Raw genomic sequence first — 1,147,073 nt, forward strand, 5'->3', positions numbered from 1 at the left:
TTTTTTAAAGATTTATTCTGAGAGAGAGAGAAAGAGAGGGCGCAAGTGGAGAGAAAAGGGAGAGGGAGAGAAGGAATCTGAAGCAGACTCCCCGCTGAGCATGGAGCCAGTTGGGGGTTCAATCTAATGACCCCGAGATAACAATCTGAGTTGAAATCAAGAGTTGGACACTTTACTGACTGAGTTACCTAGGCGCCCCTAAAAATAATTTTTAAATGCCACTTACAACAGCACTAAAACTTAAAATAACTATGCATAAACATAGCAAAAGGTTTGCATGTGTTTTCTGGAGATAAGTCACACATTTTAAAAGTACTAACTTGGGATCCCTGGGTGGCGCAGGAGTTTGGCGCCTGCCTTTGGCCCAGGGCGCGATCCTGGAGACCCGGGATCGAATCCCACATCAGGCTCCCAGTGCATGGAGCCTGCTTCTCCCTCTGCCTATGTCTCTGCCTCTTTCTCTCTCTCTTTCTCTCTCTCTCTCTGTGACTATCATAAATAAATAAAAATTAAAAAAAAAAAAAAGTACTAACTTGAGGGGTGCCTGGGTGGCCCAGTTGATTCATCTTCCAAGTCTTGCTTTCTGCTCAGGTCATGATATTAAGGTCTTGGAATCAAGCCCTGCACTGGACACTGCCCTCAGTGGGGAGCCTGCTTGAGGATTGTCTCTCCCTCTCCCTCTCCCTCTGCCCCTACCCACCCTCCGCTCCTGTGCACGTACTCTCTCTCTCTCTCTCTAAATGAATAAATAAAACTTTCAAAAAATTAAAATGCTAATTTGAAAGGTTGCCATATGCACAGATTGGAATACTAACATTTGTTAAGATATCAGTCAGGCACAAATCAATTCATAATTATAGATAAGCTTCTGAAAAAAATAGAAGGGTATGGATAGTATTTTTATGGCCTTTAGATAGGAAATATTTTTTTTTTTAAAGAAGACACAGGCAGGGATCCCTGGGTGGCGCAGCGGTTTGGCACCTGCCTTTGGCCCAGGGCGCGATCCTGGAGACCTGGGATCGAATCCCACGTCGGGCTCCTGGTGCATGGAGCCTGCTTCTCCCTCTGCCTGTGTCTCTGCCTCTCTCTCTCTATCTGTGTGTGACTATCATAAATAAATAAAAATTTAAAAAAAAAAAGAAGACACAGGCAAAACATGAACAATAACAAGAAAATTTAAAACATCTTTGCCTAAAAAGATAATTTTTTAAAATGTAAAAATGTACACTGCATGCAAACAGACCAGGTTTGGCCACCATCTCCTGACAAAATCCAAAGGCAGAGAAATGAGTGGTGGTGCAAAAAGAAAGGAATTTGTCTCAGCGAGACCAAGACCAACATACAACATCAGGAAGACTGTCCAAGTGAGGAAAATACGTGCAGGTTTATATAAGGTAGACGTGAGCAAAGCTGGGTGGGTGCGTGCAGGAAGGCAGAGAAGGTTAAATGGATCAGTCTTGGAGTCACTCACCGGTGAGTCTTGCTGGCTGGGGGCCGGCCTTGTGTGAGGGATGGTGCTGGCTCTGGACGGTGCTCCTCGTGGTCTGAGGGATAGTTTCTGTTGCCATCAGGGGATCCTTTGCCCTCCGGGTCTTCCACCTGAGCGGAGACACCAGCGGGACAGGAGAACCCAACTGGGAAGTCCAAGGTCAAAATGGAGGCAGTCCAAGTCCTCTTTCAAAAAGGGAACTTTCAGACTAAGATATTTTTAATGTAATTTCAAGTAATTCAAATGACCTCAACATGTAATTTATTTCTCAAAATAATGAAGAACTCCTAAAAATAGAATAATAATCAATCCAATAGGAAAAAAAACAATAGACAAAATATGTCATCAGTCAATTCACAGAGAGGAAATCCAAACAACTGATAAACATTTGAAAAGTTGTGCCAGGCCTCAGTAACCAAAGACCAGCAAGTTCAAACTAGAGAAACTTATAACTTAATCATAAAGAGATTGGCAAAGATCTAGTCCAAAGATACCATGTGTTAGTGAGGATGTAAGCAATCAGATCTCCGTGTGAACTGTTGGGAGTATTAATTGGTACATGATCTTTGACAACCAATTGGACAACATCTAGAAATTTCAAGATGTTTATACACAATAACCTCAGAAATTCTGGAGAGTGGTATGTCCTAAAGGATCTCTCAGTCACGTGAACAAGTGACGTGTATACAAATGTTCATAACAGCTTTGCTTGTCTTTGGAAAATCTCAGAAACAGTATCAGTCCTCATCAGCAGGTGAATAGGCAATAAAATGTGATATATTCTTGCAAAATAATAGCATACAACGAAAGTTAATATATTCCAGCCACATGGAGTCACATTAATAAATACAATTTGAGAGAAAAAAGGTAGAATACAGAAAAATTTTTATAAGGCTTTAAAATGTGCAAAAAGTAAATGTATATATGAAAAATTTAACACCAGATATTGGTTACCTTTAAGAAGAGAAAACAGCTTTCAACTGTCCCTTAATGTTTAATTCTCAAGTTGAACCTGATGTATTTCAAACTACAATGTAACATAAGATAATACAACCCATAAAAATTAAAATTTAACAGATGATTCCACTTTCGTCTAAATATGTGGAATACAAGAAAGAATTCAAAGTTATTTGAAATAGATAACCTTGAGTTGTAACTTTATCTTCAGATAGAAAAATGTGGCAAAATAGCCACAATTTTAATTACTATTATTATTATTATTTTCTTCCAACATGTCTGAAATCAGGCTTTTCACTAGCTTCCTGGAAAGTAAATAAAATGCCCCATGATTTTGATATTTACAAAATGAAAATAATACATTCCTGGAAACCAATAAATGATTACAAATTAGAGCCATTTTTGTATACAAAATAATATAATTGGGTATAATTTTTGTAAAATTAAATTAATATCTATGAATTATGTAAATACTTATTATTTGAAGGCTAAATTTGTTTTTTTTTAAGATTTTATTTATTTATTCATGAGAGACACAGAGAGAGAGGCAGAGATACAGGCAGAGGGAGAAGCAGGCTCCATGCAAGGAGCCTGATGTGGGACTTGATCCCGGGTGCCCAGGATCACACCCTGGGCTGCAAGCGGCGCTAAACCGCTGCACCACCGGGGCTGCCCTGAAGGCTAAATTTGAAGTTTAAAGTAAGATGTGAGAGAAAAACCTGGAAGATATTAATTAAATGACATAATAATTTGGCTGAAAGTCCGTTTATGGTTTTCAGCCAAACATGGTGAGTAGAAAGCTGTTGCTTTAAAATCAATAAAACACCAATAAAATGATGAGATATATTCCTAATTAGCAATTCAGCAATACTTTTGATTAGATAGTATACAAATTAGTAAATCGACTTCACCTTTAAGAATATACATGACACTTTCTTAGATTAGTAAAGAGTAATGAGAATCCCTGTACAGTATAGGTTGTTATAAACTATATGGATTTACTGTTACGGTTTATTTTATTACTACAGTTTATTCTCATTTTCAAACCATTTTGAAAATGCTTGAAATATCTTTGTTATCTTTACTTTTGCAATAAAATATTTATTATTCCAAATGTATTCATGTAACTTTTAATATCCTATTGAAAAAATTTATTAATTCAAAAATTTTAAATTATTTTTAAACACGGAGCCAAGAAGACCTCTCCTTTTTCTGGACTGCAGTCAAATACTCCAAAGTGATTTGTTGATGGAATGTCTGAAGGTAATGAGGAGTAGCTGGGTATAACATTCGTAGTATAATACTTTCTTTTCCTAAGAAAGTGGGGTGGGTACATTAATATTAGCTGAGTTTACATGTAGGACAAAGGTCTTAAAACATGGAAATAAACTGTTTAATGAGAAATAAGATGCTGTGCAATGAAAACCAAACAGTAATGAGCATTATCCATTAAATTAGTTAATATTTTTCCACAAAGTAGGAACTTTAGGAGGTATAAGAAGATAATATAAAGAGGCAAGACACTTTATATATCATTTGTATAGGCCAGATTATGGGGAAAAGCAACCCATATAAAGTAATTAATTAGGCAAGCCTAATTAATGTGTACATATTACTCTATTTGTGTTCATCTGTACCACTTCCTATCAATTGCCCATGCAACATTTTAAAGGCTTATCATAGGGATCCCTGGGTGGCGCAGCGGTTTGGCGCCTGCCTTTGGCCCAGGGCGTGATCCCGGAGACCTGGGATCGAGTCCCACGTCGGGCTCCCGGCATGGAGCCTGCTTCTCCCTCTGCCTGTGTCTCTGCCCCTCTCTCTCTCTCTCTGTGTGACTATCATAAATAAATAAAAATTTATAAAAAAAAATAAAATAAAGGCTTATCATATATTAAGCCAAAACCAAAATTTCATTATATTCTTCAATAAAGTAGGAAACTTAAAAAATGTGAAAAATTAATTACTGTGCCACTTACAGATTTTTGTTTCTAAATGATAATGAAGGAACTCTAAGGCCAGAGGGACAAACCACATTTAATGATGAAGACATTACCTCTTACAAATTATGGAATATCAACAAAGCAAGGCTTAGAGTATTCAGGACCCAAAATGCATTCATTTCTTGGTAAAAATGAATTAAAATATCTCAAGCATTTAAGTTTAAAAGTTAGAAGCAGAGGGGCACCTGGGTGGCTCAGTTGGTTAAACATCTGACTCTTGATTTCAGCTCAGGTCATGATCTTAGGGTTGTGAGATTGAGCCCGGAGTTGGGCTCTGTGCTGAGTGTGGTGTCTGCTTAAGATTCTCTCTCTCTCTGCCTCTCCACCCCACCCCTCACCCACTTGTGTGCTCTCTCTTTCTTAAAAAAAAAAAAATTAGAAGCAGAACTAAAACTAAATTTGAGAAAAATGTGAAGAATGATTTAGTAAAAATTAAAGTAGAAAGTATTAGAGAAATAAAATGTTTTTAGTAAGAATACAAAAGTCCAATGATTATTTTCTTTGAAATCAAACAATTAAAGGGAATAGATGATACCCAATCAAAAATTTTTTCAGAAGAAAAACAAACAAGTTCACATACTCTAGTCAGATTCATATATAGACATGTATTTGAGAAACATAAAATCAGGAAGCTAAATTCAACAAGGCACTTTTTACTTTAAAAATTATGTTAACAAGTTAAAGTTTATTACAGGAAGGCAGAGATAGCTAAACATTTAGCAATCTATTAATGCAATTCATCATAATAACACATTAAATAGAAAAAAACTCATGAAAATAATCATAACAAAACCCCCATAAAACGTGGGGAAATCATTTGGAAGGACTAAACACACATTCATGAGAAGTTGCAAACTAAGAAACTTCTTTATGATGATAAATATATTCATTAAATCTATAGCCAATACTGTACTTAATGGGAAAATGTTGAAGACTGCTCAGGTCACAGTCTCAGAGTCCTGGGATCCAGGCCCTCTGCTCAGCAGGGGGTCTGCTTCTCCCTCTCCTGCTCCTTCTCCCACTGATGCTCTCTCATACGCTCTCTCTCTCTCTCTCAAATAAATAAAATAAAAAATAAAAAAGCAGCTCAAACATTTTGCAAAATGTTTTCTGCTGACAGGAAGCCGACAGGCACTAATTTCAGTTGTCTTTCAGACTCTATTCCAGCATATTCTTAGATCAGTCTGACATTTCTCATGATGTTGAAATTATCTCCAGCATATAAGTAGTGTGTCCACGATTCTGTACTCATTTTAATTTTTTTCTTCACTTTAAAAAAAAAAACTCCAAAACTATAGATTTTTCCAGGTAATACCTGTTGTGGGCCTGGCTATTGCTCCACAGGGCTTCACAAACTTCTCCCTGAAAACAAAACAAAACAAAACAAAACAAACAAAAAACATTATCTCCGAATTGAATTCCACATTTAGTGAGCAAAACTTCACCAGTCCTAAGTACTTACACTTTAGATATGATTTTCACAGAAAATATATAGAGCAGCTTTACACATTGGTTTAAAAGCACAAGGCTTGAAGGTAGCCAGTTTGGAGGGGACAATACTTCAGATGGATAATGTCACTCCAGGTCAACAAATATTTGTGGAGTGCTTCCTGAAAGAAACAACAAAGAAATTCTTTACCTCTGCTGAGTGTCATTTTCAAATATATTACCTTAGAGTCACCATTGATTTTTGTTTATTTATTTGTTTAAATATTCATTCATTCACATTTCATTGAAATTAATGTGTGCTTTTTTGTGAAATGACATTTTGCTGCAGAAAGAGCTTGTGCACCTGCATACAGATCTGACTTTTTTTTAAAAGTTAGCTTTATGCCCAAGGCAAGGCTTGAATTTATGACCCAGGGATCAAGAGTTGCATATTCTACCAACTGAGCCAGGCAGCTGCCCCAGAACTGTGATGTTCTTAAGTCAAAAGTCAACTTGGACTAAAATAATTTATTATGGAATTAAAATACCTAAAGTAAAGTCAATCCCTATATTGCCATTCATATTTTCCCCCCTCTGGATGATTAAGATCCTTAGATCCCTGAGTTCAACTAAGAGAAGCTTTGGAGAGGATGAAGGACACATAAAATTCCATGAGGCTCCTTCACAACAGGGCTTGCTGAGGTCTGCAAACCATTCCCCTAGGAGATCTTTCCTGAGAAAATTGTTCCTCAGTCACTGGAATAGTGCTATCCCTGCAAAATTTTTCATCCAAATAAAGAGAAATAAATTCTCTAGTTGACTGGCTAATCCTAAACAATAAAGGAACAACAGAAACTGAAATAAATGAACTATAAAGAAAAAACCAACAGTAATATGTATGTGGTTTCAGACCAGTGACATCTCCACTGGTCTCCATTCAGATGCTGAATATTATTTTTGAAGCTTGTTCAGTAGTCCATTAAATTGTTTTAATGAAAATCAGGAATCTTCATTGGAAATGGGGTTTCTACAGTTTTATATACTTAAAACTCTATCAAAACCAAAATTCATGATTTCAGACTAAAATCTAGTATAAATATAAATAAGAAAACAAAGTTGGTATGTTTATTTATTTATTTATTTATTTATTTATTTATTTATATATATGAATACTAATACAGCTCTTTTATACCAAGGGATCATGAACATTTAATGTGTGGTAAAGCCAGAGGATTTTCAAATTATATAAGACCAATTTTTGAACATCTTTGAAAAGTCTTTACAGTTAGAGTGTTTTTCTTATTGTTTGAAGAAGAACACAAATTCACTCTTCACCATTATGGCATCTAAATTTTTTAATAAAAAGGTCCTAACTCTTTTTAAAATGTTCAGAATGGTGAATACTCAAAATATTAAAAAAATAAGATAATTAACTCTTATGTTTATATAAATGACTTTATTTTTATTTTTTAGAAGATTTTATTTATTTATTTTTAAGAGAGAGAGAGAGAGCACAAGCAGGCAGAGCAGCAGGCAGAGGGAGAGGGAAAAGCAGACTCCCCGCTGAGCAGGGAGCCAGATAAGGGACTTGATCCCAGGACCCCAGGATCACAATCTGAGCCCAAGGCAGACATTGACTGACTGAGCCACCCAGGTGTCCCAATATAAATGACTTTTTAAGATTCCCTTGACATCTGCCCCCGTTCTAATGCTCTAATGTGCTTCCCCTCTGAATAATATTTTGATGTCAACTTGTTCAAGAGTTCACTAGCTTCAAATGCTCTTGCTCAAAATTTAAAAATTATATAATGGTTTTATTCATTCTTTTTATGTTCAGTTATCCTAATCATGTAAATATTATTTTTTAAATTAAAGTTTCATTGACATGTAACATTGTATTAGTTTCAAGTGTACGACATGATTCAATATTCGTATACATTGTAGAATGACCAGCACAGTAAGTCTAGTTAACATCAATCACTATATATAGTTAAAAAACGTTTTTTCTTGTGATGACAACTTTTAACACTCTCTTAACAACTTTAAAACATGCAATACAGTATTATTAACTGTAGTCACCTTTGCATACATTATTTTTCCATGACTTACTTTTTTAAAACTGGAAAAGTGTACCTTTTGACTCCCTTGACCCATTTCACCCATCACCCCTCCCAATTCCCACTCCCAATTCCAAATCACCACTAATTTGTTCTCTATCTATGAGCTTGGATTTTTGTTCCTTTATTTGGGGGGGTTCCTGTTGTATAGATTCCACACATAAGTGAGATCATATGGTATTTGTCTTTCTCTTATTTCACTTAGCATAATGCCCTTGGGTCCATCCATGTTGTCACAAATGGCAAGATTTCATTCTTTCCATTTGTACAACATTTTTATCCATTCATCCATCATTGGACAGTTAGGTTGCTCCCACATCTTAGCCACTATAAATAATGCTGCAATGAACATATGGGAGTATATATCTTTTTGTATTGGTGTTTTTGTTTTCTTTGGATAATACCCAGCAGTGGAATTGCTGGATCATAAGGTAATTACATTTTTAAATTGTTTTTAAAGATTTTATTTATTTATTTATTTATTTGTTTGTTTATTTATTTATTTATTTATTTATTTATTTATTTATTTATAGAGTGTGAACAGAGGGGAGCAGCAGGGGGAGAGAGAGAGAGAAAGAATCTCAATGCAACTCATGCTGAGTGCAAAACCCAATGCCAGGCTGGATCTCATGACCTTGAGATCATGATTTGAGTTGAAACCAAGAGTAGACACAAAAGACTGAGCCACCCAGGTGCCCCCAATTTTTAATTTTTTTGAGAAACCATACAATTTTCAATAATGACTGCCCCAATTTCCCATCAACAGTGCACAAATGTTTCCTTTGCTCCATATCTCTGCCAACATTTACTTCTTATCTTTTTGATGATAGCCATTCTGACAGGTGTGAGGCGATATTTCTTGTAGTTTTGATTTGCATTCCCCTGATGATCACCGATACTGAGCATCTTTTCATGTGATCTGTTGGCTATCTATATTTTTGCTTCAGAAAAGTGTCTATTCAGATCCTGAATATTATTTTTGAAGCTGTGAAAAATAAAACTTCCTCTTAAATAATTTAATATTTTCTCAGAGATAACCTGTAATAATAATGAGAGCTAAGTGCCCATGAAACATGCATACTTAAGAAATAGATGTGGCTAACTTATCCTTTATAGTCCTCTGATTTGATTTTTAATTTAGAGATAATTTTAGTTTTCTCCAGAAAAGAAAGAAATGAACGATATTCTCTTGAGATAATCTGATACCTATGATCCATCGTATTCTATTTGGTATGTGGGACCTTTTTATTACAGCATCAGGAAAATATTGTATTTTTATGAATCATAAATCTTAGAAATCAGAATGCTCATATGCCAGAAATAGTGACACCCTCCTCCAATGTAGCACAATCCAGTGGAGCTGGCTATAGTGTAGAAGCATCACAAAGAAATGAAACTCCTTAAAAGGTAAGCTTACATGTACCTGAATATTAATTTAAACCTATTACAATCAAATTGAAGATATTTAAAAAGTGATAGAATACTATATCTCTAGGTGATTCTAAAGCCGCTGAATCTTGTGAAAATTCAGGGAAGAATCTTCACATGAAGAATGTGAAAAAAAGTTTCATTCACATTATCTTAAAAATGGTGCTATATCTCAGTAATCTTTTATATTATGGACCATTTATGAATCTTCTCATGTCTGTGCCAAATTACATTAATTTAAACCTGGATTTTAAAAAATAAAATACTAAAGCCATAACATTATTAACAAAGACATTAACAATTCTGATTTTAAAACATGGCATTCTGTAATTTGGTCAAATTAAAATGGTATAATAAAATATAAGGACTGGTATTCTTATTTTAATGAGAGTGTTTTTTGCATAACAACAGTATAGAGACCAGTATAGAAATAAATATATACATGATTTTGATGGATAAGCTGAGATGGAAATTGAGAAATATAAAATAAATAGAAATATAAGCTCTGTGAAGGAAGGGTTAGTCACATCTCTTAAAATGCAGAGTAATGGTGTGTCTTGATGATATTACAGAAAAAGATACTTTTAATAAGTAGACATCTTCAATAAAAAATAGCAAAAAAGTGTTAAACAAACACTATACAACTTTCTAAAATGGTAAGAAAAATTTTACTTTGGTTAGCTGTCTGTAACAAAGTGACATGCTGCACCATGTCCTAACGCGATACTGGTATTTAGATTCCTAGGACCGCACTTCAGATTCACACCTGCACAGCCCAGTTGTTTGGGGTACAAAGTCTTTATGTGACTGGCCAGAAACTATGAAAATCAATTCAAAAACAGAAATCAGTTTTTTTGAAATATAGAAACGTATGCCGCTTCAGTGATTGTGACGTAATCTTTTTTCCCACTGTGAAAAACCAACTCTAAATCCATGCTTCTCTCTTAGGATGCTGTAATGAGAAATGTTCTTCCTCTTTCTAAATACATATTTTAAGCCAATCTTTTGGAAAAAAAAATTTTAAGTCTAAAAGCCTCCACCAATTTCAGTATATAGTTAATTTTCTCAATAATTTCATTCAAATCTAAACCTTAGAAATATTCTTCTCACGAGGTATTTTTAAAGTGAAGTTTCAGAGAATAATTTGAGAGTGCCTAGACCTAGATTTTTAGTGTTTTCCCTCATGCTTCTTTTGTGGAAAGAATGAAATAGAGGTGGTGGAGTGTTGTTTCCTATTGAGAACCTGGGTGTGAGATTTATGTATTTGTTTCCTTCCTTTGAGCACTAGCAATAGAAGGAAAGCTATAAAAAGAAAGAAAAGAAAAGAAAAGAAAAGAAAAGAAAAGAAAAGAAAAGAAAAGAAAAAAGAAAAGAAAAGAAAAAAGAAAAGGAAAAGGAAAAGGAAAAGGAAAAGAATAGAATAGAATAGAATAGAATAGAATAGAATAGAATAGAATAGAAGAATAACTCTTTGTGCAGGGTTTCGTGGGAGAGAATTCCATCTGAGTACCAAAAAGCATCAGGCTTGCAAGTGTCTGACATCCTGGCCCAGGCTCTTCTTAAATAATCTTCCCTTTCCCGTTTCAATGAAAGTGGCATACAGCTCTGCACACCCCTTACTATGAAAGGGGCAGGGGGTAAGCGAAAGGCATTTTCCCACCTAATTAGATGCCAAAGGTGGAACCACCAAAATAAAGCAAATCCTGACTTCCATGCAGAAAAAAAAATGACAGATTTTACACGTGAATTTTATGATATTTATACTCTTATTCATCAGAAAATTAACACTGTACATGCAAATCATGGATTGGGGTTATTCACTTTTCTGTGAATTACCTAAGTTCTGATATCTCCCCTTGTAAAAATGTATGAACATTAGCAGTATTGGAATTTTATCTTTAATAATATTTGCAGGGGGAAAAAAGATATTTAAATTCCCTGATCTCTTAAAAGGGAGGAAATAACACAATGGAAATGGATCCAGAGCCATATGTAAAATACATGAATGACTGTCAGAAATGACTCTAACTAAAATGCTTCTGATATTTTAAATGGGACCCTTAAACAGAAAATGTTCTTTACCTACAAAAACAAGCATTTCTCTGATATTTGTTTAAAAACATTTATTTCAACAGCACGTCGAAGTTTCTCAAGAAAGTTCCTTTCAATAAAATCTTTAAATATATATATTTTAAAAAGGACAGCCCGGGTGGCTCAGCAGCTTAGCGCCGCCTTCAGCCCAGGGCTTGATCCTGGAGGCTCAGGATCGAGTCCCACGTCGGGCTTCCTGCATGGAGCCTGCTTCTCCCTCTGCCTGTGTCTCTGCTTCTCTCTCTCTATGTCTCTCATGCATAAATAAATAAAATCTTTAAAAAAGAAAGAAAAGAAAAAGAAAGAAAGAAGAAAGAAAGAAAGAAAGAAAGAAAGAAAGAAAGAAAGAAAGGAAAGAAAGAAAGAAAGAAAGAAAGAAAGAAAGAAAGAAAGGAAAAAGAAAGAAAAGAAAGAAAGAAAGAAAGAAAGAAAGAAAGAAAGAAAGAAAGAAAAAGAAAGAAGAAAGAAAGAAAGAAAGAAAGAAAGAAAGAAAGAAAGAAAAAAAGAAAGAAAGAAAGAAAGAAAGAAAGAAAGAAAGAAAGAAAGGAAGAAGAAGAAGAAGAAGAAGAAGAAGAAGAAGAAGAAGAAGAAGAAGAAAGGAAGGAAGGAAGGAAGGAAGGAAGGAAGGAAGGAAGGAAGGAAGGAAGGAAGGAAGGAAGGAGTTCCTTTCAGCTAATGATGTAACCTAAATGATCTGCTGTCAGCTTTGATTCTTTTATTAAGACACACACTATAATGGGTTTCTGGACCCAATTTCAGCACGCGTGTGGGGACACTTCCCCACACCAAAGAGCAGTTCTTGGTCACTAGCTCAGTGTCCTAGTTAAGTCAATTCAGTGTAAGTCCCTTCTGATAGTCCCCACCCGAAGGCATCACAGCCCATAGGCTAAGGACTCATTCCTACCACCCCGTCCCCTCCTGCCACTGCCGATTCCCAATCCCAAAGGCAGGTTGCCAGCTTTGTTTCTGGCAGAACCACTGCAGATTGGAAGTTCCCAAGACACCTTCCTTGAGTTCGATTAATTTGCTAGAGCTGCTCACAGAACTCAGAGAAACATTTTACTTTCTAGATTTCTGGTTTATTGTAAGAGGATATAATTCAGGAACAGCCAGCTGGAAGAGATGCACAGGGCAAGGTGTGGGGAAAAAGCATGCAACTTCCATGACCTTTCTGAGCACCCCACTCCCTCCAGAACACCACATGTTCACCAATCTGGAAGCTCTCCAAACTCATCCTTTTTTATGGAGGTTTCATCACACAGATATGATTGATTAAATGGAGGTGACTGATCCAATTTCAGCTCCTCTCCCCTCCCCAGGGAGTCAGGGGGTAGGGACTGAAGGCACCAACCCTGGAACCACTTGGTTGATTGTCCAGGCAACCAGCCCTCATCCTCAAGTGCAGAAGTCACCTCATCAACTCTATCAAAAGACACACTTCGCTGCTCTCAACTCTTAGGCAATTCCAAGGGTTTTGAGAACTGTGAGCCAGGGCTGTGGACAAAACCCAAATGCATATTTCTGATAAATCGCCATATTGCACATACACATACCCACACATAAATACCACAGATGTTGCCCTCAAAATAATCTAAAACCATCATTTTATTGATATGAAAACTGAAGCACAAAAGACATCAAGTGACTTGAACTTGCATCCAAATAGCTACTAACAAAAAAAAAAAAAAAAAGCTACTAACAGAGACTGGAATATAATTAGGTTTGGTTTATTGTTAATGTGATAAAATGTGACCTAACGACACAATACTTGCTATTTTGTGGTGTCGATTGATAAATATCAGTGAGAATGATCATAATGATTTGCTTTATGCTATTTACCTTTTGTGTTTGTTTTGCTTAAAACTATATCACAAACATCCTTGAAATAAAAATGTAGATTGTCTAATGTCAGAGATGGAAAAAATAAGACAGGGGAAAATTGCATGAAAAGGAAAGCAAATAGCTAAGTGTTTAAGTAAGAATGAGCACTTAAATCTCTTGAAAAGAATTTTAATTCTGAGCTTCCTATAAAATAGTGTCACTGCCTATAAAATTATTTTTTTAATATCTCCACTTCAAGAAACTCATTTGCCAGATTTGCTTTCCATGGATCATACCATTGTTTTACTAAGGCTTCATACAGTAATAGATGCAAGGACCATTAAAATAAACATTGTTTCTGTCTCATTAATTTGTTTGATAACACCTTTTATGCATAGTGGACTGTGTGACCTTTCTTTAAAATGAAATTTTAAGTACACGAACCATACTGACGCCTTTCACAAATACTGGCATAACATTAATGGAATTAATTAATTCTATGGTATTATTATCATTGTGCCAGAGTATTCATACAGCAGCCACAGGAAGACAAGAGGTAACAGAGATCTAAAAATAATAGTCAGCAATCAGTACAAAACCATATTTAGATTCCCAGGTGTTGTAACGCAGCAATATCTTCTGAATCCAATTCCTGCAGGGATAGGACGCATTTACAGCAATTAAACAACACTCCCTTTTATTTCATGAAAGGGTGAAAATCTATTTTTGCAATCAGCTGCAATTATTACTCCATTATCCTATTTTCCCTCTGAGGATTGTTCCTGATCTTGGACCTTTAAACACATGAGCTCCCAATACTTCAGCCTTAGGGGAATAGCCATCTCATTGTAAAGACAGCTCAGTAATGGCCAGTCATGAAATAACAATAGAGCTCTCAAGATAGGTTGCCTCAGAATATTCAAGTAAATATGTAAAATTAATAAAACCATTCTGAATGAAAATGCACACCATATGATGTATATGCAAACATGTACTGATTATATCCATACAAGTGGTATTCTGGAAAGTTGTGAGAGGAAGAGTATGAATTAAAATTTGATAATCCATGCATAGAAAATACAGGGAGTGCCTATTATGTGCAAGGCACTATTGTGTGCTTGGTGCTGCAGTAGCCTCAAAGTTAAAAGCAGAACTCTACCTGCCAAGAGATTTAGTGAGGAGGTCCGACAGGTAATGACTTCAAGGTGAGATGTGATTAACGCTCTATAAGTGGGGCAAACCATGCTGGACAGTTATAGCCACTTAAATCACTCCTGGCTGGAGTAGCCAGGGAACATTTAATAAAAAAAGAAACATTTCATCTGACTTTTATCCTTTCTGGGGGAATCTCAAAGATAGCTGGACAAGTAAAATTTATGCCAATGCATTTTCTGATCCAGGGCAGGGTGGAAAGGCATCCCTAAGACTTGTACACCTCTCTGTTCCAGGCTATTATGAAAAAGTATTGAGACATTAATCTTAAGAAGGTTGTATAGCTACAATTCTCAAGCCAATAGGTGTATGGTGGTAAATAATGTGGTATCCTTTGATGGACAGAGGCCCAAAGATTGTTCTGTCTTCCTGATATGCTGTATTACTTGACCCACCTTGGGACAAAGGTGAGAATGATTGCTCAGAACCATTTCCTACCTCTAGGAAAAGTGACTATATTTTCATAAAATAAATTGAGCCATCTGGGTAAATGCTGTCTGGGTTCATGTGAGTCATAGCTATTTCCGCATTTCCTGAAATGTAATTCCACTAGTTAAAAATTCCCAAGATGGAAAAACAATCTCTGATACCACAGCTATACATTTTGTTTTTACCCAAGAGCTTCCTTCTCCAGATATTGATCAAACTGGCTTCTCATCTCTCCCTTGAGCCAGCAGCATTCAAAATCATTACAGGGCACAGTAACGACAGTTTACAACATACACAAGAAAGCAAGCATTGTCAGGAAGACTAAAAATTCTCTTATTCTCTTGATAGTATCAAGCTTGCCCATTTGTTTCACCAAGGAACATTCTGGTTAATCAAGCTTTAATTAAAGAACCCTTTGCAACATTAACTTCTTGCTAAAGTAAAGAAGAAAGTAGACAGGTCCAATCTTGCTTGTGTATTTTGTTTATACCAAAGTAAAACACAGATCTTATCAGAAAGACTCTAAAGTGGTAACTTAAAATATCTTCCTTACAATACTTACAAACTCTTCTTACAATATCCCCCACAGAAGACAAGTTTTTACTTCATTCTTAAACTTAGGTCAGGAGGAAACATCTTTTAGATCCCATATTAGTCTCTTTTCATCACTCCAGAATTCAAGTTATTTTCTACGACTTTAATGACTAACATTTATCACACTTAGTGCAAAATATTTCAGTTCAAATCATACATTCAAATTACTACACCACTTAATTTATACTTTATTCTCCACAGTTTATTGTGAATATTTTTCTATACCCATCTTAATACAAGGAAACAATGCAAGAAAGGAGAAATAAGTGATTTCTCAATGATAATCAAGATTTTCTATTATCTTGCTAGAGTAAAATGCTCATTCGTGAACATCAAAAATTTTCCTGAAGTTTCTTTCTCTCATTAGCATCAGGTTTTCTCTGTTTCCTGTATGGAAATTCCTATCATTCATTCAGAATTCACCTCAAATTCAAACCCTGTTCAGTATCTTTATAGAAATGAACTACCATGATAGTAGAGCGCATAACTTTGCCACAATCATAACATTTATCAAATCTTAATTTGCCACTATCACTACACTTTTAATTATTTCTACCTATACACTAATGTTTATTGACTCAATTATTCATTTTGTATTGTTTAACAGATAACATTCATTATTCTAAATTCTGTAGAGAAGAAAAGATAAATCAGAAATGGATATGGTACTCATAAATCCTTCTGTTTAACAAAAAAGATTGGACATGTACATGGGTATCTTTCATGTGAAGCTGAACATTTACATTAACAAGGGAGGCCCTGGTTAAGAGTTATAGGAGCTAATAAAGAGGAAAAAAGGAAGTATTGTGTGATGATGAAGAATACCACATACCAGAGAGCTAGGAAATTTGGGCTTTAGTATGAATAATAAAAGAATAAGTGAAAGCTTTTCATGGAGGGGTTAAATGGTCAGGTCTAGCTTTAAGGCATATTTACCTGATGACAATGGTTACTTCTAATCAGATTGAGAATGGCTGGGATGTGGGAGAGCACTCTCTTTCTTGAAATTTAATGAGAACTTAAATTAGGGAAGTGTCAGTGAAAGTAAAGAAGAAGAAACAGATTTAAGATTATCTTAAAAGTAGGCTTAGTCACACCCAAGCATTGACTAATGGGGAGTATAGGAGGTAGGGGTAGGAATTCATGGTGCCCCCAAGTTTTGCGAACTGAGTGACTGAAAGATTTGGAAAAAGGAATCAGGCACACAAGAAAAGAAACCTGGAAAAGATGACAATTTCAGATGGAACACTCCAGAATGAAGGTCAATAAGACATGCATCCAAATTTTAGGAGACATGAACACATTTCCATCACAATACTTGAGCAAGAATTTGAAATTTACGTAGAGAGATATGAAACCATGATATACAGAGACTTTGAATGAGATCTACAGAAAGACAAAGTAGATCAGAGATACCCTTCCTGTTGACAAGAATTATTACAAAAGAATTTATAGCAAGTTATGGTTACCCCTCGGCGGAACTCCTAGATATCAGAGATGCATAATATTGACTTTTGACAGGTTTTTATAAGCCAGAATTTCCAAACATATTTATGATATTTGATTAATCCTCAATCTGTGCTAAGAATTTTATGTATGTTGTTACAGGGCAAATTAAGAGGAGTCGATATATGTTTCAGAAGTTTCTGTTCCTGGGGTGCCTGGGTGGCTCAGTGGTTGAACATCTACTTCTGCTCAGGTCGTGATCCCAGGGTCCTGGGATTGAGTCCCATATTCGGCTCCCCGTGGGGAGCTTCCTTCTCCTCCCTCCCTCTGCTTACATCTCCGTCTCTCTCTCTCTGTGTTTCTCATGAATAAATAAATAATATCTTTTTTTTAAGTTTCTGTTCATATTTTCTTATTTCTTTGCAACAAAATTTCTTTCTTTGCAACATAATATCTTTATAATATTACTCATAATGACCATTGAGAGGCTAATTATACAAGTGGAGAGTGGACAGTTCGTGTATGACAATAGAACTCTGAGTCACAAACTCTACAGAAATCAACTCAGAAAATCAAACATCAACTCCTGCAACATCAAACCCAGAAAGAGTAGACATTAGGCATTGACTGCTAGTTTTCTTATTCTTGTGCCTGCTTCCAACTTGGGACCAAAGAGAAAGCCAAATGTGTTCCCCAAACAATCATATGAGATGCCCCACTTGTGGTTAACCTGCCTTCACCTTCCCCATGCCAACAATCTCCAATTAGACCATACCTGAAGTCTTTCTTTTTAATTATGAATATTCCCCCTCCTTTGCCTGCCTTTGAGTTTCCGCCAAATGCAAGCGATGGTGGCTGACTTTCTTTGCTTCAGCAAGCTCTGAATAAATAGCTTCTAATTTGTTTGTTTGTTTGTTTCATTTGGGTGGAGTTCCTTTATTTCTGGGGCTTTCCTGGAAAAATGATTTGCCCTGCTTATCGTTGGCCCCCAGCCTTCAAACAGATGCAGGACCCATAGAATCCCTTTGTGCCTTGCTGTTCATGGCTTGTCAAGTCTTCACCAATATGGTAAGTCAGCACCAGATCTGCAATCTGCTCTCTTTGTGTTGATCTCTTCAACTATTCTCAGGATACTTGCATTTATTATAAAAGAAGGGATACTGGGATAAAAATTGTCCTACCAATAGAAAAATAAAGAAAGAAAAGAATGAAGATATTGATTTTTTCAGTCAGGGGCATCAACAATATTGTTATTCCTCACTTCCTAGGGGTATCTAACCCAGATCTCATCCTATCATCAATTCCTTTTGAGCCACTTATTTCATTATAGTGGATTGTGCTTTTTTCAATGTGCCTACATATCAGTACAGTGAAGACCTTTTTGGCTTCACAGGGCAAAGATAACAATATACCTGGATAATTACGTTCCATGGGTTCACTAAAGGCCCCTCCTACCTTTTCCGAGGTCCGCAATCAAGACTTAAGAGATCTAAATTTCCTTTGTGATTCAGTTCTGATACAATATGTAAATGGTCCCCCTACTATGTTGAAAGAAAAAAGAAGCCTATGAAAAGGATGCCATTTACTTCGTCTGAGCCTTAGATGAAAAAAGAAATACAGTTACAAAAGATAAATCACAATTTTACCAATTTTACAGTCCATTATTTAGGTGATGACCTATCTATGGAGAAAAAAAAACCCATTCAGTTTTGATAAAGACTATTCACCTTCTTTGACTCTTAGAGAAGGACAAGTGGGAAGATTTCTAGTCTTATCTGGATACTGAAGATGATGCTGGCCAATGTTTTTCTGAGGCTGCATTTATGAATGGACTAAGTCCTCACTAAGAGACCCTCCGCTTTGGGAGCCCAAACATGTACAAGGTCTTCTGGAACCTAAAGAAGTTTCTTCCAAGGTTTCCTAACTACAAAACACTTTTTGGGGGTCTATTTGTGCATGACCTGATTTGGACAAACTTTTTTTTGCTCTTTTGGTGGTATATGGGAACCATCAAACACCTATCACTATAGCCTTACCTTTAACGCAGTCATGAAGGCTTATCATTCTTATCTTAGGGGAAGAGTTGCCAATGAAAAACTTTCTAGTAGTTCTTTTGAACTAGTTCTAGCCTCCACACTTGATCCCATTGTTGCCAGACAACTGTCTGAGAACATACAACACTTTTCAGCCAGCTAATTAACTCTATGAGATGGTGTTACTTTCACCCTCTCACATGACTATCCACTTGTTCAATACCCTGAGTCCTGCCCCTGCTTGAAGAAAAGGAACCTGAGGATTATTTTACATCAGGTAGGGAACTTTTGGTACCTCAATCATGTGTGTTAGATTCCCCACTGGGAACCCTGATCTAATATTATTTATTGATGAATCATACCTCAAAATTAAAACTGAAGGTGATCAAGCAGGCTATGCTATCTCTAACTTAAACAGTCCTGTAGAATATAGACCTCTATACATAGATAGCAAAACTTATTGCTCTCACAAAAGCTTTTCAACTAGCCAAAGTCTAGAGAGTCCACATCCATACTGATAGCAAGTATGCTTTTGGAATGGTACATAACTTTAGGATGCTTTGGAAACAAAAGGGTTTCTTTTTAGCTGGAGTCCCCCTTCAAAAATAAAAATGGTCTGAAAATAAAGGAACTTTCATGCACTCCTACTTCTAGAGAACTATTATAAAGCTACAGACCCATTTAAAAGATAACATGGACACTAAACGAAATTCTCCAGCAGATCACTGCATCAAATAGGTAGTCTTAATCAAGGTTATTCTGTATAGAACCTCAAATGATAAATCTCTGGAGGGATTCAAAGAGGTCATTATAAAATGCAGTGCTTAGTCTCTGATTTTGAAAAGGAAGAACTGAAATATTCTGGTTGGATCCTGCCCTCAGATAACTTCTGGAACTCCCAAGATAGATGCTTGGTAGCATCAGATAATTTAAAATGGATATTAGCTAAATTTCTCCATGAAACCACTCATGGTACAGACACATTGATTACTATCTCAAGTCAATGTTAGTGGAAAAACTTTAGAAAGACAGCTGAAGTTATTTTCATGGCATGTGTCACCTATGGACAACGTAACTGTAAAGGTGACAGACACATAGCCAGGAATGAAAGGTTCAAGGTCCCTTTGTACACCTTTCAGTGGGTTTTTATTCAGGTTCTATTCTCCATGAAGGAATATGTGTAAATATAAAAAAGTATGGCATGCCAACTTTTATATCACATGATGGAGACACACTTCATAGGACCCATTACAGAAGAATTCTGTGAGGCCTAAGCACTTTCCCAAAAATGACACCACCTTTATTTCCCACAATATTCTGAAAAAGTTGAAAGAACAAGCAACATCCTTACATTGTAAATGGCAGTTCTTTCAGAAACCCTGGAGTGTCCTCGTCCACAGGAAATCCCATTAGCCTTTACCATCACATGGCTCACCTTCTTGGAGTCCTATCAGTTATCTCCCTATGAATTGGTAACTAGGATACTTGTGCCCTCAGACATTTCATCTACAATAGCAGACTCCTGCTTCATGAAGACATGGTAAAATTCTGCAAGAGACTTATCTACTACACCCGGTCCAATCAACCAACAGCATAATGCCACCTTCCCATAAAATCTTCCTAAAAAGCCTCTTCATACTCTTCAACCCCAAGATTTCACAGATTGGAAGAGACATCAGACAAAAATTTCTCTTAAACTCATTGAAAGGAATCTTTGAACACCTTCAAATGGATTTCATCCACCTTCTGTTCTTTATGGGATTTGAATATGTTTTAATTCTGTCTTTTCTTTTTGCCCTCACCACTACACCCCTCCCTCTTGGGTTCTGCTACCTTTCATCTCCCATTCCCTCTCCAGGTTTCATTCCCCTGACCAGTCAGCTCTTGCCTTTTCTTCTAAGTTCAGGACATCTCTGGCTTCTTCAAATCCTATCCTGGTATATAAGGGAAGGGAGAAGAAATGTGTGGGAAATATCAGAAAGGGAGACAGAACATAAAGACTCCTAAGTCTGGGAAACGAACTAGGGGTGGTGGAAGGGGAGGAGGGCGGGGGATTGGGGGGGAATGGGTGACGGGCACTGAGGGGGGCACTTGACGGAATGAGCACTGGGTGTTATTCTGTATGTTGGTAAATTGAACACCAATAAAAAAATAAATTTATTTAAAAAAAATCCTATCCTGGTGCTGCCTGGAGGAGGAGGAGGAGGAGGAGGAGGAGGAGGAGGAGGAGGAGGAGGAGCTGGGACTGAAGCCCAGCCTGCCATTTCTAGTTATTGAGTCTTATCAGGTACCTGTCTATAAATATAGCACTAAAATTCCAGAGAGTCAGTCCCTAGGTTCACAATATCACAATTAAAGAATTGGTTCGGAATACCACACAACTGAGAGACCATTCCAATAGAGGATTGCACACCAAGATTCTCAGAAATTCACTGCCTTCAGTTTTAGACTACTGGATTAGCCAGCTGTCACCATGATAAAATTGCCCCTGAGGAATTCTGGTCTCATCAAATGAGGCCACAGGGAATCACAGTGGATGACATTTCCACTTGCACCTCCATGGACAAATGACTTTAAACAAATATATCTATAACCAGAAAAAGAGCAAATCATTAAAATCCATTTATTTACCCTTACCTGTCATCTTGAAGACACCAGTGGAGAGCCAAATCTGTAACCTAGCTAATGTAAGGCCTTGGTTCTGACCTTATATAATAAATATCTTTTTTCCTGAGTATCCATGCACCCCTACTAAATACTATTTTCTTTGTGTCCAAAATGCCTGGACCTGTTTTTCTCAAACTAACACCTCTTGCACTTAGGAAAGTATTTCAAGATTTGTCTATACACAGAGACACAGACTTATTTATTTAAGTCCATAAAAAACCAAAGCTGGAGAATCCAACTCCAGACATGAGTTGCAAAATAAGACCATTTTTGATTATTCAGGCACTTCACCTGGGAGAAATACAGATTCATTTTTTATGTGAATGATCAGAGCAGTGTTCCCAGTGGAGGGTGGGGGATGATACAAATAGAAAAGACCAGGAAACCTATTACTAACTTTGGCAAATGTTATTGATGATAACACTTTTGCCATAGATGGAATACAGATCAGTCTCAGCTTGTTGGCAAAAGTAGTGATAAACCATTACATTGTCCTGGATTTCTTGTTGGCTAGTCATTCATGGTAGCATCTGTGCTATTGCTGAAGTTTTTGTTGCATTTAGATCAATGGAACAGGAGAGATAAACAAGCTAGTATTGCTTTAAAGAAAATGCTATTTAGTCTCTAAAGTTGATCCTCATGCCCTATGGGATTTGTTCTCTTGGTCTGGGTTAGGCAGTTGGGGCTACTGGTTCCAAAGAATCTTAGAGAGAATGGTGTTTGTTCCCATTTTTGTCATAATGGTCATGATGCTGATCAGTTGCATTCTATCTCAGAATCTTAAGTTCTGTCTAGATGCTCTTTCACCAGGTGATCACTGTGATGATATAATAATAAAAAGGTCAAGCAAATCTCAAAATACAGAGACAAATAGGCAGCCCACAAGCAGAAAAGATCTAGATCTTTAGCCTTTCCTGAATTGGCCAGCTGCTTGCAAGCTAAAGAGAGTAATCTAAACAGGAGGGCTAAGATTTGACACTAGTGCTCTGGCCCACACCTTTGCAGCTACCAGAACAGGAAGTCAAACCATTCTCTCTGAAGCACTTAGCCCAGAACAGTCAAGATGTGTTCAATAACTGCCAGCTTCCCTACTGTTTACCTCCGTTTCTAGCTCAGAATCAATCACTTCTGGTTAGTTGGCTTCCAGCTTCACCTTGCCCACATCTCCAATCAAAACACACCTGAAACCTTCCTCTATTTCTCTACAGCTTTCCCACATCCATCCCCAATTCTGAGGCTCCACCAAAAGCAGCATATATACCATGGGCCTGGCATCATTTAATGCACTAAATTAGTCTAGACCCTCTGAGAAGCAGTTGATAGAATGGGATTAGACATGTAAGAGGTTTACTGGGGGAAACACCTATGCAAAAAAATAGCAAGAGAGCTGGAGCAGGCTGGCAGAGTTCTCAGACAGTGCCACTGGTCTGGTCCCCGTGAAGGAAGACAAGAAGCCAAGAAGGCAGGAAGGAAGATTGCAAAGGAGGGAGTGAGGGAGGAAAAGAAAGACAGAGGACTTGGAATATGTCAAGCCTGTAATTCTAAGAAACTTAGTCTTAGAGCAGTGGCCTCCCATGTTCCTCTCACACTCAGCCGTGGGCCAGGAGGAGCCCACCTGTGGGAAGTGTAGCCTCAGTGTAAATGTTTGGACAATTATACTCCACAAGGCAGGAAATCCAAATAGTTTGTTATGGGCTGAATCGTGTCCTGACAAAATTCATGTTGAATTTCCAATCCCCAGACCTTTAAATGTAACCATGTTTGGAGAGAGCAACTTTAAAAAAGGTAATTAAATTAGGATGAGGCCAATAGGATGGGGCTCTAATCCCATGCAATTGGTGTCCTTATAAGAAAAAGAAGTGACACTTAGGGATGTGCATGCACAGAGGAATGATGATATTGGGACACAGGGAGAAGATGACTATCTGCAAGCAAGGAGAGAACCAGAGGAGAGACTCAACTTGTTGACAGCTTGGTCTTAGACTTCCAGTCTCCAAAACTGTGAGAAATAAATGTCTGTAGTTTTAGCCACTCAGACTATGCTAGTCTGTTACAGCAGCCCCAGCAAATTAACACAAGGTGCATTTTCAGACTGCTGTAAGCACTATAAAATGTGTGTGTGTGTGTGTGTGTGTGCACGCAGAAACAACTTTTAGTGAGGATGTAGAGAACAAGAACCCTCATGCGCTGTTGTTGGGAATGCAAACAGATGCAGCCACCATGGGAAACAGTGTGCAGGCTCCTCAAAGACTTAAAAACAGAATTACCCTATGATCCAGCAATTGCACTAGTGGATGTTTACCCCCAAAACACAAAAACACTAATTCAAAGGGATACATGCACCCCTATGTTTATTGCAAATTATTTACAGTAGCCAAATTATTGAGGTAGCCTATGTCCATTGAGAGATGAAAAGATGTGGTATATATATACAATGGAATATTATTCAGCTATAAAAAAGAATGCAATTCTGTCATTTGTAACTATATGGATGGAGCTAGAGAAAACAAGTCAGTCAGAGAAAGACAATGCCATATGATTTCACCTCATATGTGGAATTTAAGAAACAAAACAAATGAGCAAAGGAAAAAAAAGAGAGAGAAATGAAGAAAAAGACTCTTAACTCTAGAGAACAAACTGATGGTCACCAGAGGGGAGGGTGTCGGGGTAGAGGGGTGAAATAGATGACAGGGACGGAGGAAGGCACTTGTCATCATGAGCACCAGGTGATGTATGGGAGTGTGGAATCATGATGTTGTACACCTGAAGTTAATATAACACTGTATGTTAACTATATGGGAATTAAAATAAAAACTTAATTTAAAAAATAAAGGGAAAAATGTGTGTGGATATGTGTGAGTCTGGGTATGTGTGTATGTGTGTGTGTGTGTGTAGATATTCATTTCATCCTCACAAGCCCCTATGAGATGGTTACTATTATTATCCTCCTTTTCTGAGGCAAAGATAACTTAAATTTGTCCCAGTTCATGCTGCTCATAACTGGTGAGAAGATTTGCACCCAAACAGTCTGCCTCCAGTCTTCTCAAGCATATGGTACTGCGCTTAGTGTCACTGCATTAGATCTCCAAAACTCAGCATTCCTCCTCCTTCTATTTTATGCTCTGTAAAACTAACTGTAGGTACTCATATTTTTCTGCAATTAATTTTTTGGGAAAAATTTAGGATATAAGTAACAAATAAATGATTCTTTTTTAAACTATTTTTAACTTTTCAGCCATGTGAAAAACCTGTAATATTAAAATTAAATTGTTTGATTTAGCAATCCAGTTTGGTTCAATCCATGCTAATCTGTGTACACATAAAGATATTGATTTATTGCATCACCAGTGTATATGGGTTCTATGCATCTCTTTGTGTGGTACTCAAGAAGTCTTCATTCTGTTCAGATCCCTCACATTTTATAATATACAAAGAATATAAAATTTATAATTGTACATAATTGTATTTAATAATTAATATATTAATTTCTAATACAATAGATTTAATACTCTGTAAAATGCATTAGATTAAGTTTATATAATTTATATATAATATGCAATATACAATTATATCTGGTTTATAATATACAGATAATATAAAAATTAATGTTACATTAATTTCCTTTGCTTCAATTATGTTTTTCCTACTAGGAGCTAAAGTAGCTAGTGACTTGACCTCTTTGTACTTCTCCAAAATTTATTCTAATCAAAGACCTTAGGCTTTTGTAAGATGCTGTAGCAAAAACAAGTGCAGGACCCCAAAATTCTCTCACTACCTCTTAAGAAAAATGTTTTAAAGATTTTATTTATTTATTGGAGCAAGTGAGAGAGAGAGCATGAGCAGGAGGAGAAGGAAGCTGAGCAGGGAGCCCAACAGAGGACTCCAGGATCATGACCTGAGCCAAAGTGAGACACTTAACCCACTGTGTCATCCAGGTGCTCCCTAAGTACCTTCTTGTTTCTGAGAAAACTCCTTCCTTCTCTAGGCCTTTATTTTTTTCACCTGTAAAATAAGGAACTGGGGATAAAGGTGACTTAAGACAACACAAACGACAGGCTTAAGCCAAGACACCTTCCCAAGTCATGCTACCAGTACCTTTTCCTACGAACTTTCTATCACTTGGCAACCCCACTGCTGATCCGTTCATTAGGCTGCAATTTAACCATCTTAGTTTAAGCGGAAAAAGATAAGCTCTTTACCAAGGATTTCAAAAGAGCCGGGGCTTCACTCAGAACAGGAAGCTCATACAAAGGGAAAATGACTCTCGGGTGAATATTTCCTAATTAGGTATTAAAGATAAGGGGGAGTCAGACACATTTCTGCCAAAGAAACCTAGCATAACAACACTTGAAAACTATTGTCTTTATAATAATAAATTAACTTTTACTATGGATTTATAACATAATTATCATGATATTAAAATCTTATTTACTAAAATAAACATATATCTTGCTAGTGATCCAGTGGGTGTTATACAGGTATACATTTTTACCATTCTTTGTTCACTGGTATCAAAGATTACAGAACCTTCTTCTGAAAGGTACTGTGTCACTTAGTGACAGTTACAGTGACTATGTTACAATGTATATTGGAACCATAAAACTGCATGAAACCTAAAAATAAATTTAATGTGAAAAACTATATTTAAAAATCATTGTAGTTTTATAAACTTTGGTTTAGTATCCATGTTAATAATAAAAGTTGGTGTCAAATATTTCCTTTGGTTTTAGTAATCACATTTGCTATAGAATTGAGAGCTTAAGTACGATTCTGACTCGTTTCAATGTGTTCTAATTGTTCCTGTTGATTGCGTTTCTTTCCATGGTGATTTATAACAATAAAAAGATACTAAAATTCAGCAGCTTTTCTTTTGCTGGTTGGAATTTTTTTTCAAGTAACCCAAAGCATAACTCAGTCCATTTTTAAAAAAATATCCCCTCACACAATCATTTTTTAAATCATTAAATGTGGGGCAGCCCCGGTGGCCCAATGGTTTAGCACCTGCGTTGGGCTCAAGGTGTGATCCCAGGGTCCTGGGATCAAGTCCCACGTCGGGCTCCCTGCATGGAGCCTGCTTCTCCCTCTGCCTGTGTCTCTGTCTGTCTGTCTGTCTCTCTCTCTCTCTGTGTGTCTCTCATGAATAAATAAATAAAAAAAATCATTAAATGTGATCTGGTTTTCATTTTATATCAAGTTCAAATATATGAATTCAAAGGATGATGACCTAGATTTTCACAAAGTTTTGATCATCTGGAAATCTTTATTTCCAAGCTATCATATAGACAAGATATAAAAGGTGATAAACACATTAGGATCTTGTAAATAATTCCTTGATAATGATGTAATAATGCTATTGATAATTTTTGTACGACTTAAAGGGCACTTAATAGAAAGCACAATTTAAAGCATTCCAGTCATCGAATCCCCCTAGCATGATGTGATGAGGTGATATTATTGCTATTCTCTGAAGAATGAGGACACTGAAGTCCAGGAAGATTTTGTTTTTAGTAAATTGCAGCTGGTCTACATAGTAGAGACCAGATTTCGGCCTGGGTGATAGTAGAATTAAAGGTAATACTTGATGTATCTATTGTGAAGCTTATTTAGCTCTATATTTTAGCTTGAATGTCACAAAAACATGTAAGTTAGATAAGGTATTACAAAAATCAGGAATATTAGGTTTAGTTTGGAGAAGTTTGTTACCCACAAGTATTAAAAGGCTTATTAAAATTGGAACATCTGTCATCTCTTAGATTAGTTCATTGTAGTTTATTTTTGGTTTAAGAGAAAGATCCTGATGATATGGGATTAGGAAAACCGACATTTATACTCATTTCACCAGTTACTTTAATGGTTCCAGTGACCTTGGGACTTGCAGATCTCCAAAAGCCACTTAGTTTCTCCATTATTTAAAATACACACACGTACACACATGCACATGCACTCACACTTGGATCTTTTCTAAAGTTACTTTCCAGTTGCAAACCCTTTTTATTTATATTAAAACTGTAAGATAGCCTTATAAATAGTAACAAAGTCACAAGATAATATCTGATTCCACCATACCCAATGAAGAAAATAATTTCATTTTTTGAATTATTGAATATTAATGCATGTTGTTTGCTTTGAATAGCACCTGTTACAGAATAAACACAAAATATAATTTAATTGCCATATTAAATTCCTACAAGCACAGCTCTGATGCCTACAATTTCAACATTCCCATCTCCTGACACGAGAATAAAATTTTTCTTTTAAGTTGCCTATTTGCTCTCCCATCATTCAGGAGAATCATTAACCACAGTGCAATAGTTGCTTATAAAAATAATTTTGAAATTTTGGTTTGTAATTACATCATTGTAATTGTGGATATAAAGCCACAGTGGTTTTCAATTTTGAATCACAGCTTCTTTATGTGCCACCTTTCATTCTATTTCTCAGAAACCTCTGTTAGTTGGCAAATTGAACTCCAATAAAAAAAATTTACATACAAAAAAAAAAAAAGAAATTACCAACTGTCTCTTGCCAGAGAGAGTGTTGTTCATAGAGAAGTAGCTGGAGCACAGATCAAGGCAGCAGTTGGGAGGACCTGGATCTCCATCTTATGAATGTTCACTGGGAAGAAGATGCTCTTTGGGAAAGGCAGACATAGAAAGGAAGGAGTAATTTAAAGGAATAGTTACCAATCCTGTTTCCATACAGGCCCATTGAGTTGTACTTGTGCAGCCAGGGCGTTATATTATATATATCCTTTTAAGATCTATTTATTTTAGAGAGAGAGTGGAGGTGGGAGGGGCAAAGGGAAAGAATCTCTAGCAGACTGCCCCCGCTGAGCACAGAGCTCAATGCAAGGCTCCATCCCAGGAAGCTGAGATCATGACTTGAGTCAAAGTCCAGTTGGACACTTTACTGATTGACCCACCCAGGTGCCCCTATTCTATTTTTGTAAACAACTTTATTGAGATATAATTGACAAACTAAAATATACCCATTAAAGTATACAATTCAATGGTTTTCAATAAATTCCAAAAATGTCATCACCTCAAAAAGAAACCTTGTAACAGTCACTTTGCATTGTTTTTCTCTACACCCAAGTTCCCACTTTGGGCAGCTGCTAATCTACATTCTTTCTTTCTGGATTTGCCTATTTTTCCCATTTTAAGTATATGGAATCATACAACATGTGGCCTTCCGTGTTTGACTTGTTTCATCTAACATGTTTTCATGATTCATCCATGTTGTAACATGTACCAGCACTTCATTCCCTTTTATTGCTGATTGGATATCTCCACTTTTTAACTAGTATGAATAATGCTACTATGAATATTTCTACGCAAGTTTTTGTGTAGACACATATTTTCATTTCTCTTGGATACCCAAGAATTGGTCCCCCTCCCTAGAGTTCTAGGCTTCTGGTTTGAGTTGCTAGATCATATGGTAACTCTGTTACTACATATTGCACACAAGAAATGGATGAGTGTATGTCTCTGCATGTGTGTGTACACCATGTGTAGGGGAGTGGTACCCATGGGTGTAATTCGTTGTTTTATGAGATAAAAGGTGTTGTGCCCAAGATTGCGAATCCGAGAAACCACCAAGGAGCTGACACTGATGCAAGCGCACCAGGGTTTATTAGCAAGCTTGAGCTTGGGTCCAAGTATACCCGACACAGCGGAGCAGGGACTTGGACCCCGAAGTGGGTTACAGCTGGGTTTTTTTATAGGCTGGTCTAGGGGATTTTCAGAAGGGATGGAAGAATTTCTCAAGTTTTGTTTACATTTTGATATGGGGCTTTCAAGGGCATTGAGCTCTGTTCTCATTCTAATATGGGACTTTCTACCACAGGTGTGGGCTCTATTGTCTTTCTGATATGGGATTACCTGCCGAGGACATTCTGCAGTTTTTCCTATAAAGTTCAGCTCTTATTCACAGGGGCCTAAGATGGCTGTACTTGTGCTAATGCTAAACTTGAGGTGGAGTGGCCTTGATTTTTCTCAGCCTCCACAAAAGGAATAGAAGAGAAAACAATGAAATGTAATATAAATATATACTTCAATAACAAATGTATTTATTTGATGTTTCTTTGCACACAAGACAGACTTATAGGTATGGCATTTATAGTTTGTGATACTTTTTAAAATATTAAGTTAAAAGCACAATTCCTAACTTCAGTCACCTAAGCAATATCTCAACCTTAAATTCCACTTTTTCCTCATTTGAATGAAAATAACAACTTTGTGACATTGAAGGGTTTTTTTTTTTAATTCTCTTATACTATATGTGTGCTTGGTATTAATTGACAATTATGCCATTGTTTTCTTTAGCCAGCTCACAATCCATTCCTGCTTACATGCTTCAGTGGCTAAGAAAGGCCAGCCTGCCAATTGACTGTGTAAGATGAACTGGAATAATATCAGAATCTATTAGCTCTAGAGCAGGCAGGGCACTGCAAAGCTTGAGGGAAGGAGAACACACCTCACCCTCAGAGCTTGTCTATCAGCAGTTGCCAAGCCTCACTTAGAGATTATTGTCTTCTGAGGACAAGGCATACCTGGAGGGTGGAAAGTAGTTAGATTGCAGATGAGGAGTTAGTTAAGGTTCATTAATATGTTAATAAATTCACCACATCAGACAGACAGCTGGTCAATATATAAATTATATAACAATCCCATTCAATTTAAATATTCAGCAACAATAGGCAGGTTTTTAAATGATAACCTTTAAATCCTTTCACTTACCTGTTAGTTTAAAATACAAATCCAAGTCACTGATGCTTTTAGCTTAGCTTCCTCTCAGAGTGCTCTGCAAATCTCCATTTCTGTTCACCACCCACTTTGACTCTATTTTCCTACTTCAACCCCCAATTCATATTTCCCTAGTTATTGTTACATAATATATGAATGGAATTCATGAATTCTAAGTATGAGAAAATTATACTTGATAAAAAAGGACTGATATTTGCCCCATAAATGAGAGACTATTAGTCCAATTGCCCAGTTATACTGATTAGTCTGAAAGAAACCTGTATTAGTCTGCCCTGGCTGCCAGAACAAAATCTCACAGGTTGGGTGGTTTAATCAAAGAAATGTATTTTCTTAAATTCAGGAGGTTGGGAGTACCAGATCATGGTCCAGAGTAATTGGTTTCTAGTGAGAGCTCTCTTCGTGGTTTATAGACAACCACCTTCTTGGTGTGCCGTCTCTTGGCCTTTCTGCTGACCAGGTGTGGGTGTGCACCTACAAGAAAGAGAGAAAGAGAGAGATAGAGGGATTGAAGAGAACCCTCTAGTGTCTCCTCCTCTTATAAGGACATGGATCCCATCAGTTCAAGATCCTCACCCATGACCTCATCTAACCATCACATTCTAACTATGTGCTGATTATCTAATTAATGAAACTTTCGCATATGCTAATACAGTAGTATTCATAAACCCACATCAGCATTTACTGGTAATTAATCTAAACTAAGGTTTTTTGAATAGTTCAATGAAAAGAAAATAAACTGATTTCTGACAGATCATATGACAGGATTGAAAAAAAATATCCTTCTGCATATTTTGGGTTCCACATCAGATATGTTTGAGTAAAATTGAGAGAGAATTGGAATTACATCAGACTAAAAGGCTTCTTAACAGCAAAAGAAAAAATCAACAAAATGAAAAGGCAACCTACAGAATGGGAGAGGGTGTTTGTAAGCCATCTATCTGACAATACTCAAAATATATTAAGGATTTCATACAACTCAATAGTAAAAAAAACAAAAACTAAAACAACACAAATGATTGAAAAATTAGACCTGAATAGACATTTTTCCAAAAAAGACATATGAATGGCCGAAAGGTACATGAGAAGGTACTTAATGTCACCAATGATTAGGCAAATGCAAATCAAAACCACCATGAGATATCACCTCATACCTGTTAGGATGGCTATTACCAAAAAGACAAGTGATAGCAAATGTTGGTAGGGGTGTGGAGAAAAGGAATCCCTTGTGCACTACTGGTGAGAATGTAAATTGGTAGAGTCACTGTGGAAATTTGTATGGATGTTCCTCAGAAAATTAAAAATGGAAATACCGTATGACCAGCAATTCCACTCTAGGTACAGATGCAAGGGAAAGAAAATCAGGGTCTCAAAGAGATATCTGTATTCCCATGTTCATTGTAGCATTATATACCAAGATATGGAACAGCCAAGATATGGAAACAACCAAAGTATCCACTGATGGACAAATGGGTAAAGAAATAGGTATGTATGTGTGTGTATAATGTGTTTATATAATGGAGCATTATTCAGTCATAAAAAAAGAAGGAAATCCTGCCATTTGTGACAATATGGATGAATCTGGAGAATATTATACTGAGTAAAATCAGCCAGACACCGAAAAGCAAATATTGCATTATCTCACTTCTATGTGGAATCTAGAAAAGTCAAGCTCATAGAACTGGACAAGAGAATGGCGGTTGGCAGGGGCTAAAGAGTAAGGAAATGGGGAGATATTGGTCAAAGGGCATAAACTTTCAGCGATAAGTTAAATAAGTTCTGAAGATCTAATGTGGAGCACATTGACTATAGTTAGTATTACGCATTTGAAATTTCCTACGAGGGTAGATCTTAAGCGTTCTCATCAAATCACAAAGAAAAGTAACTGTGAGTTGGTGGATGGATTGATTAACTTGATTGTAATGATCATCTCACAATATGTAGAGACTAAATCATCATGTTGTTCACCTTAAACAATTTTTATTTGTCAATACCTCAGAAAGTTGGAGTAAAAAAATAAGACAAAGAAGGTAGTTTCATAAGTATCATTACTTTTGAATTTTTTAAATAAATGTCAGTCCTGCATGACTGCTATTTAGGAAGCTATCAAAAATATCTACTCTTGTTCCATATTTTTTATGTGAAAGTATATACATTCTTAGTTGTTTTGTACATTGCTCATTGTTCAGAATTGTAGTCAATGTGTTCTTATTTTGCTTTTAAAATGATGGGCAATGAAAATGACCATTTGCAGTTTCCATGTCTTGTGGAAAACATAGTATTTGCAAATATAAATCACATCTGATATGGAGAAAATGTCAACTCAATTGCTGCTTGATAATCAAGATAAACTGGCTTTAGTGAACTTGCCACCAATATTCTGAAATATCTGTTTATGCATGCACTTTCCTTTTTTCAGCAAATTTAGACCACTTACTATTTACAGAACTTCTGGTGATATTTTGATTTTTGAATATGATGTGGATGCATGAAATTTCAGGCTGAAATTTGTACTATTAACAGCAAATCATTATTTACATAGTAACCTTGTATGACCACATTTAAAATTTTTGCAGTCTTTTAACCTGATGGCAGCTTTTATTCAACAAGTGACCTCTATTATTCAACAGGGGATCTAGCAAATAATGGGATACATGTCAGTACCGGTGTGGTATTCTTAGAGCAGACTTGCATTTATCTAATTTTTAAAATAAAAAATAAGTTATCATTAAAGCATAACCTTGGGTCTGAGGTTTCTTCCTAACTTCTGACTTTGGACGAGTAACTTGTCTTCTTTAGGTTTCAGACGCAAAATAATGGAGTTTACCCAAATGATTTATAAGATCCTTTTTAGATAAGACATTCTAGGATCATCAGGTGAAATTAGAAAGTAATTTTCTTCAGGCAACAATCATTTTAATCAGAGTCAGATTAAAAAAAAGTCTATTTAGTCTCATTAGTGACAGAAAAGGGATTTTTAATTCACCCCTCTTTCAGAAAAATTCATAAACACAATCACTTACGGCACGCATATACTGGATCTAATAAAAACGTCAGTCTAAAACAAACAAAAAAGGGTAAGAGCCGGTCGGCAACACACTCGCGAGGCCTCTGTCCTGGCTCCCCTGGTGTGCGCGGGACCTGGGAGGCGCGAGGCCCGGGGCTCCACCGTCCGCGGCCTCGGGGAGGGGCCCGGGTGCTGGGGAGACTGCTCTTGTTTGGCAGCTGCAGATAGATATTTTTATGTAAGTGTATTTTTACATGGGATCCTGCCTAAATGCGGTGGAAGAAAGGGCGGGCGGTCTTGGTCCCGAGGAGGCGCCGCCACGACCGCCCGGGAACTGCGCTTAGAGCAGGGCGGGTCAGGCACCCCCACTCGCCGCACCGGGTCCTCGTCCCGCAGCCCCTGTCGCGGTGGGACCGGCTCTCCGCCCAGCACCCAGCCAGCGGCGGCCGTCGCCGTCCCCGCAACTCCGCGCGACTCCCGGGCCACCAGGGCAGCGAGCCCACCCGCTGTGCACGCACCCCCCCCCCCCCACCCTTGCCCCTCTGCGCAGGCTCCTGCCCCACAGGCCGCCCCCATCCGGCCCCCAGGTCCCGCCCCAGGGGCCGCCCCCAGATCCTCCCAGGTCCCGCCCCCAGGCCCCTCCCCGAGGCCCAGCCCCCAGATGCCCCCAGATCCCCCCAGGTTCCGCCCCCAGGCCCAGCCCCCAGATGCCCCCAGATCCTCCCAGGTCCCGCCCCCAGGTCCCGCCCCCAGAAGCCCCCAGATCCCCCCCAGGTCCCGCCCCAGGTCCCGCCCCCAGATCCTCCCAGGTCCCGCCCCCAGGCCCCTCCCCGAGGCCCAGCCCCCAGATGCCCCCAGATCCCCCCCAGGTCCCGCCCCCAGGCCCAGCCCCCAGATGCCCCTAGATCCTCCCCCAGGCCCCGCCCCCAGGCCCAGTCCCCAGATCCTCCCAGGTCCCGCCCCCCAGGTCCCGCCCCCAGGCCCAGTCCCCAGATCCTCCCAGGTCCCGCCCCCAGGCCCCTCCCCGAGGCCCAGCCCCCAGATGCCCCCAGATCCCCCCCAGGTCCCGCCCCCAGGCCCAGCCCCCAGATGCCCCTAGATCCTCCCCCAGGCCCCGCCCCCAGGCCCAGTCCCCAGATCCTCCCAGGTCCCGCCCCCCAGGTCCCGCCCCCAGGCCCAGTCCCCAGATCCTCCCAGGTCCCGCCCCCAGGCCCCTCCCCGAGGCCCAGCCCCCAGATGCCCCCAGATCCCCCCCAGGTCCCGCCCCCAGGCCCAGTCCCCAGATCCTCCCAGGTCCCGCCCCCCAGGTCCCGCCCCCAGGCCCAGCCCCCAGATGCCCCCAGATCCCCCCCCAAGTCCCGCCCCAGGTCCCGCCCCCAGATACCCTCCAGGTCCCGCGAGCACAGCACTGGGGAGGGAGGGAAGGGGGTCCCGCGTCCCTGCAGGGGAGGGTCCAGCCCGCCGCCAGCCTCTAGCCCGGGGCGGAGACCAGGGGTCCTCCCGCGGCCCGTGCGCCTTCTCACCTGCAGAAACCGAAACACGTCGCTAAAGGATTCCTGTTGGTTTAAGCCACGAAATCTTGGGACAAGTAGCTCTACGGAAAAAGACGACTAATACAACCGATTTTATTTTCTAAAGTGATGAAACTTTCAAAGCAGACAGTTCCCCACCCCACCAACACCGCTGCTACTTACTAAATGTCGACTGGTTTGAATCAGAGCTATTTTCATTTCCCAAGCACAGGTGAGGGTTTCCTCCATGCCCGTGACCAGATAAAATTCTTGCTCTAATACTGGGTCCCAAAAGGGGGCATAAACACAAGCGCAACATAATAAGACAACTAACGTCATGATATAAACGTCTTATATTTTTGTCAAATGTCAGTGGAAACACATTTTATAAAAATCCTATTTTTATGTAAATTGTAATTGGCGCAAAAAGTATTCTAATACACACGGTACATTTCTTCTATTATTTTGGAGAGGGGGGCCGTCCTCACTGAGCCTCAACCAGTAACCACCTGAGATCACACAGAACATAGTGGGATCCCCTTTATAGCAGAGGAGGTGCAGGAATAGGGCCATTCCCATGGGATTGACCAGGTTTATCATATTGCTCACCCCAGAGGGGACTGGTCAGATGGACTGATGGAATGGCTTGGTAGAGGACCAGTTGGAGTGTCAGCTCCGAGGTGGTAGGTCCCAAGGATGGGTGCCGTTTTCCTAGGACATGGTCCAGACTTCCAGGCAAAGGCTTTTATGTAGTGCTGTGGAAGAAGAAGAAGAAGAAAGAAGAAGAAGAAGAAAACATGGGTCAGGAATCAAGGAGTGAAAACGGGAGACTTGGCTTACAAATTTCGCTTTCTGTCCCTGTAATGCTGGGCTCTTCAGGTTTCAAAGACCTGGTCCCAAAGAGGGAACACTTCCACCAGGAGCCACAGCCAGTTGTAACCGTCTCCAGGCTCTTTGGGGACGAGGGGAAATGTATTAATTTCCTCACTTTGCCATGACAAATTACCGAATACTGAGTGGCTTTAAAACAACTGAAAGGTAGCCTCTCACAATTCTGGAGTCTAGATGGGGGTGATCGTGGTGTCAGTAAGGCCTTGCTCCTCTAAAGGCTCTAGGGAAGAATCTCCCCTTGCCTCTCCCAGCTTCTGATGGCTCCACGCAATCCTCAGCTTGTACCTCACTGACTTCTGCCTCTGTCTTCTTGTGGCCTTACTCCTTGTGCATGTCTGGATGTCCTTTCCTCTTATAAGGGTGACAGCCATTGGATTTAGAACCCACCCTAACCCAGTCTGACCTCACCTTAATTAAATGCTTGCAAAGGCTCTATTTCCAAATAAAGTCACATTCTGAACTTCCAGATAGATGTGAATGCTTGGGGGATACTGTTCACCCACTACAAGGAGTCACTATTTTGGCAGCAGCTACTGACTTTGATCATTAGGAGAGTTAGCAGGTGTGACATAGACTGAAACCAGGAGTAAAATCATAAATGTTAGAAAATCCCTAAATATGTAAGCTGTAGTTTTGTTACTATTTTGTTAATGGTGATATTTTCTTGATTATATTTACCTCCATTTTTTCTATTAAGATATAACTTACACTCAGTAAATTAATTTTGGGGGTACAGATCTATGAGTTTTCACACAGTCATTGGAAAAATTTGTTAGCTCAAAGGAAAATCTAACTTCCAGGATTACATAGGAGCACAATTCTGTCCTAAATCATCTTGTTGACCCATATGGTGTTTACTCTGGCGGCACATAATATTTCAAGGAAGGAGGCTCATATTTCATATTGGTGAAGACTGCAAAAGCCATTTTCCAAATTAGAGGGAATTGGTGTTAAAAACTGCATCCAGACATGGGGTCAGGCCTCCAGATAATATGGCCTACAAGATAAGGGATAGCATTACAAGTTACCCTCCTACATTATCAGAACGATGAGTTTGGGTGTCATAAATACACTCCCCTTTGCTCACAGACGGGAACTTTGTCAACAAGTTCCCTGACCCCAATATCTTCAAAATAATGTGCTTATACTCTGGTACTGGTCATATTAGTGAAGTGTCCACAGTCTTCAATGTGGCCTGGAGACAAACCCCTTCCAATGCAAAGCACTAGAACCAATTCACCTACAAGTTAGTCTTACAGGTAGATAGTTTTATAAGCCGCCCTTTGCTTAGCCATGGTCTAAGCAGTATGATTATTCATAGGGGCCAGATATAAGTAAGGTTTAAAGAATGAAGTTTATTTAAAACAATTTTGTAGGGAATCCCTGAGTGGCTCAGCAGTTCAGCACCTGCCTTTGGCCTAGGGCGTGATCCTGGAGTCCCGGGATCGAGTCCTATATCAGGCTCCCGGCATGGAGCTTCTCCCTCTGCCTGTGTCTCTGCCTCTCTCTCTCTTTCTTTCTCTCTCTCTCTCTCTCTGTCTATCATAAATAAATAAATAAAATCTTAAAAAAAATTTGTAGAAAAAATTTGAGAGAATGTTACTAGAGAAGTCCTAGGCTGTTTCCCCCCCCTCTTTCAACTCTGAACACCCAGAGTTTTATCTTTCAAGCCCAAAAGAAAAAAGAAACATAATAATACCAAAAAAAAAAGGTCATGTTTCAAAGTCCTGCTTACCTTGAAGTGGGAAATCTACCACCTATATGTCTAATTACCCTGAATGTTCTTACCCTTGCTCCCAACAATGCTGTAAGACATTAATGCAACACTGTACACAAATTCCTCATTACCCTCACTCAACCCTCATTACCCTCACTCAACCTAGACAGGTTATCATTGCAGTCAGGGATTTTGCTAGTTTCCAGGAACACAACATAAGTATATGGAACATATTGCTAAGACTCTTAAATGCAGAGATGCCTGCGTGGCTCAGTGGTGAGCATCTTGCCTTTGGCTCAGGTCATGATCTCCAGGTCCTAGGATCCAGCCCTGCACTGGTTCCCTGCAGAAAGCCTGCTTCTCCCTCTGCCTAAGTCTCTGCCTCTCTCTGTGTCTCTCATGAATAGATAAATAAAATCTTTTTAAAAAAACTTAAATGCATATATTTAAATATTAATTAACATGTTTAATTTGTTAAAATTTAGTATTTACCTGAAGACAGCAAGAAACTTTTTCAAGAAAGGGAAAATAGAACTTTGTCCTGGATCCTAAGGAAATGGGAGTATTGGCTCAGACAACCCAATCAGGAGGAGTTGATCAAGTTGAGGAAAAACAAAGAGAAATGATAACAAATGACAGGAAAAATTGTGACCCTGTCATGCAAAATCTGATGAGAATCTTACACAGAACATCATACTTTATGGCAAAAATTTTGAAGTATTGAAATCCAGTGCAGTGATATTTAAAGGATGTATCCGAATTCAAAAGGGAAGACACCAAACTGTGATTATTTGTTCACAATACAATTGACTACTTAGAAAGTCCAAAGGAAAGATCCACAAGCAGCTATTAGAACTAATTAGAGAATTTAGGCAGGCTGCTGCTTCATGCTGTTACTGTGTGATCCGTGGCTGTTGGTAACATTCTCTTTTCTAATTTGGATCCTCCCTTGGTTCACTGTCTTCCCTCCTCAGCACATTACCTGATCGCTAAAAGCTCAATTTTCCCCTATAGAGTTCTATTTGGATAGCACCATTACTCTAACTTTCTGTACATCGCGTAACCATTTCTGGGATTTATGAATCCATTTTTCTCTTACATAAAAGTGAAATTACCATGCCCCAAATTATAAAGATATGTGCGTCATTACTTGACTTTCCCAACAGTTTCTTCCTTGTCTCTTGTGCCAAATAGCATTTGTTAATGGGGGTTCTCATTAGAAACCATTGCTCTGCAAAATTCTGTGTTTCACTGCAAATGGAGAAGGAAACACATTAAGTCAAGATTCAGTTTGACAGAACTGAAGCAGGTATCCACTTCACATTGGGCAGTGCTATCCCACTCCCAGAAGAATCTGTTCTAAATCTCACAGGTTTAGGGAGCATCTGCCTCCGGCTCAGGGCGTGATCCCTGGGTCCTAGGATCTAGTCCCACATCAGGCTCCCCGCAGGGAGCCTGCTTCTCTTTCTGCCTATGTCTCTGCTCCTCTCTCTCTGTCTCTCACAAGTAAATAAAATCTTTTTAAAACTCAATCTATCCCATGGATTTATCTGAATGTTTCAATTGGGTGAATGGAGAATGAGTTTCAAAATAATCCATATGGAGAATGTTCTTACATAAAAAAATCACATCCAGTATCCACCATCCAGAGACGCCCAGCCTTGTTTCAGGGGTCCCAAACTGTGCTGTGCATGAGGTTCTGAATCCCTTGTTCTTTAAGGTTTAGTGAACCATGACAGAGAGAACATAATTAGATCTTCATACAATAAATTCTCAAATATACTGTATTAATTTCCTAGGGCTGTCACCACCAATACTACAGACTGGGTGACTTAAACAACAGGTATGTATTTCCTCATAGTTCTGGAAGCTGGAAGTCCGAGATCAAGATGTCAGCAGGGTTATGTTCTTCTGAGACCTCTCTCCCTGGTTTGTAGATGTTCATCTTCTCCCTGTGTCTTCACGTGGTGTGTTCCCTCTGTGTATGTCTGTGTTCTAATCCTCTCTTCTTATAAGGGCACCACTCATATTGAATTAGGACCCACCTTAATAGCCTCATTTTAACTTCAATTAACTCTTTAAAGATCCTATGTCCAAATGCAGCCACATTCTGAGGTCCTGGGTTTAGGACCTCAGCATATGAATTTGCAGGGTTAGGGGGTGTAGAAAAATTCAGTCCATACCAAACATCAAGCAAGCATCCCCCAAAGGTCTTGTATTGTACATGAACTTGTCATAGACTGTCATCATGTTGACTGATTCCTACACATTCTGTGCACTTCATTTTCCAATCTGCTGGATGTTTCTAGGTGTGTTTTGCTCATGATCTCTGGAAGAGAATGAACAGTGATTGCTTATTAGACCAATCCCGAACCTATTCCCAAGGTACGATGAATATATCATAAATATTTTGCAGTGAAGATGGTCCTCAATGACCATTCAGCACTGTCCATCCAGAATAGCTAAATTGAATTTGTTTTCAAGTTTCAAAGTTTGGTGTTTTGGAGACATTTTAATTCAGATGAATCACCATAAGAATTTGGTATGTTTTTATATCAATATTTACTTATCCTGACAAGAAATTAAAGCAATGAAATGAAAGTGGTCTTAATGCTGATTTGCCCCATCCCCAGGGTGATGCAGTCTCTACGGAGAAGAGGAGAAAGTCTCTAACTTGGAATGTAAGCAAATGGCTCTGGGACAATACATCATCTATAACTTCTGAATCATGTTTTCCACTCAACCACCCTTTATGCCATGTTGCCAGTAACTTTTGTTCAGAAAGTCTTGGTTGTGCAGAAATATGTAAAGATTCTTGGAGAATTGCTTCCCAGTGGCAATGTTTCCCCGTGTTACCTCAGCCACAGACAGTGATTGGAAAAATCTTAAGTTCCCAAAGGAGCATCACCACCTTAGCGAAACCATAGCATGATTCCAGCACTGTTGCTGCCACTTCTACTTTGCACCCAGTGTATTCAGTTTACTTTAGTTTTTTTTCCCCTCAGAAGGAAGAGTTTCAAGCTCTAATCTACTGTTACAACACAAGAAATAGAGGAAACATGGCCACTCTCTTAGTCAGCTTGGGCTACTATAGCAAATTACTATAGTTTAGAGACCTTAAAAATAACTTTATTTTTCCCACTTCTTTAGTCTGGAAATCCAGGATTCAAGGTGCTAGCATGTTTGTGTTCCTTGTAAGTATCCTCTTCCTGATTTATAGATGACTGTCGTCTCACTGTGTCCTCACATGGCAGAAAGAGAGCTAGCTAGATCTCTGGCTTCTCCTTAGGAGGACACTAATCCCATTCAGAGGGGTAAAATCCGAAACTTGCCCCCATGCATGGAAGGTTGGGAAAAAACAAAGAAACAGGCAGACCACTCCAGCTTGGTGGGTGGTAGGTTTAACAAGCAAAGGAACTTACATATGATGCCTGGCTCAAGGGCTGCAAGAGGAGTAGATCTCCACACTTGCCCATCAGAATCTTATAAGCTTATATAGAAGCCTTAGCTGTGCTTGGTTGTGTATTTAGTCCATATGGGTCACAATAACATGTTTTCTTCAGGCTGCATCCTTGAAATAGCTCTTAGTGTGGGAACAGTGGGCAGAGCTTACAATGCAAAGCAGTCGAGAAGATGAGGAGCCCAGTCCAGCTCATGGGCTAAGCAGTGGCCACCTCATCTCAGTGACCTCCCCCTTTCCATGACCTAAGTCATATTCTTTATCTCACCTTTGGCTGCCACAGTGGCTTTCTTGCCACTTTTTTGTGGCAAGATTTTATTTATTTATTTGAGAGAGAGAGAGCACAAGAACGCATGCATGGGGGAAGGAGCGAAGCAGATTCCTGGCTGAGCAGGGAGCCCAACACGGGCTCCCTCCCAGGGCCCTGAGATCATGAACTGAGCCGAAGTCAGAGGCTTACCCAACTGAGCCCCCCAGGCACCCCTTGCTATTCTTTATATTTGCTATGAGCCCTCTTCTTAAGCCTTTACTATTACTGTGCCCTTGCTTCTAGGAAGATACACATGTCCTGATACAAAGTTTTTACTCTCACTGTAGTCAAATCTGCATTCAAATGTCACCCGCTAAAAGTGTCTCCTGAATACTCCTTCAAAAGCAGTACTCTTTTCATCTTTAGCACCGTTTCCTTCCATATTTTTCCTCAAACACCTTATCACTTACAAACTGGTCATATCATACCAAAAAATGGATTTCTGTGTTAACTGTCCTCTCCCTCCAATATATCCATTCTGTGAAGAAACTAATATTGATGTATCCTCAGTTTCTAAAACATGGCCTGTCACTGAACTGGCATTTAGTAACTATCTGATGAGCTGGTGAATGAATGAATGAATGAATGGTCCAAAAAAATAAAATTGGAGAGTGATGGCTGAGAGACAACATAGCCTACTGAGTGTCACTGCCAGCAATTGGTGGGTGGTTGCCAAGTTGAACAAACCCAGAATTAGTAGAAGAGAGCTTTCTTTAGAAACTCAGAGGTGAATGCACTAAAAATAGATGAAGGAACTATGGTGTTTGGTATATTAGGCAAACAGAATCAAAATTTAAAATCTAGGCTGAAATGCTTTTTAATGAATTAAGGAAATTCCAATGAAATTTTATTCAGAAATACAAAGTTTCTAAGTAAGATTTAATGACCTCCCATAAATTTTGCTAAAGGCTTTAAAAGATTTTAGCTTTAAATAAAGTGGATTGAATTATGGGGTACCCATCACTTGGACATCCAAGTCTTGATTTAGGCTCAGGTCACGATCTCAGGGTTGGGGGATGGAGCTTCCCATTGGGCTCCACAGCAAGTGCAGAACCTGCTCAGATTCTCCCTCTCCCTCTCCTTCTTCCCTGCCCTTGACTCGTACTCTTTCTAAATGAGTAAATGAATAAATAAATAAATGAAATCTTTAAAATATATAATCGACTGAATTAAATGACTATTAGCAGAATTTGGTCGAATATTCCTGTTATAGAACAATAAGCTACTGTGGATCTTTTTTATTTATTTAAAAGCTACTGTGGATCTTTTTATTTATTTATTTATTTTAAGATTTTATTTATTTATTTGAAAGAGAGAGTGTTTGCATGAGCAGAGGGAGGGGCAGAGGGAGAGGGAAAAGCAGACTCCCCATTGATCAGGGAGCCTGATGCAGGGCTAGATGCCAGGACCCCAAGATCATGACCTGAGCTGAAAGCAAACACTTAACTGACTTAGCCACCCAGGTGTCCCTGTAGAATTATTTATTAAAGTTGATAAAACTTAAGGTTTTTTTAAAGATCTTATTTGTTTATTTGGTAGAGAGAGACAGAGCACAAGCAGAGGGAGAAGGAGAAGCAGGCTCCCCACTGATCAGGGAACCCAATGCAGGACTTGATTCCAGGAACCTGGAATCACCACCTGAGCCAAAGGACTGATACTTAACTGACTGACCCATTCAGGAACCCCAAAACTTAAGTTTTTTTTCCAACAATTTAGTATATTGATAGTTAAACAATGCTGATAAACAAAAGTAATTTATGCTTAATGAAGAAGCATCAAATACACTGAAAAGACTGAGAATTATAAAATTTAATGTATACATGTCAACCTGAAAAGCCTCAAAATTGATATAAATGAATGAATTTTAATAATAACATTAAAACTAATTTAACAATAATGATATAGGAAGGTTTTATTGTATTAAGCTGAAAATTACAGAGGAGTACACAGAATTATGAAAGGGTGACAATTAATGAGAAGCAAAATCACCAGCAAGCTTGAATTTTAGGCGTCAGACAGGGATGACAGTGCTGAGAGTCACCAGGAAGATGACTCTACACAGGGCTCAGGGTCATGTCAGAGGTCTGATGGGCACCAGAGACTGTAATTGGTGCTTAATTTCATGTTCAACGATACTAAGTTAGCTTTCCATGAAGTGGTGAATTAGATTAGCTAGAGTCACTGACACTCATCTCTGAGTAGGCTAGTGGCCGCTTCCAATAGTTAGGAATCTAATCTTCCCTTGAAGGCACTGGAAGGACAATTTCACTACAGATCGAATGGGACCGGAAGCAGTTGGTTCCATGAACACTTATAGTCTAAGGACTGAGAACAGTCAGGACAGCCCTCTTTTAAGGGATCCCTGGGCAAGATCTGTGGCCTCTCAAGCAAGAAACTAATTCATGCCATTGTTTTAACCTAAGGAAAGAACTTCGTGTTTCTCTACACTGACTTTCACTTTGTTAATTTTAGAATACTGTGTTCATGATCTGCAATATGTTTTTAGACGTCCTGCTTTACCTTCTGGTTCTCTGACTTTTTTCACTTGCGTGGCCAACCCGATATTATGCTTTCTGTGGCTTCATTTAAATTTGTCAGCTTCAAGTATCAAACAAGGCAAGGCCACTTACAAATCATTAAGAGGCCTCTTTTCAGGTTGGCTTCTATACACTAAACAACCCTACAAATCCATTTCACAGCAAAATCATCCTGCTCGGTATTTTTCATACTTTTTTTGTCTGGAAGTGCTTTGCGAAACATTTTATTATATATATGTCCTGTAAAGAGAAAGGTAGAAAGCCCCTAAGGAAGCTTCCTCATCTCTGCTGGTGCAAGAACTCTGTGACAAAAGGAGATAGGTATCATGATTTTGTGTGTGCGTGTATGTGTTTGTGTGTGTGTGCACGTGTGTGTAGCATGGAAGAGGAGGCACTCGAGTAATCTATATAGATAAGCTCTTGCTGGGATATGACTAAAAGGTCAGAGGTCAGGGTCATTCAGTATGGGGCAGGAAGCAGTTCCTCATGAGATACCTGAGGCGATCATGGCATCTTAATGCATTCACATTTATATTATCACTCTGGGTTCTCAAAAGATTTAATTGTGTTTCCCATGCTCTGCTTAATAAAAAGAAAATATGGCTTTCCAAAATTTTGCATAACATAGATGAAGTTTGGAATGTCTTTCAGAATCTTGACGTATATTGCAAACTAACCACTAAAAATGTTATAATATGCAGTTCATTTGCATTTCTCCACCTTAATACCTACATTGACTAGTAAGTGAAGAGGACTTAGGAAATTTGATAGGGGAATATCAGCTTTGCAAAGTTGTTTTGATTTTTATGTATATCATAATAAAATTCATTTTATGATTATATTTTCATATTTTATATATTTTACATATTTATATATTGGTATCATAAAGATTATATAACCATATACATAATCAATTTTAAGATTACATCAATAGACAGCTTATTCATAAGTTAAGAAGAATAAAGTAACAAACGTGCACCTATCCACCATTCAGTTTACGAATTGAAACCTGAGAAAAAGCCATAGGAGCTCCATGGGTAAACCAGTAGGTCCCACCTGGGATTCTTTTATTACTGGCGATAACACGATGACTTTCCTAGGGCACCATTCAGTTTAAGGATGCCACTTTCCCTAAAATCAATTTACATAAATGCTTTTTTCCCCTAAAATTTATATCCCCTGCAACATGACTGTGATATAAGAAGGGATTTTCTTTCTCTGAACCCTTTCCAAATTTCCTCCTTCACCAATCTTACAACAAAAGGTATATATCACTCATTCAATATTTTTATCATTATGAAAATTTCCCCCTATATCTCAGCAAATTCTTTCTCTTGAAGTTTTTTTTTAATCTTGTATTAATATAAACATTCTAGCATTCTTTTACTTACCTTTGGCATGATAGATCTCTTTCCATGCTTTAATTTTGGTCTATTTGTGTCTTTGCATTTAGCCTCCAGTAGTCTAAACACCTAATGTGGTTTTTATTATTATATTCTGAAAATTTCCAATAATATCTTAAGGAGACACTGAGTTACATTATTTTTCCTCAAAAAGAATTGAGTTTTATGTTGGCAGACAGTAAAGTACCAAAGGAATACATTGATCTGTCAAGTCTTGTTTTAGGCTTTCTTTGAAGAAAGCTATTACAGTTTTGTTTTGTTTTGGTTCCCTGTATATCTAGGTTGTAGCATTAACCCTAAAGTGTGGCTAGCTTTTTGAATTAGTTTGCTAGAGCTGCCACACAAAATCCCACAGACTGGGCAGCCTAAGCCCAGAATTTTTTTTCCTTACAGTTTTAGAGGCTGGAAGTCCAAGATCATGGTCTCAGAAGGGTAGGTTTCTCTCCTTGGTTTGCAGATGGCCATCTTCTCACTGTGTCCTCACACAGCCGTTGTTCTGTGTGCATACATGCCTGGTGACCTTTTCTCTTCCTATAAGGACCCTAGTCCTATTGGATTAGGGCCCCATCCATATGACTGCATTTAACCACAAAGATTTCTTTAAAGGATCTATCTTTAAATACAGTCACACTGAGGGTTAGAATTTCAACATATAAATTTTGATGGAACACGGCTTAATCTACACAGTCTTGCCAGATAGCTTTTCTGAGACCTCAACTCAGTCTTTGACTTGTTCATAAAGGTTCTCCACCGTGGTTGGACCTGACCACCAAACTCTCCATAGCACTGAGTACATTCCAGAATTGCTCAGCTCCCTGCTTCCCAGTAGTTGTTCTCTGCCTTGTTTCTTGTTTCCATCTTTGTGGAGACTCTAGGGAAATCTCTAGGTAAACTGGATTTCCCTCTCCATGGCTCTTTCTCCTCTAGTACCTTCTACCCTAAGTCACAGTCACCTTAGTAACCCCAAACTCTAATCTCTTCCTTCTCAGTCGAATAAAACTACTGCTCTTTCTTGCATTCTATATAAATATATCACATCCCAGAATATGTTCCCAAGAGAAAGCCCACATAAGCATAGGCATCCTTTGTGTGCCTCCTCTTTCTCAAGGATAGTAGCCTTACATTGGATGCTGTCCAAAGGCTCCAACTTGTGTTTCCTATATTTTGTACATGGCATGATAGATTTCATAGATATTTTAAAAACTTTTTCAGTTGTATGTCTCAAGTTTTGATATGTATCATTTATGTGAAAACAACTTTCTTAGATTTATTTTGAAATAATATAGATTAAGATCCTAACAGAATGACTTTTCTATTTCTTTTTAGTTATTTATTATTGTTATTATTTTTTAGAGATGGGGGGGAGGGGAGGGGCAGAGGGAGAAAGAGAATCTTAAGCATGCTCCATGCCCAGCCTGCAGTTCAATGTGGGGCTCAAGGCCACAGCCCTGAGATCATGACCTTAGCTGAAATCAAGAGTCGGATGCTTAACCGACTGAGTCACTCAGGAGTCCTTAGTTATTCATTTCTGATTTAATTCCACTGTTGTCTGAGAATTTACTCTCAATGACTCTAATCATTTCAAACTTGCTATGGCGTGCTTTATAATCCAGCATATGGTTGGCTTTGTCAAATGCTACCTGTGCACTCAATATTTTGTGTGTAACAGATTATGTGAAACTTATTCTTAAAATTAACTTCAGTCATATTTTTTAAATCTATAATTCCAAGTGGATTATTTCTCATAGATTCCAATTTTCAGGTGAATTTCTCTAGCCACTTAAGTTTTTACCCTATGCCCTCCTACATTCTTATACTCTCTTGAACATATGATTATTACTTTAAATTTGTAAAGCATATGCTAATTCCAATATCTGAATTACCTGTGGGTCTATTTCTATTATATATTTATTGGTTAGCTATTGGTCATTTGTTCTTATCCCCATGTAACAAATTTTATGTTGGGCCCTGTACATTAACAAATTGTGGAAGTTTGCCTGAAGAGGTTCACTTTTTCCTGTTAGGTACATAGATGACTAGGTAGGTCACATTTAATCTAATCAAAGACTTAGCTGAATTGAACTGAAGCAATAGTATTGACAAATGTCCATCTATCTCTTTTTCCCCAGCTCTTAGGGAACAAGCTTCTAGGGATTTTAACTGAGAACCTGATGGGTTACCCAAGGCCGCTATCTCAGGAAAGTCTTGAATGCAAATGCTTTTCTTCTCTGTAAAGCAAGACTATTAAAATTATATTCTGATTTTCAGAGGCCTTTTACTTAGCATCTTAGCCCTGTGTAGCTTCAGAAATTAGCAAAATTTTGAAAGGAAAACCAGCCATGTGTGTCAGCTTCAATTCTCTGCTCCTCCCTTCTCACTGGGATCTTGCTCAGTTTCAATTTGAAGCCCTATGAGACCAACAAAACCTCTACTGGCATCTGTGTCTCAAACAGTGGCCCTCTGCCCAGGAAAAAGAGTCAAAACTCAGCCTCTTTCACTGCATCGAAAATTGGCAAAGATTCTCGGGGAAAGAGGAGATATACAATGTCAGTTCAAAGCCCACATCCTTTTCTGCCTGGAATCTTGGCTCCTCTAGTCCTTTTTGCTTCAGCAGATTTCTGATATTTTTGAGGAATATTTTTGTTCTTTGTTCAAGAATTCTATTTATTTTTAGCAGAAGCATGGGGCTGCCACAAACTATCCCATTCTACCCAGAAATAAGAGTCTGGTTTATTTTTCAATTGAGATGTTTATAATGTCAAATAATTTGAGAAAATAATCTCCACTAAACCTTTATCTATCATGGGAGAAATTTTGTAATAATGGCCAAAATGTATAACATGGAAAATTGGCTGTATAAAGAATGATCTAACCTTAGAGTAGGAACATATAGTCATGAAAGATGGAATGGAAAAATTACAGAAATATAATTTTAACTGAATAAGAGGATGTTTACTTGTGGATTACATTTAAAGCAAACTGTTTTGGTTCTGGTGCTGAGATTATAATTTTTAAATAATTCTGCATTTTCTAATTTATAATTGAGAATTTATTACTTTTACAATAGCAAAACTAAATGTTCATCCATATATTTATACAAACATAATCAATTATTTGGAAAGTTCCTTAAGAAGTCCTCATTCCTGACCCTATTGAAAATATGAAAATAAAATGAATGTGAATGCAAGAAACACAAAATATAGCTAGTCATGTACATGTTCCATGTGCATGGAAAAAATCAGATATAAGAATTATTGGATAACATTATTATCAACAGATAAACCAAATTGATAAATTGTACAGAACAGCCATTCAAGGTAAACAGCACACTTTATAAAACAGTATGCTTTACAAAGCTGTAAAGAAATACACCATCATGAAATACAACAGAAAGGAAAGCCACTTGACGTGGTGTGGATGATATGCATCTGTGAACTCCCAAAAACTCAGTGAAAACAGTAATCACAACCAGTGTACAAAATGAAGATCAGTGTAAACTCCTGTCACTAGTCTGTAAGATATAATTATTTGCATATGAAAGTAATTCGTTGATGCTGCTTAGGAAAAAATGAATACGAAAAGTATTCATCAGCAATGTGGTATTGCCTCTGTGTCTTGATGAGCAAGTAAGATATGTGCAATCAGATCACACGAGTTCCTCGGTATAGCAGGAAAGTCAAAACAGCAGAAGTAAGAGGGCATTTTAATGTCATAACTAATATTAACTGTAAATTGTGAATTGCTCACTATGTGCCAGGCATGATGCCTTTTTTTTAAACCACCGATTGATTCACTATTTCTCACAACAATTTGAGAGGAAAGACTTTGCTTATTTTATAGGTAAGAAATGGGAAATTTAAGAATTTTGTTGAGAAAATTGATGTCAGAAAATGTGCTCTATACACCTTGAGAGTAACATTAAACTGAATGCAAAGGAGTTATTCACCTTTGGAGATAGTATAAAAAGTCATTCAGTCACATAGGGAGAACTCAAAGCTTTGAACTGACTTCATTTATCAGTAATGATACAAGTCTCATCTTATACCATTCACTGATATATCTTCTAGCATATGTGATTTGAGCATACTCATGTACTCATTTCAATAAAAAAATAAATTTCATAGAATATATATTGTGAGGGAAATAAAGTGACACAGCTCTAGTGAGCGGAGGGGAGCGATTACAGAAAATGTTAAGTGTCAGAGATTGTGTTCGGCGGCACGTAATAGAAACCAGCTACTAAGGCTTGACAAATAAAGGCTTATTTTTATCCCAAATAAGCTCAGGAAGCACAAGTCCCAAGCTGTTGGTTGTGTGGTTCTAGGAAACTTTCAGCATCCTGGGCTTTTTCTATCTTAGGCTCAGCCTCCTTTTATGTGTGGCTCTTCTCATGGAGAGTTCCTAGTTGTAATGTGGCAGGTCCAAGTCCAGCCTGCAGTGTGCATTTCAGAGTAGAGGAAGAAGGAAGGAAGCAGTAGTCGAGAGCACCCCATTCACAAAAGCAAACCATTCTCTAAAACCTTCATCAGACCCTTATGTTTGTCTGACAGATTACACATAGCAGCAAGAGAGGCTGGGTAGTGTTTTACAGCTGGTCACGTGCTGCTTGGAACAAAATTTGGGTCATGTACAACAGGAAGAGAGGGGAGGATAGACACTGGAATGGCAATCAGTGGTGATTTGGCCCTTAATCAAAACATTTCAGCTTAATCAGAAGAGTGAATTGAGGAAGTAGTGGATAAATGAATCTAAAAAGCAAAAAATCAAAGTTCTACAGTAAAACAACACAATAGGATGGTGATGTGGACAAATATTTAGAATTAAGGGAAGAAGCTCAATCTGAGTTTGTAAGACTGAGGAAATAATCAGCATTAATTTGTAGATTCATCCTATGTGTGCAGACGGATTTTGAGACCTGTGCATGTGATTATTATTTTTTACAAGCTACCTGATTCTAAAGAGTTGGTGATAGGAGCAAAGTTTTGTTAATAAATCGTTTTTCTTCTTGGAGCCACAGTATAAGTGATCATAACATATGCTATTGATTTTCTTAAGTGAATCATTTATGTACTTCATTCTTAAAGCTACTGACACCCAATGCCCCACTTTTATAACAAATATCATGTAATGCCCACTTTGCTATCCTAAGACGTTTAACTGGTTTTTAAGGACCTATACTATACCTAACCTAAATGTAAAGAAGAAATAAAAGGAAAATTAGTTGAAATAAAATATTATGTTTTCTTTGTGTAAATGCTTAGACACAACTGGGTTGGATAAAGCTAACCTTGCCCCTGTATGTAGCATCACTCTGATGGTAATGACTATAATCATAGACTGACACAGGAATGTTTTTTTCATGAACTGTTGCTCTGAATTTTGTGAACTCAAAATCGGTCAATTTCTGATCAAAACAATGTTAAATCTTTCTGAAATTTATATCATGGGCATTTCCACACAAAAATACTTATTGTAAACATGCAAAATGGAGTAAAGTTGAAGGCTTACATATTTCTGAAGAGGTTCTTAACACCTGTGGATGACTGTGGCACCCTTTAAAGTCATGAAGGATACAGGCAATTCTTCCTTCTGGAGGATGGTCTCATATTGCAGAATGTTTAGAATGCGTGGCTCACGGCCACCAAATGTTAATGACAATAAAAATATGCCCTTTCACACATTTCTAAAACACTTTCTAAGGAGGCTGTAATGATTCCATTAAGAATCATTAACCTAGATGCCTGGTGTAAAAACTTGAAGTTTTGTTGATGAATTTAATACTAAATCAGCTCTATCTGAAAACATACCTAGAAAGACTGGATGCATTTGATAAGAACTCCCCTGTTCCATTCTTTGGATCTCATTTTATGCAGTTGTTTCTTCCTATTTCTGTCTATAGGCCTCAAGCTGGTCAATCTGGAAAGTCAGTTTCTTCATTCACTAGAATGAGCTCATTAAATCTATAAACATTGCCAATGATAGCATAAAATGTATTCCTCCTTGCTGCTAATATTTGTTATCAAGATTCTGTGCCCAGCTCCATCGTTCAATGTCTTCTTCCTGCATATGCAATTTGTCAATGCCTGTTGACTTAGACTTCTGGATCCACTGTCCATTAATGATCAATAATGCTTGACCTTCTCGTGCCTGACCAGTCTACATTGGACTTCGATGTTTTGGTACAGCTTGTGACTTTTGATACAGGTAGGGGCCTTCAGCGGACACCTCATGGTCTATGAATCTTTCATTCATTCTGACTCCTGCTTCCATTATATCTACAAGAACTCTAGCTTTCACCAAACACACTCTCTATATCCCTCTCATTGCTCTGCTTCAGTGTTTAGAGTCTTCCCCTCATGATGCTACCTCTGTCCTGGCATAAAAAACAAAATCCCTTGAAGAGGCAAAAAACAATGAGAAAACATTGAAGAAAAGGAATTGAACAAAAAATCATCAATGCCCTAAAGCATATAAGCAATTGGAAAGAAATAACTGTATTTGGTGGTTGTTGCTTCCTCATTGTGCTTCCTTTTATCTCTTATCCCATGACCCTGAATTATGAACAAGGACAGGGATCTGTCTTATTGTTTGCTATTGAGTCTCCAAATTTTGCCCAGTGTCTGAACCACAACAGACATTCAAACATCTGCTGATAAATGAAATGAATGAATAATATCATCACGAGTAGCAGTACCAAAAAGTAGTCTGTATGAGAGTGTGAAGCTGCAAATCAAGCTGTGAAATGATCCAGACATCGATCTTAACTAGAGTGGTTAAATCAAATCAGTTAACTATTTTGAAAGCCTTTAAAACCAGAATACCTTTGTCCGGTAACAAATGTGTATCTTTCATGATCAGCAATAAGCAGTGTTTACTAGCCCTACAAATATGTATATATAACGTATATAATGACGCTACTTCTAAAATTCTAAAGAATTTGATTTAAAATTTGAATTGTAAATTTTAAAAAAGAGCGTCATTACTTACCCTATTTAAATGCTGGACAGCGAGGCAGCCTGGGTGGCTCGGCAGTTTAGCACCGCCTTTGGCCAGGGGCCTGATCCTGGGGATCTGGGATCAAGTCCCACCTCGGGCTTCTGCCTGTGTCTCTGCCTTTCTCTCTCTCTCCTTGTCTCTCATGAATAAATAAATAAAATCTTAAAAAAAATGCTGGACAGCAAATAGATAAATGAATAAATGCTAGATAGCAACAACAATCACATAGTTTAATTTTCCAACTTAAGAAATTTCCATTTGTTTATCAATGGGTAATTCACTTAAAAAATACAGGAATATTATCTTTCTATTGAAGCCTCAACAACAAAATATAGTGCTATATTTAAATTGCTTTGACTCAAACATTGCAGTCTCATAAGATTAGCATATTTTAGACTATAAAATACAATATGTGCCTTTATAAAAATATTTTGAATTATTGGGTTTCATGCTTAGCAATTAATTAAGTAAAAGTTCCATATGAAAACATATTTGTATCAAATTTTGAAAAGTGATTTGAAAAATCAAGAGATATAGGTATGATTTCTGTATCTTATAGCTCTTTTGATACATAAACAGAAAAAAAACACAATAAATATCTCATTTAGTGTTGGGTGCTGTAATTTGAAAATAATAAACTAGTAATTTTCTGGTCTCCTAGTGAATTAGGGGATTTGGAACGTTCCTTTTACAGGAACTTTCAGAAGCAAGAGGCAAAAGATGGCAGCAGTGAGTCGTTCGAAGATCTAACACTACACATGATTGTTTTACTTTATATTTCAGTATTATCTAATTGTGCATTTAATAATATCTTCAGTTACAAATTATTTTAGATGAATAGAAATCATAATGTTCCAATGAAGTTGGGCACAGAGCAAGTCAAAGTAGTTCAGGGCATCACTGCCGTTCCTAAATACCCACCTCACCCATGCTCTACAGAAGTTTATAGGGACTGCCTATGGGTTATTTCCAAGGATTACAGCTAGTAAATAGGATTTTCCATTGCTCATTTCAAAAATAACTCTAAATAACTTTAGAAAATTATTTTCTTAGTTCTATATAGGCATAAAATATATTTCCCATGGATAATAGCAATGCACATACTTTAAATTTAATCCAAAGTGTTACTAACCTCCCCTCAACACTTCCCTCCCATGACTTCCTGAATTACAGGATATGAAGAGGAAGAGGAGTACAGGTAAACAAACAAACGAACGAAAACACCTTTTTCCCCCCAAAAAAGTCTGACCAGGCAAAGGTGAGACCAGAGCATTTTTTAAAATACAGTGTGGCCTAGTGGATATAGTGCTGCTAATTTGTCTTGTACCAAGTACTCCACAGTAATTGAACGGCCTGAGGACTAAAATAAAAAAATAAAGTGCTGAAAAAGGGCCCTGCAGTGTCTTCTCTCACAGAGATGGGGAGTATTTAATACGGAGCCGGAGCCGGAGCCGGCTTAACGCTTGAAGCCAGGCCAGAGCACTGCTTTTGGAGGTGAGACCAAGACTGTAGATGCATCTCCGGCCCTGGGGTAGGAGGATTAAAAAGGAACATTTGCACTGTTGTCAAAAGTCCTTGTCTTAATAAGCTACTCCTTGCATTTATTTCTACCTATTTAACCTAAAACTTTTTTCCTTTGCGTTTACCTCAAATTATAGTTTAACATACTTCAAAGTATAACAGAGAATAGCTCCGGATAAATATGCAAGTCATTTGACTTTCTTGGATAATCTCTTCTGACACAAAAGAGGGAGAATCCTAAGCCCCCCAAATCCCTCTGATTACAATTTTATGTGTTCTTTCATGCTTAGCTGCGTGTCAGAAACCAGTTCTGGGGCGGCGGGGGCGGGGTGGGGGGGAGCGGACAGCACCATGTCCGCTCCTCTGGGGTGTAACAGGGCAGGGATGGGGGGCTGGGGCATAACCAGGAGCATTTGCCCCTGGCCCCGGGCAGGCCGGGCTCCTCCGAATGCCGTGGGAGAGCCCGTCAGGATTCCTGAAACGGGGGCTGGGTGGGCGCAGGTGAAGGCCCAGGGGACTTCCTGGGCACCTGGCAAGGGTCTTGTTTTCTGACGAGTCTTCCACGGCTCACTACGGGGATTCCACTCGCGTTCTCTCACAGCAGGGGAGGCACAAAGGCTCTCCGGGGAGTCCATGAGCGGTTAAACCGTGTGGAGACACAGAAAGCCGGTGTGAAAGTGAAGACGGCCACGCAGGACGTGCGGGGAAAGTGTGCAGAGGAACAGGTGGAGGTTTCCATTTTAGCCTGAGAACGGGGGAGGAGAAGCGAGAGCGGGTGCCCAAGTGCTGAAGCAGGAGACACAGCGGGGGCAAGGGGAGGAGCTCGCGCCCTCTACTCAAGTTCCAGACCGGACCAAGGTCCTTCCCGCAGGAAGTTCGTAGACCTTCCCGATTCTGTTTAGGAAGAAAGTCTTTCCATCTGTGGAAAATGTGTTCTAAGTGCTGGAGGGGGCGAGACTGGACTGGCGCTGTGGGGAGGTGCGCAGACGGGCGCCCTGCCTTGTCTGCTCTAGAACAGGGGGTCCCCGCACATCCAGCTGCACCCGGGAGCCGGCGCAGGCCCCGCGCCCCGAGGCCCCCGCGCACAGCGCAGCTAGTCTAGAACCCGTCGGCCCGGGCCTCTGTGTGCAGGCTGCCATCTGCGCTCCGCAGTAAGCTGCCCATGCACGGGGACGCGGGAACCCGGCCAACCCGGGGCTCAGGCCTGCCCCGGGTCCCCTCCGGCTTTCGCCTGCTTGCGAGCCTCCGCCCAGGCCGAGGCCAGGCAGTGCGTTCGCGAGGATGCTCGGCCCTCTCCCAGCCCGCGGCCTCCGCCCCTCTCCCCTGCTGCTGCTGCTGCTGCTGCTGCTGCTCCTGCTGCCGCGAAAACCAGGAGAAGTGGAATGCGCACGGCGAAGCGCAGCGCGGCCGCGGCGGCACTGGGCATGCTCCGCGCCCAGGGCAGGTTTGGGCGGCGCGGCGGACGCTTCCTCACTAGCCGGGCGCCCGAGCCGGCCGCCGAGGCATAGGTGGAGGCTGAGGCTGCCGCGCGCCGCGGGAGGAGCCTCGCCCTCGGCGGCGGCGGCGGCGGCGGCGGCACAGGTGGCGCGGGGCGCAGCACGGGAGCGCTCGGCGCCGGGCGCCGCGGCGGCCCCAGGCTCGCGCCCGCGGCGGCAGCCGGCCGAGCGGAGCGGCGGGCGCGGCGGGCGCGGCGGCGGCGGCGGCGGCGGCGGCGGCGGCGGCGGCGGCGCCCGGAGCCCCGAGGAGCCTGGAGGAGCCACAGCGCGCGGAGCCCGCGGAGCGCGCGGAGCCGGGCAGGGGGCGCTGCGCTCGCCGCGCTCGGAGGGGCCGCCGGGCCGGGCGCCGCGCACTCGCGTCGGGAGCCGCCTCTCCCCCGCGGCGCTCGCCCCTGCGCCCCGCCAGCATCGCCCGTCCCGCGGCCGCGCTCAGACAACAAAAGCGGAAGATGCTGCAGTTGGGCAAGGTCAGGACCTTGCCTTGAAGCCGGGCGGCGGCGCGCTCGCCTTTTCCCGGACTGAGGAGCTGTCGCCGGTGGCGGGTGCATGTTCTCCAGGAAGCAGTCGGGCGCCGCGCCGTTCGGTGAGTTGCTCTCGCTGGGCTGCCGGGGCCGGGCGCATCCTCCTCCTCGGCGCCGGGCGGGGGGGGGGGGGGGGGGGTTGGTCCCGTGCTCCGGGCCGGCGGCTGCCGCGCGGTCCCGCCAGCCGGGGGAGGATCACGATCGCGCCCGGTCCGCGCTCGGGAGACGGCTCTGCCTGGCGCGGGGGCCGGGGCTAGTGCCTTTCTCGCAGCGGTTAGCGAGGGCTCCGGCGAGCTCCCCTCCCCGCCGCCCCTCTCCCCGGAGGAGCCGTATGTAGGGCAGCACCGACAATACTGCTCCCCGCCACCTTCAAGAACATACCCGTTGCCTTCATGACGTCCCTGGTACACGGAGAGGACGGGGTGGGGGCGGGGAGGACTTCGCTCTAGTCTTTTGCCCTTATGTTCAATGTCATTACGATGTTTGGCTAGAACAAAATGGAAATACTTAGTCATATGCGTCCATGGCCGTTTCTTCGGTCTCCTGCGGCTCGCCAGACCCAGAGCCCCTTTGGTCTATATTTAGCGGTTTCAGAGGAAGCCTTTTCCGCCGGATTCACAGGTTTCGGGGGCTTCTGCGCCCTGACAATAGCTAGCGAGGCTCTGGGAAGCGCCGCCTGAAACCCAGGTCTGGAACGCTGTGCATGAGTGTGGGAGATTGCGACGCGATATTTGGGTGATCGGTAATTAATGGCTGAAAGCAAAGCTGCTTTTCCTTTTCACCGACCTTCCTCCTATTCTGGTGTGTAATGTGTTTGCATCGATTGCTGCTCAGCTGGTTGGAGCCACTACGTTCAGAATTAAGTCACTAGAGAGGTGATGCAGCTTCCCAGGTCGTGTGGTAGGGAAACAGTCTTAGGGATTTTGGGTGTGTGTGTGTGTGTGTGTGTGTGTCCAACAAAGAACAGCTACTTCCAGAATGCCTAAAGTTGTGTTGAGATGTACATGGAGGGAAGCGAAGGGTGTGGAAACACAGAAAAAGAGGAGCAGGTTGTGATTCCAAGCTGTTTTGTTCCCCTTGTGTGCTTGGGTTGATCTGATCTGATTTGCTTTGGCCCTGAAAGGTGTTGTTAACATGCATGCCTAATGTCATCAAGCAAACATGTTGGTGGAGAAAAGGGATATGTTACAAGCATACTGTTGGGCCTGACATGCATAGATTTTCACTTTTCGGAACTATATGACCAATATTTAAGATGCTTGCAATTTTCTGCACCGACCTCGATGAAAATAGGGAGCTGGTCACACTACCCAGGAGTTGTCTCATTGTGCATCTTTCCATCAGCTCGGCTGCGTCCGGTGGTAGACCAGTTCCTCTCTTGGCAGTTAGTAATTCACCTCCAGGATTAAAAGGCTTTCAGGCTGCACCACTTCTAAAATCCCACGGAGGAGTGTTTGATAAGACTCAAGTTGAATTACAGGGATGAACCTGGGCATGACATGGGGAGCTCGGTCCCTGAGAAGTATGACACGTAGGGGCGGGCATCCTCCAGTGTGGACTGGATGCTTTAAACTGCCCTAAATGCTCTTTGCCACATGCAGAATCCATCTTTAATGTTTTGGGGAAAATGTTAAGTGGCATCCTTACTGCCCTGTGGGTCACAGGATCTCAGGACTTGGATGAAGATGCTTGCATGTGGAGTTAGATGGTGAGATTTGGGAGGCCTGTAATTACACAACTAGCAAGTCTCAGTGTTGCAGGAAGGCTAGCAAGCTCCATACGGCTTGAGTTAACTGAACAGTGTGATTGATTAGCTCTACCTATATTGTGTTAGTTTCAGCTTATTCACATCTAGAAAACTTTCCAAGAGCACTTTGAACACACTGTTGTGCTCGCTGCCTTGTTTTAACATAAAATTTCTTTCAAAAAGAAGCAATAAATGGGGTAGACGTTCATTTTTCTTTATTCCTTTTGAGTCTACTGTTGAGTTTTAAACGTGATACTTAAAGGACTAGTAGACACTGTTCTGTGCTTATGTGTGTATGCAGAGAGCAGCTGATGAGCATGAGCAGCACTATATGTGTTGTATATGTGAGTTTTATGTCATATTGTGGATTGAAAATGATAGTACCTGATTGAATGGCAATTGTAGTAAGTACATGAGGTTGTTGCCCTAATAAAATTGTCATAGTCTTGCAGAAAGGAGTTATTTAATTTGGTGAATGTTTGTGTAGTTGTACAACCTAATCATTATAGATGTCACTAATGTTTTCATTGTTTGTAATAAAAGTCATGCACTGTCAAATTACAATATTTCCATCAACTTCACATCTTCCACAGTAGAATACAAGCCAAGTCTTTCTCCCAGTGAAATGGTTCATCAGGGAGGAAATGAAATTCAAATGAAATTAGTTGGAAAATGCAATTTATAGTTTTGATAAATAATTTCTAAGGATAATGTCACTTTCATAATGACCTTTAAAATTAAAAATGAAGTTACCATATTCTCAAATATAACATTACTTTTGACATATAATTATAAAGGTAGTGCTCTCCTGAGCATAAGCTTTGTCATAAGTGTTATGTGAATGTAGGTGAAAAGTTAATTTGAGTGGGAGCAGTTCATGATACTTGTTGCTGGCTTCAAGTTTATCTGATTATATGCCAGAGCAACAGCTTTTTGTATTAATGTAAAATGTTAAATGTGTCATAGATAAATAGTTTCTATCCCATTGTCTGCCAATCTAGCCTACTGATTAATAAACTGCCTGGTTGGGTTTAATGAATCTAATTATGTTCAAAAACAGTACCTCAATTGAACACCAATAAAAAATAAATTTATTATTAAAAAAAACAGTACCTCTTAACACAGGAAAGTCACAGAAGTATTTTATCCTACTGTGCTTTTAGTTCATTAAAAATGTGAAGACTCGTAACAAAAATGTGTAGTTATGACACTTCCAGTTGTTTATCTTTTGATCACTGAGCTGTTAAGTATGATCTCAAGCTCCATATCTTGGATAACTGTTTTGTAGGAAATGTCTTAGCTATATTAGGATATTGAAATTATATTCTGTATCAATTAGTTTTTGACAAATTACAAACAGTGCTTCCTAGAAGCTTTTCATCTTAGAAACATATTCACATGTATCCCTTGGTGAGGTTCCTGAAAGTTATCTGTAAAATGAATTACATCTATTGAAACTTATTATTTCATTAATTGTCATTTCCTGTCAGAAATATATTTCTAGAGAAAAAAGTTGGGTTCTGACCCACAATGAATATATATATATATATGTGTGTTGTGTGTGTGTGTGTGTGTGTGGTATATATATGTGTGTGTGTGTGTGTTTGTATATCCATATCCTATCCTATATATTATATATAAAATACGTATGTAAAATGAGATATGTTTATATCATAGCACGATACTATTTGGGATTCTGCTTTGTGTAGGTGCAGACAGAGATATGGAGAGAGTGCTGGCTTTGGGTGGATCCCAGCTCTGTCTCTTCTTTAGCTGTGACGTTGGCCATTTATGTGTTACTTAGACCTTAGTTTTTGGTTGGTTGGTTGGTTGGTTGGTTGGTTTTTAGCAGTAAAATGGGTACAAAAGGATAGAATATCTGAGGAGATTTATTTCAGGATTAATTGAAAGTGTAAGTGGCTTGTAAATTATAAACATTTGCGTAGACACAAGAGATCTGTATCCGCATGTTAAGACGGGTACTTATTATTTATTTATTTATTTATTTTTATAAACTTATTTTTATTGGTGTTCAATTTGCCAACATATAGAATAACACCCGGTGCTCATCCCATCAAGTGCCCCCCTCAGTGTCCGTCACCCAGTCACCCCCAGACTTCCCACCTCCCCTTCCACCACCTCTAGTTCGTTTCCCACAGATAGGAGTCTCTCATGTTCTGCCTCCCTTTCTGATATTTCCCACTCATTTTTTCTCCTTTCCCCTTTATTCCCTTTCACTATTTTTTATATTCCCCAAATTAATGAGACCATATAATGTTTGTCCTTCTCTGATTGACTTATTTCACTCAGCATAATACCCTCCAGTTCCATCCACGTTGAGGCAAATGGTGGGTATTTGTCGTTTCTAATGGCTGAGTAATATTCCATTGTATACATAGACCACATCTTCTTTATCCATTCATCTTTCGATGGACACCGAGGCTCCTTCCACAGTTTGGCTATTGTGGACATTGCTGCTATAAACGTCGGGGTGCAGGTGTCCCGGCGTTTCATTGCAAGATGGGTACTTATGCTTCATTTGTGTATTATTAAATATGTTACATAGGCCTCTCTCTAACAAAGGCTATTAAATGTATATATTCTCTCCCTACTCCTGTTGTAATGTTACTTTATTGTGCAGATTTGCATATGAGGTATATTAAGTTTTCTAGTCTACAACATACCAGTCCTTTACATATTAAAATATATATTAGTTAAGCTAAAAGAGAAGTAAATTATATCTCCCGGCACCATTATTTTTAAGATGTGGTTTATGTATACAATGGAATATTACTCAGCTATTAGAAATGACAAATACCCACCATTTGCTTCAACGTGGATGGAACTGGAGGGTATTATGCTGAGTGAAGTAAGTCAGTCGGAGAAGGACAAACATTATATGTTCTCATTCATTTGGGGAATATAAATAATAGTGAAAGGGAATATAAGGGAAGGGGGAAGAAATGTGTGGGAAATATCAGAAAGGGAGACAGAACGTAAAGACTGCTAACTCTGGGAAACGAACTAGGGGTGGTAGAAGGGGAGGAGGGCGGGGGGTGGGAGTGAATGGGTGACGGGCACTGGGTGTTATTCTGTATGTTAGTAAATGAACACCAATAAAAAATAAATTAAAAAAAAATAAATAAAAAAAATAAAAAAGATGCCAATCAAAGAGTCAGAAATTATAAAATTTTGATATTCTCTATTAGTGTTGTGTTCTATTCACCTGGTTAATATCAAGTTTTCTACAAGATTCATACAAAGAATATTATAGATAGTTGAAGAAACACAGCCTCCCTTTCTGTGAGGTCACATATTAAACCTGTGCTCTGTTTGGAACCACAGGGCATGAATCCCAGCATAACAGCAATGTAACAAAAAGGAAAGAAACCTTAAAAGGTTGAATTTATTCTTTAAAAAGAAGACCCACTCCCTCCATTAAAAATCAACTTTTTGAAGTGAAAGTGTGTGTACTGGTACCTTTTTGACAATACATTGTAATTTTCCTTGTTATCTTACTCTGGGTACCTTCAGTAAAGAGCTTAGCTCCTGTGGGTTTGATTATGCCCAGCTCCTACAAGGAAAAACCATGATCTTTAGCAACATAATTTTTATAATAATAATGTTTGGATATATCTTAAAATTTGTTATGGAATGTGACCTGTGTAACAAGAGACTAATTTATCTTAAGTCAAAAAAACATTTTGACAATAAATACAGTTATTTATATTCAAATTTATGTGTTGTTGTGGGAACTCTAATTGTAAGTTACCAGAGTAAAATACGTGCTATAATAAGACCTTCCTGTTTTTTGGCTCAACGTAAGCAGTGATCCAAGTATGTTTGGTTAAATGTAAGTCTCAAAATTTCCACAAGTTTTGTATGATACAGATATATTACTAAGTGAGATGCTTAATTTCTAGCATTAGATGATGAAGAATAGTATAATTTAATTCTGTCATCGCAGGACCTTGGCCTTCCTCTCTTCCTGCAGGACAGAGCTGATCTGAGCCCTAGAGCCTAGCCTCGTCTCTCTGTAGGCAGAAAGATCTCTAGAGGAAGAAGCAAGGAACTAGCCAAGGTGCTTCCTTTATTTTTCAGAAACAGAGAAAGTGAAGGGTTGGAGGGAGGCCAGAATATCACATGAATTAAGTTCCCTTTACCTGGAAAAAAATATCAGAAGTAGGCAAGAAGTGTGCCTCATTGACATGGTTTATAAAGAATTCTGGTTGTAGAATTCTTAATATAATAGCTTCCATAGTATTTTGCTTAGAAGTTGAGCTCTTTAAATATTTTATGGTATTTTGACACTGTATCAGAAATTATCAGGGGAGTGTCTAATGCCTTGGCTGATTTATAGAGAGTACGGTCCATGAAATTCAGCTGATTTATGTATTGCCAACTTTAAAATAACTCATTCTCAGTGTTTCCTCCCTACTCTCCATGTTAGACTTTGACTGCCAATAATTGGATGGCCTTGTAAGTGGTAGGAATTGGGTATAAAAGGGACAGTGTCAAAATCTGACTTCCCAAACTATATATAAATAATGATCCATGAGAACTGTTATCTATAAGGTACTTTCTATCCCAGTGTAGATAATTTGAGTTTGGTTGGCATTTAATGTTTTAACTTTTAATAGGAGCAATAATGGACTCTGTCAAGAAAGAAGAAAAAAGTGAATTTCTAAGTTTTATTTGAATCCGAGCATGACTACTCAGCCTTAAAAAAGCTCACTTTTTAAAATAAATTTTATTCTTCTTTCTCAAATATTTTGTTTGGACTTTCAAACATTAGAGTAACCTAGCAGTCATTACTTTCAGTAATGCAATAATTTAATTTCCAAGAAGAGCAACTTTTTTGGCAGCAAACCAACTCTCCCAAATACAAAAAAGCCAAAATTCAGTCTCTTGTCTCTAACACCGCCCTCATTGGTGCTGATTCTGGTGTGGATTTTTTGTTTTGTTTTGAGTCACTGTATAAGGAGGTAGAGATTTCCAGAAAAGCAGAAAGGTGAAATGGGCATCATCTGAAAAGTCTCAGAGACAGTAGAAATCATGTCATGTTTACCCAGGTCATGGAAGGTGTCGCAGGAAGCCTGGGGCTTGTAGTGTGTGGATCAGACTGTTTGGCTTGAGTTGGGTTCCAAAAGAGTAATAATGTTAAATCCACCATAAATGCATAAATATATTATGACACCTCTATCCAAAGGAACATGATAACAGTTAGGAATTATCTCTTCCAAGAAACTGGGGAGTGTTTTTAACACTAAGGGTTAAGAAGAAAAGCAAGGCAGTGAATTATATTGAATATGATACCCAGCACACATACCCGTATATGCACCTATACAAACACAACATAGCGCTTATGACAGGGTTTCAAGTGTTTTGCTCTTTGTATATTATCTGCCCACCAAATATATAATAGTTTGTTATGTATTACATCATTACACAGAAAAAAGAAAAGCATGCCTTTAAATTTTGAGAAGAATATTATATTTTTGCTTTGGGATAAATTTCATTAATTAGTTGAATGCTTGACTGAAATCAACAACATGCATCCTTTATTGAGTGTCTATTACATATATCCTCTTCAGTGCTACAGCTAGATTTTCTCCATTCTTAAATTCAAGAGATGTATTGAGTAGTTTTAGCAAGTTGGTGTCTTCTTGAGAATGTGCAGCATATTAATGAAATATTTTTCTCTTTTCTGAATATTGTTTTCTTTTATTGTTTTCAAAAGTAATGCATGATCATAAAAAATTGAAAATGCAGGAGTGATGAAAGGAAGCTAAAGTTCATGCATGATGTGAAGCCACAGAAATGACTCTGTTTTTAGTAGAAATGCTGATCCATATACATTTTTAAATTTAGAAGAGACCTCATATTCTGTCTTGTTACTGTTTAACATGTAAGGCGGCCTTTTTCACATAATTTGTATTCATTTTTAGTGTCTGTTTTCCATACCTTTATGTAACATCATTTACTTAAATAACTTCCTATTTTGGGACATTGGTGGCATTTTCATTTTTTGGTAGTATATATAGTACTGTGATTAAAGCTAAATAGTTTTCATCAGGCTATTTTCTGTAGATGACTTCATAGAACTGAGTGTTTTCAAGGCTGTTGATATATGTTGTCAATTTGTCCTGCAGAAAGGTTATATAATTTACATTTCCTTTGGCAAGAGAGAAGAGTGCCAGTTTTCCCATGATTTTAGCAACTGAGTATTATAATTAAAGACAAAACAAACAAACAAACAAAAACAACCCCCCAAAACAACAAAACAAAAACCCAGGCGACACATTCCAATTAGGGGGAAAATTGTGTTTTCCTGTGATTTAATTTTCTTTGCTGTGACTATGGCTGAGGTTAAATATTACATAAGTTTATGATGCATTTGTAATTCTACTGTAAATTGTCTTTTTGTATCTTTTGCATATTTCTCAACTGGTTTATGCTCCATTTCATATTAATTTATATTATTTTTCTAAAGTAGTTATATTACGCTTTGCTGTATTTTATCAGTTTATTCCTCATTTTATTCTTACTTTTAAAGAATAATTCTAAAACTTAATAGTTAAATCTATTCCCTTTTTCTCTTTAAGGGAGCATTCTCTTGGTCGCTGATTTTGTGGGTTTCAGTAGTAACTATGGCAATGGAGCAAATGGTGGAGGGAGTATTTAATAGTCGTATCCTGACTTGACTGGGTTCATATCTCAACTTTTCTTTTTTTTTTTTTTTTTAGCAAGTGGTTATGTTACTGTTGAGTGCCAGTGTTGATAGAGGGGAGATAATCCCTGTGTTTTCAGGTTGTTTTGAAGGCAGATTAAGAGACTGTGGACCTCGGGGTATCCAGGTAGCTCAATCAGTTAAGCCTCCAACTCTTGGTTTCAGCTCAGACCGTGATCTCAGGATCGTGAGACTGAGCCCTGTGTCAGGCTCCATGCTTCATGCAGCGTCAGCTTGATATTCTTTCCCTCTCCCTCCACTTCCACCCCTTCCCCCGCTTGCATGGGTGTGCGCTTGCCCTCTCTCGCATAAATAAAACCTTAAAAAAAAAAAGAAACTATGGACCTCATATACGTAGCAGAGAACCTAGTATATTTGTGAACCTCCAACATCTTAGCAATCTCTACTGTTAAATAATAAATATAACATATTTTTTCTCTAATTCTGGCCTTTGCTTTCTCCCCATGAAGCATAATTACACACCTGTAACTGTCTCAGGACGTATGTGCGACAGGTCAGGTGTTTGCCGCAGCTGGGGCTCACAGGTGGAAGCTCTGCATATGTGCCATAGTCATCCTCTGTGTGGCTGCTGAAGCAGTGTTTCAGAATGTTTGGGAAAAGCAAGTTAGGATGCCATTCTTAAGCAAATATATGATTTTCTACCTCACAGATCTGATATAGATATATATATATTTTTTTTTCTAAAGATTTATTTTAAAGAGAGAGCAAGTGGGGGGTGTGGTCAGAGGGAGAGGAGAGACAATTCTCAGGCAGACTCTGCGCTGAGCATGGAGCTCCATGGGGACTGGATCCCAGGACCCTGAGATCACGACCTGAGTCGAAGTCAAGTCAGATGGCTAACCGACTGAGCCCCCCAGCTGTCCCCATACATGTATTACTGTATCATATTCTGTGTGTACCCACTGGGTACATGTACCTTTTCTCTCTGGTCACCTAGGACTGTGTATCTCTCCACCCCCACTCCATACTGGTCATCTGTCTTTTTATCATTGATTCTCAAATCCTAGGACCAATAATTGGCACATAGTAAATACTCCATTAATCATGATGGGCTATGTGTAGTCTTGTTCTCATTGTCAAAAGTGTGGTTCATGAACTAGGATTGGTTTGGTTGCTTTTTGTGGATTTTGGGTACTGGGCACTTCTGAAGGGAATACTGAATTAGGATTCTGGATTCTGGGATCCACATAATGAAATTGTTTGCTTTCTCCTGTGACCTTGCATTTGTCCCTATTTTGTCATTTGCTCATTAGGATCAACATTTACAGTATTTTCATGATTGTGATATGATAATAAATGTAAAAATGCTTTGGGAAGCATTATCATGACAAGCAGTTCAGAATAAAATGTATTCCCTGAAATTTGTGATGTACTTCAAAAGCAGGGTTTTGGTTTTCTTTTTTTGATGAGCTGGAGTCAAAAGATTTTCTTGTCTGTAAAACTAAATGTCTGACCTCCATTATTAATATGATTATGAAATGCTCATTCCCCTACTGATTGTAAAGATACTGCTATATTCCATGCCATTGGGTATCACTTAGAGGATACCATCACTGGAAGTAATTCCTGTTATTTCTTTATATCACTTCAAAAATTGTATCATATCAAATTGGCTCCAAAAAAAGTTCTATTTTTTTCTTTTTGCAAAGATATGTGCTGCTTAAAAGAGTAGTAAAAACGAAGCCCTATTGTTCCTCATGGATTGAAGTCTGTAGAAATGTCCCCAGAATATTATTTTTTCTCATAGTGGGCTGCTGAGTCTGGCGCCTGGAAGGCTTTATCAGAACAGTTTTAGAAGTGTGAACTGTAGCTGGCTTCCATTTTTTGAACATATTTCCTTAAATACTTTGAAGAAGATTTCAGAGAATTCTTATCACTCTAACTGTAGGCTTCCAATAGGATGAAGTCGTGTGTAAAGTTATGAAAAAAACTTTAATTTGTCCCCTATTCTCAAAACTTTTGAAGGAAGTTCAGAAGGCAAGTTCATATCCTCTCAGTGGGTATGTTATTTAGTGAGTAGTGAAGTTTTAGGTACTCAAGTGGATATGCTAATCATGGTTTTGCTTGTGCTTGTAGCACTTTCAGAGACAGCCCTTTTTTTTTTTTTTTTATTTAGCTGGAAGATTGTGTGATGAATTATATAGTGATTCTGTGTTTCTCATTGCAACAGTTGAGCGGTTCCTGGGGTGCTGGTAGCTTGTACATGTGAATCCCCCAAAACAAAGAGAGTGTAAGAGGTTATGGGGCAAAAGGAAATTGACCTTTGGGGAATATGGATGGTAGAGACAGAAGACTGTGTTCTGGTGACCTCTGATAGAGGGCTGAGGGGCTTGTAACACCCGAGAAGTGTGGAAATTTTAAGAAGTGAGAGGGAACAGGAAGCTTAAACTAGTTTTGGCAACACAATTTTTTGATGTGCTGGTCAATTTTTCATTGATCAGTCCATTCAGTCAACAAACTAGGCTGAAGATGAATTTTGAAGAAGCAATATAAAGAGTAGCAAATGACAGGATATTCCAGAACCAGATCATCTGCCCCCCCTCTGAGTGGTTGAGCCATTTTCTCTAGTTGAAGAGTAGCTGTATCTATCCTGTCCAAACTTGGATTTCAAGCTCAGGGTGCCATGCTACTTTACTTCAAGTCACTTATATGAAATCCTTCCTTTCCTTCCATGTGCCAACTCTGTTAAAATGCATTCTATGGTTGTGACTAAGACTCAAGATCTTCCAGTACTAAACATAAACACTTTACAGGTACACAGTTAAATCATATGAGTTTATGTGGTTTCCTAGTGGCTTGTCAGAATATGCATTTTTTGAGATTTATTTATTCATGAGACACACAGAGAGAGGCAGAGACACAGGCAGAGGGAGAAGCAGGCTCCCTTCGGGGAGCCCAATGCAGGACTTGATCCCGGGACCCCAGGGTCACGCCCTGAGCTGAAGGCAGGTGCTCAACCACTGAGCCACCCAGGCATCTCAGAATATGCATTTTCTGCCAGTGGTTACCCCTCCAGGATGGCAGGTGATAGAGCTGCAGGTGGGAGAGAGATGGGTGACAGCCTGATGAAGTTCTGTCTTGAGTTGAACAGGGTGTAGGAGGAGATACAAGCAAAGCTATTCCTTTGAGCTTTATAGCATCTTAGTCATTACAAGTGCTTCCCCATATTTTATCTTTTGAAAGTGAGGATGAGAGTTTTGAAAACAATTGAACAGATTTTTGAACCAATAGTAGATGTTGTCATTTTTGCTTGTTCTCTGAAGCTCCTTGGCTGATATTCCTCTGAGTTTGAATATACATGTTGTTCCTTGTAAGTATTCATCATTTGAGCTAAATGAATGTGGCGGATACAGCATTTGTTGACTATAGAAATTTTAAAAATTATTTATTTATTTATCTTTTAGCTCTGACCCAAAGAAGATGCTTTTGAACTCAGAGTTATTTTCAGTTTCTCTCTCTGTCCTTTGTGCTTACACAGCTTGTGTTTGGTGCCCTTGTTTTTTCTTCTTACTTTCTAGAAGGAATCGCTTTGTGGACTGGGAGGGATTATTCTGTTTCCTATTTGTTGTACCTTATTAGTTTTCAATATGCATGCCCACGATTTACATTAAAAAGCTGCCTGTGTACTGTAGGAGTAATGTCAGATTTTCTGCTTGGTAGTTTTCCTGTAGACAGAGCATTGTTACCTGTGTGTTTACCGCTCATGTATCTTTGAAGATGGATATCATTAGGCATTTGGGAAAAGGTAGAACTGCTTGTAGACCTGTTATAAGGCAGGACGGTGCAGGCAGGTGGGTTGTCCTGCTGTATGCCTGTGGTGCCCAACACTTTGCAGTGATCCTGGCAGCATGTGGAAAAGTTTGCCATCAAACTTTTGATGTGAAGCTTCATCATGTGAAGAAGCTAAGCTGCACGTGCATAATAAGCTAAAAAATACAGATACAGTGTGAGGTTTCAGGTGTTGTGATATGCAGATGTACGGTAGTGTGATGTCGGAATTTGCGGAGCTGTTTGTGCTTCACCAGGGGAAGATGGTAGAACATTTTGACAGCTGGTCTTGTAGGGTACTGTGAGGCACTGAGTAGGTAATCAGGTGCCGTGCTCAGTGGCACAAATATTCCTAAATCCAAATGTAAGAACATGCCATGATCCCCTCAGTCACGGAAATGAGGGAATGCCTGGTGGCTTGTGTGTTGTGCTGTTGGAAGTACTTCACTAAATGAAAACACTGCATGGGAGTCTTAGCTCAGGCTGCCATAACAGAATACCAGGGACATTTATTTATTTCTCACAGTTCTGGGGGCTGGGGTGTCCAAGATCAAGATGCCTGCTGATTCAGTTCCTGCGAGAGCTCTCTTCCTGGCTTGCAGATGACCGCGGTCTTTCTGTGTTTTCACATGGCATTTACTTGTGCATGTATCTTTCTCTCTTCCTCTTCTTTTTTATTTTATTTTCAAATATTTTATTTATTTATTTGAGAGAGCGAGCACACGAGCAGAGGGGAGAGACAGAGAGAGAAGCAAAATCCCTGCTGAGCAGGGAGCCCAACGCAGGGGCTCTATCCAAGGACGCTGAGATCATGACCGTGAGTCAAAGGCAGATGCTTAACTACCTGAGTAACCCAGTGTCCTCTCTCTTCCTCTTCTAAGATCTCTAATCCCCTCATGAGGACCTCATCTCATGACCTAATCTAACCCTAATTACCTCCAAAGCCCCCACTCCAAATACCATCATGTTAAAGGAGGTAGGGCTTCAACACATGCAACTTATGGGGATCCAAACCTTACATCCATAACAGAGACCACAGGTTAAAACCAGCAAGGTCCCAATGCCCAGGAAGGCCCACTCTGGTGGCAGATTTGGGGTGTTTGGTATTGCAGTGGTCCTTAAGGGAATGGGAATCACTGATTATAATCTGGGTCATTATTTAAGGTATTTAAAATTACTTTTTAGTTTACTTTAAACGATTTGCTTTGATTTATAAAAGAGAATGTGACACACAAAGCAATATGATAGAATACCTAGGTACAGATTTCCATATTTATTAACATCTGGTATTCCAAAATTCTTTTTTATAATAGTTAAAAAAAATTACATGGATGCTCCTCATCTTGATTGAACCTTTCACTTCTTAAAACCCTCACTCTTAAAAATACTGATCCGAGCCCCCATCACCTCTCACCAAGATTTCTGTAGCAGGCTCCTAGCCAGCCAGCCTGCCTTTCCTGAGCTTCTTTGAAGTTTATCTCCACAGCAGCCAGAGAGCTCTCTCTGTATCCACTCATATCTTTCCTTTATTTAGGACCCTGACAATGACACAAAGAAAAAAATTCAACTCCTCCCTGTCTTATCTCACCTGCACCCTCTCCCACCGATTTATTAGGTGGCAGCCACTTTGGCCATCTTGTCTCTTGTACACATCTCCCTAAAGTTGATCCTCTCTTGGTTTTTCACCTAATAATTACTCCTTGTTCTATTTTCCTCACAACATGTGAAAGAACTGGAAATCATCTAATTTATTTATTGCTTTGCAAGCTTATTTTCCTGTCTTCCCCCAATAGAATGCAACCCCTTTGAAGGCTGGTCATTAAAAAGACTTTAAAATACCTGTTCTGATGTAGAAAAAGTAGGAATGCACAAGAATGAATGCCTACCTGGCTTCAAGTAAATATCTTATACAGGATAATTTTTAATATGTACTAACCATTGAATCATATCACAGATATATGTTGAAATGGGAAGATAGAAAACAGATCATCTATCACTGAATGAATGTCAGAGACCAATATGATGATTAGTTAGGAAGAGCTGATGCGTTGCCACATGCAGATCTAATATAATGCTTTTACCTACCAGGTCAGCTGTCATGTATTTCCCGGCATTCTCAAGTATTGCAGGCTGTTTTTCAAGGGGAGATTATCTTATAGTAAATAGAATATAAATATGCCAGGAATTTTGTGGCAGGAGGACATTAAACTTACTTTTAGAACAAAAAATTAGAACTGTACAAAGTTTACTTTTTCATGGAACAATATGCATCATCTTAAAGAAAGCAGGGAATATGAAACACTGGGAGATATTGATTTAGAGAACTTTCAGGATATTCGTTTGTCAAGACATTATCTTAAGAGAAAGTATTGATGAATGTTGGCAAATATAGGAAATATGATCATATGTGATTTTCAGAAGTAGGTTTGTTTTGTCAAAGTGAATTTATATTATGTTCTCTGTTATATTTAAATTGAAGATACCATCTATGTTTTGGAATATTGTCAACTGAAAGGAAAATAAATTATTTTAAATTAGAGCAGTATTATCTAGATGTTACTCTTGGCATAAGTCCTTGAATGATATATGTTGGAAATTTTGTGACTTGTTTATAAAGAATGCATGTTAATGTGTCAGGGATATGAATTTTTTTAAACTGCTACATATTAAAATATCAGAAGCCAATTTATGTGACTTCTAGGTGATATTTTCATAATGGCATATTTACTTTCATTTCATCTCATACAGGAAATATCTGTAACTTGGAATTAATATTAACAGAAAAATAAGTTTTTGCTTATAAACTTTTACATCTCACATTTGGACTCTGCTATCACAAAATCCCCTTTGGGATTTATTTATTTATTTATTTATTTATTTTTTTTTTTTTTTTATATTTTTTCTTTATTTATTTATGATAGTCACACAGGGAGAGAGAGAGAGAGAGAGAGAGGGAGAAGCAGGCTCCATGCACCGGGAGCCCGACGTGGGATTCGATCCCGGGTCTCCAGGATCGCGCCCTGGGCCAAAGGCAGGCGCCAAACCGCTGCGCCACCCAGGGATCCCTCCCTTTGGGATTTAAATTAGCTATGCCTTTAGTCAAATGACATCTTTGAAAAATATAAAGCCTCCGTGTAGAAAATTAGCTTAAAGCTATTAAACTAGGGGAGCCTGGGAGGCTCAGTTGGTTGGGTGTCTGCCTTCAGCTCAGGTCATGATCTCGGGTTCTCGGGGATCCAGCCCTGCATCCGGATCCCTGCTCAGCAGGGAGTCTGCTTCTCCCTCTGCCTCTGCCACTCCCCTACTTGTGTTCTCTCTCTCTCTCTCTCAAATAAATAAATAAAATCTTTAAAAAAGTTATTTAACTAGTGTCACTAGATTGAGGAGGTTTCCTTTTAACTATCAGGAGTATTTTAAGTTATTTTTTTTTTTTTGATGTTTAACTTGTTGCTACACTTAAGCAAAAATGTGGATTAAAATGTTTCTCTCCTGTTGTATTGGCTACATATATGTGCACCTTTAGGTTTTGAATCTGTCTGTAAATCGTGTCTGACAATAAGTGACACAGTTTAGTTTTGGAGAGCAGTTTGGGAGTTTGTAACGGAATAGGTGTCATCTGCCTTCTTGCCCAGATGCTGGTCTCCTCAGGAGCTGAGTGGAAGCGGCATTCTGGTTCCTTCTCACTGTTTAACTGTTGACATTCAGCATGCTAACAATTTCAGCTTTTGGTTTTGAGTCTTATTCAAGGAGAGAAATGGTACCTTCATCTAATTGTTTACCAAGGGCAGTACATGCCTTGGGAAGGTTTTTATTTATGAGTCATTCTGGGAAATCCAGGCCTCCATTGCTGTATCCCTGAGAGTGTTAGGTAGAACCATGTGAAATTGCTGACATGCAACTTCCTTTAACCTACAAAAATGTCAGTTTAAACCTAATCATTAATCTCATTAATCGAGCTAATTAGTAATCACAAAATAACATGTATACTTTTTTCCAATGCAGTTCACCATTTAGTAGTTTAATAACAAATATGAGATTCAAATTCTCTTGTGCTTTCAAGTACAAAGGGAGATGTGCCAACTCTTGGGTCATGGGGGAAACCACTGATTGGATTAAGGTTGGCCGAGCTGGAAAGAATTAACTTAAATCCCTGAGAAACCCAGAGACCTGTCAGCTGGTGTGTTTGGCCCTGGGGAGTGGGATGCAGGCTGTCACTTTCTGCCATAGACAGTTACTGTTATCTTCATCAATGATTCTATCTCCTTTGTTTTGTATTGTTGTTGCTGTTTTTTGTTGTTGTTTTGTTTTGTTTACCCTAGCTCTAAGCTTGTAATTTTGGTTTTTAAGCTATATAGAATTTATTTATTTATTATTTATTTATTTAAAGGACAATATAAATTAATGTTCTAATGTTTTCATGAGACTCTTTTCTAAGTTTTAATTGATTTTTTGTTCTTGCACTTTAAAATGTCATATGATCATTCTAAATGATGTTAGAATTCATATAAAAATGCCATTGATTTATATAATTGAAACTCCTGAGTCTTGTCCAAATGTTTACTTCAAACTGGATAGGCTGGTAATACTAAATTGAGGGCATTAAAATATAATTTAGTTTCCAAGAATGTAAGTAAGCAATTTATAAAAATTGTCAATTAAAAAAATCCATCTTATATGATAGGTTGAAAATGGCACTTGACTTTTGTGACTTCTTCCCTAAAACCTATAGTCTCAGTCTAATCCTAGGAAAAATATCAGGGAAATCCCAAGTGAGGGACATTGTACAAAATATCTAGTTCAGTATTCCTTAGAACTTTCAAGGTCGTCAAAACAGGAAAAATCTGAGATCCAGTCGGAGCCAAGAGGAGCCCAAGGAGACATTAAGACTAAATTTGGTATGATGTCTTAGATAGGATCCTGGAATAGTAAAAGGACATTAGGGAAAAATTAGGTAAATCTGAATAAAGTATGGCCTTTAGTTAATGATAATATATCAGTACTGGTTCATTAGTTGTAACAAATATACTAATGTAAGATGTTCATAAAAGGGGAAACCAGGTGTGGGATCTATGGTAATTCTCTCTACCATCTTTGCAATCTTTCTGTAATCCTAAAATGATCCTAAAATATAATGGTTGCTTTTCAAATCTAATTTTTAACACTGTAAGTTTTTAAAATGCCTGCTCAAAGATTCCAGTAAGGAATTCAGTAAAGGAAACGATGTTTTTATTTGATTTTAATAGGCTTGGATGATGTCCTAATATTTTGAAATTGTTCTTCAAATTGACTTATTAATTATTCACTAGCAAATCAGCATAAAATATTTTTTATAATCTATGTTGTGGATTTATGGTAAGGTGAGGGAAGGGAAGGAATTTCTCAAAATTACATTAAAAAACAAGAAAAAAGAAAACTGATGACTTACAGTTATAAGATACAGATAATACAAAATTGGCAAAACTTCTCGCTTAACCTATTTTGTTTAGTTTATGTCTTTTATAGAAGCAAAGGGCATTGTTATCATTTGTTTAGAACATAATTTAACAAATGAAGATATTTTAACAAGTATTTTAGTATGGAATATTTACTTCTTTCCTTTACAAAACCAGAAACAAATGTAATTAGTATTCATTTTGTGAATTGTCTTACTGATAACTTTAATGCCTTGTCCCTGGCCCTCTTATACAACCTATATAATACCCGGGAAATACCTATGAATCCAGAGTTAGAGTTGCCAGATTAGCAAGTAAAAATACAGGATGCCTAGTAAAATATGAATTGCAGATAATCAATAGTTCTCCTTTTTTTTTTTTTTTAGTATAAGCATCTCCTAAATATTGCATGGTACACACTTATACTAAAAAAAAAAAAAAAAGTTTTTTCTACAATTCAGATTCCACTAGACCCCACATGCAGAATCTGCTGGGTATGATAACATTTGCAATTCTCTTTAATAATATTAACAATAAGAATTCTAATAGTTGAGCCTTTAGTATATGTTTCAGACTCTAACCCTTTCCTTGTGATAGAAGACCTTCTTTTGGGTTTACTAATTCTTCAATGTCACTGTCTTTTTTTTTTTTTTTTTTGAGAGAGCAAGAGAGAGAGAGCTTGTACCCACAAGTTGAGTGGAGGGGCATAGGGAGAGGGAGAGAGAGAGAACCCTAAGCAGGCTCCATGCTCAGCGTAGAGCCTGACATGGGACTGGATCTCCAGATCCTCAATCATGACCTGAGCTGAACTCAACAGTTGGATGCTTAACTGACTGAGCCACCCAGGCATCCTTCTGTGTTACTATCTTAAATCCACTTTCTAGTGCTAAGACTTTTAGTCTTAACCTCAACCCAAAGTGAGCTCTTACAGAATTTTTGTTTTTCATTTACTATGGAATGTTTCATATTTTGTTTTTTATGGTAATCACCAGTTATGGTCTTGTCACATCATAATCTTGAAGAGAGAATCTCTCATAATCCTCTGCACACCTCATACAAATGAGCATAATGTGTTGAAATTTTTATGATTGAATAAGAAGTTTGTGTATTCATTGGGATAAATTCAGTTATGCTGCTTAAACAAACAGCACCCCCATTTCAGCAGCTTAAAAAGAGTGAGAGTTGGCACATCTTTAGCATGGGGTTGGCAAAAGGTGGGAACAGAGGCTCGGGCAATTCTAGGTGTTTGGGGAGCCAGGCCAATGGACCTGGCACGGTAGTGAATTCCTCATGGTCATTGAGGTGGGGAAAGAGGAGTGAAAAGTTGAGTCATGTGTCACTCAGTCCTGCATCATCAGGCACGGTGAGTTACGTGGACATGCTCAACTTTAAATGCTGAAGGAAGCCAGTCTTACCACATGTCTTGGGGTCAGGGAGAGCCAAGATACTGGTGAGCAGCCTTAAATACAGAATAGAAAAAGAATATTGGTGGAGTCTTTGAAGGAGAGTTGGACAGCTTAGAAATATTATAACTTTAGGAGGTATTTGTGAGCCTATAGCTTTTATTAATAAAACAAAATTTTCTTTGGAATTCTTGTAAATAAAACAAAAATTGAGGAATTTGAATAAAAGTAAGAAAAAAATAAATGTCAAAGCCTCATGAAGGGCCCAGAACAGGGCATGAGTCATGATTGGGAGTCAATATTATGATAATGTGCTCCAGTGAAATGGTAGCACACTCCAGAGTGGCCTTGCTTTTTCAAGATTTCCATGAAAATGAACTTTTCTGGAAATGCTATTCCCAGGTGTTAAGAGAAGGCAGATCGGACTTTTCCTGTATATACGGACATGCACATGCGTGTATGTGTGCACATATGTACCTATATGTGTATGTATGCATATATAGTTTTTAAAAAATAAACTCGCAGACCTGATTTTTACGTTTCATTTTGGTGGGAACGTCAGAGACACTTGGCAGTTCTAATGCCTCTCATTCTCATCTCAGGTTGTTTTCTGCTTTGCACCCGCCCTGTCGTCTCCGGGCCCTCCTGTCCTGGCTGGCGCGTCTGTGTGTCCCGGGGACCCCAGGGACCCAGGAGCGGGCGGCGCTGCTTCCCTGTGGTGCCCCCTCTGCGCGCCCCGTCGCCGTGGAAACCGCAGGCTGCAGGCGCCGGTGACTGGGGGGCGGCCGGGGGTGCGGGGCCGGGCTGCGGGGCGGGGCGGGGCGGGGGTGGTGGTGGCTGTGGGACTGCTGCGGGGTGCAGGGCGCGGCTGCGGGAGGGGATGCTGGGGGGATGCTGCGGGACTGCTGCGGGGGGCTGCTGCGGGGGGGTGCGGGGCGGCTGCGGGCTGGCAGCTGCCAGGGGGTGTGGGCTGCTGCGGGGGCATGGGGGCTGCTGCGGGGGTGCGTGCGGGGCTGCTGAGGGGGGATGCGGAGCCGCTGCTTGGGGGGCGAGGGGTGTGGGGCTGTCTCGGGCGGGCGGCTGCGGGGGTTGCGGGCTGCTGCAGGGGGAGGGGATGTGGGGCTGCTGCGGGGGGGTTCGGGGCTGCTGGGGGTGCCGCTGGGGGGTGCAGGGCAGCAGGAGCTGGCAGAGACAAAGAGCGAGGCGGCCTTGAGCTCTGGAAGAAGCTTCCAGTGTAATTGCGGAGACAGGACCGACAATGTTCTTAATTTGAGACAGCCGGGCTCGTGGCCGAGCGCCCAGGGCGCGTCTGTGCTCCCACCTCGTGGAGCCCTGTGTGGGGGCCACGGAGATTTGAGGGGGACTGAGGAGGGCTCCAGGGCAGGGCAGCAGCTCCCGCGGAGCACCCCGTGGTTTGGGAGGATGTGGCCACCGACCTTCCCGGGCAGCGCTGGCCAGGCTGCGGCTCGGGGCCCTGGGGTCAGTGTCGCCACGTCTGCAGGTGTCTGCAGGTGTCTGCAGGTGTCTGCAGGTGTCGACGCCGCGGCGCGGGGTGGGCTTCCGGGCCCACGGTACCGCGTGAGATGCGGGCGGTAGAACAGTGCCAACGGCGGCCGCTTCTGTCTTCTCTGAGCATTGCTCTGCCCTGAAGATGGGAGGTAAGCAGAAGCACTAATACCGTCTGTGTCTTGGGTGGCAATGAATCCTGCCTTACTTGGACCTGACCTTTTCTCAGGGAGCTCATCCCAGAGACAAATGGGCGACCTTTTACAAGAAACACACGTAGTGGTGAGGAGACAGAACACAGAAGCCAGAGAGGGAATTCTTGATGGAAGAGAACTGAGGAAAATATGTAATATAATTTTTATAATGCTCTTACACCATGTTTATTAATATACACTGATGTAGTTTTTCAAGTATAAAATGCAAAACAATTCAGAAAAAATATAATTGCATTTTCAAGTGTCTCTTATTGCTTCCAAAATTTGTTCCTTTGTGTGTGCCTCTGTGTGTGTATAAAATCGTTAAGCTATTCTGTAAGGCACTCTTAAAAGAAGAAAGCTTGGATAGAAGTTAATTTTCTTTTCTTATATGCAAGATTCATTTATTTGATTCCACCATTCAGAAAGACTCAAGTTTACGTGCTGCTCTTTGGTGCTTACATATCTTTAGTTATTAGGTGGATTTATATGTAGTTTTACTCGAATTTGATGTTTGTAATTTGTAATTGTATATTTTTTCTTGCCTTTTGTTATAGCATTTTCCCCCCAAATGCATTAGTCTTTCTCATTTGATTCTCTTGTCTTTGTCTTAAAGATCAATGATACTTTTAAGAGAATATAATGATAATAATAATGATGAAGATCATTATTATTGAAAGTGAGAATTTTTTTCCCAAACCTTTTATTTTCCAGCTATAGATTGTTATTTCATATTGCAGTAATATGAAATAAAAGCTTCTCAATAATAGATACTTTAAATATTGGAGATTAGCTACAAATGTATTCAAATATTGGTGATACAGTTTAAAAGCTATTTCTTCCTCTTTTGAAATCTGCTTCTTATACAAATTAAATATGATTTATTTCTTATATGCATGATTTATAATGATAATTCAACATTATTTTCAAATGTTAACATTGAGACATCATAATAAATTGCAGAAAATGTAACTGGATGCCAATTAAAACAGCAAATAGCGAAATTCAAAGTGTGTAGCTAGTGTAGCACATGCATTTAATGCATTTATTAGAAAAAAAGAGTAATTGATAATTAATGAGCTAAGTGTTCATCTTAAAGGCAACAGAATAAAATGAAAGAAAGCAGATAAAAGCCAGCAATTGTAGAAGTTTGTACTACAGTCATTCCTAAGTATGCTTTAATGTTAAGAATTTGTTTTATCAGTTGCGCACCACTTCTGTATTTACAACAGAGGGGATTTAATATAGGAGAATAGTTACAAATTTGAAAGAAAAGCTAAGAGTCAAGCAAGGAGGCAGAGAAACAACTCAGAGATTAGCTTCAAGGAGATGACTCCCATTAGCCCAGATCAGTGGTTCTCAACCAGGGCCTGTGTGGTCCCTCTCTCCCCTACCAGAAGACAGGTAGCAGTCTTTGGAGACTGGGTGGGAGGTGCTAGTGGAATCTAGTATAGAGAGTCCAGGAATGCTGCTAAACATTCTCTGATGCACAAGCCAGCCCACATAACAAAGAACAATCTATCTGGTCCCAAAAAGTCAGTAGTACTCAGATGGAGAACCAGTGGTCTTGAGAGAGAGGAGAAGGCAGTACCACCGGAATCCAAGGCCTGGATTTCCCAGGGGGAGACGATGATCCAGCAGGATGTAGAGCCATGGGGGTGGGGAGAGGGGGAAATGCAGTCACTTTCAGAAAGGCTACTGGAGGCCAAGAGGAAGGAAGAGTGATATTCTGTATCTTCCCTCCTTCCTTCCATCCAGCCTCTTGGCAGGGCCTCCCTGTTGTGAAACTTAGCTGGAAGCCTTCTGTTACAGGTGCACAGAACACTGGCTGCAGGGCAGCCCCGTGATGCTGAATGGAATCAGGAAGGTAGAGGGGTGATTCTGAGGGGAGGCACCAGCCAGGAATTATTGTAATCCCCAACATCAACAGATGGAGGAGAGGCTTGGGATTATTTTAATCAATCTTAAAGAAGTACCACATTCCAAAACTAGGTTGTAATTAATAATTTGTAGTACGCTAAGAATTTGTGAATATTCTTAATCTAATACTGAAATCCTAGATTGATGGTATCATCTAGGTTGTAATTAATAATTTGTAGTACGCTAAGAATTTGTGAATATTCTTAATCTAACTAATACTGAAATCCTAGATTGATGGTATCATTTTAATCACAAAAACCAAAAGCATATTTGCTCTCACCATTTCTTAGACCGCAGATATCGCAATAAGACAAGAAAAGACAACAGCATGGGAAAAGAAGAGGAAACATTTAAAAATTATTTGCAGATAATACAAATGTTTACATACAAAATCCAAAGGAATCCGAGAATTAACTATCAAAACTACTAAGAGATTTCAGCAAGGTTTCTGGGTAAAAAATATAAGCATGTTAAATATAGCTTATTTCTTTCATGCTTGATTTATAGTGATGATTCAGATTACCTTTAAAAGCTAACATTGAGACATCATAATAAACCTTAGAAAATGTTTGTACCTCAGTGCCAATTAAAATGGCAGAAGTGCCCGGTAAACCAGTGGAGCTTTGAACACTTGTTCAATCCATAGCATTATTAAATGCTCATTGAATGCATGGTGTGTTTTTAAGCTAACCTTTTAACCAAATCAGGCTTTTGGACTATTTCTCTTGGTTTTACTTTCTATGCAAAGTTATCTTTCTATTTTGTTTAAGTATTTATATGCATTTTAATATATATATATGTGTGTATGTATGTACATACACATGCACACATGGTTTGTTGAAGGAGTATGATTATATTGATTTCAGCTCTATGACTAAACGTTAACCTTTTAAATGGAATTCTTCCCTATGAAATGCATTTGTAATCCATGTTACCTTGTTGAAAGATTATGTATGCAATCTATAATTTCATAAATCCATATAATTATACATGTGACATAGTCTTCCTATTCTTTCAGGGGAATGGCAATAGTAAACTCTTGTCTATCTTGTTTTCTATTTCTTTATATATGAATAGTACCTGGTTAAATATTTTATATAATGTTATTCATGATATGGCTGTTATTAAAAAATGGAGAGTTTCTATACTTTAAGATTTGGTCTGTTTGGGGATCCCTGGGTGGCTCAGTGGTTTGGCGCCTGCCTTTGGCCCAGGGCGCGATCCTGGAGCCCCGGACCGAGTCCCGAGTCGGGCTCCCAGCATGGAGCCTGCTTCTCCCTCTGCCTGTGTCTCTGCCTCTCTCTCTCTCTCTCTCTCTCTCTCTCTCTCTGTGTCTATCATGAATAAATAAATAAAATATTTTAAAAAAATTTGGTCTGTTTAATTTTTGATCAAGTATGCCCCTTTAAGACTGTTGTGGAAGCAAAAACATACCTGATGGAGAGCCGGCATTTGGCTTTGATGATCTTGATTGCTTTCTTGCTAATGTTCATGTATCAGAAACTATGTGTTAGTGATCCTAGTAAAACCCAGAGTCTATTCAGTTCACTAATCCGAAGTGCTGAGGTGCTTTTGCAGCAGTTTTTCTTTGCGAAGCTTTGAGGATTTTTGATTGAGTTATGTATTCCTAGAGTAACAGACAAAAGAAGCAGTGCCCTTGCACAAATTCAGTAGTGAATTAGGGGGTTAGGAAGTGAAAATTGAGGCTTCAGGGGAAAGGGGATATTTGTGAAGACTGAGAACTGGATACAACAATAGGCTAATAGCTAGTGTCTATCGAATGTTTGAAACTCAGTAGAACATAATTTTCTATGAGAATGATTTAACAGTGTAGAAACTTGTTCCTTAATGGGTAAGGACTTAGCGGCTCTATAGGAAAATTATTTCCAAGTTACTGAAATGAAAGATAAAGTCATGGATAGTGTAAGAGGTTAACAGTATTTTGTTTTCCACTTATGCAAACCTCTTTGGGATTGGATAATTTATAATTTTTTCAAATTTGTTTGAAAGTATCTACTTAAAACATCAATGCATATGTATTTTTTCATGTCTAACTTAAAAGGTATCTGGGTTATACTTTCCTTTGAAAATTAATGATGGGGTTTACCTTGGTTTAGTACAGGTTATCTGGGTGAGGAGTCATGATGCTAATTTCACTGACTCAATGACATTGATATTAATGCCATGTTTCTGTGCATTGCTGAGGTTATGATAAGTTTATCACAAACTGGTCATAAAAATGAGAGAATTTTAACATTAAAGGTTGTTGTGTTAACTTAGAAATAGGATAAGGCTTCAGTGTATGGTTAATGAATTCCAAAGTTTGTTTCCCTTCCTATCCACTTAAAGCAAGTCTATATCAGTGCTCAACATTGTATTCACCACTGACTAGTAGAGCTTGAAAATCTATGTCAGTCATGATATGACTGTCATGAAAATGGATAATTTATACCTTTGTACACAAAGTGACAGGTTAACCAAACTTGTGCTACTTTTCCCACAAGGAGGGAAAAAATACCAAAGTTCTCTTTGGGACCCAGATATCGTCAGCAAAAATGGAAATGCAAGAAGTCTGTTTTTTTATTTTTAGAAGAAAATACCACTGTCAGAGGAAATGAGAAATGTGGGATCTTTTATGTCATTCTTAAATGTTGGCTATGAAAGTGTTTCCCTGCAAAGAGAAGAGTCTTGTGTCGTCACAAAATGATGGGGAGTGCAGAGGAAGGGTAGGATATAAGATAACCAACCTGGATAACAGTATGCACCTTGGATGTTAGCAAAAATGAAGCTAATAGCTTATAAAAAAACACGTGAGATATAGAAAAAATAATTTTGTATACATCATAATTTAACACAATTAATGCATTAAATTCCTGTTTAATAATTTAATCTGAACAACAAATTTAACACTAGTTAAGACTATCAAATTTAAGACTAGTTACTATTACCTGAATATGAAATTTAACCTGAATATCAAATTTAAGACCAGTTACTTTTACCATATTTTTTCCTACATATAACACACACAGTCTTAAAAATAATATAACACATTTATATTCTTAAATCTAAATTAGTGAAATATTCTCTAGAAATATACAAGTGTGAGTAGCTTTAAAAAAGAAAGAATAGTTTTTTTTACATTTGTTTTTATTTAAGTTCAATTTGCCTACATATAGTATAACACCCAGTGCTCATCCCGTCAAGTGCCCCCCTCAGTGCCCGTCATCCAGTCACCCCAAACCCCTGCCCACCTCCCCTTCCATTACCCCTTGTGTGTTTCCCAGTTAGGAGTCTCTCATGGTTTGTCTTCCTCTCTGATTTTTCCCACTCAGTTCCCCTCCTTTCCCTTATGGTCCCTTTCACTATTTCTTATATTCTCCATATGAGTGACACCATATGATGATTGTCCTTCTCCATTTCACTTATTTCACTCAGCATAACCTCCAGTTCCATCCACGTTGAAGCAAATGGTGGGTATCCGTCCTTTTTTTTTTTTCAAAGACAGATGGTTTTTTTTTTTTTTAAGATTTTTAAAATTCATGAGAGAGAGAGAGAGAGAGATAGGCAGAGACATGGGCAGAGGGAGAAGAAGGCTTTATGGAAGGAGCCTGATATGGGACTCGATCCTGGGACTCCAGGATCACGCCCTGGGCTGAAGGCAGGCACTAAACCACTGAGCACCCAGGCGCCCTTATCCGTTCTTTCTGATGGCTGAGTATTATTCCATTGTATATATAGACCACATCTTCTTTATCCATTCATCTGTCGATGGACACCGAGGCTCCTTCCACAGTTTGGCTATTGTGGACATTGCTGCTATAAATATTGGGGTGCAGGTGTCCCGGCGTTTCACTGCATCTGTATCTTTGGGGTAAATCCCCGGCAGTGCAATTGCTGGGTCGTAGGGCAGGTCTATTTTTAACTCCTTGAGGAACCTCACACAGTTTTCCAGAGTGGCTGAACCAGTTCACATTCCCACCTATAGGGCAAGAGGGTTCCCCTTTCTCCACATCCTCTCCAACATTTGTGGTTTTCTGTCTTGTTAATTTTCCCCATTCTCACTGGTGTGAGGTGGTATCTCATTGTGGTTTTGACTTGTATTTCCCTGATGGAAAGGATGCGGAGCATTTTCTCATGTGCTTGTTGGCCATGTCTATGTCTTCCTCTGTGAGATTTCTGTTCATTTCTTCTGTTCATTTCATGATTGGATTTTTTGTTTCTTGGGTGTTGACTTTGACAATTTAAAAAAGAAAGAGTATCTTAAATCTATGTTAGTTTTCCTGTCTCCTACACTTCCTGGAGGCAGTAATGGTAGATGTTCTATATGGGCGCTCTACTGTCTGTACTTCTTCCCTTGCTACCAGTGGGGGCATCTCACGTGCTGTTTATATTCCAAGGGTGGAACAAGTTTGTTGAAGGTAAGTCCTCCACAGAAGGCTGCTGTCAAACTGCTCATGTTCTCCTTCTCCTCACCTTCTTCTTGAGCAGATGTCACAGGGTTAGCCCCTCTTACAGGTCCTTGCCCAGTTGCTGGAAGTTGTGGAGTGGCTTGTGAGGCCTCCAATCCAGGCTGACAGGTCATCTCTGGCAGCAGTGAAGCAGGGGCTATATTTTTAATTCAGTCCAGTTTTTCTTAATTAGTTCACAATAGAGAAGTGACTTATTTGCAACCTGTTTATGTTGATTTTAACTTTATGATAAAGTGGTAAATTCATATGTAGTCAGTAAAATCTCCTGTAACCCAATTTGCCTTGAAAGATAAATAGATAGGCACTAGTGAGAGGAAGCCTCAGCCCTCACCCAGGGTACATCTTTGTCTATGCCTTGGCAGTGGGAGCAGATACACTGTAGTTCAACTCCTGCTGGCTGCTCATTTGTTTGGTTTAGAAAAGATGGCCACTTTTTAGAGTGAGTGTTTCTATCTTAAAGTGTCAATTCAGGGCATTTCAGGTGGTACCATGACACTGATTAAGTTTGAATAGTTGTACATGAGTGTCCTCAGCTTCAGACACTGTTAACATCTTAAAACTACCTTTTGCTTTTTTGTTGTTGTTGTTACTGCCTAGGGGTTTTGGACAGATATGCGAGACTGTTGATTCGAATAACTATTTGGGAATTAATAGGTTTCTGCAGGAAATATCCAGAGATTATCAAATCAGACTGTACTGCTTCCCACCCTCCCCCAAAATGTTTGATAATTTCTCCTTCCCAATAATAGAATGGTAATTTTCCAGCGAAAACTCTTACTTAGCATAATTGTCTCCTATTTTTAGCTAATCTTAGTGCTCAAAATGAATTGTGAAGACTTGCTTCATTTTAAATTATTAAGATGTTAACAAGAAAGAACCACATTGTCTGTGAAGATCATGTAGAAACACAAGTAAAGCCTCTAGAGGGTGCCAGAAAGTCTGTCTTTGGTACAGTTTATAAGATAAACTGCCAGTTAAATATCTAAAGATTGCACCATCTTTCCCTTTTTTTGTTAAAAAAAATACAGCTAGTTGTAAATCTGATAGTTCTGAAAGAAATGAAACAGTAAACAGAAAGAAGGGAATCCATGAAATGAGACCATAGTGAATGCGTTTTGTGTAGGTTTTCTTCAAAGTGATAAAGGGAATGAGCTACTTGGAGATTTTGCATGTAAATGTCACAGTCATGAAACCAACACTACAGTCAAATGACTAACTTAGTCTAGTCCTAATTACTTTACAGTGTCACATCCACTTTCCTTGTGGGATTGAGAATAAAGGCTGTTATTTGGCCATAAAACTTTAGAGATATTTATTTGACATTGACAAGTTTAGTTAATTATTTCAAGTTACTGTGGGCTTAACTCTCTTTGTATATTACACACACTGTTAATATTTTTGATGCAGAGTGAAGAACATTTTTAATGTTAAAATATTTCTTTCCCCCAGGTTTTCAAATATTCTTTTTCTTCTTGGCAAGAACACTTTGAATGTGGTGTTGAATGTTCAGTTTCTGGCTACCCAACATTTTCATTTTAATATTGGCTACAAAGAATCTGTGGGTACTTGCACATCCCATTCAAGTTTTTTGGGCCTCACATGCCTTTTCTCTAAAATAGTGCTGTTGGCTGCCTCTAACATTAAGTGATATTCAATCTTTATTGTGTTATTACAAATGTAGGACTTTTGATATGCCAGGCATTATTTGTAGTCATTTACATAATTAACTTCTTGAATCCTCTCAATAGGCACTATTTTTATCCATTGTACAGATGAAGAACGTGAGGCACGGGCCATAGAAACACAAGAGGTTTTGTTTCAGTTTGAGCTGCTATGACAAACCACCATGGACTCTCACAGTTCTGGAGGCTGGGAGGTTGAAGGTCCGGGCGCCAGCCGATCCAGTGCGTGAGAAGAGCCAGTTCCCTGGCTCACAGATGGCTGACTTTTGCTGTGTCCTCACCTGGCAGAAGGTGAGGGAGCTCTCTGGGGTTTCTTTATAAGCCTCCTCTAGGAGGGCTCCACCTTTATGGCCTAGTCACCTCCCAAAGGCCCCACCTCCAAATAACATTACTTTGAGGGTGCAGGTTTCAATATATGCATTTTGTGGGGGGACACAGACTTTCAGGGCATTGTTGGTGATTTAGATAGAAACCTCTTTCTTGAGTCTCCTTCGAGGGTTAATTTCCCACTAATTGATGTTAGAAGTTCTGTCTTGATCAGCCAATAGTAAATCCTACCTGTGTACCTGACTTGGAATTTGTGGGCTTCCCTCTTAGCACCAAGTGCCGTTTCTGGGCAGCTCTGGAGTGTGGCCTGGGGCCAGCTCTGCATGACTGCATTGAGTCAGCACGGCGGTGTGCAGCAACAGGCAGGGAACAGCATCCTCTGCTCCTCCACAGACATGGAGGTGACAGATTTTTCTTGCTTTGCCTTGTGAAGCAAGCACTTCACACATTTTTAGCACTTCCTTTTTTACAGGGAATTGAGCTATGGGAACTTTTTGTTTATCATCAAGTTTATTTAAGTCAGGGACCTTTGCAAAAGCCCGTTCCTGGTTAGCAGCTCTGGGGCTCCAGCATTGTTGTGTGCATACGTGGGTCATGAGCAGCGCTCTCTTTCCATCTTCGTGGAGAGAAATGGGCACCAAGGAGGGGCAGCTTTCCTGTGAGGGGGTGTCCCTGCCTCAGTGCCGTTGTTGCCGTGAGCTGGGTAGCTAGCTCTTCGTTGTGTGGGCTGTCCTGGGCCCTGCAGGACCTTAGCAACAGCCTAACCTCTACCTGCTAGATGCAGTAGCACCCCACCCCGCATCTGTGACCAACGGTACTACCTCTGGGGATTGCTGAATGTCTTCAGGGGTGGACGCTCCACCCAAGAGGAGGGCCAAGGTGCCGATTAATGGGGCTCCCATGGGCCCATCCCCGCAGGAGCCCATGCTCTCCCCCTGGCCCTCGCCAGCAGGCTTGCAGAGTGGCTGCAGCAGATTCCAGAGTTCTGTTGGCTTTTCCCGTCACAGCCCCCCACCCCATTGGCCAGGTGGTGTTTGTGGGCCATCAGGGCCTCCCCAGTGTCCTCATACCGCTGCCATCTTGAGGTTCACATCCCGAAAATGGTTACCTGTTCTGCCAGAGAATCAAACCAGTTTCCTGCTTCCTTATTATTATTGTTTTTTCTCATTTTGTTCCTCATACCCCCACACCCGTGTTAAGGCCCTAGAAGAGGGAACATGCTTGTATTTGGCCCAAATTGCTTTGTCACTTCAGCTGCCGGTATACCTGGGGCAAGATACTTTATAAAAATACTTTTTTATTGTGGCAAAATATATGTAATATAAAATCTTTCTTTTTAAGAAAAGATTCTATGTATTTAATTGTCAGAGAGTGTGCACAAGCCAGGGGAGTAGCAGAGGGAGAGGCAGGCTCCTCACTGAACAGGGAGCCTCATGTGGGGCTCGGTCCCAGGACTCTGGGATCATGACCTGCACCGAAGGCAGTCGCCCAATCGACTGAGCCACCCAGGCGCCCCTAAAATCTACCTTTTCAACTCTTTTTAAGTGTATATGTAGTTCAGTGGCATCATGTCTATTCACAATGTTGTAGGATTATCGTAACTATCCATTTCTGGAACTTTTCATCCTTCCAAGTGGAAGCCGTGTACCCATTAAACTAACATAACTCTCTCTGCCCTCCCCCTACTTCCCTCTCCCTGCCAACCACAGGCAGTCATCATTCAACTTTTGGTCTCCAGTTTGGCTATTCTGGATACCTCATGTAAGTGGAATCATACACTGTCCTATTGCGTCTGACTTATTTCATTTCACATGATGCTTTACAGGTTCATCCATGTTGTGGCATGCATCAGAAATCCAGGCCTTGGTGTAGGTGAATAATATCCCGTTGTGCATACAGATCACATTTTGTTTATGCCTTCATGTGTGGATGGACACTTGAGTTGTTCTCAGCTTTTGGCTGTTAGGAATAATGCTAATGAACATGGATATCTCTTCTTGAGTCCTTGCTTTTAATTACTTTGGATATATACCAGGGGTGGAATTGCTGGATCACAAAACAATTTTAACTTTTTGAGGAACTGCTGTACTGCTTAACGTCATAGCTGTACCATTTTACAATCACGTCAGTATTGTATGAGAATTACAATTCTCACCAGCACTTATTTCCCGTGTTTTAAAATTATAGCCATCTTAATGGATATGAAGTGGTATCTCATTGTGGTTTTGATTTGCATTTCCCTAATAACTAATGATGTTGACCATCTTTTCATGTGCTTATTGGCCATTTGTATATCTTCTTTTAGAGAAATGTTTGTTCAAGTCTTTTCCCATCTTTGGATTTTGTTGTCATTTTTATTAGATTGAGTACTTTTAAGAACAGATAAATTCCATGATCTTTTTCTGAGTATATAGTCATTTACCATTAGAGGCCATTAGTTTGCTTCATTTAGTTTATGTGGATTTCATCTTGTATTGGAAGGTATCATAACACTCAGACTGGTAGCTCTGTCCCATTGTTAGTGTTTCCCACCTGAGGCTGTTCTGAGGTGGGAATCCCCACCAAAACCAGATCATGGTGGGACATGCGAGGGCCTGACAAGCAGCCCAGTTTGAGGTCTTAGTGGTGGCCAACGTGATCATAAAGCAGCACTGCAGAGAGAGTGGCTACAGGCCAGGGACACCTGCTGCTCATACTTCACTTCTTACTATGGCTGCAGTTGGCATCTGGACTTCGTTTAAGAGTGAGGAGTGTATGCCTACATTCCCACACCCCTTGAACCCAGTTATCTGTGATGGTGTACACAACAGCATGGTAAATCTTGGTATGAATCATACTTTCCATTTTATAGTGAAAACTGAACTAAAATAGGAGTCACCCTCATCATTTCTCATAAATGTGAGGGTGGCAGGGTTTTCAAATGTAGGAACCCATAAAACTGAGAATCCTGTGAGAATGGAGGCAGCCCTTACGCTATTGATGAGAAGAAAAGGATAATGATGGCAAAGAGACTCATGAGAGGTCACATGTGATTGTGAGTCTCAGAACCAGTCCCCACGTTGGGACTGTGTGTGTGCTGCTCCTTCTTCTACCTGGCTGGTTTTTCTGGGTTGATTATAGATGGCACTGAGGCCCTGTGTATGGCAGCCAGTCCATGGTGGTTGGGCAAAGAATCTGATTAGGGTAGATCATGAAATGAGAAATTTTAGATGTCTAGCACTGTGTAGATTCAACCTCTGTTTTTAATATTTTCTTAACTTTATAAAGGGTAGGTTATCTTCTGTAGCCACAATATAAGTTGGCATTTTAATGGGTATATTGATTGATCTGTGAAAGTTCATGTCTTAAGATCATAGCTCTGCTGCTGACTTGCTGGGGCATTTGGGGGGTCTGTGCCTGACTCTTTGAGACCTGTGCAGGTACTATTGTTGAGTGAATGAATATATGAGGAGTCTTTCTGTTTGTCACTAAGTGGGAAGGTGATTGGTCTTTCAAGTTACCCTCAGCTCTAATACATAGTAATTCTAAAAGTAATGATTGTTCATCTATCTAGACAGTAACCTTCATGTTTCTGCCAGTGTGACAGAGCATCCTGTTAATGGAACGGAATTGGCATCTCCATGAAGGAGAGAGAGAAGATCTTCTTTTATTTTTTAAAGATTTATTTGAGAGAGCAAGAGCATGAGCAAGGGGAGGGATGGAAGGAGACAGAGAGAGAGAATGCAGATTCCTCGGTGAGTGCAGAGTTTAACACAGACAGGGCTTGATCTCATGACCCTGAGATTATGACTGGAGCCAAAACTAAGAGTTGGATGCTCAAACAACTGAGCCACCCAGGCACCCTGGAGAGATTGAAAATCTTAAACAACTCATTAAAGTTCTGATTGGCTGATTATAATAATCTGAGATGTTCTTCTTCATCTTGAATGTTTTCTCTGATTTTGTATTTTCTTTCCCCAAATAAAAACAAAAACAGCAATTAATTCTTGCCTCAAATAATTATTGGACTTTTTCCTGAAATCAGTACTAAGTCTGAGCAAAGGGCAGTTTTCCTGGCTAGAATCAACATGATATAAAATTAGCACTACAGTCTCTAGCAAGTTCATTCTTCTCCAGAATAACTCAATTTGTTGAAACTATCCCTGGCCTTGCAATATATTTTACATGAGGCAACCAGCTGGATATTCTAGGCAAAGTCATTATGCCTTGGCAGTCCAGAAGGCATTAAAATGAGAGCTTGAATCTGAATCATGTGATATTACATACTAACTTGTGATATTAAAACGAAGCTGGATAGAGAAAATATAATGCCATATCATCCATTTGTCACAATGATAGATGGCGCTTGCAGATATCCAGAAAAATTGTTACAGCTTATCTACTGCTCCTGATAAGGTGTCAGGGAGGCAGAGACTCGGAGTGAGTTCATGATGACTGGAATCATGTATTGATTGGGACCACACAGAATAGCACGCAGTTATTGATCATCCTAAAGATTTTAAGAGAGACCTAACGGCACGTGATTTCTCTCTCTCCCTGTGCATTTTTCATGAGTGGTAGTATAACTTGCAATTAGGCCAACACAGGAAATATTATTCCATTTTGGCAAAAGCTTTTCTATTTGTCCACAGGGAAAACACAGTAGAATGTCCACAGTAAACGTGTATTTAGCACTTGGGATGTGCCAAGTACTGTGCTGGACACTTATATACAACACCTCCTTAAATTTTCCCAATGGGTCTCTGAGATGGTTTTGTTTTTTAATTTCATGTGTCATAGAGGTCAGCTAGGGCCTCCTGATTCTCATCTCTGATTACCTTTGGTCCATAGCCCCATTTATACAGCCTTTGAGACATAGGCATCTTCCACTGTACAGTTTCTGTAGATTCCTAATAGGTCACTGGCTCAGGCATCCCTGTAAGCCAAGCCCGGTGTCCTGTGCTGTGTATCCCTTACAGCTGTTAGTTTTCTGTTGCTCTTGTAGCAAATTACCGTAACTTTAGTGGCTTAATGCAACACAAATCCATTCTCCTATAGTTCCAGAGGTTAGAAGTCCGACGTGGGTCTCACTGGGCTAAAACGAAGGTGTCAGCAGGGCTTTGTTTCTTTCTGGAGGCTCTAGGGGAGAATCCGTTCCTTGCTTCTCCTGGCTTTTCAAGGCCGCCCACATTCCTTGGCTCACGGCCTTTGCTCCAGCCTCAGAGCCAGCGACAGCAGGCTGAGTCCTCACGACACAAACCTTCCTCTTCCTTTGCTGCTGTGTTGTTCCTTTTTCAGCACCCGTGTGATCACTTTGAGGTGATCCTGGATAATTGCTTTATTTCAAGGTCAGCTGATTAGCAACCTTAATTCTGTCTTTAACCTTAACTCTTCTTTGCATGCGACATAGAATATTCGCAGGTTCCAGGATGTATACGTTTCTGAGGGATATGGTTCTATCTCTCACAGTGATTTAACCTGTTAGTGAAAATTGAACTCCTTTGCTGATCTCTATTAATAAGCCATCTATCTTAAGTATATCAGGAGTTTATTCAGTTTGTTGAAGGCTAAAGAAGTTGATGATTATACTCCTTCTTTAACTCTTTCTCTCTTTTCCCTTTCTGGTTTTATTGATAAATTTCCCTCCTTTTTCAAACCTGATAGTTCTTCCCATCTCAGCTCCTGGAAATCTCTTTCTCCTAGTAGCCGATGAGCTACCTCAAAAAAATCAATCAATAAAAAAGGAAGTTCAGAACAATAGAGAATCTGTCTTGACAAAAACATTATGAATATGTTTTTTGCCATCTCATATTCACCCATTTTTCAGATTAACAACAACAACTGGGACTGGAAAGATAGTGATGCACCGTAGACCATTGGTTCTCATCTGGGGATGATTTTGCCCCCAGGGAATACTTGGTACTGACTGGAGACATTTTGCTTGTCACAACTAGGGGAAGTGGGTGGTCTGATTTGTAGAGTCAAGGGATGCTACTAGATCTTTCAACCCACAGGAGAGCCACTCAACAGAGAGTTATCTGATCCATAATGTTAGCAGTCCTGTGGTCGAGAAACTCTGCTGGAGACTATATGGCTACATGGTGGATCTGGGTAAGGCCCCTCCAGTGCCAGTCAGTCCCAGGTCTGACAGGTAGCTGTGGTTCCAGAGAAGAAAGAGGACACTGTGTAAACTTTTAACTTTTCTTAGTTGTAAGATTATTGTATTTATTTGAAATGAATTGTGTTCAGGAGATTTGTAAATATCCAGAATGCAATGTTTTGCCCATGTTTGGTGTGACTTCCAGATTTCTTGGTAGTACAATGATTATTTCTATGAAATAGCTGCAATACATGTTTCTTAGAAGAGCAGCATAATTTGTCTGCCTTTAAGATTAAATGACTATTTGCCTCTCTGAATTAAACCTTTTTTCCTTGAATTGGAGGTCAATGAAGGCCCTCACTGGTGGTCTCCCTGAGTCAGCTCTTGGAGCCATACCTCTCATTTGGGAGGAGTGTCTTTCTGGAAATGATGAAGACAAATGAAGTCAAGGAATAATTAGGAAGCGGGAATGCTGACCTGAACAGTGCAATAAAAAATAGCCAATATTCATGATCCATTTATAGTGAACCAGAGGGAAGGCCCAAAGCATGGAAAGAACTGAGGATTGTTTTAGTTGGGTCATAGAGTAAACCTTAGGTAAGTAGATATTAGCTGTAGGTGTACTTCTGCTGATTTCAAATACCTTTCATACCTATTTTGAAGAGAATGTTGAAGGGAAGTCTAGAATTTAGAGGTGTAAGACCATCCCTTTGTCTCAGACAAGCATAAATCTCACTATCCTTAATTGTGTATTAACTTTTATATAATATACTACACTTCAAAAATGCGATTATGATATTCTCATACTTAGTTCAGACAGAAGTGGTGCTTTGATAGAAGCAAAGTGTGGATGAGATTATGATTTTATGCTGATTATGTATTTACAGCACATTAGTATTTACCTAGCAATTGGTGAGTGCTTAGATTTTGTTATTTTTCTAAAAATCATCACTAAAAAGAAAAAGCCTTTCTTTCCTCCTGCTTTGCCCATGTAACACATACACAAGCACCTATTGTCCTAATAATTGAATTTACTGCTGGAAGTTATTAATGATTTCATTGTCTTAGTAGCATCCTTCCATGTCATGTTCTTACCAATCAAAAATAATTGGTTTGGAAGCTAGGGAAGCTATTGTGTGGGGGATCCTGTTGTGTGATATATCTGGCCCCATAATCTGATTTATTCCCATTGAGTAAAATCCTTTGAGATCTATAATACACAAGTTGTGAAAGAGAATGTTTTCCAAGATATATTATTAATGCTAGGAAACAGCAGTTGTTTAGCAATCAGGAGTTTTATTGAATGTCTCTTTGCATAACAATGTGCTGAGTACTTTAGAGAACATGTGTGAACATCAGTATATGATTTGTTCTCTTTAAGAGAATGTTTTCAACTCTAGGAAGACATTTAAACATGAACATTTCCATATAAGTTTAAGGGTTAAATTAAATATGAGAAAATAGTTGTGATCAGGTCTCATTGCTGGGCACTCGGAGTCTCCCAGTCACATCTGAGCTGTCCCACAGAGTCTCAAAGTCCTACTAGTTTTTATGCTTTATTTTAGCCCTAATCTTCTATTGAATGGATACAGAGGACCTTTTACTTTTATCTTACACATATTAACTCTATGTCATTTGTATTTCATTTTGTTATTCTATACTGCCCTTGCTTGTATCACCTTATATTTATTCAAAAATGAATTGCCAGTAAGTAGAAAGGAGTTTGAGAATCATCACAAAGTAAAAAGTGAAAGAGTTGGTTACATGTCAAAGGAAATAGGTTGAAGTATAAACAAGATACAGAGTTCTAATGATCATGATAAAATGAAGAATCCTTTTTGAGGGAAGGATGGGGAGTGAGAAAGAAGAGGAGGTAGCAGTAACATGATTATTATATTTTTAGTGACTCTTCAAAATGTCAGCTTTTTAGGATTAAAAGGTAGCATGCCAGAACTTCTCTTTTGTGCCAGTTTTTTAAAGATTTATTTATTGAGAAAGAGTGACAGGTGGGGGAAGGAGCAGAGGAAGATGGAGAAGCAGGCTCTCCATAGAGCAGGGAGCCTCATGTGGGGCTTGATCCCAGGACCCAGGTCAACCAGACTCCCCACTGAGCAGGGGGGCCAGTGTGGCCGGATCCCAGGACCTGAGATCATGACCTGAGCTGAAGTTAGATGCTTAACTGACTGAGCCACCCAGGCGCCCCTCTTCTGTACTAATGTTCAGAAATTTCTTCAGTTTTCTAATACCCTACTTTACCAATGTGCTTTTGGGGTGAGCTCTTTGAAGAGATGGAATATAAGTGTATTTCAAAACTATAGTGCCTTCAAAGTAGGAAAAGGTCACATTAGTGAATACTTGCTCAGATTCCATTATTTGACAGGAAACTTCTTCGGAATGTAACCAACTGTCCTTAAAATACCATAGCAGGTATGAATTACCATAGCAAATATTAAATACCTTCATCTTTACTAGTTTTTATTGACTAAAATAGAACAGTCTTTGAGAAAAGTTTTATGACAATTGGTCCATAGTTTTATGATATAAATGTGGGTATTGGGTTATATCAGCAGTTAGAAAAAAATCTTAATTTTTATTTTCTGTTTAATCCCATTTCACCTAATTATAGAAAGTGATAAATGCTATGAAAAAGTAAAGCATGACAAAAGGGATTGGGTATTAAAAGATAGGGTGCATTGCCTGAAATTCTAAATGGGGTAGTCAAGGCAGGCTGCATTAAGAAGGTATCATTTGATTTTAAGTTTCAGGAATGTGGGGAGATTGGCCTTGTGGATATCAGGGGGCATGGAAATCAGGGAGACAGTTCATGAGGTCCCGAGGTGTAAGAATGCCTAATATACTCAAAGAATAAGAAGGAGGCCAACTGTGGCTACAGACAGAAAGGATAAATCATAGGAAGTGTAGTTATGATATCAAATGGCAAAAGGAGGATAAATCCAGCAATTTTATAAACCACCATGAGTATGCTTTGGCTTCCACACTGCTGAGGTTTGAGAAGAGAAGTAACATGATTCAACTCACATTTAAAAAGAATTTTCTTTTTTTTTTAAGTATTTTTTGTATATATATATATTTTTTATTGGAGTTCAATATAAAAAGAATTCTCTGATTGCCCTGCAATCTTGTCTGTGGGATTCAGACAAGAGATGTTGATTTGGACAATGATGTAGAAATGGTGAGAGAAGTGATCATATTTGGGATATCTTCTGAAGGTCAGAGGATTTGGGGATCAATTGGACAAGGATATAAAAAACAGAAGGATAGAAGATGCCACAGTAACTGGAAGGATAGGTAGAGTTGCCATCCCGTGAGAGGGGAGAAGGTGAAATTGGCAGGCGGGAATGTCAGTAGATCACTATTGTTATGTTATTGTGTTGTGTTATGACATGTTGTGTGGCAGCAATTTATCAGACATCTAGGTGGAGGTATCCAGAAGGGAGTAGATAATAGGTGTCTGTTGTGGAGCATGAAAGTCTAAGAAGGAACCTAACATAAAGCATGAAAGCATATAGTTGGTAATTATATTTTTTAGATACAGATGTGGACTGCATGTGTCTTGAGAGAGAGAGAGAGAGAGAGGTTTTCTGTTTAAGTAGTTTTCTGTGGTTTAGAGCTTACAGGGTGGTAACACTAAGAAAGTTCCAGTACCTTTTAGAATACTGCTTTTTAACAGTGCTAGTTAGATTGTGATTTGCAATAGAGAGATTTCTGAAGAATCTTTATTCTTTAGCAACAAAAAGAATCCTCATGCTTTTTTGAGAGAAAAATTCTACTGTAGTAGTAAAATATAAATGGAAATTTAGGCAGACTCATTGCCATGCCCTATACTTAAATACTTATAGAGATGTCATGTTTTCTGTGAGATCTTGGATTAGTGGGGATTTGCCACTCTTCCTCAAGAACCATGCATTTAAATGCCACATCATAGTAACTGAGGTCACTACTTGAACTAAAATAAATTAAAACTTCTAATTGGTTTCTAAATTACTTGGTTTAACCTCTTTATAAATGTATTATAAAATAAATTATAGCACTTGTTAAAAATAAATAAATAACCAAGCAACCTCTGACTTCCATAGGATGCTATTGTTAAGAGCAGTCAAGTTATGTATATGCTTTTTTGCTTTTTCCTGTTTTGTAACTAGAACACATCTTATGTGCCTTATGGAATTTTAGATGCAATTGCTAGAAATCCAATTAAGATGCTAGAACAGTAAAATTTACAGATGAGCTTAAAAGTACTTAGCTCTAATAGGGAATTAGTTATAAACCTCTGTGTTAATCATTACTGATCATGTATCTTTTGAAATGTTACCAAGTATGGTATTAAAACCATAGAATTCACAATTGAGCTCTAAAAGTTACTAACAAGGGAGTTATCCAACAAATGTGATTACAGAATTGACTAGCTGTTGAAATATTAGTAAACCTGCAAAAAATAGTTTCACAGCAGGAAGTACGAGTGTTCTTTTGCTTAGAACCTGTAATACTTCATACCAGAAGAATTGAACATGAGTTTAAAATAGTTGTATAGCCAGTAAGTCTTGGTTACAAACCAATTGTATTTTAAAAAGTCTTTGTGTATTGTTACAAATACACCATCTATACATTTATGTTCACTAAGGATTCAAAAGCATCACCACACTCTATAATACTTAATGAAATCCTTTGCTAGTTAATTCCACTGTGAGTGAGCAAGTACAATAGGGTAAGAACACTGCTTAAAAAAAAAAAAAAAAAAAAAAAAAAAAGGTTATAGAGCCAGAATTGGTAGTGGGAGGTAGCATTTTTTTTTTTTTCATTCTCGGTACGTCTGCAATTTCTATTTTCATGAGAAATTGAAGTGGAAATGGTAAGATGCTGATACAATCATTGTTGCTCTGGCATTTCCCGGCAGATTAGAAACCCAGGACATACAAAGCAGAGCCGAGGTTTTGAACTTCAAATTTACTGTCTGATGAAATTGTTGGGTTTTTACATCTTTTATTGTAGCATAATCTGATTGTACCATAAATATTTTTAGAGACTTCACTTGGTTGATTGTGATTTATATGATGAACTAATGTATGATTGATATTTGTGTAAACAATTTAAACTAGATTTTTTCCTCCTTACTGTGATGGTTCCTTGTATATATGGCAAATAAAGGACTTGGGGAAGATCTATTTCTGGTAATCTCTACACTGTGCTTACAGTGTGGTAAGAGTAGGTATTGAGGACAGGGTGCTTAATACAAAATACATACACTGCCTGCCCTCATAGTACTTAGTAGGAGGAGGCAGATGTGCTGCTGAGAAAAAAGCTGAGTGGGGAAAGAAGCAGGATGAACATAATCATCAAGGGTAAGGCAGGGTTGGAGATTTCTAGAAAGAGCATGTGCTAAGACTTTAAGAGGAAGCTTGGACTCTATCCTGAATTGGAAGAAGGCCAGTGAGGAGCAAGAAGGTGACCAGCAGAGCCCTCCAGGGTAGTGTAGAGAGCCAGGAGGGCCAGGTCATGCCACACCCCCCTAAGAGCCAGGAATTTACTCTTCCTACAGTATCTTCATAATCTGGGTCTGGTGGTGGAAGCAACAATGTTTTAATTATTATTGGCATTGTTAGTATATCTTGTTTTCTGTTTTTCCAGACTTCTTGCTGTCTGGAGGTCTGTGTGTAGAACTTGGCTGGTGTGGGGTTAGTGTGAATGGCAGTACCAGGCACGATGTGTTAAGTGTGGCACCTGTGGCACAGAAATGAAGTGTGTCAGTCATTTGCAGGAATGAGAAGTCAACAGTAAAGGAAGAGGAAGATTCCATATAGGGAAGGAGCTCAGGCTGTGTCTTCGCAGACGGTCTTGGAAGAGGTGCTACTGCAGTGGTTCCGAGTCTGAGCCTAGGGTCACATTGGATTCCCAGCCTGCTAGCTTTGCAACCTTGGAGGCATCCTTCACTGTGAAACATCACAGAGCCTATTTTATTAGGTTTTTCTAATAAATGAGATAATACATGTAAAGCACTTAACCCCGGGGTGGCATACCTAAGCTTACTGAAATTATTAGCTCTCATTGTTGCTCCTATTACTTTTATTATTTGATTAAATTGGTAACAAGAAGGGTGGACAGGCACAGAATAATTAATGTCTTGGAGATAAGAATATGCATTCATGATAAATAGATCAGTAAGTGGGATACAGGATTCATGTAGAGCAATATTAGTAGATAAGACTAGAAAAATAGGATGAATAGAGGGTTTTTTTTTTTCCATTTAAGACAGAGAGTATTTTATTCAAACCCATCAGAGAAATGGACAGCTTGGGTCTGTAACAAAGCGTTGTGTTTTAAAGCACAGATCAGTAATTGTATATGAGAGTATACTCTGCTACATACAAATTAACTGATCAGAGCACAAATTTTCAATGTTCAAAACAGAATAAGTTGCCCTGTAAAAGCAGCACCTTTGTGACATTTTTAACTTTAGCATTCCTCTCCTTCTTCACCTTCTCCTTCAACAGAACCCACACCAGCCTCCTTATAATCCTTCTCCAGGGCAGCCAGGTCCTCATGGGCATCAGAAAACTCTCCTTCCTCCATGCCCTCACCCACATACCAGTGAACAAAGGCATGCTTGGTGTACATCAGGTCAAACTTGCGGTCCAGGTGAGCCCAGGCCTTAGTGATGCCTGTCTGCGTGCACACAGTTCGCTGTACTTTGGCCAGGTCTCCACCAGGTACCGCAGTGGGGGACTGGTAATTAATGCCCACTTTGAAGCCAATACACTTGGACGGTACACTTGATCTTGATGGTGGCAATGGCAGCATTGACATCTTTGGGAACCGTGTCACCACAGTATGGCAGGCAGCAAGCCATGTATTTACCATGGTGAGGGTCATACTTCTCCATCTGGTTGGCTGGCTCAAAGCATGTGTTGGTGATCTCAGCTACAGAAAGCTGTTCATGGTAGACTTTCTCAGCAGAGATGACAGCAGCATGTGTGGCCAGAGGGAAATGGATGTGGGGATAGGGTACAAGCTTGGTCTGGAATTCTGTGAGATCAACATCAAATCTGAGAGAAGCAGTGATGGAGGACACAATTGGACCTATCAACCTATTTAGATTAGTGTAGGTTGGGCATTCAGTATTGAGGTTGCTATGACAGATGTCATAGATGGCCTCATTTTCTATCATGAAGGCACAGTCAGTGCTCCAGGGTGGTATAGGGAGTGAGGATGGAGTTGTAGGGCTCAGATGCAGCTGTGGAAACCCAGAGGGGGGAGGTTTGGGTAAATGAAGAACTCCAGCTTGGACTTCTTGCCATACTCGAGAGATGTTCCATCAGCAGGGAGGTGAACCCAGAACCAGTTCCCCCTCCAAAGCTGTGGAAAACCAAGAAGCCCTGAAGACCTGTGCAGTGGTCAGTGTTTCCGAATTCAGTCCAAGACAAGGTCAGTGATCTCCTTGCCAGTGATGTAGTGCCCTCGGGCATAGTTATTGGCAGCATCTTCCTTGCCTGTGATGAGCTGCTCAGGGTGGAAGAGCTGGCAGTAGGTGCCAGTGCGAAGTTCATTGATGACTGTGGGTTCCAGGTCAGACACTGCCCTGGGTACATGCTCGCCAGCACCCATCTCACTGAAGGGGGTGTTGAAGGAGTCATCTCCTCCCCCAGTGGTCTTGTCACTTGGTATCTGGCCACCGGGCTGAATGCCGTGTTCCAGGCAACAGAGCTCCCAGCAGGCATTGCTGATCTAGACATCAGCCTGGCCAATGTGGATAGAGGTACATTCACACATAGTTGCTGCTTTGCTGCTGCTGAGCAGATGGTGGAGAGGAGGAAGAGAGGTTGTTGCTTCTCATAGCGCAACTGTTAGGGGGTCAATTAAGAGAACCTAAATATTGATATTTTATTGCTTATATCACAACCTGACATGTGCAAACAGCAATTCTGGGTTTACTCACTCAACAAACACTTCAAGTTCTCAATGCCACCCAACCCCCTGCCCTCTGTCCCCACTTCCATCAGCTGGGCATTTAACTGTCTGCAAAATTGTGGGGAATCCTTTGTGTGTATCTTTAATGACATCCTCATAAGGAGGGATTCAGTAGAACCAATTATGCCACCTGCTTATATTGTTATTAGAGTTGAGAGTCATTCTCAAAAATGTCTACAAAGGTGTTTGAGGGATGCATTGGTAGCTAAGATGATTAAAGTACACATGGAGGGGCACCCAGGTGGCTCAGCGGTTGAGCGTTTGCCTTCAGCTCAGGTCGTGTTCCCGGGGTCCTGGGATCGAGTTCCACAACGGGCTCTGGGCAGGGAGCCTGCTTCTCCCTCTGCCTATGTCTCTGTCTCTCTCTGTGTCTCTCATGAATAAATAAATAAAATCTTAAAACATACACACACATACATGGAAACAAGCGTGAGAAACAAGCATGAGCAGGTCTAGTATTAAGCTGAGTTAGAGCCACATTGTCTGTGATTTCACTCCATCACAGTTCTTTGGAGGGAATAAGTCCAGCCACCAGCCATATGCTGTAAGGGGTCCTGGCTTGCTGTGGGCCCCTAACACCAGTGCTCCCAAAGAACCCACAGTGTACATTTCCAGCAGGAAAGCTCTCTCTCCCTTTCAGCACTGTGCTGACTGTGAGCAAGGCCCTGTCAGCCTCTGTGGCTCATGGTTGGTAGATTTGTGTTGAAATCATAATACTGCATGTTTCTCCTTTTCCTGTGTGCTCATGTTCTATCTCAAAACACAGAAGAGAGCAGACAGGCATAATTTCTCTTAGATAGTATTTTTTTCTATAACAGCATAGGTAGTGATTAAATATGCACATTGGTAGCTAGCTCAAATTTATTAAATATGACACTAAGTAGGTTAACCCATACTTAATGTATATTAGCTCTTCTACCGATCGACCCTAAAGATCAAAGATACCCTTATGAGTCAAGAGCTTTTCACATTACTCTGGGTCCAGATGACAAGATTTGCATTATTCATTACAATATAAGTGTAAACTCGTTGGCAGAGGGTAGTCAGATTATTCTGCTTACCACCCTCCCTGGAAATGTGTGTACTAGGAAAAGCATCTTCACCATGGTCTACAAGGACACAGCCCCTGTGACAACTGTTTCCCAGCCACACTTGGCATTTCCTTGTTTCTCACGCAGACCAGGTGTGCCTCAGTGCCTTTGAGTGTGCCACATGTTTGCCCACAAACAACTTTGACAGAGTCAAATACCTGGATATGGCTGGCTTGTCTTATCATCTTGGGCTCTGTGCCATCAGAATGCTCATTTCTGTATCTATTTCCTGTACAAAATTTCATCATACGAGAGTAGAGAACATTGACAGGAAAACTGATGCTTTTGATATTTAGAACGAGCTTTGTATTTAGAAATTTAGCCCCAATGTCAATAGTATTGGGGAGGTGGTTATAAGTATAATTCTCAAATGGAGGATGTGAAATTTTAAAAATCCATATTCTCAGATCAACTAATTGGACATCAGTGTATCTTGACTCAAAGACTAACTTCAGCTCTATAAGCAGATTGGGAATTTGATAAATTTGAGAATAAATAGTCTTACCTGATATGAAAGGGATTTCCATAATCATGTTTTCTTTCAATTTGACCCTTTAAAATGCTGTGATTTTGGTTTTGTGCCTTGTTACTGGCGTAACTTAACCATACTGCAGTCCAGGCATTCCTTCTATGTTTACACGTAGCTCAGCTTCAGCCGCATTATCAGTAAATGCATCATATCCCATGCCGCAGACGTGGTAAAGGGAGATGTATTTTGGGGGGACCTCTTTCAATCTGAGACTATATTTGACTCACCCAGTAATTCAATCTGCAGGTCTTCTATGTTCTATCCCTACTATGCTTTGCAGTTTTTTCTCCTATTGCATGGTCCTCCCCTCTCTTTTCTGTGTAGTTACCTGCTCTTCCAGTTTCTCTTTGGCCTCCTTCCTGAGATTGAGATTGCTGCTAGCTCTCATCCAGAGCCCGGTGTGGGGGATATAGAGAAACATGGCCTTTCTCAAAACCTCAATAACTGTACAGAGAAGGTAATAAAGGCTAGTTCCTCAGGGTGACACTCAAATCCCAATTACCTGTCCAGCCTCCTCCCCAACAGCATCCCTTGTTACCTCCTTTCCACCGCCATACATGACCAGCTGCTGCTGTTATCATTCCTTGTGTGCTTATTTTCCAGAATGGGGCTCACTTTTTACTTATTTGTCACAGCAGGAGCTACATGTGGCTTTGTATTCTTCTTAGGCTTTCTGGGTCTGAATACCTCATAATATTACAAGCTCCCAGGGGTTGAGATCCGTGTTTTATCCTTTCTGTCTCTCCTAGTTCATAGCATGGTGGCCGACACATAGTTATTGTGGGGTAGATCTCTGTGAGTTGAAGATTTTGTGTGCTGCCAAACCAGTGAATGCTGTATTCACTCACTGTTTTCTAAAGATAATTTCTTGCAACCAAACTCTATCAGTTCATCACTTAGCTAAAGCATTGAAGAGTCAAGTTTGATTCTCCTTCACTATCTTTTCTCTCTCAGGAGGTGATGGCTGAAGGCAGTGGTTTTCTGACTTTGGCTCATGCCCCTATCATCTGGGGGCTTGCTAGAATTCAGATTGCTGGGTCCCAGACCCACAGTTTTCTGACTCAGTTGGTCTGGGCTGAGGCCCAAGGATGTACATGTCTATCATGTTACCAGGTGATGAGTTATCTCTGTGCTGAAGCTATTGAGTCAGAGAACGCTCTCTCTGGAAAACCTCAGCATTGGAGTTTAACATTAACATTGAGTAGTGTATATTCCATAGACATATTTGCCTTTAGATTTTGCCTTCCCACCTAATGAGAGAAGGTGCTCCCCTTCTGCCTCTCCACTGGCCTTCACTTCCTTGGCAGGGAAAATGCTAAAATGCTTTACTCTGCTGGATGCATATATTGAACTGTGTTTTGTTTGTGTATGCGAGGTTGCCCAAAAGAATTTCTGGTGAGCACAGTTTGTCTAAGTGCCTCCCAGGTAGTAGCTCTTCTAATCTTGTCTTATATTACCCATACAGGGAGGTTAGGCAATTGGTGTGAACTCATACTTAGTAAAGGTGGGTGAACCAGGGCTTGAACCCTCTGGTCTCTCTCTAAGTAAAAAACAAAAGACAAAAAACAAAACAAAACAAAGCAAAACAAAACAAAACAAAAAACTGCTGGTTGTCTTCGTTTCAACCTGTGGTTTGATGCCTTCTGCACAAATCCTTTTGGCATCTCCAGTTAGTCCCTGGTTTAAGACTGCCTTCTGGGCATCAGAGGATTTTTATGCTTGAATGGGAAAACCTTAGTAACCATCACTCTTTAAGGGCTTGTATCTTAATCAGATTTATTTTGGTCTGTGAGTGCAGCTGCACATTACAATTATGGTATATTTTTATCACTTAACTTTATAAAAAATGACAGCACACAGCAATGGTCCAGTTCAGAAGGAAATAATGGGTCCTATCCTCTTATCATATGATCTTGCACTTCTGATTTTATAGTTTTACATTCATCATCATATTTGGTTTTAAGCATAAAAGCAACAACAAAAAACCATGAAACATCCTGATTTCACGGAGAAGGAACTGAAGGAACTCCCTCCTCAGGGAGGTCAAAGAAATTCTTCCAGACCAAATTGCAAGACTGGGATCCAGGCTCAGCTTTGGGTTTTTAATTCTTAGTTCAGTGTCGATTTTACTACATATTAGGAATTTATATTAAATTAAATCTATGTGAAATTTTGTAAACTTTAGGTGAGATTTGGCAAGTATTGAGTACAGCATTTAGGTTAGATTTTTGAGTGTTCATTTATTCAGTGAGTGTTTACTGAGCCTCCTCTTTGAGCCAGGCATTCTTCTAGGTGCATAGAATTTATTAGCAAACAAAACACAGAGACAGTTTTGTTACTGTGGTGTTTACACCATGCTGGTGGGAGACAACAATAAGCAGTGAACATAAATCAGTAAATTATATTGTATGTTAGAAGCTGACAAGTGCTATGGAAAACAGAAGAAAAGAGCAAAGCAAGGAAGAAAGGAGAGCTGGAAGAGGATGTCATAGAAATTTTAGTAGTTGAGTAGTTAAGCAGAGGGGCAGTTAAGCGAGAAGTAGAGGTGGTGAGGGAGTTACCCATGGACCTGGCTGGGAGAAGACTGGTCCAGGTGCAGAGAGCTGTTGGGGAACAAAGGGCCACAAATAGTGGGTTTTTGGAATGGCAGGAAGAACGACGTAGCCATGGGGATGATAACAGGGGAATACTTTAGAGAACTGATGCTCACCCAGATTTCCTAGGGTCCCATATGCCGTTGAAGGTGTTGAGCTAAGGACTGGCCTGATCTGACTTAGACTTCATCTACTCATCAATTGAAAATAGACTGTAGGGAAGCTACGATACAGACTGTTTCATCAATCTGAGTGAGTGAAGTTAGGGGCTCACACTAGGGAGAGAGAACAGTGGAGGTGTGAGAGGGGACCAAGTGCTAGATATAGCTGGGAGGTTGAGGCAACTGGATTACCTGATGGATTGGGTGTGAGGTGGGAGAGAAAAAGCTGAGTCAAGAGTGATTCCCAAGACTTGACCTGCACAGCAGTGAAGGATGGAGTTGACATCAAATGAGAAGCAGAAGAATGTGGGTGGAGTAGGTTTGAGGGGCAGATAAGCTTAAGAGATCAATTTTGAGTTCCCTGTGGGTGCCTTTTGGCATCCAGATGTTAGTGTTGAGAAGACAGGAGGAAATAGGTGCAGGGTCTTGGCTGGATATGGTGACTTGAGATTCATCAGCATCTGGAAGCATCTGTTGCTATTTAAAGCCACCAGGATGAGATTCCCAAGGAGGTGGGTATAATAGAGAAGAGGGTGTAAGACCACTGAGCTCTGGTGCAGGTGTTATTAGGGGGTCAGGGAGAGGAGGTAATGAATGTCAATGAAGTAGGAGGAATACCAGCAGAGTGTGATGTCCATGAAGTCAGACAAGATTAGTCAAGACTTTGGTGGTAAAGAAACCTGAAAATGCTGTAGGTAGCTAAAGAAGGCAGTCCTGAGAATTGCCATGAGTTTAGCAAGGGGATGGTCTTTGGGAAATCCTACCAAAGCAGTTTTAGTGGAGTGACAGGAGCAAGAACTGCATGAGGTATCTCTTATAAAATGGAGGACTCTGGGAAAGGTTGGAGAGCAAGGGGATCCTTTAAGAAGTTGACTTAGTTTCTCACTTTTGAGATGTTTTGATTAAGTTTCCTAGGTTGGAAAGTGATTTATGTTCAGTAGGGAAACAAGTTCAAAAAGGAGACGGTTCAAGAAGAAAAAAAAGACATTGCAAGTAAGACAGAGGAACAGATGAGACAAAGACACTCAGAAAGAAAAGAAAGGAGAGACATGGTGATGACTCTCAGGTCATGAGGACTTTCATCGGTGAGAGTGTACAAGTTTAGGGCAGGCACAGTATCAAATCAGTTTTTTGTTCATTTCCAGCTGCCTTTTTTTCTTTCTGATGAGTAATTAATTGGGTCTTCTGAGAACAAGTAATCACAGTACATGTTGTGTAGCCCCCCATCACATTTCCTACCTACCTGTGGTTCAGAGAAACCCGCCAGCTATTTCCAGAGAGGGTCAGTGCAATTCCAAGATCTAGGAAAGATGGTTTTCAAACTCTATTCCAGCAAAAGTTTTGAAGGCTTTAAAATCTAAATGTACAATATCTTTTCACTAAGTGTACATTTTTTACTTTGATGGTGTTTGTGTCACCCCAGGGCTTTAGAGCTTCTCCTGTAGCCTCTCTGAGCTGTGATATCATTGCAGGCTTTTTCAGGACAAGGGGCTCTTGTCATTTTCTTTGCATGATGCTGTGTATGTGGAAATGCCCTATGTTTACTCAAGTGTCTCACATGGTCTTCTCAGTAACCTGTTGATTTTTTTTATTGTTCTTTATTGCCATTAGACCATCACTTAGTGTCAAGGAAGAAAAATAGTGATTCAGAATTCTACAGATTAAGTGTTGTCTATTACTGTTCAGTGACAATTCTATTATTTTTTTCTAAGTCGAAGAATGCACTTTTCTTTTTAATGCCTTTTGGACCTTTAGAATCATAATCACCTTTGATTATAATGAATGGCTTTACTGGGAGCATATTGAGGTTAGTTGCTGGGTGACATTCTTGGGCTGAGCCCAGGGCCATTGCCCTTGGTCAGCACCGTGAAATATGTAGTTAGTAACTGAAAGCTAATGAATCAAAAAGGTAAAGGAAAGGGGGAACAGACAATGAATAAACGTTGGCTATAGTTAAGGGAGAGAGCAAGGTCAAGGTATGCAAGCTAATTCTTACTGTGGAGAGGGAGAACAGACGACGGTGGTGGGGGGTGGGGGGGAGGAAGCTTATGGCTGACTTGAGGTGGGAGAAAACATGCTATGGCTGTGACTAGAAATCATACTCACTCAAAATATTTACTTGTAAAAAAATATATATATTTACTTGTCCTCTCTGGAAATCGTGGAATGCATTCACGGGCCCTCTGGCCTAACCAGTTATGTACCACTGATTAAAATGTAAATAGCTTGTTCTGGTTAGGCTTTTGGGTATCAAGACTTAGATTTTTGAGATTACTTTATGATCAGCACCCTATGAAACATACTGTGTTTACCAAAATCACAAATGGAGTTGTCCACTGCCAAAAGGAAGACTTGGCAGCAACATGTAGGCCAAGCAAACTCCAAGAAATATAAACACGATTGCTGGTTGATTCACTACTACAAGCAGAATACAGCACTTCTGTGAGAAGGTCCTGGTTCGACTCTGTTGAATGACTTTGAAAGTGGGATCAGCACACAAGGCTCTGTGTTGATTAACAAAGCAGCAGAAAGCCAACTGCTCCTGTTGACTGTGGATGGATGAAACCAATTACCATCAGGCCCCAGAGTACAGTTAGGAAATCCCTTTAAGAAATAACTAAAGCTGGGGAAACAGAGCACCATTTCTTTCAATCATGTAAATACTTTTCTTCTCCTGAAAGGTAGAGTTTAAGTCACGATCTTCTTTTTGTTTTTGTTTTTGTTTTTTTAAAGATTTAATTTATTTACTCATGAGAAACAGAGAGAGAGAGAGAGAGAGACAGAGAGAGAGAGGCAGAGACACAGGTAGAGGGAGAGGCAGGCTCCCTGAGGGGGGCCTGATGCGGGACTTGATCCCAGGACCCCTGGATCATGACCTGAGCCAAAGGCAGATGCTCAACCACTGAGCCACCCAGGTGCGCAAAGCCAAGATCTTCTTGATAACATTTAAATATTGTAATAAATCTGCTCCATGATAAACCATGTGTACAGATATTTTTTATATTTTATCCTTAAAGATGGACATTGTATTAGTGAGGGTTCTTCTGAGAAATAAAAAATACACACACACATACAGACACACAGAATTGACCCTTGAACAACATGGGGGTTAGAAGCACTGACCCCCTTGCAGTCAGAGATTCCTATAGTGTGATGATGTGGATGGTACTTTATTTTCCTAAACAGCATTATCAAACACACTGTACTGATGCTATTAATTTGAATTTTATTTATTTTTTTAAGATTTTATTTATTTATTCATGAGAGAGACACAGAGAGAGAGAGAGAGAGAGAGAGAGAGAGAGAGGCAGAGACACAGGCAGAGTTGAGAAGCAGGCTCCATGCAGGGAGCCTGACTTGGGACTCGATCCTGGGTCTCCTGGATGAGGCCCTGGGCTGAAGGTGGCGCTAAACCGCTGAGCCACCCGGGCTGCCCTTACCATTCATTTTTGACCAAAAGAAATCCTAGTAGAAAAATCAGAAATATGTTGTAAGTTGTCAGCTTGAGGAAAAAGAAAACACAAGCACAATGACATTTTTAACATTTCAAAGAACTATTTATCAAATTTTTGCCTCCTGCTGTGCAGAAAGCAAGTTGCTGTCTTTAAGGAACAATCAGAAATAAACAATGGGGAAAAAGTTACTGAAGGTTTTAAATGAAAAGCATAACTATGCCAACATATTCAAAGATACCTTCCCAAGAATTACTTGTGCATTACACTGTCAGGTGATATAAAACAACTTTCAATAATAATATTAATTACATTAAAAGTGAACCACTGTGAAGAGTTCCATTATTAAATGCTTATCTTTAGTATATTTTAAGACAGCAAGGAGAATTTAAAATTCTTCCAGTGATGAGGACCTTTCCATACTTCTACACATAATTTTCACAGATTTTTCTACTAAAAATCACAGTCATTTTTAATGACTGACATATACTTTATTAAAAAAAATCACACAACATTCTCCAAGTAGAAATGGTAAAAGAAATAGTTGCTTTTTACATAAACCTATTTCCAGTTTAGTTTTTAGCATTTTATTGAGCATGTTCACATACTTGCCACTGTATTTTAAATTATACTTCTCTCTCTCTCTCTGTGTTACTATCATAAATAACTAAAAATTAAAAAAAAATTATACTTCTGTTGGCCATTCATTCATTAAACAAATCATTATGGCTTATGGCTATAATGTTGCTAGGCTGTATTTTAGGTACTGGGGAATGTGTCAGTGTACAAAATGAAGTTTAGTTTTTCAGAAGGCTTTATGTTTTAGATGTCCTCATTTAATTTAGTTGATCATCTGTTTATGCTTACGTAAATATAGACTAAATGCAATTTTTAGGGATCTAAATGTTGAATATAAACACCCCTTAAATTTTTTCTTAGCTTTCATATTCTATTAAACTTATTCATATTTAAATTTTCCATAGTTTCAAGTCATAGGTTGTCTTGGTTACTATATTAGTTTGTATTCCTATCACAGGGCTGCTGTAACAATTATGTAGGTAGGGTGGTTTAAATAACAAATGTACTATCTCACACTTCTGGAGGCTAGAAGTCTGAGATCCAGGTGTTCTACTGATGGCTATGAGGGAGAATCTGTTCCTTACCTCTAACTGCTGTGGTTGCTGGCAATCTTTGGCTTTCCTTTGCTTATACTGTATCACCCCTTATTTGCCTTTGCTGTCACATGATGTTCTCTGTGTATGCATGTCTTTTTTTTTTTTTTTTTTTTTAAAAAGGCCTTTTCTATTGGCCTGCCTTTTTGGAGGACACCAGTCACATTGCATTAGAGCCTCACCTTATTCCAGTATGACCTCATCCTAACTAATTACATCTGCAATGACCCTACTTCCATGTAAGATCACATTCTGAGGTCCTGGGAAGGCGACGCATGATTTCATCTTTAGCAGTCACCATGGAGTGGGTTGAGAGCTTTTTTTTTTTAATATAATTTTTTAAAGATTTTATTTATTCATGAGACACACAGAAAGAGAGAGAGAAAGAGAGAGAGAGAGGCAGAGACCTGGGCAGAGGGAAAAGTAGGCTCCATGCAGGGAACCCGATGTGGGACTTGATCCTGGGTCTTCAGGATCAGGCCCTGGGCTGAAAGCGGCGCTAAACCACTGAGCCACCCGGGCTGCCCAAGAGCTTTTTATTTATCAAACAAATATTTATTATGTACCTACTAAATTGTAGCATTGTTCTGTGGATAAGTGATGCAGAAGTTATTATTTTTTTAAAAGACATGTTAAGGCTCTGATTTTATAAAGCTGACTGGCAGGTCGTACTTAGAGTAGTGGTAAGACCAGTGTCAACATCCCTGGTTATTTCATGTCGTAGAAGTTGGAACAGAAAACTGGTTTCCATCTTGGAGCTGTTCTCCTAACACAGCAGTGACTCCCTTGTCAATTCTTAGCCATCAAGCCATCAGAGTCAGGTCTTACCCAGTTCTGGGCATATCCAAACTCCAGTTTGCCAAAGATGATAGTTCTCTGGGCACTCAAGTCAGATATGGGATAGCTTCCTTATTTCACCTGCCTGCTCTTACTTACAGTAAGGCTGTAACATGCATATTGGACTTAGATACTTCCCGTGCAGCTTGAGTGAGACACTAGTAAGACTTACCATATGTGAAGTTTGGTGGTGAAAAAGTAATTTCCCAGGTGAATATAATGATTAATAAGAAGATGGACTTAGTTCTTGAGATTTTTTTTTTATTTTATTTTTTTGAGATTTTTTTTAAACCATCAATGCATCAAAAAGCTGGCAACAGGATAAACATGAGATCTTTAAAATAGCTGAGATTAAAGTAAACAACAGGTGCTCCATGAATCCATCAGTTCTACATTTAAAAACAAAGTGATATAGACATTCTGGATTATGCTACTTTATGCTAAAACAGATTACCAATTTTCAGAATGAGTGAAATAATTATAGCTGGGAGATTGCTGTCATTTTAATGGGAATCTGCAAATGCAAATCCTAATTTGCTTCAGAAGTTGCATTATTAGACTTCAGAATCTGGCAAAGAATGTTGTGTGTGTATGTGTGTGTTCCAGTCTATCCATTCCTTAGGAGGATTCATAATGCATTCAAGATAGATGGCTTTATAAATTTTAAAAAATCTTTGGGGAACTGTTACACATCCTTCATAAAAATATGTATTAAAATATGTATTAAAAATATCACCTAGGTTTTATTTGGATAAATGTGGGTTTTCTTTGGTTAAATAGGAAGTCTTATTTTTCCCCTCTCCGTTTATGTAGAAATATGGAAAGTTAGAGCCAAGAGGAGAAGGGCAGTATAACAGCAATGTCCTCATTAAGCTCTAAGCAAATGAAGATCTCAATAATTTGACCTTGATGAGAACTAGAACTCAAACAGAATTCTCTAGATTCTAAATCTAGATGAGGCAGCACTATATGAACCACTTTGGGATATAGATCTATCATAACTCGAAGATAGATCAGACTACTCTTCAGATTCTCTGTGTTAGCTCAAATAATATATTCCTTTATTTTCCCTTCAAAAACCTGGTTCTATTAAAACCAAGTAAACAACCCTTGAAAAAATTTACTTTGGAGATTTCATTGGTCCACATATCGTCACAGTTCATCTCTTAGGACCATAAATGATAATTTAGCATTTTTAAGGGGCATTTAGAAGATGGACTACTTAGAACTAGTAAAATGAGAGCCCAAATTTTGTAGCTTACATTGGAATCAAGATCAGGTAGTTATTTTCTGGGCTATTATCCTCAATAGCATAATGGTGAGATAGATATTTTTTGCTAAACTTTGTTGTCAGTCTTGATTATATGTTGTTGGGATCAGTATTATGGACACAGAGAAGCTTCACTTACTTATTTTTTCCTTCTGCAATACTGAAGCAGGCTGGCTGGATAGCTTGACAGTCTCAACGTGGCAATATTTGTTCTAATAGATGAAGTGTAATTTGTCCATGAGGACATTTAGCAAGGGTAAGTGGCATCTTCAGGAAGTTGTTCATCTGCAATCAGGGATGTCAGTGCTTCTGCTCATGCTATTGCCTGCCTGGACTTCCACCCCACCAATCATTCTCTAAAGAGAAAATTGCTATAATTTTTCTCTGGAGAAAAAGAGAGAATGTATCGGGAACTGCTCATGAAACAATGCCCTGTGATAGGTAGTTAAGTTTTCTTGTTTCTTTTTCATCGCCATATTTTCAGATTATTTTGTGAGACAAGAAATGCAACCTTTTTGTGACTCTCAGATTCAGTGATGAATCTGCAGGAGTGATGACATTCCCTACTGGGCATTTGAGAAAACGAGAGAGTCTTTGCTTGCTCTTGATCATAAAACAACATTAAGATCTGACTGTAATCCTTGGTTTCAGACTGAGCCAAGTTAATTTTTCTCCCATACAGTGGTGCTCCACATTTTGAAAAGAGCTACCTGCCTACCCTCGGTGTCTCTAAAGTAGTACTGTCCAGTAGAAATAAAATGGGAGCCACATGGGCTATTTAAAATTTTCCAGGAGCTGTGTTTAAAAATGCAAATAGAAACAGTTAAAATTAATTCTAGATTTGAGTTAAACCAACACAGCTAACATAGTACTTCAACGTATTAAATATAAACAACTATTAAAGAGATACTTCAAAATATTTTTTTTTTACTAAGTTTTTGCAGTCAGGGTTTTTTTTTATACTTACAGAACATATGAATTCAGACTAGCTTCATTTTTTCTTAAAGATCTTATTTATTTATTAGAGATAGAGAACAAGCAAGGGGAGAGGCAGGCAGTGGGAGAGAAAGAAGCAGGCTCCCAGCTGAGCAGGGAGCCTTATGTGGGGCTCCATCCCAGGACCCTGGGATCACAACCTGAACCGAAGGCAGACTGAGTGAGCCACCCAGGTGCCCCTGGACTAGCTTCATTTAAGTGCTGAATACTTATATGTCACTAGCTAATGGCTGCTGTGTAATGGATAGTACATTTTGAACTGTACATTCCTAGGGCCTTTGAATAATTTTGATAGTTTTAGAGGTTTGAGTGTGTCCTCTGCCATGATCTAACTGATCTACTTATTGTTATTATTATTATTATTATTATTCATATTATTAATGGTATTCCTATATTATAGGTATGGTTTCTCTAGGCTAGGCTAGAGACTCACTTGGTCTGGCCTGGTTCAGAGCCTATGGTGGTGCATGCAGAATCACATGGGAATCTTTTTAATCTCCAGAGTCTGGTTGTGAGCATCTGGAGTGGATCCCAAGAGTCTGCATTTCTAACCAGCTACCAGGTGTCCTGATGTAGCAAGTTCAGAGACTACCCTTTAAGTAGCAAGAGCTCTGAGTGTTTGGAGGAACCTGTTATTATAGGTTAATCCAACTTACACACTTATTGCTAAAATTTGTAAGGAGATCTTCTTTGTGTATATTGCTACCAATCTTCTTAATGCCATTCTTTTTTACTTGGTTTGCTAGTAATTAGTATAGAATTTTGCCTTTGTACCAGTACATTTTACTAGATTCAGTCCATTAAACTGGGTTTAGGAGGTCTCTGTGGATCCTGGTTCTTCAACTGATACATTCAGAATCACCTCCTCCTTTTATATAATCCCAGCTCCTGATACCATTTACTCAGTATCAGCCTTCATGTGTGTATTTTTTTTTATTTTTTTAAATATATATATATATTTATTTATTTTTATTTATTTATGATAGACCTAGAGAAAGAGAGAGGCAGAGACACAGGCAGAGGGAGAAGCAGGCTCTACGCCGGGAGCCCGATGTGGGACTCGATCCCGGGACTCCAGGATCACGCCCTGGGCCAAAGGCAGGTGCGAAACCGCTGAGCCACCCAGAGATCCCCCCTTCATGTGTTTAAAAACAACAACAACAACAATAAAGTCAGGGTCTGCATTGAAATTGATTTCATGAATTGATGTTTTTCAAATTATAAGAATTTGGGGCAGTAAATAGTTTACCAAATTAGATATCTCTATCTGCTTAACAAGATAAGCCAATGTGGAATTCTGAAAATTCCTTGATGGTATTCAGAAATATTGTGTCTATGGTGTTTCTTCAATAAATGATGCTGAGAAAACTGGATAGTCATATGCAAAACAATGAAACTGGACCACTGTCTTACAGTATACACAAAAATTGACTCAAAGTGTATTGAAGACTTGAATGTAAGCTGGAAACAATAAAACTCTTAGAAGAAAACACAGGTGGTAATAAGCTCCCTGATATCAGTCATAGCAATGATTTTTTTTTTTTAATTTGACTCCAAAAGCAAAGGCAACAAAAACAAAAATAAACACATGGGAAACACTAAAAATGCTTCTGGCAGCAAAGAAATTGGTGAACAAAATGAAAAGACAACCTACTGAATGGGAGAAAATATTTGCAAATTACATATCTGATGAGGGTTTAATATCCAAAATATGTAAAGAACTCCTATAAATCAACAGCAAAAAAGCCTCAAGAAGTACAATTTAACAATGGACAGAAGATCTGAATCGACATTTTTCCAAAGAAGAATACAAATGGCTGGCAGGTACATGAGAAGATGCTCAGCATCACTAATCTTTGGGGAAAGGCAAATCAAAACTACAGTGATATCTCATCTCACACGTTCAAACAGCTAGTATCAAAAAGATACAAAATAACGAGTCCCTTCAAGGATGTGCAGAAGATGGAACCCTGTGCACTGATGGTGGGAGTATAAATTGGTATAGCCACTGTGGAAAATGTTATGGAAGTTTTTTAAAAAATTAAAAAGATAACTACCATATGATCTAGTAATTCACTACTGGGTATTTACCCAAAGGAAATAAAAACACTGATTTGAAAAGATACATGCACCCCTACATTTATTGCAGCATTATCTATAATAACCAAGATAGGAACAACCTAAGTGTCTGTTGATGGATGCATGGATAAAGAAAATGTGGTATCTATAGATCATGGAACATTATTGAGCCATAAAATTGAAAATTTGATATTTGTGACAGTATGAGTGAACCTTCATCATGCTAAGTGAAACAGCGGAAGACAAATACTGTATAATCTCACTTATATATGGAATCTAAAAAAAAAAAAAAAACCCACCCCCAAAGCCAAGCTTGTAGGTACTGAGAACAGATTGATGGTTGCCAGAAGTGGGGGGGATTGGAGGTGGGTAAAATGAGTGAAGGGGGTCACAAAGTATAAGCTTCAAGTTATAAGATAAGTAGGTCATGGGATGTAAAAAAAAGAAGAAGAAGAAGAAGAAGGAGAAGGAGAAAGAGAAGGAGAGAAGGAAGAAGAAGAAAGAAGAAGAAGAAGAAGAAGAAGAAGAAGAAGAAGAAGAAGAAGAAGGAGGAGGAGGAGGAGGAGGAGGAGGAGGAGGAGGAGGAGGAGGAAAGAAGAAGAAAAGAAGAAGAAGAAGGAGGAGGAGGAGGAGGAGGAGGAATATTGTGTCTATTGCAGAGGAGTATTTACTATTTAAACAGTCTTCATAGATTAAAAGAGAGCAGACCTTGCCTCTAGAGGGGAAGATTCATAAAGGAATGCGACACCGTGATAGATTGACACCTTGGTCCCGCTGGAATCAGAGGGTCTTTAGATTAGCCAGTGGTGTAAACTCTTCACTGTAAGGCTCACTTCTGAATAAAACATCTCCAAGTCATAGAATGTCAAAGTTTGAAGGTCCATTAAATGCCCTTCTAGTCCAATCCCTAACTTTATACATGAGGAAACTAGACCTACAGAAGGTATGTAATTTGTCCAGGGAAAGCAGGCCAGTTTTAAGTCAAGCCATAATGTATAATGTCACCTCTGCTGAAATATCACCACCCCAACGAGGCCTCTCCTGCCAGAGTCTCGACTCAACTTGCCCTGCTTCATTTCCTTTTTTTTTTTTTTTTTCATTTCCTTTTTTAACCACTGGGATTTGACTTTGCTATTTGTTCTGCCTATCTGAACCTCTAGAATGGAAGCTCCAAGAGAACAGGCATTTGTTGGTATTAGCTCTTCTGTCCTGGAGTGAGCCACAGTGTGTGATCAGTAAATATTTTACTGATCTAATCAATTCGGTGCTTAAAGTTAGTGATCTATATTCCAAGTTTAATTAGTTCTTTCACTGAAGTAGCTTGTAAGGCTGGTGGGTGGGGGTGTATCAGTAGTTTCTTGTTGTTATTTTGTCTGGGATTAATTAATGCCAGTCTGGGAGTCAGATGTCTTGTAAGGCTGATGGTCATGTTGAATCTGATAAGGACCTGACCTGAGAATAGAGGGGTTTCTAAAACAAACCAGCAAGAAAGGAGAGGGTAAAAGTCATGTGTCAGAAGGGTATTTTGCATTTTCTTTCATTATTGTTTGTTGTGAGGCTCTGAAATGATTCCATGAGCATTTGTAAAAACTTGGGTGATTTCTGGAGGTTTCTCAGCTCTAAAATTGAGTGGGTGACATTGGCCTTGAAGGTTTGTAGTGAGAATTCAACGAAATCATGTATTTCATGCATTCAGGTTGATGCTTAAAATAAGGTTGATTTTATTAATGCCATTAACATATCCTAATATCTTAATTTAAATATTAATATCTTAATTTAAGTATTTAATATTTAAATAGTTCTCTATGATGGTGAAAACATTTTTAAAGTTTATCAGTGGCTGCCTATTGGGATATGTACATACATTTAAAAAGTGAAGTTTCTGAATCACTTTTATCCATAGCACATGGACAAACAGATTTTGGGTGTTTTTGTTTTAAAGTTGAATATATTTTTTGCTGACGTTATTTCCCATTGTGCCCAATTCTTACTGAAAATTAACCTCAAAATAAATACTACTTCTGAAGACTCCTTACCCAAAACGACATGGCTTCCAACGCACAGACGCCCATGATTCTTAAATAAGATGGAGTGACACAGAATTACTTCAGTGGGTCCAGTTTACGCATTTGAATCCACATGTTCGCACGTCTTTAAAACTGAGTCCAAGTTAGAGAATCATCTGACCACTTAATGTTTGTTTCATTGAAAAATATCAAGCATGTAGAACATATTTCTTGTTTTGATTATTTAACTAAGTAGGCCTCACATTTCTCTGGATGCAGAAATAAAATCATCCAGTAACCTGAGACCATTACTGTCAAGGGACACATCTCCTTTCATAATGCATTATAAAAATGATCTTCAACACATGGTAGTAAACATGAATATTTCATAAAGAAACATTATGATTTTTAAGCAACTTTGTTGAGAGATTTTTGTATTGATTCAGTTGGTGTTTAGGAAAGACATGCATTGTATATCTGTGAGTTGTTGGTTTTTTTTCTTAGGTTGTTTAGAGTTTTTTGTCTCAGCAGAATACTAACATGTAGTTATGATTTTTTCCTACTAATTGAAAATATTGGAGTAACTTTTATATATTTTTAAGAATAATATCAGGGGGGCACTTGATGGTATGAGCACTGGGTGTTATTCTATATGTTGGCAAATTGAACACCAATAAACAATAAATTTATTAAAAAAAAAGAATAAAAATACCAGATTTTTCAGTGATTAATTTTCCTGGTAGAGATTATTTAAAGTGGAGTACTTGACTATACTATTCAGAGAATGATAACTTATATTTAAAATTCCTTTCTTTCCCAAATGTTTATCAACCGAAGATGTGGTATATATACACAATGAAATATTACTCAGCCATCAAAAAGAATGAAATCTTGCCATTTGCAATGACACGGATGGAGCTAGAATGTATTATGCGAAGCAAAACAAGTTAGAGATAAATACCATATGATTTCACTCATATGTAGAATTTAAGAAACAAATGAACAGGTAAACATAGGGGAAGGGAGAAAAAAAAGAGAGGAAGGAACACCATAAGAGACTCACCTACAGATAATAAACTGGGTGGCTGGAAGGGAGGTGGGCAGAGGATGGGCTAGATGGGTGATGGGGATTAAGGAGAACACTTGTGATGAGCACTGGGTGTTATATGTAAGTGACGAATCACTAAATTCTACTCCTGAAACCAGTATTACACTATACATTAATCAGAATTTAAATAAAAACTTGAAACAAACATAAATAAGTAAAATCCTTCTCTTTGTGGCAGTTTTATTTTTATTTTATTATTTTTTAAAGATTTATTTATTTACTCATAAGAGATAGAGAGAGAGAGGCAGAGACACAGGCAGAGGGAGAAGCAGGTTCCCTGTGGGGAGCCCGACGTGGGACTCGATCCCGGATTCTGGGATCATACCCTGGGCCGAAGGCAGATGCTCAGCCGCTGAGCACCCAGGCGTCCCTTTGTGGCAGTTTTAAAACTTATCCATCAATTTAATTATCTTTCCCTTGAATAAAGACTGGCATTAGTGCCTCAAGTCTAACAAATACATTGTAGCAGACTCGTCACTACCTGGGTTAGGTCATAAAGAGCTTATTAGTACCTTGCATAGGCTCTTTGTGTGTCTCTCTCTTTCTCCCTGGAGACACCCACCTCTGAGGCCCCGAGCCTTCATTGTTAGAAATCTGACTACCCTGAAGAGAGCATCTTGGAGAGACCTCATGAACAGGCCACATAGAGAGGTGCCCAAGAAATCCAAATGTCCCAGCTCCCAGCTGTCCCTGTCTTCCCATCCCAGGCATCAGATTTGTGAGAGGCCTCTAGACACAGTCACTCAAGATCTGACTGCAACCCTGGAAAGAAGCTGAATAAGTCCTACCTCGTTGAGCCCAAGTAACCCTGGGAGCCATGATAGATAGTAATAATTTAAAAAAAATCACTGATTTATATCACCTAGTCTGGAATAGTTTGTTACACAGAAATAGACGACTCTGGAATACTATTTTCTGAAAGGTTCTCATGATGAACCTTAGTTTGGTGACCACAAGGCAAGAAATCCAAAAGTACAATGCGGTCCAACTTTCACACTTCCGTGGCTTCTAACAAACCACATTGACTCTTGGAAAGACTTCACTTCTCCAGGTGATTAGATACTATATCACCATGGTATCAGTTCTTCTTTTATACTTTTTTATGTAAATATTCTGGACTGAATTAAATCAATCATTTTATTTTTAAAACAATTTTTAAAAAGATTTTATGTATTTATTCATTAGAGACACAGAGAGAGGCAGAGACAAAGGCAGAGGGAGAAGCAGGCTCCTCTCAGGGAGCTCAATGCAGGACTTGATCCCAGGACCCCAGGATCATTCCCTGAGCCAAAGGCTGATGATGCTCAACTGCTGAGCCACTCAGGTGCCCCCAAATCAATAATTTTAATATTGTATCATTCTACTACTTTCTTTTTTTAAAAAAAATATTTTATGTATTTGAGAGAAAGCATGAGAGAGAGAGTGTGTACACAAGCACGGAGGAGGGACAAAGGGAGAGGGAGAAGCAGACTTGCTGCTGAGCAGGGAGCCCAAGTTGGGGCTCAATCCCAGGACCCTGGGATCATGACGTGAGCTGAAGGCAGACGCTTAACTGACTGAGCCACCCAGGTGCCCCTCATTCTACTACCTTATTTCTATGATATTAATTGAATTGTAATGTTTAACTTTGCATTAGAGTAAGATTTTCTTATTTTTAAATTTTAATTTTAAGATGTACTATTAGGTGGTAATGTGAAAGAAAAGATGCTGAGAAACATTTTTAAAATGAAGATTTGAAGACATAATCCCATGTCAAAGACAATAAAATGTGAGAAAATATATCTCATAAGTGGATGCAATATAATATTTAATATTGATACTCTCATTCTAGCAAAGAATATGAAAGATAAAATTTCAAGATAAGCTCAGGAAATGGGGCATGATTTGGGTCAGTCTGTTCCAGGACCTGACTTTTATTCTACAACATCGGACTTAAGTAGTCATTTACTCTCAACTTTCTGAGGCAGCTGAATCATAGTGCCCGAAATCCATAGCTCTCTCTGTCAAATGTCCACATGTATCAGAGTCTTTGCTGGAGGAGCTAATGAATCATTAAGACGTTCCTGTAGAGGGCCTGGTGGTGGTGGCCCGGGCTGAAGGCAGTGGGGTCACAGACGGTGGCCATTGTAATGCAAAAGAGGAATGGGCCTGGAAATAGGAATAAGAGCAAAAGTATATACATTTGACTGTTTTCAGAATTGATCTCTTCTCAGAATATGACCGGAAATGCATTTGACTGTTTTCAGAATTGATCTCTTCTCAGAGAGAAGAAGATAGAAGAGAATATGACCGGAAATGCCAGTAACCAACTGGAGTTTGAGAATAATCATGACAAGAAATTGTGCACCTTACTTTTCACACTAGAACATATTCTTGATTGAGTCTTTTAGCTGAAAAAAAAAAGATTCAAGAAAAGATGAAGAATTCTTTGAGAAAAACAAACAAAAACTTCCTACTACTTCTCCAAAGGGTCTGATTGGTCCCCAGAGATCCCTGTACTAAAAAAAAGCTGAGGAAACACGGGCAGATTCAGTTATGTAAAACCCAACATCTAGGTCAGTGGCATAACTATTCAGCTATGCGCTGAGATTCCAGATTGCCACCTTCTGGAGTCACGGTCTTCCCTGCCTTCCCATCTGCCGGTTAAAACAAAAACTAAATAACCTAATTTGCTAAAAATTCCATAAAAGCAGTAAGGTCATGAGCTGGTATCAGTTTTGTTCCTCAAATATTGATCACTGGAAAAAAAATGTCCTTACTGCATATTTACAATTTAAAGAGAATTTTAGAAGGAAGCCAGCCTTAGAAGGTCAACCTGTTGTTTGGCCCCATTTATGTGGTATTTAGGGGAGGATAGAGCTGTGACAAAGAACAGATCAGTGGGCTCCAGTGGGTAAGGATGAGGGAGAAGGGGAGTTACTGGGTGTTGGGTATGCTGTTTGTCTTTATTGTGTGTGGTGGTGGCCACAAACTTATCCATGTGTTAGGATTTATAGAGCTGTATGCAAAAAGTTAATTTTACTGCCTGTTGATTCTTAAAAAATGTGAAACCTAAAAGGGAGAAGTAGGACCAATGGCAAACGACATGCAAAACCTTAGTCTACGGAGGGCGCAGGGAGCCTTGGGGGAAACCCACAGCAGTGAATCTCCAGACCTCTCTGGACTTAGCAAACCAGCGTGCTCTGTGTACATGCGTGTAGAGTACGGACGTGATTACACACATGTGCCCATGTGCTCCTGGCTGAGCCACAGCGGATAAAGATGGCCCGTGACTCATGAAAGGAAACTGGTACAGTGTCCTCTCGAGAAACATCCGCCAACCCTTCTGACTGGTCCGTGCTCCACGAATAGAAGCGGTTCCGAGGGGTTTTGTAAGGATGACTGTGTGGCAGGAGGGGCGCCGAATCCTGTGCCCCACCATCTTAGGAGACTTCGCCGATTCCGAGGGACCCTGCCAGGAGGCAGCGCCGCAGCACTTTCGCAGCCGCTTTGGCGTTTGCTTCCACGGGAGCACTTCAGGCATCCTCGCTGGTTTGTCCTGGGCGTTGGATGGACTTGATTCAATTTAAATGAGCCCCTGTTAGATGTTCTGTCAGAACGACTGGCTGGAAATGAACCATCTTAAGCAGGTGAACTGACGTATCCTCCCGTGGCGCCCTGGTGTGTTCATCATGCGTTCCCACTCTGAGCCGCCCTTCGCTGTGCTCAGGTGCGCCGCGGCGGGCGGGCGGTCGCCGAGCGAGGTGGCCTGACGGGGACCTGACGGGGACCTGATGGAGACCTCATGGGGCCTGACGGGGACCTGATGGGGGGGGCTGACGAGGGCCTGACGGGGACCTGATGGGGGGCTGACAGGGACCTCATGAGGACCTGATTGGGGGGGGGCTGACAGGGACCTCATGAGGACCTGATGGGGGGGGTGCTGACAGGGACCTCATGAGGACCTGATGCGGGGGGGGGGCTGACAGGGACCTCATGAGGACCTGATGGGGGGGGTGCTGACAGGGACCTCATGAGGACCTGATGCGGGGGGGGGGGGCTGACAGGGACCTCATGAGGACCTGATGGGGGGGCTGACAGGGACCTCATGAGGACCTGATGGGGGAGGGGGCTGACAGGGACCTCATGAGGACCTGATATGGGGGGGGGGGCTGACAGGGACCTCATGAGGACCTGATGGGGGGGGTGCTGACAGGGACCTCATGAGGACCTGATGCGGGGGGGGGGGGCTGACAGGGACCTCATGAGGACCTGATTGGGGGGGGGCTGACAGGGACCTCATGAGGACCTGATGGGGGGGGTGCTGACAGGGACCTCATGAGGACCTGATGCGGGGGGGGGGGCTGACAGGGACCTCATGAGGACCTGATGGGGGGGGTGCTGACAGGGACCTCATGAGGACCTGATGCGGGGGGGGGGGCTGACAGGGACCTCATGAGGACCTGATGGGGGGGGTGCTGACAGGGACCTCATGAGGACCTGATGCGGGGGGGGGGGGCTGACAGGGACCTCATGAGGACCTGATGGGGGGGCTGACAGGGACCTCATGAGGACCTGATGGGGGGGCTGACAGGGACCTCATGAGGACCTGATGCGGGGGGGGGGGGCTGACAGGGACCTCATGAGGACCTGATGGGGGGGCTGACAGGGACCTCATGAGGACCTGATGGGGGGGCTGACAGGGACCTCATGAGGACCTGATGGGGGAGGGGGCTGACAGGGACCTCATGAGGACCTGATATGGGGGGGGGGGCTGACAGGGACCTCATGAGGACCTGATGGGGGGGGTGCTGACAGGGACCTCATGAGGACCTGATGCGGGGGGGGGGGGCTGACAGGGACCTCATGAGGACCTGATTGGGGGGGGGCTGACAGGGACCTCATGAGGACCTGATGGGGGGGGTGCTGACAGGGACCTCATGAGGACCTGATGCGGGGGGGGGGGCTGACAGGGACCTCATGAGGACCTGATGGGGGGGGTGCTGACAGGGACCTCATGAGGACCTGATGCGGGGGGGGGGGGCTGACAGGGACCTCATGAGGACCTGATGGGGGGGCTGACAGGGACCTCATGAGGACCTGATGGGGGAGGGGGCTGACAGGGACCTCATGAGGACCTGATGCGGGGGGGGGGGCTGACAGGGACCTCATGAGGACCTGATGGGGGGGCTGACAGGGACCTCATGAGGACCTGATGGGGGGGGCTGACAGGGACCTCATGAGGACCTGATGGGGGGGCTGACAGGGACCTCATGAGGACCTGATGGGGGGGGGGCTGACAGGGACCTCATGAGGACCTGATATGGGGGGGGGCTGACAGGGACCTCATGAGGACCTGATGCGGGGGGGGCTGACAGGGACCTCATGAGGACCTGATGGGGGGGGGCCCTCACGGGGGCCTCACGGGGACCTCACGGGGGCCTGACGGGGACCTCACGCGGGCCTGAAGGGGGGCTCATGGGGCCTGACGGGGGCCTGACGGGGGCCTGACGGGGACCTCACGGGGCCTGACGGGGACCTCACGGGGCCTAACGGGGACCTCACGGGGACCTCACGGGGGCCTCACGGGGGCCTCACGGGGCCTGACGGGGGCCTCACGGGGGCCTGACGGGGACCTCACGGGGACCTCACGGGGCCTCACGGGGCCTGACGGGGACCTCACGGGGCCTGACGGGGACCTCACGGGGACCTCACGGGACCTCACGGGGCCTGACGGGGACCTCACGGGGCCTGACGGGGACCTCACGGGGCCTAACGGGGACCTCACGGGGACCTCACGGGGGCCTCACGGGGGCCTCACGGGGCCTGACGGGGACCTCACGGGGCCTGACGGGGACCTCACGGGGACCTCACGGGGCCTGACGGGGACCTCACGGGGCCTGACGGGGACCTCACGGGGGCCTGACGGGGACCTCACGGGGCCTGAAGGGGGGCTCACTAGGACCTCACGGGGGCCAGACGGGGCCTGCGGCGCCGCCCGCACGCCCCGTTCGCTTGCTCTCCGCCGCGCGCCGCGCTCATCCGCGCGTGGCCCCGCGCCCCACCGGGGAGCTCACCTGGAAAGCGGTCAAGGTGAAAGGCCTGTGAGGTGCGGAGCCTCGGCCGGCCCTGCCGCCCCGCCCGCATCTGTCGTTCTGATGTCGGGCGGGGGAGCCCGGGGGCTGTTCCGCGTGGTGACAACGGGTCGCTCCCGGCGCCCGGCCCGCAGCCCCGCAGCCCCGCAGGCTCCACGCAGGCTCCACGCAGGCTCCGCAGCTCGTGTAGCCGCGTCAGCCAGGCCCGGCGGGGACGTGTGGCCCGGTTTCCGGGGGTGACGCCGCACAGCCGGCGGCTCGGGCCTCGCGCGTCCCGGGGCGGCAGGTGGAGCGCGCGGCAGGGCCCGGCTCCGGAAGGCGGAAGGCGGTAGGCGGTAGGCGGTGGTGCTGCGGCGGGTCGCTGAGGCGCGTCTGGGCCTCGGCGCGGGCCCTGGGCCGGTGCCGGCTGGGGCGGTCCGGCGTCGCTGTACCCCAGGCCTCCCTGCCCTCGGTCTTCCCTCCTCGCCCGCCCGCCCCCCCGGCCCCCTCAGCCTGGCGTGTAGGAGCCTCGCGCCGCGAGACCTTCTGTGGCCGCGGCCCGCGCTGAGCGGGGCCGACGCAGGGCAGACGCCGGACTCGCGCCCCCTTGGTCCCTCGTCGGCGGCTTCGGGGCGGGGCGCCGCCGCCATGGTGGGCCGTGGTGGGGACACTGGCCGCGAATGTCCGTTGCCACCCGCTGTCGCGTCTTGGGCAGACCGAGGCCAGGAGCGGGGTTCGGGGATCGCATGCGTGTGTTTGGATTTTTTTTGAAGCCACGAGACTGGCAGCGTTGCCGTGCACGTGTCGCTTCCCGCGTCGGCTGCGGAGGCCTCGGCCGCCCCGTCCTGCGCAGCCCCCGCGGCTCCAGCGCGTTCCTGTTCCGTCCGCTGTAGTAGGTCCCGAGTGGCGGGGACTGCGCCGCGGCGGGTGTCGGTTCGGGGTTCGCCGCCGCGCTGCTCGGCCCCGCAGCGGGAGCTTCTGCCTCCCGGGTACCAGCTTCCCTCAGTTACGCATTTGGGCGACAGCTTCTCCCGACCCGGGGCTTGTCCCTTCAGTTTCTCGACGGTGTATCTCAGAGGGAAACATTCATATTTTAATGATGTTCTGTTTTTTTCGATTTTTCTCCTCACTGACTCATTCATACCTTTTGTGTCATTTGTGTGAGATCTTTGCCCGACTCAGGGCTCTGAAGACTTTCTCTCATATTTTCTTCTAGGACTTTTACGCTGTAAGTTTTACAGTGGATGTCTGATCCCTTTAAGTCCATGTTTTGTATATGATGTGAGATTCTTCTTATGCTTATGTTTAATATGTCTGGTTTCAGGATTATCCGTTGTTGAGAAGATTTTCCTGTGGCCACTGAATGATGCCTGCACAGTTGTCAAAAAGCAACGGACCCACATATATGAGTGGACGTATTTCTGAATTCTCTTCTACTCACTCATCCTCTGTTTCACTTCCTAGGTCCGAAAGACAGGGTCTCGATTATTCTAGCTTCACCCCACGTGTTGAATGAGGTAGTGTAAGTCCTCCAACTTTACTCTTCTTTTTCAAAAAAATGTTTTTAGTAATCTTAGTCCTACCCTTTACCATGCAAAATTTAGCGTTAACCCGTCAATTTCTACAGCCGTGCTGTAGAACGTTTAATGCTGAAATTGCATTACATTTATTTATTTATTTTTATTTTTTGAATTTAAAGATTAATTTGGAGATGTGTAATTTGTGTCTTCCAATCCTTGAAAAAAACTATACCTTTTAAAAAATTTCCCATGTTATTACTTTATAATTTTTACTGCATAAATGTTAAAACTATTTTTATGACATTTATCCCCACATATTTAATATGTTTTGCTATTATAAATGGAATTTTAAATTTCAATTTGCAATTGTTAATTGCAAATAAACATATATATAATTTTTTTTTTCTGTATTAAGCAGAGTCCTGCTCTTTTTATAAGGCAACTTACTAGTTCTAGTAAGTTTTATGGAGTTTCTTTGGGAATCAGTACATAACCAGTTGTGCTGTCTGTGAATTATTACTGTTTCATTTCTGTCTTTTGGAACAATGTATCCTTTATTTATTTTCCTTCTTTATTTTACTAGCTAGACTGTCCAGCACTATGTTAAATAAAAGTGGCAAGACTGTACATTCTTACTGTACATTCACTCTTAGGAGAAATCATCAAGTGGTTAATTATTAAGACCGATTTTAGCTGTAAGCTATTTCTAGATCATCTTTGTCAGATTGAGATTGTTCCCCTCTATTACTAGTCTGCAGAAGGTTTTTATTATGATGTTGAATTTGGTCAAATGCTTTTTCATCATCTGCTTCGTGCAGATGGTAGGATAGAGGGTTATCTCTTCTCCTCCTCCTCAAGAGAGACACTTTTTGTTTCTACTACTGCCACCTGTCACCCTCCCATCCAACCTGGAGCGAAAGCATTTGCTCACCTTCCTGCAGTGCTTTTGCTTCCTGTGTTTTTCACAGGAGTGACGCTGAGGGCTGCGTTGTATGCCTATTGACTGAATTTTTAACTGTGGTGCTAAGGACATTTATGGAGTGACTTCCCATTGACAGAAGCAGTATTTATGTATAACTCATTTCCATTTGAGTCTGGATGGATCCCGAGGGACCTGGTGACAAGAGCATCTATCTAAAAATATTTTTAATTTAAAAAAATTGTATCAATATTTATAAATAGATTTTACGAAATTCCAGAGATAAGTTTTCTAGAATTCTCTGTCTCTATATAATTGTGACATTATACATACCTTGTAAGACTATTAAAACTGACAGTGAAATGTATTTACCATCTGAGCACCCCCCCTTTCCCCTGTGTAGGGGGGCAGCATAACTTCTTCCTTGAAGTAACATAGCTGCTTTCCCTTCTTTATCTGTTCTGAACCCTCCACCAAGCTAACCTGACACATTTTATACTTCCCTGATGCAGCAGCTATAAATATCTTTCCTGCACTTCTCTATCAACAAAATCAGTGTTTTAAAAATTCATCATTTGAAGAATTATTTAAACCATTTAGTCCTACGTGCTGTACTTAGAGATAATAATTATGACTTCCAATTAATTATCTAAAGCAGGCAGACAGTCAAACAATACAAACAAAAAAACTCACTAATGCCTTTCTGTCAATGTGTCAAATAGAAGGACTCTGCATTTAGCTTGTTCTGCTGAGTATCCAGGTTGGAACAAGAATGCTTGATGGCTCAGTAATTTTCTTTTTGATGATACCAAAATTTATTTAAATTGCTAGTACTATTTTTATTATTTTGCTATTGATGTTATTGTGAAAAATGCTTAAGAGTACAAAACTGGCTTTATTCCATTTTGTTTAACTTTATGCTCATGTGTATCCATACTCATAAAGATAACTGTGATGAGGATGCTGGTGACAGAGTGTAGCAATATAATCTTTGGAATTTAGTGTTTAGAAGTGCCTCACATGGTGTATTACATTTTCCATATAAGCATTTCCCTGGATGTCATTCCTAATTTCTACCAAAGATTTTATTTTTGAAGTAGCGTCATATAGTATGGCACTGAAGTGGTACCAAGTAGCCTTAGAAACCTTTTTATACTTTATCATGAATTATGCCTTCATCCAGATTTATCACTGGTACGAAAGTGCTCTTCTACCTTACAAAATTTTTATCATGTAAATATATAACTTTAATTTGGTTAATGAAGATGAATCGTATGACAGAAAAAAAAGTGCAGTGGTTTTACAATGGCTGATATTTACACTTTCATTTTTATTCTCCTCAGATATGGAAGTATCCTCGTGATTAATAATTTGGGTAGGCTACTTGTGTTTCCATAACCATGGCTGAAATGCTTTAGAAATAAGCTAAAAAATAAATAATGAGATACTTTCTTTGAAAATATTTGAGAACAAAGTTAAGTCAATAGAATTCCTGACTGGCTATAGTAATCTTCCTAATGTAACTCAGCCTGAACTAAAAAATTCAGTAATTGGGGAAAATTGCATGCTTCATTAGTGGTTTTCCTTAATTTGATCTTTTCATCTTCCTTTTGGAGGACACTAAGCACCAGAGTTTGAAATCTTCACCATGTGTGGCTCTTTGATCCTTCTCTTATTAGTTAGTGTTTTACTTCTGGACATAATCCCCATTAATTTAGTTAAATATATATTTGAATTGTTGATATAAGTATTAAAATTATGCTCAGGATATGGATTCAAGGAAATTAAAATTAAATATAATTATCAGTAGTTAGAATAATTGAATTATTTTAACAGTAATATTGTATGTATCATTATTTGTTGTTTTATAACAAAAATGTAAAACTTAGAAGCTTACAGCAGTATACATTTATCATCTTCTAGTTTCTATGGGTAAGAAATTGGGCATGGCTCAGATGGGCCCTCTGTTTCATAGTCTTTCACAAGGCCCGAATCATGATCTGTGGTCTCATCTGAAGGGGTTGAGTGGGGAAGAATACAACACATCCATTCTCAATCAGTAGGTCTTCATAGCATGGAGTTCCTTGCCAGTATCAAACTGAGGTTTTCATATCCTCATTGGCTTTTGGCCAGTGACTTCCCTTAGTTTCTTGCCATGTTGGCCTCTTCAGTATGGCAGCTTGCTTCATCACTGTGTGCAAGCAAAGAAACAATAGAGAGTCTACTAGCAATACAAGTTCACAATCTTTAGCCTACTCATGGAAATGACATCCTATCCATGTTGCCAGGTTTTTTTTTTTAATTAATTAATTAATGAGAGGTAGAGCATGAACAGGGGAAAGGGCAGAGGAAGAGGGAGAAGCAGATTCCCTGTTGAGCAGGGCTTAATCCCAGGACCCTGGATCATGACCCAAGCTGAAGGCAGATGCTTAACTGCTGAGCCACCCAGGCACCTCATGTTGCTGGTTGTTACTTAAGAGGGAAGTTATTCATAGGGAAGGAATGAATACTAGGCTGTGGAGCCCATCATAGAGGCCACATACTAGTTGAAATTAATCATTTGTTACACAAACCAGGTATTGTATGAATCTTTTGTTAGATTATAATTTTTTATCCTAAAATAAGTTGCTTTGAAGAATATGAAAATCATACACTATTTATCTTTTTTTTATCACATCACCAGAATTTGTTCTCAGCCAAATTTCTTTTTATTTCAAATTGTATCATAATTTATGACCTCCTCCCCAAACATGGTGTTAGAAATACAGACCTAGACTGTTATTAGGAACTTAATGGAAGAGGTATCACATAGAGGTCAAGGTATGATTTTATTCATAATCTCTTTCTACCGATTGCTACACATCTCTGAGACTCATTCCTTCTCTTTCAAATGGAGATTGCAGTGCCATCCTATTTGCTAGTTTTGGAGGTTTACATAAAATGATAAATTTAAAGCATTTAATATAGTACTGGTATGCATTAGGTACTACATGAGTGGGCTTTATCAGTAATATGTATATCATTACTTAAAGAATGAGAAATCCTTCCTACTGAGGAAAAACTATTAGTTCACTCTTAGTAAACTTGAGTTGTTGTTTTCTTATTGGGGGTTACTTGGCTTGTTTAAAGTTGTATTTAAGTGAAAATAGAATTTAACTGACTCTTTGCTACTGAATTGGGATCTATAAAGGAGCCATGATTTATGGAAAAGCTTCCATAGATCAATCACTGTGATTAAATTAATATTGTTAAATGTCCACATTATCCAAAGTGATGTACAGTTTCAGTGCAGTCTCTATAAAAATCCCAGTAGCATTTTTGCAAACACAGGGAAAAAAATCTTGAAATTTGTGTAGGACCACAAAAGATTCTGAACAGCCAAAGCAATCTTGAGAAAGAAGACAAAAGAAGGAGGTATCACATTACCTGATTTCAAACTTTATTACAAAACTATAGTAATCAGAACAGTATGGAACTGTCATAGAAACAAATAGAGCAATGGAACAAAATAGCCCAGAAATAAACTGACACTTAGAAAGTCAACTGTCTCTGACAAAAGTGTCAGGAATACACAATGGGCAAAGGGTAGTCTCTTCAATAACAGGTGATGGGAAAATTGAATCTCTGTATGAAAAAGAATGAAATTTAACCTTGTCTTATACCCTATGAAAAGATCAATTCAAATGGATTAAAGACTTGAATTTAAAACCTGAAACTGGGGATCCCTGGGTGGCTCAGTGGTTTGGTGCTTGCCTTCGGCCCATGGCATGATCCTGGAGTCCTGGGATGGAGTCCCGTGTCGGGCTCCCCGCATGGAGCCTGCTCCTCCTCTGCCTGTGTCTCTGCCTCTCTCTCTTTCTCTCTCTCTCTGTGTCTCTCATGAATAAATAAATAAAATCTTTAAAAAAAAAAACTGTAAAACTCCTAGGAGAAAACATAGGGAAGAAGCTTTTTTTTTTTTTTTTTAAGATTTTATTTATTTATTCATGAGAGACAGAGAGAAACAGAGACATAGGCAGAGGGAGAAGCAGGCTCCATGCAGGGAGCCCGATGTGGGACTCGATCCTGGGACTCTGGAATCATGCCCTGAGCCGAAGGCAGGCGCTCAGCCGCTGAGCCACCCAGGTGTCCCAGGAAAGAAGCTTTTTGATGTTGATTTGGCAATAACTTATTGCATGTGACACCAAAAACACATGCAACAAAAGTAAAAATAAACATGTGGGACAGTGTCACTATCTAAAAGGTTTCTGCCCAACAAAGGAAACCATTAACGAATGAATTTTAGGCCTTTAGTTTATATGTTACATGTTTTTAAAAAAATCAATAGAAAATAATAGAGACAGTATTTTGACAACTAGCCAAAATTATATTACCCAGAAAAAAATTCATAGGAATTAAAGGTACAAGTAGAAATTTTTATTTTTGTAACCTGTGGGGGAATAAACATTGTTAGAGACTATCACAGACATTAGTATTTTGCTCAATAAATGGTGGTTAACCGTAAATCCCTCTGAAAGCTTAATTTACCATGGAGGATAATTTCTGTTACTGTGATAGTCCTGAGGCTGTCAGTTATTGCCAAATAGCTTGTGAATGAACTGAACCTGGCATTTAGTGCAAGTTCAGAGAGTGAACATCTTTTAAAACCCACTTCATACAATGCCTGAAGTTTTGAGTATTGACTTGATTGATAGAAATCCAACAACTATCTTAGTGAATGCCCCATTCACAGAACGCTTTATATCAGAGGAGTACATTGATTTACAGGCCATATAGAAAAAAATACAAATAGGAGCAGTTCTGTAAATTGAGAAAGTAAATTCCATATCTAGAGTAGAAGACCAAGAGAATTTTATTTGAATATCTGAAACCCTTTATGAGCACATCTTATTTGGGATTGGTGTCCTTATATTAATTTACCACAGTGTTTGTAAGTATAGGCTGTGCTGTCAATTTTGAGAGAGAAGTGAATGTCATATATATAATATTTTGCAAATACAAAAGTTGTTTAATTTCTTTAACTTTTTTTTTTTTTATTTGGGGGGAGGAAGGTCATAGGGAGAGGAAGAGAGAGAATCTTAATTAAGCACACAGTGCTCAGTCTCCCGACCTGTGAGATCACAACCTCAGGTGAAATAAGAAGTCAGATGTTTTTTTTTTTTAATTTTTATTTATTTATGATAGTCACACAGAGAGAGAGAGAGAGAGAGAGAGGCAGAGACATAGGCAGAGGGAGAAGCAGGCTCCATGCAGGGAGCTCGACATGGGATTCGATCCTGGGTCTCCAGGATCGCGCCCTGGGCCAAAGACAGGCACTAAACCGCTGTGCCACCCAGGGATCCCCAAGAAGTCAGATGCTTAACTGACTGAGCCCACCAGGCTCCCCAATGCATTTTAATTTCTACCTGTAGACTTGTTCCATTCCACTATTTTCCCTCTGGTTGGGCCATAAGATTTATAGTTCCAGGGAAGGAGATACTAGATGTCACCCAGCATGGAGAGTCTGTTTTGATTTTCGAGTTGGCTTTCTTGACCTTCTAGCATGACAGAGCCATGAATGCCATGGCATGCATAGATATAAAAGGGTTTTCCATGTTTTTAATCCCCTGTGACATATCAATAACCAGGACAGACAGATTAGACTATAGAGTTTCATATCTGTGTCTAGATCAGATGAGAAGGTGGGAGCTCACAATCCTGCCTCTGTGGGTGTAGGAAAGAGGTGAGGCAAAAATAGGGGGAGCGAGCAGCCAGACATGTGGCCCTGTGTCTCCTCTTCCTACCATAAGTTCTGAAAGAGAACACATATTAGAAAAATGAAGGAGAAAGCCAAAGGCTGAGGCCTACTGAGGCTTCTTTATTTAGCAATAAAAGAAGCACTGCATGCTACCCAGAACAGTCCCGTCAAAGTAAATTGTGAGGATTTTTTCAGAGTGCAGCCTTATTTATAGCTCTCCCATGCCACTGTGAGATCCCCAGAGCAGGGCGCAAGTCCGAAACTGCCACGACAGAGCCCAGGAGTCTGTTGAGACTCTTCCTAGACAGTTTGCTGAAGACGATGCCAAGGCCAGGCAAAAGGGGCTGGACAATCCAGGAGGCAGCAGAGATTGTTCTGTTCTGGATCCAGACCTCAAGAGGATTAGACACCTGTTGACTCACTTGAGTCTGCAGGGAAGCTGATTTGACCCTTCCTATGAAGACTGAGAAGACACTGTGAGGTGTCCCCAGGCTCCAGCTTCTGGAGCAAGCCTTGACAGGATGCCGAGGGAGAGCACCAGCAGTCCTGCAGCCCTCCAGCTGTGGAACAGTCCAGAACAGGGACTGCCAGAGCATTCCAAGAGTCCGTGTCCCTGTCATTGCACTCGGCTCACATACCAATTGGGCAGCACCTTGAGGAGGAAGAGGGGAAGGCCAGACCCTGAAAATTCTGAGCATTGATTCATAGGCATACGGGTAAAGACTGCATTCAGCTGTTTAAATTATTTAATCTGGCTAGAGTTACCTCATTACCATAAAATTTAATTTTCCACCAACTGATGGCTCCAGCTTGGGATAATAAAGCTAGTTGTAGGGAAATAGGATATATATATATATATATATATATATATATATATATATATATCTCCTATTATATATATATATATATTTTTTTTTTTTGCTGGCATGTGTGGGCACATCTGAGACCTCATTCTAATATTTTTCTTTGTCGTTTTTATAGTTAAATTATTCAAAATATATTTATTGTATTGTGATAAAAACTGTGGCCAGTAGGTTACATGGATACACCCAAAGTCCCTAAGAAACAAGGAGAATCCTTGGAATTTTTTTAAGGATTTATTTATTTATTTGAGAGAGAGAGTGTGCGTGCATGAGCAGGGGGGACAGACAGGAGGTAGGGAGAGTGAGAAAGAGGGAGAGAGAAACAGACTCCCTGCTGAGTACAGAGCCCAAAGCAGGACCTGAGATCATGACCTGAGCTGAAATCAAGAGTTGGGCACTTAACCAGCTGAGCCACCAAGACACCCTTCCTTTTGAATTCTTTGCTTCACCTCTCCCCACGCCTCAGTACATCTTCAGGAAGACTTTAATGGAGAAGAACACAGTAAACATTTATTAGTTGCTGCCTCACAGCTACAGAACTCTGAACACTCCTGGTTGGTGAGCAGAAGTATCAGGAAAGGAAAGTACTTGAGGTTTTGCGGTTATTTTTCTTCCATTAAGAAAATAGAGACAGATTTTGGTTTCTTTTAAAATCTATATTCCTTTTTTTCCTCTCTCTCCTATTCACAAAGCCTGGTTTAGCACTTTGAATTAAATATTTATTGAACTCCTATTGTACAGACATTGAAGTAGGATCTCAGAGAAATGCGCAGCCCTTCCCCACAAGGAACCGATAGTCTATGAGGAAAGAAAAAAACTTATTAAGCTTATTTATAAGCCTCTGAAAAGGTTCTAAAAAGAAAAATAGGTCTTGGAAGCAAATTGTATCTCCTTCCCTCTGCTTATATCCTCATCTACAATTACCTGCTTTATCAAGTACCTGGCACCTTCATTTGTAAGTTGACTCATAGTTGAGGCTTAGTTTCAGTTGGCTCATATGAGCTTTCTTTTTCTAATGCCTGTGACACACACACATGCACACACATTCTTTGGTACATTCTTATTTTCTTAGACTTGCTTATTCCAGTACAACCTGTTGCCAGTACCTTATTGCTACTTCAACCTAACAGACTTAGAGGTTAGGAATGCAGACACTGCAGCCAGTTGGCTTGCTTCAGATGAGATTCCCGCCCTGTGCCCCCTTTCTGGCTGTGGGAATTAAACACTGGCTCATGGACTCATACATAGTTGAAGGAATTAATACATTTAGTTAGTGAATTAATGAATTCATAGGCATCCCTGTATTAATGCTGAAGCCCTTGCCATAATGTCTAGACCCATCATAAACAATACATTTCCTTATTTTCATCTATCCATTCTTCCCTCCCTCCTGCCTTTTCATCATTAATTGATTTCCATGTTTAATTAGCCAGCATGTGTTTAAGAACCATGATCACCCAGCAAACTCATGATGTTCTTATCCTCTGGAAGGAAATGTAATGTATGGTTTTGATACTGGATGAAGGAGAAGTGGAAAAAAGAAAGTCCCATAATATATACCTTTCCTTAATCAAATTTTGAAACTCTCCCGAAATTTTTTTTTAATGAAGTTTTAGTTTAGTCTGTTGTCCTCAATTTCTGAGTTCAGATTATGTGCTTCTTTCCAACATTAATATTCTTATTTTGTAGTAGTATTTTTAAGCATAAAGAACATCTTTCCTCTGCTGTGCTACATAAGGCCCTAGTCCTGTTTGAGCTGAATCATAGTATCCTCTGAAGTGAATGTGCCCACATCCCCAAGGTCAGGGCGAGTGCCTTCGATAGCCTCTGCCTTCCAGCAGGTCCTGTGGAATCCCCTAACGTTTCCGTGGAGACCTAGCAGTCTCCACTCCTGGTCTCTTTCAGATAGAGAAGCTGTCTGATTTTAATAACCACACACAATTTTCATGCTCCAAGTCCAGCTTGATTCTGAATTTCCATCATAGCTACAGGTCAAAGCTGCCCCCACCCTGACCAGTGGGATGGAGTTGTGTTGGTGAATCAGCAGCCTAGCTGGCTGTCTGCTGTCCTCACTCTGTGCTCTCGGCTTCTGCTGAGCCACTTAGGGGCAGAGTGGTTGTACTAATTCAGCCAGCTGTGGGGCTCTAATATGGCAGGTCCCAAATGCTAGTTCTGCATGAACCCCTGATCCCTGTAGCTTTCATGGGTGACACACTCATAAACTCCTGAAATTCTCTCCTGTCTTTAAGCTGGTCCTGTGCACAGAAGACCCCTGACCATATCTTGTTTCTGTAATCTCCTTGCCTCAGCGCTCTACCCTATGGGGCAAGGATGCCACCGAAAGGCTCAGGCTAACTTTTGTTTTCTCCAGGTAGCTGATGGGAACTTCACACTTACTTTTCTTAGCAAAGAAAGGATGACCAGACTTAATCTCTCCTTGCCCTCTTTCCTTACCCTGCCCATGATGGCTGCCCCATGCTGTATATGTTTTCAGATTTCTTCAGACATGTGCCAGCCCCCAGGCCCAGGGACACTAGACAGGCCCTCAGAGCACTCTGTATGTGAGTACCAGGGTGGACTCAGGCTCTTGCAGCTCAACTGGCCAACAGGTGCAATGAGAAGCTATCCCTCTTCCTCCCAGACACTCCCTTGTATCTCAATGGCTATCTTGGAGACCCCATCAGTGGCCTGGGGGGTCGGAGAGGAGACTTCTTCTCTGCTCTCCCAAAGTTAGGACCAGACACCTCACCTCTTAGCTAGTCTTGGAGGAGGCTGATGGCAGCTCTTTTCAGCTGCTCTCCTTAGAAGACCTGCTTTTGCTGAAATGCCCAGGGAGCATTATAGTATACATGTATGTATACTATATAATTATATATACATATATGTATATATAATTATATATACATACATACATAATTATATGTATGTATACATAGTATACATACATATAATTACAGTATTACAATACTGTGTAAGTATTAACAGACTGCTGGCACAAGCCCTGTTACCTGAATGGCATATTTGATTTGGTTTTAATTAATATTTAATGTTAATTTTGATTCATAGGTACAGAAACTTCACATTTTTTATGGTTTTGAATTAAATTTATTTTTCATTTTCATTTTGTTCATGGCAGTGTTCATGTCATTTCTACATCTGGCTGTATGTCACTCCTTAATGATGTCTGCCCTGTCTTAATGAACGTTCGTTTTGTAGGGATTTGGGTTTTTATATATAACTTGCAGGCATAATTCCTTTAGCAAGTAGGATCTTGGCATCCACAAAATTCTCATTAATGAAAATCCTACAAAATGAGAGAAGAGCTTAAAAGTAAGTTCTCAAATAGTATTTACTTGTTATAATCTAAATCTGCTGTTAAATCTGCCCTGGTCAATTATAGCTTAGCTCTAGTTGATCTCAATAATGGAAATACCAACTCACTTACCTTGTTTAGAAATCTTAAATCTCAATCTCCATTGTAATCTTACAACCAAAATTATAGTAATATTGCTACTATACTTTCATTTGATATTTTATTTTATTTTGATCAAGTAGAGAAAACTCTATATTTGGGCTGCATTGCAGAGTCCTCTTTAGAATGAGACCTGGGGATTTCTAGCAAGATCCTTGACATTTGCCCATTAAAACTGCATCTTGGATATGATTCAAAGTAGCTTAGCCTCAACCAGCAATAGCTCATCATTTGCTGTGTAGCTTCCTCTTTCCACCTGGCCAGGTGCCATTCATTTTGCTTTTTCACATGTACGATGTAGTTCTCCATCCCATGAGACTAGGTGCTGTCACTACTGCTTGCAAACTTTAAGATAAATTTTAGAAGGATCTGCCTGTCACAGAACTATTTACATTAGCCATCCATTATAGTGTTACTACATCTATCAGCAATATCTCACCATGTGGACTTGAACTACCATTGTCTACCATGTCTTTTTTATTTACTTTAAAGATTTTATTTATTTATTAATGAGAGACACAGAGGCAGAGACACAGGCAGAGGGAGAAGCAGGCTCCATGCAGGGAGCCTGATGTGGGACTTGATCCCGGGACTCCAGGATCAAGCCCTGAGCCGAAGGCAGGTGCCCAACCGCTGAGCTACCCAGCGTCCCTACCACGTCTTTTAATTAAATGCATGTCCACTGGGAACTCAAGTGTTCTGCAATGTCAAGATGTCTTTGCTCCTATGTATGAAATTTCTGGTTGTTCTCTGTAGATACACAGAAATGCATTCTGTTTCAACGTATAGACACATTTTACACATTTTACTCACATTTTAAAATTTGCATTGGCATAATTTTATTTTATTTTATTTTTTTCATTGGCACAATTTTAAATGTTTTAGATAGCACCTAATTGAACTTTGAAATATTTGACTTTCATCAGTGTTAAAATGGCATATGCTGGGATTGTAGATACACAAGATAAATAAAATACATAGGTGATGCGAATATATGTCAGGTACATAGCAAGCATAAATTTTAAAAAATCTAAAAATTATAAAAATAGCACAAATAGCCATTTTGTCATAGCTGTAATAGATTATACTTCTCAAATAATTATTCAAATTATTATGGGATTTACCTGGAGCAGTGAATAAGTGTGCCCATCAGTGACATGCAGGAAAGCGTGCAAATTACAGCTTCATTTGAAAGCCTTCTTAACATTTTGATTAAAACACTTATTTAAATGTTTGCTTTAAAACACATGTGGACTGTTCTACAAAGTGGATGCTGACATAAGATGAGGTTTATGTACCACCAAAAATATCAGTTGCTAGGGAAGTATTTGAAAATGCATGCCAGTTCATACAAGACCCAATTAATAGTAGAAATAGTTGAATAGACTTCCATAACAAGTGGTAGTGGATGAGAGTTATTCAGGCTATTAAAATGATAAATTAAAGAAGATACTTCAGATTGTAATGACATTCCAGGGTTTGGGTGGCTAAGGCAGAGCTATGCTATTTCATTTTATTCTAGAAGAATGTAGTACAAATGAGATTTTGGATTTCAGGAGTAAGACTTTTTGTCAACCTTGACTTCTCTTTGGATATGGAGAAAGCAAAAGGCAAAAAGGGCTCCACGAAGTGGGGGGGAGGGGGACTATCTGGCTGGCCAATCCCAACCTGTATTGGAAGAAGCCAAAGAGAAACAGCAGGCGTATGGTGAACCAAAGTTACCAGGAACCTCAGCAAGTGGGACCAAACGGAAGAGATCTATAAAAGAAGGCAAAGCTTCCTGTTCAGAAAAGACGGAACAAGAGAGTACAAGAGTAAGAATTCGAAAGAAATCCCAGTTCCTCCATTACCTTTGAAACTACCACCAGCCAACTTGCTTCACCAAGACATCCTGTGGGCCTGGTGCCAAGAACTCCAGCTGAGCACCAAAGGCCAGAAATTAGATGTATATAAGCGAACCTGCGAATATGCTTACCCAGATCAAAAGAAGAACTTTCCTGTCACCTCAGAGGAGCCCAAGATTCTCACCCAGACACAAAGAAGGTTGATGATGGACAAGGGGGAAATGTCTCTGGAAAGTCCTGGAACAAAGATACCTTCTGATGGAACCTACCCTCCTGAAGTGGCTGCCCCTCCTGAGGGGTCTGATGCTCTCCTGGAGGTGGTCAATACTGTTGTTGTGACCACTTTGGCCCCAGATTCCATGTTTGCCTCCTGGTCCAGAATTGCAGCCAGGGCTGGGAAGATGGAGACAGTGGCATCGCCACAGGAGGCCCATGGTGCCAAGTGGTGTGTGGTCCATGGGAGAAGTATGCCTGCAGGCACAGAAGGTTGGGTTCACCTGCAATTTCATGCAGGACAAACCTGGGTGCCTGAAAAGCGGGGGAGAGTATGCGCCCTCTTCTTGCTCCCCGCTTGTAACTTTCCACCCCCACAGCTGGAGGACAATATGCTGTGTCCCAAATGTGTTCGCAGGAATAAGGTGTTAATGAAAAGCCTCCAATGAGCTTTCAATAGCAGGAAAAGGGACACAGCTGTGATTATAATCAATGGTACAAAGAGAACTACAGTCAACTCCGTGGTGACACTGATGGCCGGACTGTAGGCTGCTCACACCCTCCATGCTGCCTGCTTACAGGGACACAGGCTAGTGCATTACAGATGTTACCCTCCAACCTCCACTGGGGCCTGTGGCTTCATGGGTTGAGATGCAGGAGCTCTTAGATTTTAAATTGGAAGAGCATTTCAGAAATTACCATTTCTTCTATTTAATAAGAAGAAAAAGTCATTCATGCTACCAAACGTTTACCCTTCTGAAATAGAAGTGACCTTAACTTCTTTTAAAGTGGGAACCTGAGCCTCGCCTAGCAGAGGGTTTGGGGGTGGGGGGTGGAGTGGAAAGTACAGGTGTGCTTCCACACTGGATTTCTCTGCAATTCCAACTCCTCCAGAGACCGCTACACCTTCTTAGGTTCGTGACTTCAGGCTGTTGAGTATTTTAAACCAAAGGGAAAGCTGTTATTCTTTCCCACTCCCAAAAACATACTCTTAATATAGAAAACATTTTTTGATGTTTTCTTAATAACCTGAGACCTCTATGGTATGTCTCTGGGATAATAATATGGAACACTTTGCGGGTATTATTTTTACTTGTAACTATCATGTGTGTTTCTACTGCTTAAAAATATTTAAGGGTACTTCTGAATCATAAATTCATAATGTATTGGATTTTAAATTGTATATAAAATCATCTATTGTATATAGGAGGCCATATGCATTGTGGGCAAATTCTTAATATTCTTAACTCAGAATTAAGCTAAAAATCATGGTTTTCTTTGGCATGATTCTTTTTTTAAAACCACTCAAATGAAGTATGAGTAACATTAAAAAAAAGCTATACGTTTAATGTATATAATTTGATGAGTTTGATTCATTTATAATTTTTTGTGTCCTTCCTAAATTTATAGTCCTGCAGTTCTTAGAAAAGATTTTTTTTTCACTCGTGTTCTTATGGCAGTTTCCAACATTGTTTTATTGTTGTGGATTTGGAGATTATGAAAAATTTTTCCCCCTCTCTAATGTACTGGAAGGAGTAGTAGAGTTAGAAAGTTTGTAACCATTAGGATATGGACAGATTTGGGCAGGAATCCTCAATAAATGTTAAAAATGTTAAAAAAAATAAATTCTGAAAAAGCCCAATTGTAGGGTTTTATTAAAGCCCATATCTGAGTGTGTATGTACTTTTAAGTGTTTTGTTTTGTTTTGTTTTTGTGTGTGTGTGTGTTTTGCTTTGTTTTGTTTTGTTTTGCGGTGGGGAGATGACAGATCAGGTTGCTTTGGCCCTATAAAGCAGGAAAAAAATTCCACTCAGAATTGAGTGATCATAGCAATTTATTGTTTGACTTATTTGAAAAGTCTGCAGGTATTGTGGGCTTCAAGCATGGTTTGATCAGGGTTCTATGACTTGTCTATGTGATTGCCTTCACTTTTCCTCTTTAAGAGGAAGCTTGATTCCAGGCATCTTCCATTATCATAAAACAAAGATTGCAACAATTCTGAATGTCACATTTCCAAGTACATCTACTGCAGAAAGGAACCTTCTTTTTCTTGTCACCAAACAGAAATACTCAGGTTTGCCTTTATTTGTCTATCTTAGGTTTTGCCCACATGTGTATTGTTCACTGAGGTCAATGAAATGACCTGCTTGGATTAGCTGAGACCTGGGTTGCTGACCATTTACTACCCTAGGTTTTGTCACAGTGTGGTGTTTAAGTCAATTCAACACAAAAGCCATGGCCCCTGAAAAATGGACTAGGAAAGGAATAAATGATGGAGAGATCCCTACAGTGTCTGCTCAGTGAGGGAATGTGAACTAGGAACCTAGAAAAATAAATAGGGGCCCTGTCATGTCAGCCTCAGCATAGTTTCCGGGCTTGTAGTTATGGGAGGACAGAAGGGATTTGGTCTATTTCCAAATTGACCTCTAAACTAAAGAACACATTTTTTACAGAATTAAGAAACATTCTAATAGTCCTAAGACTTGAAATAGAGCTGGAATTGCAAGGATTGCAAACATGGAGTAATGATAATGACCTGCAGTTCTAATTAATGTAATTAATTTGATTCCTGCCCCTCAGGTGCTGTCTCATCCTTATTCAGATGCCGGTGATCTCAGGGAAGACATCTTGATCCACTCCATTTAAGAAAGCAGCATCTCACCCAGCAATTCCAATTCACTTTCTCTGCTTGGTTTCTCCAACACAGCTGGACATTTCTAAAGTACTAGTTTATTTCAGTGTGTAGTGTTCATTTCTCTTTTGTAGAATATACGCTCCACAAGGGCAGGGACATTAGACTGTTTTGAACATTTGATTGTAGTAATGCTTTCATTGTCTAATAAATGCCTCAAGTAGAGATACATTACCACGTATCCTTTTATTACATTACAATAGCACTTTAAGTTTATAGGGATAGCCATTTTACTAAAGATTTTTAAGGAAGATAATGGAACAGAAAAGCATGCACATATCTTTCTGAGGATGTCACTGTCTGATGCTGTTCCTAATCTAAGACACTGCCAATTTCTTCTCTTCATCCAAGGGCAGTGTGTTAGTTGACTCTGGCTGCTGTAACAAAATACCGCAAACTGGAGGGCTTAAACAACAGAAATTTATTTTTTTGAGTTCTGGAGGCTGGAAGATCAAGGTTCTGGTCAAATCAGTTCCTGGTGAGGACTTTCTTCCTGACTAGCAGATGGCCACCTTCTTGCTTTGTCCGCACATAGTATTTCTTCAGTGCATGGGAGCAGAGAGAGAGAGGAGGCACGCACATGCAAGCTACCTGTCTGATGTCTCTTCCATTAAGGACACTGATCCTTTCAGTCAGGGCCCCATCCTTAGGACCTCATTTAACCTTACCTACCTCTTTCTTTCCTCCAAATACAGCTACCCTGGGTTAGGGGTCAACATATGAATTTGGAGTGGAGAGTTGGGAGATACAAACAGTCCATAACAGGCAGTTTACCTGTAGATCCAGTGTCTAGAAAGAAGTTGGGCTATCAAGCCTTAATTTTTAAAAAAAGATTTTATTTACTTATTCATAAGAGACACACAGAGAGAGAGAGAGAGAGAGAGAGAGAGAGGCAGAGACATAGGCAGAGGGAGAGGCAGGGTCGCTGGGGGGAGCCTGATGCGGGACTCAATCCCAGGACCCTGGGATCACAACCTGAGCCAAAGGCAGATGCTCAACCACTGAACCACCCAGGTGCCCCTCAAGCCTTAAACTCTATGTGATTTTACTAATCAGATCCTCTCATTATTGAAATGGGAGAGTTCATGAATACTTATTCCCCTTTATCTTTAAATGCCAAAATGAAAATAGATCAGAAGCTTAATTGACTTTTTAGCACTTAAGCAATGCATAATATAAACCTAGGACTCGACCCTGTCTAATGCAAATTGAAATTGGGTGGATCTAGCTTTTAAATGCACAAAATGGAAGCATTTGCTACTTTACGTATTGACTTATGTGAAGAGAACTTCTGATAGCCTATTACATTTATTTGTCATTAATCATCTTATTTCATGACAGCCTTTTAGAAAAATCTAGTTTAGGATCAGTCCATTGTGCTACATATGTGCACTCATATGTGCAATCAAGAGGGCAATGAAATAACCAAATCCTATCAGCAATTCTGCTGACCCATTAAACTGAGCACTGGAGATGGTGTTTAAGTTCCCCAAGCAGTATTTAACTATCTTCTCTGTAGTTAATACTGTCTACCCAGATCTCAATTAAGCAGCTTTGTTGTGTGGTGGAGAGAGCATGGCATTTGGAATTGGAAGGCCAAGGTCAGATTTTAGCTCCTCTGTAAACTATGTGAGGAAGTGGTTCAGTTTCCTCCATGCCTCAGATCCCAGTTGGTTCCTAGGAAACCCAACAAGTATTTGTTGGCTGAATGTAAAATCCTCATATATTTCTAGTAATGTCTTTTAAATGTAAACTTTTCATTTTTAGGATGCTTTCTTATGGCTTAATGTATAATCAGTACATCTAACTCAACATAAACTATGGTAAAGTTCATATGATCCATACAAAATATGTTATGGATACAAATAGAAGAGCCATTTTCACCACTGCATGTCACAAAGTATGTCTTTCTTTAAAAATAGATCCTTAAGTACTGATTCCAGGTGTTGGCTAATTTATCCTAGGATTTTAGGCTCACATTTAAAGTAGTATGACGACATTTAATTAGCTGATTTAAGAGGTTCATCGCTTTTCATTTTAATCAATAGCATACCTGCATACATACATACACCCACATGCACACACCAGTAATTTGGTCGCTCTCCAAATTACAATCATGCCTTATAATAAGCGTTAGAAACGAAGTTGTTTTTTGAGTTAATGGTTTTTCTGACACAACACAATTGATGTAATTGCAAATTATATTTTATAGTAGATGAAAAAATGCTCATTTTAATTTAGAAATCAACATTTGTTAAAAGTAGTAATCCACATTTAAAAATTTAACGCAATGCACATTTAATTTTCAAAACATTGCTCCAGGCAGTGGCTTGACATTTCTTATAATTTATCAGATTGCTTTTCAAAATTAAGCTAAAAATTAATTTACTATAGTAAATCCTTGAAAACACTATGAGTATCATCCCAAATGCCAACCGTCCTTAATAAACGCCTTTCTTCTTTTTCATCATCAGTGTCATACTTATTCTTAATTGCTTTTTAAGCTTATGTCATAATCTTAGCAGTTTAACTCAAATTAACATGATGGCTCAGATGGCAGCTTTAGCAAATGCTCAGAAAATGTACATAATACCATTTAAAACTACTGTGCTAGATACTAGATTTGGATTTTCTGTATAAAATATAATGTATTATATGCAAATATATTTCACATAGTAAAAAATATGAAGTTCCACTTGAGTGCATATGGTGTTACATTCAGTTCTTACATTTAGGATGCCAAGTTTTTCTGGGCACGTGATTTTCTCAATATTTAAAAAGTAGGGTACTGTAAGTCTCCATGCTTTTTGCTTCAGGGACTGATTCTTTGATTCATTGACTGGATCATTAATGCCAGTGTTTATAGCTGGTATTGTTTCTTAAGTTCTACTGTACCATTGAGAACTCATGCAAGTTCTCCCTTCCGTATGACAGTGACTTCCCTCATACCCTGAGCTCTTCAACCGTTATGGATTGTACCATGTATTTGACAAAATATGCCATTAATTGTTTATAGTTGTTTTTTTGGTTGTCCCCGACTAAATTGTGAGCCTTTAGTGAGCTGTGATCCGTTCCTGTATGTTGGTATAGAACAGAGCTTTACTTTATCCTTGTGTACACCTGGTGATAAGTCAGTATTTGGTGGTGATGATGGAATGTTACTTGCAGTTGGAGGCCTGATTCTACCCTGACTTAGTACTTTTGCCTCTTTTCCCTGGCATTAGATAGGCATTTCTACCATGGCTTATTTCTTTATCATTTGTTAGATTCATGCTTTCAGGATATCCAAAGAGGTTGAGTCAGTTCAGAGTTAGGTAATGACATTAGGAATGTGTTTCTTGATTTTTGAAATAACCTTCCCAGTATAGAGTCTAAGAAAAGATGACTATGTTTGAATCTTGCCAGTTTATTGTGACACACATATACTTTCAGAATTTAGACTGTCCTGAAGATTCATCTTTTATGTTTGATTGTGTGACTTTACATCACTTTGAAAGTGATATGATTCCATGGAATGCTAGAATAAGTGGAGAGCCCATTTAGAATTCAGTTGTATTAAGAGGCTTAAAATAAGGTTGCCATAGTTAAAAATCTGATCATGGAAATATCCAGATTTTCCATCATATCACAGAAAGTTTGTGCTGTCGCAGTTTGCATAAACATTCAAATATTAGCTCAGTTCTCAACCTGTATCACTCCCAGGGAGTTAAGTTCTAGGAATCTTCCTTCCATGAAAACCACAGATTGAAGTGTTCCCAAGCAGTCTCAGTGGTGATAATTCTGACACCTTTCCCTTCTTAGTGGATGGACTTGGGCCATTATGGCTCGAGTTAATTCCCTCTGAATCATTTTGGATGTTTTATTGGTAGTCGTCAGTACTCTCCTTTCCACTTTCAATGTCTTTTGTAGTAAATACACATAATGAAGTTTGAAACCGCTGAGCTTCTGGTCATGTAAACATTGTAATGAAAGTACCCTTTGTATTTCAGTACAGATCAGTTCTGCTGAAATCTTTATAAACTGTAGTCCAATGGATCCATGTTCCAGTGGGATGGAGTAAATAACTGAAGAAGGATGAAATCATTTTAAGAGATCTTGGTATCAGATTTGGCATGTGTAGTTGATTGTTCAAGGGCTAGCTAGTCTGATGAGTGCAAGTTCTCAGTGCCTTACCTGTGATTTGGAGATGCATGAGACTCTGAAAACCAAAGGTTCTTTTATATGTTCATGGAAAAATCATTAGGGACCACATCTCACCTGGACTGATGCACAGTTAAATATAGTCCCTGTTCATCCCACTTAATGTGAATGCTCACATTTTGGCTTAGAAATATCAACAGGCTTGGTTATGAGTACTACTCCAGACCTTGCTGGGAGTGGTATGTAAAAATGGTCAATGCAGCATGTTTCTAAATTCAAGAGCAAATGAACATGGAAACACTTACAATTCCAAGGATACAGATAACCAACTGGGGAGCCTGTAAAATATGATAGTTAATAATTGGCTCTGCTAAGGAAATGATGGGGTTGTGATCAGGCTTGCGAAATGTTGCTGTGTTTTGGGAAGTGCAGAGATGTTGGTTCCTGTTGCTGACTTTGCTGTGAAGGGTGGTGGTTTATATTTTCCTTAGTGTGAGTGCCTGTGATAGAGGGATGAAAGAAAGCAGGTGAGGCCAAAGTGGTGGACAGACCAGCCAGGAGGGGGAAACAGTAAGGAAGAATGTCTAGTTGTAGCGGAAATCAACTTCTGGTAGCTCTGGAAAGCGCCACAGAACAGTTGGCATGAAACTTATTTGAAGGCCCAGAGCCTCAGAAAGGTCCTGAGGGGATCCGGTTCTAAATTAAAGAATTCCCAGTGAAAGTTAGGGTTAGTTTAAGCAGTGATTGATCTTAGTACTTACTGTGCTGCATTGTGACTGCTGTTTCTATCTCTGCGCCCCACTGGACCGTAAACTCTGATGAGCATCGCAGTTTTCCATCTCTGTGTTTGGGGGAGGGGTGCTCAGCTCCTGGCACAGGACCTGCCAGGTGGCGGGTGTTCAGTAAATGCTTGGGAATAAGTGAATCAAGCATGTTTTGCTATGCTCCAATAACTGTAAGTCTGCACATTTTGTTTTAAATGTATGATGTTTAATGTGGTGCCATAGAGTAGGAAAAGGAAGAAGAGTGGCCACATGTTTCTAGAATCCCTTTGGACAGAGGAGTGGGATTGATTTTCAGACTGCGGTGCTTATGCTGTCCCATCTCAATGTTAATATAGCGTGGTACCCTATATCTGATGAGAATATCTGTTGTGAGGAACAACTATTACTAATGGAATATTTCCTGTTTTTCTTTTGTACCAAAGTGGAATGTAAGGGAGAGAACCATTGTAGAAAGCAGCATATAACCTACTCAGACACAATCATGAATAATACAAGTTAATTTATAGGCTTAGCAGTTCTAATAATAATGGCTGTGTTAATATATATTTGATAGAAAAAACATGGCATGCGTTTCCTTCTGGTTAAGTAAGCCCATGGGAACGTGCAGACGATGCTCATATGCCTTTGTTCCTGGGTCTTGATGCATGCAATTTGTAGACTGAGTCTCAAGGGGAAACATTTGGCTTTGCACACACAAATCTATAATGATCACATGGCTAACAATTCTAAAGCTATATTAAAGAATATGTCTGCATTTTCCTGCATTTCCAATCAATTCTCTGTGTTGATCATGGTTCTGAATTGGATGTTGTATATCCTCATTCCGTGGGACTTGGTAACCTCAGTACCATATCTGTTGAAGTAATACTGGGGACCATTGATGGCAGTTTTTTTTAGCACTTCTTTGTTTTCTGGTGCTGCAAGATGCTCCAGGCTCATCTTGTACTGTCCCTGCCACCGTTCTGGGGATCAGCCATGTTTCCAGAGAGCCCTGGTTCCTTTTATTGGAGAATGGGGTGTACTCCTTGCTCCTGGGGTATCCATGTGTTAGACCCTTTCTGGTGACTGGGCAAGGAGTACTTGTGTGGGTACTGAGTATATACACCTATCTATAAATGTTTCCATACGTAGCCATCTGTATCTATATGAAACTACATACTACAACTCTACTCCCTTTTAGCACATGGATCATTCTACTTCCTCCCTGTGTAACTTCCGACTCTAAATATGAGAAATCCTCCCACCCATCTGCCATCCATTTACTTTAGTGTTCAATTACAGTTTACATTTACAGGAGGAGCAGAATTGTTAACCTGTAGCCCTGTGGAAAACAAACTAGATTACAGTGCTTCAAGACAATTGGTTTTCCTTTAGTCCCACAGTCTGCACTCACTTCCAAAGTTACCTAGGTCACTCTGTCTTTGCCCCCCCTACTGCCTTCAGCGAGATGATTCCATGTTTGTAACACCGGCAGATTGCTTTGTCACATTCTGCATTCCACTCTTAGATTCCCCCATCTCCTAAATGAGTTTTAAACTTTGCATACACTAAGTATCCCTCTTGTGCTGTAAAGTTCTGTGGGTTTTGAAAAATGCATATTATCACGTCTCCACCATTACAGTTCAATGGAGAAACAGCTTTAAAATATCCCCTGGGTTGCACTGGTCATCTTTGTTTTCCTTCCTCAAAACCCTTGGCAACCACTGATTCATTTACCATCCCTATAGTTTTCCTTTTTTTTGAATATCAAATACAGATCTTCCTCAATTTGTGATGGGGTCACATCCCGATAAAAAAAATCATAAAAATTCAAGATATTCTAAGTTGAAAATGCATTTAATACGCCTCATGTACCCAACACCACAACTTAGCCTATCCTACTTTAAACATGCACAGAATACTTACATTACCCTTCCGTTGGGCAAGACCATTGAACATAAAGCCTATGTTATAATCAAGTTTTGACTATCTCATGTAATTTACTGAATGCTCCACTAAAAGTGAAAAGGAGAATGTTTGATTGGGTACAGATGGTTATCAACGTATCAGGTGTTGACCTTTGTGATCACCTGACTGGCTCACTGCCACTGCCCAGCATCATGTTAGCTTGGGAAAAGATCGGAATGCAAACTTCAAAGGTTTCTACTGAATCCGTACTGCTTTTGCATCATTGTAAGTGTAAAGATTGTAAGTTGAACCATCATAAGTTGGGATTGTCAGTATTTAGAGTCATACAGTCTGTAGCCTTTTCAGACTGGCTTTTTTCCTATAATAATAGGCATTTAAGATTCATCCATGTCTTTTCATGTCATGGTAGCTCATTTCTTTTTATTGCAGAATAATAGTTCATTCTGTGGATACCCCCAGTTTATTTATTTTTTCACCTACTGCAGGAAACTTTGCTTGCTTCCATTTTGGGTAGCAGTGAATGAGGCTGCTGTAAACATTCACATGGGGGTTCCCCCAGCTTTACTGAGATATAGCTCACATGTAACCTCCTATAAATTTAACGTATACAGTGTGATGGTTAGACATGTTTTCAAGTACTTTGCATAGGTAACTAGGAGTGTAATTGCTGGATAGTATATGAAGACTGTATTTAGCTGACAAATTGTCTTCCACAGTGGCAGAACTGTTTCACATTCCCATCACCAATGAGAGTTAGGTTGTTCTGTATCTTTAACAGCAATTGGATTATCAAGGTTATTTATTAAATTTTTTAGCTGTTCTAATAGAAGTATAGCAACATTTAATTCTTGTTTTAATTTGTGGTGTATTTTTAAAAAGGAGCAATGGCTTTTACTTGAAATAGCATCTATCTAGAAGTCCCTGAGTCAAAGTCTTGGCCAGTCTTAACCCAGAAAGTATGAAGATTTTGAAAAAGTGGAGAACTCATAAGAATCCTCGGCATAAAAATTAGCAGTTAAAATATAGTACACTTTTCCAATCAGATTGGAGCAGAAAAAAATGTGTAAGAAAAGAAAAAAAACAACCAACAGCAATATAGCAGGATCAGATATGGGGAAGAATAGACACTGACTGTAAAACATTGAATCCTAGGAGGACTGGTATAACATTGTATGAGTCCTGAGATCTCTGTTTGAAACAGTAGCAGAAACAGGTTGTAGAATGGGAAATAAACTTCCTTCCTCTCATATTGGAAGACACTGGACAATGACAGCCAGCAACATACTGGAAAATGAGCTATGGGAATCACATGGAACAGAAAGGGTTATTTCCATAATGTTTCATTAGCCTTTAGTTGGGTGGCTCTTTCTCTCACTCCTCAACCATTGAGCAGAAGCCCTGCTGAGCCCACCTCTGAAGTATCACTCAGCACCCAGTCAGCAGCTGGATGATGGCAATAGCTTATTTACTCAGTCTTGTACTTTGTAGGTCTTTTTCCCCATTGAAACCAAAATGCCCTTTCAAAAACACAGAGTTAAATTGCTCAGTGGCTCTTCGTTCTGTGAATGTTGAGATATCTTAATTAAATCTTGTGTCAAATGCATAGCCTTCTCTCTCTTTTTTTTAAGATTTTATTTATTCATGAGAGAGAGAGAGAGAGAGAGAGAGAGGCAGAGACACAGGCAGAGGCATGATGTCGGACTCGATCCTGGGACTCCAGGATCACGCCCCGGGCTGAAGGCAGGCGCTAAACCGCTGAGCCACCCAGGGATCCCCTACAGAGCCTTCTTTATAAACCTTTCGTATATCAGAATTCCATCTTCTTTCCCTTTATGTTCTAAAAATCTTGAAATGTGTCCAGGTCCCTCATATTTGGTGCTTCAGGGCAAATCAGGGCCACTACACTGTAAGTCTTTGAGAGCAAAGATTGTGTTTGTTATGCAGTTGCCCGTATCAAGGACTCAAAGCTTGCTAGTTGAATGAATATATATTTGATAAAGTGATATTCATTATAATACAATTAATAAGTAGAATTATCCGAATAAGTAATAATACATAAGTTAGGATAGAGCCATATAGGGGACTGCTATGTACTATTAAAATCATGTTTGGGTTGTATCCAACCTGGTAAAGTATATGCACTTTAACAAATAATAAATAAAGCTATTTATATAGTATTCCAGGATCAGAGAGATATGGATGCAGAGATGAGTTTGGAAAAAAAAGTGTTAAAACATCAACATATTCACATCTCCTGAATGTCAGAATTATTTTCCTTTTTGGGCTTTTTCTGTATTTTCCAAATATTCTATAATTAATTATGGAGCTGCTTATTTTTTCAAAGTTTGTTATAAAATATATTTTCATTATTTAGAACACTATGTTCAGCTCAAAATAACTGATTATTGTTTAGTAATTTGGTATCATAGGATTGCTTTTAACTTTGACAATAGGGAAGTGCTAGTTTAGAATAAAAGTGAAACTTCTAAATATACAATATGGTTAAGGGTATATAAGCAGATGTGAAAACCATAAAGCCAAAAAATAATTGCTGCCTATGGAGATACCCAATTATATACCTGGAATGTGCCAGCGGTTCTCATTTCAAGCACTTTTAGATACAATGTCCCCCCAGAAGCCTTGCAAAAATGGAAACTCTAATTGCTGAATTATCATAGGTGCAGCTAGCACTGAATGTAGACATCTCTGTACCTGCTCAAATTACATTGTTCACAACTGAGCAGAGGCCCAGGTTTTGTTATTAAATACAGAGCCAAAAACAGATGTGAGATTTAAAAGATCTGAAAGCAACTGTATCATCGATTCAATGCTTTGTACTTAGTAAACGCAGTTATCTTTGTTCCTCACCCTAGGTGAGTACGAGTTTGCTCATTATTACATTTGTTCTGTATTGGCTCAGAAAATAAAACCACTGTGCAAACTTACCAAGAGCTCCATGCTTAACTGGTACCTATCAGCTACCAAGACATTTTGCCAGTATGCTGTTTAACTCTGGGAACAACAACAATGGAAGAATGTGTTCATTGCAGAAGATAAAATAGTAAAAGATAATTATGTAAGAACACCCTTGGAAGGGTCTAAACCAAAAATTATTCCTGTAGGAAATTAGCTTCTTAAATACTTCTTTCTTTTAGCACTGGTAGATACAAAGGACACCTCATGAAAAAGTCAGGAAACACTCTATGTTCTTCCTCATTAGTTAATTAGAATGTTACTGCTAGTCGACAGGACATTTTCTGAAAGTCGGAAGGTGCAAAAAGGGAATTCCAAAATGTGTTTTATGATTCATAAATACTGTAGAGGCTCTCCTACTTTATCTTTGAGCTTTAAATATAATACTCAGGTTTAAATAAGAACGATCAGGCTTCCTCTCAGCTGAGAGTATTATGACAACGCTACTCTGCCTGTTTATCTTACTTTATTTCATTTTTGTCACTTGTTTCATATATTGAAGAAGAGTCAGAGGAAAATACTGTTTTAAAAGCTTCTTTAGCTGACTGAAAGGCATGCCATTGTTTCCCACTGTAACCTGGATACACAGCAGAGTGTCTGGTATACAGTAGGACCGTAACGAGTGTCTGCTTCATGGACAAATCAGTCAAGGAAATTATGCTGGTTAGTTCTGCTAATTAGATCATGATGCTCAATAGTGCCCTTGGTATGTGTTCTGTGATTTCATGAATACAGTTCTTAGGATGTCATACCTAGACTGAGTTTTGAAGTGTATGTCTCCAGGTGTTTTATGTTATTAAGAATCACACAGATAGTATCCGATATTAGGAGCTCAGATGTCTTCATGCCATACTGTTATTGAATCATCTTGGCCTTCAGCTCCTGTCAAGAATTCCATATATGCTAGTAAGTGGCTACATAGGGAAAGCCCAAAATAGTACTCTGTAATGTAATTATTTAAAGATTTTAGTTCCATTCAACATTTACTCAACATCTATTATGTATCAGGCTTTTCTCATATGCTTTGTCATTAAGTCATCTCAATAGCCCATGAAGTTGATATTATTAATCAAATTTTGGGGAACATATTACTGAGGATAAGAATTCAGTTGACTCACTAAGTAGCTGAGTGTACCACCAATCCAACAAGATTCTTTAATCAAAATCTACCACTCCAGGCTGTCCCTTTTAGAAATAATTTAAGATGGAGTTTGGGGTAGTAAAAAAAAATCTATGCGGTGTTTTGATATGAGTCTGAATCTCTGTTTTGCTGTTCATTCTATAACTTTGCATAAATTACATAAACTTTCTCAGCCTCGTTTTTTGCATCTGCAAACCATACCTTGACCCACATAATTTAAGTGTCACGTAAGTAGCTTCTGTTGCTATTTAAGCTGTTAGGACATTGTTTCATGATAAAGTATCATTAGCACTTAAACAACATCGAAAAGCCTCTTCTCTGTCCAAGTTGAGATTTGGACAGCAAAGGGGGGGATGTTTTATAGTAGCGATACAGTAACACCTCATGTCTTCTCCCATTAAATTCTATATAGGTGTCCATAATTTGCCTGAAAGAAAATAAGTGCATTGAAAATAATTAACTTAATAGGGGGACTAAAAATTTATAAAAATAAGTACTTGATGATTAAATGTCTTGAAAACACATACATACTTCAAAGGGGGGCAACAGTAAAAGTGTACAGGTTAAGCTATGAAATTCGGTCACAAGACAAAGACATAGACACCAGTAAAGAATCCACATCTTTACTACAAGAGGTAAAACATGAACAGAGCAGGGCACCTGGCTGGCTCAGTCAGAGGAGCATGCGACTCTTGATCTTGGGGTTGTGAGTTCTAGTCCCACATTGAGTGTAGAGACATTACTTAAATAAATAAACCTTAATAAAACTAAAAAAAAAAAAAAGAATAAAGCCTGTGGTAAACAAAACCAATATGAGATTAAAAACATCACCTGTGAAATAAAACTACTGTAGAAATTAAAGATAGAAGGGTGCCCAGGTGGCTCAGTCGGTTAAGCATCTGCCTGTGGCTCAGGTCATGACCCTGGGCCCTAGAATGGATATACTGGTTTCCAAAGTGACAGAACATATGCCACATACTAACTTGCTAAATATTTCCAAGGTGAAAAGGGTAATTGAGTTTTCAGTTGGAGAGACATTATAGAGTCCTAAGAAAAAAAGTAAAAGCACAAACCAGTGCAAAGAGGATTACTCATAAAATTTACAAACACTAGGAGAATATTAGTATATGGCATAAATTAAAAAGTGTGCAGTGTGCATAAGGCAACTATTTTGATTGTTTTTCCTACTAAATGAAAGGTATGATTTTATATATATATATATATGTATGTATTATATGTATATATATGTATATATGTGTTATATGTATATATATGTATTATGTATTTCACTAAGTAATGTATATGTATATGAGTAAGAGTATCTATAAGATGACTATACGTATGTACATATACACAAATATATACATTCCAATATTATTTTACTGAAATAATAGTGTTATAAAAATGAAGAATTTACCTAAATGTTTCTCCACAGATTCAGGACCATTTTATTCTTTTTTTTTTTTTTTTTTTTTTTTTTAAGATTTTAGCTATTTATTTTTGAGAGAGAGAGCACAACAAGCAGGCAGGGAATAGCAGAGGAAGGAGAAGCAGGCTCCATGCAGAGCAGGGAGCCAGATGCGGGACCTATCCCAGCACCCTGGGATCATGACCCAAGCTGAAGGCAGATGCTTAAGCAAGCGAGCCACCCAGGCGCCCCAGGACTACTTTTAATCTTGAGCAGAAAGCTGTGGTATGACTGTGGAAATAGAGGAAAGGTACCAGTTGGTGATCTGGCCTGCTTTTACAAAGACACCATTGATTATAAAGCATCTGGGCGAACAAGTGAAATTCTTAACAAAACCAAGCCATAATTTAGCAATATTGTAAGTGTTATTGCTCAACAGTAAGTCAGTCTCATCATGAGGACAAAAAAAAGGTGAACATTCAACATGCTACCCTCACGGACTGAATGTTTGTGTCCTCCCCAAATGCCTGCGTTGGAACCCTGTTTCCCCAGGGTGTTGGTATTTGGACGTGGGGCCTTTGGGCAGTGCTTATGATGAGGTGGGGTCTTGGGGCAGAGCCCTCCTGAAAGTGGTTGGTGCCTTCGTAAGAGTCGTGAAAGCTCTTGTTGCTCCTTGCTCTCTACGTGTGAGGAAACAGCAGAACATAAAAGCCAGGAAGCAGACTTCTTCTGGACACTGGATCTGCTGGCTCCTACATCTGGGACTTCTACGTTCTAGAACTGAGATGTAAATGTTTCTTTAAACCGTTGTGTCTGATATTTTGCTACAGCAGACCAGACTGACTATGACAGTCACTGGAAGGGATTTCCTAATGGCATAAAACAAGCATGCGATTTCTGCATGATCAACCAAGAAATCATGTGGTGACTCAGTAGAGGTATTGTCTGTGAAGGAAGGACAACTCGTTCACAGTGACAAACATATGAAGTAATTGGTAATAAGCCTTAATCCAGTGGGACATGTGATCTACCTGAAGAAAACTAAGAAATTTCACTTGAAAATATGTGTATTCTTTTATTTTATTTTATTTTATTTTATTTTATTTTATTTTATTTTATTTTGTTTTATTTTATTATTTTATTTTATTTATTTTTTTGCTTTTCCGGTGATCATACCATTTGTTCTTGTACCCAGATATACTGTACTCCTGTGCTTTGGAGAAAAGCTATAATGGTGGCTCAGGAAATATTTCTTGACTGCATGAATAAAGGTTCTGAGGCAAGACCCATCTCTCCTGTGGATAACATTTCTGTTCCAAACTATGTTCATTCATCTCTGAATTCCTTGGAACACATTTACTTGTAGCACACACTAAGTTAATTCAAGAACTAGTTACTGTAGTTGCTATTAAAGTATTCTCATTAATAATAATGATAAAATTATAAGTACCTCTGTTTAGGAAAGTGAAACAAAATGGAGATGTCACATATTTAAATCTTAAAACATGAATTGCATTGAAACCTAGGCTTGCTTTTTAGGGACGAATTGCATCTTTATTATTAATATAATCACCTTGAAATGTGCAATAATAGTTTGAATGTGTATAGTGCTAAGTTCCTTAGGGAACAGTGATAAAAGTAAAATGCATGAGGGGAAGCTAACAAACTCAAATTTGAATGCTGCTATTAATATTTTAGGAGAAAGTTTGTTTTCAGTGGTTTAATAATACATCAGTTTAAAAAAAAAACTTTTTTGAGGGTGAGCTTATTTTTCTGTGGCAATGCATTTCTAAAATAAAAGCAAGTTTGAAGAGATGTTGTCTGACTTTCCAGAAATATCTACCATAAATTGAAGACTAGTCCTGTTGGCTTTTATTTAAGAAAGGTATGTTTTTAATTATTTTCTTCTTAAAATTTTTAAAAAATTTTAATCCCAATGTAGCTGACATATATTGTTACACTACTTTCAGATGTACAGTATAGTGATGTACAGCAGTTTCATATATTACTCAGTGCTTATCATGATAAGTGTATAGTTTTTAAAATATTTATTTATTCTTTTCGTGAGTGAGATGTGAGCAAGGCAGAGGCAGAGAGAGAGAATCCTGAAGCAGACTTCACCCTGAGCGTGGAGTCTGATGGGGGGCTCGATCCTAGGACCCTGAGACCATGAACTGAGCCAAAACCGAGTCAGACCCTCCCAACTGTGCCAGCCAGGTGCCCTGTGATAAGTGTACTCTTAATCCCCTTCAGCAATTTCACTCATCACCCCCCCACTCACCTCCCTTCTGGCATCCATCTGATTGTTCTCTATAGTTAAGAGTCTATTTTTTGGTTTGTCTCTCTCTCTTTTTTCTCTTTTGTTTTTTGGTTTCTTAAATTCCACATATGGGCAAGATTATTATGGTATTTGTCTTTCTCTGACTGGCTTATTTCACTTAGCATTATACTCTCAAGCTCCATCTATGTTGCTGGAAACAGCAAGTTTCATTTTTTATGGCTGAATAATGGTCTTATATATATTATATATGTATATAATATTTACCACATCTTCTTTATCCATTCATCTATTGATGGACACTTGGGCTAGTTCCATTGTTTGGCTATCATTGATAATCCTACAGTAAACAAAGGGGTGCATCTATTTCTTCTAATTAGTGCTTTCATATTCTTTGGGTAAATACCCAGTAGAGCAATTACTGGATCATAGGGTAGTTCTATCTTTAGTTTTTTGAGAAACCTCCATTTTGTCTTCCACAGTGACTACACAAGTTTGTATTCCTACCAGCAATGCAAGAGAGTTCCTTTTCCTCCACATCCTTGCCATTGCTTGTTGTTTCTTGAGTTTTTGATTTTAGGTAATTCTGACAGGTATGACATGGTATTTCATTGTGGTTTTGATTTGTATTTCCCTGATGATAAGGGGTGTTGAACATCTTTTTATGTGTCTGTTAGCTATCTGTATGTCTTCTTAGGAGACATGTCTGCTCATGCTTTTTGCCCATTTTAATAGGATTATTTGTATTTTGAGTGTTGAGTTATATAAGTTCTTTGTATATTTTGGATACTAACCCCTTATAGAATATGTGATTTGTAAATATCTTCTCCCATTCAGTAGGTTGTCTTCTAGTTTTCTTGATTGTTTCCTTTGCTGTGCAGAAGCTTTTTATTTTGATGTAGTCTCAGCAGTTTATTTTATTTTTTAAAAGATTTTATTGGGGGATCCCTGGGTGGCTCAGTGGTTTGGCGCCTGCCTTTGGCCCAGGGCGTGATCCTTGAGTCCCGGGATCGAGTCCTGCATCAGGCTCCCAGCGTGGAGCCTGCTTCTCCCTCCTCCTGTGTCTCTGCCTCTCTCTCTCTCTCTCTCTCTCTCTCTATGTCTATCATAAATAAATAAATCTTTAAAAAAATAAAAATAAAAATAAAAGATTTTATTTATTTATTTTTAAAAAGAATTTATTTGTTTGTTTGTTTGTTTGTTTGTTTGTTTGAATGGGGAGGGGCAGAAGGGGAGGGAGAGAGAATCCTAAGTTGATTCCACACTGAGTGCAGAGCCTGACAGGGGACTGGATCTCATGACCTTGAGATCAGGATCTGAGCTGAAACCAAGAGTCAGATGCTTAACCAAATGAGCCACCCAAGCCCCCCACCCAATAGTTTATTATTGCTTTTGATTCCCTTGCCTCAGGAATCCTATCTAGAAAGATGTTGCTAACTGCCAATGTCAGAGAAATTCATGCCTGTTCTCTCTTCTAGGATTTTATGGTTTTAGGTTTCACCTTTAGGACTTTAATACATTTTGAGATGTGTGTGTGTGTGTGTGTGTGTGTGTGTTTTGTAAAAAAGTAGTCCAGTTTCATTCTTTTGCATGTAGCTGTCCAGTATTCCCTACACCATTTATTGAAGAAGCTGTCTTTCTCCCATTGCATATTCTTGCCTCCTTTGTCAAAGAGTATCATGTAACATGTAACATGTAACTGATCATGTAACTGTGAGGTTATTTCTGGGCACTCTATTCTGTTCCATTGATCTATGTGTCTATTTATGTGCCAGTACCACACTGTTTTGATGACTACAGTTTTGTAATCTAGCTTGATGTGCAAAATTGTGATGCTTCCAGCTTTGCTTTTCTTTTTCAATATTGTTTTGACTATTAAGGGTCTTTTGTGGTTCTATAAAAATTTTTGAGGTGGTGTTTTTTTCTAGTTCTGTGAAAAATGCTATTGGTATTTTGATAGGGATTGCCTTAAATCTGTAGATTGTTTTGGGTACTATAGACATTTTAATAATGTTTGTTCTTCAAATCCATGGACATTAACTTACTTAACACTCAGCAAGGAAAAAAATACTGGAAAAGCAAGAATCAACCTCAGATATTTCAGATTTTTGAGATAGCATTCTTATCTATGACTGAAACTGCCTGTTACCTCCTTCAAATTCTGCAGGTTAAAATAACAATCATTTATGTCAGGTATGAATATATCTGCCTATGACTCATACTATATTTTATATATTGCATTGCATGTTTTAATGTGAAACCTTTTAAAGCAAAACTTTTCTGCTGAATAGTTACTGCCAAAAGATGTTTACAACCATATAAATCCTCTATATTGGTAGAAAACGTAATTAAAATAGGCGGTATGAGTTTACACATACACACGCACACACACACAGACTAGTGGTTTTCTCAGGAATAGAAGGATTCTAACATACAAGAAAATAGTTCTCAGGAAAATAACATTTAAAATATTTAAAGAGGGCAGCCCGGTGGCCCAGTGGTTTAGCGCCGCCTTCAGCCCAGGGCATGATCCTAGAGACCTGGGACCAAGTCCCACATCAGGCTCCCTGCATGGAGCCTGCTTCTCCCTCTGCCTGTGTCTCCCTCTCCCTCTCTCTCTCTCTCTCTCTCTCTGTCTCATGAATAAATAAATAAAATATTTTTTAAAAATATTTAAAGAAGTAAGTTGATAATCTGCGTTATTTTCAGGAAGCTCTAGTGGGGAATGCAGTTCTCTGCCTTTTCAGCTCATCTGATTTTTGGAGACGGATACAATGTAACCCATATCCAATATTGTGTATGAAACAAGAGTCAGGAAGAGTCTGGTTTTTCAGACTGGGCATCTAGAAGAATGGAATTTGCCATTCGTATGAAAGGAGAGACTGAGAGAAGCAGGTGGATGGGGAAAATCAGATCTGGGGCCTTGTGAAGATAGATTTTGATGAGTCCTTCTGAAGAGTGTATGTTTAGAGTGCGGATTGGGGTCCCCTACACCAATAAAACAAGAAATCACAAAATTGTTATCTAATTCTCTATCTCTGGAAATGTTTATCAGTAACTCATTGTGTGGAAAAAATATATCGATTGCATAAAATAACTTTGAACTATCCAAAGCATTTAAAGTTTTTTTTTTCTTAAAATGCATCATGGGTTAATCATGATATGTATTAAAGAGTTCTGCAAATGTGGACTTCTTTTTTGCTCCCTAAATAAATGTAGCTTGTGCATTTTTTCCCCTGAGTTAGTTTATCATTTCAAGTCTTGGTTGGCAAGAGTTTACTGGCTGTGAATGGGATCTGGCCAGGAAGCTTTCCTTAGGGAATGAGGAAATGGAAGCACAAAAGAAGCATTGTGTACTGCTAGAATATTCTTCTTTGAAGAGGACATTGCTGTTTTATTGGTGGAAGTAACCATGGAATTTGATAATTAAAAGAAAGAATAAGTAAAATTCCAGGCAACAAGAAGTGAGAATTTTATAAAAAGCCATGTCAAGCATGAATAATATCTTGAATACTCAATTCATTGGCTTTGATATGCTTCCTCTTAGACCCCTGCTGTAATTATATTTAAATTTCTGAAAGCTTTCACGCTTGTACAAAAATACCCAGGGAAGAAGTGTCTCAGGACTTTTTTTCTCTTATAGTCGCATACCATGTGATAATAAAATATTCATGTTTTCATTGAGTTAACCAATATTTTTGAATTATTTGAAAATGGAAAGCAAAATACATGCTAGGACTAATTTGATAGTACCAGGTTTGTGCTAATAATCATTATGATGGATTTTTTAATGGATACATGTTTGGTCAATTAAAAAATATATGCATATATGTTTTAAAGAAAATTGAATCTTGGTAATTAAATTAATTGGCATTGTCCTACAATTTTTGAGGGTAGAACAGTGCAATAATTATTATCAGTTCTTCCTAACTCTGCAATTAGAGCATTGAGTTTGGCAGGAGTTCTCTCATTTAAATTGATTATCATTGGAGAATAAAAACTTTGAGACCACATGGTCCAGAGAAAACTGATGGTGAGAAATTCTGGTTTCATTCCCAGGTTTAGAATTGCTCCATCATATGACTTGGGGAGCAAGTCAATTAATTCTATTTGTAGAACATTAAATGCAGTCACCCACTTTCTTGGCATGCAGTTCACATATCTGATTCCATTTGACCAGAGTGAAACAAGCATGACTTCATTTTGCTTCTCTAGAGTATCCAATCAGATATACTAACAATTTTTCTTTCGTCATCAATTATAAAATAGGGAATGATGAAGAAGTTGAAATTCTGAAGGATGAGATTGACAGTATATAAGAAATTACGGACCAGAAAGTTTAGCAGTAATGAATTGATAGGACAATTTGGAGTTACAAGGCAAGAGAGTCTCAGGGCTTGAGAGGCTTTTTCATGAACCATTTTTGTGGCAAAATTATATTGGAGATTATGATCTGTTTAGGGTTACTGGGCCCCAAGAAGTTGTGTTTCTTTAATATTTGTTGAACACATTATCAAATATATTCTAGCCATTACAATTGTACCTGTTACCCAGTGAATTAATGAGCATCTGATATAATTGTAGTTACTCTTGATTACAGTTCAACATTATGACATAAATGGCTGTATTCTGTGCCCCCTCCTAGTCGTTTCCTGTTTTGCTCTGCTTGATGCATAGTTCAGATCATGTTCCTTTTTTTTGTCCTAGCTCAGATAACATTGGACTTAAAATCAACATTTTCTTGTTGCTGGTGCTGTGCCATCTTCCTCTTGGTTATTCCGTTGACAGCTTGAATCTCCAAGTCATTCCCTGATTCTTATCTGCAAGACACCCCTGGGGTGCCATTATAGAATAACCACAACTACGTGGCTTAAAACAATGAAAATTTGTTACCTTAGAGTTCTGCAGTCTGGAAGTCTGTAATCAAGGTTTTGGCAAAAGCTTCCTCTGAAGTTCTCAAGAAGGATCCTTTCTTATCTCTCCCAGCTTCTGGTAGCTCCAAGTGTTCCTTGGCTTGTAGATGCATCACTCTAGACTCTGCCTCTGTCATCACCTGGTGTTCTTGCATATGCCAGTGTGTTCACATCCTCTTTCCTCTTATAAGGACACCAGTCATACTGGATTAGGAGCCCCCACTACTCTAGTGTGACCTTATCTTAGCTAATTATATCTGCAAATATCCTATTTGTAAATACAGCCACATTCACAAGTACAGGGAGGGATAGGTTCTCAACATATTTTTTGGGGGGTGGGGGTGAGGTCACAGTTCAACCCAGAACAGTTGCCTACTTGGGCTGTTGGCTCTGCCACATGGTTTTCATTCTGTCCACTGATCAAGGATCCGAATCTATTTTCTGACACCAATTTATTCTCATAAGACTACCAGGGAACTTTCTTTTATTAGTGATATTTGTGCATTTCCTGTGTCAACTCTATGCATCACTTGAGAAGCAAAGATCAAGACTGACATATTCAAAGAAAAATGTCTATTTATGTCTATATTCATCAAAAAAAACAGGACCATCATTATTTATAGAAAACCTTGTATATATCAGGTACTCTGTGAGCATTAACTTATTCAGCCCTTATAACAGCATGCAGAATAGTTATATCCATCCACTTTACAGAGGAGACATGGGTCTCAATTCACATAGTAATAGACCATATCAGATCTGACTCAAAAAAATGGTGCTCATTCTGCGACTGTGTGAAATTGCCATTCAAACCAGAGAGTTTCAGGACTGCATATTAAAATGTTCTTTAAACAGGCCAGTGATAAGCATATGGTGAGCTCTAAGTGAGTGAAACGTAATCTGGGTGGGGGAGAATGGGAAGGCTGACAACTCAGTAACAGTGTAACTTGAGTTGGTTAACCTGAGAAAGATGTATTTTAAAAATTTAATTTTATATTATTAAGCAGTACCAGACCCCAATACCCACACCAGAAATGGAAAACAGTAAATGAAATTAGAGTTCAGCTTTACTTTTAAGCATTCGAGCAAAAATCCTAAATAAAATTCTATCACGTAAGTCTAAAATAATCATACAAAAATGAGTTTTATTTCAGATATGCAAGGATGGCTTAACATTAAAAAACTAATTAATGAAATCTAGTATATTAATATTAATCCCAAGAAAAGCCTATAGACATCTCCACAGAAGTCCAAAATATACTTGAAAAAGTACCCAGGCATAGTTAAAAGAGAATTCTCTTATAGCTTTCAATTTTGGAATGAATACATTATAGGAATAAAAGGCACAACCTAGGGAGTATAGTCAATGACATGGTAAAAGCATCATATGAGGACAGATGGTAGCTTCATCTGTGATGGGTATAGCATACCATATAGAGATGTTGAATCCCTATGTGTACACCTGAAACCAGTATAACATTTGTGTCACCTATGCTTAAATTAAAAAAAATTAAAAATAAACATAAATTTCTAAAAAAAAAAATCTCTTAGCAGAACATAGAAGAGACAGACATGCTTTTAATTTCTCAAGGAGTTACCACTCAGAAATATCATATTTAGGAGTGTAATATTATAAACACTTCCATTAAAATTTGTAATTTTATGTCTTATTTGACCTCTAATATTCAAAATTATACTTAAGATATTAGGCTATCCTAAACCTAGGGGATAAAAGATGGGGGAAAACAAGAGACAGGCTATTATTTGTAGACTTCACAGTTATACACCCAAAATACCCACAGGAATAATTAACAAGCTGTTACAATTCTTAAAGTGAGTCCATTAAGATATCCAGATCCAATCTCAAAACACAAAAGTCCATAGTTTTCCTATTTACCAGCCATAAATTATAAGAAAATATAAAAGGAAATGCAATCCCATCTACAAAAACAATGAAATGATACATAAAGTAAAATTCTAAAAAAACATGCAAAATATTTTGGGAGAAAAATACTGAATTTTATACAAGCTCAAAATGGTCAGAGGAAAAAGACCTGTATTGAGCTCATGAATGTTCTCATGGCTCACTATGAATGGCTCACTATTGAAGCCTTTCATATTAAGGAGAGAATGCCTCCCAATATGCGTATTTAATGCTCCTGCATTCAAAAACTTAACGATTTTTCAGAAGTAGCAAAAAAACGATTCAGAAAATCACATGTAAATATGAATAAACAATGCAAGACAATTAACGTTTATTATAATAACAATATGACAAAGCATACACAAGCAGTATGCTGGTTTTTTTTTAATATGAATTACCTTAAGTTCTTAAGGTAAACAATAGTATAAGAGTTCAGCTTTACTTTTAAGCATTGGAGCAAAATTCCTAAATTCAATCACATGAGTCTAAAATAATCATACAAAAATGAGTTTTATTTCAGATATGCAAGGATGGCTTAACATTAAAAAAATAATGAAATCTAGTATATTAATATTAATCACAAGAAAGCCTATAGACATCTCCACAGATGTCCAAAATATACTTGAAAAAGTACCAAGGCATAATTAAAAGAGAATTCTCTTACAGCTTTCAATTTTGGAATGAATACGTATAAACAATAGTATAAGGGCAAGAAATAGACTCCTGCATGTATAAGAATTTCATATTTGGGAGGGATAGATAGAAGAGACTTCAGTTAGTGCTGTTAGTCTGAATGTTATATCACTGACTATCTATATGAAAAAATGAAGTAAAATTAAATTTCTGTCTGCACACTATAAACAAATTCTAAGTTGAGTAAGAGTCTACATGTTTTAAGAAAATAAAAATTAGGTAAAGTTATTGGAATATTTATTAACTTTGAATATTTAATGTATTTATGGGCAACAAAATAAAGTTTGAGAAATTTAGCAATACTGTTCCTTCAGCCTTCTGGAGAAAAAGAGTCTTATAGCTATGCTTAAAAATCAAGGAGTAGGGATGCCTGGTTGTCTCAGTTGTTAAGGGTCTGGCCTTTGGTTCAGGGTGTGATCCTGGAGTTCTGGGATCAAGTTCCATATCGGGCTCCTGCGAGGAGTCTGCCTCTCCCCTTTGCTTGTGTCTCTTCCTTCGCCTTCCCTTTGTGTCTCTCATGAATAAGTCAATAAATCTTTTTAAAAAGTCAAGGGACATGAAAATTAAAGCAACAGTGAGATACCACTACACATCAATTAGAATGGCCAAAATAGAGAATATGTTAACATCCAATTGTGATGAAGATATAGAACAGGTACTCTTCTTTTACTGCTGATGGGAATGCAAAATGGTCCAGCCACTTTCGCAGATGGTTTGGTGGTTTCTTACAAAACTCATCATGCTCTTATCTTAACTATACGATCCAACAACTGTGCTCCTTAATGTTTACACGAAGGACTGGAAAATTTATGTCCACACAAAAACCTGCACATAGTTGTTTTTAGCAGTTTCATTCATAATTGCCCAAACTTGGAAGTATCCAAGATGTCCGTCAATAGGTGAATGGATAAACTCTGGTCCATCCAGACAATGGAACATTATTCTTCACTAAAAAGAAATGAGCTGTTGAGACATAAAAAGACATGGAGTTAAGTGTAAGTGATATTGCTAAGTGGAAGAAGTCAATCTGAAGAGGCAACATACTGTATGATTCCAACTATATGATGTTATGGAAAAGGCAGACTATAGAGACAGTAAAAAAAAATCATGATGAGGGAGGAATGAATAAGGGAACATTGAGGACTCAAAGAGCAATGAAAATACTCTGTAGGATATCATAATAATGAGTATATATAATTACATATTTGTCCAAATCCAATGAATGTATAACCCCAGGAGTGAACTGTAAGGTCAACTATGGACTTTGGGTGATTATGGTGTGTCAATCTAGATTCAACCATTGTAACAAATGTACTACTTTGGTGGTCTACATTGATAATGGGAAGATATGCTTGTATAGGGCAGGGAATATATGGGAAATCTCTACTGGTTTTTTTTTTACTGTGAAATTAAAACTGCTCTAGCAAAGTAAATTTTTAATAAAAAAGCTAATGGGAATACATACTTAATAAAAGCAAAGAATATGAATATGTAACAAACGCCCATGAATGAATTTTCAAAAGTTACATATACTAATCAAACATCATAAACTATGAAGAGGAAAGGAAAGGAAAAACAAATGGACAGTACACACAAGAAGAGATGTTAAACCTTGCTTACATTCAAAAAGTACAAATTAGTAGGATATACAGTTTTCCAGGCATTGAATTGGCATTAATAAATGTTGGATAACATAGAGATTAGCTATAACTGTGGAAACACTGGGACTCAAAGTACAGAATAGCCTTTTGGGAGGGCACTCTGGCAATGTTATTTTAAATTTGGCATTTTCAGGGGTGCCTGGATGGTGCAGTTTGTTGAGCATGGGACTTCTCATTTTGGATCAGGTTGTGATCTCGGGGTTGTGAGATGAAGCCCTGTGTTGGGCTTTTCATGCAGTACGGAGTTTGCTTAGGACTCTCTCTCCCTCTCTGCCCCTTCCCTCCCTACTCTGTCTTTCTAAAATAAATGTATCTTTTAAAAAAGTAAATTTGATATTTGTGTTGCTCATCCTGCAACATTTTCCTAGATCAGTGGTTTTAAAAGTGTATCTCCATTCTGGTAGCATCATTATCGCCTAGGACTATGTTAGAAATGTAAAGTTTCAGGCTTTTAGCAGGTCTTCCAGGTGATCCAGATGCTAAAATTTGACAATCACTGTTATGATGATTATTAGGGAAATAATGGAAGGGATGATAGAAGCATGTGATGGAACACTATGCTACAATTAAGAATATATGGGATAGATCTATATGTCTTGCCACACCAAGATATATTATTGTCAACAAGCAGGCTACAGAGCAGTGCATGGAGATCAGCCATTAAGTGGTTCATATAAGACTTCAGGCTTACCTGAAATGATTCCATTTGTTACAGAGGAGAAAGTATTACATATGACATATGCACATTAAAATGAACAAGTACAAAAGGCCTTATTGAGAATGACTAGCCAGTGCAGACCAAATAGAATCTTATTGCCAAATGATCTATGTCTGGCATGATTTCCAAATTGGAGTATGCCCATGCTATAAAGTGCATGTTGGGCTTTTGGAGAATATATTAGCTATACTGCTAAAATGTGCAGTTTTTACACTCCAAAACCAGAAAAAAAAGAATTTTATTATTTTTAATTTTGGACTGACACAGGGGCTTTTGCTTGTTCTATACATCAGATGGACATATGAAATTAGTAGTGCACATATAAACTGAAGGAGTTGGAATTCTATAATGCAGTGATGTGCCTCAGTGATTGTTCATTGCCTCCGATTTATTCAGTTTGAATGGTGTTAAAAACATGTTCTTTTAATACTGTTGAAACTTGATGGTACTTTGTAATGGCTACTTAAGTTAAAAAAATATTTCAGATAAATAAACAGGTTGAACTATCACTAATGGAAAAAGTTGCCAACTTCAAATTTATGGAATAAAAAGGTTTCAGATTTTCCTCAATTTCCTATAATGACAGATGGCTCTCCACTATATGCTATGTATTTAAAAACATATTTGAAAAGAAAACATATTTTAAAAAGCTGCCTTTAAAAGTGAAGAGCAAGTTAACTGCTTTTAGAAATGAATTATGCCACAAAAGAGCATTTTGAATTTTTTTAAAGACTTTATTTATTTAATTGAGACACAGAGAGAGAGAGAGAGAGAGAGAGAGAGAGACATAGGCAGAGGGAGAAGCAGGCTCCATGCGGGGAGCCTGACATGGGACTCAATCCTGGGCCTCCAGGATCACACCCCAGGCCGAAGGTGATGCTAAACCACTGGGCCACCAGGGCTGCCCCATTTGAATGTTTTAAAGAGCTTGAAATATGTGATTAATTATTATGTGATTTTGTTGCTAAAATCATGTAAGCCATTGTGTATTTTTTCCATATTTGCTTACTTAACAAATCTTGAAAAAAATCAATGTTCTAAACACTTTTGATTACTCAAACAATCTTATTGGAATTTGGACCCATATGCTTCAAAATATTAACATGAAACAACTGGACAATTGATGACAATAGTGGAAATAAAAATACTACCTCAAGTTCAGCAAAATATTCCTTAATAATAATTAACTTTCATTAATTACAAATGTAATTTATCAAGCATATGCAAAAAGTAGTGTTCATCTTTGACTGCTGTTCCTCCTTTTTTGCTGTTTACCTCTCTATCTGCTACCCTCTTTGAAGCTAAGCCCTATAACTCTGTATTTAGTGTTCCAAATGCTGCCTTTTACTCTCCTTACCTATCTTACTCACGTATCTATCCTTTTGGATGACTTTATGAGTTGTAGAAAGGGCAAGATGAACAAAATCTAATTCCCTCCAAGGACTGGTGACTAGGGAGAAACCAGTTAATGCAAAACAGTAAACAAGTGATGGGTAGAGCCTGGGACTGGCTTATCTGACCAGCCAGAAGGAGAAAGGAATTAAGGAAAGTTTTCAGCGGATGTAATATTGGCCAGGAAGAAACAGAAGACATTCTAGGAACGAGCAAAGGCAGGGAAATGTAAAACAATATAGTTTTGAGGGAAAATTACTACATTTTGCTTTGCTATGTTAGAAATCTTGTCAGCAGCTGATGAAGCCTCTTGGTGTTAGGAAATTTTTTATTACTAGATTATGAATTTATGGTTCTCAGCCCTGGCTATACATCAAAATTGTCTGGGACCCAACCCCAAGACTACTAAATCAGTACTTCAGGTTGGGAGCTCAGGCATTGGACTTTTTTTTTTTTTTTTTACAAGATTAGTTAATTTTGAGGAGCTGAAAAATTTGTGTATAAAACGTCTATATTTAATATTCTTTTGATGTTGCAGGCCCTTTCTATGGTGATGTTTATTTCAGTAGGTATCTGCTCCATGGAAAGCAAATACTCTTACAGATTTTGAGCAAAGTACTAAGGGTTTTAGCATTGTCTTTAGCATAAAGTTATGAGGCTAATTTAATGTGGATGAATAACATCAATAACCAGATCGTGAAAATTCTGAATACCATGCTGTTATTTAAAAATTAAATTGGTTAAAAAGGTAGATGCTCACTGAAAAAAAACAACTACAGTTAAAAATTAGATGTGTTCCATGGAACATTCTCCTTGATAGATCACACGTTAGGCCAGAAAACAAGTCTCAATACATTATAAAATGTTGAGCATTTTCATAACATTCTAACTCTAATGTTATGAAACTAGTAATCAGTTACATGAAGAAAACTGGAAAAACCACAAATACATGGATATTAAATACCGTGCTACTGAACAACAACTGAATTATTGAAGAAATCAAATGAGAAATTAAAAACAAAATACCCAGAGAAAATTGAAAACAGAAATCCAACATGATGGAATCTGTGGGATGCCACAGAATTGGTTCTTGGATGTTCTTAGCAATACAGGCCTACCTCCAAACTAAGAAAAATCTCAAAAATCCTAACTTTACACCTGAGGAAACTAATAAAAGAACAAAAATGAAGCTTAAAGTTAGTAGAAGGAAGGAAATAATAAAGATTAGAATGGAAATAAATGAACCAAGACTATAAAAAGACAATAGAAAAGATCAGCGAGACTCAGAACTGGTTTTTTCAAAAGAAAAACAAAATTGACACAATCTTAGCTAGATTCACCAAAGAAAAAAGAGAGAAGATTCAAATAGATAAAATCAGGAAAGAAGGAGAAGTTACAACTGATACCACAGAATATACAAAGGATTTTAAAAGACTAATAGGAACAATTATATGCCAACAATTGGAAAATCTAGAAGAAATGGATAAATTCCTAAATATGAACAATCTGTAGAAGAATGAATCATGAAGAAATAGAAAGTATGAATAGGCTGATTACTACTAAGGAGATTGAATCAGTAATCAAAAACCTACCAACAAACAAAAGTCCAGAACCAGATGGCTTCATTGGTGAATTCTACCAAACATTCAATGAAGATTTAGCACCTGTACTCAAGCTATTCCAAAAAGTTGAAGAGGAGGGAAACTTAACTAATTTTATGAGTCCAGTTTTAACCCTGATACTGAAACAACAAAAACACCACACACAAAGAAGGAAAATTATAGGCCAATATCCTTGATTAACATAGATATAAAAATCTTCAACAAAATACTAGCAAACTGAATTCAGCAATATATTAAAAGGATTGTATACACCACGATTAAGTGGGATTTATATCAGGGATGGAAGGATGGTTTATTTCTGCACATCAATGTGTAATACAGAACATTAACAAAATGAAGAACAAAAATCATATGATCATCTCAATAGATACAGAAAAAGCATTTAACAATATTTGAAATCCATTTATGATAAAAACTCTCAACAAAATAGATACAGAGGGAAGGTACCCTCAACATAATAAAAACCATATATGAAAAACCCACAGCTAATATTGTACTCAAGGGTGAAAAGTTGAAAGCGTTTCCTCTATGATCAAGAATAAGACAAGGATGCCCACTCTCTTCACTTTTTTTCTGTTGTAAGTCCTAGGCACAACAATTAGGCAAGAAAAAGAAGTAAAAAACATTCACTTTGGAAAGGAAGAGGTAAAACCATCCCTATTTACAGAAGGCATGTTACTGTGTATAGAAAACCCTGAAGACTATCAAAAGACTGTTAGAACTGATAAATGAATTCAGTAAAGTTGTAGGATACAAAATTAATATGTAAAAATTTGTTGTGTTCCTATAAATCAATAACAAAATATCATATAGAGAAATCGAAGAAACAATACCATATACGAATGCATCAAAGGAATAAAGTACCTAGGATAAATTTAACCAAGAAGGTAAAAGACTTATACACTGAAAACTAAGAGACATTGATGAAAGTAATTGAAGAAGATACAAATAAATGGAAAGATACTCCTAGCTCATGGATTGGAAAATTAATACTGTTAAGACGTCTTTACTACCCAAAGCAATCTACAGATTCAAAGAAATCCCTATCAAACTTCCAATGGCATTTTTCACAGAATAGAACAAATATATCTAAAGTTTGCAAAAAGCCAAAAAGATGCCAAATAGAAAAAGCAATCTTGAGAAAGAAGAACAAAATTAGAGGAACCATGCTCTCAGATTTCTTTTTTCTTTTTTCAGATTTCAAATTAGGCTACAAAGCTGTAGTAATCAAAAGGAGTATGGTATTGCATTGATACAGACACATTGATCAGTGGAACAGAATAAAAAGGCTAGAAATAAGCCCACAAATAGGTGCTTGATTAGTTGTGATAAAGAAGCCAAAAATATTCAATGAGAGAGAACAATCTCTTCAATAAATGGTGCTGAGAAAATTGGACAGCTGCAAGGAAAAGAATGAAACTGATCATGATCTTATACCACCTACAAAAATTAACTTAAAATTTGTTTTTCCAGTGCACGGGCATGAAATAATTTTCCATTTCTTTGTGTTACCTTCATTTTTTTTCATCAGTGTTTTATAGTCAATTAATATTTGACAAAGCATGAAAGAATATCCAATGGGGAAAAGACAATCTCTTAAAAATGGTGTTGGGAAAACTGGACAGCAACATGCAAAAGAATTAAGCTGGACCACGTTCTATTTTTTTTTTAAAGATTTTATTTATTCATGAAAGATGGAGAGAGAGAGAGGCAGAGACCTAGGCAGAGGGAGAAGCAGGCTCCATGCAGGAAACCCAATGTGGGACTCGATCCTGGGATTCCAGGATCACGCCCCGAGCCAAAGGCAAATGCTCAACCGCTGAGCCACCCAGGTGTCCGTGGACCACATTCTTATTCCAAACACAAACATAAATTCAAAATGGATTAAAGACCTAATGTGAAACTTGAAATCATAAAAATCCTAGAGGAGAACACAGTATAGTAACCTCTTTGACATCACTGTAGAAACTTCTTTTTACATAGATCTCCTGAGTCAAAGGAAACAAAAGCAAAGATAAACTTTTGGGACTTCATCAAAATAAAAGTCTGCACAGTGGAGGAAACAATCAATAAAACTAAAAACTACCCTATGGAATGGGAGAAGATATTTGCAAATGATATATCTGATAAAGGGTTAGTATCCAAAATCTATAAAGAACTTCTCAGACTCAACAGCCAAAAAATGAATAATCCAGTTAAAAATGAGAAGACATGAATAGACATTTTTCCAGAGAAGATATCCAGATGGGTAACAGAGACATGAAAAGATACTCACATCATTCATCCTCTGAAATACAAATCAAAACTACAATGAACTATCACCTCACACCTGTCAGAATGGCTAAAATGAACAACACAAGAAACAACAAGTGTTGGTGAGCATGTGGAAGAGGGAAACCTTCTTGCAGTGTTGGTGGGAATGCAAGCTGGTGCAGCCACTTTAGAACACAGTATGGAGGCTCCTCAATTACTTAATTCTACACCCGAAACTAATACACACTGTATATTGACTAACTGGAATATAATTGAAAATTTAAAGAAAAATGAAAAAATAAAACCGCCTAAAAATAGAACCGTTGTATGCACCAGCAATCTCACTCCTGGGTATCTATTAAGAAAAATGAAAATGCTAATTCAAAAAGATTTATGCACCTCTATGGTAATTGCAACATTATTTATAATAGCTAAGACATGGAAACCACGTGAGTGTTCATGGATGGATGAATAGATAAAGAAGAGGTGGTATATATACAGTGAAATATTACTCAGCCATCAGAAAGAATGAAATATTGCCATTTGCAACAACATAGTTGGATCTAAAGGGTATTTTGCTAAGTGAAATCAAGTCAGAGAAAGACAAATAATGCATGATTTCACTTATATTTGGAATCTAAAAAACAAAGAAAACCCAGACTCGGATAAGAAGAATAGATTGTTGACACCCAGAACAGAGGTGAACAGGGAAATGGGGGGTGAGTAAAGCAGAGTACGAAGTCCAAGCCTCTAGTTATAATATAAGCCAAGGGGATGTAATGTATAGCATGGGAAATACAATCAATAATAATGTATTAACTTTGTGCAGTGACCGATGGTAACTAGACTTACTGAAGGGATCATTTCACAATGTATACTAAGGTCGAATCATTATGTTGTACACTTAGAACTAATCTAATAATGTTTGTCAACTATACTTCAATTAAAAATAATTAGATGTGGCCATCAGGTAATGACTGCAGCTTTGAGATCTTCTGAAGAATACTTTTAAATATGGCTTGAACAAGAGAAATATCACTGGATTTTCATATCTTCTTCAAAAGCAGTGAACCTGAAGTTGTACAGATGAGCATCTACTGTGTATTTCTTGGGAAATCAGTCATTAATCAGGGCCCTGTAAATACATATTAATTCTTTATAGTTCAGTGTAAAAATACATTAGGAGGAATGGGAAGTGGCAATATTCCCCCAACGAAATACAATTGCATTTTAGGATTTACTTTAAATTTTTTTTTTTTTTACTGAAACTCAAAAGATTGCCGCATAAAATAATCTTCCTCAAAATAATCTTTCCTAACTCATCTTAAAACTAGAGTCCTTATTGTTCAGGCGTGCAGATGTACTCACACATGTGCACACACTCTGAGCGCCTTTATTAAGTGATGGGAATTTGTGCTAAATCCAATAATTGCTAATATAAACAGTCAAAAATTTTAAATGGAGTTTCCATAATCCTTTCTGTTAATTAAAAATCTTAAAAGGCCCCAAATCCAACCTACTAAGAAATAAAAAGTAAACTTCACAAATGGTCTGCATAATTAGATCGATTACAGATGAGATTAGAAATGTCATAACTGGGGAGCCTTTTTCTTGGTGTGGCTGTAGTGGCTAAATGGTGGCATATAAATGAATCCCTCGAAAAGTGGCTGAAATGAATGAGGAAATAGTGTTTAATAAATCATGAATTGTGGTTATTAGTATTGTTCCACTTATTTTACTTATGATACATGTTCATCCTCCAGTCTTTTTCTGAGTTGGTATTATATAGCTGGAAACATTTAGCATGTCTTCCTTATGGACAGACTTTTTAATCTAGGTGTACATATGCATAACAATTTTGCTTTGTTCAATTTAGCCAGAACAGTGTATAAAGATATATTGTCTAAGTTAAGAAAAATTAATAGTATTAATAAAGACTTGCATTTCTAAAAAATTTCAAGGTCTTTAATAACTTGCCTATTGTTCCATAGTCCAAAAGTTCTGTATCAGGTCCATAGGATTATTCCATCCATAGCAATCCATAATTTGATATCTGATTTCAGCTCTGGAGAACATCTATGTTTTTGCTCTGATATGACTTTATTGTTTAATCTGTTTTGCATCTTTGTGGCAGCCAAGTACTAAGAGGGTCAAGATTCTTTTCCTCTGGCATTTTCATGATCTGACTTCTGGCACCTGACTATGTTCTAATACTTAAAATAAGAATTAGAGAAAATGACACTCTTGTACAATGATAAACTAAATATGTGGGGAAAACCCTAAAAATATCCCTGAAAGTCCCAAGCTCAGCATATTAGTTAGCACACTGTGAGAACTTTGGACAATTAAAGATAAATGTTCAGGCATGCAAATTATCAAGGAAAATATGCCTGACTTAGAAGGAGAGAGATTTTGAGGAAGAGTTCTTCATTTTTTACTTTAGTCCAAAATAAACTAAGTTTCCTTAATGGTACTAGGATTGTATTATTTTCATTTATTAAGCACCTAAAAATTGTTATTTTTACATGATTTTTTACACATTTTCCATTTCTGTTATTTTTCCATTGTCTTTGACTTCTGTGAATGTTTGTTTGATGTTCTGTATGTTTCTGAGTGTGTCACCTCTTTTAAGTGTTTCTTTTATTTCCAGTTAGTTAACATACGGTGTTATATTCATTTCAGGTGTATGATACAGTGATTCAGTACTTCCATACATCACCCGGTGCTCATTGTGACAAGTGTGCTCCCTAAACCCCATCACCCATTTCCCCTAACCCCCCACCCATTTCCCCTCTGGTGACTGTCACTTCTCTATAGTTAAGAATCTATTCCTTGGTTTGCCTCCTCTCTGGTTTTGTTTTGTTTTTGTTCTTTTTATGCCTCCACTCCATTTTGCTTCTTCTGTGTATAAGTGAAATCATATGGTATTTGTCTTTCTCTGACTGACTGACTTTACTTAGCATTATGCTCTTTAGCTCCATCCGTGTCATTGTAAATGGCAAGATGTCATTCTCTTTATGGCTGAGTAATATTCCATTGTAGCTATGTAAATCATATCTTCCTTATCCACTCATCAGTCAATGAGCACTTGGGCTGTTTCCATAATTTGGCTATTGCAGATAATGTTGCTATAAACATGGGGTGCACATATCCCTTTGAATTAGCATTTTTGTCTCCTTTGGTTAAATACCCAGTAGTGCCATTGCTGGGTTATCAGGTAGCTCTATTTTTAATTTTTTGAGGAACCTCCATACTGTTTTCCAGAGTGGCTGCACCAGTTTGCATTCTGACCAATAGTGCAAAAGAGTTTCCCTCTTCTTCTATATCCTCACCAACACCTGTTTTTTCTGGTGTTGTTGATTTTAGCCATTCTGACAGGTGTGAGGTGATAGTTCATTGTAGTTTTGATTTGTACTTCCCAGATGATGAATGATGTGAGCATCTTTTTATGTGTTTGTTGCCCATCTGGATGTCTTCTTGGAAAGATGTCTATTCATGCCTTCTTCCCATTGTTGACTTTTGTCATCATTCTGTTATAGGTTGTGTCATTTTCACCAAGGCAACAATCAGTGTTATAGGGCAGCCCTGGGTGGCTCAGCGGTTTAGCACTGCCTTTAGCCCAGGGCGTGATCCTGGAGACCCAGGATAGAATCCCACGTCAGGCTTCCGGCATGGAGCCTGCTTCTCCCTCTGCCTATGTCTCTGCCTCTCTTTCTCTCTCTGTGTCTCTCATGAATAAATAAATAAAATCTTAAAAAAAAAAAACAATCAGTGTTATAGTATCAAGTCTGTATTTGTCCACTGATCCCAAAAGAAAGTCTACATGTTTCTCAATGATTTTTGTAAGCTGTTTTTGTTTTTGTTTTTGTTTCTGTTTTGTTTTGTTTTGTTTTGTTTTGTTTTACAGCAGCTTTATGGATGTGGTATGTAGTCCATCTAGTGAACAGGGTTGTGATGCCCTGCTAAGGGGCTTTGCATGCCTCCCTCCTTGTTCTTCCAGCTTCTCTGCTGAAGTAGTCACTCCTCCAGGGTGCTATGGAGAAGTCCCAGGAAGTCCTGGGACTGAGTTACAATACTGGTTCTCAGGGCCTTCCCTCCCCCTGGTGGCCCTGGGAAGGAAACTAGGGATCCCCTGAGCAGTACAACAGGATAGTGTTGTTTTTTTTTTTTTTTTCCCCAGAAATAGAGCAGAAGATATAATTCCAGGTGGCAAATGAGAAGAGCTGCCAAGATGAACTAATAGTGAATATTTGGCAGTTACTAGTGGAGATCATGACCTGGTCAGCAGTACACTTAATATGTGTACGCAGTGGGGGAGAAACTTCTTTGCCTGGCTTTCTCTGGCCACAGGGAGGCATATCAACTAGAGAAATCCTACTTCTCTCACCTACCTCTTTTATCTCCCTTTGGTTGATTGGGGAGCCTGGGAGAAGGAACTGAGAATGTATGGTCCTACATCTCTCTCTTTGGGATCTGCCTCTCTATTGCTTTGCTTCATAATTCATTAAGTTGGCCCAGAGCAGCCTCATTTGGTCTGGCTGTGTGTGTGCTTCAGGATTAGCATTCCTCCTGGCCTACAGCTATGAACTGCATTCTCCAAAGTCCACTAAACAAGCACTAAGTGAATTTTTTACATCCATTTTCCAGAATCTTGCTTGAATCCATTCCTTGGTTCTAAATGTAAGCACTAAACAGCAGCATGATTTACTCAGCCATCTAAAATACTAATATCATCAGTGTTGGGGAATTGGGTATAAGCAGAAGAAGGATTAGGATATAGAAATATACTCCTAATATCATAATGGAATATGGTAACAAAATATGTGAAGATACTGAGCTTTTCATGGTGAACCTGGATAGTCCAGAAATGAAAAGGGTTAAATTAGGCCCATGTAAATGATTCTTTTTGAAATGTCACGGGTGATATGTAACCATTCTTAAAATAGTCCAGCAGTAGGTAATAAATTATGAAATTTTACATGAAAAACATATACGTATGCTTGATTTTATGTCTCCATGTGGAGATAGGGTATGCCTGATAGAGAGTTTAGATGACTCTGCCATAGTCCTTTATTTACCTCATGAGTGGATGAGTTAGGTTTTGTCTTCACTACCATTTTTTAAAAGATTTTATTTATTTTTTCATGAGAGACACAATGAGAGAGAGAGAGAGAGAGAGAGAGAGAGAGAGGCAGAGACACAGGCAGAGGGAGAAGCAGGCTCCATGCTGGGAGCCTGATGCTGGACTTGATCCCAGGACCTGGGATTACGCTCTAAGCTGAAGGCAGACGCTCAACCGCTGAGCCCAGGCATCCCATTTCACTGCCATTTCTTAAAAAGGATATTCTAAATATAGTAAGTTTACAAATTTTTTTTTCAGAATTACTGATATCCTAATGTGGCATCCACAATGCCTGTGCCAGTCCCTTTACTTCATCTCATCATGTAGGCATTTTACCATCATACATCATCACAAGAAAACTCATGAGTGCAGTACAATAGGTATTTTGAGAGAGAGAGAGAGATTGCAAGCACAGTCATATAATGTGTATTACAGTAGATCATTGTAATTGTTCTATTTTATTATTCTTGTTAATTTCTTCTGTGCCTAACTTATAAATTGTTATTGTAGCTTGTCTGTATAGGAAAAAAAAACATAGCATGTATAGGGAGGGTGTGGTACTGTCATGGTTTCAGACGTCCACTGGGGTCTTGGAACATAACCCTCATGGATAAGGGGGAACCACTGTAGTACATTCTACTGAATAATAAGCATTTAAAAATAGAGATGTGAGTACCAATTCTATGCCGTATGGTCATGTGTGATCATTGTGATGCATTGTGCCTGTCATTCAGTGTGGAGAAATTCAGAGGGAAAAAATTGCGATTTTTTTTTTTAAAGCACAGATGAGAAATCCATTGTAAACCTGTGGAAATTATCTATTGTGTAAATTATCTGTTAAATAGATTTCAGAGAAAAGCAGATTTTGGCTCTTCTAGGCTTTCTTCATTTCAAAACCCATCTTAACATAGATGATGTTCAGAAAGCACCCTGCAATTCTATCAAATATTCCTCAAATTGTAAAAAGTACTGCAAAAAGAGAAAGTGCAATAAAAAGCAAAGCTGCAACCTTGGAGAAGAGGGATTCTCAGCAGCAGATTATAAACTCCTTGAGGGCTGCACTGGTGTCCTTCATTTCTCTGCAGTACTTGGTGGTGGCTTTGGTTAAACCACCAGTACTTAGGAATTTATCATGAAGTAGGGAATTTGTAGCTTAGAATGGTTTCGTGGAAAAGGGCAGCCTGGAACTGTAAAGGCCTAGATTTCTTATACTCAGATGGTCTGGAGTTCAACAGTGGTTCTACTCAGCTCCCTGCCCTGTAAATGGGGTTAGTGTTCTTTGTCTTGCCTGCTTGCTGGGGAAGTTGAGATAATGTTCACAAGACACCTAGTGACTGTGATAACAGATATGTAATGATGTACTTCTCTTCTTCCACTCCTGTATTGAAAACAGTTATCAGTGTATTTAGTAAAAAAAAAAAAAAAAAAAACAACAACAACAACAACAGCAAACACACGAAGTAGTTGGTTCGCCATGAGATTAAGGAGGTTATAACATTTAATTTTGAAGGAAATGGTGAGCCCTTTATTGGTTAAATTCTTGTAGAAATCCACAGCCCCAGTAACCTTATTGTCCTTGATCTCCACCTAGTGGGAAGTGACTGGCCACCTTGCGTCATTGGTGACACCAATGTCCCGTCTTCTTGAAGTGCTGGCTTTGGTGAAGTTACAGGGAAGAAGGCACCATCTGTTTCAAACATCTCTGGCTTCAGCTTTTTGTACCCCCTTCACTGCTCCATAGAAAAGCCCATGCTGGCCTCTCCCACCTTCCTCGTTCCTTCTCTCGTTGGATACATTGGTAGATTGTGTGTATAACTGGAGGAGGTGTGCTAGGTGGGGTCTTCTCTGAACTTGGGGATGGGGATCCATGGGTCTACTTACATTCTACCTTCACAGGCTTGCTAGCTGTGAGCTATCGTGGAGAGGTGAGGAGAGGTGCTATTTCACAGAGTGGTCATCATAGCCTCAGCACCGCCCAGGTCAGAGGGCAGAGGGAGGATGCATACTGGCTTTTGGGGGCAGAGCAGTGTGAGCAGAGGCAATCCCTCCTGTCTTCTGTAGGCAGAGGGTAACCTAAGGGGAGACTGGGAGGGTATTCCTTTCTGAAATCATGACAATCACTGGCACAGTTGGGGAATATCAGTTTCCTTCTCTAGGCTTGCTGAAGGGGACTATGAGGAAGAAGCATGGTGGATGGCTGGCATTGCATTGAAGTTTTGGTTTCTAGGGTATATGAAAGATAGGTCTAGCTTGTGCCTGGGAGCTCCTAATTATGCTACAGGGGGTAGATGAGGTGGGAGCTCTCAGCTCCCCAGGAGACCCTGTGGTGTGGTTTTCCCAGGCATGTGACTTGAAGATCTAGAGGATGTCTTCTGGAAGACTTGGCCCTGACACCAAGGGTCTACTGATGCTGAAGGGAGCTGCTCTGGTCTGAGCACCTCTCATCTGGCATAGGAGAGCTTTGTCTTTCCCAGAGCTTAATGAATGGGGGCCCCTTACAGGAAGGAGATGTCATACTCAATAGGGAAAGTCACATGAAGACCTCTCCCCTTTTCTTTATCCGTTCTTTCCCAAATCCTAGAAGAGGAAAAGAGAAATGAGATAGGTTATAGGGTGTAGCCTCTACCCTTTATATACTCCCTTGAGAATGATGTTGGAGCCTTAAAATCAACATGTATTAAGTCCTATTAAGTGAAAACAGAGTGTTTTATTAACCAAAAATCACTAAAAATTTAATGAATTTAGACTAAGTTATTTTTAAGGAAATCAGCTACCCAGCCGGAATGGGAAGATTGACAAATCACAGCAGGTAGAAGTTACTAGAAAAAATGAAACCATTAGATATTGAAGCAGCAACAAGTGGTGATTCCTCATATAATGGAAGATATTTTGAGTCCAGGAGAAGCTGTGATAATAGCTGACCTCTATCTAAATGACTTTTCAGGTCTACCAACTCATAACTGATGTTGTAACCCATATTATTGTGGGCTGATGCCAGCTGCTTCCTAGTTGCTGATTTTCTACAAGGCTGCCCATGATTCTCCCCCAAGGGTTTGTTTGTGCCTGTTGTGTTACCATGAGTAGGTAATTTAGCTAAACAGCATATAAACCAGTGGAACGGGAGGGCAACGTGAAAGCTGTTGTTATCATGATATGCTGGAAAGTGAGAATAAAAGGATATTCCATTAATGCTGGAAGGTGAGAATAAAAAGATAACTGTTGGATTAGAGTGTGTGAGAGGACAATACAAAGTATGGTTAAAAAAAATCCTAGAAGTCTAGAATTGGTCTGCACTCAATCTCTTTCACAGCTTTGATGTTTAATTCCCCTCACCTCTTAAAATTAACTAAAATGTGAGCTCATAGAGGATGTAGCAAGCATCAGGGATCATATGTGAAGATGATGTTGCCTTCTTTTTTATTAAAAAGTTATTTATTTTAGAGGGAGAGAGAGCAAAGGGAGAGAGAGGGAGAGAATCTTCAGCAGACTCCCGCATTGAGTGCAGAGCCTGATGCGGGGCTCCATCTCGAGCCCTGAGATCATGACCTTAGCCAAAGTCAAGAGTCAGATGCTTAATTGATTCAGCCACCCTGGTGCGCCAATCAATAATGTTGGCTTTTGATCCGAGGTCCAGACTCCAAAAGGGCCTTTCCTTGAAAAGATGGGAGGTTGAGTGTGTATCATATTGTAGGCTTAAAAGAGAATTAATGAGTGTATCAAAACCAGTCAAATTTTTTTGCTTTAACTGATTTTTTAGCTTTTTTTCTAGTAAACTTTCTTATTTTAGAACATTTTTAGATTTACAGAACTGTGAGAAAACAGTACAGAGTTTGCATATGGTCCACACTCAATTTTCCCTGTTATTAACATCTTACATTCCTATATTTCATTTGTCACAGTCAATGAACCAATATTGGTACAATATTGCTAACTAAAGTCCATGATTTATTCAGATTTCTTCAGTTTTTCCTAATGTGTTTTTATTCTGGGATCCCATCCAGGATACCATATTACATATAGTAGTTCTGTTTCCCCGTCTCCTCTTGGCAGTACAGTTTCTTTGACTTTCCTTACTTTTGATGACCTTTGTTGACTTTGACAGTAGGGAGTGCTTGTCAGGTATTTTTTAGAATATCCCTCCGTTGGGGTTTATCTGAAGTTTTTATCATGATTCGACTGAAGCTATTGGGTTTGGAAGGAAGACCACAGATAAAGTGCCATTTCCATTAGGGTTACTTCCTGTCAACATGATTTATCCCTATTGATATTGACTTTGATTCCCTGGCTGGAGTTGCTGCTCAGAATCACTGGAGAATTTACTGACCATTCACAGTCTTGGGCCTGGAGATTTTTTTTTTAAAGGTTTGTTTATTTGAGAGAGAGAGAGAGAGAGAGAGAACATGAGAAAGTGAGAGGGCACAGGGGGAGGGGCAGGGACAGGGAGAGAGAGACTCCCCACTGAGTGCAGAGCCTAATGTGGGGCTCGATCTCACAACCCTGAGATCATGACCTGAGCTAAAACCAAGAGTCAGACGCTTCACCAGCTGAGCCACCCAGGCACTTCTGGGCCTGGAGATTTTGATCCCAAAATTAAAAGAGACATTTGACAGTTGATTGGTTAAAATCATACAGGGAGTGGCATAGGTAGTAAACACCATTAAGGTCTTTGAACTTTGAAATTCTTTTATTCTAGGACTTCCTTAAAACCAAATATCGGGTGCTGAAACCTACGTTATGGGGTGGACCAGTAGTTTTCAATTTTTTAGGTATATCAGAATAAGAATCATATGGAAGATCTAATAAAGAGTACATGAGGGCCTAGGATCATTGAAAGAGAGCCAGGGCCTGTTTTTTACTGAGATTTTCAGGTGAATTCTGACACAACTGCCATTTGAGAACTAGAATAAAAATGTTGGACATAGGATGCTTTTGCTATAGAGGATGCCTGTTGTTCTTTTTTCTTACCAAGGATCCAGTTCTGTATTTCAGGCATAGTCCATAATATGTGTTAGAGAAGCCTACTCTTCCTCAGTTTTATGATTGCTCCTGTCTCAGATTCAGTGGTGAAGCTTTGACTCAACCCTGGCCTGAACCACCTCCATTTTCCTGGCCTCAGAACTTGATCCAAGGCTCAAAAGTGAACCAAGTTAATCTTATTAACTGAAGAGAAGCAAATGAATGGGAAATATGAATATAACCATGACATCTAACAAATACAGTGTTTTGAACATTGATGATGAAACGCCAAGATCAACTTGACTTAAGAAGTGTTTTGTAATCAATAGTCAATGAACTGATTATCTAGTTATGGGCAAAATGCCATCTTTGGCTTAATGATAGATGGCTATTGTTAAAGTAGTTGTGTACAAAGACCCTGTTTATTGAAGAGAAAGGTGATTCATGTATAGCTGAGAGGCAAATTCATATGCCAAGAGGTGTTTCTTGACATTTTGCTCATGTGACGGTCAATTATGGTAATTTATTTAAACAATTCATTGAGTATATTAAAACAAAGTAATTGAAAGTAAAGATGTGTTTATACAATTAACTTTTTGGAGCAAAATTATGCCACACCTGTATATGTCATGAGTATTACATATTTATTGAGACTTACTTAATGAAGGGGAATGCTCCTTAACAAATAATCATCCCTAGATTATCCTTTTTGACAATGTAGATTTTATATACTGTTTTTGTTGGAAGCACCAATAGCTAGTAATATAACTTACCTAATTTTTTTTATTATGGAATGCCTTCTAGTTCTCAATTATTCAATCATTTTGATCATTATCATTAAGGACTTATAACCAGAAGGTTAAAAATAAAATATTTCTATCATCTGGTATTCAAGATTATGCCCCCCTCCCTTTTTAAAGGAACATGCAATTTTTTTTTCTACATGAGTACCTTGAGAACATCTTCCTGGGATAAAACATTATGTTATAGCTACAATCAGGGATATTTTGTGGGGAAATCCCAGATCAGTCTCTCATCAGCTGTTAGTGAGGTTGTGTGTTAACCAATCTTTCTAAGTCACAATCTTCCCATCTATGCAGTGATTGGGATTTTTGATATTACATTTCTGATTCTGTGGATAAAAATAATATATGAATAAGCCTGTCATATAGTACATGAGCAAATTTTGCTAGCTGTTTTAGAGTCTCATAGACTGCATCTTTTACTTTTCTTCATCTCTGTTTCTACAGAAACATTTGCATGCTCAGCAGAGGCTTATGATTAGGAATTAAATTAACAGAAAATATTCTCTAAAATACATTGTCAGTAGAATAGAAGGTGACAATTTTGAGTCTCAGTGTTTTCAACAGCCTTTTTTCTTGCTAACTGGCTGATTAGGGGCTGATTGGGGGAAGTCTTCCCTCTGTGCTTTGCCCTGCATCTTCATGACCACAGCAAAACCAAGATTTGGGTGCCTTTCCCACTACCCTGCTATATTTGTTTCCTAAGGTTGCTGTGTAAAAATGATCACAAACTGAGTGTCTTAAAGTGATAGAAATTTATTGTCTCTCAGTTCTGTAGGCTAGAAGTCCTAAAGGAACATGTCAGAAGGGCCAGGCATTCTCCCTCCAAAGGCTCTAGGGGAGACTCCTTCCTTGACCCTTTTACCTTCAGTTGGGTGCTGGTAATCCTTGGCATTTTTGGCTTGTGGCAGCATACCACAATCTCTACCTCCATCATCATATGGCTTTCTTCTCTCTATGTGTGTCTGTGTCCAAATTTTCCTTTTATTAAGGAATCTGTCATTTGATTAGCTCATACCCCAATCCAATATGACCTCACTGAAACTTGATTATATATGCGGAGACCTGGAGTGCCTGGGTGGCTCCAGTCAATTAAGTGTCCAACTCTTGATTTCAGCTCAGATCATGATCTCAGGGTCATGACGTCAAGCCCGGCATCGGGCTCCATTCTCAATGGGGAGTCTGTTTGAAATTCTCTCTCCCTCTCCCTTTGTTCCTTTCCCTGCTCTCTCTCTCTCTCTCTCTCTTGCTCTCTCTTTTTCTCTTTCAAAATAAATACATCTCTAAAAGAAGCCCCTTTTTATACATGTCACATCCACAGGTGCCAGGATGACATGACTTTTGGGGGATGCTACTCAAGACAGTACATCAAGGATTCAGACACATGCTCCATCTCTCATCCCTTCTGGAAACCAGGGCTTCTCATGTGAGAACAACCTATAGCCCTCCATGACATTCTGTAGAAATGGAAAAGGTTGAGCTCTACTTTTCAGATCAACTTCTTGGGTAAATTATCACAAACTGTTAATCTTCCATGGGGAAATGTTCTCCATGAGAGAGTGATATCAAATAGGAAGAGAATTGGGGAAAATGTAATGAAGGGACACTAATCACAGGTGTTGAGCGTTAACTGGTATGATGATTATCTATGCCCTCCTGTGCTTATCTCACCTCATCTCAGGATAGTGCTTGGTGTTCTCTAAACTTTACAGATAAGGAAATGAATGCTTAATTTACATGACTTCTCTAAGGTCCTACTGCTAATACATAGCATAGTAGAATTTTATGTCCAATTTTCTCCAGCACAGATGTCTAAGTTCCTTCCTGTTTGACACAGATTTAGGATATATCTTTTTTTCTCTTTTAATTGCCCACTGAATTTCTATTATCTTTTCTTATATGAAATCAAAATGGTGGAATAATTCCTCAAAATATAATGTGGTGAAAATGACATTTTTTTTCCAACTTTTAAAGTGGTTTTTGGTACTCACAGGTGTCTGCTTCATCCTCTTTATTTTGTGGTCTTTGATTTTAACTCTTCTACTACCCAAAGCCAGACAAGTTAAGCATCTGCCTTCAGCTCAGGTCATGGTCCTGGGGTCCTAGGATCAAGTCCCGTGTTAGACTCCCTGCTCAGTTAGGGGTCTGCTTCTCACTCTCTCTCTGCCCTCCCTGTGCTCATGCTCTGTCTCTCCCTCTCACTCACTTTCTCAAATAAATAAGTAAATAAATAAAATCTTTTTAAACAGTTAAAAAAAAAAAAAAAAAGAAATGAGGTAGTGACTGTATTTCCAGCTAAAGAATGTTGTAGTCAGAAAAGCACCAGTGTTTGAAGTTAGTTGTTAGGGACAGTCTCTTCTATATTCAGAAAAAGATCATAAGGTAACAAAATAGAGTAGCACTCTAAAGCTGAAAAACTATATTCCTTCAATCAAGACTGAGATATGTATTATTTCCACTTTGTAAATGACAATATAAGTGACTACTCTTTAGTATGGCCAGCATATAAGCCAGTGATTCGGGCAAAAGCTGACATTGTTTTGTTCTCTATCTACAAATGAGCAAAAATATTTAAATTGAAATATATTCCAATGAACTGTTCTATATATTTATTGAATAATAAATGACACAGTATCATTAAGGTTTATTCAGTTGTTTTTTCTTTTTAAAATCAATACTTAAATGTCCTACTGCTCAATAGTTTTGATGACCAGTTTCAATCCCACAGATTAATGTACTATCTTTTCTTGCTTGACAACATATTCGGTACTTTATCTCCTCTAACAAATTGCTTACAACGGGAAATGCAAAACTGAAAAGATAATGCCTATGGATGAATCCTATTGTTCATTCTCTTAGTATTAAAAAAAAAGAATTTAATGGCTTCTGCATAATGATTTCCTTTTAAAATTGATTGGGTATAAATTTGCATGTTTCTCCTCTGGTCCTTTATTGATCCTCATATGTGAAAACTAGCAAAACAAAATTGTTAGAGCTCTGACCTTAAATAGTATCTAGGGTTAAGACTAAGCTTGGAATAACTAATCCTGCATTGCAATAGTCTTTAAATAACTTGGCTACATTATTCATTAAATAAAAATGAACTGGTGTTATTAGTAGGGCACAAAATAGGAAACCTAAAAAGAACTGAATTTTATTGCTTGAAGAAATCTTCATATTTGTGTGGACTTACAGACATATTTAAATTTACATGTGGATGCCTATTACATTCTAAAATGGGTGTGTGAACTCTAGCAGATTATTGAGAGAAGGGGGGTGGTGTTCAGTGGCCGCCATTGCTATTTGAAGTTGATTTTATGGTGGGCAGTCACTGTTGAGCACAGAAGCTCCCTCTGTGATACTGTCAACCCAACTTGGTACTAATGCCAGGGAGCCTGATGGAGGAGGATGCCTAGGGTCATCTTATATTCAGCTCTTTGAGGCAAGGGTGCATCTTCCTTAACTGGTCCACTACATAATTTATTTCAGTTTCTGTAACCACGGTAAATTTGAGTTATGATAAATCATTCTGAGACTAATTAAAGAGATAGAAGATGAATTCATTATATATATATTTTGCCCCCTTGAACCATATTCTAATAAAATATTTTAAAATTCTGCTGCAGATTTCTAGATGCTCCAATTCCTGATTTAACAGAACTTTGCTGTTATCTGTTGGGCTTTGTGGGACATTTCATTTAAACAAAGGCTTTAGAGGCCAAAAGATCAGAAAACTATATCTGTTCTTCTGAAATTAAAAGGAATTTACCACTTTTTAAAAGAAAAGGAGTATGGTGTGTTTAATCTATATTTTACTCTTTAAGGCAAATTTCTTTGCCATATAGTTTTATATACCTCTTTGAGAATTTTATGTAAGTTTGAGACTTCTTAGTAAGATTTACAAAGGCATAGGAATGCAACTTTTCAGAGACAATTTAAAATATTCAAGGTTTATTGTAAGCCCTTGAACCCCAAGTTAAGAACTCTTATCTAAATTTTATGTTGTTGTTGTTATTATTAATTCTACCACAAGAAAACTGAGACAGAAAGCTCTACCACTTGAATTTATATTCTTCACCAAAATGAATTCAATAGACATATAATCTTAACTCTAAAAACTACTGTAGAAATAATTAGGAGAATGTAAGTATTTATAGACATATAATTTTAAGTCTAAAAACTACTGTAGAAATAATTAGGGGAATGTAAGTATTTATAGAATATTGGAAAATTAAAGGCAGACATCAAAGAGTCAAAGATTGAATAAAGATTAAAACTTCAAATTTCTAAACAGCAAAATCATTGTGAAATGAACTAGGATAGGAAAAAAATAAATACATAAATATGCTAGTTAGAAAGTTCATCTTTCTCCTATATATGGATTAATCTACAAGAAAACAACTGTCATGATGGTAGGAAAATGAGGAAAGACCATGAACGTGCAAATTATAAAATGAGAAATAACAATGATCAAAAAAATGTTCGTTTTCCCTGCTAATTAAAACATAATGTAGCTGTTTGTTCTTTAGATCAGCAGACTTAACCAAAAAACTTGGAACCCAGCATGGCATTCTGATATACCTACTGAGCCCAACCTGCAATCGAACAACCTGCCTAGAATGAAATTTTTCAGTATGTTTCAAAAGCCCTGAAATAGTACATGGCTTGAGGCAGTAATCTCATCTCAAAGAATTTAAGAAAGTAGATAAAAAACAAAGATTCCTCTTTTGATAGTGGAAAATTGGAGACAAATACGCAATAAAGCAGATGGAGTAGGTAATGATAATACATCAGCTAATTAGATATGATTGAGTCATTACAGTGACACTGCTTAAAATGATTACTAATATAGAAGGGGGTCAGGACAAGATCCTGATTGAAGACTGTGTATTACAAAGTAACTACAGAATTTTGTATGTAGTTGTAAACAGTATCATATATATCAACATATTAATATATTAATATTGGTTTTCTTTAAATGGTGTAATTTTCAGTATTTTAACTCTGCTCCTTTTAAAATTACCTTGTTTATTTGTATTTTCTCTTTTCTGTTGTCCTGCACTAATGGGAGCATTTTTAAAGTTTAATTTTAAATTTAATTTGAGATCTAAAATATAATGCTGAAGATGTGGAGGTATGAAAAATGTAGTTACTTCCAAGATGATCAGAAGTTCAGACCCGGGCAGCCTGGGTGGCTCAGCAGTTTAGCGCTGCCTTCAGCCCAGAGCCTGATCCTGGAGGCCCAGGATCGAGTCCCACGTTGGGCTCCTTGCATGGAGCCTGCTTCTCCCTCTGCCTGTGTCTCTGCCTCTCTCTCTCTCTGTGTCTCTCATCAATAAATAAATAAAATCTTTTTTTAAAAAAAGTTGACTCTTTTCCTTTTTATATTGTAATGCTTTTAATTACATATATAGGTGAAATACATATACTCATATATTTTTTCATATATGTGATTCCATATAATTACATATGTATTATTTTGATATATAGTGATTTTATGAATATATTAGTATGGATATTTGAAAAGAATCCAGCTCATAGACATTTCATGAAAGAACAGGTTCTTGTTTTGTTTTATGAGGAGAGAGCTGGGTCTCCCATTACCCAAGAGGAGGAATATGACTTTTTCAGGAAACAAATGAAACTAGTCGCTTCTCTGCTCCTTTTTGAGTACTTGCCATGTTCTTTCTCTCATTCTTTCTCTCTCTTTCTGTCCCCGCCGCCCCATCTTTCTCTGTATCTCTCTGCCTTTCTGATCTACACGATGGGAAATTCAAGCACTCAGTACTCTCAATCTGTACAATCTTAGAGCTGTGGTCATTGGAGAAAGGTTGGGTAACCCCCTGGGCACCACATCCATAATCTCGGGTCAGGCTGTGTCTGGCAGCATGGGTCAGATGCCTGTGGCCAGATGGTTGACTCTAGGGAAGGGATGCAGCATGAAATGGGAAGAGCGTGTCAACCCCCTCCTCTCCGCTATGGATCACAGCATACACAGGAGTAGTTCCTTGATTATTGGGAAAAAATCAACCAAATTAAAAATGGGTATCCACCTTAATGAGCGATCTTATTATTATTTATTTACGTTTTTGGGGAACACCTGACAAACTAGATCTGAATCTTCACTAGGATTTCAAGATCTTTATATGTTCTAATGATGTTTTATTTCTCATAGTATCAGTTCAGTACTGAGCATTCAGATTAAGATTAGAATAATAAATTGCAATCAGATTCCACAAATACTAGTTCTGTGTTTTGAAAAATATGGAGACCAGGCTTCAGTACCTCTGTGTCCCCCTGAGTCTGGATGCTAGTGAGAATCTCCGAAGCTCCAGGCAGCCTGTTTCTTCCTGCCTAACAAAAGACTGTAGCTTCTCCACTCCAAAGACTTCGCCAACTCTGAAAGGCGAAGGTGTTCTGAACAATTTAACCTGTGGTGGTAGTTTACTTGAACAGTTCTTGCAGTCTGATTACATTCTGTAACATTTTAGCTATTTAGAATTTCATAATTTTCCCCAGAGTTCTAGCAGAATATCATCCTAAAAATATACAGAAAGTTATTAAACCTGGAATTAGACTGCCAACATATTTTCAAATCGAATGTTTAATTTCATAATTGGGAAATGATACATCTGCCTGGAGAAAATCAGTGGGGTTGGAAAACAAATTATGTGTCGACAGTGTTGGTACAGAGAAATGATACATATTTATGAGTGGCCAAATCATCTTATTACTGGAATTTGAAAATATAATTATCAGTCATTTATGAGGTAATGATTTCAACTGAATGCCTTATCCTGGGGCATGTATTTTACTTGTGTGTGAATTGACACATATATACCATTCATGTGCAGTATATCTAGGTACCATCTCATTTAATATTTAAATTTTTATTAATAGAATTCAGATTCTAGGGAATTAAGTATCTAGTTCAGTGTTACAGCAAATAGTATATGAAGTGATTAGCACAATTTCCATTTTAAGTTTTAGAAGAATGCTCTGCCTCACAGTATTTTAATATTTATGTGTATCATTCACTTTAAGTACATTGTGTGATTAGTTCAAAGACCATATTAAACTGAGATCCTTCAAGGATTTAGTTTTGCAATCGTAAATTTGAAAGGACTGCCTTCTGTTGATATGTTGTTACTGTGGTTCATTGCAAATATAAGTGTGTTATCCATGTCATTTTGTTTCAGTTTTATTGAGAGCAGATGACATCAGCCTGCAGAAAGATAATCTGTAGGCATCACCACTGCCCCTACAAAGTTGCTGTGAAGGCAGTCTCACTGCAGTTTCTGTGTCTGAGTTTTTAAAGGGAGGTGCAGGGCAGATGATTCCTTCAGTGGCCCAAGCTTGGATCCCTGAAGGAATTCCAGAATTTATAAATCTGATTTTTTGGTATATTGCTTAGAATTGTACATTTTTACCAAGGTCCCCTGTGACTCTGCTGCATATGGACATTCGAAACCTACTGACTTTATTCAGAGGGGAAATGCATTCATTATATAATATATGAAAGTGAAAGCATAGAAAATGCTCTTTCTTCCCCTTTAAGAGAAATTGACTTTATTATATTAACTGAGTGAGCGCTTTCCTGCAGAAGCACAAACCTGGACAGAGAAAGGACCAAGGCAGGATCCCAAAGAGAAGGGAATCAGGGCCTTTAGGGATAGTCTGTTTCTCTTGGGAGCATCTCAGTGATTCATCTCTGACACTGGTTTGTCCTCAGAAATGATTGCAGATAGTTTTTGTCAATCAACTGGAGAGAGCGTGTGTTTGCAAGCTGCAGGGTGGTGCATGGTGCCGAGAACTCTAAATGCCTCATCAAGCAACCAGGATTTTGGATCTGGCTTAGTCATGCATTGCTTATATGAACTTTGGAAAGTCTTAGGACCCCAGATCCTTGGCTCTTTACTAACATTCTGATTGAAGGGGGCTCTTTGGGTTCTGGGTGGCCCTTACTGCCCATAAGTTAGTATAGTACATGCATAATATAGTATAGTTGTTGTCCGAAGGACAGTGGATTAATTGAGAGACCACAGAAATCCTAGTTCATTTAGTTTTGTGGAGCTTTATGCAAGAACTCTGTCATGCTTCATACTGTAATTAGGAAAAAAATTGGTGCGACAGATCATGTCATCCTCCATTTTTGGTTATTAGTAGAAATGAAGGAACCTGTCATCTCCACATAGAATTTTTTGTATTTTAGTTAAGAATTTAGTGAAACATTATTGTAATGTTCTTTTAATTGACCAATAAAACTATGGGTTTTTATGCATAGTATCTGTATTTGTTGCATACTTTTTCTCTTTTCTTAATTAGACAAATGTAATCCAAAGAATGCACAATGAAGTAGATGGGGGTATAGCCACAAAGACTGTGTCAATAGAACAGAGTATGGTTTATCGGATGTTTGCCAAGTATGCTTGCTTCACTCTGCCTTTGTCACGCCTACTGAGTGATCATCAGTGCCTGGTCAGTGGAGGACTCGTGCAGACTCAGGGAGAATTGTACTTTATGGCAGGCTGCCTTGATTTGCATCCTCTAGGAATCCATTTTCAGTATTACGTAAAGAGAGGCTAAAAATGTCTTGGAGGTTTACCAAAGACAGTAAGATAAAAACAGGCATTCATCTGACTCACTCTGCAGTGGGGACATAATTCTTATTTGTAGCTCACTTCTAAATCATCTCTTGAGTGTAGATATACTCAGTAGTCTTTTGTCTTAGAGGTGCTCAGGCACAAGCTCTGCGTTATTGGAAGTGGAATTGGAGAAATTCATTGGGTGTATGTGAACAGTGACCTAGACACAGCACACACACACACACACACACACACACACACACACTCACACACCTGCAGTCTTACGGTATCATGGTTGAACAGACATTGTGTAGCCATTGGTTTTCCTGCCATCAAAGTAGTTTTTTTTTTTTTTCATCAAAGTAGTTTTGAAATATTCTGGTATCAGGGCTGCCATGCACAGCTGCACAGGATGTTCACTGTACAACTCTAGGGGATGCTGTTTATCTACGTCTGTCCTTCTCAGGTATGCTTATGATCTTGTTGCAGTGCTGATTCCATTCTGCTTCACATGATAGCTGGTGCTGCAGGAGTACTGACTACCTGAAGCACCCAGACAACAATGTGGCAATAACCGCCAGAGTTGTATGATGGGGCAGCTGTGGGGCTGAGCTAGGCTTGCAGTGAGACACTGCACTCCTGGTCACAGCTGCATGCTATAGAGATCGGTGAGTTTCTTGGTTCTTCTCACTGCTGGTGCATGTTACTGTGAACACTTCTGACTAACAAACACTGCCCTAAAATACAGGGTAGTTTTGAGATTTTATGGTACCATACTTTAAAAAGCAAGGAGAGGAGAAGTAGAATTTATAGTATATCAGTCCATGAGTGACAGGACTAAATAGCTTTCCTTTATGACTTTAGGTCTGAACTGAGGGTCAATTAAATGGCCCCCAGGCTTCCCAGTCTGATCATCCAGGGGCTCTGAGCCACTACTACCAGTATCAGCCTAACTTGTATTATCCATATGTAATGCTTTCCAGTACTTCTCCCTTTGAGATGTGCATTTGCTCAGCCAGCCAATGACATATTGAATACACAAGTATTTATAAATAATTTATTACTGGAAATGTGATTTAGTTATTCAAATAAGTGTCATGGAAAAATAAAAATCATTTATAAGTTAGGTTCTCATGGTAGGGGTGAAATAGTTAAAACGCCTGACATATATGTTGTGGAATTTCCCGAAATTGAATATTGTAGTGCTGGCTTCATGGTAGGTCTTTTTGAAAATCCAAGCCTTTGTTTCAGTCTTCTGTGATGACTCTAGTTATTAAGAAGTCATATAAAATCCACCAGGTATAATGGATCTATTCAGATATAGTGAATAGATAACACTTTACTATTTGAGCAATTGTTTTTAATTGAAATATTTAATAACTTACTATTAATAGATTATTCAGATCATAATCTGACCCTAGTTTCAACTCATTTTGAAAAAAACCCATGTCCTTCAAATGGGCTTCTTGGGGTCGATTCCTGGCATATCCCATCTTTCACCTTTTCTGCATCTCATGTGAACCCCCAATACACACAGATGACTGCAAGAGGCTTATAACTGGGCTCTGCCATAATCCTACACCTTTTTCCATAGCATAGAGTTTTCAAATGATTAGAATCTGACCTTGAGGGTCATTACCCAATACATAAGATCCTCTAATACATGGCCAGGTTCTTTATGATACTTGCAAAACACAAGCTCCTAATTGTGGACCCCAGCCCCTTTGTGGCCTGGACCTTCCTTTCTTTCTGGTCACATCTTCTAAGACTCTTTTCTTTGAGCCTTCATTCCACTTTTCTGATCACTTTGGCAGCTTGGAACTCTGCTGTATGGATGACTGCCCCAGAGCAGCATGCATGCTCCCCACGACTAGAGCTCCCTGCCCTCCACCCTCCCTCAGCCTGACTTCGGCCTTCCTGCAAGACTCAGCGTCGTGTTCCCCAGACATGCTCTTGACTTTGCCATCCTGCCGGGCCCTGTCAGGACATTTGTCTCACTGCAGCGGCCGTCTCTTTATTCAGTGGCCCCCACTTAGGGACCTTAGAACTCCAAGATCTCTTGACTTTGCTTCTCTGCATGCTATTATTCCCTGTGCTCAGTGCATACAGTAGGGACTTCATGAATACCTGCTGCATGAGTATATGGAAGGAAGGAAGGAAGGAAGGAAGGAAGGAAGGAAGGAAGGAAGGAAGGGAGGGAGGGAAGAAGAAAGAAAGGAGAGATGGAAAAAAGAAGGATGGGCAGACGGACAGACAGATGGATGCGCAGGCCCTACCTGAAGAGAGATTTGGTGACTCACTTCTCGAGGGTGGATCTTACAATATTCACAGTGACCAAAAGAATCTTGACAAGCTTCCAGTCTTAGTTTGTGCCAGTTAGATGATATTCCTTAGTTTTTATCAGGATATATTTTCCTCAGTATGAATAGAACTTTTATTCATTTGACTTGGATCTGCAATATTGGCTACTAGATTGTAAGCATTTTATGTACAAACTGCTCTTCTTGTTGACTTCTTGACCCTCGGTGCCAGGACAGTGTCTGGCCCTGGGAAAATAAATTTGTCATAGCACAGTCGACCAATGGTATTGCTACAACCAGGGGAGGTAACTAGCTGACTGAATGAAATGTGTCAGATAGGATCATTGATTGCAAGTCAGAGAATGACTGATTTGCTGTGAGGAGAAAGAGGCATTTGTTGGAACTCTGTGAGATGCTCCTAAGAGGAAAGGGAACATCCAAAAGCCAGTGTTTAGGAACGTCTGGATCCAGTGACTTTGGAGTGTCCCCTGTGACTAAAATTCAACTGTTCTCTATCCTTGTTTCTACCCCAAGAGGAGCCCATTAGATTAGAGACATTCCCACAGTTGGCCAGAAAAGCATGTAGTATGTCAGGTTCCTAAGGCTGCTATAACAAATTGCCACAGAATTCATGGCTGAAAACAACACATAATTCTGGAGGTCAGGAGTCTAGAATGGTGGTGTGGATAGAGCCGCATTGCTTCTAGAGGCTCCCAGAGGATAATCCATTTCCTTGCTCTTTCTATGTCTAGAAGCTGCCCGCATCCCATGCCTTGTGGCTCCCTTCCATCCTCAAAGCCAACAGTCACACCATTCCATCTTTTTCTATTATCACATCTCTTCTTTGACTCTTACCTTCCTGCCTCCCTCTTCCACTAATAAGGATCCTTGTGATTACATTGGCCTCACCAAGGTAATGCAGGGTAGTCTGCCCAAATCAAGGGCAGCTAAGTAGCAACCTGACATCTGTCTGCATGGATCCCTTTTGTCTCATAACGTAACATACAGATTCTGGGGAACTGGTATGTGGTCCACTCTGGGGGCCGTTATTGGATGGGAACCCAGGGAATTTCACGCAGCCTGCGATGGATAACTCCCTCCAGGAAAGTCAAGGTTCTATTAACAGAAGCAGAAAGAAGGGCTAACAAAACAAAGACAACAGATTTTCCCTGCACATGTTGAAGATCATTGTGTTCGTTTATTTTTAGTACTGAAAAGTACATCCTAAAGTTGTTTCTCCTTGCAGTGAGGATGCTTGAAGTTAGGTAAGTGAATTTGCCATTATGAAATGTTTGAAATAGCATTCAGGTAAGTCATTGCCCTCTTCTTTATTACTCACTTTGGAAGCTTTTGTAATGCCAATTGGCCAAGTTTGGCAGACAATTAAAGCTGAGTCAGCATTTCTTCTGTTTCTTCTACAAAAAAACTTGCCCTAGCCATTAGACCTATAGATTGTTGGGACATTAATAAGCCAAATAACTTGTACAGAATGGCCACCATCCTACAATGAGATGGCCTAAAGGATTTGTAATCAGTTTACTTGTTTTCAGAGGATGGCATTGGTTTGGGTAATAGGGCTAAATGTAAAAGCTCTGGAAAGTGTATTTCTTTCATTTCTGTTGCCTCTTATGAGCCTTTACTAACAGCCAGTGGAAAGAACTACTTTCTGTACCCTAGGTTAAGAACAGTTGTCCAGGCATGATTCAGTTGATGAATTCTCTTCCTTTTGCAAGTTCAAGTGTGTGAATTCAGATTCACAGATAAGCAGGAGAAAACAGCACAGGACAAAGTTTAGAGTTGACTGGCCCAACAGAAGATGTCCACCTTAATGGAGTTGCTCCCGGTCATTCTAAGATGGCTGAACTTGTAATTTCTGATACCCTACGTGAAACTCACAAGGTCATTGCAAAGTACATGAATAAAAGCAAGCAAAGGAGAAATATATTTGAACACTGTCATGTATCTCAAAGTATGGTGTCATTTGGAAATAGTCATGCACCTTTCTTTTGTCTTTAATTTGCTTTTGGAAATAATTCTTTTTTGGATCATTTCGTGTCTTGGATAAACAAGTGTTTCAAATTACATTTAGGAGGCTTGTATAGTGCCAGGTACTTCCTTTTGGTTCATTGTGCAAGAGGGTAAGATTGGGAGCTCGCTCTAGACATTACAGTATGTATCTAATAGCCTAAACTTATGGTTTCATTCTCTGCTCTATTACAGTCCCAGGGTCTGACCTTGAAGATGTTACTTAATTCCTATATGCCTCATTACTCTCCCATTTATAAAATGTATCTGCAAAGAGTCCTTGTTCTCCCTTGGGCTGCTTCCTCAAAGGCTGCTCCTATGCTTCTCTGCTTTTTGCTGTGTGCCAAGAAGGAACATGTAGAATGGATGTCATTATTCCAGGGGGCTGTAGAATTGATCAAGTGAAATTGTGATTTCACCTAGCTATGCCAGCAAGTACAAGTATGCTTTTTTTTTTTTCATTTTTAAAGGTACAGTTTATCTTCCACATAATAAAATTAAACATAAAGAAGTCACATGTGCATACAGATAACACCATTTTTCCTATTATGAGATGACCAGTACTCTCTTTGTGACTCAGGCCCTCAATTTTTCAGTTTCTACATTTTTCTAACCATGGTAGAGTCCAGTTTTCCAAATTTGCCTATTATGTTAAATCCTGTGGTCAATTTAAAATTTAAATTGGAGGATTTCTTGGTGACCAGTATAAACTACACTCTTTTAAGGGGAGGGGGTTACAAAATTGTAAATGTTGGAGACCTTGATTTTAGATCCTATACATATTTAAATGGCAACTTGATTAGGTCTTATTGAGCCAAAGCAACTTCTTGGATTCAGACGAGGCTCATCCTCTATTCTGAGGTTGTTTGTTCCTAAATCATTATATCATGACTCTTATAACTTGAATTTAATGATGTATCTGTGCAGTATGATACAAATTTAAATATATAAAATTAAAATTCCATACTTTATTTTCAGTTTTCTCTAGTTACATACACAGTGATTAAAGCATGACTAGATATTATATAATCTTAAAAATAAAATTTGCAAGTTAATTTTTAATTAATGGTCTTCACCGTGTTTCGTTCAGTTCATTCAGTATATCAATGGATTTTAATCCTGTGTTCAAAGTTCAGAGAGATTTTTTTAAACAGGTAATTGAGAGACATTTTTTTCTCAATTGTGCAAATTAGATGTGTGGTACACAAAAATTAGATAATGATTTTCCAATAAGATGATGTGTAGATTTGTTATTCTAAATTGAAATTCAGTCACTTGTATAATTTAAATTTAGCATCGTGCTTAGAGTACTTACTGTTTCATAAAAGCAGTCTATCAGACTGCATTGCCTCATGCAGATGCCATGAACAGACAAAGTCACAAGGCAACAGAGGCGGAACCCATGCGAAACAAAGGTTCTTTCAAAACCCGGCATCATTTTCTTTGGTGGAATTACCGACATCAACAAGTCTCAGTGGCCACTTGTTTCTTAATTAAGTTAATAAATGACTAATTGATCTGGTAAGTAAATTATTCCAAAGCTCATACAACGTAAAGACCAGCTAAATAACCACATACCAGACAGAATAGGTTAAGAATGATCAATTCATTTACTACTCATTCATTCATTCATGCATTTACTCATTCAACAAATAAGTATGGAGACACTGGCCAGTAAAACATTTAATCAAGAGATTGAGGCCAATCAGTAAAGAGAAATTACTTAAAATAGGGAATCTTTTTATTAAAAAAAAAAACACAACTATTTGTGGCTGTATTCATTTGGTTTCAATTTAATTGTACCAATGTTCACCAGCCTTATAGAACCTGGGTTATTGCTTTAAATATGGGTCTGCTCGTCAGAGTGCCAAAAAAAAAAAAAATGTGTGGAGCCCTTCCCAACCCTACTGTCTCCTCCTTGCATCCTCCATGATTTCCCCTTTCCATTTCTTTAAAGTAAGGAAGGAATCTAAAACATTTGTGAAGCATTTTGAAGAAAAAAATCGCCTATGTGTTTATAGTTTTTCCCTAGCTCTTTATAATAATCTCATTCATAATTAATTCCATAGCTTTTTAAAATGGGTTACCATAAAGGAGTTTCACCAAAGCATTTATAAAGAAACAAAAACTTATTATTGATGTGATTATATTTGTGTAGTTTACATATGTTTAATTTAATAAAATAATTACAAGTCAATCTGGAATGAATGGATTTGGAGATAACATAGCTAGCCTCTGATGAGGGCAGGAGGGCCCCAGTCATAAGCTGGGCCTGGGAGTGGACAAGTGACCATAGATGCATGGGAGCCAGTCAGGTAGGGTTATAAATGGAGCCACTTAAAAAAGCTTCCAGAATGTTATTCTGTACATTACTCAGTGCTCTTACCACCATAAGAATAGTCATATCTGTTACCACACATGGTTATTACAATCTTCTTGACTGTATTCTCTATGCTGTACTTTTCATCTCTGTGATTTATTTATTTTGTAACCGGAAGTTTGTACCTCTTAATCCTCTTTATCTATTTCACTGATCCCTGCCCCCACCACCTCCCGTCTGGCGATCACCAGTTTGTTCTCTGTATTTGAGAGTCTGTTTTTTTTTGTTGTATCTTTTTTCTTTGTTTGTTCATTTGTTTTGTTTCTTAAATTTCACATATGAGTGAAATCATATGGCATTTGTGTTTCTATGACTGATTTATTTCGTTTAGCATTATGCCCTCTAGGTCCATCCATGTTGTTATAAATGGCAAGATCTCACTCTTTTTATTTTTAAAGATTTTATTCATTTTTCATGAGAGACACAGAGAGAGGCAGAGACACAGGCAGAGGGCAATGCAGGCTCCCTTCAGGGAGTGGGATTCGGGACTTGATCCTGGGACGCCAGGATTACGCCCTGAGCCAAAGGCAGACCGCTCAACCACTGAGCCACCCAGCCATCCCACATGATATATATTCTTAAACAGTGTTTAGATAATAGAGATTTTTATTAAATACCATGTTGATTTATCTTTAACTATTACTTTCTTAAGACCGTTGAACATTTGTATAAAAAAAGATTCGATCTCAGGTCTTTTTATTGTGCTTTTAATAATCCCTATAGATTGTAAAGGGTTTTTATGGTTTTGTTTTGTTTTTGAATATTTTACTTATTTATTCAGGGAGTGAGCAGGGGACGAGGTGCAGAGCAAGAGGGAGAGATAGGATCTCAAAGGCCATGCACTGAGCACAGAGCCCAATATGTGCCTCCCTCTCAGGATCCTGAGATCATGACCTGAGCTGAAACCAACAGTTGGATGCTTAACTGACTGAGGCACTCAGGCTCCCAACTAATGTTTTTACATTAGATAGATCTTTAAAGTCTATTTTTTTTTAATTTTTTTTTAAACTTTTATTCATTTATGATAGGCACACAGTGAGAGAGAGAGAGAGGCAGAGACACAGGCAGAGGGATAAGCAGGCTCCATGCACCGGGAGCCTGACGTGGGATTCGATCCTGGATATCCAGGGCCGCGCCCTGGGCCAAAGGCAGGCGCCAAACCGCTGCGCCACCCAGGGATCCCACATTAGATAGATCTTTAAACCTTTTTCCCCCTTTTAGAAAAATAACATCCTTAATTAATTGAAGTTTTATCTTTTAGAGATCATGAAAATTCGTCAACAAAATAGAGACATAAAAAAGTAGATTATAGGGATCCCTGGGTGGCGCAGCGGTTTGGCGCCTGCCTTTGGCCCAGGGCGCGATCCTGGAGACCCGGGATCGAATCCCACGTCGGGCTCCCGGTGCATGGAGCCTGCTTCTCCCTCTACCTATGTCTCTGCCTCTCTCTCTCTCTCTCTCTCTCTCTCTCTGTGACTATCATAAATAAATAAAAATTTAAAAAAAAAAAAAAGTAGATTATAATCCAGTTTACTTTTAGACCTCTCCCACAAGAAAGATAATAACAAACCAAAATATCAACACATAAAAAGTGCAAGCTTCCTACCTGATTCGCAGAAATTTTATTTTTCTTTTTGTAGGAGTTATGATTATTTTCTTTCAATTTATTTATATATTTGAACTCTTATAATTGACTAATTTTATAACTAAATATTAAAATGTTTTACTTCTCATTAAGGAACAACTTGTGTATTAGAGAGTGGTGCCTACTGATTGTGAGAGATGTAAATATTTAGAAAAAAGGAGAAAGAAGAAAGTGGGAGGTGGGAAGCCTTAATGTTAGAAACTTTTTATCAAACTTAGAATAATTTAATTGCGAAAGAAATTATTTTAAAAAATAAAGTAGAAAGATGGTACAAATGAACTTTAAAATGATAAATATTGTTTTTAGATTAGGAATATGATATTATAAACAGACCTATTTACTCATATCTGAGACTTAAAATATGTTATGATTGTATAGAATAACTGGAAACCGAGGAGTTTCTCTTCAAACAGCTTTGCTGAAAATTGCCTTTAAGGGAAGTATAACACTCACTTGACAAGTTATAGAGTGAAGATGACTTGTGTTTCTCTGTGGCTGGAATTAGCTTTTTGTTTGATGGACTCTATAGTTTAAAATGTCATTTTATGGACGGAGGAGTTGAAGAGATATTTTTTCAAGGAAGACATACAAATGGCCAACAGGTACATGAAAAGGTGCCAACATCACTAGTCATCAGGGAAGTGCAGTCAAAACCTCACATCTCTTAGAATGGCCATCATCAAAAAGACAAGACATAACAAGTATTGGCAAAGGTGTGGAGAAAAGGGAACTGCTGTGTACTGTTGGTGGGAGTGTAAATTGGTGCAGCCACTATGGAAAACATTATGGAAAAATTTCAAAATATTAAAAATAGAACTACTATATGACCCAGCAATTCCACTTCTGAGTATATATTGAAAGAAGATGAAAATAGGATCTTGAAGAGAGATCACTCCCACATTATTTGCAGCATAAGATATGGATACTAAGTAGCTAAGATATGGAAACAGCCTATGTGTCCATCAATGGACACTTGGATGAATGGATAGAGAAAATGTGGGGAGTATGTGTGTGTATGTAAAATATTATTCAACCATGAGAAAGAAGGCAATCCTGCCATTTGTGACAACATGGATAAACCTCGAAGGCATCATGTTAAGTGAAATAGGTCAAATACAATACAATATTATCACCTATATGTGGAATCGAAAAATGCTTAACTCACAGAAACTAGTACATGGAAAAGAAATTGGCAAAAAAGCAGAGTTAGGGATTGATAGTCACCTTTTCATAATATCCAGTCATTCATCTGTTTAAAATTATTTATTGATCACATGCCAAAATATTTGAACTCCCAACATGTATTTAATAAATATATATTCCAAAAAAATGAGAGATTCTTTGCTATGTAACCTTTACAAGTACAGTGAAACCTCTTTACACATAGGATTTAGATTTACTTTCTAAGCAAGGCTTTACCTTTTTCTTGATGTATGTGTTATAGTAAGCTAATTATATCACTTAAAATTTCAAACTTTCTCATGTATGCATAAAAATGTCAACATATTTTAGTAAGTATCAAAAATTATTATGGCTCCATTCAATTTTTGTTTTATGTATTTTTTCCTTTAAGACTTGTAGAGAGATTTATTTAAAATATTTCTAAGTCAGTGGTAGCAACTGAAGTTGTGTAGGTGTAGTTGAAACTGTTCTAGAATCAAATTTAAAACACTGATGGACAGTTTCCCTGCTTCGATGGATTAAACATGTTTTCTAAGGAGTGCAGATACTTCTTACAGTGCAAGATTTTGTTTTTGACTCTCCATTGATAGTTACTCTGGGGAAAAAATGTGTGGTAGAGGTCTAGTATCTTGCAAAATTGTCAAGTGGCAGATATGTATTTGGAATCAATATGAAGGGCAAATTGCCATAATTTGAATGGATACTTTGAAGTACTATGAAGTGAGAACATGTTGCCGGCCAGTGTGTGGCTGGCATTTGGGGACTTTCTGTTTAATAGATTGTGACAATCAGCGTTGGTAGTTCACAATAGTAAAATTGTTGTGGACTGGCTTTAGAGCATGATTTTTTTGGTACCAGATTTTTATCATGTCAATCTGTGATTAAGTAGGAGAACATGAAATGGAAAACTGTGTATTTGTTTAAAGTATTGTTAGGGAGAGTGTTTGAGGAGGCACACTGTTTTTCACTTGCTGGCTTAGACGCTGTTGTTCAGCATCTTGCAAAGACACAATGTCGGAGATGGTGGCGAATCTTTAGAGGCTATGTGAAGGGGGATGTTGGTGCCTGGGGCATTTGGCAGTGACAGTGTGTTCTGGGCAGTCACTGTGTGTGACCAGCTCTATATTGGGAGTGGTGCTAAGCATGCTTCTTTGAAGTTTCAGCCAGAAGAAGTCAGTCTACCGCTGAGCCTCTTTATTATTGAATGTTTTAGAACTTTTCCTCTATTCAGGGAGAGCCAACGTTAAAGGTATTGTGCCTGTTTCAATTTCTCTTCAGTTTACTGTTACCGTGATGGATCTGTAATTATAGAACCTTGGACTTCATTTCTCTGGCCTAAGGAGAAATGTCCCTCCAGCTTAGCAGACCCATGAAATTGGCTGGTGAGACGTCCTTGTCATGTTTGAGGGAGCGAGGATGGGTTATTGATTTCAGAAGTGGGTCAGTTTTTTACTGAAGTTGTGCCCTGAAACTTTAGCTTTTTAAAAATCATAATCATTAATTTCACTCAGATACATTCCCGCTGTACAAGTAGACAAAGGTGGATTGGTAGAAATATGTATGGGTTGGCTACTTTAATATTATATGCTACCCACAGTCATTAATTTGAATATTTCTAATTTCATCATTCCACACATGTATTTCTTCTTCTCTGCAGTCTTTTAAAACAATTCTACAATATCGGTCCCTTCCTCCGCACTGTTAGCTTTGCAATGTGAACCTTCCTCAAGCAGCGCATTTATCATGATGAGCTATAATGATCATACATCTTCTGGGATTTTAAAAATCTTTTAATGTTTTTGGAATTGGGATGTTTTTTAATATGACTGTTGATCCCCTTTTTCTTTAAGCCATTTGGGATGGATTTTCTGTCACTTGCAAATGAAAGCCTTACTAAGTCCCAACAGCATAGCAGCTAGCTGCAATCCACCCACACCTCCACTGTTTCCAGGCTCGCCTCTGATGCTCCCTGAATGCCAGCCCCAGTGCTGTCTTCCCTGCCCCTGTCATCTCACTTTATAGATTTATTCTGATCCTTTCCTCTCTACCAGTAACCATCTGCCTTTCCAGTGTCATCCTGTCAAGCCACTTCTTCTCTCAGCTTTTCCCTCCATTCAGGTTTGGGCACCCTGATCATGGTTGCAGAATCCGTGAGATCCCAGCATTAACATCTTACATGTGGGGATCTGACCTTACCTCCAGGTGGCCTAAGTACCTGCCTTTGGCCAGGTTATAAGTGTGGCTGGAGCCCGGAGGGGCAACAAGATCGATAAATTGTTGACATAACGTTACATTTAATGTCATAATGTCATAATTGAAAATGCCTGAGATGATGCTTTAGGAGACAGGACCATGAGACACCAAGAGAAGACCCCGTCCTGTCCTCACTGACCTTGTTTTGCTACAACTTGGCTGCTTATATATATGTCCCATGCATGAGTGCTGCAGTTCCTTCTTACTCTATAGTCTCCACAGAAGCTTCCTTTTGACTTTCAGACACAGTTTATATCACTAAGAATAATACTCAGGTGGCCTTAAGTCTGTGGTGATAGTTAAGTTGGTCCCATCCTCCTCAGTGATTAATGGCTCACGCAACGGCACAAAGTAAATTTCCTGAGCCTCCATGCTATGTTCCACTCCCACCGTTCCCACTTCTCTGAACACACAGGTAGAAGTCAGCCCCTTGTGTTCCACATGTGAATGTCACTCTGATCCCATGTCTCTCCCCTCTGTCATCATATCTTCCACGACAGCAACAAGGGACCTCGTGTCTCTGATTCTGTGATTAACATCCCATGCCTCACCCCCAAACTATCAGGTAGAATTGGACATTTCTCTACCTCCTGGCTTTGCCTGTAGTTGCATATTCTGAATATGTCTCGATACTTCTTCCTTGCAGGGTGCTTTCCATAAATATTGCCAGATTCTGTTTGTAAGTTGTGAGTTGCAAGCATCGAGTCCCAGAGGCCTCAGATCCTGCTTGATTGATGGCTCTACCTAAGAAGCCAGCAACCCAGGCTATCCCTTCTTTGGCATTCGACTGAGGCCAAGCCATACACTAGTACTAATAAGGTTTCAGAAAAGCAGCTTTCTTGAGTGGAAATTAAAAGGGTGTCATTTCAAATATCATTTAGAGAAATGCTCTAATGCAAAGCCCATTTTACTTATGTTACATGCTCTACTAAGCAACCATTATTAATTTTACACTAATACTTCAACAAATGTTTATTAACTGGCTGGTATATAGTCGATAGTGAGCCAGATGTGGGGAATTGGACATAGACCAAGAGAGATTGAGTTTTTGGTCTAATTATATTGAGTTTTGACAGCTATTAATTATTATACTGTGTATATTATTAGGATAAGCTCTAATTTTAAATTTCTCTTTAAAAAGAAGAAGCAAGGATGGATATATGTTTACGTGTCAGGAATGCATCTGAGAGAGGACACTGCTGTGCCTCCTTCTCTGCCTATTGTGTTGGGTATTGATATTCATGACATCTTAGTTGCAAATACAGAATTGCAGTTTTAAATTTTTTATTTTTTTTTTATTTTTAATTTATTTATTTATGATAGTCACAGAGAGAGAGAGAGGCAGAGACACAGGCAGAGGGAGAAGCAGGCTCCATGCACCGGGAGCCCGATGTGGGATTCGATCCCGGGTCTCCAGGATCGCGCCCTGGGCCAAAGGCAGGCGCCAAACCGCTGCGCCACCCAGGGATCCCCAGAATTGCAGTTTTAGTGACCAGAATGATTATACAAATGAGGTATCTTTCATGTTACTAATTTATATGAATCTACACAATCTCTGCAACCTAATATTAGTAATATGCTTATGTTTCTGTTTATTCTTGAGTTGTACATGATCATAATCTTACACATATTGCCTGTGGGGTGGAAGGTTATAAAAATCCCACGTGTTCAATTATATTCAATTTTAAAATATCAAGTTGGATACATAAATGTGTGTGTGACAAATGATAGTAATATTTGGAGTATTATAATGGCCAGTTTTGTTACTCCCTTGGGTGTAACCATAATAGAAAATTGTGAAAATTATGCCTAATGATGAGGTAAATCCAAAATTCTATTGCACTAATATACTTGTGTTTTAGAACATAGGATCAAGAACAGGGAGCATCACTGTCTTGAAGAGAGTGGACACATGAAGGAAGGAAATAATTTACTTTTATTTTGTTTTATTTTTTTAAAGATTTTATTTATTCATGAGAGACACATAGAAGTAGAGACGTAGCCAGAGGGAGAAGCAGGCTCCCTGCAGGGAGCCTGATGCAGGATTCAATCCCAGGACCCTAGATCATAACCGAAGCCAAAGGCAGATGCTCAACCACTGAGCAAGCCAGGCACCCCTGGAAATAACTTTAGATGTTGCCACACACATGTGGGGTTTGTTAGTTTGGTGTGAGATTCAAGGAAGTTAATGTCTGAGAGTCTTAAGTTGAAGCCATTGGCTAAAGCTAAACAAAGATGAGAAAAGTTCTAGAAGTTTCTAGCAACTCTAAAGTAAAAGATAAAAAGGGACCTGCCTAATGAAAAAGAAAAAGGGCGGGGGGAGAAATGTGATATATAGTGTTTAGAAGTCATCAATCTTCCATTGCCCAATTCATATCAGAGTGTAGCTTCTGACTTGAGCTGGTTTCAGCTGCTGAGATGTTAACAGCAAAGAAGAGTCACAGATAGATGTGTTTTGGGTTGTAAGTTTGCATGTTAGGTCACCTTCCATTGCCCGAAATATATTTTACCCACAGTGTCAACATTGTGACTAATGGCTAGTCACTCAAACCAAACCCTGGAATCATCTAGATTCTTCTCTCCTGGCCTCACTACCACATGCAGCCTATCAGTAATCCTGACAGTTCTCCCTTCGAAATATGTTTATATTCTGACCCCTTCTCCTGACTTACTGCCAAGGATTAAAACTACAGAAGAAAGATTACATCAAAGATTGACCATTGGGTATAGATCAGTAGAACTTTCTGCAATGATGACGTTCTTCTACATTTTTATTTTCTAGTACAATAGCCACTGGCCACATGTGGCTATTGAACACTTGAAACGTGAATAATGCAACTAATAAACTGGCTTTGTAATGTTATTGAGATTTTAATAGCCATATGTTGCTAGAAGATACCATATCAGACAGTGCAAGTCTAGCTAATGAAATATTTATTGAGTCCCACAATATGTAAGGGATTTGGAGATTCTGGAATTTTAAGTAGGTGGGACCTGGGAGAAGGAAGAAACAGGTCTCTGACAACATAGCGTGAGGGCCTGGGAGTGACAGAATGAGAAGACAGTTGAAAAGATTAAGAGGTCATGGGTTACAGATTGGGGGTGGGCAGTTCAACAGAAGCAAAGACCTCATCACAGCCAAAGGAGCTATCACTGAATCAGAGAGGAGGAAATCAAGTAATGGTGGTCTAAGAATGCTAGATGGATCATTGAATTGGTTAATTGTGAGACACCAGAATCCATCAGTTAATTTTTTGAAGATGGCCATATCCGATGTCAATCTGTTGGTCTGCAAACTGGTCTCTATACTCAAGAGATTAGGGAGAGACTGAAAGACGATCACTCTAGATTGGTAGGCAGCAGGTTGAAGAGGCAAGTGAATTTATTTACAAGGCTCATCTTGGGTGGCTACAGGACAGGTAGATTTCTGCAGCCACTGGCCAGAATCTTTAAAGATTATGTAGGCCTTAACTGGATTCAGTCCCATACCTCGTGTGGATAACCTCAACACTACATTTCTACCTCAGGGATATATTCTTAGAACAGCTTCTGGGCATGGGGAAGGCAAGCAGACACACATCCCATACACAGAGGGGCAGTAGGGAGCCTCCAATTGCCTAGGTCCAACTCAAGGGTTAACTCATTGTCATGTCTTCATGATGACCTCTTCCAGTAAAGTCATCAGTTGCTAGACAGAAGTGGCTAAAGAAAGAACAAATTTTGGGGTGCCTGGGTGGCTCAGCAGTTGAACATCTGCCTTCGGTTCAGGTCGTGATCCTGGGGTCCGGGATCGAGTCCTGCATTGGGCTCCCTGTGAGGAGCCTGCTTCTCCCTCTGCCTGTGTCTCTGTCTCTTTCTCTATGTCTCTCATGAATAAATTAATTAATTAATTAATTTAAAAAATAACAAGTTTCCATTATAAAATATACAATAAGAATTTTACTCTCTTTTGGGTGATGGAAGTCAATAAAATATAGCTTTGAATGCAGTCCTTGAATTAAGAGCAAGAGAGTTTGGCCTTTTAAAGTATACATAAGATTTTAACAGGTTACCAAGTATAATGTAAATTTATAGTGACTCATGTTTGGGAAATAAAAGTTTAGAGTATTTATTTGGATTTCATGAAATCTTATTACATAAGGGACATACGTTAAAGTTGAGAAGGACACTCTGTATATGAGGGCTACCTGCTTTTGCTCGTATTGTCATCCAGCCAACTTTTCTGAATTTCTTATTGTATCATCTTTGAAAGAAAGCATTTTTTTTTTTGCAGACCTACTTCACATAAATTGGGTACAACCATCTTCTAAGCTTTGATTTATCCAGGTTGCTTATTTGAAGCAGCGCATGCCTTTCTCTGACACTTGTAGTTTATCTTGGGTGAAGGTATTGACAGAGAGCTGTACATGATGGTGCCGCCCTGCTACCATCAATTCCCAGGCTCCCCCATACTCATCTCATGGGGGAAATAAGAGAAAGAAGCTGAGACCGATCCAGTCCTGCTTGTATTAGTCTTCCCCCACTACCATAAGATGCCACTGACAGAAGGGCTTAAACAGCAGAAGTGTATTTTCTCAGAGTTCTGGAGGCCAGAAGTCCAAGGTCAAAGTGCTGGCATGATATATGTTTGGTGAGAACACTCTTTCTGGCTTCTAGCTTCTCTCTATGTCCTCATAGATGGAGAGAAAGAGCTCCAGTCTTATACTCTTTTTGTAAAGACAACAATCCCACCTTTATAAACCCCACCCTCATAACTGCATTTAACCTTAAATACCCCCCCCCCAAAAGGCCCCATGTCCAAATACAGTCACTTTGGGGATTAGGGCTTCAGCATGTGGATTTGGGACAGGGGTGGGATCATGGGTGGGGGTATGAGTGAACTCAGTTGAATCTGTAACACGGCTCATGCATGTGAGGGTGTAATACAGCATGACTTGTTTTGTATTTTCTGGACATAGAACTTCTTATTACCAAGTCTAAATTTCAGCTTAGATATTTGCAGATTAAGCATTCTGCTAGTGATAGAAAGACTTCTTACATAGTAGTTGTATAAAGGGAATGAAGAAGTGTTGTTATGTAGGATCAGTAAATCTGTTGGAAAATGTCCACTGTTCTCATTGCCAAAGAGAAACAAAATCAAAGGGATGAATTTTTCTATGTCACATTGGTAAAAGCAGGAGAGAGTAGTTAAGGCCAGTGTTGTTAACATTGTGGGGAAGGGACGTTCTCACAGCACTGCTGGTGGGCAGATAAGTTGAACCAGCCTGGCAGCAGGAAAATTTGTTTTGACTCTCAAAAGTCTGAAACATGTTCCAGCTCCTCATTCCATCAGTACCACATGTAGGAATTTATCTACTGAAAATGTCACATGTGTGAAAATGTCATAAAAATTAAAAAGATATGTAAATTATGATACATTATGAATACTATTCATTGCATTTTTAGTATACGTGCTGCCTAAGTGAGCACATCATTACGTTTATAAACCGTAGAATAATTTTTCCTAACATAAGAAATAGTTCATTATATGTTGCTGGACAAAAATTTTAAAAAACGCTATATTAGTAGTACTCTATTATATGTAAATCTCATTATACAGAGTGAGTTAAATCAGAAAAAAAAAATTCTGTCAAAGAAACATACAAAAATACCAAAGTAAATATACTTATCTCAGATGCCAGAATTACTGAGGATTGCTCTTCCTTTGTTTTTTTTTTGTTTTTTTTTTTTTTATTTTGTTTTTCTCTTGTCTCCTTACATTTTCTGGATTTCCTGGATTTAGTACAGATTAATTACTAATTTAGTGGATTAGTTCTAATTAAAACTAAAGTTCTTGGCCATTTACTGCAAAGTCAGAAGGCTTAAAGCTTTTTACACTTAACCATTAGGCAGCCCACGGCTTGGTCTTCATAGGGTCCTCCTCCTCTTGTGCTGTGAGCTAAGAGGATCGGCAGTTGAGGTTGGACAGTCTTAACCATTCATACACGGGGATGGTCAATGGTTGAATTAAGTCTGGATGTGAAAAGTTATGAGCCGTGGAAATTATTCCAAGTCATTTCCATTCAGGCATAGAGGTTGCCTTGGGTTGCAGTAGCTCTGTATGGTGGCTAAACCTTGAAGCTTTCTCTTTTGTTCTGTTATTGCTGCTCTAAGGAGAAATGGGGGTACATAAACAGACTTGGTTATTCCTTATAGTGTGTAGATCCAAGTTGTCTAGTGCCCAAGGATATGCCTTGATTCATTGCCTATTAAATCCCATATTTTACTGTGACAGGTTACTCTCATACTTTTAAGAGTAACATTTTATATATAAAAAAATTGATGTATAGACTAGTATTTATGAGACAGCCAGCAGAACAGGTTATGGAAAATAGGCCGCCACATTAAAGGACTCTAAAACAGGAATAAAAAGGGAGAAAATCTGAGTTCTAGGCCTGGTTATATAAATAACTTTGGGACCTTGGACAAGTTCTTTGTCAAAAAACAGGTTGGCAATAATACTAGTCCAGAACTGGATTCACATGGCCCCAATAAAATTTAGAAAACACAAAAGTGAAGATTTAAAACCTACAAGACGGGATGCCTGGGTGGCTCAGTGTTTGAGTGTCTGCCTTTGGCTGAGGTCATAATCCTGGAATTCTGGGATCTAGTCCTGCATCGGGCTCCCTGAAGGGAACCTGCTTCTCCCTCTGTCTGTGTCTCTGCCTCTCTCATGAATAAATAAATAAAATCTTAAAACATGCAAGACTTCTCCTTTCTCAGCTTCAGGCCCTTTGGAAGCCTCTGACATAGATAGAGTGATCTCCGCTGTACCTCTCCACTCCAGGGTCACAGAGAGGGGTGACTTTGCACACAAGAACTGCCATTTCCTTTCTTCTTGCTTTCTCCCCTTTTACCCATCTCTCAAACTTCCCTAATGAGAAAGGTTTGGTTTTCGGGCTATGTCACCTGGGGACAACATTTGTTGATCTGTTTATCCAAATCCTTATAATTATGAGGCTTGATCAGATAAGATGCTACATATGATAGCAAGATGAACACAAAACTATTTTCCTCTTGTCTTCCCAACCCCACCACTGTAATTATTTAAATCACTTCATTTCACCTAAAATACCTTCTGCTTTTTTAGCCAGGGTTGCATTTTGCTACACTAGGTTAAATTTGATATTTATCCTTTGCTCACATTCTGCTTATTAATATTATTTTCCCGAATCCTCCTATATATTCTGTTTGTAATGGATTTATCTTTCCAATACTATTCTAATTCTCATTGGTAATATTATTTTTAAAATTACTTAAAAATGAAAACAAAACTAAGTTGGAATGTCCAATGATAACATTAGATGACCAATCTTTTTATATATTTTAAGGACAGTTCTATAACAGAACCCTTTTTAGTGACCATAGCCCTAAATTATTAACTACTCACAATGCTAAGGTTCCTATGGAATTTATGTTTCCTACTGAAAAACCCAGTCTGCCTAGTTACACTATAATAGGAAATACATTTTAACATTCACATAATACTAGTTCTTGGAGGGACATGTAATAGGATAGCTTTAGGCAAGAAAGCAACCTTTATTTACTCCTAGGCTTTTATTTGAATATTGATTTTGTAGGGCTCTGGTAAAAATTGTCCTAGTTAATTATTTCCTCTGCTGATAAGCATTGCTAGGTAATATATGTAATAAATACTTTGGTCTTACTTGTTTGGGAAAGATAGTAAGAAAGAAACAACTGGGATGCTGTTGCTAAGCTGTCCATGTACATCCATTTATGAATTGGGTTCAAATAAAATGGTAGTTCAACTGTTTTTGTTGTTGTTGTTGTTGTTGTTAGACTCAGTATTTCATTTCTTTATTCTTTCTTGTTACCTTCCTTGCCTTTTGCTTCTTAGTATCTCTTCTTCCACTTACCTCAAATACAAAAACACCAAGTTGTGAGTGTGTCCTGGAATTTGTTTGGGGTGATACAGGAGAAATCATTCCATTTACCTGTATTATTTCCTGTTTGATGATGATGCTTTCTTTGTAGTCGTGTGCTCTCTTTGTAGTTTATAGTTTTCATTTTTCCAAAGAGTGCTGTTTAGTTGCCTGATAGTTGTGTCTGTATGCAGTGGCAACCTCCCATCATATTAAGCATGTCCTTTTGCATTGCAGGAGCTATGCCTGTTCCAGACCAGCCTTCTTCCACCTCAGAGAAGACCAGCTCCTTGAGCCCTGGCCTGACCACCTCCAACGGAGATGGCTCCGAGACGGAAACCACTTCTGCTATCCTCGCCTCGGTCAAAGAACAGGTAGAGACATCCCACTTTTGTGACATACTTAGGGGAACATATTAGAAACAGTTCCTTCAGATGAACAACGAGGACTGTTATGTTGGAAGAAAATCATGATTTTCACTTATCATAAAAATATTTTGACATGATTATAGTTGCTTTTGAATTTATGTTTTTATTCATGATTTAGGCTATTTTCCTTGAAAAAAAATATTCCTTGGTAGGAGGAAACACTTTATAGGCAAAATTCCCTGTTGGTGAAGTCTTGGTAGATTTGGTGATGGACCAATACAGCGTAAAACTGTTATGTGCCTGAGGCCAAATAATTGGCCTTTAGAAAATATAAAGTCAAAAAAATATATATAAAGTCTAACCAACAATCAAAATATATCCGTAAGTATAAAAAATTAGTATAATGACAGCAGATGAATCCTGTGTTGGGTCAAGGCAAATTGGTCTCTCTGGTGTTTCTGGGCTGGATCAGGAAGAAAGTATCTTAGAATTTGCCCTGTAAAATGAATTAAAGTCTGCATGATTCTTCCTCCAGCATTACTTTGCTTTATAAATGGCTAATAAAATCTGAAGTCTTAGATTAAAAAAAAATTACTCCTTCAAAGTCATGTTTCTTATAAATAAAAGGTGATAAATAATCAAAGAAAGCTGGAAAATCAAGATTTTTTTCACTTCTTTTAGCATGTGGCAGGATATAAATCATAATTTTTTTAAATACTGAAAGCGTCCTGTGTTTGGGTATGATTCAAGGAGTGCTGAGTGAGCAACAGTAGTGGCGAAGCTCTCAGTAGAGTAGCTGAGAGAAGGTCCACTGACGTAAGGGATTGGTGATGCTGTCAGTCAGACGTGCGTCACCAGGGAGGGAAGTGTGCTGCTAAGTAGTTACACAAAGGAAAGTTGAATAGATTAATTGGATCATCTGGGCTGTGAAAATGGTCAGTAAGCAAGGAATTGGGTTGAAGCACAGGCTGTATTACTAGATTAGTTTGCTTCCAAAGCCCTCTCATGAGATTGCTGATTATTTTTAAGGAGTAATAGAAGAAGGGAGCAAAGGTTCATATCAGTTCCCACACTCAGGATACTGCTTTGTTAAAGTTGGTTTATGTCATGGTATCTTATTCATATATCTAGAAGTCTTGCTGAACCACTAACTTTAGAGTATTGACAAAATACAAAGTAGGAGGAATAAATTTAACAAGGAAATGACAAGACCTGTCTGATGAAAACTATAACATTTTATTAAAAGACATGAAGTAATTAAGAATAAATGACAGGGTATATCCTGTGTAGAAAAGCCTAGTTATCATCATAATATTACTTTTCCTCAAATTAAGATATAAACTTAAGGCTATTGTAGTAATATCTTGTCACTGATTGTTTCTTTGGCAAACTGAATCAAACTATTTTAAAGATCATATGGGAATCATAAATGTATGAGAGTTACAAGGAAATTTTAATAGATTTTTATCTTACTAAACATTTTCATCACTGTCATGCCCAGTTGGTTCAAACTGGAAAGAATATTTTCTCTATAGGATGTAACTGAAGGGGGTAGCCCTGGTGGCCCAGCTGTTTAGCCCCTGCCTTCAGCCCAGGGCGTGATCCTGAAGACCCCGGGATTGTGTCCTGCGTCGGGCTTCCTGCATGGAACCTGCTTCTCCCTCTGCCTGTGTTTCTGCCTCTCTCTCTCTCTCTCTGTGTCTCTCATGAATAAATAAATAAAATCTTTTAAAAAAAAGTTTAAAAAAAATTTTCTGAGGGCTCAGAATCTCAAGGACATATTCAATCCAAAATAGTAGAAAAAATTGGATAAGAGAAAATGTGTGCCAAAAATATGACAAAGTATTGATATAATTAATATATTAGTGCTTCCTAATGTTAATGAGATAAAAAAATAAAATAACAGAATAGAAAACTAGGCAAAAAACATGAACAGCAGTTCATAGAAGAAAAATGCAAAAAGTTAATGACTATATGGAAATGCTTTCTACTCTACTAATCAGGGATATAAAAATCAAGATGAAAATATTAATTTCTTTAATCTACCAAATAGACAAACATTAAAAAATAGTATATTCTGTAATCTAGCTAAGGGTTAAAGTTTGAGGAAATTCACATTTTTGTCACTCCATATGGGAATGTGCAATCCTGTAATCTTTGTTTAAAATGATATGTTGCTATGAAGTGGCATTTACAGTGTTCAATAGCCTTTGATTAGTCATACTTAGACATATGTAGTATAGAAATGGGTGATCTAGAACATAAGATTTTATGTATATTGGTGTTTATTGCAAAATTATCTGGGATAGTAAAAAAGTGGAGCAGTACTGATTGATGAAGAATTTAAAAAAGACCTATCTTCTATGTAAAATATTTTATACAAAAGCTATATCCTTCTTATGTAGTTATTAATTAAAATGAGTTGGAGTTATATATTACACCTTAGAAAAACTCCATGAGGATTTTAGAAATGAAATGTTTTAGCATTATATTATACTGTTTTTAAAAAATAATAATAAATATTTTGTGTTGTTTATAATATTTATGAACATCTGGAAAAGTGTAGGAGGAAATAAATCAAACTATAAACATTGGTTACTATATATGTTTACAATTAGTTGGAAGTAGGAATAGGCAGAAGATATAGAGGATAGGGAAGACAATCCAAATTGGGAGAAAGAACTGGGAGACTGGAATAGATATTCGTTGGATTTGGATAATAGGAAATGCCATTTGAGCTGAGATAGTGATGTCTGTAGTTGAGAGAGTGGATAAGCTGCTGACAGCAAAAATATATTATGGAAATAAAATGGCCTCTCCAAATCCTTGATGAGAATTTCATTAAAAAAACTTACTGTGAAGAGTTTTTTTCTAATAGTCAAAACAAGCCCATTGTCCATTTTTGTATGCAAAGATGAGATTCTTTGTGACCAGTAACTAATGTGAGCAGGCATGAAAGTCTGTCCTGGAAGCTGAGTAGAACAGCTTGAAGCACCTGCATCAGAGGCTCAGGCATCAGCTCCTATGGGCAGCAGCTGCCCATGTGAAGGCAAAATCCACAAGCAGCAAGGTCCCTGGACTTCCTTGGGGTAGCCTACTATAAGCAAACAATTTTTTTTTTGTCCTAAACTATTAAGGTTTCTGTGGTCTAGACTGTTATCTGTGGAGCTAAAGCTAAGTTAAATATATTGGGAAAAAATTAGCTGAGATGAAGGAAAAGCGGCTTTAAAAGTTTATATCCTTTATGATTTTTAATAGTTACGTACATAACGTATTTGTAAATTTTTCACTTGAATATTGCTTTCCTGATCCTTCTTAGGTGCTAATATAAAATAGCTTTTTTACTAAAAATTATTTTTACTAAGTTAGAGGACCTCAGGGAAGAAATTTTATAGCATCACTCTTATGTGCTACTTTAAGCTTGTCTCCTTGAACATCAGCTCTGTGGGAAAGAAGTCATTCTTTTTTTTTTTTAAGATTTTATTTATTTATTCATGAGATAGAGAGAGGGAGAGAGAGAGGCAGAGACACAGGCAGAGGGAGAAGCAGGCTCCACGCAGGGAGCCCAGGTCTCCAGGATCACTCCCGGGCCGAAGGCAGATGCCAAACCACTGAGCCACCCAGGGATCCCCGAGAAGTCATTCTTTATCATAGGAGGCATTAATTCTAAGCTAACTGGCAAACAATTGGTTGCATAATTTATTTACTCATTCATTAAATGTATTGAGCACTTTGTATATGCAAAGTACAATAAAGGGTAATAAAGTACATGCATAAAGAAAACTCATTTTGACAGTTTATTGGAAAAAAAAGTGTTATTGAAATTGAGAACATAAGTTTTTAGGCAGGCAGTTAACATTGCACAGAAATAAATTCTGGTTTATAACCATAGAATGAACTTAAGTCATGACAAGCCCTAAGTCAACATGTCCGCATGACATGTATGGAGTGTTGAGATTTTGTAAACGAGTCCTAGAATCCTTCAACCCAGCAGGCATGGATTGCTCGATGAAAAGGTGTTCACTGACTTGTTTTTCTTTGTTCAAATTTCCCATCCTGATTGCTTTTTAACTGGTGGATTTTACACTTTTATATCAACAGAAATAGGACCAGGATTTATGTTATTACTCTATATGTAATTTTCTGTATCTCAGACATACCTGTTTCATTTCCAAGTAACCAGGTTTCACTATGGGGCATTAAGAAAGAGGAACCTAATTCCTATTTCCTCTCCTGTAAGTGAGTGTCCTTTACCAGAAGAGGAGTGGAGGATAGAGGTTGGGCATGTGATGACTCTGGTCATGTGATTTGGATAAATAACTAAGAGGGGTGATTGAAAACTATTCATTACAAATGGCAGCCCATAAAGTGTGGTGGCTTAAAGGAATGGAAACAGTGAAGGGATTTTATTTTAAGAATGGAAGGTATCCCTATGATGATGGCATTGACTCATAGAAAGAGAAATTTATGATGCTTGAGAGAAAGGGAATAATCTCAGAGGAAAAAATCGCTGGGTAGATGAGAGTGCATGGGGTCCATCTACCAGTAGAGAGAATGGCTTTTGGAACAGAGTTCAACCCTGAGGATGGGAAAGAATCGAGATATATGGTTTCAGGTCCTCCAGTGGCTTGGTGTTGGAAACTGTGGTAGGTCTTACCCTCTCATTAGATGGGCACAGTCAGCTTGTTTGAGCTGGACTTATGAGGACCAGTGGTGAGCTGGGCTGAGCAGAGGTGAAGGAGGGAGGCATTGCAGGTAAGGGACGCAAGACAGTGGTTATAATGATGGATCCTGGAATGGACATGGAATGGAAGCAGGTAAAAGAAAACTTGGTATGGGCAATATATTTGCAGTGAGTCTGTATGTGAGTATGAGTCAAGTGGTATCTTGAGAGTTGTGTGCTTAAATCCAGAATTTAAAAGTAATTATTGTTCATGTTGAGACCTAGGTTATGAATCTGGGAGATGAGATCAAAACGAGGAAAGAGAGAGAACCCTCGTTGACTCTGTGAAAGGTGGTGATGAGTGATGATGATTCCAGAACAGTGGTGAGGAACAGTGACAGTACTCCAGTCACCCTCAGTAGAGAGAGGACTGATATTGCTACATCTTGTGAGAAACCTGCTGATGGTGGCTTGTGGTTATATGGGTGTAGTCATCCCCATCTTCACCTGTGTGTTTTCACTGTTTTAACTGTGACAGTGTTGGTCTATACTATTAGACAAGAATTTACATTCTCTCACATAACATAACCTTTGTCTTTGTATTTTGTCTTAAGTCAACAAGGTGCTACTTTGCTCTTAAGAAAACCATGACTTTCCTAAAATATATATTTATTTCACAATAAGATTTCTTTCCCTTCAGTTGACCATTTGATCATCACACATTTCCAAAGTTGGCATCTTAAACAATCTTCTAATATTGGCTAGAAAAATTATGGGTTATTTTTAAAAACCTTTATGGCTCATATTGTTCACTGGTATTTGTAAATTATTATGACTTAGATTAATGTGTCTCTGTGTCATACATGCAAAGTAACTTCTCCACATAAATGTCTCTTCACTCTAAGTTACCCTGCTCCCAAAGTCACTACTCTGAAGCTTATCATGGTCCAAATAGAAGGAAAAATAGTGTCACCAGGACTGATTTATATATTTTATATATATATATATATATATATATATATATTTTTTTTTTTTTTAAGTGTCACAGCAGAAGGGATTGCAATTCCAAAGTGTAAGCCCTCAAGCAGCAGCATATGGTTTTGGGGGTTAATAATTCTACCAGAAAAGTATTTTAATAATGAATAGGTTAAATAGAAGTTTCTATGTATATAACAGCATTGCAAATGTTTTACTTCATTGTATTTTCAGTAGTGTTTATCAAATACCAGCTATGTGCATAGAACTGTGTTTCCTCTGGGTGGTAGATACACAGATTTGAAGTTTGCCTTCAACTATTTAGCAATGAAGTTAAAAAACTTATATAAAAGATATAAAATATTTTAAAGACTGTAGATGAAATTTCATGAAAACTCTCTAGTCATTTTACTTAAAAGCTCCAGGTGCTATATATTGATAAAAAACATTCTTCAGGTTAACAGTATTTATATCCCTGGACACTCTGTTGCTCCAATAACTTCTCTTGTTCTTTATATTTCACAAGAATTATAGTCATGTTCTTGATTTCAGAGGAAATTTTTAGTACATTATTTAAACTATCAATGATTTCTGGGTAGTAAAATAGAAGTTTTCTTGTTTTCAACCACTATTGTTATTATACTTAATAGAGGAAAATAAGAGTAAAGAGATATCTGAGCTCCCGCTATGGACAAAAACTAGTGCACAGAGTACTTTACATGTTATGTCTTATGAAGGCACTAGGAAAGAAAGCATTTTGAAAACTTCATCTTATATAAAATCTAAAGAAATCATGATATTTTACATCAACTCATGGTGAGGATTGCATACATTTATTTTTATTTAGCTTCTACATTTGTAATTGTTAGATTCCACTAGCTCTGTGTAAAATGAATATGATTGGGAAGGAGCACATTATAAAATACTCCTTTAACTGGTCTTCTTCCAGTGTCACATGTCATTGTCAAGTCTTTCAGCATTATTAGTGTTACTGTAATATGCAATAATAGCTTCTGATAACGCAATGTGGAAAATGACCTATAACTATTAATCACTTTCCAAACTGTATCTTGGAAAAGCATTTCATGAAAGTAATGACAAAATTATCAGCCATGAAAAAGAGGAAATTAAAACACCTTTAGGAAAGGTCGAGAAGATAGGAAAGGATTATCTGCAAAGACTATAGTGAACTTTATATTCATTTAGTCAGAGAAAAAAAGAATTATATATGCCATAGCACCACAAGTTGAGCTCTTTCCGTATATTAAAATTAAAATAACTGCTTGATTGATAACTTTTTATTGTATTTCTTGTTTCAAGTTAGATGTAGCTGGAAAATGAAAAGAAAAGCATATTTTTCTCGTTTTCATGTTAGAACATGAACTATGGTGGGAATTGTGATGGCCTTGTTTTCAAGAGGTGGACTGAGATATGAGGGTACAAGCTAGGATTCTGTAGAACTGGCTCCTGGTAGAAGGTGTGGTTTGGAACAAGGAAGGACAGATCTCGGAGTCAGCAGCCTTATGGATATCCTGGATACAGACAGGGTGCAGATAGACGGACCAAACTGTGTGTTTAGATTTGCAACAAGGCAAAGAAAGACACCAAGTAGTGTAAATAGAACTGGGCAGCTCCATGTAGGAAGGAAGGGGACTGGTCAGGTGGTAGCAGAATGATGGAACCTGCTGGATTTGAAGCTGGTCTGTTTCTTGTGGATTCTGGATCTTTTTCACCACAAAAATGATGGTTGAAGCTAGAGATAGAGGAGCAACAAAGGTCCTAAACTACTTGTGGAAAACCTTGAAATTAGTACTAGGAGTTCTAGTCATGAGTGAATAATCCTAGAAGTGTGGATGAATCATCTCCCTCACTCCCTCCCCCTACCCACCATGCTCCTTTATGTGTATTCTGTTCTTGCCGTAAGTTATTTTGAATTTTTTCCTAAAACTTTATTTTCCCTTAAAATTTGACTTTGTAACCCTTCTCAAGTCACATTTATATTTACCTGCCTTTTTAATCACCCCAAACTCTATTCCAAGAATTAATTCTCTGGAATGCTGTCTGCTCTGATCCCTCTGAAGCTATTAGGAGTTGGGTGTTTTAGGGACTGGAGGCTATGATGGGAAAAATGGACTTAGTTTTTATATGTTAAATTAGAAGGTAAGCGTTTAATATGTGGGTTTTTTTTTTTAATATGTGGGTTTTTTTTACTGTGACATTAGAGTGAATTTCTAACGCCTCTTTTATATTTAGCATTAGAATTTATTGCTAAATATTCATATATGAAATCATTTTTCTTTTAAATATGTAAAATATTAAATATACATGATATTAAAATATTCTTTAAAATATGGCATTTAAAAAATTTCAGTGGATTTTCCACTAAAAAGTAATTCATGCATACTGTGAAAAAGTTAAAAGCTCAGTAAGGAATGAAGATAAAAATTTTATTTGAAAATAATATTATAGCTAGTGGTTGTTGCAAATATTTGGGAAGAGTTTTGTTCTAAGATTTTTATGTGAATATATAATTATCTGTACAAAATTTTTCTTTTCCTTTGTATATAAATATTTTATACTTCTTTGGACACTTAATATTACATCAGGAGCATTTTTTCATATCACTATTATATTAAAACTTTTTCTAATGGCTATATAAATGGATACATTGTGAGTTATTTAGTATTATAATTTTATTGAACTTTCCCATCTTTTTGATCTCTTAGGTTGATTCAATTTTCTCAGATGAAACAAAAATGACATGTCATACTGCCTTGTACATAAATCATTAGGTCTACTTTGACAGAAGTTGCCTGGAGCACAGTTTTGAAAAAGAGTTTAAAGACCTTTACAAACTCTCTGGGAAAATATATCATAATTAATTACTCATAAGATATACAGGCAGGATATAGGAAGCAGGAGCTCCAGGGATATAATAATCAGTGCCCTGTACAGGGTTTGCACAGAGTAGGAAATTGACAAGTAGAATATTCTAGAGGGAATAAATAGGGGAAACATGTATAGTATTCAGAACAACTGTACCAAATATGCTAAAGATAGTGAAGAGAAACATATGAAATATGATAGGACAAGGAAACATTATTAAATAGTACCTCAAAATAACAAAAATGTTTTTAAAAAGATTAGATATTATATTTCTTTAAAATATACATATTTTTATAAAATATACATGACATTTCTGTAAACTATATAACACTTATTTCATCAGATATATAATTAAGTAATAACATTTTCTCTAGTAATTATTTTGTTCAATATCTTCTGTTTATGACCAAAGAAACTCAAACTTCAAAAAATATGTACCTAAAGCCATGTAGGAAATTGCCATGGAATTTAAATGAGAAAATTAGTTTGTTTTATTCTGAATCCAGTACCCTTTTCACTCAGTTACATTCTCTCATAATTTAGGTATGATAGTGGGCTTCAATATATGCTCTAATAGTTTTCCCAAGAGGAACATTTCTCTATGACCAAGGTTTGCTGAGGCCAAGTTAAATGATGCACTGGCCTGTCTAGCTTTTACTTAACTAGAAAAAGAGAGGCAGAAAACTTCACATCATTTGATCTGCAATTTAACTTTGAAATCTAAAGGAATCATTAAAGACACTCTAAATAAAAAGAATTCCAGGAACTTACACACCTCATTGTTAGCTAATGTCTTCAGAGAAAATGTAGTAAGAAGAGGTGCTGTGAGCTGACTGCCACAGCATTGTTTTCGTTGGATGTTCCTGTTTTCACGATCAGTGGTGTGGCTGGAAGTCCTCTCCAGCGTGCATCAACGACACAGGTAAATATGCCCGCAGCAGCCCATAGATCATGTTCAAGTGCCCTTACTCACTGCAGTCATTAAAGTAATGTGCAAGTTCATGCCCTGGGCTCTAAATGAACTGGCTCTATGGCCTGCTGCTGTAAAAAAAAAAAAAAAAAAAAAAAAAAGTGATGATCGGCATCCTCCTCTTTGACTAATGACGAGCTCTGACTTCCATTCTGCTCAGGGTCTCCAGAAGTAGCTGGACCACTTGCCTAATTACTAGAAGACAGAAAGACTCAATATTAACAAGACCAAAGTAAACAAACAAAAGTCACTTTGCACAGGTAATCCTCAGCATCTGGTCGCCAATTCACCATGTTGATAGATTTAGGTATTGGGGAGGGGAGTGCATTTTACAGTTTATACATCCTGGAAGATCTGCTAGGTGAAGAAGTTATGTTCAAAACTGAAACTAAGAATTTTATAAAATTCAGTTCAAGATTCTTTCATAATTGTAGGCAAGTCTGTTGTATTTTCGGAAGTAGAACTCTAAGGTGTTGACCAAGGGTGTTTAACCGTTTGAGTTGATTCAAAGTTTTGAAAGGATAGGTCCACCCTCATATCTACCACCTCTACCCAGACAAGAGATCAGCTTCATAAAGACACTCTTAATAAATGATACCACATCTTACAAATACTTGTCAGAGACCTGCGATTACCTGCTATAGACCTCCTGTCAGAAGTCAGAGGCAATATATTCTTAAAATTAATAATTTAGAATGTAAATTCTTTCTATTTTGGGAACTCTGCCTGTATCAGGATCAGCATTTCAGCCCTCCCTGGGAATGCCTTCCAGAAACATGGCTTTAATAATACTGCAGTGATATGATGACTCTGCCTTTATGGAGACCGAAGATAAGAAATTACCTGCTGGGAGCTTTTTGGAATTTCGTGGAAACCTGATATTGGAAACCTGTCTCACACTGTTGTTACTTGATTTAATGTAAATGAAATATTTTAGTACTACATGCATACTCCTACTATGACGAAAATAATAATAATAGTAGTAATATTATTAAAAAGTGCAATTATTTTTCCTAAGAAATGCTAATTAATTCATTTATGGAATAGGTTTGTGGCTGGATCTCCCTTCCTTACTGCTGCATTGCCGGCCCTCAGAGCAGTGCTAGATGTAGAGGACGAATTCAGAGTATTTGTGTTGAGGGTACGAGTTCACTAATGAACTTACTGTGTTTTTATGTTCCATTTTAGTTGAAAAGCGAATTATTTGCTTAATTGTAATAACAGACTTTAGTTGTGTGGCACAAAGGTCTCACCTCTGTTGTTGCATTGATCATATTCTTTGACCTTTATTTTAATGGCCATGTTGAATCTGTGTCTTCCCCTTTGAGCTACTTGCATATCATTTCAGAATTAGCCCATTTACTTTGATGAATCCCTGGGTTCCCAAATTGCAGTTTCCTCTCTAAACAGCCCAAATTGAAACTCATTTAATCAAGTGGAATGAGATATATTCAGTTTAAGATGAGGAATATTAACTTAAACCTATCCTTCATTAATAAAATATATAGGCTAATGTCTTTTTTTCCTTGAACTAGACTATGTTCCTTATTTTAGCCCAAAGGAAAGCAAAACAAAACATTCCATGTTAGTACATGAACCTGCAACTTCAAACATAAAAAAACACACAAATACCAGTTTCTTTTGTTTATATGCAGTTATCCCAAATTTATCATTTTAAAAAAATATTTCTTCCAGTGATTTTTCCCCATTTCTTTCAATGATTTTTAATTGTCCTTTGAAAATATACTTTTCTCCAGAGTTTACAGCAGTTCAACCATGTGCTTATCATTACTTGCTTATCTTGGATTTCCTTTGTGTTTGGGAGATTTTTTTCACGTATTTGTACTTGGTGATTACAAGTGGATTTGCTTTGTGTTTGGGAGATTTTTTCACATTTTTGTACTTGGTGATTTGTACTTTTAATGTTGTAATGTTAAAAATCAAATTATTATGGATTTTGAAGTAAAATCCATAGTTGCTGTAGTTGCTGTTCATTTGTACATTTGTTTAATGGTGGGTGCCATATGTGTTTTATATTTGTGGTGGTGTTTTTGCTATAGTTAGCTTTTTTATATATTAGCAGAAGATAGATCTTGAGCATATTTACATGGAAGTTTCTGGACACACAACTTACTTCTCCATAAGTGCATAAAAGAATAATTCCAGCCTTACTAACATGTTACAGGAAATAGAGTCTTCATATAAAAATGTTATAAAGATTTCTGTTGGATAATTCTAAGTGCTTTTGTAGCAAATCCTTTATTATGTCCCTAGGTCATTTGAGAGTTTATTTAGCAGCATTTTCTTACGAGAAAGCTTTACAAAGTGAAGATAGTGTCTTAAAACAGCCTGTTAATGAAAGCTACTCCACTAAAACAGTATCTAAATACACTTTCATGTCAATGCAGGAAGTGAACAGGTGTTTTTGTTAGAAATGTGGACGTAGTGTAAACATTTCTCCATGATGAATTGTAATGGGTGAATTTTAGCAATATATTTACCCTGATATTCACTGTGGCAGGTTGTATTGTAGAGAAGTGGCCACAGTGTTATTTCCAATTTCTTGTGACCTTCTTTCTTCTGATGTGAGTGTGACACTTCCCTGTTAATAAGTGGATTCTGTAATTCTCCCTTCCTTACTTGGGCTTGAGCCTGGGGAGGAAATGACATCATATGACTTTTGAGGCTTGGGTATGACAGACAGTTTTATCTTCTTATCTGGTTTCTTCCATACTCATTCTTAGAAACCAGCCACATAAAGTGAAGGTGGTAATGTGGAGAGACGCTCAGTCTCTGGGCACATAGCACCATCTGAACTCCCAGCTGACACCAGCATCAACTTGCCAGTTGAGCCATTGATGGTCCTCAGACAAGTAGCCCCAAATGATGCCGTATGGAGCAAAGACAGTTGGTTCCCACTGATGTTTGGAGATTGATGACCAAGATAAATGACTGTTGTAGTTTTTTTTTTTAAGATTTATTTATTTATTCATGAGAGACACACAGAGAGAGAGAGAGAGAGAGAAAGAGAGAGAGAGAGAGAGGCAGAGACATAGGCAGAGGGAGAAGCAGGCTCCATGCAGGGAGCCTGATGTGGGACTCGATCCTGGGACTCCAGGACCACACCCTGGGCCAAAGGCAGGCACCAAACTGCTGAGCCACCAAGGGATCCCCCCTGTTGTAGTTTTATTTATTTATTTATTTTTATTTTTTTATTTTTTTATTTTTTTTCTGTTGTAGTTTTAAGCCAGTAAGTTTTCAGGTGTTTTGCTACACAGCAGTAGTAACTGACTCACTTGTTTCACATGCTTATAAAAACTCAGTTGTCTTAGACCATTCCTATCTTAATCTTCTAAGTCATGTGATTCTATACATGCTGAAGTTACTCTAAAAATCAGCTTGTTGGGCAGCCCCGGTGGCTCAGCGGTTTGGCGCTGTCTTCAGCCCAGGGTGGGATCCTGGAGACCGGGGATCGAGTCCCATGTCGGGCTCCCTGCTATGGAGCCTGCTTCTCCCTCTGCCTGTGTCTCTGCCTCTTTCTCTCTCTCTCCCTCTATGTCTCTATGTCTCTCATGAATGAATAAATAAAATCTTTTAAAAGAAACTAAAATTATTAAAAAATAAAAATAAAAATCAGCTTGTTGAAATAGAATTCATGTGCTGTACAGTTCAACCATATCAGTGGTTTTCAGTATATTCAGAGTTGTGCAGCCATACCCACAACCTAATTTTGAAATATTTTGTCCCTTCAGAAAGAAATACTGTGCCCATAAAGAGTCATTTTGCATTTCCCCCAAACCTCACAGCCCTGGAAGACAACTAATCTACTTTCTGTCTCTATAGATTTTTCCATTCTGGCCATTTCACATAAACAAAATCATAAATAAATGTAGTGTCTTTTGTGAATAACTTCTTTCACTTACCATGTTTCAAGGTTCATCCTTGTTGCAGTATACATCATTATTTCATTCCTTTTTATTTCCAGGTGATATCCCATTGTATGGATGTGTCTCATTTCATTTATCTGTTCCTCTATTGGTGACCTTTGAGGTTGTTTCTGCTTTTTGGTTATTGGGAATAATGTTGCTATGACTAGTTGTATCTATTTTTGTGTTTTTATTTCACTTGGGTAAATACCTAGGGATGGAAATGCTAGGTCATATAATAACTCTAGGTTTACCATTCTAAGGAGCCGCCAAATTGTTTTTCAAAGAGGCTGCACCTGTTAGGGTTCCAATTTCTTCACATCCTTGTTCTTGTATGTCCTTTGTATTGCAGTTACCCTCATGGACTGTGGCAGCTTTTTTAAATGAACTGCTAAGCCAGAGCCTAATAACACATGCCAAACCATTCTATAGCAGATCGAGAATAAATTTTAGGGATGCCCGGGTGGCTCAGAGGTTTAGCGCCTGCCTTCGGCCCAGGGCGTGATCCTGGAGTCCTGGGATTGAGTCCCACATCAGGCTCCCTACATGGAGCCTGCTTCTCCCTCTGCCTATGTCTCTGTCTCTCTCCTTCTCTCTGTGTGTCTCATGAATAAATAAATAGAATCTTTTAAAAAAGATAATAAATTTTAAATACTATATTTTAAAATATTTAGCAGTGTATTTTTGGAATAGATAAAATAAGCTCCTCAACATAAGTTGTTGTAAGCCCCAGCATTCCCGGGACAGCATACCAATGCCTGTGAAGAGTCTAGAAGCTAAGTTATGTGTCAGGTGAAAGAGCTGTTGATGTTTGGTTTTTGGACTGTTGTGATAGGGTAGAATGGGAAGGAGGATGGGAAGAGCTGCCTTGAAATATTTGTTATGGAGAAGGAGAAAACCTCTATTAGTTAGGTATTACTCAACTGAGAAGAGAATTAGGATAAAGGATCAAAATTTGGGGGTGGCAAGTTTCAGTTTTGCATCAGACATGATTCTTCGTTTCAAAATTAGGCAACTTTAAACTGAAAAGGAATAACTCAGTGCCTTAACTAACTTGAAATATTGGGAAGGTCCAAAGAGTTAGACTTAAGGTTTATATCGCTAAGGTTAATGACCAGTTTTATTGCAAATCTACCTTGAGGATAGATTCAAAATGTGGAAATTTTTAAACGTGCAAGAATTGTTCTCAATTGACACTGACAAATGACAAATTTTGAAAAGTACCAGAAAGTACGAGTAAGTACTTTTTTCTGTCTCTTCAGGAAATTCAGTAACAATGATCAGTTGCAGACTTTTTGACCAGTGGGTGGCAGCACAGAAATATACCAGTGCTGCCTGTAAATGGAGTGGTATCTGATGGCTGCAGCCTTGGATGGGGTTGGGTGGGCCTTTTGCTGCCAGCTCCATTCATTGCCTTTCCATAGGATGCCCAAAATATATTATTATTTTTCTGACTAGTATATGAAACTAAGATATGACAATCCCAGGATACTAGGGTATGAAAAAGTTGGAAAGGCTATGTACTGTTAACATTGCCTAACAACAATAAAACAAAAGTAAAAATCAGAGCTGCCCAAAAATTCAAAGAAAGAAAGAGGAATCTTTAGTTATTAGAATTAAGGAGAATGTAAATGAATATCTGTTAGGGACTCACATTGGATAAAAAGTTTGACTAAATGAACTCAGGTCTCCTCCAAATGTTAAAGATCTTTGAAGTTTGTCATTCAACTTGTTAGCAAAAAAAATCTAATATTAATATTCCATCACTAAAGATAAATATTACAAATTATTTTTAATATTGGAATGTTTAAATATATGCAGATTTTTATACCTGCTAAGAATCTTTTTTTAGTTATCTGAGATTGTTAATAATTTCTAAATATTTGGTGTCTGTCAACAAACTATTATTATATAGCATTAGAAACTAATGCCTTCATGAGTCCAGTTAAAGACTTGAGCTAAGATATTTGATGAACCTTTGATAATTTGCCTTTGAAGAGGCAATAGGCATTACTGGGCTGAAAATATTTCTTCCAGGTGTAAGGACAAATTAACTTTTCAGTACTTCTGCAATGGAACAGGGTAAACTAGTAGTGACTCCTGAAGGTAAAGGGTGTCATTTTGTTTTAAGGATTTATTCATCAGTGGGTATGGAATTTGGGCCAATATTTAATATGGTGGAAAAAGTGATATGTTTGGCATCAGTACATTTGATTCAAATTCCTCCAGCATTTTCTTACTGAAAATCCTTGGTTAAGATATGTAACATCTTTTCAAAACTAAGTTTGATCATCTAGGAAAATGAAGAGGGTTACAGCTCAGAGTTATGATGGAATGTATGCAAATTATAACACAAATTATACAGACATGTTAGTTAATAAATTTATTATGATCCCATGGAAATCTGTGCTCCTTAATTAGTTTATAGCAACCTGATTAATTAGTTTATATCAACCAGTTCTTTGACACTTAACCATATATGCAATCTCAAACTTTGAATGAATTCATGAAACCCAAAGGTAAATCTGAGGGTTTCTATGGTTATTTATGAACTTTTCAGAGAAGAAGAGGATACTTGGCTGAGGAACAACAGGAACAAATAAACTTTTAGAGTTTTACTTATTGTCAGATTATTACATGTGATGTTATATAAATATGATGAAGAGAGTGTGAGAGGTGTTTTGAAGCTCCTGATTATACTTATGTTAAATTTCAACTTTTAGAAGAATATATAATCATTTTTTCTGTCATTTTTTTTCATTAAACTCTTTATAAAGCAATTCAGAAGAAACAAATGAGTCTAGAACCCTTGATAATCAGGTAGGTTGTATTTCTGTGCTTTAAAATCTGAAACCACAGGTATGTAGGCATGCCCCAGTACAGGCCAATGTCTGATATTAAGGAGTCTGGGTAAAATCAAAGAAAGCAAGTGTCTTTCTCATCTTGGTCTTCTTCTGGGTCAATTGTTGTAATTGAGAGAAGAGAGAGGTCTTTCCTACAGAAGCAGGAGCTCAGAGCCAATGATGACTGGAAGAACAGTAGGCCCCAGGGTTTGCATAAATCTTGGACTAGTTGGGATTCTCACAAAATTAGATAGGAGACTCCAGGTAATCCTAATTAAAATTCAAAGACATTAGCCACTATTTGAATTATATTATGGAAAGTGCTTCTGTGTCTCTTTGATGTATCCTTCTTTTGTATACTATAGGAAGGACCTTCCATAATGCTCGAATACGGAAGCTACTCTTTGTGCAGTGGTTACAATTTTAAAAATGACATTATTTAGTCAATTAAAAATATGACTTAACAATAGTAATAAATTTCATTCTTAACCACCAAAGTTGAATTGATTGTATAAAATCCATTTCAGGAGTTCTGATGTTTATAGCTATTGGACTATTTTATGTAAGTGAAATAAACCCACCCATTTTATTCAAATTTTTGGAATATTTAAGAAAATGTTAATAGTTTAATGAAACTTACTTTATGCATTTTCCAAACATCTCTATTTGATAACAAAATTCCTACTATCATGGCTCCAGTACTTTCTAATTTCATAACTGTTGGTGATTTAACTTTAGTTTGAATGAATGAATGGATAGTTAAGTAAATAACGATGGCTGAGAATTGTATGTAGAGAGAAAATACAATCAAATTTAATATATTTAGTCAAAAATTGCAAGCTCATGATGTGAATATTTCAGTAGCAATAATACCTCACATTTAATTATAAGATACCTAACCCAAGTAAATTATCTTCTTTATTCACAATAATGTGATTTGTCTGGGTATTTGCTTGAATTTTACTTTATTATACTATGTACGCAAAGGAATGAGTGAGAAATTGCATTTTCACCTTGTTAACTTCCCTCATTTATGATTTCATTATTTAAACTAATTAGCTATGTGCACGACTAAATTGCTATTCTTTTTGTTGCTAGGATTTACATTTTTTAAGCATTATGACTTTGTAATGATGCAGTGTCACTTCAGGCCTGGTATAAAGGAATCTAGAAGTGTATGAAAAAAGATGAGACACCTTGGGGGTGCCTGCCAGGCTCACCCTAGGACCTCACTCTGTGTACAATCCTAGATACCCAGTGTTTGTGCTGTCCACAGAGGATTGACTTAAATGTGGACACGTCAGTACATTTCTCTGGGTCTTTTTTGTCTCAGCAATATATACTGAGTAGTCTGATGGTCTAACATATGAATTTTGAATAATTGGTGGCTTTGTTTATTGACCTGTGAAGAAAGCCAAAATGCTTGGTTCAATTTCTTAAAAAATTCAGTGAGATATTCCAGGATCATCCTAATAAATCACTTTTTTTTTGTCCATTGTTTTTTTGCTTAAACTTGTTCAAATTGAGCTGCCACATACAACCAAATGAATCTGGCAAAATCATGTATTTGGGAATGGATGGGTAGACTTTTTTTTTTTGCCGATTTTAAGATGGGTAGACTTTGTAAAGGCAAGCTTAAGGTTTTTTGTTTTTGTTTTTCTCTCTCATGACACATATAACATGGTTTTAAAAGACTATCAATGTATTGAAACACTCCAGAATGTTGACCTCCAAGAACTGAATTCCCAGTAAAAAGCAGGATAGATAAATCTGCTGTCCACATGCAGCTGTGATTTATACAACCCTCTGTAGTTGGCTAAAGGACCTTTTCCTTAGGTGAAAAGACATGATTAACCAACAGGAGACTTCTTGAATTGGCAGTTTGTCAGTTATTTGTGAATACTTGTAAAAAAGTCAACACAAGGAGCCAGTGAAGTTTTACTCACAGGAAACCATTACAGTATGCCTTGGTTTTTGCTTATTTTTCCCTTTTTAAAGTAGATTGCCATATGGAGAAGAGTAGTGATGATCTGAAGATGTAATGCTTCGTGATGTCAATAAAGCTTTTGACAGTCTCTTGTGATATTCTTGCGTAAAATGTCTGGCCATGACAGTACAACGCACATCTGTACTGGTCATCTTAATAAATTGTTGCCCAGAGAGGACTGGATATTAAATTGGGCCCTTTCTTTTTAAAAAAAGAAAAAGAAATCAGTCTTCCTGGGCTAATGGCAGTAGAGGGAAATTCAATCTAAGACAGAAATTCTGTCTCCCAAAAGATTATGGTATTTTATTTTTTACATAGCTACTATTGTTGCTCCTAATCATGATAATTATAATATTAATAGCTAAGACTTACCTGCCATGATTGATATTAGTGAGTTTTTATTCTTTATCTTCCTGAATCCTACAATTTACATGTGAGGAAGATGATATTATCAGCATGTTAAGATGAAGATGAGACCGTGCAACTTGTTCAGGGTCTATTATATTTCAGAGAGGGAATCAAACTAAATTGGCTTGCCTTTGAAGCAGGTTCATTTCCATACTGCCCTATAAATGTACATAAATGAAATAAGTGATCAAGACAACAAATGTTCTGCTTTGTGACTTGCCTGAGTGAGGTATTAGAGAAGAGAGAGAGAGAGAAATTCAGGCAAGGATCTTAGAAAAATTCAGAGATTTTCATTAAAAAAAGTAATTATTCCTAGGAAGATAAAAACACTTAAAGACTTGGGGACACCTTTGTCTTTTGTCTGGAAGATTGATTCCAGTCAGTTTTTGCTGGGGTTTCCTTTTCTCATATTCTATCAATTTTAGCACCACAAAGAATACTCCTCCAGTCAAGTCCATTCACTTTGTTTTCGGATATAATCACAAGAAAAATCTTTCAGATTCTCCTTTAAAAATAAACTAACCCATCACTCACAGCAAACATGACCTCCACACATAAGGAAATTAAACACAGAGGGTAATTTACAATTAAGCTAATATTTAACTTGCTGTCAGAGCTACAGCCGTGTTACAGACGGACGTATTTGAGTGGGTGTAGCTTGGGATGCCTACAGTGTCCTGGAGTCTCCCCTGCCCTCTGGGAGAACAGGTCAAGATGGCAAGTTTCAGTGTCACTGATTGAGTTTATTAAACCACTTATTTCAGTTGTAAAATCCATCCAAATTTTCTTGTAATCTGTACCCTAAGAAAAATGCAGAATTGTACTTCTCTGTTAAATTGTATTTCTCCCCATGGAAATGGAGCTAATTTCTAAATACTCCAGTGATACTGAGATTGTTGGTATAGAAGTCTCATCTTACTAATGGAAGTGGTAGGAGAACTGCTTTGTGTGTGTGAGCATTTGTATTACTTATGCCTTGAGATGTGAGATATTTCCCCCAAAGAATAAATAATTTGAAAGCCAACTTTTCTAGTAAACAGCAGTAATAATAATAACAACAACAAATGGTATTGGTGAAATTGCTCATTCTCATTCATTTCTCTCATCCAAATATGAGAAAATAAAATACTAACTATGTTTACTGTTTCTGTCTGGTCATAGCTACTATTATTTTTCATAGGAAGATACAAATATCTGAAGTTCTCATTTGTCTCTTCTATCCAATTAGTAACACTATGTACAAACCATTTTTGTAACAAATGGGATTATCACTTTACGATTCCTAGTACATATAGAAGAATTTGTTATCCAGAAATTACCCTACTTTTATATACTGCTGTTCACTACCATTTCCTCAGTTTCCCCATATAATTAATTAAAATTAATCTTATACAAACTTATATAAGTTTCTTATACAAACTTTCCTTCTCAAACTAATATTTTTGGTTTTTTTTACAACCTATTTTAAGCCATTGAGTATAATAATTATGGGAAGTTCCCAAATTCCACTTTTCAGAATGAATGACTATTTGGTGTTATTTTATTCCTTTTGCTGTATATAAAAGCAATCCTTAGATCCAATAGTTATAAAAAATATTATTTAAGTTATACCCATTTACTCAACATCATTGGAAAATGAGTTTCAAATAAATAAGAGAATTTACATTTATTAGAGTTTGACCTTATTCACACTATAGTATTTTTATTTAAATTATCGTGATAAAGTTTTTTAAAAAGATTTAATTTATTTATTCATGAGAAACACAGAGAGAGAGGCAGAGCCATAGAAAGAGGGAGGAGCAGGCTCCCCACAGGAGCCCGATGTGGGACTTGGTCCTGGGCCCCAGGATCACACCCTAAGCCAAAGGCAGACACTCAACTACTGAGCCACCCAGGCGTCCCAAGTTTGTTTGTTTGTTTTAAGAGAGGGGTGGGAAGAGCAGAGAGAGAGGCAGAGAGAATATCCCAAGCAGGCTCCACGCTGAGTGTGGAGCCTGATGTGGGGCTCGGTCTCATGATCCTGAGATTATGACCTGAACTGAAATCAGTGGTCAGACACTTTAACTGACTGAGCCACCTAGGTAACCATATAAAGTTGTTTTTATTTAGCAAACTAAGATCAAACACTGAAAACTTTTCAATGTGTTGTTATTGGAGCACTAAATTTATTGATTTTCATCCATAATTATAGAGGCAGGGCTATGAAACTATGGAGAGATGGGTCTGTATCTCAAGAAAATCTCTGAGAGTTGCTTTTCTTTAAAAAATTATCTACTATTTTGCCACTAAAAATAGATTTATATAGGGGATCCCTGGGTGGCTCAGCAGTTTAGTGCCTGCCTTTGGCCCAGGGCGTGATCCTGGGGTCCCGGGATCGAGTCCCACATCAGGCTCCCAGCATGGAGCCTGCTTCTCCCTCTGCCTGTGTCTCTGCCTCTCTCTCTGTGTGTGTCTCTCATGAATAAATAAATAAAATCTTTAAAAAAAATAGATTTATATAGTAAAAACATTTATGTGAGCTCTAGGTCCCTGAAACTTTCTGAAGAGGTTAATTGCAGAATAAAAGATCGAAGCAGTGTCCTCTCAGGTGATTTAATAAAAATGAAAGTTTCTCTGCATGTAGTTCTTTATAGTTTACTGACTACTTCTGCAAACATTGATTTGAGCTTGCACCACATGATGTGGTTGGCAGGGGACAGTTAGCTAATCTCACTCTATAGGTAAAGAAACTGGAGAGGCACAGGGCTTAAGTGTCTTCTCCAACGGTGTAGGAAATATAAACTCTAAATCCAAGATGAGAAGTCAGTGTTTGAATTTCTAGTAATAATAATACTAACTAAAAATCATGGAGGGCTTACCCAAAGCCAGGTAGGTACCTGTGCCACACATATTATCTTAGTCCTTTCCACAAGGAAGCATCTACAATGATAATGCCCATCTGACACATGAATAAACTGAGGTTTAATGAGATAAGTTAACTGGCCTAATGCCATGTGGCTAGTAGGTGGCAAAGTATGAATGCTTAAGATATAAAGGTTATCCATAACTGAATGTGTTGTAAAATATATGTTACATTAATTAAGCTCTCTGCTTCAGTTTCTATTAGAGTTAATAATACTGCCCACCTTATAGGGCTGTGAGAATTTTGAAGTTAATATATGAAAAGACCTTGAAACAGTACATGATATGTAATAAATAGAAAATGAATATTACCTATTTTTTAAAGACTTTATTTGAGAGGGAGGAAGAGTGAGCACACAAGCAGAGGGGAAAGGTAGAGGGAGGGGGAGAGGGACAAGCAGACTCCCTGCTGAGCATGGAGCCTAATGCTGAGCTCCATACTGGGACCCCGGGATCATGACCTGAGCCAAAGGCAGATGCTTGGCAGGTAGACACTGACCTGGGATGAAACCAAGAGTCAGAGGCTTAAGCGGCTGAGCCACCCAGGCGCCCTGGTATTAGCTATTATTTTTGTGTGATATTAGCCTAAGAATATCTGTTCTTTTTTTAAGGCAATAGTGAAGCCTGAACAACTTAAATGTTATTGCTTGGTATTAAACCAATTGAAATCGACAGATACCTTTCCATATGTAAGCTGCATGTAGTAAAAGTATCCTACAAGTTAAAATTAGGACTTTGCCAATGAAACTAAAGCCAGTGTCATCAAAATAGGACTAGTCATTAGTAAGAAGAATGTGAATCCCAATGATACGTCTTTAGAGAACTAAGTAAGAAAGACATTGGAAGATAAAGAGTAACATCTATACAGATAATGTGGGACAACAGGTGATCGAACCTTATTTTCCGTCAGATGTTTATTTAAAATTAAGAGACAAGGAGTTAGATTGCATTGTATTTTGTTTTTCTATGACAAAGAATCAAAGTAATTGAGGAAAACTTTAATGGTAATACCTAGCTCAAACCTAACCTTCGCCTATCCACTGATGGAGCTACTGTGGTGGCCTTGTCCAGAACTTCACCTCTAGTTACTGAAGGAGGGAGCAGGCTAAGGCATTTAGTGAAAAGAATTAGACACACAGAGTTGAAGTTTTATGATTGATCTTCATCAGTTCCTCTTTCCCAGTTCTACCCTCGAGGAATTCTATTTATTTATTTATTTTTAAATATTTTATTTATTCATGAGAGGGAGAGAGGCAGAGACACAGGCAGAGGGAGAAGCAGGCTCCATGCAGGGAGCCTGACATGGGACTCGATCCCAGGTCTCCAGGATCATCACGCACTGGGCCACTAGGGCTACCCAAGGAATTCTATTTATAAGTCAATGAAGAAGAAGGTATAGATACCTTTCATTTTGTTTTTATTATATGTGAGATCACTTCACAGAAAAACTATTTTAGGCTTTTTCACAACTACTTAACCATCAACTCCATTTAAAAAATAACTTCCAAAAAAAATAATAATAACTTCCAAGAAGTATTTAGCTTTTGACATAGTCCTGGATTCATATCCCAAAGCTGGGGAATAAATTCTTTAGAACTATTGAAGACTCTACCCAGTTTATATTAGACTTAACTCCTATAATCTCTTCAGATTTATTGGGCTAGGATTTTGAGAACATCAATTGAAGAGCTTTGTCAGAAATACATTAAATGAGATCATTTATATAACATAGGAAAAAGGATAGCTAGTTAAATCTCCAATAGGGTCTTGAGAAAATATATTAATTTTTTTTTCATTCAACAACATATAGATTCATCCAGTCAACAAACATGTATTGAGCTATTAGATGCCAGAACTGGAAGGATGAATGAAAAATTGTGCCTCCTTCAAGAAGTTTAGATAGTGGAGCAGGAAAGAATGTAATGACTGACAACACTGTGGGGTAAGAAACTCTGAGAAATGTGTTATATGACAGCATAGACAGGGGAATGTTAAGCCTAGCCTGGGAAGGTGGGGAGGAGAAGGTGTTGTCATGGACTCTGGGTCTTATAAGATGTAGTAGAAGCAAAAAAGTAAATGTAGACCAGGAACGAAGTAGCCCAGGTACGTCCCTAAGTTGTTTCCCCTCTCATCACCATACAGATCATAATGATTGGGGTTTCTTTTATATGGATGTGCTGAAATTAAAGAAATAATCCTAACAATATTATTTGAGAGAAGGTTTATTACTTTTACCCGTAAGTGAACCTGTTACAACAATAAAGCCATACACGTCCCTGATGGATAATGCCCCCTTGAAGAATAATCGGTTGACTATGGAAGTTTCCCTAAATAACCCTCTCTTCTTGTCATTGTCTAGTCTTTAGGGTCACAGTGTCTGGTCTCCAGAATAGAGGCAGTGAAGCCAGCTCACCGACTGGCCATCTAAAGATAAAATCTGTAGCCTCTGGAGAGAAAGCTGTCCCTCTGAAGTTGCCAGCAGAAATGGTGGGGAGTTTGCTCTTGGCGTCAGGGATAGGTGATGCCACCATGGGACTGCACGGTGTCACAGCGGGCATGGGGACCAGGGAGATACAATTACCCAGGGATAGAGGGCTTGGGATCACCACTCATCCGTTTTTGTATCTTCGTTTTCTGTGTCATCTTCTCTATTGCTCCAACTTGAAAAAATTGGACTGCCTCCCTGGTAATAGTGAAAGGAAGTTAATTCAAACTGAAGGAGTTTTGATTTTGTTTTGTAGACAGTGAAAAATCACACTTAGAAGTGGTGATGTTGGTGACAGTGGCAGTCAATTGGATTTAAAGCAGGGAGATGCTGTATAATCAGATTATCCTTTAGGAAAACAGTGACCCCAGCAGCTTTGTTTGAGAATCATATCAAGAGGTTAAGTGCTTTCCCAAAGCTCCAGGAGAGAGAAAACAATAGCCTAACTCAAGGAGGTAGCCCAAGGGGATGGAAAGAAACATGAGAGCGCTGAAGGGATCAGGATTTGGTCACTGGTTGGTTGTGGACAGCAATAGGCAGAAGTTAGGGCATCCTTCTAGATTAAACCTTCATGTGATTTAGGAAGTGGAGACAAAGCAGAGCAGTTTGAGATCCAAATTAATTGTTCCTGGATCTGTAAAGTCTCCCTGAGGAAAAATCATCTCTCCTTTGCCTACACCCTCCTGGGACCCTTTGTACTATCTGACTGGTATTAGAGTAATCTGCGTCTCTTGCTCCTAACTAAAGTGAAAGATCCCTATGGTTTTAGCTTAATCCCTAAAATGAAAATGTTTTTATATTCCATATATCACAGAATACATAGCACTCTTGGATCTTGAGTGAAACACTACAGGCATTTTCATAAATAACCTCTTGGTAGATAATCTACCAATATGATTTTTTTGGTATCTCCACTTATTTTTATTGAAACGAGCATATTTTCTATTTTTAAAATATACTAGATGACAGTTTCACTATAGGATGTTTTAACTAACAGGACATGAATTAAAATATTAAAATATTGTTCTTTACAAAAATCTTTCTATATTAAAAAGAGCTCATCTTATTCTTACAATATTATTTGCATTCTTTTTACAGAATCTGAATCCTCTGTCTACCATCTCAAACATGATGGAAGCAGCTCTATGCTATGCTTTTTGCTTTTAACTTTGTACATTGTTTTTGCAGTTCACTGTTATGTTTTTAGTGAGCAGGAAAAAATAAATTAAAATCTCTCAGAAAGTGCTTGACATTACTGTGTACAATAATTTTAGAATGCAGTATTAGTTCATCATCTTATTTTAGATGCAACATTAGTTCATCATCTTATTTATTTGACGTTTTGACAAGTATCTTAGCAGATTTGAGAAAAGAGAGGCTTTTACATGATTAAATTATACTAAGAAACACACACAGTATGTCACATTGTAGTTGAGAATTTTCCCAGAATTGGTCATCATTGAATAAGAGATAATTCACAGATCTGTATAACTGGGCCTGGGAGTTCTCTCTAGCTGCTAATGTCCTTAAAGAGTAATGTCTATAAAAGCACTTTGAACTTATAAAGTCTCTGCCAGACTCTGCAGATCATCCAATTTCAACCACCTTCTCCCTTCCCCGCTTCTGCTATAAAAACAAAAAAGCTGAATTTTACCTTTCAGCCTCTTCTATAGCCAGGTGTGCCATGGGGCACAGGTCTGCAAACGAAAAGCAAAAACCTATTAAGTTTTTTGAGACACTTCTTGCTTTCCTGAAAATGGCTGATGCCCAGCCCTTCCCCATTTTCGCCACCTCAAATATGGACCAATGCCTCGAACTACAGTAGCAGCTTATGGTCCTCAGTTGGCCAGCAACACGCACAAGATGAGGAAGCATCAAGAAAGATGGAGCCTGGGTCTTGAGCATCCTTGAACCACACTACAGAAGTCCTGGACCAAACACCTCCAGACTCACCATGCAAGAAAAATCAACCTCTAGCCATTAGACATCATTACTCAGATTATACAGATGGACACATCCTAGCAAATACAACAGTATGTAAAGAAGAGTCATGTGAGTGTTGTAATTATTAGAAATACTCAAATCTCTGGAATGTCTGAAGAGAGCCACAATTAAACCCTTGCAGCAGGATGTAATTTTTTCTTAAAGCCTTTCACTGTGGGAGACTTTTCTGCCTCCTTTGGTAATGTTTAATGGCTTTCTTTCCTTAATAAGCTGAGGCACATTTTATATTGTTCTAAAAATGAAATACAACTGATTATGTTCCTCTTGCTGTTTTTACATTTTACCACTGATGAATCGACATAGCTATTCCTTAGGTTAAACAAAAAAATCATTTTTTAAACATTTTTAATCATGTTAATGTATTTCCTCTAGACATACATGAGTTATTATTTAGTGTCATAATTAATGTCCTACTAGCAAAATACAGAAGTCTAGAGTTAGAAAGCTCTTAGGAATATTTATTTCCCCTCCTTAATAGTTTATTGATTTTAAAGTACCTACACTTGTCTATTTCCCTTTTCTTGGAGAGTCAAGGCCAAAGTGGTCATAGGTGAATCATCTAATCACATAATGACTCATTTTCAATAAAAAATTAATTCATATTATAGAGATGTTGAGGATCCAAGAGTATTAGCTCTGAATTTAGAAATATTATATTATATTAAAACTCTAACTCACTTTTATTCATGTAGAACTGTTAATATAAAATATACACAATAAATTGTGATGTAGAAAAGGGGGAAAATTATTTTCTTTAATTATTTTGTACCAATATTTGCAACTTCCACACTTAGCAAAAGCATCAGGTGAGTTTTGTAATAAGCTTTGAAGTTTACAAAGTTCTTTCACATAAACTGAGTCATTGTCCTTACATTAGTCTTATATCCATTTTACAAATCAAAAACTGTGACTCAAACATATTAAATGATTTGCTCAAAAATAAATCACAGAACTCATAACTGACAGACTGAAATTCAGACTCCAATATCTGTACCTTTTTTTTTAACAATGTTATCAGCTATGCTGTGTTTTATATTAGATCTTAGGCATTAGGTATCTGAAAATTTGTGTTCTTTTACCAACCTCTCTTTCTTCCACCTCCAAGCCTTTGGTCACTTTACACTCTTTGATTCTATGAGTTAGAATTTTGTTTTTTTTTTTTAATTTTTATTTATTTATGATAGTCACACAGAGAGAGAGAGAGAGAGGTAGAGACATAGGCAGAGGGAGAAGCAGGCTCCATGCACTAGGAGCCCGACGTGGGATTCGATCCCGGGTCTCCACGATTGCGCCCTGGGCCAAAGGCAGGCGCTAAACCACTGCGCCACCCAGGGATCCCATGAATTTTGGGTTTTTAAAACAATTCCACATATAAGTGATACCATGCAGTATTTGTCTGCCTTTGGCTTATTTCATGTAGTGTAATGCCCTGTAGATCCATGATGTTGTAAATGGCAGGATTTCCTTATTTCTTAATGACTGAATAATATTCCATTGTGTGCACGTCCATGGATAGACACTTTCAACCCTGTAGTTCCACCCTTTAGCATATGCCTTCAACAAAGATAAGCTTCAATTTGTTTTTCCACAGTGGAGATGAACTTGCTGATCTGGCCAGTTCTCTTGCCAAAGCTCCCTGGTCACAGCAGCTTATATCAAAGCATGGTGGCTACCACAGGGATGAGGCTCTGGGGCCTCTCCTACAAGTGGATGTAGATATGTTGAGAACATCTGCTACAACCTGTGCTGTAGGTCCACCGTCACCTGCTCTCACTTGCAGCTCCTGGAGTGCAACATCTGAGAACCAGTTCTGCAATCAGCCCTCACAAGTTTGGCTGGGAGGTGGTCATATTTTCATTTCTTAATCCCTGTCCTGCACAGGCCCAGGACTTTGTCACTCCAGTCAGCTCACAGGGTGGGGACCTTCAGCCAGCGAGAGCACAACTTGTGCCCTCCAGTGAGGTCCTGGGATGCGGATTCCATGGCTCGGGCTCCTCACTGCACAGAGACAGGCTTGTAGAGAGCACCAGGCACCAAACCCATGAGCTGTCTTTTTACTCTTAAGGTGTAGAAATGGAGGCTCCAGGAGATTAATGAAAGTCAAACAGTGAGAGTTATCTACAATGATGGCATTTGAAGACCCTCACGGCTTTTTTTAAAAAAAGATTTTATTTATTCATTCACAATAGACAGAGAGAGAGAGGCAGAGACACAGGCAGAGGGAGAAGCAGGCTCCATGCCGGGAGCCCGACGCGGGATTGATCCGGGGACTCCAGGATCACGCCCTGGGCCAAAGGCAGGCACCAAACCGCTGAGCCACCCAGGGATCCCCCCTCATGGCTTTTATGAAGCTTTTCCTCTATTTCTTTTCTTTCTTCTTCTTTCTTTTCATTAGGGAGGTCCCTTTTTCAATTTATAGATTGTGATCCTAAGTTGTTGCCAGTTTAAAATAATGGCTTATAAATGAGATTCCATAATAGAACGAGTGGAAAGAGGACATTAAAATCTCTATTTAGGGCAGCCCAGGTGGCTCAGTGGTTTAGCGCTGCCTTCAGTCCAGGTCGTGATCCTGGAGACCCAGGGTGGAGTCCCACGTCGGGCTCCCTGCATGGAGCCTGCTTCTCCCTCTGCCTGTGTCTCTGCCTGTGTCTCTCATGAATAAATAAATAAAATCTTTAAAAAAAATACCTCTATTTATATTTAGGTTTAATCTTAAAAATAATTGAAGTTCCACCATTTAGTATATTCAGTGGCAGTCACCTGTCCTTTGTTCCTGGTCTGGGGCAGTTGCCCACATTTGAGGCAGACATAAAGGACGGAGAAAGGGATATCCTGCAGAGACTGGAATGGTAAAAATACATTTTCTAGATTCCTTTTCATTTAGACTTTGAATTTGTTTGAGATTTTTACCAGCTGGATTGCTTACTTAAGATTAAGAAGGCAGAAATGAGATAGGGGCCGTACTTCTACCTTTGTGTGGAGATGGGGAGATTTTCTGTAGGACATCGTTAGGTTTATGCACATCAAGAGGGGGTTGAGTCTAGCAGATCTGCTCTGTTTCTGAAGTCCTGAGTTGTCACAGGTGACAGGGATGGGGTGTCTACTTTTCACCTTCTTATTATAGTGGCATCCCTGGTGAGCAAGGTCAGAAATAAAAAGGAACTAGTTAGCAATCCATGCAACAACCGGATGAATCCCAAAAGCGTTGTGGTACATGAAAGAAGATGCACATACAAGGCTACATAATACATGATTCCACTTATAAGACATTCTTAAAAAGACAAAACTATGGGAAAAAATCATATTATTGGATATCTGAAGGTCGGGAGGGACAGATGACAAAGGGGCCGGAAGATATGCTTTGGAGGAATAAAAATATTCTATATCTTGATTGTGGTGGTGTTTATACAGTTCTAGGTATTTGTCAAAAATTCTTAAATTTTATTCCTAAGAATGGTGAATTTTGTCAAAAATTTTTAAATTTTATACTAAGAAGGGTGAATTTTACTTAATGTAAATTTTACTTCAATAAACTTGACTTTTAAAAAATGTTTGGAGGGACACCAGGGTGGCTCAGTGGTTGAGCATGTCTACCTTTGACTCAGGTTGTGATCCCGGGGGTCCTGGGAACAAGTCCTGCATCAGGCTCCCTGGGAGGAGTCAGTTTCTCTCTCTGCCTATGGCTCTGCCTCTCTCTCTGTCTCTCATGAATAAATAAAATAAAATAAATAAAATAAAATAAATAAATAAAAATATTTGGAAAACACAGATCTTGAGAAATCCTTCTCATCCCTTTTCCCTGGCCTACCCATGTTCTATCACCATGAATCAAGTCACAGTAAGGGACATGGTTTTAGCATTTCATTTTTATTTTGTTTTTGATCACACACATGATTTCAGTTTTGGTGAGTCAGAAGTCCAGCCACAGCTTAGCGAGGTCCTCTCCTCAGGATTATACATGACTGCAATCAGAGTATGGGCTAAGCTAGGCTCTCATCTGAAGGTTCAACTGAGGAAGAACTTGCTTTTATATTCAGTCAGGTTATTAGCAGAATTCATTTCCATGTACCTGTGAGCCTTAGAGCCCAGGGTATTTACTGGTGAGGCTAGAGGCTGCTCTCAGCTCTTAGAGCCCACGCATGGTTCCTTGAGATTTCACACATTCCCTAGCCATGTGGGGCTCACTGGTTACCATAGAGGATCAGTTCTGAGCATGGTAGAAGTGGTTGGGAAGTAGGGGAAAGTGGGAGTGGTAGCTGGTTCAGGAGCAGGGAAGTGCTAAGCATGGGAGGATGAAGGATGGAGAGGGTAAAGTTTCAAGTTTGACACCACATTTCAGTATTTTCCTGGAGAGATGTCTACCCTCTCCAGAGACAAGCTCAGCTCAGATTTTTTTTATGGATGATATTTTAAGAGAATCAAAATGTACCCAGATTAAAAAAAAAAAGTAAAGATTAGAAGTTTCACATTTCTTCTTCTAGCTCACAACTCAGATATGCCCTGGTTAGATTTTCAGATGTCTCATCCCAGATATTACTGTATCTATATGGCTACATATACACATATTTTTATACAAATGGGATCTGGCTACATATGGTTTTGCATCTTATTGAGTAATTTCTCATCTGCCTTTTGTTTTTTTCCATTTTATATTGCTTCATCTTTTCTTTTTCTAATAATTATTCTTCTTCTAATAGAGTCTGGCCCATGGTTAGCTCAAGAATGGCTCTGGGTGGTGGAAGTAATGTTGGCTAATATACTGCTCAGATACATTCTCCGTACACAATCTGTAGCATCTTTGGATGGGAGGCAAAGGAACCAACCATCGTGGCAGAGGGTTAGTGTGGTATTTGCTTCTCGCAGGCATTGATTGGCTATTTGGGGCTGATTTATTCCTATACCATTGACAAATGTAATCTCTCCAAGTGCTCACAGCTATTTTCTCTCTCCTCCGCTTTGGCTTCATCTCCAGACAATTTCTCTAGTTTAATTGCAGAAAATGGATCATTCAGTGATACACTGAGGATTCTCTCACTTAATTCCAGAGAAATCTGCCTTTTACAGATATACAGAGCTCTGGAGAGAAACACGTTGACTTTGTGTATCTTCGGTAGCAGTTCATTAGGCTTGCATTTTTATGAAATTTTCCATTTTTATTATATGTGGTTGTATTGTTTTCCTTCCTTTTCAGCAGGTTTCACAGAAAAGGGGCCAAGTAAATAAATATACTTTTCTTTAAAGACTTTATTGTTTTTATTTGAGATAGGGAGAGAGAGAGAGAGAGAGAGAGAGAGAGAGCAAACATGAGCAGGGAGAGGGGCAAAGGGAGAGGGAGAAGCAGGCTGTCTGCTAAGCAGGGAGCCCAATGCAGGGCTTGATCCCAGGACCCTAGGATCATGACCTGAGTGGAAAGCAGACACTTTACTGACTGACCCACGCAGGCGCCCCTAAATATATTATTCTTAGGCAGCTTTTCCATTTTCCTAACTCTGAGCCTCAATTTAAACCATGACAGCAATATCATAGGCTGGACAGGTCACCAAAGGAACGAGCTGAATATATTTTCATTTCAGTGTGAGCGTTAAGTGCATTTGGGTTAAAGGTTAGGATGCATCCCTTAGAGCTGATATCAGCGGACTCCTCTAGAAGCGACACATTCAGTTCCAAACTTAAGTGACCTCCACTAATGTTGGCTGTCATCTGAGAATTGGAATTTGAGCTGCGTTGCTGATGCTCAGGGCCAAGATCCAGGGTCTCTGTGTGACTGAGGTACCTTCAACTCCCTACCATGTGAGAACACAGAGGCACTTACTCCTGTCTTCCTTTGGGCATGGGTTCAAGTTCACCATCTGCTACTGTCTGTCATCTGTCTCTTGACCGAAGTGAAAAATGGTATGTGTCACTTTAGTTCTCACTTTAGTAGAGTAGGTATCTGTACTCTGAGAAGACTTCTTAATTAATCTTCATGAAGCGAATGTCAGACAAGGCCATGTATGGAATTATTCTGAAGTGTGAACTGTTTTCACACCTTTGTAGGTGGTCCTTTGAGGTCAAGCCCGAACAAGATTTATAGGAGGAGTGCTATTGAAGCTTCTTGGATAATTAATTTCAAAGGAGTTTGACTACATCTAGTCTTCTAGTCTTTACTATTAAAACACCATGTTCAAATTTCTCATTCCAAAGTCATTTCCTTTCTTCTTTTATATCTTCCTAACAAAAGATGCAAAAATTGTAGAGTTGTGGCCTAGGGATGCCTTGAGATGAAGAGTCCAGTACATGTACTAAGATACTATTTATTGTCTTTTAAGATTCCATGACAGCCCCTCACACAAGATATGATTCTTTTAATTTTCTCCCTTCAGGATAATATTCCTTTGCTGCTTCTGAACTATTTCAGTCACTAACTGGTTCTGAACAAAGACACTTGGCTCTGATGATCAACATATATTTTGCATATCTCTTCCAAATTCTTATTCTTTGACAAAAAATACAAGATATCCAGATAAATAATTGAATCCAACCTTTTAAAAAATTACCTGTATCAGACCTGAATGACTGAATGTCATATTTATTTATTTACTCAATACTTCCGTGAAATTATCTGTCTGCTCCCTGAGGGTAGAGATGATGTTTTATTCCACTCTATATCATTGCGACAATTAGAGCAATACCTTGAGTATAGCATTTGCTCTATAAACATTAGCATGAGAGTTAATATATTATTTCAAAATACATTTGATGTTGGTAGGAGGTGTCACTCTACAGTGACAACACAGATTTGCCTGTGTAGCCTATGAGTGCCTCTGGGTTATACTATGACTCTACAAAAATGCATTTAAGGGCAAGATGGTAGTGTGTGGCTCTCAGTAAATAGCACGATTCAAGTACCTCTTGGACTTCTGATTTTAAAGACCCTGTTTTCCCAATGGAAAAATGCACCGAATAAATCAAACCTCTATGGTTGCCATCTCCTGAATCAAAATTACCAAAACTGTAGCCTAGATATATACTTTGTTTGGACCGTGTTAAGATTTTTTTTAAAAGTTAGTTGCCAACAACATATTTTTTCTATTTCTTTAGAAAATTTGTAAGGTTGAAACTACATTCTTCTTGGGAAGGATGTACTAGAACTTTGTAGTTCTTACCACGTTGGATGGAGCTTGCAAATTTTGTGTAACTTCAGCTCCAGCCAACCCCCTGCACTCACGTGCATTTGCCTACCTGATCCTGCAGAGATTTGCTGTTGTGTAAACTCTATCCTAGAGTTTCCCTGTACAGCTTTCTCTTATTGCCATGTTTTGGGGGGCAACATTGAAGCATCTGTGTGTCAGGGAGCTGGTTGCTAAAGTCAACATGATCAGGTACCCAGGCTCTTCTCCAAGTTAAGAAGGGCACTTGGCTCTCTGGCCCAGTGTGGGGTCCTGAAGTCAGGACTGGTTTGCATCTAGAGTTGAGAGTCAGGAGACATGGAAGAAACATCCCAGGAAAAGAGGGATCAGTACTTCTGAGTAGAGAACATCTGAGTTAACCACCTCATTGTTATGGAAGATGTTGAATGGAACACCACCATATAAAGAGATCGTATTTACATCTAGGCAAAAGAGCCAGACAAAGCCTTCCCCTCAGATATTTATTCCCAGAAGCCAAAATAACAGTCCCTGACCTTTGGAGATCCATTGGGAGATGGTGACATCCTCTCTTTGTCTTTGCAATTGTGGGCAGAAGGAGGAAGAGAAGAGGGCAATTTGAGTGAATTGGTAGCACTAGATGTTGTGGAAGGAGAGCAGTACTTGGTCAAGGAGAATGACTAGTCTTAACATGGCAGTCTGTTGGCATTAAACACAAGAAACAAGCACTCTTTGAATACTTGCTTCGTGCATTCCCTGTAGCTCTTGGGCTGTGAATGGGTGAAGCTGGCATGTATATGTGGGCTTGATACTGATTTTAAATACTGTTTATCAAAACGGAAATCAAGTAGGGACTATAGTCAGATATCAGGGGATTGATAGCTGTATTAGTTATCCCTTACCATAGTAACCCTATGTAACAGCAACTGCAAAACCTCAGTGATACACAACAAGAAGCATATATTGTCTAACTGCATGGGGGTGGCTCAGTTCTGCTGATTTGGACTATACTTATGTACATGCTGGATGCAGCTGGATGTCACCCAGGTCAACTTAGCACCGTGGTTCTACTTACTGTGCTTTATTCTTCCATAGGCTAGTCCTTGCTTATAGCAATCTGAGACTCGAGAGAGGACAAATCCAACAGTGGAAGTGCTTTTTAATCCTTTGTTTGTGTCATGTTTGCCAAGCCCAGAGATCCAGTGGGAGAGCCCTGCAAAATTAATTCTCATTAAACTCTTGCAGAGTTAAGCCATTAAAATTTTTAGGGTGTTTTTAATGCAGCATATCCCAATATAACCCTTTAATGATAAGATAATTAAATATTTTCTCAGCATTATTTTTGCATCATGGATGAAAAATTATACAGATGACAAGTACTTATGGTCATATATTTCTCCAGGATCTATAACGGAAATTCTATACTCATACCTTAGAGGGCTTATATACTTTAAAGAGGGCCATAATATTCCCTTCTCTCTTACAATTTCATTCTTATATACATGCATTTTTATGAGCTTTAATACAGTGATTATATTACAGTAAATAAAGTGGGTAGAATTGTGTCCTCATATGTTGCATATATAATCACATGTGTATAAAACTTAGCAATAATAAATCTGTCTATCCTAATATACTTTCAACAGTTGAGGTCAAGGTTAAATAATATAAATATCAAATATACAGAAATTCTTTGAGATGTTTATATAATCACTTTGTACAAGGTGTCTACTAACTGATTTTAATATTATCATTAGGCTATCAATAAAGTTTAGTTTGGATTTATCTGTACTTTACAGACTTTGATCTTGAGCATTCAGCATCAGTTCCTGTGTGTCTCCAAGGGACTAGTTGAAATGTGGCCATTGTGTCTTCTATCCAGTGATGATGGAATTCTTTACACGGAAGTTCCCTAGTTTGTTGGTGTAATCCTGGGGGCTCTCTTAGTAGATTTCCCAATGGGCACTTAGGTCCCATTAAAGGAATGGAAACTCAGAAAATCTTCTGTACCTTTGCATAAATCTTGACCTGTGGCCCATGATCTTTTTAAAAGCCCCCTTTCACACTTTTAACAATTCTGTTAGACACCACAGAAAATTATTCAGTGCAGAATGGTCTCAGGTCATCACAGAATATTTAACCAAAATGAACATCTGTTTCGTAAAACAACTGCCATTTGGTAATGTATGACATCAGTGAAACAAAGATCTTTTTACAGGAATGCTGAATTTGCAGATTCTATTTTCACCAACCTCTTAAGTAATCTCTAAACAGAATAAGTTTACAATACAGTCCTCATCCTCTCATTTCAAGTATCTCATTTCTTTTAAATAGACCTTTCTCTCTCTCTTTAGCTCAGTTATTCAACTGGACTCTTATTTCAGGGTCTTCTTTTCTTTTTTTAATGGTACTGTACATTTTCTAGGAATTTTTGAGATTGGAGAAGTATTCAACTCAACCAGTACCTTTGTTGACTTTTGGCCCCAGTGAATGGATAGATAACAGAAAAAAGAATGTCAGCCCAAGAGGATGCCACAAAATGCAACTGTAGAGTGCATACTAACACCTCACAAATGTGCATCGCTGTGTGGTGGATTTTCACCGTGAGTTGTCTTCCCATAACAGTTAATAAACCAAATAGAGGTTTAGCTTTTTAGGTCATTCATTCCCTGAATGTCAGGGAACATCATTTTAATAATTAAATCTTTGTATCAAAACTTAATTTTCAGTACATATTGATGTTAAACATTCAAGCACACACATTTTAAAACCCAACAGATTAGTGATTTGGATTTGGACAAAGGCTCCAGGATTGGTAAAATGGAGTTTTTAGGGGATCCCTGGGTGGCTCGGTGGTTTAGCGCCTGCCTTTGGGCTAGGGCGTGGTCCTGGAGTCTCGGGATCGAGTCCCGCGTCGGGCTCCTGGCATGGAGCCTGCTTCTCCCTCTGCCTGTGTCTGTTCCCCACCCCTCACCATGTCTATCATGAATATATAAATTAAAAAAATCTTTTTAAAAAATGGAGTTTTTACAAAGCACTAACTCCCTCTGCTATAAAAGAATGAGGCTGTACCAAAAAGGGAAACCACTCTGTAGGAATTTGATTAAATTTACAGTCTGGTGTATTATACTCATTCCATGCTCACCCGTGTAATTTCTAACTTTGCAAAGAACTAATTAAAATCTTGCTTAAGCAAATATTTTCGTTTTGGAAAGAAACTTGTGGACTATACATATGTCCATGTGGTAAGAATTTAAAGAGATAGCAATAATAGGAAAAGAAAGTGGTCCAAAGTATTTTTTGGAGACTCCTCTTTTGATTTTTGTTCTTTAAATATTCCTTTCATCTGGCCCTTTTCTGTCCCTCTCATTGTATCTTTGAGGATTGGTACCCTTCCCCCTGTTTTCACTTACATTGCTGAAAATTTGCAGAAGCTTGGCCCAATGCTTCTTCAATGATTTAGACTTTTTCACGTAACTGCTCATGCCCCAAGAACATTCTAAACTTAGCACGCCTGTAACTAATCTCATTTCTCCCTTGCCCCCCAACCCCCCTTGTTGTACTCATTCTAAGTCCTTAGATGACTCAGACATCATCCCAATTCTCAAGCAAAAGGCCCAGGGCCGTGACGCACTTGTTTGTTCATTGCACACAGCCAGTTAGTTACTGATTCTTCTTTCTTACTTCTTTAACATCGGGCCCCCTCCATCCCTAACTCTACTTAGTTCATGCTTCTGAGACTCCTTACTCTCTCCACTTTGTTTTTCATTGGGCTCTTGGCCTCCACTTTGATTTGTTCCAACCTATCCATAGAATGACAGTGATGTTTCTGAAACGTAAACCTGACCATATTGTCTTGATGCTTAACATGATTGAGTGTAGCAAGCTGTTCCACAGATACTTATTTGACAAATATTGACATAATTAGTGGCAACTTCTAAAAGATTGCTCCCTTTTTAAATGAATAATTATATACTTTTAAAGAATTCATGGGTCAAAGAAGAAATCTCAAGAGAAATTTTAAAATATTTTTAACTAAATGAAAATGAAGTACTGTACTTTATGGGATGCAGTAAAAGCAGTGCTTAGAGGGAAATTTATGGCATTGAATGTATATATTATGCCATATATGTCTGGCATAACATATATATATGTATACATATATATATGTATATTATGCATGTAATGATAGAAAATCAATAATCTAAGTTTCTGGCTTAGGAAAATATGAAAAAAAGAGCAAAATAAATTAAGCAAAAGAAAATAATAAGAAGAATTAGAACAGAAATCAATGAAATTAAAAACAGGAAATCGGGATCCTTGGGTGGCACAGCAGTTTGGCGCCTGCCTTTGGCCCAGGGCGCGATCCTGGAGACCCGGGATCGAATCCCACGTTGGGCTCCTGGTGCGTGGAGCCTGCTTCTCCCTCTGCCTATGTCTTTGCCTCTCTCTCTCTCTCTCTCTCTGTGTGACTATCATAAAAAATAATAATAATAAAATTAAAAAAAATAAAAACAGGAAATCGATAGAGAAAATCAGTGAACCAAAAACTAGTTCTTTGAACGACCAATAAAATTGATAAGCTTCTAGTCAGGCTAAGACAAAAAGAGGACACAAATTACTAATAACAGAAATAAAAGAAAGGACATCACTATAGATTCTATTGAAATTGAAAGGTTTATAAAGGAATACTATGAATAACTTGATGCCTGCAAATTTTATAACCTGGCTGAAATATTACATAATCTGCCACAAGTCTCACAAGAAGAGAAAGGTGATCTGAATAGGCATAGATCTGTTAAAGAGTTCAATCAATAACTTAGAACGTTTCAAAACAGAAAGTCCCAGGCCTCATGAGGGTTCACTGGTGAATTCAACCAAACACTTAAGGGAGACTTTATAGTAATTCTCTATAGTCTCTTCCAGAGGATAGAAGCAGATGAAATACTTTGTAATTCTTCTGTCAATCCAGCATTACCCAAATGCCATAATCAGACAAAGACATTCCAAGAAAACTACAGACCAGTATCCCTCATGAGCATAAATGCAAAAATCCTCAAAAAACTATTAGCAAAGAGAATCCTAAAAAGTATATAAAGAATTATACACCATGACCAAGTATGCAAAGCTGGTTCAATATTTAAAAATTCATTAATGTAATTCATCATGTCAACAGGCTAAAAAAGAAAAGTTGCATGATAATATATGCAGAAAGGTGTGTGACAAAATCCAAAGCCTATTCATAGTAAGAACTGTCAGTAAATTAGGAATAGAAAAGAAGTTTCTCAAATTGATAAAGACTATCTGCAAAAAAATCTACAGCTCACATCATACTTAATGGTGAGAAACTTGAAGCTTCCTTGTTCCTTATGGAAGGGGTGTCCTACTTGCCATGCATTTTCAATATCATATTGGAAGTTCTTGTTAATGCAATAAGTTAAGAAAAGGAATACAGATGGGGAGGAAAAGACAAAACTCTCTTTATTCAGGGATGACACAATCATCTATGCAGAAAATCCAGAGGAGTCTACAAAAACATTCTGAAACTAATGAGTGACTATAGGAAGTTTACAGTGTACAAAACTTAATATACAAAAGTCAGTTGCTTTCCTATCGACTAACAAACATGTGAACTTTGATATGGAAAACACAATACCATTTACATTAGCGCCTGGGAAAAAATACTCAGGTATACACCTAAGAAAATATGTACAAGATCTCTTAAAGAAAAACTACAACTGATGAACAAAATCAGAGGAGAATTAAATAAGTGGAGGGAAATTTCATGTCTAAGGACAGGAAAACTCGATATTAAAATATCAGTTCTTCCCAAATTGATGTATAGATTCAGTGCAATCCCCATCAAAATCCCAACAAGTTATTTTATGGATATCAGTAAACTGCTTCTAAAATTTTTATGGAGAGGCAAAAGATGGGAATAGCCAACACAATATTAAAGAACAAACTTAGACTGGCAGTACTTGACTTCAAGACTTACAATAAAAGTCAGTAATCAAGACGGTGTGGTATTGGTGAAAAAATAGACAGATCTATGGAACAAAATAGAGAGTCCATAAATACACCGTCATAATATAGGCAGTTGATCTTTGGCAAAGGAGTAAAAGCATCACAGTGGAGCAAAGACAGTCTCTTCAACAAATGGTGCTGGAACAATTGGACATCCACATGGAAAAAGAAGTATCTAGACACAAACCTTACACTCTTTATAAAAGTAACTTATAGTGTATTATAGACCTAAATATAAAATGCAAAACTATAATGCTAGAGGATAATATAAGAGAAATTCTAGATGACCTTGGGAATACAATGGCTTTCTAGAAACAAAACCAAAGATGTGATCCATGAAAGAAATAATTGATCAAGTGGACTTCATTAAAACTTAAAACTTTTGCTCTGCAAAAGACAATATCAAAAGAATTTGAAGACAAACTATAGACTGGGAGAAAATATTTACAAAAGACACATCTGATAAAGGATTGCTGTCCAAAATACATAAAGAACTCTTAAAACTTAACAATAAGAGAACAATCCAATTAAAAAAATGCACCAAAGACCTTAACACACCTGTTTTTCATACAAAGAAGATATGTAGATGGCAAGTAGGCATTTGAAAAGATACTCCGCATCATATGCCATGAGAAAAATGCAAATTAAAATAATGAGATACTGCTACCCTCCAGTTAGAATGCCCCAGTTTTGGAATTCTGACAAAGCTGACAAGTCAGGATGTGAAACAACAGGAACTCTCAGACACTGGTTGGAATGCAAAATTTGGAATACATTTTGGTGTTTGCCTGCAAAATGAAACATACTCTTACCATAGGATCCAGCAGTCACACTCCCTGGTACTTATCCAAAGGAGTTGAAAACTTAAATCCTCCCCAAAAGGCTACATAAGTTATGAGTGAACTATGTAACATTCTGGAAAAAGTAAAACTATATAGACAGTAAAAAGATGAGGGGTTGTCTGGGCAGAGGTCAGAGAGAGTTAACTGATTAGAGCACAGAGGCTGTTTAGGGTAGTGAAAGTACTCTGTATAATAATGTTATAATGGATACTATAAGTTTTTCCAAACCTTTTAGAATGTACAACACCAAGATTGAACTAAAAAGTTCCATTTTGGCGAGTCATGTTGATAATGAAGGAGACTGTGCATGTATGGGGGGCAAAGGGTTTCTGGTAAATCTGTGTACTTCTCTATTTTGTTGTAAGCCTAAAGCTACTCTCAAAAAATAAAGTCTTAAATTAAAAATAAAAGAATAATTAGCTAGCTAGCTAGCAAGATACAATTATGTGCATGCATATTTTGTGTATACACACACACACACAGTTAACTATAAACCATAAATTGTAATATATTTTAATCACATAATAGCACAGAATAATCCTGTGGCAAAAGATAAAAGATGGGAAATGTATCTATTGATATAAATTATGCTTGAATAATGATAACAATTACAGTTTAGAATAAATGATAGAATATATGTATAAATTCTCTAAAACTTTAGTTTTCCAAAAGTAAATAATCTGCATGATAGATTATATTTGACAGTTCTTATTTTAAACTTTATTGTGATACTAGCTCTGTTGTTTTTGTGGTGCTTTAAATAAATTTATGTATGGCTCAGTAGGATAAGAAAAAGAAATTTGTTCATATTAAAATCCTGTCCCTTATTTGTTTCCAGTGCTCTGTGGAGAGAGAGATGTAAGCCCAAGACAAAAAGGGAGTGTGTAATTTTGTTTAAAATAATGCATTACTTTAATATGAGAAATACAATTATTTCTCCTCACCATCAAGTAGATTTCATGGAGGGTTAGGTTGTGGAGCATTGCTTGGGAGGTTTTAAACTGTTTCTTAAACATGCTCTGGTGGTTTCTTTCTTCTCAGCATTTACCTTTGTTTAAACCCTTGTTTCTGATCATCAGCAACCCCTAGCTTACTTCACCTTTTACACTCTTGTCCCCAGCGCTCATTATCAATTTCTACATAGCAACCAGGGGTGTTTAAAAATAAAATCGGACCTGCTTTCAACTCTGCAGTGGATTTCCATTGCCTTAGAATAAAAGCCGAGCTCTTAACCATGGCTTTTCCATGTTCCAGATATATAGCTTCCCTTCTCTAGGAAAAGAGAAGTCTCCTTCCAGACTCAGGATGTCAGAAGAGCTCTGTTTGGTATGCTTGCCTTTTTTTTCATGGATGATTCCCACCTATCAGGCTTCAGTTTAAATTGCCTGTGCTGGGACAGGCCTTCCATGGAAGGCCAGTGAGCAATCCACACTCCCCACCCCTAAATTTCTCCACCCTACTTGAAAGTACAGAGATTAAAAGCACATACTTTGGCTTCAAATTACCTGTGTTAAAACCCCAAATTACCACTTTAAAGTTGTATCATGTCAAGAAATTCTGTAATCCCTTTGCCCCTCAGTTTCCTCACTTGAAATTAGGGGATCATATCAGAGATGACTTACCTGATAAGGTGGAAGTTTTGAATGGGTTGATAAACCGTCATACATTGAGGACAGTGCCGGGCACCTAGAAGTCCTTGTGTTAGTGATTATTACGTACATTTTTAGTATCTTATAAAATAGAAAAGAATTTTTAATGCATTTTAAGTGCTTATTTTTTATTCCCTTTCCCTAATAGCAAGACCATATCTGCCTTTTTTCCACTACTATGTTCCCAGCTATTCCTGGCACATAGGAGAATATCGGCAAGTATTTATCAAAGAACTGTGAATTGGGATCAGACTCTCAGAAATTAAATTATACCATATTCCTGAGATTCAACTTTTTTTTTTCTTTTTCTTTTCCTTTTTTTCTAATTTTTTTTTTTTTTTTTGTAATGGTAGGCAGTGGCATGGCAGCTGCTAATGGTTAGAACTGGGTGAGACTTAGCCACTTCCTGACAACCTCTATAGAACAGCCTAAAGTGAAAGCAGTTCTCAGAACCAATACTGCTATGCCTGCAGACGTTCATGAGGCAAACACTGATCCTCAAGCAGATACAATATTCTGAGATCAGATACTACCTTTTCACGCAGGACTGATCTTTAGCTATTATGCACTGATACAACTGCATTGGTTGTTAAATACTAGTCCTTCCTGCTGGTTGGTGTATAATTCCTGTGCAGATTCCCAGAGTGCCTCTGACCTTCTTTGGGATCTGCAGGAGCTCAAACTGAATGCCCTCCGCCAAAAGGAAAGGTTACAAACTGGCTGTCAATACTACTAATTTTACCCATGAAACTCATTCTGATTCAAATTATGGAAAATAGCTGCTGGTAATCAGATATAAGGATAGTTCAAACTCTGGCAGTAGCCTCCCTCTAGAGGGAGTGGAGCTGACCAATCCTGGAGCGTGCAATCATCATCAGGGGACTATATTTGCAGTGTGGCTTATACTAGAAATCTGCAAACTGCAGCCCATCGGCCAAACGTAGCTACTCTCTGTTTTCCTGTGCCTTGTGGGTGGAGAATTACATTTTTAAGCGGTGGAGAAAAAAAAAAACAAAAGAAGAATAATATTCTGTGACATGAAAATTTTGTAAAATTCAAAGTTTAGCATTTATCAATAAAGCTTTGTTGGAACACAGAATGTTCATGTTTGTGTACCATGTATCACAGCTTTGGCATTGCCATGGTGGAGATGGAGACCTTATGGCCCAGAAACCCAAAAATACTTTTATGGAGTTTGTTGATCCAGGCTTAACCTAACAAATGGGCTATACTTGCTCAATAGTTTAATATAAACTATAGTGATCTATAAAAAGTATAAAACTACTAGGAGCACTTGGGTGGCTCAGTTTGTTAAGCATCTGTCTCTTGATTTTGGCTCAGGTCATGATCTCAGGGTCCTGGGATCCAGCCCTGTGTTGGGCTCCCAGCTGAGTGGGGAGTCTGCTGGTCTCCCCTTCCTCTGCTCCACCCCCTGCTTGCGAGGCTGTCTCTCTCAAATAAATAAAACTTTAAAAAAGTATAAAAATATGTATTAAAAATATGGGAAAAGGTTGAATACTTCAGCCATTACAGGTAATATGAACTGTTTTTGGAAGATTGTTCAGTGACGCTGGACAATACTCAAGTACTAAATGTTTAAAAACAATGCAAAACTATATAATAACCCAATTTTAATATCTGATACATGTATATATAATATTACATGGGTTTATTATGAGAAAGAAATGGAGAAGATTAAGCGCTTATAGATAACAGTATTTTACTTCTCTGTATTTATTGCCTAAATAAGTCTATATTTATTCTAAATAAGTTTGCATCAGTTTTAAAATAACAAGACTGCAAAATAATATAGAACTTCAGACTGATGCCAAAGCTAAGTAAAAGGAAGTTTGCATAGTCATCTTCATTAGTGATATAAACATGAATGTGCCATAGTTAGAGAATGAAAATATTCCAATGGGAAAGCATTGCTAAGACAGTGTCTCTGAATCACTTGCCACCTACCCATTCCATTAGAAAAGAAGAAAAGAGAAGTGGTGGGTTCTCTATTCCTAGGTCTTAGTGATTTATAGAGAATAATTCTACTCTTTGAGCATCTAAGGAAGGAGAAGTCGTAAACTAATACTCAGGACACAGGGCTATCAAGATGAAAAAAAATTTTTCCCTCATTGCGTGCCACTGAACAATAGCTTGGGTAGATTATGATAGGGTATTAATTTCCTCTAAGGCCAGTTGCTAGACATTTGTCTTGAACAATAAGTAATGTGACAGGATTTGACAGACTTGACATTTTTAATAACATATTACTTAAGCCAACTGTGTGCGATCCCTCTTCTTCTGGGCTGCCTTTTCCTGATCTGACCATTTTATGATTATAATGTCCTATTGTCCCTGATTGAAACCAGTGATTTTCTATCAACTTTCTATCTACTCAACCTCATCTAACATATTTCTGTTTCTTCTAACTGTTCCACAACCTGATAACATTCATGGAAGGCCATGCCTTTGTAGGTAATGTCTTTCAAAATGACGTGCTGTATAGAGTATTTTTTGGATGACTACTCTACTAGATGTATTTAGGATGGTAAGAAGAGTTGTGATGTTCTTAGTCCTATTGAGTGTTTAGTTTCCACTGGACAAAAAATCCTTGAAATATACTCATTTTCCTATCTAGCAAGCAGCTATTGGGAAAAACAGTATTCAGGATACTGTTGAACAAATGGAAGGGGGAAAGGAGACAGAGATACAAAATTAGCGTAATCCTTACAGAAATATCTTATATTTCCTGTTAGATATACAGTCAGTCCTCATTACTTGCAGATTCCATATTTATGAATCTGTCTACTTGCAGAAGTTTATTGGTAACTCCCAAGTCAGTGTTCTTGTGTCTTTTGCAGTCATTCATGGAATTTGCGCACGGTGGGAGATAATTTTTGTTTCCTGACATGCGCGTTCCCAGCTGGGGTCAAACAAGGCAACACTTCTCTTTCCTGTTCTACTGTAAATAAGGGTAGGGTCCTTTTAGCAATCTAGTTAGTGCCTTTTTTTTCCACGTGTGTATGTGTGTGTGTGAGAGAGAGAGACAGAGAGAGAGAGAGAGAGAGAGAGCAGAGAGAGAGAGATTTGGCTGTTTAAAATGCCCCCCAGGCATACTGTTGAAGTGCTGATGTTCCTCAGAGCAAGAAGGCTATGATGTGCCTTATGGAGAAAACACATGTGTTAGAAAAGCTTCAGTCAGGCATGAGTTATGATGCTGTTGGCTGTTGAGTTCAAAGTTAATGAATTGACCATCCATATTAAATAAAGTGTTTTTAAACAGAAACGCACATAAAGTCATATATTGATAGGTTGATGAGGTGTGGCCAGAGGCGCACAGGTACCCCATATTTTCCTTCCCTAGGAGTAATGCTTCCTGTTTCACTAATTTAGCAATTATGTTGACTTTGTAGAACATAGCTAAGAGCATCTACTGCATCACATTTAGGCTGGTATTTAAGTTTAGAGAAAATTCTTAGAGTAATTGTTGATAATAACAATAGTCATTCATTCCACAGATGTTTACTGGGAATTTCTGGTGCTAAAGGTTCAGCAGTGATCAAAAGACACAAATATTCCTCCCCTCAGTGAACTTACATTGCAGTTTACACTTAATGATTTGTTAAGGCCTGTGCCACTCACTTCGTGTATTTCCCTTTAAGAATATTATGGACTGGGTATTTTAAGCCCCATCTTAAAGAAATGAAGCTGTAATTCAAATAATTTTAAATAACTTGTCTGAGATAAAATAGAGTATCTCCTTGAACAGGGTTTCAAACCCAAGCCGACTTGATCTACAGTCTTTTTACTTAAATACTGTGCTATTGTCATTATTTATTTTTAAATTAACTAGCAATGTATAATGAGAATATAGTCATAGAAAATCCACATGGCTATTGAATATTTATGTTTCACATGTTAAATGCTACAGAATAGCAGTTCTTCAGATTTAGTAATTTGGGTGAATATTACACCCTGCTACTAATTTTGTTTTGCTTTGTTAGATTCTCTGTCATCTTGTTTTTCTTTGGAAACTGGAGTTAACTTTTAAAAATGTTCTTGGTATCTGGATTCTTGTGAGTTTACATGTAGCATTATGTGAAAATGAGGAAGCCAGACATTTTTAGTATTAAACTTTGAAGAGGAAGAGTTTTTACTAAAGTTACAGGGCAAGATGAAGAAAGGATTTTATCAAGCATCTCACAGTTACATTCTGAAAATCTTGTTTCAACATCTGCCTAGTTTTCCCAATTTCACTAATAGCATTTGTCACCTCTGCTTCATTGTCTTTTGTCCCCGATGTCTCCCAGCCCCCCTTGAACCATTCCATATCCTTGGGACCACCCTTAGTCCTTATGGCCTTTTGCCAACGTTTGGTGTTGGCTACCTGGTAAGACAGGGTAGACAGATTTCAACAGAGCTGATGTGCATGACAGCAATCTCATTGTGCCCCCAGCTGGCTTCATTTTAGCACACTACACTTTACCAATTTCTTCCAGTTCGGATTTTACATTTTTTATTTGTTTATTAGAGAGAGAGAGAATGAGAGAGAGAGAGAGAGAGAGAGAAAGAGAGATAGCATAGGCAGGGGAAGGGGCAAAGGGAAAGGGAGAGAAAATCTCAAGCAAACTCCCTACAGAATGCAGAGCCCACCATGGGGCTCCATCTTATGACCCTGAGATCATGACCTGAGACGAAATCAAGAGTTGGACGCTTAACCAAGTAAGCCACGCAGACACACCTCAGGTTTTATGTTTTTAGGATGGTTTAGGGGGCAGCCTGGGTGGCTCGGCGGTTTATCGCTGCCTTTGGCCCAGGGCGTGATACTGGAGACCCAGGATCGAGTCCCACATCAGGCTCCCTGCATGGAGCCTGCTTCTCCCTCTGCCTGTGTCTCTGCGTGTCTCTCTCTCTCTCTCTCTCTGTGAATCTCATGGATAAATAAATAAAATCTTAAAAAAAAAAGATGGTTTAGGAATTATATTTCCTTATTTTAAAAATAACCAGGATTTTGGTGGAAATTTTAGAAAGAAGATAAAGTAAGAGGGGAAAAGTTAAAATCTCTAGCAGTTACATGCTCAGTGTTAACCAAGATTAAAATTCAAAAAATATATTGCAGCCATGTTTCCAAATTATTAAATATTTGTCTGCTAAAACCTGTAGAGCAGAAAAATATATAGATGGTGCTTTTTGAAATATTAGGTTGAGTGAAGGTTTTTTGAACCAGAGTTTTACCATGTACTTTTGTTAAATTTTACTATTAGCTACATAAACTTTAGATTGTGGAGAAGCACTTTAAAGAAAATGTTAATGCAGAGTGTGTAAAAAGGGCATTGAGCACACTTAAAAAATACATTGCATGTTTGGGAACCAACATATTTCTTACCTTTTTTATTGTATACTCAAAGTTTCCTTCAAAAACAATAAAATTTGTATCTGAACTTGTATCTTTAAGAGGAAAGCCACTTTTCAAAACATTGATGCTTCAGTTGAGAGTTCATGTGTTTGGGGAGGCTGTACTTTTGAGAATTCATGCTAAATACCACATTCTGTGATGTGTTAGCTACAGATTTCTTTCCTGATATTTACGTTCTGCACACTTCTTTGTCCTTATCTCGTGGAGACCTCCAGTCCCATGAATCATAAAAAAAATATGGTCAGAATTCTTACATATTGTTAACTAAAGAGTGAGTACTTTTTCTTTCCAATGTATTTTCAGGTCAGTAAGCTGTGATTGTTCTGTGTGCAGTTATTAATTTCATATTAAGCCACAGTGCATGGAGCAGTGTCTTATATCACGATTATAAATAATCAAGCTCAGTATTTCAGAAAGGGAGTACAGAATTGAGGGCACTGATTTCTTAAGGCAGAGACCCTCTTGCTTGAGTGGGTTATTTGTGCTTCTGTACTATGTTTCATTGCTCAGTGTTACTATAAAAATGAAGCAGCACAGGAGGACCATGCAGTTTTCCATAAATGTGCTTCCTTATTCATTTGTAACATTGTTTGACAGATTTTTTTAAAATTTTGGTTGTACTTTTAAGCTGCTCTGTTGCTGCACAAATATTTGTCAACAGTTAAGCAATTTGGAGTTGACACATCAGATTCCATTCTCTTCCAGCTCACTCCTGGCACTGGTTTTTATTCCCCCATCAAAGTGCAATTTTCTTTGACTTTGTCATTTTCATTTAAGTCATTTTACAATTGAGGCAATTTGAAAATTGCCCAACTTGGAATGATAATCTTTTAAAACTTATACTCAGGTTATAAGTTTCCCCCTGATGTGTAAGTGGTGCTAAGTATTTTCACAATTTTGTGTGGGAAGGAAGAAAAATGGCGATTTGTTCACATTACATTGTTCATTTGCTACCCTAGACTCAAGCCAGGGATTGTCACAGTGCTGTGACAAAGTACCTTCACTGTACTACAGTATACACTGTTGGGAAGAGGTGACAGTCATCCTCATAGTAAGTTGGAGGAAATAAATTTCCTTCCTTTAGCTTTCTACATAATTTGATGTAAGTGTTCCTTTATTTCATTATGATCACAAACTCCTACAGCTTCTCCCTGTCGAATGTTACGATATCACCATAGTAAAAAATGTAGAAATGGTGTTTCCGAATAACATACCTGTTACGCTATTTTGGTAATACAGTGATTATTAGCTACATGAAATTGTAGCACATTATATGTGGGGAGAAAAATAAATCTTACTGTTTTCTACAATGACATTCATAAATTAATACTTACTTGAAAGCAACATTAAGATACGAATGGGAGTGGAGTATAATTCTGATTTTAGGTGTTGATAGTTATTTAGATGGTAGAAAAAACTTTAATATATATTTTATAATAAACTAAAAACTTCGTAAAATGTCACATAATTTTTTAAAAAAGATTTTATTCAATTTTTATTCATTTTTAAGATTTTATTCTTTTTTAAAAAAGATTTTATTCATTTAAGGCAGGGGAGGAAGTGGGACAAACAGACTCCCCACTGAGTGAGGACCTTCCTAGGGGCTCTGATCACATGACCTGAGCTGAAATCAAGAGTCCGGAGTTCAACTGACTGAGCTGCCCAGGCGCCCAGATATCATGTAATTTTAAGACAACTCAATCCTCAAATATCCAGGGAGAGAGATTTCTGCTGACTCTCACCTTCACAGAACCCTCCATTGGTTTTCATTCCACCATATTATTCACCCTGTAACATCTTTAGCCTAGACATTGTCATCCCCACTCTGGGTCCAGGATTAAGATGAGTAGGCACATGCCTGGGTCTCAGCCGGAGTAGGTACCGCCCCTCCCGGAGCGGGGCTCAGCGGTCCTCAGTCGTGGGTGGGTGGTGGGTGCGGGCTGCTCTGCTTGACAACTGCGCAGCCCTGCCCCGCGGGTGTCACTAACGGATGGACATGCAAGAAAACGGGGGTTTGGAGAATAGACGCCTCCGGGAGGAACTATGGTGTAAATACCGTTAGTTCCAGTCCCTTGGCAGCTCCAGGCAGCATCTCGTTTTGTGCTCCTCACTGCCTCCATCATCAGGAGTGCCCCGGCCGCGGTTAGCGGCCCCCACCCTGTCTGCCTCCACTGTCGCCGCCTGCCCTTGGGGTCTTTCTGCCTCACCTCCGCTGCCCTCCCGCGGCCGACCTGGGTCACCTCCGCTCCCCTCCCGCGGCCGTCCTGGGTCACCTCCGCGGCCGTCCTGGGTCACCTCCGCTCCCCTCCCGCGGCCGTCCAGGGTCACCTCCGCTCCCCTCCCGCGGCCGTCCTGGGTCACCTCCGCTCCCCTCCCGGGGCCGTCCTGGGTCACCTCCGCTGCCCTCCCGCGGCCGTCCTGGGTCACCTCCGCTCCCCTCCCGGGGCCGTCCTGGGTCACCTCCACTCCCCTCCCGCGGCCGTCCTGGGTCACCTCCGCGGCCGTCCTGGGTCACCTCCGCTCCCCTCCCGCGGCCGTCCAGGGTCACCTCCGCTCCCCTCCCGCGGCCGTCCAGGGTCACCTCCGCGGCCGTCCTGGGTCACTTCCGCTCCCCTCCCTGGGCCGTCCTGGGTCACCTCCACTCCCCTCCCGCGGCCGTCCTGGGTCACCTCCGCGGCCGTCCTGGGTCACCTCCTCTCCCCTCCCGGGGCCGTCCTGGGTCACCTCCACTCCCCTCCCGCGGCCGTCCTGGGTCACCTCCGCGGCCGTCCTGGGTCACCTCCGCTCCCCTCCCGGGGCCGTCCTGGGTCACCTCCACTCCCCTCCCGCGGCCGTCCTGGGTCACCTCCGCGGCCGTCCTGGGTCACCTCCGCTCCCCTCCCGGGGCCGTCCTGGGTCACCTCCGCTGCCCTCCCGCGGCCGTCCTGGGTCACCTCCGCTCCCCTCCCGCGGCCGACCTGGGTCACCTCCGCTGCCCTCCCGCGGCCGTCCTGGGTCACCTCCGCTCCCCTCCCGCGGCCGTCCTGGGTCACCTCCGCTCCCCTCCCGCGGCCGTCCAGGGTCACCTCCTCTCCCCTCCCGGGGCCGTCCTGGGTCACCTCCACTCCCCTCCCGCGGCCGTCCTGGGTCACCTCCGCGGCCGTCCTGGGTCACCTCCGCTGCCCTCCCGCGGCCGTCCAGGGTCACCTCCGCGGCCGTCCAGGGTCACCTCCGCTCCCCTCCCACGGCCGTCCAGGGTCACCTCCGCGGCCGTCCTGGGTCACCTCCACTCCCCTCCCGCGGCCGTCCAGGGTCACCTCCGCGGCCGTCCTGGGTCACCTCCGCTGCCCTCCCGCGGCCGTCCAGGGTCACCTCCGCTGCCCTCCCGCGGCCGTCCTGGGTCACCTCCGCTCCCCTCCCGCGGCCGTCCAGGGTCACCTCCGCGGCCGTCCTGGGTCACCTCCACTCCCCTCCCGCGGCCGTCCAGGGTCACCTCCGCTGCCCTCCCGCGGCCGTCCTGGGTCACCTCCGCTCCCCTCCCGCGGCCGTCCTGGGTCACCTCCGCGGCCGTCCTGGGTCACCTCCACTCCCCTCCCGCGGCCGTCCAGGGTCACCTCCGCTGCCCTCCCGCGGCCGTCCTGGGTCACCTCCGCTCCCCTCCCGCGGCCGTCCAGGGTCACCTCCGCGGCCGTCCTGGGTCACCTCCACTGCCCTCCCGCAGCCGTCCAGGGTCACCTCCGCTCCCCTCCCGCGGCCGTCCAGGGTCACCTCCGCGGCCGTCCTGGGTCACCTCCGCTGCCCTCCCGCGGCCGTCCAGGGTCACCTCCGCTGCCCTCCCGCGGCCGTCCTGGGTCACCTCCGCTCCCCTCCCGCGGCCGTCCAGGGTCACCTCCGCGGCCGTCCTGGGTCACCTCCACTCCCCTCCCGCGGCCGTCCAGGGTCACCTCCGCTGCCCTCCCGCGGCCGTCCTGGGTCACCTCCGCTCCCCTCCCGCGGCCGTCCTGGGTCACCTCCGCTCCCCTCCCGCGGCCGTCCAGGGTCACCTCCGCGGCCGTCCTGGGTCACCTCCGCTGCCCTCCCGCGGCCGTCCAGGGTCACCTCCGCTGCCCTCCCGCGGCCGTCCTGGGTCACCTCCGCTCCCCTCCCGCGGCCGTCCAGGGTCACCTCCGCGGCCGTCCTGGGTCACCTCCGCTGTCCTCCCGGGGCCGCCCTGCCTTGACGCCCCCCCATGCACTCTGAGCTTCGGGGGCTATGCTGTTCCCCGCTGGCGGCTCCTCACGGGTCCTGCCTTCCTCAGTTACCACAATGGCCCTGCCATTCACTGCTTGTTTGGGGGGGGCCTCAATATTCCTGTTTGAAAAATAGCGATGCTTACATCGGAAAGGCACGGGGTTATTCTTGAGACAGGTTTAAATAATGCGTGCAAGAATTACGAAAATTAGAAAATGAAATAATTTTAGCAAAGTCGTCTAGTGTCTCTGAACCTCATTGCTAACATAGCTGAACATTCAAACCTGATGACCACAGAAGACTTAGGCTTATTTTCCATCTCTGTCTTCAGAATCTTGGAGAGTATCCTCACCTCACTGTGGCAGGGACACTTTTCACTGCTCTTCTTAAAGTGTGTAGCTTATGCTTCGTTTGTTTCTTGAAAATGAATTCATTATTTATTGAACATCCCCTGCATGCTTGTGCACACCCCACAAATCACTGGGGATGCTGAGATGAGTAGCCAGGCCTTGTTCTGCTGGGGAATTGGGAGGGTTGTGGCAGTAGAAGTGTCAGGGAGGAGGTTCAGATACCCGTGGGAGCAGAGACGACGGGCTTCCCTCCCAGCCTGGAAGATTGGGTTAGAATTTCCCAGAATGATGAAATGATAATACCTGGCAGTAGAGTAAAAACTGCCTCCCTAAGATGGCCCTCAAACCACAGCACGTGCTGCCTGACCACAGCCCTTCTCCGATTTCATTCTCACGCTCTCCCAGGCACACTGGGCCACAGACCCGCTGGTGTGCCTGCCAGTCCCCAAGCTTGCAGGCCTCATTCCTCCTCAGGGTCTTTGCTTTGCTCTCTTCTCTGCCCGAGCGCTCCTGCACAGACGTCCACGTGGCTCACCTACTTGTCTCCTTCATGTCTTCCATCCAAAGCCACTTTCTCCCTCTGGTCTTCCCCACCTGCTCTGCCTAAAATAACTTTCCTGGCTAGCCCGGTTTTCATTGTCTTCATGGGACATTTTCCTTCCCACACACTATATATGTCAGTTCTTTAAAATTATCTATCTTCACTAGAATATGTGCTTTGTGCCCCCCACCCCCAACCCTGATGAGAGTAAACAGAATGAAGTATAACACACTCTTAGCTCCTCAGAAGAGGGACCTGCAGTATTTACAGTATATGACCTAGCACTGTGTGGACAGCGTTCCACACATTATCTTGTTTAATCCTTAGAGCTGAGCCGTGAGCTTGGTCTAGTTACCTCCTGCATCTTGCAGTAGAAACCGTGGCTCTCGGAGGCACTGAGGCTTGCCCACGCCTCTGCTGGGGAGTGGTAGAAGTAAGTTTTGAATCTCAGTAGTCTGCTGCTAGAGCTGTATGCTGAATCTCTACCCTTGCATCTAGACAGGAAAGAGAAGATGGCACATTTAGGGCACTGCTACAGCTCACCATGTTTGGGGTGGTGACTGGGTAGGCCGTGCCAGGAACTGAGGCTGGAGAAACAGCAGGAGGCCCTTTATTGCCCTCATGATGGAGCCTGGTGTTTATATGTGACAGTTATTGAAGGATGCTAAGTGGGAGGGTGATGCGATCACAGTTGTGTTTTAGGAAGATCACTCTGGCTACAGAATAAAGAATAAATCGGAAGGAATCCATGTTGTATTTGTAAGCCAGTTGGGAGGTTATCAGAGTAGGCCAGGCAAAAAAAAAAAAAAAAGATAAAAAACTGAAGCAGGTGAATAGCAGTGGAAATGGAGTGAGAGGTTGGAAGGCAAAATGGATTACAACATGTAAAGAAGTTGTGGATGGCAGGCAAGAGAGAGTCTTGGATGGCACATTCTAGGATGAATGGGAGATGGAAGGCACCACTTTCTTACCTTCTATACTAAGTCTTCTGCTTTGCTCATATTAAACAAAAATCAAAAAGAGTGTTGTTATATGTTATATAATATTAAATATTTTATATATATAAATATATTTTATATATGTATATAAACATATTTTTTCCAATAACAAACTATGTGGTGAAATCTATGAGTATGCTAATATTTTGGAATGTATCACTCTCCCATAATACGCTAGCTATAGCTGTCTCTTGAGGAGGAGCGAGAGATTTGAGCTCCATGAATCCTGTCTGGAGCTCACAAATGCTCCTGAGAGAGCACTTTGAATATGGTGCCCATAAAAATAAATATCATTTATTCATTAGTGATGGTATCATCATTACTATTATACATTTAATAGCACACCCTCCTCCTCTGCCACCTGTCTGTGAATAACTCAGCTCTCCCAAATACTGTTTTCCTAACTCTGTTTGGAAAAGAAAGACCTGTGAATATAAAGGCATGCTGTTGACAATAACCAGTGCAGTGGCCTGCTGTTGGCAGGTTCTTTTGCATTGCCTGGCAAAGTTACCCATGGTGTCATATTATATATATTATATTTTACAGAAGACTTTCCCAGAGTGCAGTCCTTCAGATAATTTAAAAAATGGTTTTAATTAAACTTATTTACATATGGAAATAATATTAAAGGGACTTCTTTTTAGGAAGGGTGACGATTTAAGGATAAACACTTCTGATCTTCATTGCCTCATCTCATCTTCAAACAAGGGGAAATACCCTGAGTGAAGGTTTGATGTGTAGGGATTACTTGAGATAATGTTTACAGTGTTTCTTGGAACAGAAATCAATAATATTGCAAGTGTTCCTCAAATAGCAGTTAGTAGTAATAGGACTGTTATTCATTAAAATGATTATTGTATTATTTATTGATGTAATTTAACCTAGAGAAACCTTTCAGGCTCTACATACAAAGCTAGCTGTCTTTAGAGTTTCTATATTAGGAAGTAAAAGGTTGAATTTAAGAACGTGATCTTTGTCTAGTCAATTAAGGCATAGTTAGAAGAATTTGTTTGAATAATCTAAAATTCAGAGTCTGTGTTGTGGCTGCTAGGAGGCCATTATGATCCTTATTTGATAGTTTACATGTGATCAAACATGACCTGGCACTCGAGTAACCAGAAAGCTCAAATAATTATAAATCTATTGTAAGAAAGTTAGGAGGGATGAGATTGTGAGCTATCCATGTGTTTATTAGGATAGCTGCCTTTTTTATTTCATTTTTTATGAAACTGAACCAGTTGGGGCTGACTATGCATTCCTCCAGTCACTTTCATTCTGACTTTATGCACACATTTCATCAACTCCCTTTGTTTGAATATATGACTCCAGGATCAATGAAGAAAAATGTCTGAGGGGTCAGCGTGGTATTGATATTCCTATATACTATCCTCTGGTTTTTGTAATAATCTGCTTTTCTAAAAATAATCCACTTATGTGAAACCATGTGGAATTGCTGAACTAGACTGGTTTAGACCCACAGAATGGCACTTTTACTAGGTTCCATCACTAATAAGATGAAGGCAGTGAGTTACACACATTAGTCTAATGATGGTTTTAGGAAAGTTAGTCATCAGTTACCAGGGAAGAAGGAGGAAGGAGTAGGTCATTCTCTGTTTGTACTTGAACTGTGGATAGTAGCACATATTTGAAGAAAGGAAGTTCAAGGGGTTTCAAAAATGTGGAAAATCTTCCTGTCTGTAAGGTAGTTAAATAAGGAGACGATTCACATAAAACTCTCGAAAAGCACAGGTAAGGTGAGCACACAGTTAATAGAGGAACAGCCGATAGGTCGTGTTAAGAGTACTATAGTAAAAAAAGTACTGTGGTACCGTCACACTCTGCAACACCAAGCCTTCTTATAGCGCAACTTGATTGTATTTTGTTGTGACTTTTATAATAGCCTCACACATTGTTCCTTCCTTTTTGTCTTTATGTAGTTTCTAGTTGCCTACTCTGGGTTCTTCTCTGGTCTCCATTCTGTCCTTTGGTTCCAGCATCTCACTTCGCAAAATCAAAACTGTGAATGTATAAAAAAGTTGTTAGCCACTCCTTCTGTTTTCCTTGGTCAGAACAGTAATCATGAACTGTGGTTTTGGAAGTCACCTCGAAATTTATCATTAAAAAGGATCTTTCTGGAGGGAAGATAGTTCTACCTGTGGAAGCATTAAAGTTCTGTTGACATCTCGCACCGACTCTAAGGTAACAACTGTTCTCTGAAAGTGGGATTGCCAAGAAAAGCCCATCGCTCTCTGGGATGTATTCCTTAGGTGCCAAACACAGTTGTGTTCAGTGTGAAACAATCAAAGAAACAAAAACAAAGGCAATGTTCCTTTGCCTGTTCTTTTCCCCAGAGGAGGCACAGCTGCAGAGACCCTTTCAGCAGAGTGTCTTTCTCTTCCTTGAAATCATGCAGTCCTAGCACTTTGACTGTCATAACATGTTAGACCCCCAAGAGCTCAGGGTTTATTTCCCCCAAAAAACCCTTCACATTACCGCTGAGGAAATGGAGACAGACATGAGAAGTAGGCACTGAGGCTTTCACTTAGAGTCACTCCGAGTCTGTAGCTCAGTCATTGTGATGGAAATACGCCATCATGCTGCCAGGAGCACGGTATGCTGTTTCTTCACAGGGTCTCAGCAGAGGTTTCTAGTTTTCCCTCCGTGATTTCAAGCTTTTCGAAGGAGAGAGATGGGAAACTCACTGCAGCTGGTCAGGGTGATCTGTCTCCACCGATTTAGCCATGACACTTCCATTTCCTGGCACATATTTACCTTCAGTGAAAAATTCAAGACATACATTCACTCTGTCTTTGAGTACTCTATAAAGAACAGCCCTGTAGGAAAGAAAGAAAGAAAGAATAGTAATTATTGGCAAAGTATCACGTAAATGCAAAGGCAGTCTTCAATAATTTGAGGACCACTAACTTGGGTTGTGCTATATGGAACCATTAAAAAGATAAACATGGGTTTTGGGGGAAAAATCATTGTCTTCATCCTGGATTGTAAATATTCTATTGATGATTTTATGATGGATTATAAATCAAAATATAAATAGGTGACTAAGGAGAAAGTGGATCTCAGGAGTACACGAAGCCTGTTTATGTTCTGCTGCTTGATAAATAGTTTGTACAATGCTTGTAATATTTAAAATTGTTTCAGTGAATTTTTTGTCATCACTTTAGAGTTCACATTTTGACCTGAAAACTCGATGTGCTATTTAATACACTGCACTTATTTTTTATCTTTTTAAAGATTTTATTTATTTGTTTGTTAGAGCAAAAGGGGTGGGAGAGGGAGAAGCAGGCTCCCTATGGAGCAGGGAGCCTGACGTGAGGCTCAATCCCAGGACCCTAGAACCTGAGCTGAATTTCCACAATGTGTCTGTAGATTTCTAAGTGATATACAGAGAAGGTTAAGTAAGGTATATTAGAAACTAGTTAGATGACTATAAGCACATGACAAATTAGCATTGCAAACTAACCCATAAGGAAATTCAGGTGATATTGTAAATCAAAGCACGATTGGCCAGCAAATCAATGATGTGGGAATGTATTTTAAATTGTGTATTCTGGTTTGAGAAATTTACTAGAACTCTTTATTTAATTATTATGTTTTCCACACATTACTTTGTAAATTTTAATTCCCCCACTCTCTTTTCCTCCTCATTTATAGGTGTTTATTTATGTGATATTTCAAGTTGGCACGGTTGTTTTGGTGGTTATTTTTAAATCCCATTCTGAACATCAGACTATTTGCCAACATATTGAGCTTCTTAGTCTGGTTATTTGTTGCATTTCTATCCAAGAACAAGGACCCTTTTTATTACTTGCAGCTTACACAGTTCTGATGCCTTTTAGTTCAGTAATTTCAGTGGTGTCACTAAGTACCATAAATGTCCCCCTATGTTTATTATGAAATGTGTTAGGACTAACATACACCAAATTCATTGACCTTAATATAGGAAAAGGATTATCGAGAAAGAAATTAAAGGAGGACGAAAATCCTTCCAGTACACCTTCCATGGGATCTTTTTTGAACACTTTCACCAGCCAGAATAGATGTTCTCACATCTTTATGGGTATATCCAGATGTCATTGGTATAATATGCAAGCGGTTCTGAGTAATTCATGTTTGGATCATCTGTGGAATATTGTGTGTTGTGGGGCAAGGGCAGCCCTGACACCTGGGCCTGTCTCTGTCATCTTTCCTCCATCTGTTCGTTCTCATAAATACTGTCCCCAGCCCGGTAGAAGCGCCCAGGGCTTCAGGTGCAGAGAATAACTTTCATATGAAGGTCTGACTGTCTAGGAAGGATATACAAAACTGCCATACGCTAAACCAGAGTGCAGCCTCTGCATGTCTGCTCCACAGAAATCAGAATTCAGATGCCACATGACTTTGTGCTATGACTTAGTGGCAAGAAGTCACAGCTAGGCCCATGTGCTGTTCCCAGGTACCTGGGGGAGAACAAGCAGCGTACTTACCTGCACAGAAGGATAGCAAGCTGGTTCAGTCATTTCAGATGAAGACAGCTTGTCTGTTTCCTACTAAATTGTGATAATTACTTCAAACAGTGGCCATGGGAAGGCTGCTGAGAAAAATTAACCCCTTCCTGATAGGTCAGTAGATTTTCATAACAGGTAATTAGTATCCTTGCAGGTAGCTGGCAAGATCTGCCTTTCTGATGAGTGTAAGCTGACTTATTTTAAGGAATTATGCATCAAATTATAACATGTATCTATGTGGAATGGTCACTGGTAATTACCTTATGATAAATGACTATAATTATGATTACTGTGTAGTAATGAAAAATATTGGCTTGTGCAAATAAATTAGTCTTATGCTTCCTGATGCATTTATTCTTCCTTCATTAACTTTCGCTGTTGGAAATGGAAAGGGAATGTTTTGTTTCCTGAAGAACCAAGATTGCTTAGAGAGTCCTTTAGCAGGTGCAGGTAGAAGCATGGTGGAACGGGTGGCCAGATCAGGTTTGTTTAAGAAGCCAAACTGGTACCGTATGATCTGACTTCTGCGTGGAATCTTAAAAAGCCAAATACATAGATATGGAGGCTGCGGTGGTGGTTGCCAGGGGCTGTGGGTTGGGGGAAAATTGGAGATGTTGATCCAAAGGCACAAACTTCCAACTCTAAGATGAGTAAGTTCTGGCGATCTATTGCACGGCATAGTAATTATAGTTAATAATACTGTACTGTATACTTGAAAGGTGCTCAGAGAGTAGATGTGAAGTGTTCTCATCACAAAAAGGAAATGGTAATTATGTGACGTGATGCAGATGTGAGCTAATGCTGTGAAGGTAATCATTTTACAATACATCAATGCATGGTACACCTTAAACTTACACAATGTTATGAGTCAGTTAAATCTCAGTCAAGTTAGGGGGAGTGGCAAAGAAGCCAAGCCAAGAAAGTAAAAGGTCACCCGAAAAGGCAGGACTCCTGTGTTAGTGCTTTTGATGCAAGCTTTTGACTAAAAAAACAAAACAAAACAAAACAAAACAAAACAAAAAAACTAAAGCACAGTTTTTATTAAGATCTGAAGTCTGCAATCACTCAGATTCATTCATTTGAATACTTCTTGAGTGGCAGCTGTGAATATGTCTCTATTCTCATTTTACTTCATCTGCAGACTCTCATCTCTACTGTCGAAGACTCCATCCTTCCCAAAATACTTTCCTTGTTGTGTACAAGTTATTCTTTTTCTCTGGGTTTCCTCTTACCCCTTGGGCTCTTCTGTTTTCTTGCCTGGCTTATTCTTCCTTACCCAATGTTTAAATGTGGAATGAATTGCACATGGCTCAGATGGAGTCTTTCTTTGTACCTCATCCTGCCCTTCGGAGATGAGCTTATTTGTGTCCATCATGGACATTTCTCAATGGCATAAGCAGCCCAGCCTTTCCTACTTCCTTTAAATCTTTACTGTTGCACAGGCACCTCAAACTGAACGAGTCCAAAACTGAATGAATGTGTGGTTTTCTCTCTAAAACCTGGTCCTCCTTGAGTATTGGCCTTGTTGGTGAATGGTATCTCTCCCTCCCCAATTGCAAAAGCTAAAACATTGGGAGTCATTCTTGGAACCTTTTCTTTCCTCACTCCACATGGCCAATTATGAGCAAGGCTGTTGGTGTTAGCTCATGGCATCTCTTGCATATGCCCATGCTTACCACCTCCATAGCCACCACAGTCATCCATGCTATCTTGACCTGGGATTTGACATCCCTCCCTGCTGGACATCCTGCCATCCACTCTTGCTCTTGTGCTCATTTTCCTGGTAGGAGCTTCAGTGCTTTTGTTGTTTGAAGTGCATGTTGTACCTATTTTTAACCTGGTCTTCCTATTGTTTCAAGACAGGTCTTTTAACCTGAGTGCTATTGACCACATAGAAGCTAGACGACTCTGTTGTGGTACTGTCCTGTGCACTGTAGATGTTGGCGCCATCCCTGGTCTCTACCCACTAGATGTCAGTAGCGCCCCACCCCTACCCTTGTGACAACCCAAAATGTCTTAGGGCACCAAATGCCCTAAGGGCAAGGAGGGGTGGGGTGGGAGGAGTTGATGTAAAATCACTCTAGTTGAAAAAAGAATGCTCTAGGGATAAAGAGCAAAAAAGCCTAAACACAACCCTATGTTCTTGCAAATGTAATCCCAGCTTTGGCATCTCAAATTTATTTCATCCTACCCCTTCACGTTTCTCACTCTAACCTCCTCACCTTTGCTTGGCACACCATGGTCTTTAAGTCTCAGAATGTTTCCCTAGGCTGTCTCCTTTGTGTGGATCACTCTTCTCACTCTTCCACCCCCTTTCCCTTTGCCTTAGTAAATCCCATGTTTCCTTCATATCACACTTCAAACACTTCTTGCCCCTGGAAAATAAACTTTCTCTAATCTCCAGAATAAGTCATGTACAGGCTTACCTCATTTTATTGCACTTCACTTCCTTGTGTTTCGTAGGTAATTGTGTCTAGCAAGTCTGTTGATGCCGTTTTTCCAACAGCATTTGCTCACTTCATGTCTCTGCATCACATTTGGTAATCCTTGTGATATTTCACACCTATTCATTATTATCACATTGATTATGGTGATCTGTGATCAACCATTAGAAATGTACTGAAAGCTCACATAGTTTTAGCAATAAACTATTTTTTATTTAAGGTACATTTTTTTTAAAAGATGTAATGGTATTGCACAGTTAGTAGACTATAGTATAAACATAACTTTTATGGGAAACAAAAAGTCATTTGTCTCACTTTATTGTAATATTTGCTTTATTGCGTTGGTCTGGAACTGAACCCATGATATCTCCAAGGGATGCCTGTGCTTGGATTATACTCTTTTATGAATCCTGTAATTGTACTTAAGAACATTCATCACAATGTAATTAAATTGTTAATATATAGCTGTTGAATTTTTATTTCCCTCAGTAGAATGTGAGATCCATGAGGGCAGGACCCGGTCTTTCCTGTTTCACCAGGGCCCAGAACATCCTGTGTTATAAATACATAGGTAGAATTCAACAAATCATTATCAAGTGTGGGAGACTGAATAGCCATCCCTCTCCACAAGGGTATCCACATCCTCAGAACCATGAATATTATTTTTATATAGCAAAAGCACCTTTCTGGATGTGATTAAGGCTCTTGAGATAGGAGATTATCCTAGATAATCTGGAATATCACAGAGTGTTTTGATGAGGGGGAAACGGGGGAGATGGCAGTGCTGGTGGAAAAAATACACTACACTGCTGGCCGTAGACAAAGGAAGGGCCATGTGCCAAGGGATGAAGATGACCTTTAGAAACAAGACAGGCAAGGAGATAGAGCTTCCTCTAGAGCCTTGAGGAACGAGCCCTGCTGATACTTTAACATTAGCTCACTATAACTGATCTTGGGCTTCCAACCTCCCACACTTAGAGTATGTTAAATCACTGTTGTAATTTATCACAGCAGCAATAGCAGATAATACATCAAGCAAGGCAAAAGTTCTAGCCATGACGTGATCTATAGAGAGAAGATAGTTTTTGGCATCAGGGACTTAATAATCTAAAAGTAAAAAACATGCATAATTATAGGAAAAGATAAATGGGTCATAATTAAAGTACAAAGAATGTGCTGTTCTGGTGCAAAGGAAGGAATAGCAATATCCGATTAGAAAGATCAAAAAAGGCTTATTAGAATCTTTGCAGTTTAAAGGGGGCATAGAAGGACACATGGTGTTTGGATGCAGAGATGATTTGAGGGAAATTCAAGCAATAGAAACAGCTTGCATGAGGGAAGGATGACAGAAAGTATAAAGTGCATTTGGGAAAAAGCCTAGTTTACTGTGAGTGTTGAATGCACTGAAATTAATTGAAATTAACACAGTGATCTGAGTTTGGTAAGGTGGGATGGGACATATGACAAAAGGTCTTGACTGGCTGCTATGTTATTCACACTGTTCAGTAGCCCGTGAAGCATCACCATAGTTTTTGACCCGGGAATGAGATGATAGAGCTCTGCTTTGAAAGCGAACCTCTATGTATTGTTATAATGTGTAGTTGGTTATGTGTAGTTGGTTGGGGGCAGAAAAACAAAGTAGATATTTTATTGATCTTTAGGTTACAGATAACTAGACCATGAATAAGGGTGGTAGCAGAGGGAGAAAAAAATCAAAGGAACATCTTAGAGATATTTTGGAAGTAGGAGCCACAACAGTGTAATGGAAGGATAGAGTTTAAGGAGATAGTATGTGAGGGTCTTGAACAGATCTGGGTACACAAAGTAGAGAGGCTGATGAGTGTAGGGAAAGAAAGAGATCATCAGATTATCCTGTTTGTAGCCAATAAAACAATTATTTCAAAGCCTAGACCTAATGCTAATGTAGGGTTGTTGTTAAAGTTGTTAGCACCCGAGAGAGTGAGATCCCACCTGGATAGGAAGTCCTTGTCTTCATTACAGACTTTTTACAGAGACACCTGCTAATAATATAATCCAGGATAATGGACCTAAAGATGGTATGAAAATGCAACTGCAATTAATTATGGTTCTTTAATTGTGAAAAGAACACGAAGCAGTATTAGTTTAATTTCCGTGTTTCTGGCTTTGTAGGGCTTAGCAAAACCCAGGCCCATACTAAGTACTCAATAAATACCATCTAAATTGTTTGAAAAAATAATTTGTCTATAGTGGAAACAGTGTTTGGGCAGCCTCTTTGTGTAGTTCTATTCGGATGCTTAATTCCAGTCTTCAAGGGTATGGGGGTGACTCATGAGTAGCCAGTCGAGAACCTTGTCTCCCTGACTATAGTGTTTAGTTCCTGGATGGGCATCATTCCAGGAAAGGCCAATCAGAGCCCTCTGTGCAGAGCTCCTCCATGTAGTGTGGTATAAGGGTGATAAACAACCAAAGTCCATCTCCTACAGATGAAATACATAGTTAGTGTATTCTGCAAAATTTGTGTGTTGAAACCCAGTCCCCAATCTGATAATATTTGGAGGTTGAGCCTTTGGGAGGTAAGGAGGTCATGAGATGGAGCCCTCATGATTGGGGTTAGTGGCCCCAAACAGTCTCCACAGGGATGCCTTGCCCCTTCCAGCGTGTGAGAACCCAGTGAGGTGTCAGCCATGAAATAGGACAAGGACTCTCACCAGAGCCTGGCCTTGCCAGCACCATGATCTTGGACCTCTCGGACTCCAGAACCATGAGAAATGAATTTGTGTTGTTGATAAGCCACCCAGTCTCTTCTTCTGGGATCTCAAAGTTTTAGAATGATGTAATCCCAGAATGACCAGTGAACATCTTGCCACTGTGTGGAATATAAGTGGAATATATGTATCTATCAGTGTGACCAAGCATAACGCAGTCAAGAAAAGAAATGGTAGGGAGGAATTGTGGGGAAAGAGGATCACACCCACATTACTTCTTTGCTCTTGCAGCCCACCCTGCCAGTAACTCATGTGCTCTGGACTTCCCATTTATGTGAACCAGTAAATTTTACTTTCCTCTTTCAATTAAGCTATAACTTAGGATGCCTGGGAGGCTCAGCAGTTGAGCATCTGCCTTTGGTTCAGGGCATGATCCCGGGATCCAGGATTTTCAAGCCCTGTTTCGGGCTCCTTGCAGGAAGCCCACTTCTCCCTCTGCCTGTGTCTCTGCCACTCTCTGTGTTCTAATGAATGAATAAATAAATAAAATCTTAAAGAAAAAAAAAAGCTATAACTTGCCACAAGCTTTTAAAATAGTGTTTGTTACTTTTTACCTTAACTCTTGGCATAATCTGTACAGTTTGCATTATTTTAGCCAGATTCCTTTGTGGGACAATTGCTAAGAACATGAAAGCTCATGTAAACATAATCCACTTGCTCATATCAGTGGTCAGTGGTGCTAGAGGGTTTTGCCTTAATAATATTTAAATTCCTAACCGAGGCTGATGATTGTTAGAGCATTAACAAATCCTCCTTATTTCATTTGAAATCTTTCAAAGCCTACACCGTGTGCATTGTGGCTTCCTGAGTTGTCCAGATGAAGGATTGCTGGTTGGGGAGTTTTATTTTAACTCAGCTCAGTAGAGTTCCATAAGCTCTTGCCAATTCTATTATTGTAAAATACAGTTGTGAGGTTCTGAAGTCACCATGCAGAAAACCCAGTCTCCTCCTGATAGATAATGGATTTGTTAAGCTGCAACTATTTGATTAAGTAAGTGAATGCACATTCCTACCAGAATAGGAGGGGACTCCAAGTTGGCCTACAGAGGATTGATGGGGTACATCATTTTCTAAAATATCTATCCAGATTGTTTTCCTGATAGTAAAGGGAATTCTGACACTACAGATTGCCCCAGTAATGTATAAGTGCTTATTGTCAGAGTTCTGACATGGTATTTGTTACTCTCCATGAGTCTGTGGTAGAGTGGATGTTTTTCCTGCTATGACGAAGAAATCTTTCCCCTCTTTTTAGTTTACTGCCTATTTCTTAGATGTTGGACCAGAGCAGTATTTTGAAAGGGTTAGAAAATAAGGACAAAAATCCATTTTGAAAATCAGTAAGACCCCTGCAGTGTTCTGCTCAAAACTTCCTGGTTCAAATTAACTTGACCTTTGCCCCCAATCTGGACTTGTTGTTAGAAAGGTCATTAATGTCATTGGACAAGAACCTGTGAAATTTAGGTATTTTGCAAGGAAACTACATCTGTGATCAAAATAGAATTTACTTTATGTTCTCTTTCACGTTTTTGAACAACAGCAACAGAAGGAAAAAAACATACAAACTTGAATACATGGATTTGCATAAGACCATATGTACATTTTTTAATTGCCCACGTTTCTTAAATACATTATTATACAACAGAGTTTTAAATATTTCTACTGAAAACCATTTCTTTTCTTCTTAATATGTCTTCATATTGCTTCCAGGGAATGTCAATCACTATGTAGTCTGTCTCATGTTGCTTTACTGAAAATCCACTACAAACCAAAAAGTAAGCATGGTATCAGTCAGACAAGCTGGTAGAGAAATGAAGATTGGTTTACAATGGATGCAAATAATTGAGCACTAAGGTTTGAATTATCTTTTGGAGAAAAAGAGCTAATTTTGAGAAAGTGAAATATCTGGTAAGCTTAATATCATTTATTAGTTATATGCTAATTTACACAAAAGAGAACCAGATTCAGTATTAATCTGAGCAGCACATTTCATAAAATATGTTTTGGGATTAAGAATCAGAAGTCACAAAAGAGCAGAATAGTAGAAAATCAATAGAAAACTTATTAGTTGAAAACCTTGACAACATAAAATACAATTTATCTGTACCAATGAAGACTGGCTCAAGAGTCTTCTCATGCTGAGATGAAAGTTCTATGAAGGAATGATAAAATATGGCAGAGATTCATTTGGGATTAAACGTTTTTTCAAGTATTAAAAAACAGCTAGCTCGGAGAGACTGGAGAGACTTGAAAGATGTAGATCTCATTTTCTTTCACTTCTGTGAGCATCCCAGGACTATTTAGACCGTTTAGTGTTCTAATTGCTATCCTAAAACTTTACAGATTTACGTCACTTGTAAATACTCATCCATTCTTAGTTTGTGAGCTCCTCACTGCTGATCTAATCACAGCATTTCTTCCCACTCTCCTCCTGAACTCCTCTGTCCCTTAAATTGGACTCTAAACCCTCAGGATTGATGTTGCTGAGGATGTGCAAAACATTTATTTCACCTCCGTACTTTATGACTCTCTAAGAATTCCTCACTTCTTTTCTCAGTAACTGTGACCCATTTAAGAGGCTCACAGCAACGGTGACAAGTCGTGATGTACACTTCCTTGCCACATCTTATAAAGCCTAATCCTATAGAAAGCAAGCTGCTGTATAAAGCTGCTGTTATATCTGAAAGGGAATAGAGAAAAAAAGGGAAATCATATGGAAGCTGTTGGAAAATGTTATGTATATGTAGGATTTTCACTCCTTTAAAAGAAATTCATATTTAGTGGATTTATGAATATGTCGTTCACAGGGAGAAGTTTTTTTTCTTTTTATTTATTTATTTTTTAAATTTCATTTTATTGGAGTTCAATTTGCCAACATATAGCATAACACCTAGTGCTCATCCCATCAAGTGCCCTCCTCAGTGCCCATCACCCAGTCACCCCCACCCCCCGCCCACCTCCCTTTCCACTACCTCTTGTTTGTTTCCCAGAGTTAGGAGTCTCTCATGTTCTGTCTCCCTCTCTGATATTTCCCACTCATTTTCTCTCCTTTCCCCTTTATTCAGGGAGAAGTTTTCATTGTTGCTACATCAATAATTGTTTAAAAACCAATCTTAATAAAAATCTCTTCAGGGTCACCTCTGATTTGGACTGGCATATGCAAAATGTTAAGGGAGAAAGGAAGAAAAGAAATATAAAGAGTTAAAAATGGGAGAGGGTGTGGTTACACAGGGAATGAGATGAGAGGAAGATGGGGCTCTGGAGGAATAAGAAAGGGCATCTCTAGTTGGGCTCTGACCACTGGTTTCCCTCCCTTCCGTTCATCCCACTCCTGTGGATCCAGTGTGTACTTGCCTGGTGAACACAGGCTCTATTTAGATAAGTCTATCTTGGTCATGCCAGTGAATGCTTCCAAAATGGGATAACAGAATTAAAGCAGAGGCCGGGGTGGGTACTGTGAAAAGTTTCTATCCTGCTACACTTCATTTTACCTGATTGGTTTATTTCCCATCTCAAGTAGGAGTATAGCAGAGCAAGTGCTCCTCCTCCTCCTCCTTTTTTTAGTAAATGCTATATTTCCTTCAGTTCTCTGTACAGAATAGTTCCTTCTGCAGTCTTACTTTGAATATTTGAATCAACTCAAAAATTGTACTTTCCTTATAAAGAACTTGATGAAACTTGACCTATGTTGTATCAGATAGATCCTTTCTAAAAACTCACTATGATCTTAGAAACTAATGGATTGTTTCATTAAGAAAAACAAGCTCTAGATATTATTTCACTTTAAAATCGACTGATGAATATATTTGGTACCAAAAGACACTCAGAGTCAACACCTAGACTAACCCAATTGTATAGTTGTTTGGGACTGAAAGAGTCACTTACTCATTTTAATATACAGATGACTTTTTGTGGTGATTGGATGCTTATATCTATTTCCAAAACCTCTGTGAATGAATATGGAGTCACTTTTTTAATGGGGATGAATATGCTCAGATCTGGTCAATATGGTTTAAATTGAATTGCTCTTCCTCAGATCTTGAACTTACTTAGTCCTAATTATGATCTGGGGGCCATACATGAATCAAAAACCTCACTCTTGAGCCAATGCCTGGGGCACTTCACTTTTCCTTTCTGTGGTTCTGAGTTAGGGTCTGTGTTGATCAATGATAGAGCCTCCAACTAACATCAAATTATATGTGTATGTGTATTTTATATATTTTATAGATATGTATTATATATTTTCAGTTTTGTGTCTCATTATCTCTCTATCTGAAGTTATGAATAATGTTCTGCCTAAAGTATCACTTCACTTTTAATGTAAACATCAGCTAAATTCCTAATATTGAATAAGTAAATCAGCATGCTAATATCAAGTGGAATTCTTGATGCTTTTGGCTCAAGGCTATTACAAAAGTTCCAGAACAATAAAACCCAGCCTTCAGAATAAGATTTTAAAATATGAGAAAAAGAAGATTAGACTGAATTTCCAAATGTAAAGCAACAGCATTCCAAGTTAATTTTAACTCATAAAACGAAAGCATCTGCATAATAATTTACTGCTATTTGAAATAAGTCTTTGCTCAACATTGAAGCAGCTTTAAAAAAAAGGGGGGGGGGAGACTGCAAAGTCACAAACATGCATTTGTAATACAGTGGCATTTATATCTGTATCTCTCTGTAAATAGTGAGAGCTATATCTATAAATAGAGAGATAAATATAGATAACTACAGGCAGTAAAGATCAACAGCAACTATCTTCTGCTCTCCTGCTGCTTCCTACCTCGGTGGGAAAATCAGATTGATCCTACCTATGGGCTGTGTAAATTCCAGACTTTCTGGAAAATTGGGAAGAAGTGAGGTGTTCCCAAAACAGAAGTCCTAGGTTTCCTGATTGTATAACCTATGATTATTGAAGTAATCAACTAAAACGTTAGAGAAAATTCAGCTTTCTTTGCATCCCAGATTTGTGGATTTATCAGTTTTATAGAAATCTGATTCTCTCAAATTGAAGAGAAGAAGAATTCATTCACTTTACATTACAAAAGAGTAGTTAAGACTTTCAGTGCTTTCCTCCTTTTGTAATGCAATAGCTGGCCCAGCAATAGTCTCTGTCTCTGCTGCTTAGATGCAAAAGAGAACAATTTCAATAATGAGCCACAATTAGCTCTATTTTATGATTGCATTACAGTGCACTTTTATTTTTACTCAAACATATTCCTCCAACTTAATCTGGGAAAAACTCTGTTTATTTTGTAATCTCTGACTATTGAAATAAATCCATCTCTGAAAATTCTTTATAAAACTTCCTCTCTGAAGGGTAGGGTGATCTTTCTCGGCAAAAGTAGTTCTTTTGTCCATTTCTTTAAAAAAGTTTGTCCTTTTCTTAAAGTACTTGTTCCATTCTATGCCTCTAAGGGACACCTTACCCTCTGGGCTGATAAAAGCCCATTGATTTCTAGAATGTTCTTCAAAGACAGCAGTAGACCGGGGTGCATAGGTAAGCCAGTATAGTGAGGATCAGATTTCAGTCTCTACCTCTCCCTCCATTTGCTTTTTTGGCAGTGCACAAACTGTGCAGCTGGACCTGGAGGCTATAATTTTATCTCGGATTGCAATTTGTGTACATGCCTGTGTCTCCCAAAACTTTAGGTTTGAGACCTACCTCTCATCTTTCATCTCCATCCTTCTATAGTACAAATTCAGTGTTTGAAGTAAATTTAATAATCATATGATCACTGCATACAGGTTTGGAGACGAGCTCAGATCTTTGGAGATTGTTTATGTTTCTTTGCTCATGATACATGAGATTTTTAAGTAGTGATTATCTAAAAGAATATGCTACATTTTGTTTTCTTCTGACAAATTTCAGCTGTTACATCTTCAGCATGACATCCTATTTGTGAAACACTGGGGGTAACTGGTCCATTTGGAAGGACAGAGCAAAGGGATTCTACCAAGATCAGGCAGTGAGGTTGAGAGGTTGACTGCCAAGAGTCCTCTGGTCACTTAGCTGGTCCTTGAATACTCTTTTTACTCGGTTCTCAATTTCATATCAGTATTAAGATGGAGAAAAGAAAAAATTGATACTTTTTATTTAACATATGTATACTTATAAAAATCTTCTGTTATCGAATGTTAAAACTATCCAGGTAATAGCCATGTGATATCACATATAGCATTAAAATGTAAAACCGAATTACAACACCGGAAATGAAAGAAACCCCTTGGGACGCCTGGGTGGCTCAGGGTTGAGCGCCTGCCTTGGGCCCAGGGCGTGATCCTGGAGTCCAGGGCTCAAGTCCCACATTGGGCTCCCTGCACGGAGCCTGCTTCTCCCCCTGCCTGTGTCTCTGCCTCTCTCTCTGTGTCTCTCATGAATAAATAAATAAAAGTCTTTTAAAAAGTAAAAAAGAAAGAAAGCCCTTATATCATTTAGTCTACTTTCCCCTCAAGTGAAATACCAAAAGATATCAACATTGTGTTTGTGAAAATGTAATAAGAATTACACACAGATCTCAGGAAATCTGTGTTTATTAAGTGACTGTCTTTATGCTATGCAGAGTAATCTCTATCAACGTATACAGTCATCTAGCTGTCATTATCCCAAGTCCAACAATGAAGTAACTTGGAATAGCTTGCTGACCATCTCATAGCAGCTGAGTGGTGAAGCTGAGATTCACAGGCTAAGGTCCCAGCCAGTCCACATACTCATTATCATCCCTGTGAGCTACAGAATTTCACTATTGAGCCCTAGACTAAATTGCAATAGGCACGGTCAGATATGTAAACTCAAGGATGACATTAGTTATTCAGAGGAAATCTGGTTAAGGTTCTTAATTTCCAGTTCACCCTCACACTTATCATCTAAAGAGTCTTAGGAGATGTCAAACAGAAACATTTCAGTGATTTCTCATCCATGGGAACCATTCCTTTAACTGGGGTTTTTCCTTCAAAGCAAAGATTTCACAATGCAATTAATTTGCTTCCCACCCACAATTACATATTTAATCCTACAGTGAAGAACGACTTCATACTTCATTCCCTGAACAAGATCTTTGGAGCAGTTCATTCGGTGGAGAATGGGAAACCAAGTTGTCATTTCCAGTTTTGCCTGATAAGTGTCCATAGGGGGAAATAGCAAGTCAAGTGAATTAGAGCTGATAATTTGGTTGAGAATGATCTCAGCCATCTGAGACCAGGGAAATGGGCAAATGTTTTTCAGTGATAATTTTTTTAATTCATTCATGAGTTTATGTTATGAAATTTAAGGGATGTTATCCATTTTTATTTTTTAAATGTTTCCCTGACACAGTCAGTCCTGAGAATTCTTTTTTTTTTATTTTTCTCAAAGTATGACAAAGAAGTGATCATTTTTTCAAACACTGTTTTGATAATGATACATACATAAGTATTTGATAGACATATGACATTTCAAATAAAGATATTAATGTTAACAACCAATCTCTATTATTAAGGAAGAGCATTTTCATTAGCAGCTTCAACTGAGGCCAGATTTCAATGAATTTCAAGACTAAACATTTTTAATTAACTACTCTGTCTCTTTGAAATATGTTGGCAGCTAATGGAATTTGAAGAAGGAATGGCATCTGGTCTTGAGATGGTTTTTACCTTCTTGGCTCACTAAGAAATGCTTCTCTGGAGTGCTGCCAATCAAATCGTTTCTACCATCATTAAAATTAATTCCACAAACTAATATAATTCAAGGACATAATAACATTAAGTTATTTAATGTTATTAGCCATGAGTGTAGTGATAAAATAAAGAAAGAGTACTTTTACATATTATTGTTCTACATATCTAATATCTTATAATTATATTCTTATTCCTTGTTGGTCAAATTCTGACTCCTTTTTGGATTATTTTATTAGAAATAATCTTTGACTTATACAGATTCTTTGAATTGAGTATACATGTTTTAAGACATTGTACAACTTTAAAATTTGGCTTTTTTATTCTCCCACTTCTTTTTTTTTAATATTTTTTTTATTTATTCATGAAAGACACAGAGAGAGGCAGAGACATAGGGAGAGGGAGTAGCAGGCTCCCTGCAGGGAGCCCAATGTGGGACTCGATCCCAGGACCTCAGGATCACAACCTGAGCCAAAGACAGATGCTCAACTGCTGAGGCATCCCAGTTCTCCATTTCTAAATGTGACACTAGAATGTAATATTTGGGGATGATAATTAATTAAGAGGAATTTTTATCTTGTCTTAATTGAAAATACATTTTATGCATATACATATGTAATGTTAATCTGTGGTTTTAGGAGCACATCATATTTCAATGTTTTTTCTGATTGTCCTTGTAAAGAAAATGACTATTTTATTTTCCAGGGATATCTTCTGGTCATATTTTCACCCTACCTGTTAAGCAACTTATTTGTTAATTTCACTCTGTTTTCCATTGCATATATTGACAGGCTGTCCATATTAAAATATCAGTTGCAAATAGGAATGGAACTGCAAGTTCAAGTTGGATATTTTCACTTTACTGGGAAAATGTGATTCTCTTTTCATTATAGATTAATCCACAGAGTCTTAGGGTAGTGGAGAACACTAGAATAGCCTATTTTTTAAGCTTATATATATTTCAAATCAATTATGTAGACACATTTTCTACAATGTCTGATATTTCATGATCAGAAAGTCCAAGTGCATGGAAGACCATGTTCAAGGACTTGGGGAGTAATGTGTTTGAGTCTTGCCTTAATTGAGAACCAGATTTGAGGCATTTCTTTAAGATGAAAATCTTAAAAATAGCTAAGTACCATTTGGTGCCTTCTTCACTCCTATAATTCCCTTTAACTCATGCCTTAATAAAATCTTGACATAATGCTCTTGAGTCTTCCTTCTCAAATGAGTCCAGACTGGAAATATTTTGGCTCATTTATTTGTTTGGTGATGGCTTTTATCTAAGCAATTGTCTAATAATCATGTTTAGGGTTGTAGAATGAATTAAAATAAAAGCCTTAATTTGCTTTTCTTGTTATCTACATCAGTTAGAAGGAGTTACTTTTTGCTCTGAACTTATTTCTGTCTCCAAAAGGTAATAAGAAGAAAAAGTATGGTTTTCTTTTCACCCTCTGAACTATAAATCTAAAATTCTATCTTATTTGGGTTTCTAATCAGAAGGAAGTAATTGCTTTCTAAAGAGGGGGAAACAGCTCTCTTTCCAGTTTTAGTATCCATAATGAATGACTTTCTTAATGGCCCAGCAAAGAAAAGTTTGCCGGCAAATTTAGATATATACTTTTATAAAACCCTCCTGTTTGTATAGTTTTCAAAACACGTAAAAATATTTTGAAGTGGGAAAGTTGGACCCGTGGTCCAAGATGGCCACATGGGAAGACCCTGAACTCCCCTCCACCATGGATATGCTAAATTTACAGCTACATATGGAATAGTTCCTGCTGAAAAATAGTTGAAAACTAGCTGAACAGCTTCCACAATAAGGGATAAAAAAGACCACATGAAGACAGGAGAAAAAGGGATGTGGTCTTGCCAAAACCCCCACCCCTATGCAGTGACACACAATAGAGAGGGATCTCATGAATCCTGAACTTCTCCTTAAAGAATGAAGGGTTTATACCCTACATCAGCCAGGTACCCCAGCTCTTGAGATATGCATGGGAGAGTTGAGGCCCCCAAAACATGTGTTTTTGGAAACCAATGGGGCTTACGTCCATGGGTTTTGGGGGTCTGTGGGGATCAGTGGTACTCCTTTTTAAGGGTGTTCATATGGACTCACTTTTCCCAGGACCCAGCACAAAGGCAGCAGTTTGAGAGGTGACTGGATTATATCTAAAGGATTTTCATTTACTAATCTGAAAACAGCTATGTGAGGGGCTTTCTTCAGAGAAAGAGGTGCTGGTGAGTGTCAGTTTTGCATTCTTCCTTCACCTTTCTAGCACATATGGGTGGGCATGGACAGAGACTTGCTGTCCCTCTCCCAACACTTTTCTACATGGCCAGAGCTGAGGAAGTACCCACCTCTAGTGTGCATCATGAGCCTTGCTAGGACAGGCTTCAGGTTTCCCACACATCCAGATGCTACTGAGGTACTCTAAAGAAATGTGGGCAGGGAGATGCCATGTTTGTGCTCTACCTTGGCCTCACCACGTTCACTGGTACCTCCCAGAAAGAGGTTTATACACTTGTCCAAAGCCCTGATTCTTGTTACTGTCTCCCAGGCTACACACGCAGATCTGGTCTGGCAGTCAGAAGCATCTGCAATTGCGGTTCCATAGGACTGGTTTTATTTACATACCTTAAAAGCTCCCACCTGAGGATCTGGCTTCCAGTCAGCCTGAAATTAGGTGCTGACTGAGGCCACTCACTTTGGAACGCTGACAGGTCCTTGCATACCCACAACAATTGAGCCCTATCAAACATAAATCAAACTACTTAGAGAGTCACAAAGATTGAAGAGAAAACCAAGAGCTAGGCCAAGGTAGAACAATAAGGTTCATCTCCTACACAAGGCCATTTCTTCAAGACTGGGAGAGGGAGCTATTTCACCTAATACACAAAGCAAACACAGAGTCAGACAAAATGAAGAAACAAAGGAATAGGTTTCAAATGAAAGAATAAGACAAAACTTATAAAAAGACCTTAATGAAACAGAGATAAGTAATCTACCTTTCAAAAAGTTCAAAGTAATGGTCAAAAGGTACTCACTGAACTCAAGAGAAGAATGGATTAAAAAATAGGGATAACTTCAGCAAGGAGATAAAAACTGTAAGAAAGTACCAAACAGAAGTCACAGAGATGAAAAGTGCAATAGCTACACAGAAAAAGAGACTAGCAGGGTTAAACAGCAGATTAGATAAAGCAGAAGAGTAGATCTGTGACCTGGAAGACAGGGCAGTGGAACTCACCCAAGCAGAACAGCAAGAAGATAAAAATGATCATAAAAAGTGAAGATAGTTTAAGAGACCAAGAACAGACCAGCAGAGTAACATTCTCATTCTAGGGGTTGCAGAAGAAGAGAGAGAGAAGGGAACCAGCAACTTATTTGAAGAAATATTGGTTTAAAACATTCTCATTCTGGGGAAGGAAACAGACATCCAGGTTTAGGAAGCACAAGTGAGTTCCAAATAAGATGAACCCAAACAGATCCACACTAAGATACTTTATAATTGTATGTATTATAATTAAAATGTCAAAATTTAAGTATGAAGATAAATTCTTGAAAAAAGCAAGAAGAGGAAAAACAACTTGTTATGTATAAGGGAAGCCCACTAAGAAGACTGGCAACTGATTTTTCAGCAGGAACTTTGCAGGCTAAAAAAGAGTGGCATGACATAGTCAAAATTCTGAAGGTAAAAAAGAAAAACAAAACAAAAACAAACTTCCAAACAAGAATACTCTACCTGGCAAAGCTGTTATTCAGAATTGAAGGAGAGTTAAAGAGTTTTCCATACGAGCAGAACCAAAAGCAGTTCATCACCCACTAAACTGGTCTTACAGGAAATGTTAAAAGGACTTTTTTTTTAAGCAGAAAAGAAAAGGTACTAACTGATAAACATGTAAAAATAAAAATCTCACTAGTAAAGCTGAATGTATAGTAGAGGTAGTAGATCAACCACTTATAAAGTTGGTATAAAGGTTAAACAGGAAAAGTAGTAAAATTGGCTACAATATTAGTTAAGTAATACACAAAAGTAATAGTTGCAAAATATGACATTAAAAGCAAACATGCTGGGAAGGGAGTAAAAAAAGTAGAGGTTTCAGAATTTATTCAAGTTTAAGCTGTTATCAGCTTACACTCTTCTGTTTTAGATACATATTATAGGCTGTTATATGTAAACCTCATGGTAACCACAAAGCAGAAACTTATCACAAAAGGTGATGGGAAATGAAGCTAAGCATTATAGTAATGAAGGTCTTTAGGGACATCTGGGTGGCTCAGTGGTTGAGCTCTGCCTTTGGCTCAGGTCGTGATCCCAAGGTCCTGGGATCAAGTCCTGCATCGGGCTCCCCATAGGGAGCCTGCTTCTCCCTCTGCCTGTGCCTCTGCCTCTCTCTCTCTCTGTGTGTGTTTCTCATGAGTAAATAAATAAAATACTTTTAAAAATAAAGAAAGAAGATCATCAATCCACAAGGGAAGAGAGGAAGAGAAAAAGAAAAGAACAGAGAATCATTTATGTAGAACTAAACAAACAGGCAGAAAACACAAAATGGAAATAAGCACATACCTATTAATAACTACTTTAAATATAAGTAGACTATATTCTCCAGTCAAAAGACAGAGTGACCTAATGGATAGAAAATCAAGATCCATCTATATGTTGCCTACAAGTAACATAGTTCAGATCTAAGTATACACAAAGACTGAAGGTGAAGGGATGAAAAATGTTATTCCATGCAAATGGAAGCATACAGAAAGCCGGTATAGCTATTTGTGTGTGAAATAAAGTAGACTTTTGAACAAAGACTATAATAAAAGACAAAGACATTACGTAATCATAAAGGGGTCAATGCAAGAAGATAAGACATTTGTAAATATTTATGCATGTAACATAGGAATACCTAAATCTATAACACAAATTTTAACACAGTTAAAGAGAAATAGACAACAATACTATAATAATAGTAGGAGAATTTAACACCCAATTTACATCACTGGCTAAATCAGGCAGAAAATCAATAGGGAATATCTCCCTTAAGTGACACATTAAATGAGATGGACTTAAGAGATACATACAGAACATTCCATACAAAAACAGTAGAATATGCATTCTTCTCAAGTGCACATGTAACATTCCAGGATAGATCATATGTTAGGCCACAAAACAAGTCTAAATACATTTAAGAAGATTGAAATGTTTTCAAGCCTCTTTTTCTTTTAACAAAATAGCGTGAAACTAGAAATTAATTACTAGAAGAAAACTGGAAACAGTCACAAATATGTGGAGATTAAACAATACACCATTGAACAACCAATGTGTCATGAAGGGATCAATGAGAAATTTAAAAATACCTTAAGAAAAAGGAAAATGGAAATACATTAATCTAAAATCTATAGGACACAGAGAAAAGCAGTTCTAAGAGGGAAGTTCATAGCTATACAGACCTACTTCAAGAATCAAGAAAAATCCCAAATGAACAATCTAGCTTTATACTTAAATGAACTACTAGTAAAAGAAAAACAAATGAAGCCCATAGTTAATAGAAGGAATGACAGAATAAATATCAGAATGGAAATAATAAAATAGAAATGAAAAAATAGTAGAAAAGACAATGAAATGAAGAGCCGGTTCTCTGAAAGTATAAAAAAATTGACAAACCTTTACTGCAACCCACCATTAAAAAAAAGAAAAAAGAAGAAGAAGAAGAAGACTCAAATAAGATATGAGTGGAGAATTTACAACTGATACTACAGAAATACAAATGATCATAAGAGGCTACTGTAAACAATTATATGCCAACAAACTGGATAACAGAAATAAATGGATAGATTCTGGAAACATAAAATCTTCCACAACTGAATCATGAAGAAATAGAAAATCTGAATAGTGCAAATACTAGGAAGGAGATTGATCTCTAATCAAAAATTTCCCAACAAACAAAAAATCTAGCACCAGGAGGCTTCACTGGTGAATCCCAGCAAATATTCAAAAAAACTTTATACCATCCTTCTCAAACCCTTCCAAAAAAATTAAAGAGTAGGTAATGCTCCCATACTCATTTTATGAGTCCAGCCTGATACCAAATGTAGAGGACACCGTTTGTGTACACATAAAAAAAATCACAAGCCAGTATGCCTGATAACCATAGATGTAAAAATCCTAAACAAAATATTAGCAAACCAAATTCGACAATACTTCAAAAAGGATCATACACTGTGATCAAGTGAAATTTATAGCAGCAATCCAAGGATGGTTTGACATCAGCATCTATCAGTAATCTGCCACATTAACAAAATGAAGGATTAAAAAAAGTGATCATTTCAATAGATGCAGAAAAAAATATGTGACAAAATTTACCATCCATATATGATGAAAAGACATTCACCAAAGTGAGTATTGAAGGATCTCAGCATGACAAAGGCCATGCATAAGAACGCCACAGTGAACATCATAATCACTGGTGGTCAGGAACATAAAATCAAGAACAAGACAAGGATGCCACTGTTGACACTTTTTCAACACAGTATTGGAAGTCTTAGCCATGGCAATTAGACAAGAAACAAATAAAAGTCATCCAACTTGAAAAAAGAAAAAAGAAGTAGTAAAACTGCCAGTATTTGCAGATGGCATGATACTACATAGTCTGGAATACTTCTCAGATATAAAAAGGATGAAATCTCACTATTTGCAACAACATGGATGGACCTTGAGGGCATAATGCTAAATGAAATAGACAGGGAATGACAAATAACCATGTGATTTCACTTGTATGTGGAATCTAAAATTACAAAACAAATGACTAAATGAAACAAACAAATCTCATAGATAAAACAGTTTGTGGTTACATGATGATGGATGATAACTAGACTTCCGATGTTCACTTTGTAGTGTATACAAGTATTAAATTATGTCTAAGATGTCTCCCAAGTAATGCTTAGGATTTGTGTGGCTAATTAAAGATTTTCCTTGCCTTTTTCTAGTACTCTTTTCAGATCTGTTCATTTCTTACTCCTTGCTATAATTATAATCAATTTTTTAAAAACTATTGATTTCCTAATAACTTTTTAATTAAATTTTCTTTGGTTTGGGGGGGAAATCCCAAGATGAGAATACTTGTATTTCTATCCCTAAGAGTTTGTATTTCAGATAAAATAGACTGATTTCTACGTTTACCTCTTGTTTATTTATATATATATATAAAAAATAAATTAACATATATATTATATATAAAATAAATTAACATATATATTATATGTAAAATAAAATAACTTATATATATTATATATTTATATATAATATATATAATAAAATATATATATATGGTAAAAGTTGTCATTGTCAGCAAATAAAAGTTATTTAAATAATTCTTCAACCGTGATTATACATGTGATTCTGGAATTCTGCTTCTGGCCATAAAGAAGTAATTGGTAGAAGAGACGCTTATGGCATGAACACCTGTAACACTGAACAAGTATATGAGGCTGCAGTTTTCAGGCTTTGCACAGCATGCTCTGCAGGACTTGATTCTTGAAAGAAAAGAAGCATATGAGGTGAGATGCCTATTTGTCCCAGCTTTCTGCTGGTAGTTAGTAATAAATTTACCCATGCATCTACGATGTAGCCCAGTGATTCTATTCCTAGATATTTACCCAAGAGAAATGGAAACATATGTCTAAAAAGATAGTGACACTAATATGTCATAGTAACTTTATAATAATAGCCCCTGGTTGAAAATAAGAAAAATACCTCTGATAGATAAACACATAGTGGTAAAGCCATAGAATGGAGTATTGCCCATCAAATAAACATTAACATTCCTTTGAAACATAAAATGACATGAATGAATCTCAAAAAGTCATTTTGCTCAGCCAAAGATCATGGACCCAATTTATTTATAATTCCATTGTATAAAGTTTGAAAGGAAGCATAATTATACTGTAGTGACAGAAATTAGATAGTAGTTGAGGGTTGTATGCAAAGGAGCATGAGGTACTTCTAGAGATGATAGAAATGTTCTCTATCTTGATTCAAGTGTGAATTATGTAGTTGTATAAATTTAACAACTGATCGAATTGTATACTTACAATATGTGCATTTCATTTTAGGGAAATTTTATCTCAAATTTTCAAAGACAAATCTAGTTCAGTAAATTCAGTATGACCTGGAAAAAACAAGGAAATCATAAAAAATAACTTTGAACTCCCTTTCTCTGCATTTTTGTCTTACTCTTTTTGATTTTATTTCTCCGATTTAAATTTTGCCAGCCTTACAAGCCCACTTCAGATGGCCTCTCTGGGAATTACCTGAGATCTCGATGTGTGCATTCATGTAATTCAGAAATTATTGTCCCTTACAGCTGTTTGTGTGAGTGATATATTTGCAATTTATAAATGTACACTACTGGGATCCCTGGGTGGCGCAGCGGTTTAGCGCCTGCCTTTGGCCCAGGGCGCGATCCTGGAGACCCAGGATCGAATCCCACATCAGGCTCCCGGTGCATGGAGCCTGCTTCTCCCTCTGCCTGTGTCTCTGCCTCTCTCTCTCTCTGTGTGACTATCATAAATAAATGAAAAAAAATTTTAAATGTACACTACTTAAGGCACATAATATACCTGTTCATTCAAGAAAAATAATTAAACCAAACATTGTACTCAGAGCTGTAGAAATTAAGAAGAAAAGATACTGTCTCAGTCTTTAAGGCTGTTTTCGTTTTGAATGAAATCTATTCAGTGAATGAATCTATTACTAGAATTTAATCCTCAATGTTTGTTTGACAAATATGGAAGTATTACCTATGATACTTAAAAAAATGTTCCTAGGCATTAAGAATAACAAAGGGGGCGACTGGGTGGCTCAGTGTTTGAGTGTCAGCCATCCGCTATAGGTCATGATTCTGGGGTCCTGGGATGGAGTCCCATATCAAGCTTCCCGTGGGAAGCCTGCTTCTCCCTCTGCTTATCTCCCTGCCTCTCATGTGTCTCTCATGTGTCTCTCATGAATAAATGAATAAAATAATTTTTTAAAAAAGAATAACAAAGAACTTACACATCTCAACACCCAAACTCCCAATTTGATTGAAAAGTGGGCAGGCGACCTGAATAGACATTTTTCCAAGGAAGACATACAGATGGCCAACATGCACATGAAAAGATGCTCAACATCACTAATCATCAGGGGAATGCAAATTAAAGCCACAATTAGATATTACCTCACTACCTGTCAGAATGGCTAAAATCATAAAGACAAGAAACAAGTATTGGCAAGGATGTGGAGAAAAAGGAACCCTTGTGCTTTGTTTGTAAGAATGTAAATTGGTGCAGCCACTGTGAAAAACAGTGGAAGTTCTTAAAAAAATGAAAAATAGAAATCTCACGTGATCTAATAATTACACTACTAGGTATCTACTGAAAGAAAATAAAAACACTAATTCAAAAAGATATATGCACCTCTGTGTTTATTGCAGCATTATTTATGGTATTTACAATAGCTATGATATGGAGGCAACTCAAGTGTCCATCAATAGATAAATATATATCACATCTTTATACATTCATCTATTGATGAATTATAATGGAATTTTAATGGAGGATTATACAGCTGTAAAAGGTATGAGATCTTGTCATTTGCAACAACATGGAAGGACCTAGAGAGACTAAGTGAAATATGTCAGATAGCAAAAGACAAATACCATATGATTTACTTGCATGTGGAATCTAAAAAACAAAACAAATGCATAAACAAACCAAAAGCAGAATCAGACCTATAAATACAGAGAACAAATTGGTGGTTGCTAGATAAAGAAGGAGTTAGGGATAGGTAAGATAGGTGACCGAGATGCAGGCTTCCACCTAGGAAATAAAAGGTTCATCAAGAGTAAAGTCAATGATATTGTAATAGGGTTATATGGTGACAGACTGTAGCTATGCTTGTGGTGAGCATAGTATAGAGATGTTGAATCACTATGTTGTACATCTGAATCTAATGTAACATTCCGTGTCAACTATACTCAAAAATTTTCTAAAAAGAATAACAATGATATCTAATAAAATATGACTCATGACTTTAAGGCTCTCAGAGATAATGTGCAAGTCAAACAACTAAATAAATAACTTATAAAATCTAGACAAGTATCAATTGCTACATAAGATTAAAAGCAGCAGAATGGGAGAATGTCCTGGTCCGGGTAGATGGGTGGGGGGCACCTTGTTTGAGCCCTTACAACCTTAATGCCCTTACAGTACTGCTGAGATTCCTTTGGAAATGATGAGCACTGGTGTTAATACTATATGTTGGCAAATTGAATTTAAATAAAAGAAAATAAAAAGTGTAAAAAAAAAATGATAACTGCAGATGGTTCAAGCTAATACCTGTGAGAAAAGTGTTTCTGGCTAGAGGACATATGGAAAGATCCCCAAGGAAAACAAAGTGTGATACATAAGGAATGGAAAATTTAGTTCAGTTCTAGTAAGGCTAAACCGTGGGGTGAGAGCTAAAATTGGAACAAAATACTGAGTCAAAATCAATGAGAATAAACAAACATTACAGAAAGAGACATATAGAAAAGTCCTAAAACTTCAAGCCCCTGCAGAAGAAATGATGGTCATAACCAAAACTTCATTTGGCCTTCACATGCCTTAAGCTTGATATCTTGGAGGGGCTACTACACCCATTTGGGGAGAATCTCCTGAACAGGCATCACAAGTCCTTTTTCTCTTTTTCCCTGATCTGGTTCTTGTTCTAGTCCTGGAGGGATTTACTAGCTGGTGCTCTGGGGTAATATACATGCTAACACTCGAAAGCTATAATGCACTAGCAAATTGGAGAATCGTACCTGGATATCTGTAGTCCACACCTAAGCTGCTTCTATGGGAATTAAGGATCCATTCTAATAGCATGTACTATATTAAGAATATTTGCAAAAAATAGCCTACTCTTTATGCTGAAATGAATTTTTAAAACATTTTATTAAAATGTTAAATGATTCCTAAATGCTCATCATTTCATATCTAATTATTATAAATCGCTAAGGTTTTTTTGCTTATCCTTATAAAGTAAATAAAATGTGACTTGTTTTTATTACACAAGACCTTTTATAAAATTTCAATTTTTATACTTGTTTTTGAAACACAGCATCCAATAATGCCAAATGTCAGGAAATATATTCATATGGCGCAGTGTAAGATTTTAATTCACTAATTTGTCACTTCCTCCCGTCCGCAATCAGCCATCATTCATGGAGAGTTTACAAGCTAAGTGCATGAAGCCAGAGGGCTTAAGTGACTTCAAGACTTTGACTGTAATGTTTTTAGGAACTTGACCCAGATGAAGGATGTCAGGTTTTTTCAGTTTAGTGAATTTCCCACTGAATACATCAATACAGAATAGAATAGGGAGAGAGGAAATAAGGACTCTCCAATAATGGATTTTTTTTGTTGTTGATTGTCAGTAAGTTGACTTGACTCCTAATCCAGTCTAGAATGGCAAATAAATTCAGGATGTTTCATCACCGTCAAGCTACTGTAATATCCATGATGTTCAGACAAGCTTTTCTTTTTTATTTAAGATTTTATTTATTTATGAGAGACACAGAGAGACAGAGAGAGAGAGAGAGAGAGAGGCAGAGACACAGGCAGAGGGAGAAGCAGGCTCCGTGCAGGGAGCCCGAGGTGGGACTTGATCCCGAGTCTCCAGGATCACGCCCAGGGCTGAAGGCGGGGCGAAAACGGCTGAGCCACCTGGGCTGCCCAGACAAGCTTTACCTAATGCATATTTATTTATTTCTTCTTTTTTGCTATTGATCTTGACCTTCACTTCGGCCATTATATTGTCATCTGTGGAAGGTTTGTTAGACCAATTTCATGTAGTGAAGACTTGTGTCAGTGTGAACACCCATAGCCAGACATACAAGATATTTTCAGTAAATATGTGTCATTTTCACTTGATGAAAAGAGTATAGTAAGTTTCATAATCTTTATAAAACTTGAGGAAAAAAAAACTTGAAGAGGAATGTTACTACAATTTGTGGCTATAGACCAGAAAATAAGGGATGGATAATGATTTTTTGAAAAAATAAAATTTTACTTTGATAAAAATAAACAACATTCTCCTGGATGATAATTCTGAGAAGATGATTTTCAACTACTTTAAAGAGAATTCTAAATATCTTTATAACACGTGTCATGGAGTTAATAAGAAACAACCCAGGTTTTTATGTCACTTAAAATATAAAGCATTAAATTTATGAGTATTTGAATTTTATGTGCAAGAAGCTTATCAGAGGACTTTTAAAAAATATTTTAACTAGTATGCCAATGAAAATAAAGGCATTTAAAATGTACTTGTGAAAAAATATACTAATCTGAAAAATGGCTTTTTGTATTGTCAGCCTTTAGACTGTCACCGTGTGTGAATAAATGTCAGAATCACAAACACTATTTTAATTATTGCCAAAATCAGAGACAATTTAAAATTAAAACACACCATAATTTTATGTACCACTAAGAGAGGCAGGATGAAAGGAAGAAAGAAGGAAGGAAGAAGAAAAAGAAGGAAAGAGGGAAGTGGGATACGAGGGAGAGGGGAAGGAAAGTAGAAGAGAGAAAGAAAAGAAAGAAAGAAAAAGAAAGAAAATAGACTAGGGCACAGAAATTTTTTGTTACTTTTCAAAATTTTATATCTATTGGAAAAATTCTCTTAGACTCATCTAGATACACATTTTTCATATGTTGTGCAGTATTTAAAAAATGGAAGTTATTATTGCATATTCTTTAAAAAAAAGTCCAAGTTCAGTAAGTTGGTTAAATATTCCCAAAACTTTTCCACAATCTTTCTCCTCTGACTCACTTTTGATGCTGTGTCATCAGCATCTCTGCTTTGTGCATACTACTATCCTCAGTGACATAGAAGTAGTGAGGGCTCAGAATCTTTCTAAGAAGCATTTTTACAGTGCCCCTGTGATAGTCTTCTGAGCTGTTGCAGTCTTCTGATTCTGCAAGTTTTGTTTTCTTGATCTCACCAGAATATGTCACTGGAAGGTTTTCAGACAACAGCCAGAACTGCTGTTTCTTCCTCAAAATCCTTTAAGAGTGCATTTGAGTGAAACAGGGGGGCCACTTGCCAACATATGCAGGACTTGAGAATAGCACCATGACCACCATCTACGGAAAAGGGATTGTCAAGAAGCTACTGGCTATAAGATGCATTCTGATTTTGAAGATGTTAAAATGTGGAAAAGTGTGCATCTCAGAATTATTGGAATGAACTACTCATTTTTCTTTTTGTCACTATGATTATATATTTAAATTCGGAGATGGTCATAGTTCATCTTAGGAGGCTCTACTTTAACATTCTTCAGTAGGAGAGAGGTGGAAGGCTTTTCCATCTGTAGGTTTCCACAGTTCATAGGTCAATAGGAGTACAAATTATCTTTTGAAATGGGGAGCTGGTGACTTCATTGGCCATTAGAGCACAATGTAGGTTTGGAAAAACCTCTGTGGTGACTGAGACAGGGAATCCAGAAAACAAAACGACTTTAACAAGTACTCTGAAGACCAAAAATGGGATTATGTAGTGGCTCTCATCCACATTAGTATGGAAGATTTCTGTGGCAGTGCTCAGCAGAGTATAGAAGCAGAGATGATGTAGGGTTGACTAATCAAAGGTGGTGGTTTTAGCCAGCAAGGGTTGAAGGAAAGTCTGAAGTCCCACACTGCTCTTACTTTCTTGAATGTTTTATATACAGCAAACCGTAACATTCCAAACAGAATTATGGGAATAGTGGAGACATAAAACTACTTATTGATTATATTTCTGTGTAACATGTATATGGATTAACACTGAACAAGCATACATAAATATAGATTAAAAAGATCCAGATTCATCTTGCTTGAGGTGTTCGTCTTTTTTGACCGTAATACTCTTCTGCCAATTTATAGATGTTTGTTTTTTCTGTAATTATACCTGTGTTTTAACATCCTGAAAAAGATTTGGAATGAAATGATTCAGAGACATTATAAAACTAAAATGATTTTTAAAAATTAAATCAAAGAGGAACCTGCTACAGGTACTAAACTTTCAATGCTGCTACAAAAAATAAGCAAAGATCATCGACTCAGTACCTCACATATTGAAAACCAAATGAATGTGTGTCATCATTGAAAGGAAGAAAAACACCAAAAAAACAGAAACTTAGAAACCTTGGAGCCACATTAGCAGCCATTTTCAATGACTGAAACCACAAGTGTGTATAATGTTTACCTCCTGGGTAAACATACATGAAATGTATGTAAGCTACTTAGGGTTGCTTCTAGTTCATTTGGACTGATCCCATTTGATTCCTAAGCCCTCAATGAAAATAATCAATGGATATAGCAAAGCTTTCTGCCATTTGAATTGTGATTTATTTCAATAAAAAAATTTGTGACCTTGAGCTGAACGATGCATGTCTTTCTTAGAAGTGCCTATTAGTATAATTTATTATGAAATGCTTTTAAGTGAATTTGGAAGGATTGATCATGACAGATAAGAGGTATAAACCCTTCCTCACACTTCTTTTGTTTACAAGTATGAATTGTGCTTGAATAGTACGGCAAACAGAATTCTACTGGGTGATATGTAGCTGTTTTCTCAATTGAACAGGTAGTTCTATTTTGCAAGATGTAGGGGCGAATTATGGCATTCTTTCATAATCAAAAGTCCAGTAAGTGTCTGAATATAAGTGCCTAGTGTTTCATTAACATGTTAGACATTACCCACCTGAACACAAAAATGAAAACAAAAACAAAATAGCAGAAGCTGTCTTATCAGAGCCATCCTCACTGAAGTGGAAATTAAGATAGGTAGGTCTAATGCAGAATCTAGTTAAAACTGTTCAGGAAAAAAAAAGATTGCTCAGGAATTGCCAACCAAAATGTTTTTAAATAACATAAAATGATAAATTTTGGATATTAAGAAACAAAATCTAGATGGATTTTCGTGACTTTCCTAAACAACCTAGGATAATCAGCTGGTAAACAATTGGGATTTATCTTTTTTCAACAGGATAGGAAGATAATATACATAAACTAATGAATGCTCTCCTGTACACTAGTAATAACAAAATACAGATGGAATGAAAAACGTTCCCAGTCACAAATATCAGAGGTATATGAAGAGATAAAATATATTTTATCCATGATTTGGGCAATAGTTGAGAGCTTAGTCATCAAAAGTCATGGGTTCTGGAGCCTAGAGCATATGGTATAAATATCAGCTTTGCCACTCATCAGCTATATGATATGAAGTGACTTAATTTAAGGACACATTGCTGTGCCTTCATTCCCTATTTGTGAAATGGAGATAATAACAATAATGCCATTGACCTAAGGTCATGGTGAGAATGAAATTCATTAATATTTGTAAAGCATTCAAGTAGGTGCCTACAATGTAGTAAGTACTCTCTAAATATTAGTTATGGTAACTATCTAAAACTTTAAGAAAGAACATAAATAACTGGATAAAGAATAACTCTAATACTGAATAAGAAGACTTAGTATTCAACACCATCAGTTCTCCCTAAATAACTATGTTGATTTAATCTAAATCTGAGCCCAATTTCCATAAAAGTTTACACAAAAGAAGTGATGCACTGTAGTTATACAGGGTATATATATTAGAATCAGGTGACCTGGGTTCCTTATTTAATGATTCCAATTTTCATTCTCCTAATCTATAAAGCAAATGTAGTAATAAAATATACCTCATATAATTAAATGTGATTATTTGTGTCAGTAAAACCTTTGTCATAGTACCTGACCCATAAAAAGCAAGCTGTATGTAATAGTGAGCTATTGTTGCCAATATATTTGGGGAAAAAGTTTTACTGAAAAAATAATTGCACACGAGTAGCAAAGTGGTCTTTTTCTTTAATAAGAGGAAGCTGGGAAAGGTGTGATAACTCAGGGAGATTATTCTCCTAGACATGAAAATTTGTTAGCCTTCCACAGCAATTAGAACCACATGTGTGGCACAGATTCAACAATGAAAAGGTGAATGGAGCTGAAGATAAAAAACAGAAGACAGTAACATTGCTTTATATCAATACTCCTTTAAGCATTTTACATGTAAATTAACCCCCAAAAGATAGTGTTTGCCCCCGGAGTTACGGAGGCACTGGTGGGCTAAGTGACCTGCCTAAGGTGTATTGAGTGTCAGAGTGGAATTGGACCTGCACATCTGGTTCTGGAATCCACACTCTTCTCTAAGGCACTAGGAGATTTTACGATTTAGTAGAGTTGAAATTTTCAGTCATTGGAGAATATTTGAAGAGTTCAGTAATTAGTGCTAGGATATACATATATATATATATATATATATTTGTTAGAATGTATATATGTATATATTTGTAGACTATAACTATATACATATAATGTAGCTATATATACTATTATATATGTACAATGTGACTATATATAGAACATAGCTATAGTTATATATAGCTTTATATATATAGTTATATTCTAGGAACATAAATTCCAGATCAATAAATTATTTGAGTATGCTTAAATACATCTAAATAAACTTGGGGGGTGATAATCATGGGGTAGACTTTTCAAAGTGTGGCAAGGTGTTAATTGAACCCAGATGGATCTGTAGATTCCCCTTCTTTGAGAAATGGATGGGTCAGTGGCTTCATAGGCATCAATTAGCAAGAGTTGATAACCTTGGAAAAATGACTTTTGAGGAAGATATCTGAGCAACCATCCCTAAAAAGTGACAGCTGAGACATGGAGATTAACAGGGCAGGTCAAACAACCTCACTTTGGTGGCCTATATTTAGAGAGAGAACCCAGGCAGAATTTAATCCCATTCCGTTCAGTTCATCTCAGTAATATGCACACCTGCTGTGTGCACTGTGCAGTGTTTTAAATACAATAGTGGAAAAAATTGGTGTTTTCTCTGTCCTCATGGGGCCAGTTTACAGTCAACTGATAGCGACCAAAAGTTGTATAAGACAGTATAATACAGCGTGCTGTTAGGAGAGAAGTCCAGGGTGCTATAGGGTAAGAAGGGTGCTTAATCTAGATTTTGTGCTTGTAGAAGGCTTCCCAGAGAAAACAATAGCTAGGATAAGATTAAGGGTTAAGTAAGAGGGATGCCTGGGTGGCATAGTTGGTTAAACGTCTGACTCTTAATTTTGGCTCAGGTCCTGATCTCAGAATCCTGAAGTCCAGCCCTGTGTCGACCTCTGTACTCAGCATGAAGAGTGCTTGAGATTCTCTCTTCCTCTCCCTCTGTCCCTCCCACTCATGCTGTCTCTCTCTCTCTAAAATAAATAAATAATCTTTTTTAAAAAACCAAGAACATCTGCTCCTTTTCCTAGTTCTGTTTGTGAAAAGAACTCTATTTTCTCCAAGTATTGAAAATAGAGACCTGGATTTCTAAGGAAATAGGAAAATAAACAACTAGATATGTAGGCTGAGAATCAGGAGGAAGATCTTGACTGGACATGTGGAACTGAGGTATCAAGTAAGCAACTAGTGATGGGAAACATGAAAAAAGATTGTCAAGGGATAGAATGTAGAGTTAGCACAGGTCCTACTGCAGCGACCTGCATATTACCAACAGTTAATGGGAGTTAAAACAAAAATTCAACTGAGAAAATTTTAACAATCTTATTGGGCAGCATTCATGAATTGGGCAGTATCCTCCCTAAAACACACAAAGTAGCTCTGATGAGCTGAACAAAATGGAAGACTTTTATAGACAGTAGGAAGGGGGACAGGGAAGTCACTAGCACAGAGTGGATTGTTTCGGGCTAGGTGACCTTGCTTTGGGCAACCATGCGGGTTTGTCATGTGGTGACCAGGACATTCCAGACTGACTGATTAAGCTTATCTTCCTGGGAGAGGCTGACACTTTAAGTAAGTTAGGTATTGAGTCTCAGTTTGGTGATGTGGGCTTAGCACAAGTGACTCCATTTCAAATCTGCTGTTTCTTTTTCTTTTTTCAAAAAAGAAAAAAATCCATTTTTTTAGCACAAGTGACTCCATTTCAAATCTGCTGTTTCTGCTTTTCTTTTTTCAAATCTGCTGTATGGGATGGGGAAACCCAGACAGTGATGTGAGAAAGGGGAGAAATCATATTAGGAGAACACTGGAAGAGTGGGTGTCATGTAAAGCAGTGGAAGAGGACCTCACTTGTACAGGGCAGGTGACGTGAGATCGTCACAGACAAACAGCTGGCTGGTATGAAGGCTTTGTCAGCAGAGTGGTTTACAAGAGAGCCAGACTGCAGTGGCCAGAGTGACCAGTGGGCTGAGTGACTAGGGAAGTAGAAAGACAGTAGGCAGAGTTGGGGTTGGACTCCACACAGCATGCCTTCTTAGAATAGTAATCTGTTCAGTTGGACTATTTTTCCAGCAGAAATCATGTTGTTAGAACTCATACATGAAGTAGGCAGATAGCCTAATTGGATTTTTTGCCAGACTAGTAATAAAAGGAAAATTGACAACGGAGCTGGGGGTACTTGAGAAAGGCCAGCTGAGTTTTTTAATACAGCCTATGATCCAGCTAAGGAAGGACAAGTGTGAATAGCACTAGAGTTTGCTGGGTAAGCAGAAATGATGGTGGGACAGGGAGAGTAGTTATGGATCAAATGCCCCCTGAGTACAAGGATAATTTTATTAGACAGAATACTGGCAGTCCTGGAAGAGTAGAAGGCTGAAAGAGAACAGAAGACAGATAAAAGAGAAGGCTTTTTGTGAGAATCCTCTTGAGACTTTGTGGCCTGCACGAAGTCTGCTGCCTCATTGTCTTAGAAATATGAGGCTTATCTAGAGAGAGGAGGAAAGTACCGAGTGTATGTGAGGACTGGGGATTCCCCAAGTGTCAGCAGTTTTGTGAGCACTGAGATTCAGCACCCCAGAGCGGTTTGCACCTTTTGCATTTGGGGGTTGTGACTGCAGTTAGAGGCCAGGCAGCCTCAGGAGATTCATTGTTCTCAGATGTCCTCAGGGTGGCGGCATCAGAAGGCTGGGTCTTTGACATACCCAGGAAGCATGAGGTAGGGAAGAGGATTCTTCCTTAGAATAGGAACAAAAAGGCACCTTGAACAAAAATATCTTAAAATACTGTATAAACAATATTGGGTCCTAAGGAGTGGAATACTAGGAATTCCTTTTTTTTTTTTAATACTATTTATTTATTTATGAGAAACACAGAGAGGAGAGAGAGAGAGAAGCAGAGACACAGGCAGAGGGAGAAGCAGGCTCCATGCAGGGAGCCTGACGTGGGATTCGATCCTGGGTCTTCAGGATCATGCCCTGGACTGAAGGCGGCACTAAACCCCTGAGCCACCCGGGCTGCCTCGAATACTAGGACTTTCCATGTGTTTTTTGGTAGAATGTTAATTGAAGATAATTTGAAAGTATGAATCAGAATTTTTAAGTTAACATATGAGTAGAGCCATTGATGGGATCCTATTCTAAAGAAATGTTCAGACAAGAGTGCGGTGCTACATACCGAAGATGGTACATTTCCTCTAACTGTCACAGTGAGATGGTGAAGGGCTCTAGCTCTAGACACTGACCCTTTTGAACTTTGATCTCAGCCTTGCTATGATTCTTGATGACTTTGGGCAATTTCTTTAAACCTCATTTCAATGATCTGTCAAATGGATGTACTGATAATGACTATCTAGAAAGTTGTGAGGAGGGCTGTGATGATTCATGTAAAACTGAACACAGAAGCTTTACATAACATAGTAAGTGCTCAGTCCACTTTAATCATGCTAAAAAAGCTGAGAGGAGAGGAAATGAGAAAAACTAGGTAAGGACAAGAGGGGAGGAGAGTAAGATTCATCACAGCCAACTGGTGAAATAAAATACAGTCTATCTCTACAATGGGATACTGTGCAGCCCTTAAGAGTTGCGTTCTTGGGATGCCTGGGTGGCTCAGTGGTTGAGCATCTGTCTGCCTTCAGCTCAGGCCATGACCCCGGAGTTCCCGCATGGAGTCCCAAGTCGGGCTCCTGCGGGGAGCCTGCTTCTCCTCCCTCTGCCTGTGTCTCTGCCTCTCTCTATGTCTCTCATGAATAAATAAAAATAAAGTCTTTAAAAAAATGGCTTTAAGAGTTGCATTCTGTATTTATGCATATTGACTAGAACAACTATGGAAGATAGATTCTTTCCCCCATGATTTCAGTTTATTCATCATATAAATGCTGCTTTTATTTTGAAATTGCCTACCAACAGCAGTAATTTTTTGTATTTGTTTATCTTTTTAAATTAAATTACTGAAGCATAGTTTACACACAGTAAAATGATATATTTTTATGCTGTTTCTTTACTTTTTTTAAAATTGAAGTATAATTGACATATAGCATTATGTTAGTTTCAGGTGTGCAGTGTAACGATTTGATGTTTATATATATTGCAAAATGATCACCACAATAAGCCTTGTTAACATCTATCACCACACATAGTTACAATTTCTTTTCTTGTAATGAGAACTTTGAGATCTTCTTTCTTAGCAACTTTCAAATATACAATACAGTTCTCTAAACTATAGTCACCATGCTGTACATTATTTCCCCATAACTTAATTTATTTTGTAACTGGAAATTTTTACCTTTTACTCCCATTCTGCCCACCACCACACCCCTGTCTCTGACAAGAACCTGTCTGTCCTCTGTATCTCTGCACCTGTATTTTTGAGATTCCACATCTAAGTGAGATCATACTATTATCGTCTTTCTCTGTCTGACATATTTCATTTAGCATAATGCCCTCAGGTTCCACTTCTGTTGTTGCAAATGGCAAGACTTCATTCTTTTTAATAGTTGAATTATATTTCATTGTGTACGTGTATTTGAATATATATTCCAATATTATATATGAAATACCATTTACATATTCCATTATGCCCACATTCAGATTATATATGTATACATATATGACATGGGATATATATATGTCGTGTATATACACACAAACATTCAACACACGCAGACACATATACACACACCTATCACATTTTATCCATTCATCCACCAGTGGGCATTTAGGTTGTTATCATGGCTTGGCTATTGTAAATAATACTGCAATGAAAATGGAGGGGGTGCTCTATATTTTCTACTTAGTGTTTTCATATTCTCCAGATAAATATATGGAAGTAGGTTTGCTGGATCATACAGTGGTTCTACTCTTAATTTTTTGAGCAGTCCCCATACTGTTTTCTATCGTAGTGGCACCAATTTATATTCCAGCAAATAGTGTAAAAGGGTCCCCTTTTCTCTACATCCTTGCCAATGCTTATCTCTTGTCTTGTTACTAGCCATTTGAACAGGTGTGAGGTGATAGCTCATGTGGTTTTGATTTACATTTCCCTGATGATTAATGAACACCTTTTTCATTAGTCGAACATTTTTTCATGTACCTGTTCTTTGAATATTATCTTCTTTGGAAAAGTCTGTTCAGATCTTCTGCCTATTTTTAAATGGGCTATTGAATCTGCTATTGAACTGGATGAGTTCCTTATGTATTTTAGATATTAATCTCTTGTTAGAGTCCCATTTTGCTTAAAGGCTATAATGATTATTGGCATATTCTAATATCTAAATAATGGTTAATGTATGGATTGATTTATCATGAATAATTAACAAAATTATTTTAACATCTTTTCTGTTAAAAAGTGCTTTGACAGTGAACAACATTTCTAGTGTAATAGTTTTGTGTTATATAGCTTGTTTTGTATTCCTTTAGGTCATTAATATAATAAATATGTGGAAGGAATCATTATAACTTAAAATTTTTATATCAGAAAAAATGAATAGTTTGCTACTTGATGATTTGAAAACACATCTACTAGGTCCCCATCAAACAGAATTACTTCTCTTATGTTGTATTAAAAAATGTATCCTTTCAAATGTGTTTAATATTTATTCAGTTTGATTCATAGATGATGAGCACCAATTGTCTAATTTTATGCATGAAGGAGCAAAGTCATTGATCGTGTGATGGACAAACATGATTGATTGCCTCTGTCATTATGCTTTTGTAAAACCAGATTAAAAAAAATACATTGCTGGGTATCATTCACACAATTTAATTTTTACTGTAGTTAGAAATAACAATTACAATTGTTTGCCTAAAACAGTTCTAGCTACTGAAAGCAAGAAAACAGATCAGTTTATTGCCATAAATATAGATCGGGTGACAGTATGGTCCCTGTGTTCTGTGTCTGGCATGAGGGCTCCTATCAGGCTTCCACTCTCTGTTATCTATGCTGTTTTCACTTTTTTTTATTGATCCATTTATTGATTCAGCTATTAATGTAACTTTCCCACTGTGGCCAAAAGTAATGAAGTCAGCCTCTAGACTAAATGATTTTATTGTACTTCGTGCACTGAATGTTTAGGAAATGAAACCAAGGGCTTGCTTCCAGTCATTGGCCTACCTGGTGTATTTGACAACTGGAATGCATCATTTTTTAACATTCCCTTCTCTATGCAAAAAGTTATTTTCAATAATAATTATGAAATTCAAATGGATATAATGACCCGAAGAAGAAATGAAAATGAGATTTTCTTTGTACTTTATATGTATGTTTAGGTCGATAAAAATAAATATTACAGTTAAAAAAGGAAACAAGCAATAGCTCAGTATTTTTTAGCACATTAGAACAATTTTTGTAAAAAATTAGAGGGGCACCTCAGTGGCTCCCTCAGTTAACTGATTCTTGATCTCAGCTTAAGTCTTGATCTCAGCTCAAGTCTTGACCTTAGGGCCGTGAGTTCAAGCCTTGAGTTCAGCTCCATGCTGGGTGGGGAGCCTACTTTAAAAATAATAAAAATTAAAAGGTGTTCCATTAAAAAAATTACTTTTTGGTGTGCGACAGTAATGAGCAACATTACAGTTTAATAAGAAGTTACAATTACGTAAGAATAACAATTTAAGGAGCAGCGGGGTGGTGTAGTGGGTTAAGTGGCTGATTTCTGGTTTTATCTCAGGTTGTGATCTCAGGGTGGTGAGATCGAACTCAGTGTGCAGTCTGACTGAGCTGTTCTCCCTCTCCCTCTACCCCTCCCTCTTGTGGTCTCTCTCTCTCTCTCTCAAATAAATACATTTTTTAAAAAATTCAAACATTTTCTATCGTACAGTGGTTATTGAAAACAAAATAACACACGTATGAACTGAAATTTTCACACACGCACGAAACATTACAACTTGTGGTTTGCAATCTGTTTTGCTCTTTTAAATTTGAATTACAAATAAAATACAAAGGGCTTCCGAATGTAACTCAAGAGCTGTTACCTTGCAGTATGGTAACTGTACCATCCTGACTGAATCTAAAGGCAGGATTCTGTGGCACCATAAGGTGTTGGAGACACAGCCTTCACCCAATGCAAGTTCAAATAATCTGGACCACTACAAACTTCCACCTGAAATGAAAGCATGTAGCTGAGCCCGCAGGTTCTAAGGCTTGACTGTATGGCAGGAAGTACATATGTTACAGATGATTAAGATTTTACTGTGACCACAACAGTTATTTAGAACTTAGACCAATAGAAAATTTAGGGGTTGAGTATTTTATCTGTGATGTTGTGTAGAGTTGCTGGCACATGGTGTAAAAGAAAGGGAGACTGAATTTCAGTTTTCATTAAGTTCTCATGGACAAATTGACCCTAACTGCCTGTGCCCACATGTTCTGCTCCAAGTGCCCAACCATGTGCGCCCTGCTTCCTCTTCCTTTAAAACTTGGCAGTGGCAGCTGGCCTCCTGTCACCTCTTGGCCTGCAATTCCCAGCTGCTTTTCCTTGCTCACTGTACCTGATTCCACCACCTGCCCTGTGTAGACCAGTTTTGTTCTACCTCAGGGCCTTTGCACTGCTCCTTCCTCCTCCTGGAAAGCACATCCCTCAGAAGCCCACAAAGCTGGTTCCTTCACCTCTTTCAACTCCTTGCTCCTTGTCACCTTCCCAAGGACACCTACTTGGACCATCCTGCTTACATTTGCAACCCCACTGTCTCTTACATGCTACTATTCTTGTTAAAATACATGATTGGCAGCTTCCAAGAGAATATATAATTTGCTGATTTATTACAATGATTATTATTTATTTTCTGCCTCCTGCTACTAGAATCCCAGTTCCACGAGGACACGGGGGTTTGTATGTTTTCATCACTGACATAGTCCAAACAACTGGACCGTATCTGTCACATAATACATGCTGAGTCAGTATTTGTTGAGTGACTACCATGTTTTACTGTGTGGAGCTGGGGGATAATGCTGCTTCCAAAACTTTGTGTCCTTTTTTCACTTTTAAGAAACAATTTCCCTGATTTTCCATGTCAAGCCTGACAGGTACAATTTAATATTCACTGAGAACAACAAACCACAGTTATCACACTGAGCCTTATGGGAGAAAGATGTGATTATTTCTGCAGCATAAAGAAGAGGCTTTGGGGAATGCGATGTAATCAATGAACAGCATTATCACTTTTAAACATATAAATAGTTTAATATTACCTAAATGGGTTCTTTCAATAACCTTGTGAGCAAAGCAAGAATAAAGATTTCCTTTTGCTCTTGTTTTGACAAGGAGACAGATGCTGAACGAGATTATGTGCATTTCTGTGGGAGGGACAGGGACATTGACAGAATGGACAACACGGTGCTATTTTCCTTGTTCCTAGACCAGCAGTTTCCAATATGTGCATTTAACTCTCACGTCAACAAACATTAGAACAAAATGTCCAAGAGAACTAAAATGCACCTGTCTGATAATTCTGTGCTATTAGGGAAAGAAAACCATTCTAGAATTTCACATGATTATGAGAGGTGAGGATAGCTCACCTTTGCCCAAATCCTGTCCTCGGGGGAGAGGGGGGGTCTTGAATACATGCATGACAACCTTTAGAACAGCCTCTCCCCAACACCTGGAACTCACCATCGTGAGTTCATAGGAAACTCCTGAATTTTCTTTTTAGTTTTTTTGTTGTTGTTGGAGGTGGTGGTGGTGACGTTCTTCTTGAATGAACGCTACACTCAGTAAAATGTGGCTCTGGCATTTATCCATCGCTGATCAGCAGAATTGATTGGGCCCATTATTCCTGTATCACACCATTGATTGGCAGAGGTGATTGGGCTCATTATTCCTTCAGAAGCTCTGTCCACGAGAATGACTTTGATAAACTGAAATGATTGTTTCTTACCCAATTGTGTCTTAGTTAGACAACCTTAAGAATGTAAATATTAAATAAAACAATAGTAACTGCTGGCAGAGCAGTGCCATATTATGTCCAAGGCCCTTTGCTCTGGTTTTCACGTGTCACATACCTGGTGTCACCTTCTGCACAGGTGTTTGAAGAGGAAGCCACAGCCCTTCCCAGCCTGGTGCGGGGGATGTGAGGCATGGGGAATTTGCAGGCCTTAAAGTAAGGGGGCTGAACCCAAATATGTGGGACTCCAAATCCTGACTCTTCACTGTTAAATTACCTGAGGAGGCTGCATTTCTTTCCTTGATAATGTAACACTGTGTCTATTTCTAGGTAACCGGTAATCAAGGGGAAGGGATTCGAACTCAGTCTGTCACAAGCCCAAGGATTGTTAATTGCTGAGGAGATGTTTGTGTCTTAGCAAAGCTGTCCACACCATGGCAATTCTATTCATTAAGTGAATCTTAAATAACTTTTAGTATAATTAGTGAGGAAAAGAGATGGTCTGTGACTCCGTATAACTTATGTGCATAATAAAGTCACCATTGACATTGAATTACTGATTTTTTTTCCTTCTGTTTCACAATTTGTCCCCAAAAGTAATGCTTAAAGGTTTTTTTCTTATTGTATATTGCAGGAAGGGTTGCATCACTAAAGCAGGCAGATGATAGGAGGGAAGCATGTATTTTTCTTAATAAGATTTCTCAAGAGAATTTATCTTAAGGCTTGAGCTTTGTCCTTTCAGCACTCAACAGTGCCCAAGAGATTTTTCTGGGTTTCTCCTGCTTTTTGTATGTAAGAAATTCCCTCTGCAAGATTATATTGGGGCACGGACTTGTAACATTTTTTTCTTGTTGAGGTTCTACAGGATTCCAGCCAGACTGTCATCCTCAAAGCAGGCTGTGGGCTTTGCCTTTTGTTGAAGCCACACGTGTCTCAGGTAGTAACTCATTCAAGACTCTCTTGTGCCCAAGGTCGCGAATCCGAGAAATCACCAAGGAGCCGACACCGATGCAAACACACGAGGTTTATTTACAAGCTGGAGCCTGGGTCCAAGTGCACCCGACACAGCAGAGCAGGGACTTGGACCCCGACACGAAGAGGCGCAGCAGCTTTATAGGGGCCAGTGGCCCATGGGATACAGCAGAAAGTTGCACAGTCATGCTGGTCCACTCGCAGGTGGCCAATTGAATTACATTTTACCCTAAAGTATCCATTTGAACTGGCCTATCACTGAGCCCGATTTCCGATTAGGGTGTGCCCTGGGCTTGACTAGGGCGGGGCAGTGCCCTAAGTAATAAGAAGGTCCGCACAAGGCGGTGCAGCCCAAAATAGTCAGTCCTGCTCTGCTTGTCCAGGGGTAGGGGATTTTGTTAAATTTCCTGGGTCCCACAACTCTTTTGAGAGAAGTCTGAACTCCTTACTAACTATGCTGAGAAAAGGAAAATGTGTTCTGTGAAAACTTAGACCTATTAAAGGCTCTGAGGAAAAAATAGATCCCGTAATTAAATTATTTGGAGAAATGGTATATATGATAGCCTTTTCTGGGAGATTCTTAAGGTGCATTATCCTATTAGAGGTTCCAGTGCAGATAAGTGTACCCTACATAGAATTTTCCATATTATTGTGCTGTGGATTTTTTTTTTTTTTTTTTTTTTACATGTAACAGTGTAATATCGAATGGAACTGCTGGTAATAGAAATTTGAAGTAGAGACAGGATGCTGGAGTAGTGAGACTCTTACTGTTAGGGTATTCTTTCAGGCAATAAGACAGATGATATTTTTGAACACTTAAGGATTGTCTAGGCATTATGGTAATCTGTGCTTCTCAAATTTGATGGCCTACATGAATCACCTGTCCACCTTGGCATAGAGATTGATACCGTAGGTCTGTGATGGGGCTCAGGTTTCTACCAAACTCCTAGAGGAGGCCACAGCTGTCAAAGACAGCAGTCTGAATGGCAAGATTCCGATGAGGGTTCTCACCTTAGCACTAGTGATATTTTGGATAAGATAATATTCTGTTGTGCTTGGTGCCCTGTGTGTTGTAGGATGTTCAGTAGCATTACTGCCTTCTGACCATTTGATGACTGTGTGGCTACATAGCAGCTCCTCACTCCAGTTTTGGAAACCAAAAATATCTCATAGACATTGCGAATGTCTCTTGGAGGCAGATTCACCTTTATTGCAAACCAGTAATTACAGTGGTTTCTATTGAGAGGTTCTGTCTCTTTGGTTTCTTGAGTATTCCTTCTCAGTTCTGGCCAAGACAGTAGGGTATTTAAATTATCATAGGTCAGGGAAATTTTTCCTTTTTCTTATAAAGCAATAGAGGAGACCCCTGGGTGGCTCATTGGTTGAGCACCTGCCTTTGGCTCAGGGCAGGATCCTGGGATTTTGGGATCGAGTTCTGCATCAGGCTCCTGTTTCTTCCTCTGCCTGTGTCTCTGCCTCTCTCTGTGTCTTTCCTGAATAAATAAATAAAACCTAAAATATAAAAAATAAACAAAGCAATAGGAAGCTATCCTTCTTCCAAAGTTGGAGCAGTCAGAACCCATGCTTCTATTCGATTATAGGGATGGTTAGTGTGCACTTGTTGACTTTTTCCTGGGAGCATATTTATGATTCAGAGGGACTTTCAAGAACCAGAGAATATAATGAGTGCCAGACAATTTAAGGGCTTGCGTAGAGCTAAGGAGAGAATTAAGATACCCAGTCTATTACTGGAGTAGCAGTGATTTCTTAGACTAATGCTAGTCCTTCTGGCTAATTTTTTTTAAGTGAAAGTAAAATTAAGGCATTAAAAAAAGATGAGCAAACATAAAATAAAATACATAAAATAAGTATTGCCAGCTTTCTGAGGAGCTCACTTTTCTAGTGCAGGAGCCCTGGGCAGAATGTTTGGGAACGGATCACTCAGTCTGGCGGCGTACACGTTATAGCTCCGCAGAGAAGAATGTGCTACAGCCAGGTCTGGATAGGAGCCATTAATCTCCCAGAGGGGCAGCTAGTAACAAGAAACCTTCACCCCTTCATCTGGCTCAGCTAATCTAAAGTTCTAAGAATGTTTTAACAAAACTTAAATAAATCTGAAACTAATTTCATTTGACCAAAAAAAAAAAAAAACCCAAAAACAAAAAACAAAATTAAAAAAGAGATTATTATCTTTTCTTATTAAATTCAAAGACTTTGGAGAACAGTTCTTTACATTCATTACATTAGATTTTTACATTTGACTTGTTGTAAGGTATTACTTTTCTTGAGCAGATTAAGCCTATAGCCAAGTTCCCTGTGGTCTTATCTATAAAGTGAGGCTGTAGGTGAGATGATCTGGAGGTCTCCCTTAGTTTCAAAAATATAACATATTTCAGTAATTCTGTAGTAGGTTTTGAATGAGGAAGGAGAGACTAAAGTGGATTTGAAAACTGAATCAAAAATAATAATTTAAAAAAACATAAATGTGTCACAGTTACTGTTTGGTGAACAGACTGGCCAGCTGGTTTTTGGGTATATCATTCTTTTATGTTGTTAAATATAAAAGTCATGATACTTTTCAGAATGAGGACTGAGACTTAGTGAGTTAGAAGTTGATACTGCAGAATGCTATGTGTGTGCCAACATCCTTCTCAATAACATTGTTCTCAGACTAAGGAGGTGGAATTGTAGACTAAGATATTTTGATAAACAAGCAATTCAAATAGGAGCAACTTGTTATATAAAATTTTTCAGGAAAGGTCATTGAGAAAAAAATTAAGTGTAAGGTATTGATTTGCATATTCTCAAGATGAAAATATTTCTAGAGTTTGAGCAAAAACCAACCTCCCAACTACTTTGGGGCATTTGTAATCATTTTTCCAAAGAAGCAATTACCAAGATGGTCTTTTAATAGATCTCTTTACTCATGACTTAAACGTTCTGTTAAAATGGTTCATTGACAAGAACTCTTTTTGTTTAATATACTTTCTATTAGTTATTTAAATAAAACTCAGCAGGCATTTAGAAATAGAATTAGGGGTGCCTGGGTGGCTTAATTGGTTGAGTGTCCTATTCTTGATTTCAACTTAGGTCATGATCTCATAGTCATGGGATCGAGCCCCATATCAGGCTCTGAGCTCAGTAGAGAATCTACTTCTCTTTCCCTCTTCCTTTGCCCCTCCCTTGGCTCACCCTCTCTCTAAAATAAATAAATCTTTTAAAAAAGAAATAAACAAAATTAGCTAAATGTTTTCCAAGGTCATGATTGCATTTCAAAAGTGTTATTTCTCTTTGAAAACTTTTCAGCCACTAAATGAAATGGCTTTCTTGCTATTCTGAAATTGCTACTTATTTGAGGTAGTAACTCCTTTTTCTGCTGGTCACCCTCTTACCCCCATGGTCTTCTGGATCGCCATATTATTTATCCCTATTCCAATCTACCTGTACCTTGGAACCCAGAAAAATAAATTCTAAATGCAGAGGAGCCCATGTGAAGAATTGCCTCCAACTTCCAAACGGAAGGTCATTGCTTGATATTTATGTGGTCTCCAGTGCTTTCTTCATGCTCCATTCAACACCAGCATGCACATCTTAAGCTTATTCTTTGCACATATTGAGAAATAGACCTGCTCCAAATGGTTGCACTCCAGCTGGTTGCCAAGATGACACACTTTATAATATTTCAGAAGTGTCTTCCAGACTTGAACATTGGACCTGATTTTCTTTGATTAACAGTGTTCCACTTTTTCAGGCAGTAGAGGTAGCTTGCCAAGTTGTACTCGAAGATGGGAAATAATCAAGAGGGAGTGGAAATACTCAAGGAAAGTTGCCTGCACTATCATCACGGCCTGTTATTGTTGCATGTTTGTCATTTGTACCACTTCTCCCATCCCTAGTCTATATTTGATTTTTAGTGAAAGGCTTATTTCTATAATTACTGAGGACTTCAAGTCTCTGCTATAACCAGGATTTGGATGGATATAGCAAAGCACTATACTCCATCACAAAATTCATCCCAGAACAGAAGGACGGGGAAGACAAAGCTGGTATTTTCTGTAGAAGAATCCTGGGGCAAGATTAGGTTTGAGATTGGCAGTAGTTACAACTATAATATATATATATATATATATAATATTATATATATATTTTTAAAGTAGGCTCCATTTCCAACCTGGGACTTGAACTCCTGACCTTGAGATTAAGAGTCATGTATTCTACCAACTGAGTCAGCCAGGTTTCCCCGCTACAAAATATTATCTATCCAATTTATAAACACGTTAATTTTGTGTGTGTCTGTGTGAATGTGGTGTTTAGTTTTTATTGGAAGTATAATATACATGCTAAGTAGGTTAATTTCAAAGGATTATCTGTAGTGTTCATTGAAAAGGCAAGTTTTTCTCATTTTTCTTTCATCCACTAAAGTGACAATAGTCATGAATGAGTGGGGATTCAACTCCTAATGTTGGATGGGCTTCAGAACATGAGCAATTGAATCCATTCCTAGAAGACTACAAATTAATGTGAAAGCTTTGATTTATGATGTGAAGTAGAGGAAAGAGAAACTCAGATTCCATGCAGAAAGAAACTGGCATGGAGGAGCAGCGTGGGGCAGGGGCTGATCAGTTGGCGGAACCCAGAGAGGCTTCAGGCCCAGGCAGTGTGTCTGCAAGGCCAGACTGACAGGAGGCCTGAAATCAAGCAGTTTAAAACACAAAATAAAAAAACAAAAACAAAAACAAAAAAAGAAACAAAAAACACACAAAGCAGCCAATCTACATTATGAGGAAAAAAAAAAAAACAACCTGATCTTTTCTGTGAGAAATACAAGGGACTGAATTCCTACAGTACAATTATAAAAAAACAAACAATGAATGGTAGAAATAAGATGTACATATGGATTTTTGAGATGTGGCTGGGAAGTTGTGGCAATTCTGAAAAGAATCTGAATGAATTTGGAAAGCCATGGAAGTTAATAATAGAAATGTCTTATCCCTAACATGCCTTCAGAAATTATGGATTTCTAACCTTTCCAATCGCAGCTGATTTCCAAAAGCTCTCATGAAATTTCTTCAGGAAATAATGAACTCAATTCCTAGTGAGTTTTATTTCTCTCCTCTGTATCCTGCCTCCCTCGAGCTTCCTACCCCCAGCAACCCTCACGCTTGGGAGATGACTCTATGACTCAGTTCCTCACCCTTCTGTCCCATCGTCCAGCCTCTCAGCGATGGTGCTTTCGTCTCTCTAAAGATAACATTAACCACACTACCCCCTCCTCATGGATTTTAGTTCCATATTCTTGTGAGTCTTGCTTCATGACCCATTTTCCATCTCAAATTTCTAATGACTGTCTACCCCCTTCTCCATATTATTTGCCTAGAAACATGCCCAAATCATTCCATCCACTTTAATTTTATAAGGGAAAAAAGTCTTTGCTTATTATTTTCCCTTTTCAAATGATCCCTTCCTTGCTATCACCGTTACAAGTCTTGAAAGGATGCTGGGTACTCTTCACCTCTAATTCATCATTTCCTATTGATCTTTTAACTTATTGGCTGTGTTGTCTGCCCACAATATGACATTAAAATTGCTGAAAAGGCTCATGAGCTCCAGGATCCCAAAATAATAGCCTTTTTGCTTCTTGACCTATTGACCTATTATTGAAAGCATCTGATACTGGGGGTTGCATACTTGGGAAACTGCTTTTCACCCTGGGTTTTCTAGCATCATTGATTTTATTCTCCCTTTCCCAACATTCCTCTCATTTCCATCATTAGCTCATTTTCTTCCAGTTTTTTCTTAAATATTAAAATGCCCTGTAATTCTGTGAACCTTCTTGTCACTTGTCACATGCTTTCAGGGCCATTTCATCTTATCTTCATCTTACTTAAAACGGTAAAATATTCAATTTCCTGATCTGTCTTTCAAACTTCAGCCTGAGATTGCATAAAAACAGCAGCCAATTGAGAACCCATAGGGATCCCTGGTTTTTCATCTCTCCTCTCTCCAGAGAAAGAGTTAGAGGAAGAACCGCACAGTGAGTACATAGGATTTGGAATGAGAAGAAACACAGGAGCCTGTCCATGCCCATTACATCTCCTGGGAATAAAAGGGAAAGATGCCTATCTGGTCTCAGTTCCCCAAAGTCCTGAAATGTGAATTCACAAGAGAATCAATTGTGAAGTTTATGAGTGCTTTCAAGAAGGGGAGGCAGCCAACCTGCTCTATGTCTGTGTGTGAGCCTGTGGTCCTGCTCCAATTCCACTGATGCTAAAGAGGCACATTGGAAATATATGGTGCTGTGTACACCCAGATTTTTCTTAAAAGGTAAAATTATCTCCTTCTAGTGAGTGTATGGTTTCTTTTTCTTTTTTTCTTTTTTTAAAGAATTTATTTATTCATAAGAGACACAGAGAGAGAGGCTGAGACATAGGCAGAGGAAGAAGCTGGCTCCTTGCAGGGAGCCTGATGCGGGACTCGATCCCAGGACTCCGGGATCACACCCTGGGCTGAAGGCAGATGCTCAACCACTGAGCTACCCAGGTGTCCCCATTACTCACTTTCAATGACAGCCTCATAAAGAAACACCTTTCTCTTCCCCTGTGCGTGCTCAAGGAGAAAGATCAGGTATAAGATGGACTACAGGGGCGCCTGTGTGGCTCAGTTGGGTAAGTGTCCGACTCTTGACTTTGGCTCAGGTCATGATCTCAGGGTTGTGAGATCAAGCCCCAAGTCTGGCTCTGCACTGGGCATGGAGCCTGCTTGAGATTCTGTTTCCTTGTCACCCTCTGCCTCTTCCCCAACTTACGCTTGCATGCTCTCTCTTTCTCAAGTAAGTAAATAAGTAAATCTTAAAAAAAAAAAAAAAAAAAAAAGAGAAGATGCACTACAGCTCTATCTACTGAAAGTCACAGAGCCTCAGAACCAGCACTCATTAAAGGACTGAAATTATTTGATTCCAAATGAAGATTTAAAAAAAAATGAACAGAACATTAATGGATGGAACTTAAGCTGAAAGACACCATTCTTAATAAGCTAACATAACTAGGTGGTTATACGCTCAGACTAAAATTCTTTAAGAAAGTCTGTAGCTAACAGGAAAGTGTTCGATAAGGAATTCCAGTGTTCGCCTTACATGCACGGGTTTGTGTCTGGACTTACGGTTCTGTTCTGCTCTGTATTTCTCTGAGGTTAGTATGTCCACTACTGTTAGTGGGATATTGAAGTCGTCAATTAGTATTGCTGACTCCTCTGTCAACCTTCAATCCTGTATTTTTCCTTTGCGGCTCTTAAGGATCCGTGGTTAGTGACATGTATTTTTGGAAATTTTCTATCTTCCTGGTGGATTGTCCCTTGGTCATTTGTTTCTGAGTATTCAGTCTACCATCTGGTATAATTTCTTACTCTTAATAATGCTGTCTGCCTATTTCCTTCCATTGTGCTGTTTTTGTCAAATAGACTATATATGTCATATTAGCAATATTGCAATGATATACATATTGTTTTATGTAGCTACATAAAACTAAAAGAAGGGGGAAGAAAAAGGCATTCAAGGTTTCACAAGTACATAATTACCTTTAGTGGCACTCTTTATTTTTTTTTCATTTTGATTTGAATTAATGTCCAGTGTCACCTATTTTCATCCTGAAGAATTTTCCTTAGTATTTCTTGCAAGGTGAGTGTGCTGGCAACAAATCTTTGCATTTTTGTTTATGTAAAAGTGTATTTCTTTCACTTTCAACTTTGAAAGATGGTTTTGCTCAATATGAGAAGTTACTTTTATTGGCATTTCCTTATAAATAGGGAGTCAGTTTTCTTTTGCTGTTTTTTTTTTTTTTCTTTTGCTGTTTTTAAGGCTTCTACTGTTTTTCTCTTTTAACATTAGAACTGTGATGTGTCTGGGTGTGAATCTCTTTGGGTTTACCCTACTTGTTTATTGAACTTCTTGGATTTTTAGATTGTTTTCCATTGAATTTGAAAATTTTAAAATAATTATTTGTTTGATACTTTTTTCTATTTCATTTCATGTCTCCTGTCCTTCTGGTGCTCCCTTTACATGTATGGTGGAATGCATAATAAGGTTCCCCATTTCTCTGAGGCGCTGTTCATGTTTTTTTCATTCTTTCTTCTCCCAAATCTTGGATTGTGTCATTTTTATTGGTCTGTCTTCAAGTTTATTGCAGCTTGCTTCTACCAGCTCTCATCTACCACAGGGCACCTCTAGTGAATCTTTGATTTCAGCGATTGTACTTTTCAACCTAAGACTTTACATTTGGTTCTTTTTGATAATTTCTATCTATTGATATTCTGTGTTTGATAGGTCATTAGTCATACATTCCTTTTATTATTTTTTCAAGATTTTATTTATTTACTCATAAGAGGTACAGAGAGAGAGAGAGGCAGAGACACAGGCAGAGGGAGAAGCAGGCTCCATGCAGGGAGCCCGATGTGGGACTAGATCCCAGGTCTCCAGGATCACACCCTGGGCTGAAGGTGGCGCTAAACCGCTGGGCCACCGGGGCCGCTCTTCTTTTATTCTTTAAGCACGGTTTCCTTTAGTTCTTTGAACATATTTGTACCAGCTGCTTTGAAATCTTTGTCTGCAAAATCTACCATCTGGATTCCTTCAGCTGCAGTTTACCAATATCTGCTTTTTTTGTCCTTTGTATGGTTCACTGTTTCTTTATATGTCTCATAACTTTTCTGTTGAAAACTTGACATTTTAAGTAATATATTTCAGCAGTCCTGGATACTGCTCTCTCTCTCTCCACCCCCACACCTGGGTTTGGTGTTTCTTCTGTTTGTGTATTTCTTTAGTAACTTGGCTGGGCTATTTTGGTGAAGTTCGTTTTCCCTGTTTAACATCTGATATTGCTCCTCAGAGGCAGCATCCTTAGGCATGTTGCACAGTTCATCCTCACATTTCAGTCGACTTTTCTTTGATCTCCCTAGACTTTGAGTTTTGCTCCAACCCCAGGAAATATCTTCATACCTGTCTCTTTCCTGGATTCTCTCTGGCAAACTTCTAGCTGGTCTGGAACTTTACTTATTGCAGTCATAGAACTGCCAACCTTCTCTTAATTGCTCACCACCAAGATCTTCATTGTTTTCAACAAACCCTTAGGCTTGAACTCTCCATGCTCTGTTTCAAATATAGTCAGTCCCTTTAGGGAGGACAGTCCCTTTAGGAAGCTCTCTTGTTCTTAAACCTGTCTCTCTGTTTGTGCAAAACATCTGCACTGAAGCTCTGAAGGTGGGAACCAGGAAAGTAGACCACTTCTGGAGTGATACTGCTACTCTCTGAGATGGGCCCTAAGCTGAGATGCTAATTCTTGGTCTTCTCAGCTTCCCTCTCCCAGGATGGAACCTCCTCCTTCCAAGAGAGCTGAGACAAGCCAGGCAGAGCCAAACATTGGCAGCTGGCTTCAGCTGGGATAGAGCTTCCACCTTACAAATTGAACTAGGTGGAGGAAGACTGCTCTAGACACCTCAGCCACATTTGCCTGAGATAGAGCTTCTGTAAGATAGAGGTGTAGGGATAAACAACACTGATATTTTCTCTTCCTAAGAAGAAACTATAGCTTTGGACTCGGAGGTGATGAGAGAGGAAGTCCTGTCTTTTTTCCTCAGGCATTCACAGTAGAGCTTCTATGAAACTTATCTGCAAGGAGAGGAGTGTGCTGTGGTTCAGATGCCCAGATTCTCTTTTAACCAAGATTTAGTTGATGATCTTGAGTGTTTCTCCATTTGTGATATGCCTTGAAGACAACTTCCAGAGATGTTAAATAGTTGTTGATTTTTTCAGATCATTCTTACCAGTTATGTTTGTTTCACTGAGGAATGGGCTCCTGGAGGTCTTCATTCCTCCATTCTTGGATGTGATTCTCTACCACAATCCATTTTAGAATCTCCGTTAACCTAAAAAGTTCCCTCATGTCCTTTTCTAGTTAATTCCTGTTCCTAACCTCAGTTTTAGGAAATTACTAATCTGCTTTCTGACTCTATAACTTTGCCTCTCCTAAACAGTTCATAAAAATGGCATCATACCATATGTTATCTTTTGCCTCTGGCTCTGTCATTTGTCGTAATACTTTTGAGAGTCATCCAAGTTTTAGCATATATCAGTAGTTCATTCCTTTTATTTGCTGACTAGTATTCCATTGTGTAAATATTCCACATTTTGTTTATCCATTTGCTGGTTAATGAACATTTATATTGTTTCCAGTTTGGGTTTATTATGAATAATGTTTCTATGAACATTTGCATGCACATCTTTGTGTAGACATAAATTTTCATTTTCCATGGGTATATTCATGGAAATGTAATTTCTGAGTATGGTGAGTTTATGTTTAATTTTTAAGAAACTACCAAACTGTTTTCCAAAATGACTGTATCATTTTACATTAGCAGTAGCAATGTATGAATGTTACAGTTTTTCTACATCTCAGGCAACATTGGTTATTATCTGTCTTTATCACAGCCATTCTGGGGAATGTGTAATGTTGCCTCATTTTAAAATTGTGATAATGAGGGCAGCCTCGGTGGCGCAGCGCTTTAGCGCTGCCTGCAGCCCAGGGCATGATCCTGGAGACCCTGGATCAAGTCCCACATCAGACTCTCTGTATGATGCCTGCTTCTCCCTCTGCCTGTGTCTCTGCCTCTCTCTCTGTCTCTATGAATAAATAAATAAAATCTTTTAAAAATAAAATAAATAAAAGAAAATTGTGATAATGAAATGGTTACTTCAATGCTCTTAAGTAACATCTTTTACATTTTTGAAAACTACAAGTAGATATCATCTAAAATATACGAAGAAGCTAAATTTGGTCTAAGGGGTATACTGGCATAATTATTTAATTTTGCCACTTTGATCTTAAGTGATATTACATATATTATTTAAATAACAATATAAACTAAAAATGCAGTACCATTCTCTTCGAGATCACATGAAGAAATATTTCAATTAAATTTTCTGTGATGTTTAGAGATAAGAGAGTATCTTTTTACCCTTACATAAAATTGATTATTAAGGACATATTTTGGCAATGACATTTTAGAAATACCAACTTTGTCTGATGAAGTATGTCTAATCCTTTTAGCTCATATTTTATTAAATTGCTCATATTCAGTCTTAAAACATATCATATTAGTAGATATTAATGTAACTTAAAATTTCACTGTCCTGTGTTGGTTATGCTTTTAATTTTTAAGTAACCTATTTTAGAATGAAGGATAGTTTTCTGTATCTTCAGTTGGTCTACATAAAATCTTATGTTTGAGACAAAGCATGAAGGTGAATGCATGAGGAAAGCCTACCTTCTAGGAAATTTATCTAGAAATAGAGACATGGAAATTACCTTTTCTCATTGAAATTTCTATTTGGGTGATTTTTATAGGCTCATAAAACCTTTAGAACTTAAACAGACTTTCACCATCATCTTGTCCATTCCTTTTATTTTAGAAATGAGAAAACTGTGACTTGGCATGAAATTTTAGTTGTAGGAAACCTTGAACCTCATAAAATTTCCTCTTGTATTAAAAATAAACGTTTAGGGGATCCCTGGGTGGCCCAGCGGTTTAGTGCCTGCCTTTGGCTCAAGGCGTAATCCTGGAGTCCCACGATCAAGTCCCACATTGAGCTCCCTGCATGGGGCCTGCTTCTCCCTCTCCCTGTGTCTCTGCCTCTCTCTCTCTCTCTGTGTGTGTGTGTCTCTCATGAGTAAATAGATAAAATCTTTAAAAAAAATAAATGTTTATGCTTCAGCATAAACATGGTGAACAGAGTCTTTATCCAAGGTAATATGTGGATATCTTTGTGGTAATCTAACAATGTGTTCCTTCATCTAGTTAGGATATTGTCAAGAACTTAATGATTCCATTGTAAATTATAGACTGGAATAATTTAAAATGAAGTATCTTACCTTCAATATATAATTAAAATAGTCAGGCCTGGGTCACCTGAGTGCTCAGTTGGCTAAGTCTGCCTTCGGCTCAGGTTGTGAACCCAGGGTCCGGGAATCAGGCCCCACATCAGGCTCCCTGCTCAGTGGGGATTTTGCTTCTCCCTCTCCCTCCCTCTCCTTGCTTGGGCTCTCTCTCTCTTGCTCACTCTCTTTCTTAAATAAATAAATAAATAATTTTTAAAAATAGTTAAGTTCTCTCCTTACCATATAATAACATCAACATCATAGTAATAAAATCCATGTATACTTGTTCTGGAAAATACAGACAAATCACTGCTGCAACGAATTCCAGAAAGATCTCCATGAATATATGTGACTTTGATATGTGATCAAAGTAGTATAACTTGGATGGAAACTTGGCTTACTATGAATAGAACACATAAAATTTCTGATGTTTTAAAGACTTAATTGTGAAAGAAAATCCCATAAAATTATAGAATAAAATGTTGGGGAATATTTTAATGATAGTGGGATAGGAAATGCTTTCTTGAACAACCTTTTTTCCTAAAAAAGCAAAAATAATTAGAGAAACAATTGACATTATAAGACTGTATCAGAATTAATACTTATTTTTTAAGACTGATTTATTTATTTTTGGATAGAAAGAGAGAGTAGGTGAATGGGGAGAGGCATACGGAGAGAATCTTTCAAGCATACTCCTTGCTGAATGAGGAGCCCAATTTGGAACTGGCTATGGGGTTCTATCCCACAACCCATGAGATCATGACCTGAGCCAAAACAAGAATTGGATGCTTAACCAACTGAGCCACTCAGGCACTCCCAGAATTAATATTTCTATTCAGTGAAGGACAATGTTGGAAAATTAAGAGATGTATGAAATAGGTGACTTAGAGAACACATGATTATTTACCAGAAGAGAATTAGTATCTAGAATATATAAGGAAACAATATAAATAAAATTCTAGATGGAAGAGTTTATTCTAGTAGAAAAATGGACAAAGCAAGTCTTCAGACAAGTTGCAGAGGTAGAAACTAGAAATCCTTGTTAATCATTTGTGTATATAACTTAAGAAAAAAGAAGCAAGGGGTCTGAACTAGATGAAATGTAGAATGTAGTCCTGATGTCACCAGTGTCCTGCACCCCACCTTGAAATACATTACCAAGAACATTCTCCTAGCTCACAAAGAGACATGCAGCAGGCACCTATCACAGAAGTATTTGGAGAGATTCCTGGGAATAGATTAGCCAAGTGTGAGACATAGAGAGCTTTGCATGAGCCCAGAGTAATGAATTAAATCTCTATACAAGCACAGGGACTCAGAAGCATAGTGTTCAGCATAGTGTTGGGTGAAAAAAAAGGGAAACCATTAAAATTAAAAGACAATATATATCTTTCTTAAAGATACATGTATAAGTAGATAACCACATGGAGAATGGATTAGAAGAACATATATTAAATATCCTTCTATGAGTTACTATGAGGAAACAAGGATTAAATTGAGAGGATGACAAGAGCAAACACACACAACAAACAAAAACAAACATACAAAAACGATTGACCTTTCATAGACCAACAGTAAGAGTATAATGGGGGGGGGAATTGCACAGATGCATTTCTGTTTTTTTCTTCTATAAAAAAATGAGGTTAACTTTCGATTAAGTAGCTTTTTTCAACAATTAAGTTAACACATTGAATATTGTAGCCTGTTTGATTTGGAGACCAACTATATATTAAAACTTATAAAGTATATGTTAAAAGTTAAGTTAAAAACAATGTATGCCTATAAATATGCCATTAAATGGATAATGCTATAAATGAGCAAAAACAGCTAATCAATACTGCTTTGGTACTTGGTCACCATGTTATGATCCCTCCTAATTGCTGCTAGTTTTTTGGGGTTTTTTTTAGCTGCTAGTTTTTATATGATAGGTTCAAACAGTTTTGTTTTAGAGGTGGAAATACTTATATTATTTCTAAATTAATACCATTATCACTTGTGATAATGTGATGTGAGTGCCTTGGAGAATTTTAACAAGATGAGGGAGGTTTCTGAACCACCTGGGGAGAACAGCTGCTAGATTGTGCACCCAGCAGATTCATCCCATTTCCTTCTGTGCCTTTATTGGCTTCAGGCTTGTTGACTCTCATATGAATTTTTCACTTTGAATTTTTCACTTTTCCAGGTTAGGCAGAGGTATAATGTTCAGTAATTCAAACCATGCTTGATATGCATTTTTCAAAAATTTTGACATCAAGTTTTCAAATCATAATTTTAGCATTTTCATTTATTCTGCTAACTAGCTCATTGGTAGCTATAGACTTACAGATACTGGGAAAGGAACTTTTTTAAAAAAATTTTTATTTATTTATGATAGTCACAGAGAGAGAGAGAGAGAGAGAGGCAGAGACACAGGCAGAGGGAGAAGCAGGCTCCATGCACCGGAAGTCCGATGTGGGACTCGATCCCGGGTCTCCAGGATCGCGCCCTGGGCCAAAGGCAGGCGCCAAACCGCTGCACCACCCAGGGATCCTACTGGGAAAGGAACTTTGAGGTCACCTGTTCAAACTGCCAGCCTGGTCCATCCCCCTGAACTAGCATCATCCAGTCTCCAAATGAGCACTCTCCTGTGTAGAGGGGTTCTCCATCTGTCTGATTCTGGACGCTTGCAGTTGCTAAATAGTGATCCCCATCAGCTCTTGTTTCATCTTCTGGAGCCATGCAAAAAAGTAAAAGTCCAACCTGGAAATGACGGGTTCTCTGGACATTTCAAGATGGTGGCTGTATCCTCTCAAGTCTTCTTGAACATTGTAACCACTCTTTCCATTTGGGCCCTTTACCATCCCAGAGATGAAATTTGAACAATCATAATTTTATAAGAAGTACAAAAAGTGCAGCACCTGGGTGGCACAATCAGTTCAGTGTCTAATTCCTGATTTAGGCTCAGGTCATCCCAAGGTCAGGAGATCAAGCCCCACACTGGAGCATTGAGTCCCGTGGGGAGTCTGCTTGGGATTCTCTCTTTCCTAGTCCTTCTGCTCCACCCTCTAAAAAGAAGTACCTAAAGTGATGAAGAATAATGAGCCTCCTTAGCGTGGATATAACACATCTATTAAAGCAGCTTAAAGACTTAATAATATTTGGGGAGGGGTGGCTGGCCACATCTAGTCCTCTTTGAGAACCAGTATAGCATGTTGGTCGAGACCATGAGCTTTATGCCCAGAGAGCCAAGGATCTCACACTATGTCATTTTACATATTATTTGTGTTACCTTGGGCTGATTACTTAAGCCTTCCTGGTTTCAAGTGCCTCACCTTTTAATTGCAGATTCTGATATTGCTCTGTTCTGAGGGTTGAGCTAAGTGATACTCCTAAAGTGCTTAGCCTTTTGGCTGATGCAGATCAACTGCTCCATGAATATTTCCCATCAGTTGTGGTCTTCTCTTCAGGTTATGATATTAAGCTTCCATGTATTGATCCTGGACTGTAAAATATTTTTATCTAAAGCTATGCTTTTTTAGTTATCCTGATCAAATTTCATCTTTTAGGATTTAACTCATTGTTACAGCATGGTGAAAACTCATTGATTTCTTCTGTCATCCATGTAATACTCACCCCTGTAGAAACCTGAAATTAAATAAAGAAGTCAGTTGGTTCCTGTAAGTTAACTCTTTGTCATTTGAAATTGAAAATAGTATTTCCATGTTCTCATTAAGTATCTACCTATATCTATTGTTACCCAGAGTATACCTTTTTCATTTTGTAGGCAGGACTTCTTCTACAGCTTTCATCAAGTATTTGTTGATACTTTAATACCGGCCAAACATAATGTCATCTAATGGATCACATTCTAGTAGAGGAGGCTGGTGTTCAAACAAATTGTTAAAAGTCCTGTGATTCATACCTAATAAAAGGGTGTAGTAGAGAACATCTGTTCGATGGAACCACCAAACAGCTGCAGGTGCCTCTACCTGGATTAACTAGGGTCTGCTTTGCAGCATTGGTGACATCTGGATAGGTCTTGAGGAATAATTAAAATGATGAAAGTTAGAAAGGCATTCCAGGATCTACGAATAGTCCTCACAGATGCTTGACTAATGTCCAGAAGCATTGTTTTCACACAGTTCCCTAGTTTTTCCAGTGCTAATAAATCTATCAAAAATACAAAAGATCTGCCTTATGGGACTTGCTCTTCATGACCCATTTTTAGAGACTAGTGATCGCCAGTAATTTTTCAAATGCTTTCCAGACACCTCTGCAAATTAACCCAAATTTTATTCACTGTCTCTCTACTACCTGGAAGCTAAAAATAGAAGAAAAAGGTTCCTAGCATAGCAGAAATACTGAAATAGCCTGCAGCACATCAAATAAAGAGAAAAAAACAATTTGGCACAGTTTTTTTTAAAACTTAGGTGAAAGGACCAATGGGTCCTTCATTAGTGTGTGTGCATAAATGTTCTCATACTTCTAATTTCCTATTTCAGGAAAAACTTCCATACATAGTCTAGAGCAAATCAAGAGCACTCACCAGTATATTTTTGTAGGTGGTATACATGATGTCATAGCCTCCTATGTCTCAGGTACTGTTAATCTTACTGCCGTTGCTAGAAAGGAACATTAATTACACAGTGGCAGCCACAGAGACAAAGTCGGAAAGTCTAGCAAAACCAAAAACACATTCCAAGACCCAACCACTCAACAATTTGTTAAGCAACTTAAACACCCTGACTCTTCAATTTGTGTTGGTTGATGGAATATAATTTTGTAATTAGCAATGTGTACGTTCCTAATATGATAGTGTTTTATATAATCTCAAAGAATTATGTAAATGACTTACCTGTAAGCTTACATTTTCGTTTTTACCTCATTACTAAATATCACACATGCTATGGTGTTCACTTTTAAGACAATGCAATTAAAAACTTTAAATGAGGTGATCAGGAGGCCACAAGCAATCAGCCTGAAATATGCAGTCAAGTGGAATAAGAGGTAAACACTGCTCAGTGTTTGGGGGAAGGTAGACAAGTTGGTATTGCCATATAGCATAGAACATGGGTGGAAGTAAGTGTCCCTTTGCTGTGCTTGTAATGGGAAGCTCCATAACCATTTTTAGATTTTAGTTGGGGTGCATTCTCATTATGAATAAACTCAAGGTTTATTTCATATTAGGTATCTGAGACACCACTACTTCGTATTCAGCCTTTTAAAGGGATAGGTAATATTTTATACTAATTAGCAGAATATTGAAAAAGCATTGCATCCTTTGGCTTCACATTGTTCTGTATTACAAGATTTTGACTTTGCACTCATACTTTTTTCTGACTTCGGACACCTGTGACCTGCATGAGGATGAGTCTAGCTGATTCCTAGGTAGTCAGCATGGTCGTATTCATCTCTTTCTTTACTATACTTGGACTATAAATCTGGGGCTAACTACTTCAAGGGGACTCGTTCCTAGTCCCCTAGTACTTTTATTTTTCCCTTGTATTCTCTGTTGCTGAAAGAAGCTGCATTACTTTTCATATTGCCCTCCTTAATTTGGCAGTGGTGGAATGTCAATGATTATGTCTGTATGCACACAAATGACAGTGTTTTACTCAGAATGTATTCAGCTGCATCCCTTATACTTCCCTGGAGTATGTATTTGGAGCAAAAAAATATGTTTTTAATTTTAAGTAAGGTTTAAAAAATTAATTTATAATCTGTATCTAAACTCTTAGCAAACATGCGATTAAAAATTTTTTGTTGGCTTTATTGAAGTGTAATTTACACATCATAAAACTGTCCGATTTTAAGAGTATAATTCCATGAGTTTTTAACTCATGCATTCAGTCATGTAACCACCACCACACACAGGCTGAATAGGAAGTCTTGCCATCACTCTGAAAAGTTCCCTTGGTAATGAGTCCCCTCCGCCTTCACCCTCTCACCCCTGGCAACCATTGATCTGTTTTCTATCACTCTACTTGTGTCTTTCCTGGAATTTCATATACATGGACTCATATAGAGTATTTGGTCTTGTGTCTGATTTCTTTTAGTTGGCATAATACATCTATGTTACTGACTTGTATCAGTGCTGTATTCTTTTTCTTTTCTTTTTTTGATAGTATTTTATTGCATTTGTTTATCCAATCACCAGTTATGTCCATTTTTTGTGAATTATGAATAATGAAGATGTTATGAACATTTAAGTACAAGTTTTCATCCCCTTGGGTAGGTTCCTAGAGGTAGAGTGGCCGTGCCAATATGTTAAGTGTATCCTCCAAACTGATTTCTAAAGTGACTCTCCCTTCTTGTTTTCTCTCTGGCAGTCTGGGAGCTTCAATTGCTCCAAATCCTCACCAACACTTGGTTTTATCAAACTCTTCCTTTTTTAGCAATTCTAGAGATTTATTATGGTTTCTCACTGTGGTTTAAATTTGCATTTGTTTAGTGACTATGTTATGAATCTTTAAATATGCATATTTATCATCTGTATCTTTTATTTTTTAAAAGTACTCATTCAAATCATTTGCCCACTTTTTAAACCAACTTTCTTGTCTTAATATTTTTATTGAGTCATAAGAGTTCTTTATTTATTTTGGAGATAGGTCCTATATTAGATGTGTGTCCCACAAATATTTTTTTCCAGTCTGCAGCTCCCCTTTTCAATTTTCAAGTGTTTTCTGAAAAGCAAAAGTTTGTAATTTTAATGAATTTCAATATATGCATACTTTTATTGTATATTTCATGTGTATATGTCATTTTATTTTTTTCTTTTTTAAAGACTTTTGTTTATTTATGAGAGGGAGAAAGAGAAAGAGCATGGAGGAACAGAGAGAGAGGAACAAGCAGACTACACACTGAGCATGGAGTCTGATGTGGGCTCAATCTCAAGATCCTGAGATCATGACCTGAGCTGAAACTAAGTTTAATTGACTGAGCCACCCAGGCACCCCTGTATATGTCATTTTAAGGAATCTTTGTCTAACCCATAGTCACAAAGCTTTTCTCATATTTTCCTAGTTTTTTCAAAACTATAAAGTTTTGGTGTTTTTTTTTTAATTTTTGGTTTTACATTAAGTCCATGATTCATTTCAAATTAACTTTTTTAAATGGTGTGAAATAAGGTAGAGATTTATTATTTTCCTTTTTTTATTTGTGAATATAGTTACTTAGTTGTTCTAGCACCATTTGTTGGAAACAGTATCCTTTCCCCAATTGAACCGGATTGATTCCTGTGTTGAGAATCAGTTGACCATATGTATGTGTTTTTCTAAGTTTTAGACTAACATGTTTTCCCCGATCATTCTAACAAGAAAGTTGGTAGAATGAATTTTTTGAGGACAAAGTCCCTTCCCTATAAAAACTAAAAGCAACATACACAGGACAAACTGATTCATAGCTGTTTTATAAAATGTCACTGATTCAATATTTTTATCTCCTTTTGTATTCTAACAATTTCAGCCATGTGGTTATTTCTCTGCATGCCAGTTACAATCCATTTTGCTAAAGTTTATTGTAATGTTATGTTTTTTTTGTTTTTTTTTCTATTGTTATTGCTGATTTATTGTTTTTGTTTTACAGTTGGATGTTTCTAAAATATAAACCATAAGTTGTAGTATTTCATGCAGCTTCAAATATAACACCTGGAATATAGTAGACACTAAATAATTATCTATTGAATTAATGTACAATTGGTAGATATAATTTTATTTTATTTTATTATTTTATCTTATTTATTTTATAAGTATTTTATTTATATATTCATGAGAGACACACAGAGAGAGAGAGAGAGGCAGAGACATAGGCAGAGGGAGAAGCAGACTCCCTACAGGGAGCCCGATGGAGGACTCAATCCCAGGATTGGGGATCACACCATGAGCCTAAGGCTCAACTACTGAGCCACCCAAGTGCCCCCAAGAGATACAATTTAGTTACATCATCACATTTCACTTTGGAACTTTTTGGTAAAAATTTGAAACACTAAAAACTCAGGGGAGGCAAAAGATGTGTCATGAAATTCTTACCATTAATTTTCCTTAACTAGAAAAAATCATTATGTTTTTTTTCTAACATCCTATAACAAAAATCACAAAAAATACTTTAAAAATATTAATATTTTTTCTAAATATTGCTGTCCATTCAAGTCTCCTTTAAATTTGTTATTTGAAATTAAATCTGTTTAAGAAAATCACATCTGAAATTAAACCTCTTTAACAAAATACAACATATACAGTATATTTTGACTACTTATTATCCATGAATAAAATGATACCATTGTCATAGGATACCAAATATTAAAAGGAATTCTATGTTTTCTTAAGGAAATGAAAACAGCAGGATTATTCAATAGTTTTACTCTTCCCTAGAAAAACATTTCACATTTTTGCCTTTTCCTTCTCAATAAGCCAGCTGATGTGAACTATTTCTTTAGAATAAAGTAGATAATGAGGAACTGCCATTTGGTGAATGTTCAGTCTGGTAAAGACATTATCTTTTTTCTTAAGAATTAGTAACAAGGCATTCTAACATACCATTCCTATCTAATTGATCACAACATTATATTCCAAATATATATGCTTTTTGTTATTCCTTATTATATTTTCTTTCAGTCTCGTGAGCTCCAAGGGTTTTTTTTTTTAATTCATTCCTAATTTCAATTCCTATTATAAATCTCACCCATATTATCCCTGAGCACATGGGCACACACGTATGCATGCACACACACATGTGTACACAATTTTGCAGCAAGAGAACTAAGCCATCCACTTCTAAACTGATGGAAGTAAGGAATATATTTGCCCCTTCTCATCTTTTAAAACTCGGCTTAAATGCTAACTCCTTAAAAACTTTGCTAGAATAAATTCCCTTGTTATACTGGATCACAGTGACTTAATGACTTTCTCCTTAAAGTTATTCAAATGTGTAATTTAAAAAGTATTTAATTGTTAATCTGCATCTTCCAATAAAATGTAAGCTTCCAGAAGGTAGGGACCATTTGTCTTTCTTGCTTTGTTATCCCCGTGATACAGAATTGTGCCAAACACATTTAGATGTTTAATAAGCATTAATGAAATTCAAAACAAAGACATGTAAACTTTCTGAATGTTAGCATCTTCGTCTGCAAAAGGGAAGAATGCTAGAGCCATTCTGAGGACCCAGGGGATCTTACCTAAAAGCCCTCAGCACTGTATCTACCACGTAGCAACTACTCAGTGCATGTAAGTTCACATGCCCTTGTCACTGCTTTATAAGGAAATAAAAATAATCCAGTGCAAATTCATGAATGTATGCTTCCCCTAATTTGATATTTTCCCATATAAAATAAACAGCAGGCTGCCTAGAGATCCAAAGTCCCATTCGCCATATGGAGGAAGAAATATTTTCTACTGGAAAATTTACAAAGACCAACAGGATAATTTAAGTTTTCTTATTCTCATTCATGGTGGGAACAGTTTACCAGGAAATATTCTCCTTATGATGCCAAAAATAAACCTGTCATTTTGTTAATGTTACTTTGAAGGATGTAATTGTAGTAGACCAAAAATATCAACAATGAGGAAAAAAAGGTTTTAAGAAGTGGAGATCTTACACGTTTTGGAGTAGAAAGCCTGTTTTAATTCTTCTGAAGCTAACATGAAAGATATCATTGTTATTATAAATATATTTATATAAATATATTATAAATATAAATAAAATCTTTTTTTAAAAGACTGTTGGATATTAAAGTATCTCTTTGAAAATTTTGAATTTGGTTTTATTTTTAAATGATGATGAATATTTCATTTTAAAAGGAGTATGTTTTGTTTGTAGACTATATGTGCAAGCCACAAAGCCTTTGGGATAAGGAACGGGAAGATGCTTAAAGGTGGTTATGGACCAAGCCAACTATGGCAGACAAAACTTCATACACATATATAGTCAACTCGAAATTTTTATGTAACAGATTTTTTTCCCACTGCCAAAAAATAGTTACCAGTAACTATCCACCAGTGTGTGTGTATGTATATGTATCTGTATCTGTATGTGTCTCTCTCTATATAAGAAAATTATTTTCTAAGAAGTGCAAACATGGTAGTCTGAAATCTGACATTTATTTTGTATAATTTCGTTTAAATTGATTTTTAAATGTTTGCATACAGTAGAATTAGTTTAGAAAGATACATGTGACTGCACATATATATGAATGTGTGTATGTATACACACATGCAAACATTCATCCATGGGGACTTGAATAAATGACAGTCAACCAGGGCCTAGAGCTGGCCTTGACCTCTGGCACGTGGCAGTGTCAAGTGGACCTATAGTATTGGCTAACACTCACGCTTTCTATAGCCATAGACAGCTACCTTGGGGCCATATTGGGATTAATATAGCTTGAGCCCCAAATGTAGGCTTTTGGCATCAGAAAATGCTAGCAGTTTGGTATCAGAGCCAGCAGGCTGCATGTCATCTGGTTCTAGGAAGAACAATTTCAAGATCCAGATACAGAGGGGCTGGGATGTCACAAGTTACAAACACAGGACTTGGGAACAGCTATGAAGGCAAGGACCCAGTGACCAATTGTTTTAAAATGTAAGTTTTTATTATTATTCGGTTATGATGAGTTCAACAGATCAGGAGTTGCTTGTTATTCAGAAGATATTTTCTCACACTTTGGATAGTTTTTGAGGAGGAGGGTGGGTTCCACACCATGTAGGACCTTACAGGTAAAAGCCAGGAACTGTATGGAGCAGCTGGTACATGTGGGCAAGAGCCTTTGCTGCGGTTTCTGTGGTAAGGAACAGGGGAGTCAGGGTAAGCAGGTTTAGGATTGGCTAGCTTCTAGAATAATGTCAGGGGGCTTTGGGCTTTGGGGGCTGCCCCAAGTTGTCTGGTTTGTGGCTCTGGGGTGATTAAGGCAAAGGAGTTTCAAACCTGAATAAGAGAACCTAACAGATGAGTTGGTGGAGTAAGTGAACCCAGGATTAGTTAATTTTCATATGAAAGGCACACTCCAGTAAGAATCATTTAGTATCTCTAGGTTTTGGCTAGCCCTGGGAGAGGCCAGTCTTTTCAAGTTCTGAAATGCACCAAGGTGTCAAAGCATCAGAATTACGGAATCCAGTAATATACCCATGATACATACTACTAGCAAGAAGAATAACAATAATAACATAGAAGCTAATATTTTCAAAGATTTTGACATTTATGAGATTTAAAAATATCTAGAAATGCAAAATACCACTGATTAAACTTTCTGTTGTTGACATTAAAGTGCATTTGATACATTATTTTAAACATTTCTTAAAAAATAAAATAAAATAAAATAAAATAAAATAAAATAAAATAAAACATTTCTTGAAAATGTATTTAAAAACAAATATAAAACTCAATCTTTGGCCTCAAGTTCAAATTAACATAAACCAAAAATGAGGTATGCCACCAAACAGAAGTGAAATGATTCACGCCTTGTCAGATAGTATAGAAATGTAAGATAGTTTAGAAGGATAGTATGGTGATAACTTCAAAATTCAAATATAAGATGAGTCATGTGATGTCTGTGCAATACCCAAATCAACACCAATTTGGATGTCCATTCCTTGAGTATCAACAGATGGCACCAGTAGTTAATGGAGAAGGATTATGACTAGCTAAGTGAAAGAATTAGAAGTTCCCAATTACTTGTACAGCATTAAGAAATGGGCATATTCTGAAAAGTGTCATTTTTATATACCTGCTTACACCTTCTGTTTGGAATGTTTATTTAAATATCTCTGCTGTCATGTAAATAAGTTCAGAAATTTAAAATATGTTAATCGTGACCCACATCTAGAGTGCAAACAGATTCTGGTCAGCAGGGACTGGTACATGAGTTTAAGAAAGGCTAAATAATGAAGAGCCCACCAGGACCACAGATCACCTGTAGCTTCAGGCCACACATGAAGCAAGGCAAAGGAAGGAAATTACACTGAGAATATATCTTGAATTGTTTTCATTTTTCAGATTCTTAAGTTTGTAGTGCTTGTAAATATAAGCCATACCCGGAAAACTCCAGAAAGAAAATATTGGCTTTTTAAAAATGCTTGTCTATTAATTTTGCAAAATTCTTACTTGGATTCAAACATCTCCTGAAGTTACATATTTTACTAAGAAGAAATTAGAGGGAAGCCTAATATAGTTTGTAGTGAATCAGTAATATATTTACTAGAATTGATTTTACTTTTGGCAAACCTCCCCCCCAAAAAAAAAACAAACAACAAAACCAAAAAACAGTTGATTGGTAAAATAATATACTCATAAGATGAGGGTGCAAATGATTCCAAATATAAGTGGAAGCTTATCCAATTCCTGAACAGATGCTTGAGTGGTAGTCGTAATGCTCTTTTTAACTAGAACAGACTAGAATGATTTGATTATTAAGAAAACTAACCAGTTGTTCATTTTGCCACTGATCAAGATTTTTTTCTTGTTAACATCTCAGATGGTCAGAATATGGAAAAAGTGAGTGGCTTACGTAGTATTTCTACCAAGTTACATGTATTATCACTCAATTCCAAAATCTGTGAGTATAGAATATGGTGCATGCAGTACTGTGAAGATAATTCCAAGAAAAAATTTGCAGTATACTATTAGCAGGTGTTAAGGAGAAAAATGACTAAAAGCTTCTTTCTTTTTAAATCTAAACATGACCCGAACTAGCATGAGGCTGTGAATCCTGGTAGATGTGAGTGATTGCACATATCTTTGTGGGGACTTTAATGTGTTGATTCTGGGTGCTTCTCCTTGACCCCATAGTATATGTATAGTAGTAGTATCTTTGTATTCAAAAATTCTCAATTCAGAAACCTATCTAGATCTCAGAGTTTTGTATAAGGGATTGTTGAGCTGTAATTGGTGGAGAGCATGCTTTAACATTTTTCAAATGATATGAAATGAACATCAAAATGTAAGTATCTTGGGTAAGTCAGATATAAATGGAATAAAGAAAACCTGATAGGATGAAGAAGAGAGGGACAGGAAAGAAGATGGAGATATAGGGTAGGCTATTTAGGAGTCTAAATATATGCAAAACAAAGTAGAAAAAACTTAGCAGACTTAAAATTAGAAGGAGATAAATTAGCTCTCATTTTACAGTCTACATATACATTAGTTTTCCCATCCATAAAATGGGGACAGTCACACCTACTTTACCACTCTCAGTTGTTTCTAAGGTGCTAAGCATATAGATCCTTTACCTCTTTGGTTAGGTTTATTCCTAGGTATCTTATGCTTTTGGGTGCAATTGTAAATGGGATTGACTCCTTAATTTCTCTTTCTTCAGTCTCATTGTTAGTGTATAGAAATGCCACTGATTTCTGGGCATTGGTTTTGTATCCTGCCACGCTACCAAACTGCTGTATGAGTTCTAGCAATCTTGGGGTGGAGGCTTTTGGGTTTTCCATGTAGAGTATCATGTCATCGGCGAAGAGGGAGAGTTTGAATTCTTCTTTGCCAATTTGAATGCCTTTAATGTCTTTTTGTTGTCTGATTGCTGAGGCTAGGACTTCCAGTACTATGTTGAACAGCAGTGGTGAGAGTGGACATCCCTGTCTTGTTCCTGATCTTAGGGGAAAGGCTCCCAGTGCTTCCCCATTGAGAATGATATTTGCTGTGGGCTTTTCGTAGATGGCTTTTAAGATGTTGAGGAATGTTCCTTCTATCCCTACACTCTGAAGAGTTTTGATCAGGAATGGATGCTGTATTTTGTCAAATGCTTTCTCTGCATCTAATGAGAGGATCATATGGTTCTTGGTTTTTCTCTTGCTGATATGATGAATCACATTGATTGTTTTACGATTGTTGAACCAGCCTTGTGTCCCGGGGATAAATCCTACTTGGTCATGGTGAATAATTTTCTTAATGTATTGTTGGATCCTATTGGCTAGTATCTTGTTGAGAATTTTTGCATCCATGTTCATCAGGGATATTGGTCTATAATTCTCCTTTTTGGTAGGGTCTTTGTCTGGTTTTGGAATTAAGGTGATGCTGGCCTCATAGAACGAATTTGGAAGTACTCCATCTCTTTCTATCTTTCCAAACAGCTTTAGGAGAATAGGTATGGTTTCTTCTTTAAACGTTTGATAGAATTCCCCTGGGAAGCCATCTGGCCCCGGACTCTTGTATCTTGGGAGGTTTTTGATGACTGCTTCAATTTCCTCCCTGGTTATTGGCCTGTTCAGGTTTTCTATTTCTTCCTTTTCCAGTTTTGGTAGTTTGTGGCTTTCCAGAAATGTGTCCATTTCTTCTACATTGCCTAATTTATTGGCGTATAGTTGTTCATAATATGTTTTTAAAATCGTTTGTATTTCCTTGGTGTTGTTAGTGATCTCTCCTTTCTCATTCATGATTTTATTAATTTGAGTCTTCTCTCTCTTCTTTTTAATAAAGCTGGCTAATGGTTTATCTATCTTATTAATTCTTTCAAAGAACCAACTCCTGGTTTTGTTGATCTGTTCCACAGTTCTTCTGGTCTCGATTTCGTTGAGTTCTGCTCAAATCTTTATTAACTCTCTTCTTCTGCTGGGTGTAGGATCTATTTGCTGTTTTTTTGTCTAGCTCCTTTATGTGTAAGGTTAGCTTTTATATTTGAGTTCTTTCCAGTTTTTGAATGGATGCTTGTATTGCGATGTATTTCCCCCTTAGGACTGCTTTTGCTGCATCCCAAAGATTTTGAACAGTTGTATCTTCATTCCCATTAGTTTCCATGAATCTTTTTAATTCTTCCTTAATTTCCTGGTTGACCCTTTCATTTTCTGAAAGAAATTGAGGAAGACACAAAGAGATGGAAAAATATTCCATGCTCATGGATTAGGAGAATTAATATTGTGAAAATGTCAATGTTACTCAGGGCAATTTACACATTTAACACAATCCCTATCAAAATACCATGGACTTTCTTCAGAGAGTTAGAACAAATTATTTTAAGATTTGTGTGGAATCAGAAAAGACCCCGAATAGCCAGGGGAATTTTAAAAAAAGAAAACCATATCTGGGGGCATCACAATGCCAGATTTCAGGTTGTACTACAAAGCTGTGGTCATCAAGACAGTGTGGTACTGGCACAAAAACAGACACATAGATCAATGGAACAGAATAGAGAACCCAGAAGTGGACCCTGAACTTTATGATCAACTAATATTCGATAAAGGAGGAAAGACTATCCATTGGAAGACAGTCTCTTCAATAAATGGTGTGGGGAAAATTGGACATCCACATGCAGAAGAATGAAACTAGACCTCTCTCTTGCACCATACACAAAGATAAACTCAAAATGGATGAAAGATCTAAATGTGACACAAGATTCCCTCAAAATCCTAGAGGAGAACACAGGCAACACCCTTTTTGAACTCAGCCACAGTAACTTCTTGCAAGATACATCACGAAGGCAAAAGAAACAAAAGCAAAAATGAACTATTGGGACTTCATCAAGATAAGAAGCTTTTGCACAGCAAAGGATACAGTCAACAAAACTAAAAGACAACCTACAGAATGGGAGAAGATATTTGCAAATGACGTATCAGGTAAAGGGCTAGTTTCCAAGATCTTATTAAACTCAACACCAAAGAAACAAACGGGACACCTGCACCCCGATGTTTCTCGCAGCAATGTCCACAATAGCCAAATTGTGGAAGGAGCCTCAGTGTCCATCGAAGGGTGAATGGATAAAGAAGATGTGGTTTATGTATACAATGGAATATTCCTCAGCCATTAGAAACGACAAATACCCACCATTTGCTTCAACGTGGATGGAACTGGAGGGTATTATGCTGAGTGAAGTAAGTCAATCGGAGAAGGACAAACATTATATGTTCTCATTCATTTGGGGAATATAAATAATAGTGAAAGGGAATATAAGGGAAGGGAGAAGAAATGTGTGGGAAATATCAGAAAGGGAGACAGAACATAAAGACTCCTGACTCTGAGAAACAAACTAGGAGTGGTGGAAGGGGAGGAGGGTGGGGAGTGGGGGTGAATGGGTGACGGGCACTGAGGGGGGCACTTGACGGGATGAGCACTGGGTGTTATTCTGTATGTTGGCAAATTGAACACCAATAAAAAATAAATTTATTATAAAAACAATAAGGTGCTAAGGGATAGAAACCTTTGTCTAGCATAATAAGTCAGTGGTTCTTTGCCTCACCTCCCTTTCTAGGAAATTTACAATGTCCATCAGCGTATTCATGGTCTGAGAATCATATAATGAAGACGTTTGTTTAACTTTGGGCCAATATATACCAGAATTATTTCCTCATACCACCTGTGGAAATACTATTCCCTAGCAGTTTGGAAAACGTGTCCTATTCCTCAGCACACACAAGAACTAAGGTCAGGTAATATTTTATTCATATTCATATTAATGTGCTCCTCGTCTTAAATAAAAACCAACCTTGCGTGACAGCTGCCCAGTAAATGTTAAGTGATCACATGAAACATATTCTCATCAAAGTATACATTTCAGTATACATGCTCAATAAACGATGAATGAATATTGGATGAGCTAAGAAATGACAACATAGACGGCAAAAGATGAATCAAGTTTAGGGACTGTGATGTAAAAACACCTTGTGGGTGTTACATGAGATGACAGTGAACTGCCACCAGGGATCCAGTTAGTGAGAAATGCCCAGGAATGTCTCTCAGGTTTGAGAAATAATGAAGATGGTGTCACTAGAGATAAAGGAAGGGTCATATTTGACAGACCCTCTTGAACTTGGAAATAAATGTATGAGGCAAATAAGCGAGAAGAATCAAAGCTAACATCACGGTTTTTAGCCTGGGTGACAAGAAGAATGTAATGTTATGTACCAAGATAGGAAAGATAGAAATAGGAGCACTTGTGTAAAGAAGAAGCATATTGCTATGGGCATGATTTTTAGTAAGCCCTTGGTTATCCATGGAGGTAGTATATGATAGGAATATATTCCTGGGATTTTATAGAAAATTTTGGGAACAGATAAAATAATAGAAAAAATTGTATGAAAAAAAAAAGAAAAAATTGTATGAAGAAGAATCAGTTCTTATAGGAAGGACCCAGAAGAATGCCTGTGTTTAAAGAAAGGCAAGAAGGGATAAGAAGATTAGCAAAAAGAAATAGCATAGAGGTAGGAATTAGGATAATTAAGATATTAATTTATATAATTAATATCAAGGCCGAGGTGTGTGAACTGTCTAGAAGGTTGAGTCATCAACAGTCAGATACTGCAGACATGAAATTAAGTGTCTAAGAAGACAGCCACACTTGGGAATCAGGAAACGACTGGTCTTATTCAACAAGGGGTTTCTGCAGAGTAGCAGTGGTAGAAATTTTTGCAGTGGACTAAGACAGAGATGGATAAAAGGAATGAAAGGAGATATTTTGAGATGCTTGGCAAGAGTTTTAGTGGAAAGAGTTTTGACAAAAATTAAAGTTAATTGTGAAAAGTGAGCATTTTTATAGGGAGAGAAGGGTCCAATGGTGAGAATGCAATTAGAAATGAAAGAAAAGATAGAATGAGCTCAGTAAGCCAGGTCCTAGAGGAGGGCAGCAGAAATTCCAACCCAGAAAGAGGGAGGAAAAAGTCTTGGCTGTAGGAGGAAAGGAGGAGACTGTCTTAAGGCCCAGATGGAGGGGATCCCTGGGTGCTCAGTGGTTTAGTGCTTGCCTTCAGCTCAGGTCGTGATCCTGGAGCCCCAGGATCGAGTCCCACATCAGGCTTCCTGCCTGGAGCCTGCTTCTCCCCCTGCCTGTATCTGCCTCCCTCTCTCTTTCTCTCTCTCTCTTCCTCTGTGTCTCTCATGAATAAATAAATAAATAAATAAAATATTTAAAAAAAAAAAAAACAAACAGACCCAGATGGATTTTGAAGTGCAGGTAAGTAAGAAATTACTGCTGAATTAATCATCTGTTGAAAGTAGAGGTGACTTTGGAGAGGGTAGAGGTTGGGGAGGCAGACCTCCAAGAGACTGGAGGTGCTCCTCAAACCCTACAAAAAAGTGTTCCACCTCAGGGTCTTTGGTAGGCTGGACTAGGTACCTAAGAAGTTCTTCCCGGAGATATCCACAAGGCTGTCTCCCTCCTCCAGGACATTGATACCTCTGCCTATCAATCCCATGGCATTCCATTATGGGAGAGGGGGTCAGTGGTCTCATGATTAGCTTGCACAGCTATTGTATTATCAGATATATTTATTTAAAATAAGTTTATGACCTAGGAGAAAGAAAACCAACTAGCAGTCAGAACATATGTTTTCCTGTTTCTGCCCTGTCCCCAACTCATGTGATTTTTAAAAATATTATTTGTTAATTTCTCTCGATCTCAGTTTTCCTTATTTACTCCAGTTTGGGATTTTAAAAATATATATCTGAAAAATATCTTCATCATTTCCAATTTCAATATTTAATATAAAAATTTATAATCTGTGTCACCTGAGTGGCTCAGTCAGTTAAGTGTTTGCCTTTGGCTTATGTCATGATCCTGGGGTCCTGGGATCCAGCCCTGCATAGGGCTCCCTGCTCAGTCCTGAGTCTACTTCTCTCTCTGCCTCTCCCGCTGCATGTGCTGTGCTCTCTCCTTCATATAAATAAGTAAAATCTTCAAAAAAATTTTATAGTCATGCTAACATGCTTATTTGATGAGTGACTTCACATTACTTTTAAGAATACAGTATTTTAAATATTGATCTAATTAGGACTAGAACATATGTTATATTGAGTGCCTACGTGTTTTTTTTTAAGTGACTTAGGACAGATAAATATTGTCCTTCAGTGTTTAATAGCTGGTCTTATTCTTCCAGTTAAATAAATGTATATACAAACTATTTAATATGTTAAATATAACAAATATGCTGTGAGAAATAGATTTAATTTCTTCTACATGTGTTTAATGAATATAAACATTGTATATATTTGAATTCTTGTTCAGATCCTACTGTATTCTAGCAAATAGTTTAAATAGTGAGAGAAACACATACACATTTCCATTCTAATTGGTTGTGTATAGTTATATTCATTATATTCTCGCGATGACCCTATGAGCCAGGTATCATTATCCTCCCCCTAGAGATGAGGAAATGGAGAACAGAATTACAGAATTTTTCAAGGTGACACTGACCTGTTTGGCTCCCTCCTCTGAACTGTCAGCCTCACATTACTGTCACCCCACAAAATGATGAAACACAGATTTAGATACTTGTGTGCTGTGTCCAGCTGTACTTCATTGAATTCACTTCTCTTTGAATATTCCATGATGTAACAGTACCATAATCTCTCCAGTTTCTCTTGGTGAGCATTTGGGTTGTTTCTGAGTTTTTGCTATTATGAACAGTACTATCAGGAGCCGTGTTGTATATGTCTCTGGCTTTACATTTTTCCAAGAACTTTTCTTCATTCTATGTGCAAGAGTCAAAGTTCATCTTAATAAGTTAATACCTAATTGTTTTCCAAAGTGGCTATATAAGTTGTATGCCTATCAGCAACAGAAGAGCTTCTTTTGATTCATATGTTCTGTATCCTTTGGGTTTCTTAATCTTGATAGACTGAAGTAGAAATAATTCATTAGATGAGGAAAAAGGGAAGCAATATTTGGTATAGAGGAAAGATAGAGCTTTAGCATGAACAGAATTTTCTGTTTGAGATCTTGGTCTTTCAGACTCACCGGAAGTCATAGCTTGTGCACAATTTTTAACCTTTCCGAATGTCATTATGTACTTTTGCAAATTAAAGATATTTTATTTAATCTGTTAAACATAGTCACTACATAATAGCAATCAGTATCAATTCACTAAAAATGTGAGTGGCATGCAAATAATCAGAAGGATAATCGTACACACAGTATGAAGGAATTTACCTTCAAAGTAATTACAGTGTCCTCTACAACAAACATAAGAAAAAAATACATCATTAAGCAAGAAATTAACTAAACTTTTTATTGATATAGTCAAACTTTTTCAATTGGCACGCCTTTTGTTTTTGCCTACATAAATTCCTGTGTATTTAAAGTATAGCCTGATGAGCTACTGTAGAGGCAATGATGAACAATACTCAAAGGAACTGATAAATCTAATAAAGTGAAAATGGGGGTTTTGTTGGTGAGTTAGAGATGGAGCAGCAAAAGTGTTGATAGCCTGAGTAGTTGGTGTTAAGTCAGACAGACACTAACTTTATGGAAACACAGGTTAAGGTCTAACCAAATCTTCTCATCTTCTCCAGGCTGTAGGTGTGGAAGAGGTGATGTGAACTAAGACTTTAGAGCTTGGTTCCCTGGGCTACTTACATATGGTTATCTCTGGGAAATGTGTGCATGCTAGTATCTAATTCAGTTCTGACACAATAAATTTCCTGAAGCAGAAAGATCAAATTTAATCCATAAAAATTAAATTTATGGTATTTTTGAATGCCCAAATTGGACCTCAAGTTTATCTAGCTACTTGGCTCCTAGCAATGCTTTTTCTCTCCTGGAATTTGTATACTATGGTGGTCTTGATGATGTTTCCTTATCATTTTAAAGGAAGCATCAGGGTTCAAACTAATTTTTTGTAGATGTCATTAAGCAATTTTAATAAGAAGGACTTTAAACGATTATTTTCATTTAAGATTCAATAAATGACATGGACATACACACATATGCAAATGTCTACACAGTTGTGTGAAAGAAGCAAGTTGATCCATGGTTTCATCTCTTATACAAGCTACTTTAAACAGGATTACTATGTGAATGCCATGTTGACATTTAAATAAAAAGTACTCCGAAACAAAATTGGATTTTGATTAAGAAAACTTGACATTGGCAAAAAGTTATTAAGAAATGTCACAAAGAAGCAGGTTGCTACCGCACTCCACATGTATCTCCTTGACAGAATCATTGAGTTCAGAGGGGAAAAGCTGTGCCCAGGAAACTGATGCCAGGATGGAAATTCTGTAACTGAAAATATGGGAATTAAAATAAGCTTTTGTTCATTGACCCTTAGAAAATGCTGAAAGTTTTTTTATATTTGTCTTTGTTTTTAGAAATAGGAAGAACCTTAGTCTTATTAAGCATTTTAACCTTTTTAAAGCCATGCTTTCTATGAATAGTTCCCCTTTACACTCAAATTAACTATATAGCATGTACCTTGAAGAAATAGTAATGTGAATAACTGGGATTCAGCCTATCTTGGCATAAATATGCTTTTTTTTTAGGTCATTAGTAATTTAACTATATTTTAGGGATACTGAATTGTTTAATGTAATTTTTCAAAGATGGCTATTCTTTCCTGAAATTTTTGGTTTCTATACAGACAAGATTTCCAGTTCAGAAACACTGGTTAATAATATCCTGAAAGGTAAGATATATAGTCAAACAAAATGTTTTACTTTCAAGTGTTCATTTTATGAAAATCACATCACTTAATACCTAAGGTCAACACCATTTAAGGGATAGAATGCCCACTCTTTGGGCTTTGGAATTTCCTATCATGAGTGCTCTTATATACACATTGTTAGATCTAAAGCTCTTTATCTCCACCTTTTGTGACTTTCTCTTATAATCTAGGCTTGGAGAATGCCTAATATTGGGATCTATGTCAATAGGAATAAAAAGGCTATGTTTTTCTGTAAATGTCATATATTCCTTGATCACTTATTTATACTAAGAACACAACTAGGATTAAGATACGATTTGCCCTCAAAGAGCTCAGTTTGGAGAGGACTAGCAGCTAGAGACAAATGTTTATCATACAGTGAAGTGAGTGAGAGTCACAGTGGAACATCTGCCATGTGAGCCTGAGGCGATCCCTGTCCTTGGGAGGACCCAGGAAGGCTCCTTATGGTAGCTAACCTTTGAACTGGACAAGAGCTGAAGTTTTCCAAACTGGCAAGGAGAGTTCCTTGTTAAGGGGTTCCAGCTGAAGAACTGAATCCATAGAGGACTGCAAAGCAGGACTGGGTGTTCTTGTGAGTGATGTGTCATCACGGAGACATGCTAGGTACTCAGGGTCTGGGTGCTGAACAGGGCACAGGAAGAGAAGAGCTGGTTGAGATGTCTACCTCATCTGCTCTGGGTTTGAGAACACCTTTATCATTTCATCCTGATACACATTGTATAAAAGGGAGATGTTGTGGGATCGTTGAGTGTGACCATCAGGAAAGAATTCTTGAGACATTTTATTAAGTTTATTTAAGTAGCACAAGGACAGGACCCATGGACAGAAGGAGCTGCATTTTTGCTGTATGAAGCTGGTGGTTATATGCTTAGTGCTCAAGCAGGGGAAGATATGGGGGGGGGTGTATTAGATCATAAATATTTTCTTCAAATTTCTACTCCTAAAACTACTTTCATAAGATTTCTCTGGTGCTTATCATTCAGCCTGATACTGACTGTCGATGAGGTATAGAGGCAGTCGTGAGGCCTGTTAAGAACACAGCCACTAGCACATATTTGATGTTTATGGAAATAATGCAGGCTACAGGTTAGCCTTCTGGGCTAAAGGTGAACATTTTTCTGCTTCTCTCCCTCATGAGAGATACATCAATTCCATGGTTAAGTGTGGGCTAACAATATTAGTCCTAAATTTTGCTTATAATGAAACTTTGAAAGTAGTAGAATTGACTGATGTGATTGGTAGAGAGCATTCTCCTACCAACTCTAGAATCTCTAGATTTGTAGACTAACTCTTGGGTTCAAATTATAGTCTGCCTCTAATCTATTTGCCTGTCTCAGCAGACAGGAGCTTCCTTTAATGGCATGTAATAACGGTTTCTGAAAAAATGAATGCAGCTAAAACTCAACGAGGCAACAGTGTAGCCAGATCTATATTGTGTCATTCACATTAAAAATACGAATTCATCATACTTCTCTGAGATATATAGAATTCTCAATGATCAACATATTTTTTTGCTGATTGATTCAGGTAGCATTTATAATAGTAGTATTCCATGGCCCAAAAGTTATGGATCATTAGCTAGAATCCAAAGGGTTTGCTTTAATAAACAAAGGAAGGAAAGTACCTTACTGGGGGAATGGGTGCCCTGGGCCAAGAGTAAAAATCAGGGTAGCCCTCTGGCGTTAAGATTTAGTGGTTTATAAACCTGGGAAATATAACCTCTTTTGACATATTTCTCTTCTCTGCAATGGGAATGCTATTGGAATCCTAAGTGCTTTATGGAGTTGTGGTGAATATCACATTCGATGATCACCAACTTACCTTTTAAAGTACTTTGGAATGGTCAGCTATTCATATGAATAAAATTTTCAACCAATCTTCTTAACTAAACAGTTTGAAATCTTTAGTATTTTAAAATATACAAAATAAGATGAAGCTTTTGAATGTCATTTCCTTGAAACGTTTGTTCCTCCTAACCTAACCAAGGCATTGGGTTTTTGCTTCGGATCCATCCATGAAGGCTGTTACTTTCCCCCAGCTGGCTGGGCATTATTCAGTCCCCCTCCAGCGGAAATGGCCTAGCAACTTCAGTGCATGCATTTAGAGGTAACTCAGTGTATGGCGAGCTAATGTAGAACTTTGTGTCCAGAATTAGCCATAAAACTCTTTGTCATCAGCACTTCTATTGTTATCATAAATCAACATAACAAATACTAGGTCAAAAACCAAATTGCTGTCAAGTAAATCAGTTCTAAATTTCTCCTCATGTTTAAAGGAGGTCATTGTGTAGGTTAAAAGATTCTCAAAGTGATTTTGGTAGGAAGACATTATAATGATAAAAGGTTAGTAGAGTCTGGCCAAGGGTAGGAAATTTATTATGACTGTTTTGTGACGTCAAGATTCTAACCCTGGGGGTGAGGTTTCTCAGGTTCAGGCCTTGGAAGCTGTCGTCAAACTTAAGGACACGTGAGTCCAGGCCAGGCTTTATCTAGACACATCTTGCCAGGACTGGAACACAATCAGACCCACAGACAAGGCATTCCTTCCTTTCATTTCACTGGTCTTTGTGGAGCGTTATCAATCTCTGCTGGCTCAAAAGGTAAGTTTTGAAGACTATCATTCTTCCAAAAGTTCAAGAGATGGCATTCTCCTATTAGGATGTCATTGAGTGATTAATAATTCTTACTCAGGTAAGACTGACTGTCATAATGTCAGAGGGTCAACCAAAATCCACTGATTTGGAAGGAAATTCATCCTCTTAAAGAGCACACACTAGAAAAAAAATAGCTGTAACCTTAGGTCATTTGTTCATAATATTCAGAATATTCATCAAAAAGGAAAAACCCTTTATATTTCATGGGAAGTAAACAGAAACTAAATCATTATGACTTACTGGGGGAGACAATAAATATGCAGGCAAACACAATAACCAAAGATAAAAAATAAATATGTAATTTCAGGTCATGGTCTGTGGTATGAAGAAACTAAAATACATGGGACAGTGAAATCAAGAGTGAGCAGGGGACAGCTAGTCAAGAGTAGCTGAGGAGAGCCTTCTCTGGATAAACAACATCTGTGCTAAGGCTTGGAGGAAGAGCAGGAGGCAGCTAGGTGAGGGTCTGGGGAAAGAATGGTCCGCTAATGAAATGGCTTCACAGGTCTAAGGAAGAACAATGCCATATGTTTGGAGCTTGTAAGGGGGGGATAGTAGGAAGCAAAGAAATTGGGGAAGTAGACAAGTATCAAATCCAGGTCCTCTGTGAATGAAATGATCGTTGTGGTGATGATGATGATCATGAAAATTTCATGGGAAGACCATTTGAAAATTTTAAGCAAAGGAATGAAATGATGTGATTAAAAATTGGAAAAACTCTAGCTACTCTGGAAAATAAGATTCTGGAGGCAGTGGGGTAGGGGATGGGGCAAGAAGAGAAAGAGGGAAACCAAGAGAGATGCTGTTGCAGAAATGATGGACTGGGTAGCATCAGTAGGGATGATGTGAAGTGGAGGAGTGCAAGATATAGTGCAGGAGAAGATAACCAACAAAACCTCACTCGTATTTTCATGAGTACAGGGAAAAGAGACTAGTCCAGAGACCAGGGAAAAGAGATTGCTATATTTTTGTCTCCAGGGATTGGAATGATGATGGTCAAATTTACAGAGATGAGGAAAGGTTGGGAGTGAGGGGATGGAGATAATGGAAGAAATAAAAAAGCTCTCTTCTGGGTGTGTGAGCTTAGAGAAGCCTGGTAAATGAGTACTCAGTAAATATAGGAAGTAGGCAGTTGACTACATATGTCTAGAGCTCAGTGGCGAGGGCAGAGCTGGAGATGAAAGCATTGGGAATCATCAGCATATAGATGACATTTAATGCCTTAGGCCTGGGTGCGATAACACTGTATTAATTTTCTCTTTCCAGTCATGTTGTTTTCTGGGTTTTTATGAATCATAGTTTTTCAGAATTTAACGGCAACTTTTCAGAGCTCCCATTGCTCTGGGTAGGTTCACATTTTATTTAGCATAATACATTAAGCTGTAGCTTCTATTTCTAGGTTTGTTGCATATTCTTGATAAAATTCACAAATGCTATATTTTATGAGTATTTTTCCCTGAGTTCTTTTTTTATGGTTGTTAATGAGCTTGAGAATTTCTTATAATGCATGGTGTCAACTTTAAGCACATTTTTTGCATGGGACCTCATTACGTATAAATTTGCTTAGAAGGCATGCTCCTTTTCAAGTTGGAGGGGGTTTGATACCTGCTGTGTTCATAGACATTCAGCCCAAGTTTTGAGTTTCTTCCACTTGTGACATTGACAGTTTGACATTTTTAACAGGTTTAAGTTAAAGAAAACAGTATTTGAATAAATACAAAGGATATCATGGAGAAGTAGGTTCATAAGTAAAACTTTTGAGCACCTTTCTGTCCATAATTTTTCATGGAAGATTAATATTCAAATACTCCTAATTTGTGTCAATTGAATTGCAATCGATTTTAATATCTAATCAAAGAAACTTTAACTTCTAAGTGAATTTTATATGTTTCTTGGCTTTTAAAAAATGAAATAATTAAAATCGTATGATAACCAAAGCAATTATTATAATAGATTTTTTCCTTGACATATTTTTGTCTATATTATTTAAAATAGATGGTAATAGGGCAGCCCCAGTGGCACAGCGGTTTAGCGCCGCCTGCAGCCCAGGGAGTGATCTGGAGACCCTGGATCGAGTCCCGCGTCGGGCTCCCTGCATGGAGCCTGCTTCTCCCTCTGCTTGTGTCTCTGCCTCTCTCTCTCTCTCTGCATCTCTATGAATAAATAAATAAAATCGTTAAGAAAAATAAATAAATAAATAAATAAAATCATTATTAAAAAAATGGATGGTAGTATTATGTATGCCAGATATGGAAACCATATGGCACAAAGTATATCCGTACGGTTGCCTGGGGCCAACGTCACAGCATTGCATGTGTGAATTGGTTAGGGCTGCTATAGGAAAGGATCACAAACCGGGTGGCTTAAACAACAGAAATTTATTGTCTCTCAGTTCTGGAGGCTGAAAGTTGAAAATCAAGGTAGTGGTTCCTTTTGAGGCTGGGAGAGAGAACTTCTCTGCTTTCCCCTGTCTTCTGGTGTTTTGCCAGCAATCCTTGGTGTTCTCTGGTTTGAATCATCCTGATCTCTGCTTTGATCTTCAGTGATGTCCTCCTGCTGTGCATGTCTCTATAAAATTTCCCCTTTTTCTAAGGACAGCAGTCATTTTGGATTAGGGACTACCCTAGTGGCTTCTTTTTAACTTGGTTATATCTCTAAAGATTCTTTCTCTAGTCATGGTCACATTCATATGTGCTGGGAATTAGGGTGCCAGTGTACCTTGGGGGGGGATATATTTCAACCCATAAAAATATTTACCCCTATTTCCTTCCTAACATTCCTGATTTTCCTTGGACATTGTTCATAAGCAAATCCTGAAGATGTTTTGATTCTATCTGGATATATCCCTACACATGTAGCTCCATTTATGACATATTTAAGATGCTAGTTTGCATCTCTTGCCCTGACCACTTCTCTGAACTCCAGATTTGTATTTCTCCTACCTTCTTGCCACCTCCAATTGGATGAATCATAGGTATCTCAAGCTTAAGATGTTCAAAACTATTGTTTTCTGTTCCCCTCCTCGTATGCTCTTACATCATTCTTTTCCCCCAAAGGAAATGATCTCTCCATTCCCCTTCTTTGTCTGAAGAGCTGAGTCACCCTTACATGTCCCTTTCTTTTTATTACCATCTAATATCTGTTTCATTGCTGTATAGAACTAAAGGCAAGGTGTCAGCAGGACTGCATTCCTTCCTGGAGATCCTGGGGGAGACTGCTTCCCAGTTTATTTAAATTGTTGGATAAATTCAGTTCCACATGGTTGTTTTAGAGTTGAGGTTTCCATTTCTTTGCTGCCTGGTAGGCACCAGTCAAGCTCAGCGTCCAGGGTCCACTTGTATTCCTTGGCTCCAGCTCTCTTCTTCTATCCTTGAAGCCAGCAATGGTACATTTGAATTTCTCTGACCTCCTTTTCTGCCTCATCTCTCAGACTCTATCCAGAGAAAATTCTGGGCTTTTAAGCGTTCATGTGATTAAGTTGAGCCAACCTGGATAATCCAGAATAGTCTTTATATTTTTGGGTCAACTCATGTAAACCTTAAGTCCATCTTCAACTTTCCTCCAAATTAGAAATTAGTTGAAGGTTTGATTGAATAATCAGGGCACAGGACTTGGAGGTGGGAGGCATCTAAACCCTGTCCCTACCATGTCACTATCTGTCACTGCCACCAAGTTCTGTTAGCTCCACTTAGGACACCTTTGCTCTTCCTCCTCCACCACTACCACCATATTCCCAGACCACTACTGTGTCTGCATTGTTACCATATTGTCCTCATTTGATACTCCACATGACTTGTATGGATCATGGTTTATCAGATCCAAACAGGATTATTTCTTTATAAATTGTGTTGTTCAAGGTAGTTTCACCTTAAATTTAGCATAATATATTCAATCTTTTCAGCATATTGTATTAAATCTTAAAAAAAAAAAAAAAAAACCCTCTCAGATAAGGTCACTTACTCCAGTACCTTTCTTTAGAATCAAGTGCAAACCTTAAAGTCATCTTACAAGTCCCTGTTTATTGCTATGAAGGCCTGATCACTTCATCAGAAAATTTTATTTTATTCATAGCACTTGTCATTGTGAGAAGCAATTTTTTTAATTTATCGTGGATGTTAATAGTCTGTGACTCTTCATGAGAATGTAAGACCTAGCCCATTTTCTTCAGCATCCAATCTTCAGCTCCTAGAATAAATCAACATTGTGATCATTTTAAATGTTTCTATCCTCGTACAATTTAAATTGTTTTCTTATGTATACATTTATTCCATCATCGCATGTGCCTCTCTGTTCTGAGATTGTCACAATGCTTGGTACCTTCTTCTCTGAACAATGGGAAAAGCTCTTCCTCTAGACACCGTGAGGAATATATTAGACAAGGCCTCAATCCCCCAAAACTTGTAGCTTCAGTTTTATTGTATTTCTATAACCTTTCATAGAGCTACTATCTTATTCTAGTTTTATAAATAAAGGAATGTCATTTAAAACAAATTGAGTAACTTCCCTGGTGCTTAACTAGAACTCTGATTCCTTTCTGAATCATACCAGCATTGGAATTCATTCCAACTTTCTTGAAGCACAGGTAAATAAATTAATTGTTTAACATCTTCTTCCCAAAGTGAATACATATCATTTTCGTATTACTTGTTTAATGTTTCTCTTTGGCACTTTTACTGCCATCAGAAATTAAATTATATGGAGGAGCCTGAAACAACTGATCATGTGATGTCATGTGAAAGAAAACTTTTCCAGGGCAACAAAGAAGGGAGGTGAGAAAGAGGAGATGATGTGCTGGAGGGTTTAGGATCGGCACCTAAGCCCGCTCATTCCTTTCTCTTCTTCACTTAGGAACCTAAGAGGAAACAGAGATTCGTTTTTTTCTCCTTGGGACCCAAACCTGGCTGTGGCTCCTGCATTTTCCATTATACATTTCTTTATCCCTAGAGGAATGAATGTAGAACTCCAAGCTAAAAAACTAACAAACATGCTCATGAAAATCTCCCTGTCATCTCTCTACTGGGAGACATGGGATTATAAATGCCTCACTTCATTTCCCACTCCATGTGATAATACTGATATGACTGTTTTAATCAAGTACTTCCTAGGATTTGGTACATGAATGTTTCATTGGGGTCTAGGTAATATTAGAGCACTGCACCCTTCTGGAGAAGGTTAGCCCCAGGCTTTCTACGGGAGAGAAGAACAACTAAGATTTGGAAAGCCAGAGAATGTCAGAGCTGGGGTAGGGGAATAAAGACTGCCTTCCAAAGAAGTGAGGAGGCTTGTAAAACTGGGCCTAAGTACAGAGGAGGACTCAAAGCTTGAGCGCAGACTTATGTTCAGGCCCGTGTTCCACCATTCACCAGCCTGGTGCTGGCCACAGTCCCTCCCATTCTTGAATCTGCATTTAATTGCAGAGATGAAAGTAGCTGTTGATAAAGGCAAAGAATTTTGCACAGTGTCTAGGTCATGGTTACTGTCCCACTCATGCTAACAACTAGAGCGTTTGTAAATTCCCCAGGCCAGCGGGATGGCGGTGAAGACCTGGGGCACAAGTTCTGCAGCTGAATGCTGCATAAATGAATTACTGCTTTTACATCAAAATCTGACTGAGCACAAATCACGTTTTAACAACTGACTTCAGTGGTAAAAGGAGAACCAGCCTATGAATGTGAATGCTCGCCAAACATGCAGTAGTAAATTTCTGTGTTTTCATTTCCACCCTCTATGTGAAATAGTAAATTAGCAAATAACTTTAAAGAAGTTTAAAGAACTTTAAAAGAAATAAAATCGCACTTTTGGAAGAAACAGGAACAGATACTTGATAAGATATTGAGCGGTTTTTATAATAATGATAGGCTATAAGCTAGGTGAGAGCAGGGGTATATCTATGTATCTACTGCCTCTCAGAATAGTGCTCAGAACAAAATAGCTATTTAATAACTATTCATTCAGTGAATGAATGACAAATGGATGAATGATAAGAGTGCTCAAATTCTTAATTTATTGGACTATGTAGTACACTTCTCTGCAGTATTATCTGCCATATGTTCAAACTGTATGTCTATGTTGCCTTTGACTTTTAGGGAGAATTGCCTTCTTGGGTTTTACATTTTACATTAAAATAGCATGATAATCAAGACAAATGCAGCTGCTCTGTAATTAGCCATTTACTCTGGACTCCTCTGGGGTGTCCAGTCCGTCCCAGCAGGTGTGTGGCAGGATAATTTTGGTTACTGAAGTCCACACAGGGTTTTTCAGGAGTCCTAGTGCTGCACAGGAAGTCCTGACAACAACACCAACAAAGGAGAGAAAAACTGAAGTGTACCATCTATTGCAACTCTAGTATTTAAAACTGTATGTGGGTAAGCTAATCATGTTTGTTTTGTGGTGTAGTTTGTGTTACATACATATGCTTAGACTCTATTTTGGAAACTAGACATGACAACTTTCATATTACAAAAGTAGGCAGCCTCCTTATTAATATACTAAATGCAGGTGAAAGTTTGTTCAGTAGATTTATGAAACTCTGGCATTTATGCTTATATGCCAATATAAGTATGCCTACAGTTCCTGGTAGGTTTTCGAGGTAAAGGCATAATAGGGTTAGCAATTTGTTGGATAGTTATTAAGATGCCTGTTGTGAAGTACCCTCTTTGAAATGCTTCTTTACACCCTAATAGGGTAAAGAATACCCCAAGAAGCATCTTTATTTTTAAATTAACAAATGAGTAATTTATATCGTATTTATCAAAATATTTTAATAAGTCATCTCACTACTTTGTAATGTACTGGATTTCTCCCCTCATTGATCCTTAGGCTGCTGCTGGCATAGGAGAATTCTCGAAGGTTATACATTAATATTATTAGCTTGCAAAAGGAAAAGCAGTTTGCTAGACTGTTGATTTTGTTTTGTTATTGTTGTTAGTATTTAAAGAGAAAGAGATACTGTCTCTTGGCTTCTGTCTTTTTCAAACCTCAGTATTGTAAAATTATTCCATCAGTGTCCCCACTGGCTCTGCACATCCATCCAGACAGACACTGGATGAGATGCTCCCGTCTCTGTGGTCAGAGGGCAGTGCCCTCGTTTCTACCTGTGACTGCCAAGGAGGTGTTTGAATAGTGCTATCTAATGTCATCGTGTTTATTATGCATCCTGACACATGTCCACAGGGAACTTGGCTGAAAAGAAATATTCATTTGTGTGTCTTTGGATTCTCAACTCTTCCCAGACGACAGAAATCAGGGGGTTATTCTTGGTGTCAACAATGAAGAAAAATCTCTAATATATCTACCTATACTTTCCTAGTTGTGATAATATTAATATTGGAGTGGTGATGTAAGGTCTTGTTATGAGTCCTTTGCATTGTTAAAATTAAATTGTGATGGCATATTCTACGATAAGAAAATAGATCAAAATAAAATAAAATACTGTAAAGTAAATATTTTATAATAATAAAATGGATCAAAAAAGAAATTTTATCATTAATTTCCAGAGGAAGAGAAATTGAATCTCATGGTGCTTCCCTTTATTATTAAAGGAACTTAATTATTAGACCCTTAGAGGATAGTTTCTGCCTGCCTAAGCCTTAGGAACAAAGGAAAGCATGGAAGGGGTCACTTTTTGCCACTTGGCAAAACCTACTAGAAGGAAGGAAGTTAAACAGGTTCAGGTGAATGTTTTGAAACGTATCACTAAGTGCTTTCTTTAATGAGTAGGTACCTAAGTATATTTTAATATGTGCCTGAGCACTTTTTTGTAATTAGCTTGGTAACTTAACTTCCTAAATATGAACTTTGGTATAAATTAGCTTTCTGTTATTAAAATCACAATATCTTTCTGGTTTTAGATATTAATACCTAATTGAAAGGTTATTAAAATCAAAAATGATAATTTATGTAAAACCATTTTGTAGACTATAAGGCAATAGATGTTTATGTGGTTATCATTATGATATATTTTCTCATTAGGAGAGTATGAGTTATTAAAATCTTAATGAGTTGTGAGAAGTGAACAAATATTAACAATTAAATCTAATAAAATAATTTCAATAAACTTACAATGACTAAGAGTTTTCAAACAGACCAAATTAGAATTTGGAGATCTACATTTTATTTTTTTAATGAGCTATATTAAATCTGTTCCAATTATTTATGGCTTACTATGATGCCTCTTCCTTTCAAGGACATTTTCTGCAGAAGAAAATAAGATTCATCTCTAGCAATATATCATTTTCTATAGTATTATAAGAAGGATTCTGTGCAAAAAGTTGAGGAGTCGATTCTCATAATGCCAATTAGATCACAAACAGAAAAAAAAAAGGTGAAAGTTATGCTATGGAAAAAAAAAAAAAACAAAATATTTGTAATACTAGGGTCTCCTGTAGTGCTCAAGTAGTATGTTGCTCAACATTATGTGCATGTGAGATGTATGCATGCGTGTTCTTCATGCATATATCAATACAGATACATATTCACATGTTCCTGATTCTTTCGCGTCAGAGATGAGCTAATCTACAATATTTCTACATACCGTATTACCCTAGAGAAATGTCTTTGCTGCTTTACACAAATTGAATTGTAGTATTTGTTAGATTTAGAATTCTTTACGTTCTTTTCATTTACTTCAGCTGTTTATTTGCGAACTCTCAATGTCACCAGGAGGCAGACGTTCATGGATGCCTTCACAGTGTTGTTCCTATTGCATTTTTATCACCAATACTCTCATTACCTTCGACTTCTGTGCTATTTCTGCTGAGTTAATTGCTGACATTTCCTTCCAGATCAAACCTTTCATTACCAACATCATTGTCTGGAAATGTTCTGCCCAATAATTTTGAAATACAATTTCCTGCGCTCGTCTTCATTTTAAAAGATATGCACATATATTGTTCCACTTGTCGACATACTTTCTCAAGTCAGAAAAATAAAACACATAGTGTACTTAATAAATCTGCAGAAAATATTCAGTACTTTTATACATAGGTAGGGTTTTTTTTTTAAAAGATTTTATCTATTTATTCTTGAGAGGCAGAGAGAGAGAGAGAGAGGCAGAGACACAGGCAGAGGGAGTTGCAGACTCCATGCAGGGAGCCTGATGCGGGATCCGATCCGGAATCCCAGGATCACACCCAGGGCCGAAGGCAGGCACTAAACTGCTGAGCCACCCAGGCTGCCCGGATTTTTTTTTTTAATAGTTTCAGAGTGCCTCAAACATTGCTTAGATTTTAGGTGGCAGCGAATGCTTTCACATGCTGATTTAAAACACACACACACACAACTATAGTGTGCCCACATACTGATTTATTTATTTTTAGAGAGAGAGTGAGAATGGGGATGAGGGCAAGGGGAGAGAAAGAATCCCAAGCAGACTCCATGCTGAGAGCAGACCCTGATGAGGGACTTGATCTCACAACCCTGAGATCATGACCTGAGCTGAAATCAAGAGCCAGGTGCTTACCTGACTGAGCCACCCAGGTGCCCCAAGCAGATAAAGAATTTTTAAATTTCTAGGGAAGCCTGGGTGGCTTAGCGGTTTAGCGCCACCTTCAGCCCGGGGTATGATCCTGGAGACCCGGGATTGAGTTCACATCTGGATCCCTGCATGGAGCCTGCTTCTCCCTCTTGCCTGTGTCTCTGCCTCTCTCCCTCTCTCTCTCATGAATAAATAAATAAAATCTTAAAAAAAAAAGAATTTTTAAATTTCTGTATATAATAACCTTCATGACCTTTAAAATGATAGGCAAAACCATAGTTGGTGAAGGATTACTTAGTAGGTAGACTAAACTGGAAATAACTCTGGGATGCTGACTCCCCTAAGAATCTGGCTGATTTTTAGGAAACTGGTATTTCTCATCAGAACTTCCTTCCTTGGTGGGAAACCGGGGGGTTAGGTGGTCTGATTCTTCATTGCTGCACAAACCTTGTAAGAATGTAATGGTGCTATGGCTTTTAAACAGAACTCCAGAAGATAAATTTAAAACCTTGTAAGGATAATAAGGATCTCTAGGGGATAAAAAAACAAATAAACAAATTATTTTTTTAAGATTTATTTATTCATTTCAGAGAGAGAGAGAGAGTGAATGGAGCAGGGCGAGGGGCAGAGAGAGAGGAAGAGAGAGGAGAGAGAGAAGCTGAGGAGCAGACTCCCTACCGAGCATAGAACCCTGTGCGGAGCTGGAACCCAGGACCCTGAGATCATGACCTGAGCTGAAATCAAGCGTGAGACACTTAACCGACAGAGCCACCCAGGTGCCTCAAGAACACGAGTTCCGAATTTAAAGGCTTACATTCAAATACAGGTTCTATTAAAATCTGTGTGATTTGGGACACATTACTTAATCTCTCTGAATCTCTCTTCTCATCTTTAAAATGAGACAACAACTTGCTCCATTTAACTGTCTATAAAAATAATGGCAAAATTCCACTCTATGCTTAAGCTGCCATTTTAGTACAACAAAAAAGCCAGCAGTTCCTTATCATATGAGCATATGGACAAAGGCAGTTTCAGGGGTGTTGAAAGTGAGTCCTCATTATCCATTGGTGATAAGAAGCCATCTCTTCTTATTCTCATTATTATTTTTTAATTTTCTGTGGATTGAGGGGAGCATATTTCTTGAGGCCAAATTTTGAACTTAGATCAAGAATGAGAAAACATAATGTAAACCTACAGAGCTAGGTGAGCCTCAGTTTTTCATCCAGTCCATCGGATGATATAAGAAGTTTTGAAAATGCCTGGGAATCACTTTATTCCAGATGGAACTGCCGTTATGAAGACCACAACCTTGGAATTTAGGAACTTTAAAGAACTGTAAGCAAACCTTATAGGCAACTTAGCAAACACTTATTTCAAAACATGAAGTATCAATTCTAGAACCAGGTGAAATTGTATCATACAGTCAAGGCCTCCATTTTTGGACACCAGGATTTGGGCATCACTCAGAAATATGGAGAGACATATTCAAAACATCTTGTAGAAAAGTCTAAGTAATTCTCAAAAGACAGTATATTATTTCAACAAATGATAAGATACTGATCCTATTGTGATTCACACCTGTTTAATAGACAATGTTACTATCTGCAAGCAAAGTCCTTTCAGCAAAGATCAGTTTGGATTTGCTTAGGGCGACTTCCTACCCTGCTCCACCCACTTCCAATCCCACCATAGGACAAAGACGGAATTTGGAGATTGTTCTTAGGCATTCATGAAGAAATGGAACATAAAATATACTACAATTCATTAAAGATTGCTGACCAAATATTGAAATGTTGCTCTCAGTTAAAAAAAAAAAAGTGCTGACAGGCCAACAAAAAGCACAAAGACGACACCAGCACCCTTGAGTTACAGGAATACTCATATGGAGCCTATATCTCCACATATAATTTCCATTTCCATGATAGCACCGCTGGCCTTTGTATCTTAAGGTTCCAAGATACAAGTTCAGTCTTAAATTAGAGGACGGGACGTTCCAGGCTAAAAGTAAGAAAGTGTGCTAATCCCCAGGGAGAATATATCCTACAGGGAATAATTATACCAAAATATTTATATAATTCTGGTTTGATCTATCAAAATGTATAGTTTCAGGAATTTTCTCATTTGTTTTCAATGTACCCCTTCAATTTTCTGAACCTTAGTTTATTTTATTTTTATTTTTTATTTTTTTTTGCGAAGAATATTTTTTAAGTATTCTGTTTGGGTACTGTCTTAGCCTAACACATTGTGGGAAGAACTTAAAATGCTTAGTCATGCGCCTTTCTTGTTGATATTCCTTAGGCACCTCGGCCTAGGGCAATGACGTAATACCCACGTCCGCCCAAGAAACAGGGCCCACTCTGTTTTGACAGAGTATTATTCATGATCACCACTTACATAAATGTTAGAGAATATTGAATAAAGACGGAAGCTAATTATGCAAAAAATCGAAACCAGTACTCTTAATACTGGGAGATTAAGATACAATACTCCTAGCAGTCAGATAAATTGAGTTATTTCTTAGAAGATAACTTTTTAAATATGTGCATGAGATATGGTAAAGAGTAAAACATGACAGATATTGTCTGTTCTGCCATAAAGAAACTCTTCTTTGTAATTTAAAATGTTGGATTCTGCCAAGAATGTGTGTGTGTGTGTGTGTGTGTGTGTGTGTCAGAGAAAAGAGACAAAATGCTTTAAAAATGGGAACTCTTGCATTTACAAATGAGAAATTTGTGTTTCTTCTTATCCCTATTACTTAGAAAGTGCATATATTCATAGGAAAAGTAACACATTGTGACATTTTAGGAGTATTCTATATAACAGATGTATTTCTACCTCTAATTAATTAATGTATTAAAAAATCATATTCTAAATTCATTCTATTGGAGTTGTTGCAGTTGTGCATTTGGTAACTGGGGATTCCTGTCTCCAAGCTTTGTTTATGCCAAAAATATAGATTCATATGGATTTCATGGATTCATAGTTGACAGCATTAGGAATGCCAAGGGGCTTGCTGAACCTTTACCTGATGGTCAACTGCACATCCTATTTGAGAAACCACGAGTGCTTTGAACATAGTGAAATTAATTTCATGGCAGGGTAGAGCGCCACCCCTGAAAATCCTCTGGTCTTCCTAATCCCTCATTGCATGAGCTCTAATTTAAGGCATAGAGTGAAGGAAGGCATGTGATTTGTTCAGTGTAAAAGGTCTAAATAAGAGGTTTATATCCCAGTAGGGTGAATAATCGCCACAATATTTTATTGAGGGGATTTAATATATATAGCCTACATTCCTAGTTACAGAGTTCAAATTTACACTGATTCGAGATCATGAGCTAGTGTGTGATGTCATGCATTTCCAGCCTTTTAGTACCCAGTGTCCTACTTCTGAGTGTGTCCCACACCAGGTAGCGATGGTTGAGCAGCAGCAGGCAGCGTGGGTTTTCAATTTTATCCAAGTAGCTGTCACTACCAGGGCCCTAGGCAAAAGTCCAGAATTGTTTGTTTGACTTGCTTCTTTTTTCTTTTCTCCTCTTTCCTCTAACATGGCCTGGAATACATTCTGGCCATGGGCAGCAGAGATAACTGCAGACTACAAATGAATAAAGCTGAGCTGGCCCTAAAAATATTACTCCTTGCAACTATTTAATTGCAAAAGAATCTTTGTGCAAAAGCTTCACCATGCCCCTTGAAAGGCAAACTCAGTAATTTGGCTGTCAGTCATTTGTCATTTTATACCTTAGGGTCTGGAGGGATAATAAATAGAATTACAAGAGTTTTATACTGGAATGCTGATTCTGAGAAAATAAAAAACCAAAATTTCAGGAAAGAGTCAAGATTTTTAAAAAAATCTCTTCTAAAGATTGTTTTATTAAAAGTATAAAACTATTCATATTACACTTACTTGGAAATCACTATAAAGTCTGTCACTTGTTTAGATTGTTAAAACTTTCCTATATTAATTAATGCTACTTATTCTTTTATCTTGCTCTCAGTGGTAGTAGGTAAAAGTGACCAGGACATTAAAATTCTTGGAGTATTTTAATGCAGTTTCTTTCTTTTTGGCCCAAGAAATTAGATCATTTGTGTAGAAGGGCACAACATAGTGAATTATTATAAACTGATGATGCCACACCAAATAGTGATTTCTTCTTCCTTATTTAGTTCTACTTTTATTTTGTAAGACTTAAAAAGTTTTAATTTTCATTTGAAATAAACTGATAAGAATATTGCTGGAAAACCTCTGAGGTTAAAATGGTATTTTTCTTTTTCTTTTTTTTGAATCTCAAGAACATTAGTAGGTAGATAGTGTTCTGGGTTTCATTCATGCCTGTTATCTAGGATTGAAAATAATTGAGGACTTTATTTTTTCTGAATAATATGCATTCAGAAGAGTCCTTGTATCATGAGGTACAATTTGCTCAAGATCATGTGCGCAAGACTCAGCTGAACATGATGTTTGGTTATTGGTTTATTTTATTTTATTTTTTATTTTTTTATTTTATTTTATTTTTTATTATTTTATTTTATGTATTTTATTTTATTTATTTTATTTTATTTTATTTTATTATTTTATATTTATTTTCTGAGTAGTCTTTCATTGTGCATAGATACCATACTACATTTGTTCTTACTCCTGGGCATGTCAGGAGTATCTCGCTGGGGCTGATATGAATATTGCTGGTATGAGCATCATAGTGGATATCTTTTGGTGGACATATGTGCACCTTTCTGTTGAGTATATACCTAGAAGTAGAATTTCTGAGACATAGATATGCACATGAAGAGCTGTAGCAGGGATTGAAATACATCAAATTACTTTTACCATTTTACAGTTTTACAGTCTCTGAAAGTTCTGATAACACTTGATATTTGTCAATATTTGGCATTTTGTCTCCTTTTTTTTATTTTAATCATTCTAATGAGTATATATTGGCATCTCATGGAGGTCTTAAATTTGCCTATTCTTTTGGAGTCATAAAGTCAGTCATCTTTTCATCTGTTTATTGCCTATGTGGATAGCCCCTTCTGTGAAGTGCTTGTTTAGGTATTTTGACCTTCTTAATATCAGGTTGCCTGTCATATACTGCATTTTGGACTTTTGTTGATCATACAAATATGTCGATATAGTTACATATACAGACACACCGAAAGAATGAGAATATTCTTTCTCACTGGTGCCCCTTCACTTTCTCAATGGTGTCTTGATAAGCAAGATTTCCCAATTTCACTTTGGCACAGTCTATACCTTTTTAATTCTTTTTATGGTGAGCACTTTTTGCATTCTGCTTAAGAAAGCCTTGGTTCCTTTAAGGCCATGCATGTGTTCTATATTTTACTCTCAAAGCTTTACTGTTTCATCTTTTATATCTCGACTGATGCTCTATATGGCACTAATTTTTGTATAATTTTTGAGATGGAGTGAAGGTTCATTTTTTCACCAGATAGATACCCAAGTGAAAGCACCATCTTCCCATTGTGTGGCAGTTCGATGGTTCTTACAAATTTGACATAAGTGTGGCTTGTTGTAATTCTCTCCTGATCCACTGTTTTGTTTGTTTCTTCTTATATGGATGCCCTGTGGTCTTAAGGACTGCTGCTTGTAATGTGCCCCTGATCTGTAGGTTCTGTCTCTAGATTTGTTTCCTTTCTTCAAGACCACTTGCTCTTCTTGGCCCTTTGCATTTTCATATAAATTTTAGAATCCACTGTCCATTATCCCAGCCACTCCCAGCCCAGAAAAACACAGCATGCCCAAGTTTGGATTAGAATATAATGTATTAAACCTATCAATTAATCCAAGGAAGTTGAAATCTTTACAGTGTTAAATCTGCCAACTATAGCATGGTGCATTTCTTTCTTTCTTATTTTATTTTATTATTTATTCATGAGAGACGCAGAGAAAGGCAGAGACATAGGCAGAGGGAGAAGCAGGCTCCCTACAAGGAGCTGAACCACCCAGGTTGCCCCTAAGCCACCCAAGTGCCCCACCTGGTACATTTCTATCATACTATGATTTGTGTCAGCTTAAATTTCAGTAGCGTTGTGTAGTGGTTAGTGAGGAGGTCTTCTATCACCTTCACATGGATTTATTCTTAGGTATTGGAAGCTTTTCTTTGTTATCTATAAACGTTGTTTTAATTTCTTTATTGCTGATATACAGAAAGATAACTGATGTTTTTGTACATTGGCTTTTTGTTTTTGTTTTATTGCTGAAGATCTCCAGTGCAATGTTAAATGAAAGTGATAATAGCAGTGAATAACATTTCCTTTATCTCCAAGGAGAAGTTTTCAATATTTAACTCTGATTGTAATTTTTAGGTAGTTATTTTTCATATCAAACTGAAGGGATTGCCTAGTTTGCAAAGATTGCTTTTTTAAAAATTATGAATTACGTTGAATTTTGTGAAAAACACATATTTATGCTTCTTTAGGATTTAGTTTAAACTATTAATTATGGGGCACCCAGGTGACTCAGCGGTTGAACGTCTGCCTTTAGCTCAGGTCATGATCCTGGGGTCCTGGGATCGAGTCCTGCATCAGGCTCCCCAGAGGGAGCCTGCCCCTTCCTCTGCCTATATCTCTGCCTCTCTCTTTGTGTCTCTCATGAATAATTTTTTTAAAATCTTTAAAAAAATAAACTATTAATTATGGATATGCCACAATGTTCAGTTTAATCTCTTTAGTTTCTGGAAACAATAAAATCAACCAAAAATGCAATAAATCAGTAATACAGTTCCATTTACAATAATACTAGGAATAGAATTGACCACAAACTCAAACAAAGATGCTACACATATGTAAATATCACTTTTCAGATATCATACACTGTACAGATTTCATTTAAAAAAGAAGAAGAAGGAAGGATGGAAATATGGAAGGGTGGGAGAGAAGAACCAATGTCTGTGACTCAGAAACCTTCACTGAACACTGAGTTCTAAGGATATGAGGGGACACAGAGAAACAGGTAGCCCTGTGGAGAACAAGCTCCCACAAGAAAGAATCATGTCGAAATGGGAGATGTTTCAAGAACTGCATTTCTAACCTTCACTTCACTTATACTCAGCACCTCTCTGTCCTCCTCAATCTGTGATTAAACAAAAACTGAGCCAAGGTGAGGTTACTGTAACCACCAAGGAAGTTATAAACTGAAAAGTTTAAATATAAGACCATGGACTGACACTATCACAAAAAAGTAGGAAACGAAGAAATCAGAAACAGAAGAAAGTAACATCACAGGAATATAAAAAATGTAGAAAAAGTGTAACTGAAGAAAAATTAAATTACTCCCATGTAATATCTTTTTAATATCTTTTTTATAGCCTAAAGTAAGTTAGAATCATGAACAAAAATGAAATCAAAGAAATGATAAAACAAATCAGGAATGGAATAATAAAAACAGGCAACACTGATAGAAAAATAGGAAAAAATAAAGCCATCACTTAAAGGAAACCACATTCAGATCATGAGAAAGCTTAAATATTGCAGAAGTCAAGAGGACTGGTATGAGGAAACAAAACAGAAGAGAGAGAGAGAGGAAAAAAAAAGACAACAAAAGCAACCAAGAAGAAGATGATAGATATGGAAGAGAGAAAACCTGGAGCTAATGTGTGGTTCTTGCCACAGGAGAGCTCTTTTCTTAAGGGAGAGTAACATTGGCCTGCTTTTTAAATTCTCTTCTTCAGTTTTTAGTGTCTGAAGGAATCTGAATGATTTATTTGCCAAAATTGTATATGACTGAAGCAGAACCATGAGTTGTGCAACTCAGCATGTATCCTCATGGAAAATGAAGGGCAACTGTGCTTCTGGAGGCACCAGGAACAGCTAATTTTGGAAGAATGATGCCCCTAGAGGTTAAGGATATTTGTCTATGTTGCAGGCAACAGAAAGTCTTACCAAAAATGCACTGATAAAAAATACAGGCATCCACGAGCCACTCTTGCAAACTATTAGACAGTATTGAGTCAATCAAGACTTAGGTCAAGATGCATGAGGGGTGTAGACATACAAATATTTTAAAAGAGATTCGTGTGGAGAGGGCATAGGATAAGAACTGCCCTTTATAAAAGTAGGTACTGCTTGAATTTTTAGTAAGAAGCTTATACTGTTTTAAAAATAATCAAAACCCAGTTTTTAGAAGTAACTTTGTTTAGTTCTTGTTTGAACTAACACCAAAACCTATCCTTTTGAAACGAGGGATCACAGCGTTTCCTTTCAACAACACCAAGTATTATTCTAACAGTTATAATTGTATATTGTTTTGGAATTGAAGAAAGTACTTCTTCAATAGGATAACGTCTTGTTGATACAGGATCTCATTACATTGGGGTGCTGTCTCGGTTTTAAATAACTTGGCTTGGATCTTCTAATTATAAAATGTGAACTTAGGGTCCATTGAACACACAGTTAATAAAAAAGTGTTTAAAATATTGGAAATCATGGCTAGAGTTGAATCACAGAAAAGACTCCAAGGAGTTTTTGTGGTACTGTAATGGCTGGGAGTGGGTAGGAGTGGATATTAGCGTTATAAAATTGAGCTTTAAAGTTAGCATCCTGACAAGTTCTCTCTTCTGTAAGCCTTCGGGTTTGCTAGAGTTTGCCACATTTTATACTTCTTTTGAATTGCAATCTCATTTCAAAAATAAAATAATTTGAATAAACTTATGGTTTTCAAACTGTCCCTTTTGAAATAAAAACTAGACCAGCTTTGAATATGAACTCTAAGCAATCTTGAATCTATCTCTTGCCTTTGAATTCACCAAGGAAACAAAGTCTAGATTCAGTCTGAGACTAATTTTATGGTTCTGTGGGTTTTTCTTTCTCTCTTCTTTTCTCTCTTTCTTTTTTCTTTCTTTCTTTCTTTCTTTCTTTCTTTCTTTCTTTCTTTCTTTCTTTCTTTCTTTCTTTCTTTCTTCTTTCTTCTTTCTTTTTCTCTCTTTTTTCTTCCTTTATTTTTTTTTAATGTTTGAGATTTAGATAGCTAAGGAGCCAGATACAGATTTAAGGCAAAGGAATGGAAGATCCGAAAACTAGAATTTGCTAGGCAGGCTAGTGGGAGGGTCCTTTTGTGATGAAATGTTGCATAAATAATGCCGATGGGGGTCTAAATTCACTGTTGCCATGGAGACCTTTGTGCCTGGCTGAACTCAATTCTTTTCTCTTTTACGACCGGCTACCACTAGGCTTGTGGTATTTCTGTTGCGTCTTGCTTTGCTTTCTCTTAAACTGTTTGGGAGTGAAAGAAGAAATTAAACTATGATAATTTGGCATCCTGACTTTTTGGAGACTGTTCTTCTACTCCATTCGTGATTTTTGAGCTCCTCTGGGGTTCCTTTTGACCCTGGTTCGGGGAGGGAAGAGCAGGTGGGAGAGTGCTGGAACCCCTGCTTGGCTGGCTGCTGGGAAGGAGGGAAAAGTAGCCCCTCATCTTTGTGACTAGTCCACTTGTTGTTGGCCTGGATTATACTTTTGAAGTATTTAAGGACCATTTGTTTCCAAAGGTAAAGGAGAAAAAAGTGAAAACTGAACGTTTGTTTTTTTAAATGTTTTCATTAATTGATGTTGTTTGTATGATGATTTTAGTTGAAGTTTTAAAACTGTTGAGAGTTATGTGTAGAAAACATAGGTAGAATTTATTTCTGGCCTCACGGTTGCCAGTTTCTTCAGTGTATTAATGTTGAAAACGTAAAAGCCAAATGACTGAATTAAACAGAATGCAGTTGTAAGGATCCATGTGCCATTTTTCTATCAGCTAACCATTGTAATTGTTTAATAATTGTTTTTAGTAAAACTTGGTGTGTCATAGATATATCTTTTAGATTTCTTGCAATTAATGATTAGCCATGTAAATACCCATTTATAATTGATAATTAAGTAATTAAATTTGACTTGGCAATTGTGAGCCGCTTTCTCCCACCTTTGGCACACAATTAAATGAAGAACCTCACTTGGAAAGAAATAAATCATTGAGAGTAAAAGCATAAAAATCACCCAGCCTGTGCACTATGTAAAGGAACTAAAAATTCATTATATTGGACTGCTAACCTGTTGCATTGCATTCCCTGTCTTACAGAGTATTCGGTTCTCAGTGATGAGCCTTATATTAGAACTGGAATACAATAATTGCATGTCTTGATCATTCTAAATGGTGTAAATGGGATGCACAAATTGCATAATTATAGAAAATTTTACCACACAGTGTTTCCAGATTGCTTTTATTCACGTAACTCATTGAGAGAATCATTGACCAAAATTTACAATGACTTCATAGATTTCACCTCTTCTGCCACTGGAGTTGGGAGTATATTTGTGTACACAACAGGTGAAAGAAATAAATTAATTTCTGAAAGCTGGGGGATTCAACAGGTGGCATTCTGTGGGAATTGTATGTTAGATTGCTATATATTTATGAGATAGGCATACATTGTAGATTTGTGAGTAAAGTGAAATGGAATGAGGATTCAAAATCTTTAGGTTTTTATCTTTAGTGTTTTCAAATGGATGGTAAGAGTCACAGAATGATTTCCAACTTAATTGTGGTAATCACAAGATAGAATTGCTACTTGATTAATACTATTTGAAATTTGAATGACTTTATAACTCAGATGCTGAGTTACAATGACCAAATTGACATAAAGAAATTATTTATTTTTATTGGGAACATGTTATGGCACATGTTTTACTATTTTAGTTGACTCACATGGGTATGTTTCATTTTAGAGAAACTAACAAGGACTCGAAGACTTGAATATACTATGGGGGTACTTCTTAGTAAATATTTCATTTCAGTTAATTAAAGGTAAAAGTTTATTTTGATCATATTAAAGCTAAGAAATCTTTTCATTTTTATGTGATGTATGCAACCCTCAAGGGTATCCATTGAGAATAGCTACTGAAGAAAACTTTGACCTTTGAAAGTGTTTCCATGCCTTATTTAATAACACTGCCTAAATACAAAGGTAAATGACCATGAAGCTTCACTTTGGGCAAACAGTGTCTAGGCACTCACACTTTGTGGAAAATGGATGTAATGGATTCAAGAGACATTAAGTCTTCAAACTATAGGGGACAGAATATGAAAGTGACCCAAGTAGTTTTTAAACAAATAACAAGTTAACTAATTACATGGTGTGATTGCCCATTACCTTACATTGCTAAATATAAATAGTTTATATGAGAAGAAAATTTAAACTATTAAAAAATTTTTTTTAAATCCAGATGTTTATATGATGTGAATGCATCTGACAACATGCTAAATCAGGTCCTTCAGAGGCCATTCTGAAGCATAAGCAGAGATCAAACAAAATGTGATTTAAAAGAATTATGCATTTTGAGGATATTCAAAGGCCAAGTTGCAAAGTCTTTTCTGAGCTGTTTTACTTATAAATTTTATGCACATAATTAAGAAAAATAGTTTTGTGAAAAAATACACATACAGACAGACAATTCTAGGTTTGGCCTAACTCAGGATTTTATTGATAGGTAACAAAATTACAGCTAATCTATTTGATCAAAAATTCCAGTTAAAATGGTTTAGGAACAAAAATCTGTGTTTGTGTTTCTACAAGAAGCTATTAACATGTGAATTCTGATTTAGAGTTCTTTTGTATTTCTGATATCTTACAGTACCTCACACTTAGCAATTCCTTATTGAGGCCCCCTCTATCTACTGTCTGCTAAATATTGTACACCATGTACAAAATGGAAAGAAGTATTCCCTGGAGTCCATGAACTAAAAAATCTGGTGGGATTGCAGATGTGAGAACTCCTAATTGTACTGCAGTAAAACACCTACTTTAATGGAAGCATGGCTGAGGAGAGCGTGCAACAGCATTCCACTTTATACAGTATCTTAAAATATGGTTATTTGATCTTCCCAACCTGAGATGAAGAAAGATTAAGTGACCTGCACAGTAAAACTGTTAAAGAATGACTCCAAGGATAATTTCTAATTAGCAGCCACGGAAATCCTTTGACATCATAAATACTATCATGTCACTACTCTATGCAGAGTCAAAGTCAAAGGCCATGTAGTCGCTGAAGCCTCTTGGTGATGTGCTCCCTGTCACCCCATCTCTCCCACATTTCCTGAGTTTTCCCTCCTGCCCACTTTGCTCCAGCATAGAAAACTCTCTGCTTTGTGTAGAACGTGCTCCCAGTGCATGGCCCTTGCATTTGGTGTTTTTCTCTGCTGAAAACAGTGCATCCTTCCCCTCAGCCTGAATCCAGCCCAGCTGTACACATGCCCCCCCCTCCTCGTGTCTCTCCAGCAGAGGCCACCTTGTCAATGAGTCCGGTCTTGATGACCATATACAAGTTGCCTCCCCATCTTCTTTTCCTGCATTATTTTTCCTCCAATGCCTTTACCACAGGTGGTGCTCTAAGTAATCGACTGGTACAACTTATTCCATGTCCATTTTCTTCACCAGAATGTAGACTCTATGGAGGTAGGGGTTTTTATCTGAATTTTTTTTAATTGATGCATTCCCAGCACCTAGACTCATGTTTGCCTTACTTATTAAATGAAAAAATGAAGAACTGAATATAGATTTCCTGGTGCCAAATATACGGCATTCTACTTTGTTGTTGTTTTTGCAGATTTTAAAAATATAGTAGAAAAAAATCGAATTTATCACTGACAACCCATTATTGTAGCATAAGTGTGAGAGAAAGTGGCCAGATACAGGCAGTGGATTCGTAATTACTCCTGTGCCAACACTCAGCCAAGTTACCTGTATCACAGAAGAGGGGTTGAGAATTTCCCTTCCAGTGTGTGGTCAATGGCAGCAGATGGATTCTTAGTGAGAAAGCCCAGTGTATTCTCTCCTCTTCCTTCCTCTGTCTGTGGAAGCTTGACTAGTACCTTCAGCTTTTGTAGCCATCCGTTGATGTGGCTGCTACTGTAATACTCCAGCTGTCTCTAAGGTTTGATTTATCTGCATATTTTCCAAAGTATTTTATAAGGAACACACAATTATACACAATCTCTAAAATATTATATATTTCTTTTTGTCTTCAATCAGTGGCCTAGATTATTTATATGATCATATTCAGTTAGCAGTTCTGTTAAATGAAGTTCTACTCAAAAATCAAAATAAATTTTTGGGATAAGAATTACCAATCAATATCATGTCCATAGCGGTATCTCACATAGTGACCATAATTAACACTGGCTCATCTGGAAAGCATAACAACAGTGAGTATATGTTTGTCATTTGTGCATCCAATCACCTGCCTCTACCTCATCAAATTGCTGCTACATTTGACACATTTAATTAAACTTAGCACTTGTGGTTTTAAAAATAAACTTTGCAAGTTCTAATAATTTAATAAACAACTACAGTGTGGCTAATTACATAGTAACCTTCTCCAGTATGCAAATATGTTTCAAAGACGTGAGAATTACTTCCTCGAGGAGTAAGTGTTGAGTCAGTCTGTGGCTTCAATAGTACTGGCTTATTTAAAAAGAAGAAAACTAATTATAAGTGTTGGTCAATTGTCTCCTTGTTTCTGTATAAGGCAAATAGATGGTTAGAACCTTTCTGTATCCCTTAAGCCTCAGCTGTTTCCATGTCGGGTGTAACATTTGGCTACATATTCCTCCAATGAAAGTAATTCCAAATGTCATTATTTGTTGCCTGGCTTCCACATTATTCACACATCCCTTCTGTGTGAATTTCAGCTGTTTCAATTCATTTAATGTCCTCATGCTCTTCTGAACCAACTTCTGGTAATTTTCATCAGCATTAGTAGAATTTCTGTGAGAGATACTATACTCAGTGTTGAAATGGAATGGTAATTAAATGTGGGTGTTAAGACTGAGGCTTATCTACACCACATCACCATGTAGCACTTCTGCCAGAAATTAGAAACTATAAATATGGAGGTGAAGATGACAAAGAATTTATAGAAGGGCACTTTGAATGAGCTGTGGGGCTGTGTCTACATACATAGGCCATAGGGTTGTTGGCCATCGTGCTTCCTTGGTCCTGACATTAGTTGGTGGACTTTGGCATATTACAGCATATATTTGGCAAATGTAGTGTACGGATATTGGTCAAATGTCATGCATTTCCCTTTTAGGAACTTATTTAATCTCTAGGTATATGGGAATTAAATAGGAACTTTGAAGTCTTTCATTTAAAAATTTATAAAGTGACGCCTTGGTGGCTCAGTGGTTGAGCATCTGCCTTCGGCTCAGGTTGTGATCCCAGGGCCCTGGGATTGAGTTCCGCCTCGGGCTCCCTGCATGGAGCCTGCTTCTCCCTCTGCCTGTGTCTCTGCTTCTTTCTCTGTGTCTCTCATGAATAAATAAATAAAATCTTAAAAAATATGTATATAAATCTGGGCTGCTTGGGTAGCTCAGTCAGTTAAACATCTGACTCTTAATTTAGGCTCAAGTCATGATCTCAGGGTCATGAGGTTGAACTCATGGGGCTCTATGCTCAGCAGGGAGTCTGCTTGAGATGCTCTTCCCTTCTCTCTTCCTCTCCCCCTGTTCACAAGCTCTCTCTCAAATAAATAAATCTTTAAAAAAATAAAAATTTATAAATCCGGGGCACCAGGATGGCTCAGTTAGTTGAGTGTCCCACTGTTGGTTTTGGCTCAGATCATGATCTCAGGGTGCTGGGAGGGAGGCTGCATGGGGCTCTGCACTCAGCTGGGAGTCTCCTTGAGGATTCTCTCTCCCACTTCCTCTGACCCTTCCCCTACTTGTGTACGTTCTCTCTCTCTCAAATAAACAAATCTTGAGAAGTAAAAAATAAAAATTTATAAACCGACCCTTCCTTTTATTTGTTACTGCTTTGAAATAACAATTGATATATTTATTGAGCACAGCTAGTGTTTGCTTGTATCTCATTAAATCCTCACGAAGGCCCTGTACATTAGATATTTCCCTATACTATATAAGAAACATTAAGCGGATTATTTCATTATATGGTATATCTGAGGTCCAGAAAAAAAATACAAGATTTTGAAATCATTTCTGCTTAACCCTGCAGCTCCCTGCCCTTTTGCCTTTTGTCCAATGGCACTGTTCGGTTTAAGCATCTCACTTAGATTGTGGAACCTATGTAGATTTTTGCCTGTTCGTAGATGCCCCCTGTCCTTGCATTGCATATCTCTCCTTGTTTTTGTTTACTATTTACCTCCATCCATGTGCTCCAGGCTGCTCTCTCTTTTACTATAAACTGTTGGACCCACCAACCTGCATGTTCCTATTTAGAATCGGCAGGGCTAGGAGGTCAGGGATTGGTCATGCTGTGCTAGGTGCTCTACCAGAATAAGTTTGAACATGTTTTATAAATGCAGCTTCCTGACTCAGCATCTCAGAGGCTGGATTGAACATATGCTTTTCTAAGAGGGTCCCTAGAGGACTATTGGGCCCAGGGACATTTGAGAACCACCTGTCTAATCTGACAGATGCACAAACTGGCTATGAATGAGGTGGGTGGGAGGACAAGTTCAAGGTTGAACTGAGAGTTTCTTTTTTCTTTCTTTTTTTTAAAAGATTTTACTTATTTATTCATGACAAACAGAGAGAGAGAGGCAGAGACACAGGCAGAGGGAGAAGCAGGCTCCATGCAGGGAGCCTAATGTGGGATTCGATCCCAGGTCTCTAGGATCACACCCCGGGCCAAAGGCAGTGCTAAACCGGTGGGCCACCGGGGCTGCCCTGAACTGAGAGTTTTCTGCACAGGACTGGGGGCAGGAGAAAGATCAGGACAGTCCCATCTGCCATAGTAGAAACTCTTGCAGGTTCAAAGCGATAAGAGATTGGAGGGGGTCACTGGTATCTGGTGGACCTCAATCTTGTATTTTTCCAGGCCTCCTCTCAGCCATGTGTATTTGTGCATACAACATAAGAGAAGGAGAGGGAGATAGGCAGACAGAGGGGAAAGCACCGTTAGCCTGATGTTGTGGTGTCCTCTCCATTCTGTGGTCTTCTTCTTCCTTCTCCCCTCACTGCTTTCATTTGCAGCCATTGCATGGCTTGGCTGATTGTGCAGCTTTGTGACTCTCTGTGATAAGTCTGTGGATACTAATATTTCTAAAGCATCTCCTAAGGATATTTTCAATTAAATGGCATAACATAGTTATTATTACAGTTCTATTTACTGGCCTTCTACCACTTGCCAGCTGCTGTCCTAAAGTCTAGGAAAAAGGAGTTACAAAGCCACTGCTTTCATGGAGCTGCCATTCTAGTAGGGACCAGAGGACAAATCAGTGACTGTTACTGCCCGCACTCCTCCTCCTTTCAAGAGAACTAAAGTGTGGGAATTGAGTTCCTTATAATGACGTAGAAGCTGTGCCCATCCTAATGAAACCTGATAAGTTTATCCCTGGCAGTGCTCCGTGAGACTTTTCTCTTTACTCTCATTTTTAAAAGGAAGCCAGGCCAACAACTTTCTTACCATCCATGTCTACAAGGAGACGTTGATATGTTGGGCTAACTTGAGAATATGTGTTTTCAGTGGAGACAAAATTTTAGTGTATTTAACCAGGTGTGATATAGGCCTCTCAGGTGTGGGGTAATGGGAAAAAACATGGGCCTGGAGGACAGAGGCTTAGTTCTATAAGCCGGCCCCAGTGCACTCCAGTTGTAGGATTCTGAGAAAATGTGGGCACACTCAGTTCAAAACTTTCCATCAGAATAGCGATCCTCTTATCCCTGTGGCACAGATGTGATGTAATGTCACTTACAAAGCGTGACTTCACATGGTGACTTCCCCTTCCATCTGTGGAACACCATGTTATTTACTGGCTCTGGGTTATGAGCGGGTATGTCTGTGCTGGAAGTGCTTATTCATGTTTTGGTGACGCGTTACTCATCGTGGAACAATGTGGATGTTCACAGCTTTGGAAGGCAGAACTCTCAAGGGCTTTCAAGGTAGGAGGTGACTCTGCTGCCCTGAGCCATGCCACCTTTGTGCAGAAAGTCCACCTCTAGTACTGCTGCACAGTGCTTGGTGCAGCCACCAGAGAGTCAGTCAGCCTGAATGCACTGCCAAAGCTTGTGTTAGGTGATTGCCACCCAGCTCCTTCTTTTGCTTTACTTTTTCTTTTCTCGCTTTCGGTTTTCAGCTTGTTTGGTTGTTTATTTATTTATTGGGATATATTTTGAGAAAGAGCAACCCTGTGGAATCCATTCCAATTCCAGTATTAATTTTATTTCATTTTATTTTCTTCCCTGGTATGTCCCCAAAGGGCTTTGAAGCTGCTGTGTCTACTTCCTTAATCCCTCTGCACCTGATCTTCCTTACCTGCAAAATTAAAGGCTTCAACTCTGTGATCCCTTCCAAATGAATAGGATTTTATTATCTCTCCTACAGGGGCTTCCTGGTGCTGAGTCAGGGTACAACTTTTAGCTGTGGAGCAAAGAAGACTGGCTAAGGTGGGATCTCACCTGGAGCCCTAGCATGCCTCTGGTATGCCCTGTCTCTCACCCCGGGGTCTCTAACCTTTCCTAATTTCACTCCTCCAATTAGTAAGTCTCTTGAGCAAGAACAGCCATTATGTGTACATTTATTTGTACATGATATTAATGTACTACTGTACCAAAATTCAGATGTTAGACAAGAGGATAAAAATCTCATGTGAGAGCAGTAAGAACAGTCATTTAAAATAGAAGTTCACACCTGTACTTGCCCTGCCCCAAGGACTTGCCTCGGACTTGTATATGCCCACGTCAGAGAAGTGTTGCCATGACTGAGCTGCACAGCTCAACAGTGTCAGGAAAGTTATCAGATTCAAATTCAAAACAAAAAATAGGAACATTTGTTAAGTTTAGCCAACTATCCTTGTAAGACTCCCCTATCTTGATTATAACCACATTTGAGGTCAATGATAAAGACAATTGTACAGTCATGAATGATTGTTCCTAATTTGTAAATAAGCACATAATTACCTCCAGGCATTTTGCAGGTAGGGTGCCAATAAGACATTGTTGACATCACAGTGTGCTGCATCTAGGTACTGGAAAACAATCCAAGGTTATGTTGTTCTTCATATGCCAGTGACATGTATTAGGCATGTGCTTATAATATCCCTTTGGATACACTGTTTTGTGGATGGTTATCAACAGAAAAGGAGGCTGGTGGAAAAGCACTGAGCTATGTACTTTCTTTTCAAAACTATAATCAAAGAACTAGGCTGAGCTAATGTCTTCAAAGCAAGCTTATAGAATCTGCAGGTTTCCAAGGCTATTAAAATATGCATACATTTGGTACAGAATCAGATTTCAAGTAAAGTCTAAAATCCTGAAAAAAATATGAGATAAAACACAAAGTTTAAAATTTGGGATACATGTCTAGCCTTGTCTTATAGGCTCAAAGATATCAAATGCAGAGATATATCATATAATGGAAGACGGTTTTGCAGCAGCTTAGGACAAAAGTACTAAAGGCTTAGTTGAATTCAAATTTCATATAAGGCAACTATTTGGCAAGGTTAAGAAAGCTAAAGTAGGGATCCCTGGGTGGCGCAGTGGTTTAGCGCCTGCCTTTGGCCCAGGGCGTGATCCTGGAGACCCGGGATCGAATCCCACGTCGGGCTCCCGGTGCATGGAGCCTGCTTCTCCCTCTGCCTATGTCTCTACCTCTCTCTCTCTCTCTCTCTGTGACTATCATAAATAAATAAAAAATTAAAAAAAAAAAGAAAGCTAAAGTAATCTTAGGTTATATTAGTGGAAGTTCAGTTTCATTGCTGTAAGTGGTGCTTTTTTAAATTTTTTTTTATAAGTGGTGCTTCTAAAGTACTTGACACTTTCAGACTGTGTGTGAAATAGCGTGTGGAATGGTGGGTGTTATGAATGAAGAGGGATGGAGATTGACAAACGAGAGACCATGCAGAGGTGTGGCCAGAATGGTGAGACCCCTAAAAACAGTGACGGGACCTCTGAACTGCTCCTGTTTAAATCAGAAGAAAAGATGTGCTTTTCAAATATTCAGATCTATGGTATCAATGAAAAAGTTAGTGTAATACTTTGGTGAATCAGAAGACAGAACTAGAACAGAGGTCAGAATCAGAATCAATCATTAGGTTCTTACAAGAAGGCATGTTATGGTTTTGACAACCCAGGCTGTCCTTCAGGGGGGTGGTGTGCATCTGAGTTTGAGCTGCTATCGCTGGTCGCTTTCAGGGAGCAACTATATGAGAGACAGACTCTTCAAGGATGACAGATGATGACGAGATGGCCTTCTAGATGCCATCCACATATGAAATCCTTAGTGACTTTTCAGACATTACATCTAGATTGATTAGAACCAAATGCAGTTTGGGTGTGTAAAAGTCTAGAGAACCTATAATGGTATGTATGGCACCTATGTTTCTGCATGCTAAGGTTTCTGGAGGTAGGAGGGAGAAGGTGAATTTTGAAAACATTGCCTAGGTGATTCATGGCAAGCTTAAGCTCAGCCGTCCATCCCTGTAAGATCCCCTGTCTTGATTATAACCAGATTGGAGGTCAGTGATAACGGCGATCATACAGTCATGAATGATTGCTCATAATTTGTAAATAAGCACATAATTGAGACAGAACAAGAATAGGGAAGTTAGATTGTTCACTTAAGTATGTATTCTTCCTTGTGCATAAGACATAACTTAAATATATATAGAATGTCTATTCCCTTAACTTAGCAATCAGCTAACTACGGGCAACCTATATTCTTCTGTTTCTTCATCTGTGGAAGAGAAATAATAGTCTTTATAATAGTGGTATTTGTGTATTATTAGGAGTAGTATTTTCTAGATACCTCAGGAGTTTCACTGGAGTGGAAAGGGAAGGAGGAGGTTGCTTTGCTAGGAATACAATGGCCCAACTTTATCAAAATGGGAAGGTTTTTTATGTTGACTTTAGTAGGATACAATTCGTTTTTCTTGAATAAATACAAGTTCTACAGGTTTTATTAAATACATGTCTTATTGACTATTTAATTTCAAACTGGACTATTGCTTTTCCCACTTGAATACCAAGGGAAAAGTATCTGCGAGAAAATTGGCCTAATATGTACGAAACAGCTGCTGGCATCATAGCAGCTTGCTGCCCTGCTCTGCAGCCAGGGAGGCTGGTATTCATTAGCTTTGCCCTCTCTATCAGGTAAAAACTGCAGCTGATGGAAATTACAGTCCCCAGTTTCAGGGGACACAAGGATAATTTGGCTGCTCCTAAAAAGGCATAAACAAAATATTGGCTAAGCACAGACAGATGTTAAGGTTATACTCTGTACATGAATTCATGTACTTGAATTCACTTTAATGGAGTTGAGCTTATGGTGTAAGATCTTGCAGCTCATTATAACTAAGTTGTTATGGGCTGCTAATTTGCTAGAAACTGCTGTATCATGAGCTAGCCCAACTGCCTTGATGGGTCTCCTGGTAGTTAATATGGATTAAATGTGAATCTTTTATTTTTTCCCCTGTGGTCTCACATAATGATATTAGCTTGTCTACAGTGTGACAAATTCAGTGTACCAGGAGCATCTGGTACACTATCCTTTATGACTGAAAATAAACCTGCAAACTCTATAATGCACATCCATTAAGACACTTCTCCATATTGGGGAGATGTAGAAGGATGACGACCATGGAAGGGATTTATTGGTCACAGTTCATTTTGCTCCAGTGTATATAAACTATCTCAACAGTGGTACATTCATCAGTGCTACATTCCTACAAGTTTTTGCTTGATTACCAGGGTGCAAATATGGATATATTCCTTCTTAGACTGAACTTAATTTATTCCCAGCAAAGGAATTCAAAAAGGAAAAAAAAATAAAGGGAAAAGAAACTAAATTTTCACAGCTTGAATATAGGTTTAAATTCAGTCCTTTGAAGTTGATCTGGGAATGGATCACACAGAAATGTTCAAGTCATGAAGCTACTTTAGTAAAGAGGGTATTTTTTTAAATTGAATGCGTAATGTTTTAAGAAATGAGAAGTGGAATCAGATCCTGTTGTACCATTTGGATTATGTTCATGGTTTAAATTTGTTACTACCTAAGCAGTGAGGAAATGTGAAACAAGAGAGGTGATATACATATTATTTAATTTATCAAGAATAGGGAAGGCCATTGGGCTAGCTGTCGTGTGTTACTATCTCTGCTTTACCACTAGCTGAGTAACCTTGAATTATTCACTTAACCTCTCTCATTACTAGCTCCTTCCTCTTTACACAAAGGGGTTATATTTCCTATCCTATATTATTCATTGGGCCATTTGAAGAGAAAATAAATAGACTAACAATACGGTTGTTATTATACAAAGAGTAAAACCATTATACTATTGTATTAGGGTACAATTATAATAATAGCTCCCTCTTACCTGATGTCAGCCTTCTGGTAACCTCAAGTCAATGGTAGATGTGGCATTAGCAATTAAAAATGGTAGATGTGGCATTAGCAATTAAAAAACACTCTGGAGGCAATAAGGAATAGGAGCTCTGAAAGGTACACCAAAAAAAAAAAAAATCACCGGAAATGATTGTCAACAATATAAAATAAGCAGAAGAGAAATGAGACTATTTCTTTGGTTGTAGGAACCAATAGCTGTCTGTGGCCACCGTGCCAGAGGACTTTACTGTGTTGACCTAATTATGAAAAAACTCTGCAGGAGACAGGGACATTTAGGGACAGGCAAACTAACATCCTATCAGGGCAATGTCCTTGTAATGTAGCAGGAGATCCATGTTAACACGAAAGACCTTACCATGTCAAAAACCAGTAAATGGTATTAATTATTTTCTTATCAAATGAGTTCAATAAAATTTCAAAGAGTGTCTTAGTTGGAGTATGGAAATAGATGAAGTGGTGCCTCACATTTAATGAATGAGGAAAATCAGGATCATTGTTGAATATTAACCTCTTACTGAAGTAAAAACTTCCAAGATAATTTGTCTGGTCCTATACTCCAGTCAAACTGCACTCTAATTACTTCCTGAAACACTTACATACACAGTCAATATTTGTCTAATTCTGTGCCTTAAATCATGCTGCTTCTTCCATTTATAATGCTTTTCCTTTACCTTTTCACATGCTCAAGTAGTAAACTCTCATTGTCCACCTCAGGTGCCACCTTATGCACATACCATTATCCTTGAATTCCTTCTCCCTACCCTCTCCCATCTTCCCTAAATCGATGTTGCCTTTGAAATTCATTCATATCTGCCTCATCACAATTTAGCATTTTACTTTGTATCTAGGTAGCGATGCACAGATTTCAACTCTCTTGCTAGACTTAAAGCCATCATCACCAAGATCTCTATTAGAGTTCTCAGAGAAACAAAAGCAATAGGATATATAGAGCTATATAGAGTGAGATTTATTATGAGGTCAGAATGAGGTGATTGTAGGAACTCAGAAGTCCCACAGTCTGCCATGTGCAAGCTGGAAGCCCATGAAAGCTGATGGTATAGTGGCAGTCCAAACTCAAAGCCCTGAGAATGAGAGCGGTCCATGGTGTAGTTCTGGTGCAAGTCCAAAGGTCTAGACAAGTAGGAGTGCCAGTGTCTGAGGGCAAGAGAAGATAAATGTCCTAGCTCCTATAGAGAGAGCAAATTTGCCCTTCCTCTACCTCTTGTTCTATTTAAGCTCTCAATTGATTGGATGATGCCACAGCATTGGTAAAAGTGATCTTCTTAGTCTATAAGATTCAGTGCCAAACTCATCCAGAGTCACCTTTACAGATATCTCTATGGAATAATGTTTACGTGATCTGGGCATCCCTTAGCCCAGTTATGTTGACAAAGTTAACCATCACAGGATCCATACCCAAACTAATTTGGAACTTTCCTATCTTTGTTATCCAGCACCTTGCAGAATGCTTTGCCCATAAATATCAGCCTTCCTACTGTTACTTTATTCATTCATTCCATAAATAATTATTTGGCACCTACTGTGTGGGTGGCATTAGAGATTTGGATGAAAAAGGTAGCACTGTTTTTGCCTTGGAATTTAACATCATAAAAACAGTGACTCCAAAATAACTGGGGCTTGTGGTTTGCTGGCAGGCAAGTAAGTATTGACGGCTCAATCCCCATTTTTGGTTGCTGTTAGTGAGATGGCGGTATGTATTTTGCATTTCATTTATGTGCCACAGAAATCTGATATTGTAGTACTGACAAGATATTAACCAGCAGTGTCACTAGACTATTTGGGACAAATTTACATTTCCAGGATCTAATGAAAGAACTCCCTGGAACTTTGGGGCCATCGAAGAGACTTAAGATATCTCCTAGTCCTGAAATACCAACAGGCACTCAGCTCAAAGAGCTACTGGTAAAATTTAGTAGAGAATTTTATGTTAAGAAGATGGTAAATCATGGAAAAATTTATTATTCTACCATCCAAATGTTGGAGCATAATAGTATATGAAAATGCCAATTTTTAGAATCGAGAGTTTTGTTTAACATAAATTTTACAGTCTGGCAAGAGAACTTTGGGGGCTAAGTCAATAGAAAGCCAGTATCTGGGATCCCTGGATGGCTCAGCGGGTTAGAGCCTGCCTTTGGCCCAGTGTGTGATCCTGGAGTCCCAGGATTGAGTCCCACATTGGGCTCCCTGCATGGAGACTGCTTCTGCTTTCTCTCTTCTCTCTCTCTCTCTCTCTCTCTCTCTCTGTGTCTCTCATGAATAGATAAAGTCTTTAAAATAAAATAAAATTATCAAATAAAAAAAAAAAAGCCAGTATCTCCTGAAACTTTTCTCAGAATCAGAGAGTGTTCTTTCACGCTCTGAAAAGTACTACATTCTTTTCTTGGTGGCCAAGCAAAGGAATAATATCTTTGAATATGGGAGAAACTAGGTTGCAATTAGCATATAAATTGTTTAATTGTAATTAAGCACTAGTAAAATTCAGAACATAATGTGGTGAGAGGATTCAGTTTTTGTTAATTATTTTAGGCTATGTCTGTAATTTCAAATTAATAATACTATATTAACTTGGAAAAGTCTGTGTTTGTGTAAACAAAAAAATATGAATAGAGACCACCGGTTAGATTATCTCAACACATTCAATTCCTCAAATTAATATCAGGACTTAACAGAGATGTCATGATGCTTGTGGCAATAAATATTTCCTTTAATGTTATAGAATATTGAACCATTGAAAGGTTAAATGTTAGGAATTATTAATTTTTAGTTTTAGGAAATGAGTCACTGAAAGGTTCTAAGTACATAAAAACAGATCACATTTGTTAATTTTTTTAAGGATGACTTTTGGCTATATTATGGAGAACAAAATGAAAGCAGGAATGAATAAGAGCAGACACTCTAATTAGGAAAATGAGTTCAGGTCTCCAGGCAAGAGATATTGGTAGTTAGAATTGGAGTGGTGACAGTGGAGGTAATGGACAAATTGGAGAGGTGGAATTGGTGGTTACAACTCTGTCTCAACTCCAGTGTGGGTTTTCCTCCCACACCAAGCAATTATCAGATACTACCTGGGTGTCCTACAATTCTGACACTGTCTATCTGGGGGTAGCATCAAATCCCACAAGGACTCAGTCCTACAGGATTGCCCCTCTCTCCTGCAACACACACACACACACACACACACACACACACACACACTTCAGATGCCATTGGCAAGTCTGGGTTGTCACCTGTTCTTCTAACCAACATCCAGCTGTAGATTGGGTTCAATTATTTTCCTAGAGCTGCTCACAGATCTCAGAGAAGCTTTTACTTACTAGATTACTGGTTTATTATAAAAGGGTATAACTAAGGGACAGCCAGATTGAAGAAACACACAGGGTGAGGTATGGAGAAAAGGCTCAGAGCTTCCATGTTCTCTCTGAGTGCATTATTCTCCCCAAATCACCAACCTGGAAACTCTTTGACCCCATTATTTGGGGTTTTTATGGAAGTTTCATTACCTATGTATGATGATCAAATCATAGACGATTGATGATTAAACTCAATCTCCAGCCCCTATTCGCTTCCTGGAGACCTTGAGGTGTGGAATTGAAAGTTTCAACCCTCATATTACATTGTTGGTTCCCCTGGCGACCAACCCCCATCTTTTGGTGTGGTTCAAAAGTCATTTCATTAACATAGCAAAAACCATCACGTCATTCCTATCACTTAGGAAATGTCAAGGGTTTTAGGAGCTCTGTGACAGAAATGGGGTTGAAAAACACATATATATTTCTTATTATAAATTACAATATCACGTTGGTATGTAATGATTTCTTGTGTATATATGGAGAAGATAAAGTTTAGAATCATAAACACATTTGGGGATTAGGTAACGTGGGTAAATGATAGTACTATTGACTGAGACAAAAATAGCAGAGTGAGAACAAGTTTGCAGGTTGTCTATGATGTCAGTTTTAGACACGAACCTTTGTGTTTTCCAGAGTGGATGTCAGTGGCTGGTTGTATATACACCATTTTTGGTTATTGAAACTGTGGGGATTGATGAGATTATTTAGACAAAGTCTAAGAAAATAGAAATTTTTAAAAATCCCGATAAAAATAGTAGCTTAAGAGAATAGGAGACATCTATAGAAAATAAGGGCAGCCAGAGAGGTGGGAAGGAAAAGGAGAGGGGTGTATTGAAAACCACAAAAAGAATTTGATTCAGGAAGAAGGGGAGAAGCCAACAAAGTAAAATGCTAACAATGGGTAAATTAAAATACAGCATACGGTTAAGAGATCCTGTATCAGTATTCCACTGGTATGAATATTTAGCTATTTAGATTTCCAAATGCTATTTAGAAGCATTGAGTGGGAAGGGATAAATATTGGCCTTTTGTCACTCAAACATTTCTGTTCTAAATAGAATTATTACTCTAAATCTCATTCTGTAGTTCAAGTTAGTTTTATAAAAGACATATGAGAGAGAGAATGTGAGAAATAGAGTAAGCACAATTCATGGGGAAAATATCATGGAAATTTTGCATTGGAAGTACCGCAAAAGTAATTTAACCTCATATTTTGCATTTTATCAGATGCCTTAGTGAATTTGCTCTATGCATATACACCTTCTCATATTGACTCAAAGAGTATTTTTTGAGGTCATATATTAAGTCACCCATCCGTTCATCCATTCATCATTTATTGAATGTACTATATGTTAGGTGAGAGGAAGGTGATACTGGAAAGTCATGGCCCCTGCAATCAAGATATTGTATGTTTTAAGAGAGAAGACAAGCATGTAATTAAGTGGATTCAATAAAGCATTGCTGTGCTATGGGAGTAGTGGTGAGTCCGAGAATGTACTAGTACAGAAGAGATGCTAATTAAATAAATCGGTGTTGAGATACAACACCATGAAACTGAAAGGCAAAAAGCATTTTTCCTAAACTTCAGCAACAGGGGAAGAGTAGGGAGGAGGAAATGGATATTTGGAGCAATGAGCACAGAGCCAGCACATGCAAAGTCCTTTGAGGAAATGCAAGTCATTGATCTTGGCAGAGCCTAGTGTTTTTGTACTTCTTTCACCCTTTGAACAGTGGAAGGCTGCCTTCTCCACTGTGGTGTAAACATAGGCAAGGACGTGGAGCATAACTTCTCACTATCATCATTACCCTCATTGGGTATATCTGAGTTTCACAATGGCTCTCTTAAAGTTAATGATCATTATTAGAAAGAAATACTTCAGTTGTAGTTTGAACTTGAACAGTACAGTGAATATAATTTTTCCAATGATTGGACATAAGAATTCCAATATTTCTAGGAAGGCAAGGAAAGCTAAAAAGAAACAGCATAAAATGGTAAGCTGTAGTCATTCCTCATTAAGGAAGTTTGTGCTTTTATTTTGGCGTATTGTTACTGATTCTATAGCCTCCATTAAAACAGTGAGAACAAATAATTCTACATTTTTGAGGCAATGGAGTTGTGAAGAGTTAGAGCTAGTCTCTGAGCTCTATTCCCATCTAATCTTTGAGGAAGCTACTTAACGTTTTTAAGGTTGATATGTCTCAGACAATAAAATGCCTTATTGGATCAATGTGAGGAATGAATAATTAATGCATGTAAAGCACTTAACAGAGTATGATACATGCTAAGTAAATACTTAAAATATTGAGTGCTGTTTTTATGTGTTACTATCATAAATAGAATGGTTACTCCCAAGCAGATATAGGCATAAAAATCACTAGTAGAAACTTTTCAAAATGTACATGTTAGGGCTTATTACGTATGAATTTTTATTCTGTAGCCTGAGTTATATACCAGGCATTTATAAAGTTCTAGGGGTCCCTGAGTGGCTCAGTTGGTAGATTAAGTGTCTGACTCTTGATTTCAGCTCAGGTTATGAGCTGGAGCCCCGTGTTGGGCTCTATGCTGAGTGTGGAACCTGCTTAAGATTCTCTCTCTCCCTCTCCCTCTGTCATCCCTTTCCCTCCCCCTGACACCCCTCCTCACCGCCCCCCACCCCCGGTCATGGGCACATGTTCACTCTCTCTTAAAAAAAAAAGGGGGGCTGGATATTATCATGGTATAGTTAAGAGTCACCAAAATAATAGTATCACTAATTTTTTTTTTATGAAACATAGTAGATTTTTACATTGTTTTAGCTACCAAGAACTATGGCCTTCTTTATTTCATGGAGCCCTGTCATTTAGATGAATTAAGTAAACTGCAGAAATATGCTTTACTTGGATAGCAAAGCATTTGGTGAAATAAAATGCCGGAACAAAGCAGACAGAATTCTATAGATTGAAAGAGTTGGTCAGAAAGAGGTGTTTCTTTATATTTTTATTTTATTGAAACCATTCTGGAAAGGTACCTGTGATTCTGCTTCAGGGTGCTGATTCCTGTCATCTGCTGTCTTGCTAGGTGACCCAGAATGACACTGTGGTTGTTTAAAAACATTAGTCTGTCAGTTTTGTAAACTTCCGTGGACAGCTCTTTGCCATAGTTTTTGACTCATCAGTGAGGTCTATACAGCTTTACAGTTGACATTGATTTGTTCCATTCCATCCTGACATCATTGCTTTGTTCTTTCCAGATTTGTTGGACACTTTGCTATAGGCTTCCTATCATTACCCTGTCATTTGTGCCACCTTCCCTTCTATTTGGCTTCAGAAAGTGTTGCAGTGGGATGATATTAACATTGCCAGGAGTTTGTGGCTATGAAATCAACTCATTCATGTGAAATGGGAATTAAAAGTGATGTGGGGAAAAAAGGTCACCTAAGATTATCTGATGATACAAATTCTTGATGCATGCAGAGATAGGGGACAGTGGGAAGTGAAAACTCATCTACACATTAGAAAACTGGTCTTTTATCCTTCTTGAAAAAGAACTCCAGGCATGCCTGGGTGGCTCAGTGGTTAAGTGTCTGCCTTTGGCTCAGGGGTGATCCTGGAATCCCTGGATCAAGTCCCACATTGGGCTCCCTGAATGGAGCCTGCTTCTCCCTCTGCCTGTGTCCCTGCCTCTCTCTCTGTGTCTCTCATGAATAAATAAATAAAACCTTTAAAAAAAAAAAAAAAAGAAAAAGAACTCCAGCCAGAGGACAGAGAAATACAGTCCTGGAAATTATTGTATCCTAGAGACTGAAGAGAGATAGCAGTGATCTTCCATTTTCTCAGTTTAGATAGAACGAGTATGATTGTGTTGGCATTGGTGCCTCTGAGAACCCAGTGCAGGATATGGTTATGCTTAGGGGAAAGTAGGAGGACCAACCTGTACAACTTATAATACTCTTGCTCAGGGCCTTCCACAGATGGTAGGTACAAAGGCCAGGGGCATTTTAGGCTCCCTCTTACTCTTGTTTGAACTCCTTTGCTCTGAGGTTTCTAATTTCTTTTAGAAAAGAACTGACACCTGAGTAAAGAAGGTAACTTTAATTTTTGTGTTAATATCTGCTCCCTTGCCAAAATGGCAATGAGACTTTTTTAAAGGGATAACCCTGTAGACCTAGAGAATGGGTAATTAAAGCATTGTATTTCAGCATGTTGGAGTGGCCATCAACTCAGAATTACTTCATGTACCATTGAAGAAGGCAACAGTACTTCTGATTAAACTATAACATACTATCAAATGTAAGTCATCCCTATTTAAGAGAGTAAACCCAGAGGCATTAAAGTGTGAAAAATCTTAGAACTCATCAGTCTTAGAACTGACAAAATATGGTACATGGACAAAGTGATAAATAACTTATATATAAGAAGATGAGTTCTAAGCAGCAGGAGAAGATAAAAAGTATAAGCTAATTTATAAGTAAAGTCTTGCAAAGGTTTGTAGGAGTGGGAACATGGAGCATCAAATATAGCTATACGAACAGGAGATTGTTTGTGAATTTGTTTAATATCAGTTGACATCAGAACCCCTGACCCTACCATACACAGCTAGACAGATTGCTTCCCCCAACACTGGCAAAGACTAGAGGTGAATTACCTAGAGTTGATGAAGTTAGAGTCCTCTAACTCAGGGGCACAAGGAAGGGTATTAAAGTCGGTATTAAAAGTTACTTATTAATTTTGAGCCCTTCCACTTCACCTTGCCCCCAGCCTCCATGCCTACACAGTTTTCAGAACAGAGGTAGCCATGTGTTCATTTTTAGAGCTGGAGCTTGAGAGAGCCTTCTTTGGACGTTCTGCATGGACACCCCCACTGATTCTCCTGGAAGGGCAAAGCTAACCAGCTGTACTCACCAAGAGCCTGATCAGCTCTCTGAATTCCCACTCAAATAGAAGAAGTCTGCTGGAGAACTTGATATGTTTAAAAGCCTATAACATGAATGACAGACTCTAAAGCAAACTGAAAATCATTTTAAAATAGGAACTATGCAAAGAGAAGAAAACATAACACATCATGGAGAGAGAAAAAAATGATTTCATATAAAATAATACTGGATGATAATTAATAGGAATACTCAGAGAACAAAAAAAGTAGGTCTTGGGAATTTAAAGTATAATAACATCAATGTACAAACCACTTTTTAGATACCTATATGATTAAATTGAGGAATCTTTCCAGAAAGTAAAAGTAAAACATAAAGAAAATGGGAAACTAGAAGAGAAATAGATTTAAAGAAGAAACCTAGACAACTGATACAGATTTTAACATCTGAAAAGTTTAAAAAAAAAAAAAACCAGCAACAAGAAAAATCTTTTAAAAAGGGAGAAAAGCATGAAAATTTTTTCAATAGAATTATAGAATTGCCTAGAACTGAACAATGTAAGTTCCTGGATTGAAAGGTCCCACTAAAGGTCCTGAAAATGTCTAAAAATAGACTTATATCAAGACCATATCAATAGTATTTTAGAATGCTAGGGACCAAGAAAGGATACATTTTTTTCTGGGAAGAAGTGAAAGCAGATTTCACACACAAAAAATAATAAAAATTCAGAATGTTTCACACTTTTCAACAGCAACACTGGAAGGCAGGAGATAATGATGCACTAGCTCAAAACTCTAAGGGAAAATTATTTCCAACCTAGAATTCTCTACTTCTATAACAGCCTTAGAACTAAGTTTAAGAGTAGAATAAAAACCTATCAGATATCCAAGGTCTCAAGAAAAAGCCTCCCACTCTCTCTTTCTCTCTGGGAAGGCATTTTTTACCAGAAAGGAAATAAAGTAGGAAAATGAAGAAAGCAGTAGGTCTAGAAAGAGGGAACCCACCATTAGAGAAGGACAAAGGAAATCCCCATCATGGAGATGAAGAGTGGGTCCCAGGGAGAGCTGTGTAAACAGGCCAGATTGGAGCAGGTTGGAAGGCACCAGAAGAGATTTCTTCAATGGACTGAATTGCTATAATCTTTCCTGTGTTTGGTTTATTGAAAGAAGTTTATATCAAGGGAATTTTTTGTTTGAATTCATGTTAAGTACATAGGCAGCCAAACAAACAAGAGTAACAGAAAAGACAAGCCATTCATTTAGAGAAAACAAAATGTTGTATATTGATGTTAAAGAAGTCGTGGTCTGAAGCATGTACCTTGTGATATGGTTCTACTGAACATGGAAGTTTAGCTGTATGGGGAACGAGAGGAAGATGGGAGAAGTGTCCATGCATGCTAGCAGATGGGGAAGTGGAGTGAAGCCCTCATCTTCCACTATGGGAAGTCAATTGATGTTGCCTCTAACTGAAAATTTAAGAAATAATAATATTAGAAAGTTAATGGAGATATGGATGTACAAATCAGAAAAAGGAGTTAAAAGTGCTTGCCTCTGAAGAAGAGAAAATGAGAAGGTAGGATTGCTGCTGTTTTTCAAATAAACTTGACAAGTATTTTGCCTATTTCAGTCTGTATATGTACAGATTGATTTAAAAACGGCAATGACAATTATTTTCACTTATCCAGCTAGGAATATAGATGGCAATTAGATTCTCTTTCTTTTAAATTTTTTTTTTAATTTTTATTTATTTGTGATAGTCACAGAGAGAGAGAGAGAGGCGGAGACACAGGCAGAGGGAGAAGCAGGCTCCATGCACCGGGATCCCGACGTGGGATTCAATCCTGGGTCTCCAGGATCGCGCCCTGGGCCAAAGGCAGGCGCCAAACCGCTGCGCCACCCAGGGATCCCCTAGATTCTCTTTCTATATATAATTTTTAATTTATGCATTATATAAAGCATAAATATATATTGTATATGTAATTATATATAACATTTATTATATATAAACATGTATAATTATATAGAATACATAAAGAAATATGTATTTTTATATATGATTTTATAATTTTATAAAATCAGAGAGGCACTTATAAAATCAGAGAGGAACTGATAAGGAAAAAAAAGCAAAAGAAAGAAAATTTAAACTGAAGAAGCATCATCTAGATAAAACCTTTAACAGCTCTTTCAAGTAAGGATTGCACATTTTTATTACAATTGATGAGCCTACTGAATTCTAAAAATAACACTATGGTGAAGATATTTCATAGAACTGCTGATTTTTTTTGAAGTTCTATGGAGGTTTTCTCACATTTACTTGGGATCATGAAATACCTTCTTTGAAAAAAATTATTTTGTGATAAACAGCTTGGCCATTTCATTCCGGGAAGCTTGATACCAGGATCTTGGGTCATTTATTCATCAACATTTACCTAGTTCCAATTATATATCAGGTATTTTGCTCATAGATAAAATTATGACCTAGGACCTAGTCCCTTCCTTAAGGAATTCACAGTCTAGGAGGAACACAAATCCTTGAAGAGCTAATTGTAATAAAATACATAAAGTACGAAAACAAAAGAAAACAAAAGTAGAAACTGATTTTCACTGGATCGCAAGTAATAGCATTGTACATACTTGAGAAATGCAGATTAGAGCAACTGGCCACTAATGAAAGGTAGACCTTTTGCTCATTAGTAGGCTTTCCATTCTCATCTAGGTCGACCTAGCAGGCCTTCTTTGAAGCTTCCTTTAGAAAAACTCTGGAGCTTTCACTACCATGGTCAAACCTTTCAAATCCCATCACGTTTCTTCTACTCGCCTTCATGCCTACCACCATTCTGTTGCATACATAAGACTACACAGGACCGCTATTGTGTGTCTGGGTGGGTGCTGGTCCTCACTATTTTTTACTTCAACAGGAGAGGAGGTTGACCAAGAATTCTCGATGCCTGAGCATGTGTGGTCTACACAGTCTCAGGATATGTTCTGGGTCCATGTTCCCACTTCTTGTGGCTGGCATGGTAAATTTGAATCTTAAGTCATTGGATTATAGCAATCAGGTTTCCTCTGTAGAAAATGTCTTCCACTGCCTAGAAGCTCATCCATCTTCTCTATTCTCCACATCTGTCCCATCTCTTTTCCATCTTCCAGTATTAGTAAAATTAAGGCAAACTCATGTTTACTGAATTCACTATTCAGTCTAAATTTTTCCACTTCCTTAAACCCAGCTTGTATAGTCTCAACTGATGCTATGGCACGATGTTAAGTAAATTATTTATTGATGAAATTAATGAAACTATGAGTATGTGTTTTCTGATTTCAGTTTTTACACTAACTTAGCTAAGACCCCTCAAGAGGCTTTATATACCTTTATCCTTTTGAAAATACTTAATAAACTTCATTTAGTTAAGTTTAATTAATTATTAATTATTAATTATTAATTTAGGCTTATTAGGAAAAAGTTATAAAAGTATAAGTTAATTTTTCTTACAATCCTAATATATTATGTGACTCAACCATGTGCTATTCTAGGAGTTAATATCCTTTAGATCTGGCTCTTAGTAAGTTTTATTGAACTTTGGTATCATATATCTGCTACTTTTATAAAACTTTATCCCTAAAACAAGATAATTTACACATAATGGGAAGGTAATAGGTTTTCTAACACTGCTTTTTCTTTAAACTTCTGTTACCAAAGGAGGTCTCCTTTAATCCATACCCTATTGTTAATTCCCATGAAATCCCAATTTCTCTGGACAGTTTCTGAATACCATTTTTGGGTACAATTTTATTTAAGCATAATTGATATAAAAAGGTGCCTGTATTTAACATACATAATTTGATGAGTTTGAACATATGCATACACCCACGGTACCATCACCAAATTGAAGGTGATAAACATATCCATCACTTCCAAAAGTTTGTGTCCCTTTTACTTATTTATTCATTTTTTTTTAGTGATAAGAACACTTACCATGAAATATACCATCTTAACAAATTTTTAGGTGCCCAACACTGAATTGTTAACTTTAGGCACCATGTTGCATAGCAGACTGCTGGAACTTGTTCATATTGTATAACTGAAACACTATACCCATTGAACAATAGTTTTGTAATTGTACTTGATTGTTTATGATAGTGACAAGATTGTGTTCATTTTGAATGAACATGAACCTTTCTTAAATCGCCTCTGGTCTGCTGCTAAGTATCAGTGTTGTTCTGGGTGTGGTGAAAGCACGGACTCTGGAAGACTAGAAAGCCATAAAAATGCGGATATAAAATAATGAAAATGTATGTCCTGGGTTTGCTTCCTCATTAAGGAACCATTTGCTGTATATCCGTTAGGTATCATTTTTCTCTGTTTCTTTTCTAAGGAATGTACCCCAGGTGGTGTGGACATGTGCATTTTTTATTTGTTTCATTCAGTTTTCCCTTGGCTTATCTGCATTGTCTGTTGCTCCTTCTCTGATCTGGAATGCCTTTCTCTGTCTTTTTTTTTTCTCTCTCTAGCCTCTTAACTATCTATAATAAAGTGCTAAATTATAATACATGACATTCAATGCTAAAAACAAAACAAAACAAAAAAACAAAAAACACCAAACCACCTAGTATCTCCTTAGCTGGTTTATCTTCACTTCTGCATTCATCTGGTGTTTTGGTTAATCTAGCAATCAAGGACTTCATCTGCTTTCTTTTTTTTTTTTTTTTTTTTTCTCTTTTTTTTTTTTTTCTCTTTTTTTTTTTTTTTTCTTTTTTTTTTTCTTCTTTTTTTTTTCTTTTTTCTTTTTTTTTTCCTTTTTTTTTTTCTTTTTTTTTTTCTTTTTCTTTTTTTTTCTTTTTTTTTCTTTTTTTTTTTTCTTTTTTTTTTCTTTTTTCTTTTTTTCTTTTTTTTCTTTTTTTCTTTTTTTTTTTTCTTCTTTTTTTTTTTTTCTTTTTTTTCTTTTTTTCTTTTTTTTTTTTTTTTTTTTCTCTTTTTTTTTTTTCATCTGCTTTCTGTTCAAGAGTTTCAAATGCTTGGCTCATGTTTTTGAAACTGGGAAACATAATAGTAGGAGACTGGTACAACAATTTTTCAGGGCTTGGAATGTTTGCAAATAAGTTTAGTTCTGGTGTGGCACAGTCAGAGACATTGAACAACAACTCCCTATTTCACCTTACTTCCTAGCCTCTGGCAACAACCACCATTCTGTTTTCTTCTTGTATAAGTTTGACTCTTGCACACACCTCATATAAATGGAGCCACGTGCTTTATGTTTATAACTGACTTCTTTGGCTTAGTAACTGACTTCTTGAACTTAGTATAATGTCTTCCATATCCATCCATGTTGTTGCAAATGGTGTAAATTTCTTCTTTTGTAGGTATCTACCATATTTTCTTTGTCTAGCTGTCTGTTGTACATTTAAGTGGTTTGCATGTGTTAGCAGTGAATAGTGCTGCAAAAACGGCGCATGGGTGACTCAGTTGGTTAAGTTTTCAACTCTTAATTTTCAGGTCATGGTCTCAGGGTTGTGGGATCGATTCCTGCATCAGGCTCCATCCTGGGTGTGGAGTCTGTTTGGGGTTCTCTCTCTCTCTCTCTCTCTGTACCCCCGCCACCTCTTCCTTTAAAAAAAAAAAAAAAAAGATAGTGCTGCAATCAATGTAAGAGTGCAAATATCTCTTCTGGACCCTGATTTTAGTTCATTTGGATATATACCCAGGAATGGGATTGCAAGATCATATGGTAGTTCTATTTTTAATAGTTTAAGGAACCTCCATACTGTTTGACATAGTGGCTGCACTATACATTCATACCAACAGCATATAAGCATTTGATTTCTCTATATCCTTGCCAATACTTGTTATCTTTTATTTTCTTAATAAAAGAAAACTTCACACCTGCCATTCTAACAGGTATGAAGTGATACCTCATTTTGGTTTTGATTTGCACTTCCTTGGTTAGTGATATTATGCACCTTTTTATATACTTGTTGGCCATTTGTATGTCTTGCTTGGAGAAATGTCAATTCAAGTACTTTGCCTTTTTTTTCTTTTTATTTATTTATTCATGAGACATGAGAGAGAGAGAGAGAGAGAGAGAGAGAGAGAGAGAGAGAGGCAGAAGGAGAAGCAGGCTTCATGCAGGGAGCCCGACATGGGACTCGATCCCAGGTCTCCAAGATCAGGCCCTGGGCTGAAGGTGGCGTTAAACCACTGAGCCACTGGGGCTGCCCCTGCCATTTGTTTCCTACTGAGTTATATGCACTCCTTATGTATTTTGGAAATTAACCCTTTTAAATATTTTCTCCCATTCTGTTGGTTACCTTTCCATTCTGTTGACTGTTTTCTCTGCTAAAAGGAAAGGAAGCTTTTTACTTTGATGTAGTTCTGCTTGTCTGTTTTTGCTTTTGTTTGCTACTTTTGGTGTCATCACAGTTTAGAGCCTGATTTACATCACTACTTCTGCAGTGAAACTGCCCAGGAGAAGGCCATGCTAATGGTCTTTGTCCCACCATTATTCTTCTATTTATTTATTTATTTTGGCTTCTTTTGTTCTGTCTACACTCCATATCCAAGACCTTCAAAGATCTTTCTTCACTCTTATTTTTTTATTTTAAAAGATTTATTTGTTTATTTGAGAAAGAGAGAACACATGCGGAGAGGCAGAAGGAGAGGGAGAGAGTGTCAAGGAGAATCCACACTGAGTATGGAGCCTGATGCGGGACTCAGTCTCATGACCCCAAGATCATGACCAGAGCTGAAACCAAGAGTTAGATTCCTAACCAACTGTGCCACCCAGGTGCCTCTTTCTTCACTCTTCTTATCTTTCCTTAACCTTACCTTCGCTGAATTGATTTAATACCACAAATTCACTTTCAACAAGTATTACAAATTTTGCTAAATATATCCACATGCTTTTATTTTTCCAATTGATTTCTTGTGTACCCACCTGGCCTTACTCTCAATATTTTTCTCATAAATGCTCTTCTACCTCAAAGTCTCTAAGAAACCAAGAGAGAATTATTCAATCCTGAGAGGTCTGTCATCCTAATGGCAAACTGAGTTAGAACTGGAGAATATCATCTTTCCAACCACACCACAGTTTAAGTATCCCCCATGGAGTGGAAGTTCATTCATTATTGTGATGAATGCCCTAGATGATACCATGGATGCCATTAGGCCATAGGAGTCTCTGAGTTTGACAACAGTTGCAGCTCTTCTAGTTCCCAATTCTAATATCAGTTTCCAATTCCAGGCATAAAATCCACACTAGACCCAACTAATGTCCTGAGAGTTCCCAACCCCAGTGATATGCTGTGGTGAGAACAGCCCTCCTGAGAAATGACTGTAATGTGAGCAAAAGGCAGAGGACATTTCAGAACTTGGTCTCTAGAGTTCAAAGAAATAAAAAAAATATTTAAATAATGATTCTTAATATGAATATGAATGAAATTCATAGTTTATAGTTGTATCACATGACCTCTATATTAATGGACTGCTATGGCCTCAAACAAAATAATTGAAAATACAGGAAAGATTTACTCCATCTAATATTAATTAGCTTCTTCAGTGTTACCCTTTCTCTATGTCCAGATCTTTTGAATGTCATCCTTTTTCTCATTCTCTTTGCTGCTTTTGAAGGAAGAATTTCTTCTTGGCCAAGGCTAAGCTTTTTACCTTAATTAACATTTTTTTAAACTAAGAAAAACAACAACAACAACAAAAGAACCTAGGAGACAGCAGTGTTATGATGTATACACAAGGTAATACGTGTAAAGCACTTAGCTCCCTGCAGACACATATATTTAACAGATATTTATTGAACACCTACTATGTACTAGGACTGCTGTAGACACTAGATACATTGGCGATACGGCAGGAAAAATTTCTGCCTTATATACGGTCCTAGAAATTAGGCACTCAATAGTAAGTGCTCAATAAAAAAAAGTTTCCAATTTTATTTTTGTTTTGTATTGTTATATTAATAAAGCAGGATTTTAGATGAAGACGAGAAACTTCCTTGCTCCTTGGGGACCTTGACATTTACTATGTATTCCTTAGCACAGCACAGGGGAAGATTCACTTAATTACTTTCTTGGTTCATATACAGGATGACAAAGCAAACATATATTGAATGGACATTTTAAAAAGTCAACATATTGATACCCATTTCCTTAATAAAGAAATGTCAGTTCAGTTTAAAAGTCATCATGTGAATAAAACAGACGAGTAACCCAGAAGTAGCTCTTTGTGAACAGTGAACAAACAACATAGAAGAAAACATGTAGAAGCAAAAGTATTTGCCTGGTTAGTAGTAGTTCATTTAATATGAGTTTTTAAATATGGCAGAAAATATGCTTTTACAAATCAGTCACAGAGGAAAATTGTTAATTCTTAAAAACCTTCCCATTTTCAGCTAAGATAGAGTAACAGAGACTGGCATTACCTTCCCATCTGAAACAACAAACACACAGACAATATGAAGCTTTTGAGAGTCTGAACTTTAAGCAGTGAACAAAGGTGGTTCCTAAGAGACACAAAGGGCAAAGAAGATGAGCCTCTAATTTCCTCAGTTACAACAGCATAGAAAAGGGACCTGCAGAGTCCAGGGGACCCCTGAATTGGGGAGACAGTCCAGGAAGAATTTGTGGGGCAAAATAGAAGGTCAATCACTACTCAGAAGGAGAACCCCCTCAAGATCTATAGAGGGTCCTCTTCTGCTACTGAGTTCAGACCTGAGCAGCCTGTTTATATAAGGAAACCATCAGGGGGCAGGGAAAGAACCATCTGAAAGGATGGGAGGAAATAGTACCTGGTGCTCAACCAGGGCTAAGAATATGTGCCGACACCTACCAGCCAAACTGGGAAACTCATAATCCATTGGATGTTGAGTACTTAAAAGAATCCATTTAGGTAAAGTAGAGTAATTAGCCCTGGACTAAATGCTCTTCTGTCTTCTCTAACAAATCTGAAATGCAAGACTCAAGTATATTAAATTGCATCCGGGTAACTGTGTCCCAGAACAGAGCTTAAAGTATCTATAGGAATATATGCCCAGAGCACAAGAAGGTAAAATTCAAAATGTTAAAAAAAAAAAATGTTTTGTGTTCAACCAAAGATCATCATACATGAAGATGAGCAGAAATAGGACCTGCAATGAAAAGAAAAATCAGTCAATTGAAACATATGCGAGAATTAGCTAATCATGGCAACAGTTTCTATATGTGTATTCCCCATGTTCTTTTTTTTTATTCCCCATGTTCATAAAGTTAGAGACATGGAAGATATTAAAGAGACCCAAGTGAAACTTCTATGGGTGTTTAATTCATCAATGTCTGAGATAAAAATATACTCAGCAAGGTTATGGATAGATTAGACATTGCAGAGGAAAAGAATGATTACACCAATGGACACTATTCAAATGAAACAATGAGTGAGAAAAAGGTTTTTAAAAAGAAAAAAGAATCTATGAAGTGTGGGGCAGTTCCAAGTGGCCTAATATACATGTAATTGTAATCACTGAAGGAGGGATGTTAATGGGGAAAGAGGAAAAAATTGTATTTTCCAGATTTAATGGAAACTAAATCCATAGACCAAGAAGCCTACTGGACCCCAAGTGTAAGAAACATTGAACCCCAAGTGTAAGAAACATGAGGAGAACTATAGCAAGGAATGTTATAATCAAGCTGTTCAGCGCCAGAGATAAAGAGAAAATCTTAAAAGGAGGCAGAGAAAAAAGACACTGTATAGACAAAGAAACAAATACATGAACACCATAGCTTTTTGTCAGAAACAATGCAAACGAGAGGACAAAATGTCTTTTGAAAATAAGGGCAAAATAGTGTTGTTAGTCTGTAAAGCTGAGAGAATTCATCACCAAAAAACATTAAAGGAAGTCTCTCAGACAGAAGAATGATGCCAGATGGAAATACAGATGCACACAAAGTGATACGCAGCACTGGAAATTGTGACTCTATGTTTGGAAGGCAACCACATGAGAAAGTGTCTCCTGTCACCAGGCTCCATGACTCTGATATGGAGGAAACATACGGTGAGGCCATGACCGTAAGCAAGCACACCCATGGGCAGTGTCTGTCCTAGCAGAAGCCTAAGGTTTGTGAATCCTGATTCAGTCTGTGCCTTATCTCATCGTATTGGGCTACTTAGAATGGGCGCAAATATGCAACTAATTAAAAATACTTCAGGTACTTACACGCAACGAATTTCCATCTACCTATGGGGAATTCCATATGATCTTTAAATATGTTTTTAAGGTGATACCAATACAGAGGTATAGCTTGGTTTTTCTGTTACACAGATTTGAGATAAAATATAAAGCCTGGAAATGAAAATCTTCTAGAACTTGCATATTTTTTGTGGAAAGGAACTGCCAAAAACAACAATAACAACAACAGCAACAACCAAAAAACAGTAGAACATGCTGGGAGAAGAAGTGATTAGGTGCACAAAATGCATTTGGGCAGAGGTCTTGGTATTTGTTCCTTACAAATAATCTTTGCTTCCCTTCAGAATATGTAAGAATAAAGATGTGAGCTCCCACAACATGCTTCCTGAGTTTTAGAACTCGAAAGGAAAAAGTTGAGCTTTCATTTGTAAAGTATTTCTTTTTTTGAAAAACATTTCCTTTATTTATTTGAGAGACAGAGAGAGAAAAAGAGAGAGAGAGTTCTTGTGTAGGAGCTGGGGTAGGAGTAGAGGGAGAGAACTCCACCCCAGGACCCCAGGATCATGGCCTGAGCCAAAGGCAGACATTTAACTGACTGAGCCACCCAGGCACCCCTTGTAAAATGTTTCTTACTTAGTTCCCCCAAAATAATGTTAACAGAAAAGAAATCTGCTCTTATGGAAAAGAGCAAGGAAATGTTTAATATATGTGGATGACACACCAGATTCTACTTTTTAAAGGTATCACTCAAGAGTGTCTCAGGCTAGCAAATAAAATAAACTCATCTTTTCTGGGAAGACAGATCTCTGCAATGTTGGGAGTTTTAATTCTCCAACACTGACCTGTATTTTCAGTATTTTCCACCATTTTTGTTTTCCCATACCCAAAATGTAAGTGTGCCGTTAATTCATTTTTTAAAGAGATTAAATGTGACAGTGTAACAACTTCTGGAAACTTAGTTAAAATACATGCTTTGCTATAATTATGTTTATTAAAAAATTAAGTGCATGAGAAAATAAAATACAAAGATTAAAATATGGTACAAAAATCATAAAATTGGAACAGCTAAGATGCTTGACATACTGATTGAATTATTTTTTATTAAATTGATCCTTAATAGTGGATTTCAGGCAGATTTGTAGAAGCATTCTTCATGGCATTAATTGTTTTTTTTTTACGGCCATACAGCAAATATCTCGAAGCATATTCACATAATTAGGCTATAAAGGATCAGTATCATTCGCATTCTGTTGGAATTTCGAGCCTACAGAAGTGTAAGTTTAAGCGTTATTTCTCTTCAGTCTACCATATGTAATATTAGGATCGAATTAGTACAGAGAGGCAGCCAGAAGGCCAATATGGAATAATCACAGTATTCTGAATGATAGAAAAACGGTTTCTTTTAACATTTTACTGAATGTTACAATTTTATTTTAATATCTGTTGGATGCTGACCATCTGCCAAACAATAGCACAGACTAATTTTTCATGGTCAACGTCTTGCTGAATCCTCACACCAACTTTAGGAAAAAAGTATTGTCAACCCATTTTACAGATGGTGAAGCTGATATTTAGGAAGATTAAAGAACCCACCAAAGGCCCTGGGGCCAGCAAGTCCCAGAACTGTGATACATACTCACGTATGTCCTAACTGCAAATCCTTCTTTGATTTCCCAACAACATCCTCTGCTTCTCAAATTTGACATCTTGGCAAATTGCATTTTTTTCCCCTTAACCATCACGTCATTTTGATATGAATTCCACTTTTCAAATAGATGATAGAATTAATCTTTTTTGGTGGTTTTATTTCAGGAATTACAGTTTGAGAGACTGACCCGAGAGCTGGAGGCAGAACGCCAGATCGTAGCCAGCCAACTGGAGCGATGCAAGCTTGGATCAGAGACGGGCAGCATGAGCAGCATCAGGTACTGGGCACGCTGCCTCCTTACACTTCTGTGCTTTGAGCTGCCAGTGAAAGTAAATTGTGGTGTTTATCTTCTCCTTACAAACCTGGCAGTGGAATTGGAACATTCAGTGAGATATTGGAAGGGAGTTGTAACCAATCTGATTTAAGATGTTCAAAAGGTGTCCAAAGTGGCCTGATTTGTTCTTGAAACTCTTTAACAAAATTAACACTTGCCCCGAATGCAAATCATGTGTAATTTTATGCAAAGGAAGGCTTTGCATTTAGTCAGCTTGCTGGAAATCAGGAGATGCCATATGAGTCTCTCAGTTTGGTTCTTCTTTTCTAAATGATCCAGAGTTGCAGGTGTCTGAAATGAAAGAGCGAACATTTCAATGTAACCTGTATTGTTTGCTAATATACAATGCTAAGTTGCAAAATTGTACCTCAAGTGTCAGCCATGGATGCAATTCTCTTGTGTAAAAATATTTCTAATTCACAGATAGAATAATTATTCAATTAGGGGTTGGTTTGAGGTTCTGAAATGTTTAAAAACAAAACATAGTCATTTGACCACAAAATAAATTACCTACCCTAGCACCATGCTTTCATATTTAAAAATATGTGTGTATGTGTGTGTGAATATGAATATATAATGTGAGTGAAAGAAACAAAGTTCTATGACAACTTTCATTTCTCAGTAATGCATTGTACTTTCCTATTACCTTGTCATACATTATATTTTTGAGATTTTACATTTTTAGGGAGTTGTCTTAGTTAAGGAAACAATTGCTGTGGCAAGTCAACTCTGACATTATACTGACTTAATACAAAGCTGATTGTGTTTCATTCATGCAACAGAGGCAGTGGATGGTAGTCAGGGGCTGCTTCTCTGCTTTCCTTCCTACAGTTATTAAGGACCCAACTTCTCTCTTGAGAGCTCTACTACCCCCTGTGACCTCATTGTCAACTGCATCACTGTACCCACAATCCATTGGTGAGAACCAGTCACGTGTCCTCTTGCAGATGGAAGTAGGGTGGGGATTCCTAGACCTGGCATCTATAGCCACTCTGCTCAGAAACAGGAGCATGACTTTGGCGGTCCCTTAGCCACCTGGTGTGACAAAAGAATTAAAATGTACTTATATCTATTGCTCTAAAATATTTTATCATTGTAAGAGTAAATTTGTAGTCAGGATATTTCCAGTTTGAGTTCCTTGCCACCAGTCTTTTAATATTGTTCTCTTTTTTGACAATGGTAAATCTACATGGATATCATTGTATTCTTGTTAGAGTAGCTTACGTGGATGGAATATCATTTTCTATTGCAAAACTTCATTTTGGACATGTGGAAACATATCCACCTCCACTTACCTAGCTTATAAGTAGCTGCAAATAGGTACATTGTGATCCCTTAAACAGACTTGCCAAAAAAACAAATTAACCAAAGCAGAATGGGTAAGAAAAAAGAGAAGTGAGTTGTGTTTACTTGAAATTGTTTTCAGAAAGTTGACTGGTTGAAGATGGTGAGACGAAGGCAGGGAGAAAAACAATGTTTATGAATGTGTATTTGATTCAGTACATGCAGTTGTACATATTTGAAAAGGTTTTTGTTAAAGGTTGAGAAGCTAAGACTGTCAGGTTTCTAGGTCCATACACACCAATAAATTGACATCTATTTTGCTTTGAAATCCATTGTTTCACTATTGGTCAGATACCTTTTCAATTCATATTTCTATCATTCTGTGTATTTTTGCATACTGTACATGGTCCCCTGGTAGACACAGGTCTAGGGGACCATGTTGTATCCAGTGCCTTAATTACAAGCTTCTGCTTGGATCAGAAACAGGTAATCTGATTCATCCAGTGACTGATCTATAAGAAATAGGTCTTGCTCTTGAGGATGTGAAATAAGTGGCCCAGAACCTGTGACATCTGATAGTAGGCAGTAGGGGATGGTGGTTGTGTGGGTTATGCGGATTATCTGTGGTGAGAGAAAGTAGTTCAACAGAGAGACCATGTTGTTCCTGAAAGTCAAACAAACAAGCCTGTTCACTTATCATTAGGACTGGCTGCATTTCAGAGGTTGTACCTATGAGACACCTGTGAATGAGGCATTTCAGAGGTTGTACCTTTTTTTTTTTAATCCTTAAAAACTTTCCCCCTTCCTCATTTGATTTGATTGAACTGATTTTTTTTTCCTTAGGCCCAAGGTATCTTGAATGGAACACATGTTAAAGTACCAAAGTAGACAGAAAAATTATCCCCTGACAACTTTTTGATTCTTTATACAATATCTTGTATCCCTAGCTCTCAGGCCGTGATACATAATCAATAATTCTGTGTAAAATACATATTAAATGATAGTGTTAAGTGCAGATGACACTACCTAATTATTTCTCCTTGCCAGATAGCTGTAAAATGTCAGTTTTCATTAAGCCTGATTGTTTTGTATATTGGAAATCTCTAATGTATGAATCTGCAGTTGAATAATACAAGCAATTTACTGATAATTCACTGGAGGAAAGTCTAATACATAGCTTCCACTGTTCTTTTTTTATCATAACCAAGTTGTTTGCTTAGCTTCAGAAAGGCACCTTTGGAAATTCAAGTCTTTATTAAGCGTGATAGACTAACCTAGTTAGCACATCAAAAAGGATATTTTTAAAAATCTTAAAAATAGAATATAAACAAGATTTGAGAAAGGAGAACAGGTAAAGAATTTGATGATTTAGATATTGTTTCATACTTCTTAAGGATACTAGGGAGGAGTAAGAGAGCTTCATAGAGGAAACAATATCAAGTATCTTTCTGACTTTTTATGAAAAATGACTAGTAAATATAGTTTGGGGTTTCTCTGCCTTTTATTGATGATAGGAAATTCTCCATCTGATTCCTAAGACCTTTTTCTTGGTCATCACATGGACAATTGAGACTTTTTGAAAAACTTGTATTAGTATGCATTTTTAACAGTCAGTTTCATAACAATCAAGGGATGAGTGAGAACACTGAGATGTTGGGGAAGGGGAAGCTGGAGCTAGCTGTTGCTGAAGCACATCAGCTCCTACTATATCCAGGCAGCCAGGCATAAGTAGCTGCAACTAGGAATATTGAGATCTCTTAAACTCTTCACAGACTTTTCTAAACGTCCACATGGATACTGAAGCTTCCAGAATTTAGATAAATGAGGGGTTAAGTATTATTATTTTTCTACAAGGGAATTATTGGCGCTTCTTCCTGAAACTACAGATCCACCATATACCTTATATCCTTCCTATCTTGGCTTTCCTCACTTTTTCTAGCCCAATCCTTTCGAAGCCATTGGAGCCTACTTCCTTTCTATGAGAGAGTTTGGTTGCATACCGTCTCTCTGATTTCCTCAGAACCAGCCAGACCTGAGTCAGGAATATTATTTATACAGATGATGCCCTTTGTTTAGGGTATTGATCATATCCCCCTTGCTGGTAGCTCACTCTCGCCCCCTGGCCAGCTGGATTACTTGGCTCATGCCTGTTCCCCAGGCCAAGGCCTGTCAGTGATCTTGGTCTGGCAGCCCTGTGAGCCATCTATTCCCTCTGAGGTGAGGGGCCATGCATTGCTTTTCTGTTACCCATGGTCTGAGAACCTGCCTATGCCTATGCCCTTGTCATATTCTCCACAGACTGGTAACAACATTCTAGATCATCCTGCAATCTGCCCAAATCTATTCCTCCATGTGGGGTGAGATTGAGCTGCATAATACCTAGATCAGAATCATGTCCATGAAGGACTCTTTCCCACTTCCATAAACACACAGCTCTTTCCTGTCTCAGAGCTGTGACCATGCGATCTCTTCTATCTAGAATGTCTTCCTTCTTTCACTTGATTACCTCTGCCTGTGGATCCAGTTATCCAGCAGAGGGCTTACATCCTTCTGAATATCTTCTCGATCAGTCCAAATTGGACTAGGTGTCCCATACTTGGAGGTCATTAGAACTTATCGAAGCATTGGGGATGAGATTCTATTGATCCTTCTAGGAATTCCCTGCCACAGAAGGTTTAACCTTCACTCAAAGTATGTGTTGGGATTTTCTTGAGTGCTACTAAAAATTTAAGGACATCAAAGTCCCATGGGTAGCAAGAACACATATTCCTGATTCATGAATAGCAAGAACACAATGGGAGAGATATTTAGCTCAAATAAAAGAAACCTGACCCTTGGAAACCATGATGATGATCATCATGATGGTGATGGTGATGTATATAACGGTCTAGAGCTCAGAAACAAAGGAAGTCAAAAATCCAAAGCTAGAGAGATTTAACACTTAAGAAATTCTCCTTTGCTAACTTTAAAGTTGGAGGAGCTACGTGACTAGCAATGCACATGGCTTCAAGGTGCTGAGAATGATGCCTGCCTGACAGCTAGCAAGAAGAGGATCTCAGGACTATAACCAAAAGGAATTGAATTCAGCTAATAGACTGAATGAACTTGAAACAGATTATTCTGTAGAACCTCAACAGAGTAGCCAAGCAGAAACTCTGATAATAACCTTATAAGACCTTGAACAGAGAACCCAACCATGCCACACATGAATTTTACAAAACTTAAAAAACTATTAGCTAAAAAAATGGACGTTGTTTTAAGGTGCTCAGTTGGGAGTAATCGGTTATACAGTAATAGAAAAATGTATACAATACTTTTCAATTGGTTGTGCTAGATATATTACAATAAGCTGAACTGTGAATGTTTTTAGAAAAAATAAATCAATATTTCATTCAAAAGTTTAATGTGTATAGCCCATTTTATTTTTATGCATATATGTATGTGTTTGGATTCGTATGTCAAAATAATGTATAGCTTTGATTCTAAGAAGTAGACATGTTTGAATGTGGAGTAGAGTCATTATTTATTGTGGAATAGAACTACCAAATAAAGCAATCATCTTAAGCCTCTCCATTTTTTTTTATAACATAGATACCCAAGACTCTTATTGGAGTTATCTATATCATCTATATCTATATCTATATCTATATGGCTTGCTCCATATAAGATGCTCTTTCTTCCCTGTGAATGAATATTGAATTTCTTGCAAATGAGTTTCCATGAAAGCCTGCCATTTTTTGGAGAGTAAATGCAAAAGGAATTAATGTTGTACATGTTACCAAAGGTCATTCTCTTTATTAACTAACTTCTGTGAGCTGAAATGCCAACAGATCTATAGATGGAGTCTAAAAATCTTGTCCACACTTACAAAGAAGTCAGATTTATTTTAGAGAAAATACTGATTTCTGGTTAAAATAGTAAGAGGTGAAAAAAAAGTTAGTCAAGTACTCACATACTTTTTTGTCAGAATGAACTGTATTTATTTAAAAACATGATCACTGAACTTTCTTAGGAAATAAATCATGTATGAATATAATTATAAGTAAAATTATAAGTAAAACATGTTGTGCATTTTTTCATTAACCTGCAGGATATGATATTTAAACAAGTAGTTACATTTATTGTTTTAAGATAAGAAAGGAATACATTTACCAAAATATTTCATTTTGGAAACATAGCTTAGATAGTTAAATAATTACTTTGAAATTTTTTTCAAATGAATTTTTTATTATGTAGATATTTATACACATATACTCCCAAATGAAATCATTTAGCCAAAGGTAAAAGTCACTCAAAGCCATAGGATTTTAGATTCTTACCAATGATGGATACATGATTGCTAGCAAGGGGAAAAAATGATATCGAATCACTTTAAACTTTTTTTTCTAGAATTTTTTTTATTAAATATCATTTTTATTAGTTTCCATATTAGGAAATAAGCATTTCTCACATGGCTGAAATACTACTCCTCAACAAAGTCTAGCCATTTATTTGAACAAGACATTTAATTTCTTGAGTTGGTAACCAGAATTAACATTGCAGGGGTCTTTTAGAATATGTTCTTCATATAAAAACAGAAAAAAAAATACAAGGACTATAGATGTATTGTGGAGGTTTTTCTTTTTCATTGCCAATTTCTTTAAAAAAAAAAAAAAAAAAAAAGTTTCTCTTTGTTTCCTTCCAAACTAAATTCCAGAGCAGAAATCTACCTCAGAAATTCTACCATTTTTTTCAAGTCCCTTTTTGAACCCTTGTTCTTTTCTTAATTCCTATGCTACCATCTTCCCCCTTATTTATTTTTTCTCCCAATTTCCTAGCCTTGCCTTTTAATGCTAACATTATCCCTTTAGGGTTTCCTATTATAGTCTGTTTTTTGCTTACGTAAATTAAGAAGATTTTTCTAGACCACTTTCTGGGCCCTCAAGAATCATCTCTCCACATTTCCCAGCATCATCACATTTCTGCTCAGGTCTCTACTCCAGAAAAAGTGAGAACATTTATACTTGTAACTGGTTTAACAGGGAAGCACTTACCCCTCTTTTTCTCTTAGTTGGCAGGCCTTTGAGCCTTTCCCATCTTGCCTAGAGTCAAGTTCACTGTTTTGAGTCACCTCTAGATAGTACCCTAGCACCCTATGAATTCCTGATCCTGTAAGACTATTTACAGCATGCATTAAAGCTGCTACCCCTCCTCACCTGCACTGAGATTTTGCTGAGCCTTCTTAGCCTCTAGAATAGAAGTAGGTGCTATCCTTCCTCTTTCTTCCACTAGCCTCTAAGTAATTCCTACAGGGCAGGGACTAGAAGGATATGCCAAAGCCTTGGCCAGCATGTGCTAACAGGACTCTCAATACTGAATGAAGAAATGAATGAATGGATATGTAGTGTTTCTCTTACTGTTCTTATTTTCATTGCTCTTGTTTTGGAAAAAATCATCAGTCTTACTAATCTATATGGATTTCTATCTCTATATATTCCAGAATATATATCATTTCAAGTGGTTTATATTATTCTGACCTTACAGATCAGAATATCACGTTTGAATATGCATTCTAGTTAGCTTTCACATTAAAATAGTATGCCATATTCCAGGGACAGTTGGTTTGATGTACTTTCTGCAAAAAACTAATATTAACTTTACATCTAAAAAGAATATACCAGGAGTGCCTGGGTGGCTCAGTTGGTTAAGCATTTGCCTTCAGCTCAGGTCATGTTCCTGGGTTCCTGGGATGGAGCCCTGCATCTGGCTCCATGCTCAGTGGGGAGTCTGCTTCTCCATCTCCTCCTTCCCCTGCTTGTGTACTCGCTCTCTAGCTCTCTCGCTCAAATAAATAAATAAATAAATAAATAAAATTTTAAAACAAAAAACCCCCACAATATACCAAATTTTATTTAGAAGTTTTGCATTGTAAAAGATGTCTTGGGAAAACTAGCTCTAATTAACTTTAAAATTTAATGTTCTGATTGGTATGGTTTTGAAAATCTTTATAAATTTAGTCTAGAATATTCTTTGTATTTTCTGTCATCCTTAGCCTTTTTTTAACTCATGGATTTGAAGGGTGAAATTGGTAGTTTCAGAGTTTAGAGCTAAATTGTATCATTATATTTTAGATATTGCCTCAGCTTTCACTTTTTTTAAAAATCCACAATAGTAAGGATAATGCTTTCCTGTAATTTTGTGAAGGTTAAATGAGAAATATAAGTAAAGCACACATCACCTCACACACTGTTGCTAGCAAATCCTATAAATTTTTCCTTCTTGGTGAAGAAACAGATAATTTTTGGTTGAGTCTCATCCCTAATTTTTCTACAAAAGATGATAGGATGGTTCCTTTCACTATGGACTAAGGCAATGTGTCAGGGTAGCACATTTGTTTCCTTCATTTTACAGACTAGACAGCCACAGAGAATTGACATGATTGAATGGAAGAAACCTTTCACACGGCACACCTTAATATGCCTCTACACCTACTGCTGGATCTGGAGATGAGACTCTTGATATCGTGTGGTTGCAAAATGAAGAGCAATAATGTGTGTGACCGGAGATGTTCAATAAATTAAGATCTAGAAGCCAGTGACTCTGAATGGATGTTTTTCAGACAGCAAGCAGCAAGAGATTAATGATTGATCAAAATAGCCATTCTCCTTACTTTCTCTGGTTGTTTAAATGCGATGAGAGGTAGAAGTGCCTGTTGATGAGCCACTTGTGTATCCTTCTGCCTTTGCTCAGGTGCTGAGTGTTCAAGAGCTTTTACGAACTTTTTTGTATTTACCTTTGTCCATGCTCTTTTCAGAGGATTGGAAACCAGTGATATTTCAAGTGACAAGATAACAATGAGCATTCGATTCACTTAAGAAGAAAGAACTTCAGTGGTCACTGATGGGATGTCAGCAGCTTGCTGAACACCATGAGCATTGTGTGTGTAAATTATTATGGTGGAAAGGCATTGGAGAGATAGCAGAAAAAAAATGTAGTGTTTGTGAGGAAATTGGTGGTCTTGACAGCAACACACTCAATAGGGAAGTCATTTGGGTCTTCTGAGCTTCTGTTTCCTCACCTGTAAAATAGGAAACATTGAGCTTGTTCTCTCTTGTGCTCCGCCATCTCATTGGCACCTCTCATTGTGAGCAGGAAGTCATGTCAGAATATTTTAAGATGGCAACATTATGCAAACTTGAATAACCAATCTAATTAAGTAATGAGGGTAGCAAGATGTGACCAAATAGATTTGATGCTTCAGTGAAAGGCAAATAGATGCCTATATATTCGTGTAAATGGTTTTCTTGTTATAAAAATCTCCAGTTAGGTCAAGGCATTGCTTTTATCCATGGGAAATCACAGTCTAAATGAAGTTGGTATGTATATAGTGTATAAACTGCTTTAGATACTCTCGATGTTTTCTAGTTTGGCTACAAAGTAGGGTGAAGATATGAAACTGAGAGATCATGGGGAGTGGGCCTTTTAAGAAATAATCATTGGTCTCATTAAAAGGATTCCTCTGAGGTAATTCTAAGGGCCTAACAGGTAAGTAAGAATGCCTTGTGCTTCAAATATGAATATGATGAGGCTCCTGGCATGTAACCCATAGTAAAATATGTTAATACTATGAAGAGAACAGGAAGTGACACTGGAGACAGTTTTACAGAGGAATAGTTGTGTGTGAAGGGTGTGAAATGTTGGCAGGAAAGAAAATGGAATAAAGGCACCGCTCAGAGGTAAAGTGCAAAGTGCAAAGGGGTGTAAACTTGGAATCCATGTGTTTGGAATATTGAGCCCATGGCATAGGCCATGGGTTGGCCATAGGATGAGGATGGAGACTGACATGACCATTCTGTGAGTGGTCATACAGTTGAGGGTAGAGACTTTGGGTTTGTTGCATTGTCACTAGAACATGCAAGACAGCTTTATCCCAGGAAGTGATGGCGTCATCTTTGGTTCTTCCAGCTGCATGGAGAAAGGACTGAAGTCCATCAAAGCCGGTGACAGCAGCATGAGGTAGAGATGACTTATGCAGGAGATAAGTCATAAAACTTAAACCAAGGCCATAGGCATTTATAGTGAGTTCAGAGTTGAGAGGGTCTGGGGACTCACTTGTGTCAAAGGACATGGAGTAGGATTGTGAAATTATTATTATTATTTTTAATGTAAACATTTGGTAGGCTAAGTCAACACTGAGCTTAGCTTCTATTGCAAACATTGCCCATTTTCAACAAGGAATCTTTGATTTTTTTTTTTTTACTTCGTGGAAGATGAATGTATTCTAATTCCCCTTTATCCAGGAGAAACTATCATAGAATTTTAAATTTAAGAGATTGCTGTGTTAGCAGCAGGCAGCAAAGATGTTGCCTGATTTGTTGACAGTAAAGCTGTATTCATAAGCCCCAGTCTTCTCAAACATCTGTGTATTTAGTACCTCAAGAGCTGAGGAAGTTTAAAAATTGTCACATATTGTTGCTTAGTCTTAGCACTTACTTGAGAATGTAACTCTCAGCAAGATTTTATTGAAAAGATCTGTCTAAGGAATTGACTTCCATTTTTACTCAAAATTTAGCAATTAACCTTTTCTCTCTAATGTGTGAATGATGGTATCCACCTGTTGAGACTCTGTCATTTTGGCATTCTTCATTTAGGGTAAAGAGTTTCATTCTGTCTTTTGAAACTCACATATTCCTGTCATATCATAAATGCCCAACAAACACTGAAGCTCTAATTTAGCAGGTGGCATAGGCTGGTGGCTCACACCATAGAGTTTGGAACCACTAAGTTTTGGATTTGGATCTCAACTCTGCATATTGCCACCTGTGTGACATTGGGAAATGTCCTCCAGAAGGTCCATTTATCTATATGTAAGGTGGGGAGAATAATACTTAGAAGTTTGTTGCAAGGATTAAATACAAAAATTTGTTTAAAGCAATAGCATAGTGCAGAAGTATTCAATATGTGAGGACTGATTCTCTTCATAGTAATTTATTAATTAGGGACGCCTGGATGGCTCAGCGGTTGAGCACCTCACTTCAGCCCAGGGCGTGATCCTGGAGTCCTGGGATCGAGTCCCACATTGGGCTCCCAGCATGGAGCCTGCTTCTGTCTCTGCCTGTGTCTCTGCCTTTCTCTTTCTGTGTCTCTCATGAATAAATAAAATAAATAAAATCTTTAAAAATAGTAATAATAATAATTCATTAATTAATTTATATAAATACTGCAATTATGACTCCCTTGTCACACAAATAGGAAATGCCCTCGTTTTCCTAGAGAAATGTTGATTATTTATACCTTCTCTTCTTTTTCTTTTATTTAGAGGACAATTATGATGATATCGAATTACCTGAAAACAGTATCCTAACTATTGTCAATTTCTGCCAGGGAACACCATGGTAGTGATGTTCTTAAATGTGGGAGTGATGTGTATGTGATTATATGTGTATGTGTATGTGATTATATGGTCACGATGCACTGAAATATCATATGTTCAGCACACAGTCTCATCACTATTGGAAACTGTATTTGCCCTCAGGTGGCTAGTTGCTCAAGGTCACTATAATTTTGAGCACCTGTGTTCTGCTATTGATAAACTTTGGTTCATGCCTCTGTAACCTGGTGGAAGAAGAGAGGAGGTAAGAATAGAAAAGTCCTTGAAGTTACCTAAACACCAGAATTGTTAGCATTTTGTTAAAGCATCAAGGATTTTTAAGGGATTGTGGAAGCTAATGATGTCTCTCTGAGATATGTGTCTAAAAGCTGAAATCTACCTATCTGGTTTGCCAATTCAGAGCAGAATCGCACATGGCCATGTGGGTAGGTTGCTAAAGTCAACAAAACGAGGGTTAATGTATAGGGACATGAATTTGTGAAGTTGTATGTTAGGAAAGGAAGGAGTCTCATTCCATCCATCCATCCATTACATATAAATCATGGACCTAATATATAGCAAACAATTTAATAGACACTGAGAGTATAGCTCTGGATGAGGAAAGCAAATAGCCTGTTGTCAAATAGCCTACAATCTTCATGCTACCTTAAGGGTGTAGCTTTGCTTAGTAGAGATGATAACCAGATTATTCCTTGGTGAAAATTGCCCTCCTTGTTGTGTATAACAAAACATGTATCAAACTAACCTCTATGTGCAGTGATCTATCACTTAATACTAAGATAAAACAGCAAATGCAACACCCAAATTCAAGAGAGAGAATTAAATGTGCTCAATTCTATTTAAATTACTCTTTGGGTTGGGGATCCAAAGATGCATTTTAAGCTTAAACCTGACCATTTCAAACACTTATTATATTTGGATAATGAATTAGCATTCCAGAGGGAGAAAATTAATCAGAACTTAGTTTTGTGTGCAGCTCATGGAGTCAGAACAAAGGAATAATAAGCTGAGGAAGACAATAAAGCTCCATAGACTATTTGAAAGTTTTTAAATAAATATTAAAAATTTCAAAAAAGGGAATTTTAAGAAATAAGATATAAAAGAACTGGTAGTGTTTCTGTCAAGGGATTTGATTCGTCATTTTTCACAGAAGATTTAACTTGCATTATTATTCCCAGAAAGAATTCTTTCATTTTCAGTGAGAAAAATTGAAAAAAAAACCCAAAAAACTAAACTAAATAAAACTCTGAGATGCTAATTGAGCACAATGATAGGATACTTCCAAATAAAAGTATTCTAGTAAAATGGACTGATGGCCTATTTTTTAAAAGTTATCCTTTACTTTTTTTAAGGATTTATTTATTTATTTTAGAGAGAGAGAGAGTGCGAGCGCATGCATGCAACGAGGGGAGGAACAGAGGAAGAGAAAAAATTGTTGAGTGGACTCCCTGTTGAATGAGGAGCTCTGACTTGCTCCTAGGACCCCGAGATCATGACCTGAGCTGAAATCAAGAGTCAGGCACCCCAAAAGTTATCATCTTTTAACAGAACTTTAGTTAGAAAATGAATTTTTTGAGATTGTTATACAGATATAATTTTCAAAAACAAATCTTATATTTCAAGATAGTGGCATATACATGTATAATGAAATATATGATTTTACATACAATTGGAGACTATGTGATACTTTTATGCACATGATTTAAAAAATGCCACAACTGTCTGCTGAGGAAATAGAGACTGACCAATGGTTGGTGGAGACTCTTCTCACCCCTTCTTTTGTCACCTCTCTCACTATCTCAAAGAGAAACACTTGACTGCATTTTGTGTTTATTCATTCCCTTGGATTTCTTTATATTTTTCCACATGTATGCATCCAAATATGCAACCTATTATTTGGTTTGCTTGGTTTTTAATTCTTCCATAAGTATATTAAGTATTTTTTGCAACTTGCCTCTTTTCACTCAACCATTTGTTTTTCAGTTTTATCCATGTTGATATGAGTGCTTGTGGCTTATACACTGTTTTTACTGATGCTTCTTAATTCATCATGTGAATATGCCATAATTTATGTATCCTTTCTCTTGAGGAGAACATTTGCAGAGTTTGCAGGTTTAGCTTCTACAAATGTATGGCTTGGGACATAATTATATGGATTTCTAGTGTAGGGACACAAGTGTTTCTCCTGGGTGGTCCCAGAAAACAGTGGGTGGCTTGTAGGATTTGATCATCTTCAAATTCCTCTGTAATGCCAAAGAGCTTTGAGATGTAGCTGTGCCAATTTGCATTCCCATCAGCAACGAATTATCCATTGCTCCATTTACTTAGCAAAACTTGCTATTTCCCAAGTTTTCCTGTGTGCCGTTGTTGCAGATCTGGTGGGTTAGAAGTTTGCATCTTCCTGACTTCTGCACTGATAGATCTTTTTATACATTTATTAGATATCCATGTTTACTCTTCCATTAAATGTATATCCGTGTCTTTAGCACATTGTTCTATTGGTGATTTTCCTTTTTCTTAGTTATTTTATTTAATTTTTTGTTTCAAAGATTTTATTTATTTATGAGAGACAGAGATACAGGGTGAGGGAGGCAGAGACAGAGGGAGAAGCAGGCTGCCTGCAGAGCAGGGAGCTCAATGCAGGACTCAATTCCAGGACCGCAGACGTTTATCGGACTGAGCCACCCAGGCACTCTTCTTAGTTATTTTAATTCTCAATATATTCAGATATTAATCTTCTGTTAGTTGAACGTGTTATAACCAAGCTCTCCTGGATTGTATTTTTTCACCTCTTTCGGTGTCCTCTGGTGAACAGAAGGGCTTACTTAGTGTTGCTAGGTTGATCACTGTTTTCTTGAGAATTCATACTTTTTTGGAATCTTGCTTAAGGAATCTTACTTGCTAAAACAACATAAAAACAATTTCCTGTTTTATTTTGATAATTATAAAGTTATATGGTCTACTTCTCAGAAATCGTGGGAGAATTACAGCTTTATTATTTTTAGTCTTCCTGTTCGTGAATTTAATGTCAACCCATTTTATTTATCATCTTTCAATGACATTTATGCATGTCTTCTTAAAGGCCTCACACTGTTCTTTGTTTCCTTCATTCTTAGGCTCTTTGGAGTTATTGTCATTCTTAGAAATGTTATCTTTTTTATAGGGTGCATCTGCTAAGAGTTTCTTTCTTATATGGTAGTGCAGTTGATCGAATACTAAGAAAACTCACTAAATTCTTAAGTACCTCTATGATTTGTTTTTAGATTCTTTAAGGGTTTTTATATGAGTTATCTGTGAAGATAACTGTAATCTGTCTTCTTTTAAAATCTTTTAACTTTCACTTTGTTTTGCTTTTCTCTTTGTCTTAGTAAGAAGCAAGGGAGAGTAGGCAACCTTTTTTGTTTAATGGAATTCCTTTCATCTTTATCACTATAAGAATTGCTGCAGGGTTTTTAAAAAATAACTTTATTGAAATATAATCCATATACCATTCAGTTCACTCATTTGATGTGTAAGATTTAATGGCTTTAGTATATTTATGGACTTACAACCATTGCCACAATCAATTTTAGAATGTTTTCATCAACCCAAAAAGCTCCCCAGCTCTACTTATTTGCCTTTCTGGCCATGCCATATAAATGGAATCATGCAATATGAAATCTTTTATGACTGGCACTTTTAGTTAGCAGAATATTGTCAAAGTTCATCCATGCTGTACCATGCATCAGTACTTTGTTTTTTTTATTGCCCAATAAGAGTCAATTTTAAGGCTATAACACACTTTATTTATGCATTAATCAATTGTTAGATGTTTAGATTGCTTCTTATTTTGGGATATTATGAATGGTGCTGCTATGAGCATCATGTACAAGTTTTTATGTGCACCTATGTTTTTGAAATTTCTCTTGGGTATGTAACTATGAATGAAATTGCTGTGTTCTTCCATGTTTAATGTAATTTTTTAGTAGACTCATTTTATCTAAGGTCATTCCTTTTAATTCTTAATTTGCTAAGTGTTTCATTGTAAAGAACTTTTAATTTTACAGTTATCAATACTGCATTCCTTTTTGTTGCTAAGTATTATCCTTTTATATGACTACGTCACCATTTGTGTATTCTTTCACCTGTTGATGGACATTTGGATGTTTTCCAGTTTTTGCTATTTACAAATGAAGCTTCTATGAACAATACGTGTATACAAGTCTTTGTATGACATTTTCTTTCTTTTCATTTGGATAAATACACTTGGAATGTCTGGATTCTATAGCAGGTGTATATTTTGCTTTTCAAGAGAATGCCAAACTATTTCCAAAGTAGTGGTACCATTTCTAATCCTATCAACAACATATGAAAATTCTATTAATCTATTTCAAATATACTAATTTAAGCTATATTATCACTTCTAGAAGTTCAGTTTGTTCTTATTCAGATTTGTCTTGGAATATTGGATGATCTCTTCTAAGTTTTAATTTCAAAGTCCCCTTTATATCTTAAAAAATAGTAAACATGCTTGTTTCTATATATTTTGTTTGTTTGCTATATTTTGAATCTGACAATTCCATCGTTTTCATTCTTTGTGAATTTTATTCTGTTTCCAATGAATCGGACTCACGGAACTTATTTTCTCTCGTGTTTGATTCTTCTGATTGTGGATTTATGTTCCTGGAAGCTCATGTGTAGAAATTATTTAAAGTCTGAGTTTAAAATGTGGTCTTCCGGGATCCCTGGGTGGCGCAGCGTTTTGGCGCCTGCCTTTGCCCCAGGGCGCGATCCTGGAGATCGAGTCCCACGTCGGGCTCCCAGTGCATGGAGCCTGCTTCTCCCTCTGCCTGTGTCTCTGCCTCTCTCTCTCTCTCACTGTGTGCCTATCATAAGTAAATTAAAAAAAATAAATAAAAATAAATAAATAAAATGTGGTCTTCCAAGGAAGATGTGTTGTTTCCTCTGCCAATTTTGGGAACCCCTATTGACTTAAGACCACCTCCGACTAAGTTATTGCACTGGGTTTGGAGAGAGCATCATACATAATAAAAACATGGCATTAAGGATGCTTTGTTTTTGTTTTGTAATGCTCATTGTTCTCCTTTATGTTTAGATGGAGCTGGTAAAGCCTGTGTGCCATACTTGTTTTCATTGCTTCATTCCAACTTGTGGCTTTAAATGGCGGTTGTTGACATCATCCGTCATTTTATCAGTGAACGAGTAAAACACAACAAAATAAAACAAAGCAAGATGGGACAATAGCAAATCCCAAACTATTTAGTTATTACAAACATGAATTGTACAAGTAATAGAGGGCTGGATTCAGGTTGTAAGTATTCAGTTAAAAGAAATATCTTCGCCCTACACTCCAGTGGACTGCTTTGTCTTCTTCACGTCAGAGAGTGCTTGTATGTGGAGAGCACTTACCTTGAATGGAAAGTACATCTTATCACCTTTCTCATCAACTCCTTTATATTTCAATATAAAGAAGCATTTTTGCAAGCCTGGAATGTGTGCAGACTTAATCTACATAGAAAACGAAAAGAGGACCCTGCCCATTTGGGACTTTCCCTAAGTAGTTTTCAAAGTCAGACCTGAAGAGAACTCAGTTGATTCTGACAGCAGTTGACTATATAGTCTCATTGGCAAAAGTTGATTCCACTTACTGGCTGTATCTGCTGGTAGCCACAGAGCACAGAGGAGGTATATACATATTTATGGAACTCTGCAGGTGCCAGACAATTATGGATCTTGCTTATCCTGAATTTTGATGTGAAGATCCAATGTTCATAAATGAGATTACTGGAATTCAGAATTGAAACACAGGGAGAGCCTGTGCCCCACCCCAAATGTTTTGCCTCTGTTTCCCATTGCTGTTGATTTTGCGAGACCCACATAAATCAGAGGTAGGATGATGCTTTCTTATATTCATTTTTAAAAAGATTTTATATATTTATTCATGAGAGACACACACACACAGAGGCAGAGATATAGGTAGAGGCAGAGACATAGGTAGAGCAGGCTCCCTGGAAGAGCCCGATGCAGGACTCCATCCTAGAACCCTGGGATCATAACCTGAGCTGAAGGCAGACGCTCAACCACTAAGCCACCCAGGTGCCCCGCTTTCTTATCTTCCTATATATAAGGCTTTGTGATAAGTCTGGAAGAGGCCTGGGATTTTGATTCACAAATATTTAAAGAGTAAAACTGGAAGGCATGTCTTTTTTAAGTTTATTGATAAATTGCCTCAGTTAAGAGTTGTATAGTGACTTTTTTATTTCTTTTGAAAGTATAATTATAAAAACTCAACTGGATTATGTACCTTCTTAAGGTTATTATTAAATACATAACCATTTCACTACCTTCCCATTATTTAAAGAAGGTAATGCACGCAAAAGCATTTTTAAATAGTAAAGGACAACGTAAATGAAAGTTGTTAGGGATAGTAATAAAACATTTTGCCTGGTTAGCGGCTATATGTCATCAACTTATGTTGGCAACTGTAACAATGAAATCATTTATCTTAAAACTAAATCAAATTAATGCTCAGAATTCTCATTCTGAGCATTTACTCAGAGAAGAAGCCAAAAATTCTGGAATAATAGTTAAAGGACATTTGAAATAATAAGTAGAGTTAATTATCCATCTATTTACTTGTCCCTCAGTTGAAGGTTGTTTTCACCGGGCAGTGAGTTTCTGCAGCACAATACAGGGCAAGGACTTAGAATTTGACACAATTCATTACTGGTTGGATTTACTGATTCTGAGACAGGAAAGTGTCTTCTTGGGTTTCCTCTGAAGCAGCCTTTGACAGCTCATGCTCTCTGCTTACAGTGCCATCGAAGCTACAACATGCATTCTTTTTTTTTTTTTTTTTTAAACTTTTTATTTATTTATGATAGTCACAGAGAGAGAGAGAGAGAGAGGCAGAGACACAGGCAGAGGGAGGAGCAGGCTCCATGCACCGGGAGCCCGATGTGGGATTCGATCCCGGGTCTCCAGGATCGCGCCCTGGGCCAAAGACAGGCGCTAAACCGCTGCGCCACCTAGGGATCCCTACAACATGCATTCTTAACAGAGGAGCAAAAATGATTTTCTCTTGGGGAGGGCCAAAAAAAGGTAGATGTTGTAGTGGCTCATTGTCCTCCAAAGGTCAGAACATAAACAGTCATACAGTATATCTATGGTCTTAAAATTGCAGCGAATGGTTTGGAGGGACAGTTGGTGGAACTGTATAGACTTCATAGGGTATTGATTTTGGGGGGAAAAAAAGGACGGATATGGTTCATGATGATCTGGAGATTTGTCTCATATAAAACTCAACTGCTGAGTTCTGATATGTATTTAGGTTCGTGTACCCTGAGAAATGTTTACTGTAGTCAATTAATAGAAACAGCTGAGTGTAGGCAGCATCCAAACATTCCCTTATCCAAGGTAGGAAAACCATTCCCTGCTCCTTATTTGTAGCTCTTTGTAGAAAAGCATAAGCATGACTGTAATTTTCTACGGCTAGAAGCTAAGTTACACTTTTCCCCTGACCCCTAAATTCTTGGGATGAAGCTTCAGCCACTAAGTTTAATTTGGCAAATGTGTTCTATTCCTTGATGTCCTTTTATGGTGGTGGCCAAGGTTCGAGGAAATAAAAGACACATTAATGGTGATACTTTCCTGATTAGGCGTGACAACCTTGGGAAAGAACTTCTTCCCTGAATAACTTTCCTTTATGGTTATTTGCCATTATCCCTGATGACTGCAAACAATAGTCAAGTGTGGCCCGGGAGTGTTTTATGTTAGTGGTTCTCGGGCCTGGCTGCGCTATTAGAATCCCCTGAAAAGCTTTTAAAAACACTGATGCTCAGGCCCTGGCCTCAAGGAGTCTGACTTCACTGGTCTAGGAAGAAGTGTAGGGATCCATAGCTTAGGATGTGCTCCAACTGAATCCACATGCCGCCGGTGACATGGGCTCCTCCTCTTGTTCTAAAAGCAGCTTCACCCTGCATTGATGACAGGAACTGCTGTGCACACTGGGCTTCAGACCAGACCAGCAGCCTCCTGTTTTGTGATCAAGCCCTCCATATCTCTGTGAAAAGGCTGCCCCCTGATTCTGCAAGAGACTCTCTGTAGCATTTGTTATTTTGAAATAATAGCAATAGCAACAACAACAATAATAATAATAGGAGCTGGTATCCACTCAACCCTTGCCTGTTCTGAGCACTTACTGTTAACTTATTTAATTCTCATACTAAACTATGAGGCAAGTATAAGGTATTATTTCCATTGCACGTAGCAGTACAGCAGTAGGAAAGAACTATACACTGGGATTTAAACATGGGCATTATGACCACAGGTCTGGTTCATAATCGTTTTCTTCTCTTCTGAGATTCTCAGTGGCTCTTGCAAATAATTTAAAGCACTTACTTACAAAGAGCAAGGGGATTTGTAAGATACAAAGGTGAAGGAGAATGGGTGCAGCCCTAAGGGTAACCTATACTCCGCAGCCTAATGGTGAGGTATGCGTCCTGAAGAGCTAAGCAGGCAATTTAAAAGTGCTCTAAAGAGGGACTTTGGCCAAGGGAGAAGTTTCTTGTACCTAAAATGAGATGCAGCTCTGCAGACATGGGAAGCAGTTCATTGTAAACTGGAGCCACGCTATATGGGGAGTAGATTTTGGGGAAATAGTAGGTCAAACATATGAAATTGCCATTAACCAACCACTTGACCTACAGCCATAGCAATTTCACATAGTTCGGTCTATGAGAGAGTGATCTCAGTAAAGAGAGGAGCGAGTCACAGAGCTGTGAAAGTCCCCACAGACATTACCTGGGTAGGATTGGCCGCAGAAGGACTGTGAATTCCACTGGCCACTGGCATCATCCATGGCTTGCCAAGTTTTTCGGCATTACAGGGAGGCAAGTCTTGCAACTGAATACTTGCTTGTCTAGACCTTGAATCTATACTGATGGTCCCCCAAACAGCAACAGCACAGAGTGACTCAGATGTCACTAAGCCACTTATAACTGACAAGTTAAAATTGGTGATCAGAAGAAGGTGGAGAGAGTGCTTCCTTAGGGCTAAGTGCCTGCTGCTTCTGGGACTGTAGGAAGGATTTAGAAAACTGAACCAGTAAGGGAGAACATGGGCTGGGCCCTGGGCCCAGATGCAGGCGAACTCTGTCCCAAAGTGCAGTCACCAGGAGCGGGTAAAGGGCTCAACCATGGGTGAGCCAAAGTAACAGCCAGCCAGAGTAACATCCATCGGACTAAAGTAGACATCTGCACTGAAGTATGCATCTAGGAAGCAACAATTAACGTTAATAACCATAATTTTAATTAATCTCAATAACTTTAGGATTTAAAAACGAGTGTCCATGCTACACATCATGTCTATATGAATTATTTATGACTTTTTGCTTCCATTTAGCTGACATTATAGACAGCCAGGTGAAAACCATGCTAGCTTCCTGGAAAACTATTGAGGATTGTTTATGAGAGCTTTGTCATTAAAGATAACATCTTGTGAATTTTTGGAGAGCTGTACAAAACAGAATGCACAGGCCTAAGTGTCCCCAGCCAGTCTGATTAGGAAAGACTTTTCACAAAAAGTAACTAACAAGATTCCAAGAAAGAGATTACTTACATTTCTCTTCATTAAGCATCTGTATCTCAAGTAGAATGTCACAGAGTAAAGATGGAATATATAGAATAATGTTGCTCAATTGCCACGTTACTGGTTTTCTTCACATCCACAAAGTGTTAGGGAAACAGCAGAAGCAGCACCATTACTAGTAGCGATTAATCTTTGAAATTAAGATCAGGAAAAAAAATATTATAATAAATCTCTTTGCCCTATTTATAGAGCATTCCTTCCTTTGATATACTAAGAATACTAATAAGGCTAGTGGCCTTTGGTGAAATGAGCAAACTATTAGGTTGATAAAAAGTGTTGAAAGGAGTTTAAGTTGTATGAGCATTGCTTGTCGATGGCAAATTACTACACAACAGGCATAATTTGTATGCTTTGCTGCGTGCCCTACAAACATCCAGTGCATTTTTATTCCTTTCCCTTAATATTATGTTAGATAAAAATCTTGACTTCTAAAAGATTCTAATATAATGGGAGACTAATTCTAATGCTTGTTAAATTCAAGGCTGTGGTCAGTCGGCTCATCCCAGGGAAGGAATTGGTGTCTGGACACGCTGCTGTTTGCTACATGGAATAAACCAGAACAGGAATGGGTAATCTGCTCTAAAATGGTTCTCATGTAGGAAGAGTTTCTTTGGATTCAGTTCAAATGGTAGATGGACTCTTAAGTTGCTTTAGAACATTCTAGGAACATTCTGATGAATATAGAGAATCTTAAATTGGCGATTAATGAGCTCAACAGTAGCACTTCTGATTCTACACTCTATAATATTATTTTCCAGGAGAATGTAATGAAGAAATATTTTTAAAGCTTATGAATACGTATTTTAAACAGTTTGCTTTTTCTTTATTTTTATATAAGATGTTAAGATACTTTTTCCATAATCCTGTTTACTAATGCTAATCCTATGCTTATAGTATATATCCCACCCTTATTCTTGCTCTTGGGAAGAGTACCTCCTTCTGAATCCCACCCTGTAGGGGAGTGTCCATTCCCCCAATCTAAGTGTGAATATCTTTATCACTTGGTCATTACTTTCCTTTTCCATGTCAAAACAGAATAAAAAGGAAATGACATTTTTAGGGTAACTATTTACTCTGTGTCTGTCTGTAGGATGCTAATGCCCTACTCAAAGGAATCATGAAATATCTGAGAATGAATAGATTTTCAACACCATGAGTTGTGCAGTGTATATTATATAAGTTCTATTCAACCCCATAATGTTTTTGGATTAAAATAAATTTTTAGTGCCAGTATTTGCTCTTAATTTTGTATGTAGTTATACCAAAAAGGACAATTTCAGCACTATTTTTAGATACTTATTAATCTAAGGACAAATTTTGTTTTACAATGCCTAAGCTTCATAAAAATTAGGAACTAACATCAGAGATAATTGGGTCATCCCTAAGTAGTGCTTTCTAGTTGTTAACCAGTCTTTCCCTCACCACCTCGAATTAATTAATGCCTAAAACAAAGCCAGAAAACCATTGGAACTTCATATCAATTAAAAAGGCAAATGATTTCTTCTGCCTCTATCCCAGTGGTCTGCAATTGAGACTGCATCAGAATGATCTGCAGAGCTTATTAAACACTGATTGCTCTACCCTCCCTTCAATTTCTGATTCAGTGGATCTCCGATCAGGTCCAAGAATTTGTATTTCTAAGTTTCCAGCTGATGCTAGTACTGTAGGTCTGGGAGCCACAGTTTGAGTACCCTCCTTGAAATTATTGAATGTGTTTTTGAAATAACAAGAGCTAATATTTATTATAAGAGCGTTTACTCTTGGTCAAGGGCTCTTTAAGCATTTTATATGTAGAATTGCATTTAATTCTTACAGCAGGGAAGCCCGGGTGGCTCAACGGTTTAGCGCCGCCTTCAGTCCAGGGCCTGATCCTGGAGACCTGGGATCGAGTCCCACGTCGGGCTCCCTGCATGGAGCCTGTTTCTCCCTCTGCCTGTGTCTCTGCCTCTCCCTCTGTGTGTGTGTGTGTGTGTGTGTGTCTCTCATGAATAAATAAATAAAAAGCTTAAAAAAAAAAAGAAAGTTCAAGTTAAAAAAATTATATTACAGCAAGACCACCAGGAAGGTTCTGATTTAGCATCATTTTACATAAAGCTGGGGAAATGGAAGGTCACAGAGTGCAAGATGCTTTTCTAAGTCACCTAACCAGTAAGTAGCAAACCTGGCATTTGAACCTAGTAATGGAAGTCCAGAGCTCATGCTTGTAATACCTGGAGAAAAATGTCTTTTTAATTCAACCCTTTTATGTATTTTACTAATTGCATAATTTTCCCACTCCACATTTTTCATATTTCACCAGTTTCATTTCTCTGAGATGTATCACTCATGGAAATACCATTTTTATAATATTCTGTGAGATTACAAAGTAACACTTTCAGTTGTCTTTCAGTCTATAAATACTCAAGGATTAAACAAGAAAAAAAGCTTCTTCTCCCAAGATTACACATGTAGATAATGCTCATGTTATAATGGAGAATAAAGAAAGCAGAGCAAGAAGTTTCACAGTCAGCATGATGCTACCTGTAGGGAAACAGACAAATGTGAGAAGAAAACGTACCATAATGCTGATGTACACACTAGAGAATGTTTTATGATATTTGGGGTACTTTGAAGCACATTTTATACCATGCAGTAGGCTGTTTCTTGGACAATGCACTATAGTTCAGTGAATCATTTTTATTAGAATTCCTTTTGCATTTTAAATTAGCACAAATTAATGTTCCATAAGCAGTAAACATGTTTGATGATGGTGATGATGATGATTATTATTATCTTCAGTAACAAAAGAGCACGAGAACAGGTTGTCACAGAAATCTTTGAGGAAAAGCTAACTTATGAGTTTCTTAGAATATTTAGCTCACAAGGCAGTCCCTACACTTCAACTCATTTTATTCTGATAATGACCTTCTAAAGAGGGAGATACTGCTCCTGTGTTTGGACAAGGAGCCTGGGACTCAGATTTTAAAGGGGTGTTGTTAGAACTCATGGCAGGGAACCAGCCCTGGGATGTCTGCCTTCTATCCTATGAGATTCACTGTTACCCGAATCTGTCTAAAAGAATGGGATTCTAGTGCCTACAAAACCTGAGGAAACTGTGGATGCCCACAGTTATACGTGACCACCTTGGGATTTGCACTTTTTCTGTACTAATCGAATTAATTAAGGAAGGTGAAATGATTTGCAAACTAGAAACAATGGGAAAGGTGGTTTTTGTATTTCTGACATTTGAGAGAAAGGGGTAGATGTTGATTTGGAGCTGAGTGCTAAGGGAGAGGACTGTTAGGGTAAAATGATCCTGTAAAATTCACTGCTGTGCTGAAGCCAGTGTGCTGTGAATGCATTCGTTCTTGCTAACAGTATGAATTCGTGGAGTTCTCTATAATGATGTAATGATTTGTTGAGTTCTCATACTTCCCCTCTCTACAGTCTAGATTGCTAAACCCTGAGGTGCCAGGCCCAAGAAGATCATTCGCTGGGAGCTTGTTAGATTCATAGTCTCAAATCTGGGGTAATTTGAATACATATCAGAGATTGTGAGAAGCTGCCACTGATAACACTAATGCCTCCATGAAGCCAAAGTAGTAGAGCTGCCTTGGGTGAGGATATTGATGTTGGAAGGGGAGGCCTTTGCTCAGTAGAGGAAGTTCATGGTCACCAGAAAGAGGGGGAATTGTGCTGAGGATCAGGGCTTAGCTGGGGCTGTGCTGCTCTGTGCCTCCTGGCTCCAGGTGGACCTCTGCCCTGTGGTCAAGTCCAAAGAGTGCTCACTGCCTTAGGTCCTGCCAGCTTTTGCTCATGATTCCCAGTGGATCTGCTGGGAAAACATGTTCTCCCTGGGGCAGCTTTGGACTACTGAGTCCTACCCCAGGTGGAAGGAGTCACTGAGGCCAAGTCCCATTGAGACCTACCCTAAGTGTGCCTTATTTTATAAGGCCATTAACTAACGACGGAAATAGGAGCACCCCCTATCATGAGTTTCCTTTGAAAGATGCTTATCTTTGTAGGCATTAGAAGTCTTATATTAGATGCAAGACTTTGTGTAAATTCATTATTTTGAGAAAAGATAGGTGACCTCTTCTGCATGTGACTGTGAGCTCTTCTTGACTCCTCTTAGCTCCAAGTGTCTTTGTGAACTTGGATTTCCGCCTTTTCTCCTCTCAGCCTCCTGGGGCTGCCACTTCTTGTAAATACTAGTGGCTGGTGTTAAAGTTTCTACTAATTGCCTTATCGTTTCATAAAGAGGCATTAATTGCTAACATAATTTCCTCTTCTCTGAATTGCATACTCCTTTTATGCAAAATGACTACTTCAAATGCTTTTCCATCCCCCTTGTTTTTTTTTTTTTTTCCTTTCAGTGGAGAAAAAAAGTGAACCTTGGGTGGAGGGAGGAAATATTTTCCATCAGCACCAGACTCTTGATAACCTAAAAATTCATTTTGTGAAATATTGCCTGAAATTTATTTCTTGAGCTAGACATCAATTTTCCTCAAGCCCCTTCTTGATTTTTTTTTACTATTGTGAGACTCTAGAAATTATTTGAAATGATAGAATGAAATATTTGTATACACAATTACTTTTTTTCCCATTTATTTCATCAGTTTCTTTTTTTTCTTTTAAAGATATTTATTTATTTATTTATTTATTTATTTATTTATTTATTTATTTATTCATAGACACACAGAGAGAGGGGCAGAGACACAGACAGAGGGAGAAGCAGGCTCCACGCAGGGAGCCCGATGCGGGACTCGATTGCAGGTCTCCAGGATCACACCCCAGGCTGCAGGCAGCACCAAACCGCTGCGCCACGGGGGCTGCCCTATTTCACCAGTTTCATACCACATCTTATATTGTTCTATTATCTGTAGACTGTTCACCTCAATTCACACATGCACAATATAACAACACACATGACATACCACACATATCACACCTCCACACCAGTAATCTCCATAGACTCTACAGATCAAGGGCTATGGCTGTTTTATTCATATATTTTTAGTACCTGTCAAGGTGGATTCTCTACAGTAGATGCTCAGTAGCTTAATAAAGGTTTATTTCTAGTTCAAAGGTCTTTAATTAAACCTTTTTGATTAAAAGTCTTTCAAAATTTTGAAATTGAAACTGTCTTATAGAATGTGATCTCAAAAACAGTTGGAAATTAAAAATCTTATTTTTCTAATAAATGCTGATCTTTCAGGTTGTGTTCCTTGGGAAGCTGACTCCAGGGTAAAGGGTAACATGCAAGAGGCATCCTGGGGGTGCTGTTGCGGTCAGCACTGCAACGGGAAAGGGATCAGAAGAGAAGGGGAAAGGCCTGGGCACAGGGAGAAACTGGCTGTGATACAGTCGTAACAAAGGCCCCAGTCAACCTAGAGGGAAGCTGTAGGGCTTACTTGGGCAAAAGGGCAGAACACTATATCCCTGTGGTCAACCCCATGGTTCTCCAAGAAGGGAGCTGGACTCTAGTTGAGCTGCTCCCTTGGGGGGCAAACAGCTGAGAGCTGCCTGGCAGCTGCATACCCAGCAGTTGGGGAAATAGAGTAGGCCCTTCCTTCATGAGGGGGATCTGGGCAGAGCATCACAGCACCCACCACAGTTCATTATGTTTTACAGTCACGTCATTGGACTTTATTTAGCAGACAAGCCAAATCAGTAACCAAAATGAGCCTTAAATGATATCATTGTAATCTTTGGTGAAAACAGAAGAATATAAATTTCTATGTGCACTATGTCAATTGTGTAAAATGTTCATAGAAAAAAAAAGACTGGAAAAGCATGTCTCAAATTGATAAATGTTGGGGTGACTGGCTGGCTCAGTCAGTAGAGCACATGACTGGTTATGAGTTTGAGCCTCACGTTGAGTGTGGAGATTACTTTTAAAAAACTGTTAAACAAACAAAAAAATTGTTAAACAAAATTATGAGTGCTGTCTTTAGGTGGTTTTTATTTTATTCTTTATTCTTTTCTGACTTATCCCAGTTTAGTGATTAATATTTACTACTATATGGTTAAAAAAAATCCACCATGGCAATGGCTCATCCTAACATTTTGGGTTCACCCTGTAAATTATGGTCCCCTGTCATCCCCTGCTTCCTCATCCCTCCCTACATAGATTTAATTAGTTTATTTAGTCCCTTCTTGTTTCCTTGTTCCTGCACTTGACATGTTGCCATGGCCCAATTCCAATTTTCTGTGGCCACCTTGCTATTTTGGAGACACGTGTACCATGCACCCTAGCCTGACCCCCCTGGATTAGACCTTTTCTATAAATGCAGAATGTGCAGTTCCAGCAAGGTGTCAACGTTTTCCATCACTTCTCCTCTGGCTGCTGGAGTAAGCCAATAATGATGATTATGTCTGCAGGATGTTATTTTCATTGTTTGCAGGAGAGAATGCCGTGCCTTCTATTGTCCGTAGACCAATTTATTTTAAAGGTACTTCATTGTAAGCAGGGTGCTGAATGTGCGTGTTTGCAAGTTAACTTTATTTTTCACCCTAGGTTTAGGTAATTAGCAGTTGAGAACCCCAATCAGGAGTGCCTAATCTAGGAATGGTCACTGGCTTTTCAAATATGGGTATCAGGACCCGTACCAATGGGTTTTGCCAATGGAAAAGGGGTGCTGGAGACATGTCATGGATGAGATGAGCAAGGTCAAGATACAGCCACTACTGCTTTGTGACGGAGGTGTCATTCTGGAAAATCTTTCACTGTAGAACTTGGAATACAGTGAGATCTGAAGCCCTATAGATCCCACAACTCCCCAGCTCCTGAGATTCAGTTTCTTGAGCTCCCATGGAGAATGGCTGTCCCTGCCATAGGATGCTGCATTGTCTTTCAGTGGACCTCTCTCTCGGAACTGACCCCAGGGCTTGAAAACCTAGAAGAGGACTCGCCCAAGCCACAAACATAGGCGGGGTGTGACTTTTGTGTTTGCTGGGCAATTGATGCTTGGACATGAGGCCAAATTTGGTCTAAAACTGAATTCTGTTAAACCACGTGATATATGTAGGGACAAGATTATTGATTCTAAACATCTGAGGATACTGATATTTATCAAATGAATCTTTCAGTCTTTCAATTGGTATATTCACTATGTATTTAGATATTACGAGCCATTCTGGAATTCTCACCTCATGCTTCCTTCCAAGCTAGAATTATACCCACTGCTTTGATAAAGAAAACTTTGTGGTGGGCACTTAGGAAGTTAAAACTAACGGAATTATTGTATTCTAAGAGAATCTAGGATGCCCATTTAATAGAAACATTTTGGTATCTGAAACTAAGCTAACTACAGGGTGCAGTGCAGTTTAAAGTACAGCTTTAAAAAGGAGAATTATAGCAGATAGTATGTAATTTTCAAGATAAATTACTATTTCTAAATAATATAGGGATGATGGAGTTATCAGAACAAAAGGATTTTGATAATTATGTTCTAGATACCTAAGTGCATATTGTTCTGAGTAATTTCAAAGACAATAAACCAAAGCAAGATCTTTCAAATCCACAATTTTAGATTGTTTGAAAATTCCATTAATCCCTTTACAGCCTTTTTTTATGAAAATATTTCTAAATCTATTTGAAATTTTACTCTGAATAAAGCTTAGGCTATCTGCATAATCTTGGGTTAACTCAGAAGTCCCCATTCATATTCATGGTTTTGCTAAAGATCTAGTAAATCCATTGCATGCTTAGTATTTAGGAGACTACAAAACCAGCTTCCAAACTAAGCTTTATTTTATTATGCTCCCATGAGGATATTGCTTTTTATTGAATCATTTTTTTCTCTGTAAGTTTCACTTGAGCACCAAGGCAGAGTTAAAAATAGATCAGAGTTAGCTAGAATTATGTAGAACCATAGTGTGTATTTCTTATTTATGAACTATGGAAGAATTTCCCTTCTTTTTGGTCTCCTTTTTTGAATATCTACAAATAAAATACACTTCATTGAAAGAAGACTTTGGCTTTTACGGAGCATTTGATTTTTTTTAAAGATTTTTATTTATTTATTCATAAGAGACACAGACAGAGAGAGAGAGAGAAAAAGAGAGACAGAGACACAGGCAGGCTCCATACAGGGACTCCAAGGTGGGACTTGATCTTGGTCTCCAGGATCATGCCCTGAGCTAAAGGAGGCGCTAAACCACTGAGCCACCCAGGCTGCCCAGCATTTGATTTTTTTTAACAGAAATTAGTCAGTTGACTACTATTCTCAAACATAACAATATTTCCTTTAAAAAGCAGTTTTTACACACCTAATAAAGCTAAGCATTGTTCCCTTATTGGGTGATGTGTACATAATTAACATTCCCACTTTCACTTGGGAAGGCCCAAGAATGAAAATGAATGGAAGTAAGTCAAGCCTTGATTTCTATCTGCTTTGGGATGGGGCAAAGCAACCCTCACTTCTCTGGATCTCACAGCCAGCAACTGCAGATATGGCCAGGCATCCTTATTTTCTGCATTGCCGCTTCCCATAAGCACTCATCTGCCCAGACTAGCACAGTGCGAGCCTGAGGCTTCTCTTCTCAAATATTTTCATCACTCCACTGATGTCAGCACAGGTCTGCTGCCTCCCTCTTGTCCGCGGGTCAGAAACCCAGTTGTGTCCCCAGAAGCCAAAGACATAAACTGCCAAACCCAGACAGCTCTGTTTGGTCCTAGCAGCCACTGCGACCACCTTGCTGCTGATAATAAGAAGTTTCCTAATGTCCCCACCAGTCTCAGGGTGGATCAGAATTAATACAAAGCAATGCCTGCCACACCTGTCATCTCCTATCGGGCAAGTGTGTCCCTACTCACTTCCTGTGTGGTTGTGGTTGAGACTGTGCCTCAGATTCTGGGTAGAAATGGCCATCTTGCCTGATGCAGGCTCGGGATGAGTTTGGCATCAGTGTGTAGCTGAACATTTGGGACAGAGGTCTTTGGGGACCCTGGCCCTTCTCAGAAGTCTCCATCACCAGCCATAGATCCTTCACCTCCTTTTTGATGGTTTCTGAGGGACCTTGATCTCCATGATAGTCTGGCTGTCCCACTCTCTCCAACATATTTTAATTACTTTGACTTTGTCTTTTTTCTTTTTTTTTAAATTTTTTTTTAATTTAAAGATTTTATTTATTTATTCATGAGAGACAGAGAGAGAGAGGCAGGCAGAGACATAGGCCGAGGGAGAAGCAGGCTCCATGCAGGGAGCCCAATGTGGGACTCGATCCGGGGACCGTGGGATCACGCCCTGAGCCAAAAGCAGATGTTCAACTGCTGAGCCACCCAGGCATCCCACTTAAAAAAAAAAAAAAAAAGATTTCATTTATTATTTATTGAGAAAGAGAGAGCATGAGGTAGAGAGAAGCAGAGGGGCAGAGGCAGAGGAAGAAGCAGACTCCCTGCTGAGGAGGGAGCCAAACACGGGGCTTGATCCTAGGACCTTGGGATCATGACCTGAGCTGAAGGCAGATGGTTAACTGACTGAGCCACCCAGAAGCCCCTCAATTACTTCCACTTTCTAAAATCTCCAAACATGGACGACTAACTCCTGAATATATTTATTCAGAAATGTCATTTTTTAAGTGGACTATGGTGAATAACAACTCTCCATTTCATGGGTTGTGTTGTTTCACTTGATAAACCCAAAGTAAGGAAGGAAAAGCTGACAGGTCACTCTTTAAGAGCATGGCTCTGAGGCACCGAGAATAATCTACATATTCCAGAAAGCCTCTGCATACAGCCCCAGGCAGGCTCGGCTTAAATTTACCAAGATGCCTCCTTGATGGATGATGTTGTCATTTGACACTGACTACAATTGCAGGCGTAACAATACACTCATTCTTTCTGAGCCCTGGATGAGATGCCTGGGCTTAGAGACCAATTGTGAAAATGATAGTTATTGATAAATCCCCTGTGAGCTATTACACGTGTGCCTCTCTTTGTATGTACGCCCATCCTGCATGGCTTTTCTTTCTTTTTTTTTTTTTTTAACCAAACCTGTTAATATTACTGGGTTTTGATATTATTCTAGCTTATTTACTTTTTAAGAGAAATCTGTTTACATCTATTTAGAAAAATGCATCTTGGTATCCAAGTCATACACTATTGCTGTTATCTACATGACACTCTAGGGTACCTGTTAGGAAGACATTCATAATGCAAATGTTTCTTGTGTGTTTCTGTGTCCACTGTTCTTTAAGTGCAGAGGGAAGCATAAAGCACAAGATCACCCTTTCTTCTTTAAGAGAATACAGTGACATTTAATAGACAAGTGTATATAAAATGTTAAATATGGTGACATGGTAGCTTAGAAGAGTTTCATCAGTGACAGAGTTCTTGGTGAGAAACTCTAACCAATAGGACAAATTAGAATGTCCCACAGATGCATATTGGAATGTCATAGAAGGAGATGTTGGTGGACTGGCGATTAACTCCGTCTGTGCTTCTACTGATCCTAAGTGAAATATCCAAGAAATAAAGGTGATCCTTAGAACCTGGAGATGTAGGGGATTTGCTGAAGTGAGACAAGTTCAGAGAGACATGGAGGTGGGTGGGAAGGAGGGCGAGAGCCAAGGGCAGGAGCCAAGGTCATACTTGCAGCATCCTTTTCAAGGTCTAATCAAGGCTGGGCAGATGTACCAGTGTGAGTTGTGGTCAGCCACACGTGCCTTGCACAGGTCTATCCTGCCACCAATACTGATGACAGACCTGGTGCAGCTGGCCGAGTCCTGCAGGTTTGTGGCTAAGAACATGGCCTCTGGCACCACACTGCCTGAGCTCTAGGCCAGCCTCTGCCCTCTACAGACTCAATGACTTGAGCATAACAGTCTACCTCTTGGCACCTTAGTACTTGTCTGTCTTTTATTTTATTGTGGTAAAATATACATAACATAAAACTTGCCATCTTAAACATGTGAGACAGTACAGTTTTGGTTCAGTACATTCATGATGTTATCCAACCATCACCCTTACCCATTTCTAGAACATTCTTAGCTTGTAAGACTAAAGCTCTGTGCCCAGCAGGTTACAATTCCCCATTCCCCTCTCCCCCAGCCCATAGTAATCTCTATTCTACCTTCTATCTCTGTGAATTTGAGTCTTTAGGTACCTCATGTAAATGGAATCATATAGTATCTGTCCTTCTATGGCTGACTTACTTCACTTAGCATGATGTCCTCAAGGTTCATCCATGGTTGTAGATATATCAGAGTATCATTCATTTTTCAGCCTGAATAATATGCCATTGCATAAATAGACCACCTGTTGATGGATATTTGGGTTGTTTCCACCTTTTGGCTACTGTGAATAATGTCACTGTGAACATGAGTCTACAAACATCAGCTGGAGTCTCTGCTTTCCTGTTGTTTTGTTTTTGTTTTTAATTTACTAGGAAGTGGAAATTGCTGGCTCAAGTGGTATTTCTTTTTCTTTAAAGATTTATTTTTTTGAGAGGAGAGAGAGAGAGAGAGAGAGAGACAATGAGCAAGGAGAGGGACAGAAGGAGAGGGAAAGAGAAACACTAGCATGCTCTGCACCAAGTGCTGAGGCCGATGTGAGTTTTGATTCCATGACCCAAGCTGAAACCAAGAGAAGGTCACCCAGCTTACTGAGCCACCCAGGCACCCCTCAGATGGTATTTCTGTGTTTAACTTTGTACCTTAGTTTTCTTATGTATGAAACAGGGATAATCTTAGTTCCTGACGAGCAGGGCTGTTTTGAAAATTGAATGCTAGTGTATATGAAGTATTCAGCTCTGTCCAGAGAATTTAGAATACAGCAAGCTATAGGTAAGTGCTGGCCAGTTGATTTTACCTGAAGGTACAGCCTTGGGCTGCATGCATGGTGAGCATCTGCAGGGGAGGGGAGGTCTGAACATGAGCAAGTTTACCAACAAAGCAGCGTGCAGCTCCTGGTAGCTTTGGACCAACCTTTGGAAACATGTGGCTCCTGTCAGTACTGTTCTCCCTGTAGCTTTTGATATTTCTGGTCCCTCACAGCTGGGTGGTAGAATTTTGGATCACCTTTTCTCCAAAGCCCCGGGATCTTAAATCAAAATTTTTCAGTTAAACCTTTTGCTGAATTCTTTGGGAAAATCAAATAGGATTATATGCTTTTAATTTGAAAATGATACGCATCATACAAAGACAGTGTGTCCGTTTGTGCAGCCTGTAAATTTAACTCTGAAAGAGCACATGTGTTGGCAAGAGCCACCTAGTGAAGGGGGTTATCCAGAGAGGTAGTTTCCTGTTGGCAATTCAGCAGTTACTGAAACTGATCATCCAGTAACAAATTCATATTGGTAATTGTGCTTTAGGTGCTGTGACTGGGGCTGAGTTTGAGAAATCTCCTTTATTTTATTTATTTTTTTAAAGATTTTATTTATTCATGAGAGACAGAGAGAGAGAGGCAGAGACACAGGCAGAGGGAGAAGCAGGCTCCCTGCAGGGAGCCTGACGCAGGACTCGATCCTGGGTCCCCAGGATCAGGCCCTGGGCTGAAGGCGGCGCTAAACCACTGAGCCACCTGGGCTGCCTGAGAAATCTCCTTTAATACAAAATTCTATCTAGCCCCCTGGAGAGGGCTTTGTTGGAGAAAGACCCTTGCACACAGGGTTCTCCGTATGTGCCAGGTCACTGTTGGCTCCCTCCCATTAAAGCTGCAAGGCCTGGAGTGTCCTTTCACTGGTCCTTCTAGACCCAGAACAACAATAAAAACACTGTTTGCTGATGCTTGAAATTCTGTGAGTCAGAGAACAAAAGCTCTTCATTCCACAATTTACAACAAGAATACTTTTCGTTTAATGTGTTAGTGTGATTGTGTTAAGTCAGGGTGTAATAAGTCAAGAAAACCATTACAATGGTTTGGTTTTGTGAGGAGGTGAAAAGGCAGGTGTTGTGATTGAGTTCCTGAACAAGAGGGGGGGTCAGGCACGGGGAGCGTGGGAAGGTGGAGATCAAGGGTGAGCTACGCGCCTCCGGATGGGATGCCAGGGCAGGCAAGGAATTAGAGATCTCAGCACAAGGCTTTACAGCTTCTCCTGCCTGTCATCTTATCTTTATCTGAGATAGTTGCCAAAGGAGCTGGCCCTTCAAGGATTTAAAGTTTCTGCCCATCATGATTTCTGAGGATCACTTCTTAAACCTGGTTGAACTTGTATAACCAGGGAATTAATTTGCTGGAGAATCACTGTGACAATAACATAAAGAAACCAGGACTCAAGGGTGTGAGTGGAGGCCTGGGATGCCCCCAGATGGTACCTGGTGAGAAGGGAAATATGAAGTGCAGGAACCTGTGCCCCTCCATTCACAACAAGGAGAGGTAATGTGTGCTGACTTTGTCCAACGACAATGGACCTGGAGCTGGAGTCTGTGAACTCAGCTATGAGAAGGAGGGAGGGAGGGGATTTGGATATGTGAAGAGGGAGCATTCCAGCCAGATGATGGAGAGAGAGAGAGAGAGACAGAGAGAGAGACAGAGGGAAGACGAAAGAGACCAGCAGACAGAAAGAAAGAGAAAGATAGAGGGAAAGAGGAGAGAAAGGCCCACAGGGAGACAGAGAACAGGGTGGGGAGGGGGTGGAGAGAATGCAGATGCAGATGCAGATGCAAGAAGCCTTCCATACATTGGACCTTTAATGACACCAGTGAACGGACTGGTCCATTCTTCTCATTATATCCACTTGGTGGTGACCTGGGATTATCACTGGTTCCTCTCTCAAGCATGTGGACTCCAACCTGTGGCACTCTGCGCCTGAACCACGACATCTGTGAATAGCTGGGAAACACCCTTTTATAGGTTTGGAATTCTCTTGAAATGCAATGTTAAAATATAAACAGAAGACTGAAATGTCCTGTTCTGGGCACTGAAATTTAGGATCATTAATTGTTGAAGAATTGATGGTTATGTAATTATAGCTCTGTACATGTACTATGCATTTGTGTCTCCTGGGAAATTATTTTTCAAAGGCATAGAAAAAACTCCAAAATAGAAACCATAAATAAGCCCCTTAAGAAATAATCTTACATGATTTGAAAATAACACTATTCAGATATTGTAGAATGATCTGATATAGAGCTGAAACAAGTCTTGGAGAAAACATGTTATCCTTCATAATTGTGTCATATATCGGTTTTGAACAGAGCCAATATTTGTGGATTAAGTGTGAAATTAGTACCAGTTGTAGAATTTTTTTAATCTACATATACATAGCAAGTGCCAGGGAGAAGCCAGATCACTGCATATCATCATGGCAAATAGCCCCACTGGAACTCTTTCATATCAGAAAGATTGGACAGTATACATTGAAAATGTCCAAGGTTTCCAAGAGAAACTTGATTTTAAAAGCAATTAAAATATATGTGTGTTTCTCCACAAAAATATATGTGAGTAGCTTACAGAGATAGTATTTATCATTCTGAATTCTTGTGTTGAGGAAATGCTCTCTGCACCTTTCTCATCCAAGAATGGTGCCTGTGTCTGCGGAGTAACAGGATTTAATTAGTCTGAATAATGCAGTCTGATACCTGCTCCGGCTCTGTCTGCCATCTTGTCATGAGTAGGTGATGATGAGAATGATCGGGAAATCCTGGCTTATGGTATCTTTGGACAGCAGGAGAGTCTCATTCACATGGAGAAGGAGTTGGCTGGCTGCAGTGAATCCTCATTGTGAGTGCTGATTTGATATTGTCTCCCTGCAGATAAAGCCTGGATAGAATGTTGAATTCTAAGATGGAAAAGAGAGTTGATTGTAACCCGTGGCAGTGCTTCCAGAGGGTGATAGTAGCAAAACGGCAGACTGTAATGATGGGGTTATTATTGGAAACTTGGAGTTTTATAACTGGAAGGTAACTGACAGATTTCAGAAGAAAAATAATTTCTGGATATGAGGTGACTTGTCCAGATCCATGAGGTCAAGGCTATACAGGTGGGCTCCTAGAACTTTCTATCCAGGACCCTTTCCCTCAAACCACATAGTTCAGATATTGAATAATAAATTAATTCTCTCTCAGCCTGTCCTGCACATTTTACAGTCTTTATTCCAAAACACACAGAATCAAAAATCTGTTTGAGTGACAATATTAAAAGAGATTACTCTTTTTTTAACATTTACTTATCCGTCTAGCATTTAATATATTTTTTAATTTTCACAGTTTTGATGCCAGAATTACTAGCCAGCAGTCACACAGTGTCTCTGCTTGATTTGAGATGGATTTCTTCCTTCACTGTGCTTTAACATTGCCATGCGGAGCTCACCTCATACAGCTGGACAGACTACAGGTTACAGCAGCACCCTTTATACATGTAATCAGTTATAGGTAAAGGGCAAGAAAGGGGACTTTATAAATTATTCTTATTGGGAGTAGCTCCAGTATCACTTGTCGTTGTAATGGAATATGTAGCTTTCCGCATCATTTCCTAATGGATGTTTAACATTGGCTATGCACCATTCATTCAGTGAGATCCGTTGTTTGTTGCCCCTAACACTATGCCCTGCCTCAGAAGGAACGCAACATGATCTTTGTCTCAGTGGAACTACAAAAGGGGGTAAATCATGACCAACACTCAGTACATATCTACTGTATAATTTCTGCCATATACTGTCTCAACCAGAATATGAATAATGTGTGGCAGACTATTTTGATAGAAAATGCTAAGGAAGTTCATAGCAAGTATTAATTAAGTAGGTGTTGAATGGAGGTGCTTGGGTGGCTCAGTCAGTTAAGTGTCTGTCTTTGGCTCAGGTCATAATCCTGGGGTCCTGGGATGGAGCCCCACAATAGGCTCCCTGCTCACCTGGGAGTCAGCTTCTTGTTCACCCTCTGCCCTTACCCTCACTTGAACTCTCTCTCTTTCTCTGTCTCAAATAAATAATAAATAAAATATTTTAAAAATATATTAAATCAATTATGTGTTGGATGGTGGGGCATCTGGGTGGCCACCACCATCCTCTGACTCGGTTTCATCTCTGGGTCATGGAATCGAGCCATGCATCCATCTCTGGGCTCAGCGTAGAGTCTGCTTGAGAGTCTCTCTCCCTCTGCCCTTCTGGCTCATGCTCTCTCTTCCTCTCACTCACTAAAATAAATAAATAAGTCTTAAAAAAAGAAGTACATGCTGAATGGTGATGGCAGAGGGGATAATGGTGACAGGCATGCATTGAGCATTTACTATGAGTTAAACACTATGCTAAATATCTTACCTGGATTATCTCATTCATCTTCAGAACAATCCTTACTCCTTTATAAGAACAATGGGGAAGAAATAGAGGCTTAGCTAGATTAAATAAATTGCTCAATAATAATCAAGGAAGACTCAGAGAGAAGAGTCCTATGGTAGGCACCTTGATGTTAAGATAGGATTTATTTGACATTGGGATTGCTTGGGGGGGAGGTTGGAGGCAAAATAGAAAGTGCAATTGAAAGGTAATTAACACTAAAAAAGTGTATGACCATTTTAATTTTGAAAGAAAGCCTTTGGTTATGTCATTTTTCTGGAATGCACAATTTTCCTTTGACATAAATATTTATTGTATTTCAAAGTGGCAGTCAGTACATCCTCTGCTTGAACACTCAAAATAGCATAACTCTACTTCTCCATGAATTGAAATAGAAAATACAGAAAATTGGAAAACAATGAAAATTACATTAAGTAAACTATAAGCCAAATAGCACAAAGTTATAATTCCTCTTCCTTTATTTCCTTGGGTTTACATAATCACACTGCTCCTTTGTACATTGTTACCATCAATAGCATTTCTCCTAAACAGAAATCCTAGCTATATTAAGTATATTTATTGCACACTGCTAGGTGCTGAGCTCTGGCATATGGTAGATGAAATATCACAGCTTCCGCACCAAAGCTGCTAAGGATCAGCTGGAGATCAGGGCTGCCCATCTGACTCGGGAAAGCAGGAGGCACAGTGGTTGATGAGTTGGCATTGGATGAAGCCAGTCAAAACTAGAAGGGCCACAATTTAGGTCAGTCTACATGGCATCAGCCAGGACTGAAAGGAAATTAAGTAAGGCCTTGGAGAGTCCTCCGGGTGACAGGTTGCTGCAACTGAAACCAAGGGCCCATCCTACACTATAGGCTTCTCAGAAACACCTGTAAAAGGGATCCTGCTACTGTGAGCTTGATCACTTTCAGCCTAGTGCACCCCTCTCTCTGCCTCTGTGAATTTTGACATTCCTGGTTGATGAGAGAATGGTTAAATCCAGCATGATTTAGTTGTCCTGCAGAGGATTTATACTCATAGCAAGCTTCATGAAGTAACCTGGTCCTTCTCTTTAATTTCGGATAATCCTAGAATTCAGTAAGGGCAGGGCGATGATAATACTTGGAGCCAATACAATCCTTGTAGGCCAATCTAATTCTGATATAGATTGGCCTACAAAGTGGAATGCAATGGGATGCAAAGTGAGGACAGCCACCTAAATGTTCTCAGAAAAGGTAGTCCATGGTCACTCCTTACCCTGTCAGGTCAGTTTCCCCAAAAGAGGGGATTAAAGTTTATGCCTGCACCACACTCTCTCCCTTCCTTTCTTCCTTCCTGCCTTCCATTCATTCACCCATCCTTCCATCTAGAAAACACTTACTAAATACTTTCTTTGTGACTCGTGGTGCTCATGTACTGGTGAGGGGAAACAATAAACCAGTAAGCAAGGAAATAAAATCATATAATTTCAAACAGTGTCTTGTGTCTACCTCTGAAAGTACAGATGCAGAAGCCAAGGTGCCAGTGGTCTAGGACTATAGCACTCTAATATTTAGCAGCTGAGCATAAGGAGCCCACAAAAGAGAATGAAAAGTAAACCATACGAGCCTTTAAGTCATAAAACTGCTAAGAAGAGAGGATTTCAAGGAGGAAACTGTCAGGCATGTTCAATACCACTTTGAAGATGTGTAAGATAAAGCAAGACTAGTAACTGTTGGATGTGCTAACATGAAGGTCATTAGGACCTGGTCAAAATCAATTCAGTAAAATGAAGATCATGAAAGTCCAAGAATGGTACCCAAAGTAGTGGAACCTTTTAAAAAAGTTTTGCTATAGAAAGAAGCAGTAAGTGGTTGCCGTTAAGAACGGATTGTAATCAGGGCACCTGGGTGGCTCAGTCCTTTAAGTGTCTGCTCAGCTCAGGTCATGATCCTGGGGTCCTGGGATTGAGCCCTGCATTAGGCTCCTGGCTCAGTGGGGAGTTTCCTCTCCCTCTTTCTCTGCTCCCCCTACCCCCAATTTGTGCTCTCTCTATAGCTCACTCCCTCTTTCTCAAGTAAATAAAATCTTAAAAAAAAAAAAAAAGAATGGACTAATCAGGTATGTATTCTATAAAATTATGCTGAGCTGAATTCTGGCTCCCACTGTTTGCAAGCCGTGTTGCAATGGCCTGGTGGCCTAGCCTGACCGAGCCTCAGTTACTTCATCCATGCAATGATTTTAATAAGACCTATTAAGGAATGATGAATGGAGCTAAATATTTTCTTTTTTTTCTTTTAATTACATTTGCATGCGTGTTTGGAGGTAGAGAAGGGGGCACAGAACAACAACAAAAGCAAGAAGAAAAACCAGTAGATGTTTTGGAGGTGAAATTATATTACCTTAAAATTACTGAAGTAACACATAATTAGCATTACCCTATCCTAGAGAGAAGGAAGACTTTAGACCTCTTGAGAATTACCTTAACTTGATTTTATATGTGAATAATTTCCCTCAGTAAGGATGATATAAAGGCTTGACTTATTTATATTTCTTAAATTTATTAGTTAAGTATATATCTTAGAGTAGTTAAAGTAGGTGTAAAATTACAGAAGATCAAATTAAGCCAGTGATTTAAGGGCTGAGAGAATGATCTCATGATTTCAGTATATTTTGTGCTGGGAATTCAGCAGTGAGCGCCAGCCAGATCTCGTATGGAACATATACATGGTGTAAGTGTTGCATATTCAGAAGCTACAACTTCCTGATATTTGGAATGTTGAAATTCCTTTTGATATTGGAAGGTAATTATGGTAATGCACTTGCCCAAGAAATGTGTATTTCATATGAAAGATTCATTCTAGGTGGTAGGAACGATGTTAACGTGGCCCACTGCAATACTTATGACCGTTAACACCATTAGTTCCTGTGTGTATGGAAAGGGGCAATGCCATGAAGTAGATCATGTTTTAAATTCATATCTTTGGAGATAGGAATGGTAGAAGAAAATCCCTACTTTTCATATGGCAAAGTTAAGTTACGTGGTGTGATCGTTTGGTAGGAGGATAGATGATTAAAAGCAAGGCCCCCTGACGATCAGCATGGTATCTCCATCTCTGGTGAGGCATCTGCATAATTAGATTGATACCATGCAAGCAAGAAAATGTCAAACACAGCTCACAACATTGTGCAAGTAGTTAGTCTTCATTCTGAATGCTTCCTAATCACAGCCAAAACATCTCTGGCACAATTTACACAGTTTTTCAATGAGCAGAAAATGAGTATTTTAGCTCTAGCCATTCTTGCACGCCAAGGAGGAAGTGGTTCTGTGGCTGTAAAGATGATTTTTTAATAAGAGCTTTGTTGAGATTAAGTTCACATGCCATAAAATGTGCTTAAAAATGTATGTTTCGGTGAGTTTTAGTATATTCCCACAGTTGTGTAATTATCACCAGTAAAATTAGAACATTTTCATTAACTACCCCCAAAGAAATGCTGGACCTATTACTTAAGGCTCTTCATTCTCTTTTCCTCTCACCCTTGACACTCACCGAGCTACTTTGTGTCTCTATGTATTTGCCTCTCCTGGACCTTTCATAGAAATGGAATCATAGAAAAAAAAAAAAAAAAAAGAAATGGAATCATAGGATGTGTCATCTTTTGTAACCAGCTTCTTTAACTTAGCAAAATGTTTTCTTTTTTTTTTTTTTTTTAATTTTTATTTATTTATGATAGTCACAGAGAGAGAGAGAGAGAGGCAGAGACATAGGCAGAGGGAGAAGCAGGCTCCATGCACCGGGAGCCTGATGTGGGATTCGATCCCGGGTCTCCAGGATCGCGCCCTGGGCCAAAGGCAGGCGCCAAACCGCTGCGCCACCCAGGGATCCCTGCAAAATGTTTTCAAAGTTCATTTATTTTGTACACATATGAGTACTTCATTCCTGTTTATGACTGAATAATATTCCATTGGGTAGCTAGAATTTTTCTTGTTATCCATTCATCAGTTGATGGACATTTGGTTTGTTTCCACTTTTTGGCTATTCTGAGTATCCTCAAGTTTTATGTGGAGCTTTCATTTATCGTGGGGAGGGTGAGGAGTGAAACTGTTAGATCATATGCCAACTCTATATTTAATAATTCAAGGACCTGGCAAAGAGTTACCAAAGTGAAACCACCATTTTATATTCTAAGAAGCAACTAAGGAGGGTTCAAGTATTTCATCAGTCTTGCCAACGCTTGTTAGTATCTGCCTTTTTACTTTATTGCAGCCATTTTAGTAGGTATGAAGTATTTTATGGTGGTTTTGACTTGCGCTTCCTCAATGACTAGCAGTGTTGACGGACTCTCCATTTGCTTATTGGCCATTTATATATCTTTTCTGTAGAAATGTGGGATTTTGTTCTTAGCTTCATTTTCAAATCATCCATTGCTACTGTGTAGAAATGCAAATTATTTTTGTATATTGATCGCATGTTCTGCAACTTTCCTGAACTTAATTATCAGTTCTAAAAGTTGTTTTGTAGATTCTTAGGATTTTCTTTATACAAGGTTGTATCATCTGTGAACAGCAATAGTTTTACTTTTTCCTTTCTAATCTAAATACCTTTTATTTCTTTCTCTTGCCTAATTTCCCTGGCCATGATCTTCATTACCATGCTGAGTAGAAGCAGCAATCGTGGAAGTGTCCTGTTGCTAATTTTAGGGATGATTTTAGATGTGATTACTTCTAATGATATATATTGGTGGAGACTCTGAAAATTCAGTTACTCTTGCTCATTTTGTTTAATAATAATGAAATGATTGTACTTAATAAGTTAAGTAAATATTTTTTACTTGAATCAAACTATTAACAAGTTTTCTATAAACTAAACTAAAAGATTTCATTAGAGATTCTGTATTTTACAGCCTTTTGCTAAAAATTTAACCTTTGAATATTTAGATTTTCCATGTAATTTACACATGCACTTCTGCTGAAATTCAAACATGATTGTTATTTTAAAGCCCAAAGTGGTGCTGTGCTCATTAAAAGAAATATTTCATAATGCTATAAAAATTATGTAATTGCATAGTTGTGTTTTGTTTTATGTCCAGGATTACAAGATAAAAGAAAATCAAAGATATGGTATAGAATATCATATAACTCAGCCTAGTTTGTCCCTTGATAATAACGTCTTGAAACTTCTTAACCATCAGCTAAATAACTCCATACACTTCCATGTGCTACCTAGTGAAGTGGAGCCCCTACTGGTCAAGATGCATCATACACTGAATTTCCATTGGAGACTCTATTCCTCTCTTTTCTAATTTTTCACATTGCATTACTATGGTCTTGTCAGCAGAAAGAGGATAGTAGCTTCATTTTGTCTGCAGAGTTTCACATCATTAACCTTCTAGTGTCACTTTTATTATACAAGGAAAATAAATGGACTAATATTTGAGGAAAAGCACTGCAGTATTCCCCGTGCTGAGAAAACACACTGATTTCAGAGTGTGATGACCCTGATGCTTCTGCTCAGAAAAGCATCCTCCTTTCATTAGAGAATTGGTTTTGTTGGTGTGAATTAATGAGATGCATGATTTTGTTTGTTTGTTTGTTTGCCCTGCTTTTAAGGGAACTTGATTGATTTCATATTATGTGACACAAATATTAGTACACATTCTTTTCATTACTGCAGTGCAAAAAGTATTTGAATGCTATAGAATTTTCATCGCATGTGATTTTTTGAGGAGTGTGCATGTGCATTTGCAACTCATGCAGAAGGAAGGTCAGAGTCTAAGCAAATGGGTACTTTAGAGGTTTGTTTTAATATTTCCTGTGCATATGCCTAAAATGCCAACTTCTGTGCGTAACTGTCACTGTACATTTACGCAGCATTGCTTTTTGAGGTCACACTGTGACATTTAAAGATGAGGGATTTTTATATTATAGACAGTTGAAAGGACACAGTAAAATAAGCTTGACAGCTAATCATCCTTGAGATGTGTTATACAATTATATAGAGAGAAAACGATTTTTAAATATTTGTATTGTATTCATACTCTTAAACATGTTATTAACTCAAAATTCATCATGGGAATACAGCCAGCTGTCCGGGAAAGAGCATAAATAAGTTCTTAGCAGAACAAGACATATATCTATAACATAATTTTTAAAGGCTGAAATATCTTGCATGTATAGCCATGTAGTAGGTTTTATCTTCAATCTTTTCAGAGGTCTCAATCAAATCTATTATAGCTAAATACTAGTTCATTTCTTAAGTTATTTCTTTATTATCAATATATGCAAATGAAATTGCTGGCCCAATGACATATTTGTCTTTAGTGCGTTTGATACTTACATATACGTTCTGTTGTCTTACAATTTATTTGTTAATATATCACTTTCTCTCTTTTTTAGATTATTGAGTCATGTGTCTCTGGACCAAGGAAAATAGATGGTATAGACTTAATAAATGTCTGTCCAGTAAACAGTTCCATTTATAGTTAGGCACATTTGGAAATAAAGATATTCTCAACAAAAGTTTAAAAACTATAGAACTGGGGCACGTGGATGGCTCAATCAGTTAAGCGGCCTCTTGGTTTCAGCTCAGGTTGTGATCTCAGGGTCCTGGGATTGAGCCCTGGGTCAGGCTCCAGCCCCATGTCTGGCTCCGTGCTCAGTGGAGAGTCTGCTTGTGGATTCTCTCTCTCTGCCTCTTCCCCTGCTCATGCTCTCTCTCTTTTTCTCTCAAATAAGTAAATCTTAATAAATAAATAAATAAATAAATAAATAAATAAATAAATAAATAAACTATAGAACTAAATTGCTAAAAAATCAAATCCAGAAAGATGTTTAAACCATCGATACCTATTTGGTGATCTTCCCTTACACATTTTTACTCATTTTCTGTCATTTCTCTAATAGAGATGGTTTCTGATTTAATTGTGAAAATTGTAACTTTGAAGTGAAATAGTGAGTTGCAGAAAAATTGAGTGCAGTTACGTATCTAAGATAGGAACCCAAGAATGTAAGTGCTAATCCTTTCTGCAACACACTGACCAAATGTTTTGCAGCCTATTTTCTGAAATAGATGTGAAAGATTTAGAAATAATCAGCACAGCCCATATTGTCAAGGATTTCACGGTTTGTTGTTAGTTGAGACCAGTTTGTAGAACACGCATGGTGTCAGGTCGTGAATCAGGTGCACACGTTGAGACCCCTGGATCCTTACAGAGAGAAAGGGGATAGAAGGAGAGGACATTTTTGTGGACCATTCAGACCTGTAGCCATGGAAGAGATGAGGTGAGACATGCACACAGCTTGAGTGTAACCCAGTGGGCTAGATTCTCCTGATAGGCATCTGCATGTATCTTGTGTGCCCCCTCCTGGATGCCTGGCAATCAGGGTTCCTGTGCAGACCAGCAGTTCTGTGAAGAAGAGCAGCCATGAAAATGAAGCAGACCATGATAAGTGGATGAGTTATATAAGAAATAGTGAAAGGGACTATAAGGTAAAGGAGGGAAACTGAGTGGGAAAAATTAGAGAGGGAGACAAACCATGAGAGACTCCTAACTCTGGGAAACAAACAAAGGATTCCCCAAGGGGTGGTGGGCAGGAGGATGGGGTGACGGGGTGACAGTCACTGAGGGGGACACTTGATGGGATGAGCACTGGGTGTTATACTGTATGTTGGCAGATTGAATTTAAATTTAAAAAAAAAGAAAAAAAGAAGTGGATGTGCAACCTTTAGGGCATTCTGGAAAGGAGAATGTGAGAGAGTTTTGCAGTGCAAAGAAGAAATGAAGTCAAGAAGAGAAGAACTTGTATTTATGTGAAAGAGTAGCTTTATGTACTTGAGAAAACATGCGTTTTGGGGAGCATTTCCGTTTTTTCTCCCATTGCCTTGGGTGAAAGCTAACATAGTTAATGAACTGAACACCCATGTTGTCTCACACGTTCTCGTCATCATGCTACCAGAAGAAACCAAGAACTGGCAGAGATTTGTACTTCATCACCCTGTAAATCAGCTGGTAATCATGTCCCATGCCAAAACCTTTAACCAGGGTGCAGGGTGTAGGACCACCTGGAGAGGTGATGAAAGGCAAAGGAGAGCCGTACACCAGATCAGTAAAACTGAACCTTGAAGGATGAGTGAAGTGTGTCCAATACGGAAAGGAAGTGACTTTACGTCCATGTGATATTGACACAAACACGTGAAAGCCTGTATAGGAAGAGGTAAAGAAGCATGGGGATTTATGCCAGTGAACTCATGGCTGTCAAGGTCCAAAGACCTTTAATTTACCTTTACTCTTTGGGAAATTGATAGCAGAATTTTAGCCTTTAAAAACATAATAATGGAGATACTAGCTGCCTAGATTTGATTTAGGGAAATAATTCTAGCCAAAACGTATAGCGGCAGATTACGGGGAAGCAGGAATAAGGGCAGACTTTATAGAATTGGGGGTAGATTGCTGCATAACTCACAGGGCCCGATTCAAAATGAAAATGTGAGTATTGCTAAAAAAAATTATTGGGACTTTAAAGATGACAACAGCAGAGCAAGGGATTCTTCTAAATGCAGTATCCTGTGCACCTGCACAGGATCATGTGTCCTTGAAGCCAACCCTGGTTGGTGAAAAAGTGAGAGACGAGATAAATCCAGCATACTTCTGTGCTTATGTTTGAATGTAAGGCATCATTGTCTCGTTAAAAGGGAATTGAATTCAGAAAGAAAATCTGCTTCACAAGGATGTAAAATATATTTGCCTTGATGATTTCGAGCTGACTTCAAAAACATTCCTTGGTAATGTCCAGGGGCATTCAGAAGTATGAATATGAATGTCAGAAGTGAGGAGATATTTTAAAATTTAAAAGAGTTGAGTGTTAGCAACAGAGAGGTGATATATGAAACCCTCGTGAAAACCACATGGAATGAGAATAAATGTGACCAAGGGCAGAATCTTATGGGCCACCAGAGTTCTAAATAGGGGAGGAGATTTCTTAAGGTGTCTTTTTTTTTTCTTCAGTATTCTAGCCTCTAGCTCAATTCTTAGTATGTAAAGGTGAAATTAATGGACAGAAGAAAAATGAAAGATGAAATTATTATTTGGGACCAAGATTCAGTTGTCCACTGCATTTCCAGAAATTAGATAATCCATCCATTAAATGTAAACAAATGGGCTTGTTCATCAACCCCTGAATTTGGAGGAAATTTAATGAAATGGGAAACCCTTGAAGCCAGGGATTTTATCTTAGCTCTCCACTCACATCCATCCTTGGTTCCATCACTCACCCTTGCCCGCCTACACTTCCTCGTTAAGACAACTTTGGCAGCGGTGTAGGATTCCTGCCATCTCTAATCTTCTCGCCAGGCATGGCTCTGGCTCAATTATTCTAATTTCCTGACACATCCTGGGTTAAAACTTTGGTTTTGATCTTTGCCTACTACAGATAGAAACCAAATAGAATGATATGTCCATGACTCATTAAATGTTAGATATTTTTTCTTTAAGAAAGTGAAATGACCTTTAGCATTTTCTGAGAAAACATGACAGAAAGGCTGAGAGTAATGACTCCTTTAAAGAATAACTCCAATCAGCTCTCAGCAAGACAACGTGAAATGCCACAGGGCTTTCACTGAGCAAGGCCTTATTATCATAAAGTTCAGATTCTTGGACATAGCACCATATTATCAAAGTTCCTTGTGTTGTCATGTAGAGAGTTTGCTACGTGTTCCTCTTTCATGATCCAATGATGAAAGCTGGAGACAGAATTTCTATTCAAATGCATTTTATGTGAGCCTATTTACTTTTTCTTTGAGTTCTGTTTCTTGCATAATTTTTAAGGCATATCACAAATATGTACAATATAAAGTCCTAGTAATAATTAATGAAAGAAAAGTACAAATGAAGAATACCCAATTACATAAACATAACCACAAGTAAAGTTGTCATAACTGACACCTAAACAAACACAATTCATCTCTTAGAACAGGTATTTAAACTCGTGCTTCATAAACTCAGGATCATAAGAGCCAAGGATCTTGCTAGATGCAGATTCGGAGTGAGTGGTCTGGGGATGGAACCCAAGATACAGCATTTTTAACTAGCTCTTTGGTGACTCCCATGTTCTCATCAAAGACTGCACTAAAGTAGCAAAGATTATGGTCTTAAGGCAAAATGCAGGATTTTTTATTATTATTCTCTTTTTTTTGTAACTTGTGAAGCATTGGTTCTTTTCCTAAAAATTATGATAAGCATTTCTGGTTTGATAGGAAGGGGAACCTTCTCTAGAGAAGGTGAAAAATGTAAACACACTCCCCAGTAATGCCTGTTTGGAATGATAGCTGTGTCTGAGCTGAAATTTAGATGTGTTTTTCCTAAATTAAGTGTAAAGGGATTATGAGATCTACTTTGGTGATTTTTTTCTTACTTCAGAGATTCTATATATGTCATACATTTAAAAAAAAACACAATAGAACACTAATTCTTATGTTACAGGATAAACTGAGGCGTTTATAAAAATTTGAGTAAAAATCCATTCGCATAGGGCAGCACCAAACTGGAAGTGGTTAGTATCACTTCACTGACTTCAACCAGGAAGGAGGAAAAAAGGAAGGAAATCATCACTTGGCTGTAGCTTAAAGCTTTGTTGGTTGTTTGTGGTTGGTTGTCCTTAGCGTTTTGATTTCAGAACCTTGAGGCATTTGCAGGCATAGGTTTTGGCTGGCTTACATAAGCCGCCTTGGCATTCAAGTAGTCAAATGGCACCCAGTCTAATGGCTTCCTTGTTTAATTAACACCTATTTTTTACCCTTTATTTTATTTAGATATCTTTGTGTCCCCTTTTCTCTACTGTTCATTTTCTCCACCCTGTAATTATAAATATTCTCCTGCTTCCAAGCTCCTCTTACACCTTTTAAGCCTCATACTTTCATTATTTTTTTTCCCTTATTTACTTTCTTTTCTTTCTTTTCCCCAGAGTCTACTCTTCGATGGGAGGAACAAGGAAAAAGTAAAGCTGTTTTGAGCTAGATAAATGTTATAAAATATCCTATATTTTATAAGATGCCTTTTTAAATAGTTTTTTTTTATAGTTCCAAAATGTGTGTAATTTCTGGCATCCTCTGTCTGTTTTATGAGCACCTTTTATAAGTCTAAATGCCTGTATTTACAGAGAATTGTTCCCTTTAGCCAATAAAACTCAAATCTGTTCGCAGATGCAATGCCTTAAGGAAACCAACAGAATACCAGCTTTTCAGAGTTACTGGAAATGTGGTCTTTCTTATTAACACTTAGTTACTTGATCTTTATAGTGTTCTTTTGTATTTTAAAGCAGCCAATTGGTTTTTGTCTTTAAAAAAGTCAGAGAGGGGCGCCTGGGTGGCTCCTGATCCCAGGGTGCTGGGATCAAGCCCTCCATTGGGTTTCCTGCTCAGTGGGGAGTCTGCTTTTCTCTCTTCCTCTGTCCTTCCTCTGCTTGTGCTCTACCTCTCTTTCTCATGAATAAATAAAATCTTTTAAAAAAGGTAAAAGATATCACAGTTACCTATGTCAAAAGCCAATCTTGTAAATATCACATTAAAGTTACCCCCAACATGATATTTGTAGTGATTCTCTTCAATTCTAATACTATTACTTATTCTGTAGTTTCATGACAACTTGGAAACTGTGCTGCATCCTGGAGAAATTTTTTATTTTTTATTTTTTATTTTTTGCAACTCAAAGTTGTTTTTTTTAAATTTATGTGTGAATATTAAAACTTTTTCAAACGTAACATAAAAGACTTTTTTAATTTGATAATGTGTGGTGTTTGGGGCCATGTTAAAAAAAAAAAAAAGTTTTTTCCTTTGCATTATCATAGAGGAAGCAGAAGGGAAACAGCTACCTCTCCAGCTCTCCCATCTGTTTTCAGTCTGAAGTCCCAGGACCCTGGTGATTGTTAGCACACCAGACCATCAATGTAAGTGCAAGGAGAAAATTCGGGTCCCAGATCAGCCTAAATCTTTGTATTTAAATGCGTATGTGGAAGAGAGAACCTTAGCTACAAAATAGACACCTAGTTTTGTCCCTAAGAAAAGGAAAAATTTATAAGCATAGTTTTTCTGACCAGAGAAACCAGCTATTTCCAGTAGCAGAACTGTTTCCTTAGAATAAGTCCTCAAAGACAGTAGAATATTATTTTACATAATTAAAATAATTCCAAATCCTAATAGGTCCTAAAATTGCGAACCTCAAGACAAAGAGATACAGTAAATAATGTCACCTCCTCTGTAGCTAATGCTGACAAAATAAAATCCCCTGTGTTATATGTCCAAAGCATCCTGCCACTGAAGGCTTACCTAACCCTACTTGCTAGAGTTCAGCTCAGTCAGGTACCCAAGTATTGCTGAGCATTGCACCCGAGACCTCCCTGCCTGGCTGTGGACTGGGTCCTCCAGTGCTGGCCAGTGGACTTCTCTTGTCCTGAGTCCTCTGTTGCTGCTGATAATGCCCAGGAATGTGTCATCTGGGCAACTCCACGTTGTGGGCAGAGCCCTCACTATCAAGTTTCCACAGCATTGATTATTCTAAAGTCTTGGGACATCCCATGAGGAAAAGGCATACGTCTGCTCTCAGAATAGGGTTCTGGCTGGCTGGAAGGCCCTGCCAGGCTTCTCAGCAGCCTCATAGGGTTGGGGAGGGGGACTGTGTCTCTTTGCCACACCCCTAAACCTATGTAGCACCGCCTTTGTGCCAATAAGGAGGGAGGAATCCCTTCCCCCTCAAAAACTTAGTTTATTTCCTGCCTCTAGTGGATGGAGGTAGGACATTCACTTCTCTGAGTGAATCCCCTGCCCACTCTACAAGGTACACTCTGGACGCTGTACCCTAATCAGGAGTGTCTCAGCCCCTTTGGGCTGCTGTAACAAAGCAACACAGACTGTGTGACTTATAGAACACAGAAATTCATTTCACAGTTCTGGAGGCTCAAAGTCCAAGATCAGAGCCATCACAGTTGGGTTCTGGCAAGAGACATTTTCCTGGTTCACAGATGGCCAACTTCTTGTTTTATCATGGAGAGTGAGGAGGAGTGAGGACATTTGGGGTCTCTTTATAAGAGCACTAATACCATTCAGGAGGACACCACTCTCATGATCTAATTCACCTCTCAGAGGCCCCACCTCCTTATACCATCGCTTGGGGGTTAAGGTTTCAACATATGAACCTGAGAGAGAGATATAAACATTCAATCCATTGCAAAGACCATCACAATACTCAGAGGTATTTTCCATTTGGCTCATCTTTGTCTTAATTTCATGGGGCTCCAGCTATCTAATACAGTTCACGTGGACCAAACTCAGTCCAATTGCTCATCACAGGTTTTTGTTTAAGGAGAGGTCAGGAGAGGACCAGGCCACCTCTAGTAACACTCACTCTGTACCCCCCAACCAAGATTTTGTGAGAACTGTTTGGAGCAATTGTGGACATGTCAAACACACAGGCATAGAGTACTTTCATCCTATACATAAATATCACCCAACTAAAAATACACGCAGTCCATATTCCTAAATAACACAAAGTCCTGACTGAAGCACCTGCAAGATTCACACCTGTCTTCCATTTCCATGACCCAAACAGTTCTCCAAAGCGATGTCCCATTCAAAAAGGGAAGTTTACTGTGAAGTCAAATTCCATTTGTTGGTATAAAAACAGCACCATTCCAGGTTGGGATATTTTGAGACCTTTTCCCAAGAGAACTTCCATCATGATTAGCTCAGGATGTTAGTCAGTCATAATGGGAAAAGGACTGCATCTTCCACAGGTGTCCAGCATGTTTCCCAAATATGAATCAGCCGGTTGGGGATTCTGGAACAATTGTCAAGATATAGAATAAGCAGTTGTTTTTCAATTTGAAACAGAGTCATTTAGATGGAATCAAGCCCTTCATTTTCCAAGTACATTTTCCACAGACATTTAAGGCCTGATGAGTCTGTGCTGGGGATTTTAATAACAGCAGAAAATAAACATAGTTAAAATAAAAGTTGTTTTTACCCCATATGCACTCAAGTGTCTTGGTGGTGGAGAGTCAGATGATTAATGCACAACGAGGTGATGAATAATAAAATAAGGTGTACAATAAAGCATAGTGAGAAGAGCCAGAGAGTAGGTTGGAAATGGCTTTAGAAGACTATTGTGTGGGGCCACCTGGATGGCTCAGTTGGTTGGGCATCTGCCTTTATCTCAGGTCATAATCCCAGGGCCCTGGGTTCAAGCCCTGCATTAAGACTCCCTGCTCAGTGGTAAGCCTGCTTGTCTCTCTTTCCCTGCCTGCTGCTCTGCTCTCTTTCATTCTCTCTTTCTCTTTCTCAAATAAAGAAATAAAAATATTTTTTAAAAAGACTGTTGTGTGAATTGAGTGTTGAAAGGTCATAGTTCTCTGGCAGCACCATGTGGACTTCGTGGCATGTTGGTCTCCATAAAGAGAATGGCTGGAAATGGAGACTCTATTCATCGTATATACATATATGTGTATCCACATGCTTTAATCATGTATTGAATTTTTTCTGAGCTATGGACACAAATGAAAGTTAGACCATTCTTCTGCAGGGATCTCTTTGGAGTGAGACTTTGGACACTTCTTTTCTACATGGCTTTGGCAAGCAAATAATCTAAGCATTGCTTACTTTTTTTTCTCGGAGTGGCTTTCTAAACCAATTGTCCCGTGTTGTATATGAAAGGGAGGCCATCGCCAAATACAGGCTGTTGATTTTCTCACCAGAGACTGATAGCAGGTTAACAGACTCCAGGCATCTGTGAAGAAAAGAATACCAAGTTCTGGGAGAGAATTTGGTCTCTGGAAATTTGAGTTGACACAGTTTGCTTGTGCTATGAGTGCAATATGTGGAGACAAGGGGTTATATCTAAAGGAAAAGTCAAATAAAACTGCCAGGTGGGCCACCTCTAGACTATGTACCTGAAGGACTTACACAGAGAGAAAGAAACTATCACAAACCCAGTAGTACTGAAAGTCATAAGACAGTGGATGTGCCAAATGGAGAGATGGAGGGACATAGACTAATTCTCTGCTAGGCACTGCTTCATGACTTTTGCCCATAATAGGAATATGTGAGTAATCTAGAACAAAGTGAGCCTAAGTCAAACTCAACGCAGGTCTGATCTTGATTTTTCAACAAAAGGTTTATTTAAATTACAATAAGTGTATAATACATAATACATGAGCCAGTGTTGGCTAACAACTTTTGGGGCCATTTCCTGCCACACATTTTACAACACCATTCAAAATACCATTACTCAAAAAGAAAAATAAACCACCAAAATACCATTACTCATAATTCATTTATATATAGTGGAATACATTCATACACTTATTCATCTATTGTTTAATCCATCCATCACTGTGTTAAGTAAAATCAAGATAGGTAAAATCTGCAATGAGAATGCAGTTTATTAGAAGAGGTAGATATGTCTGTGTAGCTATGTATCTCTTCATGTAGATATTTTTATATATGAATAAAAATAGGATTTTTATTAAACATGGAAAAATACATTTCTTACGATAATTGTGAGGTAATATCAAGGAAAGATGGAAGATGAAGCTCTTAATGCCAAACAAGTTTATTAGGGGGAACACCAGGAAAGTGACCCATCTTGAAATATGGTTAGGACTTTCATGGTCAAAAATGGAAACAAAGTCTATTCTATGCCAAGGGAACGCAATGACTGGAATACTGGAAATGTGGGAAGGTGCCACATGCAGGGCCTCACAGGTGCCTGCCTGCATTTGGGCGAGGTCAGATCATTCAGTGCTTAGAAGCCTGGATTTGATTCCTCAGTAGTTGCTGAAAGTTTCTGAACCATTTAAAGACATTATTATGTAGCAACATAATTGGCAACCATATAAGGGAGTTTTAGAAGCAAAGGGGAACTATGTTGGGCCAGTACTCTACAAGGCAGTCCATGTACAATGTCCCAGTGAGGGACCAACTGCAGGGGTACAGATGAAAGATGATGAAGGGCCAAAGTAGGTCAGTGACTATGTGAAAATAAGGAACACAGCTTAGCTGTAAGATTTAATTTTTAGGTATTGTGGGGGAAATTGGGCAGGATTTGGCAACTGATTGGCTGTGAGGATTGTTTAGGAAGAAGAAAATGACTCAGAAAATGATTGCTGGTCTCAGTAACTAAAGCTGTGGTCATTTTATTCACTGAAGTAGGGCACAGAGGAAGAGAAACACTTTTTGAATTGAAGATAATGGATTAAGTCTTGGCCAAATTAAAGGTGACATCAGTGAGGTGATATCTAACAAGCAGTTAAACAGAGCTACCATTTATGGAGTGTTTGCTTCAAGCTGGGCACTTTGTTAAGCCCTTGACATGCTTCGTATTATTTATAACATAATGTTTATCATTTTTTATCACCTTTGATATTTTGTTATTCACTTCTGGATCCTAGATAATAGAAAGGAGTCTTATTGAGGTACTGTCTCTGAGCCATAGGACTTGCTAGCATTGGAGCCAAAGTCTGACCTTGCGGCCCACCCCCATTGGCCACTGCCCTATGCTCACACCTAATATGTAGATTTGGAGCCTGGAGAGAAGTCAGGACCAACAATGTAGAATTGAAAGTTAGCCATTTATTCATAGCCTTTTTTGGGCCCCAGCCAGTGGCCACGTGTGGTGCTCTGAGCTACAGACACCCAAACACCACTGGTACCATCCTAAAAGTGTGAGTTGAAGTAACAGGAGTGAATCAAAGGAAGAGAAGAGGATAAATCAAAGCATCTTGGCAAGTTGGGCCAACAAAGACATCACTGAAGAAGGAAAACCTAATCCAGAAGCAGAGGAAACAAGAGAAAATGGTGAGCGTCTATCAGTACTCCAGAAAATAACTTGATGAAAGAAGATTCTGAGAGACCATTGAGTTTCTGTCTGGTGGTGTTTACCCTCTTGGACCCCAGCCGATAGTAACTTTTTGAGGGCTGGGAGATGCAAACGTAGAGACATGGTGGACTACCATACTTAAGAATTTGAGGTATGAGCAACAACAAAAAATACCGATACAGGGGGATGGCTTAAGGGAGAAGTCAAATTGAAAAGAGGATTTTGTTTTGTTTTCTGCCTCAGGTTTTTGTTTTATTTTGTTTTGATTTTGTTTTCTGTCTGTACAACCTGAGGGAGGGAGACAATATGGCAATGGAAGTGCCACCTGTTCTTACTAAGTCAAGAGTGTGGAGTAGATGGTCAGGCAACCGAAAAACTTGGTTCAAACAAAATCATAAATATGACATATGCAAACATTAAACATTTTATTTTAACATAAACTATGTAAATGTTCATAGTTTGTTTTGTTTTGTTTTGTTTTGTTTTTTGCTGAGGAGCCAGACCTTCACTTCTCATGTGGATCTGCTTTTTGCATTTCCTCACCACACATCCTTAGAAACTGCACCCCTGATACAGAATCTGCCCCTTCAGTTCTGCTTTCTTTAAAGAGAAGGACTTAGAGTTACTTGAATTCAGACACTTTCCTGACTTTTTGTTTTCATTCTTTCCATTTTCTGACATTCACTTTCTCACAAATAATTCAACAGGTCTTGATGATGCTCTTCCACAGCACTAGACCTAGTTTTCATTAGAACATCAACTCTCCTAAAGAATAGTTAATACTTTTTCTTCTCAAACTGTTCCAAAAAAAATAGACGAGGAAGGAAAACTTCCAAATTCATTCTATGAGGCCAGCGTTACCCTGAGAAATAAAGACACCATAAAAAAAGAGAGAGAGAATTACAGGCCAATATCTCTGAAAAATATAGATGCAAAAATCCTCAACAAAATACTAGCAAAGTGAATCCAACCATACGTTACAAAAGATCATTCACCACTATCACCTGGGATTTATTCCTAGGATGCAAGATGGTTCAATATTCCCAAATCAGTGGATGTAATACAATCGCATCAATAAGAGAAAGGACAAAAACCTTTGTTTTTATGATCATAAAAAATATAATCATTTCACTAGATGCAGAAAATGCACTTGAAAAAGTACAACATCAATTCATGATAAAAATATCAATAAAGTAAGTTTAGAAGGAACATATCTCAACATAATAAAGGCCATCTATGAAAAACCCACAATGTACATCATACTCAATGAAAAACTGAGAGCTTTTGCCATAAGGCCAAGAACAAGATAAGGATGTCCACTCTCACCACTTCTGTTCAACATAGTACTGGAAGTCTTAGCCATAGCAGTCACACAAGAAGAAGAACTAAAAGGCATCCAAATTGGTAAAGAAGAATTAAAACTTTCATTATTTGCAGAGGACATGATAATATATATAGAAAACCTGAAAGACTCCACCAAAAAAACTAGTAGCACTTATAAATGGATTCAGTAAAGTTTTGGGATACAAAATCAATGTATAGAAATCTGTTGCATTTCTATACACTATAAGGCAGCAGAAAGAGAAATTAAGGAAACAATCCCATTTATGATTGCATCAAAAATAATAGAGTACCTAAGACTTAACCAAAGAGGTGAAAGATCTATTCTCTGAAAATTATTAAACACTGATGAAAGAAATTGAAGATGAAACAAAGAAATGGAAAAACATTCTATGTTAATGGATTAGAAGAACCAGTATTATTAAAATGTCTATACCACCCAAAGCAATCTACACATTTAATGCAACCCCTAACAAAATACCAACAGCGTTTTTCTCAGAACTGAAACAAAAAATCCTAAAGCTTGTATGGAACCACAAAAGACCCCAAATAGCCAAAGGAATCTTGAAGAAAAAAAATTGGAGGCATCACAATTCCAGACTTTAAGTTATGTTACAAAACTGTAGTAATCAAAACACTATGGTACTGGCACAAAAAATAGACATCTAGATCAATAGAACAGAATAATAAACCTAGAAATAAACCCACAATTATATGGTTAGTTAATCTTCAAGAAAGGAGACAAGAATATCCAATGGGAAAAAGATAGTTTCTTCAACAAATGGTGTGGGAAAAATTGGACAGCTGCATGTAAAAGAATGAAACTGGACCACTTTCTTACAACATACAAAAATATAAATTCAAAATGAATTAGAAACCTAAATGTGAGACCTGAAACCATAAAAATCCTAGAAGAGAGCAAAGATAGTGATGTCTCTGATATAGGATGTAGAAACATTTTTCTAGATATATCTTCTGAGACAAGGGAAACAAAGGCAAAAATAAACTATTGGGACTACATCAAAATAAAAAGCTTCTCCACAGCAAAGGAAACAATCAACAAAACTAAAAGGCAGCCTATGAAATGAGAGAAGATATCTGCATTGATATCTGCTCAAGGGTTAGTATCTAATATATTTAAAGAACTGATACAACTTAACACCCAATAAAACAAATAATCCAAGTAAAAAATGGGCAGAAGACTTGAATAGGCATTTTTCCAAAGAAGACATCCAGATGGCCAACAAACATATGAAAAAATCTCCAGCATCACTCATCATTAGGGAAATGCAAATCAAAACTACAATGAAATATCACCTGTTTAGAAGGGCTAAAGCAAAATACACAAGAAACAACAAGTGTTGGGTAAGTTGTAGAGAAATAGGAACCCTTACTGTTGGTGGAAATGCAAAGTTGTGCAGCCACTGTGGGAAATGGTATGGAGGTTCCTCAAAAAGTTAAAAATTGAAATACCCTATGATCCCATTATCATACTACTGAATATTTACCCCCAAAAATACAAAAACACTAATTCAAAGGGATATGTGCACCCAGTTTTTACGGCAGCATTATTTACAATAACCAAATTATGATAGCAAACTCAAGTGCTCATCAATAGATGAATGAATAAAGAAGGTGCAGTATATATATAAGCAATGGAATATTACTCAACCATAAAAAAGAATGAAATCTTGCTATTTGGAGTGACTTGGATGGAGCTAGAGAGCATAATGCTAAGGAAAACAGGTCAGTCAGAGAAAGACAAATACTATATAATTTCACTCATGTGAGATTTAAGAACCAAACAAATGAGCAAAGGGAAAAAAACAGAGAGGAAAGCAAACCAGGAAACAGACTCTGAACTATAAAGAACAAACTGATGCCTGCCAGAGGGGAGGGGCGGGGGAATGGGCAAAATAGGTGATGAGGTTTAAAAGTATGCTCATCATTATGAATATTGAGTAATGCATAGAATTATTGAATTACTGTATTGTATACTTAAACTAATAGGACACTGCATAGTAACTATACTGGAATTAAAATTTAAAATTAAAAATATAAATATAGAATGTAAAGAAAAAATAAAGAAGTTACTATATTGGCTCTGTTATGTGGACAATAAGATAGCCCACAGGATAGAAGTAGCAATGTGGCATTGGAAAGGAATCCAGAGCTGCTGTCTGGAGACCTCTAAGAAATTGCCCTCTTGCAGTTACATGGAGGCTGTACAGTGACGGCACCAGCAATGAAGATGACAGAGGAAGCCCAGTGCTTCATACTGAAGTTGCAGGTCCCGAACCTTGACCAGAGCAAGGACAATCAGAAGGAAATAATGCCAGCTGGTTTCAGCAGAAGAGGAACTATCATGCCACCAGTTTGTCACCAAAGATGGGCACGTTGATGAGCGAGATGAAAACGACAGAGAGAACGAGGAAATGGGACAGGAGGGTGGGTGATTTGAATTGATCTCATAAGAGTCACAGAAGGACGATCCCACAAATAGCTACAAAGTCATCGGGACTTTCTAGTCACCATCTTTGGCCCCATTAGACTCAATAATACTGAAAGAAAGCTCATTAGTCAGAAACAGTTGATAAATGACAAATTCAGGAAAATCTATTATGAATTATAGTTCCTAGTGATTTTCAAAGTTTGACCCAAACTGTGATGAAGATATTTCGAATAGCATCATTGCATGTGGTCCCCTCTTCTATCAAAAATAATTTAATGTGAACAAAGATTAGGGTTAGGGTAGGGAATTTAAAGGTTTTTTTTTTTTTAAGTTATCTGAATCATTCAGAGTAATCAAATCAATCATGGATTGATAGATAGTTGCCTCCTACCTTGTTGATAAATCCAGATTTTCTTCAGATCTTTGTCCTTCCATGTACTCATGGAAACAAGTAAACCACAGTGGGTTTATGGGTTTACTACAGTTAGGGTAATTCTATTCCCCCTCAGCATGTGACCCAATCCTGGTCTCTGAGACAGGAAGGAATTTTGGAAAGAGTTTTCCTTCCTAATTCAAAGATCACTAAAGGAAAGCCCTTCGTTGTCCAGACGCTGTGTATCTATATAAGATGCCTGGAACTGAGGTAGCCATCTGATAAAGAAGAGAATAGAGCCCTAAAAACCAAGTAAATATGCTCAACATAACATGCTAAAATTCCATCTTTTAGAGCCTGGGTCCTGAGTGGTTTTTGTGAGAATCATTCTGAAAATCTTTCTGCTTTAATAATACTAATCATATTTTTATTGGCTCTGTTATGATTACAACCATCTCAGTTAATAAACAGCAAACATACCTTTCACCAGTTTATAGGATGACTCAAAACCATCCCAGCCACCAGGTGGGAAACAGGCTAAGTGGCTCATGGTAGCAGAGTGGAGGGAGGTGGGAGAGAAGGGGCTCCTTGGACTACAGGGTAGAAAGAAGGCCAGATGTGGACTTCAAGGGTCTATTTGGAGAGGAAGCCCACTCAAGAGACCTGCTCAGGAGCAGGACACCTCAGCCAAGAAGGCCCACTGCAGGGGCACTGTCATGTTAATGCTGGGCTTGGGGGTGGATCTTAGTGGGGGATGAGAGGGGAGATGTTGCCCAGGTACTGCATCTCCACAGTGGCCATCTGATGATCCCTGAGGAACATCTCTCCCACAGGGGGAAGGGGATCAGCTTCCTTCCAACAGCCGTCCCCATGGGAAAGCACCAAGGCCGAGCCCCCCCACATTACTCTTCAGGTTAAACTCTACCCACTACATCGCTCACCCTCTCCCACCCTCATGAACTCTAAAGCCTGCAAGTTTGGGGTGTGAATGGAGAGAGATACAAGGCAAGGAAATCAGAGATGTCAAACATACCTCACTTTACCACAAGAGTCTCCACAACTGAGGTGGGTCTTCATTGGGGAAGGGACTTGATGAAAATTTTTTATATATATTTAGGGATTTAGATACTTTAAAGAGACTGGAGATTTTAATTGGTGAAATTATCTTGCCTTTATAATAACAGTGACCAAAATACTTTTAAAATTATTATTTGAGAAATCAACATAATAAGAAGAGGAAGAATAAGAAGCAGAAGAAGACAGAGGAGGAGGGAGGAGGGAGGAGGGGGAGGAGGTGGAGGAAGAGGAGAAGGGAAGAGGCGATCTGCCAATGATTTTATCCAAGAAGTGGTTAAGGGGGTGGGGGTCGATGAAGAGTCAGATGTTCCATTTGCACTCTTTGTAGTTCTCTGAGTCACATGTACAAGTGACAAGTAGTACCCAAAATTTTGGTTCAGGTTCCAGAGAATGTCCATTATAAATATAATGGTTCTCTTTTCATTTGCATTCATATCTTTTATGCTTTGATAATTATTTTTTAGGATGAGGTAATAGTAAAGTCATTTAAATGGAAATACTGATTTAATTCAGGCAGAGTCTTTTCTCTGCGAGTGATTTCCATGTTGCATTACTCTCTGAATGGTAACCTGCTCCCAAGATCAGACACTGGAAAAGGAGCTATAGGAGAAAATACTTAGGTTTAGATATTTTTTTCCTGCCTCCTTTTCATTATAACATCCTTATTTGTTCTAAAAATAGTCGTTAAAAGGCAAATACAAGGCATTGTGGAGGGTGCAAGCACAGTTAAGCCAGTTTACAGAAACAAAAACAATGTCCAATCTAACTGCAAAAATACATTGAGATGGTGAATTCTCTCGAGCTTGCCTAGAGTTTGGGTGAATGCTTATAGTGTTTTCACCCTCATGACCAAAGCTGTCTTTTTGTGAGTTTAATAAACCTGCCCAGACCTGTTGCTTTTTTTTTTTTTAAGATTTTGTTTATTTATTCATGATAGAGAGAAGCACAGACATAGCCAGAGGGAGAAGCAGGGTCCCTCAGGCAGCCTAATGTGGGACTCAATCCCAGGACCCTGGGATCATGAGCTAAGCCAAAGGCAGACACTCAACCACTGAGCCCCCCAGGCATCCCAGACCTGTTGTTTTTGAATACAAACAGTATACAAACATATATACAAACATAAGTCATAGGTATCTCCTTACACCATTTGAATCCCTAATATGTTATTTTTTAAAAGATGCTGTTTATTTATTAGAGAGAGAGCGCACAAGCAGAGGGAAGGGGCAGAGAGAGAAGGGAAAGCAGACTCCCCGCTAGCAGGGAGCCCTGACAAGGGGGTCAAACTCAAGACCCTGCGATTATGACCTGAGCTGAAGGCAGATGCTTAACTGACTGACCCACCCAAGTGCCTCTGAATCCCTAATAAAGATGCATTTTTATTTGCTTATTTTTGAAAGCATATTACCACATGGTTGACAGCTTATGAAATTCACCCAAAATAAAAAGCAAAAGTTTAAAATAATAATATGAAAACCTCAAAGAAATCACCTGTAACATTTGGAGCCACCTAGGCAATTGAACTTTCAATTGATGCAGTATTCCCAAGCTAAGTATAATAGCCTAGAAGAATTAAAGAGCTTATAGTCTTTGTTTTTGTTGGAGTAGTATGTATCAAGAAACTAAAACCTACAATTCCTGTTAGACATGAAAATGTTTCTTACCTGATTCAGACACTTGATAGGACAGGAGTTACGTTAAGCTGCACTCTCCCTGCATGGCATATTCATTTGCAGGCTGTCTTAGCATAATTGCTGGAGGGACAGATGGCAATCTGAAGATGCTGAGGGGACAGATGCAAGCTGACCCCTAGGGAGTCATCAATACTCCCTGGCTGCAATTTTTAACCTTATTTCTACTGCCATATACAATTTCATTCATTGATACTATTTCTAATGTGAATGTAATAATCTAGATGGCAATTAAATTTTCATACCCTAACAATGGACATCCTGAAAACTTCCACTGAGCTCAGATTTGATATCAAAGTCCAAATCATATGCTTACATAGGCCTTTGCATTTCCAGTACCCCATTCATTTTATTTCCATGGTATGAAAAACTCCGTGTCAATTTCTGACCATAAAATCTCTACCTTTATTTCAAGGTTCTCTCCTTCATGATATTTTCTTTATCGCACTTTTTTGGGGTTTGAGGGCTTCCTTCTTCATCATTCCATGAATCTATAGTGGAGGTGAGCACAATGGAAGGGTTTCAGGAGTTGGCAGGTGTGGACGATTTAGTCAAGGCTCTACAGAGCCCCATGAGGATGATGATCTATTTGCTGATGGGGGCTCAGAGTTTCTGGGCTTTTTGTGCTGACTGATGTGAATAGGGGTGGAAACACACAGAGGTTATCCTGAGGGTTTTCAAGATTGATGGTGGTAGTGAGGCAGGCAGTGCTGGTGTGGAGGGTATAGAAAGCAAGGATGGAGGTTCTTGTGTGTGTGTGTGTGTGTGTGTGTGTGTGTGTCTTATTGTATACACACATAATTTATTTATATGTCATATATTTATTATTTATAAGTAATTTGCAGACATGAATGGTCTTTGGCATTCACAATGGTGCCATTGCTTATATTCCCACAACTAGCACAGCTGACATTAAGTCCCTACACCTGTGTTCCATCTGCCAACTCAAAGCACCCATCAGCTAGAGCTAAACATGCATTATGGGTTTGTAGTATTCCATTCTCCCTCCACCACTAGACTGAGTTTAGTAAAGTATTAGTGGTTCAACACCAGAAAAAAAAATGGCAAGCACCAAAAAAAAATGCCTGACCCATAGTAGCTGCATACTATTTGTTGAATTAGATTGAACCCATGAGTGTAATAGTGACTTCTAAATTATGCTATAAGGCCCTCTCAGGGTTTGGAGACAGGGCTTCAGTAGCTTCCACATTTGGCAAGGCTGGGTGGTCCTTAGTTAGGTAAGAGACTTGGCCGTCCCTTTCCATTGGCCAGGGATAGGAGCTCTTGTCAGGAGCACAGAAAGCACTAAAGTTTCATTCTCTCTGGGGCAGTAGGGGTTCTCTCTAGAGAGAATCAATCTTGGAAGCTCCCACCTTGTCCTTGGAGCTCATGAAACTCTGGGCCTTCTGCTCAGCTCTCAGGAATGGGTTGACGAAGGACTCAAAGAAACAAGTTTGTTAGGGGCAGGAGCTGTGTCTTTTCATGCTTTTCTCTAGTGTTTGCTGAGCTTGTGACTGTAGTGATTTTGCAAGTTGTTTAATGGAAGAGGATTTGTTTGAAGACATTGTTAATGTCTTCCTTAAGTGAGTGCTTAAGTCCCCCCCTTCTAGGAGTATCAAAATATGCTTGAGAGGCACAAAAAAGTAAACAACAACAACAATAACAACAAAACCCAACAACAAAAACAAGAAAATTCAAAAAAAGAGATGTAACGAGGCAGTTGTTGATTAATTGCAAATTAAGAGGCTCTGTTCAGTTCCACCTGCTGCCATTCTCACATCAGGGTTCCTTAGGGTTTGTCTCTTTTAAGTCATCATCATCATCATCACCATCACCATCTTTAATTTTCTCCCAGTAGCAAATTTTGACTGTTCCTGAGTACCAAAAAGAAACAAATCCTATTTATGAACTTCAGATAAATCATTATCTACTCTGAGATACATAACATCTCATACCTGACAGTTTGCTGTTCAAGACATGATTCAGAATATGTAGCTACTCGAATAATAAGCTCCAGTCAATATGTGTGATGACAGACTGGTGATAATTTCATAGAATATTCATTTTCCCTGCAACCATGAGATGTGAAATCAACTGAGATACTTACTTCATCTTGCTAAGCTTTATATTTGAGTCTTTGGCTTTTTGACCAGTTATTTTTGTTATTGTTGTTTGTTTGTGGTTACCTGTTTTTGAGTACCAGATACAAAATTCTCTAGAAGCTGAAATGGTCTGTGACAATGAATAGGAAAGAGAATTCTTATTCCTTTGCCAATACAGAAAATATCTTGGTTTATGTTGTAATGGGTTGTAGAGGATTTGTTTACCTTAATCCAGAAAGTGATTGTCTATTTTAATGACTGATGTACTATTATCTTGAGTCATAAATGAAATTTACTTCAATTTAGCTTCAATCAGTATTTAGGACCTTGCCATTTGTTAGAATTTGTGCTAGATGCTTCCAGGTATATTGTCTAGGTGCAGGATTTAGAATATGCTTTATTGCAGCCTACTTGCTATTTAGAAAAGGAACAAATGCTGGAAAAGGAGAGCCTCTTTATCAAAACAGGCTGGTATCTGAGAAGATAAATAAATCAATGGAATAAAGAAACAGCTCATATTACAGAAAAGATGAGGGAAGTTTGGATTGAAAGATAAAAATGTCTTCCATTGATCCTGCTTTCCATGGAATGAGGGGATTCTCACAGACTGTTGCTCTCTTTTTACATTAAACATAAAGAACAAAACAGAAAGATCACCTATCTCAAATTCTCCAATTTTAGGGCATCAAATGATGGAGGAACAAATTCACTGATAGTATAAGGGAATTATTACCCAAACCCAGAATATGGAAGATATTTCTTCTTCTGGAAAAAAACAAAAACAAAAACTGAAAACCCTCCTTTTAAAAACAAATCAAATCAAAGACTGATTCAGGAAGGAAATGTTAAATAGAAGAGACTTTAGAGATATAACAAGCAAATTAAATATGCACATTTTTTGGATCCTGATTTGAACAAACCAACTGTAAAATCTTCAAGGTAAGAGAAATTTTAATATGGATTTTGTTGATGCAATGAAGGATTTTTACTAATTGGCCTGGAAATATCTGCTAATTAGAATAATGGCATATCCTTATCATGAAGGGACGTGCATTGCAGTTTTCATGGATGAAATAGAAGAACACCTTGGATTTATTTTAAAATACCTAAGCCAGGCAGCCCGGGTGGCTCAGTGGTTTAGTGCCTGCCTTCCGCCCAGTGTGTGATCCTGGAGACCCGTGATGGAGTCCCATCGGGCTCCCTACATGGAGCCTGCTTCTCCCTCTGCCTGTGTCACTGCCTCTCTCTGTCTCTCATGCATAAATAAATAAAATCTTTTTTAAAAATTAAGAAAAAATAAAATACCTAAGCCAAAAAAAGTGAGAGGGGGGAATAGATGAAACAGGGTGACAAAATATTGACAGTGATGGAGAACAGCATGATGGATATACTGAAGCCCTGTAAACTTCTCTTTAGATGCTTATGAAAGTTTGAAGTAAACCAGAAGCAAGTGAATAAACAGTAATCCTGCAGTAGCCCAGCCTTTCATCATGCATTCAGCCACCACTGAGCCTGCAGGGAAGTGGGCAATTAGATGGATAAGAGGGATACTGAGGCGGGGCAAGATGACGGAAGAGTAGGGTCCCCAAGTCACTTGTCCCCACCAGCTTACCTAGATAACTTTCAAATCATCCTGAAAACCTACGAATTCGGTCTGAGATTTAAAGAGAGAACAGCTGGAATGCAACAGTGAGAAGAGTTCACACTTCTATCAAGGTAGGAAGATGGGAAAAAAAAAAAAGAAATAAAAAGCATCCAAGGGGGAGGGGCCCCCCAAAGAGCCGGGCTAAGGCCCCGCGGGGAAAGCCCAGGCCTGGAGAAGAGGGAGCTTCACCAACCTTCCCGGAGGGAAAGGCTCTCCCGGGGAGCTCGGGCAGGATCCCAGGAGGGCAGGGAAGCCCTCAGGCTCTCAGGGGCACTAACAGACACCTGCGCCCCGGGGAGAGCCCGCCACACCCCGCAGCCGAGCTCCCTAAAGGGCTGCAGCGAGCACCCAGCGGGGCCCCGGGAGCAGCTCGGAGGCGGCTGGGGCGGAGGGGGCTGCACGGCCGGGAGCGCAATTCCAGCGGTGCAGGCCCCGGAGCCCAGGGCGCCGGGGGACACAGCCCAGGATCCGGCGCTCCCCCCGGGACAGGCAGAGGCCGGGAGGACACAGGACAGCGAGGACGCTCCTGCCACTGGGCGCCGGGAGCTGTGCAGATCTGCGGTCCCCGCCCTCCGCCCCGCCCCCCGGCCCCCAGCATCCAGGCCGCTTCAGACTGGGAGCTGTGGTAGTTAACTGTGGGAGCTGACTCCAGGGCTGGAGAGCTGGCCGCTGCCACTGTTGTTGTTCCTCCTGGTGTCACCTGGTACCTGGGACTGAGCAGGGGCCTCACAGGACAAACAGCTCCCACTGAGCTGTGCACCTGGCAGGGGGCTGGGCAGCTCCCCTAGGTGCACACACCTGAGAATCTGCACAGCAGGCCCCTTCCCCAGAAGACCAGCCAGAAGGACAGGGGAAAAGGAAGTTACAACCAAGCAGCACTGGAAAGTCCCAGGGGAAGTCAAGGGATTTACATTATATAGAATCAGAGGATACTCCCCCTTGTTTTTTGTTTTCTGTTTGTCCACCTCCCCATTTTTTTTTTCTTTTTTTCTTTTTTCTCCCTTTTTCTCCTTTTTCCAGTACAACTTGTTTTTGGCCACTCTGCACTGAGCAAAATGACTAGAAGGAAAAACTCACCACAAAAAAAAAAAAGAATCAAAAACAGTCCTCTCTCCCACAGAGTTACAAAATTTGGATTACAATTCAATGTCAGAAAGCCAATTCAGAAGCGCAATTATAAAGCTACTGGTGGTCTAGGAAAAAGCATAAAGGATTCAAGAGACTTCATGACTGCAGAATTTAGATCTAATCAGGCTGAAATTAAAAATCAATTAAATGAGATGCAATCCAAACTAGAGGTCCTAATGACGAGGGTTAACGAGGTAGAAGAATGAGTGAGTGACATAGAAGACAAGTGGATGGCAAGGAAGGAAACTGAGGTAAAGAGAGAAAAACAAAAGATCATGAAGATAGGTTAAGGGAAATAAATGACCGCCTCAGAAGGAAAAATCTACGTTTAATTGGGGTTCCTGAGGGTGCCGAAAGGTCCAGAAAGTGTATTTGAACAAATCATAGCTGAGAACTTCCCTAATTTGGGAAGGGAAACAGGCATTCAGTTCCAGGAGATCCCCCCCCTAAAATCAATAAAAACCGCTCAACACCTCGACATTTAATAGTGAAACTTGCAAATTCCAAAGATAAAGAGAAGATCCTTAAAGCAGCAAAAGACAAGAGATCACTAACCTGAAAATGAAAGGTTGGAGAACCATTTACTATTCAAATAGTCCTCAAAAGAAAGCAGGGGTAGCCATCCTTATATCAGATAAATTAAAGTTTATCCCAAAGATTGTAGTAAGAGATGAAGAGGGACACTATATCATACTTAAAGGATCTATCCAACAAGAGGACTTAACAATCCTCAATATATATGCCCCGAATGTGGGAGCTGCCAAGTATATCAATCAATTAATAACCAAAGTTAAGACATAGTTAGATAATAATACACTTATACTTGAATATAGCGCTTACTACAATCAACAGATCTTCTAAGCACAACATCTCCAAAGAAACAAGAACTTTAAATGATACACTGGACCAGATGGATTTCCCAAATATTTACAGAACTTTACATCCAAATGCAACTGAATACACATTCTTCTCAAGTGCACATGGAACTTTCTCCAGAATAGACCACATACTGGGTCACAAATCAGGTCTCAACCAATACCAAAAGTTGGTATCGTCCTCTGCATATTTTCAGACCATAATGCTTTGAAACTAGAACCAAATCACAAGAAGTTTAGAAGGATTTCAAACACGTGGAGGTTAAGGACCATCCTTTTAAAAGATGAAAGGGTCAACCAGGAAATTAGGGAAGAATTAAAAAGGTTCATGGAAACTAATGAGAATGAAGATACAACCATTCAAAATCTTTGGGATGCAGCAAAAGCAGTCCTGAGGGGGAAATACATCGCAATAGAAGCATCCATCCAAAAACTGGAAAGAATTCAACTACAAAAGCTAACCTTGCACCTAAAGGAGCTAGAGAAAAAATAGCAAATAGATCCTACACCCAGCAGAAGAAGAAAATAAAGATTCAAGCAGAACTCAATGAAATAGAGACCAGAAGAACTGTGGAACAGATTAACAAAACCAGAAGTTGGTTCCTTGAAAGAATTAATAAGATAGATAAATCATTAGCCAGCCTTATTAAAAAGAAGACAGAAAAGACTCAAATTAATAAAATCATGAATGAGAACGGAGAGATCACCACCAAGGAAATACAGATTATTTAAAAAACTTATGAGCAGCTATACACCAATAAATTAGGCAATCTAGAAGAAATGGATGCATTTCTGGAAAACCACAAACTACCAAAAGTGGAACAGAAAGAAATGGAAAACTCGAACAGGCCAATAACCAGGGAGGAGATTGAAGCAGTCATCAAAAACCTCCCAAGACACAAAAGTCCGGGGCCAGATGGCTTCCCAGGGGAATTCTATCAAACGTTTAAAGAAGAAACCATACCTATTCTACTAAAGCTGCTTGGAAGTATAGAAAGAGATGGAGTACTTCCAAATTCGTTCTGTGAGGCCAGCATCACCTTAATTCCAAAACCAGACAAAGACCCCACCAAAAAGGAGAATTATAGACCAGTATCCCTGATGAGCATGAATGCAAAATTTCTCAACAAGATACTAGCCAATAGGATCCAACAGTACATTAAGAAGATGATTCACCATGACCAAGTGGGATTTACCCCTGGGATGCAAGGCTGGTTCAACACTCGTAAAGCAATCAATGTGATTAATCATATCAGCAAGAGAAAAAACGAGAACCATATGATCCTCTCAATAGATGCAGAGAAAGCATTTTACAAAATACAGCATCCATTCCTGATCAAAACTCTTCAGAGTGGAATAGAGGGAACATTCCTCAGCATCTTAAAAGCCATCTACGAAAGCCCACAGCAAATATTATTCTCAATGGGGAAACACTGGGAGTCTTTCCCCTAAGATCAGGAACAAGACAGGGATGTCCACTCTCACCACTGCTATTCAACATAGTACTGGAAGTCCTAGCCTCAGCAATCAGACAACAACAACAAAAAAATAAAAGGCATTCAAATTGGCACAGAAGAAGTCAAACTCTCCCTCTTCGCAGATGACATTATACTATACATAGAAAACCCAAAAGCCTCCACCCCAAGATTGCTAGAACTCATACAGCAATTCAGCAGCGTGACAGGATACAAAATCAATACCCAGAAGTCAGTGGCATTTCTATACACTAACAATGAGACTGAAGAAAGAGAAATTAAGGAGTCAATCCCATTTACAATTGCACCCAAAAGCATAAGATACCTAGGAATAAACCTAACCAAAGAGGTAAAGGATCTATACCCTAAAAACTACAGAACACTTCTGAAAGAAATTGAGGAAGACACAACGAGATGGAAAAATATTCCATGCTCATGGATTGGAAGAATTAATATTGTGAAAATGTAAATGTTACCCAGGGCAACTTACACATTTAATGCAATCCCTATCCAAATACCATGGACTTTCTTCAGAGAGTTGGAACAAATCATCTTAAGATTTGTGTGGAATCAGAAAAGACCCCGAATAGCCAGGGGAATATTAAAAAAGAAAACCGTAGCTGGGGGCATCACAATGCCAGATTTCAGGTTGTACTACAAAGCTGTGGTCATCAAGACAGTGTGGTACACACACATAGATCAATGGAACAGAATAGAGAATCCAGAAGTGGACCCTCAACTTTACGGCCAACTAATATTCGACAAAGGAGGAAAGACTATCCATTGGAAGAAAGACAGCCTCTTCAATAAATGGTGCTGAGAAAATTGGACATCCACATGCAGAAGAATGAAACTAGACCACTCTCTTGCACCATACACAAAGATAAACTCAAAATGGATGAAAGATCTAAATGTGAGACAAGAGTCCATCAAAATCCTAGAGGAGAACACAGGCAACACCCTTTTTGAACTCGGCCACAGTAACTTCTTGCAAGATACATCCACGAAGGCAAAAGAAACAAAAGCAAAAATGAACTATTGGGACTTCATCAAGGTAAGAAGCTTTTGCACAGCAAAGCTAAAAGTCAACAAAACTAAAAGACAACCTACAGAATGGGAGAAGATATTTGCAAATGACGTATCAGATAAAGGGCTAGTTTCCCAGATCTGTAAAGAACTTATTAAACTCAACAGCAAAGAAACAAACAATCCAATCATGAAATGGGCAAAAGACATGAAGAGAAATCTCACAGAGGAAGACATAGACATGGCCAACACGCACAGAAGAAAATGCTCTGCATCACTTGCCATCAGGGAAATACAAATCAAAACCACAATGAGATCCCACCTCACACCAGTGAGAATGGGGAAAGTTAACAAGGCAGGAAACCACAAATGTTGGAGAGGATGTGGAGAAAGGGGAACCCTCTTACACTGTTGGTGGGAATGTGAACTGGTGCAGCCAGTCTGGAAAGCTGTGTGGAGGTTCCTCAAACAGTTAAAGATAACTCTTTGACCAGAGTTAAAGAGTTAAAAATTGCCCTTCGACCCAGCAATTGCACTGCTGGGGATTTACCCCAAGATATAGGTGCAGTGCAACGCTGGGACACCTGCACCCCGATGTTTCTAGCAGCAATGTCCACAATAGCCAAACTGTGGAAGGAGCCTCGGTGTCCATCGAAAGATGAATGGATAAAGAAGATGTGGTCTATGTATACAATGGAATATTACTCAGCCATTAGAAAAGACAAATATCCACTATTTGCTTCGAGGTGGAGGAACTGGGAGGGTATTTTGCTGAGTGAAATAAGTCAATAGGAAAAGGACAAACATTATATGGTCTCATTCATTCGGGGAATGTAAAAATTAGTGAAATGTAATAAAGGGAAAGGAGAGAAAATGAGTGAAAATATCAGTGAAGGTGACAATACATGAGAGACACCTAACTCTGGGAAATGAACAAGGAGTAGTGAAGGGGAAGTGGGCGGGGGTTGGGGTGACTGGGTTTTGGACAATGAGGGAGGCACTTGGCAGGAGGAGCGCTGGGTGTTATGCTATATGTTGGCAAATTGAACTCCAATAAAAAAAAATTAAAAAAAACTGTAAATAAACAATCCAATTTAAAAATGAGTGAAAGGCATGAGGAGCATTTCAGTGAAGAGGATATACAGACAGCAAATGGACCATGGTATTGTTGACTGTGGGGTTTTTTAATCCTTATTTTTAAAGATCTAGACTGAAATAGTGAGGTAGGTAAAATAGTGTCATCCTTCTCTCACCCCCACAAAGATGTTTTAGTCCCTGAAAGCTGTAAACATTTTATGATACACAGCCTGGAGGAATCAAGATTGCTATCCACGGACTCTGAGATGGGGAGATTACCCTGGATTATCTGAGTGGGTCCAATATAATTCCAGGGATCCTTATAAGGGAGGCAAGAAGGTCAGTGTCAGAGCGACACAACATGAGAAAGACTTGAGCAGCCATTCCTGGCTACATTCAAGGAATGTGGGCAGCTTCTAGAAGTCAAAAAAGACAAGAAAATGGATTCTCCCATAGAGCCTCCAAAAAGGAATACAGCCCTGCATATACCTTGGGACCCATTTCGAGACTCTGACCTCTAGAACTATACAAAAATAAATGTGTTGTTTTAAATGGCAAAAAAAAAAAAAAAAAAAAAAAGACAGGGATAATGATCCTCATCTGAAATGACGACAAGATCAGAGCTTTTATTCTGGAGACCATAGATGGGTTTCAGAATGATCTGTACTCCCTGTATGTATGTACCAAATCATGTTTTGAAATTTTTTTCTAGGGAGATATTTCATAGATTTCACTAGATCCTTACAAATATTCATGACCCACAAAATTGGGGATACACAAGATTATAGGAGTTCTGAAGCCTGTGTCAGCTCTTATAAACCTGTCTATCTAAGAACAAGATATTTAATTGTGCTATTTTAAGAACTCCCTGCACAATAGAAAAGACTCTAGATTTCATGAAGTCTGCATTTTGATGTATTTAAAATTTTAGGATAAGGGAATGTTTAATGCTCATCAGGAGCATTAAAAAAAAAATCACATGTAGGTCTTTAACACTGGTTGAACCATTAACACAATGGCCAAATCTATCAATGCAATTTTCTCTCTTTTAGATACCTTTCAATGTCATCCTGGAGTCTATGTAGTAAAACCTCCCTGTTAAAAGATCTGCTTAAAGAAAAACCCTTAAGAAGTGGGAAGCATTGTAGCAACATAAAAATCCCCCACCTATACACAAGGGAACGATGTAATCACTTTAAGTGCCAGCATCTTACTGGCTGTAAAGAAAGAAACGTGCTAGCAAAGTCTGAGATTTCCCTGAGCTGGAAGCTGAGATCATGTATGTGCTAGCTGCTTGGTGCATTTCTTTTATGCCATTGCATGTTATTGGTGTTCTATATTTTTTTAAATAAAATAATTTTGTTGTAAAATAATGGGTTTATCATAAAGCCTAGAGCAGTGTAGTGTGTAGCAGCAGCTTTGTTTAATTCAATTACAAAGTCGTGGCCTAACCAGCCATCATCCAGTGTTGTTAGCTTTAAGACCGTGATTCCCGTGCTCTGTAGGCTTCTAGCCGTTGCATTATTTGCCTGTTTCTTCCTGCTATTGTCAAGCCTGGTGAGGAGCCAGAGCAGAGCAAACTTGTACGTGCCCGTGTGCACGTGTGTGTGTCTGCAAGTGGGTATTGCCTGTTTGGTGTGGGGGGGGGAGGTAGAGTATTAAAACTTTGTATTAGCTAATGCTGCGACAAAATTGCATAATAAACCAACCCCAGACCAATAGCCTATCACACCAAGTACTTATTTACACACTCAGAGTTGTGCACATCACTCATGCAGCAGGGGTTGGCACCTCCTGGGTGGGTGGCCTTGATCATGCAGCACGCCAGCGGGGCTTCCCATAGGCCACAGAGAGGGCTTGGGTCAATTTGCTGTGCGGTCATTCCGGGCAGAGAAAGAAGGGGCCCGGACCACTCACGGTGGACAGCCAGGCCCTCCGATGCTCACGTAGCTTGCACTCCCTTCCAACTGGCTGCGTCAGGTTGCCTGGCCAGGCCCCAAGTCTGTGGGGCACAGAAGCCCATTCAACCACAGTGGGGAGCAGGGGAGTGCAGAGTAGCTGAAAGATAATCCAACGTATCACAAAGCCATTTCCTTACAACACTACACAAGTGTGTTATTAATTTTCTTGCTCAATTTGTAGGTCCTTTCTGACTTAGAAACACTAGATTTATGGGTGAGTCTTGCATACAAATCAATCTTCATTGAATCCAGTGTGGGTCTCCTGTCTTTTGTTTTTTTAAAGATTTTATTTATTCATTCATGAGAGACACACAGAGAGGCAGAGACACAGGTAGAGGGAGAAGCAGGCTCCCTGCGGGGAACCCAAGGCAGGACTCCATCCCAGGACCTCCTGAGCCCAAGGCAGATTACTCCCAAAGTGGCCTTCACTGACTACCCAATCTCATATGGCCCCATTATGCTTGGAATACTCCACCCTTTTCCTTTGTAGCCTGTAACCATTTCTGTTTACATAGTTCTTTTGTGATCACACCCACCTTTCCCATTAGACCTAAAGTCATCTATGCAAAAGTGACATCTTTGTTCCCCATTGCCCTTGAAGCACCCAGCCTGGAATTCAGAAAGAGAGCTGTCACAGGAATGATTGAGAACAAAGTCCTGAAGCTAGGGAATCCTCTTTTCAAATGTACCGATTTTATAAGTTTAGAGACACACAAAACAGACCAGCGTGAGTGTGAACCTCAGCTAGAGTGGGGTTAGCTAAACCTGTGTCCTTCCCTACCAGACCTGAGCTCTTGGTACCTGAGCACATCACAGCACCCCTCATTCTGACCTCCTGTTTGAGGAGTAGTGGGGGGCTGCAGGCAGAGCTCCTGGCCCAGTGGGAAAGGCAGTCAAACCTGGGAACCCAAGAAGGAACCCCTGAGTGTGGAATGGGGACCATGCTCATCCCCTGTCCCCAGCATTGTAGGACCCCTGCCATTCCTCCTGCCTAGCGCATTCAAACAGTGAGTGCACTTAGGTGCCAGAGGAAAGCAGTATGATGAGAGGAATGTGGAATGAGTCGTGGATAACACCATTTCTATGGGAAAATGAATTCCGGATTTGAAGATGGCCAGTAAAGGGCTTTGGGGAATTGAGTACATAAACAGAGGCTTTCATTCATGATGTGCTCCCTTTAGCGATCATAGTGAGGGAATTTCTGTGTCTTCCCCAGTGATGTGGTCCTCTCCTAAGTCTGTCAGGTAGGTATGCAGTATTGCATCCAAGTTCCTGACTTGGGGATCAGGACAGGAGGGGAAGGGAGAAAACACCTGACTGTGTTTTCTCAGGGGGTGCTGCAGAACCAGCAGCTGCTTGCCCCTGGGACAGGCCTGCTTTCTGCACCATGTGCCCAAAGAATAGCTCCTCCGATTGTCCTCATCCCAAGGAGAAATCTTACACATTGATCTGAATCAGTCCTAGGATAAAAACCAATGTGTTGTCAGTGTGACATTTCTTACCATGAACTATTTAATGACAGGGGCAGGGGTTGAGGGTTGGGGTAGGGTTGGTGGGGGGGTGCGGCACACAGTATCTTCTATGTGTCTGACATAGAAGACAGCTACATCTGGCCTGGTGGTTCTGCATTCTCTTCATTCCCGATAGGCTTGAGGTTAACACATGTGTTTGCATGGTCCTGCCTCTTTTTTCATTCTTTACAGCAACAATAGATAAATAAATTTAAAACATAGCCTTCACAGAACATCCATAGTGCTTTTATCCAGGTAAGGAGGTGTAAATGGGCAGCATTCTGGGAAGTGCTTAATGTAGCTCTCTCCATGCAGAATAATCATGGTAAAGCATGTTGGGGAAGTAAGTTAATGAGGAAGAACCCCTGAGGCAGGATATGGGTGAGGAGAGGAGAAGAGTTATCACAGCATCATAGAAAATGGCTTGAAACACTACTGGCCTGTGGTGCCCTTGGTGGGGGAAGCATCTTTGGGCCACTGGGCCGTGGGAGCCATGGAGTAGGTATGGGAAATCAGGGAGCAAAGAAGGAGTTGGGGAATGGGCTCTGTGTGTGTCCCCTCAGTCACCTGTAAGGGACAGCAGAGTCAGGATGTGGGTAAGTGCCTGTTCCAAAACTCACTTAAATCTCAGTTTCCGTAGTCCTTTGGATTAGTCTGTTGCTCTCAGAGCTGGACACTCTTCCTCTAAACTGCAGGTGTGTTTTGGAAACTATTTAAGGCTTTGGCATGTGAAGTGATCAACTTGAATAAATAATTATCTTAAAGGGATGGAAGAAATACTGTGAATATCAACCGTGCTCTTGAATGTCCCATAAGACGACTGTCCAGATTTTAAAGTGAAATAATTGGCATCTAGTCTACCACGATTAATATTTCAATCTGTTAAAATATTTTGATAAATAAAAGGTGATCATATGACTAAAAAAAAAAAAGATTTCCAATTTCAAGTCAGAGTCAGTTAAATGAAGTTGTTAAAAAAGCATGGGGCCCACTCTTATTATAAATTATTGATCGGATAGCAACTGCAATTACTACAGTAGGTAAATTATTTTCTGAAGAGTGTCTGTTCCTTCAATCCAAAGGCAAATTAGTTTTGGGGGAATGAAAAAAATTTTAAAGAGCTATAAGAAAAGCAGAGAAGAGCAATTTGGCCCCTACTATATTTAGAGAGTGAAATTAGTAAAAAGTTACTCATATATAATCAATAATGAGATGGGACCTGAGACTAAATAAGGTGCTGAGACCAGTAGGTATAAAGAAGACATCTCTTCTGCTTCTTTGTTCAATATGATAAAAATTACTATTTATTGCCTCGATTGCTATCATAGGCATAGTATTAATTTTTCTGAATAAAACAGGAAACAGTACTCCATTTCTGAAATGGATCTTTTCTACTGCTATGTTAATGTTTGGGAAAATGAATCCATATCAGTGAGTCTCCCTGAAAGCTACCAAAGATAGGGAGCCATCCAAATAAGAAGTACGGACATAATGGAGTTGCTTCTGATCCTGGGATGTTCAGTCTTTGATTAAGCTTTTCTCATGACTGCTAGCTTTCAGGAATGAGTGTGGCTTCTTGGAAGAGCAACCAAAAGGTGGCAGCACCTCTATGAAAATTATTTATATTTTTATTTCATATCAACATTTTTCTTCAACTACCACTTTCATATAGTTGAGCCATGTTATATGGGCATTTATAGATCAGAACGCTCCCTTCATTTGCAAAAAAAAAATTAAATGCAGTAATAGCCATTGATAAAACAGAGCTTCAAAAAATGTTTGCTTCAAATGAAGACTTGTCCTTCTCTAACCAAAATGGTCCATCATTTGTGAATTATGTAGCAAAACATAATTCCCATTCCTTCTTCAAAGTCAGAAAATCTTCATGGAGTGACCTAATCATTAGCAATGACTGTGTTAATTATCCACTGGAAGGTTTAGAATCTTCCTTATCAGGATATTATGAAAACTAATATATCTTTAGAATCACAAATGGGTCTTTTATTCCTAAGGGATGGGCACTGAATGAACAATTCTTTAAATATTTTCCCTTAAGCACAAATTCTACCAGACTTTTTCATTAAAAAAAAACTGTGATATTGACACCCCCTCAATGTCAAGCTTAAAATTGTTTTTCAAAGGAATTCAGACATTCATAATTCTAAATTAACCCAGCTACAAATCTGTTTATCCTAGATTAACCTTTTTCAGATCCTTAACCTTTCTCATATACTGAAAACTGATAGACAAAATTAGCAAAGCCAAATACAAAATTTTTCTTAAAACAGCAGTTTGCTTTTCTGTAATAAGACATTATGTAAAACCTCATTGATTCACATAAAATAAAATCTGAGGATTAGCATTCTGTTTAATGGAATTTCATTACTCTTGAATGCTTATAGTAAACCTAAATTAAGCTAAGCAAGGCAACAGCCTGTCAAAGTCTTGCTTTGATATATAAGTTATAGATAGATGTTAGTGACTTTTAGACAATTGGATTGTCAGCTTTATTAAAGCAGCAATATTACACTTTCCTGTGTTTTGCGCAGATGTAGAGAGAGAAGATGCCATCCTCTATAAGATCACAATAAATTCTAACATCAGGGTGTCACTTTAAGGTATTAAATGACAGAAATGTATAGCTCCAAAGGGCCTTGAAGATCAGAGGTTTTCACTTCTGTTTAAAGATTAGAGATTTTCCCATATGTTTCCATATCAAATTTCTAGTGAAACCTTCAGAAGTCCAGTCTAAAACTCAGCCCAGAGAGGTAAAATTCCTGTAGTTTGCTAAGTGGGGACCTACTGTCTCACCCCTTCCCTCTGCATCCAGGTCACACTGAAACCTAAATGTGGGTCTCTGCAGACCTCAGCTCAGAGGCACTGACTAGCCTATCCCTTTGTTTTCCAAATGGCACATCAGGAGGCAAATGGTTCAAAGCCATGGACATCATTAATTAAAAACCCAGTCATTGTAAGAATAGTTGTGTGAATACAAGCGTATCTTTCATGTAATTGTACTATATTTTATGTTAATCCATTATCTTTTTTTAACAACAACAAAAAAAGGGCAAGTAGGAGAACATCTAGATATAGATACCTGAGAATCAATTCACAGAAGGTATATACTTAAGGATAGTTACATATACGTGTATGTATAATTACATAACCTTGCAAAGATGTGTAAAGCACACCTCCACCATCAGAGGAACTTTTCTAGCGCTGAGATTGTAAGTAATGAAGAATGGATGGCATTTTCTAAAGGAAGGAATACTAGTCTAGAAGCTAGTTGGAGGTAAATAGCCAAGTGGTATACCCAGTTTCCATTTCACACATAAAGATACTCAACAGCTTACTACATGATTCCTCACATTGCAAAGGTTATGATCATTTTTGACAGCTGTCCTTGTTCTTTTTGAAAATATTTTTGCTAAGCAAGTTCTCATGCATGAAATAGCAGTGTTTTGGTGACAGCAGAGTGTCTAGAGAGAACCAAATGTTCAATGGTAATTAGAAAGAGTGCATCACAAGTAGTTGCTGAGCTCCTGGATTCTGTCTCAAATATGTTATTTAAAACACTGGGTGACTGCTTGGAAATCAGACTTGTCGCTTTAGCATCTTTCCATTTTGGCATCAGCAACTGCTTCAAGGGTCCACCACTCTGTTGGAACCAGAGTGCTTGCAAAGAGGAGGGTGTTAATGTGAGGACGTTTCTAGAGAGCCTTGGGTCTTTCCAGAGCAGCCACTGGAGGAACAGCATCTGTTCCATCTAGGAAGAGGTTCTGCATTTCTGTCTTCTTGAGGAGCAGGACAGGGTGAAGATTGTGGACTCTGCAGCCAGACTGGGTTAGAATCCCAGATCTGCACCTCCCTCATTCTGTGAACCTGGTGAAGCTGTTAGATGTCTCTCTGTCTTAGCCTGCTCATCCACACACTGAGGCTGGTCTTAATAATGGTACCTACCTCCTAGTGTGTTGGAGAGGATTGAATGGCACAGTGTATGGAAAGCGCTCGGTAAGGTGCCTGATACACACTGTGTGCTATTTATCTACTTGCACTTATTATAATAAATGGTCCCTCCCATTGCACATTCCAAATCCTGCCATTTATATAAAAAATGGAGTCCTCGTAGTATCAGACTGGTGGGTTCTAGGTCGAAATCATTGTCATAATTGTGTAGTACTGTCAAACTTAAAAAGTTTTTAGGCTTTTAAAAAACTCGCTTTTTCTGCCTTTTGAAAAATCAAGTAATTAATAATCACATTCATCTTACTTTTTTATTTCTTAATGGTCACAGTTTTCATCATAAGCAGTGTCTCTTTTTTTATGTGTTTTTTTGCATATTTTATTTCAAAGAGGGAATTTACTAGAAATTATTCAAGACTTGTGATTAATTGTGGTCATGTGTCCTGATATGTTTATTAATATTTAAGGATGTGAGGTTGCAGATTATCCAAACTATGAAATTTTTTTAAAAGATTTATTTATTTATTTATGATAGACATAGAGAAAGAGAGAGAGGCAGAGACACAGGAGGAGGGAGAAGCAGACTCCATGCGGGAGCCCGAGGTGGGACTCAATCCCAGGACTCCAGGATCACGCCCTGGGCCAAAGGCAGGCGCTAAACCGCTAAGCCACCCAGGGATCCCCTAAACTAGGAAATTTTTTAAAAAAATTCTGTGTGTGTGCATATGTGTGTGTGTCTCCATATATGTATGTGTTCTATTTTTGTTTGATTCTAAAGCTACCATTTGTTGTCAGGCACAAGGATTGGAATAGAAAATTCAAAATAAAAAGGCTTGAGTTATATAAGTATTCTTCACTAAATTTGTCTGGTATCTCATCGATCTTTTAGAACTTTTGGTTAGTACCTAGTCCATACTTGGCCCAAGAGTAAAGGTGCAATAAATGTATATTTAATTTCAAAAGCTAGGAAAGAAATGAAAGTGATGGAAGCTAAATCCATATTTTGTTTTAATGTTTATGTTTCATAAAGAGCACATAAAGGATAAAATTCCACATATTTCTCAAAATTATCACTTTTAATAGGTAAAGCACAATTGTGCATGATTTTCCCATTTTTTGTGAATATCTGGCCTCAAAAATGCATGTGCATCATTATTTTTTCATATGGGAATTTGGAAACTCTCATAGACTGGAGTTTTAAAAAATGCTGTTGCAAGTTCTATGTAGCAAAAAGTTAAATATTAGCACAATGAAGACAGGAAGGGAGACTCTAACCAGAGGTATAGGTTTTATTTTATATCTTGAGCTTCCTTGAACCACCACCGGCATGAATTCACATCAGGGATTTTATGCACCTTCAGTATGGGCTGGGGTATCAGATACTGGGTTGGCTGGAGAGCACTTTCTAGAAAATCAATCTGAGCCATTACTGGAGCGGGTGGAGCCAGGAGGCATTGGCATAGACAGAGTAAACCAAGAGCGGGATTTGCAGAGACTGCCTTCTGTGTGTTCACTATGTTGTCGTTTCATACACAGCTGGGCCTGCTGATGATAAAAACGCTTTCCTAATAACAAATCTAGTATAAAAAACTATAGATGAAATGAATAACAATTGAATGTGTTAGGACACCTCCGTGAGCAAGCACAGAGAATAAATTTATGCGAATGTAAAAGTTGTGTGGGCAGCTGTGTGCCAATCACTGCATTATTACTCATTAACTTTGTTCTTCTTTGCATATTTGGTTACATTACCCGGAACGCATCTCCCAACACATTCTGTTTTCGTTTCACTCAACGGAAGTAAAACTGTGTGTTGAAAAGCTCCTCTATTCATATGTTTATCCCTATTCAATGATTTTCAGAGCACATTTATTGAATTTATAAAAGATGAGTTGACAGCATAAGAAATTCAAATGGATTGCCCAATCCAGTCATATTTTTATAGCCTATACATTTTATCTAGATAAATGGCCAAGAAGAAGAATCTGTAGAGTTTAAAGTAAAAAGGTACACAGGGGACTTAAATAGACACTCTACCCAAGAGGATGGAAGGATGGTAAATAATCACATGGGGGAACGTCCAACATCATTTACCATTGGGGGAGGAGGCAGTTGAAAACCATAATGAGATGCTACTGCACACTTACCAGAATGGCTAAAATTTAATAGCACTTTTTAAAAAAAATCTGGGAATACTAAGTTCTGGTGAGAATACAGAGGATCCTGAACTCTTAGACACTACAGAAAAGAATACAAAATGCTACAGACTCTGGAAAATGGCTTGTTAGTTTCTTATAAAGGTAAACATACACTTACCCTAAAACCCGTTAGCAAATTTCTGGGTATTTTCCCTAGAGAATTAAAAATGTATGTTTATACCAAAACTACATGTAAGTGTTAATACTAACTTTGTGAGAGTCAAAAGCTGGGGAAAACCCAGATGTCTCTAAGCGGGCAAATACTTAAACTTCAAGGAATGTAGTCCACACCACAGAATACTCCTAAGCAGTAAAAAAAAAAAAAAAAAAAAAAAAACTGTTGATACGTGTAGTAATTTCAATGAATCCAAAGATACTACTGAGTTAAAGAAAGCCAGTTGGAAAAGGTTTTTAGGATGGTGGAGCTGTTCTGTATCCTGATTACATGGATCTACGTATCTGTTCAAATTCACAAAACTATACACCACAAGAAAAAAAATCTGAATTTTATTGTATAGTAATAAAAAACTATTTTGTAAGTAAGTTCCACCCCTGACGGGGGGCTTGAACTCATGACCTCAAGATCAAGAGTTGCATGTTCTACTGACTGAGCCAGCCAGGCACCCCTTCAAAAATATTTTTAAAACTCATGGTTAGCAATTTCTGTCTAAGCTGCTTAAGAAGCTAAAGTCAGGGATCCCTGGGTGGCTCAGCGGTTTAGCTCCTGCCTTCAGCCCAGGATGTGATCCTGGGGTCCCCAGATCGAGACCCATATCAGGCTCCCTGCATGGAACCTGCTTCTCTCTCTGCCTGTGTCTCTGCCTCTTTCTTTGTCTCTCATGAATAAATAAAATCTTAAAAAAAATTTTTTTTAAATTATATTTTTGGTTGACATGTTCTTTTTTTATTTAATTTCACTTAGCCAACATACAGTACATCATTAGTTTCAGATGTAGTGCTCAATAATTTATCAGTTGTAACATGTGCTTTATGGTCTTTGTGAAAGAGAAGTATCTACATCTCAAGCAGGGTTTTCTAGGTGATGGGAGTGAGGTGGTGCCATATGGTTGCAGGTGGCTCATGGATGAGCATTATCAGTTTAACAGTTATACATTTATCTCCATAGTTAAAGATGTAAGTAACATGTCAGATCCATAATTTCATGGATGGTGTGGCTTAAAAGTCGCTAAAATGTAAAAATGGCAGAATAATTGAAATCCAGTGTGTGTGTGTGTGTGTGTGTGTGTGTGTGTGTGTGTTCATTCAAAGAGAGCCAAGAAAATTGACTGAAATCTAAGAAATACTGAGCAGGTCTTTATTTTTTGATAACTAGCTTATTATTATTAGATCATTTGTAGTAAAAGAGAAGGCTATAAGGAAGTGGCCATATAATCAGGTTTTAAAGTTACAGGAAAATAGTACTTTGTTTCTGAAAAAAGAAGAAAATGTTATCCTGAGCACTTCTGTTGTTTAAAACCAATCGTGTCTGTGACAGCATGTGTTTTACATGCAAACTCTAAAGTGCCAAACAGGCAAGAAAAACCTACTTTTACATTTTACAAAATAAAAACTAATAATACAGGTAAGAAGGAATTTAAATAAATGTTTTGCCTCGGTTTTATCTATTTTAAATTATTTGTGATATAACCATTTGTATCTTCTATTCCGTGTTCGGTCATGGATATTTCAATAAAGAAAATAAACTCTTATTAACATACAAGTGAATAAAAGCATTTAACTGGTTTCATATTTTCACTGAACCAAGTAAAGAATTACTTTTATGGGAACATAAGTATGGACATTAAAATAATTGAGCAATTTTACATGTTATCCAAAGCTTCGGGTTATTACTATGTGTTTCAGTTGCTTCCAAATAAACCATGAGTCTTATAAACTATATTTAGAATTACTAATAACCAACAAGTAGGAAAAAATAGCTAACAAATTGTTGATTGTTTATGTTCAATTTTAAATTATTTGGTGCATAACTTTGGTAGGACTTTCTCAAATTAGAGATAACAAAAAGATACTTGCAAGGCGCCTGGGTGGTGCAGTGGGTTAAGCCTCAGACTTGTGATCTCAGCTCAGGTCTGTGATCTCAGAGTCCTGGGATCCAGCCTCAGTTGGGCTCCACACTCAGTGGGGAATCTGCTTGGGATTCGCCTCTCTCTCTCTCTCTCTCTCTCTCTCTCTCTCAAAAATAAATAAATCTTTAAAAGATAGTTTCACCTGGCAGTATTACTAGGAGACTATTTAGGTTTGGTATCACTGGGGAAGAACTGATGATGGTTGTTGAATTGCTGTTTTCTCAAGCATTCTCTCCTTTATCATGTCCCATCCTCTCTTTACCTCCTGGCTCCTCTGGCTTCTCATTTTCTCTCTTCTCTCTTTTCATCCTCTTTCCTTCTCTTCTGCCCCTCCCATGTTTCTTCCCTCCTTTTCCGTACCTTCTCTCTTTGCTTCCTAGACAAGGAATTTCCGTACCTTTTCTCTTTGCTTCCTAGACAAGGAATTTTGCTTCCTAGACAAGGAATTTGCTCCCATGTTTCTTCCCTCCTTTTCCGTACCTTCTCTCTTTGCTTCCTAGACAAGGAATACACACTTTTTTTTTCTTCAGTGTTTACTGACACAATTTCCTGCAAGGTTCTGCCAGCTTAACCCAATATTGTGTGAGTGCTTGCCCTCCGCCATGCTCATGAATGCTGGATATTGTCGATCAAGGATACCTCATGCTTGGATAAACCTGCATTTCCCTGATCACTACCCAGACCAAGCATGTTTCCTTCTGTTTGTAAGGAATTTCTAATTCTTCTTCAGTGAGTTGCCTGTTGATATGTTTTGACCATTATTCTACTGGGCATATGTCTTTTGCTTCTTGATTGATTGGGTTTCTTTCTGCACTATTTTTATTAACTACTTAATAAGTACAATTACAATAAGTTAAGTACAATTACATACTTTGAGAAAAATTTTTAGTCTTTTGTATTTTATATTGTTTGTGGTATCCTTGGACTTAGCAAAATTTTAAGTTGATTTACTCTACTTTATAACTTCTGCCTTTGGCATTGTGCTTAGGAAGACCTAGCTCATAAGATTATAAAATAAAAGGAATGGGCTCATGTTTCTTCAACTACTTTCACAGTTATTTATTTTCTTATTTGGGGTTTTGTTTGTTTCAAATGTCAATCTATCTTGGATATATTTTCAATATCATATGAGAAAGGGATCCATGTTTCATTTTGTTTTTTTTTTCCCAAAATGAGTATAAAAATGTTCCTAACATTCTGTTTACTAAGTAATATTATTTACTAAATGCTCACATGCTATGAGTTCTCTTGTTCACATGGTTGTGTCCCCATTAATATGTATGTCTACCTCTGTACTAGTAACAAGCTAAGCTACTTGAGTTGTCATTTGGAAGTATATTTTGATAAGTGATACAGCTTTTATTTCTTCTCCAAACCTGAATTTGCTGAGGTTTGCAGGTATTCTTTCAGATGAATTCAGACTTGGCTTTTCAAGTAAAGAAAGGGTCCAAATAGAGTTTTAGGAGATTGTATCGAACATACATATTCTGGTAAGAAGTGGCATTTAAAAAATATTATGTCTTTCCATTTAGGAATATAATTTGTTTTTTAATTGCATGAAATGTTTCCTTTTTGTTTTTTACTCCTTCATTGAAATTTTAGGATTTAACTATATATTTCTTACTCGTTCCTTTCTGTTACATCTATTTCTAGACATTTAATAATTTGATACTATGGTAAACTGCCCCCCCACACACACACACCTAGTAATGTGCATTCAGTTGTGTTTTTGCCAACATACAGAAAATCTATTGATTTGGGATATATGTCATATAACCTACCATGAAGCTGACTTTTTCTCTTTTTGGAAAGATAGTTATTAAAGAGTTTTTTTAGCTGATATTTTCAACTTTCCTAGGTATATAATAAATTTATGTATAAACAGTGAAGATTTTGTATTTCGTATTTTTTTCTTGTTTAAAAACTTAATTCCAATATGGTTACTATATAGTGTTATATTTGTATTTTTCAATTACATCTCTTTTAGGAAGCGTTGGTAGACCCTCTAAGAGAGGGTTAGATACAGCTGGTAAAGGTCAAGGTTGCTGACTGTGTGCACACTTTCGTTTACATAGTGCTTTTCATCTTATAAACTGCTCTATGTGGTTTGCTACTATTTGAACTAGAATCTTTGTTCTTGATAAGTAATTTTTATTTGTCTGGCTTTTATGAGTTCTTGCTTGCTCCATGCAATACATATGGAAACTCTTTATCATTCTCTATGCTCTGGAATAGTTAAAACAACAGAATATAATATGTAGAATTACAATGGATAAATAAAGTATCTGAGATAGGAAATTTCTCAGCAAACTGGGAGGTAATGGTTAAGAGCAAGCCTTCAGTCTGGAGGCAAATCAGGGCTTAAATCTCAAGTCTGCCATTGACTCCAATTTGACCTTGTACAGTTTACGTACTTACTCTCTGAGTATAGGTCTCTAACACAGAGATAACAATAATATATAATTTCTTGAACTGCTTTCATGTATCTCTTTGGTAACACATCCCCTAATACATGAATAGCCTGACCTGCTATTCCATATCCATCAGTTTTAATGTTCTGAATTACATTATAAGAATCTTGAGCATTTTATATTTATTTTGAGTCCCCTGAAACTTGTAACCTACAGAGGAGTACATTGTCTGATTAATTGAATTTCAGAACTGCCTTACTCTCTTTTTTTCCTCCTCACTAATTTCTCAGGTTATGATTCTTAATTTTGCTGGCACAGTACATTCTATTCATTTGCCAAACATCCTTAGACTCTGGGGAACTCTACTATACTAACCAAATCAGGAAGCTAATTTCTAAACCATAGCTCACATTCTTTAAATGCCAACTAGAAATGGAGAGCATATTTGTCACCAAATTATTTCTCCTCCATCAAAGGTGATCATTTTACAGTGTCATGTAAGAAGAGTTAAATTGATAATCCAAGAATTGCTTTGTGAAGATGAAATTCAAAAACAAAGCCAAATCAAACATGGGCACAGGAAATAGTTGGTCTTAGGTGATGTCATCTTGGCATGTTAGGGATCCATGGACCACTGTCCCCAGGGTATAGATTCTGGCTTTCACAGTGAGTAAATGCCAGCTCCCTTGGGATACAGCACATTCATATGAAAGTCTGACCTTTCCTTATTTGTCAGCTCTCTGTTCCTAGATTCAGTCCTACATTAAATGCAACACACATTTCTAGCTTCTGCATAGGCTTCATACTCCGGCCTCAGGTATATGTAAGCTGAAAGACCCAGTGTCAACTCTGCATGACACCATCTGACAGATTTTGAAGGTTGTCAAGAGTGATGATGGGGCATGTTGCCACAGGGACACAATCCTGGTGGGAACTTCAAATACTGAGTGAGAGTTCACAAGTTAAACAGTAGAGGAAGTGAATGGAGAAGAACAAAGTCAAAGCCAAGGAGGTACAAAAGAACTTGGTGTGTCGGTGGAATATGGAGTGGACATTAGTTCAGCAATTAGGACATGCAGCGTGTGCTTGAGATGCAAAGGGAAAGTCTGTCTGGGGAGAGCCAGTTGGAGATGCCACCATGTTGAAGCAAACTGATTCTGGTCTCTCATCCTATGTCCATTTGCAACTACCACTCTCAATTCCTCTGCCCTGAGTCACTTGTATTAACAATCTAGTTTTCCTTCCCCTAACTCAGCTATTTCCTTCCCCTAAGTCAGAAAGGTCCATTCTGGTACATTTCTTTCTTCTGAGACTGTTTCCTGCCTCTCTTACTGATCTTCCAGTGCACTCCTAGGACCTGACTTTCCTTTAACGTTTGTTGAGTACCTTCAATTTTCTGAATGAGAAATCACTCATTTGCCAGACATTTACTGAGATTTAACTCCATGCCACGAACATTCATTGCTGAACCCTAAGAGCAAGACCCCTACTCTTGAGGAGCATGATGGGGAACCACCGGCATCATGCATGAGTGAAGTAGGACAGGTATAAAGCAAAAGAGAGTGACGTTGAGCATGGAAAATCAAGAGTTACAAGCTCCATCTAATGGCACACAAATGCTCTTTTTAAAACACCAAATAGCACAATGAACGTCTTCCAGTTGGGTCCACTCCAACTTTAAATGCCATCTGCTCTCTGCCAACTGCCAAATATCTCTCTCCAGCTCAGATTCTCCCTTGAACTCCAAATAGCCCAGAGTTTTCTTTTGAACTCCACATTCCCTGAACTCCAACCTGCGAACTCTCATGGCTACTTGGATGTCTCCTAGACGCCTCAGCATTCTCAAAAGTGAACTTTTGATCTCTCCCATTGCAGACTGTTCTTCCTGCACCATCCTCTCCCAGTTAGAAAATGGCAATTCCATACTTCCAGCTGCTCAAAGATGAAAACTCAGGTGTTATTTTTGACTCTCACTTTTTATCACATCACGTATTTAATTTATTAGACCTGCTGGCTCTGACTTCAAAACTGATCTGGAATTCAGACCATTCTTTCTGCTTATTTACTGCCACCTTTGTGCCAGCCACCACTGTCCTCCATCTGTTTCCACCTTTGTCCCTGAGCAAACTCATTACACTAATAGCCAGAAGAGCCTATAAACATAAGTCAAACTATTTCACTCCCCTGGCCAGCACCTCTCTATGCTTTCTCATCTCAGAGAGCAGTCCATGACCTTAACAATGGTGTAAAGGATCCTCATACACAACCCTGCTCTCTCCCTCTGCCCATTACCATCTGACCTCCTCCATCACTCCTCCCTGGCTCTCCTCCATCCCCCCCTCTCCCTCCCTTACTTTGCTTCAGCACCTGGGTCTTCTTCAGATAATCCATCTTCCAGCCAGGCTCCAGCATCAGGACTTCACACTTGATAGAACTTTCTCCCCGACCCCTTAGTTTTCCACTCATCTTCTTCAAGTTCTTGTTTAAATGTCACCTTTTCAGTGAGACTTTTTTTTTTTATAACCTACCAACCTAAGATGATATTGGCCCACCCCGGGCTGTCTCTTCTCTGCCCCCAACTCCTGTTTCACTGTCCTCTCTGGCCCTTCTCTGTCTCTGTCTGCTGTAATGACATACCTGTTTATTGACAGTCTTTTTCCCACTGCAGGGTTAGCACCTTGAGGGCCAGGGTTTTGATCCTTATATTCACTGCTTCATTCACAGCACCTAGATCAGTGTCTGACACATAAAAGGCACTCGATTATTCTATGTTTAATGAATGAGTAAATGAATGCAGATGGGAAACTTTGTCTTCGTTGAATTGTAAATATTCTGGGGGAGTGTGCTCCGAATACTTTCTCATTCACATGTTGCGTGTGAGGGGGTGCATTTCACCAAAGGGTCTTCTTGCTCCTTATACTCCTATCCATAGAGACATAACATTGGTGGTAGAAACCCCAGACTGAGAAGCTGCCAGTGAGATGGGACCTACAACAGTATGCAGAGCAGGGGCTTTGGGAAACCACACAATGCTGATTCCTGCTGTATGGAGGACAGTGCCATAGAGGCCGGAGCATAACCAAGTTCATGAATGAGTCTAGGCTTCAGGGATGGGAAAGAGTCGACTCCATAATACCTTTTGAACTGGTACAAAGCCACATTCCTCAGACCCAGGGAACTGGAGGCAGGGAGTCAAGGCACTGCTCCCAGCCCTTGTGGCTGTGTGCTGCTCTTTACCCCTTCAGTCAAAAGACCCTGCAAAGGAATTCACAAATAAATGATATAATTAAAATCTTTCCAGACCGTGCATTCTGTGGCTTGCACAGGCTGCTTTACATCACTGATTCCAGCATCTGATTCTGGTCTCCCTTGGTCAGTTACTTGGCAGCTTGTCTGTGTATGACCACAGAAAGTAATACATTTTATCACCCAATCCTGTCCACACAAATGTGGCTGTTAAACAGAGAGAAGAGTCAAGCTTCCTATGTTGGAAGCACCCAGATAATTCATGTTTTATTCCATTTATTTTATTATTACTATCCTCTTAATTCTGGCTGGCAACCAGGATTAGGGTAAGATAGGTGAGGATCTACCCAAACTTGAGGTGCAAGGAGGCTAATGTCACAGTTAATCCAGGCAGATCCTATTTTAAGGCAGTATTTTTAAAAATCCAAATTAAGGTGGGGCTCCTGGTTGCTCAGTCAGTTAAGCATCTGACTCTTGATCTCGGCTCAGGGCTTGCTCTCAGAACCATGAGTTCAAGCCCCACATCAGGCTCCACACTGGATGTGGAGTCTATTAAAGGAAAAAAATCCAAATTAAGGCAACAGCCCATGATCAAAAACATATGGAGATTTTAAATAAAAACAGGCAGTTGCGTGTTTTACAACCCTGCAATAGTGCACCTTTACGTTATTGTGTCCCCGGCAATCATGTCACTGCTGGTACGTTTATGAGAGTTGACAATGGCATGCAATTTTGGCAGCATGGGAACCTTGGAGTCATGCTTTTTCACTGTAAAACTTTTATTAACTTTTACCACTTGGTTCAGAATAAGAGTGTATCCTGATGAGTGGATACCAGAGGCACATTTCTCCTTTTGCCTCAGATTCTGGTATGACTCAGCACAGCACTGCTGCTTGACTTGTCTCTCCCTCTATTTCCCTCTCTATTAGTTGGAAAAAATAACAGCCCCAGTCTGTTGCCTGCCTTCCTTGGGTGTGTGGCTTCTGCCAGTGTGCACAGTGCACCTGACATCAACAGCTTCCCCTCCCACCAGCCTTCTAGCTGGCCTACAGCACACACATGCAGGGGCTATTCCACATCGTATTTTATATAATTAATCTATCTAACTCTACATACATATAGACACACACACACACACGCTTTTGAATCATAGAGAAGGCATATTTTATTTTAGGCTTAGTTAACAGAAACATGTCTAAGTGGTTCCGTCAGAATGAAGAGCCATTACTTATCCAGCATTAGACATAATACACTGGGAGTCTAAAGGGAGTTATCTGAGCACCTGACTTACATCATGGGAGTAGCATGTGGGAGAAGAAAGCTCAATAATCAGCTCCTTGAAATGCTAGCAAGGAGATACAAACTTAATATGGTCTTTACTTTGCTGGTGGAAATCGTAAGCAATGAAGAGGTGATTGCCCTACCCAAGGTTGCTCAGAGCCTCACTGGTGAATTAAAATACCACATTTGTTTCCTGCTCTGGCATTTAGTGTAATAGAATATCCTCCAGTGTCTTTTAAATGCTGTCCCTGTTGAGTTTGTGATGACAACAGCGAGATTTGAAGTGAAGTAGATGTGGAATATAGGGTTTCCATCGGCATCTCCTAGCTGTGGATCTAACCATGCGTGCCTTTCTTCATGTTCAGATTTCAGCTTAGCAGATCCACACTGTTCAGCAGTTCCATATTCACAATTAATCGCAGTAGTGATGATTGCCATTGCTTTCAGGGAGCTGGAATACTCAAAGGCCAGGGCAAATTTCACAGGACTATAGCATAAAAAGCATGCTTATCATAGGCCAGTGGCAAGTTCAGCCTGTCAAGGGGGACACTGGCACAGACATTTGGGAAGTAATCAGGCAGCAGCAATGTGCCTGATTTAAGAAGATCTTAAAAGAAAAGCTGTTTTCTCTGGTTCAAATAAATGAACAGATGTGGCTGGTATGATGTGTTTTGACAAAGTGCTCCAAAGACACAGTGCATAAAAGGCTGAAGAGCAATGTTCCAGCAATTCCCATCTTCTAAGTGCCATGCTGCCAGATTTCACAGCTCTCACACAGGAAAGGAAAGCAGTCTGAGAAAGTGCAAGGGACATGGACGAGGCCAGAGTTGTAGGTGAAAAGCAGGCTCTTATATTCAGTCAGCTGTGTTCTGAGAAGTGCTTTGGTAAAATAGATATCAAATTCAGAGGTCCCCAAGCACAGCAAAGGCAGTGGGCCCGTGATAAAATGGATGCAGATTGATGAAAGAGGATGGGAGAAACTTAAAAGAAACCACAGTCTTCTAAGAAGGAAAAGAAAACAGAACCTGCACCTAGTGTGAAAGTCTAGGATGGGCAGGAAATGCAAAATAATTCTAGTAGACTTATTAAGGACAAACAAGTTCATTTTTACCGAAGTCATATTTGTTTTGTTGCCTGAGTTAGTCTGAGTCCATTCTACTACCTCAAACAGGTGATTGAATATAATGTCTCACTATTTGACATGCATCATATTTATTTGCTTGATGTAAATCCCCAGAAAATCAGATGGATAGCACAAGAGTACAGGTGCTACTTACCAGTGGTTCTTTATCTCACTAGTGTTTTCTTTTTTGTTCCCGCCCAAATTTTCTAAGGAAAAGTGAAAGGGGTAACCTAATGAGGAGAATTTCCTCCTAGACCCTTGTCACCATAGTAGAAAGATAAACTTGGTATTGTCAAGATAGGTCATGTGTATTCAGATCATCAACATTTTTCCTTGGGTTGAGTCTACCTCCCGAATGTCTACACTAAGATTACCCTCTTCTACTTGTCAAATTGTTACACTAACAACACATGCCTTTCAAAGAACAGGTCCTGCAGGTGAGAGTGAAAAATGGTTCACAACAGTTAATTATCTTCATAATTGTGGTAGAAATCATGACCTGCTAATAAAACAATGAGATATAAAAGATCTGCTTGTAAAGCTGTGAGACCGAATCCACACAAAATTCATTCAACACAGTCTCATTCTTAACATTCAACTTACTCCAGTCAAGCCAGAAAAAAATCTCACTCAAGGCCAATTATCTCCTTAGCCAACTATTCTTAAATGTGACTCTCCCAATGTCCTTTGTTAGAATACCCTTACATAAAAAGAGGCAAGTTTTATTTCAGGCCATTCAGAGTTAACTAAGACCCATTCTGTTCCTGTACAATGTTATCATTTAGTTGGTAAGACAAGGCCAGCACAGAAATAACTAACAGTACAACTATTACTTCAACAGTACACAACTCTCTACTGTTATCTTTTTTTTTTCAAGTGTTAAAACCTTACTTTTATATAGCACTTTACGTCTCTGAAGTAAATCGGGTTTCCATTAATTTAATTCTAACAATGACCCTGTGAGTTTCATATAGATCTCTTGCTCTGCCCAGAAACAACGCCCTGTGGGCATATCCCTGTATAGGATAGGAAGTGGATGTTATTATTCACAGAGAAAGAAATTTGGGAGAAGCTGTGACTAGAAAGCTGGAAGTGTGGGGTTTTGAATATGTGAAGCTGAGTGAGAAAAATTAGAAATGGAGACAAACCGTGAGAGACTCCTAACTCTGGGAAACAAAGAGTTGCAGAAGGGGAGGTGAGCAGGGGAATGGAATGACTGAGTGATGGGCACTGAGGGGGGGCCCTTGATGGGATGAGCACTGGGTGTTATACTATATGGCAAATTGAATTTAAATTTTAAAAAATGTAAGAAAATGAATATGTGAAGGTGATATGGAATCAGCCTGGTTTGTATTTGTTTTTGTCTCCATCTGGCAATGAGATCTCTGGAGACTTTCCTTAGACATCTGAACCTTCCACTGGCTCGCCTGAGAAATAATCATAATACCTGCCTTGCATTATTGTTGAAAAGTTTGAGTACATTCGTGCATGTAACTCACATAGCATGTTGCCTGGCACCCAGTAAATTGTACAAGCAGTAACTCTCATTGGTAATTATAGCTGAGCATGGAATGGTCAAGTGGGAATTTAAAGATATCCTGAAACTCTGGAAAAGTCATTAATAATGTAAGACTATTGATAGAGTTACAAATCCTTAAGTAGATTTTCCAAGTTAATTAGTTTCCTGAATCATCTGGTTTGAGTCCATCCTGGTTGAGCAATATAAAGTCATCTATTTCTTTCCTTTATGTGAATATAGGACATAAGATGCCCAAAGCAATTCTGCATTTAAATATAGAAAGTGGAAGAAGAGAAAGGTTTCACTGTGCCAGTCTCTGCTTTTCCGTATCTGTTGACTCTGCACCATATTACAAATTCCACTACTCAGATTTCTGTGTCCCAGGTTCTCATTTTGTGTCGCTGGCATTGGGAAATCTTAACACATCAAAGTTTGGATGTTCCTTCTGTCTTGATTGAAGTTTACTCTTTATAGTGTGTTTCCTCTAAGTTCCTGAAAGTGAGACTCTAACCAAGCATTCCGCACACCCAAATGAGGCACGTAAGAAATGCCGTTGAACCCAAACTGGAGTTTGATATGCCATCAATTGTTTACTTTTAGGTAACTTTTAGGGCAGAGAGAAGGCAGTAAGAATAGGCATGCAGCTCCTTCAGTATCTGGAATTTAATTTCTGGCAATATGGTTTCTCCAGCAAGCTTTGACAAGTCATTTAGCCCCTTGTTCTTATGGAAACAAAAAACAAAAACAAAAAACAACTGTTGTCAATTCTAAGTTCTCACTTTCTGCCAATACACTGCCTGTATCCAGGCTGCATATGTGAGAGAGACAGAGCTCAGGGGGTAAACTTGTTTCTTTGCAGTGTGAAGGGAGAATGGTGGTAATACCTGAGACTTGTGTAATTTATAAACTCTACCTTAAAGACTTTCCATAGAACTCAGACTAGTGATTCAAAAAATTCTCTTTGTGGGGGATCCCTGGGTGGCTCAGCGGTTTGGCACCTGCCTTTGGCCCAGGGCGTGATCCTGGAGTCCTGGGATCAAGTCCCGTGTTGGGCTCCCGGCATGGAGCCTGCTTCTCCCTCTGCCTGTGTCTCTGCCTCTCTCTCTCTCTCTCTCTCTCTCTCTCCCTCTGTCTATCACGAATAAATAAATAATCTTTAAAAAAAATTCTCTTTGTGGAGGCAGCATAGCTTTGTTGATCACACCTCAGTATTGCTGGGCAAATGCAAAAATGGATGGCAGCAAGTTGGTACAGAAGTGTGGCTCTAGCAGGTGGAGCTGGTGAGAGACAGGTGTGCACAACCCAGGAATTGAGGACACTCCAAGGGTACTGTGGAAGGTAATTTGTAATAATGAGGACAAGACCTGGGAAACAGCCATAGGCAACTTGTTGAACTAGCAGAACTCAATCTCAGGGGCTCGGTTTGAACACATATAGTGACTTCAAGACCGAGAAATTGCCATTATCATGGTCTTCAAAGACATGTCATAAGGAAAAATTATTCTTCCATCCAATATTCACAGCAGTGCTTCAAACCACAGACATATGCCAGGGCACCTTCTGTGTTGGTGCCCTGTTTCTGATTCGCCGTCCAGGAAAACCTCTAGTTCCCACCTCTATTTTGAAAGCTACCCAGTGGCCAAGGCCAAGGTCAAGTACTTCCTTCTCCAAGGTGCTTTTCTGGTTCTCACATCTTCATCAGTTTCTGTCGTATTCTGCTTGGGCTACTATAACAAAGCACCATAGAGTGGGTGGCTTATAAACAAAAGAAATTTATTTCTTACAGTTCTAGAGGCTCTGAGATGAGGGTGTCAGAATGGTTTGATTCTGGTGACAGCCGTCGTCAGGGTTGCAGGGAAGGGGTTCAATATATGAATTTGAAGATGAACACAAGTTTTGAGTCCATAACATGCAAGCAAGTATTACCTTCTCTTCCTTCTGGGCTCTCCCCGTACCATTTTTGAAACTTGATTCTTGTTATAAAAAATATTTGCTTTGTTTTTAAAAGAATAAGTACTTTCACGTTCCTCCTGATAGATTGGAACATCTTTAGTAAATCTTACTCATTTGGGAGAGATGAGAGAGGAAGACATAATACCTTGCCCAGCGCACAGAGTAGGAGCTAATAATTGAATTCTTAAATAAATAAATAATAATTATCTAAACAAATAATCAATTGAGGTCTTAACCATACAAACCATGCTGTTTTTTTGTTGTTGTTATTGTTCTAATTTCACATGTAAAATTAGAAATTCCAATGTAAAAACCAGAATGTAAAACCCTACAGTTACAGAGATTTGGAGTTTTTCTATAGACAAATGACAGCATCAACCAATGATCTTATACCCATACTTTTGTGTTTCCTCACATCCAAGCAGTGTGTATGTGACTCTTTATGTTCTTCTTTGTTGCTTACCAAGGAAGAAAGGGCTCTTTGACTGCAGTCAGACTTGTCACATATGTATGCAGGATCTCAAAAATTTATGAGGGATCAGGGGTATGTTCACACCTGTCACTGCGCTAGGACCAACACAGCATGCCCACTGAAACAGCAGAGACACTTATGAAATACTTTGATTTCAGACCTTGTCCTGTTATTCACAATTCTCTTTGCTCACTTTCTCTTCACTTTGTGATTCAGTCATTGGTCTTCTCATGGTATGTTGACTGGGCAGATACCTACTGTGCCCTCTCCACTGTGCTCTAGGGCAGGTTTTTAATTGTCCTTGATATGAATGTCTTCCCTGGGACTGCCGATGAAGCCATCCACAGCCCTACCACCCCACATCCCGCCACTGACCCCCTCCACCTATGGTTAAGTGTGCCAGTGAACTCTTCTCAATGCAGTGAGAGCAAACTTGCGTGGGCTCCCTCCTTTGCTCTGGAAGCCACTGGCAGTGCTACTCCATCCAAAACTCGGTATCCCCTTCTCAAATGATAGGATGCCCTTGGGATGCCAGGTGTTGTTTGTATCTTTATTACTTGGCCTAAAGAAAGCTTATTACTTACAATAAACCATGTGGACATTCAATGCCAGAGTGAGCCAGAAGATGTTACAAGTCACATTTGCTTCTTATTGATTTTGCATTTGCTCTCTTCTCCCTCCCCTGACATTGGCTTGCTTCTGTTGGATGCCACAAAATCTTTGAGAATGTAACTGTCATCCCTTCCTAAATCCTATCCTCAAAAGATCTGGCTATAATATGAATCCCATTACCTTATATCTTGAGTTCTGGCAATCTGTTTTGTATTTTCTGCTGAAGCTTTTGACTTGCCACTAAATTTTCAGTATAGGTGACAGTGCTAAAACCTAAGCAGTAAAGGTCTCTTGTCTTTATTGAGACTAGGAAACATTTTGACTTTATCCATTTCACTCTCTGTACTGAACTTGATGTCACATAATTGCTGGTCAGTCTAACACTTTCACATTGTACATGTTTCCAAATTAGAAAATAGACTATAATATAAAAATCAATAACAGCCCTAACTATCTGTAAGAAACTGTTAGAAAACTTAATGGTGTAAGATCTCAAATTCAGTAGAAGCAAAACTGTAGCATCCTTGGGAGTTATTTCAACCAAAAATGTTTGGAATCTAAATGCAGAAATTTATAAAAGCAATACACATGAACACTGAAAAGATGGAAGCTCTCCCAGAACACACTTATTGATTAATACAATTCCAGTTAAAGAAACAATTCAGTAGGGATGAGTCAAGAATACAGGAAGGAAAATTAAGGTTTATCTGGAAAAATGAATGGGTGAAACTAAAAATATTTAGGAAAAGAGTAATGAGAAGTAAAATTTCCCTTCATTTATAATGGCAAAAAGCTAAAATAATTAGAACTGTGTGGTACTAGTGCCAAGAATATTATACAAAGCAATGGCAAAACATGAGATAATTCTATTGAAAGATTAGCTGCTGGTTATCCCATCTATTGATAACTGCTGGTTATCCCATCTATTGTAGAGTAAGAATTAGCGTGTTAGTAAGGGTTCTGTTAAGTTCAGTGTTTTCCAACAATCGTAAGGATTAAATGAGAATCTACCCTTAAAAATTAGGATAATTAAGTACTTATATAAAAGGAGAGCCTCACACAGTGACACTTTTTGCTTTGCACTTAATTTTAAAGGCAAGAAATTAAACAGGTTTTAGGGATTTTTTTTGGATGTTACAATATTTGCCTCTGAAAATAAATTAAAGGCTGATTTGTCTTACATATGGTAACAGGCAGGTTAAGTGCCTTTGCCAGCCTGTATTATGGACAAAACGTACCAGACATACAGACGTATTCACCTTAACAATTTTAATTTTTAAATAGTACAAAATTCCAGTATCTTGCAGCTTTACTCTGGAACCAATTCTGTATTAAACCTAATTCTTATTCTTCTTGACAGTGATGTTTATTATTTTTGACATTGGTAACTCCTACTTGGAAATTAAGTCTTTACAATGACAGGAAGTTCCCATATCAATTTTTCTTAGAACGATTTTGGCACGATATTTAATGGACCAGTTTTTAGCCTTTATAGAATGAACTGCCTGAGCTTTTAAAAGTCACAGTCAATATGTGTCTGTCAGATAGAGAGGGACACACTAATTAGTAGCATGTGCTCTCGATTTGTTTAGCATTTACTGTCAGTAAATACCTTTATCAAAAGCAATATTCTCTTCCTGGAATGTGTTATTTACAGACGTTGATAATATCACTAACTGTGTTTTAAAGACAGTAGGGAAGGACAGCATTCTAAGAATAATCAGTTTCTCCTTAAAGAAAAAAAAAGGAAGAAATTTTTAATACAATAGACATTCTAATGTGTTTAATTTCATTTCTTAGACTAGAAAAATATATATTAAAATTTTATATGTATAAATTTTTATATAAAATGTTATAAAAAAGAAAAAAGAAAACTAAATCAAAGTTAGAAAGTGCATTAAAATAATTGATTTTGTACCAAGTGGTAGTTAAAATAAAAGGATAGTTACTGATCATTGAAGTGGACACCTCATAGTGTACTTTGTTTCTCCCCATAGTCCTAACAAGGGAATACAGTATAATAGTAGGAGGACAGGCTTCATCTTTAGACATCCTGGGATCAGGATGCCCTACCCTCCCACCCATTTATTAGCTGTACACATTTGGACAAGCTTTCAATTTTTGTCTATAAAATAAAAGGAATAAGCTTGGCTACTTTGTAATGCTACATGGAAGATGTGCATTAAATGTTAGGTGATTCTGTTGTTTTACTGTGCCTCATAAGATGAAGACACCATAGCTCTGATGGGTGATGGACCCTGCCAGTGGCCATGCATCTAGTCAGTGGTAAAGATTTAACTCAGATGTCTGAGGTCAAAATCCTTGTCATTTCCTCTCTGCATCTCACGTTTTCCAGGGTTCAGTGTTGCAGGAGAGTCAGGGTGCTTGAATTTGCAGTGAGTTAAACAACTAAAAGGCATAATTGGGAATAATCTACAGAGAGGTTGGATCTTGAAAGACAAGTATGGATATAAGGAAAGGGAAAACATAAGCCCTTTAACTATAACTTCTATATGTTTTTTTTATTAGGACTTACATTGACTATGATGAATATTCATGAATGATTAGATAGATAACCCAGCAAACAAACTAGAATTCAATGTCAGACCTGGATTATTAAGGGAACTATGTATTTGGTAGTCTTGGCATCATGAGGCACAGTCTAGAAAATGATTAGTGTTGTGCAGGATGTTGAAAATTGGCTCACTACATAGGGAAAGATTAGTTTCATAGCAATATCAAGTCCTATAGTTTCATAATCTGGATAGTATATTGGTGACCATGAAGAAGATAAGTATTTCTCAAATAAGATACCAAAAGGCCAAACTATGAGTAGAGAATTTGATGTATTTGGCTTACATCAAAATAAAGGATTACTAGCTTCTGTAAGGACATCATAAGCAAAGGTGACAGCTGGGATAAGGTAAATTGCAACATGTAAAACTGATGGAAAGATTAACATCCAGAGTACCCAGAAAGAAATTTTGAACAGCCGCTATAAGGACAAAAAGTATACATACACAAAACAAGTTAAAAATGGACAAAGGATATGCTTAGACTGCTCACAATAGGAGGAAAATACATGCCAAAGACCTATAAAATAAGTTAGATCGTAGTAATTGTTGTGGTTGATTTTATGTGTCAACTTGACTGGCCATGGGGTAAGGGAACCCTCATACACCAAAAATCAGAAATACAAATTAAAACAAGAGGGATATACCACTTTTATAACTGTCAACATGGAGAATGTTCAAAAGTCAAATAATATCAAATCCTGTCAAGGATATGGGCAAAGAGGTAGTCACAGCCCTTGGAAACAGGTGCAGCCCTCTAGAGCCAGATTACAGAGAGCCCCAGCATCCAGTATATCCAGCTGTGGGCATATACAAGGGAGAACTTCCCCCACAGAACCATAAAGAGAGTCATGCCAGGCATTAATGCCAGCATTTGGTGTGGACTCAGTAGCTGGAAGCATTCTAGGCTCCATTATTTGAGTCATGGATAAAAGAAAATATAGTTGATGTACACCAGGGACTGTTAAGCAGCAGCCAGAAGTAATGCTCCCAAAACATAATGTTGTTTTTATAATGCTGTTTTAAGGATATTGTAGCATGCCTGTGTTTTTAAAATGGTATGTGCAAAAAATACCACCTTTTATCTAATAAAGAGAGAGAAGACGAATAGGATGATTATATGTTTAATATATTAGAGTGTGTGGGGTTTGGTGTGGCAGGGATGTATGTAGGGATAGGAGAAGGGAAAAAAATAAGATAGAATGAAACAAAAGAAGGACTTTGCAGAAAGCCTTCCTGGGTGTATGCCATGAACCAATGAGTTAAGTATACAGGTCAGTGCATCAGCAGTCCTGAGAAGGGGAAAAACCAAACACTGCCCTGGCTGTGGTCAAGGTCAACATCACCAGTGCTCAGTCGTGCGGATACCCATGATGTGATGTGATGAACTGGCCACTTTGCCTCCATGGCCTTCCTCCTCAAACTCATAGTCCCAGTCTTATTAGGAGAAAAAGTAAGACAAATCCTAATAATGGGACATTCTATAAAATGTTTGACTACCACTCAGAAACACTGTCAAAATCGTCAAAGACCAAAAAAAAAAAAAAAAAAAAAAAAAAGAAGTCTGTGAAACTGCCTAAGAGAAGCTTAAGGAGACATGACAACTAACTGTAGAGTCCTGGTGGATAGGTTCCTGGGGTAGAAAAAAGGATATCACATAAAAACTAAAGAAATCTTGATAAATTATGGCTCTTAGTGGTAATATACCAATATTGGTTTAATAATTGTGATAAATATGACATACTAGCATAAAATGTTTATAAGAGGGGAAAAACTGAATATGGGGTATATAGGCACTCTCCATACTACTTTCCTAATTTTTCTGTAAAGCTAAAGTTATTCCAAAATACATAGTCTAATAAATTAGCGGGGGCAAGATTGGAGTAGGATAACATAGAATTATTATACACTGTACTAAGGAAGTAAGAATATATTTTGATTGTCCTTGGGAGGCTCTGAAGGGTTCAGTCGTAAAATATGAATTTTAGAAGGCCTCTGAAGGCTCATGTGCAGAAGGAGCAGTAGATCATGTAGGTGACTTTAGAAAGCTAGTTGAGATAAGGCTGAGTGCCTGAGCCAAGGCAATAGCAGGGAGAATGTGTAAGAGGCAGGAAGCAAGACCATAAAGCATTGGAATTAATAGCACTTAATCCCCGATTAAATGGGGTGGGTTGGTGGAAGGAGGGAAAAGTCTACCCTGGTGGTTTTCAAGTTGAAAATGGAATGTTGGGAGACGTTTACAAAAGAAAAGAAAATGGCCTAAGGAAGTGTTTACAACACTTAGGAAAATCATCTGATGAGGAAATTGTGTTTCGACTCTGCAAAGGTAGGAACATTTCACAGAACTGGACTATCCTGGGTAGCTGTGCATTTTCTGGTCTTCACCAGACGATGCTTAGAAGCTGCCTCTTGTCAGCCTCGGTGATGTGATCATTTCTGTCTGTAATGAGCAGTGCCAGTTGATTGATTGACTTCTCTGAAAATGCACCCAGGTTTCAATCCCCTGTTACTCGCATAAATGCAGTGGTTTTACACCTTTCTGTGCTGAGACTGAATTAAGAGGATCCTGGGTTCACTGTGCTTTTCTTCAATATTGATTTATCCAACTTCCAACAACAGGGCTGGCTGAGCTGATGTCGACTAGCCTTTCTGCATACTAGAGACTCTTAGAAATCATCAATAAAATATGACCAAAAAATTAATCTATAGCATATCTCCAAGGAAAGAAAGGGATATCTCCAAGCACCAGAAATGGAGAAATCAAGCCAGTGGAATTTAAAATCAAGGCTCTGAGTTTAAGATCCGAATATAAACTGAGAGGGAAGAGGACCAGATGCTACAGCCCCATTGCTATAGGCTGAATATGTGTGTCTCACCCTCCTGAATTCAGATGTTGAATGGCACTTAGAGGTGGGTCTTTGGGACATGATTAGGTCATGAGTGTGGAGCCTTATGAATGGGATTAGTGCCCTTATAAAAGAGACCCCAGAGAGCTCCCTCACCCCTTCTGCCAGGTGAGGCTACAATGAGGAGGTGACAGTCTTGCCAGCCAAGAAGATGGTTCTCACCAGAATCCAATCATGCTGGCACCCTGATCTCAGACTTCCCAGCCTTCAGAAGTGTGAGACAAAGTTTTCTGTTGTGTATAAGCCACCCAGTCTATACCACTTTATTATAGAAGTCCAAAGGTACCCACCCAGAGAGAAGGATGTAGTTTGAGCAGGGAGCTGGAACATCATCTCTGCACAGTGCCCAGAGCCTCAGCATCCAGCCTCATCTATAGAAAGAGCTAGCAACTCTCTGGCCACTGGTCAGAGGAGCCTGCCCATCCAGGGGACTTTGGGTGGGGAAAACAGTCTCCCTTGAGAAACCCAGCCTCTAGACCCGTTTGAGGATAGTGTCTGACTTTACACCCTGTGTGTCGTGCAGAAACCTAAGCTGAAAAGATTAAACTGAAGAGCTTGTCCAGAGCCCTTAGGTCCCTGCACAGGCAGTATAACACTTCTCTGGAGGGCCCTTCCACAAAGCAGACCGTGCAAGATTCTCACAGGAAAAGAGGAGAAAGCGCTGTTAAACATGAGCTCAAAGTAAAAAATGTGAAGTGACAAGACAAATGAGTCATTGTGAAGGAATCAGGTATTTCAACAAACAGAATGACTAGCAACCGAGGAATTTGAGTTACTGAGCAAACTTAAAGAAACAAGATAAAAAAGTATAAAAAGTGAAAAGGACCAAATAGAATTTCTAGAAATGAGCAAGTATAGTCTCTAAAATGAAAGCCTCATAGGAGAGCTCCCCGGTGGCTCGATGGTTGAGCTGAGCGTCTGCCTTTGGCCCAGGGCGTGACCCCGGGGTCCTAGGATCGAGTCCCGCATTGGGCTCCCCGCATGGAGCCTGCTTCTCCCTCTGCCTATGTCTCTGCCTCTCTCTCTCTGTGTCTCTCATGAATAAATAAATAAAATCTTTAAGAAAAAGAAAGCCTCATAGGAATGTCTGATAAGCCCAGTATTGTCAATACACCCATTGGACATTTTAGAATAGTGGTCAAGGGTGTGACAGACATCTTGGAAACTGTCTGGACACTTACTGGAAAATTTGCTGGCTTTGGATGGGGTGCTGCTTCCTGTGGTTTACACCATGGAGCTAGCTGGTGAGATGGTTTCATTCTTTCCCCAGATTTTTATCATGAGTTTCTTTTGGTTGAAAAGTACCTTACAATCTCCTTATTCATTTATTTTTGTTGAATAGATCTGACATATAGCATTGTATAGGTTGAAAGTGTACTGGGTGTTACTTTGGTACATGTATAGATATTGTAACAAGATTGCCCACCTAGGGCTATTTATCACCGTACATTATTATAGTACAAAATTATTGTGTATATTAATTATACTGGGCACGAGGTCTCCATGGCTTGTTTACCACCTGTTACAAGTTTGTACACTTAATCACCATACTCTTATCCCCACCCCCCCAATTTCCCAGTAAAATCACCACCATTTTACTCTTTTTTTTACAGGTTTGCTTTTGATAGATTGCACATATAAATGCTATCATACAGTACTTGTCTTTCTCTGTCTTAGTTTTCTTACTTAGCATAATATGCTCAAGGTCCATCCATGCTGTCACACATGGAAGGATGTCTTCCTTTCTCATGCCTGACTAATATTCTATTCTGTGTGTGTACCACATCTTTTTTATCCATTCACCCATTGAGGGGCATCTGGGTTGTTGCCATATCTTGGCTAATGTGAAATAATGTGATAAACATAGGAATGCAGACACTTCATTGGCATCCTGTTTTCATTTCCTCTGTGTACACAGCCAGGAGTGGGGTTGCTGGATCGTATGATAGATCTGTTTTTAATGTTGTGAGTAACCTCCATACTGCTTTCCATAGTTGGGTGAACTTACATTCCCCCCAACAAACTTTAAGGGTTCCGTTTTCACCACATGGTTGCCAGCTCCTGTCTAATCCTCCACCCCTTAAAAAAAAAAGGGATTTTATTTATTTATTCATGAGAGACAGAGAGAGGCAGAGACACAGGCAGAGGGAGAAGCAGGCTCCCCACAGGAAGCCCAATGTGGGACTCAATCCCCGGACCCCGGATCATGACCTGAGACAAAGGCAGATGCACAACCACTGAGCCACACAGGTGCCCTTAATCCACCTTTTTAAACCCAAAGCATCATAAGTAGACTTACTGTCCATCTTAATGAATTTCCATTCCATGACTACACAGTGAAAAATCACTTTCCAACTCTCACCTTCTTCTCCATTGGCTAGAAGACCCGATTGACACTTAGGAACTCGGATTCCAAAGGATCCTATAACCGTCAAGTAGCCATGACTCCCTCTTTTATGGACTGGGGTCCATCTTGATCCCTCGTACCTGGCACCCTGGAAATGTCACAGGATTAGTTTTCTTTTGTTACTAACTGTGCCGTGAGTCTTCTTTTCCCTGGTGCTTTTGCCATTTTTCGGTGTAGATTGGAATAATGATCCCAGCTTGGCATTTTACATGGAAACATTTTTTTTTAAGATTTTATTTATTTAGGGGATCCCTGGGTGGCGCAGCGGTTTTGCACCTGTCTTTGGCCCAGGGCGCGATCCTGGAGACCCGGGATCGAATCCCACGTCGGGCTCCCGGTGCATGGAGCCTGCTTCTCCCTCTGCCTATGTCTCTGCCTCTCTCTCTCTCTCTCTCTCTATCATAAATAAATAAATAAATTAATAAATTAATTAATTAATTAATTAAAAAAATTTTTAAAAAAAGATTTTATTTATTTATTTATGAGAGACACGAGAGAGGGAGGAAGGGAGAGAGAGAGACAGAGAGACAGAGAGACAGAGGGAGAAGCAGGATCCATGCAGGGAGCCTGATGTGGGACTCAATTCCCGGGTCTCCAGGATCAGGCCCTGGGCTGAAGGTGGTGCTAAACCGCTGAGTCAGCCAGGCTGCCCGGCAGAAACATTTTTAACCCTCTAATATGAATTAATAAAAAGAAGAAAAACCTAACAAATACTTTAATTAAAAGGGAAGAATAGCACAGTATGACTAAACAGTAACACTTTTTATCTTACTCTTTTTATAAACTAAATTTAAAGGCAGGTAGTACTTATTCACCTTTATGCTCCAAAAAAGTACAATGCATATGTTAGATGTTTAAAGACACTTATTAAAAGTTTGGAATACTTCTGCATACCTAAAAAAGGACCTTGAGCATATTATGCTAAGTAAGAAAACTATTAGTTGCACAATACAGCTAATTGGTCAGACTGTTTTAAGGGTTTCTACCCTTGATAATAAGATTAATCCCCAATAATTGCTGCTCAAACATTACCAGTATTTCTATAAGTAAAAAGATACTAGCAGGGGCCCAAACACATTTTGTTAAAAATCCATTAAAAAGTACTTGTTCAGTTAGTCTACCTACTTATTTTTATACATACATAACAGAGAAAACAAACTTATATTTCAAAATCCAGAGCATGTTAAAAAATTTTTTTAGGCTCATGAATATTTTGGGCCAAATCAGGCCTGAGCAATAGCTGCTCACTGCAGAGACATCACAAATGTCAGGACCTGGGACATGTACTAAGAAGAGTACCAACATGGAAGAAGGAGGGAGGGCTGTCTCAGGCCAGCTCATCCAAAAAAAGCCAAGCCAAGCAGAAATGACCAAGAAAGAGGAAAGTAGGAGATGAAGTAGGGGCAAGCAAGCCTGAGAGGCTAGTTCTCCTCACTCTCTTCTTGATGGAGTGCACAGCCTATGCTGGCTCCATGGACACTTCCTGCACATCTGGGCAATGGTGTGGTCACCAGCCTCCTGACTCAGCTTCCACCTGTGCTCTTGTGTGGCATCAGTGAGTCTCGTTATGAGCAGTACCATTCTTGGTCCTGGGCAGCAGGACGCTGTCCTGAGTTCTGTACTTTGGCTGTGTCCAGCCCCTGCTTCTAGACCACACTCAGGATATCTGGTACCCTGAAAAGATCCACATAGCACAGTTCTCTTTCATTGTTATTTCTGCTCCTATACATGCATGTGTGGAAACCTGGCCATGTGTAGAACATCATTTCCCCCAAAATGAGCTAGTCACAAAGAATCAATTATGTGGTAGGGGGAGGGCAAGGGGATGAGAAGGCATCACTAACTTTCGTACCGATGATCTTACAGAACTACCGCTAGCAGGGGCCTTGCAGGTGCTGTCGTCTCCTCAGAATCTCAAGAGTCCGAGGATAGGTATGCTCTTTAGCAAGTAATTTTTTATTGTCATTTTTAAAGCCTGACTTTTTTAAGTACTTCAAGTTAGGATGGAAAGAGGATAGCTAACAACATTTAAAACTTTGGAAAAGGCAAAGAGATAAGATTAAATTTTTTATTGTTCTTAGTATTTTTTTTACACTTGACTCTGTAGACTTTCCTCTACACGTGATGTGTCATAATCTAGTCTTGATTTGATTGTAGGATTTGGAAGACACTAGCTAGTATTGTTTTCCATATTTTCTTCATTTTTTCCCCAAAGACAGTAGATCCAAAGGAACTCAGTAAAGCAACAGATGAGTTTCAAGATATTGATAGAAGGTCCAGAACTCCACAGTAATCAGTACCTCTTCCGAATGAGCTACCTTCCAGGTGAATGGCTGTAGGAGAGAACAGTCTGTTTTGAAACATTGTTTTATGTTTTTAAATCAGAAAATTAAAGTTCCATAAAGTGGCCTTTTAGTTGTACTCCTCATCTGTTTCCATAAACTCTGCCGTGCAGGAAGCTTTTCCAGAAATGGCCATCTGCACCTGCGGATTGTCGTAGACTCCTGTTTCCAGCTGCTTTGTGCACGAGTAAGCCACCATGGACTGTGGCAGCACCCACATTTTTGTGACGAATTTCCAAGGAATAATAAAAAACTCCAGATGGATTTGGTCATCTTCTCGTATTTTTGGAGAGGCTAAACTGGACCAGCCTGCTAAATTTATTTAATCACCTTAATTGTTTTTAATATTTTTAGGGCCCAAACCATTTCAGAAGGAGAAACAGATGTTGCATGATGGCTATGAGTTTTTCAGGAGCTGCTGCAGAAATAATTAAGCATCAAGAACCGCACAAACATGATCTTCCTTCAAGTCAGTTCGGAAAAAATAAAGATGACAGGAAACCTGTCTCACTTTTATCCACTTTGTTTCGAAATTGGGACACAGATCATGTGAGAATGCCCAGGTGCAGAGCTGCTGCATTTATCATGTTTCAGATTTTTACCATTTGCTAAAACATGCATATTCATCTATAGTCATTGAGAGCAGCCTATTAACTGTGAAAGTAACAACGTGGACAGGAAGAGAATGCAAAAAAAAAAAAAAAAAAAAAACAGTCCAGTTTGGGTATTTCATATTACTTCAAGAAAAACTCTGAATGAGTGTACATAGTAAAAGACTGGGAAGTTTTGGAAAATATTTTTATACAATGGGAAAAGTTATGCATATTAATAACATTACTGTGAGCAGTAATTTTGTGAGACTATAAAATGCTTTCAGTTACTCTTAGCATAACTATTTAAGAAATATGTGGCTTTCAAAAGACAAAAAGCAGTTATGATGACCATGAAGTCTAAAGAAAAAGGAGGAGGGGAAGAAGAGAGAAATATCCTGTCACCGCAGAGAAACAAGACATACGAGGAACGGTCCGGGGATGCCTGCCGGTGCTGCAGGTAAACGGGGAAGGAGCTTCCTCTTTCATGCTCTTCGGGCTGGTAGGGAATACGGCCCCAGTGACCCAATGCCCGTATCACAACCGTGCCAGAGTATTTGTAGCATTTTAGTTAAGAGGGTACGTGAGTCCATCTGAGCTCCTTTCCTCTCATGAGGAATGCTCACCAGCATTCAGCATTCACCCTATGCTACCCAGCAGTCAGGCCTGTCCCCTTACCTTCATCATCTAGCAGGATCATCCCCTTCTCATCACCTCCTTACCCAGCTGGCCCACTGCCCTGCCACGCCTCAGTCGTTGCCTTTTGGGGCACCTGGGGGGCTCAGGGCGTGACCCCGGGGTCCTGGGGATCAATTCCTGCATCCGGCTCCCTGCAGGGAGCCTGCTTCTCCCTCTGCCGGTGTCTCTGCCTTGCTCTGTGTCTCTCCTGAATAAATAAATAACATTAAAAAAAAAAAAAAACGAATAGTTGCCCGTGCCCCATGACTGGCCTCCCAGCTTCAGCTTCTCAACGGTCCATTCTCAACACAAGTATCAATGTGATCTTTAAAAGCTTACATCAGATTGTTTCACTCCCTAGGTCAAGTACTTCCTGCTCTCAGGGCACTCAAAATAAACGTCAAAGCCCCTGTCATGACTGAGCTTACCTCCTGATGCTCAGCCATTCCTTAGGCTGGTGGCACACAGCCCTTGGGGTGTCATCTCCTCTGGGAGACATTGAAGATGCTCTTTCTTCTGCCCAGGACTCTTTCCCTATTTCATCACCTGCGCCCCCTTAACCTCTGCTTGGTGAAGACCTCCCAATACTTTATTTAGTATTACACTCATATCCCTGCTTCCTCTTTATCACCTTCCAACATACTATATATTTATATATGGTTATTTACTTATTTATTCCATCTAAGAGCTTCCTCTCAACTACAGAGTGGGAATTTTTGTCTGTTTGGTTAACTACTGAATTCCTTAAACATACCTAAAGAGGCCTAGGCACTTGTAGGGAATCAATAAATAGCTAGGGAAATAGCCGACGTATTTACAATTTAAATTTTTTAATCATACCATTTAGATGTAATCTCAAAAGTAAATCTTAGGTTTTTGTCACTACTAGCTAACAAAAGTTAAATCAACATAACTAATTAAAATTGCTTCTAAATGAACATATTTTGCCAGTCTCTATAGAGCTTGCCTCACTGATCATTTGAGAATGGAAAAGAAAGCCAGAAATCTGTCTCTCTCATTTACAAATAAAATCATTTTCTCAGCTGCCAAAGCTTAGCTCGACCTATGCCTCATAAACACTTGCCTCTCCTGCTAATTCATTAATAATAATAATGATAATAATAATAATAATAAGAAGAAGAAGAAGAAGAAGAAGAAATAATAGAAATTGAAAAAAAAAGAAATTGAGTCAGTGTTTGCTTTTTGCATGACAAAGAAAAATGCTCCTGAAAATACATATATTTTATATTGAAAACACATCAGTTTTTGCTTTTTGGGGTATTGGTACAACTATGGCAGGGGGTTTGTGGTCTAACTGAACCCTGGCAAAGAGTCAGTCAAAAGTTGAGAAAGTGGAAAATGATACTGGGAAGTGCTTTCTTCTCTTACCATGCTAGGACTGTCACCACAAGTATTTCCTCAAAACACGTAACTGGAAATCAAGTTCCCGTTATGCACACATTCATAAGCCTGAAGTCTCTGGTGTAAATTTTTTATTAAAAACATGAGTGGCTCAGCGGTTTAGCGCCCGCCTTCAGCCCAGGGCGTGATCCTGGAGTCCCGGGATCGAGTCCTACTTCGGGCTCCCTGCATGGAGCCTGCTTCTCCCTCTGCCTGTGTCCCTGCCTCTCTCTCTCTCTCTCTCTGTATGTGTCTCTCATGAATAAATAAAAAAAAAAAATCTTAAAAAAAAATGAGTGTTACAGGATGAACACTGGGTGCTATACTATATGTTGGCAAATAGAACTTCAATAAAAAAATAATATATATATATATAAAAACAAAAATAAAAACATGAGTGTTCTGCTGAGTGAAATGAGTCAATCAGAGACAGAAGATTATCATATGGTCTCACTCATATGTGGAATATAAGAAATAGTGAAAGGGACAATAAGGGAAGGAGGGAAACTGAGTGGGAAAAAATTAGAGAAGGAGACAAATCATGAGTGACTCTTGACTCTGGGAAACAAATGGTGGGTCATGGAAGGGGAGGAGGAGGGGGGGATAGGGTAACTGGGTGACGGGCACTAAGGAAGGCACGAAATGTGATGAGCACTGGGTTTTATACTATATGTTGGCAAATGAATTTAGACGTAAAAAAGAGAAAATACTAAAGTTGAAAAAAAAAACGCAAGTGAAAGAAAAAGAAAAATGGTCATACAAAAAGTCAAAACACCCAGAGAATAAATAATTAGTCTCCATGTGGATTTATGGGTATTTACTGCACAATTTAAGAGATGGATAGATAGATGGATGAGTAGATAGACAGATAGGTAGCTAGATTGTCTTACCTCAGTACACACTTCTAAATACATTTTCAGGTTTTGTGCATAATTACCATGAGAAATAGCACTAACAGTGTACCATATACCAAAAATAGGATTATTATTTGAATACATTTTCTAACTTGGCCAGAAGCAATATAATATAATTACAGTACACTTGAAATGAAATGTTGAAGCGGGAGCACTTAAATTGGCAAAGCTATTACGTTGGACTTGTGCGATTAATCTCTGAGAGGAATGGCAAACACATTTTTAATGAGTTTTAAATGTGGGACTAAGATTGATGGATAGTCCACATTTGGTATCAAGGCTGAGGGGTATGCAAATGCAGGGAAGGAGGGCATCCATGCACAGTCTGCCTGGGACAGAGGCAGGTTCTGGGTGGCTAGTTTTGTCGTCCTCTTGCTTGTTCCTTTACGCTATGGCTGTTGATTTGCTGTAGACCAAAGTTAGGAAATGTGTGGACTGGAATGGTAGCAGCTCATTTCTTTGTTGACATCTTTAATTATTTAAACAAAACACTGTACAACATAAGAGTCACTTTCCGAGACTACAATAAGAGTTTATTTCCCATTTATATTTGTGACTATTCTTCTTAATTTTTTTCAGGTTCAGTTTCTGTGTTGCTATTTTTCCTCATTGTAGCCTCTTTCAATCCAGTTTATTATTCTGAAGAAAAAAGGTCAGTAGACTATTTCTTCCACCCACGACAATCCTATAACTGAAGTCCAAGGTCATGAATGATGAACAGGTGTCCACTGCCACGGCAGGAGATGTACAGTGAGGAACAGGGACTCCAGGAGAGACCAGGCTAGGACTCAAGTTGAGAAGCAATGTTTGGTAGATACTAGTGCTTTTCAGTAGACCAAAGCCAAAGCCAATGCCAAGAAACCAAGCCATGCCTGAAAGATCGCTTGAGTCCTCTGCCTGTGAGGTCATTGAAAGTGAGGTATAAATAACCTGGACTTTAAAATTGCAACTGTGATCTCTCTAAACCTTAGCTCTTTGCTCTGGGCCAGGAATCAGGCCCTCTGGTTTGAGTGGGTACGTGCAACTTGCAGAAGTGAGTTTAGCTATCTTACTGGATTTTAGTGAAATCTTTTTCACTAAAGGGGCGTTTGTTCATCAGCAAGGTCAAATGCCAGTGATCTTTGGTGAAGACCTTGAAACCCCCTGCTATGATGTGAGTGTCTCCTCCTCCCCCAAATTCATATGTTGAAATTTTAACTCCCAGTGTGATGGGATGAGCAGGTGAGGCCTTTGAGAGGTGATTAGTTCACAAAGGTGGAGTCTTCATGACGGGATTAGTGCTCTTATGAGAGCTACAGAGGTCCCTCATCTGACTGTCGGCACCCTGACCACAGACTTCCAGCCTCCAGAACTGTGAGAATTAAATGTTTGTTGTTTATAAGCCACCCAGTCTGTGGTGTTTTGTTACAGCCACCCAAAGTCACCCCCTGGTGTGTCTCTCCTTCCTACTCTTAATTGCCTCTGTCACGTTTTGCTGGTTCAGTTCAGACCACAGGGCTCAATATAACCTGGGTATCAATTCCGTTCAATGTCATCAATTCAAAGAACAATGAAACAGTGATACTACTATCATTTTTTAATGTTAAAAAATGTTATTGTTTAGTTTTAAAGCTTTACCCAGAATTTACACAGGCGCTACACAGTATCTCCTGGAAGCAACGTGTTGGTCCTTATTTCTTCTTTCAACTCTAAAAATTATTTCCTGAAAAACAATTTTCCAAAACCTTGAGTGACATTTTTAAAAATGTCACCCTATCCTTTCTTTGTTTCTGAGGAGCTTTGGTTCATTAATCCATTCCAGCTTTGAAATTCATTGATTTTATAATGCTTGCTGTTCATTGGAGCTAGAACATTGGAACAAGATGAGTTAGGTCAGTCTTATTGAGGGGGCAGGTGTAACAGATACCCCAGTGACCTCGACCTGGTGTCTCTGGGCTTAGCCCATGCCAGGGAAAAGTCAGTCACAAACTTCTTGAAGCTAGACCAGCTAGAGATACCCCTAGTTGTAGTACCTGGGAGGTTTGTGAGAAATCCCTCACTTTGGGTCTTATTGGACCTGCTCCCCACCTGGCCTATTTCTCATTCCTTGGGTTGATTTTTACATTTAGCCTTGGTTTCCTGTAGAATGGCAAGGTTGGGGCTGAGGTTGGGGCTCTTGTGCCTGTGAACTCTGTGTAGATATCCAAGCACACAGAGGGGTCACCTTTGGGACCAGAACAGTAATCAATTAATGGGAACAGCATAGTGGAAAAACAACATAAGGTGCAGGTTTGGGGGTTTTATACACAAACAAACATCTCAATACTAAAATATGAGTGAAATCTCTTGTGTCAACATTCAAGTTGTTGCGATGTAAATCAAATTCAGAAATTGGTTGGACAATTAAGGAAAGTTAACAAATATTAGACATAAACTCAAAGCTTTGTTCTCTGCATATTTTCCCCCGAATTCCTTCCTTAGGTTGTCTGTTTTCTGTTCCTTCCTGGGGTTGTTGTTTCTGGGGGAGCCCTATGCTGTCAGTGAGGTGGGAGACCTTTAGGGTACCACGTGAGGAATGCCGTGGTCTCACCAATGTCGAGGCTTCCTCTGACCACATTTATAGCATAGACTGTTGGAGGCAGAATGTACCAGGAGCAGGACCATTAAATCTGTTGTCAAAGGGGCCCAAGAGCTCTGTCCATTCCAGTTGGGTGATCTTGTCAAAATGATGGATAAACATTGTTTGAGAACAGTTCGGCTTCATCAAAAGTCTAAGCATGAATTTTGCAACGTAAGAATAGTCACTTTGTCAGATTGCTTGAGGTATGGACCATTGGACCTTTTGTTAGTACACAGACCACAAGGTCTGTGCAAGGCGAGGAAGGAATGCAGGGTCTGAATTCATCTGCAGGCCCATGCAACGTGATACTGGCCTAAATGTACATGTACATATCTTTGTCTTTAATATATTGTAGTTGGTAAGGTGAACCAGTACCTTCCCCTCAACTGCTGCCTAGAGGAACTTACCTTTGTGGGGTTTTAGTACTTAAGATACTACTTCTAGAATTCTATATAAAGTGGGAAATTTAAGACTGACACACCTTTTATGGACATAATATTTAAATGACAATAGGACCCTGCTTGTCATATTTGAAGACAGAATCCTTGTTATCACCAGCAGCATTGTTTTACTAAATAGTTTAAACGTTGTAACTCTGTAACCTGTGTAGTGAAACAACAATAAAAACGAAACTTGAGATGGTGATGTTATCTGTGTCAAGTCCTCTGCTAAGCTTAGACCATGTAGTTTCATTTAATTTCCACCTTATTTATTTAAATCTTTGAGTTATATAGCATCATCATCTGTACTTTATAGATGAATAAAGTTAGATGGACCAGTTAGGGGGATTAGTCTCCTAGTCCCATATGGGTAAAGAGATAGATTTAGGAATCAGGGAGCCCCGAGTTTCCCATTGCGTATATGAATCACTCATCCCAAATGATCTCTCTGCAAAATTGAAGTTCCTAGAATTGTGTATTCTGGTAAATATTTTAACATAGTCTTATATCACATCTTTTACTTTATCTTCTCCACAGTGACAATCTCAAATCTGATCTCAGAGATTTGGGTGAAGATAAGATGAAAATAAGTAAAATTAGGAACAGAGGATCGGCATTAAACACACTGCTTTGCAGCAGGACTTCTAAGAAATTTCAATATGTTAAAGTACTTTATGAATCTCCAAGAGGAAAGCAGAACCTATCGTGTTTTCCAAATGCACATGGCCACACCAGGGAGCATGTCCTGCAGTACACTGTTTTTCCCCTTGGTCCCAGTCAGAGAAATAATGAACTAAAGAGGCAGGGTGTGCTTGGTCTCTGCTCCTCCCCAGTCTGTTCACCCGTTTCTGCTCGGATACTGGAAGTTTTCATTAGGGAGATTTCGCATTCACAGATCTGCCTGGAAATGCCACAGCCAGGATGCTTGTGTTGATGCACATTAGGACAGCTCATCCCTGCTCGTATTTTCTGGAATCACTGTGTTCCCAGTTTTCTTTTTCTTTTTCTTTTTTTTTTTTTTAAGATTTTTATTTATTTATTCATGAGAGACACACAGAGAAAGGCAGACACACAGAGAAAGGCAGACACACAGGCAGAGGGAGAAGCAGGCTCTCTGTGGGGAACCTGATGCGGGACTCAATCCCAGGACCCCAGGATCACACCTGAGCCAAAGGCAGATGCTCAACCGCTGAGCCACCCATGTACCCCGTTCCCAATTTTCTTGTATCACTCAGAGTCCAACAGCTATTTGGGATTTTGCTCCCATCCCTGTATGTGTAGATTCCATCTGTGCTTCCCTCTGTGCAACCACGTTAGGCTATGGGATAGCTCTGATAGGAGTTATCCAAAAGGTTTCCACAGAGACACTCTGCCATTCTCTCCAAAGCCCACAGTCACATGTTTGAGCTTTGAAGTCAGCAAATTCTTGGGGATTTTTTTTTTCGAGTTAAACACATTAGTGAAATCTGGAGAGAATGAAGGCCAAAAGTTGAAGGACTTAATGAGATGCTATTTATTAAGCCCTTAACGAATGTGTCAGATTGTTTGCCTTTTTACATGTATGAACTCATTTAACCTGAACAGCTCTTTGGGGACCATGCTTTTCCCACAAAGTGAAAACGTGCCCCACTAGTAAATTACAGAACTGGAACTGGGCTGAAGTCCAGGGGACAGATTCTAGAGCCCTGGCAAGTAACACTGTGCTGTTTTGTCTCTCACGAGTTAATGTGATTGTTGAGTTTGTAAGGGAGTTGGGAACATAAGGGGTCACAGTCAGAGAGATAATCAGGGACTCCAGTGGGCAGCTGAAGTGGAATGAAAGCAGGCATGCCGGCAGTGGAGATGGACAAGGACCCATGTTTTGGGGTCTTGGAGTCAGCCAGAATAATGACAAGAATCTGGTAGGGAGGCTATGAAGTCATATCCTGTGCGCGAATAGAAAAGCAGCCCAAGATGCCTACATTTTGGGAATAGTCAGGCACCACCCTTAGGAGATGCAGAGACAGTACCTCTTCTTTACCAGTGAGGAATCCGTGAGCATTCCATTTCTTAAGAAAACAGTGTGGAAAGAATGCCAACTGTGGAGTTAAGAGTCCTGGCACCACCACTGTCTCCGTGACCTTGAACAAATGTAGTCACCTCTTTTGATCTTAAAAATGTAGAGGATCCTACAGAGAGTGTCATGTTAATGTGATGACATGTCAATTGTCATGCAAATATAATGGTGGTGAATTAATGTTGTTTCTCCATTGTGTAGCTGATATATACAGCAATTCTGCCTCTAGAACACTTTGAGATTATTTGTATAAAATTGTTCCTAGACCTTTAACTTTGGATAATATTGTTGGAAAAGAATATTGCAATGACATTTTTTAAATAACAACATATTTGAAGCTGCCTTCCTAGGTACTGGGGTTGAAATGTACAGGTGTACAGCTAAGTGCATGAGGAGTGTTTTCTCTCTACTCCCATGTGATACAGCTCTCTGCTGAGTCAAATAGCACCTGTGTCTAGCCACTGGTGTAAGATTATAATCTGTGCAGATTAATTATAATTCCTGTTGCTATGAATAAAATACCCATAAAAACTTGAGGGTTTCACTAAAATGAGTCCTGGTTATATGGCCACCACACCCTATTTTGCATAGCAAGCATGCAGAGCAAACGGACTTTTACATATGGGTAAAAACAGCACTGTCTCCTTGATGCAGGGAGGAAAACCAAATACAATCCCTCCCTTGGGACACATCAAGAAGTTGCAGAACCCATTAAACTCTATTGCCCAGATGATTGAATTAGGTCCTAGATGAGTGATGGCCATCAGCATGCATTTGTCCAAGTGGATAAAGACAAATATGATTTGAAACCTTGTAGATGCTACTCTGGGCAAAGACTCATTCATAAGAGTAGATAAAAGTTCCGTTGCCTTTAATTGTATCAACTCAGTAGTATTTATTCCCTTGTAATATGAAAGATTCCATGTTTAATAAATAAATAGACAGCCATCTCATTGCCAATGGGGAAGAATTAGGTCAATAGAATGTAAGAGCCTAAGTAATCTTGTGTTGTTTCTCAGAGGTTCCTGAACAAGCTGTCTTGGTTTTAATTGAAGGCAAAATGTAAAAGTTCCTATTCTACGTCATCACTTTAATTCTGAAGAAACCAACCTTCCTTGGTGAGCATTGGTTAACCACTACTTAAAGTAAAAAGTCATCCCTTTTCATGCCCTTCTTTTCTCTCCTGCTAGAAATGTATGATCACTTCTTGCATGACAAAATGATTGATTTTTAAACCAACACATCAAAAACTGAAAGGCAAAAAGGAGGAAGGGGAGGAAATCAGTCCCACAGAACTTTCTAAGCTGTCTCAGAAAAGAGACTTTAAAGGTCACCTCCTGCCATTTAATTTGAAATTCCCAGTGGATGCTTGGAAATCTAAATCAAGATCAAGCTCATCGTGAGAAAATTAGGATGTACCAGCTCTATGGGAGTCATTGCGCATCACACAAATACATGGTGTTTGGATAAACTGTTTTCATGAACAGCAGGAGGACCATAGTTATAACATGTATACCCCACAATAAAGTAAACTAGAAAAAATTAGAAGAGGGTCCAGAAAACTGTTATTATCACTATTGCTGGCAAAACAAACAAGGTTTTTTGCATGGTGCTTCACGTTGGAAGAAAACAAATAATACTGATTTTTATCTCACAAACAAGGTTTTTTGCATAGTGCTTCACGTTGGAAGAAAACAAAGAATAATACTGATTTTTATCTCCATTCCCTTCTTCATCTCAGTAGAACAGCTTTAAAATCCACTTAAATTCATATTTTAGTCTGATACTTGGTGTTTATTACTACCAGTGTTTGAATAGTTCCTTTCTACCCTGTTTAGCCTAGACCTGAAACATGTTCAGTACTTCCAACCTCAATGTCATGATGCAAAATGAGAGTTAAATTATCTGCCAACGTTCAGTTTCCTAATACAGATGGCCCCTGAATCACGATGGTTCAATTTACAATTTTCTGGTGGTGCGAAAGCAATATGCGTTCAGTTGAAACTATATTTTATATTTTGAATTTCTATTTTGGATCTTTTCTTGGGCCCATGATATAGTCCGATCTCTCTTGTGATGCAGCCCCCAGTCAGCCATGCAGTCACAGAGATCAGTAATCTATATGCTGACAATCATCTGTCCCTGCACAGCCATTCTCTTTTTTCACTTTCAATAAATTACATGAAATAGTCACACTTTGTTATAAAAAAGAGCTTCCTGTTTGATGATTCTGCCCAGCTGTAGACTAATATAAGTGTTCTGAGCATGTTTAAGGTAGGAGAGGCTAACCCACAGTGTTCAGTAGGTTAAGTATATTAAAATGCAATTTCCAGTTATATCTTCTTCTTCAACTTCTTCAACTTACCATGGGTTTATCAGGGTGTCACCCCGTTGCAAATTGAGCAAGATCTGTACTCAGAAATTTTCCATTTGTAAGAGAGAATCCAAAAGATTACTCTTCTCAAAAAAAAAAAAAAACACAGAAAAAGCCCATAAAACTTTCTGTTCCAGATATTGTTACATTGTATCTTGTGAATACATAGTGTGAAGAAATCAGAAGATTTTTGTAAACCAAGATAACATCACATATGAACATAAAGAAAATTGATTTAGAACACATAAAAGCAAAACAAATATTATGCTGATCACATTTTATTAGATTTTTATAAGTAGAATTGTAATGTCATCTAAGAAACATTACAGAGAATATGGGATAACCTATATGGGGAAGAACAGTAAATAACTTGCTACTAAATAGTTAATTGGGGGGGGCGCGCCTGGGTGGCTCAGTCAGTTAACTATCTGATTCTTGATTTCAGCTCAGGTCATGATCTCAGAGTCATAAGATGGAGACCACTGTCAGGCTTTGCACTGGGCATGAAGCCTGCTTAAGATTCTCTCGCTCTCCCTCTCCTGCTGCCTCTCCCCTCTACCCCATTCATGCCTGCTTGCTCTCTCTAAAAATGATTTTTAAATAATCAATCAATTAATTAATTAAAAATGAATGAATAAACAGTTAATTTGGCCTATGGCTCATTTTCAGTGTGTGGAGCCTGTAAATTGTTAATGTTTTTTTTTAATTTTTATTTATTTATGATAGTCACACACAGAGAGAGAGAGAGAGAGAGAGAGAGGCAGTGACATAGGCAGAGGGAGAAGCAGGATCCATGCACTGGGAGCCCAACGTGGGATTTGATCCCGAGTCTCCAGGATCGCGCCCTGGGCCAAAGGCAGGCGCCGAACCGCTGCGCCACCCAGGGATCCCAAATTGTTAATGTTGATAAGGTAAACTTCTATTTATGTAACAGTGCCCCAGAAGCACATGAGCCTCAATTTGCCATAAAACAATCCTATTTCTATTTATTAAAGCAAGTTGTATGTCATCCTATAGAAAATGACTTTCAAGCAGAGTAATATAAATCTAGCAGAAACCAATGCAGTTGGTCTTCAGAAGGAAGAAGACAAGTATACAAGGAAGAAAAAAAAAAAGAATTGTGTTGTATCTTCACCTAATGAAAACAAAATGATTAAGCTACACTAGTGCAATTTTGAATTTTTTAAAAAGATTCTATTTATTTATTTGAGGGAGGGAGGGACAGAGAATGAGAGAGGGGGACAAAGAGAGCAGGAGTGGGAGGAGGGAAAGAGGGAGAGGGCTGAACGGGAATTCTAAGGCTGGGCTCCATCCAAGGAACCTGAGATCATGACCTGAGCCACCCCAGGTTCCCCTTGAATTTGTCTTTAATGAGGTGTTTCTCTTTGAGAGAAAGAGTAAATATACCATGGCTGGAAATACTGGATTATATATTCTTTCAGTGCTATACTAGAACCAGAATGCCTAGATGGAAAACTCTTCTACTTGTCATAAATAAGTCTTGTGCTCCCTGATATTCTGAGTCTAATCTTTTTGGTTCAAACTCCATATAATTTACAATAAGCAGTGACAAATTACCCAGTGATGAAAGTACTGCAGGACGACGGGAACGAAACTGCTGTCAGGTCTTGGTAAGCCTAGAAATGACATAGTTTCACCTTCTTCCAGTGTCCTTTCTCCAAGGAGAGCTCACGTTTTGCAAAACAACTGGGGTAGCCTATAGTGCTGAGGATGTTGATGCCATTCTTGATAAAACAGTTTTTAGTGTTAGAAATCATCCTTTGATATTATCTATCACAGACAATGGCACATTAATTTATGATGGTGTTGAAGGCTTATTAGTAGAATACTTGTGTCTATTGTAAATGAGAAGTGGCATTTTTAGGAGAGAGGCACAGTGCAGAGGGTACAAGTTTTGGTATCACTGGCGTCTTGATTTAAACTATAGCTTCCAGGGCATCTTGGTGGTTCAGTCAGTTAAGCTTCTGCCTTCAGCTCAGGTCATGATCCCAGGGTCCTGGGATTGAGCCCCACATCAGGCACCCTGCTCAGCAGGGAATCTGCTTATCCCTCAACCCCTCCCCTCCACTCATGCTCTCTGTCTCAAATAAATAAATAAAATCTTTTTAAAAAAATAAACTATAGCTTCCTTTGTTACTTTCTAGCTCTATAGCCTTTGGCAAGTCACTTCTGTTCCCTAGCCTGTGAAGTGGAAATGATGTCACCTGCTTTTCAGGGTAGTTGACAGAGTTCCAAATGCATATGTAAAAGCACCTGAAACAGGGACTTATCACTGCTGGCTGCTGATGAGTAGGATACAGTGATGCAAATTTTTCTCCAGGGATTTCTTTCTTCAACACAAAGTTGATCAATGTAATATACATATATTACGATGGAGTTCAAACATGTGCAGCTCAAACAAATCTATGCACATAGTCTGTGTGTTTCAAACTACAAAATTCTTCAGATTTTCATTTAAATGAGCTGTTTCAAAAGAAGTTTAGGTTTCTCCTTTGAGCTTTCTTTTTATCTTTCCTGAAACCAACTGATACTGCTGGACATTACTGGATACAGGTCAACATGCTTGTTGTTGCTAACATACTACAGAGATTGAAAAGATAGAAGGAATTGGACTGTGAATAATCTCATGTCATCATGAACATCTAGATATGAGTTGCTTTTAAAAAAAAAGGTATTGTTGTATCATGGTATTTATTACTGAAGCCCAGAATAAAGCCTTGAAGTTTCCTTAGATTTGAGCTGTAGAAAGTGTGTTTCCTGGGGGAAAGGAACAACCTAACGACAATTTCCCAGCTCCTCCCTGGGAAATACATACATAAATGTGTATATACATACATAAATATATGTATATACATACATACACAAATATATCTACATATTCATATATATATAAATATGAATTCCGGAGTAAATGTTAAAATTATATGACCTAAAAATAATTGCATTTCTGAAAAACTTGAGACTTCCTGGCATTTTTTAAAAGTTAGATTATATTAATTTTTTGCTTAGAGGATTGTTTTTTATAAAAATCATAACTTAAAAAAAGAAAAAGAAAAATCCTAACTTTTAAAAAAAATTGGGGATATATTTTTCCATAGCAACTCAATTTCCCTTTGTAGAGCATAAAATAAATGCATTTCTATTTACCAATATATTCTTTTCATTAATTCAGAGACTTGCAATAAAACTGTATCAGCCATACTAGTTGAAAGACAAGGATTAAAAAAAAAAAAGAGCAAATATTGAATTCTATTTGCTTTTTTTATTGACACTCTACAGCCTGGACTTTCATCCTGTCTATGCCAGCATTGCGTGCATAGCCCAGAGGCATGCAATAGTTCTTATCCATGCAAACATGTAACATCACTAAAATAAGCTAATCCGTTAAAGTTTCTTCCTGAAGCATGCTTAGCCTTAGAATTTACAATTATGCCTGAAATTATCCTTGTAATCACCATGGAAAGTATTACTATTGGGACAAACAACAGAGGAGGGCAATCTTTGGAATGCTATGGTTGCCAGTTGTATTTATTTGCACATAAATAACTAAAGGATAATACTAAGTGGAAGGATATGCCATTACACTTATTTTTTTAATGAAAGAGTGTGTTGCTAACACGTATTATATAATCCGAATAAGTCTTAATCAATTTTCTGTTTCGAATTTAAAATAGGCATATTACGGGATTCAGGCAAACATATTAGATCTCTAATGTGAGAACTATAAAAATGAGTTGAAAATGCCTTTCATAAAAGATAATACACCATTAGAATTGAGAATTTTTGTCTGATACTATTGTAGTATTACCATCCCTAAGATAATTGTGATGGAAAATTTCCAAAGAATACACAGCCCGTATGTGTCTTTGACTTGCACAGTTGAGGGAGAAGAATACCCTATACTCAGATGTTTCTAAAGCTCTTGATTCTAGCAATAGCTCTGCAACAAAGGAGGGTGATGCTGGGAATATATAACACCTCTAGCCTTCAATTCTTATGTTAAATGTGGCTTTTGTATTAGATGAACAACAATGCCTTTTTTTTTATCAGGTTAAAAAGCTTATATACTTCAAAGCTATGGCTAATACGCTTAAGGTAGATTTCTAATCCAGAAATGGGTTGGTATCATGTGCACAAACCTAATCTGTATCATAAAAGAGACTCTGGTCCTAAAGTTAATATTTTGCCCTTTTTTTAAGTTTCTATAAACCCCAGAATTTTTGCAGCAATAAAATACTCCTTGTATTAATGACCACTTTTATACTTCCTTCTTATGTCTACCCTGTATGACTTTTTGTAGCAATGAGAATAGTCCATTAAGAGAGATGTTAGACATTTGAAGAAAAGAATAACGGATTATCAATATGCTTAATAAAGGAAGAATACTTATAATTAATTGTAGAAAAATACAAAAATCCTAATGGAAGCATGTGCAAAGGACAAGAACATGTAATCACCATGAAAAGAGTATTTACAAGAGAAATAAAAAGAGTCAAATTCGTAAAAATCAAAGAAACCTAAATTAAAAGAAGTATTATGGACTGAATGTTTGTGCCCCTCAAAACTCATCGATTGAAATCCTACTCCGGTGGGATGGTACCAAGAGGTAGAGCCTTTGGGAAATGATTAGGTCATGAAGAGGGAGTCGTCATAGATGGAAGCAGTGCCCTTATAAAAGGGACCTCAGAGCTCTCGCTCTCTATCAGGTAAGGCTAGGAGAGGACCAGGAGGAGAACCCTCACCAGAACCAGATCATGCTGGCACCCCAATTTTTTATTTCCAGTCTCCAAAACTGTGAAAAATAAATTTCTATTATCATACACCATCCACTTCTTGTCTCAAGAAATACCACTCTTACCTACAAAATTGAGAAATACATACTTTGAAATATGCAGTACTACCTTGGGTGCAGGCAAGAGAAAATTGTCCCAATTTTTCTTCTAAAAAAGTGGCACTATGTATATCACCCTTAAAAATGGTTATAACCATTTAATTCAGTTGCAGAAATCAAACTTGATTCAAAATTGATTTATATTTAAAGAATATATAAAGCCTTTCCTCTAATAAAAGGTGAATAGTTAAAAGATTGCAGTGCATGCATTGATTTGAGCATTATGCAACCATTGATTTTTAACGTGATGATATAGGAAAAAATGTTGACAATAATGTTAAGGAACAGTACTATATATGCCAACTCTAATACACTCATGAAAAATAGGGTATCTCTACTTAGGTTGTGAATTAACATAATTTAATGTTTATATCTTTTACCTGTGAGATACGGCTAATTTTTATCTTTTTTATAAACTTATTCTTCCTAAAATGTCAATAACAACATACATGGATTTGATAATCTGAAGAAAGGACAAAGCCTGAACAAAATTCACTCTCTAATACTTATAAATGTTTGAACACATTTTTTTGCCCCTAAATGTGAAAGAACTTATCCATAAAATGGCTGCTTTGGAACATATTTCTAAGTCTGAATCAGTCTCTTTCCAGAAAGACATGTTTTGACATGAGGATTTGATAACACAAGGCCTGGTGAAGAAGCCCGCTGTGTACTGGGTGTTTAGTGGAGCAAACCAGAGGGTCTGCTGGCATCACTTCCCTGTACTAACATACTGGATGAATGGATGTGATAATTGACGATACGCCTCTCTCCAGCAGTGTCAGTTGTTTTTAAGAGCTTTAAATGTTGCCCATTGACACCACCACTGGAAGCATGACTGTTCTGTTCCAGAGCATGAAAGTACAGCCCAACATGTTAGTTCTAGAATATTTCAGGGCGAGAAACAAAATGACATCTTCTGTACATTTTATGATAGAACTTGCCAGTAGCACCTTTAACTGGTCCAGATGTATAGTGACCTAAGGAAAGAATCTTGCCAGTGGACTTCGTAATACATGTCACAGAAATGTAAGAAGCAGCTCATTTCATAAAAATGGCATGTAGGTTGAGAGAGGTGTGGAAGCCAACATCTGCAGAAGGCAAGGAATAGGAGCATGTTGAGATGTACTGTTTGATATAGACAAACCAGCCCTTTGTTAAGTCCGAGAAGGGATTTTCTATCACTTAGTTTTTCTACTTCCATGAAATGAAGGACTCTTTCCAACTCTCTTGGAATAAAACTTTATGTCGTACTATCTAACAACTGTAAAAGTAATGAGTTCCTTGGAATGACATTATATTCAGTGGATCCAACAAAAGCTATCTTATGTTCAGTCAACATTTGCTGAGTGTCAATGTGCCAGATGGAGTGGTAGATATTGGGGATATGGCAATGAACAACATAGAAGCTATCATCACTCTCTTGATCAAAATAAAAAGCTTCTGCCCGGCAAAGGAAACAATCAAAAAAACTAAAAGGCAAACCTATGGAATGGGAGAAAATATTTGCAAATAACGAATCTGATAAAGGGTTAGTATCCTAAATATATAAAGAACTTATAAAACTCACCACCCAAAAAAATGAATAATTCAATTAAAAAATGGGCAGACAACATGAATAGCCATTTTTCCAAAGAAAATGGCCAACAAACACATGAAAAATGCCCAACATCACTGATCATCAGGGAAATACAAATTAGAACCACGATGAGATATCACCTCATGCCTATCAAAATGGCTAAAATCAACAACACAGCAGACAATAAGTATTACCAAGGATGTGCAAGGGGAACTCTCTTGCACCCTTGGCGGGAATGCAAGCTGGTGCAGCCACTCTGGAAAACAGCATGGATGTTCCTCAGAAAGTTAAAAATAGAACTACCCTACGACCCAGCAATTGCACTGCTAGGTATTTACCCCCCAAACTACAAAAATACTAATTCAAACGGATACATGCACCCCAGTGTGTATAGCAGCATTATCTACAATGGCCAAAGTATGGAAGTAGCCCAAATGTCCATCAACTGGTGAATGGATGTGGAAGAAATGGTGCATATATACTCAGCCATAAAAAAAGAATGAAATCTTGCCGTTTGCAACAACATGGATAGAGCTAGAGAGTATTATGCTAAGTGAAATAAGTCAGAGGGCAGCCCGGGTGGCTCAGCGGTTTAGCGCCGCCTTCAGCCCAGGGCCTGATCCTGGGGACCTGAGATCGAGTCCTACGTTGGGCTCCTTGCATGGAGCCTGCTTCTCCCTCTGCCGTGCTCTCTCTCTGTCTCTGTCATTAATAAATAAATAAAATCTTTAAAAAATATAAGTCAGAGAAAGACAAATACCATTTGATTTAACTCATATACAGAATTTGAGAAACAAAACACTAGCAAAGGGGAAAAAGAGAGAGGCAAACCATGAAACAGACTCTTAACTATGGAGAACAAACTGATGGATATGAGAGGGAGGTGGGCAGGGGGCATGGGGAATATAGATGATGGGGATGAAATAGATGATGGGGATGAAGGAGTGTACCTGTCGTGATGAGCACCGGGTGTTGTATGGAAGTGTTGAAGCAGTATATTGTACACCCGAAACTAATATTAGACTGTATGTTAACTAATTGGAATTTAAATAAAAACTTAAAAAAAGAAACTGTCTTACTCTTGAGGAAAATATGTTCTAGTAACAGTTACAGATAATAGGTAATCCAGCAATAAATAGTATAAATTATTATATGTAGTGTTATTAATGAAATAATGTAACTTCATATAGAACTAAGGAATATCTAAAGAGAATAATAATAACAACAGTACATCGGTTAGGATGCTTTCAGCTGCAAGTAACAGAGAAACCAACACAACAAATTAATTTAATATCTCACTCTCTTGAAGTGACCATCATGGCTGGTTGTGACTCAGTGGAGTCTTTAGGGACCAAGTGATTTCAGAGTCTGCCTTTCCGTATTCCCTGCTGTCTATCCTCCCAATGCACAACCCCCACCTCCACCCTGAAGTACTCAGATGGCTTCTAGCTACTACATGGCCACGTGCTCTCTACCCACATTAGATCAGAGAGACAAGCTTCCTGATGAGGGCTGATCCAAATCTTGTTGGCATCATGATGGCCAATAACAATGTGGTTTTGGCTGAATGCTATAGCCACATCTATTCAGTGACAAAGCCTAAGATGCTGAATTCTTCTGTGAATTCACTATTCATTTGAAACGGTTGATCAATTAGTTTGTTTTCAAAAACAGGGACAATGAAATGCTCATGACAAAAGCTTTGGTTTCTCTTGTAAGGAATCATAGTCTATCTGTAAATAACATAAAAATAAGCAAATGTATTTTTATGAGAGCATCAAAAACATTTATTTGACCTCACAATAGGCTATAGCAATGAATCGTTTGTGTTTTGATTAGAATTACTTTTCAATGAAAAGTTTAGATACCTAAACAATTGTGTTTTTCTTTTTTATTCTTTGGAATTTATTAGCATGAGAACCCAAGTTCTCTAGGATTAAAAATAATGTTTCAGACAAGATACAAGTGGGTGGACAAGCGTTTTTTACGTTTCAATGATGTGTTAGTATATGAAGTAATAACTTAAAAAAAACAGATTCTTTTCCTTGCATTTTTATAGTAGTACTTGTATCACTACCTAATTTTTTTACTTAACAAAAACAAAGCAAAATTAAACACACTAATAGAATGCAATAAAAGCAATAAAATCTGACCTCTTCTGAAGGGACTGAAATTCATAATATTGTCTTTTTTTTTTCCTTGGTTCATGGCTAAAGATGAACCTGTTGCCTACTAATTTTTTTAAAATATGATTAAAATATTTAAAATATTAAATATTAATTTCAAATATTAAATTTTAAATATTTTAAAATTTTAAATATTAATATCTTTAATATTAAAATATGATTTTAAAATAATTTTAACTAATCATTTAATAAACTCTACACATAAATCCATAAACTGACTATTGAAACTGATATTCCAGATCCTGTATCAGTCATTATTAGAGTTTTACATTATTGTTAGCTTTTATGAATCATTTGGTGTAAATAATTTTAACAGCAGTAACAAGTGAACAGCATGGCTAATTTCTGAATGTGCAGAGTTAGGAAAGGTCTACTATTTTGTGATTTCACACAGGGACTAATCCATCCCTTTTTTTTAAAGATTATTTTTATTAATTTACTTTAGAGAGAGTGCTTGGGGGGGTGGGGAGAGGGAGGGAGAATCTCAAGCAGACACCCGCCGAGTGCAGAGCCTAAGGTGGGGCTCGATCTCACCATCCTGAGATCATGACCTGAATCAAGAGTCCGAAGCTTGGGACGCCTGGTGGCTCAGCGGCTGAGCATCCGCCTTCAGCCCGGGGCGTCGCCCGGGGTCCTGGGATCGAGCCCAGGTCGGGCTCCCTCTGCCTGTGTCTCTGCGTATCTCTGTGTCTCTCATGAATAAATCTTTAAAAAAAAAAAAGTCAGAAGCTTGACCAACTGAGCCACTCAGGTGCCCGCCCTCACTTCTTCAGGCCGCGGAGAAGAGCCTGCCTCCTGCCCTGGCGTCGTCTTCAGGGAGACGGAGTGCGGTGCAGTCGTGTCCGTCAAGCGTCTAGGCGGCTCCCCTGGTTAACACGAATCACCAGCGCACCGAACGGTCGGGGATGCGGCCACAAGCGGTGTTCTCTCGTTCTCCCCGTCCTTTTAAACCGGATTCAGACGGAGAGCCCTCTCCCTGGGCCGTGCTCTGAAAGCGGCGCCCTTCCGAGGGGTCGGCAGCGCCCACAGGCTCCCGGGGCGTCGCCGAAACCCCCGCGGCGAGGAGGCGCAACCCGGGGCGGCCGGCGCCTGGCCTCAGCGACCGGGCCCAAGCCCCACTGCTTGGGGACCCTTTGGAATATTCGGGTAATAAGTGATTTTGAAAGTCACTTTAATTTTTTTTTAAACCCGGCCTCACTGGATACTTGCGACACTGACTCCCGTAGTCGAAACTTCATTTAAAACGACAGCCGCTAACTCTCCTCCGAGGCAAGGCGTCCCGCGGGAAGGGCTTTCTCCCGGCCCCTGGAAAGGGAGGTAGCGGCCCCGCAGAGGCCGTGCGTGCGTGCGTGCGTACGTGTGCGTGCGCGTGCGTGCGCGTGCGTGCCTGCATGCGTCTGATTAAGGGAGGGAAACCGGGAGGAAGGACCCAAAAGAGCCGAGGGGTGTTCCCAAGGCCCGCAGCGCCCCGCCGGGCGCCTGCACTCCCCTGCGGCAGGGGGCGCTCCGCTGCGCCCTCGCGCCTCGCGCCTCGCGCCTCGCGCCTCGCGCCTCGCTGGAGTCCGCCCGTGCGCATGCTCGGCCCCTCACAACCCACGTCAACCCCCGGGAAGCCGCGTCTGCCGCGCAGCCAGCCCCGAAGGAGCCCGACTCCGCAAGCGGTCACCTCTGCTCTAGACCCCCGGTCCGCAGACGGGCGGCCGACCTCTTGCCCTCTTTAGCTTTCCCAGCTCAGAGCCGGCCCATGAGCCCCTTGCTGACCCGCGAAGAGTCTCGGCAGCCTCGAGGCAGGCAGAAGCACCCTCGGAGGACCGTGAGCCAGGCGAGCCGCTTCCTGTAGGCAACACCCCTCCCCCCGCCGTCGGCCCAAGGACCTGACCTGGCTGAGCTCAACCCTGCGGAGCGTGTGACATCCCGACCCCCGCCGCTCCGCGCCCCGCCGCGCCCCGCCGCGCCCCGTGGGCCCGAGGAGGACCGCAGTACTTGTCAGCATCACTGGCGACTGCAATCACAGCACTGGGGACATTCGAAACGTGCCCCCAAGTCTGCCCCTCGGTTGGGCATCGGATCCCTGCCATTTAATGTCCGCGTCCAGATGTCCCTTTAGGACATTAGCCCAAGTACTGCTGCCTTGGGCAGCCCCGGGGCTCCGCGGCTTAGCGCCGCCTTCAGCCCAGAGCGTGACCCGGGATCGAGTCCCCCGCCGGGCGCCCCCGCCGCCCCCCCTGCCTGCGTCTCTGCCGCTGTGTGTGTGTGTGTGTGTGTGTGTGTGTGCGCGCCTCGTGAATAAATAAGAAAACCTTTTAAAAAATAAATACCGTTACATTTACATTTAATTATTGAACACGCATTTCAAACTGACATTTTATTTTAGATCATCGGTTTTCTTGTTTTTATTTATAGAATGGACTGCCTAACAAATAATCTAGAGTATTGTAGAGTACTCACTTTCTTGTTTCCAGTCCTGTCTTCAAGTCTGTCTTAGGCCACTCTGCGTGACCAGCCCTGTTTGATTACTTTGCCAAAATCTTCTCCCCAGACCTCAAGGGCCCCATAAGTAGGCCTTTACTAATATTGTGTGATTTTTTTTTTAATTTTTATTTATTTATGATAGTCACACACACACAGAGAGAGAGGCAGAGACCAGGCAGAGGGAGAAGCAGGCTCCATGCACCGGGAGCCCGACGTGGGATTCGATCCCGGGTCTCCAGGATCGCGCCCTGGGCCAAAGGCAGGCGTTAAACTGCTGCGCCACCCAGGGATCCCCTATTGTGTGATTTTTTTCCTGTTCGTTCACTGAGGTTCAGTCCTATTATTTGGCCATCATCAGCATAGGGATCTTAGGAGTGGATGAAGAAAAACAAACAGATCCTGTGTGGCAAAGCCAAGCTCCCTGTCCCTGCTCAGGCGCCAAAAAGAAGCCTCTTTGGGACTGCAGTGCTCTCACAGATGGAAGGGAAGGGAAGTCAGCCTGCTGCTTAGTTTCTGTAATGGATTCAGTTGTGTACCCCCCCCCCAAAAAAATATGTTGAAGTCCTAACCCCCAGAAACTGTGTATCACCTTATCAGGAAATAGGATCTTTGCAGATGTCATCAAGTTAGGATGACATCATACTCCAATAGGACAGAGCATAATCCAACATGCCTGATGTGTTCATGAGAAGAGGGACATTTGGACACACAGACACATGGGGAGGCAGAGATTGGAGGGATGCTTCTCTAAGCCAGAGAATGCCAAGGATCACCAGCAACCAGCAGAAACTAGAGGAAGAAAAATAGGATCCCCTTCTCGAGTCTTCAGAGAGAAGCCAGTCCTTCTAACACCTTGACTAAGGACTTCTAGCCTCCAGAACTCTAGAAATACATTTCTATTGTTACAAGCTACCCAGTTTCTGATACTTTGTTACATGGAAGCTGGAAGCAGTTCCCTCTTAGCCCTATGGGGACCCTCACAACTCACTGGGAGTTGAATACGCTTCTGACCCTGAGTGCATCCCCACTGGGTGGTTCTTCACATAGTTGACACCACCCCCATCCCTGTCCCTGAGTCCCCGGGACCTCAGTGTAGATCAAGGCTTTGCGCATGCTTTGCTTTCCCCAGGTCCCAGATAATAAGAGCAACAGCCCTACAAGCTACCACATTCCCAGAGCTGGCCAATTACTTGTAACTGCTGTTCCTGATACATGGACTGGCCCCATCTTACACTTCCTTATTCCTCATTGCTCTTGGCACAGACCTTGGTGCCTTGGTGCAGCCAAATTTAGTATGTGCTGAGCATTTCATTGAGCAGGAGTTTAGAGAATCGCTTTGTCTATATGAGGATCCACAATTCTCTCCTGTTTTTTGCTTGAGTCATTTAAGGCAATTGTGGGGAAAAAATCCTATTTTTTTTGTGAACATTTTTCATTGTATATAGTTCTGAAGGAGAGACAATGTTTTGTGTATTCCTCACATCAATCCCAAAAGTTATCAGGTGATAATAGTTCTCCTATATTCCCCAGTAATTTATTTAGGACCCATATCACTTCCACAGTGCATTAAATCAGTTGTTGAGTTGTCTATTACCTCCTTGGAAGTGTGTTAATTCTCCTGAAGTCTGACATTAAGTCAATGTCGGGGTAGACCAGTTAGCTTTTTCTAGTTACGATTTCTGAGCTGAGTTAAGCAAAGCCAATATTCTGCACAGTAGTGAAGGAGAGTAATTAATCACTTTATTTATCCATATGTGTAAATGAAATCATGCCATTGTTAAGCAGCCAATAAACAGTTGGTGTCAGTGTGGAATAAATGAATTAAGTAGAAGGAAACTGATGTTTATACAATGCATGCTTTTCATTATGCCCACCCAATAGGACTGATATTTATAATTGTCTCAGAAAAGAAATCCAAAACTCACAGGGTGTTTAAAAATCTTACTCGTGTTATTTCTTGCACTGTTGAGAAATAACAGATTGAATTTGAACCTGATTTTATGTGATTTCAAATGAAAAATGTTTCCTCTGGAGTAAAGTTTTCTCATTTAGAGTGTTGGTAAACATCATGTTTGGTTTAGTTTGTCTTAGAGTTAACAGCATACAACTTAAGTGAAGGTAAAGGCAAGTAACAAAATACAAATCAAAATAGAGAAGAAAATTCAGAAGAGAATTTTTAATTAGCAAGTCTTAATTATCTCCCTCCACCTGTTTATATAAAGATACATATACCTATATTTGGAGACTGAAGTCAAAGTCTGGACTTGTTTTAAAATGTAAGTGGCCTGCAGTGTACACCAGTACCCTAGTACTGGTGCATTTTTATTGGGTCACGTCCATGGCTTTTCCTCAGTTGTACTTTTGTGGGAAAATGTAGCTATAAACCAGTTTACTCCTTGGATATATATATATATTTCAGATGTATATTGTGATTGCAGTCCCATGAGCTGGAATGTAGTACCCTCACACTATCATGCTGATTCTTCTTTTAAACTTAAGGAATGAGTTAAGTTCAAAGCCAAGACACAACACACCAGATTTTACCCTATATGGACACTGAGAAAGCCTTCAGCAAAGAAAAACGTATTTCCCAAAACTACTCAGTGGACTCACAGTAGGGAAGTCTTTGAGTCTCTTCAAACTAACTCTTCCTTCTCCTACAGAGGATAGATGAATAATTTTTTATATTTTTAGTATGATATTCTTCTGCCTTATTTTATTTTGACTTTTTATGAATAATTTTTAGCTATCATATCATGTTTCCAATCAGTATTGACACAGTTGATTTTTTGTACTTATTTGTTCACTGTTAATTTTAATTGTGTTTTCATAATATTGAGCCTCTAAGCCAAATTTTCAACAAACTAATCATGTAACTCTTTTGTGTATGCACAAGGAATTCCAGTTTGTCAGTCTATCTGATATATACCTGTATCTTTATCTATATACTTAAAAAATGAATTAGAGAAAAAATGTCAGTGCCCAACTTTTTAATAACACACACACACTCTGTTTCTACATTGTAACAGAAGTACTGGTACCTGTATGAAATACATCTCTTTGGTAGACAAGTCCTACATTTTGCATGGTTGTTTTCTTGGAAGATATACTGAAGGATTCAATGAGTGTCTTTTCATGAATATAAAGAAAAATTGGGGCCCCTGGGTGGCTCAATTGTTTAAGCATCTGCCTTTGGCTCAGGTCATGATCTTAGGGTCCTGGGATCAAGCCCCGCATTAGGCCCCCTGCTCAGGGGGAGTCTGCTTCTCCCTCTCCCTCTGCCATTCCCAGTCCTGCTCACTTACTCTTTCTCTCTCTCTCTCCTTCTCTCAAATGAATAAATAAAAACATTTAAAAAAATAAATACAAAAAATAATAAATAAATAAATAAATAAATAAATAAATAAATAAATACAAAATAAAAGAAAGAAAAATTAGGCTATTGTTAAATAAAAGAATGGATTGATGGAGTTTTTACATTCCCATAAAATCTAGATTCAAATTTAAAATACTTGTATGTAATTGTAAGACCATAAGAGATTGAACACTTAATGGATCTATACCAAACGTTCACCTATAATAATTATTATAAAGAAGGGAACAATAGCCACTGAAAAATCTAGTTATTCTCTCTTGGTAAATTCAGCTGAATTTGATCAGAACAAAACAAAATAAGCCAATTATATATAAACATGCAGAGTTTTAATATTTGGGAGAATTGCTTTTATAATTCTCTTGAGGAAAATAGGGCTAACAAAAAGTAGATTTATTGTGTGATTTATAAAGGGCAGAATAGTTTTTCAACATTCTAATCGGTTTGAACTTAATCTATACATAATTTATTGTTATATTATTCATATATTCATGAAATTAGTAAGTTGATTTAAGAATTTCCAGTTTATATTTGACCATATAATTAAATCTTAATATTAAATTCAGATATCTTTCAAAAAAAATTTTTTAAATTTTTATTTACTTATGGTAGTCACACAGAGAGAGAGAGAGAGAGAGAGAAGCAGAGACACAGGCAGAGGGAGAAGCAGGCTCCATGCACTGGGAGCCCGACGTGGGATTCGATCCCAGGTCTCCAGGACCATGCCCTGGGCCAAAGGCAGGCGCTAAACTGCTGCGCCACCCAGGGATCCCTCAGATTTCTTTCAAAAGTTGTATGTGATTAATACTTGAACTTTTGCCAGACTAACTATAAACACTGTTTTTGAAAGGAATTCATAAAATTAATCAAGAATACTGAAATTGTTTGTCCTACAATATCACTTCTAGAAATCTGTTCAAAGACAATAATCAAAATTTTATAAAGCTATTTATTACAGATATATATATATATATATAAAATGAATAACATTCATTGAAATAAACATATAAACATATAACTGAGGCAGCCCAGGTGGCTCAGCGGTTTAGTGCCACCTTCAGCCCAGGGCCTGATCCTGGAGACCCGGGATCGAGTCCCACATCGGGCTCCCTGCATGGAGCCTGCTTCTCCCTCTGCCTGTGTCTCTGTCTCTGTCTCTCTCTCTCTCTGTGTCTCTCATGAATAAATAAATAAATAAAATCTTAAAAAAAAACACATATAACCGAAATAAATTGGAAATAAATTAAATGATCAAGATAAGGTAAATTTTAAATGTTATAGTATATCCACAGGGCTTGATATGTAACCATTATAAATTATTTCTTCAGGGAATAAAGACTGCAAGAAATGCTGACAAAAGTGGCAAGTAAAAAAAAGCAGTATGATTTTAATTTTGAAAACTATAAAATAAAACAAATATATGGAAAATATAAAATTAAAAAATATACAAAATATAAAACAAAAACCAATAAAAAATAAAATATATAAAATAAAAAATAAATACATGCAATGAAATGTTCACAATGATTGCCTTTGACTTTATAGGACAAAAAGTGATTTTATTTTATTTTTTTTACCTTTACTGAACTTATAAATCTTTACCATACATATGTAGTACTTTTATTTCTTTTTAAAAAACTAAGTAATCAAAAGAACCTGGATCAGAAGGTACCTAAAAAAATGTCATCCCTGACAAGTTTGGGATAAAACCAGATTAGAAAACCACATGGGCCTATTTGCTACTGCAATTTTTATGTCAGATATTTAAAGATGAAAAAAAGCATAAGGTAATTAGGGCCCAGAATTATGTTAATGGAAGCACATATTGGAGAAAATATCTTAATAGTCACATTAAGTGATGATTAAGGGAGAAGACAGTTTGAATTATGGACTTTCCTCCAGACAAGATAATGGAGCTGAGCTCTTGCCCAACAACATCCCTGAGGTCAGCTAGAGATGATTCTGATCCCCCATCAGAGATCTGAACAATTTTCCTTGTTTTAATTGTAAATATAATGAGCTCAGTAATAAAATGGCTCAATGAGTAGTTTTTACATTTGTATCGATTCTGTTCTACGCAACAGAAATTATACATTGCAAGCTTATCCATGGTTGTAAGAAAAATTCTAAAATGTCCCCAGTTTATTCATTATTAATGCTATGACAGATTTCAGTAACAAAACTAATTACCAGACATGATCCTAGTGTAATATTTTTTAAACTTTGCCTCCAAGAAAAATTATCATCCTTAAAAAAAAGTCAATGTAATTATAATACGTTATGTTATCAGCTCTTGAGATGAACAAAAATATCCTTCTGAGTCCAAAACTCTGTGTTTCTGACAACTATTTAGATATTTTTAGATATTTATCTATTAGATATAGATATTTTCTATAAAGTTTATCTTTTCATGAAAAACAATTATGGACAAATATATATTCTCCCTTTACAAGATTATAAACACATTGTACTTGTTTGTATGTGGATGTGCTCTGTATGTAAAAGCTGAAATGTAGTTTGACAAGTTTGTAGATAATAGAGCTTCAAGAATAACTTTGTCCATACTATCCAGAAGTTAAATTTTAATTTTTGGAGGATATATCTGTGTATATGTTCCTAAGGTGTACTTTATCATTATTATACAACAATATACATATTGGCCCTCTAACATCGTTCTAACATTGAATATCAGTAGATGTATTTTATAACATTGGTATTGTGAGCATTTCCAAATACTAGTTGCAAATCAAAATACACTTTAGTGTTTCACTTTCTGATTACAAGGCTAGATTATTTCTCTGTTGTTCTCATTTGGGAATTCCCAAAAATTAGCATGTTCTTATCCAATAATAGTATAGAATTTGGAAAAACATTTATTTTCTTGCTCAGAGCTTTTCATAGGGGTTCCAATATTCTCAAGGTGTCTTTTTGATAGTTTCTAAAACCTGTACACTAGGTTGTAACATATCTCAGTTAAAGCCCTGTGGTGCCAGGTAACTAGGAAAGGAGAAATTGAGCTTGAGGAGAATAAAAATCTACACAATTTATTTTAAAGTTTGAGAGAAGTCACAGCGCTGATTGCAGAGAATTTTCCTGCAGCAAACAAAGCTTCTCCATCCACTAGAACAGTTGCAAAGTCACTATTTAGTATGCAATGAAATTAACGAAAGAATAAAAAAAGAAGGGGAATATGTTAGATTGAGCAAATAGTCATCTAAACACTGTTTCTACTTGAACCTTAACAGTGGAATCTTTGAAGTGTTAGTTTGCTGAGAACAGTATGGTTTATGGCACCTGTCCCAGCATAAGTCTTGATAGATGCCCCCATTTAGTCTTTCTCTCTCAAAAAAATTCCCAGTTTGGACCATAAATTAAACTATTTATGGGGAATTATTCACTTTCACTTATATCTTCTTCCATGGAGCCTATGAACAAGATCTTAAGGGAATAAAAGGGGGAAAAAATGTTTGACTTCTCCTTTTCGGCTAATGAGGGTGCCACAGAACTTCTGACTAACTCATGGACAGAACTCACAGACCCTCACTGCAATTGGTACAGTCTGTGAGGATTCCCTACCCCAGCCATTCCCGAAGAGTCCTCTGTACAGTCTGCGACAGTCCCTATGAAATGATTTGATGCCAATTTGAGTATATTGGTTGGTGACTGGAATAAGCATCATATGGCTTCCCTTTGAGGTTCAACAGTTTAAAAATACGGAGCTGGCTGCAGAGACCCGAGAACCTATGCCTTGCATCTCAGGCTTGGCTAGCAGAGGACTTGAGACTTCATTTGGGGCTGGTTGCTTTTTCTATCAGGTCAATTCCATGTGTGGAAAGGGCCTGTCTGCTCCAGTTGTAGATACACACCAACCGTACTGGTGTGACTTACATCTCAACATCAACATTAGGTATTTCATTCGAAACTATTTTAAGTCCTTGAATGTGTGTAATATTTAGGTGCAATCACTTTTTAGCAGTGATGTTCATTTCCTCTGGGGAAAGGAATCAACAATAAAGAGAAGAATTACGTGTAGATTAGACTTTCATAAAAGAGGCATATCCCTTAAGCAGGACCATGCGCTGTGTCTCTTATAAAGTTAAAATTGAATCATTTCTTTTGGAAAGAACTAAATCATGTTTTACTAGACGCTGATTAAATCATCTGATCTCAACTGGGCAGTGTAGTCAGGACGTCAGAGATGCATCATTCATCTTGAATGTGAGACTTTCCAAACATTCTCCCTTTTGAAATGCTAGATCACTAAGATTAACTGTTGTGGTCATTCTTGGTAGTGACTTCTTCTCACATTCTTTAAACCATGTAACCCAGAATCCTTTATCAGGGGTGATTGTGAAGATAGGTACTACACATTTTTAGCTTAGGACCATATGTTTTTCTCAACAGCACGGGTAGTTCATATATGAGAACTTGGAAACTCCCAAACTCCTCCCGGACCCTCTCCCAGAAGCACACCCTGTCCCCCCGTGCCCACCCCGTATTCACTGGGGCACCACCTCGTATTTTCACTCCTGAACTCCCAGTCTCCAGAAGAGTACCTCATACCTTACGGACACCCATACCTATTTGTTGATTGATTGAATTAATTAATTAATTAATTAATTAAATGGAAAAAACAACATAATTGAAAGTCCTTTTGCCATCGTACCGTCTCGATGAGAATCTGCCTTTACCAAACCGAGAGCCCGTTGAGAAGAGCCACCCAGTCTTGAACATCTGGTCCAGCTGGAGGCAGCTGGCTAGTTTCAGATCCTCTCAATGTTCCGTCATGGCCCGTCCACAGGGTCTTCCTTTGTTGACACACAAGCCCTGGGGTCATGGACTTGAGGCCCTGCAGAACAACCTGTACTGAACCTGCAAGGAGCACACGAGTACTGGGTCTGACAAGGCCACGCTTGAGATGCTTTCGTGAAGATACTCATGGGACATTCTTGCCACCATCTTCTTTAATCAGGCCATTCTGTCACTCAGAAACCTCCAATGGCACCCAAGGTTTTCCAGAGCAAATGCCAAACATTGGCCCTTGGGGTCACTCACCAATTGGGTCCAATTATCATCTGGAACCATCTCCTACTAAACTCCTTCTTTTCCTTCTAGAAGGTACCTCCTTTACTCCAGGCTCACCAAGATATGGTCTTTGCTCCAGACCTATGCTTGGGTTCACACTCCTGTTTTATTTACCGTCAAACTCTCTTTCCCCCACTGCACCCAGTCCCAAAACCAAATCACCCTCCCACTATTTGTTTATCAAAATTGTCCTCAGCCTGTGTAGTCTGGTTCCCATGCTGTCTCTTCGGGTATTTCCGTGGTCTCCTCTGTCACACGCAGTCCTCTCCAACACTGTGCTTCTGATGACTTGGCACTCACAGCAAGCCTGTGCTCGCCACGGAGTCCAGTGCATCTTGAGGGCAGGACTGCTGGTTGTCCTCTCTCCAGTGCCTGGCACAGTGGTATGCACAGATGGGGCACACAGGTGAGGCCAGATGATCATGAATGTCTTAAGTCCACTTGATTTCTTTTGCAAAAAAATGAGAATTACTGTCATGAATACACAGGGCTCCTGAAACCGAGTTCAATAAGACAAAGCAGTTAATTGGCTCAGTATTCAAAGGGATAAAATACATAATAATTCAGGAAATTTTGCTCTTGCATACATTGACAAGGGCATTGTTGGGTTTTTAGAGTGCTTCAGTATTTCCAGTTGGCACGCCAGAACATTTCTTACAAAGTGGTGGGTTTGTTTCAAAATATTAGGAAAATACGTGGCTTCAAGCATGCATAGGTTTAGTATAGTAGGCCAACCCTTATTTTTAGATATCCATCATTTCCATTTGTAATTTAACATTTGAAGGCATGAGTAATGAGCTAAAATAAAATACAATGAAATTAATTGAGGTGCTGTAGGTATTTAATTTGTATTACATTTATCTTTCAATTTATAAGGAACTCAATACCAGGAAAACTAAAAGAGCTTAAAAGCAATCATTTGTGTCACTTTGAAAGTGCCCACAAAAAAATAATGGTTGAGATTTTGTCAAACTCCATTTTCTAAATAAAATAGCTTATGTTGTAACCTTTGATTTGCGATGAAGGGACAGAAGGTTTACAAATGTTTCATTCCTTTTTATAAACTCATCAAACGTAAGGAAAATTGAATGTACACTTTTGGAGAGGGATTGACCATTGCAGTCTTCTGAATTCTAAATAAAGGAAAAAAGGAGGTATAGGTAAAAAATATATATATATTTTAAAATAGTGTGCACACTGAGCCACAAAGTGTTGTTAGTAAGCATAATCTCTAAAATCTGTTATTTTCTCTCTTCCAATAACAAATTGCATTTGTCAGTTTTGACATTATACATCAGATTCAGGGCTTAGTCCTTCTAACTCAGGCTTTGCTCTCATAAACATGCCTGACTAGAGATTATTTGCTCTTCCTTGATTACTTCCAGGGTGGTGAGCTTCCTCTCTCTCTGGGAATAAAATTCAACTCATATAGCTCTAATTATAGAAAGATCTTTATAATGAGTGAATATCTCTGCTATTCACCTGTGGCCTTTTGGTCCTGTTCCTGCAAGTCGTCAGCAGCATTCGTTCCTGAAGGGTGGGCACTCTGTCTTGGAAGTGGTTGGTTCTCCTGCCTCACCAACACCCACAAGGAGCTCAAGAGAGAGAGCAGGTTTTCTCTCACCTGCACGGACCCGCCCTTCACGTACTTGAAGGCACTCCACTCTCTCCTGCAGGCCTCTGTGTCCTACTCTGCTTCTCTCGACTCCCCTCCTGCTGTACACTCGTAACTGTCTGCTCACCCTCATCATTATGCACATACTAAAACCCCCCTTAGTAAGTAAGCACTCAGGAAGCCAGGAAATGTGAACATTTCACTCCCAGGGAATTTGAGAGCAAGACCTGCTCTCCCAAACAAATCTGGACCAGAAAAAAAAGTCCTATAAAAAAATTATTCTGTCCCTAAAATTATTTGAATTACAGGACTTGAGAAAATAAGGTTGATTGACATACTAGCTGAATGTATGATTGGAAACTAATATTCACACTCTAAATACTGTTAGATCTGTGATGTGGGGTTGCACAGTAACTCAACTATGAATACTCCTCAAGTAGAACAGGAGTTGGCAAATTGCATCCTGAGAGCCAAATCTGCCCTGCTGCCTGTTTTTGTAAATAAAGTTTTATGGAACACAGTCAGGCCTGTTGGTTCAGGTGTTGTCTAGAAGGGCTCCTGCACTAGAGTACCACAGGTGAGTAACTGCAGCAGAGACCTCATTGCCCACGAAGTCTAAAACAGCTGCCCTTTACAGAAAAAATTTGCCAACCCCTAAATTGAAGATCCACCAAAATAGACATTCCTCTCGTAACATCGGATAGCACAGATATTTCTGTAGTGAAATAAATATCTCATTTTAGATTAGTATTGGAGAAAGGCAAACTCTAGCATGTTATTAGTTATTGACTGTGTGTGTCTGTTACACCTGTACATGATATATTTTCTATAGTTATTCAGTTGGAGTAGATTATATACGTTCCTTAGGGAATTTGCTTTTTCCTTTCACACGCACAGACAACATTTTTGAACCAGGAATATGAAAATCATTATCTTCCCAATTGCTGATGCTGTAGGTAGCTGTTTTCTAGCATTTAATTATGAAAAAAATTAAACATATAAGGTGCCTGGGTGGCTCAGTAGGTTAAGTGTCCTACTTTTGATTTCAGCTCAGGTCATGATCTCAGAGTCCTGAGATCAAGCCTGAGTCGGGCTCCATGCTGAGCTCCACACTGAGCATGGAACTTGCTTGAGATTTTCACTCTCTTTCAAAAAAAAGAAAAGAAAAAGAAGAAAGAAAAGTTGAATTTTACAGTGAACATCCATATGTCCACTACCTACCTCCTACTGCTAAGAGTTTGATATACTTGATTAATCACATGTGTTTATCTATGTGTCACATTATGTGTCAAATGCTATTTGTCATTTAACAAATATTACTTGTTGATTCATTTCAAAAAAATCACAGACATCAATGCACCTCCTTCCCAAATACTTCAGCATGTGTATCAATAACTAGAGTTTAATATTTATTTCTAGTTCCTATTTTTTTCCTTTTGAAGTATAACATGTACACAAGGAAATACACAAATTTTAAAGGCACCATTCAGCATGTTTAATAAAGGAACGAGATGGTAACCCAAACCTCTATCATGATACAGACATTGCCCATCGCCCCAGGAAGCTAATCATGCCTGTTCCCTGCAGACCTCACCCCTGCTCTCTCACAGACAACTACAGCTATTTGGGGTTTTTTTCTCCCATAAACTAGTTTTGCCTACTTGGGATTCCATATTAAATGGAACCAAGAGTATGTGTCATCTGCTGTCTTTTCTCATTGAACAGGAAGCTTTTGGATTAATCGTGCTGCTGAATATATGAATAGTGCTTTTCGTTCACTGTTTAGCAGCATCCCTTGTATAAATACAACACAGCTTACATACCCACTCTCCTCTTGGTGAGCATTTGGGCTCTTTCCTGTTTGGGGCCATTATAAATAAAGCTGCCAAGAACATTCCTGTACAAGTCTTTTTGTATATGTATGTTTTGTATTTCTGGGGAAGAAAGGTATCTAGGATTGAAATCACTGGATCATTGAATAGGCGCGTGTTTAGTTTTATAAGAAGCTGTCTGAGTCTCCAGGGCTGCATGCTCTTTCTGCTGAGCCAGCCAGGCAGCCCTCCCAGGATCTCCGTTTAGTTTAAATTGACCCTACCCTCATCCCTCCATTTCACCACCACCACAGCAAGGGAAGAAGCATTTCTCTAGCTGAATTACATTCTGCAGAGCTTAGCTATAGTGTTGTCTAGAAATGTTTAGCTGACTTAAATAAGTTATTGATTTTTATTTTTCTTTCATCTTTAGCTCCTGTTAGACATTTGCTATGTCAATACTCCCGTGGGATTCGCCTCCATTTTCCTATTCAGTTCACTCCCATCATTTCTTTCAAGATCAGGGTCAAATCACGTTTCTACCTAGATACCTTCCTTGGTGAAGTTCACTTTTTTTTCTTTACAAAATATATGCCATCATAGGCCCAATGGTTGCCAGCTTATAATACTTTCTGTGGTACTTGCTATTAAGTTTTAGTTTTATACATCATTTCCATGGCAAACTGTATTTTTTCCCAAGGTAACAGGCCCTAAATATTTTACTTCTTTTTAAAGCTCACCTCCAAACTCATGGCTTGGAGCCTAGCTGGTGTGTATTCACTTTATTTCATTGAAGAATGAAATAAAATAGAAGATTAATTTACCCAGGATACAACAAAGCAGGTAGTAAACTAACCCTGTTTCTTTTACTTTTTTTTTTTTTTCAAGATTATTTATTTTCGAGAGCATGCACAAGTGAGCTGGGGGAGGGACAGAGGGAGAGAAAGAATTTTGAAGCAGACTTTGTGCTGAAAGCAGAGAGCCCAATGCAGGGTTCTCTCCCAGGACCCCCAAATCATGGCCTGAACCCAAATCAAGAGCTGACCACTTAGCCGAGGGCACCATCCAGGCACCCCACCCTGTTTCTTTCTCTTCAAAACAAAATGCAGAAATATGTTACCCCTTTTAAATTTAAGAGTTAATCATTAGATTAGTTTCCTTTACTACTGTTGACTGACAAGAAGATTGCTGTGCTCTATATATTGTTAGGGTTTAACCTTTAACAAGCTAGCCTAAACTTTAGTGGCTCTAACATTAAATACCATCTTACCTACTGCAGGTCAAGAATGGAGGCAGGGTTCATCTGGGTGGTTCTTCTGCTGCATGCAGCATTAACAGAGGTTATCTCCTGTACTATCTCGGCTCAGAAGGAAGGTTCAAGAAGTCTTTACTTCATGGCTAGCTCTGACTTCCACACAGCAGGATTGTCACCAAGCAGTGAAACTTCTTATATAGAGGCAGACCTCCAAAAGGGAGCATTCTATCTGTGGGGATGTAGATGTCTTAAGACCCAGGCTAAAGAAGTTTGAAAGTTACAAAGAATCATTTTAATGATTTTACTGCATTTTTTATGCTCTATGCAGATCATGGACAGTCCAGAATCAAGGGAAGGGATGTAAAGAGATCTCCCTTCTCAGTGGATGAAGTGCCTGAATTTGTGGCTGTGATCCCTCACATGCATTCCTGACATGTATATTTAGTTTAACTTGCTAGATTTGTTGAAGGATGATTAGCTGTTACATTGGCTCTGGAGGGTATTAGTCTTAGAGCTAGGGGCTCGCCCTCTCTGTAGACTTACAGTACTTTTTAGCTGAAGTCTCCTCTGAGAGCTCTTTGTCAGTTTTTACCTCAGCCTGCAGAGCGCAAGCTTGGGAGGCGTGAGCAATGCAATGTGTTCCACCAAAAGAGGGCTCAGGACAAAAAGAAGAAATTTCATAAAAATCCTCTCCGAAATGACATAAGCTCAGTAAAGAAGAGCTGTCTAATACTCTTTTGTGTAATATAAAGTTGTTTCTACTCACCAATTCTCAATAGGTGGTGTATGTTTATTATCATTTTTTTCAAGTAATGATGATAACTTTCAAGGAGCCAGGCACATTAAACTGCTCAACCCCAGTGAAATAGGCAGCCCAAATTTATAGCATGACAGGATAGAGTTCTTGACTGAACCTCAGAAGGGGAGAAAATAAGTTTGACCCCATGCTTATTTTATTTTTCTAATTTTTATTTAAATTCTAGTTAGTTAACATACAGTGCTATTTTAGCTTCAAGAGTACAGTATAGTATTTCAACATTCCCGTACATCACTGGGTGCTCATCACAAGTGCCCTCACTAGTTCCCATCACCTGTTTTCCCCACTGCCCCCCACCTCCCCTCTGATAACCATCAGTTTGTTCTCTGTAGTTAAGAGTCTGTTTCTTGATTTGTTTCTCTCTCTTCACTCTTTCCTCTACTTGTTTGTTTTTAAAATTCCATATATGAGTGAAATCATGTGGTATTTGTCTTTCTCTGACTTATTTTGCTTAGCATAATACTCTTTAGCTCCATCCATGTCATTACAAACGGCAAGATTTCTCCCTAAAATTTACATTTTCCTATGTTATTCCTAAGGTAAAATGTTGGCATTTCTGTTCTCCATTCTCTCCTCCTTTCACTTTTTAAAAAAGATTTTATTTATTTAAATGTTTCTTTATTTGAGAGAGCACACATGCATAATCAGGGGGAGGAAGAGGGAAAGAATCCCAAGCAGCCTCCATGCTGGCTGAATACTGGACTCAATATTACAACCCCAAGATCATGACCAAAACTGAAACCAAGAGTAGAATACCTAACCCACTGAGCCACCCAGGTGCCCCTCATCATGTCCCTTTTTAAATGCTTTTGGAAAAATCTATACAAAATGCCAAGGTCTAGTTTCTGTGTGGCATTTTCTGCGAGAGGAGCTCATTAGAATAATTTATCAGGGGCTCATATGCCTTAGAAATGGGTCCAATAGGAACTGAACCAACACCACCAACTCATTTCATTTACACCATTAAGCACATTAGGTGATGAAGATTTTGTCAGTTCCCCTCTTGCCAGACAAAACCAACAAATTAAAAGTGAAGGATGTCCTCACTGCCTATGAATTTCCTGAGCTTCTCCATCGAGGCTCCCTCTGGAGTCCTGATTTGCCCTATTGCCTTAAACCAACATGTGAGCATCAGAAGTAGACCAGGGACATGCTAATGACAACTGTCACTGATGAGTTCTGATTTATCTGTGTGTAATTGTCCCCAATTAGAAACCACTGGGAACACATCATAGGACGTTTATAAGTGAAAACAGTGTTTCATTTAACAGGAAGCTTGAGTGAATGAAATATGATCATGGGCTTAATTAAGAAGAGGAAAATTAGTTGCTCAAGTCTGTAGGATGAACAGAATTGAACAATTAAAAACAGATATTATTATATAGTGATGTAAGATGTAGTGCTATTTGAAAAAGAAAGATTTTCCATAGAAATGTCCATACCACATACTCATCCCTATCCCCCCCCCCAGAAGCATAATTTGGCCCACTGTGGCCTTTTTTGAATCAAGATACATACTGAACTTGGGGCACCTGGGTGGCTCAATCAGTTAAGCATCTGCTGTTGGCTCAAGGCATGATCCCAGGGTCCTGGAATTGAGCCCCACATTGGGCTCCCTGCCCAGTGGGGAGTCTGCTGCTCCCTCTGCTTGTGTTCTCTCCCTCACTCACTCTGTGTCTCAAATAAATAAATAAAATATTTTTAAAAAGATATATAGTGAACTTAAGAAAAAATGGTAATATATAAATTTAGGCATATAAAAATATAATTAAAGCTTTATTGTTTGTATAAAAAAGATTTATCATCGTGCACCACTAAATAATACGTGCTTTGATAATTTTATATATAGGGTAATAGCTGATTAGTGATTGTTTTTATTCCAATTGAGGTTGTACAAAACAGAACACTCAGTAGATTACTTATTCCACTGATGTTTTATGATAGAAATATAATAAAAGAGTTCTAGTCCCTTATTGTCACAGTGCGATTTTAAAGAAGAGAAAATTCAGTGAAACAAATAAAAGGACACTTAGAATATGAAGTGGAAGTCCTGGCTTGAACTAACTGTGCTGATCTTCATTTATGAACAAATGTTTTATGAATGCCAGGCAAAGATCTTTATACTGTGGAATACAGAGATGAATTCTGTTTGGCTTCTTGTCCTCCAGGAGTCCACAGTCTAGCAAAGTATTAAAAACAAGTCATTGTAGGGACACCTGGGTGGCTCAGTGGTTGAACGTCTGCCTTGGCTCAGGGCGTTATCTGAGGTCCTGGGATCGAGTCCCCCATCGGGCTTCCTGCATGGAGTCTGCTTCTCCCTCTGTCTGTGTCTCTGCCTCTCTCTGTGTGTCTCTCATGTACAAATAACTAAAATCTTTTTAAAAAAGTCATTGTAGTGTGTTTTGACGAGTAATAAGGCTGTTTTGGGGTCTCAGACGACACAGAGCCTCACTCAGCCTGGACATCTGAAGCAGGTGGCTGAGGCTGGGTCCTCAGGTGGGACAAGAGGATCCTCACAAACCAAGCAGGTGCTGCAAAGGAGCCTGGTTTCATCTCCTAGGCAATGGGAAAGCGCTGAAGGCTTCCGAATTAGGAGTTCCACGCCCAGCGTCCTGCTCCAGGACGCTGATTGCAGGGCCCAGCGGATACTTGACAGGAGCAAGAAGAGACTGCAGGCAGGGAGTAGAGCAGCTAGGGGTGGAGTGAGTTGGAGGGGAGGGAGGGAAGGGTTGGAGGATACCCTGTTTGTGTCTAGGACCTTCGCGTGTATTTCCATTTCACCCCCACCATAGCCATTTGTGGTAGCTCATGTTTAGAGTCAGCTGTATAATCTGCAACCATCAGTGCACAATGAAAACGCGGAGTTGTTGTTTAAAAAGCAGGGGGTGGGGATCCCTGGGTGGCGCAGCGGTTTGGCGCCCGCCTTTGGCCCAGGGCGCGATCCTGGAGACCCGGGATCGAATCCCACGTCGGGCTCCCGGTGCATGGAGCCTGCTTCTCCCTCTGCCTGTGTCTCTGCCCCCCCCCCCGTGCCTATCATGAATAATAAATAAATAAATAAATAAATAAATAAATAAATAAATAAATAAATAAAAAAAATAAAAAGCAGGGGGTGGAATGCCATTAAAGGTGCAACAGACACTAAAGCGTTTTCCTTTCTCCCACGTGCCCTGGCTCGCTCTCCTGCCTCTCGCGCTCGCTCTCCGCATCACGTCATCTCTAATTTACTATGTAATGCCATCCTAAGTAAAGAAAAATCAAAACTTTAAACTATTGGCACAAATTTTACCATGTATCTCGATACTGTGCGATGCCAGATTTAAATGCCAATACAGGAGCGCCTGAGTTGTGCGCAGAGTCGTGGACGTGATGCGGGTCGCCCTCAGAGCCCGCACCTGCGTGGAACTTCGTCCCCGCTGCGCGGCGGGGACCCTGCACGAATCCACCCTGCTGGGCGGATCCACCTTCTGCTTGCACCCGTCCTACCGGCGTGGCCTGACTGAAGAGTGAGGGAAGGCTAAAGAAAGCAGCAGTGCGGCTGCCTGGCTTTGCGCGGACCCCCAGGCCCAGGAAAGCGTGCGGGCGGCCGCCCCTGTTCTGGGTTCCTAGGGCCTCACCGCACCTGCCTTCCGAGCAAGCCCTGGCTCCGCGGGCCAGCGCGGTCTTCGCGGGCGGCGGCGCTCCCGGCCCTCGCGGCCACAGGCCCCCCGCCCGCCCCCCGCCTGGAGGCCTGCGCCCCCCCATCCCCATCCCGCCTGGAGGCCTGCAGCCCCCCCCCCCCGCCTGGAGCTCCCCCCGCCCCCGGCACGGCTGGGCCCAGGGGGGCACGGCGAGCGCCCCGGGGTGGGGCAGCCGCTCGCTGCGGACTCGGCCTCCCGCATCCCGCCCGCTGGCAGAACACAGGCTCCGGGGGCCTCCGAGCTTGGGACAGGCCGTGACGTGAGGCCCGCCCTGCGCAGGTCATCCCGGCGCCCGGAGGGGACGGCGGTTGCCCAGGGACTGACTGCGCCCGGCCGCCTCGGGCTGTGCGGACCCCGTGGTGCCGCGAACCAAACGTCAGTCAGTGACCCTCTGAGGGAACAGCTGGGCCCCTGCGCTCCAGGTGGCGGCCGCCGCGGGCTGGCGCGGGGGAGAAGGATGGCACCGCGGCCACTGCTACAAGGGCAGGTGGAAACGTAAGGCCGAGGAGCAGGGAGGCCGGGCTCTGCGGACGGAAGGCTCCTCGGAGAAGCCTTCAGGAGCAGGGGGACGATCCTGGCTCAACTGACCCAGCGGGGCTCATGCGCAAGGCCGCCCGCTGGGAAAGGTGGGAAGGGAGACCCCAGCAGAGGGGGCGTCTCCATCAAGCATGGGGATGCGGGGCAACTGACTTAGCAGGATTCCTGCGCAAACCGGACTCCGCAAGGGACCCGATGAGAGCCTGCAACCGCAGCTGGGCAGAAGGGGCGCTCACAGGAGCCTGACTGAAGTCTGATCACGGAGAGAATCTTCGTCCTGGGGAAGCCGCACCGGCCCCTCAGGCGCAGAGCTCCTTACAGCACCAGGAAAGAACACGAAAGCTCCAACTGTAGAAACCGTAAAGGGAGTGGGTGTCGAGGCACATTCATACCGGAGAATGGATAGGTAGATGCTAAGGGTCTCAGGAACGATGTGGGGGAAGATATTCTTTAAATATCTTAGGAACATTAATAGATATTTCGATTCATGGATTTTAAAATTGTTTTATACGTTTGGCAGGTGGCACAGTTGTTTAGTGAGATCTCACATTCAAAATGCTCAGTCTTTCTTAAAAAGGAGACTCAGGACAATTAAAGGCGCACCTTGTGTCGGTAAGACAGGGAGACGATGGGGATGCTGGTCCAGCTTTTCAGTTTCAAACCTCAGATAGTGCCAGAAAGAAGGCAACTTTTAATGTATGATTTTTCCCTTACCACAACAAATAGGGAAAGCAACACACAGATGTAACCAAGGAAACCAATTTTCAGGAGTCGGGATGGTGGGTAGGGGGTTGTGGAAGCAGACTGGCACTGGGGTAGCTCCCCTGCGAATTAGCAGGAGGAGCAGGAGCCTGCCTGCCAGGTGCAAGCCTAACTTTAATGAATATGCTTCCAGAGAGCCAATGAGTTGTATCATGTGAGGTCTCTTGGACTCACGTAGAATGCATTAAGACTTGTATTTTGCTTCAGGACTGTAAGCCAAAGTACCATTTTTAATTTTCCCCAAAAGCATATGGCAATGGAAGTGAATACAGGGGCCTGATGAGCAGGGAGCTTAGATACAATGGATGAATTTTCATTCAGAAGCAGCCCAACTCCTTGCATCTGATTGGCAGTGGGCAGTATGATTGCTGTATTATGCTCCAGGGATAATGCCTTCATTCACAGAACAAAGCCCAGGGCAGAGTCACTAGAGTTCTGCCTACTGGGAATGAAGAACAAAAAGGGTAATCAGAAGTTCGCAGTGGTTTCTTCCCCTCCCCCCACCCCTGTTTCTTCCTTCTCTCTTTTGTTCCATCCTTCCATTTCCTTTACTCCACTCTTCCCAAGGTCCTTTTAATTCTAGTTTAATTATTATATGGGAATAAATGAATAGCATATTGCATGTAGAGAAAACAGGGAAAAGTGTACCAAACCGTACCCCACTATTTTTTAACCTTTTTATTTTGAAATGATTATAGATTCATGGGAAGTCACAAAATAAAATACAGAGACATATCTTACAATTCTCCCAGTTTCCATCAATGCAGCATCTCTGCTGTACCTGTGTACGACAATAGCACGACCGGGAAATTGCCATTGGTACACTCCCGGATCTCCCCAGTTTTACATGCACTCCTGTGTGTGTGTGTGTGTGTGTGTGTGTGTGTTTACTTTAGTTCAGTGGAGTCTTATCACATCAGAGCTTTGTGGGACTACCACCACAAGACGCAGGATGATTCCAGCACGCTACGGCCTCCTGCTTCCCCTTGGCGCTCAGAAGCCCTGGCAACCCCTGACTTCTCCAGGCCTGTAATTTTGTTATCTCAAGAATGTTATCTTTTTCACTCAGCGTGATTCCCTTGAGATCCCTCCAAACTGTCGTTTTGTACATCTATCAATAGTCCATTTCTTCTCATTGCTACATCCCTACTTCCCTCTCCTTGGTATGGATATATTAGCTTGTTTCACCATTCACCTGTTGCAGAACATTTGGTTGTTTCTAGTTTGGGGCATTTATGGATAAACTATCAACATTTGTGTACCCATTAAACATTGAACTGAAGTGAATTAACTTCAGTTAATCACAATGTTTAATGTTCAATTAAACATTGAAATGAAGTTTTAAAAACTGCTACTGCTCATAAGGAAGTAAAGGTCTATAATACCAGGAGAGTTGTTCACAAACATTATAGGATTTCTGCCCTCTAAGGACACTGAAATTGAAACTTATTTTTAAAATCATCTGCTGCTACCCAAGGACAGAAAACAGAAGATTGAGACTTCTCTTTTCTGTGAAACAGGCATGGTTATTTGCATAAATTTCCATTAAATGTCTAAGAGGTGTTAGCTTCACTTATATTAATAAAATCATATCACTTTCCGTCAAATTCAGTACTCAGGGTTTGACTTTTCTGTAATAGACAACACACCCATGGAGCAAGAACAGGTGAAAGAATACCTGAAACGAACCAGTGCATTTATTTATTTATTTATTTTAGGATTTTATTTATTTATTTGACAGAGAGAGTGAGAGCACAAGCAAGGGGAGCACAGGCAGAGGGAGAGGGAGAAGCAGGCTCCTCGCTAAGCAGGGAGCCCGATGTGGGGCTCAATCCAAGGACCCCAAGATAATGACCTGAGCTGAAGGCAGACACTTAACCGACTGAGCCACCCAGGTCCCCCAAATCTGTGCATTTTAGAAAAACAGGAGTGAGGGACACTCCCCACACGATCTCACATATGATCCCAAGAAGCTAGGAAAACATAAAGTTGAGCCGTCTTTTGTCCAGAGACATCCCCACAGCTCAGGAGCTCCCTTCACTGAGAAGACCCTAACAACAGAGATCATTCTAGGGGAAAGACTGAAACTTGGAGCATCCGAGAACCTTCATATACGTACCACCTCCGTTGGCAAACAAACCCACTGCTCTTCTCTTTTCCTGCCTACGAAATCAGTTATTAATGATCAAATTGCAAAATGCACTCAAGATCCATGAGTGAAACCTTCAGATTCATCTAAGACCGAACCAGGAGTTGCAAGGAACACCCAAGGAGATTATTAACATAACAATGTATAATGCAGTAGTATACACTTAGTACACAAACTGCATAAACTATTCGGTTTCTGGTAGTCTGGAAGGCATTTCCAAATATTACAAGATCTCAGAGTCATTTAATTAACCATATCCCTAGTCATCTGCGATTACAATTTACTACTTTCCAGTTTATGGAATGATCACAGACAAAAATATTACAATAACTTTATTGTATAAAATGGCTGGCATTCAGGGATTTTGCTTCAACTACTGCAAAATTCTGATGTGCTAGTATGAGCATTTAAAAAAATGCCTAGCTCAGGCGTGAGAAATCTCACAGAAAACTACAGAGGAAGATATATAACATGAGAATTTTCTAGTTTATAATTTACAAATTGTTCCTTCTTCTGGTATTGAATTTTATACACAGTGTGTCTCTTGTAATATAACTGCAATCAACTCCAAAACTAGAAAAGCATTCGAAGAAGAGAAACTTGAGAGTATGTCTTTCCCATGGTAAGAGCTTGACTTTGTGTAGATAGCACGTTGAGGGTGTTGAGCCGAGGGCTAATTATTTGTGGTTGCTAGAAACTGGAGTATGTATTTTGAAGGAATTAAAACAAAACAGAATTCATGTTAGTCCCCTGTTGTGTGGCTCTGGCTGGCCAGCGCACAAACCTGACATTGTCCTGATACCCTGTGATAAACACTGTGACCGTGTGTATCCAGGCTACGGCATGAGAGCCGCTACCACTCTGCCAATATCAGTTGTTTGGATAATTTGTCAGTCACCAGCTCCACCAAAATTAACTTAGGAATATGAATTTTCCCTGCCTCAAATAAAAAGAAACTAATAATAGTAATTTGGGTCTGATTTATTTTCTTCCAAGGTTTTGAAAATAACTAATGGGCTTTATGGTTTTTGACTATGGCAAGAACAGTAGCAGGTGTCAGCAGAGGCTTCTGCGCAGGACTGATGGGAAAGCCTATGGTTCAAAAGGGAATCATGTTTCTTTGGAAATCGCAGACCCCCTCTTTTTCTTCACAATGTTAGTGTAGAAAAACATAAAAGACGGACAATTTGAATCGTGCAAAGCTTATAGCATACGGGTGTGCTGGTATTTATTGGTCCCTAGCACGGACAACTAGAATTGCATATGGCACATCTATCGAACTTTCAGTTCTGAGTTGGCTGTGCTCTCTCAGCCTTCGGTTCTGCATGTGATAATGAGGGCTTACTTTGTTTTTTAATGCCTCCTATGCTCCTGCACTGTTCTGTGGTTTTACATACATAAGTTTTCATAATATCCCTATGGGAATTTCTAGTAAATCTCTAGTTTATAAACGGGGAAACTGAGGTTTAAATAGATTAAGTGGCATGCTCCAGGTCCTATGCACCTGTATGCAGTAGTGCCTTGGGCACACCTTTTCATGCAGTTCCCACACCCCTGTGGGACTGCAAAGTTCCAAGGAGCTGGCCCTGCGTCTCTTTGATCTGTATACGCAAAGCCACTGTGAGCGCTCACCAAGAATTTGTGGTGGCCCTATTTCCGTTTCTCCAGGACTCACTGTGACCAGCATCCTAGGCAGACACCACCGTGCCTGGGTATTGTCTTAATGCCCACTATTCTTATTTCCACAAGTCTGTTCCCCATTCTAACCCTCCCACAACAGCTGTAGTGGGCTTCAAAGGATAAAATAGAGTAAGCCATAACCTATAAGCCACAAAAACCATTTTAGCAATATATAATAGAATAAGAAGCAATTCCATATTTGCTCAAGACATGCCCAGGTTTTGATCACCTGATAAATAAACCACTTGATACGAACTAATTTATTCATTCTCAAAATGTCTCCACTTAGGCCCAGACAATTTTAGTACTTTGCCCAAAGTGTCCTAGACTGAAAGGAGCTGCACTGGATTCCAGGTTCAGGGAGTCTGGCTTGTGAGTCCACACACTTGGCCACTACACACAACAACGTCTTAGTTTGGGAGCTTTGTGGCCCCCTAACTATACATTGTAGCCCCATAAACATTTTTATAATGGCTGTAAAATCATATTTCTAACCAGAATAGGTAAAGCAGAAAGAGGATGTATGCTCTAATAATTAAAGAAAGAAACGTGCCAATGCATGGAGGAGAGATTAGAACATTCCCGTGGGAATATTCTACTGCTACGTATGGAGACCACAAGGCAGTAGACTGAAGGGAAATCTGTTCTGGGGGAAGCAGAGTTACTCACCAATCCTAATGAATACGGTCTGGGTGCAGTGCTTGAAGGTAGAAAGGCGCTGCCTATAGCACAGCTCCACAGGCGAGCACTTCTCAACATTTCTACTGAATATATTTCCATTATAATTGGGACTTTCGACTAAGGTTATTTTGTCTTGCAATCAGTGCCCCTTCTTGTGATGTGGCTGCATGCAAAACTATATGCCAAAAAGTATTTTTTGGTAGAGTACAATTTTAGGTCATACAGACATCATAAATATAAGGCCCTTTGTTCCCATGGACAAAAATCAAACATTAGTTCTGAAGCCATTTGCTGCACGCTAGTTTCTCCAGCTTGTGTTTTAGGTACTTTGCTTAATTTGAAAGCAGACTGACAAAAAACTCATAGCTGCTTACCTTTATTTCATTTTGAATCATATTGTGAGCAGTAATACACCACATGATACAGCATAGGGATCGATGCTCTGAGCATCGGAGAGCTGGAAAAGAAAATAAGAAAAGATATTTGTGCGAGTTCATGACAGACAGAGTAGCTCTAGTAATGTTTTGCTTTGTGTCTTTTCTTTTTTTTTTTTTTTTTTAAAGATTTATTTATTTATTTATTTATGATAGAGAATGAGACAGGCAGAGACACAGGCAGAGGGAGAAGCAGGCTCCATGCAGGGAGCCCAATGTGGGACTCGATCCTGGGTCTCCAGGATCAGGCCCTGGACCGAAGGCAGCGCTAAACCGCTGAGCCACCCGGGCTGCCCTGCTTTGTGTCTTTTCCTGACATTAAACAAACTCTGAACTTTCATATATATATGAAAGTAGCCTGCAGGTAAGATAAGAAAGAAGACTATCATGCTGGAAATGAGGAGGGTGAAAATCACTTCCCAAGGGTCTCAAAGGATGTTCTTCAGTTTAAACTAGATTTTCCCCCCAACATCATGCCTGCAGAACTTGGAAGTTATTGGCTGCTTACTTGAAATGTTTAAGCTCATATCAAAACATAGGAAAAGTGATCCTGTCACTTTTTTTCACATGGAAAATGGAGACAAAAGTAATTATAGCTCTAAATCCATTATTTCCCTCCACTTTTTGGACTTAGGCATTTCAGATTTTTTTGGCATTATTTGGATTTCAACTATGAGTGATTCTAACAATGATGGGGATATTGTGTAAAACTGAGTTACAAGGATTTACCTAAGCATTTAACTAAACATATTTCTGAATGTAAGAATCATGATGTTTTCCTATTCCCAGAATCTAAATTAATATTAACATTACCCCTCACTTTTCATGAAGTGAAATATTAAGGATAAAAGAGAAATTCCCTTTTTACCCTTTCTCAGGCATTTCTCTCTGTTCTTCCTCAGAGGCTACCACTGTCATGAATTTCGGTGCATTTTTAAATCTATGTTTATATGATTTTCCTCAATGGATAGATAGATAGTTGAAAAGCTAGTCTAAACCAAAGACTAACCTTTGTGTACATACATGTATTGATACACATTATTGTTTGGTCGGTGTTTTTTAAATTCACATAATCGGGATCATGTAATGCATATGTGAAATTTGCATTTTGAGAACCGCCACTCTATATTTTGCTTTTGAGAACCACCTATGTTGATACATTATGTATTTGGCTAATTTCTTTTAACTGCTGAATGGTGTTGATTCCATTTTTACATCCTATACGTAGGCAGTCATATTTGGCCATTCCCTATTACTGATCTCTCAGGTCATTGCCATTGTTTTGCTACTGCCAACAATAGGCATGAACACTCTTGTCCAGGTGTCCTGGGCAGAGGGGTGCAGGTTTCCCTGGAAGCTCTACCTACAAGCAGAATTACTGAGTGATGAGGCAACTGCATATAAAACATTACCAAGTATTGCCTCATTGCTCACCCAAGTGACTGATTTACTCTTTCCCGGGGCAGTGTATGAGAGTTCTTATTTCCCTACTTCCTCTCCAACACGTAATACGGTCAGACTTTCTAATTGTTTCACAGCCTGTGGCATATAAAGAATTGCCTTGTGTTTAGTTTATATTCTTTCAGTTGCTAATAGGTTTGAATCTCTTTTAATATGTTCAGTGACCACACATTCTTGATTTTTTTTCTTCAGTGCATCAGCTGTATGTATATTTATTGACCTCTCTTCTGTTTGACCTTTTAATCTTTATCTTAAAAAGATTTGTAGGAGTTATTTTAATGTTCTGGAAGCTAACCCTGTGTAAGTTACATGCATCGCAAATGTCTTCTCCCAGGATGTGATTTGCTTTTTCAACTTGGTTTATGGTGTTATGTTACGTTTTTGTTTTTAATCATATAGGAGTTTAATTTTGCTGTTACCGAATGTGTGAATAGAATGGTGGTTTAGAATGCGGCCTCTAGAACAGGATACCCAGGGTCATAATCCTACCTCCAGTGCTACTAGATGTGGGGCCTCCAGCAAGTTCTTGAACATTTTTTACCTCAGTTTCATTATCTGTAAATTGGGAATACAGTACCTGTCTCAAAACTGCTGTCATGAAAGTTAAATGTAAATCAGAATACTGCCTGGTATAAAGCGAGAACTATGTAAGTGTTAGCTGTTAGAATTTGTGCTTTTAATACATTGTTTTAAAAATTCTTTCTTAGCACTACTGATTTATATATATGTTTAAAGGTTAAATGTAAGGTAGCCTTCATTGTAATATGTATTTTTTGCATAAGAATTGGGTTTGGCGACTTGTACATAGTTATATTTAAATACTGACTAGTCTAAATTACATCTCTATTTTATTAAATTTAATTCTTTACAGGTTACTTCTATTTCAAGAAACAGCATTTTGGTAATAAAGCAAACTTTATTTTCCAAAATTTAACATGCTTAGAAATTCCAACTGCTTCAAAAATCACTTTTATATTATACTAAATTGAACAATAAAATTGGGAGAAAGTTCACCATGAGTAATTCCTAAACGGCTGAAATAATGTCTGAGACACAGGCATAATCTGTGTTTATCGGATGAATAGTTTGTTTGCTTTTTTAAAAAGCATCCACCCAAAAGCAGTTTTTAAGAGAAGGAATCAAGTGTATAAAATACACAATTGCATAGAATCTCTTGACAGAGCGAGTAAAGCATGCACTTAATGGAAATAAAATCCAAACCAGGTTTCTCTTGGGACTTCTATTTTCTATGATAGGTCATACTTTTTAATGCATTTTAACTGTGCTGAAGAAATCAGGAAACCTTTTAAATGATTAATGCTGTTTATCTGGCCAAAAGGAAGTTTCCTCTGCTTTGAGAGGATCGTTTCATATTCACTAGGAATGGTATTCTTTCAATTGTAATACAAAATGTCTCTTATTGTTTCTGTTACATCATAAAATGGAAACACTTTTGAAAGAAATGACCAAAAGGTAAATATTATATAAAACTGGCATGTGTAGTCTTACACATAAAATCACCCATTATTATTTTTTTTTAAATCACCCATTATTGTAGATGAGCAGATAGGTCTCACAGGATGAGTAAAAGCTGTCAGACCGCCTTATTTGTGTTAGAGTGACCCCAGACATTTTCTCCCAACGCTACACTGTGGAAATGGAAGACAGAGAAACAAGAAACACCTTGCAGCCTCAAATACTGCCACGTTTCTGTGTTACTCAGTGTGCCATTTAGTCTACAGAAACAAAGCCCCTCCAGCTCCAGAGTTCTCACACAACAGTGCTTTATTTCTCACTCATGCTGTGGCTTCTCTGGGCTGGCAGAAATCTTCTTCCCACCTACTCAGGGACCCATCTCAACAGGGACTAGGAGAGAAAGAGAGTGTGAGGATCTCATGCTGCCCTTCTGTGCTTGAGGCAGGAAGTGGCACTTGTCACTTCCCCTCACAGGCTTTTACGTGGCCCTCTCTGTACACCGCGGTGTAGGGTGTGCTCCTCGATGGCTGCAAGGAGAGCAGTAGCGAGTGCAGCCTCACCTTACTCTTACCGCTTCTGGTGGGAAGTCACTGGAGTGTGGTTCCCTTCATGACTTTTTATTGTGAGCTGGGAATATGAGCTTTGGAGTGGGACAAATTAGTTTGAATCACCGTTGAGCTCCTTATGATCCATGTGGTCGAGTTATTTAACAGCAATAACTCTTGATTGGCCATCTAATCAGAAGAGCATTGTGGTTGACGGGAATTAGCAGAGCCAAGGAAGACAGTAAGTACTTAGTAAGGGGCCTTACTGGTAAAAGGAATGCAGCGCCATAGAGATAGCAGTGAATCCGAGAGGGTGTAGCAAGAGGCCATTTTTATTATATCAGAAAAATATTGTATCATTTTCCTGGGGCTGCCATAACAAATTACCACAGCTGAGTGGCTTAAGACAAAAGAAATGCATTCTCTCACAGTTTCGGAAGCTGGAAGTTCAAAATCAAGGTATCAGAAGGGCTATGTTCCCTATGAAGGAGGGGGAAGAGGCAGGAAGATCATTCTTTACTTCTTCCGGGTTCTGATGGCTCCAGGAATTCTGTGATGGCTCCAGGCATCCTTTGGCTTGTAGATGCATAACTCCAATCTCTGCTTCCACTTTCATAAAACCTTCTCTTCTGTGTCTTTCTCCATTGCTATCTCTTAGAAGGACAGTTATCATGGGATTTAGGATGATCTCATCTGAAGATCTTTAACTTCATTACATCTGCAAAACTGCTTTTTTTCCAATAAGTAGCCATGTACAGTTTCTAGACATTTAAATGTGATCTTAGCTTTTGGGGGTGGGGGACACCATTCAGCTTACTACAAATATGAAAGCATCTTTTATTCCTATGTAGAATGCCACTTAGTAACTGAACATGCATGCAATTCTTAAAGCATTGACTTTAGGGTTACATTTCTGTTTTAAGTGTGAAACTTTCTAGTTATATGTTACCACTATATAGCACATACCTTTTTGATACAAGAAAAGTTGCATTGGATTAAATTTGTAAAGTTATCATTTCATGTATTATTTCTGCCTATAGTTTTCACCATTATGAAACCATTTTCCAGTTTACTAAAATGAATTGGTTGAGGAACAAGATACCCTGTAAAAGTCACATGTTTCTTGAAGGACTATCCTTGCATTCATGTATGTCAGCCATAGCTTTTTTGAACACTGATTTATACCAGAATTCCCTTTTCCTTGTCCCTCTGTAAATGCATTCAGAAGCCATCTCTGAGATACAGAGTAAAGGTCTAAAATCTAATTGCTGTTGTGCAACTGATGAGCTATTCACAGAAGCTGCTTGAGCAGAGTAAAGGTTTTAGTGAAATAAGTATAGAAAATCATTCTCAAAATGATACCTGTCAGTAATTAGCATCTAAATTTCATACCAATTATTGAAATATAAAAAAGGGGCATGTAGAAAGTATTTGCATTGATAATGAAAGAGTTATGCATATTCAGAAATTTTAAATTTATTTATCTATTTAATAAACCATTGAAAAGTAACCTATGTTGCCTCCATAGATGAATTCTGTACAATGTCTTTGGCATATCATGTATATGAACAACCTTTTCTACCTAGGTCATCTTATAAAATGTATTTTTGAAGTGAGAATTTGGAAACTGTATATTCAATCAGTGGTAAAGTGTTATACTTTTTAAATTACTTAATTTGAGCTAATAATCAGCTGAAAGGAACTGCTCATGTGATATGTCTGGAAGAGGGTATAGATTTATTGTATCTTTTTTATAATGAGAAAGGGGGTTATATCTTTCCTAGACTACCTTGTTACAAAGTCTGTATGAAACTAGTCACCCTCATATTTTAAAATAACTAAAATTGGGTAGAACTGCATCTACATAGAAGCTACTATAAGGGATGAGTATAATAGGTTGGGCTTTGCAAAAAAAAAAAAAAAAGGAGCTATTCTCTGAAAATTACTGAACAATGTCCATTTATAACATGCTAGTACCTGTGATTCAAAAGATATACATCAAATGGATTAGAGTTAAGATTGCATCAGAACAGGATCTCTTTTCTCAGGAGAAGAAAAATAAAAGAAATGCCATGGAGCCACCATTACTACTCTAATGCACCTCTGGCTCTTATAGTTTAGGGTTCTTGTTTGCTAACCAGTGCATTATACCTGTATATTCTCTTTTTTTTTACAGTTCAGCAGAAGAGCAGTTTCACTGGCAATCACAAGGTATTGTGAAACTTAACATTTTTTTCTACATTTTGTCTTTTTTTGATTAATTTTCTTGTGAACTTTAGAAAAAGACTGATAAAAATGAACATGATAGCACCTCGACACTAAAATCAAATGATGTTGTGATAGATCATGATTTCTTGAGAGTTAAATTCTCTCAATTCCTTAGAAATTTTTATCTTTTTCATGGATACATGGAATTGGCTCCCCTTGGCTTTTGATACTGGGTGACCAAGGATTACAATGTGAAATCTAATGAGAACTTCATGGAGGTAATGTCTTTGGTTAGGATACTTTTCATTATTAAAGAGTAGCCTAAAGTTTTAATCATAACAATATCATGTGTTTGTTCATCACTTGAAAATATTGTATTTCAGATGGTCAAAAAGACATTGAAGATGAACTTACAACAGGTCTTGAGCTGGTGGACTCCTGTATTAGATCACTTCAGGAATCAGGAATACTTGATCCACAGGATTATTCAACAGGTGAAAGTAAGTCAAATGACGATTATGCTTGAAGGCAATTAAAATATAAGAGTATGCCTTATTCTCATATAATTAACATAATGAGTCATATCTACTAGAACTTCAGCCTGTGTCTATACTTTTATCCATGTTACTCCACTCTCCTCAATTTCTTCCCACATTATCCCACCCCAACTCAACAGTAGATTACAAGCTCTCTTAAATCAGTAATTGACGTCTAGATTTCTCACCAATTACTGACATAGTGGATTCTCACCAATATTCTGATATCCTTTTGGGGATCTATCTAGACTATCACATTGAACGAACTCACCATATATTTCTTTAATCAATACAGTGTCTGCTTTAAAATTAACTGTAAATCCATTACTCATATAAATCATTGCTTGTAGAGACCTCAAACAGTACTGCAATTATGTAACAAAATAGAAAAACTCAACATAATATATGTACTAACTACTTGGTATTATGCTATAGTACTATACGGTAACCTCTTACATTTCTATATGTAGCCATCTTGCATTGCATATTAACCTCAGCAGAATATTTAAAAATGTCCTCATCTCCTCCTAATTATATATTTTTCAACCAGAGTGGTTGAGGCTTAGGAATAAAAGTGCTATGAATTGAAACGAGCTTCACTTTAATAAATCATAAAATTCTCTTGACTTCGTTTAATAAAATCCCACAAAAAGCCAAAAATTAAATCATTAAAACAGATAGCACCCTGGTAATTTCTACTTCAGAAATCATTGGAGCATATTATTTCTTAATTTAAAAAAATAAACTGTCCTTGCATACCCATGAAGGTTTGTTATTTGAAAGGAAGATATAAGAATAAGATAGCATTCTGATCTTGAAAGCATTAAACTTACACATTAGTTCACTTTCTCTACAATTTTTATTATACCTCTACTCTTAGGATAACATCATCATGAATATCTAGATTTATTTAAACCCTTAGGCATTCCCTCAATAAAACTCCTAAAATAAGATGCAGTATTTGTAGTATCATTGTCCTCTGTATTTTATATTTAAAAATATAGAATTATTACTTCTCTTTCCAAGTCAAGAATTGTATCTCCCTTAAAGGGGTAGTTGCAGTTAGAATTATATTTAATTAATATTTGAGACATATGTATTCATTTTGTTAGAGTAAAGAAAGCAGAGATAAAATAGTGTGTCTTGGGAGGGGGGTGATAATAGATATTACATTCTTCATATAATAATAGAGAGACATATTCTCTTGAGTTTAGCAGAGGGGATAACCTTCAATACCCAGAAGGTTCAGAAAAAAAGAAGGAGGAGTGAAATAAGAGGCAAAAAAGTTAAAATACTTAGCAGATGAATCAGGTATAACAACCTAGCACTATAGGTGGGCACATTGAATTCTTTGAAAAGAATAAAAATTCAAATTTGTAATAAACAAAGATATAATAATCTTTATATCTTATAAGGGACACACTTATATTAATTATAAATGTTGAAATTAAAGGAACAAAGTAGCAACAGCAAATACAACAAACAAAGTGAGATTGAGAAGAATTTGTGAGATGAAGTGGAATTTAATGCAGAAGCACTGAGCTGGGTCAAGAGGAATTATCTAAGGGAAAATGTCTTTACTTACAAAGATACAATAAACCCATACTAACACAGTGAACATGCTGCACCAGACAAAATAGTGTCTGGGTATTAAAACAGAAATTATTAAGAATGAAAGGAAAAATTGATTTTTAAAAATACTATTGTGAACATTTCAATGCACATATCTCAGAATCATACAGAATACTAGAAGAAAAAGGCACATAAAATTGAAGTAAATAATTGACAAACCAATGTAATAAGTATATCTAAGAAGTGAAATCCATTGAATGATAACATATATTTGTTATATATGTCCAGGGAATATTTAACTGAATCAGCTTTTGGTCAGTAAAGAGAATCCTAAAAATTAAAAAGTGTAGAAAAGCCACATTCTTTAGTAATAATCCAGTAAAATTTAAAGTAAATAAAATAATAAAATATAAAAAAAGATAAAATATGTTTGCATTAAAATTAAGAAACATACATTTGGATCTACTGAATCAAAATAACAATAAAACAGAAAATTACATACTATTTAAAAAGCAAATAAAGTAGCAATATTTTATAATGAAAACATAGGGGTATGGGGAAAAACTGCACCCAGAGAAAATCTTAACTTTATTATAAACAAAGACGAGATAAAGGAATGTTGTACTTATTTTATGGAAATCTTAAAAAGAGCTAAATAAGCCAAAAGAAACTAGGAAGATGGGAATAATAAAAGTAATATGGAGATAAAGTAATACAAAACAAAATAGTAGAAGAGATAAAGTGATAGGAGTAAATCTATGAACTTTTAAATAACTTTAAATCACCTAACAGTCCTGAGCTTTCCTAAATGAGACACTCTGCTACACATGGGAGAAATGGAGTGAATTTTTAGCGTTCACTTTAGTTTTCCTATAATTCATGTTCAAAAATTATCTACAAAAGATGTATCTTTGTTACAGGAAGATTAAATACTCCAATAGGGTTTGTTTGTTTTTGTTTTTGTTTTTTAATGTATTTGGAAACTGCTGAATTTTTTCTTTCAGAAAGAGTAGTTACTTCACGTTATTATGTTCTGGATTGTCTTTTTGAAGACTCATAGGATTTTAATTGATTGTTTTTCTTGCATGCCCCCACTTCCTTCTTTGAGATAGGAAAAATAGTAAAGCAAAACAAACAATCAAACAAACAAAAACAGATAATAAAATCACGACCCGAAAGTTTTATGTCAAAGGATCTAAACCACAGTGAAATGAGGAATATTGTTATCCTTGCAATACATTTATTCTTAAAATGTTCAGTCATTTTGAGACTGAACTAATTGAGTAAGATTTAGGAATTAATTTAAAGATACTGAGTGGATAACCATCATTTTAGAGATCGATTATGGAGAATTTTAATTGTTTAGGGGGTCATAAAATAAAAGTCTCAATTCCTTTTGTATTTGTATCAGGATCCAGCTGGGAAAGAGATTCTACTCAAAAAGAGTTACACTGAAGAGAACTTAATTCTTGGACTATTTACAAAGGAGTGGGCACGATTGAGGGAATAAACAAATGTCTCCTGAGATACTCGGGTAGCAGCAACAGAGGGAAGCCCTTACCACCATCCCATAGGCCCTATAGGAAAAGTCCAGGGAATAGTACCGGCAGAGTCAAGAGGCAGGCAGGAGAAAAAGAATAAATAACCTAACCTATTTCTTCCTGCTTTCTGATGTCCTCACACCTACTATTGGCCAAATCCAATCATAGACCAAAGAGCAAGGGACCCCCATGAGACAGTCTACAAGGAGAAAAGGTCAGAGAATGACTGTGGGGAGCAAAGAGAATAATCAGCACAACATCCCATTAAGTCGTAGAACAGCATGCCAGGTTTATGTTCTTGTTTTGTAAACTAACACATAGATCTGTAGTGACTTTTTGACACATTTGATATAATTAGTGCAAGCCGATCTGATTTTGATAGTCCCTTGTTTTTGTGATTACTCATTGGATTCCTTACTGGAACAGACATGAAATAGCTAACGTTAAATTGGACCTGACACGCTGCCCTTGAGAGCCAGTCTCGTAGTCCTGGCTCAAAACAACACTATATACAGTCTAAAACCAGCTTGAAAATGTCCCCAAATGGCAACCAATCTCAATGCCAAAGCACACAGTATTTAATTTGCTGTGTTTAAAAGCTTTGTTATTTTTCCTTCCAAGGTCTGATTAAAATAAATTTGAATCCTAGTAAATCCATCCTCTTGACCCTAAGGCAAGCAATAGTTGCTCTCCTATTCTGACTATAGTGTCATATACTTATCAGTGTTTTCTAACACTTCGCATTTTTTAAAAAGTGCTATCCTAAATAGTATGTAAATCATGTGTACAACCTTTGCTACCCTGCCACTATTCCATGACTGCTGGCTGTGTAATTTCAATTCTAACAAATATGTGTCACAGAGTCCCTGGGAGAATTAATATGGCTTTACTGGGGCGGGGGGCGGGGCGGGGGGGAAGAAGTTACTGATAGAAGCTCGGGGCCATTAGCTTCTCACATAATGTACAGTTTGACCTGAACTGCGATGGACTGAGTACCTTATTTTTAATCCATGCATCTTTAGAGTTATAAACTCAGAAATAAGAGTTATTAAATCTTATTCCAAAAATTAACAAAAATATTTGCCAGTCAAAATAAAAAATAGAGCAGACAACTTGGGAGAAAATGACTTACATGTTTATAGACAATGTTAATTTGTTTAAATATCTGAAATAGTAATTACATCTATCTGTAAAATATTGACAAATTGAAATTCCACTGTGTTCTAGAAAATCCCAGCATTCAGGAGGAAAAAAAAAAAAAACTTAGGAGCTTAATATATTCTGAATGTTATGGTAAAAGAAAAAAAGAATGTTACTCTGAATTTTCAAATCAGAAAGTATTCAAAAAATCAAGAATCAGTCTTAAAGGTTACTGTTCTGAGCAGATAGAATCCAGATAGAATAATCATACGTAGCAGGACAGAGGTGAGTATATTATTTACTGTTGATTAACACTGTCACTTTTATTTAATTGCTGTGATTATACTTGTTATATAGTAAGAAAATTGTTGAGGGATCAAGTTATTAAGATGCTGTAAAATATAACTCCAAATATTTTTATGCAGTAATAATAAGAAAGGTGAGAGACATCCCTATGATGCGAATGTTTTCATAATTCCTAGTAAGCATGGCACCAAAGGATACAGAAGTGGCTTAGGAATGTAAGGTTTTTATAATAATTAAAATAATCAAAATGATAAATATATTGATCATGTGGCCTCATTGCTGATGTGCTCAGGGAAATGGTACTGGTCTGTTTTCTTTTCTGTTATTCTGGAAACTAGTCCATAGTTAGACCCAACAGAGAGCCTCTGGGTAGGGATACAAGGTAGGTCACCTGAACTCTGGAGTCATAAGACTTGGCCTTAAGTCCTGATGCTCTCCCCCCCCCCCCATTCTACCAGCAGTTGAGGACTGTCACCTGGACTCTGGAGACCCCAAGTCTTTTCCTAGAAATGCATGTATTCAAGTCAGTTGAGTTCATCCTTGGATTGCTCATTTCCTGTGAAATCACTTCATCATATGCCTTTGGTTTTTGAAATGCAAATGAGACAATCTCCTTTCCAGAAGTTTGTCATGATTCCAAGTCTAAAGTTGTCTTTAGATACAACATGCATGCATTTGTTTCCTTTCAAAATTCATTCACTCTCACTTCCTCCACTACCTTTGGTGTTCTAGGGCCAATAGGAAGTTAACAGTAGCAGTAATGGAAGATGTGAGCAAAAGTCAAGGGAAATCACCCAGGTGGCACAAGGAACATAGTAATATCCTCCTAGAAGTTATGATTGATTTTCATTCCAGATGCTACATCTACCTGGTTTACAACTAATGTTCAATTTCTTTTTCTTTGATTTCCTTCTATCACATAGACGTTTAAAAGGCAGGTTGTATCTTTTCCAAAGAAGCAAACATAGGAAATGAAGGGATGGACAAAAGGATAAAGTACCAAGTGTTCCTTCTCCATCCCTGAAGCAAGAGAAACAATGATGCTAATTTCTCATTAAAAACATCATTCTCAGGGCACTTTAGTGGCTCAGTCAGTAAAGTGTTCAACTCTTGATTTCAGCTCAGGTCTTGATCTCAGAGTTGTAAGTTCAAGTTCTGCATTGGGCTCTGCACCATGTGTGGAGCTTACTTACATAAAACAAAACAAAACAAAACAAAAACCCCATCATCCTCAACTGTGTTAATAGGGTGTCCTGGGATCAGGCACAACGTTGAAAGCCTCCTGTGAATGTTTAATAAAAATATAAGTGGGTTTTGAAATTGTCAGGGCAACACAGGTGCCCAAGACAAAAAGGATTTAGCTGGTGAAAGTGATGAAGGTATCAGAACTCTCATGAATGTGAGAAAAAGTAGTGAGGCTGAAAGCTCCCAAGAGAAAGTCAGAGCAAGCACACTTTTCCTCAGGGGATAGTGGAAGGAAGGGCATCCTAGTAATACCTTGTGGAGACGTCTTCTGGGATTCCCCTAGAAGTGGAAACATTAGAACTACCCATGAACAAACAAGTCATTTCAACAGCAACTGATATAATCTACTCTTAATATGCTGGGTTTTTATTGCATCGCTACAGACACTGGTGGGCATTATAATCATTCATTTGTTAAATATATGTGTTAAATACCTATTAAAGGCAGCATAGAGAGTCCTGCCCTTGTGGAATTTACATGCTAGTCCGAAAAGGCTGAAATCAAGAAATCTGAATGCAAGATTAAGTAAATAATTGCTATAAGCATCAACAAAGTAAGAGGTGGAGTAGAATAGAGTTCTCAAAGTGTACTTGGGAATCCTGGAGGGTCCTGAGACCCTTTCAGGGGGCTTGCAAAGGCATCAATTTTCACAATAATCCTATGATGTTACTCGCCTTTTCATGCTAATCTTCACACATGAGAGTAAGAAAGTCTCACAGGAGCAAAAAGTCAGCGGAGCTTTCCAGAAGCTGCATGATGGCATCATTGCCAACTGTTTTTAAACATTTTTCAGTTTTAAAACAGTATTAGCATTCTATATCACCCATATAAATAAAAGCTCTCTTTGGTCCTCAGTGATTTTTTAAAAGCATGAAAGAGCTATGAAAACTCTAGTTTTGAGAGGATAATCAAAGGCGCCAGGAAGACCTCCATGTGAGAAGATACTGGGTCAGAGACCTGAACGAAATGTGCAGGCAAGCCATGCAGATTTCTAAGGAAAAGTCTGTGATCTGTGGCAAATGAAATGTTGGTTCTTTAAGTTAGTATAATCCTATAATAAATTAGTGTTTCCAAGATTTAGTTTTTAAATTTTGTTTTCTTCTAAACTGGTTTGTATTAATTTTCTATTTCTTTTCAAAATTATTGATATTAAGAAGTATGAATCTATTACCTTTAGACAATTAATTTATGAAGAAGTATGCATAATGTTTGTCCTCTCTGTGCTACATTAATTTTTTAAATGGTAAATAATCTGAAGATAAAACTTTACAAGCAAATAGTTGGAAATTGTAATGGGGTATATAAAAAATACCGTTCTGTGATTATAACATCTTGTAAAATCCCATGCATAATAAAATTCTTAAGCTACACATTTTACACTAAAGTTATGTATTTGAAGTTCATTTTGTGATAAATGTCATTTTGTTCATTTCCCTTTATTGTATACAGCCATAAAGAAACTGAGTTATTGCATAGTGTGAATGCTATAACGACCTTCTATGTGTCCATATACTATAGTCAAACTTGAAAAAGCCTAGTAATTAAGCCAGTAGCATTGGTTGAATCTAAATCAGTTTAAAAACTAAATGAGTACTTCTCTAATCCTGGGACCACTGGAGTTTTAATTTTCACTTGAAGCATTACACATTGAAAGCAGGTGACCAGACAAAATTGATATTCTGCAGAGAGACTTAGAAATGAAGTATAGAAACACACCTGCCCATAGAACAAACACATCACTCAGAGCTGCCTTGCATAACAATCCTCTTGAGCTTTTTCCCTCAGTTAATTTTAGGAATGGTGGTTGGACTTAGCCACTATTTTCAGCAAAATTCCTCAGTGAAACGCCTACTTATGAGCTTTTAAATTTACTAATGAATATTAGAAGAAAATAACCAGTTTAACACTGCTAGTCAACTCTTATTTCAAGTAGGTTTAAACTAACAAATTTATCCAGAAACTATTAAGAAGAAATGGACACTGTAAATGAACATAGGTAGTAGTTCAGTTTAAAAGAAAGTTAAGGGGCAGCTTGGTGGCTCAGTGAATTAAGTAACTAACTCTTGGTTTCGGCTCAGATCCTGACCATATGGATTGTGATATTGAGCCCCATGTTGAGCTCCATGCTCAGTGGGGAGTCTGCTTGAAGATTCTTTCCTTCTACCCATTCCCCCACTTCCTGTTTCTCTCTCAAATAAATAAATATGTAAACAAAAGTTCATATTTTTACTCCTGCAGTTAGATATAACTAAAGTGCTTTGAGCTTATTAAAATCAATTTGGTAATCTTACAAGTAATAAACAACTTTTCTCATTGATTTTGTGATCTTTAACAGACCGTTTATATATGTATATATAATTTCCACCAACTACTTCCTTTATTCTAATGCATTATTTTTGATAAAAAAGATTTCCTGTTTATTTGATGTTGCTTTAAGAATTGACTCTCATTTAAAGCAAAATAATACTTAACTTTCAGATCATTTTTTTTAGAGAGACAACGCTAATGTGATGGTAGATAGAGAAAGGCAGAGAGGGAGGGAGAGAATCCCAAGTGGACTCCATGCCCAGTACAGAGCCCCACTCAGGGCTGGATCTCACGACCCTGTGATCATGACCTGAGCCAAAATCCACAATCAGATGCTTACCAACTGAGCCTCTCAGTTGCCCCAACCTTCAAATCATTCTTAACTTTCCACATAGCAAGAGCAGGGAAATGAATGCAGATTCTCTGTCAGTTATATAAATCTATGTGAATCTTGTTGGCATTATTTTTCATGGTCTACATAAAGATAAGTTTCTATATCATTTTGACAGAATCAATGTAACCTGAGAGTAAATATTTCTAAATTCCCTGACAAATGTAAATCTAAACAAAGCTGCCAGTCAGGTGTCCAGTCCTCAAAGTGTCTATCTCAGCTTGTGTGTTTATTATTCCTTTGATAATCCAGAATTAACAGCTTCAACAAAACATTCATGGAGTACCTGAGGCACTGCTTAATTCTAATAGTTTTTTTTTAGTGCATTCTTGTTAGGAGCACTTTTTTCTTTAATGGTAAAGATGATCCTTTGGAATTAAATCGATAACTTAATTACCCCTTAGAATCCCTATCTTATTCTTGCAGCTTCAGCTCCCACTATTGGCGACTTTAGTAGCTACCTCTGTCTTCACATTTCACTTACGTATAATCAAACTTTGATCTTGGAACTTATGTAAGACCTAGGAAGATTAAGTTCGTCAGGTGATGTTTGAGCCAGTATTAAAATCAAGCCCTTTCTAACTACTTAAATCCCCACCATGTCCTCCAACTCTGTAATTTAAAAATGAAGCCCATCCTTCCCCAAAATGTCAAGGGCACAGCACACACCAGTTTTTCTTCTTGGGAATGCCACATCACTGGGAGTTCCAGCTTTCCCATGCTCATTTGTGAATATTTGTTGTTTCCTACAATAAGTGCTCAAAGTGGACCAGATAGTAAATCACTCACAATAAATCACTTTAAAACTTGTAGGAAAAGAAGGCATATGCCTGATTATGACAGTGGAATACTGTGTGCTAGGTATTCTGGGGGACTTACCCTGCACTGTGGGAACCGCCCCAGCTCCCACTGCAGTGCTTGCAGTCAGCAGACAGTAGAGTCATTTGGGCTGGCCACTCCTACCCATTTAGTCACTAAGTCCCCATTAGCTTTTCTTTTAAAATGTCTCTTAACAAAAAAAATAAAAATAAAAAAATAAAATGTCTCTTAACTGTGCACCTTTTTCCCTCTTCCTAAAGTGGCCACCAGTTCAGATTTCCTCAATTACTGTGAATTTCCTTTCCCCGCACTACAGGAAATCCCTGGTCCTAGTCTCTCCAGTGTCCAAATAGAGTCCTGCCGCCTTCATTGTACATGTTCAGAATTCTGCTTCCATCCTATTACCCTCCCTCTGCAGAAACTGTTGCTGGGTAATACTGTACAAATCTCTGTTAAATAATTAAAATGCCTTGGAGTCTGGTCTGCTCAGAGGATTTAAAGCAGCATGGTGAGTATAAGGTGAATGTTCAGGCATCAAGGCAGGCTGCACAGAGGAGGTGAGATTTAAACAGCTCTTTAAGAATGAATTTTGACATTGACAGAGAAAGGAATTTCAGCCTGAAGGGACAGAGAGAACTTTTGCTTTCTCATCTCCTGGCTCTGATAACTAGATTCTGTTTGGTTTTGTTTTTCATTTCAAGCAGACCATTTTAATGATCTATGCCTTGAATGTGTCTCATTTGTAAAATGAAAGCTCACAAGGTGTTGAAAGAAAACATTAAGTGATATATGGGACCTTACTATAATAAGGTTTTCAGGACAAACAAATCCCAATCAAGGTTTTATTATGATCAAACCATGTGGCTATGAAATTAGATAATTAGATACTAATACTAAAAACTGACATTTGTAAAGCAGTTTATATTTTCCCAAGCACTTTCACATCCATTATCTCATTAGGTGCTCAAATTTGCTGAGATTAAAATTCATAGAGACAGAGTAACCGAGTGTGGTTAAGAACACACGCTCTGAAGTCCGGCGCCTTGCTTGCACACAGCCCACTGTGTAGTCTCCATTGGTGCCATCCTCAGTCCCACTGACATAGGGAGGATGGTGGTACCTCCCTCACTGGGTCTTTGAGAAGATGTCATGAGCTAGCGGATGTCAGCTACTTTGGACAGTCCCTGGAACTTAGAAAGTATGCACTAAAAGTTCCCTGGGATTGCCTTCATGTCACCGACCTCATCGTGTCTGCTTTTGTAAACGTGGAGGTCTACTGAGTTCTAGTCCTGGATTATTGCCCCCCACCCCACCTCACCCTTTCGGTGTGCTTGTAACCTACAGAATGACTTAGGAATGCCACACGGTAGGCCTCTGGCCTTTTCTGAATTATTGCAAAGTATGTGGTTGAATTAAGGTTTACTGTTTTCTGGGACCGATACTTAGCGAAAGCATGCAAGAATTGGCAATTCCAGAAGAAATCTCTTTAAACTGGTGCAAACAGAATAAATGGGTATCATCATGAAAACTCTAGAATTTCTAGCTCAGTTAATAAGAAACAGACGATCTATTTTGGTGTATACATTAATACGACCTTAAGTGAGTCTGAAATCTTATGTAGAAAATTAGCCTTTCAAAGTCTCCACCTGCTGAGATAGCCTGTCCCATTGATGGCAAACACCAAGCCTCCCCAGCCAATAGTGAGAGTCTCTAAGGAGAGGTTCATGGAAGAAGCACCCCAGTCTGAGGCATAAAGATTTCTCCTGCAAATAAATTAGCTTCTCATTAGGGGAGAATTTTTCAACTTTAAAGTATCAGTCTGTGTCTAGGACTTAATACTGCTTGGATGACAAATAGGATCTACTCCTGGTATAGAAGAGGAGGATCTGTGTCTCATCTTCATTTTCCAACCACTCAGCCTCTCTACACCTCTTTTTGCACCTCTGAGAAATCATGAAAAAGACTCAAGGACAATTATTTTCACAGGTTGCTATGTGGTCTCTAGTCAATTGATGAGTTTGAAGATACACTGAGGTATTAATGAGATGCTGGTGTTACACTCAAGATACCTTGCTTCAGGTATCTTTCTGGGACCAATGGCAGGTTGTATACCCCTCAACTCTAGTTTCCTTAGACTTACAGGTACCAGTACTCCTCCAGTACCTTCCTTAAACTCCCTTGGACCGAATCCTATTGGGCAGATCCCTGGGCTCAGCTTTGCAGACTATCCCATAATGGGGAAGGTCCAGAATGGGCAAAGAAGGCACAGTCATCACCCTGGTAGCATACACATCAGAGAGTAACTTGCTTTCTGTGACCTAATAGGACATTGTGATCCACTCTTGCTTATAGTTCAGGTTTCTTCTGGAACAATTAATTGCACTAAAGACAACATTCCATTTCCCTAGGTGGGATTTTAAAGCTCAGTGTCTTCCCTTCCCAGCCTAAGAAATCCTTTTACATCATCCTCATCCCCCAGCAGATATGCTTCATATCCTCACGACTGTGGTCTAATATTACCTCTAGCCCAAGTCTCTAGCCAAAACTTAATGGAAAGTCAAAAGTTCTGAAGGAAAAAAATGATCATAAGTTAAAGCCCAAGACTATAAATGCTTTCGAAACCTCTGGAAAATTTGTATTTTCTACCTCAATGCACAGTAATGTTAATAATCTAGTCAAGAGTTGGTTATATGTAAATTTTATTTCCATTATAAAGTAATTAAGGATTATCCTATAATTTTTTAACCTTTTTCATGTTCTCATGTAGCTTTGCTCTCTAAAATTGGGATGAATAAATGCTATTCATTTGAAAGCTAGTAAGCAATGGAAATCATTCTAAAGGCATGCGGTGTTTCGGCTGTTGTCCGGACTGTTTCGCCCTTGCCAGGTGATGTGTCAGTGCTGTAATATTATGATACATTGCTCATTGTTGCAATTACCTTTGTCAGAGTGCATCTAGGTTTCATGCTTGAGATGTGTGAACAAAGTAATGCGATAGAGAATCTCAGTTTGTTTTTGTTGAGTATTGATCAAATACATGACTGGTTCCATAAAAGATGAGCAGATCTGATTATTTCATGTTGTATATTTCAGGAACACATAAATCACATTTTTAATTGAAATTCCTTTGAAAAGGGACTTTATATTGCTACCTGAAGATCCTGCATGGAAAGCACTTGTAGGTTTCTGGTGATAATTCCAGGAAGCTACTCAGAATTTACAAAATTGTTTGGCTTGCTAATGACTGAGGCAAGAAAGTTCATCAGAGCAAAGTCATGCAGTCTTCTTAAAACACAGATAACCAGAACACATGGTTCTCTTGCTTTATAGATTACATCCAAATATTTACATGAAATGAAAGATTTTACTGGATTTAATTTCATTTTACGGACATTTCCAAAGGTCTGTGCCCTGTTGTATCTGTTTCAACTTTCACTGCCCTGGGGGTGCACTCTCATGGGGGAGGGGGCATGGCCAGGGAAAGTCATTACCTCTGGGTAGAAAGGAGCCAAAAGAGGTCTCAGTGGGAAGCTGCCCATTGTCAGGTACATGGTGACCTTTGACTTTAAAAGGCCTTTACTCTTTCACCATACAAATCTCACTGTCTTCCATTGAGCTGTGATCTTCAGTAAGGGGGTCACCAAGGGGAAAACTTCTGGCCACAGTTTGTTACTGCTCCCCCAGTACCTCCCTCTTCTTCCTCCTCTTTGCAGTTGGTGCCAGTCTGCCCCTGCTCCCATCACCCGGGCTCCTCTTCTTCCACAGGTACTTGCATATCTAAGCCTGCCCCTTGCCTGGGCCTCTTGACTCTGTCTCTGTGCCTCGAAATTTCCACAGTAGCAGTGGGGACAATGTGTTCCTGGCATCCACAATGAAACTTTGACTGCACTCCCCATAGAGACATCGTATTTCGGGTGATTAGGCCTATAATACCATCAGTATGGATTAAACGATTTTTTGTAGGCTATTGCAAACTTCACCATCTGGTATATACTGTTTGCTTGAGACTCTGTTTTTCTAAATTACAAGAAACAGGATTACAATTGTACTTTTGTTATGCCCTTCATGATGAAATTGGGACTGGATGGGAACATTTTTATATCCTTGTTTGACTTTTTTCCAGATTTTAAAATACCCAGTCTTACCTATATTAGTTAATTGGCTTATTATTCAATATCCAGGGATGAGAAGGTGCATTTGCATTGTTCAGAAGTCTCACCAGGGAACTAGAGGGGAGATGGGGGAAATTCTTAAATGACAAGCATTATAGGAACCAATACTTTTTAAGGAAGACATTATTTTTATACCAAAAAGAAAAGGCCTATTGCATGTTGAATCTGTGGTCTCATCTGAAAGAAAGCCACATTATAGTCTTGAAAAGAAAGAAGTGAGGAACTTGAAATTTGCCCACATTTATTAGAAATGATAGTATTTTCTAAAACAGCCAAAGAAGGAGATTAAGGATGGGATAATGATTATACCATAATCTATGTGTATATAATTATGCTCTTTCAAAAAAAAGTGACTTTGTGCTATGGTTAAGAGAGCATGAGAAAGCTTGGGTTCCCAAATCTTTCCCTCCCAGCTGCCTCTGCTTACGCCAAACGGCTCTCAAGCACACACAATGGAAAATAACAAGTGCATTTACACTCTTCCTACTTCTTTTAACTCCCAAAGTGAGTAGGAAATAAGATTAAAGAAATTTGCTTAAAAAGACAATGGGCAAACTCTTGCAAGGATCCCATCAAAACAGAATGGAAAGAAATCACAGTTTCTTATACAAAGTATAATAAAATAATAAGGCCAGAGACTGATCTCATTTCTCCATCACTTGTAATATCAGCCACCTCAGCAGCACCAATTTTTACACTGTATCTTCTCATTGTTCTCCTACTGTGCACTGCTCTGATGGCAAAGATAACCAGCCATCAGATATCATGGGAGATCAGGGTAAATTCTACTTGTTTGAAGACCTATTAATATTTTAAACACTGCCTGCCCTTCAGGCATGGAGGTATTACACCACTACACAATACAGTTTGCCACTGATTGGAAGGTTTCAAGTGCTTTAGCATCCTGATAATTAAGTAGGAGATATAATCATATTAGCACAATTAACATGAACCAAAAGGTAGGCTTTTAAATTATTTCAAATGTTTCTGATATTGTGTAATCCAAAAATAACTACGTGATTAACTAATTTGTCTCAAAAGAAATGTCTCTATGTAGGTCAGGATGAGATCATTTGAAAAAAAATCTACTCTTTTTGGGAACTTTTAAACCGCCAAAAAAAAAAAAAAATCTCATTTAAGAGCTGGAGTCAAATTATATGGTCATTTTAGTTCTCAGAATTCAAAGCATAGATGGCTGGAATCATGTGCGTGTGATAATTCTAGGCTACTCTCAATAAATAATACATGTCATTTCTGCTTCACTGAGGCTGTCACTTACTGCTCTAAATGACTTTCAATGCAGGGCCCAGCCTGCTCTCCCAGAGTGCACTTCAGCTCAATTCCAAACCTGAAGGGTCCTTCCAGTATCCGGCCAGCTACCATAGCAACCAGACCCTGGCCCTGGGTGAGACAGCCCCTTCGCAGCTCCCGGCCCGCGGCGCGCAAGCCCGAGGTGCAGGTGCGGGCCAGAGCTTCAGCCAGGTACGTGCGGGACGGGCATCCCTGCTGCGTCGGGCCCTGGGCTCCAAGGAACAGGTGGGAAGCAGGGCTGTGAGCCAGCGTGGTGTTCCCTCCTACCTTTTACATGCTTGCCCCAATGCTTAGGAGAGATGCTTCCGGGGCTGCAAGTGAGGGAAATGAATAATAAAATACGATTATCAAGTAACACTGAATTGTAGATATTTTCTTGAGGAATGTCTTGGAATCACTCACGCCATATCTACTTTGTCTATACTTATCTCTGGGAATGTGTGTCTAGTTACTATTTCTGTCTCTATAGGTGGTATAAATACGACATACATTCCGAGTTTCTAAGTGCAACTGAAACAAAAATTTTTCTCCAAAAAAAAAAAAAAAGCACGAAATTATTCTTTGGGCTTTATCGTATAAAGGAACAAAGTATTAATGCATAATCAAGTATACAGAACTCTTGTGAAGATACGTGAGATTAGTTTAGGAGTAGTTACACTTGGTCAAGTGTGATTATGAAATGTGCCTGTAATTGTTTCTTTAAAGGGTGCACTTACTCCCATAGTCACAGCACAGATTTATCAGGGGCAGTTGAGATCAGCTCTTGGTAAAAAGAAGTAGCTAAAACCTGAATTTTTTTTTCAAGAAAGATGTAAATGTTGTTGTAAATGTAAATGCTAATTTTGGGGTGCAGACTATATTTGATCAACCCACCAGAATTAATATATGGATTGGAGGACTGTCTTGTTTTAAGCTATTTTAAACTTACTTTAATCTCTGTGTGTTTTGCTCCTGGAACAAAGAACCCACAACCCCAAAAGCACCCGTTTAGCTGATGACTAATTTCATACTTGCTGCATTCATGCACGGGACCTCTGCCAGGAACCCTTCTTGAGCCACTGGACCCATCATGGGCTCCTATAACAACCAGACCCTTCCATCTCTGTCACCAATTTATTGTTACTATGCATCCAAGAATCTTTCCAACTCAACTAAAAGCTATTTGAGGGCAGCACTGTTTTATCTTTTATCAGCAGCCCCTAGTCATCCCTGCAGCCCCCCAGAAATGTCTGCAGACAGGTAGGAGCCAAGGTGAGCTAGTATGGTACAGCACAGTCACCCTGAGATGCTTATTTTAGGTGACACGGATGCAAGTGAAGCAAAAACTGAAAAGTCTCAGTGCATTTCAATTATTGAGTTATTGCCTCAGCAATAGAACATGAGTAACTTTCTTCAGACAATTCTTGTTCATCAGTGGCTTTGTAGCTTTTACCTTCTTGTGATGGCAAGCTATAGAATATGTGAATAAAATAGAGTGGTAAATAAAACATTCCATGGAGAAGCATGGTCTGTTCCCGCATCGTGGTTCAGTGTGGACTCGGTTCAGGTAGTGCATCGATTTGGATGGAGAATGGAGGTGGGTGGGGCTTCAGAAGGATGGGCCCTAAGGTCACTGAGTGCAGGTAACATACACAGAGGCTAACCCTAGAACTCTACTGTTTCCCAGATCCAGGATCACCTTTCTTTAAAAGCACTGGTCCTTTCTACCTCCCTTAAGGAAACGTGAAAGGATATGTGATGGAATATCTAAAACTGGTTTTTAATTTATTAGAAAAAAATTGTACCCACAAATATACGTGCATTTATCATAAACACGAAAGATATGATGTTTAAAATGTTGAATGTTATCAGCATAGGAAATATTGTTGGATTTTTAAGAATTTATTTTATTACAAGATGAAATGGAAACTGTATGATTTCATTCTGTAGGTATAAATTTTTTTTTTCCTCTCTCAAAAGCATCCTTTTCCTCAAAGGAAGAATTTTTCTTTCCATCTGTATTGACTCTCTCTGACCACGAGATACTGATTGTGGTAGGATATACATGATTTTTAATTCTTTGGAAGCACACAAGTGGATTATAGTCCATTTATCCTTATATCTGGCTCTACTTCTAGGTCCAAGAGGCCACATTAAGAAATAAGGATTATTTTATATTCAAATTCACTTATGAAAGCTATGATTTTAGCTTTTACCAGTCTCCTAGAACTTTTACGACACATAGATAGTAAAACAATACAGTTCTACCTTTAAAAAAAAAAACAACCTTAAACTCACTTATTATTCATTTGGCTTTTTTTTTTTCGTAACTATCTGTAATTCGAGTTGAAAACACTGTATCAAATATTTTTTAAAAATCTGTATCCTCATAGCTGAGCATCAGGGAAACTAGAAATGTCAATATAAAATGAAAAATCAGTTAGCTTATCAACTCATCTGTGAGCATCTTACAAGCTCAATTCACACATAGGTATGTAATGACTAGCTGTTAAAGCAAAGCTTTCTTATAAAATTAGTAGCTACCATTTATTGAGCACGCAGAAGTAATCTGTTTTACATGCATCCTCTTATTTAGTCCCCACAACAGGGCTGTGATACCATCTACACCCTAAAGATGGGGAGACTCAATCTCATCACATTTAGAGACATTGTCACACACCATATAAAGGCAGCTTTAGTGAATATGGGCACAAAATCTTGACTGAATTGAAGTCTAGTGATTCCAGCAGTGTTTCATAGGTTTCCTTTTATGATTGACCATTTTGACTAAATATATGAGCACCTTGAACCTATTAATAGATCTATAAATGTGGACAAGCATTCTGGCAGTTTATGTACTTCCGTGTTACACAAGTTCCACTTGGACCTAATTCTGTCATCCACTAATTAACATGGGAGTAGAAGAGTAGAAGCTCAGAATGACAGGATGGGGCCTTGCAGTAAAAGTCTTTTTTAAAGTTTAATCAGAAAATGTAATGCAGCTGTAAAGATATCAAAGCTATGTATTTGAAGGCATAAGAATTGTGGTTTGAAGACGTCTGTAAGTACGCATGTTCAAGGTGATGATGACTCAAGTTTGAGGCAGAAGTGACTGGCATTCTCATGTACCCTGGCAGGTCACTGGGTGGAGAAGTCCGAACATTCAAATCAGGGGGTTGTTCCAGTCCATATGATGAAGAGGACGGAGGCTGTTGGCAAATATCTGAATCCTATTTATTTTACTAAGTGGTGGATCTTGGTACCATGATTTACTTTTAGCTATCATATGCTGCAGAATGAAAGGCATGTTTTATTGAACACCCCATAGGACCTGTGACTTCCAAATAATGTCAGAGAAGGGTTGAACAAGTGAGCCGGTGTTTTTATTTTGCATTTAGCATTATACTTTGAAAGTAGGGAGGCCACATCCCATTCAGATAGCATCTCCTTTGTTTAGGTTATCTCGGGAACCCCTCTACTCCAGTGGTTTTGCTGAGCCCAGTGACACATTGTTTTCAATAGTCTAAGTGGTGTGAAAGGTCATTTCTTCAAGACTGGATTAATTTTTAGAATATCTTGCAGTTAGAAAGTGCCAAAAGTACTAGTGAAGTTCAAATTATCGACAACAGATGCCAGACCAAGTTAATAAGGTCAATAATCAATCAACACAAAAATATGTTTTTTTAGTCTAAAAAATATGTGTAATTCTAAAGTAAAGCAAATGGCTTCCTGTCTGGCTCATAAATCATGTCAGAATGCAATTTCAAAGGAGTATCACACATGTTCAAAGATTCTGATTTCAATTTAAAAAAAATTCTAGTTTATATAACATAATAAATGTTTGTGGAGTGATCATCACCAGGCTCTATATCAAGCCCTGGCAATACATGCAAAACCTACAATTGCCCCATCATATCAGTCTGCAGGTAAAAACTATGAGGCACAAGAGGTACAATAAAGTATTAATTCTCTGCTGCTACCCTAACTAAAATCTTGGAAAGTCATTCTCTTCAGACTCTAGGTTGAATTCATGGAGCTGGAAGACAGAGAAGATAAAACCCTTCCCATCAGACCCCCAAAGCCTTTCTGGAAAGTAGCGTGAGCCAATTTACGGTTGTTCATTCCTCACCTTGCAAGCTCTGTGCCCCAGCCTCAAACAGGCTGTTTAGAACCCCACCTTCTCTCCCCTCCTTCATCCTCCAAGTCAACCTTGGCTTGGTGTGACTCTCGTGAGGTACCCCAGTTAAAATAGAGCTGCTCTTCCAGTTACATTTGTGTATCTGTGTATTATTCTTCAATGCATCCAAGGTGCTTTGTTTGCCTATTGTATGCCACGAGCTGTCATATATGCTCGGGATTGAGAAGTAAAGAAAAGAGACAAGGTCCCTATCCTCAAGGCGCCTAAATTCTAGCAGCAGCCATGAGAACTCAGAAAGTCCACACAGGGAATAAGTAAACCATATAGTTTGTTAGAAAGTGATGACCTCTATGCAGAAGACATGATGCAGATCAGGACAAGCAGGATCAAAGTGCAGGATGCGGATGTGACCTCAGGCTTCATGCAGAAGGAAACAGTCGGGAAAGATTTGAAGGTATAGAGAGAACAGCTAGCTTGATGGCTGTCATGGGGACAGCAAATGCAGTGGCTCCCGGATGAGGTGGCCTGGAATGTTGACAGTACAGCAAGGAGGCCAGGGTGGCTAAAGTGGGGTGCAGGGGCTTTCAAAGGGGTGGGAAACCCAGTAGTTCACTGTGAGGATCTTGTCTTTTATATGAGGAGCCTGACTTACCCGTTGAGCATCATTCCGCCATAGCACATATAACACCCCATAGTGAGTTGCAGAAGAGTTTCTTCCCATCAGATTGCCTTGCTGCAAGAGTAGAAGCCATGCGCAGTGGATCTCCGTATCGCAAGTAACTGGCCCGGGGTTCATCAGGCCCCTCAAACCCAGCCTTATTCTTTATAATCCTCCTGCAGAGGTTGTGGGTAGAGAGCAGGTAGAGAAGCTGGCTCTCCTCCAGGCTTTGTCTGCTTCTGCTCACATAAAATTTCCTGTGGGTTATATGAAACACTGAATATAAAACTTTTGGAATAGAGGAATCACTCTAAAAATGTTAGTTGCTCCCCACATCCATACAGGAAGTGGTCTCACCAAGCATTTCTTCCCTCCAAGAAACAAAATATGCAAGAGATGTGAAAGTATGCACCTGTTCAAGGGCACTAGCAAAGCAGCACCGGAGCCTAAAGATTTTTAAACCACTCCTGTGTCTATCAGCAGAACTGAAGTAAGTGTGTGCACATTTATGATCCTAGAAAAATGCCTGCTTGCTACCGGAAATTAAGACTTGTATGACAGTTTCGTCAAATAAAACTGGACAATAGTGAATATCCTAGAAAAGCAGCAAGCTCTTTCAGAAGCAAAATTGCCATTTCTTGTTGATCTGGCCCACTTATTTAACGTGGCGCTGACTTTTATGTCATTTAGACTATATCGTAATTATAAAAATACCATCTGCTCACTTGTGCCAGCGGGTGTGTGTTTGTTGAATATGGAGTATTGCTTATTGGTGCAGTCTTACGTCAGGTAAATGTGAAGGTCAGGGGGATGGAGAGCTCCATGGATGGTGATTCAGTGGACAGAGACCCACACGGTGCAAAGGTGGAGCAAATCCCCAATAAATACCTATGTATTGACCGTTGAATGAAAAGGGTCATAGGTACATATGACATCACTCCCGTTTGCTTAATTATAAGCAAAGTTGTTGTTTGGTAATACTTAGGGAGAGAAAAGTCTCCAATGGACGTGGAAAACACAAAATCACAGGGATGTATTTAGTGTAGGATAATGCTGTATGTAGCATTTAGAGGATAAATCACGCCATTTCGTATACTTTCTTTGGCATTTTTGTGGGAAACGGGCAATTCATTTGTTTCTAAGATAGTTTTCCAATGACCACCTATTGGAAATCCTTTCTCATTATTCTGCTTTAAAATCTTTCTTATCCATTTTCTGTTTCCAGCATAACTATATTTAATCTGGCTTCAGTAATTGAAACATCTCTCGTTGCAGGGAGTACAACAAGTATGTATGTGTTGTACTAGAGCATTTCCTCCTCTAAGCAAATATTTGACTTCTTAAAGTAAATACTGAATGAACCTCTTGCTGAAATAAAAGGTTTTTGTTTTATATTTTTGCCAAGATTCTTAGTTCTTTAGAAAATGTTGCCATCCAGAAATCCCTCCTTATATATTCTTTAAGATAAATTTATATAAGCCACGTCATTATTTTTTTCTTTTTCCATTGGTAGAGGCTGTTTTAAAAAGATGTATTTATTTGGTGGGCACTTGGGTGTGTGGAGGGGCAGAGGGGGAGGAAGGGAGAGAATCTCAAGCAGAATCTTTATTGAGCGAGGACTCCAAGGCAGGGCTCTGTCTCACAGTCCCAACATCATGACCCAGTCCAAAATCAAGAGTCGGACGGACACTCAAGTGTCTGAGCCACCCAGGCACCCGTCCATTAGTAGAGCCTTTTATTTTTTTTTATTTATTTTTTTGGTAGAGCCTTTTAATGGCCATATGAAATACTTTTCTGAATACTTATGGATAATGACCCTAATCATACCTTTAGTATAGGGAGGACAGAGGATAGGAAAAATCATCACCCAGGATGCAAAAATCTGCACCACCCGGTTTGTACTAGTGTCTGGGAAACCCTGGGAAAATAGGTCCACAAGCTCCTCCTTCTCACTGCAGTGACAAGGATGAAAGGTTTGCAAGAGCACCTGCTCTCTTGCACCCTCTCTCTTGAATTGTGGGACCCTGATGCAAAGAGAAAGCAATGAGAGTGGTCTCCATTTTTATCTCAAAGATTATAGCTCTTATGGCCCTTTTCACTAAATTGTTCTCTTCTGAAGAAGGAATTCCTTCCAAACTCCTTGATTTTCCAATGAAGTTTACTTTGTTCTGGGCACTAGCTGTCACTGTCCATGCAAGGTCACCACCACCAGGTAAATCCAGCAGTGAAGACTCCAGGGACAGTGTGAACAGAAGCGGTCTCTTTATGTTTCGTGTTTGTTGTTACCAGAACCAGTGCTCCCCAGGGGAATTGTTAGACAAGGCTCTCGATGATTTTACTTGGTTATTTCCAAAATCAGACCTTTCTCACGGCACTAGGATTTTCTGCCTTGGAAATTATTTGGGAAGAGTGGCATTTCTTCTAAAGTTAATTTCAAGAGAGAAGATAACCAAAATTGGGGGAGCAAGGATAGTAGGATTCCAGTGAGTATAATTCATCCCAATGAATAAGTTCAAGGGCACAGAACTTATTTGGGAATATAGATCCTTTTTAATTGTGTTGTATGAGAGGAACATTTTGGACTATACCTAAATGAGACTGTTGGCATTACTGGAAGTCATGGTATCTTTTCTTTTCCAAGTCGCGAGGGTAAATGGCTTTATCCACCTGAGTGTACAGAGTTGCTCTAGGAAAGTTCTGCATGTTCTCAGATGTTTTAATCAACAGCATGTTGCTAATACCAGATTGTTCTGGTTTAGAAACGTATTTAATCAAAGATGTCATCTTCAAGCCCTGTTCTGTTGTCTTGGTTTTGGGGATTTTTTAGCATTTAAAGACTATTCTGACCTCTTAACTCATCAGACAAATATTCTTCAGTCATTGCTTTTATTTTCTTATTTGCATTCTCTTGAACAGCCAAGCACCCCCTCCTCATCCAGTCAATATCGTCTCTCTGTGTGAGTTCTCTCCCACTGGCCTTTTGCCTCTGTCTTCCTCTGAAAGGCTCCTTCAGCTCTGCCTCTCACAACATTGTTTTTGCCCAGGACCTCCTTAGCCACCACAACCAGGAATATCTGTGTCATGAATTATTAGGCTCAGCAGACTGATGGTAATTCCAGGAAAATGACAGTGATGGATACGTCTGGTGGGGGAATGGACAGCTGATCCCAAGTCATCAGGCTCCCTCTGGGACTCCACAGGGAGTTCAACTGCCCATTCCGGACAGTGTCAGCCCGGCTGCCCAGCATTCTGGGCAAATACTCCTCCTGACCCAGAGTTAGGGACCTCGCTGACAATTCCAGGGAACTTGGCAGGTCTAAATGCATCTTCACGAGGACTGCCCATAAATCACGGACCTCTTTATAAAATGTGGTGTTTACCACAATGACACAGCTTACTCATGATTTGAAGTCAAGATTCCTTAGACAGCCCGGCTGTCAAGTCTTTTGTTAACTGGCTGCAGCATAGCAGGGTTTTGTTGTGTTTTTTTGGCACTGCCCAATCTCCAAAGAATGAGGATTAAATAGGTTTCTGAGTATGGAGAATTTTTTTCCCCATGTCACCTCCCAAGCCCATTCCTACTCCCTTTACAGAAGATAAAATATGAAGGGATGAGAAAGCAACTCTGCTCTATGTTGAGGCCAATGCCACGTTCTAGTGGCACCATATTTTCAGTTGCTCAAACTTCTAGAAAAGAACAAGTCATAATTGTTAGCCTGGTATTATTCTGTACAAATAATGATAGATCTCCAGAATAATGTCAAGGTAAAATATTTCACCTAAAAGGATTGCAGAGAGGCCTTCAAAACACACTCCTCATTTGTACATGAAATATAACAAGTGCTAGTTAATGGTTTATTGAGTTAGAGAATGCATTAATGCATGGATCTTGAATACTGTTGGTTAATGAGTATTGGGAATAATGTATATATTACCTAAACTCCCATTTTAATATTCTTTGTACTAGATTTTGAAAATACATTCTCCTCTCCTTTTTTTTAAAGATTTTATTTATTTATTTATTTATTTATTTATTTATTTATTTATTTATGAGAGACACACAGAGAGAGGCAGAGACATAGGCAGAGAAAGAAGCAGGCTCCATGCAGGGAGCCCAATGCGGGACTTGATCCGAGGACCTGGGATCACACCCTGAACTGAAGGCAGATGCTCAACCACTGAGCCACCTAGGAGCCCTTATATTCTCCCCTTAAACACTTTCATCAAATAGGTATGAAAAGCACTCCACAATTACACAAGAGGCTTCAATGTACACACACACACACACACATATATATACACAAACTCATGCAAACATACAATATACAGATCACAACTATAGTGTATTCTAAATCTGTCCCATCCAAAACTTAAAACTATTATGCAGATGAAATACCTAATTTATAAGAGCTTTGATAAGTTATGTGTATTGTTCATGTCTCATTTTTAAAAAAATATCTACATTTTTTACATGAGATATAATGTTCATAAAGTATCCATTGGAACTGGAAGTAATGTTTCACTTTTCTCTTGATGATTTTCCATAATGGGAAGCAAGAAAGGAAAGACATTTAGTGTACACCAAACTCAGCCCATTGGAAACTATTTAACCAGAGTGTCTATTTGACAATGTTCTAGTTCCTTGTTAATGTCACATAGGTGTGTCTCTTATTTTGGAGGGGTAGGAAAAGCAAATAAAGTAGCCCTCTGGGCTGGTCTGTTCCAAAGAACTGAGAATGGAGACACCAACAGAAATTGTCCTTCTCCAAAGCTCATACTATGACCCAATATAGTATTGGGGAACAATCTGCTCTAAGTATATAGACATTTTTATATCATTTTAAGGGTCTCATCATCAATAAAAAGATTACTTCAATTTTTAATGCATTTGCAAATATCCTTAGAGAAGAAGGTTTAATAGTCATGAGGTTTTTGTTGATGTTACTGTTTTGGGATTTTTTTTTAAGTGAAGTTTTGGAACTCTACCTTTAAAATTGGATGTCTAGGGCAGCCCGGGTGGCTCAGCGGTTTAGCACTGCCTTCAGCCCAGGGCCTAATCCTGGAGATCCGGGATCGAGTCCCACGTTGGGCTCCCTGCATGGAGCCTGCTTCTCTCTCTCTCTCTCTCTCTCTCTCTGTTTCTCATGAATAAATAAATAAAATCTTAAAAAAAAATAAAATAAAATTGGATATACTTAAAAAAAGATCTTATTTATTTATTCATGAGAGACACGGGGAGAGAGGCAGAGACATAAACAGGAGAAGCAGGCTCCCTGCAGGGAGCCCAGTGAGGGACTGGATCCCTGGACCAGGATCAGGCCCGGAGCCAAACAAAGGTAGCTGTTCAACTGCTGAGCCACCTGGCATCCCTATGGTGTTAATATACTTTTAAGGTAAAATTGAGCTCCTATGACAGTTAAGTGGGTGACATATTATGTGTGTTAAAAATCTACTTATTTTTAACACAGTGACTTGGGTAGTAACAAACTTGGGTCTGAGGCATGGATTTTGTATCCTTAACTGGCTAAGAGTTGCTAAATAAAATTACATAATGAGACAAAACATAACCACAAGAGTGGAAACAAGCTCCCAAAAGACTACTGCTTTTGTCCAATTGATGCTGAAGAAACAGAATTCTCTGTGTAACCAAAGAACCGTTCTTGGGCCCTTATTAATTCCACAGCCATCCAAATGGAGCCTAACACCCCCAGGTTATTTATTGTAAACTGCAGAGGGGCTGATATAAAAGTCCAGTAAGGTAGGCCACCAGTTACATTTGCCTATTTAAGTTCAAATTAATTAAAATTAAATATGTGTTAAAATCCGATGTTAAGTACCCAGTAGGCTTCTGTGTCTAGTGGCAACCATATTGGGCAGAACATTTCCGACATGAACAATACTAATCCTAAATAAAGAGCATATAAATATCTTTTATGTTTTAATTTTTTTCATGTAAAAAAGTGGCAAAACTTCACCAATATCCTACAATATTTAAAAAACTTTTTTAATTGGCTGCTATAGCCTATCAAAATATCTGGAGCTATTATGGAAGTTCTCAAAACATCCACAGATTTAGGGGCCATTTAAGGAATCTTTTGAGACAATCATATTTAGCAATTAGCGCTCCTGAGACTAGACATTCCAACAGATTGAGGGAAATCAAATGTGTGCAAAGCGTGATCAGGGTTTTCCTAGTTCCTGCATCATTCTAGTGTTTAAATCCTAGAGTTCTACGTAGTGTTATTTTAATTTATATCAGTATACTTGAGTATTCGTTTTATTAAAAATTATGCAACTTGGTAATGGCATCGTTAATGTCACATAGGGTTATTCTGAATGTTATATATCCAAGACAAAGCACAAAGTATCTGTTCCAAAGGCTTTGTTCCAATGCAGGGGACTCTCTGAAGAGCCTTTGTGGTTCTTTCTCCTCCTTATGCTCCTGTGGGAAAAGTTTAGAGAAAATGTCTGTTGTAGGCTTTTCTGCTACTTGTGAGCTGGGTTCTGCACAGTGGAATGTAGCTTAGGCCCCAGGAGATCTTCAGAAGACAAGTGAAGGAAGAAGGTCCCCGTCTACAGCTTTAGCGGTGGTTCTCCTATCAGCGGCATCCGCCTTCCCTGGGAGATTCTTAGAAATGTGGGCTCTCAGGCTCACTCCAGACCCCTGAATCAGAATCTCTTCTAGATCAGTGGCTTGTAAACTAGTAAGCACCATAATCACCTTTAGAACCTGTTAAAACAGGGGTCCCTGGGTGGCTCAGGTGTTGAGTGTCTGCCTTTGGCTTGGGTCATGATCCCAGGGTCCTGGGATCCAGTCCCGCAACAGGCTCCCCACAGGGAGCCTGCTTCTCCCTCTGTCTATGTCTCTGCCTCTCTCTGGGTCTCTCAAAACTATATTTTAAAAATCTTTAAAACACACACACACACACACACACACACACACACACGCAAAACCCTGTTAAAACAGCACCCTGGACCCCTGTCTCAGAATTTCTGATTCCATAAGGGTGGGCTGATGCTGATAGTGGGCAGGGACCACACTTGGAAAACCACTGCTTTAGGGAGAAGTTGCTCTTCTATTTGGATGCACACTGGAATCATCTGGAGAGCTTCCTAAAAAGCCTGATGCCTGAGTCCCACCTCCAGAGATCACGTGAATGGCTAGAGTATAGCATGCATACATAGTTTTTTTAAAAAGCTCCTCCGCTGATGGTTAACCTGCAGTCAGGTTCGAGAGCCCAGCCTATACATTTCATGCTCAGACCTTCTGCTGGGATGGAAGCAAAACTGGAAGCAAGCAGCACCCTTATGACTCTGGATGATGCCAGAATCTATCTCGGGGCTCAGGATGAGCACACCAGTTCTGCAGAGCTTCTCCACCATACTCCACACATCCCCCTCACCCCTGTCCCCATTGCCAATGCCAAGGACTTGGGACCAGCTTAATTAACTATTCCTTTATTCTGCAAATATTCATGGTATCTCTACTAGGAATCAGGCCTTGTTCTAGTGGCTGGAGACCCCTTACTGAACAAAGGTGTGGTGTTTACATTTCATTTCACTTTCACTCTTACCATTACATTCAAAAGAATTGCTCCATGGTGTTAAAGGAGAACTAGGGCTGAACATTAAAGTGGTAAATATAGATTTTATTCAGGAAAAAAAATCCCTCCTTTAGTAGGGGAAAAGAGATCATGGTAATGAACTAGGTCCTATCCTTACTTCAGTGAGGAGAAGTAGGATTTACAGGGTGGAGTCAGTGGGCAGAAAATTGCTAGGAGGAAACATCAGGCGGAAGGGGACTCTGACTGCCCCCTCACCCCATGCTGAGAAGGCACCTGGCAGCTAGCGGGGTACGAGGCACCGGGTCCCACATGCAGGGCCATCGGCCATGGAGCCTGGGGCCTTCTGGCTACACTGACTGCACGGTATCTTGCTAAGCCTGGGCAACACAGAGATGAACACAGAAGCTCCCAGAACCAGGGGCTATTGGAGAAGAGAGTTCAGAGGAGCCTGACTAGAGTTTGCTCAAGGAGAGTATGTCAGTGGACTGAAACAATATACACAAATATATAAAATACATACACCGCATATAAGTGCGTGCACGCAGAGACGTACACAGTGCCTTTTGACAAACCATTTGTCCCCTCATCCACTGCCCTTATAGAGGATTTTGATTTTGCTGCATTAACTCCCTCGAATCTTCCCATGAACCTGACCTCCAGATAACATTTGGGATGTGATGTGTGTGTGGATGGAGGTGCCCAGGCTGCTATTTGCCAGTTGCCATTCCAAAGCGGGTGGAGAGGCAGCACTGAAACTTTTAATGGATGGCATCTGTTCCGTCTCTCTGCCCCTTCCCTGCATCTTACCCACTTCCTCCTTCCCACTCAGTTCTCACCCCTAATTTCAAAACCTTCTTTCCCAGTTTCTTTCCCTGTGCACAGTCCTACCCCCTTTTCACACCAGGCTGCTCTCAAAAACCTTTCTGCTCCCCCGGGAAAGCCTGGAAGATCCCAGACCTCCTGCCCAGAAGTGGTTGACAATGTAGTGTTTTCATTCGCATGCAAATTTGTCTCTGGACAAGATTCAAGGAAAGTGCTTTCCCCTCCAACTGTCTCTCCAGCTCCACCCCGGCCCTTGTTGTCTTTTGTGTTCTTGTAAATAAATGAGAGGCAACTGGCTTTCAATTTGAAGACACAGCTGCAGGGGGCTCTTAAAAGCCAGCGAGAGAGAGAGAGAGAGAGAGAGAGAGAGAGAGAGAGAGAGAGATTCTGAAAGATTTGTGGCCCAGCGTTAAAATCTAGAAAAGGGAGGTTTTTTTAGTCTTTCATTTGCAATTGCTCTGACTCCTCTAGAAGCGCTTTTTTTTTTTTAATACTGAAAGATCAAGGGTTATTTATTTTGACTTCATATTTTCCCCCCTTTTAACTTCTCGGGCCCCCAAAAAGAAGCACCAATACGACAATAGCAACAGAATAAACTCTGAGAAGTATGCTTATTCTCGATGTTCTCCAGATAAGTATGCGACTTGACCAATTTTGGAGGTCGAGCCTGTGTCCAGTGGGATGACCGTGGGGGTGGAGGTGGGGGACTTGGTGCCTTGGTTTCTCATGAGGACGAACGGATCGTGATCGCATTCAAGTAGATCATGCTGGCCCGTCGGGCGGCCTTTTGCAGATCCGTAGGTGACTAATGCGATGCCTCTGCTGTTGCGGAGACGTCTTAGGTCTGGACGCACGACACTGTCCCACTCGCCAGACGTGATTCCCTCGCCCCGCCCCCCTGCCTGCCGGGCCCCTGCGGTCGAGGAGGCCCCCGCCCGCGAAGGCCGGGGCGCCCGGGGCCCCTGGCCGGGCCGGGCCGGGCCGGGCCGCGCGGAGGGCGGAGGGGCGGGGCGCCCTGGGCTGCCCGCTGGCTAAGCGCGCGTGTTCTCTCCTCTCCCGCGCACAGGGCACCTCGAGCCGCGCGGCGCACCTGGCGGGGCCCGAGCCCGCGCCGCCGCCGCCGCCGCCGCCGCGGGAGCCGTTCGCGCCCAGCCTGGGCAGCGCCTTCCACCTGCCCGACGCGCCGCCCGCCGCCGCCGCCGCCGCCGCGCTCTACTACTCCAGCTCCACGCTGCCCGCGCCGCCGCGCGGGGGCTCCCCGCTGGCCGCCCCGCAGGGGGGCTCGCCCACCAAGCTGCAGCGCGGCGGCTCGGCCCCCGAGGGCGCCGCCTACGCCGCGCCGCGCGGCTCCTCGCCCAAGCAGTCGCCCAGCCGCCTGGCCAAGTCCTACAGCACCAGCTCGCCCATCAACATCGTCGTGTCCTCGGCCGGCCTGTCCCCGATCCGCGTGACCTCGCCCCCCACCGTGCAGTCCACCATCTCCTCGTCGCCCATCCACCAGCTGAGCTCCACCATCGGCACGTACGCCACCCTGTCGCCCACCAAGCGCCTGGTGCACGCGTCCGAGCAGTACAGCAAGCACTCGCAGGAGCTGTACGCCACGGCCACCCTCCAGAGGCCGGGCAGCCTGGCAGGTAACCCGCCGCCCCGCCGCCCCGCCGCCCCGCCGCCGCCGCCCCGCGCGGCTCCGCCCCGGGGCCCGGGCGCTGCGCGGGGGCGCGGACCGGGCGCACCCGCCTGGGCGTCCGCAGGGGTGGGGGCTCCGGGCGTCCCTGGCCTACTGTGCCTGAACGCAGACGCGCCCGCCCGTACTTCGCGGGAGGGCCTGCGGCCCCTCAAACCCGGGTCCCTCTGGCTCCCCCACCAACCCTGAGTCTCTGTCTCTCCGTTCCTCCTCCCCCCCTCTGTCTCCCAGATCTGAAGGCTAAGCCATCCCCAAATGAAGTCCAATCTCATAGAGAACCACACAGACCTGTTGATGATATCCAGAAAGCGAGCAGAGCAAATAAAAAACGCGAAATCTAGACGATCACCTATAGTTACCTACATTTCCCTGTAGAAAAACGTGAGATTTGCCCAAAGCGGCCATCATTCAGTTTACATAGATTCCCATAGTAGTGAAAAAGTAAACAACGATTCACTGCCTTGAGTCGTTACTACTTTGTTACGGCTCTAATTTATTCAAGTCTTTACATATTTTGTCTGAATTTAGTTACTGGGAAAGGTAAAGGACTGCCCCATACCTAGGTCGTTGTATTTACATAGAGTCTAACAATGGGGGGAAAGTGACTAGTAATGAAGTCCCTTGAATTTGCTACCTGCTTATCACAGGGACAGAGGGGGTGGGCTGGCCTGAATCTGTGATAAGAAACCTGCTTATCTCTGCCAGTTCAGAGGAGGTGACATTTCTGTGGTCGTTATGCCCATCAAAGACCAGGCTGAGCTGGTGATTCTCTGCTGGTAGCGCCATCTGTTCAGCTTAAACAAGACACTGTGATTGAAAGACTAATGTTTTGTCTCCTAAAGCACCTGACAACCAACGGGAGTTATTGTTGATTTTTTTCCCTCTTATGAAAGTATTTGGTAATTGTGTCACTCTAGTAACAGATGCTGTGCTCATATGTTTCCTTTCTTGACATAAATAGATGACTGTGAAGATAAATAGGATTTTTTTTTTTTAAAAAAAGGAACTTGTTGCATACAAGAGGCAGGTGTCCAAGGGCTTCTTTAATTCAGCGCAGTAATTGCCAGTGTGGATTGGCCTGGTATAACAGGATGCAGGCTGGAATTCCGCTGCCCGCAAATTATGCTAGCTGTGTTTACCGAAATGAAAATATTCTCTCTCACGCTCTGTAAGAGAATTTTGGAGGTAGATGATCATTAATGCCAACCCAGTGGCGGCACCAACATACCTATTAAGTAAGGACTCAGGATTAGCAGTCCGGATGGCAGAGGTGGCTAGGAGTCCCATATGGAAACTTTGTGTATTTAAGTTTGGAAACTTTGTCTTACACATTTGTAAAACAAGTTACTAGATCAGTCAAGGAGTGGGGAACCAGCCAGGGAGCCTGCAGGGGACTGAAAGCCTCCCTCTTTGCCCTCCTCAGCCGCCAGGGGGAGGAGCCTGAGTCCCAGAGAGCCCTGTGGCTTGCTAACAGCCCTTTGGTTTCCTGTGCAAACCTGGAGAGAGAAACCAAGAGCTTAACTTCCAGTTCTTTCTCCTCCTGATTATATATCCCAAACAGGTGCTTCTTCCACTTAATCATCTTGGAGAAGACGGGGAGGGAATACAGGTCTGCTGGAGAGTTTGGGGAGTGTGAATGGGGCAGAAGGAAAGCCTCAGTCCTCTTTATGTTACTGAATTTAGGAAGAGGTTTTAAATGTAAATATGTTGTGAAATCGCTTACTCTTTGTAAAATCTGGAATGAGTGTTTCTGAGGATTTGGTGTGGAGTGTGTGTGTGTGTGTGTGTTTGAGGGTAGGGATGTACTGAGCAATTCCCTGAATTGTCACACAATTCCAGTGTGGACACAATGTGGACACATTGTGTGGACACAATGTGCCGTCTCTTCTTGCCTGTGCATTTCCATATATTTTTTTCAGATTTTCTGACCATATTTCATCATGCTACCTGGTAGGAAAAAAAAATCTGTGTGCCATTGATGAGTCTTAATTTTAGAGCTCAATGAACACTTTTAATGTTTGAATTATTTTGTTTAAAATGCATGCTTTTAAATACTCATTTAAAGATTTTCTCATGTAAATTGCTGCTGGTGGTTTTTGAGTTTAAAATTACTCTATAACTCTACATAAATACTTGAGTGGCATAAGATCATATTCCCCATTTAGAAATTAGAAAGCTATGGCCCGGAAAAGGTAGGGGGACAGACTCTAACATTTTCAAGAGATCAGGAATATTGGAGCTTTGGGACCCCCCCTCCCATATCTAATCTGTGTGCTTGATACCATTCCAGGCGTCGTAAAGTTTGGAGCCACCTGGTTTGCTAATTGAAAGCACAATTAAAGTCAAGACTGAAAAATAGCTTTTGGATTTTCAGGGTTGTGATTTTTGAGATTTGTCACTGGTAATGACGAAGTACAAATATGGGAGAAGGAGTGACTTTCACTATTGAATGAGTTAATTCATTCAGTAATTATTAAGCACCTCTTATGTTCCCGAAATGATTTAGACCCTGACAATAGAGCAGTGATCAATATCAACCAAAATCCCTAGCCTCATTTCAAAAGGAGAAGACAGAAAATCAGCAGGATAAATAGTTTGGTAGAGTGGCCAGGGAAAGCTCTAATTAGAAGGTGACTTTTGATTCAGTCCTGAAGGATGTAAGGGAGATGGCCCTATTAATATGTGGGGAACCATGTTCTGAAACAGAAAGAGTAGCAAGTTCCAAGGCTGGTAAGTGGGGGTATGTCTGGTATGTTTGTAGAACAGCAAGGGTGGATCACAGAGAAGGGGGGCAAAGAAATGACACGAGCAGCCAGATGGGGGTGAAAGAGAGAGTGTAAGTCTTGATGAGGACTTAAGATGGTTGGCTGTGCCAAATCCACGGGAGCCATTGAGGATTTGAACAGAGGAGTGACATAAGTTGACCTTGTTTGTAACAGGGTCTCTCTGGCTATTGGTGGAAGAATGCATTGGGATCAAGAGCAGGAGCCACAATGCCAGTCAGGAGGTTATTGCAGTAATCTAAACAAGAAAGGATCATGGCTGGGGCTAGGATGGTAGCCATGGAGGTTATGAAAAGTAGTGTAATTCTGAATGCAGATACATGGTAGAGCTGCGCAGATTGGCTCACAGACTATGTGGTGTCGGTGGAAGACAGAAGACTCAGGGAGACACAACACCCAAAAGAACAGAGTCCCCATGGACTGAGGTAGGGCCAGCGGCAGAGGACTCTGGTTGGATTTGAGGCCGTGCTAGTAAATATTAAGATCGTGGTTTTGAACTTGTGGTATCTGTCTAACAGAATCAAAGTGCACATGAATTTAGTTGAATCCAAGGGTCGGAGTTCAGGGGGTAGCCCAGGCTAGAAAAAATCAAAGCAGGTAGATGATATTTAAGCCCACGAATCTAGAAGAGATCGCCTGGGAAGTAAGGGTAGAGAGAAGAGGTCCCAAGGATTGTGTGCCGATTGCCCCACAGATGTACAGGTCTGGGAGCTGAGAAGATGCAGAAAAAGGGATAACCAGAAGTGTAAGTCAATGTCATTTCTTAGAAGCCAGAAGAAGAGCATGTCTCAAGGTTGAAGGTCAATATACTGTGTCTAATGCAATTAAGAAGACAAGGCATGTTCCACCGATGACATTGGTGAAACCGTTTGAGTGAAGAATGGTGGGGAAATCCTACTGAAGGCAGGGATTGGTCCATGGAACAAGGAGAGGAGGAAAACTGGAAACAAAAAATGTACAGGATGTTTCCAAGCAGTTTTTATTGCTCAGCTACAATCACTTCCAGAGATTGAAAGTTCTGTCTGAGGATTTCGAGCCATCAGCTGTAGTAGGCTGATTTTTTCCACATTTTCCACTAGATCTTCCCAGTGGCCAAACTTTATGAAGTGTGGCCAGAAATCTCAGAGTTCCAGCTCTCTGGGAAAACACCAGATTCAGATTCAACCTAGGAAAGTGTGATTTCTCAGGTATTACGTCCTCAGGATCCAGAGATCACTTAGAATGTTTTCTTTCTATGCCGCACCCCCCCCCCCCTCAGGATCTCTTTTCATCATAAAACAGTGCCCGAGTGGAAATCCAGCTCTGCCTTGTCCAAGGTCCCTAATGTTAGGTACATTACACACTTCTTGAAATGGCTCTCTCACCCGGCGGGGGGTGGGGGGTGTCACAATGGTATGTATCTATTTGTGTAATTTAGACATAAATAAGATAATGTATATAAAGTATGAGCACATTTCCTGGCCCAGGAAAAGTCCATTCATTTTATTTAATAATACCACCATGCTAACTTGGTAAGGAAGAAGTCATTCGTTCTTGCCTCAGACACAAAGCAGATTTAAAAAAAAAAAAAAAGATTTTATTTATTTATCCATGAGAGACACAGAGACAGAGAGAGAGAGAGAGAGGCAGAGACACAGGCAGAGGGAGAAGCAGGCACCGTAAGGGGAGCCTGATGTGGGACTCGATCCTGGGTCTCCAGGATCAGGCCCTGGGCTGAAGGCAGGTGCTAAACTACTGAGCCACCCAAGGGTCCCGCAGATCTTTTTTTTTTTTTTTTTAACATTTTTTTTAAGATTTTATTTTATTTAGTCATGAGAGACACAGAGAGAGGCAGGGACATAGGCAGAGGGAGAAGCAGGCTCCCTGAGGGGAGCCTGATGTGAGACTCAATCCCAGGACCCTGGGGTCACGCCCTGAGATGAGGGCAGACACTCAACTGCTGAGCCACCCAGGGGTCCCCAAAGCAGAACTTTTGAAACTGAAAACATGGTGGGTTCTATGTTGGACATACAGAGGTGAGTGAGAGGTCATCTTTGCCCTCAAGAGACCCGGATTTGGACCAGACAGATGAATGGACCATTTCAGTTCCCATGCTGGGACAAGGTAGATTTTGGTTCCGTGGGAACATCCTGCAGGGGCATCCCACGGTAGTGTCATGTGTACCATGGATGCTTCCTTGATGGTAGCCCCAGAGCTAAGGGGCATAGATGGAACCATGAAGAATGGTAGCTGGAATCAAGTCCAAGAGCAGACAAAGTGGGGAGTGTGATGGGTAAGACTGCCAGCAGTTCAGGGTTTCCTGCGCCAGACATGGATGCTACCATACCAGGTGGGGAGAGTGGGGAGAGTGGGAGATGAGTAATAAGGGGCCTGTAACTTCCCTAGCAGACAGCCCACATGATCTGATTTGCACTTTAAAGACTCCATTCTGGGGACTGAGCAGAGGATACATTGACCAGAAAAAACATGCAGGGAAACACCTGGGAAGGCACTGGAATCCCTGCTCCCATCCCCCCGGCCCCCCATACACACACACTTAGTTTGCAATGTGACTGTTGAAAAATTATCACTTACAAATGATAGAGGAAGAAAGCTAAATGAACGGCATAACTAGATCCTACATTATTCTCTTGACAGATAGGTTGCTTTTTTTTTTTTGTAGTTTAAAAGTTAAATTTATTCATTTTGTGCATGATGAATAAAATTATGTTTTAAAAAGCCCCATACTGCAATGTAAAGCATTTGCTACATGCCAGGCATTGTGCCAGACACTTTGCAAATTGTATCTCGTGTAGTTTCCAGCAGCTTAAGGAGGTAGGTGTGATTTTTGCCACATTCTACAGATCTGGAAACTGAGGCTTCTCCATGAGAAGTTCCTTGCCCAGAGTTACTTGGCTGGAAGTGACAGGGATGTGATTTGAACCCAGATCACTTTGAGTCCCACTTCTCTATACTCTTAAATATACATGATATAAGGATAAGTCTGTATATTTTTTTTCTTACTGAAGAAAAACACCAAGAATGTAGAAATACAGTGCCAATTTTTAAAAAGATTTTATTTATTTATTCACGAGAAATACAGAGATAGAGGCAGAGACACAGGCAGAGGGAGAAGCAGGCTCCACGCAAAGAGCCCAATGTGAGACTCGATCCTGGGACTCTGGGATCTCAACCGCTGAGCCACCCAAGCATCCCTACAGTGCCAATTTTTAACTTATTTAAGTAGCTGGTGAGTTTGAAGCAAGCAAAAATATCTCAAAAATGTGTCAATATCCTACTGAATATGACTTCACCTGTACCTATTTTTTCTTCACTTCTGTAATGAAAACAGCATGATCCTTTCATTTCCTACTTCAGAGCAAAATTAATCCTATTAAAAGTAGAAATCTGAGTTGTAAATATGTATTAAAGTTCAATCAAACATCAGAAGCTTATTTTGAGGTAAAAATGAAATGAATTAAATGCAGATTCTTAACCAGTGATTATAATCAAAATTGGCTAATATGGACAAGAATTTGGTCAAGGCATGTCCATCTTTTACCTCTGCCAAGTGGACCTACAACTCAGCATTTGGAATGTGTCACATGCTATAAATCCCAAATTCCGCATATTTGGCGATTTCAATTCCATTCTTTGCGCTAATGCTCCCAGGCGCACTTGTTATAAGAAAGAAAGAAACCCCACCTAAATACCATATAAATCCTTTCCAGTCTCCATTGTCAGGTTCTCAAAGGAAACATGAACTCTACTCAAGTAATGAGCCAGTTTGTTTAACACCTGCCACTTGGGAGGTCTATGCAACAGGATATCTGGCTGCCACTGCTCCTTTCAATTGCATTTCCCAGAGGCGATCCCTCCCTGCCCCGTGGACACTCAGTTTTTGTGAACCTTCTGGTCCCCCTTCAGTAAAACAGAAATTTCTAGTTTAGATTTATTAATTAGAATGCGATCAGCCTGTGATATCAACCAACACTTTAATCTCCTTTCAAAGGCGGTGAAGGCGGATTTTTCTCCCTGGGGGTCTCGTCCCCAGCTGCAGAAGTTCCACTGCATTCCCTGCTGGCTGTGGCCCTCGGGCCGATTCTTCCTCAGAAGTTCTTGCTCTCAGAGCTCAGGCGCCCAGTCCAGGCTATTTTATAGATCAGCACGTAATAAATACAGTCTCTCCCGTGTGCTGCGTCTGGCATCCTGCACCCCAATGTCCGATCCCCGCACATTGACCTCCTCCCGCTTCCACCAGCAAAGTGATCGTTCTGTCAGCCGTTTGGCCTCCAGCGTTCTGGAACCTCACTTTATAGGCAGGGACCTCACATCCAGGTGGCCGCATGGAAGCCCAGTCTCCAAGCTTGCCCTCCGAGAGGGTGGGGACTAACTGTCTTCAGCAGACCTCCTCTGAACCTGTCGCCTGCTGCCTCTCTCTTCCCAGGGTTCAGGATGCACAGAAGTGATGATCAGACATCCTTCGTGAAGTCGCTCTCAGACTCATATCTGATTCTGTCCACTTTATGTCCACACCAAACTTGCATCAGGGAGACAGTCATTTTAACATCCCATTACAGTAAGTTGGTGGCTGGATCTGGAACTAAGAGTTTGGGATATTAAGTGGCCCCGAAGACCTAGCTGGTGTCTTTTTTGCTGATCCACAGAAACTAATACCTCCCCTGCCCTTCCTACCACACGGCGACCTTGCTAGTTAAAATGGGGCAAACAGTTCTTTTTTGTACTTTTGTAGTAAAGTGGCAACTTATGTAGAAATCTATCAAAGCTTTTCCAATATCACTTACACTACATGATTTTGATCATGCTTTAACTGAACTAGGAAAATGTAAATTAAAAATGAAAACGTATCTTAGTGATTCAAGATGGCCTACTCTGTCCACGCATTTGCCTCCCCTCTGTCCAGAGCCTTGGAAGAATAAAGTACAGAATTACAATGGGTAAGCCATAAAAGAGACAAGAACACAGAGGCCAGCGGGTGAGTCTCATCAAAAGCAAGCCGTAAATCTTCTAGAAAGCGAAGTAGATAGGAGTGATGAGCAATTAAAATGTAGAAGTTTCTCCCAACAATCTGCTCTGTCGGCATGGTGGAGGTGGACTGGCTGTCTTCAGTGAATTCTTGGACCCGCTCAATTGTCAGAATTGAGCTGGGGTTTAGAGAGAGACATGAGGCTAATGATAGAAGCTTCATGGGAAGTTGGTGCTTGACACACGTTAAGTCAACTTCTTCCTCCCTCCTATCAAGATGGCGACCCCGTAGCCAGTGCTTACTCCAGGGTGAAGAACAGGAGTGGTCTCCTGAAGAAACTGAGAAAGTTGTTCCCGAACAAACAGAGAAAGGTAGACTCAGGTTTGCCTGCTGGTGACCTAGACAAAGTTTATATCACACAGGCATGTGGGTGGTACGCTGGAAGGGGGGTCGGGCTGCCCTTCACCCTCTCATGCTCAAGAAGAATGCCAGCCCATAGGCCCCACCCTCCCCATCATAAAGTCTAACTCAGGGACGTTTAGTGGAAAATACTTCCATTTATGTTGTATTAGGAGAAACTACTGCCAGGTTTTTCTTTCTCAAATATGATAAATTAGTAGGGATTACTGAGGAATTGGGGAGAATTAGTGTCATGAAAGAAAATAGAAAAATGAACTGTATCTCAGAAAAAACATAATTTACAGAATAAAAGAGATTAAAGGAAACAAGGAAAAACTTTAAGATCAGTATTGAAAAGGATTTAAGAAGATCTTGTGTTTATTAAATAAGAAGTGGGTGATACATGAGAGGATCAAAGAACAAGAAAATCTTTATAGGATGTAAAAATATCACTACCCATATAAAAAATCTGATAGAACGACTGGGAAATACTCAGAAGATAGCCGTATAGGGAAGGAGATAGAAACTCTGAGAATAATGCAATAATAATGCATACAAGACACGCCCAAGAGATCTAACACATTATTGGAGCCCCAGAAAGGGAATGGAGGGGAAGCAAGACCAAAGAAGCAATACGGCACAATTCCTCAGACCTGAGGGACCTGTACCTTTAAAGGAAATGCCTCCATGCCCAGAATAGGACATTTCCACATTCTGCATCATGAAATTTCAAAGCACCAACATAAAAGACTCTCAGACCACTGGAGAGAAATAAAACAGATGCCACCTGACTTGCAGTAGCAATCCTGGGGAGTAAACAACAATCAAGTGGTGTGCTCACAAAGTTCTGGGGAGAGTTCTTATTTACCTCAAATCTATACCTAGTCAAATTATCCATATAAAGGCAGAGTCAGATAGCAAGTCAGTCTTGCTAGTACTGACAAAATTGATTTCCTATGCCCCCTTTCCTAGAAAGTTACAGCACTTGGCAGATGCATCCCGGGTAAGGGCATAAAACAGGAGGAAAACATGGTACCCAGGAAACTGTGTATACCAACCGGTAAGATGGTGCAGAGAAGTCTCCGGGCAGGGGGGAAGATGACTGGGCAGTAAGCTAGCAAACAAGGAAAAGTGGGACCCAACACATAAATGTTGACAGTAGTGAATGTTGTCCTAAGTCCCAAAGACTCTGGCTAATTATAATATCTAAGGGATGAACAAGTAAAAGAATGAGTAAGAATAGTGAGTTTAATTGCAGATGAAGAAAAAAGAATTATTCCTGCATTGCTTTGAGTTCACAAATACAAAAGGCAGTGGATAAGAGCATGATTGAGGCCAGATGTGGGTGCATCAGTTACTAGCTTGGTTCTATCAGATACTTGCTCAATTACCTTAGACAGTCAAGTTTAATTCAACAAGGATTTACTGAGTATCTGTTCTGTGCAGGTCTTCCTCTAGGTGATAGATACACACCTGTAAACAAGACAGGCCCAGGCCCCTGTCCTCTTGGAGGTATGGTCTAATGCGGGTAGGTTATTCTATAGTAAGAAGAGCCATAGGGAGAAAGAGTAAGGGAAGTAGGGATGTCAGAAGGTGGGGCAACCGAGAAGCTCCCCATGATAGGGTGTCTTGAGCAAACCCTTGAAGCAAGGAGGTAGGAAGTATGTGCATATCTGGGGAACATGGGCCCAGGCAGAGGAAATAGCCAGTGCAAGGGTTCTGAGGTGAAATCATTTTTGGCCCATTTGGGGAACAAAATGGACCTTCTCTGAGGTTGTGTATCCTATAGTGGGGATAATAATACTGTGACAATTGTACAAGTCATTACAAAGACCATATGAGACTGAGATCCTTCCTATCAATTGTTTATCAGCACGCCCACGCTCGAAGGGCTCAGTAAATTTTAACTGCAGTTACTGTGGAGAATCATGGCATCCAACCATGCTTTACTGGAATGTCAGGTGTAAATAAGATGGAAATGATAACCCCAGGGGTCTTGTTTGACTGGAAGGAGGGTGGGAGTGCCATTAGTTGTGAAGCAGCTTATAATACTACATAGTTGTGATATGAGCTATGAGAGAGGACCAAGGGCTGGAGCATCCCAAAGGGGAGGCACATCCAGATGGGAAGATCAGGAAACAATTCTTGGCGGAGGCAGCCTCTGAGGTTGGGTTTAACAAAACACAGCTGTGACAGGTGCCGATTGGAGAAGACACGTACAGCTTGGGAGGGTCAGCTTCCACGTTAGTTATGAATTAGCCGTCCCCCAGTGCTGTGAGTCCTAGTGGCTTTACGGTCAAGCTGGGGGCACTGAGGGTGTACTGGTTGCACATAGTCCAGCGTCTGCTCTCCTGAATTCACTCAGAGGAGGTATGACATTTGGGAGACACTGGGGAGCTAGTGACCATTTTCCTGAGTAAGGATTTTTTTATCCCACTTTAAGAAAAAAAAAGGGGGGGTCACGAGACATTTTTTGGAAGCATAAAATCTCTGGAAGACCCTGCAAGCTTCTTTTCACTTGGGGTTCAGGATCCCAGAAGCCTGTGCACAACTATTTGAGATATTAGAGATTGGAAGCAGGGTGAGGGTGTGCGAGAAGTGTGAAGGGAAGTGGGTACAAATGGGACCAGTCCTGCCTTTTCCCCCGAAATGAACCAAGTCGCAGGCAAGTCCCTTTTCCCTCTTTGAGAAATAGCCCAGGTAATGTGCAGCCAGGTGTTTTGCTGGTCCCCAACACCGAGAATCCGTCCTGCTCCTCGGTGCTGGAGGTCAGCTGGTGGCAGGTGGACACAGTCTACCTGGAAACTGCTCTTACACCTAACATGACATAAGGGAAGGAAACGACGGAGGGCGAGGACACAGATGGAGACACACACGGCAATTAGGTGTGGAAGCCAGAAGGCAGATGCACCGTGTGCCGTGGTGCTGCCAGGGCCTCGGCCGCCCGACTCTGTCCTCTGCACCAGGTCCCCGCACGCAGCCCTGGGGACACCTGGCCGTGGGTCTCTGTCCCACCAGGCTGTGGGTCTCTCCTGCTCTTCAGGCTCTGCGCTACCCAACTTAACATCAACAGGGCATCTGAGGTACAATATTCCTGGGTCTGTTTGCACTGATTGCTCTTTTTAGGCCATAGGGGTAGTTAATCTGAGCAAACAGGCATCTGTGCTTGCCACTCACTTTCCACGTGAGCGTTGGCTCAAGAGAGCCTGTTAACTGAGATCTCTACCTTAAGTATGATGCCTTTAAATATTTATTTTCTTTTTATCTAAGCAACAGGGATTATGTGTGGGCCAGCTATTTTAGTAGATGTACAAATAACCTTAAATAACTAATAACTTAAAATCTCTCAAAATGCAGTCAATTTACAACCAAGGCTGCATCAAAATCCCTCCTGATGCTGTATCTAACCAAAGTGCATTTTGTAGTTTTTAAAAATTTTTTCATATATTTACTTCATATATATGTTATAATACATACAGTTTTTGCTTATTATATGTATTATAACTATGACAAAAATTACTATACACTTACATATGTATATATACATATGTATATAATTTTGCATTTCTTGTGGAATAACTAATGTGAAATATCCAAAATCTCTAAAGGCTAATCCCAAATGGGTCTTTATGTATTTATTGTGGCACCGTGAACTGCCAAAGAACTGATTTTGATATGAAGCAGAAAGTATCTTAAATTATCTTGCAATCCAGGCAGGCAGAGCATTTGAATAGAGGGCATATGGGCTTCCTGAGGGAAGCTAGTGAGACCCCTGTATATTTCAGAAATCCTCACCAAGCACCTTCTAATAGGTACTCAACAAATATATTTTTTAAGATTTTATTTAAAAATAGGGATCTCTGGGTGGATCAACGGTTTAGCACCTGCCTTCGGCTCAGGGGGTGATCCCGGAGTCCCGGGCAGGGAGCCTGCTTCTCCCTCTCCCTGTGTCCCTGCCTCTCTCTGTGTTTCTCATGAATGAATAAATAAAAATCCTCAAAAAAGAAAAAGATTTTATTTAAAAATAAAATCTATGCCCCACATGGGGCTCAAACTTGCTACCCCAAGTTCGAGAATCACATGCTCTACCGGCCAGGCACCCTTCAACAAATATTTTTGACTGACTACTGTAAAGCTAGTTATGGGTGCAAGTGTTACATCCCATTGATAACTGGAAATCATCCTTAACATAGAAAGAGGAACACAGAGAGATACCAGGTTCTCCCCAGAATGAGTGAACCATTCAAAACTTACCAACATGAGATGCCCGGGTGGCTCAGAGGTTGAGCGTCTGCCTCCAGCTCAGGGCCTGATCCCTGGATCCAGGACCAAGTCCCACATCAGGCTCCTTGCATGGGGCCTGCTTCTCCCTCTGCCTGTGTCTCTGACTCTCTCTCTGTGTCTTTCATGAATAAATAAATAAAATCTTAAAAAAAAAAAAAAACACCTTACCAACAGTTACCAGAGAGATTTGGTTCAATGAATATTGAACCACCTGTAAGATCAAATGTCTACTTCCTCACTTCTGAGTTTCCCAGTTCTTGGGAAAGTGGCTTCCTGTGATTTTTAGGTTTTGGTTGCAGCATTAACAGAGGCAAGGACAGCAGTCCGTGGAATGCCACAGGCTCACCTATAGAGCTAGCTAGCAGCTCTTTGTGTGTAGCTCTAGAGAAGAGATCACAAAAACAGATAATGCCTATTCTGTGGTGCCTATTCTGTGGTATTCTGTATACTGAGGACCTGCCCAGAATCCTGTAGGTAGAGACTTGGCAGCAAAGAAAACCATTAATTATTTTGATTGAGTGGGTTTTACTGGTCCCTCAAATTTCTGCTTGCTACGTAAATATCTTCAAAAGACCTGATAGTGTTGAATTTTCCACCCGGGCTTCCTAGATGGTGCCTGGGCACACGAGTGTTATGCTATTACAGAGGTCCTATGGCCATTCTGAACCTCAAATGATGTCTGCATTTCCTGATGTTTCTGACTTGGGCCTTTGAGCTCTCATAGAATGGATTAATACTGCGATAAAGTAAAAACTCCCTTACAAGATAAGCTTCATTTTAATGACTAATGCAGAAAAGGAAAGTCTGTATATGTTTCTCTTTAGAATGAAGAAAATGTACACACACACGTACCCAGTCAGGTCTTGTGCTCAGCTGGTTAGAAGCATATAATACTACAGTCCCCTCCATGGCTGAGCCAATTAGTTGGCTATTGTTGACATGACCACAAAAGCCCCCTTCACCTTGACAGCCTTCTAGCAAATATGTAGTATTTGTTTTGCTCTACAAGAGTCAACACAGATCGATTTCTATACTGGAAAAGCATCACCTGAATCACTGTCAAGCTATACAAATTGGTAGTTTAGTAGTAACTTCTCTGATTAAAGAGAATGGTTGGATGAAAACTGGGATGGGGGAATCGTAACTATACATAGGTCCCATCAGAGGTGCTTTGTATGAGGGAATTAATGTTTTAATAAATGTAACTGGTATATAAATGATAGTTATGCATATGTAATGTAGTTACTAATTGGATTCTAAAACACAAATACAGTTATTAAGGCCTTTAAGCATAAAAGAATCAAGGAAAAATTTTAATCCTCCTCAAGGCTGTTTATTACACAACATAATGTCTCTTCTCAAACTCCTTTTTTATATGCTGAATATTATGTCGAGTAAAATGATGAAAGTTTTATAAAGTGTTGATACAAGGAATTTATAAAATGTAAATATAGAGCATGAGTAATCTATGAAGCAGTTTACTTGCCATTTTTCCCCCATAAATTATATCAAAAGTCAGTGGTATCTTCTGAAATTATCACCAGAGCCTCTCTGTGGGTGTTAGTAGGATATATAAAGGAGTAGGGAAGTGATATGGAGAGAATACATTTTAATTTTGCATTATAAAAGCTAAATAATTTCTAAAAAGGAATTTGTACAGCCTATCTATGGTATAGCTAAGACAGTCTGATTTTTTTTAAAAAGGCCTGTGTTTGAGATGCAAACCATCTTTAGTTCAGGTATATTGTGAAATTATTTGAACCACCTAATGAAGGAAACTACTTAAGTCCACTTTTGTCTGATAAAGCCTTTCTCCTGTCTATACTTTGAGAATTTCATCTGTGCCCTTTGATGGGCACATACAACAAAAATGAAAACTCAGCTTCAGTTACGAGATTTCTGGTCCTTTGAGCCAAAGTTTGTCCAGCTTTGCATCTCAACAAAAAAAAGATGCGTCCGGAGCACCTTGTTCTGGCTTCTCTCCATGGAAGTATCCATAATTATCCATAGTAATTAGGTCCTGAAGCCAGACCACAGATGTACTGTTCGTGTATTGCACTGATGGGGTATTGAGAAGCAGCTGTCGAGAAATAAAATGACACTCTGTGAATTTTATCTGCCTTGTTGATAGAGAAGAGTATCTGTGTGAATATGAGATTGGCCATTAAAAACTCTGGTAAGTGACTAATTAATAAAGCACCAAATCATAGATTGTTCAGCATACTAGTTAATTAGGACAATAAGATAGTGGAGAGCCTGGCTCCTGGTTCATTCTACCCAGAACACGGCTGCCAAAAGCTCTCAGGGTGGAGAAATGGGGTTAGACGCAAATTTTAAGCAGGAGCCCCCTCCTGGGTAAAAATTAACATTCACAGATTAAACTTGTTTACAAGTTAATGTCAAAAGACTTTAATTACAAGTCTGATCACATTATGTTGCCCTTTTTACAGATATTACAATTCCTCCCTGCTAATTTCTTATCTGCCCAGTGTCAGCTGAGAAGGCTGGTGGTGTCCGGATTGAGTGTTTCAAGGAGTCATTCTATCAGCTTCTTCGGGACTCTCATTTGAATGGTTGTGGTTACACTGAAGTTCTTTTCAGAAAGATTCCTAAGTGTTCACAGAATATGTGATTATCACTTCAAGGCCCCCACCCTCACCTGAAGTGGAAAGTCAGGCAACCCTCAGCCCAAATGTCCCTTCCCAGAACTCACACTGGGTCCAACCCAAACACATTGTCTGGAGACCCACAGAACTGTGAGAAATGGGAAAAGCAGGAAGTGCCTTGCAGTCTAGGCATGTAAGCAGTCTGTGAACTTGGGGCGGGCGGGGGGCGGGGGGCGGTCTTCCCAAACAGGAGGTTAATTGCAGAGCAGTATTTAGCACACCTCAGACAAAACTGTCTTATACTCTTTCTATCCTCAAAGGTATTGCTGCCTCCCTGCAAAGTTCAGAAACTACACCTCCCTCCAAGAAACACCTCCCCACCGCCACATTCAAGAATGGATATTTCCATTTCCAATGAATGTTTTAAATCTCTAGCCTTAGGGGTTCTGCTGAGGACCAAATCTTGACATGTACTCCTCAAGACCGCAAATCTACCAGGCCTGAACGTAACCATCCAGAGCTAGATACCTTCTTAGGGACATCTAAGGAGTGGTTGAGCTCTTCTGCTCCCTTGGGCCCATCCCCTCAGGCCCTAACACAGTAGTCTAGAGTGGCCTCCAGCATCAATACTATGAACAAGGCTTCTAGGTGAACACCATGTACGTGCTCCCATAGCGAAGAAGCACCGAGCTGAGCCCTTATATAGGTGTGTGCTTATGGCAATGCTGGGAACCTAGATACCTGCTTCCCCAGAATCCACCATGAAGCATAGCCATAGCAGCAAAAACAGTCTAGTCCACCCGTATCCAAAAAGTCTGCCCTACATAGGACAGATGGGTTTTTTTTCCCCTAGGAGTTAGCCTACTCACAAAGGCTTTTACGTGCCTTTTAGCGTCTGGGCCTCAGCCACCTAAAGCTAAGATCAGCCACCTTGCAGCAGCCCACATTGGCCAAGACAGCCCATGGCAGTCAGTACGATGCCCCCATGTGCTGGCCAGCACAGCCACATGCTGAAGCCAGGTTCCGGTGCGCCCTCTGGGACCCCATTAGCATGGTCAACATCTGGCTACACCCTTAGCCTACACATTTGTTGAGGCACTCATGTCTGCTTAATACGGCAGGGAGAAATAAGGAATCAGTGTGTCTGTCTCCAGGGCTTCAGAAGGATGCTAAAGTTGAAGTCCTCTGGCAACCAAGGTATGTGCCCATAGCTAAATCAGTATGTCCTGGCTTCTCAGAGGAGGGTCTGCAGTCCAGCAACACCAGCATTGGCAGAAAACTTGTGAAAAATGAGCAGAGCCTCAGCACCCCCCACCCCTACTTACTGAGTCAGAACTGAAATTTTAATCAGGGGGCTCATGCTGATGGCATTTGGAGAAGCCCTCACATACATGGATTGTTCATTTGGAGCTACTCTTTACCTACCCTGAGATAAACCAAAAGCAGATAACAAGGACAGGTACCAAACCACCATTTACCTAGTGTGTTTCACTAGCAGTAGTGCCATCTTTGACAAGTGTGTTTCCACAGTGGATAGTACACCATTCACTTCACTGCAGACACAGAGGCCACACATGCTTTTAACTGCAAATAAGCAGAGAAAAGGTCCATCCTAAGAATGCAAAGCTCTCAGACTCCCCATTACTCATTGTACCCTGTTACCACTGTCTCATTACTTTCCACATGCCTGCCTGTCATGAAAGGAATTGAAAAAGAGAAGCCTGTTTTTCTAACAGCTTGGGAAGAAATGGTTAGAAAATCCAAGAATGAGGGACACCTGCTATTATAGGAGACAAAATCCCATGGGCACACTTATTGTTGCTTCCTGACCAAGTGATTTTCACTTTTAAATTATTCTCAGTGGAAAGTATTTGAGTCCCAATAGATTACAGTATTCATTTGGTAAAAGGTGTGGTGAGGTTTCATAATTACATTAAGTTGTATTGGAGAGCTCATCATAAAGTTACAGGAACAAATCCTGTGTTTTTTTTTTTAATTTTTTTATTTATTTATGATAGTCACAGAGAGAGAGAGAGAGGCAGAGACACAGGCAGAGGGAGAAGCAGGCTCCATGCACCGGGAGCCCGACGTGGGATTCGATCCCGGGTCTCCAGGATCGCGCCCTGGGCCAAAGGCAGGCGCCAAACCACTGCGCCACCCAGGGATCCCAAATCCTGTGTTTTGTACCTTGTCAGAGACTGCATGAGCATTCAAGTTATTTGTGATAGCGGTGAAGTTACCATAATATATAAAAATCTAGGACTTATGAAGTAGGTGAAACAGGAGGGCATTTTCTAAAGCTTTCCAAAATAGACTTTACATAGAACCATCTTATATCATCAGATGGCCCTCTTACATTGAAATTATTAGACTACAATGCAGATTTTGTCATTGGATTTATATGAATTAAGAGTCTCCCTTCTGGGATGCCTGGGTGGCTCAGCGGTTGAACGGCTGCCTTCAGCTCAGGGCATGATCCTGAGTCCCGGGATCGAGTCCCACATCAGGCTCCTTGCGAGGAGCCTGCTTATCCCCCTGCCTGTGTCTCTGCCTCTCTCTGTGTGTCTCTCATAAATAAATAAAATCTTAAGAAAAAAAAGAGTCTCCCTTCCAAACATCAGTCTGAACTATGGCTCATAGCCTGTATAGGAAATATGTTCATGTATTTTAACATTTACAACAACATGAGATAAGATGTCAAACTAATTCAGTGAATTAATGATCATTTGCAAATGGTATTTAGCACATGGACTCGACTCAAGATACTTAGGAAATCCTTTTGGGGTCCTTTAAAAACTGAAATTACCTTGTGAATAAGCATAGGAGCAGGAGGTAGATTTTGGAATTTTGATTTGAGTCAAAAGCAAAAACCAAGAATTAAACAAGTAAGTCTTTATTATGGCAAGGTATTCCTTAGCTCTAAGATGTAATATGTGTATCTTTCAGCAATTTGCTTAGCAATATTTATGATATAATATGGTTAACCAAAACTGTTTTTGTTTCTAAAAGTGTTTATTTGTTGATATCATTTTTCCCTTTTGAGTTTAATGACAAATATCAAGCCAGAAATTTTAAGAGGTTCAAAATCCACAGAATAACTCTTCCAAAGCCATAGACTGTCACAGAGCGCAGGCTCCCTACCTGCATGGGCCGTGCTGGCTGGCCACGGCGCTCAGTGATGTCAGCATATCACTGAGCCCTGAAATCAGGACTAAGCAAAGGAAAAAGTGCTGTGGGAATTTGCGAGGGGAAATTCTATGCCAGAAACCACAGTTCTCTTTGGAAGTTTTCTTCTGCCCTTCCAAGATGTAGTTCCACTACTAAACATCAGTGAAGGAACTAGATTCACAATTTTTAAGAAACCTGAATTCCTAGATTTTACTTTGGACTTCTCATCATAGCACGGGGAGTTCATAGCTCTTCTTGAGCACAGTTCTTTATCTCAGAAATGAAAACACTGTTTCTGTCACCTGTTCACACACACACTGAGTCAGCTTGCTCTGGCCCACTGACCTCTGTGTCATTTAGGTCTTCATTTTTCTCCTTCTGTTTCTTTGCTTCTGGGCATTTGAAGCTGGCTCCCAGATTTGAAGAGCAGATCAATGGCAGTGTGTGCTTAAGAACCTAATATTAATATATCCAAATGAAAACACACCAACATTTATTTCTTTGCAAAAGCAAGTGAATTCACAGTAAAGGGTCATCAATTATATAGTATAGAAATAAAAGAATGCAAATGACCCCAACAAAAACCTGTCTGGTAAAGTAATTGACATAATATACTAATAAATTCTATTATTTGAAGAAAACAAGAAATGACAGATTGAATGTTGCAACACATTAGATATTTGTCTCTTTCTTTTAAATATGCCTATCTCCTCTCTCCATATTTTTCCTAAAATAATGGTCTCTCAGTGTGATCTCAGTAAAATCCTGAGGTGAAGTGTTGCCCATTAAACACACATTACCTCTCCCTGCTCAGATGGACCAAGTCTGAATCTTTTAGTGTTGTGTCCAGCAATCAGCCTTTCAGAGAGTTCCTCAGATGATTCTTAAGAAAGCAAATGAAAATTTGAGAATTAACCATGTTCTGAGGAATAAAAATCCAAAGGCTGAGTGTGTGTTGTGTGTGTGTGTGTATGTGTGTTTGAGCTAAATCTTCGGTTGTAGAGCTCTCATGAACTTCTTTTATGTGTGATCGTCCATTGAATATTCCAAATGCCTTTAATAAAAATGTGGTTGCTGGGATTGTGAAATTTTGAGTTAAAAAGAAAATCTGTTCAGTTCTTACATCCAGTTGGAGTCTGAACTCATAAAGAGCCCATACACGAACTGTGTTTCTTTTTAAAGACTATGGATTAAGTAGGTCGTCATAAAATCACTTCTATAAAGATCATGAATTGAATGAGGGCCTTTGCTCTTCTTGCCGCTGGTTCCCTCTGAGACAGTAGATCTTCCTCCAGTATGGCTCTTTGAAGTTTTCTGCTGAAATGCCAGATAAGCCAAAAGAGCTTTCTTGACCACCTTATCGAAACAGTATTTTCCTACCAACACTTTGCTCTCCCCTTAACCCTACTTCACTTTTCTTCAGTACCTTTATCTCTGTATGTGCTTGAATATGATGACTTCTTTTCAAGGCCAGGGACCTTGTTTGCCTTCAGCACCCTAGTGTCCTCAATTTCTTGAAGTTGCCCAGACAGCCAGTAAATACGTGTTGAATGAATTAATCTGTTGATTAGTAAGAATTAGCTGGTGCATATAAACAACACATATAAAACTCAGCATGTAGAAATTTATTTGCATATCACTCTAGAAATGATAAATTTATAAATGATAAATAAATTATATTATAAATGATAAATTTATAAATGATAAATGATAAATAAATTATATTTCTGGTCAGATGAAAACAGTGCCTGCTGGACTGACCCAAAGAAGGTGTGATGTGGAGGAATGAGACCAGCCCTCTCAGCGTTATGATCATTGCCCATGTCAAGGGCTCCTGCAGATCTGTTGCTGGCTTCCTCCTGGATTAGCAAATGTTTGTTAGCATTGATTTGTAGGTTTAATTTAAGGATTGGACCTCTTCTTGGACATTAAGTCCTCTTGGACTTAATTCATTGCTTCGATCTTTGCAATCATCCTTTAAAAATCAACACTAAGGTAGACTTTAAGATTCTTGCTCCTTGCCTAGGGCGCTTGGTCACTAATGTCTGATTCACAGCTCTAATCCAGATTTCCTCATGTGCAGTTAATGCTTGTAATAAAATATTTTCACATGGCCCTCAGATCTTGTCACCATTCAGAAGATCATCAGGTCCTCTTGTTGCTCGCTGTTGGGTGTTTTTAGAGACATAGAATCAAGGAATGGTGATAAAGTTACAACTCTAAATCTACCAGTGATGGATAACTTTATTTAACTCTACAACATTTGGATATGACTATTTCCTTGCTTTTACATTTGTAAGTCTTTGGCAATATTATCAAAGCCTCCAGAAGAAGGAAGAATTGACAGCAGGAACTCAAGGCAGAGCATACTTAAATATATTCCTGGAAAATATGAACATGAGATAATATTCAGTGTGATGTTGGCATTTGATAAATCAGATGCAATGAACCTAATTATGCAAAACAGTTATTTTGAATCTATCATTCATCTGAACGCCATCTAAATCAGAATTTATTTAATTACTAGCAAAGGGAAAGGTAAGGAACTTGTTTGCTCTATTCCTTCCCTTTCCTCAAAACATTCAGTAATTTTTATTAACGCTGAATTCATAGAATCCCCAGCACTGTCTCAATCATCCAGAAATGTTCCTTTTGTTAATTTAAATTTAAAACAGCCTGCATAAAAGATGCCAGTAAAACATGTATTTAACGGCCAGCAATTTCAGAACATTTGAATGGATTTTTCTTCAAAGATTCTAGATGAGAATATGAAAATCTTTGGGGTTACCTGAGCATTGAGGCCCTGAACGTTGAAAATTTGGGCTCTAAAGGAGCCACCAGGGAAAGCCTTGGACCAGCAGACAGAGTTGCCCACAAACACCACCCAAACTCTGTTGCCTAGACTGGAATGGAGAGCTCCAAATTCGGGCTATTTAGAGACAATAGACAGTTAAATCCCAGCACACCACGTGAATCTTAGCTTTGAAGATTTAGCTGAAGGATCTTTCCTCAAAGCAGCTGTTTTCCACTCACCATCATAGCTAACCATCTCTCCTGCTGCCCCACACCCTTCCTTGTCCTGCGGTGTCCTCCACCCCATCTGCCCCAGTGGAGGTGATTCTCCCGGCATGTGGGCGCCTATGATTCTGACCATACCTCCGGGGGAATATGGGCTCTTAATCAACATCTTCTCTTCTGTGTGTCATCAGCCCCTTGGCCCTCACAGAATGCTCTTTGCTCACAACTGCAGAGGTTCCCCGGTCCACAGCAGGGGCTCCCCGGTCCACAGCAGCACTTCAAAGCAACACCTCTCCCAATGCACTGCAGCCAAAGGACACAGATAAGGAGTTACAGATACTGCAAAGCGAGTGACACAGAGCCTCAACTTATAAATTAAACCAGTGAGGGCCGTTTGTACCTCTTTCAGAAGAAGGGAAACTAAATGCAGGTGCTTCAATCTGGAGGGTAGGAGGAGGAGGGTAGCCTGAAACCCAATTTCTTTAAAATCTGCTTCTCTTGGAAATTTAGGCTTATAGGTTGTAAGTTGGTTCTAAGACCAAACATTTTGGTTCATTCATTGTCCAGGAAAAAACTGCTGATGAGAATCCCGCTTCACTTTTCAGGAACACCATCAAGATGGCTTGCCAGCAGGGCTTTTCATTTGCTTATCATTTTAAATAATCATTCCTGCTGCAAAATTTTAAGGTGCGGGGACTGGGGGATAATAAGAGGTTTCTGGGTCTGACTTGTCTGTCTGATTCCTTTAGTGAGGAAGCCGGCCACGTTTGTTCGGCTGAGAGAACTGATGTCTTGCTGGCCCTGTGCGGGGTGAATTTATCTCAGAATCATGATCATCCTTACAGGGAGATCAGGTTTGGGAGCAGAGCGAGGCAGCTGGGTGATGCCGATAAGCCGATTAGCTCGACATATTGCTGCCATTTCATGTTACTCATTTGATTTTCTGCAGATTTCAACATGTCTGTGCAAAAAAACCAAATTCAAATATGGCTTTGATAAAACAAGTTCTGTTTGAATGTCGGTTGGGTCTTAATGTCGCCTGCTGATTTCTTCCAGCTGGGTCCCGGGCGTCGTACAGCAGCCAGCATGGCCACCTGGGCCCCGAGCTGCGGGCCCTGCAGTCCCCAGAGCACCACATAGACCCCATCTACGAGGACCGCGTCTATCAGAAGCCCCCCATGAGGAGTCTCAGCCAGAGCCAGGGGGACCCTCTGCCGCCAGCACACAGTGGCACCTACCGCCAGAGCACAGGTGTGTATCCAGGACCGCCAGAGCAGGTGGGCGTGCGCGGACCTCATGAGAGGGCCGTGTATGTGCGTGTGTGAGAGTGTGTGTGTGTGTGTGTGTGTGTGTGTGTGTGTGTGTGTGAGTGTGGGCATCCATCCAGGTCCTCTGCTCACAAGCATCGTGGCCTGCTTCTGTCATCGGTGTCTGTGATGCTAATGAGAGAAGCCAAGTAGGACTTGTTTAGCCACCTGAGGATATTTTAAATGAAAGAACTTCAATGGGTGTCATAAGTTTCTTTGGTCTAACAGGCAAATTGAAAGAAGGAGTGCTAATTTTCTGTATGTCATCATTAACATATGTACTGAACATAAGTACTCCCTACAAAGCATTGTCTTTATACAGGACTTAAAAGGCATGTGCCTAATACGGGTGAGTGTTCTGTAATGATAGCCTACCTATTTGGCAAGCTTAGGGTTCACATATTTACTAAGAAAGAAGCATACCTTGCAGGGCAAACTGAGAATTTACTTCATAAACACTATGAGGTTGAATCATATGAAAACTATTATTTAAAGGTCGAATATCGACAGTTGCATATGACTCAATCAACCGTAGGGCTCTTCTGGATTAAATATATATTTTGAATTGAACACAGCCTCAGGCTGCAATGAAGAAAGGCAAGTGTTTTCCAGAATATGTTGCCATTTGCAAAATAACTGATCACATGTCCTGATTAAATGTGCTAGAGAGCATTCATCTAACTACAAAATTGATATAATTAAGATGTGGAGAACTACACTTATTATAAAGCCTCCCATTGCTAAGTAAACTTAGAAAATATCATGCTGCTGGTTTGCACACAGCAGAGCCCTGTCCTTCCATTCAAATCATCCATGCTACCCCCAAGCAGGGCTTGAGGCGTGGGAAAACTGAAGCCCTTGTCCAGAGCTTGGCACGCAAGGCCCTGCATCTCAGATCGTGGTAACTTCCAGTTACCACAAAGTAGAACACAGCAATTTTGTTAACTGCATTATGATACTAAATTACACGTTTTGGAATCCAGGCAAGCTAAGGTGCTTTTATGGTTGATTATTGATATTTATGTTTCAGGATTTCACTGCATCATAAGAAAGACACAAAATACTCTTTCTTTTATTTTTGACATCATAAATGCCATCTGATGTTAATAATACATATCTTGGTTTAGATGCAAAAGAATACCCATTTATTCTTCTGTCAGAATTCTCTCATCACCCTGCTAGAACCATTCCAGTCTGAGGCTGAGCTATTTTAATGTTGGTTGGTCACATAGTATTAACCGAGGTAATTTTATTTCCACGAACCCCTCATAAGAAACCATGATAATCTCTGTGATGTTCAGTATGTGATTTGCATAAACACTGACAACAAAAGGGATTATGTTGATTCTCTGTCCTGTATTCATAGGCTCTTAGAATTATCTTTTACTAATAAACTTCTGGGGGTTTCATACAAATTTATCTACAATAAGAAAAAAATACTTCATTCTTCTATGGCAGGTTAAAAACTATGGAAGATATTCACAATTAAGAAAACAAATTAAAACAAAACAAAACAAAACTGCTGTTTTCTCTTAAGCCAGGGGTCTGCAAACTCTAGCTATGGTTCAAATCCAGCTGGCCACCTATTTTAATACTGCTCATGAGCTAAATATAATTATTACATTTTTAAACGGTTTTTGATTAAAAGATGGATAATATTTTCTGATATGTAGAAGTGCTATGAAATCCAAATTTCAGTCTATAAATAAAGTTACTGGAATCCAGCTATGCCCATTTGTCCCCGTATCGTTTGTAGCTGCTTCCGTGCTGTAGCAGCTGACTGGAGTAGTGGCAGAGACCATCTGGTTGGTAAAGCTGAGAATGTTTGCTTTCTGGCTCTTTCTGGAAACGTTTGTGGACCCCTGCTCTAAGCCGTCAGTGGAGCGCCATGCTGCATGAAGGAACGAGGGTTTCAGCCCTTCCTGTGAGAGAAAGCAGCAGTGTCCTCTAAATGCATCAAAGAGGAAAGCCTGTTTGCCTGGGTTTTCTCACTAACAGTGTCAGAGAGCTGCTGAGGTTGTGACCTCCAGACGCCCCAGCCTGCCTTTTTTGAACTTGAGGCACTTTTGAGGAAATCTGCTGATTTATGCAACAATATGGAAATTCCCAGAAACGCCTGGATGGTCTCTTGGGATGAGAGGTGGGGAGAAGCCACCTCTCTCCAGCCCCTAAGTAAAGCCACAGGTTCTCTGCCCCCTGCACCTGCTCAGGTCACTCAGTGACCTACGCTGACTAAACGTAACATAAAATAACATTCTAAGCTGCTTTCCCATATCCAGGAGGTTATTTTTTGCATTGGTGTGGTACACACCCCACACTGGAGACCTCTGATGCAGAACTTTTAGAGATTTCCAGGGTCAGAGCAAATACGCCAATTTCTTGAGAGAAGAGGACAAGCTCTTATCGGGCCTGTTAGACGTGAAGTATTCAAGGGCCACTGACTTCTGGCTCATATGTGTGACTGAGGTGGTTTGAACAACCAGTCTCATGTCTCAGCCATTGAGTGGCAGGGCACTGGCTAGAGTTCCTCCAGTTTGGCCTCTCAGGCACTTCCAGATGATACTTCACGGAGGGTCTGCGAGGAGGATTGAAGGTCAGTTGCTCTTGTTCAAGGAGTCAACACTCAGGATGAAGACAAATGTACTTGCCTAAAACATTAAGGGAATTACTGGATAGTGCTGTACAGTCAAGCAGGTGAGACAGGAAGATAAAAGCATGTAGCGTGTCATAACTTTCAGGAATTGTTCTAAATTCTTTCAGTTTATTCTCAAATCTCAGAACCACCCCATAGAGGATCTGGTGATATGATGCTCACTCAGAATGCTGAGGCCCAGAGATGTTAAGTCACCTTCTCAAGGTTACACAGGTTGTATGGAACCAGTCTTGTAACCTTCACACCCAGGAGCTTTGCCCTGGGACCTGGACTCAAAACAGTCATCTTGGTTGAGACCCTATTTGTAAAAGCCATCATTTAAAAAGAAAAGACACACTCATCCATTTCCAACATGGGTTTTGTATCCTGTTAATCAGGTAGTATCTGTTGAAGACTTGCCATGTGCTAGATGCACTGGCAGGTCCACAGAATCTTCTGTCTACTTCTTGTCCTCAAGTGTGCTCCATTTCCTTTCACAATAGGACACAAACATACAGAAATTAACGCTGGTGGAAGGCAATACCTTAAAGGTCAGAAAATTCCAGATACAACTGAAGACAGTGTATTAATAAAAACACTAAACAACACATGGTATCTTTTGCATTCCCAGATAACCTGTAACTCCTGATTATGTTAGACGAGATCCCTGGTAGCCCCCCAGCCCGGCTCAAGGCCAGCCGCCTTCCTCTGTTTCTCGGAAGGGAGCAGAGGCTTGGCAAGTGCGTGTTTGTCACGTGCGTCCCCCCTTGGCCATTCAGTGCTGCAGCCGTGCTCCCTGCTGGCTCTGGGCCCTGGACCCTGCTCTGGGGCCACTCTCCCCTCCCTGCCGGGTGTGGCCCTGCGCTGACCCCATCCCTGCCCCTCCCTGCCCCAAACGCCAGGAAGGCTTCCTGTGTTCTAGACTCTTCTGGAACCGAGAGATACAAAGGGAGATGACAGAGAAGATCAGGAAGCAGCCGTAGACATTGACGCTGAAACCCCTCAGAGCTTTGGAAATTTCCTCACCTGAGGCAGCAGGTGGGGCGGGAGGTCCTTCGCTTCCTGAGCTTGCCTCTTGGCCCCCGCCTGCCCCCTCTTGTCTCCTCGGCTGCCTTAGCCACCCGGCCCCAGGTCTTCCTGGGCAACTGCCCTCAACCTCAGACACCAACTCCCGTGAGGACCGCAGCCCACCTTTGGGTGCAGAGCGGCCCCTGGCTCGTACCGCGGCCTGACCCGCGCGGACTCGGTCCGTGTGTGCCCGCGGTGGGGACGCAGGGTGCCCCGAGCCGACGTGCCCCCGCCCTGCTGCGGGCCGTGGGGGGCGCACCCACGAGGCTCCCCGCCCCGCCCCGCCCCGCCCCGCCCCGCAGGAGCCCGTAGGCCTGTTCCGCGGAGCCGCTGCGTGGCCAGGGCCGCGCGGGGCGCGTGTCAGAGGCGGGCCTGTGCCCCCACGCCGACCCCCAGCCCCGCCGCCGGCCCCCGCCGCTCGGGCACTCGGCAGCAGGCTTCCCGGGTTGGGGCGCCCAGGAGCAGGGCGGGGACGGGGGCGGGAGGCCGCGCGCGCCTGCCCCCGGGCCCCGGCACCGTCCGCTCGTCCCCTCGTCCCCTCGTCCCCTCGCGGGCGCCGCGCGCGGCAGCCACCCCTGCCCCTGCAGCGGCCGGTGAGGACCGGGCACCCTCCGCGTGGCCTCCCGTGGGCGAGGGCCGGAACTGCGTGACCCGCGGGGCCGCGAGGCCAGTGCCCGCCTGCTCCTGCGGGACAGCAGCCCCGCGTCTGAGGCTTCCCTCCCCGCATGACGGAAATTTACAGAGGCGCACCTTTAAGTTAGGTGTCGGTCTGAATAAAGCACACCTCTCATCTGGGATAAGGCTTGTCGAAACCAGAGCTTATGTAACAAGAGGCACAGCCAGTCAAGGCATCCACCGTCTTCACGGATTCGCTTATGATAAAGTCTATTAAGCAGAAACCAAGTAACACGAACTTTTACTTCAAACCCAAGCGTACCAGTAACTGTCAGCTTAGGAGTCCTATGATTAACACAGATGCTGGACTGACGCTTCACCCCCACCACCCTCCAAACACATCTTTCTAAACTAATAGGAGTGGCCAGTGTCTGCTGTACAGAAAGTCACATGAAGGGATCCCTGGGTGGCGCAGCGGGTTAGCGCCTGCCTTTGGCCCAGGGCGCGATCCTGGAGACCCGGGATCGAATCCCACGTCGGGCTCCCGGTGCATGGAGCCTGCTTCTCCCTCTGCCTGTGTCTCTGCCTCTCTCTCTCTCTCTCTCTCTCTCTCTATGTGACTATCAAAAATAAAAAAAAAAAGAAAGTCACATGAAGTCACTTTTGGAAAAATGTGTTTCTAGGCGAGGGGAGAAAAGAAGCCTCCGTGATGAACGTGAGGAACGTGTCAGCTTGTAATAAAGAATGAATTATCATAGGTATGTTGCAAGGAAAAAATCTGCTAAATATCTTTGAGGCTGGCAAATACCACAACATAAAAAAGAGAAAAGAATGTGACAAAAATATTTGCATGTGTGGAGAAACTATTTTTAAGAAACTGAATTCTCTGCAGTAATGGCTAGTGCTTAATAAAGTTATAGAGGCATTTCATAGAACCTTCATGTTCATAAAATTTTATTACTGGTATTCAATAACATATAAATAATATTTTCAATTAAAATCATCATTGGAGTCCACAAAAAAGTGGAATATTAGCATTTATTACTTCTTAAATGCTCTTACTTCAAACTGTAAAAGTGATTGCTTCCATTAGAGCAAGTCGAATTAGATCTTCAATAACCTCTTGGTTATATTTTTAAACTTTTTTAAAAAGTCTAGAAAGTCAGGGGCATATCATTACCCAATTGGAAATGTTTAATGAACCCAATGATAAATATCATCTTAAAACCAAGAAGAGCTTCCAGATGCTTCCCTGTATCAAGTCACCTAAAGTGGCGTAAATAGAAAGTGGAATTGAGCTCAGCTAAAGGAAAGCAGGGTGTTTGCCAGTAGAAACAGGTCATTGCCAAATCCAGAAACACTAACATCCACACCAATAATAATTCTATTACTACTAAGGATCCTGCATTAATTCCTCTCCCCACAAAGGTGATAATAGATGAAGTTAATAGATTATGTTAATGATGAGCATTGAGTAATGTATAGAAGTGTCAAATCACTGTTTTGTACACCTGAACTCAAGCAGCTGTATGTGAACTATAGTAGAATTAAAATGAAAAAAAAAAAAAAAGATTACGTTAAATTTACCCTGGAATTTTTTCCCAGTGAGTGTAGCATGGATCAGCCTGTGCAGAGTGCAGAAAATTGGAAGATCTTTACAATAATAATGCTGCTGGGAATATAGTGGGTTGAGTGCCAAAGGCTCCTCATCCCTAAAATAACAGAGTCAAAACCTCTTTAAGAGAATTCATGGCCACATTCTTGGACCTGTTGTTACCTAAGCCATCTTTCTTTTTTTTTTTTTTTTAAGATTTTATTTATTTATTCATGAGAATACACAGAGAGGAGAGAGAGAGAGAGAGAGGCAGAGACACAGGCAGAGGGAGAAGCAGGCTCCACGCAGGGAGCCCGACGTGGGACTCCATCTCGGGTCTCCAGGATCAGGCCCTGGGCCAAAGGTGGCGCTAACCCACTGAGCCATCCGGGCTGCCCCCATCTTTACTTTCTGAGCTTGCAGAGGAGATACTATTTAATTAGCTTATTGTGTGCTTATTTGGTATTTATAGAACAAGCATAGTTTATGTTTTCATATTTCCCTATATACAAATATACAGAAAAGCAAAGATAAGTGTTTTTTTCTTTTTTGTGGAACTCTACTTTATATCCCGCCTCCATGTTTCCTCATGAGGCAGATTCCTAGATTTTATTCTGTTCTCTTTTTCTGATGTCAGTAAAGAATGGACGTAACCATCCATCGTCATCAAAATAGAATGTCTGATTAAAAGGGTCCTCTTCCCCTCCTTCAAAAAAATATAACACATAAAACATCTTACCACCACCACCCTTTGTACAGTAGACCTTTATTTGTGTAGCTGTAAAGAAAACAGATAATTTTGTGAACAGCGCAGATGTCAGGTGAAGTATCAAGTCAGCTGCTGAAGAGGCTGCTTTTAAAATCTCCCCAAAGAGACCAGCAGCATGGTTCGTTGAGCTCCAGGAGCTTATTGAGTGGAGAAGGGGCTGTTTGCAGAGCAGGTGAGGAGAGAGGGGAGTGTTTAAAGAGTTGACGAAGCGCCTTCCACCTTAATGTTTGCCATGGGAAGGTTCCATTGAATAGAGCCATCCTGCAAGGCAGGTGATGTGGCCAACTGAGCTCTAAAGCTCAAATAAGAGAAAATGTATAAGGACACATAAATTCAGGAAACGTGGTATTAAGAGAAACTCTTCACTAGTGCACCACCAGTATCCACTTATCCATACTAAAGGACAGCTATGGTTTGCATGAGCCATACTGAGGTCTTGACAGGCCAGGTACAGAGAGAGAATTTAATGTATAACATTGTCATTTTTCTATGTCACACTTAAGAAAATATAAGGCGTTGCATTGTTCCATAACCGATGGCTAATTGGAGATCTGTTAGATTCTCACACATTTTCTTAAAGACGATCACATGACCTACACTTGACTATAGTTTCGTTTTCTCCCCATTTGTATTGCTATTTTACATTATTGTCATTGCACTGATCAGCCTTGTTCCTTTTTTTTTTTTTTTTTTATCACTTGCCAGGACCAATTTGAATTCTAATTCTATTTTTGAAATTCTCATCAGACATCCTATTTATTGTGACCTCAAAGTCTAAACTGTAGATTCAGGAATGGTGCTTCTGAAAGACCATTTAGCAAGTGCCACAAATGCAATTGTGATTTTTCTAATGAGACCTTTTTGGAAGTTGTTCACCCATCTTGGATTTCAGAATCCACCTTCTTTTTTCTTAATATAGTGATATCAATGATCAAACTAAGATTCACAACATTTTAAAATTAAGGTAACTGCAGGTTGGTATCCCTATTCTTCAATTTTCTAGAAATGCACATTTTCTAGACATGAACATTTTTCTATGTAAAGAATTTTTCTCGATATTTTCTGCATATCCAAGTAAATTCAATTTAATGACAAGTGGTGTAAATTAGCACATCAATTTTTAACAACTTTTTCAATATAATATTCATACTATAAACCCATCCATCCTCTGTGCCTTTAGCACACATTTTCTTAATTTTAACCCTCATAAGTTTCCCCACCATGTCAGTAAAATGCATTAACATGCATTTTGTAGTTTTAAACCTTGGTCCAGTTTATAGTGGTGGTTATGAGTATAAACCCTGGAAGCAGGCACAAGGGCTTGAATCCTTTCTCTAACTAGGTACTGGGAAAACTCAAGCAAGTTACATAATCTTTCCATGCCTCAGTTTCCCACCTGTGAAGCGTGAATGACACGCTTATAGGGTCATTGGAGGGGAAAAAAGCCCTTGCAGGAGCTCTAAAATCAGATACTCAGTGGCTAGGGTGTCCACCCCAGTGCAGTGTGGACAGTCCCTTTTTCTAACGCTCGCTGATTTCAACATATTAATGGTAAAAATAGCAATAGTTCATTTGTTCAACAGTTTCTGCATATGACATGTTTAGTGCCTTTAAAGCAGATAATGATCCCATGAGGCCATTTGGATCTCTTGGTGCCACAGTCAGGAAGCCAGAGGTTACAAAGCTCTGTAGCTCACTTGACTGATACCAAGAATTGTCCAGAAGGCCTGGGTGTGAATACTCTTCCAATACTCTTAACTTCAGAGTCCAAGCTCTGACTGCGTTCCATGATTCTGACCCCAAACAGGCCAAAGTGAAGCGGGAGTAGGAGCCTAACACTGTTCATAAACTCACCTCCACCTTTTCTTTCTCCTGCTGTGCTGAGCCAGTGCCTCCCTGTTTCTGCATGATAAGCTGCATTTCACACCCCGCTTCCCCATTTGAATCCAGTGTCCTTAGAGTCTTTGCTGCTGGGAGTGTCTTTTTAAAACAACTTTCATAATATTCTCTTTCAATTTAAAGAGTTTTCTCTTGAGAATTTCTTGGTAGGGCCAGTCAGGCTGTTTGCCTTACCTACACTATTTTTTTGTTTTTTCAACAAGTATAGTTTTTTTTTTTTTTTTTTCAGACTTCAGTCTTATTTCTGGATCTCTGGTCCTCTTTTCCATTAATCGTTGTACTTCTTGTATTCATAATAACACTTTTGTATAGAAAAGGATGTCTTTTCTGATATTAGTAACCAAGCTTAACTGTAGATATTACTTTCCTGAAAGGAAAAAAATGCATTTATCTGGAAAATGTTAGGTGTATTTAGTTTTCCCTTTTTTGCCCTGGATTTGCTGCCTAGCTTGTCACAACTCTTCTACAAAATGAAATTTGTTTACCACTGTGCATTTGTTCCTCCAAAAGCAAGGTTATGCCTGGCCTAAATTTTCAACCCCTGTCACCGTAATATAAAGCACACTGTTCATAAATTTTTAAGACATGAATTTTAATTACACATATGTGTAATATTTTGGAGAAGATGTAACTTCTCCAGAAATTGCAAAAAAGACATAAGACAAATTTTTCTCTTTCCAGACTTAATGTTCTTAGTCTCATCGGATCATTTGGGAACTTAATCCGTCAGGACAAGCCTCATCATTTCAAAGACTGCTTCTCAGAATATACATACCTTGTTTTGTTTTGTTTTGTTTTGTTTAGAAAGTTTTTCTTGAATGTTTTTCTACTCTTTACCGTGCTACAGTGGCTATTCTACTAATTTCAATTATTGTAAGATTAAGTATTACAGTTCATTGGAAATGAGAAGCCCTGAACTCTTAATTAAAACTCGGTTCTCGGCACTGAAATGTTTTCCACCGGTTCACTTTACAACATTTTTGTCATTTGACACAATTTCCTTAACTTCTTTTAACAATTTGTTTGCTCACTGTGACACCGTTTTTTGGCATATGTCCCCTAATGTGAGAGAGGACAAAATAAGCTCTAATGTCACTAATAATAAGCACTCAGGAAGTCAGAGTTGAGGGCTGTGATTTATAATTGAAACCTTATTTCGTACAGAGCCCCCATGGTATAAATGGTCATACCCAGATGCTGGCTATATTTTGGATGTTTTGATCTGCAAAGCCAGAAAATAATTGTACTGTCCAAGATTGGTCATGGCTAACAATTGTTGCAGCAATTCATAACTGGCCACATTCTTTTAACACGAAAAGAAATGCTATTTTCATTGTATATGTTCCTTAAACCTTAGATGCCAAATATTTTTGAGAGCCCGATAAAAGAACGCCATGAAATGAACTGAAAATTGGAATCCACAAAGGAAACAGAATTGAAATTCAGTTTGGAACTAGTTAAACTCACTTTAGTAACTGGTGCAAAAAACATCTTCTCAAAACCATTTAGACATTTTGAAAAGATGCAGATACTTCTGAAAAGCCAAGTTGGCTCGTTAGTTTGTGTTGCAGTTGGGCTGGTCTTCCCTTTTCCCACGTGCCTCCCCTTCACCGAATATGTTAATCTGACAGCTCTAGTTGAAGAAGAGGGATAAGAAGACCTTGGAGAGTAGCTTTCCAGGAGCCGGAGCAGCCCTGTGTGTAAGGGCCGGGACTAGTGGTGGAGATGGGAGGCCTGCCTCTGTCCACCTCCACCCCCATGCACACCGTTTTGTCTTTTACTCGGGAAAAGTAACTACTGTACAAAGTTTGTTTTACTCCCTTAATAAAATTACTGTAACATCATCTGAGTGAACGCTTCCTGAATTTTCTCAACCTGAACAATAAAGTACTAACTATCCGTGATCCCCCATAGACGATTCCCTACGGATCCTCTGGGCTTGGGTTTGACGTGGAATTGACTCCCTTGGGTATTGGTGAACCACACACAGCAGATGCCCTTCCCCCCACCCGGCCCCAGTGGCCGAAAGGCTTGTTTCTGAAAGAGCATGCTGGCTATCATTATGCTGGATTAACACCAAAAGGATTGGCTCAAATACGACGAATTATTTCTTTTATTCTTCCGAGCCCTCTTTTTTTTTCTTCTTCTTCTTCTTCTTGTGTGTGTGGCCTTCCCCCTGCCTAGACCTGGTTCCCCGTCTCCGGGAGCGGGTGCCAAGTTCTCACTGTGCGCCTCCTTCTGCCCTAGCGCCGTCGTCCCCCGGCGTGGACCCGGGGCCCCTGCAGCGCGCAGGCAGCCAGCACGGCCCGCAGAGCGCCAGCGCCGCCTTCCAGAGGGCGAGCTTCGCCGCGGGCCCGGCCTCCAGCTACGCCGACCCCTACCGGCAGCTGCAGTACTGTCCGTCCGTCGAGTCTCCCTACAGCAAATCCGGCCCTGCCCTCCCGCCCGAAGGCACCTTGGCCCGGTCCCCGTCCGTCGATAGCATCCAGAAAGATCCCAGGTGGGTGCACAGCCCTTCCTCCCTCTCCGCGGCGCGGGCCTCGCGCACGGCCCTTGGAGCGCCCGAGCCGGCGCGCGTGTCGCCGGCCGAGCCGAAGGGGTTGACCGGGGATCCCTGGCGCGGGGTGCGACGAGGGCCTTGACGCCGGGCCTCCGGTTCCTTCTGTGGCTCGGTAGCCAATGACGGTCCTCGGCCAGGGCATCTGCGGGCGCTTGCGCCGCCAGCCCCTTGGTAAGGTCTGGGGCGGCCTCTGCCCCGCGGTGGAAGCCGAGGCTCTGGGGTCGCGTCCTCTGGCCCTAGAGGCGCGGTCGAGGCGCGTTCTTGTGTCCCGGGGACCGGGCAGCGTCACCCTGCATGTGCGCTTCTCCATATCAGAGGGTAAAGCAGTAGTATGCCTTCCGGGTTATATCAAAAACTGAAGATTCTGAATATCCAGGTACCTTTACTTCTCTGGGTCTGAAAGGAAACATTAGGTTGAAGTTGTTTGGGTGTTGATAAAAACTCAGGCAGAGCACATCAAAAAAATTCTTATGTATCCTTTCGCTTCCTTTTTTCCAGCAGTGGGAGAAATTTAGTGGTGCTCTACTTCTGAAGTTAGAATTGGTTAAATGTTGTTTTATTCATAGCGGTTTGATTTATGCTGATAGAGTCGCATAAATATATATCTGCATCTGTGAATACTGTAGATATGTCAGATTTGGGGTATTTCTTTATAGCGGGGCTTGTCGCTTGGCTCTGGTGGTATACTTAAAATTCGTCTCAAGGAATTTTTTCTGCTAGAGCACACAAGTGCATATGTACTGTATTGAGGGGTTTCACAGATCCTTCTGTGAAAGGAAATCACTCCTACAAACATAAAAGGCAGAATGGGACCATTTTACGGTATTTTTCTTTGAGATAGCTACTTTAACACTATTCAGACTGCCTTGAAGGGCCCATGTTAAATATTATATTTGGTGGAACTTCCATTAGAAAAAAAAATCGTAACAAATTTTACAGAATTTTACAAAAAATTGTAACTCGCTGTTAACCATTACAAATAAGAAGTATACCTACATTTACATTGTGCAGTGTTTGCTTATCCAGGTTTTCAGTTTCAAAGGTCCTGAAATCTGCCCCACACGCTTAAATACTTTTGGTTTGTGTAGCTAAAATGTTCTTCAGATAACAACTCAGCACTCTCTATTTTTAAATAATTGTTCTTAAAAATTAATTAATTAATTAATAATTGTTCTTGATGTGCTACTGAAAATGTATAGAAATAGAAGAATAGTAAACTCAGGAAGTGCTAAATAGAAAAATACGTAGTGGAATTGGCTTTGCCTTATTTGACATTGTATATTTAAGTGAGGATAAACGTTTTATCTCCAATGGAAAGGTTTTACGTTTCATATTAGGGGAATTTGATTAGTAAGAAACCACATTTATTTATTTGTTTCCCTAGCTACAGCTTAGCCTCTTTATTTTATAATGCATATTAAATGCATTTTATTTTATTAAATGCTGTATCCTTTTCATTTCATGTTACTGTCATTTTTATAGCCTTTTCTTTCTTCTTTCACTATACTGTCATGGCTCTCTTACCTTTTTAAGTTATGGATTATATCACTTATATTTACTGTGCGCCCACTCTAAAACCAAACAAGGAAACACTAATAAGAAATGTTATCATAAATAAGAGAAAATTGGCTGCTAATTTTTTGTATGCGTAAAATGTATCTGCAAGTCATTGCATTATATGAATTACAGATTCAGTTATTTTCAGGGATGCTAGTCATTAGTCTTAAATATGTGTTAAATTTGAAAAGAAAATCATACCACCATCCTAAGATATACCAACAAAACAGATATACCAACAAAACAGAGCCATATCCAGAACCAGAACTATATTGTTGTGAGCTAATTGATACAAAAGGAAGTAATCGTCTAGCATCATGCAAAATGGATGGAGTTTAAAAATACAATAATGCCTTATGAGTTCTCCTAAATTAAAGGAATATGTCAAAGTGTCAGGTTTAATTGACAGACATCTCAAATCTAAAATTCAAGTTCAAAATCTAATGCTTCTTTTATACCAAGATTTTTGCATCTCCCTTTTAATAATGAATTTTGATTGTTATCAGGTGACTGTTACTAGAACTAATAGGTTTAATCTCGGGATTCAAAATTGTTTATTTTGGCATTATGGCTTATGGTTTAAACTTTTTCGGTCCTTATACTTCTTTCAAGCTTAAGTTTTTAAAGAGAATTTGTTGAAGTTTTGTTTATCATTAAATACCAGATCATGTAAGTCTCTACTATTCCCAACATATGTTTATAGCACATTATAATTCTCAAAGCACTTTTACTTACATCTTTGATGTAATTCTCCTTTGAGGAAGGAAACTGATAGGTTTAGTGGCTTAAATAAATGGAGAATTGGAGTGTTAAATGACATTGAAGATTGCGTTGCTGGCAGGTGGGTATGTGGGCTAGAGTCCATACTCTTAGGACATGGCAGCATGGAGTGGCATGAACACTTTTTATTTTTTTCTAAAAAAGAAAAAGAAAAGGAAGGAATAGACTCACATCCTTTAAGATTTTCTTTTCAGAGGGTGAACGAGTGGTAGTATGTGTGTTTGTGTGTAGGAGTTTGGAATAATGAAGGAAATGATAGAAATTGTCTGAATCAGTCTCCTTGCTCAGCTAATTGCTTATTGAATGTGTGGTCTTTGTCTTAGTTTTCATTTCTTTGGCTTTCTTTTCTAATACCTGTCTTATGCATCTTACTGCAGACCGGTGTGCTTTCTCAGTGGAAGAATTTTAATATTACTTAATGAGAAGTCTTCCAGAAAGTAGTGTATTTTTTTTAAATAAAGATTTTATTTATTTATCCATGAGAGACACACAGAGAGAGAGGCAGTGACACAGGCAGAGGGAGAAGCAGGCTCCACTCAGGGAGCCCGACGTGGGACTCGATCCCAGGACTCCAGGATCAGGCCCTGGGCCGAAGGCGGCGCTAAACCGCTGAGCTACCCGGGCTGCCCAAAAGTAGTGTATTTTAACAGAAGAATTTGATATCAGGATCGTTCCAATACATTATACTTGAAACCAGAGATTTAGTTAGCTCTTAATTCCTTTAAGCCATAGGATGTAAAACATTGGTTCGAAGGCTTGGATTTTTCTACCTTGCTTGGCCCAGTCATATATGGGGGCGAAACTTTGGTCTTTTTGCTATGTGGCTGCCTCCGTGCTGTGCTCCAGAAAAGAATGCACTAAAACCTTTTTCTATAGAGATATGATACAATCTAATTTCCTTTTTAAAGTCAGCAACCACTGAGGAAATTTACATTCACATATCTATGAATATAGACGTATATTCATATACATATATATATAAATTTTGCACATTTGCCAAGAAGTTTTTATTTTTTAATTGCGTGTTATTTTCCATAAAATGTGAATCTCTTCTTTTGAAAATGTGAACCTCTTAAGGATAGTTGACACAGCTAATATATTTTCAGTGCTAAACCAAAAACTGAATTTTATATATGATTGGTTTTAGACTTATAGGTCAAGTAAAAATCTTAACATCAAATTGTATGAAAGAGGTTTCAGTAATGTTTGGGGTGATAAGTCATAGCATCCTTCTTTTGATTCTGATTGATGAAATAACTAGAAAAACATAAAGCAAGATCTATATACTTGGGTATATAAAAGTACTATAGGGAACATCTGGGCGGCTCAGTCAGTTGAGCATCTGACCACTGATTTCAGCTCAGGCCATGATCTCCCCCATGTGAGGCTTTGCACTCACACAGAGTCTGTTTAGGATTCTTTCTCTCCCTCTCCCTCTGCCCCTCTTCCCTCTTACATACACAATCTCTCTAAGTAAATAAATAAGTAAAATCTTTAAAAAAATAAAAATAAAAAGATACAAGTACTATAAATGTTCTTGTCTATAAAAGGAAAGTTATGGGTTAGACATTTACCGATAGAACTCAATGCGTAGGTTGTAACAAAAATAGCATCTTTAAATCATATTTGATTAATCTCTTTTCGAGATACTGTAATTCTTGATGTACACTATTTCCAGCGATTTTGCAAACATGCAAAAAGAATCCAACTTATGATAAACATGGTTTCAAGTTAAACTCTTCTTCTTTTTGTTATTCAACATAACAGAAAATAAATACAGAAGCACATCTTTAATTCAGAACTGGGGCGCCGATTTGCAACTGCCTTTCCATTGGTTCTATCAGACTTGTAGTTGTTTCATTTCAAGTCACAATATTTGAACGATAATATAAAAATATATATTTTCTAAGGAATCACCTAGGGCATTTCTACTATATTTCATCTATTCTAAGATACTACTCATGTTATTTTACTATTGGATATTGTATTAGAAGTAAATATTATTAAGTAATGCTGCTCATAAATATCTAATCAGTGGGTAAGCCTAGGTTAAGAATGTTTTCCAAATACTGTCTTTCATTGGCCACTACAAAACCAAGCATAGAGCATACAGTGAATGAATACTCAGGACACAAAATGTACTGCAACAATGCTTTATAAAAGGTGAAGATTTGAGGGGTGCCTGAGTGGCTCAATGGTTGAGCATCTGCCTTTGGCCCAGGGTGTGATCCCAGGGTCCTGGGATCGAGTCCCGCATTGGGCTCCCTGCAGGGAACCTGCTTCTCCCTCTGCCTGTGTTTCTGCCTCTCTCTCTGTACCTCTCATGAATAAATAAGTAAAATCTTTTTTTAAAAAAAGATGAAGATTTGAAAACTATTTTTAAAAATCTTTGTTAGGGCAGCCCCGGTGGCGCAGCGGTTTAGCGCCGCCTGCGACCCAGGGCGTGATCCTGGAGACCCGGGATCGAGTTCCACGTCGGGCTTCCTGCATGGAGCCTGCTTCTCCCTCTGCCTGTGTCTTTGCCTCTCTCTCTCTGTGTCTCTATGAATAAATAAATAAATAAATCTTAAAAAAAAATAAAAATCTTTGTTAAAGTTTAAAGCATTGTTATGTAACTTAAGTAGCATAGCTGAAGTGTTCATAGTAAAACAGTTATATGGTGCCTTCCATTGCCCAGTTCTCTCCAGTGGTGGAATCTCTGGAGAGCTTGGTTTTCACTTGGTTCGAATGCTCACTAATCATTTATTTAACTGGGGGAAAAATATAGCAATCACAATTTAAAGACCATCAGAGTGTAAAGAGCACTTGGAAGCCATTTACACAGTTAGGTTAAAAGCAAGCCTAACAATTGACTTGAATGCCTCTAGCCACAGGCCACTCACCTCATAAAAGCATTTTATTAATATTTTGAGTAATTCAAGCCTTGCAAATTAATTTATATTGATATGAAATCTGTGCCTCGTATCAGCTCATTCCCTGGTCTGGTCCCTGACCTTTGAAATCACATGAGAATGTGCTGAGCCCTCTTCCCAAGGACAGCCCTTGAAGACAGTTCCAGGGCCCAAGCTGCTGTCCCTGTGCTAGCTGCATCCCTTCCCTGAACAGTCATTACCAGGGCCCTCCTCTGGAGTCATGCAGTGGCCAGTGGCCAGTGGCCTTCCTAGGCGTTTTCTGTATCACCAGAAGTGCAGGAAGAGAGCAAGTGTTCCCTTGGGGCAACCGAGGTTCCTAGTACATTTTCTGGAGAGTGAGATGAGAATGATGTTGGTGACAGTGATGATGGTAACGATGATATTAAAAATAATTAAGTAATATATTTTATACTCAGAATTAAACATTTTTAAAAATATTTATTTGTTTTTATTTAAATTCCAGTTAGTTAACATGCAGTATTAGTTTCAGGTGTACAATATAGTGATTCAGTAACATACAACACCCACTGCTCATCATGATAAGTGCCCTCCTTCGTCCCCATCACTGATTCCATCCATCCCCCTGCTCCCCTCCCCCTCTGGTAACCATCTCTTTGTTCTGTATAGTTTAGAGTCTGTTTCTTGGTTTGCCTCGCTCTCTTTGTTTTTTCCCTTTGCTCATTTGTTATGTTTCTTAAGTTCCACCTATGAGTGAAATCATATGGTATTTGTCTTTTTCTGATTTGTTTTGCTTAGCATAATACTCTCTTGCTCTATCCATATCCTTGCAAATGGCAGGATTTCATTTTTTATGACTGCATTATATTCCATTGTATATAAATACCACATCTTTTCTATCCATTCTATCCATTGATGGACACTTGGGCCGCTTCCCTAATTTTGTTTGTTGTAGATAATGCTGCTGTAAACATCAGGGTGCATGTATCTTTTTGAATTTGTATTTTTGTATTCTTTGGATAAATACCTGGTAGTGCTATTACTAGATCATAGAGTAGTTCTGTTTTTTTACTTTTTGAGGAAGCTCCATACTGTTTTCTAGAGTGGCTACACCAGTTTACACCACCAACAGTGCAAGACAGTTCCCCTCACTCCACATCCTCACCACCACTTGTTGTTTCTTGTATTGTTGATTTCAGCCATTCTGACAGGTGTGAGGTGGTCTCATTGCAGTTTTAATTAGCATTTCCCTGATGATCAGTGATGTTGAGCATCTTTTCATGTGCCTATTGGTCATCTGGATGTCTTCTTTGGAAAATTGTTTATTCATGTCTTCTGCCCATTTTTAACTAGATTATTCATTTTTAGGGTGTTGAGTTTTATAAGTTCTTTATATATTTTGGGTACTAGTCCTTTATCAGATATGTCATTTACAAATATCTTCTACCCTTCCATAGGCTGTCTTTCAGTTTTCTTGATCATTTTCTTTGCTGTGCAGAAGCTTTTTATTTTAATATAGTCCCAATTGTTTCCTTTTGCTTTTATTTATCTTGCCTTAGGAGATATATCTAGAAAGAAGTTGCCATGGCCCAAGTCAAAGAAGTTACTGCTTGTGTTCTTTTCTAGGATTTTTATGGTTGCAGGTCTCACATTGATATCTTTAACTCATTTTGAATTTATTTTTGTGTCTGGCATAAGAAAGTGGTCCAGTTTTATACTGCATGCTGTTGTCCAGTTTTCTCAACACTGTTTGTGGAAGAGACTGTCTTTTTCCTATTGTATATGCTTCCTGCTTTATTGAAGATTAATTGACCATATAATACCATTAAACTTTTTAAATACTCATTATTTAATTTAATCCTCCCTAAGTCTCTATGAAATGAATCTTAATAGTACCCATTTCACATATGAGGAAACTAAGGCTCAGAGAGCTAGAAATTGAATCCATGTCTGCCCAAATTTGAATCTTATGTTCATAACTACTATGAATATTGATGCTAGTATTAGCTTTACAATGAAATAAAATGTAGTCTTTTCACATGTGCATTCTGCAAAGCTATGAATTGGTTATCCTTACCTTGAATTTTTAATTTTCTTTTGACTTTAAGTGAAGGGCTTTACTTTCACTTCTTGTTGGGTGATTCCATTATTCAATACTACGGAAATCTGTGGGTCACAATTATGTTACCCAGTGTGATTACTATAAGGCACTGCTCCATGTCCCTTGGAAATATGAAAGACATACATGTATGTCCTCAGCAAAGTTTTATCAAGACATGGCCGGAGCTGGCCCAGGGACAGATCCTTGTAGCTGTCATTCCTTGGACTCTTATCTCCAGGTCCATCTGAGAGGCACTTGTGTTCTAGGTGATTTTGCAGAGGAGTATTTTAGGATGAGCTCTGTATATATGGGGACAGTATGAAAAAGCTTCATTTTTTTAAGGAGCTTTCAAAGCTATGTGAGAGAGAAAGGTATATCCAGAAATGACTGCAGTGCCCTGGGTAAATGAGACAGACATGATCAAAAAACCATGGAGGAGAAAGTGAAATTGAGTGTTTGGTACAAACCTTGAGCAAGAGGTGGCATTTACATAAATATGGCAGGAAGTTTTTGAGACAGAGAAAACAGGTGGAAAGGAAAGGGAGCTGGATATGGAGGGGTAGGGCCTATTTGAAGCTCTCATGAGGCCTGAGTGGGTTGAGGTATAGGATTTCCTGAGGGAAGCTGTCTCCATGTATTCCCATCTGCCCCTCCCCCGCAATCAGAATGGAGCATTAGCTTGCACCCCAAATGTAGATTTGTTCCTCAGAAAGTTCAAATACAGTGTGTGAATTTCCTGTGGCTGCCATGACAAATTCTCACACATTGAGGGGCTGGCACCAACAGAATTCATCTCTGACAGTCCTGAGGCCAGACATCCAAAATCAAGGTGTTGGTGTGGGCTCCCAGGCTCCTGGGGACAGTCCAGCAGCCTGTGGCCCCGGCTGTCCCATTGATGGTGGTAGCATCCCTCCAGCCTGCGCCCCAGTCCTTACACATGGTCTTCTCTCTCTCCCGGCCTCCTCTCCATTTCCTGTGAGGACACTAGTCATTGTATTTAGGGCCCATACCATCTTTCTTTTTTTTTTTTTTTTAAAGATTTTATTTATTTATTCATGAGAGGGAGAGAGAGAGAGAGGGAGAGAGAGGCAGAGACACAGGCAGAGGGAGAAGCAGGCTCCATGCACCGGGAGCCCGACGTGGGATTTGATCCCGGGTCTCCAGGATCGCGCCCTGGGCCAAAGGCAGGCGCTAAACCGCTGCGCCACCCAGGGATCCCTGGCCCATACCATCTTAATCACATCGGCCAAAACCCTATTTTCAGATAAAGTCACATTCTGAGCTTCCAAATAGACATGAATTCTGGGGGGACACTCTTCAATGAACTACACATGCTTTAGTGTACATTTATACTATTTACTCTATAAACTAGTTGTACATCAAAGATAGAACTTAAGACAGGCTATGTTAAAACAAAAATGTTTAGATTTGTTTATAATTTTAAACATAGACCTGTTCTTCAGGAAGACGATATGATTGAATATGTAAGATCTGTTATTGTTCACATGGCTGGTGTTCATTGCTGCAGGTACAGAGAGATGGGTGAGCTTAGCTATTTTCTTGGTTTTGGGGCATGCTTGAATTATTATTGCTACCTTGTTCATATTGTGAGAGATAGTTTAAAGGCAGGTAATATAACCCAAAACTTCACATGGGCAGCACATACCCAACAGCAGCAAGGGGCCCTGGGTGAGGTGCTGTAATAAGCAAGGGTGTCTCCGTCAGCCCTGCTACGGTGTTAACTCTCAACAAAAGACGCATCATGATCTGAACTCTATAGCTAGTGAGAGGGCCAATCCATAGAGTTAATATGGAAGCTCTTCATTTCTTTATTTTGTTTAGTTAAATAAAGGTGTAGAAATTTAGATGTCCTCCCCTTTCAAGCCCAGTGGATGATCTTATGCAGCCGTACAGTACAGACTGTCAACCCAAACGGGATAGCGGAGGAGGTCTGGGTCAAGGTCAGCCCACACAGGGAAAGGGATCTGCAGCAAATTGCAATTCTGGGAGTGATGCTTATCTGCTCTGCCCTCAGCATCCTTGTACGTAAAACAGAAATAATAAAAGCACCTCCTTCTTAAAGTTGTGAGATGAAACATGTTAAGACTCCAACGTCTTGGGAATATTTCTTTATGGTGGGGAGGGAAGGGCCCATTGTCAGCTGTGCCAGTATGGCTGCCTCCCTGCTGCAGACCCCACTTCATCCCCCCACCTCCTGCCCCTCTACCCCACATCCCCGTCATCAAGACACCCAAGGATGGAGTCAGAGCTATGGGAAACATGGGTGAAGGCAGAGAGGCCAGGGCTGTCTGGTTGGAAGGACAGAAAGGCCCAGGATCTGGGAAGGGTTCCAGCCCAGAGCAAGGAGTCAGGGTAATTGAGAGCCCGGCCCTCATGGCAGGAAACAGAATTGGAAAATGGAAAGGAAGATTTCACTGCAAAAGGATTTTTTGGTTTGTTTTACAAAAGCCTCCTTTCCGGGATTCCTTTTATCAGTTTAAAGGAAAGCAATGTTCTCATACAATACTTGTCTGTGCCAGTATTGATTTTCCCATAGCCCAGAATACTCACTTTGCCTCCTGTCTTAAAAATCACTTGTAGGAGTAAGCAACTGCATTTTTAAAATAGCAACTCGTTTCTAATACTACACCCTTACCTCATTTATACTGAAGCACATTCTGGCCAGGGCCCTCCATGACAATTCCATGGGAAAGAGGGATGACACATAGTCAGCTGTGACTGATGAGCATCTGTGCCCAGAGTACTAACGAGTTCATCATTAGCACATCCTCCGTCAGTTGCGGTGGTGGAAATCTCTGTTTTGTGCTTTTCTGGTATACACACTTTACTCTTGGAAACCAACCTCTTCTTTCCTGTCATTCCAAGTGCTTTTGGTAAAACGGACTCTGCCCCAAGTTGGAGGATGAGCATGCAGCCCACATCTGCTGCAAGAGCTGACAGCTTGTAGGGCCCCTATCCACTAGCCAGGCCTCCAGGTGTGTGGACGAGTCTGAGAGACCCCTCTCTCTAAAGTGGGATGTGTGCATTCTGGACTCTCCTACCCCATTTGGGTCAAAAAGCCAAATCCAAACTAGCTAGAGCCAGCAAACAGGAACAGAAGCCGTTACACACCCTCTTCTCTGAGAAGTTTCCTGCTCACTGTCCAGTCTCTATGGAGTTGGCTATAATGGTAGAAGCTCTGACCAGGAAAAGAAACCAGTAAATTCAGAGCAATGGAATCAGCTAGGTTGGTCAGTCATTTCTCAAGGACTGTTGACTTCCAGGGGGAATCTTGACATCCCAGTTATGCTACATAGATTATGTGTCTGAGTATAGATAGATTGTGTGTATGTCTATAGATACAAATACATATAATTTATGTGTGTATATATACACACACACACGTGCACACAGTACATGTATATGTACACAAATTGGCTGTTTATTGGCTCTGCACACGTTTATCCGAGATAAGGCCTACAAAATTTACATAAGTATACATGATTATTAATGTGACAAAAGACACACAATAACACTGATTTCCTTTATTGTCTACCTGTAGGTCTGCTCTCTCAGTCCTGTGGTTTGCTTTTAATTTTCTTTTACCACTTTTTTTAAAGTCATTCTAAAAATATTCCATTCTTTAAATCCATGTTGACAGAGTGTTAAAAATGAAAAAATATAAATTCTCAAAACCAGAGAAACTTAAGATTTGTTTCCCTTGCAGAAATATGAATCCATCAGAGTAGCTCTGAGAACCTTGAAAAATACATTCTGGTTCTTTGTTTATGTATTTAATCGGCATCCACATGGCTGTGCTCATTCCACTTTTGGAATTATGCACCATTTGAAGTGCTCTATGCGTCTCAGAGAATTCGACTAGTTCTTAATTAAAAGAACTCTTTTTTTATCTTTGACTTATACTGTTGTAACGATTCAGAACCTATTTCACTTTTAGCATATCTCAATTAATCAATCCTCGAAGGCTTCCTTGTCGATTCCACTGCAAACAAAATCTGAAATCCCCTTTGGTCATTCCACGTACAAACCAGTTTTAATAATTTACTTGATGTCATAAGTCACCTTTCTTCACCATCTGACTTTAAACATTTAATTGAGAACAAAAAGGGAGCATTCAAAACTTTTATTGTCTTACAAGGCAGGTGGTAGTTGTCTGTCAGTTTGTAACTAATGGGAATTAATTTTTGTTGCTTCTTGAGATATTTTGCAGCTAATAGCACTCATTAATTTGGAGGCGCTGACATCTATAGAGATGAAATTAGCATTTTATAGTAAGAAAGATACATTTTGAGCTGAAATTTCCATTGCTCATGATACATACAGCTCAACGAATCTAATAACCTAAATTCTTTCATGTACTGATGATTGTGTTCAACCGTGTTAACTGGGTTGCTGAACCAAGTATGTTCTAGAGTCGAGGTAATTCTATTATGAAGAGTAGGAGGATAAAGAGGAAGAAAAACAGAAAGAGAAGGAGGAGAAGAAAGACACTGAGTGGGAAATTCAGAAGTAAATGTTCTTGCTATACAGAATATTTTATGTACTAAAGTGCATCTCATTGACAGAGATGAAACTTGTATCCGCACTTAAAATTTCATACTAAAACATGGCCCATGGGCCACCAGTTTGGGGGTCCTATTTAGACATGAACCCAGCATACCAAGAAAACTAACTGCATTTGATCACTGGGCCATTTGCAGAGAAGCCCCTAAAGTGAGGGCGTGTCTACCCTTAGCTGCTCTATACTGCAGGATGCTACAGTGAGACCCCAGGATGTGTCCTGTAGACTTTGAAACCTGGCGCAGTGATTCCCAACATTTTTGGAACTCCTACACTAGTTACATTTCAAAAGACATGTGGGGTGCCACTCTTTGACTTTGCGAATAGTCTCCTCCAGCCACTGCTTAATACATGGGAAAAGCAAACATGGCATAACCTTAGAACATAGGATGGTGTTTGCAATCAAATAAAAGGGACCTTATAGAAAAAGCATAGTTGGTGTGTAAATAGATGCTTGAAAATCGGTGGCTTAGAAGCCACAATGAGAAAGAAATTGCTTCTCTGAACATGTGAGTAGTATAAAATTAGCTCAAGGTACTCACATTCCTCTCAGTGAATGTAATGGAGAAATCCTGGCTCTTTACCTATATGTACTACTTTGAGTATATTTGCTCAATCAGTGAATGACTAGAATTATAGTGTTTCTTCTGAATATTTTCAAATATTTCAAAGAAGCAATAATATTCTACAATCTTAATCATTTCTGAGAAATCTCCATATAACTAGCACAGTCTCTGGAATTAACAGAAATAAGGTTGTGGTAACCAGTCTCCAGTCACCTTCATCTCCTGGTTGTTCACACCTTTGTGTGGTCTCTCCCACATGAATCAGAGCCCTCCTGTGTGACCAGCAGAATACTGCAGGAGTGACAGTGTGTGACTTCTGGAGGTAGGGAAGCCAGTTCAATATCCTGAGGCATTTAAGCAGCACTGTGGAGAGGCCCACATGGGGTGTAGGGGGGGCACCAACCTGCCTGCCATATGAGTGAGCCACCTTCCAGGCAGTGCTGATCATGCCTTTGGGTCTTCCAGCTTAGAACCCACACACTGTGGAGCAGGGAGCCACCACCCCAGCTGTTCCCTGTCTTGAATTCCTGACAAAGAAGCAGTGAGATAATAAATGATTCTTGTTTTCAGCCATTGAATTGTGGGATGATTTGTTATGCCTAATGGAACTGGTCATCTTACCAAAGTTAGCTTTCCTCCCAGGGTCTCCTCTGAAACTCCCTCTCCTCCTTTCTTGTTTCAAAAAAACAAGCCAGGGGCACTTGGGTGCCTCAGTTGGTTAAGCATCTGCCTTCGGCTCAGGTCACTATCCCAGGGTCCTGGGACTGAACCCCATGACAAGCTCCCTGCTCAGCGGGAAGCCTGCTTCTCCCTCTGCCCCTCTGCCCACTCATGCTCACTTTCAGATAAACAAAATCTTGAAAAAAGAAAAAAAAGGGAACAAAAGAAAAGAAAAGGCAAAAAAAGGGGGGAAATAACCCAAACATCCATTGACAGATGAATGGATACACAAAATGTTCTATCTACACATGCAGCAGACTATGATTCAGCCTTAAAAAAAAAAAAGAAATTCTGCACATAGTACAGTAAATGCTAAATTAAATAAGCCAGTCACAGACAGACACTACATAATTCCACTTATAGGAGGTACTCAGAGTAGTCAAAATAATAGAGACAGAAATTAAAATAATGGTTACCAGGGACTAGGAGGAAGGGGAAATGGGGAGTCAGTGTTCAATGAATACGAAGTTTTGGTTTTGAGTGATAAAAAACATTCTGGAGGTGGACAGTCGTGATGGTTGCGCAGCAATATGAATGTACTTAATGCCACTAAACTGTATACTTAATTTTTTTATAAATTTATTTTTTATTGGTGTTCTAAACTGTATACTTAAAATGGTAAGTTATATGTACACTTTACTGCAATAAAAAGAACAAAAAGAAAAGGAAAAAAAGGAAAGAGCCAGCTAAAGGCCATCCAGGCACTACTTCTGATGTACAGAAACTAAGACCATTTAGAGTTGGCAACAGGTGCGGGCCACAGGGAGGAAGACTGAACAGGAGTGGCCCCATGGATCTTGAGCATGATTGCTTTCAAAACAGTACCTTCCGGGGCACCTGCTGGCTCAGTTGGTTGAGTGGCCAACTCTTGATTTTGGCTCAGGTCATGATTAGTGTCCCGGGACCACTTGAGCTCCGTGACTGGGCTCCCTGATCAACAGGGAGTCTGCTTAAGGTGCTCTCTCTCCCTCTGCCCCTCCTCCTGCTTGCATGCATTCTTTCTTTCTCTAAAATAAATTAAATAAATAATCTTTTTAAAAAACATAAAAACCAAAACAAAACTCAATGCCATCTGCTGCTTTATGGGCTCTCAAGCCCACTTTTAAGGGGAACACATACAGCATCCTATCCCACTTATTACTTGCCAAATACATTACCTACACAAGGTATTTAATCTCTTCTCCACATTTTCTTATGATTAAATAAAATTAATATTACCTAATATATTGGTTATCAGACTTGGTTAAAATAATGAATGTGAAGTAGCTCTTTCAATTAGCTGACACAATATTATTCCATAGAATAAAAATAATTGTTAATATTATTTGAGAAATAGTGCCTTATGATGATCAGTTGTAAATATTTTCATTCACTTATTCTTCCATTCAACAAATATTTATTGAGTGCCAACAGCCAGACAGACAGCAGAAACTTGGGTAGGAGATGAGATGGGAGTATCAACTAGGAAATAAGTAGGAAATTATCTTATTTAAAATCCTATAAACTTAAAACTAAATCAAATTTAAATGAAAACTATCTGCTACGTTTTATTAAAAATTGCCCTAGTCACTGATTCTGTGAGCCACCACATAATTCAATTGTAATAACCGCAGGCACTCCTACGGTGCTTCTTGCTTTCAGAGCCCAAGTTCTATTTCATGACTTCTACTGGGGTTAATTTCCCCTCGCACTGAAAATGAAGGCAGTAACTCATACCTCAGAGGCCCTAAATCAGGAAGCTTTCAACCAGCATAAAGGAAGCAGACGGGGAAGAAGCATCCTGTTTCTCCCAGGAACCAATAGTATTCCTGGCCCTCTCTCTCTTTGACAAAGAAGTCTGCTATATTTCAAGCCAGGTTATTTTGTATTAGAAAAGAACTCATTAAGATAAGTGGCAATTAACATTGACACTGCAATAAAAGTGCTTCTGACATTAAAGAAGAAAATATAAAACACGGGCTTTTTTAGATAAACTGAAATGTTTCTTTTTTTTTTTTAAACTGAAATGTTTCTGCAGGGGGCAAAAACAATGTATTTGCTGTGCTTTGTTTTCAAGATTACTAGAACATTAACAGATTTAAATTTACTATAAATCAGCTTGAAAATAACAGGGAATGTTGCTAATTCATCAGGAGGGACAGGAGATCTGGGCCGTGTCTGCTCAGCAGGACCACGCACGCGCGTGCACACACACACACACACATGCACACACATGCACATGCACACACATGCACACACATGCACATGCACACACACGCTGGACCAGCTCTGGTTAAGTAACTGCCAGCCATGAATGACTATAAATTTGCACAATCATCCATTAGAAAGGAGTTCCTGTTCAAGGATCCTGCACTGTTGCTTTACCAGAAGTGGAGGGAGCCTGCCCCCTGTGGTGGGCCCTCGTGCGCCAGCCTGTCCCCCGCGGGGCCACCCCTGGGGCCGCGCAGCAGCAGCAACCTCGCCCTCTGAGAGCTGGCGGATTGCGGCCCATAAAATGTGCTCTGGCTACGTCAGTCAATAGGAGCTTGTTGGAAGTTTCCAGGGGGTCGCAGCAGCCTCAGCCAAGCAGGTCTCATTGAGAAGCAGGTCACGGTCGTGGATACAAAAGCCGCTTTGGGGGCCATAGAGGAACCCTGAGCAGGGCGCCGTAGAGTGTCTGTGGCCTCAGGGAGCTTTGCGGCCTGGGGCCTTGCCCCCCTCCACCGCTCTCCTCCTTTCCTGGCCTCTGCCTGCCAGGGCGGCCCAGGCCCCTCCTCTCCGGCCTCTCCTCTGCCCTAGGGCCGGTTCCTCTCCACACTGCTCTCCAACTGTGTGTTGTTCTGCAGCCCCTCCAGTTCTAACTTGCTCAGGAGAGTGGTCTTGGGCTGAAGTGAGTGCCCTCCCAAATTCCAGTGTTGAAGTCCCAGCCCCCCAGGACCTCTGCATGTAAAATTGGAGAGAAGTTCACCTAAGAGGTAATTAAGTTAAGATGAGACCATCAGGATGGGGTCCTAATCCAGTATGATTGGTGTCCTCCTAAGAGAAAGGACCACATGAGGACAGAGTTTGAGGTCAGCCACCTGTGAGCCAAGGACAGACAAGCCTTGGGAGACACCAAACCTCCCGGCACCTAGATCTTGGATTTCTAGTTTCCAGAACTGTGAGAAAATAAATGTTCAGCCTGTGGTATTTTGTTATGGCAGCACAAGCAGACTAATGCAGGAGGCTGTGTTTAGAGCCACATAAACATGACACCACCCCTCTAGGCAGAGCTGCTTTGGCTCAGCGGGAACCCTAATGACATTCGTCTGTGGTGAGGTTCTACAATGATCTACACGTGTGTGTCCTCAGAGTGGGGCCCCAGGGGCTGTGATAGCTGCTCTCAGCCCGGGGTTTGGCTGCCCAGTCATCCTGCCCATGTAGGTGTACCTTTTCTGAAGGTGAGTTTTGTATAGTGTTTAAACTATAACTTGTGAGTCAACAAACATGTATTTATCTCCTCTAAATTTGAAAGGGTTTGTGTGCATTACAGAAAATGAGATTCCCAAAGCAAAGAGTAGTTTTACTAGTTATACACGTAAATCATTAGACAGATGAATAAATCAGTGCAATATAATAAATGACTGGTGCTTTGATAAATTGGACATGCTCGCTTGTGGAAATGGAGTCATTTCTACAAATTGAGAATCATTGTCTTTTCTATTCCATTTCTTTAGTTTTCAAATCATGGAAATAAAGTATCCAGTCTACCACATTTTGAATTTTATATTAAAAATCATTCATATTTTAAAAATTGCAAACACTAGAATAACCTTAGAACTTAGACTTTCTAGCACCTTCTGTAGAGCTTTGCCATCCAAAGTGAAGTCCAGGGTCTGGGAGCTGGTTAGAAGTGCATGTACCGCAGAGGAATCTGCATTTTAATAAGACACCAAGATAATTTCTATGCACATTAAGACCTGCATCACTAATCTATAGTGAGAAACTTCTCGCACATCTAGTTTATTGAAATAGAGAAATAGAGCTATGACATTAAACTGCTAATCAATCATATTTGACCTTGCAGATGTGCTTTTTATTATAACATTAGTGGTGTAAGATCATTTGACTTTTGCAGGCTTTAGAATTTTTTCCTTTTTGGTCAAAAGTCTGAATTTAGGAACACAGGTGGTCAATACAGTTGATATTGTGATGAGCAAAATGTAAACTCACTTTTCACAATGTTGCAGTATAGATTTATGAAAATATGGTCTAGTTCTTAAAGTTCCCCACCAGTATTGATCCCCCCTTATTCTTCATTTTTTTTACAAGAATTGTATTACATCTTTATTGTTCTGCAACTTTCTTTTATTCACATAATATGTCTTGGTGATCCTTTCTGTCAAAATGTATAGGCTGACTTTATTCACTTAATCACCACGTCTAAAGTGTGAAATATAACACGACTTATGTCATCATTGTCTCATGGATTGTTTTGCGGGGCTATCTTCAGGGTGCTATTTTCTTTTGTCATTTATTATCCAAGTATTGGAATTTATGAAATGCTGCCGCTCCCTTTAAAATGTCAAAATTTTCAGTTTGTCTCTCAAAGATAACCAGCATCCTTTCCCCTTTCCCAACCATAGCTAGATCCCCCTCATGTCTCTTTCTCTTCCTCCTGAACCTGTCTCAGCTAGCAGAGGTCCTCTGAACAGATCGTGCCAGAACTGCTCAGACTGGCTCAGAGCCTTATTCTTTCCTCTCTCTTTGCCCTTGACCTCCATCACAACTAACACAGTACTCGACCACATCTGGTCACGGACTCCCTTCAGTGGATAACATCCCCTTCCAGCCTACGACCCCTCAACAAGATGTAGGCACTTCATGCTCTGTCATGAGCCTGTGAGAGCTTTGATGGTGCCTTTGTGAGTGCTCCATACAAACCGAGTGGGCACTCCTCAGTATGCTCAGCCTTGCTCACCTCGCCGGCATGGGAACTGATGCAGGATCATTCTCTATGGCCAAAGAGCATCTCCAGGGATGCCTCAGTGTCACGTAGCAGTGTGCATGTCTTGGAAATGCAGAATCCCAGACCTATTGACCAGAGTCTTCACTTTAACAAGGTACCGCAGTGATGCATGTCACATTAAAGTTTTAGGAGCCTTGATCAGAAGGCTCCTAAATATCGTCCAGCCACTTTCTGCCTTACTTAATATTTCTTACATCTAGGTGCAGAGGTTACATCCCCACTGAAGAATCTGGGGCTTAGCTGTTAGGGAGCATGGGGTCCTGGAGTGTGGGGCCATACAGCTAATCGGATCCCTTGGGGTGGAGGAAAGAGAAAGGAAGACTCACCTGGAAGGAGGCAGTAGTTCCATCTCTCTTGTCATGGTGCTTTCTGAGCTTTGGAATAGTGGTTATATCCCCACATTCTGGGTCACTGGCTTTCAGGCTGATAGGGACTGGCCTTGGAGTGAGTTCACTGAGCATTCCAAGGCAATCAATTTCAAGACACTCACTTTTGCCAACATCTATCTGCTCTTCACCCATTCTGCCTTCTATTCTCTATCTCACAGTTTTTCATCACCTTCTTTACAAATAAAGGCCAACCTACCACTCATTCAGAGCCTCACAGCTCATGTATGTGAACAGAGTTTCTCCACATTTGCATCTCTAAAGTAGAAAGATTGGTACTGACCTGTCTCATTCTAGCAAAAAAATACTCATTTGTAGATTCATCAACTAATTTTTAAAAACCCCCATCCAACTCATTAAGGGATTCATTTTCAAAAAATTATGTTTAATGTTTAATAACAACCTATCAAATTTTGTATGCATTAATAATCCTATGCCTTGATCAGTTGTGTACTAAAAACACCCATGATGGCTGAAAGCAAAAGAAGAAATTAATAGTCAGATCTTCATGGTCATAGGAAATAAGAGGCATAAGAATACATGTGTAGTGTGGGTGTGTTTATATGTTGTTTCATTGAAATATCAAGGCACTGTCTTTTAATCTCTGATAGATGGTTATTTTAAAGCGAAAAACCATGGAGGTTCCTTCAACAACAGAGAGCGCTTCATAATCTAAGTTTTATTGGGTCAAGCTCTGAGTCTTTCATTAGGTCTACAAAGGAAAATAAAACTTCTGAAGACTTCCATTAGGCTTGACCTTTGAACCAGTTTCTCAGAAGAAAGAAAATGCATAGTGTCGGCTCTTGTGAAACACCAGTTCAGGCAAAGAGTGTTAGTTCTTGTGTTTCAGACTTTGAGTTCCATTTAAGGCTTTCACTCTTTAGAAAAAAGGATAATGTGTTAGGTTGAAAGCTGGAAAAATTAAACTTGGCCTCGAGTTTTCTGAGAAATCAGTCCCCATTTCGTAGCAAATTTCAGAAGCAAACTATTTTAGCCACAAAACAAACGGTTTCTTTCAATTAATACACAGCAATGAGGATGTCTGGAGTTCTTTTTCAACAATGGGCCAACTATACTTCTCCCATCCTGTCACCCTCTCTGCGGGCACAGCAGTGGCAGGCTGCCCTCAGGCTGAGAAGTGTGGGGCATTTCATCTTTTCAAGAAAGCCAGAATTCTCCCCTGCCAGTAACCTGATGTGCCCCTAACCCTGTTAGGATAGACACCATTTGGGTTCTCTCATCATTAGGAGAAAAAGAGAAGCAGAGGGAAATATTCTCAAATACTTCCCAGACTGTTAATGCCAGCTGAGAGAGTGCTTTCTTGACATGATCATTGTAGTTGACGGGAGAAGTCTCTTCGGTAAGTTTCAACAACAAAAGAGCATGTGATCACTTTTTAATATATGTTCCTCAAGGTTTTCCATACTCCATTCAAGTAGCAGAGAATGACAAGCAGGCTGTGACTTGGAAAAGGCTCTATCCCCTGTGGAGAGTGAATATTGCATGTTGGTATTACCCTGGAGGATTTCAACCTAATGCGGAGGATTACCTGCAGAATGGTTCAAGCATTAGTCTTTATTGTTCTTCTAGATCATTTTCATATTCAGCATATCAGCATAAGAAACGGGTCCCCTGGCCTCGTCCAGAGTCCCTCCTGCCCCTAGTGGAAGGTTTAGCTTCCTCCAGGCCCCGTATCAGTCTTGTCGATCATCAGAGAATATCGAAGGCAGTGCTGCTTCTATTCTAAGGACCCAGCATCATGTTGGTCCACCTGTCACCTAGGACCTGGCCTTTTCTGCATTGCCAGTTTCCATCTTATCCCCTATTTCCAGTAATCAGATGATGGCATGCTTCCCTGGGCCTGAGCCGCACCTGGAGAACACAACACCACAACTCAGCACCCCTAAGGCAAGGTGCTCACTCTGCCAGGGTGGCATTCCTTTCAGGGGGCTGGAATCCTGTCCTTGGCTAGGACCTTGATCCTTGCTGGTCAGGATTCTTTGCTGCCATGACCCACTAGCCTGCTTCTATCCCCAATGCCAGGCCCCTCTCCTGAGTGCTGAGTTTGCACTTATGGATAATTGTTCCAGGCACCTCAAAAGCATCATATTTCACCTGTAAGACCCCGAAATCTGTTCTACTTCCTTGAATCTGTACCCTATATAGCCTTCCTCTTCCTAAGCTAAAGACCTCAGCTCAGTCTTCATATCCCCCTCCTCCTCCTTACAAATGACAACACTGGCTGTGTCCTTGAGGTCTGAAATCTCTCTAGGCTTTCTGGTCTACCCCCCAGCTGCCTTCCCCTCAACACAGACCCTTGTCATCACTTACTGAGAAAGACATGCTGCCTCTCACGTGGTCCCACTGATCCCATCTCACTCAGCTCAAGGCACTTTCCTCTTTGCCACCAGAAACATCATCTTCAGAACTAACCTGATCATGACATTCCCCTTCTTGGGAGCTTCCACTCGTGCTTTGTCACTACAGAGTTAATCCACCTTCTAAAATAAAGCTATGTCCCACCAGTTTTTAACCCTGTCCCTCACCCTGGTTCTCTGTCCTGTCCACCTTGCAGTCCAACATTACCACCATTATGTGAGGTGATGTGCCCTTTCACATGCTTGTCTCTCAAATGAAATGCTCCTTCCTTTTTTTTTACCCCCTTACTTCTGGAAGATTCAAATCATCCTTCCAATTTCAAGTATAATCGCTTTTGCCTCTCTCTGTGCTCCCCCTGGAGGGTCTGCCAAAATCTGCAGATGTGTCTAAAGGAAGAGAGAAAGGAAACAGAAAGAGAAAACCCAGAGCCTATAGGATTTGAGAAATCTTGAGGTGCAAAAAGATGTTGTTCCAAAGGAACAGAGACTTGGCACATACCCTGTTTTTTACACAAACATACATAAAGTTTGATTCTGGAGACAAGAGACCAATATGCTTGAGATTTATCTTTTAGGTAAAAAATCCAGGAAAAGTATTAAGAACAGTCAGCATACTGGAAATATGGACCATTAAAAGCCATCAGATGTTTACTGAGATCGTGTGGTGACAAGCTAAAATAATTTAGTTTTTTTTAAGATTTTATTTATTTATTCATGAGAGACAGAGTGAGAGAGACAGGCAGAGAGACAGGCAGAGGGAGAAGCAGGCTTCATGCCAGGAGCCTGACGTGGGACTTGATCCCGGGATTCCAGGATGACACCCTGAGCCGAAGGCAGGCACTAAACTGCTGAGCCACACAGGGATCCCAAAATTTAGGTTTTTAATGAAGTTACTCGATTTAAACATGAGGAGATGTTCATAGGTATGCCATATGTTTATTTCAAAAAAGCCCTTGAAAAAGTATCAAGTAGAGATTACCTAGTATGATCATTCAAGAGTCTACATTATATTCTTTAAACTACCACTGTCTCCTCTAAGAACTGATTTCTTGCCACTGTCTGGGTCCATTTACTAATGGACTACTTTAGAGCTTCTTTTTCATCTCAATTTCATTAACCTTTTGTTTGGCAACATTCGTAATTTTTAACGATAGAACAATATGGAGAAATTATGATTCTCTTCTCTAAATTCACCATAGTTTGCCAGGCATGAGAAGTTTGAAAGGACTCCAGAGAACCACATCCTCAAAGTCAAAGCTGCCAAGAGAGACCTTGGTGAAACAATTATTTCTAGTACAGAAGAAAAACTGAATGGTTATCTTAAAATATTTGAATCTAAAGAGCATTGTCTCTATTGTCTCACATTGTTTAAAACTCCCCTAAAGATAAGGACAAAGTAAACATAAAGGATGAAGTATTTGGATGAACCATGTGAAAGGAAGGTATCAACCATGGACCTTATTAATGGCTCTCAGTACATTGCCAGCATGTGATGTTTTCTTTCTGGAGGGTGAGTTCAAAAGTGGGAAGGACAGATTTGTTCTCAGTCCTCCCAGAATGGTGCCCCATACAGGGAAGGATTACAACAGTCAGTTACTTGTTGCCTGCTTCTTTCTGATGGCAGAGTGACTAGTTTGCCTTCATGTGACTCCTTGACTTTTGAGATGCTTTGAATTGAAGAGTCAGTGTGTGAAAAAGAAATCAGTGCTAAAATGGTGTCTCATTTATCTGTGAAATAAACTACCACTGATACAAATTGCTGACTTCTGATCACCCCTGCCCACAAAACTAAAGACAGTGTTACTTTCTGCCCTCTGGTTTCTAACTGTACAAGTATCTCCTCTAGCAGAACACTCTGTAGCCTTCTCTTAGTGCAGAAGAGTAGGTACATACACAGGGTAGGTACACAGAGGAGGTTTTTGAAAATATTTAGCTCAGTTAAAAAAAAAAAATATGTACATGTGCTTTGTGACCAGCCAAAGGAGAGTCTTCATACTTTGATAGAGATTTATTTTGACTTTGAATATAAATTTTGTTTTATTCCATGCACATTTTAAGTCTCTTGCTTGTAGTAAAATACCTTTTTATTCTATAGCTGTCAAAATGAAAAGAGCTTACATCGGAAGTGCATTCAAGAGGCCACTCAAAATACATATCATTGAGCAATCCCATAAAATATTGAAAACGTTAATCACCCCAATGTAACTCTGCTGCTTTTATATATACACAGATGACACTTCAATGAAACTCTCCTGTGGGATAATGCATTTATGTCTGTCGCCAATCTTTTTGGAGGCAATTCACAAGTGCTTATTATATAATATTATTATGCAACTATGCCTTCATTATGTCAAGAGATTCTCTGCAGCAAATACTGTGATAACATTTAAATTACAGAGATGAGTAAGATATATCCACATCCTCAAGAAACTTCGGGATGTCTGTGGGAAATGACAGATCTACCGTTTCAGCCCTGTAATACATGCTGTGAAAATGCTAAGCACGGATGCTATGGGAGTTTGAGCAGGAGTATTAATGAGCATGGGAGGTGGGGAAGATGTTCTGGAGCTAAATGCATAAGGAAGGACGATTCCTAAGTTAGGCTCATAATGAGTTTCACTCAGAAAGTAAGATGCACATAGGGAGGAAGTTAACCAGTATGGGAGATGCAGACATGTGAAGGGGACTGGAGGTGGGGGGAGGCAGGACAGGACACCATCAGGGGGTGCAGTGTGTGAGACTGTGCATGCTCAGAAGGGCTTGGGGCTGGAGGAGGAAAGATTAGATTTCTTGGGTCTCCCGTCTTCAAGATCAGATGTGGGAGGGCAGTGCTGTGAGCCAACCTCCATGTTTAAAATCCCTTGGCCAATGACCACAATGCTTGTGTGTGTGTATGTGTGTGTGTGTGTGTGTGTGTGTGTGTGTGTGTGTATTTCTGCACCATCTCTGAAGCAAAGCAGTCTGTTACCTCGGATTTCCATCATTTCTTTTTCCACTGTATTCCTTTCCAGGTTTTACGAACTTCTTACAATACCAACTTCATATTTTTATTACATCATTATCAAAATGTCTTGTGTCGAAACGGCCATAATTTTGGATCTCTTTTGCAGTGATTACAGGACTTTCCTAATGGCAGTAAGCGCTGGCATGATGGAAAAGGTTGTAATGTTAGCAGTAAATCACAGCTGCTTGTCCCTGGCTTGACGACTGTTGCGTAAGCCTTTGAAGATGTGTCCCATCGTCGCTGTCCCCTGGGCAAAGCAGGGAGGGGAACCGGGTGACAGGCCAGCCAGCATCCATGGTATGAGCACGGTAGGCCTTCTGCAGAGTGCAGTACTGACTTGACGTAACAGTCTTTATTATCCTACATGACATCTGTGAGTGACAAAAACAGAGGAGTAAATACCTTTTCCATGCAGTAACATATGTTGTAGAAAATCACAATTTTCAAAATATTATCCATTTTTAGATCAATTTTTCTGATAGCTCAATCCATTACCATTTTAGTGTTATGTGACACATATTTGAAAGATAATGAAACTGATTTTTAGGATGATTGTTGACCCCTGCATTTATTTGAGGAAAAAAGGGATCGTAGATGTGAATTTTCACAGGGAAGATATAATTTACTGCATGAGACTTAGAGGCATCTTCATTTCATCAAACTGAAAGATAGATTGCTTGAAACTATGTTAAATTCTGTTTCTTTCATCTTCAGAACTGATGCCACTTGACAGAATTTTCAAAGATCAAAGAGTGCCTTTTTTTTTAGTTTCACTTCGAGATACTTTTCCATTTCATTTCTCGGGCTGATTAAACGTTCAGTGTTGTGTACTATTTTTTCCACCCACAGAGGTTTTTTTAGTGTCATAACTCAGTCAGTAGTTTAGCTGAGGGTGACAGTATTTAGCTAAACAACAACAACAACAACAACAAAAACCTAGCAAGGAACAAACAAAAACTGAAGTGACTCTTCTTACGTGAGCAGAAGTGAAATATATTAATATTCCCCCTAAAAACTCTTTTCCTGCCAAACCTGTCAACTGAATTTACAAAACTAAATGAAAAAGATGCGTAAAATGTTCTGTTTGAACATGAATGTGGCTTCCTTTTGAAATTTGCTTCTCCTGTAATTGGACCATGCCAGTTGAATGTGATTTAGCATGCCCGAGACTGAGAAGCCTGAATAGCCACTCGGTGCAGAGCAGTGCGTGCCATTTCAGATTCGAGTAGTGCTCGAAAGGATCGGGTCAGTGTGTGTATGTGGGGGAGGGTGGCCGGCGGGGGGGGGGGGCATCAGACCTGACAGCTCTGTGGAAATAAGAAACACACTACCATGTCGCAGTGAAATATGATTTACAAAAATATTCTCGATCATCAATTGAAGAGCCAAATGATTAGAAGTTAAATATAACTGTGGACTTAATCTGTGATTCGTCACACAAAAATAATTTGCAAATAGCTTGGCAGGATTACTTTTAAATAGCATATCCATTGAAAATACATTTTAATGTACAAATATTAATTTTGCATACTCTTAAAATTATGGTTTTCAGGACGCCTGGATGGCTCAGTGGTCAAACATCTGCCTTTGGCTCAGGCCGTGACCGCGGGGTCCAGGGATCAAGTCCCACATTGGGCCCCCTGCGGGGAACCTGGTTATCCCTCTGCCTGTGTCTCTGCCTCTCTCTGTGCCTCTCATGAATAAATAAATAAATTCTTTTTTAAAAAGTATGGTTGATCATAAAGAAATCGATGTAAGTATTTAACTTTCTTTATTTGACAGATACTTATCAAGCATCAGCCATGGACCTGGCATTGTTCCAGGTATTGGAAAATAGACACAGTTTCTCTTCTTTTGGAGCTTACTTTGTAGTCTGGGGAAAGTGATATTAAAGAAATACAAGAAGAGAGAATGTTCTGAAGGAAATAAACCAAGATAAGGAGGTTGAGAATGAAGAGGTTTACTACTTTACACAAGGTGGTAGGGGAAAGGCATTCCATGGAAGTGACATTTGAATAGAGGCCCAGGAAAGAGGTGGTGTCATCCAGCAGGTATCTGGGAGAGGAGTCTTTGAGCTGAAGGGATGCGGGGGTGCAAGAGTCCAGAGGCACAATCTGGTTGGATAGAGTTTATTGATGGTGGAACCTGTAGGATTTGCCGATGAATTGCATTTGGGGTTTTAGAAAAAGAGAGAAGGCAAGGACAATTGGAGTGGTTTTTGTCCTGAGTGGCTGAGAAGAGCAGGATTCTATTTGCTGAGATGAGAAATTCTAGGAGATGTAGGGTAAGAGGCAGGGGCAGTGGATAGGTGGAAGCAGTTTGGGGCTGGTCCATTTTGAGATACTAGTTTATATCCAAGTAGAGATGGGGAATTAGAGTTGGGGTAGGTTGGACAGGAAGAGAAAACTTGGGGAGTCAACAGCATGTGAATCCCAAGAGACTAGAGACACTGCTAGCAAACAAGAGAAGATGCCCAGGAGCCAGCTCTCAGCTTGTAAAAGCTTTGAGGAGATGAGAATCCAACCAAGAAAACCAAGAAAACCAAGAAGGTGCCCAGAGTAAAGGAGGAGACCCAGGAGTATGCTGTGTTCTGGAAGGCAAGAGAAGAAAGTAACGAAGGGAAGAGGAAGTAATCTTGAGTGCCATGTGTTGCAGGCAGGACCAGTAGGATGAGGACTGAGAATCAACCATTTGATCTTGCAGCATGAGGTGCAGGGAGATGAAGTGCTAAACTCTTACTTCTTAGATTCACCAAAATATAGGTAAGGCACACAAACATCAAGGTAAAATTCAGAGACAGTAGAGTGTGCAGTTACGAGTGAGTATGTGAGCTACCTTGGCGTAGACCTCAGGTCACCTGGGTCCTGGCTGGCATGACCTTGGACTAGTTATTTAATCTATTTGTGATTCAGTTTGGTCAAATATAAAATGAGGGTATTAACAGCCCTTACTTCTTTATTCTCAAGTATAGGATTTCTGCGAGGAATAATTAAGTTATATAAATAATGCAAAATACTTAAAACAATGCCTGGCATTATCTACGTGTTTGCTATAATTATCAATACTATTATCATTATGGGCATTTCTAGGGATTCTGCCTAAAGGAGGGCAAAGAAAATGAAACAATACCTACAGGGGGGCATGGGTCAAGAGTGTGTATGTGTGTATTCTTGCTGTGTTTTATTTCAGACAAGAGGTTTTACAGCATGTTTTAATGCTGGTGGGAATGGCCCCCAAAGAAGGATTAAAAATTAGTGGTGCAGGGGAGAGAGGGGATAATTGTAGGTATGGTTCTTGCATATGGTAGAAGGGATGGATTTAGTGGAATCAAAGGAAACTGGGACACTTTATCCATTTTAGTGGAAGGAAAGGCAGAGTAGATGAGTACAGACATAGTTGGATTGGAAAATCTGCTGAAGAGAGGGAGACTGCTTTTGTTCTGTCACTGAGAAAAAAAGCCAGGTTTTCAGCTAAGCATGAGAAGGAAGTCTAGAAGCTTCCTAGACAGGAAGCTGAGTGATCAAGGAGCACAGACTGGAGAATAGAGGGAGAAAAGAAGAAAAGTTCAAAAGCTATGTATTTTTTTTTTGCTCAGCTACAAAAATCTGTCGTTCCCTGAATTTTCTGTTTCCTATAAATATATATCTTCATATATATTAAAAGTACTTTAAAACATTTTTTAAAGATTTTATTTATTTATTTGATAAAGAGATCATGAGAGAGAGAGAGAGAGAGAGCGTACAAGCAGGAGGGAGGAGGAGAGGGAGAAGCAGACTCTCTACTGAGCAGGGAGCCCGACTCAGGCCTGGATCCCAGAACCCTCGGATCGTGACCCAAGCCAAAGGGAAAACGCTTAACTGACTGAGCCACTCAGACGCCCCTGTATATTAAAAATACTTTTAAATGAAAATAGTATTAATTAGAATTTCTCAGTTACTTGTCTAAGTTGTGCTAACAAGGAGAATTCTAAAATAAAAGCTGCCTTGATACCCATTTTTGTGATGAAAGTGAAATGCAAAAAAAAAAATCAACAGTATATAATTATTTATAAATTAGTATTTTAGAATCATGGAGTATAAAATAATTTAAGGTCTCCACTAATCTCTAAATTGTACCATCTTTAAACTAGTAAAATGATAGCAAAAAATCTATACTCCTCTATTAAAGAGATTGCTATATGGGATCATCCCTTTATCTGTTCTACTTTTTAATAGCTCAGTGTGGTATAAAGAGGACCATAATTTTGAAAACATTTAACTGATGTATTCCATTTCCGGTGAACACTCAGCTAACTAGGGATGCCTGTTTTTTACTTAGAGTTCTCATTGTGATTGCAACTGACCAGAAAAACTGGGAAATTAGAATTAATAATTATTTGTGTCTATTAATACAAATATTTAACTAGATGTCATGTATTTTAATGTTTTCATTTTCATTCAAATTTCCATTAAACAGTCGATCACATTTAGTATTGTATGATCCATGCAGTATTTTGGACGTACTTATACTAAAAATTAACCAATCGTTTATCTGAAATTCACATTTATCTGAGTGCCCTGTCCTGCGTTTTATCTGGCAACCCTTCGAGCCACTCTGGTTGCCTCCTCCCACAGGACAGCCAAGCCATTTGTTTCTTCTGGGGGAGAAGGGACCCAGAACGAGGAGATCATTTCAAACCATCCTTTCAAAATGATTAGTGAATTTGGGTATGCCAGCAAGATTCTTTGCTTTTAAAAAGCCAGGCTGTGATGCAGGAGGGGTGAGAAGACTCCTGGGGTCACCAAACCACAGTTTGGAGATGGACCGGAGAGCAGGCAGGAATCCAAAGAGAAACCAAAAGCGGATTTCCTGAATTTTCAAAAGAAGTTTAAAGATCAAGCAGAAATCTGAGAGGGGACAAGACTGGGGTTTGCTTGCTGTTTGCTTAGACCCATGAAGAGTGCCCAGGAGGCTCCACTGCCTCGAGATGCAGCCAGGGTGAGTAGCAGTGAGACATGAAGCCTCCAGGAAGGGGTTGGTGGCAGCTCCCATGTGAAATCCTGGCAGGACCCAAGCCCTTGGGTAGGAAAGTGTCATGGTAGCAAGGGGCCTCCGCTTCCCTTCGGCCTGCAGGACATCCAGATGTTTCCACCACATTCCTGCGACGGGGCCCAGAGTATCAGAGCTTGGAAGAGGGTATCAGGACCAGGATGGCAGAGAGGGCTGTGAACCTTGTTGCTGGAGCCTTGTACTGCCCCGACCTGAGTCGTGTGGAGCTCGGAGCCTGCCGAGGCCAGTGAGACAGTAGCCCTGCTTCCTGCCCGTGATGCAGGGCAGGAGATGCTCTGAACAACAGGGGCACTTCCCTCTTGGGAGCAGAGTTGACTCTAACAGGAAAACCACTAGACTGAAAAGATAGAAGAAAGTTTGAGGCCCAGCAAATAGAAGCACTGGGACAAATGGGAGTTTGTTTAGAGGACAAAAGCCCTCACATGTGTGCAGCAAGGTCAGGAGTATGTGGACTTCCACCTGCTGTGGTAGCACGTGATCAGGACAAAGGAGCTGAGAGCCAAGGGCACTATCAGGGCACCATAACTCTCCACCAAGGAGGTGGTGGGAAGCTGATTGTATTGGTATTTGACAATGGAGAAGACGTTGTTCTGGAAGGATAAAGTGCCAGGCAGAAATTCACTTATCAGAAACTCCAAGTCTGAAAAAGGCGAGTCGTTCAGGGTAGTGTGGGAGGATTTGAGTATGTGTGTGTGTGTGTGTGTGTGTGTGTGTGTGTGAGAGAGAGAGAGAGAGAGAGAGGAAGATAGGGTAAGAGGGGCCTGGAGGGACCCTGCTGGGACCAGTCGTGGGGAAAAGTCAGAGAGAGAGAGAAAGCTGAAGTCTGGGCCCTGCACATCCGAGAGCGGGGGGCTCTGCTCGTGAAGTAAAGGCTGACTCCGCAGGTGTCATGAGCGCAGATTGACAGAATCAGAACTGAGTTGTAGGAAGATTACAGTGATTAGAACACGTAGGACGGAGTGAAGGGATGGATCCATGAGCTGTCACAAAAGATGACTTTGGGGTTTTGAACCTTAGAAAACAATGTTATAAATAGAAGCAATGAAGGCAGAAGGAGAAATTAAGTTTGAGGGGAGATAAGGATTCACTTTTGATGTGTCAAATATGATGTAGCGATTCAGTAAATCAACGAGGATGTTTTGAACACCTACTAGGCACCAGGTGTGGCTCAGTGCTGGAGTTAGAGTGAGCAAGGTACTGACAGCATCCGGACTGCACCGGAGCAGGAACCCCATCAGGAGTCCGTCCAGCCACTCGCCAGCACAGGACGTCACCCATTGGAAGGGCTCAAATGTTTGTTAATGAAGAGAGATACGAATAGACTGGCACAACCAAATGGAAAGGTCTAAGCAATTACACGTGTTGCCTGGATTTGCATCAGTTTTAATTACTTATGATTACCGTTGCCTTGAATGAAGCTACATTTATTTTTCTAAATAAAAGTGAGACCAACACATATTTTTTTAATTTAAATTCAATTAGCTGACATACCAACATGTATTTTTAAAAGTAACCTAGACTTCACGTTGCATGTAGTGAAGAATTTCAAGTTTGTAATTAAAGGATCCTGGGGAGAAGAGAGCCTATATTCCCTAAATCAGAATTAGCAAACTACAAACTACAGGTCAAGTCCAGACCACAACCTGTTTTTTAAATAAAGTTTTATTGTAACACAGCCATGCTCACTTGTTTATGCATTATCCCTGGTTACTCTTGCACCACAACAAAGAAAGGAGTAATTGGGAGAGACTGTCTAAGAAATCGACTGTCTGACACTTTAAAGAAAGTTTGCTGACCCCTGCTCCTAAACTGGTATGTGATAAGTTACAAGTAGGTTTGTACACTCAGTGGATTGACAGCTTTCTTAAAAAGAGAAAATGTGATTGTAATCTAAGCAGAGGGTAATGGTGCTTAGACATACAATTTAAAACACTAATTACACATCTGTACAGTAATTAAAACAAAGCCTTTAATAGGCAGCATGATGAATCCAGTGTAATGAATGTACTTAAAAGGAATACTCTTTTTTATTCTGAAAAATCTTCTATAATTCACATTTTATTTTAATTCACATTTTTGTGTGAATCTTTTATAATTCACACAAACTACTGATGTCTTCTATGGAATCATGATTTTTTTCCCTTGAAAATTGTTTGGTGAGCACTAGTTAAAATGAGCATAAAATGTTCCCATTAAACAATGAATTAATATAATGCAAATTATTGTCAGTAAGAGCATATTTAAAAAAATACTAGTTGATAGTGCTCAACTAGTTGAGCTTCCCTCAGCCCCTTGGCGCACTCTCTCTCGCTCTCTCTCTCTCTCTCTCTTTTTTTTTTTTTTTGGACAACACATCTGTTACAAGAGTGGATCTCACATGGTCTGTCTCACGCTGGAGATAAGAGTGCTTCCCTTCCAGCAGGTTGCCCCCACGATTTGGCCTCTGCTTTGTGTTCCATGCCCACGAACACACATATACATGCACCAACACACAGAAGCACAGCCACATGTGTGCACACACAGGCACACGTGCACACATCCCTTTGCTGTTTGGGTGTGATTGGGGGCGTACCCCTCTGATCTCTCACTTCATTACTTAAAAGCAGAGAAAGGTGGATACGGAAATAATTACTCTAGCTGTGAGGACTAATTTGACCCTGGAGTCCTCCTGATAGAGGACTCTGGAGGTGGTTCAGAAAAGAAGCTTTGAGATCACACTTGGAGCAAAGCAGCCTCATTTAACTGGCCAGGTCTTCAGGTGACAGTGGTCAGGTCGCTGTGCATCTCCCAGCACCCTGGTCAAACTTCTTCCAGGCTGCAGAGGGGAGCCCACGCTCAGACCACGAGCCTTCTCGTAGAGTGACACACAAAAAGGAAACAGAGTCCCCTGTGAAGGTGGCAGTCTGCAGTTTCAAGGCAGGATATGGGAGTTGTCACTCAGGACAGAGGACTGAATGGTATGAACTGAAGGTCGCACTTGGCTCTCTGTGCCTTTCGTGTGGCACAATGCAAGCCAAAACCTTTGAGGTATTTTGGCATTTTCGACTCAACAACATGGTAAAAGACCAAAGCATGGAGCGGTCCTGTGTGTACATGTTCATATAAAAGCACACCCCATCCATTTTAAAACTAGACGTGCCTTGCCTCCTGGGGCCCGAGTTGAACCTGTGCATTCTGAAAAGATAGCAGATCAAGAAAGCTAAATTCTCTCTGTTTCCAAGGCAACTGAATGACAAATAGCTTGATTCTTAATCCAATGGATGATATGATGATTCTGGTACATTTTCAATTAAAACATGACTATAGGAGAACAGACATCCCCAAGCCCGTCCCATGCTGGCCCAAGGAGCCTATTCTCCTAATAGTCTTCCTAGAAGATGCCCAACAGCATTGACAGAACATTGATTCAGCCACTGATCTGCTGCAGAAAATGAGGGCAGAAAAAATGTGGAGAGAATATGAGGACGACCGGCCCCGTGCGCTCACGCTGATTCTCGGGCCTGGTCCCAGCGTCCCGGGGCCTCACCTCATCAGCTGACGTTCTCTGGAGGAAATGCGCCGCTGGAGGACAGAGGAGACTAGGGGGCCAGGGGGGCTTCAGATGAGACGTTTCCCCGAGCCCTGAAGGCAGAGGGGACCTTGACGGCCGCGGGGCCTGCTCCGAGGAGGGCTGCCTCAGCCCCGTGGCGCGGCCGCCCCGGCAGGACGGGAGCCCGAGGCCGGGAGCCCGAGGCCGGTGCCGAGCTTCGGGAGGCCTCCGTTCTAGGAAGTGCGGGTGTTTTTTGCAGGCGGGGGGGGGGGGTACCCGTCACATCTGGGGGTAGGAGTGGAGCAGGGAGGGTAGAAGGAGGAGGAGATGAGGCGAAGAGGCATCTCCTAACCCACAGGCGCCGAGCCCCCGAGAGCAGCTGGGTCCAGCCGGAGTCCTGGGCGGTGGGGCTGGCGGCGGCCCTGCCCGCGCCACAGTGTCGCCTCCCGGGCGCCCCGGCCGCTCGCTTCTACGGCAGACAGGAGGCTCCTCTTTCGGTCAGGGCGGTGCGCGTGCTCATCCCCCGGCGACCATCACCGCCTTCCCGTCACACCCAAGACCAGGTCTGACGTCTCCACAGGTGCCCGCCAGGCTGCCCGTCGCCTGCCTGCCTGGCTCTCGTGTCGCCCGTGTCATCCGCTCCTGCCTCCTGCGCACCGTGGGCCAGCCCTGGCGGCCCTCTCGGCGCCCTGCCTGGCCAGCGGGGGTCCCCCAGAGGCCTTCCCAGGGACACAGGCCCCCGCCTTAGACACACGCCCTGGCTCTCGCTTGGCCGACCCTACTTGTCTCTCCTGTGTGCACAGAGAACCTGTCCTTGTCCCTCATCACCGCCTGGCCTTCGGAATTGGATTCTTTTTGAAACGAAGCCTGGCACCTTTAATCTTTCCTTCTTGACGCCATACCTTGTGCATCAGGTGTGTGCTTCCTGCTGGGGTGGGACGGTCTGCAGCATCTCTATTCCTAAAGTCTGTGGCCAGCTCATGGCAGGTACTGAGGAACATTTGTGGCAGAAGGGACAGTGGCAGAGAGGCCACTGAGCACGAGGGAGATGCAAACATCACAAACAAGTGGTTCAATAGGATGTGGTAAAGGAGCAGCCGCGGCCACGAGGGCACATGGAACCCTCCCCGAGGGAGAACATGCAGGTGGGTGACACGGGGGCACACGTAAGAAGCTAACACAGTATTAGCCTGAAAACTGAGTCAGCACCCTTTATACTGCATGCAAGGAGGGGCCGGAGGAGAGAAAAGGGGCCAAGCACAGGTGTCAGGAGGCAGGAGTGGGGAGATGGATGCTGTGATCGCATTCTGGCTTTGCCCCTCCCTTGCTGCATGATCCTGGGGCACCCACTCAAATGCTGTGTGTGCCGGGTTCCTCATCCATCAGGTAGGGATGATGATGATAGTACCTGGCCCATCGAGCAGTTATGACGATGAAAGTTAGTGTTTGAAATGTGCTCAGAGCTGTGCCTTGTCTGCGTTAAGAGCTGCTGTTAAATCATCAGCACTGAGAAGGAGCAAAGGCAGGGAGGGAGGTGACCAGGGCCAGCAAACATAGGCACCAGACATGCTTGTAGGTCTGCTGACTGGTGGCTGAGTGCACGGGATGCTGAAACTCATTCATTCATTTGTTCATTCATTCACTTGGCAAACACATGGCCCCAGCATACTGCAAGGAAGTAGGGCTACAGGGGTTCCGAAACTCATTCTTGCCCTCACAGTGTGGGCTGGTGGGGAAAGCATAGAGATGCTCAGCAGATGGAGAGAATGGCTGGTTGCATGAGACATGTTGAAAAAGAGGACGTGATTTCTGACCTCTATGGACAGGAGGAGACAAATTCACCTGCCAAGAACAGAATTGACTAAAGTCATGGGGGGAGGGGCAGGATTGGAAGAAGAGGGGGTGATGTGTCTATTGACAAGGTATGGAGAGTAGTTTGAGAGCTGAGACTCCTGCCTCTCCCTTGCAAGGAACCCTCCCTCCCACCACTACTCCTTGCCACTCTGCTCATTGTAAGTTAATAACCCTTTTAAAAGCCTAATTTTATATTTGCAGTTTCATATTTTTTGTAGAGGGACCCAGAATTATTATGTAAGTTTAGATCCACAACATCCTAGATTTACCTGGGGATGGGACTGTACTCCTGAGCAGCTTGAGGGACAAGAGAAGGAAGCCAAGCCTGGGTGGCAAGGAAGTGGTGGTGTGTAGGGGGCGTCTGGCCGTATTTATGTGTGCACATGCTTCATGGGAAGAAGGCCAATTTAAAAAAATTCTAAAATTGTGTGTTCAGCATTTCACAAACTATTTTAATAAAGTATTAATCCTCAGTGACCAGCAGGTCAGGTACCATTATCCTCATTTTAGAAAGAACAGTGAGGGGGTACTTGGGTGGTTTAGTGGTTGAGCATCTGCCTTGGGCTCAGGTTGTGATCCCGGGGTCCTGGGATTGAGCCCCGCATCGGGCTCCCCTCTGGGAGCCTGCTTCTCCCTCTGCCTGGGTCTCTGCCTCTTGCTGTAGGTCTCTCATGAATAAATAAAACCTTGTAAAAAATACTGAAAGAAAGAAAAGAAAGAAAGAAAGAAAGAAAGAACAATGAGATAGAAGATCTCCTGAGTAGCTAACCTAAGATTGCTGTAACAAGTAGAAAGAGAATGTGATGTTCTGCACCGGATCCAGGAGAGGGGCGGGCGCCATTGTGCTTCTCTGCAGACTGCCCTGCTTCAGGTAGAGGCCTAGAACCCCGAGGAGGAAGGCGGTGGTGTGGTCGTTGTGAGCAGGACGCGCCCTGTTCAGTGCCAGCTCAGGAGCAGGGGAAATCTCAAGAATGGAGTCTAAACCTTCAAGGATTCCAAGAAGAATTTCTGTTCAAATCCTCTAGCTCTTTAGATGCTAGAATGATGTCTAGAAGTAGAGGAAATAGTTTAAATGATACCTATCACTCAAGAGATTCTTCATTTAGACTGGATTCTGAATATAAGGTAACATCTTAATTTGGGATATATGAACACAGTCTCTTTAAAAATCCCTGGGGCCACTTGGTTTTTAGATTTTAGAAAAGTTGGGATCCCTGGGTGGCGCAGCAGTTTGGAGCCTGCCTTTGGCCCAAGGCGCGATCCTGGAGACCCGGGATCGAATCCCACGTCGGGCTCCCGGTGCATGGAGCCTGCTTCTCCCTCTGCCTGTGTCTCTGCGCCTCTCTCTCTCTCTCTCTCTGTGTGACTATCATAAATAAATAAAAATTAAAAAAAAAAAGATTTTAGAAAAGTAGTAACTGTAGTTAATAAGACCCTGAACTGGATCTGAGGATTCATTTAATAAAACACATGAATATATCTACAGGAAAATGAATGACTCTTCACACCAAGAAACAAAAACTCAGTATTTTCTATCTTTGTGGACTTCAAAATTATGAAGGCAGCATTGTGGTCTGATGTAAAATCATTAGGTACTGTATTTCAAAGACCTGGAAACTTATTTTAAAAACATAATATTAGTTTAAATATAAATTTGACTCAATCAGTGTGGATGACTTGGTCAAAGGATCAAAAACCATATCCTTTCTTTAACATTATATGTATTCATCTGACTTCTCTGCATGTACACAAAGCAGCGGTGGAATAATGATTGTTAAGTGTTTTTCTTTAGTGTGGCTTTTAAATATTTTGCTTTTAGTGGTGAGTGATTATTAAATTGACAAACTGTCTTTTGTGGAAAAAAAAAAAAAGAGAGAGAGAGAGAGAATGTGAAGCCATTTTGGTCCTGTTGCCATCTTCACCCTCCTGATGGAAACTAAGAGGCACCAGGAGAAATGCTTTGTCTTGAAGTATGTTCCTGAGTAAGAAGGAGTGGCAGTCATTGTGGTGTGACCAGCAGATAAATACTAATGGCTAACATCCATTGAAGGTTTACTCTGTGCCTGGCACACCTTTCAGCGATTTGCATCTATTACATCACTCATTCCTCCCAACAACCCATCAGAATGAGTCATTTTGTCATCCACATTTTCTAGAAGGAGGAAACTACAGATGGATGACTTATGCAGGGCCACAGAGTTATTTTTGGACAAGTTCTGGAGTTCATAGAGGCCATCTGCTTCCAGAGCCACACCCATCGCCACCATGCTGGGCTGTCCCTCCTGGGGAAATTGTACCAACAAGATTGAATAATTAGGAATTGCCTTTATTAGGAATTGACTGAGGTTAAAAGTTACAATGGACCGTCTCCAACCTATTATGGTTCAGCTCACAATTTTTCGACTTTTTGATGCTGTGAAAGCAATACCCATTCAGATTTTGAATTTGGATCTTTTCCCAGGCTAGCACTATGCAGGACGATCCTCTCGTGATGCTGGGCAGCAAGCCACAGCTTCTAGTCAGCCATGCGATCATGAAGAACAGCAGCCCCTATGCTGACAACCTGCTGTCCCCACACAACCATTCTGGTTTTTTCAGGTTCAGTTCAGTGTTCAGTAAATTATACGAGATAGTCAACACTTTTTTTTGTAAAATAGGCTTTCTGTTATTGGATTTTGCGCAACCAGTGTAAGGCTAATATAAGTGTTCTGACAACTTTAAGGTAGGCTGGGCTAAGCTGTGGTGTCCAGTCAGTTAGGTATATTAAACACTTTGTCAGCTTTCAATTTATGCTGGGTTTATCGTGACATAACCCCATCATGAGAAGATCTGTCATCCTTTTACCCACACCAGTCACAACTTATATCCCTAATGCCAAACTGAAGTTCAGGTCAGCTGTATTTTTGAAAACCTGCTAAATACCAGGTACTACCCTAAGCATTGCATGGAAAAGAAAGGAAGTTTCTGGAACATTCCCTTGGCTTCAGGATGTTCACAATCTTGAAGAGAAAAGCTGCAAATGAAACACGGTAACACATACTACCAGCTGAAGATTGAGTAATTAAGATAGTATGTTCAACCAGGGCTCGGAGCACCTGGGGGGCTCAGTGGTTAAGCATCTGCCTTTGGCCTAGGGTGTGATCCCAGGGTCCTGGGATCGAGTCCCACATTGGGTTCACTGTGGAGAGCCTGCTTCTCCCTCTGCCTATGTCTCTCATGAATAAATAAATAAAAATCTTAAGAAACAAAACAAAACAAACAAAACCAGGGCTCAAAGTAGCCATCCCTGCAAGGCAAACACTCAAAGAGAACTCCTTGGAGCACAAAAGATGAGGTACAGGGGTTTCTGGAGAGAAGGGGCATCTGGAGTGGCCTTCCTGACTCCTTTCTACATTGTTGAAATCTGCCAACTGACTCCTCATGAAGCAGGTGGCATAAGCTGGGCATTTTCATCTCCTTCATTTGCCCACATTTTTCACCCTGCTGCTATCAATAGTTCAAAGCAGCTTCACAGAGCTGGGATGCCGAGGCCACATTTGTGCTGGCGTGGTGACCCTTTAACATGGTTTCTTCTCCACTGTCAGTAGGAAGCAAGTGGAGAATCAGTGGAGCACCTGGGGAGTCTTTGCTTTCCTCTGCTGCCTTTCTCTCATTTATCCTGAAGCTGGTGAGCTGCTTGTTCTCACATTTAATATGTATAGGATTTATTGTGCACCTCCAGCATTGCCCTGAAGAAGGCTGTGCACCACCATTCCTTTCTCTCCCCCCATGAAAGTAAGTAGCACAAGGGGTGGACTGTGGGGTGCGCAAAAACAATGTCTTTGAAACAAGCACACATACCTCCAGGATTTCAACCAAGGGGAGCCCCAGGGGAAGAACAGCCATCTCCAGGTAAGTGGTGTTCCCTCTGATTAGGGGTGACAGTCATATCCAGGTGCAAGGAAGGCACCCCTTACCCTGAGAAATACAACCCCACCCCTTTACCCTCCCAGGTGAGAGGAGACAGGCCAGTCTTTGGGGAAAGTGTTTTCTCAAAACGACGGAGAACAGCTACCAACTAGTTACAAAGCAAAAGCCAGGCACACAAACCTCAGAAAGTTAAATGTAGTGTCGATTTCTGATTCAACAAGAATCAAATTTCCTATATGAGACCCAGCTACAAGTGCACTAAAGATCTGGCTCCCACACGCCTACTTCGGATATTCCCTGGCCTCCTCTGATTTGACCAGTTTTGCCCAAGGATGCGTTCAGTCGTTCAATGTTGAAGCCAAGACCGAATAGAACATAACAGGTCAGTAAAGGATGAGCGTGTTCCAGGGAGAAGTGTCATTTCCATAGAGAGATGATAGGAAAATCTAGGACAGTTGAGTTTCCAAAGCAGAATCCGTGCCTTTTTCCTAGGGGTTGAGAGAGCAGAAGAGGATGAGCCTTCCACTGGACATGCATGTGATTTTAATATAAAAAATGCAGCATTTTAGGACTGAAACTAAAGTGTTTTAACCCACTCCCTGTCCTTCTGCAAACTGCCCTGTATTGTAGTGCTCAGCAAAGTGTTAAGGGTTTAGATGTATCATGATTTCTTCTGTCTCAGTGAAACTTCAAGGAATAAAAGTGCTTTATATTTTTTGAAGTGTTGAAGAAGAGCAGAAAGAAGGAAAGGTCATAAAGTTTGAGGAATTCCTTTAAAAAAAAAGCCACTGTGATTGTTTGTGTTAAATTTTTAAAACGATACAAACCCTCCATGGTCCACAGTCCCCATGTAGTCTGGGAACCACAGGCTTGGGAATCTATCATGTGTACTCCCAGTTTGGGAATCTATTGTATTTCTTCCCAGTTTGGGCCACTCCAGTTGAGAGGACCAAAGCAGTTTCTGTTTGCTGGACCCTAGATAAAGGAACAGGTGTGGGAGGACCGTGTACTAAGAATGGAGTTCCTGTTGGGTTATTTTCTTCTCCTGCCCCACCAACATCTTCTGTGCTCTCTGACCTCACGGGGAGACTGTGCTGCTCCTGACCCCCTGCCTGAGAATAGTGTTCCCTCCTGCTCTCCATCTTCAGGGCGGCCCCCTTGTGGGGATGGGACAAGAGTTGGGCCTCTCAGAAGTGGAGTTGCCCGGCAGAGAGTGGCGTGGTACTAAAGCTGCCAGATGAAATTCCGGACGTCCAGTTAAATTTGAATTTCAGGTGAACAATGGACACGACATGCTTCCTTGGCTCATTTGGAATTGGGAGTCCAAAAAACTCAAGTTCTGCCTCAATTCTGCTACTTGAAGCTTGTGACTTCACCTTGCCAAGCCTCATTTTCTTCATCTGCAAAATGGGGGTGACGGTATCGAGGTCTTAGCTTGTTGAGATTAATATTTGAGATCAAATATTTGAGAAGAGTTTGGAATATACTTGCAAATGATAGGGATGCTATCCCTATCATGCTACCCATGATGATACATGGGTGATAGGGAAGCTTTCCTAAGTTGAGCAGTGAAATGGTACATTTAGACAAAACAATGCAGAAAAGTCCAAACCCTAAGAATTGGCAGGTAAACAAAATACAGTTGACCCTTGAACACCATGGATTTGAGCTGTGTGGGTCTACTTAAAGGCAGATTTTATTTCAATAAATACAACATGTAACTATAAAGTATTTTCCTTAGATCTTCTCAAGAACATTTTCTCTGTCTTACTTTATTGTGAGAATACGGTATATGATACATATAACATACAAAATGTGTCTTAATTGATTGTTTATGTGATTGGTAAGGCTTCCCGTCAATAGTAAGGTATTAGTAGTTAAGTTTCTGGTTAAGTCAGAAATTGTGCATGGATTCTCAACTGCGGAGAGGTTGGCAACCCTAGCCCCAACTAGGGTTCAGAGTTCAATTATAGATAATAAGGGAAGAAAAGAGACAAGTAGAAAGACAATCTGGAGAGTTGACTGGGAGCTGGCTTACATGCATCACTATCATTTTGTCCACTAATAGAACAACTCACTGAAAAGATTCTCCTCAAGTCATATCCAGGGTGAGCATTTATACATTTGTACCACAAGAATTTCTGTGCACTGATGATAGCAAGGTGACCCAATTAAATGCATTCATCAAGTGTGTTCTAGTAAGTGACCAAACACCAGGCACAGTTCTAAAGGGTTAACCAAATACAACTAATTTTAATTCTCAGAAAACACTGTGAAGTATATCATTAGCTCGATTTCACAGCTAAGAACACTGAGGCATGATGCATCTATGACGTCCTGAGCATCATCCAGACTATATCGTGAAGCTGGGGTTCAAAGTTATAGCCCGTGCCTTGAAGTGTATCTTCTGTACTGACTGTGCCGATAACGCATAATCAATGGCAAAGTTCCTCTTAGGAAACATGTTTGTAGGTACAGTTGCCAGAAACCTGGCAACCTGGATCATAGAATTAATGGGACTAGCTCAATGAGAAACATAACTAAATGAGAGATAATCCAATTATTTAGACATTTTTTTAAAGCAAAGCATGAAGAATTTAGGAGAAAAGGAATTTTACTTTCCAGATGTACACACTAATTTCCAAGCTTCAGCATCTAATTGTGGAACAAAAGACAACCATCCATTTCCTGATGATTTCATTATTGTTTAAAATTTGTTATACTTGTAGGTAAGGCATGAGTTTTGATGACTAGGTGGGGTTACAGCAGCCTAGTTCCTTATGGAAAATTTGCTAGCTCTGAAATGCAGTGTCATTTGGAGAAAGGGAAGAGAGGGAGCCTTGTAAGGCTGCACTCACTGCTCTTATACTTTATTAGCTAACTTGTCCAGTATGTAGGGTGCTAATTGGTATCCTAACATTAGGACAATGGAGTTTTCATTTACTTTCAGTTATTGCTGTGAATTTTGAGGTGAGAATAACTGAAGATGTGATCCTTGGCACATTTGTTAGATGGTGGCAGGAAGAATAAATTTCTGCATCCTGGGATAAAATCCAAACTCATGCCTTCTTTGGCCTATCATTTCCTTGCCCCTGCGCCTCCCACTCAAATCTTCTGGGACAGGGGTTCTGAAACTCAGTCTCCCACCCTCCCCTCACATGCTTCACAGTTACAGTAGATGCCGGAGCTTCTGTCTATATGGGGTCCATGTATCCGTATTTACCATATAGATATTGCAATTGAAAAGCGCCTAAACATTTAATTTAACATATTCATTAAGAATTACTTTTAAAGTCATAATAACAAACCCATTACATACTGATACAAATATTTCATTTAAAATAATTACTTTGATGGTGGCTACACTTGTGAGCATTACATAAAGTATCGACTTACCCAGTCGCTGTGTGGTACACCTGAGACAAACGGAACATTGTGTGTCAAATATACTTCAATTAAAATAGTAAAAGTAAAATAACGCTTTTTCCAAATATGCTCTTTTATAATTTTGCAAATCTCTAGTGTCTAGCTCAATGGAAGACAACAGCATTCTCATATCTGCTTCCTCGTTCAGCCTGTTGAAAGATATTTTGTTCAAAGTGTATGAAGAAATTCTGGCCTCACCCAGATATGTAGTTGGAAGAGGAGGAGTATTTTCACAGCTCTCTGGATGATTGTAGATATTCTTTTGTACTACACAAAACTCTAAGTTGTAGTTTCTTGAAGCCTAGTCAAAATAAACAACTTCAAAATACAGCAGTGAACTTTCTGAGCAAGGTCTGTCGCTTACAATCTGTTGCTCTGTCTTGACTAGATTTTGAATGCTTTGAATAAACCTTGTACCCTCCGGGGGTCTCGCCGTATACTGTGCTGAGTTATATAGATCTTCCACATGTTGATACATTTTGCTCCATGCTCTATTTTTATATTCACTCAATATATTTGTTAGTATTTGTTAGTATTACCAACGATCTCATCGGAAAGTCTTCAAGCACCAGGGCATTATTAAATGTGAGTTTTCCTGTCTTCTCATGTTTTTCACGAAAGTGGAAACTTTATCACTGGCAGCAAATACTGTAAATCCCCAAGCCTAAATGACCATAGTTTGTCAGTCTTTCAAGTAAAATTAGTGCCCCGTGAAATAGGCAGGTAGTCCATTTCACAACTCAACACACGCGCAAGTGCTCTTCCAGGAGAGCCCTGGAAGACCAAGTGTTTTATGTGTAATTTCCATTTGATCACCTAGAATATTAAAAGGATATGCAATCAAGGGCCAACCTTTAATAAAATTAATAATTTTTACAGCTATGTCAAGGACATTCTTAATTGGAAGTGGCTTTTTTTTTTTTTTAAGTGTGAGTGTGTGATGGTGAAGAATATATCGGCTAAGAGAGCAGTTTGATCTCACGATCTTGATGCCTTCTAAGATTCCAGCAGTTTTACCTGTCACTGCTTCCACAGCTTCAGTGCAAATGTCAACAAAGTGAAAGTGCATCTAGCATCTCCGTATCATTATGAAAATCAGCTTAACTGTGTAGATGTCTGGGAGAAGTCCAGCGATCCAGACTTTAGGAACTGCTGCTCTAGATTAGCCCTGGTCTGTGCTGTTTTCTGACTGCTTTGGGCATGAGGGGAATTTCATAGAACAACTCACAACACTGCCCTAGGACATTTATTTTTCCCAAACACCACATATTTCTTTGAGTTGGTGTTTACCTCTGCTTAGTGCCTAAAGAAAATGGCAGTTATGTTTTGTGTTCAGTTTGCATAATTCCTCTTTGAATAACAAGGAAATGTTAGAACTGTTGGTGACTTTCTCACTGAGCTGCTTGCTACAGATTAAGAATAAATACAAACTTCGAAATGTCTTCAGAATTTAATTTTTACTTGTGCACAGCGTGATCTACAATTTTAATGTCTTGGAGCAATAGCAATGCTTTCTTTGCATTATAAAAGAAATAGTACAAAATGTGCAGCCAAGCATGTCGGATTTGTTTATGAGTCATTTTATTTTAAATAACACATCTGATAAATTAGATAAAAGTAAGGTCCTTTGGGACTTTTTGTAAACATGGTCTCGTCTAAAAATAAAGTGAATTATTTTATTCGAGTTTCTATTTCCATGAAGTGTGCCCTAATGAATATGTTAAACTCTACAGTGTAGCCCACGGGAATTGTGTGAGAGCCACCTGTGTGACCATGTCCCCACCTGGAAGGGTGTCAGGACAGGCCCTCCAAAGGACATGAGCAGAGTGGTTATGAACTTGGGTTTTAGAATCTCAGAGATTTGGGTTTGTGCTGCTGTTTATTGTGTGGGTGACCTTAGACTAAGTACTTAATTTTTTAAGGCTTAGTTTTCACAGCTTTAAAATGGGGTAACATCTGTATGAACCCCTAACTCTAGGTGACTCCATAGCTGCGTAAGCATTCAGTGACTATAGGTGTGTAAGGGGTTTGGGCTCCTTGGCCAGTACTTAGTGTATTATTTTGCTCGGGCCACCAAAGCTCAGGACCAGAAACTGAGCGGCATGTCCCGTGAAAATACGCCGTCTCATAGTTCCAGAGGCAGGAAGTCTGCGGTCAAGGTGTTGGCAAGTTCATACCCTTCCTGAGGTACTCAGGGAGGATCTGTGGCAGGGCTCTTGGGTAGTTTGGGTAGCTCCTTGGCTTGTGGCAGCAAACCCCAGACTGCACGCGGCAGTCTCCCCCTCGTGGATACCCATGCACAACTGCCCATTATTAGAAGGACCCCCAGCCAGTCATAGTGGGTGAGGGGCCCAACCTGTTCCAGGATGCCCTCATCTTGACTCTGTGTTTGCAATGTTTCTGTTTCCCGGAAGGGCACATTCTGAAGAACCAGGGGTTGGGACTTCAACATCTGTATTTTGGAGGGATACAGCTCAACCCGTAACATTTAGCAAACCCTCAACAAACGTAGGATTCTTTTCTATTGTCATTCTGTTGTCATGTTGCAGTGCAGACAACTCTTAAATGGTGAGTAGGAGAAGTTGGAACTAATTCTCAGGTTTCTGGTTTGGACAGCTGGGTAGATAGGTCATGCTTGCCATGAGCCAAGATAGGAATTGAAAAGAAAGAGCAGGGTCTGTGGTGGCTGTGGGGAGTAGGAGTCAGAGTGTGCTTTTTTTTTTTTTTTAACTTAGGGAAAGTTCGTATATCTGGTTGGTGTATCAAGTAAAAATTGTAAACTGAAGCCTTGGGGGAAAACATGGAATTAAGACATGGTTTTGCCAGTCATTGGAAAGCAAATATTTTATCTGTATATTCCATATACATGCTTTCACTCATCCCACAAACATTCACCACCTGCCTATTTTGTGCCAGGTATTCAGGAAATTTTTGTTCCAAGTTATCAGATATTTAGGAGGTTTGGAAAGCTAACAAGTCATAAAACTAGAATTTTTTGGGGGGAAAAAATGAACAGACTAGTCTGACAGTAGCTACAGGGGAATTCAATGTGGAGAGATAGGTTGGAGCCACATAGAGGAGGATTAGGGTTTTTGTCCTTTCTTTTTTCTTTCTTTCTTCTTCTTTTTTTTTTTTTTTTTTTTTAGTTAAATATCTATTTTTCCTAAAGGCAGTGGAAAACAATTGAGGGCTTTGAGCAAAAAACTGGCATGTGCCAGGCTATGTTTTAGGAAGACTAATCTGGGAATAATTGTGTAATGGACTGGAAGTGGTGGACACTGGCACAGGGAACTCAGAGGATGATGAGCTTCCCCCATAAGAGCGGTAAAACCTGGGGCCAGTGACTAGGAGAAAACTCACGGAGGAAATTGTGTTCTTATGTAGAGACAACATGACTGTGAGAGGACAGTCACCATCTACTACAAGATTTGTAACCTAGGTCAATGGGAAAATGTGGTTTTACTGGAAAAAAATATAAAGAGAAATTCAGAGGGGAAATGATTTGTGGGAAAAAATGGCTCTTGGGGTTACATGGCTTGTGTCAAGTTGCCAGCAGGTGCCAACGGAGGAAATCTCGAGATGGTGGTGAACCTGGGTCAGGAGCGGTGACATAGTTGCAGGAGAGCACTTTTCACCAACCAGGTAACATTTCCATTCCCTGCAGATGGCTAATACCCAATTACTTTATCTTAGCTTCTCTGCAGGTATCCTGCTTCTTTCTCCCCAGTAGCTTACTCTGTCAAGACTAATGTAGGTGAAATATTAATTCTCTAGGACTCTGCTAAAATCAACAGTTTAATTAAACTTCACACAACCAGCTGCCATCCCATGTCCCTTGTTAGAAGCCTAGTGTATCCTGCTTTGCTATATTAAGTTAAAGAAACAACTAAAGTTACTTTCTGTTAAAACCACAAGGATCCTGGGATCCCTGGGTGGCGCAGTGGTTTAGCGCCTGCCTTTGGCCCAGGGCGCGATCCTGGAGACCCGGGATCGAATCCCATATCGGGCTCCTGGTGCATGGAGCCTGCTTCTCCCTCTGCCTATGTCTCTGCGCCTCTCTCTCTCTCTATCTCTCTCTCTGTGTGACTATCATAAATAAATAAAAATTTAAAAAAAACCCATAAGGATCCTTTAAAAGAAAAAAACCCGATTTTGATTCATCTCTTAATATAAAAGGGATCTGAGCATGAGACTCAGACCAAAGCACCAGGTCACCTTCAGAGATCATGTAGAAGGACTGATAATGGGGAAAAACAGGGGTTCTCAATGAAATATATCCTTTTATACAATCATTTTATAGTTTTTTAAAGGCCTTATCAGAAGTTAATGATAGTTACATTCAGGATTATTTACTCATATGATACCATGAAATTAGAGGTATTTATTCATATGAGGTCAATTATATATGGATAAAACATTCTCAGTATAAAAGTCATAGATAGGATACCTCTATTTTTAACTCTTTGAGGAACCTCCACACAGTTTTCCAGAGTGGCTGCACCAGTTCACATTCCCACCAACAGTGTAAGAGGGTTCCCTTTTCTCCGCATCCTCTCCAACATTTGTGGTTTCCTGCCTTGTTAATTTTCCCCATTCTCACTGGTGTGAGGTGGTATCTCATTGTGGTTTTGATCTGTATTTCCCTGATGGCAAGTGATGTGGAGCATTTTTTCATGTATCTGTTGGCCATTTGTAGGTCTTCTTTGGAGAAATGTCTGTTTATGTCTTCTGCCCATTTCTTGATTGGATTATTTGTTTGTTGGGTGTTGAGTTTGGTAAGTTCTTTATAGATTTTGGGCTAGTATCTGATACAGCATTTGCAAATATCTTCTCTCATTCTGTAGGTTGCCTTTTTGTTCTGTTAATGATGTACTATATGTTGGCAAATTGAATTTAAATTTTAAAAGTGATGGTATTTAAAGGAATAAAAACATGGGGGAAGTAGAAATGGTGAAAAGCAATCATTTTTATTGTTAAAATGGAAAATGAGTACAGAATGCAGTCTCTCATCGTGTGAGCGGCAAATCTTAAGTGCTGAGAGGACACAACTATGTGTGTGTTCAGTGTAGCTCTTTTTGTGGAATGAGCCCCCTGCTACATAGCTCACATGTAGTTCTCAACAAAATTCAAAACCTACTTTCTTCTCATTTAGCTTAAAATACAGTTTAAGAGACATAGAGTGCCCAGCCAGCTCAGTGGGTAAAGCATGCAACTCTGCAACTCTTGATCTCAGGGTTGTGAGTTCAAGCCCCATATTGGGTGTGGAGCTTACTTAGAAAACAAAACATATATGTAAAATTTAAGAGATGGGATGCAAATTTAAATTATATATGTAGTGACAATGGGGGAAAATTACTACAAATTAATATTATGAATGTAAAAATGGAGATACTCTCTAGGAGCATGCCGTAGATAGACATCCCTCAGTTTATGTGTCCAAAGTAGTAGCTTCTTTCCTTCTGAAAAATAATGTCCCTACATACTCTCTCCATTTGGTTTTCAGGGTGATTTGAAGGTTATCTAGGTAATTTGGTGGGGACAGGTGACTTGGGGACCCTACTCTTCTGCCATCTTGCCCCTTTCTCTCCATTTGGTTTTAATGGGAGTGGCCATTTTCTGAGGCCACACGGTCACAGTGATTTTCCAGTGGTGACCAGTCGTAGTATCGCACACTCTGGAGACCACACCAGGGCTCAGCACCCACCAAGACAGAGACCCTGAGAGCTCTCTCCTGACCCTTTTGAGCTTGGAACCAAAGAGGATGGTCTACATTGCCCTCTGGTGGTGAAGAATAAGAAGCCAGAGCTAAGAGTGGCCTTGGCGGAGATGAGAAGCAGAGACAAGACCAAGAAAGAGGAGTCCTAGGGCTCCTTCTGAGCCTGCTCTTCCATAGGTTATAGACACCCATGGGCTCCAATAGAGCTGCTGTTCTTTGCTTGTTGCTTTTTCTTCTTGTATTGCTGTTATTTGCATCCAAAGGATTTTGACTAATAGAAAGAATGCCTCAGAAATTTGATCTGTGGGAGAATGTCTCTGTACTCGTGATGCAGAGTTTGGTTTTGATGGTGAGGAAATTGCCCTATGAATTACTTCCCCAGGCCTCAACTTTTTTCTTGTAGCCAAATTTACTATGATGATATGCATGCTCATTACAAAGTGCAGAATGTTTTCATTTGTGCTACTAGATAGTTGCTCTTTCATTGAGAGAGAACACCAGAGCCTGAAGTCAGGATGACCATTTGAGTGACGATATAAAAGTTGTAATGTATTTTGTGCCTGTCATGGACATGTGATGATCCCTTGCAGGGTCGTGTCAGGTACTGTGTTCGTGCTCTGGATGCCAAGAAGAAGAAAGGGTCTGCCTTGAGGCACCCAGAGCCATGGAAACAAATGGCAGGAGGAGGATCAGCTGAGGCCTATGCTGGTGATGTGCAGACATTGGTGGGGACACAGCTCAGGGGGAGGGCAGGCTACAGAAGCTTGCAGCCAAGGGGGAAGAAACTGGAGCTGAGGCTGGTGGATTGTCTGTAGCTACACAAGGGAAGCATTAAGCACAAAGGCATGTGGTGACTTGCGGGGCCATAGAGCAGGAAGAATGTGGTGTAAGAAGCAGAACGGACAATTTGAAGGGGGAAAGAAAAGCCTCCGGTATAGAGGATAAAGAAGTTGAATTAAAGCTATATCTTAACAACTGTTTTATGACTTTTAATTTATATTCTAATTCTAAATATGAAAGTAGACTATTACTAAAAGAATATACATCTTAGTAAACATTTTCTGAAAAAATAGCACAACCACAATTTTTTAGTTAAATTGTGTCTTGTTAACTCCTCCCAGTAACTGAATGTGGAGTATGTGATCTGACATTTTATCATGGATTTGACATAGAATCATAAAGGTCACTGAGAGGCGGGGAGAACTTCCGGTGTCATTCTTCCCCACTTCATTGCTTTACCCCGAAAGAGAGGGAGACACAGAGAGATGGTATGTGTTCTTCCCATGTTCAAGTTCCCATGGAGGCTAGTCTAGACTAGTGATTTTTAAACTGCAGATTTCGACCAATTAGGTAAAGGTCATGAAATTCAGCTTTGTAAAACAGTGAGTGTTGAGAGAGAGAGCATATAGCAGAATGAGGATGGCAGATTATATCATGTGTAGGAAGAATTAATTTTTATGGCCTGTTTGTTCATTTATATATCCAATAACTATCTAGTAAAGATAGATGACCATAGGTATATGCATGCACATGCATGTGTCTCTGGCTGCCAAGTAAAATGTATTATTTTACCATAGGTTGCAAGAAAAAAGGGTTGGGAAAAAATGGTGGCCAGAGTCCCAGTGGAACTGTGGTCAGCTGACCACTCAGCTGCTGGGCAAACATCAGGCCTCTCAGGAGTCCAGGCTGATGTTCAGCCCGCGGTGAACCCTGACCACCATCAAGCTGGCATCTCTTCACTCCGCCAGCCCTGATTTACCTCCAGCCTTCCCCCCTTCTGCTTACTTGGTGGACCATGTCCTTTCTTCTCCTCCTTTCCCCAGGCAACCTTGTGGATTCCTTGATGTTCTCTCATCTCTAGCTGTGTCCTGAGTTTGGACCCCTAATTGCAGAACCTGAGACAAAGACTTGGGTGCAGGTGGTGTATTTAGGAGCTGATCCCGGAAAGCAGGGAGAGTGAGACAAGGAAGGAGGGAAGAACAGCCTAAGGGTCCACCATCAAGGTCACTGCCAAAAGCATGGTGTGAAGCCTTGATCTGCTGGTCATTCTCAGCAGCATGAGCAGTACCTGCCCTAGTGGTCGGGGGCAGGGTTGGGGGGTGGCCTGTGTTTACCACCAGATTCCAGTGGCTGCAGGTTGCCTGGGGAAACTTTAACTTATAACTTTAACTTATAAGTGGCATGGTTTTGGGGAAGGCCCTAGGCACAGAGCTTCAGGATCATGGAGCTACTCACATGCTCATCTAAGCTCACAGGGATTTGTCCCCTACAGCAGAGGATGAAATCAGAGGTGGCCTTGAGGCACCAAAAACTTTCTGCTGTGCACTCTTTAGCACCCATAATGTCTCCCACACAATTAGGATTTCTGTGCTTTCCACCTAGTAAAATAAGAATGGCCAGAGTGCAATCAGGATCCTGAATCCTAACTCAGCCTGTTCCACCCACTACCCCTTACTGCCACCGCCACAGATTCGAGCTTACAGATTTTGGGGTATATTTTTCTTTCATTATACTAATTTATCTGATATTCCCTTGAGTGCCCTTGTTTTGTCTTGTGGAAAACTGTATTTACAAGTGAAAATTATTTGGTTTCTACCTGGGAAAACTATTCTTTCTATCTCATTTCAATTATTTATTTTTCTTTGAAGAATGCTGAACATAAAGGGTCATTTACATTCCCGGCTTCTCATAGCTGATCACTTCAGGATTCCAGTAGTAAAGGCAGCCTGGAAATTATGGATGCTGCTGGCAAGCAGGGTAGAGTGCCAGGAGTCCCAGTCCTTCATACCAAAGAGGCCTGTGTTCTGATGGGCTTTCCCAGAGCACTCATACATCAGGCTTGTCTCCTGAAATGAGGACTCAAACACAAGTGTTTTCATAACTGTCAGAAGATTTTAGTGCCTTAGAGTCTGTCTCTGCTTTTGATGAGGTTTTAACGTTTTCCTCTTCCCTTGGTGGAATGTAGAGGTACAAAATCCTAATTATAGACTTTTCAGATTTGTAAACAAATCTATGCCATGCACAATTTTTTAGACATAGATTGGTTTACTTGTCTGTGTATAATGCAGAAGCAGGGGAGTTGTGTTGTCCCTGCTAACCTTCTCTCTTGTAACAAGCTGATATCTTACGCTGATTTCTGTGGTGGATGTAAAAATAAGCATTTTGCCATCCACTTGGATCCTGGATCATCAAAATAAGGGTTCTCTTTTGGAGGGACCAGCCTCTCTTCTCATTGTATTCGTCCTACACCATGTAGATGACAGCTTAGGAGCTTGAAAGCAGGTGTTACATCTGTTCCACCCAGGGGCCATCCCTGCCTTGCTGTCCCTGGCAGGCGGCATCCTGCTGGAGGGAAGCGTCTGTGTCTTAGTGGTGCTCCAGAACCCAGCACAAGGCCTGGCAAGGAAGAGGGATGCTTCCACCCTCAGCAGCAGGTGAAATTACAGCATCCCCGACATTCCCAAGTAACCCTTCTACCTTACACCATAGACGCCGCTATCGTTTTACATTTGCTTTCATTGTGAAATGGCATATAATCAACCATTCACTACAGTAGTGTCCAAACTGCCATATCCACACTTCCATAGTCCCTTTAAGAAGCTACTTAACCCTCAGTCCCTTCCTGACTTCCAGGCTGTCTTATTTCCATAATGAACATCAATTAGCTTAGCTCTATGGCACCTTAAATAGTAGGCTATCTCCATTAATTTGTCCAGTGCTTATGGCAGGCAGAAGAACTAGGTTTGTCAAAAGATCTGTATACCACCAAGCCCACTGCGTAGGTTCATGATAAAGTCAATAAGTATCTGATGACTACCGGCCTATATAATAATTAACACAGGTATGCTCACACAACACACGAAGAAAGACTGATTTACATCACAAGGATTTTAATTAGAATTTTATTAACATAATTGACATGGTGTTAAAATTAATTAGCAATTGTTTTTCCCAAGTCATCTTTAAAGAAATTACTTGAAGGCACACTAGAAAATATTTTATGAGCTGTTTCTGTACAAAAAGAAGAACATGAATGTAGATGATTTTCAATATATCAATGTCATTTAGTGTTGTTGTTTCTTTTGGAATCCTGATCTCATAGGACTTTAAATAGAGAGCAGGCGGTCTGCATGCCACATCATCTTAAAATATTGGTATAATATTTTATACAAAAAGAGAAATAACCTGCAGCCAGGGATCTGCCTACAGTAGCGTAATAATTTAGAATGCACTGAATTATTTGTCATACCTGAATGATGTCTGACATGGTCCAGAAATCAGTATAGCGTATTTTTCTCTAATTCCTAATGAAAAAACACATTGTAAATTTTAATACACATCAGAATATAAATTATTTTCTGTTACAAAATAAAAATAAAAACAACAGCCTGGGAAAATGGGTAATTTGCATTTATTGTATCAACTGACTGATGTGGAGTTTTTATTCCAATATAACACTTCTTTTTATTTTCAGAACTGGTCCAGTGACTCAATTTAAAATTGAGGAAAATCGAGTCATCTTCTTATGCTAGAAAATGAAACATATTCACTTTCTTAAAAAATGAAATGCACTTTCAATGTAACGCTCAAAATCAGCTAAGTCACTTTTGTCGTGTTAATATGACTTTTTAGACCGTTCCTTATGGCATCTTCATGCACACTGACAGTTAAGAAGAACACCATCTTACACAGACCTAGGCATGTCATTCCCACATGTTTCTACCCAGATACTGCTTTGTGCATTTTAAACATTTACATTTTCAGCATCTCTGTATATCAGGCTTCTTCAAAGAAACAGAAACAGCATGATGTATGGATAAAGAGAGAAGAACTTTTTAAAATTTTTTATTTTATTTTATTTTTTTAGGAACTGGTTCATGCATTTGTGAAGTATTGGCAAAACCAAAATCTTCAGGATCAGCCTGGAGATTTTGTAGGTTGAAGGCCCAGAAATGAATTGCAATCTGAGTCCAAGGCAGACTGCTGGCAAAAGTCCCTCTTCCCAAAAAGTCAGTCTTTTTAATCAGGCCTTCGACTGATTAGATGAGCTCCAGCCACATTATGAAGAACAATCTGCTTGCTTTACTCAGCATCCACTGACTTAAATATTAATCTCACCTAAAAAAATACTTTCACAGAAACATCTAGAATAATGTTTGAATAATGTCTGAATATCATGACTTAGCCAAGTTGGCACATGAAATAAACCATACAGCATATTATATTGATGTGGATATAGTTGTAGATATAGATCTACCTGAAACTTACTTTTTCGACTCAACATTATTATTGAGATTTATCCACATGGATGCTTGTGTGCATGTTTCATGCATTTTTTTCTGCTCTGTAGCATTTCATTGCAGGCATAGATCATAGTGCATTAGTTTGTTCTTTGACAGATTTTTAGGTGTGTCTATGCTTTTCTTGGTGGACATTTAGCAAGGAATGACCGTCCTTGCATGTGTGTCTGTGGATAAATGTGGGGCATTAAAATTGCCATACCAGAAGGGTCTGCATCTTCAAATTTAAGAGTTATCTTTTATTTGTTGTCTAAAATGGTTGTGCCAATTTTCACTCTTGCTATCAGTTTACAGAAGTTCTTGTTTCACCCTGTATGTGCCAACACTTGCTATTGTCATCCTTTTACATCTTTGCCACCTTAATGGGTGTGAAACTGTTCAAATTTAATCTTTATCGTCTTTAGTTTCATTGAATCTTCAAAATAAGACTAATACAATTACCTACTTGGTTAGAGTTGTAAATTCTTAATAAGGTAATATATATAAAGTACTTAAATAAGGTTGGTCCAAGAAATGAAAGCCATTATTAATATACAGAGAAGATATTTATACATTCTTTTTTAAAACCTTTTTTTTAAAAGATTTTATTTATTTACTCATGAGAGACACAGAGAGGCAGAGACAAGGCAAAGGGAGAAGCAGGCTCCCTGCGGGGAGCCCAATGTGGGACTCGATCCCAGGACCCCAGGATCACGCCCTGAGCCAAAGGCAGATGCTCAACCACTGAACCACCCAGGCGTCCCTATTTATACATTCTTGATGTTATCTAGATTCTAACATATTCTCCCAATCCATGACATCTTTTTATGATTTTTTACTTTTAAATTTTAATCAAATTTTGTTCTTCATTATTTTAAAGAAATAATACCCTATGCTAAATTCATAATATCATTCTCCTTTGTTTTCTTAGAATATTTAAGATTTAATCCTTCAGATTTGTTCTGTAAGGTATCTCAAAATTATTGTTAGGTATGGTGTGAGGTAGCGATCTAACTTTATTTTTTTTCATATAAATATCACTTGCTAGAAAAGTACTTATTTATTCAGCATCTTGCCTCTTTAGTTTGTGATATTACTTTTGCCTTTATGGTATGGCATCATTATTTATCTATAACCACCTGCACTATCCTATACACACTTACATTAAGGTGTGTATCTTTAATCTTTTTAAAAATCACTTTGTGTTTAATGTATATAGTAAGTCCATCACCCCATCCCCAGAAATACACCCCCTGCTTTCAATCTTCAGCTACCTTCTTCACTCCTGTGGGGACCAGGAAAGGCCCCAGGGCTCATAGAAGCTGAGGAGGACTCAGGTTGGAATGGGAGGAAGGAGACAGAGCAAGAAGTGGGGGCTCTCTTTTATTTAGTTTTCCTGCTGTCATGCCAGCTTGCTGCAGAGTGGCCACTTGCCTGCTCTCTGAAAGAAAGAGGGGAAACCCCATGCTTTTGGGATCCCTAAACTTAAGCGGGTTAAGTGGGCAGAAAAATACAGAGTAGGACCTCACACTAGCGGCCATAAACTCCTGGTATTCTTTTCAAGTTTCTTCCAGAACTCTTCTCCCTGGTGCAGAGGGAGTTTTAGTCTCCACCCTCCCACCTTGATGGCAGCTGGGATTCCTTCCACTCCTGTGGCTCCTGGTAACTTCTCTAAACCAGGCTTATTTATGTTTGATTTGCAAAGCTAAGTTTTTCTATAAAATTCCAAGGTCCTTTTTTTTTTCTTTTTTCTTTTTTTTTCTTTTCCCTGTCAGGGCTTTTCTTCCAACAAATACATTTTGGCTGTCAACACTGGTTATGAGCATACATTACATAGTGGATATGAAGTGTGCTCTACTTAATGCTCTAAGTACCTACCTTCCAATATTTCCAGAAAGTCAGGGATGGCCAATGCAAATTACCCTAAAATCAAATAATGATGACATTCATAAGAATACACTGCAAGGGGAGAAGCATACTGGAAGAATATTGGAAACCATGCAGATTTCGTTTAATAAAGGAATCAGACTAAAAGTATTACACATTAATGTAATTAATGTATGTAAATTAATGTAAAAAGTAAAAATAATTATGCATTATGTGGCTTTCCACTTCTCATTCTTGCAAGCTAATTCTCAAATAGCATCTTCTGATTTAATCTACATAGACCAACAGCTACTATACCCCTCAGTAGCTGTGTTTAGGCCCAATTTATTTTTTTTCTTCCAGCCACATGCATTAGCGATAAAAAGAAGTACCAGTGTGAATAGTAATTCCTTTTTCAAAGTAATATTGTAAAAAGTTCAGAGGAGATAGACAAGTGAAGTCTGGACCTGCAAAACCACTTACCAAATGGAAGGCATCCCTCTCTGATTGGGCAGAGGGGACTAAGGAAGATGTACGTGTGTAGGTGTTTAAGGAGCATATGGTACCCGTGTGCTTTGCCTTCCTCCGCTCTTGTTCGGGAAGACTTTTAGACTGGGGCCTGTCAAAGAGAACCAGAGATGGACTGTAGTTAAAGCGGTAAAAGCAGCTTTTATCCAGAAACCATTGCAATAGGGGAAGAAGGGCCTGAGTGTAGAACGGCTCAATTCTGAAGACAGCCTAGACTGGTCGGGATTCCAGGCAAGGAGTGGAGCTGAGGGCTGGGGACAGAAGGTCACTGTGAGCAGGAACTGGGGGAGGGGGTTTCCTGCCGAGCCAACTTGGCGGGATTCTTGCTGAGGGCAGCCAGGGCGCTCCAATCTCACCTTGGAGGGGGTGGAGATGAGGAATTTGATCAGATATCAAGAGGATGGTGTTCTCTCCAAACTCACAGCAGGCTTCTGGCCAAAACTGGACTCAGCCAGGACAAGGGCCAAGGTCAAGGCCTACCTGAGAAAGGACTCAGAGAAGATGGACTTAAGTTCTGTCAAAGAGAGTCTTTGCAGATGCTTGTGACACCACAACAGCCCAGTTCTAGCTTCTGCTGTCACCCCACCCCACCTCTAGGAGCCTCTGAGAGAGGCAGAGTTCCCACCAAGCAAGGTCCCACAGTACCTGTTAGCTGGAGTAGCTGGAGCCTGAGAGTGAGACCTGCCCTGTGCGACATCACAGCGGATGGCACAGCCCTGTGGCCCACACCCTGCCCCCATCGCCCACACCAGCCCCTCTGACCCACAGCACCCCCCTGCCCTACTCGACACCTTGTGGCCCATGCCTACACCCCTCTTGGCCTACTCCACCCCCACCCCCAACCTGCACCATGCCCTCTGGCCCACATCACTGCAGCCTACACTCCACCCCCACAGCCCACACTAGCCCCCCTGACCCAAAGCCCCTCACCCACTCCTGCACAGCCCCTCTGACCCACAGCAACCCCCTGCCCTACTCCCCACTATGTGACCCATGCCTACACCCTCCTTGGCCTACACTATCCCTCACTCCCACCCCCAGCCTGCTCCACGCCCTCTGGCCTGTACCCCCATGGCCCACACCAGCCCCCCTAACTCACAGCTCTCCCACCCCACTCTCCACCTTGTGGCCCATGCCCACACACCCCTTGTCCTATACCACCCCCACCCCGATCCTGCACCACCCCCTCTGGCCTGCACCCCCTTGGTGCACATATCCAGTGCTGCTGGTAAAGGCTCTGCACTGCCTCTTACTACCATCAAACAGTACGAGGGACAAGCCATGTAGCATGTGCTCTCTGAGAGGCCAAAGAATTCCCAGACCACCAGAGTGCCAGATGTGTCTCTGACCAGCATTGGCCACAGAGAGGAGGAGGAGGAGAAGGGGCCTAGGACCGACTACCACACTTTGCTCTGCCGGGGAAGCCTGTGGGGTTTTCTGAGCAGAGTGACCACCTCCATGTTAAAGGAACAGTTTTATGGTGAAGCATCCTAGGGGCCTGCATTCCCGAAACCTCATTGCAAACCATTCAGTCAAAAAACACAATTTCATATTAATCAGAGGAGGTAAACAGGTGCATGAGGCCAATATTGTGTAATTGCCAGGTTAGTCTGAAGAATTCATTTTCCTTCATTTTTAGAAATCAACTCAGTACTGAATTTTTTTAGGTGTGATTTAATTCTTTTATTTCACTTTTTTTTTTGGAAATTACTGAATAACCTAAGATGTATTTCTTTAGATTGGCCTCTTTATTTTGAGTTCCATATTTATTGGTGCCCTTCTCCCTTTTTTCTCCTGTGTTTACAGTGGCAGGAGGCAGATATTCCTTTTGGTTTACTAACACTATTTATGCAAAAGGCAATACCAGGAGTTTCTATATTTGTACACTAGATACAGACAAGCTATTACAGTTCAAATACAGGAAGGAACAAAATCCATATTGTATCTTACTAAAAAGACAGGATTTTTCCAGAAGTTAACTAATGTATTATGCAGTCTGGTTAAAAATTGCTCAGAATTTCTCAAGTAGACGTGGTTAAAAATAAGGGCTGTGGTAAAAGAGCAAATACCGATTGTAAAGGTAACAGCATTTGGGGAAGATTTTAAGGCTAACTTTTAAGGACTAAATCAGGTGAGCTTGTTGGTTGTCTCTAGGGCCTTAATTGATCACTCTTTGATTTTTTTTAAGATTTTATTTATTTATTCATGAGAGAGAGAGAGAGAGAGAAAGAGAGAGAGAGAGAGAGGCAAAAACACAGGCAGAGGGAGAAGCAGGTTCCATGCAGGGAGCCTGATGTGGGACTCGATCCCAGGACTCCAGGATCACGCCCTGGACCAAAGGGAGGTGCCAAACTGCAGAGCCACCCAGGGATCCCTGGTCACTCTTTGATCTTGAAAAAATCTAAGGAAGAGGGAGTGTCATATTGGGTCAAGATTTAACATGGTTTTCTGAGTTATGAGTAACAGTTCCCTGAAAAGATATATGTGGATGGCACAGTAGAGAAGACATTAATTGTTGTTAGTTGAGGGTGTAGGTAAACCTGTCTAACAAAGATGAAAAAGTAATAATTTGTAAGTATTAAATTTACTCATGTTTCATTGTTCTATAAATATTAAATACAAGACTTGCATTTACTTCTGAAAGCCTAATTTTTATCACAATTAATTGATGCAAAAAAGAGACATAAATCACATCCACCTGGGTGACCTAAGTAAATGTGCGTTCCTAGCACCTGGGAAACATGCAACAGTTACACCCTAACAGTGTGCGTGTCCCAGTGCTGACCTCCAGTGGCTGCCATCCCTCCTCCATAAACAGAGGCCACAGCAATCATCTAAATGGCGACTTGAAGCCTACCAGAACCACTTTTTAAAAGGTGCTTTTAAAAGGATGCTTTCCGGGCAGCCCAGGTGGCTCAGCGGTTTAGTGCCAACTTTGGCCTAGTTCCTGATCCTGGAGGCCTGGGATTGAGTCCCACGTCGGGCTGCCTGCATGGAGCCTGCTTCTCCCTCTGCCTGTGGCTTTGTCTCTCTCTCTTTCTGTGTCTCTCATGAATAAATAAATAATTTTTTTTTAAAGGATGCTTTCCAAAGGGACACATGATTCTCTAGAAGGTACCAACGCTAAGATCAGATATTTCTTTCTAGTGGGAGAATGGGAGAATGTATCAATCCTCAACCTTTTTGAGTCTCCCTGTTAAGTATGCCTTCTTTGGTCCTTTAAAAACCAGTATTTTTAGAGCTGTGAAATTATATATAATACTATATTGTATAATATAGTATAATATTATATATGGTGGATAATTCTACAATACTATAATGGTGGATAATAATAGTATATTGTATAATATTATAGTGGTGGACACATTTGTCCAAACCCACAGACTATACATAACCAAGAGTGAACCCTATGTAAACTATGGACTTAGGGTGATTATGGTGCCTCAGTGCAGATTCATCACTGGTGACAAATGCACCACTCTGGTGGGTGTGTTCCAAATGGCTATGCATGTGTAGAGTCAGGGAGTATATAAGAAATTTCTGTACCTTTCACTCAATTCTGCTACAAACCTAAACTGTTCTAAAAAGGTAGGTCTAGGGGTGCCTGGGTGGTTCAGTCGATAAAGCATCTGCCTTTGGAAGATCATGATTCTGGGGTCCTGGGATGGAGCCCCGAGTCGAGCTCTCTGCTCAGCAGGGCGTCTGCTTCTCCCCTGCTCTGCCTCCTGCTTGTGCACTTGCTCGCTCGCTCTTTCTCTCTCTGTCTCTCACTCATTCAGTCTCTCTCTCAAATAAATAAAATCTTTAAAAAATAAATTATTAAGTCTAAATAATCAGTATTTGTTTAGCATCTGCCTTATTCCAGTCACTCCTCTGGGTGCTGGGATAGAAAGGTTAGAATCTTCAGGCAAGAGGCTTGGCTTGCTTCCTTTTGTACTCACAAGAATGTGGACTGATGATGATCATGAGCACTGAGCTCCCTAGTGCATAACCCTCCCACACACATCGAGGGCCCAGCTGACAACCAACCACACCAACTTACCAGTCATGACAGTAAACCACCTTGAGAGAGGATTAGCCAATCCAGCTGAGTCTCCCCCACATTATAGGGCCTGGTGCAGAAGGGAGCTGTCCCTGCTGAGCCCTGCCCATTTAGGATTTGTGAGCAAAAATAAATAAATAAATCGTAATTATTGTTTTAAGCTGATCAGTTTTGGAGCAGTTTGTGAAGCTAAATGTGTATCTGGAAAATTCATATTTGGAAGCTTTAACACCCAGTACCTCAGAATGTGACTGTATTTGGACGTAGGGTCCTTAAAAGAGTGATTACGTTTAAATGAAGTCTTAGGTGGGTCCTAATCCAGTACAACTAGTGTCCTTATAAGAGAATATTTGGACACAAGAGAGGCACTAGGGCTGTGCACATGCAGAAGAATGGCCACATGAAGACATGGCAAGAAGAGGACCATCTGCAAACCAAGGGGAGGGGCCTCAGAAGAAACCAACCTTGCTGTCACCTTGCTCTTGGGCCTCCAGCCCCCAGAACCATGAGAAAACTGTTGCGTGAGCCACCCAGCCTGTAGCATTTTGTTATGGCAGCCCTTAGCAGCTAATAGACATGATTGGAAAACAGATCCAGCCTCCCAGTGTTGACTTTATTCTTACAGTCCTTCATGTTTTTGCTATTGGCCATTTTTTTTCCTGTAGCTTCATAGGATGCCTCATCCTAGGATTGTCTGGTTTTGGTAGCACTGACATCTTTCATGGGAATAACAGTGTCAGGCAGTTAAAAGAACATTTTATATAAGCTGATGGATGTCACGAACTTCTCCTAACACACGGCTTACCCAGGCCTCTCTCAGTCTGCGGTGTAAACATACATGACCTTTCCTTTTACCCACTCACTTATCATCTCTGGAATTTACTGGGCTTGTGTAATTATTTCTGAAAGGTGAAGAAAACATTTCCCCCAAGGAGAAAAAAGCCGCTATTACAAGGCCAAAAAGATAAAGTGTTGGATGCAGTTGTAGGGTTTTTTTGGGGGGGGGAGGAGACGGTTGCAATCCACAAGCTACATCTCCACTAATTCTGATTTATCTTGATGATTTTGTGTGCAATGAATATGTTACCTACTCTTTCAAAGAAATTAATCCTTTTTTTTCTTCCTTCGCCATCACTTTTTGGGCAATGCCAAGCTGGTGGACCTGCTCTCACCTGAGTCAAGAGTGAGCCTTTCTCTACCCACTGCTATCCACATCTTTTCCCTGTTTGTTTATTGTATCCAAGGAGCTGAAGACATACAATTGAAGGGGTTAAGGGATGGGAGGAAGTGACTGGGCTGGTTAACTTCACAGATTGAAATTTTCAGGGAAGAATGGGGCAAGAAGAGGCCCAAAGGACACAACTGAGAGCATTTGACAATAGCAATGGACAGTGTGAGAGGTGTGTGCAAGTACACACGTTATTGCTAGGGGCTGAATTGTGCCTCCCCAAAATTCATGTGTTGAAGCCCTAACCTCCTCCAAGTGACTGTATTTGGAGATGAAGCCTTTAAACTAGTGATAAGGTTAAATGAGGTCATTAGAGTGGAGTCCCAGTCTGATAAAACAGATGTTCTTTAAAGGAGGAAGAGATGTCAGAGCTCCTCCCTCTCTGCCATGTCAGGTCACCATAGGAAGGTGGCCATCTGCAAGCCGAGAAGAGAGTTCTCCCCAAAACCCAACAAAGCTGGTGCCTGATCTTGGACTTCTAGTTTCCAGAACCGTGATAGACGGTCATGGTGGATTGTTCTGGCTGCTTTCTTGAAAGTGGACTCAGGGGGCAAGATTCAATGAAGGGAGATGAGTAGAAGGCTGTTGCAGTAATCTGGGATAGAGGTGACGGTGGCTTGGGGCAGTGTGGTATGGGGTGGGAGTCATGAGTGGTCAGACTACAGATGTATTTTTCAGGTGGAGGCAGAAGATGTCATTGACAGGTCAGGGTAGGCCCTCAACCCAGGCCACTGCAAAACTGGAGTGGTCATTCATTGACATAGGGCAAGAGGAACAGTTCTGGAGATGATGTCACAGCCACAGTTGGGTCACATTAAGTTTGACACGTCACATAGACATCTGAGCAGGAAACCACAGGGGCTCAGGTAGCCAATTCAGGAAGACAGCACAGCACAAAACCAATAGGCATTTGTAGGTGAAGTCAAGCAACTATCGATTCTTGTATGCCTGAGACAGTCCGATGCATGCCTTATTCCCCAGTGTAATCATCGACAGCCCCCCACTCCGGTCTCAGAAGTGTCTCAGGTTTGAACAGAAAGTATATCATCACCTTAGTCTGCACCCTACTATGACTGAAGCTGTGGGATGGGACGGGGGCCCATGGGCATGGGTGAAGGTGAGGAAGGCAGAGACCAGGATGAGCCTGGGGCTGCCTTCATTTGGAAGATGAGCAATGAGAGAGAAGTGGCCTAGGAAACAGAAGGAGCCTATGAGTAGGACAGCAGCAGAGGGCAGGCCCCCAGAGGCCACATAGGGAGACCCATGGAGAAGGTAGACCAGTGTAGGGATAGCCCCAGCACAACCCTTGGTTTCTTCTCTGTATGTCTTCATTCAGTTCCCTGGGCTGTCATGTGGACTCAAGGCTTTCATCACTGTCCACATCACAGTGATTGGTGTGTGTTTATCCCAGACTTCCTCAGTGGCCTCCCTACTTCAGCCATGCTCCTGTCCCCATCCCCTCTCATGACAGCAGCCATAACTTTTCTTCTATGTCCTCTCCTCATCAAAGTCCCCCTGGACACTAGCTTCCACACTAGCACTCCTTTCCCTCATCACATTGTCCTGCTCATTCCCTTTAGCTTTTAGGACAACCAAGCATACTTTTGTCCTTCCTGTTACTTGCTTCCCCATAAAATTCAAGCTCCGTGGAGGAAGGGCCTCTTTATTTGTTTCATGCCTGGCACATCTAGGTGCTCCATGAACGAGCACCTAGAATTTGTTGAATGCATGGATGCCAGAACAGGAACTAGGCCTGTGAGCACTCCAAGGCAGGAGGGAGATGATGATAGTTCGGAGGACATTTGAGAGGGAAAGCTCATAAGTAATGTTAAGAGGTTGAGTAGAATGACCACTGAGAAGAAGCAGTGGCTTCACATGCCGCCCATGACCACTAGATGGTATGTCTGTCTGGGCTTCGAGACTCCTGAGCTCACAGGAGGCATGGTGTGGGATGTGGGGCCTTTTTGAGAAGACGCTAGAGTAGAATAAAGGCATTGGAGTGGAAGTGAAGTTGGTTAGAAAGAGAGGTGGACAGAGATGTGATGATAGTGGCTGAGAGGGAGAAGAGTTTCAGTGGAGTTGGTAGTCTCAGAAAGAGGGTGCTCCTGGGAGCCAGGGTCCCTCAAGTCAGCAGCACAAAAACAGAGGGACAGCCTGTTTGCACCTAAAGCAACACGTAGAAGCTGCTCTGTGTTGTTTCTGGGACCAAAGATGTTCTGCAGTTCTTTTGTTTTGTTTTGGTCTTTTGTTTTTGTTTTTTTGTTTTTGTTTTTTGATTAACAAATGAGAGGAAAAATTTTCTCTTCTAAGTCAATTACTTACTCTTCCTTAAAGAAGGGATTTAAAATTCGGGGAAAAAAACCAGTAATTTCCATTCTTAATAAAATTGCTAGTTTTAAAGGCTTACATTTTCTTAAATAATGCCAGAGAACCAGAATTTCTTTTGAGCTGGGCTTAGATTGTGCTTTTAGGATTATTTTTTAAATCTTTGTTCTCATTCGTAGAAAGGAAAACAAAAGGCAAGGGCACTTTCAAGTTGTTCTTATATGAAAGAGGATTTTCATCCCTGCTTTTCTCTTCCTCTTCAAAAACATAGTCTATTAATATCCTAGGGCTGTTGTAACAAATTGCCTTAAAGTAACACATTTTTCCCTCTCTCACATTGTGGAGGCCAGAGATCTGAAACCAGGATGTCAGAGGGGCCATGGTCCCTTGGAGGGCTCCAGGGAAGGATCCTTCCTGCCTCCTCCGGCTCCCAGGGGCCATAAGCTTGAGGCTGCCTCACTCGGAGCTCTGCCCTCATCTTCATGTGCCTTCTCTGCTATGTGTCTTTCTATCCAAATTCCCTTTCCCTCCTCTTAGAAGGACACTAGTCCGTGGATTGAGGGCTCGAGATCATCCAAGATGATTTCATCTTGAGACCTTTAGTTTAATTACACCTGCAAACACCCTCTTTCAAATAAAGTCACATTTACAGGTACTGGAGGTTAGGACTTGGAAATATATGTTAGGGGCCACTTTGCAGCCTGCTACAAATAATTTTGTAATTTGGGATGGGACTTATTTTGAGGGTATATCGTTATTTTGTGTTCTGGAAAGCCACTTCACTTAAAATAATTATTTAAATAAATAAAGTTGTTTGAGTTTCAGAGAAACAACAGAGACCATTCTTTAATTGTATTTTTTTAGATCATGCACAAGTAATGGATGACTTGGGAATTAAAATCAGATATTCAGCAATCTACAAATTGTATGTTTCTCTTGCTGACATTAAATCGACTAGAAAACACAATTAGTAAAATGTCTTTTGAAGAAATACATTTTGTTCACCGCATTCCCTCATGGATCAGCACAAAATAGAATCCTGATTAATTTGAAGTCATGTCACACTTTAATTCTAGTTGTTTCAAACGATTGTTTCTCTTGAATATAGAGATGTAGGAGTTTATGAATAAGTGGGGAACAGAGAAAAATTTAAGATACGGGCTGAAAGGTAGGGAAACGATGTTTATGAAGCATCTAACTTGATTGAAACCCTGGAATCTCATTAGAGATTAATAGAGCAACCTAGACAGAGGGATTGGGTATTAGGTGACTTATAGTTGAAGGCACTGAGAAACAGGACACATACATTAAAAAAAAAAACAAAAAAAAAAAAACAGCACACAGCTAAGAACCAGTGGGGGCAGGATTTGAACCTGGTGCCTTTGTCCCATTCCTGTCTCAGTACGTTCATCTCACTGGCTTGCAGTATGAAAATAGAGCAAGAGTCAGAAGCCTAGCTCTTGTTCTCATTTCACCACGAGACCTCTGTTGATCCAGGGCACCGGTCAAGAGCTTGTGCTGCACTAAGAGCCAGGGTTTAGGGGCATGCAACTGTTGATCTCAGGGTCGTTAGTTTGCGCCCCATATTGGCCATAGAGATTATGTAAAAATAAAAATAAGAGCCAAGATTTGAATCTTTCCTTTGCTGCTTGCTAGCTTTGTGTCTTTGGGTCACTTACTTGTGCCTTTGTGCCTCAGTGTCCCCATCTGTAAAGTGGAGATGATATTAGCATCTACCTCATAGTGTTGTGTGAGGACTAAGTGGAAGGATTTATACATCAAGCACTTGCAGCAGTGCTTATGAAGCCCAGCTGAGACCTGCTCCTACCCTTGTCTCACCTTGTGTCCATTTACATAGCTAACTTCTCTGCTGTCCTCTAGCCCTGTGCCATAATGAGATTGTGAATGGTGCTGACATGCCTCACAAAGACCAGTGCTGGTTAAACCCAAAGTGGGTTTTTTTTTTCCAGTAGAAAGATTTTTGAAGTGTGCATTAGTTACACTGACAAAGAAATATTGTTGCTGTTTAGATTTTCTGTACATCTGTGGTTCTAGCTTTGCCTCATTCTATGTCCTTGAACTGCACCCCTTTGTTAAACAAAAATAATCTTTGCTTGGGGGAAAATATTATTTCCATCAGAGGCTTAGGAGCAAAAATGAGCTATAACATTTATTCAAGGAGAAAATAATCATTATTAGACTTTATTATTTGAGTTTATAATCTATTTCCAGATATATCATATATTATTTAATCTGTGCAGCAAGAGCTTGTTAAATAAACCTTGTTCCAGGAAAATTCGTCACATGCTTTATTATTGTCTTTTTTTTATCAGCCAGCTTTTTGTGGAAATTATTTTATTTCTTTCCTCGTGTTTGTTTTCTAATTACTCTCCAAAATATGTTTGCAATTTGATATTGAACATTTTTTTTTCTACCTTGGGCTTGTCTAACATTTTTACTGATGAAAGCTGTTTATTTCACTATGTGTTCACCGGAAATGGGGATTTAATAAGGTGGTAGTTTCACAAGAAAAAGTTATTATCTACAGCTAAAGCAGAAATACAGTCAACAAAAATTTTATATATACATATATATATATATATATATTTTTTTTTTAAAGTAGGCTCCACACCCAGTGTGGAACCCAATGTGGGGCTTCACCTCACGGCCCTGAGATCATGACCTGAGCCAAAATTAAGAGTTGGACACTTGCTTAATCGATTCAGCCACCCAGGCTCCCTAACAAAAATTTTAAAAGGGCCCAAAGCAGATGTACATTCTCACATGTTGACACACATTAACCCAAAGGCTTTAAGAACAAGGCTTTGATTAATGTATGTCCTGTGAAAATTAAATAAGATTCCAAAAAATCTGTCAACTATTGTCTAGCAGATAAGTAAAACCATCAGTCATTATACCACAAAGGTAACCTTGGCTCATCCCCTAGCTAACATGAGAACTAGTAATGAGGATTATTGTTTCCTAAATATGTTCTGGAGAGAAGTATGATGGCAGTGGGAAAAGGAGGGAGGATAAGCAGGAGTGGTGAAGGTAAAACATGGTAAAAATTAAAAGCGGAAAACTTAAGTATTCCCCCAGAAAATCTATGTTTTCATTCAAGTTATGTTTTTCTCATGCTAAATTTTAAAGTCTTAATACCCAAAAGGGCAAAACCTCTCTTTAGGGAAACTCGCTGTGTATCTGGATGAGGGAAAACCTATTTTGCTAGTGGAAAATATACAGAGAGCTAAACCATGCAGCTTCATGTCAACCAAAAAACAAATGAGAACTTCTCAAATGTAATAGATTCAAGGTTGTGCAATAATACCGCTTACCTATGCCCAAAAGTGGCAGTTATTCAGAGTTCAGTAGCTGTTGCAAGGAAGACAGGAGTAACTCATTTTACTGAGGTGCTTATTAAGGCGAATGTCTCCCACTACAGCTCTCTGTACCTTCCCATCGCACCGCGGGAATTAGGTGAAAAGCAATTTCATTGAATGAAAAGCCCAATTTTCCACTGAGCTTATGGCTCTTAATAAAATAAAAAGCAGTTATTTTTAACAAAGACATTTGAGCTTCCTTGGCTAAAGAGAGGGACTCCTCTTGGAAGAACAGCTCTCCCCGGGATCAAGGGGACAGTTTTGCACCTGGAGCAAGGTAACTGTCAGTCATACACCTGCTGTGTATATCACCTGTGTGCTCCCCTGATCACCAGAGTGCAGTTAGGGCCACAGCCAGATCACTACCTGAGTTGACAGGTGTCCATATTAATCATTATATCAATTTAAAAATGATGCTTTAATGAATGCATGGGTCGGCAAACCTTCTGTAAAGGGTTATGTGGTAAATGTTTTAGGCTTTGTGGGCAAAGAGCAATTTGTGAATATTATGTAGCTACTACAAAATTATAATTAAGGAAGTCTAAAATACAGTGATCCAATGTTAGTAATGTTTGTAATATGGGCCTTTCAGGAAGAATGGGGATATTTGGGAGAGGTAACATTTTAGCCAATTTGGGTTCAAAGTTAATATTCCCTATCATCAAATCTATTGTAAATGTTTGTTTATAAGAACCATTTTTACCTTATAAGCCATACAAAAGTGGGAAGTAGCCCAGATTTGGTCATGGGGCTGACCCTGCTGTAATGTATTATTGATTTTATATGTACATGTGTATAATTCTGGTATTCTTCTCTGAAGCATAAAGGTAGATTCTTTGAATAAATATGTTTTAGTAAGGTAGCTCTTTGAGTCTGAATGATTAAAATGAATTTCTGTGATATTTTTATGAGGTGCATTCTATCTCATAGATAGAGTTCAGGAGTCCATGGCTTGACTGGATTAGCACATTTTTGTTTTCCAGCTGGGGACCACCCATGAGTGAATAGTAAAATCAATTGGGAGCATTTTGAGCAGCATCTAAAAGAATGAGCAGGTTAGAACAGAATAGAATAGAATGATTATAATTCCCATAGTAAGGAAAGTTTGGTTTGCTATTTTGGAAAATGATTGCCAGATGTGGGGGGGGGGATGGGCAGAGCCTAAGATCTATTTTTTTTTTCTAAGATCTATTTTTATAAAATGTTGTAAGATACAGGCAAAACCCTGACAAGTATGTACCCTTTCCAAAATAACATATTTAAAAAAGCAAAATAAAATTTCCTAGATGCTGACAGAGGGACATTATTAAAAACCTCCAGCTATTGAATGGTAAAGAATGACATCATAAGTGATGAGTATAAAATATTGTGAGTGCCTGTGGCATAGATGGTAAGTGATCAGATGAAGAAATGACATATTTCTGTCAGGGAAATAGTCTTGCATTTGCTTTGAGTACTTTCTGAACTAATACACAAATTTTAGCACAAAAATAATCTAAACTCTTCCTCTCTTTCTTTGTCAGCAATTGATATTTTAAAAATTATGACCACTTTATTAGCAAAAGGAGAATTATTTTTGTAATACTTAGGTTTGCATTCTGAAAACAACTTAGGTGTTGGTTGTTTTTACACAATTTATCTCTCACCCTTAAGTAAAAGTTGTTTTCTTCTTATGTTGAGTGGGTGGTCCATATCTCAGACGGAAATTTTTTTTTTCTGTCTCTATATTCCAAGCTTTCATTCACTTCTCATTCAGCCAGTTCCTGGTAAAGACGCATCTGGTAATTGGACCGAAATTTGCACGTGTCATGAGATACTCAAAGTGACAGCATGACCTTTCCCCATGGATAATCTAAGCCAACCATTCCCTCTTCATTTGAATATAAAGTATTTTAGAAGGGCAGTGGGCCCACCTGAGAAATGAGAGATGATTGTCCAGATGGAAGCGGACAATATTATCAGTATCACTGTTATCCTCATCATCTTCATGTGTCTCTGAAAAGTAGGGCATATGTATGGACAATAGGAAAGGTGGTGGTGGGGGGGAATGTTGAGTAAAGCAAGAATTTAAATAAAACAATAAAGAAAGCCATTTCCCCCACCCAAATTTTAGTCTTTAAAACTGATTATTACTCAAATTGTCGAACAATTCATCTTTTTTATATGCAAAATTTTGTGGTGAGTATACAAGATTATCGAGCTCTCCTATATTAATATATACACATACGTATATAGATATACTTGTGTATATGTATGTGCATATGTATATATATGTATATAATTGTGTGTACATATGTGTATAAATATGTGAATTTTGTTATATACGTATAAAATTCTTTAAATTGCAGATTGTGATGCCTTAATGGGTAGTAAAATACTTTTGTTGGTCAAGAACAGTGTTTTGAAAATAATTTAATGAAATAGAACAAAGTGGAATCGAACAGAACAGAAAAAAAAACATCAAAAGGCATCAACATTAGTAAGGACACCTTTCTTTTTCCCTTAATTATATATACATTTATGTGTTGCTTGCATCTGTACAAACTGAATTGCAGTAGAAGTATTTCATGTTGTGGCTCATTGCTAAAAATTTTGGAAAAATGATGCTAAAGTCATAGTGACAGCAATGATTCACATGTTCCCTCTATTCTTGTAGATATTTTATATATTATTGCCAAGTGTCAGAGCATCATAATTAGTGGATTACTTCCTGGAAATGCATCAATACAATTTACTTGAGATAAATATTTTTATGTTTGGTTCCACATGGCATTCACGCAAATTACTATTTGGTTAGCTTTTTCTATCTGCTGGTTACTGTAGTTTTCTTATTTGCTATTTTAAGCTTTCTTGCAGTAACAAGGCTGAGAATTGGATTGCTATAATCCAATAATGCCAACCAAGGAAAGGCTAGAAGTATAATATTAAACACTGATTTAGGGAGAAAAGAACTTGATCCCTCTCTGATATGGCTTCAAATGGCACCATGTGTTGAAACAGGGATCCTGTATTTTTTATGAGCATTACATAATCTATTGTCTCCCTGTTAAATAAAAATCCAGCCAGCCAGAAATCTGACACTACAAAAACATGAGAATTCTCACAGTTCAAATGTTACAATGGCTGGATGTTTTTGTTTTTTTTTTGTTTTTGTTTTTTTTTTTTTTTGCCATATAGTTTTCCTTTGAATGTATATAAAGAAAGGGCTTATAAAAATACAGTAATGTACCTGACAAGTTGCAAAGTTATTATGTGTGATAGTTCACTAATTGTTATTAGCTGATGTATATGAACTATGTATAAATGCATTACTTACTGTATAGGTCTCTGAATCTATCTTGCTAGAACTTTAGAAATAATGTAGTGGCAAAAATCCTACCATATTTGGATGTTTTGTTGTGAGCAAAATAAAAATAAAAATAAAAAGAACCCTATATTAGAGAAGTTCTGCTACTGGGAACAAATTCAAGTAAATTCCAGCATTAATGGAAAGTAGCCTCAAAATTGAGCATATAGATACAAATTTTATTTAAGGTCATCATGAAGAATTTGTGGCTTGGAATTCAGAAGGGGAGAAATACGATGTTTGTGAATGTCCATGTTTTCCAAACCCAGCAACTTTTGAAAAATAATTGTTATGATATTAATATTCCCTAGATTAACATAATCATGCAGTTCAAGGCTCTGTGTTCTGTAATTTACAATCACTAGTATAATTTTTGTATTCTGTAGATCATAAGTAGACATCTAACTTTTTGAACATTTCTGCCTTTTGGTTTATATGTTATGTGAATGTAAATATTGATGATGACCTGCATATTCTGGGTGGGGGGGGGCTTACTCCTATAAAATTCATTCTGTAGGCTACCAAAGTGCAAGTCTAGAGAGGAACTCTGGCAGCAATTTCAAAAAGAGGCACCTTTTTTGTAAGTATTTACATTTATGCCAAATGTATATTGTGAACTTCACATACATGTTCATTGTTGAGATCAGAGTACCAGTTTCTTTGTCTTAAACATACAAATTGATGTTAGTTTATTTGACCCTCTTCCAATACTAGGAGCTAAATATGTGCTGTGATCCAGTTAAAAATGAGATATGGATACAACGTAAGTTTAGGTTGAAATTCTTAAGTGAAGAAACAGTATGCCCTTTTCAAATGGAAGACTATCTGTTTTGGTCAAGATCAGTAAATCAGAAAAGACACTTTTCCAACATTTCCACCATTATAGCACAGACTAGATTTCAATTTTTTTTTTCAGATTTAAGGGCCCCAAGTGTTATAAAGTTGTTTTCTTATGTGTCTCAAGGCTTAGGAACAAGGAAAGATGAGAGAATCAGCATAACTTGTTGAGATGGGCATTGTTCTAAGCCCTTTCCCTGCCATGCCTCCTTCACTGCTCTGCATCCCTGTAGGCTAGATGCTGACATGTCCCCATTTTTCAGGTGAGCAAACTAAGTCCCTCTACCTTGCTCATGATCTCACAGCCATTAAGTAGAGGACCTGAGCTCAACCCAGCAGGTTGCCTTCAGAGGCACTCTTAGTTGTGATGTATTTTTTAATGAAACGGTTTAGTAAAAGAAAGAAAAGGAACAGAGTGAGCATTAATGCCATGATCGAGATGAAGACAAGTCAATTTTGTTAACTAATATCTCAAACCTCTTCACACACCTATGAGAATACTACTGGAAAAGCTTTTCAACACCAACAAAGTGCGAAAGGGTCAGTATGTACACGATTCACTGTTACAGAAATCCTATTTCAAAAAAAGAAACTAATCCATAATTTTGAAGAAATAAGTACAAATCTAAGTATCTATTCACAAGACACATGAGCTCTGAATGGTTGAAAACTGATTCTAGGGAAAAGTGCATATTGTGACAATATGAATGAGCCGTCATTATATAATTTTTATTCTGCGTACTATAAATAGTGTGATAATACTTTACATTCATCGTTAGTTTCAAGTTATACCTGTGGAGACAGAGAATTAGTTAGGGGCCTTACTGAAATGACTCTAAGCTGAGAAGTTTTTTGCTTTAAGTTTCTGATATACATCTGAAAAAGAAAATATGGAAATCTTTGAGGTAGGAGACACATGTCCTGTGTCTCATGGAATACCTGGACTTTCCAGAAAGACTAATGTCAGGCATGTCTAAAAACTCCCACTTCATGCAGCATCCCTGGGTCCCACCTCCTGCCATTGGTAGGAGCACATCACGAACGGTTTTGTCTTGGGTTTCGCTGCCATTGGTTTAATCTATCTGCTTCCTTTTTGGTTATCTTAATTTACATCCTTCTGCTCAACAGCGGCCATTTCTTCTCCCTTGTACGATGCTGTAACTTCCCTTTCCAAGTTACAAACTCAGAGCAAGCAAATGCCTCGTTCTTTCCTCCAAATAACAAGTAGATATAGTGAAAGGTTGGCTTGGTTAAAATGGTAAACCAAAAACACTGATAAACCTTTTTTGGTGAAGTCGTCATAATATTTTGTACAAAATATAATGAGCTGCTAGAACTGAAGATTTTCCTTTAAAACAGAGGACTTTGTTGTTATTTGGGCAGATTTACAACACTTGCAAAAGGGATTTAGTCCCATTAAATCACACTGTAAGTATTTTCCATTTCGGTGCCAGACCAATCAGATGGCTCTCTCACTGTTAACTGGTCTCCCACAAGGGAGCTTTGGAGGAGGATCCTAGTTGCTTAAGGTCTTTCAAGTTAGTAAAAATCTCTAAAAGGTCGCATTTATCTGTGTCCCAACTAATAACTAATGACATCTAGTGGTGGTAGGATTTGAGGCACCCAAATGGCCATTTCCTGGTGATACAGATCCCAAATAAACTATAGAGATGCTCTCACACTTCAGACTAGACATTTATGGACTAATGAGGTCAAACCCCAGCACCACATGGCACAATCGACCCATCATCCAGCCCTCGGTAATTATGGAGGGTGAGTTCCCTGCTGCTCATGCCCTTGATGGGCAGTGCGGGTGTGGGAGCTTCCATCAGGTCACTTCTGTAGGAGGCATGCCCATTCCAACGTTCTCATTCATCAAAGTAGACTTCAGATCTCCTGCGTGCATTTGTGGCAATTCATGGGTAGGAGGCATTTGTCTCTCTTTGCAATGTTCCCTGGAAGAGTTTCGACATGGGAAGCCAACCCATAATGGCAGCTTCTTTATTAAAATATGTGCAGTGGAAATTATGCTAATTAAGCTGGAGTGTAATTATAGACTAGAAAGATTCTTTGCAGTCTGAATTGAATTGTTGTAGATAAATGTGCATTAACTTAATAGTGTGCAGCTAATTATGAAAAGTAAAGGAGAGGAAGAGAGGTGATCAGTTACGCAATGTTTTAGAGATGCTCCTGTCCCGGGCGAACTCTTCCATTAAAGCCCAAGTAACCCTGTGATGGGAATTCCTCTACCATGTGTCTCGGATTTTCAATACCACAATTAAAATAGCCACCGGTGACTAATTAACCCATTTAACTCTATTTGTCTGTGGCATTTATTACAGCGGAGTTAAATGTGGTGACACTCTGCAGCTTTATGTCCTATTCCAAGTATATTTGTGGAGTTAATTCTTTATTCTTTATTTATGCTTTTGTGTGCATTTATGATAATTATGAAAATGAGGCAAGGATCCATTGTCCCAATGTGATTTGCCATGCTCAACTAAAGCTGCATTCTGGGAAATAAATTCTTTTTACTTAGAATTAAAATAAGCTCAAGTGGTAGTCATGTGCCTTTTTTTATTCTCAAGCTATCAACTCAAACAGTCTGAGAGATATGGCCATGATGCTGTGGTTACATGAAGAAAAAGTTGATCATTTTAACCCTCTCAGCTACAGACTTCTAAAGGCTATCAGTAAGGGGGCCTGCATCTATTCCTCAGTGCCACCTGAATCAGCTAAATGAGAGGTGCCTTTCTGAAACACAGAGAATCCATACAGTGTTGCTGGGTGACTTTTCAACGCATTTCAGAAACTTTGATGTTCATGTTCTTCCAAGTAGAATGGCTTGACACACACTTGAAGCAAAGAGTTTGGAAAAATAAAGACCCAGCAAAACACTAAGAATTAAAAGGCCCTTGACAGAGGGTATGACTGTCCAGTAGAAGCAGGGGGCTTGTGTTGTATGATATCACACCTCACTGTTTCTTCTGTGTTTTCAAGAAACTTTAAAAATCCCTTTAATTGCTTTTTTTTTTAAGCTAGAAAATCAAGAAGCGTGGAGATTCACATCAAGCTTTTTCTGATTTCTTAAATTTCTATTTTCTCCTTTTCTCATTTACATTATGGCTGTGTTCTTACGTGTGGATTGTTTGAGATACTACTAATCAATAACCCTGAAGTTTAACTGGAACTCCTAAATCTTTTCTGACATATCTCTCCTTTAGAACATTTATAGCTATTTCTTTTTTGACTTAATAAAGTCTTGCTTCTAATATGTTGTTACATGTCTTTTGCCAAAATAGCATTGGTATCAGAAAGCTTCCTAAAGCTCATTAGCTTAGGGGCACCCGGGTAGCACAGTTTGTCGGGCTTCTGCTTTCAGCTCAGGTCATAATCCCAGGGTACTGGGATGGAGTCCCGCATCAGGTTCCCTGCTCAGTGGGGAGCCTGCTTCTCCCCTGCTCATGCTCTCTCCTGCTCTCATTCTCAAATAAATAAAACCTTTTAAAAAAATAAAAGCTCATTATTTACTTGATACACTTTGAGGAGAGCATGAAGTTGTTCTTGCCTGTGAGATGAGACACTGTTGCAGAATGCTTCCAACCCCGGTTTCTGTGGATTTGGTGAGGGTTGGAACTCCAGAGCGACCTGGTTATGTGGCTTTACCCAGTGTTTAATGTTAAGCCTCAGTTCTCTCACCTCTGCACTAAGTGGAAAGGTCATTAACTTCCTCAAAGGAATGCAGCAGGGGTCAGCAAACTATAGCCCAGGGCTAAAGCCGGCCCACCAACTGCTTTTGTGAATAAAGTTTTTTTGGAACATAACCGTACCCACTTTTTTTACATTTGTTCTGTGGCTGCTTTTGAGCTACAATGGTAGAATTGAGTAGTTCCAACAGACGCTATGTAGCCAGCAAAGCCTAAAATATATTTATTTTCTTTTAACAGAAAAGGTTTGCTGATCCCTACATTAGACTGTTAAATTTGTGTGTTTATATATAAAACACACATGTATAGAATATAGGACCTGTATATGTGTGTGCATATACCTGTGTAGTATATATATAAAGGTGTTAGGATAATGCTGACACACTGCAAGCATTCAATATCTATTGACAACTTTAAATATGATTTTGTTAAATCCAGTTTTACTTTATTGTTAGAAAGTTATTTGTGAAGAGGATATTAGATGAGATGGTGGTAAGCCTTCAAATTAATCACAACTAAAATGTTTTTCTTTAAAAGTATTTTCTAAAGTAAAGACTTTGTTTATAATTTAAGCATATGTTAATTATAAGAATATATATCATGGCACTCTTTTAAATGTGTTAGTTTCCAAGAGCTGCCATAAAAAAATGATCATCAATTTAGTGGCTTAAAACAAATTTATTTTCTCACAGTTCTTGAGGCTAGAATATCAAGATCAGGGTGGCAACTGAGCCAGGCTTTTTCCAAAGGCTCTAGGAGAGGATCCTTCCTTGTTTCTTCTTAGCTTCTGGTGGTTTCAATCCTTGGCATTTCTTTCTTGGGTTGTAGACACTCACATCACTTTCTTTCCTACCTTTGAGGTCACAAAGTGTCTCTCTTTGTCCATCTTCACATGGTCTTCTCTCTGTATCTCTGTGTCCAGATTTCTCTCTTTTTATAAGGATATCAGTCATTGGGTTAGAGCTTACCCAAATCCAGTAGGCCCTCATAATTGTATGACATCTGCAAAGACTTTATTTCAAAATAAGGTCACATTTGCAGGTTCTGGGGGTTAAGACATCAATGTATCTTACCAACACATCTTGTCAAAAAATATATTTGGGGGGACCCAAAATATTAGAATATCAAGTATTATCAACCCATAATATTAAGTAAGTGTCCTTTGGAAAATATTTATCCTTCAATTTTACAATATATCTTAGATCAAAACACATGTTTGCAGTAAGTATTTCAGCCAGTCAGTTATTTTAACCACCAGAACTAAGAATAAAAAAGACTGATCAAAATGCTATTGGCAGCACAGTTTTTAAAGGAGCATGTGTGTGTATTATTTCAAAGTAAATGTGAGGTTTCAGGTGACATGCCACCAAAGCAAAGTGATTTCAGGCAGATGGAGAGACAAACCCTGCCGAGGGCAAGGGGACCTTACCCCCTCCAAATGAGCTAGCCCAGGCACACATGGGACACTGTATCCAGCAGTTGGCAGGCCCTGAAAAAGGCATATGCACAAACTGAAGTGTGTTTAGAGGAGCAGCGGGATACTCACAAACAAGCCAGGTGAGGAATCCCTGGTATTTGACGAAAGCAGATGTGAAGAGTGTGGGCTGGGCATGAGGACAGAGGTGCACAGTAATTACAAGGGTCTGAATCTGAGGCTCATATTGGAAAACACATAGAAATATTTTAAAAGCAACTCATGATGCCCCCATCAGTAATACCATTGACGTGTTCATTTATTCTCCCAGGCTTTTAAAATTCTCTGTTTTCCTGTCCATTCTTCCTCTCTGTTGTCTCTCACATTCTTCCTCTCTGTTGTCTCTCATCACACCTGCCCGTCTTCGCACACAATGCACTTACACTCACATTGTGATATTTCCTATAGAGATTTGTTCCTTGGTTTTTATTTTCACTATCTTTTTATGAATGCCTTTTCATGTTCTTAATTTTGTTGTTTAAACATAATTTTTAGTGACTTTAAATATTCTGCTCTCTAGATATAGCATTCTTTTTTTTAAGATTTTATTTATTTATTCGCGAGAGAGAAAGAGAGAGACAGAGAGAGGCAGAGACACAGGCAGAGGGAGAAGCAGGCTCCCTACAGGGAGCCCGATGTGGGACTCAATCCCAGGGCCCCAGGATCACATCCTAAGCTAAAGGCAGAAGCACAACCACTGAGCCATCCAGGCGTCCCTGATGACTCAATTTTAAAGACTACATGAGAAATCATAGAAAAGAGATTTTGGATATCTTGTAAGGTTTCTGAAGTCAGGGACACAGCCAGATGGGTTAAGATGCAGCTGTGGGGGTCAATATAAAAAAGAAAATTGACAGGAGAGTCCTCCTCAAACAGAAGGGAGCCTGCTGGAAAAGGTAGTCTCTGATCATCCACATGTTTCAGATTCTACAATCTGGGTTCACATATCAGGTGAAGGTTGTACTGCTTGGCCATCAAGGTTTCTGAAATGTTAGGTTTTTGTAGGAGCCACCAGAAATTCCTCCTGGAGCATGGCAGGCCATATGCCAATAGATTAAATGACTCTGACAGGAAAGCCTTTTTTCCGGGAACAGTTTGTCTAAAACCTATGTTGTTGAAAGGAGCAGAGGAGGAATCAAAAACCAGCCTCTGGACGTAACACACACCTGTGAAACTGGGTGGTTCTCACACATGCACTTGGTTTAAGTAGCTTACACACGAGATACCTTCTGACACGCCTGATTTCTTGGTTAACCTAGGCCTTTGACATAAGATTTTTTTATGTTAAATAGTTGCCTACCATTGCTGGTCTGGGTAGGCACTGAGTTGTTTTGTGGTATGTCATCCTAGTATTTCAACCTCAAGTGGACTTTCAGGAGGGAAAATTGTGAGCCCATTCACTTACCAATAAGGCTACAAAATCCAGTACATTCCATGCTTTCCCTTTCTTTCCCATTTGCCAGCACTAGCTGTGGGTTGGAAAGGCTAAAGCCCACACGAGGCTCCCACCTTTCTGTATCTACCTCAGGGCCTCAGGAGCCCAGAGGATTTGTCCTTAGGGCATCCTCTTGTCCAGAGATAGGGACACAGAGGGCCCTGGGTTTGTTCAGTGGGACCCTGAGAGGCTGCTTTAATATCTGAGATGGAAGCTGAATAAAAATGCTAAGTGATTCTGTCCTTGGGAGAGTTAACTGCCTTTTCCGCTGGTGGATTTTATAACTAGGTATTTGTCAGTCTCGTTGCAAACCACCCGGGAGGACACCGGGTAGCTTGCCAGATCCTCAGCACAGTGTCAGCATGCAACAAATAACAACGTCTCCTGTCAGCAGGTTCTGGCAGAGGGAACTCCCGGAATATAAAGAAGCTCAGGCCCACCCCCTTCTGCTACTTTGGGACAAAACCAAGAGACCTGGACTGGATACATAAAAGGACAGGAGAGAATGCACACCCATGACCCCGTTTCTTATTTATTTATTTATTTATTTATTTATTTATTTATTTATTTATTTAAGAGAGAGAGACCGAGAACACACACAAATGGGGGAGAGGCAGAGCAGGGAACCTGATGTGGGACTCGATCCCAGGGCCCCAGGATCATCCTGACCTGAGCCAAAGGCAAGTGCTTAACAGACTGAGTCACCCAGGTGACCCCTCATTACCCTGTTTCTAATGTGTAATGGTCACTTTGCTCTATATTTAGAGCCTTCATTTTAAGGAATTTTTAAATTTTTTTTTTTTTTTTTTGTCAGAGAGAAGGAAACCACCTTGAATCCCTTCTGGGCCAAGGTGCAGTATAAGTACATTCATATGAGTGCATGTGTAACTGTGGGTGTGTGTCACACTGAAAATGTCCATCCCTGCCTTCATCAACTTGCATACAGAGCAAGACCCATCTCTCTTAGATGTGTCAGCCAGTGATTGTTTAAATGTTTAGGGTCCTGGTCTGGGCCAGTTGTAATTAGAAGAATGTCAGAATTGATTTAAGAACCTTTTACAGATTAATTCTTTGCCTACTAACTCCTCCGTTACACTTTTAGGTAACACGAGATTTAATGTTACTTCCTTAATGGTCTCCAGTAACATAATAATCTTTATTTGTCACCTTTCTTTTTTTCAGATAATTGACTGCCCTCTTTTTACATAAAAATCCAAATTCCATGACATTTGACAATATTTTTATATTTCAAAAAAATTGTTATATCTATTCTCATAGGGTTTTCATTTGAGACCTTGTGTTTTTTAAGCCCCTTTTTCTGTGTGTATATAAAATGTGTCATCGTCTTATACATTATGGTGGTAAACTTGTTATTTAATAGCATCTTATGGACCAGACCTTCTAAAGAGGTCTGACTACCACTAGGAAGTATCACTTTGTACTTTTAACCCCTGCTTGAGGGAGTCTGTTTAAAACACACTTGTATTCCTGCTCTGTTTCTCTCATTCTGATCTTTGTTTTCTACCCTTCGCTCCTAACTACCACACTTCGAACAGTAAATATTAGACATGAACGTATCTCTCAAGGAAGGACCATCTCAACTTATAATGAAACAGCCCAATGTAGCAAAGCACCATAGAGCAGCACAGATGACGGAGGTAGTATTTGCAATATCTCTATTTTAGGGTAATTTCCAAGTGGCTTAAAAGAGTGTGTGTTTTGTATTATTTTATGAAACATTTAATTAGACATGGCCACCAGAGGAGACAGAGGAGAGGCTCAGGAAAATGAAGTTTATTATATTCACAGGTCCTAGGGACAAGATACCTGGCACACCATGCGGGGGGTCATGTGGGAGAAACCAGAGTGGTCAGGGGAAGAGGGGCAGAACTTAGGCCTTTGTTAGAAAACAAAATTCAACCAACTCAATTCAAAGATTAAACTGACCTTATTAAACAATTCATGAATTGGGCAGCATCGCCCCTAGACAATAGGAGGGAGCTCCCAGGAGCTACAAAATGGAAGGATTTTATAGGCAGAAATAGAGCGTGATAATTAGCAAAGTAAACCCAAATGATTGTGTCAGGTGAGGTCAGCTTCCCTATGGGGAAGTTCAGGGGGTCTTCTAAGGGGGATTGCCTCATCTTGCCTTGGAGGATAGAGAGGGCCCATGTGACAGGTAACTTCATTGGTGCTGACCAGAAATTCCTCTCACCTGTTAAGACTGCATTTCTGGAAGAAGTCAAAACTTCATTTAGGTTAGATACAAGCCCCAGGTTGGTGACTCCATTTTGGAGCTGTGGGATTTTTTGGTAACAGCTTTACTGAGATTTCTTTGAGAAGGTTTAAGCAGGATGGGGTAAACGGTTTAGCATTGGTTTGTTTGAACAATTCCAGTGGGTTCTAAGCCTCTGGCTGCCTGGTACCTGGCCCTAGGATGATGATGTAGAGAAATACTGCCTTAAAATTAGTATCTTGGGGTGGCCAGCCCAGATGGAGGAGGTATGGCCCTGGATTGGTTAGTTTGCATATCAAAGCCATGCTCTAGGCTTGGCCCTTTGCTGTCTCTAAGCTTCCCAGGAAGGAGCAGTCTCTCCCCAACCAGAAAGGTTGTTTGAGATGTCAGAGCAAAATAATATACAGAAGAATTTTTGAATATGCAGTACAATGTATTTACCCTTTTAAAGATATTAGTGGAAAAGCATCAGAGATGAGCTCCTGGCTAGGCTCATAGTCAATGCAGATGATCTGGAGCCATTCAACACTGTTCTGGGGGTTCTTAACAACAGACTGTCTCAAAATGGCTCTTTGGAGACCTTTTGTTCCTGTCTGGTGGGAAAGAATGTAACAAAATCACTACGTTATTTGGACACCTTGTGTTCTCAATGGTTTTAAAATTCTTATTGTGTGGGTTTTTTCATTAATTAGTGTGAGGGGTGTCCTTTGTTAAAACAAATGCAGAGGCCTTAAGACAATGTGGAAGAGCTACTCCTACATGCTGTAATTCCCTATTCCCCTACAACCACCACCTCAAAATCTACTGGTTTCAAACACAGCATATCATAACATCTTGGTTCTCTAGGTGCATTGGGCTTAGCTGGGTAATCCTCACTTCGGTGTCCTCATAGGATGTGTTAGGGGTTGGCAGGACTGCAGTCACGTAATGGCCTTACAGAACTGGACATTGTAGGGAAGAAAAAAAAATATTCCCTCTACCCTTCTGAGTTATTGGCTGACACGCCCCTCCCACTCCATAATAAAAGATAGATTAACCAGAGAAAAACAAGTTTATTGACATATAAACTCATGTATACATGGGAGATACTCAGGAAAACTAATTCCCCAAGATGGCCCAGGCCCCAGGCTCACCTACCATCTTCAGCTGAAGACAAGGAGAGAGGAGGGGTGGGGGGAGAAGAGCTTGGCAAGCTTCAGGAGGGTCCAGGAAAAGTGCTAACCAAGGGAAAGGTTTGTGATGTGGCTGTAAGTCCCTGTGTTCTCTGTTGGTCAGTTTCTTGTAATTCAGAGTCATCCTCTCTCCCTGGGACAGAGAGGGAGGCTTACAAAGAGGAACTTCTCTAATAAATGTACATTTCCCTCACAAAAGAGTAGCTTCTACTGTTTTCAGAGCTTCTTCTGCATCTGCAGTTAATCCAAAATAATCAGCCCAAGTAATCCTTAGGCTGAGGAGGCCTCTTCTGGAGTGGTGCGTTCTGCTGCCCTGGGGCTCTGAGATGGCGCCCTCTGTTCAGGCAGGCCCTTGGTGCTGGCTGCCAACTGGACACTAGGAGTGAACCTCCCATGAGACCGAGGGAGAAGCTGCAAAGTTTCTTGTTCCCTGGCCTCAGAGCCGTATCCTGTTAGGGCAGGCAAATCGCTCAACCCAGGCAGATTCGTGGGGACGGACCCCACCACTCAGTGTGGGAAATAGGCATGGGGACTCTGGCGGGAAGGAGCTCGCAACTTCTTTGCCTTCCACTCTGCCAAATGGAGCACCATTCAAGAGCTTAGACAGACGATTCTTAGTTTCTCTTATTTCTTTCTTTTATATATATGTCTATTAATGTGTCTGTGTCTATGTAGAAGTGTGTGGGTAGGTGTACATATGTGTATATATGTGTATGCATATGCATATACTCATTCACACCGAGAAGGGAGATTTTCACAAGTTGTCTCATGCGGTTGTGGGCGTTAGCAAGTCATCCGTCTGTAGGACAGGCTAGTCGGCTGGAATCTTAGGCAGCAATTGATGCCACAGCTCTGACACAGAATTTCTTTTGGAAAGCTCCCATTTACCCTTATGGGGTTTCAACTGATTGGGTGAGGCCCATTTATGTTTGGAAGGTAATCTCCTTTCCGTGAAGTCAACTGGTTTGTTCGTGTGGACCACATCTACACAATACCTTCAGGGCAGCACCTAGATTAGTTGATTAAATAGCTGGGTACTGTGGCCTCGCAGGCTGACATCTAAAACTAACCATCATGACATGATACTGTACATAGAAAACCCAAAAGACTCCACCCCAAGATTGCTAGAATTCATACAGCAATTCGGCAGTTGGCAGGATACAAAGTCAATGCTCAGAAATCAGTGGCATTTCTATACACTAACAATGAGACTGAAGAAAGAGAAATTGAGGAGTCAGTCCCATTTACAGTTGCACCCAAAAGCATAAGATATCTAGGAATAAACCTAACCAAAGAGGTAAAGGATCTATACCCTAAAAACTACAAAACACTTCTGAAAGAAATTGAGGAAGACACAAAGAGATGGAAAAATATTCCATGCTCATGGATTGGAAGAATTAATATTAAAATGTCAATGCTACCCAGGCCAATTTACACATTTAATGCAATCCCTATCAAAATACCATGGACTTTCTTCAGAGTTGGAACAAATCATCTTAAGATTTGTTAAGATTTGTGTGGAATCAGAAAAGACCCCGAATAGCCAGGGGAATATTAAAAAAGAAAACCATATCTGGGGGCATCACAATGCCAGATTTCAGGTTGTACTACAAAGCTGTGATCATCAAGACAGTGTGGTACTGGCACAAAAACAGACACATAGATCAATGGAACAGAATAGAGAACCCAGAAATGGGCCCTTAACTCAATGGTCAGCTAATATTCGACAAAGGAGGAAAGACTATCCACTGGAAAAAAGACAGTCTCTTTAATAAATGGTGCTGGGAAAATTGGACAGCCATGTGCAGAAGAATGAAACTAGACCATTCTCTTACACTATACACAAAGATGAACTAAAAATGGATGAAAGATCTAAATGTGAGACAAGAATCCATCAAAATCCTAGAGGAGAACACAGGCAACACCCTTTTTGAACTTGGCCACAGCAACTTCTTGCAAGATATATCTATGAAGGCAAGGGAAACAAAAGTAAAAATGAATTATTGGGACTCCATCAAGATAAAAAGCTTCTACACAGCAAAAGAAACAGTCAACAAAACTAAAAGACAACCTACAGAATGGGAGAAGATATTTGCAAATGACGTATCAGATAAAGGGCTAGTTTCCAAGATCTATAAAGAACTTATTAAACTCAACAGCAAAGAAACAAACAATCCAATCATGAAATGGGCAAAAGACATGAAGAGAAATCTCACAGAGGAAGACATAGACATGGCCAACACGCACATGAGAAAATGCTCCACATCACTGGCCATGAGGGAAATACAAATCAAAACCACAATGAGATACCACCTCACACCAGTGAGAATGGGGAACATTAACAAGACAAGAAACCACAAATATTGGAGAGGATGTGGAGAAAGGGGTACCCTCTTGCACTGTTGGTGGGAATGTGAATTGGTGCAGCCACTCTGGAAAGCTGTGTGGAGGTTCCTCAAAGAGTTCAAAATAGATCTGCCCTACAACTCAGCAATTGCACTGCTGGGGATTTACCCCAAAGATACAGATGCAGTGAAATGCCGGGACACCTGCACCCCGATGTTTCTAGCAGCAATGTCCACAATAGCCAAACTGTGGAGGGAGCCTCGGTGTCCATAGAAAGATGAATGGATAAAGAAGATGTGGTCTATGTATACGATGGAATATTCCTCAGCCATCAGAAAGGACAAATACCCACCATTTGCTTCGACGTGGATGGACCTGGAGGGTATTATGCTGAGTGAAATAAGTCAATTGGAGAAGGACAAACATTATATGGTCTCATTCATTTGGGGAATATAAAAAAATAGTGAAAGGGAGTAAAGGGGAAAGGAGAGAAAATGAGTGGGAAATATCAGAAAGGGAGACAGAACATGAAAGACTCCTAACTCTGGGGAAGGAACTAGGGGTGGTGGAAGGGGAGGCGGGTGGGGGGTGGGGGTAACTGGGTGACGGGCACTGAGGGGGGCACTTGATGGGATGAGCCCTGGGGGATATGCTATATGCTATATGTTGGCAAATTGATCTCCAATAAAACAATAATAAATTTAAGAAAATAAAAGTAACCATCACAGTGTCTATAGAAAGGACTCGCTGGTTCATACAGTGGTGATACATGAAGAGCAGGAGAGAGACCCAGAACGTTCCCATTGGCCGATCCTTTGTATGCAGCATGAAATCGGAAGCATCAAAAGGGTAAATGAAAAGATTATAGAGAATGTACAGAATGTTTCTGTTTAAATACACTTTGGTCAAAACTTTACAAAATATCAAAACAGGAATTCTTTCAAATTCGATCTAAAATTCTTGGGGTTTTTAATTATGTCTTTAATTTTCCAAACATTGGAACCATGACTGCCCTTTCTCCTCTTCCTTCTTCCTACATTCTCTACCTCAGATGCAGTGACCTGCTCCAAAGCTGAAAAAACAACGTAATGGTCTTTGTAAACTCTTCAGTTAAAAGGTGTGTGTGTGTGTGTGTGTGTGTGTGTGTGTGTGTGTGTGCGCGCGCGGGCGCCGCGGGCATCCGCATATGCAAGTGAAAAGGGCAAAGTGAAACCACGATTGGGTCACTTTTGTAACATAAGAAATTAGTGATTACCAGATTCCCTTGCCCTGGAGGAGGAAGCGGAACGTGCAAGCCTTTTTTCAGCTTCTTGAAAGGTTTCCTGTGACCTTGAGCGCTTTGCCTCCCCCGATGCCTGAGCAGTCGCTGGTTGCGCAGGGTGGACAAGTGAGTGGCTAGAGGGCTGCGGGTGACCAGATGGCAGCCACCGTCTTCGTGGGGTAGGGGGAGGAGGGGCCTGCAGCCCCTCTGCTTGGCGCGAACTCGCCACCAGCCGCACCTGCCGGCTTCCCCGTGGGACGGGGCTGCGCTGCTCTGACGTCTGGGGCTGACAGGGGAATCTGTTCAGCCTGCGGGGAGGCCGGCTTCCCGCCGCCACCGCTCCTGGGCCCGCGCTCAGAGGGTGACTCCGGGGGAGCCTGGGTGCGATGCAGGCGCAGTCGGAGCGTATTCACCGCAGGAATCTAAGCACTCCGAATGCTACACCAGCTCCATTCCTCGAGAGAAGAGCGAGCGGCTGGCAGGGCGACAGGAGAGTGACGAAGCCGGTGAAACACACGAGGAGAGTCATGAATGCAGGGATCCCCAGCGACCCCGGCATGGAGCAGGCCCCGTTCTGGCAGGCGGCGGGGAGCGCGGGGAGCGCGGGGAGGCCCAGAGGCCGGAGAGGCCCGGGAGGTTCCCCCGCCAGGCCGCCCCGCGGCTCAGGAGCCCCCACCCCGGGCCCACGTGGCCCCCGCGGCCCTGCGGGGTGACGCACCCACCCACCCACGCACCCACCGAGGCGCCCGCAGCACGCACAACAGGAGCGGACCCGCACCCACGCCCTCCACTCCGGCCTCCACGCCCACCTCCAGACCAGAACTGCCTGGAGTTCTGTGAAGGGCACCTCCTCTGCCTGTGGCCGCAGGAGCGGCAGGAGGGCGGCAGAGGCCCACGTGGTGCGGCCAGGGGGAGCCTGCGGCCTTTGCCCCAGCAGAAATAGTCCCACACCAGCAGTTTTCAAGGCGGGGTTTTACCCCTTACCCCCCTGGGGATATTCAGCAACATCTGGAGCCATCTTTGTGGTCCCAACTGGAAGAGGCTGCTGCTGCTGTCCCGTGGTTGGAAGCCAGAGATGCTGCTGAACATCTTAATTTGGGAGGGACGCCCCCCACCCCCGTGTTTCCAACCAAGAGTCAGCCAAAATGTCCATGGCCCCGCGGTTGAGGGTTGAGAAGCCCTGCCTTACTTGTGTCTTTCCCCTCTATTTGTTTGTTTGTTAGTTTGTTCATAGAGACACACAGGGAGAGTCAGAGACACAGCTGCCACAATAAGGGAGAAACAGGCTCCACGCAGGGAGCCCAACATGGGACTCGATCCCGGATCTCTGGGATCACGCCCTGGACCAAAGGCGGTGCTAAACCGCTGAGCCATCCGGGCTTCCCAGTGTGTCTTTCCCCTCTTAACTCCATCCTCAGCCTCCCAGATGGAAGCTTCTAGGGCCAGTGATCTTACATTATTCACGATGCTTCGGTGACACTCAGTAAATACTCAGTGAACAAGTGAATGAATGAGTGGGGTGGGGGAGGGATGTAGGCAGGAGAGCAAAGGACTACCAAGGTAGCACTTGATTGACACTTGCATATACAGTATGTACTTTCTATCATTGCTATTGTTTTTATCTTTGAGATATTTTTATCTGGGAATGGTTTCATTTGTTCACTGAGTAGCTGACAGTAAATAAGTCCGTGTGCTGGCCACCAGGAGCATTAAAATGAGTTAAGAATGGCATGACTCGGGATCCCTGGGTGGTGCAGCGGTTTAGCGCCTGCCTTTGGCCCAGGGCGCGATCCTGGAGACCCGGGATCGAATCCCACATCGGGCTCCGGTGCATGGAACCTGCTTCTCCCTCTGCCTGTGTCTCTGCCTCTCTCTCTCTCTCCCTCCCTCTCTGTCGATCATGAATAAAAAAAAAAAAAAAAAAAAAGGAATGGCATGACTCCTGCTCACGGGAGCTTAGTTCCCTAGCGGAGAAAACCATCATTAACTAATTAAACAGGTAAGTCTAAAATTTCAGTGTGACAAGCACTACAGATTCTGTTTGCTTGCCACAGAAGCAGCCTGGGAAATGCCCATAGTGCCAAGACCTAGACAGCACTTTCCCCAGAGTGGTGTGCCCCACAGGTGACACCTGAAGTGTCTGTGTTAACATACCACTATCACCTATGGATATTGTCAACTACTTCATCATCAAGAAAGAGCTTTTATGAGTCCTAATTCTCAAGCAGAAGAGCATTTCCCAGCAGATGGGAAATGGCCCACATTAGTGACAGAGGAAGCGACAGCGCCGATCCATGTAGGGACCCACACACAGTGCAGAGGGCGGAGGCAGGGGCCAGCAGATGGGGCGTCGTCCTGGAGCACAGCTCTGTGAGTGACGGAGTGCAAGGAGAGAGTTTCTAGGAGGTCGGCAAGATGTTCTAGTTTGATTTAGAAGCATTGCAGCAGTGGTGGTGTGCAGGATAAACTGGGGGTGGTGGCTTCTCCAGCCTAGAGAGAGCCCATTAGGAAATATCACAGTTTTCAAAGCAAGAGCTAATGAGTCTGTGGAGCGTGGCTCCAGCAATGGGACTGCCTTGGAAACTGAATTATAGTTGCCATGTCTGACTGCATCCAGCATGGAGAGAGAGACAGAGACAGAGAGAGAAGCTTAAATACCATTCTTTTATTTGCAGTGTTATTTTTTCCCCAACAACTGTTGAAGAAGCAGTCCCTTATAAATATTTGTGTTCTCCCAAGATAACAGTGCCTGTCCTTCCCTCCGTCAGCATCCTACTAGATTGAGTAACCTTTATGTTCACGGCCACTTTATGGATTTTGCATTTCAGAGAAAATGAGACAAGATTGAATTTTTCTTTATGTTTTAATTTAGTGACTTTAGTTCCAAGAGTCTTTCCCCAAAAAATATTTGATACCTCCACAGCTGTGCAACAAACACAAAAGATGCCAGGATCCAGAGATGCTTCTTTGTCACACGCTTGCCTGCCTAAAGTTCTGGTGGGGTCGTGTGTGAAAGCAGCGAATACAAATTCTCCTTTCTGGAAACGATGTTCTGAAGTGGCAAGAGGCCCAACTGTAGCAGAAAGCATCCTGGGAGTCCTTGCTGTGGTTGGGATGGCACCTTCCCCAGAAATAAGCTTCATTTCAGCCCCTACCCCCATTGTAATTCAGGCCTATTCCCCCTCTTCTATTTAACCATCAAGGAAATATTAAGTCACACAATAAGCAGAACTGGAAGTCTCAGATACTGCAGAGACTCAGAGCACAAATAGGTCAAGGCCTATTTAGAAGAACTCACAGATGACATATCCGTAGGAGGGGATGAAGGGAAAGGGTTTAAAACCTATCCGCAAACCTGTAGGTCTGGCATCATCCAGCATAAGGAATTTATCAGACTCAACAATCAAAAAACAAATAATCCAGTCAAGAAATGGGCAGAATACAAATTTCAAATGACAGCAGTCACCCAAGCCACTTGACTTTGTAGAATGAAGACACTCCGCTGAGTTGGCAGTGCTTCTCACCTAAAACAGTGCCTGCTGCAGTTTATCTCTGGACTGTCAAACTGTGCGTAATATTTTAACCAATCATAATTATTTTCGAATTTGCAAAGGGGATACCCTGCTTTTCCTAACTCAGGAAATATTTTATAGATCTTACATGCTGCTACTTGAAATTAAAAACAAAACAGAACAAAACAAAACTAGACCAGATCTTCTGCTTTCTTATTTTTGTATCTACCTGCATAGACTGAATCTGAATGCTCTCACAGCTTGAAGAGATATGCATTTCCTATGACCTTAGTGGAAGAAAGCCTACCTTGAGACCTTACCCCTGAGTACAGTTTACACCTCTGATACTTACTCAGAAGTCAAATACTCCCTGGAGAGCACCAGAAAGTGCAAGTGTGCTCACTTCTGTTATGGCAAAGAGGATGGTATTCTTTGCACTGTGTATGATTAAATCCCTCCTTCGTGCCCACACAGAATTCTCCTTCCTTTACCATCCCTGAGAACCGCAGCCATGGATGGCCTTTGCTTCATTCAACTAGCACAGGGTATGGACTCACTGACACCCAAGGTGACTCTCTGGCTTCCTTTCAACAAACTGAGCAAGTCTCTTAAGTTCCCTGAGCCTCAATCTCCTCATCTATAAAGTAGAATCATGAGCCCTGCCTCACTGAGTCATGGGGAAGAAGACTTAACTGACCACAAATATGTAATGAACAATGGCTAAGGGGTATCATTCAGCATATTAAAGTTGGGTGATTTATGCAAATTTTAAAAATCCAGTCAATATTTTAGCTTATTAGATTTATACAGGCATCATTTTCTGAATCCACTCAGTGGATGGTGTTTTGCTGATCATCATGGGGGATTTTGATGGAAAAATACTAAATAGTTTTGGGACAAAGTAATATATTACACCAATATATACAAGTAAATGAATATACTGAGGATATGAAAAGGTGTTTTATATCAGACTTTGTTTAAAGAAAATATCTTTTTCATTCCAACCAGCAGATTTTGATTGGCATAGCAAATCCCTGTAGAAAACTTTAAGCAGGAAAACACTAAGGTTAGTAGAATAATACAAATTAGGAAACTGTTTTCTCTCTGGAAGGTGTTATTTATTGAACTTCAAGCAGCATAAACCTTTACAGACATAAACCTCAAGACGGCCAATTGTATTTGACATCATAGTCATTAATTAAACGAATCCCATGTGACGTTCAAAAGCCTGAGAAGTGCAGAACATAACCAGTTTGGAAGGAATTTGGAGGAATGGGCTGAGTGTGGGACCAAGTAAAATTTAGAGACCAGGTCATGAAAGAAAGGAAAAGGACTATTTAAGAACTGGTTGAGAGCATTGGTCTTTCCCTGAAAGACCTTTCCTTTTCTGTTCCATCTCCTAATTCTGGGTCCTGGAATCCTTGGAATGAGATTGCCTGAAGGTGTAAATGTACAAAGCATAAGAGAGATGTTTGCTTAAAACATAATATCATTGCTTTACAAAAGTTGGTGACATAAAATGTCTCTGTGTTACTGATAATTTTAAAATTATACGAGTCTCAGTTTAAAGAAAGAAAGTAATTGTCTTTGAAACATAACATCATAGACATGGTGTCAGTCCTAAATTAAATGAATTTTACCTTCTTCTAATGAAATTTCTGACAGGCATGCATTCTAACTTCTAGTTGTTTGTAAAAATAATAATGAAAAATGTTGGTTAGTGCAGCATCTTGGTTAGGGTGAGTTTCAAAGAGAATCTACCTAAATTTTAACTGTGGCTCCATCACTTGATTGTCTCTGGAATCTTGGGCAAGTTGCTAAAGCTTTCTGTGTCACAGCTGCTGCATCTATAAAATAGGGGCTCTAATGGTACCTCCCTGAGGGGAATGTGGTGAGTAGGAAGTGGGTAGGGCACCCAGAGCAGTTGGGGGCACACAGGACTCACTCAGTAAATAGGAGCTCTTAGTATGTTGACGTATATACTTGTACAAACAGAAGTCATGTCAGCGCTTATCGTAAAAGCATGTGATGTAAAGAGATCATCTCCCTGATTATAAAATCTATAATTGTCTCTAGCGGTAGTGGATAAAGTATTATCTCTATGATCTCTGGTCATTTCAGTGCAAGTAAATCTAGAGTGCCTGTTATGTTCATCTGAGAGCAGAATCTTCAGTTTACTGAACTTGTTGGACTTTTGTGGCTCTCATGTTTCTCATGTGACCTCTTTTCCTAAAGTCCAAGTCCACAGAGCCCAACAAAACCTGGAGAAAAGTCTGGAAATGGGTATGAAGGAGGTCCCTCAAAATCAAGTTCAAGAATGAAAACCTTAAGAGTAATTTCAGACCCTGAAGGGCATGCTGGATATTATGTTTTCAGTAATGTCATTGCCACCAAAGCAGTACTTTTGTCGTGAGCATTACATCCCATTGTACTGTACTCTTGCTAAGGCTAAACAGAGAGAGAAAGAGAGAAGGCAAGTTTAAATGTTGGTATCTTCCCCAAATTCTGTTGTAAGCATTTTTTTAAACAGATAAGGAACCATTAAGGCATGCTGTGATTTAGGTCTTTTAAAAGCCTTAAAGTAATACATTTCAAAACAGTTACAAAAGGAGAAACTATTACAAATGAGTAAGAACATTTTCCCAAAAGACAAGTGTTGATGTTCATTGAACTTACCTACTCTGTTGCTTTGTTGAAATTCTGAACTTAAATCTTCCAAGATAAAACTTTAGGCCATAGTGATGGGAAGGACCCAGACCATGTCTGAGGTGCCCCGGGATGACATGGCAAACTCAAAGGGGCTCCTCAAAATAGTTGGAGTTTTCCAGAGAAATAAACCATGTGTCGGACACCAAGAGAAGCATGAGCTTGCATTAGTTCAGTTTCAAGATTCAATTGTGTCACATTCCTTTTGATGATGTCATAATCCTGCAGACCTGGATTTTCAAACATTTCTCTCATAAGATGCAAGCCCCATGTGAACATCAGCTTCGAGAGGAATTGAAGGCTGCAGTGTCTGATTTGAGGTTGGAGAAGCGCCCCAAAGGTGCTAGCTGGTGAGGACATAGACAGTTCTGAAGTGTTCGGATTTAGCTACTTAATAAATGGAGAGCTGTAAGGCATTTCTTTTGGCCCAGAGGCACCATGAACAATATATGGAGGACTTTATGAGCCAATATGGTTTGGGAACCCCCACAGTTATTATATAAAGTGAGGCTCCACCCAGTTTTTGTATCCAGTCCTTCCCACAAAGAAATAATAAGTGCTCAACAATTAGATATTAAATTAGTATTTTTAAAGACTCAAGTAATTTGTTTCCTTGTGGCTTCATTTTGCAGCTGTGGATAGAACTTAGAATGTTCTTCTAGTGCATAAAGAAATGCTTAATGAAGAAATCATAATTCTTAATTAGTAAAAAAGATAAAAGAAATGTTGTGTGCTTTTATTATTCACATAAATAAAACTCTACTTATCTGCCGCTTGCTCTTTTTCCAGTAATCAAACATACTCCATCAGCCCTTTCGGCCATCCTGCCTGTTTTAAATTATAAAAGTCTATGGTAGCAATAACAGAAAATATCTTTAAACTCATTGCAAACTTTTCAATTAATTTTCAAATTAATCACAGCCATTCTACAGAGAGTTAGGCAGACACAGAGGTAATAAAAGCCAAGTCTAAGACTTTATCAATGGTTAGAAATTAAAGGTAATGGGACACTGTTATCTGGAAATGAATACTGTCTTTTTTTTTTATGATGGTACTTTAAAAAGAAGCTAATGCATTCAGTTACACAGATATGGAATCTTCCAGGATAACGATATACAGATAGCCTGTCTATACCCTTTACCCATGATCTGCAGGGACCACTAATAAATATCCATTATTGGTTATCTTATTCAAATAAGGGGTAAATGCATACATATACATATATGTATATATATATCTATATCCTCCATATTTTATATTTAGAAAAATCCAGAACAAAAAAAATAAGGTGAAATATGATAAAACGTGGGGTGCTTGGGTGGCTCAGTCAGTTAAGCATCTGCCTTTGGCTCAAGGTCCCAGGATCGAGCCCCGCATTGGGCTCCTTGCTCAACGGGAAGCCTGCTTCTCCTTCTCCCTCTGCCTGCCACTCCCACTGCTGTATTCTCTCTCTGTCAAATACATAAAATCTTTAAAAGAAAAAAAAAAAAGGAAATGCCTGCACATGGAATTCCTTTGCATTTAATGTCTAGTTAGGAGAAATACTTCTGAATGGCCACTTGAACACTGCCTTTCTCGTTTTCTAGTATGAAGACTATACCAAATGTTCATAACTTCTTTATGCTTCCTTGAAGGGCAAATTGAAATAGTCCTACCTAGGTATGTTGGGGTTGTTTTTGACATAGACACTAGTGACTGTTCAGAGTTGTTTGCCTTTTTTCCCTTCTTGAGCAGCTAAACAGCAACGATATCCAAAAGCTTTCTTCCCATTTTTGATGCATTTCAGTAGCAACAACAACAGAATACTGCCAAGAGATGTAACCCACGAAGTCATTCATCAGTACTTACATTCGAATGTCAGACTTGCTGTCTTTAAGATTTTAAAATAACCAGCCAAGTATACAGAAGAAAAAAATAGAGGTAGACAGAATGTGACCTAATGGGAACAAAGCAACTGGCTCCATCTCTTTTCTTCTCACTTGTGGTTCTGATATCACGTGGACAGGGTTTAACGATACCACTTTAACCCCCATAAAGCCACTTCTCCAGAGGCAGAAAGGAATGTTGACCTCTGGTACCTTCCCTTCCCTTTCTGAGACCCGCTGGGTCTCCTAACTGGGCAGCCCAGACCTGGTGGCCAAGAAAGAGCAGGTGCCCCAGCTCCTGGCAACCAGGACCTGGCTGGGCATCCACAACTGGTCTTGGTGTGCTTTGGAGCATGAACAATTTCACAAAACATCAGCATCACACAAGACTGCTCTGACAAGAATGGATTGAGACAAAATCAAAACCCCCTCCGTAGTCCTGTCTGAACACAGACAAAACATGAACACTGTCCAAATCACAAAACTGATGGAAACAACCACATATCCAGGCTGAGATGGAAGCCTGCTCAGTTTGAGCCTTGCTTTAGTCTCCCCTCCCATATCCTTAAGAATCTGGAAGATACTGAGTCACATCCTGCCAGCAGCCAATCCAGAACCAGGCTCTGACCCCAAAGTGCCTAACACAAGCACAGATTCCCTAAGTCTGCTCTAACAGCATCTTATTGAAATACCCTGCAGTTCCAGGGTGGTGGTTCTTTCTTGTTGTTAGGAACAGTAAGACCAATTTTGTTCAACCCCAGGTATTATCTTGATAATCTTGGTTGGACTGCGTTGATAAAGTTTTTAAAGTTTACCTTTCCTGAGACACCTACCTGGCTCAATCAGTAGGCATGCGACTCTTGATCTTGTGACTATGAGTTTGAGCCCCACATTGGGTGCAGAGATTACTTTTTAAAAAGCAAATAAATTTTTAAAATTAACAAAGGAAGTTTACCCTTCCTGAACGCCATCCCCTTATACCACATGACTCTATGTTTATCAGGAAGCATAAGACCATTAGAGTAAGTGTTTATTTCCTTCTTAAATAGCATGCTTTCTCTATTAGGTAGTTCTATTCCCACAATATTGCCCACTACAATTCAGAGGCAAAAAATCAAGGTTTAGAACTAGAGTCTGTGTGCTTTGTAGAGCAGTCCGATGGAGGAGATATCTTAGCTAAATGTCACTTTGAGTAGGCTTCAAACCTTCATAATTGACCACCAGGTTCCATGCACCTTGATCAAGTCACTAAATAGTCTGACCTGTGTTTCCGAGTCTATGCAATAAGCATGGGAAATTCTAGTTAAAGTCCCCTCCAGTTCTAAAATGTAAAGAAGAGCAAATACAAATGCCTATGTAAACATTCTGGAAATTATAAGACATTATTATGATTTTTCATGATGGTATAATTATTTAATAAAAGTAATAATAATTTATGTCATCCAGGACACCTGGGTGGCTCAGTGGTTGAGCACCTGCCTTTGGCTCAGGGTGTGACCCCAGAGTCCCGGGATCAAGTCCTGCATCAGGCTCCCTGCATGGAGCCTGTTTCTCCCTCTGCCTGTGTCTCTGCCTCTCTCTCTCTCTGTGTCTCTCATGAATAAAAAAATAAAATCTTAAAAAAAAGATTCTGTCATCCTTTGAAGTGATTTGAATCTAGCACTATTTGGATAGTGGAAAAAGCCAACTAGATGGACTTTAAATGCAACTCTGGCCTTTTCTTTTCCCTAGCTAAAAGGAAAGGAGGAACCCTAGGCAGGCTCCACACCCAGCGCAGAGCACAGGGTGGGGTTTGATCTCACAACCCTGAGATCATGATTTGAGCCAAAATCAAGAATTGGACACTTAAATGACTGAGCCTCCCACACGCCCCAGTTCTGGCATTTTTCTGAATAATAAGTTTTATTTGGTTAATGGTCATTGCTTATTTAGAATGTGTCTTCTCTACTAAAGTATAAGCAGTTTGAGCTCAAGACTCAATACTCATGTCCCCAGGACCTGGAACTTCTCTTGATTCATAAAAAGCCTTCTCAAATACCCCTGGAAGGAGACAATGTATGGGTGCTATTTTCAGATGATTTGTTACTTCATTTAAAGAACATATTCAAACATCTTTTTCACTTGATACCTCTTGTGGACCAAATTTTGTTAGATTCTATTAAGATTTTCTTTAAAGGAAGTATATCTGTTCATAGTTATCTGAAATAAATTGAGTTGTCAATCTTTGGAGAACTAAAATGAGGTGACAAAAATGAAATTGTATGTGTGAAACATGCTACCAATATTTGCAGGACCAAAATCAACCACAGATACCAACCCTGGATTCTGCTTAGTCATTAACCCTCAGGTATGTACTGACAGCATTCTTTCTAAAGACGCCGAGACTGGTGCAATGGGACAGTTTCTCTCTTCCAGAAACCCAAGCCTAGCATGCAGTCTTTGGAGATGGTGTTCTTACTTTTAGAATGTAATTATAAAAGCCATGTAATTATGTCTTTTATCAAAAGCTCAGAAGTTTTCATGAAAAGAACCATTAAAAGGTCTTTTTTAAAGATTTTTTTTCGGGCAGCCCGGGTGGCTCAGTGGTTTAGCGCTGCTTTCAGCCCAGGGTGTGATCCTGGAGACCCAGGATTGAGTCCCACGTCGGGCTCCCTGCATGGAGCCTGCTTCTCCTTCTGCCTGTGTCTCTGCCTCTCTCTCTCTCTTCTCTCTCTCTCTCTCTCTGTTTCTAATGAATAATAAATAAATAAGATCTAAAAAAAAAGATTTTTTTTTCACAGAGAACTGTTGGATGATATCATTACCTAATTTATAAGAAAGCATGCTCCATTCTATAATTTATACACAGATATCTCTAGGCCATTTTAAATTATATTTAATATTAAGTTTCCTTTAATACATATGATAAAACTTTTTTAATAAAATAATTTTTTATTGGTGTTCAATTTACCAACATACAGAATAACACCAAGTGCTCATCCCGTCAAGTGTCCCCCTCAGTGCCCATCACCCATTCACCCCCACCCCCCACCCTCCTCCCCTTCCACCACCCCTAGTTCCTTTCCCAGAATTAGGAGTCTTCATGTTCTGTCTCCCTTTCTGATATTTCCCACACATTTCTTCTCCCTTCCCTTATATTCCCTTTCACTATTATTTATATTCCCCAAATGAATGAGAACATATAATGATTGTCCTTCTCCAATTGACTTATTTCACTCAGCATAATACCCTCCAGTTCCATCCACGTTGAAGCAAATGGTAGGTATTTCTCATTTCTAATGGCTGAGTAATATTTTATTGTATACAGAGATGACATCTTCTTTATCCATTCATCTTTCGATGGACACCGAGGCTCCTTCCACAGTTTGGCTATTGTGGACATTGCTGCTATAAACATCGGGGTGCAGGTGTCCCGGGGTTTCATTGCATATGCATCTTTGGGGTAAATCCCCAGCAGTGCAATTGCTGGGTCGTAGGGCAGGTCTATTTTTAACTCTTTGAGGAACCTCCACACAGTTTTCCAGAGTGGCTGCACCAGTTCACATTCCCACCAACAGTGTAAGAGGGTTCCCCTTTCTCCGCATCCTCTCCAACATTTGTGGTTTCCTGCCTCGTTAATATTCCCCATTCTCACTGGGGTGAGGTGGTATCTCAATGTGGTTTTGATTTGTATTTCCCTGATGGCAAGTGATGCAGAGCATTTTCTCATGTGCATGTTGGCCATGTCTATGTCTTCCTCTGTGAGATTTCTGTTCATGTCTTTTGCCCATTTCATGATTGGATTGTTTGTTTCTTTGCTGTTGAGTTTAATAAGTTCTTTACAGATCTGGGAAACTAGCCCTTTATCTGATATGTCATTTGCAAATATCTTCTCCCACTCTGTAGGTTGTCTTTTAGTTTTGTTGACTGTATCCTTTGCTGTGCAAAAGCTTCTTATCTTGATGAAGTCCCAATAGTTCATTTTTGCTTTTGTTTCTTTTGCCTTCGTGGATGTATCTTGCAAGAAGTTACTGAGGCTGAGTTCAAAAAGGGTGTTGCCTGTGTTCTCCTCTAGAATTTTGATGGACTCTTGTGTCACATTTAGATCTTTCATCCCTTTTGAGTTTATCTTTGTGTATGGTGCAAGAGAGTGGTCTAGTTTCATTCTTCTGCTGTGGATGTCCAATTTTCCCAGCACCATTTATTGAAGAGACTGTCTTTCTTCCAATGGATACTCTTTCCTCCTTTATCGAATATTAGTTGACCATAAAGTTCAGGGTCCACTTCTGGGTTCTCTATTCTGTTCCACTGATCTATGTGTCTGTTTTTGTGCCAGTACCACACTGTCTTGATGACCACAGCTTTGTAGTACAACCTGAAATCTGGCATTGTGATGCCCCCAGATATGGTTTTCCTTTTTAAAATTCCCCTGGCTATTTGGGGTCTTTTCTGCTTCCACACAAATCTTAAAATAATTTGTTCTAACTCTCTGAAGAAAGTCCATGGTATTTTGATAGGGATTGCATTAAACGTGTAAATTGCCCTGGGTAACATTGACATTTTCACAATATTAATTCTTCCAATCCAGGAGCATGGAATATTTTTCCATCTCTTTGTGTCTTCCTCAATTTCTTTCAGAAGTGTTCTGTAGTTTTTAGGGTATAGATCCTTTGCCTCTTTGGTTAGGTTTATTCCTAGGTACCTTATGCTTTTGGGTGCAATTGTAAATGGGATTGACTCCTTAATTTCTTCAGTCTCATTGTTAGTGTATAGAAATGCCATTGATTTCTGGGCATTGATTTTGAATCCTGCCACGCTACCAAATTGCTGTATGAGTTCTAGCAATCTTGGGGTGGAGGCTTTTGGGTTTTCTATGTAGGGTATCATGTCATCAGCAAAGAGGGAGAGTTTGACTTCTTTGCCAATTTGAATGCCTTTAATGTCTTTTTGTTGTCTGATTGCTGAGGCTAGGACTTCCAGTACTATGTTGAATAGCAGTGGTAAGAGTGGACATCCCTGTCTTGTTCCTGATCTTAGGGGAAAGGCTCCCAGTGCTTCCCCATTGAGAATGATATTTGCTGTGGGCTTTTCATAGATGGCTTATAAGATGTCGAGGAAAGTTCCCTCTATCCCTACACTCTGAAGAGTTTTGATCAGGAATGGATGCTGTATTTTGTCAAATGCTTTCTCTGCATCTAATGAGAGGATCATATGGTTCTTGGTTTTTCTCTTGCTGATATGATGAATCACATTCATTGTTTCACGGGTGTTGAACCAGCCTTGTGTCCCGGGGATAAATCCTACTTGGTCAGGGTGAATAATTTTCTTAATGTACTGTTGGATCCTATTGGCCAGTATCTTGTTGAGAATTTTTGCATCCATGTTCATCAGGGATATTGGTCTGTAATTCTCCTTTTTGGTGGGGTCTTTGTCTGGTTTTGGAATTAAGGTGATGCTGGCCTCATAGAACGAATTTGGAAGTACTCCATCTCTTTCTATCTTTCCAAACAGCTTTAGGAGAATAGGTATGGTTTCTTTTTTAAACGTTTGATAGAATTCCCCTGGGAAGCCATCTGGCCCTGGACTTTTGTGTCTTGGGAGGTTTTTGATGACTGCTTCAATTTCCTCCCTGGTTATTGGCCTGTTCAGGTTTTCTGTTTCTTCCTGTTCCAGTTTTGGTAGTTTGTGGCTTTCCAGGAATGCGTCCATTTCTTCTAGATTGCCTAATTTATTGGCGTATGGCTGTTCATAATATGTTTTTAAAATCGTTTGTATTTCCTTGGTGTTGGTAGTGATCTCTCCTTTCTCATTCATGATTTTATTAATTTGAGTCTTCTCTCTCTTCTTTTTAATAAGGCTGGCTAATGGTTTATCTATCTTATTAATTCAAAGAACCAACTCCTGGTTCTGTTGATCTGTTCCACAGTTCTTCTGGTCTCGATTTCCTTGAGTTCTGCTCGAATCTTTATTAACTCCCTTCTTCTCTTGGGTGTAGGATCTATTTGCTGTTTTTTCTCTAGCTCCTTTATGTGTAAGGTTAGCTTTTGTATTTGAGTTCTTTCCAGTTTTTGAATGGATGCTTGTATTGCGATGTATTTCCCCCTTAGGACTGCTTTTGCTGCATCCCAAAGATTTTGAATGGTTGTATTTTCATTCTCATTAGTTTCCATGAATCTTTTTAATTTTTCCTTAATTTTCTGGTTGACCCTTTCATCTTTTAGCAGGATGGTCCTTAACCTCCACGTGTTTGAGGTCCTTCCAAACTTCTTGTTGTGATTTAGTTCTAATTTCAAGGCATTATGGTCTGAGAATATGCAGGGGACGATCCCAATCTTTTGGTATCGGTTCAGACCCAATCTGTGACCCAGTATGTGGTCTATTCTGGAGAAAGTTCCATGTGCGCTTGAGAAGAATGTGTATTCAGTTGAGTTTGGATGTAAAGTTCTGTAGATATCTGTGAAATCCATCTGGTCCAGTGTATCATTTAAAGCTCTCGTTTCTTTGGAGATGTTGTGCTTAGAAGACCTATCGAGGGTAGAAAGAGCTATTGAAGTTACCAAGTATAAGTGTATTTCTTCACTTCGATTATTAATTGGTTTAAATATTTGGCAGCTCCCACATTCAGGGCATATATATTGAGGATTGTTAAGTCCTCTTGTTGGATAGATCCTTAAGTATGATATAGTGTCCCTCTTCATCTCTCACTACAGTCTTCGGGGTAAATTTTAGTTTATCTGATATAAGGATGGCTACCCCTGCTTTCTTTTGAGGACCATTTGAATCGTAAATGGTTCTCCAACCTTTTATTTTCAGGCTGTAGGTGTCCTTCTGTCTAAAATGCGTCTCTTGTAGACAGCAAATAGATGGGTCCTGCTTTTTTATCCAGTCTGAAACCCTGCGCCTTTTGATGGGGTCATTAAGCCCGTTCATGTTCAGAGTTACTATTGACAGATATGAGTTTAGTGTCATCATGATATCTATTCAGTCCTTGTGTTTGTGGATTGTTCCACTGAACTTCTTTTTAAAGGGGAATTTTAAGAGTCCCCCTTAAAATTTCTTGCAGAGCTGGTTTGGAGGTCACATATTCTTTCAGTTCCTGCCTGTCTTGGAAGCTCTTTATCTCCCCTTCCATTTTGAATGAGAGCCTTGCTGGATAAAGTATTCTTGGTTGCATGTTCTTCTCATTTAGGACCCTGAATATATCCTGCCAGCCCTTTCTGGCCTGCTAGGTGTCTGTGGAGAGGTCTGCTGTTACCCTAATACTCCTCCCCATAAAAGTCAGGGATTTCTTGTCTCTTGCTGCTTTAAGGATCTTCTCTTTATCTTTGGAATTTGCAAGCTTCACAATTAAATGTTGAGGTGTTGAGCGGTTTTTATTGATTTTAGGCGGGGCGGGGGGGATCTCTCTATTTCCTGGATCTGAATGCCTGTTTCCCTTCCCAGATTAGGAAAGTTTTCAGCTGGGATTTGTTTAAATACATATTCTGGCCCTCTGTCCCTTTCGGCGCCCTCGGGAACCCCAATTAAACGTAGGTTTTTCTTCCTCAGGCTGTCGTTTGTTTCCCTTAATCTATCTTCATGGTCTTTTGTTTGTCTCTTTTTTCCTCAGTTTCCCTCTTTGCCATCAACTTGTCTTCTATGTCACTCACTCGTTCTTCCACCTCGTTAACCCTCGTCGTTAGGACTTCTAGTTTGGATTGCATCTCATTCAATTGATTTTTAATTTCTGCCTGATTGGATCTAAATTCTGCAGTCATGAAGTCTCTTGAGTCCTTTATGCTTTTTTCTAGAGCCACCAGTAGCTGTATAATAGTGCTTCTGAATTGGCTTTCTGGCATTGAATTGTAATCCAGATTTTGTAACTCTGTGGGAGAGAGGACTGTTTCTGATTCTTTCTTTTGAGGTGAGGTTTTCCTTCTAGTCATTTTGCTCAGTGCAGAGTGGCAAAAACAAGTTGTATTGGGAAAAGGAGAATAAGAGAGAGAGAGAATGAAAGAAAAGAGAAAAAGAAAAAAGAAGAAAAAAGGAAAAAAGAGAAGAAAAAGAGAGAAAAAGAAAGAAAGGTGAAAAAAAGGGGTGGGGGAAGCAATCAGAAATAAAAAAACAAAAAAACAAAAAAACACCGGGGAGTGTCTTCTGATTCTGTATACTTTAGGTCCCTTGACTTCCCCTGGAACTTGTCCGTCTAGCTGGTCTTCTGGGGGAGGGGCCTGTTGTGCTGATTTTCAGGTGTTAGCACTTGGGGGAGCTGCTCTGCCCCTGCCTGGTGCAGGGCTCAGTGGGGGTAGTTTACCCCGTGAGGCCCCAGGAGGAACAACCGCACTGGCAGGGTCAGCTCTGCAGCCCTGGAGTCAGCCCCTGCAGTAGCTCCAGAACTCTCCGTCTGCAGGGCCTGGAGGCTCGGGGCAGGGCCGTTGATCTGCTCAGCTCGGGGCAGGAGCGTCCTTGCTGTCCTGGGCCCTCCCCGCCTCTGCCTTTCCCGGGGGGAGGCCAGATCTTGGGCTGTGTCCCGGCGCCCTGTGCTACGGGGCCTGCGCTGTTGCATTCGCGCTCCCGCCCCGCAGCCCCCTCCGCGGAGCCTCCCCCGAGCCCCTCCGAGCTGCTCCCGCCCCGCAGCCCCTTCCGCGGAGCCGCCCCCGAGCCCCCCCAGCTGCTCCGGGTCCCGCCGTGCGCGCTGCAGCCCTTAGGGAGCTCGGCGCACTCTCCCGGGGCGCAGGTGTCTGTTAGTGTCCCCGGGAGCCCGAGGGCATCCCCGCCCTCCTGGGTCCTGCTCCACCTCCCCGCGAGCCCCTTTCCGCCCGGGAAGGTCGGTGCAGCTCCTGCTCCTCCGGGACGGGGCTCTCCTGTCCTGGGGACACTCGCCCCGGCCTCAGCCCGGCTCCTCCTGGGCCCCTCCCCCTTGGAGGCCTTTGTTTCTTTATTTCTTTTTCCCCGTCTTCCTACCTTGATAGAAGCGCGAACTCTTCTCACTGTAGCATTCCAGCTGGTCTCTCTTTAAGTCTCAGGCCGAATTCGTAGATTTTCAGGATGATTTGAAGGTTATCTAAGTAATTTGGTGGGGACAGGTGACTTGGGGACCCTACTCTTCCGCCATCTTGCCCCTCCTCCCATGATAAAACTTTTTGAGGATGATCAAGGCCTTTGTAGCGTTTTCTCAAATTCCTAATCTAATCATGAGGCAAAATCCTGATCTCTGCCGATATTAACAAAGTAAAAACTGTTGCTCTGGCATCCTAGAATCATGTGCTCCCCACCTGGATCATAAGTGTCAAATCCTTCCCTTTGTTCCCACTGGAGCTTCACAGATCCAAGGTGATTTTTCTAAGCAGCATCATGGCCTCTTAATTTCAAAATGGGTACATAGGCATAGAATATAAACATTTTCCATAAAGTCATTATGGCTTACAAGGAAAAGTTTATGGGTACTAATTTGTCCTTTGTTCCCTTGGGCTACTACCACCAAACACAGTCTGTTAGAATTTCCAGGACAACTAAAGTATGAAGTTGGTTTTTCATTGTGGAACATTGAAAAAGTCTAGTTGTACTAATAGATAAAAAAAAATGAAATTTAAAATTTGATACTGAATAGGTATCACGGTATAATTGATAATATTCTTTGCAATCTAATGGAATATTTAGGCCCTTAATAGAAGCAGAAATTCGCTGGTACTTAAAATACATGAGATTTAAAATAATAAATAATAGCAAAATAAATAAATTTTGCTAATTGTTTTTTGTTGCTTTTCATCCTTGGTCCCTGACAACTGAACTCTGAGACAAAGCCCATTCCTTGGCTGAGGTTTATTTAAGGCACCCAGGACCTATAATAGTTGGGAAATGAGCAGTTTTCTCATTATTTTACTGTTTCTGTGTCTCCACTTCAGCAGCCAGCAGAAAACTTACTAGTTGAAATTGGTCATCCTTATTCTGAAATAATACCTGCCAGTTCCCCAAAGTGGGTCCTAGCCTGGCCAGTCCACCTGATTGTCCCCAGGCAAGGTGTGATGGATGAGGCGACAGGAGTCACCAGTTAATGTGAGCACTGGTGGAAAAAAGGCAGATCAGAGCCATCCACTGGGCATCTCTTGCCCTCACATTCTCTATGCCACCCATCCGGACACACTGCTGTCTCTGCCTCCAGCATGCATCCAGACTCCCTCCACTGCACCATCACCCTCGCCAGGATCCCTGCAGAAGCCACTGCCCTGTCCTGCCCCCTCGAGTCTGTTCTCAACCCTGCAGCCAGAGGGACCTTTTATGAACTCCTCTTCATCAGGGTATAATTTATATACAATAAACTTGCCATTTTTTTAGGCCTGTAGTTTCTGAGTGTTGACAGATGTATACAGCTGTGTGACCACTGTCAAAGTGATCCTCTAAAAATGTGAATCATCACAATGTTCAGTGGTGCCCATGTCTCTCAGAACAGAAGCCAAAAGCCTGCCATGACTGACAAATCCTGTGATATCTGGGCCCATACTGCTTCTCTCAGCATGGCTCCAGGACCCACTCCACTTCATTCACTGGCCTTCTCACCTCTTGTCTGACATGCCATGCATATTCTTGCCTCAGGGTCTTTTCACCGTTCTCCCTTTCTGGAACAGTCCTTTCACCTACCACCACATCCAAGTCCATAGTCCAGGTCGATGCTCCAGGGTCACCTTCTCAGAGAGGTATTCCACAGCTACAGTATTTACACTAATAACCCCCAGCATAGTGTGTGGGTTGTAGGGCAGGCACAAGCACAGGTATACTGCTATTGCCTATGTCTGCTTCATTTTTCCTGTTACACTTGTATTAGTTTCCTGTGGCTGCTGTAACAAAATACAACAAACAAGGTAGCTTAAAACAACAGAAATTTATTCTCTAACAGTTAAGGAGATCAGAAGTCAAGTCCAGGTGTCTGCAGAGTTGGCTTCTTCCAGAAGCTCTGAAGGAGAAAATGTTCATGTCTCCTTGCTTCCCATGGCTACAGTCAACCCTTGGCACCTGCTGGCTTGTAGCCACATCACTCCAGTCCCTACCTCTGTCTGCATATCACTTTCTTCTCCCTTTGTCTTTATATATCTTATAAGGACCCTGTCATTGGATTTAGGGCCCATTCTCAATCCAGTAAGATATCACCTTGATCCTTAATTACATCTATAAAGACCGTAAAGTTACATTCTGGGGTTCCAAGTGGACATAAATTTTTGAGGGAACATGATTCAACCCAGTACACACTTAACACTATCTGACAAATAATATATCTTGCTCTTTTAATAATGAATTGCCAATCACAATTAGAAGGTAGTTCTCCAAGGGCAGGAACTTTTGCTGTGTTCAGTACTGAATCTCCAATGACTAGATACGTAATGTCCACTCAGAGAACATTGGCTATAGAAGTGAGTAGTTTATAGCTGAATCCTTGGACAAAGCAGGAAGCCAGGCAGCCTGCAGGAATATGGGGAGAAGTGAAGGCTGCTTGGCCTTCCTGAAATAAGCTGCAGGTCAGAGAGGTGTCAGTTTCAAATAGATAACCAAGAGGTGATTGGTAAGTCAGAGTAAATCGGTAGATGAGTGGACTTGAGAATCAGCAATCACAGGGAGGACTCCCAGAGGCAGGAATTGGAGGTGGTCCCTCTTGGGATAATCCAACAGCTCTCTTCACCTTCCTGGAGTCTCTCCAGAGGAGTGGTCTCTTCTCAGCTTAAAAAAGCCATATCTGCATCTGTTTCCTGCAGCTGCTATAACAAAGTAACACAAAGTAGATGATTTACAGTGACACACATTCATCCTCTTGCAGTCCTGGAGGCCCGAAGTCTGAAATCAGGTTCACTGGTCTACAATCAGCGTGTTAGTTGGGCCACGCTGCCTCCAGAGGTCCTAGGGGAAGATCCTTGTCCTTGCCTTTTCCAGCTCCTAGAATTACTGCGTTCCTTACATATCTTGGCTCATGGCTCCTTCCTCTACCTTCAAAGACAGCAATGTAACATCTTATTTCAGTGATGTGCTGCCTTTTTATTCTATGCAAAGTCCATGCTGCCAAATAAGGTAGTGTTCACAGGTTCCAGGGATTAAAACCTGGACCTGGGACACCTGGGTGGCTCAGTGGTGGAGCATCTGCCTTTGGCTCAGGACATAATCCTGAGGTCCTGGGATAGAGTCCCGAATTGGGCTCCCTGCATGGAGCCTGCTTTTCCCTCTGCCTTTGTCCCTGCCTCTCTCTGTGTCTCTCATGAATAAATAAATAAAATTAAAAAAAAAAAGAAAGAAAAACCCTGGATACCTTTGGGGCCTTTTTCAGCCTACCAACGCATCCTAACCAGAGAGCAGCCATAGATATTGGGACAAGTCCCAGATTCTCCTTCTCAGTGCAGGAAGTGGTTGGATTCTATTCTTTGACTTAACTAACAAGAATAACCCTGTCCCCTCAATTTCTCTGTTGATGGCAGGGCTACTCATAAGGAAAGAATCAAATTGAAACAAGCAAGTATGGTACCTTTAAGCTCATAACGTTTTAATTCTCTCTTTTTTTGTACTTGATTTTTCATTTGTCTTATCATATCGTCATAGATGATTTGTGTGAGTTGCCTCAATATTTTGTGAAAAGAGAGGATGTAATTTGTCATGCAGATTTTAAATAAAAAGAGGATCATCTCCAGGAGGGAGGAGCTGGCTGGGTGGTCGCTGAGGGCATCTGGTCCCTTTGAGCTGCATGCATCTACAAGCTGCACTGTGGCTGCTCCATCAGGAGACAAGTCGAGAAATCATGGTTGAATGAATTAATGTTTATGATGCAGTTTTGGGAATTATGTTTTCCCCAAATGCAAAGTGTGGAGAGAGCCGTTTCTTCCTAAAAACTGAAACGATTGAGCTTGTTTTCTAAACAGTCATAATTCCAATGCTGCTGCTTATATAAAAGCAAAGATATGGTGTTTAAATGTGATAAATCACGTAGGGCAGCTTTTGACTTTGGCTCGGAAATATCCAGGAATGAGGATGAAGACATCAATGCTTCCATGTGTTTCTCATTGGATAAGATCTCATTCATCAGGAATTAAAATATCTCCATTTTGTCATAAAATTTTCTCCCCATCCAGTGTTCTTACGTGCACCACCTCCACACCCCAACCTTATCAACAAAACCAAATCAGAAACAAAACAGCTCACCCCTTGGCTCTGGATGCAAAAGTTAAAGCCAATATGGTCTTTAGTTCAAAAGTTTACGACTTTATAAATGGTGGTGATTTCCATATCTTTAAGTGATGTCCATACAGCCCTGACCCAGTGGAAGTTATCAAGGCTGTAGTCAAAGTGAGCCATGTCCCTCCAACATAAAAAATCAAAGTGAGCAATGACATGAAGCTTCGTTAAAAATCAGATCTTAAATTCTCAGACTCTGGTTGTCCTGGGGCTCTTTACAACGCGGAAGTAAACTCAATAAAATGTTGTGACAGCGCCATCAACCCTGTGGTTTCTGTGCCAGCATAACGTAGGAACGGATCTCAAACTGTTTGCTATTTAGCTCTGAGCTGAGCGCTAGCAATTTTAACAACTCAGATAGTCCATATAAGAATGAGGATTTTGTCACAATATTGTTGGTCTGTGTGACAAGTTTTAATGGAGAAAAGGTTACATTTGCATATTCTCCAGTTCCATTAACATTTCTAAAGTGAAGCCCAGTAACAAAGGAGAGAGTTATGAGTTCACTCTGGCAGAAAGTGGTAGATGGTTCTTATTTCTTGTTCTTCTCTTCTTCATCTAGTTATATTTACTACTGGACATTTCTCAACGGTCCACACTGCGTACCTGACATTGCTCTAAGGGGTTCATATATATTATTTCTGATCATCCTACCAATTACTCTAAGGTAGGAATTATTCTCTCATTATGAGAGATGGACTCAATGAACATTTACTCAAAACAAAGAACATGCCAGCCAGGAGAGATTCAACAGCAAACCAGACAGAGAGAGGAGGAGCCCAAGGCTGCAGAAATAGTTCATGGTGGAGCAGGATTGGAACCAACTCTGACTGCATCCAAAGAACTTTAGCCCACCAGGTGCTCTGCTGCTAGAGGGAGATGAAGGGCAAAAAAATGGGCACATTTTCATTAACAGTTTTTACTACAAGCTAAAGGAGTGTCTGTCTTTACACTTATGTTCTTTCAAGTAAGTATCACATCCAATATCAATAAACACATCAGTAAAGGGTTATTTTTTTAATTAAATGGCATTATATAAATTTTTAAAATACAGACATATATCATTGAGAGCAATCATAGGGTAACAATCTCTAGAATATACCCAGCTCTTAATACTTCACCAACCGCTTTCACATTTATTATTTCATGTATCATTTAAGAGCATATCCCATGAAACAGGTGGTATTGTTTGCCGTATTAGATCCATGGAAACCAAGATCAGCAAACACTGACGGGCTATCCTGTATTTATTTACAGACTAGAAGGGAGACAGCCAGATGTTCAAGTTCTAAACACTTTTCCAATTAATTCTGACACCAAATCCTGTGTCCATTCTACTAAAATAATCAAGGAATAAAAGATTTTTAGCATGCTTACTCAACACAAGTGATCAGATACAGTTCATGTTTAGCCTAATATTTCTCAACCCAGCTCTAATGACAGTTTGGGGACAGACAGCTCTTTGTTGTAGAGGAGGGGTTCCTATGCCTTGTAGGATGTTGAGCAGTACTCCTGGCCTCTACCCACTGGATGCCATGAGCATCTTCCAATTGTGACAACCAAAAATGTCTTGGGCACTGCCAAATGTCCCCTGTGGACACTGTTTTAAACATATTTATTTTTAAGACATTGTCTAAAAAAATCTCTCCTTTAGACATTATTTCAAGGCAATGATTACAGCAGGCAACATCGTTATATGGTTAAATTTCTCTATTTGAAAGCAGACAGCTAGAGTTTTATTCTGGCTCTACCACTTAAGTTCGTACCATCTGTAAGTCAAATTTCCTCCTCTGTGAAATGAAAATAAACCACATAAGGCTACTTAAGGATTAAAGAGTTAAAGTGTGTGAACAGGGAACCATGGCAACTGACTTTTAGTGTGCTCACATTATTACTTAAGGTTGTTTTTCTGGCTGTTCTGTAAGCCTAAATAAATCTAAATTTCTTTAGATTTCTTTTTCATAATACTGACTATAAAGTAGAACCAGAATTTTTGTATTGAATGAAAGGCCTTCATGATCTCATCTCAAACTTAGTTTCCAGTCCTGTCTCCACCATCCCTGCCCTTCTCAGCCAGCACTCCTCCCCACAGCCTGTTTCTTAGCCCAACTCCAGCCAGGCTGAGCATATACCTTTCCCAAATCTGCCAACCCCTCTGTGACGTCATGTCTCTACCCATGCTTTTCCTTCATTGGTATTTGTCTTTTCCAGAACTTTTTTGTCTTGTGAACCATTCCTTCTCCTTAAGGATTAAGACCTTATGTGAAGAAACTATATCATGTACCAAATTCTGGCCCAAATGAGATGGACATTTTATTTCTTCTGGGCCTCTAGTTCTTTCTCTGTAGTCTATCTCCATGGGCAAGAAAAAATCCAGACAATCTCATCTAAGTGAAACCAAACCATTTTAGAAAAAGATATAAATCATTCCTCCAAACTTTTGCTGTGTGTGTGGGGAGGGGCAGGGGGATGCTCCTTCAGCATCTCTCTTGTGAAATTGAGGAGAGCATTTGAAAACATTAGTCTCCTGTTGAACAGCACCTGCTGCCTTGGCTGAGGCTGGGGAATTCCAGTTAGAAGAAACCAGAAGCAAACTCCCTTGGATGCACAATCCATTCCAGCCCGATTCCTGGAAAGCTGGTTTAGGCTGGGAGACATCAAGTTATTTTAAACACTAACTCACGGTTGTCTTCAGTTTTACCTGGCTTTCTAACCTCTCTCCCCCCTTTCTCCCAGGACCCCACTTTCACATGTTCTTACTGAACCAGTTGAAGTTCAGGACACAGCAGCTCCAGGAATTTCTTCACACTATGGGAAAAATCATTTGTTCCAATGGAGTTTACAACAGAGAGAGTATGGGGGAGAGGGGTGGGAGAACAATTAATAGTAATAAAAGCAATGGAAGAAAATTTCAGACAGTTATAAGTATTGTGGATAAAATAGGTCAGTGGGTAAGATGACTCGAGGGGTCAGGCTTGTTTGACTAGAAACTTCCAGGAGATGCCCTCCAAGACTTCATACGTGATACATACATGAACTGAGACCTGATAAAGACAAGAGGGCACCATGCAAAGACCTGAGGGAGAAGCCTCCTCAAAAGTACCAGGACCTTGAGATAAGAAGAGGAGTACCATTTTCAATAGGAAGGATGCAGTTCACAGAGGTTGGCGCAGGAAGCTCAGAAAGAGACAAGAGTCCTCTGTATAGGGCCTCCCAAGCCCAGTGGAGGAGTTGGCTGTTTTCCTAAGTGCAATGGGAAGCTATTGGAGGCTTTAAACCACAGAGTTATGAGATTGATGCATAGAAAAGACTGGTCATGACAGCAGCATGCAGAATGATTCTGTGTGTGTGTGTGTGTGTGTGTGTGTGTGTGTGTGTGTAGGTGTAGATGTTTCAGAGGAGGAGAGAGCATTCCAGAATGACCAATTTGCCAGAGAAACAACCTCAGTAGAACTGAGGAAACACTCTTCCTGACAAGATGCTTTCTTCACTCATTCCTTCATGCCTTCATTCTTTCCTAGCACATTTATGTAGTGTTCATTATGTACCAGAGGTATTGTACACTCTAGTTAACAAACATGACCGGAAGAGTTGTGGCTCTGGCCTCACAGAACCACAATTACCACAGTATGGAGAGGGAGATAGTGATGTGTCACAGTCCACAACACAATGAGGCACTACCACTAGGCGTTGCATGGATGAAACTCACAGAGGGCTTTGCTGAGGAAATCACAAAAAACCGGAAGCCCTGCATTTGAGTGAGAGGCCACTGGGCCAGGACCATTCCAGGTAGCAGGAGCAGAGGTGGGAGAGAGCACTGCCCAGCTGTCAGCCAGTGTGGCCAGGGCAGGGAACCCAGGGAGGCAGTGGGACATGTCTCCCAGGATGGCAAGGGGGAAGATGGCAGATCCAGCAAAGCCTAGCGGGCCATGGAGATATCCTGGTCTTTATGCCAAAGAGAGTAGGAACCACTGAAGGGTTTTAAGCAGGGAAGTGGCACAATTAGGTTTGTGTTTGTGCCCATTTAGATGCCTTAGGGAGGAAGAAGGGTGAGCGGAAGGAAGGTGACTGGCTTGGTAAGCTGAATAAGAGGTGAGAAATAGGTCTGGGAAAAGAATAGTAGGGTACAGGGGATGTCTGGGATTCTAGAGGTTTCAAGGGGAGGCTGACGACAGTCTTTCTTTTTACCAAGAGTGAAGAGCTTAGACCCCTCCTGGAATTATGATTCCTTAGAAAGTGCATCTGTTCTGAGTTTGGGCTGTATGTGTACATGCACGCATGCATGTGCATGTGTATACATCCACCCACACAAATGAACTCATGTGTCTGCATGTGTGCAGAGTCCCTAAGACTGTTCCCCTAGAGCTCTTATTCAAGAGATACTATTAATATATGCCATTTAAGCCTAGTAGAGCAGTTACCATCTGGTTAATAAAATAGGCTGAAATGAATTCTTTACTAATCACTTTCCAATAGCACAGGCTCACCTGAATTCATCTTAGGCATCCAGTGTCTATATGACATTGCTAATGTTAATTTATAGATATTCTATAGATTTTTATTTCATTTGAACAAAGAATAGAGCTTTAGTTGGCTCCTATTATAAGCAGAGGGACTGTGATATCTTGATGTTGCAGAGGTGGGTTTTTTTTTTTTAAGATTTTATTTATTTATTCATGAGAGACGAGGGGGAGGGGCGGGCAGAGACACAGGCAGAGGGAGAAGCAGGCTCCATGCAGGGAGCCCGACGTGGGACTCAATCCCGGGTCTCCAGGATCAAGTCCTGAGCTGAAGGCGGCACTAAACCACTGAGCCACTCGGGCTGCCCCTGCAGAGGTGGTTTAGAATCATGCAAAAGAAGGAAATTAAACAAAAAAGAAAAAAGCTTTCTGTGTTTCAATCCATAATTGTTTTTCACTTTGATCACATAGCCAAAAAATTTCAATAGTTTGCCCACTCAGTAATCACAGATATTTTGACATAGATGTATTACTGTACCTTATGTCCTTTTTGAGGATATGTGTGGCTGTCTCAAATGTTATGTAAGTGTATTAAATACTAAATGCACATTAAATCGAATGCTTTATCTTTCCAATAAAAACTGAGCCAATTCAAAAAGGAGTCTTATTGCATATTGTCTTCAGAGCCCGTAAAGGGCGTGCTAACACATTTCAAGGTTTGCTTGACAAGCTCTACTAGTTGTGATAAAGGGAAGATAAAGAGAACAGGTTAAAATCTATGAGGACACTTTTAACCTTTGTCTGTTCCTCCTCTGCCCCATTTTTCATGACTCTTCTTCTCAGATGACAGCACTGACCCGGCATCAACAGGATGTATGCTTTCGAGTTGTTTTTCCAGGAGTAGAGTGGTTATTGTAAAGCCATCTCATTTCTCTTCCACCCTATCCGTTGGATAAATAGTACCCTTTTGTGGCATGTGGGGTCAGGTTTTTATCTGTGGTCTCAGAGGTTGCTGTTTTATTTCTCTGTTAAAAATTGGTTCCCTGCTACAGGAATAGAATCCACACAGTTGGCCCTGTTAGCTGCATGTTCTAGCTGGTTGAGCTGATTGATTTCATAAAACAATACTCATTTGCATAACAGCACAATCAATCTTGTGTTTTAGGATAGACTTAAATGTCTCAGAGCATATTTGTTAAAATTAATTAAACAGCCAGCTTTTTGGAGTAGCTCAAATATGTAAAGGGGAATACAAGAGAAGAACATACAGTGCAAAAAAATGATTATTCAAGTTGTATGAATAAACCTAACTCTTTAACTTCCTTTATAAAGTCTTCTTGTGGCTCTACCCTAGCCCCCAGAAAATCATTCCGGGAATCTGTTTCTTTTTAAGGAAGATATTATGATAACAGTAGCAACAGTACTAATTATAAAAATTATAAAGATGGCGTTGAGTGCTATCACAACGATTTGGATTGGACCCATTCGGTTATATTTTCTCTGGTCTGATAATTTAGCTAAACACTGTACCTGAATCAGACCACTGAAATAATATATTTGAAACACAACAACAACAACAAAAAGAAACCCAACATGACCTTATAAATTTAAGCCCAAATCAAAAATGTATATATTAATAAAATCATGTGACACCTTAAGTCATTTTTTAGTAATCTTCATAAACATGTCACTTCAGTTGACATATTTAAGATTTTACATATATATATGTTCTGCATATGATACATATGTGTATGCACATATACACTTCCAAGCCATCCTTTCCAGTTCTTTGCAGTGGATATGTGTGTAAGAAGAGCAGAACCATCATTTGTAAAGTATACTCTTAAGTGCATTTCGTAAATGGGTTAACTGTGTGTTAACACTGTGGTAGGATTTCTCTCTCATGTTCTCCTGCCTTCCTCTTGTTCAGAGAATTTGGATGGAGAGACCCGGAACTGCCTGAAGTGATTCAGATGCTCCAACACCAGTTTCCCTCCGTCCAGTCTAATGCTGCAGCCTACTTACAACACCTCTGTTTTGGAGACAATAAAATTAAAGCTGAGGTAAGCACTACTTGGATTCTGAAATGCCCGGTTGGCAGATTCATCATGCATGATCAGGGTCTATAGAGCAGTGTTGAAAGGAGAAAGAAATACAAAAACTCAAGGTATGTTTCCAAAGTTTCGATCCATATTTAAGACTGAAATGGCACTTTCTCTCTAATTAGTTGGCATGCGTATGCATACAGTCTTCTTCTTTAATTGTTGAATGCTAAGAGTACATGACCAAAGGTACCTGCTCATATTAAAAGGGGCAAGATGGTCAAATGCTACACTTTTCATGTGATTTGCCTTCCTCCCAGTTTTATCTCTGGAGTTATCTCTGCCTCATTGTCTTTGAGAAATACAAAGCATCTTCCTTTACAAGATTACTACAATCAATCTATGGTATTATCTGTCCTTCCTGGAAATCTCACGAATAGGATGAGAACTTTAGGCAATAAACAAACTTTATGTTAGAATCAAGAGGTTTGAGCCATTTACAAAATTACTAGTGAATAATATGGATATACACAGTCCATGAAAGAGCATATTGTCTGTGTCCATTATGTAAACAATTGTTAGTGTGCTTTGTGTGCTTGGAATATTTTGTATATACATTTTGTTGTGTGATATTTCTGGAAAAGCACAGTGGTCAGCACAGCTAACTCTGATTTCTTTAGACAGGGGACAAGAATTTGAGCATAATCTGCTGAGTAATCACATTTTTTAAAAAGATGTGACAAGCTATAAAGAGTCCTCTCCATAGCATGGAAGCAATTTTGAGGATGAGTTGAAATTAGTTTAAGAGTGGAAATAAGAAATTTGGATATATAATTGCAATTTATTATAGATGTTGCTTGCTTGCACTGGGATAGATATAGCCTAACAGCTTTTTCATTTCTTTCTGTCTTCCACTGGACTCAGAGGACTTAGAAAAGTCACATGTCTTTGTGGATGGAATATAGGGCAGTGCTTTTCAACCAGGTATGATTTTGCCTCCCACGAGACAGCTGACAACAACTGGTCCTCACAATTGGAGAGGGCTGTGGTGTTGCCATCAGCATGTCTCTGGGAGGGTTAGGGCTGCTGCATGTCACTCTAAAATGCGCATGCATGGGGCAGCACCCATAACAAAGAATCATCCAGTCCCAAAGGTCAACAGTGCCAACACAGATTAAAAAAAAAAGATATTATTCACCTAAGATAAGTTTAAAAGGTCAGAAAATACTAATAAAATTATATAAGATGATCTAAAAATAAAGGTATGTGGCTTCTGTCCCAAATGGAAATTATCTCAATCCTTCTATATGTTTAATAGAAAACAAAATGGCCCCTTCAACATGCAGGACAGATTTCTGATTAGGGGATTACATACCATCATTTTTGCAAGATTACAACTTTGAGAGCTTCTTTAAAGGCCAGGGAAGCATTTGATTCCATTGTTTGCATAAGGTCGGATCTGGAGGATTGTGATACCCCCACAAAAGCAGGAACAACACTCTGCTGTCAAGACTGATGACACCATGCATACACCTAGAAAGTATGAAAAGTTGGATACTCCTAATGAGGCTTATTGGAATGGGCAGGGTGGCTCCTGAGCACAACTGAAAAACGCTTGAATGTAAGAAGGGAAGTCAGCTTGGGTTTTTATGGTGATTATGGGGTGGAGCTGGGGGAGTGTTCTCATGTCTGGATGGGGCTGGTGTGATTTGAACTTCCTGCTAGCGCCAAAGAAAGAGGCATCAAGCTTCCTTACCACCTTGCTCAGATGTGGGCAAAATGGGAGGGGGAGGCAGAGGTTTGAAAGCTGTCAGAAGCCAAACATCCAAAAACAGAGTCTGAATCATTATTATAACAAGTCATATAGTTGGTCAGACAGTACAGACGGTGTGGCCTGGGGAGGCATGAAGTCAGTGCTCCAACTGGCTCTGTCTACATGATCCTTGGATCCTCTCAGTAGTGATGACACCCAGCAACTGTCTGTAGACTTGGGTGTGGCCACATCAGAAGCACCTCATGTCCCAGGGCAGACAAGAGGAGGTGAAGGGCCAGGGTAGCGGGTGGGGGTGACCCTCACAGAGTCAGTGTCAGACATATGCCACTCCCGGTGCTGCTTCCCCGCTCACCAGCTGTGCTTCCCTGAACAAGCTGACTGTCCTCTCAATCCTCAAAATAGAGATGCCCAAAGCTCTATGGTGGAGTCTTTGTGGGGACTAAATGATTTAATATATGCAGACTGCTTAGTGGTGACGTATTCATTCACTCATTCCTGTTCTTTTCTGGTCATGAACACAGAACATTCAAATTACTTTATATCTTTTTCACATTCATTCTAAGTTACTTTTTTTTTTTTTACTTTATTTAACATGCAAGTTCTTTTATTTTATGTATATGTGTGTGCGTGCACATGTGCTTATTTTTCTCATTTTGCCACAAGTGTCCTCAAGGCTGCCTGTGTCCCCTCTCACTGCCTGGAGATCCTTCCAGCAGCCAGCACTTAGAGCAGTGGCCTATCTTATGGATGTCAGTCCTCCACTGCACCCCCTCAAAGGCTGCAGACACAGCAGGGAGCTCATGGTAATGTTGTCCTGATCCCTGGGAGGCTGAGCCAAGAAAGACGGGAGGAGCGATATAGGCCTGAGGGCACCGCCTGATGCCACGTTGACAAAGTGAGACCAAGTTGGCAAAGGCAAGCCGAAGGGGCAGTGACAGTCCACACGCCTAAATAAAACACCAAGTGACCACCTGGAGTTCCCCGTTGTCATTCCTCAGTCACATGGGGAGCACCTGTGCGTACACACGTAACCTCTGATAGGGACTTGGCACATTGTGTTTGGCGCTTTCATCCTAACTGTGGACCCAAACCATTAGTAATGGTTCTCCCTTTGTGACGGATGGCTGCCTGCCATGTTTTCATACACAGGTATTGATTTTTGTAATTACCTGTTGTTCAAATACTAATCCTGCAGGCACTCGCCTTTCCAGTGTACTCCGGCTCCTAGCCTTTTGATTGCACTTTATTGAATTGATTTAGCTCTTCGGTCTACATTTCATTATTGGTATTGACTTTGCTCACACAATGGATAGACCATTGAACAAAAGGCAGAATTAAATCTCCACTATGTGGAGGGTCATAAATCATGCCTTTCTCATTCCTTATTACGGTGCTTTGTACGGTTTTCACGTAATGAAGCTGAGAAATTCAGTTGTGTTACAAATGAGGCCTGATCTCATAGGTACAGGGTTGAGAGTTCCCTTCCATCAATCTAAGTGGATGAAGGCCCCGTCCCTAACTTCCCCTCCTGGTCTGGTGAAGGCAGGTTTGCGGCAGCCTCCCAGGAGCCGGTGCAGTCCAGGGGAGAGATCTAGGGGCGGGGGCCGTTGGCAGCCACCAGTGCCTGCAGTAGAGTCTCGGACACCAGGTGCCCGGACCCACATCAGAACAGTCAGTTACCAATGAGACAGAGGGTGTTCCACACAGAGCTCAGAACCTGACTGAGAGGAGATCACAACAAAACCCCTAAAGAGGCAGGCGAAGGAGAAAGGGTAAGGATAGGGTCTGGGCCGTTGCCACAAACACGCTGAGTTTGTACAGCTCATTCCCATGGAACCGAAGAGTGTCTGATAGTTCAGTGTCCTTCTGCTTTAGGTCAGAGATGTCAGTGGTGCCATCTCCTAGATTGTTGGAAACACCACAATAAATTGAGCTTTACATAATCCGCAGAGTTGTTAGACATGAAAAAATTTGGAGGGAAAAAAAACACTAAAAAACCCCCCAAAACCAAACTTGCTCATTGGTATGTACCACCAGCATCATGTAGGAAGTGCCTATGGGATGATAATTTTAATATTTTTCAGAAATCTTTTCTCCATTCTTTCTGGGAATTCCACAGTTTTAATATTTTTAAATATTAATATTTTTGGATATTGACTTGGGGATAATATGAAGTGCCTCTCGCGGGTTGTAACAATTTGAGTTTATTTATGTTCTTCTGCTCTGTCCTGTTTGTGCCCATGCACCACATTAGGATAGGCACACAGGTGGGCACCCCATACTCACATGCGAACAATCATACACAAAAAGGAGCGCAATCTGTATGCTATATAGTAGCATCCAAAATCATATATCTCCTAGAAATTTAAAAAAGTATTATCACAGTTTCAAGTTTGATGAAGGATAATCTTAAATTCAAAAATTTTAGCTATTTGGGATGCTTGGGTGGCTCAGCGGTTGAGCGTCTGCCTTCGTCTCAGGGCATGATCCCAGGATCTGGGATTGAGTCCCGCATCAGGCTCCCTGCAAGGATCCTGCCTCTCCCTCTGCCTGTGTCTCTGCCTGTCTCTCTCTGTGTCTCTCATGAATAAATATATCTTTTTAAAATTTAGCTATTTTAATTTACTTTATAATAAACTAAGAAATTACACTGATTAGAAGTTTGAAATTAATTTAATAAAAATTTAAATTTTAAAATAATTCTAAAATATATTTTCTTTCAAACATAGGACCATTCCTTTAAATAATAGGCCTTTAAACAAAACTGGGACTGCATTGTAGGACGTTGTCATTAACTGTGTTCATTTCTCTGTGATGGAAGTGGCCGCTGACTGCTGCTGCTGACGACTTTTAGGGTTTTGACCTGATCACTTCTTCCTATAGGAGAAGTTTATTAAACTGGCTTTGGCTATCAAATTTGCAGCCCACGTGTTTGAAAATCTTACACACTAAACTTGGATTTCATTGTTAAGCACAATTGCTCCAGGAAACCACTATTGGTTTTACTCTTCTAACTCTCAGCAAACCTCTGAGGAATTGCCTTAGCATCATGACTCCCATGAAGCATTTTTTGTTGTTGTTTTTCAAGAAATGGTATGTTCCATTCTAGTGGGAAAAAAGAGTTCACCAAATCTTGGTATGAGTTAGTAGGAGAATTGAATACTAATAATATCTAGATCCTACTTTTTAATTGTATTTATTTATTTGAGAAAGAGGGAACATGGGGGAGGAGGATTGCAGAAGGAGAGGAAGAAGCAAGCTTCCTGCTCAGGGTGGGCTCAATCCCAGAACCCTGAGATCATGACCTGAGCCAAAGGCAGACAGTTAACTCCTACTGAGCCGCCCACATGCCCCTAGATCCTATTTTTAAGGAATCTGCAACCTATGGGACAGACAGGATAAACCAGGTAGTATGACATCATGTGTTAAGCACAATGGATACACAAATCTCCAGCCTCTGAGCTTGTTAACAAAATGCTCAAAACCCAGCTGGTGGAGTCACAGAAAGCGCCCTGCTTCCTACAGTGATTACGCTGAATTTTAAATTAAAAGCTATCAGAAAATATACCCTAAGCCACATCCACTTAGAATTAATAGAAGAGGGCTTGGATTTAAGGAGATCAGTCCTTTGGAGTGTGTGTGTGTGTGCGTGTGCACGTGGGTGTCATGTGCATGTCCGTATAGTCTCATCATCTTTGAACTGTTTGCACTAATCTGTTTTTCCAAATTGGCACTACTTTTCTTGAGGGGCGATAATATAAAGATTGGCTTCTTTTCTTTCCTCTTCTTTTCATTTACTTTTTTTTTCCTAGAGTGAGGGTTGGGGGGGTGGGAAGAGTTCCAAGCAGACTCCACGCTGAGTGCGGGGCTCAATCCCATGACCCTGAGATCGTGACCTGAGCCAAAACCAAGGGTGGGACGGCCAACTGACTGCATCACCCAGGCACCTCAGAATTTGGTTTCTGTATATATGCATACGATCTCCCTCCCCAATAATTTTTATTTTATTCAGAGTGATTAAGAACAGTCCATATGTTTTAAAAAATTGACTTGTTCCTGTCTACTACACTTACAGAGCTTCATAATTTCTATTTTATCTTGGTTCTTTCTACCTCATATAGTTTGAGAGAAGGTGCTATCCATCTTTTCAATTGATTACCTTTGAGCCATTTCTTCTGTTTTCTTCATCATAAATTGTTCTACATTTTTAAAGAAAGAGCCTCTCTTAGTTGCTAGATGTGAGTAGACAGGATACCACTGAGTTTACAGCATGGGCTCTGGAGGTGGGCTGCCTGCCCTTGAACCCTGGCTCTTCTGCTTGCTAGCTCTGGGATCTTAGGCAAGTTTCTTTACCTCTCTGAGCCTCAGACTCCCGGGCTATCAAATGACATGGAGAATCCACATCACCACAGAGAGAAAGCACATAGGCTACCAGCCAGAGTAAGTGCTTAAGGCATGTGGGTTATTGTTAGTATATGTAGAAAATATAAATTAATGAAATCTCTTCCAAATTGTTAAATGTAAAACCAGTCTCATAGTGGTAGAGATAGAATGGTTTATGTATTCTGCTTTATTTGTATTTTTATCATTCACATTTTGAAATCTACTGTTGTCAACTATAGAAATTGAAAGCACATGCTGTGTGTGGGTCTATGCCAAGCCACTGTTTAAATAAGTGGATTCAACCACAGGTATTTAGGAAATTAGAATCAGAAAACCACTTTTGTATGCCAACAAAAAAGAACACATAAACAGGTCCAAATGCTTAATACACTGTTGTTTATATAAAGGTGGAATTTATGAGGACATTCATTCAACAGATATTCACTGGTCAGCCGTTAAGTCTCAGGCTCTGTTCTTGGCCCTGACATTGTAGCAGTGAACACAGTAGATGTAGGTGAGCAGTGGGGAGGCAAGAGTAAACAGGAACAGAAATCTATGATATGTCAGATGGTGTCATGAAGAAAACACAGCATAGGAATGAGGATAGAGAGTGATGGGTATGTGGAGGTAGGGGTCATTGCTATCTTATAGAAGGTGGTTGAGAAGGTCATCTCTGAGAAACAGCATTGGAGCAGTGCCCAAAGCCTGGGAGGGAGCAAGAGAGAGAGAGAACCATGGAGTTCATTCTCTGAACAGGATTGTCCCATGTGCAAAGCAAACATACCCAAGGCAGGTGCTTGTTTGTACAGCAGGTATGCATTAGTTTCTTGTGGCTGCTCTAACAAAGTACCACTAACAGGATGACTTAAAACAACAGAAATATATTCTCTCATAATTCTGGAGGCCAGAAGTCAATAATCAAGGTATGGGCATGGCCAGGCTCCCTCTGAGATTCTGGGTAGGACGAATACTCCCTTGCTTTTTCCAGCTTCTGGTGATGGCCCCCAATCTTTGCAGTTCCTTGGCTTCTAGCTGCATGCCTCTAGTCTCTGCCTCTGATGTCACAGGACCCTCTCCTCTATATGCAAATCTGCCTGTGTCTCTTGCTGCCCCCCCATAAGGACAGCAGCCATATTGGATTATGGCTCACCCTAATGATCTCATCTCAACTAGGTTACATCTTCTAAGGCCCTATTTCCAGATAAGTCCCATTCATGGGTTTGGGGAGGTAGGATTAACCTATCTTTGGAGAGCCACAATTCAACCCATAACCAAGAGTAACCAGGAATGTGGTTGGAACCTAGAGAGAGAGGTAGAAGATGAATCAGAGAGCTCAATGTCTACAGTTGGGTTGAGTAGACCTTTGAAAGTCAAAGGATTTATCATCAATGAGGAGAAATCTCGACCTGCTTTTTTGGCCAAATGGTTGAGAAAGTAGCACATTTCAAGAAAGAATGCTTAGATATTTTGGTATACAATAAATGGTCACCAGAAAGGTAGCTGGTGATATGAAAGATCAGGAGAAGGTGAATGGATAAGTGAGATGGATAGGATTGCCCCGAGCTTCTAAAGAGCAGTCAAAAAAAGGAGGAAAGTAGACCTAAGGTAGCCTCGTGTAGTGATCTCAAAGTGATTAAGAAAGTGTGATAAAAAACCAAGTGGCTTTGAGGTCTGAAGGAAATCTGGGAAGTTTCTGAGAGGACATGCAAGCATTTGGAATGATGCTGGTGTAAGGGAGAAAGACTTAGAAATGGGAAAACTTTGGTGAATGGGAGGGCTGGTGGGGCTGGACAATGACGTTCTAGGACAACACTGTGAAAAGCGGCCAGGAGCCAGGATGCAGAAGAGAGAGATGAGGAGGCTCTCCTTGGAGCTGGGTGATGGAAAGTAGTAGTGTCCTGTGCACACAGCTTGCAGGAAAGAGCTGGGTGATGGGTGACAAGTCTACATAAAGAGAAGGAAGGAGGCAGTGACTGTAACACATGGAACTCTAAGACCTGTTTGCAAAGTGCTTTGTGATCTTGTTATGTTTAAATACCGTCATGGCAGAAGGAGGAAGAATGCACAGTGCTAAGGGCTGCGTGTACTGTGGGGGGGAGTGGATTGGCTCTGGGTCCCAGAGAGGCGCTGACCATGAGGAAGTGAAGTGTCCTCAGGAGTGCTAGGTCTCGTGAACACAGCAGAGGCAGTACATGATCCACGCGAGCATCGCCACAGCTGAGACTAGAACCGAGTGAATCAGGACAGCCCTGTGTATATGTTCCTCACTTTCATGAAGACTGGTCTTTCACACATGAAACGTGATCGAAGAGGTAGAAGCAGGAGTTACCGGGCCAGAGCTTCCCTCGGGAAGGACCATGCGTCATCCTTGGCAGAGGGTCCAAAGTTGGCAGTATTGCTAATGGGCTGGGACAGGATCACAGCTACGGAGGGTGGACGGACTGCACGGAGCAGACATGGGCCTGGTGCCTTGTCCCATGCTGTAGGAGCTAAGTCAGAATCACGATCTTTTGGAATATGTGGGGAGAAGCAGAGGCAAAGGCATCCGGACACACTAAATGGTGGTGATGCAGGGCCTTCTTTACTTCAAGGGAAATGGCACCTGATGACACGGCCAAGATGTCTGGCTTGGTGGCACTCTGTGACTCCTTGTCACATACCTTTCTCTCTTCCGTTTCATGCTTCTATCCCTCTGCCCTGCTGGCCCCATCTCTTGCCCCTTTTGGTTTCTCTCTCTCCTCCTAAACCCGTGGCTGTCATGGCATCTGTCAACTATCCGGAGATTTGTCTTGGCCTTGATGACTTTCTCCAAGTGTTGAGGAGACTGAAGTCTTGTCTGACAAAGGTCTCCCCCCAGGGTCGGGGGATCAGACATCAGCATGACAGTTCTGTGACATACCACGTAGGTGCTTCCTCCTGGCCCCAGAGGTCCCTGAAGGGACACATCAGTGAGTAGAGCTCCCAGTTAAGAAATAAGTTGATCATTACCAGAATCCAGTTCAGAGAGCCCAGTTCTTGACAGGAGATGCCAGCACTAGGGACCTCACTGGTTTAATGGCCACTTCCATTGAGAAGTTTAACAAGACACCTAGGACAGAGAAGAAAAGCATGTTGGGAAAAGACTAGGCATAGGACAGAAGCAGCCCAGAGTTTGTAGATAGCAGCAATAAAAGGAAGACTCACATCTCATTCCCAGGCTGGTTATCCACTCAGCTTCCAAGCCGGTGACTTACCTGGTGCCACCAGAGCATGGGGGAGAGAGACCACAGAGGTTCAGTCAGATCTAATGAGCAAGGAACCATATTTCCTCAAGTTTAAGATCCCTTTGAGGAAGACCAACTGTGGCAGGAGAGAAGAGACAGCACGGGGGAAAGCAAGGCATGGGCATCAGAGGGTACAAAGGGAGCTAGAGCCACCTGCTGTACCAGTTCTGTAGCTGTGGGCCACACAGGCAGAGACCATTGTTCAGAGACAGTCTTGAGGCCCGCCTTTGTGTGAAGAAACCTCTCTTCTCCCTCTCCCGACCCTCCAAGAGCAAAAGAGAAGGAGCAAGCAGGCAGGCGGAAGGTAGGAAGCCAACCAGGAAGCCAGAACTGGGTCCAGCTGGGATGTTGGGGGAGAGGTGGGAGAAGGGGCCAAGATGGAGGAATAGGGACAGGCTTCATTCTTTTAACTGGAATGAGACTGTTTTCATAACAAAAAGTGAATGAAAGTTGAGAAATCAGACTGATGGGTTGAAAAGTAACCAGCCTACAGCGTGTGTCCTGATTAAAAGCACCAGGTACAGAAGGTTCTCTTTGCAAAACAGTGATGAGTCAGAGAACAGGTTCCAAAATTGGGTCATGACTCGGGAGCAGTGATACATCGGGTGTTTTTTCTAATCTCTGAAGGTTCCTAAAATTCGCTTTGGGTTATTTTAACTTGATTTCTTCTTTGGGCCATGCTGTCCTTCTAATTTTTGTCCTTTCATCAGACCACCCCCTGAAATGGTTCATATCCTTTCCAATAATTAATGAAAAAGTCAAATGATCATCTAAATGTCAGGCCATTCCTCTATGGATCACAGGTAGGGGACCGGGATCTACCCTGGGGCTGCTCACCATGCCTTTTTTCTTGACACATTTCTGAATGGGATCTCCTGTGTCCTATTTTAGAGACGAAGATCTGCAACTGAAAAGCCAATCCTTCAGGGGTGGGTCCAGCTGTATCCAACCTCAACCTCAGCTGACCTTTACCTCTACCATAGCTTCCTTTTCTTCTCTCCTAGGAGAGGTCCAGAAAAACCCCAAACTCTGTCCTCCTGCTGACACTTGGCTCCTAAGGGCTGCCAGTTTGCCACCATTAGTCTTGTTTTCTGAGTGAGAAATCTCTCAATTGTTGAACCAAGGAGGGGGCCTCTTATTGATCTGTCGCCCTTCTGATTTTTCCCTTCTAGTCTCCAGGGTTTCCTGGCACACAGATTAGGAGAACATTTTGTCAGAATACTGATAGGAACAACACAAGAACCCTCCATGTCATGTCTGGGCACACAGGGATCATCAAGCACACACTTCTCCCTCTCCAGAATTCATGGCCACTCGTGTGCTTTCCTGTCTGCCTGCAACCTCTGTAGCATTAATCCACTGCAGATAATTGTTCGTGCACTTGCTGTATTTGAGCCTCTGGCCACTTTTCCAACTTCACCAAGGCTTCACCAATGGATTTTTCCATTTCATTCCAAATCCAATGTTTCGGATCTCCTCACTCCGGTGGCACTTGCAAATGTGTTAATGGCCCACTTTCTGCACACTTGCATGCACCATCTTGGAAATGTTTAATGCCGCTGGGGCCAGATGACAAGAACTTGAATCCCCCCCACTTGAATTAGAGCCACAGTTGACTTAAGTGTAGGCAAATTTCTAGTCACCCACATTGCAGTCATTCAAAATCAGATTCTTCTTGGAAGAAATGTGTCTTTACACCCAAACTGTCCCATAGATATTTGCCACATCTCTTCCCTGTTAGGTGCACTCTATCATTACAAATGGTTTTTAAAGGTTTCAAGAAAAGCTGTAGGTGATATTTATATGCCAACTATTCCTTTTTGGTAGCTCCAGTGCACTTTTTAACCAAACCTCTAATATATTTGAGAGAAAAAACATCTACTTTATTAAGAGCCCTTCAAAATTCAAATTGTTCCTGCATTTACAATCCTTTTTAATTAATTTGCCTCTTGAATAAAAAGTAAAACATTAAGTAGGCATTAAGTCTTTTGTTATTCGTATTTAATCTTATGTATGGAAAGATTTCTGCATCTCCTTTGTGTCTATACAAGCCAGCTTCAAGTTCCAAAAATTGCTTGAAAGAAGTGGTCCTACAGTTGTCGAGACTGTATTTTCCCTGCCAACCGTGGTATATAAGAAGACCAGGCTCCCCGGACAGCTCACAAAAGCTTCATTAACCCATAATGTCTTTGGACTATAGCAGTGGATGAATAATACTGTAATATTCAGTCTCTTTGGATTCATGGGGAAAAGCAAAAAATGTCCCAGTCAGAAGGCTGGGACTCACCTCTAGCATTTTACTGTGTAGAAGCCAGTGTTCTCCACACAGCCCTTGTGGGTTCTGGGGTTAGCGTGGAGACCATCACTGCTGCAAACCACAAGTGATGAGATGTGCTGTCTGTGGCTGGGTTCCAAAGAGGACAAGGGCAGATAAGAGGGAGCAGGAGGACAATGACAGAGCCATTTTTGGAAGGGGTAGGTGATCTTGGAGAGACTCCATTGTGTGGACTGAACAAAGGGGGCCTAATAAGGATGAAGGCCAGAAACTGGAGACGGGAAAATAAAATGATATGAGGAGTAGGAGTTCCTAACCGCTCTACCCACAAATCCCAGGGACACTCCCCAAACCTCTCTCCCCAGGGACGCTCCCCAGACCTCAGAGACAGCCTGCCACTCCCTTCCTTTAATTCCACTTTCCCTGCTGTCCTTTCTGTCGCCACCACCTGTAACTTTTGAGCCAGCTTCTCTCTTTAAAGATCCACTAGGGAAAAAGTGGGTTATCTTCCCAGCTGTCCTCTATTCTTTTATGTAAGGCAAATACATTCAATTTTGATGTTTTACATATATTTTTTTACTGCCTTCACAAGTGATAAGAATCATTTCAGGAATCAAATATTTACCTCATAAATATCACCCTCCTGTTTTTCTTTTTTTTTTTTTTTTTTTTTTTCTGTTTTTCATTTACATCCTGAAGACACAAATAATGTCGCACTGGCAAATGGTAAAATGGTGGCTTGTACGTTTGAGCAGAAAGCGTCCCTCAGATTGCCTTCTTGAGTTCTCCTTTGGAGATGGAACTGCCTGGGACTCCCCGGGGAGAAGTAGGATAGCACAGGGAAGGAGGGGTGAGAACTGGGCCCCCATTTGCAGGCTGGAGGAACCCCCACCCTGTTCTAAGAGATACTGAAATTGATCACAGGAGAAAGAATTCTATCAACAGAGACTCTGAAACTTCATCAAAGTTCTCTTAATAGAGGGTGAATCTGAATTCACATTCACTGGGTATTTCTTCTTTCTGCTGATACTGGTATTCCAGAGTCTCCCCTGACCCCACAACATGTACAACTAGTTATTTCCAGTGGTCCCCTAGGAGGCCTCTCTGTTCAGAAACACACCTATCAGTTCTGGCAGGCAAAGCACTATTTCTTTCCTCTTTTGCTGAGTGCTGCACAGAGAAGGTGCCTCGTGCCCTTGGAGGCAATGAAGGTGCCTCTAAGCAGGCCATCACTTTTCCGGTGACTACCTCCTGGCTCAGCCTGCCAAGCACACCTGGTACTCTCTATCACTGAATTTCACCAAACTGTCTCCCTTTCCAGGCACTGTTGCCCTTTCTAATGGGTACCATCATCCCCTTGCATCAATCATCACCCTTATGGTGCATGTGATGGATCTTTCAAAGCCTAAAAGTGTCCAAAGTGGTGAGAACGTCTTTGTACCATTGCTGATTTAATGTTTGTGTTTTTTTCATATGGACCAAAATAAATAAATAAACAAACAAACAAATAAAAATAAAGCAGAGACCACTTATTTTACTTATAGTCTCCATGTTTTATATGATCCAGGTAAGACTCCAAGGGAGACTGATCTAAGAGTTAAAAACCGTGCTCTGCCTAGAATTGTACCTCTTCCTAACCCAGTAAGGCTTTGCTACTGGATCCAGCTGCCTGGTTCTCCCTTCTCTCAGTTCCTCCTACAAACACATTTCTGGAACCTAGCCCCCTCAGCTTGTTTGGCATGCCCAAAAAGGTCTCAGAAACAACAGTTGTACCATATAGGCTCACATCTCTTGTCATGTACTTTGATTTACAGAGAAACTTAGTTATACAAAGCAGAATATATCTCATCTTCAGTAGGTAGTGATTGTTGCTAAGCTCCCCAGCCTCTCAGTTTCTTATGGGGAAAATACAGCACTATTGATATTGGCCATACGTAGGAGGATATTATCACCATCAGCAGATAAGTGTCAAAGTGGGTTTGATACACTCCAGACTTGGTTAACATGGTTTTGGGTGAATATATGGAAACTGAAAGGGAAGGAGATGATTCTGTAATGCCATCTTGGTGGCCAGATGATTCTTAGTGTGAGACCATACAACCTTGTATCTATAAAGGAAAAGAACTATTTCAGTGGAGTATGTCCATTATCCCCTTAATTGTGAGTGGTTAGCAACATTATCCCGTATAGAAATTATAATTCAAAGAGAAAGGGTTGCTTCCATTGGCCTTTTGCCAAACAAGCAGGGATATCTGAGGCTTGTTTAACAAGGAAATAAAATCTGACATATAAAAAATATGAAAACTAAACTTGGCATGCCAATATCTATATTGCAGACAGGTGGGTCAGAGATGTTATGGGTGAACTTGCCTGTTGGTAGAATGTTCTCTTTAAGCAGTAATCTGTGTTGCTTTACTCTTACCTGTTGTTATTAGGCATGACCAGAGGGCCATGGAAATGGGACTCTAGAAGTTTGAGGGCAAAAGAACTGGGCAGTTTTTCCAAAGAATATAGGCAGAAATTCAGATAAAAATTATTGCCAGGGATATTGAGACAGAGTGAGTCAAAGACCAGTAGTCTTCAATGAATTTTAGTGATATCAGAGTTTGAGTGGAATAAGAATTAGTTACTGGTGGTAGATATGCAGCTGCATGTCTTTGCATCTAATCTAAGGCCATGTCTCTGGCTTGGGTAAAGACTGTGGTATATGTGACTACCACACATGGGTAGAATTTATTTATATTATCTCCAACCCCATCATTACTCCTAAAGAATGGCCATATCGAGAACTGACGCCAACTTGATTGATCTGTGACCATGTCTTAAATCAAATGGGAGCAAATATCTTTTAAATGAAACAATGGCTGGTAGGGTGATTTGGGGAGACCTCTCTAAAAGGATATTCATATTTCTTAATTTTGTAACTAGTTGAAGATGTCCAAGAGAAAGTTAAGGCACTCTAGCCTGACTTACCATAAAAGGAGCATGTGGATCCTGTGGTTAAACTGGCCTAAGCAGCCATGAGAAAATGAAGAATCACAAACTATGGAAAAAATAGACAAAAATGAGGCAGGGCAGTCTAGGCCAGATTGGATTAGGGAGGTGTTTTGTATGGTCATTAAAGAAAGAAATGGAAAAATAGTTGGTCATAGGACACTGAATATAGGTTATATTACTATCTTCTTGCCACAGTAAAAATTACTACAGACTTACTGTCTTACTACAACAGAACTTTATGATCTTATACTTTAGGAAATCAGAAATCTGAAATCAGTTTCATTGGGCTGAAGTCAAGAGTGAGCAGAGCTGTGCTATAGAGCACCATATGGACAACCAGTTTCCTTCCTCCTCCAGCTTCTAGAGGCCACCTATATTCCTTAGCTCTGTGGCTCCCTCCACCACCTTTTTAAGGTCGTTCCAACATCTGCTTCCATCGTCACATGCCCTTTCTCTGACTCTGACCCTCCTGCCTCCCTCTTATAAGGACTGTTGGGATTACATTCCCCCACACAGATAATCCAGAATAATCTTGCATCTAAAATTCCTTAATTTAATTATAGCAGCTGAATTCCTTCTCCTCTGTGGGGGCTTTATATGTAATATATTCACAGGTTTCAGGGATTTTCACATCTTTGGGTGAGGGAAATTATGTAGCCTACCCCAGAAGTCCTTGTCCACTGATAAGATAAATTTAAATGTCTTAGAAGAAAAAAATCAGAGTAACTGCTCTTCCCTCTCTTATAACGTCCTAGAAAACTTCAGGTATTTATACTTAACTTCACTGTTCTGAAAAAGACCCTGATGGAGGCTAAGAAAGAAATGAGACACAATAATCTTGGAAAAAGACTTGGATTCAACTCTTGTAGTGGCAGAAAGAGCAGATGTGAGTGGAAGGAATCATAGTGTGAGGAGGGGTGAAGGGGGCCTCGTGAACAGGTGACCCCACTGCAGGGAGGAGAAGTTACTCTTATCACATTCCCAGCAGAAGAGCTGAGCCTTGTTTGATAGGGGAGAAGCTGGGAAGCCATATTTTCTGAGCTTAATCAATGTAATTTTGCATGGTCATTATACTAAAGAAGTGGAGATCGTTTGAAAAGAGAATGGAAAGATATTGTTCAAAAACAAAAGATAACTTTTCATATCACTGGCCCAGGCATACCACATGTGCAGACTACAGTGAGTTCATGCTCCCATAACAAATGAGGGCAACAGCTATAGTAAAAATGATGCCATTAAGCCAGTTGTGATTGTGTAGAATAATGAGAGCCCCTCGACCAGTCAAGAGTCAGCATTCTCAAAACTAAACCAAGAAATATTTCTTGGATAGGTTCTGGCAATTTCTGCATTAACAGTGGAGGCAGTAGAGACTGGTACTCTGGCTCCAGTACCTCCTTCTATGAAAGACTTATGTGACCAAAGCAGTCAACTTTTCTAGGTTGGCTTTATAGATTATCAAGGTCTAAACAGAATGGCTTTCCCACTGGCATTGACAGTATCCAATATAGTTCAAGCTAATAAGAAGCTCAATAGGCACTAGAGTCAGTGCTGTCATTGATCTGGAATCTTTTTTCCAATCCCAATTTCTGAGAAAAAGCCAATCTCAATCTGCCTTTACTTGAAAGACCATTTAATCTATTTTAACAGTTCTGACACAAGGGTATGTTAATTCTCTTACCCCTGACCAGAATTCCTATGAAGGGACTCAAACTTACTGAAATAAAAGATATTCTAATCCACAACTTTGATGATTAATGATTACTGGGCCTATAAAAGAATAGGGTGACAGAATTGAAACTGGCATGACTCATGACAAAGTGAGACTGGCTTGTAAATTCTGTAGAATTATAAAGGATAACCTAACATGGAAAATTTGAAGAATCAGGGATCTTTCCCAAATGATGAAAAATATTCCACAGATATTCCCCTGAAATGAATAAGGAATGTAATACTTGGTAAGAACTCCTTGAGTCCTGGAGAAGTCTTACCTTATATTTGGAATATCATTAAGTCGCATTAAAAAAAAAAAAAAGAAAGGAATTGAAAAGAAAAGAAAAAAAGGTAGAAAAATAAAAACAAGTCAAGTTGAAGATGATCCCAAAGAGTAAAAAGCTTTAGATCTTCACTGGATCAGAGTATTGAGTATAACTATGAATGCCTAAGATCCACAAGTTCCTTTACCCAAACTCTGACAAATACTCAAAGAGGTTAAAGTTCATGGCAGAAGCCAGTAGAGGCAGAGAAAAATAGCCTTAAGGCTGAACATTACTGAGTCTCCACCATTAGATATTTACTTTTTGAAAGGCCACCACTGGCTTGCTAATAGAGATTGCTTGCATCTCTGAGAGTTATTTGAGACCTAAAATCCCTGTTAGACCTTGGAGAATGTCAGAAAACATGGACATAAGATATAGTCTGTCCAAAAACTCTGATTAAGGGCAGGGATTTGCTTAAGAACACTCTTAAGTTTGGTTATACCAGAAGTGTCCACCAGATGCATGAACAGGATTCCTCAGAACTGAGATTTTCCTGATTTATCTCTTGGGGAACTTCATCCTCTATGGAGGAAATTCCAATCTAGGATTCCTTATCAGAGCAAGTCCAGCAGGAACAGGACTTATAGACAAGAGCACTAAACAATGGAGAAGGAACACCTTTGGAAGGCTGCTTCTTCCAACCTCATTTATAGAAGAGTGCATATTAATAGATCAAAAGTCAAAACTACATCCACCAGAGCATATCTTCCTAGTTAGCCAGGTAATATTTTTTTTGAATGATCATTTGAAAAAGTGCTAGTGCTAGTGAGTCATTTGTTACTCATATAGACAGGGTCGACCATCCAGTATGCCACTTCCACGTTGGGAAGACTTTATTTCTTTGGCTTTATCACATGAGTCCATTTCATCTTGACAACCACTTGGTCTCGAAAGCAAGTGTGCTAATCATATGTTGGGAAAGTGCAACTCTTATGAAAATCTCCTTTCAAAATTTTCAAAGGAAATCATAATTTCCTCATTTTCTCATTCAGATTTTCCATTTCCCCACCCCTTCAAACATGGATATCTGTATTAATAGATACCACACATTTTTTATATTATCTTTAAGAACTTCCAAAGCTAATGTTTCTCACCTTTTTGCTAGTCTCCACGATCTAGATTTAATTTTTCCACAAGAAGAAATGAATCAATAGATGATTTGTTTTGCAATTTAGATTTTTTTCATTTTAGTGTCCTAAACCCTGAAGAGTGACAGCAGAATGTGAAGATTTTGAATTACGAATAATCTTTCTTATTGTTCTGACTTTTATCTGTCTGTCTACCATTGAGCCCAAGTTCATCTGATGGAAATTGGGTATTCAACCATGGGGTACTACACTATTTCACATGATTTTATATCTTTTTTTTGCATTAAGGAAAACAAGCCATCTGCATATCTATAATTAGCTAATATATTCAGCATTGGCTCCTATAAACAAGATGCAGGTGTAAGTATTGCTGAAGCATTTTGTTCATAATGTTGGCTTTTACTTGTGGGAAAAATTACTCTCACTTCATGAAATAAAAAGATAAAGTTATAAGAAAAACATTTTTAAATGTGTAAAATGTTTGCTGGACTAGTGTCCTATTTATAGCTGTATAATATTCTAAGCTCTCAGATCTCTTCTTTGGCACCAGAAATCTTTGTTCTTAAGTATTAATTTGCCTGGCACATGACAATTGTCCTGAAGGATGGACTTTCAAAGTTGGCTCTATTTCAAAATGTTAAGTTTATGGGCAAAACCACATTCTGTCAAAAAATAATATGGCATGCCTGCTGTGTGCCAGGTACTCCTTTTGGCCTTAGACATTCAGCATTGAGCAAATTGGGCAAGATCCCTGCTCTCACAGTGCTTATATCCCTCTAGGTAGGAGTGGGGGCAGAAATTAGCAGGTAAGTATGTGAAATATATCAGGTCGTAAATGGGAGCAAAGGAGGAATGCTGAGAAGGATGCGTAGACCAACAGCAGAGGGGATGGAGCACAGGCATTCAGGCTACTTTTGATGGTTAATCAGGTTGAGTGGACATCGGAGAGTGGAAAGAAAGCCACTGTATGGAGTTCAGGAGAACACATCTGGCCACTTGGGAACTTCCAGAAGCCCAGAGGAACAGAAATCAAAAGTGGATAAGAGACAATGATGAGCAATGGAAGCAGAGAGAAGACAGGGACTGGTCACAAAGGACCAAAGGGCAACGTTAATGATCTTCTGAATGTGACGAGACCATTAGGAGATTTTGAGCAGGAGGGAAATGGCGCTTTAAAATGTAGGTTTAGGGATCCCTGGGTGGCGCAGCGGTTTGGCGCCTGCCTTTGGCCCAGGGCGCGATCCTGGAGACCCAGGATCGAATCCCACATCAGGCTCCCGGTGCATGGAGCCTGCTTCTCCCTCTGCCTATGTCTCTGCCTCTCTCTCTCTCTCTGTGACTATCATAAATAAATAAAAATTAAAAAAAAAATAAATAAAATGTAGGTTTAAAAATAAATAAATTAAATAAATAAATAAATAAATAATTCTGCCTACTGTATGTGCAGAATTTTAAGACAAAACAAATTTTTCCCCAAGTCCCCTGCCTCTACTAGCCTATTAAAAATGAAAATACAATCATCATCTTCCTTTCAGTATGGTAAAAAAATGTATGCAAAAATACACATAGTTCACTTGAAAATTATTAAGTAATTAAAAATGCAAACGAAAGCATGTATGTATTCAGTATTTTTAATGCATAATTAGAAAATTGTAAGACAAAATATGGAAACTTGAATTTTTTAAATCTGGGATTTCATATGTTGAAGATTTTTTTAAGATCTATTTATTTATTTTAGAGAGGATGCAGAGGGGCAGAGGGAGAGGGAGGGAAATCCTCAAGCAGATTCCCTGCTGAGGGCAGAGCCTAATGCAGGTCTCGATCCCAGGACCCCGAGATCATGATCTGAGCCAAAACCAGGAGGCAAATGCTTAACCGACTAGCCCACCCAGGTGCTCCATTTGGAGATTTCTTTTAAAAGAATTTAGGTGAGAAATTCTGCTGAGAGTGACAGTCTGAAAATAGTGTAAAATCAGAGTATTTTATTATTTGTAGTTGGGATTCCAGTCATCTAGTCTGGTTTACTCCAGGACTGAAGATCTTTGAACCGAAATTTTTAATGTAAAGAAATAACAATCTTCTCAATATTTGTGGCTCTTTATTGGAAGGTGTAGGTCCTTAACCCACAAGTCTTGGTGAGTTATAAAAAAAATAAGTTTATTATTACTACACAGTCTAAGTTGGAATAAAATAGTTGAAAGAATTGAATGAATCACATTTTTGTGGGATAAGGAAGAGGAGACATTCTGAATTACTTTCTCTTTTGAATATATACATCTACAGTATACTTACTTATACATACACATTGTTTTATCATTCATATATTTATCTATGCATGCTTTTATTATATATGGTTACATATGTATAACATTATAGTATATGTACATATACAATTATAGACGTACAGTTAGTACTACTCACTTACTAAAATCACCAGAGGAGAGTTTCTGAGGTAAGTGTCCACCTGATACCTAGAATATCTAAGGTTCCTTCTCCATTAAAGATGACACAAATGTTTAGGATGCACTGCAGCTGCACTTGATGGGATTTCGTAGAACATAATTTTTTAAAATTCAAAGGTCATAAATGCACTAAAAATAAGTGTCTTTTTTTATTATACCAAGATCCAAGTGTCATATAAATGTTCTGCTTGGGCTGATGGACAAAATGAAGAGTGAATAACATTTAATCAGCTGAACAGTATCATTGAATAACTCATATTTCAAGATGCCATGTTGCGGACGGATTTCCTTGGTAACAGCTTTCTTTGTGTTCAGTAGAAACATGTGAGAAAATAAGGTTGACATGTTACAGCTTGGGGATTCTCAAAAGAGCTGGTCACAGTGGTTGCATCTGACAGCCGTGTGGGGGGGAGCTGCAGGGAGCTCTGAGTAGTGAAACTTAGAGTTTTCCCTTTTTCTCAGCTTCTGGGATCCCCTGCAGCCTCCACCCATTGATTCTGTGTGGTGAGCTAACTGGAGAATCACGAGATGGACTTCACCAGTCACCTTGCTGGGGCTCAGAGCACAGAGCAATCGGAATAAGAAAAGCAAAGTAAATTGAAACAAATGATCGAGAGTTCTGGAAAGCCTCATATGCATGCTAAACTATTTATAAATTCCCCAATGCCAGAAAAATGGTTGAGAATGTTTCATATATAGGATGCACTACTATACTACCCAAATGTCTTCTTTTTTTACTGTCTCTCAATTCTCTTGCCTCATTGCCACAACTTCCCATGTAATTCTTTTGCTCAGAAACTATGACTGGATCCTCATGTCCTGTCACCCTAGATGTTTTCTTGTTATGTGTTCAGTGATAGCCCCTGTATGATCTCTTCCTGGCATGCCACAGCACTCCCTGTCTCCCGCCTCTGAGAGATGCACTGTGCAAGACAGACACAGTGCCTGTGTGCCTCCCATGCCTGCAGAGCCCTCACCGATGTGGGCTGCAGGAATTATGGACTGTTGGCCAAAGAAGCTTTTTGCAAACATTCTCTTAAATTCTGTGCTTTTTTTCTTTAAAATCCTATAATCTTGGGTGGCTCCAACAGGTAAGCTACTGAGTCTTGATTTTTGTTCAGGTCATGATCACAGAGTCGTGAGACCGGGCGCCTTGGGGGGCTCTGTACTCAGTGGGGAGTCTACTTGAGATTTCCTCTCTCCCTCTTCCTCTGCCCCCTGCCCTCCACTCATGCACACACGTGCACAATAAATAAATAAATAAATAAATAAATAAATAAATAAATAAATAAATAAATAAAAATAATAAATAGAATCCCATAAACCTTATATTCTATTCCATAAAGTATCTAACTCTGATTGTAAAAATAAAAATGCCTCCACCCACATGCCACTAGTCTTTGGGTAAATATGAGGGCAAAGACGATGTCCCACCATCTAGTACACTGTTGCCTAGTCTTCTCCCCCAACGCTGCCATTCGTGTACCCTACTTTATAAAGCATGAACCTCTTGCATCTCAAACATTTTAGAGTTTAATCATGTTCTAATTGTATGGTTCACCAGTTTTCAAACCTCTTAAAATCAGTTCGGCTCATATCTGTTCCACAACCAATTAACTCACTCCACTTCCCATGGACACTGGTTTCATGACCTTTCTGTGGGCTTCGTGGCACCTTATTTGTTCCTGTGAGTTTCTCCCTTATTAGCCTATGAGATCCTCAAGGAACGCACAACAGTGCTTCTTCCTAAATATCAGCTGAGCTGAACGAAAGTGAAATTCTTTCCTCAATCACTTTTTAATACAGTAAATATTGGCTGTCACTACCTCAGAAGAGTCCATGAGCAGAAATATCTTCAGAACATATAGATGACTTCATAACCTAAAATAGAAAAGACATTTGCATGACAAGGAAACACTTGAGCAAATTCTATATTCTGTATCATTTTATATGTATAGTGAAAGTCTTACATGATACAGTTTAAAGTTACAAAAATGTACATATTTAACTTAAAAATAAATGCATAGGAAAGTTTTCTCTACTTATCTATTACTCCTTTTGGAGGAATATATTATGTTTGCTTGAATATTCATTATTTGTTATAACTATAGGCTATCTAAGATACAAAATAATTTTTCTCTTATTCCTATGTCTATATTTAGCATAATTTTATATTTTAGAAAGGTGTTATTTTCCATTTTGCAATAACAAAAGAATAGCAATTTCTTAAACGTTTGCTTTTATAATGCTGGTGAAATAGAAATTTAAATTAGGGGTTGTGTCTTTCATAAACGCTTTGCTATCTGTCAATCAAACAAAAACTACTATGTGATGATTATCAACACACTTGTTTATTAAAATTAAAGGCCAACAATCTTAGTCAATCATGATGCTTTCTGTTATATTTTCCTTTCTACCTGCAAAATAGAGCTAGAATTTGACCATTTCTTAGCACTCAGACTCCCGTCACTCCCATCCAAAGCTACCATGTTGCTTGCACCTGGACCATCTACACCCTGCATGGTGTCCCTGTTACGCAGTAGCCTTTGGGCTGCCAACAGTCTGCTCTCCACATGGCACATACAGTGTCTTTAACAAGTGTGTTCAGTCACTCCTCTTAGTCTCGTCTTCTCCAGGGTCAACCAATGCCCTAACAGTGGCTAAGAGCCCCTGGCCCCAGCCCTGCTCTGCCCCGCAATCACTCTCATCTCCTCTCTCTCTTTCACTGTACTTTAGCCACCCTGGCTGCTTACACTTCTTGGGACCTGCTGTCACTCCTTCATGGTCTTCAGTCTCTGCTCGAATGTCCCCTGAATGTCTGCTCGAATGGTACCCTGACCCCGCCTTCACACCATTCTGCACACTCTGTTCATCTCTCCTGCTGTTTCTTCGTTATGGTTCTTATCACTTGGGAGGATCCCAGTTTTTGAGGAGCTTAAACTTTATACATCCCAGTGGATCATCTTTAAGGATCCAAATTATAAATGGAAATTTGCTAGGTCCTTCTCCAGATAAAGTTGCCTCCATTCTTCACTAATGAAATGGCCCCATTGGCTGGTTTCTTTACTTAACTTCCAATTCCTCTCCAGGTACGTGGGCTCCTTTGAAGAAGGGGCTTTGTTTATCTCATCAACCTCTGGGCCCAGCTCCTGACAGACTAAGCATTCCATAAACATTATCAAATGAGAGGCTGTCTCATCAGTACAGCAATGAAAGTTTTGGGGGTAATATACATGAGTTTCTTATATTCAGATTCTTAGATATTTTAATGATTTCCAAGCAGCAAAGTCATATACCTGCCTCATAAGGTTTGCATTTTCAGAATTTGTGTGTGTTTATCTAAAATTCTCTTTGAGATGCTGAACAACATATAGATTTAGCTTTGTCATTCACAAATATGTTGATTGAGTTCCATTTGGCACATACTAAAGGAGACTTATTGCAGGCATTCTCTGTGATTGCCACTGCTCTGTGAAGTTGTATTCTGTAACTACAAGGACAGCCCAAACATTATGCCAGATAGTAAAAACCTGAGACTTAATTGGAACATGGTGAGTGTGTCTGAGTGGGGTCTTCAGAAAAGTAACTTGTGGACTCGCTTGAAATTCTTTCTTGTTAAAAAAAAAAAAAGAAAAGTGGGGGCCTTTCCTGGGTGCTCTTGAAAAGGAATGTGGGAGCTTGCCTTTGGTACTCAGCAGTTATGAGAACTGAGTTGAATTGATGCAGAGTGTCAGCCTTGGCCTGCAGATCACAGTTCGGAGACTCTTTGGCCTCCGTGCTGGCTTCATGGGTGGGCAGCAAGATTTTCAATACAAGATCCTGATGTTCATCCGTGTAGACTGACTGTATTTCATTCTGAGACAGGAAGATGTTTAGAAAAGTTCACTGTTCGTGATCACGTAGCAAAAGGAGAGATGGAAAAGGCCAAGGACTCTGGGAAATGTAATGTTTGGTGATTTTCAGGTTTTTTTTTTTTAAGTGTCCTGTAAAATTCATCACTGTGTGCGATCATGATTCACATTCAGACTAAAATAAAGGTCTTTCCCCTTCTTTCCTTTAAAGAAGGAAAATGAGAAGTGGAAATGTTGAATTACCATAAAATAGATTGTTTCAGAGATTTTCGTGAGAAATGGTTTTCTTTAAGCAGATTTATGGACAGGAACCTATTACCAATCAATAACTAATACAGTATCAGCCACTTCTCCAAAGTTGAGGATAGTAAAAAAAGAAAAAAATGTCCAGAATTATCCTTCAAGATGTTCATTTTGTTGTAGGGATAGGCAGTTGCCTTGGTGATGGTCCTCAGTGCCAGCAACAAGGTTTGGATATCTGAACAGGGTGATGAAGATTCTAGGAATATGGAGATTACACTGGGAAGAATAAGGAGAATCAAACAACAGTAATAACATATTCATAGACTATTTCATCTTTTCCAGATGTTCAAAAACAAAATAGCTTTCTGCTAGGCACAGATAGAGATGAGGCCAAAACCCTTGCACACCCTACATCATGGTAAATGAGTAGCACTTGGGAAGTCTACATAAGTCTAGAACCTTCTCAGTCATTTAATTTGTTACCCATTAGATCTTTTGTGACTGGTTGCATCATTGCTACAAGTTGCATTTTTAAATATGTTCATTAGAAGCTCATTTTTTAAATCAAAACATGGTCTTTCTCTCTTTTTTGCTTAATTCTCTCTGTATTTGAAAAAATATTTTCTTTTTTTCCTAATAACTAGTATCACCTCAAAATTATTTTTAAATGCTTCCTTTTGTCAATTAACTTACCACAACAAGAAAAACCACTGCACTTCTGTTCTTTTTAAAAATACAGATTAATTAACTACTGTATTTGCCTTGGAAATATATCTAGCAAAGTATGTTATAGGTACAATATTGATGCATCACACTCTCATATTTTTTAAATGATTACAGAATGACTACAGTTCACTCTAGAATAAATATATTCCTTATTTAAACTCATTAGTTATACACTAGATGAGATTAATGATCTATTAGATAATAAACAGTCGACACACTAAATAAAATTTATGAAGCTATAACTCTGAATTGTATACCTTTCACTGACTCAATCATCTGTTATATGTCATTATATTATTAAGTTAATTCATATATTGACCGGTAATAAGTTAATTGAGAATATCCTTTAACAAATTAATACAATGGGTAGTTCCTTGACAGATAATATTTGTTGAGCTCTTTGTTAAGTAATTCACATTTGAAGTTTCATTTACTCCTGAAAACAACCCCATTAGAGAGGCTCACATTTTGTTCATGTTTTACAGACATTTACGTAACTTGCCTCAGGGGACGCAGGTTTACCAGGAGAATGATTTGAACCTTGTTGCTCCAGCCTCCAAGCCAGCACCCGCTCCAAACACTGCAATATGCTTGCTCTCTAACACATAATTTAAAAGAAACATAATCCATCTTGGTTCACCTATTGAATGGAGAAAGTAGATCATTTTGCACAATCACAGAGATATATTTTCTCTCAAAATTATCAAAAATAACTTCTACCTTAAGACTAAAAAAGCCCTTGGCCTTCATCAGTTGTATTTCTGTGTTGCTCAAAGGCAGCTACGTGTATACGCATCAGTTCAAACTCTATGGAAACACTGACTGGCTAACTAGCTTTACAGGCAAGGGGTGGAATTCAATGAGGTAAAATATGTATTTTACAAACTGATAACTTTGCAGTTTCTACACTACAATTGAAAAGTGAGTTTCAGTTACCTCTGGTTCAGCGTCTGGCTTCAGATTCACAAACTATGTATCTTCTGGTAGCTTTTTAAGCAGAGAAAATTCTTTAATTTTTAAGCACTAATAGGAAATATAAAACAATAGCTATTTTTTACTGTTTAAACCAACACCACTAAACAACAACTGTTAATTAAAAATTTATTAAAATCACTAAGTCCAAAGTGCCTCTTTAAAAAAAAAAAAAAAAAGGAAGGCAGCTCCGGTGGCGCAGCGGTTTAGCGCCGCCTGCGGCCTGGGGTGTGATCCTGGAGACCCGGGATCAAGTCCCACATCAGGCTGATCAAGTCCCACATCGGGCTCCCTGCATGGAGTCTGCTTCTCCCTCTGCCTGTGTCTCTGCCTCTCTCTCTCTCTCTGAATAAATAAATAAAATTTTAAAAAATAAAGATTTTATTTGTTTATTCATGAGAGGCACAAAGAGAGAGGCAGAGAGACACAGGCAGAGGGAGAAGTAGGCTCCCTGTGGGGAGACCGATGCATGACTCGATCCCAGGACCCCGGGATCACGCCCTGGGCCAAAGGCAGAGCTCAACCACTGAGCCACCCAGGCGCCCCTGATGTACCTCTTCTTAGCTTTCTGTAAACCATTTCGCAGACATTGCAAGTTGATTGCTTATACATATCTAAAGTGAGAGGAGGTACTGTGTATTATGAATCCTGTGGTCCATTATTTAAGTTTACTTGGAGTTTGAAATCCAGCTTAGTTTCTATTAGCACTAAACCCGAAGCCCAAGGATATATCCACTTTGGTTAAAACCAAGTAGATCCTTGAGAAGTATGGAAACCCAGGTCCTTAGCTGTTTGAGGATCTTATTTCATCACCAGTAAGTTTAAAAAAAGGCTACTCTAGCCTCTTCCTTCGCCCTCGCCCCAGTTCCAAATTCCTCCCAGGTTCAGAGGCTGAGTAGATGAGCAGTCTCTTCTTACCAAGAACACCTGTAGCCAATGCCCTCAGGGTCTCACTATCCTCAAAGCAACTTTTCCTAGTGTTTCTCTAAATGAAAATAGGCATCCCCAAGAGGAATTCTATTCCCTAATAAAGTACTCTGTAACCCACCATCCATCCATCATCATCAATCATTTTATGAAGAGCGCCATGAGCTCGCAAACACTGCTATAATTGGATATGTTCTAAATTATTCATTGATGTTGATATCAATTTAATGATAATAGCTAATTCATTGGTAAATATATTTTATTCTAAACAAATGCAGATACTGTTAAGAGTAACAAGTTCACTATGTGGCAAGGCCTCATTTTTTGCAATGGATGATATCTTGCATTACCTGCATTTTTCTTATATTTAATTTAATTCCCCATCCGTTCATTTCCTGATTTAAAATGCTTATATATATTTACTGCCTTGTAATGAGAATTCAAGGAAGTAAAGCATTGCATCTTACTCTTTTTTTTTTAAAGATTTTATTTATTTATTCATGATAGACACACACAGAGAGAGAAAGGCAGAGACACAGGCAGAGAGAGAGAAGCAGGCTCCATGCAGGGAGCCCGATGTGGGACTCGATCCCAGGACTCCAGAATCGAGTCCCACATCGGGACTGAGTCAAAGGCAGGCCCTGAACCGCTGAGCTACCCAGGGATCCCCTGCATCTTACTCTTGAATGACTTTTAGATACTTTCAGTTCCAGAGTTTAAATTGTAAAAACATTTGCAAACAGTGGGTTACTGTGTGGCAAAGGCGTGGACAATTTTCACTTTCCCCTGATACAAACTGGGTGAGCTGCACTGACTCCATGCACATGGATCCCAGACTTCGTCCCTGAGAGACTGTGTCAGATTGGACAATGCCCGCTCTCTAAACAACCTGAAAGGGCCGGCAGAAGGACATAGTTTTGTTTTGTTTGATTGGTTGATCTTTTTATTTCTTCTGCTGTGGGGTTCATCAGCCTCCATCTTCCTTACATCCTGTAAACTACTCTCTCAGTCTAGATACCTGAAGTTTACAGCAAAGCATACAAATAAACGTGAGCTATTGACATAGGAACGACTGACCAAAGTGGACTATCTATCAAAGTATCATTTAGTAATCGAATTTAAGGCTGTCTACTCAAGTTATGTCTGAAAAGGTCTTTCTGGTCATTCCTTGAGTCTATCAAGTTCAGGAAGGTAGCAGATAGGAAACTTGTTCATTCCAGATCTAATGCAAGTTTTTGTTTTCCGTATATTTATTTCAACATTGATGGTTTTTATTCAGTCATTGATATTAATATAAGTAAATGAATCACAAGTCAGTTTTAAAAGAGAGAGAAACACATTGAAATACCACTATAAACTATGAGAATGGCCAAAATCCAAAAAACTGACAACACCCAATTCTGACAAGGATGTGGAGCAGTAAGAATTCTCATTCATTTCTGGTAAGAATGCAAAATGGTACAACCACCTTGGAAGACTGTTTGACAGTTTCTTACAAAAACATTCTTGTACTATACAATCCAGCAATTGTGCTCCTTGGTTTTTACCAAAAGGATCTGAAAACTTAGAAGCGACATGCTGTCCTTTAGTAGGTGAATGGATATCTAAAGTGTACTATGTCCACACAATGAAATATTATTCAACACTAAAAAGAAATGAGCTATCACACCATCAAAGACATGAGGAAATCTTAAATGCATGAATAGGTAGATCACAGAGCACTTTCGGGCAGTGGAATTATCCTGTATGATACTATAATGGTGGATAACGTGTCATTATACGATTTTCAAGACCCAGAGAATGCACAACATGGAGAATGACCCATAACGTAAACTGTGGCCTTGGGGTCATTATGATGTATCAGCGGAGGTTCATCATTTGTAACCAATGTACTGCTCAGTACATTCGATAATGGAGAGGCTGTGTATGTGTGGTGGGCGCAGATGGAACCTGGGAATTCACTGCACTTTTTGTGCATTTTTGCTGTGAATGGAAAAGTCTTCTAAAAATAAGGTCTATTTTGGGCGGCACCTGGATAGCTCCAGTCAGTTAAGCATCTGTCCTCAGCTTGGGTCATGATCTCAGGGTCTTGGGATCGAGGCCTGCATCGGGCTCCCTGCTCAGCAGGGCGTCTGCTTCTCCCTCTCCGTCTCTTCCTCACTCGTGCTTGCTCTCACAATCTCTCTCCCTCTCTTGCTCTCTCTCAAATAAAATCTTTTTTAAAAATAAAAATAAGGCCTATTTTAAAGTGGTAAAAATAATGGGGAAAAGGAAATGAACATGACAACCAACCACACTATTCTTCCATTTGTCTGATAAATATTTACTAACTTACTACCATACAGCAGATGTTGTTCTTGTGCATTTCATTTTGTTCTATCTTACATATATTAGATATATTATATTACATCTTATTAGTCCTGTTGTCATAAATATCAAACATACACTTTTGAAGAATTCTGTGTGAAAATGATGAAGGGAGAAAGGGAAGAGGGTGAACTGGCCTGGAATGATAGCATGTGGACTAGAACAAGGGCCTCCTGCTGGGTGTGCAGTGACCCATGGAGAGCAGAAATGGAAAAGAGATTGCTGGCCAGTTAGTGGGAGCGGAAGTAAAGGTGTAATTTCAAAGAAAAGAGTTTCCCCTGATCATTTCTCAAAGAGAAGTTGTACTTTATTAATGTTTAGCAGGAGTTCATTTGGAGTCTTCTCAGAGTTTAGGGTTGGCTATAAGAAGATACAATAAGAGTTGGGTGGAAGGAGAAGTTACTGGGAGCAGGATCCAGGAGCAAAGCAAAGCAGGGGTAAAGTGCAGAGGACAGCAGCACCCCGATCCATCCACAGCAATCCACAGCACCCAGAAGTCCTGCCATGGGTAGAGACCCTGCAAGAGAACCGAAGTCCACTTCTCGCCTTCCCTCCTCATCCTTTTAGGTGGTGTAGGCAGAAGCAGGAGGCAGAGCCAAGGGCCTGACTATCACATTTCATGTCTGTGAACTCAATTCTGACTGTTTGGCTTTAGGATTCCCAGATTCTTACAAATTCAACCCAAGAAAACAAAAGTGTTTTATATATATATGACCCAGTGATGCCCCCCAAAATAAGAGCAAATGAAAAAGCTTGTCATCTTAATTGTGTTTCTCTAAATGGATTAAAATGAATCTTAAGATTTCATTATAAATTTAGATATATGGCATTAATTAGGGGTCACTGAAAACATTGTGCTCATATTGTAGCATTAAGAATTGATTCTGTATTTGTTTTGAATTCATTTTTTTCTTTTAATGCTTTGAAATAATATTTTAATAGCTTAATCCATTAAGTTGTATGAATGGGAAATAAGTTATAAATTAGGAATACTAATTATAATATACAATATGGCTAAATATATAGATACAGGTAAGATGATAGATTTGCTACACATCTGCTTTTAATATATAACCAATTAGTTAACTGTACAAACGGCTTTATTGCCTCTGTTTTATTTTTGTTTTTTTAAAGATTTTATTCATTTATTCATGAGAGGCACAGAGAGAGGCAGAGACATTGGCAGAAGGAAAAGCAGGCTCTCTGTGGGGAGCCTGATGCGGGACTCGAATCCAGGACCCCGGGATCATGACCTGAGCAGAAGGCAGACACTCAACCACTGAGCCATCCAGGTGTCCTTATTGCCTCTTTTTTTTAATGGTTTCATCATTATTAAGAACATTAAACCCAGATATTTTTAAAGTAAAGCATACACATGCAAATACATACACTTGGAGAAAACAAAATTCATAGTTTAAATTTCTGTACAAATGGAAAATCATTTCTGAAGCATTCTTATAATGCAGATGTGGTTATAACCCAGATATGTGTATGGGATACATATATAGTGAATGCAAACTTCATCTCTCTTGAGTTGGGTGCCAAGCAAGAAGCACTGATAAAACTGCATGTTGGGGAAAAGTTGCTTTCTACTTCTTTCTCACTTTTTTAGTGGACTCAACAACAGCCATGGCCACTCTCCCTGGGTGCACTCACCACTGTAGCCTGTGCAGGCACCTCAGAGAAGCCAGTGCCCTCCTCAGCAGCCCTGTCCCAGGTGTCTGTCCTTCCCTTTCCATCCTGTTCTCATGGGTCCCGTTCTCTTAGGATCCTGTTCTCATTCATGTTCTCCAAATTAGGGATTTTGAGGCCAGGAGTTCTATGCAAATTTCAGCTTTTTCTGTTTTCATTTTGATGGTGGATGAAAGTAATTCCTACAGGCATGTTCTGAATTCTCAGATGGCCCATCTCACGTGAATGATGCAGGGCCTCTGTAAGCTGTAAGCCGGCGTAGGAAGAGCTTCAGTAGCCACCTGGAGACATTGCTAGCTGAGCCCAGAAAGGGGTTTTTCTCCTTAAATATATTCTCTTAAAAGATTACTCAGTTTTCAAGAGCCAAGTTCTAATGAATCTGAGAAACACTACTGTCACAGGTAGTACAGTCTTCCCCCTCGTTCACTCAACAAATTTTTGTTCAGGATCTGCTATGTGACTGGCACTGGCCTTGGGGAAGGGATAGAGATCTATCAGTGAACAAAAACAGACCTGCCCTCCAATAACACACATTCCAGCAGACAGTCAATGACAATAAACACAATAAAAAGCTAGGACATGATGAGGGATATGAAGAATTCTGTAATGGATTCAGGTAAAAGAAGAATACTGGATTCAGGGAGGGGATATGGTTCAGTAGTGTGGTTGGAGGAGCTTCACAGAGAAAGTCGAATTTTCAGACCTTGAAATGGTGAGAATTGAGCTATGTGTCTAGCACATCTGTGAGATGAGTTTTTTGTGATAAGAAAATTAAGCAGAAGGGTACCTGGGTGGCTCAGTGGTGAGTGTTTGCTTTGGCTCAGGTTGTGATCCCAGGGTCCTGGGATCGAGTCCATCGGGCTCCCCATGGGGAGCTTGCTTCTCCCTCTGCCTGTGTCTCTGCTTCTCTCCCTGTGTCTTATGAATAAATAAATAAAATCTTCAAAAAAAGAAAAGAAAAGAAAAGAAAACTAAGCAGGGAAAATGCCAAATTATAACCATTCAAAACAGACCATAATTTCCCAATCCCCGAGGGACTTTGAAGTTAAAAGAAAGAAGACAGTATTACTGAATGAGTCCTGTTATTTTTCCCATATCAATGTAGAAGTGTTCACATACAGCTTTGCTGATGAGAACTCCATGAAATGGTCTGCATGTTAAGCAGCCTATTTGTTTTCCATTTTAATTTAAAAATTGGTCTAAAAAATAAGGACAGCAAGGAGAAGGCCCATCTAGAGACATCTTGCAAGGTTTTTTTTCCATTTATTTATTTAAAAAAATCAAAACTATCTTAGGTAGAAGGAACATCAAAATTAACATGATTTTGTCATTAATCAAATACCTGAGTTAAGCATAACATGCATTGGTCTTAGTGTTTTCACTAGCTCTTTTTGTGACTTCTTATCTTTTAGGGCTTCTTAGATGAAAATCCTAATTCTTCAGGCTTTTCATTCTGGTTTCTTTAAAACGTTGGGAGAATGTTCTGATTAAGCATAACTTTAATATTTTGTATATCAATCCGACAGCCCTTTAAGACAGTGGTTAAATTTAATAAGTCTCAAGAGCGAGAAACTTCTTTTGCTCCTCCATCTGCTTCATGCTGTGAGTATGTGCCATATTTTTAGAGAGAAATGTCCATGACATCCATTACGAAGTTAAAATCACCTTTCGAAAATCTATAACTTGAAAAGAGGTTATGTTTGGAATTTTATCAGTAGAATATTAAAGCAAGAAAAGGCAATAGAATCTAAGAACACCTGTTTGTTCTCTTTTTCCTTTGTGTGCTTTAATTCAGCTCAGTGAAATTAATTGTAGCAACTGCTTCATATGAAAAACCTGTTTGGTCTAAATAGTGAAAGCTTACTCTCTAAAGCAAAAGATGTTCCCTGTGCTCTTACAGATAAGGAGACAAGGAGGCATCCAGCTCCTGGTGGACCTGCTGGATCATCGGATGACAGAAGTCCACCGTAGTGCCTGTGGAGCCTTGAGAAACTTGGTGTATGGGAAGGCCAACGATGATAACAAAATTGCCCTGAAAAACTGCGGTGGCATCCCAGCGCTGGTGAGGTTACTCCGCAAGACCACCGACCTGGAGATCCGGGAGCTGGTCACAGGTTAGAATTCTTATTAACAGCACACTGCCTCTCAAGATAAAGTTTCCATTGTCCAGCACGGTAGCAAAAGTGCTAACCAAGGATGGTGGTGCAGGGCCTCTCAGAGGGCTAATACCCCAGGCAATCCCAATATACATGTGCTAAATGAGTGACTAAAAGGATATCTAATTAAAACATGTGGATTGACCAAATGAGATCATTAGAATCCAGTAAACAGGGGCACCTAGGTGGTCACTTAGTGAAACATCTGCCTTCAGCTCAGGTCATGATCTCAGGGTCTGAGATTGAGCCCCAAGTCGGGCTCTCTGCTTAGCAGGGAGCCTGGTTCTCCCTCTCCCTCTGCCTGCTGCTCCCCCCTGCTTGTACTCTCTCTCTCTCTGTCAAATAATCTTTTAAAAAAATAAAAAATAGAATCCAGTAAACATAACCCTTCTAAAATTCTATGACCATATTTCAGTTTTGTCACTTGATTTAGAAGTAGTTCAGCATCTTACAGTACCCACAGGTGATCATTAAAATGGCGTTTAATAAGAATTGATAAAAGGACAAAGTATGTGAGTTGTTATTAATAAGGTGTATATTCTGATTTATCATGTGGTTAAGAGATCTTATTGCACTCAACAGTTAGCTTCTTGAAAAAAAATATTTGTGCCTGCTGAAAATCCCTAGGTTATAGGATTACATATCAGGAAATTTCTCTTACATATATTTATGTGTTTGTATATTGTATATTTACACATATTATACTGCATATTTACATACATCATATGTTTGTATTATATTTACCTATTTACATAAAGGGAATTTCCGAAACATGAGCATGAGAGCAAGCCTTTCTGTGAACACTGTACTTTTGGATTTTGTAAAGTGGACATCACTAGAGAAGCACCTCATAGAGCCATGAGGATTTGATGAATGAGAACATAGAACATTTAGCAGTACCTTTCTGGGAATATATATGATCATTGGAATAATATGTAAACATTAGCTTTCACTTTTGTCCCCAACCTTCTAACTGTGCAGTTTTACTTGTTGGAGTGCTAACAACATAAGTGACCTTGATATGGGCTTTCAGAGTACTCTTCTTGATTATACACATCGTTGTTCTAGATAATATTTGGTTTTAGTTCATCAAAGTTCCCCTCAAGTGTTTGGCAAATGGATTGCAAGGTTGACTCTCAAAAAAGAATCTCAATTCTCAATAATGCCACCAATCTTGTTTTAATTCCATAACTTGTATCTATGCTCATGAGATATATGTGAACTTGTTATTTTAAGAAAACACATGACTCAAGTTGAGAGTCATAAATATTTGTTTAGGCCGAGATCAAGACTCCCAGCTTCAGCACATTTTCTTAAATTTACACCCTTTAAGATTATTGTCACATCTCTTTCCCACTCTTAGCTAAATTAGAACCAGACCCCATTTACTTTCCCTTTGTTTTCTTTTCTTTGTGCTTCTCTAAGCAAAGAATTGTCTTTGTGGAAAAAAATAGTTAAGGTTTACAGTGTTATTAAGGTGATGTTTCACACCAAACTAATATGGATCGGTTAAGGCAAAACTATTATTATGCACATATTATGATGTGTAGGATAGTTTGGGGGATGAGTTAAATAATTGAAAATATACCCCATCCATTCTTTCAAATTAAGAGGAAGGGCTCAATATGTGTGATGGAAAATAAACATCATGGTGCTTCTGTGCATTAAGGCCTTGCCAATGGATGCGTGAGGCCAGCGGAACTAAAGGAACACCTACTGCTATGCACGTTATGCATCTATTTCATGATTTTAAAATAATTAGATTTTGCTAAAATTTGGATTTGCCCCAACACAAAACCCTCAGTGATGGTTTATCTTGTTGCCAAGAAAATCCAGCCACATGCAAAAGGCTGAGGTGATTGATGGCTTAAACCAGAAGGAAGTGGCAGCAGTACCTCTGTCCCCTGACGTCGTCCACTGCTGCATGCCTCTGCTTATTCTGATATTCAAAGCAACTATGCAACACTGCTTCTGACAGATGCTGCATGTTGCCCATTTAATGCACCTGGGCAATACCAAAAGTTTCTCTGCAAGCTTCATTTGGAAACAGATGAAAGTCGAATTTTCTCTTAAAAGATTACTCAGAGGCAAGTAACCTCTTCAGAATATAGAGAAGTTTCCGTAATTGGCAAATCTTTGGCTATGGGAAAGATGGCATACTTGATATAGAGAGTACACATGCCCCTTCTTCTGCTCCTTTGGAGAAGAACAAAGGTTTGTACCCATTGCGAGGTGATGACTTGGTGTTTCTTCATCAGTGTGTGCTGGTGGCCAAGACTCATTCCCTTGCCCCCTCTGGAAGAAATGCTGACTTGTCATGACTCCATCCAAGCAACTGGGGCCAAATGGCTCCAGGATGATAGTGGTTGCTAATTTAGTAGATGTTTTCTGCCCTTCCAGAATCATGGTCTTGTGTGTGGCTGCACTTCAGGCATGATGTTTACTTTTTACAAAGAAACACATGTTGTTAAAACATTTCGATAGGTTGAGGCTCATGGTTTCTGGAGTTGCCTTGGTAGGTACTACTGAGACACAGTAAGCACCTTAGCCAAGCTACTACTCTAGAAAGAGAAATCAGAAGCAACCATGTGCTAGAACATTCTGGCATGGAAGGAATTGCTGCTGCAGGCCACCCTATAATAATAAACTCCCATGCTGGCAGAAATCTGAGTGTGCCTGGAAACCGACAAGGTCCTGTTAACTTCTGTTTAGACATAGCATGGATGATGCAGATCGAGCCACTGCCTGAGCAAAAGTAAATGAAAGCAAATGAATTCACCTCACAGAGCCTTAGAGGGTCATGTTCATCTTCAGCACCAGCCCAGCACTCATCTGCCAGAGTGAGCTATGAAAGTTTAGATTCTGTAGGCTCCTGGGGAGCTTTGGGAATCCAGTATTTTAGTGCACCTACCTGATTCAACCTCAAGGACATCAAATCCCCCATTTGTCTTCTCTGTCATTTTCTTCCCACTCCTTCTCTGAGACTCTTGTCTCCCCCCACGTCTGGTAAATGCTTTGCTACACTAAGCTCATGCTCTCCGTTCATCCTTCATCATTCATATTGTAAATGCTTTGGGATTTCTGCAGGTGTCAGGTGTGTGCTAAGCCTTGGACATCTTCACGCACAGAGTTGACGTTCAGTGGACCCACACCAGCACTGCCACGATGTTAACACCAGAGCCCACTGTGATGGTTGGGGGCTCTGTTTGGAATTGTCCCATCCATGCATTGCTGGCTGCTAAATATTAAAAGGGATGCTGTGGGACACCCCAGTGACTCAGCAGTTGAGCATCTGCCTTAGGCTCAGGGCCTGATCCTGGGGTCCTGGGATCGAGTCCCACATCGGGCTCCCCGCAGGGAGCCTGCTTCTCCCTCTGCCTGAGTCTCTGCCTCTCTCTCTGTGTCTCTCATAAATACATACATACATACATGCAAACATACATACATACATACATAAGATGTTGCTGACAAATTGGTCCACATTTTAGAAACTTAATTAGATGAGCACCAAGACTTATGATGGCTCTGAAGAATGGACCCGTAAGAGTAAAAAGCCTCTCTTTACCACTGTTGTCACATTGTCACAAGGACCCTCTTCAAAGGCTTTTGGAATTAGGTTAGGTATTTCTGCATAAATTAATAAAACAATGATTTAAGTGAAACAACTATTGTAATTCTGCAGCAGACCTAATACAGATTGCGAGTTATTACTTCAGCCAGGAGTAGTAGAGCCTTGCCAGCACAAAGGAGCTTTTACTCTTGCATTCTCCTTCCTAAATATTAGCAAATACATGAAAACCAATGTGGGTTAAAAATATATATATATAGGGGAAGGGAGGGTGAAGTTTTGTTAGCAGATGTTGAAAAGAACGTTAGTGATTTTTAAAAAATAATAAAGCATGTTTCTAAACAAGATTTTAGATTGGACCTGGGCTATATAACCAGAAGGATGTAAAACACGAGATTATAAACTATAAAAGACTAAAAGAAAGAAATGTTCTTACGCAGCTTTAAATTATTTACTGAGTATTCCTTGGCAAACTGTTTGAACAATAATAAAATGTTAAAATTGAGCTATTTACATGCATTTACATTCAACACATAAGCATGCATGCTTTAAAAAAAAAAACTGCCTGTTTGCACTGCAGTATCTGTTCACAGCAGAATATATTTTACTTCTGCCTGTTAGGCTTTGCAATAAATAATTTTCTTCCTATGCAATAATTACTATGAGATGATGATCAGAATTTTATTTAAATCCAGTTGAAGCTATTATATGCTCGCCATTACTTGAAATATCCTAAGCAAATAAACTTTGGTTACAAATGCTGCATGTCCTTTGGGCTTGACTAATATAATTTTTCTCTCTCTAAATATGGAAATAATCAACCTAAATTTTGAAATGCCCAACTAAAGATTTCAGAATGTTTTACAAATCATAATAAACCACTTTTTATTAAACCATAAAGCTTAATAAATTACTTTTATTTCTGTTGAAAGCAAGTGTCCTTAAGAGTTCTGGTTCTCTAAGAACAGAGTGTATTCTTGCATCTTATGCTTCTAATACTGAGTCTTTCCTTTCAATTAAAGAGATGGGCCTCAGTTTAACTATTTACTTGCTAGCATGAGGTCAGTCGATTTAATGCCTAGTCTCTTATAAACTGAGTTACATACCCCCCTAAATTTTTAGGATGAAGCCCTAACCCATAGCCCCTCAAAGTATGACTCAGATATAGTTAGTTATGTTAGAATACTAGAGTAGGGTGGGCCCTTAAGCTGATATAGCTGGTGTCCTTATGAAAAGAAGAAATTTAGGCAAAGACTCACACAGGGAAAAAGCCACATGAACACGAAGACAGAGATGTGGTCATGCTTCCTCGAGGCAAGGAGTGCCACAGATTGCCCCAAAAACACCAGAAGCCAGGAAAGAAGCTAGGAGCCAATTCTTCTCATAGCCTTGGATGGAACCAACGCAGATGACATCATGATCTTTGACTTCTAACATCCAGAACTGTGACAGTAAACTTCTGTGGTTTTGGCCATTCAATCTTGTTATGGCAATGCTAGGAAACTAATACAGACCCAGATCCAAGGAATCCTTCATCTTTTTCCAGATGTGAGCAAACATATTTGTTGGTCAAGGAAATAAAGCAATGCAAATAAATGCAGAACCATGAGGGCTTAATAGTGCTGTTTAATCAGTCATCCAGATTTCTTACTACATCTTTTTAAAGTATTTACTTGTGAAGAATTGGAAGTGGCAAAGATGATAATTAAATGCAGCTTAATATTTTCAAAGTAATGGCTCTATATGGTCAAAAGATGAAATTGTATAAAGATGCTTATAATGAAAACAACAGTCCCCTTCCTCATCTGTCCTCTTATATTAAACACTCCCAAGTCCCTCAGAGGCTTTCAGCCTCAGCTTTTGCTTTATTTAGTTTTCTCATGGCTATGCCATGTCTTTAAATGATATACTTATTTCACTCTATGTAAATCAATTATCATAGGCTTTAAATTGACTTTGTACTGTGATGGAGAAGGATTTTTCATTTTTCACCACTCATGCCTTCTCCTTTCCAAAATGGTGGGATCATTATCCTTGACTCTTCAGCAAATTTGATCAGTGACTTCAAGTTAAGCTTCTATCTTTTCCATCTAATAAAATCATTATCTCATCACCCATTTTATAAGATATTAGTGCTCTATGTCTTCAGCTTTCTTCTTAGCCTCTGTCATCATACTTGACTTTTACATTGTCAAGGTTGAATATATTTGCAGTCTATTCTATAACCATAGTCAGTCTTCCAAGGATTTCTATAGCTTGATTCAAAAGTTGAAAGCCAGAGGTTAGCCTTTGCATTATGAATGGGAAGAGCAGACCCATGTGGTACCTAGCCATCACATTTCTTTCCCAATGGGTCCAAAGTGATGATTCTTGTCAAAAGAGTACATTTCCTGCATCATATCTAATGGATTCCTCATCATCTACAATGCCCACCTGCTCAACTTTGTGATTTTAATCATCATTAATTCCCTGTTTTTCTGGAGATCTCATGAAAAGAATCCTCTATTTGGGGGGCAGAACCAGATGATTGCTCCCTAGAACAGCTGCATTGCTCTCCAGAGTTGGGATGTCTGTCTCCTAGATCCCAGGCCCTCCTCTTTGGTCTATTCTCTTGTAAGTTCTAAATATTAATTAATTAATTAATTAATTAATTAATTAATGTGCTTTGGACATGAAATTCCGAAAATGTCAGTATTGAATCCTAATACATTATTGATTCATTAGACATGGATAGATCAAAATTATTTTTCTCAGGAATATTTTCTATAATTTTAACCCTGATACATAAAAGTCTGATGATATATCTAGATTGCACTTTTCTTAAATTCATTGGTATTGGACATTTCCAGTTTAAAGAATCATGACCCTCAGTGCCAGAAAACTTTTTTTTTTAAAGTTCATTCATTTCCTCTATCCTTTTTTTTTTTTTTTTTAGAATTGTTGGTAGTCAGATTTTGAATCTCTTGGACTTTTCATACATAATTTGAAGATTATCATGAGAGATTTCTCCACTATCCAACATTTCTCTCAACATATTGATAAGGTTTTTTTTTTTTTTGCAGGGATTTAAGAAGATATAACTATTAATATTAATAGCATCATTATTTTAATTCTACGAACTCTTTTGTGCTGTTTTTATAACCTCTATTCTTATTTCATGAATGTAAGGTATTCTTGAATTTCTCTAAGGATATTTAGAACAAAGGTTCGTTTTCTGTTTATCATGAATCATTTCACCTTTCTCTGGTGTCATTTTTTTCTATTTTTATGACAGTTTTTCATATTGATTTTGCATGCTTACTTTAAATGTGGAGAGACCTTCAGTTCTCTGCTCATTTTTTGTGTGTGTTACTTTAATGAAGGTTTAAAGGTTTATACACAGTGTAGTTTCAAGCAATTGAGCACATGGCTATTTCCATATGCTTCTACACATCAGTTTATGAAACCATATATTTTAAGGAAAGATATTACTTGAATGATGGTTTATACACAGTGAATTTTCAAATTATGGAAACAGCCCAAGTGCCTATCAACTAATGATAAATGGATAAAGAAGAAGTGGGGGAGATATAGATATGTACATCCATGTAAAATTAGCCATAAAAAAGGATGAAATCTCTGCTCATTAAGACAGAAAGAGTAGAGAATTTGAGCTCTGTGCACATCAGTGAAGCTTCCTAACTGTGAATTTGGCTTCAGGTGAGCAGGTAGGCATAAGGTGTTGTGATAGGGAACCCTTTAAGTATTTTGATGAGGAAGGCTTTTCTCTAAGGCTCAGATATCCACATTAGCTTTTCCATTCTCCCCCAGTGCAGTCAGTCTCTTTAGAGAATATTCTCCTGAGTTGTTTATGTGTCTGGTCTATAAATTTTCTGTCTGTTGAGTGTTCTTTCCATCTGGGTAGGAGTGAGCAGTGAGAGGGCAGGGTGTTCTCTCCATGCAGGCAAGAGTGGAGAATGAAAGGGTGGGCAACTGCTTCTCTTCAATCACCCTTGGTAGCCTCCCTTCTCATTTCTACATCTCCTTTGCCTGCCTGCTCTGAGCATGAATCTTCCCTAGGTTCCACTAGGATGGTCAGCCACCTCATTGGATCATTGGGATGGAGTCCCCTCAATGTTTATTGTGGGCTATCCTGGCTTCCACTACAACTTCGCCAGGCAACTCACCTCCATCTGTTTTGCATATTATAGAAATAGGATAAAATGTCTCATCTGCTGGATTACTCCTTCCATTCTCTTCTTTATTCCATTATGTTCCCACTAATAATATCTTGCCTGCATGAGTTCTGAACAGTTCCATAGATAACACAAAGTGTAAATAGTATTAGGTATTGTCTGTATAGCTGATAGAACCAAGTTGGAGACATTTCCTTTAGGTCTGTTACCAAGTGAGTTTATTATTTCCAAAGAAGTCTAGGGTGTAACATTAACTAAACACCCTTCATGGGAAGACACTGAAACCAAGGGGAAGATGTCATACCCTACTGACATCTTCCAGTCTGTTTTCTCTTATCCCATTTGCTCTAATCACCTACAGGCATGGCTCATCTCTTCAAAGCAGGAACTAAGCATTTTGTCAAGGTAGCCTTCCCTCTGTCTTCCTGAGCTTTTTGATGGTCACCTGGGTCTCTTGGTAGGCACTTTATATGTTATAGTAAGAGGTGCTGAGATGAGTCAGGATAGCACATCATTTAAATCAAATTCAGGGTCACTGTGTTCCCAAAATGTAAAATTATATCCCAGATTTATTTTGTATCCCAAATAATGTCCAGCCATGTTGTCCAACATAGCATATCAGAGCTTCTGCCATAAGATTAGAGTGCATCACAAAGATAAAAATGAATAGAGATATTCCAATAATGAAACGTCAGCAATGTAGAGATGCCTCGAATTTTAATATAAACCCCACCAAATATCAAATTCCCAAGGAGAAATTAAAAATCAAAGTTTCAATCCACTTTTCTGTTGAAGTCCAAAGACATTAAAGTTCAAAGGAACTAAAGCCTAAAAATCAATATATCTTGCCATTGTGTATTAAAGTTCAAAGTCCATATGTACAAAACTCATCCTCCCCAATGTCTCTCTTCTGCACAGCCTCTACCAGAAGGATTCTCTGGCCCTCTTTAGATTGCCTAGGGCCACTTCATGCTAGAATTGTTGACATATACTCAGGGCCTCAAAGATATGTTGTTCCAATGTCAATCCTTACTCATCTCACTGTCCAAGGGTGTGAACCCTGGCCCATGCCCATCACCTGTAGACAAGAACCCATCCTAAACCCTAAGAGCAGATATCCCAGGCACTGGTGTGTACCCCTAGACCAGCCCCAACCAAGGCCGTGGCAGCCAGTCAGTGAAGCTATATTGGTTGCATATTTCTGCTACAACATATTTCCAAATATCTAGCGACTTAAAACAGTGCAAGTTTATTACCTTCCAATTCCAGAGGTTAGAAGTCCAACATAAGTGTCAGTGGGCTAAAATCTGGATGCCAACAGGACTGCGTTCCTTTCTGGAGATTCTAAAGTGTGGTCCTTGCCTTTTCCAGCTACTAGAGCTGAAGACCCACATCCACTGTCTGCAAAGGCAGCAGCATGGCATCTCTGATAAATCTTCCAGAGGCACATTTCCCTCTGCTTGCCACCAGGAGTGGTTCTCTGCTTTTAAGGACCTAAGCGATTAGTTGGGCCCACCTGGCTAATCCAAGACACTCTTTAGGATAATTTGTACATCTTAAATTAATCATATCTTCAACAAAAGGTCACACATTCACAGGTTCTGGAGATTAGGACATGGATATTTTTAGAGGACCGTTATTCTGCCAACCGCTATAGTTGAGGGAAGATGAGTAATAGGAGGTGTTTGGGGATGAGATCCGTCAGGAGAGGCCAGTCTGGTGATGCCGGGGTTCCAGAGTCCGCCGTCAGTGAACTTAAAATGAGTCCGGAGACAAAGACCCAGCGAAAGGTGAAGTCCGCTATGAAGCGTTTAGCAGCGGAGGCGAAGATGCGTCCATGCAGGGAATCGGAAGGCTCGCTGGCGTGTTGCAACATTTCCGTGCCGCGAGGGGCAGCAACGGCCTCGGGCCTGGGTCCCCGCCGGAGAGCGGGGAGCGGGGAGCGGGGAGCGGGGAGCGGGCACCGCGGGGGCGACGGGGACGGGGCTTCGCGCAAGCCGAGCCGAGCCGGGTGGGGCGCGGGGCGAGAGGCTGACGCAGGTCAGGGGGCGGCCGATGGGCGCGTCTGGGCCGCTGCTCGGGAGAGTGACCGGGGCGGGCAGCCGTCGCCCCCCCGCGCCCGGCCCAGGCCTGCGCCCCGCGGGCCTCCTTGCCCGGGACCCTCGGAGGACCTGGCCTCCCCGGAGGCGCAGTTGCAGCCCCGCCAGGGCGACTCGCCGCGAACCCCGCGCCGGGGCCACCGAGGGGCCTTCCGTCCCTTGCTGCACATCCGACCCCGCCGTTGCCCATGACCCCTCGCCCCGGGGTCTGGGCCGTGCGGGTGCGGAGCCACGGGGGTGCTCGCCGTCCCCGGCCGGCCGCGCACCACCGGTCAGCGGACACCCCGCGGTCCCGTGGCCGGGGGCTCCTTGCTCTTCCTGCGGAACCCTGAGGTCACCTGCCCCTGCAGCAGCCTGCAGGGCCCCCTCAGCAGGAATCGGGCCCCCGGAGCGCCTCGGCTCCGTGCCACTCGGCTCCCCTTGAGTGTCCATTTTCCAGGCCCCGGATCCCCATCTTCGTCACCTCCTGCCGCTGCTCTGACGCGATGGGCCTCTGTGATCCCGCTCCCTGGCTCCTCTGCTGCGACTTGCAGGAAGGCTGGTTGAGCTTCCGCAGGTTGAACCTGCTTCTGCATTTGGACTCTGCCTTGTACTGTGTCCGGGGGAGCAGTTTGCAGGGCTTGAGTCCTGCCCTCCTTTCCTTTTCCTCTTCTTTCAAAACTGAGAGCATTGCTCTGGCAGCAATCTGCCTTTCTAACAGTCCTCCGGATTCCAAAACAGGAGTTGGCAAACTTTTCCCTTCAAAGACCAGAGGATAACTATTTCAGCTTGCAGGCTACGGGGTCTCTGTTACACCTGCTTCATCCTACCTGTATTGGATGAAAACAGCTATTGTAGTACCTAAAAATGGGATGTGGCTAGGTTTCAATAAAACTTTATATATAAAAACAAATGGCTAGCCCTCAGGCCTTGGTTTATAGAACTCTCTATTCCACCCTCTTCCACACCACATTCTGAACAAAAATGGAGAGGGAAGCCATATTATCATCTCATTACCCTTAGAGGTCACTTTGGAGGCCAGCCCTAGGGCTGTTTGCCAAGCAGGTTTGCTGATAGTGAAGCCCAGGGCTAGGCAGACGTATCCACCATCCACAGGTAGCAGTTGGGTCGGGGAAGGCTTCCTCTTCCTTTATCAGCCCCACAGGACTCTTTCCTACAGAGACCAGAGCAACCAGAGTTTCCTGTGGCCACTCATTCCCAAGGAGGGTGGGGGCTGGCGGGGGGGGGGGGGGGGGGGAACAGGCAAAAGCTATGCATGCCTGCAGACTATTTGGAGAAGTCCCTCCTCCTCACAGGGGAAGGACAAGTGAGGGTCCAGGCTCCATGAATCATGCTCCTTCCACAGGAAGGGAACAGCAGGCCTGAAGAAGAATCATTCAGCAGCGTCCCAGTGAAGGGGAGAGGAGATGGGTGTTAGGGCTGGTCTACGACTTGACCCCAGCTCATTTCCTACCCAGCTACATATGGAACATTCTTTACAGAGATATCTTCTCTTATCTCCTCTAAATGGTCATTTTAACAATTTTAGGATTATCTCTCTATAGCAGATAGCCCAGTTGTATCCAAAAGCAGACAGCAAAACTTACAACCTTCCACACAGCACCAGTTCTGATTCCCAGTTTCCTCCCCAGCGAGGCCAGTTCTAACCTAATTTAGAAAATTCACACCATTAACTTCCTACTCACCCCTTTCATAATTCAATACAGAGATTGAAGCCACTCTGTAGGCTGTAAGTCTAATTCATTTATTTATTAAACACATGTTTGTTGAGCATCTACTGTGTAACAGTGAGGTGTCAGTGTTTGGGATACAGGTGCTTGGTGAATACCCACGTACCTTCTAGCCATAAGCCATCCCTGGGGTATGGCACTCTTCCTGATGGCCAGGAGGCTGTTGCCTGTATTCCAGGGAGCCAGGTGGAGGAAGGGAGAAAGAAAGGACATGGTTGGGAGAGGTCCTGGATTTCCACTCATTTACATGGAAAAAAGTGGACCATATCAAAACTTTGTGATTTTAATATCCATTAACACAACCATTGTGGAACATTTCAAGCTTAAAACTCAGAGCCCTGCCCTCGTAGGGCTTATGTTGTGGTGGGCAACACCGACACCCTATAAGTTCAGGGAGTGGCAAGTACTATGATGAAAAATGGAGTAGGCTAAGGTGATGAGAAAGGGATGGGAATTTATTACTTAGCATGAAGCTCAGCTTAAAGAGGTGAAAAGCCCCAGTTGATGGGTTGTGTTCGTTTAGATGGAAGTTTCTTTCTCTCCCATTAAGGAAATCTCAAGATTAAGTGTTCCAGGGTGAAAGCCCAGCTGTTATCCAGTCTTCAGAAACCCATCCTCCATCCAATCATAGGTTGTCCTCTACGTTGTTGATCTTTCATTAATGGCCAAGATGGTGGCACCTGCGTTCCAATGAGCAAGCCATTTTGATATAAAGTGTTTTGAAAGGGGTTCTAGTTTATGTTATAGGAATATATAGACTTGTTAGCTGTATAAATCAGGGTCATAACCCTTCTTTATTTGACATGCCACAGAGTAGGATACCAGTGGAAGTTTGCGGAGCTGATAATATTATGTTATTTCTTCTGTTTTACATTCTCGTTGCTCTGCAATGTGCCTAACCTGAAAATCAAAGTATTCCCTGCATTCCTCTATTTCAGGTAGGGATAAACAAACATCCCTGAACACCCACCACTTCCCAGGAATCGTGCTAGGCGCCCTGAATCCGCCCAGAGGAGCCCTGAGGCCGGAGCTAGCTTGCTCAGTGTCACAGCTGGCATGTGGTATCTTCCCTAGTCCTCTGTTCCCAAAACCTATTCTCTTTATACAAATGATCTCCCAATACCTCCAATCAAACAAAGATTTCCGAGCTCCAAATCACTATGCTAATGGCCTGAGAATCCATATTTTAGCAAGCCCCTCTGGCAGTGGTCATGATCATGCATGTTTGAGGAACATCACTCACTACTCTCTCCAGGCCAACGATTACCACAGTGAGCAGCAGAGTGGGGGGTGGGGGGGAGGTTTACAAAGAACAGGTATATTTGCTTTGAGAGATGCCAAAATAATTTGTTGCTAAGAGTAGCTAAATTATCCAAAGAAAATGGCTGGCTCATTTGTCATTTTTGCAAATTAGAATGAATCCGAGGTTACCTGTTATTTCAGCATGCGTGCTCCCGTGGGAGGGAAGAAGGGAAGTGACAGTCCCCGGCCTCACAGCCAGCAGTGAGCAGCTGTTCCTGAGGGTGCTGTGGCCTGGGGCGGGGCTTGCAACTCTGCGAGTCTCTCCTTCCCTGCAAACCCCGCGGGGGTGTCGCTAGAACCTCTGCACACCCAGCCCTGCAGGCTGTTTGTCCCTGGACTGCCTTCATGGCTCACCTCTGATCACTTGGGCCGCCGATGAGAAATGTACCTGCGCGTCCCTCCAGTTGGGTCTCAGCGCAGGCCAAACCTGTGAAGGTTCAAAGGCAAGTATTGCCAGGGGCGTTTTTGTTTTGTTTAGTTTATTTGCCCAGACGGAAATGTACAGCGCGTTTTACTTGTTAGGTCTGACAATGCATAACTGATTTGTGGCTCTACTTTGCAACTCACGAGTTACAAGTTAATTAGAAACACTTTTCCCTAATTATATTTGAGAGTTTGCTCTATTTGCTCTACAATTATCACAAAAATTACATTAACCGGTGTTAATGAACGCAACACAGAAATCCCCACTGGAACCTGGAGGTAAGGGGAGAATTAAAGAATGTGCACATCCCCTGCCCACCACCTGGCTTCCTTTCCAACAGATGTTTTTGTTATTCCCGACGAAATGTTCAAGAACTTCCTTCCCGGTTGTCCCTTGGAGGATGCGACCAGCCCGGCAGGGGAGAAGCTGCAGTTCTGTTCCGCGTGTGCTGACCTACTTGCCCGCAGCGGCCTGCTCCTCGGCCGGGCCGCCCGCCGTCACCGGGGGCACACTGGCCTTCCCGGGAGCCACGTGCCATCCTGGCGGTGCCCTCCCGGAGGAGAGCCCAGAGGAAGCACCCGCATGCAAGGACTTCCTCGCTCAGGGACCGGTACCATAGAGACCAATGCCAGAGCAATAAGGAAGTTGACCTTAGCAGCCGGCCTTCCTGTCCATCTGCTCTCTTTCCTATGTTCGCCACTATATATCTGAGCGACACTCTGTGCAGGGTGGAGTGGATGTTAGAAAACGGTGTCGGCGTGAGCTCTGTCCCCAAGGAGCTGTCAATCAAGTATGAGAGAGGGTACTCGGGGATAACTGTGCTACCAAGGCCCAGAAAAGCTTAAAAGAGGAAAGAGAATTCTGAATCAAGGAGATCAAGAAAGGCTTAATGAAGAAATTAATGTTTGTAGTGGGTTTTAAAGACGGACATGAGTTTGCCTTTCTGATAATGATAGCAAGAGAATAAAAGATACCCCGTACTTCCAGACTCGCTCCCCATTTCATAAGAATGAATTCATTGTGATTGTGTCAGTCCTGTGCGTGAGGGGTGGGGGTGGTCAGCATGTGCAGGCTTGCACACACACTCCTGCACAAAGTGGGTGCCTTCTGCATATCTGCTGTTGCTAACCTTCCTTGAATGCTGCCTGCTTTAGACAGTTCTGGGCTTCTCTCTCCATCCATACTTACCTTTTAATCTGATACCCTTGAGAAGCCAGGCACTGTTGTGGAGGAGGCAATCACGGGGATGGTGCTTTATAATTCTCTACATAACTTGCTTTGCTTCACACAAATATTACTGGATGTACTCCCAGGGTCACATGCTATTAATTCACCATAGAGAGCAAGAATTAACTTACTGTACCAATCACAGTTGTCCGACTGAAAAGTTGGGAGGTTTTCTCAACTGATTTTAAAAACATAGAAACTCAAGCAGGAAAGTATTCAGCACTTCCATAACAAATATACTTAGTACTTAAAATAATGATGCACGTTAGCTAAGAGAGCCACTTGCCAGACACTCCATTTGGCTTTCAGTCATGTTAGAGCTTTTTTTTTTTTTTTTTGAGAGAGAGAGAATGGATTTCAGTTCATAAACTCAATTCCATTTTCAAGTGGTACACCTGCTCTGTTCACAGTATATACTTTCTGGAGCCTATCTTTGCACTTTTTTAATTAAAAAATGAACATGTACTGTAATCTGGTTTCCAGATACATTCAATAGTTAACCACATTTGACATTCATTAAGTATCAGCAATAAGAAGACTATTTCCATTCTTCAGATTTTATGTTGTTTTATTTTCTAGGTAAAAAGACATTGTCCTCCATATTTATTCTTCACTTGAAATTTTTCCCTCAAAAGTTAGTGAGAGGCAGTAATATGCTCAGAAATCTAAGGCAGGGAAATATTGATTGTAAAGCAGTCAGAAAATACTTTTATCAATAAAAAGAAGTCTTCGATATTAACTGGAGTGGCTTTTGTTTTATTTCAGTTTTATTTGCTTTTTAAGTGATTTTATAGGCTGGATAGAGCAGAAGTTTAATTTTTTCAATTTTGTTATGTTTTATTGAAGTATAAAATAACATAGTGTTATTTTAGTATCAGGTGTCTAAATATGATTCAACATTTCTATGCTTTACTCAGTGCTCATCAGAATACATGTACTTTTGATCCCCATCACCTGTTTGACCCATCCTCACCCACCTCCCCTCTGGCAACCACCAGTTTGTTCTCTGTATTTAAGAGTCTGAGCTTTGTCTCTTTTTTCTTTTATTTCATTTCTTAAATTCCACATATGAGTGAAATCATATTTTATTTGACTTTGTCTGACCTGTTTCACTTAGTGTTATAACCTCTAGATCCATCCATGATATTGCACATGGCAAGATTTCATTCTTTTGTGTGGTTGAGTAATAATAACTCCAGTGTGTACGTGTATGCATTGCATTTTCTTTATTCACCCATCCATGGATGGACACTTGCGTTCCTTCCCTATCTTGGCTATTATAAATAATGAGGGGTGAATATATCCTTTTGAATTGGGGTTTTTGTATTCTTTGGGTAAATAGCCAGTAGTGGAATTACTGGATTTTATGGTAATCCTATTTTTATTTTTTTTTTAATTTTTAAGGAACCTCTATACTGTTTTTGACATTCGCTGCACCAATTCGCATTCCCACCAACAGTACATAAGGGTTCCCCTTTCTCTGCACCCTTGACATCACTTGTTATTTCTTCTCTTTTGGTTCTAGCCATTCTGACATGTTGAGGTAATCTCATGCCCAATCATTAGCATTTCCCTAATGATTAATGATGTTGAGCATATTTTTATTTTTATTTTGACCATTTGTATATCTTTTTTGGAAAAATATCCATTCAGGTCTTTGGTCCATTTTTCAATCAGATTATTTGTGTTTTAGGTGTTGAGCTGTATAAGCTCTTTATATATTTTGGCTATTAACCCCCTCATCAGATATATCATTTGCAAATATCTTCTCCCATTCAGTAGGTTGCTGGTTGTTTTGTTGATGGTTTCCTCTGCTGTGCAAAAGCTTTTTATTTGATATATCCCAATAGTTTACATTTGCTTTTGTTTCCCTTACCTAAGGAAACATATCTAGAAAAATGTTTATATGGCTAATATTAGAGAAACTACTGCCTATGTTTTCTTTGGGGAGTTTTCTGGTTTTAGATCTCCATTTAGGCCTCTAATCCATTTTGATTTTATTTTTGTGTATGGTTTAAGAAAGTGGCCCAATTTCATTCTTTTGCATGTAGCTGTCCAGTTATCCCTACACCATTTGTTGAAGAGACCGTCTTTACTGCCCTATATATTTTTGCCTCTTTTGTCATACATTAGTTCACCGTATAACCATGGATTCAATTCTGGGCTCTTGATTTTGTTCCAGTATCATACTGTTTAGATTACTACAGCTTTGTAGTCTACCTTGAATCTAGTAGTGGGATACCTTCAGCTTTGTTCTTCTTTCTCAAGATTGCCTTGTTTTTTTTTTCAGATCTTTTATGGTTTCATACAAATTTTAGGACTATTTGTTCTAGTTCTCTGAAAAATGCTGTTGGTCCTTTGACAGAGATTGCATTAAACCTGTCAACTGCTTGGGGTGGCATAGACATTTTAACAATATTGGTTCTTCCAACCCATGAGCATGGAATATCTTTACACTTGTTTGTGTCATCTTCAGTTGCTGTCATCAGTCATCAGTGTTTCATAGTTACTGGAGTACAGGTCTTTTACCTCTTTGGTTAAGTTTATTCCTAGGTATTTTATTCTTTTGGGCACAATTGTACATTGGAGTGTTTTCTTAATTTCTCTTCTGTTACATCATTATTAGCGTATAGAAATGCAACAGATTTCTATATTTTAATTTTGTAACCTGAGACTTCACTGAATTCATTTCTCAATTCTTGTAGTTTTTTGATGGAGTCTTTAGGGTTTTCTTTTTGCGGGTGGGTTCTATATATGGTATCATATCACCTAGAAATGGTGAAAATTTTACTTCTTCTTTACCAATCCAGATGTCTTTTTTCTCTTTTTCTTATTTGATTGCTGTAGCTAGGACTTCCAGTACTGTGTTGAATAAAAGTGGTGAGAGTGGACTTCCTTGTCTTGTTCCTAATCTTAGAGGAAAGCTCTCAGTTTTTCACCACTGAGTATGATGTTAGCTACAGGTTTTTCATACGTGATTTTTACTATATTGAGGTAAGTCCTTTGTAAACCTCCTTTGTTGAGAGTTTTTATTATGAATGGATGTTGTACTTTGTCAGATGCTTTTTCTGCATCTATTGAGATGATGCATGATTTTTATCCTTTTTCTTGTTGATATGATGTATCACTTTGATTGAATTGTGATTATTGAACCACCCTTGCATCCCTGGAATAAATACCACTTGATTAAAGATTTTTTAACATATTGTTAGATTCAGTTTACTAATATTTTGTTGAGGATTTTTGCATCTGTCTTTTTAAGTGATTTCATAGTCTGGATGAAGCAGATGTTTAATTTTATATGAGTTCCAAGCTTGCTCACAGCAATGAAAGAAAAGAGACTTAAAAGAGAGAGAGAGAAAAAAAACTAAATGCATTTGCTTTTCTTTGGCACTGGAGCCTCAACATTGGGGTATCTTTCTCAGACAGGGTGTGTGTAGAAGCTTTCCTTTTTGCTGCTGACCTTGGAGGTGTTTTATGATACATGTAATCGCACTCAACAGCCTCTCACATGTACCTTCCATTAAGAACATTTATAGGCAGGACAGAGTCAATTTGCTTTACCTTCTATGCTACTTTCAGTAGATTTCCTAATGTTTTGTTAAATTAACAGGAAGTAGAAATTTGTATTTAACACATAGCTGTTGTTATAAGATGAACATGGATCATTTAGGATTTTCAAGCAGTTTATCAATTTAATAATTTTCTGCAAAACTGCCCTTGCTATTAACTTAGTTATTGAAGTGTGCAAACACAGACGTGAAATTTTATTGTCATGTATAATCTTCACATTGAGCACAACTAAGTATTTATAACTTGGACCTAATGAAAATGGGATTCCAAAGAAAGAAATGATCATGTGATCTCAGGATGGGAAACTCTCCCACAAGCAAACAAGTCTGATTAAGTAAGCCATGCAGTCAGTGAAAGGAAAGGGATTGCTCTCTACAGTTTGCTGATGAACCTCCAAACACCAGGGTCTTATTAAAAGTCTTTTTACCTCCAGGGAGTCCTCTCACCATCCCTAGGTAGCTTTGCTAAATGTAACACTATCTGAGTTGCTATGGAAACAGCTATATCTATGCAAATTGCTTTTTAAAAAATCATTAGGCCACAGAAAGTCTGCCTGACATATGAAATTTGCAAGGACTCCTGCCCACAGCTACTCTTGGCATTGTAGCTCCTCTCTAACTATCCCCAATTTCTTTTGCTGTGCTTGTTTGATGCAAATACTACTGAATCCTTGAGAGAGATCACCATCAGTAAGAGTTGAAGGTGGTGAGTTGAGGGCTATCCCTTGCAGTCAAGAGTTTTGAGGGTTGTGGGTTGTGGAAGAATAAAGATACGTAGACATGGATGGGGGAAGAGAGGGGCTGAAGATGAATCTATTTAAATGCCAGCTATCTCCCATTCATCTTTCTCCTCCAGTAAATAAAAGGCACTGGCACGCATGTGCATGCAGGCATTCCTGTGGAATGCAGGTGTGTCCACACATTCACACATTCACACACATGCTGGTATGCTTACACACAAACATCATGCAGGTAACCTCTGGCTTTGTATATAGGATACGCTTACACCCCTCACACAGCCTTGTCCGCTGCTCTGCCAGGCACAGTTCTGCATTAGAGGGACTGCTGTCCCCAGCTTCCTTTGTGTATCTGTTTTATACACCGGCCTTGGCAGGAACCTCCGTAGCTCAGACATGGCTCTGCAGTTTTCCTCTCTCTGGTCACCACTGCTTCCCTGAGCGTAGCATGTCCTGCTCTATTAGTTGTCACAGGGTCACCTGCTGCTCCCTGGGCAAAGCGCCTCCACAGGTATCTGCCTTGAGCCTCCAGGAGGCTACAACTAGGAGGTAGTATGTGACCCAGACAAGAAGCATGGCCTGTTGCCCCTTGCATTATGGTTTGTTCTGGAATCCCTCAACAGCACTTCTTATGCCCAAGCATCGCAGAAATAGCCTTTTCATCTTTACCTCTGTTCCTTTCTGGCTGCTGGGCTGGGGACAGGTTAAAGTAATGGCTCCCCTTCTGGTCCTGAGTCCACACTCCCCATCACTACACTCTGTTCATGGTACCTGGTTTTCACTCAAACCAATTCTCTCCTAGAGGGCTTCTTTACCCTGCCTGCCAGTCACTGCCTAGCCCTCCTGACCTGCCCAGATACACCCTGGCCCCCACAGCGCACAGGGCTCGAGTTCCCTCCAGGACCCTCTGGGATCACATACCAACAGATTCTCCAGCCCCCTGACCCCAGGCTGTTGGGAGGGCTCAGTGCTGTCTGAACTCAGTTGTGGATGGAGTTATCAGCTCAGATTCAAGCCAGCAATCCTGCCATACTTGAGTCTTTTATGACAGTTGCCAGCTTATGTCATTACAAGTATGCCTGTTTCATTTTGGTTCCCTGAGGAGCCAACTCACATTTCCATGTTTGCTGTGGAGTGGCGGGACCAGGAAAGTCTTGCCCAACTGAGCTCTTGGGTAGAGGGAGAAGGGAGTAGAGCCACTGGAATCAGTCCAGCTCCTTGCAGGCACCATGGCTCAGACTTTACAACACGGAGGCACACAAGCACCATGCATGTTGCAGGATGTCAAATATATAAGTGAGTTCTTAGCCAATCACAATTATCTTTTTTTTTCTTTTTAATGCTTTAACAATGAACCTATAATTCTACCTTCAAAGTAAATGTGTTACCTGTTAAGCCCATATTTTCCTACTTCCTTTGGTAGTTACAAAATTAGCACCCTGGGCTCAGCCTTCCTTCCATTGAGGTGAGTGTTCTAAATGTTTTCCTCAAAGAGCAGAGCCCTTAGTTCATTATCCCCAGGATGTGAAAAATGTGTCAGGGTCATTACCCTCAGGTGGTGATAAGAAAGGAAGCATTAAAAGGCTAACATCATATGTCCCAAACCAAAAGTTCTTGCTTGTTCTTTGTTTAAACAGAATCAATTTAGGATACAAAACATGCTTTCTCCAAGTGTGCTCATGTGTGAATAAAGTTAGAGGTTATCCAGGCTTACTTATGCTAGGAATACTTTAAGTTTTTAATGAAAAGCTGTAAATTAGATGACATGTCCCCAGACCTCAAATTTACTTTTAGGAGTCAAGGTCAGAGTATAATTTTTAACAACCACATCTTCTATAATAAAAAATCTCTGGGGCACCGGGGTGGCTCAGTCAGTTTAGGCATCTGCCTTTGGCTCGGATCATGATCTTGGGGTCCTGGGATTAAGCCTCACATCTGGCTTTCTGCTCATCAGGGAGTTGGCTTCTCCCTCTCTTTCTGTCTGCTGCTCTGTCTTGTGTTTCTGTGATCACACACTCTCTCTCTCTGTCAAATAAGTAAATAAAATCTTTAAAAAAAATCCCTTGTGGAAAGAATTGGAGGTACCGTAGATTGTCAATGTTACATAGGTAAGTACATGTATTTAAATGCATAGTCCATGTTTTAAATGATAGCCTTATCTTAGGAAATATACTGCTCTGCTTTTATCTCTAAAAAGAAATATTTACATGATTTATCTTGAAATGTTTATGTGCAGGAAAATGTGGTCCTCTGAAACTGAGAAAAATTAAGCATGAAAAATTGATTACTACCAAATATACCAATGCCATAATGAATAAATAATATTTAAAAATATCTCTATGAAAAAAATTTATATAAGAATTTCTGAGCTATGAACTATTATAGTTGTATAGTCTCAAAGGGATAAGTAAGGCATAGGTCTTTCTTTCTTAAGAGATATATCTTTCTAGCAGATAAATTTAAATATAAGATTTACAGTATATTGTAGATATACTTGTATACCAAATTGATAATCATTATATTGTTTTCCAGGTTGAAATGATTAAATATGACTCCCCTGGTTATAATTAATTTTAATGACAAAAGTTTATATACTATAAACTTCTAATTTACATACATTTCTAAAATAATAAAAATCTGCTAGGCTCTACTGACTTCTTTCATCTCTGATATTCTAGGTTTCCTCATTTGCTCTTTCCTTCATTTTGTTGGTACCATCTTTCATCATGAGGTATATTAATCATACTCCCCCCTCCAGTATTGATATGACAGGTTTTCCATTCATGTTATATAACAGATATTTGCTATCAACTCTTTCCATCATGAATATTAACCCGTAAGTTCCTTAAGGGAAGGGACAGTGTCATAGTCATCTTTGTATCAATGATGCTCAACCCAGAACGTAGAGTCCGGTAAATTTCTCCTGGATTAAGATGTTGGGAACTCTGTTCCAGTTTCAAGGGAAACTAAATATGTTTCGAGCTACATATCTAGTACCTAGGCCTCAATCATACTCAGATATACAGCTAGCGACCACTGTTGTGGTCCTCTTTCTGCTTACTGAGAGAGAGATTACAACAGTGATTTCATAGTGAGAGCTTGTGTGAGTTGTCCTGGGTGACAATATGTTAATACCACTGTGGAGAATACCAGACCACTACTGCAAGGATCAGAATGGGCAATGAGAGATCACTTTTCCTTCTCAAACAGTATAAACCCATCTTGAATTCTAGGCCAACTTTTTGTCTTTTTCAACTCTTTCTTTTCTACTTTATCACCTTCACCTCCATCACCACCACCACCTGTGACTTCTCTACCACCTTTACCTACATCACTACAACCACCTCCACCATTCCTACCACCACCAGTACCACCTCTACCATCATCACCTCCCCCACGATCCCTGTCACTACCTCCACCACTATCACCACCACCACCACACCTCTACCACTACCATCATCACCTCCACCACCATCACCACCACCACCTTCACTACCACCATACCAGTAGCTACCAGGAATTGATGTGTTACCTTATATACATTTATCTGATATAAACAACTTAATGGGACACCTGAGTGGCTCAGTGGTGAACGGTTTGCCTTTGGCTCAGGTCATGATCCCAGGGTCCTGGTATTGAGTCCCACATCAGGCTCCCCAGTGGAAGCCTGCTTCTCCCTCTGCCTGTGTCTCTGTCTCTCTCTCTCTCTCTCTCTCTCTCTCTCTCTGTGTCTCTCATGAATAGATAACAAATAAAAGTCTTTTTAAAAAACAACTTAACATAGTTTTTAAATTAATTGTTACATGTTTTCCTATAATAGAGTATGAGGATACTTTTCATCTAATGATATGCTTTCATCATCACAAATCATAATCCAACTGAAGAAGTAATTGACAATACTATTTATTGTCATAAAGAACAACTCAATATCAAAGATCACAAAGATTGTTTTTGCAAGATATTTTTCAGAATTTTAATGGATGATATAAGGATTTCTACCTAATAATTAATTTCATGTCATTTAATGAGGGCTTATATAGATCTAATAGCTCTAAACAAGACCAGAAGAATAATTACTTCAGATTTTTACTTCCCCTAAATTTTTTTTTTTTTTTTTACTTTCTAGGAGTTAAGAGGGAGAAGCTATTATAATCACTTGCAGTGCATTTATTTTGTAAATACATTTGTACATTTGTTTGATAATTTTTTCTATTAAATTCTGGAGTTTCAAATAAATAGTGCCTAAGGTTTTTGTGTAGACCAAGAATTTTTTGCTGTTTTTTTAAAATAACAATGTGAGCCCTGACCACAGTTTCTTGGATATCACCATGTTGTAGATATAGAATTTATAGGAAACTGAAAATGAAATATCTTTTTTTTTTTAAGATTTTATTTATTTATTCAGAGAGAGAGAGAGAGAGGCAGAGACACAGGCAGAGGGAGAAGCAGGCTCCATTCAGGGAGCCTGACGTGGGACTCGAGCCAGAGTCTCCAGGATCACGCCGCGGGCTGCAGGCGGCGCTAAACCGCTGCGCCACCTGGGCTGCCCTAAAAATGAAATATCTTTCATTTAATTGAATATCAGTTTTCCTAATTAAACACTTAGAAAACAAAAGCATAAGGATTGCCCTTCAGTCCAAGGCACAGAATATCTATGAGCCACTTGGAACCCTAGCTTCAACTTACATAGTCCTCATTGAAAATCAAAGTATTTTGGGATTTGTTGAGGTTAGCTAAGGGATATAATACTGATCCATCTTTACAGATGTTACATCTGTTTATAACATTCACTCACAAGATTATGTACCTAGACCTCATTAGCCCAGACCGCAGAAGAAGGCTTGTATTTTAATGTTATTATCCTTACTCTTAGTAAAAGTTTATATAACAAACTTATTTGAAAAACATATCAGCAAATTCTACCGCCTTGGTCTCTGATTATGTAATTTGCCCTTGATGGTGTCATTTGTTCTTAAATCTGTTAGTTATGGGGAGAAACAGATGGTTGTTGAGAAGGACATGAATCCCTACTGTGGGGTGGGGACATTAATATGACAGCAGTGACATGATGGATTGGAATAAATAGCCTGGTTTGGGATAAACAGAGGTGATGAAAACAGGTTATTGTGGTATTTCAAGCTAGGAATAATGCTTCAGAATCATGACAACAGAGTCTAAGTAGGATGGTATGAATCTTCAACTCCCATTATTGCAAGCTGAGGTAAGGAAACATGGCTTTCACAGTAGTATGGTTGGAGAGAGGGGTAGAAATTACTAGATAGTTTAGTAGGAGCTCATTCCTTCAGTGAGTTTATCCTGCTCTTCAACCCTATCCTTGTTACTACCCTCAAATGATAAACACAATGTGAAAGTTATACTTACTGAAATGGATGGATAGAGCGTTAGAGCTTTGTGCTCTCAGACTCTGGCAGCAGGGAACAGAGTTTGCCTTTGAAACTGTGTAAATGTTAGTATCCATTCAACAATGTATATGTCTGTTAGCTACAGGTTTCCAAAGGCTTTATATACAATTTACTTATTATTGTTTAAATTTGCTCCTACTAGGAGACAAGGTTTAAAAGTAGGAAATAGCAAAGAGAAATGTCACCTGGATTTTAAAAGGCAAGATTAGTGATAGGAAACAAATTAATTAAAGGACACCATTAAAAGTGAAATATTGGTGTCAGTAGACAAAGAGTCACAAAAAAATGAAAACTAGGAATAGAAAAAAGAAGTGATGCTTGTAGGCATCAATACTGATTCTGATAACTTCTGAATTCTTCAGGATCTTCCTAACTCTGCAACTTTTAGTAGCTTTATCTCCGTATTTATTCCCATGCATGACTCAACTGGGAAATAAAATAACAAAAAAAGTGAACTGGCATTTCAGAAAACATGCAAGCAGCTAATATGCTCATAAAAGATGTTTAATTAAAAGGAATGCCAATGGGAAGGAGGCACCATGTTTGACATTAAATCTCCAAAGATGAAAATGGTTGCTGGCGTGCAGCATTGGCTGGGGACCACAGCACAGTCCTGTTGGTGAAAGTGTCATGTGTATAGTCTTCCTGGAGAACATTTTGGCAATATGCTTCAGTATTAAAATGTGCAGATGCTTTACCCAGCAATTCAAGTTTTAGAAATTTATACTGAGGAACTATTTTAAAAAGACCTTCAGAGCAAATGAATTAATATGTGGAAAACATATAAAACATTCTCTGGCACCCAGTAAGAGCTAATGTTAGCAAAACAAATTAGAAACAACCTAAATGCCTATCAGTACAAGATTGGATAAAAGAGTCCATCAAATAGAACACAACCACACATTAAAAATTAAGATTTATTGGCAGCCCGGGTGGCTCAGTGGTTTAGCGCCACCTCCAGCCCAGGGTGTGATCCTGGAGACCCGGAATCAAGTCCCACGTTGGGCTCCCTGCATGGAGCCTGCTTCTCCCACTGCCTGGGTCTCTGCCTCTCTCTCTCTCTCTCTCTGTGTTTCTCATGAATAAATAAATAAAATCTTTTAAAAAAATAAAAATAAAAAAATAAAAATTAAGATGTGGCTAGATATTTGTTGATATCAAAATATATCCATGGCATATGTTGAATGCAAAAAGCAAATAAAACCACAAGTGTACTGTGGTTCTATTTCTGTAAAATGACACATAAGTGTATGGCAAGTATAGAGAGATGTACAAAAGCATATTCTTTGGATGGATTTCCCCCCCCCCCTTTTTTTTTTTTTAACTTTTTTGTTCCTTTTAGATAAGTTGAAGATTTTAAGGTTATCATGTGTTAATCTTATAATCAGAAAAAATAATGCTCTTATCTTAGAAACTCTTAAAATATATATGAGAACATACACTTTTGGGGAACTTAAAATTTGATAAAAATTAACTATATAGTATAAAAGAGAATTTATCTTATACTGTGTATCCATACAGAGAAACTGTTAATGTCAAAAATTAGATGCATTGTAAAATGGGCTTTGAAATGAAACATAGAAATTCCAAACTTCTGGCATAATGACTGAATAAAAATCGCCTTCAATTCTCAAGAAACAATGTAGTTTTTATACTAACCTAAGGGTTAGTCAACAGATAAATGCATTACATGTGTTTCACATATTCAACAATATCTCTAAAAGTCATTTTATCAATTTTGTAATTTTACCTGAAGGAGCAATGCTGAATGTCACATAGCATTTAAATAAGCAAGATTGTCACTTCTCCTAAATTGTTTTCTGAAAATCCTATTACATTTTACATTGCAATCATAATAGAGGCCTTGCCATTATGCATGCTTTGCCATGCTCTGGTTATGTTGCTGCTGCTTTGATTCAGGAAATACCTAAAATAAGTGATTTTTATCCCCTCATGTCATTTGTTCTGCTTATGGGCACTGAATACATGCTGTAATGATCAACTGGATAACTCGTTTTCATTTGTCCTCAATCAACCCATTGATGGGCCTAAACAGATGCTTTTAAATGAGAACCTCAGTGAGGCATTTCATGAATGTGCATAAGAAAAGGAGAACTTGACCTTTTACATTACCTGTGATACACAAAAATAAAACTTCAGCAACTAACGGAAGATATCAGCTCAGACTCTAAGAGGAGCAGTGTTTCTCACGGTTAACAGTTTATGCAGCTAAATTTTTACAGTGTTTTTCTTCTTTATGCCAACATGCCTTCACCACCAGCTTCTAAATGTAAGTACACTTAGGACCAGCCCTGGGCTTTTGGTTCTTTATTGGAACTCTGTTTCTGTGACTACAAATCATCTTGCAGCTCTAAATACCATTCAAATGCAGAGGGCTCTAAATTTCTATCTCCCTGCCGTGCCCCAGACTCAGCTGATCCTCTTGCCATCAGCATTGGCTATCTAATTGGCATCTCAAAGTCAACATATCCCAAACTGCAACCCTCAGTTTCTCTCCCGGCCTCTTGTTCCTCCAGGCCTCTACACCTCTGTTGTCCCACTTCTGTTTCCCCCTACCCCTCCTTCCAGTCCATCTAGCCGGGCCAGACATTCTGTGTCACTCTTGACCACTTCCCCTTCTGCAGACCTTATCATCTCTGCCCCAGAATTCTTCTCACCTGTCAGCTCATTTTTTCCCTCGTTTCACTCTGTTCTCTGCCCAAAGCCTCCAGAATGGTATCTTTAAAAACAGTCACCCTAAAAAAAAACAAACAAACAAACAAAAAAACAAACAAACAAACAAAAAAAAAACAGAAACGATCACCCATTCTGGGGTGATGGAAAGACCTTGGAACTAGGTAGAGGAGATGGTTGCACATTCTAGCAAATGTACTAATTGTCACTGATTTGTACACTTTAAAATGGTTTGTTGTATGTTATGTAAATTTCTTCTGCTTTTAGAAGCTACCCTTGTAACTGGGTGATTAGTTGGGAGTGTATCACCTACTTTGATTTTGAGTGCTGTGGCTGCACCAGGAAGGAATGAAACATAATATAACCTGTTAGAAGAGTTACCTGCTGACTGTTACCCCACTGCACCTGTGGATAAGACAGAAATTTCTGAGCATGGCATCTGAGGTCCCGTTTAGAGGTGTCCCCTCCTCACCCACCTTAATCGGGGTCCGGCAGGACATGTAAGTCACACTCAGCTTGGATTCTGAAGAGAGTCTAATGAAGGGCCTTTTTTCCAAGATGTGGGCCAAGCAAAGGGACTGAGCCAACCGTGGTCAGGAAGCCAGCGATTGTTACGAGGGGAAGCAGTGAAAAGGAAGCAGTATTTCCTGAAGTCTGGAGCCATGGGGATGGGGTGCTGTAGCCACAAAAGGTTTCAGTCCTATGGGCATAACTGAGGACTGGGCGCATTGGGAACAAAAACATCCCAGCACTCTCTCCTCATGCTCTCCCACCAGTTCTGCCATTGGCTGAACCCAGTGGCAATTCGGAGGGCTTCAGTGCCTTGGAGATTCAGTGCAAGGGCGCAGTTGGGTTTGGGGGTAGGGCTTGTTTTGGTTTTATAAGAACAATGGGAAGGGCCATGGGTGGCTCATTCCGAAGCTTCTGACTTCAGCTCAAGTCATAATCCAGGATCCTGGGTTCAAGCCTGCATTGGGCTCCCTGCTCAGCGGGGAGCCTGCTTCTCCCTCTCCCTCTGCCTCTCCCCCTGCTTGAGAATGCTCGCTCACTCTCTCTATATCAAATAAATAAATAAAATCTTTTTTAAAAAAGAGCAATGAACATCAGTTTTCCTAAGACACCTAGAAACAAAAGCATAAGGGGTTCCCCTGAGACTAAAGCATAGGGAGTCTACAATCCACTCTCGAAGTCTTAACTTTACCTTTGCTGAGAATCCAGCTAAGCATGGAAGGAGCGATCAGAGTGTCCATTCCACCACCCCACGTGTTGTCTGGCCATGCTGACCTTCCTTGTACTTCCAAAGTAGGATGTTCTCTCTGTCTGATTTACCTTTTATGAGAGCTTTTGCTGACCTGGTCTCAGCAACCCCATGAAAGTTCCTTTGAGACCTGATACCCTCCCCTCCCCACCCCTCACTATCTTCCTAGCTGTGCAGAAGAGCTTTACCAAAAATCACCAGATGTCTGTGGAATTGAATTCTTGGGTGGCTTACTCTCTCTAAGGCTTGAAACTGTCCTGCTAGACAAAGAATAATCTGTTTACTGAATGGATGAATAATCAAATAAATGAACAACTAAAGGATTGAGGGAAGTAGTTGGGTTATGATGACATCAAAGTACAAGATCTCAAGCCAGGAACTCATTAATCAGTTTCCTGTTGTCAAGGCAGGTAGTTATTCTGTGTTCTTCAGAAAGAAGTCATAGTGGAAAAAGGTGACTTTGATGAACTCAGTTAAATTCTCCATTGCTGAGATATAATAACTTCCACTGGTTCTTTACCTTGCTAGTCTTACAAAAAGATGCTGGTGCCAGGGCCTGTGTAGACCATTTATATCAGAATCCCCAGAGATGGGACCTGGACATAGATATTTTTCTTAATTTTCCCATAGTGGATAGAAAAACTGCTATTCTGATGTGAACTATGATTGTCCAAGTTGTATTTCCTTTTGACTGTTGAGAAATGCATTTTTTTACTCAATTTACTTTCTGATGGGCATCTATTATACAGCTGATCCCATGGACATTAAGCTTGTCCTCATATCTGCAAGTCTTTGCTCTCTCTCTTTTTGGATACCTGGATTCCTCACTCCCATTCCATGGCCTAATTATTCTCATACTTCAAGGGTCAACCAAAGACCTTCCCCTTTTCCAAGTAGACTTCTGAGATCCCTTCCCTTGATCTTTTGTTGCCTGAATTCTCATAGCACATCATCTGTGACAGTTGGTGGATTTTATCATATACAGCTCAACAGTGTAAGATTCACTTTTCCCTGGGCAAGTGTGTGTTTTCTCTACCCAGGTAAACACTGCTTTATTCACAGTGTGTTACCCATAGTGCATAGCAGTCCTTTTTTCCATAGGCATTCGCAAAATATCTGCTGAAAAATTAAAACCATAGAAATGGCACAAGGAAATGGAAGTTTCCCCAAATCTCTAATTTGGGTAGTAGATTGGCTTGGGGAATATGATGAGGAAGGAAATATGTTTGGAGGAAAATATGCAGTAGCAAGTGTTCAAATTTGGAGTTCTAGAAATAAGACTCAGAAGTACTAATTTGAGGATGGTCAGCAGAGATAATAGTTGAGTCTTAATGTTCTTATCCACTGTCATCATATTTTCCATGAAAAATAACCTCTGAATAGAGTGTCTCTAAAAGGCAATATAATTTGGACTATGAGAGTCTATGTTTACATCCCAGCTCTTTCTCTCTTGTTTGTTACCTGTCCTTGGGAGATTTTTGTAACCTCTTAAATCTTTAGTTATGAATCTGTAAAATGAAATCAATAGCAATACCTCTTTCCCAGGGTTGGGGTAAAGAATTAATAAAACAATGCATGACATGGTAATGGTTCAGTAAATGAGGGCTTGTGATTACCATTGGTATCATTACAATGGAGCAGCAATATGAAACAGTTTTGATTTAATGGACAATAAGATCCCATTTTAAAATTAGCATGGTGGATAGGGAAAGGATTTGTTTTAAAATTACTCTTCATCTCAATCTGGCTTTTGTTCAGTATTTTCTCCATGGAAGGTTATCGTTGCATATTTTTAGTAGGGGTCAACAGAATTAAGGTTTGCAAGAAAAATTATTTGTAAAAGTTGTTTCAAGATGGAATATTCTTCATTCTATGAAGTCAAATGACTTCTTAAAATTTCTCAAGCTACATGACCTGAGGCTAAAGAGAAACCGGCAAAGATGAAAAGCAGAACATTCTCTTGTATTCATGTGTGTTGTGCTTCAAAGGGCTGCAAACCATATCTCCTCTCTTCAATTTCAAGTAGCAGATGTACGTGCCTGACATTTGTCCAATTGTTCCTTCCTGTGCATCACGGCCAGACTACTGACCTTCATTTTCACCTACATGTGTAATGCCATTAGATGAGCGACTCAACTGCTTGGTGTCTCAGTTTCCTTGTCTGTAAAATGGAATTTCTTGAAGGTTTACATGAGTTAATACACACAAGATGATATCAAAAATCCTGATGGATAAGAAGAACTCAAAAATGTCAGGTATATATCCCGTATTTCTTCTTGTTCTTTTTTTTCATTATGCTCCTATTTTGGATGCCTACCTCAATCACACTCTGAAAATGTGAGATCCCTATATAGGAACATCATCATGACTCAATAATGTCATTCATTCCATATTCTTTCATTCACTAGGCACCTATGGATAACCCACTGGGAGCTAAACTCTTTTTAATCCTGATTATGTGAGAGCTGAATTAAACTTTCAACCCAATTCCCAACTTCTGCTCTTCTCACTTTGCCACCATGTCTTCATTAAGGCAGCATCTTTGGAAAAACCATAGGAGCCAAGGCTGCACTTTAAAATGGCCCCACTATAGAAGAATGTCCCCAGGTATCTTCTTTGCAGAGATTCTTAGCTAAGGATGCTCTCACAAGTTTGAGTCTTCATGTTGACTCTTGGCAGGAGGAGTAAGGAGGATGTGCTTGCTACCGTAGTATAACAAAGAAAACCTCAAGGAGATAGCCATCATTATATTTGTGCAAGGCTCTATAATTTCACATTTGCCTATTCACTGTAAGCCCAGCAAGTTCAGAATGGCAGCCTGGGGTCCTGCCAAGACGTATGTGGAACTTTCCAACTTCTGGGTTATAGTACTTAATACAGAGGCAAACAGCTTAACATCCACTGTCATCCACACAGATAAAATCATGACTTTATGGTCAGTGGATGCCCTGCGGTTTCAGGAATTTGCCAAACTCTGTTTACCAAAGATGAAGTTAGCTTATCTACTCATTTTCAGTAATTCACGTGCTTGGCCAACTGACAGCTTCTCCAGAGACCACCAGGAAAACCTATAGATCAAGCAAAACTAAGTTTATTGGATTTACTGCAGTAAAGCAGAGTACTACCTTGCAGAAGTCAAAGGGAAATTGGGCGAGATATTGATAAGGCCATGGGTCCTTGGCTTGGTGTTTTTAAGGTGGGTATTCCATGGTGGAAAACAATTGGGATTGGATGGAGTTTATAACATAATAGCTTAGGACTGGTGGCACAGGGAAGCCAGGGTTGTGAAAAGAGTTTTGATAAGCTATTACTTTTGACAAGCAAGCTAATTAGTTCACAGTCTAAACTTCCAGAGACAGGTATTTTCTGGAGCAAGTGGTTGGATTAGTCTGTCCCTATATCGTTTAACCCAGGGCCAGAAATTATGGTGCTTTCACTCCCACTTTCTAAACAATCATTATATCATGGGGCTGATTGTCTCTGGATCTCTCTTTCCCTCCCCCTCTCTCACCTCTTTTCTCCCTTCCTTCCTCCCTCCGTCCCTCAATCATTTTTGAAAGAGGCAAACGCAAGTTACTGTATTTAATACATGTGATTTGGAGTATATAAAACTACTAAGAAACACAACCAAAGTATAAGAATTCATCTTTATTGCGACACAGAAAAATATGACAGTTGTCAGATAAAAGGACATAATCTTTAACTGCAGTCACTTTTAGAAAAAGAGACCCAGGGCCAATTTCCAGAGATTATAAAACTCAGCGTAGGTGCTTTGGTGACATTTTTTTCAAGGTCTGGCTTACTCAAGGTCATTGAGGAGGGCTATAGTTTCAAGAAATTCCAATTTTACATTCCTAACTCTTAATCTCTTAGGAACTGAAAAATAAAACATTCTGTGGTTCATTTACAAAATACTGTGTTCAAACGTGAACCTGTGACTTTCACAGATGGTTACTATCAGATATTGACATCTTGTAGGGGGTGGAAAATACGCATCTTTTTTACCTCTGCCCCTCTTAGGTTCTCCAGCTGGGGTCTTATGATTTAGACAGGCAAAAGACAGATTAATGAGAGAAAAACAGAAGTTTTTTAACATGCATATGGTGCATACATGTGGGAGCATCCAGTGGTGGGTAGCTCAAAGAGGTGGTTAGAACTTGTGCTTGTATACCATCTTTGGCTAAACAAAGGAAAAGGGGCTTTCTGCTTCTGGGAGGGGGAGATAAGTTATGAGAAGGTGACTAAGAAAAATATGGTCAAACAAGGTTGTTTGCTAAGATTTGTTTTGTAGATTTAAATTGGTGCTTTCTTCATTGGCAAGAGTCCTCCTCTTCCTGATACAAAAGAGAGAGACCTCTTGACAAATGGAAATTTCCTTTACAAATGTAAATTTACTCTACCAAATGACAAATTGTGCTGACTGGAGAACTTTTTCCACCTGGTGGTTGGTGCTCAGTGGCCTTTCACTCAAAATTATCCAAATGTCAAGGATCTGTATTTAGGGGTGGCATATTTTGGTGCCCTTCACCTCCAAATTATTTTCAACTATAGTTTACTTAAAAATAAAGTACCGTGGGAAGAGCTTCTTCCTCCTTAGATAGGAGCTACCCTGCCTGGTCCCAGCTGGAGGTGAGTCTCATTTCTGAAGACTTGAATCTGGCTTGATATTCCTTTATTGTAAACATTTACTGTGACTCAAAAAAGTTTAGATCTACAGAATTCAACTTGAAATAAAAAGAGATATCATAGACACACATAAGTTTTGATTCTTCAAAAAAAGTCATCACCTTTTGTCTATAAAACTACCTCCTTTTCATTAAAATTAGTTCCAGGTCTGAAAACCGTGAAGATCATTTCTTAAATTACTAATAAAAAGTTTAAGTGGATATGGGCCTGTTGGCTATACTAATCTATACAGCTTGTTTGACACTTTTTACGTACACTGCTGGTGCTAAAATGTGAACATCAGAATGTTGTTGGGATCAGTTTTGGCTTTGGAACAAGACAGTACCTCAACATCCCTGGCTATATCAATAACCAAGTTGTTTTAGGAGTTCAGGAATTAAAACCTCTCATCAGGGCCCAGGTAGATTTAATCAGCTCAAGCCAGAATTTGCCTTGTTTGTGAAAGCAAAGATCTGATTTCCTTGCTCATGTGAAGAACAGCTCACTCTTCATCCATTCTGGAGTTAACCAAATGCTGTACCTAATTTGAAAATAAGCAAGGATAATTCTGCTTGATTCTCAGCATTTTATGTGTATGAGATGCTTTTAGAAAGAATTCTGTATTGGGGATAGAAGCCGTCAGCAGCAATAGTAGGGTGACTCTTTATGGTTATTGAGTCTGACAACCCAGTTCTGAGCGCTCACCCTACACATTTATCAGCCCCTGCAGCCCTCTCTCATCTCATCAGCACCTCTGTGAGACTCTCAACTCAGAATGATTTGGTGAGTTGAATTCTAAAAGGATTAACCTTCACCTAAGCCCCTGGGTCACTGTAGTTTCTTCTCCTGGAATAATAAAGAGGGGAACTCAGAGGTCATTGGTTCTGGTCAGCCCCTCCTGGAACTCCTGAAAGAAAATCTGAGGAGTTTTGGCCTAAGAAATTACCCTTTTTTTAATTTTAAAAATTATTTCTTAATGGTCTAAACCTAGGTTCACTATAAATTGGGTGGTGGGAATCACTTATCATAAAAAAAAATGGATTACTCTTTGGGAGAAGTTTACAAACATAAGATGAAGCTTCCAATCTTAACAAAGAAATTTTTTGCCCACCTATATCCTGGAAATACTTATATTCCACTGATAAACTCCATTAAGGCTCTGTCACACTATCCAGCATCCAATTCTAATTTCCTGAAACAATAATATACACATTTACTTTTGAAATTTCCTATGATGCATGACCTAAGTGTTAAAAGTAAATTCTTCTCTTTAGCACTGTTGTAATCACCTTTATTAACGTGTGTTTAAAAACATTCTGCTAGGGGTGCCTGGGTGGCTTAGTTGGTTAAGCATCCAACTCTTGATTTCGGCTCAGGTCATGATCTCAGGGTCCTGGGATTGAGCCCTGTGTTGGGCTCTGGGCTCAATTAGGGGGGTCTGCTTGAGGATTCTCTCCCCCTCTCCTTTTGCCCCTCCCCCAGCTCTCTCTCTTTCTAAAGTAAATAAATAAATAAATAAATAAATCTTTTTTTAAAAAAAAACCCACTTTTCTGTATGCATTACAGAATGACTATCATATCAGTTCCTGAAATTACTCTTCTCAAAGTAGCATTCACATAGCACATTTTTAAAAAATAATTTTTATCGTTTTAGAGATACATTGACATAAAGCACTGTGTAAGTTTAAGATGCATAAAGTATTTGATACATTTGAATATTGTAATAGAATTACTACGTTAGTGTTAGCTCACACATCGGTCATGTCACATAACTATCATTTCATTTCTGTAGTGGGAACAAATAAGATCTAGTTTCTTAGCGACTTTCAAGTTTATAATACCGTATTGCTGTGTATGATCACCAAGCTGTACATCAGATCCTCAGAACTTATTTATCTACTTGTTGTCTTCCTGTACCCTTAAACATCATTTTCATTCTCCTACCTCCCAGCCCTGATGATTACCATTCTATTCTGTTTTTATAAGTGTGGCTTTTTAGACTCCATATGTGATATCGTGCCATATTTGTCTTTCCCTGGCTTATCTCACTTAGCATAATGTCCTCAAAGTCCATCCATGTTATTGAAAATGGCAGGATTTCCTTCTTTCTTGTGGTCACCTAATATTCCATATGTACATATGTCACATCTTCTTTATCCATTCATCCATTGACAGAGGCTTAGGTTGTTTCTGTATCTTGGCTATTATGAATAATGCTGCGATAAACACAGAAGGATGGGTATCTTTCCTATATCCTATTTTCATTTCTTTTAAATATGTGCCCAGAAGTGGGATTGCTGGATACTGCGATATTTCTATTTTTAATTCTATGAGGACCCCCCATACTGTCTTGCATAATGACCCCACCAATTTACATTCTCTCCAGCAGTGTGTAAGGGTTCCCTCTTCACATCTTCACCAGCACCTGTCTCTTGTCTTTTTGATACTAGCCATTGTTTTTTTTTTTAAGATTTTATTTATTTATTCATGAGAGACAGAGAGAGAGAGAGGCAGAGACACAGGCAGAGGGTGAAGCAGGCTTCATGCAGGGAGCCTGACTTGGGACTCGATCCTGGGTCTCCAGGATCACATCCCGGGCCGCAGGCGGCGCTAAACCGCTGCGCCACCAGAGCTGCCCGATACTAGCCATTGTAATAGGTGTGAGGTGAGATCTCACTGTGGTTTTGGTTTGATTAGTGATGTTAAGAATCTTTTCATGTACCTGCTGGTCATGTGGATATCTTCTTTGAAAAATATTAATTCTGCTCCTCTGCCCATATTTATTCAAGTTGTTTATTTATTTTTTGTTACAGAGTTGTATGAATTTCTTACATACTTTGAAATAACCCCTGGTTTGGTGTATGGTTTGCAAATGTTTTCACCCATTTCCTAGGTGGCTTTTATTTTTTTCTTTTCTTTTTTGGCAATGCAGAAGTTTTTAGTTTGATGTAGTCCCATTAATTGCTTTTTACTTTAAACTACCCATTATTATAGCAACACTTTGTAAAGTTTATCATTGACTCAAGGTCAATGGTTTTATTTTTTAGAGCATTAAATGAGGGTGGTGTGCAAATCTTGTTGAGGCTATCCCGTATACCATCTGAGAGAACTTTCAAGACAGTCCTAATTCACAACCATACCTTGAGGGTCATGACTTCTCAGGGACAGTTGAAAGTGTTTATATGATACACCCAAATGCTCAGATGCATGCACACACACACACAGCTACCTGCATGCACACATGCATGCCACACATGCATACACACATGCACACACACACACACACATGCACATGGCACAGAACAAGTATAGGGTGTCATGGGCTTCCAGATTTTGACCAGCCACCCTCCACCCACCCAGACTCAAAGTGTGAACGAGTGTGGATGGAGGAGGTAAATAAATCCATTTGCTACCATTTTTCCCTCTTCTCTCCCTCCCCAGATGCACAAATTTTCACTCTCAGAATAAGATCAATGATAGATTCATTTAAAAATAAATCTTCATAAATACATTAAGTTAATTTTTAATTAGTTGATGAATTAAAAATAAAAATTTTAAAGCATTTATTTTAAATGAATTCAGTACAGTTTGTCTTTGATTTGAGCCTCACCCATGTTCAGGGATTATGTTTAAGGTCTAAAGAATAAAGGCAAATGAAGGGTCATAAGAAAGACTTGCATAGCCACAGGCAATGTTTGATTTTATCATGATTTAAGACATAAGATTATTAAAATGCATTTTTTGTCAGTCTGAGTTTTTTTAAGATATCCTTTACTTCTTTTTAGGAACCCCCCCCCACACACACACACAATTACCCTCTATTAAAATAAAGTTTCCAATGAAAGTAATTAAGATTTTATTATGAAATTTTAATAAACCAATTACTTCTCATGAATATGGATAATCTCAAGGAAAAGAGCCACACTGTGCCTGAAATAAAAATAAACTATATTTTAAATATATTTAGTATACATAATTAGTTATTTAAATGTCTTCTCAACTAGACTTACTGTCAGAATTATATTTGGGACAGTAATAATTTTATACTGTAAAGGAAAGCTATTGAATACATATAATTAAAGGAAAGATGCTATTAAACAATTTTATTAGAGATTTTAATCTCAAAGATATTAGCATATTTTCATCAGGTAAATTGAAATTTGCTAGTGACCATCAACCAAAAATACTAAAACATCTTTATGTTACTTTCAGATAAGGATAAATGAAATAGCTTGCATGGATACTAACTACCACTATGAATTCAGTTTATTCCACTGTTCTTTCACAAATTGAAATTTTAGTACTACCTTGGCTAATTTAGAATTATCATGGAGTTAATAGAAGATAATTACCCATATTGAAACATTAGAGATAAACCTTCTAATGCTAAATTAACTAATGTTTTTTACTGATATAAATTTTTCTCTACTAGCTAGAAGTAGAATTTCTGTAGGATCAAGGGTTATAATCTCATTGAAATAACATTTTGTATTCTCATTTGGATTTATTATTTGTAACATCTGCTATTTTATTTCTTTAAATCATGACTTCATTTTGCCGTACTGTGATACTTAAGGAGTGTACAATGCTTGGAGTACATGTCATCTTATAAGCGTCTATCATCCAGTTATTAATTCTTGTATTTACTTAGCACCTGTTTGGTGAGCATCTTATATGTGTCAGAGTATATTCTATGTGCTGTGTGTGTTCTGTAAGCTACACTCAGGCCCTTTGCTTTCATATCATTGCTGGAATCTTGTTGTGGGGAAGAATGGTGAGCAAAGGGTAGAAGATCAGATAATGAGGAAGCATGGGAATGGGCATTAGTGATGAGGTCTCTGTTGAAAATTAAAATAGGAGGTCTGACAGCAAATGTCTGGGAAGGTAGTTTAGAATGATCCAGAAAAGATTCTCTGAGGTTTTGCATATTCAAGGTGCCATGTGAGCAGAAAGAAGGATCAGCCTTGGAAAGGTCTGGAGAAGAATGTTCCAGTAAGTCTAAGAGATCTGAGCTACAAATGAGCTTGTGCATTCAAGGAGAAGAAATATAACCATGTTGGCTACAGCAGAATAACTACAAACTACAACAATGGAAGGACCCTGGGGATAGAGACTTCTTGTTTTGTTCAGTAATGTATCCTCAGCATCAAACAGAACCTAGGTCCTTAATATGCATGGAGTGAATAAGTGAATGAGCAATTAAAGACGAATTTAGAGATTTAGGGGAACACCTGACCATGAAGCTATAATAAGAGGTTTAATTTTATCTGAAACATAGCAATATTTTAAGAGGTTGCGTGGTGCTGAATGTTGGCCCCCCAAATGTGTCCATGTCTTAATTCTCAGAGCCTTGTGAATATTAGATAGTAAAAGGGAATTTGCAGATGGGATTAAGTTAAGGATCTTGAGATGGGGAGATTATCTTGAGTTACCCAAGTGGGCTCAGTGAAATCACAAATATCCTTATAACAGGGAGACAGGAAGGTTAGAGTCCAAGAAGGGGATATGATAATGGATGCTGAGGTCAGAGTGAAACAGGCCTCAAGCCAAGGAGCACAGGCAAGCCTTTAGAAGTCAAAAAAAAAAAAGCAGGGGTGTTTCAGTGGCTTAGATGGTTAAGTGTCTGCCTTCAGCTCAGGTCATGATCTCAGGGTCCTGGGATGAAGCCCCAGGGTGGGCTTCTTGCTCAGTGGGGAGCCTGCTTCTCCCTCTCCCTTTTCTCTTCAATCATGCTTGCTCTCTCAATCTCTCTCTTTTTCTCTCTTGCTCTCTCTCAAATAAATACAATCTTAAAAAAAAAAAAAAAAAGGTTAAAAAAGCCAAGGCTCTCTTAGAGCCTCCAGAAGGAGGGCCACCCTGCTGCTCTATTTTAAAGGGGAGGTGGAGAATGAGTCCAGAGACAAAGAGAAAGTAGAGGGAAGAGAAGAGACCCCATACAATGCCTGAGTGTCAAGAGTCCAGGAGCGGCAAATCTAAGTTGGTTCTGGCTCAGAGCCCCTCATGGGGCTACATGATCTGAAGGTTTATCTGGGGCTGGAGGTTCCACTCCCAAGGTGGTCTTCCCATGACTGTTGGCTCGAGGCCTCAGTTCTTTGCTACATGGGCCTCTTTGTGGCAGCACATGAAGGTCTTCCCAGCATGACAGCAGGCTTCCCTTCCAACAAGCAATCCAAATCAGAGTTAGGAGGAAGCTCCAAACTATGACCTAGTCACAGAAGCCACCCACTGTCACCTCCACCGTATTTTGTTGGGCAAAGCAAGTAAGTCTCTAAGTCCAGTACTTAATCACAGAGAGAAGGATTGGACTCCACCATCAGAAGGGGATGTCAAAAGAGAGAATAACAAAAATGTTAAACCAGCACAGAAGAAAGAGGAAGGAGTGAAGAGATATTTGAGCAGAACAACCATTTCTCTTTTCTTTATAGAGAATGCCTAGATGTGTCTTTTTCTCACTAACTTCTCTCTCGTTTGCCAGAACTAATGTACTAATGTGTGTGTGTGTGTGTCTGTCTGTCTGTCTGTGAGAGAGAGAGAGAGTGAGCAAATGTGTATGAGTCTGTGTGTGTGTATAGATGTGCGTATGCATATATGAGGGTGTGTGCATGTGTCTGTGTGAATGTGTGTCTGTCTGTAGCAAGACAGCTGTAGAGTTGCTGGCTGTTACCCACTTTGACTCCTGCCAGACATACCAGCCTCCTCCCCAATGGCCCCAGAGACTTCTGGTTCAGCACTCAAGCTTGTCTCCATGTCCAGATCATCTAACCCAAACTCAAGAGTTTTGAAGGCTCCCTGCATCTGGTTGACAGAACTCCTGCCAAAAGACGTTTTGCCACATGACCTCCCCTTGACCAAGTCCTCCTCCAAGCAGAGGTGATAGAAGCTGCCTCTGCTCAGAGATTCACTGTAGGTCCCATGGGTGGGCAAGCACGTGGGAGCTGCAGATGGGAATTACCATAGAAGGTTCGGAGACGGGGTCAAGTGCTGTGTTAAGCTCCCTGGAATGTGAAACACAGATGGAGCCAGCCTGGAAAGGCACAATGAATGGGGGCTAGGAGACTTCTGTCCCTGCTTGGTTCTGAATGAGGTTATACTGATTAATGAATTAATGAGGAAGGTAATGGAGAGAAGAGCCCAATAAAGAGTTATCTTGGACCATCTCCTTTCCATCTGTTCACTTTCTGTCAGGTATTAGATTAGGCCTTTACATTTCCTTTGATTTTCCCCTCTTCAGACCTTTTTTCTGATGTTTAGAAAACAACAGGGGCGCCTCAGTCAGTGAAGGGTCTGGTCTGGCTCTTAATTTCCGCTCAGGCCATGATCTCGGGGTCATGGAATGGACACTTGCCTCGGGCTCCGCACTCAGCAGAAATTCTGCTGGAGATTCTCTCCCACTCCCTCTGCCCAAACCCCACGACACTCGCTCACTCACTCCCTCTAATTTAAAAAAAGGAAAGAGTAAAAATTGCTTTATTATCACAGGATGCCTTTAGATTCTTTTAAATTCATTGCATGCAAAAATGCAAAAGTCTCTTTTTTATTATTTAGCTTTTAGAAGAAATGTATTTTACAACAAAACATACCACCTGTATTTTAGAGCATTCACATGCCTCAATTTTCATGGATTGGTATTTTCAAATCAGGATTTTGGAATGAAAAAATTTAAATTTTCTGTCTGTATGTGTGCATCATATGCATAGAAGAATAGACATAAACCCTTGAATGTGATACTTCATAAAGTTATCCTCAAATACTAGGGTAGATATTAATTTCATTTTAATGTGCTTTTTAAGTTTGAAAATCTATTTTATTAGAAAAAAGAATTTTTGCTAGGATTACAAATGAACGTATTTTGATTATCTAAAATGTAATAAAACATTTCTTAATAGAATGAATACTCAACTTTAAATATTATTTAAAACAGGATAAATGTACATGATAATATTGCTAGATTTCAAATTCATCCAAATCAGAATATATTTTTGGGCACTTTCTGTGTACCACTGAGCCTTTTCTGTGTATTGTGTACCCAATTTACAATACTAATGGCAAGACAAACTTGCTCACAGAAGTTTATAAAAAATGGTCTATATGCTAAAGTAGGGTGGGAAAAATTTTTCTGTAAAGAACCAGATAGTAAATTGCTCAACCTTTGTGGCCCAGTCTGTCACAAAATTCAACTCTTCCCTTGTAGGCCATAGACAAGTATGCAAATACATAGAGCCGTGTTCCAAAAAAACCTTTACTTATAAAAACAAGTAGGCAGGATTTTCCCTCAAGCCAAACCCCTGTATTAAAGGATTGATTTATACATAGTGAGCACCAAAAACATTTTTTCCTTTGTATTTACTTCAATAAAATTCCCAGCAAATGCTATTTCAAAAGACAGCTGTGAAAGGAGTTTGTCTCTGCAGTCACATTTTTATAGAGCCGATTTAAAACTCCCTTTAGTTATTAGGAATCCAACATTATCAACTTTCAGATTAATATTACTAATGCCTTTGATAAGTTCAACATATGCCATGAAAGATACTAATACATTTCAGAAATATCTGTGTTTTATTTGTTCTATTCATAACACAATAGATGAAACACAATCTTGTCTTAAAATTTATTGAAATCTTATTACATAAGTAAGATGGAACTTACGTTTCTAAAGACAACTATGATATTCTTTTTCAGTATCTGCTGTGACGATGTCTATTTAGATTAGTCTTGAGAGAAAATACAATCTTTCTTTCATAAAAAAGTAGAATATAATTCTTTCTTTTACTTTTATGTGTTCTGCTTTGAACAATAATAAAAAATACTTTAAAAGCATTTTCAAGTATTATAACTGACATGCAATATTAATGACTTTTTCTAACTTAATCCCATTTTAAGGTTTCACTTAAAAATATCTAAAACCCTAAAGAATCCTACCCAACCTAAAACCTTTGCTTTTGCTTTGCCTGCATTAATGACTGTTGTAGTCTATCCACTGCAGACATAACCTCCACTTTCTCCTGCTCCCTGTCATTAGTTACGTAAGGAAGACCAATCCCTGTGTCCTCCACGAGCACTGCTTCCTGAGAAAAATTGACAACGTTGTCACAAGGGACAGTAAATTAAATTCCTTGTTGAGCCCGTTGTCATCAGACTTGATGCTGGATTTTCATAAGGTCCTGTGTAATGGTGTATGGTTCTAAATGGAGGCCAAGTCAATCAGACGGTCCATATATGCACATTGAGGTCTCGGGTAAAACCAAAATGTCCTGCTGGTTTGTCACTCAAATTAACTTCCACAGCTCTTTCATCTTGGTTAGATTTTGGATCCTTGGGCCCATTATATTAATAGTGAACAGAAGTCTGCTTGGTATCCTTAATTCAAACCAGATCTCAGCCTTGTTACTCGTCATAATGGCACAAAGACAATCATAACACAAGTCCTCTGCCCACTTGTCAGATTTTCACAGCACCCCTTTAGGGATTCTCACAGGTGTTCTAAAAGTAAGGGTATGCTCTAGGACATGTGCTCACACTCTTAGTCCATCCTGCCCGTGCTATTAATTTGATGAGGGAAAGCGCTTTGGAGGTGGAAAAAAAGAGTGATCATCCCAAAGCTCTGTTTCTGTGTGTCTTGCAGGAGTCCTTTGGAACCTCTCATCTTGCGACGCACTCAAAATGCCAATCATCCAGGACACTCTGGCAGTGTTGACCAATGCCGTGATTATTCCCCACTCAGGCTGGGAAAATTCACCTCTTCAGGATGATCGGAAAATACAGCTGCATTCCTCACAGGTGCTGCGAAATGCCACTGGATGCCTAAGGTGAGTCTCATCCGGGATGGCTCCTCCTGCAATCATACACTTTCTGTTTCTATAAATTCAGTTGCACCTTTACTGAGGATCAGAGCGTCCCAGAAAGATGAGCATTGGTAAAGGAGGATAAGAAGCTAGCAAAAACCACTTCTAATGAGGTAGCAAGGAGGGGTAGGCATCTTTTACTATAAGTTTCTTACTTCCTTAACATTTTTTGTGTCTTGGGTGAAAAATAAACATTTTCATTCCAACCCAAAATAATTAGTATGTTAAAGACAATAGTTTCCAATAATTTTCCATGTTATATTATATCATGCATACAGAATACCCAGGCAGGCCAGTTGGTTGGGGGAGGGTCTATGATATACACAGAGGGATCTAGTTAACTGTCATCGCTAGTTTTCTTTTTTATTCTTAAAAAATTGACTGTGTGACTGCCAGTTACTACAATTGCTTAGAGATAACTTTTTAACAAAACTTGTTGTATGAAATGTTCTTTTTAAATAATAAAAGCAAATATGTTCTAATTTTCTCTCAATTAATTTTTACAAAAATCATCCCCCAGAAATATATTAAGAAGTCTTAGAATCATCTTTATTTTTGTTTAATTTTTGCTCTTAGAAAAGAAGGTAATAATCAAGATACAGTTTTTCCAAATTCTGGAAACTCTGCTCCCAAGGATGCTGTATTTTGTACCAAAGTTGGAAATTTCTGCTGGATAAAATTAATGATGAGATGAGGGCAAAAGGGTGACTCAGAATACCCAGTCAAATAATCTATATTTCAAACATAAAATGTACGAGATTGTTTTAGCTGGGCTGCCTCCAAGCTGTCATTTCTCCTATAGTTGATTGGTTTCTAGGTGCAAAAACCAGTCCCTACTGAGAAGGAACAAAATCACCTTGCTGACATTAATAATAATTATCTCATGAATATTTATAACAGTGCTCCCAACCTCCAGTAGAGAGGGGTGGTGTGTTTGTGTAAATGTGCGTGCATAGAGGAAGATAAAGTGAGTCTGCCTCCATAAATATCGACATGCATTCACAGAGAGGAATAGGAAATCCTCTAATGATTTTGCTTTTCCTCAAGGTCACAAAATAATGATCTTTGGACATTATTTCTCTGGCAAAGCTTTACCATAAGGCAAATTTACAGTTCTCCAAAACTCCCTGTTGAGACATTCATTTTATAACCTCTCACATTCTGTTATCCTTCAGAAATCTCCTGTCCCACCAGAAGAAATATAACTCTTTCCAAAGCTAAAATTGTAGGTACTTCTGACTTTTTATACCTAATTTTTCCAGTTCAGTTATTTGCAACTATTATAGGTATTTTTTCCCTTCTGAGCATCTTCGACTTATAAAGAATCAAAAAAATAAAATAATATAAAATGAAAAAAAAGGAAAGAAAAGGAACTATTGCTCCTAATCATGGAAAAGTTCCCTCAGAATTAATTGTAGAAAAAAAAAAAAAAGAATCAATTGTAGAAGTATGGTCAGTAAAGACCTGGTTAACGCTATCAGTTAAAATTCTCTCTGAGTGATACAGTAATGTAATTATACATTCAAGTTGTTGGACTTCTGGATGTAGGCCACTGCTGTTAAGAGCATACATTCAGCACCATTTAATGCGAAGTCAGATGAAGAAGCTAGACTGCTTAGGCTGATGGGTCCCTATAGTAGGTTCTGGGATGTGACCTAGAGCGAAGATAGGTCAATCAGGATGACTCTCCATCCCTCTCTATTCATACACACAGCGGCCTGGCCTAGTGCTTCAGCTGCTGAAAATGACCAGGAGCAACCACATCATAGGGAGCCAGAAAGGGAGATATCTGATTTGCAAAGAGTTTCACATAATCAGATTGGGTTTCTTTAGTCAAGATGCAACTGAGTTGGGGTTTTATATCTTCGTTCTGAATTACCATGTGACTGGCAAAGCAAAATCCATCAGTATGTAGTGAATACTTAACTCATCCCCTTAATTCATTGAACCCCTTGCCCTTCTACAGAAAGAAAGAATAATTTCTCCTCTTATTTGAATGTGTTTGTCAATCATTCCACAGTGAGGAACAGGTCGAACTAAGGAAGAAAATAGTGTAGGGAAGAGGCTAAAATGCATTTATCAAATCCTAGGTGGATACAAAGTTTCCAGAAATTTCTAAGAATATTTGCCACTTAATTTACAACCAGTGTTGGCAATGCACCAGAATAGTAACAATTGTTATTATCCTGATGGAAGGGTCTAGATTTTAATTTTTGAGGTTAGATACATTCTTGATTTTTCTGAGAAACCCTAGCTTTTTATTTACATTAAAGAAATTACTTCTTGTGCTATTCCGTCCTTTCAGCAGTCTTACCATGAGTATTTGTAGAGTGTCTGCTGTGTGCCTGGGAGGGACCTAGAGGCAGAAATAAACAAGGCCCAGCAAAATTCCTCCTGAAAATGCAGAAAAGATGTGAATATACTCCTTAAAATGTAAATTAATAACCAGATTGTCTCAATTTATAAACTGGATCTGGGCTTGTACCTTTGCAAGGAACATTTTCTTCTATCAAAATATTTAGAAAGAATTTGGTGCTTCCACACTTCTTAAAGAAAAAAAGTCACAGCAGTTCTTGTCTTTTTCATGTACTAAACATATATTGTATATAAAGTGATACAGTGAATTTATACACAAAAGGATATAGTAAGTTTGTATACCAATTTCATACTTTGATCTGACCTATTAATTTATAGCTTTGATTTTGCAAGTTGCTTGAATTATATAAAATGCCAAATTTATACGTTCTAATTCTTTTCCAATGCCTCATGACCGCCACTATCATATTCCATGAAATTTGGCTAGAATGATTTAGGACCTTGTTTAGCTGGTAACAGAAAACCACTGCATTTGGCCTACAGAATGTACCTGCCTGGGTACGGGTGTGTAAGGAATTCAACAGACAACTCAGAAAGAATTGTGACTAAGTTGGTGTAAACCACATTAAGTGTCACAACTCACACACAATTCAGTTCATTTTATGTGATTTCTAGATATTTCACTGTGAAGGCAAAGAAAATCAGTAGCCTTCAAAAAATAATATAAAATATGTGCACTATTTTTTATTCTCTTCTTTTTCAGATCTTATTCCTTATTAGGGAAGTATTTTTAAAACTAAAGCATTATTGTTGAGGACAATCCTGTTATATCAAAATTCTTTTTAATTATTTACTTTCATGTATGTCAACTTCTAGAAATCCTCCACAGCCTTTAAGGATCAGGAATTACATATAATTCAATCCTTGTCATAATTATACATTTTAATCAATTTATTTTGAGAGTGTGATTTTCTCATTACCATTCATTATCAAATAACACTTTGAATTAAAAAAATTACAAGTAGCAACGTACATGAGTCACTAAATATATTTTTTTACTAAATATTTTTGATATGTGAGATGTCAGTTAAATTTAATTCAGTTATCTTTCCTTGGGCGATATTTCCCTGATATTGAGTTGGAATGGAAGCTCTCCTTTCTCAAGATTTCTAGAAATATTGAACAGTGGAGCTGTGTGTGTGTGTGTGTGTGTGTGTGTGTGTGTGTGTGTGTTGGGGGAGTTGTGGGTATGTTGGTTCATTCCAAAGTTTGACCTGGCCACATGATATTTATTAAGTAAATTTATGCATTTGTCAATAGAGACAAGATTTTCAAATAAGATAAATTGAATATCCCTGTCTTTCAAGGACCATAAATTTCTGCTTCAAGTACATCATTTATTCTTGTATGTACTGTGTGTTCAGTAGCTCATGTCTAGTAGGTTGGGAAGTCATTACTTGCACTCACCACTCCCACTATTCCACACGGAGAGGAAACACAGGGTCCTGTGAGGTGACAGGAACAGATCTATGCTCAGAGCAACACAACCAACTGAGCACCCAACTGCCAGATGGACTCACTCTCTCTTGTGTTGGCTGCTTTAATATGCTTCTTGACAGCTCCTAAGTGGCATCCTCTCAGCCAACATCCATCCATCTTGCCTGTAGTTGGCAACTGTCTTCCCCCTCCTCCATCTTTTCCTACTTCTCATTCTTCTCTCCTAAAGCCTCAAGTATGGAGTGGGAGGCCACCTGGAGAATTAGTCATGGAGCCCCACGTCAGCCCCTTCTCTCCACCTCCACCTTAAATCTTAATTTAGGCAATTAGTCAGAGCAATGGATACTTTTTTTTTTTTAAGATAAGACTATATTTTAAGACATACCCTAGATAATAAACTTGACATTATTTTTCCAGTGCTCAGATTTCTCCATTCTCTTACCGATCATTTAATTCTCTTTTACTGATGGCTCTACTCCTTTTCCTGGGTAGTATTTCCTACACCGGGTGGCTTGCAGCTCCAGTGGGAGCTTCTGGTAGGTGAAAGTAAATTCATCTGATCACTAATGGAGAACAACATTATTCTTAATTTTTGTCTGTAGCAGGATTCAAACTTGCTTGTGTCATTTCAGGGTGGGAAGCTGAGCTTAAGAATTTCAGCAATTAGTATTCTGAAAGAGATCACCTTTTCATATTTCAGTAGGAAAAAAATGTATTATAAATGCAAATTGTACCACTCGTAAATGTTCAGAAGCTTATCAGAGGGAAATTTAAGTTAGACAAAAAAAGCATAAGCCTTCCTAAGCTAAGATCTGGAACGCTAACACTGTCCGACCTTTAGATAATTCCTTAGAGTCTTAATAAACTCTGTTCAGTTTTTCAGACCTTATCTTTGGCAGTGATGCCGTACCAATATCGATGGTGGTACCTACCCCACCACCAGCCCAGCATGGGGCACACCCACGGGAAATGTTCTGAAGAGATGAGTCTCTTGCCTTTTCCTTTGCTAAAAAAGCATGGTAAATCTTCACGGAAAGGTGTCATATCATGTTGACATAGCAAAAATTTAAGCACATATGAAATAAAAAATGAAAAGTTAATGCCCTTAGTCCTTTTCCATTTAAAATTCATTTGGGGGTAGGAAATGGAAATTTTCAAAAGCGAATCTGTTTCTGAAGTATCTGTCACTGAGGAAAGATGATAGAAATGAAAAAAAAAATCAGATTTTGTTGGAGGAGCGAGTTGATAAGAATGATGGTGGCTAGATTGTTGTATTCCAGGCAGCAGTGGCAGGTGGGGCCAGCAGGCATTACAGCTGCCAGCAATTAGCGCAAGTCATTTCCGCAAGCTTCCTTCTGCCCATGCCCACCCTGGACACACACTCATACTCCCCTTCTTCCTCATCCCTGCCTCTTTTCTAATGTCTGTCTTTTGCTCCAATGCTGTACAATTTAAGCTTCAATTTTTAATAACAGCCATCTTAAAATATGGCCTAAAAAATGTGGCCAAATGTTATTTGTAAGGCTTAGGCTATAAGGTGCATGAAGTTACTGGGTTAGTTCTTTTTCCTTCACTTTAGGATTAAGGAGTCCTCCAGAAGACTACTCTCCTTTGGCCTAAACCAGGCAAGTCAGACCATGGAAGAGATTGAGTTCTGTACTCATGATTGTTCCATCATACAATGTATAATCACACTTTTCCTAGCTCTGGCCAAAATAATCACCTTCAACCAAAATGTGTGTTGGCCAACCACAGCCTGATGGCTAAACAGTGAAGGTCAGACTGGCTCAGCCTGTAGACAAGCTCGTTTTGCCTGAGATGATTGTAATGGGTTAAATGAATGCCCCTCCACCCTGCCAAAAAAAAATTTATGTCCACCAGGAACCTCACAATGTGACCCTATTTAGAAATAGGGTCTTTGCAGATACATTATTTAAACCAAGAAGAGGTCATACTGGCTTAGGTTGGGCCTGAATCCAATGGATGGTGTCTTTATAAGAAGAGGACCTACCTCAAGTATGAGTGCACTTACATATGGAAGCCTAACAAACAAGAGCAACACAACTCAAGAGAAGGCCATGTGAAGACAGGGGCAGAGATTGGAGTGATGTGGGGGTAAGCCAAGGAATGCATGGGCATTGCAGAAAGCCACCAGAAGCTAGAAAAATGCAAAGAAGGATTCCTCCCCGGAGCCTTCAGTGGGAACATGGCCCTGCTGAGACCTTGATTTTGGAATTCTAATCTCTCAAACTGTGGGAGAATGAGTTTCTGTTGTTTTAAGCTCCCCCCAGTTTGTGGTACCTTATTCTGGCAGCACTGGGAACTGCCTGCAGTCACCCCAGAAAGTAATCCAGAGGGGGCCTCCAAAGGCAGAAAGCTGCCATAAAACATAGTGGGGAGCAAGGGGGACTGTAAATAACCCAGAGAAGCTGCCCATACCCAAAGAGTGTTCATGCACAGGAACAAACCACCCGGATAGGGAGCTGTTGTTGCTCTAGGCCATAGCTCAGGTGCAAGGCCAAACATCCCTTGCAGAGGATCGGGGTCTGCAAGCCCAGGTGTGGCTGTCTCAGCCAAAGAAGGTCCACATGAAGTCTCTCGACTGGGTAGCTGTTAAATAAGCATCTCCCCACATGTGAATCTGGTTTCTGTGTTTTCTGCTTCTATTTATGAACCCACCACCCATTTCCTCCAGTTTTTACCTTCTGAATGTTCTGCGGATCTATTTAATACTATGGACAGCCAGAAGTCATTCTAGATTCTCAAGCAGGGCACATGACCTGATAGAAGGATCACCTAAGGAAGTTGCCTCCCGCAGCTGATGCAGAATGAATGCTTTCTGGGTTTCGCATGAAACCTGACTGTGTTTCCCATTTAAAGTATCACAAATCAACATCCTAAAGATCCCTGTCATGGCCATGATCATCATTTCAGAGTGAACTACAGGTGAAGCCTTGCTGAGTATCCTTTTTTACCATTTAATCTGCATGCTCAATAAGACGACCCTGATCCATTACTGTATGGCTGTGTTCCATTTAGTCATGCGTGCTTAGAACTCTATCTCCAGCCAAAATATCTGCATAAGGCTGGCTTTGCTAACCTCCACAGCTCATTTCCTAGAGCCCCTGAGTCATTTATTTATTTTTATTATTCTATTCCCACTTCAACATCTTGTCCTGAAGGACAACAATATACAACCCTAATTTTTCTATCTATCTCGTATACACGAAAATGTTATTAAGCCCATCAAAGGAGCTGCACTGCGCCTTTGCTTATGAGTATAATTAAACTCAGACCCTCAATTAGTCATTTTAACCCATATAATGGATGAGCATTTGGTCCCATGGAGCCACTAATTCTGGAGTGACCTTGAGAAAACCCTTTCACAGAGTAATACCTAGTGATCATTACACTCTGGCTGGAAAGCTCCAAGGACATTTATTTTATCTGGTTTGTCTGTTACATTAGCCACAGGTAAAAGGAGGAATTATTATTACTTTTATGTTTGATTGCTTGCCAATATTATTCGACCACTAAAAAGAATCTATTTTGCTGCCATGACTTATTCACTCCATAACTGAAAGCCTGTAGCTCCCACCTCCTTCGCCCATTTTGCCCATCTCCCCCATACCCTCCTCTGGCAGCCATCAGTGTGTTCCTTGTATTGATGGGCTGGGGATTTCTGCTCTTTTGGTTTGCTTGTTTGTTAGGCTTCCACATGTAAGTGCACTTATATGGCATTTGTCTTTCACTGTCTGACCTACTTCATGATAGAACATATAGTCAAAAAAAAAAAAAAAATCTGTTCTAAAAAGTTTTTTTAAAAGTCTTGTATAATGAGTTCTGGATTTATCCCAGGCTTGTGTTGCAGCTGAACTGAGCACTCTTTATCCAGTGACTTAAAATGGGAATGACCTACTCTATGTGGATGCTGTGAACAGAGAACCCACTCACACTTGGTTTTCCCACGCCTAGTACTAAAGCAGATGATATTCCTCACCTGGGCAGCTCTCTTTTTCAGATCACTGTGCCTTTTATGGATGCAAAGTGAATGGTTTTCTTGAGTCCTAACTCAGCAATGAAGGGCCCCTTTGAAAGAAAGGAGCAGAATTGGGGGTGGGGTAGCAGAAGGAGCAAGGGGGTTAGGGCCCCATCAGAGAAGACAGTTGGACTGCCTTTCTCAGCAGCTCCTTTGGTGACAAGGGCTTCAGTCTCCCATGGAGCACCTCAAGCTTCTAGCTCACTCTGTGCCACCCAATCAGGGCAGGTTATACTCTATTAGTTTATAATAATAAGTTTATATTCTATTAATAGGTTACAAAGTTTATACTGGATGAGTTTGCTAAGGCTATCATAGCAAAGTACCACAAATTGGATGGCTTAAACAGCAGAAATGTATTTTCTCACAATTCTGGAAGTTAGAAGTCTAAGATCAAGATGTCAGCAGGACTGGTTCTCAAAGGATCTGTCTCCTTGGTTTGCAGATGACCATCTTCTCGCTGTGTCCTCCTATGGTCTTCCCTTTGTGTCTGTGTGTCCTGATCTCTTCTTATAAATCTCCAAGCTGTGATCTCCAAGTGAGGCATCGCCCTTGGATACCACAGACTCTAGGGTTTGGCCTTTGGCCTTGCCTGGTCAGAAACTGGACCTTACAGCTACAATAGCATCAGGAGGAAATTAGCTTTGGTTTAACATCTGTTAAGAGCCCATTATAATGCTATGCCCCCTTAATGTGCGTGCTGTTTTATACAATTGTCGCTATAATGTAGTGAAGTAGGATTCCTTATCCCATTTTATAGATCAAGAAGCTGATGCTCATAAGGATAAGAGTAGCTTGACCCAAGTCATACAGCTAATTAGGAAAGGAAAGATGTTATAAATCCAAGGTTGTGTGATGCCTCAGCTGGATTCCTCCCACTCTACCATGTTCCATTAGGCAGAGACAAGGAGCAGCACAAGAACACCAACAGATATTTACACTGAGGCTAGGATGCTGGCTCAGCCCAGATCCTAAGAGAAGCAGACGTGAAGACAGAATTTGCAGTCCATGCGAGGTATCTAATTAGGAGCAGTACTAGAGAGGATGATGGGAGGGAACCAGAGAACCTGGAAGAGCCTTCACACCATGATGCAGCAGGTCTGACCCCAAGTGAAGGGGAGTAGAAAAGAAGGAAGGAATGTTGGTTGGGTGGGTGAAATTGTCTTAAGATCTCAGGGAGTTTGACAAGATCACTGGAGAGTTCTTAAGCCCAAGTCATTCTTCCAAGGAGTCCCCCATCACCCTGGACCAGGCTTGCCCTATCACTGCTGCTGAGCTGGGTCACTTGCTGGAAGCACCCCTGGGGAGTGAAGCTTGAGCATGAAGGCAAACACAGTGACACATCTTAGGGCACAGAAGCTGGAACATCAGTCAGTGATGTTCCTGCAGTGAGAGATTTAAGTGGGTGCATTTTTATGGACATTACATAAGCCTAATCCTTTACCAGTGCTTTCATTTTCTATAGGCTAGCCACTAGGAGTCACTTGACAATCGGAAAGATGCTTGGGGATACAGAATCCAAACTAGAGGAGTTAGTTACATTGACTAAAAGTTTCATTCTCTCAATCTATTCTTTTGAGTCCTTACTCTGTGCTTGGCCCTATTGTAGGCATGCGGGCTGTGATGAAGAGCAGATAGACACAGTCTGTGGGGTTTGCCATTGAAAGAACGCATAATGTCATTAAGACAACCAGATTGAATCTAAGTCCCATTAGGCTGCCCCAGAACTGGAAAAATTGGAGTGTGTCTCTCCTAAATAATGCCTCAGAAGGCCATATTCTTTTTTTTTAATTTTTTATTTTATTTTTTTTATTTCTTGGCTAATCTACCTCTCTCTTACTAACACAATTTTTCTTTACATAAAAAGCTGCTTACCGTTAATTGATTGACTGCAACATCTTGTAGTCTTAAAGCTTTCTCTCTTTTCAGGGTTTTGCATTCTCATATCTTTTCTATTAGGAAAAGTCTGAAAAAACTTCAGTTTTTAATTCTATCAGAAGACATTTTTAAAGAAGAAGAAGAAGGAGGAGGAGGAGGAGGAGGAGAGGAAGAAGAAGAGGAGGAGGAGGAAGAAGGAGGAGAAATTTCTATCCTCTAGAGGACTAACTATAATTTTCCAAAGTCCTCTCTGGCATTTATGTCCCATGGAACAGTAATAGGGATCATTTCTCCCCAAACATTGTCTTGTTTCCCTAAGCTAGAAGAAGTGAGAGTATAATGATTTCACCTTAAATATAAACTTTTAATATAAGACGCCCTATCATGCTCTTCCTTCTAAAAGTTTCCATGACTTATTTCTGCAAAATTTGATCGACTTAATTATGAAAATTTGCAGGATCTAACTAAAACTTGTTTTGAATTATTTATTCTACAATTTGATTGCAAATATGGGCTTCTTTTAAAGGACAAGCAAATATTAAATTTTATATTTTCAGTATGAGTAGTCATTCTTCCTATTAGAATATGAATATTCAAATCTTTCCATTAGTATGAAAAAATCACTTCCTTTAAAAAAAGATTAAATAAAAAATCTAGTTAATCCCCAATCGGTAGACAATGGTGTTTAATATTTATCCCTATAAAATATTGGGTTGTAGGGTGTTAACTCTCTGATAAATAAAAAGCAAATTGCAAGAGATGGATCATTCTTCAAATACTTCATAACTTCCTGATATTAAAAATATAATTTTTCCTACTGCTGCCCTCCCAAATTATATTACATTGCATCAGAAGTAGCTTCCCTGGAGGAGAAGCAAAGAAACAAGTCTATTATCCATAAATTGAAGAAGAACGAGCTCACCAAACAGTTTCACTTACGTGCTAATCCTCCCCAGTATTTTAACACATCTATTTTCATACCATCTCTCCTTTCCCTTTTCAAAGTGGCACTTATTTTAAAATAAAGCCAGCATTTGTCAGAATTGTGACAAAACAACCAGAGAGATGAGGACAACTCGTAAGAGAACAAGCAAGCACAAGTGGAGACTAGCCTACACCCAGTAGTGTTAATGAAGATCTCCAGCTTGCAGTTGCAATTCCTCTTGGAGGAAAAAGAAACAAAACCAATGAGAGCCATGAGTAGCGTTTTCAAAGCACCAATGCAGAGATCATGCCCCCCCATCCTATGAACTCCAGAGTGAAGAGCTGGATGTACAACTCTCCTCTCCACAGCAAGGTTCTAAAGTCTTTTGCTGCTTTCATTCTCTTCTTCTTGAGTCTAGATGTTCCTTAATAGACCAAAGATATTGGAAGTTAGTCTCACTTGTCCTTTAGTTGACCAAGGGACTCTTTGAAATAAAAGAGCAGAAAGTGTTTGAATCGCCACCCTGTTCTCCTGGCCCCCCTTTCCTGGGTTAGTGACATCCTCCTGTCCCAGAGCCAGAGTTTGGAGCTATCCATGAGTGTTTGCTTCGGGGCATTTGATAGGCAGCCCAGTCCCTGGGTTCCCCTCTATCGCCCTTCCCCTTGGAGCTATGACACGGAGGGGTGACAAGTGGGGCCTCTGACTCAGAAAACTGTAGCAGGGTAGAGGAATCACAGTAAGCAGAGGTGCAGGTGGGGTGAATACAAGTACCACTTGGTCCTCTGCACTAAACCAGGAAGCTCCTGGTTGCCTCTCTATGGTGGGATCTTCACCATCTGCTAGCAAGTTGCTCGTTCTGGAAACAGAATTGGGGAAGCTACTAATTGTAAAACTTGCTCTTCATTCTTACTGGAAAGTCCTTGTTCTGAGCTGGCAGAAGGTTCTGGAAGTACTCACTGAGATGTTTTCCTTAGGCAAAGAGCCAGAGGGAAGGCAGCCCTACCTAGATTTCATGCTTTGGTCTACATTGTGTTGCCTCTGAAAGATCTAAGCAGAAGAAGCAGTTGGTCGTAACAACACGCGCTAACAGATTGACAGCCTTCAACACTTGAGTTTTAGGGGACTGTGCATTTTTTTGTCCGTGTCATAGATTCTTTGTCAGTTTTTCAGTCTGCTAAGTAAAAGGACAGACATGCCAGGACTTCAGATTAACCCAGCGTCCTTCACTGTTGTCCTGGAGAGGTACAAATACATCATTATTCCCCATTAACAAGCACTCAACCAGCAAGGAAGATGCTGTGCCGTGGATGCGCTGACCGGAGCTAATGAATCCCAACAACTAATTACACTTCTCTTAAGGTAACTTATTACCAGAAAATAGCTGTGTTAGCACAAAGATTTTATGTGAGAGTGGCAATACTCAGGAAGAGGCCAGCTGATTAATCGTCCCCCGTAATTCTCCATAATAGTCCTGTCTGGACTTTTGTGTCCAGACCATTGTTCTTCCCAGGGTTACACTTGCCCTGACCTTATTTTGGACCAACAATGTAATTGGTAATTGCAGGCTAATTTATATAAACAAACGAGGGTCCTGCTAAATGAAAGCATTGTCACTGTGATTGGTACTTACTGCTCCAGGAGCTCTCTATTTTGTACAAGTTTGGGTCAAGTGTTTGGAGCCAATGGCGCTTACTGCAAAAAAATGATTATTTCAAGCAAGAAAAAACATCATGTCCTTTTAAGGCCTGCCAGGAAGAATGGTTTATGGTCTGTTGCAGGGAATAAGTGCTCACATGTTTTGGAGAAAACTGGCTTTGTCCTTTGCTAGAATCTTGACAGGACCTGAAGGGTCCTTCTCTTTAGTATCTTTGAAAGCAGTACTGATAAGTCTCTTCCTAGAACATAAAGAAACCTTACTTATTTCTCCTCTGCAAGCAGCATTGTCATCCTGACTAGCAAACATGATTAAATGTCATTTGCCCTTGACCCCTGTCACTCCTAAGCAGCTGAAAAAGATTAAGAGGGCAATGCTTCCCAAATCAGATGGAGCTGAATGTCCTCAGCCAGGACCAGCAGTAATAACTCACAGAGGAGCTGGTGCTGGGGTTTATTACCATTTTTTCAGGGCTCATTCCTATTTGAGGGGAGATAATTCAAACAGATTATCCTATTGTTTCCTTTCAAGAACCCAGCCGGTAACCCCTGCAGCCGGTAACCCCTTAGAGGGACACCTTCAGAAGAGGCCCTCAGGGACAATAGCTCAGAAAGGCCAAGCTGTGGGTCTGAGGTACTCACAGGGCCACCAGTAAAACAACCCAGTTGGAGAAAGAAATCCCTAACCTCTCACCTTCCAGGGCCTATAAGCTTCCTCTTTTCTTTAGAAACTTTTTACACTCTGAAGGCTTTAATTCAAGTGAAGCCAGAGGCCAAGAAGCACAATAAATCATGAAGATGGGGTTAACCTGACCCACAGGTCAATCTGACTGGCAGCAAAAATATGTCCCTACCCAAGGGGCCCCTTCTGTTTGATGTTAACATAAGCCTCCTCCTCCCCAGCATTTTCTTCCCTATTCTTTTTTTCTTTCATTTAAAAAAATTTTAGACAAAATTCACATAACATAAAATCCATCATTTTTAAATTTTTTTAAAAGATTTTATTTATTTATTTGAGAGAGAGAGAGAGGAAGAGCACAGAGAGAGGGAGAAGAAGACTCTCTGCTGAGCGGGACCCTGATGAGGTGCTTGATCTCAGGACCTCAGGATCATGACCCAAGCCAAAGGCAAACATTTAACTGACTGGGCCACCCAGGTGCCCCTAAGATCCACCATTTAAAAGTGAATGATTCAGCGGCATTTAGTACATTCATTACATTGTGCAACCACTTCTATCTAGTTCCAAAATTCTTTCATTTCCCCAAAAGGAAATTCTGTATCTATTAAGCAGTGACACCCCATCTTCCCTCTTTCAGGCCCTGGCAACCACCAATCTGCATTGTGTCTTTATGAATTTACTTGTTCAGCCTATTACACTGAAATAGAGTCATGCACTCTAGGGCCTTTAGTGACTGGCTTCTCTGACTTAGCATGGGGCCTTCAAAGTTCATCTGTGATGTAGATTCCTTTTTTATTTATTTTTTATTTTTTTAAAAAGATTTTATTTATTTATTCATGAAAGGCACAGAAAGAGAAAGGCAGAGACGTAGGCAGAGGGAGAAGCAGGCTCCAGGCAGGGAGCCTGATATAGGACTCGATCCTGAGACCGCAGATCACGCCCTGAGCCAGCAGCAGGTGCTCAACTGCTGAGCCACTCAGGCATCCCTGTACTACATTTTTTTTTATGCATTCATCCATCGATGGACATTTGGGCTGTGTCCACCCTTTGTCTGCTGTGGCCAATGCTGCTGTTAACATGTATGTACATGTGATGGTCTGAGTCCCTGTCTTCAGTTCTCTGGGGGGCACCCTTAGGAACAGAGCTGCTGAATCATATGGTTCATCTATACAGAACTTTTTGAGGAACAAACTATTTTCCACAGCCACACTCACGTTTTGCACATCTCTCTCTATTATGTTTACTGGCCTAGATTATTCTCTATCTTTCTTTTTAAATTTGAATTCAAGTTAGTTAACATAGAGTGCAGCACTGGTTTCAGGAACAGAATACAGTGATTCATCACTCACATACAACACCCAGTGATCATCACACCAAGTGCCTTCCTAAATGCCCATCACCCATCTAGCCCAATCCTCCACCTACCTCCCCTCCAGCAACCCTCACTTTGTTCCCTATAGTTAACAGTCTCTTTATGCTTTGCCTCCCTCTCTGTTTTTATCTTATTTTTCCTTCCTTTCCCCTATGTGCATCTGTTTTGCTTCTTAAATTCCAAATATGAGTGAGGCACCTGGATGACTTCATCTGTTAAGTGTCCGACTCTTGGTTTCATCTCAGTTCATGATCTCAGGGTCCATGCTCAGCATGGAGTTGCTTGAGATACTCTGCCTCTCCCTCTGACCCTCCCCACTTCTCTTACACAAATGAATAAAATCTTCAAAATATAGTCATAAAAAATCACACATATGAGTGAAATTATATGGTATTGGTCTTTCTCTGACTTATTTCGCTTAGCATAATATACTGTAGTTCCACCCACATCATTGCAAATGGCAAGATTTCGTTTTTTAATGGCTGAGTAATATTCCATTGTGTGTGTGTGTGTGTGTGTGTGTGTGTGTGTGTGTGTATCACATCTTATCCATTCATCAGTGGACATTTGGACTTTTTCCATTATTTGGCTATTGTTGATAATTCTGTTATAAACATGTGCCCCTTCAAATTAGTATTTTTAAATCCTTTGGGCAAACACTTAGTAGTACAATTACTGGATCTTGGGGTAGCTCTATTTTTAACTTTTTGAGGAACCTCCATACAGTTTTCCAGAGTGGCTGAACCAGCTTGCAGTCTTACCAGCAGTGCGAGAGGGTTCCCCTTTCTCTGCATCCTCACCAACAGCTGTTGTTTCATGAGTTGTTAATTTTAGCCATTCTGATCAGCGTGAGGTGGTATCTCATTGTGGTTTTGATTTGTGTTTCCCTGACAATGAGTGATGTTGAGCATCTTTTCATGTGTCTGTTAGCTATCTGGATATCTTCTTTGGAAAAGTGCCTATTCATGTCTTTTCCTATTACTTAACTGGATTATTTGGTTTTTGGGAGCTGAGTTTGATAAGTTCTTTATAGATTTTGGATACTAGCCCTTTATTTGATATGTCACTTACAAATATCTTCTTTCATTCTGTAGGCTGCCTTTTAGTTTTGTTGATTGCTTCCCTTCACTGTGCAGAAGCTTTTTATCTTGAGAAGGACCCAATAGTTTATTTTTGGTTTTGTTTCCCTTGTGGCTTAGATTATTTTCTTTTTCTCATAGTATTTGCCTTTTCTTTTGCCTTTTTGTTTCATAGAAGTTTTCTCTCCAGCTGCTAGATTTTTAAGGCCATTTGTCTTTATATCCCTCTGTATGAGTCCTTAGAAGAAAGGTACTATGTGGATGTTATGGTTTTGCTTTAAAACTCTAAGGACTGATGTCAACTCATTGCAGCTTGTGGGCAAAGTTGGCCAGGTCCTCCAAGTCTCCAGCCATGTGCTGGGCCCCTTGGCCCTTAATGAGTTTGCAGTACTGGGCTTCTTTCCATTGCTCTATATACTGGGCTCTTTGCTACCTCAGGACCTTCACATGTGACTTCCAGCACCTAGAGGACTTTATCCTCTCCCCTTTACCTTAAGATCTCAGCTTAGAAATATCCTGTCCAGAGAGACTTCCTCAACACCTTCTCCTCTCATATAAAGTAGACCTTCCCTGATGCCTTTACAAATCCAACCTTCTGATGATTTGCAGTGACTTTCTTGCCTGTGTGCTTGTGTGTTTAAGGCCAGAGAGCTACCTTCTTATCTACATGAGGATTAGGTATTTATCAGCCTGGCCTACTAAGCCCTAGAACAACAAGATGGACCCCCAAGAAATAGCTCTTGAATGAGTGAGTGAATGAGAGAACCGGTGAGTCACCCTTTCCTTGCTACTTTTCTGTGTTCCTCATAACTGTCCTGTGCTAATTTTCAACAAAGCAAGGATCTTTTTCATTTCTCTCAGTTACTAATCTTCCCAGTCACACAGATAACATTACTTTGCATGATCACCAGTGTCACCATGAGATCAATCTCCTGGTTACAGTCATATAACTGTTTTCCAGTGTGGGTGTTTGTGACATTTCTGCTAAATAAAACAGCTGCATCCATTAGTGTTATCGTCAACAGCAGAATATCTTTTTTCTTGGACAGTCTTCAGCAGCCCATGTAGTGGGTTCTATCCTTGAAGTTTACTCATATTACCCTTGGTTCTCATGATACCGAATCCATCATCCACCTCATTTGAAAGAAGCTGCTGGACTCTTGATTTTTCAGCACAGTTAAATAATAAATGTGGATAAAAACTCTTTAATACTGCCAATCATCACCTGATTCTCATGACAGCTTTATAAATGAGAGGTAATTACGTGATCCATATTTTAAATAAGAAGAAAAGAGAAGAAAAGAAGAAAAATCAGGGTTCCAATTTTTTAAAGATTTTATTTATTTTTATTCATGAGGGTTATAGAGAGACAGAGGGAGTATCAGGCTTCCTAAAGGGAGCCTGATGTGGGACTTGATCCCAGAACCCCTGGGATCATGACCTGAGCTAAAGGAAGATGCTCAAACACTCAGCCACCCAGGTTACAACTTTAAATAAGAAGAACCTGAAACTTGGAGACATTGATCAATTTGTCCCAGAGCCCATGGTGGGAAGCTGTGAACCCAGATGCAGTACTGGACCCTTGGAATCTAGATGGAATTCTGCGTGATGGTGTCATGTGCCTTGGAGTTGGCCTGTTGGCACTAAACCCTACAGGCAGGCCACCCAGCATATAAGTAACAAGGACAGCCATAACCATTGTGCCATCTCCCCCTCGGTCCATGCTAAATCAACACTTTGGCAAAATGGGTGACATGTCTCTTATTCCACACAAACATACAGTGAATTTCTCATGTCTGCCCAGGACTCTGTGAGGTACCAGAGAAGCAAACATGAATAAGACATGTTACATATGGCCTAAAAGGATAGAAGGTATTCCGAGCCATGGTGCATTAATGCACGTCCTTAGTGCCTTCTTTTCTTTAGCCCAAAAGGATCAGCCCCAGGGTTTCCACATCTCTGTTTGTTAGCTGCAAGAACCCTTCTTACTCTCATTCACTCAGGACGCAAGGAGGGTAACAAGTGGGTCCTGAAAGGAAGCAACAGCCAGCACATCTGACTGGGAACAACAGGGCTCCCATTCGCAGCCTAGACCTAAACGAGGGGTGATGGAACCTCTGGCAATGTCCATGACCTTCCCAGCTGTTTGCAAGGCTCCCTGAGCCTCACTGATGCCTCCTTGAGGGCTTATGTTAGGACATGAGGGCCCAATAAACATAATTCTTATTTCTCCCAAGTTCAGAATCAAGTGAAAATAAGACAGAGAAAACTCGTGATGGAAGCCAGTCTCTTTACCTCTGAAGAATGCTGAGTGGAAAGCCTGCCTTCTCATCCGCAGCCAAGAGGCAGGCTATGGTTTTACTGATGGCACTGTCTTGCCACTGTAGACCTTGGGACTGACCCCATGGAAAAGTCGAGATCTGAAGAGCTAACAAACATATCCGCCATCCCTGCCTCTCAGTCCTTGGGTGGTTTGTGGGTGGATTAACTCCACCGAGTGAGAAATCTCGACGAAGGGATGGCAGAGCTTTGTCACCTGCAAGTAAGACAATTCACTCTCTCTGCCGGGGGCTGTTATGGGTTAACTTTTGGATCTCCCCCACCCCAGTTCATATATTGAAGCCTGAACTCCCAGGACTTCAGAATGTGACCTTATTTGGAAGTAGGTCGTTACTGATGTACAGCATGTACAACAGATGTACATTAGATGAGGTCATTAGGGTGGCTCTCATCCAAGATGACTGGTGTCCCTATTAAAAGGGGAAACTTGGACCCAGAGACACACAAAGCAGGATGCCATGTGTAGGTAAAGGCAGAGATGAGAGTGATGCTTCTACAAGCTGAAGAACATCAAAGAGGGTTGGAAAACTGCAAGAAACCAAGGGAAGTGGGGAACAGATTCTCACAACCTCAGAAGAAACCAACCCTGCTGAAACCTTGATCTTGGACTTTGCTCTCCAGAACTATGAGAGAATCAATTTCTTTTGCTCAAGCAAAAGCAGTTTGTGGTGCTTTGTCACTAAAGCAGCCTGAGCAGACTAATATAGGGGAGAAAGCACATGGAAAGGGGAGAGGAAATGCTGGGTAGTTTCATAGAAAAAGGAAGCCAGGAAAAGAGGTTCCCCTCTTCCAAAAACTAATATTATAGTCCTCCTGTGCACTGCGCTAGGATCTTCCTGTGCTTTGTTCTTATTTTCTTTTGTTAAAATAGTTCCCTCTGTCCTTTGCTCAGGTATCTGTGCTAAGTGAGCAGATGTCTGGGGGAAAGGGTGACTATAGGTCTGGCTCCTACATACTGCACAGACTTTGCCTCAGCAAATCCTTCCAAAACATTAGCCCAATTTACAGGTGGAGAAACCAAGGGTCAGAAATGCTAATGCATTGCCCAAGGCCAGGCTGATCAGAACAGAGTTGAAATGGGACACCAAAGCTTTTCTACTCCTCTAGATGCCTTTTGGAGTATAAAATATCTCCATTCTTAAGGGAATGCTGATATTCATAAACATTATATTACACAAATCAAGCCCTGCTAAGGTAGGGGTGTGGCAATATCTCTGGTGTGTTCTTCTCCCTGTTCCTGTCCTTTTCCCAGGCTCTTCAAGAATCTCCATTGCTTTCAACTGCAGAGTCTCTTGCTTGAAATTCCTTTAACATGCTGGAGATGAGAATGTCATCTGATCTGTCTGTAAACTCTCTGTGGAGTAGGGCTGGAGAAGGAGCAGGCAAGAGATGCTGTTCTATTGCTACCTTTGAATTGTATTTCCTTCCGTGGGAAGAGTCCATTAGTCTTGGTGTCACTTAGTCCTTTAGTCACCTCACATTCTAGCAAGTTCTCATCTATCTGACAAGCAAAGGAATCAGTCACAGGCAGCCATGCATATTGATTTGGTCACAGACTAAGATTGGCCCTGGATGAATATGTGGGACCATCGTGGGCTGCCTGCTGCCAACCTGGGCTCCTGAGTGCAGATTCAACTGGCCATGGGCATCCGTCCTGGTCCTCTTCCCCCTAATTTGAGTTTGCCTTCACTTTGTCAGTTTGCTTGGCTGCCCATTCGCCCCACAGCTTACCTTCTTGCCAGCCATCTGCCTGTCCTTTAGCTCCTCCCCAAAGCAGCATGAATCCCTGTGACCTGAGCACAGAATGCCAGCGGGCAGTGAGCAAGTGATATAGGTGGGTGAGAACATGCAAGTGAAACTTGAATGAGCACAGAACACAGGGATTTAACTTGCTTAGGGGGACAAGGGAAGCCTTCCTCTAAAAACATGTGGAAAGATGAGTAGGAGTTAACCAAGTGAAAAGGGGAAGCATGTCCCAGGCATGTTATATGTTCAGGACTTGGAATTTGAGTGAAATGGAAAGTCTTGTGGTGGAGGATTAGTGGTCTAATGCACATTTTGGAAGAATCACAGGCGCTTTCTTGGGAGATGGGGGATGAGGGTGGAAGTACAGGACTCAATTAAGAGACAAAACACAGTGGTACTAGAACTGTTGGTTGCCATGTTGGGTGATTAGAGATGTTTTGGTGTCAGAGCAGCCTGGGTGTGCCAACTGAGTGGATGTTAGTGCATGGCAAATACTGAGTCCAGGGTGAGTGACAACATATTTGCCCAGCAAGTCAATCAAAGCATCTCAGCACACAACAAAATAGCCTTTAAAGGAAACCCCAAAACAGCTTCCATTTAGCACTACTTTTCTTTTCTTCCATTTTGCTCTTATCTCTTTTTTTGTCTTTTAAATTTCCTCCTATTCACTTCTCTTGATCACTATGACCACAAATATACTTTGTGAAGGTCCCTGTCCCCCTCATCATCATACCCATTTTGTTCATCCCCAGGAGAATTCAGAAACTCCATATGAGAAAAATCCAGCATTGAAACCAAGCCAAAAAAAGCCAACCAACACCTACCTGGGTGGCTCAGTGGTTGAGCATCTGCCTTGGGCTCGGGTTGTGATCCCCAGGTGCCAAGATCAAGTCCCACATCAGGCTCCCCACAGGGAGCCTGCTTCTCCCTCTGCCTGTGTCTCTGCCTCTCTCTCTCTCTCTCTCTCTCTCTGTGTCTCTCATCATAAATAAAATATATTTTTTAAGATCTTTAAAAATTTATTCATGAGAGACACAGATAGAGAGAGAGAGAGAGAGAGAGAGAGAGGCAGAGACGCAGGCAGAGGGAGGAGCAGGCTTCATGCGGGGAGCCTGATGTGGGACTCGATCCCAGGACTCCAGGATCAGGCCTTGGGCCGAGGCAACACTAAACCGCTGAGCCACCTGGGCTGCTCAATAAATTAAATCTTAAAAACAAACAAACAAACAAACAAACAAAAACACCCAGCTCATTTAGAGGCTGGCTGGCTGTAACTGCTTAACTCACATATTCATCTTACTATACTGCGAGTGGCCGGTGCTAATGGTTCTAGGCACCTGTACGTGGTCCCATAGGTATCTCTGTGTGGTGAAAGCAGGAACCATGTTCTAAGGGTGCAACAGTTCAGAATTTCTTTGGCATTGGAGTAAACTAATGCCGTATGTTTGATTTTTAGCACATTCTGTAAAAAAAAAAAGAAAAAAAATCCATGATAAGTATTTGTGATTAAAACTGAAATAGTACATTGTATCTCTAGGGAGAATTTTAGGGAAATAATAAATTATTGGAAATACTGGATTTGATCTGTGGATCTACTGGTATAATAGCAGTTTGCATACTATATAAAGATGCTCTTTCTGCTTCCATTTTGTACAAAAATTGACTCATTCTACTACATCTTTTCCAAAACTATGTTTTCTTTACTGATGAACAGACCTCCAAATTTTCCATATTAGCACATATAAAAGGATTGATAATAAGAGTAATTGCAGTAAGAGGAGCTTCAGAAAAACCTGGCCTCTCTAGACTATATATTCTAGATTATTTTCATGGTGCATTGATACCTTGACATTTCCCTCCAAGAAGTGATTTTATATGGTCTGTTCCGGAGTTTCAAGAACTATTTTCGTTCACAATGAGCAGTGAAGCCAGCACAACACATGCACCCTGGGCCAGAGGTGGAGACACAAGCTTTCTCTTTTGTTTTCTACTTATTCTGGAGGTGTCCACCAAGCTGCATATGTGCACAGTTTTTAAACTCAACTTTAACACCTGCTCAACATCAAAGAGAGTAACACCAGTCCCGTAACAGGTGAGAAGGCTTTTACCACAGCACTCTTTCAGTGTGACTAGGATAAACAATGAAACTACACTTTCCCTGGCCAACTTGTGACCTGGTTTTACTGATGCTGTGAGGCTCCTCGAAGTGCCCTTGTCAGATGACCTTCCTATGTAGCATTATAATCCCTACATTTTTGAAACATTACTCCCTTCACAGCTAAAGCAGTAAAAGGAAATCATGCACCCAGTGGTGCCATTATCCTACACTCAAGTTAAGCGCGAGCCATCTGGTAGTAGTAAACCAAGAACAGTCACTCTTAGGTTACCTGGAGTCGGGGAGGATCTCATTGCATTCAACATTCCTGCAACAAGAAGCAGCTAAAAGTCCTAATGACTGCATTTCATCCTGTTACTCAGAGCATCTTCGTTTGTCTGAAGGTTTTGAAATACGTTAGCAGAAATATTAAAAATGAGCTTTGATGGCAAAATACTACAGTAAGGCTTTTGGTCTTATGTGCACGTGCAGATGTAGCTTTTCCATTGCCGCCATCACAAGGGCAGCAAACCCAGTGGGCTGGAACAGCGCAGGTGTCTCATGGTGGCATGCATCAGAGGTGCAGGGGGGCATGGTCTCACAAGTTCAAAATCAGGGTCTCAGCAGGTTTTTCTCAGGAAGCTCTGGGAGGAATCTGCTACCTGGATCATCCAGATGGTTGGCCAAATCCAATTTCTTGCAGTTTTTGAAGTGAGGACCACATTTCCTTGTTGGCTGTTGACTCTTGGCTGGTGGTGGTTTGGTCGTTCTCAGCTTCTGGCGGCCACCACATTCCCTGATTTGCAGCCCCTTCCCTAGTCCTGCAGAGCTGGCAACGTCAGGGTATCAGGCCCTCTCCCCTCACCTTCCCTCATCTGTCTGCTCCCTCTCCAGCCATATGTCTTGGACTGACTGACTTTTCTGCTTTCAAGAATCCTGAGATGACACGCGACCCGGCAGGATAATCCAGGATCATTTCCCTACCGTTAAAGTCCGGGATTAGTACTTTACTGCTATCCACAGAGCCCGTTCACAGCAGTGCCGAGATGAGCATTTGACTGAACCACCACAGCGCAGGCATTTGAAGGGATATCTTTCAAATTCTCCCTTCCACAACGAAGAAGGAAAAGTTTAGTCCTGACAACAGTGGAGGCAGACATCCCAGGTGTCAGCAGCCTTGGTTTTAAAATGCAAAGACTCTTGGAACAGCTTTGACTTTTCCAATTATTCCTAAATTGCAATTCAGACCAATGCCTAAGCTTCTTTCTTACAGAAGCTGGCACCCACTTTCTTTCAGTAAGCCTTCCAGAAATGTCCTCCAAAATGTAAAAATATATTTCAATAATTAGGAATAAATGTATACTTTTCTCCCTTTCAGAAAGTAACAAAGCCAGTTGATCTTAGTTTTACTGAGTTCTCTCTATATTTTCTTCTTATAGAAGTTTATATGGATTCTTATGGTTTCTCCCCCTGGTCACCCAGCACCCCTACACTAAACATTTCCCTTTCGAAACAAGGAGAGAAGAGAGTTGTCCACAGACACCCTCTGCAGCTTTAATTTCTCTTTGGCCAAACAATAATCTCTGGCCAAAGTAATCAGAGTCTGGATTTTGTTTTTGTTTTTGTTTTTATCACTTATCACATTCTTTGGTCCAAGTAAAAAACTACTAAGTGAGCCGTCAAAACTTCTAAGTTCCCAGGACATCAGTTAGGAGAGATGGGAGCATTTTTAAGAGGTTAAAAGAAAAGCGGTTTTTATTTTTAAAACTTTTCTTCCCCTTTGCACACAGAGATTGAGCTGTTTTGACCCAAGGACTATTTTTATTAGCATTGTGGCCACAAACTTAAGGACACTTTTTCTAAAGAAGAAATTTAAGAAGTTCCCCCCCCCCCCAAAAAAAGCAGAGGGATTGTTACCCTAGGTGGCCAGGGCAGTGGAATGACAGGAATTTCCTCTTCCCCCTTTCTTATCCTGTGGCTGCATGCATTCTCATCACTCACTCTAGGGTCCTGGGCAAGGACCATGAGAGATCATCAGCTTAGAGAAATGCTGCTGAGGTCAGCCCAACCCTGAATACCCAGAATAAAAGGCTATGTGGCAGGAGCTCAGGAATTGCAAGAGCTTGACTAGGGTAGAAATAGGGGGAGGGGTTGAGACCCGAGAGTAAATACCGTTCTTTCTTCTGAAGATACTCTCAGGTTTGGGTTGTTATTATTGGTACAGAACAAAGTATCAGTGAGTGAGCAAAGCAATCATGAAAATAAGAAATGCACCTTGACGACGACTCATCATCTAGACAAGTGAACTTTTAGAAATCACATTGAGTCAATCCTAGCTTTAATATGTCTTTGAAGCATGCTTTGTTAAAATTTCCTGCCAGTAAATAAATTGAAAGATTACATGAGTGCATATGGGGAATTGGGTGATGAATTAAAATGAAAGTTTGAAGGGTTATTCTAATAATAGCTATTAATAATCCAGAACATAAGGCCAAATCTTGAAAGTCTTCAAACCCACAATCTGACATTTAAAAGGCAAGTAGCCAATTACCTATAATCCCTTATTAGTCCGGTTTGTTCTCCTACTTCTTAGAAGACAGAGGTCTCAAATTACAAGGAATTGGTTGGCATCAGGATTGCTCAGTATTTATGTAGCCACAGTGCTCATTTTCCTGGAAGCCACCCATTGGTGAAGTGAATGTTGTGTTTCTAGTTTTCAGTGTTTCCTAGCAGATTAATTGATTGCGTGTATTTTTAAAGCTCAGGTTTGGTGACTTATATTCAATTGTGTCTGGATTGATGAGGAATAATTTGGCCTAGCAAGAAAAGGGGAAGAAAATGCTGCGTTTTTACTCATTTTTTAACTTAACTTGCATTTTGACCAGACTTTCTCTTTGCTGTTGCACTTGTAATTGGGCCATGGCTGGCAAATGCTTTTTGTTCTGTGGGAATGCCTGCTGTGGTGGTGGGACATACACTCGATGGAGAACCGCCCCAGATGGCAAGCAGAGGTACCGGGACTGAACTTAAATGCAGGCTCGCAACGTGAGATGCTCCCTGGTTCTGAGTCATCACAAAGGGCCTGCCAGAATGTGCCAGAGTGAAATATTTGAGGCATCAGTGGAATGTGGGATAAGTGGGCATTGGCTCCAACGATCGGGCCCCATGGCAGTGCTCCAAGCTTGACATGTGGTCTGGTAACTACAAACTCAAGGCACGGTGCGTACAGCTCACCCCCAAGTACTACAAGTTAGGGAAAAACAGCTAGATGTTCATGGAGCTCAAAGGACTGCAGGCACAATTAGGTTCACAGTTAACGGTGTTAGCCACACAGCACTCTTTTTTTTTTTCTCTGTAATTTCCTTATAATTTAGCCCGATGGGAAACTTTCAGCAGACATTTCATAGAGCAGTTAACTCTGTGGTGTCCATCAATTTTAATTGGAATCATGAAGCTAAAACCCTAGGTAGTACTTGACAGCCATAGGGCATCTTTTAACCTAGGCATTTCTGGTTCCGCTCTTGGCTGCTTTAGAACAATGTGCCCTGATGCATGGCTAGCTCCAGAAGGCAGATCTAGAGATCTAGACATTCTTAAAAGAGCAGTGTTGAATAGTCAACCAAAGAGGAGCCCATCTGTTTCTCTCTACTGGTTTACATTTATGAGGGTGGGAGGGGTGTCAACGCGTAGGGGCCACTTTTCTGAGGACAGCTTGGGAGCCATATTCACTGCTGCCCGGTAGGTAGTTGGTCTTTAGGTCACTGAAGCGTTCTGTCCCTGCAGCTCAACAAAGCAATTACCAAGCCATCACTGTCCTGATTTAGAAAGAAATTGCCTTCCTTGAGAGAAGACAGTAAGGTGCATAGCAGGAATCCAAAAGTGAGACTGTGCTAATCTTTAAAAAAAATAAAAAATAAAAAGGAAAATTTGTTTCTTTGGCAATTGTTCTGACTTGGCCGTGATAAAGTGCCAGCTTAAGAAACACATATGTATAAAGAGAAGTCAAGAGCTTTTCAAGTAAATTCAGCCTTCTGTTATTTGCACCCAGTAAAAATGTACAGAGGTGTGGCTCATCCTAATACAGGTGTCCCTCGGTTTTCAAAAGTTTGCTCTGCCACTTTGCTTTTACAAACAAACAAACAAACAAACAAACAAACAAACAAGAAAGCCTAAGATTCTGCGATCTGGGAATGCTCAAAAATGTTTCCATATGAATTAATGGTAATTGCGTCTGCTTTACACATGTCAGCTCATGAAAGGTTTCACAGGAGCTCCCTACTTTTGCGAAGCAGAGGAAACCTGCACTTTTCATTCGGTACTTATGGTTGGCATTTCAGATAATGTTCCAGGAATTCACTTAGAATAATGAGTCTCCACTACAGACTTCACTCAAGCAGAGCTAGGACATCGCCCATTTCTCTCCCTTAAAATCCAGCGTGCTCATTATCGCCCCAGAATAGAACACCAACCACGACACTCTCTGTTCAGTGGAAGCTGTGAGACTCAGGTTTTCGGGAGCCTCTTCTAGAGTGAGACGACTGACAGACGTAGAAGGTATCAACCAAGCAGGAGAGCAGTCTGATGCAAGCTGACGCCCACATATCTGGTAGCTCTCTTGTGGCTAATCAGATTGGGGATAAGGCAAAACAAATTAAAGCAATGTACTTTTGCCTCAAAAAGTGCATCATCATCACATCACACAGTGTTTCTTGTGCTTTAGCCTGCTCTGAAGTAGCTGGAACATCACCTGGCCTTGTGTAGTTGAGGGCAGAGGCTTTTTATGCCACCACCTCACCCTGGTCCCTACACACATGCCCCCAAGGAAGAATTTTGATTTTCCTAAATAGGTGGCACTTTGGTCTTGATCAAAACAATTCAATTATTTGGTCATCTAGAAATATCTTCCTGAAACTTGCATGAGTCCACTGCAGATAAGCAGTTTTGCAGGGAAAGGGTGGTGTGAAACAGGTACACGGGGTGTCAAGAAGATTTTAATTTACCCTTGAGTAAAACAAGCGGAAGGCTCTGTACTCGTTTCCTACTGCTGCTATAACAAATTACCACAAACTTAGTGACTTGGGACAACACAGATTTATTATCCTACAGTTTCTGTGAGTTAGAAGTCTCACACAGTTCTTACCAGTTTAAAATCAAGGTGTTAGCAGGATTGTGTTGGGAGAAGACTTTTCCAATCTTCTATAGGTTGTGGCTAGAATCCAATCCCTTGGGGCTGGAGGACCGAGGTCTCTGTTTCCTTGCTGTCTGCCGCTGAGAGCTAGCAGCCTCTCTCTCAACCTTGCATGTGGCCCTCTCAATATCCGAACCAGCGATGAGGAGTTGATCCACATGCCTGAGATGTCTCTGACCTTCCCTTCTACTGCATCTCACTGACTCCACCCAGAGAATGCTCCCTGCTTCTAATGTTCATTGGGTCCACAGGGCAATCACCCTATTATAAAGTCCATAACCTTAATTCCCTCTGCAAAGTCCTTTTTTCCGTGTAAAGTAACGTATTCACAAGTTCCAGGCGTTAGGACATTAACATCTTGTGTGGCTATTAATACCAAAGAAATGGATTATCTGTTCCTAACAACACTGATGGGACAGGCATAGGATAATAATTATAGACATGCCAGTTCAAGGAGGGGAGAAACGAAAAATAAAATAGAGCACTTGTTCAAAGCAGCTTGGAAATCAGCCTAGCAAACTCCAGTATGTTTCAAAGCCAGGGACTTATCTACTGTCATCGTCGGCTCTGCACTCTGGGCGAGATGTCAGAGAAAGCCATTGGAAAAGCCTCTCGAAAGACTTGAATTCACCAGGCAAGTGAGGGGAATCTTGCTTTGGTTCCCTATTGGTTATTGGTCAAATGTCACACACATTTACCTGCACGTTCCTACAGAGCCACAGTAGGCAGGAAAACCTCTGGTGGTCTGCTTCCTGGCACTCAGAGCAGCCTGGCTGGGCTGCTCAGCAGCTGGATGTCAAAAAGGACTCTTGGTTTCAGCTCAGGTCATGATCTCAGGATCATGAGATCAAGCCCTGTGTCAGGCTCCACAGTGAGCATGGAGTCTCCTTGAGAGTCTCCCTCTCCCTCTGCCCGTACACCACCCACCACTCACTCTCTCTCTCTCTCTTAAAAAAGAAAAAAAGGGTAAAATCAAGCAAAGAGCATGATTAACTACTATGTCAAAAAAGCAAAACCATATTTACACCATTTGTTTGTATGAGTAGAAAATAATCTTGAATGGTAAACATCCCATAGCCACAATGAGCCCCTTGGACAGAGAAAGGAGAGGGGAAGAAAAGAGTGAGAGTGTTCACTGTTACTCATATATTTTTCCCATTGTTTGGATACTTTACAAATGGTTTCAGGTTTTTTGGAAATTAGTGATGAAGATGTAAACGATGAGGTTATCATTGTCCCTGTGAAACCTTCCACTCTTTCCTATCTTCATCCCCTTGTCTTCTCTGGATGCTTGCCATCCATGCAGTGCAGCAGACCACCCCCCACCCCACCCCCGCCTCAACGCATGTCTCTCTCCCTCTTGGATGGGAGTCTCTGGGTGAGAAGCAGCTGGAGGAGTTAACAGTTAACTGTGAAAAATCCATGCCAGGCCCTGAGTAGTGGGCTGTGTCACCACACGATCTGGTGACATTAGACATCCCCATCAGCACATTTCAGATGTCTAGACCAAGGCAAGGCATGTGCCTTCATACCTAAGTACAAGACCATGGCAGGTGCACAAGATAACCCATCTTTGTTGAAGTTTTTTAATACTAAGAAGGGAATAAGCTCTCCATTTCTGCAGAGAAGCTACAGATTAAGAGGATGAGCCCTAATGGTTTCTATGGTGGTGGCTCCTCTGAGTGAAGAAGAGGGAGACAGACCGACTTGGCAGGGCTCACACTGCCCCATGGACTCTGTAGCTACTGACCTAGAGTGAGAGGATCTGGCTGGACAGCTGTCACTATGTTGACCCAGCTTGGGGGCAGAAGAGCCCTTCCTCCCCAACCCTGCATGCTTGGATTTCCCACATGGAGGAAGAGATTCAGGGTTTTTTGGTCAATGATTTTGGAACCTACAGGCAAGCTTTCCCAAGGCTTTTTGTAGGGAAAGAACAAGGCATAGTTGCTGTTTACCCATGGTGACAAATGCATCTGAATCCTGAAGCCCAAGCTCTGGATTTAGGAGAGCAGTGTTCAGACCAAGGGCACTGCTGATTTTAATTAGAGGTTCTTAAACTTTTTAGGGGTCCCAGCCTCAGAATACTATGAAAGTTCTATTCCTTTATCACAGAAAAAACATGCACATAACATATATATATGAAATTTTGAGCATAATATCGGGTTCAGAGACTCCTCCTGAATCCCACAAATAGGCTTCAGATGAGAATCTAAGTCACGCATTGGAAAACTATGGCCCATGAGCCAAATCCCACCCATGACCTGTTTTTGTATGGCTGCAGATAATACTGGGCTTTACATTTTTTAAAAGGTTGTTAAGGAAGAGGAGAAAGTACAGAGACCTGTGGGGTTCCCAAATTTGGAATATATACTCTCTGGTTCCTTACAAAAAAACTTCTCTACTTTTGATTTAGATTGGTGGATAGATGGATCTCTTTAAAATGGAATGTTTTTAACTAAAGCAAAAGCAAACCTACTTTGCAGGAGAGTGGCTTGAGTATGATCAGTACCATTTCCCATTCCCAAGCTTATTCAGATCAGGTAATTTATGGCAAGTTACAAATTTTATTGGAAATCACATGGTCAGGAAGTTGAGATGATGCACATTTGTGTTTTGCTTAGATTTCCCTCAAAAACTTAGTGTAGCTGCAAGATTTTCACAGGTTCCATGTTGGGAGCCTATGGCAATCAGTCTAAATATATCATTGCTGGAAGGGAGAAGGGTGGAAGGATGGGATAACTTGGGTGATGGGCATTAAGGAAGGCACGTGATGGAATGAGCACTGGGTGTTACATGAATGTTCCATTCAGTTGATGAATCACTAAATTACCTTTGAAACTAATAATACACTATAGGTTAATTAATTGACTTTAAATATAAATAAATAAATAAATAAATAAATAAATAAATAAATAAATAAATCATTGTTGTATGTGGGGCCATGATGCCCCCACCCATTAAGAAGAAGAAGCTGAGTATCTTTAAGATTTTATGTAACATGTAGCTCAATTATGATGTAAATGACAATTACATGGTCATTTATTAAGTATTTCAATTTCCTGCTGTTAGATTTCCTACTAAGGGAGTGGTTCTCACACTCTGGTGTGTACAGCATCACCCAGGGAGCTAAGAAGACACAGTGAGTAGAATAAGGGCCTGGGCCTCTCCATTTTGATCAAGTTGCAGAAATGATTTAGATGCAGTGGAGATTTGAAAACATCTGGGCTACACAGAGTTCTGGTGTTAGGAAATATACCTACAAATTAGACCCTCAAGGAGCCCAGCTAACTAGAGTGGGCTTCTCAGCCTCCACACATGGCATTGTTGCGGAGGCCTGTCCTGAACACTGTAAGATGTTTAGCAGCAGCTCTGGCTGCCTCCACTCCACCCAGCAGCTCTGGCTGCCTCCATACTGGATACCAGTATCACCCCCTTCCTCTGCAGCTGTGAGAAGCGGAGTGTTCCCAGACACTGAGACATTGGCATATGTTCCCTGGTAGCAGCATGGTTCCAGGTAAGAGCCACTGGTCCAGGAGAAGGCAGGCTTGCAGTCACGCACCATTGCATTTAATTATTACTCACTGAGTTCCTACTAAGTGCCATCCAGCGTGGAACCAGGATAATGACAGCAAAATAAGATGGTGGTACCCACCCCTCCCCACATCATGGAGGGCCCAGACTCAAACATCAGGTGTTACAGGTGCCCTAAAAGCTTGTCCCTGGAGCAACAAAAGAGGGAGTGAAGGGGACAAGGCAGAGGTCTGAGCTAGCCTCAGCAGTGTGATTGCTCAGAGACAGTGGGCCTAGACGCAGAAGCAACAGCATTGCAGGGTGAGGGGTCAGCACAGCCTCAGATCCACAGACAGATTCTCCTTATCTGTGGTTGAGTATATGGAGGCTCGAGACCCTGGGAGTCCCTGGTATCCCCAGACCCAGGTCCAGCACTCCTGTCTACTCTGTGCTATCAACCATTATGGTTTCTGCCTCTCCCTCTGCCTGCCCTGCTGCGTTGGCATCAAAGCCTACAGAGTGTGTGGCTTTGTATTTCAGCTTTGGCTTGGGACCACCTGTATTTCTTGGAACAGTCTAAGCTCTGCTGTCTGAAGACTCTGGCAATCCCAGCCCCACTCCTCACACTGGTGTATAGTCTCAGAAACTCAGCTCAGGTCCCCAGAGACCCAACATCTGGGCTCTGCTGGTGAGATGAGACAAAGCAGCCCAGTGAGCCCCAGCTCACAGATGTGCAGGAAGGACCCAGGGCTCAAGGTGATGAGGGTGGACCTGGTAGGAGATGACCCCAGGGAGGGGTAGACTATAAAGGCCAAGGAGCAGGGGGTGTAGAGAGGAAAGGAGGTAACAGGGAGCACAAAAAGAGAAACTGAGCCTACCAGCCTGGGGTGAAGGTGGCTATGGCTCAGGAATACCCGATTGGCTCCAGGCGGCAAAACTGTGAATGCCCTTCAGTTATTCAGCATGTATGAACAATAATATCAACCAGAAGAAAGCTTTGATCTCAAACTTGTTTAGTGTGAAGTATGATATTACTTTGAGATATCATACACTATGTTCAGTTGGGATTTTTTTTTCTCCTTTCTTCCCAAATTGAGAGTGACCTGAATAATCCAGGAAGGGGGTTATAGTGACAGAGCACAAGCTATAGTATAAGAAACCTGATTCTTGATCTAACAGATATCTGATACTATCCAGTGAGTATGGAGCACAGAGATAAATCAGTCACATGAATTCCAGTCCAATGGAAGAACCGAATGCACATGTAATAACCAACTTGCACTGAGGGTTGTATCATGCTGGGGATACAAACAACAAGGACATGACTTCTACCCTTCGGAAGGTTCCAGTGCAGCATGGAACTAATCCAAAGTCAGTGGTGAACAGTAAGAGATTCAAAGAGCAAAGGCAATACTGAGAAGAGAGAGGCCAATTTCAAATTGTTAATTGCTGAAAACCTCATCCATTGGTTTTCTCTACAGTTTCACTCTCCATATCCTGGCCATGTGAAGTAGAGACACATGAAATGAGGTCTTTCTTGTGAAATGCTGCATTCATTCCTTTGCATGTGCAGTACAAGAACCACTTAGGATCCTAGGAGAGCTCTGTATATTGAATTTGTTTTAAATAAGCTCAGTGAGTGATGGAAGCTCAGAGAAACAGGATGTCAAACAGCACTGAAGATAGGGAAAATAAAGCAGTTTAACGAGTTACACTGGAACAAAAGAGACTGTAAGAGATTTTATACCTTTTAATTGTAAGAAATAAAAATAAATTACTTCATTTTTTATCAATTAGATAAAAAGATCGTAGATCTTAACCTAAGCAGAAATTACCAAATAACATGTAAACTGACAATTCAATCAAGATTATTAGATGATTTCTAAGGCAGAGCTATTGTACCGTCTTCTGTGCTTTATACAAATACTCTGTAAGTATTTGCTTTAATGTTATGTTTAGGCATAAAATTTTGCTGCACCAGTTTCTTGTCAGACATGAAAATCACCTCTGTCAACATGAGCAGAAGATGGTTTTAAGTGTAACAGGAGAGAGGGACTTTGTAGGCTGAACACTGGTTCATTGTCACTTACTTAGACTGTAAATTCAATTAATTGTTATAGTGACCAAAACACACAGTTGTTGGTTTTTTTATTTTTAAATAGTAAAGCATGAATAATATAGTAGATTTTGTCTTGTGGGGGACAAGAAGAAAGAGGACACTCTGTCTCCTCCAGAGTGAAAAACCCAGGGTACTCTTCTGATATACTTCCTCATTCAGGAGGAGTTGCTTAAAAGTGAACCCAACCCCAAAGATTTGGAGAACACCATTATCCATTGTTTAAGAGACTTCTGCACATCTCAGTCTGTTTAAAAATATATATTGGGTATCATCATACCTGCAGATGCTATGATAACTCCTTCTTCCACTCTGTATCATAGGGGTGTGTGTATGTGTGTATTTACATGCATATATGTGTATAGGTGTGTGTGTCCCATTCATTTCTCCTTCTCTACAGGGACCTTAACTTATTAGTCTTTCTTGTCTCTCAGTATCTTACACATGTTTAAAAGATTTTATTTTTAAGTAATCCTTTACCCAATGTGGGGCTTGAACTCACAACTCCCAAGATTGAGTTGCATGCTCTATCCACTGAACCAGTTGGGCATCCCTCAATATCTTGCACTTTGTAATATAGCAGCCAGTTAATAACTTTAATTTTGGAGGAAACTAGACTACAATCAAACAGAGTAAAGAATACTGCTTAGATTAATATTCACAACTTGTAATGTTGACAAAGTTGTTAATTCCTGGTCTTTTTCATGGTTGCCCTGCTCATTCATTGATTACCAATGAAAATAGACTGATCACTTTGAAGTGTATTTGTGAATCAGAATGCATCCTCATTATAAAGCTACTCAAGAAAAAGACTGAACATTCATCAGCCAGGGAGGAGGGCAGAGGATTTCAGACTAGGGTGTACAGAGCTACCTCTAAGGCAGTTTAACGAGTTACATTGGAACAAAAGAGACTGTAGAGATTTTATACCTTTTAATTGTAAGAAATAAAAATAAATTACTTCATTTTTTATCAATTAGATAAAAAGATCGTAGATCTTAACCTAAGCAGAAATTACCAAATAACATGTAAACTGACAATTCAATCAAGATTATTAGATGATTTCTAAAGAATAGCTATTCCTTATTTTGTCTTTGGAAATATGACCTCTTCAAAGTATAGAGGCAAGATTTAAAACATACAGGCAGACATTGCCATCCAGCATTCTTCTGGCCAAAGCGATATGATTGGAATTTTTGAGAAGCCTATTACTCTAACTGCCTCAAAGCTCGACCTGGTGAAAATCGTTTCAAGGAGGAATGGTCTAAAAATGCTCCCTCACAAAGGCAGTCCTTCCAGTTTAGAATAAGACCGGCACAGCTCTCACAGCTACTTCCTGCAGAAAGCTGGTTCTTCCTCCCTCCCAAGATCCTGTCAGAAATGAGGGTCAGTCACCCCAAGGGGGAGTCATAGCACTTTATATAAAAATACCCGTCAATATTTGCCCAGTTATATTATCTAAGGAACTGAGAAATTTTGTTTATATTTTAAGATCGGCAAATGCCAAAATACTAATTTGAATTGAATAACCTTTCCCAATCTTACATTAAAATGCAGAGAGATCCTATGTAAACACATCCTACAGAACCTTCTAGATAATCGAAGAGAACATTTAGGTTCTGTAACATTTTAGTGTTAGGCCTACTTTAATTCCTAAAAAATAGTGGTGTGTCTGTATTGCACATCAAGCCTGAAGGCCTTGCTTTCCTCTCGTTCAGAGACCTGGTTCTGTTCCAGCTGCTCTACTCACTGCCTTGGTGGCCATGGGCAGCCTCTGCGCCTCAATGTCCTCATCTGTAAAATAGAATGAAATGTAACCTTGGAGGACATTTTGAAAATGAAATGGGACTACCTGTGCCAATTGCAGTGTGGGCGCGAGACTCGGTCTATCCAGTGTCTCCCGCAGCCTCTGCCCAGGGCCACAGATTCTTGGGTTTGCCATGTGGTAGCGCCTAGCAGTCAGCCCAGAGTGCTGCCCTCCCCGACCGAACCCTCTCCCTAGAGCCAGAATCAGAGTGGTAGTTCTCAACTTCAGCAACATCGATTATGAAGTTACCCAACTCCGCCCAAGAGCCCAAAATGGGACTGAGCAATCTCCTCCAGATGATTCTGCTACTAGCCAAGCATGAGAGCCATTGTCCTACCGAGATCATTCTCGAGAGATCACTCTTCCTCATGGTCTCTAAAATCCTTCAGCCCCTTATACCTTCTCTTCACTCACTTCCAGCATCCCTCCAACAGGCTGTATCTTCCATGAGTTGCTGTACAAGTTCTTTACCTGAACCAAATCCTAACCCTTGGTAGGAGAGAAAAAACATACTCTCAAGTGATGGGGTCACTAAAGGAACCCCAAAGATTCACCCTTGACTAGGCTTGTCTTATGTCTTCTGTAGGGGTAGAAGGTCTCTGCTTCCCAGCTCCATGTCCCCTGAGGAGAGGCATCCCCTGCCGTTGGCTTAAGTTCAGCATGCGCTGGTACAAGAAGGAGCTTGAGCCACTCCTGCCCATAAAAGGTGCCATGGGCACCCCAATGACTACATTTTCACAGAAACCCTTCCCTATGTTCTGAGAATAAATTTCCAGAAGTTTACTTCTGGTGGGACCAAGATAGGCATATTTTTGAGGCAGGTGGAATTAGATCACTAAAATATTTCAGTAAGTTGGAAGCTCTGTCTCTGAAAAACATTCTTTCAAATTTCTCGAAGCTTCTGGTTCCCTCTTCAACTGTCAAGGAAGCAAACCTCGAAGACTTTCTGGGAGTCTCCATCCCCGGCGGACCTCCACAGATCACACGTTTGGAAATCTCTATCTCTGTTTCGCAAGTTGTATGGCAAATACCTGTGGCCCAGCTGGTTCTGGGATGCATTTGGTGAAGCCATCCCTACTTGGTCAAACTGTGTTCTTGGTAAACGTTCTGGAAGCAGGCTCAGAAGAAGGTTTTTGTGGGGACCACCACGGAGGTAGCTGATGCACCACTGTTTTGCTTTGCAGGAATGTTAGTTCAGCCGGAGAGGAGGCTCGCAGGAGGATGCGGGAATGTGACGGGCTCACAGATGCTCTGCTCTACGTGATCCAGTCCGCGCTGGGGAGCAGTGAGATCGATAGCAAGGTTGGTTGTGTTTGCATAGATTAAACATCTCAGTGAATAAAGATGCCCAGGGGACTAAGCAATGGCTAACAGCAGCAGAGAGCTAATGCTTTGCTTAATACCTTCACTCTGCAATATCTCTTGTCTCCCCATAGGAATCCAACATTTTCTAGATGCATTTCTAATCCTAGCCTAGAACTAGACACCTAAGTCTCGATTAATAATTAAAATGTGGATTGTTTTAAGTTACTCAGACCAGATGAGTGTATAAACTTTTACATACCACATTACCCACAAGTTTCCAGCCTTAGTTTATAAAATATGCTTTCAAAAGAAAGAGAAATATTAAAACTACCTGAGCTTTGAATAATTCTATATTCTTGCACATTAATTTTTTTCAAATGTTAATTGTAGCAAATGCCATTTTAAAAATGTCTTATGGGGATCCCTGGGTGGCTCAGCGGTTTGGCACCTGCCTTTGGCCCAGGGTGCGATACTGGAGACCCGGGATCGAATCCCACGTCAGGCTCCCGGTGCATGGAGCCTGCTTCTCCCTCTGCCTGTGTCTCTGCCTCTCTCTCTCTCTCTCTCTCTCTCTGCCTCTCATGAATAAATAAAATCTTTAAAAAAAATGTCTTATGAAGACTGAAGAACCTCTGTCCAAATCTGAATAAACAGGACTGGCCATACGTTAATCCTCAGAGTCCAGTCAGTGTCTGAGTTCACAAACCAGAATAGAATTGGGTGAGCTTTGCCAGTGGTGGAGGTATTTTGTTTTGCCTTAATTTGTTTCTTGATTAGTTTTGATTCAGTCTAAATGTAAAGTTGTCAAGTAATAATATCCCGATATAAACACAGACTTTACTGATGCTTTTTAAGTGACCCATGTGATAAACATGAGATCTTAATGAGAATTTCTCCAAAGCCACATGACTGACATTTTGGGCCAAGTTATTCTGTGCTGGGGGGACGTCCTGTGCATTGTAGATGTCGGGCAGCATCCCTGGGCTCTCCCCACTACATACCAATAGCATCTCCCTTCCCGGTTGTGACAAACAAAAATGTCCCCAAACATTGCCCAGTGTCGCCCAAGGGAGCAGAATTGGTCCTGGTTGTAAACCACGGCCATGTGCCCGGATCTCATCACAGCCCTTGGACTCTGAATGTCCATCTCTGGTCTCAGATTTGTGTTCCTTTAAAAGTTTATCGGGTGATTTGATGTGTGTCCTATACTGAGAACCCACCATAGTAGATTAGAGAGACAGCTCTGAGGAATCCGATGAAATGTTATTTAGTTGTAAAATCAGATGAAGAACAAGTAAGACTGCTTTTTTCCTCTTAGCTATCAGCTGGCATGGAGAATGACGTAACAGTTCTCCACCTTGACTACACAGTGGAACAGCTAAGAAACTGAGACAATTGCTCATACCCAAGCCCTTCTCCCCATAGTTGTAGATGTGTGATACCTTCTGGAACTCCAGCCCTCTTGAGTATTAGTTTGCTGCGGCTATAAACGTGGTTTATCATCTCATCACCACCACTGAGTTACACAGGCATCATTAGTTTACTCTGCAAGTGTTACCAATTTCGAAGGCACTATGATGTGCTAAAGATTTAATCAACCCCTCATGTAAACACCCTTAATGGCCATTTTAGAACTTTTAATATCATTGATAGGAAAATAAGTCCCTACAACAATGATCAGTCAAGATATCTTGAGTATTTATAGATGTCTGTTAATACAACGGATGATCGATTTTTAAAAGAGCTGCTGGAGGTAATTCACGGAGCCTGTGGTGCGAGGATCTCAGCATTCAGAACAGTAAGGACTACAACATCCGGGCACTAAGCCTCCTACTATAATGGATACAAAAAGAGCTTTATACTGTCTGGGCCTTACAGTTGAAAAGAAAATAAGAGTCCACAGCCTCTTGCCTTGGCCAAGTGCCCATGTCAACACTGGTAGGAAGGTAGCCATTAGCAGGATAGCCCCAAAACAAAGTGCTGTGAGGCCCCACACTTTCTTCCTGATGTGGCCGGTGGCTAGATTCCTGAAACCCCTAGGTGGTCCCCCCTGGGGGGGGGGGGGGATGTCCACATTTTATTCAGAAGAGGAACCTGGAATCAATGGAAGTGTTGAGGGCAGCAATCAGAAGACGTGGCTATTTCTGATGAAGCAGCAAGGGCACCACGCTTGGGTAGATGTGCCACCTCAACCTCCTGCTCACTAAGGACTATACCTGAATACCCCAACTTCAGGACTGGGAGGACGGTCAGAGCTTCTGAAAGGATCAGACGCCAAGGGTTACTTAGCAGTGCTTGGCCGGCCAGAATGTGCCATGAGCTTTAATGTATTATTGTCCCACAGTGTCCCACGTGGCCCTCTGCGTGGTCACCTCTGAGCTCTCCCAAGGACAAGATAGAGGGGGAATGGGTCCACATTCTCTTTAAGACCAGCAAAGTTAGTGAATAAAAGAGCCTGGAATCCATGCAAGCTCTCAGCTCAGCTCCTGTAATTGGGACAGTTTGTTGAATGGGTAACATATGGTAGAGCAGCCTACAGACAACTTCCAAATTAGCCCTTTCTAATAGAAAATAAAGAGTCAAAATGACCCTGGTGGCCAAGAGGAACTGCTAAAAGCGCCGTTGACAGCAATGGATGTCAAAAGCAGAGCCACCAGCTGCCACATGCCTCCTGGTGGCGTCCCAAAGAAGAGCAGTAGCAGCCTTTTTTTTTTTCCTACCCTCTTTCCCACTTCCTTCAAGGGAAGGGCCTGAATGGGTGACCCTCCCACACCACGCTGAGCTAGAGAGATGAGGTCAGTCCCTGGACCCTGGGCCACCCCTCCTTCCCTCTGCACCCCCTCCTCCGCCAACCCTGCTCTATCCCCCCACCCCTACCTTCTCCCAGAACATCCCCCAGCCACAGGTAGATTATAAAGCATTTCTGGAAACTGCTGTGGATGTGTTCCCCAGCAGTCATTTGTTAAACAGAGGCACGGAGATGCCCCCAGGGAAGATGAACAGCAGGATGAGAAAGAAGTTGATTCTCCCAGGCCTTTGATGTAAGAAAAATCAGTTTGAGCTGATTTAAAAATCGTTCTGACTTATGCCATAACATTTCCCTTTCAGGGAGAGACTTTCTCTCTTTCATGCATCGTCCTGTGTTTACCTGCTTTCATGCCTGTTCCTTTTTTGATGCAGAGAGGATGCTTGAAATAGGAAATCAAGTTGACTCAAAGCCTGTGGGATTAGCAGCCATGAAACCTTGAAAAGCTGACAAGAAAGGTCTGGAATGGCAAAGGCTCCAGAGATAGACCCAGAAAACCATTTTTCCTGGTTGATTGTCATGCCCCCAGTTAAGGACACGTGCGCAGGTTTTCCCAGATTCCCACTTGGGAGGGGAATGGTGGGGCCCTGCCCCTCGCAGGTCTGGCCCAGGACCAGAGAGAAGTGGCCCGGTCTGCTGGGCATCCCCACCAGCTTCAGGTCTCATCCCCTTCATCTGTGGAATGGAACCATGTTCCCTGGCTCAAATGCTGGTGCACACAGCAGGTGCCTGGGCAGCCAGGGCCAAAGTGGCAGGCTTTTAAAAATAAAACTTAGCACAGGTTTTCCCCATCATCGTTTTGGGTGTTTTTTTTTTTTTAATTGAGTGTTATTTTTCCTCTTCCCACTGTTCATCAAATGCAAAGCAAAGGTCAAAAGGTTGATCTGAAATTCATGTATGAAACCTGGTCTCAATGTGATGATATTCCAGAGGAAGAGTCATGGGAGGAAGTGGAAGCACACAGAGATTAAGCACTTTGCCCAAGGTCATATATAGCTCACGAAATGGCAAAGCAGGACCGAAACCTAGACTGGCTGGCTCGGGGTCTGATGCTCTGGACTGGCAGGCCGTGCCGTCTGCACCACTGCTCACGGTGTGAAGGCTCGTACGGTGCTCACTGTGGACCAGACACTGCTCAGTACACACGCGCGGGGTTGGTTTTCCATTGCTGCCATAACAAATTGCCACAAACACGGTAACTTAAAACCACACAGATTTATCCTGTTACTGTTTTACAGGTCAGGAGTCCCAAACGGGTCTTGTTGGGCTAAAATCAGTGTGTCTCCAGGGCTGCATTCCTCCTGGAAGCTCAGGAGAGAATTGGTTGGAGGTGCCCACAAAACTTTAGCTTGTGGCACCTTCTTCCGTCTTCTAAGCCAGCAGTGAGAGGTCACACCACTTCTCGTGCCACCCTCTCTCACTTCTAGGACCCTCAGGGGTACGTGGGCCCACTAGGGTAACCCAGTGGGTTACCTGACTAAAGGTCTGCAGCCTCCATTCCCCCTGGCCACATAACCTAACTGAGCCGAGTCACAGCTTACAGAGATTAATACATGAGTGCTGTCATGACCATCTTCCAGAGGAAGCAGTTGAGTTGCGGAGATGTTGGGGGTACTGTCTGAGTCACACAACCAACAGACACACACCAAGGACTCTCCAGGTATCCAGCTGCACACAGTGTGTCCTGAAGCACTGTTTCACCCCCACGCTACGAAAACAGAAGCACCAGCCATCAAATCAAGTCAACAGAATGGAAACTATGTCCCCAAGTGATCCCGGCACTCGGGCTGCCTGGGACACCCCCCCCCCAACTTTATATGTATCTCTCACCTCATTTTACTCCCAGTAAGTGGCCCGATGGGTGGGAAATACCAGTGTTTCCTTCCCAGAGCTGATGGAAATGTGAGTAGCCACACTCTTGGTGACTGTGAGCCCCAGTCCCCAGGTGGGGGTGGTGTGTGCATGAGCCACACTTGGAACCTCTTGTGGTTGTGGACTCTCTTCCCACAAGTGAACTTCTGTTGACAATGACAGTGTTTATACAAGTAACTACTGTGGATAAGGAAAGATATTAAGACCATCTCGGGTTTCTCTCAATTCTTTCCACCGCGGCTGTCAAGGGAGCCTTAAGGAACCAGCAGCCAAAGGTATCCAGAAGGAATCAGGTGTGGGAATTACTGCTTTCCTGAGTGAAGGAGTGCCGGTTGGTTTTTATTCATTCCTCTTTGTTTCCTTTCCCCTTTTTTGTTTTTTTGTTTTGTTTTGGTTTGGTTTGGTTTTTGTTTTTGTTTTTGTTTTATTTTGTTTTGTTTTGTTTTTTGTTTTTGGTTCTCCAGACCGTTGAAAACTGTGTGTGCATTTTAAGGAACCTGTCGTACCGGCTGGCAGCAGAAACGTCTCAGGGACAGCACATGGGCACGGATGAGCTAGACGGGCTGCTCTGCGGTGAGGCCAATGGCAAAGACGCGGAGAGTTCTGGGTGCTGGGGCAAGAAGAAAAAGAAAAAGAAATCCCAAGATCAGGTAATACAGGCAACTTGCAGCTGCACGCACTTAGCCCGTCCCTAATTACAACGTTCACATTTCTTCTGCATATATAGCTGTGGGGCTCTGCACTTGCAATGTGTGACACAATCACGAACACATCCACAGAATTTTCCTATGGGGCTTTCACAGCTCAGAGCTTCAAACGGCTCCCCCCAGGTCCTGCAGGCCAGCCCAGATAGGACTTTTGAAAAAGAGAGTCTCGTGAGTCCCAGGCAGGCTCTGAGGTCCCAGCTTGTAGAGTCTGTCCTGGCCAATGACTCTTCTGTGTGTTCATCTGCACATTGATGGAGGTCCTTGCCAGGGAGAGGCGGGGTGCCTTGCAGGTGGTGCAGATGCACCATAGGTGTGGTATAGGAAGGGAAGCAGAACAGAAGTGCACGAAAACCCAACACATAGTTTACTGCATGTTTTGAAACCTTTTGGTATGTACTTTTGCCTTTATTAGAAATAGGGGGCTGGTGGCTCAGGTTCACAGTGCTCCAACAGGATGCATTAGGAGCTTAGCCTGCACGAACCATTCTGATAAATTCAGAAAGCTGTCCAGCTGGAGAGGTCTCTTCAGAATAGATGGACTTTACCTCAAGCAGCTGTACGGAGGCTGCCTGCAGTGAGGTAAAGGCCAATAGGCAACCACTCTTGGCCTTGGTGGAATTAAGACAGCCTCCACCCCTCACCCATTGCCCCCCACATAAGGTAGTAGTGCAAGTGGTAGTTGCTGGCCTGAAACCCCTGCTACTGAGGTTGTCCCATCTCACTGTGGTCTGGGCGGTGTGGTCATGCGTCCAGTCTTCCTTGGACACTGTGGTCATATCCCAACGCTAGGGTCATACAGACCCAAGATCTGACTATCTTCAAGAGTGAACAACTAAGCAAGCAGGGCGGAACATACAATTCTCTCTTAGCAGGTTTTAATTCAAGATAAATATGAAAAAGTATCTGTTCACATCATTTTAAAAAGTATTTTCAAAAACATTCTGTTTCAAGTAAGGATTATAGAAGCTCTTTTGTTTGAAGTAAGGATTCCGGGGAATGCACTCTTAATAATTCCTGAATTTTACTTGACTGTATCGATGTTAGTATTTTTTAGATTCTGGTTCTCTTGCTGTCTGAGGCCCCTGAGGTCTACTCCAGGCGCATCTGCAACTTCTAGATATGTATGTTCCAGCATCAACATACCTATAATATAAAAGATACATGCAGCTTACCCTTTTGATGGTGACCTTCCACTTGGCGAACTTCCCAACCCTGAATTCTCTCCTGTTGTGGATCAGTGCTGTGTCCAATGTCTCCTCAAATTTCAGTAGCCTTTATGAGGATTGAGCCATACTTCTTAATTCAGCCACTTAAAAACCTCCTATCAGGTGAATGCAGTGGTTAACTAGCAGGCTATATGCCAGGCATTATGCCAAATAATGTCAGATACCTCAGATTTCCTACCCGGTACTACCCAGACCATGATGATTTCTGAACTTTTTTTAATATCAAATAAACGAAACATGGCCTAACAAAGGTATAATGGGTCCTTCTCATGGTTTCCTGCTGCTGTACTGTATACCTAGGGCTCTGTCCTTTCACTGCTTTATCCCAGAAAGTGCACGAGCATAATAAAGATTGAAAACAGCATTGGTGCTTCCCAGTCTGTCCAGTTATCATAATCTCCTGGTCTCATCCACCACTTATAGACTCAGAACCTCCGGGATGGGCCCAGGCAACTTTAGAAGGCAGATTTGGAAAATTGTATTAACATGTTAGCCTTGGTTTAAAAAAATGAATTAAAAAACACAAAACTTTGAACTGAGCTTGAATTCACTCTGATTTCAAGGTTTTCTTTCCAGTCTGTTGTTTGGATTCAGAAGTACATCCTTCTGATGACCCCTGCACCTGTCACTGGTATCCCATCAGTAAGAGTTGGCCCCAAACCCTGAACCTTTTTTCCAACTCTGCCAAGGTGTGTTTACATGGCTTGAAGTCTTTCAAGTAACAGGTGAGATTAGATATTGATTGGGTCCAGAGAAGTCAGAGAATATTCATGGACTTCACCCCAAAATACAGCCCTCCTTTCAAGCTATTAGCTAACTCCTTAGAACCTTATGATGAGCAACTTCCCACCTTAGAATGTTGTATTTTTGAACCATGGTTTATGACATCAATGAGCTATTTTCTAAGCTGAGTAAGATGCAGAGATTAATTCAATTTTGTCATCTTTTTGCCAAAAGTCTAAGTGAAAATTTATAAGGGTCATTTGTACCATCCTTTTCTTAACGATATTCTTTAAGGAAGCAAAAAGGATTTCTTTAAGAAAGTTTTGCTGAAACAACCATGTTAAAGTACAATAGAATATTGTTATTCATAAAGAAACTTCAAAGTCGTGGTTTCAGTCAATGATGTTTTGTAAAAGACCTTTGTGCTCTAATACAAACATATTTTATGAAAAATTTTTATGTAAACAGATAGTAATTATGGTTGTTTGAAAGTCATTTCATATGTCTTGTCAAGTTCAGTATATGTGAAAACAGTCAAGAGTAAAAACCATCTTGTATGGAAAACCAATAAGAGGCACAGCTGAAAGGTCTGGAGATGGGGAGGTGAGCATCTCACATCCTCTTGCCACCCCCCCCCCCCCCCGGGCGTGGTCCCCAGGAGAGAACTGAATCTAGATGGTGCCACCTGCTGGGGAGGATGGGCATTTGCGCCAGCCTGGGGTCTCCGCAGGGAGAATGTGCTTCACACTGAGGAATGTGCTTTGCACTTGGGGAAAGCAGGTGGCCATTCCAAATAATCTAAAGGAATTAAAAGCCAGCTGTCTAAAGTGAGAGGAGGAACCAAGGCCCTAATTCATCACGGTTAACAGGTTGCAGCAAGGTGAGAAATGGAAATGTGCACAGGCCTGGCTAGGACAAAGCATCCCTGTCTTTGCTAACACCAGAACAGCAGGTTACCTTCAGAGACTGCAGACTGATTTAACTCACCTGGAAGCTTCCAGAAAGTTCTAGGTTTACAGTTTTATTTATTTTTTTTATAAATTTTTATTTATGTATGATAGTCAGAGAGAGAGAGAGAGGCAGAGACACAGGCAGAGGGAGAAGCAGGCTCCATGCACCGGGAGCTCGACGTGGGATTCGATCCCAGGTCTTTAGGATCACGCCCTGGGCCAAAGGCTGGCACCAAACCGCTACGCCACCCAGGGATCCCGGTTTACAGTTTTAAAGATGGTCAGGTATCCATTCCCTGGAGTCTCTGTTACTAATAAAGTCAAGTTTTCAAAGAACATATAGTAATTAGAATATGTAATACCAAGTGAAGTGAAGAAAAAGAAGAGAAAAACAGGAGTATATATAGAGAGCTGTAGATATAATATAGATAAAACCTGGCCAATTTTGCAAAATGTGTATCACATGCAAATATAAAATATATTTTTTTAATATTTTTATTTGTGTATATATGTATGTGTGTGTTTCTAGAGAAAGTACAGTAACGTCAAAGACAGAAGATAGTGATTCTTTTTATACAGGCATTACATTTGTAATTTTTTCAAATACCATTTAGAAAATAATATTTTAGAAAGCATGAGCTGATTAAGTCAGCTTGCTTATAACCGGTATTCATTTTCTTCTCTTAAATTTAAGATGTCCAGAGAAAGGGATGCAAGGAGCTGTGTAAAATGAAAGGTTGTCTAATCCACAACAGATATTTCCTAAGAGAGGAGCCAGAGATTTTAGCAAGAAGCCAAAGTGATACAAATAGTAATTGGTTTAATGATTGCCTCTGGAGCTTGCTGTATCTCAGGAATTTATGTTGATTCTTACCTTTGCCACTGTTATTCTATACCTTAGGAAAATGCTGTGATATTGTAAAAGTCAGATTTAATTACAATAAAAATCTTAGAGAAACTTTATCCTTTAGATTCTTAATCGGATTAATTCAGGAAAATATGTGATACAAAGATATGCTTCATTCATGCTCTTCTTTTAAGAAATGGTTGCTATTGGGGCACCTGGGTGGCTCAGTTGGTTAAGCATCTGATTCTTGATCTCAGCTCAGTTCGTGATCTCAGGATTGTGAGATTGAGCCCTGCATCGGGCTCCACACTCAGTGTGGTGTCTGCTCATCCCTCTCTGTCCCCCACCCACTTGCACATTTGTGTGCTCTCTCTCTCTCAAACAAATAAAAACTTTAAAAAAATAAGAGAAAGAAATAGTTGCTATCGAATCGTACTGGAACCATCAGACTATGAGTTAAATAGTTTTTAACATTTCTGGGCATCATATCCCGATCCAAAATGGCTTTGAAAATTTATTAATTTCTGTGCCACATTACAAGAAATTCCTGGTTTCTCTAGCCCTTTTCAGGTAGAACCTTACCCCTGCCCCACCAAACAGCCTGCACGTCATGTGCCAAGAGGCACATCTCACCTCTCAGGGGCTCCACCGCTATCTTCAAGGGCTCTGTGCCAGTCGCTAGGCACAGCAGGGTAGGGGCCACAGACCAAAGATTGGGGTCCAGGGAAGTGCAAGTAGATGAAATTGCTGTATTTACTTTTCCACCTTTTGTAGAAATCAGCATCTTTTGTTTTTCAATTTGGGATATGGCCAAGGTTCCTTGGGATGATATCCTGGGATTCCTGGTACTCAGAAGTGGATTTGAGAGCAAGAGTACTGCTGGCTGCTGGCCAGAGCAGACCTGAGCCTTCAAGACTCACTCAGTGTGAACTTGACAGTAGAGAGAAACTGCTGAGAGAATAAAACAAAAACAAAAACAAGCAAGATACCCTAGAATCAGAACTTCTCTTTTTCTGCTTGAATATCACTTGTGAATTTTTTAGTTCATGTGGGTATCTGTGTATTCTCGTGGGTGAGGACATACACCTATCAGAATTCAGAGATGATTCTGATTTGGTATTTTCGTGTGGAGACTGCTTGTCTCCTGATAATCTTTGTTTCACAGTTTAGTGAGTTGTGGTCAACTTGAGAGTAAGTACTGTTGCTCTTTCCACCACTTCCTGACATCATAGATGCCAAATGCATGGGACAGCACGAGGTTTCCTTGAGGATATCACCATGCTATTTCATACACAGAAGCAATAGTAACGGGATTCTTCAAAAAAAACCCGTAATGCCCTTTTATTTTTTCCATGATAATGGACATGTCTTGGCAGAACCTCCAAGGGCTTCCCCTGCACACTCTCCTGGCCCATCCTTTGTCACACCGGCCAGCCTCTGAGCTTTGGGTCCTGCTCTTCCTCCGTCTGGCCTTCTCTTCCCTTTCTTTTACTACTGGGAAAATTATCCATTAAGATCAAATAAAACATCACCTCCATCCTTTCAAGACTTCTTCCAAGGAAAAAGTTCTTCATCCTCCAATCTACTTCCACCTGGTTTTATCTGAACTTGCCCTCTAGTGCCGATCTGGCACAGTAGTGGACTTCCATCAAGAGGGAATCTGCTGCGGGGAAGGACAGAGGATCTGGTTTATGTCACTGACATCTAGCCCAACACCCAGAACCAGCGAGGCTGAGTGACACTCAGTTTGGGGTTCATGGCAGCCTCTACCCCTTGCTAGGGAGGTTTTTCCAGTAGATGTTCTAGTAGGTGACTTGTCCCGGCCTCGTCCATTTCTTTCTTGATGAGACTGCCTCCAGGAGCCACTGTGAGCCTAGAGTATTCTGTAGACCTCTTTCTGGTTTCGGTTCAAACCTTCATCCAGCTTCTCATGGCAGTGCTGCATTTTATTATGTGAGTCAGCATTCTGCATCTGCAAGGACCACCCTACCTAACAAGCACTCTGTATCACGATAATCATCTGAGAACTAGGACTCATGTCAACAAGTGCATACAGGTGTGTCTCACAGTACCTCTGGAGAAGCAGTACTTTTGATCATGCCAAACTAAAAAATGCCTTGTTCTGAAGGTGTTAACACAAGACACACATAAATGGTATTAGAGGTCACAAAATCCTGTCACCTGAAAGGTTTCCTGTGACTTTTCAGGACTTTATATCTGCTATCACTTCACCACGAGCATCACACATTGCCCACTGCAATGAATGGCTGCTTTTGGCCCAGAAATGAGACTCTGACACTAAATGGTGATCAATATCTCAAAGTGCACAAATGAATTTTCTTGCTAGTTTAAAAGACACTGGAGATTTTAATTTTAAAGAAGTTTCTCCTTATTTTGGACAAAATGGATGTTGATTATAAGCAAATATAAACATGCATGTAGATACATGTACATATAACATGTAAATTATATATGAGTAAAATAGCAATAAGCTACAAAATGAAAGAAATACACACACCTCCACCATCCCCCTCCTAGACAGAAATGATTGCAACTTATAGCAGGCATATATCCTTTCAAATCTTCTCTCTCCATATTTATGCACAGCTTTGTTTAACCCTTCAAAAATACAGTTTTTCTACATTGATGTTAGAATCAGTTAGGGCGCATGTCAGACAGCCAAACTCCTAGAGCCTCTAAGTGTCCTGAGAGTAGATAAGTGTCCTTCCCACTAATGTGAAGGTCGATGCTTCTGGCAGCCCTGATCTGTAGTCTTTAGAGGCTCTGAGATCTATCGTGTTCTCCTCTTTGGGATAATTCCTCCTTCTCATGGTCCATGATGTCTTTTCCTGTCCATCGTCCAGGAGCAGAAAAGGTGCAAAGAAGACAGGGTAGGGGAGCATGTCCTTCTTTCTGGGGCCCACTTAAAAGTCATACACATCACTGTTGCTCACCCCCCACCCTTTGGTTTATATCAGATCAAGTTAAAACCCAAAGTGCGAGGGAGGCAGGAAGCTTACTATATTTGTGAGACAACAACAAATTTCAAATTCTCTGCAAACAGTGAAGCCCCTGATTACCTGCACTCGATGACCGTGCCCACTGCCCACCTTGGCACAGCATGGACAAGGAGAACAGGTGTGGGCACAACACCCACCTGTCTCAGTCTGAGTACTGTTGTACAATAGTTTATCCTCTGACTCAGCATGACCTTTTTCATTGCCAGCACATGATTCCCAGCAAGGTTGGGGAAGGACTGCCAGGAATTCCACGGTAGGGGTGTACCATGATGTGCGATCCAGTCCCTGATGGTCAAAAAATTTGGTTGCTTCCAAATTTTAACTAATGTAAACTGTAATACACTTATGTAGTTGAATCTCACCTATACCCTTAATTGCCTTTCAAAGATAAATCCTTAAAAGTGAAATATCGAGACCAAATGAATCTGGATACATAAGCCAAAATTTGTCTTAATCACGCTGGATGGCAGTGATAGCTGAAGTACACTTGGATTTGATTTATCATCACTGATGTATCTGCCCTTCTTGACATTCTTGATGCTTTTAAGTTCTCATTTCTTAATATCACAGGTTGCGTTTCTTCCAGTTTTTATTTTATTAGTAAGCATACTTTTCTTTTGCTGCTTAATACCATTTCTTTACCAGCCATCTGGTTATTTGAGCTGCTGCTCATTCCTCATGGCTGGCTCCGGCTCGGTCTCACTGTGCCTTCACCTCACCATATGCTGGGAGCTTGGTGACTCAACATATGATATTTCATGTCCTCAAAGCAACAAGTCACACAAACCTGCAAAATCACAGCTGTCCATTTTCATGCAGTGACTCTCCTTTATCACTGCCCATGATTGAATGAGATTCTCCTCCTACTTTGGCACCTCAGAGAAAATATATCCCATCACCTAAAAACGCTATTCTTCTGTAAAGTCTTTCAGCAACTTTACAGACTTAAAACTCTGATTTAGGCTTCCCATTTACTTTCCACATTGACATTTAACCATTCAGTGCTCCATACCATTAATAAATACTCTCTGTTTTGATCCCTGGGTGGCTCTGTCAGTTAGGTGTCCAGCTCTTGATTTCAGCTCAGGTCATGGTCTGAGGGTCACGGGATTGAGCCCCACATTGTGCTCTGCATTCAGTGAGGAGTCTGCTTGGGATTCTCTCTCTTTCCCTCTCCATCTACCCCTCTTCCTCCTCTCTCTCTAAAAAAAAATAATAAATCTCAAAAAAATGCTCTGAGTTTTATACTACTAGATCAGGGTTTCTCAGCCTTGCCACTCTTGACATTTCAAGCCAGATAATTCTCCCTTGTGGGGGCTGTCCTGTGCGTTGTAGGATTTTATCAGCATTCCTGGCCATTACCCAGTAGGTGCCAATAGTTCTCCCTCCCCCAGTTGTGACAATCAGCAATGTCTCCAACATTGACAGTTGTCCCCTTGGATGATAAAATCCCTTTAGTCAAGAATCACTGTATTAGACTGGCTTTGAGACATGTATCACCAAAGATAGAAAAAAAAATAAGACTGCATTCAGGATAATCTGAGGGGGGATGGCATGTTAAGGACAAAGCCCCTTTAAAAGGAAGGTAATGGAAAAAATAAATAAAAGGTGGACAATGGAGAGATTCTTGGACCAGGTTCCCCAAGATGTGGATGAGAAGATAAGAGCAGAGAGAGTTCTAGAGGGGTGTTAGTGGTGTTCTGGTTGGTTCCATCACAATGAGTAGGAGAAAGAGCAGGCAAGCCTGGTGATGTGGACCAGCCCTGTGGGGCACAGCACGGTGGGCTCTTCATGCCACTCCCTGAAGTAGACAGCATCACCAGTCTCCCTCCCACCTCTTTCTGAGAGATGTGTGTCGCTTGGCTCCACACCAACAGAAATGAATCAGCAAGGCTATCCCTGAATCTCTTTAAATCCTATACTTTAAGTATATTCTCCCCCTTTAACACAGGTTTCTAATCTCTCAAATGCAAAACCCTTCATATCTTCTTCAAGGAGAGCCTAGAGACAATGTGTGCCACATAAATGCAGCTCATTGGGCTCCAGCTCTGTCCCCTCTTTGCACACACTTAGCCCCACTGTCATCAACATCTTCTAAACAGCACCCATCTTCTAAACAGGGGACTTGACATACCTGAGTTACCCTCTTCTTCAAAATTCCCAAGAGTCAACACAAGAGTCATCTCACCCCTGGCTTTTTATAGCTGCTCAGAGTGTCTTCATCACTTCTATTCCCTGCCTCCCTTTCCCTCATCCTCAAAAAAGATGGAAGTGATCATGAAACTCTGTAAAGGGAGAATCTATTAGTAATTCCGCTGTTCAACCCAAGCCAAGCCAAGATGGCAGATAGGGGATGGACTTGCAGGTCCATTGTTGCTTTTTTAAAGGATGTAGTACAGGCTGGAGCCTGCTTAAACCAAGCCCTGTGTGAGAGAATGTTCCTGACACCTCCCATCTTCCAGTCATCTCCTCTTCTGACATGGTGCGAAGTGGGACTTCAGCTGAGAGGGAAGGGTGGGATTTTAAAGTTGAATGTCTCCCTGTTGCTGCAGATCCATGCCCTTTATGATGCAGTTTCCTTGGCCTGTTGTTTATTTCAGCACAATCCCTTTAAAACAAGCAGCCTGCACATGGGCAATGACAACGGTGCCACCTCATTGGGAGAGAAATATGGGCAACAGAATTGCATTGCTCCGGAGAAGAAACCTTTTCTTTTTGTGTTCCAAAGATACAGATGAGCCGGAGAAGCTCTTCTCCGTGGATTTGCATGGCTGTGACAAATGTGAAAGAGGAGCGCAGTCTCTCAGTGCCTCTGGGCTGTAGATCCTTCCCCTGCATCCGGGGAGCACCCCTTCTCCGCATCTCTGTGGCACCCAGCCAGGCGAGGCGGAAGTGGAGGCTGGGCAGGTGTAAGCCCGGTGGAGAGGAAGAGCTGAAAGTCTCTTGTTAATTCTCCTCATTAGCAGGGGCTTTGTGGATGCAGTAATTCGAGCACTCATGAGCCACCATCCCTGAAGGAAGACCATGTTCACTAAGTCTCTTGATTGATGGGCATTTTTACTTTCTGGTTTGGGGACTTTGTGTTTTTGTCCCTACCTTGCATCTTTCTCTTCATATAAGGAGCAAATGGCTTCCACTTTTCCATCCTGAAGCCAACTAAGAAATCTTTTAAGTAGAATTTAAACAGTACGGGGAAGCAAAGTATTAAAGACAAGTCCAAAGAAAAGACTTTTTTCTTGTTTATTTTTAAGTCACACATTGAACACAGTCCCACACATGTGTGACTCTCTTCCCAAGCAGACAGACATTTCTTACCAGTGGCTGGCATCTCTCTCCTCCCCTGACTGACCATAGCAGAAAGCATCATGTCCAGATTTCAGCAGTTCCTAGGCTTCTAACATGGAGGCTTGTTATCTTCCTTTCCAAAAAGCTTTGAGAACTACCTTCTTGAACAGAGAATACCTATTTTCAATTCAATACAATTTTAGAAAGGGAATGATACAAACTGTTGACTGATTTGTGTTATTAGTGTTAGTCTTACAGTTATACATTTAAGACCAGTAAAGAAAAGTGCTAATAGTATGTTATTGAGTGTGGCACTGTTTAGGGTGATAAAATCAATTGATTTGCTCTGTGATTTACTGTCAACATAATCCTGCCACACTGTCTCCTTGCTTTGCTGACAGCCTGCCCCGAGAGAGCTCCATGGCAGAAAGGTCGTAGAGTAGCTACAGGATCCTGCTACACTGAATTTACTTAATGCTTACTGTGATTACTGCTTAGTCTGCTCAGGCTACCATAACAAAACACCGTAGACTGGGGGATTTCAGCAACAGGCATTTATTTTTCATGGTTCTAGAGGCTGGAAATCCAAAAACAAGGTGACAGCAGATTCAGTGTCTGTTGAGAGCCTGTTCTTGTTTCACAGATGATCTCTTCTTGCTGTGTCCTTATAGGATTGAAAAGAGAAAGTTCTGGTCCCTTCATTTCAGATTTTAAGAGATGTGTCTTGTATTTAAAATTATAAATGGGGTATGTCCACTTTGCTGATAAAGTTGCATATCCCATGACTTTTCATGGATCCTCACTCTAGAATAAGCTTAGCACTAAAAGTTTACATGTGCAGAATTTTCATCACCTAGGTCAGATACTGGTGTCACCTTCACCCTGTGATCCTGTTATTGTTGATTTTCCAGGTGACATAATGTTGAGCATGTCAGCACACTCTTCAAGAAGACTCCTGGTCTTTTTATAGGTGGCGAAAATATATTTTTAATGGACAATTGGTAATTCTTTCTCTATCAACTCAGTAAAAGGTTGAAATAGCATACCCAGATAAAGGGCAGATACATTGACTGGCTTTGAAATAACTCTTTTTATTCAGTATTGACATACTAGGGTGCCATCAGTGTTCTGAAATAGCAGAGAATCCCCTTTGAACTCCATTTCTAGTTGCCATCAAAGATTATCTGTATTCACATCAGTTTTCAGTTTTCCTTTTATTTCCTTCAGATTCTCTCTGTAGCCATTAAGGAAGGATTGTAATAAAAGGTATTTAAGAGCTACATAGATCACATGTCAGAGCAGAAGAAAATTGTCTACTGATTTAGCCATTTATCCTATTTTATTGGGGAGAAGTTAGGAGAGGAGAACAAGATGAAACCCAGCAAATGATAGCACAGCTGCTTCTTGTTCCTCTTAGAGTCTGGCTCTCACATTTTGTAATGAGCATGCAAATATTATTTCTGTGCACCTCCCGCTGTTGTGTTAGCTCTCCCAACGTGAGAGGGAAATGCCATCCCTATTGAGCTCTAAGTTTCATAGTTTGATATTTCTGAATATTATCACATCTTTATATGAAAACAATAGCTTAAGACTTCTAAGGAGATGACAAAATAAACAATGGAAAAAACCCACATGAAATAATTTCCCATTTCCTGTTGCAGCAGCAGAAAGATTCAGCACCCCAAGCTGATCTCCCTAGACAAGCCACTATTACCCCTGCTCCATCACTGAAGTCAGCAAATCTACAGAACAACTAGTCTCTCCCTGGTGCTATCTTCCTGTCCAGTGTAGTGAGCTCATCTCAGAGAATGAGCCAGGAGCAATGTGACAAGACTGTTCACTTCCCACTTTGTTATTTTTCATATTTAAAAGAGACATGCTTGCTGGTTTCATTAGTAGGCTTGCACAGGTGCAGTCATTTCAGAACGGTTTAGAAGTAGCTTTGATTAACAGAACAAGCAGATTCCCCGACCTTGAGTGTCCTTGTCACAGAGTTAAAATTGAGTGACATTCTCAGTGAAAATAACCTTTCGTGGGATGTCCAACATCCATCCATGGGAAATTCATCTCTGAGCTTTAGCCTTCACTTAAACTAAGTTGTGTCATAATTGAGAAAAAGAAGATATGGGTCTTTAATTTTTTTCTTGGAAAATAATGAAATTCTTGAAGTGACTTGTGATAGTAAGTAATGTTACATTTTTACCATTAGCATTTCCATTTTTATGTTACAAGGATATGAAGTAAGCCTATATTCCAGTAAAAATTTCAAAACTAAGAAACACAGACTTTGAATTATGGCTGTGATTTTTGTATTTATACATACATATATACACAAGTGCACATATATGTAGATACATGAGTATCTGCAGGAAAGTTTAGTAAATGTCGTATAGACTATATCTTAAGCCACCATTAATAAACACAAATAAGCAGTTAAATAACACTCCCACCCTGAAATTACAAAGGATTATTTTGTTTTACTATTATTTTTCTCAGAAGTGAATGTGGGAGTATTTTTTTCTAAACATAGAGTTTACTTCATTTCTACCCTCATTATATTTACTGGCTTCATTTTTCCCAAAAGACAAAGGCTGTATCTGACCAAACATCAGAATCACTCTTATGATTTTTAATATTTTTAAAATGATAAGAGTAACAGAAAATTTGAAATGTAGAAAAATGTGAGAGACATAAGCATTTTTGTTAATAAGTTTTTATTATCACACATGTTGTCCTGGGGCATTTTGAGTTATATTAAGCATAAACTCCATACTACTTTGCATCTTTGTTCATTTCACTTTTATTGTAATCATTTCTCCACATTGCTACATGGTCTTCATAGCTATCATTTTTAATGGTCTACTGATATTCCCTTATGCAATAGCAATAGTTTTTAAATTATTTCCATTAATTTTTAATTATACATTCTCCTGTTCTTCATTAGACTCAATTCAAAGCAAACTGAACTGTCAGAATTGCTGTAAGATCTAAATTTGCCTTTAGCTAGGTCAATGCATCTAATAAACCATAGCAATTTTCTCTTGTCTGTACATTCCTGAGATCTGTTTGATGCCTATAATGCCATGATATAATTCAAAAGCAAACAAATATTTTTTATAAGTTGCCTAAGAATTTATCAGTTGGCATAAGAAGTGAGGGTGAAAAAAAAAAAAAAAAAAGAAGTGAGGGTGTTTGATGTTACTCTGTACAGTGTTATGCCAGTAGCATGCTAACTGTAAGACATGCTGCCTTGACCTTTAACCTTCTTCCACTCTGCCCATCAAAATTAATTTATTTTTTCTTCCTTTTTATAGCAATATGTTGGCACTGTTCTTAGAGAGCTTATGCATGCAGCTGGCAATTAGATTCACTTATGTACCTGCTCCACCACCTTCCACTTTCCATCATAAGCTCTTGGTGGGCAGGAGTAGCTATCCTATTTTTGCCCTACTACGGCATTATCCTACCTGTAATAGATGGTCACCAAGTTTTTAAACATTCTGCTCCGGTTTTGGCTACAGTGTTTACAAAAGGTGAAGTTGGGAAGTGTAATGATATTAAAGATGTTTACTCTCTTATTTTTCTTTCACCAGTGGGATGGAGTAGGACCTCTTCCAGACTGTGCAGAACCACCAAAAGGGATCCAGATGCTGTGGCACCCATCAATAGTCAAACCCTACCTCACACTGCTCTCTGAGTGCTCAAACGCAGACACGCTGGAAGGGGCGGCAGGCGCCCTGCAGAACTTGGCTGCAGGGAGCTGGAAGGTATGACTAGTTCATTACAATAAAGAGGAGATCTGGAATTATGAGCACATCCTTAGAAAGGAATAGAAGTCCAGTTTTGAGATCTGCAATTACAATGCAGTTTGTGAAAATGTTAGGGAAAGACCAGTTACATTGAACTTGTGGACACAGAAAAATATTCCTTTAAAAATTCTCAAGGGCTCAGGGGTCCTTGAAGATCTCTACAAAATATAGATGAACAGATGTAAGTATAGTCATTGAAAATGCTGTGATATGCTTTCCACTCTATTTGTGTAGCTGAGTTATTTTGTTTTCAGGGGAGATATAACATGTTGATGCTTTTCAAAGCTCTATTGTTGACTGTTAGGAGAGTTAATACTCAAGCACCTTGTATCAAAACCCCTGTGAATCCCTCTAATGTTGTAGTTGGTCCTGTCTCCAAAGGAAAAGAACCATTTTTAACCTATGGGCTTACAGAGAAGAATAGTATTCTTGGGTCTTTTTGGCCAGAATGTTAAAAGTAAAAAAAAAAATGTACGATTCAGAAGGAGATTAGGAAGGCTTTTTCCTCTGAGTTCTTGTAAACACATACTATCCTTGATTGGTTTTCATGGAAAATTTCCACGACCCTCATTTTGGGTCGAAAAGGATTGACCATAGCAAAGAATTCTTGAGTTTGATCACCAACTATTACATGAGCTAATTTGTCTTATTAAAAAGAAAAAGAAGAAGAAGAAGAAGAAGAAGAAGAAGAAGAGAAAAAGTGTAACCACCTAGAATGAGGGCATATGGGGAAAATATCCAGAGAGGAATTTGGACCTCCGCTATCTATTTTTCATTCATTTAATATCAAAGCCTGGGGGTTGGGATGCACATAAATCACTATCTAGCATTCACTTTCTTCAAAACAATGTTAATAAGACACATGGCTACGAAGAGTTCTCAGCTTGGTCCCACAGGCACTGCACACACTGTCCTCAGCATTGTCATGCAGCTACCTCCTCCCTTCTTGTACGAGCTTCCAGCATCTGCCTTCGTGTCACCTCTCACTCTGTCATTCTGTTTCCACTGCTGAAGTCCCAGCTACAGCACTACCTTCTTTCTTTGTGGGACCTCCCAGCTCTTGGGGCCCAGTTCTTGACAACACTTCCCAGAAGCTGGCTGCTGATGTATGGGCAGGCTCATCCCTTCTTTTGAGAGTCTTAGAAATTAACATCATCGTCCCTTTCTCCTCTATCCATAGGTGTCCCTAGTGTTGTACTGAAAGAATTCATAGTGGGCTAGGCTTGAAGTGAAGTTATCTCTTGCTTTCAACTAGAGAAAAGCTTCAAAAGCAGAGTCACATGAGACAGAATTCCAGAGTAGGGCCTTGCAAGCAAGGAAGGAGATAATAATGGAAATCACTTCCTTGAACTAACCCTTAGATCTTACCTCCCTCTAAATTTAAGAGGCTTTGCTTCAAATCACAATTCAAACCTAGGCTCTACCTTTTCTAAGCTCTGTGACCCTGAGCAAATTATAGCACTGTATTGTCTCAGATGTGTCATGTTTAGACAAAAAAGATTGTGGCTGCTTCTTGTCTCACAGCGTGCAGACCAGTCATGGCACTAGATGCAAAGATGAGAGCAGGATGCCATAGGCCAATGGGTTGTCATTACATATGGCCAGAAGGTTTGTCAGCCTTACTTATAAGGAGCATTTGCTATCCTAATAACTCTAGAAGAGTGGGATGATCCTCAGGTAGGGCAAGGGACTGCTAAAGAACATTTGTGTATAGTTATAAATATATATATGTATATATATATTTACATGAGAATTTTTTAATCAAAATAAAATACACAAGCATATGTAATAGTTAATCACATTATCATCATTTATAAACATGCCATATTAAATGGAAGAAAATATATGGGAAGGGAAAATAAACAATCCATAGGGATGATTTAAGAAGGTTATCATTAAGCCAAACACTGATAAATTGTTATCATTTTCAAGAGATTAAAAATAATTTGTACAAAAACCAGAAAATTCCTTCCTTTTAAAATAAAAGGGTTTTACTTTAAAAATCTTAAATGATTAAAAAGATTGATTTAAGACACACAACACCATTAAGTCTTATGGGGGACAGTGCCATCATCTGAAATCTAGAGTATTAAGCATGCATTTTTATAGCACCTGTTGAAATTTAGTGGCATTTGTTTTAGTGTCCTTAACTTTTTATGACCCAAACAAAGGCAGAAATGTGAAGGTAAATACCAGAATTTTACATGGAGACAGGTTTTTATAGACCTCATCATCTGAAACTATAACTTCTCTTTATAGGAAGATCATGCATACTCTTTTTCTGCAACAAATTGGCTAGTAAACTAGATCTTCATATGGTCTTAAATACTTTTTAAACTTTAAGAGACTCATTACTTGGTTAATGAGCATCAGAAAAACAGAACAGTATTATGGCAGAAGCAAAGGGATAATTTTTTTCAAAGCCAACATGGACTTCAGTTACTTTTTTCTCATTTACAGTACAATTATTTTGTTTGTCACAAAATATTAAAACAATTGGATATAGTAGTTTAAAGACTTCCAAAATGTGCATGGATGCTCTTTCAACTCCCATTTATGGGTTATTTATTTTGTAATTGAACTTTGTGAAAACCTAGGGTTTGAACAATAGAAATATATCTGTACTTATTATTAAGTCAAATATTTCAGGTATCTTTGCACAGTCCATTTTTCCCTAAAATGTGGCCTTTTTCTTTTTTTTTTATGTGGCCTTTTTCAAAGAAGCTATTCTTTGCCCATTTACTTTGAAAATAAGATAGAATAAAGAGACATTTGTATATCAAGCTGTTAATATTTAATGAAGTAACATGATAGCAACATAGATGTAGTGAAGGAAGAAACAGAATCTCCAGCCATGTGGCCAAAATGAATAAAAAATAAGAGAACTAGGAAATTTGAGATTTGTCCCAAGAGTCAGGGCCAACAGTCTTGGGAAGAAGGATAATGAATTTAGCATAGCTTAGCAGTTGGAGCATAATGTAAAAGTGAACCAGGGCATCAGTGGAGTGCAACCAATAAAAGTAGAAATCATTGTTTGATAGTGTCTTTTTTCTAGTTAGTGATGTGATGTAAAGTATAAGGTTTAAGTTTTTTAAAAAACCAAAGTTTTGAAAGATTATGGTGAAAATGAGCTCTAAGCATGATCCCTAGTAGGTTAGGAATTGAGTCAGAATAAACACAGAAGTCATATGAGGACCTCGCCCAGTTGGACATGATGGACATGATGAGCCTGAGGCAGGACAAGGATGGGCCCAACCTAAGGAGGAAGAAATGGAGAAGATCCAGGCCATAACCAAGTCATTGACTCTAATAACACGTGACTGACTTATTGATTTTTTCCTCCAAAGACCCCAGTAAATAGTAAGGATAGCAAGGACTGCACCTATACTGTAAATGCCATATGCATCCAAATGGACTATAGAATAAACATGGTTTTGGGTAGTTTGGCATTACTTTCATCATTGTCATTGAATGACCTAATTTTCCAAGCCGTAAGTTATAGAATTCCATTCTGAAGCTGTAGAAATAGCTAAACTTGAGGGACTCTCACTTCCAGCCAAGATGGTTCAGGTTTACAATCCCTTTAAGGAAGAATAACAACTAACATAACCTAGAGAGATAGAAGAAACAATGGTTTTTAAGACACCAAGCATGAGTCAGTAAAGGACTGTGATCTCTGAGAGACAAGAAACAAGCAAGATGAGCCCTCTGAATGGCCCAGCTCACTGCCTTGAGTGAGACTGCCCACCATGGCACCAGGACTGGAACTCCCAGAGGAGCTCAGCAAACTCTGAGCTAAGGAGATGGGGGAGGGAATCTGGGGAGACAAAGGTGACTGGAGTTCATAGGATGGAGTACCAGAGAGGAGAAAATCACACATGGAGAGAGCCCTAGAAATCTGCAGAGCATCCCCAACAAATATTCCTAGGGAACTATCAGAGTGCATGCATGTGAGGGAAACACCCAAGTCTGAGAAAAGAATCTCCTGCAATTAGAGAGAAACTTGGTGCTCACATAGGGATGGGTACAGTGTGCTTCCCGAGTACCAGACAGGAAAACCTTATAATTCATGGACCACTGAATGAGAGCTCAGGAGGATCTTGCCTCCTAGAACTAGACATACAATTAGCCCTGGACTAAATATGATACAGTCTTTCCTATCAATCTTAGAAGATCCAAAAATAGCAATAGTTTCTAAGTAAATTAACTGAAGCCTAGAACAAAGCTTTAAAAAATCTAAAGGAATACAAAAAACATGCAGTACCCAACAGATTAAAATTAAGAATGTTTGACATCTACTTGAAAATAACTTTACCCAGGGGATCCCTGGGTGGCTTAGCAGTTTAGCGCCGCCTTCAGCCCAGGGCCTGATCCTGGAGACCCAGGGTCGAGTCCTGCATCGGGCTCCCTGTGTGGAGCCTGCTTCTCCCTCTGCCTGTGTCTCTGCCTCTCTCTCTTTGGATGTGTGTGTCTCTCATGAATAAATAAATAAAATCTTTAAAAAAAGAAAAAAGAAAAAGAAAAAGAAAATAACTTTACAAGCCAATAAAGAAGCAAATGTAATTCATAATAAGGAGCAAAATTAATCATTCAAAATCAACTCAGAACTGACACAGATGTTAACATTAGCAGACAAGCAGTTGCTATCACTGTATTTCACGTGTTCAAAAAGTTAATTAGAACATGGAAAATAAATAAGATTCAAGTAAAACTTCCAGAGTTATACAATGTCTGAAATGAAAAACACATGAGATGAGATTAAATTAGGCAGGTTGGACATTGCAGAAGAAAAGATTAATGAACTGAATAGAAACTACCCAAAACAAAACACAAAGAAAAAAAAATCACAAATTATCAGTGCACCTCAAGTCGTCTGATATGTATGTAATTTTAATTCCCAAAAGAAAAGAGAAAGATGAACAGAAAAAAAAATCTTTGGAGTCTTAATAGTTGAAAATTTCCCAAATTTATGAAGACCATAAACTCACAAGTCCAAGTAGCTCAAGGAAAACCGAATAAAAGCAGCATAAAGAAACTGTACATCATAGTCAAATTGCTCAAAATCAGTAGTAAAGAGAACATCTTAAAATCAGCTGGAGAATAACATTGTATGTCAACTGTTCAAAATATATATATATATATAAGCAGTGAGAGGAAAAAAGACTTGTACATACAAGGAGAAGAGTGACAGCTGATTTCTCATCAGCAACAATGTCAGTGCGAAGACAGCCAGGCAACATACTGAATCTTCTGGGCCCCATTACATATAAAATTGATTCTGGTTTGGTATCAAGCAGGCACATCCTGTTCTTAAAGGAACCCCTGAGGCACATTATACCCACAGAAGTTACAAAACAAGCAGTAAAAAAATATCCCCATTTGAACTCAGTTTAAGATGTGAGATAACCTGGGAACTGCATTATTAATTACCCGAGCAGTTGGGTCAGAAGGGATTCAAACATAAAAACTTCATATTAACTGTTCTAGCATGATGAGAGCTATGGAGCTCTGTATTCTCTTCTTCTAGTCCTGAGGACAAGCAAGTATTCATAGGCTCTGCATCAAGTTCTAAACCCACACACAGGGACAACAGGATTAAGGGATTAGTTTGGCTTTAGAAAAGACTAGTCAAGGAACATGTGATCACTTCAAGCTCTAAAAGCATTTTTGTAGAAGTGGTTAGAACTTGCTGGCTCAATCGAAAATAAATAAATATATTAGCAAATCTCTGTCCCTTTACAATGAGAATTGCTAGGAGCTTTGATCCTTTTTATATTTCATTTTATATTTCTCTATTTCAACGGAGAATGCTGTTCTTAAATAATAAACGTGGATTCTAGAAATAAACCTTGTCTTTCATCAGCTAAACATGTTTTAATCTCCAGGTATGAGCAGCAAATTGGAAGACAGTTGACATAAGAAGCTGAGTTTGATGTGGTATCTTCCCCATGGTGCCTTCCAGTACAAAACACGAAAACAAAAAGTTCAAAAACCATAATAGATGCTGTGATAGAAATATATACACAAGGAGACACACAAACACACACACACACACATGCACACACACAAGTCATGAGGGTGTCTCTAGAGTCATTTTGGTAAAGAAGAGGCCTGGAATAAGGAAGCACACTTCTAAAATCATAGCTAACACTTTTGGACTATGAGTCAGTGATGAGACATTAGCATATCTCATTATTTAGAGGAATGCTAGTGGCTGTAACAGAGGCTCAAATATGCAAGGACTACAACAAGATTGAAGACAGAAGTTATTTTCTCTGATGTAACAGGTAAGGGCATGAGTGTGAGGAGGGAAGCTCCCTCCATGAATTAATTCACCTATGCTCAAAGCTGTTCTACCATCTTCAACATGTTACTTTCAGGCTACTCCTGTGGTCATCATCTACCAGCAGGAAGCAGAAAGAGGACACAGATCTGCAACCAGAAATGTTCTCTTACAGTCAAGGTCACACTTTATATGTTCCTCTCCTATAATCTGGGCTCAGCTCCTAGCCTCCAGCAGACAAATGCTATCCGTGCACTCAGACTGACGATGGTGACTGAATTTTAAGACATAAAATAGACTGAGTCCAGATTCAAGAAAAGTAAAAGTCTTCATTGTAAAAGGACAGAGATTTGCTAATATATTTAATTTATGTTATAAAATAAAACACTTAATGTTGTAGTAAAAACCAATGGCACCCCAGTTACCTTACTAGCCAGGGCTTCAACAAAAGCTATGCCGTATATTTGCAAGACTGAAAGGGTTTATATCAACATGTCCCTCTGGACTGTGCGTAATATCCCCAGAATGATGTGCTTTCTATCTCCAAAGGAAAAATACGAGATGTAACTCCCTGTCCCTATGAGCCACTGTGTTTATAAAGAAAAAAAGGAGAGATGTATTAAAAGAAAGGCTTTCTGATTTGGGGTCTAATAAGTGAGAATGAAAGACAATTAAATTACTTCTATTTTCTTATTTTGAATAAAGAATCACTGAGTCCTCCCTGCCTGTACTTCTCAGTCATCATCTTATTGTTCAAAAAGAAGTATGATCTGAGCTCCCATTCTTGTGCAGGGGATTCAGAAGTGGAGCCTTCTCCAGGATGTTTACACAGCCCTGTCACTAGAGAACATGCAGGAGTCTCGGAATAAGATCTGTGGCATCCTTCCTCTCAGACACCACGCATGTGATCTAACGGTCACATTTTATTGCCCAGAAGGCATTTCCCAATGCCATTTGTACACCGTGAAGACACATTTGATAACATACTTGATAACATTCACCAAAAAAAAAAACCTTCTTGTGTTCAGAAAAGTTCATTCTTGGGATTTCAAGAGGTATGTTTTTCCATTGAGAATTACTGATCCTTGAGATGGTTTGAGAGTTAGGAGGACAAGTATACTTGTTGCTGTCGATTGAATGAATGCTTCCTCTACATCACTTTTATGTGAGCTTGACCTTCTTTATTTGTTCTTACAACAAAAGCATATCTAAATGCTTTCTGCCCCAGGAAGTTGTCTTGCTTGGACATTAATATTTCCAGCATTGCATAAACACTTGCAATAAAATTCAGTCTTTGCACTAACCTGACTTACATTTTAAAAATAAAAACACTTTAGATATGCAATAGCTGCCATTACCTTCATTAAAATTTCATTTATTAAACTAATTTATTGGTTTAATGACACAAAGGAGTTCTTCTCTAGTCCTCCTTATTACAGATAGAACTTTTTAAAATGGATTTTGAAAACAAAAATATAAAATCCTGCAACAAGATCTGAATTTAAACAGTAGACACCTAAGTCCTATGTCCAACCACAACACAACAAAGCATTTAAATGGCCTTGTGGTAAAATTGCCCAGTTGCTTCATATATCCCGTTATAATCACCAACCGCACTCCTAGATGAACACAGTAGTTGAGATACAGGTCCACGCTAGAGAGAAGAATGTGAGGCATGCAGCAAAAGCCATGCCCTATCTCCATGTTTCTGAATATTTTGAACATTCTTGTTATAGTAAAATGAGACTGAATAAATAAATAGAAAAATTGGTACTTTCTTCCCTCTTGCCATGAGAATGAGACACCGCGGTAGATAACATGATATCATAAACAAATTCAAAAACAAATTTCAAAATCTTGTGTAACCTGTGTGAAATTCATTACATTTTACAGCTGTGGGATTGTGGTCCTTGACACTACAGGATGCTAAAATGCTTCTGAAAGGTGAAATTATGTTTGGTAGAGTTTGGTTTGGAAATGTGACTTTTCTTTACCATATCAAAAGAAAAAATGGGGAATTTGGTAAGGGAATTCAATGGGAAAACAGTCATGCAACAGAAGACCACTTAATTGCAGACTATACTTCTAAAGCAGGAGAACTTGTAAGATATTAATAAAAATATTAATATTTAATATGAATAGTGATATTAATAAAAAAATTCAGGAGTCTGGCAATCATGAGTTCAGCCTCTTAATACAAAAATTTAGTACTGAAAGGAGAACACTATCCCTATTTAGAAAATTATTGGGATTTCAAGAGGGAGAAGTTAGCTACATTACAGTATTAATCTCCTTTTTGAACACAAATCACCCTTAACCAAATCAGTTTAAGCAGAGCAGAAATTTCTGGTAAAATTGTAGCCATCCATCCTGTTTATGGCTGGGCTGGGAATTTAAAAAGTAAAGTTCCAGGGGAACCTGGGTGGCTCATTCAGTTAAGAGTCTGACTCTTGGCTTCCACTCAGGTCATGATCTCAGAATCATGAGATTGAGCCCCTCCTCGGGCTGGGCACTCAACGGGGAGTCGGCTTGAGATTCTCTCTCTTCCTCCCCCTCTGCCCCTCTCCCTAGATGTTCTCTCTGTCATTCAAACAAATAAATAAATAAAATATTTAAAAAGCAAAGCTCCTGATAATCCACATGGGATCAATGTAGCCTGAGTTGAAAGGTTTAGAAGGTGTTGACTTCACCTTATTACCAAACCCTCCATATGAACAACAAGGAACATTATTGGACAAAAGCTTGTGTAACTTTATTTTGTGTAATTCAATTTGGGTTCATCTCTGAGCTCTCCTTTTGTCCAATGCAGAAAGAGAAAAAAGAAAAAAGAACATCTAGATCTTTCTAGGTAAACTCAATAATATGCAGCTATTTATTTCTCAGTCTCTTCAGGCTTAACACTTGGCCATATTGTTTTTCAGCCTCCATCCTCTCCTGCCCCCTGCAGTTGATGCTAAACTTGGGGTGGGGGTCATGTTGTACAGGCATATCCCTGCAGGGAACAGGGATTGGGTGTCCATTTCTCAGTGTGGAGTTATCTGTTGTCTTAAGCCACCTCTTACCCAGGACAAACTTCCTTGTCCTGCTAGGTAGGGTCTCAGATGGGATATGACAATTCGTGAATGGACTGTCTTTGATCTAAGGTGCTCTCCTGGCCCACACCTGCCCCTCCAACTATTAAGCCCTTATGGGATGCAGCCACATCCTCTCCTTAACCCTGGCAGGCACTGTCCACACCGTTCACAGTGAAATGCCTGGGTGGGTCAGTTGATTGAGCATCTGACTCTTGATGTCCGCTCAAGTGATGATCTCAGGGTTGTGAAAAAGAGTCCTGTGTCAGGCTCTGTGCTCAGCATGGAGTCAGCTTGAGATTGTCTCTCTCACTTTTCTCACTTTCCTTCTGCCCTTCCCCCTGCTCACACTCTCTAAATAAATAAATAGATAGATGATAGATAGATAGATGATAGATAGATAGATAGATAGATAGATAGATAGATAGATAGAATCTAAAACAACAAAAACCTCTCAGCATTCACTGCTTTTTCACTGCTTTGTGCTCTGTGTCCCATCCTGACAATAGCAGTTGTCATTGGGCCAAATAATGGTGGGGCCTTTCTCCAGAAAGAGCTATGAGCAAGAAGGAGGAGGAGGAGGAAAACATTTAGTGGTTTGAATTGCTGTCCCATCACATGCGTAGAAGCGATCCTTTCCTGACACAAACAAGGCCTTTCTCTTTGTAATTCCAATTATATACAACTTATTGTATCAGGTCTGCTAAATTGGGGAAAGCTGTTTCTCAAGACGAGGTTGAAATGTATAGTAGCTCCATTAACAGCACTCAAAAGGTCTTTAACTCAGGAGTTTCAAGGAGTGCAAAACAGGTTATTCCAAGTCCAAAGTAATAACATCAGTTATTAAACCAAGGTTAATTGGTGCATTTGTAAGGATTATATCAACTACGAGTGCAGATGTATATAACTTACACTGCCTTCTGAGAGGCAGATGGGAATGATGGTCAAGTACACCAACTCTGGGGCAGTGCTCCCTAGGTTCAAGACCTGGATGAGTATCTGCAGGCTGTGATGCCTTGCTGTGATTTCCTTTCCTCATCTGTAGAATGGAAGGAACTGTAGTGCATACCACATGGGGCTGAGATGGGGATTAAGTGAGTTAACATATATAAAGACATTAGAGCAGTACCTGACAGTTGGTTTAAGTGTTAGGTTTGTTTTTGCTGAAATATTTTGAAGGCTTGTAACTCCCCTGAGATCATCACTGGGAAAGCATGTCACCAGGAACAATTGGAGACATGTCTGTGCTCTTTTCTCCTGGACCAGCACCTCCTCCTCCTCCTCCTCCATCTTCTCTTTGTCATTCTCCTCCTCTTCTTCCTTCTCCTCTCCCTTCTTCTCTTTTTGAATCATGAAACATCCTCTCTTCAGCTCATAGACCATTTTTCTTAAAGGCATCCTCCTGGTCCACACCCTTCCCTCTGTTGTGGCATGCTCAGCACACAATGCTCTCATTCCACTTACAGAAAGTTGAGGTCTCATCCAAAGATTTCCACCTCAACCACAATGAGTTATGATACACTTTACATTTTTTCTCTCTTGTTCAGCTATTTTTATGCCAGTGATACTCTCCTACTTTTGTTTCTTTTACAAAACTGTGGGCAACCCATACATCTTTCTGCCACCACAGAGGCTGCCATGCTTTCTAAAGCAGCTCACTTCCCTTCTGGAAAACCTGTATATGAGCTGTATATGAGCTTTCTGTGTTGAGTGCATCTATGAAACATTCCCCATTTCCTGAATACCTTTCTTTCTTTCAGCTCCTGTACTCTTACTTGTTCTTGCTTGGTCTCATGTAGTTTACACACATAGGTTACACATGATCTACTCCAAGACTATATAGAAACCATCAGTGTCACATAGCTTTGCATGTCAAAAAAACTTGTGGAAACTTGCAACATGTCCTGAGTGAAATGTAAATAATTTATTCTGAGTTGTCTTTTATTGAGCCAATATTGAGTATTTTCCATATGCGGTTGACTCTTGAACAATATGAGTTTGAACTGTGCAAGACCACTTAGTCACAGATTGTTTTTCAATAACTACAGCAGTATTGTAAATGTGTTTTCTCTTCCTTATGATTTCTTGAATAACATTCCCTTTTCTTTAGCTTACTTTATAATAAGAATACAGTATAAATGCATAGAACATACAAAATATGTGTTGATCTACTCTTTACATTATTGGTAAGGTTTCAGGTCAACAGCAAGCTATTAGTAGTGAAATTTTGGGGGAGTCAGAGGTCTTATGCAGATTTTTGACCACACAGGTGGTCAATGCCCCAATCTCTGTGTTGTTCAAGGCTCAATTGTACCTGCAAGCCACAGAATTAAAGGTTTCAAAATAAAAGTTACTGTCTGTGTTATCAGTAATGTAAAATCAAATCCATTATCTGATTATCTTTTTCCACTTAGGGATAACCTACCATGGTTGGCCATGTTCTCATACCAAAAAGGCATACCTGGACACATACACATTTTCAGCCATGTGCAGCCACTTTTTGTTACTCTAACATCACTTTCCAGAAAGCTAAAGCATTGTCACTCTTTTTCCAAACACCAAATTACCTTTCCATCCAACATGGGTAGGGTATAATAGCTGAACTTCTAAGAGGAAATTCAGATCCTTCCTTTCTTGGCTCATTTCAGATATGGCCAGGTTCCCCTCTGTTGGGAGGGTGGAGTGGAGGGCAAGGCAGTGTCTGGGGGCCTGAGCACAGAGGATTAGGTGGCAGAGAGGTGATAGCAAAGAAGGGAGTATTGTCAGCATCATAAAGAGAAGCAGTTGTGGAATAACAGGCCCAGGCATAAGTGACCCTGTGGGCAGATTATTTAAAATCCTTGTATCTAGATTTCCGCATCTGCACAATAAGGTTACTAATGCCAAACCTCCTAGGGAACCGAAGAGATCACTAATGTACAAGTCAACATCCCAGGCCTGGAATGAGTTGCTACTGAAAAAGAGGTCATCTTAGGGCTTATGCTTCAGGGCTTATGGTCTCTTACAAGGTCCAGAATATCTCCACAGCCTTAAAGTTTATGTTTGATGTTCATCTTACAATATGTAAACATTAATCCTACATCTGATTCCCATTATCTTCTTTTATCTAGCTTCCCTTCTTAGTTTTAGGAAAGGAAACCAACAATGAGTGGGCTGCATAAGCACAGGTGTCTAGTCTTTTTGGGGCACTGGAGACAAGGAGGTTCACAGGTAGTGGAAGAGGTAGATGAGAATCATATCTCAGCATGTCAAACTGCAAGTGAAATTTCCGATGACACTAAAGAAGGTTTTGTACTGTCTCCATGAAGGTCCTTCTTCCCTCAGAGGGGATATCCCATCCAGACACCCAAATTCCAATAAGCAGCTTCCAAACTTAGAGGTTTTTCCATGTCTAAGACTTTCTGACTGTGGATTTCTTTACTGCCTGAGAGCAGCACTGTGAAATAGTTCATTGCAATCACGAGGTGTTTTAGGAAGTTCTCTCTGTTTCCCCACCCTTCAGGCTTCCTAGAGCTTGAGACAGGGAGGGGGCAGGAGAAAAACAGACAGTATGAGTTGATGGTGATAAACTATGTGAATGTGACTTCTGATGCAGGACAGGATGAAGTTGTGTGTGTTTTTTAATCTCATATTTCATGCAGGGCTGGGCTGAGGATGTGGCAGGCATGGCGTATGCCCTACGTTCACTGCCAGAGGGGGCTCCCTGCCTGCCACAGGTGAGAGCCAGCTCTGGGGTGCCTGCCCCAATGGGGAAGGGGGATGGAGGGGCCTGGCGGGGGAGGGGTGGGGATTTTGCGGCACCTTCGGTGGTCCCCTGGAGGACTCTGTCACAGAATCCAGAACTTTGTGTCATGAATGTCATTTTCTTAGATTGTAAATAAAATTGCAACAGAATAAGAACCTTATAATGTTTGATTTTTACAGTGCGTACTCTTCTCTGGAACACCAAGCACTAGTATAAAGTATACATACGTAAATGTCTGGAAAATCTGGGCCTACCTACATTCCATTAAATGAATCTGAATGCTTTATCATCCTGATGTTGCAAGTACATTTCATCAGCAAGATGCAGTGTGTTCCACTAAAGCCAAGAGCCACCAATCTAAAACCAATTGTATGTCTTTATAAATTGGATGTTGAATTGTGGCCCTAGACATAATATATTTTGATCTAAGTGTGTTTCCTTGAAATTCTCTTACAATTTTTACTCTTGATTTTAAAATTTTAAATATCACATTTACCACTCCCTACCCCTACCTTTTCCTTATTCATGTCTTTCTTATTTAGCCAATAACATATTGGCAGTATGTTCGCCAACTCACCTCCCTGCCCCACCTCCAAATGCTAGAACCTAAAAAAAATTACCTACTTTCCATCTTTTAACATTCTCTACCTTTCCTAGACTTTTTTTTAATTCCATTTCATACCAAACACCAGCCCTTCCTGTCCTACCACCTCCTCATCCTAAAACATCAAGCACTCACATCCTACAAATGCTTTGCCAAGTCAAGGACTGCAAATGCTGGTAGCAGAGAGATGAAGCACGGTTAACCGATTAACCCAGAAACCTCTATCATATCTTGAAGGCAGAAAATAAAGTTTAGACATTTCAGCATGTGCCTAACACATTCGACCCATTCTACGAGTAGGTCTTGATCATTCAACTTTTTGGCTCCTGTAAACAACAGTCTGAAAACGCACACGTGCTATCTGCTTATAGGGTTTTCCACCTCAGCTTCTAAGATCTTTGCCTTCCCTCTTGTTGCAGTGGTCAGTATATATCCGAGCTGCTGTCCGCAAAGAGAAAGGCCTGCCCATCCTCGTGGAGCTGCTTCGAATAGACAACGACCGTGTGGTGTGCGCGGTGGCCACGGCGCTCCGGAACATGGCCTTGGACGTCAGAAACAAGGAGCTCATCGGTATGTTCTCCCCAGTTCACAGCATCTCAGACTATAAGTGGAAAATATTTCCTGGTGGGGTGCATGTGGTTGAATCCATGGGTGGAACATCTGTACCTGCAGAAATGGTGTGCGTCTTAGAGGCGCTTAGCTGCCCCTGCTAGTTTAAATCCAATACACTGGTTTATCTTTTAGAAGTTAAAGGAAAATGTGAGATCTGTTGACATTCCTAATCCTTGCCACTTAAAAACAACCACCGCGCTCAGCACTGGATGCCATTGTTCCAAGCCTCTGAATGTCTGTCGGGTTGTTCGTTTGCTTTCTACATGGTGAGCTGGAATTCTCATGGATACGCGCCGCATCTCTCCCCTGTCTGTTTTAAGATTCATTTTGGATTAAGCCACATGGCTCTTTAATCCTATTTTTAAAAGACTTATCTCCTTCTAATTCGGTATTTAAAAAATAGGAAGGCTCTTTTATTAATGAAGTATTCAGGAGGTCACATATTCATCTATTTATTCAGCAAATATTTACCCATGACCTGCTTTGTTCCAGGCCTGTCCCAGCCCTGGAGGTGATAGCAGTAAGCAAAAGAGATGGAAAGTCTTGCCCTTGAGGGGTTTACATTCGGGAGAGGTGCAAAGAAAAAAATATACACATGAACCCAATGGGGTGTTAGAAACCTTCCACAAGGCAAAGGAAACTATAATTATGAGGTTGCAATATTTTTTCATTGAGTTGAAATTTATCTACCATTACATTCACCACTTCAGAGTGCCCCATTTCGGTGTTATGTAGCATTTTCACAATGTCCTACAACCACCATACCTATCAAGTTCCAAAACATTTTCATCCAAGCCCCTGGCAGCCACAATCTCCTTTCTGCCTCTGCAGACATCCCAATTCCGGATATTTTATGTAAATAGAATCATATAATATGTGAGCTTTTGTGTCTGGCTTCTTTCACTCAGCCTAGGGAATGTGATTTTAAGTGGGAGGTCAAAGATAGGAGTTGTGGGAAGGTGAGTGACATTTGAGCAAAGACCTGAAAGAGGTGGGAGTGGGTCATGTGGATATCTTGGGGGAAGAGCAAACAAAATGAAGGAGCAGCTTCTGCAGGTAGCCTCCCATGGGGGAGCTAGGAGCTGTGTAATAGCTTCAGGGTCTTCAGGGGGTCTCGTGTGTGTGATGCAGAGTGAGTGGTAGGAGCCCAAGTCAGAGAGAGGCTTCCTGGCTCCTCTCTCTGCAGGTTGGAAGATCCCAGGCCAAGCCCAGGGATGCCTGGAGAAGTGGTCAACCAAGGGACCCGCCCAGGGAGAGGCACAGGCCTCTGGAATTAAAGAGATGATTTTAGTAGGGTCTATGGTGAGTGCAGCATGAAGCCTGGCAAGCCTGCTTGAAGGTAACAGGTGTCAGTGGAGTTTGGGTAGCAAGGAGCTGGACCACCCACCATGCTTGAGGTTCACATTATGCAGCCTCTGAGCTGGGGAAAGGGAGAAAGCCAAGGAGGTGAGCATGACAAAGGGGCAAGATTCCATTCCTGCGGCAGTTGGAGTATCACGCCTGAGTCCAAATTTCATACACAGATTTCACATAGATACGTGGGTCTCTTTCTGCTATCCTCCTTCCTGAGCATGGCATTCTAAGTCCTTTGTGATCTGGAAAGGAGCCACTTTTTTTCTTTGATTTCATAATACCCATCATATCCTCCAATAAAAACAAAAATGTTTGCAGACCTTCATCCATTTATTTATTTATGGGGACTTCAACCAGACTTCAAATCTGCGTCTAATTAATGCAATCATTTCTTAAGCTCACAGTGTATTATAAGGCATGAAAAAAAAAAACCCTCACAATTGGATATTTATACTTAGTTTGAATTTAACTTGAAAGTTCTTTGTGGATTTTGTATATTTAAACTAGGCCATTAACTCCAAAGGTTTCCTTCTCCACATCCACTTTTTCTTTCCTCACATAGTCGTTTCAGACGGGACAGAACCAGGGCTTCCAATAAAATTCTGTTGCTCCTGTGTAAAATAGAGAGGAAAAAAATCAATAGCTAATCAGTCTACTGCCTGGATACTAACTACTAGGTATTGTGTGTTTGCGTGTTTTATTTCTTTTGCAGGATTAAAATATAACAAAATAGGGAACTATTGATTGCTTTTCTAGCTTGCAGGCATCTCTTCTTTCTCAGCAGCCAGTTATCTAGTACTCTCTCTGAGGCAGGAACATTTGGAGCTCCATATTGCCCATGTTAAATTAAGCCTTTACTATCAAATGTCACCAGACAGGAAAGGGAGCCAGCCGTCCAAAAATAGAAGTGAAAATATCCAAGTCACTGACTTTATGGAATCAATAACTTTTTTCTTGAATGAGAAAAGCAGAATCTAACAAAACAAAACGACAACACACCTTTCTGTTCTATGTAGGAGAAAGGGAATGTGACCTCTGCTAGTTCCTTTGTTTTAGATACTGTATCAAGCAGTGATTTTTATAGGAAATGCTGTACAGACCTTGGCATATTGAAAAGGAAACTGCAGTGCTTTTGAACAAATGGCAGCGACAATGGCAAAGAGTGGAATTTGGACCTCTGTTTTCTATCACTTCTCATCTCAAGCTTTGGTGACCTCCTGTGGTTTCAGGGTGTGAAAGATCACCTGTATTCTGATGACTTCCAGGTGGATGACTCCTGTGCGAATCCCACACCTCTGGGTCTAGCTCTCCGCCCAGCATCTCTGCTGGGCCTCCATCGGGCATCCCACGTAGGCCTCCGGACCTGAGTTTCTTAACTTTGCCTCCTACCCCGTTCCCTGCACAGTCTTCCCCGGACAGCAAATGGCACTGTGTCCTTGCCACTGTCCAGGATAGGCACCTTGCAGTGCCCTTTGACTCTTCAGTCCCTGTATCCAGTCTGCCAGCAAATCTGATCACCCTCTGCATTCACCCAGAACTGACACTTCTCATCTTCATTGCTTTTTCCCCAAACTCCCATCATCACTCAGCTACCTCATTACTACCATGTCACCTACCCAGTCTCTCTGCCCCTGCCATCGCCCCCGACCGTCCACTCTCAACACAGCAGCCAGAGTGGTCCTGTTAAGACCCTATGCAGAGCGTGTCACTTCTCCTGTTGGCCCAGTGTGAGTGAAATCTTTGCCAGGCAGATATGGTTGTACATGATCCAACTCTCTGGTTTCCTCTCCACACTTACCTTCTCCCCTCTCACTGTCACTAACAAGCTGAGGTCACTGGTTCATGTGAGCCATGATTTGCCTCAAGGCCTTTGAACTGGCCTCTGCCTCTGCCTGCAGTCCTCTTTCTCCAAGTGCCCATGCACCTGTATTCTCATCTCACTCAGGCTTTACATTCCAGTAGAACCTTGTCTGGCCACCATTCTTAAACTCCACCTCCTTCTTCATTTTGCTTCTCTCCACAGCACCAGTCACCTCCTAATATATAGCATAATGCTTCTTTATCTTGCTTTTTGCCCACCTCCCTACCACTGGAATGTATGCCCACCAAGGGCAGCAAGTTCTGTCTTTTCAGTTTATTGGGGTAGCCCATGTACCTAGAAGAGCACCTGGATCCATAATAGGGACTTCATAAATTTTCACTGAATCAATGACAGAAGTACATTTTTCCCCTGTCTGGCCATCATTTTAGATGAACCCCAATTAGCAAAACATTAAGTAAGCAAATTAAGGTAAACTTAAAGAAAAGCACTTTATATTAATAAAGAAAATCGCCTTTAAAAACTAGTTCATTTTCCTCCTAAAATTTACTAGGTTTCTGCAGACACTCACAATTTCAGAAGAAACTGTTTTTTCCCATCACTGGTTTGGGATTTCAGTTTAAATTGCAACTCTTTGTAGATGGTTCTTTTAGCTAAGGGAGGGGAGGGGCTGCTGTCACATTCCGGTTAAGGAATAATGTTCATCTTCCAGGATTCCACTATTGGGAAAGCTCCCAAGAAACTGTTGAACAAAGATCCTCCTACACCCTCAGGTCTCATGAAGATCATCTAGAAGGAACACCCTCTTCCCATGAGTTTCCATGGTTCTGTGTCTGTGACTGCCATTGGGCAATAAGTATTATCTACTTCTCTCTCTCTCCATCTATAGATGGACCTTCCTGTTCTTCTCAATGATTTGGTTCAACCATCCAAATTTGTGCACATGCGTACATTTCTTTGCTGCCTTCCAAAATGTTAATTATCCTCCTGACTGAAATGTTATTTCATCATTCAGGAAGGTTTTTTATCAATAATGGTAATAATTAGCTTCAATAAACAGAGCAAACAATATTATTATCCTTTCAATAACAAAATGCCATGCATTTCAGCACGTTTTCAATCCTGATAAAGATGGCAGGTATTTTTTTTTTTATTTATGATAGTCACAGAGAGAGAGAGGCAGAGACACAGGCAGAGGGAGAAGCAGGCTCCATTCACCGGGAGTCCGACGTGGGACTCGATCCTGGGTCTCCAGGATCGCGCCCTGGGCCAAAGGCAGGCGCCAAACCGCTGCGCCACCCAGGGATCCCTCGGCAGGTATTTATTTTAGCCAAATCCCTACCTTCTCTGCCAACCAGCAAACAAAACTCAAAAAATAAAAAATAAAAAGAAACTTAAAGCATATATCTAGACATCTAGACAAGAGAGATGTTGATCACCCGGCAAACAGTGGTCATTAACCCATTGCTATCCATCCATGGAAAATAATCATTAAAAAGAGTCATTTCATCAAATGAACCGTTTTGTTTTGCTGCATCTGCAGAAGGCCCAGAAAATCAAGACTACATCAAAACTGTTTCCAGGGGTAACATTGGCACTGCAAGTAAGTTTCCCAACAGGCAAGATGATGTACTCTGTGAATGCCTCGGTGCCATATTTGAAGCCCTGCCCATGCCACCCCAAACTGCCTCTTATGTCTAGTGGATTTTTCATGAATTCTTCAGCCATGCCATTTGTCATACCACTATTCCCACTTACATGCTTATGGACCTCCCACCCACCATTCAAAGCTCAACTTGGTGTGGCCTTCCCAATGAAGGCTACTTCTTGAACTCAGAGTAGAGGTAGCTCGTAGGTGGCTGATAAGAGACAATTTGTCTGAGATTTCCATCGTGTAATCCTATGTTTGCAATGTCTGTTAGGTTTTCATATGTATGCTCTGCATCTTCCCCTAACGAGATAATAGGCAGGGATTAGATACCATATTTATTTTTATGCCCTACAGTGACTCGCACCTTGTTGTGCCTGTAACAGGCACTCAATACATATTTGCTGAACTAACTCACTGGTGGGTGAAAAACACTGGTATTTATCCTGAAGAATGATCTGGAGGAGGTTTGGGGAATCCCAGATAGAGAAGAAGGGGTAGGGGAAATGTCTGTTTCAGCTTCTTCCACGGCTTCTAGGGAATAGAAAGACAGCGTAGATGGCCCCTGGAATCCAGGACTCTTGTCAGGCTCAAACTCATCCTGCTGCCTCCTGGGAAGAGGCCTGAGATTGGGTAGGAAATAGTAACGTTTTCTGTGTGTGCCTTGATCATTGCCAGAAGTTCATGTTGGCGAGTGGCTGCACCCCTTCGGGTAGTATTGGCAGAGATAATAGAGCACCCTCCCTACGCTTCCCCGGTAGGTGGTGGCTGCTTGCCACACTTTCTGGCAGGCGAGCTAGGGCTGGCATCTGGAAGCATCCTTCCTGCTCCCCTGCATCCCTCCCTGGACTGAAGAGAAGGACTTTCCACTGCCTTCAATCTAGCCCTTCCCTGGTTTACCTCATCCTCTCTGCTTTGCTTGACTCTTTTCCTCTATTATCATTTGGATGGTTGGGTCACCACATCCAGAATGATCCACAAGAATGTTGCTGTGACTGATGGCCCCACACATTCCGCTCATTCAACCAACCTTCTACTCACCGCATCAGCTAGCTGAGCTTCCATCTAAGCAACACTCTGTCAATTGGTTCCAAGTTCCAAAGGAGCACCAGGCAAAATTTGACTCTCTCTGAGCTCAGGAGGGGGCCATTTCCTGAAAGAACTCTGCTGGCTCTAACCACCAGGAGAGGTGGAGAAAGGAGCCCCAATGTCCAGGTGTACCCTAATGGTGCACATCGCACACTTTCCCACACTGATGAAATTGTGAATAAAATAAGGGTAGTTTCTTGCCTGGGAGTTCATTATTAGTTAAGCAGTAAATCCATTCATTGCTGTTTCTCTCCCCTTTTGGGGTTTTCTGATTATCCTTTTCATTCATTCAGGGAAAGGGGTTGGGGGCATTCCCTTCCTAGCTTTTTTTTCCTTCTTGCCACAAGGTTTTAAATATTTGGGCGAGAGATTTTATCTGACCACTGTAAAGACTGTTTATGGACAGTGGTTGCTGGTTATATTTAAAGGACAACATAAAAACTTCCTTTTAAGTGAAAATAAAGGCTGAATAAAGAAGAAGATCATCAATTCTGTCGATAGAATGACCTCCTCCAAGCTGGATGGTTACCTAGGGATCCATGTATATTTTCTTTTGGAGAACTAGAGGGAAAGGGGGGAAATATCTTCATTATATCTTTGCTGTCCTGAATGTTGGATAGCTTTGTAAACATTTTCTTTTATTTAGTGATCTCGCAGTTGAATTTCTTGAAATGACTATCCATGGAATTGTAGACCTGCCAGTATTGATCTTGATCCAAACTTTGGGTTACATTTTTATTCAATTCTCTAATCATGACACCATGTTCTCAGGCAAATAAAGAGATACCTAAGCAAGGTCTCCATCTCCAAGAAGAAGCATTCCAAATATTACTCAGGAAGTCATTTCTCAAAGTTTGTCTGAATTCTTTTGGCCCAGGATTGAAACACATATTGGTCATCATCCCCTATGTACTGAAAATATCACTTTGCACGCACAGTGCTTCCTAGCAAAACCGGAGAACAGAGGCCTCTAAAGCTATATGGCCCACTCATCAGGTAAAGTCGGGGGCAAGGAGGCACCCAGGTGGTTCCGTGGGTTAAGCATCCGACTCTTGATTTCAGCTCAGGTCATGATCTCAGGGTTGCAAAGTCAGGCTCCACACTGAGCTTGGGGTCTGTTGAAGATTCTCTCTCTCCTTCCCCTTTTGCTCCTCCCCTCCCCTCTCTATCTTAAAAAAAAATTAAAATATGTGAGTGTTTCAGTTTCTCATCTCCTGTAGATGGCTTTCATAGGGGACAACATTCTGAAATATAGGCCTCCTGTGCTGGAGGACAGCCCTTTCACAGCACTGAAGGTATCTCCTTTGCCCGTGTTCTTGACCTTGGGGAATCCCACCTTTGTCCAGAGAAACACCAGAAGCTCTGGAGACTTCAGTGCAACTGGGAGGCCATGTGTTTTTTTCATTCCTGGGAATGTGTAAGGATCACTTTATTAAGTAGGCTTGAGGACATTTTAGAGACATACCTTGTCTACTTTTCAAAATGTGTTTCTTCAGACCCTGGCAGATGTTGTTTTAATTAAAACACATGCAATTTCAATTAGTATTTTAAAAAGAAGCCTGGTTTCCCAGACGAGGTGATTTATCAGAGCACTCTTTGCTGGCTCTCTTTAATAACTTGATTTCACAAGCCAAACTCTAGGCAGCAGAAAAGCTGTGTGCTTTAGCCAAAACTTGGTATCTTCAGATTAGGTGTCTGTTAGAACCCCCAAACCCAAGAGCCTAATCTCATGAATGCTGCCTTCCTTTCCTGCGGAGCTATGAGTTCTTCGTTAATTAGCTTCAGACACCTGTTGGGGAATTTTGGCGGCTGGGTCTGGCAGATAAGAATTGCTTGGAAGGGGACTTGTAAATAAATCGAAGAGCTGATAATTATTTTATTAAACAAGCCTTAATGATTCGCCCTTTGGAAATACTCCATGTGGGGAAAAGGCAAAAGTGACTGAAATTTCCAGTTGATCCAAATTTCAGGACCTCTGATTAAAGACCTCAAAGAAAAGAGGAAATAAAATCCACCTAACTTTATTCTGACTGGTCAGGCATTCATCTTATGCCTAGCCAAACAGTTCAGAAGAAAATGCTTTCAAGAAGAGAATACATGAGAAATGAAATGGATCTCCTCAATACCGCAAATCTTAAGAATCTAAAAGGATTTTTAGCAGGAAAATGTTTTTAAATTGTATTTCTTCTGTACGTAGACTCCCAAATTCTCTCCCTTACCCCCTCCAAAAAAAGTTTTAATCGTGTAGGAAGAAATCATTATTTTTACTCTCTAATACTAAAAATAGTGGATTAGAAAATAGTTATAGAATTTAAAGATGAATACTCTTTTAGCCATTTGGGCTATGTTTGGTTGTATTTATTGCACTGGGTGTTGAGGAATTACAGAGCAGGGAAGGACATCCATGATTGGGGGTTCTGCTAAAGAAAAGGCGTGTAGGCTGGCATCGTATATTGAATGTGTCAGTGGATCTGTCCTTGAGGGCACCTAAGGCAATAAAAGGAAGAGAAGGCAGCCATTGTAAAGATGGGTCAGCAATCTCAGGAAGAAGGACATAGCAAGCCCCAGGCAAGAGGCTGGGGACCCAGGAGGTGGATGGAGGTGCAGCCCCACCTCTGGGAAGCCTGCAGCCAGAAGGTGGGGTGCTGGTCTGTGAAATGGCAAAAGCAGAAAGAGCAGAGTTTGCTCCTTGAGAAGAAGCAAACTTGAGAAGAAAAATCTCATCTCTTCATCCTGTCAGACTAGAATCAAAGAGATACTTGGTACTAGGTGAGGGGAAGCAGAGAATCATTCCCAGCGGTTCCTCACCAAAATATCCTGAGTGGTTTCAAGAAACTTATTTGAAATTCAGAGATTTCTTCTCTTACAACCAAGAAGTTCATGAAAGTTCATTTATTATCTATCAGAAAAGACTGGTTTTTTTTTTCAGATTTAAAATGAAATTTCCCTACTCAGTTTTGTGCATGATAGTATCTTTAAACAATGTCACATAAAATAAATGGCTTTGGAGAAGAATGATAAAGGACAAGTGGCTTGTCTCCCAAAGCACATAATATGCTTTGAGTACCAAATGTTATCATCCTTCATCTTGAATGTAGGCAACTGAACTTGACACAGTAGCAGCCAGGCTGGTGCAGGCATACAGTAATGTGCAATGTGTTGCTTTTAATTAGGAGTCACTAGTATTTCAACAATATCAGCCCAAGAGGGTATTGAATGTACAAGACAGATCAAAAGATAAAAAATCCCCACGGTCTGTACTTAGAGACTTGAACAGTTTAATTTACTCATCAAAAAGGAAAGTTGTAGCCATGAAATGGAGAGTGGTAGGGTTAAACTTTTTAATTGAATGTTAACTAACTCCACAGACCACATAGCGTCTGTGTGAGAGTCTGATCCATTTCAGGAGTGACCTTGTTATTCTTAAAATGTTAGAATACAGTGTGTGAGAGAGATGACCTGTAGGCTTCTCTCACCAGCAGATGGTTATGGAGGGCCACCGTATGCTGGGACCAGTGGGAATGCTGTGGTGAGCAAGGCTTCAGCTTGCCCCTTTGGACCAGAGTTCCCATCAGAGTGCACCATGAATGGGTGATACATATGCTGAAATAGTGATTTCTCTGCCCTGAGGAAAGTCCAGGGAGCACCTGCATCTGCCCACTCTCCTGGATCTATGAGCTCCAGCGGGGCATAGCTGTTGTCCAACAGAGCTCTTACCCCCCAACACAGTGCAGATGTTCTATCTTCTGTGCATGCCATGCATGCCCAGGAAACAATCAGGAAGTTCTGCCCAAGACACGCCTCCCACCTTTACCCCAGCACAAGACATCTTCACTGTGTCACTCTCTCTGTGGTTCAAAAGGCTGGGCTTTCAAATCATCATCATCCCAAGCCCTAGTCTTTTACTTGTCTTCCTGTTTCCAATGATAGAAATGGATAGAAACTTTGGGGATTTTTGTCTTCCTTTTATTTATCCCTGTAGATGCACCATGAGGCCTTCTTGGTACTTCTTCAGAGTATTTCTTGAATTCTCTGTGTGATTTCTGTGCATCTCACCTTTGAGTTCCGCCTGTAGCATGGCAGGTCCCATAGCTTACTACTTGTGCTCCCACCCCCACATCACTGTTGACTTTGAGCTCTGGGCAAGCCCCCAACTAAGGCCTATTCAGTGTCCATGATGTGAATGAAGCAAAATGAACTCTGCTACCTGATTTTTTTTTTTCAATAAAACAGTTTTTATTAAGCCCCCTCCTCCAGAAGTCTTCATTTATTCTACTGTGGGCATGTCTCTCTTTTGACCTTGCTTGACCTTTCCAGCAGCATTTGATATATTAATATGTCATGGTTTCTAGGATAAAACTTTCCTGGTTTTCCTTTTCTTCTTTTCCCTTTGCTTCTTTCTCCTCCTCCTCCTCTCTACATCTAGGCTCTCTCTTGGGTCAATCTTCTCTAAAGCCCATCATATAAATTATTTATTTCTGATACTATATTTTCCAACTCTAGAATCCTCATTTGGCTCTTTCTTGTACTTTCCATTTCTCTGTTGAATTTATCCATTTTTTTCATGTATTTTGTCCATGTTTCCCCTAGATAGTTTAATATAAACATCACAGATAAAGTCCTTGTCTGCTTATTCTACCCTCTGGGTTATTTGTAGATTTCTCTATACTGCGATCTTTTCTCCTAATTTTGAATCACATTTTCCCACTTCGTTGCACATCTATGATTTGTTTCTTATGCCAGACACTGTGTGTCAAAGTATTAGCATAGACTGAGGTAGATAATACATACCTCCAAAAAAAGAACACCCCGTTTCTTTTTCTATCAGTAGCTAAGGTGGAGGGCTGAGTTAATCCAGTACATATTTTAACAATATCTGGGCTTTAAATTCAGCTTAGTTGCAGCTTTTGGGTAAATTCTGTTTTCACCACTGAGTTCAAGTGTTTCAAGATGTGATCAGTATTTGACCTATGGTTGGGCTAGGAAGCTGAGCACCTATGGATCCCAGAGAGTTCTCTCTGTGTTACAGCTACGACATAAGTTTTCTGAATCAAAGGATCTCTCTCTCTACCCTCACCCATGCCTCCTTCTCCCTTTCCCTCTTTCGTCTGTAAAGTTCAGCTGCCAGCTTGTTTGGATCATCATGTTACCTACATTTTTCAGATAATTTTACTCTCACTTTCTCTATCCCTGTACTTACTGTTCCTGAGTTCACAGCTTTCTTTCCAGTTGAGCATGCTCCCTACGGTTCCCATTCTTACCTTTCTCTCTCCAACTCCATCACTTCAGCTGTTCTACACACACACACACACACACACACACCACTCTTTCATTTCCTCCACTCCTTACCCATCTTCCAAGACAAAGGGAGAACGCCACCCTTTGCAAAACTTCCCTAAGAACTCTATGTTTAATTTGTTGCCCTACTGGAACCTTTTCATGGATATCTGTGGAACAGCCCCCCACTGCAAATTTAGTACATGAGGAATGTGTGTACAGGATCCATAGTAATGCATAATGTGTCCAGTGAAGTTGGGTTATCTCATTGGCCAGGCTGATAGCTTTTTAGAAACAAGAACATCTTTCTCTGTTTTCCCTTTTTATGTTTGTTTTGAAAGCCCTGACAATGCCTGGCATTGTGTTAATGGGATGACAACCACAGGTAGGTGTTACATTGTTACTGTTCTGTGACAATAGGAACTCTAGGGGAGTGTGGACAGTATCTTCCTTATTTGCTGCTAGCACCTGCAGAATAGAGCTATTTTGGCATCTAGTAGATACCAAGTTTTATTTGAATCAATAATGGATTGAAGTCATATATTGTGGTTTCATAAACCAAATTCCCATGGCCATGTGTAGATTTATCTCATTATTCAAAATTGCTTGTAGTTTTAACCTATACTACAGCGTCTTTGACAATTCAGACCTACCTACTCTCACCATGCTTCCTCACCTTGAACATACCACCACCACTGTACCCCTGAAAATAGAGCTACATGCCTTATTTTTATTATGCAAACTGACACAGATGAGAAGCACATTTATTAGATTGTGGTTCTTAATCTCAGTTGTATGTTGGAATTTTCTAAACCCATCCCCAGAGATGTTCAGGTATTATCACTTATTGTGAGGCTTCCTGGGGGATTGTAATAGATAGCCAAGGTTGAGAATCACTCCTCTAGAGTCCAGCAAGACCCATTGTAAATAAAGCAGTCTGCTGACCTCCTGCAAAGCTATCTTCTTTCAATTTTGAAATATTTTATAATGGCAAGTCTAACTCCAAGACATCCCATTTCTTTGACTGGAACACAGAATTTTTCTCCAGCACTTATTCTCCAGCACTTATTCTGTTTCACACTTTTCCTTACAGAATTATATGTCATGGATAATGGCTTTGAAATAGCCAATTTCAGATAATATCACCAGTAATGGCATTAATACCTAGAGTCAAAACAAAGCATAGGAACATACAGTAGGTATTATGACTCCCTTGCTTCCATATAATTTTTTATAACACACTTAGATGAACGTATCCTGAGCTTCTCCAGCTTGGCAAAGCTTTCTAACTTATCTTTTCGCTTAATAAAGCTCTTTATGTTTAAAGACCAATGTAATCAAGAGGAAGATTGTAAACAGCTTGTTGAAAATTTCACATGCTAGGTAGCACTGACAACAGAGATCAGTACTTAGAGGACCATGGGAAGTGTCTAGGATCTTCTGATGGGGGAAGTGCCTGGGTGGCTCAGTTGGTTAAGCCTCTGACTCTTGGTTTCAGCTCAGGTCATGATCTCAGGGTCGTGAGTCGAGCCCCACATAGGGCTCCACACTAGGTATGGAGTCTGCTTGAGATTCTCTCTCTCCCTCTGCCTGTCCTCCCCTGCACACCCCTTGTCTCATGCTCTCTTAAAAAAAATATTGTGACGGGTCGGGGTTTTCCCTTGATGTCACCCTCGCTCACTCAAGGTGTCGGAGCTCCCCACCTTGCAGGCAGCCTAATGCTTCCAGCATAATTAGCTGAAGGGGTGGAGGTGCTGCACTGCTCCCCAGAACCACTTGCCCTTGCTCCAGTCTTAGCTAATTTTTGGAACCTGAAACCTTGATCCCTCAAGCAGCATCCAGATGTTCCCTCTACTACGCAGGTCCATGGCTTCTTTGAGACTGCGTCTGTTTCGGTGTGTACATTGAGAAAGAAAAAGAAAAAATGCCCTCAGGGTACATGTTAGCAAGCAAAGAGAAGAGAAATAAACAGAAAAACTACAAATTAATATTTTGAGATGTAACCCTGTCTCACAACCATCCTTCAGAAATGCTAGAGTATTAGTATTACCTTTTTGAGAGTGATGTTTCTTGAACTAAAACTGCCTATCTCTTCCCAAATATGCTGTTCTTGGCTGCTACCTTACACCTTATGCCTGGATGATTTTTTAAATGTCTTCTCTTTGATAGACAGAGGTGATGCCAAGCAGTGTGTGTTGAATCTGGTGTGACAGGATTTCTCAGATGCCCCTCCATCTAGTCCCCTTCCCCACCCCTGACTTGCAGTCTGTGTGGCATGCAGGGTTCTCTGGGATTTGGTATGGAGGCTGCATCAGCTAACAGAAAAATTTACGGGTTCCCTTGAACATCAAACTTTTGACCTTGCTTTTTTAGCAGGATGTTAATCTACCCAACTGAGGAGTGGCAGGTGGTGGGGAGACCCAAGAAGTATTTCCATTAGCCACACTGAACATTCCTCAGTTGACCTGATTCTCAACATCCTAGTGTGAATATCACCTCCCTCTGTGACACATCACGTATCCAAAGGAGAGAGATGTTGGAATTGTATTCCATTGTCACCAGCTCTCACTCTTGGTCCAAACTGGGAGACCAGAGATGGTGAATAAAAAGAGATAGGATAAAAAAAAAAGAGGTTAGGGTGAGTGATGAATATTGGCAAGGATATCTGTTAATGAGGAGAGATGGTTTTGTTTCTAAAGTATTATTATAGGGGAAAATACATAATTTGCACATCCCTACTTCCATGAGGCAGAGAGAAAGAGCTAGCTGAAAACATATGAATTACAAAGTAGAGGGCCTCCCCTGGATCAGTGTTTTTTTGTTTTGTTTTGTTTTGTTTTTTTAAATCTTTTTTTTTTTTTAATTTATGATAGTCACACAGAGAGAGAGAGAGAGAGAGAGGCAGAGACATAGGCAGAGGGAGAAGCAGGCTCCATGCACCGGGAGCCCGACGTAGGATTCGATCCTGGGTCTCCAGGATCACGCCCTGGGCCAAAGGCAGGCGCTAAACCACTGCACCACCCAGGGATCCCATGGATCAGTGTTTTAAATGGTTAGCATGTGACTGTGCTACCCAATTGGACAGGAACCATGCATAAGTAATAAACAAGGAATACCAAGCACTCAGTAATTAAGTTCAATGTGCAACAAAGTCCATCTTAAATGAGTGAGTGAGCTCACATGTGTCAACATGATTGCATCCACAGTCATTGGGAGTGTAAGTGAAGGGACTCACTGAATCATACTTTGCCATCTTCCCACCTTGGCTTCAGACAGCATCTCAGCAACCCTGCTTTTCAGGTTCCCATTGGCTCCAAAAGCAACACCAGCTGAGCCTGCTGGGCCCAAGGCAGGGTCAGAGTGGAGGTTGGGGGTTGTTGGAATGGGAGCCATACCTGGAGAGCGGTGCTGGGATAAAGAGGAAACCACAGACAAGAGACGATATTAATGACAGTAACAAGCACGAGCAGTGCCCCACTGGTAGCCTGTGCCCACCTGCTCCCCACAGCCTGGAGCAAACCAGATGTGGCATACATTAACAGCAACCCCCTAGAATTCCAGCCTAACTAGACTCACAAATAAGGTGGTTAGTCTAACAAGGAACGAGGGGATTGAAATGTATCGAGACTTCACTATAAATTTGATGAATTCATTAGTTTTCTCTCAATATTCTGCTGAACTTTTTGAAACAAACATTGCATTTCTGTGTTGCTTTGGTAAGAGATTTTAACTCACAGACTGGACAAAACCAGGTGGGACCCAAGCCCAGGTTGGCATTCGGTCAGCTGCAGGGCAGCTGCCATCCTGTCCTCTGGGAGGGTGGAGTAATGTTCCAGGAATCTCCCACTTGATGTGAGGGAGAGAAGAGGAAGTAGGGAAGGAGGGAAAGGTATGTGGAATCGACCTGCCCATCATGGAGTCACATCTTCTGGTGATGTCCATGTTTCTTGTCATGGCCATGTCTTCTCATCTTTCCATGGCTCTCTGTCCATTGATGGTGGGAGCCAGCCTCCATGTTGTTTGGAAATCTCCAGGCCCAGGGCCTTTCACAGATTATATTTGTTATAGTCTTGCTCAGTCTTTTTTTTTTTTTTTTTAAGTTCAGAGACCTGTGAGACTCTTTGTTTGAAACAGAGAAAAAAAGAGGGTTCAAATATATGCATAAGATTAGCCCCATAACCGGGCTGAAGCAAGCTGGTATGTTTATTTGGAGGATGGAATGAAATAGGCCTTGTCTTCCTCTTAGGTTTCCTATAAAAGCCTGGGGAAGGACCGCAATCCTCTTTTCCTTGATGTTCCCTGCAGTTCTCTCTCTCTTTCTCTCTCTCTTCACAATTTTTACTTAATTCTTAAATTTAGGAATTAAAAAAAAAATTGTAAAACTTAACAACCCACCTTCATTCTCTCAAATATAACTATCATGACCCCAAAGAAACCAGTATAATACCGTTAGGGACAGCCTGACAGTCCTTGATTCCATTAGGTTAGTAAAGGATGTTTATTTTGTTATTGAATTGCTTAAGGAAAAATTTAAGAATTTTTTTAATAAGAGCTATTCACTGGTACTCATTTGTTTACCTTTCTTGAGGAATAAAGGACTGTATCTCTTAACTGTGGTTCCCTGAAGTTCTGAAGTCATTGTATTGTTTCCTAACGCCACTGGCACTTCCAGGCTTTGCTTTCCCCCACCTTGCCTGGTGGTCTCCTGGACAGGAGGTTTGACCACCAAGGCCTGGAGAAGATCGGTTTATTGATAGAATCAATGATTTTTAAACATTGCTAGAATTATGGACAGTTAGGGGTCTGTTATTTATTCTTGCTTATTTGTTTTACTTTTATTTCTTGAGTCTTATTATTCTGCACGGTCATATTTTACTACTGAAATTTTCATCTTTCAACCTTTTTCTAAAAGGTTTTTGGACAAATGTTTGCCTCTCTCACACTTTTCAATTTAAATTGTTGCCAAGGATGTAGTTTTCTGTGTGACATTTAAAAAATAAAATTGACACATCCCTCTTTTAAATATATCTAAATACCATAGTGGTTTAATATCCACCATTATCTTTTTTATTTTTTAAAAGATTTATTTATTCATGAGAGACACAGACAGGCAGAGATACAGGCAGAGGGAGAAGAAGGCTCCCTGCAGGGAGACCGATGTGGGACTTGGTCTCAGGACCCTGGGATCACAACCTGAGGCAAAGGCAGATGTTCAACCGCTGAGCCACTCAGGTGCCCCCCATTATCTTTTTTTAATAATATATAAGCAGGTTCTTCATTAACATTAGAAATGGTATATCATTCCTTTACTTTTTAAACATGTCACCATCCCACATTTCTCAAGAATTTTACTCTCATGTATTTTATACTTAAAAGCCTCTCACTGATCATTCTTCCTGCAAACAAGATATATACAAATTAAAATGTATCTTTAAAAGTCTCTTTATGGTATTAAGTTTTAAGTTAAAATTATCTTATGGATTAAGTTGTTACTCTAGCTATTAGCAGGATATAATTGACCAAAAGAATATATATAATAAATCTTGATTAAAATTTTTAATATAAAAAGTAAAATCATATTGGAAATCTATTCCTTAGATGGATGAACCATTTTATCCCAATCAATTTGTAGAGCCAAAAATGAAGATTACTTCTTGCTTGAATGAACAGGATTCAGTATTAATCATTTCTCAATTTTTAAAATAGATTTAAATACCAAGAAACATCTCTCACATAAATAAGTTGGAGAGAATAGAAGATCTTTCCTTATAGCAATATCACTTGATTCTTTGACCTTCTTACACATTTTATTTCAAAAATCTCATTGGGATTTATCAGAAGTTATCTTTAATCATCTATCAAATGATAGCTTGATTAGGTTCTCGTTCAATATTGAAGAAGGTAAAGAATTGGAAGCTACCTCATTGGGAAAAAAGATGAACTTCCCATAATTAGAGCTGCTTTCTTCTCAACCGAGACCTTGGCAAGCACCCTTGATTTGGACTCTGAAAATGTTGGCCACTCTTTAGTAGGGAGGGGTTTGACTTGGTTTTGTTCACTGAGAGAAGGGAGGCTACAAATGTGCATGTATATGTCCTTTCAAGCAGATCGATTTTGTTGTCAGAGTGCATAGGGAAGCCAAGAGACTGCATATGGGTTGCCTGAAAACTCCAAACCCTGCATCCCCTTGGAAAGTCTTCATGAAACCACAGGGTGCAAAAGGCCCAGTGTGGAGACCACTGTCTCAAGGTGGCCGACTCTGACAGAGTTCTAGCTCTGCCCTTCACATTGTTCCCACGTGACCAGGGGTTGATGTGAGAAGGATGTGCTTCTTGATGGATTAGCTGTGTTTCCACAAGCCGTTTCTACATGGACCAGTTTTGAGCCACAGTTCCCCAGAGGGAGCTTACCACATTGAGAAAAGCAGCCAACTGTGTGGTAAGAAACACCAGGCAAGATTTAAGGATTACATTTGAAGCTAATTAAGACTACAGTACAAATTTTATGCTAGACCATAATTTCTTATCTACATATAAAGTATCATTATTGGGACAATGAGCGGAGTATTTAAAACTTCCTGGGGACTAATTGATATAAAGAAATCCAGATTCAGACTGGAAGCTTCAGAATTCTGCTCTCATGCCATAAAAATCTAATGTGATTTTTTAATACAGTTGCCTAGGAATTGAAATAAGAAATAGCTGGATATTTCAAGAGGTCAGCATAATTTGCTCCTTGTGTATTGGCTTTCAAGTGTAGAATTAATTTATCTCTGTATTCATTCATTTCACCAATATCTATTGAATGCCTACCTACTATGTGCTGATTACAATAGAGCATCAAAGTTTCCGCTTTGTTGGCATTGTGGTCCAGGGGTGGAAATGGTTTCAAAACGGAGCAAACAATATTTACTTTGTGCTTCAGCTGTAAATAAACTAGTCTAAGGGATTGGAGTGTGAGGAAGGAAGGAGAATGTTGAATGTGGTAGTCAGGGATGCCTCTACAAGGAGACATATCCAAGTAAATCCTGAGTAATGGACTAAAGCCAGACATGAAGCCACCTGGAAAGAGAGCTTCCTGGGCAAAAGGAACAGCAACAGCAAAAAGCCTGCTGCAGGAGGGAGCTTGGTATGCAGCAGAAACAGTGGTAAGGTCAGCGTTGTTGCAACCAGCAAATGAGACAGGAAAGGTCAGAGACGGGTGGTGAGGGAGGGAGCCCTTTAAGCCTGAATAAAGAATCTGAAGGATTAGGTGAGGGAGAGCGTGGTGGGATTTTACACTACCTACAGTCCTCTCTGGCTGCTGGTTGGAGACTGGACTGTAGAACTCAGGAGGCCAGTGAGGGTTTGATTCCCATAGCCTGGAAAGATCATGCTGTACTGCACCAGAGCTATAGCAGAGGGGTGGGGAAAGCATTTTGAAGGTAGAGCCAGTAGGATTTGTTGATGGATGGAGTACAAACTAGGAATAATAATAAATAGGAAAATGGCAGAGGAGATGGACTGGTTTTGGACTGCAAGTTTGAAATATCTGTTAGACATGAAAGGGAAGATGCCTCGTAGGGAGTTGGAAATATACATTTGACGCTCGGGACTGATATATTAATTGGTGCATCATCAGTGATTAAAAAAAGATATTTAAAGTCATGGTCCAATTATTTTAATACTCTAAATACAGAAACAGCTACAGGAAGTCTAATCTTAAAATAAAATGCCTAGCCACAAGTAGACAAGCATTTCTTGGCTCATTAACCAAAGATAGGTTTCTTACATAATTTCATTCTTCTTTTTTCCCCCTTTGAATAGAGCAGATGAGAGATAATGTTCCTTCTTTGCATGAGTGCGACCGAAAAATATGAAACCACATATGTTGAAATAATTTTAGAATTATCTATAGGTCATATTGTGAAGCACTTTTAAGTTTGTCTTCCTCGTTGAAGTAGAGTAAATAGCTTCTTCCTACCCGACAGTACAGGCAATCGTGCCTGTTCATCTCCCCAGTGAAAAATACAGGGCTGGGATTGGGGGTGGGAAGAGGGTCAACCAGTGCAGACTGATGAGCACTCTGGATTTTCATTGGCTGGTCTAGACTCTCTTCTTGGGTATTATTTGTTTTACTTTTATTTCCTGAGGCTCATTATTCTACACGGTCATATTTTACTACTGAAATTTTCATCTTTCAAGTCATTTGTGCATGTGGAGTCCTCGCCTGTTACAGTGCTTCTGGGAATTGACGAGTCCCTGTGAACAGGACAGCGTACCCACTTATCCTGTCTTTCAGTTTTCCACGTGGCAGAAATTGTTTCCAGGGGTCTACACATTATTTATCCCAGGAATATATTATAAAGGAAATGCTGCTAGTATATTTATAAATGCAGCAGGGGTAACTACCTCCCCTTGACACTGCTCGTACAAATGCTGTGGTAGTCAACTTATCTTTCATTTTTCAGCAGTGCGCAGGTCCTGGCAGGAAACTTTGTCAAACATTTAGAGGTGACAGTAGCCTACAGTGAGGCGAATGCTTCCAGGAGATACCAATCTAAATGATAAAGGACCATTAGAGATACCTTGTAGTCAAACTCACCTTATTTGGCAGGAAGAAATATTTTGCTTCCTTCTTTTTCAATTTTAGGGAAGGCTCCACAAAATTACAATTTCACTTCTCTTGCTGTATGTGGATATAGATACAGACATAGGTGTAGATACATATATTGGATGCAAAGAACTTCAGTGATCCTTTTTCTTATAACTTGAGTACTTATTTCCTCCATTCATTGGAATTTTGGTTGGCTATTGTTAAATGATTTTGTTAATCTTACACATACCTGGATCTTTGTATGCCACCAAAGTTTTTATAAGCAATGTGATTTTGGCCCAAGACATTTTTAAGGATGTACATGACTCATGTGCCATGGAAAATCGTGGCGGTTCTGCCTTCATTTCCCAGCAGATTGTTCATGTTTTTCCACTCACAACCAAGACCCAGCTCTGTGGTATTGGTAATCCACGCAACCCACCCCAGTAAACAATCAATATACCCCTGCAAGCTTCCTGCTTCATTTCATTTCCTTGCTACTTTATGAGTGAAGAACCTTTCTGGTTCTGATAACCTAGGTGTCAGCCTTGGGAAAGCTGTTCTGTAGTCAGGGACATGAGCTGGAAGAGGGATGTTGGCAAAGGCATGTAGTTTTCTAGAATGCAGATTAAAGGACAGGCATAGGGGATCCCTGGGTGGCACAGCAGTTTGGCGCCTGCCTTTGGCCCAGGGCGCGATCCTGGAGACCCAGGATCGAATCCCACGTCGGGCTCCCTGTGCATGGAGCCTGCTTCTCCCTCTGCCTGTGTCTCTGCCTCTCTCTCTCTCTCTCTGTGACTATCATAAATAAATAAAAATTAAAAAAATATAAAGGACAGGCATAATTACATAAATAGACATGTGTCACAGCAACATAACACAAGGCAGGGATTCCACAAAGAGATGAAGTGAAAAATGCTCAGCATGAAATTACCTTCAGAAATCTTCAGAATGATACATGTCCTGACCTGACCCCCAAAGCCCTTGGACCTGAATCTCTGGCATGAAGCCTGAGGGAGCATCTCTGTTTTCAGAGCTCTGCAGGCAATTCTGATTCACAGTCAAGGTTGCACATCATATATATTGTATTGTGCTAATTCTTATGAGGCCAGCCCTTTCTTCTTATGAACATGTACTGCCCTTTTCACTCTTACTGGACTGCTTCTTACTGAGCTCTGAATTATTATTTACGGAAATTATTAGCACCTTCAACAGACTCAAGTCCAGTGCCATGAAGATTGTGCAATGAAGCCATGAATTTATATTACACAGTAATTTGGAGGGGAAATGACGTCATTCTGAACTAAGTTATGTGAACTATACCAGGTTGCATGATACACTAGACATAGTAATAAAACTACATTTTTTTTCCTGGATTTATTTAAATTCATTTAATTCTACATTTCGGTTGTCAATATTTCTTTAGGAATCGTCTAAGTTAATTCACTCAGTGAACACTTACTCCTAGGTGCCATGGCAGTTGCTAGGTGCCATGGCAGTTAGTTAGTTAGTTAGTTAGTTAGTTAGTTAGTTAGTTAGTTAGTTCAGTGACAGATGTTTATGTAGCTTCCCGAAAGAAGATTCACTGGTAGTGCTGAGATGTGAAGGACTTGTTCTCAGAAATGAAACCCATCATTCGCACATCTAATTTTCGTTCAAACATGTGCCTAGCAAAGGCCCAATAGCGGGAGACACCCATGTCTCCCTTCCATTGTCCATCGTCCAGCATGAAACTCATCAGTCCTTGTGCATGGGTGCACCTAAGATCCCACAGCCCACTTTCCTCTGTGACCAGGAAACCTGCTCAAACCCAACAGCATGGCAGGTTGACCTGCCCTGTCTTCACCAGATGTAGATGTCCTCCCACGAACCACCTGTCTGGACATGTGGCTTGTGGCCCTCGCCACTGTGGTTCCTGTCACACCTCCCTGTCCACAACAATCTTACATGGAGACCAGTAGCAACAGTTCAGTTTATCCTTTGCCCTTTCCTACATGTGTCTTCTCTCCCTAACACCAAAGACCACTTAGCACAGTGTCCACCAAGCACAGTTTACCTTGAAAACAACCCAGTGCCAGCTACTTGGATCCATGCATGCCCAGCTCTGGCTTCCGGTGGTGGAGGGGAAAACTTCTGTCTGCCAACTTAGGTCTCAGTGACATAGTGATGGTGGTGAGTTCACTGATAATAGACAAGTTAACAGGAGAAAACACAAAAATTTATTCATGTGCATGTGGAATATTCCGTAATCTGTGTAACTCCCTGAACAGCTGAGAGAAATGGTCTATATCCCAGCTTAATAAGGAAATTGGGGGAGGATAGGGCTTCTAGGGAACACAAATGGAGGGTACAGTGGCTTCCATACAGCTTATTTATGCAATTCCTTATCCCAGTGCTAAAAGCCAGGTTTCTTCTTGGCTAGAAGCTTCCCAGGAAGGGGATTTATAGCATCTTCCTTCTCAGAAAACTCTGCCTATAGTCAGATAAAGGAAGCTCAGAATATACATCTGCCGTATTTCACGTGCGTCCAGTTTAAAGTGATCTTTATGTCATCCTGTTGGGTCCCTTCCAGATATCAATAGTATTCTTTAGACTTACTTATGGCTACAGTTCCAATGAGCTTAATCCCATTTTCTCAGACCCTTTTTACACCTTTCTTTCCTCAATCAAGGCTGTAAAAGAAATGATTTAGGTCTTGCCAGACCTCAAGCAAGCATTTGTGTGACAAGTAGAAAATAGGACCCTTCACACTACGGAGCTTCAGCCAGGCAAAGAGCTGCTGTGAAGCCCATGCGTTGTTCTGAGGCAGCGTGTCAAGGCTCACGTCTGCTGTTAAACAGTAGAGACTGTACCAGGAGTAAGAAATGAGAAATAAACAGGCAATGTTAGAGGAGGCAAATGTAACTACTCTTCATATACATGTACACACAGAAGTGTCTGGGACTACTTGGGCAGCAAATGGCTCTTTGTAAGAATAGGATTATAAAACTGGCGACCCCACCAGAAACCATGAGTCACCTAGAAAGTGTTAGATTAGGTTAACTATACCGTCTAGCAAGCCTTCAGCTTTAACACAGAAAAGACTCTCAAGCTTCACGTAACAGCTGTGCCAGGCAAAAGGCAGGTGTGTTCTTTGAGGACAAGGTGGAGGTGATGCTTGGGGTGGGAGGCAAATTTAGGGATAGGCTGCAGGGCTGGGGGCTGATGGGCGATGCTGTTGGGTCCGAATCACAAGGTGTGGTTTGCAGGGAATCAGGGAAGGCAAGAGAAAGTGTGTCTCTTACCCACTCCCTTGTTATCTCTGATATTCCTTTTATTTTATTTGTTTTAATTATTACTACCTTTTTTTAGAGACAGAGAAAGAAAGAAAGCACATGAGTGGGGAGACGGGCAAAAAGAGTAAGAGAGAGAGAGAATCCCAAGCAGACTCCACTCTGAATGAGGAGCCCAGTGCAGGGCTTGATCTCATGACACTGAGATCATGACCTGCACTGATATCAGGAGTAGGACCCTCAACCACCCAGGCATCCCACTGATATTCCTTTCAGTATCTTTTTCTTTTGCTTATCTTTTGTTTCTGGCTCAGTGATAGGTGGTGGTGTACATTTCTGGCTTGAAGCCCTTGGTCAGAGTACATACCCGTGTTTTTGTTTCTTCATGGAGATGAGCACTGGGTTGGCCCCACGGGGCTGTCTTGAGAAATAAATGAAGACATAAGGAGCACTTAGCACAAATCTGGGAACCTGGTGGCCTTCACTGTTAGCGATGCCTTCTGTGCCTCACTGCGATTGTAGCAGGACTAACTCGTTCTAGTTCTAGAAGCAGTTTCTTACTGGCTTATGCTCCTTCATACATTTCTCTTGGTTCAGTGCAGGTGCCCAAGTAAAGGTTGTTGAGTCCCTCTGTTCTGTGAGAAAGATTGGAAGGATTTACAGTGTGAAGGTATTGCCCACTTATTGTGATGAGGCCTCTCTTCTAAAGCACATTTTTCAATTTATTGTAGCACAAATCTTTGTTTACACAGATGCTTAATTTTTCCCAATAAAAAATGTACTCTTTTCACCAAGACTTTATATCAGAGCATTGTATCTCTATTCTTCCAAGCAGCCCCCTGATAAATAATGGAACAGTGAGGGGAAGTGTTGACAATAATGAGCTCTCTGCAAATGACACAAAGAGCTAGAATCCCAAATACCTATAATTATATTCTCCTACACATGTGCAGACTTTGATAAAGAGGGAGCCTATTCTGTTATTCCTTAATTTTAAGAGGAAGAAACTGCCAAGAACTCTAGGCTTTAATTACCAAAACAAATTCACTTGAAACAAATCCAGGCATGTGAACACAAACCAGAAGAACAAATACATCTTGTGACCTGGTACATGGACCTTTGTCAAGGGGTTCGGTCCTCCTAGGTAACCGTGTCTGTCTTTGATATGCCACTAATGCCACGCTGTCTAAATGGTGCGCCAGAAAAGATCCATCTCATGGTGTCTTCAGTGAACCATGAAACATCTCAGGTAAAAAGTACATTTTTAGGCAAATCCTTTGAGATGAAGATCTTGAGGAAGGACCTGAGTGCATTATCCAGTGTGGTTGAATTCTTTATTTGGTATCAAAAATGCTTTGCTTTATAACAAAGAGCTCAGACTTCTCCCACATTGCAGTTCATCTATTTTACTCATGGCACGATTTTTTTTAAATAATAAATTTATTTTTTATTGGTGTTCAATTTGCCAACATACAGAATAATACCCAGTGCTCATCCCGTCAAGTGCCCCCCTCAGTGCCCATCACCCATTCATCCCTACCCCCCGCCCTCCTCCCCTTCCACCACCCCTAGTTCGTTTCCCAGAGTTAGGAGTCTTTATGTTCTGTCTCCCTTTCTGATATTTCCTACCCATTTCTTCTCCCTTCCCTTCTATTCCCTTTCACTATTATTTATATTCCCCAAATGAATGAGACCATATAATGTTTGTCCTTCTCCGATTGACTTGTTTCACTCAGCATAATACCCTCCAGTTCCATCCACGTTGAAGCAAATGGTGGATATTTGTCATTTCTAATGGCTGAGTAATATTCTATTGTATACAGAGACGACATCTTCTTTATCTATTCATCTTTCGATGGACACCGAGGCTCTTTCCACAGTTTGGCTATTGTGGACATTGCTGCTAGAAACATCGGGGTGCAGGTGTCCCGGCGTTTCATTGCATCTGCATCTTTGGGGTAAATCCCCAACAGTGCAATTGCTGGGTCGTAGAGCAGGTCTATTTTTAACTCTTTGAGGAACCTCCACACAGTTTTCCAGAGTGGCTGCACCAGTTCACATTCCCACCAACAGTGCAAGAGGGTTCCCTTTTCTCCGCATCCTCTCCAACATTTGTGGTTTCCTGCCTTGTTAATTTTCCCCATTCTCACTGGTGTGAGGTGGGATCTCATTGTGGTTTGGATTTGTATTTCCCTGATGGCAAGTGATGCAGAGCATTTTCTCATGTGCGTGTTGGCCATGTCTATGTCTTCCTCTGTGAGATTTCTGTTCATGTCTTTTGCCCATTTCATGATTGGATTGTTTGTTTCTTTGGTGTTGAGTTTAAGAAGTTCTTTATAGATCTTGGAAACTAGCCCTTTATCTGATACGTCATTTGCAAATATCTTCTCCCATTCTGTAGGTTGTCTTTGAGTTTTGTTGACTGTATCCTTTGCTGTGCAAAAGCTTCTTATCTTGATGAAGTCCCAATAGTTCATTTTTGCTTTTGTTTCTTTTGCCTTCGTGGATGTATCTTGCAAGAAGTTACTGTGGCCGAGTTCAAAAAGGGTGTTGCCTATGTTCTCCTCTAGGATTTTGAGGGAATCTTGTCTCACATTTAGATCTTTCATCCATTTTGAGTTTATCTTTGTGTATGGTGAAAGAGAGTGGTCTAGTTTCATTCTTCTGCATGTGGATGTCTAATTTTCCCAGCACCATTTATTGAAGAGACTGCCTTCCTTCCAGTGGAGAGTCTGTCCTTGTTTATCGAATATTAGTTGACCATAAAGTTGAGGGTCCACTTCTGGGTTCTCTATTCTGTTCCATTGATCTATGTGTCATGGCACGATTTTTAAGCTTTTTTTTCCCCTCTGGAACTTCTCTGATAAGCTTACCTCCACTTAAAAAAACATCAAAGCCTAGAAAGAAATTATTAGAAAAGACGAAAGAAAAGCACCTTTAGTTTAAGCTTCAAATGAAACCAAACTGATTAGTCATCCAAGATCAGGTGACCTGGCAGTAAGCTTACAGCAAATCATGTCTGTCATTGTCTTCTTATTCTAATTTCTCCTTAAAACGGTGAGCAAACTGCCTACATGCAGCCATATCTCTAAAAGAGGCTGATGAAACCTGAAACTAAACTAGCTGTTGCCCTATTTGAGTCTTGTTTATTCTAAATAAGATGATAAAAATCAACACAAGAGAAAAGACAGTGTCAGCATAGACCAAAAATAATGCCTACTTAATTAAAATATACCAACTGTAAGTGTTATACAATAATTTTTATGGCATATCTAATCAAGGGCAAGCATGAAAGCCTTGTTGCCTCAAATGCCCTTACCTACTTGTACTTCTAGAGAGAAAAAAAATGGTCCTTGGTGGTGTTTCATGCTGGCTCCCCAGATATCATTGACACAGCCTGTTGCTAAAACACAGCTGAGTTTACTGCACACCACATGAGGGATGACATAGACTCAGTGGAGCTTTGCCAGTGTCTGAGAGAGATGAGGTGTCATCAGATTTTGTTGGAAATCTGAAGTTTGATGTAGGGTGGGTCTCCCAATGCCTAGACTTTCTGACTGGAACAAACAGGAATTCAAAGAGTGATAGAGTACAAGGCCTCTGTTGATGCTCGCAGTTGAAGACTTTCTGGGTCTTTCCACAAGTTTCTGTATTGAGCAGTCAAGTTATTTGCCTAGACAAGATTCTCTTGGAATGCTAAGTGCTGTTCCTGAGGACAGTGAGATGGTAAGGTGATGTTAAGGAAGACAGCAGACTGTACTTGTGCCATTGTCCAAGTTGTATGTAGGTAAAGGGTTGGGGGGAATTTGGGGGAGGGGGTTTGGTTCTCCAGTGGCCTGAAAGGAGGCCTGCGTCTTGAGAACTGCTATTTCCTTATGGATAGACAGCCAGATGACGTGGAGAACTAATAGAGGCATAGATAATGCAAAGCTATGACGATCCAAGTTCATTTGCATTTAACTTTAACAGCATTTGGGCTCCAGGCTCCCCACCTCTCCATCCACACTCTCAAATTGGTGTGAGAAGTGTGACAGGGGGTCTCTGCTCTCAGGGAGTGAGTCACTTAGCTGGAGATCCAGCACCAGCCCATTTCAAACCACACCTATACATTCACAGATATAAGGGTGCACACTTCCAAGTGTCGTTGGAGTTAACAGAAGGTAAACAATATGGGGTGACAGTGCTTATGAAATTCACAACTTTACGTTCTGAAGAAACAATGAATCCAAATTGAGTATTTTTTAAAGATTTTATTTATTTATTTATTCATGAGAGACAGAGAGAGAGAGAGGCAGAGACATAGACAGAGGGGGAAGTAGGCTGCCCTGCAGGGAGCCCCATGTGGGACTCCATCCCGGGACTCCAGGACCAGGACCATGCCCCAAGCCGAAGGTAGGCGCTCAACCTCTGAACCACCCAGGCATCCCAAAATTGAGTATTTTTAAGTAAAATTTATTTTGAAGTTTATTCTCACTTTTGGGGGGAATCATAGGTCTCATCATGTTATTCCTATTTGCTTGTGAAATAAGCCCAAGATCAACAAAATCTCAGACTATCAATAAATATCTGTAAAATGAGCAAACAGTTGGTATTCATGCTTTGAATTTATGGAGAATAGACATTACAGGATCTATACCTTTAAAAGATCTATTTCTTAAAAAGCAGGGGGAAATGTCTCAGTTTTCATGGAAAGAATCTCTGGCAATTCGACTTCCCAATTATTAGAATATTTTCATATATTCTGGAAACTTATTTATTAGTGTCAAATGTCTATAGTTTTCTGTCACTTCTTTTCTTCTGGAATTACGCATGCCAAAAGAAGTTCAAAATGCACGGATTGAATCAGTGGCTCTTAATGTGCTTAAAGCTCCTGCCAGTCAGGGTTCTCTTCAAGTCATTGTAACTCTCTACCGACATTAGTAAAACTAAACTAGAGAGCCACGCCTCCATTGTTCACATGCTGATTGCCCTGGCCAAATTGCAGTATGGCTGATTGCTTGGCTGCCATCCAGAATTCTCTTAAATTTCAATTAGCTTGTACATCTCTCTGCATGTTCTACTCTCCATGGGTGCCCATTGGTGCTCTTGGTCATTGGGTAGACATTGTGCTGCATCCTAGAGATGACAGCTTCTCTTAGTAAAGAGCCTCCTTGAGACCCTTGAGAAGGAAAGCCACCAGCCAATCTAGACAATTTATTTAAGAATGCACACATTCATGTCCTCCTTGATGCCCAGGCATGAATGTGTGCATTCTTAAATAAACGTGATATGATGAGCACTGGGTGTTATATTATGTGTTGGCAAACTGAATTGAAAGAAAAATTTTAAAAAATGTTCACATTCTCATGCTGGTGGTGGCAAGGGAAAAAGGAGAGGTGTGGAAATAAACAGATACCACGCAAATGGAAAACTACAAAGCATACTGTTCTGAGCTTCCTATAGCAAGGGAGTCAGCCGCCATCACTTACTCATATTTGGTAGAGAGTCAAAGGCAGGCAGCAGAATGGAAAGGTTCACAGTAGAGAAAAGGGAAGGATTCAGATGTGACCTCACCGCCTGTTGGCATGTGGGGGTTGGAGGACTTAACAAGAAGCGCTTAGTTAAGTGTGCATGCATATTTGGCTTTCTCTAATTAGTCCAAAACCTGATCCCTAAAGTATGGAAGCTACCAGTCATTAATCAAGTACTGGCCATTGGGGGCCAATTATTATAAAAGTTATGGTTCGTCTTCCTAGACTGTCACTGGAGATAGCAATCTTGCTCCCTGCAAGTCTGACTTGTAGCAGGCTGGCTTCCTGGGTTTACCAAAGTTAAGGGGCTGGTTTCCTGGGCAGGCTGCTGCAGGTTGTGGATCAAAGTTCTATTTTTGCACACGATCTGGCCATTTTCTGTTCATACATTAAGTGTCTCCATGGTAATATATGTGGAAGTTATAATGTAACAGAGCACAGCTTCTAAAATATACCTTATTGTAAATTAGTTTTTAGTTAGAGTATAATAAAATTGTAATAAAAGGAAACATAGCCAGGTTATTTGGAATCAGTTATCTACTCTGGGTTTCTCTCCCTCAGATATCAACTATATAGGCCAGTCTGTGGCAGTGGGCACTGATTGTAAAGGAAAGCACCATGAAAATACAAGAACCCAGGAGTTAGCTGATGGCAAAGATTAACCCAACTCAGTATCTTCTTGGATCTGTTTTTCGTTGGGTCCCAAGCTAGTGGATACCTATGCACGTGTTTTCCTGTGAGGGAGTGTTTATGAGTTCTTGGTCTGAAGGTCTAGGGGCCAGGAGACCTGGGTCGAGAAAGAACATGGCTTCAAAGAAGGAACCGTATCAGAAATCGTTAGGGAAGAAAAAGGAAAGTGCACTGAGTTAAAATTTCACGAACTAAATCACATATACAGAATTCTCTAGTGTAAACCATTTAAATAGCAAATTGCTAGGAAGAGATCACTGAAGTGCTACTTTATTCAACTTGATAGACTCTTTCCGTGAACACTTGTTGGGTCCTGCCATGAGGCTAGAAGTAGCTCCATTTTGATCTGTTAACAGCAATTTGTAACCTTACGACAAAACCAGTATGTATCTTCACTAAGACAATACATTGCTCGTGCCTTACAAATTTAGTATTTAACCGGAATGACTGACTCCTACAGGATATCAATGATGAGCTATTTCCTCCTTAAACAAAAGGCACTTTTTATGTTACTTTTGCACAGTAGTATTGAAACCAGTTATTTATTGAATACGTATGAGGCACAAGGGAACTGGATTAGGCATCTGGAGGATGGAAAGTATTTCTGGACTGGAAAGAATATGGGGAAGGCTTGTAGATAAGGGATAGACACATATATCTGCAATGCATTGGTGGATGAATAATATCCCTCATGAGTGATATCAACTCAAGGGCTCTCCGGGGTCTCTCTGGGAAGGGTGCTATTTCCTGGCCGCTGATGAGCACAGGAGTTATCATAACACCCTTGACAACTCTTACATTTTCATTTGTCAGGTTGAAAGTTAGTACACCACCCATGCCAATGCATGTTTAGACATTCATTTTCTTCCGCGTGCTTATTCCCACCATTGCATGCTGCGGACAAGTGAGAGAGGAAATTTGACAAGCAATTTGTGTTATGTCAGTTACCAAATCACATCCCTCATCTGCCCCTCTAATCACACAGAAGCCTCCCAAAGCCCATGAGGCATGAAGTTCCAGGGGCTTAAGAGGTTACTGAGGCAAAGTAAGAAGCCCAAAATAGACATGAAGGGACTTGAGCAAAAAGAATCCTCCTTTCAGCTACTTAATACAACTGTCCCAGGACTTTCAGAAAGTGACTTACTTCCACCTGTTTCTAACAGTTACCTAGTGTAAATGTTTGTGTCTCCCCAGAAATCATATGGTGAAGTCCTGACCCCCAGGGTGATAGTATTTGGAGGTGGAGCCTATGGTGATTAAGATGATTAAGTTTAGAGGTCATAAGGTTGGGTTGAGACCATCGTAATTGGATTAATGCCGTTTTATAAGAAGAGGGTACATATGCACTAAGAAACAGCCATGTGAGCACCCTCAGAGAAAGTGCTGTCTACAGGCACGGAATACCAGGAAACTAATCTGCTATAATCCGATCTTGAACTTTCCATCGTTCAGTCTGCAAGAAACAAATGCTTATTGTCTATTGTTTGAGCCTCCCAGTCTGTGGGACTTGGTTACAGCAGCCCAAGATGACTAAGACACCTTGCTCTGAATCTTAGAGGAACGGCTCTAAGCAGCCAGGAAATAGCACCCTTCCCTACCCTCTCCCCTGGGGATGTTTGGCAACGTCTGGAGAAAGTCTTTCTTGGTATAGTGAGTTTGCTGGTAGCATCTAGTGAGTAGAGGGATGCTGCTAACATCCCATAGTGTACAGGACACCCGACAGCCCCCTTAACGAAGCAAGATACAGGCAAAACATCAATGGTGTCAAAGTTGAGGAAACCCGCTCCTGATACTACACACCCATCTGCCTAGAAGCCCTGGAAACCTGAACATTCCCATGTCTCCTTAATAGCATATTATTTCCTATATGTCTCTGATAATTCCAAAAACCGCCCCAACTAGGAAACCCATCAAAGCATGACTCTTGGTAAGCCAGATGACAGTAGTTGGAAAAAGCACAGGTCGGCCCTTCCAAATGATCGTACTGAGTCCCCTCCATACATGCTTGAGTCTCCACACCTTCCTGTCCCTGCAGGCTCACCACAAAAACTGTAGGGCAGGCGAGTCCCAGCAGCTCACAAAAGTGAGATGTGCATCCTGGAGCAGATGCTTGCACCATGAGAGAGTGGACCCTGTGGCCAGTTCTCTCCAAACTATTTCTCTCACTCTCCATAGATCCTTTTGGTTTCCCAGGCAACTAAATGTGTTCCTGAGAAATACATGCATGCAAGATTTTTAAGAGGAAAATAAAACAAACAACCACTTTCATTTGGGGTATAGAGTGTGCTTCAGCCTGACTGGTGTTTGTGATGGTTTGGGTTGGGTGGGGTTGGGTGAGGTTCTGGTGGGTTTGTTCATGGCTACTTTCCAGGATGTAGGGGTTGCATGATGCTTCCTTTAGGGCAGTGTATATGGAATGCCTGCCTTGAGCCAGGCTTGTCCCAGGTTCTAGGAGCTTGGTGATAAGCACCTGTATCCCCTTGCCTCCTGGAGGTGACTGAGGTGAACAGACCCTGGCGCTCTGCTAGAGATAGACCGGGATTTAGGGTGGGGTAGGGCAGCTAAAGCAGCTGCAGGAGAAGGAGAAACGGGAATGCCTTCCTAAGTCACATGATGGCCGAGCTGAGCCTGGAGAAGTTGGAGTTAACCCGACACAGGAGCGAGCAACACGGGAAGCAATAGCAAAGGGAGTTAAACCCCAGCACTGAACTCCTGTGTGATACTTGCAACACTACAAGCAGGGCTGCCTTGGGGGGGGGGGGGGTAGGGAGGCTCCAGGGACTGCAGAGGCCCCCCCGGAGGACGCAGCTTCGTCAGGGAGGCGAGCGGAGCCACGTGTGGGCGGAGGAGGGTCCCAGGTCACTTCGGCTGCGACGAAAACAGAATTTACTTGCACACATTCAGACCCATACCACTGTGTCACACAATGAAATCGGTTGATTTTTCGGTTTTTACTGACCGCCCAGAGAACAGTCACGGTGGTCCTGAATGTTTTCTGGTCCCTCCGCTGGCGCACATCTGCTCTGCCTATATTCTCTCTCCCTCAGGGAGGCCGCAGACCCCTTGGCGGGTAGTTGCCAGATTACAAACCCGGAGCCCAGCACAATGGAAAAAGACATGGAAAGAAACAAAAAGCACTTTTCCGCTGTTGCTGTTGGGGGCAGGGACTGTGTTAGGTGACTTCCTTCCTGCGTCCCTTCAGCCCCACGGCCCAGCCCCCTCCATGGCCTCATCTTCCAGGACTGGCACCGGTGTGGCCTGGTTTCTGTGTCGCGTGCAGGCCCCGGGTGCTGGTCACCTCTGAGCTCCAAGATGAGATCCTGTGCAGTCACCACTTCCTGAGAGAATCCCGGCCTTCTCTGCAGAGGTATCAACAGTAATGACACCTACCTAAGCAACCCTCCTAAAAGTCAGGAAGTGTTGAAAGGAATAACTCTTTTGACAATATTTTAAACTTTCTTTTCTGTTCCTGATAATGTTGGAGATTATCCCCAGGAAGACACCTGGACTTTGTGTTGCTGTTCAAGACGCTCTAGAGAAATTGGTCTTGAGCTTGCCACCGGGTCGGTGCTGGGTGTGTGTGTGTAGTGGACTCTGGCGAATGCAAAGTGAGTTGTCTTTTTAGCGGGCCGGGGTGAAGCAGAATCCAGTGGTATGACAGCGATGTTTGCAGCCGATGTTAGGGGCTGATACATCATCATTTTTATTTAACTAATGTTTATTTACTTTTGTTATTTTTTCATAGACACTAATCTTAGAGACCTAGGAGATGGGGATGTCACTCAGGGAGACGCCCGAATATGTTCAGTGCGGAATGACAAATTCCATGGAGCTACCCTGACTGATGATGTGTGAATACTTTTCAAACAAAACAAAAGATAGTTAACTATTATTTGTGGTCTCGTCAAAGTAGCTATTCTATAAACTTGGGCCAGACACATATGTTGAGCAGCGTATCAGTTAGCTAGGGCTGCGCAACAAAGCACCGCTAGCCGGGTGGATTGAATAATGTATATTTCTTGTCTCCTGGTTCTGGAGGCTAGATGATTTTGGCAGGTTTCTTCTGAGTCTGTGAGGGAGACTGTTCCATGTGTGCCCCAGCATCTGGTGGTCTCCCGGAAATCTGGGGCTTTCCTTGGCTTGTAGAAGCACCACCTCATCTCTGCCTTCATCTTCACATGGGAATCTGTGTGTATCTCCAATTTCTCCTTTGTATTAGGGACACCAGTTATGTTGGATTAGAGACCTACCCTGCTGCAGTATGATCTCCCCTTAATTTATAACATCTGCAATTTCCAAACAAGTCCACATTCTGAAGCTGTGGTACCCAAAACTTCAACATATGAATGGGGGATCGGCACAGTTCCACCTATAAGTAGCAGCATCCCTGTATTCACCCCCATTCCACACCAAGTAAACCATCAACTGCTTTTCACCATAGGATGAGGTGAGCCACTAAATCTCTCTGGTTAAAACCAGCAAGGATGGCAGGCCCCAGTCTCTGACTAAAGAGAAGAAAGAAAACACTCATCAAGAAAAAGGAAGGGGAGAGGAGGAGAAGAAAGGTGTCGTGAGGTGTACGGGGACCCCCAACACAAATCCCTAGAACGTGTGAATGTGACCTTATTTGGAAAAAAAAAAAAAGCCTTTGTAGATGTCACTGAGTTAAGGATTTTGAGATAAGTTCCTCCTACATTAGCCCCCTGGGCCCTACATCCAAAGATAAGCATCCTTTTAAGAGACAGAGCAGACACACAGAGAAGATGGAGGCAGACACTGGAGTGGTGCAGCCCCAAGCCAGGAAAGGCCACAAGCCACCAGAAGCTTGAGGAGGCAGGAAGGATTCTCTCTGAGAGCCGTCAGGGGGGTGCGGCCCTGCTGACACCTTGATTTCAGACTTCTGTCCTCAAAACTGTGGGAAAATTAATTTCTGATTTTTAAAACCACCCCCATTTGTGGTGATTTGTTAAAGCAGAAATTAATGGAAAAGGAAAAAAAAACAAGCAAGCACGAGGAAGCCCGGGTGTCACTGATGGTGGCCGAGGTGGGCACCACCCTGAAGTCCCCAAACCTCTGCAACTGTGCTCTGGCTTGACTTCCTAGAGGAAGAGCAGAACCACCAGAGGATTCTGTGCCCCTTCCTTGAACATCACTATTTATTCCAGTCCCCACCCATCACTCAGCTCCTGTGCCTGACCTTTGCAATCCGTCACTGGAAGGAAAGGAGTTGCTGTGAGAACTCTGTCGTTTAATGGAATTGTGTTAGGCCAAACAACCACCACTGATCTTCATGCTTTTCGGCAAGGTAACAGCCCATACATGCTTAGAAGCATACTGGAAGTTTCTAAGGACTTGAAAATAGGGTAGCAGAGACTGCTCATAGCGGATTACAAAATGTACGTAGAAAGCATTTCTATAATAGGAAGACACCTCGTTTGTGCTTGATGCTTGGTTTAGATTTGCATGGTTTGTATTGTTTTGGTTTTATTTGGTGGTGCTAACCATGATCCTTAATAATAATACTGAAACTCTTTGTAGACCAGTGTGTAGGCTCTTGGGTAATCCTCTTGGATCATGCCGAAGTAGGCTCATCAGGATGCTGGGGCAGGAAGCTGCAGTGTCTTCATGTCTCCATTTGAGAAGGTGACACTATCAAGAAGTCATTCCTACCAAGTGAATGGACCCACGTTAGCAAACCTCACTGCAGTGAGAGCAGACAGCTAGGAGAATCATCACCATATTTCCTGCCAGGCAGATGCTGCTGTCCAAGGTACAACCTGCAAGAAGATGCAGGGAGGGAGCCTGCCAACCTGTTGCTCTCAAACAGGCAGGACAGCCTCTCTCTCCCCTGCCTGCGCTCCATAGCGCATGAGACGATTAGGCAGTTATAGTTTCCAAAAACTGTGTGACAGTTTAGACAAGAAAACTCAAACACCAGCCACTTTGCTGGGCTTTAGGTCAACTGACCTGCCTCAACTCTGGCTGTGATAGTTTCCTACTTGTTTAAACGGTTGTACAATCTCTTCCATTTGTCACATCTTTCTCCTTTGCAACAAATGAAATCCCATGACAATAAAGAAATTACCAAAGGACTATCTAGCTTTTTTTTCTTTTCCTAGGATTTTGCAACATTAAATGTTGCTTGTTATAAATATGTCATCAGCTGGGTTCAGATCTAATATTAAGTTATTTTGATTGAGTGAGAGTCAGAAACAAAATTTGGTCCATTTTTGGTTTTCTAGGCTCATTTTTTGCTTCTGTCTTTATATACATTTTTTTTCTTTTTAAATTCTTTATCTTCATATCTCATTCCCATTTATCATGTTGTAAATAATCCATATAATTATAATAGTTATTGTATTTTTTTAGTATAGCACAAACACACTCATTGAAGTTTTAAATTCATCGAAATATAAATCCTTTAAGATTTAGTAGTACACACACAAACCATAAGCCTATAATATAAACATGGGTGTTCTGAACACATTAGAAATGCCAACGATCCATATATGAAATGTTCACCGTGGTTAATTAATTAAAGGAAAACAGGTAATATTATGTTGCCCAAGATATTTTTAGAATTAATCAGAGAAATGTTTTCACTACCCAGGGAATTTAGAGAAATAGCTAAAACACATTATTTTTATTAAAACAATTTGTCAGTATATTTGGGTTCTGATGTTCTTTCTGTTGAACTTGGAATTATGTGTAAAATAAAAATACAAAAGATGCTACATTTCTTTACTCTGAAAAAAAAAAAAAAAAAAACCACGAGCAGAAACTAGAAATTAGGCTCTGACCTAGACATCAAGTTTTGTAAATTAATACTATTAAAAATCAGTCTCAGGACAAATGAGAAGTTTTCTTAAAGAAAAGAAATGTTCTTTTGTTAGTAAAGACTGCTCTGAATTTTCGTCTCTAGTAAAGAACATTGTCTCCTAAGCATAAGGGAGACAGGAATTTTATAAGATCTGGAACATGTTCAGACCTGGGCATATAATTTAGGGCCCATGATGTGTGTTAAAGCGATAGATTGATTGATGAGTCAGACAGCCTCAAGCTGCTTTGAGTTACTTGTCATCTGAGTCTTATTTCAGCTACAAAGGTAGATCATCTAAGCAAAGTCAGACCCTGGGGAACCTGTCACCCAAAGCCAGATAAGATCCATTGGCATCCAAACTTCAGCTCAGTAATTTAAATTGGAATTTGAATTGCCTAGTGGAAATCAGTACTTGGCTTGGCTGGTTGGTACTAGGAAGAAAAGCAACTTGGGAAACAAAATTAAGTGAATTTCAATCAATGAACCTCCTCTATTTGAGAACCTATACTGGGAATTCCTCCAGAAGCAGCATCTTGGTTAACAGAGAAGGTGAACAGTAGTCAAAGAATTCTATATCCTTGTTCTGTGACATTTATCTCTCTGGTTTATGAAGTACTCTGTGAACAAAGTATGGATGTTGGTGGGGCGGGGCATGAAATCAGAACAAGACAGTTGCAGTTAGGAATAAGGTGTATTTAGGACAAGCCGCTCCTATCAGCCATTACTTAAAATACACTACTGTGCATTGTCTCTGGCCATCTCTTTTATGTAATCAGAGCAATTCTTTCAGTTCTGATTTTATCAACATTAAATCAAGTTGTTATGAAACTGGGATTTCTTTGGTGCTGAAGATCTGTGGATACTCAGTGATAAGTAAGCAGAGTAACACCAAGAGCAATGTTGGTCACCGTATTTGGCAGAGCCAACCTGGGGGCATCCCTCAGAAACCCAGTTCTCCGAGAAGGGAATGGGTGGCATGCACAAAATTATTTCCTTATTCAGATACATTTGGGAAACTCTCTGTTAAACTAAGTTCACCCAGTGGCTTTATTTTGTCTAACAGGATTGGCAGAGACTTTACTTTGCTAATATACATTGAAAATCTCTGAGTTGAATGTCAAGCACAGCATTTCCCACAAAACGCTACAGAGAAACCCTTTCTAGAACACAGCATCCTGTAGCACTAGTATTCCTGGGATCTGTCATAGAGGACGTTAATAGCAGCAGGATGGGTGTGAAGCCAATTCTTGTCCATCCAAGCACTATTGTTACATCTTCTTACATTGTATAGTCAAACGTAAATTGTTTAGTGATATGTCAGTAAACATGTTATTAGATATCACTCAGTCCTCCATTTATATTATTGCTGGAAAGATCAGTTACATATGTAAGCTAACGAGACACAACTCCAATGAATGTCATAGAATGACTGACTGAATAAATGAGTTTCAGGGCAGGTGTCATACAGGTGGTGAAGATTATACCTCTGTATGCATGTGTGGTAGGTATAGCATAACATGGAGATGTTGAATCCCTATGTTGTGCATCTGAAACTCATGTAATGTGTATCAACTATACTCCAGTTTTAAAACATTTTTAAGAAGAAGGATTATATCTGTGGAAAGAGCTCAGACGCAGGAGGGAGGAGGGCCGGTCTGAAAGGGGAGCTTTTAGCCAGGAAACTCACAGAGAGGTACCAAAGCCAGAAGACAGCTCTGCAGCTTTACACACATTGTCTAACCTCTTGGGACTGCCTTCGTCTTCTATGTAAACTGGAAGTGCACCTGCCTTTGTTATACCCCCAGGAGATGCAAAACAGAAATTGAAAGAGTAGATGTGATTTTTCTTAAGAAAGTTAAGCTACTTTATAATGTAATCTGTGAGCAGTAGTATGTGAAGAAAACCTGTAGCTGATTCTCTCTCTTTAGGACCTTCATTCATTTTTATTTTGGCTGAGGGGTCAATGAATTTGAGAAGGCAAGAACAAGGGAATGCAGTGTTGTAATTTGTCATTACCTGCATTCATCAGTGTATTACTGTTATCTAATGTGCTAGTGTCAGGTAGGAGGACTACTGTCTTCATTTTCTGTTCCTAAAAACAAATTTTGCTTATGAAAATGTGATCTCATCTTGTCTCTCACTCTATTGTCTTCTAAAATTTTCATCCTAGGAGAATTCTTGGGTCTTTGTTGGATAACAATCTTGACCTAAAAATAAAAAGGCCTCCAGAGTATCTCCCCTGAGGCTAGGATCAGTGAGTTTAAAGTTTTCACCTTTACCTTTTTCTGCTAAAATTAGACAGTGAATTGAGATAAACTTTTTTTTAGCTATCATACTGAATATTTAATCAAATCACTTAAATCCTGTTATAATGTGTCAAATCAGTTACTTGATTCATTTTCAATATTTCTCAAAAACCAGTTTCTTTCTAGTTCAAAAGATGCTTCAGCAAACTTCCTGTTAATTAACTGCCATTTTTATTTTTAGAGCAATTCTTATACAAATTAAATATGCTTATCTTAGCCACCTCCTTGTCCATATTTCTACTCATTACCTTACTTCTCAAGAAGTATAAGAATTTCTCAAAATCTAATTCAGTGAAATCCTCTGGATAAGGTCCCAAGGTACTAAAAAGTACAATTCCTTTTGTCTTCCAAACAGATGGAATAGGTTATTTATTTGGAGGTAATAATTCTTAAGAGAACTGCACACCATACACTATGACCTATAAAATTCTACTTTGTTTAATATTATTTCCATTCGGAGGGTTGAGTTATCATTTGAATCATTTTCCCAGACCAGTTGCTTACCAATTCTGGCATATGAAATAGGTCCTTATATGTGTTGTAAGTCTGTGCTTGTTTCTTAAAATCATAGTTATTAGAAAAAAGAAGAAGGAATTTTTGCATTTCTTCCAGAATTTGTCTCAGCCTCTGCCCACAGCAACCACTGATTGCTTGGCCCTAGCTGATCCCATTTTACGATGACTTTTTTTCTCTCTCTCTTCCTCTATTTGGATAAATCTTTAATCAATTAAAGCAACTGGCAGATCCATAAAACAAGGTTCATTATGGTTCACATTTTAGAAACATCAATACATCTCATTAAATATTTATTCCAACCTAGAAGGAGCAAAGGGACAGAGGTGGAAATGAGAAGGTCCCATTCTGGGAAAAAGGGACTGACATGATCAGACCAGAGGGCTGATGTTGCACAACTATTTTCCAGTCTGTGAAAGGAAAATGTAGGAGCAGAAGCATCAAGAGGAATGAATTTTTACGTACAAAATGTTACAAGGCATCCAGACTTAATAAGAACCAGCTTTCCACATTTAGAATAAAAAGGTACAATTTTACCATGGTTTATAAGGTTATGGCTGGTCATTTCAAGCTCGACAGTGGTGTTCTCACAAGATAATCATATCATCTGACGCATGTTGGTATTGGCATGTCAGAGAGAAGTTGATTCGGCAAGTAGGCAACTGATAGCAAATGACTCAGAGTCATTATTTGGGACTAGGATGAGAAGGGCCATCCTGTATTTCTTTTTCTTTTCTCTCTCTCTCTCTCTTTTTGTTTCCCCGGGTTGATTTTTTTATTTTGTCCTGTTCTCCCGATTCTCTGCTGTGACAAGCACACAGCAAGTGCAGGGTCATGGTGGAGGCAGATTGAGTTACCCATGCACCTTCACGGTGCCTCCTGATCCAGAAGCTCTGCTCCTAAGATGCAGGTGTTACTCAGCTGTTTTCTTATTTGTGACCATCTGTTTGATGATTTACTTTATTTGACCATTTGTACAGACACGGGTGTAGCAAGCAGTGTGGATTCATTCACAAAGACATCTTTACACGTTTATCCAAACTAGACCTATATGATAATAAATCTTGAGAGTTAACTTTTGTTTTGTTTTACAGCACCTGGGTTTGTAATCTTGGTCACTTCATATAGCAGAAAATTTTTTATTCCCTTTCCTCTCAGCTACTGGGATCAGTAACCCAAGACTGTCAGAGTCACTTTTGCCAGTCTTCACCTCCACAACTATAACTCAGAATATTCTGTCTCTCTGAGCTATAACTTCTCAATGCTCTGGCCATGCTGCCTGTGGATGGGGTTCCTTAAGCCATACAGCACAAGACAAGCCTGAGACGATGTTGTAGACTTTAATTCCGCCTACAAAATGCACGTTTTTTTTTAATGGGCTTGTCATACCTAATTAAATTATATTTGCCTTTAAATGTGACATCTATGGCATGGTTATGGGTACAGATCTGATTTTTTTCATTTATGTTCTACTAGAAAGGAGGACAGATTCTAGTTCAATCTGTGAAAACCTAGGGTCAAAGAAAGTAAATGGATTAGTCAAGGCATTTTTCTTATATTATTTCACCACAGTTTTAAGTTGTATAGACAAGACCAATCAACATTTGTAGTTATGTTTACAGAATTATTAACCTTCTGTTAGTAACTGTAAATTATGTTTACAGGATTTATAACTTTCACAGATAATTTATTATCTTACTATTTTAAGAATTTATAATGTATTTTTCTGAATTCTGAAGGATTAATTAGAATAAGATTTCATTTAAAGAATGTTTCATCTAGTTTTTATAAGCATAATCTGTTAAATCAAGCATTTGGGACAGAGGAAGTAGAGAGAAGGAAGCTTTTGTAACATGCCCAATTCAAAATAGAACATTAATCGCAATTAAATTTGTTTCATTTAGCCTAAGTAATTAATCCTCATTCTCTTGATCTTGAGTGTTACAGTTAGCAGTATTTCAAAGTGAATGAGTTCTGGAAATCCTGATTGAATCTCTTAGCAGTGTGAGAGTTACCCCTCCATGGTGATGATATCACCTCTACAGGGTACCTGTAGCCTATTTATTTATTGTATCAAATGTTAAGGTACCTGTTGGAGTTCTTTAATCAGTATTTTGATGTTTCTTCCAACAGACCCAATTACATATCTGTAGCTCTGTCAGGGGTCTCTGGGCAAGCATGAGAGAAAATCACAACACCTCTCTTGATGATAAGGCTGAATGACTCTGATTACTCATCACAATCAGTAATAATAAAATTGAGATGAGTTTAGTTTTTATAAGGAGTTGGTGACTAGCATGAAGGGAAGTATCCATGATGGACAGTAAGGGTACTGAAGATTTCCAGGATCTCATTATCTATCCCTTAAAGATTATATTAGGATTACCACCAACTAAAAATCTCTTTTTTTTATTTTTAATTTTTATTTAAATTCAGTTATCCAACATACAGTACATTACTTTCAGATGCAGCATTCAGTAATTCATCAGTTATGTATAATACGCAGTGCTCATCACATCATGTGCCGTCCTTAATGCCCATCAGCCAGTTATCCCATCCCCCACCTCCCCTCCTGGGACCCTTAATTTGTTTCCCAGAGTTAAGAGTCTCTTCTGGTTTCTTTTCCTCTCTTATTTTTACCCATTCAGTTTACTCTTCTTCCCTTATGATCCCTTGCAATATTTCCTATATTCCACATATGAGTGAGGCCATATGATTATTGTCTTTCTCTGATTGACTTAGTTAGCTCAGCATAATACCCTCCAGTTTGATCAATGTTGATGTAAATGGTAAATCTTCATCCTTTCGGATGGCTGAGTAATATTCCATTTTGAAAAGTCTCTTTTAACCTAGAAATGGACTCTTTCCTCCAAAAGCCTGTTGACTATTAATGTTCCATTCTTTAACATAAAAGCAAACATGCTTTTAACCAAAATGGAAAATTCATGAGTGCTGGGGCATAATCATATTACTTGCCATGATTAAGTGGAGGTGGAGTTTCCCTCATTTTCATTTGCCAGGTCTTTTTGTATTGGAAGCTTGATAAATAGGCCATCTCTCACACCAGTATTAAACTGAATGAAAACATGCAGAATGCCAATTCTAGCATCTTTATTGCATGAGGTGAGGAAGAAAACTCTATGTTATTACCCAGCAACAGTCTGGGAAAGCCCTAAGATGGTTTTAGATGTAAAAGACATTTTTAAAAGATTTATTAGTTTGACTGTGGGTTGTAGATATGGGGAAGGCAGTTTCAAAAAAGAGTTCTCAGGGGATGCAAGATATAAGTCCTTAGTGTGTAAATACAAGAAATAACTGCAGCTTGGTTAAGAACTTTCCCATGTGAACAATCGTTCACATTTTTTCAAGAGCCAAGCAATACTATCTTTAACGTTTCACCTCTTGGTCTATAAGCCACATAAACCACAGTTTTAAAATATAGGGGGGGTTTGTATGTTTTCTCCTCTTTTATAATAAACTATTTATATCAGATACCCTTATAGTTACACAGTGACAGATTCTTATGATACATTAGCTCCAAAAATTCCCTAAAGAGAAAGAAAAGGTGCTAGCCACATTCCAGAAGGAGCTATGGCTATTTACAGAGCATTGTAAAAAGACTAATAATCTCCCTTTTGCAAAGGGGACAAAGCCCTTTTCACTTTTACCTACAGACATACAATCACCTGGAGATCATCACCTCACTTCGATAACTTCACCCACTGATCAAAAGTAATTTCAGACTGGGGAAAGGATTCTGACAAGCTGGCAAAGTAGGAAGCACCAGGTGTCTAGTTCTTCACATTCCCAGAGTGTATCTGATGTATTTTGTAACTCTGGAGTCTAATGAAGGCCTGCAACTTTCAAGGGAAAGCTTGGAGGGTAAATAGTGATCAATTTTAGTCAATTTTAGCTCTTAGCACAGTAGCAGCTGCCCATCCCTCACCTAGATCAACTTGGCTGGCAGCTATATATGTGTTCCTGAGCAGTTTGCATGCAGCTGATGGGAACCAGGGTGGGCAGCAAGGACCCTGTCCTCTAAACATCAGGGATCTGCATTATGATCACTGCTACTTCTGATCACAGAGGTGCAGACACAGAGGTAGACAGCCATTTTTTTGCACACCTCTCATTGCTGCAAGCCCCTTCCCCTCTGGCTGAGGTGACTTCCTGGGGATTTAGAGTTGGCTCCCTTCCTTCTTCTTTGGTTCCTTTTTCTCCCCTTTTGGGAACCAGACTTTAAAAACTAGGACATTCAAAAGCAAATGCATATGCAAAGGAAATTAACAGTCCCCCACATGCCCAGAAAAGGTACAAGTTCAGAAAAGATCTGAGAGGACCTTAAATTTGTACCTCAGGTTGATCCTCTGCACAGAGACAGCCTATAACAAATAAAAATAGAACAAAAACAACAGCAAACCCGGGGAAGGGGAAGAATCCGATTTCCAGTATTACATGAGTAGATTAGATTCTATTCCAGTTTCTACATTTACACACACACACACACACATACACAATCATAAAGCATACAAAGAAACAGAAGTGTGGTTCATTCAAAGGAAGAAATTAAAACAACAAAACTGTCTGAGAAGACCAGATGGCAGACCTACTAGACAAAAACTTTAGAACAACTATCTTAAAGATGTTCAAAGAATTAAGAGGTGATGTGAAGAAAGGCAAGCATATGATGAATGAATTAAATGGAAATATCATTAAAGGATAGAAAACCTAAAAGGAATTAAAATAAGAAATTCTAGAGTTGAAAATGACAATCACTGAAATGAAAAATTCACTGGAGGGATCCAAAGGCAGATTTGAGTAGGCAGTAGAACCCATGAACTTGAAGACAGGATAGGTGAATTCATCAAGACCTAGGGACAGAGAGAAAAAAAATTGAAGAAAAGTGAACAGAGTCTGAGAGATCTGTGAGTCACCATCAGGCAGACCAACATGCACAGTGTGGAAGTCCCAGAGGGAAAGGAGAGAAAGGGTCAGAGAGATTATTTGAAGAAATAATGCCTGAATGCTTTCCAAATTTGATGAAAGATGTGAATCTAAACATCCAAGAAACTCAACCAGCTCTGAGTAGGATAAACTGAAAGGACCCACACTGAGATACATAATCAAACTGTCCAAAGGTGCCATGGGGCACCTGGGTGGCTCAGTGGTTGAGTGTCTGCCTTTGGCCCAGGTTGTGGTCCTGGGGTTCTGGGACCAAGTCCCACATCAGGCTCCCTGTGGGAGCCTGATCCTCCCTCTGTGTGTGTCTCTATCTCTCTCTCTCTCTGTGTCTCTCATGAATAAATAAATAAAATCTTTAAAAAAAAAAATTTAACTGTCCAAAGGCAAGGACAGAGAGAATCTTGAAAATAGCAAAAGAGAAAATGACTCATTACTCCTCAAAAAAGGTTATAAGCAGATTTCTCATCAGATACTTTGGAGATTGAAGCTGTATTTTCAAAGTGCTGAAAGAAAAAAAAAAAACTTGCCAATCTGGAATCCTGTATTCCAAAATGCAGAAGAAAGAAAGATATTCCCAGGTAAATAAAAGCCCAGGGAGTTTATCCTAGAACTTCCCTGCAACCAAAGGTAGTCCTACAGTTTGGAATAAAGTAAGTAGAACTATATGAAGAAATTTAGATCTCAGTAATGGTAAATACATGGGTAATTATAAAAGCTAGTATTATTGTCACTGGCAGTTTGTAAATCTTGTTTTCTATGTTTTCTACATGATTCAAGAGACTGATACGTTAAAAAAAACAATTATTTTGTTTTTAGACATATGACATTTACAAAGATGGAATTTTGTGACATCCATAACTGAAAAGGGTGGGGATGGAGCTATAAATAAAGCAGAGTTTTTATGTTATTGAAGTAAAATGGTATAAATTTAAATTAGAATTTTATAACTTTAGGATATTAAATGTAATCCCCATGGTAACCATAGCAAAAATAGTTACAGAATATATATGAAAGCAAATGAGAAGAAAATTAAAACATTTCACTACAAAAAAATCAAATAAACACAAAAGAGACAGGAATGCAGGAAATGAGGGTCCAAAAAACACTACAAGGTGGGCATCTGGGTAGCTCAGTCAGTTAAGTGTCTGCCTTCAGCTCAGGTCATGATCTCAGTGTTGTGGGATGGAGCCCCATGTCAGGCTCTCTGCTCAGTGGGGAGTCTGCTTCTCCCTCTCGCTCTGCCCTGCTCATGAGTGCTCTCTTTCTCTCTCTCAAGTAAATAAAACAATCTTTTTAAAAAAAAAAAAAAGAACTACAAAACAAGTAGAAAACTAAGACAAGTAACCCCTCTTTATCAGTGATTTTTTAAAAATACAAATTGATTACACTCTCCAGTCAAAAAACAAAGAATGGATTAAAAAACATGATCGGGGACTGGGTGGCTCAGTGATTGATTGTCTGCCTTTGGCTTGGGTCGTGATCCTGGGATCCTGGGATCAAGTCCCACATTGGGCTCCCCATAGGGAGCCAGTTTCTCCCTCTGCCTATGTCTCTGCCTCTCTCTGTGTGTCTCTCATAAGTAAATAAATAAAATCTTTTTTAAAAATTAAAAACGCGATCCAACTATATGCCATCTACAAGAGATTCACTCTAGATCCAGATATTACGGGTGAGAGACAGTCTGCATTGTGTGAATACAGATCTTGATCCTTGGATTCCCCATAAGAAGATTTATGTGGGCATCTGTGCTCAGAATAAAGATAGCCAGAAGGAAAGTAGCAAGCACAAAGCAATTTATTAAAATGGAAGTTCACTCTCAAAGTGGGAGAGCTGGACAAGTTCTATGAGATGGAAATGGCCTGTAGGTTGTTTTGGGATTGGATGTTATTGAGTCTCTCTGAGCTGTGACGTATAGTGGAGTAGGCTCCAATGGAAGCTATTTCAATCCTTTGGGAAACTCCTCCCACAGGTTGGGAGGATAAGTTTTTGACACTATAAGGTCTGTACATGTCATGGCACCCTTCTCCATGGGTCAGGGCTGTTTCCCACAATGCGAATGCATTACAATGAGTTTAGGAGTTACCCTGTGGCAGAAGTGGAAGAGGAGAGCATATGATCTGCCCCTGTGGCTCTTTGGTCCATCAGCTCCGAGGTCTTGGAAGGCACAAAGTCAGGATGTTGTGCCCTCAGGCTTCAAAAGAGTAGCTTATTTATCACTGTCCTTGCCTCCAGGTTTTGTCTCTATCATTCCCCTTCAAGGACTTAGGACTCTGCCTTGGGGTGTTCCTTCCACCGCTCTACTTAACTCAAAGACAGAAACAAATGGAAAGTGAAAGCATAGTTGCACACCAGTGTTCACAGCAGCATTATTCACAATTGTTAAAATGAGGGAGCAACTCAAGTGGCTACCAACAAATGAATGGAGAAGCAAAAAGGGCTAGGCATATGCATGAGTGGAATATTATTCAGCCTTGAAAAGAAAGTTTGATATATGCTACAATATGGATGAAGCTCAAGGATGTTATACTAAGTAAAATATGTCAGTCACATAAAGATATATACTATATGATTCCACTTATACGAGATACTTAGAGTAGTCAAAATCTTAATGATAGAAAGTATAATGTTCATTGATAGGAGGATGGGAGGATAGGTAGTAATAGTTTAATGATACAGAGTTTCAATTTTGCAAGATAAAACAATTCTGGAGATGGATGGTGGTGATAGTTGCACAATACAAATTTACTTAATATCACCGAATTGCATACTTAAAAGTGGATAAGATGGTACATTTTAGGATATGTGTATTATATCACAGTAAAAAAAAAAAAAAAATTGAGGGCAGCCCGGGTGGCTCAGCGGTTTAGCGCCGCCTTTAGCCCAGGGTGTGATCCTGGAGACCCGGGATCGAGTCCCATGTCAGGCTCCCTACGTGGAGCCTGCTTCTCCCTCTGCCTCTGTCTGTGTCTGTGTGCCTCTCTCTCTCTCTCTCTCTCTCTCTGTCTCTCATGAATAAATAAATAAAATATTTTTAAAAATTGAAACAGAAAGTGTAAATTTAGAGCATCTCAGCAAAAACTCACAGGCCAACTTTAGAAACTCCAGAAACAAAGAAGCCAAAGAGCTTAGACCTCAGAGACAAAGCAGCCATGATGTTTCTGACCCAACACTGCTCTCCATTTTAGCCTTTTTAAAAATTATCTTTTCTCTAAAGTTGATTTGAGAGATTTAAGCTTACGAAGACCTTTGAGTCATCACAAAGACCAGCTATACAGAGGACTCCATCTCGTGATCAAAAAGAGATACATAATCAGAAGGGACTCAAGTGACGGCTCTGTCGTCTGCTACCTTACAGAGCACAGGTGGTCAGACCACAAACCACTACTCAATATTGCTACCACCAGTGGGGAAACTAAGTGGTGGCACACAAATCAATTCCAGAAATAGGCTTAGTCCTGAGACAGAAATAGAAACAGAGTCATAAGCAAGCAAGCAAATAACACAGAAGCTGAAGAAGTCAATGAGAGCAGAGCCCTGTTGCACCATCCTGAAATTTCCACCAGCCCTTGTCTGCATCAGAGCTCTGCTAAAAGTGTCCTTCTTGGGCAGCACAGTTGGTTGGGTCTCCTGAGGTCATCTGCACCTTCATGGACCCAACACTTTAAACAGAAGACTTCAGAAAGGAGATTAGAAAGAGAAAATAATTTTAATTCGCAATTTTCTAGAGGTTCTGAACTTAGAACACAGGCTCAACCAAGGGTAGCAGAGTAAGGTTACAGTTAGTCTATCATTGAATCATTGGTGGAAACATGGTGTATTGTTCACACAATTACAGTAACTCCACTAGTCATCCCATACCAGTACTGCCTATCAAAAATAAAGTTATTTTCATCAGAAGCTAAGTAACATAGAAGAAAGGACCCAAGTATTCATTTCTACTGGGAACTTGAACAAAACAGAGTCATCTGTTTGTTGGCAGTGGTGCTAATGGCAGCAGAGTTGTTGTTTTGTTTCAATCTGAGGGAGCAACATGTTTTTCTTTTTTAACATGTGATTCTGTGACAGTGGACGATGGGGAGCATATTTCTTTCAAATGGAGGCAGGCTGAGGCATTTGCTCTGCTTTCACAAATCTAGGTGTCTTTTGAACCTAATGAGCATCTTCTTTCCTTGATGGGATTTGGCTGTGCTATTCTCCCATATAAAACTAACTAACTTTGCATGGCTTTTTTTTTTTTTGTGTGGGTGAAGAAATACAATAGAAATCCAACTTGTCCATAATCATTGAACTCTAAAATTCACTTGATTGTCACTACTCACCTCATTGCCCCATCTGGAGACTCCTGAATCCTCTTTCCTCCATCACCCCCAATGCTTCACTTGTCAGTTCCATCTTAGAGTTCTCCATCGTTGACTGCCATCCTGTCCCTGACCCAGGTCACAAGTCCTCTTTTTTGTCCTGAAAATTACAGTTGCTTGTTAACAAGCATGAATCATTCTATGACTTTCAGTGTGTACCATACCATTCACTTATTTTTAATCCAATTAAATCCAGAGAAAGGGGGAGTGGTTCAGTCTGCAGTGGGTGCTGGTGCCACTGGCCTTTCTATGGACCTCAGCAGTTCATCCTAAGACAGGAAGCTCTTCTGTCTCCTGCCAGACTCAATCCCAAGGTTAGGCCTGTCTGCTTATGATCTTCTTTGCACCCACACAGCATCCCAACATACCACAGGGGTGCCACTGGGCTCCAGGTGCTCTTAATGTCCTGAGGCCCCAGCAGAACATTCCTCCTCCATGTTCCTAAAGAGATGGCATCCATCTGGGGGGCCAGCCACTCTCCTCCTTAGCCCAAGAAGAATCTCGCCTCTGTTTCTCTCTGAAATCAAACCAAACCAAAACCAAAACCAATTTGATCCCCTTCATGGTGTTAGGCTGTGATAATTGCAGTTTGACTCACCTTGCAACTTTTTCTCATCACCACTGTGGCACAAAAAGGGAATTCATTCCTAAAAAGGATTAACTCCTTTCACCTCTGAAGAAATCTCAGACCTTAGAGACCCAAAAGCTTGAATGGGGTGGGGGTGGGGGTGGGAGGAGGGGGTGTCAAGATCCCTCTTATTGGTAGCAAGAATGGCTTTTTCACTCTTTCTGTTGTTTAGAAACATGGGGAACAAAGGAAATATGTGACATAGAACAATTATGGGCACAAGCCACCTTGAGTTGCGGTGCTTACAATTTCAGTAGAAGTTCAGAGACAGATTTATTGTCAAGAAAAAGAATGAGTGTTTCTCCAACCTTTAGTGTTTCTATTCCAAAACCTTTCTTCTTCTTCTTCTTCTTCTTCTTCTTCTTCTTCTTCTTCTTCTTCTTCTTCTTTTTGAGAGAAAGAGAGAGGGCATGTGATGGAGGGGGGGCAGAGGGAGAGGGAGAGAGAGAATCTTAAGCAGACTCCATGCCTCCTGTGGAGCCCGATGTGGAGCTGGATCTCATGGCCTGAGCTGAAATCAGGAGTCAGACACTTAAAAGACTGAGTCACTCAGGTGCCCCCGAAACTTTCCTTCTGGAGGCTCCAGAATTCTCTTTGTGAAATACCAGGTTGATCTTGGGGCTCCCCTGACCTAAAGAACAAATCCTGAATGTTCACTTCCTATATCAGGCCTTCCCTGGCAAGCCCAGTGCAACCTAATGTCTTCTTTCCTGGACTTGTTATTAGCCTCACAAGGTCACTTGTGGCTGTAATTATTGTGTTCCTAGATTTTTTTTTCCCACCCAGTTAGCCTCAAGGTTTATGAACACAAGGAAAAAAGCTATTCTTGCTACCCAAATTTTACATGAAGATAGGGTCCCAGTTCCAGTATGAGAAGACAGCTTTTCTCAGCAGCAGAATGGAAGGCTAAAACAATCGTATGCCCTTAAAAGAATTAACAAACTCCATCCAGACGTCTTCTCTATGGAATAATTTTACTTGATTTTTTTCTCCACATGGATGGTCAAAAATATAAATTAAAATGTATCCTTCCAAATAGGTTAATAAATAGACTAAATGAAAAATCTCCACTTGTCCAGTAAAATGTCAGCGAACCCTACTGGAAATAATTAGAAATAAAATCATGCCAAAGGGTTTCCTTGACAAGTTGTGGTTGGTTATATATGGTAGTGACTCCTGTCATTTTATACACTGTGGAGTCAATGAAAAACAACAGTGTTTGTACAGCAGCCTGGGGCAAGTCAGAGAGGCTGTGCTGGGGTGGGGGTGGGGAGCTGTCCATGCTCCCTGAATGTGACGGGGACATCTTGTATTTCATTCAGGACTCAGGGATTCAGAAACCATGTAGGATGAATCCACACCTTCGAATTTATCTGATAGAATTTTTTAAATGTCAGTAACAACAAAAACTGAAAAATACTGCAGCTGAAATGTCCAAGGTCACAAACCAGTCCTCCATACTCAGTCAGGAGTGTGAATGCCCCTGGATGCACAATGATTGAAATAGTTGTGTTTCCTTCCTCTATCACTTCCCTTAGGAAGAAAAAATTTTAGGACCCCATCCATCCATCTTCTCACATCTGTGTAACTCAGGTTGGGCTTAAAATGGTCTGTGCAGGTTAATGAACCAATGACTTGCGTGCCAGCATGCTGAGCTCAGCAAAAGTAGACTCTTAGCCAGAGCTGAGTGTGATTTAATGATAAATAGATACAGCGAGTTGCTCCGAGGACTGCCCATGCACAAAGGATCTTCTCCAAACTATTTTAAGTATTGTCTTTAGAAAAAAAATAGACTACATTTGGAGGTTTTCAGGCAAATCATTTTTGTCAGATACTTCTCAGCTATCAAGTGAACAAAGACACCTTCCTATTTCAGTAATTTAGACATTAGCATTTTTTTTTGTTCAAGCTAAAATAAGCCACCTAAATATAGGATAAGAGCAGATACCAAAATTACAAGGTCTATGTTTTCTTTATTAATGCCAAGAATGGAGATATCGCTACCTTCAACCATGACTTTCCTTTCCTTACCCCTGGGCACCGCACACCAGAAGATTAAATAGCCCAAGAGTCTATATTTTAGAGACATGTGTGGAGGCAAAGTATTTCAAATGGCTTTCAGGAGCTAGCTAAGCAGTCTGATTGGGGGAGGGGAGACAAGGAAGGGGTTTAGCTTTGGACAAATACCAATGCCATCTGAAAAACTTTAAGAATCAGCCAACTTTGCTATAGGCATTCATTTACTTAGTTTCAGAAGTAAATTAATGGAACAGAATTGGAAGCTGCAGGTGGGATTAATTTATGTCTTGCGGGGTTATTGGTAATGCCCAAAATGCTTTGTAAACTAAAAGTACTCCATAAAGATGCCATTATAAGTACCTTTATCATTGGGAGTAGCAAGATTAATAATGGCGAAGCAAGTCAAGGAAGCAAAGTTGGATTTTATTTTCCTTGTTTTTCACGCAAGGAGGATGTGTCAAATTAGTAAGTGTTATATGGTAGAGCCATACAATATATCCCATCAGAGAGACAGGTGGATCATTGAGCTAGCCTAGTTCAAAGGACACCTAGCTATATATTACTTGTAAAGCCTCTCTCCCTTGCTTGAAATGTTTCTCTTTGTTTTAAAAGGGCCAGAACTCAGAAGTTATGTATATGATAATGATCTCCACATATTTGTGGTTTGATCCTTGTTAAATAGTTCAGATCCCAACATGGTTCCTATCAAGGTATTTTTGAAGTTCTGTCAGAATTACCAAATGTTTTCTTAGCTTCTGTGACTGTTGAGCAGGGACCCACTGACAGCTGACACCTACTGAGTTCCTGCATCCTCCGTGATCCTCGTGTGTGACATGTTTTCCACACATTTACCCATTTCATCTTTGCAACAGCCTTGTGACATAGGTACCATTATTGTTCTTGATTTACAGGTTTTAAAAAGCTGAGGCTCACAGGCATGAACTAACTTGCCCAGAAATTCCATCCCACATCTGTCTAACATGAAGGTTTGCACACTCACCACGAAGAAAACCTGTTCTCTGTGTGTGTTCACAGTGACCCAACAGCAGAGAATATGTGATGGGAAATGGACAATATTGCATTAATGTGGCCTCTTGTGTTCTCTTTTTCTCCCCTGTCCCTACCTTCCTCTTTACCTCTTCATCCATTTTGGCCTCATTTCAACTCTTTGCTTGACTTTTTTTCCCGAAGGCAAATATGCCATGCGAGACCTCGTCCACAGGCTTCCAGGTGGCAACAACAGCAACAATGCAGCAAGTAAAGCCATGTCGGATGACACGGTGACAGCCGTCTGCTGCACTCTGCATGAAGTGATCACTAAGAACATGGAGAACGCCAAGGCCTTACGGGATGCCGGTGGCATTGAGAAGTTGGTTGGCATCTCCAAAAGCAAAGGAGATAAGTAAGTCGGACAATGACTTCGTATCATGGTAGAAATGGTGCTGGTAGAACTGGTTCTAAGTGTGCCCAACATCCATTGGTTATGGGTAACACTATTGAATGTCACTGAAAAGCATTTGTCTCTTAAAATCAAGAGAAGAGAAATAACAAATGGCTTTCAGTCTTCCTACCCCATGATGAAAGCTGATCTTCCTGATAATTTCAATATGATTAATAACTCATGACTTGGTGACTACTATGATATGGTAAGATAGACTTGACAATCCAGCATGCACACACTAGTGTATTCCTTCGACACAGAATAAACAGCCAGCTTAACCTGAGTGTATGAAGGTGTTTTGTGGCTTCTCTTCCTTTGTGATTGCAGGTCCAAGTGTGGATGACAGATCCACATCCTTCTGCCCTTTGCCTCTTCAGCTGTGCATAGAGAGTCATGCAGGGAGAGTAGAGGAGCAAATGGAATGGGGGAATCAGAGAAAACTCAGTGCTGACCCACCAGCCTCTCACGTTAACTCTACAATTTGACAAATTATTTAATTCAACAAGTCACAAGTCACTGTGCCTATGCTTTCCAGTCTAAAACAGGAAGAGGCTGTCATAATACCCTAGAAGAAGTGATAATCAAGTCTTAAAGGATGAATAGAAATTTTCCAGGCAGAGAGGATGATGGTGAGGAAGGACTTTTATGCAAGTGGAATAAAGAAAGATAAGGCCTTGTGTCCAAGCAACTGCACTGCCAAGAATGGAAATGTCCCCAGTTTGATTTAAGAATCAATGGTATCTTACTGCATGTAACCAAAACATATCTTTAGCAGCCAGAGCGTCTTTATATCAGCAAGCTGTCAATATTACAGAAGCATTCACAGACCTTAATTAAATTTTGCCTCCTGGAAATCCCTCAATGTAATCAATGAGATTAAGAGGGTAAACCTTTTGTTATCAGAGGTCTACTTCTTGACTTTTCATTCCCTGTCTCCCCCATTTCTTTACATCTAAATGCCAAATAATTTTTCTTCCATTGTTAAAGGCAGTGAGGGATATACTTTGGGACTTTTTGGAAATTCATTATTTTATTTGATTCAAGATATTACCATTGTATTATAAAAGAAGTCTCAGGTTTCTATTTAAGCACCCTGAGACTTCCAAATAGGTTCAATCAACAATTTAGTATTGAGATACTAAATTTATTAGTATTTGAATACTTTTCTAGTATCAAGTAGAGAAGCACCATTGGACTCATGTAATAATGGTGCAAGATAGATGGTTGGTTTGAATTATACCTTATCATATTAGACTTAAGATAAATTTCTGTTCTACATGGTTTTCTTTTTCATATACCTTCAGTAGAACTTTGGAATCTCTAATTGGAATGCTTACCTGTTTTGAGCATTAAGAGCTTAATATGTGAGAGCTTTTTTTAAGCAAATACACACACACAATGAAACTATTGTCCACAAACACTCTGATATATTTGTACATATTCATGAGACATTCAAAAATTATTCTCTTTGAATTATAAGACTAGAGAGTTTGAGGGGTGGTCTGGTCTTCCACCTGTGTAAGCATCAGTAAACATCACTTACATGGGCCTTCAAGAGAAGAGATGCTTTTATCAGTTTTATGGTCAAAGAAAATTACTTGGTGAAACTAATTTAAAAATCATTTGAGGAAACCATCCATGAAAGAGTATATATCCACATTGCCAATCTAGAAAATGGTCCTGTTGGGTCTTGTCCAATCTGGATTATCGTTAATGGGAAGTTTCTTTCACAATGGATGATCTCATAACTGCCCTTTTACTTGACTGGAAGTTTCTTTATAGAATAGTGATGTGTTTCATCTCATTGTTTCTTGATCTTTATTTTCCAGTTAATAGTGGAGATTTAAACCAGGTTTAATGAGAAGTGTTGCACTGGGTGGGGTGGGGCATCTTCCCTGTTTTCCTGCATATTTTGTCCATTCTTTCATGTGGCTTACCTCTTTTTTTAAAGATTTATGTATTATTTTAGAGAAAGAGAGAGAGTAGGGGGAGAAGCAGAGGGAGAGAATCCCAAGCAGACTCCACACTCAGCACGGAGCCCAACATGGGACTCAATCCCACAACCCTGAAATCATGACCTGAGCCAAAATCCAGAGTCAGCACTCAACAGGCTGCACCACCCAGGCTCCCCTTACCTCTTGCTTATATAATGACTAATTTGGGGATCAAAATCATGTTTGTATAACTTTAGATTTTCATTGCTGCTTCTCAACACCCTTAAAAAGAATCCAGAATTGCTCTGAATCTTAACACTAAACTCATTATTTCACTCAATTCTGTTACGACATGAGGCACTGAGATTCCCAAGGCCTTCTGGACACATTTCAACAAAAAAGAAATTCTGTATTGAAGAGAGAGTTTTTGAAATCGGGAATTAGTTAATAATTGAAAAAGGGAAGGATGGCAGTTTACTCTAGCTAATATATAAAATCTTTGCAAATCTGTCCTCCCTGAAATACCCTTAAAAAATTATTACCAGAAATAAGTTTAATTAAAACCTGATTTTTAAAATTTCAGATAGCATGATAAAACACAGGTGGAAAAATGTGCCTTTCTGTGAGTCTTCATTTTTATGCATTTATGTATTTCATTCCTAAATATACACAAATTTAAATATGCCAAGCAATTAACAAGTCAGACTGGTGAGTTGTCAATCACAGTGTGTTTGAACTGTACAACTCATTGTATCTTGCTAATACAACCACCAGGACTGGAGTTCCGAGGTCCTACAGATTGGAATAGCTATGCTGAACACCTGCAACAAATTGTACCAACTGACATCCTCGGTCACCCCTGATTCCACAACTTTGGTAAAGATCAGACATTGTGTAACCAATTGTGACTCTTACAGGAGTCTTATACTTACTACTTTCAAGTCTTGATAAATTATTCTTTTCACATCATTTTAAACACAGTTATGAAATTCTATCACGTTCTTTTCAAAAGCACATTTTTTTTCTGATTTTAACAATTATATAGGAAATAGTGTGTTGAGTATTTTGTCATAAGACAGAAAAGCTGTTAACAGTCTCAACTGTTACTTGTCAGTAAGAACTGTATGTTGTGGCTTAGGCTATAGTCACTTGTCACATTAGAAACAATTGTTCAAGTCCTTCAATTGATAGTTACAGCTTTTCAAGTAGAAGTTGCTATGGTACCAGTCCAAGTGATGGATCAAAATTAAAGTCTAAAAAGAGCAATGTTTCGTTGACCTTCACATGTTATTATGACACTGTAATATATTGGCGTTTTAATTGAGAGGTTAAAATCTGCTATGTATTACACATTCATAGTCTTTTTTTATTTTGTAATTAAGCAAGTAGTAGAAACAAAAAATTACAGTTTCCAAGGAGTTTTTGCATACTAAATATGTTTCAACAACCTTACCACTACCTGAATATTCCACCTATGATCATCAGAGTTGCTTGACTACTGCCATGGACAAATACCTAGATAACAATGATAAAATACAGGAAAACATAACACTTAACCTTTGTTCAGCATTGATTGTATAAGATTAACATGTACCTGTGGCTGCATCCATAAAAAGATCTAAAATTCTCTGTCTTTAAATCAAAGGAATTTAATATTGCATTTAGAGCATAACACTAGCATAAATTATTCAATCATTTAGGGATCATCCATTTTAGTAAAGAAAAATACATGTGTTACTTAAATATAGTTGATCTTTCATAGAGAAAAAATGAGGAATTTATAAGAACTTTACTTTTTTTCGTTTAAAAATACATAATATAACACAGTATTTTCAAAGACAGAGTTGAATTCCATCTCAGCAATAAAAATAGCAAGAATGATTGTTACTGTTACCAGTAAGCAAATGGATGAAGGAACTTTAAACTTACTTGGTCTAAATTGCAAACTTGTAGACTCAGGAATGCAGCAGACATGTAATTGGCCATGTATTAACATCCCATAATTCCATTACAACATGCATGTCCTCACAACAATCCACTTACTCTGGCTCTCAAATCCAACCTCAACCTCATCCCATCTCACCATCTGCTCACTTTCTATTTCAGAAGCCATTTTATATCAGACATGTTTGATCTCAATTCAGATTTTCTCTTCTGGGAGTCTTTGGGCCGCTATACCACTGGTCAGCTTCAGGAGTGGACTTCACTTTGGAGTTTTCATGAATGGTTATGTCCCGCCCGACTCCGGGAATCATCACACACATAGACCAGGAGTCACGAATCTATGGCCCAGGGACCAAATCCCACCCATCTCCTGTCTTTGTAAATAACATTTGATTGGAACACAGCCACATCCACTCGCTGATGTATTATTTATGATGCCTCTCATGCTACACACAGTTGCAGAGCTGAGTAGCTGTGATTGAGACCATATGGCCCCCCAAAGTAGAGACTGTTTATTATCTAACCCTTTAGAAAAAACCATGCAGCCCCTGAGACAACCACAGTGTCACTGAAACACTAGAGTTGTGTAGCCACTTGTAGAACCAGCCATTAGAATAAATAATCTACAGGTAATTAATAGTTTCCCTCACCACTGGCCAAAAATAACCTCCAAGAAATTGATCCAATCAAATCAACACTAATTTATTGACCTCATTTCTTTTGAGACACAGATTGGCACTGACCCAAAAGTCAAAATATTTAGCTATTGTTGCATAGCAATTTTAAAGCCATGACGCAAGAAAATGGTAGGAACCACAAGTCGGAAGATTTATGTGATTTTAGTTTCTCACTGTGGTCCACAGGAAAGAAATTTAATTGTATGCAGGGCTTTACTTATAGATACTTATGCATTTCTCTATACAAATGTAAGAGTATGTGCACACATCTTCCTCTGCTGCCAATCTTCTGGGTGTGACCCCAGCAAATGGAGACCAACTCCCCATCATCACGCAAGCACATAGAGCCAACATTGTATATTCCCTCCTGCATCAGTTGAGAAAATGAATATATCTTTTCTTCTTACTACACAGGTGTTACACAATGCTGCCATGAAAACTCCTGAATCTGGCCCTTACTGACCACTATATTTCTCTTCTTTCTTTTCTTCTTTCTTTTTTTTTTTGTATACGTTTTATTTGAGTTCAATTTGCCAACATATAGCATAACACTCATCCTTTCAAGTGCTCATCCTTTCAAGTGTCCCCCTCAGTGCACCCAGTCACCCCATCTCCCCACCCACCTCCCCTTCCACCACCCCTTGTTCATTTCCCAGAGTTAGGAGTCTCTCATGTTCTGTCTCCCTCACTGATTTTTTCCATTTATTTTTTCTCCTTTCCCCTCTATTCCCTTTCACTATTTTTTTATTCCCCAAATGAATGAGACCATATAATGTTTGTCCTTCTCCGATTGACTTACTTCACTCAGCATAATACCTTCCAGTTCATCGAAAGATGAACAGATAAAGATGATGTGGTCTATATATACAATGGAATATTATTTAGCCATTATGACAAATACCCACCATTTGCTTCAATGTGGATGGAACTGGAGGGTATTTATCTTCTTTCTATTCCATGTTGTAGCCAAACACTAAGTCTGCATTCAGACTCAAGGCTCTGCTCTTCCTTTTGCATTTTGAAAATTCTTTGCCAAATTGAATGCATTCCTGTCTCTTGCTTTCATGGGTGCGTTGATGAGAGTAAAGGTGGAGGCCAGTAGATTGTCCCCTCGCACTCCACAGGCTGAGAGAAAAGAAAGAGCCAGAGGTCATAAGGATGTTTATTCCTGTAAATGCTATGTCCTGATGAGTCAGTGTCACTCTGAAGCCCAGCTATCCCACTCACCACCTTATGTATCTTGTCTTTTCTTTATCAGACACTCTCCAAAAGTGGTCAAGGCTGCATCTCAGGTCCTAAACAGCATGTGGCAGTACAGAGATCTGAGGAGTCTCTACAAAAAGGTAAGTTCTGCTTTACCTTCTTGGTTCATGGTTCACACAGGCCCTGAACCCAAAGACCCATTATTTGGTCATAACAGGGTGCATCATAGATATGGAAAGTACTTTCCCAACAATCTGAGGAATTGAAACACAACTAAAGCAAGACAGTCAATGAAGAAGCAGAAGAGAAGGTCACCTAGTGTCCCAAACATACACAAAGATCCATGAATCTTCTGGATTGGATAGACCCATATTCATAGGGTCTTATCCTATATTGTCTTACAGAAAAGAAAATAAGCTTGTTTTCCTGAGTTTCCATATCGTACAATGGACTAAAAATTAATAAACTGAGGGATTTCACAAAAAAAAAAAACAGTAGGTATAGATAGGCATTAACAATAAAGGTGGAGAGAAGAAAAACTATATACATATAAAAAACAATTCAAGAAGCCAAGAAGTATCACAGCCCAAGAACAAGGAGGAGAAGACCCAACAGCCTGCCCTATGTGCCTAGCCCTGACCCTCACTTAGTCACTGTTCGGAGGATGATGGCTGCCCATCAGGAGGAAGGAGCCGGGCATTTGTCAGGTACACTCTCAAGAGGCAGGAGGGAGTTTATAGCCTACATTCCACATAGGTGTTCATTCCCAAAATGGTTTAAAAATAAAATCGTCAGAGGAAAATGTCACATCAGATACTTTGATTCTATACCTCATTTCCAAGTGATGCTAAATAAAGGCTGTTTAACTTTTCCTTTTTGGTTAGAAGGGGAGAAACTTTTAACAATGTATCTCAGAAGTTGTTTTTATTGTTATTGGACCAGCAAATGTGGATAGTTTAAATGATGATCCCTCGATGGATTGGAGGGAACAGGTAGGCATAAAGCGTGTCACTAGTCCATGGGGAGCACAGCGTAGGCTTTGGTGTTCGTAGGGATTCAGAAAGTCTAAGCAGGACTAGGGGTGCAGGCCTGGGCTTCCTCACCAACTGCCCAGAGGACCTCCTTGCAGCTTCCTGGCCACCTGCATGGAGGGGGAGAGGGAGCCAAAGTCATTGTTGTCATCACCCCAGCCTGCCAGCCTTAGGTTGGGCATGAGGGGCCACAGCAAGAGGTTCACATCACAAAGAGCAAGACCCATCTTGCCAGAGGGAAAAATCTGTCTTTTTTTCTAAGCCGGTGGGGAAAAGTAAATATTTAATAACTCGTTCTACTAAGTTATAGTCTGTTTCTAGACTTCCCCCTAGGCCTTTCTCTTTCCTTTATGCTCTCATTACTTTGCACTTTGAGTTTACAGAGTTTAGCCTATATATTTCTCTTTCAAGATTTTCCTATTTGCTAAGAGCGAGTATGTTAAAGTTGAAACAGAGATGGCAAAATACAGTGTTCAGGGCATGTTGTAAATGGATTATATTCTTCTCTAAATATTTTGCATGTTAGGATAAACCCTTCTCTCAAATGTTTTGAGTTACATTTTGTTTTGCTTGAAATTCACATCTCAGCATCCCTACTTATTTCCTTCATGGACCCCTCCACGAGCCAAATGAATTCTCTCCCAGGGCAGGATCCTTCGGCTCCACAGGCAGCTGGACATGAAGAGCACTCTATAAATTAGAAGGGAGCTGGTCGTTCTGAATCAGTGGCTCCAGAAGCTCGATGAAATATTACTGCCTCAAATAAACTCCACATTCCCTTGGATCCCGAACATCTCGTTGCTGAAATACACCTTCCCCTGCATATATGCATTGAAGGGAAACTGCTTTTAGAGACTCTACAAGTTATTTGTTGAATGGTAGTATGAGTTTTCCATCTTAATTTTTTTCTAAGTTGGTAGTAGAGTTCAGAAAGTGTAATTGTCTTTTTGTTTTCATTGACGGAAAAAAATGTGTTGACAGGAATTTAATGGAGCCAAAAATCAAGAGCTAAAGATGGTTTAAAATGTGTTTCATGTAAGGACATTCAAGGAGGATGAGCTGGAGAAACCAATGCTGATGTTTTCAATTGGCCCCTGGTGATGTTTTTAGTTGACCCATGATTTTAAAAGGTTGAGAAAGAGCCGTTCTTAATAATTTCCAAATTATGCAGTTGCAAAATTAAATGAGGACCTTTATGCTCAATATCATAATAGCAAAGCTCAAAATTCACAAAGGCTTTTCTTATTGAAAAATCCTTTGGTGAGAAGACCAAATTCATTCATCCTTATGAATTGTTTTTAATCAGTGAGGGAATAGATTTCCTTTCTGTTCTTCTGCGACAATTTACATATCACTGAAAAAGTGTCTGATCCATATCGTTTAATTATCCATGCTTCAAATCTGTTTATTAAACATCTATTATAGGCTTAAAGAAAGAAGAATTTCAGAGAAAGCATAAGACATAGGAAGCAGCTAGGGACTCCTGGGTGGCTCAGTCGGTGAAGCATCTGCCTTCCACACAAGTCATGATCTCAGGGTCCTGGGATGGAGTCCTGCATCGGGGTCCCTGCTCAGTGGGGAGATTGTGGCTTCCTCTCCCTCTCCCTCTGTGCTCGCCCTCCTCTCTCTTTCCTTCTCTCTCTCTCTTTCTCCGTCTCAAATAAATAAATAAAATATTTTTAAAAATATACGGGAAGCAGCTAATGTGGGTAAAAATGAAATATGAAATAATTACTGACAACTTCCTTAGTCTCAGAAAGATGTACTATAGGGATCCCTGGGTGGCGCAGTGGTTTGGCGCCTGCCTTTGGCCCAGGGCGCGACCTGGAGACCCAGGATCGAATCCCACATCGGGCTCCCGGTGCATGGAGCCTGCTTCTCCCTCTGCCTGTGTCTCTGCCTCTCTCTCTCTCTGATGACTATCATAAAATAAATAAAATTTAAAAAAAAAAAAAGAACTTTTTAAAAAAAAAGAAAGATGTACTATAGATTTACTGAATGAATTAGGAGTGGGAAAATTATAGAGCAAAATCTCAAAAAATTCATGAAGTTTGCATAAATTAGGAGGTAAGACTTAAGGGCATTATGCATAGAGGAAAACATGAGTAGGGAGAGAGAAATTGAAATGAAAATGGCATATCTGTGGGACAGAATTAAAGGTCCATCTGTCACTGGCTAATTTCCTCCCAGGACTCAGGCACAGAGGCCAGAATCTCATTTCATTAGCTCAATGACTTTATTTTACTTAGAGAGACACATTTAATAAATCAGAATATTCTTCCGGCTGGCTGTGTTGACCAATACAAAATTACATTTGATTCCTGAGACATGGTGAGCCAAAACATATTTGTGTTATCTGAACCTTCAACTTCAGTGATGCCTGGATTTCTGAATTTTTTTTCCCCAGAAAAGAAAATAAATAATCACTGAAGAATATTCTCACATGCATCAGGCACCACCTTGTTATTTTTTTAACTAGTCCTTAATTTGGATAACTACAAATAGAACTTCAGAATTTCTTTATCAGTTGCATCATCCCAGAGACTGTTTTATAGAGGAAAAGACAACAACTCTTGGGAACAGATTTGATTTGGGGATGGAAGAAAAGCTGGAGGTCAACAGTTCTTGACTTTTGGGAACATTTGTTCCTTAAGAAAATAAGGACACTGACATAATGGTGTGCTTATGTCTGACCATGGGGAGGACCTTTGGGACAGCTGGTTTTGGAAGAAAGGAGACAACATTCCAGGGAAAGGGAAACATAGAATTACAAGATTACAGAACTCATTGATTACAGACCCTCATATAATGCCTTAATAGTCTGTACAACATTGCCCAGAACTGGTTACATTGGTTAGGGTACAGACTATACTGCTCTCACAGAAAGACTCAAAAATGTAGAAACTCAAACTAAGAAAGTATCTCCTTCCCCCTCATGGAACTGTACCTGATTAGACAGTGGGCCCAGGGCCAGCAGGGGATCCCGGGAAGCATCTTGTTGCTTTGCTTTGCCTTGTTGTCCTCATTTTTGTAGGCAAAGTTCCCTAGCTCATCCATCTCTTATTCCAGCCCACAAGAAGGAAGAGAGAGAGGGGAAGTCAGGGCAAGTGATGTCCTCATAAGCAATACTAAAAGTGCTGAGCTCCTGCTCACATCCCAGGACCAAGAACTCAGTTCCATGGCCACACCCAGCTGCAAAGCAGGATGGGAAAAGTGGGCCACCAGGGTCCTTGCTAAACTTTATGGCAGGAAGAAGGAAGGGAGCTCTTTTACTGAAGGAAGAAAGGCAGTATCAGCTCCACTAGTCATTTCCTTGTGTTCAGATACACTTAATATCAATTACATTCACCATCTAATGAGGCATATTATTCCATTTCAGGGTGGCTGTGGTTATTCAGAACTTCCTGCTTGCATTAAGTAAAAATCTCTTTATCAGCAACTTCTGCCTTTCAGTGCCATTTGGAAAAGTCTGATTTTTCTTGTCTGTGATAGCCTTCTTGCATTTGAAGCTAACCATTCCATCTCCACAAGGTCATGCCCATTCAGGCCAGACATGCTCAGGTCTAATATATGAGCATTTCCACAACCTTCATCAGGACTCTCACCTTTCTCTACCTGCATGCAAGTTTGTCAGGATCCTTTCTGCAAAGTAGCACCCCAAGATGAGTATATTCCTCCAAGTTTAGTTAAAGCAGAAGAAAGAGAGTGAAACTATGCTTCCCCAGCGCCTGGCAGTCGAGTCTTAATAAGGCTTGAGAGCAAGTTGGTGCCTGGGAGGCTCATCCCCCTCTCTGGTAAAGTACAAGGAGCTTGGGACTTAGAATCAATGGCCAGAGGTTCAAGCTGCAGCATGACGAGGCAAGCTCCCTGAGACCTCCCTCCCTATCACGTAGGAACTGATAGCCCTGTGGCCTTCCTGCTGGTGGGCAGTGGATAGACCTTTGCTCTCTGTGTCTCATTCTTGGTGCTTATGGATGTGCTGGGGTTGTCTTACATCCATTAGTGCTGAAACTTCAATAGCCATTACTAATGTGGGCTCTCCAGAACAGTGAGTAACCTCTTAAAATACTCTGTGGCAGCTCTCATACTCAGCAGAATGCTCTCTCTCAGCATCTGGACATGTCCCCAGAGCCCTAGGGATTCAGGAGGCCGGGGATTCCTTGGTGTCAAAGACCTTTCACATCCTTTCCTGGAGATGGCAGGCATGTCCCCATCAGTCTTATCCCTGTCCCTTGCTTTTCTCAGCCATGGAGTAAATGCCATGACACATGCCCAGTAGGATCACTGATTGTGCCCAATGAGACAGTCATCATCAAAGAGCTTTGTAAACTGGAAAGTCATATACTAACAGGAGCTCCTGCATTAATTCTAAAACATTGTGCATGCCATTTGGTTGACAGACGCTCTCTGCCATCCTGTCCACAGGCAGCTGGATGTTTGGGTACAAGGGTTTTATTTTGTCATCATCATCACCATCATCATTACTCACTTCCACATTTTCACAGCTCTCTCCCCCCCTTCATTTCTCCACCCTCTCTCCCCACTGTCCCCTGGATAACTCTCCAGTGCCCCTGCTTGCACTTCAGGGATATGAGTAAACCAGATTACATAGGGCTTTACAGGAAGGCCATGAATGACAATGCAGTTTATCACTCTTTTAGAAAAGAATTGAAAGCTATTGTTTCATTTAGTGCTAATCTGTGTGTGTGCAGGTCAACTGTGCCAAAGACTAATGTTAGCAAGGATCGTGGAGACATCTAGAATTGAGATAAGCAGACAGTAGTACAGGCCCTGACCTAGTCAATGGCATGCCATGTTTCCCTGATAAGAGGCCCTGCTGTGATCCTGTATGTTTCTAGTCTGAAAATAATGTATAAAATTGCATCACTTGCAGAAATAGTCTTCTGGTGCCTCCTATGACATCACCATCCTTCTTGGGCACGTCTTCCTGTTCACTCTCAAACAGTGATGTCCCCCAGGTTCTGTGTCTAGATCTGGCTTATCTGACATACAGTCTCTTCCTCGTGTCTGTCCCATACTCTTCCCTTGGCTTCAGTTACCACCCACTTGTAGGGTTCTCCCAAATCTGTTTCTCTATGTATCTGGCCACCTGCCAGATAACCTGTCACATTTCCACAGTACCTCAGACAAAACCAGCTCTCAAACTGGCCTACTTTCCTGGGTTCAGCTCCTCTTCCTGTATCCTCCCTCACCTAAACCAGGAACCATCCCTTGCTCTCACCTTTCCTTCAGGTGTCTACATCCAACCCACCAGCAAGCCCCACACTTCTGCCTCCACCTACTTATTCTATGGTCATGGCCAGGAAGCTGGCTTCTTCCATCTGGATTATTGTCACAGACCCCTAACTGGGTGCTCCCCCTGCGGGCTACAGGCCATTCTCCAAACGGCAGGCAGGGGAATTTTCTCAAAAGCAAATTTGACTAAATGACTTTTGGGGACAATAACAACCAGCGGTTCCCTTTGCCTCAGGATGGAGTCCAGACATTGTAGTACAGTCCGTGAGATCTTTCTGGAGCAGCTCATCCCCAGCCTTCTGCCTGCATTTAGCCACCAGCTGGACTCAACTTCTGTGTCCCCCATTCAATTTCCCTCCCTCTCCCCACACCCTCCAAAGCCTCTCCACAGTCTGTGCCCCACCACTACTGTACCCTGCACCCTACTTGCCCACCTAATCATCTTCATTTTTCCTATATTTTTTTTTATCACCTCCGCTGAAAATCATCTTTCTGACCTCTTCTCAAGGACTGCATTAAGGTCATTCCTTAGTAATCTAAAACAATTGGAGGGGAGATTTGTTTAATTGAACAAAAAAGTTTTAATTCAAACTTAGAAAGAATTATTTTTAAGCATTATGAATAGTTCAAGCTTTCAGCTAAAAATGTTGGAGAAGAAAGTGCTATAATATTTAATATCCAGATAAGATTTTTTTATACTTTTATAGAAAACAATTTTCTTCCTTGGTTCAAATATTAATTGTGGGAGGATTTGAATTATGACCTTATATTACAACTCCTTTCTTTTTTTAAAAGATTTTATTTATTTATTCATGAGATACAGAGAGAGAGAGAGAGAGAGAGAGGCAGAGACACAGGCAGAGGGAAAAGCAGGCTCCGCGCAGGGAGCCCGATGAGGGACTCGATCCCGGTACCCTGGGATCACAACCTTAGCCAAAGGCAGATCCTCAACCACTTAGCCACCCGGCCGTCCCTGCAAGTCATTTCTTAATAAAAATTGCAAGGAAACTTGCCTCCAACTCTAGTACAATTAAAATATTAACTCCTAATGGGCAAAATTCTGAATTACATGCAAAATGAGCAAGTATCACCTGGAAGAGGCTGCTTTACTCTGTGCTAGAAAATAAGAATGAAGAAAATGAAATAAATCATATCTCTCTCTCTGGCAAAAACAAAATAGATGGCTGAACTTTTAAAAATTGAAGTTCTTAGTTTACTTGAACTATTTTGATTACTCTGTTCTCCAAACTTCTAATTCCCCTCTTGGCTGCCAATGTCTAAAAGTTTTGACTGTAACACTCAGCTTAATGACATGGAAAATTGGAATTTATCTCATTCCTAGTCAGTAGAGATCATTGCTTTATTGGTCTTCATGAGGCGTTAGGTCTAAGACCAATTTGGTGGATCTTCCTGAACACAAAATTTAGTAACAGCATTTGGTTTTAAAATATATGTGGCTTGTTTTGCTCTCAAGTGTTATTTACTTAGCTGTCGCTTAAAACGTTAGCTTGTTTACCGCTGGGACTCAGATTTGGATGAGACTTAGCACATTGTTTTTAGGCTTTGGATCCAAATCTTTCTTCACTTATAGTTAAATAGTACTATATAGGAGCTCCTGAGTGGCTCAGTGGTTGAGCGTCTGCCTTCGGCTCAGGGCATGATCCTGGGGTCCTGGGATCGAGTCCCACGTTGGGCTCCCTGTGTGGAGCCTGCTTCTGCCTCTGCCTGTGTCTCTGCCCCTTTCTCTGTCTTTCCTGAATAAAAATAAAATCTTTAAAAATAAATTAATAAATAACTAAAGAATCCTATATTAACATTTAATCATTAAAAATGCAAATGAGTTTCGTGTTTGCTCTCATGTTGGGGCAAAATAACCTCTTAATAAGAAATTCCAGCTAGCAAGCCTGAATGCTTTACTGGCTGGAGGCGAATTCCCGCCTTGGTTGTGATTGGTGCCTCGGTCATGTTGCCAGCCATGTGGTTCCCTGCCACCTGCCATGACACGTGTCTTGTGTGGGTCTTGTTCCTAGACCCCCAGCTCAGCACAGCAGGCCTTTGTTATCCTCCAGTGTCCGTCTGCACCTCCAGACCCACATGCCAGTCCCTGGGTCTCAATGGGACTCAGCTGGTAAGGCCGCCCCATAAAGACTACCGCAGAGGTTTCTGAGAAAAGCATCAGTAGCCACTTGGGGTCATGCCAGGCCATCCTATTTGATGCCAGGGGACCCTCCTCAGGTAATTACTCAATGAGAAATCCTGATCTTCAAGTACATTAGACCTGCTCTGTCCTCTGAGGCAGAGACGTGTCCTGAGATGAAGCAGAGGTAGCAGGAAGGTTCAGGGCACCACAGCGAAAATGCCTGAGTATTGGTACTGAAAGAAGGAGCTCAGGGAGGAGGGGCTTATGCCTGTTCTCCCATTCCCCTGGACTTCCTGCTGAGAAAACATACTGGGCTCTTAAAACAGACCCTGTAAAGTTACCATGGAAAGGGATAGGGTGGTCCCTGTTGGCAAGTAGGGAGGTCACAATTTTTTCACTGTGTAGCTCATGGTACTGAGGCTTATTATTTCACTCTAGAAACTCAAAGCGTTCCAGAGAGAATCAGCATCGACTCAACTCTTCCATGAGTGGATTAAAATCCTTGGCTCATAAATTCATGAGTCAAATCAAAGCCAGATTAAATGTCAGGATCAAACTCATACTGATAATCTTCTGGGTTAGAAACCAGACTAATTCTTCTCCACTAATATTCATTGCCTAGTGTTTTTACAACTGTGCTCCTAAAGTGGCCCCCACCCAAAACAACAGGATCTTTCACAATGAGCTGGTGTCTCAAAAAATGCCAAGCTGCTTGTGCTTGAGACCGAGTCAGGTCATGTTTCTCTGGATAGAGATATTGTATTCATTCTTGCCATTTGGATGAGAGAAACAAAACATAAAACTAATCTTTAAACATCCTTCCTTTTATTGTCAGGAAGGTCGACTCTCAGGTTGTGCACACCATTCAGCCAGTGACTAATGAGCTTGGGTAGGAGTGGAGTCATGCCCTTCACGGCCTGTCTCACACAGGGCTCCCTCCTCTTACTGCTGCTATATTCATTTCACTGGGTCTTGCCACCACTGCACTCACAACACAAGAAATCAATAAGTAATTATGGATAGGTGAGGGATGCCTGCAGATTTCCTCCAATGTCCAAACCATAGAAGATGAGAGAGAGTGGACACGGCCCCCGTATTGTTTTTCACTGCTTTCGGAAGCCACTATGCACACAGGAACCTGCAGCCTTGATGCCTACAAACGGACGTTCTTGCTTTGCTAGTGTCTAAGATGGTGATGGAAAAGCAGTAAATCCTCTGTAGACATAAACTACTGAATGTAGGGCTGTCATTTTATCAAGGAAATTGCTTGCCAGGAATTTATTAATCTTTCTACTGTGCTGGAAAATTCTTCACCAAGAGATGACTGGAAGGAAGAACGTAAGGACATTCGGACAGATTCTAAAACAACCCAAGTCCAGTGTCCTCAAGACTTATCATGGTAATTGCTCAGGTTCTTTCTTTTCTAAATCACTTGATGTCAAGTTGGAGTTAAAAACAAAAAGGCGGAGGTTAAATTCAGCCGTGATACTGTCTCCTCCATAAATCCAGGCATTTGCTTGTTGACATTCATATCGACAAATAAGATCTTCTTTCATGAGGTCCCCTGACCTTTTGGAGACACTTCTCAGACACTCATCATATGATATCTGTCCAAAAACAAAGGCACAAATGGGAACAGAAGCAAAAATCAATTGTGCAGAAGTGGAAATCGATGCACATGGCACTTGCTAAACAAGAAGTGACTAAGTTATAGGTGTTCCTGGGATGGATCTCCACAGCGGGAAATCCTGCAGAGCAAGGCCCAAACTGAATGTTTCCTCTGTGCCTCCTCCCTTTCACAAGGCTTTCTCCATAACATTTTAAATCAAAACCTACAGAAATACCCTGGAGACCAAAGGCAGGGCAAAAGGATTGAATCAGGAGCTAGAAAACTTTGAAAGTTTAATGTAAGTCCACATCCATTCTTGTTTCTAACTCTAAGCAATTAACTGAAATTTATTCCCCCTTTTTCAGTGGATGCCAGTAGTTGGGACAATGTTATGAGAGCCTTAATTGCTTGAGCAGGAAGGCTGTGGTCAGTTTCTTCCCCTCTTCCTCTCTCCCCCCACTTAGCTGTTCCTGTCCTGACCCTACCCACCCACCAGGCTCTGGGAGGGAAGGAGGAAGAGAAGAGAGCAGAGTCAAGCCTGCCCAGCGCTACTGTAGCCTGGCATTGGTCCCCTCTGCTTTCAGGAGATGTCCATGTTCTAGTTCCTTCTCTCATGGGAGCAGTGGTGTGGCTTGCTCAAAAGTACCACCTCCCAACGGAGAACCCCTGGCCTGGACTTGGCCTCCTCCAGCTAACCATTCAGATTCAGATTTCTCCATCAGACTCAGGCTTCCCCTGCTCCACTGCACATAAGCCATGGTGGATGCAGATTTTGTGCTCCTGTAGCATAGGTAGTTTTGGAAGTCTGGTTTAAGAAGAAGAGTACACTTTGTGGATATACAGTTCTGCGCAGGCCTTGGAAGGGGTCCAGGCTGTGGATAGGTCTGAAACCTCAGCTATTTGAGCTCCATGGTAGGTCAGTCCACCCCTGCCACTGAGTCTGTGTGGCCCCTTCCAGTGGCACTGAAAACACCAGTCCTGCAACCCCCACCTCTGGAGAGATGGTCACGCTAAATAGGTAGTTCACTCTCCATGCTTCAGGAGAGGGGCCACCTCCAAGGAAGCTCTCCCCACTTGCAAGCTCTTCCACCCTCTAGTGACTTCTCAGCCTGATCTTGTAGAATCTGGAGATGAGACATGTGTTACTCCCACAGACTCTATTTTGTCTTTTGACTCACAAAGGAGCCTAACAGTCCCGGTCCAATGTCACACCTCCCAGATCAGGGATTCTAGCTCCTTCTATCAGTATTCACTGTCTCTGTGCACTCTCCAGCGTTGGCCAGCACTCTGTCCACATTCCAAGCAGCTGGAAAGGAAAAGAGCTTAAATACTCCCAGGTCTTCATCACATGGCCAGATCTCCCTGCGGGGGAGCTAAGAATGAGCCTAGCTGAAAAACAGAGTTGTTATTGCAGAGTGGAAAAATAAAAGGCCACCGAGATGCTTACGCCTACAATATTCACATGATGTGGGTACCAGCACCAATGGCCTTTGTGATCCCAGTTTTTATTAAAAACCACATTCTTGAGAGATCCCCCAGTGCTTTCATTTAATTGAAAATGCTCCTACAGTAACTTTCAGTTGGCTTCAATTATGAAAACTGTCCCAAGTCCATGAGTGTCGTTAGTCCATGCAGAGAGACCAGTTCAGTGGGGAGTGAGGAAGAACTCTAAGTTTTCAGACTCTTTTTGTCACTTGAGAAGTAGCAGGTGCATTAGCAGCACCCCAGGGAAGAAGTGAGGAGGTCGCAGGATGGGGATACCCTCGGATGTTTCCCGTTGTTGTTCCTTGATCTGCTATAGTATAGGGCGCCTTGCAGGCTGTCCACAGTCCCCTGCGATAAGGCTAAAACATGCAGCATCAGAAATATAACTACACACCAATTGTTTTTTCCCTCTGTGCCAGTCTGTACTGTAACACCCTCCTTGTCTCTTCCTCCTTGTGTAATAACATATTATTCCTCTTGGAGCTATTTTCCTTTTTTTAAAGTTTATTTTATTTAAATTCAATTATTAACATATAGTGTATTATTAGTTTCTGAGGCAGAGTTCAGTGATTCATCAGTTGCATATAACACCCAGTGCTCATCACATCATGTGCCCTCCTTAGTACCCATCCCCAGTTACCCCATCCCCCCCCCACCTCCCCCTTCAGCGACCCTCTGCAACAGTGTGGATGGAACTAGAGGGTATTATGCTGAGCGAAGTAAGTCTATCAGAGAAAGACGGTTATGATACAGTTTCACTTGTATGTGGAGTTTAAGAAACAAAACAGGATCATTGGGGAAGTGAAGGAAAAATAAAATAAGATGAAATCAGAGAGGGAGACAAACCATAAGAAACTCAACTATAGGAGACAAACTGGAGCCATCTTCTTAATCCTATTAGTTACTTCATTCATTCCATACATGTTTATTGAGCACCTACTCTACCCTAAGTGACATTTTAGGTACTGGGAATATAGAAGTGAATATCTACATATTGGATTACCTTTTCTACATACATAGTGGCATTTTAACTATTATTTCTTGGTTGTTTTATTTTATGCTTCTTTCTTTGGTTCTATTCTAAAATATAAAAATGTTATGTATTTGGTTTTCTTACTCATTATCCAAGTCCTTTGTCAAGTCTTCTTTGAGTGAGAACCTTCTTATGCTGATTTTCCTCTTGTTTCTTCTGCCTCTCCGACCAGTCATTCCTCCTCTACAGGGACATGTTCTCTTTGTACTTCTGTCTTAAAATGAGAAATGTCCTCTCCTGACTATCCTCCTCCATTTCTGCCTTGCACTTTCTGTCCTCACATTCCCCACGCTTCACAGCCACATTTCTGGGAAGTTTGGAGTTCTCACTTTGCATTTTATGTTTCAACCCCTGCAGTCTGACATGATGCCCGTCCTCATGCCTCTGTTGAAATTGCTCCTAATTGCAGTATTTAACTAGTTCCATTGTCTATATTAATCAAGGAAGGCTTCCAGCTGTAATAAGCAGACCTAAACATCCAATGATCCAATGTGATAGAGGTTTATTTTCTGCTTATGCAACCATTCTGAACAGGTGTTCATGTGGGCAAATAAGCTCTTCTCTTTGTACATTCAGGAGCCTAGAGTCCCCCCACCTGCTATAAGGCCTGCCACCATACCTAGCAATGGCCCATCTCCATCCCCTCACCCTCCATGGGCTAGACCTCCATCACACGGTGGAGCTGCAAGGGAAGCTGGGACATGGGGTCTAGATGTATGTCCAGGAATAAAAGGAAATGGATTTGGAAGAGCAGTTAGCAGACTCAGCTACATCCTCCTCCTTATGTGATCTCCAGGCTTCTCTGTCACCACTCATTCCTGCCTGGTTTTCCTCTGACCTTGCAAGGCACTCCACCTCAGTCTTTTTTGCAGACTTCTGATCTTCCTTGAGGCATCTTTGCTTTTCACCCTGTACCTTCTATTGTAGATGATCTCGTCTGCCCCCATGCCCTTAAAATACATTTGAATGCCAATGGCATCCACATCTATTTCTCTATATGGTCTTCCCTTCCAAACTCAAAGTTTATACTACCATGTGACATCTCCACTCCAGTAGATCACAAGTTCTGACAGTGCAGACACCTGACAAGCAGCTCTCCAGATCTCCCCCAAATCTGTTGTTCTCCCATCATCACTCATCTCAGCAAAAGCAGTTAATAGCACTTGCCCACTTGGTTGTTCTTTTCAGAAATCCACGAGGTATCCGAGTGTACCTCTTTCTCCCCTATCTCCACTGTGTTTTGCATTGAGCCCTGTGGAGTCTATTTTCTAACTATCTCTCAAATTTAGCTACCTCTTCCGTCTTTACTTCCATCATCATCTGTCACAAGTCCTGGTCCAATCGCTGCCAGATTGGTTTTGTGGAACCTACCTTACCATCTTCAATCTATTTTTCATTAAACATTCCGAATACACTTTTATAAGCCCAAATCTAATCTTGTCAGCATCCTGATTAAATCTCTCCAGTAGCTTCCAGTATCTCTCTCACCCATTTCTCCAAGCTTACCACACACTAGATGGGCAGTTTCATTCTTCAGCAAGGAATGCCTTCTCCCCTTCCTCCCAAGACTGGGTATTTCCGTCTCAGTTCACTTGCTCAAGGAAATCTCCCTCTCTCCAACCCTCCAAGGCTGGTAAAGAGCCCTTATAATAACATACTTCTTCTTCATGGCTTTTTCTAGCACAGTGCCAGGTACTTATCCATGTTTATGAAATAAATTCAACAACATCACTACCCCAGAGTTGAAGCTTAACAGAGGACACATGCGATGACCTTGCTTCCAGGTCTGTAATTTGCAGAACTTTCAAGTAGGGTGGGAGGTAGAGACCTCAAGGTTAGAACCTGGGGTGAGCTTTGAACTTACTTACCACTGATGAGTATATATATGTGAGATACTTGGCTTTTCACATGTCGGAATGGGGCATACTAGAAGTGAAACATTTGGATTTGTTAAATCTAAAGACTGGACTTTCTTCTATTCACCCCAAGTTTAACTTTGCTGGTACTAATGAACATGAAGGGCGTTGTTAAAAGATCGTCCACCTCAGGTCTTATTTTTAAGACCTCAGAAGTGACACCAGGGAAACAAAAGGACCAGAATGACCTTATTCCATTTCCTGAGCATTTTTTCTACATTCCATTGGTACCAACAAGTGGTAGGCTTTCTTTGACCAAATTACATACATTTCTTTCCAACTAGTTGAATCTTCCCAATGATATTGATTTGTTAGAATTAGGCCCGTGGCACTAAATTGAATCTCTGAAACGGATTTACTTGGTATTTGTTTTTAAAAGATGGGACAGGTATCCCCCACCATCTGAAAGTAAAGTGGTCCCATGAAACCTCCTGTAGATAAAACAAGGCAAAGCAATGATCATTTCATAAAAGCCAAAATCCTCACCAGAGTTCTTTCAGTTAGTGAAAACAGGTACTAAGGTAGGAATCCCATAAGAGAATAGCGGCATAAAGTGAACTTTCGGATAGTGGGGAAAACCTGCACGACAGAAGATTCTTATCCGTATTTACTGTACCTTTAAGCATCCAAATCAATTTAATTAAATTCCATTAGGAGCACCAGAGCTGAAACAAACTAATATGAAAGCAACTGGTATGTCAAGAGGTATTTATTTCTGTATTAAACTGCAAATACTCCCTTTTGGCCCTTAAGATTTAGTTTCAATATTTAACTTTACTAGCTTTTGTTGTAGAATCGTTGATAGAATTAGTTTTAATGAATCTTTAACAAACACTTTACCTTAAAAAGAGACGAAGCTTGATTTTATTACAGCAAAGGGAGCTAAGGTTTCACTGTCATGCAAAATCTGGCTTGGGCTTCAGCCACACAGACTCTGGATACTCTACTTTCATTTTTTTTTCCCTGTATAATACCTTTTATTGCAAGAAGAAGTGTGCATGCATAAGGATCACTAATTTGGACTCTCTTCTTTCTCTGCTTCATGCGTGATCACATTAATATGGTTTGCCCACTTAAAAATGCCTAGAAAACTGGCACAAATTTTGAGCAATCAAGCTTTTCAAAGGTGAGCTGTAATATCTTAGCTGGTTGCCTTTTGCAGGGGATGAAAACAAATCTTGTTTTGACTTTCGTCTGAAACGTAGGTCCATGATGAAGTCCTGAAAGTGACTGTGAGTAACAAGCTGTAAGTGTTCTAGTTTGAAATAGTGGATGAGCTTGGGCTGCCGAAAGCCCGAAGGATTTCCACTACACTTCCCTTCTATCTCAAGTCACTCACAGCAAATTAGAATTGACAAACTTATGGACTGAGAGCCTTCAAGGACAGCTAACGCAAAAAACTTGTATTTGTTACTCCAGAATCAAATAGCCTCTGTGTGCCTACTGAGAAATCTTTGTCTAAGGGCTGAGAAAATCTCACCAGATTAAGGAGGTTCCAGGGCTGTTTTCAAAAGGGAGGAAGAAACACCAGTGACCATATATGTGCGGGGTAATGGTTGTCCTCGTAGATATTTTGGGTTCCAACTGAGATCTGTCTCAGTGCAAATCTCCATTTTCAAGGTTAATTATTTATTGAAGTTTTGGCCCGAGTCAGAGATGTCACTTAGCATTAGAAAAGATGTGTTAACTCTGAATGCTCAGTATAGAAGATAAACCTTCCAGAACACACTTTGGAAATGGAACCGTAAATGGGAACATCGCACTTAACGTATTATTAAAGGTGTGTTCATGAACCCCATCGCCCTCTGCCCGTTGCTGTCTAGTCCCCAAAGGGTGCCCTCTTCTAAAGATCAGAGACCACAGTGGAACTTAGGGGAAGTTCCATTTCCTTCCATCTCATCTCTGAAACACATGACTGAGGATTTAACTCCTTTATCTCCCTCTAATAACATCCTCTCAACAGGTCCTGAGATGTTTAAGTTTCCACCATCTCCGTAAGCCCTAGTATCCACACATGGATCGACCTGTCTCCCTCATCCTTGCCCTCCTCCTCCATCCTCCAGTGTCTTTCTGTCCTTATGCATCACTTCTCTGATGCAGCGTGAGGGCCTAGGGGTTGGGGTCTCAGCTGGGAGACAGTGTGTTCCCTGGCAGTTCAGGCGGGGCAGCCTGGGGGTGCAGTAAATCTGTGAACACTCCCCTCTGATTCGGCTTCAGCTTCATTGCATCTTATCAGACTGCTCTCCACACATCCTGTGGGTGTGCCCCACATCCTGCCTTCTCTCTGGGGCAGCGACTCAGGGCACCAGTCTTCCCTGCCCAGAATGTCCCCATAGGTGACCCACATAGAAACCAGCCCTTTGTTCTGGGGAGCACATCATGGTAGTCGGCATGGAATTCTGTATCCAATTTTACAAGGAATCGGAGCAAAGCTGATGGAAAACATGAGGTGTTGCTCCTTCTCCCATTTTTTTTCCGGCCCTCTGAAGGATTTGTGTTTGGGGAGAACGGAGTGTCAGTGGTCTTGAGAGGTGCTAGTGTTCTCTGAGCTGCAGGATGCAGGGAGCAGTTAGAGATGGGCAGGGAGGGGTGTAGTCCGTGCTCTGAGAGCTGCGAGAGGAATCAGCACAGATCCAGGCCAGATGTGGCAGGTATAATGGTGCTTCAAATTATCTACAAGGCTGGTTAAAAAGGAGGCAGTTTTATATACATCGCACTAAAGCAGCAGCAGCTGAGGAAAACATTACTATTTAAAGTGGAGCTGGCAAGCCTTAGGCCATTTTTTTTTAAAATACCATTTTACCTAAACTAACACAGCCTTCAGCCCAGCAGTAAGCATGTCATAAAAGACAGATATACCGGCAGCAGAAGATGATACTGATGAGGTTGCTCGAAGCTAAAATAAAATAATAATAAAAAACAACAGCCATAAAGTTCTGATAACCTGCATTTGTTACAGGACAATAGAGTATAAGAACTACAGAGGCTAGCTACAAAGCCTATGACATTGTCATTTTAACAATAATTAATGCAGTCATCTTAAATCATTGGACCCATTAACATTCATTAGGCACCTCTATGTTGCAGGCACTGTGCCAGGGACCAGGGCTTCAGAAATAAGTAAGGCCCAGCCCTGCTTCACACTGGGGAGACAGGACTACCATGGTATGTAATGTGGTATCAAATCAGTTTGTTCATAGTGGGAGGAAAAATCGAGAGTAGCAATGCTAAAGCTCCCTAAACCTTGGAGACATGATTCTTTGAGCAGTAGTGATTTAATGAACAAGTATTGCCTGCTTCCTGTCTTCCTGAAGTCATGATTCTTTGAGCAGTGGTGACTTAATGATCATGTACTGCCTACCTAGCACACAAGTGGGCAGGATAAGTAAGATTCAACAAGAGGCAATAGGGAAAATGCAGTGCCAGGTTGTGGAGCTGCTGGATCAAAGGTGTGGACGTGTGACACTGAATCACATAGCCAGTGGCTGCTGGGTAAGCAAGTATTATTAGGGCTCAGTGTGTGTGTGGCAGGTGGAGGCACCTCTCTGCTCTGAGGTTGGGACCTATTTTTGTTCCTGTAGAGGTCAACCTTGAGAATCGCCTTATCTGACATTCCCCAGTGGAGTTGGACACTTCAGAGCCTCCTTGGATTTAACACTTGAAAATGTATTCTGTATCCTTGTTCATCACTACAGCCTATGCATAGAAACTCCAAGGCAGCAGCGGTTCATGGCCATAGTCTTCATTCACATCACTCCAGGGTTTCTGAAAACAGAAACTCAGAACAACTTGGACAGAATCTCAGGGCCGGAGGCCCAAGCACTGGGGCTTTTAAAACTCCCCAAGCTGATTGGGTATTTTTGTCTTTAATTTATGGAAAAGAAATCAAGGTGGAGCTCACTAGTAATTGTCAAATGAACAAAACGAGAAGGGCTGACTCCTGGCAGCCTTCTCATTTCAGCTCTCTGTCCACAGAGAGGCCCAAGGTGAAGGTCGTTTTCAGCCTGGACCCCTCTAGCTCGTCTCTGCACATAGACCTAACAGACTCACCTGCCGAGCAGTGCTGACTGTCCTGTGCACTTGCCAGAGTAAGAAGCTATGGGGCAAGTGTGTGTGACACTAACCTCCTGTAGACAAATGCGGAAGCCACACTGTCCCTTCATCTGAAATCTGTTAGTGGGAATCTCTCCAGCAGCACAGTCTTCTTGGATACGTTTCCACCTCCAATGCTGTACACAACTCAGAGACCTTCCAGTACTTAAGGGGAAGATGTGGAGGGATGAAACAGAGTGGCCACCAGGTGGACATACAGTGAAGACCAAAGGGTTTCGAGCCTGTGAAGAAGAACTTTACCTTGATTCTCATGACTCTGGAACATTGAACGTAGCAATACAGATGATAGTAGCTTTGGGGAGTGATACAGTCTCACATAAAAACAGGCTGGGCACTTTAACACAGAGCTGAAATTGGCGGAAGGACAGTAAAAAGGAGAAGATAAAGAAAATCAGATTATTCCTGGTGGCAATTTAAAGTTCAATGACTTTGAACTCCTCTTCTCTTTTGGATTTCTATCTCTATCTACTTGGAACAATTTAACAACCTCCAGTTTTAAGTTTAATGTATTAAAAATAAAAACCAATTTGAGGCGCAGATATCATATCACATTTTTGACAGCTTGGCTGGGTCTTGAGCTGAAGGGCACCAACTTCTCGGTCATTCTGCTGGAGGTGAAAGATAGACATTAAAAGGGTCCCTGATCATCAATATTAAGGATTAATGGCCCTCTCCTAGGTGCTGTGACTATTTTTCATTCTGTTTTTTCTTCCCTGAGATTTCTTATCGAACCCCTAGAAGGCAAAGGGATGAAGTGAAGGGGGACAGTGGTTAGGCATCTGATGGAATAAAATTCAGGAAAAAGCTTCTGGTCTACAGTGAGTTAAAATTTTAAGAAGAAAAAATAGTGATCAAAGAGGCAAATGATGTAAAAAATATGTGTCCAAGTCGTCTTTATTTATGGAAACCACTTTCAGGCCTTCCTGAGTGACACTGGGAAGTAAATGAATAATGAACTGATTGCAAGCTGGCTAGATAACAAGTATGTACACAGCCAGTTGGATAAAAGGAATGTTAGCTTAGCAATAACTTCCCAAAGAAAATACATCTTTCTTCGTTAGAAAGCAAAGCGGTTTTTTTAGTTGAATGCCAAAAGAAAATTCAAACGGTGAAAGATGCGGAAGATCATGGATTTATCCTCAAGGTGATTGATTAATTACTCAACATAACTAGCATCTGATACACTGCTTTCCGTACACTGGGGAGTTCCTACGACAGAGTTAAAGCTCTGGGGTCCCTCCTAGGCATTGTTGAACATGGCAGCATGGGAGTTCTGTGTTTCAATCATGGCCCCCCTCACTCTGCATCAATGAATGAGAAGGAAGATGGACATGAGCAGTAACCAGGTCACCTCTCCTTGCTCCTGCCATGGCTCAGGAAATTGCTCTAATCAAGAACCTTACTTCGATTTCCACTTGGCCCTGCTCCCTAAGCTCCCCCCTCCCCCCTCCATTAAAGTTGCTGTGCCCACATGCATGTAATCATGGGCCATGTGCAGAGGTGTCAGACCCAACTTCTCTGGCATTCTGCATGCCTCTAAACACATGCTTCATCATCCTCAAGTATGTGCTGATCCCATCGCCTGCAGACAGGTTGTCTGCAAGGTCACACTCCGCCATGCCTTTGTATGCCAGGGATTGGGGCTTATGAGGGATTTGAAAGCTTTTTTTGGTGCATCCTTATAAGGGTTTCTTCCTTCATAAGCAGTTTTAGTATTACATCCACTTTCCTGACATTTCGAGAGATGTAAGTAAACCTACATGGTCCCAGTGTAATCTAAGCATCATGGAATCTGAACTGCTGATCAGAACATATCTCTAGTCATCTTCATGAGAGATGCTGACTAATCCATTGCTGTCTCACCAAGTAAAACCAAACCAAACGAAACCCTGAGTCATGCCACATTTATGTCTGATGTCTCCTTTGGTCTTAGAACATATGAAATATTAGCTGATGTTCTTACTGTGAAATATTTTACCCTTAATGACATATGGAATGTCATGACTTATTCATGACCAAAGGAGCCAAGCTTTTGATTAAAGCAGTTCCCTGAGCCATTGCTTGGAACCACAGAGTACATCTTCTAAATTCTAAGATCCACTTCTGTTGGTCATGTTTAAGAATTTTTTGCGGTCAACAAAGCATTCCCTTCAAAAGAAAGGAATAACTGTTTGAATACTTTTTCAAATCATTCCCACACATGAATAATGGATGCACACACACTTTTGAAATGGTTCCCATCCTGCCCTTTTCTAAAACTGCTCCTTCCCCATCGTTGCTACCATTCACCGGAGGATTTAAGGGAAGCGCACAGAATTCCTGTGGAGACATTGTCCCCTCCTGTCTTGACACCTACCCCTTAGCATGACACTCTCCCACCTTTTCCTGAGGAGGATTTATGCCTTACGCCCTCATCACCTCAGTCAAGACTCTTGGGTCATCTGTTTTACTGGACTCTTATCATTTAAAGGTTCGGAACAGCCAGTAATCTGCCCCTATATCCCACCTTTCTTCTACCTGCCTCCCATTCATTTCCCTCTTTAACTCATGGTCTGCAATCAGCAAAATCCCCTGTATGCATTGCCCACCCCTTCTTCTCTCTCTGACTGGGCTACCCCTGAACATGTGCTCCCCACATCCGACTCCCTGCTGCCCTCTCAAGTGGGAGCTCTTTCATTTCCCATCTCCCACCCCTGGCGTCTGTGAAGTCCCCTCACCCCAACAGCCTATGATGCTTTTAGGATCTGCAGCCCACCAACTAGTTTTCATTCTCCATCTCCTCCCCAACATCTTCCCTTTCCTCTTTCCCTGGCTTGGATTCAATGGACTTTATGGCATTTCATTTGTAGTCCCTGTCTCCTTCCAGGCTACCTTCCTGACCATTCCATCTACTCTACACCTGCTACAGGGCAGCTGAACTTGGCTGGAGAAAAACAAGCAACATGCTGAGCTGTTGTCTCTTTTTAAATTCATTGCCACCTGCCTCAAGTCACTTCTCAGCATCCTGGCCGTTAGACCACCTGGACCACCTAGCTATGGTCAACTTGCACCCCCAAGAACCTTTTCATACCTTCCATTCTCTGTCCTCCCCCTCCCTTCCCCTCCTCCCTCCTATTCTCTAAGCTTCAGCTCTTCCTCCCACTCAGCAGATGACCTCATTTCTCACCCCACCTGAGAACCTGAAAGAAAGCACCAGCGAATGTCCTCATCCTCCTGCCTCCAAATCTCCCACATTTCTGCTAAGGTTGTAGCCACACAGCCTGCCGGTCCTCCCTCTTGTTCCATGGCCCGTGAGCCCATTGTTCCAGAATCTTCTTAGTACTTCTCCCTGAAATTCCTTCCTGCAACTATTTGCTTCCTCTGTGTCATCACCAGCTCTCTGCTCCCCTCTGTTGAGTCACTCCCAATGGCAAATGAAACACTATCCCAGGTGATCTATGAAAACATCTCCTGGTCATTCAATCTCTCCAAGCCCAATTTCTCCACTTTCTGTAATAATAAAATTGTCAGAGGTGGTCTTTGCTCACTCTTCATTATTCTCATTATCTCTGGAGCCCGCCCAAGTTAGTCCTGTGCCAGCCTGACCAAAGAAAGTACTTTTGTCCCCATCATGATGGCCTCCATGTTCCCCAAGCTGGTGGTCAGTTCCTGGTCCTGCCTAGTATCCAGTTAGTGTCTTTCTCCTTTATACATCTGCTTTCCTGGTCCTGCCTGACCTCACATCTTCCTGGCCCTCCTCCCAGCTTTCTCTGTCCCTTCTGAGGCTCCTGTGAATCTTCTTTTCACACCCTCTAAATATTAGAGTGTCCCAGGGCTCAGCCCTGTGTCTCCTACTTGCCTTTATTTGGAATCATGTTTCTATCTGTTCTCCTTCTTCTAAATAACATTTCTATGCTGAGCTCCAAAATTGTATCTCCAGCTCTGACATTGCCCCTGAAATCCCAATTTGCAGATTCTGCTTTATTCTGTAGCTTCTCTTTCATGTCCAATAGGGATCTGTACCCAACTTGTCCCAAATGGCACTATTAGTTTCACCACCGAAAGCTACTTCTCTCCCAGTATTCTTTATCTCAGTGAGTGGCACCTCCAGTTCCTGGTTCACACCTGAAGCACTGGGGTAAAGCTTGATTCCTCTCTCCTTCATTCAGTAGCCACATCAGCAGCATATCGTCCAACACAGATGCCAAATCTGACTATTGCCCATCATCAGCCCTCATCTAAGCCAGGGTTGTGTCTCCCTCCTCCAGTGGATTAGCTTCTTTCCTGGTATCCCTGCTTCCATTCTTCTCTCTCCAAACTGTTCTAGGCACTCAGAAGGCTTCCAGATTTCCTAGTGCCCACTGATCACTCCTCAGCCACAGGGTCTTCCAGTGGCTCTCCCATGTTCCTAGCCCACATCCACCTGCCTTCATATCTACTCTTCCTTGGCTCAGAAACTGCAGTCTATGTCTTCAGTATCTGGGTCTTTATCATCCTCCAGGTCCCTGCTGCAATGCTATTTCCAGGGTGACACACATTCCATAACCACATCCCATAAACTAACACCAGTATTCCCCACCTATATTCCTTGATCCCCCTAAACTCGCTGTATGTTTCCCTTCAAGTACTTACAAGTATGCCACATTTCAGTATCACTAGTTCTTTACTTGCTTAGTGTTTGACTTTAGGTGGCCTATTAACTGTCTAAGGCTCAGTAAAATGGGATACTAATCATATCCAGCTCATCAGATTATTGAGAAGATATTGCCTCATGGTCAGTTCTCAATTAAGTGATAAGCAATAGTTTTTAAAATAGCATACTTCTAACCTTTGCTTTATCCTACCAGCCAAACAGAAGAGGAATAAGAATTAGATACACAAAGACACAAATACTGAAATGAGTAAGAATTTTGTTCTATATGTTGGCAAATTGAACACCAATAAAAAATAAATTTATAAAAAATTTTAAAAAGAAGCAAAACAATAGTCATAAAATATGCATAAGGTATAAAGAACAATAAAACATTTTTTTTAGATATGGGTGCTCAAAAAAAATCCAAAAAAACAAAAAGAAAATATTTTTGTTCTTCATTAAATTCCATCTATTCATTTCTGTAATGATTCTTTATAGAATGTTGAGTCCCTTAAATATCTAAATATAATCAGAAAAAGAAAAAGCCAAAAGAGTTGAAATGGTTGCCTCTGTGTTGCAGGAAGCGGGGGTGGGGGTGGGGGTTCTGAGGCAGATGTCTGTTTTATTTGTGCTAGTGTCAGTGCCATTTGACATATGACTTTGATACAAATAAACTTGAATTAAAAGAGAAAATACTGTGGTATGTTAACAGAAGTTCTGGGGAGCCTTGGGACTATTGGCAATTTTTTCCCTTCTTTATGCTTTCTAAATTCACAAAATATCCACAATGTATTTATTTGGTTTTTATGATAAAAAATGGCACATGTGCCTTTTTGCTTATTAACTAGCTATTAGGAGGCTTAATGGAGGATTAATTGGTACCATACATTTCGAATAGACTCTAAAGTGAAAAATACAGTTCCTGGATTAAACCAGAGAACATAGCATACCTATGTGGGTCTGAATGCACAGTGTTGGTCATGCTGAATGCCCTTGGAAATAAAAAGAGTAAATCCTTTTGGAAGACTTCGAGGCAGTTGAGAACTGGGCCAAGTGGAGCTGCAACCAGGTAGGTAAAGAAGAGTCATCTGACATCCTGAGTCATCTGACCTTCTGAGCATCGTATTTTTGTTTAAATAAAAAGACCATTTATTCAACATCTGTAAAAGAAAGCCAGCCTTAAAAGCAGGCCCTCCTCCCTGTGTCAGGTTGTTTGGAGGGAGCAGGTGGGTCCCAGTTCACGCTCCTCTCTGCTAACCTTGATAATGGAGCAGGGCTCCATGATCTCTCTTGACAAACTATAGAAATGTTTTTTGCAAAATCAAAAGTTGGGAATGTCGAAATGTCAGGGGATGCCTTCCCCACTTAATGGGAGCTTGCTGTCTATTGCAGGACGGATGGTCACAGTATCACTTTGTAGCCTCATCGTCAACCATCGAGAGGGATCGGCAAAGGCCCTATTCCTCTTCCCGCACGCCCTCCATCTCCCCTGTGCGAGTGTCTCCCAACAACCGCTCAGGTAAGAGACGCCCAGAGCCAGCCAGGCCTGACTGCCCTTGGCGTCAGGGCCCTCCTTTAAGCCCCTTTGCTCACCCCTATAGAAGGAGAGTGTCTCAGTTGGCACATTTGCTAGAAATATCAAACAAGTCTGTTTTCTTTTATAGCAGTGGTGACTTTGTGTTGTGTTTACACAGACTTAGAACAAATCTAACAGATTTTTAAAAATCTTGAACAGGTGTTCTATGCATGAAATGCATGTCATGGACCTGCATTCGGTGAACAACAAAAATAAAGATAGTTGTCAGATGCTTGCAAATTAGGTTTTTCTGTGGACGTGTTTCTAAGTTAAAATAGTTTGAGTTGCATTGTATTGATTATAACTGAAATAGCAGAGTAAGGGAGAAAGGGCATGCTGTTTCCTGCTTGAAAATGACACACATTTGAAATATCCCATTAAGGGTTTCATTATTACTCCATATCTGATTAGCTTTTTATTATTACCTTTAAACCAGCTGATAAATCAATAATAAAGTCTTATTACAACCACTCAGAACTATTAAGTCACTCGACTTTTTCCCTAATTTTATCACGTTTCTATTGTTTTAGTTTTCAACTGACTATTCTTATTTACTTGTAAAAATACTTTATTTTTATACCCCCTTTCAGTCACATTATAATAATTCTTAAGATTAAGGGGAAAATTAAAGGCAAATATGAGCATATCATTTAATTATGTAAGTGGTCTTCATTGTGTTTATTCTAAAAACTTACACTTATTCTAAGTATAAGTTTTAAAATATTTCTTTTGATTTCTGCATTTTGGCTTTTGTTGTCAGAAGGAAGGATGGTTAAATAATTGTGTGTGTATGTGTATGCACATACACCTGTGCACTTGCGCGCGCACACACACACAACACACACATATGCCCCTATCTAGATTTTTATTTAAGAAGAGTTTCTCCTTGCTCTTCACTGCCCTCTGTCTGCCAGAGAACTGCATCTCAGAGGGCGTGGTAGGAGAACACTCCTCTGCCCTTGAGATGGTTGGCCATCAAACCCGACACCACACTTTACTGTCAGATTGAGGAAAATCAGACAAGAATGGGAAATATCTGACTGAAATAAATTACTCTCTCCCAGTCCCATGGAAACTTCTATTTCTAGTGTGGTGTAATTGCTTGTAATGTTTGGTCCTCCACCAGATGAGACTCAGACACCTCTGTGGGACAGAGAAACTTCCAACTTTGGAAGCACAGGGGTGGCCTTTTGTGTGTTTTACCTCCCTACATCTTAAAAAGTTAAAGAATAGTGAGTCTGGGAAGCACGAGGATGGTGTCTTTTTAAAGCCCTAATTATTGCGAACACAGTAATGTTAGATGAAATGACACAGTAGTAGGTTGGAAGGTGCCCAGAAGGAGAAGTGGCAGAGAGTCAAGGCACTCTCCCAGCCACTCAGTGAGGGCACTGCCTGCTATTTCCTAGTGAGGCACATCAAAGACACCTAGTAAACACTTGTTGGCGTGATTTGATTTTTCCAAAAGTATAATCTTAGTTTACCGGAGCCTCGGACCCACTGTGTGTGAGGTCTTGAGAGATAATTACACACTTTAAAAAAAAATAAAAAATAAAAAAATAAAAATAAAAAAAGATAATTACACACTTGATATAGCTTAATAAATCCCACCATCTGCATGCTACTAGATGCTAATTTTGAAAGCTGTGGTCAAGAGGTTACAAAATATTGTCCCTTCGTGGTTGCCCAGCAGTTACTAGCTTTTGGGATGCCTGGGCAGCTCAGTGGTTGAGCATCTGCCTTTGGCTCAGGGCATGATCCCGGGGTCCTGGAACTGAGTCCCATATCAGACTTCCCACAGGGAGCCTGCTTCTCCCTCTGCCTATGTCTCTGCTTCTCTTTCTGTCTCTCTCATAAATAAATAAAATCCTTTAAAAATAAAGACTAGCTTTTATGCAGAAGGTTCTAAAAGCAAAGGAGCAAGAGCAGGGAAAGGACTCTCCCAGGTGAGGATGACAGAGAAGAGAGGAGAGAGTGGGGTAGAAGGTAAAGGAGGTGAGTGAGCCCCAGTGGCCAATGTTTTGAGAACACACAACAACTAGACACACAGCCAAGTCCAGTTATGTGGAGCAAATGCCGTTTTCTTCCTTGTCTTCACAATAGACTTACACCCAGATATTCTGATACAACTGGTTCTGGGTGAGGCTCAAGTATCAGTATTTTTGAAAGCATTCCAAGGATTTAATTCTAATAGGCAGCCAAGATTGGGAACTCTTATGGTTTCAAGAGCTGAGCAATGAGCCTGGATTTTGTTTGAGTAGGTTTGAGAAGTGGGTAGAGTGTCTCTCAGAAAAGGATGGGCAAAGGCTCCCTCTGTTTCTCTCACCAGCATTTGGCTGCAACATCTACTAAGCCCTCTGCCTCTGATTCTGTTTATTTGCATGTCCACTTCCTGACCTCTGCGAGTTGAGAGAGCAACATGATTCATGATTCTGTTCCCCAATGTCTAGCATAGTGATTTGCCCATAGAAGATACTGAACTTGATGAAATGCATCAAGTGGCCCAGACAATGAAAAAAGAGGGACATTCGGGGAATAGGCAGGCCCAGTGGGCTGGAGCTGAGGGATCCTGCAGAGGGTGTGAATGGTAAGCTCAAAGGTATAATGTGAGGTTTGGCTGGGGAGGAGCTTGGATACTAGCAGAGGGCTTTATTTAAAAAAAAAAAAAAAATCAGAGTTCCCTTAGCCTTACTAATCACCAGGTATGCTTGTTAAATATGAATTCTTAGGCTCATTCACTGAAGATTCATATTCAGAAGGCCTGGGGCAGGCAGGAATGGGGGCCCTGGTATCCCTGAATTCTCAGATGAGTCTTATGTTTAAACAGGTTTATTAAAAACCCAGTAGTGCAATTGCTGGGTCATAGGGTAACTCTATTTTTAACTTCTTGAGGAACCTCCACACTATTTTTTTTTCTTTGCTGAGTGGAGTACCTGTTTTATTTTTGATGCAAGGGAATCTCGGGACAGTGGCAGATTCCTGGCTGAGGGGGTGGGTGTCGGGGATGGAGCTAGAACTCCACCTTGCAGGTGGGGAAGGCCTCGTCCTGCATGGACACAGTGCTATTGCTGCCCAGCCAGTGATGCCCAGTGATGCTTGGTGCCGAGCATGCTTCTCCTCGTACCACTCGTGCATTGCCACTGAATCGAAGGTGGAGATCAGGGCCACATGGAGGTCACGGTCCCACTGCTGCTTGCCGCCAGCAGTGCATCCAGGACGGCCCGCATGCCCTCTTCCTTGCGCCCGTCCTGGCGACTGATGACACAATAGAGTGCACGCACCCGCCGGAAGAATTCCTCATCCACTAGCCGGGCACTGCTCCCGCTGGGCAGATAGGCCAGGTCAAGGTAGACAGGGGAGCCGGGAGGGGCTGCTGACCCCCTGGCCGGCTGCCGGCTGACCCAGGTAGGCCCCAGTCTTGGGGACTGAACATTATCAGTGGAGTTTGGGTGTTCACTGAGTTTGGGTGTCCACCAAAAATCTGCCAGTTGCTCAAGCCCCTGGGCTTCAAGTGCACCTTCATCAATGACTTTGACAGCTACCTGACTGAAATCGGGGATTTCTGTGCCTGTGCCAACATCCGCCGGGTGCCCTTTGCCTTCAAATGATGGAGGATGGTGCCCGAGCCCCAGGCCTAGTGCCACCAGCCCTGGCTCAGCGCGAGCGGCCCACTGATAGCCACTCCGCAGCGTTCGGGTTCCCTGCCTCACCCTGTGTACCTGTCCCTGTGTCCTGAGGGTGGCAAATGCTGCCCGTGGGAACCCCCTTGAATGGCCTTCAGCCGAGAAGGGGTTACCGAGTGTCCATTAAAGTTTGAGCTGTTCTGAAAAAAATAAAAAATAAAAAATAAAGTTTGAGCTGTTCTGAATGCAAAAAAAAAAAAAAAAAAAAATCCAGTCAACAGCATAAGATGGTTCCCCTTTCTCTGCATCCTCGCCAACATTTGTTGTTTCCTGTCTTGTTAATTTTAAGAAGGGCACGTGATGTGATGAACACTGGGTGTTATACACAACTGATAAATTATTGAATAAAATATCTGAAACCAATGATGGCTATATGTAGCCAATATGTTGGCTAATGGAATTTACATTAACATTTAAAAAAATACTATCAGACAAAATAAAGTGGAAGATGAGAGAAGGACAAGGATATGTACTACATGGATAGTATGCTCATACAGTGTATCTATATAAATATAGTATAAATATAAATATATATATATAGTGTATGAACATACTACATTATGCTGTTCAAAGAAAACAAATAAATATTTTTTAAAAACAGGCTCATGAAGCACCATCCTCAGCATGGGGGTGCTGGGGACAGCTTCAGGGCAGAAGAGGGCCATGCCTGGGCCCTACTGACATAGAGGTGATTGACTAGGCGCTGGACTTGAGCATCATCACTGAGGAGCATGGAGATCAGTGTGAGGACAGCCAGCTGCCCCCTTGCCAGCACACACACATAGAACTCCACTCCATTGGCAGGACAGAGTAGTTGTTACCAACCCTTTTGATCTTTGAAGAAATCTAACCCTCTTTCTGTTTGCTTCCTTATCGCCAAGTTCAGTTCTAACTCTAGTCTGAGAGCAGTTTTAAAAAAAAATCATGAAATTCCCATGGGATCCTTTAATTACAACCCATCATTTTAGAAATGGAGGCTCAAAGAGATGCTGGGGCTCCCTCCCCCGGTCCAACAGGCAGCAAGTGGCTGGAGTGCCAGGTGTAGGTGAGAGATTGCTGGGGGCGTTCGTCAGGGATGTCTCATCGGGAAATGAGCTCTCTGCACACCCTGCCCAGTCCACCCCATGGGCTGATCTTTGCTGGTTGGGTTATTTCAGCCCCACAAATCATCCTACGTATTCATCTGGCTTCCTTTAGAATAGTTCCTGAGTCACTGAGTATTTAAGTAAGACTGCATTTATTTTAATCAGCGATTCTCCAAAATCAGTAATGGCTCCTCTGAAACACATAGAATTATTAAAAAAAAAAAAGGAGAAAAGAAGGAGGAGGAGAAAGGAGGGGGAGAGTGGGAGGGAGGAGGGAAGGGAAAGAAAGGGGAAGAGAGAGAGAAATAAAGAAAACAAGTCTGATCTCATTCTTAAAACTGTCCTGTATACTGTTGGTGGGTCAGGTCCCAGTCAGGATGTCTTTCTAAGAAAGATGGCCCCAGCAAATAGTCTTTCATTACCAACACCAAGGCTGAGTACCCCCTTAACTACAAAGCAACAAAGGACAGGGAGTATGGGAAGGCGTAAAGGCAAGAGCCAAAAGAACAAAAAATCAGTAGGTCCATGCACACGTACTGGTACAGGTTGAGCCATGTGTCTTCATGACCTTAGCTGTTTGTGCGAAAAGCTATCCGTGCTGTGGAATGAGACACAGAAAGTCTTCCTTTTGTTTTCTTTATGTAGCAAGTGCCCCAGCTTCACCCCGGGAAATGATCAGCCTCAAAGAAAGGAAAACAGACTATGAATCCACTGGCAGCAATGCTACTTACCACGGAACTAAAGGAGAACACGCTTCCAGGAAAGACGCCATGACAGGTGAGCGCAGCTTTGTGCGTTTTCTCCTCAGAGCTGCTGACGTGATCTGGGACAGGGCTGAGGGTTGGTACTTGAGATGTCAAGCCACACTCAGCAGCTCAGCAGGACTTAGCAGCTAGCAGGTCACTTGAGAGCTTGACAGCAAGGATTCTCTGGAATTGGGGACAAGGAGATTAAGCCAGAGGAATAAAACCTGAGCATCTTATACTTAAAAATAATTAAAAGAAAATGTTCTCTATGCATATTTTAGTCTTTCACCTCTTGTATTTTATTCTTTTATTCTTTCACCTACCCCTTTCCTTCTTGCTCGCCCAGATCATAATATTCCCCTCAAATTAGAGAGAGGAGTCACAATAGATTTCTTCTCAGCAGCCATCATCCAGAGTGGAGAGGACTCAAGATGGTGGGTGCGCTATAGCCAAGCTTTGACATTATAAATAGAAGGAAGGGGAAGTGGATAAGAAAAGAAAGGGAAGAGAGAGGAGGGGAATAAAAAAAGAGGATTTCAGGGAAACCCACAGAACTCCTGCTGAGACATTTTCTCTTCTTGACGTGAAACCCATCTCTTATCATGAGGAACTCCCATGAAGATTCATTAGAACCAATAATCACAATTACTGTACAGACATTATGGTACTGTACTATACTGATGTTTTATGCCCTCCACCCCTCACTACCCAAATCATACCCATTGTCTCTCCCTTCTCATCAACTGGGACTCTGACAAGGCCAAAATTGGTGCCTATCGCCACCCATCCAACATGCACTGCCTGGCCTTTCTCATAACCAGCCTTGCCCTTAAGTCCCCATTCTATTCTGTATTCTGAACTCTCCTTGTTTCCATCTATCATCCCCTCCAGCTCTCTACACACTTCCCCTTGCCCTAGTTTTTCATTTCCTCAAAGAAGCAGGACTTGGGGGTATTGGTATAGAGAGGGTTATGCCTTGAACACAGAACTGCCAGAGCCATTAAGGTCTCTAATAGGGATTCCACAGCCTTCTTTGCCATGTGGAAGTGGAGATGGGTCCATCATGAAAATAGGCCACGAGGAATAGGGTTTTAAGAGAACATAGCCAGATGAGACCATTCATAAAACTGGGGTGTGGAGGGCATAATCCTAAACAGACACTGAGACCTTCTTACCAAGAAGATCTTAAACGTGTAATTTTCTGAGATATTGTTTAGATATAGACCTGCAGGGAAGCAGAATAGACAAATTGGATGATTTATTAAGATGACTTCGAGACTGAGGCCATTTAAGATAAATGTTTCTTATGGTAAATGCATTTACCCCCGAGGCAGTGTTTTCCATGGTAACTCTGCATAACTGCAAAAGAGAAAAACACAGTAAACAGATGCTCCTGTTGCACACCCCCAGGGTCAGCACTCTGCCTCCATGTACACACTTACCAGGGAATGTCTCAGCCTCATGCCTGCACTCATTACACAGGATATCCTTATTATTCTTATTCACTGCTTTTCTTGTCTTAAATGTTGCCCCAGTTGTGGATGAGCATGAACAGTGGAAGCCATGAATCCGAATACCAAGTCTCTAGAGTCAACACATTCAGCAGAGAGTCTAATGTGTACCGATTACTCTGGAGTAGTGACACCAAATTCACCTGGCCCATTCGTTTTGGAATTATGATTGCCCTAGGTAGCCACATCGCAGCACTCTGAGATGACAAGTTGAGATTATAATTACAAGAACAATTTTGAAGTTGACCACATTGTTATTTACCTTTTCTCTCTTGCCCAGTAGAATCTTTCAAAAGGCTTTTATTTTTTATTTTTATTTTTTTTTTTTTGATCAAAAGGCTTTTAAATGTGGGTGTACTTATATTGAAATAGTTCCAGTGGTACATAATCATATTCTGCATACATAATAAAAGGAAAAATAAAATCTAACATGTTTCTAGATGTTTAATGGCAGAGATCTTGATAATTCCATTATTGAGATATATGTCATTTTTTTAACTTATTGGCTTAAACATCTTTGCTATAACTTACTTTAAGAACCCATTCAAAACTACACTAGCAATCATCTAGCAAGCCTGGAAGAACATTGACTCTATGTTTATACAGGAAGGTTCCTTTTAAGCCAACAAGTACTATGTAAAAGTTAGTTATTATCTACAGTAAAGGTGGTAGTAATGGTGGAAGTAGTAGTGGAGGTGAAAGTTGATGGTAGAGGAGGTAGTGGTGGAGGTGATGGTAGTGGAGATAATGGTGCTCGTGGTGGAGGTAGTGAGGTTGGAGGTGATGGTGGAAGTAGTTGCAGAGTAATGGAGGTAATGGTGGTGATAGTGGTGATGGTGGAGGTGTAATGGTGGTGATGGAGAAGTGGTGATGGTGGAAGTGGAGGAGGTGATGGTGGAGGTAGAGGTGGTGATGGAGAAGGTGGTGATGAAGGAATTGGAGGTGATGATAGTGGAAGAGGTAATGAAGGAGATAGTGATGGTGGAGTTGGAGGTGATGATGGTAGAGATGGAGGAAGTGCTGGTGGAGGTGCTGATGGAGAAGGTAGTGATGGCAGAGGCAGGGATGGAGGAGGTATTTACTCACTACCTTCCGCAGTGGGATGAATAAGTCCCCAGCCAAGCCAGGTGGGAGCACACGCCTCATACAGGAATGGAAGGCTGAATGGCCAACTCCTGCTCTATGGCACTTTTGCACGGGCCCATCATTTCAGCGTCTACCTGCAGATCAAGTTTCTTGTGACCTCCACATCACTAGCAGTACTTTTTCGCATTCACAAGTATCCAGGGGGCGCTTGTAGTATAGCACATTGAAAAATACCTGAGAACTGCATATCCGCCTTGTTTTTAAAACATCAGAGGATGCCCTACCATTTCCCCCAAAGAAAACCCTCCCTGTGCCATGGGGAGACCATGGGAAGCCTCACCCTCTAAACGTAACAGGGGACAGCTTCAAGTGAGAACAGGTCCTTGCCTGGGTTTGCATCTCCACTGGGCCCTAGAAGTGCATCCATCTAGCCTCTCGTGCCAGGCTTCCCCACCACCCCTGACCCACCTTTTCTGAACTCATTACCGAGTTAAGAAGGAGTCTTACAATGTCCTCTCCCTTGGTGTTCTTTTGCCAACCTGGAGTCCCCAGAAAGCCAGAGTCCGCTGTTCCTCCGGACACGCAGGATGGTGATCGCTACTTCTCGCGGTCATGACTCCCCAGGAACGTTACGTGTTCCGAAGCGTGCAGCGCGGGAGGGCCCTGTGAGCCCAGCAGCTACATGGCCTGACTTTAAAATTCACCCTGGGGATTCGGCCCTCGAGTCTGAGCTTCCCAAGTGCTTTCCCATCAACCGGCCGGTGGAGCCTGTTTTTGTCAAATCTTCCCTATGCCTTTTGAAAGCCGAGCCCATCTGCAGTATGTTGATTCAGTTGGCAATTGGGGCCAAGACAAAAGAAGAAAGGCATCTCCCTATGAGGATACTCATAGGGCAGACATACAAGGGCAGAGCATCCAGGAAGACCTCTGCTTCGTGTGTCTGCAAAGCCTCAAGTTCAGTCTCAGCTGCACAGCCTCCTTTAAGCAGGTGAAGTGGACCAAAGAGCAGGAGGCAACAACTTCCAGTAGAAACATCTTTAGCTTAGAAGCCACAAACGTGACAGGGAAGGGACCAAAGGCTATATAACAGCGCATGTTCCAATGCATTTTGTTCCAAATAACAGAAAAATAAAAAGACAAAATTTCACCCTGAAGTGACATTTTCCATCAGCAAACCATAGTTCTGAGGGCATACATTCTCAGGATTCCTCTTCATTCATTCCCTCAGTAAATAAAACACTCACTCTGTGAGCATACACCCAGGCCAGGCGCTGTCCTGGACGCCCACCACTGACAAAGGTGACAGGACAGACCAATTTCTGGCCTCACAGCACTTCTGCTGTCATAGGTGAAGGAAAGTGCTACACTATGTGGACAGTAGAACAAGCTCACCAACATGATGTTGAGTATGATGGAGAAGATAAGCAGGCTCATGAGATACAGGGTGCCCAGTGAGCGGGGTTGCTCTCAGGTGGTCGAGGAAGAGACTGACCGCCAATTAGGAGAGGCAGTCCAGACCGGGGGATGTGAGTTCCAGGGGGAAAGATCAGCAATACAACATCCCTGCAGCAGAACAAAATGCATGCTTGAGCATGGAAAGAGGGCCAGTTTGGCTGGGGCTCCCTTGACAAGAGAAGACACGAGGGAGACACCATGGAAAATCAGTCAGGGCCCTGATCCTGCATCTTTTACTGTGGCAGGGCACTGCAGTGACATAATCCAGTCTGTCTGGCAAGATGGTTCAGCTCTTGGGAACAAGAAGAGTGGAGGAGCTGGCGTGGCAGGGTGGAAGCCAGGATGTCAAGGAAGATTCTATAGCAGAGGTCCAGGCAAAAGTAGAGATGGGAGCGACATACACCAAACCAGAGAATATGTCGGGGTGGTCTTTCAAATTCAGAATGGGCTCCCAGCTCTCACTTCCTAAGCACAATGTTCCAAGAGGACTCTTACTGCACAGCTCTTGTGTGCTTTAATTAATAGGCATGAGTGGAGAGAAAGATATTACTGACTTTGAGCCTAAAGTAGCTGTATCTATAAGAGAGACTATGGCATGTCATCCTATTTTATTATTCTTTAGATACTAGAAGCAAAAACCAAGGCTTTCTTCATTTCTAGAGCATTTTATAACCCATTGACACTTGATGATTTTTTCAGAGCTTTCTTGAATTATGACCTTGTAGTGGCTAAGAGGGGAGTGGTGCCCTTTCTCTGGGCCTGTGGCATGACCCCCAAAGGTTCTAGGTAAGGAAGTGGGCAGACCCTGCCCATGCCTTTAGAAGCTGCTGGCAACTAGAAGAGACCTCCCTTCCTTTCAACTAGACCACAGGCCAGTCACAAGAGAGGGTGAGGGGTTCCTGTCCCTGTGTCTATCTGTGTTCCAAAGCTGCAGCCACCCAGACAGGCAGGACAGAGGTGGATGATCCTTCGTGCCCATCCTCCGGGCCTTTGAGAAATGACCTGTCTGCATGATGATTAAGCACTCTGTGAGCCCAGATTAGAGGTTTTATTCTTGTCTTTCTCCAGCTCAACACTAAGCTACTTCTACAGAGGCCTGCGTGCCTCGGTGCAGGAAACACGCTTTTATCACCCACTAGTTCTCACCAGAGAGGAAGGCAGGAATCCTGGCAAGATGCCCATCTGTGTGCTGCCCCTGCCCTGACCCCATCTACAGTCTGAATATTATTGCAAGAGACTCTCATGCTGTGGGGATTTGATAGAATAACTGACTGTTCTTTCTTGCATCTGCATGTGAAGTAAAGTGTCCAGGGCCAAAGGGTTCTTCCACTTGGCATGGCGCTAGGAATGGGCCCCGAGAAACCAAGCTTTGTTAGGGCACCATTATTCCTCACTTGAAATTTTGCGTTCTTGGCTGATATTTTTTTTTGTTTGTTTCCCTTTGGCTTTCAGCTCAAAATACTGGAATTTCAACTTTGTATAGGAATTCCTATGGTGCACCCGCTGAAGACATCAAACATAACCAGGTAAAGGAGACACGCACATTTGTATTCATTTTCCCCCTCAACTCGCATGAAATATCCTGGAATTGTTAAAAAAAAAAAAGTGAATTAGTTCTACATAACATGCATAAAAGACTGAGAAAAGAAAATAACATTCCCTGCTGCTCTTCACTCACATTTAGCACAGCGAACATGGGGTGGCGGCAGAAATCAGAACAGCCTCCAATTTGAAAACAATCTTTGATTTCACTACAACTCCTTTTGTTTGGTAGTAGCAAGCAAGCTGTCTACTATGATCTGAAACGAAAAGCCTCGAATACACAAGTGGAAGATTCTGGTTACTAGACAGTATTGTGTGATTAGCAGACAGGGATTTGGTAGTTCCTGTAACCCAGCCAGTTCTCACTTAGAAGAAAGCATTCATTATGTTACCAATAAAATAGAGACACCAAGTTCAAGAATGAACAACTAAATAGGGAGAGCTACTCAGTCTAGTTGGGGGCCTGGCAACATCAGCACCACATGGGAGCTTGTTGGAAGAGATTCTTCTCAGACCCCTGCCTCTGATCCATCTGATGCAACAAATGCATCAGAATTGCATTTTATCAAGATGTTTAGGTGATTCATGTGCGTGTTCAAGTCTGAGGAATGCTGAGCAGTAGCTCCTTTGAGAACTGGTCTAAGTTTGTGTGTGTTTGTCTCCTTCCACAAACATTCTCTGAAGGCTCGTTTTCTCCGTGGTTCTGTGGGAACTGTAAAAGCAAAAGGCACAGCCTCTGTTCCTTCATTGATTGATAACTTCAGAAATCTGTCCCCTATAGTGGTCACTACAGAAAAGTGGGCTTTCCTCATAACTGTTGGCTACGAATACCTATTGCCAGGCTGGCTTCTGCTGGTGCTCTGGATTCCTGCCATAAGTCAGGAAGGTTGGGCTGAAAGATAAATCTAAAAGCTATTTGTGTGATTGCAATAACCAGATGACAGTAAGCATGGAAGGAAGATGTGCTGGTTTTGAACATTTCTCAGTACCTGTCGGAACAGCATCTTTAAAAAAGAAAGGGGTCCCCTCCTAGCAGATAGAATATCTTGTGCAGGACCATTTCAAAGAGAAGGAGGAAGACACAGAAAGTGTCTCTTCGACCTTAAATTATCTGTCTCTCTAATCTCCCATCAACAGGAGGAACAGTTATGGGTAGAGGAATTATCCGTTTGCTCTGCATGTTCCAGTCCATGCACAGCCACTTTGGAAGACAACTCATGACGTTTGCAATGAATGCCCAGGCCCAACCACCTGCCTGACACATTGCTAACATTTACTTCACCTCCCTCAGTTCTGGACTTTGCTAAAAGCAAAAAGGTCCATGAATAAATAAATAGATGCGTGAGTGCTAGACAGATGATCAGCAGGGGTGGCCACCAGTTATTTTGAGCCTCAATACTCCTAGAAGAAACAGCCATTAGTGTGAGATATAAGGTTTGTGGTCCTCAGTTTTTATGTCTCCAATCAACTGGTTGCAAACATCATTTTAAGAGTTAACTACTTAAACTCTCCAAAAATCCTACCCAGCTTGTACTAGTCTATCTTCTACTTACAAACAAAAAAATATTTAACTGTATGTATCTAGGAACAGAATTTTTGCTCTATAAACTATAAACTATCTCTAGTTTATCTCTATAAACTGAAGATAAAGAGGTTTGGTGTTTTGATGACGACCATCAGATTATTACTGATAACATCAAAACAGCATCTTGAGGTCTCGGTTTGCGTCCTCAGTTTCACTGCAAAGTGGATGGAGCAGGTGAAATTGTCCCCAGAGATGAGGAAATTAAGATTCAAGGAGGATAAGGGTTTGCTTTTGGTCACCTAGTTCAGGAAAGGCTAAGACTCCAACCTGACTCATCTGCCTTCTTGTCGCACATGCCCTCCCCTATATTAGTGGCTCTCAAATTTGAGCATGAATCAGAATGTACTAGACAACTGTTAAACACAGATTACTGGCCCCTAAACTCAGAGTTTCTGACTCAGTGGATAATTTGCATTTCTAACAAGCTTCCAGGTAATGTTGATGCTGCCAGTCTCAGGACCAGACTTTGAAAACCATGAATCCTTACCACATGACCTCTGTCATTGTATATTAACACCCCAAGTCTTCAGCTTTTGCCATATGGTGAAGTTTGAAGATCTGTAATGGGCAGCTACTTCCCTTGTGGTAGAAATCAGTCCAGTTCGTAGGCAAACCCAGTGAGAAATAAATAAAAATTTCCGTTATGCTAACAGTGAGTGGGTAAAGAAGTGGTCCCATCCTTCACAATTTAAACTAAATGTTCTCCTATTGAGGAAAAAGTTAAACAAAGATGACTATATGGGAGCAGGAGCCACAAGACAGAGTGCCAAGAACATGGACCCCAGTATTCCCATGTCAGCTGGCTGATTGTACCTCCCCTACCCCAAAAAAGATGCTGCCTTAAGGCAAAAGCAAGCAACAGCTCCAGGCAACTTGGATGCACTAGGGCACCTCTAAATCACAAGAGACACTCAAATTCAGAATACAACACTGCTATATATAAACATTCTTCTACTTCCTTCATAGAAGTCTGCTTTATGCAAACAGTGCAACATTTTAAAAATGCATTTAATTTTAGCTTCTTTATGAGGAGGGCTTATATTTGGGAGCATTTTATCTGCTAATTTTGAATACCTGTCAGATAATCCCTTAGAGTAAATTATAAAATACAGCCGACATTCGTCCACTGGGAGTGTAAATCCATAGTCGACCTCTGCTCCACCATGCCAGTGAGCAAATTTAGTCCCTCCAAACACAGCATTGCCACCCGTCACCCATCCCGGAGAGTTCATTTATACCTAGTCTCAGAACTATAGGACTAAACCTTAGAAAGAATTTCATGAGACTTCCTGATCAATGTAGATGAATTGAAGAAAGCAGTTCCTCAAGGTAAAAGACTAAAATAAACTTGTGCCCAACCTAAAGACATCCACCAACCAGAGAGAACATGATGACAATAAGAAATTTGAAACAGGTTGTACAAAAGCCTGAGAGAAGCAGCCTTTGTGGAGGAGAGCCACGAGCCTGTCAGTGATTTCCCCTGCAGAGCTCTCCATCCCCGGCCCCTAAGACCAATACAAAGAAGGGAGTTTTTCTAGGGTTCCTTTGTGCACTGGGTTCAAATTCCTCTCTCACAACACCACTAGCTGTGACATCCTGGACAGGTTTCTTAACTCCTCTGAGCTTCAGTGTCTTCATCTATAAAGGAGGAATTGTATGGACGGATGGACAGACAATGGATGGACAGACAGATGGACGGATGGGTGGATGGGTAGATGGACAGGAAGACAGAGAAAAGATGGAGGAAAGGAAGGAGAGATAGATGATAGAGACATATACATACATATATCCATGTTTCTGACTACTTCAAGGTCAAGCAAGGAGGGATTTGTTAAATGTTGGATATAGTGCCCACTGACATAGAAACACAGTCAACTCTAGCTCCATCCCCCCGTGATTTTTCTAAACCACTCAGCTCCAATGCTTTGTACGCTCAATGCTGAGGTACCAATACAGTGTTGGAGTGCAAAAGTTCAGCATAGCGCCTAGCTCTTCAAAGAACAGCACAGGGCATGCCAGCCTAGCCAAGTAATTTCATATACCTGGTACTGTTTAATTACAGATGCCGAAGAGTAGTTCCAAATGTCCCTCTCAGGCCCAGGCTCTTAGGCTAACAGATATTTCGCAAGTAGCCCAAAACCTCACTCATCAGCCACCACTCACTGGAAGTGTGGGACATAGTAGATGGCAGCTATGATGAAGTTCACTGCTCCTTTGAAAAATAGGTCAATTACTAGTGTAAATCAATTACATATAAAAGAGGGAGCTTCACTTACTTGAGAGAAGAATTATGGGCAGGTCATTAGAAGCATCGTTTACACACAACGTGCTAATTACAAATCATTATCTATTAACTAGGACCAATTTCTATAGGACATTTCCATGCTGAGCCTTAGTTAAATTAATAGGGAATTACTGAATCTGCTAGGAGGCAATCAAACCGTGATTCTTTAAGAGTGTTCTATCATTCACACCAGACCTTTTCCTTAATTATTGCCATGAGCAGAGCTTTATGCATGACTGTATGCACTAACTGGGGAGGTTCTGCTCACTTTAAGGGCACAGTGCTTAAAAAAAGGGACCCAGAGGAAGTCGGAAGGAGAGGAGATAGCCAACTCCCCACCATGCAAATGCTAATCATCAGCCCGTGAACACCCTCTGTCTTACTGTCCTTAACACCAAGGAACGGATTGTTGACTTTAAGTATCTCAGAGGCTCATGTGATCCCTTAGTCTTTCAAGGTCCCCTCCATCAGACAGTAATGTGCAAAGAACAAGAGGGCAAACTAGGAGCATTGAGATAGGCTAAGGGGACACCAGAAAATACTGAAGACTCCTCCCCACTAACTAAAAATTTCATAATCCCACAGCATTCTCAAGTTCAATCAATTCTTAATTAAACCAAGTTGGGAAATGTGTTGGTCCTTCTGAGTATGTGGTATTTGGAGTGGATTCCCTCTTTTCATTATGTGCTTCTCTCTGTATCCTTTTGAGGCTATGGTCCCTGATCACTTAGGCAGGTGTGATGGAATGGCCCCACCGGTGGGAGGCCTCCATCCTCCAGAGAGGTATTGATCATAGCCCCATGCGCTGGCAGGAAGATACCCGAGTGACCATTAGACCTTGAATATCTTCACTGTCTCTTTGTCTGGGATTGCAACACCTAGGTGTGCTAGAACAAATCTAGGAAAGAGAAAATCAACTGCTCCTGTGCTATAGCTTCTAGTTTATACCTCTTTCATTTAAAAAGGGTTATCTAGTAAAAAGTCCAGTGGTTGTGTCAGTTCGGCAATTCCTTGAAGAGTTAAACATCGAGTTAACAAAGACTCCAGCAGTGCCACTTCTAGGTACATACCCCCAAAAAGTGAAAGCAGGGATGCAAGCAGGTACTGGTGCACCCACATTCATTGCAGCACTATTCACAACAGCCAAAAGGGGCAAACAACCCAAGTGGCCATCACCAGATGAGTGGATAAACCAAATGGTAGCAGTATACCGCTACAATGGAATATTGTTCCATTGTACAATGGAATATTGTAAAAAGGGATGAAATCCTGTCCCATGGTGCAACACGGATGGCCTGTGGGGACATTAGGCTAAGTGAAAGAAGCCGGACAGAAAAGGACAAATACTATGTGATTCCACTTACATGAGGCGTCCTGAATAGTGAAAATCAGGAAGACAGAAAGTAGAATGACAGCTGCCAGGGACTGAGACGAGGAGGGAAATGGTGAGTTATGCTCAATGGGTATCGAGTTTCTGTTTGAGGTGATGTAAAAGTCCTGGACGTGGATACCTGGATACCGGTGAGGGCTGCACCATGCCATAAATAGACCTAATGGCCCCGGACTGTACATTTAAGGTGGTTAAAATGGCAAAGTATATGCCACATATGTGTCTTACCATAATCGTAACTTTGAGTAAAGGTCATGTAGAAGGCCAGTGTGTGAGACCCAGGAACCACCCTTTGGAAAGGGCCAAGGCACAGCCTTCCAGGGAGGCTGGTGTGCCTTGGCCTCGGGGAGGCTGCCCCCAGGGAAGGCGATCCAGCCCAGGTGGGTCTTCTTTTCTGTGCAGGTTCCGGCACAGCCAGTCCCACAGGAGCCCAGCAGGAAAGATTACGAGACCTACCAGCCGTTTCAGAACTCCACGAGAAACTACGACGAGTCCTTCTTCGAGGACCAGGTCCACCACCGCCCTCCCGCCAGTGAGTACACCATGCACCTGGGACTCAAGTCCACCGGCAACTATGTCGACTTCTACTCAGCTGCCCGTCCCTACAGTGAACTGAACTATGAAACGAGCCACTACCCCGCCTCCCCCGACTCCTGGGTGTGAGGCGCGGCGGCCCCAGGCGCTCCGGGATCAGTGCATGTGCATGCATACCACGAGACATTGCTTTTTTTTTTTTTCCTCCCCTGCAAATTTAGTTCGTTAAAGCCTGTTCCATAGGAAGGCTGTGATAACCAGTAAGGAAATATTAAGAGCTATTTTAGAAAGCTAAATGAACCGAAAGTTAACTTGGAAGTCAGTAGAAAGCTGAAGTGATCCTGCATAGGACATTGGACGACACCTGTCTAGTTGGAGCTGTAGAGGCTCAGAAGTGCCCGATGTGGAATGTGGCCCGGGTGGCGGCGGAGGAGACGGCGGGTGGGGGCCTGAGGGTCACCGCTAAGCACAAGGGGCGGCGTAGCTGACACGCTTTAGAGGGACGGCTTCTCACGCTTTGTTTACTCTCTTCATCTGTTGTGATTCTAGGCTTCAAGTTGCATTGGGGTTCCTCTGTACAGCAAGATGTTTCTTGCCTTTTGTTAATGCATTGTTGTAAAGTATTTGATGTACATTACAGATTAAAGAAGAAAAGCGCATTGTGTATATTACACCATGCGGCAGTGTTTCCTCATCTATGGTTCTAAATATTGCTTCAATTTCAATCTTTTGAAAGATGTATGGATTTCCAGTTTTTCTTTTCTTTTCTTTCTCCCAGTACGTTTTAACAAAAAAAAAAAAATGGGAAAAAAAGGAATATTTAGCAGTATTGTTCGTTCTGATATGTGAATTTGTTTGTGGCGACTAAGCAAGGCATTCAGCAGTTTCTGACAATTAACATACATCATTCCACACTCCTTGTCAACAAAGTGCTTTTTCACTGCCTAAAATTTTAGATGTAGATATTTGAAATAGATTTTTTCATTTATACCAGTTTTCTTTATGATGATACAGTGTTAAAAGAAAATAAATTACAATTGATCTGTCATCCATATTTGCTAAGAATGTCTATTTCCAAGGACCTATCTTACAAAATACACATTCTTGCTTGTGTGTCTGTGCGTGTGTGGGTGTGTGTATGTCCACGTATGTATAAAAATGACCTGCGTGAGATTTTATTTTGATACAAGCTATTTCATCTGCTGTTCATCTTGTACAAGCTTTGTTTCTGGTTTTTGGTATAAATGTACATCACTTTGTCCCTCTTGTACTCCATCTATTCTTCTGACCATCTAGTGACTCAGGATATTAGGCCAGTTGAAGTGAAGTTACAGGATTCTCACACATTCACACATTCTTAGATACCACCTCTTTCTACAGGTCCATTTCCTTCCACGTTTTATGCCCTCAGAACACAATAAACCATGGCCAACTCAATAATTTCACTTTGGGGCCAACTACTTGAAGTATCAACAGAAAATGTAAACTGCTCGCCTTATTACCCCCAAACTTTTTGTTCATGTGGCAGGGAGCAGTGGACCATTATGGATTAGATTATTAAAATTGAACTTGAAGCTAATGTTAGAATAGTGGTTAACAGAGCTAAGAAATAAAGCTAACCATTTAAAAGAACACGGGCTGTGGGTAAATTAGCTTTGCTCTTTAGATGCAAGTGACTGAGGCCAATAGGTGCCTAGTAAATGTTAACTGTTCTTGGAAAAAATAAAAATTAAATAACAAAAGAAATTGGCTGCCATCTTCCTTTAAAACTTGTTCCCCTTCACTCTACATAGTTTAATCCACCTCAAAGTCCAAAATCAGTGGCTCCTTCTCCAAATTTAACAACAATCAAAAGATTTAATTTTTTGTTGTTGTTCATGCGTATTTTTTTCAAATGAAAAACTAATTTCCAGAATAGAGCAGGGGACAGAAATGGACATATGAATTGTCCTACAAATTACCTGCAAGCTGGACCTTGTTGCACTGTTTACCCCAGGACTCTACCTCTGTGGATTCCCTCACAGGAATGTTCCAGCCCCTGTGGACAGGGAGAAATAATCTAGCGCTGAGAACAGTGTTTCTGCCTGATCCATGTCATAGAATGAATTAGTGAAGTTCGTCGAGGCAAAGGTTATAGCATAGATGTGGCTTATGCATAACCTAGTAGCTGCCTTAACTTTTCCGGAAACACTAGGACTCATTCCTGGCTGGAATTGTGCACGGGGGAATTACTGCATGTGCTAAAAAACCCTCCAAGCAGGAGCTTCATCATTCCTTTATGCTTTTGAGGCCATGCATTCCCCGCCTTTGGGACCTTGGGAAGACCAAAGATGCCTCTGCTACCCGTGATTCTTTGATGGAATGTTGTGCCATGCTGGGACCAACCAATTCAGCCAGGAGCCTCTGGCTTCAGTGGCAGAAGTAGGAAAAGAAATTAAACATGTTTGTTGTTATTCACATCAATCCTTTTCTCCTTTTCATATATACACACACACATACAAGTAAATAAGGCGAGTGAGAAATGATTGATAGAAGATGATCGATACGAGATAGGTAGATAAATGGATAATAGACAGATAGATGAGATTTTACATAAACCATGAAATGACCTAAAGCCCCCACAGGGTCCCTTGGCAATAAAAGCTGATGAGCTGGTGATTTATTATTCATAACAAGGGCTATATTGGATTAAAAGAAAAAACAAAAAAAAATACAAAACCTGTGGCATGAAATCTTTGTCTTTGCTTTCGTTGTACTGAAGTGATCAAGCCTGACACCTCGTTCCCACCTCTGGCCCCTACAAATAGTTGTCTATTGGGTCTACAGGAGCCTCCAGATCTTGGATTATCTACTAAGATGGGAATGGTGTTTTTCAGAGCAAAGGAGGGAAAAAAAAGAAACTAGAAATTTTTTCCTCTCAAACTCTGTAGTGCATTGATTAAGTTGTAAAATCTGGACATTACGCATGAAAAAGACCCATTTTTTTTTCACGTGGGAGTTTTGATCACCAGGGACTGATTAAAGGAATACTTGAAAATATACCACCTTGGATGATATTAATATTTAAAAATAAGATATTTTAATATTGATTCAGGTTTCATACTACACATTAATGCCTTAATCCAAATTATCCATTGTGAGTTAGACAATAAAATATCAAACAGTTTTATAAGAATTAGGGTGACACAGAGGTCACATCACACTTAGTGCTAACTAGGTTAAGGTTAACCACTGATGACCAGTTTCATATTATCAAGACTCACACATTATGGAAAACTGCTGTTAAAAAAAAAAAGCAGTATTTCAATTCAGTAGCAAAATAAATTTCTGGTTTGCTTGTTCCATTTACCTCAGCTCTCCTTTAGGACCTGAGAGTGTTCCCCATCCTTGAGAATTATGCCCCTGAGAAGTGAGGTTTGGCTCTCTGAAGACACTGAGTATTTTGTCTGGCTTTGAGAGCCAATTTCCTTCCCCCCTGTGATTTCTGTCTCTTCAGAGGGACAGTGGCACATTTCAGGTCAGGATCTTCATTATAGTGCACCGGTCTTCATTCCTTGAAGAGAGCTTACTGGAAAGCCTTATGCACATCACCTCCTCTCAAAGCAACATACTGTTTTGTAACCTATAAACAGGAAGAAGGGTCTGGAATGTGGGAACAATCCTTGGCCTTACAAAGTTGAGAGACCAAGACCTCCGGTTACCTTCAAACAACAACTACAAAACGCCCAAGCAATGAGCCCACGTTTCTCTCAAACCAGGGAACTAATACAAATACCCAGTTTGGGACTAGCAAGGCCAGCAATGCCTCAGTGTCTTCATCAGTTCAATAATAAACCACTGGGTTGCACCTTCTGTCTGTCAGCCACAGAGGATGAAGTAGTTTAAAAAGCAAGCAAACAGAAAGAACTTTGTGAGCACACTAGGAAATGGTGAAGTGGGGTTTTAAGTCAAGAGTTTGATCCTCCGTTAAGACAACAGAATTCTTGACATGAACTCCAACAATGACTACATTAGCATCACACATTTAAAATTTTCATAATATTTCATTGTTTAGTTCCTCAATAAAATGAAGACAAAAACTTTGATGAAGCACCTGGTACTCTGTACTAGAATGTGCATGCGTAAAAGAGACGTCACCTCAGGTGGCGCTGACAACCGTCGTGAGAGGTGATAGAAAATACACCTGGTGCACTAGAGCAGCTTCTCCACCAATGCACTACTGATGTTTGGGGCTGAATAATTCTTTGGTTGGGGGAAACAATGAGATGCAGTGTAGGATACTTGTCAGCATCAGAATCACCTGGAGCACATCACCTGAACAATTTGTTCAAACATTCAGTTTATGGTTGGATAGGGCTGGGACTGGCCGAGAAGTCTCTTTTCTAATAAGTTCCCAAGTGATGTTGATGTTACACGTCTGGGGACTATACTTTGAGAACGCCTGGTCTAGAAAGAGATCGCTTCTGCAACTATTAGAATAATCTAGAACCTTGTTACTCAAGGTATAATCTAGGGACTGGCACCATTGTATCAGAAATGTCCCACTCCACCCTTTCTGCATCAGAATCCCCATTTTCATAAAATCCCTGGGTGATGCATAAGAACATTGAAGTTTAAGAACAATGATCCAGGAAAACATAATCTAAGCTAGAAGAATGGCAGATAAACAAAACTAAGATGAAATGTTGCAAATATAAAATGCACAGCACTTGATGTCCACTTGATGAGTGATGGAGGAAACCAACGAATCCTCTAAGATGTAACTTGAGCAACCAGAAGCCCAGCAATGGATAACCCACTGGTAAGAAGGACGAAAGAGCTTTCTAGCAAGGAAAATCCACTCCATTTTGGACATGTTAGAGATGCTGATGGTAGATCCAGGGAGAACGTTGCAGCAGGCAGTGGAAATGCAACCAGGACTCTGAACTAGAGGCACAGAATTAGACATTATCTATTTGGGGTTGAGAGGTGGAAAGTGGCATAGAGCATCCACAGAAAGGGGGATACAGAGCTAAAGCATCCTGGGGATGGTGAAGGCTCATGGGCAACCAGCGTGATGCAGAAGGACACAATAGCACATTGGAGGTGGTGTTTGGGGAGAATAAGATCAGTCCACTGCTGTGAAAATCAGGGAGAATGTCATATGAAGAGAGCGGAAAGTGAGCCTAGAGGATGGTGAGCACAGAGGATGACAAGGAAGAAGACAACTGAGAAGAAGTCTTTGAGTGTGGTAATTCAGAGACCATACAGGGCCTTGGAGGATTGCTCCAATAGCAGATTAGGAAGAGTGTATAGCAGGGGAGGAGAGCAGAGGCCTGAGAAGCTTAACAATGAGCTATCGATTATTATTCCATCACAAATGGAATGAAGGATTATTTTAGGGCAGCAAAGGAAATTTGTAAAGCAAGGACCCATGCTCATACAAATGGGTTAAAAACAAGCCCTTCTATGTGTAGCATTTTATTGCTTTCACAGTGTTTTAATGGTTGTTCTGCTTGTCCTCCAGACAACCACGTAGGTTCCTGCCCTGTTTTTGAGATGAGGGGAGTAAGATGCAATGATACCACATAGCTAGCAAATTTTGCTGCTGGACATAAAATTGAGGCTTTTCAACTGTAGACCATAATACCAGGATGATTCTTTTAGGGAAGGTGATCTTCCAGCAGTGGCTTCAGATAGGATTACAAGTCTATAAAGCAAAGGGGCCATGGAGAGAGGAAAGCCTCATCCCCTGGGATCCACCCTTTACCCAGCACCGTGGAACCAGTCTAACATTGCAGGCAGTAGGACTCTGAGGTCCCAGAGGAAGGGTGTTTGTCTACTGATCTCCGAGTCTGTTTGTTCACCACACATCCCACATGACCAGTGCCTACCATGTCAGTTACCGCTACCATTGATTTCACATCAAGACGTTCATCCTTAATACCCCACCCACCTCCACCAGGCTATTTATTCTCATGCCTCATATGCCCAGCCTACCCCAAGCCTGAACTTCACAGAGCCAACCACGCTTTTTCTTTCAGAAATTCTAGATTGGGAGCACGTCGTCTCCATGACCACAGCCTTACTTAGTGACCAGCTCAGCAGAGACGCCTGGTGTGCCATTTCCAAATGGCCACAACATGTCTTCATGCTCTCATACTGAAGAGCAGACAGCTACGAGAAGAGATAACCACACAGTCCAGTCACAGAGGGGAGAAGAGCGAACTGGCCTTAATAGGTTTAAACCCTAATCATTGGCCATGTGAAAAGTGAATTTGAGCTACACAAGCTAACTTGTCATCGGTGGAAAAATTATCACAATACCACTATGTGTATATACAAGTAACTCTTAATTGTGAAGGGCAGAGTTGAAAATCACCCACATAACAACTGAACTAGACTCATCCTGTTTGTCTATTACTCTGTAACAGATCACTCCAAAAGCTAGTGGTTTTTTAAAAAAGAAAGAGAGAAGGATTTATTTTGTTCAAGAATTTGCAGTCTGGACTGGGCTCCGTGAAGATAGCTCAGCTCCATCCCACTTAGAATCAGCCACAGAGGCGTGAAGGCTGGACTGGAACCACTTAAAGGCTCAGTCACTCAAGTATCTGGCACTTGTGCTGAGAAGACTCAAGTAGCTGGGGGCAGGAGGAGCTGCAGCGCCTCAGTCATGTGGTGAACTATCTCCATATGCCTGTGTAGCACAGATGGTTCACTGGGCCAAACTTTTATATCATCTCAACATTCCCAAAGTCCATATCCCAAGAGAAAGAACCAGGCTCAAAAGTCAAAATGCATTCTATTAGTCAATACAGTAGCAAAATATTGCTCAGTTCCAGAAGGTGGGGTAGGAAATAGACTATATCCCTTGATAGGGGAGAGGGGCAAGATTCTGGAAGAGCATGCAGGGTGGGAAACATTGTTGTTGCCTTTTTGAGACAAACTCTCACAAAACTGATAACGTTTTACTTAATAGGTTCAGATTCTTTCAAAGTATTTTCAGTATTTCTTAATGACAAAAGCCATGAGTTTTACAAAAACTAATAATATATCTCACAAAAATGGGATAAAATGGCCATGTAATTTTGTTAGAATTATTGTTTGCATCTCGGGCTTATGGTTCCTTCAGCTGAATGAGAACAAAGAATTATGTGGTGCCTCTTATTCCTGGCAGCCATCTTGTGACTGTGAGGGGCCTAGAAAAAGCTGAAGTTAAGGCTGAGGAAGGTAGAATAGATAGAAAGAACCTGGCTTTCTTCTCAGAAACACATGAGAATCACCAAATTCCCCAGAATATTCCACAACAGGCAGACATTAAGTATTCATATTCACATTCTAGAGACTTTCTCCTGCCCTCACCTAGGAAGTAACCAAAGGCTGGATTGATGAAAGTAATCTCGAGGTAGAGTTAAATATTCACATTGTCGTTTCCTTAGAATAAAAGCATACTTTTCCTAAAATTTAGTAAAATAGAATTAGTAATTTAAAAAAAAAACACCCAAATACCAATTTTGGTAAGCACAAAGGCATTCCACAGACACTTCTAGCCATTGTCCTAATATATCTTATTTTTCAACCACTAGTAAAATATGCTACAGATTCTATTATCGAATCTGTATTTGACATCCTAGCATTGCCTCAGTACACTATTAATATCAGATGATTTGGGGTTTTTAAGCAATTATGTTCTTCATGTGTTCATGATCTACAACAAAGAGCAAATGGAGGATGATTAAAGGCTCGGAGAAGTGAGGACGAGCCCAGGTCCCGTGTACTGAGCAGCGATGCAGCTTTCCCCCGAGTTGGGTTGTCTTTGGGAAAGCACAATTTGAGAATGGGAGTATCTCCGAGTCACGTGGCCCTTTACCACCTCCTCTCCTGCTAGCACACACGCCCTACGTTACCAATGCGGTGTAATTACCACCTTCTTGGTTTCCAGCACCCCAGCCCCACACCTTCTGAGATGAGCTCAGGAGCACTGGTCCTTGGGACCCTGTGAAGATAAAGAGCATCCAGAGCATATGCAGCGAATGAAATGCTGCTACAAATGAATGACTTCAACTACTAATTGCCAGGTGCCCGAGGACAGGTGCTCTCATGGGTCCACCACTAACCACGTCCCTGGTCCATACACTCAGGGAAGAATGCCAGCCAGATATCCTGTTCACTCAGAACCCAAGATTCTGAAGGGCAGCTTTATCTGTTTTCCCAAGAATTCTTAAGCTTAAAGAGAAATAGCTGGTGATAGCAGGACTGACACCAGCGTGTGCTAATGGCGTTGACAGGGTGCTGCCAAGACCTAGGAGAAACAGCCAGAAACTGTGTTATGAAATGGACATAAGTGAAAGGGAAACTGTTTTTAAGTGGTTCTGCTTTGTTTTAGACTATTCCAGAGATGTTGAAAAAGTCAGAATGGAGATGGGCAGTCCTTTTAGGTGAAAGTTCACTGGGAGTTCAAAGTCACCAGCCCAGTTACTAAGTAATCTGAGCAATTTTATGCCATTGACTTTGACTCTAGTAAAGTTAGAAAGATAGAGCTGACAAGAGTAAGTAGGAGAGAAGACCAGATTTTGTAAATATAATTTAGTAGGACTGTAGCAAGAAATCTTCCCATCTTGTTAATACGTATACATACGTAGCACTTGGTGAGGGTTGCCAGATTCAGTATATAAAAATACAGGGTATCCAGTTAAAATTGAATTTCAGTAAAACAGCCAATAATTTTTTTGTATGTCCCATGCAATATTTGGAACATACTTACACTGAACAATTTTTTCACTGTTATCTGAAATTCAAATTTAATTTTAGCCATGATTTTTCCAGGGAGTAATGCTTTATAGAAAAAGTAAAAATAAATTCAAGTATTCATTACTTGACTACTCTCAATCATCATAGATGTGGCAAAAATACACATACATAATAGTAAGTAAATGGGACCAGGACTTGGAAGCCCTGTTTGTGTAGACTAGCTTACTTCTGGGCCCCCTTCCCTGTCAGTACACTGGGTGCAGTACTATCTGTTCTGCTTCCATTTTGCAGTTTTTGTGAAGATCAGATGGGGCTGATGACCAAGGGCATACTGGTAAACATCTAACAATGGGGCCACAGGGGCGCCTGGGCGGCGGGGCCACTAGGCACTGACTCTTGACTACAGCGCAGGTCATGATCTCAGGGCCACGAGACCAAGCCCCGTGGGGAGCTCCCCACTCCGTGTGGAGTCTGCTTGAGATTCTCTCCCTCTCCCTCAGCTCCTGCCCCCATATGTGCTCTCTCCCTCTCTCTCTCTCTCTTGAATAAATAAATAAACTTACAGAAAGCCCATGGAGTCTTGAAAGGAAGAAAGAAAGAAACCAACAAAGACCTCCTTGATCTAGAGCACTGGTCAGTCCCTGCACGGTAAGGGCAGAGACCACGACCGATTGTTGCCACCGATGCAAAATCAAGAGGGGTGCTCAGTAACAGAGCAACATAGTATCTCCGGGTACAGTAAACTGTGTTATGAAATGGACATTAGTGGAAGGAAAACCTCCAAGAGCACAGGTAATAAAATGTAGTAAAATAATCTGACTGTGTAGGGTACTGACGATTTATCACCTTTACATTTTACCTTTATTACCTTTATTTTTTAAAGTAATTCATTTAACCCTAAGTTTATGTAATGTGATACTTAATAGTGGCTGCATTTAAGGACCAGCTTGCACATTCCCGGAAATTTAGCCATCTGGCCTTACGAGCTCCGCAGGCCGGCTGCTGCGATACGGAAAAGGCCGCCGAAGGTGCGTCATTCACAGTGGCCACGTGCGAGGCACGAGGCCACACTCCTTAGGAGACCAACCAACCAGGCGGCCGGTGTGTGGGGATGGGGCGCGCTCTCGGGGAGCTGCCCGAAGGGTGCGGAGGGCAGTCCTGCCATCCCCACGCCGGGGCCGGGGCCGGGGCCGCCGCGGCAATGGGACAGATGCCCTGCCCTTGAAGGGGAAATGGACCTGAGGGTGACGGCTGGGAGCCCTTGGGGTGCGGACAGAGCGGTCGGCAGCGGGGTAGGCTCCGTGGAGGGCAGCGGAAGGGAACCGCTTCAAGCAGCAGCGTGGAAGAGAACCCGGAAGAGACTCCGCTTGGAGGGATCGGCAAAGGGGAGGGCAGACCGTGCCCCAGCACCCCTCCCTGCCCAGCCCCCCACCCAGGCCAGCAGCAGGTGGAACAAGGCCAGGTCCCGTGCCTGGGCCCACCCATTCTGCAGGGCTTCTAAGCCTCGGATTCTGGAACAGTCCAGGGAAAAGATAGCAGCCATGAAAATGACATACCACATTACTTATTTGAGAAAAAGAAAGAAAAAGAGCACCATTCACACCCTTGAGTGTGTTGTGGCAGGTGTTTGTGTTACCAGCAATGATGCTACACAGTTACTTCTGGCTGCTTCAGGGAAATAAATTACTTTGCTGTATTTATTTCCTATGGCTGCTATCACAAACTATTACACATTTAATGGTTTAAAACAAAAGATATTTATTGGTTCTGGAGGTCAGAAGTCCAAGATGGGTGGGCAGAGTTGTGTTCCTGTGGCCGGGGTGGTGGGGGTGAGGGTGGAGCTTACAGGAGAATCCATTTCCTTGCTCTTTCCAACAACTACAAGCCACCTGTATTCTTTGGCATCATTTTTCCCCCAAAGATTCTATTTGTTTATTCATGAGAGATACAGAGAGAGAGGCAGAAACATAGGTAAAGGGAGAAGCAGACTCTATGTGGGGAGCCAGAACTCAATCCAGGACCCCAGGATCACGTCCTGAGCTGAAGGCAGACACTCAACCACTGAGCCACTCAGGTGCCCTGGCACCATTTTTAAAGCCCACAGAATGGCATCTTCAATCAAATCTTTTCTCTCTCTCTCTCTCTCTCATTCTCTCTCTGTCTCTCTCTCTCTCTCCCACCTCCTTCTTTTCCCTTACAAGCACCCTTCCAATGACATTGATAATCTCCCCAGCTCTAGCTCCTTAATTTATATCAGCAAAGTCCATTTTGCCATGTAAGGCAACATTCACCCATTCTGAGACTAGCATGCGGACATCTCCACGGGGGGGCGGGAAGGGGCCTTTGTTCAGTCCATCACATTGAGCTTTTGCTCTAATATCATCACAGACTTGATGTAAAAAACAGTCTTAAAATACCTTCTTGTTGTATTGATATTAGATTTCTAGAATAGAACCCTAAAATAATCTAGTTTATATTAAACTTGTGGAGAGGGGTATAAAATTTATTTCCTATGGCAGTGTACTTTGAGAATCTGTGAACAGGTGCCAATTCTCGTATGTATTTCTGGTTAAAAAAAGGAAAGATTTTTTGCTAAATTTATTTACATTAATTAATTTTTTTGCATCTTGAAGTGGGGGTGCAGGATAGATTAAAGGCAAATGTAACACAAGGAACAGGAGGTAGAAAGAAAGGAAAGCCCTTGCGTGAGTATAGCAAAAGGTCCAACATTTGAACCTTCCCTGTGTTATTGAGGTATAATTGACAAAATTGTAAGATATTCAAAGTGCACAATATCAAGATGTGATATATGTGTCTCTTATGAAAGGATCCTCCCATAGACTTGATTAACATGGATTGTATGAAATTCTTCTCAGAACTGTAACTGTAACTATAACGAGTCTCACATTTTTAAGTATCTTATGAAATCAGCTTATTTGTAATCTGGTCTACTGACTCCAGAGGCATGGGCAGAAGCCGAGGCATAAATGTCCTAAGGGGATCCTTAAAGCCTGGTTGGTTCTCTAAGTGAAGATGGCAAGAAGCGGCTGTCACAGAACCCTGAAGTGACCCCCCACTCCTCCCCACTCCTGCAGGCCTGTGCTTTCTGGCCTGAGTGATGGTTCTGAGACCTCACTCTGGCTTTGCCTTATCACCCTACCATCTCAGGTCTGAGTGCTTCTTTGAAAGACAGTGGCTTTCAGAAAGACAGATGTGTCAACAAAGAAGGGGATGGGATGCACTTGGTTCACCAGCACAATGTGAAAGACGTTGTTTTACCCTGAAATCTGCCCCCATTCATATACTGAAGCCATATACCCCAGTATCTCAGAATATATCCTTATCTGGAGATCAGATTATTAGAAATGTAAGTAAAATGAAGTCATTGAGATGGACCCCAATTCACCTTGTTTCTTAAGACTGGTGTCCTTAAAATGAGAAGAAACGTGGCGGATAATGTGAGGACCCAGGGAGAAGATGGTCATCTGCAAGCCAAGGAGAGAAGTCACAGAAGAAACCCACTCTGCCGACACCTCCAAATCTGAGCCTTCAGAACTCGAGAAAATAAATTTCTGCTATTTAAGCCTCCAGTCTATGCTAATTTGCTCTGGCAGCCTGAGCTACCTACTATAGGAATCAAAGCGTCACACCAATGAAGCCAATGAGCCTATGAAAAAGTCTAAAACTGAACATGCCCTCAAGCAACAGATCTTAATCTTGATGGGGTACTGGCTGTGAGAACGGTCTTTGAAAGCAGTGCTGACAACTCATCCTGAGGCCACTCAGCAGGCAACAGAGGAACATCCCAGCTTCCCAGACTGGGCTTCACAATGTTTCCCCAAACGTTACAGCATCTCCTGAATCAGCCCGTGTTCCTGCTGAGAGCACAAGCCAGAAAGGTCACCCAGACCTGGGTGAGAACTGAGCAACTGGTATCCCCATCTCTCCCTTTCTCCTTCTGCTCCTTGCTGTGCAAACCCTCCCATTAGCCCCCAGCCCTTTGCAAGGAGCATGCCTCTCCTGGGGACCCCGGGAGCCTGGCAAGATTCTCTCCAGTCCCAATTGGGGTGCAGAAACTCAACAAATACAGATAAATGTGATGAAGAATGTGATTATGTCAATTTGGGGCCAAAGAGCTTTAATTTTTTGTACTGAGTTGAATCCCCAAAGTCACGTTTCCCTGAAAGTTCAGAATGTGACCTTATTTGAAAATAAGGTCTTTGAAGATCTAATCAAAGTCAGGATAATGATGAGGTCATACAGAATTAGGGTGGGCCCCCAAACCCAAAGAGAATCCCTTTAAAAGACAAGCCCAGAGATGAACACCATGTGGAGACAACCGCAGAGATGGGAGGGACATAAGCCAAGCCATGGAGCATCAAGGGTCGCCAGCAGCCCCCGGAAGCTAAGAAGAGACATGAAATAAAGAAAAAAATGGAACCAACCTTGCCCTCACAATGATTTCTGACTCTAGCCCCCAGAACTGTGAGAGGACACATGTCTATTGTTTGAAGGCACTCAGTTTGTGGTCATTTCTAACAGCAGTCCCGGGAAGCTGACATACTTTGTTTGGGAAAGATCACATCAAATTGGAATGGAGAGCCTGACCTCACTCTTGACCCTTCACTGCGGACTCTCTCTTCAGGCTTAGCCTCCTGTCCTCTTGGGTGTTACGCCTGGACTGATCCATAAGAAGACCTGGGGCTCACATACTCCTTTGGAACAGCGGGAAATTTCAATCTCATGCACTGGGGAGATTTTCTGCAGTCCCACCCCTTAGCCACTTATTATAAAGGCTCGAACCCACTCCCTCTACTCTGCCTGAGTCAACCTGCACCTCTGAGGACTGAGGACGCCAGCCCTTCTTGGAAGTCCTCTGAGTGAGGAATAAGACTCTCAATTTCCTTGGTGCCATCAACCCCAATATCCAAGCCAAATTTGGGGTGGGGGTCCTTGGTGCCTTTGCAGGGGACTATACAACACTAAGTGAGGGGCGAGGCTCTTCTGGAAAAGACATGATCACTAGGACCGACACGTGCTGAAACCAGTAGGATCCTAAAGCTCTTTCTCCAGCACCTGTGCCATCAGCCTTCGAGGGCAAGTCAGCCAGCAGACCTACCTGCCTCCTCAGAGTTCATGAGAATTCCAGGCGTCATTAAGTCAAGCTGACACCAGAAAGAGCTGAAAGAGGGACTCTGACAACCTTGCCCGATGACGGCACCATAGATCTGGCATTATATCAGTTTTGACAAGGTTAACTCAATTAGCAAGCAAATGATGGCAGCAATGTGACATTTAAAAAAAAAAAAAGAAAAGAAAAATGTAGGGTGAATCTACATTGTGACTGAGCAAATCTCAGCATTTCTTGTTCCAACTTGGGCTTGCCATGAGACCCAGACTTGGCATTCTCCTCTTCGGGCCAGATGCTAGGTTAAGTTTGAAGATATTTCAGGTGTTCAGTATTGATTGGGCTTTGGCACCTGGAGGAGGAACTAAAGAAGCAGCATCTGTGGTTTCAAAGGTACCATCGCTAAGCTAAGAGTCACCAAAAATAACTAGTAAACTTTTCAGATCTATGCATCCTCAGTCCTTGACATATCAAAGTCGGCTGCCCTGGGCTCTGAGCAGAGATGATTACGGTGGCTCCATAGCTCCCTTGCATGGAAGAAAGGAGTGGCTGCCAGGTTGAGTCTTTACATTAAGCAATAATAATAAATCTATAAAGATGTTTCTCTCAAGGACTGCATCTGTCACAGGTGTCTTGTTACACACAACAGAAAACCTGACCCAGGCTTCAGAAAACAACATGGAATTAATTTACTTATGTAAATGAAAGGTCCAGAAGTGAGCCAACTCCAGGCATGGTTGGATTCAGGGACCAGATACAGTCATCATGAGCCTGTTTTTCTGGATCTCTCAGCTGTCACCCCCCTGTCCTGGCTGTCATATCAGGCTCAGATGGAATAAAATAAGGAAGTTTGTCTTCATCCACATGCAGAAGAATGAAACTAGACCACTCTCTTGCACCATACACAAAGATAAACTCAAAATGGATGAAAGATCTAAATGTGAGACAAGATTCCATCAAAATCCTAGAGGAGAACACAGGCAACACCCTTTATGAACTCGGCCACAGTAAATTCTTGCAAGATACATCCACGAAGGCAAAAGAAACAAAAGCAAAAATGAACTATTGGGACTTCATCAAGGTAAGAAGCTTTTGCACAGCAAAGGATACAGTCAACAAAACTAAAAGACAACCTACAGAATGGGAGAAGATATTTGCAAATGACCTATCAGATAAAGGGCTAGTTTCCAAGATCTATAAAGAACTTATTAAACTCAACAGCAAAGAAACAAACAATCCAATCATGAAATGGGCAAAAGACATGAAGAGAAATCTCACAGACGAAGACATAGACATGGCCAACATGCACATGAGAAAATGCTCTGCATCACTTGCCATCAGGGAAATACAAATCAAAACCACAATGAGATCCCACCTCACACCAGTGAGAATGGGGAAAATTAACAAGGCAGGAAACCACAAATGTTGGAGAGGATGTGGAGAAAAGGGAACCCTCTTACACTGTTGGTGGGAATGTGAACTGGTGCAGCCACTCTGGAAAACTGTGTGGAGGTTCCTCAAACAGTTAAAAATAGACCTGCCCTACGACCCAGCAATTACACTGTTGGGGATTTACCCCAAAGATACAGATGCAATGAAACGCCGGGACACCTGCACCCCGATGTTTATAGCAGCAATGTCCACAGTAGCCAAACTGTGGAAGGAGCCTCGGTGTCCATCGAAAGATGAATGGATAAAGAAGATGTGGTTTATGTATACAATGGAATATTCCTCAGCCATTAGAAATAACAAATACCCACCATTTGCTTCAATGTGGATGGAACTGGAGGATATTATGCTGAGCGAAGTAAGTCAATCGGAGAAGGACAAACATTATATGGTCTCATTCATTTGGGGAATATAAATAATAGTGAAAGCGAATATAAGGGAAGGGAGAAGAAATGTGTGGGAAATATCAGAAAGGGAGACAGAACATAAAGACTCCTAACTCTGGGAAACGAACTAGGGGTAGTGGAAAGGGAGGTGGGCGGGGGGTGGGGGTGAATGGGTGATGGGCACTGAGGGGGGCACTTGAAGGGATGAGCACTGGGTGTTATTCTGTATGTTGGCAAATTGAACACCAGTAAAAAATAAATTCATTAAAAAAATAAATAAATAAAACCCAATTTAAATGAAAGGCTGAAAAAAAAAAAGGAAGTTTGTCTTCTCAGCTTTAAATCCATTAAGCAAGAATAACTCTGAGAAGCCACAGAAAAAAGTCTTCGGGCATTTATCTCATTAGTCATTATGGGGTCACATGCTCATTCCTGAATGAGTTTATTGTAGATGGAAGAATGGAAAGATCTGGAGACACAAACTGTTTAAAAGTGATCATGAACCAAGCACCACACTAAAGGCTTTGTTGTTTGTGCAGTTCTGTTACCACAGGGAAGAGCAGGTGCCAAGAGGCAGCCCTGACCAGCACTGTTCACTGGGCAAGTTCTTAAACACCATGTCAGTTTATACCTTAAGCCCAGAAAAATACCACGCACATTGCCCTGGAGCACAGATGCTGAAAGCTGGTAATGGATTTATACTGGTTTATACAAGCAGTTCATTTATAGATAAAATGTCTTTATACACACAAAAGTAATTTGGTTTTTATTAATAGTAATATAATGCTATAATACATTATATAACAATATATTAATTTTAACCACCTATTAACTTGGCTTTTTATAAAATTTTGATATTAAAAATAGGTTAACATATATAAAAATATTTGATCATACAGCCAAGGAAAGAGCATCTAAGAGAGCTTAAATAACTCCTTTAAGTTCACACAGTTACTTGTGAGGTTTGCCAAGTTATGCCAGCCTTTGGACTCTCATTCGTGAGTTGTAGTGGGGCTTGGGAGCCATCTAGCCCAAAGCAGAATCAAATTTACAGTGTCCCTGACAAATGTTCACCTAGATGTTCCCACCCTTAGAGGGAAGCACACCAAATCATGTCAGTCCAAACTAACACAAAAAGGTACCAGAAAGTTCCCTCTCGTGTTACCTTGCATCTACTCCACCTACAAATTCTTTTCTCTAGGTCTCTAGGACACTGAGCCCAATAAATTCAGCCCAAGTTTTCTTTCAGCTTTGTCAAGAGTCACAGCATGCCCTTGGTGATCCTGAGTTTGAATCAACTAAAATTCCAGGTTGTTTTTTATTTTGGGGGATTTGGGTGGTTTTATTTTTGCATATATGTGTTGCTATTCTCAGGCCCCTCTCTCCTCACATTGGATCTATGCATTTGATCTTTCCACTTGCACTTGGATTTCATCTTATTTGTTTCAAGCCTACCTCTGTATCTTTATATCTTTATTCAGCATTCAAGCACCTGTCACTGACCTTGCATGGCTTCATTCAGGACCTGTATTCAGTGAGAGAGAGCCTGTTTGGAGATATGGAAGTCTAAGCAACTTTTTAGAACCAAACAATTTTATCAGCAGGAAATATTGCTCAACTTGCTGTTTACAGCATGAAGGAGCCATGCTCCCCAGCTTGTAATTGTCTCCCAGATTTTTATTCACCACAATGGATACACTATAGAGGTATCAGCATCTCAATCTCAATGCTGTCACAATGCTCTGTCCTTTACGAGATAGCCTTCTAAACTTGGCATTGTCTCACTAATAAGTGAACCTGGGAAGGCCACTTTCTTGTCAGGACCTTGGTACCCCCTATGGGCAAAATAAAAGTACTGTACTAGACAGACATCTAAGGTCCCTACCCATGATTTTATTCTGATACCTACAGTTTTGCTTATCTCACAACCAAAGCCTCAACAGTGTTCGCTTCTTGCTATAATGCCTTGGTTCTGTATTTAGACACGATTTGGAAGACACCATCAATTTCCTGAAAGCATAGACAACGCTAGTTCAGTGTCTCACCTGTCATGTTCACAGCCCGTCCATTTATTTGCTTATTGATTTTTTTCATTCTCTCTCGCCTCCATTCAAAGCTTTGCATAACAAACGTAGCTTCTGGCCTGTCCATAAAAATCTCACCGAGTAATTCCTGGGGATGAGTGAAGTGTACCATTTAGACATTTGAATAGATACCTCTACTCTAAGCAGTTCACACCAGAAACTCCAAGTGCTATGCTTTCGATTGCAGGCCAGAAATAGGTTATTTTCTGCTTAAAAGAGAAAAAATCAATGGTACTTTATTAAAATAGCATTTCCTATCTTCCATGACCACATCTTGTCTAGTTGACTGCTGGGAGCTGCTTTCCCCACTCTCATCCTGGCTCAGTTCTCACACTTGCGCGTCTGTCAGGATTTCCATGATAAGCCACCACTACCCACACTGCCTTAAAAGGATGAGCATTTATCCATAAAAATGGCCCTCATCTCTGCACCATGCCAAGTGTGCTCATCTTTCAAAAGAATGAATTACAAGTGTAGAGGGCACATGTTCTGAATGTAAAGGAATGAGAAGTTATAAAATTAATGAAACCAGATGCTGTTTCAAATCTCCTATTAGAGAAAGCCATTTGTCAACTGAATCAGTCCTATACCTTGATTATAAATGTCCATCTAAGGAAGTGTTGATGAAGCCTGGAAACTTGTTCAGAAAATATATGATTTGTATAGTGCTGACACAGTCATTAAAATATCCAATAACAATCACTGACTAACAAGAGGTTTTATTTCAAACAGAAAAATTAATACAGTTGACAAGAGCTTGAGATAAGACCTGGAATAAGTAATGCCTTCTCTTTTTTCTGGTCTTCGGCATTAGTCCATGAAACACAGGGAATTTCAGTAAGGGCTCTGATCTACTTGTCAGAGGCTATTTAAACTTAGCCTTCCTTTGTTTGATAAAGCAATACCCAATTTTTCGTGTACATCTTTGGTGATAATCCACTGCTGGATCAAATAATAATACAATCAAGACCATGAGTTTTGCAAATAAGCATAGCTGACCCTGGCTGTTGCAGGAGAAATAGGAGATGTTTGCAGGACTGTTGGGAGGGCTCGTGAAATAGAATTGTGGGTAAGATTTGGGATGCGATGCCTAAAACCCAGCCACTGAGCTTCCTGGCAAGGAACCCGTGCCTCTGCTGCTGACTCTGGGCACAGAGGACATGGCCCTGATGGCGCAGTCCACCCACACATCTTCTGCACCAACGAGGGGCCTTGCCAACCAGATGTGCAACCCCCTGCTCGGGGAGGATGGAATCTGCCCAAAGCCTCCCTCCTTAGGTCACACACTTCCCAACTGAAACATCCCATGGCAGAGGCTGTTGGACTGAATTCAGGTCACATCTCCACTACACTGCTGCCTCAAAGATCACTCAGGGTTCTAGTGTTTGGGTCTCTGCCTTAAGAAGGCTTGGACTTAGATTAAGTCCAAGGAAGGCTGTCTTAATAATGCTACCCTCCAGAAAACATAACAAATGCCCACGTACCCATGAGCATTTATCAGTGAACCTGGAGAAGCTCTGAGAAAGATATCCAGTGATTAGATCTCTATAGCCAACCAGATCCTCCTGCTGCTTGCATCTCTTCCATGTGTCTCCCAAGGCCTCCCAGCCAGATGCAGTGGGTCCACTGCAAATACCCAGAGCCAAGAAGGAGTAACAGGGGCTGGATTTACCACCCCCCTCCTAACCTTAAAATCCTAGAAGACTGGACTGCACAGGATAATGGTCCCCAAGAAGGAGGCAAAGGGAGCCCAGCGATCACATCAGCACACTGCCAGTGGGCAGAGAGAAAAACAAGGCCTGGCTAAGTCAAGGAGAGCTCAAAGTCTAGGCCTGAATTCATAGGACAGATACAGGAGAGAATACAGTTGCATGGAGTTAGATGGATAGTGTCCTCCCCCACTGATCCTGGAAAGTCCTAGCCCTGTCCACCCTTCCTAGACTCCTCTTAGACCAATCCCCTTATTTTCAGTCTTCAGACATGTTAGGGAACAGCTATTAGGCTAAAGACATACTTTAAGAAAAAGATCATCCCTCAAGTTATTTCTTCAAATGTACTTATGAATTCAGGGTAAAATGGTCTTCTCATCAGCCCTTCTGCACTAAGCATTATGCTGAGTGGGGAGACTGAAATAACATCCTTCACCCTTAAGGAAACTAGCCTAGTAAGGAGTATAGCTCTGACTCACAGTCTACAAGGCAAGTGTTGGGTGGTCATATTTTCAGAAGATAATCTTCACTCCATAACCTAGGAACATATTCTTTCTCTAGCATTTTCTGATAACTGCAGGCATCTTAACTACCAGCAGCACCAACCTGCTAATCCACTCTGGGAATTTTCAGTAACCACTCTGTACTCATCTGTACAATTTAATTGCTTTATATACATATGAACATTGATACATGCCACCAAATATGTTCCTTTCTGGTGCAGTAGATATTTGTTGGGTTCTGGTCACCAGCAAACACCCACTTCACTCTGCTTCTGGTAATAATAACACAATTTTCCTGTGAGGCACCACTTCCTCCCCTACCCTCTGACGGTGTGCACTGGGTACAGTTGGCCCAGGTCCTGGTCCTAGAATTCAGATTTGACCTACCAGAGTATCATATTTCCCTGGTCATTGTGATTGGCTCAGAAATGATTACATCATTCAGTCAGAACCAATGAAAATGTAAGAAGACTTTCCTTGAGTGCTCTTTAGCAGTAAAGAAGGTAAGAGTCAGTTGGAAGCAAGAATCACCACACAGAGTCCTGAGGATGAAGCCAAAGTGGTAGAAGTCAGAGCCAGGCATGAAGAGCAACCTCACTCTTCAGGCCATGTTAGAATGCCTTGGCCAAGACTCATCTTGAGTTGTTTTTGTTTTTGTTTTTAATTTTTTTAAGACTTTTTATTTATTCATTCATGAGAGACACAGAGAGGGAGAGAGAGGCAGAGACACAGGCAGAGGGAAAAGCAGGCTCCATGCAGGGAGCCCGATGTGGGACTCGATCCCAGGACTCCAGGATCATGCCCTGGGCCAAAGGCAGGCGCTAAATCGCTGAGTCACCCAGGGATCCCCTTATCTTGAGTTTTTTAATAAATGCCCCAATAAAACCCCTTTTCTGGCTTAACTTTGAGTTGACTTTTTTTTTTTATCATTTTTTATTGAGAGCCCAGCCCCACCTGAAATAGGTCTGCTTTTCAGGTTTTCAATACATGAATGTATAATTGCCCTTTTTCTGCCAAAGTTTCTGCCAAAGTGTTTTCCAAAACTTGCTATTAAAATCCTCCTGACACACCAGATGAGTAACTTCTCTGCTTCATTTTGTGCTGATTCTCCCCAAAATGCTTTATCACCTGCTCATCACTGAGGAAGACAGCTCATTTTTAAAGATCTTTTCTTTTAAATGTGGTCTCAGATTGTCCCTGGTTCTTTAAACAATATGATGAGAGGTACTGAATAATGTTAGACAAGTTATTTGGGGTACTTTGTTTTCACATATGCCAATGAACATCATGAATTTCAAAAGTTCATTTGGTAACTAGACATATCCTTCACATGACCACTATTACATGCTAGGAAACTTGTGTTCTAAAGAATCCTAGTTGGAGGCACCTGAGTGGCTCAGGCAGTTAAGAATCTGACTCTTGATTTTGGCTCAGGTCAAGATCTCACCATCTTGAAATTGAGCTCCAAGTCAGGCTCCATGCTCAACATGGGGTCTGCTTGGGATTCCCACATTCCCTCTCCCTCTGTCCCTCCCCTTGCTCATCTTCATCTCTCTCTCTCTCTCTCTCTCTCTCTCTCTCAAAATAAATATATAAAATCTTTTTAAAAGAATCCTAGTTAAGGTATTATATTTCCAGCCATTCCAGAAAGAATAGCGGAATAAGGTACATCAACTAGAACTGGGTTACAAAATGTGTGGTAACTGGAAGGAACTTGACAACATTGCTCTCGAAGAAATATCTTCAAAGCTTCATGGAAGATGCTGGAGGAGAGTTGAGGGAAAGAGAAAGCCCAGATGAGGCTCTGCATCAGGTGGCTTTGGAGAGCCTGGGAGCTGCATAATAACATAGCACACCTGATGAAGTGGGAACTAAGGTAAATAAAGAGTCAGAAAGAACAGGAAAGGGAAGGTGGGAAGACACTTCACATTATGCTTAGAAAAATCTTGAGAATAACAGATGAAAGAAGATTTCCTTGTTCTATAAATATTTATTGGTAATAGGACCAGCATCTTTCTTTTTGGACTTAAATGACTTTTAAAAAAAACATTTGTTAACAAAGGTCCTTCTCATCCCACTGGAAACTCTGATAAATGAATTGGCACACTCAAATAATTGGTGTGGAAAGAAATTTATCCAGCAACAAGTTTTTGTACAATTTTAAGAGCTTGCCCTTAAATTGAACCAAAGCAGTTATACTGTTTACTAAGAAATGGGAGAAATGGAATGGATAACTGAGAAGTCAACTTACAGATAGTGATACAACTTGCTACTTCTTTTTCAAGATATTGTAGGACTTATTTTGTCTGTTGGAATTCTAACTTATTTCAGTTGTGCTTATAACATTAAATATGCTTCTTGAACAGATGAGATTCTTAAAGATAAAAATCAATAAATGCGTTTTCTCTGGGACTGCAATGGAGATGTGGTTTGTGCTACTTGTCATGCCTGCTGCCGAGCTCACAATGGGGCATTCATCAGGCTGCCATGATCCCTGTATCCTCTCCTATCTTGTCTCATTACTCATCCAGATTTGAGAGTTCATGCTATCATGTACAGGCTGTATATTCCCTTGAAATATTGAAGGTATATAATCATTACTCAGGCTTAGGTTCTCTTAAAATTATTAAGAACAGAAGACACATACAGAAGTGGAAGGCAGAAGGGGAGAGTGATGGAAAATATAATTGGCCTCTACAAGCTAAAAAAAAAAGAAGGAAATGGATTCTTGACAAAAGCCTCCAGGAAGAATGCAAACCTACTGATGCATTTTGTCCCTGTAAGGCTCACTACCATGCTTCTGACCTCCAGATCTGTAAGATCAGGAATTTGTGGTGTTTTCAGCCACTGGGTTTGTAGTGAGCTGTTACAGCAACAAATAGGAAACTAATACAGACTTCATCCCACCTGGGCCCACTAGACCTCCTCTTGTGCATGCCTAACTTACATAGTTATTTAGTTATTTATTTATTTATTTTAGAGAGAGAGAAAGAAAGAGAATGCAAGGTAAGGAGGGGAAGAGGGAGAGGAGAGGTAGAGATTCTACAAGCAGACTCCCCAGCTGAGTGCAGAGCCTGAGGCAGGGCCTCAGATCTCAGGACCCTGAGATCATGACCTGAGCTGAAATCAAGAGTTGGCCGCTTAACCTACTGTGCCACACAGGTGCCCCTTGTGCATGTCTATTTTGAATAATAATTTACCTAGGGGACATTAAAGCATACTGAGTAAAAAATAAATAAAAAAATTTAAAAAATAAAGCATACTGAGTAACAGTGGGAAATAGTTTTCTACCTTATTTTGAATTTCACTTAACTCACTCTGTTCAGGTCAAATACGTTGGAATGGGTAAGTTTTCTCAAAGTGACAGAACTATCTTTAAAATAAGACAGACTCTCAATTCAGTTAGTCCTCTATGTATGCAAAAATAGTGAATTATAAAGATGAAGGTCAACATTTACAGTTCTTTAAAAATATCCAATGAGAGCAAAGACCTTATAACAATTAGTGACATTTGTATAAGGCTCCTTTCTTACTGGAAAGGTATCTTCTTGAAGTGTTTGTATAAACCAGTATGTCTAGCATATAATTTTGTTATTCTCATCTTGCCAGGGCTAAAAATGAGCTAACTAGCAGAAAAAGAGAATCTTGGGAGGGGGCCAATCATTCCTTTCCCTGATAAATTGTCAATCATCTTATTGATCAATGTATCCATATAGATTCATTGACAATTTCCAGTAGAGGCTGAAGAAGTAGAATGAAGTAAAATGCCTGTTCCCTCAAACTCTCAAGGCGTTTGCATATAATGTACTCAGATTTCCCTTGACACAGTAAAAATGGGGGTGAAAGAAAGGCTCCAGGGCATTAACACCTGGAAAAAACTGGTTTAGGGTCTTTCAATAAAAGACAAGTGCTAAGGAATAGAATCATATCAGAGTGAATTGATTCTTCATAAAGTTGTGTGAAAAAAAAGTACCATACTGAGCACTGATTGACAATAGTTCTATGATAAGATGAAATGTATTAAGATATGTTAAGGTAAACTATACTGGAGTGCTTTTATTTGTTTAAATTTTCCCTACACTGTGCACCATTCTTTAAAAATATGTATTGATGGGGCACCTGGGTGGCTCAGTCAGTTAAGCATCTGCCTTTGGCTTGGGTCATGATCCTGGGATCCTGCAATCGAGTCCTGAGTCAGGCTCCCTGCTCAGCAGGGAGTCGGCTTCTCCATCTCCCTCTGCCCAACTCCCTACCCCTCCCATTCATGCTCTCTTGCTCTCTCTCTCTTTCTGTCAAATAAATAAAATCTTTAAAAATTAATTAATTAATTAATTAATTTAAAAAATGTTTATTGGTGATCAGAAATCAAAACGGCTGCCTGCCCAATTTGTTCTTGTAGAAGGTAATTTTAATTATATCCCAAGTCTAAGAAGGTGGCCTTTCTTCAGGCATAGAACTAAAGACCTACTGATGTGTGGCACACTACATCTTGATACAGTGGCCCGACATGATAGGCAGACAGGGCCTATAATGATAGAGAATGTTAACCAAATCTGAGGACTAGTACAATGAAAGGAAATATTTCCATTGTTCTTGAGGAACTCACAAGAGGAAAAGAAACAGAGCTGTTGGCAGTGTAGAGAAGCATGTCAGCTCCACAGGGTTTCATCTAGGATATGAAGTGAAAGTTCTGGAACAATCCTGCTCCTCCCTCTAGCTCCCTGACAACTCCTTTCCTGGTGTTGCTGTGGATTCTTCTTCCTCCACTCACTTCCTAAATGTTGCTCATCTTCAAACTTCTCCTCTTCTTTTCTGTGCCCTCCCTTCATATAAATCAATAATCCCAACCACCAGCTGTTTGTTGAGTACCCATATCTCCACATGTCCAATCAAGACCCTGAGGTCTTGGCTCAAATGTAGGACTGTCTTCATAACTTCTTCCCTGAATTTCTTGCACATACATGTTGGTTTGTGTCCCTCCAACCCTGTGTAAAACTCCCCTTCACTACATCCCCCAGCTCAGAGAATGGCCCTACCACCAAGGCAGCACTGCAAGTCATTCTAAACCCTTTCTCTTCGCTCCTGCCCACATCAGTTACTTATTAATTGTCTTGATATTTCTCAGTCCTACACTTTCTTGTTCTTCCACTGTCTCTGCTTTAATCAAGTCCTTATTCTCACTTGGATTACTGAAACAACATCTTCCTTGGCTTCCTTTTCTCTAGAATGATTCCTTTTCACAACCTATATCCTATAATTTGGCCAGATCTATCCCTCTATAACATAAATCCACTCATATTGCTCCCCTGCTTCAATTCCTTTCTGAGAATGTTCAGCATAAATTTTTAATTTCAAGCAGGGATTGCCTCTTAGTAGCTCCTGCAACATCCTACCATACCTGTCATCCCACCCATCCCAGTCAATGGCCATTACACAAAGTCTCCATGACCTGCTGTCCTTTGCATCTGGAATGCACATCACCATTCAACTCCCACATGTCCCTCAAGGTTCAGACTAATTACCATCGCCTTTAGGAATAATTTTCTGATGCTATGATCTGATTTAGACCCCTCTCCTCATCTATTACACATACTGTGTGCCTCTATTATGTCCTCTTCCCTCCTCACTCTATATGGTAATCGTTGGTTTGCTTTACTGTTCCCAAAAGAGAAGTCAATTTGAGGTCCAACCTGGGCACGTTAATGCCGTGAGCTCCTGGCACAATGCCTGGTGCATAATGGGTGCTCTATTAACGTGGTGATACAAAAAGGTGCTGTGTGGGATCCCTGGGTGGCGCAGCAGTTTGGCGCCTACCTTTGGCCCAGGGCGCGATCCTGGAGACCCGGGATCGAATCCCACATGGGGCTTCCGGTGCATGGAGCCTGCTTCTCCCTCTGCCTATGTCTCTGCCTCTCTCTCTTTCTCTCTCTGTGACTATCATAAATAAATAAAAATTAAAAAAAAAAAGGTGCTGTGTAATTCTCAGGCAAGGAAGTTACTGAGATAACAGACTGGTTATGCAAAAACAATGAAGTGAGTCTCAGCTCAGAAATTCTCACACTTGGAAAAGACTTGGACCTATCAAAGGAAACAACCAGCGAAGAATTTTAGTCTTATTGAATTGGAACTGAAGTGTTTAAGATTCAAGTAACAGGTGCATCATCTGACAGAGAAATTGGCCAGGTCTGTGCTTCTCTAAAATAGGAAAGATTTTAAGAAAGGTAACAGTCTGAAGAAAAATGATGATTTAATACTTTGGTTAATTTCTTTTTGCTTATTCTCCATTTTACTTATACCATCGATCAGAAATCACATGTGGAGGTGATACCAATAAAAATGACTTACATTCTATGAACCGGGGTTTTATAAGAGTCTATAAAGTGATAAATCAATTTTATATGAAGTCTTCTCAAAGAAGCCCCAAATACTGCTGTCTCTTTTTGAAGGCTGCAAACCTCTCCTTTGAAGACACAGCACATCTCCTATTAAAAACCACTGAAAAGTTCCATTTTTACATTGTTTCTTGATTTACAAGGTCTTGTCATTAGTAAGATCTTTATTTCTTCTGCCATAAGCAGTTACCCCAGAATATCTCAATGTACCCAAGTAAGAAGAGACCCAAAAAAACCTAACACACTCTGGATACTAATACAGGTCCTGTTTCTCAATTAGTAAAGAAAGAGTCACAAATCTTCCACCCTTTGGAGGCATCTTCCAAACTCCCATAACCACTGGGATGTCAAAGCCATTTCTTTTATGCAGTTGGTAACTTCACACATCAGAAAAGAAGAGTTCAGACATTAAAACAACATTAAGATCACTTTGGTTGTAAGATTCCCACAGGCTCAGCAAATCTGGGCCTAATTACTGCCACCTTAAATGTGAAAGGAGGATATTCTGAAGTTGCTTACAGGAAGGTCTTGTACAATTAAAAAAATGAAAATCAACAGTGAGAGACAGTGGACAAACTTAATTAAAAAATAGCTCCTGGTGAGATAAGCAACATGTCCTCAGAATTGCTGACACAAAAACACTGAACTACCTGAAGTGGCCTGGTAATTAGGCTGAATCAAGACTCTTTAGCAATCTCTTCTTCCTCTATCATTGCAGAAGAGTTATATACTTCTCTTAACAAATAAAAAGAGGAACAAAAGAAAGAATGTGAGCCAATGAAAATGAGTTTGTGATAGGAGTGGTGGCCAGGAAAAGGATCTATGAGGAAAATGTGTGACCTCTTTTTTCTTTTCCTTTTTTTAAAAAATATTTTATTTATTTTTTCATGAGAGATACACAGAGAGTGGCAGAGAAACAAGCAGAGGGAGAAGCAGACTCCTTGCAGGGAGCCTGAAGGAGGACCCGATCCCAGGACCCCAGGATCACGACCTGAGCCAAAGGCAGACACTCAACCACTGAGCCACCCAGGTGCCCCTGTGTGACCCCTTTCAAGGCAGACAGGAAGAGACCACAACTGAGTTCTTCCTAAACCCACAGGCTTCTTCAGTCTCCCTCAATCCCACAGAGACCTGGCTTCTTTCTTTCCTTCCTGTTTCTGACCTTTGCTTTTGTACCCACCAACACCTTCATTCCTTCTTCACTCCCTTCCTTCTTCCATCACTGTTGGTGCTACAAGGTTGGGAGCTGAAGTGCAGAGGTAAGTAAGGTGGATCTCCCCATGTGAATGTTGCCTTGAGAGGAATAGCAAAGATTGAGTCAACAGTGTCACACAAGCCATTCTTAGTACATTTCAAGCACATTGCGCTTTGAGTTGGAATTAAGTTAGAAGTAGAAAAACAGTTCAAAGAATGTTTGATTACTGTGTGAAATCCTCTTGGGTCTCCATTTTCAGATACCTCTGTGTGTCTCTCATTTAATCAGGTTTAGGGTGCACTTACAGGATTGGTTGAACACACAATTCCTGTGCAGCCTGGGCTAAAGAAGTTGTGGGCCTCTCTCTTTAGCCCCTGGGCCTCCTTGAGACCTCCCCTGTCTCCTGTATGTGGGGCTCAGAGCTACTGCAAATAATCATGCAAGAGTCCACGTTGTGACTCGCCCAAAGGAGCCAACACTTCCTATCTCTTTTTCCCTTCTAGAACCTAGAAGGTCGGTGACTGTAAAAGGCCCATCCCTTCATGTCCTACCCACACCAGACCACTAAGTAGATAGAGATGGATGACCTAGTCCATAATCCCAATGTTCAAGAACCGTTATAGTTTTTCTGCATCCAACCTGATTTCAATTCAAAGTGCCCCTCAATCCCTCATAGATGGCGGTGGCAGGGGCCTCAGTCTCCAGGCCGTAAAGCATGGCTGCTCTCTGGTGCATCCTAGGGACAGTGGAATCGGAGGCAGGAGTTGGGGTGGAGGAGGAGAAGAGTGCTCCAGATCTAGTCCCACCTCCCTGGGGTGACAACTGCATGCAGGCTCATGCTTACAGGGTGATCATCAATGTAAGCAGAGCCTACAAACATAGACTGCAGCCCCTATAAACACAGCAGTCTGGTGTCCCAGACTTGAGGTATGGTCCAGGGCAGCTTTCACCCCAGTTGAAGAAGGATGCCACTAAGGGGAAGGTGGCATCTCAGGTGGAGAAGAAATCTGAGCCTCTAGGCCCGAGAGGTCTTGCAGGTGCCGTGCACTGCAGCTCCTCTGGCTGGCGTGGGCAGGGTCAGGACTAACTCACCAAGTGCTGCGTGTCTACTGAGTCCAGCTGGCCAACTCCAGCATCCTGCTCTAAAGGAAGGGGTCCCAGCCATCGGGACATCGGGCTATGGATGGGCTGCTGCCCCCTGGCATTCTGAGTAAGGGTTTGGCGCTCCAGCCAGCACCCCAGAGCACAGAAGCTAGAGAGGGGAGTTATTTTTTATTTCACTGAGGAAGCAATGTTACAACCTTTGTGACAAAAAAGGTTGCTTCAGAGAGGGGTTAAGAACAAAGACTTTGGAAGCAGAAAGACTGTGCTTATCTCCTGTCTTCCACCCACATTACAATGACATCGAATTGTTTCCTGCATTACTTTAGATCTTGAAGCCTCAGTCTCTCCATCTACAAAATGGGAATAAGAGTATTTACCTCTTAGATGCAGTATGGAATAATTAATGAAAAAGCCCTAGCATCTAACTGGTAGTACACACATGATACATAAATTACAATTATTCTCTTGTTTTTAAGGGTTTTTTTATTTATTTGAGAGAGAGAGAGCATGCACACATATGGGGGAAGGGGCAGAGGGAGAGGGAGAAGCAGACTCCCCCTGAGCAGAGCTCGACTCAGGGCTCAATCCCAGGACCTCAGGATCATGACCTAAGCTGAAGGCAGATGCTTAACCCACTGAACCACCCAGGCACCCCTACAATTATTCTTAATAATTAAAAATATTTAAGGTTCCAAAAAGATGGATACTACAACTTTTATATTCTTTTTAAATTAACTTTGAGGTGTAACTTATATACAGTAAAGTTGTACTCATCTAACAGGACAGTTGAGTACTTTCAACAAATATATTCACTCATGTAATCACTACTCCAAATCGAAATATAAAATATCACACCCCTAAGAACCCATCCTGCTCTTCTGCAGTCCAGCCATCGGTCATCAACCCTTAACCCCAGGCAACCACCCCTCTGCTTTCTGGGATGGTGGATTAGTCGGCCTATTCTAGAATTTCAAGAAATGACATTGTACAGTGTGTACTTTGTGTCTTCTGCTCAGCCTATTATCTCTGACACATATTGTCGCCTGTGTCAGAAGAAGCTTTATTTGGTAGGAATATTTTGTTGTGTGAGAAACAAGGATGGGCGAGTAGGGAGACATCAAAACAGAGGGCAGTAAAGCGCTCTTCCCGGTTAGAGCTCAGTGTATGGAGCCTGAGTGAGGGAAGGGAGTAGCTCTTGGCTGTGACTGGAAACTAGAAAGTGGTATTCCCCGGGGTCACTAGCACTGCGTAAGCTTACCAGCTTGTGGCCAGTTGGCTAGGAAGCTGCAAGGTCATGCTGACATGAAGAAAGTTTAAGTTCTGTTGAAGGGCAGAGTCAGCATTTTGGGGAAATCAGTTTAAGTTTTGTCGATGTGGGTACAAGTGGTTGGCTTAGGGGTACCCTAGAACCATGGCCTCCGCTTTGATTTTTCTTTAACACACACCTGAGGACGTCACTCATGTTCTCTCTGGGTGGTATTTCATCCGCGGGATACCCCACAATTTCTTACCCATCTACCTGTTGATGGACATTTGGCATGATTCCCCTTTGGGGCCATTATGAATTAAACATTTATGAGCATTGTGTACTAGAGGGTTTGGGGAGGGGGTGGAGGAAGGTGAGCATATTTTCTCTTCTTTGGGGTAAACACTTAGGAATGGAATTTCAGGGTTCTATCGTAAGTACGTGTGTAACTTTATAAGAAACTGCCAAATTATTTTCTAAAGAGGTCACTAGTGCATCCACCCACCAGGCATATCTGAGAGCTCCAACTGTCCCATATCCTCACCAACACTTGATATTGTCCGCTTTCAAATATCAGGCTTTTTAGGGAGTGACTAGTCCTATCTCACTGTGATTTTAATTTGCTTTTCACTGAAGAATAATGATATTGAGCAGCTTTACACATATTTACAATATCTTTTTTTTCTCTTAAGAGATAAATGGAATATTTGACCATAATTTTATTGGGTTGTTTATCTTTTTGTTAGTGAGTTATAAGAGTGCTTTACAAATTCTGGATACAAATCCTTTGCTATGTATATACAAACAAATACGTTCACCAACTTTGTAGTTTGTCTTTTCATTTTTTAATAGTGTCTCTTGAAGAGCATTTTTTTTTTTACTTTGATGAAATTTAACAGTATTTTAATTTTGTGAGTAGTGTTTTTTGTGTCCTAAGAAACCTTTGTCTACCAAGAGGCTATGCAGATTTTCTCCTAGGCTGCTTCTCAGGGCTTTATAGTTTTAGATATTTTATTTAGGGTTTTGATTCATTTGAAGTAGTTGTTTTTGTTTTTGTTTTTTGTTTGTTTTAGAGGGGTTTTTTCCTTGTTTGTTCATTTGTTTTATGATGGAACTTAAATATTAAAGCTCAGCTTTTCAGTTGTTCCAGTATCTTTTGTTAAAAAGACTGTGCTTCTTCACTGAATGCTGACATTAAAGATTTTCCACTTCTAACCATGATGGAGTAATAGGGAATGAAGTTACTCTTAAATAATTGAAAAACTGGACAACATAAATGAAACAACAGACAATAGACAGTTCAGGATAAGGACTATAAGAGAAGAACCCTACAAGCTTACTGCTTAGAAAGCTTCCAGTCTGCAGTAAGGGGGAAACCAAAAAAATCCAGCAGTCGCCCTGAGTTGACAAGGCCAGGGGTCCAGACTGGGAAGTCAATGCAGCTAGAATTTACACAGCAAAATACCTAAGTCACAAAGTAGAGGTATTTATCCTCAACTCCCAATCATTATCAGCTGAGAGCTGCTGCCACAGCACCTGTTACCAGAATTTCGGACCTGAGCAGGGAAGCCAAGAAGAAGCCACAGGCAGAAACACACGTGCTCCCGTGAAACACACGGGCATCTCTGGCATGTTTTGGAATGGTAAGGATAGAGGCCCTATGGGCAGGAAGCTAGCAGTTTCTGTGTCAGGGGCTCTTGGGCCACCTCTGCAGGGAAATCAGCCCAACTAGCATGCCCTGATGAATGAAAACCTCAGGAAAGATCAAAGCCCTGCCCCCTCCGCTTGGCAAGGGCTGAATGGTGGAACCCAAGTACAATTTTCTCTAGGAACTTGGTAGGTCAAGGCACAGGCAGTGGGAGCCTGATCCATAACAAAAAAAAGGCAGAACTGGCTGTTGAAAACCTGTGCAGGGATCCCTGGGTGGCGCAGCGGTTTGGCGCCTGCCTTTGGCCCGGGGCGTGATCCTGGAGACCCGGGATCGAATCCCACGTCGGGCTCCCGGTGCATGGAGCCTGCTTCTCCCTCTGCCTATGTGTCTGCCTCTCTCTCTCTCTCTGTGTGACTATCATGAAAAAAAAAAAAAAAAAAACCTGTGCAGACCCATAAGAGGCATCTTAATGGACTTGCTCCCAGAAATAAGTGGGAGTTTTGGAGAGAGCAACTGAGGTTCTTCTACTACCTAAGCCAGGGTAGGGGAGCCATTTAGTAGGGGAGCTCTCTGAGTGGATCCCGAGGTCCTTGGCCCAGCACGTAGTGGCGCATCACCATTGGGGCCCTGATACCTCTCATTTGTCTGGTACCAGATGCTTCATACTGATTAACATCCTTGGAGCGCTGTCACTTGAAAAGGACCTCCAGGAAGGTAGGCTTTCCCACCTTCTAATTAGTTAATAATTACCACGGCCTTCAAGTTACAACAAGGAACAACTGTCACAAGGTGGCGCCTCCACCTGGAAGTAATGTCTTGGTGAGGGTTTCACTCCTGGCTCCTGAAAGGAAGCATTTCATTACTCAAAGAGTTTCTAGTCATAACCCAGCAGATTAATTCCAAAAGCTTATTCTCAAAAACCTTACTCTGTTGGATCCTGTGTTAGGCTGAAAAGGGCTCATTAAAAATGGAAATTCTGGCTGAAATTCAGTGAAGGCTGAACAATGGTAAAAGTCAAGAGGCCTACCCCTTTTCCTCAGGTAAGACCTGTTTTAGTCTCTCTGCACACAGGAATTGGCTCTGCATGGTTCTTAAGGAACCTTCAAGCAGAACATGCCAGTAGTGCTCTAAGTGATAGTTCAATGAGAACCCTGCTTCTCATATGAAAGCAAACCCCATCCACATATTCTTCTGCCATCCTCTTTGGTTTGGGCACTATAGTTGGCCACAGAACCTCCAGATGCTACCAAACTAGGTGACTTTACACTCATGAACTTGAGATAGTCACCAAGACTCTGTAAAATCCCATGACAGCATGGTTCAGAATCATGTATACTGTTATCCAAGCCTTAGGTTGGCCTAAAAGTTCCAGAATGGTCCTAATGTAACACTATTACACACATCCACATGCCAGTGATGTCCAGAGTCTAGGGAGGATGCAGAACATGCAGTTGGCCACGTCCTGGTGCTGGGTTACCAGAGAGTAAGGGAAAGGAGTAAGGTGGCTGATGCAAGTCCCCAAGGTCACCTCCTCCTTTTTCCTTCCAGTTTGACTGTCCTAACCACCTCTGATGTATCTCCATCAGACATTTCTGTGCAGCCCTAGGGAAACATTCTCCTGTTCTGAGCCAAATTCATGGTTTAAAAAAAAAAAAAAGATTTCTTTAAATTTAGCCTGAAGTCTAACTTCATGTCATGATTTCTTTGTGGCCTGAAATTAAAGAATCAATATGTTCAATACACGTTCAATTGCCCTAATTGGTAGATACAGATCTTATCTTCAATTCATACAGCGCGATCTCCTCTGGCAGAGCTCAACGTCAGCTTTTATGGTTCACTGTGCAATTTGCAGAAGATTGCATTAGCTAACGATTGCTTTGCCTTGGCTGAGGCCTTTATCATGTCTGTCCTGGATCCTTTCAAACCCTCCAGGATGCTCACTCAGCACACATGCTGGCCTGTTCCTAACTGCCCTCTCCTCCCTGAAACAGACGAGTCCGAGTGGCCACCCTGGTTATGATCCTTCAGTGACTCCACTCAAACTTTGGGAGAAAGTCAAAGTGCCTTATAAGGGTCCTCCTCCCCTTGTCGACACCTCTCCCACCCTCCTGTCCTACCTGTGCCCCTCCTTGCCATCTGGAACAAAGACTAACTGCTGCCTCGACATTGCATACCACTGGGCTCTGATCTCCCTATGCTCTAGCCTCTGCCTAGATTTTCTTGAATTTGGAGTCTCGGATTTGCCATCATCTCCTGGGATTGATTGGTCCTCCACACGGTACCTGCCAACATTCACGCAGTGACACCCGGATGATACTTGACTGGCATCACATAATGAATGGGTTGACGTGAAAGGAAGGGTCGGTGGGACCAGGCCCTGCCCTGGTCCCTCCTTGCCCCACCCAGCCCCTGCAAAGGGGAGGACGTCAGTGTCTTGATGCCCCTGCAAGCCGGTGTTGGCACACTCACTGGGAAGCCCCCACTCCACTAGGTGCTCCTTGTGTTCTCGTTGCTCCTCCCCACCATTAAATGGAGCACACAAAATAGAACTGTCTAATGATCCATTACAGGCAAGCCAAGAGGATCCCTCTGTGCACGCCATGGAGGCAGGGACTGTGGCCTTTGTGGGTAGCACAGCGACCCTAGCATGGTGTCTAGTGCATCATTGACTCTCAGTAAGTGCGTGTGGGCCACTTTGCTGGCATAAACAAATGCTAATGAGGAGCCTCCTACCATCCCCTTGCACTCACGCAACTGCATGTGTATGTGACAGGAGGGACAATTTAGCAAAGCAAACCTTGAGGCCATTGCTTTTCTTGTTGGCTACAAACTGATTATTTCCCTTGCTGGTGTACTGGAGCACGAGGAAGTCAAACGGTCGACCCAGAAGGCACACATGGCATCCCTTTACATTGTAAATAAGAGTTATCCCCTCCACAAAAGAGTTGATTTTGTTCCTCCTTTTTTATATATTTTTTTAATTTATTTTTTATTGGTGTTCAATTTACTAACATACAGAATAACACCCAGTGCCCGTCACCCATTCACTCCCACCCCCCGCCCTCCTCCCCTTCTACCACCCCTAGTTCGTTTCCCAGAGTTAGCAGTCTTTACGTTCTGTCTCCCTTTCTGATATTTCCTACACATTTCTTCTCCCTTCCCTTATATTCCCTTTCACTATTATTTATATTCCCCAAATGAATGAGAACATATAATGTTTGTCCTTCTCCGACTGACTTACTTCACTCAGCATAATACCCTCCTTTTTTATATTAAACAGACTCAATTTCTCCGAATTTGAAGAGCCTTCTACAAATTGCCAGAGCTGGTTGAGATTATTTCCTGGACTACTGGGCACCTAAGCAATTCCAAACCCTCCCTGGAACATCTACTTCCATTGGGCTGTTTCTGGAAACCTGCCACCAACGTTTCATGCGAATGTCAAAATCTAAATACAGCATCCTCATAATTACACAGAAATAGCATCGCGATATATTGTCATGGCATGTTCTGTCTCATTTGTACTGCCAAAAATATTTTTTGAATCCTAGGTACCACTGAATAGACATCTTACTACATGGCCCTCGTTTTACCATGAAGTGATTTTCCCTGAGAGCTTTAATTTAAGAGTTAATATCAAGTACATTTATGTAGCTCCATGGGGCCTAAGAACATATGAACAACAAAACCGAGAAAAAGAGTTTGTCAAAAACAGAATGTTTTCAGAAGAGACATATGCTTCTTTTTCTTTTCTTTTTTTTTTTTAAACTTACCTTGAACTGAATGCTATTTCAAGAGCTAAAATTACAGACTTGCTTTGCTGCAGGCCACGGCAGCAAATCCAAACAAAAGCTTTCCTGGCAGCCCCAAAGCAAACCCCTGACCCCAAGTGCCCATCACTTCTGTGGGTTGTCATTATCACTCTTTTCTTCATAAAGAAGTAAATTTAGAAAAGGACAAAAACATTCAAGTGAAGCTGTCAGTCTTTTTAATTCTTTATTTTTCTGAATAGAATATTTTTCTTGGTCTATTAAAAAATACATGGCCACTCATTCGGAATCCCTTCGTTAATATAAAGCATTAAGTCTAATCCATTTTGCCTTTTTGAAGAACTGTCTCCTGTTCATTTAAAAGCCTGCTTTCATGATAAGGTTAACACCTACACCTCTCAGTTCTATTTCATTTTGCGCAAACTCCTGACTTCAGTTACACAAGGCATTTTTATTATGTCACCACAATTTATTTTTGAGCAGAGCTCATACCATAACCAAGAGATTAATACATGTGACAGCACTTGAAGCTCTAAAGAAGGATACAGGGACGCCTGGATGGCTCAGTGTTTGAGCATCGGCCTTTGGCTCAGGGCGTGATTCCAGGATCCTGGGATTGAGTCCCACATCGGCGTCCCCACAGGGATCCTGCTTCTCTCTCTGCCTGTGTCTCTGCCTCTCTCTGTGTCTCTCATGAATAAATAAATAAATAAATAAATAAATAAATAAATAAATAAAATCTTTAAAAAAATAAATAAAATAAATAAAGGATACAAGCACTAGCTCCCTTTATCATCCCTTTAGCACTTAATGCATAATAAGAACTCAATAAAACATCAGCAGCATGAACTTAAATGTGGACAAATAGGAAAGAAAAAAAGGAAACTATTCCATGAGGATTATGGTAAATCCAAAATACAGAACCTCCCATGGTGCCAGCATTGCTGACCCTAAGGGTTGGTTGTGGGCTGAAGTGGGCTTCTGACGCTGACATGTGTGGCCACAGAACCAGATATGACTGTTATCCCACTCAGAGTCACCTGACCACAAGCAGTATTCAGTGCTCACAGTCCTCAAAAATAAAATTAACCACACAAGACGTTAGTGAACAATGAGATTTTACTGAAGATTCCCCAGAGAGTCTGAGGGTATCAATCACATCGCACACTGCCAGGAGTGCTGTCTCTGGCTCCCCACTCCAGTGGCTCCTGCTGGCGTCCTGAAGCAACACTGTCCTTGAAGAGGTCAAAGGCAGTCACACTTGAGATGCTTATCAAACAAGTGTCTTCCAAAATGGGGTCTGAGAAAAAAAGGAAAAAGGTATGGTAAGAAAACAAGAACAGAAAGGACAAATTCTATCACAGAGCTATGGCACAGAAGACAGAACAACATGGTAAACCTTGCCAACGTGATAGCAATGTAAATGGGCACATTACTCAGCCATTAGAACCGACAAATACCCACCATTTGCTTCGACGTGGATGGAAATGGAGGGTATTATGCTGAGTGAAATAAGTCAATCGGAGAAGGACAAACATTATATAGTCTCATTCATTTGGGGAATATAAAAAATAGTGAAAGGGAATAAAGGGGAAAGGAGAAAAAATGAGTGGGAAATATCAGAAAGGGAGACAGAACATGAGAGACTCCTAACTCTGGGAAACAAACAAGGGGTGGTGGAAAGGGAGGTGGGCGGGGGGTGGGGGTGACTGGGTGACGGGCACTGACAGGGGCACTTGACGGGATGAGCACTGGGTGATATGCTATATGTTGGCAAATTGAACTCCAATTAAATAAATAAATAAATAAATAGGCACAGAATGTAGCAAAGGGATGCAGGCAGCACATGAAAGAGACCCAGAAATACCCATGCCCCTAGCATCATTCCAGAGAGGACAATCCAAGAACGTATTTCAGCAGGAGAACATGATGTGCCCAGGAAGCATTATCAACACTGAGAAGGGAGCTTGGGCGGAATGAAAATTACAAAGACATGTTCCTTCTGTTAAGTGATGGTGCATCTGCACAATGCAATATTCTTCTTTTTTTAATTTATCTTTTTTTTATTTATTAAGTTTTTAATTTTAATTCCAGTACAGCGCACATGCAGTTTTATATTAGTTTCAGGCATATAATATAGTGAGTCAGCAATTCTATATATCATCAGTTAAAAATAAAACTACCCTATAATCCAGTTATTGTACTACTGGATATTTACCCAAAAAATACAAAACACTAATTCAAAGGGATGCCAGCAACCCTATGTTTATTGCAGCATTATTTACAATAGCTAAATTATGGAAGCAGCTCAAGTGTCCATCAACAGATGAATAAAGAAGATGTATACACACAATATACAATGGAATATATATACACAATCTATATACAAATATGCAATATATATATATATATACAATGGAATATATAGATATACAATGGAATATTATTTAGCTGTAAAGAGATAGTCTTCTTTGATTTAAAAATGTAATTAAGATGGCCACTTCAAAATACAGAAGATGTTTATAAAAATATTAAGTGAAAAAAGAAATAAGTGGCCATGAGGACAGTTCCATTAAATATATGTGCTTGGACAAAGGTTTAGAAGTGATTTTGGAATTTTTTTAAAGTGAGAGCAGAGAGGAGAGTCAGAGGGAGAGGGAAAGAGAGTCTCAAGCAAGTTCCACACCCAGCATAGAGCCCAACATGGGTCTCAATCTCACAATCCTGAGATCATGACCTGAGCCAAAATTGAGAGTCAGATGCTTAGCTGACTGAGCCACCAGGCTACCCTGCACCAGGGTTTTGAACACATGCCCTAAGCTGTTTCCCCTGGAGAGCATAAAGTCATTGCAAAGATGTAAATCAAGGTTATTGGGTTTTTCATTTTGAGTTTTTTGAGCAGCTCTTTGAAATTTGAAGCTTCTGATTCCATCAACATGGAAATACATTATTTCATGCGTTGGGTAAAATGTTTGTTCAAGTCCAAACAACAACTAACCATCTGCTTATTTGTATATTTTTTCTTCCTGGGGTAATCTATCAAGATTTGTTTGAATCAGTAAAAACAGTTCTATTTGGCATTCAGAGGACACCATACAATGCCAGTTTCTCCCAATCTTGGTTAAAATTTGTTTCCTTAAGACCACTAGGAAAGCTCTGGGGTTAGTGTGTTGGACTGTGCTTATGAGAGCTCCAGAGGTCCCACTTTTAAAAGCCTTGAGCAGTCACCCAAAAAAGCATGTTGAAACTACTGATGCCTTACATATTTGATGAGAAGCATGTGTATTTATAAGAGCTAAGGGGGGCTGGCTGTGTTCATACAGAGATCAGAATTGGAGAGCTCCCTACACTGCTTCTCCCAAGAGCCTTTAGTGAAGGACTTGCACCTCTCTTTGGGGTGAGTGTCTCTAAGGATATACCCAGGAACAATAGACACCTGTCCTTCTGTGTTCCTTCTCCATTCCATTTTTATCTATATAATGATTCATTGTTAGCATTTCAGTATAATTTCAGTCATTACATGTTCTCAGGTGTTTTGTCTGATTACAATGGGCCAATACTAACAGTTCTTAATTAGTCCTCACCTCTTTTAGCCAAGAATAGGCTTGACTCTCATCTTGCTTCATCTTATTTCTACCATACCTGCCATTCATTCAGAAAATCATAACTTGTAATAAACCCTTTGTCTCTCAGAGAAATTTAAAAATAGTTGAGATCTCACTTTTATTGGTTCACATTGGATACTTCTTTAAGACCACTTTTACAATGCCAGGTACATATCCTGACACAGCAGTATCATTCTAGAATAATTTTTTTTGAGAGGCAAAATGGAATCTGAGTCTGAAACTGTCTTCACTGTTATTTTGCCTTAGATTGGTGAGTTCATTGATCTTCAGGGAAGTTCAAATAGAGGATTTGTGCTTAGAACTTCAAAGACGCCAATGTGAAAGCATGTCATTAGAACATATGTGAACATCTTGTGCCTATGTTATTTCTTGTGCCTGTTTGTTGAATATCACCATGTTAAGTTTGAGATAACTCTTACATGTGAAAAATGTTTTCCTTTGTTTTTAAAAAAGATTTTATTTATTTATTCATGAGAGACACACAGAAAGAGGCAGAGACATAGGCAGCGGAGAAGCAGGCTCCTTGCAGGGAGCCTGATGTGGGACTTGATCCCCAGACCTGGTATCACATCCTGAGCCAAAGTCAGATGCTCAACCGCTGAGCCACTCAGGTGTCCCTGTTTTCCTTTAAGTATCAAATTAAACCTTTATGTCAAAACTTGTTTGAGATCCATAACTAAATAGAAAAAATCCTTTTTCAGTATGGTCAAATATTTTTGTTCGTTTTTAGCTCCAAAAATTGATTAAATAAGTCTTCTAAACAAAAGCAAAATAAAACTTAACCTGACAGTCTTTTCATTGTCACCATTCAAAAATTCTAAAAGCAAAACAGGCAGTGCATGTACTTTGCCTTTTTTTTTTTCTGAAAGCAACTATAAATCACTGCAAGCCTTGCCTAAATCCAATTTTCAATAAATAACATAGCAAGGTTTGGATTGTTTTAATTACTCGCCTCTCTACTGGCAAACCTATCATTGGCAGTAAGAGATACCCATGCTGTGTTTTTGGAAATTCAATCTATGGCATGAACTGTGCAAAATTCCTCATTTCAAAACTGGTGTAATTGTTAACCTCCAGAATTACAAATTATCATGAGCCTGGGTAGACAATCTCACACTTCTTCCATTGCTGGGGGAGATGGGAAAACCATGCGCTCAGGTGACCACTGATAGGATAGCACCTGGCAAATCCCTGGCATCATGTCAGCAATAATAACTTGTTATATCAGAAAAAATAAACGCAAGTGGCTAAAAAAATGTACAGAGTGGAAAATATGTCTTTGTCTATATATTTCTGAACATTAATTATTTTCCCATATAATTCTAATGAGAAAAAAATTTTTACTCTTAGAATATAGATAATGAGAAATGTACATGTGATTACTTTCCTAAGGTTGCTGTAAGAAAATATTACAAACTGAGTAGTTTAAACAACATAAATTTATGTCCAGAGTCCTGGAGACCTGAAGTCCAAGATCAAAATGTCATCAGGGTTGGTATCTTATAAGGGCTCTAAAGAAGAATCTATTCCATTCCTTGCCCAGAGCTTCCGGTGGTTTTCTAATAAGCTTTTATGGTCTTTGACATATAGAAGCATCACCCTGATCTCTGCCCTCATTTTCACGGAGCATTTGTTCTCCCTATATACATACATGTTTACCTCCATATTTCTTCTCTTTATTAAGGATGCCACATATTGGACTAGGCCCCATCATAATGATTCATTTTAACTTGATTGCCTCTGTAAAGACCCTGTCTCCAAATAAAGACACATGCTGAAGAGCTGGAGGTTAAGTCCTCAACATATGAATTTTGGAGGGACACAATTCAACCCATAACATTAGGTGTTTACAAGAGATAAAGCTGGAGGTTGGGTTTTGCCATTCAGCCAGGACTGGGACTTGCCAGTACATTTACTTCTTAGATGAAATTACTGCGTTATGAAGAAAAGGTGGTAGAAGCACATTCAGCCCTGTGAAAAGTCACCATATTTTGCATTAGTGGGGGTAAAGAACTTCCTCCAGCTGATGTGAGATCAGCCTCTTAGTTAAGCTAAACTTGGTAAGAAATTAAATATTGTCCAGCACATTTCCTATCAGAAACTCTCAAGTTGCTATAGATAGTCTAGGGAGGATGTGATTATTAGGCACATACCATGTCCTTCCAGTGTAGCATGGGATGGCACATTTGTTGGCATAGATGTTCTATAATTTGTTACACTTTTGTGTGAGTGCAATGGATTGAAGAGTATCCACAAAGTGACATGTTCAAATCCTAACCCCAGGTACCTGTGATGTGACCGTATTCAGAAATAGAGTCTTTGCTGATGTAATTAAGAGTCTCAGGATGAGATCATCCTGAATTTATGGTGCACCATAAATTCAATGACTGGCATCTTGTATGATGAAGGAGATTTGACACACAGGCCTACCAAAGAAACCAGTATTTGAGAAACCAAAATCCTGGAATGAAGGAAAGTAGAGACAACTAAGCACAATCGTCTGAGCCACTTTCCCCTCAAAATACTCTCTGAGTGTAAAATGTGCAGGCCAAACAATCTGAGGAAACCAGGATGACAAAAAAAAAAAAAAAAAAAGCTTGCAAAAGGATAAGAAGTTAAGTAGGGCTATTGGATGGTAATCAGGGAAGTTAATATCAGACATGAATCCCTGCCCAAGTAGAAGGGTCCTGGGAAATATCGCAGAGTTTCAGTTGGGACCCCTGAAAGACTATACCCTAGAAGTAAGGGCAAAATAGAAATAGACTAGATCTTATGAAAGCTGAACATTACACTGTAATCAATTCAGCACCCAATCGGATGGAAGTGATATGCTCTTACCCTCCTTGTATATCAAAAACCTTTCTCCACTATAAGGTAACATCATTCAGAGTCTCTAACGGTTTCTCACAATGTGTATGAATGTATGTGAATTTCCAGCATTCAATAAAAAATTAGAAGGTATACCAAGAGATAGTGTATGTCAAGAGGCAGGACAAAGGGTCTTTCCCCCCGCCCAAAAAAAAATGCCCACAGGTGATCCAAGTTAAGGGTAGTTAAGAGACCTGAATTTTAACTGTTAGGATTCAAGAAGACAGATGGCCATATGGAGAATTTCACCAGAGGACTGAAATCTATTCAAATAATCAGATAGACATTCTAGAAACAAAAACTGAAATTAACAATAACAGGCGTGTTTCAACAACAGACACAGCTAGAAAGAGTATTCATGATTTGAAGACATGCCGTTTAAAATGTCCATCCTGGGATCCCTGGGTGGCGCAGCGGTTTGGCGCCTGCCTTTGGCCCAGGGCGCGATCCTGGAGACCCGGGATCGAATCCCACATTGGGCTCCCGGTGCATGGAGCCTGCTTCTCCCTCTGCCTGTGTCTCTGCCTCTCTCTCTCTCTGTAACTATCATAAATAAATAAAAATTTAAAAAAAATTTAAAAAATAAAATGTCCATCCTGAAGCCCAGAGGGAGAAAAAACAGGAAACATAAAAAAGAATAGTGAGAGTTGTGGGATATGGTGAGAAGTCCTGTCATGTGTTTATCTGGAATCTCAGAAATGAAGGAGAGAAAGAATGGGACAGAAGTAACATCTGACAGAGTAAAAGCTGAAAAAAAATTATCTTCCAAAAAGGAAGAAGATGGACAAGAGGTAAAGAGAAACATTTTATAAGGAAAAACAGATCAATCCATGAGGAGGAGAAAGCAAATAATATGTACCTGAAAACAAAGGCATATAAACCATATAAAGCAAAAATTGACAGAACTGAAAGGAAAAATAGACATATGTACAATCACAGGGAGAGATTTTAACAACTTCTTTCAGTAAGTGATAGCACACAGGGTGGGGGGGAAAGATATGAAGATAGAAGCATGATTAACAAATATGAAATAATTGTCATAAAACCACACTACTAATGTACTTTTTGGTAAATGCATGAGAAATATTTACCAAAAATGTTCATATGCTGTGCTATAAAGAACATCTCAACAAAATTTAAACCATCAAAATTATATAATATATAGTCTCTGAACTCAGCAAAATTTAACTAAAATTTACTAAAAAAAATAACTAGAAAGTCCCAAAGTTTAAAAAATAAAGCAATATATGTAAATAATCCATGGCCATCACTTTGTATTGTTTCTGCTTTCTATTGTGTATTCCTAAGCTATGGAGCTACAGGCAAACTCTAAGCTAAGAAAAAACATTAAGTCGTTTATTCACATCTTGCCAATTACAAATATTCAAAAATCCTGTGAAAGCACAAATAACATTTACTAAGCCATAGTTTGGGAATCTCTCTTTTCCTTTAGCAAAGTTAAAAAATAAAAGTGATAGTACAACCTTTGCAGGATCACAGTAGAAGTCTTCTGGAAATAGATCTTTAATTTCTTCAACAACAACAAAAATTCTACATTTTCAAGGACACCCTGAAAGGAATACTAATAAACTGGCAGCTAGAATAGATGATCTCACCTCTAAGATTCTGGTTATTCCTAAATCCTAATTTGGCCTATTTCATATTTTTTCTGGTAATGATCAAGTATAAAATAGCCCTAAGCCCCATGCTAAAACTAGGTGACAACATGAGGTTAAATTTCTCTTTTTTTAAAGTTTTTATTTAAATTCCAATTAGTCAACATACAATGTAATATTAGTTTCAGGTGTACAGTATAGTGATTCCACACTTCCATACATCACTCTATGCTCATCACAAGTGCACTCCTTCATCCCTATCGAGGTTAAATTTCTTCAAGAGCAGAATTGGAGTGAGTTTATTCTTCACATCTGAATATAGGAAAGGGATTAGACTTGTTCTAATTTTAATTTCATAGGGCAAAACTAAGCAAAAGTGGCAAAAATGGGAAGATTTCAAGTCAAAATTAGTTTCCCTTAATTTTAATGTAATATTAAATATAATTACATTAATTTAATGCAAAAATATAGTAACAAGATACATTAATATAATTATATCATAATAATATTGTGAATGATTAATATTAACATATTATATCAGTATTATTGGCATAATATTAAAGCACACAGAGATTGCAATCGGTAAGCCTTCTGACTGGACTCCAGGGTTTCTGAACAGTGGACAACCTGAACTGGGAACAAATTGGTATCTGGTTAAAATGCCAGCAATGTCTTTCCTATGCTTCTAAAAGTAAAGATAGAATTTATCCATAGGAAGAGCTCCCAGTGTGATTTCTATAAGTAATTTTAAGGCAAGTACTTATTTGTCATCCTTGTGCTAGCCTTCAAATTTGGGATGTATTCCAAATGCAATGCTTCAAACAGAGATGTTAACTTTTCTGCTTATTAATGTGAAAAGCTACTTTCATTGTAGACATCTTTATGAGATTCTTATAATGGAAATGAGAGGAAAGATAGGGAGTGGTTACTGTGGCCTCTGACACTCAGGGAGAACAAGAGATGATGAAGTGAACTTTAAGCAGGAGAGCTGGGCCCAGCAAAAAGGCAGCACATGGGGATCAATGAAGGCCACAGCTGGTAAGGGCCTGAGGAACTGTAGGAGAAGTGAGCCATGGCATCCAATTTTAAATTGTCTTTCCAGTATTCTAATTCCCTTATGTCATTCTCAAATCTTCAGTAAATTTTTTTAAACATAACTGTCTGGGTAGTACCAAGTCTTGGGGATTAAGGAAAGGTCAGTGTCCAAATGTGAGATGGAGTGAATCCAAGAGAGCTGCAGGCTGGGACAGGAGCACCAAGACGGTACATGGAAAATGGTGGAAGAGGTCAGAAGGAGACATGTGGAGTAGGAAGTGAGATGGAAAGAATGTGCATACTCTCAGGGCTTCTCAGAAGTATTTGACGAAGGGACAAGACTCTTGCAGTCAGCCAGAATGAAGTCCTAGATTCTGGATATTTGATGAGTACAGAAGGGAGGCTCCCTGAGAGGCTAAAGACCTTGGGAACACTGGGTTCCTCTTTTTTTTCTTTTCTTTTTTTTTTTTTTTTTTTAGATATATTTACTTATTTGAAAGAGAGAGAGAGAGAGAGAGAAACAAAGAAAGGGAGAGAAAAATCACTGAGCGCAGAGCCTGACACAGGGCTTGATTTCAGGACTACGAGATCATGACCTAAATTGAAACCAAGAGTCGGACACTCAACGACTGAGCCACCGAGGCACCTCTAGGGCCTCTCTTATGCTAAATAACATTTCCATGTGTTGGGGGAAAAACCTTCTAACTATATAATAATGGACAGACTGCTTCAGCAATAGAAAGGTTCCTGTCACGGCGACCAAGCAGAGGCTGATGGCTACAGGGCGAGGTTTCCCACATAAGCTGTTAGATCCTAAATGCTCAACATGAATCGAACTCTAAGCTTTTAAACCTCAGCATAGAAAAGCATTTCTGATATATGAAAAGGTGGTCAACTGTGTGCACTGAGAATTTCTATGAGAGTTATCTAGCTCTCATGACTTGGAGCAATCAGTCCAAGACTACTCCACTTGGTATGAAGACCAACTAATGGGAGGTGTATCAAGACAAAGGCCAAGACCGCAGAGCAGCTGGTATTCTCTGAGGAAGTCCAGCACTTTTGTGTCCGAGGAATGCTGCCTCCAGAGATGAGTTAATTAGAAGGATATGTCACAGCTTTTGGAAACAGGGGGTCTTGAACATGGAGGGAAGAGAAGATTCATAAGGTCTGGGAGAACAATCCTACTTTTCCTAATATAGAGCCCTACTTATTTAAGGACACACTCAATTTCAGAGACCTTAATTTAAAAAATAAATAAATACATGAGCCAGGCATCCTTAAATTACAACTTTCAATGACCTAGCCTATATTTTGGAGAAAATAAACAGGTAAAATTAAAAACTAATTGAGTTGATATTAATGGAATAAAAACTAGCCCTGATTTTCTAAAATTTCTCATCAGGAGAGCAGGACTCTTTAGATTTTAGTTTTTTGCTTGGTACTGCTTTTGATTGCTCTTCAAGATTTTCCAGCTAGGATCCACAGAGCCCCTGATTTCAACCTAGTGTTACAGTGGAGGATTGTTATTTTTTGTGAAATAAATTGCCAATCTGCCTTGAATTACTCCGAGAATGGTTGATTTAGCTACTCAGAACTTGTAAAATTGAGGACCATACCCCAAAAGAGAATTTTATCAGGCCTATATTTTAGGTAAAAAAGAAATTTCTTTTTTGCTACTGGCCAGTAGTACACTAATGATGACTGTTCATTCCCTTGAAAATAAAAAAGATCCTCGGCGATTTTCCCTGGGTGGTATGCCCACAGCCAAACAAATTTTGAGGATAACTATTTGCCCATGTCTTTTTCAGCCTCTACAATGAATTACATCATCTGACCTCCAAACCAGGAAGTCCTAAATTAATTTCTCTCTCCACATCCTCCACCTCCTATTCCAGTAATTAGGTTCCATGGCAAAATTGTGAAATAAATGAATTTTGTTTCCACGGGCCTTTTCTCCCTCTGTTTTCAAATCTTCCTTCTTGTCAGCCTTGACTTTCACCTTCATTTTCTAGGATTCCAGATGTCCCAGAGTCATGTGCATTTTCCCTGCTCACTTTCCTATTCAATTCTCTTCAACCTCAACAACCTGTCTTAAGGAGCCCTAGGCTCATCTCCTGCCAGATGCTTCCAGCAAAGGTATCAATGATTCTGATGACTTACAGTGACATCATGTGCTTCCTCTGCCAGGAAATGTTTTCGTTTAACAGAAGAGACTAATGGAGTTCTCAGCCCTGCATATTAGAATCACTGAAAGCACTTCAAGAATTATCAAATGCCTACACCCATCCACAGAAATTCTGACTTAATAGTTCCAGGGTGGGACCCAGATACCAGTATTTTAAAAATCCTCTCCACACGACTCAAATGTCAAGCTGGAGGTTGGAAATCACTGCCTATCCCAAGATGGGCAGAACTGGAATATTGCAGGGCCTGTGGTACATAGACAAGAGGAAGCTTCCAGCTTACATGTTGACACGTGGCTACTGCAGCCAAAATATTGTTTATTGATAGAAGTAATTACCTAAATGTCTCATCTAATGTGGGAAAATCAAACAGTGGTGCAGAAATTCTCTTTTTCTTACCAACTGCCCAACCAAGATCTTTGAGTTGGCAAAGTATGATCAGTCCAAGTTCATGCAACCTCTTAAGATTTCTGTCACCTCTGAGACTCTGGCCATTCCTTCTCTCATCCTCAGAGAAGCACAGAACTTCCTATCTTCTGAGGTCCAAAAGAAGCAAATTACAAATGTTTTTGTTTATCTCTCTCTTTCCAGAAGTAGGTATAAACCTGTTCAGAGAAAGAGAAACCAGTAGGTCTCAACTGGTATCCCTAAAAAGTGGTGTATTAATAACAGGACATGAAATGTGGTAGAGAAACAGAAATTTAATTTTCTGGGCATCTCCGATTCCAGTAGGCATCTACAAACACATGTAAGTAAACTCTAGACTACCTACTTTCAGGGACCTGTCATCTTTACTAATAATTTAGATTATTTCTTGTATAGGAGATACCCATAAATTTTTCTTTTCATGTGTCTATGTCAGCCCTACTATCACAATATGTAAATGTAAAATATGCTAAAGCTGAATTCTTTTACATATGATCTGAAGAAATTTTATGCTCTGGATTTTCCTCCTAATAATATTATTTCAGTCCCATACTAATGTCCTTTTATTTTTTTTTTAAGATTTCTATTTATTTATTCATGAGAAACAGAGAGAGAGAGAGGCAGAGACACAGGCAGAGGGAGAAGCAAGCTCCATGCGGGGAGCCCGATGTGGGACAAGATCCCAGGACTCTGGGATCACTCCCTGAGCCGAAGGCAGACGCTCAACCACTGAGCCACTCAGGCGTCCCTTGATGCCCTTTTAAATAGAAATTATACACCATCCTGGATCAGCATGAGGAGGCAGTTAGTGACATGACACACTACTGTCCTGAAAAGTTTTATGGCAAGTGAACTTGCTCAATGGCCGCAACTGGGAAAACATGATGTGTGTTAAGTGATCATGTATTAAGTCCATTTATCCAAGAACCTTCATCAGTAAATATTAAGAACAGAAATAGCTCCACAAAAAAAAAAAAAAAAAAAAACCCACAAAGGAGATTTTAAAGGGGAAAAAAAAGCCATGGGATTTCAAAAACTGAACAAACAAAAGCCAGTTAATGACTGATTACTGTCCCTAGCATTCTCCTCAACCAAGAAGGCAGCCAAGTACCAAAATGGAACTAAAATTCTGAAGCTATCAATTCCTTCAGCCAAATCAGATGGGTGAGACATTTTGGCAGAGATATTTCAAACATCTTACTAATTAATGTCTTCCCAGACCTAGCCATGTTCTTTGATGCCTACTCAGGATGTATATTTTTGGAATCCCAAGCAGCTTCCTGAAAGACCTAGTATCTCCTTGGCCAAGAAGAGCCCCTTCAAACATGTCCACAAATTCTTTAGGGCTCCTACTGGAGAGGCAGTTCCAACCTCTAAGGACTTAAGAGTTCTGGGGAAAAGGAGAGAGGGTGAAAACTAGGGTAACTCATTCCCACATTTGATCACTGCACCCTATGTACATGGGTTTTTCCTTTAAAAATATGATCTTTAACATGTAGATTGGAGAGGAAATCAGAAATCCAAATAAATGCTGAGAACATTCATTAAAGTAGCTAGCAGACAAATAAGACAGATGATCAGGAATTTCTGGTTCTCTCATTTAAATCTACCAATTTGTGCTGAAATGCATCCTTTTGAGCAATCTTCCACTCTTTCCACAGTCTGAAACCTTTTGGCTCACTTTCAAATGTTTTATGAATTTCTGAAAGAGCCATTTTCTAAAGAACCTTTTATATGTTATTGCTCTACTATATCTTATTATGACCACACTGTTGTACTAGAAACTGTCACAAAAATATATGTTTGTATCTTCTCTTAAAATTTGTGAAGTTGAGCTGAGTGAATTTGGGGAAACTTAACTGTTAAGAATATTGGCTTTAAAAAATAATATCGATAATAGCAATAAATTGTCTATCTTGTGAGCCTAATTAAAGTCAACAGAATGAAAAACAAGACCCTTACAACATCTCATAGCTTAAGGCCTGCAAAACTTGTCAAAATATGATATGTGTTGTGATGCAGGCATTGGCTTTGTGAGTATATTTATTGTTCAATCTGTCCCACTTTTCTTCCATCCTCCCTGAAGTTAAGGAAAGGGGAGAAACACACTTAAATTACAGCTTTCACAGTTTGCATTGGATATATGCTTTTCTTGTGCTGTCCTTGTGGACTCTCAGGGTCTCCCTAGTTGAAGAGAATAAGGCATTGGGACAGATACTCAATGACTTCATGCCACGTGGACAAACACAGACACTGAACAGAAAAATAGGTGCCAAAGGCCTATGGACAAACTACTTACATCGCTCTGGTCATTTTTACATGTTGGCTTTAGTTCTTTGTTTACTTGACCCTATGCCTTATCTCCTTTCATCCAGGTCCTTCTCCTCACAAAGCACTTAAGTTGTTAAAGGTTTGTAGAGGTGTTTCAGCATGGAGTAGTGAGGGAGCAAGCTAAATTAATGAACTTTGAGGAGGATAAAGCAACCAAGTTCAAAAGGAAGGGAAAACAGTGGAGTCTATTTGAACACCAAGAAGAGAAACACCAAGCTTGGCCATTATTCTACCAATCCTCTTCCTCTTTGTTTCAATGAAATATCGTCAAAGAGACTTACGAACTTTCAGATTCCTGACATAAACTGATTAATCCAAGAGCTTCTGATTGCTCATTCTTATAATGTTTCCGTTCTAATTACCAATCTCTTCTCTGTCTTCAACTTGAATTTTCTTCTTTTCTATCACCTGAACTGAATATGTCATTCATTAAAATGCTTTTGTAAGCTTGAGAGTCAATCACGTGTGAAGGTGTGGGGGCTCTGAATAAAGTAGGTATTCCTAGAGTTTCTAAATAATAAGCCTTGACACTGGAGTTTGGAAAGTACTTTTACACCCAGTAAAACCCTATGAAATAGACAAGGGAACCACTGGAGAAACTGAGTCCCAGGGAGGTTTGTGGCTGCCTGTTATTTATTACCTGTTCCTTCTGCCCTTTCTGTTGTGCCAGTCTCCCAACATAATACATGGAATTGTCTGAATATTTGTCACCTGCTGTTTATTAATATCCTGCTGAAGGCCCAAGATCAGAGACAAAGTAGACCTATATATTACTACATCAGATATCTTTATTTTGCTTTCTCTGAACCTAAGAGATCTTTTCATTCCTTGGTAATGGATAAGAATTTTTAATTAAGATAAAAAATTAATTTAAACTTGTATCAAATTCAAGAAACAGAAACATGGCTAGAGTCAGTCATCTGTAAAATAATACATTTCATCAGTGTTTCATTTACAGCCTTTTAAAAGTCAATGTCCTCACAAAAATGCACAGTGAGCTCACTCCACATATTCTCCCAGCGAGACTTCTAACAATTCCCATTGTCATTGGTCAAAAGCACAGAGTCCACCTGTACTAGGTGTGCTCTACGTTCACCAAAAAACAAAGTTTCCTCTAGAACATTAAAGTTTAGGAGAAAGAAATAACTCTAGTGTGCTTCCACACAGGTCATCAGCTACCTTTCACTAGGCCTTCCCAGTGATGCAGAAGCACAAAGTCTGCTTATCAACCCATAGGTGTGGGCAAATAGATTCATGTCCAAGTCACGACCCAAAGGGACCACATCAGGATAAGACCACAGACTGGGCCTAACAGGATGAGCTGTCATATAGCTAAATGTAAATTCCAACTCTGCAAAAGAGCAATTGCTCAAATACAGGACAAGAAGACATAAATTCACAGGAGTAAATGGAAAAAAAAATCCAGACTTTCAAGTCAACAGTGAAATAACAGTAAGAGGCAGCCTCTTGTGAGCCAACACAGCATTAGCCTGTCTAGACAGAAGTCATATGTCTTGAACATGGAAAGTGAGCATTCTTTCCCAATATGAATTGTCCAAACTATACTCGAGGACTGAGTTCACTTTTTGTTATACCTCTAACGGAAAGAACCAAGCTATTGAGGCCATTTGAACTGTGCCTGGCATGTTGGAGATGAAATAAATACTTGTCGAATGACTGATACATGAGGAGTAAACATGAGGAACTATAGAAGGAATTGGGCTTGCCCATTCTGCATATAGGACTTGGGGAAATTCATACAGGAATGGTGTTCTGGGTCTTCTGAGAAGCTGATGTCAACACAGATGTAACATACAAGGATCTTTTTTGACCCACTTCAATATGTGTTTTTTCCAGCACCACCAAGCAATTAACTCAATTCTGACATTATCCACCTAGCAATAACATCAGATCTCACAGGTTAAGGGTTCAGATCTACAAGACTGCCCCTCTCTACTACCTCAAACACCAATTACAACTCTTTCTACGGTTTGGATGTTTCTATGACCTGCCTTGGGTTCAAGTAATTTACTAGAATGGCTCACAGAACTCAGGAAACCAGTTAACTTACTAGAGTATTGGTTCATTATAAAAGAATATAACTCAAGAACAGCCAAGTAGAAAAGATCCATGCAAGGTATCGGAAAAGGCAAGGAAATCCCATGCCATCTCCAGGTACACCATTCTCCCTGAATATTCACATGTTTACAAACCCAGAAATGCTACCCTTTTTGGGTTTTTATGGAGGTTTGATTACATAGACATGACTAATTAAATCATTGGCCAATGGTGATTGAACTCAGTTTCTAGCCCCTCTTCCCTCTCAGGAGGTCCCAGGTGGTAGTGCAATTTCCAGCCCTCTAATCATGTCTCATCATCCATCCCCTATAGTTAGGTTACCTAGGAGCCTTCCAGAGTCACCTCGTAACATAACAAAACACACCTTTACTGCTGTTATCACTTTGGAAATTCTAAGGATTATAGGAGCTCTTGCCGGGAAGGGTACTTGATCAAATACACATTTCTCATAAATTACAATATCACACCCACCTTGGGGAAAAATCCTTCAGCTTTGCCTTCCTTGCCAATTTTCCCCTGTGTAGCAGACATCTCCACCAGGATGTCTCCAAGGTCAGAGCAGCACTTCTCAAATGCTGCTCTCATTAAATCCTTATAGCAGAAGCAGAGTGACTTTATAGCCCCAGGTAGTCTGAGTCCAGAACACAAAAAGTCCCAAGTCTAAAATAAAAATTTTTGTAGTCTAGTATTTTATGTTAACATCTCATGCTCCTAAGATATTTGTTACTCTAATAGAATAACAATGTATTTTTCCCAAACTTTGATCAAAATGAACTCCCCAGAAATGTGACAGATTTATCTGTAACTTCGTATGTCTCTGCACAGTGCTAAGGGTTAGGGGGCCTAGTTTGAAAAGCATGGAAATTGGGAAATGCATTTCTCTCTCTCCTTTTTACCCCATTCCAATTTCTCCATGACAGTTTCCCATCGCTGTCTCTTCCCTTTCCAGCTCACTTCTTTTTTTATATTATTAAGTAGGCTCCATGCTCAGTGTGGAGCCCAACACAGGGTTTGAACTTATAACCCTTAGATCAAGACTTAAGCCAAGATTAAGAGTTCAATGCTTAACCAACTGGACCACCCAGAGCCCCTCCAGTCCCAGCCCATTTCTGAGTCTCTGCCTCCTGCCTAGAGGATTGTCCCTCTGCCCAATCCTCCTCATAACTATCTCTGAACTGTATGTATTCTAAATACTTTCCAATACAACAATCTTCTCGAGTCCCATTACTCTGCTCCTAGGTAACAGAATTTTGTTTTTTGATTCACTTCACTATCCAAGTAATTAGGCTAAACACTTGTATTTATTAACTTGTTTAAAAATCACCAGAGACTCCCAGTAACTATTGCATAAGTCCAAAGATTTTTGGCCTGACCCCTTCATATCAGGTGCAAGATCTCCTTTCAAAATTTACTTTTCTTTACTCTGAAATATTCAGATTGGGCATCACTATGAACACACAGTGTGTGCTAGAGGCTATATGCTATGCATGAATCACAGAACAAAATGGAGCTTACAACAGAATAAGTGCCATGAAATATGCACACAGATCACTCTAATTTAATATGAAAATTATCAGTGCTTTAGGGGAAAGACAAACATCATACCAAAGGGGCTCCAAGAGGGAGGTCTTATTCCTGGCTGTGAGGACAATGGTGAACTCTGTGAGGGATATTGAATTTTTAAAAATATTTTATTTATTTATTCATCAGAGACACAGAGAGGGAGAGAGAGGCAGAGACACAGGCAGAGGGAGAAGCAGGCTCCATGCAGGGAGCCTGACATGGGACTCGATCCTGGGTCTCCAGGATAACACCCTGGGCCGAAGGCAGTGCCAAACTGCTGAGCCACCTGGGCTGCCCATGGATATCGAATTTTGAATATGCTTTGAAGGTGACTAAGATGCAGGCAGACAAAGATTTGGAAAGAGGACCAGTAACATTAAAATATAAAAGCATGCATGCAGAGTAGTGAATTCTACAGTTCTGCTGGGCTGAAATAGCACAAAGCATGGTGGTAAGGAACAAGTTCAGAGAAGCAGATTTGGGCCAAATCCTAAAGACCCCCACACTTGTTTTCTCATGGAAGGAGGCCATCCAGACAGCACTTTTTTCCTTGCCAGCACAGGGGCTTTGTCCAGACCATGCCTGGAATACCCTCTCACTCTCCCTGGCTTATTGTTAGAATCTAAACACTTTCCAAGTCACTTTGCTCTGCAGAGTCTTTGCTAGCTGCTCCAATGCATGCTCCACATTCAATGGCATGTGGTCAACCAGCCTGGCCTGCTGGAGCAAGTTGTTCAATCTCTGACCCTCAATTTCTCCATCTGCAAAATGTAACAATACCTCTCATCTAGGATGTGAGCTTTACATGAGATTCTTGTGCTCAATTAAAATAAATAAAAAGTATTCTTGTCAGAAGTGATATTAAAAATATTTGACAAGCAGATTAGCACAGGCACCAATCAATAAGAATAAACACCAGCCATAAACACCTGAACTGCCATAGCAGTGCATCCCAGATGAAGGCCAGCCCAAGCTGTTAATATTACCATCTTCACATCATTAGGAGTACATACCAATCCATCTCTTTTCTTCATTTCTGTAAGTTCCCATTAAGAGTCCCTGTAGCCTAGCAGTTAAATTACTATCATGTAAGGAAATTTTGAGGTGTATGAGAGGTCATTTCTTATACAGTTTTGTATTTTCTAAAATTTTACTTATGATGTTTGGAAATATTTAGCAATCAGCTTGAGCCGAGAGAGATTCTATTCCCACAAAGGCCCTCAATTTGTCTATATTTACCCACATCAAGTCCACGATATTTGCCAAAAAAAATTAAAAATGAACATAGAAGTGTTTTTTAAAACAAAAAACACACATCTCTTTGAGCTAGCTTTGCCACTCTGGACATTACCTGTTAGAAATGAAAGAGTCAATGATTAGGAATATAGGCAAAGAGATGATGTTACAGCCTTGTCCAAAATGGCAAATGACCAATATATCCTTCCAAACCTGGATGACTGAGTGCACTGTGGAGCCTCCACCCATGGGCTACTACGCAACTGCTATGAATGAGGTCAACAGCATCCATTATTTTCATGTCTTTGTCTGCTCAGGATGCTCTAACACCATACTGTAGACTGGGTGGCTTAAGGCAACAAACATTCATTTCTTACCATTCTGGAGGCTAGAGGTCTAAGGCCAGAGTGTCAGGTCTGAGATCAAAGTCAGGTTTTTAGTGAAGATACTCTTTCTAGTTCAAAGATGGTGGCCTTCTCACATGGTGGAAAGAGAAACCTATGATTCCTTCATTTCCTTATAAGGGCATTAATCCCATCATGGCAGCTCTACCTTCATGACTCCATCGAAACCTGATTATCTCCCAAAGGCGTCATCTCCAAATACCATCATATTTAGGCTTAGAGTTTCAAAATATGATTTTTAATAGACATATCATTCAGTCCATAGAAGATGCCTATGCTCTGGCCAAGTGAAAAGAGTGAATTAACGAATACCCTATTTAGTGTGATGCGGTAAACATAAAAAGAATATGCAAACATGTTTGTATGTGAGCAAAGAAAAGAATATGGGAAAAAATGCATCTAATAGTTAATTATCGATCAAGGGTAGAGCTAGAAGGAGGGTTGGGTCATTTTCAACTTGACTTTAGACTCTTTTGCAGTGTTTGAGTTTTTGCTAGGAATCTATATTACCTTAGAAGTTCCAATAACTAAGGAAAAAAAGAAACATAAAACTGTAATTCACAACTGTGCTGCTCATGCCTGACTAACATACAAGTCCAATATATATACCACACTGGAGAAGGGGTCTCTTAAGAATGTACTTCTTAAAGAGCAGTGGCTAAATAATATGTGTACTCCAAGTACCATGATGGGGGTTCAGGGAAGCCTGATCTTCCTGCCTTGACCAGAAGGCCCATCATGATTCCAGTCCTGAGGTGACACCCCCTCACCATGATGGACTTAGCAAGCAGACTGCAGAGCCTGGAGGTACGGCTGCACATCTCAAAGAGAAGTATCCTCTAAAAGTTGAAAGAGAGCCAGTGATGAGGACTGTCAAAGTAATTACAACCTTCCAATAAAAGGAACTTAGGTAATTGCAGTGGGTGAACCATTCTATTTAGATTCACAACTGACTCATGATTGGAAATGGTTGGCCACATAATTACAAAGTTTGGGTTCCTGAATGATTAATTAGATGCAGTGGCTTCATTTTATGTAAGTCCTACTTAAAGCCACATTGCCCAAAATAGAGCCCCTTTGAAATGAATCACACTGTACACTAGAGACTGGAAAAATAGATTACATTGAAAATGAATCAAAAAATCCATTTTTTTCCTTCTGACTGAACTTGCCAAACTGTTAAAACTTGTATCAATATAGGACTTTAGAAGTGCTATTAGTCTAAACTCAAAATAGAGGTTACAAATCATGCTATAAAAAAATCCATTTAATTAATTGAATTAGTTTCAAGAGTGAGGAAAGAATTCTAACAGTTTATAGATCGACAAAACTTGAAAGGACTTTCAGAGGACATCTGTAGAATCCCCTTGTCCCAATGACAACTTGACCTTCCTGTTCTTCCCAGAGACACAGGTAGCTAACATTCTCCTTCTTTTGTCTTCTTTTTTAGATTTAAAGTTGTGATAGTATACACACAACACAAAATTTACCATCTTAACCATGTTTTTAAGATAAAGGGAGTGTGTGCAAGTGGGGGCGAGGGGAAGGGCAGAAGGAGAAAGAAAGAATCTTAAACAGGCTTCATACTCTGGGCAGAGCCCCACTCAGGGCTCAGTCTCACCACCCTGAGATCATGACCTGAGCCAAAATCAAGAGGCCTTCATCTTAACCATGTTTAAGTGAACAATTTGGTAGCATTAATTATATTTACATTGTTATGCAATCAATCTCCAGAACTTTTTCATCCTGGTAAACTGAAAGTTCATACCAATGAAACAATAGTTCCACATTTATCCTGGCAACCATCATTTTACTTTGTCTCTAAGAATTTGACTGGTATAAGTACTTAATGAATAGAATTAGATAATATTTGTTCTTTTGTGACTAGGCAATTGCACTTAACATAATGTCTTCAGGCTCATCCATGTTGTACTTTTTAAAGCTGAAAAATATTCCATTGTAAGTATAGATCACATTTTATTTACCTGTTCACTTGGACAGATGGACACGTGGGTTCCTTCCACTCTTTGGCCATTGTGAATAAAAATGCTACTCTGAACATGGGTTTACAAATATGTCTTTGAGACGCTGCCTCCCAATCTTTTGGATATATGTCCAGAAGTGGAATGGCTAGATCATTCTATTTTTAATTTTTTGGGGGAACTGTCATACTGTTTTCCATACTTTCCTCTTTCTTTTTAATAAAAATAAATTTAGGGCAGCCCCGGTGGTGCAGCGGTTTGGCGCTGTCTGCAGCCCAGCGTGTGATCCTGGAGACCCGGGGTCGAGTCCCACATCAGGCTCCTTGCATGGAGCTTGCTTCCCCTCTGCCTGTGTCTCTGCCTCTCTCTGTGTGTGTCTCTCATGAATAAATAAATAAAAATCTTTAAATAAATAAATAAATAAATAAATAAATAAATAAATAAATAAAATTTGGGTTTTATTCTGGCAATGAAGGTTATACATGCTCATGGAAAAAGCTATCAAAAGTGGAAAGTGAGGGGAAAGGAGATAAAATAAGTGAAAATATCAGTGAGGATGACAGCACATGAGAGACTCCTAACTCTGAGAAATGAACAAGGGGTAGTTTGAAAGGGAGGGGGGTGGGGGTGTGGGATGACTGGGTCACTGAAGGGGCGATATGCTATATGTTGGCAAATTGAACTCCAATAAAAAAAAGTGGAACGTGAATATGACCAATAATACCACAACCCAGCAAAAACTAATGTTGATAATGTTGATGCACTAGCATTGCTTTCAAGGTCTTATAATTTTTCCTAGTTTATTACCTTATTCTTCATAGTCAAAATATTTTAAAAGCAAAATAAATACCATAACTAGCAATGACCAAATACCATAATGACCACTTATGAATGGGTACTCACTGAGCTTCCCTCCCTAATAGTACTGTGTGTCAATTGAGAATCTTTACTTGGCAGCCTTCACTGGTTTTGGGATATTCAAATAAAACACAAATTGATTCTAAAGTAGAACTAGAAATACGGAAAAAGGTGCCCACATCAATTTTTTTCCTTTTACTGGATCATTCCCATCAGCATGACTCAAACATGCTGCTATTTCTTCCTCCTCCCCTCAAACATCTTTTCCTTGTCTTATCAACTCTTATATCTCTAGATCCTGTCTTATGTCTCTGCTTCTTTTTGTAAGAAAACACATGAAAAGAATTCTCTACTCTTATCTCCACTTCCTCCCTCATTGCAATAAAGCTTTCTTCACCACCTCTCCAGAGAAGTTGGCCTCATCCAGTGAGTTCCAAGATGCCAATCCAATGGTCTTTCTCAGTCCTTAATTTACTTGATCTCTTGGCACTAAGTTCTCTCTCCCTCCTTCCTCAGACACTTCCTCCACTTGGAGGCAAGATGACCATTCTCTTTTGGTTGTCCTCTCTCACAGACCCTTTCTTCTCAGTTTATTATGTGTGTTCCTCCACCTGTCCCCAGCACTGGTCCAGCCGTAAGGGTGCCATTTTGCTCCTCAGACATGTCATCATCAATGCTGGCTCCTGGTCTTTGCACCATCATTTTCCTCTGCCCCAAACCCCTTCCCCACAAGCACCCTCCCCACTTTCTGTAGGTCTTCCCTCAACTTTCCCTGATCAGAGAATCTTCCCTTTCCACTCTCCGAGGACTTTCTATAGCCCTCACCTGGGTCTATTCTCCCTCTAGCACTTACCTACTTATTTGCTGATTTTCTCCTGTCATCCCTTCTAGAAAGTGAACTCTAGGTAAGCCTTTGCTTTGTTCACTGTTTGCTGTATCCCTTGTGTTTATAAAGTACCTGAACATAATATGCACCTAACAGTTGTTATCTATATACACTTTGTAGGGAAAGTTTTGCCAGTGCAGTACAGTATTCATTGTTTTAAAAATTACTTCTTAGTTACCCTTCTATTTTGAATTTTTTAAAGAGGAAAATATAAAATTTGTCAACAGTTTTGGTTCAATTGTTAGGATAAAGTCACAAAATACTTTTCTTTATTCTCATTTTTTACTCCAAGATTTTTTGCCCTTTTAAATAGATTTACGTCAAATGACTACTCTCTAGTACTCCTTATTCTGATGTAGCAAGACTTTATATATTTCAGAAATATTCATATTACAAATGTTATTTATAAATTGCATTTTTACTTAATATTATATCGTAGTCATCTTCCTGAGTCAGTAGACGCAATTTTGCAACATCATTTTAGTGCCTGAAAGGCTGCACAGTATGAATAGACCTTAATAGTGATGACAATGACAGTAGCAAAAATTTATAGAGCACTTATAATATGTCAAGTATTTTCTTAAGCATTCAACATGCATTGCTTCATTCAATCCTCCAACTGTAAGGTGTGATGAATCATATCTGTTGTATTTGTGAAGAGACCAAGATTTAGAAAGTCATGTCCTGGGATTCAAACCCAGGCCTATCCACTCCTGATGTCCACTCTCACATACCCCACTCTGCTGCCCACACATTTACTCCTGTCTTGGTTTCCCTGAAGAATTTCTAGAAACAGAATTTCTGCGTCCAAGGCTAAACACATTTGGACTTTTGAAACATATAAATTTTCCTCAAAAAGTGTGTTGTGAGTTTATATTGCTAGTTTTCCATAACGTAACCATCTTTGGTTACTTCATTATTGCTTTAATATGTATTAATTTTACTGAAATTGTTATAGTTCTTTTATAAATTGCTTGTTTGCAAACTTGGCCTGGTTTCTTGCGGGAGGGGGGGACTTGTTTTTCTATTGAGGTATATATTTTTCTTATATTCATAGAAACTCTTTATGTTTGAACTGTTAGGCCCTTATTAGTACTTTTCCTAGTTTGTTTTTCTTTTTATGCATAGGCTTTATCATTGAACTAAAGATTGTCATTTTGATATAGACAAATCTTCTCCTTGATGGTTTCTAGTTTTGAGCCCCTGAAGTTTTTTTTCCAATCATTTTAGTCTTATATTTTGCATTAAAATGTTCAATTCTTCTGAATTATGCATTTGCATGTATGTGTAAAAATTGTGAGGTAAGGATCCAAATTTGTTTATTTCTAAAGTGCTAGCCATCATTCTCAATTAAAATTTATACAGTGTATTTGAAATATTTGAAATGTCATTTTTCATGTATATTTGAGGTTTTTTTCCAGAGACACCACTTCACTGATCAATTTTTTTTACATCAGCAATGTACTCTTAAATGTGTAATAAAATAATTTAAAATCTGGTAAGACTAGTTTTATCCCCTCTCACACTTCCTTCCTTTAAAAAATCATGACTGTACTCATGTATATTCTTTTTTCAAACTTTATTCAATTTTTTATTTTAATTCCAGTTTAGTTAACATACAGTGTTATATTACTTTCAGGCATACAATATACATTACTCAGGCTCATCCTGATAAGTGTAGTCTTAATCCCCATCATCTATTTCATCCATCCCCACCCACCTCCCCTCTGGTAACCATCAATTAATTCTCTATAGTTAAGAATCTATTTCTTGATTTCTCTCTCTTTAATTTCTCCTCTGTTCATTCGTTTTGCTTCTTAAATTCTGCATAAGAGTGAAATAATATGGTCTTTGTCTTTCTCTGACTGATTTGTTTCACTTAACATTATAATCGCTAGTTCCATCCATATTATTGCAAGTAGCAAGACTTCATTATTTGTGGCTGAATAATATTCCATTGAGTATATATACCACTTCTTCTTTATCCATTCATCTATTGATAGACACTGGGCTGCTTCCCTAACTTAACTATTGTAGATAATGCTACTATAAATGCAAGGGTGCATACATCCCTTTAAACTGATGTTTTTGTATTTTGGGGGGAAATACCCAGTAGTGTGATTACTGGATTATAGGGTAGTTCTATTTTTAACTTTTTGAAGGACCTCCATAGTGTTTTTTCACAATATATATTCTTTTTAAAAATATAGGCGAAAATGACTTTAAGATTGGAATTTATGGAATAATTTAGATAAAAATGTTATCTTTCCAATTTATGATCTTTGCAGCTAAGGAAAATATATCTATCATTATTTCCTCAAGTCCTTGTTTACAATCTTTTAAAAAGTGTTTTGGGGACACCTGCGTGGCGCAGTTGGTTAAACATCTGACTTTTGGTTTCAGCTCAAGTCATGATCTCAGTGTTGTGAGATCGAGCCCCGCATTGGGCTCCACACTGGATGTGGAGCCTGCTTGGAGTTCTCTCTCTCCCTCTCCCCCTCCTTCCCCTCTCTGTCTCTCTAAAAATAAATAAATAAATAAAAATAAAAAGTGTTTTAATTTTCTTCATGCAAATACTGTATGACTTGTTGATTTTATTCCTAAGAATTGTATCAGTGCTATTGTAAATGAGACCTTTTATTTCTATTACATTTTCTACATATTTATCGATAGAGCAAAAAAAAAAAAAAACCCTCAATAAAACACGTGTTTGAGTGAGGATGTGAAACTATGAGAACTTGTATATACAGTGACTCAAACATGAATTTAGCACAATTGGCCTCTGCATAGAAAAAGTGAAGATGTGGAATTCTCTCCAATTCATGGTACATAGTCTAGAATCCTAGGGTCTATAGGAGCACTCACATATGTAAAAAGAGAACATATACATGAATGTTTATGACAGCAAATAATGGGGTATGTATAGCTGTATTCATGCACTGGAATAATACATAGCAATGAGAGGCGTGTGCTAGAAGTCCCTGAACACACTCAAGTGAACCCCACAAACATGATACTCACCCAAACAAGCAAGCCAAAAAGGAACCCTTTCAATAAGATGTGACCTTGAGAATGCATCAAATAAACAGTAATGGAATTTAGGAATACATACATAAATAACAAAACTGTCAAAAGCTACATAAAATGATACATATCAAATTCACAATGAGGATTACCTCTGAAGAAAGGATGTGACTGGTGGGGAATACACAAGCTTCAACTGCATCAGCACCCTTATATTTCTTAAGCCAGGTACAGAGGTGTTTATATGGTTTTCTTATACTGTTACATGTGTCTGAGCTATGTTATACTAATTTACAAGTCAAGATGCTATTGCTTTTGTACCCTCATTTTGTAACCAGACAGCTTAATTGATTTTCCTCTTGTTTCTAAGAGCTTTTCACTGGATTTTGTTGGATTTTCCAGGTAGATAATATCATCTGATAATACAACTGCCATTGTCTTACCAGGGTATGAAACACTGATTTAAATCTGACGTATGATGCACACACACGTGATTGATGTATGTATATAATATGATATGCACACATGTGGGTGGTATGTTGTAGTATGACCTATCTGTGACTAATGTGTGTAATGTGATGTGCACATGCATTTGAATGACATTGTGGTATGATGTGTACATGTGATTACCATGTGTGTAATATGATTGTACATGCATGTCATTGGTGTGCATATGATGCGTGTTCACACCTGTAATCAGTTTGTTTGTAATATGATGTGCACATGCATGTGATTGATGTGTTTTTGTGGTGTATACTCATTTATGACATAAACATACATGTGTTTGGCACAGGTATTGTATATGTGCTCACATGAGTGTGATGTGGTATGTGCATGAGTGCAGTTGGTATGTTTGATATGTTATACACATGCATGTGATTGGTGTGTGTGTAACGTTGGTGTATTATTTATTGTTTCACATCTCATGTCTTACAATAAAGGCATCCTGTCAGCTATTTTTTTAATTTAATTTTTTATATTTTTTTCCTGTCAGCAATTTTAATGAGAATTTGGGACCTGGTATACATGTTAAATGTTATCATTTTTTCACACATAATATAAATTAATCTATTAAAAGTGTATAGTATATTAATAGATCTTCTCATATTAACCATACTTATATTCCTGAATCCTGATCTCTGGGTATTCTTTCTCTAAATACACTGCTGTGTTTTATCTCCCCACATCATAGCAAGTGTTGTTTGCTCCTACATTTCAGAGTAAATCCAGGGTACTCTCTGTTGGTGATAGGGATGAACTGATGGCCAGGAAAGAAGAGAGAAGCTTTGTTCTTTCTGCTCTAGGACAATTTATACAGCCTATGAGTTGTCAGTTCCTTAAAGACATGAAAGGACTCTCCATGGAAAGCATGTATTTTGAGGTGAATGTTGAGGGTGGTCCTTCTCCAACAGTTTCTTAATTTTCTCCTTTCTGTGATTGTCTTTTCATCCTTAGGAATGACATTTAAAGGTGACGTTGTCTTACAGTGTAACTGTAGTTACAACACCCCACAGTCATGCTGCAGATAAAACCATTCCTGTGTAAACTGAAGGCATATTCAACCTCCACCTTATGATGTATGTTTTAATTGTGGACACGGTTTTTTCCCCAACTTCCCTTTTGTAAAATAAAACACCTTCTTCAGTCTTACTGTTATGATTACCCAAAGATAGCAGAGTGGGGATGAATTGCCAGTCTTTTATCTGAGTTATGACAGCCTCAGTATGGTTAACAACATATTTTCAGCTAGTCACAGAACCTTAGGATGACCAGCTACTTTCTTTACTAAGAAAGGAAAACTAATGAAGAGGTTTCCGGGGAAATATGATAAGGTACAAATAGTCTTCTTGACAGTAGAATTCTAAGAGGGTGGTGGTAAGAAACCTCACAATTTTTAAAAATAAATTTCAGATGTACAGCTTTATAGTTCAACATCTGTGTGCACTACAAAGTGATCACCACCTCTAGTTACCATCCATCACCCCACCGTTGACTCCCTTCACCCACTTCCCAATGCTCTTCCCCTTTGGTAACCACTAATCTGTTCTCTGTATCTACTATTTTGTTTTTGTTTTATTTTTTTCTTTGTTTTGTGGGTTTTTTTTAATATTTCGCATATAAGTGAAATCATTTCTGTTTATCTTTCTCCACCTGACTTCACTTAGCATAATACTCTCACTCTTTTTTATACCTGAATAGTATTCCATTATGTAAATATACCACATCTTCTTTGTCTATTCACAATCATATTTCTTTTTTATTGTTGACAAGTTCCTGCCATGAGGTAGACTGTAGAGTTGAAATGAGATCATTGGTTGGAAAAGTTTCAGGCAGAGGAATAGAGAAAATCCAATTATCTCAACCACTGTGACAGGGTCAAAGCTAACCTGTGGAAAATTCTTAACAACGAGTTTCTGTGCAATAGCAGAAAAACATTGATGTAAATAATTCTTAACTTTTTAAAGTGGCCTCATATTGTTTTACAACATAGCCTTTGTTAACAGTAATTATGATGGCTATTATTATTTTGTAAATTTCCCAGTTAATATTTACTAAAAATCTTTATCTTGTTGTTTTAGTAATTCCAAGAAATGATAATAAGACCCAAGCTTCATGTAATTGGAGGTTCATTATCACTTTTCAACATGTATTTCTAGAATACTGACTGTGAACCTCTTTAAGCCTGAATGAATATTGGATGTGCTCAGAATTACATTAAGATAATCAGCTTCTCCTTCTCCCTTTGTTTTAATTCAAATTTGGGAGTTCAACTTTCATGGGCCTGGTGCTGTGGGGCAACACACTGACTTTCCTGCTAGTAAGCAAAGGCCAAGTATGGCAGAGGAACCAGGTTTGCTGTGGTCTTTAAAACAAATCATCTCTGTTCCCACTCTAGGGGAACTGTCCCATTGTACCTTCCAGGGGAGACACTGGAATGATGGGTGAGAGCAGTAGCTCTTCAGGCCACTACCCTAGAGATTCTTAGTTCTTCCACTTACTTCACTGATGCTTAGCAAATTAATCTTTAAACTTCAGTTTTCCCATCATAAAGATGTCCCCACCATGGAAAGGTTCTGAGGATTTAAAAAAAATATATGCCATTTCTAAAGGACTTAGCATGGTATTCGGTATTTTGAATGGTACTTAGGCAATATTTCGAAAGCCTTGACTAATGACTCCTAACAACATTTTCTGTTCTTTGCCTGAATTCCAGGAACAGTGTATTTCAAACAAGGTCCAAGGTCTACAAGAATTTTATGTTCTTAATATATTTACCATCTTTTAAAAAGTAATGTTATCATTATCTGGAGGAAGATGATGATGTAGGACTGGATGCTTTTATGCTGTGCATCTGTTCTTGTGTTGGTATCTGTGCAAGGTGAAGACCAAATCTCTAAGCAGCAGACCACACAGATTCACAGTAGTTTGAAAAGAGAAACATGGGGAGTGAACAGGATCAGGTTCACCTTCTTGGGACAATTTACTGCCAATGAGCATAGTGATAAGAATGCAATGATGACTTTTTTCATTACATGGTATTTTTACTTTTCATCATCCTATTTGGGGCCACTTTTTTATTAATTGACTTACCAAGATAATGCATCATTGATATAAAATAAGATCATAATTTAAAAAAACATTTAAACAATCATTTTTGATACTAATACTGCATTTGCTTAATTCTTGGCACCAGATATTCTTACATGTGCTTTGAATAATAATTTATTTACATATATACTTCACATCCTTTAATTCGAACTAAAACCATAAGAGGTAAGCCTTACTATCTCATCCTCATTTTACAGATGATGAGGACAGCAAGGAACAGAGAAGTTTAGCAACTTGCCCAAGGCCTCATAAGTCCTGAATGGCAACCTCAAACTTTCACACCCATGATTTTAATCACCATGCAACCAAATTTCCACAATGATGTCACTCAAATGATGGTCCATCTTGGGGAAAGTCATCAGACAAGTTAATAAAAAGAACCATAAACCCATTCTTAAGTCCCTTTTAAGCAATTTATTATTTTATTTTATTTTATTTTATTTTATTTTATTTTATTTTATTTGAAAGAGAGAGAGCAGAGTAAGAGAGAAAGAGCAAGAGCAGGGGAGCGGGGTGAGGGACAGAGGGAAAGGAAAAAGCAGGCTCCCCGCTGAGAGGGAGCCAGACATTGGGCTCAATCTCACCACCCTGGGATCATGACCTGAGCCAAGTGCATGCAGATGCTTAACCAGCTAAGCCACCCAGGTGCCCCCTCCTTGTAAGCAATTTAGTTTCAGGAAAACATCTCCTATCAAAGAAAATTAAATTAAATATGAATGTTATTGGCTTCACAGTTTAGTTCATATATAATTCATAAATATGCTACTTTATAATCCTTAAAAATGATATTTGGTTTATGTGTATGTTTAAATAGCTTTATGATAAAAATAGTTTAAGCTAAACTTAGGGGGGCAAAATAGGTCCATCTACCCCAAATTTGAGAAAATGGTGTTATATTTCCCGTCTAGCTCACTCACCTAAGCACTTACAATATTCCTTCTGCTCCAGGACCTAGTAAAATTCTATTTCTTCCCACAAATCTTGGCCCTAAAATAATGTGGAAGAACACGCGAGCCATGCTCCAGTGTGGAAGCCCAGAGCTTTGGACTCCAGGTGTCCCCCACTTCCTCAGTAGTTTTCTTTGCCTTTTGATTCACTCCCTTGCACGTGAAAGTATCTCTCTCCTCAACAAAGTGCTCATCACAGTGAGGACAAGAACAATGCTCTCCTCAGCGGGTCAGTCCCTCTGGGAAGACACACAGGGTTCAAGAAGTAGCAGGGCCCCAAGGAATGCCTGCTAGTTAAAAAGAACCCAAAGACCAAGACTACTCTGCATCATTCATTCATCTATTCGTGTTTTTCACAGCCTTCTGGGGGGTTAGGGCGAGTTCTGCAACCTCACTGCAGCATCTCCACCAAGACCCAGCCGCTCTGAGCTGAGGGCCTGCAGAGATGAGAGCTTGCTGCAGGGTGAAGCAGCACACTTCTAGCAGTCACCCTGGATGGTTGGGAAATCCCTCCTGAGGCTGTCCTGAAGAATCTGCCATTTTGCCCCATTCTATCCAATTCTGCTCTCTGGCACTGACTGCCTCAAATCTGCTCTGTCCAACAATTCAGGGAGGTATACATCACAGGTGGGTGTTTTTGTTCCAGTAATCTCTACACCCAACGTGGGACTCAAACTTGAAAGCCCAAGATCAAATCACATGCTCTTTCAACTGAGCCAGCCAGGTGCCCCATCACAGGTGTTGTTAGTCTCCATTTCCCTGAGGAAACTGAGGCCCAGGCACTTTAGTGAGGATGGAAGCAAAAATGGTTTCACATACTTCAATGTGAACTGGTCCATCTGGATCAGAAGCTACTAGAAGACAGGAACAATGTCTCAAATCTGGTTGCACCCTCCTTACTACTTGGCTTAGTCCACAGTAGATTTATAGTAAACTTCAATGTATAATTCACTTCAGTGAGTGAATAATCACATAAATTAATTATTCTGGAATCATAAATATAAGTTAAATCTCAGATACTGTACCCTACAGTTATCTTAGAATGCAGCAATTAGTGTGCGCTGCTTCGTGGACCAAAGCCACAAGGTGATTCATGAAGCTCTTTGGAGATGATACAGGACTCTGGCAAGAATCTTGCCAAAAACGGAAAACTACAATATGCTTTGAAAGAGGCAGCAATTGATATGTTGGCTCATGAGGCATACGATATGGGAACAGCATGAACCACTGCTTTGCTTTGTGTTGGCAATTTTCCTAATTCTCTAAATAAATGCAGCAAGAGCTGTAAAAGACAAGGGTGAGATTTGTCCTACTCAGGCTCCATGCATGAACACCACCACTCCCCAGTGCCCCAGTTCCTGAGAAGTCAAGTCGGCAAATACTAAAATGGTAGAGAGGATGACTTTTGTAACCTATTCTGGTGGAGGAAAGGGAAAGCTTAGGAGAGTAAAAGCACATTGGACTGGGTGAGGGGCCGTCCTTTACAGTCCAGTACAGGTGGTGACAATGGCACAGTGCAATAGTCAAAGCAGTGCCAGCAGCAGCAAAGGCCAAGTGCCCAGGCAGGATCAGGACCTGGCCAAGGCTGATAGCAATAAGTAAAAAACCAAGACTTGGCCATGACCACAAAGGTTTGAAGGCTCCCCAAAGCAGAACAGAAAGGGCTTCAAGGAGAAGGACTTGGAAACATTTGCTGGAAGGTTAGAGGCTAACGCTCCAGCTTGGGTGGACAGCATTCTGTGGACCACTCCCCTGGGGACCCCTATCACCTTGACCTATGACTTAGTCACCCAGATCAGGGTCCATACCAGATGCATGGGTAGGCAAAGTGGGCAGACTGGGTTCCATGGCTAGGCTGGCCATTTGCAACCACTGACAAGTCTTCATAGTTGGAACCCTTGAGACTAAAATGAGAAGACTGAGAGGATCCCAACTTCAATGTACTTTTGAAGGTAGGCAGCCCTTTGTTCCAAGGTATCCACCCTCACACATCTCTTGGCTAAGCACAGAGCTTATCCCCTTATCACTGTGAAGCCCTCAATGCCTTACAATAAGTCCAAGTGCTCTTTTTAGGTATGGACATATTTGTGAACTTAATGTCAGCAGGTGTTACTGCTTCTTCAGAAGAGTTCCTTTCTCTCTGTGGATTCAGACTTCTCCGAGATAACCATCACTGGTCCTGCAGGGCGATGTGTGCCAGTGTGTGCCAGGAGTCTCCCTGGGTGAGAGAGGACTACAGGCCAGAGATACTGGAATGGATGAACCAGCCAGAGCTTCACCTAAAGTCGAAGGAGAGTCTGTAGTAAGGAAAAACATGGACTTGGCTGAGAACAGTTCAGCCTGATGTTCTGTTTGTGGGGTCATTTTAGGTTAAATAATACACTTGGGGAAATGCTGATGATGGATTATATTATTTAATTGATATTTCTTTAGGGAAACAAGAGGTAAAAATGCTCTAAGAGCTTTTGGGGATTTGGCAACTCCTTTGAAGGGAGCAGAAGTTGTCACTATCACTGTGGTATGCGTGTGTGTGGTAGCCAGGCACCTGCAACTTCAGTAGAAACTGACTAAAGGTCACAATGGATGAGAACCTATGGAAATGAGTAAAGCAGCAGTAGCCAGAGCTACTCCGCTCCAAAGGAGGCAAACTGTAGTAGAGCCAGTGTAGACCACAGTTGGAGCAGATGGCACGATTCTCCTAAGCTGGTTGGCAGCTGACAACCACCAGACATGGGGAAACATCTAAGAAATTTCTAAGGCCTCTCAGATATTCTTGGAGAGAAGAATGGAATTTCCTGTAACTGAGCAGGATAGGGGTTCAAGTGATTCTAATTTGGAAAATTCATGTGGTCTGGTGAGACCCACGTGTGGAGGAAAACCTGAATCTGCAGCATCCAACAGACTGCTTGCCAGAGAGAAGAGACCCAGCAAGTGTTTGAACCACTGAATGGACCTCACTTCCTGGCTGGTGACCCCAGAACTAGCCATGACATAAGCCCTAGACCTTGAGGCTTCCTGAACCAGCTGTATGACTGAGCAGATTTTGTCACTCTGGCTCATGCAAGGTGGCACTAATTCAGGATCATCAAAAAGAGGGGATCAATGCTTTATTCATTAGGTTGCCTTTGCTCAATACAAGCTGCCCATCTCTTAGGAGTGAGGGCACAACCCGTAGCCCCCTCTGCATAATCATACAATAAAGAGCATTTAATTTCTTCCCTCTCCAGTTCTACATTCAACTTCTTCGATTCCTTAGCAGCTGACTTCATTTGAAATAGTTTCAGAAATGTCTAAAAGTCATTTTGAGTGCAATTATCTCTCTGTAAGATGAAGGAAAGGACATTTTCTTTGATTTATTTTTCTTCTCTCCTCCAGTTTTCCAGTGCACTATCACACAGACAGTGGAGATTTGCTAACTTATTAACGCACATCTGAAGTGTGACAAATCAAAGGCACAGGTGAACAAAAAGACCAGTTAACCAATTGCTTGGTTTCTCTTTTGCCTCATTTAATTCATCAATTGCTCCTCCCACTACTAACCCACCAGGCCAGTAGGTATGGCCTGTACAGCGAGATGGCACGGGACAAGTCGATGTCGCAAAGAGAAAAGATAGCTTTCATTGGAATTAATACCTTTTTCTTACCCTGAACTTCTTTTAAAGTGCCTTCTTCTGGTTTTCTTTGCTTAAGAATAAAACGTGCAATTGAACTGAAACAGAGCACCACTAACAATCACATCTGAGAATCCTGGACTCCTGTTGAATCCCAGCTGATGGCCGCCTACTGCTCTTACCTCTTTTATTCAATGGTAAACCCAACTCTCAAGTTTCTTTCTGCAAAAACTCCCTTTATCTTGCTTTTTAAAAGAGTCTCATTAGCACATTTTGTCTTTCTTTAAGAATGTTACTGAGTGTTAACCATAGCAAAAGGAACTCTGTAATCAGCCACAATCTTTGAATATTCTCCCTTAGTTTGTAGAAGGAATGAGATAATCAAAACAATACTTGATCCCCAAGAAGAAAACAACAACCAACCTGAGCAGAGTTGGAGAAATGAGTCTGGTGGAGAAGTTTCCCTGAATCATAAACAAATCAATGATCCTCCATTAAAGAAGAGAAGATCTGAATGTTCTCCAGTATCGTTAGGAAAGAAATCATTACATACACAGACATGGGCCCTCTTCTTGTTTTTTGATGAGCCACTTAAACGCACAGAAACAGCAGGGAAATGTTCTCTGTGAAAGCACCGTGGACGTGCAGCAGATCTCTCTGGGCCCAAGATAAGATGGAATCTTGGCAACAGCCACTCTTTGCAAGACTTCCTCCTCTGCCTCTACTTCCATGCAATCCATTGTCCCCTGAAGAATTTTACCACCTGTGGCCTCAGAGAAAACCCTCCACATGTCAGGAACACATTTCAGTGCATTTCTGGAATGAGGAGATGTCCCTAAGCAAGGCCTAGGCTGTGGGCAAGGAGTCTGGAACACCCCGGTCTTTTCCTCCCAGGGAAATCTGCTGCATGGCCACGGTCACCCCCAATTCATCAGAACTCATTTATGGCGGCTAATTCAGGAACCGGAAGCCTGATGCCATGGGAAAGTCATTTCTTTCCTTCTTTAAGAATTTATGTATGTGAAAGATGGACACGTTTCAGTTTTTACAGCAGGTATGTTTTATTTAACATGTGAGGAGAAGCCCGATCTATTATAACCTAGTATTTAAAAGCACTCTACTCTCTTGTTTATATAAGAAGTAAATTTGCTGCAAAACAAAATTTTAAAAAATTTCATAACATTAGAAGTAGAGATTTCCCCTCAACCATCTCCTCCTAATCTCAATCCCCAGAGAGAAGCATTGCTAAGTAGGTCATGGGCTTTCGATGAAAAGGTTGAAACTGCATTAAATTAAGGCTGTCCCCCATCTTTGGGTCACTTGGAAAGTAAAGAAAGATATCAATAGGCGATTATTAATTTGCCAGCATTCTTGTCTTGCTTTCACCTTCACATTCAATGAAAAGGTCGCACTTAGAACCATGGGATAGGTTCACATTCCAGGCACCTGGCTTGGTAGTGGTGTCGCCCAAATCTTAGGCACACTCTGGATGAACTCATTCACCCTCCGGCTTGGGTTTCTGTAGGCTACAGTTCCCAGGCCAACTTTGCCTGCCTACCCGGTAGACAGACATACCTCTCTGGAGGAGCCACGGGCTGCTTAGACACCCCTTGGGACTGACATAATGCTTAGTCCCACTCTCGTTAATGGTTCACCGTGCCTCTGTCTGCCCACGTTACGGAGCCAGAACACGTAAAGCACCTGGGCTTTACCCTTCATGACCCACCTCTCAGCCCATTCATCATCAAGCCCTCTGCATTTTCCTCTCTAAGCCTCTTTCAAGTCCACGCTGCCTCCCACTGAATTGCTTCACAGCCTCGTCTCTTCTCACCCAGATCGCCAAGATTCTGCCAATTTTATCTGCAAAGCACAGCTCAAATCAGCTGTCTTCCCCACATTTCCAATGCCACCGCCTCTTCCTTGCCAGGACAACTGAGCCAGCTTCCCAGCAGATTTCCCTGCTTCCAGACATGCTTTTTAGCCAGGACGACTCCTGCTCATCCTTTGGTCCCCTTGTAAATGTCGCTGCCTAAGGAGGCCTTCCCTTGGCCATGCCTTGAGTGGAGCCCCTCTCCTCCACACGTGACTATGACGTCATGGAATTCCACCCAGAGCACTCAACGCAATTTGTAAATATACATTTATTTTGGTGTCTATTTGTTGAAACTGGACTCTCTTGTCATAAGCTATTTTGGTCACTACTATCCCCAGCACCTAGGCTGTCACCTGGCACACGGTAGGCATTCAAAAAGTATTTGTTGAATGAATGAATGACTAGTGTTCCCTGACTGGTCTCCCTCTCTCACCCTTCTGTTATTCTGATCTTAAGCTGGAGAGGTTTTTCCAGGTTGCAAATATCATCTCATCATCTAAGGCTTAAAATTTTAGCATGGGAATTACAAGAATCAGTTCAAACTCCTTTATGCTACCTGTCTTTCTCCCAGACACAGCTCATGCCACACCGGTACTCTCTGCACTGACCCACCCTATACCACTGCCATTTCCCAAATGGGCCACACCCCTGTGATTCTGTGTCTCCTTTTCCTTCCTTAATGGTCCCACTCACTGTGTCCTGGCCTAAAAAGCTTCCCTCGGTTCTTCAAACACTGACTTGGGGCTACTTCTACTAATATCAATTTTAGGCTTTTTAAAAAAAGTTAAGCAGCTACGTTTCCCCCACTGGCTTGTGTATTTCTTGAGGACAAGCACCAAACTATTCACTTTTATACTCCCAGTACTCTTCATTGTATTTTGAAAACAGTGGGCACTCATCAAAATTTTATTAACGGGGCAATAGTCACAATGACTAACATCTGGTAAAGCAAAGACAGCAACAGCCAGGACAGACCTATCAGATGGATACTAGCTACAAACATAGGTCATCCACTTGGGCATGTGCTGGCCCGGTGTTGGTGGGTCTGATGAGCCAGTGAAGGAATGAACGGTGAGTAAACCCTGAAGACCCTCTTTTCTGTGCCTATCCCTCCGCTTCCTCTGAGGACAAGAAGCAACAGAGTCCCAGTCTCTGTCCAGGCCCTCCACAGTAGCTGTTCTCGAATGCGCCCACCAGCCTGGCCATCAGCACCAGGCTCCAGACAGCCTTGTCTGCGTGTCTGTTTGAGTTGTAACCACAGCACTTGGCGCCATTTGTCTTGAGAGGGGTTCCCTTGAAACACATTCATGCCCCACGTTGAGTTAACACAGTTCAGCTCCAGAGTGACTTATTGTTCAGGGAGTAATTATCAGAACCTCTTGTCAACTCTGCTCCATTTCACGGAGGGGGAGAAAAGATGTATTTTGAACAAAATAAGCCCATGACACAGCACTTGGAATTAGCTGATGAATGAGAGATAGAAGGCACAATGCTGGCCCTAGTGGGGATGTCATTCTCACCAGATGAACTCAAGCCAACCTGCTTCTAAATAAATAAGCATGTCGGGCTGCCTCCACGGTTCCCCACGCTCTGCTCCCCTGAGCAGGCATCCTGTCAGTGGAGGTCTGAGTAGTTTTTACCTTTCTCTTTTTCTTCATTTTGCTCATCTCAGCCAACAAGCCTGCCATAAATATGCTACTCTGTGCCCATCTCCAGGAAGGGGTGAGTTCTAATCCCTAGCCTAACTCTCTCTAGCCCTGGGAATCCCTGGAATACTTGAAGTTCCCATTCCAGAATGAGGAGTAGGTGTACATAGGCTGGCAAACAGCAGTCAGTAAGTATACATTGTGTCAGACGGTGACAAGTGATATATTTGGGTTTTGATACATGTCACATCAGAGACACCAACATAAATTTGAAGTAGGATTCTGTAATAAACCCATGAGATTGCTAATAACCCAGAGAACACGGGGTCCAGTGAGCTGCATTGTGGTGCAGTCCAGTGAGTTAACATCTCTGTGTCTGACCGTGTACAATCCAATTTGATGCCTGAATTGGATTTGATCCACTTTGCAGGAAGGACAGGAAAATAAATCAGAAATTGGGAGTAGAGAAATAATACTTTGTCAGATCTGCTTAGACGATGGGCATTTTGCATCTAATGTTATCTTCACAACAATCCAGAGAAATCCGCACAGAAGCCAGGCATCTGCACCCCCAGTTTACAGATGGACAACATGAGATCCGAGAGGTCAGGGAATACACACACACACAGAACATCCAGGCAGAGCAGACACTGGGCTGCAGATCCCCAGTGTGCTGCCCCAGTTCTTTCCACTGAATCATGTTGCTTCTTAGTAAAATAGGGTACAGGGTCTAAAAAGTGGTAAACAGAATAATAGCAAGTAACAGTCAGAACATCTCTGTGCTCGGCACTGTCTCAGGACTTTACATGCATCCACTCCCCTAAGCCTTGCAGCAAATTTTTACATTTATCCTCATTCTACAGATGAGCAAACTGAAGCACCAAAAGGTAATGCAACTAAGTGCTGGTAACAGGTACAGCTGGACTTTGGAACTAGGCAGGTTGCCTCCCCAGCCTGGGCTCTGCCTATCACATTATAGAAACTTCAACACAAATTGGTGCTACATATCCCGGCTAGAAGCTCAATCATCCTCCTTATTGCGGAACTCCCCAGCACCAGTTCCCAGGATGAACCCTGGGAACTGACCTCATCACTGACCTCCAACCCCAGGCTGTTGGAACTGCCTGCCTTGGCCTGCAAGAGAAGAACCGAGGGGGACCTGCACATCTTGATTCTGGATGAGCACGAGGCTGACCTTTTGTGAAGGACGCTGTAATCAGATGGAAGAAAAGAGGCCGTTCTTTGGAGAAAAGCCATTACCACTTACGAATAATATTTTCAATTTCTTTTGCTTCTGCCTAGCTGAGGAATCATAGGCTATCTATTCTAATTTTATTTTTAATGTTTGTGTGATGGGTTAACGGAGATATTCCTCCCCCGACCTCCCCAGTATGGCATTATTTCTTCAATCTCTTCTATTTCCCTGAGGGAGCCCTGGGTTGAGCTGTGTGCTTGTTATCCAGAATGTATTAATAGCCACCTCTGTCCGACAGCATGCTGTTGTTCCTCCAACGTGAATATGAGGAGAGCAGGGAACACAGTATTCTTTTGGGTTAAAAAAGTAAATAAAAAGACAGTGTGTGGGAAGTGTGGAGAATCGGTTAAGGAAGGGAGAGCGTAGTGCATGTTATATGGAACAAGAACATGCTGGTCTCCTTGCAAAGCAAATAAGGCTGCTGCAGAGCATGGACTCCCCCTCTGCCCATCAGAGGGACAAGTGCCTCAGAAACTTCTTTTCAAGCACTCATTTCAGGATAGGAGGCGAAGTCTAGAAATATGGATTCTCTTCTGTGTAATTTTGTGGTAATCATGGTTTCTAAAATAGAATCAGGACACAGGGCTGTGGGCAATTTCCAAGTACCAAGAGTAGTCTGAGAGACAGTGGGGATTCTCACAGGCTGGGCCCCCCAGGCATTTCTGTGGTTCATGGAGATGGCGAAGTGGGCTGCAGGGGCCAGTCCTGGAGGGTAGGTCCCAGCATAGGGGTCTGCTGCCTGAATCAGATGCAGTGAGGTAATGAATGAGTGGACAGCAGCAGTGGCTGTACGGAGCACCTCATGACTGCGCCTCTGGCATGGTGTGAGCCTAGATGGAGAGCCTCTGGGGTGGCCGGGCTGCCAGGGTCAGAGGTCACACCTCACAGCCTGGCTGTTGTGCTGTGCTGCTCAGCGCAGAAAGGTAGAAAACACTGAGCTGCTTATAACTATTACTATTACTGTTAGTTATTGTTATTGTTATTATTCTTATGAATGAGAATTTCCAAGGTATTTTTAAAGATTCTCTCAACTCACATTTCTGTCTTTAATGAATAGACAGCTAAAATACCCCCAACCCTTCATCCGAACCCAAACCCCACAGATACCAACATTTCCTGAATTCCCGTTTCCTCCTGCCCTGGCCACTGGGAGAGGAGAGAGGGGAATTGATACAAACACACAGAGAACTGCCTCCAGAAGTGACCACAGATGTCCCCACGAAATCACCATCTATACCCCACGGATAACCCTTTTAACTGGAGTGACTTGAGAAAGAGCAAAGCTTTCCTGGGCTGTTGTATATCCATCATGCATGGCCCAGAACACAGCGAGTGAAATCTCCAACTTAGCTCATTCCTGAAAAGCCTCAGAGCTTTTAACTGGCACAAGATTTTGTTTTCTAAGAAAGTTGCCAATGAGTTCGCTAATGCATCCTTTGCAATTGGTGTACCTAATGAGAGCTCATTATCTCTCCAGGCTGCTGGTAGTGTGGTTTCCCAAACCAACTACAAACCGGAAGGACCATGATGCTGACTCAACTGTGGACTCCTGAGCCCCACCTCCTCGACCTGTGGAAGCAGGTCCTCTTGGAACGGGGCTCAACTATTGGCATTTTATGTGAGTTCTCCAGGTGATTCCTTGTATCATCGGATTGGGGACCATTGACAAGAGGGGGAATCTTATGCTAAGGGAGTAGGACATTCCCCAGGTAGGCTACATCAAAGAATGTGGCACCAGGACGAGTTGGTAGAAAGAGCCAATGGGGGTTCCAGTAAGTGACAGGACAATTATCGAAGAGGTCTGGGGGCACCAGAATAAGGAATAAAGTGGTTCAGAATCAGATGACACCTCCCCCATGATCCTGCCTCTGAGCAGTATGGCCACTACAGACAGCCTTGCCATGCTGGCCAATATGGACAGGAATCTTTTTCTCCCAGCAACCCTGTCCCTGCTGTAGGCCAAACCTAAAACAATGCTGATCCAGAAGTAAGGCCTTCTGACTCTCCCTTCCTGGATCCTCCTCACAAGGGTCCTGTCCCAACCATCCTGCCTTCGTTTACTGGGCAGATAAAGTCAGAGCAGAACCCAACCCATCTTCAGTGACAAAATGTATAAGCACGAGCATTGCTTTAGTGCACAATTGTTTGAGAACCTTCCAATGGATCAACCTTTCTTCTCACTTTTAGTTGTACGAACAGCTGGGTATTTAGCCTTCAGTACACTGACAAGCCAAATTATCACAGGAGAAATAGCATTGACCACAGTGGCTCTGGCAAGACAAGCCCAGAGATGCCAGAAGCAGCTTCAGCCAAACTTACTTCTGCTTTTCAGGCTCCACGACAAAGCCCTCAGGGACAGCTCCCCAGGCCCAGGACTTTTCAGCCAGGACAGCTCCCATGCATTCCTGCATTCTGAAAAAACCCTCCATCTCCTGCTGTTTCAGGGCAATAGCAGTAGGCATTTGCCCCATGTCTCCCAGGAGCCAGGCTCTCTGCCCAACAGTTTATATATATTATTGTTCATCTTAATCACAACCCTGCAATATATGTATTATTTCCTAGCTCAGAAAAGTGGATTTCAGAGAAATCCAAAGTGCCTCATCCCAAATCACACAGCCAATAGTGGGCTTTTGGTGTTCTAATATTCCAAGAAGCCATGGTGTTTTAATAACTGGGATTTGAGTGCATTTGTTGTTATAAAAATCATTTTAATATTTTAAAAAATATGAACTCTGAATCACTTATGTTTTCTGCTCAAGATCAATAACTCAATTACTCAACAAAAAAATAAAATAAAATAAAATAAAACACCTATATCCAAACTGCAAGTCTAAGCAGCAGTCTGCCAAAGCAAGCCAGAGTAAACAACCATGCTGTGATATCACAAAGCTTCTCTTTCAAGAATGAATCATACTCTAGTTTTAACTTTTTCCAAACAAGTGGGATACAGAGATGATAGCATGAAAGTTGATAAGTTACCCTGCATTGGATTCATCATGTATATTAAATGAAAGCAAAGAGACAAAGACCAAAGAGCATGTTCTCTTAGAAATAACAGCAAAAGCATATAGAGTTCCTGTGTTAGTGAGCTTGGGCTCCCATGACAAAAAACCCCAGACAGTTGTTACAAAAACAGAAATTTAGAGGCATCTGGGTGGCTCAGTGGTTGAGCGTCTGCCTTGGGCTCATATCGTGATCCTGGGGTCCTGGGATCAAGTCCCACATTGGGTTCCCTGATGCAGGGAAGCAGGCTCTGCCTCTCTCTCTGTGTCTCTCATGAATAAATAATTAAAATCTTTTAAAAAAACAGAAATATATTTTTCACAGTTCTGAAGGCTGAAGCTCAAGCTCAGAGCATTGGCAGGTTTGGTTCTTGTGAGGCCTCTCTCTTTGGTGCACAGATGGACATCTTAGCACTATGTCCTCACATGGTCTTTTCTCTGTGCAAGCAACCCTGAGGCCTCTTTGTCTTCTTATAAGGCTGCCCATCCTATTGGATTAGAGCCTCATCCTATGTCCTTCATTATCTCTCGAAAAGCCCTCCATCACCTCCTGGAAAGCCCTATTCCAACTACAGTCATGCTGGGACTTTGGGCTTCAAAGTACAAATTTTGAGGGTGACAGGATTCAGTTCATAAGAGCACCTTATCAACTAGAGTCAGTTCCTGAAAAGAAAATGTTCCAACCAATCTCCGGTGGCACTTTTCTTATGTAACACAAAAACCCATCTCCCGGTGTCAAACCTTCTTCATTTTTGGGCACTTCACTCCAGATTCTGGGCATTTGTGTTTCCATTTTTATGCAGACCTGCTTGCAGGCCACTTTTCCTACTTAACATTATGTAATAAATGTTTTCCCACAAGTTAGTTGCTAACATTTTAATCTCAATGTTTTCATGTTTTGCACACAGTGTGGTGCATTAAGCATTAAATGCCCTCAGTGAGAAGACGACAATGCTACTCTGGAGGTGGGCCTGAGAAGGTCTGAGGGGAAAGGCAGTGGCTGGCAGCCCCTCCTCCCCAAGTCCAGCCTGGGGAACAAGATGGAGGGGAACTCGGGAGAGGCATGGGTTCTCCCAGCAAAAGATAGATTTCTTTATGAAGCAGTATTTCTCATCAGACACACTTGGATTTTGAACTTCTCATTAGTCACTTCCTAGCAAATGATCCTGATGAATAACCTCTGCTCTGAGTCCTGGATTCTCACTCTGTGACGGGAGAATGCCGACCTCAAAGGGGTCAGGATTAAAGGTCATAACATGTAAGGTGTCTAGCATTCTGTAGATGCTCCGGAGATCTTTGATGAATGGCTGAGGAGAAGGGGATCATTAGAATCCCCTCTTCAAACACACTGGACACATGGCCTTGGCATATGAGCTAGACCCAAATTCCAGTGTCTACCCTGTCCCCTACTTCCTGTGGGCTCAACCTGGCTCACCAGTTACCTGGTGAGAGACCTTAGGCAAATCTTCACCACTCTGCACCTCAGTTTGTGATAATAATACCTGATAATGAGGTTGTTGTGAAAATTAACATATGTATCTAAAGTGCTAGGACATGATACTTCTTTTTTTTATAAATTTATTTTTTATTGGTGTTCAATTTGCCAACATATAGAATAACACCCAGTGCTCATCCCATCAAGTGTGCCCACCTCAGTGCCCGTCACCCAGTCACCCCCACCCCCCGCCCACCTCCCCTTCCACCACCCCTAGTTCGTTTCCCAGAGTTAGGAATCTTTCATGTGCTGTCTCCCTTTCTGATATTTCCCACTTATTTTTTCTCCTTTCCCCTTTATTCCCTTTCACTATTTTTTACATTCCCCAAATGAATGAGACCATATAATGTTTAAGACATGATACTTCTTGATAATTGGAAGATAGTCAACGGTATTTCCTGTAGCATTTAATTTATCCAGACAGGATACTGGAAACCAGATCTCCGCTTTGTTCTGGTTGTGTGACACTGAGAAAGTTACTTAACATCCCTGAGCTTCAGTTTTCTCACAAATAAAGTGAAGTGATAATAATGATTATTATAGGATATATTATAGGATATATAATAATAATAATAATCTTATGTAATGGATGCTTTAAAAACTAAATAGAAATTCCAAAATCCTGATATAGTGCCTGGCACATAGAAAGTTTCTACAAATCACCATGAATGAAAGAGAAAAGAAAGAAGACTTGACAAGTCCCAATCCACTGTTAAACAGCATGGAAGCAACTCTGTAGACAAGTAAAGTGTTATTTTAGGAATCAACAATTCAAGGGTCCCTTCACCAAAACAGAGTGTTTGGGCTCTCTTTCCTAAGTGTTCATCGTTAGCTCTCTCGCAACATACTGTGGGCTCCCACATCTGACAATCTGAATCTTCAAGTCCTTTCCATTGTTCAAGATGGAAGTCCTCTCCTCACGAAAACAGACAAGGAAGAAGAGCAATTACCCTGGAAACCCTTCCATGTGGACAAGAGGAGCCAGCTCAGATATTAAAACCTCAGTTCCATTTTCACATCTCTGATTCCTCCAACACAAACTGGTGCCAGATTGATCTTCCTAAAGCCCAACCCCACACAAGGCACTCTCCAGCTTAAAAACATATGGTTTTCTCATTGTGGAGCAAATTATGTCAAGAAAAAAAATCTTCAAACTCAGTATTCAGAACCCTTCACTCCAGAACCTGGTCCCTATCCCTCTGGTCTTACCTCCCACCAATCTCCAAAGTTATCACCATGTGCTGAGACATCCCCATTGCTTACTGAGCCTGGATCACTTGAGTTCACACCTCTACATCTTTGATTACACTGTTTTCTTCACCTCATCCATCTCCTTCTATTAAAATTCTGTCCAGTCTTCAGGAGCTATCTACTCTTAGTAGACCTCGCTGACTCCTTCCTATCTCTTGTGCTTTCTCCTTTATTTTACTCCAATCACCTCTTAATTGTTCCTTTCATTTGATGCTTAACTATAAGAGTTGTTTTTCTGTCAATTCTTATCCCATGTGCATACCCCTATAGAATTATAACATCCTTTATACTTGCCAAGATCCAGAAGCCAGAACAAAGGATTTTTTAAGTGGTTTGGAATTTTTAAAATCCAGTTCAAATATTTATTCAGCAATCATTTTCTGCACATTTGCCAGATGGCAAGAACTATCTTTTTTTTTTTTTTTTTTTTTTTTTACTACTCTTGACAAAATTTCAAGATGACATTAATAAGATCAATGTAGGGACTTGACTGAGGCCAAAGAAGCCAATTGCCCAAATGCAGGATGTAGGGAGCCTATAATTCTAACTAGGATCTAGTCCATTGGAGGAGCCCTAAGGGAGCAAGTAGAACATGTAGTCCATCTTGCTGCAGTGGCAAAACAGCTCATACTATCTGGGGCAATGCTCATGGAAATGGTCACCAGATCCAAAGACATGATCACAAAATGGCATCAGATCATTTGTGTGTGAGAGAGAATTTGTTCCCCAATAAATCTGAATCTATTTTTTTCTTACAAATATTAGGAATATTAATGTTGCTTAGATTTTTCTCTGGTAGAACTCATCCAGGAAATCTCAGAATTCTAAGAACTTTAGTGAAGATCTTCAGAAAAGTGAGAATTTGGCTGAGTTATTTTCTTTTAGCCTGGATATGAAAGCTGGACCCTTCTCAACAAAACCAGATCCACAAAATATGCCACGGATGAGTCACAAGCTCTACCCTGAAACTAATAATATATTATATATTAACTAACTTGAATTTAAAAAAAAAAAAAACAGATCCACAGAACCCACAAACCAGAACAAACCACACTGTGAAGACTTCCTAAACTAGCTACAGAAAGGAGTACACTTGTATTAGAGCAGCAGTTTATGATGGGTAATAATAGGCCAAAATTACAACTAAATGTGAAAACATTTTATATTAGAAAAACTAAGAAAGCACTTTCCTTCATGAAAGATGGCCTCTCCTATAGCTTGGTAGTTACATCATCCAAGAGCAAAATGCATGTGAGGGGTGGGGGGTAAGCATGTATTTCTGTGGAAATTAAATATTTTTTAGAATTGTTTTTTAATCTATTGGTGTGTAAACTATTTCACTTTGCATATTTGCATTAACATTCCGATTAATTGACCCTTTGTTATTATGAAATGTCCCTCTTTAACTCTGGTAATACCTTTTGTCATGATGTCTTATTATCTGACATTAATATAGTTACCCCAGTGTTCTTATGCTGTTTATATGCTGCATCTTTTAATGTCCACTACTTCAATCTATCTATATCTTTACATTTAAAACATGTATTTCATGTTGGGGTGGAGTTTTGCTTTTTTCTCTCTCTTCCAATGTCTATCCCTCTTTTGTTTTAAATTTATTTATTTATTTTAGAAAGGGTCCATGATCCAGGAGAGGGGCAGAGAGAGAGGGAGAAACAGTAAGCAGACTACTGAGTATGGAGCCTGACATGGGGCTCAAGCCCAGGAGCCCAAGATCATAACCTGAGGTGGAATCAAGAATCAGACACTTAGCCAAATGAGCCACCCACATGTGCCTAATCTATCTCTCTTAATACTTAGTACATTTACATTTAGTGTACTCTTTGATATGTTGGGATTCAGGTCTACCATTTTACTATTTGCTTTGTGTTTTCCATCTGTTTTTGGTTTCTCTGTTATTTCCTTCTTATTTTTGTTAGGATTAATTGGATACTTATTAGAACTCTGTATTTTTATGATCGCAGATGACATCCCTGGTTACCTGCCACCCTCATTGTCTCTGGTTTCCTGATTCTTACAATTCTCTAGCCCTGGCCATAAAGTACATCAGATGCCCAGAATTTGGGAATTTACATTTTATATGACCTAGTAATCTAATTCATCTAATCTATTCCGCTTGTCAAATAGAAAAATATCCTAACGCCTGATAGGTTCCATGCAGATGCTACAACATAGGATGCTTTCATCTGGTCCCTCTCATTTAGCAAGTTTAAGGCATTAAAATTTCCTTCCAGGAGATTGCAGTTGTCCCCTACCTTTAATGATAACACCCTTTCTCATGGATTCAAGTTTGGTCACTAGCCAACCTTATTCCATCCTCTAGGCCTAGTAAAGTGATTGCTTTTTCCTACCTAGGGACATCTGGAAGAGGTGACCTTTCCTCTTTCTGACTCAGTATCAGTCATTTGGCTTCTGAGTCAGTTTTGTGTCTTTCTCTCTCATAGGAACCAGATGTCCACTTCAGCTTACCTGGAAGCCCTGGTTGGTGTGTCTGCCTTCTCTTCTGGTCTAAGTTTACTTAAAATGTCCCACAGAATCACATAGTTTCAAGTCATTGTCTTGGATCCTCCTCCTCTCCATCCCTTTTCCATTTAGTTCATTCTTTATCCTGTGACTTTCCTTCTTTGTTTTTTCCCTTGAATTTTTCACAACAAGTATACTTTAGTTCTCAAAACTGTGACTCTGGCATTACCTATTTCATTCCCACTAGGGACCCCTTTCAATTAGTCATAAAAAAGGTAAAATCAATGAGAAAATAAGGCCCTAATACAATCTTAAATGGGCTTCTTCTGTACTTCTCAGAGGGTGTCCTTCATTTTCTTTGCAGGCAGGTGAGTGTGTGTACATTTGTCTAAGCAGAAGGGTGATTCTTGACCAGGGGAATAAAAGTGACAAGGAGGGTACGGGAGCCACATGTGGGGTTCAGTCTCTCCCTGTGGTGGTGATGGCAAATTTATCAAGAAAGGTGAAATAGTTATCTCAATAGCACAGCTTACAGAGTCCAGGTTTTGCATGCAGCAAAATGTAAAGCCAACACAGCTGGCTGCAGGGCTAAGCTCCCTTAAAATGGACCTCTGTCTGCGCTCTTCATCTTGGATTCTCGGCCCCATCTACACTTTAACTAAAGTTAAAGTAACTAACCTAAGGAGCTTAAGAAAAAAATACCCACTGGCACATCCTCAACCCAATTAATTCAGGATCTTAAGGCTGGGCTCAGATGGTACATATTTTGTAAAGCTCTCCAGGTGATTTTAACATGCAGCCAGGGCTGGCAACCAGGAAAGTCACTAATCTGGGTTCTCAGCAGAGACTATAGCACTCCAGAGTCCATCTTCCTGATTTTCTTCCTACCATTTATCCCAACTCTCTTTGAGAACTTCCTTCCACTCAAGGAGCACAGGAATAGAATATCTACCGTTGTGGTTTTCAATGGGAACAATCTCCTCCCCGCCCCCAGGAGAAATTTGACAATGTCTGGAAGCATTTTGGATTGTCACCCCTGAGGATGCAGTGAGTAAAAACAGAGATGCTGCTAAACATCCTACAATGAACAGGACAACACCACACACACACAATGAAGAATTATCCAAGGCCAAATGTCAATAGTGCCCAGGTTGAGAAACCTTGGTCTACAGGGAAAGGACGATGGGCTTCAGTGGCATTAGGCCAGTAGCTTCTTACCCTGGACACAGTTAGGGAGCAGAGGGGATTCTGTACAACCTTGGACTCCAGTGCAATGCACCAGTTGCTTACTATAACACTGGACCTCATCTGCAAATCACATTCCAGGTTGGCTGGTTGATCTGCTCTTATCAAAATAAGCCAGATATGAGTAAGGTCTAAAAGCATGAAAAACAAATCCAAGAGAGACCAGGGATGATGAGAGAGAGAGAGAGAGAGAGAGAGAGAGAGAGAGAGTAAATGTCATTGGCAAAGTCCATAAACTCAGCAGGTACACTGTAGCTGTGCAAGACCATTGGCCCATGAAAAATTAATTCTAGTTTTCATTCAGTAGTAACTGGCATTAAAAAATAAAAAAGACAAGTAATTTTGAACAGCGCCATCCTAGCCAATGCCAACTAGTTGTCTATCTGGGGTAAGGCACTGCCAATCACTGAGTCTGTGAAGCAGAAAAACAGTAATTTCAGAGAGCTTGCAAACAGCAGCCTACTTTCAGTTCTTTTTTCCATTTAAAAGCATTTGAGAATCAGCTAGATGGAAAGCACTCCTCTGAAAATTTGAAGATAGAAGGTTTATTGGTTCTCCTCAGACCAAAAGAGGGAAAATAAGGTAGTGGCCACAAAGAAAATGAAGTGTGCGTTTCTCCCTCTTCACATGTAATGAAGGAAATAGTGAGAGAGTCAACCTCAGCTGAAGAGTAGGAATGAGCCGTACATCACTCCATTTGCAGGCTGTGAGTAATGGGTGCCAGAGTCAGAGAAGACTGATTCTTCAACAAATACAAATACCTGCCTTTTAGAGAAACATTGATATCTGTTCACTTAGGCCGAAGTTATTGCTGTGAAAACAGGGCCTTTAATTCATAATAACCACGAACATCCAGTTCCCACAGGGAGCTGGGAAATGGTGGGTGAAAGAAATTCTAGTTCTATTTTGAGGCCAGACCTTCCTGGTTTGACAAGTGTTAACAGGAGCTGGTGAATGTTTTATGAGGAGCATGGTCGTTAATGTGTCACCTCTTGAGATAGAGTGGAAGCCCCTTCCTATAAAGAAAATTTTAGAGCAGAGTCAAAAACTATGTCATGCTCTTTTTATCTCTGCGATGGAACACATCCAAAGAAGAACAATGCGTTAGAGGTGTCTAAACTTTGTGTTGTTTTTTCTCCTGTGTCAGACTGCTTGGTGTCACTTCCTAAAGTTTTTGTTTTTATTCCATCTTATCAGAGATCACTTTCTCTTGAGACTACAAGAAAGGGTAATTGAATATCAGCTTGGTGGTGAAATATATGTGAATCTCTACATTTATAACCATCCTGGAGCTAAAATCAGGGGATGTAACTGATCACTTCATTCTCTTGGTCCTGGGCTCCACTGCACCTATTATGAGTTTCCACTAGATTAGGAGAAGCAGGACCTAGAATTCCTGGATTCTTAATCTAAAATTCAGACTGAACATTTTCCTCTTGTTCTCCCTTGGCCAAGAGGGCAAGTAACCCGGGCTGGTACTGAGGGAGGGTTCCACCAATCCAACATAAAATTTAACATGAGATTAAGAGTTCTTGAGGTGTTTTCTGGAATAGGCTTTCTACTCAATGGCCTTAGAACAAATGAAATCAACCTTGTCCATATAAAGATCAAATCTGGGTTAGGCATAGATAACATTTTAAAGAAATTATTTCTTCCATGGATGGTTGGGAGGTGGATGAAGAGATGTATGGGTGAGTGGAAAAGAAGTAAATGGATGGGCCGGTGGATACATGAAGGAATGGGGACATCGCTAATTAGATAGATGATGATGGATAAAGACACAAAGATGAGACAATTATATGGTTACGTTGTTAAGGGAACATAGATAAGAGTTTAATTCTGTCTGGCAGAAGGCAACACAGATGCAGAAGACTTCAAGATAAAGCCCTTAAATGTTGTCAGGAGATCTCTTAGAAGCAAAAAAAGGTTTGAACCAATATGAGAAAAGACAGGATTTAAGCTGCAGTCAGAGTGATGAGTGGTCCAAGGTGGCACAGGGTAAGAGTAACAAGAAATGAGGTTTTGTACAGGAAGGGATGATTTGCCACCTACTTCCATCGCTGCTTGAATGAGTTCTGTGGGTTTTTATACCTCAGCACAACCATGCTGTCATTGTAATGCTATCCCATTAGCTTTGCATTTCCTTCTGTTGGGAAGAAAGCTTTTCCTGTATTATGTTCAAGTATTCGGGGGCCTGGGCCTGGGAAGTAACTGACAACAGACAGACTACCAGATAAACGTTGTGCATAAGGAACAGCCAGGGATAAGGGCTCTGTGAACAGCCAGGGGTAAGGGTTTATAGGTCCACTTAGTAGGGTGTAGGTGTGGCAAGGGCGCTGACTGCCTCAGTGGGAAAGTCCAAGAAGTTCTTCTGATCCTGGCCCTTTTACACAATGTTCTTGAAATCTTACAATGCTAAAGATCAGTTGCCTCCCCGACTATAGACTCCCTGGCAGGCAGGAGGAGGAGGTTTGGCAGCTGAATTCCCAAGAAGCTTTTATTTAGTCAGATAAGGGACATTCAGATAAGATTTCTTTCTGCATCTGCTATAACCCAGATGTTTCAGTTTAAAATAATCTTTATGCCTCTTCTCCCTTTATTTCTATATCTCCTCTCTGGCTCATTTACCATTTCAAAGTCATACTCAGGACCTTGGATTTTGTTCAATGATAAGGAGAGCTTCTGAAGGGTTTGGGGCAGGGTGACTTGTGGAGAGCTGGAACTGAACTTCCAAAAGCAAACCTCAGCCTCAAGAGCAGTGCAAGCAACAGCAAAACAGATGGCTCCGGAGAGTGAGACACCTATCCATGCCCATTGCTCAAGGGCCCGCAAGAGTGTGCAAGAGGAGGTTGGCCACCATTCTGGGGAGGCAAGGCAGGAACGTGGCCCACAGTGGACTCTCTTCTGCCACTTAGGGGCAGCACTGTGCCTAGCACAGGATTTGATGCCTGTAGACTTAGGTTCCTGTCCTGGCACCATCTTTCCCTGGTTGTGCAAGCTACTTATCTTCTTCAAGTCTTAGTTTTGCCATCAATTAAAGGGAATCATATTTATTTCATTAGATTACTGTAAAGATTAAAATGGGAAAAAATTACAAAGTACAGAGCAGAGTGCCTGTCACATGATGGATATCCAAGAGAGATACAGTTTAGGGTTTTTTTTAAGATTTTATTTATTTTTTTAAATTTATTTGAGAGAGAGCGCACGCACATGTGAGCAGGGGGAGGGGCAGAGGGAGAGAGAGAATCTCAAGCAGACTCCCTGCTGAGCCTCCAACATGACATGGGTCTCGATCTCACGACCCTTAGATCATAACCTGGGCCAAAATCAAGGGCTAACCTCTTCACCAACTGAAGTATCCCAAGAGAAACAATAGTTTTCATCAGCACAAGGCCACTACCTTCCTCACCATACCCCATTTGAGAAATGTCCTTCCTTCCTAACTCCATATTTTTTTATGTAGCTATGAACCAGATGGAAAACCCCTCCCTCTGTCTAGACCCTAGAATTGAAACTAAAGAGTGTGAGAACTAGAACCATCTGTGGCTCACAGCTTCCCACATACATTGACATGATTTCACCATTCCACACTCTCACTAGGACTTTATCAGGAAATTCTTGCCCAAAGACCAGTTTGTGTTACTTCCTTGTTTGTTTCAGGAACTTCCTGAAAATCCACGTGCCCAAACAATAGACTACACAGCCAGCCTTCATCAGGGTGGGAAGCCTTTTCTCAGAAAAACAGACCACTCGGGGGCACCCAGGTAGCTCAGTCGGTTAAGCATCTGACTTGAGTATGGATCTGGTCATGATCTTAGGGTCATGAGGTGGAGCCCCATGTCAAGCTCCACACCAAGCACAGTATCTCTGGAGATTCTCTCCCTCTCCCTCTGCTCTCTCCCCCCCACCCACTCATACTAGAGCTTTCTCTCTCTCTCCCTAAAAATAAAATCTTTAAAAGAAAAAAAGAAAAACAAATCACTCATCATGCTTATTGAACGTCCCTTACTCCCCTAACCTGGTTCAAAGCTCCTGCTACACTGTACCCACAGTGCCTGAACAATGATATCACTAATTTTGCCAATTAGCATCTCCCTTTCTGGCATTGAAAGACCTACCTTGAACTAACTAAAAATTTTACAAATGTCCTGCTCTTGGCCTCCACCCCTCTCAAAATATCTCTAGCCCTATTGATGCAAGGGCTGCAGTGACACACAGGGCTCTGACTCATCACCAGGCTGATGTGGTGCTGCTTTCATAGAATTGGCACCCTCCCACCATACAGAAATGGCTACTGAGAGCAACCTGGCTTCTCCACCCACCAAGGGAAGTTACTGAAGGACCCTGTACCATCTGACCTTTCCTTTTCAACGGGGATGGTTATGGGATGCCTCCCATGCTTGGTTTATAACCAAAGATCTTAAGTAACCATGTCTGTCTCAAAATCATCCCTAGCACATTTTGTTAGCACATCTGCACTATTTGGGGGATTTCGTATTGGGGACATGTAGCATCTGTTGCCTTGGCTGGGTGTTGGGCTTGGAGCCAGGACAAGGGGGAAGCCTCAGGCTTGGACCTGAGTGAAGAGCCAGGACATAGGTACCTCCCATTTTTCAGCTTTGGGGCAGGAAGTTTCCTCTGAGGGCCCACTTTTCCTGTTCACATATTCATACCACCTCTTGGTGAACCCACCCTGTGCAGTCCTCTTGGGTGACATACTCTATCTGGGCAGACGGGAAAGCCATACACAGCCTGGGACCCCCTACCCCTCTACTCAGAGAACACTGGGGAGATTTTAAGTTCAGATCTTTGAGTCCTGAGGATTTTGTTATCAGAGTTGTGTTATGCCACATAACTTAACTCCATTTGTTTCTGTTTGCCACCTAAGAGAGATCCAGGAGAGAATGAGAGTCCTCTGGAATGTTCCTGTAGCAAACAGCAAACCTACCATCAGCAGATGGGTGACTGCAAATGATCCCAGGTGCTCCCCAAAACCAGACCACAGGGGTTTTATTTTACACCGTGCACTTGTTAGAAATCACCAAGTAAGAAGAGACTGAGGTGGCAATATTTATTTTCTCAATATTTCAACTCTCAGAAAAATGTTTTTAAAAAGGGAACCCCACTCTAGATAGATCACCCCTTCCATTCTGCCAGAAACCTCAGGGAAGTTAAGTGGAGAACAACAATCAAGACCCAGGGTTGAAAATCTAAACACGTCTGCCAGGAGCAAGTGACACAAATCCCCAACAACCGGAATGTCTTTCCATATTTGTCTCGCTTTACCTGCACTCACCAGCTTTCCCTGCCCACACAGTTAATCATGACATGACATTGAATGCACAACCCAGTGATCCTGTTTAACAGCTCCTGAAAGGACAGCCCAGCCTGTGGGCTGTGAGGTGCACAGATTTCTCTCTGCAGACCACATGGCTTTGAGCAGCTTAGAGATGGTGGTGTCTGCCCAGCCCTTGTGTGCTGACAGCTTCCCTGGTCACAGGCTTGCTCTCAGATGAAAGGAGAATGACAGCATTGCTCACATTTTCAGCTAAAACACTAAAAGGAGTTCTGACTCAGAACAGAGTCGCCCTTTCACCCTGATCATGCTCCACTCTGCCCCATGTGAGAGTTGATGTCTTTCTGACTCAAGCATTTGGAAATAGGAAACAAGGGTCTGGGGCAGTTCTCAGTAAGCTGACACCAACATTAGAAGCACAGGTTGGCCAGGCATCCAGCATGGGTGAGTGGGGATTCAGAATCCCCTGAAGATTGTGCTGCTCGGCATCCCCAGGCAGGTTGCGCCCAGTTGCCCTATACTATGCTGCTTCCGTGCCCACGCTCCCCTCCATCTAGGATGAAATATTTATTGAGCAATGCTTTGAGTACGAGAGGTGTTTTGACCTCCTGTTGAGCTGGGCTTCAAGCTTGAGAGACAAGACAAACATGTTTGAAATATTTAATAATGATACCAAAGGCCAAAGCAAGTGATTCTGAAATAATAGCAGCTGTAGAGTTCAGAGGAAAGAAAGATCAATAAGGGCCGACATGATTAGGAGAGGCTTTCTAGAAGGTATCGGAACTGGGAGATAAGCTTTGTAGAGACCCAGCGCAGCGGAGGTGTCTGGAATGACTCCTGAAAATGAGAGGGGGTTTTGAAGGTGGCTCAGAAGAACATTGATCAGGTTACCTGGAGGCAGGGGAGAATGTGTGGGGGCATAACAGCAAGAGGAATGCTGTGGAAACAGGCCAACAGCCACCACAAGAACCCCATTATTGAAACAGGCCCATGATTTCTCTCCAGCAGAACTTCTCACAAGGCATTCTACCCCAAAGCTATCACTGGCTTATTCCCTCCAAAGACCTGGAAAAACTATAGAGAATCATTTAGGGTGAATTTAAACACTCATCTTACTGAAGAGAACAAGTGAAAGTACTCAAAATACTCCCAAGGCATGTTCTGCCCAAAACAGAGTTATCTTAATAGTACAGATTTGCTCTAAGGTGCTCAACATGGAAGAAAGGTCGCAATTCTTTATTTTTCCTAAATCAAATTACATATGGTAAAACAGCATGGAGGGCACAGAATAGACCCACAGATGTGTGTTCACTTAATTTATGACAGAGGTGACACTACAGAGTCATGAGGAAAAGACAATCCTTTTCATAAATAGTGCTGGGTCAATTGAATAGTCATATTTTCAAAAAAGTGAATCTTACCCTCACATCATACACAAAATCAATTCCAGGTGGTTAAATGCAAGGATGATCACATAAGAGAATATCCACCTGAATTTGAAACTGGCAAAGATTTGATAAAATAACACAAGAGCACACAGACCGTCAAGGAAAAATTTGATAAACTGGAATAGTTTAAAACTAAGAACTTTTGTTCATGAAAAGTCACCATGAAGAGAGTGAATAGGAGCCCAAAGAGAGGGAGATAATTCTTTCATTGCATATATCTGATAAAGAAGTTGTTTCCAGAATATGTAAAGTACTCTTTCAAATAAATAAAAACAAGACAGGCAAACCAACAGAACAACAAGAAAAATATGTGAACAGGCAACTCATTCATTAAGAAGGTAACCAAATGTCCAATAAACATATGAAGAGTCACTCAAACTCATTAGTGATCAGGGAAATGCTCATTGAAAGTACAATGACATCCTTTTACACTCCTCCAGCATGGCTAATATGGAAAAGGTGCAATGCCATGAATTGGCAAGACCATGGAACAACTGGAATTCTCATGCAGTGCTGGTAGGTGAGTAAATTTATAAACTACCTAGGAAAACTATTTGACAGGATCTACCAGGGTTGACCATATACAAACCCCATGACCCACCAATTTCATTCCTAGTATTTACCCAAAAGAAGTGAAAATATGTTCATACAAAAATTTATACTCAAATGTTTATAGGAGCCTCATTCATAATAGCTAAAAACTAGAAATAATCAAATGTCTGTCAACAGGAGAAAAATGAGCAAATTGTACTATATTGATATAATGGAATGCTACTCGGCAATAAACAAACTACTGATATGCATAAGGAAAAAATACAGATATGATGATGTAGGTTACATTGTAATGGCAAAGAGAATCCTGAAAATAATCTAAATATGTATATTTTTAAAAAGGAATATTTAAACAAATTCTGGTACATCCATTCAAAGCAATACCACACAATCATTAAAAGAATGGCTATACAATTGGATGTGTTGATAAGGAAAGAGCACCAAAATGAAGTAACTGGAAAGTTCAAGTATAGAACAACATGTATAGCATTTTTCTTTGTTGTTAAAAATATGCGTTGTATATGTGGAAACTTTCCAGAAGAATACCCAAGAAATAGGTAACTATGGTTAGCTCTGGGGAAGGGTCTGGGGCTGGAGTAGGGTAACCAACTGGCCACTGAGGTCAACCTAGTCTAGAGTGAAAGGCTCACTCACTTCCCATTGCACACCTTTTGTACTGATTAGATTTTTAAGTAGGCTCCACACCCAGTGTGGAGCCCAATGCGGGGCTCTAACCACAACTCTGAGACCAAGACCTGATCCCAGAATTAAGAGTCAGATGCTCAACAGCTAGGCCATTCAGGAACCTCTGCTTGAATTTTTTTTTTAATCATGAGCACAATATTTTCTTAGTTTACAAGACTTGATTAAATGAAATGTGAAATGCTCCATAATTACTTTTTTAAAAAGGACACCGTGGTGACCCTGGTCAAGTTTAATAATTTGCATTACAAGATGGTGAATAATGGATCACAAAGATATTCAACTCCTAACTCCTCAATCTATAGATATTACCTTCTATGGAAAAGTGACTTTGCAGACGTGTTTAAGTTAAGGATCTGGAGATGAGGTTAGTACCCAGGTTTGCAGGATGGGTTCTAAATTTAACCTCATGTATCCCATGAGATTTCTCCCCAAGGAGAAGGCAGGCAATATAATGGCAGAGCATGGATGGAGTAAGGCCTTCAAATGGAGGAAGAGGCTGCAAGTAGATGGAAGAGAGGCGGCCACTAGAAGCAGGCAAAGAAATAGGTTCTCCCCTAGAGCCTCCGGGGGGAGTGTGTTCCTGCCAATCCTTTGATTGCAGCACACTGAAAGCACTGCAGACTTCTGACCTCTAAAAGTGTAAAAGGATAAATTTGTGTCATTTAAGCCACTCAGTTTATGGGAATTTGTCACAACATTCATAGGAAACTAATACATAAGATTTTACACCAGTCAGACTGACTAGTATCAAAATGACAAGAAAGAACAAGTGATGGTGAAGATGTGGAGAAAAGGTAAGTAACCCTTGTGCCCTGTGGGTGGGAATGCAAACTGATGTAGCCACTATGGAAAATAGTATGGAGGTTCCTCAAGGAATCCTACTGCTGAATACAATTTCTCTGTTCGGGAAACAATCCAACACAAGTTCATAAATCAATACACACTATGACTCAAGATCAAGCTTCGGCCAACGTCTTTAGATCATTAATAAATGTGGGTCTTAATGAGGCCATTTTTTAATATCAGCTAAAATCACCTCTGTGTTCAGGCTGAGATCTCCTTGGTTTATTACCTTTTTCACTCTGAGTTAATGAAAAATAAGTGGCAAAATTTTCAAATATGTGTGAATTAAGCAGTTGTACCTTCCCAAGATTACTCTTAATTTAATAGAATAAGTCAATTTGAGGAGTACTAAGAATTGCCTGGTTTGTGATTCCAGCCATCATTGGTCATTTCCCTTAATATACGGCCATCCAGAGGTGCAATACCTGCACATATATTTATTCAAACATCAGCTTAGCTGCAATGGGGCAGGGGGTAACGGGAGTACATATGTGCTCTAGGATTGCCCTCCCAATTTAGTTTGTAGACTCTCCCTTTCAAGTATCATGTTTAAACCTCTCTTTTTAAAAAGTTGAATCCAGGGCACCTGGGTGGCTCAGCAGTTGATCACCTGCCTTTGGCTCAGGTCGTGATTCTGGGGTCTTGGGATCAAGTCTCGTATCAGGCTCCTCGCAGGGAGCCTGCTTCTCCCTCTGCCTGTGTCTCTGCATCTCTCTGTGTCTCTCACAAATAAATAAATAAAATCTTAAAAAAAAAAAAAAGTTGAATCTAGAAAAGGGAGAGGCTTAAAAATCCAGGCTTTCCAGTGGTGAATTCTGTTTTCTCAAGTGACTCATGCTTTAGACCTCCCTTTCCCTTTCCGCTCCACCACCCTCTCCCTCTCTCATAGGTATTTTCGAGTTTGAAAATTTACCCCTAAGGAATGATGACTTGTGAGTTTGCAGGGCATTCCCTTCTGGAAAGGCTCTGATTTTCATAAAAGCAAAGCAGGGAGGTCTATACCAAATGGGGTTAAAGAAGGAGATTTGCCAAGAAATTCACTCCAGCGATAATGCCCTTGTGGCATCCACCAGGAGGATCAGAACATGCGTGTGTCAACGGTGTTTGTGCAAGAGTTTTAATTTCAGCGCAGCTTCCGCACTTGGTACAAAGCTCCTTCTCCCCTATCCTTTCATCTTCCCGAGTCTTTATTGTTCTCGCCTGCAGCTCAAGACATCAAGACTCACGGTGAATCCCCGCACAGGGACACAAAACATAATCTGCATTTTCAGATGCCAATCTCTGACTGCAGACAGGGCAGTATAAGATATCACACACACACACACACACACACACACACACACACACGAAACAAAACAACAACAGAACTTGTATTCTGACCTGCTGCCTATTTGCAACATGGAGGACTATTTTTAAAATAGTGCCCTGAACTAGAGGCTGGGAAGGAAGAGGAGGAGGAGGAGGAACTGGACTGAAAGAAAACTGTTTAGGAAGAAAGCCATTGTGGATGTTGACTCCTTTCTTGGGTACAATTCAAGTGACATTGCAAAGGGGGCTCTCATGTGGAGGGGTGAGGTCCCCGACACTCCAATCGTTGACCCCAGACACCCTTCCGCTACAGGCTGCCAGAGGAATCATCACCCACCCAGCCAGCTCTTCCCAGCCACCCCACCCTTCCCAGCCACCCACAGGCACATATGCTGATTTTTCCCTATCACAGACTCATAGAAGACATTTCAATGCCTCTTCAAGACTACATTTTTAAATTCCCATTTTCCCCCAAAGTTTTCCTTTTCCTTTGCCATTCCAGCCCAAACTTCTTTATTTACTCAAGTTCATCTAATGATGATGCCTATTATTTATTAGGCTTAGTACACGCTAGTTTCCAGGCTAAAACATCATCTCTTTCCTTTCCACTGAGGGAGGCATAATTATCTTCTCTTTGCATCTGAGAAAGTGAGATTCAGAGGCTTAAATTTACCCAAAGTCAGATTGTGAGTGAAGGGCCAGCTCTTGTTCTCTGCTGAAAATCTGAGCCTCTAACACTCTTGCCTCCCAACAGATCAGGAGTGGCACAGAGCAGCTTTTATGGAAGAGTTTATAGAGTTGTGGTTTCAACTGATTTTTCAAATTTTTACAACTTCACTTCTGAATTCACACTAAACTTCACACAAATTGTAAAGCTATATAGTCGAATCCAAGATAGGAGAAAGGGAGGAAGGGAGTAAGAAGGGGAGGAAGGACGGGAGGAAGAGAAGGAGGGAGCGAAGAGGGAGGGAGGTAAAAAAGAAAGAGGGAAGGAAAGAAGGAAGGGAAGTTTGAATAATTGTTATTTTACGCCCTAGGAAATTCTACCAAGGGCCTGAATTTCTACTCACCTTCCCCTATAAATGGATCACTAATTTGATGATAATTCCTCCAAATAAACAGGATAAAAGGAAAATCATCCTGTTGTAGGTTTTCCCTTTTTTGTTGTTGTTGTTTATTTGTTTGTTTGTTTGTTTGTTTGTTTTTAGGTTTTCCCATCTGTAAAGCAGAGGCTGTCAAATTGACACAGGATCTATTTTTTTATGATTGATTGAGCCTGGGGCAAAGGGACTACGGTGAAGGAGAACATTAAATCAAGCCAGTGGCCAGCCTCTGGCCACATTTGATAGCAGCCAGGATGTCACCTAAGTGGCCGAAGATTCCAGAATGAGTAGAGGAGAACTATCTGATTCTGGCCCCTGATCTCCACAGGCCAGAGCCAAAAAGATAAAATAACTACCTAACACGAAAAGTTCCTGATTTACTGCCTTTTTTTTTCATACTCACAGAATGAAAAAAAAAATGCCTAGGAGAAATTGCTTTTTATTGGCTTTAGGAAGTGGGTTTATAACATATAACTCTGCAATAGTAAGCAAAGTACTAAGATATGAGCCCCAGAAAAGCTCCAATGAGCCAAGTGAAAGCTATGAATCAAAGAGAGTCAAGGGGTGATTTGTCATGTGGATTTCGGCAATCTCCTTCTGTTTGCCCCAGCCCACTTCCCCCGCTCACTCAAGCCACAGGGAATGTTATTCAGGGTGCTGAGAGGCAGGAGGAGGAGGAAGAGAAGCTGAGGAAGTTCTCAAGGCCTGTTTTGAAAGATAGTGATAAATTGAGAGCAGAATATAATTGCTAACATAGTAAAAACACTTTCTGGTTTACAAAATGGCTTCACATGAAGTATAAATTCATTTGATGTAGTATTTATGATTTCTGAAACATGAAGCTGCTGTAGCCCTCCCCAGAGCTCCTGTTATATATACCTTCGAAGGCAGGCTTCTCCCAGGACCCCCTGAGCCAAGGATTCAGGCGCAGGTGATCCACTGAGGTGTGCTGCCACAGAAACCCAGCCAACCAGGGAGGAGAAGCCAAGAAAAGATGCAATTGCAGCAAAAGCCCCCAATTCAGCCTGATTCCAAGGAGATCTTTGAACTGCACGTTATGCCTCAGGATTATCCCACCTTTCAGCAAAGCAGATTGGCTCTTATACTAGAGGCCGTCTTGGGGCATGGGGGCTAGGGTACAACTTAAACATCCAAGTATTTCCATCTTTGTTTATGGACAAGAGAGCTCGAGTGCCCAGAGGAAGGGGCAGAGGGTAATTGTCTGAAGGTAAATTACCTACTGAAGAACTCTTACCCATCCTTTAAAATCCTATTCAGGTGCTAGTGATACATTCTCTGATAACTGATAACCCAAATAGGGGACCTTTTCTTTTACACTCCTCCATTACCCGGCATATTGTTCTAGAGTAGCACTTGTCATTACAATTTAATGACTCTTTCCCCAAGAGCCAACAGAGATCCCTGTTAGTAAATTTGATCTCAGGGAGCAGATATTAATGCATCTCCCCAAGACCCTAATTATCCCCAGGGAGGCAATGGGGAAAAGCTAACCCACTAGCTGTGACTTACTAATGCAGTGCTAAATGACTCCAGCTATAGAAAGTTTGTTTGCCAAGCCATTCTTTGAAGATATAGAAGGGAACCATATGAACGAGGTTCTAAAAAACACACACACACACACACACAAAAACAAACTTGATAGTGAAAACATTCTTCAGACAATAAAACATTGTGTTTCAAGAATCTTATAGAGTTTCTCAAAAAACCTGAGATTTTTCTTATTTTCATAGGTAACTATGTAGTGATCACAACCATTATGGGGACACTCTAGGATTATTGGGGTTTTCCAAAGAACATAAAATGCCAGAGATTAAAGCAATGTCATGGTCAAGAAGATTCTCTCACTTTGACTCCACATTTAGGTATACATTCCACTAATGTTCAAAGTAGAAACACATTTAGCAAACAATTCAGGTCTTTGAAGAAATTCTCTTTTCACTTTCATCAGGCAAGCTCGTGGATACGTTTTACAAGGCACATTAGAAAAAAAAAAAAGATCAATTCTACTGCTGAGAGAGAATCTGGGTCAATTTTATAGATTCACTCCCACATGAAATCCACATAAGTACAAAATTTGGGTGACATTGGTTAAAAGAAAAATCATACCAAGTATCAAAATATGTTAAATTGCTATATGTTTACAGTCCCATAAATGGCAAATATCTTAGGTCTTACCCAAATCAATTTCTAAGGAATCTAACAAATGTTTCCATGAGATTCTAGCAGTACTTTAAAAAATCTTACACAACAGTGTTCTTAGGAAAAGGGAGTGAAGACTGGCAGCCAAAATTTCCATTTTTGCTCATCAAGATTTCAATCAATTTTACTTGAACAAGCTGTTTCGTTCAATTCACACAGATTAACCTTAGACCAGTCACTGAAAACTTAGTGGTTCTGGGATACAGGTTTTAATTGTCTTCATAATATACTTGGAAGGTCGCTGGGGAAATTAAACGCAAAAGGTTTCCTGTACAATTCCAACAAAATAAGGAATCTGGGTAGCATGAACCTCAGGAATCTCAATCTCAAACTGACCTTCTTTGTATCTTCTCTTTCCTCTCTAGTTTTTTCCTTCTTCTTTTGCCAATATTACGTAGATGTTGGCTATATCCTTATCTCTCTCTAAGGCTCCAACATAAAAACAAAATTTCAGTTAAAATTCATACTTTTAATCCTCCTTCAATGCATAGCAAGGATGGGACTCGGGTACAAAATTTATAGGGGTACCAAAAAACTCAGTAATGAAAATAAATACGGTCTTTTTTTTTTTTCTAATTTTTTTAAGACCCTATCTATTTATTCATGAGAGACAGAGACAGAGAGATAGAGAGAGAGGCAGAGACACAAGCAGAGGGAGAAGCAGGCTCCATGCAGGGAGCCGGACGTGGGACTCGATCCAGGGTCTCCAGGATCACGCCCTGGGCTGAAGGCGGCGCTAAACCGCTGAGCCACCCGGGCTGTCCGATAAATACTGTCTTAATGCAATCTTTTTAAAAAAATAAAAAGAATATTTAAAAAGAATTCATAATGAATAAGGTATTAAAATTTTAACAACTCAGTCACATTAGTCCTCCCTAGCCCCACCATGATAGAGACTCTGTGGTGTTCATAAGTAGTTATTGCTGCTTCTGGAACATGGTGGGATCGTAGTCCCTGGCTCCTTTGTGGACATGGGTAGAGCCATGCTCTCTGATCAATAGGTTCTAAACAAAGTGATGATTGCCAGCTTTGGGCAGAAGCATGTGATTGCCAGTTCAAGAGTCTTCTGAGCGCTCTTTTCTGTCACTCAACAATTGGCAACTTTCCAGACCATAACACTGTACGGACCAGGTCCGTGAATGACTATGTTAAGCAAAGTGCCCCTACAAACTCCCAATAGACATAGCATGAGTGAGAAATAAATATGATCTCAAGATTTTGAAGAGTGTTTGTTATAGCAGCTAATTGAGCCTCTTTTAACTGATACAGACTAAAAACAAGGCTCTCACCATGAGAATCCTCAGTTTTTCAGGTGAGGAAAACAATGCTGTCCTTAAAATCGTCTTACAGCTAAAACTCCCTCTTGCCTTGAAAAATCAAACTGCTTCTTTTCTTCCTTCCAACTCTCCTATAGATTTTATTAGTAGAGCCAATTGCTTTATAGATGGACAGATAGAGATGTGAAAAACTGTTCCATCTCTTACAACCTCTGATTATAAAGTTGAATTGTCAGATGTGTAAAATAAGCTAGAAATACCCCTGCAAAGTAGTTATGGAATCAAATGAGATAATGCATGAACATCCCTGGAACACAGCAGATAATTAGTGCAGTTTAATCTAACTGTGCTCAAATCCTACCTGAGATGTTTGCTAAAATACAGACCTCCACATTGCCCCAGTTCACGAGACCTAGGACTCAGGAGTCTGCATCTTAGCCATGCCCCCTGGGTTTTGCGATGGACCTCACCTTGAACAGCCCTGGTATCTTCCTTTACCCCATGGTCACTACTACGAATGATCCTAAAAGGAGAATCACTATCAAATTAGTCTGTAACAATTTTAAAAAGTGGAGGAAAAAACAATGTGGCTTTGGAAGAAAAGACTTCTGCCAGACTTTATTTCTTACTAATTATAGTGTGTCTAAAGTAAAGGTAGATTAAAAATTCCTGAGATCAAGGACACCTGGGTGGCTCAGTTGGTTAAACATCTGAGTCTTGATCTCAGGATCATGAGTTCACGCCTCCACGTTGGGCTCCACACTGGGTGTGGAGCCTACTTAAATAAAAAATAATATAAAAAATGAAACTCCTGAGGTCAGCAAAGTGTGTGGTTTAATTGGGTAAAAATTCTCATTGTCGGTAAGAAACCCGTAAAATATGCCCACACAACTAAAAGGTTGGCACTGAACTCTTTCGAGCATCACACTGGTACAGAAGTACCACTTTTCCACATTCAGTCAAGGAGAATGAATATTCTGGTGAACCTGAGCCACAAAGGGGCATCCTAGGATCTACAGACTTTCCTTAGGAAGTATCACTCAAACCTTATTCTAACATGGGTATTCAAATTCCTGCCTTCATTCAAACAAAAACATCTTGAATATATAAAGAGTATAAGAACTGACATTTACATGAATTTGCCACAATAATCAGTACACAATGGGGCACAGGGCAGTACACCGGGAAGAGAGTGCTGGGGCAGGAGTCAGTTGGAGATCGGAAATGCGGAATGAGAGATGCCAACTTAAGTGACAGAGAAGTACTAGTGAAGAGCAAAAGAAAGCCTTATGTCAACAGGTTAGAGTCATCACATTCATTGGCCATTTTGGTCAAGATTAACTGCTGGAAGATTCTTTCCATGATCCCAGATGCCCTACCTATACTTTGCCTTATGATTGGTAACTTAGGAGTAAGAGCTCAGGGACAGCTAGGGGGTTTTCTCAGGTTTAAGCCTTAGAAGAACTACCTACTCAAAAGGAAGAAGAGGTACCAGGATCTGTGCGCACTACCCTGAAAGCCTAGTATGTGGGTGTCTTGTAATTATTCATGTAGGAAACCATGGTCATCCTCTCAATTCTCCTTCCTCTGAGCATCAACCTACCAGCCTACATACCCAATCATCTGTAGAGATCCCACAAGGAGTCCCCAAAGCAAAATAAGAAATAGGAAAAACCTTTCTTCTCAACCCTTGGAATGTAGATCATGCTGTTCAGCATTGCATATCCACCTGGGTGTTTGCTATAATATTGTTTGCTTACTATAAGAGCAACAGTGTATGACTGGAGACCTATTGAGACGCACAAAAATGAAAAGTTCCTCCCAGGAGGGTCTGTCGAGGAATTAAACTCATATTGTTTACATTGTAGTATGTGGAGACCAGCTTAGCATGCTAACGTGTGTTTTCTGTGCAGCTCAAGTGAGTCCAGGCACCTCTAGGATTCAGAGGGGTCTATCAGGATCCCCAGGCATGAGAGATTGGAAAAAGAACTCAGGCTCATGGAAAAGAGGACCAGGGCACAAAAACTAGAATTACAGGTCAACAGGAAAAGTGTCTGTGATCTTGTGTGAAAATGGTTTCTGTAACTCCAAGCATCTCTTAACCGAGGTCCCTGTGGATTCACACCAGAGTCCTGGTTGGAGGACTGAAACAAAGGGCAGGTGAAATATTTTGTGAGCAATTTTGTCAAAATCTCCATACAATCAATGAGAGCATAAAGGGGTATCTCTTAAAGAATTCCACCAATGAAGGATGCTGCAAACAAGGAAAAGAGACAGATGGCCCACTCAAAGAAGATACTTTCTCTGTATTAAACAATAAGAGATTAATGTCTAGGATAAAGAAAGTTCTTTAAATTAGGAAAAAAAGATCATAGGTGGTTTGCAAAAGGGGGGGCACTGATAACCACAAGCACATGGAGAGATGCTAAAAGCCACAAAGTGATGGTGGAAAACCATCATTAGAATGGAAAAAAAAAAAAAGGAATGGAATGGAATGGAATGGAATGGAATGGAATGGAATGGAAGACCATCCTTGATGCTGGAGAGGATGTGGGGAGACAGGAACATTCATGTGTCACCACTGGGCGTGGGCAGCTCTTAGAAACTAGTAACGTGTAAGACTCTGTGCAAATCAGCCTTCAGGGGTCTGGGGCTCAGGATCCACTCCCAACTGTCCATCCAGAGAAATCATCACACAAGTCACAGGGGCCACATACAAGGAAGTCCATTGAGGTCATGTCTATGGCCACACAGAAAGAGAGGTAATCAAAGTGTTTCTCACTGGGGAAGTGGCTAACAAATGGACAAGCTATGGAATATGTATACAGCAGAAAGAAGCATTCTTTTCTCTTTTTTTCCCCCATCTTCATCATATTTAATTCTCACAACACTCTTGTGAGGTAGGTATTATTGGCCCATCTTACAGAGGAGGAAACTGAGGCTCACACACATCCAGAGGTATATAGTCAATAGGAAAGGTCTGCAATCCCAAGACCAGGGTCTCCCCTCACCAACCACCCCCCACCCAGGATAATCAGAATTCTTCTCCAGTGGCCAGAGGGCAGATCCCATGGGGACATGAACACACACACACACACACACGCACACACGACAAGCACCCAGAAAAGCCACCGCTAAGTCAGCCTCTCCATGATGTCCCTGTAGCTCTGGTTCACGAGCATGTGGAGGGCACCGCTGAATGAACGGAGAGCACAGAGGCAGACCTTGGATAGACGGGCTCTACATGACGACAGAGGAAAGAGTGTGAGCTGGGACAGTGACACTCTCCGAGTCAGCTAACACACGCACACACACACAGCACTACACATTCTGTGTGGACACATCTTAATGTGGGTCCCTGCGTGCAGAGCCTGAGACAGATGCACGTGGTGCTCTGAAGGAGGCTCTTGGGAGAAGGGGGGTAGGAAGCAGGATCGAGTAGGGGAAGGAGCCGGAGGATCCTGGTGGGGGGATTCTAGGGCTCCAGGCACACCCTTAGGCAAGGGGCTGGCCTTTTGTACCCTTTTCCAGACAGTCTTTGGTGGGCCCCCACACCCCCGGGATGGGAACTCTCAGCCTGGAAGTTCCCCTCCTGAGAGCGGCTCTCACCACTCCGAGCCTGGGCAGCTGGAGCTGTCAGCTGCCAGCACTCAGCACGGGAAGGGGGCAGGCACCCCACCTGGGAAGGGGTCCAGGTGGGTGCCATTAGCATCCTGCAGATGCAAACACGAAGACATTAGAATAAGTACCTACAGTGGGCGGGGAAGGAGAGGGGGCTGGCAAAGAAAGCAGCCTTTCCAAGTGACAATGAGAGCCTGCCGGGAATGGGAATGTGATTAACTCAACCTCGGAACCGAAAGCCCCTCTTTGTGATGAGAGAAAAGGCACACGCAGGGCCGGCTGCCGCTCCACGCACGCCCTTAGAATCTGTTATAAAAGACCCCGGGAAGGATGGACACTCTGCCACCTGCTGGCAGGCAGACAATGCAGGCTGCGGAGAGGCGGTGGCTCCAGCGGCTTTGGCGGTGAACAAAGAATCAGAAGATTTCAAATCCCTTCTCTGTGAAGTAGAATATCTGCAGCCATGAAACAAATGATCAGAGAGGTGACTAGAACAACAGAAGCAGAGAAGATTCAAAACTTCCCTCTGTGTCATCGACAGGGAAAAGGCAGAGCAAGATGAAACCCTGGACTTTGCCGGGCAGGAGGGAGAGCAAGTGGGGAAGAGCAAACCCCAAATTGCCAGGCAGGGCCAGTGAAGATGTGAGAGCTCTCGTGCAAAAATAGATTGCTGTGCAGGAGGAAGAATTCGAACAGAAAGGACTGGGGTGTGGGGGCGGGGTGGAGGCAGTGTGGGTGTCTTGGTGGGGGCTGTGTCTGGCCCAGGTGTAACAGAGCACTCAACAAGCCTGGGAGCACGTGTGAGTGCACACACACCCATGCACACGCATGCACACACGGAATGCCCAGCTCCTCCTTTCCAACTTAAGCTAGTCTCTTCTGCCCAAGAGAACTATTCAGGGACCCCCCCTTGTCCCACAGAGACCTTCAGCTTCTGCCCGCAGCTGTTCATTCCCCGGGGGCTTAGCCACAGACCAAGGGGCTGGGCCCAGGCCCTAACCTTCAAAAACACACCAGACAGGCTTCTGTGCCTCCTCCCAACCCTCAATCCATCATGAGGATTCTTCAATCCTTTGCCCAATCTCACCCCCACCCCATGCAAATTAACCTCTGCAAACCTCTCCTGGTACCCTTGCTGGTACTCTCAGCTGGGGTCCTGCCCATCTACCCACACGGCTTGGGTCAGTGGGTCTCAGAGGGTCCCCTGGTCAGCAGCAGCCACAGCCACAGCAGCAGCACCTGGGAGCTTCTTCGAAGTGCTGATTCTCAGGCTGCACCCCGGGCTTAGGGAGTCAGAATCCTTAGGGTTCAACCCAAGAACCTAAGCAAGTCCCGGGGGCCCCCGATGCAGCCACAGCTCAGGAGTCGCTGCCCGGGGGGCCATGCCTTCCACAGGGCTGGAGGGAGCCCCGGGAAGACAGCCTGTGCCCCCGGGGAGTCACGATCCATGTCTGGGGTCTGGTCCCAGACCAGACACGCAGGGCCAAGGGCACAGCGCTGGGGCACTGTCCTCCCAAGAAGGGGGGCCGCGGGCCAGGGCACGGGGTCTGCAGCAGCCAGGGGGCTGGCGCTCCAGAGCAGGAACAGCACCCTGGGCCCCTGCCGCTGGAGGCAAGGGGCGCAGCTGCCCGTGTCCTCCCAGGCGGTGCCGAGCTGCAGACTCTCAGAGAGGAGGGCAAGCCAAGGAGGGGAAGGTGAGGCTCTGCACCTGCTTTTGAGATCAAATTCCCTCCTGCCCCGCAATGGGTTTGCAGCCTGGCTACAGAGAGGGCTCACCTGAGAATTGGGGAAAGCTACTCCCCACGTGTTCTCTACCACGTGGGTGCTTCCTATAGCACAGAAATGGGAGCAGAGCTGACTTAAACACACAAGATGCTGAGATATCCTCATTCCCTGGTCTCCCTGACTCCCGTGGAATGTGAAGGAGTCAAGGGCCCTCGAATGTGGCCGAGAGATGTCGCAGGGAGCTGAGTTGAGAGCTGGCATGCGTGGCAGGAAGGCACCTGTGCTGAGATCAGCACCTGTGGGCAGCCCAAGCCGGGAACTGGATGAGGGCATGGCTGAGTTTCTAGAAGCTGAGCTGAGAGCTAGATGTGGACACAGCCAGCAGCAGGGGCTGCCCAGCTCAGCTGAGTCCATCACAGAGGCCTGCAGCAGGTCAGAAGTCACTCCCAGACCAGACAGTTCATCTCCTGAACGTGCTTGCTAGAACATAGACCTCCCCAGGGAGAAAAGATCAGGGTGGAGGGAGTAGGGATCCTGAATTAACGAGGTATTCCCTCCAAAAGATATCAAGTTTTAAACAAGGACTGACAGGGTTGCCTGGAATCAGCAAGATTAAGGTCTCTGTCATTAGCAGAAATGAGGGCTTGTGAGCTAAATTAAGCTCAATTATAAAACAATAAGGAAAGTTACATTCCTGCACACCGGAGTTTTATGATTGTGAAATTTGTACCCACCATATGAGAACTGTAATTGCAATTCAAGGCATGATGTGATATATGCCATATCAATTGTAGAAGCGAAGTGTTTTATGATGTCAAAGAAAGAAGAAAGCATGCCTAGTGGAGTTTTAGAACCTGTTTGTAACTCAGCTCCCACCCCCACTGTTTATAGATTGCCTGACATCTAACCCCAACCTCCAATAACTGTATTAGTTATGATACTTTCTGCTGCAAGTGACAAAAGCCATAACTCAAACCAGCTGAAGAGAAGAAAAAGGAATTTATTTGCTCACAAAACTGAAGAATTCTGAGGGAGTCTTACTTCAGGTTTGGTTTGATCCAGGTTCAAATAATTTCACTGAGATGGAACTTCTCTGTCTGTGGATTTCTCAGCTCTGCTTTGCTGATTTTCAGTCCTCACCCAGGCCCCACGTGCTCAGAAGATGGCTGCCACAGTTCCAGCGCCGTCATCTCATCACCTGTGTACCACCAAGAAAAGGAAGTATGCCTCCCTGATAACAAAAGGCTGGAAATTGAATCTCCTTAGCCACCATGGGCAGGATTTGTGTCATGTGACCAGTAGGAAGCCAGCCATTCTGATCAGAAGGATAGAATGTGCCAGTTGGCTTACACATGGAGTCGTTATGTAAACCTGACCCGACATACAGCATTGGAAAATGACAAGGCAGTGGTTGCAGGGGGCAAAGAGAGGATGCTCAGGACCAAAACAACAAACGTCCAGGATTCTGTCTCAGGTTATGGCACACAGTTTTTGGTCACCATTTGTGCCAATACAGATAGATTATCCTGAGGCCGGGAAACATTCCATTTGGCAAAGGTCTTTGCAGAGTATGAGCTTGATGAGCTCTTTAGATTAATTAATGTCAGTGGCTACAAGTAATATAAACCAATATCTATCTGTCCACCTGGGCTGCTATAACAAAATATCGTAAGCCACCTGACTTAGAAAAAACAAACTTTTATTTCTCACAGTTCTGGAGGCTAGACATCTGAGATCATGGCACCAGTCAGATGGTTTCTGGCGAAGCCTTCCTCTACCCTTGAGTTTGCATAAGGCACCTTCCTACTGTGTCCTCAATAGCCTTTTCTCTGTGCGCCCAAGAACAAATACACATCTCTGCCATCTCTTCCTTTTCTTACAAGGATATCAGTTTTATCAGATTAGTCCCCACCCTTATGACCTAATTTAACTTTAATTACCTCTATGACAGCCAAATGTAGCCACTTAGGGGGTTAAGCCTTCAATATACGAATTTGGGGGGATATAATTCAGTCCATAACACCATTCTAGTAACACACATAGATCAAGTATCTCCTGGTGAAAATCTAAACTCCAAGGGAAAAAAATAATTTTATTGGCTCAGCTAGGTCACATTTCTTTTTTTTTTTTGCAAGAGAGAGAGAGAGAGAGACAGAGACACAGGCAGTAATCATGACCTGAGCCGAAGGTAGACGCTCAACCACTGAGCCACTCAAATGCCCCTCTTCCAGTACATTTATAGCAGCCAGAGCGTACTTTCCATTGTCAAATTCCAAACACACTCAACCATGAATAAACATGTAAATCCTGCGAGAGAAGTCCTCGGAGGTTAATAGGATTTGTTTTTTATCGTGTGCAATGGACTGAATGTTTGTGTACCCCCAAATTCATATGGTGAATGTGATGGTATTTGGATGTGGGACCTTTAGGAGGTAATTAGGTTTAGGTGAAGTCATGAGGATGGGGCTCTCATAATGTCAGTGTAGTACTTATAAGAATAGGAAGAGACCAGAATGTTCTCTCTGCCATGTGAGGACACATCAAGAAGGTGGCAGTCTACAAGCCAGGAGGAAGGCTTGCCCTGGAACCAATCATGCTGGCACCTCGATCTTGGACTCCCAGCCTCCAAAACTGTGAGAAATAAATGTCTATTGTATAAGCCTCCCAGCCTATGGTATTTTGTTATAGCAGCCTGAGCAGACTAAGACATCTTGACCTAAAAAGTTGTGAGAAGAATCATGCAAGGAGTGAAGATAAACAAGCAAGGTTTTTCCTAATATGAATATTTGCCAGATCCACTGGGGATATAAATCTATTCATATATACTTGGGAAAGTTTTCTCAGACACAACTTGTATTCAAAGGTTATTTACATCATCAAAATGTATGTAGATTTTCAAATCAGTGAGGACTGCAGCGGTACTAATATAAACAGGGAACAGGTGCAGGAGGCTGTGAACGATAACCAGAGGCAAGTGACTGTGCACATGAGTGGCAAATGGAGGGAGTATAAAAGGAAACCCATCGCACAGACTGGAACCCATCGTGTGTCAGTTTTGTTGCCTCTAACCTTAATGTCCTGAAGAAGTCCTGTCCATCATTGTGAGGCTAAACACATGCTAGCCCAGAGCAACTTTATGCCAAAGAGCCAACAACACATCAGTGACAACACATGTAAGCTATGCATGGCTGTCCCTTCACACGCCCCAGGCAAGTCTTCCAGGAGAATCTCTCTTGCAGTTCACCCTGACCAGAAACATATAGGGAAGGGAATGCTGACACATTGCAGATGATCTCACCATGGCTGCTGCGTAATAAGCCACCCTAAAACTTACTCATATAAAACAACTGTTCGGGGGCACCTGGGTGGTTCAGTGGTTGAGTGTCTAACTTTGGCTCAGGTAGTGATCCCAGGGTCCTGGGATCGACTTTGGCATCAGGCTCCCCATAGGGAGCCTGTTTCTCCCTCTGCCTATGTCTCTGCTTCTCTCTGTGTCTCTCATGAGTAAATAAATACAATCTTAAAAAAAACAAACAAACAACCATTTGTTATGTCTTTAGTGAGTCAGAAAGTCGTGTATTTCATGTATGTCATGTGTTTAGTGGGTCAGGAATTCCGACGAGGCACAGTGGCTACAACCCATCTCTGTTCCACAATGTCTGGGGTCTCAAAGCCTGGGGGTTGGAGCAATCTGAAGCCCTGTTCATCCAAATATCTAGTGGGAGGTGCCGGCGGGAGGCTTAGGGCCCAGATCCTCTCTTCTCCAGGATTAGCCTTCCTCAGAGAATGGTGAGTGACTTCTATAGGCAAACACCTGAAAGAATGCCAGGTGGAAGCCGCAACAATTTTATGACTGAGCCTCACAAGTCATACAGCATCATGTCCACCATTTTCTCTTCACAGGAGTTGTCTGGAGCCAAGCCCCGCCCCCCGCCCCCCAGGCTTATCAGAAAGAAACCCAGATGCTGCCTCTCAGTGAGCAGACAATTGCATTGTAATAACAGGCTGTGGGGTGACATATATGCATACATACAGCTATTAAAAAACCCAACCTGCCACAAAGATGTTGGCCAATTGTGACTGTAATCATCCTACATTCTACGGAAAACCATCCCACCGATTTTAATGAATTTGAACATCAATTTTATTTGACAATGTAGGATAAAAAAATGGGATCAGCTGTTACTGAAGGCTTATCATGCTCTAGAACATTCTAACACAAAACAATCCAAAACTTCCAGATGCCATGAAGGATCAAAAAGTAAAGAGTATACCCTGCAGATTCATTAAGACACTTTTTATTGTCAGTGTCAAATACCCAACTCAAAATGGCTTTGAACACAAAAGAGACGTTATAGACTCATAAAAATAGAAAGTTGAAAGAATATTTCTGATTTTGGGTAGAGTTTGAGGAAGAATTCTGACTGAGCCTGTATCTCCTGTCCCCAGGTTAACTCCATAATTTTCAGTGAGGCTTCTACCCCAAAACCTCCCATCCCAGTCTGCACTCACCTTAGGACTTACAAAGCCTGATAAAAAGAGCATTTTTCCTGACGATGCTGGCAAGTTCCCTAGGAACACGCAGATTAGTCATATGTTCATCACTGAACTAAAAACAATGGCGAGAGAAATGAAGGACTCTTACTGGAGTTCCCTGGGAATTTACAGCTTCACCCTCATGACATGGACAGAGCAGTGATTATCCTGTGGTTCAGGAAGCTTTCCCAGATGAGGTGATGTGGAGAAGACCAAAAATATCCCAAAGCAGAAAGATGTAATCATTGCTAACATTGCACTGGTCAATAGCTAATCACTTGTGTTCTCTAATTAAATTTTCATGTGGATATCTGTAGGATTCACTTTAAAATAAAAGTGCCAATCAATTTAGTTCTAAAAGGAACTCAAGGGAAAGGCTCCTTAAGTAAATATATGAAACAGTATTTAGTTCTCCAAAGGAATTTTTACACTACATTAGTAGTAGCCTAGTCATAAAGGGAAAAAAAAAAATCACACCTCATACCCTCAGGCATTTTAGCTCAAGAACCTGGGCCAGGTGTCAGTTCCCCAGGGCTGCAGTAATAGGGTACCACAGGCTGGGCAGCTTAAACAACAGGCATGTACTGTCTTCCAGTTCTGGGGGCCAGAAGTCTGAGATCAAGATGTTGGTAAGACTGGGTCCTTCTAAGGGTTGGGGGAAAGCATGTGTTCCGTGCAGCTCTCTGAGTCTCTGGTGGTTTGCTGACAATCTTTTATGCTCATTGGCTCGTACATAGACACATCTCCCTTATCTCTGCCTTCATCTCCACATGGCATTCACCCCTGTGTATCTGTGTCCAAATTTCCTCTTCCTCTAAGGACACCAGTTATATTTTATTAGGATCCACCTTGATGACCTTATTTTAGCTTGATTACCTCTGAAAAACCCTATTTCTAAAAAAAATCACATTCGGAGGCACCGGGCCTTAGTACTTCAAAATATCATTTTGAAAAGACTCCATTCAACCCATGGAAGCCTGATTATCCATTAGGTATTTTAAGAACACTTACAGTCCAGCTGATACTCCCTAAAATTCACGTCTTATGGTAGCATCTTAGCAAAGACCATTATTCTCTTTTGGAACACTTTGGCTATGGTTCAGCCTCTCCATGAAAGCAAAACCAATATGTCCTCCAATATTATCACAATATGATTATTGACTATTTCTTGGTTATCTGGATATTCTTGTATAAAATGTTATTTAACATTTCCCTCTCTCCATGAGAACGAGGAATGACCAAACACAGTTCCAAACTTGAAGATAAAGAGGTAAACATTACCTCTGTCAGAGACAAGCTAATACTAATCATTATGGTAAAAGTCATTTTTAAAAATTCTGTCATTAACAGCAAAATTGTCAGGCAACTTACTTGAGTATCATCAAACACTTGGAGAAAAATTCAGGATGTTGGAAAACTTTATCCACACTAGAGTCTTGAAGCAATAATTGGCTTGGAGGAAATAAATATGAAGCAAAGTTTACATATTGTTTTTTCAAGATTTTTAAAGTTACATTTTTCTGGTTTCAGCAAAAATAGAGATTTTTTTTCATAAATAGGAAAAGAAAGCCATAATCGGTCACCAGCTCCCCGATATAATTGGATCTTTATTGGCGCACTATCTTAAAAATGGAGGTTGAAGCCTCATCTATTAACTGTTAAATTTTGGACCTGTGTACACTTTCTTCTTTATTAAATTGTTAAATCTCTTGGTTAGTGATTGCATCTGTGAATTATTGATTAGCCCTAAATTAAGATGTACTGTTTTGGGAAAAAATCCAGAGTTCTAATCCATAGAGGCTGAAACTAGAATTTTCCATCTTAATTTTCCCAGTCATACCATAGGCATATTCCTCTTTACTTTAGTAAGAGAGTGGGTTCCAATTTTCAAACTATTAAAAGCTAGTCTCTCTCTCCATCAAAGTAACAAATGCTTTCCAAGTAAAAAGAAAGACTAACTACAATATTTACACATCATCAAAAAAAATAAAATACTAGATCCTTAGAATTCAATTTCAAAATATTGTTCTCTTAAAAAAAAGATGAAGAAGAGAAGAAGAAGAAGAAGAAGGAGAAGAAGGAAGAAGAAGAAGAAGAAGAAGAAGAAGAAGAAGAAGAAGAAGAAGAAGAAGAAGAAGGAGAAGGAGGAGAAGAAGAAAGAAGAAGAAGAAGAAGAAGAAGAAGAAGAAGAAGAAGAAGAAGAAGAAGAAGAAGAAGAAGAAGAAGAAGAAGAAGAAGAAGAAGAAGAAGAAGAAGAAGAAGAAGAAGAAGAAGAAGAAGAGAGAAGAAGAAGAAGAAGGAGAAGAAGAAGGAGAAGAAGAAGAAGAAGAAGAAGAAGAAGAAGAAGAAGAAGAAGAAGAAGAAGAAGAAGAAGAAGAAGAAGAAGAAGAAGAAGAAGGAAAAGAAGGGAGAGGAAGAGGAAGAGGAGGAGGAGGAGGAAAAGAAACAAACCCTAAGAGTCTTTTAACTATAAAGAACACACTGAGGGCTGTTGGAGGGAGGGAGGTGGGGGATGGGCTTCAGGAAAGCACTTGTGATGAGCACTGGGTATTGTATGTAAGTAATGAATCATTGACTTCTACTGCAGAAACCAATATTGCACTGTATGTCAACTAAGTAACATTTAAATTAAAATATTTATATGTATATAAATGTTTTTCTCTATGGTCTTTTTATTTTATTTTTTTTTTAAGGATTTCATTTATTTATTCATGAGAGACACAAAGAGAGAGAGGCAGAGACACAGGCCGGGGGAGAAGCAGGCTCCATGCAGGGAGCCCAACGTGGGACTCGATCCCGGGACTCCAGGATCAGGCCCTGGGCTGCAGGTGGCGCTAAACCGCTGAGCCAGCTGGGTACCCCCTCTCTATGGTCTTTTTAGTAGTCAAATCAGGATGGAGAAAAAAGACAAGTCATATTCAATTTTATTGGTCATTTTCTTAGGTGTGATAACTGTGTTGTGGTTACGTAAGATATTGCCCTTATTTTAAGAAGGTTTTTACTGTAGCATTTAGGGAGGAAGTGTCAGGATATCAGCAACTTACTTGCAAATGATTCAGCAAAACCATACACACACACACAAATATATACACAGGACTGTATATATACATATAGCATATTAGTCATTGTTGTGCTTAGAATTTATGTCTTATTGTACTATTCTTCACACTTTTCTGTATATTTGAAAAATTTTATAATGAAATGTTGCAAAGAAAAGAGGATAGCAAAGTTGGGGAAAGTGTTCTTCCTCCAGGAAATTTGTCAGTTAACACTGACCCTGTGCCTGCCACATATACGTTTCAACTCACTGTTCCCCCTCACCCACCACCACTCCAAAAGAACATAATTTTGTTTATTTTTGTTTTTTTAAGATTTTATTTATTTATTCATGAGAGACCCAGAGAGAGAGAGAGGCAGAAACACAGGCGTAGGGAGAAGCAGGCTCCCTGTGGGAAGCCCGATGAGGGACTCCATCCCAGGACCCCCGGATCACGCCCTGAGCCAAAGGCAGATGCTCAACCACTGAGCTGCCCAGGTGCCCCCATAAAAGAACATAATTAAGGCTCAAAATAAAATATTGTTGAAGAATGAAAATATTTACATTTTAAAGTTATTGGTCTTCTACTGGAGTGTTTTGAGGGTTAAATGAGCTCTTTTGGAGTAAGGTGCTTAGGACAGTACTTGGCACAATTAAGTGTGCGACAGTTTGCTGTTGTGATGGTTATTATCTAAAAATACAATGCCTACTGATCGCCTGGTGCTGGCAATTAAGTACCATGAGTGCCATCCTGCTAGGAAATTGCAGGCATCAGTAGGAAGAAAAGCTCCCTACTGGCTACGGTGGATAGGGGAGGTAAGAAGGCAGGACTGGGCTTTCCACATGCAGGGAGGTTAGAATTCAGAGATGTGGAAGAGATGCACGCATTCATGTGCATGCACTCAACACAGGCACACAATCAGTAATTCAAGAAAAGAAGGGAATGGGAGAGGAGTAGAGGGGAAAGAAGAAAGAATGAAAAAAAAGAAAGACAAGACAAGATAAGGAACTCTTCTATTAAAATATGGGTCTCTAATTGGCCCTACCATGACCACAACATAAAGTGGCATGAATTACAGTCGCTATGGTACATCATACTTGTCATGGTTAAGCAAGGATACTTCAAGCCAGGAATTTACTCATTACAAATGTTTGTTAGCTTAGGTCATTACTAACATCCACCTTTTTTATATACAAAACTTCAAAATTTCTTTGCAAAACTCTAAGAAGTTAAAAGTTGCTATGTAAGCCATACAACATCAGTAGGTTAACAAAACAGGACCATTGTTACAATTAATATGCATGGTACAGTACAAAGTAGAGAGCGATTCTCCAAATATTGTCTCCTTTGAGCTTCAATGTCTTACAGGACAGTCAGAGTGTGAGCCCAGGTTGTGTGATCCTGCCTTCTGCAGGGAATTAAGGGAAAGTCAGTGTGTGCCTTTGGGGGGCTTCACTCTCTCAACTTCTAATTTGAACATCTGGAGCATGATTATAATCCAGTCAGGAGATGAATTCCATCTGTGAGCTGTATTAGCTGAATAACCTTGCATGAAACTTTTAGCATTTCTGAACCTCAATGTTCTCATCCTTATTTACCACCCAGATTATCAAGTTGATCAAAGAAGGTATATGAAAGCACTTTATGAATTTTAATGCACTGTATGAATGTTATTGGTATTGTTCTAAATGACTAATCTAAATGACCAAGTTCTAAAGAATTTACAGAGCAAAACTTAATAAAAACCAATTAAGAATTTCACTCTCTGGGATGCCTGGGTGGCTCTGTGGTTGAGCATCTGCCTTCAGCTCATGTCATGGTCCCGGGGTCCTGGGATGGCGCCCCACATCGGGCTCCCCACAGGGAGCCTGCTTCTTCCTCTGCCTGTGTCTTTGCCTCTCTCTCTGTGTCTCTCATGAATAAGTAAATAAAATCTTAAAAAAAAAAAAAAGCAGTCATTGTTGTACACCACTGTGGTTGTGTGGTTATTTGTTAGCCAGCATGACTGTGGCAAGAAAGAACTTCTGTACAGGGCCTTCCAATGTGCAGCCAAAGGGGAGAATCACTGCTTGGTTCATCTAGAATATCCTAAACACAGCCTTGTCTGCCCTAAACACACTGGCTAATTCATACCCCACCACCACTGCATGTATACTCACTCTCCAGGCTCTATTTTTTTTTTTTCCTTTTTTAAGTAGGCTCAACACTCAGCATGGAGCCTAACATGGGGCTCAAACTCATGACCTTGAGATCAAGACCTGAGCTGAGATCAAGAGTCAGACGCTTAACCGACTGAGCCACACAGGTGCCCTCCCACTCTCCAGGTTCTTGATCTAAAAATCACTCTATCTGGAAATATCTTTCTGGATGACCTCCATCCCCTGCCTCCTGGAGCAACTTTAATGCTTCTCTCCTGTGCTCCCAGGGCACCAGATACTTTTCGGAGTCAGCACTTCTCCCCTTGCACTGTGTAGCAGATGGAGAAAGCTTTATTCTCAGGAGGTGGTAGGAGAATTGAGAGCCTGGCTTAGTCTAAAAAGAACTCTGTTAAGCCAAGGGGCTGGTAATAAAGACAGGCAAAAAAAAAAACCGAAGGGGGGGTGGGTATTTTGTGAGAAAATGTTGGAAATGGCCGCAATCTATGTTTGTCACTCTGCAGAAGCATTTAGAAAAGAAATTGGGAGCAGGAGAGAAGAGGACATCTCATGATCTCTAATAACTATCCCAAACAGAGCATTTCACAGTTTACACAGGAGCTTCCGTGCACAAACTGCTCAATGAATATTTAAACATGGTAGGGCTACCTTATTACCTGTGTCTTTCTTGATTAATTGGGGGAAAAGTTCTACATGCTGATAAGTATTCTGTGCTTACATGCTACTAGATTTATTACTCTAGGCCAGTGCCACATCTAAATCAGATAATTTGAAATGACAGAATGTAAGATTACTTATAAAAGAAATTGTCAACTTTATTAAAGTACCGCCAACTCAGACCCACTGACAAAGTTTATTATTGTAAAGGACATTTCCTAAGATACCTTGCTTTTATTTATAAATAAGATCGGTTTGCAATTACCTTATGAGTTACGTATTTAAATGTAGTTTCTAGAGTATCCGATAACTAAACCTCGAGTCTGAAATATATTTCTCATATTGAAATATTAATTGACATTACCTGTGAGGAAAATGCTTGCTCAATAAAAGAGATATGGGTGGAGTTCCAGTCTGAATGGTTACAAACTTTAAACTGAAGTTTACATAAGCAAAGTATGTTTGCCATCAGAGATCTTAACTTCCCAGAAATTATTATTTAAATTAATATCAAATAAATAAATGGAAAATTATACTCTTTATATATTTTTATTAATGTCAGGGATCAAAGATTTGGATCATATTTACTCAAAATGGGTAAATATGTGTACTATGTTCTTCATAAAACCTGTTCTAGGGATGCCTGGGTGGCTCAGCAGTTTAGCACCTAACTTTGGCCCAGGGCATGATCCTGGAGTTCCAGGATCGAGTCCCACATCAGGTTCCCTGCATGGAGCCTGCTTCTCCCCCTCTGCCTGTGTCCCTGCCTCATTCTCATGAATAAAAAAAAAAAAAAAAAAAATCTTTAAAAAAGAAAAAAAAAACCTGTTCTAAAATGCTCAGGTAAGTACTATTAATAATAGTCCAAATGGGAAACCACCCAAATGCCCAGCAAGTGTGGAACAGATGAATACAGCTATTCTAGGATATATGGCTATTCTATTCATTGGGAATCCACTACAATATATTATTTGACATAAATTAGTAACACTGCAATAAAAATAATGAAGTTCACACCATGGAATATTATGCAGCATTGAAAACAACTCTTCTACAACTACATTCTACAGCATGGATGAGCCTCCCAAACATATTACTGAGCAAGATAAGCCAGCCACAGCAGATTTCATTACACAAAGTATGAATGTAGGCAAAGCTAATGTGTGCCGTAGAAGTCAGGCCAGTGATTACTCTTCCAGGGAGTAATTTCTGAGATAGAACACAGGAGGGTTTCCTAAGTGCCAGAAGCTTTCTGCTTCTTGCTCAGAACCCCAAATACAGGAGGGTGCCCCATCGTTGATAGTTTATTGTGCAAAATTTTTCTGTATACAGGATATACTTTGAGAAAAAATTTTTCTTTCTTTATTTGGAGTGATAAAATAATAATACCTAGAGAAAAGGAAGGCAGAGTTCACCAGAGAAGATATTCACAGTCTACCATCATTGAAGTTCCTTAGAATCTGATAAAAAAACAAATTCAAAATCAAATATAGTAAACGATTGCTAGGATAGCTGGAAGACCAACACACTTTAAAACATTGAAATATGATAATGGGGACCCCCCCCCATGTGGCTTTGCCAGCCATTACAGAGATCAAAATGCACAGACAGACCTGAAGAAACCAAATGTACAGGGTCCTGGAAACCACCGGGAATATGGTAATGTACTTGAGGCCCAGGTAGGAATTCTGCATTTGCAAATTATATAACCCCGGGAAAATCATAATTTCTCCATTCCTCCATGCATCAAATGAGCTAAGAATACCCATCACACAGGCTAGTTCTAAAGATCAAATGAGGGGTGTCTGGGTGGTTCAGTGGTCGAGCATCTGACTCTTGATTTCGACTCAGATCATGATCTTTGGTTCATGGGATCAAGCCCCACATGGGGCTCCACACTGAAAGCATGGAGCCTCTCCCTCTGCCCCTCCCACTCATGTGCTCTCTCTCAATCTCTCAATCTCTCTCTCTCTCTCTCTCTCTGAAAGAAAAAAAAGAGAAATCAAATGAGAGAAAATGTGGGAAGATGTTTGTCAACTGCTAGGTCCTACACAAATGGAAGTTAACAGCTTTGAGTGGTTTTTTCAGCATTTTGTACAAATAAGCCATAAAAGTAATGCCACTCCTGGCCACAATGAGGCTATAGTCTGAATATAGGGGTGCATCTTTGCACTTCAAGTCACAATTATTCATCCAGCGCAATGCGGTGCCAGAAACTGGAACTCTGGTTCATTATTCATTTATTAAACTTTTATCTAAAGCACAAGACCCAAGAATTCAAAACAACACCATTTTAATTCAGAATTATCCTTCATAATCCTTCAAAAAATAAGAAATTGCCTCATTATCTAGCTTTATAAGACCAATTTTATCACTTTGTGATCAGCTATTGCTGACACTTTTCATTTTTATGAGGTCTTCCTTCCAATGCATGTGGCACCTAAGCCTAATTTGGTCTAATTTTGGATCAACAAATATAAACTTCACATAGCATTTCACTTATTTCTGAAATAGTTATCACTCTGGTTTTAAATTCCTTCCTTTATCACATTATTGTTTATTGAATTATTGATCTTACATGGAAAATTAAAATATTAGCTTTCAAGTCCTTTACATTAAAATGTCATTTGTTAATTTGCATTAAATAGCTGGCATTATGGGCCTACCGAGAATTAACTTTGCTTCTAGCTGTTACTAATTATTAACATTTTTTATCCTTGGCCTTCAACTATTTGTTTGGATACCCTACTTTCATAGCTGTTCCAAGTCGTAAGTCATCAGGGAGGAAGCAATTAAGCCACCAGATTGCCCTAATGGCATTCATCCTGGGAGACCATTCATATTATGAGCTAGAATTTGTGTTTTAACGACTGATAAAGATCAATCTGTTGAAATACTGACAATTAAAGTACAAAGACTTCTCAATTTTATGTATAAAAATCCAGTCTTCTCCTTGACTTTGGACTTCTGGCAATGAGGGGAGCTAGCCTGAGAAGGATGCCATTTCTCCCTCAAACACAGAGAAATCCTGGGTAGATATTACAAAATATGTTGTTGAAGTATACTGTCAAGTTCAAACATAAGGAAAATTTTGGTTGGTGGTCAGAAACTAAATAGGAGCTTGCAGAGACATGATGCTGTGTGATGTGGGTCTGAAACATGGACTCCTAACACCTGAGGGTCAGGGTTCTGGCCTGGAGATCTTCTCCCTCAAAAAGTTATTCTGTTATCAGAAGTGGGGTAGTGAAAAGGATTATAAGGGAAGGGAGGGGAACTGAGTGGGAAAAATTAGAAAGGGAGACAATCCACGAGAGACTCCTAACTCTGGGAAACAAACAAAGGGTTGCAGAAGGGGAGGTCAGTGGGGGAATGGGGGGATGGGCACTGAGGAGGGCACTTGATAGGATGAGCACTGGGTGTTATACTGTATGTTGGCAAATTGAATTTAAATTTAAAAAATTAAGATTAAAAATTAAAAAACGAAGTGGGGTAGAAGTAGTTATATATTGTTGTGTAATACATTTCTCAAAAGCCTCCTAGTTTAAAACAACATTTATTATCTCACAGTTTCTGTAGGTCAGGCATCAGAGAGTGACTTAGCCAGGACCTCTAACTCTAAGTCCTCACAAAGCTGTAATTGACGTGTCAAGTGGAGGGTAGATGTGCTTCCAAGCTCACTCATGTGGCTGTTGGCAGGATTCAGTTCCTCATACACTCTTGGCTTGTGGGCTTCAGTTTATAGTTGGATATTGGCCAGTGGCCTCTATTTTCTCTTCATCACTGGGTCTCCCTTTAGGGCAGCTTGAAACATGGCTATCTACTTCCAACACAGCAAGCAAGCAAGAGAGGGAGGGACGAGAAGCAAGATGGAAGCCAAAATCTTTATAAACCAATCTCAGAAATGGCATCTCATCATTTTTGCTGCATTATGTTTGTTAGATCCAGCTCATGTTCAGAGGGTAGAATTATACAAGAACATTAATACCAGGAGACAGAGATGATTGGGAGCCATCTTAGAAACTGCTTAGCATAGTTATTGGTCTGAACCAATATGTTCTTGCCCAGAAGTGGAATTATTAGAACCTAGAATTTTGGAGGAGATCCTTGCAGACTTAAGACCCTGAGATCGAAGGAAGAAGTGCTACCCAACTGATATTGGTATCTTGGGGTGAGGATGGCAGTGGTGGTATAAAAAGAAGCTAGAAAATAGAACCATTGCCATCACTAGGGTGATGAACCATTGCCAAAATGATGCTTCAGGAACAGTGAACAAACAGGAAGCCTTTTCTCTCTCTTTCTGCCTTCTATTCTCACTGTAAGGTCCCTCTAGCAAAAGCTGAAAGATAGCCAGATGGCATAGGGGAAATGCAGCTTGCAAATCCCATCCCTAATGTCAGAAACAGAGTACAGAAGCAGGGGATTAAAGCTGAGAGCCCATATCTGGATAACCAGCACAAATGGCAATAAAGAATATCTTTCTACTGGCCTAAGAAAATGGCAAGGCTTGTGACACCAGTGTGGCTCAATCAATTAAATGTCGAATTCTTGATCTTGGCTCAGGTCATGATCTCAGGGTTGTGAGACTGAGCCCTGCATCTGGCTGAGCATGGGCTCCACACTCAGCATGAATCTGCTTGAGATTCTCTCCCTCTGCCCTTTCCTCTGCTTGAGCTCTCTCTCTCTCTCTGAAAGAATGAAAGAAAGGAGAGAAGAAAGAAAGAAAAAGAAAGAAGAAAGAAAAGAAGAAAGAAAGAAAGAAAGAAAGAAAGAAAGAAAGAAAGAAAGAAAGAAAGAAAGAAAAAGGAAGGAGGAAAGAAAGAAAATTTTTAAAAAAGAAAATGACAAAGCTTAGCTCTACCCTAGGGGTCTGGGTGAAAAATAATATTATAGTATCCAATGAGAAATCAAAATAGCTTATATATGGCATAGATATGGGATCTAAATTTACACTAAGTAATATAGGAATCTTAACAAAAAACAAAAATCTTAGACAAATGAACCCCATGATTACCAGCAGGAACAAATGTACAATACTCAGCAGGGGCTCTTCTCTAATGCAGGGAACTTGGGCCTCCCAAGGAAAGAAAGAAACCCCCATTAAAGATGAGCTCATTGTCAAAAATAAGTAACAGAAGAAGACCTGGTTCACCATAATTGGTGACTCAGCAATCATGAAAGCAGAAGAAAAGGAAGAAAAAAAACCCAGAAATTACAATCAAGGGCTTGAGATATTAGGAAAATCTTAAAAAGATCATAAAGTGCATCTGTTAAATAAGATAAAAGAGAAGACAGATTAAAGACAAAAGAAAATAATTGTAATGAAAAACACAAGAAAATATGGAGGGAGAGAGGCAGATTTTTCTAACAAGTAAAAAGGGAAAAAAATATGACCACTAAAATTAAAAAGTTAGTAGTCAGGCTAATTAGATAAAACTTAAGATAGAAGTTACCAAGTGAAAGCTCTACATCTGAACAAATTATCCAGAATGCAGTGCAGAGAGATAAAGCGGTCCTTTAAAGCAATGGAGATGGCATGGATCTCTAGTTAAAAATGGCAGCTTTAACATAAACATTTATTACTCCTGCTTCCTGAAAATCCCATTCAAATCTAAGCTAATACTTGCAAAACCCGAATGCAGGCTGGTTCACACTGCAAAGCCTCTGGTACCTGTGAGAGCAGGAGTGGATGTGTGTAGAACTCAGTGTAGAACTGGCTGGAACACTGAATCAGAAAAGGTTGGATCCAGTTCCCCTCTCATTCCTCAGCAGAAAACTCTCTGAAAAAATTGAACCAGACAGACTCTGGACTCAGCAAAGCCCAGCTCAACCTTGGGCAAGGACCATGCTTAATACAAGAGGGAGTAGGTGAAATTCTGCATACTGCAAGAAGGGCCCCTGGCTCTCACATGCATTTGAGTTTGAGAGCATTGGCAGCTGAAGTCTGTCCCTCAGGATGTGTCCTTTGAGAAACTGAGCAGCCTCAGAGAAAGCATCTATTCTTTTTTATATAAAATACTTTTCTCCAACATCCAGTAATTTTTGGCTGGGTTCATACTTAAGACTGAAGATTTAAGAGTTAATGGGAGAACAATCCAAATTTAGAAATTTTGAAGTACAACTGAAAATGGTAAATAAAGAATGAGCCTCTCTAATAATAATAATAAAAGTTAATTGGAAGCTCTGCATATCAAAAAGAAGAGATGAGAGGGGGTGAAAGCAGAGGAAAGAAGGGAAGAGTAGGGAAGACTAGAGAAGAGGAAAAAGAAGAGGAAATCAATGAAGAGAAGCAGAAGAAATAGAAAAAGAAGAAGCAAAGCCAAAAAAAAAAAAAAAAAACCATAACTAATATCCTCGGAATTATAAGAGGAAACAGCCCATATATTAAACAAGAACAGGACACAATCGAAAAGAAAACAACCAGGGAACAAAAATCATTTCTTGGAAAATGAAAATATGACAGTATAAAGAAAAACTTCCATGACAAGGTTGAAACATACTGGAAGGAAGAGGAACACATCAAAGAAGTTGCTTAAAAAAAAAAAAAAAAAAAGAGCTGATTCCCTCCAGTTTGGATATTGTATTGTAGCCATACAGAGGCAAATTTCAAAAAGAAAGAAATAATAGAGTTGGAAATGGTTATGTTTGGAAGCTGGAATCTACTGTGAGGCAGGGACTTTTCCTGATGTTGTCACAAGTCTTGTAGAATGGTTTGGCTTTAAATACTGTACATGTATTACTTTAACAAAAATGAATTTTAAAAAATGAATTTTAAACTACATAGATATGTGCATGTGTGTGTGCATGCATATGTATATAAAAGCATCATTAGGAATCATGTAGAATAAAATGAGAAAGTCCAACATAGGTCTAGAAAATAGTTTCAGAAGAAGAAATAGAGAAAATGGGGCAGATATAACATATTAAAAGATACTGGCTAAGAACTTGGCATTTTTAGAGAAATACACGCCATTCAGATTTTAAAAGCTCTCCAAGTCTCCAACAAGATAAAATCAAGAGCACATATTGTAGATCACTTTCCCTGTGTTCTGCATTTTGCTTGATCTTGAGCTTATCTCGCCTGGGCCTTCCATCTTCTCTGGGTTAGGGAAATGTCCCTACAGAGTGATTTAGCCTCTGCTTTGCTGAGCATCCCAAAGGTTCTCTGCCCTGGCATCTGTTTTAAACTAATCTCTTGGCTTGGGATTCCTCAACCACATGATGAGGGTATGTTTGGATGCTGCATCAGGTCACTTTATGGAAAAGATTTACTTTTGCATAAGAGGCCTATAATTTTTTTCCATTCCCCACTCAGACTCCCAGGCTGTGTTTCAAAGATGACTGAATGAGTAACTATGGAAAATATTGTTAAAATTCATGGAAAGTTCAAGTAAGAGGAATCTTGAGACCATTGGCTCACCAGATTTAGATTATTGTTGAACTGGTCCAGCAGAAGCCTGCACATACAGAAACTTTAACATAATACGATATATGATATAATATACCGAAGGAGGAAAGGAAAAGGATGGAAAAGACACACCAAGCTAAAAATAAGGAAAAGGAAGTCAGCATGGCAATGATAATATCAGAAAAGTAACCTTAAGGTAGACTTGTGTCCTGAAGGCATTGATCCCCCAAGAACCCCGGGAGATGGGAATGGTCTCCATTTATAATCCGGCCAGTGTTTGCAGACTGTGGCTGCCCCTCTGGTTCCCAGCTGGGTCTCTCGTCCCTCCCCCCTTTGTCCGCAACACTGACACCCATTTCTGCCTGCACCACTCCTTTGAATCCCCAGACCGATGACTCAGTGCTATTAAATAAAAGTCATTCTTCCTTGTCTTGTCTGGCCTGGAGGCAGGGTTTGGCCATCACCTTCCTCTGTCCTTAGAACCTCTCCCAGGGGCCTTCTGCACTCAGAGGAGGAACCCTATATAAACCCAGGGCTCAGTGAGCACTGAATTCTGGGGTCTCCCAAACCAGGATGTCTGTCCAGGGGCTCACCAATAAAACCCTCTTCTTGGATGTTTTAGCAAGTATAATACTGACTACATCGTTTCTGCCTTCCGACCAAGCTCCCACACCCTCCTCCCCAGTCCTACCTTCCTCCTAAGGACACAAAAAATGGACCTGGGAGTTCCCCAAACTGCTTCTCCATCCACCCACATCCAAGTCATGCAATCAAACCCTTACAATCTACCTAGTTATAGGTCTCACAAATAATATATAATATATAATACAAATAAACAGATAATATTAAAAAGAGAATATTTTATGAAAATACGAAAGTCCAACAGAGTGAGAATTATAAATCAAATGCACATATCTATGAAATTCATGCACACATGCACATATCTATGAAATTCATTTTTTAAAATTCATTTTTGTTGAAGTAATACATGTACAGTATTTAAAGCCAAATGGTTCTACAAGACTTGTGACAACATATGGAAAAGTCCCTGCCTCACAGTAGATTCCAGCTTCCAAACAAAACCATTTCCAACTCTATCATTTCTTTCTTTTTTGAAATTTGCCTCTGTATGGCTACAATACAATATCCAAACTGGAGGGTATTAGCTCTTTTATTTTTTAAGCAACTTCTTTGATGTGTTCCTCTTCCTTCTAGTATCTTTCAACTTTGTCATGGAAATTTTTCTTTCTACTGCCATTATTTTCATTTTCCAAGAAATCCTCATACCAAAATAAGTTGCTGATGTCTTCAAGAATCAATATGCAAAAAAAACAAAACAAAACAAAACAAAAAGAATCAATATGCAAGAGACATGAAACTAAAGGAAATATGGGAGAAAAATTAGTCTGCATGAAGAATCACGTTCTAATCAACAAAAAAGCGATTGAAGAACTTTTGACAACATGATCCACAGATTTAACATCATAAAAATGTAAACCTAGCATGTTATAAACTCAATATCATTCACACATAAACGATAAACTGATTTTTATTAGGTAGCAGCCAAGGGCTAAAACACGTCGGAGCTCTATATTGAAAAGACCAGCCCGTGGGCATCTTGCCGTGGCGGGCGTGTACATTGAGTGGCTCCTCTGCCAACTTCTATCCTTCCCTTAGCCTATTTGCCCCTGGCCCCCGGTGGCATTAGCATCACAGTCTCCAAACCAACTGCACAGGCTGCCCTGCGGAGAGCCAGCCCAGAAGAGAGATTGCCCTAATAATGCTGAGCCGGTTTCCCTCGGGGATTATTCCATCCTTTCATCACTGAAATGTTGAAAAACTCTCACACTGGCTTTTGGATAAATGTTTAAAACTTCTCAGCCTTTAGAAAAATACAATCAAAATAGCAAACCAGGATCTTCTTTACTGAAAGCTGGCGGAGTACCCTTGACCCCTCCCTCTGCCTCAGGCCACCTGCAGATATGGTCACTGGTTCCATCATGCCCCTGGACTCGGCCCCCCACCTCATTCCTGCTGCCCTTGCCTCATTTCTGGTTCCCCTCACCTTCATCCCTGGCTCTGCAAGGCTTTCTCCTGGCTCTCCCCATTGATGGGAGCCCCGTTAATGAGCACTTAGCACTATTACCAAATTCATGGGCAGCATAGTGGCTACCAGCACGGACTCCAAAACGGAACGTAGTCATGTGGGTTAAATGAACAAATATTTGCAAAGTGATTAAAGCAGGGCTGGTCACAAAGCTAGTACATGTTAGCTATCACTGATTCTTGGGGGAAAAAAAAGGATCTTTTTTATTTATTTATTTGACAGAGGGAGAGAGCACAAGCAGGGGGAGTGGGAGAGGAAGAAGCAGACAAGCATGACCTGGGTCTTGATCCCAGGACCCCCAAGATCATGACCTGAGCCAATGGAGATGCTTACCTGACTGAGCCACCCAGGCATCCCTGCTATCACTGATTATGATGGTGCAATTGGGAAACAACATCAACTCTCGGGTCAAGGTTAATCTCCCTGGCATGGCACCCAAACCTTGGCCATCTGCCCTCCCTTCTGGCCCTAACCCCTCAGATTCCCACACGAGTACATCTTCAGCCTCAGTGAACTGCTCAGCCAAGGGCCTTGTCCTTAAAAAACAGGTTAGGTCCCAAAAAGCATATATTCCTAAAGCCCTCCGTCTCCAGGAGCTGGGTAGCCCTGAGCTGATGGCTGTCAATGTTGCCTGCTAAAGGCCAGCAGAGCAAGACATTGTTTACTGGATTCAACTTTGTCTGCTTGATAAAAATTCAAGAGTGGACAGTTCACACTTGGGGCACCCGAGGCCCGCTGAGAGCATCTAGCTCTTTCTCACCTCAGACCCTCCTGAGGGTCGTGTCCTGGCCCAAACTGCTGTTTCCCCTCATTCAGATCATCCACACACAGACAATGTTCCTATGGTTTACTGTTTATGCCGTGTTCACGTTCATTATTTACATTATGTTACTGCTATCCCATTCAAGCAAGGAGTACCTTTTCTAGAAGCTTTCCTAATTCCTCCACTCATTCGCTTACATGCTCCAGTCAGTGAGATCCTGCATTAGATCCTGGGGACAGGGAGGGGAAGGAGACAGTCCTTGTCTTCAAAGGGTTTCCAAGCTGACTGGGCTGCCCCGTCCCTTCGGGGGGCTGGAAGCAGAATGTAGGGGTCTGTCTGTCCCACCAGACTGTCAGGGCTCACAGGCATTGCCACAGGCCCTACCTGATTTGACCGACACGCATCTAGTGATCCTGTTCACCTTTATCTGGCATCAACACTACAGTCCCTATGTTTTATGTGCAGGTTTTATTTAGCCCTCATGACAGCCCTATGCAATAGGTACTGTTATGATGCTCACTTCGTAGACAAGGCAACTGAGTCTCATAGAGGTTAGTCAACCTACCCTGGAAGACAGAGAATATAGATCCAGGGTTTGAATTAAGTCTTTCCAGGCCCAGAGGTAACAGCTCATATCTAGACCAGGGTGTCTCAATCTTAGCACTACTGGCGTTTTGAGCTGGATGCTGCTTTGCTGCGGGCGCCGCCCCAGGGCACCGTGGGATGTTTCACAGCCTCCTGTTCGTGGGCCACCAGATGCCAGTGGTACCACCACCCAATCATGGCAAAAATGTCTCCAGACATTTCCCAAAACGTGATGAAGGTAGAGGGGGGACATCCCTAGATTGAGGACCCCTGCTCCGGAGTATTTTCCTATATCCCCAAGCTCTACGCTACAGCCGTCTCCTGGAATCCATGGAAGAGCCGTCAGGAAGCAGGCTCAGAGTCCAGACCATGGCTCTACAGTCTACACAGGACTCCGAGTCTCTCTACACCTTCATCCTGAAGGCCTTAAAATGAAAGTGGATGATTCTACAAACTCTGAAATCACGTGATGCTCTTGCAACATGGGAATAACTTTGAGTGTGGAGATCCAAAAGTGGTGTGTGTCTGGGAGGCATGAATTGCAGCTGCCTCCTCCACCATGCCCCTGGTTTGATGAACTCATCAAAATGGTCCCATAATGGGAACCCCTGGAACAAATGGTCAGTGAAGCAGCTTGCTCATCCTCTCATTTGTAATCCAGTGAATTGGCCAGCTACTCCATAGCACTCTATCAATTTACTCAATATATTGCAACACCCAGAGGAATAGAGAGCAATAAACAGTATTATAGCACTCAATTATACTCAGAGAAGGCAGGGGATAACTAGAGAATTCTAAAACAGAACCATTCTCCTTTGCCTGAAAAGATGGGCTATCTCATTTTTTAACAACTGAATTCTTAAAAAATAAAAAAGTAGCTTGTTTTCTAAAATAAAATCTGTGTTAAATTTAGCTCGTTTTCAACAGAACTTTGCAGTTCTCAAAAAATGTAGGGTCCAGTTATGTGATGTCTAGTATTTGCACAGCGCTTATTAATGTGTGACCATGGTTTGTTATCTACATCTTATTTTCCCAGCACAGTGAGTTGTAGGGCTATCTGAGCTATTATCATTCTTTGATGAAGAGCCTGAGGCCCAGAGAGTATAAGCTAACTGGCCTCAGGTCACATGATAAAACAGCTCAAGGGAACAGCCACTTCATGACCCCCTAGAGAGGCATCCATCGCTTGGCAAAGAGCATCCCTTGACCTGAAAGGGGGTCTTCTCCATGTGCTCCATGGTGCCCAAGTTTGAATTCATTTGATGCCTGATTTTGAGACTGCTACTCAATAGAGATAGGGTTGGGTGTTGAGGAAGTGATAGGTTCCAGCTGAATTTGAAAAATGGGACCTAACAGAACACCTTAGAAGAAAGATAGATGGGGAAGATAGGCAAAACACAGTTGTCCAGACAAAATCAGAATTAAAAAAAAAAAATCCAGCTACAACAAATATCCTGATTTATCAAATCTAGACCAAAATTAAAACATCAACAATGTGAAAGTTTGCAAATAGAGCCACAGTAAGGCCCCAGCAGACTTACAGATGCAGGGTCCTGGGGAGGATTCTCAAGAAGAAGTAGCTGGGGGACAGCTGATAATTCACCATTCTCCCATCCCTATGAAGGGTCCCACCCTCTGTGCAAAGCTTTGGCAGGGAATGTGGCCCATGGTGTTCATTTTGCCCTCATGGACATAGGAAACCACGTATTACAGTGAAAAGAGCATAGGACTGCAAATCAAGAGACCTGCTCCTTGATGTACTTTGCCATTGACCAGTGTGATGACCCCCAGCGAGCCATTAACCTCTTGGGGTGCATGATCCTCACTTGTGAAATGACTGTATTGAACTAGTTGGCCTTTAAGGTCACTTTTTGCCTTAAATGTCAATAAACCAGGCAGAGAAATGAGCTAGATCCTTGAAGTTTAACTGAGATCCCTACAATCTCTACCTTTTCTTTTCTCCCCCCTTCTGTCCAAGTGGTGCCTTTATTTTCCCCCCATTAAAACAGGATACGATCCAATTCTGTTATTTATACCTTGGCATTACACCTTTCACAGCAACCCGGTACCCCCCATATTTACGTAACAAGGCTTTGAGTCTACTCTCGTCCAGATGAATGGAGTTTCAGCAGAAGCTAGAGTGGAGATATGATGTGCAACAAGAACATCCTTCCAGCACTTGTTAAGCCATGTCCCTAGATAACCTGGCTGGAGTCACTTCAGAAAGTCTGTGGTTGGATCAAAAGAGGAAATAAGGAAGATTGCCCTCCCTCCCCACCTCCCTGCCCTCCTCTTAATCCTGCTTCCTTCCCAAAGAGAGGCCTCAGATGATAGGACATGTGGGTGGAGTTCTGGACTCATGAAGAATCTTGTTGCCCTTGGACCCTGATCCCTCAAAGTACATCATCCCTGGGGTTCGCCCATCTGGGAGACTCTGTACTTTTCCACACATGCAGGAGCTAGATGTATGTAGAACATTCTCTCACAAACAAGTAAACTTGCTGCAAGGTAAATCTAATGCACTATACTTACAAGATCTTCAGGCTTCATAAGAACTAGGAATGAACAGGAAGCAGTCCATTAGTTTAATCACATTAGTTTTGGTGAGTTTGGGGCTACTTACTTTGCTGGCACTCCGATTTCTCCAGGGGACATGCACTCCCACACCCCCAAACACACTCGGGGGATTTACCTCCATGTAGCAGATGTTTCCTTCTCCTGGAAATCTGCTCCATGAGATGATCCAGGTTCTGTCTGCAAGTCCCACCCTTCACCTGCCTGGATCTCCAGAACTCTACTCTCACGTCCTTCCTGTCCACCCTCTCACCTGGAGGGCTCCTCATCACCACCTAAGTTGGAGGCTTCCCCAGCAGCAGTAAATGTGGGCTTTGATTACTAGAGAAGAACAAGAAAACAGTGAAGCTCAAGAGAGGGAAAGGAAGACCCCAAACATTTAGAGACTCAGTGTTTCATCTTCTCTGATCCCTCCAAGATCACTCCACTTCTCCATTTATGTCTTTCATTTTTCTTCTAAATACAGTGGTTAAGTCAAGAAATAGGCAGAAGACATGAACAGACATTTCTCCAAATAAGACATACACCTGGCCAACAAGCACACAAGAAAATGCTCCGCATTACTTGCCATCAGGGAAATACAAATCAAAACCACAATGAGATCCCACCTCACACCAGTGAGAATGGTGAAAATTAACAAGACAAGAAACAACAAATGTTGGAGAGGATGTGGAGAAAGGGGAACCCTCTTGCACTGTTGGTGGGAATGTGAACTGGTACAGCCACTCTGGAAAACTGTGTGGAGGTTCCTCAAAGAGTTAAAAGTAGAGCTGCCCTACGACCCAGCAATTGCACTGCTGGGGATTTACCTCAAAGATACAGATGCAGTGAAACACCAGGACACTTGCACCCCAGTGTTCACGGCAGCAATGTCCACTATAGCCAAACTGTGGAAGGAGCCTCGGTGTCTATCAACAGATGAATAGATAAAAATATGCATATATATATACACAATGGAATATTACTCAGCTATCAGAAAGAATGAATATCTACCATTTACGAGGATGAATACCTACCATCAATGTGGATGGAACTAGAGGGTATTATGCTGAGAGGTCAGTTTTAGAAAGACAATTATCATAGGGTTTCACTGATATGTGGGATATAAGAAACAGTGAAAAGGACCATAACGGAAGGAGGGAAAGTGAGTGGGGAAAAATTAGAGAGGGAAACAAACCATGAGAGACTCAACTCTGGGAAACAAACAAAGGGTTGTAGAAGTGGAGGTGGATGTGAAGATGGGGTAACTGGGTGATGGGCACCTAGGAGGGCACCATGATGAGATGAGCACTGGGTGCTATACTATACTACACATTATACTGTATAATATATATATACACTATATGTTTATGAATATATACTATATATTTAAATTGAATTTAAATAACATTTAAAAAGTTAAAATGAATACAGTGTTTAAAAGTAAACTGAGGAAATCTCAAAAACAGAAACACATGAATAGGTGATAACAGTATGAAACTGGGACTCGAACTCTAGCATCTGATGGTTCCTGTGAGCACCGTCCTTAACCGGTATCCCTTTAGACCCAGTGGCTCAGCCACACCATGACATTTAAAGCCCTTCACATTGTGTATGTTTCAAATGTCCACTTGCACAAGTAGGAAAGAAGTGGGATACAGGGTTGAGGCCCAGATCAAGATAGATTGATCTGCAGGAACACCAGAAAGTCAGGAAAAAAAGAGAAGCAAGCTGAAATTCCAGGAGGAGGTATTCTTCACCAAAGAGTCAAGCAACTGAGTGTAGGCTCCCTTGTTCTGCATCATTTTGAGAACTGTGGTGACTAATACGTCTAAGGATGCTGCAGGTTGTGTGCACAGAAATCTTATCAAGAAATGGCAAACAAGACTTCCTCCTGCTAGAAGTTGAATGTCCAGAGTACCCTCTCTTACAGCAGGAGAGAAGAGAAAGAGAGAGGAAGAGAACGTGAATATTCAAGAAACGCAGACACCCCTCACCCCCCGCACTGGGATGCTGTAAAATACTGCAAAAGTATTGACTCTGTGTATTAATCAAGTGGAGGAGTGGCCACATGCAATTTCCCAAATACGGGGTAGTTATGGTTACTGCACTCTGGAAAGCAGGAGTGAAGGGGAAGTGTCACTTCAGATAACTGCACTGTAAGGAAAACAACAACTTAATAAAGTGGCAGCAGCTCCCTCACAGTTTAAAAACAGATGGGTTTTGCTACCCGGGAAGGAAGAATTTTTAGTCACGCTGCAATTTGGAGAGTCTGTCATCGTCTTTACTGAATCGTTAAAACTCTGAGAAGCTTAAGGAATGATAAAATTTCACTTCAGAAACTTGGGTGCTGTATGTCTCATGTGGCTGGCAGTATAAAACCATCATCACTTTCAAATCATGATACAGAGAACAGACATTTATATATTTGCAAACTTTGAATAGGATTTTGGCTGAAGTATTTATAGAATCTTTTTATGTTTTTTGTGATCCAATATCTAGGATGCTAACAAGCTGGCTAACATTCCAAAGCTAGACCCATGAATCATACATGTGAGTGCGTGCATGGGTGTGTGTGTGTGTGTATTCCCAGTGTGAAATGTACAGATCCCTTTCTGCTACAGATAGGTTGAGCAACTCTTTCCAGTATGTCCAGAAATTTCCCAGTATTAGCACTGGAAAGTTCCATTTTCATTACCCTAGCCATAGGAACCTTAGGCTCAACCATTTCAGGTGCTATGATGAGTGGTATTAGAGTCTTTTTTCCTTTTCTTTTTCCAACTTTATTGAGATATAATTGACATAAGTATTGATTTGATACATTTATCCATGGCAAGGTGGTGACCACCACTGTGTTGTCATATGATTGCTAGTTATTTTTTGCAGAACATCTAAGATCTACTCTCTTAGCAACTTTCAAATATATAAATACGGTGTTCCTATCTATACTCACGATGCTGCACATTAGAGCTTCAGGACTCAGTCATCTCATCTTCTAACTGGAAGTTTGTACTTTCCGGCCAACATCTCCCCAATTCCCTCACCCTTGGTAGCCACCATGTCTACTTTCTGTTTCTAGGAGTTTTTTTGTTTTTTTTTTTTAATTCTGTATGTAAGTGGTGCCACACAGTAATTGTCTTTCTCTGGCTTATTTCACTTAGCATAATGCCCTCTAGGACCACCCACATTACCCTCAAAAAATTAAAAATAGATCCAGCAACCCCACTTCTGGATATACCCCCAAAGGAAGTGAAGACAGAATCTTGAAGAGGTATCCACGCCTCCATGTTTATCACAGCATAATTCACAATAGAGCCTTTTTTCTTGATAGAAGTCTCTGGCACCTTAAGGAAGTCACAAAAACCCATTTGTTCCCAGATCCTGACATAAGAACCTTGCTTCCTTTCCATTTGGGACTGGAAACGAAATCACTGAAAAGAGAATATACATAGTCGGTAAATCTGGCCCACAAACAAACTTGGAATTAACAAGACTTCTGAATGTTCTTACATCACAGGCCCTGTAGGATGTTTAAGAGGAGTGACCATGACATTTTTTTAATGGTGGAAGCAGCCCTGATTAGTTCAGGAGACCTAGGTTCTTGTCCTGTTGCTGCTCTGACTGACTTTGTAATCTTGAGAAAGTAACTTCCCCTATGTGGTTGACTAGCCAACCGGTTGATTAGCCAACTGGTAGGTTGGGCAGGGTTCTTTTCCCAAGGCTCCAGCTCTCCGTATTATCCCTCCCAGCTGCATGCTGTTAACTCCACTTCTCTCTAATAACCTTCATAAGCTCGTGTGTCTCAGATACTGGGCAACATGAGGCAATAATATAGAGCTTCAACAGGACATTGTTCTTCAGGCTACCAGTAGGTTTCCACAGGAACCATAAGGTTACTGAACAACAGTTTTCAAGAACATTTACTCCCTGATAGGATTAACATCTCTCCCCAAACTCTGAAACCCTTTTAGAATTTCTACCATGTGAAAGCAAGTTACAAAATGACAATACACCTTTATGTCTAATTACTAATGAAAAGAGAAGTATACTGCATCATTTAATCAAACCAGCAGATAAGATGCCTTTATGGGATAGAAGAAACTATGCTGCAGTTTTAACTTATCTCCTTTAAATAGAGAGATGTCACATATTTTTATCAAAATGTTGTGTGCTTCTTCCCAATAACACGTGATTCTCATTTTTTTGGTTGCTGTTCCCATAATGACATTTATTTAAAATGCAAGATCTTTTCATACCCACATAGCCTCAATAAGATAAGACAATATTGTATCCATCATGGACTCATTATGAAAGTCGCAGAGCTTAACACAACAAAGCTTTGTCCCAGACTGCAAAGAACAAATTCATCTCCTTCGCCTTCACCTTTTAACCCTGTAAGTCACTATCAACAAGCCCAATTCTTTATATGTTCACACTTTTTTTGTTACAGAGGAGTAGGTCAGTAAAAATTAATTAAAAGAGTTGCTTGAGCAGAAAAAAGAAATTTACCGAGCAATTTCCCACTTCTTGGTGAAAAGCTCATCCCAGGCAATAGTGTCTCCTGAGCAAGTGGCTTTATTTCTGATTTAACAGTAGGATATTTCTTAGCTTCCTCATCCCATCTGCATCCATTTCACAATGACTGAACAAATGCAATTAGTTTGCAGTGAGCCAAGTAATGGCTTTCTTAAAGGACTGGGAACACTTTCTTAGACTAATATGTACGGACGCCTGCCGCAGCTTCTTCCAGACAGGCTCCCATCAGCACCAACCACGTGTATTTTTCTAGTGCGCCAAAGAGGACGTTTTTTACAAGAAAACAATACAAGGGCATTGAACACCTAGATGAGAATGTGGATGGGGAGAGAAGGGCCTCACTGCCATTTCTAGCTTGTGACCTCTACTTGGAAAGAAAAGAAACTGACACTCTTGGCATACCTACTTGATACTGGGTATTACACTAATGCTTTTACACATTACACAGCATTCTAGAATTTCAGTTCCATCACAGCAGAGACATCATCTGTTTTGCTCACCGCTGTATCCCTAGTACACACGGGAGGCATGCAAAAAATATTTGTTTGGGGAAGCAACCTGAAGACCCCTAGGAGTCATCTCCATCCTTGGATCTAATAGGATCCACGGCATTTTGTCGCTGCTGGGTGGTCCTAGAAACCAACTGGCTTCTCAGGAGTCATCATACCTGAGAATCCCCTGAAAACTTGAAGAAAGACTTTCAGAGTTAAGGAAATGTGGAAACATGTTCATGGGTCCATTTTACTCAATGCAGGGTCCATACGTGGATAGGACATGAAGGACCACTTATGGATAAAAGTATTTGAATGAGACTATTACTCTCCTCTAGGATTGTCCCTCTATCTTAACTGATTAAGTTACCTGACACTAATCTCTAGAGCACCTGCTCATCCAGTATTCTTCAGCCATAGTTATTCAATATTTATCTTCAATAATAAATACTTGAGAGTCTACTATGGTCATATAAACACTGTGCTAGGGAGAGTGGAAATTTCAAGCTGAAGCAGACACACAGCTACATTTGATCAGCTGGCCAGCACTAAGACTACTGTATTCCAAGGGCACCTGGCTGACTCAGTCAACTGAGCCTCTGACTCTTGATCTTGGGTCAGGTCCTGATCTCAGGGTCCTGGGATAGAGCCGTACGGCGGGCTCCCTGCTCAGCAAGGAGTCTGCCTCTCTCTCGCTCCCTTCTCTCCTTATCCTACTCTCTCTCTCTCTTAAATAAATTAATAAATCCTAAAAAAGAAGACCCCTGCATTTCAGCCCCCTGATAATGATATTTCAACCAATGTAAGAAACATCGATTATAAGACACTTTCTGATTTCAGAAGCGATATTTTTAACTCTTCCTGCATTTAGTTCTGCTCTGTTTTGTCTTCTATCACTACACTGCCACTGACACACACAGAGGAACAAGATAGGAAATCTGAAAGTTCTTGATGGTTCAGGGTAGAAGTGGTGCTCTTCTCACTGGAGAGGATGATGTAGTGTGAACCCCATTAAACCCTCCATCCCAAGCCTCAGTATCCCATTACCACAATCTACTATATCACTTTCTTTTGAATACACAGTTTGCACACACACATAGTTGAATTTAAATGGGAATTGACAGTAAAAATACATTTTTAATGACAAAGTGAAGTGATATGAAAATTGGAAAAAAAAACAGATTCTTATGCTTGTATACTTCTTGATAGAGCTATATTTAAATTCAATTGCTACACATTTTAAAAAATCTAATCTTTTCATAATCAGTGCAAAACTATTTGGAAGGCTCAATTCTACATGCTTCAAGTGCTTTTCCAACTAGTTACTATAACATTTATATCTTCAGATTTATTTCAAAGCCTGAAACCAATATTGCTTATGTTTCTGTAGCCAAGAGGAACTTGCCCAAACAACTTACTTTTTAAAAAGAAATTAAAAGTAATTATAAAAAATCATTTTTATCTTCTTTGGTTTGAGGGCCAGAGGAAAGAAATTTACCACTACTAAATAGATTTTTCCATACAATTAAATCAAGATTTGCTGATTACAAATGACTTCTAATACTGAATCTTGGAAAATTTCTAAGGTATGGAAACTTGATCAGCAAAGAAACCATAGTTTCCTGGAAGGCTTTCTCTTTTGTAAACTTATCATAGCAAAGACACTCAAATAAGAAAGCAAACTGCTTAAGTATGAACCCCCTGAACCATCCGCCTCCCAAAGGGAAGGGGTGGGTACTGGGTTTCCTAACTTGGCAAGTAACAGGCTGGTAATAAATGTGTATTCATTGAATGGATAGACGGACAGATGGATGGATGGATGATATCCATAACCATGTAAGAAGCAGCTATGACAAGCAAAGGGCTCCGGGCCCATAGTACATTAAGTAATAGCTATAGGAAAAACAGTGTGGAGATCCACTTAATAGGACACATTATCTGAGAACAAGTTAGATAAAACAGAGATCGTTGTTTGTTTCCAGTAGAGATCACGAATTTATTGTAATCTGTAAAGCTAGAGAGATTGTGCATATCTACATAGAGCAGGGAGGCAAACTCAAGCAGAATCTAGATGGGCTTTCTAAAGTGGGTTATTTGAAGAGCCATAGAGCCCAGGTACAGCTCTGTTGGCTTCCCATTGTGGACTCTGCAAGACCTAAATAGAGCTCATGCAGGTTACTTAAAAAGTTGAATGACTTCCTAAAAAATTGAAGGACTTCATGAATCATTTCTTGGAGATTGCACAATTTATAGCAGAATACAGGAGCAGTAGACTTCAACCCCTTGCATTTTCAATCTATATCCAGAGCTGATTCTCTTAAGCATAATGCTTTCCTGAGTGTCTGGCAGGAAGGCCAGAACCAAGACTTATGGATGTGTGTCCTAAAAATCACTGCTACAGTGGCCCAAGGTAAACAAAACAGTCATTTGCCCCAACACTTGCCTCATCACATTTTCTAATCTAAGTGAAAGGGCAGATTCTGATATTGAACAAATTTGTACACTATCAATGAAGCCTTTCCCACTGGCCCCAGTGAAGGGCAAGAGGAAAAGGCAGGCCAGGGAGCATCTTGCTTGGACACATGCTCTGCCCCAGCAGCAGAGGCTCAGTGGCTGCAGAACTGCTGAGCTGGCTTTTACTTTGCCTCAGGTGTCACTGGCAACATTGTCAGTTGAGCAAGGATTGCTGAATCTTTATTCTTGGCAATGAGGTGAGAAATAACAAGTGCACAGCTGGATTTTCTGATCACAGGCAGTGCTTGCTGAGGCCGAGACTTGGGGAGGGTGGGAGTCATCTTTTCATGTGCTGAGTAGGCAAGCTGGACGTCAAAATCTATAAAATCGAAGAGGAAATCTTATATTTTGTCTGTTTCCAGTTTTCAGATATTCTTTTTTTAAAAATAGCAATTTTATTTTAGGTGATTAGATGAAACAAGTAAGAACACCCTCCCCACCCTCCACAAAAAAATGAAAATCATTGGATTTAAATAATTTAAATACAAATTCTGTCTTCTCTTTACAGCTTGTCTACTAATATCTTGCAAGCAGAGATCTTGCCTCCTATCTCTTTTATGCCCCACAGTACCATTTTGACACCATACATATGGCAGGAAGTGAATAAATACTTTTGGAAGGGGTGAAAGAATCCACACTTAACACAACTTCACCCTCCATCAAGCAAAAGTATGCAGGCCTGAAAGGAGGCATAAATACGAAGTGTAGAATGAAAACTTTGCAACTAAAATATTTAGAAGGAAATACCCCTAGTAGAGGCAGCAAGGACTTTTGAGCAAGAGCAGCTGGTTTCAAGTCCTGGCTCTACCACCTTCTCTCTGTGTGACCATCAGGAAATTATCATATTTCTGGAGCTTGATCACTGACTTTGTAGGGTTTTATGATGCTGTGAAAAGCCTAACTTAGATTAATGTCACCCCTCTGTTCTAAGACCTCCCTCCACCGGCTTCCTGTATCATGCCAAGCAAAAGCCAATGTCCTTATGAGAATATTCTCCCCACCTTGGCCTCAACCTTTACTTTCTAGAGGAGCAGAACTAAGATGGATCTTATATATTTTGTTGATTTATTTGTTGACAATACGTATTGCTCATTTAGTGTCTGTCTTCCTCCTACAATGTAAACTCAGTGAGGACTAGGAATTCAGACTTTATTTACAGCACTTTGAATGGTCCCTGGAACTCCATAAATATTTGTTAAATGAATGGATGAGTTTCTAGCACAATATCTGGCACCTGGGAGCTGCACACTAAATGGAGATTTTCACCATTATTCTTATTACCGAGGATCTTCAGGATAAGCTAAGCTATATATTGTGTGCTTTACATTACACACAAAAATCAGCCTTTCTAGTAAAAGCCATAAACATGTACAGTAAAAAGTTTTCATATAATAGTTTTAAGACCTCATTTCCTGGATGGGATTTCTCTCTCTTTCTTTCTTTCTTTCTTTCTTTCTTTCTTTCTTTCTTTCTTCCTTCTTTCTTTCTTCCTTCTTTCTTTCTTCTTTCTTTCTTTCTTTCTTTCCTTCCTTTTTTTAAACTTAGTTCTAATTATACCCCAATGTTCTCACCAATGGAATTATAAAGGAGAAAATGGGGGAAATAAAACATTGGACGAAAATAGAGATTGAGAGAGAGCAATAAAAGGAATCGGAGACACGGCCAAAGAGTAAAGAGGGACTAAAGAAAGAAGCCTAACATGGGAGGCTGTATGTGTCTAGGTAGGAAGAGCATCCCTGGATGCCTGTTATTATATAAGAAAATGGGGTAAAGGACATAGAGAATGAAGAGCCATTACAGAAGGAAGAGCTGTTGCAGAAGAGCTGTCAAAGAAGGGGGAAGAAACACATTTTTGCAATGCCGAAGCCAACTTTGTAACTTTGAGATGCCAATTTGAGCACTTAAGAAACACTTTTTTCCTTGCAGATATTTCTCCTAGTTGCCAACAAGTTGTGGAAATTATATTGATTCCATTCACATAGTTCATAAGAGGCGTACTCTCTCAGATATTTGGATTTCAAAGATTTCTTCAGAGTTGCTAACATTAAAAAAATGTTCATTTCATAATTACATATCTGGAAAATGGAAAATAATAAAAGAAAAAGCTTCTATGACAATTAGAGACCTTTGTAAGGTAGTGATATTTTTAATTAGCAAAGAAAAATAAATACTATATATCATAAACAAAAACTAGTATGAAGATATAAAAGAATGCAACATTTATGATAGCAAAAAGAGAAGAAAATATTTACGCATAAATCTTACAAAAGAATGAAACTCACATGAAGAAAACTAGAAAACACTTCTAATAGATGCAAAAAAATAGCCTTGAACAAATGGGAAGACATTCTTCATTCTTAGGAAGATTTGACATCAAAAAGTTGTCACTAAACTAATGTGTAAAGTTAATGTGATTTAAATATGAAAAATTATCAGATTTTTTCCTCTGAGGAGGCAGGTTAATAATAGAATAATGGACAAGCAAGCTGAACACTCTTCAAAAGAAAAAGAATGGGGGAGGGGAGGGTGGCTGGACCTACCAGATATTCAAACACAGTATGAAGCTTCTATGATTTAAAAGGCTTTCTAGGGGCACCTGGGTGGCGCAGTTAGTTGAGTGACCAACTCTTGATTTTACCTCAGGTCATGACCTTGGGGTCTTGGGATTGAGGCCCGAATCTGACTCTGTGCTCAGAGAAGTCTGCTTGTCTCTCTCCCTCTGCTCCCCACCCATTACTTGCTCTCTCTCAAATAAATAAATAAATAAATAAATAAATAAATAAATGGCTTTCTACTGGTACTTGAATAAACATACATGACATGGGATATAAAATCCAGCAACGTGAAATAAGTCAATTGGAGAAGGACAATTATCACATGGTCTCAGTCATATGTGTTATATAAGAAATAGTGTGAATTCCCCTGTAATCTCAGAGTGAATAAAACTTTCTTAATTATGATTTAAAATCTAGAAGCAGGGGATCCCTGGGTGGCGCAGCGGTTTGGCGCCTGCCTTTGGCCCAGGGCGCGATCCTGGAGACCCGGGATCGAATCCCACGTCGGGCTCCCGGTGCATGGAGCCTGCTTCTCTCTCTGCCTCTCTTTCTTTCTCTCTCTCTCTCTCTGTGACTATCATAAATAAATAAAAAATTAAAAAAAAATAAAATAAAATAAAAAATAAATAAATAAATAAATAAATAAAATCTAGAAGCAGTAAGTCAAGAGATTGATTACTCTGATTACAGAAGGAAAAAACTTTATGGCAAAAAAATTAAGCATAAGCAAGGTGAACAGACAAATGACACACACAAAAATACATTAGAGAGTCAATAAATCTAATGTATAAAGAGGTTCTAAAAATAAGAGGAAGAAAGGCCAACAACTCTATCAAAAAGTCTAGATTTAGACATAAATAGATAGTTTATGGGGAAAAAATGTGACTGACTCTTAAACAAATAAAAGGATGTTCAAAGTTATTCATAATAAGAGGACTGCAAATTGAAAGTATACTGAAATACCATTGGATTGAAACACATCAGATATGGTTACATCTGTATGTTCACAATGACATATACAGGCACAAAAAGTCTTTGTTATTCCTCCATGGAGGATGTCTGAGAAGCAATTCATTTCTGTGAAAATAAGCAGGTGAAGAGAAAGAAGCATTTACCTTGCCTTTCCTAAATGGACTGTAGTTCAGTATAATCAAAGAGGTGATAAAGGGAGTTTTCACTTTATAGAACTGTTCCAGCTAATACGTGAAGAATGATGGAATTGAAAGAACACTCATTTGTAACCCCTAATGAATTAATGGATTGGCAAAATTCCCAAATTTGACAATACGTATTGCTCCTTTACCCTACCTATCCCACTTCTAGGATCTAACCCAGTGATACACTGGCAAAAATGTGAAAACCTGTATCCAAAAGGGCTGTTCATTACAAAACTATTTGTGAGGTTGCACAAAACTTGGGGAAACTCAATTGTCCATCAGTTAGATGCAAGGTGAATTGACCAGATACCTCTACAAAGTTCTAGGATACTTTGTAATATTACAAAAGAATAAAAAGAATGGAGAGGATTTCCATTATGAAGTGATCTCTAGGGTGTATGGTCAAATGGAAAAAGCAAGGTGGAGAATTATAAATGTAACAGGCTAAGAAAAAAGGGGAATATGAATATACACAGAAATTTGCTTAAAATAAACAAAAATTAATGGTTGCCTATAGAAAAAAGAAGGAATTGAGGGGATAGAGATTAAAGCTAGACTTCTTTGAATAACTCTTATTCAGTAGATTTAATCTTAAGAGCATAGTTATAAAACAAAATTAACTTTAAAAAAGTAATACCTGGGATCCCTGGGTGGCTCAGCGGTTTAGCGCCGCCTTCGCCCAGGGCCTGATCCTGGAGACCCAGGATGGAATCCCACGTCAGGCTCCCTGCATGGAGCCTGCTTCTCCCTCTGCCTGTGTCTCTGCCTCTCTCTCTCTCTCTCTCCCTCTCTCTCTCTCTCTCTCTCATGAATAAATAAATATTTTTTAAAAATTCCTAAGAATTAAAAATTAAGTGAACCAAATGAACTTAAATGATATTGAATAGATGGTATAACCACACAAAGGAACTATTTCAAATACTGCTAAAACACATGCCTGACTGTACATCTCCAGTGACAATTATCCAAGGCAAAAATAAGTTCAAACAAGTCTTAAATTGTTTTCAGTAAATAAGTTGCTCCTGCAATATGTTGATATTGTGATTTGAAATTTGTATGTGTGTATTATGGGATAATGCAAATGATTAATTGCATTGGTGTTACTGAGATCCTGAATTTTAGGGTAGAAGAAAAAATACAGTGTAAGATTGATGAGGCTAAGTTAAAACACTATAGCCCTAAATTTTGAATTCGAAGTTGCAGCATGAACTCTGTTATCTTAAACAGCAAATAAACACGCAAAAATATATCCTATCTCTGTGTACTGCAAGTCCCAGAACCAGTGACCAGCCCAACAGCGATGAGAAGCCCTAGGACCTAGATTTTGGTCTTGACATCAATTTTCCCATTTAAGGGAATAAGTGCTCCTTGGAAAATAGGCTTTTATAGTTCTGGGGCAAAAATGTATGAGATGAGTCTGAATATCTTATCATACCAGAAAGCAAGGAAGCTCTCAAAGATTGCTAGGGTTCTATCAAAATAACTTGGGGTCCAAGTGGAAACAACCCAAATGTCCATCAACCAATGGATGGGTAAATAAAATGTGTATCCCCACAGAATGGAATATAATTTAGCAATGAAAGGAAACAAAGTATAGATACCCATTACAGCCTGAATGAACTTTGAAAACATTTTGTTTAGTAAAAGAATCCAGGCACAAAAGACCACATATTGTATCATCCTATTTATATGGACTGTCCAGAACAGGGTTATCCATGGAGGCAGAAAGTCAAACCATGGTTAACCAGATCTGAGGGTGTGAGGGAGGAGGACCCAGGTGGAGGGAAACCAGGAGTTACTCCTAATGGATACGGGACTTCTTTTTAGGGTGACAAAAAATATTCTAAACTTGATTGTAATGATGGCTGTGCAACTCTGAATATAGTAAAAACCATTGAATTATAACCTTTAAATGAGTAAATTGTATGGCATGTGAATTATACATCTCAACAAAACTATTTTAAAAATCCAGGGACCAACTTGGTTGAAGACCATCAAATTCAATTTTCAATAAGGAAAATCAATTCATTGGATTAAAACATCTAAAATATGGTTAAACCCATAATTTCATAATGATACTAAAAAAAAAACTCTTGATAGTTTTTGAAAAAAAAAAAAAAAAAAAAAGCCCAGGAACTCATTATTATTAAAATCAGTAAGTAAAGAGAAAAAATTCAAGCATTTAGCCTGCTCTTCCCCAATGAACTATCCCTCAGGGTTATTAAATCTGTGATAAGGGGTAACTTTTACTTTATAGAAATAACGCAGCTAATAAATGAAGAGTAAGAATGAGACCATCATCACTTTGCAATCTCTAATAAAATAATGGATTTAGTTAATTGAGGATTGTTTCGCATAGCCCTCAGGCTAAGACTGGTTTTGTATTTTTAAAGAGTTGGAAAAGAGAAAAAAGAATGTGCTCCTTCATAGAGTCCAACACAAGAGAGAGCCAGGTTCTCCTTGCTTACTTCTGGTGTAAGGAAGCTCACTCCAGCACCCCAGCAGCAACCTTGCCAAATAAACCAAATCGGAATCTGATCCTCCATCCTCCTACCACTTCATAGGAAGGACAACCTGGGAATTTAATGATACTGAGTCATTTCTTTTTTTCTAAAGATTTATTTATTTATTTATTCATAGAGACAGAGAGAGAGAGAGGCAGAGACACAGGCAGAGGGAGAAGCAGGCATCATACAGAGAGCCTGATGTGGACTCGATCCAGGGTCTCCAGGATCACGCCCTGGGCTGCAGGCGGCGCTAAACCGCTGCGCCACTGGGGCTGCCCCCGCTGAGTCATTTCTGATACAAAATTCTGTTACTTTTGTTTATATATGATGATACATAATATGTAATACATGCTTATATACTTTACCTATTTTAAACACCTGACAAGTCGCTGAAGTTGCTGTGAAGCCAATTTTATGATAGCCAGGAGCACCTACCTCTGCACCTCACCACCCCCTCTCCTTTGGTCTCCAGCTGGCCTCTCCTGCATTTAGGCCCCACATGCCCCATCCCCTGCAGTCTTCTTTTCACCAGATAGGAACAAAGAAAGGGCCCCCACAAAGAGACCCTCTTCTCTGCAAGAATCAGACCCCCAAGACTAAGTATCTTCAATCAGAAATGCTGCTCCTTGGGGGGCAGCTCCAGGGGGCTCAGTGGTTGAGTATCTGCCTTTGGCCCAGGGTCCTGGGATCGAGTTCCACATCGGGGTCCCCGCAGGGAGCCTGCTTCTCCCACTGCCTGTGTCTCTACTTCTCTCTGTGTCTCATGAATAAATAAATAAAATCTTAAAAAAAAAAAAAAACACTGCTTCTTTTTCTTCTGAAAGAAGAGGGAAGCAGTTTCCACCTACTCAGCATCAAATACAGAGCTTTTGGAAACCTGCTTGCATGCATTGTACCCAAGAACTTCCCCCAGACTGCCAGAAGTGGCCGTGGTTCCCGGGTTCCCCACATTTATGAATTTTGCCCTATGCAAAGCCCATCAGAAAGCTTTAAGCATGGATCTACGTGACAACTGCCGATGTCTTCCTTGGTCACCACCCAGGGGTGGGAGGCTCCTGAACAAGGACAGGAGCCAGAGAGGGAGCCGGCACAGGCAGCAGCTGGAATTTGGGCACGGGGCAGCTCTACCCATGCAGGGAGAGATCTGGTGCCTTGTTACTCAGACTGCAGTTCAGGCCGCCCCCTCTCCATCCCACTGCTAGTGTCGATCCTGGATTTTCCACTTTTTCATCTCTGCAATGACACCGTCTCTCCCTAAACCCAGATTTTCATTGTCCCTTCCCATTGGAGCAGGAGCACCAGACTGCTTCCTGACCCCACGGATCCCTCACTCCCCAGCTGGCCTGAGGCACCCCAGGGAGTCTGACAAGCCTTGCCATGTCTTCCCACCTTTGCCTCCCCTTGCCCCCCACCCCCACCATCCCATGTTTCTTCTTAGTCACCTGGTATCTTTGGGGAAAAAAGTACTCTTCCAAACCAAAACTGTGCTAAGATATTTGTGTTTAACAGCAGTTGGTGCTTTTTGAGAATCATCCACAGAGGCTGTTGCATTTGAAAAGCAGGTGCCAGGGGCGCCTGGGTGGCTCAGTGGTTGAGCAGCTGCCTTTGGCTTAGAGTGTGATCCCGGGGTCCTGGGATCGAGTCCCACATCAGGCTCCCCAAGGGAGCCTGCTTTTCCCTCTGCCTGTGTCTCTGCCCCCCTCTCTCTCTGTGTATCTCTCATGAATAAATAAATAAAATCTTTTTAAAAAAGAAAAGGAAAGCAGGTGCTGGGGAAAACCAATGGTCACAACTAAAACACCCCAACTCTGGAGCTTGCTTTCCAGGCTCTGTGTGGAGTGGGTGCTGGGGGCCCTGCCCAGATCCTCCTTACTGGCTGGAAGTCATCTTGGTGGGTGCTAATCCCATGTGACTGGTGTCCCCCAGAAAGGGAGGATTTGGGCGCAAACACACAGAGAGGGAAGAGGATATGAGGAAAAACAGGAGAAGACGGTCATAGGCAAGCCACAGAGAAAAGCCTGGAACAGATCCTGCCTCACCGCCCTCAGAAGAGACCAGCACTGCAGGCACCTCGGTTTAGACTCCTGGCCTCCAGAGCTGGAGGGTAATAAATGTCTGTTGTTTAACCTTCTGCTCTGTGGCTCTTTGCTGACAATCCTAGGACACTAACAAGGCCAGTGACTCACTCCTGCCCCTTCTCCTGAGCATCCCTGTCGTCCAAGCCAGCGAATGTTACCCTGCCACCCGCCCTCACAGCCAGTGATCAGTGACCAAACATGGAACTACAAAAAGCTGGCCTTCCTGTCTTAAAGGGAACCAACTGCATGGCATGACGCATGCTTCAGAGCCTTCCACGGGATCAAGTGGAAGCTGGCCTCCAGTGGAGCTATGTCCTCACCTAGCTGCCCCTCTTGTCCTGAGAGCACTTTTTCAATAAACCCCTTGCACGAGTTCCCTGTCTCAAGTTCTGCTTCTGAGAGCCTGACGTTAGACACTTAGCAACTGAAGAAGAGTGTCTGGGTGGGTGGGATCTTTCTGGCCCCCAGGGCGACCTCACACCACCAAGGCAGGTCCTGACTCCACCCCCATCTCCTGGTCTCCAGCTTGGCTTCCTTTCTCCCAGAAACCTCATGGTGTTGACAGCGGGGACACGGGGGCAACCCAGAAATCCAACACTGTCAGGCGTGTTCAGGGACACGGAGTCCCCCCTTCTCTCCACTGAGCTGCAAAGCAGAGCCCCAGGGACACTGGCAGATTTTATCCCCCACTGAATTGTCACACTGCAGCTATGGCTCCTTCCCCATTGACTCAGCTTCTCAATGCATTTTAATGTGCTGCTGTGGTGGGGATGCCTGGGGCTCATTAGAGAAGCTGCTCAAGTCCTCATCAGCAAGCCTCACTAATGTGACAGATGGAGAAAGAAAAAAAAGAAAGAAAAAGAAGAAAAAAAGAAAGAAAGAAAGAAAGAAAGAAAGAAAGAAAGAAAGAAAGAAAGAAAGAAAGAAAGAAAGAAAGAAGAAAGAAAGAAACCTTACTGCTTTAAGATTCACTAGGGGGAAAAATCCACCCATTTTCCCACTAGATTCCATGTAGCTAAAAGCTTCATCTCCGAGTTTTCTCTTGCAAAGAGAAGAAAGTATTTTTCTCTCATTTTGCAGGTGTTTGGAGCAAGAGGTGGGACTCTCGTGTTTTGTTTTCCTTATTTTTTTTAAACCTTTGATTGGATTCCTCACTCAAGTAGAGCCCTAAAAGCTCATGGGAAGGAAGGGGGAGATTATATAAATCACTTTCCCTTTGATCGTGTTTCAGCAGGTCCAGGCAAACCCACGCTTACAATTTATAAATGGTTTCCACGTGTTTGCATAGTAGACGGTTTTGAGGGCATCTGCTTGCTCTTGGAAGCCTGCTCCCTGCTGAATACTGCTGCTCACGCCTTAGCAAAGCATCTCAACGGCAAGTCAATTCCAGAGTAAAAAGACTTCAGAAGCTCCTCCGTCCAGCCAGCTTTCCAAGGCAAAGCTACTGGGGAGTTGTCTCGAGAGATCAAGTGTTTTCCTTTCAGGAAACATTCCAGAATATTCAGCCAAAGTTCTAAAGTCGTCGGTATTTTAAAATACAGCTGCAATATCAGGAGAAGAAATTCAGTCCTTTTTCTGTTCAGGTTTCTCTCAGCCAGGATTTCACATCGTCCTCTGAGTCATCCCAGAATTGACACCGTTTTAGTCTGTCTTTTTTATTTCTTACTTTTTATGGACATTGTTTTCCTTTTTGCACCCTAATCATGATCCTATTTTGTAATCTGGCCAGTCACTGTAATTCCACTCTGATTTGTGAAAATACGCTACTTGTCTAGGCATCCTAGATGGGAGACTGAAAGATAAGCAAGATGGAAAAACCTATGCTCAAGAATTCTACGGTCAAGTCAGAGGTAAATCAAAAACCACCTCAGTAAATGTGGGGCTGAATACAATGCTTATCACAACAATTCTGCAAAGTGATGCAAGGGTGGGTGAGAGTGCCCTGCCAGGAGCATTCAGGTCGGATTTGAGGACTTCGACAGTTAGAAATGAGAGGGACGTGGGTGGGGAATGTAAACATATTTTCCGTGGAAGGACAACCTGTGCAGAGGCCCAGGGGTAGGGGAACACAGGCCATGTCCACTGCATGGAAACCAATCCAGTGTGAGCAAAGCATGGAGGATGGGTAGATAAGCAGTGAAGACAGCAAAGGTAGGTCAGTGCTGGTCAGAAGGTCCCTTAAAGGCTCAAGAGAAGACTTTTACCTTTATGTTAAGAAACTAGTGCTTGCTTCGGCAGCACATATACTAAAATTGGAACGATACAGAGAAGATTAGCATGGCCCCTGCGCAAGGATGACACGCAAATTCGTGAAGCGTTCCATATTTAAAAAAAAAAAAAAAAAGAAACTAGGAGCCATTAAAAATGTTTTGACCAAATGAGGGACCTGATTATATGTGTTCTGTGTTAGTTTTTCTAGGACTTCTGTAGCAAAGTACCACCAATTGGGTGGTTCAAATAACAGAGACTTTTCTCACAGTTCTGGAGGCCTGACAATTAGGCTGTGAGCAGAGTTGGTGTCTCCTGAAGCCTCCCTCCTTGGCTGTCCTCCAACCCCAGAGAGCCGTGTTCTTCCTGTGTCTCTTCATATGCTCTTCCCTGTGTGTATCTCTCTGTGTCCTAATCTACTCTTCTCATAAGGACACCCCAACATTCCTCACTTTAACTTAATTACCTCTTTCAAGAGCTTATCTTCAAATACAGTCACATTCTGAGGTTAGGGGTTAGGGCTTCAACATGTGAATGAAGGTGGGGCACAATTCGGCCCATGACATTGTCTCTATAAAAAATGCCCTGAAGGAGGATGGAGACAGAACAGAGCAAGAAGGCAATGGAGCATGGGAGGCTGTTAGAATCTGGCACAGTGGGTCAGTGAGAAACAATGAGTGGCCCAGGGAGTAGGACTTGTGGACATTTTGCAAAGGTTGATGTTGGGGAGAACAGTGAGGAAACAAAGATAACCCCATGAATCTCCATGAGCAGGCTTGAACCTGGCATGGACCTTTGCATATAACAGCTCATCAATAAGAAGGAAGGAAAGGAAGGAAGGAAGGAAGGAAGGAAGGAAGGAAGGAAGGAAGGAAGGAAGGAAGGAAGGGAGGAAAGAAAGGGAGGAGGGAGGAAGGAGGGAGGGTAGGAGGACAGAAGGGAATAAAATAGTAACAGACAATTAGGGCAAAGACTAGAATGGAAAGCAAATGTACCTTTAACAATACTTTTGTTTTGCTTGGATTTTATAAAAATCACATGTGCCTATTCAAAAAATCAAAAACAAAAATAAAAAATAATAATTGCAAAACTTCAAAGGATTTCCCATTATGGGGTGGTTTTCCATGTTAGTGGACTCTCTCCTTGACACTGAGGCATGTGTGTTGAGGACACGATCCTGGAAAACAAGCCAATGAGGAAATCATAGTGATGAAAGGTGAGGTCAACTTTCAGAAGTCGTTAAAATTCACCAGAACCACAACAAAATAGTTATTTAGAGAGAGCAATATGATATAAGAAAGGTTAATCTTGAGCTCTCCCAAGGAGATTCAGTTACTTAAGGTCCCTCCCTCTTCCCCTAAAAAAGCTCATTAAAAGGGGGGAGTGAATAAGATGACACCTCTACAGTTGTTAGCACCCTCGCAGGGCAGAGGAACTGCTTGATACATGTTAGCTGTCATCGTGGCACCAACAGCCTCCTATCTGTCATGGATCACACATGGTTCACATGGACCAAAGGGAGGCAGCTATTTGGGCTGATGCCCCCAGCAGCTCTTCCACTCCTTACTGGCCATCAGAATCCCAACTGTGCTCAGGAGTTGGAAGGCTCTGTGCTTCTGAGAACCAGACTCTCTCCAGTCTGAATCTTGATTGGTCTAAGCCAGTCACTACCATTTTATACCACTGGTGGGTGACTGATTCAGGTCTGGAAAGGAAATGCAGTCATGGCCAAGTGTCATGAGAGGGGGGAATCTGCTGGGAAATATCTGGGAAATTATTCCCTGCTCAAAAAAAAAAAAAAAGGACAGAGCTGCCATCTGTGTGGCATGCCTGGAATTGTAGCAGCCTTCTTTGAACTGTGAGGGAAACCAGACTAACAGGACAAGCCAAGCCACTGAGGGTAGCAGGGAGATCAAGTGGGGTGAATTCAGTCCCAGCTGATTTCGTTGTTAGCTTATCCGTGGCTTGCTACCAAAAGTACCCTAATCCGTATGACTCCTTTTGGTCCAAGTAGAAGCCTTTGGCTTCTCTTCAACTGGCACGTCTCTGCTTCTTCACCCAAACTAGGAGCAGAGTCTGGAGGTCCCTGGGCAGGGCTCTGTACACCAGCACTCATGCCAGAGCAGGTTACACATCCCTGAAACAGCTTCCTTTTGGAAGAACCTAGGAGAACAAGTACAAATTCCTGGTAGCCAAGGCACACACATTTCATGCTGACTCCCTCCCAAGTTGGGCCTTCTGTTCTGGAGTGGCTCGAGTTGCTTTTCCCTGGGCTCCTTCCAATGCTTTCGGCATCCTGGTGTTCATGTTTCTAAACCCCAGTGCAGAATTCCAACTGTGGGCTCGTCAGTTTTCTCCAGACTATGTTCTTAGTGTTTGCCAGGCTTCTTTTCTGATATGAGTCACAATGCTTTTCCTACTTTATCTGCTGATAAAGAAACAATTCAGCCTCTCCACCCTGCAACCCTGGGCTTTCTGCCATTCTTCCCAGATCCAAGCTCCCTGCTGGACCTGAAATAGTAGCAATCATAACAGTGCCTTGCATCGCACGACACAGTTCTCAATAGTTTACAAAGCATTTCCACACATGCCATCTAATTTAATCCTTGCAATGAGGTATGAGATAAGCAGAGCACACAGAATTAGTCCCTGCTTATGAAAAGAGAAACACATTCGGAGAGGATGACTGGTTGGGCCAAGGTCAAATGGCAGAGAGCTGGCACAGGTAGGATCCAAATCCAGTTAGACAGGGTGTCCCTTCGCCTAATTCAACTCTGTTCCAAGGGTGTTTACTCAGTCTTCTCTCTGTGCTTGGCACTTTGGGGCTTGCCTGAGTCAGCCATGGGGATGAGGATGATGCTCATGCTCCTGCTTTTAGGACAGAGGAGGAGGACAAATTGAGGCCAAACACCAGTGTTTGGAAGGCAGTCACCTTTCTCCTTGTATCTGTTATGTAAATGTAATGTGTTTCCGGGAATGTGATGGAGTCTGATCTTTCTTCTACGAGGAAGAAGTTCTTTGGTTTGTTTTTTCTTGAAAGCTACATAAGGAAATGAAAAGCAGGGAGTAGGGTATGTTCGGTGTCTATGAAGCTTGTGCTTGGCACAGAGAGCGGCAGTAAACGGGGACTTGAGAGGAGAGTCACACTGGAAGGAGGCCTCACAGTAAAGCAAACAGAACTATACTTGGTGAGCTGATAAAAACTGAAAACATTAGCAACATTTACCAGATGCTTATTGTGCTCAAATTGTATCAATTAGTTGGTGGTGAGTAACAAAATGCCCTGATGTCCAGTGCCTTAAAACTGCAACCATTTGTCATTTCTGAGTTAGCTGTGGTGCCAGTGATCTGGGCTGGGGTATTCTTGGCTTGTCATGCTCATGAGTCTGTGATCAGTGGGCAGGGTGGCTGGGGACGGGCTGCCCTGGGATGGCCTCGGCTAGGACAATCCTCAAACAGGCTAGCCTAGGCACATCCTCATGGCAAAGTAGAGTAGCATGAGAGGGAGCAGAAGGGCACAAGATCCCTGACACACTGTCACATCCACTGTGTCTTTGGGCTGAGGCAAGTCACAAGGTGGCCCACACTTAGAGGCAGGGAATACGTGTCACCTCCTGATAAGCAGAGCAGCAAAGGCATTCAACAAAGGGCTTGGGGAAAAGTAAGGGGGAGAGAATTGAGGCCCATTCCATGTGTTGAATTTTGAGGCTGAGAAAAAAACGTGTATAAGTTTCTCTGAGTTCTACCATATGGAAAATAATTACAGGCTGGTCCTGTGACCTGCTAATGCACACTGAGTAGGACCACTAGAGGAGCATCATTTGAGACTTTGTTGATGACTATGAGGTCAAGGGGATATTTTTGCATGAGAGAGGATAGCAGTTCACACACCAAAAAAAAAAAAAAAAAAAAAAAAAAAGAGCAGACCAATGGCTTTGGTCAAGGTCACAGCCATGAGTGCCACCTGGGACAATGCCATCTGGGAGGTTTAGAACACTCACCATATCCAGGAGTTCGGACTCACCATATGAAGATGGCTTTACACACACTGATGTGTATAATCCCTACCACACCAAAAAGTAAGGAATATTCTGAATTTCTCATCCAGTTTTATTCAGCACACTTTTGAGAACTCTGATGGAGAGAGCAGATGTCATGTACACCTGAGATGTATTGTACAAGAACACTGCTACGGACGTAAAGAGAAAAGGAATCTCTCTTCTATACTTTGTGTTCCACAAAAGAACATCGTTATTTCCAACCAGGCCCCTCAGAGCTATAGAATATTTTAAGGCTTGACATTCCTCTGTTCAAAACCATAATGAACCATTAGAAAAATGTAATATCTGAGATACATTATTCTGAATGTATTTTTGTAATTATCTAAATACCAATAGTCAAAATTTTCATGGAATGCTAAAGATCAGACTGAATCTGAAATCCATTAACAGTAAACAGATGGACCCAAAATGGACATCTCTCAATGCTAAAAATTGAAAATTTATGAAATTCATAAACTTATAAAATTTTAGCATATTCCCTTTTACTAGAGGCAGTCAAATGACAGCCACACTCGGACAAACAAGCAATTCCAGTTAAGAAAAGGAATACAACCAAGGCCTTATTTGATCATTGCTAGGGTCAGTGTCATTAGAAGCATTCTCTGCTCTGGGGGGAAAAAGCCAATGAAGGGAGCCGGACAGACGAGCGGTCAACAGCATTGCCGCTCACGCCTTCTTTGCTTTGTTCGTCTGTCACCACACATTCCGAGCATCTGCTTTCTGCAGGACATGACCTCAGAGGTAAAAATCTCTCACTAGCACCTGCCATTGCTCTGTGAAGTCTAGGGCCTCTGGGGAGGACAAGAGCCCTCCCCCACCCCCGCCAGTGGTCACTGGTGTTTGGGTCATGTCACAGACGCCCACCTTTATGTGGGCTTCTGCAGCCCCACCATGCACCGAGCCATTCTTGCATCTCTCCTCAGGCATTCCCTTGTGTTTCTTCTGTAACAATAATCTCCTGTTATCTTTCAAGGGGCTTCATGCACCACCCTTCACCCCTAGCAGAGCCCATTCTGTACCCTCAGGTGGAGAAAAGGGTGCAAGATGGGCCTTTGCTTACCCGGTGGAGCCTGCAGTCCACATTCTATGTTGGGCAAATCTCTGCGTCCTCTCGGCTTTAGTCTCCCCAGTGGTTTGAACAAGGGCTGGGTGGAGGGATGAACACCCTCCTGCCACTTTGCCTGTCAAGTCTAAATAGGGGGACTTCTTCTGCCAAAGTCAGGGCATGGAGTGGAGATAAAGGTAAAAGTCCCACCATGGAGCAGACCCTGAGTCATGGGTTATGCACCAACATCCTCACATTGGCCTGGGAAGGAGGGATTCTGATGGTTATGCTTGACATGCAAAATGGGTTGAAGAGAGAATCACATTTAAGTTAACAGAAACCTGCAAATAGGCTCAAAAACTGCTTCTGGCCCCCAGACAAAATAGAAATGTGACTTAGAGTCTGGAACTTTGGCTTTCACCTCTGCTTCTGCTACTTGCCTGATGTTATATTTGGGGCAACTACTTCATGTCTCGGGACCTCAGTCTCCCCAAGAGTGAAATGGGAATATGAGGGACCTACCCCAGAGAATCTCCGTGAGATTTACTTAAAGCAGCAATGATTTGTAAAGACTATAGAGCAAAGAGGCAATCCATAAGCCCATGTAGGCGCTGGAGAACCCAGCCTCAGAGCGCAAAGAGGAAGCCATGGCTCCTGCCCACATCTCTCACTCTGGGTGGTCACTCAGGCCCAATAGCCTAAACAGTAGCTACACAATGACCAAGAACTGGACAAAGGTCCCTGGGTCCAGTCTTAGTTTTCACTAGGGAGGAAGAGAAGAACCAGCTGGAAGGTCCTAGAGAAGCCCCAAGGCTCTGACATACCGCCAGCCCACAGACTCCCCCCATTGCCCATCAAACAGGTGGCATTAGCACTCCCTCCTCCCTCCTACCACACCAGCCTCCCCATTGGGCAACTTTTCCTCTTTAAAATTTCCTCTTTAAAAGTTCCTGAATGTTAAGTCTAACAGACAGGAAGGAGCAGTAAGCAAGAGAAGGGGAAGGATGTGATAGGAGAGGCCCCATCCTCATACTCTCCTAGAGAGCTGTTCCTCACTCCCACAGAACCATGCACGGCCCTGAGCAGCTGTTTGCCTCAGCTAACCAATGCTCAGCCCCATCCAGTGGGGGCTCTTGTGCATGTATGGTTGCACAAGTTTTAGAGCACGTGTACACACACATACACACAGGCTTAATCACATGAACACACACATAGGGACACACACAGGTTCTCACACACACCCAGGCTCACACACACAGGTACAGCAACAACTTCCAGGTGAGTGATGGCAGAGATGGTGGCAGTAAGAGTAGCCAGCTTACTCACCTGCTGGCAAACTCCAGACCAGGTTCCTAGACAGTGACTTTCTTCCTCTAAAAAAAAAAAAAAAAATAGGGGCAGCCCAGGTGGCTCAGCGGTTTGGCGCCGCCTTCAGCCCAGGATGTGATCCTGGGAACTGCGGATCGAGTCTCAAGTCAGGCTCCTGCATGGAGCCTGCTTCTCCCTCTGCCTGTGTCTCTGCCTCTCTCTGTGTGTGTCTCTCATGAATAAATAAATAAAACCCTTTAAAAAATAAAATAAAATAATAACTCATTTATAATTAGTATCATTTTGTCAAAAATACTTCTGAAGAAAACAAAATATGTCAATCTAAGCCTACAGCTACTAAATTTAAGTAATATCCATCTATGTAACAACTAAAAAATTTTTTGTTTCAAGTTCTTATTTAAATTTCAGTTATTTAACATATAGTGTAATATTAGTTTCAGGAGTAGATTTCAGTGATTCATCACTTACATATAACACCCAGTGCTCATCACAACAGGTGCCCTCCATAATCCGCATCCCTCATCTAGCCCATCCCTCCTCCACCCCCTTCCAGCAACCCTCAGTGAGTTCTCTATAGTTAAGAGTCTGTTTTATGGTTTGCCTCTCTCTCTTTCTCCCCCTCTGCTCATCTCTTTTGTTTCTTAAATTCCACATATGAGTGAAATCACATGGTATTTGTTTTTCTCTGACTGACTTACTTCGCTTGGCGTAATTCCCTCTAGCTCTATCCACATCATTGTAAATGGCAATATTTCATTCTTTTGATGAGTAATCTTCTGTTTTGTATATATATCATATTTTCTTTATCCATTCATCAGTCGATGGACACTTGGGTTCTTTCCATAGTTCAGCTCTTGTTGATAAAGCTGCTGTAATTAAACATTGACACACTGATGTGTAAACACCCTTCAAATCCGTATTTTTGTAAACTTTGGGTAAATACCTAGTACTACAATTACTGAGTTGTAGGGTAGCTCTACTTTTAAGTTTTTGAGGAATCTCCACACTGTTTTCCAGAGCGGCTCCACCAGTTTGCATTCCCACCAACAGTGCAAGAGGGTTCCCCTTTCTCCACATCCTCATCAACAGCTGTTGTTTCTTCTGTTGTTAATTTTAGCCATTCTGACAGGTGTGAGGTGATATCTCACTGTGGTTTTGATTTGTATTTCCCTGACGATGAGTCATGTTCAGTATCCTTTCATGTGTCTGTTAGCCATCTGGATGTCTCCTTTAGAAAAATGGCTGTTCATTTCTGCTGCCCACTTCTTAACTGGATTATTTGGGTTTGGGGTGTTGAGTTTCTTCATAGATTTTGGATACTGATCCTTCATCAGATATGCCATTTTCAAGTATCTCCCTCCATTCTACAGGTTGCCTTTTAATTTTGTTGTTTCCTTTGCTGTGCAGAAGCATTTTATCTTGATGAGGTCCCAATAATTTATTTTTGTTTTTGTTTCCCCTGCACCCATTGACATGTCTAATAAGAAATTGCTCTAGCCAAGGTCAAACAGATTGCTGCCTGTGTTCTCCTCTAGGATTTTGAGGGACTCCTGTCTCAGATTTAAGTCTTTCATCCATTTAGAATTATTTTTTGTGTGTTGTAAGAAAGTAGTCCAGTTTCATTCTTCTGCATGTGCTGTCTAGTTTTCCCAACAACATTTGTTGAAGAGATTGTCTTTTTCCCATTGGATACTCTTTCTTGCTTTGTCAAAGATAAGTTGTCCATATAGTTGTGTGTCTATTTCTGGGTTCTCTATTCTGTTCCCTTGATCTATGTGTCTGTTTTTGTGCCTGTACCATACTGTTTTGATGACTACAGCTTTGTAATATAGCTTAAAGTCCAGAATTGTGATGTCTCCAGCTTTGCTTTGCTTTTTTCAGGATCACTTTGGCTATTCAGGATCTTTTGTGTTTCCATACAAATTTTTGGATTGTTTGTCCTAGTTCTGTAAAAAATGCTGGTGGTATCTTGATAGGGATTGAATTAAATGAGCTTTAGGTAGTATAGATATTATAACGATATTTGTTCTTCCAAACCATGAGCATGGAATGTGTTTCCAGTTCCTTGTGTTCTCTTCAATTTCTTTCATCAGTGTTCTACAGTTTTCAGAGTTTAGATTTTTTTAACTCTGGTTAGGTTTATTCCTAGGTATCTAATGGGTTTTGGTGCAATGGTAAATGGGATCAATTCCTTGATTTTTCTTTCTGCTACTTAAAATATTGGTGCATAGAAATGCAACAGCTTTCTTACATTGATTTTGTATCCTGTGACTTTATTGAATTTGTGTATCAGTTCTAGCAAATTTTTGGTGGAGTCTTTCAGGTTTTCTACACCGAGTATCACATTATCTGTGAATAGTGAAAGTTTGACTTCTTCCTTGCCAATTTGGATGCCTTTTGTTTCTTTTTTTGTTGTCTGATTGTTAAAGCTAGGACTTCAAGTACCATGTTAAATTGTAATGATGAGAATAGACATCCCTGTCTTGTTCCTGATCAGAGAGGAAAAGCTCTCATTGAGGATGATATCAGCTGTGGGTGTTTTGTATATGGCCTTCATGATGTTGAGGGATGGTCCCTCTATCTCTACTTTGTTGAGGGTTTTTATCAAGAATGGGTACTATACTTTGCCAAATGTTTTTTCTGCATCTATTGAGAGGATCATATGGTTCTTATCTTTTCTTTTTAATGTGGTGTATCACACTGATTGATTTGCAAATATTAAACTACACTTGCAGCCCAGGAATAAATCCCACTAGATCGTGGTGAATGATTCTTTTAATGTACTGTTGGATTCGATTTGCCAGTATTTTGATGAGAATTTTTGCATCCATGTTCATTAGGGATATTAGCCTGTAATTCTCCTTTTTAGTGGGGTCTTTATTGGGTTTTGGAATCAAGTAAATGCTGGCCTTGTAGAATGAGTCTGGAAGTTTTTCTTCCATTTCTATGTTTTTGGAACATTTTGAGACAAATAGGTATTAACTCTTCTTTAAATGTTTGGTGGAATTCTCCTGGGAAGCCATCTGGCCCTGGACTTTTGTTTGTTGAGAGATTTTCTTATTACTGATTCAACTTCTTTGTTGATTATGCAGCTATTCAAATTTTCTATTTCTTCCTGTTTCAGTTTTGGTAGTTTATATGTTTCTAGGAATTTATCCATTTCTTCCGGATTGCCCAATTTGTTGGCATACAATTTTTCATAATATTCTCTTATAATTATTTGTATTTCTGTGGTGTTGGTTGTGATCTCTTCTCTCTCGTTTGTGATCTTATTTATTTAGATCCTTTCTCTTTTTGATGAATATGGCTATGGATTTATTAATTTTATTAATTTTTTCAAAGAACCAGATCCCAGTTTTATTGATTTGTTCTACTGGGTTTTTTGTTTGTTTGTGTCTGTATCCTTTATTTATTTCTGCTCTAATCATTATTATTTCCCTTTTTCTATTGACTCTAGGCTTCATTTGCTATTCCTTTTCTAGCTCCTTTAAATTTAAGGTTAGGTTGTATACTCGAGATTTTTCTTGCTTCTTGAGTAAGGCCTGTATTGCTATGAATTTCCCTCTTATGACCACTTTTGCTATATCCCAAAGGTTTGAGCATTTTGGATTAATTTTCATTTTTTTCCATGATTTGTTTTTTTTTTTTACTTTTTTTTTAAATTTCCTGATCAACCTATTCATTCTTTTTTTAAGATTTTTTTATTTATTTGAGAGCAAGAGAGAGAGCATAAGCAGGAGGGGCAGAGGGAGAAGGAGAAGCAGGCTCCCCGCTGAAGAGGGAGCCTAACACAGGACTCGATCCCAGGATCCTGAGATCATGACCTGAGCTGAAGTCAGATGCTTAACTGACTAAGCCACCCAGCCCACTCCTTATTCGTTCTTTAGTAGTATGTTCTCTAACCTCATGTATGATCTTCACAAATTTTTTCTTGTGGTTGACTCCATGTTTCATAGCATTGTGCTTAGAAAATATGCATGGTATGATCTCAATCTTTTTGTACTTATTGAGATGTGACTTTCATCTCATTTCAGTATGTGATTTATTCTGGAGAATTTCCCATGTGCACTTGAAAAGGGTGTGCAATCTGCTGCTTTAGGATGAAATGTTCTGAATATATCTGTGTAGTCCATCTGGTCCAGTGTATCATTCAAAGCCATTGTTTCTTTGTTGATTTTCTGCTTAGATGATCTGTCCATTGCTGTGAGTGGGGTGTTAAAGTCCCCTACTATTATTGAATTATTATCAATGAGTTCCTTTATGTTTGTTATTGTTTTACATATTTGGCTGCTCCCAAGTTAGGTACATAAATATTTCAATTGTTAGATCTTCTTGTTGGAAAGTCTTATTATGATATAGTGTCCTTCTTCATCTCTTGTTACAGTCTTTGGTTTAAAATCTAGTTCAAAAAAAATAAATAAATAAAATAAAATCTAGTTCATCTGATATATGTATGGCTATTCTGGCTTTCTTTTGACATCTATTAGTATGATAGATGGTCCTCCATCCTCTCACTTTCAATCTACAGGTGTCTTTAGGTCTAAAATGAGTCTCTTGTAGGCACAGACAGTGACTTTCTGTCCAACATTTATAACATGTCTTCTAGGGTTTGTCACCAAGATTCAATAGCCATAGGGACTGGAGGAGCATAAATATTTAACAGTGGGATCTCATGGTGGGAAAAGGGCAGGGAAAAGACCTTGGTTTATAGTATTTATCAATTTCTGTGGTATAAATACTCTCCTGAGGTCATTTCAAGCTACCAACATGGCATTGCTGAAAGCCAGGTTGAAAGAGACAGGAGCATGGTCAGCTCTGGTGAGCCCCATCAGCCATTCAGCTGCTAGGGAAGCACCAGTGTGAATCATAGGAGCAGCTTTCCTTCCCAGTCAAAGACCACGACACCAAACCCCAAGAAGAAACAGGACCGGGATCCCTGGGTGGCGCATCAGTTTAACGCCTGCCTTTGGCCCAGGGCACGATCCTGGAGACCCGGGATCAAGTCCCACATCGGGCTCCCGGTGCATGGAGCCTGCTTCTCCCTCTGCCTGTGTCTCTGCCTCTCTCTCTGTGTGTGTGACTATCATAAATAAATAAAAATTTTAAAAAAAATTCTAAGAAACAGGACCAAAACATTTCCAAACTACAGGCCAAAGTTTATTTGTTCAATTGACAATATTTCCTCAAAGGAACTAAAATTATGGAGAAATATTAAGGGAAAATAAAATATCCTTCTGACATTCGGCAACATGTACAGTTAACAAATGTAGGACATTTTTCTGTCCAGAAACTGACAGAAAAAATATTACTGGGCAACCTCCAGCAACCATCATTTTTTTAAAAGATTTTTTATTTATGTATTCATGAGAGACAGAGAGAGAGACAGGCAGAGACACAGGCAGAGGGAGAAGCAGGCTCCATGCAGGGAGCCCGACACGAGACTCGATCCCGGGTCTCCAGGATCAGGCCCCGGGCTGAAGGTGGCACTAAACCGCTGAGCCACCCGGGCTGCCCAGCCATCATTTTTTTAATAGAATTTTTGTTTGGTTTGTTCAGGTTTGGTTTAAAATAACTTCAAACAGTGTTATAGCACATGAAGTCAGAAAAGAAGGAGAACTTACTGGAAATACCCCAATCTAAGTGAGGCCAGTGTGGAAGGATCCTCTACCTTATGTGTGTAGTTTTGCTTGAGGAATGAAGGGTCATCAGAAGCTTTGGGAAAGACCACCTGGAGTGAGCAAACACAAACACCCACCTTCCTGAGAAACTGCCAAGTCCTTCTGCAAGGACAGTTCTGTGCCATTATTCTGCAAAATCCTCATCAAACAACTTCTTTCCATTCCTCTGCTTTAGCTCAGTTGCTTGCCTCTCTCATTTTTATTAGGTTTTCTGAATGCAAACCTGAGATGACTCCCAATGCAAACAGAGAAGCTTCTGTTACAGTCCATTTGAAAAACTGCCCACTGGAATAGAGAAAGAGAAAACACATTTTCGTATTTATCCAAAAGCAATGGAGCCTCAAACAATAAGTTAAGATTATAATATTCTTGAGGGAGACAAAATTCTCAATTCCAATATAAACTGTACAATTGGTTATCTCTATACCATTAAGGAAGTGTCCCAGCCGAATGAACTAAATACACTCCGGATGACCAAGATCCTTTACAGAATAGCAATCAGATCAAAGGCAAAAGAGATAAAAATAGAACACCTCCCCCTGACAGCAACCCCAAGCAGAAAGCTATAAACCTATTAGGAGTGTGGGTTTAACATCTCATCCTCAGGAGTTTATTAATGAAGCCGTGTGACTATGAGAGCCTGGATTTATGAGGCTTCATGACTCCTACCTAGCCACCGAGACTCAGAAAGGTGAACCTTCAGCCACATTATCACTGCAGGTGTGTGCAAGAGTAAGGACCAAACCCTTGTCCTCCTGGCTTCACGATAAATCTCCTCCTACCAAAGTAGGAGGGTGTGGGGAGGCCACATAACTAAGGCATTCTTTCCACAGCACCTCTTTAAAAAATAAAATTCCCCTTGTGTCTTTGAAAGATACGAGCATTCCATTTTGTGCCCTCTCTAGAAACTTATATGTTGAGTGAACTGCGGTGCACCTGTTCTTTGGGGTAACTGGGAGAAGAGAGGTAGAGGAAGATGCTTCCTTGTGTTCACTAGAAGGCTGAGGCATAAGGGTCCCGGAGTTGACTCTTTCTTCTAACATCTCAGAGTCTGAGATCCTAGGCAAGTTACTTAACCTCTCTGAATCTCAGTCATCCTCATCTAAAAAATGGGGATGGTAATAATAAGAATCATTGCATGTAATAGGCATCACCCCGTTAAAAGTGTTTAGTGAGATAAACCAGGCACGCAATAAAGACTTGGAGGTTGTTGTCAGCTATCATTTCTGCTTTTTGTTGATCCTAAAATGCACATTTCCCCACATTTTAACATTTCTTCAGTTCATCTGGCAGTCTACAGCATCCTAGCATTGTGTCAAATTTTAATGGCACATCTTACAATCAATGGAGTCTTGCTTTGATGAAATATGGCGTTGTAATTATCAGTACTGTTATCACCAGAGATTTGACCATAAAATAATAATGAGACTGCTTCCATGAGCTGTGGACAATAAGCAGCCTTATTATTTTATAATAGCACGGCAGATTTCCCAGCTAGAAGACTCTCCTGGGGGCCGCTGTACAATAGCTAAGATGGATGAATGTTGCCTTCTAGCAGTAACAGACTTTCAATAGATCTGTCTGACTTTAAGCAAGCCCAAGATATGAAAATCCACATTTCCATTGAAAAACTAATTAGAAGGTAATACTGTAAAATAGAAGTATACTAAAAGCGCCCATTTGGGCAGTGTTTCTCAGCCTTTTTTTCCCAAACCCCCAATGAGCCTTTTAAGACTTTTTTTTTTTTTGAGAGGGAGAGAGAGAGAGAGAGAGAATGAGAGAACAAGCCAAGGGAGAAGCACACTCCCCACTGAGCAGGCAACCCACAGCGGGACTCAATCCCAGGACCCTGAGATCATAACCTGACCCAAAAGCAGACATTTAACTGACTGAGGTACCCCTTTTAAGTCATATTAAGACATTTTTGTCCATATATTTCCCCCAGTGAAATTTTAATGTTAAGGACACACTGTATATCTATGTATGACTTATATATATATCCATGCTTTACACATAAAAAGCTATATAAACAATGTATAAAGGAATATGATTTTTATGCTCTCTTGAGTACAATATTGCCCCTTTGAGAATGCATGCTTTAGAGACAGATCTTAAAGGACATTTGAAATTCCATATGATGGGAAATTTTTACTCACACTCAATGTTTCAATGATATGTCAGCTACAGAAAAGAAGAAACACAAGGTAGCCTGTTTGATAAAATGTCCACAGGGGAGTGTCTGGAGTGTCTACTCCATCTTCATTACAGGCCAATGTCTCTCTAGATGTTTTTCAGACCTTGTTACCCAAGCAACACACCAGGCAGGTGGCACACATATGAGCCATATTGACTTGATAATTGAAGAAAACTTGCCTCCAAGTTAAGTAGATTTTTTTTAAATGTGAGTGAGTGTTTATCTTTCCCATGACTAATAGGCATGGATGGTAAGTAGTTGGTTCAAATAACAGTTACTGGAATTATTTCTACAATAGCTCTCAGTATTTTTTTTTCCTATCCCACATTGTATTTCCCTAGTAGCTGAAATCAGCACGCTGGTCAATAATTTTCCTGGATATCTTCTACAGGTTAGCCCCAAGGGCAGGATTCTCTGCATTGCCAATCGCCTTGCCCCTGGGCCGGCTGAAGTTTCCTGAACCCCAGAAGAAGGACACCTGATGTGGCACCAAATAACTACTTTCTGCTTCCCATTTCCTGCTTCCCACTGCCTGTTTCCCACTTCCTGCTTCCTGCCTCCCATTTCCTGCTTCCTGTTTTAGTTTTGGCCCAAAGTCTAAAGCAGCAAGAGTGATGGACTCCTGGCACCTCTGCCTCAGAGTAGATGGGAAACTCAGCAGAGGCTTGGACAGAAGTTGGACAGGTTCACAGAAAATGAGCTCTGCAGAGCTGGAAATCTTTACCCAGAGGGAGGGGAAAATAGAGGCTAAAGGAAGGTTAGTAAGGGGAGCTCCAGGTTCTGTGATGACAACAAAGTGAGGGAGCCCATGGGGGAAAGCCAGCAAGGAAGCAGCCAGCTCACAGGACAGAACTCAAGGAAACAGTGGACTCTAGTTCTAGGCCACAGCAGAGGGAGCCCAGCTGCCTAGCCCAGCTTGGGGACACATGTGCCAAAGCCTGGAAGCAGCAGCAATGGACCACAAGTGATCCTGACCCCCATCCAGGGGCCACTCAGGAATAGGCTGGGAGGTTTTTTGAGGACTGCTCCAACCCAGGGTGAGATTTCAGAGGGACCTGAGGCTGGGCTCTGAGCAGCACCCACACCCTCACGCCACTGCCCAGGAGATAGGTTGTTCAGTCTGCTAATGCCTGTTTAAAGAGGCCAAGGCCAAAAAAAAAAAAAAAAAAAAAAAAATAAAATAAAATAAAATAAAGAGGCCAAGGCCTTCAACTCCACAAATGAGATTGTTTGCCTAAAATATGGAAGGAAGGAAGGAAGGAAGGAAGGAAGGAAGGAAGGAAGGAAGGAAGGAAGGAAGGAAGGAAGGAAGGAAATGGAAGGAAGAAGGAGAAGAACCTGTAAGATTTTCCCCCTTAGTTAGAGCTCCATGCTCAATATGAATAGAGTTGGGGTATTCAGTGTGACCATCAGCCCCTTCTCACCGAGCCTCAGGAAAACAAGGACCTGGTAAGAGCCATCTCTCCTCCCAGAGTCTAGGATCCTCTTGCCCCTTAGGACCACAGTGTTTGTTCTGCTACGGATCCCATCCCTGGCTGCCTCTAAGCCTCTCTCAGGGCTCCTCTCTCCCCATGCAATGGCCTGTTGGAGCCCCTGATCAGTGAGCCAGCTTGGGGGCCCCAGGAATGAGAACTGTAGAGGCTCCAGGAAAATGCATCGTCTTCATTTCTGGATATAGAGTCCTAGGCCTAGTACCCTTGACCCCAATTTTTCCATCTGACCATAAACCATTGATGGCACTCTCTTCTTATTTGGATAAGTGGAGGAGACCAGGGATGAGGAGGGCTGGCAGGGGAAAAGAGGGCCTCGCTAAGGAGATGAAGGGCAGAGCGACAAGAAAAAAGACATGCTCTTTAGGTGAACACCAAATGGGCACAGAGTTCTGGCCTACACTATGTGCTTAGCCAGTATTCTGACCCTCTTCACAGAAAGGACAAGCCAGTGTGTTATCGGCTTGATGAGACACTGTGTACAAGTAGCTGGGAGATTTTCATTCACTGTGAGCATGATAAGCCAATGTGTGAAGCAGGACTATGTCCAAACCCAGTTCCAGTCTACACTCTTGAAGGTGCTCATCAGCAAACTGAAGAGGTCCAAGGAGACACAACCACCATGGTCAGAGGACTCAGGGTGTGTCACCCAGGAAAGAACAAGGGTGTATACCCGGAAAAAGGCAATACTTAAAAGGTTCTAGAAACCTACAAGCTTCTGACAAAGAGGAAGAACACAGTCACTCAGCTCCCCAAAACGGGCAAAGAAATTAGACCAAGAGCATAGGGAAGCAAATACTAGCTAAAAGCAAAGGGATTTGTGCAACAGACGTCTGACAACTACTATATAGCAGGAAAAAAGCATGGTGTTTGGACTCATTCCTCCTCTGCCATGTACTCGTGGTGAGGCCTTGAGCAAGGTAGCTAGTTTCTGTAAGCCTCGGTTTTATTGTCTCCAAATTGAGAGACATAACAATGTCTTCAAAGTTTGCTGTGAAGGTTAAAATTAAATAGTACATATAAAACAGCACAGACAGTAAAGTACCCCAAAACATTAGCTCTGATCATTTTAGCATCCTGGAGTGCTTACGACATAGTCATCTATTATGTAAAGGGGTGCTGTTATGAGTCAAGTTGCGTCTCCTTGAAAAGGCATGTTGGAGCCTCCACTATCTCAGGGTAGGACTTTATTTGGAGACAGGGTCTTTACAGAAGTAATCCAGTTAAACTAAGGTCATAAGGGTGGGCCCCAATCCAATAAAACTTATTGGACATGGACACACATTAATGGAAGATGGGCATGCAGAGACGCAGGGAGAAGATGGCCTTTGACCTGCCAAGAAGAGCAGCCTGGAGTAGACTCTCCCTTCCAGCCACAGAAGGGACCGACCCTGCTGACAGCTTAATCTTGGACTTCTTGTCTCCAAAACTGGGAGACAATAAATTTCCATGGTTTAAGTCTGTGGTTCTTTGTTATGGGGCCCCAGCAAACTGAAACAGGTCCCCACTCATCAAACGTGGGGTTTAAGGGTGGACATGACTGGATTACCATCTAATAAGTACAGACTCCTGGGCCCCCCCCCCAACCAGATACTCTGATTCAATTCAGTCAAGCCAGGACCTCAAATCTGTATTTTGCAAAACAGCCCCCAAGGTGCAGCAAGTGGATGCTTGTTTAGAGCCTCTGGCTGGACAAGCTTCAAAGTATTCTTCAGCTCTGTTTGCCATCCACATGAAGCAAAACATAAGAAGGAAAGATGTGCATGCGCAGATGTGTATCCATGCCTGCGTCGTTCTAAGCATATGTCCATATTCAGAAAGGATCCTCCTTTCAAGAGTCCTCAAATGTAAATGGGAAAAGGTAAAGAATACAAGTCGAATTGATTTGCCTTTGCCCAAATTGGCTTCCACCCAGACCTAAGTGGCCCCGGCAGTCATCCTGCCCCCACTGCCCTCATGACTCCAGCTGACAGCCTCCGAGCAACCCCCGGAGCAGCTGTCACCCGAGCGGCTGCAGAGGCCCCAGGGCAGCAGGCCGAGAGGAGCAGCTGGGGGCTCTCCTCGAAGGCTCCCCCGCCAGAGCTCTGGGGCTTCTGGGGGGCTCCGGAGCACCAGGGCTGCCCCACAGCGCGCATATAGATCAAAGTACAGATTCTTACCAAGTCCAGACTTATACTTGTGATATGCCATAGTCCAATTTATAGAGAACCAGCAGCTCAATACAAAGTGAGCATTTTCTGGCATTGGGTTTTATGTAAATATTGGCCAGATTTGATATCTTGATATCATTTTCCCACATGAGCTATGGTATCAGGTCTGTGCATAAAAATAGGTGGAGGGTAGCCCAGGTGGCTCAGTGGTTTAGCACCACCTTCAGCCCAGGGCCTGATCCTGGAGACCCTGGATCGAGGCCCACGTCTGGCTCCCTGCATGGAGCCTGCTTCTCCCTCTGCCTGTGTCTCTGCCTCTCTCTCTCTCTCTCTCTCTCTCTCTCTGTTTCTCTTATGAATAAATAAATAAAATCTTAAAAAAAAAATAGGTGGAGATCCACCTGCCACGTCCAGCCCAGCCCCAGAGCTGTAGGCTAACCTATGTGAGGACACAGGCTAATATGCGGGGACATCTGAGCTCGTGTAAGATAACAGTACTCTTGGAAAGAGCACGAATTTACCTGTTGTACTGTACGGCTGGAGGTTTTTCTGGGATGTGTCCTGCATGACCCACCACCCCCACCAGCATGTATGCAGGCAGCCTAAAGAATGTTGTTTGTGAGATTCGCACTGCATAAGTGACCTTGGGAGCCGGTTAATTGACGTTAGCTGATCTCCAGGTCAGATTTGGCCCTTCTGGTCTGGACTCCAAGAGCTGTAAATCTCACCTCAATCCCCTCGGGCCCCAGGCTGGGTTGGCATCTCAGGGTGGAATCCGGGAGGAGAGGCAAAGATGGAAAGACATGATAACATAGAAACGGAGCTCGCTCCAAACTGCACGTAGGCAAACAGGTTAACTTCAGACTCTCATTTGCCCTATTAAAAAAGATCCATATGGAGATGGTCAGTTGGAAGGGCCACCTGAGGGGAGGGCACTCCCCCCAGACCTCTTAATGGAGACTCCAGCTGGCCTGTCTCCACAGGGTTGCCCCAGCTGATGAGGTTGGATGCCATCAGCACCTGGTCTGCTGGAATGCAGGCTTATTCTCCTTTACTGCTTGCCCTCATCTATGTGGAAAAGATTTCCCTTTTCTTCTGCTTCTAGATTAGATTTTTATAATATCAATAAAGTGTTTTCCCCCTTCAAAACTGTATGACTGCCATGAATCTTTTCTTCTGTGTAATATCATCTAATTTCTTTTTTTTTTTTTTTTTTAGAGATTTTAGTTATTTATTCATGAGAGACAGGGAGAGAGGCAGAGACACAGGCAGAGGGAGAAGCAGGCTCCCTGCAGGGAGTCTGATGCAGGGCTCGATCCCAGGACCCCGGGATCATGCCCTGAGCTGGAGGCAGATGCTCAACCACTGAGCCACTCAAGTGCCCCAATATCTTCTAATTTCATTTAACTTAAATAAAGCAGACTGAAAAAGTTTTATCAGCCTGAAAGTTATATCATCCCCTAATTCAGCTCTGGTTTTTTTCCCCTGTATAATAGTTACCTATAGCTGCATAACAAATTACCTCCAAATTTAGTGGCTTAAAGAAAAAAACATTTATTATCTCACCAACTCTGTGGGTAGGAATCCAAGGTGGCTCAGCTTAGTGTCTGAGGCTCAGAGTCTCTCAGGAGGTTACAGAAAAACTGTTGGACAGGGCTGGGTCTCATCTGAGGTGGGGGCCATAAATTAGCTTCCAGTTCACTCATGTGGTTGTTGACAGGGCCCAGTCTTTTGCCCATGGAGCTCCTCACAGGACTGCTTCACAGGCTGGCTTTCTCAAGGTAACTAAACTAGGGAAGCAAGAAAGAGAGACAGGAGTCATGGTTTTTTTATGACTTAATCTCAGGAACAACATCCTTCACTTCCACCATACTCCATCCAGTAGAAGCCAGTCATTAGATCCAGCCCACAGTCAAGGAAAGTGTCTTATACGAGGACATGATAGCAAGGAAGAGGGGATGGGGACCCAATTCTGACTCAAAGAAGAATTTCAACACAGCCCCTTGGATACCTTCTTCCTACATTCTACTGGTAAACTGTTCTTTACAGCTCATTTCATCATATCACAGAGAGGAAAGATGGTGCTCCCTGGAAGGATCTACCTATGTCATGTTTCTATACACATACAAAATAAAGTCTTAAAAATAAATAACGGAAAATCCTAAAGTGCTCCATTATCAAAATATTTACAAAGCAGCAAATCTCTCTGCTTTGACTTCTTTTTCCTGCACTCTATAGGATTGACAAATTTACTGCAAGGATCAAACAGTAAATATTTTGGGCTTAGAAGGCCTTATGACCTCTGTCACAACTACTCAACCTTGCCTTCGTAGCACAAAGCATATTGGGCAATATGTAAGTAAACAGGCATGGCTGTGTTCCAATAAAACTTTATTTATACAACAGACATCAGGCAAAATTTTACTCACAGCTTGTAGTTCGACAACTGTGCAGTAGGAAATAGCCTGTATTCTATTCGAGAATAAAATAGAAATTATCAATAAAAATACAGTAGAACTATCATGTTACTATTTCTGATAAACGCATTTAGGTGACACATGTATAAAATGCTTCATCATAAACATATGCAAATAATATTGAGTCCATAGGGACAGTCACTATCCAAGTAGAGAACATATGACCTGTGAACTCTCCTGTCATCTAGAATATTAGAAGCTGTGCAACTGTTGAGTCAATGGGGTGACAGTGGAAGGCCTGAAAGGAACTGAAATGTTTCTTTTGCCATCCTTATGATGAACTTCCACCTAATCACCTAGGATAGCACTTCCATTCATTTCCTTTGTTTAATGACACAACAAAAGAACATTGGGCTGACCGTGAAAATCCCATCTGTTGGGAGGATAGAGATAATGAAAATGAAAGGAAAAGCTCATAAAAATAATTTCTGAACCTGAAGTGAAGGTAGAAGAAGAGCCTTCCTCATGACCATTTTTCAAGTCTGAGCATCTGGAAGCCAGAGCCAGACCAGCCATAATTCAAGGGAGTTGGATGAAATTTTTTCTCCCATAACTGATCCAAGTTCCTGGAGAAATTCCAATGGGCTTAGCACTCCCAGCGCTTACCTTCTATTTCATTGTTGTCACTGCATTTCAGAAATCCCAATCATCTAAACTCGATGTGTCCCAGGTTCAGAGTTTTGTCCTCCTCAGAGGAAGGCAAGAGTGGGCAAGAGTCAGCAGCACCACCAGGTATTCCAGGAAGAAGGGCAGCCATCTGCACACCCTTCTTATGCCTTGTACAGCAGTCTGTAAGTCCAACTCATCCGTGGCCCCCTGGGACGGTATGGAGAGTTGTTTGACATCACCATGCACTGCTATGTATAATTATATGGCATCCTCTCCTCACAGTGATGAAAAATTAATTTAAAGAGATTTAATTTTAAAAGGAACATTGATGTGATGTTCATAAATCAATGAGCTAAATATTAGGTCTCCCAAGTGTTATAAAATCAGTTAATGCTCCTTTGTGCAGTGAATATCACTCTTAATCATCAATGCCATTAGATATGACTTCTCTTAAAATGCCTCAGCCAATGCATCTCAACATGCAATGCTCACTTTCTAAGCAATCGCATGAAAAAATAAAGAGAGATCAGGAATTTGAAAACTACTGCTGGGCTTCCCTAACATTATAGGGGAAAATTATATGTTCAGTGATTCTCAACCTTTAGCTCAAATCAGAATCCCCTGGAAGGCTCATGAAAGCACAGGTTGCTGGGCCCCACCCAAGTTTCCAATTGAGTAGATTTAGGGTGGGGTGAGAACTTGCGCTTCTTCACAGGGTTTTAGGTGATGCAGATGCTTCTGGAACGGGGACCACAGGTGGGGAACGACTCCTCTAGAGAAAGAGTCTGCCAGCTTTCTGAAAGGGCTAAATAATAAATATTTAGGCTTTGCAGACCAGACTATATCTGTTGCAGCTACTCAACTCTGCCACTGTAGCAGGAAAACAGCCATAGACAATACACAGATGAATGCAGGTAGTTTGTTTCAGTAAAACTTTATTTACAAAAACAAATGGTGGGCTGGAGTTGGTCTGTTGGCCACAGTTTGCCCATCCCTGCTCCAGAGTGTGAAGGACTCCCACCACCAGACCTGCCCTAGCTCCCAAGGCATAAGCAATGCCTGAAAGAGATAAAGGGCATACCAAGACACTCTCTCCCCGTCCCATGTTTCTTCCTAAAGGATCTTACCTGCAGAGGAACAGAGAACCAGGAATGACATGACACCTGAATTTTTGTCTTTTAAAATGTGTTCCAAGGAACTCTATGAACTATTTGTTCAGAAACAACCAAGGATATTAACATGGCAAAACTTCAGAAACAGGCATTGTTCAGCATTTCAGTCTGTTTTAGAGGAGAATATTGGAAGCCAACATCTGTTGCTTATCACTATGCACCATTTCAGTCTCCAATAGACTACAAATGTAAGCTCTAAGAAAGCTGAGACCTTATCTTCAATTTCTAGAAAAGTGCCTGGCCTCGGGTAGGCTCTCAAAAATATTTGTTGAATGAAATAAATCCTATGAAATCAATAAACCCCTTCTTAGTCCTGAGATTTCTAAATCAACCCTCAGAGCCTGGTAGCCAACTGTGCCTCCCTCCTCCTGCCCTGACACCCCTGGAATGCTAGGAACAGGACAGGAACTCCAGGAGGGATATGTCTCCCAGGATCACCACATAAGTAGATGATAAGGACAGGGCTCCTTTCTATCTCTCAGCTACTACAACAGACCCAGTTTGCTACCTAGAGTCTCAAGGAACCCTCGGTTCTCCCACCATCGCAATGAAAGTTGGAGAAGCTGTAAATAAACCCCAGGGAGTCTGGGATAAAAGCAGAGAGCCTCGGGAAGTGGATGGAGAGAGCCTGTAGTAAACATTGGGTCTGATGTGATGAGAGATATTTTAGTATCAGAAGTAAACAGCAAGGTGGAATAAGGGAAGGGGTGGCAGATGTAGAAGGAGAAAGGGATGGGGAACAAGACTTCCCACTGTGTAAAGGATCCACTAGAAGCACTACTTTTTTTTTATGTGCAATTTGTAAGTGTGCAAGAAGGAAACACTAGACCTCAAGGTCTGAGAATCTTCTGAAAAGCAAGAGAATTTATGTAAGATATATATTCTATATTGGTGAGTCAAACTGATACAAGGCCAGTGAGGTCATTTTGCATTACTACATTTTGCATACTATTAAGTCATTAATAGTAGTTAATACACTATTCTCAGCAAAGGGTAGGTTTAGAATCTGATGCAATTCTTGGTGTTACAGAAGGTATGGGATTAAAGGGCAACAGTCACAATGAATAAACAATGGATAACAGGAGTGTCCCTATCTCTTGACAGCAAATCCCAGAAAAACCTGTCAGAGAAGATCAGTAACATTTTATGACAGATAACAGGGCACAGCCAAACTTAATGTTACTTAAGGTCTTTCCAGTCTGAGTAGTCAATTAATAGGGCTCCTCATTTAGCTTGCTGGGCTGAAAATGTTCTATCCCCTTCACCTTATTTATCAACACCCAGAAAGGTCTTTTAAAACATAGACCTGAATTAAAGTAGTTTGAGACCTAAGGATGTTTCATATTCTCTGAATCAGATCTCAAATGGAGATGGAGAATGAAACAATTATAGCTGAGTTTATTAGCCAAGGTCCTCCAGAGAAATAGAACCAATAGTATGTCTCTCTGTCTCTCCATAGATAGATGATAGATGGACAATTAGATAGATGATAGATAGATGATAGATAGATAGATAGATAGATAGATAGATAGATAGATAGATACCAATGGAAACAGAAAGACAGTAGGTAAGACAGAAATTTATTTTAAGGAATATGACATGTAATTATGGGGGCTGGCAAGTCTAAAATCTGCTGGGTGGGCCAGCAGGCCAGAGACCCAGGAATGAGTTAGAGTTTGAGTTTGAAGGTAATCTGCCAGCAAAATTCTCTCTTCCTCCTGGAAGGTCAACCTTTTTTCCATTAAAGCCTTCCCATAGTTGGATGAGGCCCATCTACATCATGAAGGGTAATCTGCTCTACTCAGATTTTACGAGTTAAATGTTAGTCTCATCTAAAAAACACATTCAGAAAAACATCTAGAATCATGTTTGAGCAAACATCTGAACACTGTGGCCTCGCCAAGTCAACACATAAAATGCATCACCACACGATTTCATCCTCTGGCAGCATCCAGAACAGAACGTCTGGGAGTCTAGGGGTTTCCAGAGCTTCTCTGCTTTGCCTGCCTCCTGACGCCATTGGTGCCCTCTCCTTAATCCCACCAGCTCGGCTGCATCCTGCAGATGTGCCAATAAATATTCAGACTAGGTGTCTCTTTCTGAAAAGAATAAAAGAGAAGAGAGGAGGGGAGAACAGAGGGGAGGAAGGGAGAATAACATCCTTAGGAGAAGCAATGAATAGGCCAAACCCACCCAAGCCCAGTCCAACATGTTATTCTCTGCTATTTGTGGACTTGATGTCACATCAAGCCTCCACCTTTTCCATGGACCCTGCAAGGAATAGCCTAAGAGTAGCTTTTCTTTACTAAAACACTCTGTGGTCCTTTGTTAGGAAGACGAAGAGTCATGTTGTAAGTCTCAAGAGACTTACTGAAGCTTGTATATTTTCTTTTATCTTTTCCATGGCCAAAGGCAGTTTATTAATTTACATCAGTATAAAGCTCTGAATGGTGCTCCAGAGGATCCCTCCAAGTCTGAAGGACAAACCTGAGATTTGTTCTTTCCTGGATTAATTGCAACTACTTCACAAGCTCAGACCTTTTCCTAAAAATTGAGCAAGAACAGAGCTGACTTTTCTGCAAACCTAGTGAGAACCAAGATGCCTGCTGAAATCATTATTTACAGTCTCCTCTGGCCTGCAAAGTCACATACTGATACTTCAGCCCAAATGAAAGAATTAATCAATTTTGTTAAATCACTTCACTGAGAAGAAAGATGATTTAAAAAGAAACCCAGGTAATTTCAGCAGGGAAAATAGGCTTTAAGTTTAAGTTAGGGAAATTATCTGCCATCTTTAACCTCAGAATAGTGAGAGAGTGAGAGAGAATAAGACTCAATCCATCTCACCAGTGAGAGAAAAAGAGGGAAACAGAGAGAAAGAGAGAAGTGCCCAAAGGTATCGTCTAGAATCATGGCTTGTATCTGCTTATGGATACATGCTCATTCACTGAAGGTCATAATGCAAATAATTTGGCCCCCATTCATTCTGATTCCAAATAAAGAGCTGAAATTACCAATAAATTAACTTAAATCTATAAAATAACTATACTTAATATCCTTTCTATCTGCAAGGTAATCCAGGTTAACATAACCTACAATAAATCATAATATTGATAGAATGTGCCCTTGAAATTATGTGATGAAAATAGCACTTCACTTCTATGTCTTCCTTTTTTTAAAGATTTTATTTATTTATTCATGAGAGGCACAGAGAGAGAGGTAGAGACACAGGCAGAGGGAGAAGCAGGCTCCATGCAGGAAGCCCGATGTGGGACTCGATCCCAGGTCTCCAGGATCAGGCCCTGGCCTGAAGGCAGCACTAAACCGATGAGCCACCCGGGCTGCCCACTTCTATGTCTTCCTTCCACAAGCCCATAACCCCTATCTATCAATGAGGGAAACATTAGACAAACATAAACTGAGGGACATGTACTAAATAAAGTAGTTAAAAAGAATCCTTATCTATTTTTTGTCTGGAAGCCAGATGTCCTACATGGTGGACTCTAAATACTGACAGCATTATTGAGAAGTGATGACATGCTTTGTCCTTCTGATGCTGCTCTATTATTTAAGTTTTCTAAAGTCCATTTTATTTTTAAAATACGTTCATAAAAAGTGCTTCTTACATGAAAGTAGCCCAAACATCTACTGTGTAGTAGTCAAAACATCTGTGCCTATTGAGAGAAGGCATAATACACAGCTTTGGAAGGGATAGAAATGGCCAACAGCTTCTTTTCTGAGACCTTTTGCCTTCCCTCATTTAATCAGTGAATTGTTTTTTCTATTTGTGTAAGAAATGCCATTCGAATTTTGACAGGGATTGCACTGAATCTGTAGATAGCTTTGGGTGGTGGGGACATTTCAATTATATTAATTCTTCCAATCCATGAATATGGGCTATGATTTCATTTGTTTTTGCCTTTAATTTCTCTATCAAAGTCTTGTAGTTTTCATTGTACAGATCTTTTGCTTCTTTTGTTTGACTTATTCCTAAGTCTTTTATTGTTTCTGATGCTGTTGTGAATGGGATGGTTCATGATGGCATTGTGTTATGTGAGAAAAGTCAGACAGAGAAAGACAAGTACTGTATGATATCACTTCAATGTGGAATCCTAAAAGACAGAATCATAGAACCAAACAGTAGATTGATGGTTACTAAGAGCTGGGGGTTGGAGGAACTGGGGGGATGTTTAAGAGAATAAACTTGCAACTAGTAGAAAAGTAAGTTCTGGAGATCTAATGCATAACACAGTGATGACAGTCAATAATACCACACTCTAAATTTCAAAGTTGCAAAGAAACTAGGCCTTAATCGTTCCCACCACACAGAAAAATAACAATTATGTGAGCTGATAGAGATGTTAACTCATGCTAAGGCAGTAATCATTCTGCAATACATAAGGGCGTCAAATCAACATTGTACTCGTACAATGTTATATGCCTCCATTTTTTAAAAAGCTTGTAAAAACAGCTTTTTTGAAAATTGGCATCAGTAAGACTATCAAAACTCTCAGATTGTTCAAAACTGCTTTTTTGAAGGCAAGCAGCACAGCAGGAGGGCTTTGTCAATCTGGAAACAGCTGTGGTAAACGAAGGAAGCCCAGAAAGTGGAGGCTACAGCTGTCATCCAGGAAGACAACCCGACGGCACCCTCTCATCGGACCTGACTGGCCCATGGCCCAGCACCTGGGAATCAGCCCTGAAGAGGGAGCCCCTGAGTGTCCACCTGCTGACCTGGACCACCGCTGGGGGATGCCAGATGGCATTGCAGCCCAAGCCTATTGTAAGGCTGACATCCCCACTAATAACAGTGTGGTGGTTGTTTTTTGAACCCAAATTTTTAAAAATTCTTAATCTTAAATCATTATGTGTCTAAAGAATGATCTCAAAATAGCAGTCTTCAAAATGTGGTCGAGGGACTTCTGGGTTCCCTCTAGAGGGTCTGTGAGGTCAAAACTACTTTTCTTATGATACTTAAATGCTTTTTGCTTTTTTCCACTTTCATTCCCTCTTGAGTGTACAAGGGGGTGTTCCAGAGGCTGTAAGATGTGATACTGTAGGAGACGAACACAAGAAGCAGAGGTGAGAATCCCCTTATCTTCTCTTCAGCCAGACCTTAATCCAGAACCTCCTGGTCCTCCATCACCTTTCCATGCTCATGCCAGACTGGACAAATCACTGTTTTGGGCTCATGGACCCCTGCCTCCCCGCTCCAAGCTTCTCCTCTGCTATTTCTCCAGGTGCTATGTCCTCCTTCTGCCTCCCGTCGACCACAAGGGCATGCTGCTCCACCTGTAAAACTTGATTCCATGTCCCTTATCCCCTGAAACCCGTTCATTGTCACCATTCCTACCCATTCTCAAACCAGTGGGAACCTCTTATTGTGTCAGAATATCCATCATGTTCTGTCTTGTGTATTACATACAAGAGACACAATTGTCCTGTCTCGTACACACGTATCTTGAATATTCATCATGTTCCGTCGTGTTTACTTTCCTGTTTCTCTAAAATCTCTAACAAGTAGTGTGCTTTTGGAATTGTATTTCACTCCTTAAAGTTAACCAAGCATCCTCAATATGCCATCACATACACCTCTTGTAAACATTCTAGAGGGGTGCATTATGACTCCCATTTTTAAGGGGAGGAAGAGGATGGTACTTCCCCAATGTCACACACCCACGTGATCAGCCTGGGTCTCCAACCAGACCAGCACTCTCTCATTTGTAGATTCTCCTGCCCAGACTGATCCCACGTTGGGAAATGTGAGCACGGGCTCACGGCTGAAAGGCTGAAGGAGCCCTTCTACATCCTGTCTTTCACTTAAACCTTTTGAAAGTGACATATGCACCCCTGAAGAAAGTTTCAAATTTTTTTAATGGGAAAAGAGTAAAATAATGTCCTATAACCACCGAATCCTGGATAGATTAAAAAAAAAAAGCTAAGCAAAATATGTTGTTCTTCAATTTCAGAAAGCCTCCTTATTCTTGATGCCTTTGTCATGTTTATTTTTTATACTTATAGCAACTCATATACCCTTGTAAGAATTTTATATAAGGAGATAAATGCTAAGACTAATATTGAATAACTATTTGAATCCCTGAGCAAGATTTGTATTATCGCCTCCACTATGGAACTATAATTGAAGTATGTGGAAGCAGCTTTGCACAAGGTCAAATAACAACTCCGTGAAAGAGCCAGAAACAATACTATCCCTGCCCCCACCCCCATTTCTCTCTGCTGAAACACACTTTTCATAAACAACCTCCACAGCATTTGCAGTTTCGTGGAGGATCAGCGTTTGTGGCTGTAGCCCGCTCATCTTTTTTGCAGTTTCTATTTCTCACTTCCAAATACAGATAAGAAGAATGTGTTGCCAAGATTCAGGCTGGTTATTTTTTCCTCAAATATCCTTAGCTAAAGGGGAACTTCCTATGAGACTAAAATTGACCTCCGTGTCTTTATTAGCTGTTGAATTACTTTTGAAAAATGCCCTAAAGTGCTTCTCGATTACCCTGTGACTGACTGGCAGGTTGAAGCCCAGTAAAATCCCAAAGGATTCCGCGCACGCTCGTGTGTGTGTGTGTGTGTGTGTGTGTAGACATGCAATATTCTATTATTTTATTTGACTCTAGGACATGCACATTCTCTTCAAGTACTGTGCAAGTTTGTGTGGGTGTCACTTAAATTATCATTAAATTAATAGAATTTAAAACCTCTATAATATAAGAAGAAATATCTTGGATGTTACAAAGTCAAGAATGCTGCTCTTCCTTTCTGCACAATATCAAGAATGGAAGAGAAATTCTGTGGAGTGAGTCAGAATATAAAAATTCTCATCCGTCAGACAAACAGCACAAGAAGACAGAATGTATGGGCCAGTCTGGAATAAGGAAACAACGTTCATCAAACTGATTGAGAGGTGGAGCTATTTCAATACACCGTAGGACAATTCACGTATTTCCTGAGTGCTAATGAAAACTCCCTTCGCAGCAGGAGCACTACACTCTCCACTATGTTGTGGTTGACAGAGCAGGACGGTGGCAAGCACAGGGTTCTCTCAGGCCTTCCCATACCAGCCACCTGCCCATCCCTGTGCTTGGCCTTTCACGGGCTGGGTTTCTCCTTCAATGAGGACAGAGAAGCCCTTGGGTCTCAGGATCTTGTGGACAGTTAATGTGACGACGCAGAGGGACCCCACTTGCAGGCGGCACTTAATCCTGAACTCACATCGGCCCTGGCGGGGGTTAGTGGTCACATCTCTGATGTACCGTGTAGATAAGGAAACAGGCTGTTTCCTGTGAGTGTCGGTGATGTAGCTCACCGTACAACATACACACGTGGAGGAGGGAATCTGCACTTTCTCTCCCTTCTTCCAATACTTTTTCTGGTGCTTACAGCATTCACATTCAGAAGGTTCTTACATTCAGCACCATTTTTTCCAGCACCATTTGGGATTGGACAAGTCTACTTAGAGAAGAAGGAGAAACAGCTCACAAAAACTCTATTTAGAAGGCAGCCAACGGTGGGAGAAAAATGGAAAAATGGGCTGCAGAAAGCCAGCTTCTGGTCCCAGCATACACTCGAGAGTTGTGTCCCAATCCTTTCTTCTCCATTTTGCTTACTTTTCTTTTTCTTGGTTAAATAAATGAAAGTGACTTTCTCTCAGAATTATAGTGAGCTTCAAATAAGACTAGTCACTCAGCAATTCTAATAATATCTGGGAGTGCATGGCCACATGGAAACCTTCCAATAGGCGGTGCCTGGCATTTATTTTCAGCATCTGGGACTGATGAGGCTGGACACACCCTCGCATACACATACACACGCACATAAAACCACACGCACTCACACACATGCATACACAAACGTGCACAGTAGAAGTAAATGTTAGAAAGGGTAAGTGGTTATCTGCATTAATGGTACCTACATATTAGGTACATTTTCATTCTCTGTGTGGTCTTTACTTGCTGCTCTTCATTTTGGTAACAGTTCTGAGAAATTAAATGTATCCATCCATGCTCTGGAGTTATGGGGAAGAATATCCACTGAATGCTTTTTAATGCACCCACTTTGGTTTTGGATGCTGCACATGCAGTGGGCAAAATGAACAAGGTCTATCCCTTCGTGGGACTAACATTCAACCAATGTTATAGTCAGAGGAGACAGACAGTTAACATTCTGGAAGATGGATGAGGAATTTTGGATGAGGATGAAGTGCTGTGAACACAAAGGGTTAAGAGTCAAGTACCTGGGCTGGATTCTTCAGATCTGGTGGGCAAGTGAGGCCCTATGGAAAAGCTGATTCTGGATCAGAAGTTAGTCGTGCAGGAATCTGGGAGAGCTGGTTCCAGGTGGAGAGAACAGCTAATGGTAAAGCCCAAAGGAAAGAACTGGGGTTTGTCACACTACAGGAGTATCAGCAAGGCCAGAGTGGTCAGAGGGGCTATGAGAGGTGAACTTCTAGAGGCAGGCATGGCCCCCATCATGTAGGGCCTGCGAGGTCATGTGTGTTGGGGGTTGTATTTGGCTACATATAAAGACACCAACCCCGGGCACTTGATCTAATAGGGGTTTGTTTTCCACACAACAAGATAGTCTGGAAGTGGGGTCCATTGCTCTGCAGAGCCTCCATAGAACCTCAAATCCCACATGCCTCTGATCTTTATGCCACCCTTAACATATGGCATGCATACCTTTTATTGCCTCGTGGTTGCAATGATTGCTTTGCCTTCCACCTTCTGTCTGAATTCAAGGCAGCATGAATAATGAAGTCAACAAGAGGAAGGGAAGTCTTCATATCAAGCATGCAAAAAAAATTTTTTTAAGATTTGATTTATTTATTTAATTTGAGAGCAGGGAGGGAGGGCAGAGGGAGAGAGATAATCTCAACCAGGAGCCTGAAACGGGGTTCAATCCCATGACCCTGAGATCATGACGTGAGCCAAAATCAAGAGTCAGACACCCAACTAACTGAGCCACCCAGGCACCCCTCAATCATGCAAAATTTTGCCAGAAAGCTCCCAAGAAACTCTCACTTACATTCTAGTGGCAGAACCTGCCCCACCCTTGAGTGCAAGGGAGGCTGGGAAACACAGGTAGTCTTTCTCAAGCCAAGTTGTTTACACAACCACATCTTCTTCAGTAGCAATGCTATTGATTAGGCAGGTACCCCACACTGTAGTTTGGATGCTATTCTAGGTGAGAGGGTACTACAGGGTAGGTGGGTTAATCAGAATTCTGCTTTGAACATGTAAAACTAGACATGACTATTACACCACAGTGTTCCAATCAGTGTAGTCCCAGAATAGGCCTTAGGAAAAGATATGGATCCTCTGAGGCCTCAGGGCAGCACAGTGGGGCCACCAACGCCCTTGGGAAGCTTGACTCCCTCCTCAGAAGCCTCCTTCTTTTACCCTAGGACTCCCTAGGAATGCCACATGTCACAGGATAGAAAATATCATCACTCTTAACATGCAATTTTAGGTACCACTGAAGGCAAAAATGCTGCCAATTAAACTATAACAATGTTTTCTAACCTGGAAATTTTATTTTATACTTCTTAGAAATGGTTTAGACTTATTAAGACATGACTTTTTAACAATATATCACTCACGCACATACATAAAAAGGAAAATGTTCATACAATTAATTGGTTAGGTATCCTTAAAGGTTCTTTCCATTCAGAATCCAAATTAATAGTGTCTATAGATTTTCTCACTGTTCCATTAAGTGTGTTAGTGATGCAGCATCTCTAACCAAGAGTGCTCGGCTATTTATTTTGGATTTTCTTATAAGCTGCTGACACCTGTCTCCAAGTTTTGATGTGAAAGAATGTAAGGGAATGACAACTGTATCATGACCACCATCTGGCCAACAGCTATCTTGCTATTAATGCTGTTGAAAAATGGGGGAGAAAGCCCTGGATCAATGGGTAGAATGTGCATTTCTACGTGTGCTGTGCTGCAGAGTTGGGCAGTACTGCATTAGACATCTAGAGGTCA

The 1,147,073-nt window shown here is 40.2% G+C and overlaps 1 protein-coding gene, 6 long non-coding RNA genes, 1 other non-coding gene and 1 pseudogene across 25 annotated transcripts; 4 read left to right on the forward strand and 5 right to left on the reverse strand.

The window, feature by feature from the left end:
• Positions 1-5,270: 5,270 nt before the first annotated feature.
• Positions 5,271-22,399, reverse strand: LOC140622371 (uncharacterized). Its single transcript, XR_012022136.1, has 4 exons — positions 21,683-22,399; positions 17,788-18,189; positions 5,909-6,056; positions 5,271-5,808 (listed from the first exon to the last, which is right to left on the reverse strand). It is a non-coding gene; the product is annotated as an uncharacterized lncRNA (long non-coding RNA).
• Positions 22,400-55,672: 33,273 nt separating this feature from the next.
• CTNND2 (catenin delta 2) lies at positions 55,673-970,092 on the forward strand. Of its 5 annotated transcripts, none has more exons than XM_072807315.1 (23): positions 55,673-55,906; positions 208,933-209,069; positions 392,724-392,836; positions 548,796-548,830; positions 549,211-549,327; positions 564,160-564,338; positions 578,396-578,963; positions 601,294-601,488; positions 612,369-612,621; positions 724,194-724,326; positions 757,262-757,475; positions 800,014-800,197; positions 835,658-835,775; positions 840,921-841,106; positions 854,808-854,981; positions 868,019-868,093; positions 869,146-869,296; positions 921,368-921,578; positions 927,431-927,515; positions 951,963-952,089; positions 957,557-957,688; positions 963,162-963,235; positions 968,913-970,092. In XM_072807315.1, exons 1-23 carry the CDS (start codon positions 55,870-55,872, stop codon positions 969,171-969,173), a joined length of 3,759 nt encoding a protein of 1,252 aa, XP_072663416.1. In that variant the 5' UTR covers positions 55,673-55,869; the 3' UTR covers positions 969,174-970,092. The 5 variants fall into 5 exon arrangements, with proteins under 5 accessions (XP_072663416.1, XP_072663419.1, XP_072663418.1 ...); XM_072807317.1 differs by lacking the exon at positions 55,673-55,906 and adding an exon at positions 56,055-56,248; XM_072807319.1 differs by lacking the exon at positions 55,673-55,906 and adding an exon at positions 368,509-368,604 and having other exon boundaries at positions 208,940-209,069.
• Positions 123,449-139,887, forward strand: LOC140621900 (uncharacterized). The gene is made up of 3 exons (XR_012021631.1): positions 123,449-123,681; positions 123,778-123,970; positions 139,602-139,887. It is a non-coding gene; the product is annotated as an uncharacterized lncRNA (long non-coding RNA).
• Positions 136,676-138,621, forward strand: LOC140622399 (developmental pluripotency-associated protein 4 pseudogene; annotated as a pseudogene).
• Positions 527,148-533,252, reverse strand: LOC140621901 (uncharacterized). The gene is made up of 3 exons (XR_012021632.1): positions 532,413-533,252; positions 528,724-528,849; positions 527,148-528,164 (listed from the first exon to the last, which is right to left on the reverse strand). It is a non-coding gene; the product is annotated as an uncharacterized lncRNA (long non-coding RNA).
• On the reverse strand, positions 650,064-702,975 carry LOC140621899 (uncharacterized). 3 transcript variants are annotated; one of them, XR_012021630.1, is made up of 7 exons: positions 702,745-702,975; positions 680,389-680,520; positions 668,124-668,247; positions 667,723-667,858; positions 667,252-667,296; positions 664,344-664,398; positions 650,064-651,440 (listed from the first exon to the last, which is right to left on the reverse strand). It is a non-coding gene; the product is annotated as an uncharacterized lncRNA (long non-coding RNA). The 3 variants fall into 3 exon arrangements; XR_012021629.1 differs by lacking the exon at positions 668,124-668,247 and adding an exon at positions 680,656-680,737 and having other exon boundaries at positions 650,067-651,440; XR_012021628.1 differs by lacking the exon at positions 668,124-668,247 and having other exon boundaries at positions 650,070-651,440; positions 702,745-702,974.
• LOC140621898 (uncharacterized) lies at positions 871,003-928,576 on the reverse strand. 12 transcript variants are annotated; one of them, XR_012021617.1, is made up of 12 exons: positions 927,403-927,560; positions 927,078-927,297; positions 917,898-918,046; positions 917,491-917,629; positions 892,738-893,005; positions 891,155-891,279; positions 889,108-889,191; positions 884,429-884,643; positions 883,760-883,932; positions 875,059-877,734; positions 874,292-874,461; positions 871,003-871,302 (listed from the first exon to the last, which is right to left on the reverse strand). It is a non-coding gene; the product is annotated as an uncharacterized lncRNA (long non-coding RNA). The 12 variants fall into 12 exon arrangements; XR_012021619.1 differs by having other exon boundaries at positions 884,260-884,643; XR_012021623.1 differs by lacking the exon at positions 927,403-927,560 and adding an exon at positions 928,206-928,576 and having other exon boundaries at positions 883,760-884,643.
• A 144,789-nt stretch (positions 970,093-1,114,881) lies between the features above and the next one.
• On the forward strand, positions 1,114,882-1,114,988 carry LOC140622488 (U6 spliceosomal RNA). Its single transcript, XR_012022247.1, has one exon. It is a non-coding gene; the product is annotated as a U6 spliceosomal RNA (small nuclear RNA).
• A 10,198-nt stretch (positions 1,114,989-1,125,186) lies between these two features.
• On the reverse strand, positions 1,125,187-1,139,340 carry LOC140621902 (uncharacterized). Its single transcript, XR_012021633.1, has 3 exons — positions 1,134,381-1,139,340; positions 1,127,058-1,127,265; positions 1,125,187-1,125,701 (listed from the first exon to the last, which is right to left on the reverse strand). It is a non-coding gene; the product is annotated as an uncharacterized lncRNA (long non-coding RNA).
• Positions 1,139,341-1,147,073: the final 7,733 nt, after the last annotated feature.

This window comes from Canis lupus, chromosome 31 (genome assembly GCF_048164855.1).
Source record: "Canis lupus baileyi chromosome 31, mCanLup2.hap1, whole genome shotgun sequence".
NCBI lineage: Eukaryota > Metazoa > Chordata > Mammalia > Carnivora > Canidae > Canis > Canis lupus.

What these genes read in the sequence shown, in the direction of transcription:
- CTNND2 (XM_072807315.1), top strand. Translation starts at nt 55,870, where the DNA reads ATGTTCTCCAGGAAGCAGTCGGGCGCCGCGCCGTTCG. An exon ending in GGCAGCATGAGCAGCATCAG is followed by an intron (nt 392,837 to 548,795) that starts GTACTGGGCACG and finishes TTTTTTTTACAG; the next exon opens with TTCAGCAGAAGAGCAGTTTC. An exon ending in CACCTACCGCCAGAGCACAG is followed by an intron (nt 601,489 to 612,368) that starts GTGTGTATCCAG and finishes CTTCTGCCCTAG; the next exon opens with CGCCGTCGTCCCCCGGCGTG.